General features: G+C 44.7%; 9 protein-coding genes, 15 long non-coding RNA genes, 1 other non-coding gene and 2 pseudogenes across 67 annotated transcripts; 12 read left to right on the forward strand and 15 right to left on the reverse strand.

The window, feature by feature from the left end:
- Positions 1 to 22,743: 22,743 nt before the first annotated feature.
- Positions 22,744 to 27,379, reverse strand: LOC140642946 (uncharacterized). Its single transcript, XR_012039321.1, has 2 exons — positions 26,921 to 27,379; positions 22,744 to 23,142 (listed from the first exon to the last, which is right to left on the reverse strand). It is a non-coding gene; the product is annotated as an uncharacterized lncRNA (long non-coding RNA).
- A 23-nt stretch (positions 27,380 to 27,402) lies between these two features.
- On the reverse strand, positions 27,403 to 108,598 carry LOC140642947 (uncharacterized). Its single transcript, XR_012039322.1, has 4 exons — positions 108,354 to 108,598; positions 97,106 to 97,246; positions 67,087 to 67,133; positions 27,403 to 27,624 (listed from the first exon to the last, which is right to left on the reverse strand). It is a non-coding gene; the product is annotated as an uncharacterized lncRNA (long non-coding RNA).
- Positions 53,294 to 65,273, forward strand: LOC140642948 (uncharacterized). The gene is made up of 3 exons (XR_012039323.1): positions 53,294 to 53,398; positions 62,271 to 62,428; positions 65,155 to 65,273. It is a non-coding gene; the product is annotated as an uncharacterized lncRNA (long non-coding RNA).
- A 131-nt stretch (positions 108,599 to 108,729) lies between the features above and the next one.
- SYN3 (synapsin III) lies at positions 108,730 to 560,925 on the forward strand. Of its 4 annotated transcripts, XM_072844190.1 has the most exons (15): positions 108,751 to 108,868; positions 127,531 to 127,692; positions 144,501 to 144,961; positions 163,377 to 163,434; positions 192,959 to 193,050; positions 251,524 to 251,680; positions 255,132 to 255,221; positions 484,474 to 484,536; positions 531,187 to 531,329; positions 536,422 to 536,496; positions 540,800 to 540,902; positions 545,275 to 545,409; positions 546,270 to 546,357; positions 551,553 to 551,841; positions 555,059 to 560,925. In XM_072844190.1, exons 3-15 carry the CDS (start codon positions 144,651 to 144,653, stop codon positions 555,189 to 555,191), a joined length of 1,737 nt encoding a protein of 578 aa, XP_072700291.1. In that variant the 5' UTR covers positions 108,751 to 108,868; positions 127,531 to 127,692; positions 144,501 to 144,650; the 3' UTR covers positions 555,192 to 560,925. The 4 variants fall into 4 exon arrangements, with proteins under 4 accessions (XP_072700290.1, XP_072700291.1, XP_072700293.1 ...); XM_072844189.1 differs by lacking the exon at positions 127,531 to 127,692 and having other exon boundaries at positions 108,730 to 108,868; XM_072844192.1 differs by lacking the exons at positions 108,751 to 108,868; positions 127,531 to 127,692 and adding an exon at positions 109,657 to 109,893.
- Positions 116,141 to 118,023, forward strand: LOC140642237 (non-histone chromosomal protein HMG-17 pseudogene; annotated as a pseudogene).
- On the reverse strand, positions 131,726 to 196,333 carry LOC140642945 (uncharacterized). Of its 6 annotated transcripts, none has more exons than XR_012039319.1 (6): positions 196,159 to 196,333; positions 145,110 to 145,180; positions 144,860 to 144,989; positions 143,829 to 143,926; positions 143,624 to 143,729; positions 131,726 to 131,887 (listed from the first exon to the last, which is right to left on the reverse strand). It is a non-coding gene; the product is annotated as an uncharacterized lncRNA (long non-coding RNA). The 6 variants fall into 6 exon arrangements; XR_012039317.1 differs by lacking the exon at positions 196,159 to 196,333 and adding an exon at positions 149,766 to 149,905; XR_012039320.1 differs by lacking the exon at positions 145,110 to 145,180.
- LOC140642939 (uncharacterized) lies at positions 200,616 to 232,885 on the reverse strand. 3 transcript variants are annotated; one of them, XR_012039307.1, is made up of 6 exons: positions 232,685 to 232,885; positions 232,309 to 232,595; positions 221,466 to 221,552; positions 218,240 to 218,355; positions 202,084 to 202,156; positions 200,616 to 201,889 (listed from the first exon to the last, which is right to left on the reverse strand). It is a non-coding gene; the product is annotated as an uncharacterized lncRNA (long non-coding RNA). The 3 variants fall into 3 exon arrangements; XR_012039305.1 differs by having other exon boundaries at positions 200,617 to 201,889; positions 221,466 to 221,752; XR_012039306.1 differs by lacking the exons at positions 200,616 to 201,889; positions 202,084 to 202,156 and having other exon boundaries at positions 218,102 to 218,355; positions 221,466 to 221,752.
- Positions 257,112 to 315,058, reverse strand: TIMP3 (TIMP metallopeptidase inhibitor 3). Its single transcript, XM_072844208.1, has 5 exons — positions 314,600 to 315,058; positions 270,488 to 270,570; positions 262,883 to 262,994; positions 262,107 to 262,228; positions 257,112 to 261,030 (listed from the first exon to the last, which is right to left on the reverse strand). The coding sequence occupies exons 1-5, from the start codon at positions 314,718 to 314,720 to the stop codon at positions 260,833 to 260,835; spliced, it is 636 nt and encodes a 211-aa protein (XP_072700309.1). The 5' UTR covers positions 314,721 to 315,058; the 3' UTR covers positions 257,112 to 260,832.
- LOC140642940 (uncharacterized) lies at positions 412,146 to 445,089 on the reverse strand. 3 transcript variants are annotated; one of them, XR_012039310.1, is made up of 5 exons: positions 443,583 to 443,774; positions 441,267 to 441,383; positions 440,586 to 440,726; positions 415,154 to 415,498; positions 412,146 to 412,490 (listed from the first exon to the last, which is right to left on the reverse strand). It is a non-coding gene; the product is annotated as an uncharacterized lncRNA (long non-coding RNA). The 3 variants fall into 3 exon arrangements; XR_012039309.1 differs by lacking the exons at positions 412,146 to 412,490; positions 415,154 to 415,498; positions 443,583 to 443,774 and adding exons at positions 440,165 to 440,433; positions 443,802 to 445,089; XR_012039308.1 differs by lacking the exons at positions 412,146 to 412,490; positions 415,154 to 415,498 and adding an exon at positions 440,165 to 440,433 and having other exon boundaries at positions 443,583 to 443,772.
- Positions 529,114 to 531,034, reverse strand: LOC140642238 (uncharacterized). Its single transcript, XR_012038735.1, has 3 exons — positions 530,981 to 531,034; positions 529,903 to 530,014; positions 529,114 to 529,536 (listed from the first exon to the last, which is right to left on the reverse strand). It is a non-coding gene; the product is annotated as an uncharacterized lncRNA (long non-coding RNA).
- Position 560,926: 1 nt separating the features above from the next.
- FBXO7 (F-box protein 7) lies at positions 560,927 to 581,752 on the reverse strand. Of its 2 annotated transcripts, none has more exons than XM_072844193.1 (9): positions 581,412 to 581,752; positions 577,426 to 577,720; positions 572,850 to 573,077; positions 571,592 to 571,733; positions 569,137 to 569,220; positions 566,214 to 566,309; positions 564,476 to 564,652; positions 562,541 to 562,578; positions 560,927 to 561,621 (listed from the first exon to the last, which is right to left on the reverse strand). In XM_072844193.1, the coding sequence occupies exons 1-9, from the start codon at positions 581,531 to 581,533 to the stop codon at positions 561,232 to 561,234; spliced, it is 1,572 nt and encodes a 523-aa protein (XP_072700294.1). In that variant the 5' UTR covers positions 581,534 to 581,752; the 3' UTR covers positions 560,927 to 561,231. The 2 variants fall into 2 exon arrangements, with proteins under 2 accessions (XP_072700294.1, XP_072700295.1); XM_072844194.1 differs by lacking the exon at positions 581,412 to 581,752 and adding an exon at positions 581,184 to 581,320 and having other exon boundaries at positions 577,426 to 577,568.
- On the forward strand, positions 581,559 to 642,388 carry BPIFC (BPI fold containing family C). 15 transcript variants are annotated; one of them, XR_012039312.1, is made up of 19 exons: positions 582,014 to 582,224; positions 584,879 to 584,977; positions 601,069 to 601,162; positions 607,687 to 607,810; positions 610,664 to 610,784; positions 615,636 to 615,764; positions 616,961 to 617,116; positions 617,240 to 617,303; positions 619,826 to 619,886; positions 622,636 to 622,727; positions 624,155 to 624,331; positions 625,493 to 625,546; positions 626,555 to 626,725; positions 627,357 to 627,424; positions 636,985 to 637,027; positions 639,706 to 639,769; positions 640,529 to 640,605; positions 641,400 to 641,568; positions 641,787 to 641,924. XR_012039312.1 is itself a non-coding variant. In XM_072844198.1 (19 exons), exons 4-19 carry the CDS (start codon positions 601,145 to 601,147, stop codon positions 641,907 to 641,909), a joined length of 1,542 nt encoding a protein of 513 aa, XP_072700299.1. In that variant the 5' UTR covers positions 582,016 to 582,224; positions 582,738 to 582,798; positions 584,879 to 584,977; positions 601,069 to 601,144; the 3' UTR covers positions 641,910 to 642,388. The 15 variants fall into 15 exon arrangements, 11 of the variants coding, with proteins under 11 accessions (XP_072700298.1, XP_072700302.1, XP_072700300.1 ...); XR_012039311.1 differs by lacking the exon at positions 641,400 to 641,568 and adding an exon at positions 642,180 to 642,388 and having other exon boundaries at positions 582,016 to 582,224; positions 641,787 to 642,092; XM_072844198.1 differs by lacking the exon at positions 641,400 to 641,568 and adding an exon at positions 582,738 to 582,798 and having other exon boundaries at positions 582,016 to 582,224; positions 641,787 to 642,388.
- A 1,524-nt stretch (positions 642,389 to 643,912) lies between these two features.
- RTCB (RNA 2',3'-cyclic phosphate and 5'-OH ligase) lies at positions 643,913 to 667,142 on the forward strand. Of its 2 annotated transcripts, XM_072844210.1 has the most exons (12): positions 643,913 to 644,098; positions 646,527 to 646,605; positions 647,970 to 648,037; positions 649,949 to 650,048; positions 652,993 to 653,149; positions 655,282 to 655,438; positions 656,886 to 657,045; positions 658,442 to 658,617; positions 659,340 to 659,528; positions 660,205 to 660,315; positions 661,704 to 661,823; positions 666,034 to 667,142. In XM_072844210.1, exons 1-12 carry the CDS (start codon positions 644,006 to 644,008, stop codon positions 666,139 to 666,141), a joined length of 1,518 nt encoding a protein of 505 aa, XP_072700311.1. In that variant the 5' UTR covers positions 643,913 to 644,005; the 3' UTR covers positions 666,142 to 667,142. The 2 variants fall into 2 exon arrangements, with proteins under 2 accessions (XP_072700311.1, XP_072700310.1); XM_072844209.1 differs by lacking the exons at positions 643,913 to 644,098; positions 646,527 to 646,605 and adding an exon at positions 647,870 to 647,892.
- A 19,467-nt stretch (positions 667,143 to 686,609) lies between these two features.
- On the reverse strand, positions 686,610 to 687,786 carry ASCL4 (achaete-scute family bHLH transcription factor 4). The gene has a single exon (XM_072842687.1). It carries the CDS (start codon positions 687,141 to 687,143, stop codon positions 686,610 to 686,612), a length of 534 nt encoding a protein of 177 aa, XP_072698788.1. The 5' UTR covers positions 687,144 to 687,786.
- Positions 687,787 to 691,351: 3,565 nt separating this feature from the next.
- Positions 691,352 to 691,491, forward strand: LOC140600560 (U4 spliceosomal RNA). The gene has a single exon (XR_012003760.1). It is a non-coding gene; the product is annotated as a U4 spliceosomal RNA (small nuclear RNA).
- Positions 691,492 to 706,715: 15,224 nt separating this feature from the next.
- On the forward strand, positions 706,716 to 734,921 carry PRDM4 (PR/SET domain 4). 4 transcript variants are annotated; one of them, XR_012039326.1, is made up of 12 exons: positions 706,716 to 706,851; positions 707,046 to 707,311; positions 712,898 to 713,031; positions 714,859 to 715,044; positions 717,069 to 717,863; positions 722,451 to 722,600; positions 723,968 to 724,107; positions 725,509 to 725,594; positions 726,200 to 726,327; positions 726,960 to 727,274; positions 727,497 to 727,669; positions 728,431 to 728,571. XR_012039326.1 is itself a non-coding variant. In XM_072844211.1 (12 exons), exons 2-12 carry the CDS (start codon positions 707,301 to 707,303, stop codon positions 733,526 to 733,528), a joined length of 2,427 nt encoding a protein of 808 aa, XP_072700312.1. In that variant the 5' UTR covers positions 706,720 to 706,851; positions 707,046 to 707,300; the 3' UTR covers positions 733,529 to 734,921. The 4 variants fall into 4 exon arrangements, 3 of the variants coding, with proteins under 3 accessions (XP_072700314.1, XP_072700312.1, XP_072700313.1); XM_072844211.1 differs by lacking the exon at positions 727,497 to 727,669 and adding an exon at positions 733,216 to 734,921 and having other exon boundaries at positions 706,720 to 706,851; positions 728,431 to 728,599; XM_072844212.1 differs by lacking the exon at positions 727,497 to 727,669 and adding an exon at positions 733,216 to 734,921 and having other exon boundaries at positions 706,721 to 706,851; positions 723,989 to 724,107; positions 728,431 to 728,599.
- Positions 711,543 to 712,759, reverse strand: LOC140642952 (non-selective voltage-gated ion channel VDAC2-like; annotated as a pseudogene).
- A 22,295-nt stretch (positions 734,922 to 757,216) lies between the features above and the next one.
- Positions 757,217 to 782,050, reverse strand: PWP1 (PWP1 homolog, endonuclein). Its single transcript, XM_072844214.1, has 15 exons — positions 781,799 to 782,050; positions 778,761 to 778,819; positions 778,447 to 778,631; positions 775,781 to 775,866; positions 775,586 to 775,682; positions 771,918 to 772,028; positions 770,736 to 770,866; positions 770,063 to 770,124; positions 764,039 to 764,135; positions 763,334 to 763,395; positions 762,062 to 762,173; positions 759,488 to 759,578; positions 759,283 to 759,404; positions 758,306 to 758,411; positions 757,217 to 757,576 (listed from the first exon to the last, which is right to left on the reverse strand). Exons 1-15 carry the CDS (start codon positions 781,868 to 781,870, stop codon positions 757,467 to 757,469), a joined length of 1,503 nt encoding a protein of 500 aa, XP_072700315.1. The 5' UTR covers positions 781,871 to 782,050; the 3' UTR covers positions 757,217 to 757,466.
- A 21,572-nt stretch (positions 782,051 to 803,622) lies between these two features.
- ABTB3 (ankyrin repeat and BTB domain containing 3) lies at positions 803,623 to 1,116,066 on the reverse strand. Of its 6 annotated transcripts, XM_072844215.1 has the most exons (17): positions 1,114,361 to 1,116,061; positions 932,445 to 932,594; positions 918,569 to 918,773; positions 881,315 to 881,467; positions 853,805 to 853,970; positions 851,385 to 851,474; positions 849,344 to 849,445; positions 847,304 to 847,397; positions 847,051 to 847,186; positions 846,105 to 846,325; positions 844,436 to 844,614; positions 829,019 to 829,124; positions 823,841 to 823,943; positions 821,121 to 821,202; positions 815,463 to 815,531; positions 813,608 to 813,721; positions 803,623 to 805,751 (listed from the first exon to the last, which is right to left on the reverse strand). In XM_072844215.1, the coding sequence occupies exons 1-17, from the start codon at positions 1,115,499 to 1,115,501 to the stop codon at positions 805,542 to 805,544; spliced, it is 3,321 nt and encodes a 1,106-aa protein (XP_072700316.1). In that variant the 5' UTR covers positions 1,115,502 to 1,116,061; the 3' UTR covers positions 803,623 to 805,541. The 6 variants fall into 6 exon arrangements, with proteins under 6 accessions (XP_072700316.1, XP_072700317.1, XP_072700318.1 ...); XM_072844216.1 differs by lacking the exon at positions 849,344 to 849,445 and having other exon boundaries at positions 1,114,361 to 1,116,062; XM_072844217.1 differs by lacking the exons at positions 846,105 to 846,325; positions 847,051 to 847,186 and having other exon boundaries at positions 1,114,361 to 1,116,064.
- On the forward strand, positions 857,573 to 863,221 carry LOC140642961 (uncharacterized). The gene is made up of 3 exons (XR_012039337.1): positions 857,573 to 858,372; positions 861,144 to 861,503; positions 862,076 to 863,221. It is a non-coding gene; the product is annotated as an uncharacterized lncRNA (long non-coding RNA).
- Positions 875,119 to 920,322, forward strand: LOC140642957 (uncharacterized). 4 transcript variants are annotated; one of them, XR_012039330.1, is made up of 5 exons: positions 875,119 to 875,727; positions 895,907 to 896,056; positions 907,269 to 907,404; positions 911,984 to 912,094; positions 914,388 to 915,028. It is a non-coding gene; the product is annotated as an uncharacterized lncRNA (long non-coding RNA). The 4 variants fall into 4 exon arrangements; XR_012039331.1 differs by lacking the exon at positions 911,984 to 912,094 and adding an exon at positions 918,883 to 920,322 and having other exon boundaries at positions 875,122 to 875,727; positions 914,388 to 914,514; XR_012039329.1 differs by lacking the exon at positions 911,984 to 912,094 and having other exon boundaries at positions 875,131 to 875,727.
- Positions 961,920 to 970,717, forward strand: LOC140642956 (uncharacterized). The gene is made up of 2 exons (XR_012039328.1): positions 961,920 to 961,997; positions 970,381 to 970,717. It is a non-coding gene; the product is annotated as an uncharacterized lncRNA (long non-coding RNA).
- LOC140642955 (uncharacterized) lies at positions 991,088 to 995,874 on the forward strand. Its single transcript, XR_012039327.1, has 3 exons — positions 991,088 to 991,325; positions 992,115 to 994,263; positions 994,470 to 995,874. It is a non-coding gene; the product is annotated as an uncharacterized lncRNA (long non-coding RNA).
- LOC140642959 (uncharacterized) lies at positions 1,070,108 to 1,114,013 on the reverse strand. Its single transcript, XR_012039335.1, has 4 exons — positions 1,113,703 to 1,114,013; positions 1,112,515 to 1,112,646; positions 1,109,627 to 1,109,675; positions 1,070,108 to 1,070,683 (listed from the first exon to the last, which is right to left on the reverse strand). It is a non-coding gene; the product is annotated as an uncharacterized lncRNA (long non-coding RNA).
- On the reverse strand, positions 1,082,569 to 1,088,081 carry LOC140642960 (uncharacterized). The gene is made up of 3 exons (XR_012039336.1): positions 1,087,632 to 1,088,081; positions 1,085,845 to 1,085,983; positions 1,082,569 to 1,082,733 (listed from the first exon to the last, which is right to left on the reverse strand). It is a non-coding gene; the product is annotated as an uncharacterized lncRNA (long non-coding RNA).
- On the forward strand, positions 1,093,288 to 1,097,906 carry LOC140642958 (uncharacterized). Of its 2 annotated transcripts, none has more exons than XR_012039333.1 (3): positions 1,093,288 to 1,096,397; positions 1,096,563 to 1,096,822; positions 1,097,750 to 1,097,906. It is a non-coding gene; the product is annotated as an uncharacterized lncRNA (long non-coding RNA). The 2 variants fall into 2 exon arrangements; XR_012039334.1 differs by having other exon boundaries at positions 1,093,980 to 1,094,073; positions 1,094,191 to 1,096,822.
- A 15,577-nt stretch (positions 1,116,067 to 1,131,643) lies between the features above and the next one.
- LOC140642240 (uncharacterized) lies at positions 1,131,644 to 1,147,263 on the reverse strand. 3 transcript variants are annotated; one of them, XR_012038738.1, is made up of 4 exons: positions 1,146,991 to 1,147,243; positions 1,139,323 to 1,139,447; positions 1,133,600 to 1,133,760; positions 1,131,644 to 1,132,003 (listed from the first exon to the last, which is right to left on the reverse strand). It is a non-coding gene; the product is annotated as an uncharacterized lncRNA (long non-coding RNA). The 3 variants fall into 3 exon arrangements; XR_012038736.1 differs by lacking the exon at positions 1,131,644 to 1,132,003 and adding an exon at positions 1,132,042 to 1,132,555 and having other exon boundaries at positions 1,133,331 to 1,133,760; positions 1,146,991 to 1,147,263; XR_012038737.1 differs by lacking the exon at positions 1,131,644 to 1,132,003 and adding an exon at positions 1,132,051 to 1,132,555 and having other exon boundaries at positions 1,146,991 to 1,147,192.
- Between the last annotated feature and the right edge of the window lie 6,170 nt (positions 1,147,264 to 1,153,433).

Below are 1,153,433 nucleotides of genomic sequence, written 5' to 3' on the forward strand. Positions count from 1 at the left end.
GAAGTAGGAAGAACTGAAACTGGTTTCACTCACTGGGGTAGCTCAAGACCCTAACACATAGGGGATCCTAAATAGATATTTGCTGTATGAATGAATAAATGAGTGAACTTGGATTCTCTTCCCAGACCCATCTCTACACAGATTCTCATTCCTGAGCTAGTCACGTTCCCTCTCTGAGCTTTCCTCTCTTCACCTGTGAACTGGAAACACTGATCGTAAGGGTTTCTAGAGCCTCTCCTGTTTTCTGTGCTGTTAAGGGCTGTTCAAAGGCTTTCTGTGCCCTGTGTATGTGTGTGGGGGAGGGTGGGGGTGGAGGGAGTGTTATTGCCTAGCCAGCGAGGTTTGTTTCCTCCTTGTGGCAAGGAGAAAGGGGCTTCTTAAAGATATGGGAAGGCTATGGAGGAAGAGGGGACTTGTAATGTTAATGGGTGGCTAGGGAAAGCCTCACTGATAAGATCAGAGACTTAAAGGCAGTAAGAGTGAGTCATGTGGATATCTGGGAAAGAGTAGTCAGGTAGAACAACACGTGCAAAGGTCCTGAGGCAGAAGAATCCTCAGCTGGCTAGATGATTAACAAGAATGCAAGGATGGCTAGAGCAGATTGAGTTGGGGAAGAATGAGAAGCAATGAGGACCCAGAAGTCAGGAAAGGAGGTGAAAGAGCACACAGGGCCTACTGGGCCATTGTAAGACTCTGGCTTTCACTCAGAGTGAGATGACAAAACATTGGAGGGCTTGGAACAGAGCAGTGACATGAGTTTGGGACCTAACTGGGTTCCTGGATGACAGTGAACAGATCAGCTGTTGTAAATGGAGCTTGTATTCCCTACAGAAGTGAATTCCCTCGAGACCTATTTCCATGAATCTATGTCATGCCATAAAGACACAGTCTGTACTGGAGAACACAAATAGACACAAATACGTGCCTCGTAAAAGACAGCCTTGGAATTCCAGTCTCTTCTTCCCTACTGCTTTCCAGTGGCCTCCATGTGTACAGTATATACAAATATACCCCGGCTTTGGAGTAAACCTAGAACTTGAATTTTGTCTCTAAAAGTAATCACTATGAGACTCTGAGCAAGTAATCACTTCAATTCCCAGAAATTTGTCTGCAAAGTGAACACACAGAAACGTGTTAATATGCACCACATGGGGCGGTGTGAAGGTTAAAAGAAAACACACATATAACATATAACATCCTTAGCGTAGCACTCGGTGCGTTCTTGTTGCCTAGCACATGCAGGTCTCCTTTCCTCTCTTTGCTTTTAAATGGCTGGAACAATAACTAATATGGGGATGGGAGGCTGGGATTTAGGGCGCATTAAGATTATAACACTACTGTGCCATTGTTTTTTTTTAAGATTTTATTTAGTTTATGGAGCATGTGAGAGAGCACAAGCAGGGGGAGCAGCAGAGGAAGAACAAGAAGCAGACTCTCCCCTGAGCAGGGAGCCTGATGCAGGGCTTGATCCCAGGACCCTGAGATCATGACCTGAGCCAAAGGCAGATGCTTAACCAATTGAGCCACCCAGGCGCCCCTATTTTTTTTTAAAGATTTATTTATTTGAGAGAGAAAGAGAATGTGTGCGTGAGGACGGAGGAGGGGGACTGGGGGGCTAAGGGGCAGGGGGAGAGCATCTTTAAGCAGACTCTCCTCTGAGCATGGAGCTGATGTGGGGCTTTATCCCAGACCCTGAGATCACGACCTGAGCCCAAACCAACAGCCAGACACTCAACAGACTGTGTCACCCAGGAGCCCCAACCATACTGTACATTTAAAGAGACCTTAACTAAGTTTCCAAACACTACCAGACAATTCTGTGAGCTCTCCAGAAGAGAGATTATTATCCCCATTTTATAGATGGGAAGAGTAAACCCCAGTAAGTTCGAGTAGCTCGTACAGGATCACAGAGTGAATCAGTGGCAAAGCAGGGGGTTTGCAATTCACCCAAGAGTTTTGCTTTTGCCCGTTTCCCTCTGTGCTCTTTCCAGCTCCTTTTCCCCAGTGTTTGGCTTCAGTATGTTTCCAAGGTCAACCAATTTCAAAGAATTCAGGGCATCTATGAATGGCTTTAATAGCAAAGGCTTTCCCCATAGGTGTTGTCCACACTATGCCTAAGAATCTCTTTTGAAGAATCTCCACATGTGGAAAATCACATTTGAGGGAGTCAAGGAGCTGTGTGTCTTTAGGTAGATTAATTCGGCTGGAAGAATTACTGCTGATAAATTCTTGGCTTGCCTTGCTGGCAGTTCCCTGCCCAGCTGGTGGAGGAAGCAGCAAGAACTGCCATTCCGGACTTGTTTTAGATCAGTAAGAAACAACTGACTGCTTGTCTGGAAATGACAATGAAGGAAGAGAAACGATTCAGCATGGGGTGAAGGGAGGGAGCTCCCCCTCTCCCCAGGCCTGGAACTTTGATAATGCAGATGTCAAACATGAGGCAAAAAATGAACATGGTCCCAGGAACTGATTCTTCACAAAAGCAAAATACTTTGGAAGAAACCTAAAAATGAAATCTGACAATATAATTCAAAGTATTCCTAGCCAGAGATGGGTGAGACACCTTGAGAAATTAATGCATTCGCACAGGTAGGGTCTGTGTCTTAAATAGGATCCTTTTGAGTACGAATTTAAAAATCACTCTGAATTAAGTTTTAAAAATCAAGTAAAGAGGTATCTATTTAAAGCATTCTAGGATAAATCATAAAATCCAAGGATGGCTAAGCCTTTTTAATCTGAAACAATAAACTCAGATAACATGAGAAATATTACAGCAACTTACATCGGGCTTCACTTCTCCTATCTTGTCAGGTTGGAGGGATATAAAATCTTGGTTCTCTGAGGGGACATCCTTGCCTGCCTTTGTCCAAGGGGGCACCAAAGAACAGAAGAGGCCTCCTCAGTTTTTGATCAGCAGTCCTGAGTTTCCACCCATTGCTCCATTTTTGCCATTGTCCTAATCTGTCACTTGGATGATGAATCAGACAGGATTCAAGCTGGCTGTGCACAAAAGTTAAAAACAAAATAGCAAAGGCTTGATTAAGATAAGTCTTTTTCCCTCCCATACAAAAAAGATCCAGCTACTTTGACATGGGAGGCCAGCTAAAATTTAGCAGGAGGAAGGAAAGAATAGAAATTGGGGGGCAAAAGTAAAGAAATTGAGGGGCAGCTAGCAGTGTGGTTTTCATGCGAGCCTCTGGACGTGGGGACCTCTGGGGAGACGTAGGAGCAGGGTCCTATTTTCTCAGACTCATGAGGCAGCCCTCCTGTCTGAAGTCCTCAGACACCCTGTCAGAGTGTTGCCGGAACCACTGCTCTTCCAGGCCATTCTAGCCTCTACTTTAACTGGTTGGGTTCCTCCCAATATGCTCCAGGTCCTCAGAGGTGCTCCTCGCTCTCTTTCACCTTCTGGGACATGTAGCACTGCTCTTGAGTTAGTTTCGGGCTTTGGAAAAACACACAAACAAAGGTCATAAAAACACCTTGCACCTATTAGTTCTTTTGTGACATGATGGTAATTGTTCTAGGGATTTTACATGTTTAGTTCATTGTCACAATAATCCTATGAGGTAGAGGTAGGCAGCATTATCCTTATTTTACAGATGGGACAGCCGGGTGATTAAGTCACTTGCCTAGGTTCTCATAGCCAGGAGGTGACGTGGATTCTTCTAAACCAGATGGCCTGTCTCAAGATTCTTGCTCTTACCTGCAGCCCTGCACTGCTTCTCCGTTGCCATCAAGCCGTCTTTGCTTTCTGCCCCGTCATGTGGACAGTCAAGGAAGTAGCAATAGTCTAGCTCCTGCCTCGTAATGGGAGTGGGGGGAGCAAAGAATACAAATTGAAATTTCCAGAAATTATCCTGCCATGCTTTACTAGGACCTGGAAAGCCATCAGGAGCTCATCTCCTTGGCTCGGTATCTCCGTCCACTTCATTCTACACATCTGTCCATTCTCCATTCAACATGGCAGAGGAAGTAGGGCATCATGGGTCCAGGTAGTGAGCAACAGTAGGCAATCGAATTGAATCATGGGTCAAAAATCAATGATGACATTTCCAATCTTGGGAAAGAAGAAATGGCAAAATTGAGGACTGATGTTCACTTAGTCAACAGTCTGTGATTCAAGCTAATTCCCTGATCTGGGGGTGGGGGCTTTCTGAACCTGGTCAGAATTTCTAGCATGAGTCTCTCAATTTCTCAGCATTTGCAGAGCACTTTATTGGTTGCAAGCAGAACACCGATTTTATCTTATATCCAGCTTGATAATGAGTAGCTTGAGACATGTCCAGGTCCCACAATCAGCATATTTCCTACTCTTTATTCTTTCTAAATTGGAAGATTCCAATTCACAATTGTAAGGATATTTAAATAATTCTGGGTATTCAAATAAAACATTTGACTCAGAAAGAATAGATTTATCACTGAAGATTGCTTTCCATGTTCCATTAGAAATAAATACATCATAAGCAAAGTTTTAACTTTCAACTTGAAAGATGAATACCAATTCATTCTTTGGTTGAATGTGTCTCTGGAATATATCTCTAAATGGTTTGTGGCAGCATTGGGATATGATTTTTCAAACATTATCAATAATATATCATCAGTTTCTTTCTCTGACAGTGGAAGAAAATTATTAGCCATAATGATCGAAGGATTTCTTCACAATGTATTCTTAAGAAATTCTAATATTGTGTTCTGAACATTAGAAATTATAATCCTTTAGCTCTGAAATGACAGATTCACTTTATTCAAGATACTTATATTTTGAAATATATTAGTTCATTCTAAGTAATTGAAGTGATCAAGTCACAAAGAATTGATTTTTTTATTTCTAACTTTTAAAAATCCATTTATGTTTTTTACCAACCACTATGTGTCAGTATGAAAAAAAAATAGTTTTGTATTCACCAACCATTTCTCAACACGTTGCAGTGGAGAGAGATGTACATATACCGGCTATGATTCAGTCACATAAAATTTCCCCAGTATTTTCAATCTTGGATCAAAATTGAGAGGCATATTGTTGGCTACTGATTAGTCTCTGTCAATAAAATATTCAAGAAAATATGTGTGCACTGTTGGTATGGGTCCCAGTGTATTTGTACTGTCCTCTTCTTGGCTCACAAAATCATTTTCTTTTAAATTAAGAAGTCTGCTTATGGCACAGGCTTTCAGTGATAATGAGCTGTTGAACATGCCTCTGTCATATATGCAGAGCACATATTCAAGGAGTTGACTTATACTCTGCATACCAGTAGTTTGATCTACATGTAAAGCAAACTTTGTGCTAGAAATGCACACCTAGTGATTTCTCTTCACATTTTTTACCATTGATAGTATGCAGTCTCCAAAAGTGTTATTGGATTAAGGAATTTTTGCAGTTTTCATGACCTTTTTGACTAGTTTAACAGGTTTTTCAGCAAAGGTGGTGATCTGTACATTTTTTAATAATGCCTCTGGACTCTCTTCTACATTTGGATATACAATTCACTTAAATCATACTAGCAAATACTATTTGGTGCAAGGACTGGGGGGGGAAAGTGACTGGATTACCAAAGAGGTTCTCTTTTATTTAAAAATGTCACATATCTTTGGCTGTCAGTATTTGCAAAGACTTAAAACTGACAGTTCCTGGGGCATCAGAAGCAAATGGATTGCAAGCGTAATAAAATATATTTTCAGGTATGTGTTATTACATTTTACATTTACTTTTTGGAGGGCTGTAGATTTACTCATCACTCTATGTTACATGAAGACCTTTCCATAATTTGTAATATTATTTTAAATTTCTATTCACTCTGCATGTATGGAGATCTTTCCATAGCTTACATTTATAATATCATTATGATTTTCATTACTTTTGTGTTTCAAAGAACTGCTTAGAGGCAATGATACATTTTTTAAGGAACATTTTGGAACATAAGGTAACACAGTAGAGTAATATTGAAAAATGAAGCTTTATGAATGAAAACAAGCACACTGATGATATAAATGATGTAAAGTATTACACTATGGCCATGTGTGGCATGCATACAATTTTTAATGAATGCAATGATTTTAAGAAACAATGAGATTTCTATAAAAAGTATAAGTAATTATAATTCGTGTCAAATATATGAGCAAAATTATTTCCTTGTTTTTATGCCTCCTTCTCTGCCAAACCACTTGCAAATGCATTAACTATTTGGGGTGGGGGTGGGGGTATACTCTTAGCATAGAGATAGGGAAGTGAGAAGGTGAGGGAAGAGGGAGGTCAGGATATGGAATGTGATCTGCTAAGAAAAGGGGCATGTTCCCATGTCGTCTTAGGGATGCCCACATCATCAGGAGCAGAAGGAAGTACCCAAAAGGCATGACTGGGCCATCAAATACCAGAGCGTGGGAATCATATTTAATAATCAAATCCCAGAGAAGGGATGGGAGAAGCTTATTGAATCTTGCTTCAGCTTGTACCTTCTTAGGAGCTGAGAGCTCTCTGAGACAGGTGAGAGCTGGCAGTAGCTCTGGTTTGTGTAACCTGGAGTCACCAGAAGCAAAGGGAATAAAGCAGAGCTATTACTTCAGTTGCTGAATCTTAGATCTCAGAAGGGAAGCTTCTCAAATTTAATGAAAAAGAGATATGAATGACAAAAGCAGAACTCCAGATTATCCTGGCAGGCTAGAATGAAGTGTCTAAGGCAACTAAGTAAAAATTTGTAGGTTAACACGAAACGTGTCCATTTAATTTCCAAAACTCAGTTGCATGAGTGGAAAGGAGACCTAAATGGACAGAATTCTTGTGAGAATGAAAGAGAAGATATTTGCAGGACCACAAATTCAAGAGTACCAATTCAGCATCTAGAATATTAGTGAAACTTCAGTTACATTAATCATTGTGTCCAGACATAAATATGTAAGAAAGTAATGGTAATAATAATGGCTTACCTTTTGGCAATATACTATTAGCAAAAGTATTTCATTCTCTTTGTGTTTTCCCATTGCACTCTGCATAATTTCATCCAAAATGGGATAGTTCTTGTCACTTTATTTATAAGATGATAGCCCTTTGAGTCACCTTCATGAGGTTGTCATAAATAAATTAGATTAGGATATGGGAAGCCAGCACAGAGCACAGAGCAGCTCCATAAATGATAGTAGAGTCTAAAAGAGCTGAATCCATAGTGGTACATGAAAGCATGAGGATAATATTTTTCTTCTAGATTATTTTATCTAGTTTAATCTTCCTAATAACCCCATAAGCTTGGTTCTAGATGCTCCTCACCTGGAAAACTGCTGTATATTCTTAAGGGCTTACATTAAATATTTTTTCCTCAGGGGATGTCTACTCTAGTCCCAAAACAAGGTTCAGTGGTTCCATTCCATGCTCTCATTTAATTCTGTAATTTCCACCTCCTGGTGCTTGTCTCAATTTGTTGTTAACAGTTGTTAATTATCGTTACTCCTCACTGGATTACCTACTTTGTGAAGTTCATGACTGCATCTGTTTTGTTCGATATTATATTCCTAGTACTTGGACAATGCTTGGTTTAAAAAAATAGAGCTTAACAAAGATTGGTTGAATGAATGAATAAATAAAATTGAGGTTCAGAGTATCGGAGATGCTAAAACTCTCATAGTTTACAAGTAGTAGATGCCTATAACTACACCCATATTATCTTCCTCCAAATGGTTTGGAAGCTATGTCCTGAGTATTTACTTTAGGAAAGATCTAAATTTTTTCAAATCCTCAAAAGTGTGTCATATACAAGGAGTCAACTTGTTCTGTTACTTCAGTGAACTAATCTGTATCTAATAACCTATAGGGCAAGTAATTTCATCTCCAAATAGGAAAACTTTTTAAAAAATCAAGTAGAACTGTCCCATCACGGCATTTAGTACCTCTGGGGTTTCTTGTCACTGAATGTTTCAGAGCAGAAGAGAATAATCACTGATCAGAGATGCAGATGCTGAAATTAGTAGGGATCCAATCACTTTAAAAATTTTTTTAAATTGTGGTAAAATATACATAACATAAAATTTACCATCTTAACCATTTTAGGTGTACAGTTCAGTAATGTTAAGTGTGCTCACAATGCTGTGCAACAGATCTCTAGAACTTTGTCATCTTGCAGAAATGAAACTCTAAATTCATTAAACAACTCTCCAAATCCCCTCACCCAGCCCCTAGCAACCACCATTCCACTTCTTGTTTTTATGAGTTTTTCTACTCTAGCATCTCATATAAGTGGAATTACATAGTATTTTTTTTTTGTGACTGGTTTATTGCATGTTGCATACTGTCCTCAAGGTTGATCCATGTTATAGCATATGTCAGCATTCTCTTGCTTTTTTAAAAAAATTTTTATTTTTTCTTGAAAGATACAGAGAGAGAGAGAGAGAGAGGCAGAGACATAGACAGAGGGAGAAGCAGGCTCCCTATGGGGAGCCCCATGCGGGACTCAATCCCTGGACCGAGATCATGCCCTGAGCCAAAGGCCTCTGAGTAACCCAGGTGTCCCGCATTCCCTTCCTTTTTAAAACTGAATTATATTCCATTCTATGTATATGCCACATTCTATACATCCACTCCTCCATCGATGGATATTTGGGTTGCTTCTACTTTTTGGCTATTGTGAATACTGTTGCTATGAACATGGGTAGATAGGGGAGCCTGGGTGGCTCAGTCAATTGAGCATCTAGCTCTTGACTTCAGCTCAGGTTGTGATCTTAGGGTCATGAGATCATGCCCTACATTGGGCTCCATGCCCAGCATGGAGTTTGCTTGAGATTCTCTCCCTCTGCTGCTCCCCTATTTGAGCTCTTTCTCTAAAGTAAATAAATAAATGAAACCTTTAAAATGTAGATTTAGATATGAATATAGATATAGATATATCTATCTTTGAGGTCCTGCTTTCAATTCTTTTGGTATATACCCAGAAGTGGAATTGCTGGATCATATGGTAATTCTACTTTTAACTTTTTCCATGGCAGTTTTACCATTTTTACCTTCCCATCAACAGTGCACAAGAATTCCAATTTTTCCACAGCCACATCAACACTTTACTTTCTGTTTCTTTGATAATAGTCATTGTTATGGGTATGGGGTGATATTTCATCATAGTTTGATTTGCATTTCCCTAATGGTTACTAAAGTTGAGGGGGGATCCAGTTACTTTCCATTGTCCTTTCCAATTCTGAGTCTATGATAGTGGATTCTTTGATGGCCATGTGTTACATCAGGCTATTCAAGCTTTTTCTAATTGAAGTTCTAGTGCATCAATATAATAGGAAGTAAGTATTGAATTTGTAAGTCACTGTCAGGAATAGGGAATTTTCATTTACTCATTCATTCATTTCTTTACTTATGCACCAAGACAATGTATTGATCTTATTATGGCAGATCATAAGAAAGCCATAGGAACACAAAGATGTAGTTATTGATTAGTTCATGTTGATCAAGAATTTCCCTGAGATAAACCAACAGATCAGAGAGTTTACTTACCATAGGCTAGGTACTGTGCCAAACTCCCTAATATGTTAACTCAATCCATAGAACTTACTTGACAGGTAAGATATTTGTGATAGGCAGAATCATGGCCCCCTAAAGACATCCACATCCCAATCCCTGGGACTTGGAATTATGTTATGTTACATGGTAAAGTAGGTTGAGGCTGCAGAAGGAATGAAGATTGCTAATCAGTGACTTCGAGATAGAGGGATTGCCCTGGATTATCTGAGTAGGCCCAATATAATCACAAGGGTCCTTATAAGTGAAAGAGGGAGGCAGAAGAGAGAATATCAGAGTGATATGATGTGAGAAAGGCTAGATTGGCCATTACTGACTTTGAAGATGGAGGGGTTGCAAGTCAAGAAATGCAGGCAGCCTCTAAAAGCTGAGCAAAATAAGAAAATGATTTATCTCCTAGAGCTTCCAGAATAGGAGGCCACTTTGCTTATGAGTCCAGTGAGACCCACTTTGGACTTCTGACCTCCAAAACTGAAAGGTACCTGTTGGTTTGAAAATTGGCCCCCATACACAGAGGGAAGGAAATTATTGAATAAAGAGACAGACCACTCCAGGTTGATAGGTTGGCAGTTCTAAGAAGCAAGAAAACTTAGGTACAAGGCTTTTCCTGGGCAGCTGCAAGAGGAGTAATCTCTGTAACCACCTGCCAGAATCTTAAAAGTTTATATAGAGGCCTTAGTTGGGTTCCATACTGTATTCAGTCCAGATGATCTCAAAAACACCTTCCTCTCTCCAGACTATGTCCTTGAAAACAGTGCCTATTATGGGAATGATGGGCAGAACATAAATTCCAAGGACAGAGGAAGGAGTGAGAAGGCGCTGATCTTTAGGATTGAGTTTGTGCGTCAACTGAGGATCATATCCTCTTGATTACCTCCTTCAACAGTAATACATCTATGTTGTCTTAAGTCACAAAATTGGTGGCAATAGGAAATGAAGACAGCATTATTATCTATTTTAGATACAGGTAAACTAAAGCTTTGGGAGGTTAAAGGAAATTCACAAGCTACCACAGCTCTGAGAGATGGGGTTCCAGTCAATGTCAAAGCCTGGGCGCCCTACCCCCTCCCTTATGATCAGCTGCTTGGAAAGGATTACATCTTCTGTACACAACAAAGCCTCCCAGGTCTACTGGCAGACCTGGTCAAATGATGCCATTTTGCAGATTTCATCAACTTGCAAAATTGGAAATTGAGGGTTTGGTGGAATTTTTTTGAGGGAAGTTGTTTTTGCCACTGTTGTTGTGGTAGTTGTTATCCACTTCCTCTTTTCTCCATACACTCCATGATGGAAAGCATCCAGGTGGCCACAATAGCTCTACCACTTATATATTCCTTCTCTGATTATTTAACTAATGCATCATCATGTAAGACTTGGTGGTCCAGGCCATCAGTGAGAGATCCTTAACTATGGTAGGTCAAGAATGGGGACTCTTTAATTATTTGACTTCCATCTGCCTAAAGAGACTACTATGTGTTTATTCCCTGAGATCCTCAAAACAGACCCACTGCTCACATTCTGAGGTGCTTAGGTTGTCCTGAAAAGTGCCTCCATCAGTAACTCCCTTCTACTTTGACTCAAAGTGGAATTTTAGATAAAAAGGCACTGGAGGATGGAGCTAAGGAGAAAAACAGCATGATGAGTCAGGCTTGGGTTGATGCTCCAGTTCGGTTCTGGAGAGTGAATTTGCCTCTTTGAGACTCAATTTCCTCATCTGTAAAATAGGGATGTCACCTCTGCCTTATATTCTAAGAGTTTGTGGCAAGAATGGAATTAGCTCATAAGTTTGGAGGGTTTGTAAACTAAAGACCACCATGTAAATTCTAACTGTTATAAGTATATAATATTGCAATGATAATACCTATATTTTCACCTGGGATGATTGTTAGGACTCTTATCTAGAGTGGGTAAATCCACAGGTATCTGCTAACCCCAGGGAAGTACTTGGCTGACTTTGCTACTTACAGAATCAAGAAAGGTGACCTCAAAACTGGTTTTGAATGACCCAACACTTCCAATCTTAAGTATTTACCTAAGAGAAATGAAAATGTATGTCTAACAAAAAAGACTAGTGTATGAAGGCTGATAGCAGTTTTACTCAGGAAAGCCTAAAACTGGAAACAACCAAATTGTCCATCAAGGAATGAATGGATAAAGAAATTTTTGGTATGTTCACAGAATTGGATGCTACTCACAATAAAATGTTAGGAAAGGTCACTGAAAAGACATCACCACCAGTTGACCTGTGACCAGTGGACCCTGGCATTTGGAGGCTTTTGACCCCTTCCCCTGTCCTTGGAATGTGGGATCCACTTGCCTTTCCTGCTCCCAAAGGCTTCTTTTAGGACATGGCCTTGAGTATGTGATGCATTGGGGTGCCTGAGTGGCTCAGTCAGTTAAGCATCTGCCTTCAGCTTAGGCCATGATCTTGGGGTCCTGGAATCAAGTCCTACATCAGGCTTCCTATTCAGCGGGAAGTTTGCTTCTCCCTCTCCATATGCCCCCTTCCCACTTATACACTCTCTTTTCTCTCAAATAAATAAACAAAAAAAGAAGGAGGAAATCTGGAATACAAGGAGAAGGCCACATGAAGACAAAGGCAGAGAGATCAGCATGATGCTTGTATAAGCCAATGAATGCCAAAGATTGCCAGCAAACCACCACAGGCTAAAAGAAAGACATGGAACAGATTCTTCCTCATAGCCCTCAGAACAAACCAATTCTGTCAATATCAGACTTCTAGCCTCCAGATATGTGATACAATATATTTTTGTTGATATGATCCCAGTTTCTGGTACTTTGTTAGGACACCCATAGAAAACTAATATGTGTCTCTAGAGTTGAGTTTTCAGCCTTGTTAATTGTTAAATCCAATTTATGTTTATTGAATGACATCAAGGTATCCTATACTATCTTAGGCCCTGTGGGAAAACACAAGAAATAAGAACTTTCCTCCACGGGGAATGTATATATGAAAAAAATGGAAAGAGAAACAGTTCTTTCAGTTCCAGCAGGGGTTCTAAGATTGTATCCATGTCAACCAAAATAATATGATTGCTTTAAAAAACAGAGAGCCAAAATACTCATTTACGATGTGCAATCTATCTGCCAATAGGCTAAGAATGCATCCACCAGCCAACACATTTCCGTCCCTTTTTAAGAAATCTACTTGGGAAGTGCATTAAGATTAGAAGACTGATTGGTGCATATAAATTGAATATGGATAAGGGATATTTTTAACGAGTGCTGGGAGAAGAATGAGTCATCTGTCTCCACCACAGGTACATAACTGCCATGATGTCTTTAGTGAGTCAGGGTTCCCATCCCTAGGAGTATATAATATACTGACCTACTGACAGTGTCTACTTATTATTAATTCTTTCATTTATTCATACATTTAACAAATACTGATGAAGAGCTTTGTATGTGCCAGGCAATGTGCTAAATATTGGAAATTGAACAGAGAAAGACCCAGTCCCTACCTTCAAGAGGCATAGTGTAATAAGGGTGCTATGAGGATTTCCCACTGTTGTTGAGAACTCAGAGAAGGGCAGCTAAACCAGCCTGGAAGAATCAGGGAAGGTTTCTAAGCTAATGGGATGGGAGTGGGTATGTCTAGAGAGGGGAACATATTGTTTCAGGAGATAGTAATAGGATATGCAAAGGTCCAGAGGTGAGAAAGCATGTGTGTTCAAGGAGCAACTAATGGCTTATTATGGCTGAAGGAAGAGTACAAGAGAGTGAATGTAAGTGATGTGGCTAGGGAATTATGAAGGACTTTGACCATGTGAGGGCTTGTATGCCACATTAAGCTGTACTCGTGGAAGTATGAGGCATCCCATGGAAGCTGGTAATGAGAATGCTTTGTTGCCAGGACAGAGAGGTCATTATACGGAGTACATAATCTGGGCAGCACCCACCCAGGAAACTGAGTTTAACTGCATGGCAAAGTGAAGAGTATAGGGGGCTCAAATACAGAAGAAAATAAGTAGTGCTGAGATCCAGAGTTAGCAATGGACAAGAAAGAGTTCCCCGAAGTCAATGGCTTTATGATCAATATATAAGAATACCCCTTTCCCCAGATTGATCCATAAATTCAATGCAATACCAACCAAAGCCCCACTGACACGCTTATTCTAAAATGTGTGTGGAAATACAAGGAATTTTGAATGGCTAAAGCAACACTGAAAACCAAGGAAAAAGTTGGAGGACTTAACCTGATTTCAAGACTTACAAGATCGAGACAGAGTGTTATTGACATGAGGAGAGACAGACAGATCAATGGAAGAAAATGGTCCGGAGATATATCTACTCATATAAGGTCCATTGACTTTTTGGACAAGACACAAAGTCAATCAAACAAGAGTGGGAGGTCTTTTTAACAAATGGTGTAGGAACAACTCAATATTCTTTTGGAAAAAATTGGCAAAGGATCCATACCCAAAATATAAGAATATAAAGAAGTCCTTTAAATCAATGATAAAAAGGCAAATACCTAATAAAAATGGGCAAAGACTTGAAGTAACACTTTAGAAAATAATTTATGAATGGCAGTATGCAAATATTAATCTTCAGGAAATTTTAAATTAAAACCACATATTTCACACCCTCTATAATCTAAGGTAAAAAGGACAGACAAAATCAAACGTTGATGAGGATGTGGAACAGTAGGAACTCTCATCCATTGCTGGTGGGAGTATAATATGATACTACTATTTTGGAGAATAGTTTGGCAGTTTCTCATAATGTTGAATACATTTCTATATTATGATCCAGCCTTTCCACTCCCAGGCATCTATTTTCTAAAAATGAAAACATATGTTCCCAAAATGGCTTGCAAATATGTTTTCTCCCATATCAGGAGAAATTTGCTATGCATTTAACTGCCATAAGATTGGTGTCTGGAGTTTATAATGAGCTTCTACAAATCTAAAAGAAAAATGTAAACAATAGTAAAATGTGCAAAAGATATGAGGGGACAATTCTCAGAAGAGAATATATGGAAATAATGTCAACTTATTAATAACCGGGAATATTCAAATTGAAACCACTCTGATATACCAATTCATACTTATGCAGCTGCAAAAAAAAAAAGAAAAAAAAACCCAAAACAATGAATAATAAATGGTGTTGGAAGTGTAAATTAGTTATTTTGTAAAGCTGGTTGGCTATATGTATTTAATAGAAAGTACTCTTCAACCTAGTAATTTTACCCGTTCCCCCAAATTCTGGCATGAATAAACTACCAACAATGTTCAGTATAGCATGGTGTTTTATTGTTTAAAAAATCTGCAGATCTGTCCATTGCTTCTCTTTTCATTCCTAATAAGGTTCATTGTCTTCTCTTTTTTAAATTGATCTTTTGTTTGATTTATTAGTCTTTTGAAGATAACTTTGATTCGGTTGGTCTTATTGTTTCTTTGTTTTCCATTTCATTAATTTTGACTCTCACTCTTAGTATTTCTACCATTCTATTTTCTTTTGGGATTATTCTGTAATTTCTCTTATCTTCTTTATTGTAGCAGCTTCCTAAATTATTTTCAGAATTCCTTGTTTTTCAATATACAAATTTGAGGGGAGGAGCAAGATGGCGGAAGAGTAGGGTCCCCAAATCACCTGTCTCCACCAAACTACCTAGAAAACCTTCAAATTATCCTGAAAATCTATGAATTCGGCCTGAGATTTAAAGAGAGACCAGCTGTAATGCTACAGTGAGAAGAATTCGCGCTTCTATCAAGGTAGGAAGACGGGGAAAAAGAAATAAAGGAACAAAGGCCTCCGAGGGGGAGGGGCCCCGCGAGGAGCCGGGCTGAGGCCGGGGCGAGTGTCCCCAGGACAGGAGAGCCCCGTCCCGGAGGAGCAGGAGCTGCACCGACCTTCCCGGGCGGAGAGGGGCTCGCGGGGAGTTGGAGCAGGACCCAGGAGGGCGGGGATGCCCTCGGGCTCCCTGGGACAGTAACAGAGCAACTGCGCGCCCAGGAGAGTGCGCCGAGCTCCCTAAGGGCTGCAGCGCGCACGGCGGGACCCGGCGGGACCCGGAGCAGCTCGGGGGGCTCGGGCGGCGGCTCCGCGGAGGGGGCTGCGCGGCCCCGGGAGCAGCTCGGAGGGGCTCGGGCAGAGGAAGAGGCTCCGTGCAGAGGGGGCTGCGCGGTTCCAGGAGCAGCTCGGAGGGGCTCGGGCGGCGGCTCCGCGGAGGGGGCTGCGCGGCCCGGGAGCGCGAATCCACCAGCGCAGGCTCCGGAGCACAGGGCGCCGGGACACAGCCCAGGATCCGGCCTCCCCCGGGACAGGCAGAGGCCGGGAGGGCCCAGGACAGCGAGGACGCTCCTGACCCAGGTGAGCAGATCAGCGGCCCCGCCCCGGAGCCTCCAGGCCCTGCAGACGGAGTTCCTGCCGGAGCTGAATCCAGGTTTCCAGAGCTGCCCCGCCACTGGGGCTGTTCCTCCTGCGGCCTCACGGGGTAAACAACCCCCACTGAGCCCTGCACCAGGAGGGGGCACAGCAGCTCCCCCAACTGCTAACACCTGAAAATCAGCACAACAGGCCCCTCCCCCAGAACACCAGCTAGACGGACAACTTCCAGGAGAAGCCAAGGGACTTAAAGTACACAGAATCAGAAGATACTCCCCGGTGGTTCTTTTTTTGTTTGTTTGTTTTTGTTTTTGTTTTTGTTTTATTTTGCTTTTTGATTTGTATCCTTCCCCCACCCCCTTTTTTTCTCCTTTCTTTTTCTTTCTCTTTTTCTTCCCTTTTTTTTTTTTTTTCGTTTTTTTTTCTTTTTCTTCCCTTTTTTTTTTCTCTTTCTCTTTTCTTTCCTTCTTTCTCTCCTCTCTTTTTCTCTTTTTCCCAATACAACTTGCTTTTGGCCACTCTGCACTGAGCAAAATGACTAGAAGGAAAACCTCACCTCAAAAGAAAGAATCAGAAACAGTCCTCTCTCCCACAGAGTTACAAAATCTGGATTACAATTCAATGTCAGAAAGCCAATTCAGAAGCACTATTATACAGCTACTGGTGGCTCTAGAAAAAAGTATAAAGGACTCAAGAGACTTCATGACTGCAGAATTTAGAGCTAATCAGGCAGAAATTAAAAATCAATTGAATGAGATGCAATCCAAACTAGAAGTCCTAACGACGAGGGTCAACGAGGTGGAAGAACGAGTGAGTGACCTAGAAGACAAGTTGATAGCAAAGAGGGAAACTGAGGAAAAAAGAGACAAACAATTAAAAGACCATGAAGATAGATTAAGGGAAATAAACGACAGCCTGAGAAAGAAAAACCTACGTTTAATTGGGGTTCCCGAGGGCGCCGAAAGGGCCAGAGGGCCAGAATATGTATTTGAACAAATTCTAGCTGAAAACTTTCCTAATCTGGGAAGGGAAACAGGCATTCAGATCCAGGAAATAGAGAGATCCCCCCCTAAAATCAATAAAAACCGTTCAACACCTCGACATTTAATTGTGAAGCTTGCAAATTCCAAAGATAAAGAGAAGATCCTTAAAGCAGCAAGAGACAAGAAATCCCTGACTTTTATGGGGAGGAGTATTAGGGTAACAGCAGACCTCTCCACAGAGACCTGGCAGGCCAGAAAGGGCTGGCAGGATATATTCAGGGTCCTAAATGAGAAGAACATGCAACCAAGAATACTTTATCCAGCAAGGCTCTCATTCAAAATGGAAGGAGAGATAAAGAGCTTCCAAGACAGGCAGCAACTAAAAGAATATGTGACCTCCAAACCAGCTCTGCAAGAAATTTTAAGGGGGCCTCTTAAAATTCCCCTTTAAGAAGAAGTTCAGTGGAACAGTCCACAAATACAAAGACTGAATAGATATCATGATGACACTAAACTCATATCTCTCAATAGTAACTCTGAATGTGAACGGGCTTAATGACCCCATCAAAAGGCGCAGGGTTTCAGACTGGATAAAAAAGCAGGACCCATCTATTTGCTGTCTACAAGAGACTCATTTTAGACATAAGGACACCTACAGCCTGAAAATAAAAGGTTGGAGAACCATTTACCATTCGAATGGTCCTCAAAAGAAAGCAGGGGTAGCCATCCTTATATCAGATAAACTAAAATTTACCCCAAAGACTGTAGTGAGAGATGAAGAGGGACACTATATCATACTTAAAGGATCTATTCAACAAGAGGACTTAACAATCCTCAATATATATGCTCCGAATGTGGGAGCTGCCAAATATATAAATCAATTATTAACCAAAGTGAAGAAATACTTAGATAATAATACACTTATACTTGGTGACTTCAATCTAGCTCTTTCTATACTCGATAGGTCTTCTAAGCAAAACATCTCCAAAGAAACGAAAGCTTTAAATGATACACTGGACCAGATGGATTTCACAGATATCTACAGAACTTTACATCCAAATTCAACTGAATACACATTCTTCTCAAGCTCACATGGAACTTTCTCCAGAATAGACCACATATTGGGTCACAAATCGGGTCTGAACCGATACCAAAAGATTGGGATTGTCCCCTGCATATTCTCGGACCATAATGCCTTGAAATTAGAACTAAATCACAACAAGAAGTTTGGAAGGACCTCAAACACATGGAGGTTAAGGACCATCCTGCTAAAAGATAAAAGGGTCAACCAGGAAATTAAGGAAGAATTAAAAAGATTCATGGAAACTAATGAGAATGAAGATACAACCGTTCAAAATCTTTGGGATGCAGCAAAAGCAGTCCTAAGGGGGAAATACATCGCAATACAAGCATCCATTCAAAAACTGGAAAGAACTCAAATACAAAAGCTAACCTTACACATAAAGGAGCTAGAGAAAAAACAGCAAATAGATCCTACACCCAAGAGAAGAAGGGAGTTAATAAAGATTCGAGCAGAACTCAACGAAATCGAGACCAGAAGAACTGTGGAACAGATCAACAGAACCAGGAGTTGGTTCTTTGAAAGAATTAATAAGATAGATAAACCATTAGCCAGCCTTATTAAAAAGAAGAGAGAGAAGACTCAAATTAATAAAATCATGAATGAGAAAGGAGAGATCACTACCAACACCAAGGAAATACAAACGATTTTAAAAACATATTATGAACAGCTATACGCCAATAAATTAGGCAATCTAGAAGAAATGGACGCATTCCTGGAAAGCCACAAACTACCAAAACTGGAACAGGAAGAAATAGAAAACCTGAACAGGCCAATAACCAGGGAGGAAATTGAAGCAGTCATCAAAAACCTCCCAAGACACAAGAGTCCAGGGCCAGATGGCTTCCCAGGAGAATTTTATCAAACGTTTAAAGAAGAAATCATACCTATTCTCCTAAAGCTGTTTGGAAAGATAGAAAGAGATGGAGTACTTCCAAATTCGTTCTATGAAGCCAGCATCACCTTAATTCCAAAGCCAGACAAAGACCCCGCCAAAAAGGAGAATTACAGACCAATATCCCTGATGAACATGGATGCAAAAATTCTCAACAAGATACTGGCCAATAGGATCCAACAGTACATTAAGAAAATTATTCACCATGACCAAGTAGGATTTATCCCTGGGACACAAGGCTGGTTCAACACCCGTAAAACAATCAATGTGATTCATCATATCAGCAAGAGAAAAACCAAGAACCATATGATCCTCTCATTAGATGCAGAGAAAGCATTTGACAAAATACAGCATCCATTCCTGATCAAAACTCTTCAGAGTGTAGGGATAGAGGGAACATTCCTCGACATCTTAAAAGCCATCTATGAAAAGCCCACAGCAAATATCATTCTCAATGGGGAAGCACTGGGAGCCTTTCCCCTAAGATCAGGAACAAGACAGGGATGTCCACTCTCACCACTGCTATTCAGCATAGTACTGGAAGTCCTAGCCTCAGCAATCAGACAACAAAAAGACATTAAAGGCATTCAAATTGGCAAAGAAGAAGTCAAACTCTCCCTCTTCGCCGATGACATGATACTCTACATAGAAAACCCAAAAGTCTCCACCCCAAGATTGCTAGAACTCATACAGCAATTTGGTAGCGTGGCAGGATACAAAATCAATGCCCAGAAGTCAGTGGCATTTCTATACACTAACAATGAGACTGAAGAAAGAGAAATTAAGGAGTCAATCCCATTTACAATTGCACCCAAAAGCATAAGATACCTAGGAATAAACCTCACCAAAGATGTAAAGGATCTATACCCTCAAAACTATAGAACACTTCTGAAAGAAATTGAGGAAGACACAAAGAGATGGAAAAACATTCCATGCTCATGGATTGGCAGAATTAATATTGTGAAAATGTCAATGTTACCCAGGGCAATATACACGTTTAATGCAATCCCTATCAAAATACTATGGACTTTCTTCAGAGAGTTAGAACAAATTATTTTAAGATCTGTGTGGAATCAGAAAAGACCCCGAATAGCCAGGGGAATTTTAAAAAAGAAAACCATATCTGGGGGCATCACAATGCCAGATTTCAGGTTGTACTACAAAGCTGTGGTCATCAAGACAGTGTGGTACTGGCACAAAAACAGACACATAGATCAATGGAACAGAATAGAGAATCCAGAAGTGGACCCTGAACTTTATGGGCAACTAATATTCGATAAAGGAGGAAAGACTATCCATTGGAAGAAAGACAGTCTCTTCAATAAATGGTGCTGGGAAAATTGGACATCCACATGCAGAAGAATGAAACTAGACCACTCTCTTTCACCATACACAAAGATAAACTCAAAATGGATGAAAGATCTAAATGTGAGACAAGATTCCATCAAAATCCTAGAGAAGAACACAGGCAACACCCTTTTTGAACTCGGCCATAGTAACTTCTTGCAAGATACATCCACGAAGGCAAAAGAAACAAAAGCAAAAATGAACTATTGGGACTTCATCAAGATAAGAAGCTTTTGCACAGCAAAGGATACAGTCAACAAAACTCAAAGACAACCTACAGAATGGGAGAAGATATTTGCAAATGACATATCAGATAAAGGGCTAGTTTCCAAGATCTATAAAGAACTTATTAAACTCAACACCAAAGAAACAAACAATCCAATCATGAAATGGGCAAAAGACATGAACAGAAATCTCACAGAGGAAGACATAGACATGGCCAACATGCATATGAGAAAATGCTCTGCATCACTTGCCATCAGGGAAATACAAATCAAAACTACAATGAGATACCACCTCACACCAGTGAGAATGGGGAAAATTAACAAGGCAGGAAACAACAAATGTTGGAGAGGATGCGGAGAAAAGGGAACCCTCTTACACTGTTGGTGGGAATGTGAACTGGTGCAGCCACTCTGGAAAACTGTGTGGAGGTTCCTCAAACAGTTAAAAATATACCTGCCCTACGACCCAGCAATTGCACTGTTGGGGATTTACCCCAAAGATACAAATGCAATGAAACGCCGGGACACCTGCACCCCGATGTTTCTAGCAGCAATGGCCACGATAGCCAAACTGTGGAAGGAGCCTCGGTGTCCAACGAAAGATGAATGGATAAAGAAGATGTGGTTTATGTATACAATGGAATATTACTCAGCTATTAGAAATGACAAATACCCACCATTTGCTTCAACGTGGATGGAACTGGAGGGTATTATGCTGAGTGAAGTAAGTCAGTCGGAGAAGGACAAACATTATATGTTCTCATTCATTTGGGGAATATAAATAATAGTGAAAGGGAAAAGAAGGGAAGGGGGAAGAAATGTGTGGGAAATATCAGAAAGGGAGACAGAACGTAAAGACTGCTAACTCTGGGAAACGAACTAGGGGTGGTAGAAGGGGAGGAGGGCGGGGGGTGGGAGTGAATGGGTGACGGGCACTGGGTGTTATTCTGTATGTTAGTAAATTGAACACCAATAAAAAAAAAAAACAAATTTAAAGTTATAAATTTCCCATAAAGTACTATGTTAGTAATATCACAAGGTCTCCTGTATATACTGATTTAATTGTTAAACAATTGTAAATATTTTCTAATTCCCACTGTAATTTCTTCTTCAAACCATTAGTTATAAAGATGTGTATTTTCAATTTCCAAATGTGGCTTTAGCAGATTGTATTTTTGTTATTGATTTCTAATTTTATGGCACTGCAAAATATTTATTCTTCATTATCTGCCAAAATCTTACCTAATAGCTACTTTGTGGTCAGTTTTTGCATTGGTTTCTCACGAGCCAGAAAACAAATATATTCTCTGCGGTGGTGAATTCCTCTATTTGTCCGTTAGCTCAAGTTTGCTTATTAGATATTTTTAAATGTTCTAAATACTATTAAATTTGGTCTCCTCAATCAGTTTCTAAGAGAGATATCTTAGAATATCTTTTTGTAATTGTAGGTTTGTCACTTTTTCTTTTAAATTATGTCAATTTTTGCAATATGTCAATATTTTGAAGTTCTTTCGTTTAGCCACTAACAGGCTGAAGATCTATTTTGGAATCCTCATTCTACCCTCAATGTCTAACTTCTATTTCACGTTTTCTTTCTCCATATCCTTTTGCTGCATTCTGGCTAATTTTCCCAGTTTACTTGTTCTTTCTTTAGCTATATCTAATTTAATTTTAACCTAACCACTGGGTTTTTCATTTCAGTGGTTCTATTTTCACTTCCTGCAGTTCCTTTTTTTGCTATTTTTAAAAACTAGTTTTTTTCTCACATCTATCAGTATTTTTATTCCATATTACTTTGTTCATTTTAAGTATACATACAGATCTTTTAGATTTACTATATTATTTCCAATTTAACAGAGGAGGGCAGATAAATTTCCTAGCATGAAGGTTCATTTGCTTATGTACTTTGTAATTTTTTCCCTAGTAAACTCCATTTTGGCAGAATTTTTTTTTTCACATTTCCTTTCTGTTTGAGAATGGGAAGAGGGAACCATAACCCCTTTGTTATGAAAATGTTCCCTCAAAGTAGTTTTACTTTTGATCCTATTTGAACCCTGTCCTGTTGTTTCAATCTTCTTGGGCTAATTTTATTTTTGGATTTTCAACAAGGGCTTCTTGTCATGCAGGTTTTTTTTACATCCATGCATCGCAAAGGCATGGGTTTTTGTCATCTCATGGATGACTTTCTCTCCACCTCCTCTGCCTGCTACTAAATTATCTGGACAGACAGCAAACTTCCTCACCTCTGATGGCTGTATCCATAATGCATTTATATGGTAGTGAGTTCCCTGTTAGTGGAGAGATATGGTAGAAGGATTTGTTAGGAGCTGGAGTCAATCATGATCCAATGCTAAGCATCCATGATAATCTCTGCTTTTATTTGTTACATCTTTCAAAGCTTATCCACATCCACTGTCTCAGTTAACAACGAGATGCCAGTAATTCCATGGTCTTTAAGCTTCAAGCCTTAAATTTCAGATTCCTAGTAAACAACAGGAGAACAGCCTCCTGAGGCATGCTCAGAAGACACAAAGACTTGTAGATACCTCTTCAGTGCTTGGGACACACTCCGTCTTTTCAAACCCATGGGTAGCTGTCGCATATGCCCATTTCCTGTGGTCTTCTAGCTTTGGGCTGGACTGGCCCTGCTGTTTTGTGTGAAGTGGCAGCAACATCCACCAATACTTTGGTGGTTAATTATGGTTCCTTGATCTCAGCCACAGAAATTGTCAAAACTTTAGCTCCATCTTCACATTCTGCTGAGAAAAAGTTTGAAATTCAGTCTGGCAGAAAGGGCAGTGAAACTTGCAGGTTGACGTGTAAACTGTAGCCCTAACCCAGGGGAAAAAATGTTATTGGTTTGTTCACACTCCAACACTTTCCAAAGTTCCTTAAGCAAGGAACACACACATACACACACGCACACACACTGGCTCATAAATAAAAATAGAACATATGAATTATTAAAAGAAGGGGAACCCAAACTATAGCTCCTGAGGCTATTACTGTGTGGGGTATGAAAACTAGTAGCAGGTTGGGTCTTTCCAAAGGTGGCCTTGATGGTATCTGTCATCGCTGTTTTTCTCTTCTGCAATGTGACCTTCACGCTCATCGGGAAGTGGAGTTTCTCCACCTGTTTATTAGTTTTCTAAGGCTGCTGTAACAAATTACCACAAATTGAAAGGCTTAAAGCAATAGAAATTTATTTTCTCATAATTCTGGAGACCACAAGTCCTAAATCAAGGTGCCTGCAGGGTTGGTTCTTTCTGGGGATTCAGAGAAGATGTTCCCTGCCTCTCCTAGCTTCTGGTGGCTGCTGGCAATCCTTAGTGTTTCTTGGCTTGGCAGTACATCACCCCCATCCCTGCCTCTATCACCACACGAGTTTCTTCCCTGCATCTCTGTCTCTGTGTCTCTCCTCTTACACAGGATGCCAGTCATTGGATTAGGGCCCACCCCAATCCAATATGACCTCATCTTCACTATGTACATTAGTAAAGACCCTAGAAGATAAGTTTACATTCCTGAGATTCTGCATGGATATGAATTTGGGGGAACACTGTTGAACCCAGTTCAACCCTCTTGAGTCCAGCCAGACCTTGTCTTTGCTTCAACTATTAGAATATTGTAGATGTGACTCTGTGCTAATTTCAAGCTAGATTCTGCTTTCTGCGTCATGGAATGTTTGGTCTTGGACATCTTCTATTGGAACCCTACCTTCATGCTGTGAGAAGTACATACCACTCAGAGAGGCCATGTGTGGAGGGGCTCAGGTGGAGCTCCAGTTGAGCTACCAGCCATATATATTCGGTGAACTATCTTGTACATCCAGTCTGGTGATGCTTTCATATGACTGTGGCCACAGCTGACATCTGACGGCAACTACATGAGAGGTTATTTCATTTCTTAAGTATGCCAAGCTTATCTCAACCTTGAGGCCATGGAGCTAACTAACTTTTTTGGCCAAATGACTTTTCCCTCAAGCATTCACTTGGGTGGCTCCTTCTCTTCAGGTCTGACCCCCTCAAAGTAGCTCCTTTATCATATAACTTCATTTTCTTTTCACATAGTATTATTGGTATTTTCTTGCTTACCTAGTTGTTTCCTTGTTTTTTATTCTAAGTCTCCTCTGATTACCCTAAAATTTAAGCTCCATACAGGAGAGACCTGCCTGTCTTGTTCACTGCTGTATTCCCAGCTTCAAAATACTGCCTGATACATAGCTGGCTCTCATTCGGTAACTGTAAAATGAATGAATAAAAAATGACAGCATGCATTTTAAAATTGGAAGGGTTTTGGAGTCAAGCAGATGAGTTCAAATCTTTTTTTTTTTTAAGATTATTTATTTATTTATTTATTTATGAGAGAGAGAGAGAGCATGAGCAACGGGGAGGAACAAGCAGACTCCCCTCTGAGCAGGAAGCCAGGGTATGGGGCCTGATCCTGGGACCCCAAGATGATGAGCTGAGTCAAAGGCAGATATTAACCAACTGAGCCACCCCAGCACCCAGGGTTCAAATCTTAGCTATAGTATTTAGTAGTGTCTTTACACAAGTTACTTAACTTATAGGGGCTCAGTGTCCTTTTCTATAAAATAGGAATAAAATATCATCTCAAAGTGGTGTTTGTAATTATTTGATAAAATAATTTATGTGTATTGTGTACAAATATTAGCTGAAAACTCAGCTATTTATTTATATTTTAAAATATACAATTACTTAATCTTATTAGAACTTGATTTTTTAAATTATAAGTTCCCTGTGTCAGAACTATCATCTCAGAACATATGAAATGACAGGGCAGCAAGGGTGTAGTAAGGGGTCTTCAGCTACCACTTGTATGCCAACAGACAGAGAAGCATTTCCTTTTATCATCAGCGTGGACGTCTTGTTGGGTAGTGATTGATATTAGCTCCAGTCAAGAGCTTGGCCTATGCTTTGGAATCTGGTTCTGCCACTTCTTTGCCTGTAACCAGGGCAAGTTCTCTCCATGGCACAGTTTTCTCATCTGTAAAATGAGGGCAATCATAATAGCTATTTTGTAGAGTTGATGATAGAATCAAACGATCTGATTCAGATGAAGCTATAACCTAGAACAGCACCTGGCACACAGGAAGGGTCACACAAATAGCAAGATTGGTTATAACCTCTATGCATGCTGACATTCTCTGAGATGCCCTTGTTCATAGCTTAGTAGAAAGTAGGTTCCTTTTCTCTTTTTCCTGATGACACAGTTTTTAGAGCCTCTGCCTATCTACGCTAGGTCTGACCTGCTCTTAGGTACAAAGGGCTTGGCCCCGCCACTCTGAATTTGACAAATTTTGCGAGGCGAGCTCATGCTTTCCTGCATGGATATGACATGCAGCCATTTCTACTATGGAATCTTGTTGCCTTGCTATTCTACTTGGGAAAGAGAATCTAGCAAATCCTCTGTACTTTCCCCTCTTTCCTTAAACTACCTAAGGTTTTATGGTGTTCCTTGTGCCTTAGGCCATTGTTATGGGCTAAATAATGGGCCCAGCAAAGTTCATATGTAAAAACACTAACTCCCAGTACATTAGAAGGTGACTGTATTTGGAGATAGAGTTTTTAAAGGACATCTAAGTTCAAATGAGATCATTACGGTAGAATCTAGTCCAAAATGACTGGTATCCTTATTAGAAGAGTAAATTAGGACACCACAGAGGGAAAAACCAGCCACATACAAGCCAAGAAGAGAGGCCTCAGAGGAAATGAACCCTACCAACACCTTGATCTTGGACTTCTGGCTTCTAGAATCATGAGAAAATAATTTTCTGTTGCTTAAGCACTCTGTGGTATTTGTTATGACAGCCAAAAAACCTAGTCAAAAAGTCAATGCAGCCAGCTCTCAGGGTGTCCAGCTAGGAGGCTCTTTTCTTAGAGGTCCTCATCAATACCAAAGCTTTGTGTCCTCTCTGATGTTCTCCCTTTACCCTCATCTGGGAACACTCATCTGCAACCTGCAACCATACCTCTATGGCATAACTCACCACACCTTTCTCTATCTCAGAAAATCTGATCATGGTCTGTGCCTCCCACAACACAGACTTTGCAATTTGAAGCAAAAAAAAAAAAAAAGAAAGAAAGAAGGAAAGAAAAAAGAAAAGAAAAGAGAAGAGGTAAGGGACTAAAAACAAAGTATGTGGGATGCCAGAGAGAGGAGAAAACTTATGACACCTGTTGTATATGAAGATCCTAGTGTAAATCTGACACAGACTAAATGCTTTGCAGGTCCGAAAGGCTAGTACGGTATCATCATTGTCAGAAGCAGCAGCACCACCACATAGGCTGCTAACAACCTGATGTAGGCAACTCCCTCTACGGGAAGTTTACCACTCCTACATCCTCATCATACTCTCTTTCCCTAGAGCCTCTCAGAATTCCTCCTTGCTTCCTTATATGCTCAGATGCTGGACCTGCCTCAGAAAACCAGCTCCTGATAAGATTTAGCAAATGTTTGGAAAATGAGAATTTGAATGAGCTGTAATAACTCCAAATTCAAAGCACATCCTACCTTTGAAACTCCGCAGAAGTTTCTAAGGCATGTGAGTTTCCCAGCCCAGAAGACAAATGGTGTGCAGAAATGCCACATGAGGCATGAGCATGGGCTCCTGCTTCCTGCTCTCAGAAAGGTGGATTATATTTGGTGTGCAGTCACTTGTTCATTTTTCTCCATCATCTTGAAGCACAATCACCAAGTTCTAAAAGACATATGAGTCCATAAGTCCCACATCTTGCAAAATGGCTACCATCACTCTCCTGTTTTTCACACTGCCTTACAAATAGCCCCCATTTATCTGTGGCTCCCATGCCACACAGCTTTCTCCTCCCCATTACTGCTTTGCGTTCTTGTCAAATAGACTTCAGTGAGGCCATCGTTTTGGGATACACTTTATCAAAATAATTATGCGAAGAGCTGGAATAGAGGAGCCAAAGTGAGAAAGCTGAAGTTTCAAGGCTTTAGAAATACAGGGAGGAAGACAGGACTTATCTAAAACTAATCTTCAGGCCATCTTCTGCCAGATTCCCAGCCCCATGGTGGTTTTATCTTGGTTAGTTTTTTTGTTTTCCTTTTCCCAGCAGATAAGCATGACAGAGCTCATCCTTGCCCTTGGTCCCCAGATGACGTCCACAGATTTGTCATTTGCAGGAAACATTGCAAGTCAGTGGGTGCACTCCACTTTGATGCTGTTACAGTTCTTGGAACAGAGGCATCTGCTGGGTGTAGAAAAAAACTGTCAGCCTGTGCTTTTTCTAAATCATTAAAACACCATTGGCATTTTGACAAATTGGCACTGATCATCAGGCTCAGCAACTGGGAGCAATCTGTTTTGCAGACTGAGAGAAACAGCTGTAAAACTCTGGCACAAATCTGTTCTATTGTGCTCAAATACATTTAGGTAGAGAGGCAGATTGGTGAAGTAGAAAAGGTATGGTCTTGAGAGCTTTGGGTCTAGGTTTGAATCCTGACTCCTCTGCCCACTGGCTGTGAGTGGTGAGCAAGCTACTTAAGAATTTTCTCATCTGTAAAATGGGGAAATAAGTAAAATTCTTGCAGAGTTGTTGTAATGATTAGAGATAATACATTTTTTGAGAAAATAACTTTTTAAGTGTCTAGTGCAAGGCTGGTGCATCATAAATGGTTTCTAGGGGGAAGGTAGTGAGGCTAACACAACAGTGGCATTAGTTATGGTTGTGGTGATAGAGGCAATAATAGCAGTGGTTGTTGGGTAAGTATTATCAGTGGCTGTTGTTGTAATAATAATAATAATAATAATAATAATAATAATAATAAAAGTGTAAAAGTGCTGATTTGGTTATGAGCCAGGAGACTTGGATTATACTCATGATAAAGCTGATAGAATGAAAGGGAGATTGAGAATCAAAGACCTAGTATCTAGTCCCAGTAGTTTCTCTACATTTTGTGAGTAGGTATAGGATTATAGAAAATTGGAAGATCGTATGGTCCTCTTTAAATCTTCATTTAGATGCCCTTCTCTTACCTGCAACAATATGTAAATGAAATAGCAAATGTTTCTTCCTCATTCTGTGTTGATTAAGTGTTAATAAAAATAATGGCAATGCATGCTAACTTATATTGAGTATGTGCCATGTATCAGGCACATTTTAATTTTACATATATTGCTTCATTAAATTCTTGCAAGTACTATATGAGTAATGCCTTAATTTTATTCCTATGGTTTGGTATTGAGACACAAAGAAATTGTATCTTACCCAGGGTCACAGAGCTAATGGTAGAATCAGAATTAGATCTCAGACCTGCCTCCAAACCTTGCATCTTAAACTTCTGTAATATACTATGAGCTTTAATGAAATCTGTCACAACCTGGAGGTTAGGTCACATACTTTGTGTAATAGAGATTTCTCTTTCTGTACAACCTGGTTTATAATCTATCCACAGCAAGTTAGCATAACTGAGATACTAAGACATAAGGAGATAGGAATTGTTTTTGTTTACTCAGCCACGCAACTAATCAACCAACAGGCAACCCATATCTATTTAATATGTGGTTCTTAAAATGAGACTTGTTTTCAAGGGTTAGTGAACAGTCCAACCATTTGGAGGAGAGTGTTAGTTTGAGAAGTAGTGAAAGATTATCTTGGAGAAGTTATGATGGGACATGATAGTGAAAGACAGAATGTCAGACTGAGTCTGAACTATAGACAATGAGGAGTTGGACATCTGAGTGGCCATGGCACCTCACTTTTCTCCTTTAGAGCACACTCACTCTTTATGGGGATTATAAACTTACCTATTTCATTATCTCATAAGCTCTTCAAGACTGTAACAATATCAGAGTTTTCCTGACCAATCCAGGCAACTATGTGTGTCTTCCAACAGGGATTCTCAGGCCAGTTCAATCACCTGCCTGTAATATGAACCCAGCCTATCTCTGAGAACAGATTTAATCTGAGAGGCTGGAGTAGGTTAAGAATCTGAAATCAATCCTCATATATCTGCCATGGGATTCCCATCTTTTTCTAGAAAGAAAAAGATGGTTCTATTTTCTTTGGGGGAGGGGGGATTCTAAGTCCATAAGTACTGGTTTACAGTGATTTCCAGTGTCCTTTTAATCTGATGCTCCATGGGGACAAGGCTTGGACCTAATTACTCTAGGATGCTCACCAATGTACTGTCTCACCACTGCTCTTGAGTATGAGAGCTGGCATTAAATTCTAGGATGGCAGTTATTTTAATAAGAACTTTGAGATCATTTTACTGTTCTTTGGTCTTTATTGCTGTTTATAGGAACTCTGCAGTCAATCTAATTATAATTCTTTCTTGGATAATCTTTCTTTTTCTCTTAGTGTTTTTAAGGTTCAGAAGTTTTACTGTGATGTGCCAGACTATGAGGTGGCTATATTTTCTCTTCTCAGAACTTAGTGTGTGTTTCAAACTACCTTTGTTTATTTTAGAAAAATTCTCAGCCATTATCCCTTTATATATTGCTTCTCTCTCATATTTTCTATTCTTTATATTCACTCTTTATATTTATATTCTTTATATTCACTCTTTCTGAAATTTCTATTACAAGTACTCTTAAACGTTCTTATGTCCTCATTTAAAAATGAGTCATAATTTTATCTCTCTGTGACATAATCTACTTTATTTCCTGAGGTTTATCTTCCAGCTTATTGATTCTTTTTGCAGCTGTATCTAATCTTTTACTTAAATCCAGCATGCTGTTTTCAATTTTAATGACTATACTTTTTGTTCTTCAAAGTTTATTTTTTGCTTATTGTTCAAATATGCATATTATTTTCTGCATACTCCTTCTTTTTAAAAGATTTTTGAAATTTATTCATGAAAGACACAAAGAGAGGCAGAGAACATGCGAGGGAGAAGCAGCCTCCCTGCAGGGAGCCTGATGCAGGACTTGATCCCAAGAACTCAGAATCACAACCTGAACCAAAGGCACTTAACCACTGAGCCACCCAGGCATACCATACTCTATTTTTTTGTTTGTTTATTTATTTATTTTTTATTTTTAAAATTTTTAATAATAAATTTACTTTTTATTGGTGTTCAATTTGCCAACATATAGAATAACACCCAGTGCTCATCCCGTCAAGTGCCCCCCTCAGTGCCCGTCACCCATTCACCCCCACCCCCCGCCCTCTTCCCCTTCCACCACCCCTAGTTCGTTTCCCAGAGTTAGGAGTCTTTATGTTCTGTCTCCCTTTCTGATATTTCCTACCCATTTCTTCTCCCTTCCCTTCTATTCCCTTTCACTATTATTTATATTCCCCAGATGAATGAGAACATATAATGTTTGTCCTTCTCCGATTGACTCATTTCACTCAGCATAATACCCTCCAGTTCCACCCACGTTGAAGCAAATGGTGGGTATTTGTCATTTCTAATGGCTGAGTAATATTTATTTTTAAAGATTTTATCTATTTATTCATGAGAGACACACACAGAGAGAGACAGAGACACAGGCAGAGGGAGAAGCAGGCTCCATGCAAGGAGCCCAACATGGGACTCGATCCCCGGTCTCCAAGATCAAGCCCTGGGTTGAAGGCGGCACTAAACCACTGAGCCACGGGGGCTGCCCCCATACTCTTTATTTTTAATATGATTTCTGTTTTATCATTTTTGTCTCTACATATTATCTTTTTATTTTCTTGCCAGCTTGTTTTCTTTTTTCCATGTTGTGTTAATTCTTTTTATTACCTGCTGAATTCCCTATTTCCCTTTGATTTTTAATTTGCAATTGAATAGGGAACTCATGTTCAGAATTTTTCCCCCCTGTGGTAGGTCCATGTGTCCTGGAAGTATTCTTGCAGAGTGGTTTTAAATTTTTAGCTGTTAAGATCCTTGTAGTCACACTAATTCCAAAACAAATTTTGCCTCTATTTCCTATTTGGGTGTTTTCTGAATTATGATAATAATAAGAATTCAGGTCATCTACCATGTGTGCTTCAGGCTCAACATTTCTTTTTTTAAAAAATATTTATTTTTATTTTAGGAAGAAATAGAGTGTGCAGCCAGAAAGAGGGGGAGAAGGAGAGGAAGAGAATCTCAAGCAGACTCCTCCCCACTGAACATGGAGCCTGACGTGGGGCTTAATCCCACAACCCTGGGATCATGACCTGAGCCAAAACCAAGAGTCGGACACTTAACCAACTGAGCCACCCAGGAGCCACAGGCTCAATATTTCTATTTCTTATGGTGATTTTGTTTTCTCACCTACAGTTATATAGAAACTTCTGTGAGCTGGAGACTGATGTTTTATCTCCTTTTCATGGATGCTTTTCATCTTCCTTTTTATAGAATAGTATTCAAAGCCCCTAGCCTTATGCATGGGGCTCAATCTAACTGGGGGTCTCAATTGCAGCTCAATCTCTCTCTCTCTCTCTCTCTCTCTCTCTCTCTGTCTCTCTCTCTTTCTCCAAAGTCAAGTATCTTGCCCTTGTGTATTGTAAAAATCTCAATCAGTAGTTCATATGACCTATATATTAGACCAGTAATCCTGTGACCTGTACAGCATTCTCTCTTACTTAACACTTTTGCTTAATTTCCTTTGTTTCTAGCACCTAGGTATTTCCTTTGATTCCTTTAGAGTACAAAATAAGGTCAAGCACATGGCTGGTATGAGAGAGAAAGTATATATGTTTAAAAGACTATGTATTCATTTTTTTTCTAGTTTTAATGTAGCTAGTATTCGTAGCACTAGAAAAGTCCTGCAACATGAGTTCAGTCTGACCTATTGTCAGAAGTTGCCGTCTCCCAACATCATGGATTCTTCATTTTCACATAGAGCCAAGATTGAAAAAAAATATGTAGATAACTTCAGAATTGCTTCCATAGCATCCCTCTGATTTTGAGGCACTGGTCAAGAAACAGAACCACTGCGTTGGATAAATTTTTACTCCCATGTTACATTTGTTTAACCAAGTAGAGTCATGGTAAGGATGCACTCCATCTCAGTTATAATGATTAAATTTGAGTTGCAGCCACACTACACTTACCTTTTATCTGTAGAGCCAGTACCTACCATTATGGTTGACAAATGATAATAATAATTAACATTTACCAAGCTCTGATCTATGTGCCAGGCACTGCTATTAGCACCTCATATACCACTTTGCCTTTTCAACAAAGAACTGAGGTGCAAAGAGGTTAAATAACTTGCTGATGGTCTAAGTAATGAACTACGATTCAAATCCAGACATCGCAATGGATGCACACCTCCAGTGAACGCCTAAATAGCCATTAGATGAACAGAACTATATTGAAGGCATTATTATTACTATTGTCATTGCCATATTTGAAGAAGATGAATGCATTTCAGAGAGAGAGCCTCACTGACTGTGAGTAATGGGAAATTGATGGGCAAGGAACATAGGGGCGGAAAGCATGTTAAGGAAGCTGCGCAGCAACATGCCTGGGCCCCAAAACTTATATTCTAATTGTAGCAAATTGCTTTTTCCTTTCACACATGGCTCAAACACAGTACTCATGCAATTAATCACTGCATAATCTTGTCTTTGAAATTTAGTTTTTCTCCTTCTGAACTCTTCAAGCCTTACTTAGCATTGCAGATAAAAGATTAAAAATAAAGCTAATTAAAAAAAAACACAAAAACTATCTTTGGTAACACCATATAGACACAGTGCTCTGTATAGTGGAGAGAACATATTCTTTATTTTTTAAAGACTTTTAATTAAATTCAATTTGCCAACATGTAGTATAACACCCAGTGCTCACCTCATCCTGTGCCCTTCTTAATGGAGAACATATTTTTTAAAAAGTCAGACAGGTATGGAGTCAAATCCAAGCTCCACTGCTTACTGTGCCTCAGTTCTCCCAAATGTAAAACTGAGAGAACATACAACTAACAGGGTTGTTATGAACTGGGGAAGGGGTTATAAGACAATATTTCTGAACCTTGATGGTGGAAAGATGACACACTGGACAGCATTTCTTCTCTTTTGCCCCACTGTGTAAGCCTGGGCTTGTCTTTGGGACTAGGTGTCCCTCTGTGTGGATGGGGACCACTACAGAGAAGTGCGGTCAAGTAGTTAAGAGCACTGACTACAGAGCCAATAGACCTGGTTAAATCCTGCTCTGCTACTTTCTGGCTGTTGATGTCAGATGAGTTATCCAGTCTCTCTGTGCCTCAATGCCCTCATCTATCAAATGGAAGCAAAAGTAGACAATAACCTCTTATGATTGTTATAAGGATTTTTAGAAAATATTTTATTATTTACTCATTAGAGACACAGAGAGAAAGGCAGAGACATAGGCAGAGGGAGAAGCAGGCTCCAGGCAGGGAGCCTGACATGGGACTCGATCCCAGGACCCCAGGATCATGCCCTAAGCCAAAGGCAGACGCTTAACCGCTGAGCCACCCAGGCGTCCCTGGTTGTTATAAGGATTAAATGGGCTAATATTTGCACAGCACAGTGCCTAGCACTCAGTAGGTGTTATGCAGGTCTGCTAAATACATACATACATACATACATACATGAATACACAAATAATTTAGTCATTCATAGGTAAAAGCAAATGATGAGTTTCAAATGCATATACTTTAGACTGGATGGTCAAAATTTGTTTAATAATTATAGGGCTGTCTTCATCATGGGTAATATACCTCCAGCAAGTTCCTTTTACCTTTTAAAAAAATCTTCTGTTTCCTCCTGTGAGGCTCTGAGGATGAGGAGAAAGAGAAGGGGGCTGAAATTGTAAACATAGGACTTTTAAAAGAGAATTTTTGTCTGAGTGGATAAATAAGCCCCCATGGCATGGTGACCTCATGCTTGCTGTGCTTTGGGGCTTTAAAGAGGATCCTGCATCTACTCTGGTAGTGAGGTGTGTGTGGCAATGTGCAAAGTGGTTGAGAGGCTAGACCATGAGACGTGATTGAGGCAGCCAACATGAACAAACTTAAGTTCAGAAAGCAGCCTGGAGTGAGGCGAGGGGGAAGTAAATGGGTTTTTTTTTTTTTTAACATAAAGCAGTCTTTGGAAACCTCAGAAATGCCTGGGAAATGCCCTGGCTTTCCAGCAAGTTCAGGATGAGTGCTTACATTATTTGGTTATCTACAAATGAAGGCTTACTCTGAAGTTTCATAATGAAGGATATACAATGTCTATTCTTAAAGCAGCCAGCAGTGCCTAACACACCTTCTTCCCCTTATTTTCCTGAATTTTTTGTGGACTAAAGTATGCCCAAGGCACCCCACAATTAGAACCAAGAGGGAGACAGACAGCTTCTACAGCTCTGCTCCCAGGCACAGAGTGGTTTCTGTAGCTTTGCTCAGCAAGTCAGGATCAGCTGCCTCTCCTGGCTAGTCTTTATCACACCCAGAGCTATATGACCCAAGGACACCTGTTCCCTGATAACCAAGCAGATGCAGGAAAGCAGTGTCTTTTGTCGGGATGCTGAGCAGAAGCTCTCTCACTGAGTATTGGACAGCCCTGACAACCGATGCCAAGGGGACTTCATCAGCAAGTGAGAGTATGGAATTATCTGGGTTTCCAGACAGTGACTTGGCAGGTGCTAGTTCCCCAGTAGGGGTCATGCTTATCTAAGCATTTCTTGCAAAAGAAGAAAAAAGTCTCTTCCCTCTTCCAGACAAATGACTCTGAATAATTGTTCTGATTCATTTCCTCTGGCTGGCAGGTGTAGCTCTGTCTTCTTTTGATGGAGTTGACAGCTTGTGAGCCTGTGAGCCTGTGGCCTACCTCTCCGAGTTGTTCCAGACACCAGCTCTTCCTGTCCTTTTGCTAACAAGTGTCACAATCTGTACTGCCTTTGACAAGGCCTGTGGGTTGCATTATTCGGCTGGCACCAGGGAGTTTGTTGGATCTTGATTCAGCTCATGGTGGACCCCAGGACCTAGGGCAATGCTTCCTGAAGCGTGATATTTGCACAATAGTTAATACATGACATGGTTTTCCATGGTGTGAGGTTCGAACATTTTAGTAGTAAAAAGATACCAAGATGCTGTTTTTCATTCAGTTAGGAGTTTTACTCAAAACATTTAAGGATAAAAGTGAGTCAATTTAAAGAATACTAACAATATAATAGTTCTGGAACAACATGGGTGTGGGGAAAGGCACAAAGGTGATATATGAATGAATAAATTTTAGACAAATGTGACTCAGCAAGGATGCTGCACTATGTATACATGTGGGGAATTTACCCATTTATCTATTCATTCAACAGCTTTTTTGAATACCTCCTGTGCTAGGCTGTTGCAGAGATGGGGATTGAACAGGGATCCTGACCCATGGCTGGGCTGCATAAGCATTAGTAAATTGTTTGGGGATTGGGTGAGTGGTATTTACCATGACAAACTGGTAGGGTCAGGTGTTTGGTAGTTCTGAGAAAGATATGGTATCTGAGAATACCTAAAAATATCCTAAAATAGGACGACATAAGAGGCTGGTCTGTACAGAATGTGGATATCTTCAGATAGATATCACCATGGATGGCTCCTGGAGCTCAAACTGAGTCACAGGGCAAAGCCAATCCAGTAAGAGCCTCTGAGGGACTGGACAGATTTGCATGAGGGCTGCTTCCAATGAGCAAGGGAAGAAGGAACTTGGTGTATGGGTGTGCCCCTTTCCCCTAAGATGGTGTAGGACACCAGTCCTTTTAACTGGCTCTGCCTGAAGGATAGATTGTACAACTCTAAAGGGCGCCAGTCTCATCTCAGGCATTGTCTATTTGCACCCAAATTGTGCCAATTTCCAGAAGATGATAGTAAACTGTCTCATTCTATGTAAATCCTCATATTATGACCATTTTCCAGTAGCTGGATGTAGAGTATCTTAAGGAAGAGGTGCCTCTGGCAAACCCCAAGCTATTTCACACTGGGTATCTGGTTCCTTTTGATCTGGATTTTGCCTACCATCAAAATTCTTGGCCCATTTTTTTCTCATGGCTCTACCTTGCCCTTCTGGCATTGATTTTTTTGAGGTTTTAGGAAGTGATTTAGTAACAGGCTACTTTCTCCACCTGAGAGATGGGCAAAAAAGTCAGATAGACAGAGATTAAAATATCACCCTTATTACTAATGAAGATGAGTAAAATGGACCAAGCCTGGGGCAAAATGGTCTTGCTAATTAACCCTGAGTAAGACATGCTTATTCATCCTGACACTGGCACAAATTCTTCACACTCACATGCCTCTCCTGATAGGGGCAGCAGAGAGCAGATGAAAATATGCACATGGGCAGATCCTGAATAGCAGAAATAGGGAGGGTCTGGAAACTCCATAATAAGTCATTTTGCTTTCTGTGGGAAAAAAGGCCAGGAATGTTACTCGGATGTCCCTACTCTACAGAGTGATGTGCAGATTCAATGCAATCCCTATCAAAATTCCAATTGCATGTTTAATAGAAATAGAAAAGATAGTCCTAAAATGTGCATGGAATCACAAAAGACTCTGAATACGCAAAACATCTTGAGAAAAAAGAACGCTGGAGTCATTACATTTCCTGATTTCAAGCCATAGTAATCCAAACAGTATGGTACTGGCATCAAAACAGACACATAGATCAGTGGAACAGAATCGAGAGCCCGGACATAAACCCATGCATACACATATGGTGAATTAATTTATGACAAAGGCACTCAGAATGCACAATGGGGAAAGGACAGTCTCTTCAATAAATGGCATTGGGTAAACTGGATGTCCACATGCCAAAGAATGAAACAGGATCCCTAAGTTACACCATATACAAAAATCAGCTCAAAATGGATTTAGGTCTTGAATGTAAGACCTTGAAGCCATAAAACTCCTAAAAGAAAACATTAGGGGTCAGCTCCTTGATATTGGTCTTGGGAATATTTGGATTTGATACCAAAAATAAAGGCAACAGAAGCAAGAAGCAACAGGTAGGCCTATATCAAATTATATTTACCTTTTATAATTAACATTTTCTTAATACAAAGAAGAAGCAAAAGTTTTTGCTTCAAAATTATGTCCTGGCTTTCATTCATCAAGTAGCCCCTCGCAGAAGAATATCCAGACTGTCAGGGGAGAGAGAGTGAGAATATAAGAGAAGAAGAGACGGCACAGCCATGTCCCCCAGGTGTTTACAGTTGACCCTGCTAGCCAAGTGAACAACATAATATTTCTAACTAGAATTGTATGTTGAAATAGCCTTTTCAATGATTCCTTTTTGCCCTTCACTGTCTCTTTTCAACAAGGGCAACGTATTGAGCAGAAGAGAGATGCCCCTTACACTTCTGTTTCCTAACGGTGGGAGATGTCCCCTCCTTCTACATCTAGGTGTGTGTGATGAGGCGCAAACTCCTAGATGCCCCATGGGACGTCCTGCCTGACCTTCCAATGTTTCAGTGTTTCCCTCCTATGGGAGTGGGAGAGGAGAATGGGGCAGATCAGAGTCCAGAATCCTTGCTCTCCCCACGCAAAGCCGGTACCTCTGTCCCCTAAACAGCAAGGGACTGCATGCAGCTGTATTTCTAAGAGAGCAAGCATGAGGGATTCAGTTGAAAGCTTTTCTGGGAGATGGTGAGACACAGAGGAGGGCAGCCGGCACGGGCCAGGAGAAGGCACCAATCCAGAGACTATTCTTTTTTTCTGTGTCTGCACCCTTCGCTAAACAGCATTAGACTTACCGTGTCTCTGGACAGCCTCAGTGCTGTGCTCAGGCAACTAGAAACTCTCCAAAATTATCCCTCAATATCTGCTTCAGATTCAGTGGAAAGAAAAACCAGGGTCACTGACAATTTTGGGGAGGCATCAGGACACTGAGAAGCCATGCGCATGCTCTCCTCAAATGAAAGAGGATGAAGGCAGGACCTAAATTTTCTTCCTCTTTCACTCTACCACGTTTTTCAGCTGTCGATGTACTCTGCTTCCTTTCTCTTTGCTGACTCTCCACTCCCCTCCCTTTCCTTCTCTAGTCTTTTTATCTGGTGTGATTTTTCTTCTCCCTTGACTTTTCCACATTTTAAACCACCATTAAAACAAAACAAAAAATAAAGCTGACAAAAGAGCAGATAAATATTGTTTTATAACCTAACCTCTGAGCCTCTAACAGTATTAGCATAATATCTTTCCCTAGAGAGACCGTCATTTTGAGAAAACAGCTTGAGCTGGCAGCAAACTCAATAAATTCCGTGCTTCCCGAGCGGTACGTGACCTCACAAATCCAAAAATGGCCTTTCTTTGTCTCTTTCCATTAAGAGAGGTGAGCAGTTCTCTCCCCAGAGTCCATGGTAGTGGAATTCAGGGTTGAATCAAATCCACCAACAGTTGGATGATCCTAGGGGTTATCGGTTCTCAGAGAAGGCTCCACAGAAATCAAGCTCACCACAGACTTTTATTAGAAAGTAATCATAGGGGATCCCTGGGTGGCTCAGCGGTTTAGCATCTCCTTCACCCCAGGGCGTGATCCTGGAGTCTTGGGATCAAGTCCCGCATCGGGGTCCCTGCATGGAGCCTGCTTCTCCCTCTGCCTGTGTCTCTGCTTCTCTCTCTCTGTATCTCTCATGAATAAATAAATAAAATCTTTTAAAAAGAAAGAAAGAAAGAAAGAAAGAAAGAAAGAAAGAAAGAAAGAAAGAAAGAAAGAAAGAAAGTAATCATAAACTTTTTTTCTCTTCTCAGGACAAAGGCTATTTGAGGGGGAGGATTCAGGTTGTTTATGAGAGATGTTACTGGGAACAACTGTCCCTGGTTAACAGTGGGGAGTTTGACCTTTACTGCCTCTCAAAGCTTCAGGCCAACTACCTCTCTGTGGACAGGCTGAGCAATAAGTCCAGCAGGCATGGGGTTCTGGCAGCCTTAAGAAAAGCCTCCAGAAAAAAAAAAAAAAGAAAGAAAAGAAAAGCCTCCAGAATGAAGAACAGCAGAGGGCCATTCTAACAATGGCTTAATGCCTTCCCAACTTAAGGAATCCTAAATGGCGCCATGCAATCGGGTTTAGGGTACCCGCACTGGATCTGGAATCCAGAAGGTGTGGAGTCCTTTTCTGCATCACTGCCCTGTTGGCTCGTACTTTTGTTCACTGACTTAGGCAATGCTTTTGGATCCCCACTCTATGCAAAGACTATCCGAATTTTTTGGACAGCATTGCTTTAAATTTAAAGAAATTTCTCAACATTTAGCACACACCACGTTTTTCTGGGGAGATTTTTAATGATGCAGATTTCTTTTCACAAATACTAGGGATTTTAATTCAGAAAAACCTGAGGGAGGTCCTAAGCTCACATCTGTTACAGGCACCTCTGACTTTACCCCTTTCTCAATTCTAACGATTTTGAGTTTTTAAGAATCTAATTTCCCATTGTGTTAAAATCCTTTTTACCTATGCCTCTTCCTCTTCTAAAAGCCTTGTATTATCACGAGTACCGTGTCTCATTTATTTTTATATTTCTGTATTATCTTGTATATAGTAGGTACTTAAAGTTGGCTGCATGGAATTGTGCCTAACACAACAGAAAGAAGACAAATTGCAGCATCAATGCCCAGAAACTTCTCATGGTGCCTAAGCTTGGTGAACCCAGAGAAATTCATACGAAAGATGGGGCCCACTAGAATACTGAACATGAAGGAAAATCTTACACGCAAACACTTCACTAGGGAGCATTGTCTCAAGGGAGTAAGGGAAATGGGGCTGTGTGGCAAGGAAGGAGAACAGAGCTGGCCACAGCTTTTTAAGGGGCCAAGAGGTTACTTGGTTTCCAAGGTCGTGCTCAGAGACTGCCTAAAATTACTGTGTCTCCAAATAGCCAGGGAGAAGAATTTTCTACTGGATTCCATCTCACAATTAGCCAAACATGCCTATCATTGGCTGAATTGTGACCCCTCCCCTGCCACTTAAATTCATCGGTTGCAGTCCTAACCCCAAGTACCTCAAAATGACTGTATTTGGAGATAAGGCCTCTAAAGGGTGATTAAGTTAAAATGGGATTATTAGGGTGGCCCTAATCCAGTATGACTGGTATACTTACAAGAGGAGATTAGGACACAGACACACACACAGAGCAGAGACCATATAAAGACACAGGAAGAAGGCAGCCATCTACAAGCCAAGGAGAGAAGAATCAGAAGAAACAGCCAGCTAATACCTTGATCAAAACTTCTAGCCTCCAAAAGTGTGAGAAAATAAATTTATGGTGCTTAAGCCACCGTATCAGTGGTCCTTTGTTACAACAGCCCTAGCAATCTAACATAATGCCCACAGGTATCAACTCCCCTACAAAGGAGGGAGCAGCAGAGGTATCAATGGAAGGAGGTACAGAGCATGGGAAAGGCCTGTGAGCACTTGAAAATCAGAGAACACACCTCCCGTCTGCCCGCCTGAGGGGCCTACCCAGGTGAGCCTGTGTGCACACAAGCACTTGGGAGTTGCTCAGTGGGAATGAGGGTGAAACAGGGAAAGCATGCATGGTGTCCTTGCCAGGCTTGAGGCAAGGAGTTATCAGGCCATGCCTGTGAGTGATGTAAGGGCTGGGAACAGCTGGTCTGTCGGCAGGGCAGGCAAAGCACAGTGAAGGCGAAGACTGAGTTCAGCAAAGATCAAACCTTTTCCTCTGTGGTTTCCAAAAATGCAGTTCATCCTGGTGACCTTCCTGTAACGTCATTAGGCACATGCGATAGAAAACCATGCCTTAGCCAGTGCAAAGATGCACACAGGCAGGGTTCCACTTGCGACTTGCTCTTATAATTTTCCAGGAAATGGGACAATTGACAAATTTATTTTCACCACTAGATGTCACCCTAGTGCCACCCAGGCTTCCACTTTCGCTAGGGCTGTGTTAGGCACTGGGGCAAAGAGGGTCTGGCAGGGCAGGTCCTGTGGAGGCCTGCAGAAGTTTGGGGCAGGGTAAACGACCAAGGATGAGGAGTTAAGGGGAAGGGGAAACGGATAGACTTCTGGATTTGGAGCACACAGTTCTGGAGTACTTTACCGTAGTGTTTCTCAACTTCAGCTGCACATCAGAAACTTCTGAAAAGCCTTAAAAAAAAAAAAAAAAAAAACCAACCTGAAGCCTGGGTCTCACTCTCAAGACCCTCTGTGTAATGAGATGGGTGTAAAAGCCCTCTAGGTATTTTTAAGAGCCAGGATTAAGATTGAGAACCACTGCTGCAGGCTATTATAGTGAATCCTGATATCGCATGTAAAGCAAATATTCATCAATTGAATCATTACTGAAATGTACTCTGGGAACCTGCTTTTATGAGCAAAACAGAATAGAGGGAAGTCTGTGGAATTGACCCCCATACCATTACATTTTCCTATGTTTGAATTCAACTTGAAAGATACCTATTAAGTAGTCATTTTATGTCACATCCTGTATGGATTGCATAACGTAGTACGTTATAGCTCTGAAGAGTGCCAGTGGGGGAGGCAAATTACTATAGATTCCATCTGCTGCCTGTGTAGGTGTCAGCTCTGGAAAGCTAGGGTTATGGAAGAGAACCATAGAAGGCAGTTACAAAATGGAAACTGTAAAGAAAAGAGGTGACCAGGTACACGTGATCTTTTTTGACATGTGTTCTCTGAAGGATGCTCAAACTTCCAATGGCCATCACACTAGGAAAGCCTGGGATGCAATACAAAGAGTAACGATGCTTCTGACGCTACAAAGAACTATTACAAGGACTAACTAGAAGAATAATGATGATGTAGTCACTGTGGACTCCTCCTGTTACCTGCTACTAAGGAGCCCAGGCACCTTCAAAGTGCTAGCTTGCTTGAAGTCTAAAACACCCAGGCAAGAGGAAGGGATGGACATATCCTTATTTTTGGGGAATGAAGTATTGAGGGAGATCTGCCAGCCTGTTCTACATGCTTTGCAACATTTCCTTGGATCTCATTTTCTTGGCCTTCCACTTCTAAGTCCTCACCCTTAATTTCTTTTTCTAGATCATCTGCATCTAAACAGGTTTAGCAGAAACTGCAAGCTAATGCCCTAAAACTGAGCACAATGAGCAATGAGCATCCTGCATTATGAGTACTGCACTCCTCTCCAGGTTTATTATGACGAGCCCCCCCCACACACACACACACTACTGTGACCAGCACCCATTCATTCCCTCTCCCATCTATAGAAAGAAAAGACTAGAAATTTGACAATGATTGCCTCAACTAACTGAAATTTGTTAGAATATGGAGTCATTCTTTTCAGGGGAGAAAAGCTGAATTTTTTTTTCCTCTTCCCTCTCCTCTTTATGGCATTTACTCCCCACCAAAGTCAACCTGGGGGGTGTTCTGGAAGGACCATTTATAAAGCCTGCATATGGAGATGCCTGGTGGCTCAGTGGTTGAGCATCTGCCTTTGGCTCAGGGCGTGATCGCTGGGTTCTGGGATCGAGCCCCACATCGGGCTCCCTGCAGGGAGCCTGCTTCTCCCTCTGCCTGTGTCTCTACCTCTCTCTCTGTGTTTCTCATGAATAAATAAATAAAATATTTTTTAAAAAGCCTGCATGTGCCTGTAAGATGGAAGCCCAGCATCCCCTTGTCCTGTGGACAGCTGCTGGAGCAGTGGCTTTCCCGTCTTCCCCGTTGTGTCTGTTTTATTCGCCAGCTTTGTTGAGGTGTAATTGACAAATTGGAATTGTACATATTTAAGGTCTATAACTTGACATTTTGATATATGTATATATGTATACATTGTGAAATGATGCCCGCAATCAAGCTAATTAGCACATCCATCACCATACATAGCTATCATTTTCTTCTCTTCTCTTCCCTCTCTCCCTCCTCTCTTCCTTCCTTCCATTTGTGTGTTGTGTGGTGAGAACCCTTAAGATCTACCCTTTTAACAAATTTCAGGTATGTGATACAGTATTGTTAACTATCGTCACCATGCTGTACATTAGATCTCCAGAAGTTATCCATCCTACAGAAGCGAAACTTTGTGCCCTTGACCAACATCTCCCTGTTTCCCTCCTCTGTGTAAATTTGAGTAAGGGGAAAAGAAAGAAATGGATTGGTAGCAGGGGGACGAGAACAGCCGGTAGAAGAGCAGCCTGAGTCCTCACTTCCTGGTGTGGGTCACGTGGAAATCAAGACTTGGCCAGAGCTGAGCCTGTCTTGCCAGCAACCCCTCCTTCCCACCTGCACAGATCCTGACCAACAGGTGAAACTTGTAGTAATAAGTACTCTGGAGTGCATCCCCTGGGGCAGGTGTTTGGTCAAGTCAAAAGGTTCTCCCACATCCAGGAATCATGCGCTGGGGAGTCCTAGGGACTTGCAGAAGCTCTGAAATATGCAACTCAGTGGAAGTCCACCATAGCCAGGGAAGAACCGTCAACCGTAGCTACCAAGAAAAAAATGATTTTGCCACTTTCCTCTAATTCCTCCTTTGAGATCCTGATCTTGGGGAGGTTCAAAGCATCCAAAGAAAGGGGGAAGATGTATGAAGGAGAAGCAAAAGCAAAAAGGTCCAGTCCCCAGTGTGCAAGGCAGGTCTGGGCTGGTGGAAAGGGGAGATACTTTGAATTGGATTTAAGAATAAGATTTTAAATCTGGGGGACCTGGGATGGACATTTTAACATCAGCAAGGGTCTGGAAAGCTGTGAGATCTTCAGGAAAGGAGCAGGAAAGGAAGAACCAATAGCACTTGTTTGAAAACTGAAGGGCAAAAGATAATCTCTTGTAACCCACCAAGTACAGGCATATCTCATTTATTGTGCTTCACATAAATTGCATTTTTTAAAGATTAAAGGTGTGTGACAACCTCACCTCAAGCAAATCTATTGGTGCCATTTTTCGGACTGTATTTGCTCACTTTGTGTCTCTGTGTCACATTTTTGGTAATTCTCACAGTATTTCAAACTTTTATTTCAAACATTTTTTGTTATTATTATTGTATTTGTTATGGCGATCTGTGATCAAAATCTTTGATGTTACTATTGTAACTGTTTAGGGGTGCCATGAATAGTGTTCATATACAATAGTGAACTTAATTGATAAATGTTGTGTGTGTTCTAACTGTTCCACTAACCAGTTGTTTGCCCTTCTCTCTCCCTCTCCTTGGGTCCTTATTCCCTGAGACACAACAATATTGAAATCAAAAGCTAGAAATGATTAAGCTTAGTGAGGAAGGCATGTCAAAAGCTGAGACAGGATGAAAGCGAGGCCTCTTGAGCCAGTTAGCCAGGTTGTGAATGCAAAGGAAGAGTTTTTGAAGGAAAGTAAAAGTGATCCTCTAGTGAACACACAAATGATAAGAAAGCGGAACAACCTTATTGCTGCTATAGAGAAAGTTTGAGTGTCTGGATTGAAGATCAAACCAGCCACAATATTCCCTTAAGCCAAAGCCTAGCCCAGAGCAAGGCCCCAATTCTCTTCAAATCTGTGAAGGCTGAGAGAGGGGAGGAACCCGCAGAAAAGTCTGAAGCTAGCACTAGTTAGTTCATGAGGTTTAAGGAAAGAAGCTGTCTCCATGACATACAAGTGGAAAGTAAAGCAGCAAGTGCTGGTATAGAAGCGGCAGCAAGTGACCCAGGAGATCAAGCTAAGATCATTAAGGTGGCTACATTAAACAACAGATTTCAATGTAGTAGAACAGCTTTATTTTGGAAGAAGACGTCATCTAAGACTTTCAGAGCTAAAGAGGAGAAGTCGATGCCTGGCTTTGAAACTTCAAAGGGCACACTGATTCTCTTGTTAGGGGTTAAAGCATCTAGTGACTTTAAGTTGAAGTAGCCAATGCTTATCTATCATTCTGAAAATCCTAGAGCCTTCAGGATTAGGCTAAATCTGCTCTGCCTGTGCTCTAGAAATGGAGCAACAAAGTCTAGATAACAGCACATCTGTTTACAACGTGGTTTATTGACTATTTTAAGCCCACTGTTGAAATGTACTGCTCAGAAAATAAGATTCCTTTCCAATTATTACCACTCATTGACATTGGACCTGGTCACTCAAGAGCCCTAATGCTAATGGAGATATACAACGAGATTAATGTTGTTCTCAGGCCTGCTAACACAACATCCATTCTGTAGTTCATGGTTCAAGGAATACATTTTGCAAGGTTATAGCTGCCATAGATAGTGATTCTTCTGATGGATCTAAGCAAAGTAAACTGAAAACCTGGAAAGTTTTCACCAGTCTTGATGTCATTAAGAACACTTATGATACATGGGAAGAGATCAAAACATCAACATAAACAGGAGCTTGGAAGAAGTTGATTCCAACCCTCATGGATGACTTTGTGGAGTAAGTACCTGGAGATGTGGTGGAAACAGCAAGAGAACTAGAATTAGAAGTAGAACCTGGAGGTGGGCTGCATTGCTGCAATCTCATAATACAACTTGAACAAGTGGGGAGTTGCTTCTTATGGATGAGCAAACAAAATGGCTTCCTGAGATGGAATCTATTCCTGGTGAAGATGCTGTGAAGATTGTTGAATGACAACAAAGGATTTAAAATATTACATAAACTGAGTTGATAAAGCAGCAGCAGGGTTTGAGAAGATTGACTCCAATTTTGGAAGAAGATCTACAATCCTATCAAATAGCAACACATGCTACAGAGAAATTGTTCATGAAAGGAAGAGCCAATCGATGCAGCAAATTTCATTGTTGCCTTATTTTAAGAAACCGTCACGCCCACCCCAATGTTTGGCCACCACCCAGTCACCAGCCAACAACATCAAGGCAAGATCTCCCACCAGCCAAAAGATTATGACTCGCTGAAAACTCAGATGATGGTTAGCATTTTTTTTTTTAGCAATAAAGCATGTTTCAATGAAGATATGTGCATTGTATGTTAAACATAATGCTGTTGTACACTTTAAAGACTATAGTGTAAACATAAATTGTATATGTTTATATAAAACATATAAACACTGGGATATGTAAAATTCATCAACTTGCTTTATTGCCACATTCACTTTATTGTAATACTTGCTTCATTGTGGTTGTCTGGAACTGAACCTGCAATATGTCCGAGGTGTACCTGTGTAAGTGTTCTGATTTTTCAGTCAGTCAGTCAATAACTTTTGCTCATTATCCAAGAAAGGACAATCCTGAAGTGAGTCTTACCATACCCTCCCCATTATGACCACCTTAGTCCCGTCTCTCCCTTCATCTCTCTTCCTCTCTATACTTGTAACAGGAAAGTTGTTCTTGAAGTTGATTGAGGGATAGGAGTGATGTGGAAATTTAAGAGCTGGGTGAAAAAGAACTGGAGATTAAATACTTGGAGATACATTTTATAATTAAAATTGCTTTCTGAGGTTCCCTCCCTTCTTTTGGTGATTAAGAAGGACATGTCGCCTGGGCAGCCAGAGGAGATAATTCAGGCACATATTTAACCTCCAAATCTGAGTTGCTGGCATGTTCAGAATTCACTAGAAATTCAGTTATGGCCCCATTGGAACACATTTAACTGACCACTTGTGCTCGAGGATAGGAGAATTAAATTTTTAAATTTATTTATTTATTCATGAGAGGCATAGAGAGAGAAGCAGAAACACAGGCAGAGGGAGAAGCAGGCTCCATGTAGGGAGCCTGATGTGGGACTTGATTCCAGATCCCGGGATCATGACCTGAGTGGAAGGCAGATGCCCAACCGCTGAGCCACCCAGGAGCACCTCAAGAACAGAAAAAAAACCTTTTTCTGAATCCTGTGTGGCTCACTGTCTTCAGATCCACCTGGGGACTGGACATACAAGAGAAGGCAATCAGAAAAGCTCATTGATAGGGAAGGGTGAGTTAAGAAAAGCTGGATCCTAACTCTGGGAAAAGAACAGGGGTAGTGGAAAGGGAGGTGGGCAGGGGTTTGGGGTGACTGGGTGACGGGCACTGAGGGGGGCACTTGGCGGGATGAGCACTGGGTGTTATGCTATATGTTGGCAAATTGAACTCCAATAAAAGAAAAGAAGAGAAAAAAAGAAGAAAGGAAAGGAAAGGAAAGGAAAGGAAAGGAAAGGAAAGAAAAGAAAAAGAAAAAGAAAAAGAAAAAGAAAAAGAAAAAGAAAAAGAAAAAGAAAAAGAAAAAGAAAAAGAAAAAGAAAAAGAAAAAGAAAAGCTGGATCCTGGGACGCCTGGGTGGCTCAGCGGTTGAGCATCTGCCTTTGGCTCAGGGAGTGATCCCCGGATCAGGCATTGAGTCCCACATCAGTCTCCCTTCAGGGAGCCTGCTTATTCCTCTGCCTGTGTCTCTGCTTCTCTCTCTGTGTCTCTCATGAATAAATAAATAAAATCTTTAAAAAAAAATAAAGAAAGAAAAGCTTGATCCTCCCTTGCTTGTTCCCTCAAACTTGCTCCTGGCACAGTCATTTATTTGCACCAGCAGCTGCATAATAAGGCTATCTTCTCTCAAGTGAGACAAATCCCTCTTCTGTCTCTAGAGGGTGCTCCGAATCCACTGATCTAGACAGAGGCAGCTTCAGAAGAGCCAGAGCAGGAATAACACAAAGGAGCTGAGAGAGCTTCCCTTCCCCTACAAAAGGAAGGAAAAAAAAAAAAAAAAGAAAGAAAAGAAAAGAAAAAGAATATAGAGCAAAATCCTCCTCCTTTAGGGCAAAAGAATCAGTGACCATTGGTTCTCTGGTCTGTTGGCCCACAATATTTCAATGATCACTGGGCCTTCATTCAACAAGCATTTTTGGAGACAGAACTGATCTGTACATTCTTCAGTGCCAGATGCCAAAAGGACAGCAGTATTTAAGAATGGAATAAATACAACTATCATTAAATGTACATCCATTTTGTGTGTCACTCTTTTCAAGATGCTTTACCCACACACTGTATCTTATTTTCACAGCTACAGGATATGTTGAGTTTTATTGCATTCATTTTATAGATGGGAAAATTCAGTTGCAGAGAAGGTGAATAGCCTGCCCAAAAGAAAAACTGCTTTTTGGTACCGGAATAAATTTCAAATCTACGGCTTCTCCAATACACCGTCCAGCCCTTTTCTCAAGATCTCAAGAAGTCCATAATTGAGTAAAGTAATCAATGATTGACACCCTAATGCAAAATAGCGATGCATGATACAGAATTTTAAATGTAGCATATGGAAGATCTAAAAGCAGAAGAATCTCAGGGCTACCTGACCTCTGAGGCCATGCAGTCCAAAACACAAATCAATGAGTCAATCTTCATCACATATTCACAGGGGCCTCTTCAGCTTCTGTTTGAATGACTCTACTGAGAAGGAATCCACTACTTCACAAATATATCCTTCCACTGATGAACTACTCTGTCAGAAAAATTTTCCTCGTGTGACCCCAAGTCTGTTGCTCTGAAACACTGAACTAGCTCCTAAAGCCATCCTTTGCAGCTATGCAGGTACAGGACCGGTCTTCATTTAATACAGCAACATTTCATACGTTGCATGCCCATTGAGCTGGCCCTACCCCTAAGGATTTCTCATCTCCAGGTTAATAAACAAAGTCCCAGTTCTTTCTCTATTGCCTCATATGGCACAGGTTTGAGACTTACCCCCATTCTAGTTGCCTTATTCATAGCCATTCATAAAGGTGGAACCAGGAATGAACAGGTATCTATTCATCACACACACATAAAACAACTCACCTCTGTCCCATCCACTGCAATTGGTTCCTAGACTGTTTCCCTCTGGGATCATTGTGCCCTTCTCAGTGCCACTCCTCTTTCTAGAGCATAGTGGCATGTAGCATTTCTGGGTTGTAATTATATCTCCACATCTGTTCCTTGAACAAGAATTTGAAGGCAGGAACTATATCCATCTTGACGGTCTTAACACAGTGTCTGCAACATATTGGATGCTCAATAAATGTTTCAGTTCTCTCATGACAGAGATTTTGTCTATTTTGTTCACTGATGTGTTCTCAGCACCTAACCAGAGCCTGGCGCTAGTTCTCAAGAAATATTTACTGGATGAATGAGTGAATAACTCAATATAGTGTTCCAGAAAAAACACTAAATCATGAATTCTTTTAAATGGTATCTGCCAAGCCTATACTACATGTGAGGCATTATTCAATTTAAAATAATTCTATAAATGCAGCTCAGTGTATCACTTCATTATTTTGACTGATTAATATGATACAACAGTCTAGGTTGTTTACAGTAAAGACAAGACATTAGTCTTTTTTTTTTCCCAAGAGTCCTCAGTGAAGCCATCCCTCTCACTTACACTCATGCCAGTGTTTGGAGGTCTAGAGGCAATGTTTTAGATTTATTTCCAGCGCAATTCAACTTGTTATTTTCATTCCTTCATGCCAGGCTATTGATAGTTTTGTGAATCCCAGTTTTCTATTATATAATCCATTTGTTCTTCTCCTCAGCCTTGGTGTATCCTGAGATTTGATTAGAGGGCTATCAATGCTGTCATATGAAACACTGATAAAAATGTTCAAGTAGAAAAGACCAAACCTGGAGCTCCTTCACAGAGACCATTTTTCTAGGTTGACATTGATCTATTAGCATTCTTAGGACACAGCCATTCAGCTCATTCCACTCAGTGGTAATGTCATCAGTATTTTGCCATTTGTTCACAGAGGCATAATGGAATTTTTGGTAAATGCTACACTAAAACTTGCATGCCCTGTGACTCTGGTAATCCTGTCAGTGATTTATTTATGAGCAAACAAACAAATAAGGTGAGTTTGGTATGATTTGCTGTAAGTAAACCTCTGATGTTTCTTTGTAATCACTTTTATTTTCCCAGTCTTCATGTACTATCTTCTTGGTATTCTTAGCTAGAAACTCTCCTAGAATTTCCATTAGGCCACCAACTATGGTTTATGACTTCCATTTTCTGCCTATATTTGAAAATGGGCACCATTTCCCTATATCCCCAGGAATCCAGTCTCAATACCTCTATGATCACTAAAGCTGTTCAAACAAATTAAGCTGCCTTTGAACACTTAATGCTAATTTTAAAAAGGGCAGGGATATAACCTGAGAAAAGTATTCACAATACTATGACTGAGGGCACTGTTTATGTTCCCTACTCTGAGAATCTGCACCAGACCATCTGCTGGCAACTCACTGCCATTCCCCACCGTGTCCCCTCTGTGATCGTCCCTGTGTCACAGGGGCCAGAAAATTATGAAGACAGGCCACGTATTCCAGAGTCCCTAACAACTAGTTTGCCCATGAGGAATTTTCACAAATTATGGAAGACTGGGATGGATGGATGAATGGATGGATGGATGGATAGATTGATTGATCATAGGTAGTCACTGCTTCTTTGGAAACAGAAGATGTGTGGGCTGCAGCAGATGTGAAATTTTGAGTAGCCTCCAGGCATTTTCTTGCGGCTCACCCACCACAGCACTGAAGATGTTTGTAGTTACTGCCAGCAGCTTCCTGTTGAGGCCCTTAGCCTTCCTGATTGCTTGAAAACTAGCAACATAACTGAAAACTGCCACCTTCCTTGGCTTTTTTCCCCCTCTGGCTCTTACTGCAGTTGTATAAGCATCTAATCTTCTATATAAAATCCCTTACTGCTTACAAAATAGGGAGTGTTTTCTGTTCTTTTAATCAAATTCTGATAAAGGATGCAATCCACCTTCACCCTATGTGAACCTTATGGAACTGACAATCAAGATATCATTTTCTTTCTAGCCCAAGAACAGGTTTCTACCTCAGACTGGCCAATGTACCCCATCCTCTAGTACAGTGATTGATCCAGAGGTAAGTATCTAAACCAAGTAGAGAAAATAAAAAGAGTATTTTAACTTTTGCTATTAGGTCATTGGAAAACAGATTTCCCCTCCTCTGCATAACGGACTGTAAGGATGTAGGGCTGGGAGTGCCAGTGACTCTCTGACCTGCTTCAAAGAAGATGCAGCCAACACAAGAGGAAGGCGGGTCTAAAATATGGAAAGAAAATGTCTTGACATTGCAGAAGCCCCAAAATCCAGATGATTCTGAAGCCAGATGTGTCCTGGGACTTCCGGTTTATATTGTCAATGCCCTCTGGCCAAATATCCCCAGTGATGCACCTGCAGTTGAACAAGTTGGGGTTCATGATTACTGCGGTGGGAAAGGTGGGACAGGGAGAACAATGGACTGTTTCAGTAAAAGGGCTTTAGAAAGGATATAAAGGATTTGACATTGGTTGTGTGATTTGGGGAAGGGTATAAGGAAGTGGGCTTTGCTCTAGATTGGAGATTGTCAAGAAGCAGGGGTTGTTTTCTCCTTGGATATCTTAATAACTCTTATCTACAAGGAAGTAAGACAGGAGCAAGGTTGAAGGAGGAATTGGAAAAGAAGCAGAAGTCACTCCTATTACTCAGGATGTTTGATTATTTTCATGGTCATGCTTTTATCTTGTTCCATGTTAGTTATAGAGTGACTTTGCCTACTATTGGCATTTCTGTGAAATTGTTTGAGTTCAACAGACCTAGCTGAGTTCCAGGCTGGCTTCTAGAACACCAAGCCTTCTCTGCCAGCACCAGGCCAGCTTCTCGATGTCAGAGATTGCTTTTCTTTTTCTCAGCATGCACCCAACTAATGTTTATTAAATATCAACTATATTCCAGGTACTCCTGGATATTGACATTCCTGAGAGAGACATATAATATGTACACAAATAAGATGTAATAGGTAATTACAGATTTGGTTAAGTTCTATACAGTAAAGAAATAGTATGACCTTCAATTACTGAGTAACTTCCAGTGGCCATTTTAAGTAAGATGGTTAGGGAAAGACTCATTGGAAAGGTGACATACGGCATGAGACATGAAGCATGGGAATAAGAGAGATGTTTCAGGCAGAGGGAATAGCAAGTGCAAAGACCCCAGAGCAGACAAAGGGTTTGAGAGAACTCAGAAAAGGAAAGGAGATTCGTGTGCCTGGAATATGGACAGCAAGAAGGTAAGACCAAATAAGAGAAAGAGTCAGGAGGCCAATCATGCCAGGTCTTGTAGGTTCTTAGTAAGGACATTCCAACCTCCACTCCTTCTGTCTCCATAGGATGCAACTGGACTAAAAGTTCTAGTGTCCTCCTCTTTCACCTACCCTTTCTTTGGAGGAACAACTTATCCAACATATGACTTTTAGAAAATGAGCCCTAGCCTTTCCTTCTCTTCTTTAGCATCCAAGGTGCCTAAAGGAGGCAGATATTCTCTGTTCCCCCTTGCCATAAATTTTACATGGTCAAGCCCTTCAGGAGGAAGCCTGAGGTTGTCCACATCTGTGTATGAACCTATAAATCAGACTGTCTCTTGGGTGCTGTCTTAGCAACCTCCTGTATTAGTTTGCTGGGGCCACCGTAACAAAATATCACAGACTGGGTGCCTTAAACAACAGAAACTTATTTTCTCACTGTTCTGGAAGCTGGAAATTCCAGATCAATATGATTGGGTTCTACTGCATGCTCACGTCCCCCTCTCTTCTTCTCCTCCTCTTCCTCTTCTTTAAAGATTTATTTATTTATTTTTAAAGATTTTATTTATTCATGAGAGACACACACACACAGAGGCAGAGACATAGGCAGAGGGAGAAGCAGGCTCCGTGCAGGGAACCCGATGTGGGACTCGATCCTAGGTCTCCAGGATCATGCCCTGAGCCGAAGGCAAACGCCCGACCACTGAGCCATCCAGGCATCCCTAAAGATTTTATCTATTTATTTATTTGAGGAGGGGTGGAGAGAATCTGAAGCGGATTCCACACTGAGCACAGCCCAACTCAGGGATCAATCCCACAACCATGAGACCATGACCTAAGCCAAAACCAAGAGTCAGACGCTTAACTGAGCCACCCAAGTGCCCCTCTTCTTTGTAAAGACATCAGTCCTATTGGATTAGGGCTCCACCCTTATGAACTCACTTAACCTTATTTACCTCTTTAACAACCCTATCTCTAAATACAGTCACACTGAGAGGGCTTCAACATATGAATTTGGAAGAACACAACTCAGTCTATAATTCCCTCAGATTTCAACCTATTTCTCCACAGACTTATGCCATATACTCCAAACAAATGTATGGAAAATATTTATCTATGGCTTCCTCAGTTCTGAACTCAGGTGGGGAATGAAAATAACATGTTCCAGGCTACCAAAAACCCTCACATAGACCAAGGTAAGGCATAATAATGGGACTGTTTCATGCAATGGGAATATTTCAGAGTTTAAGCGGGAAAACAACACAATGTGATTTATAAGGATTAATCTGGCTACTGTGTGGAATATTCATTTTAAAGCACTAAGTCTTTTTTAAGCCCAGGTGACCAGGTTCAGTTATAAGTGTCTTAAATTACTGAATTTGTCCTTACTACCACTCCAGAGATCGATGTTGTTATCCTCATTTTGCAGGTGAAGAAACTAAGATTGAGGCAAGTAGCCTCCCTAAGGTTGTGCAGTTCTGTGGATCAAGCCAGAACTAACATTCACTACATTTAACCCATAGTTAAAAATGAAAATCACATGGAAACAAGTTTAGATGGTTGTTTCAAAAGTATGAAGAATGAGAGAGAAGCTATTAACAATATCTGCGTCTGGATATGATGATGTTAGCCACCATAATGTAGTGCAAAGAAGCTGCAAATAGCAGTTAAGAGCACATGCTCTGGAATATATGTATAGATAATAAATAATGGACATCAGCACTTACTATTTTCCACACACTGTGCTGAGTGTTTCACAGATGTTAGCTCCTTTATTCTTCAAAATAGATCTGCCTGCCCTTAAAATCCCATTCTTTTCCCTCTATTGAATCTTGTCTGGACAACTGACATTCTTCTAACAAAATAGCATAAGGATGAGACTACTACCAATAATATTACTATCAGTTAACAGTCACTACATACCAGGTACTGTTCTAAGTCTTTAACATATATTAGCTAAGTGGATCCTCACAACAACAGTGGGTACTATTCATATCCCCATTTTACAGAGGAGACACCGAGGTACATGGTTATGTTACTGTTGTTTAAAAAAACAACAACAACATGGATTTATTAAGTTGGAGAATCAGGTTTCAAACCAGAGCACAGCTCCAGTATTTGAGTGCACATTCTGGTTATCATCCTCCCTAAACAAGTGAAAACAACCAAGGCTTAGTGGGGAGGTTAAGTACCTTTCCTGAACTAACAAGTCATGGACATAACTGGGTGACTGTGCACAGCTGCTTACATTCTCTTGGCCTCAGTTTCATTAGCTGTAAAATGGGTAAACCCTACATGCACAATAAGTTTGGGGTGATAATTATTTTTTTTATTTTTAAAATTAAATTAAATTAACTTAGTTTTTTTAATTTTTTTTTTAGAGAGAGAGTGCATGTGTGCACACTTGTGAGGTGAAGGAGGGGCTGAGGGAGAGAGAGAATCCTAGGCAGGCTGCATGTGGGGCTTGATCTCATGACCCCAGGATCATGACTGGAGCCGAAATCAAGAGTCAGATGCTCAATTGACTGAGCCACCCAGTGCCCCTGGGGTAATAATTAAATGACATAAATATGTAAAAGGCTTTATGCCCACTTCTTGCCACAAAGTTAGTGCTCAAAATAGTCCCTATTGATAGCTTGAGAGTTTTACAATGAACATACATTCCTTCAAAATCAGCAAAAACAATAAAGACATTCCCATTTTGAATTGAATGCCTAAACAATAAGACTTGAATGCATTTAACAGAACAAGACACACTCTCAACATTTTTTATTTCCTCCAACCAATGTTAGCTCCCACTCTCCTGACTCAATGATTAATTTTCCTGGCAGGAAGGACAGAGGCAAAAGAGGACTCTGGTCATAGGTTATACTTCTTCTGTGGACTTCTTGAACCGAACTAAAATAGCCTTCCTATCAACCTGGCTGTTTCTGTTTCCAGACCTCTTCAAAGGGGCTCTAGTCTGCCCACCCCACCTGCCTCATTTTGGACACCTCTTTTCCATGTCCTACGTCTCAGGAGAGCTCGCCACCCAGACACATTGACCTCCTTAGACAATAGCTCTCCTCACCGCTCCACTTCCTTCTCACCAGGCCATTTGTACCTTTTAACTAGGATTTCATTTTCCAAAGGGTTTTTCCTTGTAGTCATTCATTGGTTGCATGTGTTACATTCTCTGAGTGCATCCTGTGACGATGGCTGTCACTGCCAATGATGACAAGTGCTTCTACTCACTACATGGCAGACACTGTGCTGTGTGCTCTATGTGCATGATCTCATTGAATCCCTTAACAACTCTAGGACTAGGGCACTATTATTATCCTCCATAAATAGTTGAGAATAAAAACAAAAACAAAATGAAGTCTTAGAGAGGTTCAGTAGCCTGTCCGACACCACAGAATGAACAAGTGACACACAGTCGTCCATCTTCCTCTATACCTGCCACCACTCCCAGATCAAGCCTGCCACTCCATCACCTGACTGGTTCATCAGTTTCCTAACTGGGCTGCCTGTCTCCAGCCTTGACCTTCTGCAATCTATTCACTACTCGGGCAAGTTGAAGTTTTTAAAAACATAAATAGGCCATATTGCTCCCTTGTTTAAAACCCTTCAGTGGCTCCTCATTTTTCTTATGATAATATGCTAAGTCCTTATATGGCTTTGAACTATGTGGATTAGCTTGAGCTCTACAGCCTTAATTATTCCCCTGTCTCTTCCCCATAGCCTACGACCCACCTCCATTAGACTTCGTTTGTCCCTAGGCTTTGCATGGTCTATGCCCTCAGCTCAGAAAGTGTCCCTTGCTTTCCCCCCGGATCCCTGAGAGAAAATAAAGGCATCTCTCCTGCTGCTCTGCTTCATACTTCCTCCAAAAGCACAGGAATTTCCAGGTAATTTAATGCATTTGCCAGGTTTCTACTGCATCGTTTAATTCATCCTCACTCCTCTACAGATGAGGAAGCTGACCTCAAGTGACCCGTTCAAAATCCTAGTTCTAGCAAGCGGCAGGGTAGGGGTGCCAGCTCATGTCTGTCTGCCTCCAGACACTGATCTTTCCTCTGAGCTTTGTTGCCATGACGTTTGTCGAGGTTAGAAACAACAGCAGGTAAACATGGGTACAGCTGGAGGGAGGGATTGTCTATGAGGCTGAAACTGATCTAATAAATGGAAAGAAAAGACATTTTAACCTATGCCACTGACAGTGGGAAGGTCAGGAATTGAGCTCCAGCTGGAGAGTGGTTTCTGCTTTTTGACCCAGAGTAATTTCCTTGTCTACCTTTGTGTGACTACAATGACAGAAGCTGTTTTATTAATGCCCTTGGCAAAGCGCAGTGAGATGATCTGTCCTTAGCAACGAAGGGGTATCTGAGGTCAGTTCTAAAGAGCCAGAGACTCAACAGGGCACTTGCAGGAGAACAGAAAGGAAATTTGTGAGGCAGGCAGGGATCCTGAGAAACCAGGGTTCTAGAAACTAGCTCCAGAGGCTCTTACCACCTCTCCCACAAAACTGAGTTCTTGCTCTGCTTTAGGACTTTCTCATGTACCATCCAGCTTTAGTTCCTTCCTTTAAAAATGTAATAAAAGTGCTACTACTGCACAGGGTTGTTGTGATTTTCTTGACATCATTATAGTAAAAGGGACTAGCACAGTAGCTGGTACATAGGCAAGTTTTTGGTTTTTCTATAACTTATCTATATGCTGTCACTGTCCTACTCCCAGAGAAGTGAATTGAGAAAATGCAAAGATTCCTGTGTAAGACGGAATGCCTGAAGCTTTGGGCCTATGCCTGCACCTAACTTGCCTAAACAACCCTCATCTGAGTCCCCTCCTCTCCTATCTGAGCATCAATCTGCTTGCAACCACTGAGTGCCCCACTATTTGCCATGCACTGAGAAAAACAGAGATGCATGTAACCGCTCATTGCCTACTGGCCCAGCAGATGGACAACTATCCTTCTCGTCTGCTAGGGCTGTTTCATCTATTAGGTTCCATGGTAACAGGAGCTGGGGCCTACATGCTTTCCAAGGGCCTAGGGAAATCCTTGAGATCGCAAATACAAAATTATTGGCTCTGAAATACAAGAGTGGTATAATTTAAACTAATTAATGTTTTGGTTAGTGTGTCTACAAAATGCATCATATCAATTTTTATAATTTTTTTTTAAATGTAAATTTCCTTTTATTTATTTATTATTTTTTTTAAATTTTTATTTATTTATGATAGTCACACAGAGAGAGAGAGAGGCAGAGACACAGGCAGAGGGAGAAGCAGGCTCCATGCACTGGGAGCCCGATGTGGGATTCGATCCCGGGTCTCCAGGATCGCGCCCTGGGCCAAAGGCAGGCGCTAAACCGCAGCGCCACCCAGGGATCCCCAATTTTTATAATTTTTAAACAACTTTTATAGTGTCATTTTATAACTTATCATATATAAATTCTATTTAATGTTGGACGTGGGGGCAATTTAGTATGACTGAGCTGAGGAACCAAAGTTAGAAGCCCTAAAGTTAAAGAACAATTGTACTAGGACCCCAGAATGGACAAACTCCATCTGCTTCCTGATAAACCCTCACTCATTTGGTTTTCTTTCCAGAAATGACTCCTCCCCACTTTGCAGCTAGTACTGATTGGCACTGGGCAGGGCCCTCTACCTCCTCAGAAAGCTGTCCTCTCTTGGCTTCAGCACTCCTCTATCACTCTCTGTTAATATGGTTCAACTTCACAAACCCTGAGCCTACCCCTGGGTGTTGGGGGCTTCCTTCCTCATGGAGAGAGAGCTTCTTTGTCTCTGAAGATCTCACCTTTGCATGAGGGATGTGGATAAATCCACACAAAAGCACAGCATTAAGCCAAACTTCTAATGGATGGCAGGTATCCTCTCTGGCTTTCTCTGTCTGAGAATTACAGGGATTTGTAGGACCTCTCGTTAAAGTTCTGGAATCTCTCTTGGCTGGACCCATTGTTTTCGGAAGGTGCCTTGATTAGGGCATGTCTCTGTAAGGTCCTCTATGGATAGGGGGAAATCAGGTAAGTTTGATAATAGCTACCACCAGCTCCTCCTAATTGATAATCAGGTCTCCAAGGGAACTGGTGCTTAGTGTGTGATAAAAGGCTCAGTGCCTTGCTCTGTCTTTGGCCCAATTCAGTTTAGCATTTTTTAAAACATGCCAGACGCACATCATACAGTTTTATCTTTATATAAGCCTTCCTTTTTAGCAGAGCTTTTACATCTCTGCCTCACATGGAATTTTCCCCTTTGTTGTTTTTATTATCTAAGCAATGCATATTTATTATGGAAGAATTAGACCAACAGATAAACAATGACTCAAGCCACCATTACGTTGGCATTGTGACTGATGATCAAATCTGCCACGATAGCAGAATGCCAAAAGCCTTCTGCCAGATGGTAAACAACTTGGGTAGAAAAGCCAAGTCTGCAGCCAAGCACTGTAGGAAGGCATGGACTGGGGAGTTGCCCTGGTTCAGACCTGGGCTTAGAACCCAGCTCTCTGTTTTGCTGGCTGTGCAGAAATCCTTAGTGGGACCATTTGGAACAATAAGGACATCCATTGGCCCATATCGATGGAAGCTTGAGGGTTAGCTTAATCCAGTAGTGTCTGTGATTCCCCTGGCCATGCCCACCCCTTGCACCATGGGCACCCACCTTCAGGCTGACGGCAAGAGGGCTACAGCACCTCCCTCTCCCCCTGCACATGTTGGAGGACAAGATTATCTCCTACTGAGGATTTCTCTAATGAGTGAAGACAATATTTGCAGAAGGTGCAGAAAACTTTCCAGTGTACCTTTTTGATCCAAATTTACACTCAGCTAATCCTGTGGCCAACAGAATGCTCTGCACTAGTTGGCTTAGGCCTGGGTTCTCCCGCTGGAGACTGGGATATGATTTCCATGATTAGCTGAGATTAATCAAGCCCTGCCCCTGCAGATGGTGTGGACTAGACGTTGGGAAGTCGACAGCAATTCTGTGGTCTTGGACAAATTACTCAACTCCAATGAGCATGGATACTGTTGCTTATAAAACCGGAATAGTGATACACATTGTGTGGTGGAGAACACCTGAGGTAATTCATATGAAATGGCAAAACACCATGCTTGACCTTTAGTAGGGGCTTAATACGTGAATAAGTGTTTGATGAATCCATTAATTAATTAGCCAGGGTCTTGAAGGTGACAATGCCCAAGTAGATTAACATTCTCATTTGAACCCAGAATCTGCAACTTCCTGACCTTGGAAACATGACTCTCTCTCCCCAAACCTCAGTTTCCTCCTAGGTAAAATGGGTCAACAGTGGGTCAACACTCATTAGACATTCTGCTTGACAGGCACCATTCTAAACAATGTACAGGTAGAGTCTCATTCAATCTTTTCCACCACCCACCATCTTGGCATTTTCACGACCTCACTATAAAAGAAGACGACTGAGGTACGGAAAGTTACTTGCCTAAAAGTACCAATTTATTAAGTATGGAGTCAGGATTTTAATATAAATAGTTTAGCCTCAAAGCATAGCTTCCTGATAATTAAATTCTACTGCCTTTCAGTAATAATAGATCTATCTCAGGGATTTTTGTGGGGATTAAATAATAAACGCGGGGGATCCCTGGGTGGCTGTACAATGCTCAGAAGGCTCTGTACACATTATGAATTATTATTATTTGAAACATGTGGTAATGAAAGAGACTTCTATGTAAGCCCAAAACTTCCACTCCACTGTAACAATCATCCCCCTAAAACTTTTTGATTCATTACTTCAGAAAATACCTATTGATCGTTCAGTCAATCATTCCCTTGAATTTGATGAGGTTACATGACCCTGATGGTTCTCCTGTTCCCCAAGGAAAAAGTCCAGTTTCTCCCTGGATTCGGCCCTCACCATGGTGCACCACGGAGCCTGCTCACCAGGCCTGCATGCTCCACTCCCTTTGTTCCCTGTGGCGGAGTATCACCTGTCCACCCACCATGCTGACTGACAAACTCCATCTCCTTCAGATGAATCGCTCCTTCCTCTGTGTCCTGGAACTAGTGGACAGAGCCGTCTGTTTGTATAGACTGTAACTGATTTGTTTCCTCTGTTTACCTGTCTCCCTCCTGGTCCTGGGATGGGACACTGTGTGCCAGTCATCTTGATACAGAGCTGGCACATGATACAATATTTGTTGGATATGGATATTTGTTGGATATTTGTTGAATAAATCCCCAAATCACAATTAGGATAAATACCCATTAAACACTGACTGTGTACGACGAGGTAACATCCTAGGTGCTTCACATGCTGATTACAGCTGTGGTTATGAATGAAAAATGTGTAATTTACACAAGCTGATGAAAAGGAGGGGAATCTATGTGACAGTATAATCTGTTTTTTTTTAATAATAAATTTATTTTTTATTGGTGTTCAATTTACCAACATACAGAATAACACCCAGTGCTCATCCCGTCAAGTGCCCCCCTCAGTGCCCGTCACCCATTCACCCCCACCCCCAGCCCTCCTTCCCTTCCACCATCCCTAGTTCGTTTCCCAGAGTTAAGAGTCTTTATGTTCTGTCTCCCTTTCTGACATTTCCCACACATTTCTTCTCCCTTCCCCTATATTCCCCTTCACCATTATTTATATTCTCCAAATGAGTGAGAACATACAATGCTTGTCCTTCTCCGATTGACTTACTTCACTCAGCATAATACCCTCCAGTTCCATCCACGTTGAAGCAAATGATGGGTATTTCTGACTGGTGGTTTTATACATATATTTATTATATATGGATGGATACATGTCTTATTCGTCTTCTGGATGCTTATTTTTATTCATGTTCCATGTGTATATCTCGAACTTTACTTATTTAATTTTTCAAGTATCAAAACAAAAACTTGAAGGTGAAATATCTCATTAATTAGAAAATCACAAAATTAAATGATGCCTCATGGTAGTATTTGGAATATTAAAATATGTAATTAAATTTTAATATTTGTTTTAAATGTGGTTTAAGATGCAATGTCTTAAATAAATGTTTTAAAATGATTAAAAGGCATATTGGAAGTGCTAGCTGCAGTAAATATATTGGATGGTAGTAAATATATTGGATGGTAGTAAATATATTGGATGGTGATCCTAATAGGACTAGAATCTTCACTCACAGGCATTATTAAATCTTTTACTCTTGGGATTAAAAGTTTTCTCAGTCAAGGGGTGCCTCGATGGCTCAGTCAATTAAGCGTTGGACTCTTAATTTTTGCTCATGTCATGATCTCAGGTTCTGAGGTCGAGCCCTGTGTCTGGCTACCTGCACCGGGCATGGAAGCCTGCTTGGATTCTCTTTCCTCCTCCCCTCTGCTCCACCTCTTCCACCACCAAGCATACGGGGATGCAAGTGCGGGTGCATGCTCTCTTGCAAAAAAAAAAAAAAAAAAAAAATCTTAGTCAAGTGGCCCCTGTCACTGCATGTGGATGATTTTTCTTTCAATTATGGGGATACTCAGGGGTAAAAGCCATCCTGAACTATTTTTGCTGTCTGGAGAAAACTATATGGATATTAAAATGTTGAATCATCTGAGGAAAATGAATTTTGACCTCTCTGTTCCTTTCATACTGATCTCTCTCTCATTAAAACTTTTGGTTGAGATGGAGAAAATCTAGTATCAGATCGAAGCCCTCTTCCACTTGGACTACTGTGGACTGTTTCCATTCTGAGTTCCTTTTGTGTATCTTTTAATCAGGGCTTAGTGAGGCCATTTGTGCTACTGGTTAGCTTCTTTTTAAAGAAATTTTATTTATTTATTTGAGAGAGCAGAGTGAGAGAGAGCACACATGAGCAGGGGTAAGGGGCAGAAGGAGAGGGAGAAGCAGACTCCTCACTGAGCAGGGAGCCCAATGCAGGGCTCCAACCCAGGACCCTGGGATCATGACCTGAGCCAAAGGCAGATGCTTAACCCACTGAGCCACCCAGGTGCCCCTACTGGTCACCTTCTTGTTGTTCATATGTCTGTGGACACTCTTGTTTGCTGGACAGGGAGTTTTTGAGGGAGACTTTCTTTTTCACTTCTCATCCCCAGCTGTCTCCCAGATGCCTGGCCCAATAAATCAGTGGATGCCAACTGAGCCTGGTTCATGTAAGCAGCATCTGCCATGGGCCATGTCAGCATTCCTTTCTCCACATTTAACATCCATGCCAGTCTAGGACCTGACAGTGAACCAGGAGACCTGGCAATTGGTAAGTAACTCAGATAAACTGAAAGAACTCCAGAGCCAGAGGGAAACTTGAAAATATCTGGACTTAAGTTTTTATCTTGCAACTGAGCAAAAGGAAACCCAGAGGGGTAAAGAGCATTACCTGATTCAACACAGCTGGTCAGCAGGGAACCTGGGGTCAAACCTCATGTCACTTGGCTTCCAGCCCAGGCTCCTCCTCCCTTGTCACCATGCTTCCCCAGCTCAGAGGGATGTGTGCCTTCCCTTTATACTAGCACAGAAAGTTTCCACACTATGAAGTACCACCATGCCATCTCCAGGAAGGGGAGCTTGCTGCCACCTTGTCTTAGGAGAGCTCATTTTTCAGACTTACAGCTCTTGGCATAAACAACCTGGGGCCTACGGAGGATGTTTCTTACAAGGAGCTGCAATGCAGTGATTGTTCACTCTGAGAGCTCTGACTCACCCCTTTCTCAGCCCCTGGGCTTATTTTAGCCCCACTTTCTGGAGGAGGAAATGAGAACATGATCCTGTGGGAAGAGCCCAGGGGCCTCCAGTTCTCACTGGAGGCTTCTGGCAGCAACTTGCAGCTCCAGCTTCATTAGAAATCCACAGCCAGAGGCTCCTATAGAATTAGGGCTGCTAGCCTGGCCAGGTTACAGTGCACCTGCTTTAAGAAAATCTGCCATCCAGAAATGAGAATTAGGCAAAAGGGATGAATTTGAAGCTGATTATTGACCTAGCAAGGAGCTTCTTTCCTTTCTTCATTAAATGTGGAACAGTAGAATGAGCAAGGCTGTTGGGAGTCCCTGCTTCCATTAATGAGCTATAAAACCTTGAGTTTGGGATTAACCTTTCTGAGATTGGGAAGTTGGGGGTGTGCAGGGGAGGAACCTTGAGCTGGGTCTTGAAAGACAAGTAGGGAGGAGGAGAGGGAGTTAGAGCTGGGGGAGGGGTACACACAAATTCCCAGAGGTGTGAAAGTACAGGGAGTCGTCTGGACCATCTGCAGCAAAGGAAGAGAAACTGGATAGGCAGAGTCTGGAGCAGTCTCCTCCCTCTTCCCCAACATAGCATGCATATTCCTGCCCATACACTTTTCCTTAAATCAACCCCCTTACCTAAATGCTTTCCCTGTTCTCTCCAGTTACCAAATCCTACCATCCAAAGCTTAGTTGGGTCACTTCTCAGGGCCTCACATGACCAAAATCAAGGTGTCGACCAGGCTGTGTTCCTTCTTGGATGCTCTGGAGAAATCATTCACTTCCAAACTCATTGAAGTTGGTCAAAATCAGCTCCTTGTGGTTGTAAGCCTGGGGTTTTCTTTGTCAAGGGCTTCTCTGGGCAACTAGAGGTCCCCCATGTTCCTTGCCATTTGGCCTCCATGGGCTGTTTACAGCATGGCTGTTGCTTCTTCTTCCAGGCCAGAAGGAACATATCTCTTTCACTTCATCCTCAATGACCAAGTGAAGAAAACTTTCTGCTTTTGTTTGTTTTGTTTGCTTCGCCATGTGGTTTATTTATTTTTTATTTTATTTTATTATTATTTTTTGCCATGTGGTTTATTATTATTTTTTTAGTAATGCACATTATAAGTAAATACATATTATATATTTATATAGATTTCAATTTGAAAATTACAGATTACATATATATATATATACACTAATCGTCATAGTTATTCAGTGATTTGTTTCTAAAAAGGTTATAGTAATTCCTATTACCATTAGCAATGTTTGAGAGTATGCAACTCCCCATATCCATACTCACAATTGAAGATAAGAATTTTAAATGTTTTGTTTGGAGAAAAGTGACTGTATTATTTTAATATGCATTTGTTTTACTGAGAAATTTATCATTTTCACATGTTTCTCAGTTATTTGCACTTATTTAAATTTCCTGTTTATCTTTTTTATTCATTTTTCTTTTGGGTTATTTATCTTTTCTTGTCCATTTGTTACAGCTCATTTTTCTACTGTAGATATTAATCACTGAGGTATCATTATGTGACCATTTTTTTCAACTTATCTTTGGTTTTATGACATCAAATATATCTACATGTCGTTAATAACTTCTGGGTTTCCAATCTTGGTTAAGATCTCCCCTGCCTGAGATTATACACAGTGTCTTAGATTATACTGTAGAACAATTTTATTATTACTACACTTATGTGTGTAATATATCTAGAAGGTCTCTTTCGATGTTTTAAGGGCAGGATCCAATTATACTTTCTTCCACTTGGATAGCCAGTTGTCAGCACCATCTATTAAGTTACCCATACTTTTTCATTTGGTAAAATCACTTTAGTCAAATACTAAATTATCATATATGTTAGGACCTACTTTAGGATTCTACATTCTGTTCTACTGACTGATAAGTTAGTCCATAGCTATGTCAATGTCATATTTGTGAGAACCCTCTGTTTTCAAAGTGCCCACTTGAATAGGTCAAGCTCCCCTTGAGCTATCCCCCTTTCTTAAAATCAACAACCATGTAACACAACCTAACTACAGGAGTAAAATCTAGCATGTTCATAGTCCTGGACATAATGTAGGGTGTGCACTCCAGGAAGCAGGAATCTTAGGGAACATTTTAGAATTCTGTCCATCATACCCTCCATGCTCTTTTCTATGGAGGAAGGAGTTTTGCTTTCAGGTCAGTTTCTGAGCTCTCTGTTGTAACCCAAGAACTGGACAGATTTCCACCTAGAAGCAGTGAGAGCTACAGCCACACTTTCTTTCCCAACAGGTGGCAAGATATGGAGAAGGCTAGGAGTATATGCTTTCTGAAAGGAAGTGGGCCTATGAACATCAAGACTGGAGGAGGAGGATGTCAGAGGAAACAGCTGACGAGTGAGGGATGGGCAGGTGGGAGAGGCAAGTTCTGGGCCTTACTACATGAGTAGGAAACAGGAAGAAGCAGGTAGGGAAGAATCATGGGCTTGGTTTCAGGTAAGGATTTGATGGGAATATGAAAATGAGGAAAGGAATCAGGAGTAACAGGGAAAAAAGATCCTAAGAAGCACTGCTCTGAGTCACAAATTATATCCTCTAAGACACTTATTAAGAAAAGCCAGTACAGGGGAGCCTGGGTGTCTCATTTGGTTAAGTGTCTGCCTTCTGCTTGAGTCATGGTCCCAGGATCCTGAGATATAGGCCTGCATCGGGGTCCCTGCTCAGCCAGGATTTTGCTTCTCTCCCTGCCTCTGTGCACCCCCTCCCACTCATGCTCTCTCTCTCTTTCAAATAAAATCTTCCTTTTTTAAAAGAGAAGCCAGTAAAACATAGATTTGCTTTTAATAATGTTAATACTGGACTGTCTTTCCTTGACTAGGTCTGTGCAGAGACTGGGTCTGGTGACATATCTTTCAATTGAGTATGTAGGAACTTTATTTTACTGTTTAAGCTACAAGCCGGGTTGCCCTATAATGTCAACAAAAATACTAAGCTGCAGAGTACAAGAGAGGCATAGATTTTCATAGAATGTGCCATCTTTTTCTTATTAAACAAAGTACATAATATCTCATTCTCAAAGACCTATACTGATGCCAGACATCTGCAATTCTACCTAGGAGCCCTTTTAGGTAATGATCATCACTGTGCTTCCTAGTCCCTAGTATAGGGTAGATACATGAGAAAATATGCCTTGCAATAAAATTTATTTGATTAATAAATATAATCATTAACACTTACAAGACACTTCCAAAGTATCAGACATTATAAAATACTATTCTATCTGGATGATAGAAACTGTGGCACAGAGAGGTTAAGTAACTTGCTCAAGTTCACACAGCTAGTAGATTCTAAATTTAACATAGGCATTCTGATTCTTTAATCCATGCACTTGTATAAGCCATGAACTTCTAGTAAGGGACAAAGGGATTAATATATTATGTGTCCTTTTTTACCTTGAAGAAAGAAAGAAGACCCAGGATGGGTGTGGAAGGAGTTAATGCAGAAGCCTCCTGGGCACCATCTCTTTCCTACGAGTACTGGAGAACATGCCCTGACTTCTTAGTCTCTGCTACTAAAGGGTGGCTGGTGAACCATCAGTGTCAGCATCACCAGGGAGCTTAGTGGAAATGCATATTCTTAGGTGCCACCTCCAGACCTAATGAATAAAAATCTGCTTCTTAAAAAGACCCCCTCGGTGATCTCTATGCACATTCAAGTCTGAGCAGCATACGGCTTGAGCCACATTACCTAGGCCCATGCAGCTTAAACTTCCTGCTGTGATGGGAAAGTCCTATATCTGCACTGTCCAATACAGTAAGCGCTAGCCACATGCAGCTAGCATGACCAAACCAGTGAATTTTTCATTTTATGTAATTTTAATAAATTTAGATTTAAATAGCCACACATGGCTAGTGGCTACCTTTGTGAGCAGCAAAGATTCTAGATTTGTTGTTTCCCCTAGGTTTATTTCCCTATGATCCAATAACCCTTTGTGAAGTCTTATTTAAAGAGCTTTGTCTTGAAACAGCCATGTTAGGGAATATAGTGGAGGATTTTGTGTCTCTTCTTGGCTTGGGTCAGAGCATTAAAGGAGGCCAGAAATCATAGCACAGAAGGAATTCCATGGTCTGACTGACCTTGTTGCCTGCCTGACACACCTATGTGCTTCTTCAGCTGTCTGTGCATTCCACGCTCACATAGGTAATATCATCTTCTGGTTACTCACCTGTATTAGCTGCCAAACACAAGCTCTCTGAAGACAACAGCCAAAGCCTGATTAATAAGAGAAAAATACACAAATTTTATTCATATGTGCAGCATGCATACACACAGGAGAAATCCAATGATGAGTAACTCAAAGGGGTGATTAGAACTTGGACTTACATAGCATCTTTTTTTATGATTGTATTTATTTATTCATGAGACACACAGAGAGACAGAGACATAGGCAGAGGGAGAAGCAGGATCCCTGGAGGGAACCTGATTTGGGACTCAATTGCAGGACCCTGGGATCATGACCTGAGCCAAAGGCAGACGCTCAACCACTGAGCCATCCAAGTGCCCTATCTTTTTTTTTTTAAACTTAAATTTAATTAGCCAACATAAAGTATGTACTTAGTTTCAGATGTAGTACTCAATGATTTATCAGTTGGGCATAACACCCAGTGCTCATCACATCACATGCCCTCCTTAATGCCCATCACCATTTTCTCTTATTAATCTGTCTTTGGTCAGTTTAATATACAAGTCTTCAGCAGGGCCTCCTAGAAAACATAGAGAGTAGAGGAGAAAAGTTTTCTTCCTCCCCTGCGTGTATCAGATGGAAATAAGTGGTACAGAGAAAAATAAGCATGAAAGGTAGATAGGAGTGTAAAAGAGGAGGGTGGTGATTTAAAACAACAACAACAAAAAATACATTTAAAGGGTTTCATGTACCTAGTTATTTATTAATAGCTACCATATGATTGAGTTTGCCACTATATACCATGAGCATTTGAAGCACTTGACAAACATTATGTCATGTAATTTTTACAGTAACTGACAGAGTGGTGGTATTCTTTCAGGTGAAGAAACAGACAATCAGAACAAGTGCATCCACCTTCCTCTCACCTGACCTAAACGCTTGATTTTTGAGTTTGCTATTCAAAAGATATGAAAAGATCTTCTAGGAGCCACTGGAGCTCCTAATGCTAAAATTCAAAGAAAATGAGTTAATTCTCTTGGATAGAAGTGTCTTTAGAGGCCATTAAGACACAGTACTCTGTGCTGACTTATGCTATTCTTGGGGAAAAAATCGAATTAAATTTGATTATCTCTTTTGCTGCCCCCTTCCTCCATATTAATAGTTTAATATGCATGATAAGTGTTGTATGTGCACCGTGGGGCTGTTTACAGCAATTGGTGAAGTGTTTAACATTCTAAAGAAATTAACTGTTGGTAAAGAGGACTCCAGAGACAGAAGAGTAAGAGATAGATAGATGGGATGTCTGATAATCCTGGTGTTCTGGAACGAGGATAAATGAAAGTTTTTTTCTGGTTCTCCTCAAAACTCACTGATCGCTCTCATTTTCTTTCACTATTATTTCTTTCTTTGCTGTGGATGTTCCCGAGGTTTATCTCTGGCTATCCATTCCTCCAATGCTGCACTGTCTCCATTGGGCCTTCTCATCTACCCAGTGTCTCTCAGGAGGCAAGGAGAGGAGCCTCAGATGAGAAGCATCAAGAACCCAAGACCACCCAAGGTGGTATTTAAACATATACCCTTCCATTCCCTTCCCTTTACTTCCTTCCCATTTCCTTTCTTTTCCTGTAGGAAATCCAGAGATTCCAAAATCATTAACCTTTAAGAGAATTCTTTGGGGGTGCCCCAGCCTTGCCCAGAACAGAACTAGAATAATTTGGCTCCAGAAAAAGAACTGTGATCTGAATATGGCCAGTCACCCCACTGCATGGACTCATACACATTCAAAACCCTGCAGAACAGCCAGGAGGCTGCAAACCAAATGAATCCAAAAGCCTCTGGAGAGTTCCTTGGGGATGCTCTGGCCTTGCCTGGCACAGGTTCTAAAACTGTGTCCTCTGAATCTGGATGGACTGGTAAAATTTCATAAATAAGTGACTGATTGACAGCATGCTGCTACCATCTAGAAAAAGAAACATGCCTGGAATAAAGCAACATATAGAAGGAAGCAGAGCAAAGAGAAAGAGAGGCCAGATAATGTAGCATCACTGGGACTCTTGATCCAGCCATGCTTGAAGCAAGACTATCCCAGGACTTTCCAGTGATATTCTTAATAGAATTCAAACCTCCATCTTTTTTACTGTTTTGTTTTAATGTGGCTTGAATTGAACTTTCTATTCATTACCATCAAACGAATTCTAACAAAATTTCCATCTATGTATAGATGACCTCCAACTGGACACCTACCTATGTCTCTTTCTGGAGCTTCAGACCTGGTATTCAGTGACAAACTTATCTGGATACTTCCCTGGAAATCCTTACAACTGAATATGGCACCATCTGAACCTGCCATCCCTTCTCCCCTACTTTTGTCCCCGACCCATGATCTGCTTCTATGTCAGTCTTTATTATCCCAGCTCCCAATCACCTAGTTTCCCCTTTTCATTCCCTGCACACAACCATTCATTCATTGAGCTGTCCTCCAAAATAGTTTTTAGAGTTCCTTCTCTCTTCAATTCTCCTTGTAGTTCCTTGAGTCAGCCCACCATCACCTCTTAGCAAAACTTCTGAGTTGGTCCCCATTCTCTGTTTTTTCCTGAGTGTAGCCTACAATCATCCTACTCTGTAGATATAAAACTGTCTCTCTGCCCTCACCCTACCACTTTAAAAGTCTTCCATGTTACCCCATAACTTTCAGGATGAATTTCAAATCCTTTAGCATGGCATTCAAAGTCACTTATAGCCTTCCCAGTCTCCATCCCTAGTCACTGTGCCCACTTCCCCCTCCATGTTCTATGGTTTTGTTGTTCCCAGAATATTCCATGCAAACTGACACCTTTGTGCTTTTGCACAGGTAAAACTGCACCTGCTATCAGTACCTTTCTCTCTGCAGCCATCTCTGACCACATCTCTGAATCTCTGAGTCAAAATTAATTGCTCCTTGTGTACTCCCTAAAGCACTATATATGAAACTTCGTTAATGAAACTTTTCCCACTGTGTTATAATTAATTTCTGTCCTATGTTTATCTCTTTCACTAGACTTCTGAGAGTTCTGTGAGCAATTGAACAAGAAGGACTTATCCACTTTTGTATTCATGAACTTAACATAGTGTCAGACTTAACAGATGCTGAATAAAAAATACTGACTTAAATTGAAATTGAAGGTGTCATTGACACCATCTCTCAGCTTACATATTTCATGTTCCCTATTCACAAACAGTCCTCATTTATTTGCTGGTCTTTGTAGTAGGACATACACTTTTTTTTTTAAAGACTTTATTTATTTATTTGAGAGACAGAGGGTGAGTGAGAGCAAGAGAGAGCACAAGTGGGGGTAGGGACAAAGGGAGAGGGAGAGCAGACCCCCTGCTGAGCAGGGAGCCAGACCTGGGGCTTGATCCCAAGACTCTGGGATCATGACGTGAGCTGAAGGCAGACGCTTAATCAACTGAGCCACCCAGGCATCCCAACATCTACACCTATTTGAAAAGTTGTAATGTGCTATACATATAGGGCAGAAACATAACTTACTAAGCAAAACAAATAAAAAAAGACATTGATCAGCTGAGTATTATTTGGTCATTTTATTTGGCCTCTGCCAGAGCAGGAGGAGGAATACTAAACAATATTTTGTTCCTATCCTACATCTATCACTTACTAGCTGTAGCGAATTGTAAAGATAAACACAAATCTTCCTATCACTATATTCTTGCCCTTTTGTAAAGTGACCTTAAAGCTCCTCCCATCAAAAGGTGGGTGCTAGGGCAGCCCCGGTGGCGCAGCGGTTTAGCGCCGCCTGCAGCCCAGGGCGTGAACCTGGAGACCCAGAATCGAGTCCCATGTCAGGCTCTCTGAATGGTGCCTGCTTCTCCCTCTGCCTGTGTCTCTGCCTCTCTCTCTCTCTCTCTGTGACTATCATAAATAAATAAAAAATTAAAAAAAATAAGTGAGTGTGGCATTATGATGAGATTCAGGATATCTGAAGTTACTGGACCCCAAGGGCATTTTTGAACCCTGGGGACTGTCCAGAAGGAAAGCAGGGTCTGCCATCTTTCAGAGTCCCAAGGAAGTATTGTAAAGACTACCAAGAGCCACAAGAACAAGTATCAATATTCAAATGCTTTTCAACCAAGTGCTTGCATCGTATTTGCTACTGTCTCATATGGTCAAGGCTATGTTCCACATAAATCATGTGGTCAAGGCTATGTTCAAGGAGCATATGGTCTCTACCTCTTGATGGGAGGAACTGAAAGGTCACCTTGCATAAGAGTGAGAATACTAGGATAGGAAGATTGTGCATCAAAATACATTTTGAATACCAAATAACTAATAAATTATTTCTGTGTCCAATATCTCAGCAACCTAAAGACTGGGTGTCATCCCCATCTCACAAGTGAAGAAATAAAACACAGAGAATAAGGGTGGGAAGTGGGGACTTGCTTCAAAAGATCCTACAGGTCTATACTCTGTGTAGATGCAGAGAGTAAAACCCTCACTACTGCTGAATGGGAACAGGACCCTGTGATCCTCAGGTAATGGGGGTCCCAGCTGGATGTTAACACCCCTGAACTTACTGCCAGGGAGGTCCTAAATTAGTCATGAGCACTCTGGCATCAGAAACTCTGGTAGGTCTATTTAAAGCTATTTAAAGTTCTTACTCGGGGTTAGCTCAGGATTGTAAAAGATACAGGTACTTTATGGGGAGGAAATGAGGGCTGAAGCCACATCTTATTCTCCTCTGAAACCTCAGCACCTAGCATAGGACTAGCATAGATGAGGGCACACAGTGAATGAGTGTATACTGAGATAACTTATTCTTCCTTTTACTTGTCATTTATGCCTTCACCATTTATTTATTTATTTATTTATTTATTTTTTATGCCTTCACCATTTAATGAGCATTTTTATGTACCTCTTATATGCCAGGCAATGTCAATACATAAATATATAAAAACTGGTGTTTTCAGTAGAATTGTGTCTCCCAAATAAGATATTTTTAAGTCCCAACCCTCCCCAACCTGCAAATGTGACCTTATTTGGAAACAGGGTCTTTGCAGATATAATGAAATTAAAATGAGGCCTTATTGTCAGATTATATGGACCCTAATCCTGTGACTGCTATCTTAGAAGAGAAAGGAGAGGGAGACTTGCGTAGAGTCACAGGGAAGACGGTCATGTGACAACAGAGGCAGAGATTGGAGGGATGCATCTGCAAACCAAGGAATGCCAAGGATTGCCAGCAATCACCAGGAGCTAGGAAGAGGCAAGGAAAGATCTTTCTCTAGAGCCTTCAGTGGGAGCATAGCTCTGCAGACACCCCGATTTTAGACTTCAAGCCTCCAGTTCTGTGACAGAACACACTTCTGTTGTTTTAAGTCAGTATGTGGTACTTTTATGGTAGCCCTAGAAAAGTACTATACTCTGTCCATTCATACTCTAGTGGAGGAGACATGAAGAGATCACTGTAATAGAATACATCAATTATAATGCAATGGAGCTATGTGCAAAGTGTTTTAAGAGCATGGGGGAGGGAGTAATAAACTTTTCCTGAAGGAACCAGTAAGTCCTCATAAGTAAAATGATATTTGAAAAGGATCTTAAAAAATGGATGAGAATTCATTAAGCAAAAAAACAAAACAAAACAAAAAACAAAACTAAAGAAGGTTATTTCAGGCAGGGTTGGCAGCATATACAGAGGATATTGGAGGCTGGGACTTGAACAGTATTTTTAAGGGATTGAAAATAATTTTAAAACCACAACTAATGGGGCACTGGGTGGCTCAGTCATTTAAGTGTCCAACTCTTGATTTCAGCTCAGGTCATGATCTCAGGGTTGTGAGATCAAGCCCTGCATCTGGCTCTGCACTGAGCATGGAGCCTGCTTGAGATTCTCTCTCTCTCTTCTCTCCCTCTGTTTCTCCTCCCTCTTTGTGCATATGTACATTCTCTCTCACTCTTTCTCTAAAAAAATATGAAGAATAAAAAAAAAAAAGAAAAGAAAAAAAAAGACCACAGCTAAGAGGAGGCTGGTTATAAGGTAGGGAAGTTCCACTGAAACAAGAAAGTGAAGTAGGCAGGAGCCTCTTGATTGCCAGGAGAGCCATTGAGAGTAATGTCATAATCAGAGCACAGGGAGAACTGGGGTTGAGACTGGAGACAGGGACCTAGATAGGAGATTGCAAAGTACAACAGTCCAAGCAAGAGATGAGGAGCTCTCAACCAGGATGGCAGAGAGAAGGGCTCAATTTGGCTAAATAACCAGTCCTCATATTGGTCCTGATATGCTGCAGCCTTTTTCCCAACTCCCCATCTCCCACAGCAGAATGGCTACAGCCCTTCAGGGACAGTGTCTGCCCTTATCCCTCGGCATCAGATGGGCAGTGAAAGTCATATTCATTGCAGAGCTGTGTCCAGGATGGGAAAGACAGTTCTAGTGACATCCTTTCTGCCATATTACAAGGAAAGAGCCCGCTCTCCTGGATTTAGAGTAAAGGCACATTATGTTACAAGGTTAGGCAGCCAGAATGTAGGGGAATCACTTCATCCACTCCTTCCCATAGTATTTGCCCATGACCTCCTGAATGACTCCCTAAATCACCTCTACAGCCTCTAAGGAGCTGGACATTGGGCCAATGAAACTTATTCACTGTATTTTTAAATTTGTTGAAGGAAATAAAACCCCAATAGACTCTACATATCTCCTATTAAGGGATTAGAAGAAGAGCATAAAGAGTATTTCTGCTAGGGACTTAGGAGGTTGTATTTTATGAGATCAGGCTCTGGGAATAAAATGTTACAGAGGATGTGGGGAGGGAAGTGTTGTCAGAAGTACAGAAGAGATTTTCAATAACCAACTTCAAACCCTTACAAGATTCCAGGCAACTATAAACTCATCAAACTACTAAATTTTTGCAACACATCTCTATCTTCACTTCACAGATAGAGAAACAAAGGTTCAGAGAGACTAAACTATTCTCCAGAGCCACACAACTATCAAGGGGCAGTGCTGGGATCTGAACCCATGCCAATTGGTTTCAAAGTCTTCCTCCTTCATTATATGACCATCAGGATGCAGGCCAACACCCAGTCCAAAGATGGGATGTCTCTGTTCTGATCTTCTCCAGCCAGGCACATCTGGGCTGCCTTCTGGCCATAAAGTACATAGAGCTGGAGCAGAGTCAGAGGAGAAAGAGCAGAAATTGCATATATTTGTCATACAAGAAATGACAGCAGGAACTGGATATTGGCTTACGGAAGAGAAAACTCTAGGGATGTGGCAGCTGTCTTCAAATATTTGAAGGGCTGTCATGAGGAAGAAAAATTAGACTTATAGTCTGAACGGCCTTCAGGGGGTAGAAATAAAGGTGATGGATGGCAGTGACAGGCAGTCAGATATCAGTTTGATGAAAGAGAGACTCTTCCACCAGGCAAAACTAGAAAGATGGGTTACCTTGGGAAAATGAGAGCACTCTGTCACCAGGGTATCCAAGAAAAGGCAAGATAAGATGACTCTATGCTGGCAATGCTGTGGAAGGAATTCACAGATTGGTGAGCAAGAAAACTCCATTCTTTTAAAGGTCTCTGATAAAAAAAAAAGTCTCTGATAGCTCAGAGAATCCAATTTTGCAGTCTATTTATACTCTCAATGCCTGAACTGATTTGGAATCACTATGCAATTAGTAATACTAGGCCACAGTCTTCACAGTGTCCTACAAGGCCCTATGTGCTATGGCCCCACCTCTGTCACTCCACTCCAGACACATTAGCCTCTTTACTGTGCTTTGAATAGACCAAGTACACTCCCTCCTCAGGGCCTTTCCAGTGGCTGTTCCATTTCCTATCATACTCTTCTTCTAAATAACTCTGTGCTTATTTCCCTGGCCTCCTTCAATTCATTTGCCCAAAAATCCTATTCTCAATGAGACCCAATCTGAGAATTTTGTTTAAAATTATTCCCCACCTCTGTATCTGACAGTTCTAATTTCCTCTAGTCTGTTCAATTTTTTTTTCATAGTGCCATAATTTTCTAACATCCTGAGGATTTTGCTTATTATGCTACTATTTATTGCCCATCTCCCTTTACTAGAATGCAAGCTCCAGGGAGGTAGGATTTTTTTTTTTTACTATTTTGTTTACAGTTGACCCCCCAAGCACAAAAACAATGTCTGACACAAAGTAAGTGATTAATAAATATTTTTGGAATGATTGAATGAATGAGATTTTCCTTTCATTCTCACTTTCTGCTTCTTGGGAGGAGATTCTTTGGTAAGCCTAACTAAAGAGGCAGAAATTACTTAACAAGATAACGCAGCTAAATTAAGCTATGAAATATGGTCAAAGTCACAGGAAGATTAAATAGATATTCTATCCTGCAGAAAATGAAAGACTTATTGCCGCTTCCAATGATGAGCTGGAGCTTAAGGACTTGTGATTTCTTAAGTTAGAACCAGGACACTGTGTGTCGGACAGAAGGATTAGGGGGGAGGTAGATGGAGAGAAATCATAAAAAGAAGGAAATTCCTGAAAAAGACAGTCTCTTCAATAAATGGTATTGGGAAAACTGGATAGTTACTTGCAAAAGAATGAAACTGGAAACTGGACCACTTTCTTATACTATATACAAAAATAATTTCAACGGATTAAAGACTTAAATGTGGGACCCAAAACCATAAAACTTCTAGAAGAAAACATAGGCAGTAATCTCTTTGACATTGGCCTTAGCAGCATTTTTCGAGACAGGTCTCCGTGGGCAAGGGAAACAAAAGCAAAATTAAACTATTGAGACTACACCAAAATAAAAAGCTTTTGCACAGCAAAGAAAAAGGAAACTTTTGTTTTGTCAACAAAACAAAAACACAATATACTAACTGGAAGAGGATATTTGCAAATAACATATCCAATAAGGGTTAATATCCAAAATATATAAAGAGCTTATACAACTCAACACTCAAAAAATGGATAATCTGATTAAAATGGGCAGAGAATCTGAAAAGACATTTTTCTGAAGCAGATACTCAGATGTCCAAAAGACACATGAAAAGGTGCTCATCAGGGAAATGAAAATCAAAACCACAATATAAGAAATAGTGAAAAGGATTATAAGGGAAAGGAGGGAAAATGAGTGGGAAAAATTAGAGAGGGTGACAAAACATGAGAGACTCCTAACTCTGGGAAACGAACAAAGAGTAGTGGAAGGGGAGGTGGGTGGGAGATAGGGTAGCTGGGTGACAAGCACTGAGGAAGGCACTTGATGGGATGAGCACCGGGATTTATGTATGTATGTATGTATGTATGTATGTATGTATGTATGTATGTATTTATTTATGATAGACATAGAGAGAGAGAGAGAGGCAGAGGAGGAGGGAGAAGCAGGCTCCATGCCGGGAGCCCGACACGGGACTCGATCCCGGGACTCCAGGATTGTGCCCTGGGCCAAAGGCAGGCGCCAAACCGCTGAGCCACCCAGGGATCCCCGAGCACCGGGTTTTATTCCATACATTGGCAAATAGAACTCCAATAAAAAAAAATATACAAAAAAAAAGCACAATGAGACATCACCTCTCACCTGTCAAAATGGCTAGAATCAAAAGGACAAGAAAAATCAAGGGTTGGCAAGGATGTGGAGAAAAAAGAACCCTTGTGGACTGTTGGTGGGAATATAAATTGGTAAAAACACTGTGGAAAACAATACGGAGGTTCCTCAAAAAATTAAAAATAGAAATATCTTATGATGCAGTAATCCCACTACTGGGTATTTACACAAAGAAAACAAAAAATACTAATTCGAAAAGATAGATGCACCCCTATGTTTATTGCAGCATTATAGGTAAGTTATGGGAGCAGCCCGAGTGTCCATCAATAGATAAGTAGATAAAAATCTGGTATATTTACACAATGGAATATTAACCATATAAAGAATGAAATCTTGTCATTTGTAACAACATGGATGAAAAAAAAAAAAAACAACATGGATGGACCTAGAGGGTATTATGCTAAGTGAAATAAGTCAGAGGAAAACAAATACCATATGATTTCACTTATACATGGAACCTAAAAAACAAAACAAATGAATAAACAAACCAATCAAAAAAACGGACCCTTAAACATAGAGAATAAACTGGTGGTTGCCAGAGGTAAGGTAAGTAGAGGGATGGGTGAAACAGATAAAGGGGAATAAAAGGCACAAAGTTCCAGTTATAGAACAAACAATTCATGGACATGAAGAGTACAGCATAGGGTATATAGTCATTAATATTGTAATAATGTTGTAGGGTGACAGATGGTGACTACACTTACTGTGGTGAGCACTGAGTAATGCATGGAATTGTTTAATCAATATGTTGTACACCTGAAACTAATATGACATTGTATGTTCATTATACTTCAATAAAAAAAGAAAAGGGGGGTACCTGGGTGGCTCAGTTGGCTAAGCATTCAACTCTTGATTCTGCTTAGGTCATTATCTCAGGGTCATGAGATTGAGCCCCGTGTCAGGCTCCACACTCAGCTTAGAGTCTGAGTCTGCTTGAGATGTTCTCCTCTCCCTCATCCTTTACCCTTCTCCCCACTTGCACTCTAAATAAATAAATAAATAAAATCTTATAGAAAAAAAAGAAGGAAATTTCTAGGTGTTCATCCACAGTACATTCAGCACGGATGATAATCATCATTAACCATTTACTGAGAGCTTACCAAGTATTCTTTAAAACAATTTATAAGGGTTATCTCACTCTTTTATCAACTCTAGGAGTTAGGCCCTGTTATATCTCATCCCCAAGCTATAGATGACAAAAATGAGCCATGGCAAGTTAGTTAATGTGCCCAAAATCATACAGCTGCTAAATCCTAAATCCTAAATCCAGAATCTTAAATCCCTTGGCAGCTGAGCTGGGTAGTCCTGCTTACCACGACATGGATACTTTCTGATTGGTGTGGCAATCAGCCTGAGACAGATTTCCCACTGGCAATGACAAGACAAAAACACTAACATTTGGACAGCGTTTTAAAACTTATAAATAGAAATATTTTTATTTGATCCTCACAGCAAATATGTGAAGTATTGTAAGCAGTCTATTTTTCTTTTTTAAGTAGGCTCCATGCCCAGTGTGGAGCCCAGCATGGGGCTCAAACTCATATCCTTGAGATGGAGACCTGAGCTGAGATCAAGAGTCAGATACTTAAATGAGAGCCACCCAGGTACCCCAATAAGCAGTCTTTTTAAAGGAGGAGAAACCTAGCACACCCAGCTAATGACCTATAGAGTAAAGATTACAACCCTAGTCATTTGGCCTAAGCTAAGGTCTGTTGATTTTCTCCATCATACCATGCTGCCCTCATGGTTCAACTACTCCAACCTCTAGAATCCCCAGTAGTCTACTAAAATTTGGACATTGTCTCTATATCATTGATCTTAGATTAGAGAGGAGTTGAAAATGATGCAACTATGTTTAGGTCTCAGTTTCCAGGGTTCAAATGTAAAGTTGGAGAAAGATATATACCTGAGTCAGCTAATTCTAAAGATGGTTGTTGACTGCATACAGTGTGTTCAGTCTGTGCTGTCCAGTTCAGTAGCCTCTGGTCACATGTGATTTTTGAGGAGTTGATACTAATGTACTAATGTCATTGAGGAATTAAAATTTTAATATTATTTAATTTTTACTACTTTAAATTTTAATTTAAAAATGGAAACAATATAAAATACTTTCTATTAAACATAGGTTTGTTTCAGTAAAAGAATACTTCACTTTAGCTTTTGCATTGCCTAAGACAGTACTGTTGTATAGTAATGTAGTTATCGGGTAAATGGATTGTTTCCACTAACACACATAAACACATCACTGGTCTAGTTAAGGCTGATGGATTGATTCAGTTTGAATGATTTTTTTTCTATACATGCAATATTATAATGTTTCTTAGAATATTCTATGCTGACAGCTCCAGCTACTGTGATAATTATGTGAATTTTAATCAATAATTAAATTGAAGTATTTGCTACTATTTTAATGATAATACCATTAGAATTATTTATTTATTTATTTATTTATTTATTTATTTATTTATTTATTTTTTATTGGAGTTCAATTTGCCAACATATAGCATAACACCCAGTGCTCATCCCATCAAGTGCCCCCCTCAGTGCCCATCACCCAGTCACCCCACCCCCTGCCCACCTCCTTTCTACCACCCCTTGTTCGTTTCTCAGAGTTAGGAGTCTCTCATGTTCTGTCTCCCTTTCTGATATTTCCCACTCTTTTTTTTCTCCTTTTCCCTTTATTCCCTTCACTATTTTTTATATTCCCCAAATGAATGAATGGTTTTTTAATATGAAGAATAAGTATGGAGAAATTTTAAAATTTCAAAACAAAAAGCAGACTAGTGATAAAGAATTAAGTGGAAATGCAAAAGCTAATACTATGATCAGAATAGAAAAGAAAATAGGAGATTGGAAAAAACTTTTACAGGGAATGGCAATTGCAGTTTATTGTAACAGAATAAAACAAGGAAGCTCTCTGTTTTGTTAATAAAAGATAGTAGACAATATTAGGAACACTTGCAGCAATATGGTTAATTTGATAAGATGTTTCTTTTCAATAGTAAAAAAATAATTGACTAAATCACCTAATATCAGAATTAAGCATTAACCAAAAATTTTAAAGATTTTTAACAGAATCTGAGCTTGTAATTCTGGCAAGCCATGCAAGACAAATTTTTTTTTTAAGATTTATTTATTTATTTATTTATTTATTTATTTATTTATTTATTTAGAGAGTGAGAGTGCTAGTGCATGCAGAGGGAGGGGCAGAGGGAGAGGAAGATAATTTCAAGCAGACTCCCATGGAGAACAGGGTTCAATCTCACGACCCTGAGATCATGACCCGAGCCTGAAACCAAGAGTTGGACCCTTAACTGACTCAGCCACACAGGTGCCTCATATACAATACATATACAATACAAATTCTTACATACACAGAACCATTTTTGATAGTAAAATGAATTGTTATTGCATTTATGAAATTTTTTTTAGAAAATTATGAGGAAAATACTAAAAATGAAACTTTTACAAAAGTGGAAGATCTTCAATTAACACACCAAACAATTGCTGACAGACTGTAAGACCTTTCTAACAATAGCAAAGATCAATTAATCCAGATTTGAAAATTTCAAGTATTTTTTTAGCTTTTAATGGTTGGTAAATATATACTGCCTAATTAATACCCTGCGTACATGTTGTCTCAAATTTATAATAAATGTTGTAATTTGTATATGTAAATGTAAATGTTCAAATTTATAATAAATACATAACTTAAAACATCAAACTTGTGGCATATTTTTAAGCCTTTTATATCTGTCAAAGAAGAATTTTACTGAGATGTAAAATGAAGTTCCTATCATGGATGATGCTCTAGCTAAAGATTTAAAAAATAATTTTGATTTTTTTTTTGGAATTTTGAACAAGAGACTGATACTTTAATTTTTTTCACTGTATGATTTATGTTGAAAATATTTGGACTGGGGATCTCTGGGTGGCTCAGTAGTTTAGCACCTGCCTTCGGCCCAGGGTGTGATCCTGGAGTCCCAGGATTGAATCCCACATCAGGCTACCTGCATGGAGCCTGCTTCTCCCTCTGCCTGTGCTTCTGCCTCTCTCTCTCTCTCTCATGAATAAATAAATAAAATCTTAAAAAAAAAAGAAAGAAAATATTTGGACTAAGGTTATAAAGCATACTCTATAATAAAGTGTTATGTTTGTAGTTGTTAAATTCTTTAGTGTATATATATATATATATATATATATATGTAAATGCTGTGAATCATTGCCAGTTTACAGATCTGTTGAACAAAACAGAAGAGCAATGAAGTCAATGATCTGTTGGGGGTTTTTGCCAGTACTTATCAGTTGAGCTTTTTTATATAAAAATTTACTGTATTATTAACTCTAATTCAAGATTTTCGTGAAACAAAATTCAGTAAGTCAAAGACAAAAAAATGTCAGTGTGATACAATATCATACTACAAAAGAACAGGGGAAATTTGAAGTTTCATGGAAAAGAAAAGCTTACTTGTGACCCAGCAAAACCAGTGTGAGAACTTGCTGAAATTAAAAATTCCATTACAGAGAACAACAATAATTTTGTGCCTTTTTCTAATGGGAATCAATATGCAGAAAATTGTCAGTGCAATTAACAAAATTATGTACTTTGGCTGCAAAAATGACAAGAGAAATTTGAAGGTTTTTTGTTGTTGTTGTTACTGGTAAATTTAGACCTGCTTTTCAATTTACACGATATCTTTTGAACCCACTAACACTGAGTTGACAGAGGAGTTGGTGGATCTATTGTGCACATAGTTTTGAAATGGATATGTTTTAGCTTGAAAGTCAGATTAATTGTACTAAAGATGATGAGCCACTTTTTGTTGATGTGGATTTGAATATTAAAGGAAATGACATATTTTTAAAAAATATTTATTTGTTTGAGAGAGAGAGAAAGAAGAGAGAGAACATGAGTGGGGCAGGGGCAGAGGGAGAGGGAGAGAGAATCCTCAAGCAGACTCCCCACTGAGCGTGGAGCCTTATGTGGGGCCTGATCCCAGGACCGTGAAATCCGGAACTGAAATCAAGAGTCAGACATTTAACCAACTGAGACCCCCAGGTACCCTGGAAAATTATATATATATATTTAGTTTTCTTTTATCTTTTTAAAATATATATATATATATTTTTTATTGAAGTTCAATTTGCCAACATACAGTATGACACCCAGTGCTCATCCCGTCAAGTGCCCCCCTCAGTGCCCATCACCCAGTTACCCCATCCTCCACCCGCCTCCCCTTCCACTATCCCTTGTCCATTTCCCAGAGTTAGGAGTCTCTCATGTTTTGTCACCTCCTCTAATTTTACTCACTCATTTTCCTTCCTTTCCCCTATAATCCCTGGTTTCACTCATACGGGGAATATAAGAAATAGTGAAAGGAAAATGATATTTTTGAATTTATATCAGTTTTTTAGAAAACTTTTAAGAATGTTTGGAACAGTTTGAGCATGTGGTTATACTTTTTTGAGAATAAATTTTGTAAAATCTAAACATAGATCAAGTATTTCTGATGAAAATGTAGTTTCTGTGTTGACATGGCTGTAAGCACAAAATACTCACCAGATTCTGAAGATTTAATGTGATAAACAGAATGTGAAATAGCTCGTTTATTATTTTCTACACCAATTATGTGTTGAAATGGTAATGTTTTGAATATATTGGGTAAAGAAAAACAATTATGAAAATGAATTTCATCTGTTTCTTTTTACTTTTTAATGTGGCTCCTAGTAAATTTTAAATTACATATGTGGCTTGCATTATATTTCTGTTGGAAAATGCTGAATTAGGCAAAGAGGATATAGAGGTAAGACCTAGTTCCTTCCCTTAAAAAGAAAATGAAGCACAGAGACTACTCATGGTAAAACAATATGGAAGCTAAGTGATAGAATCCAAAAGATGTGGAAGAAGTAACAGGGAAAGTACCTAATTAGATTGAGGAAAATCAGGAAGACTTCTTGGATGAGGTGATAACTGGATATGACCTTTAAAAGAGGACTAAGGGGGGATCCCTGGGTGGCGCAGCGGTTTGGCGCCTGCCTTTGGCCCAGGGCGCGATCCTGGAGACCCGGGATCGAATCCCACGTCGGGCTCCCGGTGCATGGAGCCTGCTTCTCCCTCTGCCTGTGTCTCTGCCTCTCTCTCTCTCTCTCTTTCTCTCTCTCTCTCTCTGTGACTATCATAAATAAATTAAAAAAAAAATTTAAAAGAGGACTAAGGGGACGCCTGGGTGGCTCAGCACTTCAGTGTCTGCTTTCAGCTCAGGGCATGATCTGGACCCTGCTTCTCCCTCCGTTTATGTCTCTGCCTCTCTCTCTCTCTGTGTCTCTCATGAATAAATTAAAAAAAATAAAAGAGGACTAAGGATTATATAAATGAAAAAAAAATAAAAATGGCTTTCCAATGGAGTATTTATTATAGGCCAAGGCCTGAAGGGGTAAAATAGTATACTCATGTGGGGAATGAAAAGCAATATGGCTTCTGAGGGTATAAAATGTGAGAAGAATATGGCCAGAGATCAGGCTAGAAAGGTCTGTTGGATCATCATGGGCCTAGTAGAGCATGCTTGGATTGGAACTTATTTTGCAGATGAATGGTACACTTTGCCAGTAAATTATGTAAACTCTAGTTCCAATAGGTTTTTTTCTTTCCTAATCGGTTTCATTGGGGAGGAGTGGGCACGCTGTTCATTTTCACTGAGGGGTTGAATAGCGTCAGCCGCAGGAAGCTTCCCTGCACCTCCCTCTTTTTTTTTTTTTTTAAGACTTTATTTATTTATTCATGGAGGGGTGTGGCACAGACACAGGCAGAGGGAAAAGCAGGCTCCATGCTCCTTCGTGGGACTTGATCCAGGGTCTCCAGGATCCCGCCCTGGGCTGAAGGTGGCGCTAAACCGCTGAGCCACCCGGGCTGCCCGAGAGATGAACTCTTATTGGGCAGCTGGTTTCATGTTAGTAGATTCAGACTATCCTCATATAACATATTTCTAACTCACATGGCTGATATTTTGGAGCCTGAAGCCTTATATTTCAGCGTTTACTTATTCCACTGATCACTCTCTGCTATAATACATATTTGTTTGTGGTTCAGGTTTCCCCCTTGGAATGTAAGTTTCATGAGGCAGAGAGATTCTGTCTTGTTCATGACTGTTTCCCTAGCACCTATAACAGAGCCTTTCAAACAGTAGGTATTCCTTAAACAGTTTTGAATATATAGCACATTAGATAAGATGGTGGTACCTACTGGCAGCATGTCATATTGCAACCTAGCTCTACTGCTTCTGTAGATACTTGTATAAGACACTAAAGAAGCCAAATTCCACCAACAGGGCGTTATTATTTCTGAATGATGCTGACCTAACTGGCTCAAAAAATTAACTACAGCAAAAAAAAAAAAAAAATAACTACAGCAAGTGGAAAAGTCAAGGGAGGAAAATGCATATCTAGAGAAATGAGGCAGCCTCGTGTAGTGAAAGAAAAAAGACTTTAGACATGGATTGTCAGGTTTCAACTCTCAGCTCAGGCTTTTACTTGCTGTGTGACACTGTGCAAAGAAACTCACATAGCTGAGCTCAATTTCTTCACCCTGTAAAATGGGTAATAAAAGCAACAGTGTTTTGACATTGGAAATAACATATTGAGAGTGTGTTCTATAAAGGATAGCTAGTAATAGCTTCAATAGAAGACTGTAAGAGGGAAGAAAATGGAGTGAATGATTTGCTTTTCTGTTACCAACTATTCCACCTTCATTTTGGTCTGGGAGGACCCTTCCAATCATTCTCATGCCCTTGCCTTTTCAGAGAAGTTAGTTTCTTTGCTCATCACATTAGAGACTATTTCCTGGCCCTGTGTGGTGAGTGAATAAGAAGATGCATAGATTGTTCAGGCTGATGAGACCAGAAACCTCTCTCAGGAGGTTTTTCAGGCACTAGAAATCAATATCTATTGTCAAGCAGCTTCAAAGTGATTATCTTGAAATGAATGGTCATGATTCCTTTTTAGGTCACCATCCTCCTCTTATTCAAAGGGTTGGCTGTAATACATTAGGTTCCTAATTAAGAAAGATGATGCTCAGCAAATGACTTTTTTTTTTTAGCAGAATACTAAACCACTGGACAGTCTTGGAGCAGGTCTTCTGGCTTCCACACAGAGACAACATATGTGGATAGAGTTGGTGCTGCCTTAATTGGTAGTGGTGTAGGGATTATATTTCACTGCTCTGCTGGGAGTAATAAAGACTGACGTTATAATCAGTGTGACAGTAAAGAAATGGAAACAGAATCTGAGCTGCTCTGCTATTCAACTAGAGCCGGTTGAAAAGGAAATGGATACTGCCCCAGCTGGTTGAAAATACAGATCCTCCACCTAATAGTAAAAATACCCTCGGTAGAATGAAACTGGAGCCTACATCTAATGATAATAATAATATCTCTGTAGTGAAGCCAACCTTGATTCAAATTCTTGGTCTTTCCTTTACTACCTGTTTAGCCTACGGTATATTGCTTAGCCTCCCCAATACTTGGTTTCATCATTTATAAAATAAGACTTTGAAAAATGTGTTAAATAAATAAGTTATCACAACTGGCAAAGTTTGTGGCACAGAGAAAGCTTGCCAACAATGTCAGTTTCTTTCTCCCTTCGCTTTCCCTATGTACTGTTCAAAATGTCTTTTTAAGAATTCAAATTCAAGGGATGCCTGGGTGGCTCAGTGGTTGAGCATCTGCCTTTGGCTTAGGACGTGATCCTGAAGTCCCATCAAGTCCCACGTCAGGCTCCCCGGGGGGAGTCTGCTTCTCCCTCTGCCTTTCTGTGTCTCTCATGAATAAATAATCTTTAAAAAAAAGAAGATAAAAATTTAAATTCAATTAGCCAACACACAGTACATCATTAGTTTCAGATGTAGAATTCAGTTCCTTGCATATAACACCCAGTGCTCATCAAAACATCTTTATATTTTCTACAACTTCCCAACCTGTGGCCTGGATGGACATGACAGCTGGGGGCTGTAGAACTCCTGATATTATATGTAAAATGTTCTATGAGTTTTGTCTTTTCTGGTGAGCACGTCTGTGGTTTTCAGCAGATTCCCAAGGGGGTTTTTACCCCAAAACATAGTGTAAAGTCACTGGTCCATATCTTTCTTCTATGGTCTGGTTTCTGCCTCTCTCTGCACCTTCATTACCTACAATTTTCCTCCTCATTCATTATACTCAAGCTATTCTAACCCTTTCTCTGTTCTTCAAGCATGCCACACTCATTCCTACCTCAGAGTCTTTTGCTTGCAATTCTCTCTGCTCCCTAGATGTTCACATGATAACTCAGCTCAAATATTACTGCTTGAGATGGTCCTTCCCTGATCTCCCAATCTAAAGAACTCCCCACCCTGTCCCATTCTATCATATGTATCATTAGTCTATGCAGGAAGGATATAGACTGCTGCATAGACTGGGGGGTTTAAATGAAAGACACTTATTTCTCACAGTTCCAGAAGCTGAGAAGTACAAGATCAGGGTGCTGGATGATTCAGTTTCTGGTAAGAACTCATGGGTTGCTGATGGCTACCTTCTCACTGTGTCCTCACATGGTGAAGAGTAATCACTCTTTTTCTCTTTTTGTAAAGCCACTAATCCCACCATGAGGAACCCAGCCTCATGACCTCATCTAACCCTAATTATTTCCCAAAGGCCCCAACACCAAATACTATCACATTGAGGGTTAGGGCTTCAATACATGAATTTTAGGGGGACATAATCCAGACCATATCAGTATCATTGTGTTTTATTGGCTTCAAAGCCTTTATCCTTACCTTGTTTATTGATTCACTCCCTTTTTTATTTTATTCTTTACCCAATGCCTCAGAGGGTGTAGAGGAATGTACCCTTCACAAGCACAGGAACTTAGTCTTATTCACTGAATCACAGCAATTAGAACAATAATTGGCACATAGTAGGCATGCCAATTACTGCAAGAATGGATGGATGGATACCTGGACGGATGGATGGATGGATGGATGACTTTTGAGTGTATCCTTGTGATATAGAAGAAATCTTTTTTCCCCATTTTTCCAGATGAAGAAACAAATTTAGACAGATTCAGTGCCTTGGAAAAGGTCTATGCATAGTTAATAGGAGCAGTCTCTAGAGCTGACCACTAGAGTTGAAATCCCAGCTTTGCCATTTAAAAACCCTACGACCCAGCAATTGCACTGTTGGGGATTTACCCCAAAGATTCAGATGCAATGAAACGCCGGGACACCTGCACCCCGATGTTTATAGCAGCAATGTCCACAATAGCCAAACTGGGGAAGGAGCCTCGGTGTCCATCGAAAGATGAATGGATAAAGAAGATGTGGTTTATGTATACAATGGAATATTCCTCAGCCATTAGAAACGACAAATACCCACCATTTGCTTCAACGTGGATGGAACTGGAGGGTATTATGCTGAGTGAAGTAAGTCAATCGGAGAAGGACAAACAGTGTATGTTCTCATTCATTTGGGGAATATAAATAATAGTGAAAGGGAATATAAGGGAAGGGAGAAGAAATGTGTGGGAAATATCAGAAAGGGAGACAGAACATAAAGACTCCTAACTCTGGGAAACGAACTAGGGGAGGTGGAAGGGGAGGAGGGCGGGGGGTGGGGGTGAGTGGGTGATGGGCACTGAGGGGGACACTTGACGGGATGAGCACTGGGTGTTATTCTGTATGTTGGTAAATTGAACACCAATAAAAAATTATTTTATTAAAAAAATAAAAAATAAAAAAAATTAAAACTAGGTAATTTTGGGCAACTCACTTAACCTCTCTGTTCTTCAGTTTTCTCATCTGTAAAATGCTGATAATAATAGTGTATTATGGTAGCCTTAGAGCTGTTCATCAACATTCTGGTTCTCTTCTTTCAGGCACATAGTAAGAAATTTCTTCCATGGCCACTTGAAGTTAGGACTTGAGCAACTGTGTCATTTCTATATGGAAGTTTTTAAGAGCTCATGTGTGATCTGTCCTTTTCTTTTCCCTGCCATGAAATGTGAAACATTCCAGATAGATATTTTTTTATTAGCCCTGGTCCTGGGGTAAACATAATGTGGAACCTACCAAGAACATAAAGCATGAGTTAGAAACAAACCACTGGGATTTATTTGTTATTGTAGCTTAACCTAGCTTAGCTATATATATATCCCCCAAATCACTGAGCTCTTATGAGGATTAAATGAGTTGATGAAAGTATCATGTCTAGAACAGTGTTTGGCACGTGGTAAGTACTACATAAGTAGTTATTATTATTATTACTCAGTTAAGGTTGAACCTAGGACTGGAACTCAGGTTTTCTGACTAGGATTATGATGTGATTATCACTACATTTTGTTATTCCACAATCTACAAAAGAACACTTGAGAGGGAGAAGGGAAAGGATAGGCAGAAGTCTTACCCACACCTGCCAGGTGCCTCTGGTTCTAAGAATCCCAACCCTGGAAGGATGATTGCTCCTGAAGACAAGTTCTGAGCACATGCAAGAGCAGGGTCACCCTAGCCAATGATTTCAGTTTGGGGAGAAGAGCAGTGACCCATTGCCGTGGTTTTCTCCCTCAGCAGAGCATCCTTCTCATCATTTCCTTTCCTTTTTTCCTTGGGGTCCAGAGTGAAACTGTGCCTTGAGGGGAAATTTCTAAGCAGCACTAGTTGGCTGGGATATTCTCAGCAGAAGAGACAGTTGAATTTTTGAAAGGAGAAGGTCACTTCTTGTCAATCTATTTTGTGAAGAAACTGAGTTTGGTAACTGTGTTGATGCTTCTGGAAAGCTGGGACAAGCCTGAAAGAAAATGATAGTGTGTGGTCCAGTCTAGTCCATATGATCTTTAATATAACAATAAGGAATTAATAAAGTAATAAGGGTTGTGGGTTATAAGAGTGATAACTAGCTACTGTGGGGTGCTTTTAAGAAAAATGCCAGGCCCTGCTTCAAGTTATTTGTAGACCTTAACCCATTTAATCCTCACTGCACTATCAGGGAGTTATTAGTTTTACCATCCTCATTGTATGGATGAGAAACTGAGGGACAAATAAGCTAAGGAGGTTGCCACTGGTTACGAGGTAGAGCCAGGATTCAAATCCAAGCAGTTGGGTTCCTGGATCTGTGCTTCCAATCACCATGAGGTACTCTCATCTGTCTCACACTTCCCTGCCTTTGCCTGTGCTGTGTGCTCTGAATTTTTAAAACTTACATCCAGAATCATCTCACTGTGGAGCTTACCCTGACTTCTCCCATCCTCCCCTTTGAAGCTGTCACTTTTTCTTCTGTGACCCTCTCTGCCTTTATTACAACAAATTTCACACTAAGCCATGAGTACAGAAACTACATCTTAATAATTTTAGCATCCTTGTATCTGGCACAGTCCCTGGCATAAAATAAAGGTTAATTTATTGTCAATGAATCGCTGTGTAAAAAATTGAAAACCATGAGTACATAGAAGATGGTAGACATAGCAACACAGAGTATATAGACTCTGGAATCTGACTGTTGAGCTTCAACTACCAGCCATTAATTTTCATAACTCACAAGAATGACCATGGGAATTTTTATTTTATTTTTTTGTGGCTCAGTTTGTATGTCTATACAGTGGTAATAATAACACTACAAACCTCCATGGGTCACTGGATGGATTAAATGAAATAAGGTAGCAAAGAACTTAGCCTGTGTCCTGGAACATAATAAGTTAATGAATGTAGTGCTCAATGTTAGCTCCTCCCGCCTGAGCATCCTGGAACATTTCACACTGAAGGTGCATTATAGCTATGCCTATCACTGACTAATGAGAAAATAGCTCAGACGAATAAGGCTAAATGATGACAACTTGGCAGACTGAGAGATGTAAGCCAATCTATCTGTAAAGCTGCTGTACTCTCGTAATTTAGTGCTTGCCCAACAGCAATCAGCGCATGCTTAACATTTTTCCATTCAGATGGATGGAGGTTGAGCAGTGAAAAATGGGGAGAAAGAAATAACCCTGAGAAAATTGATTATATCATTACCAGTTATCTTCTGGGACCATAATAATGTAGCTTTCATTATTTCTTTTATATGCCAGTCTCTTACTGCAAATTGAAAATAGTACATGCAATTCAGATATCTCTGAAAAGAAGCCTAGTTTTGAAAAGAAATGGATGCAAAACAATGGTGTATAAGCACATCCAGCCTGATTAGACATGAACTACAATCTGTTATATTCAGTGTGCAAGTGGAATTTGAGGTGAAGAATGTTCAGTACTCAGGGTTAGACTATTAACCCAATAAACTCAGAACAGATCATAAAAATTATTTTAATATCTGGATTAGATGTGAGACAGTAAACTAAAAAGCATAACATGTTCTAATCTCTGTGTCAAGATTAGTAGATAAAATATAGTGTATGTTGGGATGCCTGGGTCGCTCAGTGGTTGAGCGTCTTCCTTCGGCTCAGGTTGTGATCCTAGGATTCTGGGATCAAGTCCCGCATCACGATCCCTGGGAGGAACCTGCTTCTCCCTCTGCCTATGTCTCTGCCTCTCTCTGTGTCTCTCCAGAATAAATAAATAAAATCTTTTAAAAAATATAGCATATGTTTAGGACCTACATGCTAATTGTGCTTACTGGAAAAGGAATAGAAAAAATACTGCTTCTTTTCCTATTCCCTCAAGTAAAAAGGCAGAAATATTGGAAATTCATCATGTTTTCTGTGAGGCTATTATACCTCAATATTGAAGGAAGATTTTCAATGTAAAAATCCCCCTTGAGCTACCACTTGATCATCTATAGACAATGCTCCTTCCAGACCCAGACTGCTTTCCATGTTACCAACTTGGGGAATCAAAAATATTGAGAAATAGTAAAGTGTTGTGTTTAAGGGTCCAGATTTTGGATCTAGATAGCCTAGGTTCAAGTCTTAGTTTTATTTTTTAAAGAATTATTTATTTATTTATTTTAGAGAGAGAGAGAGTGAGCAGGGGGAGGGACAGAGGAAGAGAAACTCAAGCAGACTCCATGTAAGTATAGAGACCAATGTGGGGCTTAATCTCATGACCTGAACCAAAACCAAGAGTCAGACACTTAAATGACTGAACTATCCAGGCACCCCCAAATCTCAGTTTTAAAACCGCTATGTGGCCCTGGGAAAGTTACCAAGGCCTATGAGGTAACTTTGTCTATGAGGTTCCTCACTTTATGATGGAGATAATAGGGATGCCTGGGTGGCTCAGTGGTTGAGCATCTGCCTTTGGCTCAGGGCATGATCCTGGGGTCCCAGGATTGAGTCCTGCATTGGGCTCCCTGCAGGGAGCCTGCTTCTCCCTCTGCCTATGTCTCTGCCTCTCTCTGTGTCTCCCATGTATAAGTAAATAAAATCTTAAAAAAATAATGGAGATAATAGTAGCGCCTAGATCGTGATACTGTTGCAAGGAATTAGTAAATTAATATGTCACTTACATAATAATCTCCCAATAAATTTTAATCATTATTATGTGTCTTGACTATCTTTTTCATAAATATCCTTAACAAAAGGCATGGAAAGAAAAAGTATAATAACAATAATGCATAGCACTTTCAATGTTACAGGTTCAGTTCTGAGTAGTTTTTGTATATTAACTCTTTTGATCTTCATAGTAACCTTTGAGGTAGTCTTACCAGGTAGAGGTGAAATGACTTATCCAGGGTCACACAGATAGTGAGTAGCACACCAGGGTGTGAACCCTGACAGTCTGATTTTAGAGGTCTCATTTTTAAGTGTTAAATGTATATTCACTTCTTTTGAGCACTATGCCTGAATGTATTCACCATCCACTCAAAAAATATTTATTGAGAATCTACCCGGCACTAAGTACCAATCTACTCTGAGATATGTTACTAAACAAAGAGAGACACAGGGTCTCTCTCCCACATATTTAATATGTTTAATACATACTTCTATATGTATTAATATATATTAATATATATAATACATACTTTTATACATGTACTGTTTCTTTTAAGCTTGTCTATGTTCATTTTGTTCATAGGGATAAATACTATTTTCCAGGTCTATAGCTCTTTATGAAGTCTAAACATTTGGTTTTGTTTCTTTTACCTTTCCCCTACCAGCTTAAAGTATCCACCTTTGAAAGTATTCATTAATGTCTTGTACAATTCAGCACCAGGGACAGCAGACAAAACCTATTAGCATTAGGAAGATATATGAATTTTTTCTCTCAGAATTCATGAAGATTTGATACTTCAGAACACACATGCAGACACACACACACATTAAATATTCAGAAAGATCTTAGGAAGAATCCTACAAATTACCAAACACATAAGTCCCTGGAACAGAGAGGGAAATGCGCATCCACAAGGCCATACATCTGAAGCCAAGAACTAAGTTCCTAGGACTAGTCTAGTTACAATTAATCTCAGTGCACTGTCATCACCAAGCAGAACTGTATATATTCAGTGACATGGATGTGGAATACGGTGACAATTCCTTAAATAGGAATTGAGGAAGAAGTCAAATACTCTGGTTTAAGCTCCAGAAGAATCCTTATTCACTCAGAAAGATTCATTTCCTAATAATGTTATCTATTATTTCATATTCCCTATATACTTCCTAATATATTTGAAAGCATGGGTGGAAAGAAGTTTCAAGGTTCATTAGAGGAGAAACAGATCCAAGTTACTACTGACTCTGCCTTACACACTACATTTTTTTTGACATCATTCAGTACATTAGAATTCTTTCCGGCCTATCAATGTTTATTAGATTTGATGCTGCCTAATTCTGACGTCCCAAAGGAAGGTGACTCACTCCCAGTAAGTGTGTTATCAGTTTCTAAGGACATGTCTAATCTGGATGACATCATCTTGTCTGGAAGACACATTTTAGGTGGACAGTTCCACAGCTCATGAAAGAAAAACTTTCCATTTGCTGTGTTTCACTAATCCCATTCCATTAAAGCAGCTATGAGAGCCTGAAAGGAAAAAGAATGTGATCCTGTGAAGGAATATAGAATTATAGATTTAATCACTCAAGACTATATTTATTATAATAATCAGTGCAAAGCTCTTCAAGGAGTCTCTTTTGATATAAATAAGGATCACCCTAAATCTTTCTCCTCTGAGATACTTTCAACAATTATCCAAGTACTAGCATGTAATCATGGAAAGTTACTGAAGTCCTCTGGGTCTCAGTCACCTCTTCTGTGTAATGAGGGCTATTTGACTTGTGATTCCTCACTGGGGCACTGTGAGGAATAATGAGATAATTTGCTACCACATGGTATAAAACAGTGGCAAGCAGAAGCAGAGGAAATGGGGCACAGGTGGCTGATTCATCTAAGGGTGCTGACATACAGATTTTTAAGAAAAAGAATGAAGGAAATCCCCCTAAAGACTGGAAGAAGGACTTTCCTTGTCACTGCCAAGAAATTTCTTCAACTACTCAAATGTTAAAAAGCCATGAAATGGGACACCTGGGTGGCTCAGTGGTGGGATGTCTGCCTTTGGCTCAGGGCATGATCCTGGAGTTCTGGGATTGAGTGCTGCATTGGGATCTTGCATGGAGCCTGCTTCTCCCTCTGCCTCTTATGAATAAATAAATAAAGCCTTAAAAAAAAAAGCCATGAGATTTGAAGTAAGAACCTTCCTTAAATCTCATCTCTAGCACAGATTAGCTACCATATCTCCCTTCTTCTCCAACTTTTACTTCTTCAGGCTACAAAAAATATAATTATTTCACTGGAATATAGTTACCACCATATATTGGTAAAAGATCTAGCTAGGAGGTGCCTGGCTGGCTCAGGGTTGTGAGTTTGAGCCCTGCATTGGGTACAGACATTACTTAAAAATAAAATCTTTAAGATAATAATAATGATAAAAAGAATCCAGCTAGTTACTTGGATTAAAAAGGTAGTTAATAGTGCAGGCTCTAACAGTGATTGGCTTAAATTCTGGTGCTACCACTTACAAACTGAGTAACTTTGGGCAAGTTCCTTAATTTCTCTGAGCCTGCATTTACTCATCAGTAAAAAGGGATAATATCAATAACCCTCTCATGAGGATGTTATGAGATTAAGAATGTTAATAGGTATAAAGCACTTAAAATGGTATCTGATACATAATAAGGACTCAGTAAATGTCACAATATAGAGAACATGCCAACCAAACATAAAGTAGTTCAGGACCTTCGGACAGGTACCCTCTTTACTTATTTCCCAGACAGGAGACTAAAGCCAGAGAATCTTTTATCCTTTGTAGATCTGCTTATTATGAAACCATATCTTATTTTTCATTTTTTAATTTTTCTTAAGGCCATTCTTTGCTCAGTTGATGATAATTGTGATCATGATTATGAGGGCTATTGCTTCAAAGATATTTTATTCTAAATCACAATGATGTATGAAGAAGTGAATTCAATGGAAGTAAAGGAGAAGTGGAGGGGGTCTGAGTGAAGGAGCAGGAGACCAAGCTATAAAGAAAAGTGAAGAAGAAGGCATGAAACCAAGCTTTGTGCTCTTTTCCTAACATTTACAAATACTAACCTAGACCTCTGTTGATTCAGCCAACTTGTCATGCCTTCCTGTTGACATGAATCCAGGACATAGAAATATAATAGTAATCACTAGAATGAGCAGAGGATCTGGAAGAGCTTAAGATGAGAAGGGGAGAGAGATGCAGGAAGGACGCCTCTAGTTAGGCATGATGAGGGGTCTGAACACCCTCATGCTACTGTGGGAGGATTATAGGAATACCATAGGAATACTATTATAGTGGTTGTCTACAGAACTGTGATCTGTAGTATAGATGATACCCCCAAACACATACATGAAGGATACAAGATTTATTAGTGTGTCCATGTTTCCAGCCTCCATATGCTCTATGTCACCCCCATTAAACAATTTTTCTTATTTGTTCAGCAATCGGTAGCGTTTGGTTTGCTATTCCAGTTACTACGGTTTTGTGACACAAGTTCAGAAGAACAGAAAGAATGTGAAAAGAGAGACAGGTCTAGAGATCCAAAAGAAAGGAAAAGAAAAGAAAACAGTAAAAGCTGTAGGGGTTAGGTGTTGAGGTCTGAGGGATTTCATTAGGATGGGTTCTGTAACACCCATGGGGTGGGATAGAATGGAGAGGATTTTAGAGAGTTGTTCTAGGTTGTAAAATGGACTCCTATTACTGGTTTTCTTTTCTTTTCTTTTCTTTTTTTCCTTTTCTTTCTATTATTGGTTTTCAAGAGGGCTAAGTATAATTTAAAATTCCTTTTGACTGCTAGATTAGACTTTTTTAAAAAAGATTTTATTTATTTATTTGAGAGAGAGAATGAGTGGTGGGGTGGGGCAGAAGGAGAGAGAGAGAGAGAGAGAGAGAGAGACAGAGAGACAGAGGGAGAGAGAAGCAGACTCCCTGTTGAGCAGGAAGTTGATGTGGGGCTCAATCCCAGGACCTAGAGATCATGACCTAAGCTGAAGGCAGATGCCTAAGCCACCCAGGGCCCCAGGATTAGACTTTTATAAATATTACTTTATTTAGAGACTGATGCGGGGTCCAGTAATCAGGGTTATGGATGTGCACACTAAAGTCTAGAACTTCACTCCCATTCACTAAAGACATGGATTGGGACACACAAGCCCCTATATTCCATTAAAGGCAAAAGGAATGGTTGGTGAAGGCAAATGAGAAAATATCAAGTTTTATTTAAACTTTGAGAATAAAGTTTAAAGAGAATAAAACAAAATCAGTCTTTTCTTGAGCAGAAGCAGGAGGAATTTCACTATCACTTCTAACCCCTATGGGGAAGAAAAGTCAGTCAAAAGATGACCTGTTTAAATTGGATGGGACTGACATTATGTGCACATCATCAGGGAAATTAACAACTCTAAGAATAGGAAATGTATATCCCTTGAGACAGCTGCAAGAAAAATTGCTCAGAAATGACTGTGCTGGGGACTCACAGGGAGTGCAGCTGGAATAGGAACAAGCCCTGGGGTTTCTGAGACCAGTGTTTGACAGCCAGGACTGTAAACAGCCTTCACTGGCATAAGCAGAGGATCTGGGGCTATGAATGTAGTCTGCGGCGGGTGGCACTGGGCTGGGACTTAGACCCGGGACAGAGAGAATCAGAGTTGGCTTACAGAGAAGATGAGGTTGTGCCAGGCTGGGAATTGGCTCATCACCCACTAAATGTTAGCCCACACCTGCCAGTTGGGCTACACATCAGAATCTCCATGGACTATCTTTAGAAACACACATTCCTGCACCTTATCTGTGGAGACTCTGATTCAGAAGATCTCAGATGAGGCCTGGGCATGACTCTTTCATAAGCTTCTCACATAATTCTGGTGAAGCTTATTCGCACACCAGAATTTCAGAACTGCCAGTTGAGGAAGTCACAACTATTCTTTTTCTAACCAGACCATTAATGCAATGATTCCATTTGTCACAAGCTAGTTAATTAGGGGCTTTTTTTCATTTCCATAGTAAACTCTCTTCAGGACAAGATGAAGAAGAGTCTCATAACCTCTCTTAAATGACCATGCAATCTTCTTCTCTTCCTCCTTCTCTCTCTTTCCCTCCTCCTCCTTTTTCTCCTCCCTCAACCCCCTTTTCCTTCTTTTTAGTTTCACACCAAACACAAAACAGAGATTTAATGTGTACAAAATCTACATCAAAACATAAATGGGCTTTACCACATAGCTGTCTTCAAGCAGTTCTTGAGAGACAATCTTGTAAACTCAGAAATGCATGAGGGAGTCATGAGTGTTTTGGGAGGAGGTGCTGAGAGGTGGGAACAAGAAGCAAACATCTCACCAGTGTCAAGTAGATATGGTTCCCATTAGGATTTGTGCTATATAGTACCCACAGTGCTCCAAGCTCAGTTCAGAGGATTCTAACAGGATCAGGAAAGTGGGCTGGTGGCTCAGGTGCAGTGAGACCAGGGGCTTCAAGGTCCCAAGTGGCAAGAGTCAAGAAGAGCCAGTATATGAAAGTTGGGGCTGTGATGTCAGGTGGCCAATTGAAGACACATCATCTGTGATTGACAGCACAGTGATTCCCAAATACCAGCTTCTGGACATCAGAAGTAGTCAAGGAACTAGTTCAAAATACAGACTTCCAGACCCCACCCCAATTGTGTTCTTTGACACTCTCTCTCTTATTTATAATATTCATTTAGTCAGTGCATAAACATGTATAAAGTGGCTACTCATGATCACTAGTCTGCTAACTGCATGAGAACAGGAACTGCATCTGACTTGCTCAGCCTCAGTGTCTATCTAGCATAGTGCCAAAAACTATAGCCATTCATTTAAAAAAATGCAGTAAGTGCTTACTTTCTACCAAACTGAGCTAGGCACTAGGACACAGTGATTAATAAGTATGCTCCCTATATTGAGTCTAGTGCGGGAGATAGCCTAGGGATTAATAAGTTACATTAACATGACAAGCGTTTAAACAATATACATAGATATTTCCTACCTTCTGAATCCACCCCACACAGGAGCCAGGGAGATTATCCTAAAACACGAATCCAGCCATGATATTGCTTAAAAAGAGTCAATAGTTCTCCTATGATCCCTCATCCCAAAGAGGGTCTGTAGACTCCATGAAGATAGATGTCTAGAAAAGAAAGAAGTTTCCATGGTCAGATAACTGTGGAAGACTGGGATAAATGAAACAAAATGAATCAAGTTTGTTTAATGCAGGATTTTTCAGAAACTGTAGAATACTAATGAGCCTTTTAAATCTCCAAAAGGTAAGGGGGGGAGGTAAGTATAAAATGGGGGAAAGGAGTAGTATTCAGCACATTCTCATTCTTATTTGATTGTGACCCTTTTGGGGCACATCTTAAATAACCGGTGCTTAGAGAACAGACTTTAGAAAATTCTTGCTGGCCACAACATGCCCAACATTCACATTAAGCATCATAGGGTCCCCCATAATCTCCTGCCCAAGCCTCTGCTCCCCACTCTGCTTCTTGTATTTTTTTAAAAGATTTTATTTATTTATTCATGAGAGACACACACAGAGAGAGAGGCAGAGACACAGGCAGAGGGAGAAGCAGGCTCCATGCAGGGAGCCCAACGTGGGACTTGATCCCGGGACTCCAGGATCACGCCCTGGGCTGAAGGCAGTGCTAAACCGCTGAGCCACCCAGGCTGCCCGTGCTTCTTGTATTTTAACAAAACCAAACTCCTTGTTTCCAAGCCTTTGCTCACATTGTCTGCCCCCCAACACACACACACACACACACACACACACACACACACACACACATTCTTCAAGCCCTGAAACATCCTCCAACACACATGGAATTTGCCTGAAGATGATACATGTCCTTGAAAAATCAGTTCAGACATCAGCTCCACCAGAAGCTTTTGCTGTTCAGGTGCTTCTTCTGTATGTGCTCAGAATGCTCTGTCACAATTCCCACAGAGCAGTGTGCTGTATTATTGTGGTCCCGCTAGACCATGAGGTTTTGGAGGGAAGGAGTCTTTATGAAGCTTTATCTCTGCTCTGCTATACTGGAGTTTCTCAACCTTGGCACACTTGACATTGGGGCTAGATGAGTCTTTGTTGTGAGAGGCTGGCCTGTGCATGGTAGGATGTTTAGCAGCATCCCTGGCTTTTACCCACCAGATGCCAGTAGTGCTACCAGTACCTGATCCCCCTTCCCCCAAGATGCAAGAACCACAGAATCTCCAGACACTGTCTGATATTTCCTGGGAGAACAAAACCATCCCTCATTGAGAATCACCGTCCTATATCTAGTATAGTGCCTGGTATTCATTAAACAAATATTTACTGAATATATACTACTTGTCAGGCCTTGTGCCAGGCACAGATAATACAACTGTGACCCAAACGCTTGCTCCTGCCTATAATCTTCAGGAATCAGGAAGTAAACATACATGATTATGATTGTAATGATAACCATAGTTCTATGAAGGTTGAGAGAGACTTGTGTATTTTGTTCATTTTTATATCTCTCAGCTCCTAGGACAGTACCTGGTACATCGTAAGAACTCAATAAATATTTGTTGATGAAACATATTATCTAAAATTTACAGAGCACTTATAATGCGCCAGAAACTATTCTAAATCCTTTGTTTATATTAAATTAATTTAGCTCCATAATGAAACTATGATATTCTATTATCATACTCATTTACAGATAAGTAAACTAAAACATACAAATTTTAAGTAACTTAGCAATGATCATGTAATGAGTGCAAGGTAGAGCCATGACTTGAACTCAGGCAGCCTGGTTTCAGAATCCAAGCTCAAGTGCCCCACATGTTACTGCCAAGGATGACAAACATTGATGGAACCTTCCTTTGGACTGGCATAACAACAACACAATAAGTTGTTTCTTTTATCTCATCCTTAGCACCATTTTATTTGAGAAAATGTAAAGCACAGAAAGGTTAAGTAACCTGAATTCTTCCATAAATGGTAAGTGCCTAAACTGTTTTTTTTTTTGTGCTCCATCTGACCATAGGGACCTGTGCCCTTGACCACCATGCTATACTGCCCCAAATATGGAAGCATAATAAATAATGATTAGATGACTGAATAAGGAATGGTTTACATGCTTTCTGCATCCCCCACACCACCAAGCAGAGAAACTAACATAGATGATGCCCTCCCCCCCCACACACATGATTTTTTTAAATGATAGCAGTGAAGTACAAGGAATGGGACACTCAGTTAGGGATCAGATCTGACTTGTCCTCCTGATTCTGCCTTTGAGTTGCTGTGTGACCTTGAAGACTTCATTTCCTCACAACCAGGTCCCCATTTAGTTATCTAAAATGAGAGGTTTTGAATTTCTTGAGTTCCCTTCAGCTCTTTTTTTTTTTTTCCTTCAGCTCTTTTGCTGATTCTAGCAGCCATAGTCCTGAGTGAACCTGGAGAGCTCTCTTTCCAATCACAGACCAACCAGGTAAAGCTCCTCCCCTGACTGTCTTGATTGGTTTGCTCACCTCCTGTGCAGGTGCTGTTTTGGTTGCCTGGTAACACAGTGATAGAGACTGCCAGTTCCCAGAGGAGAAATGAATGAATGAGCAGAGATAGTCACACTAGGAGCAGTGGCTACAGCCAGAGCAGCACATTGCAGATTTCATAACTCCACCTGTCTGGAATGGGCTTTTCACATAATGCTGATACAGCAGCCTAATGGGGATTCTGGAGGTGGCAAAAATCCTAATGCACAATCCTATTTCCCCATAAGGAGGTGACTCTATCACAAAAATTACAAGCACAGAAGTGTGTTTTAGTATCACTAATAAAAGATCTCCCTCTGCTCTCTTCCATGTAAAAGACTACTGTTTCTTGTGTTCCATCCTGCCTTTAAATCCAGGTTCTGTGCTACTGGACAGGTCATGTAAATTGGAATTGATCCCCATGATCACTCTGAAAAACAGGCAGAACAGAAATTCAACAGATAGGGAAGTCTTTTAAAAAGTTCAGAGCAATGAACAGAAATAATGTAGACCTGGGTTCAATTCCTGGCTTTGCCACTTATGAACTGTGCAACTTTGAGTTAGTTTCTTCATCTGTAAATTGGGGGTAATATATCTATCTCAAAGTGTCACTGAGAGAACTAGGTAAGGTAGTAGAAGCTGAAGCACTAGTCCAGATGCTGGAGTATACATGCACAATTTTTATCATTATTATTGTTAGTGTTTAGGGTCACACACCACTTAAATGACAAAATTGGGATTTGAATACAGGTCTCTAGTAGTGCCAAGGCCAACTTTTGTCATTATTTCATTCCTTCTTTGAAAGGAAAAGCCATAACCATGCGTTTTTTCGACAAATACTTACAAGCCACTATGTGATGGTGTTGAAAATGATACTAACTCTTACACAGCAGTTTTTAGACCAAGCAGTGCTTTTGCATGCATCCTCTCACTTAATATGATGGCCACTTCTCTGATGTCTGGATGGAGATCATTCTGGACAAAGCAATTATCTGCCTCTGGAAGTTAAACTCTCCTCTTTCCCCAGGAGCTTGAAAGCCAGGAGAAGCCTCATCCCCCAGTGCAATGGAGCCAGCCCAAGGGCATGCTGGCAAAGGCCACTGAATTGTGTGCTTAGGTTCCTGATCCTTTATGTATGAGTGTGTGATCTTAACAAGTTCATTTACCACTGTAGGCCTCAGTTTTCAAATCTGTAAAATGGGAATCATGTATATGCTTATCTCTCAGAGTTGTTGGGATAATTCAATAAGCATATGACTGCAGAATGCTTAGTACAGTATCTCCTCGGCAGCTGCCACCATGAGGATGACAATCGGCATGATTCTTATGATTCTTCCAGAGGCCTGCCTGCAATATGGGTACCTACCAAGGAAGGTGGGCCTAGGTGAAATACTACAGTCAGCCTATAATCTCTAGGGGTCATAGGAAAAAGAAGAAAGTGAAAGAGGAAGGGGCAAAAGGAACACCTTTTACTGTCTTCGTAGCTGGCTCCAAGAGAGTAGGGTCAGAGGCAGGTGCCAGACATGATCGATACTGTTGCAAAATCCATGGTCCATTAAAACACTTGTAGCCTGGGGGCACCTGGGTGGCTTAGTCCGTTGAGCATATGCCTTCAGCTCGGGTAATGATCTCAGGGTCCTGGGATCCAGCCCTGCACTGGGTTCCCTGCTGTGCAGGGAGCCTGCTTCTCCCTTCTCTCTGTTCCTCCCCCTTCTCGTGCATGTTTTCTCTCTCAAATAAATAAATAAAATCTTAAAGGAAAAAATAAAAATAAAATACTTTTCTGGGGGATCCCTGGGTGGCGCAGCGGTTTGGCGCCTGCCTTTGGCCCAGGGCGCGATCCTGGAGACCCGAGATCGAATCCCACATCGGGCTCCCGGTGCATGGAGCCTGCTTCTCCCTCTGCCTGTGTCTCTGCCTCTCTTTCTCTCTGTAACTATCATAAATAAATAAAAATTAAAAAAAATACTTTTCTGGGACAAATAATAAGCTAGTGGTGCTTAATGTTAGGCTCCACTCCTCTGGGTTGCAGTCTCTTATAACTCAGGGATCAAGGGATCTGCTCATTGTTTGAACTCTAGATGATGAGATCTATGTTGTTCTTTTTGGAGAAATCTTGGATTTGATCATTTCAATGCAAGTAAAATGGGAGCACTTGAAGACCACTTATTATGTGCCAGGGACTGCCCTAATTTTCTATGTTTTAATAGATTTCACCCCCCTGCGACTCCTGAATGTAAATTTATCACCCTCTCTGTGTAGATAAGGATCCCAGGCAAACAGCTTGCCCAGAGTCAAAATCTAAGAAGTAGCAGAGCAAGAATTCAAACAGTCTAGTGCCAACTTTCATGTTCTCAACAGCTACAGTTACTGGCTCTCCATGTTGTCAAAGGAAAAAGAATCCATTCTCTGTCTTGCCTGGTTATTCCTCTAGTGATTGAGCTTGTCTGAAATGGCGGGGGTCTATATAGAGGCCAATCTATGTAGAGTTATTATTCTGTGGGGTTTAGGAAGGAAGAAAAATGATGTGGAAGGGGTAGATTTTGTTATGTCTCTGTCCTCCAGACACTCAAAGTGGTGGAAACGGACAGCAAGCAAGGAGATTTAAAATTTTTTTTTTTAAGATTTTTATTTATTTATTCATAGACACACAGAAAGAGAGGCAGAGGGAGAAGCAGGCTCCATGCAGGGAGCCCGACGTGGGACAGATCCCGGGTCTCCAGGATCACACCCCAGGCTGCAGGCGGCGCTAAACCGCTGTGCCACAGGGGCTGCCCGCAAGGAGATTTTAATACAAAGAAAAAAAAAATGTGGGTTTCCCAATCCCATGCTGGTCCTAAGTCAAATGCAACTCTATTGAAGTTTTGGTAATGGCCAGGCTCCTTGGTTAAGCTTCACAATAGTCCTGCAAAAATGATTATATTACCTTATTTTATAGCTGAACCACCCAAAGCTTGGAGAAGTGAAGACGCTAGCCTGAGACTTTAAGCCCAACAAGAAGCATGGGCCTGGGACTCAAAATCAGCTCAGCAGTGCTCAACCTTGATTATACAAAGGTATCACTTGGGATGCTGACAAAATACATACCTACTGGTGAGAATATATACCAAAATATATACCAGTGATGTGAATTGCTGTCTAGGTGTCTTCATGGCCCATCATGCAGGAGCTGGTCTTCTTTCTGCCTCAATACAGCTGCTTCCCAGTGAGTCGTGAAGGCAGATGTATTAGAACATTACCTTGAAAGTGACTTGATCAGCTAAAACGTTCAAGCACCCTTAATTACAAAGGAACACCCACTGACATCTGCCTCCCCTTAAGGGGGACTCCAAGGATTTGGAAACTTATTTTTCTGGTTGCCATGACAATCTTTTGCAACGTCAGCAAAAATGCTCTGTGTTACAAACAGGCAACCATAAAACCACTCAAAATCTTTAGCTCAGAATTTGTCTCAGTTCCAGACCATGCCATGCCCCCTCTGAGCCTTTACCTAGACTCTAGAAAAGAACTGTAGATATTAGGACCTTCTAAACACTCCTCACATTTTACTAGGGGTAAGAGATGAAGGGAACTGCCTCACGTCAGGGAGTAAATTAATGTTTTCATATTTTCTTTTATTCTATACCTCACTTCCTCATCTTTCTAAGACATTTTTTAATCTAAAGATAAAATAGGTGAAATTGAAAAGTTCTCTCACGTTTATCTTTCTTTTTTTATAAATCAAATTTATTTTTTATGCTTTTTAATTAATTTACTTTAAAATAAAAATTGTATCTATTTAAGGCATACAACATGATTATCTGCATATACATAGTGAGACGATTACTATGTCAACCCTCTTTGGATAGACTCCAGAGGCTTTATACTCCTGTAGGTGATAAGATTTTACATTTTAACTTTCAGAGGCTTATTTGCATTTGTACCCTCAATCAATCTTTAATTATAGCAATTCATCTTTGTGCAGATTTAGGCAACATGAAAGGTAGAGAGGATGATATACTGGAAAATCTTTCTTGTCATCTTAAAAATCTTGCCATTGGCCGCCTTGGTAGTAAAGTGTCCAACTCTTGGTTTTGGTTCAGATCATGATCTCAGAGTCATGAGATCTAGACCCACCTCAGGCTTGAGCTCTGTGCAGGGTCGGGATTTTCTCTCTCTCTCTCTCTCCCTCTCCTCCCCTCCCCCTAGTCTTGCTCATGCACGCACATGTCTGTACTCTCTTATAAATAAATAGAATCTTTAAAAAAAACTTCCTATGGTTGGATAACAAAATTAACTCTGCCCTTTTTGGCAAGTATGAACAAGCCATAGCTGAATAGGTGTTCCAATAGAGTGGAACTTTCCTGACTTGGGACCTGGGTTCCACCTGCACTCTGTCACTCACTAGCTCTGTTACACGATATCAAGCTGTGTGCATTAAAGGCACACATGGCCTTCATTGTCAGACAGCATTTTGAGTTCTCACCTCAATTTTGTGCTAAGTGACTTTGGGCAAGCCTCCATTTCCCCTACGAAATGGAAATATTCTCTCCTTAACAGGGTTGTTGCTTTCTGGGTATGTAAAGCACTTATCACAGTGCCTGGTACACAATAATCAATAATCAATAAATGATAGCTATTATTACTTTAATCCATTAATACTATCTAATCTGCCTACCTCACAGGAGAGCATATGAAATGAGGGACTTTGAAAACTACAAAATTTACATGTAAAGGGGCTTATTTCTACAGTTGTTTTGTTATTATAAGGACTTGCTCACTTTTTTTAGATCAGATAAGAATAGCAGATCTGGATTCTTCTTATCAAAAATAAATATCTTTTTAAACCACCACCACCACTACCACCACCCTGTAGGGTTGGATTTCTCAACTGAGTGGTGAGACAATGTGTACACCTGTCACTGTGGGTGCATCCATATGTATGCAAATTCCTGAGCTGAATTGTTCCCCAGAGAAAGGATCCTATGATACAATATGTTTCTTTCCTTCCTGGGCCTGTCAGGATTCTTGGTTAAAAGTAAGAGAAATAATGTAGGCTGTTAACCCAAGAAGGGGATTTAGCAGAGATGGAACATTCACAAAATAAAATTGGATGGGGGATGGGATGGCATGAAGAATCAAGCTTGGGAAACAGGCAGAAATCAAAGGAATTTGGAGGTTGGCCAACAAGATTCATGACCAAGCAGTAACCACTGGCCCAGCCTCTTTCGGATGCTGAGATGCTGCTGCCATCATCAGTCTGATCAATCTCACAGCCCATCTCTTTCTTTCCATCCTTGTCAATTTCTGAAGAGACAAAGTTCCAGGAGTGTGCATCTAATTGGCCCAACTTAGGTGACATCCCTCAAGTATTTTTGGGGACTGAGAGAAAGCAAGTCATGGGAGGATCTGGCCCCGGGAATTGCCAGGTCCTCACACAATGAAACACTTCCCCTAAAGAAATGTGGAGGTATAAATATCTTCTAGGAAGCCACCTTTGGTCAAATTCTTATTTCATTGATAAAGAAGGTGCAGAGAGGTTGTTCAATGACTGTGTGTCAAGTCTTCCAGCTTCCAACCCCATATTCAGTCACTCTCTTACACAAAACCCAGCAATTTATAAAGTCATAAGCTCTTTCTCCAGCTTTAAGCAACACTCAGGTGGGGACAAAGGGACTGACTATGGAGAGTCATTATCTGTTTTCAGATTCTTTTTATTACATAAGCTCAGCACATAAGAATAAATAATGCTGGCATGCAGCTGACCTCCAATACATGATGGGAGAATCTCATTACTGCAAAACCCTTGGCGATAAATATAGAGAACTGGCTTTGATACATTGAATTTTCAACAGAAACCATTAAACACTTCTGCATCTAACTGCCTTTTCTTTTCTTATTCATAGTGCAATAAAAATAATTTTCCATGCCATAATTTGCCTGATTTTTTCCTCTACACTTCCATCCTACTTCCTGTTTCTTTTCTTTGTTTAAAACTGATACTAGTGAAGCTTTTTGAATTTATAGACCCAGACAAGAACACCCTTTCCATTTTTTTCCCCAAGCAACTCTCCTGTGCATATTTGAAAGCCAATAGTTTTTTTTTTTTTTTTGAAAACTACATATAAGTCCAAATCTTAGAGTTGGGAGGTATCTTAGGGGAGCTCTTCTCTGACATCATTTCACAGGTGGGGAAATGGAAACTTAGAAAGGATATGGCAGGTGGGTAGAGGCAGAGATGGGCCAAATACCATCAAAGACTATGCTGGGTTTTTGAGTGGAGATTTCCTTGATCCTCTTATGTCCACGATTGTCATTATCTGGGTGTGAACAGAAACTTAGGAAGAATCTGAGGTACTGCCTAATACAGAGGTGGAAAGTAGTAGCCAAAGGGGCAAATCCTGCCTGTACATGGGTTTGATTTTGCTCAACATTCTTGGCTCACACAGTCCTTTAAATTTTTTTAAAGTTAATTGCCAACATGTAAAAACCTGGAGATTTAACATCATTTGATTTTCTGACCCTTTAATAAAACTCAGACCATCTGGCAACTCAGGGTCCCACTATATGGCAAAAATGAGTTGTTACTCAGTAACAATCTGCCCCCCTTAAGCAGGTACACACATCTCAGTATGCCACAGTCTCTACCCTGCCCTGCTCTATCACAACTTGCCAACTTCACTTGTTACATTACTGCCTGTCACCAAAGTTTGTGATTCCTGAGCTAGTCTTACTCCCTTAGTTACTACAGTTGGGTCACTCCCTCCTGTTGACTGAGGTCACTTACTAAGGGTAATGCAGTAAATGGAGATGTTGGAAGACAAACTTCCAAGGGCTCAGTCCTTGGCTCTCCTCTCCTCTCGTGATGCCTCAGGTCAGAACACTACCCCGGGGAACATCTCCAGTCCCAGACTCACATCTGTGCTTTACACTTGGGTATCCAGCCCTCACTTTGGGCAAGTTGCTTAAGCCTTTCAAGTGCCTTCATTTCCTCATCTGTGATATGGCGACAATGAGAGTACTTTTCTACTATATGATTATTTTGAGAATTATATGTACAATTGGCTAATATATGCAAAACAATTTGAAGAGAACCTGACACTGTTGTTGTTGTAAGTTGCCTCATGGGTCTTTAGAATGTGCATGGTAGAGCTTTTAATTTCCTTCTGCCTCCAACCTGTTCCTTCCTAGTCTCCATGTCAGTAACAGCACCATTATCCCATGGATGGCTTGAGCTAAACACCTGGGAGTCATTCTTTGTAAATCTGTTTTCCTCATTCCCTAAATCCAATCATCATCAAGCCTATCCAGGATACTCTAAAAATGTATTTCAATTGGTCTCCTCTCTCCATCTCCACTGTCACCACCTTGGTCTAAGGTGATGTCATCCGTTGCCTGGGTTTCTGCAGTATCCTCCTGTTATGCACTGAACTATGCTCCCCCCATTCACATGTTGAAGCCCTAACCCACAATGGGATGGTATTTGGAGATGGGACCTTTGGAGGGTAACTAGGTTTGGATGATGCCTTAGTAACTAAGGGAGTAAGACTAGCTCAGGAATCATGAACTTTGGTGACAGGCAGTAATGTAACAAGTGAAGTTGGCAAGATGTGATAGAGCAGGGCAAGGTAGAGACTGTGGCATACTGAGATGTGTGTACCTGCCTAAGGGGGCAGATTGTTACAGAGTAACAACTCATTTTTGCCATACAGTGGGACCCTGAGTTGCCAGTGGGGACCTCATGATGGGGTCAGTGTCCTCATACGTAGAGACACGACAGAACTTGCTCTCTTTATTTCTCCCTGCCCTGGAGGATACAGGGAGAAGGCAGTCATCTACAAGCCAGGAAGAGAGCTCTCAACAGAAAAAGACCACGCTGGCACCTTGCTCTTCACCACCAGAACTGTGAGAAAATACATTTCTGGTGTTTAAGCCAACCAGCCTACCGTATTTTGTTACAGTAGCGTGAGCAGACTAAAACACCTCCTAAACTGACCCCCCTGCTTTGTCATGCTTTCTCTTGCAAAATCTATTCTCCACACAACAGCATATCTTTTAAACATGTCATGGCCCTCCCTCCCCTAAAACCCTTCTGTGGCTTATTTTTTTTTTTTAATTTTTTTTTTAATTTTTTTTTTATTTATTTATGATAGTCACAGAGAGAGAGAGAGAGGCAGAGACACAGGCAGAGGGAGAAGCAGGCTCCATGCACCGGGAGCCTGATGTGGGATTCGATCCTGGGTCTCCAGGATCGCGCCCTGGGCCAAAGGCAGGCGCTAAACCGCTGCGCCACCCAGGGATCCCTCTGTGGCTTATTTTTGTCCTTCCAACAAGCCGAAGCTCTCCGGGGTGGCCCTCGGGGCTCTGGGGACTTCCGCCCCGGCCACCTCTGCAGCCTAGCGCACCTTGCCCTCGCCCGGCGCTCCGGGCCCTCCTCGTCTGCGTTCCGGCCGCAGAACCACGCTGCATCTGCTGCCCCCTGCCGGCCACGCTCTTCCTCCAGCCGGGGAATCCCTTTCACATTTCAACTCTCAGAACAACTCCCACCTCCCCAAGTGGCCGCAGGGAACCATCTTACTCACAGCGTCCCCGACCCCCTTTCTTATTTAAAACCACCTTTCTCTGCCATAACAATCTGACGTGATCTTCTTCGTTTCCCCGCATTTAGCTTGCCCCCACCCAGGCCCCATGCGAGCTACTGAGGGCGACAGACTTGGTCCTGTTCCTGTGGCACCCCGGGCGCTGAGTGCCCCCCACACTACCTGAGACGCGCGCAGACGGTGCGGCCGGGTTTCTCGGGGGCGCCTCCTGAGGTCCCGGGAGGTCAGGTGCCTTCCCCAAAGCTGGCTTCCAAGGGCGCTGCACTCTTCGCGCTCCCCAAGGGGCGTCGGGACGCTAGAGATGCAGCACGATCACGGCACTCGGCTGCCTGAGCCAGGGCAGGGAGCTCAGGGTCTGGGAGCAACTTTCCCCGCGTGGAGGGGTGAGGATCGCTGCGGGGGGAGGCGCGGGGAGGGCCGGTGGGGGCGGGGCCTGCGGGGCGGGGCCTGCGGGGGCGGGGCCTGCGGGGGCGGGGCCTGGCCGCCCGAGCCAATGGGGCGGCGCGGCGCGGCGCGGCGCGGCGGGGCGGCCAGGCGGCCGAGGGGAGACGCTGGAGCGCGGTGGGGCGCGGAGGCTGAGCTCGCGGACCCGGAGCGCATCCTCAGGCGGGCGCCGCGGCCGAGGCACCCCCCTCGCCACCCCCGCCCCGGGCGCCGGCTTCCTGGCGGCTCGCACGGTAAGAGGAGCGCCGCCGCGAAGTAGACTTTGTGGGGCTACGGAAACTGGGAGCCCCTCCTGCCCTCGGCGCCTCAGACCGGGCTGCCGGCGGCGTCCTCGCGCCCGGCCGCGTCCCCCGCGCGCCGGCCCTGTGCCCGCGGGAGGCGGGCGCGCGGAGGGCGCGGGAGGGAGGCGACGAGCCGCCGCGCCCCGCGCCCTCCCGCAGCTGCCGCAGCCCGGCCGGGGCCCGACCCTGCGACCCACAGGTCGGCGCGCGGGAACTGCCTGGGGCCCGGGAGCCTGAGGGGCGCGGGACGGCGGCGTCGGGCCGGGTCTCCGGAGACTTGAGGACCTGTTGGCCCGGGGCTCGGGGTCAGGTTTGCCGCGCTGTCGCCTCTTTGCAGCCGCCCTGAGGCGCAGGAGGTCTCCGAGCGGCTCCCGGCGGAGCTCGCCGCGGAGACTGGCCCTTCATACCGCGCCGCACGTAGTTCTTTATTCAGCGTTTACCCGGCTGCCGCCGTGTGTGCCAGGCGCTGTGCTGAGGGAGCCCTGAGGCGCGAAGACGGGCCTTGGAGGGGCTCCTGCGGCGGAGGGGCGCGGTAGGAGGGATAGTTACCCAACAACACTAGTACCGGGCGCGAGGGGGAGAGCGAGCCAGGAGGGCTTCGGCGCGGGGGTGACCGCCCAGGGTGGACTGGAGGAGTCGGAGGGTCAGCCCCGCTGGGAGCGGGGGGGAGGGGGTGCCGGGGGAGGGCAGGGGGATAGCGGGCGTTCCAGAGAGATTTTCTCGTGCGAAGGTTAGGGAGCCGAAGAAGTCCAGTCTCCCATCGGGTGATCGCGTAGGACCAGGGCTTACCGTGGGTAGGAAACGAGCTGTCGGCGTGCAGGGAGGGGGCTGATCCACGCCCAGGCCTTCGAATGCAGCCTTGGACTGCCTCGGATTTTGTCCTGGGATGGGCTGCAGTGGAGGAATTCCGACCAGTAACCAGGTCCCTCTGGCAGCTCTGTGGAAAAATAGGTGGAGCCTGGAGCAGCGGAGAGCTGGTAAGTGTAGCTGCTGTTCAGACTTGGGAGTGAGTACTCTGGGTGGGGAAGACAGTCGCAACTGCCCAGGAGCCCTGCTCCCCGGCCTCTGGGCATGGATTTGGGCCAGGGACTGTCGTCCGTGTGACACTTGCTTCTGCAACCCGGGGGCCATTTTAATATCGTTTCTGGAGGCTTGGACCTCAACCTTGCTATCAGGGATGGACCCTGGAGGATTGGGAAGGGTACCGCTCCCCTTCTCTTTCTGTCTTACAAAGGCTCAGTCTCAACCGTGAGAGGTTGTAAAAAGCAAGGTGTCACTGGAGAGTCAGACCAGAAAGTCACTTTAGCTATGTGCCTGGAGGATGTAATCAATCTTTCTGATTTTCAGTTTTCTGATTTAAAAGGAAATATATAACTACCTTTATTAGGTCAGGTTCCCTGGAAAAAGGACTCAGAGATTCTGAGGTTTGTCTGTAGGGGAACTTTGGGGGAGTAGTTTCACTGATCCAAGGTGGGTGAGGGGTGAGAAAAACAGGATTGGGCAGAGGGAGAAGTGAATCTGTGGTGCAGTGCAAAAGAGGCCTCAATTGAGGCATGGGGGCGCCAAGCCTTTGAAGCCCCATGTTGACCAGCCAGTAGATGCAGGGGCATAACTTTGGTTGTCCCTTCAGCAAGACAGTTCCTGAAGAAGGACTCAGCCAGCACTCCTGGACGTGGAGCATATAAGAGTAAGGAGCCTTGGTCTTGGAGGGGGATTGAGAACTGTACCGCAGCAGCCACCTCTGCAGGGTGGCCTTGGGAAGTAAATGTAACAACTTGACAGAAATTGGTTAGCACTACATCTGGTGCAGAACAGGCATTTAAAAAGTGTTCCTTTCTCTCACCGTTAAACTTCTTGACTGTGTCTGAAAGTAGGTTGGGAAGTTAGAGCTGGATAAATAGACATTTTAGAGGAAAGGACTTTTAACAATAATAATAGCCACAATGACTGCCACTTCCCGTTATTGAGTGCCTGGTATCTATATGCATTCTCTCCTAGTTGTCTAGTAGTATTCTGTGTCAAGTATTTTTACTCTTATTTTATAGCTAACCCAGTCGTTTCCAAAACCCAACAGAGTATGTGTCCTTTTGCCATAAAATAATAGCAGTAACAACAGCAGCAATCAAAATAATGATTTGTTACACTTTATGAAGTGATTTTATTGGTGGCTTGTTAATTAATTCATTTATTTATCAATTATTAATTCAACAATGTGCATTGAGTGCTTCCTAAATGGCAGGGTGCTGTCCTAGGTACTGGGAATACAGTGCAGTCTATCAGGGAAGAGACAGACATTAAATGCTTTGATTTTTCAGGAGCAAACATTTAAGGATAGAACATCCCATTGCACAACCAGGAAGGAAGTGATAGAGAGTAATTGGCCCTTTTCCCGATTGACTTTCTCATTCTTCAGTTTTAGTATAACCTCCTCAAAAAGGCCTCCTGGACCATCCTGTGTGAGGCAGGTCCCTCCCTTTTACTCTCCTCTCATAGTACTTGTTCATTCATTTCATTTATTTCCTCGTTAGTGGTCCTCCCCATTAGACCGAAGGCTTCAGAAGGTCACATATTGCTTTATCCTAAGATCCCAGCACAGTGATTAACACATATTTCTTGAATGAGTGAAATGAATGAGACGTCTATCTGTTTAACAGAGTGGCTAGGGGAGGTCATATTGAGGAGTGATGTTTATATTGAGATCTGAGAGATGAGAAGGACCCAACAATGCCAAGCAATGCCAAGATTAAGAGGCAGAGAGAGCAGCTTGTTCAAGGATCATGAGGTGGAGGAATGGAGCCCAGTGCGATTGGGGAACAGCTTGAGATGAATTTGGAGCAGTAGACAGGTCCTTGGAAGGCCATTCTGAGCTTGGATTTTATTCACAGTGAAAGATCATTGAGGGGTTTTAAGCCTAATAATGACTTTGTCCATCATGCCTCTTGGAGGCAAATTCCATGATGGAAAGTGTTCAGTAAATATTGTTAGAGTTAATGGATGATCTGGTTCATGTAACTACCAAGTGAAAAATGGAGGAGGGAGAGGAATGGGTTTTTATCACAAATTAGGAGTTAGATGAGAGAGAAATGTTGGTGTCTTTGCTACAGAACAGCAATGGTGTTGGAGAAAAGTAGAAGGACTAGAGTTGTATTTGGTTATAAAATGGAAAAGGACTTGCTGATACATTAGGTGTTGGGAATAGAGGAAAGGGAAGAAGAATCAAGGGTAACCTGTGGGTTTATCACTTAAGATTGGGTAGATGCCAAATGTCTATCAACAGGTGAATGGATAAACAAAATGTAGTACATACTTAGAGTAGCATATTATTCAACCATAAAAAGGAATGAAATGCTCCTTTTACTACAATATGAATGAACCTCAAAGACATGCTAAGTGAAAAAAGACAGATACAAAAGGTCATATGCTGTATGATTTCATTTATATAAAATGTCCAGAGTAGCTAAATCCATAGAGACAGAAAGCAGATTGGTGTTTGCCAAGGACTTGGGGAAAAGGGTAAATGAGGCATAACTGCTTAAAGGGTAAACAGTTTCCTTTGGGTTGATGAAAGTATTTTGAAACTAGTTAGATGTGGTGGTTGTACAACATTATGAATATACTACATGCCACTGAATTGTGCATTTTAAAATGGTTAATTTTGTGTTATATGAATTTCATCTCAATTACAAAAAAAAAAAAAAAGATTGGGTGGTTGAGAGCACCAATAACAGAGTAGAGGAGACTGGGTAGGGAGCAGGTTGTGGAATTCACGTGCTGTCTTAGAGATACCCATGAGACATCCACATGGAGCCTAGGGGGAGGTCTGGGCTGGAGATATAAATATGAGAGTTGTCAGCACTTAGATGTCAGCCAACAAAATGGATGAGATCTAGGGAGAGACAGTGTAAAGGAGTACATCACAGCCTGGATGGTTCTTTAATTTGGCCTTCATACCTACTTACAAGGGAAGTGCTCTTGTCTTCATTATCAGATGAAGAAACCAGCCGCCTTCCCTTGGCTCCCAAATAAACTTGCCCGGGGTCAGACACTTTGTTTATGTGCACCTTATGGCTTTCAGGGCTTTGCTGTTCCCATCTTGGCATGATGCCATTTAGAACTCTAGCAAGGGCCTTACCTCCCTTCTCCCTCTCCCTCCAATCCAGACTGAGTACTCACAAATGGCAGGCACTGTGCTGGGCATATGTTGGTGGAGAAGGTAGAAATGGCTCTAATTTTGTGGAGTTTACCCAGTAAACAAGCAGCTGCAGTCCACTGATATAGGGGACCTTAGGAGCCTGGAGCAGGGGCATCTACCCCAGGTTTGGGAGTAGGAGGAGGCTTCCTAGAGAAAATGGCAGCTAAGCTGAGATTTGCAGTAGAAGGAGAAAGATGGAGCCCTAGAAAGAGATGGTTCTCTGGAGGGCTCATGATCCCTAAACACCTGCTATGGGAATTCAGTGTTCTCTTCATTCCCCAGTTCTTCACAGGTTACTTGCATTTTCTAACTTATTGTGAGGGTTTTCTGTATTTTCTATAGCTCTGGAGGCAATAAGCAGACAAATGGCTTAGTTTGACTTCTAGTGGGAGCTTCAGAGGGGTAGCCAGGTAGAGTGCAAACAGCCAGGTTTTCAAAGCCAGCCTCCATCTCTTGAGCAAGTGACTTATTCTCTCTGAACCTTACTTTTTATACCTATGAAATGGAGCCAATAATGTCCATTGCTTAGTGTAGGAAATAAATGAAATGATACAGTAAAGTATTGGGTACATAATAAATGCTCAGAAAAACAGTATCTCTTTTATCTTTTGGAGAGGGAGATTTTCTAAATAGACCAGTAGTAGTCCTCCACTCTATACGCTATTTAAAATACAGATACCCGTCTTCCCTCTGAGGGCTCTATGGTTCCAGATGCAGCACAGTGATCTGTATGTTTAGAAAGCAGCCCACATGATCCTGGTAAAAACAAGTCCAGGAACCATTGGCTTTACCAAATACTTGAGTCATTGCTATGATGAACATGAAAGGGTTAAGCACCTAAAAGCAGAATTTTTCCTTCTAGGAATTATTAGCCAATGACAGTGCTGACCGATGATGTAATGGCTTTGGCTGGCGCTCCATTGGTTAAGTGTATTGTTTCTCTCCCTGCTTCAGCTGTGTGAGGAGCAAAGCTGGAGCCCAAGGGTTAATTATTCTGTGGCAGCAGATAGAGCTATTTTTTTCCCATTCCTCTTCTGCTAGGGGTGAGTGTACAGCCCAGCTTAGCAGATTGTTGCCCTTCTCCTTCCAATAAACAGCTGCATCTTCCTCCTTACCTCCTCCCAAGCAGAGCACATGTCTCCGTAGTACTACAGAGGAGGAGGAGGGAGAGGGAAGAAGGAGGAGGAGGAGGAGGAGGAGGAGGAGCAGCAGCAGCAGCAGCAGCAGGATCCTTTAGGGAGGAACCTTTCAAAGTTCCACGCGGCAGTCTCTCCTTGCCACTGGGTACGGGCACAGCCCCCGGCTGCCCTGGCCTGCAAATGTCCCACTGGATGAATTGCTAAACTGCCACCTGCTTCTGGGCATTGTTCAACCTGTCAGGATCCTCAGAACCAGGAGGTGAGCCTAGGGTTTCGGAAGAGGGAGTGGGCCTAGCAGAGGGGAGCTCTAGACTAGAGGTCTAGAGAGAGGGAACAGCTCTAGGCTGAAGGTCAAGCTTAGGCTCCATCTTATAGCCCTGGCATGTGGTGTGAGCTTGGGCAGGACTGTTTCCCTCTTTGGGTCTGTTTGCTCAAGTGCACAGTGTGAGGCTTGGATTAGGGATATCTAAATTCTGGGAGACACTGGCCACAGTGTCTGACCAGAAGCTATAAACAAGCATGTTCTTGTAGCTTTCTATCAAATGATCTCTGTAGTTGAATGCTTTGCTCCGGCAATCTTGGGCAGCAGTGGAATGTCAGGTGAGGGCTTTCTCCCTGGAGCCAGCTATCACCCAGGCCCCTCCTCATATTGTCTGGACTCTCTCTTCAATGCCCCCACTCAGCTGAGCAGCCCTTGGTAGACTCTGGGCTGAGGTTTCTCTAGAAACATCTGAATGGTCTCAGGGATTTTGATCATGTCCTTTGAGGGGAACTTTGGGGTCACACTGACCCTTGAGTTATCAGTGTGCCTTAATTTGGCTTTCCTAGTTGTCCTGTGCTGGAGCTCCTAAGGTAGGAGAATTATTTTTGCATTATTGGATGGCTTAGCTGTGACAGTTTTCTTGTGTGTTTTTAGTGGGGCATGGATTATTGCCCCAGCCTGAAATTTCTCACCTTGTCCAAAGAGGTCCTAGTGTAAGCGTGTCAGCCTCAAGGTGTAAATTTAAAAAAGTAGAAATGGGGTGGAGTGGGGTGAGAAGATGGTGGCTAAATAACTGGAAAAGGCTGATGATAAAAAACTCTGACCTTCATTTCATTGTAATTCAAGAAAGCCTGCATTTTACAGATAGGCTCTGATGCTACTTCCCTCTTGCAACACTCCAAACAATACAGAAATAAAAGCTCTGTTATTTTTATTTTTCGGAATTTAGTTATGTGTGGGGAGTTATCACTTTCCTTGGGGAGAGTAGAGACTTCAAAGTGTTCTGTGTCTTGTATAACCCTTGGTACCAGCTGCCCTGTGTTCTGGGTCAGGCTTTGCTGCTGAAGAACATATGGGCCCTTGGGCAAGTCGCTGTGTCTCTTGGAGCCTTGTTTTCTGCATTTGTCAATCACAGGGTCAGGAGGGAGTTGGACTGACTTTTAGAACCCTTATAGCTCTGGCTGTCTGTGCTTTGGATCACAAAAAGCCTTTGTGATTTGAGGCTGTTGATGAAGTGGGTTGGATAAGTAAAGAATCTTTGAATAAAGGAACATGCAGCATGGGTCCTGTAAGTGTAGGGCTGTACACATGTTTTAACTCATTTCACTCCCTCAGTAGCACTGGGAGTAGATGGAATTAACCTCACTCTACAGATAAGAAATTACTCAAGATCATCATACAGTAAATGCTGAGACTGGTATTTGTGCAGGTGACCATACTGAGATGGTGGCACGTCTTAGGATAATGAAAGGGCTGGAGCTGGAATCCTTACCTACCTTTGCTTCCATGCATGCTCTTCTTTCTACTATAAAGCAAGTACTGATTTTAAGATTGACTAGTCTGGCCAGATTAATGTGGACTATCCAGTTTAATATCTGGGACAGCAGAAAATTAGGGGACCCTGGGTCTGGAGGTGAATCCTTTGGACAAGGCTCTCAATTTACAGCTGAGAAAAATGGAGGTCCAGAGAAGTTAGGTGACTTATTCTCTGTCACTCAGTGAGTCAATAGATGGCAGGGATGGAAACCAAGACTCATTCACTTAGGTCTTTGAAGGTGTATTGTTATTAATGAGTTTTTTTTTTAAATCTTCATCTGAGAAATTTGGCATCATTTGAATTTAGCTATTCTCACCTTTGTGTATTCTCACCAGAATTTGTGAGATTTGTGTATTTGGCTCCTTTGAAGTGCCAAAGGGTTGAGGTAAGAATCATTGAATACTTAACCTGCACTTGGCATTGTGGCAGGTGTCTGAAACATGAAAGAAGAGTGGTAAGCAAGCTGAGTATGAGATGTGGCCAGTTTCCTTCAGGAGCCTCACAAATGCAAGCTGTATTTCATGAGAGTCTAACTCACAGGTCAGCAATCTTTCTTCTTCTTCTTTTTTTTTTTAAGATGTATTTATTCATGAGAGACACACAGAGAGAAAGGGAGAGACACAGGAAGAGGGAGAAACAGGCTCCATGCAGGGAGCTCGATGCGGGACTCGATACTGGATCCTGGGATCACGTCCTGAGCCAAGGCAGACTTGAGCTCAACCGGTGAGCCACCCAGACATCCCAGCAATCCTTCTTAGTGGATGAACTGGGTGGGACTCTGACCCTTTTTCTCGGTATATGGCTGGCACCTAATTTATACCACTACAGGAATACTTGCCACATGACATGTGGTCTCTGTTCTTTGTCTTTCCAACTAAGCTTCATGTTTCCCAAAGTGTGGAATTTAATCAGTGGGGCTGCCTAATGGGGAGGTAGATGTCAATGTCTTGGATATGCAGAGATGTACACTCAGAAATAAAAAGCTATCAAATGATTATTAAGGGCAGCCCTGGTGGTGCAGCGGTTTAGCGCCACCTGCAGCCCAGGGCGTGATCCTGGAGACCCTGGATCCAGTCCCATGTCAGGCTCTCTGCGTGGAGCCTGCTTCTCCCTCTGCCTGTATCTCTGCCTCTCTCTCTCTCTGTGTCTCTGTGAATAAATAAATAAAATATTAAAAAATGATTATTAAAAAGAGCAATGCAGATACTTGACTCCTTCCTTGATCAATGTAATGAAAGAATCATCTTGGAGCAATGTGAAGAAGAAGAGGCGAGAGCAACCCCTGGATCAGCCAAAGTGCGTGCACCGCTGCATCCCCACGTACAGTGCTTATGCCCTGCTGCTGTCACCACCATGCCCAAAAGAAAGGCTGAAGGAGATGCTAAAGGAAATAAAGCCAAGGTGAAGGATGAGCCACAGAGAAGATCTGCAAGGTTATCTGCTAAACCTGCTCCTCCAAAGCCAGAGTGCAAGCTTAAAAAGGCCCCTGCAAAAAGGGAGAGAAGGTACCCAAAGGGAAAAAAGGGGAAAGGTAATGCTGGCAAGGATGGAAATAACCCTGCAGGAAATGGAGATGCCAAAACAGACCAGGCACAGAAAGCTGAAGGTGCTGGAGATGCCAAGTGAAGTGTGTGCATTTTTGATAACTATGTACTTCTGGTGACTGTACAGTTTGAAATACTAATTTTTTATCAAGCTTCATAAAAATACAGAGAAAGAGAAAGAATCATCTTAATACCATGCTTCAAATATCCTAATGATTATTACAGGAGAGAGGAGTTATAAGTTTTTTGCAGGGCTGAAGGGCAAAGCTAGCAGCAATGGGTGGAAGTTGGAGGGGAGCAGGTAGCAGATAAATAGAGGGAGAGTATACTGATGGTAGAGGCTGTCCAGTGGGTAAGTCCACCTTCTACACTTTTGTCATCAAGATGTCATGTGCAAACTAGTGTGTAAAACACTGATTTAGACTAAGAGAAGTAGCACCACAAAGTCTATATGCAGTTGTTTGGGTCTTTCTACTGCTTTGTCTTTAAAGTAATTATAAAATTCCTCACCTGCATGGGGTAGGGGATGGAGAATTTTTAAGTGTCCTTGCTTGCTTGTAGTTATAATGCTATTCTGTTCAGATAAACAGTCTTTAATACCATTAAATGTGTTTAACAGTTTTTTTTTTAATGATAATGAAAATTAAGTGAAATAATATGTGTAGAAACCTTGAGCCCGGGAACTGTTACAGAGTAGATGCTCAGTATAATTTTACTGAAAAGAAATCAGCAACTTGCTTTGCATACTTGTCTATGCTGGTCTTTGAAAAGTTTTAGAGAAGAGCCTGGCCACCTGTGTCCAGGCTGGCATTTCCTATTTGAGTTTGGCATGTCCTGTTTGGCTCCTCTGCACAGTGTTCACCCTCTTACCTCTGAATACTGCTTCTAAAATCCAAAGTAAAAAAAAAGAATGAGTTTGAAAGCTTCACAGACCTGAGTTCAAAGCACTAGTTCAAAACATTACCTCGCATATCATTTTCTGGCATTGGCCATGTTACTTAACCTCTCCGTGTTTTTTTTTTCACTTATGAAAATGGGATCAGTATACCTCACCTTGAGGGTAGATGGGGGCTTAAATGAGAACCTTAAAAGAGTGCCTGAACATATATAGAGTAGGTGTTCTGTAAGTGGCTAATTTATTTGTTCTCCACCGAAAAATGTTACAGAGACGTGGTTTTTTTTCCCCTTCAATCTTACCTCAAACTTCTTTGCCCACATTAGTAGTATTTCTACATAGTTTTGTATAAACTTTCAGGAAACCTCACGTGACATTATTTTTAGAATGCATTTGCTTGCAGCCTTATTCCCTCCTCACTCACCTTCATGGCTGTCACCTAACTAAGCACTCAGAAGGGAAATGTGTTTAATCCAGTTGTAAAACTCTAGTAACTGATTTAAATATTCTGGGCTGGAATGCTCTTTACTCAGGGGCCAACTGAGCAGGTAATTTGAGGGTTTCTCCCCTCATAGCTCCAAGTTCAAAGCATTGGGGAATTTCATCATTGAATTTTCATTCCTTGGGTTTATGTATTTATCCATTTAACAAATATTTATTGAGTTCTTATACTGTGATAGGCAGTGTGCTAGGTACTGGGATCAATGACCATACAGACAAGATGTTATATTCTGATGGGGGAATGGAAAATAACTACGAAACAATTAAATTATAGGATGTCAGTGGCAAGGGCCATGAAGAAAAATAAAACAGTGTAAGGGCATAGGAAGAAGGCCATATAGAAAAATCCATTAAAAGTCTCTGAGGAAAGGAGAGAAAATGAGTGAAAATATCAGTGAGGATGACAGAACATGAGAGACTCCTAACTCTGGGAAACGAACAAGGGGTAGTGGAAGGGGAGGTGGGCAGGGGATGGGGGTGACTGGGTGACGGGCACTGAGAGGGGCACTTGACGGGATGAGCACTGGGTGATATGCTATATGTTGGCAAATTGAGCTCCAATAAAAAAAATAAATTTAAACAAACAAAAACGGTCTCTGAGGAGTTGCTATTTCAGCAGAGGGAAAGTTTGAGAAGGTATAACTAGAAAAGTACCCAAAACCAGGTCTGGTAGGGACTCATGGGCTGTAGAGAGAGGTTTGCATTCTACTTTTCCCCAGAGGCTTTGAGCAGGGAGGTTAAATGGTTTGACTTATTCTTTTGGGTTTTTTTAATTGCCATATAGAAATTTGACGTTGTTTTGGTGTAGATTCATGGAAGTGCCAACATCACAGTGAGGACACAGAACAGTTTCATCACCCAGAAACTTCCTCCTAATGTCCCTTTGTAGTCACAAACTCCCCGTCTCTGACATTTGGCAACTACAGCTCTACTTTCCATCATGACCATTTTGTCTTTCTGAGGATTGTGTGGTCAGGGGAATCATACCATATATAACCTTCTGAGGCTGCTTCATTCCCTGAGCACAATGCCTTAGAGATTCATCCATGTTGTTGCGGGTGTCAATAGTTTGTTTTTGCTGGCTAAATATTGTGTGGTTGTACCACAGTTTGTCTATTCATTTACCCTTGAAGGACAATTGGGTTGTTTCCAGGTTTGGGCAGTTACGAATAGAGCTGCTATAAACATTTGTGCTCAGGTTTTTGTATGAACACACATTTTTGGATCTCTAGGATAAACACCCAACTGTTGGATCACTGGGACATAACAAAAAATTTGCACTTAATTTGTTAAGAAACTGCCAAACCGTTTCCAGTGTGGCTTTACCATTTTGCATTCCCATCAGCGATGTGTAAAAGCTCCACTTACTCTGCATTCTTTTTTTTTAAAATATTTTATTTACTTATTCCTGAGAGATGCAAAGAGAGAGGCAGAGGGAGAAGCAGGGTCCATGCAAGGAGCCTGATATGGGACTCAATCCTGGGACTCTAAGGATCATGCCCTGAGCCAAAGGCAGATGCTCAACCGTTGAGCCACCCAGGTGTCCCGTACTCCGCATTCTTGTCAGCACTTGTCATTGTCAGCATTTTTCATTTTAGCCATTCTAATAGTTTATTATTTCTTTCCATGGTTTTAATTTGTATTTACCTAGTAGCCAATGATATTGAATATCTTTTCACATGTTTATTTGCCATCCTTATATCCTTTTTAGTGAGGTTCTGTTCAAGTCTGTTATCCATTTTTTAAATTGCTGTTGTGTTTCTTACTATTTAGTTTGGAGTATTCTTTATATCTTGTGGATATCAGTGCTTTCTTGAATATGTGTTCTGTAAATTGTTAACTTGTTTTTAAGGAATCATTCTGGATTCTGTGTGGGAGGGCTGCTGTAGTGAGGAGGGGTGGAAGCAGAAGGATCAGTAGCAGATTATTGTAGTAGTCCATGGGGAAAGATGATGGCAATTTGGATTAAAGTCATTTGGGTGTAAGAGGTGAGAAGAGGTAAAAATCAAAGAAACTTTTGAAAGTAAAGCCATCTGAACTTGATGATGGGTAGAATGTGAAATGTGAGGGAAAAGAGATGTCAAGAATGGCTATAGTGATGGAGGGGCTGAGAATTTAAATATAACTCAGGTATGGTATCTGCCCTTAAGAAGCTCTCAGACTAGTAAAAGGAGACTTACTGTAAGCAGTTTACAGAATACAACCGAGTGTGCTCAGAGAGATCATGTGAAAAGAACTAGGATATTGCAGGTGATGGAAAATTTACTAAGGGTAATATTTGTGAGGCCAGCTCTCTGGACAGCCACTCTCAGACTTCAGTGTCTGTAAGAATCAGGTGAGAAATTTATTAAAAATGAGCTGGTTAGGCTCCTGCCCCAAAAGTAAGAAGCCTGTGGTTAGCAACACCACAGATCATTCTGTGTAGGGGATTGGTTGACCATTATGAGAAACCTTTGGGGGAACTGGGAGGACTTCAGACAAGTGATGCCAGAGTTTCAATGTTCAGTGGGAATTCTGACTTGAAGGAAGCTGTGGAGAGGGCAGCCAGGCATGGCTTTGTGGGAAGAGAAAGAGTAAAGGCTTGGAAGAATGATAGAGACTGGCTGGATCCTAGAGTAGTATAGTATAGGTGGGGTGATGATGATGACTATTGACCAGAGAGCATGTGTCTGGGAGTTAGTGATGAATCATGGAAATTCCTGTGCTCAATGAGTCTAAAGTGGTTGCCACCACCCAGCAGCTGCCCAGATACTAACAAGAGGCCTGCCATAGTGAAAGGTATCTGGCAGTCCAGTGCTGGGTGTGCAGAGTGACTGTCTCGTGACCAAGTGCCTTTGAGGAGAGAATGAGCCAGCTGGGGGTACTGTGTGTAGAGATTTGCAGAAGGATGCCCTGTCTCTAGGACCACACTGGGTCTTCTTTGAAGCTTACAGACTCTGTATTTCCTGTTCACACATGATCTTGCCAACTTACCAAGGTTGCTGAGCCCCATCTTCCTGTAGCATGACTACTACTCACTGTGCGTCAAGCATAGTTCAAAACGCCTTACACGGATTAACCCATTTAATTCTCCCAACAAGCCTGTGGATGAGATAGAATGGCTATTTCTGTTTTATGATGAACAACTAAGGCACTGAAATATCAATGACTGGCTCTAGGGTGCAGTGCTACAAAGTAGAAGAGCTGGCATTATTAAGCAAGTAGTTTGGACTTCAGAGCCCATGGTTTTAACTGTTATGCCGCATACGCCCTCTGGGGGCATCTGTAGAGGGTGAGAGGCTGGAGAAGCCGGAGTGGCAGCAGTAACACATATGCTGTGCTTACAGTATCCCAGTCCTTGGGCGACATTTGTGGGGTTTTCCCTGCAGGTACTATTTCAGTAATACACTTTTATGTCAGAAGTTTTCTTCTTTGATTTTAGCTTTTGGGTTAAAACTTACTATTTTTATTCTTTCTTGTCTAGTTAATAGCAATATGGTATATCTATTGTGAAATTTGAAAGAGTAACATAAGGTGTTGTAGTATCATGATGCTCCTTAAAATTGTTGTTATATGTGGAACTGTTTGCCCATACACTAAATGGCCCCAGGTTATTATGTTTTAGAGTTCTTTTAAATCTGTCTTTCTCCATAACTTCCTGTGCTTCAAGCAGCTAGTGTGTTTTCCTACAGCAAAATTCTTTCTGATTTATCCCGTCTGTTTGGCTGAAGTCAGGGAAGACAAGCGACCAAATATATGTGCATTGTTTCCTAAGGAAAAATCAATAGGCTCTGACTAACAGGCTTTTCTCCTTTTTTCTGTAGATTTCAGAGAGAGGTACAATAAACTGATGGGTCTGAGGCCACTCCCACTTTCTTTTCTTCTTTCTTTTCTTTCTTTTTAAGATTTTACTTATTTATTTATTGGGGGGGGGGCGGAGAGATTGGTGCTAGGATCATATGAGCCAAAGGCAGACACTTAACTGACTGAGCCACCCAGGTGCCCCTTTCCCATCTTATTTCAAGGTTCTAAACTGCTGCTGTACCAAATTTCTGTAGACTGGGAGTTTAAACAACAGACATGTATTTCTCACAGTTCCAGAGGCTGGGAAGCCCACAAGTCAGGGTATTCAGTGTATTGGGTTCTAGTAAGAGCCTTCTTCCTGGTTCATAGAGGGCCATCTTTTTGCTGTCCTAATATTGTGGAGAGCAGGAAAAGAGGAAGTAAGCTTTCTGAGTGTCTCTTCTTAGAAAGGCACTAATCCAATCCCATCATGAAGGCTCTACCCTCATGACCTGATTATCTCCCAAAGGCCTCATCTCCAAATACCATCATGTTGGGGATTAGAGGGGTTCAACACAGGAATTTGTGGGGGACACAAACATTTACTGCATAGCAGTTGAGTAGTTGAGTTTGCTACACAAGAGAACTCCAGACAGTGCAGAAGGAGTGTAGTGTGATCTAGGAGAGTTTTAAAGTTCTCTTAGCAGAGAGAGAGCTGGAGTTCTAGGGAGGCTTCTGAACCTAGAGCTGAGTTTTGAAAGATGAATGGAGTACACTGATCCCATGGGGTGGGGTGGGGCTTAGAGAAGAATAAAATCGGATGCCATTCCAAGAGGCAGGAACAGCATGTACAAGAACACATGGCAAGTGAGCAGATATGTGTTAGTGAATGTAATGGTGCCACATGAGGCTGGAGACAAAGCTGGCACAGATCAGAAAGGGCCTCAGTGCTGCATGGAAGGGCTTGGGCTGACATCAAGGAGCAGCTGCTGTGTTTAAGTAGGATAGTGACCTGGGCAGGTTTTTGTTTTTAAAAAATGTCTCTGACAGTCTATCCTGTGGAAATGCATTTGGAGGAGACCTAAATATATGCAGGGAAACCACACTTCTGCAGTGGTCTATGCAAGAGATTACATGTCCGAGCTAGAAGTTGAGAGAAATGAAGTGACTGTCAAAGCTTCCCTTTTATTGAGCCCCACACCCAGAATAATCTCCTCTGTTATGGGGCTGTCTGAAAGTAAATTTGATATGGTCTCTGTCCTCAAAAAGCTTATAATACAGAAACATCTAAGAAACCATTGGCAGTGCCGAAGATGGATTCACCAAGTTTCTTTGATTCACGAATGTCTTTTGAATGTTTTCTATGTACCAACCCTTTCTGGTTGGTGCTCGAGATGTGGCAGTTAAAAAAAATCAACAAAATTCCTGTCCTTATGGGGATCACATTCAAGTTGTAGGGAGCACAGAAAGGAGACATGACAAAGGTAAGATACATGTTATGTGACAGTGGGTATTACAGACAAAAGAGGGAAGGGGGAGAGGGGTGTTGGAGAAGGGGCTGCAATTTTTTAAAAGGTAACATTTGAATAAAGAGCTAAAGGGGGAAAGGGAATGGTATCTTAAATATACAAATATAGAGACTAAAATACCTTTCTGGAGTGTAACAACTTTGAACATGAGCTTTGGGGAAAGGCAGACTTTAATTTGAATCCTGGCTCCATGCCATGCTGGCTGGGTGACCTAAGACGTGTTATTTTCACCTCCTTGAATGTGGATTTCCTTATCCCTAAAGTAGAGATTGATGACATTCATCTCCCAGGATTGCTGTCAGGATGGAAAGAGATACTTCTTGCTTAGTGCTGAGCCTGGTGCATCGAAAGTGCTCATTGTGCGGTACATACTCAATGTTAGAGATGATTCTGGTAGAGCATCACCAAGGAAAAGGGCCCTGGGAGGTACACCAGGGGGTCTGAAACAGGATTTCCTGACTAGGGCTCTCAGCTCTGCTGTTGCAGAACTGAGCCATGGGCCCTGGGGGCAGAGAGGCAAAAGTTCCAGAACAGCCTTTTCAGTAAAGAGTACAGGAGAGCCTGGAGACCCAGTGTCCTGCTATGTTGTGTGGTCCTTCAAAGTCTCTGCATCTTGGGAAGGATTCTGTCCTGAGGCAGGTCCCAATTCCCTGGGAAAGGATGTGAGAAAAGCTTTATGTGCTTTAAAGAAATAATGGAGGTGAAAATTGGTGGGTGTGAAGGCGAGTCTGGCTTTTGTTCAGCAGTTTTACTGGTGAGCACAACAGAAATGGTTGTTTTCTGCGGGGGCTAGAGGAGGCAGCTGCCAAAAAAGCCCTTCCTTGCCTGCGAGTGACAGAGGAGAGGGCTGCTCTCTGGAAGGAGTCGGCAGCAGCTGCTGGGGAATCTGGGTGGAAATCTAGGATATGAAAGCTCTGCTTCCCGTGGGCGCTTCCCTCTGCCTGTCGCATGTCATCAACCATTGGTATCATGGTGCCTGCCTGAGGGGGCATTACTGCCTCTTGGCTAAGGCTAGCCATTTCCCAAGACTGCTTTAGGGGGAGGGTCTGGCAGCAGCAAGCCACTGCAGAGCAGGGGAGTGAGTAAGAGTACAGCATTGGTTGGGATTCCTCTAATCTAGTCCTTTTTCCTTTTTCTCATTGTCCAAGTCTTCTGTTTTCTTTTCATCTATTCTGTTTCATTATTTTATTTATCTACCCCTCATTCTTTTTCTTCTTTTTCCTTCCATCCTCATGTTCTTCTTAGATTTTTCTTTTTACCCCCCTTTGTTCCTCCTTTTCATCTATTCATTTGTTAATTCATTATTAATCCATCAAGCATGTTCTCTGCACAGTGCTAGCCCGGGGCACTTATAACACCTTTCCTGCACTCAGGAACTCAGCTGCTGCAGTAAGGGGGAGGAGGGGAAATAAACAGGCAAAGCCTGCAGTGAAGGACCTAGACCCTAGAGTCAGACAGACCTGGTTGGAATTTGCCACTTATGTGTTATGTTGGGCAAGTTACTGAACCTTTCTGAGCCTCACATGCTACAGCTCTCAATCAGAGTACTAGACCCTTCTTCCTAGGATTGCTGGGAGTGCAGGAGGGAGTGCAGGTAATGTGCTTAGCAGAGTATGAGGCATGGAGCAAGAATTCAGGCAATGTTATTATTAATATATTCTGGCAAATATTATTAGGCATCAAGATAAAGGAAGGGAGAGAGAGGAAACCACTTTTCTGTGTCTGGTTCTTGCCCCTGAAAGTAAGCATCAAAGATATGCAACAGAGTTCCTCAGTCCTCATTTTATAGATAAGCAAAGAAGCCTATGAGTAGAGAGGTGACCTGCCTTGGGGATGCCTAGGGATACAGTAGAGTCCGCCATCTGGGTCGAATCTTCATACCACACAGAATCCTGGTGGCAGCTGTGCAAGTTACTCTACCTTTTGGGCCTCAGTTTCCTCTGTATGTAAAGTGGATGATAACAAAGGATTACTATTAGGACTAATTGGTTTAATATATGACCAGGGCTTAAAAAAGGACCTAGCACCTAGGAAATAGTATAAAAATATTAGCTGCTATTACTATTGTTATTAGTATTACTGTCATCATTTTCACTATAGTCAGGGTCACACAGAAGGCCAGTGGTAGTGGTCACCACTCACCTCCTTTAGTGGACATATGTATGCTAGCCTTGCCCACACCAGCCCCTTTGTGCGAGCAGTGAGGCTGCCAGCTTTCCTAGCCTGCAAGAGGGAGTTATGTCCCCATAATTGCAGCTGAGCCCGCATAATTGAGCTGTTCCCAGAACCTTCTGAACCAGTGCCTGGATTCAGGCTCTCTGAGGTGAAGGGCACTGCAGAGTCTGTCACAATGCTGCCCAGTAGGTGTCAGGTTACAGGGAGTACCCCACTGAGGTTTAGCACCAGGAGAGTTAGGGGAGAGTAGGCCAGCAAGCCAGGGCTGTGCAGTCGTTGAAGGGCTGCATCTGGAGACAGACTAGACTGATGTAGAGGCAAGATTGAATTTTGCCACTAACCTGGTACATGGTGGTCTGCAGTTCACTTCACCCCCTTCAACCTTAGTTTCTCATCTGTAAAGTGGGTTAATGGTACTATTTGCTTCACAGGGTTCTGTGAGGATTAGTGAGATGATGCTTGTAATGAGCTCAGTGCTAGGAAGCAAGTGGGTCACATGGTGGCTATTACTTTCCGCTATTTAATAGAAGAGTGCTCCCTGTCTGGAGAGGGTGAAGTGAATGACTGGGAACTAAGCATTGATATGCAGAGAATCTTATATTTTAATTGTGGTAATTTGGAGTCAGGAAAAAAACACGAGCTAAAGACTTAGGAGACCTATGTTCTGGGCCTGGGCTGGCCTCTACTTCATTGAGTGATCCTAGATAACTCTCTTCCTTGTGTGTGTAGTCTCCCCATCAGGTAACAAGGTCATGGGAGCGGGGCTGCCACACTGCGCAGTTCTGTGTCTTTCACAGGGGCCCCCTCCAGGTCCAGACCCTCCAGGTAACTGTCTCTGCCAGAGCACAGCCCATGCCCCCCGGAATCCCAGAGTTCTTTACCAGATGCTTCCTCAGTGTGCAGTGTGTCAGTCCTGCATCCAAGTGCTGTGCACGGTGCCAGGATGAGAATGAAGTGGGCAGGGTCATGGGGGAGTCTGGCAGGAAGTGAACCCACTCTCAATATAAGGAAAATGCTGCAGGATAAGGGAAGAAGATACACAGTGGGCCCCCCTTATCCGCGGTTTCACTTCCCGCAGGTTCAGCTACCTGTGGTCAACCTCTGTCTGGAAGCAGATGGTCTCCTGTGGTAGCGTCAGAAGGTCATAGCAGCCTCTATGCTGTGTCACCATACCTACATCATCCGCTTCACTTCTTCTCATCACGTAGGCATTTTATCATCTCACATCGTCATAAGAAGGGTGAGTACAGGACAACAAGCTATTTTGAGGAAGAGACCGTGTTCATATAGCTATTATTACAGTGTATGGTAATAATTGTTCTATTTTATTATTAGCTATTGTTGTCAATCCCTTACAGTACCTAATACATAAATTAAACTTTATCATAGGAAGAAAACATAGCATAGAGAGTATTTGATACCATTGGTGGTTTCAGGCACCCACAGGGTGTGTAGGAACATACCTTCTGTGAATAAAGGGGGCCTACTGTAGTTGGTGAAGGGCACTAGGGTCAGTATTAAATGGAATGGTCAGGAAAGGACGCTGAGGAAGTGACATCCTGAATGACAAGGAGGCGGCAAGGGGAAGACAGAAGAAAATTCTGGGCAGAGGGAAGAGCAAGTGCCGAGACCTGAGGGTATTGGGGCAGGGATGCTAGAGAGTGAAGTCAGCTTGTTTGAGAAATAGAAGGGCCAGTTTGGATATAGAAAATGAGCTAAGGGAAGGGAGTCCAGATGATGTGTCTTTTCCTCCCCCCGAGGCCGTGAAAGAAGCTTGAGTGCTATCCAGACCACAGTGGGGACCGCTGAGGGGTGGGAGTCACGGCAGGGAAGCAGGTGCCAGGGCAGGAAGGGCAGAGGGGAGCTTCCTTGTTGGTCCAGGTGAGGATGACGATGGCTTGGACCCTAGTGGTAGCTGTGGAGTTGGAAGAAGTAGATGCACTCAGAGGCTGTATTGGGGAGGAGAGTTGATGGCCTGTGGAGGGTGGCTGGAGAGGGGAGAATTATGGGATCTTCCCACATTTCTGTCTTAAACAACCAAGTGTGGTATTTACTGAGATGGGAAGATGAAGAGAGGGCAGTTTGGGGTGGGGAGATGGCAGAAAATGGAGTTCTGTTTGGGATCTGATAAATTTAAGATGTTTCATAGCATGCTTTTGCTGCTCTCCAGAGTAAACTTGCTAAATTACTCATTAGGATGGCACCTGCCTGCCAGAAGCACCGCCAGGCTGGCCATCTGCCCTGCCAAGCTTAGACAGGAGGCTGCGGACACCTGAAGGTGATAGGATTGGATGTACAGTAATCAGCCTGGTCTCCACGGGCTGTGCTCTTCCCCTGTCTCTCTTTTTCTACTTCTGTCTCTCTCTGTCTCCCTGTCTCTCTCTTGCTCTCTTTCTGTCCCTCTCTATGCCCTTCTCTGTCTCTGTGTCTCCCTGTCTCTGTGTGTGTGTGTCTTTCTGTGTGTCTCTCTGTCTCTCTTTTACCTGTTAATAGCTTCGTTCAGATGTTCCAGATAAAGTTGGCGTTTCCTTTCATTTCAGTCCTTCTTCCTTTCTCCAAGTGAGCCTCTCACTCTCAGAGTGAGCCTCTCCTGTATCTCTAGGAAGAAGGTTATTTATTTGGCTCTGTGTGTTTTCTGATCTGGCACAAGGAAACACCGTGTCTGGTTCCTGGATTGTAGTAATGCTGGCATCCTTCTTGACTCTGGGCTCCCAGCTGTGCCTACTACTATCTCTAACTCAGTGATTCTGTAGCCAGACATGGTCCCTCCCCTCAAACCACAGGGACAAGTGTGCACAGGGCTTTGCAGGGACACAAAGCAGCTCTCTTAGTCTTAGTTGGTTGGTGAGAGTAGTCATGGAAGCCTCCCTAAGGGAGAAGGGAATGAGCTGCATCAGAAGTAACGAGCTGAAGAACATAGAGCGAAGGGAAGGTCATGCCAGGCAGAGGGAACAGAGATGTAAAATCATTGCATGGGGGCCAGGGCGTAGGTGACCAGAACTCTGAGCAGCTCTATACACTAAGCTATGTTTATGGAATCCTAGAAGCCAGATTGCAGATTCAAGGAGGCCCAAGGTACCGTGACATGAGAGAAAATCAATAGGCCCATGCCCTGGGTTTGAATCCTATTACCATCGAGGGGCAGTGCTGCCTAGTGATTAGGATCATGCTCACAGGAGCCTGGTTGCCTGGGTTTGAATAGAAACTCTGCCTCTTAGCAGTGTAACTTTGGGTCTCATTGTCCACTTTTGTAAAGTGTAGGTGATAATAGCACACCTGCCTCATAAGACTAGAGGAAGCATGAGTTAATATGTGTCTGGTGCTTAGAACAATGCCTGACAGAACTGTGATGATTATTTACAAATTGAGTGACCACATAAATTACTTATCATTTTTGGTCCTCAGTTTCTTCCTCTGTAAAGTGAGGGTAATGGCACTTCCTGAGCAGGATTCATATATATTTATATCCTGGAAACAATAGCACTGTGTTTGGCACTTCATAGCTGCTCAGTAAATGATAGCAGTAAGTTTTACGTTACAAGCCCTATAGAAGGGAGTTCTGCATGGACTAAGAAATAGTATCAACTTCCAAGTCCCTTTCAAATTCAAAATTAGGAGCAGCCAGGTGGCTCAGCGATTTAGTGCCGCCTTCCTCCCAGGGCGTGATCCTGGAGAGCCAGGACTGAGTCCCACATCAGGCTCCCTGCATAGAGCCCGCTTCTCCCTCAGCCTGTGTCTCTGCCTCTCTTGGTCTCTGTCTCATGAATAAATAAATAAAATCTTTAAAAAAAATTCAAAATTAGTTCCTGAAAAAGCAGCTCTGATTTAATGGAGAAACGGAAGATAAAGAATTAGGAAGAAAGAAAAGAAGGAAAGGAAGGAAGAAGAGAGGGACGCCTGGGTGGCTCAGTGGTTAAGCACCTGCCTTTGGCTCAGGGCATGATCCTGGAGTCCCAAGATCGAGTCCCACATCAGACTCCCTGCATGGAGCCTGCTTCTCCTGCCGCCTATGTCTGTGCCTCTCTCTCTGTGTGTCTCTCATGGATAAATAAATAAAAATCTAAGGAAAAAAAAAAAAAGGAAGGGAGAAGAGATGGAGGGGGGAAGGGGGAAGGAAAGAAAGCCTCCTTGGAAACACTCTTTGTAAATGGGACAAAGACAAAAAAGACGGAGTTGATGCCACCCAACTTATATTTTCTGAGCAATCCCATATGCAAGATGAAGTACTGGCAGCTCTGCTGAGGGTATCATCAAGGGTCCCCCACTGTATTCTGCTGTTCCCAGCCATACTATGCACCCCACTGGCATACCCAAAACCTCAAAACCTCCTGACTTCATACAGAGATAATCCAAATGTGTTTCCTGGCCTGTTGCTGCAGAGGGAGGTGTGGGCAAGAGGCCCTTCAGGCAGGTGCTGCTCCAAGGGCACAGGCATTGGAGAACAGAGACCCACAGTGATTGTGCAGAGACTTGGATATTCCCTTGAATACTATTTTCCCCATTGTATACAATAGCCAGGTTTTCTCAACAAGATCAGGACAATAGGGGCTTTCTGAGTTTTCACTGGCAGGGATTGAGGGAGCAGAACATTCTCCCTGCAGAGAATGCAGAGCCTGGAAGTGGCTAGCCCTTGAGTTTCCAACCAGGTAGATGGGCATGGCAGCCATAGCACTAGGAGTTACAAATGCTCTCCCAGGAGTTAGGAAGTAGATCCTCCTGGGGGAATGCTTGGGGACCAATCCTTGAAAGAGGGCTCTGGGACCCCAGTCATAGATTCAAGGCAGAGATTGGATACCACAGTCTTGTTGGATCACTGGGGGCTGTTGAAGTAGAAACCCCAAATGACCACAGAAAAGAAAACCTAAGCAAGGTCAGCCCTTGGGCCACTCAGATATCTAATGTTAGGGGTAATAGGCAGTGGTATTTTGACCTCAGGATTATACAGGAGCCTGGGGTGCACATGGACAAGCTCTCTGTGTGACTGCAGGAAAGGTGATCTGGGGACCCGAGAAGTCCCAGCCTTTGTAGTTGGTTTTAGAAAAGTGAGTTAAACCTAACCCCTTTCAAACAGGGCCACAGGGAGCATTGATTAGAATTTTCTCAGGAAATAGAGAAAGAATCAATCAATTAATTCTATTATCTACTGAGGTTGTACAAGGTGCTATGGATACAGAGCTGGAGTACAGACCCTGCCTTCAGTGATCCCGAAATCTAAGCCAGTCATTGCTGTATTAGGAGCCAATACATGACACACAATCACAAACTTGATGGTATAGATTGATAAGCATTTGTTTTATTCATGCTTCTTCAAGTTGACTGGGAGCTGACGCATCTTGGTGGGGCTCATCTGGATGACTCTAAGGTACTGCTTGGGTCTAAGTCTTCTTCAGGTGTCTCTGTTCCTCATCAGATCCACGGGACATGTTCTCATGGCACTGGCAGAGGTACAAGAGGGCAAGTGGAAACATGTGATGTCTCTTAGGTCTGTGGCTCAGAACTGGTGTACTATCACATCAGCCAAAATTAGTCACATGGCTGAGCCCAAAGTCAGTGGGCAAAGGAGTCACTCAGCTTCAAGTGGAAACAACTGCAAAATCACTTGACAAACTGTAGATTCTGGGAGAAGTATAGAATTGTAACGAATAATTCAAACTATCAAATTGCCCACCCCAACGTAGGTGTGTTCATCTATGTACAAATCATGAATATTTTACACATATACTGTAACCACAAAATGTACACACAAAAAAGAATTTAGATTGAAAATTTGGAAATAAAAGTTCAAACAATTTTTTACGTACACTGCAGTGCATCATTTTGAAAAGCCTTAGGGGATGCACTTCCCATTTTGGATGTTCTGATCCAGAGAAGTATTTCTCAAAATGTGGTATATACAACAACTGCAGCAAATCATTTGACGAGCTTGTTAAATGCTTATTCTGGGCTACTTTTCCAACCTACAAAATCAGAGCCTCTGAGGGTGAAGCCTAGAATTTGTATTGCTAGGAGCTCCAGGTGATATGGGTATATCACTGAGACTTGTGAACCAACAAAGCAATCAGCCTCTGGTGGAAAGAAATTGAAAAGTGGTTTCCAAGAACATTGGAATACCCCCCTTACCCATTCTGGAGTGTGCTAGGGGTGGTCAGGAAGGCCGTCCTGATTGAGTGGTGCAGGAGGTGAGTACTGAAGGAAGGGGGGATTTAACCATGATGTGTGGAGAAGGCTGAGCCGGGCAGAGGTCTCTGCATGTGGAAGAGCTGTCCTTGAGAAAGGACCTGCCATGTTCAGGGAGCCCTATGGTTAGAACATGTGGAGCAGAGGATAAGGAAGGCATCCTGAAGAGTGAGTTAACAGATAAATAAGGCTGAGCCAGAGAAATAAAAGGACAATGGATTGGGGGCAGAAGTGGTCTGATCCAAGCTGGAGGTGAGAGGGCTGGAGTTTCCATGCCTGAATGTGAATAAGATAAGGATCTTGGAGGCCATGGGCAACCACAGAAGAATTTTCTGCGGGAAGTGACATGATTATATGTAGGCAAGGGATTGGAAGTGGAAGCAGGTATGCAAGCTGTCACACTTGTACCCCAGAGAGATGAGGGTGCCCTGGCACTGCAGGGAGGACAGAGATGAGATTGGATGCCAGAGTTGTTTAGAGAGAATCTGTTGAGCACTAGAGAAGCACCAAAGGAGAACTGGGGAGGTATCTTTGAGTGTTGAGCTTGACGGCGTGAATATGAAGTGGTGATGGAAGCAGAGCTGTTCACCCTGAGAAGCGGGGTTTGCCCAAAAGGGTCCACATTCTAGATGATCACCAAAGTGGGTACCTCTCTGGCCCCAGTTTAGAGTGAAAATCCCTGGAAATAATATTATGAAACACACCCCCAAACTACATATTGTTTATTTTGTAATAAGGTAACATTGCTAAAAATCACCTTTATTTATTTTAAGGGCCTATGACGGGCAGCAATCACAGAGGCAGCCCAAGATGGCCATTTAGTTCCAGACCTCAGGTGATCAGGAGCCTTTGTTTAGATTTTTAGCATGACCTTCAGATAAAGGTCTAGATCAATCAGAGGCAAGCCAGTGTGATTGTCAGGTAACATTAAGCTTGTGTCTCAATCCTGCCTTGTGCTGCCTGGAAAGCTTTATAAATTCTGCCTGTAAATAAATCCTGTGGTTATTTTGTGGGTAACAGTTATATATAGTTGCTTTATAATTGTAGGTTAAAAACTTGAAGCTATTTGATGTAAATGCTCATGTACATGAGTATTTTTTTGTGACCCTGTTTTGACATTTCTCCATTTGAATATAGTTTGAATTGAGGTGGGTGATCTCAAATAAATGGAAGACTCTCACTTCTCTCGATCCCTGGGAGACTCTCTTCCATATAATTTCCTGACATCTGGAGGTGCTCTCCAACAAGGGGAGGGAATTATTGATACAGAAGCCTCTCTCACCCACAAATCCTAGCTTTAAAGCCTGAATCCTTGGCTGGGGACCCACAGTGTCCCACCTGTGGGAACAAGAGTGTTGCCACTCACAGGAGGTAAAGGCCTGTGTGAGTGGATTTGAACTCATCAAAGACAGTGGATACTTTCATGTAGATGTGGCTCAAACAGAGCTCTGCAGATGAAAGACCCCACAGGTCTGTCTGTAGGTGGAGATGGAGCTGCTCCCTTGGCAAAGATGCAGGTTTGACCTTTTTTCAGGAAGTTAAGTATCTCTTAGCTTTGCAACTTGAGTGGTACAGCCTCTGGATTCTCCGGCTCACCCTAGGCTCCCACACCGCCAGTGCTCATCAGTATATTGATGAAGCTGAGCCCATGTTGTCTCCATGAATTTTTAAACTTTCTGCTCCTGCAGAAAGGGTTTTAGCAGCTGTTAATTACGCAAATGCTAGTTCCTAATGGGGAAGGAGGAAGAAAAATCTGTCAGCATTCACTGAACAGAAGCTGGAGAGAGAATTTATCATCTTGGTGTGTTTACATGAGGGAAGAGCTCACCAAAAATTAAATCAGATATTCCTTTGCATTATTCCAGCTTAGGCTTATGTGTCAGATGTTCTGATAGTTACTTTCCTTGTATATAATTGTATTTTTAGTCCTCACAAACAAAAGGTGAGTGTGGTTTAATTTCATTCATGTTATTTTAAACAAATTCACTCAACAAATATTTATTGATCCCCTACTACATTTTTCTAAATGCTTGGGATATAGCAGTGAACAAATCAGACAATAATCTCTGTTCTTAGGGCACTTTCTATCAGAGGGAGCAGAGAATCAACAATAAGCAAAATAAGTATATAGCTTTTTTTTTTTTAAGATTTATTTATTTGAGAGAGAGAGCAAGCACGCAGAGGTGGAGAGGGACAGAGGGAGAGAGAATCTCAAGCAGACTCCCCGCTAGGTAAGGAGCCTGCACTGGGCTCAGTCTCACAACCACGAGATCATGACCTGAGCCCCAATCAAGAGCAGGACACTTAACTGACTGAGCTGGTGCCCCCCAAAGTATATAGTTTTATGGAAGGCAATGCATGCTATGGAAAAAAGAACAAGTGGAATGGGGAAGGAGAGAACCAAAGTACCAGACGGTTTAACATTGGGTGGTTAGGAGGAGGCCTCACTGAGAAGGTGACATTTGAGCAAAGATCTGAATGACATGAGGGGGTAAGCCATGCAGGTTTCTGTAGCAAGAGTGTTCCAGGTGAAGGAACAGCCAGGGCAAAGGCAGCTGGTGAGCAGGAAGTTCAATTGTTGGAATTCATCTTCCTTTATTTTCTAAGTTATATGCCAGGCCTCAAATGTTCTTTAGCTAATGTCCCATTGTAAGAGATCCAGGTAATAGCCCCTGAAATATTATGCAATTGACATTTGCAGAGCACTTTAAAGATTAAAAAGCAATTCCATGTGGGTCGATGGAAATATTCTGTACCCTGGTTGTGGTGGTGGTTACATAAATGAGTTAAAATTCATAGAACTCTACACCCAAAAAGTCTATTTTACTCTATGTTAGCTTATAAAATAAATATTTTGAAAAGCAACTTAATACACTTTATTTTGTCTGCTCAGAGACCTGTGAAGTAGGAAGGATAAGGATTAGTATCCCTGCTTTGCAGATCAAGAACCTGTGGCCTGGATATTACTTAGTTGCAAGAGGCAGAGTTGGGTCTCAAAGTCAGATCCTTTCCAAAGCCAGTTCTTATGTAAATACTGCAGTCTCTGCCACTTTGTCTCCCACACTAGTGCTGACCATACTGTTTAGACCTTCAGGCAATGGGACATGCACAATGTTAAAAAACAATCAGAATAATAACAGCAGCTAACACAGATTGCTCATCATATGCCAGCATTATTCTAGATGTATGTAAAGTCACTTAATGCTCACAAGCATCCTGTAAGGTAGATACTATTAGACTATCCCCACCTTACAGGTGAGAAAACTGAGGCACAGAGAGGTTAAGAAGTTTACCTGAGGCCATGTAGGTACTAGATTGCAGAACTGAGATTAGAACACAGGTCCTGTGGCTCCAGGGTCTGTGAGCATAACCTTCAGGCTTGCTCCCTCTGTCCTGCAATGTCCAGCCCCAGAATGGTGAGGCAACGATAGTCTTTAGCCTGATCTTGGTAGAGGTCTTGCACTTAAGAACACCCCCTTTTTTTATCAGAAAGGCATTATATTCTTTTTAGTTTAAGGTTCACGACAAATTAAGGGGAAAGTAGAGATTTCCCATGTATCACCTAACTCACACACAAGTGTAGACTTTCCCACTATCAACTTCCCCACCTGAGGGTACATTTGTTACAATTGTTGAATGTACACTGACACATCATAATCACCCAAAGTCTGTAGTTCACTTTGTGGTTCACTCTTGGTGTTGTATATTCTATAGGTTTGGACAAATGTATAGTAATGTGTATCCATCAGTATGGTGTATGCTACAGAATATTTCTGCTCTCCTAAAACTCTAGGTGCTCTGCCTATTCAGTACCCACCCTTGCCCCAGCAACTCCAGGCAACCACTGATCATTTTACTGTCTTTGTAATTTTGCCTGTTCTAGAATGTGATATAATTGGGATTACAATTATACCATATGTAGCATTTCAGACTTGCTTCTTTCACTTAGTAATGCACATGTAAGGATCTCTGTGTCTTCGCATGGCTTGACAGCTCATTTCTTTTTTCCTACTGAATAATATTCCATTTTCTGGATTACCACATTTTATTTATTCATTCACTACTGAAGGACATCTTGGTTGCTTTTAAGTTTTGGCAACTATGAGTAAACCTGCTAATATAAACATCACTGGTGGGTTTTTGCATGGTCGCAAGTTTTCAGCTCCATTGGGTAAATACCAAGGAGCATAACTGCTGGATAATAAGAGTATGTTTAGTTTTTACAAGAAACCACCAAACTGTCTTCCAAAGTGGCTTTACCATTTTGCATTCCCATTAGCCACATCTTACCCACATTTAGTGTTGTCATTGTTCCATTCTAATAGGTAGTATCTTGTTTTAATTTGTATTTTCCTGATGACATTCAAGGTGGAACATCTTTTCATAGATCTTATCTTCTGCCTTTTACTGTCTTTGGCCCATTTTTAAATTTATCAGCATGTGAACCAAGACTATGGTAGGAGTGATGGAGAGGAGTAGATGATATTAAAGATGTTGGGAGAGACAGCAGTGACAGGGCCTGGTGACTGAGTGGCTGAAATGGTGAGGGTCAAGGAGTGACTATGAGAGTCCAGTTTCTGGCCTGAGTGGACAAATAGTGGTACTTCTGGGAAGAAGTGAGGGATGGGGGCCCAAGTGCAGAAACTCATTTGAGGTTGAGCAAGGAAGTAAATCTGCAGTGTCTGTGAGCCATCTGAGCACAGGTGTTCACTCTCCTATCCAGGCTTATCAGTTGCTCATCTTTTCCCAAAGTAGCCAGTGTTACTTGTGAGGCAGCTCTTATTCTAATGGAGTCTTTTTCACTTTTAAAAAAGATTTTATGTATGTATGTATGTATGTACGAGCATTGAGGGGTGGGGGCAGAGGGAGATGGAGAGAATCTCAAGCAGACTGCCTGCTGAGTGGGGGGGGGGCTGATGCAGGGCTCAGTCTCACAACCTAGATAGAGATCATGACTCAAGCAGAAATCAAGAGTCCAGTCTTTCCTACTTCCATGCAAAACTTGTGTCCCTATGATTTACATTTTTCTTCTTTGTTGTGGCTCAACCGACAGTTCTGAGAAGTACCTTATTTTTACTCTTCCCAGTAAAGTCTTCCTTCCTGCCACAGCCCCCAAGAAGGAAGCTTGCGAAAGTTATTTTCTGCAAGTGTTTTTTTTTTTTTTTCATTTTTCCTTTCTGGTGTGGCCACTCCTGCCCTCTAGTGGCCACTTGTGGGGCAGCATGGGGCTGTGTACTCCCCCTGGCTTACACCATTCTGTCCCAGAGAGATTTCCTACCCTTCTTTTCCTCCTAGAATCCTTCTCATCCCCACCTTGTCTCACTATCAGATTACATTTGACACTGAAGAGATATTCAGTGTCCAATGGCACAAGAAATGAGTGACCCACAGAATAGGAAAACACATTGCAAACCGCATAATCCAACTCGCTTCTTTCACACCCAAGGACCCCAATAATGGCAACAGCCTCCTAACTGGTCTGGCTGCTTCTATTCACACCCTCTACAGTCTGTTTTCCACTCCGTAGCTAGGTTGACTAGTCCATGTCTCTCTCTTGCTTACTTTTGCACTTGAATTAAAATAGAAATTATCATAAGTATGGCCCTTCATGATGTTGTCCCACTACTTCTCTAAACATTTTCTTAGAAAAATCTCCTTCTTGTTTCCTGATTGGGCTGCCCTTCCTTCTATTCTTCAAATGTACCTAGCTCTTTCCTACTTTTGGTCCTTTGCATATGTACTTCTCTTTCACCTTATCTTTCACAACTTAGCTGAAAGGTCATCTCCTCAGAGAAGCCTCCCCTGGCCCAACACCACTTAATCTTTATAAAAGCACTCTATATTCCTTACTAGCACTTGCTGCAATCGAGGAATATTTGTTCACTTTTTTTTTTAAGATTTTATATATTTATTCATGAGAGACAGAGAGAGAGAGAGAGAGAGAGAGGCAGAGACATCGGCAGAGGGAGAAGCAGGCACCATGCAGGAATCCTGATGTGGGACTTGATCCCAGCATCGGGGATCACGCCCTGAGCCAAAGGCAGACACGCTCAACCGCTGGCCACCCAGGTACAGGATGAGCCTTTGACTAACACTGGAGTTGGTCAAAGGATAATGAGGTGATTTGTCTGCAGGTGTGGAATTCCCAACAGTGTAAGATTGACCAGAGTTCCCAAAGAAGGGGTTGTTAAATAATCTCTAAGTCCAGTCAATTCTAGTATTTTATTAACTTTTCTATCCAGTAGATTAAAAATGGAAGAGGTCCAGATTGAATAATGACTCAGTAGCTCATGTTGGACTAATCCTTGCATAGTTGATAATTATAAACTTTGGGTACAGTATTTGGGATCCCTGGGTGGCGCAGCGGTTTGGTGCCTGCCTTTGGCCCAAGGCGCGATCCTGGAGACCCGGGATCGAATCCCACGTCGGGCTCCCTGTGCTTGGAGCCTGCTTCTCCCTCTGCCTGTGTCTCTGCCTCTCTCTCTCTCTGTGTGACTATCATAAAAAACAAAAACAAAAAACAAAACAAACAAACAAAAAACTTTGGGTACAGTATTTAAAAGACACCATCTGAGGTTCCTGGAGAGAAACAAAAGTAGGTAGAATCTGGAGAAGATATGACCCTTGAAAGAAGAGAATCACACCCGCTAAGTGAGATCTACATTTATGTGCCTCTTTTCTTAAAGCATTCCCCAGTCCACATGGCACGGAGCAGCTAAACCAAAGCAGAAAGCTGCAGTTGTATTGGTTTGACAGGTTAGCAGAGTATAGGCTAAGGAAGTAGCTGGAAAATGAGGAAAGCTAAAAAGATGCCCAGCTCCATCAATAAGTCTGACTGATGCCTCCTTTAAAACTGTATTGCAGTTCAACTCATTTCTGTTTTTCATACTTTCCCACATTTGCTAATCTTGGGAGCACTCTCCAATAAACTTCTCGCTTGCAAATCACCATAGCAGAGTTGGCTTCCTGGCTGAGGAAACTGACTTGCAGCAATCCAATTGATATTTATGGAACATTACACTGAACAACTGTAGACTACCCATTCTATTCAAATGCAAATGGAACATTCATTAAGATAGAGCCTACTGAGCCTACATGAGTTTCAATGAATGTCAGAGACGTCAAAAGTTTAGAACCTTATAGATTATGTTCCTTGCTCACAGGTGAATCATATTAAAAATAATAAATTATCTGAAAGAGTGGTGGAATTTGAAAATGAAACATGTTTAAATAATACATGAGTCAAAAAAGAATCACAAACAAATTAAGAATAATTTGAATTCAACAGTAATGAAAGTTATGAAATGCCAAGTTTCTGAGATGTAGCTAAAGCAATGTGTAGAGGGAAATGCATTGCTTTAAATGCTTATATTAAAAAAGATAAAAGGTTTAAAATTAATGGTTTATATTTCTATTTTAAGAATCTGGGATCCCTGGGTGGCGCAGCGGTTTGGCGCCTGCCTTTGGCCCAGGGCGCGATCCTGGAGACCCGGGATCGAATCCCACATCGGGCTCCCGGTGCATGGAGCCTGCTTCTCCCTCTGCCTGTGTCTCTGCCTCTCTCTCTCTCTCTCTGTGACTATCATAAATAAATAAAAATTAAAAAAAAAAAAAAGAATCTAGGAAAAAAATCAAACTCTTAAATCCAAAGGAAGGAGAAGAAAGGAAGTAATAAAGAGCAGAAATGAAATACAAAACAAACAATGGAGAATATTGGAAAAGCTGCAAATTGATTCTTTAAAAGATTAACAAAATTTGTAAATTCCTAGCAACACAAATTAATCCAAAAGAGAGAAACAACAAATTTCTCCTATCAAGAATATCAGGGAAAATATCCTACAGGGAAAAGGATCCTCCAGAAAATGAAAACATAATAAAAAAATTTATGAATAAGCTTATGCCAGTAGATTTCAACAACTAAGAATGGACAAATTGCTTGAAATCACATATTGCAAATACTGAAATAAGAAACAGAGAATATGAATAGATTTATAAAACAGATTGAGTTCATTATTAAAAACTTTTCCATGAAGAGAACAGCCCCAGATGGCCTCACTGTTGAATTCTTCCAATAATTTAAGAAAAAAGATAATACCAATATTACATAAACTTGTTCAGAAAATAGAAAAGGCAGGAACACTTCCCAGCATATTTTGTGAGCTCAACATTACCCTGGTACCAAAATCTAGCAAAGATATTACCAGAAAAAGAAATTATAAACCAGTACTTTTCATGAACACGGATGTAAAAATCCTCAACAAAATATTATCAGATTGAATCCAGCAATATATAAAGCTGGTAATTAACTATAACCAAGTGGATTTATCTCAGGAATGCAAGTTTGGTTAAACATTGGAAAATCGATCAGTTGATTCACCACATTAAGCAAATAAGTGATTTTAAAAACTATAGTCTTCTCAGTTGAAAATCGCTTCGCAAATTCAACATCTGTTTCATGATAAAAACTCTCAGGCAACTAAGACTATTAAGGAACTATCTTTGATAAAGTGCATTTACAAAAATCTACAGCTAACATCTTAGTAATGTGAATTAGTGAACATTTTCCCCCTAAGATTAGGAAAAGGTAGGTGCCTACTTTCATCATTTCCATTCAGTAGTGGGATACTAGACACTGTAATGAAAGAGGTGAGGAAAGGAAAGGCTTTAAGGTTGGAAAAGGAGATGTAGAGACGCCTGGGTGGCTCAACAGTTGAGTGTCTGCCTTTGGCTCAGGGCGTGATCCTGGAGTCCTGGGATCAAGTCCCACATCGGGCTCCCTGCTTGGAGCCTGCTTCTCCGTCTGCCTATGTCTGTGCCTCTCTCTCTCTGTCTCTCATGAATAAATAAATAAAATATTTAAAAAAAAAAAAGGAAAAGAAGAAGTAAAGATGTCTCTATTTGTAGATGACATGATTGCTTAAGTAGAAAATTTTAGGAAATGTATAAACAACCACTAGAAACAATAATTGAATTTATCACATCAACATATTGACAACAATTGGCAAATATATGATACTAGCAGAAAACAAATGGAAATTGAAGCTTAAGGAACAGAGTCTTAAAATGCCACCCCCCCAAAAAAACCCAGAAGAAATATTAGGAATCAGTTTAACAAAATACGTGCAACACTTCTATATTGAAAATTACAAAACATTTCGGAGAGAAACTAAAGAAGATTTAGTAAGTAGAGTGCTCTATCATGTTCATAAAATAAAACATCCAGTAGCGTTGAGATCTTATTTCTACCCAAACTGAGCCGTGGATTCTGTATAATCCCAAACCATATCCCAACAGACTTACATACAAGTTGATTTTAAAATGCATATGAATATAGGACCTAGAATACTCTAAACAATCTTGAGAAAGAAAATCTAAGTTGGAGGACTCATTTTGTCTGATTTTAGGCCTTTAAAGCCGCAAAGCCATAGTAATCAAGGCTGTGTAAGGACAAACAGATCAATGGAGTATAATAGAGTGCAGAAATAGACCCATACATACACAATTCATTAGTGCCAAGAAAGCCACCAAAGCAATTCATTGGAGAAAAAATAGTTTCATAAATGGTGCTAGAAAACTGGATAAATGAACCCTACCTCACACCACTCGAAAAATCAAGTTTGGCTGGATTATAGACCTAAACAAAAAAGCTAAAACTATTAAGTTTCTGTAAGAGATTAGAAGACAGTATCATCATGATCTTGGGGTTGGCAAAGATTTTAAAAGCAGATACAGAAAGGTTTAATGATAAGAAAATCTGGACTTCATAGAATTTTAAATTTGTTTAAAACATCTGCAGATAAATGTAACAGATTTCATATATGTACATATAAATATGTATCCCTGACATGTATATGTATATATATTTGTATGTACATATAAAATACTCCTAATCAAATAATCCAAATCAATAATAAAAATATAAACAACCCACATTTTAAAAATGGACCAAAGACTTAAACCGACACTTCACAAAAGAAGATATGTTAATGTTAAGATATGTTAATGTTAATGTTAAACCCATGGAAATTGCTCAACCTTTTTCAGTATCAGAAAAAAGAAATTAAAATACAATTAGATACTATTTTATACCCAAAGGAATGGCTAAGATTAAAGATTGACAGCAACCAAATGTGTTAAGGATGTAAAGCACTGGAACCCTCAAATGAAATATACAAAAGAACACAACCACTATGGGAAAATTTTGGTGGTTTCTTACAAAGGTAAACATATTTCTACCCTATAATCCAATAAATTCATTTCTAGATATTTTCCTGAAGAAAAGTCTCCTTTCACTCTCTCTCACTTTCTCCCTTCTCCCACAAAAATGCTTAAATAACAAATCCCCGTAACAATCATATTCATAATACCCTCAAACTGGAAACATTTCAAATATCCATCAAAAGGAGAGAGTGTAAAAAGTTGGGTTTATTCATCCAGTGAAATGCTACTTGGCGACTGAAAAACAGAATGACTATTGGTATGTGTAGCCTAGATGAGTCTCAAAACCACTCTGTTGAGGGCAGAAAGCCCTTCACAAAAGATTAGTGCATATAATTACCTTTATATGAAGTTTAAGAAGAGGTAAAATTAATATATGGTGACAGACATCAGAAGAGGGTTTGTCTATGAGAACGTGTGGACTGACCAGAAAGGGGCACAAGAGAACTTCCTGAGGCAACATAAGTATAATAAATCTTATACCAGTTACTTGTTCAATACCAGAACTCAAAGAGTTGTACACTTGAGAACTGTGTATCTCAGCAGAAGTAAATTTCACTTCAATAAAACTATAATCTCAAAAAACTAGAAGGGATCTAATTGTATCGTTTAAATAATCATTTTTCTCAGTGGGATATCTGGATCTCAAGTGAATAATCTGTTTTTTCTGAACTTATTTTTTTCCGTCCAGAAAAGTAATATATATTAGTCTGCCCGGGTTGCCATCACAAAATATCACAGACTGTGTGGCTTAAAGAACAAAAATTTATTCTTACACAGTTCTGGAGGCTGGATGTCTGCGATCAGGGTCCCACTATGTTTGGTTTCTGGTGAGGGCCTCTTACTGGCCTGCAGACAGCTTCTTTCTCCCTGTGTCCTCACCTGGTGGAGGGAGAACAAGCTCGTTAGTGTCTCATTTTATAAAGGCCCCAATCCCATCATGAGGGCCTCACCCTCATTACCTTAACTAACTTTTGTTACCTTCCAAAGGCACTATCTCCAGTTACCAGCACACTGGGGATTAGGGCTTCAACATGTTTTGGGGGATGCAGTTCAGTCCACACAGTATACTAGAAAATCTGGAAAATATAGGTAAGTGGAAAGAAAGTAAAAGAAAAAAAGCCATGTCATTGCATTACCAAAATATAATTAGTTATTATTCCAATGTATTTGGTTTTCAGTTATTTTATCCCTTATGTGGTAGTTGTTCTGTCCCAATAAACTTGGAGCGCGAGTTTTTTAATTACAAATGAAAAGTTTTCTGTGGTACTAAAATCTCTTTATATGTACCCCTGTCTAATAGCCACAAAAGTTTTCTACTGCATGACTGTGCTGTAGTTTATTTATTCATTATTTTGTGACTAAAGGTTGGAATTCTTTCCAGTATTTTGCTAGTATCAGTAATGCTATGAAAAACATATTTTGTGCAGGAGGCTTTTTCTATAACTGAGATTCCTTTCTTGGGTAGAATTCCAGAAAATGGAAATTGTAGGTTAAAAGGTTATGCTCTAATTACATGTCGCCAGATTCCTTTCCAAAAGGATGTCCCACTTTATACTGCCCCCAGTAGTGGAGCAGGAAGATGCCATATCTGTTTGCTCTTAAGGGGAGGAGGTCATTTCTACTAATGTGTGTGTTGGGTTGTTTCCACAGGTTAGCAAAGACAGCTGAAGCCAACTTGTGCAGGATTCCCCTGGCTCTTCTGGCTTAAGACCCTACCACCTCCTCTCCTCGGCATCCTGTGTTCTGGGCCTCACCCAGACAAGTCTGAGTAGGAACAAGCCATCTCTTCCATCCATAGCCATGAATTTCCTCCGGCGGCGCCTCTCTGACAGCAGTTTTGTGGCCAACCTGCCTAATGGCTACATGACAGACCTGCAGCGCCCAGACAGCTCCACCAGCTCCCCTGCCTCCCCAGCCATGGAAAGGAGGCACCCCCAGCCCCTGGCAGCCTCCTTCTCCTCTCCAGGATCCAGTCTCTTTAGCTCCTTCTCCAGTGCCATGAAGCAGACCTCACAAGCCCCCGCAGGGCTGATGGAGCCTCCAGGTCCCTCTGCTCCCATTATTCAAAGGCCCAGGATCTTGTTGGTGATCGATGATGCCCACACAGATTGGTAAGCCAAAATCTACAGGTGCTTCCACCTAGGCGCAAGAGAGGAGATGGGGCTTATTTCAATCTTGGAGGGTAGTGGGGGTGGGGAGCTGAGAGGCTTGGTGATATTACAGATAGGCCGGAGGGAAGGAAACTGAAACGATGTTTACCATGTGGCTGCTGTATGCCAGGCACCATGGCACCTTCTTTGTGCTTTACATTTACGGTCCCAATCCTTTACCTGCAAATCCAAAACCCAAAAAGCTCTGACAACTAGAAAATATATTAAAGATTTTATTTATTTATTCATGAGAGACACAGAGAGAGAGGCAGAGACACAGGCGGAGACACAGGCAGAGGGAGAAGCAGACTCCCCTCAGGGAGCCTGATGCAAGACTTGATCCCAGGACCCCAGGATCACACCTTAAGTCGAAGGCAGATGCTCAACCATTGAGCCACCCAGGCATCCCTAGAAAATATTTTATAATCCATTTGGCAGCAAAGCCTGGTCTGAGGGAAAGTGAGACTATAATAGTCTTCATTATACTACTCACTGTGCTTGACCATATGAGCTACTGCAGTCTTGTTTTACATTAGCTATGGGGGTGCTGCCCAGAGCTCATCACAAGTATTACATAATATATGGTATGTGTGCCATATTACCTTCCTAAAAATGGAAAACTTTAAAAATTTGAAATAACTCTGGCAAGTTGCTTACTATCTTTCTGCCTCAGCCATCTTCCATCCATTCAATTAGGTTGCTGTGAGGGTATAAGAAACCAACATAGGCCCATGGTCCTTATCTAACACCCTTAGGACCAGAGTGCCTAATTTTGTATCCCATCTCTTCCATGGACTGGCAGTCTGGCTCCAGAATATATTCTTCTAACACCAAGTATGGGCAAAAATGATGTGCCTTCCAGCCTCTCGTTAGGCATGCTGAGAGATGGTTAGCTCTCCAGAGGCAGAGACTGGGCACGTGTGTCCAAGTCATTGCGGCAGCTATCCCCCAAGTAGTTATTGAGCACAGCAGAGTACAAGTCACAGTCTTAGGTACTCAGGTAAGTGATGAACAGACCCTGCTTGCGTGGATATCTGGCAGTTGGAGAATAAGGTCCTATACCAAATTTTTGGTAGAGATAGGTGATAAATATTATTATCAGTCCTAGTTGGAGACATAGAACTTGCAGTCCAGGAAATAAGTCCAAATGTGAGACATGGAAGCACTCTCTCCAGGGCATTTCTGATAGTAGACCCCTAAATGGTCATGGGGCCAGAGAGTGAGGTTGTATGCTTGTCTCCAAAGGCTGCCACATCACAGGTTCTCAGTAATTATGTCTTAGGTAAAAAAAATTAATGCATTCGGTTCACTGAGCATGCCAGAGGCTCTGCTATTCCTACATGCATGTGTGTACTCACATTCATTCCTTGAGAAGTTAACTCAGGTTGGGAATGATTGAGCTTGTGCTTTGGAGTGGGAGATATTTATAGTATATAATACATGTTCAGGACAGTCAACATGGAAGCATGTTCAGCAGGTGTAGACAGCAGTCTTTACTTTCCTGCTAAGAAATCAGTTCTCCTTAAGCAAGATGGTCATATGCATGGCCTCTTTTCTGATCCAGTCTACATTGTCTTCAGTGTTGCTTGAAGCCTGTCATTGTGAAGCCTCATTTATCTGTGTCTGTGCTTATGTAAAGCACCATCTTTAGGTTCTGAGTGTAGCGGTTGATTTCTGCAGAGATGTTGCTTCCAGGCATTCTTGCCTATATAATCCTGCTGCCTGTCTGCCCAGTAATGAAGATGCCTGCATGGCCTTTGCAGTCCTCTGTTTCTTTTTAACCCAGTGCTTGACCTTGATTTTGAGCATTCTCTGCTGTGTTATCTTTGGCTTAGTCAGGGTTTGCCATGATATGGTGGTAGTGGTTGGGGGGGGGGTGTTATTTAAAAACCTGTTTGTCAGGAAAGTTACTTTCCTGTGTGGAGGCTGAGCTGATAAATGACAGCACAGTACAATGGTGAGGAACACAGACTTCAGAGCTAAGCTGTCTGGGTTCAGATCCCATCTCTACCCCATTGTATCTAATTGACCTTTGCAAGTTACTGTACCTAAATGTGAATAAAATAGTACCTACCTTGTAGAGTTAATGTATGTAATTGGGTTAAAATCTGGGTTAATATAAAAGTGCTTAGGATGTGTCAAGTAGACAGTAGGTGATACTTAGGTGTGAGTTACTATTGGAGACTATTTGTGACCTTCTTTGCAACATTAATCATCTTGATGACAGCCCCTCATGGGCATGTTTATTTAATCTCTTCATCCCCAATAATGGGCAGAGTGGATTAGGATTTATCCTGTTGTACAGAGTTTTCTATTAATCATTCGGACCTGTTAGCTCCTGAGTGATAAAGTTGGGTCTTATTAATCTGTCCTCCTGATGTCCATGTGGTAAGTAGTATGGTGTAGGGGCACAGTAAATGAGGTTGAAATGCAATGAATGGCCTCACTCAAGTAATATTTATTTATTATTTTAAACAGTTTTTATTTAAATTCCAGTTAGTTAACATACAGTGTTATATTAGTTTTAGGTGTACAATATAGTGATTTAGTACTTCCATACATCATTCACTGCTCATCACAACAAGTGCACTCCTTAATACCCATCAGCTATTTCACCCATCCAGGTAACATTTAAATTTTGACTTGGATCTTCCATCTCTAATCCACAAGCATGACTAATGGATGAATTACAGGCTGTGCATACTGATGAGTGACATGATTTTGGCCAGAGGAATGTCTCCTGGTGTTTTTCAATCATGCCTTTTATACTTACACTTCAATCAGGTCTCAAAAACAGCAGTCTTTTTCTTGCCCCTCAGTGGGTAAGAACAGGGAGAAGGGAGAAACTAACACTCATTAACTTACCTGGGAGCTGCCTCTGCATCCATTGGACATTTGTGATAGAGACTTCCTGCCTGCAGGCACATCAGCTTTTCCTGCAGGACTCCATCCTAGATTCTTCTCCAACTTCCTATATTCTCTGAATCTCAATACATTCCCAGCTTTCTCCAGATCTATGCAGGCAGCCTGAGAATCCCAGTCTTCCTTTGCAGAGTTCCTGAAGGATGCTGGTCCCTGCCACCAGGAGCCGCCAGCAGGTGGCGAGCCAACCCCACTGTCCCAGGCGGCTTTGGCAGAGCCTGGGCTGCCTTGGTCAGCCCCCGCCCAGCCCCTCCTCCATTGTGCAAACTGTCTCCTGAGAGGAAGAAGTTGCTAAAGGGGAGAAGCCAGCTCACAGGGCTCCCTTTTTACCCCCCTTTGAGATGATAATGAAGGGGGAGATAGCCACTGTCTGGACTGAGAGTGAACCCACCAGGAACAATGCTGCTCCCTTTTTTCCTTCTCAGCCCCAGATCCTCTGTCTTCCCATTCTGGGTCCTAGACCTGCCTGCAGAGTCAAGTTTCCTTGTGGTGAGGGAGTTTGTGGGGAAACCCCCATCCTCTCCCTCCTAATGGGGCCAGCTTGCAGATCCTCTGAACCAGTGTGGGCCCCCCAAGGACTATCTGATACCTGCCCAGTGACCTGACTTTTCATCCTTGGAGGAGAAACAGAGGGCCCCAAAGTAACCTTTGCTGAGGTAAACAACTCATGGCTGAACTTTGTAAGATCACCTTTTGGAGTTGGCCCTGGAGGTGAGCCTGGCTAGAGCAGTGGCGTTTGGGGAACTTTGGACCAGCTCAGTAGTAGGTCTGAACTTAGGTTGGTGTCCTCTGGGATTAGGGGAGATCAGTCAGTCTTGAGAACCACAAGGGAAAGGAGAAATAAATAAATGGATTTCAAGCTCAGTATTTTTCAGCCCTACTATTTGTCTACTCATTCTCCTGCCTAGAAACTTCTAGCAGCCTCACTGGTCTCAGACCTCCAGTCTTGACCTCTTGGTTACCTCCCATGTTACCACAAAAGAGTCATCTTTTTGAAACACAGACTTGATCAGTTTGCTCCCATCGTGCACCCCTAGTTATAACCCTCTGTTGCTGCATCATTGCCCTCAAGTTCAGATTCAGTCATCAGCTTGCCTGCCTCCCTCTAATTCTGTCTCTGGCTCCACTTCCTGCGTATATTTATTCTGCAGGAATAACAAACAACCTGTACTTCTCAAACACACTTGCCTTAGCACATTCTGCTCCCTGCTACCTGGAATACCCTTCCCTATCTTGTTCACTTGTCCAATGTCCATTCATCCTTTAAAAGCCTGCTCAGGTGTCACTTCTTCTGTGAAGTCTTCCCTGGCATGCTCTACCCTGCCAGCAGTGCTAACAACCACCTCCTTTATACGATTTAAACATATGTCATTGTGCTACCGTAATTTCACACTGCATTATCATTGGCTGCTAGGTGGCTGTCTTTTCTGCCAAAACAAGGCCCATGTCTTGTTCTTCCTTATATCTCTGGTGCTCAAAACACGGTCAGTGTTCAGTTAGCATATGTCATTGCCTCCACTCCAGTCCAATGAGGATAACTTTTAATGGGTATAATGGGGCCTGAAAACTGCCTTATCTTAGGAGTCAGCAATGTAATACATATAGTTGAGGGGTTTCTGTTTTTACTCACCTAGGTATAAAATCTTGGCTCTTTATTTTCCAGTATGTGAGGGTAACTATGAGCTGCTATTCAAGATCATTAAAAGAAAGTTGGCACAAAGTTTTATTATTACCCACAGAATGTACCAGAACCCCAGATTTAATTTTGAAATCAAACACTGAATGTGACCAAAAAACAAACAAACAAAAAGATTGCTTATAATTGAGTTTGGGTTGGATTTACCTGTCTGCTCATGATTTTACCTACAAGATCTTCAGAGCCTGGATGGAGTTGAGGAGCGGGGTTGGGGTGAGGTGATAGAAGCAGCTAAGCCTTTGCCCCCAACCCCTCCCTCCAGTGGCCTGTGGAACTCTGGCTCTCCTCTCCTCTTACCTCACCCATGGCCTTGTTCCCAGAATGTCTGCTATTCCATTTCAACAATGATCTATTGTTACCTTCCCTTCAATTCTCCACGCTTCTCTATGTTTCTTTTTTCTTTTATTTGTTGGGGAGGAAATGAAAAAAGTATTCTTGGTTTGAAACACTCCTCTCCTACTGCCCTTCCAGGCTGGAGTGTATCAGGACACTGTCCTACCAAATAATGATCGGTGATACCCATTAAACCATCTGGTGCATTTCTAGATTCACCAAGAGATGCTGTATGATAATTTATGTTCCCACCACCACTCACCCCACCCACTCCCAGATGGTGTCTTTGTATCTCAGCACCTACAACAGGGCAGGCAGTTAATTAGGAAATGTCTGTTGATTGAATGAGTGACTTCGGAAGTGATGAGTTATTGGTAAGGACAGGTAGGTGTGGTGACAATGAAACTAAGGAGTGAATTTGGACATTCTGAAATCCTTTTTTCCCCTCTCATCTCATTCTTAATCCAACAGAAAGTCACAGTATTCACATGAGAGTATTTACACCACAGAAATTGGCAAATGCTACAAAACACAGGGCTTTCAGTTCTCCCCCAGACTACTGGTTATTAATCATCTGCCAACACAGCACTGGTCGTAGGTACTTCCTGAGATGCCCAGGGGGCATAGTACAGGCAAGGAAGCAGAACACAGAGACCATACCCCTGCTCAAAGAACTGTTGGGTGGCTAGGCTGGGACTTGAACAGGACCAGCTTCTTAAAAGGAATTTCTGGCACCACAGCTCCTGGTAACCCTCACAGAGGACTTCAGTGTTTGGCAAGATGTAGATATTAAGAAGTCTTGGTTAAAAAAATGAATAAACACCCAAATGAATAAACTATGAGCAATTTGGGGTTGGGGTCATGTTTTCATCATTGTCATGTGGCAAACATTTGTGTACTTTCCACCACCAGACATTGTGCTAAGTAGTTTTCATAGTTTTCTAATTCAATCCCCCCAACAACTATATGGAGTACTTTTACTATTCCCATTTTAGAAATAAGGAAAACTGAGGCTCTGAGCCCAAAATTGAAACAGATGTCAGTGGCATCGGGGACCCAGCTCAGACCATTCTGGACACCCCTGTTCTCTCTGCATTTTTCCCCCTCCTACCTGAGCATAGGCCCTTCTGTGCTGTGTGAAGCCTCTGGCCTGCAGAGCCTGCCTGCTCAGGAGGCTCGCACATGTACACACACCCACACACACCCAGTGTCTGAGAGTAATGGGAGGAGACCGGGTGGCAGGACTCCATGTAACAGCACTGTGGCCAAGCACAGGATCCCAGTGACCTCACCCTCAGAGGAAAGTGCCCCACCTCAAGCCAGGCAGCCCCACCCTACTGGAGTCCCGTGGGCAGCTGGAACGATCTGGTGCCAGGAGGAAAAGGAGTTCCTATATCCATCCAGACACTCGTGATCTCAGGTTTGGGAATTGGATCCTTCATAGAAACTGCCTTTGGGTTATTATCTTCTTTTTAAGGTTCCAACAGGATCTTTTCTGCTTTCTCCTGCTGTGTTCCCATGTTAAATGTGTAATTTCCTAGCACATTTCAGACATGATGCCTACGGGAGTTAAAATGGGAAGGAAGATGAAATGCAGAGAGCTTGGGGCTGGCAGGCTGCAGGTCAGGGTTGAAGCCCCAGCTTTGCCATCCACCAACTCTGTGGTCTTGGCCAAGCTGCTTTACCTTTCTTTTCTTTCTTTCTTTCTTTTTTTTTTTAAGATTTTATTTATTTATTTATGAGAGATACACACACACACAGAGAGAGAGAGAGAGAGAGAGAGAGAGAGAGGCAGAGACACAGGCAGAGGGAGAAGTAGGCTCCATGCAGGGAGCTTGATGTGGGACTCCATCCCAGGACTCCAGGACCACACCCTGGGCGGGAGGCGGCACTAAACCACTGAGCCACCCGGGCTGCCCTACTTTACCTTTCTGAGCCTCAGTTTCCTTATCTGTAAAGTGGGGACCATAATGCCACTACTCTTGCCATTCCACGAAGCTCGCAGAACTGTTAAAGCCTCCAGTGAGAGCACATTGTACCTTCCCCTCACAAGTATTGTTCCATATGTGCAGTTTGTTTGCCTGTGCTGTGGTCCTGTGTCAGAGCATAAGCTCCAGGAGGGTAGAGCTTAGGGTTCCTTTGTTTGAACACCATATTCTCAGAGGCTAGCATAGTACCTGGCACAAGGTAAGGCAGGATACATGAATGCTTCAATTAGCAAATAGATGCTCTTGCCAAAGGCTGATATTACTGTTAAGGAAGAGTTCAGGATTGAGGATGCCCTGGGGAGAGTCTCTCTCAGAGAACACAACTGCCATGGAACTCGAGAAGACTACCTAAGGTCCACATGCTATGCCCAAGGCTCCCCTTCCTTTTTGTACAGCTGGGAACTCAAAGGCTCCAGCTTCCACTTGAGGGGCTGAACTGCCAAAGGTTGCTTTGACTGAAGGCATGAGGGCTTCAGGGCATCTTGACAGGCCCCTCGAAGCCTTGCAGTGGGCCTAATTGGCCCCATGGTGACCAGGATATTTTGCTTTCCATTGTGCCACCTACAGGGGGTGTTTGGACTCAGAGCTGGTGTCACCTGCAGTACCTTTGGGGTAGGGTTGCTGGATTCAGAAAAAAAAAAAAAAAAAGAAAAGTACAAGATCCTCAGTTAATACTTAGATAAATAATGAATCAGTTTATCTCATGCAATATTTGGTATAGACTTATAATATATACTTAACACGTTGTCGGTTAAGAGTTGTCGGTTTATCCAAAATTCAAATTTAATTGGGTGACCTGTATTTTATCTAGATAATCTATTTATGGGGGATGGCAACAGAGAGAGTTGCCACATCTCGGCCCTGGTAACACAGTCCCAGTGAGAGGCTCCCTTTGCACTTCCTTGCCTTTTGGTTGGAGAACCAAAGCAGGCCCCCACATTGATCCCATTCTTGAAGGGCAGCTTTCCCCTCCCATGACAAGGACTGAGGACTGTCAATTACCAGCAGGGAGGAAGCAAAACTAGTAGAGAGTCCCACGGCCTACTGCCTGGGTCTCTTCTCCTTCTCACTGTGTGACCTTGGGAAGTCTGACCCCTGAACCTCACATTCTTCACCTGTGAGATGGGATGATGGTATATCTTTTGTGAAGGGTCATTGCAAAGATTAGAGATGATGGCTTGGCTAGGGCTGGTACAGGGGCTTAACTTGTCATAACAGGCACTGAAATGGTAACTGTACTAACAATTAATTGCAATTACTAATTGCTGATGAATATAATGGTGCTGGAAGCCAGGGGGAAGGAAGCCACTTGGCATGCTTCTCAGTTCAGTTGGATAGGCTCAAGGGCTGTCTTCCAGAAGCCCTGGAGGAGGGATAGCTGGATGCTGGTAAGCTGGCAGGCACTCTACTGTGAGGATGAGAAGACGAAGGCCTGGGTTGGTCCCCCCTAGACTCACTTGGGGGTGCTCACAGCAGAGACATGCACCAACCTGTTGAAGAGACGTGGCTTTGGGAAACAAAATCCTTACATATACCCCCACCACTTCCTCTACCCCTAAACCTTTCCTTGAACAAGGCAGGCCCTGGCTGTTGCCAGTGGGGGAATGTAGGGGTGGAAGGGAGAGGGAGAAAGGAAAGGCCTAATGTCACCTTCCTCCTCACTTCATTCACCAACTCACATAGGCCACCCAACACCACCTAGAGTGGCTCTGGACTTCTGGACTTATCCCTCCCAATCTGGGCACCTGGCCTGCTCTCCTGCCCCTCCCCCTTGCCTCCCTGGCCCTGGCCCTGGTGCTGGGGAAGGGGAGGGGCCTTGGGCATTCCCCAGCAGCCTGCCTAGTCGCCTGGAGACAGGCTCCGTTTTCCCAGGCCCGGCCCCTTTTATCAGGGAGACAATGTGCGCACACAGTGAGGGCCTTGTGTGGCACCCAAGCCCCAAGCCCTTTGACTTGAGGAATTTTTCAAGTGCTGACCTCTCTCCGTGAGGTCTTCCTGCTGTCCAATCCTGAGGCCTGGTGCCCCTGCTGCTTCCTACCCAGCTCTTTCAGGGAGAGAAGCAGGAGGTGGGGGGGTAGGGGAACAGTGAAGAGCTGTCTCTCCCCTGGTAGAGTCTTCACCCTCTGAAACTGGCTAGAAAATCTGGGGGAAATGTCTTTGAGCAGAAGGGAATGTGGGGAGAAATTTGATAGATGCTTTTTCTTCTGGATTACTCCCTTCTCTGCTGATGCTGGATCTTAGTGGAGTCACTGTTCTCTTTGGTCCTCAGTTTCCTCATTGGTCTAATGATGACAGACTAAGATCACATTCCCCAAAAGACTGTTTCTATCAGAACAACATTCAGATTCCCAGGCACCTTCTATATTAGGAAGAGTTCTTTGTTTGCAAGAAAAAGAAATAGACTTTGGCTGACTTAGTCAAAATGGGGATATATTGAATGTGGTAGGCTCACAGAAGCAAAAGAAAATATGAAGACCAAAGTCTCGGAGAGACCAGGACCCAGGGCTCCACTGGGATCTAGGAGGCTGGGACTTGTGGGCAGCCTTCTCTAGAGAAGTCACCTCCTGCTTCCCTCCAGCCATGTGCCTTCTGCTCACAAATCAAATTCCTGGGGAAGAACAAACCTGGCTGGTTCCACAGTGTGTCCTGGGACAGTCCGACCAAGACCATGTGCTGGAGAACTGTTTGGTTTCTTCAATGCAAATGCAAATGGAGGTGCTGTTGCTGGATTGGTACAGGACAGGCCACACTGCCATGTGCCCTTAGAACCACTGAATCAAAATATCTAGAGTGGAGCTTGGGAAACTGTATTGTTTTTAAATGATGACGAGCCAAGTTTAGAAACCATTAAGTTAGAAGACTTCTTTTCATGTGGCTCCCAACTGGTAGAGCCAGGAACAGTGGGGCCACCTAAGCAGAAGATCTGTTTCAGTTCAATATATAGAATGGGAAAGTCATCCAAAGATCAAGTGGGCTGCCCATTGGGAGTGAGCCTCTCATCATTTGCACGTTCAGGTACTGGGCTGGCCATTTGGGGAAAATGTTGCAGAAGAGCCCTGAGTATAAAGGGATTGACCTATAGCCTTTTCAGGAGGTTTGAGCCTAAAGCTTTGTGTTTTTTCCTCTCTGCCTTTATGTCTCAGTAACTTCTCTGGTCTTGCCTTGCTTTTCTCTGAAGAGTTCAGCTGTTTACCTTGTGAATCTCTCCTCTCCCTCCAAAATGTGGTTGTCTTGCCCAGGTCCTCTGAATGACCTTTTCAGTGTAGTCCCTCAGATGCCATGCATGGCTTTCTTAGCAATAGGTGTTCCAGTGCTGGAGTCTACAGACTTCACCTCACCTCATGACAGCCTTGCCCTGGGGGAGGCAGGTCACTGGGCAGATGCCAGCCTCATTACAGAATGTCTCTTCTCCTGGGGCCTGTGGAAGCCTGCCTGGGATGTGTTTCCTTGGCAGGAGGGATGCTGTCTGTGATGGCAAGAGAGAGGATGGTGCTTTGTGTCCATTCTCCTGACCTCCCACCTTGGATCTTCAGGAAGGGTAAGGATGCGGGTTTCCTGAAGATTTGCACTGAGCTAATTGCCAGCTTTACAGGACTTCGTTAACTTAGGAATTGCCTGTGCCACTACTTCCAGGCAGGATGGCCAGTGACTGAAGGGGCAGGTGGTAGGAAAAGGCACAGGCATAGAGAAATATTTTCCTGCTATAAGGAAAACAACAATACATGCTTTATGACAAATGGTATCTGCCCACTTGGTTTCAGCTTCAGCAAAATGATGGCGCGTTGGAGACTGTGTTAGGTGTGAGAACTGGTGTCCCTTCTGAAGGTAGCAGCTGCAATTCACTCACTCAGTTGTTACCATGCAGGAGTAAAAGGCTGGTGTTGCCAAATCATTGATTTTTCAAGGGCAGCCAGAAATCTTAATTTTTTATATGAATTTACTATTTTGAAATTATAAGTATAAAATTTAAGTCCAAATTAAGACTGTGGACTTCATGAAGTTTACCAGTTGGTAACTTCTGATAAAGAAGACAGGAGTCAGGATGAATAATGCAGTCTAGCCCTTCTTCTGGGTCTGTCTCCCAGCTAGATGATATGTACTCTTTTGTTTAGTGCAATACCTAAGGTCTAGCACAATGCTGGGCACAGAGTGAACCTTGGATAGATGGTTCTATGAGTGGATGAATGAATGGATAAGTAGTTGTATAGATGGATGGATGGGTGGGTGGGTGGGTGGATGGATGGATGGATGGATGGATGGATGAATGGATGGACAGATGGATGGATAAATGGGTGGATGGATAGAGGGAGGGAGGAAGGAAGGACAGGAGGGAGGGAAGGAAGGATAGAAAATAACTTTTCTCAGCCTTTTTCTTCTGTTCCCTGTCCTTTACACCTTGACAGGGCCCACACCCCCTTTCTAAATCAAACATTCGATATTCTCATGGTCCCCTTCTCATCCTCCTTATACCATCTAAATCCCTTTTCTGGAATGACCAGATATTAGTCACTTGCACCTTGTATGAATTACCTTTCAGTATATTACCTTTCCCATGGGCATTTCCCCAGGTTGGACTCTTAGTAGATGCTCATTAAATGTTTGCTAAGTGAATGGCTTAGCTTTCTAAATGTTAACAAACTCCTTTGTGTCATAAAGATTGTGGACTTTCAGATATTTATAGGAATGAGGGTGACACAGTGTAGTGTCTCTGGTAAGGAAAGGGGTAAAGACTGAGATGACATTCTAGCCTGATATCTGTAGTCATGGAGAGTGGGTGGCAGATGACTTTGTTTGCCCTAAAGGCCTGTACTGGGGAGAAAGAGGAGATCCCAGGGAGTAGTCAAGGCAGGTTTCCATTATGCTAGACATGAAGCAGGAGTTCCATTTAGAGCAAGGAAGATACTGCTACTTCCTCCTCTTAGAGAAGAAATAACATGTCACTTCCCCGGGGACACACCCAACTGGCCTCAGCCCTCTACCCATCCTGGTGAAGGTCAGAGGGGAAAGGGATGAACATTAAATGCCTGCCATGTGTCAGGATGTGTCAGGGATATTATTCATGGGCACTTATAAATGAAACAGGGTTGGAAAGGTTGATGCCTGTCTGAAGCAACATAAGGAAAGAACAGCAGAGCTAGATGAGACCTAAGTCTGTCTCCAATGCTAGCAGTGCCCATCCTACCTCTTTACTTGGAAAAGAGAAGTTCCATCTTTCAGCCCACTGGTGAGCAGCATACTTGCTAGCACATTTTTGGCAGCTTCCCAGAGTCCTCCAAATCTGCATCCTCATTTAAGCCTTATGCTAACCCTGTGGGTAGTCTTCCTGTCCTTATTCTACAGTTGAAGAGGTAAGGGCTTGTCCAAAATCATGTAGCATTTGCCCCAGCTGCCAACTCAAATCTAGGTCTTCTGCTCCATGCCTGTCGCTCATTTTTTCTACACCTTTAGGATATGCCCCAGGAGAATTCATCACTTCCCTAAGCACCCCCAGCAGCTACCCATTTTGTTTACCCTTGTCTGTGCCTTTCACACATACACACACAGCCAGACCCTCTCATATTCATCTTGGTGGCCCTTGGCCTTGACAAAGAAGAGGCCCCAAATATTGGATGCAAGGATGGATGAACTGGGCCACTTCACAAGGGAAGTAGCCCCTGACATTTAGACTAGACTGGGTGTACCTTTTTTGGGCTGATGTCCTGTGTGGTCATTGTCCATTTATGAGTCTCTCCCTCCTGTTAGGTGATAAGCTTCCTTAGAGCCTGCAGGCCCTGGCCCATAATGATGATCAATAAATATGTGTTAAGCATCTTCCAAAGCCTTCCCTGACCAACCTAAGTCAGATCTCCCCTGCTCTCCACATCTTATCCTCTATCACTTTGTGCATTTTATTCTTAGTACTCACCATTTCTTTTTTACCTGGTTGGTTTTCTGACTTTTCTGGGAGCATGAGCTCCACAAGAGCAGGCACCATGTCAGCCTTTTCGCCTTATACCTAATAGGGTGCCTGGTCTGTACGAGGTTCAGTACATAGTGGTTACATAAGGGAGTGAATGGTGACCATATCTACCCATAAAAATCTCCTTTCCTGTTACTGTCAGAAGCCAATGAGGGGACATTTGTCATACTCTGTGGTGTGGAGCTCTAGTTTCTTACCTCCATAGATCTTTATATGGGTACAAGGGGCCTGGCCATGTCCTTCCTCTGCCTGATTCACTGGAGTTCCCTAATTGCAAGGTGGTATGGAGAGGCTGCCCCATAACTGGAGGATCCCCTCTGGGAGTGGGAAGGGGCCAGGCACATTAGCTATTTTTCAAGTAAATAATGGAGCTAGAATGGATCTCTGAATTGGACCTCTGTGTTCAAAAGTCCTGCTTTTGCCACACCTCCATCCAGCCTAGGTGCCATGTGATTCTCCTCATCTTACTGACCGGGAAAGCCTTGAGCATGTCTGCCTCCAGTGGTTTCCTGCATGGTCCGTACTCCATCTCCCCCTGCTTAAGTCCAGGCCATGAATAAGCAACCAATATGTTACATCAGAAACGTGAGACTCCCCTCCTAGGGCCAGTTCCCTGCATCCCTGCCCGCCCTCTCCCTACAGGGGTGACCTGTGGAAAGAGGGCTGTGTCTGAGACAGAACATTCCTGATCCCTCCTCCCTGGGAAGGGCATAGCCAAGGCCCAGCCACATTGACTCTACATCCCAGACACATTTATTAGGAGGGTGCCGCTTGGACACAGGTGGATCCTGTTTGTGCTAATTCTCCTCTTCCTTCTGCCCCTGCTGTCGCCATGAAAGAACTCAGTACCCACTCCTCATAAATCTCTCTCACACACCACATCCCGCCTCCCCAAACTTGGGATTTCCCACCCCAGGCAGCACTGGTTTTATAATATTCTCCTTCCTGGTGCCTCTGATGTGGCAGTAAAATATGAGACCACCCACAGAGAAGGAAGCTTACTGGAATCAAGAGTTTCCCCCACCCCCTTCCCAAGGCCAAGGCCTGAGTGATTGGCTGGGATATTCAGGGAGCTCATTATGAGAATAAACATATTAGGGCAGTAGGAAGAGGTCTGTATTAGGGAGACAGCCTTCGGGCACAGTGAGGCCATCAGTTTTGCCTGAGGTCAAACAGCCAGGCAGTTACAAAGGCAGCAACCCCAACCCCCAAGGCATCTAGAATTCCAAACCATCCCTACCCTTCCCTCTGCCAGACAGAACTGTTCAGAGGCGGCTCAAGCCTGAATGAGCCCCCGGCAAGGAGGCAGCAGTCTGTGTGGCCTGTCAGGAGACAGACTTCTGACTCCCAGCCAGGCAGGGGGATGGACTGCCTGACCCCCAGCTTTAGCCCGAGTCCATCTGCCAGGCTCTGCAGTAAACATTCCAGAGATGGGCAAAACAAGTGTTTCTCCTGGGAAGGTGAGGCCTTGTGAAGGCCAGAGCTGCTTGGGTGGTATTGTTATAGGGTAAAGTGCTCTGGGTTCTGGTTAGAATCGAGTTGAGGGCTACCAGTCAGTCATTCAGGTTGGACGCTGTACAAGGACCCCACATCATAATCAGTGCAGAATTGTAAGTGTATTACAGCGGTGTACCAGTAGATGACAGTAAAGTGTCTTAAGGACAGAGTATGCTGTGACTTATCCCTGGAAGACATTGTTCATTTACTCAGTGCGCAAACGTTTGTTAAACATGTGCGTTGTGCCCTGGCACTTTGTACCAGATACCAGATGCAGTGAACATTGAGACAGTTTCAGGTTTCTAGAAGCTCACAGACTAGGTATGTGGGTGCAAGGTAAAAACAAACACCATGCAATCACAACATGGAATGATATGTGTTTTAATGGTTGTTAGTATAGGATGCTGTATGGAACCCCAAGGAGGAACCCCTAACTCAGCCTCATTGTGGAGGAGCACTTTCAGGGAAAACTTGATGGAGGAGGTAAGTGAAGATCTTGGAGACAGCCAGGCAGAGAAGAACAAGAAGCCATCCTAAGCAGAGAGAACAGCCTGTGCAAAGTTTCTGAGGCGTCAAATGTAGGATGAGGCTGGGGAATCACAGGAAGTTGTGTATGTCCATGAGGTGGGCAGAAAACCAGAGGAGAAATGGGCCAAGTCAGCAGGGTCCAGATCATGAAGGACACAGAGGGTCTGAACAGAATCCCCAAAATCTTGAAGCTTAAGATCTAACTCACCATAACGCTTAGAGATTTTATATGTCATTGACAGAGACTTCACCTGGAACGTGTGGGGACTGATCCCTACCATTTCTTCTCTCAGGGTTGATATTAGAGTCAAATAGGAGGAAGGATGTAAAGGTACTTGCAGGCCTTATATACCAACAGCATCTATTTATTATTATCGTTGCACTGATGGAACAGATCAATGTGATGTGAATCACATTTCTGTTTTGCAACCTCTGTGAGGGCAAGATTATGTTTTATTTGTGGATCCCCACCACATAATACCCACAGGCATAGAGAAAACATTTAATAGTTCTTTGTTGTTGATTCTGTGGTAGGCCCTGGGCTGTGTACTTTGGAGCTAAGAATGTGCAGGAACTGTTCTGAGTGCTTTTATGTATCTTATCTTGGTTAGTTTTTACAGCAACCCTGTGAGTTAGTTACTAGTAGTAACCCCACTTTCCAGGTGGGGAAAGTGAAGCACACGGAGGTTGGAGGTTGAGTGAGTTACCCAAGGTTGCACAGTAAGTGGTAGAGCTGGGATTGCATCCATGTGGTTGCCCTGAGTTAGCTACTCTATTGCCTTGTTGCATAGAGAATCAGGTGAATTTATCCCTACAGGCTTGGCTATAGATGTTATCACCCTTGACAAATGAGAAAACCATGACCCAGAGGGGTTAAGTACCTTGGCTTAGAACATGTGGTGAGTGAGTTGTAGAGCTCAAATTTTGCCCAAGTCTTGCTTTTTCAAGTGTACCAGTGATTGTTCTCATTAGTTACCCTCTGAGGTCTCACCTAGTACTTCTTTTAAACCCAAGCTAGAAGGAACCTTGCTTAAGTCTGATTCCAGCCCTTACCAGCTGTACCCCTTCTGACCATGGAGGAGGTCTCTGCACAGGACCCTGTAAATGATACCTTAGACCATGCACTGGATACACAGAACCCTAGAGTTCCTTGCCCAAAGGGACCCTGGCCCAATTCCATGCCCTCTGGAGACCAGTTCCCTGATTAATCCTCCCAAGGCACAGTTGAGGGGGCATGAGTGAGGAAATGAAGCATGACACATAGGCTGGGCCATCCATGAGCCTGCACAAAAAGCCTAGGTGGTGCAGGACAGAAAGGAGGGTGGGAGGAGGATTAGGGAGGAGGGTAGAGACCAAGATATGGCGATCCCCATGTTGCCTTGTTCTGAGTAGAACCCTAAGAATTCCACGAAGTCTAAATTCTGATCCTTCTAGATCATTATGAAGTTGTATTTGTCAAGGAAGGAAGACAGAAATGTTTTATTTAAATGTTTGCTGGCTTTATATATCAATTATAAATATTAGACATATGATACATAGGCCTTCATTTGTTCTTTTGCCCCAGGCCCCACAAATATTAGAGGTGGACTTATCCCAGTGTCTGCAGTTTGCTGATGCTACCTTTAAAGGTTTGTGATAAAATTCACAAGCTAGGTGGAAAGGTTCCCTTTGCATGAAGCCTCACTGCCCACATGTTTTGTCAAACACCATGCCTGAAAGAAAAAAGACCACATCTTCCTTTCAAGTCATAATAACAGCTCCTATCCCACTAAAGTTTTGCCTAGTTGACAGCTAAGTCTGTCAACATTGTGAGAAAAAGTAATGTTAATATTAGAGCTATCAGTCAGTGATTTGGGCAGTCTTGGAAAGAAATGAACTCCATTGTCATCAGCTGAGTGTAGATAGAAACTCTTTGGAAGCAGGCAGACAGAAGTTTGGTCAGAGAATTTGTAGAAAGGATTCTTTCTTTCCAAATGAAAGGTTGAAAAAATAGCAACATGGATGTTCCAGGAAAAAAGAATAGGGGAAGAAACTAAGAAGATTGTTAGATGACTACTTACAAATTATTGATTTGAACTCATTTTGTGAAGGGGAGAATGGGTATTGGAATAAAGAGCTGTCTCTTCCCTAGAAAGGTTTATGGAAATGCTTAACACAGTGCTCAGTTTACAGCAAATGACTAAGAACTGTTAGTTTCTTCATACCAAAATCCAAAAGAGCAAACGGAAACTTTTATTACTTTTGCCTTGTGTGTGGGAGGACGTCTAAACCCAGAGTACCCCAACATTTGCTGCTATTTTTCAAGGTTGAACAAAAACATAGATGTGGAATTAGAAGAACAGGATAAAGTTCTTTAGGCAAAACATTTTGTCTCTCTGGGTTTTGGTTTTCTTTTTTATAGGTTGGAAATAATAATGCTTTCTTCATGGTGGTGGTTGGAAGCATTAAAGGAGAAAGGCAATATAGGTTAAAGCCTACAGCACAGTTTCTGGCACAGAGTAAATACTCAACGAGTGGGTTTTTTTCCCCATCTATCTCTTCATTCATTTATTCATTCAAATATTACTTGAGCTCCTACTGTGTGTTAAGCACTCTGGTAGGTGTTGAGAGTATTTGTTCTTTACCTCAAGAGGCTGTGTTATATAGTATATTGAGACAGAAGAATTAAACACAGTTACTGATTATAACTAATTATAATTGTAATAAGTACTATGAAAGAAGAGTATGAAAAGAGAATTGATATGAGAAGAGAGATGAGGGGGCCAAGATTGGGGTGCTTATAGAGAAAAAATGGGCAAGTGGATGGATTTGGGAAATAATTAGAATATAGAGTTAGTGGGTATGGGGAGAGAGAAAGAGAACAAAAATGATGTCTATGTTTCTTCCTTGAGCAGTAGGTAGATGGGATGCCATTTACTGAGAAGATAGAAGTAGGGGTGTAGAGGAAAGATGATGGAAGGATGGCTGGCTGGCTGGCTGTCTGGATAAAGGGACAGATGAGGGCTGCTTCATTGGACAGATTGACAAATGGACGAATGGGTGGACAGATAATTCATGAAGTATATAGAGTGTAACTCACTAAAATAATAAAATAATTCTCATTACTTATGTAGGATTCTTTATTTCATTTGATCTTTAAAATAACCCTTAGAAATATGTCATGCAGGTATTAATATCTTCCTTTTACATATGATAAAATTGAGGCAAAGGGAGGTCCAGCCATCTGGCAGAACCAGAACCTGAGGCTCCAATCTTCCCATTCAGTATTCTTTCCCTTCTTGCACACAGTACATACAAATAATAAGAAAATCAGTCAAGGTAGGAGGAGAGAGCATGAAGGTACAGATGTGTCTGACATGCACTTCTTGGGGTAAGTAAGGCCTTTGGAAGAAGGAAGAAAACAGTAAAGCAGTCTGCACTCTTACTCAGTAGCTTTCTTCCTCTCTTTCACAGGACCAAGTATTTTCATGGAAAGAAGGTGAATGGAGAGATTGAGATCCGAGTGGAGCAGGTAGGTTGGAGCTAGGTCTTTTATGCTATCGCCTTGATGTTTTCCACAGGGGAGTCATTCCCAGGAGCAGCCTTGATCCTCATGTTATGTGGCTACCATGAGTCAAGATTACCAGAAAATCCTGGCTTATACAAGAGAGTTTTATTAAATTCCAGAGTCATTTAGCTTAATGGTTTTTGTTTTAGCAGCAGAACCTTTCTTCAAAGGAAATCTCAAGTAGGAGGCCATTGTGCAAAATAGAGACAAGTAGAGACAAGAGAACTGATGAAATGGGCGCGGGGAACCCAAAAGTCTGTCTGCTCCATCCTGTTCCACTTTCCTCCAATTCCCCCAAAGCCCCCAAGGCATCTCCTTGGAACCACTGGAGCCAGAGAGCACAGTGGGTTTGAATCCTGGCTCTCTCATTTAATCGGTATGGGGCAGGTAACCTAATTATTCTATGCCTCAATTTCCTTGTATCATTGTTGGGATTAAATAATTTAAAACCTCAAAGAGTTATGAATATTGGCTCTAATGTCAACATCCAGGCACCTCATTTATTGGGAAAGAAACACAGACTTGTTCAAGGCTACATAGGAAATCTGTGGCAGAATTGGGACTAGAACTTATGACCTCTAGATCTAGGGCTCCTCCCATTCATTCAGTATATGCCAAGCATCCTGCTCAGCCTTAGGAGAGCTAAGGCTCAAAGCCTGGGCTCTGGAGCCAGACTTTAGGTCTGAATCCCAGTGCCACTCCTTACTAACTGCAACTTTGATTGGGCTGTACTAAGGTCTTTGCAGCTCAGTTTCTTCATCTATACAATTGGGTAATAATAGCATCAATTTCATAGGGTGGCTATGAGGATCAAATGAGTTAGTCTCTAGGTATTTGGAATAGCACCTGGCACTTAGTAAATGTTATTCATTTATCATCATCATCGATGTCATCATCATCATCATAAAAGACAAAGAGTTAACAAGATAGACAAAGTCCCTACTATAAGATGAAGTCAGAAAAGTGCAATAAGAAAATAGAGGGTGTGACTTTTTTTAGCATTCTTTTAGTGTGTTAGAAGAACAGAAAGCCTTTCTGAGTATCCAATTTGAGTTGGCTTAGTATTAAAACACCTTAAACTTGAATTTCAATTTGATCCTGTGGCTTTCAAGTCAGTCCAATGTCTACTGGTTTTCCTTCCATGGCAAAGAGTAGGTTATTTTTGTTCACTTAACAAATATTTGTCAAATGTCTACTTTGCTAGTTCACTAATATGTGGGAAAGGAGGATATAGAAACAGAGGCTCTGTCCCAAAAAGTTTGTGGTTTAGGAAGGGAGGCAAGATAAGTCTTCACAGAACCTCAGTGCAGGTGGAGTCCAGGAAAGGGAAGTCCAGACTTAGTGCCAAGGGCAGCAGAGGCCATGGGGAGTAAGAATGGCTCTAAGGAGGAGGTGGTATTTAGAGGGCATCTTGGAGGATGGGTAGGATTTCAATAAGTGGATATAGCCACATGAAGTGTACATGAGATGGAGCAGTGTGAGCAAAAGTAAGGGGGCTGAAGAATAGAGAGTGTGGAATGGTGAGATTCCAGTTTGGTTGACTCCAAAATGGGGCACATCATCTTCTCCTAGCCCCAACTTACTTGTCCTCCCAAGTTACCTCTCTCAATAAGAGTGTCACCCTCTACCTTCCCATTAGTCAGAAACCTGCACAGGCTCCTGGATGCTTCGCCTCCCTCCACCACTACACCCATTCAGCTACCAGAACCTGTTGACTTCACATTCCATGTCTCCAGTCCACGCACTTCTCTCCATCCTCATTACCTAGATCCTCAGCTGAACCATCATCAGCTCTCATCCAATCTTTCTCATCAATAGCCTTCTAACTCTTTTTACCCACTTCCAATTTATTTTTATTATTAAAGCTGCAGTGATCTTTCTAAAAAACCAAATAGATTCTTTAAAGTGTTAGCTTCTTTTAAAAAAAGGTTTTATTTATTTGAGAGAGAGAGAGAAAGACAGCATGAGCAGAGGGGAAGGGTAGAGAGAGGAGAGAAACAGACTCCCCACTGAGCCGGGAGCCCAATGTGGGGCTCGGTGTGGGCTTGATCCCAGGACCTTGAAATCATGACCTGAGCAGAAGGCAGACACTCAACTGACTGAGCCACTTAAGGCCACTAAAGTGTTAGCTTTTAAATCCGTTCCTCAAGGACTCTTCCTTTCATACCTTGATCTAAATCCGCTAACTTGGTTATTCCCTATCATAGCACCCAATTTGGCCTTCTTAGCCCTTATCCATATATTTAGCTGTGGGATTATTTGCATGAGCATAAGGACCATGACTGTTTGGATCTCACTTTGTTAAGTAGCACACGGCCTGGCACATACTAGAACTAAAGAAATATTTGCAGAATGAATGACTGATAGATTCCACAGATTCCAGGCTACTTGTCAGTTTCCAAGGGAGATAAATCATTGCTTCTTAATCCCCCTCAAAAATCTGTTTTTTTCATAAACCATCTGGTAAATGCTCAGTTGCCAGTTCAGCCAGCCCTGTCTCATCCCATTCATGAAAACCCCAGAGACATGTTTTAATTTTACCCATTTATCTCAATGATGCCCCTAGCCCAGCTTATGGGTATAAAATCTATAAGTAGGAGCATCATTGGGAATTGCCCTAAGAATAACTCACTCGGCTCTGGGGACACTCAGCCAATCAATGAAGGCTACAGTCATACTGGAAAACATTGGCTTATTTAGCATCATCCTGATTTCTAGCCACGCCCCTCCATAGAAGCCAGAAGGCAAATTAGCCAAATAGCAGGTTATTTGGGCATTTTTCCCTGAAAGACATGCCTTCCTAAACTCATCTTAGAGTCTGAAATGATTGTTTTTTTCCCATCTGGATGAATGGTTGGGTCACATAAGCAACCCCCCAGGAATCTCACACGTATCCTCTCACACTGAGGAAAAGTCTTAGGATGGAAGCCACTGTTTAGTCTGAGCTGGACTCACATTTTGGAAGTCTGTCTCCCAACTAAGGGCCAAATTAACCAGATAATTGCACTGTCTGGGTTTTGCTGGACAGAGCAAATGAGTTAGTTGTGGTTGGCCTAGAGGAAGCCTCCGCCTCTTCTCTCCACCCTCTTCCCCCCAAGTTCAAAAACTGCTTGCCTCAGCACTTACAGAGCCAGGAATCAAGAAACCCTGGGGAGGCTGGGGAGGTGTGTGTGTGTGTGGGGGCTGCATCATGTTTCATTCCATTACCCAGAATGCCCTATTGACTCTGTGGGACCTCACAGCAGTGTCCTTGGAGGGTCTAAGACGTTTGGGCCAGGGTGGTTGACCTGTCAAGTTCTTTTCTGTTTATATTTGAGCAGAGGGTCTTTTTCTCCATAGGTACAAGTCACCCCTCAATGGGACTAAACAATGAGGTTGATGAATGGATTAATATTGAATAGACTCAGTTCTGAGAGATGAGCAGACTAGGACTTGTTCGGACAGAGCCTTGGACTTCTTTCCTCTCTAATAAAAGACTACGATTACAATGGTCAGTCTTTCCTCAGTGATAATAGAGGTACCAAGGCATAAGCAATGACAGTGTCCTGCTCTAACAGATGGAGGGAAAGACAAGAAGGTGAAGCATCTGACCTTGGCTCCAATGGAGGAAGCTGGACAAGCCACAGATTTACATATGAATGCCCTTGGAGTCCTGCTCCCCCTGTGATATTGGAGTTGCAATAGGGTTAGGTCGATGTGTGCAGATCCCAGGAAAGGTTCTTGATGCAACTGCTATTCACCTTCTGCTCTTTATATATTTCCTCAACTCAGATGTCTTAGGGAAGCAAAGGTAGGATTTTTTTTCCTCAACATATGTAAACACTCTTATCATAGTTTGGCTATTGTGGACATTGCCGCTATAAACATTGGGGTGCAGGTGCCCCATCATATCATTAGTAGATTTGTATCTTTGGGTAAATGCCTAATAGTGCGATTGAATGGGAAGAAATCAGAGAGGGAGACAAACCATAAGAAACTCTTAACTGTAGGAAACAAACTGAGGGTTGCTGGAGGGGTGGTGGGTGTGGGGGTTGGGGTACCAGATGATAGGAGGGCATGTGATGTGATGAGCGCTGGGTGTTATATGCAGCTGATGAATTACTGAAGTCTACATCTGAAACTAATAGATGTACTATATGTTGGTTAATTGAATTTAAATTTAAATAAAATAGTTTAAACACTCAAAACCATCATGTATATAATTTTGCATGCCCACTTCAGCTTTCTATCCACAGTTCTCAATGGGTCAACCTTTCTTAGAATGAATCTTTGCTGTAGATGTTATATTGACCATAAAGATCATGTGATATTTCAAGAAGTAGTTGTCAACAAGATAGAGAAATAGAAGTTGGATGTTAATTCAGATCAGTGAATTGGTAACAAGTTGAACATTACCCCCATTAGGAAATGATTACTTGATAGAGATACACCTTGAGAGAAATACATGTAATAGCAGAGCCCTTGGCTTTATTCTTCTACTTAATTGAGACTTGTCAAATTATATTTGCTGATGACTTGAAGCTGAATAAGAGAGAGAATATGCCATGCTAAGCCTGATACAAGCGAATTGAAGGAGGTTGTGATATAAGGCCCTATGGAAAAACTCAGCTGAAGAGGAGCAAGATTAGGGAGACTTTGCTTATTAAAATCACAAGGAGGGGGAAGGGGATTCCTGGGTGGCTCAGCGGTTTAGCGTCTGCCTTGGGCCCAGGGCGTGATCCTGGAGTCCCGGGATTGAGTTCCGCATCGGGCTCCCTGCTTGGAGCCAGCTTCTCTCTCTGCTTCTCTCTCTACCTCTCTCTCTCTCTCTCTCTCTCTCTCTCATGAATGAATAAATAAATAAATAATCTTTAAAAAAATCACAAGAGGAAAGAAAAGACCTAAGATTTGAACAAATTCTTAATATCTGTAGAGGAAGTCTAATGTGGAGGTTAAGATTGTGACTTCAGAGTAGGAGGGACCAGAGGTGGATCTCAGCTCTACCATATTTTTTTGTGTTGGCCTTCTATTTATAACATTTATATGCACGTTTTGTCATCTGAAAAATGAGAGTAATAATTTCTATCCCCTAGAGTTACTGTGTCGATTATATGAGTCAGTGTAAGTTATATGCTTAGCGTAATTTCTGGCACATATGTTAGATGCTCAATAAACTATAGTTATGGTTGCTATTCTCCCAAAACCTGATACCTCTTTAGGCTGTGTTATCAAAGTACAGCATTTAGAATCCGGGAAGGTGCTGGTACATAAACACACATGCACACACACACACACACGCACACCCTTACACCCCTACACACCTATACTGTCCTGGTCAGACGCTAGGGACAGGTCCAGTTTTGATGTCACATCATAAGGGGGTATTCCACAGAATGCCTTGTGAAAAGAGTGATTGGAGTCAGGGGAATCTGACATCTGTGAGCAAAGGGTATCAGTATAAGGAACTGAAGATGTTTAGTCCAGAGACAAAGGTCTTTCAGAGGATCCCATCTACTCTGTGTAGTGTCTACTACCTGAATAAAGTAGGTGAAAATGGTAACAGTTACCATATGTTAAGCACTTACAAGATCAGGCTAGATGTTTTTCATTGTTGAATGAGCATTGTCATTGCCTCCATCTTAAAGAATCTGAGACTCAGAGGGAGTAAGTGGCTTTCCCAAGGTTGCCCAACTTAAAATTGGCAGGAGCTTGTCTTTGAACCCAGGCAGTCTGACTTCAAGGCCCTCCTATATTATCCACTGCATTTTTCTGCCAGTGGTGCAGGTATTTAGAGCCATAATCGAATGTGTTGGTTAAGTCACATCCATAATCTTATTCCGGCCTCACCACAACCCTTGGAGATGGTTGCTATGATGCTCCCTGTTTGGCAGATGAAGAAAATGAGGCTCAGAAAGGTTCCATAGCTAATCTGAAATGAGTGATAAAAGTGTCATGTGTGAGTGTGCTGGAAAAACCACCCCAGATTGTCTCACTGGGGTTACAGTTCAGGCTAATAGTACTATCCTGCAAGAACATGGATTTCAACTTGGTATGAACAGAAACTATGAAGCAGTACTAAGTAATGATAAATGGGCCACGCCCCTTGGTAGATGCAGAGTTCCAGTAGAAACTGGGTTGATGAATGTAGTGAATATTTCATAGGAAATTTGGGTACCTAATTGGAGATAACCTTTGTTTTTTTTTCTCTTTTATTTATTTTTGGGGTAAAGATAATATATACAAATAGCAAAAGTTGAAAAGATTAAAAATGGTATCTAATGAAAAGTTCACTTCAACTTTGCCCCTACTAATCTGTTTTCCTTAACCATCCATGAACTTCATTTAACCATTATCACTAATTCCTTGGGCAACTTTCTAGAGAGGTTTTAAATGCAATACCAAATATATGTGTATGTGTATTTTCCTTTGTTTTTCATAAATAGTAGTTGGTTTGAAAAACAGAAATCATTGTAGGTATTTCGGAAGAAGACTTAATGGGAAGATTAGTTACAAATGGTTCAAAAGGGAAAATCATATTACCCAGAACCACAGCAGCCCTACATTCACTGCTGCTGTTGTCACTACCACCATGGCCAGTGGAGAGCCATGAGTCTGCCCTCCCACTGCGCTGCAGGAATCGCCACCAATCTGCTCTATCTGCAGAGGCTGTCAGTGAAGCTTCTGTAGCTACCACCAGAAGCAGAACAATTGCTATCTCCTTCTTAACCTGAACTCTTGCATAAATGGCTCCCATTGTTAGAAATTAACTGAAACCATGTGGCAAAAGCATCTGGGATGTGTAGCTTTAGGCTTTCAGCCCCCATAGTGCAGGAAAGAGGGATGGGTGTGGGACTGAGTGGCAATCAACAGTGAGCAGCACAGTCCATTCTTTTAGCTGTTCAAGGTCCACACATACCCTTCTACATACCTGTACTGTTCTGAACCCTGACTTCTCACTTAATATACTGGTTGTTTCTTCCATGAGAGTATGTGCAGAGCTGCCTCATTCTTGTTAATGATTGCCCGGAGCACCGTCATATGGATATCCAGTAATTTATATTCCATAATTTTACTATAACAAATAATGCCAAACCTGTGTCATTGCAGACGTCTGTTAGCATACCCATAGGATTCCTTCCTAGAATTAGAACAACTGGTTCTAAGAGCAACGCATGCCATGAGTGCTGTCACGCACCTGGAATACAGGGCTTTCTGCAGCTGCTGGCATTGCTACCACCCTCAGCAATTAGCTCTCTTCCACCCTCAGCAGTTAGCTCTCTTCTGGAAGTGGCCCAGATGAGGACAGCTGCCTTGCCCAAGCTCACCTCTCTTTCCTGATGGCAGCTTCATTCAATGACCGGGCAATGCAAAGACCTTGCCCATTTACCCCAATTTGGGACAACTCTGAAGGCCCATCCCAGCTTCAGAGCTCTTTGTGGAATTGACAGAGGCCTTTGCTGAGGTAGCAGTGCAGTCTAACTTCTCCTTCTGCCCAGTGCTGCTGCTTTCCATTTTCTTCTCATCTGATAGTGGTGATACCCAGAGCACTCCCTAGTAAGCCCCCCACAGGCTGGTGTCTATCTCAGAGTATACCTCCCACTATGAGTGTACACTTAGGATCCTGATAGCTATTGCCAGATCGCCCTCCATAGAGGTTGTATAGATGATCTATAAGACCCTTCTGATGTGGATTTCTAGGACTGTAATTGACCCATGGGTTCTGGTGTCCAGCGTGCACAGAATGTCCTCCTGGTTTCAGCTTAAGCATTGATGCTGAACACTGAAGTACTTCATAATTTGCTCTTCCTATTTGACCTTCTTGTGTTTGAAATTCACCAGAGCTTGGCGTTTCTCTGCAGGGCTGAGTCCGGCAGAACTCTACCCGCTCTGATCCACTAAGCCTTGTTTTGTTAACACAATCCTGCAAGATTTATTTGTTTGGCTTGGCTTACCCTGACCTCAGACATTCTGTTTTGTATTATTTTTAAAAGCGTGCAGGTCTCCATGGAGGCCTTTTTCTTTTCAAATCTAAGAACCAGCTGGGGGAATGAAAAAAGCAGGTGGGACACTAGGGCATATTAGCTGAAACATAACTCATTAGAGGAGCAAGTGTGTCTTTTCTTAACCATGGCATTATGAATGTGGGTGAGTTAATCACCATCCTGGCTCTATCTTTAGGCCCACTAATTTAAGAAGACAACAGAGAAATGGAGAAACAATAGCAATGGTGATGGTGGTTAACTTTGATTGAACATTTTCTGTATGCTGGGTGCCATGTTAAGTGCGTCCAGTGCCTTAACTCATCCCACATGATGTGCCTATTGCTGAGGAAGCTGAGGCTCCAAGAGCTTAGATAAATTGCCCAGCCTGGGTCACACAGCTGGTAAGAATGTGCTGCCGCTGGGATCTGAACCTAAGTCCAGCTGACATCAGGGGCCTGCTTAACCAAAGTAGATCTAGTAGAGTATATGTTGAGTTTTGAATTTGTCTTCATTAAGCTCTTTTTCAGTTCCCCTCTTGGATCAGGTTCCTCAAGCACATAATCCCACCGTCAATTCCTATCTTACCTTACTCTTTTGATCTGCTGGATAAATTACAATTTCTTAGGAGGTGTCCTTCTAGCAAAAGACTCCTCCTTTTCTTGCTAACCCCGGTGGCTCTTACCCATCATTTGATGTTTCTGGCTTATTGCTGGATAGTCCTCCTGTTAACAGTTCTGTTTGTTCTTTGTTTTCCTCAAAAATAAATATTTACTATTTGTCTCTAAGTGTAGTGGTACACTTCAGACTATATTAAGACTATAATAGCCCTGACTCTGGAGTCAGACCAGGGTTTGAATCCCAGCCCTGCCACTCCCTAAGTGACCTTGAGCAAGTAACCTGACTTCTCTGTGCTTCAGTGTCCTCAAATGTAAGATGAAAATAATAATAGTAATAATAATAACCACAAGATATACCTACAGAATTGCTAAACCCATGTTTCAGGCTCTGGGATTATTCAGAAATGGAAAGGATATAATTCATGCTTAAAGAAGTTTGTTGTATAGTTAGGGGTGGATAAGAAATATAAAACATTCATGTTTATGTGTGTGTTTTTATTATTTACATATATTTCTAATCATATTTCCCCAAACATATGGTGTTCAACTGGCATCTGGTGCAAACTTCTAACTTTTCCTTGATAGCAGATAGTATAGGTCCTGGTCAAGGTATTCAATAAATGTTTGTTGAGTGAATGTGTGAATGAATGGATAGTGTGGTACAGTCATAGTAGGGTAGGGCCAGAAAGGGACCTTGGAAATCATCTAATCCAACCTGCATGTTTAATAGCTGAGGTTCAGAGCAGGGAAGTGAGTAGACCTAGCACACACATCAAATTATTGTAGTTCCATGTAGAGACCCCTGGCTCCCAACTCCCATATCACCCTTTTTCCTACTACATGTCTCCACTTGTCAATGTTATCATTTATCTTCCCCATTTAAGAAACTATTAGTGTCTTCTGATGGTTTTGGTAGCAAACAAGTTAATCTAATTCTGTAGTCAGGAAGTCCATGTTTTCCACATTTACCCACAAGATGCCTTCTCCTTGTGAAGGCAGGGGTGCTAGGATGGATTCTGAGCCACAGCTAATGGCCGAGGCAAGCTCCAAATAATGAGGGCTGGAGGAAGATTGAGACTATGGTTGGATGAGCCCTGCTGATCCTAAATGCAACAGGGACTGCTTTGCCACTTGGATAGTTCTTCATGGCCTACCTCCCTGGTTTGGCTATACTACTCATTAGCCACTTAATCAAAGATGAGAAGAAAGGTTCCATGAGAACGAGAGCAAGTCCATCTTCTTGTGCTGGGAAAGCTGGCTCATGGTATCATAGCCTCTACCTACTCTGATAATTTTCCTGTCCTTGATGCCATCTCCCTCCATCAATATCTGCTCTGCTCTATCACATTTATCATAGATAAATGTGTCTCCAGTGGAAATTAAGCAGCAGTTCTGAAGGAGAACTTAATAACCCTTTAACTTCTTGAGTGGTGTGTATTAAAAAAATAAACAGAACTTGACTTCTCTCAGCCTGCTTCTTAATTCAAGAAAACACTTACTGAGCACCTGCTCTGTATTTGGCCTTAATGACAGCCTTCCGCTCTCACGGTATGCTCCTTCTGGTGGAAAGATAGATATTTGGGGGGAGTGACTGTAATACATTAGAGACCTGTGCAAACCTTAGTGAGCACAGAAGAGGGATTGCCACCGTTGCCTTGGGACATTCTTAGGAAATGCTTCATGGAGAGGTTAATACTTGGTTGGGATTTGGGGAAAAGAATTAGCTTTGCATCAGGCTGCAAAGGAGGCAGATGTGAATACCAGGTCTCCCAGCTCAAGAACATACTTTAAATTTCAGCTTGTCACATGTGGGGAAAATGACTGGAGTATAGGGTGCATGAGGAGTGGGAGTGGGAGATAAAGCTGGAAAAGAAACAGAACAATCTCTTCGGGGTGGGCTTTGTGCAGCAAGGCAAGCAGCTGGAAATCATGTCATAGAGGCAGTGGGGACATACCTGTCAGATTTTTAAGCTGTGGAGTGACGTGATCATGTTTTCATTTTAGGATGCACATGCTAATAGTGGTTTAGAAGATTGGCTGGGTAGGAGCGGTGGCCTGAGACTGCTTGTAAATCCCTGCCACATGGTCTTTAGCTTCATTCTCTACCTGCAACTTGCATTTGAAAAGGGAGAAGATGACCTACTTTTTCTTTAAAGCAGAGAGGATGGAACCAGAGCCACACAATGTGTTTGAGCTAGCATCCCATAAAAGCAAGTGCTATCAACTGCTTCTTATTCACCACCTTTGTCCCAGCCACTTGCCCAGACCCAGTTCACTCCCTACATTCCACTTTACTCTCAATCTACCTAAGCTCTCGCCTTGTGGTGCCTTCCACTGCTTATGATTACCACTCCTCTGCCCATTCCTCTGCCCACTCCTCCCCACTTTTGCCCCTCCTTACACCCTTTCTGGCTTTGTCCTTCAGCTTTTGCTTGGCTAACTTTACATTTACTGCCAGCTCTGCTGTCAATCTCTACCATTTAGAGTCTGGCTCACTCCCTGATGAAGGGAGCTCCCACTGGCTTCACCCCAGCCCTGCCAGCAGCCCCTGCCCGGATGTGCTTACACACAGGATTTCAGTAGGAATCAAGGGTTATTAATTAACCCAGGGTGGAGCCCATTATGAAACATCCCAGAAAGCTGGAACAAACCAAAGGGACTTCTGAACTCGCAGCAGGGAAAAATGCCTTTTAATTGACTGGGATGACTTCACCACAAAAATCTGTCTAGCTGTTATGCTAAACTGGAAACTAATCTATTAGATTGTCTAAGGAATCTCCCACCCCACCCTGACCAGAATCTCCCGAGGAGGGAAGTCAGGCCCGCACATAAACAGGACTTATGCTTTGAAATGGATTCTTTTGGATCCTACCCAGACTGGCTGCATTTTCCAGTCGCTGGGAAAGAGAAGGGAGACTGGTATCTGAGAATAAGTTTGTATGTCCTATGGTGTCTACCTTTAAGATCACAGGGGAGATTTTTAAGGTACTGCAAACTTTAGAATTCAGCCTAGGCTGAACCTGTCTGGGACCTCTTCTCTCAGGAAGTTTAGAGAGTGGCATGAGAGAATTTCCATGGATGGTGTTGTCTTGGGCTTGGAAGGGACTGATAATAGCCACTGCCTAATCCCATGCTTACATGCCATGCACACACTGAGCACTTCGTGTGGATTAGTTCATTTCATCCTCACAGCTTTCCTGTGAAGAGTAAGTATTCTATAGTTTCTCAATTTCCAGATGAGGAAATGAAAAGGGTCAGAGAGGCTATAAGGCTGCACAGCTTACAGGTGGCAGAGCCAGAATTCACAGTCTAATTCCAGATGCTATTTTAGCAGGCAAGGTTTATTACAGGAAAGTGAAATCCAGGCATAACTTGGTGAATTTCTTCTCATGTGTAGAGAGAGCTGGCTTGTGCCTGAGACTTGTTCCAAGGGACACAAGCATGGCATCCAAGCTAGCCCTTGCCTGCCTTTTCTTCTTCATCCCCTCCATTATGTAGCTTAGATTGTAGTACTAGCAAACCCTTTGTGGCTCCTTTCCTGTCCAAACACCATCTTGTATTTACCCCATCCATGCCTTTTCTTATGGAAATCTCTTCTCCTGGGACATGCTTTTCCAAATTTTGCTTGTCTTCAAGATTTAGCCCTGGTATTATTTTCTTTTCTTCCCCTGACCACCCAGAGGAGGCAGGGCGAGTTGCTCCTTATCTGTGTTCTCACACACCTCATGCATATGTCTATTATTACACTTACCATATTGCTTTGGAATTACTGGTCCACCTGCCTATCACTCCCTTTAGACTCTGGGCTAATAGAGAACATGGATAGTACCTTTAGTCATCCTAAAAATGTTTATTGAGTGCCTACTATGTGCTAGAGCTACAATGGTGATTAAAAACAGATGTAGCCTCTACTGGATAGAGCTTAAAATCCAGTGGAAGAGTCGGACATCAACTGCATCTTCAGTCTTTCTCTCTCTCTCTCTCTCCCACACACACACACACACACCCCACACATCTCATAATTACAAGCTGATTAGGAGCTGTGAAAGAAAGATTCACAATGTTATAATAGCATCTGTGGGTAGACTACCACTGGGCACTTGTTCGCATACATAGTAGGTGCTCTGTGTACTCAGATACATGATCTGTGCTCACTTAATATCTCTAACTTATCTGTGATAGGGAGAAATGAAAAAGGAACAGAAAATATTGGATCCACCAAAGAACGTCCCAGGAGATAGACTCACCCAAATATCCTTTTGCCTGGTAAACAACACAGGTCAAGCACTAGTCTGACACCAATGATATAGAAAAGCAGTGATACAGTATCATACAGGGAAGGCAGTGCTTGACATTAAGTGAGCCACCATCTAGGAGTTTACCTCTATAAATTCATTTAATCTCACCACAATTACACCAAAGAGACACTGATGGAAGTAAGACTCAGCAGGGTTAAGTGTCCTGCCCATGGCTGCACAGCTAGTAGGTAGGAGAGGTGGAGGCTCCAAAGATGCTCTGGAGCCCACACCGCTGACCCTACATCTTACTGCCTTACACCCTCCTGTAGAACTGGGACTCATCATGGCATACTTCCTTGCTCTAAGTCATGATGCTGGTAATAGTAGAGCCAAACTACCCCCACTTTGTCTCCTCTATTTTGAAGTCTGGCATTCAAAGCACCAGACAGGTGGCAGAACTGAGCCTCATCTTGGGGGATCTGGGGTTACACGTTGGGGGTTCAGAATGCGTGTTAAAGGAAGGAAGGAAGATTGGCTACTGCAGGTCTACTGTGTGCTCTTCATCACATCACATATATCATGTTTCTATATTCAGTCCTTCAGCAACACCTGGGGTGTGAGTCTTGTTATTGTCCAGATGAGGAAGCAGGCTAGGGGATGCAAAGTAGGTGTTTGCAGAGTTAGTGGCAGAATTATGACTGAAACCTATATCTGTCTGTTTTGAAAGCCCATAATTTTCCCCTTAACTCACCTGTTGCCTAGCCAGACCTGGAAAAAAGGCTTGCTTTGTCTGGCCTAATGCAGTTTTTCTGACTGATTTTCTCGGAGACCATAGACAGACAGCCCATCTGGGTTTTCTGACTTCCCTCTATCTGTGTTGCTGGAACCTTTTTCTGATCTCTGAGCAATAGCCCTGAAGTTCCCTTCATGAGCTTATGGGTGGGTTCTCAGCCTGTTTAAGATAAAGTGAACCAAGTGACTTCCCACCCACCCCAATGGACCTACATTCTGTCCAGACAGGGAGGAGACCAGCAGCCCACCCCTCTGGCTGCCAGGAAAAGCAAGGGAAACGGGTGAATCTCCACTGACTGGGCCAGGACATACCAGGGCCCCAACTTTGCGTTCATTAGACAGAACCAGGTTTTGATCATTTGTCTTAATTTGCTTATTTTTGTACAGCCACTTTGGTCTCCCTCTGGCTGCCTTTGCTCTCTAGGCTCCTTCATGTCTATGGGGATAAAGGGGCCAAAGTCCTCAGGCAGCACCAAGGCTCTTCCCAACCAGGGACCAGCCTGCCTTTCTCACAACCTCTTTGCCTCTTTCTGCTCAGTGCTGCCCCCAAGAGTCTTTGGAGGAGCCAATATTTAATTTAGATAGTCTCTTGTTTATAGCAGCTTTCCCTTTGGTGCTGCATCTTGGTTTCCAAAAATGTTATTTCTATGAATATCTATCCATCCGCCTCTTCTTCCATCCACATACCTATTTGTTTATGTGTTCACCTTCTCTCTGGAACCTAGGTCTCTCACCACTCCTTTTTTTTGTAGTCTCAAAGCAGTTTACAACTAGCCTTCTTTCCCCTGAATACCTTCATGAAATTTAGTATTTCATAGTACCTACCAATAATAGCGATAATAGGACTTTTGTATATTAATCACTTGCTGCACACACACACACACAGCTCTGATACTCTGGCAGGAGCTTGCTATACATACCCTCACTTCATCCTCACAGTGACCTTGTAAGTTGTGTATTACTGTCACAGGTCCCACCAAGCACATTTAAGTTGGCAGAGCTGTTTTGAACCCCTGGCTCCCAAGCAGCCCATACTCTATAAAACACTATATTTTCCTAAATCTCACTGCTAACTCACCCCTCATTCCTGGATATGCATCTACTGCCCATTCTGGTTTCTTCTAACCTTTGCTTTAAATGCCCTTTGCATATCTTTATTGGGAAATGACACTGAGATTCTGGAAGCTAATAGGCTCATTTTTATTAATGCTTATTACTACTGTATATTTTACTTATATAGAGGAAAATTTATTGTTGCCTCAGAAGAAAGAAAATAGTTTGAGACAGTTCGGTGTGATGGACGAAGCTGTGCCTTGGATCAGAAGAGCAAGGGATCGAATCCTGACACTGCCTCTTATTACCTGTGGGACTTTCGGCATGTGACTCTGTGTTCCAAACTTCAGTTTCTTGATCCAAAAAATGAAGATGATGATGATAATAGCAGTACTATCAGCACATTGTAAGAATTTGATCAATTTTCATTAAGTCAGAGGGGATCCTGGATCTAGGTTGATCATTTGTAAAAGGAGGAATTGGCAAATGCATAGAGCACTTTCTACCTGCCAGCCCTCCCCCAGCCACAACAGATACCACTGCTCAATGAAGGCATGCTTCCCAGCCGAGCTTAGGGCAGCTTCATTATTCTTCACACAGCAGCCAGAGCTGGCAGTAAAATGAAACCCATTGGTGACCCCAGAGGAACTTTCAGTTCTCACATTCTGTGGGTTTAAGCCAAGCCTGCTTAGAAAGGATGGCAAATTATGGATAAGGTGGTTGAATCATGAGAGATGAGCTCAGCTAGTAAATATATGAAGGGAATGAAACCAAGAACTCTGAACAGCAGACCTCTGAATCCTATTCTGGTGATCCGTAGCCTGGAGCTGTCTGCTAGAGCAACTGTTTTCCAGTTGTATACCTTAGAACCATGGTCTTCCACTGGGGTACCTAGGGTTGTAGACTCCTGAGCATCTTTGGAAAAGCAGGGGCAAGAAAAGAAGGAGGGAGAGGGAAAGAGGAAGAAAGAAAGGGAAGTGAGAATGAAAAGGAAGGGAGAAGTAGGAAGAGGAAGAATGAGAAAAGGGAGAAAGCTTAACCATTCCTTCTTCTATATCAATAATTCACAACCAGGAGAGATTTTGCCCTCCAGGGGACATTTAGCAATGGCTGGAAACATTTTTGGTTGTCACAACAGGGAAATGCCACTGACATCTATGGGTAAAGGCCAGGAATGTTTCTAAATATCTTAAAATACACAAGCTAGCCTCCCACAGCAAAGAATTATCCAGCTCAAAATGTCAATGCTCCAAGGTTGAGAAACCCTGTTCTAGAGAGAAACAACTCAGAGATGACACCTTTTGTGTGGTGAGTCTTGTTGTTCCCTAAAGATAGGTGATGGTAGTATAATTTATAGTGGTGAGGGCTTCCCAAATCAGACCTCTCCAAGGAAACTTCACCTTCACAGTTCCTTTTAGTCAGCATCGTAGCCTTGGAACAAGGACAGGGCAAGGGCCTTCTCTCCCATTCTTACCTGACAAAGACAGTGAGGCAGAAATTCCTGTGTGACTTCCCCCAAGATCACACAGCTAGGAAATTCCAAGAATGCAGTTGAAACCTAGGTCTATCTTATCCCATGTTGAGTGATTTTGCAACACAATCCCACATAATAAATGTGTCCCCTGGCTTGTACCCAGTAGCTCAGCAAAGGCCTAAAGTCTGTTGAAATCTTTAAGGGCTGGACCAAGCCTGTTGTAAAAGTACCAGGATTTGTTTTAGTTGAATATGGTAAGATGCAGAAGTGACTTACATGAATGATCAAGTTCATTGTATTAGTAGTCCTCTAAAAGTAGGGATGTCACACACTTTGGGGGACCACATGAACACCATGGCCAGTCAGGAGGCAGAAGGAGCTAGGGGGAAACGTGGGCAAGAGCCTTTGTTATGGTCTTGCAGGAAGGAATGGGCAAGCAGGGTAAGCAGCCTTATGACTGGCTAGTTGGAATAGCTTCAGCAGGCTCTGGGGTGTAGGGGGTTGTCCTTGGTTTTCTGGTACCTGGCCCTTGAATCTTAGGGGGATGGTCGCCTAGAGTGTGAGAGCCCCATAGAGCAGGTGGTTGGCACATGGGCTCTGGATTGGTTTTGGCTTGCATTTGAAAGGCGTTCTCTGTGGTGAGTTATTTACCATCTCTGGGAATTGACTAAAATTCCTGTGAGAGGCAGTCTTTCCAGGGTCAGCAAGGCCTCAAGATGTCAAAACATCAGAATACAGAAAATAAGACATGGTTACTACACCTGTGTAAAATCCAAAGCCTCACCATACTACAGCTTTTTTTTTTTTTTTTTTTTTTTTTTTTAGATTTTATTTATTTATTCATGAGAGATGGGGAGAGAGAGAGAGGCAGAGACACAGGCAGAGGGAGAAGCAGGCTCCATGCAGGGAACCTGACAAGGGACCCGATCCCGGGACTCCAGGATCACACCGTGAGCTGAAGGCAGGCGCTCAACCGCTGAGCCACCCAGGCATCTCTATACTACAGCTTTTTAACAGTCTTTTGAAACAGGACTCTTTTATTTCCAATTAAATCTTTTTTTTTTTTTTTATAAATTTTTATTTATTTATGATAGTCACAGAGAGAGAGAGAGGCAGAGACACAGGCAGAGGGAGAAGCAGGCTCCATGCACCGGGAGCCTGACGTGGGATTCGATCCCGGGTCTCCAGGATCGCGCCCTGGGCCAAAGGCAGCCGCTAAACCGCTGCGCCACCCAGGGATCCCCCAATTAAATCTTATATATAAACCTCACATTTAAATAAATTAAAAAATAAAAATTACTGCTTTTCTTGATTCTTAGCTGGAAAACCCTGAATCCTTTGAACCTTCAGGAAGTGACTAAAGCCCCCTCCTTAGATGGCCTCTTCAGAGGTAATTCTCCCGCAGTAATCCTACCATGACCTCCAGGCCCACTGCTCCCCTTGCCTCAGGTTGCAAGAAGTCTAGTAGAGTAGCTAAGAGCAGGGAGCCTGGAGCCAGACTGCTTGTGTTCACTTGGTCTGTAACCTCCCAGCTGTGTGACCTTGGGAAATAAATGCAGTGTCATTGTACTATAGTGCTCCCAGCTATAAAGTGGGCATAATACTAAGAGGACCTACCTTAGGTAGTTACTGTCCTTAGAACAGTGGCTGGCACATAGGAAGGGCTTAAAAACTATTATTCATTTTAATCATAATGTAAATATAATTTACTATATGCAATTATAAATATATTGCCACTGGAAATACCAGTGGTATTCATAGAGCTACCTCCTCTCGTCCTATTATAGCTAGTCAGTAGTATCACTACTTTCATTTCTGCTTTTCCAAAGACTACAACTGCTGCTTCTACTTTTGCCTCTGTTGCTCCTGTTTCTCCTACTATTGTTTCTACTGGAATAACCACTGCCACCACCACCACTGAACATTACTACCACCGAGTAAAAGTAATGTCAGCCAGGTCCTTAGAGTCAAAGCAGGTGTGAAGGTGCAAAAAAAGGCATGATCCATCACTGCTGGGCCACCAGTGACACACTCATCCTGTTTCTCTTATACCCTTTTTGCATTCCCCTTCTTCTGGGTTTAGGGGAAGTTATTTATGAAGTCTCCAGACATGTGGGGCCATCATTGATGAGGCTCTGTATGTGATTCTAAATTGATGAGGTGTTTTTTTGGCACTGGATATGGGAGTGCCATTGTGAGTTAGCAGTGCAGAGGTCCACCCTGCTCCTGGAAATGGACAGAAGACCCTCCTTCCCTTGGCTTCTTGACATGGGAATGCATTGATTTCAGGTGATTCTTCTTGACACTGTCCCTTGCAGTCCCCATTGGGAGATTCGGTTCAGGTTGGCCCTGAGCCCTATCTGGATCATGCTGTTTTGGAACTACTGGTGCCCCTGGGGAAGAAAATGAGCATCTGAGAAGAACTTGGCCTTTAGAAACCAGAGTCCCTGCTGAGGAAAAGGAATCGAGGAACAGCTCCTTTGCAAAGAGGAAAGTGGCCCTTGGTCTCCCCCTTTCCTGAGCCCAGCCTTAATTTGGAGATATTTCACAGTGGACTTTTGAAGGGGTGACTGGTTCATACCAAGCTGCCTTAAAGGCTTGGAGCAGAAACCTATGGGGACTTGCAAATCAACCTCGGGAAGAGAAATTAGCTATGTCTTGTCTCAGAACTCCCAAAGCCTGCTCCAAAATAAACACATAAGCTGTGCCGGCAGGGAAAGCTTGGGCCTTTTTTCTTCTTCATTTTAGAAACTCCATGTGTGCATTATTTTAAATAGGCGCCAGCACACGAGGCCCTTTTAACAAGATTGAAAACAGATGGGGCCTCAGGCTGTTCAGTAGCTCTCAGAAATGAACATGGGAAGTGCTAAGCCATCTTGTGTCCAGGCAACGTTCATTTTCTCCTCGAAGCATCAGTCGGCCAGGCCTCTCATTTCCAGGGAGCACAAGTCTGTTTCCTGCATCAGGTGTGTCAGCCAGGGGAAGGAAGTATCTCCTTTCACTGAATTTATCCGTGTTTGCATTTACTTAACCCTTTGGCAGCTTGGGAGAAAGGAGGATTGTGCTATCCTTGGAGGCCCCAGGCTTCTGGAGCTGGTAGCATTAGATTTACCATCCTTATTATCAATGGGATTATGATCCTTCATGGTTCACATCTCTCCAAAGGCTCCCAGTCTTGCTCCATCTATTAGCCAGAGTCCTTCCCATAGCTCTAGACCCTTCGTGGTGTGACTTCTCTGGCATTCTTCCTGCCCTTTCCTGCCTTGTCCTTCTTGCTTACTCTGATCCAGGTACACTAGACTTCTCATGGTTCTTTAAAATCAAGGGACAGAAAACAAGTGTTGGTGAGGATGTAGAGACATTGGAAACCTTGTACACTGATGGAAGGAATGTAAAATAGTGCAGCCACTGTGGAAGACAGTATGGCAATTCCTCAAAAAGTTGAACATAGACTTACCATATGATGAGCAATTCTACTTCTGAGTGTATAACCCAAAGAACTGGAAGCAGGGACTCAAGTAGATGTTTTTAAATTCATGGTCATAGCAGCATTACTCACAATAGCCAAACGTAGAAGTAACCTAAGTGTTCGTTGACAAATGATATGTAAACAAAATGAAATCTATCCATACAATGGAATATTATTCAGCCTTCAAAACTTCAAAAGGAAGGAAATCCTGACAAATGCTTCAGTGTGGACAAACCTTGAAAACATGCTAAGTGAAATAAGCCAGACGTAAAAGAACAAATACTATATGATTCCACATATATTCACATTGTGAATATACTTAATGCCACTGAACTATATGCTTAAAAAACAGTTAAAGTTGTGAACTTTATATTTGGTGTATTTTACCACAATGAAAACAAACTTTAAAAAACAAGTGAGCACACTCTGCTTTAGGACCTTTGCTCTTGCTGTTGTTTTTGCCTGGAACCATCTTCCCCAAGGTATCCTTACCGTGGTTCTTTTTTCTTTCTTCTTCTTTTTTTTTTTTTTTAAGATTTTATGTGGGATCCCTGGGTAGTGCAGTGGTTTAGCGCCCGCCTTTGGCCCAGGGCGCGATCCTGGGGACCCAGGATCGAATCCCACATCGGGCTCCTGGTGCATGGAGCCTGCTTCTCCCTCTGCCTGTGTCTCTGCCTCTCTCTCTCTCTGTGACTATCATAAATAAATAAAAATTAAAAAAAATAAAGATTTTATGTATTTATTCATGAGAGACACAGAGAGAATGCAGAGACATAGGCAGAGGGTGTAGCAGCTGCCTGGCAGTGGCCTTCACGTCTACATCTCAGTCTCCAAGCCCCCAAATTGTCCATCGTTCCTCTGGGGAAATGTGGGGAAACTTTCACACCTGGTTTGCTTAATCCTATAAATACACTTTTCTGAACATTCAGCAGAAAAGTGTTTGAACATGTGGAGCAAGCTCTGCAATGAGGAGAAGTAGAGAGAAGCAGATGTCAGGGGGACATTAACCATCATTCTCTTCTGCATAGTTAAACTGTGGTCTTAAAATTCCTGAACATTTGCCTGATCTGTTGCAGGAGCAAAAGTTTGTGGCAGGTGGCAAAGTTCTTTCCTAGGTCTCTCAACCTTAAAAGCTCTGGGGGCTGAGGTGGTGCCACCATTCTGTTCCCCTAAAGGCTTCCCCTCCTTCTCTTTTCCCCTGTCTCTCATTCCTCTTCCCCACTTTTCTCTACCCCCGCTTCTTCCCCTTCTTCTTCATTTCCTTCTTTCCCTGAAGACATTATCAAAAGCTTTCACTTTTTTTCTTTTAAAGATTTTATTTATTTATTCATGAGACACACACACACACAGAGAGAGAGAGAGAGAGAGGCAGAGACACAGGCAGAGGGAGAAGCAGGCTCCGTGCAGGGAGCCTGACTTGGGACTCGATCCCGGGTTTCCAGGATCAGGCCCTGAGCTGAAGGCGGCGCTAAACCGCTGAGCCACCCAGGCTGCCTGCTTTCTTCACTCTTGTAGCTGACCTGGCACAGGGAAAAGGACGATGGGTACAATGGTTGTTTTTCTTTGATTCTCACTTGCTCTTGTTTCTTGTGGGTCTTTGATTCTCACTTGCTGTTGTTTCTTGCGGGTCCAGTTTTTTTGGGAACCGGAGCAGGAAGGGGTAACTAGCAGGGCAGAACTAGGGCATGCCTGGGTGCTCTGGCTGACATCCATCAGAACCCCACCTTAATCTCTACTCAGTGTACATCTAAGCCCTGGAGAACAAGCAATACTGGGCCATGAAAAAAATTCCTTAGAAATCAGAGTGCCACACTTACTGGTGATTTTTTTCAAACTGGACTTCTTGAATTCTTGCATTGCCAAATATGATGATGATGGCGGTGGTGATGTTGAATCTTCATCATTATCTTTTTTTTTTTTCATCATTATCTTCATTGACAGTGTGAAGATGATAATGTTGCTCATGAGGATGGTGATGGTGCTAACATCTTAACCCTGTGATCCAGACGAAAATCCTTACTGGGATCAATCCACTGTCGTTTCTCCAACCTCTTCTTCCACTCACTCCCTCACTATCTCTGTTCCAGCCACACTGCCTGCCTTGCTGCTCTTGAGCTACATACATAATGCTCCAGCCTCTAGGCCTTCCTCCTTGCTATTCTCCCTGCCTGCAGACCCTTTCCCCCTCTTATTGTAGGATTTGCTCCCTCCCTTTGCTTGTAGCACTGATAAAGTGCCACCTTCCCATGACCCTCCTTATTTGACATAACGCTCACCTCCCAGCACTCTGTCCTCTTTCCAGAATCTGTTTCTTTCCCTGACATATTGTTTATTGTTAATGGCCTATTTTCCCCACTAGATACAAGTTCCATGAGAATGGGGAGTTTTGCTCATTTGCGGTCGTGTCATTAGATCCTGTCCTTGGCATAGTAGCTGTCAAGTGCATGAATGAATGGATGAATGGAGTCAGAGTTGTAGCTCTCTTGCTCCATAACCTTGTGATCTTGGCTGAGTCATTTGTTCTCTCTGCTCCTCAGTTTTCTCGTCAGCTAGTGGAGATACTAATACTTCGCCTCATATCAAGAGGTTGTTGTAATGATCCAATTAAATAACATAACCATGATAGCTAACATTTATTGTGCACTTATTTTTGCTTATGCACCTTGCTAAGGGCTTTTATCAATTCATTTGATGCTCACAATTACCATGGGAAGGCTTATTTTATAGACAAGGGACTGAGGTATAGAAAGGCTAGCCTGCCTCAAGTTTTACAGCAGGTAAGGCATAAGAGCTCACAGACTCGCAGTCTGATTCTGAAAACCAGCCTATACCAATCACTTTGTAACCTGCAAATCACTGTTGCTGATTTTTTTTGTTTAGTTTTTAAAATGTGGTTAACTCCATCTGATTTTGGATTTTCTATTACTTGAACATTTAAGAATTTAGGGTTTGTCATTTTAACTTTTTCTGTATTTTTATATTTATTTTGACATGTTTTTATGGATTATTGCTCCCTGCCCTGCCTTCTACACACACACACACACAAAGTGTTATGTTTTGATGAGCTGAAGATACCTTTGCGTCTACACATTGTAGCTGGGTGCTTTCACTGAGCTGCCAGGCACTGCTCCTGAGTGAGATTTCCTCATCTGGAATGGGCCACTAAGAGAGTCTGCAGACTCTCAAAGCCTCTTTTGTCTACAAGGTGAATCTGAACTGGTGGAAAAGACTTCAGATGCCAGGCAAGGAAGTCACTGAGCCCACTGGGCCCTCAGAACTAAAAACACAGCCTGTGCTGGGAAATCTACAGGAAGCAGTTCTTGCTGACAGCAGGCCTTGGGCCACCTGCCAAGTGTTTGCAGGAGCGGGGCAGTTGGAAGAGGTAGAGTGGTGAAGGAGGGGCAGGGGCCCATGGGCTTTGCTGACATGGGAAGGTTTGAAAATTAGGGCAGCCACATGCACAAGCAAAGCCCAAAGCCAGCCAAGCAGCCCTTTAGCTGACCCAGCTCTGTGCAGTAGAACAGAGTCACCTCTAGTAACCCACTTGGTGCAGTGTGAAGGATGTTGGCCTGGGTTTGAGTCCCAGCTCATGTAACTATTGGGTTGTAACTTTTAGAAAAATCACTTTGCCTCCCTGGGCCTCACCTCTGACATCTACAAAATAGACATTCATTTATTCAATGATATTTATTAGAGCATTGTGCTGAATGTCAGGTACTGGTTTGGGTGCTGGGATAGAGCCATAAATGAAACAGACCTCTGCTCCCTACTCTGGTGAGAGAGATGGACAATTAAATACTAAAGTGGAATGGATGTAAATCATGTCAGATGGGGAAAAGGGTACAATTATGTCATTGGGGATGAATGTCGTAGGGAGAGTTCAAGCAAGGAAAGGGGGCATGGAGTACCGCAGGTGCTTTGCAGGGAGGTGCCTCCTGGGGGTGCCACTGAGTAGAGATGTAGGTAGAGTGGGAAGGTGCCCTTGTTGCCATCTCCAGGAAGCTCTAGGGGTTGGGGGACTGGAGCCTGGAGTTTGCTCAGCATGCTTGACAATGGGAAGGTGACCAGTGTGGCAATGGCAGAGTCAGACAGAAGTGGAGAATAGGGGATGGTGGAAGGCCATCAAGGAGGTCATCAGTTCTTTAGTGTCTAAACCATGTTGGACATTAGAGACCAGGTAGCGCTTAGGTTTTTTGTGTTTAGTGCTACTTGATTGTTGTTGTTGTTGTGCGTCCTTCTAATGAGTCTCTTGGACGTTAGGAAACTCTGTGAAAGAACTTAAGACATGGAGAGGATCAGAGTACATGCAGAATGCTGATTGTTTTTAAAGGAATTTGTTAATGACACAGTTTGGTTCCCAAGAGTAAACATAACAATCTGTTAGGGATTAGAGTGGAATTTTGATGATAACTTGCTAAAGGATGCAGGAATGCCCTAATCCTACCTTGAAAATCACCACCCCTGTTCTAGGTTCCTAAGGTAGCCAAATACACAGGGAAGAATAGCAAATAAGTCCTGGAATACCTTTAATCGTTAGCTGGCCTGGGCCCCCCACCCCAGTGCAGGGCTCTTTGCTAGAGCTGGTGTGAATCCTGCAGTTAGGCTCCAGATCATTTGTGGATGTTATTTATTAAGCATGTGGCTGTTATTACTAAATAGACCCAAGGTATGACAAACACAGTTATGAAGAGAGAAAGCAGGACATCTGGGACTTTTGGCAATCAGAGTTTACTGCTGCCAACTCATGGAAGAGAGAGCAGTAGAGGGAAAGGTGGATGCTGAGATGAGCATCTATGAGGAGCTACAGGCAGAGGAGAGGAATCGACATGATGACCACACACATCATCAAGCACTCAGCTGCAGAGAAGCCAGTGTCACATGTGGTTGCCTGGCTTTTCAACCTAGCAATGACCTTGCCATCTGTCACCTGTAGCATTATGATACCCTGACCTGCAGATTAACAGTTCCTCTGCATAGGGTGTAATGGGAAAGGTTGGAGAATGGGGCTGAGGGTCAGAGGTTGACCACCCAGCATTAGAAAAGGTACTGGAGGCTGCCCACCTTCTCCTGTCGACTCTGTGTCTGTCTCTTTCTCTCTCTTCCTTCTGAAAAATCTGTGATATGCTTAAGGCTTTGAAAAGGGGCACATTCTAAGGTTTAAGGGTACAGTCTCGACCAGATGGGTCTTTATAAACTGGCAGGAATTTCTAGTATCTTATCAGCCACCCTTGGATTCCAGAACAGTCTGTCTGCAAGCTCCTTGCCTTTCTCAGGAACTCTGGACAACATCTTTTTGTGTCAAAATCCTCCTTCAGTCAGGCTTCATGGTCAAGGCTGAAAGCTGCCACCTTTGCATTCCCACACATTCTTGGTTTCTTGAGCACATTCCCATCAGTCATCCAATTGCAAGTCCCACTTTCAGTTTTTCTCTCATCGATCTGTTGGCCTAATAGCATCATTCAGCTTATTGTAATGATGACTGCACACACCATTTCCATTCTATCATCAACATCATAATCACCATAGATGCAGTTATTAATAACCAACCATGAATACCCCATACTTTCAGTAATATTATCTACTTGGCATCACGTGCTTGCCAGGTACCAGTTCCAGGGAGAACACCCTACGGGTAGCCAAATACCCTACGGGAAATTGAATGCATTCTGTCTTTTTCCCTGTGTGCATGCGTGTGTATGCTTGTGTGTGCACATGTCCATGTGCGTGTGTGTTTCAGAACGGGACATGAGTTTAATTATAAAGAGGTGCTTATGTTGCCTTCTGATCTAGGGGGTTGTGGAAGAGATTTTGTTAGTGGATAGGATTCCAACCATATCTAATACCTGTAACAGAGCTTGGAGACTAGAAAATTCTTTGTCAATATTTGTTGTTAAATATGTAACCACTCCCCTCCACTGCAGCCTCTAGTGTTTTCCAGCGGCTTCCTTCCCCCCCCCCCCCCCCCCCGCGCCACAAAATGTTATACCCTACTCCCTGGAACCTGTGAAAATGATATTCAAAAGGGACTCTGCAGATGTGATTATAGTTATGGACCTTAAGATAGGGAGAGTGACCCTGATTATTCAGGGCCCACACAAGCCCTTAAAAACAGAATTTACTCTGGCTAGAGAGAGAAATGTGGCAGAGGGGGAAGTTAATAGATTTCTAAGAATATGTGACATACAGTGCAAGGGGCCTTAACTGTCTTGGAGAGGCTCCCAGCTGACACCAGCAAGGAGGCAGAACCTCAGTCCTTCAACCACGAAGAGCTAAATTCTGCCAACCACCTGAATGAGCTTGGGAGCAGTTTCTTCCTAGAGTCTTCCAATAAAAGCCCAGATGATTGACACCTTGATTTGGGCCTTGTGAAGCCCACAACAGAGAAACTAGCCAAACTAATATGGGCTTCTGACTACAGAGCAGTGAGATAATAAACTTGTGTTGTTTGAAGTACTTTGTGGTATTTGTTATGAAGCATGCATATATGCATATACTTTGTGGTATTTGTCATGAAGTATGCATGTATATTTGTTATGAAGTATGCATACATTTGTTATGTATACATATGTATGTATACATCATATACATAGATGAATGCACTATACAATGCACAGCAGAGTTCAAGATCCTTCTGGACTGGTCTCTGACCCACTTTTCTACTTCTGCTTCCTATTATTTTCCTCCATAAACTCCATGCCCCAGCTACAAAAGACATGTCACCATTCCATTGATCCAATAGCCCTGTATTCTTACCTGTGCTTTCATTACTAAAAGCTTACATTGGGCCTTTCCCCTCCTTTCTGCCTGGAAACACCCTCCTCAATGTTATAGGCTAATGGATCTGGCAACGGACAGTTTCAGAAGGCAAGCTACATACATAGCATTAGTAGATATCTGCTTATCAAAAATAAAAATAACATTTTATTTAGCAAGCATTTTTGAATACCTACTGTGCTCCTGAAGCTGGATATGAGGCAGTGAAGAGCTTTCTAACAAAAATATTGCTTGGCATTCCTTTTTCATAAGATGTGATGTGATAATAGATTTTTCCTTCAGTGATAATTGAGGGACGCTAGTTGAGAAATAAATATCTGTAAAAATGAAAGGCACTGTAGATGTGATTGACTCAGTTGATTATAACTCTTTCATTTTAAAGATGAAGAGAGGGCAGCCGCGGTGGCTCAGTGGTTTAGTGCCGCCTTCAGCCCAGGGTGTGATCCTGGAGACCCAGGATCGAGTCCCACGTTGGGCTCCCTGCATGGAGCCTGCTTCTCCCTCTGCCTGTGTCTCTGCCCCTCTCTTTCTCTGTGTTTCTCATGAATAAATAAATAAACAAATCTTAAAAAAAATAAAGATCACGATGGAGAAGTATTTGGATACCTCTGTGTTCATATACAAGTTTTGTTTGTTGAAATTTTTAAAGAGTAAAATATAGAAGAGTGCCCTCTCTTTACTACTGTGGCTCTCTATGCTTGATCCAATAGAGGCTTGCTACCCCTAACAACCGAGGCATTTACCTCCTGTAATTATTCATAAACAGTAACTGGGAAATAACTCTAGAAATCCTGACCTGAACATGATGAACTTCTAACTTGTATATCTAAACCTGAGTGTGTCTTTTTTCCAGATATCTCTTTCCATTTGGGCAGCAAGACAGCCCATGAGGCTTTGCCACCTTGGAGTTGGAGATTCTATCATTCAAGATTGATTTATTCCTTTTCTTCAAATTTTTGGTGCCCAAATGTTCTGTGTTGCAACTTTCTTCTAACTTCTTTTCTCTACACAGTCAAGCAACAACTTTTATTGCTAATTCTTTTTTGTATTCTCACCAGTGAAGTATCTTAAACATGATGGGACTGAATTTTTAGGGCCTTAGACTTAATAAACAGGTCATTACCACTATTTACTAATCTGGACTCATTAACAGAGCTCATTGCTTTTCACCTTGCCACGACATAATGAGGCTATTAATTAATGCAAGAGATGTAAGTGTCCTGGGTTTTCTTTAATGCCATCTGGGGAGATGACTAGGTCTTTGGTCATAATTCTGTTAAATGTTTCCAAGGGGATACATTTCAGTCACTGTGAAATGATATTTTCCTTCAATATAAACTTGCTTTTCTCTTAAAATGGGCTATTTTAAGGTCCCTAAAATTCGCAGTTGTAATCCACCCGGTGCCTTATTCAGCTAAACAGTGGGGTAGTGGGGTATAGCAGTTAAAAGCATAGGCTGGAGTCAGACTGCCTGGGTTTAAATCCTGGGTTTTGCAAGTTATTTAATCTCTCTTTACCTTTTTTTTTTTTTCCCCAATCTGGACAAGTATGAGGATTAAATTCATACATGTAAAATGCTTAAGACAGAATCTGACACATAGTGAGTTTTTCATATGTAAGAGAAGTTATTTATATTCATTTAATCCTGAGAAATAGCTTTTGGCATCTATTGTGTAAGAGGCACAGTTTGGTAGTATGCATTTTCTAGGATGGGGTTACAAGTTGAAGTGTCTGCACCCTACAAAATTTACATGTTGAAATCCTAAGCCCCAATACCTCAGAATGTGACCTTATTTGGAGATAGGATCTTTATAGAGTTAAGCGAGGTCATTAGAGTGGACCCTAATGCAGTATGACTAGTGTCCTTATAAAAAGGGGGTCTTTGGATACAGAGACATGTGTAGGAAGAAGACAATGTAATGAAAAGGGAGAAAGTGGCCATCTACAAGCCAAAGAGAGAAACTTGAAACAGATTTTTCCCTCACAGCCCTCAAAAGGAAGCAACCCTACCAACACATTGTTTTTGGACTTCTAGCCTCCAGAGGTGTGGGAAAAGAAATTTTTGCTGTTTAAGCCACCTAGTGGTGGTACTTTGTTATGGCTACCTTAGGAAACATGGTTATGATAACCTGGAATCACTGTCCCCAGGGAGTATATAACCTGGTAGAAGGGATGTATTCCATAGGGCTTTGGTCACAAGCAACAGAAATTCAGCAGATCTTGCTTAAACGAATAGGAAAACAAAAAGATGAACTTATAAAGATACAGATGTATTGCAGTAAAGCCTAAGGGCAAGATTATAGCTGGCACATAAACATCAAGACTACTCATCTCTTGTCTCTGCCCCTCTCTTAGAGACTGTGACATTTTCCCCTCTGCCTCCTTTTTTTCTGTACTTTCCCAATCCAGATAGCAGAAAACATGGTCTTTGGTTATACTCAGGTTTTGTATATTAAATACAGCCTGTAGAAAGAAACTGTGTGAATCACTCAGCAGTTTTAAATTCTAATACAAGGGCACCTTATTCCTCCACCCTGGGTCAAGTGCCAGCCCCATCAGCTGTGACTGAGGGGCTGAGAACTATTTCAATGCACAGCTCTGGTGCTTCTACTGTAACCATGTAGGTGGATGAGGGAGGGGCTATGACCAAAAGAGGTAGCAGTGGGCAGATGATGAGGAGGACTCCATTAACAGTGATAAGCAATCACTAGCTGTGATGTCATACTACTGCATAACCTGAAGCTGGAGAAATCTAGGGAAAATGTTATATTGAACAGCCTTTGGCCTCATGTAGTCCTGAAGCTGGAGTTGCTTCTTCCACTTTCAAGGAAGTAGAAATTAGTAGTGGCTAATAGCATGGGTCTGTGAATCGGAGACATAAGAGTTTCAATCCAACTTTGCCTTTTATTATGTGACCTTGTACATAGCACCATGCTTGTGCACCTTGGATTCCTCATGTTTCAGAAAGGGAAGTAAAACATTATCAACTTCCTAAGATTCAGGTGAGATATAAGTGTATACTTGGCACATACAAGTACCCAATAAATGTTAATAGTTTTTAGCATCGTTATTTTTTTACGAATCCTTTTGTGTTTTGCTTTCTCCTTCAGGCTGAATTCTCAGAGTTGAACCTAGCTGCCTATGTTACTGGGGGCTGTATGGTGGACATGCAAGTCATGAGAAATGGGACCAAGGTTGTGAGGTAAGGAGGACTGAGATATAGAAAACCTTCATTTGAGAGGCATGTGTGTGGGTACCTCACAGAGCTAACCCCTCTGTCTGCTGCCTCTGACCTGACTCCCACACCACATGTACTTTCACATACTGAGTGTTACTTTCAAAGAGTTTTAGGTGTCGTTGTGATTGGAATTACTAGCCACACAAATAATATGGAGAAGCAATGGTGGTGTGCTGGAACGAGCCCTGAGCTTGCAGAGAAAAGACTGGAGCATTTATGGCTTTGTGACGCTATTTCAGGTATATTATTTAGTCTCTATTACCCTCAGATTCCCATCTGCAGCATGACGATTGCAACACTCAAGTAAGAGACATGTATGTGAGGGTGCCCTGTTCATTCTAAAGTGCTATACAAATGTAAGGGTTTATTAGAATGAGCTACAGCCTGCTTCCAGCATATGGCAGACTAAATGTTCGAAGAATCCCCTCCTAGGACATCAAACCTAAAAGTACTGTATATACCATTTTCCAAAGAATCTGTTTATAATGTATGCTGAGCTTGAAGAGGAGTAAGGGAATTCTGCAGAAGCCCAGAAAAGTCAAGAAAGTACAAATCCACAGAAGAGATAGAGTTGTGTTATATACTTCTACCTATTAACATATTTCTACCTATATTTCTAATATTAATATATTAACCAGAATAATACGGACCAGGTCTCCTGAGGATTTAGCTGGGGGAGAAATAGGATTCAGATTTGGGGAAGTAAGGAAAACAGGAAGAACTTTTGAGGAAGAGGGGGCATTGGTTTTGAGCCTTGTCAGTGGTAGAATATGGGCATTCTCTGCATCATAAGGGTAGGAAACAGTCTTTGTAAATGCAGACAGGCAAAAAAAGAGAGCATGTTTGGAAAATTATGATAATTCAACTAATTCAGCCATCATTTACTGAGAGACTACCATGTGCCAAGAAAGACGTTATTTGGCTATTTCTAATAATGATGGGCTAGATTATTTGGACCAACCTTGCCACTGAAAACAACTTAAAAAACTGGTTTTAAATAATGATCATCTTGAAAGTCTTCAAAGAGTTGGCAAGACATTAAGGAATTACCAAGAAGAGAATAATGAGGAAAAGGAAACCCAGAAAGATGAATAAGTACAAAAATTACCTTTTTCTTGAGAGCATTTGCGAAGTCTAGCAAATTTGAAAATTGATTTTGATAGCCTAGCAGGAACAAGGGAGACAGAGGTCAATGTCCAAGGCCACACAAGGTGGGGAAAGTAATGATAGCCCCCCCACAATAAGCTGAAACCCCAAAGGACCACATCTTCAAGATAAATGAGAATTCTAAGTACATGAGTCCTCACAAGTAATTGCAGTTTAAATTGCAGTTTGATTGAACTTCTAGGCAGCCTTAAACTTGGTTTATGGTGATCCCAAACATGCCAGACATAAAAGCAAATTGTATGTAGAGGAAGGTACTTTCATCCTAGGCTTGATAAATTTTTTTTAGAATAGCTAGCATAAAGCCAAAGACAACCAGGCACAGACACCACGAATGAGAAGAAACAGAAACAATAGACAACAGAAAGAGACCCTGAAAGATGTAAGGTACTGGACTTATCAGATAGCAATTCTTTAAAAAAATAATAATTAAGTTGAAAAAAATCAGATTTGAAGATATCTTCTAGAAATAGAAAACAGTAATAAAAAGTGACACAACCATTTTTTTAAAAAAACAAATACAACTTCTAGACTTGAAAACTATAATAATCAAAATTGTTGGATGTGTTGTGTTTAGCAGCATATTACACACCATTGAAAAGGTGATAATGAAGTAAAAGTTGAGCTGAAGAAATCTAATGAAGCACAGAGAGAAAAAGATGAGAAATGCAGGAGAGTTGATCAGATCTTTTGAGAAAATCTTACATTTAAACAATCTCAAAACGAGATGGAGCAGAGGCAATATCTTAAAAATTGATGTTTGAGAATCTTTCAGAAAGTTACCAAACCACCAAAACCAGAAGCTCAGCAAATTTCAAGCAGGATCAATAAAAAGAATTATACACCAACACGCAATAGTGTAAGTACAGAAAGATGAAGAAAAAGCATCTTAAAAACAGCCAGAGAGAAAAAGGCAGATTCTTTATTGGAGTAACAGACTGAAAGCTCCCAGGCAGCAGTGGTAGAATGACATCTTCAAGATGCCAAAAGAAAATAATTGCCAAGCTCTAATTTCATCTTCAGGGAAACATTTTTTATGAATAAAGGCAAAATGAAAACATTTAGACAGAGAATACCCTCACTAAGGGAAGAGTTTAAAGAACATGCTTTAGGCAAAAAGAAAATGATTCTGGAATAATATAGAGCTGCAAAAAGATATGTACAACAAAGAAGGTGGTAAATATTAATAAATATTGTCTTCAAATAATATCTATAATAATAATCTATAATGTCTTATAGATTTAAAAAATATGTGAAGAATTAAAATACATGACAGTAAGATAGTAGGGACTGGGAGAAAATAGAATTAAGGTGCTCTGAGGCCATTGTATTGTCAAGGAGGTAAGTAAACATATTGATTAATAATAGGCTTTGAAAAGTCAGAGATGAATGAGGTAGTTATACTGGGGTAATTATGTAAAAAAAAAAAAAAAGAATGCAGTAAAACTTAAAAGCTATAAGGGAGGGAGGGGCACCTGGGTGGCTCAGTCAGTTAATTCTCCAACTCTTGATTTTAGCTCAGGTCATGATTTCAGGACCTTGGTATTGGGCTCTGCATTGAGCTCTGTGCTCAGCGTGGAGTCTGCTTGTTCCTCTCTTCTGCTCCTTTCCGCCACCCTGCTCTTGCTCTCTCTCAAATAAATACATAAAGCATTTTTTTTTTAAAAAAAAAAAGCTATAAGAGAGGGAAAAGAAGAAATAGTAAAAGAAGACATGAAAGGCAAGAAAAACCAACATAGAATGTGTATTACAAATAAAATAAGGCGGTAGATTTAAATCCAGATATATAAGCAGACTGATATAAATGGCCTGTACAGCAGTGCTGGTTATAAAGTACTGAAAATTTTCTATACAAGTTGGTCAATAGCTTCTGCTCATAACCCAATGAATACCTTCAGCTACACTTACCCCATGGATGGGCATGACCACTGGGCTGCTCTTTTGTTCCCCAGTTCACCACACTTCTGTCCTCAAGCACACATCCTTATTCTTCCCATGGTCAGAGGATGCCCAAACATTGTAGGGAAGGCACACCCTTGGAAGCAGTGGTGGAGAGAGAAAATGCCTGGTTTCTTCTGTCCCTTCAAGGCTATAAATGTCTGAGTCCACTGGAGTCGCCCTCTCATGGTCACTTGTGAGAACTACAACCTTCAGAAAGTATCCTGTAAGTTAAACTATTTGCTATCAGGAGTATATATCATTAATTGCATTAAGTATAAAAGGACTGAATGCTGTAATTTATAGGGCATCTGCATCAGAATTTTCACAGTAGGTTTTTAAAAATCCAGCTATATTCTATTCAAGATATTTATCTAAAACATAGGAATATAAAATTTTGAAAGTTAAAGGATGGAAAAAAATATATATATATACCATTTAACTGAAAAGAAAGCTAGGTGATGTAGCTGTACTAATATCAGGGGGGAAAAAGAGATTGAAAAACATTACTAGGGCAAAGGAAGTAATGCATTATCATAAAGATAAGAAAGAGACTAATTTTAAATTTATGAGCACCAAACAAATGCCTCAAATTATACTTCAGAAATTATCAAATTTATCTGTGCTTATGCCCCACTCTATCTGGGAAAGGAACTGAATTGTCTTATTTTGTAATATATAGAAACAAGAATGTCCATCCTATTAGACCTCAAATTTGGCTACAGATTAGAATTATCTAGGAAGTGTTTTAAAATTCTGATGGCCAGGCAATATGCTAAACCAGTTTCGCCAGAATCTCTGAAGGTGGATTTGGGAATCTGTAGTTTTTACACTCCCTAGGTGTTTCCAGTGTGTAGGCCGATGGAGAACCTCCCCAGAAAGCTCTCACATCGGCCCTGCACTGGGTCTGGGTCAGCTGGGGCTACGTGTGCTGCCTGACACAGAGACAGGGAAAAGTGCCATGTGATGATGAAAACAGAGTGAAGTGATGTATCTACAAGCCAAGGAAAGCCAATGATTGCTATCAGTCACCCTGAGGGAGGGACAGACATGGAACAAATTCCCTCTCAGCCCTCAGAAGAAACCAATTCTGCTGACACCTATATTTCAGAATTTTAGCCTCCAAAATTGTGAGAGAACACTTTCCTATTGTTTTAAGCCATCCAGTCTGTGGTACATTGCTTAGGTGGCCCTAGAAAACTAATACAGTAGTGCTTTCCAAATTTTAAGTGCCTGTCAACTCCCTAAAGACCTTGTTAAAATGCATATTTCCATTCATTAGGTCTTCGAATAATAGCACCTGAGATCCTGAATTACCTACAGGCTCCCAAGTGAAGCTAATGCTGTCAGACCTGAAGCCTCAGCTTGAGCAGCAAGGGTATGGGCAAGCTCCCAGAGGCTGCTAGTGTTGGTAGAAGACCATACCTTGAGTAACCAGAGCTGTGAGGGCAGTGCCAATATAGCCAAAGCACTGGGTTCAGGGTCCATGCAGCTGTTGAGATTTATTCTGTCCAAGTCCAGGATGGTGCTTACAGTCAGCTGGACAGCTTGTTTTGGCAAGCCACAAGTTCACAGACCTGAGAGAATGTGCATACAAACCAGGTAGCTCCAGCCCAACTCACGATGTATCCTGCAGGAAGGGACGGAGTCAGTAGGAATCTTCCTCTGCCACATAGTACTGTTTCAAGCCCAGCTGTGGTCTACCAAAGTAGGAACGTTGAGCAGAGTTCTTGACTTGCAATATACGCTTTCAAAGAGACTTAGGTGTTGCACTGAAAATGACTTTAATCACTTTCAAATGTGCAGTATGAGCAAGGCCTACATTTTCTGAAGTCATGCTTATAAGAAGTGCCTTCAGAAAAGTTGACCAGAATGGATGGTAGAGCAGACCACAGCTGGTTTTCTCCAGCATCCATCCTTTCTACTCTGAGGCACAACATCTAGATTTTTCATATGGGTGACCCCTTCCCAGTATACAGTCTGTGTGGTGTCTAGAGCTGATGTCATTTGGTGTCAGACTGAATCAGAATATTGTAATGGGATCTAAGACAAGCCAATGAGGATCCATTGTGAGGCTTTTACTGGAACCCTTGAGTGGGAGACACAAGTGCATTCTGCTGGGGCTGCTGAGCTGGTGGGACGGATACCTCGAGCTGCTGGTGGCCATCTCTTTTTTCCCTTGAGGTTTTGCTAGGGTTGAAGCCAAGGCAAAGGAAAGTATAGCCAAGGGAGGGACAGAGAGTGAATGACCCGATGATGTTATTGAAGGCCCTGGATCCAGATTCATCTCCAAACCTTAGCCAAAAAATATCCCTTTTTGATTAAGCCAGCTTGAATTACACATACAAAATTCATGAATTTTTATTTAACAAACACTTTATAGCATTTCCTACGTGCAAGGCACTGTTCCAAGCACTTAACATGTATTGACTCATTTCATCCTTTCAGCAACTCTATAAGGTATGTACTATTATAATCCACATTTTCTAGATAAGAAGGCTGAAGCACCAGTGAGTTGGGTAATGGAATCAAGGTCTCCAGCCGGTAAGTGGCAAAGCTAGTATTTAGACCTAGGCAGTTTGACCTCAGAGCCCCTGTGGGGCACCACTTCACTGGACCCACCTCTTCAGCACGGGGGAGACTGCTTCATAGAGCTGCTTAAAGAGGCAGTATGTTCCTCCTTATGAGTGTTGTGCAAAAGTACCACAGCCATCTGGTAGGAAAATATTGAGAAGATTCATGCACCTGACTTTTAGTCGGTAGGAATTTACTGAAATGAAAGGACACTAATTAGTGTCCTTAGATAAACATGAAACATATGAAAGAATAAAATTCATCGATAAAGTTTAAGTATTTGGTCAGATGCAGAATATTCTAATAATGTAATACTAGTGTGTAAGTCACTTTTAATGCTCATATAATATTTCGTCTTTTTTTTTTTAAAAAAGTTTCGTGTCTTTTAAATGACTATTTAAAAAACTATAGCTATACTAATTTGTTAATGAATATACAATATAAAAAGATGTGAATTGCAACCTCAAAAACATAAAATGTAGGAAGAGAGAAGTACAAAAGAATCTGTATATGATCAAAGTTAAGTAGTTATGGCTTAAAATAGACTGTTATTAACTATAAGATGTTTTATGTAAGCTCCATGGTAACCATAAAGCAAAAACTTATAGGAGATACACAAAACAGAAAAAAGAAAAATTCAAAACATACCACTATAGAAAATGTTCAGCCATAAAGGAACACAGCAAGAGAAGAAGAAAAGAACAAAAGAACTACAAACCAGCCAGAAAACAATTAACAAAATGGCAATAGTAAGTCCTTACCTATTAATAACGACTTTAAAAGTAAATGGATTAAATTCTGCAAAAGACACAGAGTGACTGAATGAATTAAAAAACAAAAACAAAAACAAAAAACCCCCAAGATCCTGCAATACGCTGCCTATAGGAAAGTTTAAAAACACTTATTTTAAAGATATACATAGGCTGAAAGTAAGGGGATGGAAAAGGATATTCCATGCTAATGAAAACCAACAGAAGTGTCACTATACCTATATTAAACAAAATAGGCTTTATGTCAAAAACTGTAACAAGAGACAACAATGGACATTATATAATGATAAAGGAGTCAGATCATCAAGAGGATATAGCAAATGTATTATTATCTATGCACCCAACATCAGAACATCTAAATATAAAAAGCAAATATTAACAAGTCTGAAGGAAGAAATAAACAGCAGTACAAAAAAAAATAAACAGCAGTACAATAATAGTAGAGAACTTCAGTACCCTTAAGTTACATCACTGAGACAGAAAATCAGTAAGATAACATTGGACTTGAATTACACTTTAGATCAGATAGACCTAACAGAAGGACACAGCACTGCATGCAATTGCAACAAAATATATATTCTTCTCAAATGCACAAGAAACATTCTCCAGGATAGATTATGTAAGTTAGAAAATAAATTTTAGCAAATTTAAGAAAATTGAAATAATATCAAGTATCTTTTTAGACCACAATTGCATGAAACTAGAAAAAAAAATAACAGAAGTAAAACTAAAAAAAAAAAAAAATCTGCACAGTAAAGGAAGCAATCAACAACATGAAAAGACAACATTCAGAATGGGGAAAATATTTGCAAATCACCTGTCTGGTAAAGGGGTTAATATCCCAAATATATAAGGAACCGATACAACTGCAGAGCAAAAGACCAAATATCCAAATTTTTTAAATGGACAAAGGACCGGAGTTGACATTTTTCTTTTTTTTTTTAATTTAATTTTTTTTATTGGAGTTCAATTTGCCAACATATAGCATAACACCCAGCGCTCATCCCACTAAGTGCCCCCCTCAGTGCCCATCACCCAGTCACCCCAACCCCCCGCCCACCTCCCCTTCCACAACCCCTTGTTCATTAGTAGACGTTTTTCTAAAGAAAACATACAAATGGTCAACTGGCACATGAAAAGATGCTCAACATCACTCATCAGGGAAATGCAAATCAAAACTACAGTGAGATACCATAGCACACCTGTTAACATGACTATTAACAAAAATGGCAAAGGGTAGCAAGTGTGGGTGAGGATGTAGGAAAAAGGGAACCCTCATGCACTATTGGTGGGAATGCAAATTGGTGCAGCCACCATGGAAAACAGTATGGAGGTTAAATTTTTAATAAAAAAATTAAAAATAGAGTTATCATATGGATCAGCAATCCCACTTCTGGGTATATATTCAAAGAAAAGAAAATATTTTGAAGCGATATTTACACTCCCACGTTTATTGCAGCATTATTCACAGTAGCCAAGATGTGAAAACAACCTACATATTTATCAGTGGATAAATGAGTAAAGACAACGTGGTATATATACAATAGAATATTATTCAGCCTTAAAAAAAAATAGGAAACCTGCCATTTGCAACAACATAGATAAACCTGGAAGACATTATGCTAAGTGAATTCAGACACACCAGGGAAATACACATGATTTCACTTGTATGTGGATTCTGAGAAAGCTAAACCCAATAGCAACAAATAATAGAATAGTAGTTATTAGGGGCTGGCAGATTTTGGGGAATGGGAAGACATTGGTTAAAGGGTACACACAGTTATAAGATGAATAAGTTCTGGGGACAATGTAGAGCATAGTGACTAGTTGATAATAACGTATACTTGAAATTTGCTGAGTGAGCAGATTTCAAGTGCTCTTAGGAGGGAAAGTGGTAAACTATGTCAGGTGAGGAGAATATTAGCTTGGTTGTGGTAATCATTTCGTAACATATACATATATCAAAACATGTTTTACACCTTAAATATATGCAGTTTTTATTGGTCAGTCACACCACGATAAAGCTGGGGCAGAGGAAGAGGCAGCACTTGGATTTGAACCGTGATTTCTGATTCAATGCCAAGTGAATTTCCAAGTGTCTTTATGTCCTGAGACTCTGTTATTCTCTTCCTCACTGTACCCACGTCCATTCCATGGCCTCTGGCCCTGTCAAGCCTACCCCAGACTGGCATGTGTGGACTCTTGAGTCTATACAGGAAGCAGCAGGACTCAGAGATTTCTCCAGACATTGAGTGTGGTGTAAGCTCATCCTGGGTATAGGATGTGTGTGTTGCTCTCCGTCAGAAATGTGTTGCTCAGATCTGAGAATCCACTTCTCTGAGCCTTCATTTCTTTATCTGTAAAAGGTAATCATATTTTACATAGTTTTGGTGAAAAGTTTACTCATTTGTTCCATAAATATTTATCAAGGGCTTGCTAGGTTGCAAGCTTTATTCCAGATATTGAGCATTGTATCAGATGGGAGCTAAGCAGAAAACAGAATTCACCCACAAATGGTTTATATAAATATTGTAACGAAGGAACCACTTACAGAGAGTAGTGTGTGGGGCTAAGGAAACGTGATGCATCCAGAATGTAACAACAGCAGGAAGCAATTATCATCCCTAGGGATGAAAGGGCAGGAGAGGAAATAGAATTAATAGATTTAATCTAGTAGGTTTCACCTAGACTTAAGCAGGAGAGTCCCGCACTTGAACCAGCAGTGGCGGAGGAACATGGCCACCTCCAGAGTCATGGTACTGAAGCAGGGTGGGCATGAGAAAGAAACACCACCACCCTTCCCTCCCCTGCCCTCCAGGCTCCTGCTGGGGCCTCAGTTCGGCCAAAGAGAAGCAGAGACTGGTGAGCGGGATTGATGCCTTCCACAGATGCCCCACAGCATGAGGGTAGGAGGCTCAAAAAGAGACTCTCTTAGGAAGTCACCACTGAACAAAGCAGACCAAGTCTCTGTTCAAGGTCAGATTCTAGTAATGTTTTATAAATAGCAAAGTATTGCATACAAGTTGGTTAAATCATCAGTAATTATAGCAATTAAAATGATAGAGTCCCTTACTCTGGTTTCTGTCAAATTCCCAAACTAGGGTGCGCTGCCAGGCAGCCCGAGGTGCTTAAGAGCAACCCAGACATCCAGGTTCTCAGTAAAGTTGCAAAATTCTATTTAGAAGGCAGAGCAGGGGCCATCCCAGGGCATGTTAAGATTCATGCTTTGTGATGGCCGTGGCTGTTCTGGGCCCAAATTCAAGACTGGCTCCACAGTGGAGTGATAACAAAGGGCAGCCGTGCCTATACAGACAGATGGGATTCAAAATGCAGGACAGGAGAAATCAGGAATGAAAAATACCCAAGGAGGCAGACGTTAATGAGGCCCCAGCCTAATTACACAAGCCCTGCTCTCAGTTTCCAGCATTAGGCAACACTAAATTACAGGCACCCGTTCAAACCACAGTGGCTGATAATGTGCATCCGCTCATTAGAAGGTCAGACCTCAGAGAGGGTTGAAGAGAGGAGCCAGAAAGCATAAGTAACACAAGACCTTGAGGAAAGGCATCAAAGACTCCGATATTCCCCCTGGTACCCACCCTAGTCTTAACCGTTTCCAGGGAAGATGCTTGGGGCAAGACAGATGTGTCAACCTGTCCCACAGGAGAGGATATTTTATTCAGTCTTAGAAGTCCAGAGTTAGAAGAGTCTCTCTTCCCTTTTCTTTGTGTCCTCATTTTACAGATGGGCAAACAGTAGCTAGGAAGGTTGGGAAGAGGGTGATTTGTTCAAACCACCTATCACATTAGCTCCTGATGAGCTCTCAACTTCCCTGTCTCTGTCCTGGGAACTCTCAAACACCCTATCAGAGCACATTGTGAAACAATGTTCCTTTACTCTTTATTTCACACATAATTGCCTAGAGTCTTCTGACCCTCATGAACCTAGAATTTAAAATTCCATTGGGCACCTGGGTGGCTCAGTCAGTTAAGCATTTGCCTTCACCTCAGGTCATGATTTCTGGGTTCTGAGATCTGAAGTCCCTCATCAGGCTTTCTGCTCATCAGGGAATCTGCTTCTCTCTCTCCCCTTCCCCACTGCTCATTCTCTCTCTCTCTCTCTCTCTCTCAAGTACACACCAGCAAGTATTATGAAGAGTGAAGGATCTGCTCCCACCTCAGTCCCTGTGCCTGTTTGGAAAAGTTCTCCCTTTAGCTCTCCTAAATGGTTACAGACCCACTGAGCATTCCCTGCTTTCCTTTCATTTATTCATTAAAGATGTGCCGGGCACAGAGGATACCACAGTGAACAAAATAGGCAATAGCCTTTGTGGAGCTGAGATCTAAATTGCAGAAAGTGGAAAACAAACAAATAAACAAATATGCATTCTAATGGCAGGTCATGAGAAGTAGTTGAAGCAAAAGAAGACCTAGAGAGGGACTGCTATTTGAGGAAGTGTGAGCTGGGAAAGTGACTTAAATAGAAATTGAAATGAAGTGAGCAGAGTGAGCCCTATGGAGTGGGAGGAGTTTCCCTCTCTCTTGGTGGCAGACATGCACATGGGTGAAGGTGAGGGATAGCTGCCTGGGGTGGGTCCAAAGCCCACCTTCCACAAGCCTCAGGGCCCTGGACCTCTGCACCTTTCTAGCTCTTGGTTTCCCAGTCTGTAAAGAGGGAAGAAGTGGTCCTTACTCCACTTGAGTGATTTGTATGAAGTAGTGATTTGTATGAAGTAGATAGAGCAGGGCCTAGTGCAGTCTTTACACTTGCTTTCTTCATCCTGAAACACTTCTGCAAATATTACCATGCCCCACCTTCTCACTTTCTTTCAAATTCCTGATCAAATCCTGCCTCCTCAGAGAGACTTGCCAGACTATATATTATCTCTGCTCTCGAGGCCTAACTGAACACTTTTTTCTTTAAGCATTTATTCCTGCTTGAAATTATAGATGATTGGTAGGTGGCCAGCTAGCTAGACAATAGATAGCTAACATAATATAAATAAGATGTAATAGATTTTATTGTATTATTTTCTAGGACAGAAGACTGTAGGCAGGGACTTTGTTTTGTTATTACTGTATTCTCAGGCCCTAGAACACTGCCTATCACATATAATAAGGTTCTCAATAACTATTTGTTCAGTAAGTAAAGGAATGAACCAGCCTTCAACTGATCATTATTGTTTAATTCCCCTGTCTCCCACTGGACTGGACCTTCCTTGAGGATCAGGTTAAGGACTCTTTTTCTGAATTGTACCCCCAGTGCCTGGCAAAGTGCCTAAATCTTTGCTGAAAGCATTCAGGACCAGCCGACTCTTCGAATGAATAAGAATCCCACAACTTTGCAAAGTAAAGCAGTAGCTTGCACTGGGCGCGGACTTGCTGACCAGCACACCGCCCACCTCCTCCTCTCCCTGGGAGGGGTTGGGGTCTGGGAGGCCAGAGACAATGAATCATTGAGGTCCCCAGCAGCCTTGGAGGGGGAAGGCTCCGATCTATCTCTTCACCCAGGGCCTTTGCCCTCACCACTGCAGGAGAAAGCAGGATCCCTGGGGACTTGCAGAGGTGGGGCGTGGGAACGGGAAGAAAGCTGCATAAGAAAGAGACAGTGAGAGTCTGTAAAGAAATGCCAGGCTCTGCTGCCCATGCGTCTCCAGCCAACGGGCCAGCGGCAGATCTGCCAACTCCCCCAGGAGAAGGAGCAGCACTCTGACAGAGAAAAACAGTGTGGCTCCTGATTCCCAGAATCACAGAAATTGGGGGTGGGAGAGGCCTGCAAGACCACGCAATCTTCTGCACCTTCCCACATGCTATAGCCCCTCCTGGGAATGGCTCTGGTGCTGGGTCCCATTTCATGTTCCCTTGGGGGACCCACTCCCAGCCTAACAGTTTACTGTGGAAGAAGCTGCACATGGGGTGCTTGGGTGGCTCCGACTCTTGATTGTGGCTGAGATCATGCTGTCTGGGTCGTGAGACTGAGCTGCGAGACTGAGCTGCGCATTAACTCCGCACTGAAGGCAGAGCCTGCTTGGGATTCTCTCTCCCCGCTCTCTCTGCCCCTCCCCCACACTTGCTCTCATTCTCTCTGTCTCAAAAAAAAAAAAAAAAAAGAAAGAAAGAAAGAAAAAAGAAAAAGAAAAGAAATTGCCCTGATGGTCACTTCACCCTTTTGGTTTCGGTGTCCTGGCCTTTTCTCATTCCTAAGCAATTACTTTTTACTGAAAGGCTACTGGGTACCCGGTACTTCTCAGTGGCAGGTAATTTCATCTGCTTTTGAAAGAAATGGACACTTTGCAAGAAGGGGAATGCCTAGTTGGAGGCCACACAGCTAATGAGTAGAGGAGCAGGGTCCACAGTACTGTGATTTTGTTATCATACAATTCTGCTACCTTAGGGGAAAACCTTAGGGTCAGAGTCAGGTGGTGGTCTTGGGTTCCAATCTTGACTCCCCACTTGCTCTTTGTATGGCTGCATGAGGAACCCCACCTCCTGATTTCCAGGTTTTTCAATTGTGAAATGGAAATAATGCCTACTTGGAGGGACTAAAACAGGGTAGGTCTGCCACCAGTGTCCACTCTCCAAATGCGCACTCTGCCCCTTCCTCGCCCTGCCACCCCATCACTTGCACACTCTCTCCTTCCTGGCTTCTCAGGATAAGCCTGGTAGAAGGAGGGAGGGAGAGGAGGAGACGATCTAGGTCCCCCTCCCCACCCCAGGCAACATGGTAGAGTGAGAAGAACCCCACAACATGCATGCAGTGATCATTTATTCTGCTGAACTGTTTTCAGACTCTCTCTCTGCATTTAAGCAAGTCCACCTGCTTCCTCAGGGTGTGTAGATCCACCAATTCAATGACTTTCCAATTTCCTGTGAAGGTGATGAATTTGGGAAACTTCTGCCCTGCTTATTAAAATGCAGATGCTCAGGCCCCATTAGCAGAAAGCCTGATTCCTGGGCAGGGCCCAGGAATGTGCATTTTGTCGAGCTTTCTCTACTAGATTCCAATACCAGTTCCTTGGACCCCACTTTAAGAACCATTGTACAACCAGCCAAATGGAAAGGAGCAGGAGGCAGACAGCTGCAACACAGGATGCTACATGATTTTATTTTATGTAGTTTTAAAATAAGTGAAAATTTTAGTGACATATACTAAACAAATTTGAACTTGCTGAGATGTTGTATGTTCAAAGTCTGTCTCTAGCACTTACTGCCTGTAGGGCTTTAGAGCAATAATTATTTCCTCTCTGAGCTTGTTTCCTCATTTGTAAATGAAGGACAATTGATAGAATCAAAGGAGGTCATATATATGGTCATATTTGATAGACTATAAAGTCATATATAAACATCAGATGTTATATTAAGATGGGCAGTTTTTTTCTGGGACATTCCTACCATAGGCCAACTCACCTTTCTCTGTCTCATGGATTTCTGCAGTACCCTCCTCACCGGTCTCCTTGCTTCTGCCATCACCCACGTCTCAATTGCTATATAACAAACTTCCCCATAACGTAGTGGCAGCTTAAAGCCACAACCATTTTTATTTGCTTGCAATCTATGGGTCAGGAATCTGGACTTGGTCAGGCAGTACTTCTGCTGCAAGCAGTGTTGGTTGGGCTTGCATGCAGCTTGTGGCTTGGCTGGGCTGGAAGGCCCAAGTAGGCTTCATACTCAGGCTTGGTACCTCAGTGTCCCTCCACCTGACTGACCCCTCTTTCTCCACATGGCTAATCCACTTCCTCATAGGAGTGCAGTCTCAGGAGAGTCAGACTTCTCATATGGCAGCTGGTTTTCAAGAGGTCAGGTTACAAGAGGGGTGGAAGGTGTCAGTGTCTTCAAGGCAGAGTTAGAAGGTACACAACATTACTGCTGCCATGTTCTAGTGGCCAGAGACAGGCACAGGGGAAAACTAGATTTAAGGAGACCCCATCTCTTGATGAAAACAGCAGTGGAGAGTCTGAGGACACATTAATTCCCCTTCAATCCATACTCCAAACAGCAACCAAAGTGATTCTTCCAAAATTTAATCAGATACCAAGCCCATGTTTAAAATCTGCCAAAGATTTCCCATCCTTCTTAGAGTGAAATTCACAGTCCTAACCATGGTCTGCAAGGCCCCTACAAAAGTGTTCCTTATCTGTCTCCAGCATGAAAATATAAGCTCTTTGAGTATACGAATCTCACCTGTTTTACAAGTCACTATATCCCTAGTGCTTATAATAGTGGCTGGCACTATTTTGGTTGAATGAGTGACTGATTCTTATATTCCTCCTTTTGTTTTATTTTCTTTGTTTAAGCCCACTTCCCTGTCACCAGGCTGAGAGGTCCTCAAGGGTAGACATGTTGCTTTCATCATTGCAGCTAGCTGGCACCTAGCATTGTACGTGATAACCATTGGGCTTGAGTCCTACCCTTTGTTTGAAGCCTCAGGCTTATGCTTTCAGAAATTCTTATTGTCCTTCTTTGTTCTGAAACATATATTGATCTCTTACTATTCTCCATATAATAAGCTAGTGAGTTACATCCATCTTATCATTTATTTTTTTTAAAGATTTTATTTATTTATTTGAGAGAGCAAGAACAGAGAGAGCGAGAGAGAGAGCACGAACGGCGAAGGGCAGAGGCAAACTGAGAAGCAGACTCCCCACTGAGCAGGGAGCCTGACTCGGGGCTCGATCCTAGGACCTTGAGATCATGACCTGAGCCGAAGGCAGACGCTTAACCAACTGAGCCACCCAGGTGCCCCGTAACTTATCATTTCATTTAATCCTCAACACAACTCATGATATGATATGTCCTGTTGTGATCCCCCTATTACAGATGTGAAAACTGAGTCAAAGAATAGCTGAAAAGCTTGCCCAAGGTCACACAGAAAGTGGAAGAGCCAGGATTTAAACCCAGGCAGGCTAATTCTAATGCCTGCTCTTAACAGCTAAACCATACTGCTTCCCACATGATGTAATCATTGATTGTGGCTGGTCTGTTTGGTGCCATCTTATAACCATTCTGTGCTGGCACAGCCTATTTCCCCAGTTAACTCAAGTTTGTATCTTTCAATCTTTTAAGCCCACTATGTCACTTACACTGTGCAGGCTGATGAATTGTTCTGTGACTCAGTTTCCCTGGATACAAAACAAAGATAATTACAGTGCTTAGTGCAAGGCCTGGTTGAGGAAATGAAATGGGCTTATTCACATAAAACACTTAAAACAGTACCTGCCACAGAGTTAGCTCTCAACAAATCTTACAGTTATTGCCACTGATTTTCCCCAAAGCATGAAACAGCTTTAGCACTGGGGCAGCACTCTGATAAATACTTTTGCCTCTGCTAATAAATGGTGAGATGTGTTTACCTGCTGTGAAGCTACCTGTGTTTTACCATCGCAGGATGTCCACTACCACCACATAAAGAGCTTTTGTGTCCTGACACACTTTCCGATTCTTTACATTGTCATACTCATTCTTTCACATTAGGCTAGTGTGAACTGAATGCCTGTCTTGTGCCAGGCTTTCTGCAAGGTTTTTCCAGTACACTGTGTCACTTTATATGCTTGTCCCCATATCACAGATGAAGAAATTGAAGCCCTCAGAGCTTATGTGACTTGTCTAAGGAGCTCAGCAAAAAAACAAAAAACCTAACTGGTCCTCCCCATTCTCCCTGCCCACTCCAGTCTATTCTGTACATAGCAGCCAGGGTAAGTTTTCCTTTTTTTTTTTTTTCTTTCTTTCCTTCTTTCCATCCTTCCTTCCTTCCTTTCTAACTAATAGACTTTAATTTTTAATTTTTTTATTAAGATTTTTATTTATTTATTCATGAGAGACACATAGAGAGAGGCAGAGACACAGGCAGAGGGAGAAGCAAACTCCTTGAGGGGAGCCCAATGTGGAACTTGATCCTGGGACTCCAGGATCATGTCCCGAGACAAAGGCAAACGCTCAACCACTGAGCCACCCAGGTGCCCCTAGGCTTTACTTTTATAGAGAGGTTTTAGGCTTACAGCAGAATTCAGCAGAAGGTACAGAAGATTTCCCAAATACCACAGGTGCGCAGCCCCTGCCACTATCAACATCCACCACCAGAGTGTTACATTTGAACTTACACTGACATGTCATAATCATCCAAAGTCCTAGTTTACAGTAGAGTTTACTCTCCTTGTTGCACATTGTGTGGATTTTGATAAATGTATCATGGCGTATATCTACCATGTATCCTATAAAACAGTTTCACTGCCCTAAAAATCCCATGTGCTCTTCCTATTCATTCCTCCCCCCACCCAACCCCTGCCAGCCACTGATCTTTTTATTGTCTCTATAATTTTGCCTTTTTTAAAAAAAATTTTTTTATTGGAGTTCAATTTGCCAACATATAGCATAACCCAGTGCTCATCTCGCCAAGTGCCCCCGTAGTTTTGCCTTTTGCAGGATATTGTATAGTTAAGATCATGCAATGTGTATCCTTTTTATTTTTTTATTTTTACTTTTTAAAATATTTAATTTATTTATTCATGAGAGACACAGAGAGAGGCAGAGACACAGGCACAGGGAGAAGCAGGCTCCCTGTGGGGAATCTGATACAGGACTTGATCCCAGGACCCTGGGATCACGCCCTGAGCCGAAGGCAGACGCTCAACCACTGAGCCACCCGGTCGTCCCTGTGTACCCTCTTTAGAATCAACCTTTTAATACTCTGGTTTGATGATGTCACTACGTCAGTCAAAATCCTTTCATGAGGCTATGTGCTCTAGTCCCTGCCCACCCCACCCCTGGCTGCCTCCTCAGTGTCACCAGCTTTTCCTCAGGTCTTCAATCCATTTTTTTCCAATCACTGGTCTTCACAAATTCTGTTCCCTCTGCCTGGAAAGTTGTTTCCTCCCTATTTCACCTAGAAAATTTCTGCTCTGCTTTCAGGTCTCCGGTCAAGTGTCACTCCTCTAGAGAAATCACTTAAACCCTCCTATATGATATTCACTACACCTGGTCCTCAGTGGGCTTGCAGCCAGTCTTCATTACGTGAAAGGACCTATCTGTGGAGCTATTTTAAGCTCTTACTATGTCTCGGGCACTATGCTGGGCACTTTGCATTTGTTATATCTAATTCTTACATCCTCCCTGTATGATCAGTATGATAAGCTTGGGAAATTGAGGCTCAGAAGGGTTCAGTATCTTACCGAATGTCCAACAACTCACAAGGGGTGGGGTTGGCTTTTGAATCCAGCTCTGGCTGAATGTAAAGATTATGTTCTTAAAACGATACCACCCCCCCTGCCTTTTCTTAATGCTGGAGCCAGTGCTTGAGCCTCTGTTGGTGGCAGGGCACAGGGGCTCTCTGGGTGGGTGGGCTGGTGACTACCCATTTCCTTGGGTCAGAGGTCAGGGGAGAGGTTGTTGCCATTTTAATAACATGCAACAGCAGCTCTGCAGTTGGGCAATTGGAGCATTTGTTCACCATATGACGGTTTGGCTTCCATTCAGCTCCCCAGAGAGAGCTATACAGCCATCTTTTATTACCACCCTCCATGCTGAGAGAAAAAAACATAAAGAGATAAAGTGACTGTGTGGCTTGCCTTTGCTTTGGGCGCTTGGGATTACCCAGAGCTTCCTGACTGCACAGCCTGGCTGCATGGTCCCTCCTCTCATCCAGGGCTACTACATGCATCAGGGCAAGTCTGAGACCATCCTTTGTCTCTCATCCAGCCAAATTTATGCTCTCCCTGTGCTTCTCTGTACCAAATACTAAGGCGAGAAAAGTAAGGGTCATTGTGTAAGATTGTGCGGCTTGTGCACTGCTCAAAGGCACGTGGTACCCTTGGAGGGTCTGCCTCTTCTCTCTGTTCACCTGTACTTCTGGCCTTTTTCTGATTTACACAAAGATGTCTATGTCAGTAGGAAAGGCTGGTGAATGTGGCGTGGAGAAAAAAAACCCTGTCAGATAGACTTGGGCTCTGGCAACCACACATCTCCCAGTCTCTGCTTGCGACCTTCATTCACTAATATGCCCAGACTCTGGACCTGTGATACCAAAATTCATATGGGCATAAATTACTGTAGTAATCATTAACTTCCCTTCCACCTAGGCTTAGAATTCCTTATGCAGATTATTATGACTAAGACTCTGACCTTCAGGGTCAATAGCAAAGCAGTTTGTGTTAAGACCACAGTCTGTGCAGTTGAGCAAACTTGGATTCAGGTCCTCCTTCTGTCATTTATGAGCTGTGTGACTTAGGGTCACTCACTTCCCCTCTCCATGCCTCAGTTCCCTCACCTGTGAAACAGACTTATGCTTACAACGATTAAATATATAATTTATGCAGTCATGATAAAAATGGCTAACTACATCCTGCTGCTGTTATAGGCACTATAGAGATTAATTTCTTTAGTCCTCTGAACAACCTATTTTCCAGATGAAGAATCTGAAGCATAGAGAGATTAACCAACTTGCCCAAGGTCACACAGCTGCTAAATTGGTGAAGCTGGGATCTAAATCATGGCTCTCTCTTAACTCTCAAAGTAATGCACGTGGAAGTGAATTCCAGCCCCTGGCACAAAGAAAGTTTTCAGTAAATAAAAGTTATTGCTTTTATCAGCAATGGCAGTGACAGCTACCAGGGTCAGAGGCTGCCAGGGCATGAGATTCTGTAGATCAGCTGTCATGTCATGTGGTTCTTGAACCCCATTCCACAGAGGTACCTCCTGGTCTCTTTCAAATTGTTGGGTCTGAGAGCTGAGTGGGCAGGATTCCCTCTCCCCCCTTCACACTCAACCATCTTTATCCAGAGAATCAGTTCCAATTTCATTTATATATTAAAATTCCAAGTGAAAATTTGTTTTAAAAAGAGCTCTGCTGCCGAGCAAGAGTTTAAAAACACATGGCCCACCTTAACCCATTCATTTTTAAGTAAATATGCCATAGAGAGGGGAGGTACCTTGCTCAAAGATATGCAGCGAGTGAGTTGAAGACCATGCCAGGACAGAGCTACTTCTTGATTCCCAGAGCAGTGGCTTTTTGCTAAGCGTCTTTCAGGGTCTTGTTTTTTGCTAAGCTTCTTTCAGGGTCTTGTTTTTTTCCTCAAGTGCAACCTGGAGAATGTATTTTGCTCACATTTCCCAGAGCCCCTCATTCCAACACACTTCCTCTCAGTTTCTGAGCACACTGCCTATGTCTGTGTCTGACCTGGGTGCACCCTCTCATGTGAATGCTGACAGGTGCTCCCAGTCCCAGGCAGTCTGACCCTGGCACCACCCTGTTTCTCAAAGGCAAGTCCATGAGGCTGACTTCACACTGCTGGCTCCATCTCTCGCTGTGCAGGTCAGACCTGAGCGCAGAGAGGAGGGAGGGCTGACAGGTTCATAGTGTTAATGGGATACATTTGAGAAATGCTAAACCAACAGTGTTTGGAAATTCAGGCCAGCAGCCAGGCATAGAGCCGGCCAAATTTCAGCTGGGGTGGGAGGGGGTGGTTATTCTGAGGCGGAATTAGTGTCTTTTAAAAAACTGGATGAAGACATTGTTTATTCAAGACCCTGGGAGCACAAAGATAAAACATGCATAATGGATTTGGGGTCTTTCAGCAGACAGCTCTCCTAAACTGTCTCCATCATAACAAAGAGTTGCAGCCATCCGCTGAGGCCTGTTCAGTGGCCTGTGCTTGCTAGCTGTGCATAGATCCTCTCCCCCTGTGGTAAACTGTATGGCATAGGTTAGGAGGCTGAGGTTCAGAGAGGTGAAGGAACTCATTCAAGGTCACATAGCTGATGGGTGAGAAGGAGCTAGGATTTAACCAGGTTTCTCCCAACTCTCAAATCTCCATTCTTGATTGAGACTAGGTCCTAAGGCTAGGATCCTGCCCTCTAGTGTCAAGGGCAAAACAACTTAGGTAGAGTGTTTAACCATTGGATTTAGATGAAGACCATTGAGTTTATCTAATCTGGGATGGACAGCATACTGGGTACAGATAATTAAGGCGTCCTTAGAACACTTTAAGCCTTCCCATCAACTTAGGCTATCAGGGCAGATTACCATAGCAACAAGACCCTGTGAGTCTTGGGTTGTAATGGATATGACAGAAAGGTTAGACATTCCCAGTTAGGGTCCATCTAATCGTTCCTCTAGACTTCATCACAATATGATATGCTAAGGCTTGAGCATTCATTCATTCAGTGAACATTTATGGAGGACCTTCCCTGGGCCAGGCATTGTGCCAAACTCTGGGAAACAAGAAAGTATTGGCATTCATCGAGGAGTCTGTAGCCAGGGAGAGTTGAAAAGTAATAGTCTTCAGAGACACACCTGAGTGCCTAATCCATCTCTGTTCCCTTAACTTCACTCTCTGAGCTTCTGTGCTGATCACAGGGTATTCTACAGTGGTTGAGGGTTGGGCTTATCAAACTTCATCTATTAAGGGCCAGATAGCAATTATTTTCAGCTTTGCAGCTTATATGGTCTCTGTCACTACCACTACACTTTATCATTGTGGCATGAAAGTAGACCTACATAATGCGTAAATGGATGAGTATGGTTGTGTGCCAATTAAACTTTATTTATAAAAACAGGTGGTGGACTGGATTTGGCCAGATTTGGCCTATGGGTTGTAGTTTACATACTTACATACTTCTCTGGTTAAAAGAGTATGGCCTTTGGAGTGTGGCTGCCTGGGTTCAGATTTTAGCTCTGCCTTTTACTGGTTGTGTTGACCTTGGACAAATTATAAAACTTGTGCTTTATAATTTGTGCTTTAGTTTTACCATATGTAAAATGGGGATGATTTCTGACAACAATGAGGTTGTGAGAAATAAAATAATATTTGTAAGGTACTTATAAAAACAGTGTCTGGCATATTGTCAGCCTTCATAATCGTTAGCCACCCAGAGGGAGATTAGTGTATGTGAAACAGTAATGGTATTAATACCTCCCTTTTGGGGCCATTGTGCTAAGGGTGATATCATTTGTTATTGTGAGCTCCATTAGGGCATGCGTTTTTTGAGTGTTTTGCTTTTATATTATTGCCCTCTAATAAAAATTTATTTACAAAAACAGGTGGCCAACCCATAGACCATAGATTGATGATTTGGTTTCTTTAAATATTCCATTTAAATATTATTTATCTTGATTACTGAATTTTAGGGCACCTCTCCCACAAGTTTTATGCCCAAGTTGAATGCTTCACTTACCTCATCCTAGTCCTGGGCTGGCCAGAGCTTACTTAGAACAGTTACTGGCACATAGAGGACATTCAGTGAAAGTCTGTTTAATGCCTGAAGTGCCTGGGCAGAGAATCCAGCACCCAGTGGGTTTTCCATAAATGGAACCTCCCTGCAGTGTGTGTGTGTCACTGGGATTAAGAGCTCCAGTTTGGGAGCCAGATGGCCTGGGTCAGTATTTGGATCAGCCACTTACTGTGTGACTTTTAAAAGTTTCTTAGCCTCTCTATGCCTCAATTTCTTTATATGTAATATGAAGCTAATGGTAGTGCCTATACTATAGGGATGCAGTGCGGATTTTAAATGAGTTGATCCATCTAGTGTTTAGAAGAATATGGGCAGGTGGTGAGCACAAGAGATATTAACCTTTTGATTATTTTTTCCCTACGTTTAAGGATCACTGATGGGCAAAATGGCAGAAATGAGTAGTGCTACTAAGGAAGAACTGGGTGTAATTATTTCAGAGAAGTGGGGTTTTCACTTGTTAAACCTTGGTGAGCGTCACAACTGTCTAATGAGCTATTCTAACATGCAGATTCCTGTTCTCCCCTCCCGAGGATTTAGATTCATTATGTTGTGGCCTGAGAATCTCCTTTTCCAACATGCCAGGTGCATGTGATGCAGGGGGTCCCAGGAGCACACGTTGAGAAACTCCAGATCTTCAGTTTCCAGGGAATGGCTTCTCTCAGGCCTTGCAGCTTCCTGAGAACAGGCAGATCAGCCACTTCCTGTCTCCTTTCCTCCCTCCTTGTCCCTGGAGGAGGCTCTGCTTCCAGATGGGGTCAGTTCATTTCAGCTGCTCCCAAGCCTGTCCCCAAGGCCTCCAGCTGTGCAAACCTCTGGCTGAATTGTCTCAGAGACTTGTCAGCTAGTGTGTTGAGGACTCTGTTGATGCCTGCCCTGCTGCACACCTCTGCTGAATATGGGACCTCTCAGCCAGGGGCACCCTGCAAGCTGAGCTTTCCCCAGCAATCTGACTGTTATTCTTGACTGTCAAAGGGCAGGATGCCAGTATCTCTCCTTCAAGAGCTGGGAAAGTGAGAACAGCTAGAAGAGTTGGGCAGAAAAAAAAAAAAAAAAAAGAGTTGGGCAGAGCTGTGCCTAGAGTGGAGCAGGGGCAAAGGGGAAGGCATGCGGGTTCTGCAGCCATACAGACCTGCTTCACATTACCTGAGTGGGGGCTTTGGATTAGTGAATTAATATCCATGTGCCTCTTGTATCACTCTTCTTTGCACAAGGACATTCTTGTCCCCTTAGCAGAGCTCCTATGAGTGTGAAATGAAGTATGAAGACAAAGCACCTCACTAGTGTCTGGGATGCAGCAAGTGCCTGGAATTTAATTGCGCGCATAGAGAATCAGTAATTGGAGGCAGGTCAGGGGAGATAAAGTGGAGGTTTTCCCTCTGCTAACTGACCATCTAGACTCCATGCCTCACTCTCTAGGATGTTTCTTAGTTTTGTACATGTAGTAGTTGTCTTCCCAACTAGGTTGTAGGCTCAATGAAGTCACAAGCTAACAGAATATTCTACATCGGCTTGCCACCCACCTAAAGCATATTGAATACTAACTTTTTGTGAAAAGCAACTAACAGTGAAGAATTCCAATTGCTCTTTTATTTTTCCCCAAAAAAATCTTATTCCTTTTCATTTTGTGACTAAATGAAATAATGTGGAAAAATGACCCATCCTGGAACCAAAATAATTGCTTTTTTGAATGAGATTATAGCAAGTTATAGCTGACAAGAAACTCTCAAGTTCATCTGATTCCACCCTGTGGGGTTACAGATGAGAAAACCAAAACTCAGAGAAGGGAAGTGGCTTGCAATTGGGGGATCCTCCTCTGAATCACAGAACATAGAAAACTATGAGAGTGTCTGTTTTCACAGTTCTCCCAGGCATGGTACATAACTCGTACCCTTGCAGATGGATAGGAGAGAAGTTAACTCATCACATACAAGGATGCCTTTGGATTAAGGGCTTAATTTTCTCCCACAACTGGTTGAGAAGGGTACCTGTTACTATATAATGGGTACCAGAGCTGTGGCTAGCCCAGACACCCTCCCATAGTAGATGAGAGTCACAGCCCAGTGGTTAGTGGTGTGGAAGAAGGGACTGACCCATCACTTGCCCAAATGCTTTGTAAAATCCAAAGACCCTACAAACATAAAGGGTTCTTTGTTTATTTGGAAGAGGGTGGAAAACTATTAGATGTAAAGGCGAAAGGCCTCTAAAACACATGTCCTGGTCTTATTGTGTATCAGAGTAGGCTAATTGTTGTGGGAAAACAAACTAGGTGGCCTGATGCAAAAGAAGCCCATTTCTCACTCAAGAGTTCCATGTGGCAGAACTTTGTCAGTTTACTCAGGTGCCCAGGTGGGCCCCTCTCATCTTGTGGCTCCATCCTCCCTAGGTCCTCAGAATCCTCTGCAGGCTGTCTGCATCTGCTAGCTGATGAGAAAGAGAAGGAAGCAGACTCTATGGAAAGATCTAGGTCCATGCATCATTCTCACTAGCATTTCATTCCTTCCAGAGGCCTGAACTCAGCCACATGGCTGCCCCCAACCACAAGGGCTGTTGGGAAAAGTAGTCCAGCTTGGTGCCCAGGTGGAAAAGGAAATAAGTTTGGCCAGCAGGTATCTAGTTCCTGTAATGCTTTGTAATTGCAAACAAACTTTCTGCTATTACCCATCTTTAAACCCAGGGAATAAGTCCTGCTTGCAATACAGGATTGTTCCAAGGATAAAGAGACATAAAGGCTGTCATGGTGCTCAGAAGCACTACATACAGGTAAACTTCATTGCCTCCTGAATGCCTGGCCCAGAGCCAAGTCTATAGTAGGTGCAAAACAAATGTTGTGGACTTGCTCGTCTTCCCACCAGCCTCCTGAATGCATGCTTTGCCTCCGCTAGCTAGCATTTGATTCACACACACATCTTTTCGACAACTTACCCATTGCAATCAGTCATTGCCGATTTCCCCTGCCAGCTATGAGCTGGAACACAGGAAGGGTTTTATCTGAAGCCTGAGACATCCTGAAAGGATGAGGCCTCCCTTCTTGGGTCCCTGGAAGGCTGCCCATGGCACCTCACATTCTTTTCAGCCTAGCGGCCGATGGTAACCATGAGCTCACTGAGGGGCTTCCGCAGCCAGCTTCTGTTGCTGATGCATGAAGCTCAGGGCTTGTGGTCTGGAGACCTTGGTTATTTTCCTCGATCCCTCCATGAACCTTGATGTTACTCAGAAGGAGGAGGAAAAGGCCCCAGAGATGCTGTCAGAACCTGATCATCAGGGTGTACCTAGCTCACCTTACCATATTTAAGTGAGTGTTATGAATGTTTAAGACAAAAGTCAACTCTCAAATAGCAACAGTAGTAATAGCTTACACTTCTGTAATGTTTACTGTGTGCTAGGCATGTTAGCTTAGTCTCCAAGATAAGCCAATGAAATGGGCATAATTATTTTGCCCATCTTACAAAAAAGAAAATTGAGGCACAAAATGTTCACTGGCCTTACCCAGAATCAATCACAGAAGCATTCCTTTGGTTGAGGCATGGACTCTGTAGTTCACTGTAGTTCTCACTACTCCCTGATGTCTCCCAGACAGAGGCTGAATGTCCATTGCCATTTCTCTGTACAAAAAAAGGCAGTCAGAGTGTGATGCTTTAAGACCATGGACACTGAATCCAGATCACCATAGTTTAAATCCTGGCTCTGCCACGTTTCAGCTATGCAAACTAAGGCAAGTAATAAACCACTCTAAACTTCATCTGTAAAGTCTGTCTAAAATCACTGGCTCTCTGTGCCTCCAAGGGCTGTATTTAATCTAGGCTACTAATGTGCAACTTCTGACTTGAGACATATTCAAATCTACTCCATTCGCCAATAGAAGTGCAAAGGAACCTCTGGCAGATGAAAACAGATGTGGAAATTAGAGCTCAGAAAGTTCAAGTAACTTTTCCCATGGTCAGTGACAGTACCAGACCATCCGTGAGAAGTTGGGTCTATAAATCTGCCCACCAGCTGCATCATCCTTTGATGTGCATGTTTTATAAAAGGCTCTGTTCCCAGAATCTGTGGTGGATGTGTTGGAACAACCTGCACTTACTTGCAGGGTAACTTCAAGCAAGGTACTTCCTGAGCCTTCATTTTCTCATCTAAAAAATGGGCTAATAAAAACTTTTCCATAAAGTTGTGGTCTGGAGGGTTGGCCCATCATGTCTGAAAAACCCATTTTGCCCTCTCACCTTCAGAGAATATCCTTGGGCACAGCCAACTCCCACCCATCTTGCTCATTCCCTTTTAATACTTACTTGCATTTAGAAGCCCTCACTGGCTAGGTTTTCCCTCAGTCAGCCCAGCCTGGGATTTGGGAGCTGTGTGGGCTTCCCTCACAACATTGTTTAGAAATGGCCTATGCCCGTGCTTGTCTCCCAACACCATCCCAGACTCAAGGGCTGCAAATGTCTTGCTCAAGAATTTATCTCTAGCTCCATGCCCTGGGCTCCTACAAAAGAAATGTGTGTTGGGAACAGCAACAACCCAGGGGGTGGCATGGGTGTGCCTCTATTCCCTTCCTATGGTGGGGAGTTTGAAGCAGAGCTGGAATATCTTCCCTGACTATGCTGTGCAACCTCTCAGTTCTTATAGGGCTATCTGGGCCTCAGCAGGCTGCACTATTACATGGCTCTGCTCTCCTCAGAAAAACAAAGATGCTGGGAGGCAGGAACCTGGTTGTCCCTCCCTCAAGCAGTTTCAGCTCTAGCTGGCAAAGCTGTGCCTGGCTCAGAGAATGATTGGGGACTTTGTGAGGCAGAAAGTCAGTGTGGCTATTGGGTTCCAGAATGCAGCATTCAGAACTAGGCATACCTGTGTTTGAATCCTCGCAGGATCACTTCCCAGCTGAGTGCTCTCAGCAAGTTACTGAAGTCTCCTGGCCTCAGTTTTCTCATCTGAAAAATGGTAACTGACTTCCGAGGGTTGCCCTGGGGACTAGGAATTAAAATCTGCGATCTTCCAGTGATAAGATAAATAAGGACTAGGGATGTAATGTACAGCCTGATGACTATAGTTACACTGCTGTGTGCTATATATGAAAGTTAAGAGAGTAGATACTGAGAACTCTCATCACAAGGAAAATAACATTTTGTATTTACAGGAGATAACGGATATTTACTAAGCTTATTGTAGTTATTTCATGACCTATGTAAGTCAAGTCATTTTGCTGTACATCTTAAACTTATGCAGTCCTGGATGTCAGTTACATCTAAATAAAACTTGAAAAAATCTCTTGAGCATTTAGTTTAGAATAGGATATGGTACATAATGAGTGTAATAAAAATACTTGTTCAATAAAAATCTAAGCAGGAAAAGTAGGGTACATGATCAGTCCCTGTGAGAGAAGCAAATGGTAGGAACAAATGAATGGGAGCTGTGTGATGATAAAAAGAAAAAAAAAAAAGATTTGCTGAGACTAAAGAACCTGGCTTAGGGCTGGAGGATGGAGAGGGTCTGCTTTAATGGCAGGAAACAGTAGCAGCTAACACTCATGCAGCTTCGACTCAAAGCCAGACACTAGTACGTTTTTACCATGCATTTGCTTACTCAGGACTCACATTCCCAGTGAGGAAACAGGTGTTCAGGTATCACCTGAAGACTCAGCTGGTAAGTAGCAGAACTGACATTTGGACCCAGATAGTATAGGCTCTGAAGCCCATTTTCTAATAATTAACCTATAGCAGGAATGCAGCCTTTTGCCTTTCACAGCACTGTTTTAGTTGACTGTCAGGTACTTGTTACTGTACTGGAAGACCAACTCCCATTCATAAGTGCCTTCTATGAAGCACATAGCATCTGCTGTGCTCCCATACCCACCTAGACTGATTAGCACTGCAAACTTCAACTTGCATCATTTTGTATCTCCTGCATTTGCCTCTTCATTCCCTAGTACTCATTCATTCAACATTTTTGAGTGCTGTGTGCTAAGTACATGTATCAGATGCTGTTGCTATATCAATAAACTAGACAGACATTTCTAGCCTCATATAGCTTAGAGTGAGGTGGGCAAGGGAAAGATACTACTCAAATAATCAAATGTCCCATCTTAGAATCTAAGTAGGAAAGTGTTAGGCACTGAGTCTTGTCCAGCAAAGATTCTCAATACTTAATAAATGTCAGTGCATTGTTTGGTATGGGGTAACAATAATGGAAGTATTTACTCCCAGGTCTTTATATCATCAGGAAAAAAAAATGTATTAGGGACACCTGGGTGGCTCAGTTGGTTAAGTGTCTGACTCTTGATTTCAGCTCAGATCATGATCTCAGGGTCTTAGGACTGAGCCCCACATTGGGTTCCACACTCAGCACAGAGTCTGCTTGGGATTTCTCTCTCTCCCTCTCCCTCTGCCTCTCCCCACCACCCCCCAATAAAATCTTAAAAAAATATGTACTGAGTATATGCTATCTGCCAGGCATTCCAATGGAGAACTAGGGATGAGACAAGGAGTATATATATAGCCATTGTCCTCATAGAGTATACAGTCTAATAGGAAGGCTGACGTGTAATTTAAAGCCTAATCACACAATTACAGAGGTTTGTGCAAAGGGCTGGATAGAAAATGCTTTCCACGTTAAAATAATATGGCATAGATTTTATTTTTTTCACTGTATATCTAGAAGAATCCTGGCACATAGTAGGTATTCAGTAACTAGTCACTGAATGAATAAATGACATGATATTTACCCTAGGTTTTGAAGGGTAGATAGAAGTTTGTCAGGAAATTTGCCTGGAACTGATGTAATGACCAAGATGTAAGGGATTCCATCAGAGCTGAAAGATGGAAGAATCTGTGAACAAGGATCTATGAAGATGGTCCTGGGCTGAGTGGCATTGTAAGACCTATTCCATTTTGAACCCTCTCTTGACTCAAGTCTATCATGAAGTCAGTCTTCATGCATTGGTCTCAGTTTTGATTGTAAAGTTCCATCAGAGACGGAGCCAGGAGATCACATTCTTTCAGGCTGTTTTAGCTGAAAAAGAAGTTGTTATATTTCACTTCCTCATTTTACCCATAAAGGGGCTGAGGCTCAAGACTTGTTCAAGGTCTTGGGCTGGTTAGTGACAGGGCCAGGACAGGAAGCAGGGTTTTAACTCCAGGCCTGTGTTCTTTCCATTCTGTGAGGGCTTTCCAAGCCTTTTAAATTTATTATTTTTATTTTAAGCAACAGAACCTTTTTTTTTTTTTTTAACTAAGTAAAAGCTTACATGGATAAATGCAGAACTGCCCTGGATAAAGCCACATGGAGGGCCAGTGGTGGACCCGTAATCTCCATCACGGACCAGTTCTCCCCTTTCTACCAGCACACTCCTTCTTTGATAGAGAGAGACAGTTAACATTCTCCCTGTCTTCTGAGGATGAATGCTGTCTTGATGCCCTAACTCCGTTCCCTCTTACAAAAAGATCTTTTCTCCTAAGTCTCACTTCAGAACCAGTGTACTGTAGGTAATACAAGTTAAGCTCTCAATATAGCACCTGGCACACAGTAAGTGTTCAAAACATGTTCATTGTTATAATTTTTATTGTGGATTTGGCTCGGTTCATGCAAATGAGAGAGTGGAGAAGGGATCTGCTGCTCATGGGCCACCAGCTATGAAGTGGGTGCAGGACGAGACACTTACCATACCTATCTTGGTTGATCTTCTGAAAGAGGTCAGTACTACTGTCTGTGTTTCACAGTGGAGGATACTGCAATTCAGACAGGTCCACTACTTGCCTGTGGTCACCCATGTAGTAAGGAGTAGGCTAGGAGACAAGTCCAGGTTTCTTTTTTTTTTTTTTTAATTTTTATTTATTTATGATAGTCACAGAGAGAGAGAGAGAGAGAGGCAGAGACACAGGCAGAGGGAGAAGCAGGCTCCATGCACCGGGAGCCCGATGTGGGATTCGATCCCGGGTCTCCAGGATCGCGCCCTGGGCCAAAGGCAGGCGCTAAACTGCTGCGCCACCCAGGGATCCCCAAGTCCAGGTTTCTTAACAGCCTAAAACCCTCTGCAAAACACACACAGAGACTTACACACACACACACACATACACACACACACACACACAGTGAATTCAGCATTCTTTGTCAGGCAAACTGCTATTTATTGTTTCATTCAGCCCTGATAGCAGTACCATTCCTCCATCAAATGAATATTGAGCACCTATTATGTGCTAGGCACTCTAGTAAGCCCTGCGCCAAGCATAGGCAGGATAGATGGGAACAGACAGCACATGAGTAATCACAGGTGTTACTTATTATTACCAAAGGAAGAAAAAGAATGATTTCAGTCTGTGTTATTACTCTCCATTATACAGATGATGAAACTGAGACTCAGTTAAAGACCTGCTCAAAATCACAGGGCAAATGATAATAATTGAAATTCATCATGTGTGTTAACTACATGCCTTCATGCATTTTTCATGAACTCACTTAAATTCTCTTAACAACTCTATGAAGTACTGTTTCTCTCTTCATTTTCCAAAGGAACCTGAGTCATAGAGCATGAAAGTAACTTGCCTAAGACTGCAGGGCTTGGAAATGGTTGAGTGGGGATTTGAACCCCAGCAGTCTGGCTGCAGAGCCTACATTCTCAACCCTTTAAATCCAGATCTGATGGCCCCCACTGCTGCTGTTTCTGCAGGAGGAGGGAGCTAGAAGCAGGTTCAGAGTCCCTGCTCTTTTGGGCATCCTGGACCTCTCTCTGAGTGTCACTGTGTAATTGTCATATCTGAGAGAACCCTGCTCCTGGAAAGCAAGGATGCCCTTCCTGGGCAGTGACAGCTCCAAAACAGCATCCTGCAGCACAGCTTGATCCATGAAGCACCTCCTTGAATAAGTGGTGCTCCCCAAGGGTGGACTTCAGATCGCAGGTGTTCAGAGGGAGATTCATGCTTCAGGAATCTGAGACCTCAGCGGAAAAGAAATCAATGTCTGTGCCACCAGTGTACCTTTAGCTCACATGGGCAGGTGCCACGCCTACGCACTCACATTCCTCAGGGGCACAGGTGCTCAGCAGTTGAGTAGTCAGCTTGGCTGAAGTGGGGTCAGAGCAGCTCCTTCACAGCCTGCCTGGCCCAAGGGGCGTAGAGTTTGGAGGCCCAAAGAGAGCCAGAGAGCGTTCTCTGAGATAGAAGTGTGTTAAACAGGACCCTCAGTAAGGGGATAGGCCCCTTCCAGGGGACTGGGATGGGGGTCGCAGTACAGGCTCCCAAACATCACCAGAGATTATATGATTTCTGAGTTACCACACGGTGATAACCTCACACACTTAAAAAAAAAAAAAACTGTTTTAGAAAAGTTAGAGAGTATATTTCCTCTTGCCACATCCCATGTGAGCCTCGCAATATATCCACGGTCTTTCATCTGTGAAATGAGAATTATGCTCATTATGTAATACAGTGAGGATTAAAAGGAGACCAGGTTTGGAAAGAATTTCACATAGTATTTGCCCTTTCCTCACAAAATTGTTCAAATTCATGACAATGCTTTAAAATTCATGACAGATACTGTTAAAGGATGTTAGAAAGTAATATCTTTTGCTGTTTTACATTGTCACAATTAATATCAAATCCTGAAGCTATCCCCAAATGCCTTGATTCTTTTGTTAACACATAATAATGGTTTTGTCATCCACCAGTTTATCTAGGTCTTCCTTGAAGGCTGAGTTACGTTTTTAGCCTCCTCTCTCTCAGAATAATGAGGTGCTAAGTTTACCTTAGAATGGAAGAAGTAAAGGGGTCTCCCTTTTTTCAGTTGTGGATGTTCAATCTTTAAAGTTTCAGTGTCATATTTGTATATGCATGTGTTTCTCAATTTCCCAACCAGATGCTCAAACCCCAAGGATCTGACCCACGTTTAATTCTTAGCTATGATTAGCATTTATTGAGCCTTCTATGTGCCAGGCACCATTCTGGTTGCCTTACATGAATTCATTGAATCCTCCTGCCAACGCTATTAAAGAATCCTGTTAGGATCTCTACTCTACTAGCAAGGAAACTGATACACATAGAGACTAAGTAAGTGGGTGGTGGAACTAGGCTCCCAAGCCAGAAGATCTGGGCCCAGAATCGCTACTCTTTGATGATAATTCTACTGTCTTCTTGAAGCTGCTCACTCAGAACCCCACATTAAGAGGCACTGGGAAATTTTGTGGGTTTCATTTAAGACTATTCCCTTCCCCTGTCTTACTCTGATTGTATAGCTGAGGAAATGAGGCTCAGAGATGTGAGCTAATTGGGTGGGTCAGGAATGCTTTTATTGCATGTAAGTGAAAACCTGGCGTGTACCAGTGTAGGCAATAAAGACATTGCTTTTTCTCACATAATAAGGGTCTAAATGGAGGTTCATGCTCCTTCGCCACATGTGTATGTATAATTGTGAATCTATGAAGTGTCCACATTGGGTGCAGTGAGAGATTTTGCTGTCAAGGATCTAGATTTTGCTTCTTGTTTTTATATACTGCCATCTTTAGCATGTTGGCTTTTTATTCTCATGTTGAACACCTCAGTGTCTCTGTTAGTCTGAGTTCTCCAGAGAAACAGAACCAATAGAAGCAATATATAAATATGTGTAATATACGTCACATATACATTATGTACTAATATGTATAGATTACAAGGAATTAATTCAAGTGATTATGGAGTTCAAGGCGTCCAAGATCTGTAGTCATAAAGCTAAAGAGCCAGGAGAGCTAATGATGTAGTTCCAATCAGTATCCAAAGGCTTGAGAAGCAGGAGAGCTGATGGTAAAAATTCCAGTTCAAGTCCAAAGGCAAAAAGAGGTTGTTGTCCCAGCTCAAAGTCAGGCAGAGAGAAAGCATTGTGTCTTACTCAACTTTTCTTCTATTCAGGCCTTCAACAGATTGGATGAAGCCCATTCACATTGGGAAGGGCAATCTGCTTTACTTAGTTTATAGATTGAAAAATTAATCTCATCCAGAAACACCTTCACAGACATAACCCCCAAAATACTGTTTAACCAGATGTCTGGGCATCCCCCGTGGCCCAGTCAAATTGACACATTAAAGTAACTGTCACAACTTGTCCCAACTCAGCTGCCATAGTTGGAGGAATCGTGTCAATGTTTGGGTCAGGAAGAAGAGGTCCCAGGTGGCTCTTTTTCTCTCATGCCAATTCTGTTTAAGGGAAATAGAAACTTCCCTAGAAGTCCTTCCCAGATTTCCTCTTTTGCCTCATTGGTTAGAATTGGGTCACACAACTAGAGCTATATATAAGGGAGGTTGGGAAAATTGAGTATCTGACTTTTCAGCCTCAACAATAGAAGGCCAAAAGAGAAGGATGAGTTTCTGAGTTTGCCATCCACTAGCATTTATCATGGTGACCTGTGTAAGGGCACAGGTCCATAATAGAAATTTGAAGTAGGATCCTGGACCATTTACTCTTTTTATAATATGTAAAGGAGAATAACATTTTATTCTCTAGACTATAATTTTACGTCTAAAACCCTCATTCCACAATTCTTTCAATTTCTGTTTTTCACCAGACCCTCGCTCCCAGCCTATAAATGTTTGTTACAAGGTGAAACTTTCAGAGGATAAAATACACACAAACAGGCCAGTGGCAGGGGCCCAGGATCTAATCCTCCTCTAGAAGAAGACTGTCCAGTTGAACAAACACTGAGTGCCTACTATCTGACTGTCACAGTAATAGGCTGTGATAATGCTGTAAAAAGGAAGATACTGCCTATGCTCTGGATGTGTTCCCAACTGGTAGAAAACCAAGTTGCAAAACAAATGTGGGCCGTTGGGGGGCTGAGGGCCATGAGAGAGAAGTGTATGAGATACAGTAGAGCACAGCAGAGAGAGGCCTGTTCCCCTGCAGGGCTCAAGGAAGGCTTTCATTACCAAGAAGGTGATATTTGAGCCGAGTCTGAAAGGATGAGTAGATATTTGTCAAGCAGACTGGACAGAAAAGGCCATTCCAGGCCAAGGGAGCATCATATGCAGTGTGGTGTGAACCTGTCAGGTTTCCCTGACTCTGGAGTGAACATGCTCCTTCCCCACACGTGTATGTATAATTGTGAAGCTATAAAGTGTTGACACCAGCATTCTCTCCCCACAGTGTCTTAATTTCCAGTCTCCTGCACTTAAGCACCCAACCAACCAAAATTTTAAGTCTCTACTTAAAGGTGGACTCCTCCAGGAAACTGTTTCTGACTGTTGTAGGCCTCCCTTCTCTATGCTCCTGTATTATCTCTGCCATTTCTTTATCATTTTAGCAGTCTCTGTATAAATGTGAGCACCTTCCAGTGCTCCATGACCTCCCTGACAGCAGAGTCTGTGCCTTGTTCATCTCTACATCCCAGTGCCTGGTGTTATGCCTATAAGCCAATAAGTAGCTGAGGAATGAAGAGAATGGGCAAGCCCTGGAGGTGGGCATAGCAGACGTGCTATTCCTACATACAAATGAGAGAGCTGAGGTTCAGAGCATTAGGCCTGTGGTCTCACCGGTGGTAAGTGACCCAGTGGGACTGGAACCCAGGTCAGCTGATCCAGTTTTGTTCTGTTTTCACCATGCTGCCTCCAGAAGGAAGTGGGGCCCATTTTTCATTTTGTAAAGACCAGGAATAGATTCCAGTTTATCAGAATTCCTAGCCATTTCCCAGTATCCCAAACAGTGACACCTTCTCCCATATTTCTCTCTAAATTCCCACTTCTCCTATTCTCTAAACTTCTCTCCTTTCCCCCCCCCCCTTTTTTTAAGATTTTATTTATTTATTCATGAGAGACAGAAAAGAGAGAGGAAGAGACACAGGTAGAGGGAGAAGCAGGCTCCATGCAGGGAGCCTGACGTGGGACTCAATCCTGGGTCTCCAGGATCATGCCGTGGGCCGAAGGCGGTGCTAAACCACTGACCCACCAGGCTGCCCTCCTCTCCTTTTCCCTTAACCTCACCTCTCTGAATTCTGGTTACGCAGCCACCCCTCCATCCCCAACTCCACTTCATAAGTGGGCAGCTCTTCCCAAACGGTCTCCAGTCTGTAACAGGCTGGCATTCCTGAAGCATCTGGATAATCTGAGGGCAAAGAACTGTTCATCATCTTCCTGACCAAGATCTGCATTTCCACTTTCTGAAACTTTCTGATCAGAAGGATGGATAATGGGAGATGGGGCAGGAGATGATTCTGAGGGCCCTAAGTGGCTGTGATGAACAAGCCACATTTAGGATTCTCAGGAATTGCTAGACCACTTATTTTTTTTTTCATTCCTTCCAGATTTATTGAGATATAGTTGACAGATGGTATCGTGCAAGTGTAAGGTATACAGTGATTATTTGATATATGTGTATGAAATGATCAAGACAGTAAGGTCAGTTAACACCTCTATCACCTTACATAGTTACTGTGTGTGTGTGTGTGTGTGTGTGTGTGTGCGCGCGTGTGTGTGTGTTGAGAACACTTAAGATCTACTCTCTCCACAACTTTCAAGTATACAGTACAATATTGTCCATGGCATCCCCAGAACTAAATTGTTTCATCCTTCTACCCACTATTGCATAAGAGCAGGGACCACATCTACCCTGTTCAACTCCTCAGCTCCCAGCACAGTACCTGGCACATAATAGGTGTACAGCAAAGCTTTGTTGAATAAGAAAATAGTTTTTATTCTTAGCTAAAAATTAGTCTTCAAGCAATGCCCGATCTTCATGTAATACCTTTTATATAGACTTAGACTTTACTTCCAATTGTATTATCTCCTCTGATCTTCACAGTATTTCTGAGGTAGTTATTAGAGTCCCTACTTTGCATGGAAGAAAAGTGATGAGTCTCAGAGAGCTTAGTTAACTTGCCCAGAATCATGCTAATGCAAGGAAATGCAGCTTGATGCTTGATAAGGAGGTAAGTATTGAGCATCTGCTGCTTGTCTGAGTCTGCATGGCCCTGAGAACGGTCCCCTATATCAGGCATTATCATCCTAATGGTATGATTTTTAGAGATAAGCCAACTAAGGCACAGAGACTAAGCAACTTGCTTAAAGCAGGAATGGCTGAGCCAGGATAGGAACCCAAGCAGGATAGCAAAACCATCCATTTCTATTATATTCTTTGCAAGGAAATCTGCATATAAAGGATGACATGTTTTAGTGGATGCTAGAGACTTTGCAGGGAACACCTGCAGAGAAGAGGGGTGAGAAAAAAACCTGAGCAAGTAAAGAAGTGGCAGGATTCTGAAGCCAAGGGAGATACTAGAAAAATCCACTGGAATTCAGTGCTGGCAACAGAATATACTGTAGGAATTTTTAAGCAGAAAGGAACTTACTATAAGGATTTAGGTATCTAGACCACCATTGAAAGGACTAGAGAAGTGGGCTCCAAGCTGGGCCTCCGGGAAGCTTCTGGAGTACCACAGAAATGACCCACCAGATGTTTCAATTCAAGAGCATTTTGACGTCACTGGGATTCAGAAAGCCAGAATCTGGAAACTTCTGCCTTCTCAATGGCCTCTCAGCACCCAAGAAGCTGGAGCAGGGCCCCAGAGAAACCACATTTATGCCCCCAGAAACTCATCTGCCAGCAGGGAACAGAGGGGGCAGGGAGATGATTACCACCTCACTTCTGCTCTCCGAAGTTCAGCAATTGTTCCAGTCAGCCAAATCTGATTTATATTCAGAATCTTGGCCACAATAGAGTCGAAAATTATGTTCCCAACATTTCATCCTCTGCAGAACAAGAAGACACACTAGCAGGAGGGTAGATTACAAGTTGTGTGAGCATCCATCCCAGGAGGCACAGAGAATCTTTGATACATCTCATACCAATGGGACAGTAAGAGCCAGGAAAGCTAGAATGCCTCCTGGCTTGCTACCAGGTAGCAAGTAACCTCAACTCCATAGCTCCCTGGGGAAAAAAAAAGCCTAGTCAAAGAAATGACAGATTTGGAGAAACTACTGCAAACTATGACAAAGGATTATTACCCTCATATTTAAATAGTCCTTATAACTTAATAAAGATGAATATCCCAATTTAAAAATAAATAGGTATAAACCTAATTAATTAAAAAGATTGGCCTGTGAACAAATAGGTAAAAAGATGCTAAATCTCAATAATTATCAAAGAAAACATAAAGGAAATGAGGAGACATTTTTTCAGATTCAAAAAGATTAAAAGAATTGATTTCATGCTGCTGAGAGAGTAGAGGAAACTGGCTTTCCAATTAACTATTCATATATAAATGAGATTCTCCAATGGACAGGATAAATTTAAATGTTCTTTGATCCTGTAAGTTCCCTACTAAAGACTTTGGTAAGGACAAAGTTAGAAAGCCCAAACAGAGTAGTAGAGGCATTCTTTCCAGGACTGTTTTTGTAATAGCTTTTAAAAATTTAAATGGGTACCACATATACTATATTGCCAACAAAAAGGTTTAGATGTTTACATTTTGTTGTGCAAAGATCTCTATGAAATAGTGCAAAAAAGAGATTGGGAGATGGCATGTTTGTATAATTCCATCTTATTTAGAAATATGTGCACTTATATGTATGTTTACATATTAAAAATATGGTGGGGGCAGCCCCGGTGGCGCAGCGGTTTAGCGCCGCCTGCAGCCTGGGGTGTGATCCTGGAGACCCGGGATCGAGTCCCACATCGGGTTCCCTGCATGGAGCCTGCTTCTCTCCCCGCCTGTGTCTCTGCCTCTCTCTTCGCTCTCTCTGAATGAATGAATAAATAAATCTTTAAAAAAAAATATGGTGGGAAATACTTTGGAATATCAATATTGTCTCTGAATCTTGAGAGTATTCTTTTACTCTGTTTCTTATATGTTGCTGTGCTGTTTTTTTCTTTAATCACATCTTATTTATTAATAGATAAATCCCTTTAAAACTTTTTTTCCCCCTTTGAGAGAAAATTTGGGCCTTGTAAAGCTTATTGGGCACAGTCACTGCCTTTACCCTTCTCCAGATACTTTAGAAAACCAACCTTCTAAGGCCCCTTGAAGTAAGGGTGTTTAGATTTGTGACATGGAGCTTGGGGCCATGGGATTAATTAGAGTTGGTGCAGGAGGAGCACTGAGGGAGGGAGATGTGCTAATTTTAGCATCTCTGATAGTTGTTCAGGATTCCTGTAATGTCCCCTCACACATGCTTAGCTCTGTCCTGCAGCCCCCTCCCCAGTGATTGCAGGGCTAACACAGGCAGCAATAGACTTTAGATTGTAACAAAATGATCAAAATATCTGCTGCTTTATTTTTTTTAATTTTTTTTTATTTATGATAGTTACAGAGAGAGAGAGAGAGAGAGGCAGAGACATAGGCAGAGGGAGAAGCAGGCTCCATGCACCGGGAGCCCGATGTGGGATTCGATCCCGGGTCTCCAGGATCGCGCCCTGGGCCAAAGGCAGGCGCCAAACCGCTGCGCCACCCAGGGATCCCTCTGCTGCTTTAAATAGAGGTGTGTGACACCTTTGGGTGGCAGGTCTGGCAGAGCTGGGGCCCTTAGCACTCACCCTACTTTGAGGCTCTGCAGTGAAGCCCCTGGAATGCCAGCCTTCCCTTCATTTCCAATATCTCTAAGACAGAACTCCCCACCATCCCTGTGCTGGGCAGTACCTCCTTTGCATGAAGTCATCCAGCTCAAATCCTCTGGCATTCCTGCTCCACCCCCACTGTTACTTAACTTCTTTCACTCTTTTTCCTCTTCCCCTTCCTCAGGATAAGGATTTAGAATATATTATTAAAAGTACTCTTTGTTGGGGTGCCTGGGTGGCTCAGTTGGTTAAGTGTGTCACTCTTGATTTCGGTTCAGGTCTTGATCTCAGGGTCATGAGTTCAAGCCCTGCATTGGGCTCCATGCTAGGTATGGAGGCTACTTAAAAAAAAAAGAAGCATACTTTGTGGGCCCTTTATAGAATCATAGAACTTTATCTCTTAAGTGACCTTAAAAATAGTATAAGGCATAATAGATTTCTTTTATTTGGTGTCTATTAAATGCCAATCACATTATATATGTATTGCTTTAAGATATCGGGATGGCAATATCTTAAGATTTAAACAGCTACTGACAAAAGAAGATATATAAAAAATGGCCAATAAGCCCATGCGATGACTCCAAACATCCTTAATTACCAGGAAAATGCAGGTAAAAACTATAATGAGATATCGAATTAAAAAGACTAACAATGCAAACTATTGGCAAGGATGTGGAGCAACTAGAACTCTCATATACAACTATTAGTGTGACATGGTACTGCCTCTACAAAACAGTTTGACAGTTTCTTATAAAGTTAACTATATGTTTCACTATAATCCATCCATTCTTCTACTGGATTTTTCTCCTAAGAGAAATGAAACATGTCTACTGAATGACTCATACAAGAATTTTCCTAGCAACTGTATTTATAATCACCCCAAACTGGAAACAACCCAAATGTCTATCAACTGGTGGATAAACAAAATATGATACATTCACATGATGGAATGCTTCTCAGTGACAAAAAGGAACAAACCATTGAGAGATATGTATTAGTTTTCTGTGCTGAGTAACAAATCCCTGCACGTATATTGACTTAAGATAACACATATTTATCACCTCACTGTTTCTGAGGGTCAGAAGTCTGGGCACAGTTTAGCCATATCTTCTGTATGACTGCAATCAAGATGTCATCCAGGGTTTGGATCTTATCTGGAGGCTTGACTGGCAATGGAACCACTTCCAAGTTAATGCAAGTTTTTGGAAGAGTTCTTTTCCTTGTGGCTTTAAAACCAAGGCTTTTTGCTGGTAATCAGCTGAGGCCACCCTCAGATTCTGGAGGCTGCCCACAGTTTCTTGTCACATGGCCCTTTTCATAAACTCTTGTATGATATGGCAGCTTGCTCCTTCAAAGCAAAGGGAAAAGAGAGTGAGTCTACTGGCAAGACAGAGACTTATATAATATAATGTGATCATGAGAGTAATATCTCATCACCTTTGCGATATTCTAGGAAAAAGTCACAGGTCCTGCCTATATTTAGAGGAGGGGATCATATAAATGTATGAACACAGGAAGCAGTAGTCATGTTGGCTACCTTCCAGCCCATCCTCCATAATACACAACACAGAATCTCAAAAATATTACATTGAGCATAAGAAGCTAGACACAAAGGAGTGTGTAATTTATAATTCTACATTTATGAATTCTAGAACAGGCCAAAGTAATCTATAGTCACTGAGAGATCAGTGTTTGCCTAGGGAACAAGGGAATGGAGGGGATTGACTATAGAGGTCACAAGGCAAGTTTTCAGATAATACAAAGTACTTATCTTGACTAGTGTGATGGTTAGATGAGCATATACATTTGTCAAAACTCATCAAACTATATGTTTTAAATAGGTACATTTTAGTTTATGCAAATCATACCATATGAATGGCCATATGAATTCCATATTTTTTATCAGCATTAATCTGTGAGGAAACTGAGGTGCAAAACTTTTGCATAGTCACACAGCTGGTGAAACTGGAATTCTAAGCCAGATCTAACTGCAAAATCCATTCCCTTTTCCTCTATCCATAACATCTTATTTTCCTGCAAGCCACCACTTTCACAAAGGAAAAAAGTAGAGGCCCAGAAGGATAAAGAAACATATCCTAGGCCTCGCATAGAGAGTCAAGAGAGTCTCAAGTTTGTGTTTTCTGATTCAGAGTCAAGAGTTCTTTGTACTGCTAGGTCTCCATTTGTCCTGCCAGACTCCATTAAAGTCTTGTAGCAGATTTTAAGAGTTATTAATACATTTTTAAGTTTATTCATATGTGTCATTATAAATACACTTAACAATATTTTTCTCTTAAAACATATAATGCTCTGAGCCAATTCTTTGAAAGAACAGCATATGGTCATCCATGAAAATAAAGGTTTCAGAAGGTATGCTGTATGCTGTTGGTTGCTTACCTTCTTTCTTTCCTACCAAATCCTGAGTCTATTCAGATGTTTGGTGGCCATATGCTTCAAGGAAACATAGGTCCCTCTCTGATGCCAGGGCATGAATCTTGGTTCCTTTCAGCCAGTTGTGGTCATTTTGTTCCCACTGAGAGATGTGTTTAGGTAAGAGCCTGAGATGCAGTTCTGACCAATGAGGCCTGAGAGGCATGTGCTGGGGGATTCTGGGAAGTCTACCAGGCTTCTTAAAAGTGACAGAAGAAGGGGGCCCTTTCTTGCAGGCATGAGGGTATGACCCAGGGATCTTGAGGCTCATTGATAACATGAACGGACAGTAGGAGGACAAAAGCTCATCCTTGAGAGTAAGAGTCAGAAGGATATAAAGGATGATGTTGAGCCCCTCATGTACTCACCCCTGTGACTCCCTCATCTCAGTGATGTAAATAATATGCTTTTTTAAAAAGGTTTTTTTAAGTTTATTCATGAGAGACACACACACACATGCAGAGAGAGAGAGAGGGAGGCAGAGACACAGCCAGAGGGAGAAGCAGGCTCCATGAAGGGAGCCTGATGTGGGACTCGATCCCGGGACTCCAGGATCACACCCTGGGCCTGAGTGCTCAGGTGCTCAACTGCTGAGCCACACAGGTGTCCCATAATACGCTTTCTTTATTGACTTAGTTATCACTGTTAATTTGTAGCCCAAATCATCTTGCATACAGAAGATATAAGCAAATACTGTCAAATATCTTTTTTTGCACCCAACTCTATGGCACATAAGATTATTATAAATACTTGTTGGCACTACATTACTTTCCAAATTGTACGGCAAGCAATTGATGTTGTATATGCCAGGATTCGTTTCATTCTCAGAAGTGTTTGTAGATAGCTACTGATTAGAAACAACCTAACTGTCCAACTGAGATTGGGTAAATAAATTAGTAAAAAGCCATATAATGAGATACAATTGGAATAAAGATAAAGGAGTATCTCCATTTGTACTGATATGAAAAGATTTCCAAGATGTGCTGCTATGTAAAAAAATAAGAGAACACTATACAGAAGTCTTTGAAGTCCATGGTCATGGAAAAGCATCTGAAACTCATTGCCAGGACTGTGGTGGTACAGGCAAGGAACTTGGAAGGTGGACACAAAATCCTAAACAGAATTTTCACAAGGGGTGGGGCCACTGAGGATATTAAGTGATAATGGTATTGGAAGAAGCCTGTTGCTGTCAACAGCAGGAAATCTGTGGAACCCACTGATGGAGCTACAACATGGAAACAGCTAGTGAGATCTGGCTCTTGAGGGAAAGCATTAAGGATCAGGTGGGCATATAACAGGGCTGATGTATGTGATCTAATATACATGAATTCCCTACGTTTAAGATATTAAAGAACTTTTTAAAAAAGTCATATTCATAGAAACTCTGGAGTCACAAATAAATGCTACCTACCTGTCAGCATCAATATTTAGCTAACGTAACATTAATCAAGAGCTCTCTATGTGCCAGGTGCCAGCCTCAATTCTATCTGGATTGGCTTATTTGATCTTGTAGTAACACATGAGATGCATGTTATTGTTGCCATTCTATTTTTTACAGCTGGGTAAACTGAGGCATCAAAGTGTTAACTACTGTTCTAGGATCATATAGTTGTTAAGTGGTAGAAGCAGGAATTGAGCCCCAAGTCCACACTCAGAACACTCCACTAGTCAACCTCTACGGTTATTAGAAAGATTAAATGAGCTCATGTGTGCTTAACCAGTGTTTGCCTTAGCCAGTGATTCTCAAAGAGTAGTCTATGCACCAGCAGTGTTAAAAATTTGTTAGAAATATCTTTAAATTCTTAGATACATTGGCCAGGTTCAGCCAGACTTGGTTTTATGTGATCACTGCACACTGACATGTCTCTTGGATGGCATTGAGCATGTGAAGTCCCACCCAGCAGGGGAAGGGATAAACCCATGCCCTTGCCAAACCTTGGGAAACTACCTAAGTATTGTATATATAGTTACTACCTTGCATTCTTGTTTAACAGCCATTTATTGACAAGCACTCTGGACTAGGCAGGAAATTACCCTCTGGTCAATCAGTTGTATCTGATGTGGTCTTAGGAAGTACTAAGACCCGACAATTCCCAGTCTGGGTGTGTGATCTGTGCACGCCAAAACCAGCTGAATAATTCATCTGCTCAATTTAGCTGCTCTATGGGACAAAGATCTCAAACTCCTTCCTTCCTCAGTGTCTGTTATATCATAGATGCAAGTGCATTGAATGAAGATGCCATCAGAGTTCACCTGGGTGGTAGTTGTCTTTTTTGCAAAGAACACCTAACAGAAGTTCTCAGCCTTGGCTGTCCATTATAATCACTTGGAGGGCTTCTAAAAATCCCCAGCCTCAAGCCAATCACAAGAGAATATCTGAAGGTGGGGGAGGAGAGGGAAGGAAAAGGTGTGAATAGTTTTGAGAACTCCCCAGGTGATTCCAATATGCTGCCAAGATTGAGGACCCCTAAGCTAGAAGGAAGAAGGCAAATTGCAGAGGATTGGCTTTGGCAACAGCCAAACCAGCAAAGTCACAGTTTGAGATGCAATGGGTAAAGCCCAGATGGCTTCCTCGAAAGCTGCTTCATCCCTCTACATCTTTGATGGGCATGTGAGCTGAGCTGGAAGCAGCCAAGATCCTGTCTTTAGAAGTTCCTGTGCATAGTGAAAGGTGCAGCTGGAAGCATTTATGCTGGAAACCCTGACTGGGTGATAGTCCTAAAAATTATTGCCATATGTCTCCAGCAGGGAGGGCAGGGCCCATGTTTGTTCCCTCCACCCTCCACAGCCTTGCCTCCATCAGCTGCTCAGTCTTCACCCATGGCGGCCCCTGGAGTGGCTCCATTTAGTTTAACAATTTTATGGAGCATCTATATTTCTTGCAATAGGCCAGGCCCTGGAAATACAGATATAAATCCAACATCACCCCGTCCCTGGTGGAGTTCACAGCCCAGAAGGAGAAATGGGAAATAAATCTACAACTAAGATGTGGTATGATAAGGGCCATGAGAATAGTACAGAGAAGAGAGATCTTAGAGGAGGGGGTGAGGAAGGGGCTTTGAGGAGGCTCCAGAAGCTTTTGAGAAGTGGTAACAATGCTGAGGGTTTTTTCTTTTTCTTCTGAAATGTTCATATATATTTTTTAAAGTTTGGAAGAATTTTAAACACGTATAGTTGAACACATCAATTTTAAAAATAAAAAAAAAAAAAAATTTAAAAATATTAACATTACGCCATGCTTACTTCAGAGCCTTTAAAAAAAATTCTAAACTATTTCAAGCATAGAAAAAGTACAGAGAACTATAACAAACACCCATATACTGAGGTAGTTGAGCTCCCATTCTGGAGCCAGGCTACCTGCCTGCCGTGTGACATTAGTGAAGTTACTTAACTTCTCTATGCCTCTGTCTTATTTAAAAAAAAAAAAAAAAAAAAAAAAAAAAAAACCACCACCCACCTCAAAAGGTAATTGTCAGGATTAATTAAAGTAAATCTTTTAAAAGACGGAAGGTCCTCACACACACTATGTGCTTAATAAACACGCTTATCTGTGTATTAATGACTCTGCTTGTTGAATCTTAACATTCTGCTCCATTTGTTTTTGATATTTTTTATAAATAGAAGTTTCCTATTACACATTTTTAAAGAAGCCTCTGCATACCTCTCCTGTTCTGACTGCTAAGATAGAATAAAGTTAGCCAGAGGTCCCTGTGGGAAAGTCTACCACAAGGCCCAGGGCAGGGCAGGGCAGAGCAGACCTGGACTTCTGAGGAAACCCTCTGGTCTGGCCAGAGAGGAGGATGACCTCTGGGCAGGGGAGGAGACTAGAGAGATGGCCAGGGCACATCAGGGAAGCCCCCCAAGAGCTCAGACACTGTCCACGAAGCCCATGTCGGGGCCATTTCCCTTTGCAGACCTCATATCCAACTGTCCCTTGCCAGGAAATCCTCAGGGTGTCTTTTAATGGACTCCCTGCAAAACATCAACAAAACAATGAAAAATAAACCTCACCCACACTTGCTCCTCAATCTGGAAAGTTCCACCATGTATGAGCTAGCTTTGAGGAAAGTGGGAAGACCCACTGGGGCAGCAGGATGGGAGCTTAGCCTCCCTGAAGTTATTGCCACCTGAGTGCCCCAGAGGCAGGAAATGAGTGATTTAAGGCTGTAGCCCAGCCCAGAATGTTTAGCTTCCCTGGGCCCCATGACGCTTGCACTGAGCAATTACCTTGGGGAAGGAGTCTTCCTTGGAACTGTGTACCCGCCAGGTGGATACTCATGCTGAGTGAGCTGATAAGAGGGCCCCCTGACTTGTTCGATAGTTAACCTGACAGAAGCACATCTGTGGCTTGTCAGGCATGGATATTTTGGGGAAGCCTTGGGTACAAGCACACACTACCACCCAGCCTGGGTTGAAAATGTGTTCTGTCACCTCCCAGCAGTACCATCATCTTTTATCTCAAAATGGGCTGTCCCCCCATCTTCCCCTCCCCTCCACTGCTTCAGCATCCGTTCCAGCCGCTGCGGAACAGCTGCTCTGAGGTCCGTCTCTCATCAGCTGCCTTATCTCCCTGATGAATAATGTTCCCCTTCCCTGAGCAGCAGCCTGGCAGGAGGCCCGCCCTGAGTGGAACAGGCTGCTGACAGCCCTTGGAGCCCAGGCAGCTGTTGGAGAGCGGGATGGCCCCCTGGCCCCTGCCTGGGGTGAGGGCTGACCCCCACCCCCACTTCACAGAGACCTGCCACCCTGAGGGCACCCCCCACCAGCCCTAGCAAGCGTCAGCTCACAGACTGTCCCCAGTTGCTAGGGCACATGGGGCCTTCAGGGGTGGGGACTGAGGGAGATGCGATTTGTACCTGATAGCACAAACCTCTCTGTACTGCATGTTTAATCACTCCAGGGCTCAGTTTTCCACATCTGCAGAATGGGCTAATTGTCGTGGTGTATAGCTGGCTGTGGTTCTCTGCTCCGATCCCCTTTGCCAGCCAGTGCACCCATCCCCCAGCACTGTGAGTGCCATAGTAACAGTTGTTCCTCTAGCTTCTTCAGAGCCTTTGGCTGATGGGCTGATGGCAACCGCATCCCTGAGATAACCCAAAGGCTAACTCCCTCTGCTACCCTTCCCCTTTCTGTCAGGGGAGTTGGTAACTGAATGATCCTGGAGAGGTGGAAACCCAGGCCTCTGCCCTCAAGGTGGGACAACTTCTGAGCCAGCCCCACAGATGGGGCCGAGACTGGGCTTTACTCACAACTACACCCCTTCCTGTCCTGTTTCCCTCACCCCCTTACAGCTCTGCCTCAAGGGCACACCCTCCCTCCATGAATCATAGCTTTTTAGAAGCTTGTTTTGGGCTTGGGTTCTAGGGGACCCAGCCCTGGATAAGTACCTACTTCACAGGGGCTTTATGTGAGGATTCAAGACGATAAGACTTGAAAAGCCCCTTGTAGGAGCCTGGCACTTGGCAAGTAGCTGATCTCGATTCTTGTCAACTACTGCGGCATGACAGAAGGTCATAAGGGAACTCGGACAGACAACAGAGGTAGGTGTTGAAAGCCTTGATTCCAAGTCTGGATTGGAGGCTGTCATCCCAGGAAAGGACCCTCGGAGGTCATTCAGCCCACCTTTTTTTGTTCTGATGAGGAAACTGAGGCCCAGAGAGAAGCAGCAGTCTCTGAGACTCATGGCAAGTCAGGGGCAGAGCTGGACTGGATGATGTCTTGCTTTTTTCCCCTCACTCTGCCATTTGGCATCTTCAGGCCCTCTTTTTCCTGCCAGTTTTTGAAATGTTTGTTGACTTTAGATAGTCTAGGACCCTGAGAAGTAAAGCCAGAGCACACTTCTTTTCCGTGTAGATCTCTTTAGCACCTACTGTGGACTAGATACCTTCTAGACACTCAGGGAAGGATTCACAAACATATATACCAACCCCTGGTTGTTGCAGAGAGCTTCACCATTTTCATTGTGTGTGTGTGTGTGTGTGTTGATTAGTGAACTCTAGCTTTCCCAAGAAGTGAACAATACCAGCCCATTCTACAGGGGAGATATTAAGAGCAAGCTTTTAAAGACCATTCAGAACAGATGGGTGGGCAAGGAGATTCTTGACTCACTGTGTTTCCATATTAAGCACTTAGAAATATTCTTAATTTCCATAGTGCTCTCTCTGAATGGTCCTTTGATACCTCTTTCATCTCCCCCAAGTCTGTATGGAGTTGCAAACATGAGACAGATCATGGCTGATCTGGGATCTCCCAGATCTGGGAGACAGCTGTGGCCCCACGTGGTTGGAGTATAGAGTGTATCCTGGGGGATGGCCACAGTGGGACTTGAGAAGTAGACCAAATCCATGCCAGATGCAAAACTTTGTGTATCATTCTACTTCAGTCTGCAAACAATGAGCAACATCTAAAACCCACTGTCCAGAACAGTGACACGCTCAGATGTGGGTCCTACAAAGATCTCTCTGGGCACTGTGAAGAGGAGAGTTCTGTCCTCAGTAGAGGACACCTTTGAACAGGTGAAAGGTGAAGTAGGAGGCCACAACTTGTGAGCTGTCAGGAGATATCATGTGGATAATTTCCACATGACCAAGACATGAAGGTGATGGGAATGGAGGATAAGGAGAAATCACTAAGGAAGTGGGATCTGAGTTGAGGGAGTCTTCAAGGGGCAGCTTCCCAAGCATGAGGAATGGTACAGACAGCGCAATGTGAGTAGATAGAAGATGAATATGGAGGGAAGCAGAGCCAGGGGGCCAGGCAGAGGACGTGCAGCTAAGAGGAGACCCAGGCCACTTTCTGGGGAACACTGGATGCCTGGTGAAGAAGTAGGCACTCCCACCTGTAGGCAATAGAGGCTGTTGGAGGGTTTTGAGCAGCAGAGTAACATGAAGAAAGTAGGGTTTGAAGACCAGTCCAGGAGTGGGATACCAAAGAGGTTGGTAGTGGGAGAGTTACTTTCCTAAGTAAGAAGATCACGTGACCTGTCCAGACCAGTTGGGATTGCCTACCCAATGTAGTCCAGCATTTTTAAAATGGAGAGATTTCATGTGAAAGATCTCACATAAAAGGCAGGTTTCCGGCTTCAGGTGAAAAACAGAGGATTTGGTGAGACCAGAGCAAGTATTTCCACGTGGCTGCTGCTGTCTGCTGGAGTCAGGTGGCCATGGTCCCCTTTAGGTGTAGCTTTGGGTTTCATGAGCATTTTCCCATAGAAATCCTGCTTTATTTTTGGTGCCAGTCTGCATGGTGATTTTTAAAACTTCTTTTGAATGAGTCATCAATATTTAAGTTTTTTAGAATTTCATATAAATATCCAGATTTGGGCCTTAACACAGTCATTAGGGCCACCTGGGACCTCATTCATACATGGCCATAAACACTAGAGCTTATGCAATTCTCCCATTCACCAGCCCCCTCCTTCCCCTTGCTCTCTACAGAGGCCTATGTTAGCTGCCATTTATCAAAGAAGTTTTTATGCTTGCCTACAGAAAAATGAAATGTTTCTTGTACTCAAGTCATTATCAAAAGTGGGAAAATGAAAGATGGAGTAAGGTGTATGCCAAAAAGGCCAGAGAGTGTGTTGTGGAAATTAAGAATATTTCTCTGTGTTTACTATGGAAGAGGATATGTGTAGAAGGATACCACCGAAGACGCTACTAGAAAAGGCTAGCCAGCCCTGAGGTCACCTGCTTGGGCCCTGGTATTTAGTTTGGGAGTCCCTGGGGTAGAGGCAGGGAAATTGAGTAACACTCAGCAGTCAGGATTCTGAGCCAGGCCCTGTGCTACACAGAGGAATAAGGTAAAGGATTGTGACCCCAGGGAATGGGATCTGGGGATCTATTGAGGTATCCTGGGAATGAGACAATGGGAGGGACATGAGAGTAACGGGGTACCCTTCTGGAGGGGACAATCAGCAACATTGGTGGGTCCTTACACAGTTGGTGTCAGAAAGAATTGCAGATGACTTCAGGGTGACAGATCCTGGGCTCTTGGGAGCATGGTGGGTAAGAGAAGTCAAGAGATCCACTTTGAGGGAGGCTGATAACTTGGGACCTGGGTGCAGGGAGTTTGAAGTGCTGAGTATTCAGGTGGGTGGACAGTGCTGGTTGCATGGTGGTTATGCATGTTGGCTTTGAATCACTCGAGTCTCTTGTGGACGTTGTTCTTGCTTTGCTTAATCTCTCCATGCCTTAGTTTCTTGAAAATACTTTCCTCCATGCAGGATCATGATGAGGATCAAATACAGCATAATTAAAAGCTTAAAGATGATTCCTGGCACAGGGGAAGTGCTCTGTAAATCTGAGTCATTTTCACCCTTGCCTGTGAGTACAGGGTGGCCAATGTGCTGAACAGAGATGATTCCATAAGCAGAGAACCAACGTGGAAGCTTGGACAAGAGCCACAGGAAGGGAGAAAATGATGAAGTAAGGAGCCAGGAAGAAGCAGCTGGGAAACAATGGGAGAGGGTGTCTTTGAGGCAGGGACGAAAGATTTGGGAGGGGAGGACAAAGATCATGCTACAGAGGCCATGGAGGAGCTTTACAGCAAGAATTCACCACTGGGGGAAATTTACCCCCCAGAAGACTCTTGACAATGTCTCCAGACATTTTTAGTTGTCACAACTGACCTTGGGAGTGCTATTTGCATCTAGTGGTTGGAGGCCAGTTATATTCCTGACACCCTACAATGCACAGGACATCACCCCCCCACCCCCCCAAAAAAAAAGGATTATCCAGTTCTCAATATCAATAATGCAGAGACTGGGAAACCCTTCTCTAGAGAGCCAGGAGGTTCTCAGATTTGACTCATGGTTACATCACACGATGTGTGATTGTGGCGAGTTTCTTAACTATTCTCTGCCTCAGGTTTCCTTGTCTGGAAAATGAGGATAACACCTGCCTCCTGGGACTGCTGTCAGACTTCAGTGAATTAAGATATAGAGAGGGCTTGGAATGGAGGCTTATGGTACATTAGTCGTCATTAGAAATCAGAGGAAGTACTGAGGGGGGGCACTTGGCGGGATGAACACTGGGTACTATGCTATATGTTGGCAAATTGAACTCCAATAAATAAAATTTTAAAAGAAGAAGTCAGGGAAAGTGAGGGCATAGCAGAGGCCATGGCATCTCAGTTTGACATTTTAGAGTGACCTCAATGTGGTTTCATAGAGGTAGAGAGGAGGCTGATCCAGATGCAGAGGGTTGTGGAGATGGGTTCATGGGAATTGGGGCTGGCAGGCTTAGACTGCCCTGTCCAGCAGTTGTAGGAATGGAAGAGAAGAGGCTAATTAGATGACTGCCAGGCCAAGTGAAAGGGCTTGCTTCACATTGATTTCTGTATTGATGCCAACCTAAAGTTTTGGCTGATGTCCAAACCGTATTGTAATTGACCCTTGAACATGTGGATGTTAGAGGTGCTGATCTCTTGCACAGTCAGAAATCTGTGTATAACTTCCAACTCCTTAAAAACTTAAGTACTAATATCTTACTGTTGACCAGATGCCTTACCAATAATGTATACAGTTAACACTTGTTTTGTATGTTATGTGTATCCTATACTATATCCTTATCATAGAGTAAGCTAGAGGAAAGAAAATATTATTAAGGAAATCATAAGGAAATACATTTGCCTTATTGTACTATATTCATTTAAAAGATCTGCATATAAGTGGACCTGAGCAGTTCAAACTTATAGTGTTCAAGGGTTAACTTGGTCAATGGAAATTTTCAAAACGAAAGACATCACCTGTAACCTTACCACCTTAACACATTAGGAAGTTTCCATCTCCTCTTCCAGAACCAGCATTTTTACTGTGTGCCCTTTTCTATTGTTTTATGTCACATGAAATTGTCCCATAAGCATTTTCCATGATGTTCCATCATTGTTATATTTATCATTTTTTTTCCAAAATGAAGATAACCTCATTGTTTTTTCCTGGCTGTTAAAATGCTCTGTTCCCCCCTCCTTTTAATGCAGATAGTACCAAAACGTCTGAAGAAGAATATAACTCCCATTTTCTACCCCACCCTTCAGAGATAACCAGGCTAGCATTTTGGTAAATATCCTTCCAAACTAATCTCCATGCATTTATTGATGTGTTGACTTGTTAATTCTTTCATGTAAATATGAACATTCCTTAACCGTCATTTCATTTTCAGCCTTAAGGCAGAAGTTTCTAATTGTTGGGGTTGGGGTTGTTGTCTTGGCAAGTGGGGAGGTGGCTGTGGATGGGCACACCCAAGAGCAGAGAAAGTCAGGAAGCTCAGAAAGTGGCTAGGAGGAGGAAATGCTGACTAGGTGTGTGGTATACCTGTGTCCTGAGGCTGCTGTGTCCATGCACCACAGTCTGGATGTCTCAAGCAAGACAGATGTCATCTGGCACAGTCCTGGGGGCTGCAAGTCTGTAACTAAAGTGTCGGGAGGGCCACACTCCCTTCTCAGGGATGCAGGTGAGGGTCCCTCCTTGCTTCTTCCGAGCTTCTCATGGTTGCCAGCAGTTCCTGGCACTCCTTAGGGGTGTAGATGTATCATGCCAGTCTTTGATTCCTTTGTCACATGGCATTCTGCTCTTCCTGTGTGTGTCTGTGCCCCAGTTTCCCTTCTTCTAAAGACACCAGTCCTGGGATGAGGGCCCAGCCTACTCCAGTGTGACTTCATCTTGACTGGATTAAATCTGCAAAGACCTAATTTCCAAATCAGGTCACATTCATCAGTAACAGGGAATAGGACTTTTGTACCCCAGTGTACCTTTTTGGGGGACACAGTGTAACTCATAACATGTAGGATCCCTGGAGTGATGGAGGAGGAGAACGGAGCAGGGACAGAGCAGTGAGGACTCCTCTGAAATGAAAGGGAAGGAAGAGACGGAGAGACAGAGATTCTTGAGGCTGAGAAGGGAGATGAGGAAGCCTCCTTCCTCCAGCAACTCATGTCTGTATTTTATTAACCTCCTAGTGGTTCACAAAGGGGGCCCTGGGATTCATCAGAGAGCAGTGGCCATCCATACGTCCCACAGGGCTCCTTCCCCACCATCATCATACTGTGCAGCTGGCAGCTGCTGTGCGGGCCCCACAGGCCTCGCTGCAGCATCCTGTTGTCTGCTCCTTGCCAGACTCTTGGTTGGCTGCCACCTAATTTCTTTTCAGCCTGGACTAATTTCTTGCAGTCCTCAGGCTGGCGGGAAGCATCCCTAATTCTCAAAGCCCTTCCATATGGCCCTCCATCTGCAAAGTATGCACAGTCTCCTCTGTTGTATCCTTGTTGCAGGACAGTGGTCCACAAGCCTTCAGGAGCATGGAGACCATTGCTGTGTTTTGATCTCCTCCCTTCTTCTCAGGACACCTGTTTTTGCTGGTGTCCTCAGTTCTTTTGGTCTCCTTTTTCCAGATGCCATACCCAAAGTTGAATTTTCAGAGGTGGAGGGGGACAGAGGATTGAGGAGTGTGGTGACACTTCTGAGGAAACTTGAAGCCTCTCTGCTGGTGGATGCTGATATCAGAAAGTCCACAGCATTCCCAGGTGTGCCTGGGGTCAGATCTGAATGTGATGGGTAGCATGTGACCAAAATGAGCATCATTGATCATCACACTTTGTCATCTAGAATCTTGGGGAACAAGGGACCATTACAAAATTACAGTCAAGTGCCTGAGAATAATGAGGCTTCTGATTATTAACTTAGGTCCCAGGCAAAGCCTAGCCAAGATCTGTTCTTGCCACCACAGGTTTCTGCATATTTGAGGGAAACATTATACTTCTCTGATGGTTAAAAGTCACTCAGCCTTTGGCGTCCTGCCTCTATATACTGCCTGAAGCATCCCATAATCTCCCGGCACTGCATCACCTGTCCCATCTCTGCCATTTAATTATATGTTGTCTTTGGTTTCCTCTCCAATACTGACAGCCACTTCTGAGAAAGATCTGGAATCAGGAACCCAAATAATATAGCTCATATTAAGTCCAAAGCTGAAAGAACAAGAAAAGCCAGATACTGGCTCCAGCCAGGATGTGGGGTATTGAAAGACTTTCTTGCCCAAGTGTGAAAGATGCAGGGCTTGGACTCAATGGGACTATCGAGACAAGGAGGCAAGAAGAGGCTCATGAGAGCCATTAGAGCATCTTACCCAGCCTCATCTCTTGCTACCACCTCATCAGACCTTGTACTCCAGCCATGTAACAATTGCAAACTTTGCCACTTCCTCCCAATATCAGAGCAAGAGTAATGACAAGCACTGAGCCAGTTCAGCAGTGTAGACAACAAAGGGAACTTAATAGGTCAGATAGCTAAGAAGAAAAAGATGGGTACAGGGGCTGTTCCCTTTACCTGGAACACCTGCAAAATGCTACCCATGTGACAAACCCATACTCTTCCTTTAAGACCCAAGCCTTCTGGCACATGCTGATCCACCCCCACCCCCAGACAGAGTTGAATGCATCTTTGGTCCACCTTTGTACACTGTACATGCTTCTGTTATTTCACTTACTTCCTGGTACACTTCATGAATCCTAGTCCTTTAGAACTTCACTCAACTCCTCTTGGATTGTGGGTGTCCTTGCTTTCAAGGATCATGTCCTTGTCATCTCAAGGTCACCAACCTCTACCGGGGTGTTTGGCCCACTATGAGGGTCTGAGAATTGGTGGCTAAATCCTTGGATGTTGGGGTGGTATTAGGATGTGGCCATTCCCTGGCTGGAGAGGGTGGAGTACTGGGTATGAAGAGAGGCACTTCATGCCATAGGTCGCCTGGCTCAAGTCACTAATTTTTCTGTGTTCCTTTCAAATCCCTCATACCACTGTCAGGAGGGACCCTGTGCATTCTATGTAGCAGTAAATTGCAGCATTTGAACTATAACACGTTCCTGGTTTGCCCAGATATATCACTCATAGAAAGTGTTTATTTTTTCACACATTATACCTGAGAATGTTAAGAGGTTCATCTTGAATTCCTTGGGGTTAAAACTTTCTTGATGATGCTAACCTATCTCTGGGAATCAGAGCATGTTCCCTGGTAAAGCAGTCCCTAGTTGTTAGGGCCACATGATATATCCTGGCAGCTCTGGCTATCAGCACCAGCTCTCTTTTCTAGAGCTACAAGTAAAGAGGTCCCTACCTTTTGCAGTGGTCATTTCACTTCATGCCCATTCATTTTCCCCCTCATTTACACATGCATTCATTAACTTAGTCATTCATTTAAAAACATTAGTATGGTCTATTTTGTTCAAGAGAAGCACTTCTGTTCTCATTGAGCTGTCATCTGTAGAGGGAAGAGCAGATAATAAAAAACTAAACAGATCAACAGGAAAAATAAAATTGCCACAAGAGCCGTGAAGAAAGGAAAATAGGGCAATATGGGGTTTGGCACAAATTTCAATAGAATGAGCAGGACAAGTATCTTTGTGGAAATGAACCTGAGCTGATGAGTAAGTGATGGGAATGAGACCTCTGGGGCTACATTTGGGGAAAAGCATACAGGAAGAGAGAGTTAGAGGAAGAGGAGGTGTAATTGTGGCTCAGTGAAGGTGAAGGAGAGACAAAGGTAGAAAGTGAGGATGGAGAGGTGGGCAGGGGCTCTGTTGCCATGGTAAGAAGCCTAGGATCTGCTCTCATAAAGAGGAAGACTTCAGAAAGCTTTTAAGCAGGGAAGGGCTATATAATTTTGAAAGAGCACTTTGAATATAGCATCTTGAGATAGATCTCCAAATCCTTAAAGACAAAAAGGAGGTGACCACTACTTTTATTTCAAAGAATCAGAAAGATTCCAATTGAGAGATTAGTTTTAGAAGTCCTGGAGAGAAAGCACATTATAATATCTGGGGCTGGTATTGGGCCGTCCCAGGACACACCCTCGGATACTCCTCTTGGAAGATGATCTTTGGAAGGGCACCCTCTTTCTCTAGATAGCCAGATTTCTCCCCCAGGCTATGTCTGTCTTATGAGTTCTCCACAAACAGTGAGAAAACTGGCAAACTAACCAGCATGAGACCTTTAATTGTTTCCTCCTGGGGCAGAGTGGAATTATCCCCAGTGAGACACCAGGTTTGCTGCCGCTTGTTGTCTGTGGGAGAGGCCAGACTGCTGGGAGTAAGGGGTATCTCATTGTGAGAACCAGGGCCCTGGAGGACCCTCTGATTATCAAAACAGAGAGAGAAATCAAAAGGGAAAGACTGTAGATTTGACTAGGTGGGAATGGAAAATGGGTTTATATGGTTTTTGGAAGATGCACAGACAATAGAAAAAAAGACAAGCAGACAGCTAGTAAAAATATTGCCATACCAGATGATGTGATAAAGTTAAAGGGAATCATCCTATACACAGAGCTCTGTGAGCAGACTTTTACAGAAAAGAAAATGCACACGGTTAATGAAAGTACTTAAACTCACTAAAGTCATAGAAATGCAAACTAAAACAGCAGTGGGGATACAGGGTATTTTGGGGGAAGTTGCTTATCAAATTAAAAAATGTATTTTTCAAAAACTGCTGTGTTGGTGAAGCCATAATGATATGGACACTGTCATCTGCAATTGGTGGCTTAGACCTTTAGAAAGGGGGCACATTTGGATACTTAAAAATTTTTCGTACCCCTTAAGCCAGTAATCCCACTTCTTAAATTTTATTTTAAGATAGCTTAAAAAGGAAGGCATTGGTTTGTATGCAAAGATGTACATGTGTGAAGTGTGGGAAACAGCCTACTTGATAATAGTGGATGATAAGTTGACTTCATTATGGTATATACATTCAGTAGACTGTTAGGTGGCTGTCAAAAGTGATATTTTGGGGGACGCCTGGGTGGCTCAGTGGTTGAGCATCTGCCTTTGGCTTAGTGTGTGATGCTGGAGTCTGGGGATTGAGTCCCACATTGGGCTCCCTGCATGGAGCCTGGTTCTCCCTCTGCCTCTCTCTCTCTGTGTCTCTCATGAATAAATAAAATCTTTTTTTAAAAAAAGAAATAATATAAGGGATTTTCTCTGAGTCAAGAATTACAGATAATTTTATTTACTTTGTGTTTTTGAAGTTTTTTTTACACGATGAACATATATTCCTTTTCAAATCATAAAGAAACAGAAAATGGTTTTTTGTTTTTGTTTTTAGAAAATGGTTATATTTTGTTAGTGCTGTCTGTTGTCATCAGATCCCTATTAGAGACACAACACTCCTTCCTTCCTTCCTTCCTTCCTTCCTTCCTTCCTTCCTTCCTTCCTTCCTTCCTTCCTTCCTTCCTTCCTTCTCTATTGCTGCAAGAGCCAGTGAAGTAGAGCACAAACAGCAAGAAAGTCAGAGGAGAGACCTGGGTGTTACCTACTGCTCTGGCATGGTTTTGCCTGGGACACATCAAGGCCCTGCTGTGGTCCTTTTTTTTTTTTCCTTTGGTATATTTTTTATTGGAGTTCGATTTGCCAACATATAAGCATAACACCCAGTGCTCATCCCATCAGGTGCCCCCCTCAGTGCCTGTCACCCAGTCACCCCATTCCCCCTTCCACCTCCCCTTCCACCACCCCTTGTTCATTTCAGCTATGGGCCTTAGTTTCCCCATCTGTAAAATATATTAGTTGGACTGGTTCAGCTCCAAGAATGCAATAAGGATATAAACATAATAATTCCAAGCTTCTAACCCAACTCTGACCCTAACTACAGAGTGACATGATTGACCATTTCCATGAACACAACAGTGTCAGCCATACCCAAGATACCACCATCCACCTGGCTCCCCTGGGATGAGTCACAACTTAATGGGGGGGATCTCTGCCATTTTCTTTAGGGATTAGGGGGTGATTTTTGTGTATATCATTCCTTCACCACGCACTTATTACACCTCTGCTCCCATGGCACCAGGCCCTGGGGTTATACAAGAAGACCCAAGCTCAGAAAGATTGAGAAATGTCTGCACCTGCAACACATTCTTTCCTTCTTTCTCCACTGGGGCAAGTCCTCTCCATTTGACCATTATTTTAAGTTACATTCAATTTATTTGAAAAAGAAACAGTTTATTTGAAGCTAAATGTCTAACTCTTATGATCCATAAGCCAAATGGATCATACCATTTTGAGTATAAACCACCTATATACTGTGAAGCTGATTTTCTTGTGTGACCTAGAAGTGAGGAATCTTGATATAGATGGATCCTTGGGCAGTGTGAGTAAAACAATGTTTGAATTTACCTGGAGCCATGTGACGGAGGGAAGAGTATATGCACTTAGAGTGAGATCACCTGAGTTCACACATGGCTCTCTTATTTCCCAGCTTTGTGACTTGGAGAAGTTCACAACTTCTCTGAGCTGCATGTTCCCATCTATAAAGTGAGGAAATAGTCTCGATCTTACCCAGGTCTGCTTGTGGGTACTTATCAGGATTATGTCTCCAAAGGGGCCTAGCAAAGAGCCTGGCATATTCTTGGCCATCACATTAATGCCCTTGCTGCTTTCCAGAGGTTGCTACTTTAAAGGGACAAGACATGTTTGAAGTATATAGGATATATAAAGCATACATATTGTGTCTATATATCTGAGTGCATATACATACCATGCTGCATGGTGGTTGAGAACTAGGGCCGTGAGGCTGCAGGCACCTGGCCCTGCCGTGTACCTGCAGCATGTCTTTTTGAACAAGTGACTTAATCTTTGTGAGTCTCAGGGTGCTGTTGACACAAAATGAACAAACCTTTTAGAATTTCTTTAAAAAAAAGAGAGAGAATTTTATTCAAGCCCAAGTTAGGACAGCTGCCCGGGATATACAGTCTTCACAAAGAAGAGAGTGCTCTGATAAGGGAACATTTGATGTAGGTTTCTATACATATTTTGCACAAAATGTTGCAAATTATTAGACAAAGAACATTTCAGAAAGTTGCTGGCCTATCTTAAGTTTCTAATATTGGCAGGGCTGTATGACTTGAGTCTTAGGGGAACCAGGAAGTGTTTTACTTTTTCTTATCATTTATGTTCAGAATACTCCTTTTTGATTATTTTCTTTAACAAAGCAGATGTCCACTATGTGCTCTTGGGGCAGAAATAGAGTCTGTACTTTGAGGTTTTGCCAAGTCATTTTGACCTTGGTAAATGTTGGAGTATAGCTTCCCTGGGAGCCCAGGAGCAGGACCCACAAACAGTAAAAGTTGAAAATTTCCTTTATCAGTGCTCCTCTGTAAAATGGAATTGCTGGCAGCATTGCCCACGTTCTTGGGCAGTTATGAGGATTCAGTAAAGTAATATGTATTGCCTAATAAAAATGGAAGTATATTCACTGAGTAATTTCATACATTTTCCTCTGATTGTAAATGAATATTTATTCAATGTAGAAAATCTATTATGCTGAGTGAAGTAAGTCAGTCGGAGAAGGACAAACATTATATGTTCTCATTCATTTGGGGAATATAAATAATAGTGAAAGGGAATATAAGGGAAGGGAGAAGAAATGTGTGGGAAATATCAGAAAGGGAGACAGAACGTAAAGACTGCTAACTCTGGGAAACGAACTAGGGGTGGTAGAAGGGGAGGAGGGCGGGGGGTGGGAGTGAATGGGTGATGGGCACTGGGGGTTATTCTGTATGTTAGTAAATTGAACACCAATAAAAAATTTAAAAAAAAAAAGAAAATCTAAAAAAAAAAAACACCTAAAAAAGAAACATGAATAAAATATGAGTTGTTTTCAGCCCTTTTATTTTGTAGCTGCTGTGTGTTTGCATCTGACTGTCCCCATTCACACTCCCCCATCCCATCCTCATTCTGAACTGAGAGCTCCTGGCTGGCCCCCACCATGCTGGGTCAGTGCTATCCTCAGCAGGCTGTGGCCCGATGCCCTGGTGTTTCAGCAATGCCCCATGTAGTAATACTGCTACCGGCCCCTCTCTTTGCAGATCCTTCAAGCCAGACTTCATCCTAGTCCGTCAGCATGCCTACAGCATGGCTCTGGGTGAAGACTACCGAAGCCTGGTCATTGGCCTTCAGTATGGAGGGTTGCCTGCCGTCAACTCCCTCTACTCTGTCTACAACTTCTGCAGCAAGCCCTGGGTGGTAGGTGATGGGTCAGGCTGACCTAGAGTGAAGTGGGTGGCAGTGGGTGGTCTCCCAACCCTGAAATGGGCCCATCCTCCAGCATGGAGGCCTCAGTAATGGGTCTTTTTTAAGCAACTTAATAAGCAGATTGGACCCCAGGCCTCTTCTGTTAATTATTGCCTAGCGAATATTCTATAACAACATAGTATGAACATAGTATGACATAGTGTTATCTTATAATAACATTAGTGGTATACTGTTCTTACTAATATTAAATTAGACCATTTGTTAGCAGTAGGCACTATTTATTGAGCTCTTACTATGTACCAGAAAACTGTAGCTGCCCGATGCTCAAACTATTGCTGTCTGGCGAAGTGGACATCATTACTCCATTTTGCAGAAAAAGAAGCTCAGCTTCAGAGCAGCTAAGGAACTCACCCTGGTCATGTAGACCAGGAGGGGTGAAACCAGAACTCGAAGCCATATCTCTCCAACCCCCAAGACTTGATTTTCCCTGCTTTGTAGTCATTAAATTAGTTCATCCCTTGATTTATTTGAATCTCCATTCAAATGTTACCTGTAAGAGAGACTTACTAGGATACTACCCCTCCATTCCCCCAAATACTCTCGATACCCTTATCCTGATTTATTTTTTCCCCAATAGTTATCTCCATATAGAATGATAGATTTATCCATTCTTTTGTGTATTGTCTGTCTTCCCCCCTAGAAGTAATTCATTCATGCAACAAATATTTATTCAGCACCTACTATGTTCCAGGCACTGTTCTAGTCCTAGGAACATGGCAGTGAGCATACCAGACCATAATCCCTACCCCATAGATCTGGTATTCTAGTGAGCAGGGGCACATGCAGTATATTAATAAATATCCCAAATATATAATAAGTCATATAAACACCAACAGGGAAAATAAGGCAGGGAAGGGAGATAGGAAATATGGAGCTGTGGATATGTACAGCATGCTCTGTGGAGCTCTAGCCATCTTGTCTCTTGTTTCCCTCTGCTTGGTCTCTTGGTGGTAGGACAGTGATTAAGAACAGGGGTTATGGAGCCTGATTGCCCAGTTCCAGGAGCCTCAATTTATGAGCTGTCATCCTGAGCAATTTGCTTAACCTCTCTGAGTTTATTTTCCATATTTGTAAAATGATGATAATACTAGGGTCATCCTGGTAGGGTTATGAGTGAATACATTTGGCTGGCACAAAGTGCACACTCAATACATGGTGACAATTATATTCATTCAGTAAATATCGAGTGCCATCAAGGTCTCTGCAACATTGGCATTCAATATTTATTGAATGAATATATACATTAATTTAGTATATATGAATAGTTTTTAACCACTGTTACCATGGCTCTGGTCTCCTCATTCTACCCTGAGATCTTTGGCCTATGGCATCCCATATTTGATGTCACTGTCTGGAAAGGGTCTCGATGGTATTGGCCCACACCCCTTGTTTTTCGATGCAGACATCATGATGATAGCAGCTACTGTCCATCAGCACTGTGTGCTGTGCTGAGCCCTTAACATACATATTGTATTTGATCTTCAGAACACCCTGACAAGTACATATTGCTAATATCTCCATTGTATGGATGAGGAAATTGGAGGTGGGCATCTCCAAAACTTGTGTGCTTGATCATAGACTTATTTTCTCTCTCTCTCTCTCTTTCTCTCTCTGGACTTCAGCATCCTTATCTGTAAACTGAAGGATCTCCTGTGATTTCTCATATTTCTGAGGTCCCTCAAGCCCTCTAAGTGGACTCCCTGTGGGACCACATCTGCAGATTGTACCCCAAGAGTTTGCAGACCAATTCTAGCCTGATGCAAAAAGTTACCCATTCTGTCTGAGACATTAGTGTTGAGTTACTCCTGAGTCAATCTGGTGTAAGACTTAGCACCCCTGCTAGCTATTGGGCATCCACCTTAGGCCACAAACTGTAGCTTACTCCTTCTTCCATACCATACCCTTTACACTTATGGCCACCAGGAGTTCCCTTGTTTCTGGGTAAATTCAAAGCTCCTTGTGCCAGCCTTTAAAGGCTCCCAGTGGTCTCTCATGAATCACCCTCCATCGTCATCTCTCATTGTTCCCTGTACCCAAGGCCACGGCTATGACAGCCACTGTCTCCAGGACACTAGTCTCACTACACACCTGGAGTACCTTTCCATCTTCTCTTGTGTCATCTGCTCCAGGGAGTCATCCTGACCCCTACTCTGTCCCTCTTCCAGGCCCCTCAGTCCCCTTGCTTTCCTCCAGCAAGACATCATTATCTCAGCCATCTGCCCACACTATCTCCCCTCAAGGCCTGGTCTCCCATGCTCAGCTTGTTCCAATATTAAAGCACAGTGCCGAGCACAAAATGAACTCCCAAGGGCGCTGAGTGGTGTGGGGTAATGGAAGAAAATGTAAGTCCAAGGCCTGCCTTCCAGGTGCTTACCCTCCAGCTCTTGGGATGGCAGCTACCTCTATGGCAAAATAAGGCAGTGCTGAAACAAGAGGAGCCAGGTATGGAGGGAATACAGCTCAAGCAGTTGGAAATGAGTGCAATTGTAAAAGCAGAAAAAAAAAAAAAGAGTTGACTCTTGAACAGTGCAGGAGTTGGGATGCCAACACCCAGTGCAGTTGAAAATCTGTGTATAACTTTGACTCCCCCAGAACTTAACTACTAATAGCCTACTGTTGATTGGAAGCTTTACCAATAACATAAACAGTCAGTTAACACAATTTAATGTTATATGTATTATACGTTGTTTTCTTACAATAAAGTAAGCTAGGGAAAAGAGAATGTTATTAAGAAAATCATAAAGAAGAGAAAATACATTTATAGCACTGGCATATAGCATTTATAGCATTTCAGTATTTACTGAAAAAAAGCTGTGTATTTAGTGGACCTGTGCAGTTCAAACCCATGTTGTTCAGAGGCCAACTTTATTTATGATTAATAATAATATCTAGCATTTGAGTATTCCTAGGGACCAAGTACAGCTTTTCATACATTGTGTAATACTGGATCTCTTTTTTTTCTCCATTTACAAATGGAGTGACTTTTCAGGCTACACAGTTAGTAAGTGGTAGAGAATTTGAATCCAGAGTCTACACCATAAACTGTCATGCAGTACAACTTCTCTAGAAAGGCTTTGCAGGCTGGGGACATGGCATGAATATCAGCAGGTTATGCTTGTGTGAGATGCTGACAATGTAGTAAATGTTCACTAAATGTAATTTAGCTGAATTTGGTGGCCTGACAGGAATGAAGGGTTGATGCACCTAGACGATTGAAAAGATGAATTTCCAGCCAAAGAATCTGGTTTTCATCCTGTAAACAGGGACTGACTAGTGCAGCTCAGCTCAGAATTATTAGATACCTGAGGCCTGAGATCGAGTGGGAAATCCCACCATACTATATAAAGATGATTGACCAGTACTCTTCCCCCTTCTTTTCAAGTTCTCTCAACTCATCAAGATCTTCCATTCCCTGGGTCCTGAGAAGTTCCCACTTGTGGAGCAAACATTCTTCCCCAACCATAAGCCAATGGTGAGTGCCCTTTCTTACTCTGATTACCTTCATGATACAGAATGAACACAGATGTCCATGTTTTCCATCCCTTTGGATGGATGAGTAGGCTGAGGGGCCACTCCCTCACCACCTGGGCTCTAGGGAAGAGCTGTGATGTCCTGTAGGAATACCTGGCTTTCCTAGGGAAAGGATTAACTCTTTGGGTAAAATTTCAGGTAGCACGGCAGATGGCAAAGGTAGATGGCATTCCCTGGGACATCGGGTATCGTCAGCAAATCTGGGGACAATCTGAGCTGTCATTTTGGAGCCAAAGGTTGGTAATAAGGATAAAAGATGTTTCAAAGTTTGGAAGTTGTTTCCCCTGAGCACTGGGCAGACCTGATTTCAACTCTTATTTTAATAAAAACAGTAATATTTTATTTGTGTTGATTGTTGAAGAGCGGTTTCTCTGTATGTTCTCTTTGCATGTTGACTTTTGGATGTACCTGAGGTTGTCTCTGGGAAGTGGTTGGAGCTTCACTTGGAGCACATGGTAGAGCCTCTCATTTGGAGGACAGCTGGGTGGGAAGGTTAACATCTTTCTGAATAGGGTGGTGAACTCTCCATCCTACAACCAGAAGAAATTGGGTGGAAGAGTTCTGTGCAGCTGGAAATAACCTGTGATGCATCTGCTTGTGTGTTTTGGTGGTCTTCCTAAACTGATCAAAGAAATGCAGGGCCCTGGCCCCATGCTTGCCATGTAAGGAATGTGAATCTTGGGAAACAGGGTAGTTAATAGGGTATCCAAATGTCTCAGCTGGGGACTGTGGCCTGTTTGTAGAATCCCAAGCTCAGGCTGCTGACCTAGAAAATTCTGTTTTGAGACAATGATGGGTAGGACTGTAGGCTCCAAGAAGGAGCAGTCTAAACAGGCAGAGAGGTTTTTCCATTGATTATCTTTCCCTTCTATCTGATCTGCTAAGAGTCATCAAATCCAGGATATGCTGCTTGGATAAGAAGGGTTTGTGGAACCTGGCATATTCCAAAAAAGCATGAACACAGTAGAGAAACTTCAAGGTTTATTACCAAACCAGAATGAGTTTGAATCCTAGTCTGCCAGCGTACTAGGTCTTGAGCAATGAATGGTCTTGGCTTCCTCTGAGTCTTGGCTTCCTCTGAATCTTGGCTCCCTCAGCTGGAAACTATGGAGGACAGTGGGGCAACCTCATTGGGTTGTTGAAGTTTAATGTAATCATATAGAGAGAGTGCTGTGCCTCATATACAATTGGTGATCAAAGTAGACTAGCTTAAAATAGGGGCAAAAGTTATACCCTGGAAAATTGTCAACAATGGGATGAAAGTTGGGTGAGGGGTCTGCAGCCAACCCAGCCCATTGAGGATGACAGATCCAGTTGTAAGCTCTGAGAGGGGCTCACCTGCTAGTGGGACCTCTTGAGTTCCTGGCATTCCCAACTAGGCCAAGCCATAGTTGGAATTCAGGTAGGTATTTGGCATCAGGTACTGATATTTGCAACCTTTTGTTCTCATTTCCGTGGTGTAAGATTCTTAGGAAGAAAACAGGGAAAGCCATACCAGGGCTTCCAACTGGAAATACCTGTACTACTTACCAACAGTTAATTAGATTGAGATCCAGATTCTATAGAGTTATGGAGAACCCTGACCATGGAATCAGGGAGCAAGCTCAAGGCTGGATTAGCAGTCAGAAGGAAATCTAGAAAGCCTCTCCTGAAATCGCTCCTTTCTTGAGAAAGGACTGGAGCTGGGTAGGCTGAAGCTGTAGAAGTGGATGAAGGGAGGAGAACGTGCATGGGCCTGCAGCCAGGACAGGAGGGACCAGCTTCCAAAGCCCTCTGCTGTCCATATTACCCTTAAGGACAGTCAGGATAAACAGGCAAGAGACTACAGGTGTGTGATAGAAATAAAACCATTTTACTGTTTAGAATAAAGGACACACTATAAAAAGTGAACATTATGCAACATTACAGACAATATACATTCACGGAATATAAAATTCATAAATAACATGGAGGAAAACTGTAAACAGTGCTACAAAATTTAGCAACAAATACATTCCTTCCAGATAGGGTTTTCTCTGGTTGGTTTCTCTCCATCACTTCTGGGTCTCAGGACAGCAGACTGGCTAAGGGGAAAGGTGAGAGCCTGGGAGAATCTATGAAGCCCCTCCCCTCAAAGCATGACCTGGTCTTTAAGTTCTTACCCTCCTTCACAACTCCCAAGAGCCAACTTGGGGATTGTTGACATCCACCTCCCCTACACTCCCACATTTTTTTTTGCTTATAGTCATCAGATTTTTAAAGTTTTTTCTTTGTGTAAAACTATTGTAGTGATCTTTTTCCTTTTGGTAGCCAGGAGACAAACACTAGGGTGCCAGCCTGGGGTAATCCATATCAGCGACCATCAAACCCAAGATGAAAGGCTGGAGCAGAGGAGGGTACTATCTCCCAGGAGACCACAGTGTCTCTGAGACAGGATTGTTCCAATAAGTCATTTGTTTCTTTAATTGCTCAAGAATCATTATATGAAAAATGGTGCTCATGGGCTGTATCTCAACTGCCATGATATAGGCCTGGAGCTGAGTGACAGTAAAGGACAAGAGTCTCCAGCATTATCTACTAACCAGATGGAGCATAGGCCTGAGAGGAGAGAGGCTGGGTATAGTGCTTTCTGGATAGGGAGGCAGAAGAGATGGCCAGATGAGGTCAAGAGATCTTGGAATCATAGCTCCCATGGCCCTGGATTTTTAGGAGAAATCATGGCTTCCTAATTGGGTGGTCAAGTTGGGGACAAAGAATGGGAATGGCCAGCAGACTGCCCAGTGCCAGTTGATATAGAGCGAGGACATGAATGTAACTTGCTGTTTTCTCTTCCTACTTCCTACTCCAGAAAGCACTGGGTTGCCAACAAAGGGAGGAGGTTGGATGAGTCTCAAGTGCTAGTTGCTCCTCATTTCTCCAGTTTGCCAGTCAAGCTGCCTGCACAGTAGAAGTATTTTACCCTCCATTCCACGTTAGAATTTGATTCAGGAAAATGGCGGCATGTGGGTTTCATTTTTTTTTCTCTTAAACACAATGTACACATATTAAAGCCTACACATGACACAAGATTTAGCAAAATAAAACGTTCACGATATGATTGAAATACGGAAGTGTCTCAGCTACATAAATGATTTTAAATTATACAGTAAGTGAACAGGTGAAATAAACAAAGCTATAGCTTATAGAAAGCTCAAAAACCGCCCTCTGCCAACATTGCTTTGCAAAGGACCCTTCTTTGCCCAGGACCTGCTGTTCTCTTTGCCAGGGCCTGACAGATGGGACTGTGGTTCCACCAGCATTTCTGCAAGGAAACTTCAGATATGACTCACTCTCAGGCCTCACCCCAGGTCCCGCCTTGTGTGAGTGGAGGTGGCCCCACCAGGGACCAAGAATCACCAATGCTTCATGGAGGGGATACTGATGTCCATTTGTGGGAGGGCACTTGTGTGGGTTGGGTCAGGGGGTCCACCTTATAAGACTTCAAGGTTGAAATCAATAAAATCTCAGGACACCAACGCTGGGGCTTACTCCTTAAAAACCACTGGCCTGCTGACCTCAGATCCTTTTGCTTACACTGCTGCATTGAGAGGGACAAAGCCTCCCATTTCTCACCTGCCAGATGGCATGATTATAAGGTAACAGATATAAGATAATAAAATAGATCCCACAGAAGCCAGATGCCTGTACTGCCTTCCCACTGAGGAGTTCTGCCGAACACCTTGCCTGGGCATTTGTGCGTGCGTGTGTGTGTGCGTGTGTGTGTGTGTACGCAAGACATCACAATGTGTTGTCTGCTTTTTTTTTCTCCTATTTCAATTGGCAGCTCTGTTTCCTAAAGTGGAATGAACTGAAGATACAAATACTAAGAGGATAAATACCCATAATCTGAAAAAAGAGAGCAATCATGTTAAATGTCACCATCCTACCATCCCCAAATCAGTAAAATATACATTATCACCTACTCTTGGCATCTCACTTTCAACACTTAAACTTAAAATACTTTTATTTAATCGGATAACTTATATTATAGTTTTATTTCAAAAAACACAACAAAAACTCTACAGCGGATTGCAGAGTCAGGCTTCCCCAATGACCACCGATTTTAATCCCATGAGGTAAGGACCTCAGGAATGGTGTTCGCCCACCAGTGAGCTGGGGCAAAAAGAGCAGGCTGTCCTGAAACCCAGGAAAATGGCCATCTAGCTGAGGCAGGACACTTTGCAGCTTTCCCTCCTGTGCCCAGACCCCTGACCCACACTAACTCTCATCTCCCACCTGAGCTAAGCCAATAAGGCAATTAAATGAAGGCCCCAAACATGAAGCAGGAGAAAAGGAGAGGGACAGAGGTCAGATGACCCCAGTTAGAAGGATGTTGAGGGTGTTCAGAATTTCAAATTTTAATTAAAATGAAAAAAAAAGTCAACTTGGAATGTCATGATTTTCTTCAAACAAGCAATGACAACAAAATAGAAGAGATTATACTACTGGCATATTTAACAGCATTGAACAGAATTCTGTGTCCTGTAAAAAATTAGCTTATGTCCCCGTGTGGGTATATGCAAATGTGTATACAAACACATCCCCCTAGGTGAGCTAAACCCTACTTTGGAAATAGTACTCTCTACCCAAATCTACTTAGCTATATCTGTGGATAGTGTATGGTGCATGTATTCCTCCAATTTACATAAAGGTAAGCTCCTGGCCAAATCTACCAAAGAGTTTTCCAGGAGGAAGTCTTGTGGGAGATAGAGAGAGGAAAGACATTCATCTCAGTCTTTCACCTGAGCTTTTGTACAAGGCAGGCAAATTGCCTCCTAACCTCAGGCAGATGTTTAAGTCTTCATCAACTAAGAAAGTTCTGTTATTCTGGTCTGGCTGCTTACCCCAGACTCAGAAACATCTGGTCAACCCAAGCGGCACTGGGCTGGGGGAACTGTGTGTGCTGTATCTTCTCAGACCCTCTCCTGCAGTCTCTTTCTTCCCTCCCTCACTCTTATGTGCAGACACAGACAGACACAGTCTGGTTGGGACATGCAGTAGCATCTCCTCAGTGTATAAGATCTTCTGTGTACCTTGAGTCTATCTGCTTGCTGCCCTGGACTGCTCCTAAAATGGTTCACCTCTTAGCAACTTCCTTGTCTGTGTCTTTTATGTCCTGGGTGGAGAAGGGCCAAGAGAAAAGGATCTTGGAGATGGTGAGGTGGGGAAGAAGAGAGAGGGGTATGTGTTACAATGCCCAAATGGGATAGTTTTTCGATTTTTGTTTTCCTAAAAAAATAGATTATATTATCACGAAGAAGAGGAGTGTACATTCCTCATTCTTCCTGGCATGGCACCAAAAATTCCCACGTGGAAATGGGTGATGTCAAGGCCAAAAAGAACGGGTAGGGTGGGGCCAGGAGGATGGTTCCAAATAAACTCCATATGACAGCATAGACTTTTCCTTAAGTGTTCGAAGTGCTAAATTTGCAAGAAAACAGGCACTAATGTCATTGTCATCATCTGGGAAGAGTTAGTGTCCGAGGGAAGCTCAGCGAGAAGGGAGGGAGGTGAGGTGGGGCAGGGTCTGGTGCTCAGGGGTCTGTGGCATTGATGATGCTTTTGTCTGGGGGCGCCCATCCTCGGTACCAGCTGCAGTAGCCACCCTTCTGCCGGATGCAGGCATAATGTTTGGACTGGTAGCCAGGGTAGCCAAAATTGGAGAGCATGTCGGTCCAGAGGCACTCGTTCTTGGAGGTCACAAAGCAAGGCAGGTAGTAGCAGGATTTGATCTGCAATTAAATAACAGCCAATGGTTGGTGGGCTCTGCCATGGTGGACCCAAGTCTAGATTCACACCAGTGTAGGTGGAGCCTAGGCACATCACTCCCTTAGTAAAATAGAGTAACATTCACTAACACTTACTAAGCACCATTGTATACCAGATATTCTGCTCAGTGCTTCTATGTTATTCTCTTTAGTTCTCATAACAGATTTATTTCCTTTATAGATGAGAAAATAGAGGCTCAGAGGGGTTAAGTAACCTGCTCCAGGTTTCACAGCCAGAGAGTGGTGGAATTAAACATTTGAGAGAACTTTTCCTTCTCAAATGGCAACAGGCAAGGATGTGTGATCTCAGCTGTTGTGGGAATTGAGGAAGTAAGATTAAAGTATAAAGTATGGGCATCCAGCTGCCCTAGGAGAGAAATCGGACTCAGTGAGCTGTGTGACCTAGGGCTAATTAACTTAAGCTTTCTGAGCCTCTGTTTTCTCATCTGCAAAATGAGCAGAGTGGTAATTAAAACCGTACAGAGTTGTTATGAGAATTAGTGAGAGAATTGTGTCGCTCACTCCCACAGCAGGAAAGCTGTGTGCCATGGCGCTGTGCTTGAGTCAAGGAGTTGGGCCTGATTAAAGAGTGACCTTCTGCAGCATGTGGTATCAGCAGTCCTGAGCCAGCTCGCTCACCTGCGGCAGGGGCCACCAATGAAGCAGCTGCCCTGGTAAGCCCACTTGGGACTGCTTGACAAGACCTGAGCGTAAGGATCTTATACCTGCCACAACCTTGAACTACAGGAGGGGCCAGGGGTGCTGAAGAGTCCTTGTGCCCCAGCAGCTGCCAAGTGGGCAGCATGGAGACACCAGATTCCAGCAGAGAGGCATTCTTCCCCTGCCTTCCTCATTGCTCAGCCTGGGAGCAACATTCCTTACCACCCTTGTGCAGACCTGCCCTTCTGCCCTGGCCTGACATGTATGTCCTCGAGGACATATGGCCATGTATACAAGGGCTCGGTGCCCAGTACTGCAGGAACTGGCGTTTCTGGGGCTGTGAGCCAGCACTACCCCTGCCTGCCGTCTCCAGGGCTTACCTTGCAGTTACAGCCCAGGTGATACCTGTAGTTGAGCCCCTTGCGCTGGGAGAGGGTGAGCTGGTCCCACCTCTCCACAAAGTTGCATAGTCCTGTGTACATCTTACCATCATAGACGCGGCCTAGAGGAGAAAAGAGGACAAGGGGAGAGTTGTTTTGTCCAGAGTCCAGCCACAGGTGAAAGAATTCTCACGTCCTTAGACCAGGTACTGTGCTAAGTACTTGCCAGTCCTATGATTTTATTTCATCCTTCCCAATACCTTTGAAGCCAAAAATCTGCCCCCATTTGCAGAAGATCTTAAACCCATGAAATTCCAGAGCTGGGATTAAGGCTAACTCATCCCTTCTCTCATCAGTGGTTTCTTGGTTTTGGTCTCATTTTTTCCTTTTCTACATTGACTGCTTGAAGGTGGGCAGCTTTCAAAGATAGACCCAATAAATATGTTGACTATGAGGTATAGAGGAACAGGTACTAGCAATCCCTTTATATATATGAAGTAATGAGAAACTGCAAAACTAGGCAAAACAAAACTACATTTCCTCCTTGGAGCCAGTGGTGGAGATGAGACTAAACCCAGCCTCAATGTAGAGCTTTGAGTTCCCACCACAGGTCAAGCAAGGTGCACTCTACACAAGATATTCCTTACAATTCACTGGGCATGTGGCCAGGGTCCTAAGGATACTTCTGGGCCTGCTCCTCCTTCTCTATCCTTCTGAAGCAAATGACTGGTGGACCTTAGCCAAACCCTGGCCTAGATGCTAGAGTTGGCTGTTACCTGTCAGCAGGTACTGGTACTTGTTGACCTCTAGCTTAAGGCCACAGAGACTTTCAGAAGCTTCTGTGTGGATGTACTGCACGTGGGGCATCTTGGTGAAGCCTCGGTACATCTGTGGGCAGAAGGAATGTCATGAGAGAAGGACCAGGGCTCAGAAAAGAAAGCATGCTGTCATGTATTCTGTGGAGATGTGACTCCCCTAATCTACCATAGTGTGGTCAGTCACTGATTTACCCACCCCAGGGCTTTCACTTCAGATAAAGCCATCTAGTCTCCTCTTGTCTGGTGCCTTCCCAGAGAAACCTTCCCATCCAGCCAGTCACAATGCCCATTCCAGCATTTCCACAACACTGTACCAGATATATACTCTTCTCATATCCCAACACCTTTTCAGAAATCCAAAGAATTTGTTGTGAAAGGAGTCCTGCCTGCCTCACCAACCTTGGCCCCCAAGTTCTAAGAAGGTAGCTGGCTAGCCTTCTAATGACATCTCTGTGACATTTCTCAGTGTATAAAAGCATTCCACTTACATTCCCCTCATTGTTTCCTCCCAAGAACTGATGGAAGTAGGTATTATTGTACCCATTTTACAGACAAAGACTCAGAAATTGTTTGGTTGATAAAAGTTGAACTCAGGCCAGTATTCTCCATGCTTTTCTTTTTCTGAGCATCTGTTGAAAGCACTGGGTTCCTTTACCCCAGACAAAGCATATAAACACATATACAAAATTTCTTGATTTTTAACTGAACACTTTATAAAGTTGAACTGAATGAATATGCTGATATTTGGCCATTTTTATCTACAACATAATCTAAGACGGTGGTTCTCAATGGGAGGCAGTTTTACCCCCACCCCAGGAGACATTTGGCAATGTCTGGAGACATTTTTGATTGTCACAGCTGACAATCAGCCACACAGCCCCCACAGCAAAGAACTATCTGGCCCCAAATGTCAGTAGTACCAAAGTTGAGAATTACTCCTCTAATATTAACCCACTTAATCCCCATGACAGCCCCACGAGGCAAGAACTGTTTAGGCTTATTTTATAGATGAGGAGCCTGAGCGCCAGACAGGTCAAGTGGCTTCTCTAAGGCCATACGGTTGGCAAATGGCAGAGATAGGATTCCAGGCCAGAGAATCTGCTCCAGAATCCATGCTCTTAACCATTATCCTATGCTCTCTCTCACTGTGGTCTCACAAGTTCATGCCCAAAGGCCTCTGATACAGGCAAATGCTATTTATAGCTGTTGTGCCTCCTTTATCTGCATGTGCTCAGAGCCACTGGTGTGAACATAATGAAGCTGAACCCGCATGGTGATTCCATGTCAAGACCACGAGTCTTACACGGGTTCAGATCTGTTGAGAAAACTCTATTAACTGTGTGTGAGCTGGCGAGGGTAGGAGAGGACACCAAGGTATGGCCCAATCCCATTATCCCCCTGGTTCTCAGAGCACACAAGCCCTGGATGGCTGGTGCTCTCCAAGAGTTTACAACAGGACAATGTCTCTCCCTTAGTTCCTGGCATGCGTTATTAATTTACTTATGGTAATTAATAAGAAGCCAGACATCCTCTCATTGATGTCTCATCTAAGTGCCTCCCATTTGTAATAACTTCCTGGGTTTTCTCCTTATTTTCTTTTAAGTGGGGACTGGCTGGTGGGGGTAGGTGGTCCACAAGGACCTCCACCATCATAGAGGGTCTCCTGGACTCACAGAGTTTGGGAGCCTCTGCCTTTTTAAGGGGAACATTGTTCTAATTGTGTGCAACCATCAGTGCAGATGGTTTTAATTTACCTGGCCTCTCTTTTAACCCTCTTCTCTTGAGAGGCTCACCAGCTGAATGAGGAAATGCAGCCAAGCACTGTGAGAACTGCTGTCCACATTCAGTTTTCAATTATGCTGCAGGGGATCAGGGGCGGGTCAGATCGTACATACTCCCCACTTCCTCAGTGATGGATGGTGCCTCTCTGGCTTTAACAGGAACCATGCTTAAGAGCACTGCTGTGTGCATGCCATTAAGTGGGCCTTCAAAGAACATTCCTTACACTCTCTCCTGTGCCCAGCAGCTTCTCCTCTGGAGTGGCTCTTCCTTGAGTTCCTGGCAATGCTTCAACTCGGTCCTCACGCTAGGTCCTTTGGACCTAGGCCGTTAGAGCCTCAGTACATCCTTGTCAGTCTTTCCCCTTCATGTCCTCCCTGCTTCATGAGTGAGGATTAAGGCCCTGTGTAAGGTCCAGTGACTTCAGCTGCTCAGTTGAGTTCTCACTCCTTTTGAATTAGGAGGAATTTTGATTTCAACATGGCTTATAGCACTTGGATGCAGAATCAAAACTTTAATGCACTGTGAACAATTAGGTCTGACAAGCACAGTGCTGTCTTTTAGGGTCAATTCTGAGCTTAACAATATGGTAAAGCAGATTGTACTCATTTTGTTATCTTTTCTTTATAATAATCCCATCTTGACCTAAATATCGACCCTGAACGTATCATTAAGTCTGTATTCATAGAGACTGAGAATTGGTTTGACAAATTTAGGAGGGTTGCGATTGGTTTGTAATGTGCTGACATCAGAGAATCATAGAATCTGAGAATTGGAAAAAACGTTAAAGGTAATCTAATCCAGTCAAAGCACTGGAGGATTAATGGTAAACTCAGGTTCTGGAGACAGACAGCCAATCTGAACGTTGTCTCTGCCACGTATTAGCCACTTGGAAAGCTACTTAACCTCCTTGAGTCTCAGTTTCTTTACCCATAAAATGGGGCAAAGTATTTACTTCATAAGGTGTTTCTGAGAAATAAATGACTTAGAATAGTACTTGGTGCACAACATTCGCCAAAAATTGTCTTAAAACTAGCTCTACCGAAATTCATATTGGCAAAGGAAAAGTTTGGTCCTCTGCTTTCTATGTCTCTTTGCCCAACCTTATCTCTTAATGCAGGAGTTTAAAGCTGATTTGGAACTTAAAACTAAGCAGGTTGTGTTCTCTCTTTCTCTCTTTTTCCAGCTTTATTGAGGTATGATTGACAAATAGAAATGCATATATTTAGGATGTAATGTGATGTTTTAATGTCTGTATATGTTGTGAAATGGTCACCACAACCAAGATAATTCACACACTCACAGAGTTACCTTTTGTGTGTGTGTGATTCTCTTAGCAAATTTCTAGGATTCAATATGGGATTATTAACTATTATAATGCACACCATGCTGTGTATTAGGTGTCCAGACCTTACTCATCTTAGTTCTGTAGAAATGGAACTTTTTACCTTTTGACCAACATATCCCCATTTCCATCACCTCCCAGCCCCTAGTGACCACCATTCTGCTTCCATAAGAAGTTCAACTGTGAGTTCCACTTTTTTAGATTCCACATAAAAGTGAGCTTATGCTGTATCTGTCTTTCTGTGTCTGGCTTATTTTTAGCATAAGGTCCTCCAGGTTCATCCATGTTGTCACAAATGATAAGCTGTCCTTTTTTTAAGGCTGAGTAATGTTCTATCATTTCTAGACACATACCTCATTGGATTCTGTAAGCCTCTGGGCCTTCCCTCTTGGTAGTATGTACACAAAAGTTTGAAGAAGTTAGCTTCCCTTGAGGTGAAGGGACAAATAATGTAAGAAAGAAGTTTCTGAATCTGGGGGCTTTGAATATTTCTTATAGAATGGCTGGTCTTTACCTTGACAGCATGAAATAATCACCATTATGTCAAGTATTTCTGGCATGCCTGCCAGAGATGAGCACTGTCCTGAATGCTCCTTTACATCATGAACTCCTTTAAACCCACAACTTATTCTCATATGCAGACCAAGCAACTGAGTTTCAGAGACATTAGATACTTGACTGAGATACCAAGTGTGCTACCAAAGTCTTTCTTTCTCTATAAGAGAGAAGTCTTTTTCTTAAAGAATACGCTAACAGAGCGGCCAAGCACGTGAGAATGCAGGCAGTCTCTGTTGAGGGCTAGCTGAGAGACCCAGGCCAGAAAGAGTTACAGGCATCAAGAAGGAGGAGAATGGCTCCCTGTGGGCTGGAGAAGCTTCCAGCTGGAGCTTCAAAGGCAAGACCTTGCAATAGTGCTCATTTGATTAGATAAACCACTAAAGGAAGGAAGTCCCCAGGGACCAAACATTCCAATTGCCCAGCAAATCTGTCCTGCCCAGAGTCAGGACATGCAAAGCACATGACCAGTGGGCCTCCCCTTGGGACCCCCGCCCCTCCAGGACCATCTAGGACATAATGTTCCCCACGTGTTGTCCCCTACTGCGCCAGCCTGGGAGCATATCTCCACTGCACAAACTGCAGCTCCTGGCAAAGCAGACTGCTTTCTCATGGTCCTGATAGGATATAAGGTCCTGATAGATTAATCAATTCTGGCAACTTCTACCTTTGCACTATAGCCCAGTGCCTCTGCTCCAGCTAATCTCCAAGTCTGGGTTTGTAATAAGTTCCCCTAACATTCAAACACTACCCCCCACACACACCTATGGGTCTCTGCCCACTCAAGATAGGGCTATGACATTGACCAAAGGTTCTGGAATTAGCATATGGGATTGGGGCTGCCCACCTTTACTCCAGGTGAGAAGTTCAAGGGGGGAGGAGGTGGGAACTCTGAGACAGGGTGGCTCAAATTCTCACGTTCTCCGAGCTCCTTTAGTCCTGTTCTAAGGGAGCCCTTGCTCACCCCGTCTGACTCTCTTGGGTAGACTCTCTAATCCACCAGAACAAAGCCACCTAGGGACCAGTGCCAAAATTCATGCAGGCTCGCCTCTGGCCTCTCCTCCTTCCCTCCTACAAAGAGTTTTCAATACACCCTTTGCAGGATGTTGCAAGTCAAGAGCTACACTGCTGGATGACAAACGGACAGACCCAAGCTAACCTCTTTTTGTTCCTCGGGGGAACTATATACAAATGGGGTGGGGTAGGCCCCCAAGTGTGCAGGAATGATGAATCAGCCTGCTGCTCCACTGCTCTGTAATCTCCCTGTTGGCAAAGGCTCTACAGCTTCCCTAGTGTCTGCCACTTTCTAGTCCTATAAACTTGACTGTTACATAACCTTTCTAAGTCTCAGCTGCTTCACCTATAAAATAGAGGATAATGTGCGTCTACTTCATAGGATTGTTATCAGGACTGATCTGTGCAAAGGTTTAGCAGAACACCTGATACACAGTAAATGCCCAGTACATGTCACTTGAATGGAGTCTTATATTCATTATGACAAATATTATCTTGGTATCCCCAGCTTGAAGCACAGTGCTGATCACAGAGAGAGTGAGAAGGAAGGAGGGAGGAAAAGAGGGAGGGAGGTTGGATGGACTACTCCCATTCCTACACCCCATGCCTGATTAGTAGACTGCTCCCTGGACACCAGCAGAATTCAGTGGTCTCTCAGGACAGAAGGGCAATGACCCTTCTACAAGTTATCTAATACTGGGATGGTAGGAAGGGCAGAGTTAATAAAAAGGCATTACATAGTGATTGATGATCAAAGTGAGATGGCAGGGAGATTTGGGGAGCCATGTAAAGAACACACAGGATTGGGAAGGAATCCCAACACCTTAGCTTGGGAACCAGATCTGTCTTTAATTAAATGCATGACTGATCAAGTCATTTCCCCTGTGAGCCTGTGTCAGAAGTAAAACAAGGAATTTTACTTTCCAGCTCCCAGCACCCTGGTTCTATGAGCCTGGGTGAAGAATAGTGAATGGACAGTGTGATGCCACCAGCCTCAGAGTGGGTGTGTGCTCTGAAGCTGATGGGTGAACAAATGCAATTTGGCCTCTAAACACCCCCCAGCAGCTGGCCTGACACCAGTGAGGGGGGGAACAGGACATTCTGCCCACAGGAAGGGCATCTGATCATCCTGGTGTCCAGGCCCTGAAGGAAGTAGGGAAACTAAGCAAGCTTAGGAACTACTGCCTCCTAGCTCTCGTCTCAGATCTGTTGGCCACATAGTGTCCATAATGTGATGGATTGTTCCAGAGCAGGAGGGGAGTGTTGCCTGAACCTTTGTTTTATCTAACATGCTTTGGCATTTGTTCACTAGCTACTGGGGGCTGTACGGTGGGGGTTTCTTTGGTTGTTGTTGATCTTGTTGACTCCCTGCTCCACACTCTTCTCTCCCCATGGCCATCTGAAGACATAAGCTGGTCCCATGACCAGGCTTGGGCAGCCAAGGGCACCTAGCCAGGGCTGACTCTGGACATTACATAACCAGAAGGCTGTGGATATTTCCAAAGTTTAATCCAAAGCAACAGGTTCCACAGACATAGTACATCAAACCTCAGGCCTCAGGATGCAGGAATAATGAGGCCTGGAGGTCTGCCTCCAGGATGGTCAGGTACCACCTATGGGCTCTCCCCACCTGCATTGAGTTCCACCTGGGTGTCAAGGCTTGTCTCCTTTGGGGAGTTTTCTGGCCAGTAGGGTCTCACTCTCATTTCTCCCTTAGGTGGAGAAACATCCACCAAGTCTCTTTTGTGTGCCAGGTCCTGTTCTAGTTTCTGGGGATGCAAATGTGGGCGGTGAGTAAAGGGCTGGCAGTCCACTTAGACCTGAGCATACCCCATTTTAAACTTATGGTTAGTCACACATATGTGTCTTACGTCTTCTCTCCTGGCCTAATTGTACTTCCTTAACATAGGAACCCCATCTTTCTCTTGGCCTCTATGGCTCCTGGCATTAAGTGCTGTTTCTTGCCAAGGTGGAATGATGGACCAGCTGCTGAGCTATTCAGAGTGAGTGAGTGCAAATACCCCTTTCCAGCACCCAGAGTAGCTCTTGCTTAGAAGAAACACCACACATGTCCCAGGGCACTTAGAATCCTGAAATGCCTGAGCTAGAAGGGCTTTTAGGGGCACCAAGCTCAACCCCATACTGTTACAGGTGATAGAACTGAGGTCCAGCAAGGGGGGATCCCAAGGTAAGCAGGCTATTTGGGAGTGGAGCTGAGGCAAGGAAACAGGTTATGCAGGTTTTACATCTGAGGTTCTTTTTGTTAAGATGGACTTCCCTAGTGGGCTTCATAATGTTAATATGCTCAGGAATATGTTCAGTTATACAAATGTGCTTAGTAAATGGTGCTAACCAGATGGGATGCAAGATCTGGGAAAGACAGGGAAAGAGGGTGCAGTTCCTACTCCGGGATAAGGTTCCTGTGATCAGCCAAAGTTCAGTGTAAGGATTCAAGGAATTAAATGTAAATTGTAACCTCAGCAACTGCATAAGACCAGTAGGCACTATTGAGCTCAGAAGAGCCTGTAAGACAAACTCGTCCCATCCTCTCATTTTACAGATGGATAGACTGACACCCAGAGAGAGGTGGTGACTTGGCCAAGGTCTCACAGTTACCAGGGAACAAGGCTGTCTGCCCTCTGGTTCCAGAGTCAAGCCTCTTTTCAATGGCTTCTGAGGGACTCCACCTGCACTGGCTTTAGGGTGAAGCAGCCACCTTCCCCTCACTACCTGGCATCCCTTTCTTCTGCCTCAGCAATGTTCTCTCCAGCAGTGGGGAAGGGCTATGCACACCCACCTTGCCTCCTCTGGCTAGGACTTTACTGGCAAAAAACCCAAGAGCTCTCCTGGAGCGGGCTTATGTCACTTACCTTCATCTGCTTGATGGTATAGACCAGCGTGCCAAAGGGCCCCTCCTTCACCAGCTTCTTCCCTACCACCTTGGCCCGGATCACTGCAGAAAAAGGCAAGATACAGACAAGAAGGAGATTAGGGAGGCTTGAACCACATCAGAGACCACATCTCAGGTTGGGTGCCTGGAATTGCTTTCTTACCTCTGGGCCAACTTGAATAGACGATTGTATTTATTAAAGCAAGAATTCAGATGAGAGACCCAGGGGTTGGGAGAGGAATGGAGGAAAGAAGGAAGGCAGTCATCATTCAACTTAATTATCCCAAATATTCACAATTGCCGACGCTGGAAATTCCTAGGCTGTACTCACCCCTGGAAGAGTTTCTTGAATCTCTGGTTTCACCGTAATCCAAAATCTACTTCTCTTGTTAGAGCCTCTTGCCATCCCCCCATTGTCCATCTGACAGTTGCATGGTTTCCCAGACCTATTCTCTTTCTACCAGGACCTCTTCCTAAATGCTGCCACATTTAGGGGCTCTTCCTTTGCATGCCCAGGTCTTGACATGCCTGCAGGGTTGCAGTGCATTCCAGCCATTCCCCATGGCTGCTCAGCATTCTGATGGGGCCCTTGGTACCCAGCACTTAGATGGCAGGGAATGCAGTAAAGCATAGCTCAATTAGGATGTGATAGAGGAGGGAACAGTTGGGAATAGGGGCTCAGGAGTCAACTGAACCGTTCTAACCCCAACTCTACTCTATGGCTATTTTGGAACTTTGTTTCTGGCCTCCAATTTCCTCTTCTGTAAAGCCAGGATAATGGTGGTACCAATCTCCTGAATTGGAAGGATTAGGTAAGATAATGCAGGTGAAACACCACCATGTCTCTAATGTGGTATATGTTACATAAACATTATTACTATCATTATCATCATCATCAAAAGTGGAATGGGCTTATCCTGGAAGAACTGCTGCCATTAAAGTAGCTCCCATTTATCACATGCTGTGTGCAGTAATACATTTCATTTATTCACTCCTCAAGACCACTTACAAGGGCAGTATTAACATCCATATTATACAGACAAGGAAACTGATAAAGAAGTGATGCCACTTCCTCTTCTGAGCCTCAATTTTCTCCTCTGTAAAGAGGGTGTAAGTCTGTCTACATCAAAGAATTGGAAGAGGATTAAACAAAAGATCTTATGAAATTTCTTAGTACCAACGTCTGGCAGAAAGGAGTTGCTCGGTAAATATTAATTGACTATGAACAGGAAAATAATTAGATCCAATGTGAGGAAGGCTGGAAGACAGGCATTTATTACATGCGGTGAAAACACAGAGAAGGGAAAGATTTACTTTAGTTTATAAGAAGCTATGCATTCTTTTTATATTTTATAGGAAGGAGAAGCACCCAGTAGCTGTCTTCAGATATTTATAGAACTTGCACATGGAGAAGTAATGGACAGATCTTAAGACAATTCAGAAATTGAAGAGAAGTTGTGTTCATTGGCTCAACCAAAAAAAAAAAAAGTCATTTAATAACTAAAACTGGCAACACAAGGGAAGGGGCTGCCATAGAGTGAGAGTGTCTCCATCAAGGGGTTCTGGAAGCTCTCATGCTAGGACTTGGCCCAGAATGGAATGGATTTTGCATGTATAGCAACCATACTTTGAGTCACAAATTGAACTCTTCCAGCTTTAAGATCCTGTCACCCTTTTCTTACCTCCAGTTGCACTAAGCCCTCAAAAAGAGTAGGTACCCAGTAAATGCCTGTTAAACAGAATACCCTTCACTTATACACACACACACACACACACACACACACACACACACACACCTGCCCACCCATTCTGGTAGTTCTGTTATCCTTCCCCATTTCTATGTTTCTCAATTAAGTGACTTTAATATCTTAATTTAAACAAAACAAAACAAAACAAAAAAACCTTTTTTAGGAACCAATCCTGCCATCCCAACTGGATTCTGTCCTGTTCCTCCCCAAACAAGTTTGGATCCTACTCTTCCAGTCAGACATGAAGTCAAAACCCAGATGAATCAACAGCCCCTCCAGACCTTCTTGCCAGGGAGGCTAAAACACAGAGCCCATTGGAGAAGTTAGTAATTTAGCCGAGGCAACTCAGATTGGGAGGAGGTGAGTGGCTGTTTCCAAGTCTGCTGTAAAAACGAGAGGTTGGCAAAATTCCAGGCCAAGCTCCCTCAAGATTCTGCCTCCACTTCTGTGTCTAACTTTGTAGCAGCATCCTCGGCAGGGAGCCAGGCTCCCAGAGGCCCAGGGACTATTTCCTCTACAGTAACTCCCACAGTCAGGTTGTAACAGCTTAACTGTTGGGCAGAGAGCATATCTGCCAGGACTTTACTATTGATTCTTCCTGAATTGATTTGGCTCCATCCTCTGCTGCTTCATTAACACAGAAGGTAAACTAGCAAGTTGAGTCTCTGCCTTAGAGGGGAAGAAATAGCAAAAGCAATTTTTAAAATAGCAACTTCTACCCTTTCCTGGCTCAAAAATGGCTGGACTTCTTTTAAATATAACATGTCATAAGCAGACCTGTCCCATAACAACAGTAGGTACTAGGTACTTCTGGAAGCTTCTGCATACACAGTGAGCCAATTCCTTCCTTACCCTGAAATGGCCTGAGCTTGGAACCTTTTCATCTGAGAATAGTTCAATGAAAAAGGAGCAAGTTTCTGTAGTCAGGAAGCCACATTTGAGTTTCAGTTCCACCATTACTATGGCCTCAGGCAAACCCCTGTGTCCCCGACCTCCTTTCTCCTAAATCTTTCTGATTGTCTTGGTCCAATGCCCATCACGTGGCTTACAAGAGATGTCCCTAATTCTAGTGGAGGAGCAACAGAGCAGAGCATTGAAGAGCCAGGGCTCTGGAGCCTGACTGCCTGGGTTCGAATCCTAGCAGCAGTGCCACATGACCTTAGGGAGGTTATTATGCCCTTCCTAACCTATAGCAATTCCTCATTATCCTCATGCTGTGAGGGTTACATTCAGGCACTGAAAATGCTGTGTTTGCTGTCACCCCTGTTAGAGGACCACCACCACTGTGACTTCTGTTGTTACTCGTCTATCTGAGCATCTTTAGTTTCTAACATACACCATAAGCTAAGGCCTAGGAGTTCTCTCTAGGATGGGAAGAGAGGCAAGCTCCTCAAAAATATCTGGCCATGTAAAATTTTAGGGAGGGAGCACACATAAACTGGTCAGAACAAACGTAGAGGTGTTTTTAAGTCTGGAGCACTCACCAGACTTAAAATAGGGACCTGTCCTATCTCATCACCCAGATGTAACCCAAGAGCAGCCTACCAGGACCAAACTCGATCACATGGCTATAGTCCAGAAAGGCTGGTGGAGAAGGCCTAGCATAGAGGCCACACTAGTGTTTTCTTTATAAAAACTAAACTGAACTAAACCGAACTAAAATTAAGTAACATTCTGCTCTCTCAAAGAGATTCACAACGTCCTTCCAGAGTCAAAACACCAGCCAACCTCAAATCTGCCCATTAGGTCTGTGAATTAATATGTCTTTATTTGCTTCGGTTTCTCCTCTGCAATGCAACTGTGTGCTATTTTGTACTTTCTTATTTGGCAATAAGGGTGCTCCTGAGGCATTTGCTGGCCTGGGGGGCCACAGTGGGCAGGGGAGGTAAGGAAGGTCACAGTTCTCCAACAACAACAGAAGACAGTTTCCAAACTTAGACTGGCAGCATGTGGTCTGTTCCTGCCACCTTGGTGGAGTGGCTAGAAGCCAACTTTACAGATGGGCTGGGCTAACAAAGGTTTTCTTTATTCTCCTTCACGATGGAACATGGCCCCATACTGTCTACTCAGTGTCCCCCAGCAGCTAAACCAACATGGGTGTGAGCTGGGTTGGTGTGCTGGTGGGGGTGATGACGAGAAATAGAAGTCCCATTTCCTGCCTCCACAGAGCAGTCTAATGGGAAGACAAAGTTTAAAAGTTCATGGCTAGAGAGCTAATCTCCAAGGTATGAAAGCACAAGTCAGAGAAAGGGGCAATGGTGGACAGCCTGAATCTCAGTCTTGGAGACTCTTATGCTCCTGGGAAAGGAACCTGGGCTTCCGGGGGTATGGAGATCGGAGGAAAACAGAGTAGAGTATTTTAACTTAAAAGTCTGTAAGAAGAAACTGACCAGGCTATGTGTGCTTATGTAATTGGCACATAGATCTGTAAATATGTGTAGGGTCCTCTTAAAAATATCATATACCTGAGGATCCAAGTAATAATTTTCTTTCTTTAAATAATTTCTGTGGGGAGAGCTACTAAGAGTTTACAAAATCACGAGAAACAAGGCACATCCCTTCCAGAAATATAATTGTATGCTGCTGGCCCCCACCTCCATCCATAGCAATGTAGAACACAAGCAGCACAAGTTTTGAACAAAAAATAATTCCAGTGGCAAACAAGACTCAGTTTCCAGTGCAGCTTACTGCTGTGTCCAGAAATTGCACATCCGCGACTCATCAGCATATTCAAACGGGGACAAGAGCCCATGAGAAAGCCCCTGACTCTCACCCTCTCCTCCTACCTCCCATGCAACGACCTTCAATCACACCCAGACCTTTCTGCCCAGATCTGATGGTCAGACTTTCCAGCTAGCAGGTTGGAAGGCAAAGTTTGGCTGGGTTTTGGATCAAAACCTTAACTGAATTAATGTATATCAACTTAGACATGGATTCTGCCCGTCTTACATCTTAGGGTCCTGTTGAAAGCACTGCAGATCCTCCCCAGGGTAGAGGAGCTGATGCAGCCATCTAGTGAGTGACATACTTTCAGTACCACACACATGCCCCCACCATACACACACTCTGTCCCATTCCTGTCTCTCTGAAGGCCCTGTGGAATGATTTTGCTGACTTGAGGTATGGTTTTTAGGAGGACAGTGAGGCTAGGTAAGGCACATGTAGCTAGCAGGTAGAATGAATTTCTGCAAAAGCAGAAGTTACTGTTAGTGTCAACCTGAGGAAGGGGAATGTTCTTCTGATGGGATCCTAGCAAGCAGGATCTAGGTAAGCAGAAAGGCCCAGACTGTGGGCTCACCTGTCTTCCTGGATTTGGACTAGGAAATAAAGAGCAGTTGGGAAGTGCCTGATACTCACTTATGTTTATGTCCTGGTTGCCATCCACATGGGCTGCTCTGGGGCTGAGAGCTCATGACAAAGACAATAAGCAAGGGACCCACAGCAAGGCAGGCCCACAGCCCATCTGGCTCACCCCGTTAGGCAATTCCCTGGTCCTGTGCCCCATGGAGAATCCTGCATTTTAGTCAATCCAAAGAGGGCAGAGCCAGGCTCCCTTGCTCCTCCAGCTGCCCACCCATTCATTAACCATCAGCTCCCTGCATTTCATTACATCACATCAGTAAGTCTAGAGGAGAGGGAAGGACTAGAACACACCGATAAGCCCCTCCCCTGTGCTGACAGGTGCTTGCATGCCATCCTGCTCTGTTCTCATGATAACTCTGTGAGATGGCTATTACTGTCCCAGTTTTCCAACAATGAAAAAGAAGATCAGGTACCCTGAGGGTGGTTTTGCATCCCAGCAAAACAAAAAATTGGTGGGTCCCCCAGGAAAGTAGACTGCCTGAGGCCTTTTCATGGGATTCATACTGATTGCAAAACATTTCATAATTTTCTGTACCTCCCCAAGCCCACTGTCAGCTCTGCTAAGGATCTGAGAAGTGGATTGGTCCCTAGGAGGAAGGCCCCCCTGATAAGCCTCCAGTGACCCCCATCCCTTTGACCACCCCACAACTCTGTCCCAGTCACTCACACACGTTCCCTCTGATTAGTACTAAGAATCTACAAGTAATCACCATTAGCAATAGAATGGAATATCATCTGTTTAGCATACTGTGCTCCCCACCAAGGCTTTTAAGGAAGAAAATAAAATAACTTAGAAACCACAAAAACCTGACAATCCCTGAGGTTTCTCACAACACTATGAGTCTGAGGTTAATTAGGCTGATTAATTAGATGAGACAATGTATATGTAAAAAGGCACTTTGTAACCCTGAAGCTAAACAGATGATATACTATTATGTTGCTGATGGTGATTCTTTGTAGGTTCTTAAATGTGCTAATCAGAGGAAGACAGCAAGAGACCCAATTCAGCATTTCCTCATCCCCTGAGGATCTTTGGTATCTTATCCACCTCCAGTGACCCTTTCCAGAGTTCTTCACAATTTTCTGCTGCCTCTTTGGGGACACTTTGATGATGTCCATCTTTGAGGAAAAGGCCTTAGGAATTAAGGGTGGGTGGCAGAGACCTGAAGGCCTGCCCTAACTGGATCTTTCTGGTTTCCAGCCCATTTATCACCACAACCCCAAACCCCAAAAAGCCTCTCTACAAAGACCCGGAGGTTAAACGGTCAGATCAAGGAAGCCCCTGGAGAAGTGGCTGTGAAACACTGGAATAAACAGGCATGGAGTGCATAGGCCTGGATGCAGTCACTGCCCTGTCACTGTGTAACACTGGGCAAGTCACTTCCCATCCCAGCTTATAAATTGGGGTGATGATTACCAACCTCAAAAGCTTCTTTCCATGACCTAAGCTCCTTCTTTCACTCCTCCAAGCAGCTCTCGTCAAGATCACTTTTGACCTCCACGGTGCTCAATCCAGGCAGTGGTGGGTTCTTCGTCCAACTCTTACTTACACCCAACTTGTGGCTTCATACCATCCATACAACTGGTAGCTCTCATCTTTGTAACCTCCAACCCAGAACCCCCACAATGTGAGTCGACATTTAGTGTATGTTTATACTTGGAGGCCTAATAAGACATCTCCAACTCAACCCATCCAAAACCGAGCTCCTGAAATGCCCCTCCCTCAGCCCTGGTCCAGTTACCTTCCTCATTTTGGAAATAGCCCCATTCCCCTACTCCTTGTTCACCACCCCAAATACCATGTCAGGGCCTTTGCCCTTGTAGATCCCCTGCTAGAACACTCTTCACTTCAGTAGCCACATGGTTCCCTCCTTCATCGACTTTGAATATCACCTGGCCAGGGGGCCTCCACCATCCCCCATCCCTTCCTTCATGCCTTCCCTGTAGCCCTTGGCCAGTGTTCCTGTGCTTCACAGCCCTGACCACCATGACATAGTCTCTATCCATGTGCTGTTCTTTATTTTACTAACTACTGTAGCCTGAGCACCCAGAAGAAAGCCTGGCACCTAGCAAGTCCCTACTATGTATATGCTGAATTCATGAAGTTAAAAGGGCCACATGGAGGGTGATTAAAAAAAAATAATAAAGATAAATAACTCCCCTGGATAAGCTCTGGCCTATGACCAGAGTTTCTGAGCCATATTCCATCAGAAGGGGATAATAGCAGGTCTCAGTTCATAGGGCCAGATAAACATCTGTTCAAGAATCATTTACAAAGTACTGTGCTAGGCTCACGGGGACAAGGAGATAAATGAGGCCCCGAGGAATTCAGGGGCTGGGTTTTAAAAGACCGGCCAGGAAATAGGTAAATGATATTCAAATATAGCAAACACGGCAGTCTGAGTAAGAACAAAGAGAGGGCAGGGCACAAAGAGGGGTGAGGCCTGACCAAGGGAAGGGGCATCTGGAGCTCCCCAGAGGCGACAGCGGATCTAGGCCTAAGTGCATCCCAGAGAAAAGATTCAGTACGCTTTATCTGAATCCAGAGGAAGCAGAAGCCTGGACCAGATCGGGTGGGGAGGGTCTAAGGAAGGAGCTGGGAGGGAGGCCGAATCTCAGCCAGACTCTGAGCAGAGCCAGGACTGACTTCCCGCCTTTCCAGGAAGATGGCCCTGGAGAACAGGAGAGGTGCAGGGAGGGGCAGCCAGTGAGGAAGAATGCCCCTTGGAGAAGTCTCACCATAGGCTCTCCCAGAGTCCTACCCTGATCCCCTGAGGGCACTTCTCCTTGTCAGTTTCAAAGGCCTTTTTTGTTGCTGTCAAAGCCACAACCAGACATGGAGATGCACTCCCAATCAAGATAGGGAGTCTCCAGTTCAAAGCCTGTCCTGACTAACTCTTTCCGTTAAGTAAAAATATTAATCTTGGTTTTATTTAAGCAGGTTTTTTTGGCACGGAATGAACCCCTGTGGCTAAAAATAAACCCAAATACACACACACACTCAGAAAAATCTGGAGAGCTGCAAATCATTTCAACCCAAGTTTCCATCTCAGAGAAAGCTATTAAAAGCGGGAGGATATTAAAACCTCTCTGCACAGAGCCTCTTTTCTCAGGGCCTGCCTTGTGTTCTAGGGTCCTCAGGGCAAGGCTGTCCCGGGGATGCCCTGTCCCGGGCCTCCTGGCAAAGGAGGAGGAGGGGCCTTTGTGAGCTTCTAGCTCTCACCTTGCGAGCATTGTGGGTTTCTGCTTGAGCAGTCCAGGAAACATGCTGGGGCCTCAGCCGACGTCAGCTGTGTATGAAATGAAGGGGCCCAGAGCGGCAAGCAAAGGGAACACAGGCTCAGAAAGGTCAAATTGTCTGGAACTTTGAGATTATCCAAAAGGAACACAAGCAAAGTCTATAGCTTACCCCAGCTTTCATGTTTTAAGTGGCAATCTCAATTGTAAAGTATTAAGAGACAAAATGTAAGAGTCACCACCTAGGCATATGTCCTGACTTGGTATTAATACATTTCATTTGCAGTATAATCATTTTCAAAGTCTGCTACCCTCAATTTCTTCCTGTAGCCACAGCCAGTTTGGGAGAAAGGTATGGATCACTTGACCCAGGACAGGGTAAAAGTCCTAGTACTGGTAGGTTCCTGGATTCAGGGCTGACTTACTTGGGGAGTGAGGACCATCAAAGAAGGGAGGTGGTGTTCTTGTGATCTGGATTTCTAAAAGGTTGGTAAGGTGACTACCCTGAAGTATCCACTAAGCTTTCGAATTGTTGAGGCTTTCGTTGTGCCAAGGGCAGCCAGAAGGGGAATATCAGTACCCCAAAGCACAAGAAATAGGAAGGGAGATGCTTCCCTATAGCTTCACCCCCATTCTCTCAGGAACAGATGGGATCAACAACCCTACCCACAGTCCCCCAAGCCTCCCTTGGTTTTGCAATGTAACAGGATTATTTTGAATAGCATAGTGATATATACAGGGCTCTCTGGGGTTCGGGCCTCATCTCAAGTCCCACCACTGCAAAGCCTCTAGCATCCCCTATTGCTTTCCCCCACCCCACTACACTGACCTGTCCTGTGATGCCCCTTGTCTCAGTGACAATGACTTTCTCCCCAGTCGTCTGCCTACGCATCTGTTTCCCTGCAAGACTCATGTAACTGAAATGCCACCTCCTCCAGAAAGCCTCCTGCCCAACCCAGGCCACACTAAATCCCTCCTGTCTTCTCAGCTTCCTTTCTTCCCAAAAATGTTCTACTTTAATGGTCAGTTGCTTGGCACTCCTTAGCCTGAGTTACTAGACAGTAGGCCTGTATCTATGACCCCAGCACCTGACAAGGTGCCTAGAATATGGCAAGGCTTCCCAAAATGTTTGTTGAATGAAGAATGAGGCTACTGGAGGGAATTAAAGGTAATATAATAAAGGGAGACAGAGATGGCTTCAGGTTCAGGCTCTTGGAGTATGGGTCAGGCGTCTGAGTCCCTAAAGATCATCCAGAAAAGAAGAGAGAGAGGCATGTAAAAGTGTGATCTGAGGGACGCCTGGGTGGCTCAGTGGTTTAGCTCCTGCCTTTGATCCAAGGGCATGATCCTGGGGTTCCAGGATCGAGTCCTACATCAGGCTCCCTACGTGGGGCCTGCTTCTCCCTCTGCCTGTGTCTCTGCCTCTCTCTCTCTCTCTCTCATGAATAAATAATAAAATCTTTTTTTAAAAAAAAAAAGTGTGATCTGAGAAGCTAAAATGGGCCCCTAATCTCCAAATGCTGAAGATTCATATCTAAAAAGAGGTGAGTCATGGGGTCCTGTTAGAAGAGGCCCCAGTTAACAAATGCCTGTGGAGGTAGAGCAACCAAACTCCACCAACAGATGAGAACCCAAGGCTCAGGCTCAGAAAGGAGGTCAGTGAGACCACCTTCTTATTCAGTCCCCCTCCCTCCTCTTCTTCTTCCTCTTGTCTCCTTGCTCTCCTCCTCCTTCTCCTTTCTCCTCTTCCCTCCTCCACCTCCCTTTCCTTCCATCCTCCTTCCTCCCCATCTCTTCCTCCTTCTTTTATTCCTTCCTCCTTCCTTCCCTTCTGCTCCTCCTTCATCTTTTTTTTCCTCCTCCCTCCTCTACCTTACTTCCCTTCTATCTTCCTCCTTCCCCATCTTCTCCTCCTTCTAACATGAGTATTTGGAATAAATTCATTCATCCACTATTATTTCAGAAGTGTTTGACTACATGCCTTGGATCCTCTGCTTTGCCTTGGGGATTCAGCAGTCAGCAGGTAGATGAGGTCCTACCTTCAAGAAGCTTATTTCTGTCCTGAGACAAAAAGATAAGTGGTTATATACTAGGGAGCCACAGCAGCATGTATTGGACACCCCAGCTAAGCTAGGTAATTTCTGTGCTTTGGGGTATTGACATTCCCCTCCTGATCACCCTTTACAGAGCAAAAGCCTCAGCCATTCCAGTCATGGTTAGTGAATACTTTGGGGTAGTTGTCTTACTAGCCATTTAGAAACCCAGATCACAGAAACACCATCTCCCTTCTACAATGGTCCTTATTCCTTAGGTAAGACCCTGGTGGTACTATGGATGCGTGTTATGGGGAGACATCCTGCCTGAGCTAGGATTTGAGAAGTCAGCAAGAGTCAACCAAGAGAAAGAGAATGAAAAGGCCTTCAGCTCAAGAAGGGAGCAGAGGCAGAGGCAAAGGCCTCGGACCTGGAAAGCCTAGCCCATCAGAGTGACAGAAAGTAGGGTGTGTGACAAGGGGCAGGGGACAGTGGAGGCCAAGAGGCAGGCAGGAATGCCCAGCTTTGTATAGACTGGGTCTTGCTCCAACACATGTCATTTCTCAGGTGGGCAACATGTGCCCAAATGGGTGCCTAATGGTCGGCTGATAGGAGAGCCTCAAAGCCTCAAGAAACCCCTAAAAACAAGTTCAGTCCTTGTTTGCCCCACTTTGCATCAGACCCACCAATGGTCCCATTCCATTTCACATTTTGTTTCTGATCTTCAAAGTTAAGATTTAAGGAATCCCTGTCTTCCCCAACACCCTCCTCCCAAACCCCTTAACCTCTCCCAGTGGTCTTATCTTGGGTGTTTTGGCTGGCTCAACTCAGCATGTGCCAGAGCCTGGAGGCATCCCGACCTCTAGAAAGCTCTACCCCACTTGGTTCAAAGGCACTGACCTGTTCACTGTCATGCAGGCACATAGGTCAGGAGTGCTCAGAACACAACCCCCTGCTAAGTGCTCCAGCCCTCCCCAGGGGCCCATGGGAAATTTTATCCCACACAAGAGGCCACCAGAATAGCAGCCTGGTCTTCAACCATGGACCCTTTGAAGCAGTGCCCAGAAAAATACCGTGCTGACGAATGGTTCTCAGAACTTCGAGCTTTCAGGTCAGGTCATTTTTGTGAGACCAGAACGGCTGGCAACATCTCAGGAGCTGTCTATAGTATTTTATTTTTCTGCTAATTGGGATTTTGTTTGCTAGGAGAGTCGAGGGACTCCAGGATAGGTCCAGGAATGGAAAAGCCAAGGAACTGTGAAGCAAAGGGACCTCCCTCACTTGTACAGCAGACCTGCAGATGTGTCTTTGCAGACAGACAGTGAATCTGTTCTCAAAATGCAGTGAGGATGGATGGGAGACTTTGTTGTGGTTTGCGTAAGAAGCAATGTCTGCTCTCCTCTCTGTCTCTGAGGATTATTTAGCACAGACCCCAAAAAGAATGTGGTACATTTATAACTTACCCTTGGGTAGCTTTTAAAATAGCCAAGGCTTCCCCCTTCTCTCTTTAATTTCCCTAACTTCAGCCAGGAAGACTGTGGACACCAGGTGGACACAGCGCGGGGAGGGGGGGGGGTCCCATAGAAAGCAGGTGCTTCCCTGCCCAGCTGACTCAGAACCTTCCAACCAACTCAGTACCCAGGTAGTGGACACTCAGGCAGAAACCGGTATGAAGAAAAACAAGGCCAGACTATAGATCTTCAAGCCCCAAGACAGTTATCAAAGGTAGCTAATGTTGAAAGTGTGGAGGGATGGCTGGAGATACGATACAAGTCCCTTTAAGGAAGCCAACCTTTGTTTTAAGGAAAAGAAAAAAGTAGAGTGCTAACAGCTGCCCTCTTTGGTCAAAGGGGGTAACAGCAAAATGATAAAGCCTGTCCCTGGTAGTTGCATACAGCCTGCCTTAGCCTGCCAATGTGACAAGAAATGGTGTCAATGGTTAAAAAAAAAAAAAGAGAAAAGACTGACCACCCACCGAACACCTTCTGAATGCAGTCCATAGTGCCTTAGCCTCTTGTGCATTTAGTAAGTATTTCTTGAGTGGCTGCTATGTGCCAGTCTGTGTCAGGTGGACACAGGTGGTGGAAACAGTGAACAAAACAGATGCACCTTACAAATATTATAGCTAAGCCTTAAAACTAACTTGCAAGAACATTATTTCCATTGGGTAGATCAAGAAAACAAGACTCAGAATAGACAAGAAACGTGTCAGAGGTCACATAGCAAGAAATTAAATCCACAAATGCCTGCCAGCAAAGCTCATCTTTCTACTGCTTGATATTTCACAAATCTGAAACAATCAGCCAGTCAAATGCATCAGACATGCAGAATAAAGGAAAATTCTCAAGGCTTAGTTATCAGGGAATGCATAAGCCATAGATGGTGAGAACCTTATGGTGGGGTTAACTCCCCAAAACAGAGAAGTCCAGTAACCAGCCTAAAGCCCCATAGTTTGGGGGTGGGGAGCACAGGCCTTAGCTCCAAGGAGAGTGGCAAGGAGGAGACAAGTCAATTTTACTGGACATCTGATTGGCAACCCTGGTCTAACAGCTCAGGTGCAAGGCCCAGGGCCTTTGTACATGTCATTACCTCTGCCTAAGACCTTCTTCTGCTGCCCTTTATTTGGCAACTCCTATTCATCCTTCATATTTCAGCTCCAAGGACACTCCCTCAGAGGAAGCTTTCTGTGACCCCTCCCTCAACATCAGACTAAAACAAGACCCCTGCTAAATATTGTCATATTCTTTAGTTTGAGGGTTTGTTTGGAAATTCATTTGAATATTTCATTTCCCAGCATTACACACTAAATTGGGATCATGACTTGTTTTGCTCATCATTATATCCCCAATACCTCACCCAGTGCCTGGAACATAGTAGGTGCTCAGTAAATGGGTTTTGGGTGAAGGAGGATGTCTTTTCCATCCTGGCACCTATTCATTGCATCCCGAAAACCTCCTGCTCCATCTTCCTCTACTATACAGCTGCTTTACCCACTGGCTACAACTGTCCAAGGCCAGTTCCACATCTATGAGTTGGCCAAGAAGAAATGTGTTGAGTTTTAAATGTGGAAAGAAAAGAAGGGGAATAGAATATGCAAGGGCATGGTAGTCAAACTGAGTCTAGAGTGTGAGAGGTAACATAGCTAAGGGACCCTGATGACCCCAGCTGGCAAGAAGCAGAGGATACTCATTAGTTCGTTCTACCCCAAGGAAATGTGAAGTTCCCTGGGTGATAGGAACTTGAATGGGGGACTTTTCAGGACTGTCTCACAATCTGGGTCTGTAGACAATGATGCTGCTTCTCTGTCCCCAGGATCCTCAGCCCCTCAGATCCTCACTTGGTACAGTTCTGATAACCTTTCACTGGCCATGCTCAGGTTTATGAGTATCTTGGATAATGGACTTCTGAACCCAGTCCACTGACTCATTCCAGTTGGGCAAGATGCATAAACTCTTCAAGCCTCACTTTCTTCATTCTGAAGAAAAGAAACTATTACATTTATGAGGATGAAAAATAATTAAGATGGAAACCACCTGGCAAAGTTTTCTAAAGTAAACCCAAGCCCCTTCTTCTCCCTATCCCCCCAGTTACTCCCTAGTGTGCAGGTTTATTCCTTCCCAACAGAGTTGCCCATGAGCGCAATGAGATCACTGAATGTTAACATAGATAACCTCAAAAGTGGTTTTCATATCTCATGGGGATCTCTGTCCAGCTGCTGGGATGGCACCCTGCACCAGACCATACCTGAGTCATGTTTTCTGGTTCTGTGAACTACCTAAAGTGCCCGTCTCCCAACAAAGTAGGGGTCTGGCTGCCTTCCGCATCTCTCCTCCTCTGAAGAGGGCTGATAACACTGCATGTGCCTGACCATAGGTAGCCCTGTTGCTGGATTCTGGGCAGCCCTCCGGGCAAGTTCCCATGCCACAGAGCATCCCCAGCACAAATGACCTCCCCTGACCACCCCTGCCATACATCTGAAGGCTGTCAGGGCTTCCTACTCTGTCCATGGAAAGCTCACACTCAAAGGTGGGCTAAGATAGTCTCTGAAGCACACCCCCAACCAGTGCTCTTAGATGTTCCTGACTGGAGTAACACAGAGCCAATAGGAACACGTTATCCTTGATATGCCAGGGCTCTCAGAGAATAAGAAATGAGAATATCGGAGATGAACACGTTTGGCCAGACACTTCCACAAAAAAAGCAGAATAGTCACTGGGGGCAGTGCCACCTTTTCCTACTGATAAAAATACTGTTGTCATTAATTGTAATGCTAATTATAAGACTGTGGTTAATTACAGTAGGTTCATCAATTAAGCACTTACTATGCACATTCAGTGCGAAATGCATTACACAGATTTGAACCTCGTTAAGACCTTATACAGTAAGTCTGTCATTAGCCCCATCTTGGAGAAACTGAGGCTTGTAGAGAGTAAGTGACTTTCCAAGATCATGTAACTAGAAGTGGTGGGACCAGCATGCCAATCCAGGGAGCCTGACTCTGAAGTTGCTGCTTTTCACCACTGGGTCCTACCTCCATTGCAGAGCACACGTTTGACTACAGTGCAGTGGGACAGGCACACTTTGCAGGCTTGAGGCTCTAGGTTGAGTGAAACCTTCAAAACCATGCAGTGTAACCTCCTCTGAAATTCTGTACAGTCTCATCGCAGGATTAATCTAGCAACTATGCAAATATCTATAAGCTAGGTCACCTAGCTGGTGCCATGTTGAGCCATATTTTGACCATACCAAAATTATTTAAGCTGCCTCTCTGTGGCCTTCCCCCAACTGGTTGACATTGTAGGCTTACACAAAACAAGATATTTGAACAGCATGGTCATATTCCCTAAATTTTCTTCAGAATAAATATTTTCATCAGTTTTTATGGCTCTTCCCCACCTATGATGTGATTCCAAGTCTCCTTCCATCTCTGTCTCACTCAGGGCCTGTATCCCTCTAATCTGTTGGTGTGTGTGTGGGGGGGGGGGTGAATTAAAATTTCCTAGGGGTTGCTGCCCAGTGTGCAAAGTTGAAAGAGATTCACCTTCCTCACTCTGGATCCTTTTACAGCTGGCAATGCAGTCTAAGACTCTACCACCATCCATGAAAAACTCCTTAGCATTTTCAAAACAGAATCTGCCTCCCAGCTTTGACATGATTTAATAAATAACCTACTCCACTAAGTAACTGCACTTATTTGGGTTTGGAATTAAAAGGATTTTTTTTTTTTTTTTTTGCAGGGGGAGGGTCTTATTATATAGAAACGATTGAGTAATAGGAAGAATTCTGGGCTAGCAGTTGGAAGCTGGGTTATCTTTCTGGTTCTTCTATCCATTTGCTGTAATTCTGATAAATCACATCTCTCTTAGAGCCCTAGTTTTTTTATTCTGCATAAGGGAGAAGTTGGACTGGATGTATCCTATGGTTCCTTACGACCTAGAGGTCTCAGGTTATTTTAGCACCTCCTTTTAATTCCCACATGTCCCTTGAGTTCTACTTTCTCTTCATCAGTAATGATCCTAGATGCCATGTCCTCCCTGTGTTCTGGGTCTAGAATCACATCTCTGAAAAGTTCATCAAACCTAAATAAGTAATCAAGATGCTTCAGGTGCCTCCTCTGGCCTTGCCTTAAAGATCTTCTTTCACCTGTTCTGTCTGGACGATTTGCCCTAACCAGAACTGGCGACAGTGGCAAGTAGGAAACTGACCCCTAAGTTAGCCAACCTGGTCCATCCGCTACCAGCCTGTTTTCTTTATCAGCCACTGCCTGTTCTTGCTGCTATTGTTTATGCAGCAGTCATCCTATTATTTAGGCTGACAGTCCATCAGGGAGTTTATTTTCCCCAAATTCAAACAAACCTGGGATAATCTCAGTGGTTAAAATACATTATGGGAACACTAAACATTAATGCCATCTAGGGTCAGATGGATCCTGACATTAATGCCAGGTAGTGTCTCCTGCTCTGCATGGCCCCATCCCTACTGACAGAAGGATTCTAAAGACTGCTGAGCAGAGGTCTTCTGTCTTTAATCCCCCCAACTGTATATTAATCCAAGGTAATAAAAATGCTTCCAGGATGGCATCTCCATGGGGACTGTGCTCTAATAATCTCACACATACCACCTGGAGATCTGCTATATAGATAAAGATATAGATATGCTATATAGATAAAATTCAGCTACCCTTGCCCTGATGATTTAGTTTAAGTAGCTAAGACAGTGATGGAAGAGATAGGTTGATTCTCCAGCCCATCCAATGCTCTGAACAGTTCACCTCCAGTTTCCTGTAGAGTGGGACAGGGTGCCATCTGCCCCCATCATCCCTGGATGGCTTATTTCAAATGCTCCTTGAGCTCCTCAAAAAAGGAGGAGTTTTTAAAAGAAGAGAGAGCTCTCTTTTCTACCCAGGTTTGACCCCCATTGCCCCTTAAGGATATACTTCAAGGCCAAGTTGCCACCTTGATTCCAAACTTCAACTGCAGTCCAACCTGAACTCACCAAGCTGCGTCCCAGCCCCAGAGGTTTCTATCTTTGAAACAAAAGTAATATTCAATATTTTTCACTCTGTCAATATTTTTACCTTCATCTCCCTCTTGCCACCATGCCCCTGTTTGGGGGGGAAAATAGTTTTTTTTTTAAGGCCAAACAAAAACAAAACTCGGTCCAGGCTAAGGCCAGCAGATCGTGATGTTCTGGACGGATTTTGCTACGTGCCAGTAAAGACTGTCAGCAAGATCTACAGGAAACACCTTGCAGAATCCATTGGGAGAAGCAGAGGCCACCGAGAAATGCAAGGCAGATACACTTTTGGTCTGTGTGACTGGCCTTCTAGGTCAGGGTACAGGAAATGGCTGTGGGATTCCAGGCCTAGGAAGGGCAAACACACAGCTATGGCAGCGGGGGCGGTGCGGGGGGAGGGGGTTGCAGATCCCTCTGGTGTTTTCCATTGGGAATTCCTTCGACTTGCATATCTGTTCCCATATGCCTGTGCATGATCTGTGCTGAGGGGACCCAATAAGAAGGGTCTAGGCAGCTTCCCAAGAGTCTTCTGTTCCAGGGTACAGGCAAGCTGTGTTTTCTGTGAAAGAGGGATGTGCATCACAGTGGTCACAAATGTGAGGACTTGGGCACCAAAGAAACTAGAGTTGAATCCCAGCTTCAACTTGTACAAGCTATGGACACTCAGGCAAATCATTTAACTCCTCATAGGCTTGAGAGTAGAGATGTCATCAGGTCTGCCTCAGAAGGTTGTTGTGAGGCATCCAACCTGAGGAACTAAGCCAAGTGCCGGGCACACAGTAACTTCTCAATAGACAGTGGTGATAATTATGATTTAATGATAGCCCCCCTTTCCCAAGGCAGTGAAGAAGCTAGAGGGTGGTAAGAGAAAGAACAAAGCAGTCCCAAGAAGAGAGAAAAGAAAATGCAAAGTACTAGCTGGGACCCATATGGGGCATTGCAAGCTCACAGCCTGGCTGCCAGCTTCCCTCTTGTGAAATGTCGGCTGCCCCACTTACTCTTGTTCAGGACATTGCAATTTCAGGTCAGGTTGAAGTGAAGGACATTAGCTGGTATCAGTCCAAGTGGAATGAACACCCCAGAGTAGTGCAAGAGACAGGGAGAGGAGGCATTGCTAGAAATGCTTATACATAATTAAGCCTTTCAAGGTCACATCTTGGTCCCTTTCTACCCAGGGACAAGGGGAGTTGGTTGTGCCCAAAGTGGTCTGTCAGAATGTGTGGGTAACCCTCCCTAACCTTCCTCGCAGAGAAGCCATGGGTGTGGGAAGCCAGCCCTGATGTGCAAAGTAAGGATTGAGAGCCATGGAGTTGGCAGGCCTACTCGAGCCCGGGTCAGCGGCCAGAGCTCGACATTGTTCTGGCCGGAGGAGGGAACAGCCAGAAGCCAGCATTCTGTGGGGAGGCCATGGTAGAGTGAAGGCCAGATGCAGAGCAATTAGGATATGATGGAAACAAGGGCTGTTTTCCATGAAATAGGACGTGGGCAGCCCTGCTATGGTGGGCATGCTGGCTAGATGAAGCATCTATCACCCATCAATCCTCAGGTCAAACAGCAAACCACCATGTGGGTACAAATGAAGTGCCAAGGGCTCCTGTCTACCCCTCTATCTCTGCTGTAATGAAAGTGCCTGTTGGGATCCAGCTGGGCAAAGGGGGCATGTTTCCTTACTCTATCTATTGTTTGGTAGTCATTATGGTAAAAGGACAATTATTCTTTCAGCACCACCAGGAATAGCAAGCTGGGGGCATTCTTTGAACCACCAGAAGTGATCAAGAAAGGAAGGTGCAGATTAGAGAGGGTACCAGTTTTAATGTGCAACACAACTCATGCCTCTCTGGCTTGGGACTGGAGTCAGCATTGGTGGTTGGGGCTGCTAAGGAGTGCCCAGCTGAATTTAGCAGTTCCTTTTTTTATCACTGTTTCTTCTTCTTCAGTGATACACTTGGCAGGTAGAAACATGCCAGTTTCAGCTAGTCCCTTGTGCCAAGTTCGAGTTCACTATAGGCAGTAAGCCAGTCGTCTCTTCCCACCCCTAAGGCTACTTCTGGGGCAGTGGGCAAGTAAAGACTGATTTGCCCCAAAATACTTGTTTTTTTTCTCCACTTCCCCATCATAGGGACCCCTAATAAGATAGGGAGAGTCTGAATTTCCTTATGTGACTATCTCCCCGCAGCTTGGCCAATGGACTCTTTTGCCTCAATACCATTTCCCTCTGCTGGCCCCAGTATGGAATCTGGGAAGGCTCAAACCAGTGTACTGATGAGCCAAACACATGGTAGAACTGTGTATGGTAGGGTGATAGACTATTTCCCAGGGCCAGCCCCAGGAAGCCTGCAGTGGGTAGGCAAGAACTCTGGCTGAGTTGGGAACTGTTGGCTCTAGCCACATGGACAACTAAGTCATGAAGTAGCCTTTTGGGCAAGTTACTTCCCATCACTGGGAAGCAAAGAGATTGAATAAAAGTCCTTAAAAGTCTGAGTCCATATGGCCCTGCATCTGGTCAAGAAGGCTCATCTAGACAGGCAGGAAAAGCTTCTTTAAATTCTGGTCCTTCCTTCCTGGGTGGGCACCATTTGGTGAGTGGCTGGCTTGCTGACCTCCTTCTGAGGCTCTCTAACACATCAGCTGACAGATGGTAGAATGTCCCAGAGGCTTGTATCCCTGAAAGATCTCCTGCTTCACATCAACATAAAATAATGTTGCCCTGATAGGCTGTTTGTTCCTAAGTGGACTGTAAGAGCTTTCATTCTTGAGTTTCACCCACTCTAGGCTGGGGCATAGGAGCTAAGTTGGAATCCAGCATTGCTGGTCACTAGCTGGGTAAGCTGGGACAAGACACTTCAGTGGTCTAAGCCTCAGTTTCTTTGTCTATTAAAGAGCATTTGTTTGAGGCACCTGAGTGGCTCAGTCAGTTAAGCATCCACCCTCAGCTTGAGTTATGATCCCAGGGTCCTGGGATGGAGCCCTACATGAAGCCCACTGCTCAGTGGGGAATCTGCTTCTCCCTCTCTCTCTCCCCCTGGCTTGTGCTTTCCCGAGCACTCACTCTCTCTCTTTCTCTCTCTTTCTCAAATGAGTAAATAAAATCTTTAAAAAACAACAATGGCAAAAAACAAAGGGCATTCCTTCATGCATTTAACAAATTAATATGTTTCAAATATGTTCTAGGCAGTGAATAAGCAAATGAGGCCTCTACTCTCTTGAGTGCTTAAATAATAATGTAGAAGACAGATAAAACAATAATCTGATGTCAGGTGCTAGGAGAAGAGGATAGAGAATGGTAGTGGTGGGCAGTGATATTTAAGATAGGGTAGCCAGAGAAACCCTGTCTGGGAAGGTGATAATCAAGCTGACACCTTCATGATGATGAAGAGCCAGCCAATGAAAATCTGAGGACAATATTTTCCAGCGAGAAGGGCAGCAGGTTCAAAGACTGAGATGAGGACAAATTTGGAACCTTGAGCATTCAAGGAACAGCTAGAAGGCCAGTGTGACCATAGCAGGGCAAGGGGAGACAGAGGCCACATCCCACAGAGCCTTCTAGAACTTGTTTAAGGAGTTGGGAAGCCACTGAAAGGCTTTGAGGACATTGCTGAAATCTGAATGACATTTTTAAATGGTCATTTTCGCTATTTTTGAGGGAATGGATTGGAGATGGATGGCTGAAGTGAAAGCAAGGGAATTCATAATAGTCAAACCACCCCTTCCCTGCCTACCACCCAAGGTAACTGTAAGGTTCCCATGAGATTCATACTGACACCTAGGAAGGTCCAGAAGCACAGGCAGAGATACGTATCCTCACATGTTTTTAAATCAATTTTTACAAGTAGGAGCTTGTAGAGCCTGGCACCAGCTATTTGGAACTGTGTTCCTGTATGGATTTCAAGGAAACAGGGTAGGGCGGCAGATTCTGCCTGCCTGAGCTACGCAGCTGTCCAGGCCCAGATGAATTCACATATTTAAACTGGGAGCCACGCCTGGCTCTGCTCTCGCTGCTGGTGCCGGACAGCAGTAAGCTAATACCCAGCAATGTGGAGAAGCTGACACTCCATGCAGACTTACTCGCTGAATTCCTGGCAAAAGATAGCTCATCTCTCCTGGCCTCACTTTTCAAGGCTGGGAAGGAAAGAGCAAAAGAAATGGAGATTTGTTCACTTAGGGATTTTTTTTTATTTCAGAGTGGCCCCTTGGAAGGATCATGATCAGTCAAGTCCGGGCTCCCCGAGAGAACTCGTCCCAGTGCTCAGAGAAGCAGGGCTTGAAAGCATCAAGGGTTCCAGCGCTTTTCCTTCTGCTGGGCTTTGGGGCACTAGATTGGAAGCCAGAGGTGTGGATTCAAATCCCATCTCTGCCTCTAGGTTTCCTCAAATGTAGTTAAGAGATGGACAGCAACACCAATCAAGGCTGTTGGTAGGGATCGGGTAGGAAAGCCAATGTGAAAACGCCTAGCTGAGTGCCTGGCTTCATTCACTAACTCACTCACTGACTTCTTCCAGGTGATAGGCTTTGGGCTGAAGAGTGGACATCCTGGTGCTTAGTCAATGTTGGGAAAATCTGAAGATGCATAGTATTTAGCTGTATTCTAGCTAAAATGGAATACTATCTAAAATACCAGGAAGTTCACAGAGGAGAATAATTAGCAGGATGACATGTACTGAGTATCAAGTTTAAAAAAAAATGTTAACTTCTCAGAACCTCAATTCCCCGTCCTCCCTACAGTAGGGACACTGACATCTCCTAAGGCCTCACAGCTGGAACTTGACAAAACAAAGTGTCTTTTTTTTACTGCGGTTCCTGGTCCACACTCTACTTGTTTGTTTCCTGGGACTTTCTCCATGCTTTTTACTTTCTTGTGTTACTTTTGTGTGTGTGTGTGTGTGTGTGTGCGTGTGTGTGTGTGTTACTTCTTTTTTACACGAGTAATACAACTTAAGAAAAGTAAGTTGGGAGGGAAAAAAATGGTAAAAAAAAAAAAAACCACTATATTTTTTAAAAGATGATTCAAATTATCCAAATTCCCACTATCCAGTTATAACTATGCTTCAAAATCATCTGTTACGTTCCAGACCTTTTCCTATGCTCATATAAACCTGTTATGTTTCTCTCCATAATCTATGATGGAATCATCTAGAACATACTTGTTGGTAATCCTGGGTTTTTTCAATCCCAGTATGGCAGTCCATATAGTCCTGCTCCATTCCTTTGAAATAGCGGTGTTGATTTCAATTGCATAGATACACAACAGTTAGACATTTTTATAAACAACTCTGTGATAAACATCCTTGTGTGTTTATGTATATGTACAGATAAATAAAAGTTCACATACATATATACACAAAACATCCATACATATATCTTAGCATACTTGTCTAATTATTTCCTATAGATCTAAAATTATCAACACTTTTAAACCTGTCATTTTTACATTAATTGAATCCAGGTCAGTAGACCCTTCCCACTCATGAGCCAGCTACTTTGGAAATACCTAAGTTTTGCACTGAGCCTCACTAAAGAAGCATTGGGCACAGTTTCCTACAACTCACTCCTACATCCTCCCCATCCTCCCAGCCACAGCTCCTGTCCCTACCCCACCATGGCCAGCTGGTGATCAAGCCTGAAAGAAATTCTATCTGCCTGAGTCCCATCCCTTTTCTGCCCCATTGGACCCAGGCTGCTATTTCACATTTTTTACAGGGTCTGAGTACACATCCCAGGACAGGCAGGGCCAAGAGGAGCCCAGTCTTCTTCTTCTTTTTTTTTATTTTTAAGATTTATTTATTTATTTATGATAGAGAAAGAGAGGCAGAGATACAGGAGGAGGGAGAAGCAGGCTCCATGCCGGGAGCCTGACGCAGGACTCGATCCCAGGACTCCAGGATCATGCCCCGGGCCAAAGGCAGGCGCCAAACCGCTGAGCCACCCAGGGATCCCCGGAGCCCAGTCTTCTGTGTCATAAAGTCACTAGTCAAAGCTACCTCCCCAAAACAAGGTCTCTTCCTGCCTCCCTGTGCCCCTTTCTACTCATAAAAGCTCTCACTTTTAATGGGCAGTTTTAGTATGCTGCATGGGTAGGGAGCATCCCTTTTCATCAAAGAGTGAATGCAAACTGCCTTCCCCTCTCTTCACTTAGTATCAAAGGCATTTGCCTCCAACACTGGTCCTGAAGCAAAGAATGACATCGGAAGGAGAGGAAACAGATCAGAATGTTTCTCATGAAAAGAGCTATAAAAATAACACATTCACCTAATTAAAAGTAACTTTTAATTCTGTATGTGTGCAGGGAACCTACACCATACACGCATACCTCTAAGTAATCTGAACTCAGTGATTCTGTTTTCTTTGATTTGAGTGAGCTTTGCCAGGCATCTGCTATCTCCATGCTTTCAGTCCCTGTATGGCTCAGGAGCTCAAAGATACAACGTGTGATTGTCTTAGATTGTGCCCAACACCCCCCCCCCGCCCCGCCCCTAGAAACAACCCAGCTCCTCCGAGGCTGAACAGTGATTTATGCCAATGCTGAAGGAAGACCCAGCGCAGATGGAATTTTTGAGATATGGCACTGTGGTTTGGAGGTATTTCAGGGCTCCCTGACTTTCTAAATGTAGCTCTTCACCTTTCTATGTGGTGACTTCCTAAGGGGTCCCTCCATTGCCTTTATATCCAGAGGTGCCACAAGACCTACCCCTGCAATCACCTTGCTCAAAGGACTATAGGGACAGCAGTTTCCTGGGTATGGAGATGGGGGCTCTGAGGTAGAGTGACTTGCCCAAGATTCCATGGACGATGGAGGGTTTTGTGGTAACTGCAACCCAGGTCTTTTCGCTCTGAGTGTACCATTCCCTCCCTGCCCCTGAAAGCTGTGAAGTCTCTCCTGGCCTCAGCTGGTCACCAGCTGCATATCCAGAGCCCAGCCCTCAGGCCCAAGTTCCTCTCTTGGTGACACTTCTCCTTCCCTCCAACTCTTCTTCCTGCTGCTGGTCCCTCAGCTAGTCCCATACTACACTCCTCCACCCCTGGCCAGCTCTGTGCCCATCCTTGGCATCCTGGCTTTTTCTGTGCTGAGATACAGAGGGCCAACTGCATTCTGGTTTCTCAGACGTTGACTCTCTGGCAAACCCCCAGGTGCAAATCTGGTGCATCTATTTAGAAGAGAAGCAGAGGAAACCCACACCGCCCATAGCCCACAATGGGAACACCCCCTCCCTGTATCTCCTATGGCAAGTGCCAGGGGCTCCCCTCCCCCACTGCAGGTCCCGCAGAGACCAGGGGAAATCTAGCACAGGTCCTCAAGAGTGGGACAGATGGGCAGTAGGGGCAGAGGACATGGTAGCCCCTCACCCCCTGGAGCCAAAAGTGAGAGCCCAGGAAAGGCCAGGCTACTATTGGCTTCCCACAGTAGTACTCTAGATCCAATCCAGGGGATCAGCTGAGTCCTTACTTTCCCACCATTGTTCTTTTATCTGATTCTAAAAATAATGTGTCATCGTTGTGAAATTTCATTTTCCTGAAAATAGTGCTCAAAATTAAAATCCCCCCAAATCCTGCAACCCAGAGGTAACTAGTACTGATATTTGGTATCTAGACATTCAGACTTTCCTTTAAGCATCTATATATATATATATATATATATATTCATACTTTTTTTTTTTTTTTTTTTTTTTACAAACGGTCTTCTCTTACCCAAAAGTGCAACATGGGAATATTCCCACATCAATATTTATAGACTATTTCAAGCTATTTTATGGCTACCCAGTTGTCCACTGGATGAATGCACCATGATTTAAGCAATCCATTTATGACAGGCATTGAGATTAATCCATTGTGTGTGTGTGTATGTAATTATGAACAATGCAGCCATGGATTCCATTGGTTTATTATTCATTTGAACTAAATCTCTAGAAATGAGATTGCCCGTTAAAGAGTATGCACAATTTTGAGACTTTTGATTCTCGGGGCACACTGTCCCCCAGAGATGCTACACCAATTGCTTTTCCCATCAGCAATCTGTGTAGGTGAGAGACCAAACTCTGTGAGGATGGAAAATACAGACCAAACTCTGTGAGGATGGAAAATACATTCCCCACACCACTCCACCCAGTCCAGGGACACTATCTGGAAATCCCCAAAGACATTAGCATTCAACAAACTCAATACTGGCAGTTAGAGAAAGGACAGAGTGGAGGGGCTCCAATAAGTTCCGGGGCCCATATGAGGCTCCCTCTGTCTCCCTAAAGTGTGCCTCTACTGAGTGGGGCATAGGGTGACAAGAGGGACTCCATGGGGCAGTGATGAGATCTGGCCCAGAAATGTAGTCACTGGAAGCTGCCTTCCCTACTAGCTATGTGACCCTGGGGAAGGGCCTCACCTCTCTGGGCCTCTCTTTTTCCATCTGAGCTGACATTCTTAATTCTTTGATCTCAGAACCAGCTTTTTAAGACCACAGTGGAGGTCTACACTCCATCTTCTCTCCATTCACTGAGTCATTTGCCTTTGATCTCTCCATTATATCCATTTATATAAACTACCTCCCTGAAGAACCACACCAACTTTTTTGGCTTCTGTTTTTATTAGCATAGCCCTGATGACATCGTAGTGGCTTGCAAGAGAGAGAGCAGCTCTTCACTGGAAAGTAAAGGACGTGCTTTTCAAATTCAGCTTCAGCTCAGCATTTGCGAGAGCCCAGGCACTGCTGACATGGCTCCCCCATCTTCCCATCGGCCCTACATTATAAATGGGGCTCTTCTCATTTGCAGTTGGGAAAACCAAGATTCAGAATTTGCATTTCAGTCAAACTTACCCCATGAGTAAAAAGCAGAGTTGAGATTCAACCTCAAGTCTGTTTGACTTCAAGCTCCATCTCTTTCTAAGCTTTCCACTGTCTGTCCAGTCAGCCCTATGGGAGGAGCCTTCATGTTCAGAAACATGGAATTCTTTAATGCAGGGCTGAGAGTTGGAAAAGCATGAAGTCACCTGGATTTCTCAGTTTGGTCATGCTTGGCTCAGGACCGTGAAGCCAATTAACATGTCTCTCCCTATCTTTTATCATCTATAAAATGTGCAGTAAGAGAATTAATTAGCAGTATCTGGCAAAACCTGCTCAGCCTCTTAAAAATCCATACAGTACTTCCCATCCAGTAAGTAAGCAGTAAGTGTCCTTTCCTCCTTCCAAGAACCAGCATCTGCAGCCCCCGATTACAAATAGGTGTGAGCAAGCTTCTGTGATTTCTACCCCGGAACATAACCCAAATCTCCCAGTCCACTCCCACCCTGGTCACAGATGCTTCCTGGCACCTAGTGGTAGCCAGGTCCTGGTGTTGCAAGGGGCCTGTACCCATCCCTAAGCAAGCATGTTGCAGAATCAAGATGTTCCAATGAAATAGGAGTTAGGAAAAATCTCTGGCTGACTCTGAAGGCTGTCTCTCATCCTAAAAGTTAATAGAGTTTAAAAAAAAAAAAAGCCAATGACCTGGGTGCCCATTGGTCCCTGATGTCACATCTTGTCCCCAGGCTCAGCTTTTTCAGGTCCCCAGGTAGTGCCAGGGGCTGCAATAGAACAGGTTGGCAGGCAGAGTGGACACACACACATGCACACACACACACAACAGAGAAAGAAGGGAGGACTGGGGAGTAGGCTGTGGTTGTGCTCAGAGGGAATGAGGGTGGCCTTGGGCATAGAGCCTCAAAGAGTGCCTGGCCAGAAGGGAGGTCTGATTCCCTGCCCTTGCTAAGCCAGGAGCAACTGCTACCCTGCACCTCATATGAATCAGAAAACAGCACCCCCGCTAGGTGTCAGCAGCCTGTATCACACACCACACCAAAAAATACCTCTAAGGTCCAGTGCTCTTGGGCTTCAGGAAAAAAAAAAAAAAAAAAACAGTTGATGGGTTTCCAAAGAGGCCATGAAGTAAGATGGGTACCACAGAAAACCCATCAAAGAACTTCTCGTGGGCCCATGGGCAGAAGAGAAAGTCAGGCAAGGCATGGGCTACAAGAGGACTGATACATTGGCTTCTCCAGAATCCTCTTTTTTTGGTTTTCTGAATCTTTGAAAACCAAAGATGTGGTAGGAAATGAGGGCCCTGGAGCATGCTTCCTGCACATCCTCAATAGTCCAACCTGGAACTGTGGAGAAGGGAGAGCAGAGCCATAGCAAAGAAGAGACAGGCTGAGCAGCAGCTTCAAGGGTGGGGGCCATGGGTCATTCACCTTTGTGACTTCGGTATCTCTCCCAGTGCTTGGAACATAGTAGATGTTCAATAAATCTTTATTTAAGGAACAGATGTGCCCAGAGCAAATGTATTCTTGGGACCTTTACATGGTCAGGAAAGCTATGTGCCCAGCAGGAGGCAGCCAGGTTGGGAGATGATGGTGATCAAGGCCCATGCTTGGTGGTCACAGGCAACCATGTGGCTGGTGGTTGAAGAAGATAGCAATTGGGATGCAGACTTCTGTGTGTTTAGCCTCCCACATGGGGCCAGGCTGAGCTTGGGAAGGAGGCCACAGGTCCTGCCAACATGGCACCCAGCCCTCTCAGTATCCTGAGATGCCTTCTCTTTAAGCCTCTCCAGCCCTGTGGCCCCAGGATCTACAGCCGGCAGAGAGGCAGCTCCTTGCAGGCGTAACCCAGCACCGGGCCAAGGGGGAGGTCAAGCCTCTTCAAGCCAACACAGATTACTTCCTCTTTCACTGCCTCATTCTCTAGTGGAAAAAATAAGAAAACAAAATTCCCCTGAGCAACCTGAAACCTTGTGACCCCTCTGGCTAAGTGGCAGGCCCCAGCTCCACCTTAGTCCCCTCCACTTTTCTCTGGCTCACCTATGCTTAAGCCCAGAGGCCAGCCTCGGAGGTTATTTATAACTGTCAGAGGAGAAGGAGGCAGGAAATAGGAAATCATGAAGGAGGGGGCCAGGAGGAGTAGCAGGGGCCAAGTGACCCCGCTGGCTTGGATCCTCTGCCTGCCTGGCCCGTGGCGTCAGTGCCCCATGACAGGGCTTCTTCCCCAGCTCACACTCCTCCTGGCCCCAGAGCCCTGCCTCCTTCTCTCTGGCCAGCCACTTCTTCCTCAGGCCCAGGTGGAAGCAGTTTCATCCTGAGGCTTCTCTTCAGTCTGGCCACACTCACATGGACTTTTCCAGCTGGAGTTAAGGGCACAGGAGCTGGGGGTGGGGTAGGGACCACCCAACCTTTTACCTCCACCAGCCCCACCCTGCTCTCTTTCCTTCCCTTTTTTGTTTAAATACCTTGAAAGCTAGAGTATGAATAGTCAAGACTTGGGACCAAGGGGCCTTAGAGTCCTCCAGAATTACATAGCTAGAAGGAGCAGAGCCCAGCCTGGGGCCCTATCTCTTGGGGGCTCCAACCCCTTTCTCTGTGTCACCATGCTGTCCTCCAGAACCTCAGCTAGCCAAGACTCTTCTGGTACAAATATGAACATAGTTTATGGGCTGCATAGGCTAGGAGTGTCCATACTTGCATACCCAGAGCCATGAACTAGGAGACGGAATTCCAGCTGGCTACCTCAGATCCTGTGTAGACTGAGGCATAATATTCAGCATTGAGTTCATGCACCAAAACATTCCAAGTGACTGCTGAATTTGCAGTGCCACTAAACTTTCAGACAATTTTGGATTAAGTTAGGTTATTCTTGTTTTGTTTTGTCTCGTTTATTTCTTACTTTGTTTTAATACATCATCCTCAACTCAGTGATTCTCTAAGACAAGTGTTCTGAATTGGGTGGATAGGAAGTGATTATAGATGGCCTTCAGGAAGGTGTCAGAAACTCTAGAATTTGTACGTATTCTCAGAGATGCTCCATCCATGAACTGATTAAGATGCTCATCTAAAAAAAGCATAGACCAGAGAGGTGAGAGTTCAAGCTAAGACCAGTGGGGGATCAGGGGTGGGTATATCCCCTTGCTGCCTTCTTTCCACAATACTTGTCCCCTAGACTCTCACGTCTTAAATATGTCACATTCACACCAGCCACAGTTCCCTTCCATCAAGTTTCTAATGGTATCAATAGGATACTAGGATTTTTAAAATCTGGCGTGTGCTCAGAACTGAGCCAAGTAAGATTGTAACACAAGTCATGAACAGAGGCTGGATCCTTAAATCTAGCCAGTGTTTGGCCTTAAAGGTCACTCCTCCCTTCTTCCTTTTTCCTCCAGCCCCTATAAAGTGCCCACTCACTGATGCAGCCATTCTGTTCAGCAGCCCAAGATGAGCATCTTCCCTATGCAATGCAGATAGTATCTCTTACTTTCTTCTTCCCTCCTCAGCATAGTACAGGCAAATGGAAAAAAGTAATTTTGAAGAATCCTCATGTGAGCAGTGTCTTACCAGTGGGACTTAAAGACATTTCTGGGAAAAAACTTGATCAGGGAAACCCTGGATTAAACAGAACTAAACAGGTTACTGTGCAGCAGGACTTCTCAGAGTCTTTACTATGCTAATGGTCATTGTGCATCTCCAAGAAGGAAATACAATAAACAGCTTTCCTAAGTGTGTTGGCTGAATGAACATTTCTTAGGACTGGTGTTTGAAAGATCACACCCTGGGAAACACTGCTTTAGGCTTTCCCACAGTACATGGAAATCTTCCTTGCCCCTATCCTCACAACTCACCTGATAAATTACAAGAGGTGGTGGTGCTAAATTTCTGCCAGGAAAGCAACCTCAATTCTTCCGAGCCAGACAACGAGGTAGCCTTCAGGGAGGACCCAGGAACTCGGTATTGGAGAATGGATAAAAGTCTCAAGACAGATTTGGAGGTTCCTGTCTTAAGGCTCCAAGGAACTATAATCTGCAAAGTGTTGTAGAGAACACCAAAGTCATGATAACAGAACAAAAGGAAGTAATTCCTATCTTTCTAGCCTGGTGGGATAGCAGGCAACAAGCAAACTGAATTTGTCTTTCCTGACATTCTAATTGCCTGTTGTTCACCTGGCCCAAAATAAAAGACATTGGCCTCAAGACAGCAAAAGCAGACAAATAAAAGTAACACAGATCTCCAGCCTGTAGGGAGACCCAAATAACCTTAATCTGAAGTTCTTTTAATATGACCCATTTTCAGTATTTGTTTATTTCTGTACTTTACCTGCATTTATTGAGCACCTACTAGCTGGGATGGCCTGTGGTCAGGAATACCCATCAATTTCCAGGCAACAAGGCTATTCTTAGTTTTCTGGTGTCTATTTAAAGAGCACTAATCCTCTCAGCATCTTCCTCCTGCAATTAGACTCATACCATTTTCTAACCTGGTACTCTGACCTCGCCCAACTGAGAAGGCAAAATGGACAAGTGTTCTTCCCACACTGTTGCATAGGGCCAGGAATCTGGCCTTTGAGGGCTCGGGCAGCCTGAGAATCAACCAAGCCAGAGGAGATGTGCCTGCTTTGCCCGGACCTTCCAATCAGTGCTGGAGTCCAGAGCCTCCTTTGCTGGTTCTTACTGATAGCACAGTGAGGCAGAAAGTACTAAGAAGTCAGGAGGGGTATGATACAGGCAGCAAAGTGGGACAGTAAGGGAAGACCCTGGACCAGGGAACAGATGTACCAGCCCAAATACCAACTTTGCCATTGCATGGCTGGCTGACTTTGGGCATAATTTGTAATTAAGAGCTTGGACTCAAGTCTAGCATCCTGGACTCAAATCCTGGCTTCATCATGTACTAGCTGCATTTTAGGCAACTTACATAGCCTCTCTCAGCCTTTTTTCCCATGGTGACAATAATGATAATAATTCCTAATGTGTAGGTTTATAGAAAATAGTAAATATATATGTATGTGAAGTTCTTAGAATAGCTGTCAATAGATATTAACTGCTTTAATATTTAATTCCTCTGAGGCCAGGTTTCTTCATTAGCAAAATAGAAATCAGAGTGCTTTCTCATTGGGTGATTATGAGAGTCTTAGGAGATAATGCATGGAAATGTCATGCAACATGACTCCATAAATGTTAAATATTACCAAATGTTATTATTTTTATTCTCTTTCCAGCTCCATCTCGTAGGCCAAACTACTCTACCTCTTTGGATCTTAGTTTCCCCATCTGTCAAGTGAGAGCACTAGATCACATGGATCCTACAATATCAGAGCACAGGGGTTCCCTGCACTGGGACCTACATGGCCTGAAAGTCACTTGCCACAAAGCTGAGTCAGGAGCCTCAGAGTCTTGATTGGCCAGTACACCTACATTTTCCCCACATTTTTGTGCACAGCTCATTAAACAACTGGAAGGAGAAAAAAGATGCCTTGCATTTGCATGCATTCTCTTGACCTGCACCGTCCTATTCATGTGGTGGCCATTAACCAGAGGGGGCTGTTAAGCATTTGAAATGTGACTAGTCCAAACGTAGATGTGCCTAGAGTGTAAAATACATACTGAATTTCAAAAACTTATTAAAACCTTACTAATAATTTTGTAATTGACTACATGTTGAAATGATATCTTGGATAATATTGGGTTAAGATAGTATTAAAATTAAATTAACCTATTTTCCCCCCTTTTTTTAATGTAGCCATGAGAAAATTTAAGATTACATACATTGCCTGTGTTTGCAGCTCTCAATATTATTTGTCTTGGTCAGTGCTAGTCTAGCCTTGGCCTTTCTGTCCCCCTACTTAGGAATCTCCCAATAAGAAACTCTTCTCCAAGGGATATAGAAGGAATTTGAACTATTTGGGGTTAACTTTTTTAAACAAAATAAAACACAGATGTTTACTATCCAGGTGGGGCATTAAATTTTAAGAGCCTCCAGGAATCTACTCTGGCTTAAAGGGGCCCTGAATAAATAAAATCCATCAAGCCGCCAAAGCATCCCATGGTGTTAGCACACTCATGAACACCTGAGGTTTGACATCTGCACTCTGGTTGCCCCAGCCATCTCTTGTCTTCTCTATCTGAAAAGTATGACTAATGGTTTGGGTTTCATTTTCCAAGACAATTACCACTGTTTAGCATGCTATCCTAGCAGCTTAAGACAGCTTTTTCTTATGGAGCCGTTCTGTGCTTAACATGCGAAAACTGATTTCTTTTGTCTTTGTCTGTCTGTCTGTCTGTCTGTCTCTCTCTCTCTCTCTCTGATACACACAAGAGCTAAGTACACAATTGCTTGGGAAGGCTGGAATGATATCTTTCTCAAATGTCATTCAAGATACTTTTATTTCATGCCTACTGTGCATCAGGCAATGATCTGGTAAGATGTTACTCTCTGGATTACAGCTGGCTCACCATCTAGGGGGAGGCACCAAGTAGTAATAATATGATGACTGACATTAATCAAAACCCTCACTACATGCCAGGCAGAGGGCCAAGCCTACAACTCCCATTATCTCCATGAATTCTTCTACAACGCTAGGAGATTAAGAGTACTGTTATGGTGTAGTCCATTTTATAGATAAGAAAAATGAGGCTTAGAAAGATTGACTTGCCTGGGATATACAGCTAGCTACTGATGGAGCCAGAGTTTGAACCAGGCAGTCTTAACTCCAGAACCTGTGCTCTGAACCTTCTCAGGAACTGTGGAAAGTGCGATAACAAACAGAAGCAGTATTCTCTGGTAAAACAGAGAACAAGGTACATCATTTTGCCTGAAAAACCAGTTGGTCTTATTTGCCAGAGACCCTAGAGCCTGAAAGAAATTCAGACCATCTAGACTCGGGGTCACAAACTGGTAAGTCACAGGGCTGCATCTGGCCCAACGACATGTTTTGTCTGGCCCACACACATATGCGTGTTTCTCATTAACTGTGCCAAGATTTAAAAATCAAAAGATTTCACATTAAAATTTTGGATATCGAGCTTTTCCTAAAAAAACCGGAAATCTGGTAATATTACTAGGCTCACGTTCTGAGAGACTGGAGCTGAGTACTAGCTGTCCCCTTAAGAAGGTACATGGATGCTTCAGCTCACCACAGTTGCTACCATGCTCTGGTGCCTCCCCCACTGCAAGGCCAAAGGTGAGCTGCTACTTAACATCACATTTGCCCATTGTTTTGTTATTTATCTCAGAATAAAGAAATACTTTTAGTACCCATTGATCCTTCCACAGTGGGAAAACAAGAGACGAGGTAACCACATATGTGTATATTTGGTAGAACCGAGTAATGTTTCCATATGTTTCATAGGCAAACATCCAGCTTCTATGACTGGCCTCTTTAGGCATTAGGGTTTGTGATCTAACCTAAGTGAAAGGTAAGAAAACCCAGGCCAAGAGAGAATCAGGCAAAGAACAAACTGGAACTCACATCTACACTTGACTATTTCAGGTGCAGGTTTTTTGCACTGTACTCATTTGCTCAGAAACGTACCCTGAGAATAATATGAATAATATGGATTCTCTTGCATCTCTCAGCCCTTCTGGTAAACATTTGTATCAAGAAGCTACAGTCGGGGATCCCTGGGTGGCGCAGCGGTTTGGCGCCTGCCTTTGGCCCAGGGCGCGATCCTGGAGACCTGGGATCGAATCCCACATCGGGCTTCTGGTGCATGGAGCCTGCTTCTCCCTCTGCCTATGTCTCTGCCTCTCTCTCTTTCTCTCTCTGTGACTATCATAAATAAATAAAAAAAATTAAAAAAAAAATAAAAAAATAAAAAAAAAAAAAAAGCTACAGTCATGGGAACTTGAGGGTTTCTGTCCTATTGTCAGAGAGGGGAGTGGATTGCAATTGCCCACGAGGGCACATGTTGATCTGTGGGTTCCAAATCTCCCTTTTCATTCATGTGAACTAAGTTCCAGCAGATCACACACATTTTTAATCACAGGTCTTCATGTTAGCCAGGCTTTCACAAGAGAAGTCTTCTCAGCTACATAGGTTTGAGCCAAGCCTTTAGCCAAATTTCCTGGAGCAAGGGACTGCTCAGATAGACTCTGGATCTGGAAGACCTTGTTTTGATGAATATTGAGTCTAAATCCTGCTTCTTATCCATCAGCTTCAGTGGTGATGTTAATGGGGATCAGAAGAATTTTTACCACGCTCTCCAGACATCAATGACAGATACCAAAGTGACCTTAATTTTAAATTCTAGCCATCAACTAGGTCTGCGAGGTTGCTATCTGTTTGGCAAATCAGCTCTTCTCCAACAGGAAGTTTGGTGGTCAAATATGTCATCCGATAAAGTATGTCTGCTCATTAGTGGTTTTGTCCAATTGAAGCCCTCATCCACTTTTACAACCACAGAGATCCTGGCTCTTATCTTAATAGACATATTTCTAAAGAAGTTACCTTCTAAAAGGTGTTGTTGATAGATGTAGGTACTCAATTATTCAGCTAGACTAGAGAGCCCCTTTGAAGAGAACTTGACATATAGTAAGTATTCAGGAAAATACTGTTACTAGAAGTATATGTGAAAAAGATGCATATATACCACACAGAGCCAGTATTGCTCTTTTACAGATAAAAGCCTGAAATCCAGAGAAGTTGACATCACTAGGGTGTTTCCAAAACCAGATGGTGACCCAATTCTAGAACTCAAGTGTCCTGATTCCAAGCCATTGCTCACTCCTGTACACTGTGCATCTCCTAACCCCAGCATAGACAAGGGTAGATGGGGACAGGGAATATGGACTCGACATCCAAGTTCAGTGTCACTAATCCATTTCCCAGGCCCTCCCCAGCATCTTCCACCTGTGCCTGTCAGAGTTTAGGAATATAGAACTTGGCCTCCTAGTTCCACGTGTGGGCTGTGTGACTGAGCTCTGGAATCATACTAGTTGTCACTCTCCACATCTGTTTAACAAGAACAATGACTCTCCCCATCCTGCTTTTCCCTGGGGGATGTTGTAATTCTCAAATAAGATCAAGTGGACTTAAGACTCTAGAGAACTTGGTTATTGGTTTCAGTGTTTTATGGGAGGCAATGTGGTTAAGTGGGAAAACATTAGACTGAGGGACAGGGGTCAAACAGCCATGATTTTGAAACTTAGCCCCTCTTTATGTGGCCCAAACATCACATCTCTCCAAGCCCCATTTTCCTAACCAAAAATAAAGTGAGAATACTCATTCTGCCATATAATGTAACACCATAACTAAAAACTAATATTTCTTGAACTTTCAGTATGTGGTAGACTCCATGCTAGACATTTTCCTTGAGTTTTTTTCACTTATTCACTAACCCCATGTGGTACTATTATTTCCCCTCATTTTGCAGATGAGCAAACTGAGGCCAGAGAATTTACCCAAGCTCATGAATGGCAGAGCTCACAAGAGCTACTATGTTTCCAAATTTCAAAGGCTATGAGTCTATTCATGATGATCAAGTCCAGGTCAAATGGAAATCCCTCCTAACTCATGAACCATAAGCACTTCAGCCAAACACTGGTGATCCATTAGGTCATCAAACCATGTCCTCATGAGGTCTGACCCAGGTCGTAAGGCTTGCCTTCCCATGCCTTGATCTGGGGGATTGAAGGAGCCCTGAATTTCTGAATTAAACAGCCCTTCTCTATGGGCAACTGGGCTGTCAGATGCCTGGTGCCCCCATTTGAGAGGGACGGGGGTAATTGCCATGTAATATTTAAGGTCTCTGGTTCTAGAATAGCTGTGCTCTGCTCAGGACTTCCCCCCTTCCTTCCCCGCCACCCCTCCCCCCCCCATCCATCCCCTGTCATTCAAGGGGACTCTGTTTTTCTACTGGCTGAACTTTACCTTGGGCTCTCTGAGGCCAAATCTCACAGCTTTCCTTCCCTTCCCCACCCCCACAAACAGCCAGGTGGCCAAAGGCCTGGGAATACTTAGCATCTCTCCTCTCTGCCCTGAATGCCACTGTTAGGTGATAAGATTTACGTGAACATAAATCAGAACTGGGTGTTGGGCAGCACGGACCATTCCTTCTGTGGCAGCCAAACCGTCCCAGGTTCGCAGATGGCTATAAATGAATCAGGAAATGTTCTCTAGGCCCCCCTCCCTTCTCTAGACACTAATTTTTTAGCAATCAGGCAAAAACTCTTCTGAGTTCCAATACAGCTGGGACGGACACCTTGTGACCTCCCGTCAAATGCTATTTAGTGAATCCCTTTAGCTAGGATCAGTACATACTTGTCTACTCCAGCCCATCAGAGATTAACACAGGAAATCAAACCCCTGAACCCACATCACCTGCTCTGGAAGGGTATGAAGCTTAACCAGGACATATTAGCTACCTGCTAGCTCTACAAGCCTGTTCTTAGTGCTGTGGGTAAACAGGGAGATGGCAAGAGTAGTGAATGCGTGGACCTGCTCACATGGAGAAGGGATGATAAACTGGTATAAAACTAAATGACTCTCAGAGGAGTGAAGAACAGTTATCTACCAAGGGTCTATCAGCTATTTTTAGCACTTCAGTAGGCCAACCCAAATCATACAATAAACCATCCAGTCACCCATGAGAAAGCTTCTCAGGCTTAATAAGACACCAAGTTTCATTGCTTTTGACTGCAGTTAGTTTGTGTATTAGCTGATTATGTCAGGAAAAAAATGGCTATTATCAGCCATTATAATTATATTTTAACCGGTTTTCATGGAAAAATCATTGACACACAAAATGTGGCAGGTAATTTTTCCCAGCATTGAGAGAATTAGTAAAAATCATCCTTAGCATTGAAAAGGCTGGTTCAGTGGAAAGAGCACCGGGATAGAGATTAGAAATAGGGTTTGAGGCTTGGTTTCATTAGAACCACACAGCAATAAAATTGGGGGCAGCAGGGGAGGCCAGAGCTGGAGAGGCTGGCTATGGAAGAACATCAAAGAGAAGCATAATAAAATAAAATAAATTTAAAAAAATTAAAAAGAAAAAAAAATTAAAAAGTATTTTTAACAGCAGATAATCTTTTAAAAAAAGAGAGAGAGAAGCATATTGAGTGGAACCCTGGCAGTAGAGAGTCAAAAAACTAATGTAGAGGAGGTTCCAAAAGGAACCCTGGCAGTAGAGAGTCAAAAAACTAATATAGAGGAGGTTCCAAAAGATGTTCCTGGGCTAAAGAGTCATAGCCCTTGGTCTATGCTGATTTAGATTACAAATTTTGGATGGATTAAGCAAGTTTAGATTCTATTTCTTAGAGGTGTGATCTTGGACAAACAATTTTACCCTCTAGCCTCAGCTCACTCACCAGGAAGCTGGGATGGGCCATGTCTACTTCACAAGGTGCAAGGATTTTCTTACAGTGCCTGGAGTACAGTAAATACACCTCAGGGAAAGGTAGTTATCATTTTGAGTGATCCCCTGGTGGAGTGGTATTTAGAAATCTCCAGCTTTTTTCTCTGGGAGTATGAATGGAGTATTATGGCCAGAATATGCAACTGGACTTATCAAGTAATGCAGACAGTAGAGCAGGTTCCTTCCCTCTCAGAGGGTTTAGATGGTCCCTCTGGGTGGTATACAGCCCTTAGATCTTTTCCAGCCCAAGAATGACTCACTCTGGGAATTTTCCATACAGCTTTGGATAATTTGGTTTTTACTAAAGATAGTGTTTTTAAATGTGTTCAAAATTTGAGCAAGGTGTGACTATTCTTCTATGCCAGTGCCAGGGAGTGCATGGGGAAATGGGACCAAATGAGACCTGGAGAATAGGAAGTTGATGAGGGTGTTCAAAACCCAGGGGACAGCATGGGCCAAGACCCAGACAGAGAATCTGAACAGCAGGAGCTGGAAGAGCCAGTGATGAGAGGATGATGAAGACGGAGGCAGGGGTCAGACTGGTCCTCATTAGAGCCATTTTATGACACTTCATCCCAAGAGTTCAATGAAGGGTTTTAATCAGGACAGTGGAATTGTCTGTCAAACCAGACCTTTTAGTTCCTTTAGTTCCTCTAGTTCCTTTTAGTTCCCATAATGACTCTGGCATCTTTCTTGGCTAGAAACCACTGTGCTTTCCCCTCCACAGTCCATCTCCAGTCCCCATGGCCTCCCACCATTCCCTCCAAGCATGATCCAAATGCAATAGCAAGAGTAGTAGGGAAACAAAGGGATAAGTCCCCTCACTGTCACTATGAGTCTGGCTAGGACCAGTCAAGAAGGGGACATCTTTAAGTCAGCACATAAAACCCTGCACACGTCTTCAACCCTGCAGCTCAGCCTAAACCTGAGCTTACAACAAAACCCCAAAGTCAAGCAACTTAATCCAATGAATGGCCCCCTGCTTATTATGAAAGCAAAAATATAAAACCATATACAACTGAATGACTCCCAAACTGCATCAAGTCAAGAGCCATGGCTTTCCTGGCATGTAAGCCTCTCCCTCCCTATAAAAATACTCCTGTCAGCTTGGTCTAAGTGGTCTTAATTTTGCTCCCTTCCAGAGGGACAAAAGGATAAGCAAAAGAAAAAAAACTTAGAAAATCAGTAAAAATTATAAGCTGTTTTCCATTTGAGAAAGGCATATAAAGTCTCTCCAGGACAGGACTATAATACTCCCTCCATTCCTTCATGTTGCACATCCAAAAACAACTATGTGAACAAAGCCACTCTGGAGGGCAAACTAGCAGGTGCTGTTAAAATTTAAAATACACCTACCTGTGTCCAGGAATTCCAGTTGTATATTTGCTATAAAGAAATATTAGCACACATGAACCAGAGAAGTAGACAACTATTTTTTGCAGTGCTCTTTGTAAACATGAAAAGCTGTTAGAATCCTAGACATCTATCAGTAGGGAAATACATTCTACATACATTCTATACTTACAGGGATATATAGTATAGTAATGTAATAGGATAAAGTAGTATATAATATACCATATTATATAATATACGGTAATTAACATCTAATATAGTAGTTGAGTATATTTTAGAGCCAGCTCACTGGGGTTTAAATATAGGCTCTGCTGTAATCCTGACAAAATTATCTGATTTTTCTAAGCCTCAATTTCCTCATCTGTAAAGTGGGAATGACAGGAGCATGCTTGCCTCAGAGGACTGTTTAGAGAATTAAATGAGTTAATGCATGTTAACTATTTAGAATAGTGCCTGGAACATAATAACCACTCTCTACCTGTTAGCTTTTTATTTTTTTAAAAGATTTTATTTATTTATTCATGAAAGACACAGAGATAGAGGCAGAGACATAGGTAGAGGGAGGAGAAGCAGACTCCATGCAAGGAGCCCAATGTGGGGCTCGATCCCAGGACCCTGGGATCATGCCCTGAGCCGAAGGCAGGCGCTCAACTGCTGAGCCACCCAGGCCTCCCTACCTGTTTGCTTTTTAAAATATAATCCCATGGAACACTATACATAGGATGAAGTAGATATATATGTGTATTAACTGGGAACAAGCCCTAATACATGTTGTTCAATTACAAAAAGCAAAATGCTATATGTGGTATTCCACTATTTATGGTATTCTATCATTCATGTATTAAGGGAAAAACTACTATAAATTTCTCTTGGGTACCTATATATATAAATGCATAGGGAGGAAAGGATCTGGAGAAGAATCTAGAATTAGAGGAAGTGCTCAAAACAAAGGTTACTCTTATCTAATTTTAGATAGATGATAGATAGATAGGTAGATAGATGGATAGATACACATGTACACATAGTTACATACACACATGGATGTCGAATGTATTCATAAGATAACTTTTGATTTTTGAAATGTGGAGAAAACTTAAGGGCCACGGTGTTGCAAGTTATTATTCCCCTTTTATAAATGAGGAAACCAAAGCTTAAAGACATCCAATAACATGCCTAAGTGCGCACCGCCAACAAGCCCCAGAGGAAGGATTTAAACCTAGCTCTGCCCACCCCATGACCTTTCCACCACCCCACACTGCCTCTCAAGGCTGGCCACCCAGGAGTTGACGATAACAAAAGCTAGAAGAAGAGTTCTCCTTGTCCATACTGGCTGGAATGGTAAAAGCCAAATGCAATGGAGAATTGTGTTGTTGTTTTTGTTTTTAATTAATGAACCTGTTGGAATGTGCCATTCAGCAGTGGAGCTGAATGGTTCCTGCTGTTCCTGCAAAACAAACAAAAGTCCCTCCACCCAAGCCACTTCTGTGGCCACTTTTCTAGCCTTATCTATCCAGGGATTGTGAAAGGGACACAGAACTGTGGGAGAGGCACCTTCTCCAGCTAGCTGGGACCCAGTCTCTGATCTTCCTGCCACCACACCAGCCATCTACATAGAGTGGGCATCTTGCCCTGGGCAGCCCCAACTCATCCCCATCAAGAAGGGGAAGAGTCTTGAAGCCCATGATGTCTTGTCTCCATTAGCTTTACTTCTCCCTGGATCTCAGTGTGATAATCTAAGTCATTGTTTATTTTGACCTGGTGGTTTTGAGAATTCTTTCAGTTCTAATAGCCAAAGAACATTAGAAATTTTCCTTTTTCTCTATTTATGTCCTAAACTAATAATAATTTTTCCCTTCCATAATATGATATTTACTTAAAACCTCAGGTCATTTTGGCTCTTTTCATATTTTTAACAAAAACTTTCCCAAATCAATAAGTAAAGCCTTCTTCGAATGTTAACCCTCCATTCCCTTTCAGTCCAAGGAAGGGTTGTTTACCTTAGAATATTAAGGGTAAATGAAAGTCAAAAAGGTTTTGAAGAATTGCCTAGCTAAAAATGAATTCACCTTACCATTTAGTAGCTGGGTGACCTTGGGCAAGCACAACCTTTCCTAGACTTGATGTTTTCCATCTGAAAAAAAATGGTCGTGATACCTACTCTTAAGGTTGCTGGGTGGATGAAGGACATGGAATTTATGAAGTGCTTGCACCCAGTAGGAGTCTGAGAGGTGTCCCTTCCCTCCTTTGTAGAGCAGCTCTCCTCTTTCTGTGGTTCCCAAGATCCGAACAGCCTGGGTCCTCTCTGAAGTCTGATCCTTTTTATTTTCCTTCAGTCACAAAGCCCAGTGTGGATGTGTGTGTGTGTGTGTGTGTGTGTGTGTGTGTGTGTGTGTGTGAGAGAGAGAGAGAGAGAGAGAGAGTCAGACAGAGAGAGACAGAGAGACAGAGAATGGGTCTGGCTTCTTTGAAAATGGCTTCTTTGCTAAAACCACAACCTCAGATCTGATACCAAAAGAATCTGCTGGCACTGGTCCCTGTCAAAACAATTCAGAGATATCCAAGGACTGTCCTCCAGGGCTGGCAGTGGGCCCCCAAGCTGAGCCTCACTCGTGAATTCCCAAGAGGCTCTGGAGTCAGGCCCCCAACACTCCATGGCACAGCCCCATTCCTCTATGCAAAGGAGGCTGGAGAGAAGGGTTTGGCATTCTAAAGCAAAATTCTCTCTCTCTGCTGCCTGCCTCCTGAAGAAACCACACACACACACACACACACACACACACACACACCAATTTTCAGAAAGCTCTTGGCACTGCCTACCCCTTCCTGAGCTGGACAGAGCTGCTGGAGCAGGATCTGCCCAGCCAAGGCTGCCTTCTTCATTCCCAACCCCCTCTCTTCCCTCCAGAGTCAAGGTTTTGTCAGGAGTTACAGGGGTGCTGACTGGTGGGGAGGGGGTCAGAGATATCCTGGCTGCTGCCAAGTCCTTTTCTTTCCCCCACAGTATGTTTTATAAGCCGGCATGTAGTTTATTCTTCTCCTAAACACTTCACTAGGGTGCAGGGCCTGGAGTTGCCATAGAAACACCTTTTAACTCCTCCCCACCCAGAAAGCAGTGCCAATCCCCAGGGCTTGGGAAGGGGGCGGGGGAGAAAGGCAAAAAGAGACACCTGTGGATGAGGAGAAAGGAGAGGGAAGGTGATGGGGGTTCTTTAGACAAGGCCAAGTCGGGCATACAGTGCTTTGCCCAGCAACATGGCACTCAGCCATGAAGAGAAAACAGCCAGGAAGGTCTGGGAAGAGGAAGCGGGTGGTCTGGCTTGAGCACCTTTAATGGGCTACAGCATTGATTGCTGGGGTCATAAGGGTCAAGGAGAATGGGGAGCTCCTACACATTTCCTTCAGCGTGAGGGCAGGCAGAGCTTCAACCCAGACTGGAAAGGAGAAGTGCTATATGAGCAAGGAAAACTGGGAGCCACCTACTGGACACTAGCAGGGTACTGTAAGGCAGCGGAGGTCAACAAGCAAGCAGCCCACATCCACACCTCCCATTTTTAAAAGCATTATCTCATCCCTACCACTAGTGCAGTGCACCAAACCCAGGCAGAACAGTTCTGGATCGGTGCCAGTGTATCGAAGATTTTTGTTTGTTTCTTTTTTATTTTTGCTACCACAATGTTCTGGTCTATGGGTACTTCCCGGTAACTTAGCTTTCCTCTGGGCAGTTTATTGAGGGCAGGGATTTGTTAAATAAATCCAGAGAAATTACAAGAAACTTTCTGCATCAGCCCAGACCCGCAGCAGGAAACCTGAGTCGACCAGTGCAACCCATTAAAAGCAGGGTCTCCTTGCTGCTGTTTCCACTGTTCTCTGGTGAACTTGCAGGGTGAAAACCCAAAAGCCAAGGGCAAGGGGGAGTCATGAGGTCTCACTCTCCCCACACACCAAAAACTCTGAGCAAACACCCCCAAGCCATTGTCAAGCAGAAGAGGGTACCCTGAGTCCACCTGTCAGCCTCCTGACCTCCTCACTGAGCAAAACCAGAGCCCAGCGGCAGCAGCAGCTCCCAACACTATTCAGGTGGGAATGTCACCAATGGGGTAAGGAGGGACAAGCCAAGTAGAATTTGGGTGGGAGCAGTCAAAGGAGAAGGAAGAAAACCTTCCAGGCCTCAGGCAGCCCAAAAGAATCCTTCAGGCAATCCACAAACCGAAGGGCCAGCTGGATTCCCCTGGGGAGAGGGAAGGGTATACAACATGGGCCCCAGGAAACCTCTAACAAGGGTGACCCCAGGTCACATAAACACCCATGCTTGCCAACTGGACTGACCTTCTGGTCACCACAGCCACCTCCCTGACTTCTCCTAGGCTCAGCAGGGCCCACCAGCAGCGCCCCTCCCAACTTCAGCTGCCTTCCCTGCCAGGCTCCTGTCTCCTCCCCCTCCCCTGCAGCACACTTGTGGAGGCCCTCACCCAGGACCCAGTGGAAAATTTTCCTTCTTCTTTATGACTTAAAACACACACGCTCCATTCTTCACCTCTGAATCGACACAGGCAGAAGAGGGCAGCTAGACTGTGCCCCACCCCACCCCAGCCCGAGTACACACACACACACACACACACACCACACATACACATACACACACACACACACACACACACACACCCCGCAGCAGGGGCCACTGGACTTGCATGCTTTATGAGCTGGAAAGGAGAGAAGAGATGTTTTCCAGCTGCTACTCCACCTCTGGCCATCCAAACACAAGTGTCCCAAACACTCCCCAACAAGTTCTCCCAGGACACTTGTGAGGCCCTGGATTAAAACTGGTTCTACTTCTTACTGAGTCTCTAATCAAGACACAAAGTCCAGTTTGGAATTGTCACCATGATGTGATCGTTGGCATCTTTGTTCTTCTGGTGACAAATCTGTTTTCCACTGCTCATTCTCCCCCTCCCCACATGCATTCAAGCAAAAAAAAAAGAAAAAAAAATAACCTTCCTGTGAATTCTCACAGCTATGTGATAAGTGATCCCTCACACACGCCACCTCCTGCTTGCTATCAACACTCTCAAATACAGTTCCTCCGGGAAAGGGTCAACCCACAGCTTTCTTCTCATTTTTCCCTTAAATCCACTCAAACTTGGCAGTCTAAGAAGCTCATTTAGCCTTTGCCTGGGAAGTAGGAGGCTGGGTTGGGTGTCAATGAAAAGAATAAACTAAACGGGTGCAGGAGAAAATGCAAACTCAGAAAACTTCAAGATTCTCCTGCAACTTTGTGCACATGGCTGGCAACTTTTTTTAAACTATTGAACAACTCAGTACTTCAGTTAGTTGGCATTCCAAGTTTTAGGAAAGCCCTCCCACCCTTCTCCCCCAGCCCTTCTCTCTTGAGAGTGAAAAGGGAAATTTTCCAGATGTCAAAAGGACCAATAGGGGCCTCACGCCCTAAAATGAGAGCAAAGGTTGCAAGGGGTTCACTTACCACTGTAGGTTTTCTCTGCAGGGCATCTGCCCCTTCATCTATGCCAGACCCTCTGACTGAAGAAACTGAGTTTCGACCCCCTGCCCCCATCCCAAGCTCAGTCAGAAAAAAGAAACGGGACTCGCTACGCCCTCCGGAGCTGCACCCCAGTCCGGGCTGCAGCGCAAGACCGGGCACCGCAAAAGCGGGCACCGCAGGGGCTCTGGTGGGGACACCCGGAGCGCTTACCGATGTCAGAGTTGCAGAAGGCGTCCTGGGGGTGGCTGGGCGAGCATGTGCACGCCTCGGCGCCCCAGTGCCCCAGGCTCCAGCTGCCCAGAAGCACCACTAGCCCGAGCCAGGGAGTCATTGCCGCTGTGGCTGCTGAGGCTGCTGCTCGCCTCTCCAAAGTTGTGCGCGCCGCTGGAGGGGCCGCTGCAGCCCGAGCTCGCCTGCCCGGCCTTGCGGGGCAACTTTGGCTTCGGCGCGCTGCCCTCGGGGTGCCCAGTGGGGAGGGAGGGGTGCAGCGAGGCTGTCTCGGCGCTGGCGCACGACTCTGCGGGCCGGCGGTCTCTCCCGGGGAAGGAGCGGGAGCCGGGGCGGAGCAGGAGCAGCAGGAGGAAGAGAAGCCGTCTGAGCGCCCGCCCGCTGCCCGCTCTGCGCCGCTGCCCGGCGGCCGAGTGATATAGTGCGGGTCCCCCCCGGGCAACTCCTCTCGGGCACTCGGGGCCCGCCCCCTGCGACCAATGGCAGAGCCGCATTACCTCATCGGCCCTCCAAAGGGGCGGGGCCGGGGGCGCGGGCCGACGGGGCGGGGCGGCCCCGGACCGTTCAGATCCTTATAGGGAATAATACGGCTGTGGGCACGGGAGTGGGTGAACCGGAACGCGCCTCGGACCTAAGCTTGCCAGGTGGCCCCCGGAGCGGGTCCCCGGGCCCGACCTTGCCAGTGCTCTGACCACACACCCACCCACCCTGCTTGCTCTCTGAGCGCTTCTGACCCAAACCACCCACCACAGCACCAACTCATCCTCGGGTCACAGGCGGCCCTGGCGACCCTGACCGCGCCTGGTGGAAGGGCGAAGGACAAAGGCTAACTCTCCGGCTTCTCTGGAGAGAGCAGGGTCAGAGGGGAGAGGACCAGCTGACGACCCACACACCTACCCTCCGACTTTCCTGGATGTGAGGGAGCCATCTGCCCTTTGGAGCTGGCTTTAGGGACTGTTGCGCAGCACCCCCACCCCCACCCCACTTGCCCAGAGTAAACTGTGAAGTCACTCAACAAACACTGTTCTGAATGTTGGAATGAGCAAAACAAAGTCCTTGCTTCCATGAAAGTCGCAAGCAGTGCATCAGTGAATTCACCAATATGCCAGGTGATTTTCTATGATGATAGTACCATGAAGAAACAAAACTTAGTAATGGGTTAGAAATTACTGGATGATGGTGGGGGGACTGCTTTCTATGGAATAGTGAGAGAAGGTATATCTGAGGAGGTGACAGTCTGGCTGAGAGGTGAGCAAGGAGAAGGAGCAGGAGGAAGCCCTATGGAAATCTGGGAGGAGAAAATGCCAGTTAGGGAGAACAGCAAGTGCAAAGGCTCTGAGCTTATTTGAAAAACAATGAGTAGAAAGGGCAGGAGAAAATAGTAACCCCACCAAGGCCAGACAAATCTCCATCCTTCAGCAAGGAATTGGGGGTGAATTGATCCAAAACTGGGGTAACTTACACTGGATTCTGGAGAACTATCCAGGATCTTAGCCTACTAGCCATAATGGATGATTGCTAATAACTAATACTATGACTATCCTTATTATTAAGGAACATCTTGATTCTGCCTTATAGTTTCCATGCCACATTTCATTATATCTCACAATTTTTTTTTTTTTTTTTAGATAGGAAAAACACAAAGTACTATTCACACTTTCTAGATGAGGAAACTGGCACAGAATAGTGACATGACTTGGCAAGCAGCCAGGAGCTCCATTCACTCATTTGCACCTGAAGAACGATTTTATTTATCTGGACTAAAGCAGTAATTAGCTATCACCGTGCAGATGCCCTTTTGCAGCTGGAGACTTCTGTCTTTCTATTCTTGTGTCTCTCTCCCTTTCTCTCCTAACTCATTCTGTTTAGGAAGGTCCTTGCATGTTTTGGATATAGAAATGCCAAATGTTTGGAACAAAGTGAGGACTGGGAATACTTCTCAGAAATGCAAGTTCAACTTCTTTCTCAGAAACTCTCTTTACACCTCGGATAAGTGGCACTGGGATGGCAGAAGCAGAGCATTTCATTAAAAATGGTATTTCCAGGAACATTTTTTAAACTCCTTTGCCCCTGCTCCTGAAGAATTGTAGCTATAAGGAAGGAATCAAGTTTCCATATTCTCCTGCCCTGTCCCCTTCCTAACTTCTAAGCCCCTTTCCACCTTAACTCTATAGCCTGGCCCAGATAGTTCTTTCCTTCTCTCAATGTTTACTTCAGCACTTAGCTCACTGTTTCATAGAATATAATTGTATCATTTCCCCAACCACACTAGAAATACTTTAAGATCTGAGATACTTAGCCACATTGCTTTTTTGGCCCTCTGAGTATAAAATGGGGTCCCAAGAGACTTAGGTGTGGCTATGGCCAACTGCCCAGAGAGTCTGAAGCAACAGACACACTCTAGGGACCCAGGTTGAATGAGGGCATACTTGGTGGGATTTGAGAGTTTTGCTTATCCTTGCATGGTGCCAGTCATGTGGAAGGTTTTATAAGCCTTTCCAGACCAAGTCCGCTTTGAATAAGCAACTTATGTGATAAAGGCCCTCTCTTCTCTTTTTTCCTTTCACTTGACGGTTTTGTCCAACATGCCAGTATTTTCTCCAAGGGAAGGCTTGCCTAGAACATGAGTATCAGGCAGGTAACTTTTGCTCAACTTCAAGTAGCAGGTTCCTTATAGAAAGCATCTGAAACATTTGATTATGGCAACGACTTAATTATGTAAGCATCCAGAGTAATCTGATTGTTTTTCCAGCTGAAAGGTAATGAAATTGCCTTTTGGTTTATTTCCTCTTGCACCTAAACTGGTCCATGCAGTGTCTTTGCAGTTTAGCTTCCCTTTCAGTTGCAAAGCCCTCCCTAATGTCTAACCCAAGGGGACTCCCCTCTGCCCACCCATCAGAATTCAGTTCAGCCCTCACCCTGAGGAAAAGAAAGAACAAGAATCCTTGTGAAGGAGAGCACAACTGCCAGGGTCAGCACCCCCAGCAAGCAGAGCTCACAGGCATCAATCTGGATGTCATGTTGTCCTTAGACCTAATAATATGTAAGAATTACTTTTTCAAGACTATTTTATAAGCTGGATGGAGCAGACCTGCAGCTAGTGGTAAGAATGACGATACTGGCTCTCCCACTTAGAATAAGAATAAGGATAGGTTTATAAACTTCAGAGGAACTACAGTTTCAAAATCTCTCTGAGCTGTCCTCAAATCTACAACGCTGAGCTGATGTTCTCTTCCCTGGAACTTTTCTAGGGAAGGTGAGTCCACCCCTTTCATTTCAAGTTACGGAATACTGAAATCTATGAGAAGTCTCTCATAGACATTCAGAGGTCCTTAAAAAGGACCTCAGAGACTACCCATCCAACTTTATAGGTGGGGAAGATAAGGTTCAGACAGGTGAGAAAATTGCCTCTCACGGTCATCTTGTGGCAGAGCCAGGATTACTTTACAGTTGCCTGATTCTTTAGCTGGCTCTCTCCCACATTCCTGGGCCTCAGTCCCCCCAGCCACAGCACATGACCTAGTGCTTGCATCCTAGTCATGGAAACTCCAGCCACTCAAGGTCCTGAATCTGCATGTCAGATCTGTATTTCAGGAATTTGTTTCAGTCTCTTTGTATGGTGGATAACACATGGACAATCCCGCCTGCCACCTGCCCTGGCTAAACAGTTCTCCGTCATGATAATAATCACCTCTGAGCCAATCAGAACAAATACCACTCTGTTCTCGGAGGTTTATCTCTTGTGTGTTTATTTTTTCCCTTTCTAAATTATTACTTAATACTTTTTTAAAACATTCCAAACAGATTACTGCAAAGAAATGCATGAAGCTTTATTTCTGGGAGACAAAAAGAGGCTGGAATGAGGGGGAAAAAAAAAAGACCTCAGATTGGTTCGATTGTTGCTGCAGAAGAATAGTTGCTTGCATGTGTGGACAACTCACCTGGCCATACCTCGATTTCTGTGTTTATTGAATGAAAGCTATAACTTAATGGTCTCCAAGATCTCCTTTGGCTCAAAAAGTCAAAGATTCCATAGGAAACTCTCAAGGACAAGAAAGATAGACCTTACCCTTTAAACAGGTTTGAGACAAATTGAATATGCCCAAGACTGAAGCACATCCATCAATCTCTCAATCAACACTTATTGAGTTCCTATTCTGTTCTCTCCTCCAAGGCTCAGGCTGAAAACAAAGATTGTGATGGTGAAGCCATAGGAGAGACTGAAGCCCTTGCCTCTGATAGGGCCCTGTTTAAATTACTTGTTTATCTGTTTACCTCTTGAATCATAAGCACTAAAAGGTCAGAAAATACGTCTTTTATTGCCTTTATATCTTATTTTCAAAATTCACTAAACTACTATTGCAGGTTTTTTTTAAAGATTCTATTTATTTATTCATGAGAGACACAGAGACACAGGCAGAGGGAGAAGCAGGCTCCATGCAGGACGCCTGATGTGGGACTTGATCCTGGGACTCCAGGATCACGGCCTGGGCCAAAGGCAGGCGCTAAACCACTGAGCCACCCAGGCATCCCCTACTATTGCAGTTTAAATGCCTTCTCCTCCAGAGAGCCTTCTTTCTGTCTTTCTCCCCCAATCTTCATCAGTCACCCACAGTGGATTTCCACAGGACCCTGTACTCCTTTCTTTCATACCACTTAGCTGGCAATAATGTGATTGTTTATCCATCTCTTTCCCTTCCAGGATAGAGGAAGCCCCTCGAAGACAGTGTTGGTAACAAAGAAGTCAACAAGTACTGGTTGAGTGAGTCAAATTGATTGGTCCCACCAACCCCTTCCCACTTACTCTTATAGGCAGGTGGTAGCTCCTTGGAGAGCTCACAGAGCCTTATCCCTCTGGCTGGTGCTAGGGGGCGCTATAAGCCAGAGAACACCCATTTCCTCAGCCTGCAGTCTCCGCCAGTCTCACTGAGAAGGTGGGAGAGGCAGTTCCACACTAGTTACCCACTCTGAGTGGGTGAAACTAACCCCTCCCATCTGCAATGGCCACAAAGCTGTCGGTCAGCATCTCGTCTGGGTCCGCAGCTGCCCAGCTCCTCCACCCCTGAGCTGGCCACATGTCAACCAAAGGGGAGACATGCTCTCAGGAAGCTGTATACTCATGAATCATGGGTTTGGGGGGATTGGGGAGATCTGGGAACACAACAGACAATGTCATGATCCCACTCTTTCAGGGCATAGCTGGCCTCTGGAAATTAAACCAGGAGAAGGTGCTGACAAGACATGTTGTTTCTGTTGTCTCATAAGGAAACACCTCTTTTCTTCCCTTCCTTTTCCCTTCTAGACCCTGGCCACAATGCCTTCCCCCAAACCCACAGTCCTCATCTGAAAGTCATTACATTCAAAATAGCCCTTTTCAAGCAACAGACAGTCCTGGTCCACCCATCACCATGAGCCCTGGCCAGACCCTCAGTGGGGTTGCTGCCCAGCACTGGGAATTATGAACCTGAGATGGTAAGCACTTCTGGTTCTCTGTGTGTCTGGCACCAACTGGGAGTAAACACCTTTTCTCACTTCCATCTGGAGCTAATTTCATGGCAATAAAATTACAGAGTGTCTCTTGCCCTAGCTCCCCTTAGTCCTGCCATGGAGTGAAGACCCCTTAGTAAGAGTCTCTGGCTGCATACACCTAAATCCTGGGCTTTTCACATTTCCTTCTACCCTTTCTGGCTTAAAAATATCTTCTGGGATTTTTAAGCCAGAAAACACATGTGTACTGTAGAGACATTTTGCTCCCTATGTTTTCTGGTGGTGAGAGATGAGAAACAAAGTTAATATTCCAGCTCTGTTTTAAAATTTTTAATTAATTATTTATTTATTTACTTATTTGTTTTCAAACTGACTATGTGCTCAGTTGGTCAGTTATTTCTGTGAAAGGTAATACTAAGTGGAGGGAGACCTTCTCTTCCTTGACCCTGTCTTAATGTTTTCCTTATGCTGGTGGAGTTCATGTGTTTTTCCTTTAAAACTGAGTAGCTCCTTTGTGGTTTCTTTGAAGGTTGTATGTGCAGCTTTGCAGAGAAATGCATGTGAGTCTCCGCTGGGTGCTCTCATGGCTTGGGAGGGAATAGGATGGACAGTATGGCTGGTCTCCTGTCCGATAGGGCTGGAGATTCTGTCTCTGGCAAGGCACTTGAGCTCTCTTCAAGAGAACTTGCTGGAAATGAAATTGACCTGTCCTGTGTGATGGGGATGTTCCAAAGAGTGTTTGACACCGCTGACCACATCCTTCTTCAAACTTGGCTGCTGAGACTCCAGTCTCTCTGGGTTTTCGATTTCCACCTCTCCAACTGTACCTTCTCAGTCTTCTTGGCAGACTCTTTGAACTCTTCTTGTCACTAGAATGTAGGTGTTTCCCAATTTTCTGTCCCTGGCTGCCTTCCCTTCCCTTTTAGCCTCTGCATTCTCCCCAGCTAATTCTCTACCCTGGTTCTAGCTACTTCTCTGACATGTGCACAGGAATGGGCACTGCAAGCAGCATTATCCCCCTGAGGCCCAGTCTATAGCCAGCTTCCCTCTGGATAATTCCACTTGGAGGTCCCATTGCCTCCTCAGACTCCACTCTTTCCCCTGATGTGGTGTTACCCATACCTGCTGAGGACACTACCTTTTACCAAGTCCTGTGATTCTCACTCCACACATATCTTCCTATCCTCCCTTTCTCCACATTGCCACCATTTCTGCCTTGGATTAGGCCCATGTAGATTCTCTCCTGACAATTTCAGTAGTCACATAACTGGTCACCCTGTCCAGAGTCTTTCTCTGTCAAATGCAACTTTTGCCCTACTGCTCATGTAAAATTTTTCAGATATAAATTTGAAATCATCCTGTCCTTTGCTTAAAATGATTCATTTGTCCTCCATGGCTTTCTGAACAAAGTCTTAAACCCCCAAAGAAAAGCATACAAGGCTCTGTACTGTGATCTGGCTCTTCCCAGGGCCCCACCTTGGGGGACCATTGCCATGGAATACAATGTGATTGTTCCCCCTATAGTTATGCAACAGTAGGCCCTGTCTTAGCTTATCTCTCCAAACCTATGCCCTCATTCCCATCTTCTAACCCAACATGAGCTTCCAGCTGTCAGTTTCCTGCCTCTGAGGCTTATTCACACTATGCTCTTTGCCTGGAATCCACCCTCCACCAATGTTTTCCCCACCCTCCTCCATCTCATCTGCAAAGATTCTCTTATCTTTCAGGATTCAGCTAGAGTCACCACCTTGTGGATGTTTTCCTGAGCCTCTGTCTTCCTCAACAGAATTGACCTCCTCTCCTTGGCCTCTCTTCCCTCATTCCTCTCCACACACATCGTAGACTCCAGATTTCCACCCAGTACTTCCCACACTCTGTTGCCCCTAGTGGTTGACATGTCTTTCTCTCCTCTTGACAGCTTCTTGGAAGCTTAGCACAGAATCTGCACATTGTAGGCACTTACCAAATATTGAAAGAATAAATAATCAATGAATGGCTAGGGAAGAAAAGATGGGAATGATCAGAGTTATTATCTTCACAAATTCACCATTACAGAGGTTCTGGAATCTGGCTTCTTAAGTCAAGAAACTCATTAAGGTTCGGTCCCCAGACTTGATCAGTCCCGGGGATACTATGATTCATAAGAGACCAGCAAGCCAACCACAACTCCATTGTCTTTGCTTCCAATGAAATACTTGTCACATAGGTTAAAGCACTCATATCAATGTGACCTCCATATTTTCCCCCTTAGAATCATAGAGGGCTTTGTGTGAGGCTAGTTTCTCATCAGAAAGTTGCTTTGCACATGAGAGACACCTAACTCTGGGAAATGAACAAGGGGTAGTGGAGGGGAAGTGGGCGGGGGGTTGGGGTGACTGGGTGATGGGCACTGAGGGGGGCACTTGGCGGGATGAGCACTGGATGTTATATGTTGGCAAATTGAACTCCAATAAAAAAAAAGGTTGCTGTGGTGTATATGGAGTCAGAACACAGGGATTGAGGTCATTGTAAGTAGGTTTTTTTCAGCTGAGATACTATAGAATTTTCCTCACCAAACTGAATGGAAGGCTTTGCCATGGGTATGACAATGTTCACACCCACGGGCAAGAGCCCCTCTTGCTGGAAGGTGACAATGCTGACACATACTGCCAACTTTGGACTCTGGTCTTCCCATTTCTCTGCTCAAAACTTGCCACTCTTCACTTCTTTCACCCAGACTTTTCTGCACTGGGAATATTATAGTCCATTTGGTTTCTGTGTTTTAGATTACAGCCACCATTCTATGATTCCTTCAGGTCAACTAGTTTGGGTTCTAGACTTTGAATGCTTCTCTTACTGTGTCTTGATGTGCTACCACAGACGGCTAATCACATATGTGGTGTGTGAATTTATGGCTTTGGGACTCAAAAGACAAGTAACCTTCTTTCCAAGTTGTGGGTGGACTCTTCATTAACATTGCTCCACTGATCATCTCTATTTGCCTCACATCAGCTCTTTGGAGGAAAGGGGCAGGATTCTCTCCTTTCACCCTGCTTCCTTCAAATATTCCCCAGACACTAATTAAGTGTTCACTGCTACATGCTAGACACTGAAAATCTAACAGTGAACAAGGCACAGACCTACCCTCAAGGAGTTCCCAGTCTCATTATCTCTTTCTCTTGTGGGAGAGTAAGACATGAAAATAAGAGTGGGTGGTACAAACTACAACTAGAGGATCAAGTGTGCCATGAGATCATAGCACTGGGTCACCCAACAAAGAAGTGGGAAGGTGTTTGGGAGACCATATTTTGGTAAGAGCTAGAAAAGAACTGTAGGGCACCAAATCCAACCCTCTCATTTTACAGATATAGAAAAAGGCCCGGAGAGGTAGGGTTTTATATAGTACTTCATCATCTTTCCATCATTCCATGCCTCTCTAATTTAGTGTAAATAATTCTTTCCCTGCCCTGTAATATGCATCAGCTATAGTATGTAAGCTGAAAAAGATTTCTAAGACAAGAAAAAGGGAGGAAGGGGACTCACATTAGTTCAGTACCAACTATGGACAAGTCATTTCCAATACAGTATTGTCTTCAATCCTCACAACTCTTGATAACAGTTATTACTTTATGTCTGCATTATGGTTAAGAAAACAGGCAAAACCAAAAAATAAAAAAAAGTGCATATCTGTGTTCACTGCCGCATTATGTACAACAACCAAGATGTGGAAATAACCTAAGTGTTATTGATGGATGAATGGATAAATTAATAGTGATACACACACACACACACACACAAACAAAAACATGGGAATATTATTCAGCCATAAAAGGAAAGAAATCTTGCCATTTGCCAAACAACGTGGATGGACCACATTCAATTTCTCACAAGCAAGGAAGAGGCAGAGCTGTGATTCAGACCCAGGGGCTCTGTCCAAACCAGTACTATTTCTGGAGCCTAAAAATCACTATACCCTCAGGGTCATCAGGACATTGGAAGTGCTAATGATTTCCTCTTTGTCTTTTGGGTTCTCTATAAGGGCTCAGAGTCCTTGATCGTTGTTGGAACCAAGCAGAGGGAGTCACAGTACCTCCCACTGAGGGTTGGAGAAGAACCTTTATCAATAGGGAGGTGAAATACATCTCTTATTTTGCCTGGTTAGCAGTGGAGAGAAGGCAGAAGCAATCACAGAGCAGGCAATTTCTGGGGGTATAGATGTGCCCTTTCTTACTCAAGAATTTGGATGGATGCCACAAGAACATTACATTTGTATTACAAAGAAAGGGCCCTGAATCCAGAAGCAAGCTGATAGAATACTAATCAGTACATTTTTAACAGCCATTGAATATGGCTTCGTATGCACTGAAATTTCAAGCATGAGATTGAGGCAATGTACCAGGTTTTTCTTCTAGTTCTGCTATACACAATATCTGAGTGACCATAAGTGAATCAATGAATCCCCCATTCTTCAAATGTAAAACCAAGGGATTTGACTTTATGATCTCTCTGAACTTCTCAGTGGAATATTTTGGAAGGAGACTGACAAAGGGGTCAAAGATCAACACCTGTGACATCAGTAAAACTGGCTTTTAATCCTTCACTTTTTCCCTCTGACCTTTAACAAGTTCCTTAACCTCTCTGAGCCTCGGATGTTTAGTGGTAAAGTGGCGGAGAGATTCTTACCTCATACCTCATTCATACCTCAATGGAGGAGGATTTTCATGAGGATCAAATGAGGTATGGTAAGTAAGGCATATGGCACAGTGCCTGGCACATGATAAATTCTCACCGAGAACCTCTATGTGCCAGGGTGTGACCCTACAGGTGTAGGGGTGAATGAGGCCTCTGCCTTCAAGCAGCCTGTTGTCTAATGATCTGTGTTGATTAAGGATAAGCCAACTCCCATATCCCCTTTGACCAGGTAAGTAATACCCAGAGAACGGATGGGGTATAAGGAAGAGGAAAAGAAAACAAAAAAATTATAATAATAGTTTCTTCTTACAGAGTACCTACTGGGTGCCAGGTGTTCTTCTAGGCAGCCTACGTATATTAATTCATAGCAAAAACTGTGAGGTAGATGGAATTATCCTCACCATCCCTGTTTTCCTCACATACAGAAACAAAGGTACGGAGAGGTTCTGTAACTTGCTCAAGGTAGCATGGTCAGGATACTGCAGTGCTGGGATTCAACACCAGAGTAGCCTGGCCCAAGAGCCCATGCTTTTAACCATGGGCTCTTAACCCACTAGCCTGCCTTTTCCCAAGGAAGGTGAGCACGCAGAAAGTAACAAGGATACAAAATGGCAGACGTCCAGTGCCTGTTGCCAATGGGTCTTCTTTCCCAGAACGCCTCATAAGAACATGAATCAGATGTGGCCCCGATCAGAAAAGACACTTAGTAGGGCAGAGAGCACCTCTGCAGGCCTTCCTGGAGAATAATACTCAATGGATTCATGGATTCGGTGGGATTTGCAGCCCTCAGAACACTTGTCCAAGTCCCATCTTGTCCATCTACAACATTTCTCCCTAGTTTATATTTATACTCTGTAAAGGGAAAGCAAACATTTCATTGAAATTGGTATTTTCTAGGGTTAACTAATAAATAAATAACACTGACTGAGCACTTATTATGTACTAGGCCCTGTTCTATGTACTTGACAGATATAAATCTATATAACTTCTACAATTCTATGATATAGGGGCTGTTATTATCATGCCCATTTTATAGAAAGAAAAGCTGAGGCACAAAGAGGTTCAGCAACTTAGCTGAGACCCCACAATTAATAAGTGGTAGAACCAGAATTTGAAGTATAGAGTCCAGTTCTATGCTTCTCATTACCTCTCTGTACTCTGATGAATGGTTGAAAACATTTTGTAAACACTAGCTGGTATTGTCACTCTGCTCTCATACCCATGTTCATGCTGTTTCCTTGCCCTGGAGTGCATTTCTTCCTCTCACCTGGCTACCTCTTACTTGTCCAAAGGGCTGAAGAGCAGGCTTTGAAGCACCCACAGGCATCATGGAGCCAGTTTACACTGGTTTATGAGAGCTTGATTGTTAAATTTTCTGGATTTTTTCAAGTCAGTTGTTAAACACAGCCATTATTAAAAATTTAATTACATCAACTTATAATCAAACAAAACATATTAAAAATGTGGTAATGAATACTTAAAATTCATCACTTCCTAATTATTTCGTTGCATTATACTCTCATCTCTAATTTTGAGGCTATGTCCAGCTATTGTGTCTGTGTGGTGGAAGTATTGTATCCTGGCGGGCTGTGCCAGGTTCCTCCCAACTCTGCATTCAGTGACATCACACGGGTAACTTCAAATTGGCCACGATGGGTGTATTTATACCACAGTGATTGGCAGATGCCACAAGTCAGGCTTTTTGTCCTGGAGAGCTAGTTGGTAAATATTCACCCACACACCACTGCCATTTCTTAACTGTGTGATCTTGGACAAGAATTTTCCAGTGCCTCAATTTTCCCACCTAATAAAATAACGACAGCATTAGTGCCTACCTCACAGAGTTGTAAGGAATAGACAAGATGATGCATGGAAAGGATTTAGCAGAATGTGTGGCACAGAGTCAGCCATCGATGAATGGCTGCTGTCAGTGTTAACAGGAAGACAATATTATTATTAGGCATTGTCTCCTACAAGTGGCCTTTCCTTCCACCCAAGCTGGGAGCCACCCATCAGAGATGAGCTCTGACTTGAAACTCACTGCACTTCTTTGGGATTATCAGTTTCTGTGGCCCACTTTAGAAAGTGAGCTAATGACAGAGGTGAATTGAGTTTTCTCTTCTGAGCACTTAGCACAATACCTGACACTCAGTAGGTCCTTAGTAAAACTCTTAGATTAAATTATTAGTGAAGGAAGAGTTCAGAAGTACTGAAAAAGATCACTGAATATCAGAATTAGGACACTTGGAAGCTTCTCTAATCACATTACAAACTTTTAAGAAACGCTTCCTTCACTTCCAAGCATTACTGGAATATTCTGTTTAGGGTTCATGCCTTGGGAGTACCTTATAATGAGGTCATTTTGGAATTTTAAAAACTAAAATCCCCCTGATTTGGTGCCCAGACAGACCCACCACACACTGAACTCTGCTTTATAAAGAAGTTCTCAGTATATAAGGTATGGAGCCCCTATGATAGTCTTAGCATGTCAAGTAGGGATATGACCTGTAATTTTCCAAACTGCTTGAAGGTAGCTAGAACTGCCTCTGCCTCAAGTATTTAGAAAAAAAAAAAAAAAAAAAAAAAGATCTTGATGTCACATCAACAAACTCTGAAAAAGATTGCACATACCTGGAGTGCTTTTCAAGGTCTGGGAGCCAGTGATTGGTGGCAGTTTCAGGGGGAAAGGAGGGGAGAGGCTGAAGGCATGTTGAAAAATCATTTTTTGTCTGTTGTTCCTTTGTATGAACTGGTCGCTGGCTTATGCAACGCCCAGTAATTAAAATGGCTGGAATGCTTTGCATTTTTACAGCAACGTGAAGGCGGCTTGGAAGCCTGGAGCTAGAGCCAGATGGAGGGGGGCCCAGTGATTCTACCCTGGCTGCCCCTTGGCAGAGGTGGCTGGCATCTGTCTTGGGGTGGAGGGGCTGGCAGGGAGGAGGGAGGAAGTCAAAGCAGCTAGGAGTAACTCCCACTACTCCCTCCTCTGGGCAGGTGCATCCAGGTGCACCGCCTCTAGAATGAAGATAGGCACAGACCACCCACCTTCTAGGAGTCTTAAATGATTAGTGGTGCTGCCTAGGAATGATAAATAATGATAAAGCTATCCTTTATTAAATATCCACACTATGCCAGGTCCCATACTAATAGCATCGCATGTATTATCTGCCTTCACACACAAGAATCAGATGTCATTCTTCTGCTTAAAGCTCTTTATAGATCCCTAGTGCATTTAAAATGAATTATAAATTCCTCACCCTTTCACAGCCAGTGTGCTGTAGTCCTTGCTCCTACTGCCCTTCTATTCCCCACTCTCCTTCAAGTTTACTGTGTTCTCACTGTGCTGGGAGCATGCTTTCACCCAGCTGAGCTCAGTCCCTCTCCAGTACTGCCCTGCCTCCTCCCTAGGCCTTCCCTCTGTCTTGCTAACACCAGCTCCTTCTTATTTAGCTTCCAGCTCAGATGTTTATCATCTTCTCAGAGATGTCTGCTATGGCTAAAATAGCACAACTACCTTCGCTCCCACATGGCTCCCATCATCCCATGTTTCAGATTTTTTTTTTTTTTCAGTATTCATCACTATCTGGAAAAGCCTTGTTTGTCTATTTATTTATCCACTGTCTTTTCCAACTAGAATGGAAGTTCCTTGAGGTCAGGGCCCTCATCTGTCTTGCTCACTGCTGTATTTGTAACACCTAGATCCATGTTTAATAAATATCTGTCAAGATAATGGACCTTTACAACAACCCAGCAAGCTGAACATCATTGTCCTCATCTTCCAGATGCAAAAATGGAAGCTCAAGGAGATTAAGTCATTTGCCTGTGGTCATCCCATAGGAACTGATGTCACCAAGGTCTAACTCCAAAATCCATGTTTTGGAATAAGTATGAGCAACCTTCCCCCATGGACATCTACTTTAGAAAATAGTGGGAAGATGGTATCTGTATTTCAAGAGCAGGAACCAGCACTCAATACTGTTAGCCCTTTAGTAGTATAATGATGGTGGCACCAAGAAATGAGGATGTAAACTCCTGATGGAAACCCACAATCCTGGTGTTCTAATCTAAATTCTGCTACCTGTGTGACCTTGGACGAGTTCATTATCCTCTCTGGGTACCGTTTAGAATGTGCAGAGACTTTCTGCTTCTTCTCCCCAGCAGTCAATTACACGATAGTTATGTGAAGCCCCAGCATTCCCATGTCTCTCTCCTGCCCTGGGGTGGAGAGGCTGGTGTGTGCATGGATCACTAGAGTGGAAGCCATACCTTGGGAGAAGAACGCTGTCCCTGACCAAGGGCATCTGCCTGCCTGGGAGTAACTTCAGGAATAAGCAGCTTGTGTTGAGAAGCTGGCTTTGAAGCCTTCATGGGTGTTGGAGGATGGGCAAACATGGCTGAGGATGTCGTCACTGCTCCTATCATTGTTCAAGCACTGCCTTCCTGAAAAAGCCTGACTGCCCAGCCTGGCCTTTTAAACCTCAGCATCTGCCCCAGCCTCACTCCCATTCCGACTTCATTCTCACGAAAAAAGACCTGTGCCTTCCTCATCATGACACAAGTTGCATCTTCTTTCTATCATTGGCTTTTTAAAAGGCATTTTGTTTTGATGTAATTCCAGTTTACAGAAAGGTTGCAAGAATAGTTCAAAGAATTACCAGATAGATACCTTTACCCAGATTCCCCAAATATTAACATATACTGCATTTCCTCTTTCCCACCCTCTCTTCTCCCTCCCCTCTCTCTCTCACACACACTTTAGACACACACACACACTTAGACACACACATACACACTTAGACACACACACAATTTAAGAGTAAGCTGCAGACATGAGACCTCTTTACCTCTAAATATTTCAGTGTTCATTCTGTAAACACAAGGCTGCTCTTAGCTTTTGAAGTCCAGAGCAAGTCAGCCCCTGGAAGTCAGCCCCCAGGGCTTGCATTCCAAACCTCAACTCTACCTGTTACTAACGGAATGCATTTATGCAGAAGCTTTCACTTTTCTGGACTTCAGCTTCCTGGTCTATAGATAGGGGACCCTAAGAGCACCTAACTCATAATACCAATGTGAGAATGTGAGAATTCTTAAGATACCCTGTTTTGCAGGCTCAGCACTGCAACATAGAAAGTAAAAGTGCACAGTAAGTAAATGGGCCGGTGTTTTGCTAGAATGCTTTGGGTTTTTTTCCTCTTTGAAGTTGTTTGGATTCCTTGGATTTCTCCCTCTCTTTCAGGCCAATTTTCTTAAAAAAAAAAAAAGCAAGACAGGTTCTGTTGTTGATGCACCCCTTATTTACTGAGCACCCATGCTGGGTTTGACCATGCTCTGGGTACTGAGATACAGCAGCGAATAAGACAGATGCAGTCCCTGGCCTTCGAGCCTGTATTTGCGTGGTGGAGACAGACAGTGGACATGGAAACAGATAGATGAACCATTTTAGTCACAAGTGTCATGAAGAAGGTAAAGCCAAGTGACTGGGAGCCAGAGAGTGTGCAGGGAACTCCGTTAGGGTAACCAGAGATGACTTCTCGGATGAGGCAAAACTACTAGCTACTTTTAATCTAAGAAAGTGCCTTCTGGGAAAATGTCAGACACAATTAATTGCTTGATAAATGTTCCCTCATGACTGAATGCAAGGTAGGATGCATGAGAGTTTTAAATCCTCCCATAAGAACATAATAATTGGAGCATGCCCTTCTCTACCATTTGTTTGGAGCCATGCACCTTCCATATATTATCCTATCAGCCTTCCTGCACTTGTGAAGCAGGTGTCATTAGCCTCATTTAATAGATGAGGAGGCTGAGGTTCAGAGAAGCAAGTTCATTTGCCCAAAAGCAAAGAGAAAGTAAAGAGGGGGGCCCTTTGACAGCACAGAGCTACAAAACTCCACAATGTCAGCCTCTTACTACTCACAAGTAAGAAAATGGCAGGTTTTCCTTTGAGGGAAGAGTGCCACCCTGGTGTTGGGAGGCATGGTTCCGGCCCTGGCTCTGCCACCTATGAGCCATGGAGTCTTGGTAGAATTGTCCGTAACACAGTGTAGTACTGGTTGGTCCCTCATCAGTCCAACTGTAACTGGTAAACTCACCTGTTGGGTTTTTTTTTTTTCCTTCCTCTGACTCCTCTTTAATGGAGAAAAATAACACAAAGAGGGAAGAGAATTAGGAGGAAAACAGATGGACTACAGTATCATCCACCCCAGGTAATCACTCTTGGAGTCAGAGAGTGGGTCTGCAGTCAGAGGGCAACACAGAAGGGAGATATGAGTCCTCTGCCTCGTGACACCCAGCCCGGTACTATGTACATGGCAGTAGGGGCTCAAGCCCTACTCTCGTATGAATGGGTGCCTTTGTTCTCTTATGTCAATTAGAAGAGCCCTGACATTATTTCATGGCCACATCTTATACAGCAAGCAAATAATGCCTTCTGTGATATGCTGTTCAATTTCAGGAACTCCTGTTTCAAGTAGACCACTAACATATTAGAGAGTCCAAAGTAGGGTGAATGTGGGAGAGTTACTATTGTGGTTAGTTGACTGTTTTAGTTATCTACTACTGCATGATGATATAACCCACACTTAATGGCTCGCTTAAAACACCACACATTTCTTATCTCCTGGATTCTGTGGGTCAGGAGTCCAGGCCTGGCTTTGCTGGGTCTTCTGCAAGGGCCATAGTAGAAATGTTAGTGGGGCTGCAGTTTCATCTGGGACTCCACTGAGAAATAATCTACTCCTTTGCTCACATGCCTATTGGCAACATTCAATTCCCAGTTTCTCTCTGGCTGTAGGCTGGAATTCACCCTCAGGTCCTTGCCATGTGACTCCACAAGGCAGCTTACTATAGGGCAGCTTGCTTCTTCAAAACCATCAGGAAAGCATCTCCTCTCAAGACAGGCATTGCAGTCTTCTACAGTGTGGTCACATAGATATAATCACATGCATCATCCTGTCACCTTTGTCATATTCTGTTGGTGAAAAGCTTTTCATAGGCCCTGCCCACACTCAAGGGTGGGGAGGGATTATGCAAGAATGGGAATGCCAGGAGGAGGGGATCATGGGAGCCACATTGGCTCACCCTCCAAACAGAGTGATCAGAGTGTTGAAAGCCCTGGAAATCACAGACTTAAAATCAGCACTTAAAATGTTTAACCTGGGAAAGAAGAAAATACTGACAAACACTAAGGACTTTTCATATATCAGTTCACTTGACCCTCATACAATCCTATAAAGTAGATATTGTTATCATCCCCATTTTACAGGTAAGAAAACTGAAGCACAGATAGTTCAAGCAATATGCCAAGGTGACACAGTTTTTGAATAGTATTGCTGGCAGTTGAACCAAAGGAGTCTGCCTCCAGGGTTCATGCCCAGTAAGGATGAGGTTGAGTTCCCCCAAAAGACTCTAGGACCAAAGACTAAAAGCCACTAGGTGGTAGATTTAGGGCTTATTATTATAAAGAGCAAATAAAGCTATGAGTTCTGGTGAAGTTTGAGCTCCATGTCATGGGGGAGTGAGAGGTGTTTCAACGGAAGGCTGCCCAACCATATTGCAAAAATGATGTGGAAGGGATTCCTGCATGGCAAAGAATGCTGGGTAAGATATCCTTTAAGCTCTCTTTAAATCAGAGGATTAAAAAAGATTTTTAAACTGCAACCTCAAGGCCAGAGTTGGTCCACAGATGGCTTTTCTTTTGTTTATGCAGCACTTTTGTTTTATTTTTTAATGTAATCCACAATTTTTCAGAAAAATTCCAATTTCCAGCTTCTCCTGAAAACCAGAAGCTCTGAATCCACATTGCCAGGGTATAAAAAGCAGGTGCTGAGGAGCACCTGTCCAGGTTAAACTAGGAAAATATGCTCCTGCACATCACAATCCCCACCACTCCCTCTTGTCTCTTCAACTGAGGCTACAGGTCTGTTATTTCTCCTACTGGCCTGTTTCAAGGCCCCAGGCTGCACCATAAAATCCTGGGCCAGGCATTCAGGCTATATAAACCGTGGTCACAGGAGGAAGCTAAGGTGGAGCTAGGCTTTAGTGACTATGTGAGAAGTTCAGCAAACATAGGAAGGGAGCCGGAGTATGAAAGTATTAGGGGCTCAGCTTCTGCTGTGAATGGAGACCATGCTCCTCACTTCACTGGGAAAGACAGTTCTGATCCCGCTGGTGCTTTGGAGGATCTGGTGATAACCTGGAGAATAGGACTAACTCCTAAACATCTTCCAGTGCCCAGATCCATAGACTTAAGGGAAGCAAGATTTTTTGTGTTACAACTACAAGACCTGAAAACCCATTTGCTTTCTTTCTTATTGGGGAATTTGCCTTTTGAAATCATTTTAAAGGGGGGAAAACAATTTTGAGAAAAATAGGAAGGAGAGGACTCATGGAGGGAAAGCTTCGCTGTGAGGTAGATTTCTTTGCTGGTGCTTTTTTGTTCTGTTCAAAAAAAGAAAGCTATTTTCAAGAGAATAAAAAGGAAAGGGAGGGAAGCATATTCCGCTGCAGATCTATTCAGAAGTTTAAATCTCTGCCCAAAATTCCAAGGCAGCCCCTGGAGAAAGGAAAATGCATCAGAAAAGGAGCTGGGAAACCCTCAAATAGCAGGTGGGTGCCCTGGCCCCACCTCAACGCATCAACAACAATGATGGCTAACACTTACTATGTACCAGATACTAATAGAAGTACTTTATTATAGATTCATTAAGATTCGGTCCAACCCTGTGGGGCAAGCACATTATCATAATCCCATTTGACAGGTAGGGAAGCTGAAACCCAGAGAGGTTAGGTAACTTGCCCAAAACCACACAGCCCATCAGTGGCAGAGCCAGGATTCCAACCCTTGTAGTTTTGCTGTAAGACTTGTGCTGTTAACCATGACCTAGTTGAACCCTCAAGGACTGATTGAGTAGGCACATAGGAAAGGCATTATGCTAGGTATGGTGGCGGGGGCAGGGTGAGAGGGAGCAGGAGGGAGGCATGAGGAAAGAGCAAGACCCTGTTGAGTCTTTGAGGCTAATCCACTTTCTGGCAAAGGGACCTTGAGCAAGACTGTGAGCAACTGGGCCTTGCAGGACATGGAAATTCCAGTGCCTTATACAATTAAAAGTTTATGGAAGGAGGGAGAGAGGGAGACCAACAGGGAGGGAGGGAGGAAGAAAAGAAATAGAAGCAATAATTAACAGTTAGAATAGCAATAACTAATAATTAGCTAAGCAATATGCAATAACTAATAGAATAGTTAGAATAGCTCTTATCAAGTGTTTATTAGGCCAGATACTGTCAAGTGCTTTACACACATTATATCATTTGATACTCATAATAACACCCCTATGATGTGGTTAATTCTATTACTTCCATTTGAAGGCTACAGAAACTGAGGCACAGGAAGTTCAGGAGCTTGTCCAAGGTCATGATGCTGGTAGATTGGAGAGCCAGGATTCTGACCAGGTGGTGTAATTGTAGTGCCCAGACTCTTAGCTGGTAATGAAAACAGTAAATATTTGAGGTCAAGGTGTCATTCCTCCCATTCGCAGGGTACTTGGTGGATTACAAAACTCTTTGCGGTGAGGTTTCCAAGGGTGGAGATGGGGACAGAAATTTCCGGCGATTTCTGGCGAGACTCAGCCAGTGAATCTTAGCTAACATTTAGGTGCAAAATGCCAAGGCATGCAGAAATGTGGAACAGAAACCAGAGCAGCCAATGCTGCACAGCTCAGAGGCCTTTTAGCGGCCTTGTCCTCTCAGGCATGGGTCTGACTTGTACAGCAATACACTGGTCTTCTGTGTTTTTACTCCCCAGGACACACTCTTGAGACTCCCATCTCTTTCGCTCCCTCACCCCCCAGGGCCAGCTGCAGCCCAGGCAGTTTCAGCCCAGCTCAGCAAAGCACAAACCAATTGCAGTGTCCCATAACGAGCGAGCTGGTGGCTGCTTAATTTGTACCCAGGCAGGTAGGCAAAGGGAAACAGAATTCAAAGCAGAAAGCTTCAGGAGTTCAGTCAGGGCACCCCGCCCCGTGTTGGGCTGGGCAATGCCGCAAGCAGAACACAGAGGTTTGCATAGCCTTACCTTCCGGGGGCCTCTTGATTCCAGCTCCCCCTGCCATGTTTGCTCCTCTGCCCTGGTTCTCCCATTGCAAAATGGAGCCCCCGGTACTTGCCTAACCTGTATCATCACTGGTACTGAGGATTGAAGGGGTCAATATAAATGACATCACAGCTCTAATCTGCAAAATTATAGCTGGCAATACAGCTGGTAATATTTTTCCTATTTAATGCATTTCCTGGAGAGGAAGTATGTCTGGGGTGGGGTTGGGGGACATAGTGTGAGAGTCTCATAGACTTGAGTTTCATTTCCAGCTCTGCCACCAGCCAGCTGTGTGTCCTTGGGTAAGTCATTGTGCTTCTCTGTGCCAGGGTTCCCTCCCTTGCCAAGTGAGAATAATGCCCACTTCAGAGTCACTGTGAAGAGTAACTAGATAGCACCCAACTCATGGAAAAAAACGTAATGAGGAGTAACTAGTAATTCTTTGCCTCACATTCCTAGTTCTCTGCCATTATTATTCTCTTAGGGCAGCCTTCTCTGACCTCAGGACCACATCAGAATCACGGTTACCAGCCAGCACCGTGTATCAACCCTCTCTAGTACACATCACATTGTACATTTATCTGGATGACTGCTTGATTAACATCAGCTTCGTTCACTAGCCATATGGAGGCAGAGACTGTGTCTGCCTTGGGCCATCACTCTAACCCCACTAACACAGGCTTGGCATATAATAGGTGCTCAGTAAATATTTGTGGAGTAAATTAACAAAATAAATTAGTGCTCCAATATACTGGTGTATTCCATGTGTTTGCAAGGGAATGTTACAGATAGATCTTTGTTATTAATAGTGAAAGTCCTAGAATTTATTCCTTTTTAAGAAATAATGAAAGCACGCTCAAGATTATCTTTATAATGGTGTCCTCCTCTTTTGCATTTTTTTCAACATGCTTTCTTGGGTGGGGCTACAGTTAAATGCAAGCCCTGGGGATTACATTCCACCCAGTGTAAACCCATGAGAATGTCTCCCTCAGGAATGTCATTTGTCATTGGGTCTGATGGAAGCAGAAGGTTGAAAAATGTGGGTCTTACAATACAGATCCCCATCCCCTTTGCTTGTAGTCTCTAGAAAATTGGTCTAGAAAATTGGAGACAAGAGTGTCCTGTTTCTCCCTCAGATGGCGTGAACGTTGAGAAGTTAATACTTCTAAGATCCTGGGCTGAAAGCAGAGAATTATCTGCTTCCTGCCATAAAACTTCCTGCCTTGAGATGCTGCTTATCAAACTGTTAACCCTAATGTGTCTTGAGCAGACAGGACCTGATAGGAGAAAAGCATTTTCCTCTTGATCTGGCAGCCTGCAGACCTCTACTAGAGCACATACTACCCTTTGCAATAATTCACAGGCTTTAGATAGCGTCCCTATGAACTTTTCATCTAACGGTTAACTTTTCAGTACATTATGTAGTATAAAAAAGTTAGCAAATTAAATCCACAAATTCATGGATATTATTGCTTAGGTAAACCCAATGCTGGCACTTACAAGAAAAAAAAGAGTCAATGCAAAGAAAATCCTAAGGAAATATTAATAGTTAACTGTTACAAGAAAATGGCAGAAATTAATGTTAATAGCTAATGCATGAGTTTCAGGAATGCTGCAGTTATTTTCTTGTTTCTCTTCCCATTAATTTGTGAGTTTCTTTGGGAAAGAGACTGTCTTTTATTCTTTTTATCTCAAGCACTAGTACAGACCCTGGCACATAGGAGCTCAACAAATCTGGTGGATGTGGGATGTGTGGGTGACTGAATGGTGGGACAGGCTTGGCATCTTGGGGTCCAACAAATTCACAGAGGTTGGGGTCTTCCCAGGGCATTGGGGACAACAGTATTTCTGTGTGATAATAATCAGCAAAGGGAGGGTTGGGCTGGCTCCAGCCCATGAAATAAAACTAATGTGCCCAAATGCCAGCTTCCCCACTTTCAGACTGCCCCCTAAATGACTCAAAAGGAGTCATTACGGTCGGGCGTACAGCAATTCTGTGATTCTGGGAGGGGTTAGTTGGAATTTGAAAAGTACAGGGAAGGCAGGTAGAAGGAGGTGCTACTGAGCTGGGGCAAAGCCAGACTCCGGCTTGAAGGAGTGACACTTTGAGGTCTAGTGATCACCTATGCGGTCAGCACCATGAGTGGCTCTGGGTGGTGACATCTGCGAGGTCACCCATGGACATTTCAGGGTTTAGAAGCTTCCCTCTGTGTGTGCTGGGGGATAATTTATGGAGTAGCTTCTACTGCTGGGGTCCCCACCTACCCCAGAGCAGTGGTCAAGCAAGGCAGCCTTGTCTTGCCCAGCCAGGTAAGCAGATTTGCTTCCACTTTGAGTTCTTATGCCTCCCCCTAGGATGGCACTTTACAGTTTACCAACGCGTTTCATGTCCTCTGTCCCATCTGATTCCCCAACAGGATCCTAGAGGAAGCCACTTAGGGTGGTGCAGAGGGAAGGTGGGAACCAAATGCTCAAAGCCATGAGGCTCTGTAGAAAGAGCACCACTTCTACAGGAGGGCAGGGTGCTCACCTCAAGGTGGCCCAGGACATGGGACTTGCAGCCACAGCCTTGTGTTCAAAGGCCAGCTCAACTAGGCACCGTCTGGGTGGCCTTAGGAGAGTTAGCCCTCTTCTCCAGGCTGCAGTTTTCTCTTCTATAAAATGGAAATATAACAATATCTGCCTCCCAGGGCTGTCGTGAATATGAATGACAATTATCTGGCACATAGTAAGTGATCAGATTTCATTACCTCATGATTACTTTGAGGATTTATTAAGGTACTGAGTATGTTCACTTCCTAGAGTTCTCATGACAAAAATACCACAAACTGGTGTCTTCAAACAACAGAAATTTGTTCTCCGACGTTTCCAAAGTCCAGAAGTCCAAAATCAGTATCAATGGCCTGGAACCAAGGTATATGCAGGGCTGAGCCCCCTCTGGAGACTCTAGGGGAGAATTCCTTCCTTGCCTCTTCCAGTTCCTGCCTGTTGCCAGCATTTCCTAGCTTGTGGCTACATCTCCCCAACTTCTGTTTCCATCTTCGCATGACCTGTGAGCACTCATACATGCTTGCGTGTGTTAATTCTTCCTCTGCCTTCCTCTAATAAGGATACATATGATGGCATTTAGGACCCACCCAGAAAATTTAGGATAATCTCCCTGTCTCAGGATCCTTAACTTAATCATAGCTGCAAAAAACTCTTTTTCCAAATAAGAAAACAAGTTTTAGGGTTTAGGATGTGGGTATCTTTGGGAGACCATTTTTCAGTCTATCACGTGGCCCTTTACAAAATATGCTGACCCTATTCTAGAAGGATAGGGAAGCCACTCCCAGGCTGGTCAGCTCCTACCTTCTGACCTGCCTTCTGGAGGCTCCACATTTCGTTCTCCATCTGCATCTCGCCCACACCAGGGTTCTCCATTTTGTTAAACACTTCCTAGGACAACCTATGTCTTCCTCATCCCTGCCCCCTGCCCCTTGCAGAAAAAAAATAATGATAATAATAAAACAACACCAACATCTGCAACATTTTTTGACCTTCTGGTCCTACTTTTCTCTCTCCTGTGGCCCTGCACTGTCTTCAGGAACAGAAGGAATGAGAGAGATTTTAGCAGACAAGTTTTGTTTTCTAGGCTAGGACCCTTTCTTTACCTTATTTTGTAGGCTCAATGGCATTTCCGGATGTCCTAGGAGGATTTTACTTCATCCTCTCTAGCTGAAACTGCTCTCCTGGCATTCTATTTCATCTTTGCCAGCAAACAGCCACCCCTCCCAAGGTGAACTGCCCCAAGCAGCAGTTTGCTAAGAAATGTACTCTGCTTCCTGTTTCAAAGTCTGATCATGGAAATAGATATTTGTTCATTTCCAGGTGTCCTCCTGGGCTGGTAAAACTAGCACAAACAGGGGATCCTTAGGTGGTTCAGTGGTTTAGCGCCTGCCTTCGGCCCAGGACGTGATCCTGGAGACCCGGGATCGAGTCCCACATCAGGCTCCCTGCATGGAGCCTGCTTCTCTCTTTGGCTGTGTCTCTGCCTCTCTCTCTCTCTCTCTCTCTCTCTCTCTCTCTCTCTCTCTCTCTGTGTGTGTTTCTCAGGAATAAATAAATTTTTTAAAAATACATAAAAAAAACTAGCGCAAACATGGTGATCAATGAATGTTTACTGTGGGGATGAATAAATACCACACAAACCCACAGATTCTGCCCCATGTAGACTGTGAATCCATTTGCACACTCCACAGGCTTGACAATGAACAAAGGACATTGTCCATCTTTTGATGGGGTATTTGAAATGGCTAATCAAGTACACTGGGTAGGGGCATCAAAGTTCTGGGGATCAGTATATCACATGACACTCCCCTGCAAGGGGGCAAACAGATACAATTGTCTTTAGTTTACAGAAAGGAAACTGAAGCTCAGAAAGCTATGTCATCCATAGGTGACAGACTTGTCCCATTGGCCCTGGCAGATTGGTCCCATTCCCCACTAGCATTGTTTCTGCTGACCTGGACAGGGTCCATTGTTGTAACAGGCAGTATGAGGGGTGTCCCAGGAGGTGGCTTGACTTGGGAGTTAGAAGGCTGCTTCTGATGTCTTCTCCATCACTAATTCTGTGGGTCAACTTTTTCTCTCTGGTACTTAGTTTTCAGAATTTTACATCTTTGTGGGGAACAACTTCAGGAGACCAGGCTAGTTGCATCATCATCATCATCATCATCATCATAGCTATCATTTAATGGAGCACTCACTGTGCTAGGTGCTATTCTATATGCCTTACAAGGTTTAACTCATTTAATCCTCATAACATTCTTATGGGTGTTCTTATTATAGCCACCTTACAGAGGAGAAAACTGAGACACAGAACACTTAAGAACCTTGATTCAGGCCACACACATATTAATTGGAGAAATGGAGTGTCAGGAATAAAGAAGTTGCTATATTATATAGGTGGGTAAGGAAAGGTCTCTCTGCTGAGGCTGACACATGAAGAAAGGCAAAAAGAGAGAGCCATGTGAATATCTAGAAGAAGGGTTTTTAGACTAAGGTAATATCAGATGGAAAGGTCCTGAGATGGGGGTGTACTTGGGTGTTCAAGTAGCAGCAAATGAGCAGAGGGAACGAGAGGGAGGAGCAGGAGGTGAGATCAGAGATAGGACGGGGGTGAGGAAGGGCAGATTGTGCAGGACCTGTAGCTTATGGGAAAGAATTTTTCTTGTATTCAGAGTGAGATGGAAAGTCATTGCAGGGATCTGAGCACAAGAATGGCATTCAGCTTAACATATGAAAGCATCCCTGTCTGCAATGGGGAGAAATGGTGGTAGGGACAAGGGCAGAAACAGAGAGAGCAGATGGAGGTGATTGCAATGATCCAGGAGAGAAATAGTAGTGACCTGGTCCAGGGAGGTTGTAATTGACATGGTAGAATGTGGTCAATTCTGATTTTATTTTTAAGAGTGGCTTATAGAATTTGCCAGTGGATTAGATGAGGGATATAAGAGAAAGAGAAAAGCTAAGGGTAACACCAAGGCTTTGGGGCTGATCAAATAAAAGGAGTTACCATTCACTGAGATGGGGAAGTCTGCATGTCAAGCAGGCAGAGGGGTGGCTGCTGGCATATTCCACTAGCAATGCCTATTAGGCATCCAAGTGAAGATGATGAAGAAGAAGTTGAATCTAGAGTAGAGGAAGAGGATTATCTGAGGATATAAATTTGGGAGTCATCAATATATAGATGATATTTAAAGTCATGAAACTGACTCGGATCACTATGGGAGGCAGTGTGAATATAAGAGTATAGACCAGTGCTGCAAAATTTAGAGGTCGGTGGCACCTGGGTGGCTTAGTTGGTTGAGTGTTGTCTCTTGGTTTTGGCTCAGGTCATGATATTGAACCCCATGTCCCAGCGGGGGAGTCTGCTTGAAGATTCTCTTCCTCTTCCCTTCCTTCCATGTGTGTCCATGTGCACATGTGTGCTCTCTCTGTCTCTCTCTCTCTGTCTCTCTCGCACGTGCAAATAAATGAATAAATCTTTTTTAAAAATTTGGAGGTCAGGAAGATGAGGAGGAATCAGCAAAGGTGACTGAGATCAATCAGTGGGTGAGAATCAAGACAGGTGTCCCAGAAGCCTAGTGAGGAAAGTGGTTCAGGGAGGTGGAGTGATCAACTATGTCAAATGCAGCTGCTTGGTATAGTAAAATGAGAGTTGAAATTTGGTCATCATATTCAGCATTATGGAGATCATTATAGACTTTGACCTGTGGATGGATGGGAGTGAGTTCAGGAGAAAATGGAAGAAGGGAAGCAGAAGTATAGTATAGACTTTTTGCTATAAAGATGAATAGAAAAATTGGGTGGTAATTGGAGGAGAATGTAGGATCAAGAAAAGGGCTCTATTTTTTTTTAAAGATTTTATTTATTCATGAGAAACAGAGAGAGAGACAGAGAGAGAGGCAGAGACACAGGCAGAGGGAGAAGCAGGCTCCATGCAGGGAGCCTGATGTGGGACCTGATCCCAGGTCTCTAGGATCAGGCCCTGGGCTAAAGGTGGTGCTAAACCGCTGAGCCACCTGGGCTGCCCCAGGGCTCTATTTTTAAGGGAGATATTATAATAGCATGTTTGAAGGATGATCAGAATGTTACAACCGTATAAAAAAAGTTGATACAAGAGAGAGAAAAGAAACTTGTGGAGTAATGTCCTAATATTGGTGAAAGAGAATGATATCTGGAACACAAGTGAAGGGTTCTCATGGGTAGGAGCAGAGTCCTCCAGAGGAACATGAAGGAAGGCACAGTATATCATGACAGATAATTGGAGGATGAGTAGATGTGGCAGTAAGAGCTTCAGCAGGTCTCTTCTGGTTGCTTCTCAAGTGAAGCAAGGTCTTCCTCACTGAGAATCTTGAGTGGAAGGGTGTATTAAAAGTATGAGAAGAAAGGATACAATGTTAAATAGTTGCTTAGAAGAATGGGAAAATGAATGTGCTAGGGACTATCCTAGGATGACAGAGCTGTCCCAAGTCCTCAAGCTAATGGTCATGTTCCTCTCCAGACATGTTCAGATGTGGTATATTCCGATCACCTTAGCAGCTGAGGGCAAGATAAGATGAAACAGAATGACATGTGTAAGTAGGAAGGAAAGATCAATTTTGAACACATGTTTGAGTGCCTACAGGATTAAGTGGCCTGGAGGCGGTGGATAATATGTATGATCTGGAGCTCAGGAGAAGGTCTGGGATAAAGGTAACATCATCAGCAAAGACAGAGTCATTGAAACTGAGAAAGTAGGTGGGATGTCCAAGAAAGAAGTATAAAGAGAAGAGTATAAACTTGGGAAACACCTCCATTTTAGGGGGTGAAAAGAAGAAAGCATTCATCAAAAAACAAAAACAGAGAAAGAAGCTGAAAAATTAGAGGAGCATGTTTTTTTCCTGAAGCCTAGAAATGAGACAGTTCAATGAAAACGAAAGAAAATCATTCAGGGAGGCTGGAGAGGCAGCAGGGAGGTGGGAAGAGGAGAAAGGCTCCTGGGTTTGCCCAGAAGGAAGCCAGTACTGGATTATCTCAGAGCACTTAATAGAAATGCAAAGAAAAGGAACTTGTGAGCAAAATATAAGGGGCATGAAAGAAAAGACCCAAGAGAGCTACATACAGATAATAGGAGCTTTAGGAAGAGAAAAAAGAGTTACTGGAAGAGATACTTAAAAGATAAAATAGAAGAAAACATTCCTGAACTAAAGACCTGAGTCATCTGATCAAAGGGGTTTTCTAAGGTCCTAGAAAGAATAATGATGAAATAAATACAAAGACAGAAATCTGATGATAATTCTGAGCTCCAGAATAAAGACAAAAACCTGAAAAGTTTTCAGAGGAAGAAAGATTACATGGCTACTTACAAAGGAAAAAGAAGGAGACTGGCAACAGACCACTCATCTGCAGTACTGGAGTCTCAAAGACAGTGGAACAATTTTCTCAGATTGAGAGAAATATATATTATATAGGATTCCCTTACCCACTCACAACGTCATCCATGTTAGAGGGGCTCTAAGTATACCATCCATATATATACTCTTTCAGAGGGAATGACTTAGGGATATACTCTAGTGAAATGAAAAAATTGAACCAGAACAAAGATCTCAAAATGAAGGAAGACAAAGCATACAAGTAAATATGTGTGTGCATGTGTGTGCGTGTGTGTGTGTATGTATGTATGTATTTTTTTTTAAGTCACCAGCAATTCTTTGAGAGAACAATCCTTGGAAAGTAGTGAGAGCAAAAACTGGGTTTCTCAGAGTTGTAAAAGCAATAGCTAGAGAATACTAGAATTCTCTAGCAATAGCTAGAGAAGAGGAATGGATATAAAACAAGAAGGGAAGATTACTTAAGAAATAAAAAAATACTTGACTTTATGTATAAAAGCAAAGATCAAGCATGTGTGTAGGTAGAGGAGGAGTTGTGAGCAGGCCAAGGTGGAATGTGTACAAACATATGACAGTCCTGAGACACTGTCAGGACTAAGCCATTGCTGGTGATTTGAGAACAGGATCCCTTCATATTATGGAAGGCACTGGCCTTTGAGTAGCTTGGATTTAGGAAGGAGGGAGAAATACTGGAATGGTCAGAAGGAGAGAAGGAAGAAAGGATGAGGGAAGGGAGAGAGTTTCAGGAAACTGTTGTCTACAGATACCCAAAGACCTGTCAGAATTGCATGCATAGGGGTGCCTGGCTGGCTCAGTCAGACAAGCATGCAACTCTTGATCTTCGTGTCATGAGATCAAGTCCCATTTTGGGTATAGAGGTCACTTTAAAAATCTTTAAAAAAAAAAAAAAAAAGAATCGCATGCATAAAGCATTTATCTTAGTATGAGTGTTTTTAATTCTGTAATCTAGAACTGTAGCCCAGTTGATGAATCTTTCAACTGGGATCTATTACCAATAAACACATAGTTAAAGTGACCTCTGATTGAAGGGTACAAAGGACCAATCATTGTTTGAGGAAGGATTCATTAAAGCATATCTGAAAGTCATGGACTGGGCACCTAGGGAAGAGCATCAAGACATTTGGTTCGCAGTTGGCATGGCAAAAGTGGGAGAGCCCTATGATGGCTGAGATGGGAGCCTAGGACAAAATCAGATAACTTTATAAAACACCATTGCATAAGGATGAGGCTGGCTACATGTACTCTTAATGGTATTATGAGCTGCAGAGATTCAAATCTTGGCTCTCATTCACTGTGGGAGCTTGAGAGAGTGATTTCACTTCTTTGAGCATCAGCTTCCTTATCCATAAAAGAAGAGAATAAAAAAAAAAAGAAGAGAATAATACAGACCTTGCAGAGCTTTTGGAATATCACATCCACTCAACAGGTTGTTACAGAGGGTCTACTGTGTGCCAGGCATTGTTCCCAAGGCTAGGATTCCTTGGTTAAAAAAAACAACATTCCATATTTCTCCTTCCTGGAGTTTCTATTCTAGGTGATTATGAGAAGGAGAAGAAGAGAAGCTGCCATTACAGAGCCTTTGGCATGAAAAGAACAAAAGGTGCTCAGTAGATACCACTTCCATCCTATTCCTTCCCAAAGTGACTTTCACAAAGGCTCCATCACCCAGAAATGGTGGGCACCCACCCACCCATGGTGGGCAGAACTGCATGGCTCTGAAGACCTTCCCCCAATTTCCATTCCACAAAGATGCAACCTTTGTTGATTATTAGCAAAAATCCTTGAAAGTCAAGCTCTCCCATTTGGACAAGGAGCTGGAGGAGGAAGCCTAGTGCTCGGACCCACCCTCTCACCTTCCCACCACCCCCCACACCCTGCTTTCCAGGATCCGAATCTCAAGCCCCGCTTGTAAAGGATTGTGAAGGATCATTCTCTACAGGTTCTCTGTCTCAGGTTTGGCTTCTTGCCTCTCCCAGACATTCTTCCCCATGGCCTGTATTTTGATGTGTGAGCTCTAGTCACTTAAAAACACAGGATTACACACTCAGTAGTGTGTGTTCTTTAAAAAAAAAAAAAATGCAATCTTTGTATGTGTACAAAGGGGTGCACAGACCCCAGCTTCCCCCTAGCTCCCTTTCCGCAAGCCCAGTGCTTCCCCTGGTCAGTGTGCCTGGTCAGTGTGCCTGGCCACCTGGGCCCAACTCTCCCAGGGGGCCTTCCTGCATGTGGCGTGCCCCCCTTGCCATGTGACTCTCCTGCGCTGTCACCCTCTCACTTCAGTGGGCCTGTCATTTTCTCATTATGGTCACCACCCCAGACCCAAACTTGTCCTCCTCTTTCCTGTTTCCAATTAAACCTTGTCCTATCAGGAATCAGATCACGATGTTCTGCGGTTGCCAGAGAGAATGACAGCATGCACGCAGAGGGGGGGATTCCCACTGACTAGCCTGGTAAGCTTGGCCAGAGATATTCTGGGGGTGGGTTAAAAGCTCTGGAGACCCCAGGGCAGATGGAGTGGGCGAGTCATTTGTGGTGGGTGTGGGCGGGGTGCATTTTCCTTCCTTGTCTCGTGCTTTCTTTTCACAGCTGTGGTTCCCTGGAGCCCTAACATTCCAGTTCCCAGAGCTAATTTTAGGTTCTTGGGACTGGCTTGTTCTAAGTGACCCTGGCCCCCGCCTTTCCCCTTTGCTCGGCATATTCATTCCGACCCTCTGGCTCACACAAGCCACACTCTCTTGCTGGCTCTCAAATCAGTGAAGAGTAATTGTAATCCAGGTCCCCCACCAGCTAGAAGACCCTCAGGAAGCAGGAAACTGAATGGAGGGGGCGTGGAGTGGGAGTCCTGGAAGGACAAAAGAGAATGGGGGTGGGGAGCAACTTCCTGCCTCCCAAATAAGGAGATGATGTTTATTGCACTGGTCCTGAGCACAGGACCTTCTTAAAGCCTTTGAGAGGACCAAGGGGCAGAAACGCCAATGAGGACAGACAGCTGGATGCCTGCCACCTGCTTCACCACTGCTGGTCTCCCTTCAGTATTTATGCAGCAGGTGAACCTGGGCCTCCTGGGGTGACTGAGTTTCTTTCTCCCTGGGTTCTGCAATCATGACAAAAACATTTTATTGAGTTTTAAAGTAGAAGAAACACATGTCATCTTCTTGTGCCTCTGATTCCACAGTGGGGTGAGCCAAGGCCTGGAGATAAGACATGACTTCCCTAAGGTCAGGATTGAGTACAAGGTTATGTGAAGCAAGAACTGGGACCAAGACTTGAACCACGGCCTCAGGCACCTGAGGTTCTTTCAGGCACCAAGCTGCCTTCAGCTGTGGGTTCTGTTCATTTCCTATCATTTGGGAGCAGGCCACCAGTTCCTCTGTCACTAGCAGCAGGGAGATTAGGTACCTCCCTCCCAAACTTACTTTCTCAGCACCGCCTTGACCTGGCTGGCTCTTTACTGAGGGCCTAATGGAAGCTCTGGGAGGAAGTACTCTCCTGGGGAAATGAGCACCACTGGCTGTGGGCCCCACCTGGGGAGCTGTGACCCCTTGGGACAAATTCCATTCCTGAGCTCAATCTTTGTCTCTGCTGATTAGCCAGGAAAGTTGATCAAGAATTAGATCTTCTACATCAAATTTTGGAGACATCAATAATTAAAAACCCTCCCTGGCTATTAGCAGCGACTGTCCCCTTCCTTCAAATTCTCCTGTTGCTCGAACTTGCTTTTCTTTTTTTTAATATAGTTTTTTTAAAGATTTTATTTATTAATGAGAGACACAGAGAGAGAGGGAGGCAGAAACACAGGCAGAGGGAGAAGCAGGCTCCACACAGGGAGCCCAAGGCAGGACTCGATCCGAGGTCTCCAGGATCAGGCCCTGGACTGAAGGCAGCGCTAAACCGCTGAGCTGCCTGGGCTGCCCTCAAACTTGCTTTTCTATGCCTTGTTCTCTCTCTCACTTTCAGCTGCACTCACTTCCATGCCCTCTGTTTCAGATCCTGGGGTTTCCTCACCTGGACAAGTAATAAGTTCCCCCTGGGATAGAATCATCCAGTGACCTCTTGGGGACCTCTCAGTTTCCCAGCCATTGGTGACTCCAGCCATTCTCTTGATGTACTGGATCACTGAGGCAGTACCACATGGCTAACAGCATGCAGACAGGCTGGGTTTCAACCCGGCTGTGCCTCACTTTCCACATCTGTAAAATGAGAATAAGCAGTATAGGGCTCTTGACAAAGATTCAGTGAGTTCACATGATGTATACAAATATAAGAATTCATCAAGCAGTACTCTTAAGATTAGATCATTCTATCAACTTACTGTATATGTTATGTTTCTTAAAAAAGATTAAATGAGTTTATACACTTAGTTTATACATTTGACTCAGTGTGGCAGATAGTAAACACTCAATAATGATAGTTGTTATAGTAGCTGCTGTTATTTAACCTTGGCTCTCTGAGGACTAAAATTCATTCCTCCTAAGCATTTAGAGTAATAGTATGTCATATTTGTCCCATGCTTTCCCATTTACCAAGCACTTCCTTGTGCATCCTCTCACTTTGGTTTATCACAGCAGATGGCTTACTATTTTCCCCCATTTTAAAGATAGAAAAAAGGCTCAAAGACAGAGACTTGATCTAGATCATGCAGCCCATAATGGAGAACTAGGATGTACATCTGTGCGTGACTCTCAGGCAAGGACTTCCACCCCACCTTGCTCTGGCCATCAGCAACTCTATTCACAGATCCGTCCCAACTTACTGCTTACACATACCAGGTTCCCTGACCCTGGGCATCTCTGTGTCCTTCTGGAAGTGACCTATGCAAGGTCCTGTGGCTTAATAAACCAAAGCTGAAATAGAACCCACGTCTTCCTACCCACTGGAAAAAAGACAGTCTCTTCAATAAATGGTGCTGGGAAAATTGGACATCCACATGCAGAAGAATGAAACTAGACCACTCTCTTACACCATACACCAAGATAAACTCAAAATGGACGAAAGATCTAAATGTGAGACAAGATTCCATCAAAATCCTAGAGGGGAACACAGGCAACACCCTTTTTGAACTTGGCCACAGCAACTTCTTGCAAGATACATTCATGAAGGCAAGAGAAACAAAAGCAAAAATGAATTATTGGGACTTCATCAAGATAAAAAAGCTTCTGTACAGCAAAAGAAACATTCAACAAAACTAAAAGACAACCTACAGAATGGGAGAAGATATTTGCAAATGACATATCAGATAAAGAGCTAGTATCCAAGATCTATAAAGAACTTATTAAACTCAACAGCAAAGAAACAATCCAATCATGAAATGGGCAAAAGACATGGACAGAAATCTCACAGAGGAAGACATAGACAGGAAGAATCTCAACAAGCACATGAGAAAATGTTCCGCATCACTGTCCATCAGGGAAATACAAATCAAAACCACAATGAGATACCACCTCACACCAGTGAGAATGGGGAAAATTAACAAGACGCGAAACAACAAATGTTGGAGAGGATGTGGAGAAAGGGGAACCCTCTTGCACTGTTGGTGGGAATGTGAACTGGTGCAGCCACTCTGGAAAACTGTGTGGAGGTTCCTCAAGGAGTTAAAAATAGATCTGCCCTATGACCCAGCAATTGCACTGCTGGGGATTTACCCCAAAGATACAGATGCAGTGAACTGCCGGGACACCTGCACCCCGATGTTTATAGCAGCAATGTCCACAACAGCCAAACTGTGGAAGGAGCCTCGATGTCCGTCAAAAGATGAACGGATAAAAAGAAAAATGAATGGATAAAGAAGATGTGGTGTATGTATACAATGGAATATTACTCAGCCATTAGAAATGACAAATACCCACCATTTGCTTCGATGTGGATGGACCTGGAGGGTATTATACTGAATGAAATAAGTCAATCGGAAAAGGACAAACATTATATGGTCTCATTCATTTGGGGAATATAAAATTTAGTGAAAGGGAATAAAGGGAGAGGAGAGAAAATGAGTGAAAATATCAGTGAGGGTGACAAAACATGAGAGACACCTAACTCTGGGAAATGAACAAGGGGTAGTAGAAGGGGAGGTGGGTGGGGGGTTGGGGTGACTGGGTGATGGGCACTGAGGGGGGCACTTGGCGGGACGAGCACTGGGTGTTATGCTATATGTTGGCAAATTGAACTCCAATAAAAAAAATTAAAAAAAAAGAAAAAGAACCCACGTCTTCTGAATTTCCAGTCTGGCACTATTTCCTCCACAACCTTTTGTCTTGTTGGCCTGATTACAAATTTAGAGGCATTAAAGACTTTTTTTGTTTTTCCCACTGAATTAAAGGAACCAAAGTATTGCATCAGGAATTGGGATATATTATAGCATGGGTGAAGAACATATGGACACAGGACAAGAAGGTTACAATTCATATTACACTGCTATCACTACAGTGCCTATCATTCAAGTCACTTGTTTGCACTATAGAGTTCTGGGGTGGACTGGGGCAGCTGTTGAGAGTCCTCGCTCCAGTTACCTGAGTCCTTCAGGAGTCCCCAGGACTCTGCTTTCAGGTTTTTCCCTCGTCTTCCACCCCCACCTGGACAATCTCCTAATGCAGTTATTTTAAGGAAAGTTCCACAAGGCAGAAACCTCACAGGATCACTGATGTTTAAGGGTTTGGTTCTTCCTGCCTCCCATTGGAGACTGGTTTTGAGGTTGTTTCGCTGAATCACTGGGCAAAAAGTAAATAAATAAATGAAGGAAGGAAATCTTGCTCAAAAAGAATTCTGTTGCTTCTCCAAAAAAAAACAAAGCATCTCTCATCATCAAAGGAATATGCAGGACCTGGCCTCTCTGGGACTGTACTTCATCCTAGCGGTTCAGAGGCACCCCCATCAGAGAAGAACTGACCCAACACCCCTTGGCCATGCTCAGAACTGGGATGCCAAGCCTCCAAGGCAAGCTGGCTATGTGCCGGGGCCTCTGTGTGGCTCAACCTTGCTGTTGTCCTCTCTCCCCTGCGAGGTAGGAGAAGAACCAGGAGTGACCTGCCTCTGGGGCCTGATATCTTGTGAATGTGTTCTTCTTCCTTTGGGGGTCACCACCTCTTCTGGAGACTTGTGTGCATGGCTTCCACCATCCACCCCTTGTCTCTTTCTCATGTCCTATTACTTCTCTGGGCTCCTCCCACCTCCATAAAGATAAAAGGAAAGCTCTTGATAACCAACTAGTCCAATCCCAACATCTTGCTGACATGGAGACTGGGGCCAAGAGAGCAGCTGCAGCTGACGCTGGGATGTGTAGCACCTTTGCGCAGAAAAATGTAGGAATAGAAAACAGTCAGTGGACCCCAATACCCAGAAGCTGGCAGAGCCACCATACTCTGGATGGGAGAGCTGGCTGGGCCTCCCTGTGCCCTGGGAGCTCCCATGCTAGAACAAAAGGGCAAGGAAATGAAAGATTGAGAGAAACTTTCAAGGAGAACCCTTGTAGCCACCTGACCAGTTTTGAAGTCCATCACTATGGGTAGAATCTTCCTAAAGCATCTCACTGAGCATTTCTTGTCTTGCTCAGAATCATTCTGTTGGCCCCAGAACCAGTCCATCCTCAATATGCCTGGCATTCAAGGCCTCCCAACATGTTCCCCATCTTCCCTCCCAGTCCATCTTAACCCTACCTCTCTGAACCAGTGGTAGGAGCAGAGGAGCCCCACTCTGTGCTTAATGAATCCCAGGAGCTAGGTATTGGGGATCAGGCTGTGGAGGACATATCCATGGTGTTCTGTGTATTCCTCTGTCAAGCTGCCCCATTGTGGTGGAAGGAAGGCCAGCCCCAGCAGGCACTGCCCCAAGCTCACTCTGAGATCCTAGTAAGCAAGTCACTGGCTGTCTCTGAGCCCTTCCCTCATGTGTGAGATGCTTCCCACCTCCTCCCAATTTTTGGAGATTTAACAGCATAGCTTAGGGAAAAATAAAGCTCCTGGTATGTAGGATGTGCTCAGTAAATGTTTGCTTCTCTCCTTCACCTGAATGACAGGGTGGAGGAGCAGATGGAGGGAGCTCAGTCTCCTGGAATGTTTGGAGGGCCTCGGGGATGTGCGAGGCACTGGCCTGTGGTGGGCAAGTGTGGGTGGAGAACATGGCTCCTCACCACCACCTCTGTCTAGACAAGGGCCTCAGAATTGCTGAGTCTCAAGGTTGAAAGGAACCACCTATCCAAAAGGTCAAGTAGTCTAGTCAGAGGCTGATTTGAAAACACTCTTCTGTTAGCTTTTCCATGATCTAGAATTTCATCCCAGCTAAATCAGGACCCTGATTTTCATTGTCAACTCATTGTTGCTGAATTCATTCTACATGCCTCCAAGCTTTCCTGTATTTGGTCACTTAATCCTCTCAAATCAAAGCCCCATAGTATGACCATCATTTCACTGTGAGAGAATTGAAGCTTTGGAAAGTTAAATAATTTTCCCAAAGCCACACAGCTAATAGTTTCATTGTAGAGATATTTATTGAGCACCTAGTTTGTGCTAGGTAGACCTGGAAATACAGCAGTAAACAGTGTAACCTGTATCTTTCTGGATTCTGGATCTTTCCACCTCCTCTTGCTTGCTGCCTTTTCCATCTGGACACTACAACTAAACCGAGGGCTTGAATAACTTAGAAAGATATTAAGAGGTTGGGAAATAATCTTTGATCAAAGCTTAAAAATGTTATCCGTGGTTCTCCACAGGGACAGTACTGTCCAGTACAGTTTGGAAACTGGCAGGAAGACTTTTGGTTGTCGTCACAAGCAATGGGCACTTTGTGGGAGGGGGCAGGGATGTGCATGGAACAGTCCTGCATCCAACAGGGCAATTGACCATCCCACCAGACACAGATGAAAACTCACTTATAATACCCGAACTTAGGACCTAACACCATATTATTCTGTACACAGAACATTGGAACAGGGAGCAATTTTAGTATATACACCCTACCCCCTACCCAAATGTAACCACCATGTAAATTCAGGGCAGATTCCACTTTGTGCTGTTGGAGCCTTAACAAGAGTTGTTTTAGCAAATCATATCACCAATGACAACCCCACTTCTGGCCTTTGAGTTGCCAATTAAAAATCCAAATCAGTCCACATTTGTAGATGTTAAGTTCATGACTGTTTTATTCGTAAATGCAAGCATCAGACTATTTCATTATGTCTTCCAGTGTAGTCATGGGCAAATGTTTATAAGTAGAAACATGTTACTTTATTATAAATTATTTCTTTTTAGTTTTTATTAGAAATTATTTCTACTTGATTTCTCTTATATATTACATTTAGGGCATCCTGTTAATTTTTAAAAATTGTGTGTGTAGATTAACCAGGAATTTCATTTCAACATAGGGCATTACATAATATCTGTGAAAGAAAGGAGCATGGGTATGAGAAGCTGGGTGGAGCTTTGTAGTAAGAGAAGGGTCACGTGTGGCCATGAGCTCTTCCTTTTTCATCTATCACTCTTTTGAGGATGGAGTGGGAGCTGTGCTTCCAGGACTTGGAGTAGACATGGGCATGATTACCTGGCCATGAAAGCAGTTAGTCATTAAAGGAAATAACTGAATGGAAAGGGCAGAGATTAGTGACAAAAGATATGAATTTGAATATTGGTTCCGCTACTTACTGAAGATAAAACCGGGCAAAATCTCCCTTTGTTCCTACATGTTAGAGGGAGCGCCTTGAACCAGAACAGGTGATCATTGTAACGTTCTGTGGCTCCAGGATCAGTCTTGAAGGGTTCTCAAAATTCGTTATGCTTCTGGAACAGTGCAGTGGGTCTGGAGGCTGGGTGGTGGGGAAGTGGTAAGAGCATCCACCCAGTCTGAACCTGGATATGCCACCTTTGGGAATTGCTGAAATGACAAATGGCATTTTATTTCTCTTTTAGTTTTAGCCTCAGTAAAATGGGAATGAGAATGGTCATAACTTTTTGGAGTTAAGATGGCATTTTGGGGTGTAACAAAATCTGAAAGGGTGCCGAGCTTAGTAGTTCTCTGTAAATGTGACATGTCAATTCCGTTTCTTCAACCTCCACACCTTCTTAAATTCCCCTGACCAGTTCCCAACCTCTGCCCTCTGCTCTGTTCTCCTGGCCCTTCTGTCCCAGGACAGGACTGGAGAGGGAAGGAAGTGGAGTCGTGCTGAGTCTCCATCTTGTCCTCACATGAAGGGCAAAGGTTAGAAGTCCCCCCACGCTGGGGAGTTTCCACTTCCCTCTCTGGCCAGCTGTGGGATCTATGGGGAGAAAAATGACTAAGATAGGGAGAATTTCTGGAGTTCCTCTGGCCCTGGCCCAAAACCCACCCACGGGAAAAGAAGAGGAAAGTAGTTTGTCAGCCTGAAGATTCTGGACAAAGTCTTGGCTGTTGGGAAATGGAGACTCTCACCTCCCTTTCAGCCAGTGCTCAGAGTGCAAAGGTGTCAAGGTGTAAGACTATATGCTATACTCAGAGAATCTTTGAGAACTTGCTGGAATTCATAACATAGATCCAAGTTAAGGAAGCAGGATCCAGGTGGAGGAACTAAGACCGGCCAGATATAGAAGATCCTTGTTTGCTCAGAGTTGGAGAATTTACATGGCAGGGGATCTGTGGCAGCAGAGGATGGCACAGTAGCTTTGGGAAAGTTCACTAGTCCAGGACTGGGAAGACAAGCAAGTTGTAGGGAAGCAGGAAGAAATAGACATCTGCCATGGACAGCCCCTCTCCCGCAGTGCCCCCTGTAGGGCACCCCTGGCAGCAAGACCTTCAGATGAGGGCTCCTCCTTTCCCAAGCCAGCTCTGGAAGACTTGTTCCAAAGAGGTGTGAATGATTCAAGCCAGCTCTTCCAGAGGCCACTTTATCTCAACCGGCATCAAAACTCTTCCAGGGGAGTAGTTTGCCAACTATGCCATGCCCCGGGGGAAGCATCTTTGGAGGAAGGGGAGGTTGAATCAACAGGCCCTAGGCCTCTGACCCTAGATCACATTGGACATTGGTGACTCAGACTTAAGGGGACACACTGCTGCCCACAGAGACCCACCTTCCAGAGGAGACCAACAGTAAAGGAAGGGCATGAGTGACTCCAGGCATGGATGTGGACCTGGGGTATCTGGCAGTGGGAGGGGCATCTCTGTCAGCCCAGGGAGGAGGAGGTGGGAAAAGTTTCCTAGAGGAGGTGAGGTCGAGAAGAACCTGGAGGAACAACAGGTGATCCGCTGGTTGGAGAACAGGAGGCCATTCCAGGCAGAGGGAGCAGCTCCTGCAAACACCTGGAGGCACGGCCCACCACTGCTGTCTAGGGGCTTCAAGTGGTTGCAGGAAAATATAGGGATGGAAAGAACCATGTTGGAGTTAGACATGCCTGTGTTCAAGTCACTGCTCTGCAGCTCATCACTTCTCTGAACCTCAGTTTCTCATCTGTAAAATGGGGGTGATTCCTCACTAGTGTAAGCTCTGTGAGGATAGGCATCCTGTCTCTCTTATTTGCCCAAGGCCTGGAACAACACCTGGCGAGGTGATCCGTCAGTCTCTGTTTGCTGAATGGATAAAGGACACAATGCCTGTGAAGTGTCCAGCATAAAGTAGATGCTTAAGAATAAAGAAAGTCTTTGAAGTTGGGATCATAGAGCATAACAATGTAAATAAGAATGGTAAAGTGATTTGGACCTTGGATGCTGGTGATTCGGACTTTTTTGGTAAGTAATGGGAACAGTGGAGAATCTGGCGGGCTCCAAAGCCACCAGGTATAAGCTCCTGCTAGGGAGTCTGACTGTGCCTGAGTCCCTTCCTGAGGTGGAGCCAGCCCTCTCAAGACCCTTCCCCCAGGAAGCTTCCCATGAGTCATTGTCACAGGGTGGTCAGGGTCTTCCTGAAGCTCCTCTGGAGACAGCCTGAGTCAGGAATTGGGAATTTCTGGATGTGATCTAATACCAACCCTTGGAGTTGGTCCTTGGACTCAGAAGAAGCACCCGCCTGCCTGATTTGAATGTCACAGACCCACAGGACCCATAATCATTCATCTTTCTGTGCACTCTGATCTACTGACCCTGTTCAGCTCTAATGTTTGGTTTGCTATTGAGAAGGGAGGGCTTAGGCTGAGATGGGGCAGGGCAGTACTGCCCTCTGTGGCATGTCCTACTCAGGGCTCCAGAGGCTCCTTTGGCCCACAGCTGGAAGTTCTGGGGCTAGGTTCACCACCATAAGGAAATCCATGTTGTTCAGGGCCAACCCCTAACCTTTCTCATGGCTTAAATAGCCCTGATTCTGGGGGAGGCCATGACTTTCCCCAGAGTTCTCAAATTCTCCTTTGATAAGTCCTGGGCTTTGACTCACCTCCCTTCATTTGTCTGTTCCTCCCTCTACTCCTGTCAGCAAAGCCAGCTCATACACTCCCCTGGCAAAAGGTGGCATCCACCACTGCTGGCACTTCAGCCATGCCCATGTCATCTGTGTCTCAGAGCCTGTCCTGGATCTGGAAGAGACTGACAAAGGAAGCAGGACTCCAGAAGGAATATAAGTTATTAAGCAGAGGTATAGACTGCTTGGTTGTCTGCAAGATAGGAATAATAGGGCCCTTTGAATGTTGCTGTGAAGATTGAGAGGAGGCCTGGAAAGGGATAGCGGAGGAGCACATGGCAAGCACTTAGTAAAAAGATAGGTAGTAATAATAGTAGTAGGAGTAATAGCAGAAATAGTATTAGCAGCAGCAGCAGTAATAGTGGTAGTAATAGTAGTAGTAGTAGCAGCAGCAGTGATGGTGGTAGTAGTAGCAGCAGCAGCGTTAGTGGTGGTGGTGGTAGTCATAGTGGTAGTCACAGGGCAGCAAAACAGCAGCATCAGTAGCAGTAGTTTTTATGATATACTGATATAGAATTAGAGGCACTAAAGAAAGAAAAAGGTTTCACAAAGAAACCTAAGGAACTGAGATCAGGAAGTTCAGGCCCTCACCTTTGTCCTGAAGAAAAGAAACGAGAGGGAGGCTAGATCCAAAGATACAGGAGATCAATCAGTGGTGACGCCATGGAGGGAAGCTCATAACTAAGCAACATTCTGGAAATGAAGAGGACAACTTCTTGGTGAGGAAGGAGGAAGGGATATTCTGAACTGAGTCACTGATCTAGAAACAGCAACCCCTGGGTGGCTGAGGGACAGACCCTGGCACCTAGTATACAGCCAGTGCATAATAAAGGCTTACTACTGCTCCTGGAGTTCTGTTTAGCAAGCATTCACATTAATGATTCATCAAATCATCATGTAGGGGACCTGCAGTTGTGAGCTCATTCAACAAATATTTATGGAGTACCCAAAAAGGTCTTTTATTACAGAATTTCTTTAGAGCAGTTTCAGGTTTACAACAAAATTGAGAGGAAGGTACACAGAGTTTCCACATACTCCAGCCCTCCCACATGCGTGACCTCCCCTGTTAACAGCATCACACACCAGAGCATTACCTGTGTTATGAAGGATGAACCTACAGGGACACATCATAATCACCCACCGTACATCATTTCCAGTAGGGCTCACTCTTGGTGGTATATATGCTATGGGTTTGGACAAATATATAATGACATGTATCCATCATTATAGTATCACAGCATAATTTCACTGCCCCCCAAATTCCCTGTGTTCTGACTGTTCATCCCTCCTCTCCTTCTGTCACCCCAGCAGCTACTGACCTTCCTTACTGGCTCCATAGTTTTGCTTTTTCCAGAAGATCATATAGTTGGAATCATATGGTATGTAGCCTTTTCAGACTGGCTTTCTCCACTTAGTAGTATGCATTTAAGTTTCCTCCACATCTTTTCATGGCTTGATATATATAGTTTCTTTTTAGTACTAATTACTTTTCCGTTGTCTAGATGCACCACAATTTATTTATCCATTCACCTACTGAGAGACATCTTGATTGCTTCTAAGTTTTGGAAGTTACGAATAAAGCTGCTATATGTGCAGGTTTGGGGGTAGACATAAGTTTCAGCTCCTTTGGGTAAATACCGAGGAGCATGATTACTGGATCATATGGTGAGGCTATGTTTACTTTTGTAAGAAACCACCAAACTGTCTTCCAAAGTGGCCGTACCAAAGGAAAAAGGAAAAAAAAAAAAAAGTGGCCGTACCATGCTGCATTCCCTCCCACCAGCCACAAATGAGAGTTCTTGTTGCTCCACATTCTTGTCAGCAATTGGCAGTGTCAGTGTCCCAGATTTTCACCATTCTAATAAGTGTGTAGTGGGATTTAATTGTTGTTTTAAGTGCATTTCCTTGATGACATGTAATGTGGAGCATCTTTTCATATGCTTATTTGCCATCTGTCTATCTTTTTTGATAAAGTATCTGTTAAGGTCTTTGGCCCATTTTTTATTCAGGTTGTTTATTTGCTTACTGTTGAGTTTTCAGAGTTCTTTGTGTTCAGGGATATTAGACCTTCCTCAGATGTATCTTTTGGACACTCACCATGTTTACCCCTTGCCTCACTGTCCTAACTTATTAGTCTCCTCTGCTCATTCCTTCACATTACGTGGGGCCCGGCGTCAGGCCTCAACGCTATCCTCCTCTCTTCTCTACCTGCACCCACCCCTTTACTCCTTTGTCAACCTTGCTGAGTATCATGGTTCTAAAAGCCAAAACACCAGACTCATATATCCAAGATTGCTATGCATTAGATGTCTCCTCAGGACATCCAACAAACAGGCATTCAAGCTCACATGTCCAAAACTGAACTTCTGATCTTTTCCCCCAAATCTGTTTCTCCTCAGCATTCCCCCCACTTAACTTAGGCAACTCTCTTCAACCTCAAAACTGTGTCTTCTTCAAGTGCTCCTTCTCTCACTACCTCTTCTTCCTAATAATTGAATCCATCAGGAAATCTATAATCCTTCTATCTAAGGATTATATCAAAATCTATCCAGAATCCAGGATCCTTCCATCTCTCATCTGGCTATTGCAGTCCGTTTCTTTTTTTTTTTTTTTTTTTTAATTTTTATTTATTTATGATAGTCACAGAGAGAGAGAGAGAGAGGCGCAGAGACACAGGCAGAGGGAGAAGCAGGCTCCATGCACCGGGAGCCCGACGTGGGATTCGATCCCGGGTCTCCAGGATCGAGCCCTGGGCCAAAGGCAGGCGCCAAACCGCTGCGCCACCCAGGGATCCCTGCAGTCCGTTTCTAACTGGTTTTTCTGCTTTTGCCCTGCTGACTTTCAGTATTTTCAGTATATTCAATATATTTATATAAAATATTCAGTATATTTCAATATATTCAAAATATTCAATATATTTATATATATATTCAGTATATTCTCAGCAGAGCAGAATAGCACTGAAAAATGCGGGTTCACCCTTCCACTGCTACAAACCCCCAGGGGTTCCCATCTCACAGAGCCAGTAAGGCTTTACTGCCTATACCTCCTGTTATTTCTACACCACTCTAGTATTTCTCTGACCTCATCCACACTATGTGAAAGGGATTTAGAGTAATAGGAGTCCAGAGACCAGTTATAGTTTTTACACAAGAGATGTGCTTTAATTTCAGGGCCATGGCTCTGTTCTCCCCTATCTAGAATGGTCTTCCAGGTATCCTTGTGGCTCTGTCCCTCACCTAGTTCAGATTTTGACTCAAATGTCACGTAAAAAAAAAAATTATTTGAGGAAGAGAGAGAGAAAGCATGAGTAGGGGAGAGGGCCTCACTGAGCAAGGAGCCCAACATGGCCCTTGATCCCAGGACCCTGAGATCATGACCCAAGCCAAAGTCAGATGCTTAATCGACTGAGGCACCAGGTGCCTAAATGTCACTTTCTCAAGACCTTCCCTGGCCACACTATTTTAACTTGGTATCATCCCAATCCATGGCATTTTCTTTCTTTTCTTTTTTTTTTTTTTAAGATTTTATTTATTTATTTGATACTGAGAAAGAGAGCGAGCTCTCGCACAAGCAGATAAGGGGAGAAGCAGGCTTGATGCAGAGCTCTGTCCCAGGACCCTGGGATCATGACCTGAGCTGAAGGCAGATGCTCAACCAACTGAGCCACCCAGGTGCCCCCATGGCATTTTCTGTTGCCTTTCTCTGCTTTAGTTTTCTCTGTAGTTCATATCCCCACTAATACACGATACAGTGACATTTTTATGTCTATTATTTCTCTCCCACCTAGCCTACCTTCTTTGTCATTGTATCCCTAGCACCTAGAACAAAGCCAGCACATAGTAAGTGTTTAAAGAAATGAGTTTATTGGGCAACCTTGGTGGCTCAGCAGTTTAGCGCCGCCTTCAGGCCCAGGGTGTCATCCTGGGGACCCAGGATCTAGTCCCACATCAGGCTCCCTGCATGGAGCCTGCTTCTCCCTCCACCTGTGTCTCTGCCTCTCTCTCTCTCTCTCTCTCTCTCTCATGAATGAATAAATAAAATCTTTTTTTAATAAATAAAATCTTTAAAAAAAGAATGGGTTTATTAAAGATACCACTCAGTGTATTGACACCACTCCCAGCTCCTCTGATCGTGGTTCATTGCCTTGAACTCACTTGTATGTATTGATTTTCATTGTGCTTAAGTGAAGTCCTCAAACTCTCATTCAAATACATGTCTATTTGGCCCTGTCTAGTTGCCCTCCAGAAAAGCTTGACATCCCAAGTTTGACTTGGGACTAGTCACTTTGTTACTGTATCCAACCATATTTCAAACCCTACCAAATTAACATATTTCAGAAAGAGGCTAGGTTGGGGGTTAGACCTACAAGTGTTGCCCAGCAGGGATCTTTAGATAAAGCTAAAGTGACATAGTCCAAGAGAGATAAGGGACAGCTATTTGGAGAGGGAATTAGGGGGAGAGAGATGTCCCCAATGCAAAATGTCCCAGAGATTTCAATAAACCACAATGCAGGGAAGCATAGGAAAGTGAACCCAAAGGTGTGCCATAATAGAATTCTAGTCTGGGACTCCTGGGTGGCTCAGTGGTTGAGCATCTGCCTTCGGCCCAGAGCACGATCCCGGGGTCCTGGGATCGAGTCCCACATCTGGCTCCCTGCAGGAGGTCTGCTTCTCCCTTTACCTGTGTCTCTGCCTCTCTCTTCCTGTCCCTTATGAATAAATAAATAAAAATCTTTAAAAAAAAGAATTCTGGTCATCCACTATCCACTAAGACAGAACAATGCCATGGGATGGCTCAGGAAGACAAAGGGAGACAGGGGCTATAAGTGTTCTGAGCCAAAGATCAGAATCGCTAATGTTCCATCTGAGGTGGCCCCATGCCATCTAGAAGCCACCTCTATGCCAGTGAAAGATACAGCATGGGTCTGTTTGCCCACAGCTGCCCTGTTCCTTGTTTGGCAAGGGTGCTTTGCACACAACTCAGACAATCTCAGCACCTTCCAAGTTGTGTCATGATCATACCTACATGGCAGCTGGTCTCCTCCCCAGAGTTAGTGAGCCATGGGGGTTCATTTTGATGCTCACAGGAATAAGCCCAGGGGCTGTAATATAGACAGAATTCCTAAATATTGGATGCATGAATCAATGAGTGAATGAATGGATATACATATTCCCCACTCTAAGGAAGGGAAAAAGAGAATCAACGTTATTATTATTGGTGTTAGATGCTCTTCATTGAACCCTCATTGTACCCATGTTCCTGTTTTCTCAACAAACTTCAGAAGGTAGTTGCTGTCAGCTTTGTTTTATTAATGAGAAAACTGAAGCTCAGAGAAGATATCTGCTCAAGGTTACACAGCTTATCGCTGGCAGTACCAGCATTTAAAACCAGAGCTGTACTACCCCAAGCCCGTGCTCTTTCTCTTGGGCCACCTTCTCTTGAATAAAGAATTACTGAGTACCCACTGTGTAAGCTACTGCAGTAAGACACCTCAGGTAGTTTGCTCTATTTAATCTCCATATTTTGAGATCCATGTTATCCCTTTTTACAAATGGGAAACCAGGGGTCAGTAAGTTTACCCACCTTGCCCAAATTCATCCAACTGCTAAGATCTGGATTAGAACCTGGTTTTGACTCCAAAATTAAGCTTTTTCCACTGCACTACAAGGCCCAGGATGCAAGGCATGGCTGGTTGACTCCTGGTGATGGGCACAGGCTGTTGCTTCTTCCTTGCAAGTATTAGCTTCATACTGTCCCAGCTCTGCAAACTGTAGCCACTGTACCCTCACCCTGAATCACAGGAATCAGTAACCAGGGCAAGTCCAGAACAGGTCAGTCTCCATGTCTAGGGAAACAAAGCTAGCAACATGCCCCTCCTTGGACAATGACTCCTAGGTTCTAGAAGCTACTTACTGCATGATTCCTGCATAGCTGCTGAGGAATAAATCTTAGCAGTATACTGGGTGATTGAGAGCTCAGGCTCTAGAATTTAAGTTCTTGGGTTCAAATCTAGTAGGCTACTCACTGACTGTATGGTCTTCATTTGATTCCTCATTCCTTCTGAGTTTCATTTTTCTCATCGGTAGAATGAGGTTAGTAGTAGAACCTATCTCATAGGGTCACAGATCAGATTGAGACAGTGTTGATAACATGCTTGAAACAGTGTCAGCCACTTTTAATACACATGGGTTAAGAAAAACTGAACAATGGGACGCCTGGGTGGCTCAGTGGTTGAGCATCTGCCTTTGGCTCAGGGTGTGATCCTGGATTCCTAGGATCAAGTCCACATCCGGCTCCTTGCATGGAGCCTGCCTCTCCTCCCTTTGCCTCTGTCTCTGCCTCTCTTTCTGTGTCTCTCATTAATAAATAAAAATTTTTAAAAAACTAAAAAAACAATTCATTAAGCCATGTGAACAGGAAAATAATCTAGAGCTCTCTCAGAGATCATCTTGCACCTTTATGTTGGTCTTAGAAGAACACTGGATCCAGAGTCCAAAGATCCAACTTTAGATCTGGCTGTGTGGCCACTTCACCTCTCAGCCTTTTCTGCTCATCCAGTAAAGAGTTGTGGTGATACTAGAACCTGCCCTACTTAGACTTAAGATTCCCATGAGGTTTAAAGAATATAGTAGATGTGGAAATATTATGTAAAGCATAAAATGCTGGAGAAATTTTATCTATTGTGTGAAGATGGTTTTTCTTTCTTGTCCCCCACCCCACCCAGGCTCTCGTCAGCCAGCAAGTCTACCTCCCACCCTTTTTGGCTCTCAGCTGCCCTGGAATCTCAGTTGGCTCCCAGAAAGGATTCAGAGCACAGCACAAATTGTCCAAAGGTTGCTTCCAAAGCCTCCGGCAGCTAAGCCTGGCCCCAGCCCTTCCTCCTTGAAAATATCTGGCCTAATGGGAAGGAATGTGGGCTGGCAGTTAAATCTCATTCATATCCACAAGCATCCATTGAGTGTCTTCTCCGTGCCAGGCTCTGGGCACTGAGAATCCAGGGTTTGAGCAGGATGGTCTCTGCCTTCAGAAGCTCATAGTCTAGTGAGGAAATAGTCACATCACAGACAAAGACAATAGGGTAGGGTAGCACTGTGACCGGGAGCACAGAGGAAGCACTGTCCACCATGTGGGAGAGAGAAACAGAGAAGGCTTCCTGGAGGAAGGGGGACATCTGACAAGAGCCATACCCCCACCCAAGCATGAGTGAAGCCTTCACCACACTAAAGCCTCCTCACCTTGGTGGTCACAGATTTGTCAACATTCTTAAGATGGAGAAGGCTTTAAAATATTATTTCATTCAGCTGTCATTTTAAGGAGGCCCAGAGAGCTGAGGTGGCTTTCTCAGGTCATCCAGCTAGATCTGCAGGACACGTTGGGCAACTTTTATTTGCTCTTCTTGAGCATCCATTTGCAATCAGACCAACTCTCTGGAAAAGGATACCAACTGGTCTTGAAAATAAATCCAGAGGGGGATTCTTAGAGCTCCCTTTTCTTCTGCCCATTGTCCTTGCACAGCTCTTTACAGTTTATACAGCCTATCATATGCCTCTGAGTCCTCCAGGTGAAGCCATTATCATTGAACATATTTTATAGGTAAGGAAACAGGCTGGACAAAAATCCCTAAGATGCAATTGTGAAACTGGGAAATTAACTTCAAAAGTTAGAGAACCCTGAGTCAACATCCTGATTTGACTCCAAACTGTTAAGTCCATTTTATTACTGAGAAGTGTGTGACTGTTTCCTTGCACACTCCTCTTTCCTCCTTTCTTGTTCTTTTATAACATTGCCTTCAAAGAGGCAGAAATCACTGGTTGGCATGTGGCTGAATGTGGTATCTGGGCTGTTTCTATTTCTTTTGCTTTTTGGTCCTGCCTGTCATCCTTGTCCCTCTATCCATAGCTCTCTCTCTCTCTCTCTCTCTCTCTCTCCCTCTCTCTCTCTCCCCATTCTCTCTATCTTTCCCTTTTTCTGCTCTGTCTCTGCCTCCCTATCTCTCTCCCTTACTCTATCCATCTCTTCTCTCTTTTCTCTCTGTGTCTCTGTTTCTGTCTCTCTCTGCTTCATCTCTGTCTCTCTTTCTTTCTCTGATGTGTATGTCTGTCTCTCTGTCTCTGTTTCTCCTTTCCCTCCTCCTGGTCCCTTCCCCTCCACAGAAAGGCTGTGCAGGTACTTGGAGGTACCACTAAGCTTTGCTCTGACTAGCCCAGGGTTACACAGTTGCTGCCTTTTGCAGACCTTTCTGGCTTCCCAACCTCCAGTTCCTGGGCCAGTGAGAGAGGAAGCTGCCAAGAAATCTGACAAAGCCCTTGCCCAAAGCTGTGCATTCTCTTGGCAAGAAAGGAAAGAGGAGTTCCAGAGAAGAGACAAACAGGAGACATCAGTCAGCGACAGTCCCCCTTCCAAACCCTCCCCTGAACTTCTGGTTTGAGGAAGGGTGGAGTCCACCCCTGCAGATGTGCAGCAGTTTGCAGGAAAAGGCAGTGACTTCACAGATGGCCTAAACAAGGGGAATGGAAGTCAATATTGGTAAAAAGCAAAGCGCATGCTGTTTATCTGTACTGGATGGGGAGCTGGGCCCTGGGTGCTCAAGGTTTAGAGAAAGAAGAATAGAATCCAAGGTGACCCTCATCCATGCCAACTGGTTCCAATCCTGGATCCTCCCCCATGTCCTTCCCAGGCTCCTAATTCCTTACCTAATAAGAACCATCCTTCTTTCCCCCCTAGAGCCACAGTAGCAGTCACTTCTCTAAAGTACCCAGAGCAGAGTGTAGCAGGTACTGGGCACACAGTGCACACTGGTCCCTTCCTCCATCTTCCAGAAAGTCTTCCTGGAAAGCTTGAGTCCCACTACACTCCCGCTTTCTGCTCCCTCCAGCTCGTTGTTGATCTATACGTCCAGCAGTCCTCCTCCAGACCACCTCACTATGGCTCAAGAAGTAGCCACCCCATCATCATCCTATCATCATCGTTACTGCTGTTCCCATTGTTGGTGTTAGTCCTCAGACTGTTTGCTGCTGACATCTTGTTTCCTTGACAACATAAGGAGCCATCACTTCTTGTAGACAGTGCTGACAGGGAGGCACTCACCACAGAGTAGTGGGTGAAAGCGTGGACTTTAGGGTCAGCTAGGTCCAGGCTGGATCTTCTCTACTTATTAGTTTGATCTTCTCTACTTATTAGTCATGTGCCCGGGCAATGATGTAACCTACAAAATGGACATCATGAAAGCTGGATTGGATTCTGAAGATTGAATAGATGAAGAGCTTAACACAGCAGGCACACAGTAAGCCCTCCATGAATCAGGGATCTGACTTTTAGCTGTTATTACATGGCATTTTAGGTCCCTTGGTACCTAACACAGTCCTGTGTATAAAGTGCTAGGCATTCAGTAAGTAAAGATAAAAAGAATGGTGCAGCTGTCACAGATCAATGGCTTGCCATGGAGACTTTTCTATTACAGTTTAGCTTGGACAGGGGCTACTGGGAGTCCTAATACTCAAACTCAGAATGATTTCAGGAGGCAGTGAAGTCTGACACCCATTTCCACATTTAGAAGGGAATGATGAGACCCTGAAGAAGGAAAAATATTTACTCAAACTTCTTATAAACATGTTCATAGAGTTACTTGTTTCCTATTAAAATGAGAGAAGGTAGTATCTGGGCTTTGTGGGTCCTTAACTTCTGAGAGCAGGGTAGTGATTTACAGATGTACTCTCTGACAGCAGGTTTGCACAGAGGAGAGAGAGTGAGAGCAAGGAGTGGCCTGGGAGGACGAGAAATCGGTCACCTCATTAATAATCCCTTCACCAAACTGGCAAAGTATATCCTATTCTCTCTGAGAAGTTCACTTGCTCAAGATCATGCAACTGGTGGTGCTTAAGACCATACAATTCAAGATCCCAGATAGTGAGTCAGGATTCCAATCTGGGTATGTGTGACCTCAGAGCTGGGTTTTTCATAATACCCACTGCCTCTGGATGTGACCTAGTAGAAAAAGAGCCCCAAAGGGGAGGTTTGGACCCCAGGAAGACCAACTCACCACCTTCCCCTGCAGGGTGCATCAGATTGCTCATTCTCCAACCCGGAAGGAACAGGGCAGAAGAGGAAAAAGTTGACAGCCCAGGTGGGCCTTCAAGCTCATCTGTGCTAATTGGAACCCATGATGAGGGGTAGCTGAAGAATCTTGTCACCTGAGACCCAGAGATGCTGACAGCCCTCTTTTTGCCTAGGGTGGGAAAGTGGCTTATTTCTGCAGCTCTTATTTTCAAACATACAAGCACCTTGGTGAAATTCATGGAACTCATGAGATTGATATCTTCCCAAGCAGGTTGGCATCAGCCAGCAACAATAGCTGGCTCAGCCATCAGCCTCTCTCCTCTGTCCTTTTCTTCCCCTAATGCTCCTTCCCTCTTTACTGCCTTTGGTCTTGCTTCCCTGTGTGTGCTGCCACTGGTTAAAAGGGAATCCAGATTACTAGTTGGCTTGGGGCACCAGGATGGCTCAGGGTTATCTGCAGGGGCCAGCCAAAGGTAATTGGTTAAGTCTTGTCCTGCTGATGAGATTGTTCAGAATCAGAGTGGAATATTAAGCATTAGACCATTATGACTTCTACCATGGGCCCCAGCCCCACCACTCCCTCCAGCAAGCCATAGGATTCCATCAGCAATTTCCTGTATTTCCCAAAGCTACATGTGAGTCATACCATTATACTCATGCAGGGGATTACTGAAATAGCTAGCATTAAAAAAAAAAAAAAAAAAAAAGAAATAGCTAGCATTAAAAATACCGATTATCTCATATTGATCAACTGATGGATAATTGTAGAGGTCTTTGATTAATCCGAAGGGTTTTATTGACTTGCAATTATTCATTATTATCTAATAGGCAATTAGCCATGTTCCTTTGGGTAAGTTACTTAATGTCTCTGATTCCTCCTCTAAAAATAGAATTATCATACTTCACAGAATCCTTGTGAGGATTAAATGAACTAATACCTATAAAATACTTAGAACACTTTCAAGGACCTGGTGACTTTTCATTGTTAGCTGTTTTTGTGGTTAGCATTGCTATTAATGTCATAAGTAGATGGAATATCTTAAAGCACACTTTGCATTCTAGGAGAGTTGTCAATAATGTACACTGCTCATTTTGTGGGTGAGAAAATCAGCCCGAGGAAGTGAAATGGGCTTTGGACTCAGGTAGAGCTGTATTCTAATCCCAGCTCACCTGCCTCCTCACTGAGTGACCTTGGATGGCTTACTTTTCTACTCTGACCTCTATATCCTCATCAGTAAAGTGACATAAGACATATGTCTCTGCTTGGTCCAAGAGTAGCATTCAAACAAGTTTCCATGGTGATGATTTTCACGTTCCTTCCCACCAACCACTCCTGACCTTTCTCCCCTTGTCTTAACTGCTGAGCTAGCCAGACAGGTTGACTTGAGCCAGATCTTTTGCCCTTCTGTGGTATGCTCTTCTGAAAGTTTCTGCAAGACCCCATGAGAGCCCAAGCTGAGGCCTGGGGTCCACTGTGGGCTGTAAGGTCAAGTGCCAGGAGCTTTAACTTCCTGTTTGGTAAACATGGGAAGTTTTGAATTAGCAAGATAATTATGTGGGCTAAAAAACTAATTTCATATTTGCTTTATCTTATTTATCAAGTAAGAGTTTGAAGCCCTTTGGCTTGGGATACTACTATAATGGTCAATAACAGACTTTGGGGAAGATGTTCCATAAAGAGACCCATATAGTGAATACTGTCTCCTGCTAATTTATCTGTTGGCAAATAAAAGGTCTGTACTGATGCTGAGAGTTCTGTTTAATGATAAAAAATAGAAGCTGGGACGCCTGGGTGGCTCAGCAGTTGAGCCTCTGCCTTCAGCCCAGGGCGTGTTCCTGGAGTCCCAGGATTGAGTCCCACGTTGGGCTCCCTGCATGAAGCCTGCTTTTCCCTCTGCCTGTGTCTCTGCTTCTCTCTCTCTCTGTGTCTCTCATGAATAAATAAATAAAAATTCTTTTTTTTTTAAAAAAAGGAAGCCTGTCCCACAAGGGAAGAGCATACACTACTCTGGTACAATGGTTAAGAACTGAGCTCTAGAGTTAGAATCCTTGGGTTTGAATCCAAGCTCTGGTACTTTCTACAAGTGGCATAACTTCCCCCATTTCAGTTTTCTCACCTATAAAAGAGATACAATTGCAGTGTGGGGGCTGAATGAGTTGACCAATATAAAATGCCAACAGTTCCCATGTGTGTTACCAGCCCATCATTGTCACCTCTTCTCCACACCCCTTCTCCCTCGTGTTTTGGTGAAAGACATTTGGAATCTCTTCTTGATGCTAGAATAGAGAGCCAGAGCCTCCTTTGTTCTCAGCCACCTAGAAATAAAGTTAGCTGAAGCCAGAATGGGAACATTCATCTATAGCACCCGCCTTAGTGGGACTGTTATCTTTAGCTCTCAGCAAAGCCCAAGGTTGCAGTGGATTATCAAGGTCATCTCATCTGACCACTTTGGCTACTGGGTTCTATTTGCTAACCTCTCTTCAAAGCCCCCCACCCATCAGTCTTCGAGTGCTTTCAGTGACAAGAATTTGTCACATCCTGCTCTTCCCTCATTGCCCTTGAGACTGTGTCCAAATTCCTAAGACCTCTTCACTTTGTCTCCAGTTGTGGCCTTTCCCATAAGCCTTTGATTCCAGCCAAAATCCAGGTCTCATTTGTAAATGCTGCACTGTTTTCCAGCAACATTACTTTGCATGTCCTATTCCTTCTCTCTTCCCTTCCCTAACAACCTCCTACATATTCTCTGACTCTGATCAAAATCTGTCTCCCCCAAGAGCCTTACCAGCTCCCCAAAGGGCTTCAGGGTTCCATTCTCTGAATTGAATTTCTCCTTCTGTTTACATGTCTGTATACCCTACTAGTGGCAACCTCTTAATTATTTTCAACATTGTACCCTACCCCAACCTAATTTGACACTAGCAAAGAAGAGGTACCTAGAAACTATTTACCCAGTGAACACATGATGACTGAATTGGCTGGTAATTCCACCCATTGGTGCAAATTTTATCCCTCTTCACACAGCTGCCCTTAAATATATGAAGACAGTCCTCCAGGTCCCTGGAAATCTCTTCTCTAAGCTGACATCCCCAGTTCTGACACCTTTCTTTATATGATATGGTTTCAAGTTACCCTTCAGCCTTCTCACTCTCTCCTAGACAAATTCTAGGTCTTTCATGCTTTTCCCAATGTATATCTTCTGAAGCTGAACCCTGGGCCCTATGGTGGCCTGGCATATGTAACAGGTGACAAGATTGTCCCCATATGAGCTGGGTTTGAAGTGACTCATATCATGGTGAAAGAGTACAGGCAATTAGAACCAGCTGGACATGGATTCAAACTCTACCTTGGGCATCCATCAGCCATTAAACCAGAGATGATACTCTAAATTTTAAACAACTGCCATGGCCCAGGAATTGACCAGTCAGCTATAGCTTTTTAGAAAAGTCTGAAAGAAAAAAAAAGAAAAAAGAAGAAAAAAAAAAAAGAAAAGAAAGAAAAGTCTGAAAGCCCCTGAGGTGCCTGGTGTTAGTGTTTGGACCATAGGAGGGGGGAATGGCAAGGAGGTAGTCAGAGTGGTAGCTAATTAATAACTACTACTGAAATACCTGAATAATTTAACAGCTGGTATGCCAGGTGGCTTTGAGTACTGGATATAACCAGATTCAAGTGACTTCAATACTCTGAGCCTTGGTTTCTCCATCTGATATGGAGTTGGAGGTAGTACCTATTGTTGAGGTCTTTGAAGGGACACAAAAAGTAACACCTTTCTTTCCTGACAAAATTCAGAAGTGATGAAGGAATAAAGAGAAAGAGTGATCAGATGGGAATGAAAATATCACCTTTACTACTGGAGAAAGATTGGAAGGTTTGGCTTGTATCTGCAGGTGAACGGGCTCCTCCTAACTGAACCCAGAATTAGACCCACTCACTTTCAAGGTTACAGGCTGCACTGGACCAGGTTCAGCCTCCTCCACAGTGCAGTCCCCACCTACCACTCCAGGCTTGCCTCTGCCATATCTCGTGTTCCAGCCACACTGAACTTTCTGACAGTCTCTAAACATGCCAGGCCCTCCCATAAGCCCATGCCTTGCCTGCTGTTCTTCATGGAACGTTCTGTCTTCACTTCTCTGACTGAAAAGCTTCTATTCATTTTTGAATACTAGCTTATGTATCCCTTCCTCCAAAGCTTAACTGTACCTATAAACTTAAATTGGGGGCTCTGGACATCATGCTTTATTCTGAGGGCAATTGCAAGCAAGCTATTCAGAATAACCTGATGGGATTCGTTTTTACAGGAAATCAGATTTCATAAAGAACTTTCCTCATAGTCATCGTCATACAGCAAGAGCTTCATTTTGGCACTCTACATTTACCAATGCGTAGGGGAGAGGAAGTCTACTATGGGGCCCTTTTCTTCCCCATCCAGTACATTTAAAGGCCTTTCAATTTCTATTTCCCATTTGAGCCCTGTATTTCTTGCTCCTTGATGAAGGAGATGTGGATTCTACTTCATGACATAGTGTCCACACTTATGGGAGCAGGCATTTTTTTTCAGGCTTGTTCAGATGTTTGCATTATCTCTGCTAAAGGAATTTAGCTTAGGCCTGAGAATTCTGCCTCCAAGGGAAAGTGTTTTTTCTCCTAGGTCATTAACAAATTCAGAGCTCAGGATAGCCCGCATATCTCTTAAGTCTGTAAGTAAACCAGAAAGGTAAGAAATTTAAGGAATTGTCAGATGTAGAGTGCACAGTGCCTAGGATAAAGTTAAACATTAAATAAATGTCAGTAGTTGTGGTTATCATTACTGTATTCATCAGGATAATTAATGTTCAAAGGCTACAACAGGCAAACTCTTAAAATCTCAGTGGCTTACCACAATAAAGACTAATTTCTTGCTCGTGTGATATCTGATTTGAATCAGGCAGTTCTCCCCAACCAGGAGCTACACTATCTAGAACATGGGCCTCCACAGTCACCACAACAGGAAAGAAGGGAAAGATGGAGGAGGCACATCAGCTCTTAACTACCTCCATCTAGAAGTGATACCGCAATCCCTTTGCACATAGTCCATTGGTCAGAACTGGTCAAAGGCCCCAAGCCTGACTTCAGGGAAGGATGGGAAATGTGGGGAGCACTGGGGTATATGATAATTAATATGATTTCTGCCATAATTATTTAGGTAGGCAGGAATAGGTTTGCTTTCTCACCCCATTTCAAAAAGGATTTGGGAATAATGAAACCATATATAAAGAAGATTCAAAAGGCTTTGCTCAGTCATATTACTTAGCACCACTAACCCTTAGTTTTCTCTTTGGCAAAATGGAAAATCCTAAGAGTACCTACTTTGTGGAGTTGTTTTGGGTCATGAATATGACAATATATAGGACCAGGCTGACCTATTATGACTGCTCTGTAAAAATATTAGTTGGGTCTGGAGCTCTAGCCTTTTAGTTCTATAACGTCATTGAATCTCCTTCAAATTTAGTCTACACACAAACCCTGAACTGTTGTTTGTAGTTCTCTTTCTTTGCTTCTATAGCTGGTTTTGGGGATCCATTGGTTCATTTTCAGAGAGCTGTGCCTGATTGCTTCATAGTGTAAGCAGGACCTAGCACGTTGCCTGGCCCTAATCTGGTAATCACTACATGTTTTGAGTTTGGCATTGAAGAATGCACAGGCTTCAAGCCAGTAAGAACGGGGCCCGCTGGGTTTTTGGGCCTCCTTCAAAGGAGGCTCCATGATATGGGGGAGATCTGGGCCCTTGGATTCCCTAAATATTAAATATTCTGCCTCTGACTTGCAGTGTAATGCTGATCAAATTTCTTCTATTTCTGCCCCTGTTTTTCCATCTGTAAAATGGGAGGTAGTACAGCATGATTCTCAGGACATAGATTCTAGAGTCACATTGCCCTGGTCCGAACATTTGTTCTAACTTTTCCCCACTGTGTGTCTAGGGAGAATTATATTATCTCTCTTGAGCCTCAGATTTCCTGCCCATTAAAAAAGCATGCTAATAATTCTTACCTTGTAAGATTGGTATGAGGACTTGGGGAGAAAATTTGTACAAATCATTAGCACTGTGTTTTACATGTATCCAGTAATGTTGGGAAGTATCATTAAAATGAAAGGGTAGGTATTCTATACTACAAAGTACTACTCATCAACAAAAGAGAGTGAACTATTGATACCAACAACAATATAAATGAATTTCAAAACCTATGCTGAGCAAAAGAAGCCAGATGCAAAAGTACAAACTATTTACTTCTATTTTTATGAAAACTGTAGAAAAGACGAAACTAATCTATAGTGGAAAAAAAAACCAGGTAAGTGCTTAAGGCCTGGAATATGAGTCTGTGATGATTAATGTTACATGTCTACTTGACTGGGCCAAGGGATGCCCAAATGGCTGGTAAAATACTCTTTCTGGGTGTGTCCCTGAGGATCTTTCCAGAAGAGATTAGCATTTGAATTGGTAGACTGAGTAAAGGAGATAGCACCAAAAAAAAGGGGCAAATTTGTTCTCTTTACTTGAGCTGAGACATCCATCTTTTCCTGCCCTCCTTGTTTGGCAACTCCTGCTTCTGGGACTTCCAGACTGGGATCAGAACTCACACCATTAATTCCCCAGGCTTTCAAGCCTTTAGACTTGGGCTAAATTACAGGATCCAGCGTACAGATGGAAGGTAATGAGAGTTCTTGCCTCCATAACTGCATGAGCCAGTTCCTATAATGAATCTCCTTTTATGTCTATCTGTATATATCCTATTGGTCCTGTTTTTCTAGAAAACTCTGAGTAATTTGGGGCCTCACTGTAAAGGGGGCACAATGGAATTTGAGGGTGATGGAAATGTTTTATTTATTTATTTATTTATTTAATTATTTATTTATTTATTTAAAGAGGGAGCAAATAAATAAATTATTTATTTATTTAAAGAGAGATAATCTTAAGCAGCCTCCATGCCCAGCACAAAGCCTGATGCAGGGCTCAATCTCATGACTGAGATCATGACCTGAGCTGAAATCAAGAGTCAGGAGCCTAACTGACTGAGCTACCCAGGTGCCGCAAGTGTAGTTGGAAATGTTTTTTATCTGGATTGTGAGAAATTACATAGGTGTATCCATTTGTCGACACTCATAGACCTGAATATTTAAAACCAATGCTTTTATTGCACATAAATTATACTTTGGCAAAGTAGATTTAAAAACTAAAATAACCAAAAAAAAAAAAAATTAAAGGGTTGGACTAGATGACTTCTAAGTCCAATTCTAGGAGATCCTGCCAAGTATGGGCCCTGCTCTGCCCAGCAAATAAGACTTTCAGACCAGGGGCACTTTTTGCCTGTCCTCCCTTCCTCTGGGCCTCTGCCACGTCTCTGCACATCCTGATCCTATTTTCTACCCTCAAGCCAGCCCACTGCAGCTCTCTGCTGTGTCAGTAAACCAAGATAAGGTTGTAGGCTGGAGTGGTGTGAGGCCCTAGACATGAGTGGGAGCCCCAGTTATTAGCTCATAATGGGGATGAAAATGTTGGCAGCATCCCACTGCCATGAGGCTGGAGGACCCAGTGACCCTTCAGACTGCTAGGGCCTGCTGACCATGATTCACAAGCCAGCATGGGAGGCAGCAGGGGAGTCAGCTGATGGTGATGCTCCAGGATAGGGCCTTCTTTTTCTGAACATTAGCAGCTATGTCAAGAATAAGTCAGAGCCCCCTTTAGCTAATCAGAACTCCCAGAGCCACCAAATCCCAGAGCTAGATGTGGAGGGAAGCTGGAAAGGAGATAGGAATGTTCCAGCCTGTGCTAGGTGATTTGTACAAAATCTTTTGCTTCCCACTGTGATATTATGGGTTTGAACTGCTGATCACAATAATAGTAATAGCAGCTAGCATTAATTGAGGATTTACTATGTGCCAGGCACTTCCTAAAGGACTTCATATTCATCATCTCAGCTAACAATTATGTGACATAGATACCATCATTATCCTCATTTTTCTGGTTAAGAAATTGGGTCAGAGCACAGAGAGGTTAAGTTAACTTGCCCAAGGTCTCACAGCTCTAAGAGGCAGATTTGGGACTTGAACCCAGGTCATCTGATACCAGATCCTACAGAAAGCAGATGCTTTTGGTGTCCTGCCCTTCAACATACACAAAATGAGTTACTAGACCAGAGTCCTCTGTGAATCCTTCCACAGAAGAATCTAGTGGCAGAGCAGAGGCTGCAGGAATGTGGCCTTCCCCCACTTCTGCCTCCCAAATCTTGCACAGGTGCATGTAATCAGGGAAACCCAAACTACACTTAAACCCTAGCTCTAAAGAAGTCTAGGGATGTAGTTTTAACTTTTCCTGATTCTTTCAGAACAGGCAGACACAGTAGAAGGAAAGTGAATGGATGCTAAAGACCATATTACCCTGAGAGTCAACTCTGAGAACTGGGAATCAAAGGCCATGGAGTGGATACATAGAGTATTAGATGGGTTTCTGGGTAAGAAATAGCAAAAACCAGTGTTAGGAAGTATGCTTAAACAGAGATTTAAACTAAGACATACAGAGAATATCTCATGGCATCCAAAAACAACAATAAGTCCAGAAATGGTCTGGAACCGGGAAACATTATCACCTCTGGTCTCAGCCCTGGTCTGTGCATCTGCTTTATCCTTCTCCTGCCTTGAAGATGGGATTCCTCTACTTCTCAGATCCACACAGCAGGAAGCATGGCTGTCCTTACAAGGCCAACCTCCCAGAGTAATTGTTTGTCAATCTCTTTCTCTCTCCTTCCACTAATTCCAAGTGCCCAGGGTATAGATTTGGTTGGGCTGGGCTAGTGCCTGCCCCTGGTCACATGTATGAAAGCTAGGATAGGTGGGAATATATTGTACAAAACAGTAGGTGCGTATCTTCTCTCCCCACCCATTCCCTACCACTGGAGGTAAAGGTGGGGAGTTAAGATGCTGGGGAGGGGAGAGTTGTTGGTCCATAGGCTAAGAACACTCATATATATATACTATACACCATTCACTGGCCTAATCAAGGCTCAGAGATTTTTCAGATTGCTCCCATGTGAAAATATGCCTCCAAGCTGTTGACATTCAGACACCAGGCAAAGGATTACATCTGTTTACCCAGCTCAGGCCCTTTAAGGCAGCAGATTCAGCCACTCTCTATACACCCACAGATCACAGCAGCAATAGCCCTAGACAATCTACATTTATTTTTGGACCTTTTCTCACTCAGATGACATCTCTATAGTCTTGGCTCTTTGTTCAGCTCAATCCTGGCTTCTGGCCCTTTAGACTAATTGTCAGTTTTTGGTTTCCACACTCTACATCTCTGTTCTCTCAACCAGGCTTTGACTAGGCTTGGGCATGTGATCATATAATGTCCCTTCATGTCAAGTATCCTCAGGAAACCCATCACCCACTACCTTAAAACTGACCTCCAGCTCTTGTTCTCCAGCAACCTGTCTGGGCCAATCTGAGATGCCCAGGTTGAAGACTTCAGGAACATCCGTGGGCTTTGGCCATTTGTATTTGGCCAAACTCTTGGGCTTTGGTTCAACATTCTGTCAGTTTGAAATCTGTGCCAAACCTTGTGCCAGACAACAGGACACAGAGATGAAGAATATAAGGATGTTGCCTTCAAGGATACCACAGATATGGCAAAGGTGGAGCTCCAGCAGGCACTGACCATGTTAAACGTTGGATAGCAATCAAGAACCATCTACAAGGAACTGCTCTCCTAGGCCCAGACAGCCAAAGGAGAACTCACGATAGCCCAGAATGTCAGAGATAATTCTGATCCTGGCATAAGAATCTGGAAGATAAGAAGTCTTTGTTAGTTCCTCCTCCATGGGTACAATGAGGTATTCATGCTATTCCCCTCGGGACTTGGGAAGTCTTTTAGGCCCAAGAAAGGTCCGTGCGTCATCATAATTGTGTAATATGGCTGCCTTCTTTCCGCCCCACCCCTTGACATATCCTGGTCAGGCAAGATAAAGTTCTCTTGATGCGCTTGCTTCTGCGGCCACCATCAATCAAGCTTCCTTCAGTGGCCTTTGATTTGGCCTTCCAAAGAGCTGGAAATCTGGGGGCCACTTCCTTCCATCGGTCTCACCCCCTGCTTTTCAGCCACCATGTAAAGGGACTGATTCCATTTAAAAAGCACAGCCTCAAGTTTAACCACCCTGAGTTTGAATCACTTACCAGCCATGAAGACTTGGACAATTTTCTTAACCTCAGGGCCTCAGGATTATGTTTCATTTTGTTTTGTCTTTATCCAATGTGTAAAATAAGACTTAAGGAACAGCTTCATAGAGTTGATGGCCAGATTAAATAAAACAGTACATGTAAAGTCCCTCAAGCTTTACCAGACACCTAGCAGATGCTCAATAAATATAGTTCCTATTTATAGGTTCTAGGTTTGGTGAAATAAATGGACATGGTCTCCACATTCAAGAAATTTAGGATATTTATCATAAAAATAGATGGTTCTTTATCATAAACATGGATGAGTAGGCCTACCTGTATAATTGTAATCTATAAATTGGACAATAAGATCTACTCCACAGGATGTGTAGGCACTGTTAGCCCCCACTTTACTGATAAGATGATGAGGCACAGAGAAATTGAGTGACTCATCTGTGGTCACAGAGCTGGGAAGTAGTAGAACTGGGATTCGAACTACCCTCTGGCTTCAGAGCCCATGTTCTTGCCACTTCACTCTGCTATCTGCATCATCTTGCTAAGCTAAGTGAATATGAGGAGTCACCAGGAAGCAGAAGGTAGTAGAAAGAAGGTCAAAAAAAAAAAAGAAAAAAGAAAGAAAGAAAGAAAGAAAGAAAGAAAGAAAGAAAGAAAGAAAGAAAGAAAGAAAGAAAGAAAGAAAGAAAGAAAGAAAAAAGAAAGAAAGAAAGAAAGTCAAATTTGGAGTCAGGAAGGTTGGAATCTGACTTCACAATGATGGTGGCTGTGGGCAGATTACTCTGTTTCCTTATTGGCAAAATTATACCAGGAATAAACCCTGTCCAAGAGTTCCTATATAGATCTCACTAGGCCCATTGGTTCAATAAGTGGTTGTTGGAAGCCTACAGTGTGCCAGGCACTGTCCTAGGTGCTGGGGATGAAGCTTTGAACAAGAGACATAGCTGGTCTCAGATCAGGTCCCTGCCCTGCTATCTAATGAGAGAATAAGATTGTGTGCTTGGCAGTATTTCCCAAACAGATGTTTGTCATTAGTAATAAGCAAATGAAAATGTTTGCATCTCTACAGGGACTGGATTAAAGCAAAACAACAACAATAATAACAACAACAGGTACCATGTATTAAGCATTTTCTCTGTGCTAGGCACTATGTTAAGCTCTTCGTGTGGATTTTCTACAGCAGTCCCTTCAAAACATTGCATAGAGGCATGATAATAGGTTCTCATTTTACCAAGGGAAAAAACTGAGGCCTAGAGAGGTTGTTAATTAGCAGCCAGTTGAGCAGTGGAGCTGGTTTTCAAACATAGGTGATCTGCCTTCAGAGCCTCCAGTCCTAAACATCACACCATATGGCTTCCACTTCATCTTACTGCTGCTTCTGGCTACTTGTATCAGGAATATATTTAGAGACATCTGGAAGTCTTGTGAAGGGCTTTATCTTTAAGTGTGGGGAATTTAGCTCACAAGCCTCCATTGTCTAGTCAAGCCTGGCCTTGATCCTGCACTTACTTTAGACATAAAGACAGATGCTCAGCTGAAGGTCTGGGGAGCAGAGCGCCATGGCATTCACTGGCGAGGCCTCCAAGAAGTTACCTCACCACTGGTCTTTACATCACTGCTGGCCAAGCCAAGAGCCTGGGTTGTGTCCTGAATCTAAAAGCCTGACCATAGGCTTTTATGAAGCTGTATCTTGCTGAGAACTTCCTGGGCATTACCTCACTTGTCCTCTATCAGCTTCCCCAGAAACTGTGGCTGGAAGCCTCATCCTAGATTTATAGATTGTGGAGCTACAGGCTCCAGAAAAAGGAAGTGACCTTTTCAAGGTGTCCCAGTACAAATGGGTACAGAGATGTGATTCCCAATCCCAAAATGTCATCTGCAGCGTTAATGGCCAGAGACCTCAAATCGCACCACTAGGGGCAGCAGAGATCAAACAGGAAGTCTGTATTCCTGACTTAATCCAAGACCTTTTCCCTGCATGGAGCTACATTCATTCTTTCACTGAACAGATATTTGTTGATCACCTACTATGTGCCTCAATAGGCACTAGGAATAGCAAGGTGGATAAGGCAGATGCAGTTCCTGCCATTACAGAGCTCAAAGGCCAGCAAGGAAGAGACCTGAATGTTCTGAAGAGAACAACACAGAAGGCTCTGGGACCCATATCTGGTGACCTACCTTGTACAGGGGATCAGAAGAGACCATCATTGAAAATGATGTTTATGGGGCAGCCCCAGTGGCGCAGCAGTTTAGCGCCGCCTGCCGCCTGGGGCGTGATCCTGGAGACCGGGGATCGACTCCTACGTCGGGCTCCCGGCATGGAACCTGCTTCTCCCTCTGCCTGTGTCTCTGCCTCTCTCTCTCTCTCTCTCTCTCTATGAATAAATAAATAAATCTTTTTAAAAAATCCAAGATCTTTAAAAGAAAGAAAGAAGAAAGAAAGAAAGAAAGAAAGAAAGAAAGAAAGAAAGAAAGAAAGAAAGAAAGAAAGAAAGAAAGAAAAAGAAATGATGTTTATGGTGACACATAGGATGAGGGAGATTGTTTCCAGTGAAGAGGAGAGAGTGGTACTCTAGGCAGAGGTATTACATACAGAACCAGAAAGAGGTTCATTTGAAGAAACTGAAATATGGTGAAAAGGACAGTGGCAAGAGATATGACTAGTGGGTAGGTACAGGCAAGATGAGGAGGACTTTGAGGTCTGTATTATTTTCTGTACTGCATAACAAATTACCACACATTTATCAGCTTAAGACAATACCCACTTATTACATCAGTTTCTGTGGGTCAAGAGGCATCAGAACCCAAAACTGCCAGCAAATCCTGAGCGAATATGCTATTCAGGGGTGGGTACATGTTAACCAAACTCACATTATAGCTTAAAAGTGAAATGCGATCCATATGGTTAACACTTAAATCAGAACATCCTTGAGGACATCATCAATTCATCATCTTCCACCAAGATATATGGGAAATCTAATTGCAATCAGAATGCCAACCTCTTAATTCATAATAATAGTGTCTGCTGAAAAAAGAAAATCCTGGAATCTTCATGTCCAAGACATTCTCTGAAAGTGGAAACACATGGGAAACCACAGCATACTCAGGTGGCTGTTTAGCAATTGTCTTAGAAGTATCAGTGATGGGAATTAGTTCAACAGAACCAGACTAAGATATCCTGTTGCAGCTACTTTATAGTAGGTTCATTAGGGCCGATGGGATGAGACATTTTTGAAGTATACCCTCAGTAAATGGCAGCTACTATGACTATGACTATTCTTTGTTTTAATATCACATCTGAAGTCATTAAACTAAGTAACTTCCAAGTTCTCTTATAGTACTGATGTACTGTGGTTCCAAAAGCAGCTATTGCTTATCCTAGGGTATAGTCCAGAGCCAGAGCACATTGCCTCCTGAATAGTAGAAGCCTTTGCCATCACCATCAACATCAACATCATCATCATCAGTAGTAGTAGTAGTAGTAGTAGTAGTAGTAGTATAGAAAGCAGTCATTATCTAGGGAGTTCTGCCTACCTTTAGGACATGCTATTAAGTGCTACTGATGTTATCCCATTAAATATTCACAATAACTCTGCTGGGTAGTTATTCTTGCTCTCAATATGCAGATGAAGAAGTAAGAAACTGAGGCTCAAATAGATAGTATAGTTTGACCACCAAGGAAATGAAAGAGACAGAATTCCAATTGCATCCAACCCACTGCCACTCTGCCACACAGATAAAATGGATCATGCTTTGCATATGTTCTGAGCAAGCGCATGCTGTAAATTCAGCCTCTTCTCTCCCACTCAAGAAAGTAAATTGGATTGCAAGTGAGTGAGAATGATGTCATTATAGAGATAATCTTGAACCTACTTTAATTTATTGAAAGAGGAAGTATTTATACAAACATTGGTAGTTATTAATATGATGACTGCTGGCTTCCCAGCAGGTCCCAAATACCTGATAGTCCCCATCAGTGTAGTCCTCAGTTATTCTAGAGGGTCCCCCAAAGATGCATTACCCATAAAACAACCTATCAGCTGTCATCATATGTGGGTATCAGTCACTTTTTTCTCTCGTTTCTGCCTTCCATGTTTATGTCCATCATCCACATGGCCCCCTGGAGTCAACTTCCCACTGAGCTGGGGCCATGCTTTCATACCCAGGTCATGAAGTGGCACATTCATTTACTCATTCATTCATTAATTCACTCAACTAATATTTATTGATAGTCTACTTTGTGCCAGGCATCATTCTCAAGCCTGGGGAGAGAATGGTGACTAAGACTGACAGATCCCTGGGGAGAGAATGGTGAATAAGACTGACAGATCCCTGTGTAGCTAATATTCTAGTTGGGGCTGAGAAGAATAAACAATTAACAAATGGGTAGCTGAACAAATAAGAACATTTTAGATAGAGATAAGAAATACAATGAAAATAAGACTGCCAGGGTGGAGAAGAACTAGATAGGATGGTATAGAAGACACTGTTGATGCCTCACCCCACATTTCCTTGGCCCATCTTTGACTTCACTGGCAACTGCAATGGTCAATTCCCAGGCACAAAGACATCCCACTTGCCTCTCCCCATTTTTCCTTCTGAGGGCGTTTTCTGGTGCCACAGGATTATGCTCCAGCCACACACAGAGATTAACTACTCCAGGGCCAGCCTTTAACCAAGGAGGCAATAGCCAGTGGATAAATACTCTAGCATCTCCATCTCTTGGTGGGACAGTTCTGAGACATGTTCTACATGATATCCCAGAGGTCCCCAGTGGGACTGATCCTTGATTTCCTATAGAAGTAGCCGACTCAGTAACACCCTGTTAACACACCCATCTCTCTTAAACTGTTCCAATTCCCTCACTTGTGCTTTCTGAGATCACTTCAAAATAAGCCACCTGCACCAAGTCTCTTTTAATGTCTGGTTGTAGGGAACCCAGGATGGCATCACTGAAAAAGTGATGTTTGAGCTGAGACCCAAATAATGTGAAGTACTCAAGATGTCAAGATCTGAAGAAGAGAATTTTCCAGGAAAACGGAGGAGCAGGAGCCAAAACCCTAAGGCTTGAAGGAGCTGGTGAACTCAGGTTACAGAGAAGGCTTGTGTGGCCTGAGCACAAGGACAGATAAGAGCCGGTAGGAAGTAAAATTGGAGAGGCAGGGAAAGGCAGGCCATGGCAGAAAGCTTGGATTTCATCCCAAGTTTAATAGAAGCATTGGAGGATGGTAAGCAGGGGAGGAACCCCACCTGATCTGCATTTGGTGCATTGTTGAGAAGAGATTGTGGGATGGTGTAAGTAGAAGCAATGGCTACTTAAAAGGCTAGTTCTGCTGTGACCAGTCTCAGAATTGCCCTTAAATGGTTCCACTGAGTTTTGCCTCTAACACCTCCTCTCCTTTGACGATGCAAGACAGAGTCCAAACCCAGATGTTCTTCTGATCTTCTATTTTCCTAAGCAAGGTATCCTCCCAGCACCTTCCACCTTGCAAAACATAAGCTCCCATATATGAAAACGCAGACTGACATAGGCGTATATGGTGAGGGAGGGAAATGTGAGCTGTATCAACAACAGCCAAACCACAATCTCTCGTGTATTGCTAACAAGGGTGTCGCCTACCTTTCCTCCAAGTCCTGTGTCACACACTCTGCTATCATGGTTGCCATAAATGGCCATGTGACAAGTGCCACATGACACTAAGGTCAACATGGATCAGAATTCAGAGCCCCTCTAAATATTCCAAAAGAGTCCACATGGGGTAATTAGTGAAAAATCTAGACTTTATTGAATATCTCATAGGTAAGGTGGAGAAGAAAGCTTACATTGCACACCTATGTATTCCTGTTTTCCCAAAGACTCTCTCCTGAGATGAGAGAGGTGAAAAGGAGGCAAGTGTCAGGGAGGAGCCAGATCAAGCAGGGCCTTTTTTTAATTTCTTTTTTTTTTCTCCCTCTCTGATTTCTTCCCATTCAGTTTTCCCTCCCTTCTCCTATGATCCTCTGTGCTATTTCTTATATTCCACATATGAGTGAAACCACATAGTTGTCTTTTTTTAATTTAAATTCAATTAGCCAATATATAGTACACCATTAGTTTCAGATGTAGAGTTCAGTAATTCATCAGTTGCATATAATTCAGATTCAGATCACTACATTTATATTTTGGGGGTAAATACCCAATAGTGCAATTGCTGGGTCATAGGGTAGCTCTATTTTTAACTTTTTGAGGAACCTCCACACTGTTTTTCAGAGTGTCTATATCAGCTTGCATTCCTACCAACAGTGTAAGAGGGTTCCCCTTTCTCCACATTTTTGCTAACATTTGTTATTTCCTGACTTGTTAATTTTAGCCATTCTCAGTGATGTAAGGTGGTATCTCATTGTGGTTTGGATTTGTATTTCAAGCATGGCATTTTATGTCATACTCAGGAGCACTTGTTTTGTTTTTGTTTTGTTTTGTTTTGTTTTGTTTTGTTTGGGGGGGTTATGCTAAAATAAGACCCAAACTACACATAACAAAGCACAGGGCTGAGATGGCCAAGGTCAGATTAAAGCAGAGTCACGACAAATGCTGACTATGTGTCTAAGTTTCTTGTACCTGCTGTAACGAATTACTATCAACTTAGTGGCTCAAGCCAACATAAGTGTGTTGTCTTGCAGTTTGGGAGGTCAGAATTCTAAAATAGGTCTGCAGGGCTAGTTTCTCCTGAAGGCTTTAAGGGAAAATCCCTTTCTTTATCTTTTCTAGCTACTGGAGACTTCCTGGGTTCTTTGGCTTATGGCTTCTTCCCCACAGTACTCTAACCCCTCTACTGTCATCTGCCAGTCTCTGCTTCTGACTCTGATCCCCCTGCTCCCTCTTTTGAGGGCCCTTATACATTGGGCCCGTAATCCATAGTAATCTCTCTGTCTCAAAATATTTAAACTTAATCACACCTGCAAAGTCTACTTGGGCATGTAAGAATATATTCATAGGTTCTGGGATTTAGTTTGTGAACATCTTGGCGGGGAGTGAGGGGCATTGTTCTGTCTACCACACTAAGTAAGCGTGTTTTTAGATGAAGAATTGGAACGTAAATTTTGTGCTGAGTTTTATTAAGAAATAAATTGATTCTAGTTTCGGCCTCAGTTGGCATCCTAGCACTAGCCAGTCAAGGTGGCGGCAAAAGAGTAGGGACAGGTCTGTGCAATGTCTCTCCAGTCCTGGGAAACCAAGGTATATGCTACTGTCATCATACTCAAAAGCAACAAAAAAAAAGTTGTTGCCGTAAAAAGAAACCTCCGGACCTGGGTTCTGATCTATTTACATAATAGGTGTTTGACAAATGTTGGCCCACTCACTATTCTCAGAAGGTGTGAATGAGTATTGCTTAGGAGCAGTGAATTAGGTACTAGAAGACGTAGGCTCTTTCCTTGCTCCACCACTCCTTGCTGGGTGACTTAGGAAAGTTGCTTCCCCTCTCTGGGCCTCTGTTTCAACAGATACAACATGAGGGGCTTCCAAAGAAAAGAGCAAGTTTGCTCTAACACTAGCCTCCCAGGTTTCTAATGCCAGTAGCCCATCTGACCACCTCACCTTGAATTGACCGGAAAATATCATGCCCACAAGACGTGGCATTTGCTGTCACATGGCCACATAGGGCCTGCAGCACTAGGGCCAAACTCCTGAGGCCCCTTCACGTGGCATGACCAACAGCTCCCCCATCCCTGGGACCTTGGGCAAGGATGCAGGCAGCAGCCGGCAGCCACAAGCATGTGCTATTTCTGTGGTTTCTACTTAGAACAGTTTCCTACTTCAACCTGCCAGTTCCTTAAAAGCATTAGGCTGAGGTTTTCCCGAATGACTCCACTCTATTTTCATAAAGGGGTGGAGGGGCTCCTCCTGGGAGCCAAGCCCAGAGCAGGAATTCCACATGAATTAAGGGTATAGAAAGCTTGGAAGTCTGTCTCCTGGAGAAAGAGAAAAATAGCCTGGTGGGTGGTGACTTTTAGAGAGTAAAGAGAGTTTTTCCACTAGCCAGGTTCATGGGCTCAGTTTGCTTAGGTGGCTGCTCTATTTCTTTCTCTGGTCCTCATTTCCCGTGTTACATGAGGGGCTTGGGTCCTCCCTCTACGTTCTAGGCACTCCTAGGCCTCTCAATTAGACTGTTCGGTATAGATTAAGGTAATTTTAAGAGTAGTAGCCAATACTTCTATAAAATTTTCTGTGCTGTTCTAAGCACTTTATAAATATAGTTTCTCTTCTCACTCATAGTAACGCTCCTAAGAGGGCACTCTTACTATCCTCATTTTACATATGAGAAACAGAAATAGGGTTGACAAGTCAGGATTTGAACCCTGGTAGTTTAGCCCAAAGTCCACCCTGCTAGCTCTCTTAAAATAAGACCTTTCTGGAGGCAGACAGCTTAATATTGGGAAGAATGCAGTCGAATTAGTCTCAGAGGGCCTAGGTTTGAGTCCTGGACCCATTTTGTGGGTGGTCTTGGAGGTGTCACTGAATTCTTTGGAGCTTCAATTTTCTCATCTATAAAATAGGGCCATTGTCCCCAGGCTGATAATCTCCCAGATCTGTGAGGAATCTGAGGTGATGATTATTCATAAAGAAGCTCAAGAACAAGATAAGCAGTCTCCCAGCAGAGACTTTTACTATTGTTATTATTCCCATAGAAGCCTCTACCCACAGTTCCCTCCACACTACCCCCCACTCCTCCCCCTCCGCACACACACACATAGGGCTGCTTCCACTTTGAAGGGACTCTGGGAGGAAGGCCCAGTTGACATCCTAGCAGTTCCAAAGCCCACTCCCTGGCCTGGAGGTAGGAGGGAGGCAATACCATTTTAGCAGCCTTGAGTCAGAGCCTACAGTCCTGTGAGGGCTGGGCGTCTCCCCCTACCCTGTGAGTTTATGTGCAGGCATCTGTGTATGTGCATCTGTATGACCAGCCTTGGCCACTGACCCCAGACATCTATCCATCTGCCTTCTAAGAGGCCTCTCCAATTTAATCCACCCAAACAGAACTCTTGATTTCCCTCTTGAAACCTGCTTCTCCTGATCTACATCTTGGTAAGTGCTACAACCATCTACACAGGCTGCTCGGGCTAACACCTTCCAGACCTCTTCCTCTTTTATGACCCATATCCAGTCCATGAGCAAATTATGTTGACTTTCCAATTCTATCCCCCTGTTTTTTCTGACTCTGCCCTCTCTTGTCCATCATGCTACCACCACCATGAGCCAGGGGAGAGATAATGGTTTCTCTCCATCTTGTGGTTGGTCTATCCCAATAGCCTCCAACAAGACTCCCTGTGTGCACCTTGCCCCCTGCCTCTTTCACATCTCTTCCTGACATAACCGGAGGGATCTTTTGAGAACACAAAACACTCCCTGTCAACCCTCTGCTTATAACTCCCCCGTGGCTTACATAGTCAAAAATTAAACTTTTTACATGATTTAAAGCCCCCTTGAGAGGTACTTAACTGTCTGGCTTTATCTTGTACCACTCTCCCTCTTCTTGTTCATTTGCTCCTGACACACAGTCCTTCTTTTGTTTCTCAAACAAGCCAAACTCATTCCCACCTCAGGACTGTTTGCATCAGCAGTTCCTCTGCCTATAATGCTCTGCCCTCACATATTTCTATAACTGGCCCTTTGTCATCACCTAGATTTCAATTCAAATGCTACCTTCTCAGAGGGACTTCCCCAACTACCTTGTTTAAATATGTTTCCTGCTCCCAACCACTCCTCTCAGAGAGATACCTCTCTTGGTTTCATTAGAGTATTTACCATCATCTGACTTTATTGTGTTTATTTCTTTGATCAGTCATTTACCATCTGTCCCCATTGCTAGAATGATCATGAAGGCTCAGATATGTGCATTGTTTTTTGCAGTTGTATCCAGAGTGTATCTCCAGTTGGAGTGGGGATCTTGCACATGAAAAAGACTCAGTAAATATTTGTTGAATGGCTACAAGTTAACTCTCTTGGTTTCAGTTTCCCCATTAGTAAAATGAAGAAGGAGAAGGAGACAAGTCATTTGAAAAGACCCTCCTGGTTCTAACTCTGGACTTTCAAGTTCCCATTGGGATGATGGGTGGTAGATGGATGGATAGATGGATGGATGGATGAATGGATGGATGGTTGGATGGATGGATGGATGAACAGACAGATGAATGATTCCAGGGGTTTTATTGAAACCACCTAGGACAAAGGGAGTATCAGGAAGAAGATGGGGAGAGAGAAAGAGGGTAGGTCACTCCACTGGGAGTTTGCTTCACCTATACCAGTTGAGAAAGGGGCATGATTCCTTCCATCCTTTCTTACCCTACAGACCACCTTTCCCCATGGCTGTACTGGGAAGATGGCAGCAGCAGCTGCCTGCCCAGAGCTCCACCCAGAAGATAAAAGGAACCAAAGGAATGTGCTGGCAAGGCTGGTGTCCCTGTCTCCTCAGGGGTGTAAATGGCTTTCCTGCTCCCACAGGTTCAAAGAGCACTTCATTTCACAGCAAAAGTACAGCTAATGAGAAACAGATTTTCTGGCTCTGGCCACAGCACTGAGAACCCAGGAGGCAAAGGAAAGCCCCCAAGAACCTGGATATGAACATCTGTACCACAGGGCCTTTTCCTCTCCTTCTCTCTCGGGCCATCCAGCTGTCTCAGCCACAGAGGAAAGGGGTTGTTGAGAGGTGGGGATCAGGACAGGAGCAGAGTCTACATATAGATGGTTGAGAGGGGCCCTCAGGAGGAAGGCTTCTGAACTATGGACCTTCTAATCATTCTGAGTTGGGTTGGGTTTTTTTTGTTGTTGTTGTTGTTGTTTTGTTTTTTTGGTCTGGAAGCCAAGTTGGGCAATACCTAACAAGAACAATAGTTTCCTTGTTCTTGGGGCTGCCAAGGTGCCAGCTACAGGGTAGCCCAGCGGGAAGGCCATTGGCTTCAAGGCCACAAGACCTGATTAATAGACTCTGGGCCTTAGTCTTCTCTGCTGTCTATTGAGCACACTAGTAGTGATCACTGAGAATCCCAGAATTGCTATCCATCATGCAGTGCAAATAACAGATTGAGGCCCAGAAGACCTGGGTTCTAGCCTTGGGTCTGCCATGTGTATGACTTTGGGCAATGCAGACTGGGACAGTAACTCTTGGATGATTCTTTTAAAAGAGCCTAAGTTCAAATTCTGGTTCTTTCTCTCATTTTTCTGGTAGTGTTTGGGCAAGTTAACTTGGCATCTCTGAGCCTGTCTTCTCATCTATAACCCACACCAATAATATCAACTTCATGGGCATGGAGTGAGGATTAAATGAGAAGAGACACATAAGCTACTATACTAAGTAGGTGCTTAAGGACAAGGATAGAAACTTGTTTGCTCAAAGATCTTAGAAGGAACAGAAAAATCTGTGCCCAAGTCAGAAGACAAATCCAGGTTGGACCCATGGCCAAAAAATCCAATAAAGGCAACAATAGTAGAGTGATTGCAATGTCACATACTATAAGCTCAGAATCTTAGTCTCTCCAGAACAACATGTAGGGCAGGTACTACTGTTTTCCCCCAATAGTTAGAACCAGGACTTACAGAGAGAAAGTTGGATTCCAGAATATATGCTAAATCACCTCTTCTTCAAAGCTTTTCCCTTGTAGCCTTCTCCCCCATCCTCTGGGTGCCTGAATACCTCTGGGGGCCTAATCTGTGTCCAGTCTTCAGTGGGCACAAAGTTCCCAATCTAGATCATTAGCTCATCCCTTTTACCCACCTCACTTTTCAGGGTATTAGAAGGAGTATTTCATTCATTCAGCAAGCATTTCCTGAACACTTACTATATGTTGGGCATTTGAGACACAATAGTAAACAGAACAGAAAAAGAAAAATCCTCTGTCCTCATGGAGCTTATATTCTGAAGGGGTGGGAGGAGGATAAAATGAACAAATGGACAAATAAAAAGTCACAGTTTCACTGGCATTAGTTTGTTAAAGATTAGTAAGATACTTATTTGTGGGGTCCTGAAATAATTTGGTTCTTGCATTATTCACTGTAACGTTTAACACTAGCTATGTACCAGGCATTATGCTACGAACTGAGATTTAAAATATGAATAACGTATGTTATTTGGTGAAATTCTATGCTAGAAGGAGAGATCAAAATATTACATAATTGTAATACATGGTGCTAAGAACTGTTCTGGAAGAATTTCCCTCAGTGTCTCAAAGAGGGGATGAGGGAAGAACCAGGAAAAGTCTGAGAAAGGCTTCACAGAGAAGATAACATCTGAGCTTGTCCTTAAAAGATAAGGATGAATTCACCAGACAGAAATGTAGGGAAATACTTCCTGGAGTAAGAATAGTCATAGAAGGAAAAATACGCAAAAAAAAAAAAAAAAGGGCAAAAATATGCACAGCATGTTTGAGAACTCAGAATATACATTTCTATGTAGGTAAAGAACAGGATGAATGCAGGGGAGAAATGAGACTGGGGAGTACTATAGGAACTCTAGGTGCCAGCAGGTAAGTAGTGAAGAGTCATGGGTGATTCTTTAAGAATGTGACCCAGTCACACATGTATTTTACTTACCTGTCTTCATCATCACTAATCCCTTCTTCAGCTGTGTCTAAACTGATGCTAAATCTATGTTTTGGGTATACTTAAAATGGGTTATTTCATCTTTTAGTTCTAGAATTTCCAGTTGATTTTTTGTCAGTTTCTTTTTTTTTTTTTGTCAGTTTCATTTCTCAGTAGAAATTTTTCGTCTTAAAAAAAATTTTTCATCTTTTCCTCTATTTCTTTTTTAAGTAGGCTGCATACCCAGTGTGGAGCCAACATGGGGCTTGAACTCATAACCCTGAGATCAAGACCTGAACTGAGATCAAGAGTCAGGTGCCCAACCAACTGAGCCACGGCACATCCCCCCACCTTTCCTCTATTTTCTTAACATATGAATCAGTTATTTCCCAGTCTGTGGCTGGTAACACCAATATATGGATTTCCTAGAGTCTTTTCCTCAGCAGACCATTGAGGGGAGAGCAGTATTCCTTCAAAGGGTATGGTGGACATGATTGATATATTTGTTGGGGCAGGATCTGGAGAGATTCTGATGGAAGAGGGTAGGACAGCAAGGAGGATTTCAGAAAGGGGATGTGGAAGAATGTGGGTGACAAGGGTGTGGACTCTCCAGCCTGGGCCCCCTCCATAGTCATTGCCTACCAGCCAGACTGGGAGTAGTACAGCATCAATCACTTTCCCCTCCACCCTGCTCCAGCTGGGAAAGACATCCTGGCTGTGTAAACTAACCTTATGAGTCTAATTCCAAGAAGGCCAAGGAATTTGACAGGAAACAACACAAGCTAGTCGTCTTAGATCTCTGTCTGGGCTTGACGTGATTGGGTCTGAAATAGCTACAGAGAGCTTCATTATTAGACATTTTGAACCCACAAAGATACACACATGTTTGCATGCACAAACAGGAAGGTTTAAAACAAGGCCACCAAAGGGGTAAGGCCATACAGGCCTCTACACAGGAACTGAGACCAAGGCTTCAATTTCAAGTCAGATCCCCAGTGGAGGGTGTTTGACAGGCCTTGTCACTCAGATTCCAAAAATCTGTCTCCACAGCCAAGAATCCTTCATCTCTGTCCCCACTCTCCATCTTGACTATTCTTGTGCATTGCAGGCGGCTCAGAGGTGGCTGTTTTCAAGTGCAGAGTGAGCCATCTCTGCCAAGAGCTTGTCTTGCCAATCACTTCCTTGGCCCTGGCCCTCAGCTCATCCAAGTCTGACATCACCCTTAACCCCCCACCACCACCCCCAGAATAAAGAGCCACCTCAGAGGCTGTGACTGCCAGACCTAGTCCCACTCTGTCCCAGACATTTCTAGCTGACAACTCAGAGACACAGAATCCCTCCCAGCCATATGCACAGCCCTCACTGCTCAGGGTGGTCTGAATACTCCAGATTTACTCTGCTGGGAGCTTGATCATCTGACATGGGAGGGATGGACGGTGTCAGGTGCTGGTCCCCCAGAGGCTAAAGGGTCCTAGCCCTCATGCACCCAGGAGCCTCAAGGGGCCTTAGAGTGGTCTTTTCTCTTATTGAGTCTGGAATGAGTGCTGCCTTAGGTCTGAGGTAAATAAGAGTAATCACATCATGGACTCAGGAGCTGGATCTTGCTGACTTCACTTACTGGCTTTGTTGTTCCTAGCTCTGTGGCCTTGGGCAAATTGCTTAACCATTTCTTCATCTTTTCATTCTTTATGTAAAGTGGAGCTAGTTACCTTATAAGGTTATATTAGGATTAAATGAGTTGATACATGTAAATTTCTTAGAACAAGTGCCTACCAGCTAAGAAGTTGCTAATAAGTAATATCAGGAGAGGCAAAAGGAGAGTAAGTAGTTTATAGGGACAGAGTTTCAGTTTGGGGAGATAAAAAAGCCCTAAAGATGGATGGTGGTGAGGGTTACACAACAAGGTGAATGTATGTAAAGCCACTAACCTATACACTGAAAAATGTTTAAAATGGTAACTTTTATGTATGTATATGTTACCATAATTTTTTTAATTAACAGCTGTTATTACTTGAGGGGCTACACTTTCAGGTCCTCATGGGGCTCTGAGATAAACATGGTATTTTTGCTGCCAGGAAGGGGGAACAGCCTTCTCCTTTAGTATGGAATTTAGGTTTCTCATTGGGCTCCAGCACCTTTTCCCACAAAAGACAATTCAGCTCTCAAGTCTCCAGGGTTCCACCAAGAAATTTGGTTACCTAGGGAGCTCTCTGAATTGCAGACACTTGGACACACATACACACAGACATATCAAAGAGATGGACACATAGAAACATGCCCAAGGAGGCAGACAAGGAAGAGTTGCAAAAGGATGAGGTAATCTAAGAAAGAACTCTGGTGTCTGGAGATGGATGTTCCAGGTAAGACCCTGAAGGAAATTGGATGAAATGGGGGTGGAGTGACCAACCACATGCTCATTACATTGTCCAGGTCTTGATTCAGGCTCTACCTACTTGGAGTAGCCTCTCTGATCCTCTCCAAACCCTTCTAAACCCTCCCATGGTCTCAGCCTTGGCTAAAGGCTCCCTCCAGCAGAGGGCCCTCCCTGCTTCTCTACCCTCTTGAGGGCCCATTGCATCAAAGCCTCAATATATTCCTCAGCTCTTGTTCATCAATTGCTTTGTGTATTCCCCCTCCTTAAAGATGGGAGCTGTGGCTTTTCTTCCCTGCACTCCTCTCCTTGCACACTACCCCTAATGGAGCAGACCTCACCTATGTCTTTTTAAATGATGACATATTGATGAATTTTTTGAAATACACACACACACACACAGTGTATTTGCAGGAACACCAGTTCCATGGGATATCAAGAGGTATTGCAAGAAAAGAAGGTTCCATAGTCTAATATATTTGGGAAATACTGAGCTAAGTAAAGTTAAACAGGTTTATTATAGAGGACATATCAGAGACTATAACATGCTAACAATTATTTCAGTAGTGTGTTGGAGCCAGCTCTTACCAGCCCATTCGGCACATCTCTTCCCAGTTTCACATTCAATGATGCAACATTGGTAACTTGACTTGGCTTTGGTGGAAGTATTTACACCACAGAAATCAGCAAGCACTACAAATCTGAGATTTTGGGGTTTTTTTTTCTTTGTTTGTTTGTTTTGTTTTTCCAGAGAGCTGGTTTACCAGCACATTACTAAATATCACTTCAGGAAGAGATTACAGGATGCAGGTTTTCCTAGTGTATTTGACCATAACATTCCTTTGTCCTCTGGTGGGAAGCATCATGAGAGAAGTAGTGTTCCACAGAACATTTTATGGGGAAAGTTGTCCTATACAAAGATGCTTTAACCTAATGCCAAGGGAGATGATTCAGAGGAACTTATATTAATTGAGCCTCTGCTGTGTGCTCAGCAAGATATTGGTACTTTATGTACATTATCTCACTTAATTCTTACAACAACATTGGAAAAGCTATAAATATTGTCCACATTTTACAGATGAGGAAACAAAAAATCAAGGAATTTCCCCAACTTCACACCACCAGGAAGTGGCAACACAAAGCCGGTCTCAATCAGAGATTACAATGTCTAATGGGGGAGTATTTGCAACAAGATTTAAGTCATTTTAGAAGGGTTTGTTAAATGATTAGTAGACAAGTCATGAGCTGTACTTAGAATCTAGTCATCTAGAATTGCCAGCGACACTTCTAGAAAATAACAAAAAAGTTACTGAAAATCTCAGCTGGCCCACATCTTGTCTTCTTCCTACTTGTCATCTGCCATGGGCTGACACTGCAGAATATCACAGATTTCAGAATCTCCAGGGCACTTAAGAAAAAATGCCCAGGACCTGAGCTCAGCCCTCCCCCAGGGCAGTTCTCACCTGCAGCCAGGATTGAGAACCACTGAAAATTATATGGAAAGGCCCTTAGAGACCAGCCAGATTAATTCATTTTAAATATGGGGAAACTGAGGCCCACAAAGGGGAAGTGGCCTGTCCAGAACCATACACCAGTCAGCTGCAGAACGTTAGACCAGTGCCTAAGCTTCTTGGTCCCTGGGTGATTCCCTTTCCACCTAGCATAAAGGGTCTTCAGAACTCATTGCCTGGGATGCCTGGGTGGCTCAGCGATTGAGCTCCTGCCCCTGGCTCAGGGTGTGATCCGTGGTCTCAGGGTCAGGTCCCACATCGGGCTCCCTGCCTGGAGCCTGCTTCTCCCTCTGCCTTCATCTCTGCCTTTCTCTCTCTGTGTCTTTCATGAATAAATAAATAAATAAAATCTTAAAAAAAAAAAAAAAAAAGAACTCACTGCCTAAAAGAGATTATGTCAACTGAAACCCAAACTGATTTTGGATAACTGAGAATTGGTTACTTTTCCACCAAGGAAGAACTAACCTTATCAGCTAACAGTATTCCAAGTGCAATGGGAAGCGCCTGGAGAGTTTGAAGCTCACAAACCACACCAGATGTCCTAGGAAATACATCAGAACACCAAATCACAGTCTTATAAGCTAAGGAACTCACCCCTGTCAGGCTGACCATGGTAAGACCAACCCACCTTTGCTGCAGTGACTTTTCTTCCCATCATTAATTAATTAATTTGGTCAGTCAGTACTGGCTTACCTGGAGGGCATTGTCCTTGACAGTCCTACAGTGAGCAAAATATACTAGACAAGTTCCAAGGAGCTTACATCTAGTGGGGGAGAAAAACAATGAAAATTAATCATATAATAAGAAATTGTGGAACGTGTTATGTGGAAAATAAACAGTAATGTTATGAAGAGTTTTGGGGGAGGAGGAAGTCACATCAAGTGAGCTAGTCAGGGCAGAGGGAAGAGCAAGTGCTACGCTGGTTGGGATTATCAGGCTGGGGTTAAAAAGCCACAAGGACCAGGAGATAGGTGGGAATCCACATGACTACAGTCAGGTTACCAGGCCAGAGTCCGTGCTGGAAAGGGGAGGCAGGTTGCCAAACTGAAGAGCCAGCATCGGATACCTCATTAGAGGATCCAGCAATTCTTGTCCTGTACCTTATTCTTCACTTGCCCTGACCCACAGACTAAATCCCAGAAGCATGAATTTCCAAGATGTTCCAACTTGGTTTTATTCAAGATATGCAAGTTTTAATGAAATTGAGTGAGAGGTCCATTTTGGCCAGTCAGGTGGATGAAAGATGAAAATGATGGGTTATATCCAGGAGTAATGATCAAGCCTCTTGAGTTGCAAAGAACTAAGATTCCTTCAAGTGAGTTTCTAAGAGGGGGTTTCTGAGAGGGCATAGGTGATTACTTTGGAGGACACTTACACAGGAACCTAGAGAAGAACAAGAAAGCCCTTGGGAAATGCAAAAATCCTATTTCTCTATTAACACACACAGTTACTCTGCTCCTGACTCTTCTTCTTGCAACCAGTTCCTTACTCCTACTTTCCCCTCCTTCATTACTTTGACCCCTTTGTCCACTGTTTAGTTCATGAACTTTCAGACTTACTTCCCACTGCTCATTGATACATTCCTTCCCTCTCCTCAAAGCAAATTCCCAAAAGAGGTCTGATTGATTGGCCCCAGACCATTCCTGTTTGACGAGTGATTAGACACCCTTGGCTCAGGTGTACACTCCCGGTCCAATCAGCTATAGCTAACTCAGCACTGGAGTATGTGAGGCTCTCATAAAAGTCCTGGCTGCACAGCTAGCTAGTATATGGTGACCAACTCATCCCAGTTTGCTTGGGACTTTCCAGGTTTTAAAACTGAGTTATGTCTCAGAACCCTCCTGAGTTCTGAGCAAACTGGGACAGTTAGTCACCCTATGGTTGTGGGTGGGACAGTTCCCTCTGGAGTCCTTGAAGGACAGATAGAGCAACAGACATCTCAGCATGTCAGTGGTAGAGTATGAGGAAGTCAGCATTTTTTTTTTATCCACTGATGGTGGGAGTGAAAATTGTTATGACCTTTCTGGGGGAAAACCTGGAAATATGTGTGAAAAGTAAAAAATATGTATACTCATAGAAACACGTCAATGATTTCTCCAAAATAATCAGTCCAGAGTGCAAAGATTCCTGAACAAAACCATTCATTGAAGCATTATTTATAAAGGTAAAATAATGGAAGTGCCTAAGTTAATTACCAACAGAGAATCAGGGAAATAAAACAGGATATGTCCAATGAATACTTTGCGATCATTAAAAATAATAATGTGCCTTTCTAAATGTTGTTGTAGTATTTTTCTAGGAGGTATTCTTAACAAAAAGGAGATGAGCAAATATTTATCATTCCATAAATAATTACATTTATGTAAAAGGGGGGGGAGGTACATTGAAAAAAATCATAGAAACATCCCAGTGGTGAGATTGCAGATGATACTCATCTTTAAACTGTTTTACTTTTTCTGAATGTTTTTCAATGCATAATTATTATTTCCATATTTGGATTTTTTCCCATTTTTTTAAAAACATAAAACATCCTGGTCCAACAAATCTGATGAAATGGTGTTTTCACTCAAAGATGTTTTTATTTTCCAATTTTGTTCTGGTCCATTAATTTTAGAACACATAGAGGTTTGATTCAGGTTCCAACTGATCCAGTTGGGTTTGGTTTTTTTAAAAAACAAAAACAAAGTTGATTCCATCTGAATTGCATTTATAGAAAATTAATATTGGGATTTGGTTAAGGATTCAACCAATCAAGTGGTTGGTTCCTATTCTTGGTTCACAGTTTATGCAGTTCAAGTTGTTCCTCAGAATTCCCACAAGAACCCTGAATAATTGGAATGAAAGCAGAGAGAGGTTTGAAAGCCTGAATTATCCAGAAAATTGTCGTGTCTCTCAGCCTGGAAGGGCCTGCAAGCAGCCATTTCCCAAAGGCACAGAGCAAAGCCACAGCTGGGACATTTCCAGGAGACCTATTGGCCCTAACCACATTGTGGCTAGAGCCATGCTGCCCCGGGACCTTGGTGTCACTGCTCTCTTACCCTCTGCTTGCTCCCACATGGCAGGAGCTGGCCCTTACTGCCCAACAGTGCCTGGGAGCTTCCTTCTTCTAGGCCAGGCCCTTGCATGGTCAACCAAAGCAGTTTGATTTGGGCCGTACAGCCCAAGGTGAAATTCCTGCAGCATGAGGTCATTCTTCAGCCATGCTGTTCATGCAAGGTCATGGCTTACTTGAGGACAGTGAGAGTGGTGACCAGAGGCCTCACCAACAAAACCTGCACTCTGCTCTTTTTAATGCTTTTTGTTGACGGTGGGCACCCTGGCTCTATGGAGAACTCTTAGAAGCAAGAGACAAGTGTGGTGAAGGTCAGTTCCCGCCTCAGGCAAACTGCTTCCATGAAGTAGGCTAGGGCAGCACACTCACCCAGTTGCCAGACAAGGTCCCCAAAGCATCCCACTCCTTCATGCTTTCCTTGAGATCATCAAAGCCTTAGCTGGAATGGTTTTAGAGCTGTGTTACCTGGAGCCACTAGGTGGGTGACCTTGGGAAAGCATCTTCAGCTGCACCTCAGTTTCTTCAGCTGAAAGCATCTTCAGCTGCACCTCAGTTGTGAATAAGCAGAGAAGCATACCTCTTTCCTAGGGTTGGCATGAATATTATATGAAATCATCTTTCTGGAATCACCTGCCACATAGCCTGCCACCAGCGGAGCCCCAGGGACAATGGGAATGGTCCACCTAGGGTGCATCATCCATGTTGACAGCTTCAATCATTCCTCATACTCTACCACTGACATGCTGAAGATGTCTGTTGCTCTATCTGTCCTTCAAGGACTCCAGAGGGAACTGTCCTACCCACAACCATAGGGTGACTGTCCCAGTTTGCTCAGAACTCAGAAGGGTCCTGAGACATAACTCAGTTTTAAAACCTGGAAAGTCCCAAGCAAACTGGGATGAGTAGGTCACCATATACTAGCTAGCTATGCAGCCAGGATTTTAATGAGAGCCCCACATACTCCAGTGCTGGGCACACCACTGCTTGCCACAGATGGCACACTCCACAAATGGCAGATACTTCTCTTGTATTATTGGATGTTAGGAACAATATATAATTGGCTCTCATTCACATACAATGATAATCTTTTATTTCAGATGTAAGTACTAAGCTATAATAGATGGGGAGATCCTGAGAAGATCAACTAATGGTTCTAAAGGTTTGTTTCTCACCTGATTTGCAGAACACTGGCAATGTACAGAGTGTTTTCACAGGCACAACCCCTCCTAATGCTCGCATGGCCCTCTGAGGTAAGTGCGGTTGTGCCCATGTTATAGATAAGGAGACCAGCCCAGGGGCATTTATGGAAATTAGACACAGTGCCTCCAAGCCCCTTCCCCACCAGCCCTCTGTGGAGCCCAGGGCTTGAAGGATTGTCCCCAGAGATTATCAGTAGGGACAGAGCAAAACAACCATAGCACTTGGGGCTAATTGGTAAAGAGAAGAGAAAGGGGAAATCCTCCTATTTCCTATTGGGGCCCTCCCACTTACCTCGTTTGGGCATCCTGGAAGCCTCCCAGTTAGGTTCTTCCCATTCACAAGAAAGAATACCAAGTCTCTGGAAGATAAGATTTACTTACCTGGAGGCAGATGGACAAGTAAGAGGCAGAGCCCAATAATGAACCCTGGTCAATGTGAGACTAACACTCTACATCTCCCTCTTACCTCAGTGACCCAACTGGGTCAAGGGAAGGGCCTGATAGCATGGTTGACCAGAAAGAATGAAGATTCTGAGCTTCTAAGTAAGGGAGTATTTAGAAAAAGGAAATGCTGAATCCTATGCTTCTCAGAATCATAGTGGTTCTGAGTTGAGGTCTAGGGACAAAAGGTTTTCTCCATATGCCCTGGGTTTTTCCTGCCTTACACTCCCACGAGTCCCTGATCAATTGTGTGGCAAGTGCCCACGGCTTCTGGGGAGGCAGAAAGATATGTCTGTATCTGCTCACAGATCCTGAGCTTGCATAATTTGAGGGGGGATTGATCATCCTCATTCATTTGTCCCATTAGTTCAATGCCCATTGTGGGTTACTATTATTATTATCATCATCATCATCATCATCATCATCGTAATATATGCTCATGTAAGATTCAAAAGATACTGAACGGAAGTCAGCAAAAAGCAAGTCATAGAAGGAGATCATCTTAAAGGGAGAGTGAACATCCCAATATGTGTACAAGGCATAGGAAACAGCAGGAGGAAGATGGTCTGTTGGAGAAGAGAGGCAGGGAGGCCAGGAGAAGTGTGCAGACTTCCAGGGAATGACAGGGACCAGGGAAGAAGTCAAGGGTCAGTAAAGCTATGAAGTGGGTGATTTTTGGAGGGGAGAGGAGAAGAGGGAGCAGGTTTGGGACAAGATGCAGGACCCTCCTGAAGATGCAGGACTCTTTTGGAGAAGGAACAAAAGCAAACAGAAGTGGTGTGATAAGAATGGCTGGTCAAAGGCCAAAGAGAACCTCAGTACCAAAGGGCTCAAAGTCAGTGAAAGAAATAAACATCAATTTGCTGCAAATTAACTCCTCAGTCTCCCTCCTCAGATCCTGTATCTTTTCTCCCAGTAGCCCCATCTCTTCCCTTCAATCTCTTCTTTACGTCTTAAACTCCCTCTTCTGCCAGGAGAACTTCCTTTACCGTTTCTTTTCATACAGATTTGCTATCAGTGAATTATCTCACCTTTTGTTGATGTGTAAAAGTCTTCAGTTTGCCTTAATTTGTCAAAGATAAGTTTTTGGGTACTGAAACCCAATTTGACCATTTTTCTGTTGCAGCATTCTGAGGACATTGTCCTGCTCTCTTCCAACCCATATGGCTCCTGCTGTCATTCTGCTCTTTGTCCCTCTGTACTGAAGATGTCTTTTTCTCTGCTTCTTAAATTTCCTCCTTTTCACTGGTTTTCTGAAACTTAATTTTAAGTTCCTCAGTATACTTGTCTTTATGGGTTCTTTTTTCTATTTGTGGTTCACTGAGCTTCTTGTGCTTAAAATGTCCATCAAATTTGGAATGTTTGCCTGCTGATTTTCAAAAATTTTCCTGTACTCATCTCTTCAGGGATTCCAATTACACATATATTAGACTGTGTGATATTGCCTCATGGCTTATTGGGGCATTGCTGTCTTCTTTTTCTCTCTGTGCTTTAAATCAGATAGATTCTGTTGCTACATCTTCGAGTCCACTAATCTTTTCTTCTGCAGTTACAATCTGCTAATCCTATTTAATGTATTTTTTTCATCTCAGATATTGTGTTCTTCACTCTAGACATTCCAACTACCTCTTATTTATATCTTCCATTTATTTCTTCATCACATTCATGTTTTTCTTTGTATCCTTGGACATATAGATAAGACTTATAATAGCTTTTTAGCAGTCCTTGTCTCCTAATTCAAACATCTTTGTCATTTCTAGATCTGATCATATTTATTGGTTTTTCTCCTGGGTATAGTTCATATTTTCCTGCTTCTTTGCTTATCTGGTAATTTTTTATTGGATAACAAATACTGTGAATTTTATGTTCTTGGGTGCTGGGTTTTATTGTATGTATTCCAAGGGCATTGGATATTGTGCTGGTGAGCAGTTAATTAACTTAGGGTCGATTTTATCTTTCAGGGAATTTCTTTTAAGCTTTGTTATGACATATCAGCCTTTATTTGGGGACTAATTTAGTCTACATTATTGAGGTGTTATACCTTTAAGGACTCTATTCATTGCCTTTGAATTACAAGTTTTTTCTGCCTTGGGCTGTTCAGAACACAAACTATTCCCATCCTTGTGTGAACTCTAACAATTGATTGGCTTACTGCTTTCCAGTGTTTCAGCCCCCATATCTGGTAGCTTTCTTTCATGTGTGCTTAGGTCAGTATTCAGTCAAAGATTCAAGGGGATTCCTCTGAAGATCTGGGGATTTTTTCTTTCTGTCTCTGTCTTTGTGTGTGTGTATGTGTGTGTAGAGTGCCCTCTTCTTCGAGTGTCCTGCCCATAAATTCTAGCCCAGCATCCCTTAACTTCATTCTCTGTCTCCTTAACTCAGTGACACTGTCATGTTCTGTTTCAGTTCCTCCTCCCTGTGCAGCCTGGGAATTGGCTCCAAGCAATAAGCTGGGACAATCATAGGGCTCACTCTGTTTGCTTCTTTTTTCACAGGGACCACAGTTCTTTGCTGCCTATTGTCCAATGTCTGAAAACCGTTGTTTTATATGTTTTGCCCAGTTTTCTACTTGTTTGCAGGGCTAGGACAATTCCTATAACAGTTAAATCGTTCATGGGTGGAATTACAAGTCTCCATTGAGACTTTTTAAAGCAAGAGGGTGAACAAATAAAATGCATATTTAAAAAAAAAATCAGTCTCACTGCTTTGTGGAAAATGGAAGTGATAGCGTGTTATAGATGGCCAATTCTGAGTCTGTTGAAGGCAAGAGATTCTGTTAACTAACATTCAGAGAAGCATTGGTTAAGATGGGACAAATAGAAGTGTATTTAAAATGTTTTGAATTTATAGGACTCCATGATTGATTAAATGTGAGAGGTTGATGGAGGAGGAAGTAATTATCAAGGATGACTCCCATTTCTGGAATAAACAACTGAGTGAATTATAGCATCACATACTCGAGTAGAACAATGAAAATTTGGGATGAAAGACCATGAGTTCTGTTTGAAAAAGTTATGTTGCCTGTGAGACATTCAAGCAGTGATGCTGTGTAGGATTCTTCTCTGGAGCTCAAAAGAGGGATCTAGGCTGGCGCTGCTTAATATTATATAGTATTTAAAGCTACAGAGGATGGATAAGATGTTTTTCACGTAATGCCTAGAAACATTAGCCATGTAAGTGTTTCTCTAATCCCCTTAAATTGTAAGATTTTAGGGGTCAGGCTTGGTTTGTTTTCTCTTTTGAATCCCGTCAAAGTGCCTGGCACATTGGCTGCACATGGTAGGTAGGTAGGTTTTAATTCATGTTTGCGAAAGAGACAGTGACAGTCAAGGAAGGGACTCCTTCTTTCATGCTGTGAGCTTTCCATTGCCTCCTGGTTGTCTAAAAGGTTGCCTTAAGTTTCATTGTTCTTATTTGTTTTTCTAGTTGCAGGCAGACTTTTCAAATTAGCATGTTAGTCATCAGCAGAGGGTCATGACTCTCTTGTTCATAATAGGGCTTGTGTCATGTCAACTTGGGTCTCATGTCCTATCCTGGAGCTGGAGTTGGGACCGCTATGCAGGAGGCCACATTCCTTCCAGGGTGGCTGCTGTCCAAGGTTTTGGCTGCTTGGGGAAAATCTTTAGAAGCCCCAAGGGATATTTATGCCTTTGGATTTCACAAATTTCACATAAGCCTAAGACTCTCAGATTCTCCTTGGTCGATCTGAGTTAACCCTGAAAATTGCTCAAAGGAAGAAAGAGATAAACCTGTTTTAAAAAATATGAAAGCCTTAGATTTCAAGCCTTAGAATTGCAGAAAATTTTAAGCATTAAAAACAGTTTAATTTGATAAGAGATTCTGAATTCTGAGTCTGAGATTCATTATACAATGTTGAGAAAATAACCTCCTGTCTCTAGTCTCCAGTTTCCTCATCTAAAACTGGTAAGATTGGACTAGATGATCTCTAAGTGCTCCTCCATTTCTGACATTAGAAGAATTTTATGTGCTGGATAGTATGAGTCATAGACCTTGCTTCAAGGTGTTTAAAATCCTAGAATTGAATTGAGGGGCAGACTGTCTCTCTGATACATAAAGAAGATATCTTATTTTTGCAAATGTGCTTATATAAAAATCTGGAAAGGCCTTGTACATTGAAAACAAAAATCTCACCTTAGACTTCACAATGAAAACAGTTTTTAGAATCTTAGAACTTTATCCTGAAATGAATCATATATATATATGTATGGATCATATATGGATATTATATATATATATGGATCATATATGGATATTATATATATATCTTGAAGATGAAGAAATGGGATCCCAAGAGGGGATATGACTTGTCCAAGGTCACACAGTCAGTCCATGATTGAACCTAACTCGTCTACCCCTCCCCTCCCCTCAACCCCACAAAGCTATTTCTCTACCACCACCACCCTCCTTTTGGCACCACATCCTGTCTCTGCAGCTCTGCTGTCTCTGCAGTGGAACATTCCTTCACATAGGGGATTAAAAGAGCAGGGGTGGAATGCTAAATCTCCCTGCCCATTGGCAATAGCTTCTTTCCTGAACTGAACCCAGCGGGCCTTGGCTCAGGGGAAGCCACCAGCCCATGTGCAGCCCTGGATTGTCAGAACCAACTTCAGTCCACATGCCAGGGGCTGTCCATGCACTGTTCTCTGTCAGGTAAAGCCCCCCAAACAAATGTTCTGTGGCGGGAGCACTGCTGAGTTTGGGTGCTGTCCTGGAGCCTTTCTGGGCCAACTCTGTCAGTGTGCCCCGCCAAGCTCAGTGGAGCCATTGGAGACCCTGGGCCAAGCTTTGTGTGAAGGCAGGCCAAGTTTCAGAGTGTCCAGCGCCAAGGCTCAATGTCTGGTTCAGTGGAGAAAGTAAGAGGTCCAGACGCTTCTCTCCAGTTGACCTCTTCTTGGCTTTCTGACCTTGGACCTCAGTGACCTATTGGGGCCTCATGACCATGTGTGGATAAATGGATACAATGTCATCTTGCCATCTTTGAGCACATTATCCCATCTTACTGAGTATTTACACAGTCTAATGTCTCATATCTTATTCATGTAGACAGAGGATAAATAATGTTTATTCTTTATAGTTAGCTCTCATCTACCCATTAGAGAGTAGTATTAAGGATATGGATGCTCTAAAATCCTTCCAATAACATTGAGTATTTCCAAAACCATTTACAACTGCCTAAAATGACCAGGGACTCTGCTAAACAAGCTTAGCTTAGCTCTACTAAGGATAACAGAGCTAATAATACACCATCACTGCCTTCAGCAGGCTTCCTAATGATGAAGAAAAACGAAGATTATTATTATCTATAGACCACTGGCTTTTTTTTTAAGATTTTATTTATTTATTCATGAGAGACACAGAGAGGGGGGCAGAGACACAGGCAGAGGGAGAAGCAGGCTCCATGCAGGGAGCCCAACGTGGGACTTGATCCCACATCTCTAGGACCACGCCTTGGGCTGAAGGCGGCGCTAAACCACCCGGGCTGCCCTAGACCACTGGCTTCTAAGGAGGGTAGTTGCCACAAACAGAAGGACTTGGGTCTGGAATATCTGGGACAAGTCCTAACTGTTCTATGGAAGAAAGAGTGAGATTTTACAGAGGGGAAGAACAGATGGGGAAAAGAATAGATAAAAGCTGGCAGAATAGTGTCCTGTGTGAAGTAAGAGTAAAGGAGAAACTTTGGTTAGCATTTCAGCCAAAGAAATGGGAGAGAAACTGTATTAAGTGGAAGCTCATGATGCTATGTGATGTTAAAATCCCTTTAGACTTTCCCTTGAGGTCCTTAGTAAAATCTACCATATGCTTCTTTTTCTGAGGAATATGAAGAGAATTTTTCAGAGTCTTATGTACTGGAGAGCTTGAGGCCAAGGCAGTGTGTATCAGTTATCCATTGCTATAGTAATGGTGTCTAACAAACAACCCCCAAACCTCAATATACAGGAACATTTGTTTATTGTTTATCAAAATGGCATCAACTGAGGCTGGCTAAGAGGCCCTTTTGATCCTTTTTGGTCTTGCTCATATGTATGGGGTCAGCTAGGTGTGGGCTGATTCAGGGTAGCCTTGACTGAGTAACCAGGAAATCTTGGCTTTACTCCATATATCTCACTTCAGCAGCTAATTCAGGCATGTTCTCATGTTGATGGCAGAGTTATGGGAGCTCAAGCAGAAATATACAAGTGCTTGTTCAAGTTTCTGCTTGCTTTGAGGAACCTAACATCCCATCAGCCAGACTCAGTGAGATGACTCAGATTAAAGAAGTGGAAAATATTCTTTGCCTGTTCATGGATAGTGAGTGACAGAACTCCACATAGTGGCTGTTCCACTGAGGGTTACTTGGAGCAGAGCCCCATCTGACCCTCTGTGGACATGTAGCATGAGCAAGAAACCATGTTTTTCTAAAGATAGGAGATGCTAAGATTTTGTTACTGCAGTAAGCCAAGCAAACCTAGCCTGTCATTACTGATATAATCATCTTACATTGATGGCTTATAACGTACTAGGTACTATGTTAAGAACTTTATGTACATTTGTTATTTATTCATTCAACACATATTGAATGTCTCTTTCATGTTTAAGATTGAACTCCATTCATCTTTATAACAACCCAGCAAGATAGATATTATTTTATCAATGTTATACATGAAGAAACTGAAACTCACATTGCTTAAAAATTTGTACAAGATCATACAGCAAATGGCAGAGCAAAACTTAAACACAGGTATGTTGGATTCTAATGATCAAGCTCTTAGCTAGTCTGTTCTACTATTTTTCTGGGGACTGTCCATTAAAAAAATAAAAAGAACTTGTCACAAGAAGTGGATTTGAATATAGTAGTCCACTTAGATCAGAGCATTGAAAGCGGGGAAGAGTCATTTCCCTGGTCAGTCTTTTTCTCTCTCACCTGTGTTTGATCCACACCTTAATCCCACTTAATGTCCATGACTTTTAGCACCAGCTGGAGTGGTAGCACACCTGGCATCCTCTCCAGTGAGTTCTGTTTCCCCAGACAGAGATATTTTCTTTCCCCACTGTCAAATCTTACAGCCAAGCTGCAATGAGACATATTGGTAAATGTTGCCCTGGCAGCTCTAAGAAGCCTGCTGAGCCACAGGCCAGGCTCTAACCAGACCTCACCCAGGGGAGGGTTGAATCATTGCAGGGAGACAGGAGACACAAGCCTTGAGCCAAACCATGAGGGGAAGAGAAAGTGGAGAAGAGAGCATGGAGCAGCCCTCAGAACAGAGAGGAGATAGACAGATTCAGTTGAGAATAAAGAAAGTGGGAAGAGTAGTTTTTACCCAAACAAGAATTCATTCATTCTTTCATCCACAAAGCATTTATTGACCATCTACTTTGTTAACCATCATGCTGGGTGCTGGAAAATATCAAAAGCTTAAGTCATGGCCCTCATCTAGAGACCACAGATTACTATAGGAGAGATAGATATGTAAACAAGTTACAAGATGTTTACTGTACTCCCTGCTCTGAAGCCCATTGAATACAACACAAAAAAATGAAGAACGGAAATAGTAAAGAAAATGTCATCTTCAATTAGGAAATCACTATGGGGCTGAGATGATTAACTACTTGCCAGAGTTCATTCTTATCTTTCCATAATAGAGAGGAGTGGACAGGGAACAGCTGCTCAGGCAGAGACCACAATTCCCAGTCTTTCTATTGCATTTTGTTGAGCCATGTGACTAGTTCTCATAGTTGGAATGTGAATAGAAGTGGCCAAGATGGATAAGAGATAGTTAAGATTTCTTCTCTTCTCTTCTCTTCTCTTCTCTTCTCTTCTCTTCTCTTCTCTTCTCTTCTCTTCTCTTCTTTCTCTTCTCTTCTCTTCTCTTCTCTTCTCTTCTCTTCTCTCTCTTCTCTTCCTCATCAAGCTCTCTCTCCACCTCCTTGTCTCTCCTCTTCCTCTTGATCCATAGAGGGACCTCTAAGACCAGCAAAGTAGGAGTGCAGGCTCCTGAATCACCATGTGGCAGGCTGCCCATTGACCAGGAACATCTATATCGGACTGCTATGCAAATGAGAAATGAACTTATACCATGCTAAACCATTAAAAATTGGGGGTAGCGTTGTTATGTTATGTTAAAATAATGTTATTCTTAATAAAATAGGCTAGGATGCCTGGGTGGTTCAGTGGGTTAAGCATCTGCCTTTGGCTCAGTTCGTAATCCCAAGGTCCTGGGATCAAGCCCTGCTTTGGGCTCCTTGCTCAGTGGAGAGCCTGCTTCTCCCTTTCCCTGCCTCCCAGCTCGTGCTCTCTTTCACTATTTCTCTCTCTCTTTCTCTCAAATAAATAAAATATTTAACAAAATCTAAAAATTAAAAAAATAAAATAGGCTAAAACCCATACATGCCACATTCAGCGAAGCTTGGACTTCATCAAAGGAAGACAATTAAAGGAGTCACATACATTGCCAGATATCCTTGAAAGTAATAAAGAAGATCCCTAAAAGCCAAATAAATGATCATTTGCTGGAGAGCAAAGGAGCAGAGGTGGGGGTAGGCCATGGAAGAATGAGGTCCCCTATAATGACTCAGGTCCACAAGGTGGGAGGGCAAGGGAGACAGGGCCAAAGGAGGTAGCTAGTATTACTCCTTCATCCCTGACTCCCATTCCTTAAATGTCTTAGAAGTGGAGCAAAAGAGAGAGAGGGAAACAACAATTAGCCTTGCATCTAATCACCGGAAGAGATACATGGGACCCAGCAGCTTTGGATCTTCCTTGTAATCCATACAGACCTCATCCATGGAGAGATGCTTGAAAACTCAGGATAGATGCACTTCCAGGGCAGAACATATTTGGTAACAGATCCTGAGACAAGAAAATCAAAGGTAATCTGTTAGCAGCCCAGCTAACTCCCCCATCCTATCATTATATCCCTGAGAAAATAACAAACCAGAGTAAAACATTTCCAAAGTCAAACTACAAATAAGCAGACAGGATACAAAAAAAAATAGAAAGAAAGAAAGATGAGGGACACTTGGGTGGCTCAGTGGTTTAGCGCCTGCCTTCGGCCCAGGGTGTGATCCCAGAGTCCTGGGATCGAGTTCCACATCAAGACTCCCTGCATGGAGCCTGCTTCTCCCTCTGCCTTTGTCTCTGCCTCTCTCTCTCTCTCTCTCTGTGTGTGTCTCTCATGAATAAATAAATAAAATCTTTTTAAAAAGATGATTTCTATACACACACACACAGCATACAGGATCCAATGTGAAAAATATTTTTTAAATAATATAACTCTTATAGAGAGAAAAAATTAGCATCAGCAAGATATGGAATTCATTTAGTTGAGAGAAGAGCCAATAATATAGGGAATAGGGATTTAAAAATGGAAGAAAGGGGAAAATTATAAAGACAATGAAATAAAATAGAAGACAATACTTGCAATAAAAGGATATTCAAGTATACATACCAGGCATTCCTAAAGAAAAGAAAAGAAAAGAAAAGAAAAGAAAAGAAAAGAAAAGAAAAGAAAAGAAAAGAACAATGGGCCACAAACATATTCAAAGGTATTACAGAAGAAAACTTATGAACTAAAGAAATGCCTTAATCTACAGAATAATAAAAATATCCTTAATATGTTAATGGAATTTTGATGGATAATATTCAGATAGTAAAATTAGGAAATACTCTAAAGGAGAAGTCAAACTGGCCTGTGACTTTACACTAGAGTGACAAAAGACATGGTAGTGATGGACACAAAATTCTAAAGGTAATCAGTATGTTCTCAAATTTGGTAGCCAGTCAGGTTGTCTTTCATGTATAAAAGTAGATGAACGGATAAAGAAGATGTGATATATATTTTTATATATATACAATGGAATATTACTCAGGCATCAGAAAGAATGAAATCTTGCCATTGCAACAATGTGGATAAAACTAGAAAGTATTATGCTAAACGAAATAAGTCCATCAGAGAAAGGCAAGTATCATATGACTTCACTCATATGTGGAATTTAAGAAACAAAACAGATGAACATAGGGGAAGGGAAAGAAAAATAAGATGAAAACAGAAAGGGAGGGAAACCATAAAAGGCTCTTAAACACAGGGAACAAACTGAGAGTTGCTGGAGGGAGAGGTGCGAGGATGGGGTAACTGGGTCATGGGCATTAAGGAGGACACGTGATGGAATAAGCATGGGTGAATAAACAGGTATTATATCCAACTGATGAATCACTGAACTCTACCTCTAAAACTAATAATACACTATATGTTAATTAAATTGAATTTAAATTTTTAGAAAAGAAAAAAAGTAGCTGAAGGACATTTACCAACAGACTCAGAGAAAAGAGCACATAGCACTCAAGTTTACAGGGAAGGTCAGGGGGTGGAGGACTTGATAATAAAACCTAGTTCCCCCCAAAATATATCAAAAATACCAACTTAGGAATGAGTAGTGAACATTATATTTGTTTAAATATAGAATGAAGGCTGAACAGCTGTGGAGATTATGATCACAGCACAGAATGTAAATGTTCCAAACCACAGCAGTACACAAAGAAAAGCTTAGCCAACAACAATGGTAGAGGAAGGATGTGAAGATGTATACATACCCTGAATTCTATATCTTTGGTGGCAGAATGTTTGTGGATTGGATACAGAGTAAAATTGATAAATCCAGATGTTTATGGATAGTGTTTAAAGTTATAAGGGTGATGACTTCAAGGATTAAAAACAGACTATAAACCTTCCAAGGCACTAGAAGAAAAGAGGGGGTAAAAAAAAGAAACCTCACAAATAAGACAAAACGGGGGGTGGAGGGAGGAGGAGAAGAGAGGGAGGAAGAAGGAAGGGAGAAAAAAAGGAAAAGGAAAAGATTACATGTCAAAAAAAATAAAAAATTAAGTAAACCTTTTATTAAAAAATAAAATAAGATGATGGAATTTAGGTCAAGTACATCAGATAGAACATTAATGTAAAGTGTTTTTCTGCAAAAATGAAGATGTCCAGTAAGGGAAAAGGGCAAGTTGCAGAGCAATAACTTTATATGACCGATTTTGGATCAAATAACTGACTGTACATACCCACATCCTCATATATACTTGATTATAAAAATTTCTGGAAGCCCTCCAAAGAAATTGCTAATAAGGATTAGCTTTGGGCAATTGTCCTTGAAGAATGGGCAGGGGGTAGGGGAGAATTTTGTTCTTCCCTTTATACAGAAAACACGTGTTAGGTCTGTGTTTTAAAAAGTAACTTAAAATCAAGTAAGTAGAAGGCAATATGAGAAATGCCATCACGGCAGAAATGCCATCATGGCAAAGGGCTTTGGGAGGTGACAGGAGGGAGGAACTAATTATGCCCAAGGTGCTGAAAAAGGCTTCAGAAAGCAGATGACCTGTGAGCTGGGCCTTAAAGAATGACCATCAGTTTTTGAGTACAGATCAAGCAGACAAATCAGAGGCTGCAGAGACAGAAGTATGCATGTTTTCCACAAATGAGGAATTTCCCAGGGTGGTGGGAGCACACTGCATGTGGGTCAGAGCAAGGGTCTGCTCCTCCCGGTGCCTGAATGCATGCTAATTGACAAACCCTGCAGAAGTCTCAAAAGAAAGCAACAGAAAGAAGGGGCCACTTCTGTGTTGAAGTGGAGGCTGGCCATTCTCTGAGCTCTGGCGGGAAGGCAGGCATGCAGAAGTGGTTTCCCAAGGCTCCCCTGCACCCCTGGCTGCACCCCCCTGACACCCTCAGGCGCAGAGAGGGTTGCACAGCTGATTCTGAAAGGAAAGCAAGAGTTTTTTTCCTGATCTTGAATCAAGCCATGTGCATGTTCCAGAGTCTAGAATATGGGTTTGGGGACTGGAGCCCCCAGCAAGGACCCCCTGGTCAGATTCGGTGAGACTTCAGGAAGGGAAGCAGAAGTTCTGGAGGAGACAGGAGAGGGCACAGCCATGGCTGAGAAACCAAATGTGAACTAGGAGCTCATCCACTAATGCATCAACCTCACGCTCCCACTTCATCCCCATCTTGGCTTTCCCTGCAGTGTGAGCACACTTCTTCCCCATTCTATAGGGCTCAAATTCAATGCCACCTCCTCTTTCCTGGTAGTCCAGCCTTTTGTCCTATAATGTTGAACACATTACAACATTTAGAGTGAGCCCCCACATGAATCCTCCCACATGGGCAGCAGAAATGAAGGTAAAGTGGGGCCTCTGTTCTGAAATCAGAACCTACCTTGGTGCCCTTCTCTAATAATCTTTAACTTCTCACACCCTGCTTTCCTGGGAGTACCTGATCCTCCTCTGCTTGCCAGAGCTCCCACCTAACGGAGGGATGCAGGACAGGTAGAGAATCCTCCCCTCCAAATCCCTGCTTGACATGCTGAGGACAGTGCAGAGAGTGAATCTAGGACACTGGGAAGCGGAAGGGGCTCTTGAGTGCAGGAACATGGTGAAACTGCTGCTCCCTTTGTGAGTGGCTGGAATCCAAAAAAGGTCATAACAGCTGGCCTGAACCCATCTGAGCCCCAGGAATCCAGGAAGCCCAGAGCAGTGAAAAGGGGGTCAGACAGGAGGTTTGTATGGCGGAAAGCTAGACAGCTCCCTCATAAACCTGCTTAGTGACCTTGAGCAAGTGGCAATCTCAAGTTTGCATTGTCTCCCCTGTAAGAAAAAGAACTAAGAACAGTTGAAACTTAATAAAAGGTAGCTGCCATAATGTTTGTTATTTAGGAAACAGAGAATGCAGGTATGGATCCCAATTCCTTTTGTGCCTTGCCAGGGAGATGCCCTGAAACAAACTCAGATCCAGGTGGCCCCCAGGCCTTTGGGTGGGAGAAGCCACCAGAGCAAGAGTCACTGGGCAGGGTGAATGGCTTCCTCTATTTTAGTTGCAGTCCTCGTGATGCCCCTTGACATGGAAATCATTGTTCCTATTTTACAGATGTGTCAACTGAGACTCAGGCTAGTTGTCACCCAGTCACCCAGCTAGGATTTGAACCAGGTCTGTGTAGCTTTAATGCCCAGAGGCCACTTTCTACGTCTGACTGGCATTCATCCCAACACCCAAAAAGGGTGCTTTTGCCACTTCTCTAGACTAGATCTTTCAGCTGCCCAATCTTAGCAGAGACCCTCCCTTCCCTAAACCATGTTTCTGATCTTCTATCTCCACCAGCCCCAGCCCTACCAAAAGCTAGAGAAGGGGCAAAAAAGAAATCATGTTTTTAGTGCCTATAATATGCTAGGTTTTTCTACCACTAACCCTAAATGAGATATTACCATTCCCACTTTACAGTTAAGGAAATTGAGGCTTGGGGCCTTAGGTCAGTTGCCCAAGGACCCAGCACTAACATCATAAGAGCAAAGACTCAAAGCTGGCTTTGCTCACTCCCAGGCCCTTATCTGAGGCCACTTTTCATGGGACACCAGCCCATACTCTGCTCTTAAGGACTGCCTCAGGATACACACAGGACTGAAAATTGAGAGCCAGAGCCCAGCATGGGAGGGTTCCATCCAGTGAGTAAATTGGGAAGCAAGCATGGTTAGACAGTCCCCAGGTGGTGAACTGGGAGGAATGGGGGCAATAAGGGATAGGCCTCTGCCTGAGGGCCAGGTATAAAAAGTCTTTCTGAAAAACTGGGTACAGAGACTTGGAGATAAAACATGGGCTACCATCCAAGCCTCAGGATTTAGGAGTTGTTTTCCAAATTCCTATCAGAAATCCCATAATTAAACAGGATTGAAAGCAGGTCATTACATTCAAAGCAGCAGACAGTGGGGATCAAGAGTTTTCAGACTGCCCAGAGCTAGCTAACAAAGGGAAAAATACTTCTCTTTCCCCAAATGCTAACCAAATAGCATCTCCCCAGGGCAAGACTTCCTGCCACTGGAAAAAAAAAAAAATACACACACACACACACACACACACACACACACACACACCAATTCTGATTTGGGACACAGCAGAAGTCAAATATCAATTGAGCCATCAAGCCAGAGGCAGAGCAGAGCAGAGTCCTGCTAGGCTCAGGACTTAGGGAATGGGGGTTTTATGTTCCCATGTGCCACAGACCATGGAGCCACTTACTGACCCCACTGATCCTCAGTTTCCTCATCTGTAAAATGGCCAACATGGAAATGGTATTGAAAGCTCCATTGGATGTTCTGATGTCTAGAGGTGTACAAATATAAACAAGTATTTACTCAGTATCAGCGAGTAAATATTTATTGAGTGCTGTATCATGCTCTCTGACAGTCACTGGGATATAAAGATGTTAACGAGACACATTCTTTGAGCTGAGGGTACCCTGAAGTCTCATGGAGCCAATAGATAGAAAACAAGCAAAAGCAGTTTGTTACGGAACTGTGATTATGCTGAGTGCTATAGAGGTGAATCACAGGATGGGCTGACCTGGGAAGGAGTCCTCAAAAAGGGGCCATTTGGCTGAGATGATAATGAAAATCACAATAGCTGTTACTTACATAGTACTTAGGATGGGCTGGCACTGCTCAGAGACCTGGAAGGTTAGTTGGGATTAATACCAAGAAGAGATGCATAGAGAGAATTCCAGACACATGGAATGGCATGGACAGAAGCCCTTAGAGGGGAGGAAAATGGCAGGCTAAAGGGGCTGAAAGGCTGGAGGAGAGAGATACAGGATGGGAAGTGGGGTCTTGCAGGATCTTATAAAACTTGGAAGGCAGAGGAACAGTGAGACTGGAGAGTAGTTATGAAGCTATTGCAGTTAGGTGGTAGTGATGGAAAAGAAGAGAAACAGGATATATGCAAGATGTATTCTCGAGGTAGACTTAATAGGTCTTCATCCCTGACCTGTACCAAGGGTAACACCCAGGATTCTGGCCTGGGTACCTGATGGGGTGCTAGCACCGGTTCCCAAGTTGGGGAAAGGTAGAGGAGGCCAGGGATGGTGAGGAAAATCCCAGTTTGGTAACAGCATGGTCTGAGAATCAGAATCCCTTTGCTCTAGTTCTGGTTCTGCCAGTACTTATTTAGGTGACTCTGGGTGAGTCACTTCACAATATCAAAGTCTTATGTAGCATTTAGACTATATTACCTGCAACTATCTTTCCAAGCTCTAACATTTCATGGTTTTACAGCAGACATTTCCAGTGGGTAGCTTGGGGGCTAGTTTCAGGCCACAGGAGAGTTTTATCGACCCACAGAGAGTTTATTCATTGGTAAATTCCCATCACAATTCAGATTTCTGGCTTTTTTTTTAAAAAAAAAGAAGATCCACAACACTGGGTCTGAATCAGATCCCCATGTGGTGACAGTGAGCCAGAGTTGAATGGTAGCTGCCAGTTTGGAGAGCCTGGGCTCTGCCTCTCACTCCGTGCCCAAGGATCCCACCACGCTCACTCAGATGCATAGTCTACTTGAGGACTCAGAGTTCAGGGGTCATAATTCAGTGCGTTAAAGCGCAGGAAAGTTCTTTGTAAGGTGCCTTGTGCTATGAAGTGTGAGTCCTACTGGCAATATTTAAAGATGATGTGCTTCTTCTTTTTGAAAAAAAGCTTGATGATGATGGAAGACAGCAGAATTAATAAACTCTTTCAATAGAAAGTAGCAGAATATTCAACTCCAAGTATTTTTTTAAAGATTTATTATTTATTCATGAGAAGCACAGAGAGAGAGAGAGGCAGAGACACAGGCAGAGGGAGAAGCAGGCTCCATGCAGGGAGCCTGACGTGGGACTCGATCCAGGGTCTCCAGGATCACGCCCTGGGCTGAAGGCAACACTAAACCGCTGAGCCACCCGGGCTGCCCATCAACTCCAAGTATTTAAGAGAAGAAGAAAATTCAATGGTCCTTGCATCTCAGAGTCCCAGAGGTAATGGCTTCAGGCACAGCTGGATCCAGGGCTGGAAATGATGTCACAAGGGTACCGTCACTTTCTCTTCTCTCTGCTCTGCTTGTTCCTGCATCAGTGTTTATGGAGAAAACAAGAAGTCTTCTGCCAGGCCCACCTGTGTTAAAAAAAAAAAAGGGGGGGGGGGAGATACCCTCTTGACACCATATTTCAAAATTTCATAAAAGGACTTTGATTGTTCTTTCATGGGTCATGTGCCCACCACTGGATCAATTATTGTGCCCAAGAGGATGCAGCAGTCTGACTGACCACAGTTGTCAGGAAATCCACCATCATATTTGATCCTCCATTAGGACGCTATGCGGTGGGAAAGGGGTTGTTCTCCTTGGGAATGTATAATAGCTGCTCAAAGGCTACTATGGAAGAAAGACATTGTTATGAATTGAAATGTGTCCTCTCAAAAAGATATGTTGAAGTCCTACCCCCCCCCCAGTACTTCAGAATATGACTTTATTTGGAAATAGGGTCATTGTTGAAATTAGTTAAGATGAGGTCATATTGAGTTGGGTGGGTCCCTACTCCAAATGACTGGTGTTATTATAAGATGACCATGTGAACACAGAGACATGGGAAGAACACCATCTGGTGATAGAGGAAGAGAGGTTGGAGTGATGTAGCTGCAACCCAAGAACACCCAAGATTGCTGAAAAGGACCAGAAGCTAGGAAGAGGAAGAAAGGATTCCCCTACAGATTTCAGAGGGAACATGCCCCTGACAACCCCTTGATTTCAGAATTCTAGCCTCCAGAACTGTGAGACCATAAATTTCTGCTCTTTTAAGCCACCTAATCTGTTACAGCAGCACTAGAAAACTAATATAGTAATGCTAAGCAGAAGAAATTATTTCAGTACTGGCTGAAGGGATAAAAAGTATGGCCATAGAAGCCTTGAGAGGAGAGCATTCCAATAAGTGGCGTGGCCAGCCTGATCACCTGTCTTAGGATGTGGAGGGTGATAAAGATGGAGAAAAGGTGCACCAGCGATATCCACTGCACTAGTCCTCTCCCCAACAGAAGTAGAGCAGGACCATAGTATTGATGTGACCATGAATTATTCCACTGGCATGACTGAGACAAGTTCACTTTCATCACTGCTTAGTATGAGTCACCATTCAGGAATTTTATTGGCTCAGCTTCCTGCTCTCCTTCAATGGCCTGCCTCCCTTATATATGCTTGTCTGGTCTTGTATGGATGACTTTCCAATCTTTGGAGAAAAGACCCTAATATAGACATTTTCAAGGGGTTGGCTTGAATGGTATCAACTCCTTCAGGTGCCTGGTGCAAGTGTCTATTCTTAGCAGAATGTGTAATAGCCTCTTCAAGGTACATCCCAAGGGCATGTTTGCAGAATGATAACATAAGGGGACCACAAGAGAGTTCCACCTGGGTGTCTCCAACAGATTTCTTCATGTGCCTCTGGAAGGGCATGTGCCTAACCTGCAACCAGGCTTCTACTCTATCTGTTGGTAGAGAAATAGCATCATCCAGAACAAATTTTCTGAATGGCCAACAAGTGTAAAATAAAAACATTTTCTTTCTACTGAAATTCTTGTTTGCATTCAGGGATGTCAAGCTACTTAACTCCAATCTAAGTGCTGGGGCTAATAAAGATCAGATACAGGGGCGACTGGGAGGCTCACTTGGTTAAGTAAGCATCTGCCTTTGACTCAGGTCATGATCTCGGGGTCCTGGGATTGAGCCCTGCATCAAGCTCCCTGCTCAGCTGGGATTCTGCTTCTCCCTTTCCCTCTGCTCTCACCCCCACTCGTTCTCTTTCTCTCTCTCTCTCTCTCTCTCAAATAAATAAATACATACATACATACATACATACATAAATATTTTTTAAAAAACAAAGATCAGATACAGTCTAAAGAGGTAATGAACATGAAAGCTTGGCACTCTCTGGGTGCTCAGTAATGTTACTTCCCTTCTTACCTGGCTTCCAAGACCTTCCAAGAAGGGGATGAGTCACCCCATATCTCATGCCTGGGGTATGGTGGTCACCTCCAGGTTTTGTCTTCCTGCTTCCTCCCTTTCCTCTTCCCCACAGTCTATTCATTCTCAACACAGCACCTCCTTTCAAAGTATAAAGCAGAGGACACTCCTCTGTTCTAAATTCTCAAAAGATGCTACATCTGACACACAGCAAAAGCCAAAGTCCTATAGGGCTCTACACCAGAGTTCCTCAGTCTCAACATTATTGATATATGGATCAGGATAATTCTTTTTTAGAAGGGAAGAGGAGTTTCCCATGTAATGTAGGATGCTTAGCAGCATCACTGGCCTTTGTTCACTATATGCCAATAGCATCTACCCCTCCAATATTGTGACAATCAAAAATGGTTCCAGACAAATACCCCCACCCCCAGGGTCAGTATCATCCTTGATTGAGAACCACCATTCCACACATCTGCAGCCCCTCTGATCTTGTTTCCTATACCTTCTCCCCTCTCACAACACCAAGCTACATCGACCTTCTTGCCATTCCTTGAACCATCAGGTAGGTTCCCACTCCAGAGTCTTTGTATCAGCTGTCCGTTTGGCATGCTCTTCCCCAGACTGAGTTCCCCAGACTCTTTCCCCAATCCTACATGACTGTCTTATTTCTTTCAAATATTGGCTTAAATATCACTGTCTCAACATGACTTCTCAACAACTTTATTTTGAAACTGTGTTTACTACCACATGATCTCAGGACTCTCTAGCCCCCTCACACTGTTTTTTTTTTCCATACCACTTATTACTTTCTATTACTTCATACCTTTTTAATTCTGTTTATCATTTTTGTGTATCTCCTTCCAGTAGACTATGATTTCTATAAAGGCAAGGGCTTTTGCTATATTCACTTGTATCTTGATTCCTTAGAGCAGTTCCTGGCACACAGGAGGTGTTTGATTAATATTTGTTGAATAAGGTGACATGCCACTGAGGATGGTGAACTGAGTCAGCAGCTGTGACAGGAAAAGCATAATCTTCCCAGTCAGGCAGAGATGAACTTCAGTCTTGCCTGGTCACCTACTAGTTAGGTAACCATGGTTGAGCACCTCTGCTTCTGTGAGTCTTGGTTTTCTCATATGGCAAATGGGATGATATGTAAATTCCATAGCTGTTGGGAAGAACAGAGGTTATATAGGTGAAAGCATTTAGGACAAGGCACATAGTAGGTGCTCAATTATTCCTAAGATTATTATGACAAAAGTGGGTAAGTGAAACATGGAAAAGACTGCATTGTTCTGAGCCCTACAGGGTGAGTAAAATGTAATAAATGAAGATATGTGGAGAAGAGGAAGAACCATATTTGCTGAGCTTCACAACTTTCTTCTAGAAATGGAAGGAGTTATTTTGCCCAGCCTACATGCCTGGAACTGGGATTTTTAAACTTATTTAAATTCAATTAGTTAACATATAGTGTATCATTAGTTTCAGATGTAGACTTCAGTAATTCATCAACTGCATATAACACCCAGTGCTCATTATATACAGAAGGAACCTGAAGAGAGGAAAATTAATTTTGGAAACTCTTCAATTCTTGACTTCAAATGTTGATTTTGAAATACACCATGAGCCAAGAGAGGGCAATGAATGGAGTTGGAATTGTAGTTTGGACGTTGACATTTACAACTCTGAATAAATAGGAAAATCTGAATCCAAAAGGATGAAAACCATCTAGCAAGCTGAGTAGAAAAGGACAGCCTCTGAAACAGGGAGTCAACCTTGGCCTAAAAAGAGGCTTTATTGGGTAAAGCAAGTAAACGATTGGCCAGTCTACACAAGCAATGCTGTGAGAGTGCCATCAGCCAGATTCCATCCCATTCAACAAGGTGTATTGAATTGAAATATACAATGATCTGGGAGGATACAGAGAAACATAAAACATGTACTCTGTCCTCATGAAGCTTACAATCTGTTAGGGGAGACAAGCAAGAAAACAACACATTTTACTATCACAGAATTTATTTTTTTAATATATTTTTATTGGAGTTCAATTTGCCAACATATAGCATAACACCCAGTGCTCATCCTGCCAAGTGCCCCCCTCAGTGCCCGTCACCCAGTCACCCCAACCCCCCGCCCACCTCCCTTTCCACTACCCCTTGTTCATTTCCCAGAGTTAGGTGTCTCTCATGTTTTGTCACCCTCAATGATATTTTCCCTCATTTTCTCTCCTCTCCTCTCCATTCCCTTTCACTATTTTTTATATTCCCCAAATGAATGAGACCATATAATGTTTGTTCTTTCCGATTGACTTATTTCACTCAGCATAATACCCTCCAGTTCCATCCACATCAAAGCAAATGTTGGGTATCTGTCGTTTCTAATAGCTGAGTAATATTCCATTGTATACATATACCACATCTTCTTTATCCATTCATCTTTCTTTTTTTTATTATTGAAGACTTGGACTCATTTATTCATTTAACAAATACTCTTAAAGGATCTACGAAGTGTCAAATTTTTCAGCTACATCCTAAGGATACAGTGTTGAATAAAACATAACCTTTACCTTCTGGGAGGTCATAGCCTCCTACCATTGCCTCATGAGATTACACAAATTAAAATGCCCTTGTGTTTTGGAACTACTGAAACAAAAGATGTGAAGAGAAGAAATGATAATCTTTTGAAATGTTATTGCCTGCCTGCCAGGCACAGTAAGAGGGGTATCCCTAGCTATGCTTTCTTTTTTTATATATATAAATTTATTTTTAATTGGTGTTCAATTTGCCAATAGAATAACATTCAGTGCTCACCCCGTCAAGTGCCCACCTCAGTGCCCATCCCCCAGTCACCCCCACCCCCGCCCACCTCCCCTTCCATCACGCCTAGTTCGTTTCCCAGAGTTAGGAGTCTTTCATGTTCTGTCTCCCTTTCTGATATTTCCCACTCATTTTTTCTCCTTTTCCCTTTATTCCTTTTCACTATTTTTTATATTCCCCAAATGAATGATACCATATAATGTTTGTCCTTCTCCAATTGACTTATTTCACTCAGCATAATAACCTCCAGTTCCATCCACGTCGAAGCAAATGGTGGGTATTTGTTGTTTCTGATGGCTGAGTAATATTCCATTGTATACATAAACTACATTTTCTTTATCCATTCATCTTTCGATGGACACTGAGGCTCCTTCCACAGTTTGGCTATTGTGGACATTGCTGCTATAAATATCGGAGTGCAGGTGTCCCAGCATTTCATTGAATCTGTATCTTTGGGGTAAATCCCCAGCAGTGCAATTGCTGGGTCGTAGGGCTCATCTATTTTGAACTCTTTGAGGACCCTCCACACAGTTTTCCAGAGTGGCTGTACCAGTTCACATTCCCACCAACAGTGCAGGAGGGTTCCCCTTTCTCCACATCCTCTACAACATTTGTGGTTTCCTGCTTAATTTTCCCCCATTCTCACTGGTGTGAGGTGGTATCTCATTGTGGTTTTGATTTGTATTTCCCTGATGGCAAGTGATGCGGAGCATTTCCTCATGTGCTTGTTGGCCATGTCTATGTCTTCCTCTGTGATATTTCTGTCCATGTCTTTTGCCCATTTCATGATTGGGTTGTTTGTTTCTTTGCTGTTGAGTTTAATAAGTTCTTTATAGATCTTGGATACTATAATCTTTCTTTGAACAAGATATGAACAAGATAATTTCAGAGAGCGATAAGCATCAAGAAAATTACTGTGGAAGCTTGGTTCCTCTCCCAAACTCTCCAAGTAGCATTTCAGTAGGACAGAGTAAGGAGTCGGGCAGGAAGCTCAGAATATTACAGAAATTTTCCTCCTCAAGGAAACACAAAGAAGAAACATTCTTTGGCCCTTCTCACAAAATACTAGATAGGAAGATAGGATTGCCTGGGGAGAGTGTAGAGGGCTCATGAACGCATGTAGAGCTGCCAGCATTAAGATTTTAGATAAAGCAAGAGAAACCAGCAAAGAAGATCAAGGCCAGTATGGGAGAAGAAAATGCAGAAGAGTATCCTATCGTACAAGTCAAGAGTTCAAAGCATTTTCATGAAGGAAGGCATGGCTCCTGAGTCAAAACACTTTTGTGGAAAGAAGAAAGAGAAAGCCTTTGGGAGACATTGATGATCTTAGCAAGAGCTCTTTCAGTGGAGCAGTAGAGATAGAGATGTGTTAGAGCTCATTGTCTTGCTGGGGCTAATTGTTAAAGGATCTTTCCTGGGTATGGTATCATGTGGGATCTGACATCCCACACTTTGAGAGATTTGGGAGTAGACAGGAAAAGTCTAGAGAGGGGAAGGGACTCTGGAAATCCCAATAAGTCTCTGCTAGACTGGACTGAACCACAAATGCCTGGATACCCTGGACATTTCCCCTACTTCACCAACCACCTCATCTCCCATTCTAGGTCCAAATTCAGTTTTGATCTGCTCTCTACAACTGACCCTTGCAACAGCAAATCCCTGTTGGAATGCAGCCTTGAGTCTTCTCAGCTCAAGCCAACACCAGAAAATGCCTGTCCAATTGCCAAAGTAAACCAACCCTCACTCTAACCACACCTGCTTTTCAATTCCTGGGAACCTCCTGATTCCCTCTGAGGACTCACCTTCCTTATGACACTAGAGCAGAACTGTGCTCTTGTTAGTTCCCCTAATAGTGGTTTACATCTCCTTGACTTTGACCTGACTATGTCTTTGCAAGGAATGTGTATGGATTTGTGCGTGTCCATACATGCAAGCACATGCAAAACACTTCTGCAACTTTCTATTCACTCAACAGATCTTATGTCATTTGGATACAACTCTAATCCACTCCTTCTAATGGTTTCAAAATATTCCTTGGTGTGATTGAACTGCAGTTAATTCAGCCATTCTGCTACCAATGAGCCTCCCAAATCTTCTGTGAACAAGGGTATGGTAAACATCCTAGAATGTATGTCTTATATACATTTGGAAGGTTCTTATCCTCTAAGAACACTTCTGCTCATTGTTAAAAAGTCTCTCAGGAGTCTCTCCTTCTGAAAAAAAGCATCATATGTTGGCAAATTGAATTTATTTTTTTATTATTTTTTATTTTTTGCAAATTTAATTTAATTTTTTTTTTTAAAAAAAAGCATCACTGATTACCCAGAAAGAGTGAATCCCTGCCCTGCTCATCTATCTTCCTAGTCCTCTATGCTTACATCTCTGCTATAGCGTTTTAGGAGTATGTTGAAATTTCTCTTAAGTGTATTTGACAGGAAGCTCCTTGAGTGCTGGGACAGTCCTATGTATCTCGGAATCCCCTGAGTCTAGAACAGTGCCTGCCTGCTTCCCTTATGTGTCTGATAAGTATCATATTGAATTATATTGCAAAGAGTTTGAGCTTTTGAAACCAGACTGGCTGGAGTTTGAATCACCATGGTTCTGTCACTTATTGTGTCACTTAGCTTCTGAGCTTAGTTTTCTCCTCTGTGTAAAGGAGGAAAATAATCTGTGTAAGTTGAATAAACTGGGTAGAGTTGAGATCATGTAGCACTTGGCCTGGCATATGGATGGTGTTAAAAAATGGATGGTATGACTCCTTGAAGAAGGAGGCCAGATTGAGACTGAGTTGGCACTGGGCCCTTTTGACACACCTTCAGGCTTTGCAGATAGGGAAACTCCCTAAAACAAGCTGACATTTCCCTGACAAATGCGGAGAGAAATCTTGTAGGTGCCAAGCTGTCTGGGACCTGTTGCCATTCTTCTAAATACCAAATCACTAAGTACCCAGGTGGAGATGACTGGTTTCCAATCCTTGTGACACACCTTGATGGACAAGCATTGTGGACATTACTCAAAATTTCTCTCCAAGCCAACACATTGTGCTTTGAAGGTGAGGGGCAATGAATATTGCTTTTGATACACATGCAACTGGGGCAGGAGCTGGATCCTTAGAGGAGATCTTAGGCTGGTGTCATCTAAGATACCTGTCAGGTGTTGATCCAGATGGGGCATTTGCTTTTTCTTTCCCTGTTTCACTCCACCTTTTCCTCAGTGTCTATTCTGGGGGCTTAAGAGTGTCCTGGATCATTGAATAGGGATTGATCACACAATGGCAGTTTGGTAAGAGGTGAACAATGACTTGAGGGCAGATGTTTCCTCTGCTGGGCAATCCATCTGGGTCCTTTATAGGACAGCAAAATCAGGTTACCTGAGCACTGATTTAGCTTCTGGCCTCTCAGGGGTCTTCCAGGCAGAGGAAGCTTCTGCCCCCCTCACTTGGTCCCTGCCTGTGGTCTCACTTCAGCCCTCATCACCATTACAGGGCAGTTTTCATCCAATGTGCAGTAAAAAGAACACAAGCAGGCAAGTGAATATGTCACCCTTCACTTAGCCATCATTTAGCTTAATACTCATCAATGTGGCACCACCTTTGATCTTGGGTTCCATAGCAACCTTCCCCCAAAGCTATTACTCATCTCTGCAGAGGGTGTCCCTGGATGCAAGAGAAGAAATTTGATGTTCTAGGGCCAGGGTGAAGGTACAGAGTTGTATAAAGCACATGTTTCTAACATGTCCACTGTCTACCTATCATACCAGACAGCCACCATCATTTGACCCTGGAATCACCCCAGGCTCAGCTGCTGGACAATTCCAAGTGGCCACCCTGTGATCCCTGTAGGGAATATCACAGGCACCTGCTCCTGGCTCTCCCCCCTGGGGGACTCAGAATTAGGGTAGTTTCAGATAGAAACTAAGTGTTGTGCAAGGTGAGGGTTTCTTGGTGTTTTGTCAGTTCTGGAAAACTATATGACAAGGCCTGCATATAATTTCTTGATAAAGAAACCAACCAACAAGATACAACTTTCCACTGACTGCCCAGCCTGGCCAGGGCCCAAGCAGATCTCTCCAGCCCATTCAGACTCTAGCAAACCTGAAGGTCTCTTGGGACATTGCAGGGATTTTTCTTTTTTCTCTTCCAGCAGTCTCTATTGCAACCATAACTTTTTATTTCTTATCTGAGAAAGGAGCTTGGAATAGAGGGAAGGTGACCTTAGGAGTCAGAGAGACCTGTGTTCATAGCAAGATCTACTCCCTAGAGCTATTGTAACAATTGAAATAGTGTATACAGAACATCTATGAGTTTGGTTCCTGGTGCACAGGGAGGTCTTAGTCAAAGCTGAGGATGGTGGTGATGTTGATGATGACAATGAAACTGTTACTCAACTATCACTATGTGTGTATTTACTTATTGATTACCTAGGCTATGTACTACATATATTCATATGTGCATATAAATGCCACCATTCTTCTCCTCATCCAGTTCATTTCCACCATCCTAGTCACCCTTTGATAAAGGAGAATGATGAAACCAGAATCATTTTATGACGTTTCTGTGACATCTCAAAGGGTCCCAATAATTTCATTCCACTAATTGGAGTGGCAAATCCCTTGACCCTTTATCTGTAGCCTCCATCATTTTTCCACTGAACAAATATTTTTTTTGTGAGTTTCCTGTGTGCTAGGCATTATTCTGTGCTAGGCAACTGGGATACAATAGAGAACAATACAAAGTTTACAGTCATAGTGAGAACATTTTGATGGGGAAGACAGATGATAAATATGCAAACCATAGTCTGTTTCTTTCTGTCAGGACCACTGTCTTTGTGGGAACATCCCTTCCCCTGCCCCCTAGCCCAACCCCAGCTGCAGAACCATTCCTCAGGGACAGATGGGCTGCAAAGCTGGCTTCATCAGAACTAGAAGTGTACAATTCACAGCTTGGAAATCTCAATCTCTATTGAGCCAGAAACTTGGAATCACCTTTGCCTCCCCTTTCTCCCTCCCCATCACCCCCCAGAGCCAGCCTTTCCCCTCACCTGGCACCCAAATCCCACTGCCACTGACAGTTTAGTAACACTGGGATGAATCTGAAGCTCAAGTGGCATGGTCAGACATGAGCTTTGGGAGGCTCACTGTGGCTATCTATGGACATTGCATTCTAAAGGGATAATACTAAAGGCTGGAAGGCCTTCGCTGAACCCAGGCAAGAAATGCTGAAGATGTGATGATATGGCTCCTGACAGCTTCCATAAGTTCTGGTGAGCTGTCACATTGCCCAACATCAACCAGGAGTGAGGGCGATGATAAAATGATCATGAGCCGATGCCAGACTGAGATTGGCCCTCATATCCTCACCATCTCTTGCCTGGGTTTCGCGATAGCCTTCCAAGCCTTTAGTCTTACCCTTTTCAAATCTAGCATCCAAAGGTAGCCACAGCAAGCCCTCCAAAGCTCACATCTTGATCATGCCACCTGGGCTCAGTATTCGTAAGGCTCCTCTATGGCCCCAGGATGATGTCCAAACTCCTTGACACCATCCTGCCTGATTAGGCCCAGGCTCATTTCTCTAGCATCATATAACCTCTCTTTGACTTACATAGAGTAAATCTTTGGCCATATTGAAGTCCTGGAGCATAACTTCTTCCTTTCACCACCAAGCTTTTGTAGGTGCAATTCCTTCTTTCTAGAACACCCCAACCCCTTGTTCATCTGACTAATCCCACTTTATCCTTGAATTCTCAGCTTAAACACTGCTTCCTCCAGAAAACTTCCCTGGCTCCTGAAGTCCTAAAGAGGTTTACCTGCCAGGATCTGCACAGCACCCTGTGCTACTCTATCATGGTGCTATATCAAATTTGCCTGTTGGCTCATCTGCTTTCCCTACTAGATGGGGAACTCCTTAATTTAGGGGGAATCTCTCATGTATTGTGTCTGGGACATGGAATACATATTCAGTCATTTCATCCACGTGCACTGACAAAACAGTCAGTGATTTGCATCAAGGCCCATGGTGGTGAGGGTCCTGACTGGTTCTGTTGGGTGAACAAACCTTAATTCATGCTACTAGATCCCTTTCAGGAAGAGAGGACAGTGAATGAAGGAAAAACCACCTGGCTCATCCCTCTCCATTTCTGACACAGTGTCCTATGCATAGAGACCTCCTCTCTTCTCTCTCCTTCACCAGGTCTCCATAGAGCACCCCTTTTTCCAAAACATGACACTTACTTTGCCAAAGAATTTCTCACCTATTCTCAATCCCAAGAGATTTTGTTTGTTTTTCTAAACCTCCTCTATTGCCTGGAGGAAAAAGGAGTGTTTTCATTTTGTTTTGTAACATCACCCAATCCACATCACACTCTCCATACAGTTCCATGTCATGCCCAATTTACACACCATCCGGGGCCCACAGAAGGACAGGACTGGGCCCCAGCCTAGCCAAGTGATAAAACAGCCAGCCACTTTTCTCTGCCCACATCAGTGTCAGGGGCCAGCCAGTCTTGGCCTGATGGGAGGGGACCTTCTCCACAAAGCTCTCTTTCTCTGGCCATTTCTGAATTATATAGAATTCCCAGGGAGGAGCCTTGGTCTGGCTCCTCCACCAAGGCCAAAGGGTTCCCCAGGCCCCACCCAGTTTCTCAATGTGGGAACCACCCAGCTGGCTGCCTCCCTGGCTCACAGGCTGCAGAGAGAAAGAAAAGGGCTCTTGAGAGTGGCTTTGAGTTCCCACGCAGGAAGGTGCCAGCTCGAGACAGCATGGCTTTGTGCTTGACAGAATCTGTCCTCTTACCAGGCAGAGGGAAATCATGTCCTTAGGAGGGATCAGAAAGACCAGTGAGGATGATGGACTCATCCCTGCCCCAAGCAACAAACTGCAAACATACCTGCCTTTAAGGGGAGAAGGCTCCTGACCCAAACTTAACTCTGAGAAAAGCTGTTCCCAGCCTTCTCCAAGACTACCAAAGTTCTCTCAAACCCCACACACCAGAGTTTCTCTACCTTAGTAACTGTTGATTCAGAAAATATCCCCAAACTAAAAAATACAATACATCCTAATTTTGTTCTTAATCTACATATATTTAAAGATAGAGAGATCCCCGTAGATGGGCAAGATACTATGTATAATAAGACTTATGCATAATAAGACTTATGCAGATCTTTTTTTCATAAGTGCAACACCTCGGAGGTATACAGATTACACTTTGTCTTCTGCCACTAGTAGAAGACACAGGCTATAGCAAATGGGAGAGCAAAAGCAAAGGAGACTAGAAAGTCCTAGACATTTGTTTGGACCTTCATAATCATTATTACTTCTCTCTGTATCAACTGCTGTTCTCTAGAATTTTAGGCTCAAAGCCTCAGACAGTTCCCAATGTGTATAGACTCATGGACATTCAGAACTTGTAAGGGACACATGAGATCATGCAATCCAGCAAACTGATGATTCACAGTCCACCATATGTGTGTGTATGAGTGTATGTGTGGGGGCGAGGGTGTAAGGTGTGTGAGAGTAAGTACATCTGAGTAAACGTGTCAATGTGTGTATGGGTATGAGGATGTTTGTTTTTGTAGGGAATGGAAAGAAGGCCTAGTGAGGATCCCCAACACCCTAACCGATACCCCCAAGAACTTCTGTAAATTAAATTTAAAACTTTGAAAACAATGGAGCAAATTCAAGCTAATTTAATCTCACCACTTTACAAATGTGGAAACTGTGACCTGCTGAAGAAAGGGATGTGCCAAATAGTTTTATGTTGTCAGAGCTAGAAACCAGGTCTCCTGGGTTCCAACTGGTCCATGATGCTTTGCTGCATTACCAGTAGAATCACTCTCACCATTCTTGAACATCTGTAGTATTCACCTAAGGGGTATGCTGTCCAGGTTCATCTCTTTAGAAAATGTGCCCACTCACTTATGCCCTCCTACTCCCCAGTCCCTACACTTATCTCATTGCTCCAAATATTTATCTCACCATTCATTATGAAAGTAACACATACTCAATTGTATACAATTCAGTCTCCACATTGTATTAAATCCACATAAACACATTCTGCAGGAGTTCTCTTGCACAGCATACTTTCTGGCAACAACTGATTGGTCTCCAGGGAGAGCAGCTGAACTAAGATGGGCCAGTCAGAGTTCTTCCCTGAGAGTACTGACAACAGAATAAAGAAAGAGAGTCATCCCTTTCTATTCTAAGCTGTAAAATTCGTCCATGAAGACCTGAGGACTCAAGTCCTTCTAGCTTATTGCCTTCACTCCCTTCTTAGTTTCCTTATATGCAAAATGTAGATATTGATGTATTATGACCCAAGATGGCTGCTTCTGTCTCTCCCATCACATCTGCATTTCAGCCAGCAGGAATAAAAAGGCTAAAGAGGAAAAAATATTTGTGTCATTTCCCCCTTAAGGAATTTTCTCAGGGGCTGTCATATGACACTTCCACTCAAATCTCACTTGCCAGAAAATAGTTATATGACCACATCTAATTTGAAAGGAGCCTGGGAAATATATCCTTGAGTCTAGGAAACCAAATATATGACTATAAATTAGTAGCTTTTTAACCATGGAAGAAGAGGCTGGATATTAGAAAATAATGTGCCCACCATTATTATCATTTTTACTTTTAACAGTTCTGCCATTTTTTCTAGTGGTTACTTCAGCTGTTCCAAGTGGAAAAGGTGGTTTTCTCAGAACCTGTTCTCCTTTCCCCACTGTCTTCTTTGCACTTAGTGTTTACGACTCCAAACTAGTGGTTTGCAGAGATGAGGAGAATAGAATGAACCTCACTTGGAAGTTAGGGCCAAACAGATCTGTTAGAGAATTCTGGAACAGAACCTATGGTTCAGTTTGTCTCTTTCCTAAAGAATTTTGGCCCTAACCCTAGCCAGGCTGCTGGCTCACAAGAGATGACAAGCTAGAAAGTGTGAATGACTCAGTTCCTACACATGCTACTCCCACCCCCATTTTATTAGGGAAATATCTTCTGACAGGACCTTCATAAGGGCAGGTCTGATCCACTCATCATGCGTTTATTTATTCAACACATAGTTTCTTTGGAGGCAGGATGGTGGTTAAAAGGACTAGCCCGAGTCAAATCCTCTGGGATTTGAAACTACCTAGTTTCAAATCCCAGATCTACAAGCCTGGGGAAATTACTTAACCTTCCTATGACTTGGTATCCTTATCTGAAAAATACAGATTTCTGTACCTGCCTCATAGGACTTTGGGAAATTATAACAGGTAACCCAGATCAGACATATAATAGTAAGAGCTCAATAAATGCCAGCTATTTTATCAAGTGCCTACTAGATGCCAGGATTGTGCTAAGAGTGTGGGAAACATAAGATTGAGTCCTTGCAGTTATGGAAGCATAGGCACCATAGGCTTGGAGCTACTCTGGATCCAGTGGGAGCAATTGGCAGCAGCATCTGAGCACTGAGGCCTTTTATGAAGGAAAGAGCAAGATCCTGGAAGCCAGAGGGGTCATGGGAAGCAAAACACCCTACTACCTTTTTCTTTTCCCTGCCCTCCTCCCTAAATAGATGACTTAAAGTGTTTGTGTGCACCATGCATTGAGATGGTCCTAATTCCATGCCCAGGGAGTCCCTTTATATCAGCTCTGCAAGGGTCTGGCTGCCTCCTTGAAATACCAGCAGCTTTCAGCAACACCAAAAGCCACCGAAAGGAAAGAAGGGGGGGAGAAAGGAAGAAAAGACAAAGCCAATTGTCATTTTCACTGAAAAGACAATAACAATGAACAATTCTACTTCCACAGTGTCCCTTTTTTCCCATAGTACACAACTGATTACTTTAAAAGGAAAAAAAAAGCTAATTTAGAATCTTGACATAAGCTTTATTTTCTGCATCTACAAGGTGATCTTTCAAACATTTATCTCATTCCTCATTATAATAAAAGTAATATGTACTCATATAGAATTCACACACTGAGAATAAAAGTAAAAAGCAAATGGCACATACATACACACAGTAGAGTCACACCAAACACATTTAATATGCTCAGAGGAAAGAGAAGTGAAGAGAGCCAGAGATAAGCAATTTAACTAGTGCAGGAAGTTCCTCCCTCCTTTCTCCTCAATGAGAAAATACTCAAGAGGAGGCCCAAGAAGAGAGATGCATCCCCTTCTGTTCCAACAGGAACTGATAACAATTGAGGGACAATTAGCATTTTACAACACAGTGAGTAGTTCTCATGCAGCGTAGCCCCATAATACAGTCTAATAGTTATTTTATCTGGTGGTCAATGGAAAGACAAAAAAAATCTGTTCTTCTTGGAGGAAAACATTGAGAGATGTTGGAACTTTTATACTGTCTCTTACAGGTGATATTAGGGGATTTCCAGGGTAGTTTTCACCACGTGCATCATTCTGATCTTACTGCTCATAATTTAGAACCAAATTCATAGAACATACAACCCCTTCCCCTCCTTCCTTCTGTCCTCCCTTCCTTTCTTTTCTTCCATTATTCTTTCTTTAAAACCAATGAAATAATACCTTGCATACTATTTGGCAATTCTCACCTAACAAATATCTTGATATATGTTTCCATCATCATGGAGTAGTCTATAGAACTAAAGTTTATTAAACCAGGCCCCGCTGACAGTACAAAAGTGCTACAAAGTCTTGGCACACATATCTTTGTATACTTGCTCAGGATTTTTGTAGGATAAGTTCCTTGAAGTGCATTGCTGGGTCAAAGGGTATGCACATTTTAATTTACTAAATGGCCAGTTGCCAGATATATACCAGTGTGTGCTCTGGTGTATATTCACTTTCTTCCCCATAAGCAGTCATTTAAAGGCTCTAACTTGTTTTTTAGTTTTTTATTTTATTTTTTTAGTTTTCTGGAAGAAGAGTAGATCAATCAAAGTGAGGGAAAGTAAAGGTCAAGGAAGGCTTCTAAGAGAATATGACTGTTAAACCAAGGCTTGAAAGATGGCCTGATTTTCAACACAGATAAATGGGCAAAGCACATTCCAGGTAGAGGCTAGAATATGAGGTCAAAGAGGCTCATGGGGCATGGCTGAGTGGTCCATTATATCTGGGCAAATCATTGGCCATAGGTCATCTTTGCCTTAGCTCTCATGAAAGGCTCAGACACTTGAGTAAAGTGCACAAAAACATAAGGAGTTACATTGTTTTGAGAGAGAGAGAGCATGAGTGGGAGAGAACAGATAGAAAGAACAAGCAGACACCCCACTAAGCAGGGAGCCCAACGTGGTGCTCTGTCCTAGTACCCTCGGATCATGACCTGAGCAGAAGAAGGCAGAGGCTTAACTGACTGAGCCACGCAGGCACCCCAAGTAGTTACATTCTAATGGGATAAATGAACATGGACAATGGATAGAACACAAAGCCAACTAACTACATTACATAATAAATGGTAGTAAGCACTATAGGGAATAAGGATCAGAGAAAAGGGACAGAGAATGTTTCTTGGGAGAGGAGCAGGTTACAGTCTTCAATAGGTGATCAAGAAAGCACTCACAAGAAGGTAGGGGGTGAGGGGATTTTTTTCCTTAGAAATCAAGCCCTGCAGATTTCTGGGGAAAGAGCATTCCACAGAGAAGGTACAAAAGGAGAAAGACCCAAAGGTTTGAGAGACTCTGGTAAATTTGAGGAAGAACAGGGAGATCACATGACTCGAGCAGAGCCAGGAAATGAGGGCTAAGGTCTGAGAGGACTGGATGCTGGCAGGCTTTGCAGCCATTATAAGGGTTGGGCTGCTTTTCGGAGTTAGCTAAGAAATCATTGGGAGGTTTGAGCAGAGGAATGACACAGTCTGACATATAGTTTAAGGAGATCATTTTGGCTAACAGATGAGGGCCCAAATGGGGAGATCAGTCCAAAAGTTATGGGAATAATTCAGGTGAGTGATGGTAGTGACTTGGGCCAAAGCAAAGCAGTGAGGGTAGGAAATGGCCAGATTCTGGATATATTTTGAAGGCAATATATCCATAGGTTTTGCCCATGGATTGGACACAAGATGTAAAAAATAAGGAGTCAGGACAACTGTTAAGGTTTTGACCTGAGCAGTTGGCATGATTAAGCTGCCATTAAGTGAGGTGGGGAACACTTTCAGGGCAAAATTTGAGGTCTTTAATGTGTGATTCTTATTAGACATTGGAGCGGAGATGTCCAGTAGGCCATCAGATATGTTAGAAGGAATTCAGGGAGAGGTTAGGGCTAGAAATATAAATAGATGAGTCATTAGCATGTAGATTGTTTTAAGACTCATTAGACTAGATGAGATCACTTAAAGGAATGAGTGTGGACAGAAAAAAGAGAAAAGGTCAGAGAACTGACCCCTGAGACACTTTAATGTTATAAAGGTGGAGACCTCCCTTAGGAGGTGGAATGTGGGAGGCCAAGCAAAGCAAGTATTTGATTGACTATTGTTGCTAAGTCAAGAAAGATGAGGACTAAAGCACTGCCCACTCGATCTTCCCTGGAACACAATGTATTACTTTTAACCAAGTGCTGGTCAAGCCTCCCTGGCCTGGGATGGAAAGCATATTACTTTGCATATTAGCCCCCATGTACTGAGTAGATGATTTAACTTCCATAGAAATATCTTATTTCCAAGTCCTAAAGTAGGATTCCCAACAGAAGGAAGAGTACATATCATGTGCAGAACACTAGACTTAAGAATGGAGTCAAATGACCTGAGTTCTAGCCCTGGCTTACCCATTTGCATCTTGGGTGACCTTGAGACCACCTCTAGCTCTCAGCTTCTTCAAATGCAATATGGTCGATGATAAGCAGAGGAGGCCTGACCAGAGTACCACTGAGATGCTTTTCGTATCCGCTACTCAAAGCTATAATTCAAAGCCACTTCCCTCTCTCTCAATCCAGTCTAGCTACGTAATTTGGAGGCTTCCTTGTTCAAAATGCAAGAAAAATGTACCATTGAAGGTACTATAACATAAACTTTTCCTTTCTTCCACGGTCTCTCTAACTTGTCATGGTTTTTTTATTTGCTATTTAACATGCTAATTACAAATGTTAATAAACAAATTTTTAAGTATAAATTTATTTATTTATTTATTTATTTATTTATTTATTTATTTATTTATTCATGAGAGACACACACAGAGAGAGAGGCAGAGACATAGGCAGAGGGAGAAGCAGGCTCCATGCAGGGAGCCTGACGCAGGACTCAAACCTGGGACTCCAGGATCAAGCCCTGGGCTGAAGGCAGGGGCTAAACCACTGAGCCACCCAAGCTACCCAAATTTTTAAGTTATTAACATCAATTTTACCACTTGCTTTTAGATTATGCAATGCCAACTTTATATGGATATATAAGAGCGTTTAGCTCATCCGCAGAATCAATGAAATTACACAGTTCATTATTCATAGCTCACATAGGCATATGTATATGTGGCTGAATAGTGAAAATGTGGCACAAAACTAACTCACCTGTTTTATTCCACTTCTCAATATGCATGCATTCTACCAACTTTCCCTACTTTGGCTGACTGATGAGTAAGGAAGGACTGAAAAAAAGAACTATTGGTTGGTTGCCTTATCTTTTCCTTTCCTTCTCTGTTATCATTTTCAGCAGAAGTTGTTGGCCAGCAGGAAAGACTATGAGAGAATTTCTTGGTTGTTTTTCTTAGAACCCCATTGTCTTCTTTCTGCATTTGAAGCAAGTGTTGGTTCATACAGCAAGCATGGCCTCTCAGGGTTGTCAGCACTCCCTACTTATTCAGCCGTAGATGTCACACACTTAGCTTGTACTCACTTTGAGTCTCACTGAACTCCCATGCATCCACCTGAATCCCAGGTCCACTGGGATTCCATTCTCATGGGGCATCAAGGAGGCTGTCTGCGAACAGGAAGACAAGGAACGGCAGTGGACATGCACATTGCACATAGCCCCTTTGCTCATGTACATGCTCCATTGTCACCACTTACTCAACACAGACTCAAACGTGAAATTATTAAGGACTTCAGAGTGGCAATAGCAGAGACTTAAACCAAGCACGGGGCCCTTCTGAGTGTGGAGCTCTGTGCACCCACTTAGGACACACACCCAGGAAGCCCACCCTACTGTAAGTCTCCCTTTGCAAATACCACCATGGCACTGATCACACTGCCCATGAGGCTTGCTCTTCCTTGTCTGTCTTCCCCATTAGACTGCAAGGCATTGGCTCAGTTATAGTACCAGTACTTCGCACAGCACATGATGCATAGCAGTTACACATCAAATGTTTGTGGGAGAAGTATCACTATAAGAACAACTCAAAAAAAAAAAAAAAAAAGAACAACTCATTCTCTAATGCCTAGCCCATAACCAATAGTGGATCTTTTCCTTGATGGTTCCCATCTCCTCTCATTTTATCCATTCAGCATCTTCAGAAGCTAAGTCTGAAGGGAGAATAGACACTGAAACAGAAAATTCATTCATCCATTCATGCAATCAGTAGCCAGCACAGTGCCTGGCACATAGCAGATGTTCAATGAATATTTGTTATGAGTAAGACACAGTAGTCTGATGGAGAAGGCAAATAATTCAGCATTGAAAATGCAGTCCAGTGAGTTGTATTACAGGAACTCATTGAAGGCCCTATGGAGACAGAAAAAGGACAGCTAACCCAGCCTCAGGGTTGCTCAGAAGAGGTATCTTCTTAGAGGATAATGTGCTCTGATTAGAAAGGCCTTCCAAGCAGACCAAGCAGCACATGGGAAGGCCTCACGATATGCAAGAATATGTCTACCTTGGGCACTCTATACCTTTGGAGCCAAATGTGATGGAAGAGGCAGAGAGAGATGAGGCTGGAAAGAGAGGTAATTAGGACACTGTGTAATAAATGCTATGACAGGGGAACAAAGTTCTCTATAAGAACAAAAGAATGAGCTGGTAATTTCTTATAAGGGCAATTACAGTTGGACTCAGTCTGATGGATGAGTAGGAGTTTGCCTCAGAGAAGAGTATGCATAGCATCCTAAATGAGGAGAATGGCCTAGAGTAATATAAGAGCCTTTTGTCTTTAAGAAATGGTAAGAATTCAGTGTGGCTCAAGTGGGGAGGGTGCTGAGATGCAAAATAAAAATAACAGCTCACATGTATTGAGTATTTACTATGTACCAGGCATTGTGCTAATGCTGTTGAATTAACTCATTCCCTCTTAATGATAATCTTATGAAGGTGGTATTTCTATTATCCCCATTTTACAGATGGGGAAATTGGAGGTTAAGTAACTCGGTCAAGGCCCCGTGCTAGTTAAGTGGCATATCTGAGAGTTGAGCCCAGGTCTATGAGATTCCAAAGCACATGTTTTGAAATATTAGCTATCCTCTTCCCAATGTTGTGTGGCACTAAAGTCAAAGCAGTCAGTCAGCTTTGGAGGAAAATGGTGAGTTTAGTTTGGGGCATCCAAAGAAGGTTCTGAGAAGGCAGCTGTACATATATATTTGGAGCCCAGGAAAGATGAACAGCTGTAGCAAAGATCTGGGAGTCATCAATAGTTTTTAGGCACTGAAAGAAAGCATGAATATGGATATGGGCCTAGGACAGAACCCTCTAGTGCTTGGACATTTCAGAGCCAGATCGGAAGCAAAGAATGCCAACAAGGAGAAGCTAGAGAGGTAGGGAGGCAAAACAGAGGGGTGCAGCCTGCAAGCCAGTGGGCACCAATGCCACACATGCTACAGAGGCAGCCAGTCAGAACTGCAGGACTGCAAAGCGGCCTGTAGGTTTTGCAAATGACCTCACAAATGACCTTGTGCAGACCAGTTTCCTGAGACTGGTAGATAAGGAGAAAGAGACAATTGATAGATTTATAATGAAATTTAGTACAACTTCACACTTTTCACTATTCCTGAAAAAGAAATTCATCCTTTGTCAACTACATTTCCTGATTTGGGGTACAGGAAAATGCAGTCACTGCAGCAAGACGTCAGCTGTAATTTGGCTGTGCAGTATTTGGCAAGCCACTTACTTCCCTTCTTGAGGCATCAGTTTCCTTGCCTGTAGACAAAGGTATTGGAAGAGACATACTCCTAGGTTTTCTCCTGGATCCAAAATTCTATTCTCCTCCATTCCAGATGCTCTTTGGGGATGCCAGTGTTGATGGGGAAGGTGAAATAGGACTCAGGTGCAGGGAAAGAGAAGGGCCCCCTTTAACTGCTGCAGCTGCCCCATGGGGCTTGTTTCTTCTCGGTCTTGTTTGCTCCCCGGTCCTCCAAGGCAGCTATTGGAGCCAATGATGAGAAACACATGTTTCTGGGCAGCCCTGGTGTTGCGCAGTGCCGCCAAGGGGAGGGCAAAAAAGAAAAGGAAAAAAAAGAAAAGAGAGAAAGGAAGGAAAGAAAAGAGCTTTGGTATTCTCAGCCTCCACAGACAATTCCCCCATTGATGTGCTGTGAGTCACGGCGGGCCGCCAGGCCATCGCGGTTTCTGAATCACTTCCTCCAAGAGGGGCTCTCCACTTGTTCCCCTGGCTTTGGCCAGGGCTGGAATGCAAGGAGGTTGGGCCCTTCAGAGTGCCTCTGACTGCTTTCTTCTTTGCTATAACTCTAGCAACAGAGGTAGAGGTGCCAGGTGGCAGGACAGGGGGCCTCAATGGAAGATGGCAGAGGAACAGGTTGAACTTGCTATTCCGACTGATAGACCCTCTTACAGCACTAAAACTCATGCCTCCCTCTCGAGTGAGATGGAAATGAAGTAAAAACCCAGATTAAAGGCCACAGTTTCCTGCAGTGGGCACCAGACTCAGCCAGATCTGGATTTTCCATCTTCTCCACCTTGATTCTCTGGGTATGTGAACAAGGCTGATCTCTTTTGGGTAGAGGCAGACATAAAGTTGATTTTGACCATTCCTTCACAACCCAATTAGGGTATTTTAGACTGCATCTCTTGATCTCCCATCTTTTTCATTTCCATTGTGAAGGACAAGGATATTAACAGTCCAAGATGGCCTCACCTGAGTAATGATATTCAAGTGAGAGTCTGTATTAAATTCTTGCTTAGGATAAACATCGTTCATTCAACAAAAAAATTGTGCTCACTCTGAGCCAGATTCTGTGTGGGCATCAGGGATTCTGAGAGGAAACTGACATGGTTTTAACTGGATAAAAGAGAAAGACTGATGAATCAACAATGCAAATTCAATATGGCAGGTGCTCTGGTGGAAGGGTACAGAGGAGATCATCAAACACAAACTTGGAAATGGGGGAGCTCAGGGAAGGCATCCAGAAATATTTGTTGAATTGAATAAGGCAACATTTTTGTGCCATTTCCCTTTGTCTAGCCAGTAGTGCTTTTCATCCCCCCAGGACTTTCCAGAAGGTCAGTACCTTCACTGAACACTGGAGATAAGACCTACTCTCAGCCCTTATGAGATGAAGTGGTCTCTCCTCCATGCCAACAGAGGACACTGTTTCCAATGACCTTAGCCGTTCGGGAATATACTAGAATGCCGCCATCTTGTGGGCAGGCTGAGCCATGTTCATTTTACAACTCTATGCTCCTGGGGCACTTATCAGAGATGGGTCGACCTGAAAGCAATGCCTCTGATTGTAGTTACAGATGAAGGGTAAAAGCAACACCTTTTAAGAAGTCCCTTTGTCCACGTTTAGCTAGCTGGTCTCTCCTTAAAGAGGCGGTTTTAGATAAAAAGCTTCTTTAGAGCAGGCACCATATCTTAATCTTCTCTATGCCTCTCATAGCCTCTACCAGAAGATAGGAAAGTAATAGGTGCTCAGCGCATGGATGTTAGATGGAATCACTCACTATAAACAATCAGCCAGAATAATAGTGCCTTGTACCACTGTGTCCCTAGCACCTAGCACAGTGCCTGGACCTACAAAAATATGTTGAATAAATCCGTGAAATCAGACTCTTGAAAGTAAAGCTCTAGAAACAGCAAACATTGTTTGCTGGAGGAGAATAGAGACCTTGTCTCTATTGTCTACTAGAACCTCCTCTTTCTTGGGTGCAGCACAGAAAGGTACAATGATTTGCCCAAGGTCACACAGCTAGTCTTAGAGCTGGGACTGGTAGGCGTGTCAGCTGACTTACCATTATGATTGCGTGGCAGAGTCAGCCCACACTTACATGAGAAACAAAGTAAAGCAGTGTATCTGTCTAGAGCAGGCGCTTGTCTAGAGTTATACCTGATAGAAGAGCTTTCCAGTGGGAATTTCTGAAAAATCTTCACAAGGACTCTAATACTGGCCTGTGCTTCTGCATAAATAAGGAAGCTAGCTAGTGTGCTGAATATAGAAGTGAAGGATATCTGGTAATCCAAGGAATATAGAAATAGCTGAAATGCAGTCACTAGACACAGAGAATGTTATGCAGAAGGTGCCACAGCCATATTTTAGGGGCCACGTGGGGCCTTTGCCTCCCAGGAAAGCTTGTAACCCATGTCCTGATGGTGTATGAACTTGAGCTTCAGAGTGGGTAATGGTTATCCAGGTGGAAAGAGCAGCTTAGCCCACATGTCAGAACAAAAGATCTGGCTATCTCCCCCAACACACCCCCAATGACCTCATTCTCTCCAGGTCACCCTCTGCCCAGTGTCACACGGATTTTTCTAACAATCCCCTGCTTAGACCATCAGTGGCCCCCCATTGCCAACAGGACACACTCCAAATACTTTGCCTTCCTTTTTCATCTGGCCCACTCCACCTCTCTAGCCATATGTTTCATCCCTTACCGCCTAGCCCTTAACACCTTGATCACACTGTTTGCCTTCCAGTCCTAGACTCACCACCACTCATTACCACTGTGACCTTAAGGAAATCACTTAACTCTCTGCACCTCCATTTCCTCATCTGTAAAATGGAGCTCTCAGTAACATCTACCAGACTGGACCATTTGAGAATTGATTGAGTTCTGTGTATGAAGCCTCCAAAATAGTTCCTAGCACATGTACATTGTCAGTATATGTTAGGGATAGTTACTATTACTATCACTAAATCCACCATGCTTCCTCCCTATGCTTGAAAAGTCTTTCCCTACCTTCTCCGTGAGATGGACAACAGCTCACCCTTCAAGAACCAGCTCAGTGTCCCCTTTTCAGCCACAGATGAAATTAATTGCACCCTCATCTTTGTATACAGCCTACTGCAGGTTCATAGAAAAGTCATTGACACCCTGAAACTCCCCATCAGTCACACAGGGGTAATGGCATCTATGGATCATGATGCCTCATGGATCAGATGGGTAACTCCATAGTCGTCCCACAGGCTGTACAAATCACAAAGCCCTTGAAAACATGAGAGATGTGTATTTTTGTAATTTGAGAAGGAATGTCAGCTGCCCTGCATCTGACCTGACAGAGCAGGGCCAGCCTGTCCCTCGCTGTGGTGACCCAAGACCCAGCCTCCAGCGGCAGTGCCCCTCCCTCTCATACACACTAGGTCCCTCTGCAGCCCTGCTCACCCATGCTTGCTTCCTGGGTACTGGCAGCTCCTGGCCCTCCCATTCCGGGAAAGGCAGGCACTAATTGTTGTTAGCACAAAGAGCCTGGGGAGCCCCAACCACCTCTTCACTGCCCCCTTCTTCCTGTTTCCCCCAAATTCAGCCACCCTGGCTGCCCTCATCTCCCCAGTAAGTTTCTGCCTTACCTTTAAAAAGCACTTTGTTTTTGTTTTTGTTTTTTTTACTGTATTTGCCATAAAATGGAAAGATCCCCTCCTGGATCTCCACTCATTCTCCCTTGCTCCTCCCTCCTCTCCCACAGCTTGTTTTAATGTCCTTTAATAAGCCTTCCTCCATGTACTCATTAAGCATTATGTGAAGCACGTCCTCTCTGCAAGGCATTGTGGGAGATTTCAGCAATGAAGAAGATGCAAACCCTGCGCTAGGTGGAGTGGAGGGGCAGCAAACATTTGTTGAGGGTTCTGCTCAATGCCAGCACCATGTCAGATACTTAGGTTACTCCCCTGAATTTGCACACCTTGGAGTAGATTCTATTACATAATCCCCACTTGATTGCAGACACGACTGAGATTAGGGAATTTACCTGAAGTTACACCACTACTCATTGGCAGAGATAAAATTTAAAACTTGCATCATTTCCCTAAACCGTACCTTCATGTAGCACATGGCACAGTAAGAGAGGTGCGTACAATAACTGATAAGTGGGATCCAGAGCCCAGGGATAAGCATTCTGAAGGCTGTGTCAGGTCAACTATCATCTGTGTCAACTATCTTTGTCAACTATCATATATGCCCAAAATTGCCGAGTTTCTCCCATATTCTTTTGCCTCAAACTTGCTGGAGAGAACCACAGATCGAGCATTTGAGTTATATGATGTCTCCCTGTTCCCTAAACCAGACACCAGAGGACTGGGTGGCACCAAGAATGCTAGCAAAAACTTACAAAGAATGCATCGCACATGAGAGTGTCGAGTAAATGCTTTATGTGCGCTAACTCAATACAACAACCTGATGAAGTTAGTACAATTATTATCAGTGATAAAGAAACAGGTAGAGAGTGAAGAAACTTGCCTAAGGTTACACAGCTAGGGGGCAGCCCAGGTGGTTCAGTGGTTTAGTGCCGCCTTCAACCCGGGAAGTGATCCTGGAGACCTGGGGATCGAGTCCCACGTCGGGCTGCCTGCATGAGCCTGCTTCTCCCTCTGCCTGTGTGTCTGCCTCTCCCTCTCTCTGTGTGTCTCTCATAAATAAATAAATAAAATCCTTAAAATAAAAAAAAAAAAAAAAGATTACACAGCTAGAAGTGGCTGAGCTGGGATTTGAGCCCAGAGAGGTTGGCTTTGGAATTTGGGCTCTTAGGGACTTTACTGTACTGCCTCTTAATGGTTTAAAATGTAAATACTCTATGGATGGGGCACTTGCTGTGTGCTGGACACCGTGCTAGATGCTGGGAATACAGTGACAAATAATTCCACATGGCCCCTACCCTAACATAGTCCTATCTCAGGGGAATCAGCTAGCTATAAACTGGCAACTTCAATATAGTTTGACCAGTACCCTGGAGGCCAGTGGGGACGAGGTTAGGCGTGGGCTCTAGAGTCTGCCTGAGTTAGAATCTCTGTTCCTCCACATCCCCATGGTGTGATCTTGGGCATGTTAATAAATGTCTCTATACCTCTGTAAGGTCAGTATCTACACCTCAGAGCATCATTCTGGGAAGGATTAATGAGATAATATGGAGAGTTGGTTACCCTAGTACAACATATTACTTAGGTTTGATTCCTGATTCCATCACTTGCTAGCTAGGTGACCTTGAGCATATTACTTCTCTGTGCCCCAGCTCCCTCATCTATAGAGTGGGAACAATAGTATCTACCTCATAAAGTCATCATCAAAATAGAATGGGTTAAGGTAAAACATGGAACCTGTGGGCACTTATTATAGGATAACTCATTTTTTAAAAATATTTATTTAATTGATGGAGAGAGAGAGCATGCATGCACAAGCAGGGGGAGCGGCAGGCAGAGGGAGAGAGATAAGTAGGCTTGATCCTGGGACCCTGGGATCATGACCTGAGCCAAAGGCAGATGCTTAACTCACTGAGCCACCCAGGCATCCTGATAACTGTCATTAATAGTTGAATCTATCCTCCCAGATATCACCAAGTGTTACCACTAAATCCACCATGCTTCCTCATGCTTCCATCTCTTTGTGCATGCTGTTCCCTATACCTGGAATGCCCACCCCTGCCTTCTCTCTCAGATGGACACAAACCTCATTTTTCAAGGTTCAGCTCAACATCCCCCTTTGCTGCTTCTTGTAGCCCCTGCAGGGGAGGTTATTTATCTCACCTTTGCACATACCCCCTGGTTTCCACCATCCTCCCTTGTGCCTGGCAAAGACAGCTAAATGCTGAGGAGTCTGTGACACTTTTTTTCTACTTCTACATTGAATTGTGTTGCTTAGGATCACAGAGGATTGTTAGTGGATTCTAAAGTTTAGTAACAAACTTGAAAATTAGATGCCATATAAGGGAGTTCTCAGAAACTGTCCCCAAATATAGTGTCTATCTATTATTGAAGATGCAGTTTAACCCATTTTTAATATTACTATTAGGCCATTGTGTAATGTTATATATTGGGCTATACTCTAGGGCATGTTGTTTTCTAATACAAATCATTTATATTCTGGTTGGGTGTATTTTGTTTGTTTCTGAGATCCTGAAGAAAGAATTAAAACAGGTATTTAGCAGGAACTGAGAAACAGTCTTACAACCAATCCTACATTCTGTCCTGTATTCATGCTTGCATCTCTCACTGGCACCACCTACCCACTGAGGTCTGCCTAGACAAGACTGTCTCTAACTAGGCAGACTGAATGTGAGTGGCCCCTGACTGAAGGGTCACTTGGCCCTGGTGGCAGCAACCTTCCTTGAGCTCCAGCCAGCTCTCTACTTCTAACTAGCTTCTACCCCTCCCCCCTCAGGTACTTATGGAGCCTCTGATTCCTTTCTATGTCGCAGGAGAATTAAAGGTGTCTCCAGAGGGCAGACTCAGGCTCTCTCAGGCTCAGGCTGACAGGGTGGGAGATATTGGAGGTGGAGAGGATGTCTGTGAGGTGGTCTCTTCCCAGAAGTCCAAATGAGAATTGGGCAGAAGCCTCCCACCTTCCTCATCAGCTCTCTCCTCAACCCAAAAAGGTCCTCAGAGATGGTACTTCAATTCAAAGGTGATGCCCAGCTGCTCACCAGCCCCTCCCTCTGCTTTTCTCTCTCTCTCTCTCTGTCCTCCTCCCACAATCCCTTGAAGTGGAGAAGGCCAACTTTATTCTTCCTCTTCTCTGGACTTCCCTACACCATGTCTTTCTCCGATGGGCATTTGCCATTATGGTTCAGCCTAAAAAGCAACTTATGCACCACTAACTATAATATGAGCTAGAAAGTGGTAAATGCCAAAGACATTTGATAAGGGACAGGAACTGGAAAATTCCAAGGAGTGGACCCCACCCCTAGCATAGAGAAGCATACAGGTCAACAAGGAGGAGAGGGCTAGGCCCAGCATCTTGGGGCAGCCTGTTTTAAGCTGGATATTGACCTACGACCAGGAGAGAGAGAGGGGGGCCCTTCCAAGAGTAACACAGCAGGGCAAAGGCTCAAAGACAGGAAGGCATGAGACAAGTGGTCCTGTTGGGATGGTTTATGGGGGACATGATGGGGACCAAAGGAAGATAAGGTAGGAGCCAGGCCATAGGAGGCTTTGAATATGGAGTCAAGGAACTTGATTTGGGGGTTGCTTGAAGAAGTTGCCAATGATAGATTCACTTTTTAAATCAGGTAAGACTGGAGCCAGGCTTTGAGAAGGTGAGAAGATACCTGAATGAGCAGATAGAGTTGAGAGTAGGAGTTAGAGTCCAGACAAAAAAAAAAAGATGAAGGGGAGTAGAATGGTAAGGTGCGTGAAGATATAAAATAGACAATAAGTTTGAGGCAACCTGGCCAGTCCAGGCTGCTCCTAACAGACTTACCTGGTTGCTGTGACAGCCTAGTGTCTCAGACATGAGCCCAGCAGGAAACATCCGGGCATTGTAGCTCCTGGTATGGGTCCCAGGAGCTGGCGTTAAAGCCAGGACAGGCAGGTCCTCTGCACCTGTCCAGGTAAGCAGATTCTGGAAGAAGTCATGGGCAAGGCCAAACAGGTACTGAAGGTTTGGTGTTACTTGCTCACAGAAAATACCTATCTCTTTCTTACATTCCACGGGCCAGAGAGCAAAGGGTGGGAAAGGAAGCCAGGATATGGAGACAGATATGTTTCCTAAGCACTCACTCTAATCAGCAGGTGCTATTTGCATATTAGAAAACATGGGGCTCAGAGATGTTGAGCAATTTTCTCAATGTCACATAGCTAGCAAATGGCAAAGTAAGAATTTGCACCCCAGTCTTTCTGGCTACATCCACTCAGGACACTGTCTTCTCCAAAGCATGCTTCTCACCTCCTGACCCCCAACCTATCTCCTCCTGCATCTCCTGACTGAAAGCTCTCTGCCATGGAGGAGCAAACTAAAATTGTCTCCTATTGGAAGCCCTTCCACAAAAACATAGTATCAGCCTGGTCCTTGCAGACCCTGTGCCAGGATTTGGTTGGAAGTAGGGTCCCAATATCTTTGTCTTAATTTGTTTTCTTACCTTCTTCTTATTTTTTTTCTTACCTTGTATTTTTAAAGGAAAGAAGGAAAAAATGTACAGGGCTGGGAAAAAGCAGTGACGGGAAGGCAACTTGATAACTGATGATTTTCTGAGTGCTTCAGCCTGAAGGAAGCCAACAGCTGCAACATATTGGTTACATGGAAATCATTAAGTCATTCTGGGAAGGAATGAAAATGTGTGTGCCTGTGTATATATGGTAGACATGTGTTTACGTATGGAGTGAGGCACCCACAGAGGGAACTACTTCAATGCTGCATCCAGGCCAAGAGAAGAAAAGAGAAATTCAAATAAAGCCCCATTGCAGGAGATGATTCTGAAAATCAAATTCTTGTTTAACATGAAGCTTGAGCTTAAAATTTAGGGGAAAATCATCTATTCCTTGACATCTAATCTGATAGGGCCTCCCTTTATCAAGAGGTGGCATGGTGGGGTGAACCAGCCTGGACAGGGTGTGAGATCTCACAACTAGGATGTGATTCTGAGGAAATTTCTCTCCCCTTTTGGGTCTCAGTTTCTCAAGTGTAAAATGAGGGAGTTTGACAAGGTAATCTCTGACATCACTTCCTGCTCTGACATTCTGTCAATGGGCAATAAATTCTTAGAGCATAAATTCTGAGACTGAGCTACTGCTCTTAGAACAGAGGTGCCCGTTCCCCTCACCTCCACCCAAAAAAAGGGTTTCCTTTAATAAAACCAGATTTCTATATAAATTTCATTTGCTTAGTTGCATATATCTGTTTGCATTCACAATTATGTTATGCCCCAAAACTAACTCCCCAGGGTATAAGACAACTAAAGAAAAACAATTAGTTACTTCCAACAAAGGTGCTTACTTCCCAGACCTGGGTGCACAGAAGGACTGAGCATATCATGGTTCATGAGACAAGGAATTACATTCTTCAGTCTTGGCCTCTGAACTAGTAATATATGGACCTGGAGGTGCCTGAACCCTCATGAGGTCTGTCCCTGGACCATAGAGAAACCTGCCAGTCCGTGCTACTTTAAATGTGTGTGTTGGGGTGAGGATTACAGGAAGCAGAAAGCAGGACCTACCTAGTTGTTGGTCAGACCTAATTTAATCTTCTTGACCCTAAAGGTAGATACAATTTTCATCTCTGTCTTGAAGTGAGTGGCAGAGGGTGGACCCAAACTGGTTCTTCTACATTCTGGTAAGTGTGCTCTTAACCATAACACTCTAATGCAGGGTCTCTTAACCTCAGCATCATTAATATTTTAAGTTAAATAACTCCTTGTTGTGGGAGTGTTATGGACTCAACGTTTTCATCTCCCCAAAATTCATATGTTGAAGCCCTAACCTCCAGTGTGATGGTATTTGAACATGGCATTTGGGCTTTATGAAATAATTAGATTTAGTTAGGTGAGGAGGCTGGTACCTTCGTGATGGGATTTGTGCCCTTATAAAAGTAGGAAAAGAGAGATTTCTCTCTCTGTTCACATTCACACACCTGGGAAAGGCCACATAAGCACACAGCAAGAAGGCAGCTGTCTACAAACCAGAGAAGGCTCTCACTAGGAACTGAATCTGTCAGCGCCTTGATCTTGGACCTCCCAGATTGCAGAACTGTGAGAAATAATTGTCTGTCACTTAAACCACCCAGTCTCTGGTATTTTATTATAGCAGCCCCCAGCTGACCACAACAGGAGACTGTCCTTTGCTTTGTAGAATATTTAGAAGCATCCCTGGCCTCTACCCATTAAATGTCAGTATCAATCTCTTTAGTTGTGACAACTAAAAATATATCTGGATATTGCTAAATGTCTGCTGAGGGAGAAAACTGTCTCCGGGTGCGAACCACTATTGTAATATCAAGCCCACAATAGGAGGAGAAAAGGGCCATACAACACCATACTCAAATTCAAGTCTAAGGAATGAGTCCAGAGATATAGTTGGGTGTGGCATCAGTAGCAGTCAGGAAAGCAGAGAGTAGGTCAGGAACATGTCAAGCAAGTCCATAATTTCAGATATGAACAAACTAAGATAGTCAGAGTACCCCCTTTGTGGTGAGATGTTAAGAATGGCTAAATTGGGGCAGCTGGGGTGGCTCAGGGGTTTAGCGCTGCCTTCGGGTGATCCTGGAGACCCGGGATTGAGTCCCATGTCAGGCTCCCTGCCTCTCTCTCTCTCTCTCTCTCTCATGAATAAATAAATAAAATTAAAAAAAAAAAAAAAAGAATGGCTAAGTTGATGGAGTGCCTGCCTGGCCCAGTCAGTAGAGTATGTGGCTCTTGATCTTGGGGTTGTAAGTTCAAGTCCTACATTAGACATAGAGTCTGCTTAAACACCCACACACACTCACAAAAATGGCTGAATTGGCATACATCTGAGCAGGCACTGTTGACCCTTAGTTCAAAGCCTTTTCATTCATTCACTCAGGAACTGTGTGTCAAAGTCTTGCTCAGTTCCAAACAGTAAGTTGGCCCTGGGAAGCCAAGATGAATGAGCAGTGCCTTCTAGGAGTGTGCATTCTGTAGAGAGAAAAGAATGTTAATAATGACATTGGTAATAACAACCTTACCCAGATGTCAGATGGAGATCTCCTGATCCTTTAGGATCTAAGAAAAATTCCTTGGCCTCCCTTGGATTTTTGCTAATCCCTGGTGGACTCATCTTCTCTAGTACACAGTCTTTGGGGCACTGGCATCCTGCAGGCCATCATCTCACAGCACATCAAACAAAACATCAAGTTCAGCTGCTTCTCCCACTCCCACCACAAACAGCAATCTCTCCCATAGGAATGGTGTATTTAGTAAGTGCATGGACAACCATAATCGGGTCCTAGGAGGGGGTCTCATATCATGACACAGAGTCTTCCTTGCCCTCCCATCTTCATCCCCAACTCCCTTCCAGTTCACCAAATCTCATTTTCCTGTGCAGGCCATTCCCTGCCACCCAGGAAGCCTTGGCTCTAGCTGACTCCAGGCCCTTAGGAGGTTTACCTTCCATCTCAACCACTCACCAAAGTATTTTCCCCACAAAAACTTCCCTCCCTAAAGAGAACTGTGGAAGCAGCTATTAGAAGTTAATAAATAAATTCATACCAATGTATTAGGACTTGGTATTCATAATATTTTGGGAGCTCTCCCTAATGTTAGGCAAAGTGCTTGATGTGCATTATTTCATTTAATAATAGAATAGGACCATTACAATCCCGTGCAGTAAACACACAGCTGAGTAATTCAGACCATACTCTAGCATTCAAATTTCAGTCTAATAGCTATATGACCTTGGGTTTTTCACTTCACTGCCCTGTGCCTTTTTCTCCTTCATTTGTAAAATGGGGGTAATAGGAGTATTTCCTATTCCTGTTAGAGTTGTGGTGGAAATTGAAAGAATAAACAAAGGTGTAAACTGCAGAGAACAGTGTCTAGCACTTAGTACATGCTCAGCAAATGTTGACTGTTACTTCATCACTGAATAATTAATAGAGGGATTTGGGATTGAGTATGCATATGACAGGGACAGATCTCAGAGCAGGGAAAGGGGGTAGGGTTCTAAAGGATGAGCAAGAGTTTGCCCCTAGGAACATCTGATGCCCTGAATTTTATGAAATCAAGCCCTGCTGGTTATGCCTTAACCTTGTCAGCTTTCCCTCTTGGCTTTCCCCATCACTTTCTCATTCCCACAAGGTTCAGTGAGACACTTGGGAAAATATTTTCCAAAATAAATTTCAGTCATTATTTGACCCAAACCACCCGATTCTGTGACCCAGCCCTGTCTACTAATGTTACCACCCTGTCCCTATTTAGACTGAGGTTTTATAACTGCCCAGCCCTCTACCAGGGCTTCCCTGTCCTACCACCTCCTGCCTGAGTCATCCTGTGATGTCACAGTCCTAGCTTTATGATGTTGGCCAGTGTGGTTTCAGGAATGACTATGGACGGGAACAGCCTTAGGCCCAGCTGTGAAACCAGTCACATTGTGTTCCACTTCCCACCACCCCATTCTTCCATGATGTAGTGGAAAGATCAAGTTCTGAAAGTCTTAGTTACCTCCAAGCTCTGTCTTTTCCCTGCATGACCGTGGACCACAAGGGCTTTCTCCAAGTCTTAGTAAGATGGGAATGTTTGAGGATCATTTTAAACACCTAAGAAAAAGCGTCTGTGCAGGTACATAGTAGAGGCCATCAACATCTATCAACACAATTCTTGTTCATTAAAAGCCACTCCAAAACTCAGTGGCTTAAAAAACAGCCACTGGGTGGGAATTAGCTGATGCAGATGGGCCCAGCAGGTCTTAGCTCCACATCGACTAGCAAGCCAGCAGGGCAAGGGCAGAGGGACAGGAGGACCCACCTGAACACACAAGTATGTTACTCCACTGTTGGCCTCATGCCTACTAGCATTCCATTGGCTAACACAAGTCACATGGCCACATCCAAAATTAAGGGCGGGGGATGATACTCCTCCTTAGTGAAGGAAACTGCAAAGGCACCTGGCAAAAGGGTGGGATACAGAGAGGGGTGAGGAGTTAGTAACAACGATGCAACCACCAACAACATATGGTCAGGACATATATGTTTCCTTATTTCCAACTTCATTCTGCCACACACACATACCCAGGGCCTCTTAGTTTCATGTTCATCCAAACTCACTGCAAGGGGGAGAAATAGGTGAAGGGGACAAATAGTAGTTATAAAATAAATTAGTCACTGGGCAGCCCGGGTGGCTCAGCAGTTTAGTGCTGCCTTCAGCCCAGGGTGTGATCCTGGGGACCCGGGATCGAGTCCCACGTCAGGCTCCCTGCATGGAGCCTGCTTCTCCCTCTGCCTATGTGTCTGCCTCTCTCTCTCTGTCTCTCTCTCTCTCTCTCTTTCTCTCTTCTCTCTCTCTCTCTCTGTCATGAAAAAATAAAATCTTTTAAAAAAATAAAATAAAATAAATAAGTCACAGGTATGAAAAGTACAGCATGGGCAATATAGTCCATGATATTGTAATAATGTTGTGTGGCAACTACACTTATTGCATAGCTGTTGTGTAACATATACAGGATTGAATCACTATGTTGCACATCCAAAGCTAATATAACATTTTATGTCAACTATACTTCAATTTTTTTAAAAGGGTTTTTTTCTTTAAATTCGATTAGCCAACATATTAGTTTCAGATATAGAAATCAGTAATTCATCAGCTGTGTGTAACACCCAGTACTCAGTCACATCACATACCGTCCTTAATGCCCATCACCCAGTTACTCCATCCCCCCACCATCTTCCCTCCAGCAACCCTCAGTTTGTTTCCCAGGGTTGCATCTCTCATGGTTTGTCTCCATCTCTGATTTCTTCCCATTTGGTTTTTCAAAAAAAAACTCACTGTGAGGAAAGAATATAAAATTCACAAGCTCATCATATAAGTAACCGGTATGGGTTGGATAGCACTTCAGTGTTCAAAGGGTACTACTTTTCTAACATCACTACCACCAACAACAAAAATCATACTTGTTAGTATTTACTGTGCAGCAAGCTTTGTGTTCAGCCTCTATTCTATATGTTTTGTATATTTAATCCTTACAGCAAAACCCCATAAGATGGTACATTCTCATTTTTCTTCTTTTTCTTTTTTTTTATTTCTTTAAAATCAATTAACACATAGTGTATTATCAGTTTCAGAGGGTGAATTCAGTGATTCATCAGTTGCATGTAACATCCAGTGTTCATTGCATCAGATGGGCCCTCCTAAATGCCCATCTCATTTAATGGCTAAAGAAACCAGAGCTTTGAGATGTTAATCAACCTCCCCAAGGTCATACTCCAAAGGGGCCTTACAAAGTCAAGTCTCAAGTGCATCTATATTGCACCAAAGCTGTGTTCTTCCCATTAATACCTTTGAGGACAGAGTTCTAACTAGGGACAAAACTTCAAGTCAAGTGTCCCCAGACTTCAGTCATCAGTCATAGCCGGTAGCTTTTACCATATTCATGTACTACCTATAACTGTAATGCATACAATTATTGATTATTCTTTAAATTTGATCCATTTTAACTTAAATATATTTTATAAGAAACTCTATGTGACCACCATAAATGGAAAACCAGCGTCTCCTGCCTTAAACAAAAGAAGGTTTACAAAAACAAAGCAACATTATGAAATTCATGCTGGAGACCCTTGTCTGCTGTGAGCTCCAAGAGCAAGTTAGAAGTTGGCAGGAGTGGGGAGGTAATAAAGAACACGAAGCTGAGATTCTTCTTGATGGAATCTGAAGGCTGGAAAGGTCACTTCGACAGTAACCTTCTTATAATGGACTCCAGTCTACAAAGTGCTACATCTAAGCATCACCAATATCCTTGCAGGGACCACCAGGAACTCCAGCCCAGCCTCATATGCCTGCAACCTTAGAGGAAGAGCCCTCAGTAGGTTCAGAAAAGACCACCAAGAGATTTTCTTGGAGGTCCTTTGAGTCCTCTCCTGCTGACCCTTGGGTTTGGTCTTCATAGACTGGGAGAAGGGGCATTCTTGATAGCCTCTTCCAAAGGCAAAGGCCAGTTTTCCTCATGACATAGAGAATAAGTGGAAGAGGCAAAACAAGTGACCAGACCAACTGCAAGCCTGTAGTGGTCATGGGGACATACATACCTGAGCTGATTCAAGTCCAGAGAGGTCCCCTTGGTGGCCCAGCCACACAGGGCAGGGGCTTTGGGGGAATTAGCCCTTGTCTTTCACCCTGATGCTTCTTACTGTCTGTGCAAAACCGCTTGCCAAAAATCCCTCCCAGAAGCCCAGCAGGTCTCCACTCATATCAACCCACCATCTTGTCTCCTCTGAAATAGAACCACAAAGGGAAAGGGACATTCATTATGTGCTGTCCCTGTACCTCTGCAATATCCACCTCTGTTCTTCCCACCATGTCTTTGTTTCTCAGACTCTGCCCACAAAGGCAGTCCCATCAGAAGTACCTCAGCCCTTCACTCAAACCTAGGAAAACCTCACCCAGAGTTTGCAGAGCCTGAGATCTTCTTGAGGTCTCCCTGTCTATAACACTGCATTTGCAATCCTTCTGGAGCACCTCTTATAATACATTCGGCTGTCTTTATTCATCTATTATCCCAAAAATGTTTGTGCAGATAAGTTCTCAGGAAATGTTTAAAACTCAGATATAAGCCTTTATTACAACTGCCAACACCAAGCAAGCGTGTTAGTAGAATCTCAGTCCACGGCAATCCCTGGTTTAGTCAGATGTAAGAAATGGAACTGGATTTTTCTAGGGTTCAACAGATTTTCTACTTCAAGTACTGGCATGGACAAAACCCAATCAGTTTGAGGTTCCCTCCCCTTCTCCTAGAGCCACACCAGAGTTTTGGAGCTTTGGTTAGTTCCAAGGTATTGGGGAGGGAACAGTTAACATCAATGTCATTGGTCCAACTGGCATCCACTGAGATGTCCATCACCTGTGGAGTGGACGGTCCACACAGGTTGAATCCAATCAATTCCATTCCTGTGGTCCCTTTCTGGACCTTCTACTGCTTCTGTGTCCCTGTGGAAGTCACAGGAATCTTTCTGTTCTTCTTAGACCTCTCATTAGGCACAGGAAGTTCTGCTGAAGGCTCCATCCACCTAGACATTTTATACAACCATTTTTTCTCTAGAGCCTTGCTGCCTCCCCAGTGATGTAGTTCTGCCAGAAAAGAGTGTACAGGTCCCCTCTGCCACCTGGATCCCACAAAACCTCTTTGGGATTTGCCACCTGTCCCCCAGGGCCCATGTTCTGGAAGCAGGGTAGAGCTAGCTCCCTATTCCCTCCCCCACAAAAATATCCACATTTATGGTTTTACCTCCTCATCTCCCCTTTCTCCCAGACAGGGGAATTCTTTTTCTCATCTCAGAGGTGAGAGGCTTTGCTCTCATTCACCCTATTTCTCCCAAATCTATGGCCTGCTATGCCAAGAGTGGTTTGGGTTTTCCAAAGGACTTAGGCTTTGAAACTCAAAAGCCAGAAGACACTTCCTTTTCTGTGTTTTTTGCTGTCACATCCCTTTCCTTAGGCAGTGACCACAGAACAGCCAAATGTCTCAAATCAGAGAGGATCTCAAGAGCAAAAGGACAAACCAGAGCAAAAAAGAAAAAAAAAAAAACAGTTAATTTTTCAGAAATATTGCCCAGTCTCACAAACATTAAACAAACATGAAAGCACATGTGACTTTTAGAGCAAATGGTTAAAGCAGCCAAATTTAAGATACAAGGAGATATTTTTCTGCTGTTCCTACACCCTTTGCTCTCTCTCTTTTTTAAAGATTTTATTTATTTATTAGAGAGAGAGCACGAGCAGGGGGAGAGCAGAGGGAGAAACAGATTACCTGCTGAGCAGGGAGCCCAACACGGGGGGCTCCATCCCAAGACCCCAAGATCATGACCTGAGCTGAAGGCAGATGCTTTTTTTTATTATTTATTTATTTATGATAGTCACACAGAGAGAGAGGCAGAGACACAGGCAGAGGGAGAAGCAGGCTCCATGCACCGGAACCCGACGTGGGATTCAATCCCGGGTCTCCAGGATCGCGCCCTGGGCCAAAGGCAGGGGCTAAACCGCTGCGCCACCCAGGGATCCCTGAAGGCAGATGCTTAATCGACTGAGCCATGCAGGTGCCCCTCTTTACTCTCTTTTAACCTTCCTATAGCCTATTCTTTGCCTTTAGGAAAGATACTGGGTCCCTTGTATGTGACTTTTTAATTTCTAAGAAAATGTTCCAGTGTGTTCACTGTCAGAACACACACACCCCTTACTTATTTTTTATTTTATTTTTTACCTCTGAGCCCTTTCCCAGTCCTCCATCTGTATTAGAACTGGAAACATCTTCTCCACCCCACCTTGCCATCCTCCTATCCCCCGGTGGTTTTACACCCTGACATTAGAAATCATTCTCAAGAATTGAGCTTGGGGGACTCCTTGGTGGCTTAGTTGGTTAGTATCTGACTTTAGCTCAGGTCACAATCTCAGGGTCCTGGGATCAAGCCCCACATCAGGCTCTTTGTTCAGCAGGCAGTCTACTTCTCCCTCTACCTCCCCTCCCTTTGCCCGCGCTCTCTCTGTCTCTCTCTCACATAAATAAATAAAATATTTTTAAAAAAGAAAAAAAGAATTGAATTGGGGTTTGAGATGTGAGGCTCAGAGGTATAGAGACTCCATGATTCCTTAGACTCGAACCAAGCTCTCCCCTACTGCCTCCACTTTTGGAGGACAGTAAGAAAGAGAATTCCTCAAGGCTTCGACACTGGGAAGCCCCCAGGCTGCCTCCCCAAGAATGGAAGGAGGGAGGAGGCCAGAGGTAGAGAGAGGCTCTTCCTAAGGGGATTTCTTTACTTCCTGGCAGGCTCCAGGACACAAAAAAGTTTGTTTAGACGAGAAAGGAATGTCATTGATTGCTTGTGGTGGTGAGGGGAAAACAAAAATAATCTGCCCAGCAGTTCACTCTACTTCCTGAGCATGCAGGCCTAGCAAGCTCCATGCTTGTTTGGACTGGAAGGGATTCATTTGGGAGTGTTAAATGGAGCCAGAGTCTGCTGAAAAGGCACCCCCAGGACACCTGACACTCACCTGGCAGGACAGCTGCCACCTGGCACCCAGAAGAAGGATCTTTATTCTTTGTTATAACTTTTGGGAGTGGAGGAGGTGCCTCCTCCTCTCTCCTCCATCAGAGTCTGGCCCAGTATGTATGGCCTTACATGATTCTCTCTTTATGTCTCTTATCTCCCCAGTAAACTGTTGGCTCCCTGAAGGGTAAATGCTCAGTATATGTTTGAGGAACTGAACTCTGCCTTTTCTTTCCTGCCACCATTTGTCTTATCTCTTTTCTTCATCACAGTCTCTCAGTTAATGCTCTGAACAATCCTATATGGTCAGTACTGTTATCCCTATTTTATAAATGAGAAAGCTAAGCTCAAGGTCACCTTCACCAGCTAGTAAATTATATTGGAGCTTTAAAACACTGGGATTTGAACATGGGTCCTTCTGATATCTTCAGCTAGAGCACTCCCCGTTAGTCCCTCCCCTGTTCTCCTATTGTCCTCCTTTATGAGCCTGCTCTGCCTACCCACGCATACATCTCTAATTCCCCTCCTAAATATTCTTACACACCTTGATTGTTGATTTCAAGGACACTCTGGGCCTCCAATCTCCGGGATGAGATTATTGGGTGGCACAAAGAAAGTGTGAGCATAAATTTCATGCAGCTTTCTGCTCAAATATCACCCCCTCAAAGAAGATTTCCCTGTTCCTTCTTTTTAAGTTCATCTTGTAAAATGTAAATCACATGCATATTTGAGCATGCTCCTAGTGGATCTGCATAGTAATACAAGTATAATTGTTAAATAGATAAACACAAATAACCTCATACGTTGAGATGCATCTGCAAATTGTTTTTATTGCGCATCTAATCAAAAAAACTCAGAATGGGACACTGACCAAGGTCCAGGCACCTCACAGCACCCTTCTGGAAGATGGAGGGAATGCTTAGCCAGAAGCACAGTGAGAAGCTTTCCAGGGGAAATGCACTGGATATGGGGACTCCCATCTTTGGAAACCAAGGAGGAGCAGTCTGCACCCCTGTGAACCCAGCACTGCTTAATTTGAGAAAAGGGTTTCTCAAAAGTGGGACCCTCCCCCTCCTTCAGAGGGCACCTGTTTGGCTCTTCTTCTAACAACTTTATTGAGATATAATTAGCATACCATACACTTCACCTGTTTAAAGTGTGCAATTCAGTGGCTCTTAAGATATTCACAGATATCTTGCTACCATCACCACCTTCACCTTAGGAAGATTCCCTCACCCTGAAAAGAAACCTCGTAGCCATTATACAGTCACTCCACACTCCTTCCTCTCCTCTACTCCCCAGCCCTAAGCAACCGCTAGTTTGCTTTTTGTCTCTATAGGTTTGCTTTATTCTGGACAGTTCCTATAGATGGAATCAGACAGTATGTGGCCTCATGTGCTTGGCTTTTTATTTTTTTCCACTTATAATCTTTTCAAGGTTCATCCATGTTCTAGCATATGTCAGCATTTCATTCCTTTTCAGGGTGGAATAATATTCCTTTATGTGGACATATAACATTTTGTTTATCCATTTGTCAGTGAATGGACATTTAGGCTCTGTCCACCTTTGGGCTAATATGAATTATGATGCTGTAACCACTTGCATACAGATGTTTGTGTGGACATATATTTTTATATCTTTTGGGCATGGAAGGGAAAGGAAGGGAATTATTGGGTTAAGTGCACTTGTTTAAAATGCACATTCTTGGGCCTCCAGAACCTCTGTAGCAGACCCTGGGAAGAGGCCTAGAATGCACAGTTTCACACGCTTCCTAGGAATCTAGAAGTGCATTAGAGCTTCAGAACCACTAAGCACATGAGCCCCACCACTCAGATCACAAGTCAGAAGGAAGCTCACCCTGCCTGACAGCTTGTATTTTAATCACCACTCGCCGACATTTGTGAGCGATTTATTTACACTTTTCTCTTACATGATCATGCCGTGAAACCACATTTAATCCTCACAACCGGTCTGAGAGACCAGTATGATGGCCTCCATACTGCTGTAGAAAAACAGATGAGCTGACGCCCAGGCACACCCAGCTGTAAGCTGCAGGGCAAACCAGGGCTTCCTGACTCGAAGCCCTGTGCTTATCCAGAGTACCTCCTCTCTGTTTTCTAAATCAAGGATGAACCCATGTGCTATGACAAGTGTGAGTATGTTTATGGAGACTGTGAGGGGCTAGGGTCTGGAGTCCTGCCTGCTAAACCCCTTCCCTATCCCAACAGTGGCCCCTCCAGCCCCTTAGTGGGACCCCTAGTGCTCCGAGGAACCTCTCTAAAGGTTTTAAGCTAAATGAAATAACCATTTCATTAATTCACCAAACATTTCTAAACAACTGCCTTGGCAGGCACTGTAGTAGATTCTGGGCACATTAAAAAAAATTGTTCCCAAGGGGCTTATAGTGTAGCAGGGGGTCAAGTAACAATATAAGTGATAAATTTTGATACCAGCAGTTCATACCTGGGAGTATGGGCAGGAGAGGCAGCTAACATGGCCTGGGGATAAGAGGGAAGTCTTCCTGGAGGAGGTGAGACCTTAAACTGGAACCTGAAAACAAGATAGTCTTTTAGCATGTAAAAAGCACCATGTAGATGAGTGCTCCAATTTCCCAAATGTCCCTGTTTCAAATATTTAGCCTCATTGCTACAGATATGCCCTGATTTTGGTTGAGAAAATTAAGTCAGTGGGATGATACAGTATCAGCTATGAATAAATATCTCCCTCTATCAGACTCACTGGGTATTCTGATCTATTTGTTGCAGCCAACATCTATGGAGCCCCCAAATGTATGCCAAATACAGTACCAGACTCTGAGGATAAAAATAAAGAAGATGGAAGATAGAAAATAGATAGGCAGACAGATGATGGATGGATAGATGTTGGATGGATGGATGAGTAGATGATGGATGACTGATAAATTAGGAACAGGGAGTTGAGAACATGTGAGTGGTTCTGATCAACATCATTTCTGCCCAAAGTGTGGGATGGAGGTGGGCAGAGGATTCAACATGGCAGCATAGAGGGCCCATGGAACCCAATCTAGGGAAACCATGGAGGGCTTCCTGGGGAGGAGGCAAGACCTAGGGGCAGTCCTGGAAGATGAGTAGAAGTTGGGTGAGGAAAACAGTAAAGGGAGAACAGGCAAGCAACAGCATGAGCAGCCCCAAAACCCCTTGGGGTAAAGAAATCACCAACACATGTACTGTGAAAGGCTGCCTGAATTTAACAGGGGAATAAATTTAACAAGGGAGTACATTTAATGAGGGAGTGAAGTGGTCAGATCTATATTCCAGAGCCTAGTTAAAAATCCTTGTCAGGGATGCCTCTGCACCCTAGTCCATGATGCACTGTCTGTGTCTCCTCTGTGAACAGAGGAGCCAGTATTTTTACTCAGTTCCATAGTATGTAGCAGGAGATGCTGAGAATCATGAATTGATTTGGATAACCATGCTCCTGTTGAGTTGGGCTGTGTAGCATAGTGATTAAGAACATAGATTCTGGTGCTAGACTGCCCACTCAGATTTGAATCTTGGCTCTGCTATTTGTCAGCTTTGTGACCTCAGGCAAGTTACTTAACCTCTCTGTGCCTCGACTTCCTTATCTGTGAAACAGGGATAATACTAGTCCCTACTTGATAAGGTGACTGTGAGAAATTAATAAGTAATTACTTCTGGAGTTCTCAGAACAGCACCTTATAAGCATTCAGTAACTGTTAGCAAGTATTATTTCCATTCTTATCTCCTACAGCTTTCCTCCCAGAATGTTCTGCCCCAGGGGACAGGGTCTTGACTGTCCTCTAAATAGGCTGTCATTCTTGAACTGTCAGTTACTGCTCACGCTGCCTTTTCCTCTCCTTCGTCCACAGGTGTCCAAACCTGCTGTCCTCAGAATCCCACCAAAGGCCATCCCCAGCCACCAGGATCCACCCCCCTTTACTTAATGCTTAAGCACTTGGGACTAACCTTGCTTTGGGGAATACTTAATCCAATACAACCTTATTATTCCCCAAAGAGGTCAGGGGCTTGGGGGACCATGAAAATGGCCTGCCTTGATTTCAGAAACTGTGGGATGGAAACCATGGGCTCTGCCACTTATTGTCTGAGCCAAAAACAAGAGTAATAAAATCATACCAGCTTGATGGAGTCAATGGGTGTGTCAAACCAGAAAATGAATATGAAGGGGTGCCTGGCTGGCTCAGTCAGGAGAGTGTATAACTCTTGATCTCAGGGTTGTAAGTTCAAGCCCCACATTGGGTGTAGAGATTACTTAAAAATGAAATCTTTTCTTTAAAAAAAGAGAGAAAGGTCTCCTGGGTGGCTCAGTGGTTTTGCATCTGCCTTTGATTCAGATCCTGATCCCAGGATCCTGGGATCGAGTCCCACATCGGGCTCCCCGCAGGGAGCCTGCTTCTCCCTCTGCCTATGTCTCTGCCTCTCTGTGTGTGTCTCTCATGAACAAATAAACAAAAATCTTTTTTTAAAAAAAAGAAAATGAATATGAAGTGCTTTGTATAAATAATAAACAATACGTTAGATATTACCACAGGCCTGATGCTAAAAGCTTCACAATGTTATATCAATTAAGCCTCAGCAGGCCTATGTGCTATTTTTGCTCCCATTTCACAGACAAAGAAACAGAGGTACAGAGCGGAAGAAGTAAATTTGTCTGGAGTAATACACCTCTATGTGGAGGAGCTGAGATAGAACCAGAGGGTCATAGCTTCACAGCCAACACTCTTGACCACTATTTAAACTGTCAAGTGCTGGCTAGACGATGGGCTTTGTATTATTATCTATAACGACCCAATGAACTCATGGAAATGAGTGCCAAAGACATCCACAGCAGTGCCTTACTCTTATGCATTATATAAATAGGAAATGAAATTAAGAAAACACAGTGAAGCAGTGATTGCCCTGGCCTTTTGTTTATTTCTCCATCAGTAATATAATCAACCGTTGAGCCAAACTGAGAAATAAATAGGAGGAAGGTTAAGGAGGGTTTTTGCCAGACAGCTGTTGCAGGGCTTGAGAAGGCTTCTACCCCAGCAATGAGCTTCCTGCCCCAAGCCCCTGAGCACAAGACTATAGATTCACAGTCATAAAATCTTAGGGCAGGAAGGAACTTTGGAGATCATGTGGCCCTTCCCTGATCACAGATAAAAATGTGAAGGCCTCCAAGGGAAGATATCTTGCCCAAGGTCACAGTGTTTGTTTCCTACTAATTTAGGACTTACCAAATACTGCACGCTCACAAATATAGTCACATTTACAGATGAGACCCCGAGACTCTAAAAGAGGGAGTGGCAGATCTGAGATGCCGGATGCCCAGGCAAGTGCTCCAGCCACCCTAGCACACTATTTGGGGGGGGGGGGAGGGGACTCAGAACCCCATGTCCAAGGTGCCATTTCCAGTCTCTTCTTAACACCCAGCTCCAGTGGCCCCAGCAATCCACTACTCCCTATTACTCCCACGTCCCAGAAGCCAGTGCCAGAACACCCAGGCTCCACGATGTGCCTTATGATATGGGAGCACCCCCACTCACATACCCCGAAGCCCCTGCATTGTGCAATGAACCTACCCATCCAAGTGGTGCTGTAATACCTTTATCTGTCTAGGGCAACCCCCATCTGCCAACTATAATGTCTCTCTGGCGCCTGGTGAACCAACAGAAGGGGCGACATGATCCTGGCCCTTTGTTTGATCTGGCTTGTTTTTGTAAGAAGGAAAAATAAGAGCCAAAAGCAAATTCCTCACTTCCTAGACCATTCATTCCCTGCCTTTGGTGGCATAAATAGGGCTCTGGCTTGGGCAAAGCAGACCTTAGAATAGAGGTGCTAGAGTCTGATTACTCTGGATTCAAATATTACATCACCTTCTGTTGCTGTATGACTTGGGCAAGTCACTTACCCTTTCTGGGCCTCAGCGTCTTCATCTATAAAACAAAAATCTTAACAGTGCCCACCTCATAGGGTGGTAGGAAGATTAAATGAGATCATGAATATAAAGCACTGTGATGCCTGGCACACAGTGGCTGTTCAGTAAAAAGCATAATTACTCTTGAACCTTAGGAAAGACACAGCACCTAGAAGACTGCTCATCTTTGAAAGCCTGGGGTTGTGTCAGGTGGTTTCCAATGGTCCCTCCTGCTATAAGGATCTGTGACTTATTGGACTCCATGTAGATTTTAATTCTCTTCTGCTTGCCCCTGGAGGAACTTCAGTGTCCCCCTTCTTAAGCCTAGAGCAGAGCTGTGCAGGAGATGTGCTCAGGTGACTTCAGGGCCCAAAAGCTGAGGATTTCAAAACAGGTGCCAGAAATGACACCGCAAACATCATCTGGCCTTTGAAGGATCTTAAAAATGCCCCTCCAGCTAGGGTTAGAGTTAAGGTTGGGATCAGTGTTACTCTTGAATTCAGGGTCAAGTTTGGCCTTGAGAGTCTCAGAAGTGTGGTGAAACACACCTGTATCTGGTTCAGACAGAAAAGTAAGGGGACACACTGCAGTCCAGGAAGGAGCCACGGCAGATAGGTCTTATCTTCACCCTAGCAGCAGTAAGAGCCTACTGAAGCATTTTAAGCAAGAAAGGGTGTTCTAGAGGGAACTTTCTGGAGTTTTGGGAATGCCCTGTATCGTGATGGTGGTAGTCACACAGCTGTGCACATAGGTAAATAGTTTTGGAACCGCACTCTCTAGATATATTCATTTTACTGTATGTAAACTATACATCAACTTTTAAAGTATTATTTTATTTAAATTCAGTTATTTAACATATACCATATTATTAGTTTCAAAGGTAGAGTCCAGGGATTCACCAGTTGCAGCACCCATGCTCATCATATCACGTGCCCTCCTTAATGCCCATGACTCAGCCACCCCAGCCCCCCACTCACCTCCCCTCCAGCGACCCTCAGTTTGTTTCCTAGACTTAAGAGTCCTTTATGGTCTGTCATCAACTTTTTGAAGGTGTGCCCAGAAAAGTGTGCCCACCTAGTAAGAGGCAGAGCCAAGACTCAAATCCACAAAAGGCCAGGATTAGGGGGAGGCAAGTGAGGTAGGATCATACAAACACAGGCTTGGATTCTGCTTTATTTAAAATGTCAGTATTTTGTTCATTGGGGATTTACTTGCATTGAATTATATTTTTAAAAATATTACTCAATGTATTTATTTTGATTACTGAGTTTGGGACACCCCCTTCTATTTTGTATCTGTGGCAAGAGCCTCACTCTCCTTACCCTGGTCCAGGCCCTGATGATCCAGCCGTGGCCCACTCCAGGGTGCATGCTCTTAACCACCCCACAGGTGGCCTCCTTTGCCCAGCTGGCCTCACCATCATGGTGGCTCAAGGAGCTTTGAAGAATATATTAAGAGGTACTTAGACTGAGGAGCTGGCCAAGAAGGAAGATTGCCACAGAGACTCCCAGGGAGTGGCTCTAGCAAAATTTACAGAAAAGCATTTAGAAAGTGTTTAAATAAATCTTTGGATGACAAAAAGATAGTGAGAGAAGGGGAAGCAATTTGGGACCAGGCTGGTAGCAGGGGCTAGCAGCTCAGGGAACAAGTGAACTCCCACTGGCCAATATCCACCACCCCTGCCCCAGAACACCATGCTGCCTGCTCCAGCAATTCCAAGCTGGCTGTCCCAGGGACCTGGCCCAGGGAGTCTGCCTTTCAGTTCCTTTCTTAGCAATGTTCATAATCATCAACCACTCAACACAAACATTTTGAGTATAGTTCTTGTGTGTGTTAAACAGGATAGCAAATGCTTCTTTGCATTGGATGGCGCTTTAGAGTTTGTAGATGCTTCTACACATGCTGCCCAGATGTCTGTGGGCCTTCTCTTCTGGCCTCTCTGAGATCTAGATCTCATTTTCTTGAACCTTCATCCACACCATCTCCCAGGAGATTGACGCCGATCCTGGAGGACCAGGGGTGCCACTCTGCTGTCCCTGAGCCCAGGCCCTCACTGGAACCTGAAGCAATTCCTGAGGATACTGGATTTCACCAACAGTTTGGGGGGCACAGTGGAAAGGCACATGCCTGGCAACTTCAGCTTCCATATCCCAGGCTCCAAGTTCCTTTACCTTCCTGGATTTCCTGGCAAGCCCCAGATTCCCTTTGTCACAGGCAGAGCGGTGCCTCAGTCCCCAGGTGTGGGGAGCCATCTGCATCTAATTCCCTCCAGTGGGCCCCACAGCTCCCCTGGGACTCCCCTCAGAGAGAGAGGAGTCTCTGCTCCCCTAGAAAGGCAGAGGCATTTCAATTTCCATTTCAATTAGGAAAACTGAACACGCACCAAAGCAAACATTCCAGTGACAACACAGGTTGTAGAGGGAGAATCAGGCATCTCCTAGGTGGTAGATAAAGATTCGAGTGATTTTTCATTTTCTTTTCTTGTTTTGTTATCAGAGGAACTATGGAGCCCACCCCTTAGGTCTCCTCTTCAACCTTCTTTTCTCCAGCCCCTTCTGGGCTACAGTTGATGAGCACTGTGAAAAATATATGTAAGTCCTCCAGGGCAGGGTAGATGACTTGCTGCTCCAGCCAGACCCAGATGCCTCCTCCTGAGGCCTCTACCGGCCTATCTCCCCTCACTTCTCCTTAATCATAAAGAGTTTACTTTGTGAAAGAAGAATTCAAACATGTAAATTATATGAGGACACTATGTGGAATATTCTAGGAACACAAACACCACAGGGAAGGGGGAAAGGCAAAAGGACTTGCTGTCTATACCATGGGGCCTTTTAAAACTTTGTCTTGCCTGCCCACTCTCTCCAGAGGGCAGAGGCCCAGGGCTAGCCAAGTGGGCAGCAAGTATGCTGAGCAGAAGCTGTCGGTCTTCTTTAAAGATACTGGTTCCTGGGGAATCAGGGGGTCCCTCTGACCCCTTGGAAAAATATTCCTCCGTGTTTGTCCAGGAAGACTCTGGAGGTAAGAAGACATGAGGACATGTGTGTGCTCAGTCTGTGAACCTTTCTGTGAGAATGGCTATCGGAGTTTCCAAGCGTGTCTCTGTGTGTCATGTGTCTGGATATCTTGGTGTGATGATGTGTATGTGCTGTGTGTCTTGGGGCATAGGGATCTCCACATTTCTAGATAGATGTGTGTATGTTTTCCTTAGCCATATGCATGTGTGGCTGTCCCTCTGTTGTTAGGTTTGGGTGGTGTCTACACATACAGAGGTCTCAGCATCTGGGACATGTGTCTCTGTGTGCCTGAGGAAGGTGCAAGTCAAGGGGTGTGTATGTATCTGGATGTGCAGGTATGCACATGTGTACAGGGACTGGGTGCATGAGGACTTACAGAAGCCACAGCAAGTGTACATGCTGTCTTTGCGAAGCAAGCCATCTGTTTTCCTGGTTTTGTTTTTTCTCCTCCCCGTGGGCTCCAGACCCCACTTGAAAACAAAGGGAGCTTAAAAAACGCAGCCCTTCCTGTGTTCCCAAATGTTCAGAATGCTGCGGTGAGCTCACATGGTGCCAGCTCGGATGCCCAGCCCTGCCGCTGCTGCAGGAAGCCACCAGCCTGCTGGGCTACCACCACCCACTTACATAACCCTCCAGGGAAAGAGGTGGGCAGGATGGAGGGGGGCAAACCTCACTGTACCCCAATTCTTGAGCCAGCATTGGGCCCCACAGGGGACCTGACAGCTCACATGGGGGCATAAGTATCACTGAGGTCTTCCTCCAAAGAGGAGGGCTCACTGGGAGTGGTGGGAGGGGAGATGCATGGAAATTATTACTAAGCATGTGTCCAGGGACTTTCCAGTTTACCATGTCCATTCCAGGCAGAAATCAGCATTTTAATCTGCAACACACATTTCCTGAACACCTACTATGTGTCAGACACTGTGAAAGATAAGAGTACTCAGCTCTGCACTCCCGGGATTTGTGTCCCCTGTTTTCCCCTCCCTGCGGCTTCTCTGTGTCCTCCAATGTAACATGAGGAGGTTGAGCTGGATGTCTCCAAAGCCTTTTCCAGATGGACAACTCCATGATTCTTAGTACAACAACTTGATGACTCTGTGCTCCCACGCTGCTTCTCCCTTCACCATTCCCTTGTTGGAGCAGGTCAGCAGTATCCCCTCCCCTCCCACCTTTGCCCAGATGCTCATTGCCTTTCCTCCCTTCCTTCCTTCCCTCTGCAGAACAAGCTGTCAGTCCTTCACTTGGAGGTATAAATAACTCCTCTCCCTTGTCTACACTTTCATGGGGTTCCCAGCCTTCATCTAATCCCAGCTCCTTCCAGGCCAGTCAAAGCCTCACAGCCCTGCCTCCACCCATCTCTCCAGTCTTAGGTCCCACATGATCTCCCACCTGCCTCTGCACCCAGCCACACTCTGCTACATGCACATCTTTCTCCCCACCCCAGCCTTTCCTCAAGCCATTCCCTCTGACTACCTGGAACACTCTTTCCTCCCCACCCCAACCAATTTCCATCTTTTGAGATCCTAGTCATCCTTTGAGGCCCATCTCAAACACCTTATCTTCCTTCCACCAGGCCTTTTCCTGATTCCTCCTGTCCCTTCCCCAGGAGGTAGAAGCTGTCCTTTTTCAAACCTTCCAAATGATCCAGAAAATTTGGCCTTTACTTCTGGTCATCTGTGTCTTTGTCTGTTGCCCACAACATGCCTGAGATCCTTGAAACTATAAGTCAGAAAATGTATCTTTCTCATGCTTGAATCCCCAAGCAGTACCTCTCTCACAGGTGGTCAGCAAACATCTGCACGGTACAGTGGTCTGGATGCAGCACTCAGCCACAGAATGTTAGGAGCTGAGTATTCCAGGTGGAAAGAATGGCATTCCTGGGGAAGGAGGTGGGCAGAGAGGAAAAGAGAAGCCTCAGAAATCACAGCCCAATAGTCAAGCAATTAACTGTCCCCATGAGGGGCCTGAGACCTACAATGCTTCCCATACCGAAAAAGGGCCTGAAACTGGGGAGAAAGATCGTGAATGCTGCAGTGTCCTGTGCACCCCATCTAGATCACAACTCTTCCAAGGAACAAAAAAGCTAGGGAGTGTCATGTGACAAGAAGACTCTGGTCCTAGGGTGGTGGGCCAAGGGTGGCAACCGTGAGCCCCTCTAGGCCAGCAAGTGCCTGGAGCCAGCTGGAGATCTCACAGGAGTGAGTGTTGGCAAACAGAATTACATGCCCCAACCAAAAGGTGCTGGCCCTGCCTCCAGAAACATGGGTGCCTAGGTGGCCAGATCCCTAAGATTATTCAGAAAAAGCCTCATATCCAAGTTTTTATATAAAATCTCCCACTTTATGAGTGTTGGCAACTTATTTAATTTTAAAAAATCAACAACACGGGTTAGGCCAATGAATTAGATCTGCAGGACACATTCAGCCCATGCACTGACAAATCCAGACCACTGCTAAGGTCCATGCCAAGTGTACTGAGTAACACTGATTGTGAATGACTCCCTGCCGAGGCAAAATCTGACACCCACTCAAACTAGAGAAAATGCCTCCTGTTCTACTAAACCAACCATGGGTGCCCAATGGGAGCCACCGAGGGGTAGAAGAATGTCTGGAATGTCTTCATGCTCCTTGAAGCCAAATCCTTGCTCACCCTGATTATCATGATGATGCTACCACCTCCTTCACACTAGCTTGTCACTGACCTGCCCCTGTGAACATTCAGGATTCCTGTCCCCTGGCCCAGAATTTTCTCACTACCTGGTGCCACCTTTCTTTTTGTTTAAGGGTAAGTTGTGGAGTACAGGAGATGTTACTTTGGGTATCATAACCAAAAGGATGGAAGGAAGGCTTGGATCAGCCCCCAACCTGCTGTGACCTGGACAAATAATTTCCTCTTTCTGAGCTTCAGGTTTTCCTCGGCAGATTGAGTGGACTGGACTAGAGCACCTCTGAGCTGCCTTCCAGCCCCTGGCAAAGGAAGCATTAACCCTTGACTACATGAGGACTGGGCCCCACACTGTGGCAAAAGGGAATTCCTGTTAGCAGTGGCCAGGCCTTGCCCCAAACTCACACAGCCATGTCTTCCTGCAGGTGTCTGGCCACCGACGGGCCAACCACAGTCCCTGCTTCCCTTTGCAAGGAGTAGTCACACTTAATATGCAGTATGGCACAGGCATCACCATTGGAAGGCTGCTGGATAGGGCCTAGAGGTGTTTAGTGGTAGGAATTGTGAGGAGTTGGCCCAGGGAAGAACCCAAGGCAGCTGGAATGGCAGAAAGGCACCCCAGCAAATGATTACCAATGGAAATGAAAGTCTTCCAACATTTTACAATGGGTATAGCCAGGCAGGTGCATGTCCACTGACCCATACTCAGCCCTTGTCAGAATGCTGCCCTTCCTGTGTACAGCAAGGCAGACCCAGATGCTGGCAACATATTGGAAAGTGAACCCTCCTCCCAGCCTCTGGGGACCTCGCGGACCCCACTCCTCCCTCACAAGCTTGCTTCACTCCAGGGCCCCCACCCCAGGCCTCCCTGGGCATTGGCAAAGAGCAGGCACCACTCCAAATCCTGACTTCATGCTGACCATCAAATCCCCAAGCCAGGGAGGGAGCAATGATGTCATTGTCCCTGTGTTTCAGAAAAGCAATAATCAGACTCGGAAGAGGATCAACTTTCAAGGCAGAAGGCCAAACAGTTTATCTTGGCAAAGGCCTCCAAGGATTGCCTCATAGAAAGAAAGGGCTGGCATGCTCATGAGCATCATTTATTATGAGCTGGGAATCTGCAGTGTCCTTGGAGTCAGGAAAACCTCCGGGGCCCTTTTGAGTTGGAGGATGTCGAATCTTAAACAAATGACCATTAGTGTCATTTCTTTCCATCAGAACCCTCTCTTAGGGAAGGAGGGAAGCACCTCAAAACTCAAGGTGGAGTCTCTTTCCGACAGAGTTGTGCCACCCAACCCTGGGCTGGAGTCCCCTCTCGTTATTATAAAGATGTCACCAGTTTTCTCAATTTGAACAAGTTCCATGAAGACAGAGACCTTGCTCACTACTGTATCCTGGCATCTGGTACGGAGTTGAGAAATCTATCGGTATTGGCTGAATGAATGGCAAGGAGGAAAGAGCAATGAATTGGGAAGTAGTGTTCCTGGATCCCAGGCATCAGGGGTGTATCCAAGTTCGCCAGCTAGGCTTGGACAGGCAGGTGGGGGGAGAAGGGGTGTTGCCATTGATTGGCGCAGGTGTGTATTAGGTATTTTCAAGGATCTATCCTTTGATAACCTTTGACTCCCTTCTTTCCCTGGATCATAAATCTTGTCTTTGCACTTCTGCTAAAGTCATTATGCTTACTTTTAGAGCCATCTGGTCAAGACTTTTGGGTGAAACACTGTGGATAAGGCCCCACTTTGGGCAAATATGTTCAGAAAAAACAAGTCTCTCCACCACCCATCCTAAATTATACTTCTGCTGCACTGTAATCTGAGCTCAATCACTGCAATGACCTTGAACATGACACTTCACCTTTCTGGGCCTCAGTTTCCCCTTCTACAAACAATACATATTAAGTAGAAGTGTCCTATGTTCTTAACTTTTAGAGGGCAGTGTCTCAGACCCCTTTTAGAAACAGAAGAAGCGGGATCCCTGGGTGGCGCAGCGGTTTGGCACCTGCCTTTGGCCCAGGGCACGATCCTGGAGACCCGGGATCGAATCCCACGTCAGGCTCCCGGTGCATGGAGCCTGCTTCTCCCTCTGCTTATGTCTCTGCCTCTCTCTCTCTCTCTCTCTCTCTCTCTATGTGACTATCATAAATAAATAAAAATTTAAAAAAAAAAAAATAGAAACAGAAGAAGCCCATGGAGCCTCTCCCTGAAAAATACAGTTTCTCACACGTAGAGAGGAACATTTTTGCACCTAGTTTCTGGAGGTCCACAGCCCCCTCGCAGCTGGTGACAGAGCCCAGGGTCAGAGCCTTTTGGACATGCTGAGCTGCGAGTCCCTCCTGGCTCTGAGTTTCTGGAATGTTAACCCAAATGTGGCTGTAAGAAAACACATTCCAGCTGCCCTTTCCCCAGGTCACCTCAAGCCCCCTCGGAGCTGCCCCTCGGAGAAGAACTTGGGCTTCACTGATGGCCCCAAGCACAGCTGGCAGCTTCCTCAAGACCCACGCCTCAAAGCCATAAAGGTAGGCCTCACGGAAATGAGGCAGGAAGCAAAAGGAACTGCAGGCAGCTCAGCCTAAAAGGAATTTCCTCCTCTGCTTCTCCTTCTAATTTGGTCTTTCAAGAGTTTGACAAAAGTGGGGATGGAGGAGGGCAAAAAATGTTGAGAGTTTTTTTTTTTTTTTTTTTTTTTCTTATTGAGGCCCAGAGAAAGAGGTGGAGATGGGCCACAAAACAGAGAGGTCAGGCATGGGGACACAGGGCAGAGGACACTGACGAGCATGGGTGGGGCCTCAGTGCATTCTCCAGGACAAATTGGACTTTTCCAGCCTGCTGGTTTTTGAAAGCTATTTCCGAAGCTGGACTAATCCAGCCCAGCTGTGAGATGATAAGTAAACAGGACCTTTTGTAGAGGTTCCGAAAACCCCTTCTTAGCTTGTACTCACAGAGCTCACTCCATCCTTTCAGCAGGGAAGGCAATGAGGTGTCAAGGGCAGGTAAAGTTGAATCTGAGTCCAGGACTCATGCCTACCTGTCACCACTCTCAAACCTGGCAAGTGTCACCTGGACATCAGGATAGTCACACAGATCTGAGTCCAGATGCCTGTTCCTCTTCCTGTTAGCTGGGTAAACTTAGGTGTGCTTCTTAATCTGTCTGAGCCTCAGTGTTCCCATCTGCAAAACAGCCATAATAATACCTACCTGGTGGAGTTACAGGGCAGAATCAGTAAGAAATAAAGGTGAAAGTCCTGCAGGCAGTGCTCAATCCAGAGTTGGTCCTCAGAAGATGCTACAGGTCTCTCTTGGCCACCGCCATAGCTCCTTTATCCTTCTCTCTGGAATAGAGATTAAGATATATGGAAACCAAAAAAAAAAAAAAAAAAAAGATATATGGAAACCTTGAGTGAATTAGAAAAAAAAAAGGCACCCCCTTTAAGGGGGAGTGACTTGGAAAAGGCTGCATTCCTTCAAGCTGAAAAGCAGTCTTCACCCCCCAGATGCATGCATGGCTCAGCAACCAGGTTCCCATTCTCACTCCCCTCAGCCAGGCAACCTGGTGCCAACCACCACCCACACAGCTGTGTGCAAACAGCAACCACAAAACCCAGGTGTCCTGCCTGCCCTTGGGCTGAGATTTTTTCTATTAGAGCTCCAGTCTTTTAGCAAAGTCATTGATCCCCTTTTAAAATGCCTGGCAAGGGTTAAAATTGAAGCAAGACATTTTCACCTGGGTGTAATGAGTTCTTTGTTCATTCCTGCCCTAAGAAGGAGGCAGAAAAAGACAAAGGTAGCTAGGACCCAGCCTTACCTGGCACTCAAGACCGTGCTGTCCTGCCTCACTATCCTAAATGGGCTGCCTCTGTCCTTCAACACAGGTGCCTTAGCAAAGGAAACTCTCTTGCTGCTCTCATGCTATGCCCAAGCACACAAGGCTCAGAACCTAGCATCACTTTTTGCTGCACTCACAAGGCCATCCTGGATTCAAGGGGTTGGAGAGATAGACTCCATCTCTTATTGGTGGGACCTGTCAAGTCACACTATAAAGGGCATGGGCACAGCGAAGCCAGTAATTGAGAACATCTAGATCATACCATGAGTTGGGACCGTGTCTCATGCTGCTGGAGCCTGTTTTCTAAACCAATATTTGAGATTTAAGAGTTGATAATGTGACACAATATTTTCAAATGGGGCTGTCTAGGAGGCATGGTCATACTTCCATCTCTACACCACGCTAACAGCCTGGCCCAGTAACCTCCCCTAAACACATGTTTACTGGTTATCTGGCCACTTCAAAACCTGACATTTTAAACAGGAACAGAATGCCTATGTACATTTTGGAATCAAAGGCTGGTATTTATTAGCAGGTCTTGAACTTTATAGGATTTCAGATCTAGAAGCTGTTTAAAACAATACCTTTTATTCTTTTATACAAGAATAAAGTTAAGAGGTAAAGTTACTTAGCCAAGATCACATGGTCAGAGAAACCAGTGTTTCTCAACCTTAACGTGTACACAGATCACCTGAGCATCTTGTTAAAATGCAGAATCTGAGTAGTAGGTCTGGGGTGTGGCTGGGGTTTAGCATTTTTTTAAAGATTTTATTTATTTATTCGTGAGAGACACAGAGAGAGGGGCAGAGACACAGGCAGAGGGAGAAGCAGGCTCCCCATGGGGAGCCTTATGTGGAACTCTATCCCAGGACTCTGGGATCAGGACCTGAGCCAAAGGCAGATGCTCAACCACTGAGGCACCCAAGCATTTAGCATTTAGCATTTCTAACAGGAGCCCAGGTGATAGCAATGCCACTGGTCCCAGACCCACACTTTGGGTGCAAACCTCAACACAACAGATTCCAGAGAGAAGGTGGTAGGTAAACACCTGCATTTAGAGCCTTTTTATTCTTTTTCATTCCTTCAGTTACACCCATTTTACCAATGAGTAAACTGCAGTTCAGAAAGGAGGTGTTGGTATTGGACCAACTCCCTGAAATTTTTCAGAAGAGGACCCACTTTCCTCCATTCAGTAAGCAGTTGTCAGAGAGGTGAGCCCAAGGAGCTATGGACCTCTTTGAGTTTCCAGTTCCTCAACATAAGGGTGTTCTTCCTGGCTGAGGCCTTGGGCTGTGGGCCATATTTTCACTTGTTGGGGACTAGGTGCTGGCCCAGGGGTCTCTAAGTCCCAAGAGCTGGGATTGTCCTGTCTGGTTAGTGATTTAGGAGCTTGGCAGCCTCTGTTGTTCTATTATGTGGCCTCTGAACATTCCGTCCAACGGCCTTTTGGCATGCCACACATTTTCAAAATGAAAGGAGGAAAAAATGAACATTCTCCTTGCTCATTTGCCTAATTTAAAAGCATCAAGAAGCTTTTTTTAGAGGGGGGAGAAACATCATCCATCTGAAATGGAGGAAGTATCTCATCAAGGAGCCAAGAGAGAGATGGAGACATAAGTTTCAAGGGCTGACATATTAATGGACAAACCCTGTGCCTGATTTGTTTTTTCCCATCCCCTTTAAGCTCAGAAATCACTGCTTTTTTGGAAGCTCTTGCACTGAAAGGAAATTTCTTTTTTCCTAAGAGGAGATCTGAGCTCTCCTCACCTACCTCTGGCCCCAATGTCCTGCAGTTTCACATCAGTTCAGACCAACCCACAGACATTTACTGAGGGGCCACCATGTGTCAGGTGCTGTGCTGGATTTATTCTTTCATTTCTCAAAGATTTAGTGATCAGAGACTACCCCATGCTGTACATTCACCCATTCATTCAACAGTTGGCCATTGCCAGGCATCGTGCCAGCTCTGAGGATAAAGAGCGGCACAGACTGGCCACACCTAGTTTAGCCAGAGAGACAGTAAGAATTCTTACTGACATATCATAATAAGGAATTACTTGTGACAAGGAGCCATAATAGAGCCTGATGCTGGGAAAGCGAAGATAAAGGAGATCTTGCTCACGTCCATCCCTCCTTTCTGTCCCATGGCTACTGACTTTGCTTGGGTCCTCCCTGGTGGCATGGCCTAGGGACAGTGTGGATGAGAAGCTAACCTGCTGTCTCTAGGCCTGGGGCTTCTCTGTGTCCCTGGAACTGATGTGAGAGGCAGAGTGGTCCTCTGCTAACCTGGGCAAGATGTTTAATTCGGTCTTGGATTTTCCTTTGCAAATTAGGGATAACAGTAGCACTAGGACAGGGCTCTCATGAGGATTAAATGAGATGTGTCCATTCAGCTGCTGTGCAGCCTGCCTTGTGTAGACATTGAGTAATTGTCAGCCTCTATCATCAGTGGCCAGCATGGCTCCTTCCTTAAAGGGGGCCCCACATCCAGAGACACGTCTTACTCTTTGGCACAAGGTCCCAGTGTCTGCTCAGATCCTAAGAGTTTTACCTTTTGGGAGAGGTGGTGGAACTTTCCCTGCTCATCCTGAGCCACAGGCTTTGAAGGGCTTCATAATGGCTCTCAGCAGCGCTGCCCTGGACTCCTGCTCGCCCCACATTCTGACTCTCCATCCAGGAATGCAAGACCAGGGAACCCTGCCCCCTTCCTTCAGGGTCCCCTCCATAGACTGGGTAGTGTTGCTCCCCTTCACTTCCCAGCTGGTTGCAGAGTGCTCCCGTCTTCTCCTGCTCGTCTTCTCCTGCTTGCACAGAACCCTCGTCAGCCAGCACTCCCTGGAAACGTCTTGCAGTCCAGTTGAGACCCTGGGTGGGACTCACAGCTTTTCCTTCAGCTGAATCCACCTGCACACCTTCAACAGAGGGCCTTTTGGAGACGTTAGGCCCCACTGCATGCCCCCGACTATTGTTAGATGCCATCCCAGTGCTGCCCGGGCACCCACCCCTTCTCCCAGGGGTGTCAGGGGGCCTCTTCTGTCCCACCCGAGAGGCATGGAAGGGAAGATAAGAACAAGTCCCAGGCTGGCCCTCCTCAGCCCACATCTCCGCGTCTGCAGGCAAGTCAAGGTGGAGAGTCTGCCTAATATCTTCTCTGATTATCTGGGCTTCAAATTGGCTAATGGCCAGTGTTTGAGACCAAGATCCCTCCTTTATCCGAGTGAGCATTCCCCCACAGCACAACTCCCCAAATCGAGTGCAGTGTTTCCACCTGGTGGCTGTTCTTACTTTCTCTCAAACAGGCAGGGCTGGCATGGAACCACGGCCAGATCCGGATGGCTGTGGCTGTGCCTGTTGTCCGCCATCTCCTCCCTCACACTCTTCCCTGTCCGTCTTCACATTTCAAAGGTTGTTGTTTGGTTCCAGTGGAAAATGCACATCAGCACTGAACACAGCGTCTGTCTCAGGCAACCCCCCCCGGCCCCCCCGCCCCCAGTAAAACGCAGGCACAGTTTTAAAGCTTCCCACAGTTCTTCTTTATGGAACAGTATTTTTTTTTTCAACATTTGTCTGACACTTGCAGGATAAAAGCCTCCTTGGAGGCAAGGGCTGCCTCCATGTGGCAGGCACAGCGTGTGTTCCATTGAAGACATATTTTAAAAAGTGGAGAAGACAGAGGCTGGGGCAGAAAAACTTCTGAATTGGCAAGGGGGCCTCACCCCAGAGTTTAAGGGTTGGTTGGTTTCACAGATTCATTTTGTAGCCTCGAGCAAGTTACTTCTCTCTGCATCTCTGCTTCCTTATTGATAAAGCAAGGCAACGCCCTCCCTCTTTTACATCTCATTAATAACCACTGAGGCCCAACAATGCAGAGACTGAAGGGTGTTAGTTGGTGACGTGACCCTGCACAGGATCTCTGCCTCTCTGGCCTGTTTCCTCATACAGTGAAGGAGCTCTGTTGTGCTGACTGATCCCTTCCCACGCCTGAACCCCTTTGGTGGGACAAAGTTCATCTCACTGTCAGATCAGACAAGAGACACTGGTATAAGGTGATAAAGTGGAGTGGTCTCTTGGTGGCTGGGGTGACCCTCAAGGGCTATCAGATCCCTCCACTATGTCCAAACAGAGCTCCCGACTCTAGGTCAGGAAAGAGATAGAATGACCGTCGTCCATCACTCTCTTTGGGTTCAGATTCATCACCTCAGGGCCTTCCCTGTTGCCAGCAGACATCCATCGGCTGCAGATTTTTGACCACGTGGGTAACCCTAAATAAACCTTTGCCATCCTTTAACATGGAAGCCTAGATTCCTCTTGGCAGGTGTCACCTTGGAAAGCCTGGAGCAGGGAAAGAGGGAGATGCAGCAGCAGTTGGACAACAGCAGGGGGTTAACAATAATACCGACAGCCAGCATGGTTCTAGCCAGCCCCACATGCACAGCTAAGTGCTTTATGTATATTAACTCACTTTAAACCCCAAGGCAACCTATGTGGTACATAATATTTTTAGCCCTATACATCAATGCAGAAATTGGGGCACAGAAAAGTGAAGTAACTTGCCCAAGGACTCACAGCTTAGCCATAGTAGAGCCCAGTCAGTGCTCAGCCCAGGCAGCTGTACTTAAGCGCTCACTATGCTTTGCAGCCTCCTCCATAGATGGAAGGAAGCAGGACGAAAGGGCTAAAGAAAGAGTGGGTGCCCTGCTGGGGCCTGAATATAGATAGAGATATACTGGGCACTGGAATGACAGGAGGTTCAATGCAGTGGAGAGGGCATCTCTAAAAGTAGTGCAGTCAGTACATACTGATAATGATGATGGTGGTGATAATGACAGCACCTAATATTTTTACAGCTCTCAGCACTGTTTCTACATTCATTCGGTGAATTCTATCAACAAATACTGGACACCTGCTGCGTGTTGGGCAAACAATGAACAAAATGAACATTGGCCTTGCCCTCATGGAGCTCAACAAATAAACATGAAAATAAACATTTAAGGGCAATCATGATTTTATTAGCTTTGTTGGCAGGATTATAAATTTTATACCTCAAAGCTTCCTCTCTGGATGGCTTCAAAGTTAACCATGAGCATTTGGGAAAATACGCTCATTTTTAGAAGGGAAAAGGTAATGGTCTTATAAAGGGAAGGGAGAACCAGAGATTATTTTCTATTATTCTGCTCATGGATACCCAAGACTAACATTTCTTGAAACTTTCTTCTTTGGCTCCTAAACATTCTTCTTTCTTAGCCTTCTCTTTATCTACTTGTTTATGGGATGACAAAGTCAGTAAGAATGTGCTAGAAGCTGAAGTCTTGGTCGCCCCAATAACTGGACTAGTGATCTGGCTCAGGCCTTCTGCTTGGAAGGGCTGAAGAAACAGTGGGGAGTAGAGCAGACAAGGTTTCATACAGGATGTAGATACCTGCAAGCCAGTGTTGGTTTACCAGTAAAAAATCATTTTCCCTCCCAAATATTATATTGATATTTGAGATACCCAGCTGGATATTATCATTCTTTCTGATCCAAAGTATTATTGTTGTTCATTGAAACATGCTAAGACATTCATTTGCCTTCATGGTTTGCAGTCACTGGAAACACATCCAGGCCATTCTAAGATATATTTAAAAATCAGACACCATCCAGACAATGAAATATTATTTTGCAGTAGAAAGAAATGAAGCCCTGACACATGCTACAGTATGGATAAACCTGGAAAACAGGGTGCTCAGTGAAAGAAACCAGTCACAAAAGGTCACATGTTGAATGATTCCATTTATATGACATTTCCAGGATATACAAATCTATAGAGACAGAAAGGAGAGCATTGGTAGCCAGGGGCTAGAGGGAAGAGCACTGAGGAGTGACTGCTGATGGGCATGGGGTTTCTTTTTGAGTGAGGAGAATGTTCTGGAACTAGATAATAGTGATAAAATATGCACAGCTCTGTGCGTATCCTACACTGAATTGTATACTATAAAAGGGTGAATTTTATGTTATAGAAATTCTAACTCAATAAAGCTGTTATTAAAAAAAAAAAAAAAAAAAGTCATGGGCAGCCCGGGTGGCTCAGCAGTTTAGCGCCACCTTTGGCCCAGGGCCTGATCCTGGAGACCCGGGATTGAGTCCTGCGTCGGGCTCTCTGCGTGGAGCCTGCTTCTCTCTCTGCCTGTGTCTCTGCCTCTTTCTCTCCCTCATGAATAAATAAAGAAAATCTTTAAAAAAAAAAAAAAGTCAGCACAGCTGGGTGGCTCAGTCTGTTAAGCAGCTGCCTTTGGTTCAGGTCATGATCTCAGGATCCTGAAATTGAGCCTCGAGTCAAGGCTCCCTGTCCAGCCAGGAGTCTGCTTCTCCCTCTCCCTCTGTCCCCCCACTGCTCGCTTGTGTGCTCATGCTCTCTCAAATAAAAAGTAAAATCTAAAAAAAAAAAAAAGTCAGGCAGCATTACTGTAGCTGTGATGGGTCAGATCTCACTGTATTAAGTGAAAAGTTATGGAAGATTTACAAGATAAAAACCAAGTGATATGCAATCATCAGAGGTTGAGTGTATTTCTGTACAAGAAAATAAGTACAGGGACACCTAGGTGGCTCAGCGGTTGAGCATCTACCTTTGGCTCAGGTCGTGATCCAGGGGTCCTGGGATCAAGTACCGCATTGGGCTCCCTGGGGGGAGCCTGCTTCTCCCTCTGCCTGTGTTTCTGTCTCTCTGTGTCTCTCATGAATAAATAAATAGCTTAAAAAAAAAAAAGAAAAGAAGTACATAGAGTCATTCTATGTAAGGAATATCAGATCAATCCATTAATCAACTTAATGATAATTTTTACTTAATTTCAAAGCAAATTTTCGCATTAAATAGTACAGAAATGAAAACTTTAAAAGAAATGTTCATAACTGCATCAGGTGGTAATTAGGGGGGTTTTTAGTAAGTGACTGTGCCAGTTCAAATTATCCCTGGGGAATCTCTGGCTGGGATTCAGCTACAGATAGCATGTTTTTAACATACAAACTCAAATCTTCACAATAACTGTAGTTGCTGATGTGCCTCTTCCCATTTATAGGAAAGGCAACAAAGACCTGAGAGGCTAGGAGACTTGCCCCAGGGTGTGCCCGTAGGAAGTGACACCAACACTATTTAAACGCTAGTCTGTCTGGCTTCAAAGCTTGCATTTGTTCTTCTTCCTCATGCTGTGGCATTCCACGAACACAGCTTCCCCAAACCAGAGAAAGTGGTATTATCCCTTTGCTCACCGCCCCAAGTAAGCAGTGCTCATTCTGTACAACACCAAGTATACCTTTAACCAAAACTTTAGATTTATCTTTAATCTTAAGACATTACATTGTGAACATAAACTGAGACACAGAAATGCAGACACCGAAATAGTGCAGTTTTTATTTAACTATCTTCTGAAGTCACTGAGAAGAGGAGCCATATTAGGCTCATCAGACTTGTAAGGAGGGGCTTTCCCCACCTGGAAATGAAACTGAACAGCCTGTAAATAGAAGAAAGTTACATGGAAAAGCCAAGGGCTTGGAAATGCCACGGCAGCATGTCCCCACAGGATTCAGAGTGGTCGTAGACACTTTGAGTCGTTCAGATGATCCCAGAGCCACAGTTTCACTGGGGATGTTGTCTGAACTGTGAACAGCACCCAGGAGAATCCTCATGGGAGACAGGCTGACAGCCTGAGCCTGTTTGGTGCCATAAACATCATAGTAAGAACAAGAAAAGCATATCTGCAGACAAATATTGCCATCCTATCGCTTTGTTTATTTTTGACAATTCCGTTTCTCAGGGAAACAGGAAATGTAAGAGAAAGGAATGTTTGTATTTTGGTAGGGTAGGTTTAGTTTAATTTTTCTAAATATGCCACCAGTATTTTTCCAAGACACACTAACTGTAGGAGGAGGTGAGGCAGAGGGTTCAGAGGTGGGGATTCCAAGGGCAGAGAGTGTTAAGCTGGCCAGTGAAACCATGGACCTCACTCAGCAAACATTTCCTGGGGCCCCTCCCGCATGCCAAACCTGGTCTAGGGCAGTTTTGAGAATGAAGAAGGCAGGCTGGGTCTCTATCTTGGGTACCTGGGTGGGTGGAGGGACGGATGACTGAGGTTAGGATACTGGAGGAGGAGAGAGCATTTTGGAGGGGAAGTTCACGAGGTTGCTTGGAAATGTTGAGTTGGAGGTGCCTGTGAGACTACCTGGGGGCTGGTTCAGGAGGCAGGTTTGCGAGGAGAGGCCCCAAGCAACAACAGACACAGATCCACAGCTCCTTATGGAGCCTACAGTCCAGTGAGGGAGTTACACATTTGTCCAGCCATCACACAGATGAATTAAGAATGGCAGAAGTGCTAGGAAGGAGAAAGTGGTGAGCAGGCTGTGACCTCAGCAGGGAGGTGAGAGCCAGCTTTTTGAGGAAGCAACATCAGAGCTGAGATCTGAAGAATGACTAGGAGGAGCAGGGACAGTGTTCCTGTCAATGATAACAGCATATGCAAAGGCCCTGTGGCTGAAGAGAATAAAGCTAGTATCAGGGCCAGAAAGAAATCCAGTAAGGCTGGGACAGAGAGGCTGAGGGGGGAATGTGGGTGAGATGGGGGTGGGGAAGAAGGCAAGGACCAGTTCACACAGCCCTGTAAGCTGTAGTCTCAACTTGTCTCATTCATCTAGGTGGTAATTTATGAGTTTGTCAGAACAGGATAGAATTGGAAAGGACTATCAAAGGTCATCTTATCCATTCTTCCCCCTCCAGACAGGAGTGTCTTTGTGTGCAGTGCTTACATTCCAAGGAGATTCGGTCAGATACTACATACGGAGGTTAAGGTTTATCAGGCAGCTGTTGGGATATTTCTGTTCTCTCTTCTGAATGAATCTTTTTTGAATGCCCCAAACAAGCCCTGTTTCTGGGCTGCCCCGTTTCTGTCAAAGGCTTCATCATGTTCCCTGCTCACAACCTGGGCATTAGGCTTCCTTCCCCTCTTTTCTTCCCTTCCTGCATCTGAGGACTGAATGAGTCCTATCTATCAGCCTTTAACATCCTCCCAACCCAAGTCCCCAGGATCCCAGATGTGAAGGGAATAGGAACCAGTGTGGACCATCACCCTACTCCATGCCAGCTCAGACATTTCCTGACTTAGTGTAAGCCTCTTCACTGGCAGTGAGCATTTAATGACTGACATCTGTTATAATGTTAATTCTTCAATGATCTTCCTGTTTGGCAATTGAGGAAATTGAGTCACAGAGTGGTCAGTGGCTAGCCCAAGGGCTCATCTCATAACCAGAGGTGTTGGAGCTAGATGTGAACTCTGGGGGTCCTTCTGGCTCCAAAGCTCATGCTATTCCTGCCACACACTGACCGGCCTTGTCTTAATGAGTCTGCTGACCTCCACCTACCTATCCAGTCAAATCAAATGAGTGGACACCATTTCTGGGCACATGGGAAGCATTTGATGGTGCATAGAATGACTCTCCAAAAGTAGCACCATGTGGAAGCAGGGCAGTGGGCTCTGGCCAAATCCTAGCTTCCCCACTTTCTTACTGAATGATCCTAGGCAAGAAATTTCACTTCTATTGGCCTTCATTTCCTTGTTTGTAAAATGGGGGTAAAAATAGAGTTATCTCATAGAAGTGTCAAGAGATTTAAATGAGGTGATATACATAAAGTGCTTAGCACCATGCCAGCTACATTGTAAGTGCTCCAAAAATGGAGCTGTTTTTACTATGACCTCCATAAGAGTCTTCCTAAACCTAATTTGTATATGTCTACCTTCTGCACACAAACCCTCAATAGCTGCCTAGTGCCCACAAAATGCATCCCCCAAGCTTACTGCTCCCCAGATTTCCATCCTAATTCACTCCACTTCCCCAACAAGTGCCTGCTGAAACTAACTTTATCAACAGTTTCTCCCCAAATTCTTTCTGACTCTGCCTCTTTGTGCATACCATGTCTCCCCACATGGGAGGCTTTGTCTAATACCCACCCAACAATATACTACATACACAGCATCTACTAGATCCAGTCCTTGTGTGGACCCTGGAGATACAGTGGTAAACAAACCGTAAGAGATGCTGACCTCTAGGGAACAAACTGAGGGCTGCTGGAGGGGAAGGGGGGAGGGGTTCACGGGGTCACGGGCATGAAGGAGGGCACATGATGGGATGAGCACTGGGTGTTCTATGCAACTGATGAATCACAAAATTCTACCTCTGAAACTAATAATGAGTAAATAAATAAACAAGCTAATCACGGTGTTTTATCAGAGCACCTATAGGGGAGTGGAGAGCTGGACACAAAGGAAATGGACATATAATTACAGTTGGTGCCTCCCAGTATGAAGGGAAAGTTCAGAGTGCCATAGAGAAGACAACAGGAAGCACCTACTTTATTATTTTCACATCTTTTTTTTTATTTATTTAAATTCAGTTAGCCAGCATATAGTACTACATCATTAGTTTTAGATGTAGTGTTCAATAATATAAGCACCTGCTTTAGACCAGTGACCAGGGGAACACTCTCTGGGGACAGAGCATCTCAATTGCTACCCCAAGTGTGGGAAGGGATTGGCCTTTCTCAATCTTATGTGTGTCCTGCACAAAACAAAACACAGTGCCAGCCACATGGTTCTAACTCATCTAGTGGCCACTGAATTGGTTTGAATTAATATTATTTTATTGAACATTAGGCAGAGTCTTTCAGAGAAAGAGATCAGCATATACAAGGCCCTGTGGCTGGAAATAATGTGGCCCATTTAGTAAAGAGCTGAAAGTCCTGTGGGTTGGTGCATAACTGGGAGGCAGAGGTTGGAGTGTAGGAGGGAGACACACAAGACAAAACTGAAGAAGTAAGCATGAGCTACATCAGGCGGAGGCTCACAGGCTTGGAATGAAGGCCCTGCTCCTCATTGGAATCTTTCCAGACTTCTTTAGTCCTTGCTTTCCTCCTCCAGACTCTTCCTGGCCTTGTTTTCTCCATACTTAGCCAGGACCAGACACTGAAGGCGTTTAAATCTCTAGAGACTCATGAATGCAGAAGGAATTGCCTCCTTCTGGGGAAAGTTGCACCAGACCACTCAGACCCCAGCCTTCCGACTCCATGGCTTGAAGAGGAGGTCGCTACAGTGCTGATCTGGGCTCCTACTGTTCTGACTCCAACCCCTCCAGAGAACAGCCAGCATGAGCACTGGGCCACCCCCACTTATTTTGGCTTCTTGGGAGACTCTTTTGAATAGGGCTCTTATCAGGGTGGGGATCTCTGGTTTCAAAAATTGATCTGCCCCTTCTAACAGGATGTCAGGCCTCTCACGCCATTGGGCAGTGCTGAACTCTGGAGCAGCCAGGGCATGTGAGCAGGGACAAGGAGCCTGCCAGAGGCTGGTGGGGCCTCCTATCCCCAAGGGGACTAAATAAAGCTATTGTTGGGAAGAGAAGAGAGAAAATAGCCGACAAGATGTTTTTTGTCCTCTGTGACCTGTGTTAGAGGAGGGTCTGGCATGTTGCAAATGATTGGAAAGGGAATGGCCTCTGGAACCTATTTGAACAGCTCAGGAAGAGAAGGAGCTGGAAAGGGGAGAAAAACTCCACCATTCCTCACCTGTCTGACCTTGGACAAATGGCTTGCCTCTGATCTCCTATCTGTCTCATGGGGCAGGGAAGATGCTACCCTATGTGAAATACCTAGTAGCATTCCTGGCTGTGACAAAACACTCCATAAGTGCAGTTGTCATTAGCCTGGAAGATCACATGGTGGGAGGTCTCACCCACAGTTACAATACCATGGCACCCACTCTCATTCCCTGAGCTCTTAGAAACCACTTAAAAAACCTGCCAGAATGCCTCCAAATTCTACCATTTCTCCCCTTAAAAAGTTCTTGGCCTGGCCTCTAGGAATTAAGACACTTGTTTGTAAGGACATCTGTACAAAGATATTTTGTGGTCTTGCTTAGTAGTAAGTAGTAAGTAGGTCTCAGTAGTAGATGAGAGAGAGGGAGAATGTTACACAAATGTCAGTTAATAGGGAAACATATGAAGAATTGTGGCACCTGTGTCCTGTGGAACACTGCGAAGCTTTAAAACCATTGGGTTAGAGATGTACCTTCTGACATGGGAGAGGAAGTGTGCATGGCATGATATTCAGTGAGAGGAGACATTTTAGAAAAAAGCAAATGTCAACCTTGACCATATATGTGTATATGTGTTTGCAAAGATTGAGCATGAAAAGCGATAGGCAGGAGTACCCATTAGACATACCAGGCAGGTGAGATCAGTTACCTCAGCTGGGAAGTGGGGGTGGGATATAAAAAAAATAAAAAAGATTGTGGCAAGATAAAAGGAAAAAGCTTAGGGTATAATATTAAATTGAAGACAGGTGTAAAATTCTATCTCTAAGATTATTGCAAAATGTCCCATTTTTAAATTGGACATTTTTAAATTTAAAGCGTCACTTTAAAAATAGAAAAGAAAAACTCTTGGGAGTGCCCCCACTTTCTCCACCATCCCCAGCCCAGCCCAGCCTCAACCAGGGGCACTTGGTGTTGGATGTAATCAATTCCAAGATGGTCTGTGACCTGTTGGTAACTACAGATACAATTCATCCTGTGCACAGTGAGCAGGTCACTCTCCTGTTCTAGAACTGAATTATTTTTCCCGACCCCCCGCCAGTCCAAGTGACCTAGATAGACTCTTGTCTTCAGCCTTGAAAGCCCCCCAACAACCTGGCCCCACATTGCCTCTTTCTTCTCTGCAACACTAGCCTAGAGCTTTGCCAACCAGTTCTAAGAAGAATGCTGTTCTCGAGGTGCCTGGGTAACTCAGTTGCTTAGGCATCCAACTTTTGGTGTTGGCTCAGGTCTTGATCTCAGGATTGTGAGTTCAGGTCCAATGTTGGGCTCCACGCTGGGTGTGAAGTCTACTTCAGAAGAAAAAAAAAAGAATGCTGTTCCCAACTAAAGTAAAAAATGGCAATGAAAATTTTCCCCTACCAAGAAAATGCATTTGCTTTAAATAATGTTTCAAAATACTTTCTTTGAAATTATCTTCCTACAAATTTTCAAATTTTTCTACATTGACTTTCTGCGTCTTGTAAATCTAGACATAATTTCTCATCCCATTATTTCTGACAATGAGTATATTCCTTCAAGTTTAGTTAAAATGGTGGAAAAGGGCACTTAGTTCAAATATATAATTCTATTCAATCATGTCCAAAGTAACTTTATTACAGATAAACTCATTTTAAGTATCATAAAATAATTCCTCCCTTCTGGTGGGTCTTTGGAGCTCATGAAAATTAAGACACCTGCCATGGGAAGACCAAAGTATTCTGCACCATTCACCCCTTCAGGTATGCTGAGCCTTCCATTGACCCATACTTGTCCTTAAGAATCCTTGTCAAAGCCTTCCTTTCTTATGGAGACTTGCTCAGGATTCCATGCCCCACCCAGATTTGGCCACCATGCCACCTTATTCTGCTCTTTGACTGTACAACCCACCTCTCTAAAACAAGAAATCTTGTCTCAGTCTCCTGTGTCCTACACAGCATAAAACACGGTGTCAGCCACATACTTCTCACTCAGTTAATTGATTTGATTTGATATTATTTTATGGATCGTTATGATTAGAAAGAATTTATTGTACCCTAGGTATGCATGTGGTCCCCAGGGAAGTGTGCCTTGATAGAGAAAGTGCTTAATTGAGAGTCAAAACTCATGATCTTGACTTCTTTTTTTTTTTTTTTAAGATTTTATTTACTTATTTATTTGAGTGAAAGAGGGAGAGAGCATGAGTAGTGGAGGGGAGGGCAGAGGAAGAGGGAAAGAGAATCTCAAGCAGACTCCCTGCTGAGTTCAAATCCCAATGTGGGCTGGATCCCATGACCAAGATCATGACCTGAGCTGAAATAGAGATTCAGATGCTTAACTGACTGAGCCACCTAGACACCCCAAAACTCATGACCTTGACTTCTCATTCTGCTGTTGTGTGGCATGAAAACAATCACTTCTTACTCTTTGGGCTTCAGTTTCTAGGAGGACACACATACGTATTAGTTTCCTATTGCTGCTCTACCAAACTAAGCTGTCAAAAAGAACGTCTTTTTACTATCTCACGGATCTGTAGATTGGAAGTCCAAGCTGGCATGTCAAGGTGCTTTACTTAGAGTCTCATAAAGCCAAGATCGGAGTGCCAACACACTGCATTTTCCTCAAGAGCTCAGGGTTCCCTTCCAAGCTCATTCCTGTTAGGACAGAATTCAGTTCTTTGCAGTATGATACACCTCAGGTCCCCACTTCCTTGCCAGCTATCAGCCAGGGGCCACCTTCGGCTCTGGGAGGCTACCCACATTCCTTTTCAAGTAACCACCCCATCTCAAAGCAGGAACAGTGTGCTAAGTCTCTCTCCTGCTTTGACTCTCTCTGCCTCCTTCTTCTGCCACCAGCCTGAGATGGTTCTCTACTCTTAAAGGCTCATGTGATTTGATTAGGTTCTCCCAGATATCTCCATATTTTAGAGTCACATGTGACATATAACATAAAACAATCCTTGTGTGACTTTATTTGACAATCTCATCACATTTGTAGCCTCCAGAGATTAAAATGGGATACCTCGGGGAGCATTCCTAGAAATTCTACCTACCACCACATGGCAACATGGGGGTGAGGCAAGATAATTGCTAAGTTCTTTCAGATTTCCCTTCGTGGCCTTCATGTCACCCTCTGCCATACTATCACAGACTGCCAAGCAACAGCCTCTGTTCCTTCCTCTATCATCCAGGTTTCCTTCACCTCTGTCCTCATTCCCACAAAACCAGTGTTAACTTCTTCCTTCCCTCAGTCCTGCTCTACACTTTTAGTTTGAATCTCCCCTTGGTGCTAAGCAGTTTGACAGTCCTTATTTCATTTCTTCTTCCCCCAACTATCAAATGAGTTAGGCATGACCATTCCCACTTTGCAGATCAGAAAACTAAGTTTTGGAGAGGCTAAAGATCTAGCCCCAGACTAGAGAATAAGTTTAACTCCAACATCCACGTTCTTTCCAATATCCATCAGTGTGTGGAGAGATAATGAGGCCGGGAGAGGTGGAGGGGAAGACAGAGCACACTGATTTCCCCTCACCTCACACTCCACCTTAAAATGAAATGGAGACCTCATCTCAAGCCCCAGTAGTGACCCAAGCAGTTCTCAAACTGCTCGAGATGTCCAGGATCTGTGAGTGGATGGCCAGGTGTGATGACCCTGTTTGGGAACAAAGGCCACTTGGTGAAAATATACCCATTCATTCCACTTTACATCACTTGGGTTGGTGAAATATGTCTTTCAACCTCAGGTGTTGGGAGCTCTTTCAGTGCCTATGAGAGTGTAAGTCAGTGCAACCACTTTGGAGAGTTAATTTGGCAATATCTGGCAAAACTGAGAAAAGCATTGCCCAGCCCCAGCAATTCCACACCTGTGCATGTGCCCTGGGGAAACTCCCCTTCAAGTGCAGGGAGGATGGAGTTTGAGAATGTCTGAACTAATACTGTCTATCATTGGAGAAATAGAAATTGCCTAAATGTTCATCAAGAAAGTGGGCAAATGGTAATGTGTTCATATAATAGAATACTATGCAGCAGTAAAAATGAATCCAAGCTAAATAGATGAGCACACATGAATCTTACAGACATATGTGCTAAAAAAAAAAGATTGTCAAGAATCTTTTGATTCTTTTGATATCACTTACATAAAATTTAAAAATGTGGAGTGCATATTGTTTGAGAACCATATGTAATAGTTAAAATATGAATAGATGCAAGGCAATAATAAACACAGAATTCATATAATGATGATTGCCTCTGGGTGGAAGGGAAAGGAGGGTGATAAGAAAGTATATCAGGGGGATCCCTGGGTGGCGCAGCGGTTTGGCGCCTGCCTTTGGCCTGGGGCGCGATCCTGGAGACCCGGGATCGAATCCCACGTCGGGCTCCCAGTGCATGGAGCCTGCTTCTCCCTCTGCCTATGTCTCTGCCTCTCTCTCTCTCTCTCTCTCTCTGTGTGACTACCATAAATAAATAAAAATTAAAAAAAAAAAAGAAAGTATATCAGGGACTTCATCTATGTGGGCAGTGGTTTATTTCTTAAGTGAGGTAATATCTACAATATCGCTCTTTATGTCTTTTTTCGTATGTGAAATATTTTGTAATAACTATTAAACTGACAAGTAATCACCACCAGATGCTTACCCCAGAACAGTAAATGGAAAGAGCAGGAAGCAAAAATGGATATTCATTATACTTCCAATATAGAACAAATGAAAAAAATGTGGATTACCAGCAGATAATACACCAAAACTGTTAAAAGTCTGGGGGCGATCATTATTGTCTTCTGTATAATAACAACATAGTGCTTTATTATATTTTCCAAACTTTTTATATAATGAGTACATATTTGCTTTTGAAATCAAAATAAAATATTGCCCTTTTTAAAAAAAAAAAAAAAACATGTGTTTGTTCTCTCTAAGCATTGAGATATGATCAATTTTAGCCTGGGGGAGCCTAGGTGGCTCAGTCAGTTGAGCATCTGACTCTTGGTTTCGGCTCAGGTCTTGATCTCATGGTTCATGGGATCGAGCCCCACATTGGGTTCTGCACTCAGCGGGGCATCTACTTGAGGATTCTCTCCCCCTACCCCTTCACCTGTCCCTCCCCCACACTTGTGTGCTCGTGCTCTCCCCCTGCATCTCTCTCAAATAAATGAATAAATCTTAAAAAAACAAAAAAACAAAACAAAACAAAAAACAACTTAGCCTGAATAAGGGATTTTTTTTTTTAATTCAATATCTACTGTAGGAAGCCCTGATAGGCTAGATCTTAGGAGAAACCGTTCATGTCAGGCTTCAAGTCTGACAGGCCCAAGTTTGAGTCCCAATCCACCCCTTCTCAGCACCTGCCTTGTGTCTCAGTGTTCTGTTTATGAAATGATGACTAAAAATCTTCCCTGGTTGCCTCCTGGAGCCACTGTGTGGGTAACATGAGATGAGATCCAATGGATCCATGACCCACAGCAGCCCCTTTCCGAAGCACCTACAGCAGCGCCTCCATGTCAGACTATACTCTGGGCACCAAGAGAGAAGATCCGGGTTCCTCCTCTCAAGGCAGACAGAGGGTCAGGACAGACAGCACTGCCAGAACCAAGTGACAAGCCCCAGGATAGACAGCACAGAGAGTAGGACATGATTACCCCTGGATGGGCTGATCCAAGAAGTTATTACTAAATAACTAGAAGGGATAACCTTTGCCCTCGAGCACCTCCAGACAGACTTGCAGACACCAAGTAAACACATCTCAAACAACATATGAACAGAATGAAGGAGGAAATGTATAGCTAGGTTTGAACCTGGTGCTCTCACTTCCTAGCTGAGTGACCATGGGCATGCATAAGCACCTAATCTTTTGAGCCCCCTCTCCTCCTCTATCATAAGAAGAAGCATGCATGTCTCATGGGTCTCGCTGAAAAGACTGGTTGAATGAAACACAGATTCCACTATCAAGCACCTTCCCTGGGTCAGGCAGTGTTCTTGGAGATGAGGATGCTACAGGAAACCAACCAGACAAGTAGCATGACTCTCCAAGGGAGATGATACAGGGCATTTGCTCAGAACAGTGCCCAACACAGTGTGGCCAATAAATGCACGTGCCCATGGTGGGCATGACAACTATTATTAAGAAACTTCATAGGGCAGCCTGGAGAAGGCTTGGCAGGGGCGGGGGAGGGGCATGCATTTCCAGATACGTGAAGGTTTTTTGAGGGATAATATAAAGCAGAAATGTGATGGGAGTAACAAAGGTGCTGTTCATTGGGTACTTAAAACATAAAGGTTTCATGTGTGATAATGTGTTTGATTGTCATAGCAACCATATGGATGGATACTCATCATCCCTATGTTACAGATGAGGAAACTGAGCCACAGATCCATGTAGAGCTTGTCTGAGGTTGCCCAAGTGATAAAGCCAGGATCTGATACCAGTCGGTTTGCTCCCCACTGCCATCTCTCCAGATTGGTGGGTTCCCCAGCCAGGCTGGGTTTTAAGAGCTCAAAACTCCTTTTGGAAGCCAATTTCACTGGCATTTCGGGTGTTCAAGCTGCAGCAGGATGACCATCTGTCAAAGCGTTCTTGTGGGGATTCCGAGTAATATCAGATGACTGGATCTTTCTACAGAACAGATGGTGCCCAAAGTCTTGGTGGCAATGCTCTAGGATGCTAATGAGTGATTTCCTCTTATCTCTTACAGCTCACAGTGCCACACTTCCCTGTGGTGGTCAAGCTGGGACACGCCCATGCCGGAATGGGAAAGGTATGAGAAGCTGCTCTTACACTTGCGTTCACACTCATGCGACCTCCCCAGTCTACTTGTTCCCCTCTCCCTCTGTCCTCTGCCAGCCTCTCCTTGACTCAGCCACCCAGAACAGTGTGAGAGGAGCCCAGGATGCAGGACGCACCCTGTCTTCCCCACCCCACCTTCTTCTGAGCTCCTGTGGCATGGAGCTTCTATCCAGCCCCGTCTGTACCGTCTGAACCCTACCTGGAATTGCTAGCTAATTGTTTCCTGTAATTGTGTATTTGGAGAAACGAATGTAAAGCATTTTATAGATGGTGATTCTTTTGTTCCCATCATCATTTCCACAGCTGCTCTCTAAGCTTATGTCTTACTCATCTCCCCACCACCCACAGGGCCAGAACCTAGAAGGAGGTGAATATACATGGCTCCATGGAGGAAGCTCATGGAGTCAGTTAGCTTCTGCAAGAGTAAATCACATATTTCACCCAGTCACAGGTGATATATTTGTCAGAATTGGTCAGATCCTTTCAGTTGCACTTGTAGAAACTCAAATCAGGAGACAAAAGATAATCCATTGGTTCAAGGCATCAGGAAGTCTGGGAGAGTTCTTGACAGGTCTGGGCAGAGCTGGATCTAGGAGCCCAAGCAAGGCCAGGAGAGCTTGGTCTCCTGTATTTCTTGACTCTGTTCCTCTCTGCCTGGTGTTTTCTTCAGGTAGTTAAGATGGCTGTGGGTGGCCTTTATTCTGGTCCCCAAACTCACTTCCTGGAGGAAAAAAGATGGTGCCTTTCCAGGCTCTCTATAAATCCCATAGAGGAACACTGATTAACCTTTCTTGGGTTCCTGTGCTACTAAGATGCACGTGTGGAGATGTGGAGATGTATGCAGCCCCAGTCCAACCCACTGGATCAGGATGCCCACAGGAAAGGGAGACTTACTCCTAAATAAAAGGAGTGGGAATATGGGGAAGTGTGAGGGCCCCCACAGGCCCACCTCTGAAGCCTCTGACTCAAAGAGATAAAAACCTTGATCTGAGCAGGCACAGCCCAAACATAAATAATCCTGCATCTGGCACCTTTGTTCTTCCCCACCCTGTGATGCCTTCTGTGTCATCTGTTCCCACATAAACTGCATGCCCTTCAGGCAGCAAAGAGTGGAAAGAGCTGAACAGGTCAGGGCATGACCCATAGCTCCGATATTTGTGTGAATTTGTACAAGTTGCCATCTGACCTTGGCCTTCTCTGTCGAATGGTGATGATTCTAACAACCGTCTTTAAAATAAATCCTCCCTCTAAAATAGTACATCTTCCTGAAAGTACACACCATGAGGGCAGGGGTCTTGCCTATTGGTCCACTGCCATATGCCTGGTGCCGAGTAGCCTATTGGTTTGTTGGGCAAGTGGATGAATGAGTGATTCCCTCTTTAGATGTGCCCTTGTGTCTGTGCCCTGCTCTGTGCCTTCCTCCTAATGCCTCCTGCACCTCTGCCACTGAGCTGAGGCCCTTCCACTCTTCTGGGACTGCCCTTGCATTAGTCCTCAGCGACCCTATGCTGCTGAATCAGCAGACACCTTTCGGACCCTACAGGAGCTGACCTCCCTGTATCTCTTAAAGCTGCTTGCTGTCCTTTCTGTCCCAAAACTCCTTTTCCAGTGGCCCTTGACTCATGCTTCTCTCCTGGCTCTCCTCTGTCTCCACCACTGCTTCACAGTCTCCTCCATGTTGGTTTCTTGCTGCAGCATCTTCAATGTGTCTGTGCCAACAGCACATGCAATCTGAGCACTCATCTGCTCTCTTGGCTTCTACAGCCACCTGCATGCCAACAGTCCCCCGGGTTGCATTTCCCATCCAGACCCTCAGCTCTTATACCCAGCTCCCTCCTCTACATGCTCCCCTTGTCTCCCATGAAAACTTATCCCAGACAACCTGCACTCCCTCTTGTCTTTCTCCTCCCCCACCCCCTTCTGTGGTGTTCTCTACAGCAGGAACCGCCAATCCCTCCATCATCTCAAAACAGAAATCTGGGAGTCATCTTCCTCCTCCATGTCCAATAGGTCATCAAGTCTTGTCACTTGCCTTTGTTAATGTTTCTCAAACCCATCCCTTTCTTTCCACCCATTGCCACCATGTTGGACAACTCTGGGAAAGTTAAAAGAGTTCCCAAGAATTAAATTCGGTGTCTAAAGCTTCAAAGTATCCCAGACAGGAAATATTTAAAGAGACTGATGCAATGCTTGGGGGAAGGGGTGCTCTGAGAAACTCAGGCCCAAAAGGGACTCCCAGAGCATGGAAAGAAGGCCATGTATCCAAGGATAAAAGCCACTGGCTAGAACAAACTACAGTTCGCCGAAATGCTGACACCAAGGGAAAAGGGCTTTTCTCCTTCAGTTTGGAATGAGAAAACTATCAGGGATGGCCTGGGCATGCCAAATGAGCCAATGATGTCATATTCGTGTCTGAGAGGGAGAAAAACAAAATTGGTAACTTCCATGGTACTTCTGCTTCTCTCAAGAAAAAAGATTGTCTTCCTGGAGACCAGCAAAGAGAACATTCTTAGGAAGAAACTAGTGAAGAAGTTGCCAATGGACTCAGTGTTGTTGGAAATCCACCTGCATCCCTGCTGATCCACCCTCAATTATATTTTGCTGCTTTTGTTCATATATATTGATTAGTGCCTACTTGGTGCTGAGAATCAGGAGATAAATAGGACCCACTTTCTGCTGTCAAGGAACTGGAGAGACAGGCAGATAAATAGGTATAATATGTGTTGGGGTTCTGATAGGAGAGTGTGTGGTGAGTACGAAGATTGAAGAAAAGAGCTTAATTCCACCTAGAAGATAGAAGAGTAGAAAGAAGTTCCATGCCTGAAAATAGAAGGAGTTCTAACAAACAAGAAGGACCCAAAGACAAGAGATGGAATGATGCTGTCTTAACAATGAATAGAGGCTGTCACAAGGCACAGAAATCAAAATATAGGGAAATGCTATGCAGTTTGGGGAGCATTTAGGTAGGAGGTAATCATGGGGAGCACCAACAGGTTCTTTAGAAATCAGTCAGACTAGACCAATAGTTCTTATGGTGGGGGCGAGGGAATTCTGCCTCCAATGGGGCAATTTTGGTTGTCACAACTGGGGGTTGGGTAAGTACTACTGGCATCTGGCATCTACTGAGTGGAGACCAAGGATGCTACTTAACAGCCCACGATGCCTAAGACAATCCCACAATAAAGAATTCTACAGCTTAAAATATCAATAGTGTCTGAGTTGAGAAACCCAGGAGAAAACTAATTTTATTTCCTTTGTTGAAGGTTTTACCAGTCCAGAAACCAGAGGAAGCAGTGGTTATTATAGAGTTTAACATGCTTCAAAGTCTGTTCCAAAGAATTATAATTATTCAAATGCTAAAGCCTATGTTGGTCAAAGAGGCTTGGAAAATGCTGCGTTAAAGTAAGTTTTTAGTGTGGAACTTAGGAGTCCTAAATTTGCTTAGATACACTGTTGGGGTAAGAGAACATGAAAGATGCGCTGAATTTCCCAAACTTACCTGACCACAGAAACCTTTGGCTGTTTTTTTATTGTGTCCTTTAATGAATTTGTAAGAACTCTTTCCATATTAAGCACATAAAACCCTTGTCATGCTGTGCAACTCTTTTTCTCCTTTTGACAGTTATGTGTCCATTTTATTATTCAGTTTTTAAGCATTTTTAAAGGTTTTTTTTAAATATAGTCAAATGTTTCCATCTTTGGGAGGCAGTGTGTTATAGTGGCTAAAGGTACTGATTTGAATATAGGTTACACACCTCGTCATGAGATGGCAAGTAAGAGATATATATATATATATATATATATATATATAACTTCCCCCAAGGTTTCTTCATACGTACAATGCAGATAATCCTAGTAGCAACCTCGTAAGCTGGTTGTGAGGTTTAGGAGACGTGATGCATATCAAGCATATAGCTCAGTGCCTGGAACACAGTGGACACTTGATAAATATTAGCTATTAAGAATGTTCAGAGGTGCCTGGCTGGCTAAGATAGTGAAGCATGTAGTTCTTGGTCTCAGGGTCTTGAGTTTGAGCTCCGTAATGAGTGTAGAGATTACTTTTTTAATTAATTAATTAATTAATTAATTAATTAATTTTTAAAAAAGAATGTCCAGACATGCTTTGGGGACCCAAAATCCAAAATTGAAGTCAGTAAAGAAGATATGACTAAACAGCATCATCTGTCAGAAACTGTATTTCATTTGGCTGTAGTTTCAGTATGAGTCAGATGAGGAGTTGCCAAAGCTACTAAACCATAAATATGCAATAAATAGATGAAAATGGGCTCACCCTGATTAGTCATTAGGGAAATGCAAATTAAAACCACAATGAGATGCCACTATATAACTACCAGAAGAGCTAAAATTAAAAAGATTAATAACGCTCAGTGTTGGCAAGGACATGGAAGAATTGGAACCTACACACACAACTACTGTAAGTGTGAATTGGTACAACTGCTTTGGAATGTAGGTTGATAATATCCACTGAAAAGTTATACAGTTCTGTTAAGTATAGCCAGCTTAAATGCATGCATGTGCACACCAATATTTATGGCAGCTTGTTTATAATTGTCAAAACCCAGACTCAGCCATTAGTAATAGATGAGATAAATTATAGTGTATTCAGACAAGTGGAAAACTTTCAGCAATGAGAATGAATGAACTACAACTATATATAACAACAGGCAGGTATCTCACACACTTATTTGATTGAGTGAAATAAGTCATATACCAGAGAATCCCTATTTTAATGGTTCCATTTATATAAAACTCAAAAAACAGGGAAACTACACCATAGCATTAAATGGGATACGTATTTAGATGATAAAATTTTAAAGGAAAACAAAAAAATTATTACCATAAAAGAGTAAAGGTTGCCTTTGTGGAGGATGGGGGGTGGGGGGTTGAACAGAGGAGGAGGCAGGAATGAGTAAAGTTCTAGTTCTTCACTTAGATGACAGTTTGTGGATGTTTATTTTGTGATAGCTCATTGGACTGTTGTTTTTGTACTATGCAATTCTCTGTATATGTGTTATATGTCAAAGTAAGAGAAAGTTTAAAAAATGTAATCCACTCTTAGGACATATTAATGGAGCTCTAATAACGAGAACATAGTGAGAGTCCTGCACTGCAATGGTCAGTCCATGGCCAGAAGATTGTTTTGGGTTCTGGGCCATACATTCATTCTGGATGTTTGAGAGAGCCATTGACAAATGAGACAGTGTCACCAGCATCTGCAGAAACATGGAGAATTATCATGAGCACCTGGATGGGACCAATTCGAAATAATATCTAGCAGGCAGGACTGGGACCAAAGTTAGGAGGAAATGAACAAATGTTAATTGTGTCGATGATGCAAATTTCTAACGATCAGAGGTGAACATTATTGGAATGGACAGTCTTTTAGGTAAGAGGCTCTCATCAATGCAGAGTTGCAGCAAAGATGAATGCTTACTGGAGAGTTTCAAGAGATTTAAGCATTGCATGAGCTCTCAGCCTGAGATGTTTAAAACCCCTAAAACCGAGACAAATCTGTATGTATATTTTTAGTGTGTGAGTGTGTGTTTATGTGCAGATACAGTACAAACTTTCTGGGTGGGAAGGGGTCCATAGCTTCTTTCAGCTCTTCATAGGAGGGTCTGTCACCCTTCCAAAGGTTAAGACAGGGATCCCTGGGTGGCTCATCGGTTTGGCGCCTGCCTTTGGCCCAGGGCGTGATCCTGGAGTCCCGGGATCGAGTCCTACGTCGGGCTCCTGGCATGGGGCCTGCTTCTCCTTCCTCCTGTGTCTCTGCCTCTCTCTCTCTCTCTCTCTCTCTTTCTCTATCATAAATAAATAAATAAATAAATAAATAAATAAATAAATAAATAAATCTTTACAAAGGTTAAGACACCCCAGAGACGATTCCTGCATCTCTTCCAATGATGAAAGTTTGTGGTTATAATCAATACTGTGAGTAGTCCATTGAAGGGAATGGCACAATATCATGTTACTATCAGAGGATTGGAAGTCAAGTTCAAGGCCAACTGCCAGTATAATGTGCTAGTATAAAGTTATAGCATCTGGAGTCAAGGTTTTGGGTTTGGGTCTAGATTGGTCATTTCCTGGCTGTTTCCTTGGGGATGTTACTTAATATCTTCATACCTCAATTTCCTTGTCTCTAATAGGAGAACAATATTATCCTCTTGGAGGTGTAATAAAGATAGAATAAATCACAAGAGCCTTGGGAGGGTGCCTGGTAAACACTCAGTGAATGGGAACTTTAAAAACCTACTACAAATGTAAACTGTTATTGTGATTACTTAACTGCTTCTCTCGGCAACATCCCCAGGAGAGGCCAAAATAACAAGCTAACTCCACCCTTGGGAGTTGCCTTATCCTTATTTCTTAGATTCACAGACTCTCTGGGCTTGAGTCCTGGCACCTCATCTAGAAGATAAGGACGTGAGGCCTCAGAATGGAGAAGCCGTTGCCCAAGGCCACACAGCGAGAGAGCATCCCCAATAACAGAGCAGGAAGGGAAAGAAAGACCTTTCAGATTCGGCCATATTCCATACTTTAGAGATAAGAACAGTAATAATAGGGGCACAGTTGGTTAAGCATCTGCTTTTGGCTCAGGTCATGATCTCAGGGTCCTGGGATCGAGCCCCACGTTGGGCTCCCTGCTCAGCGGGGAGCCGACTTTTCCCTCTCCCTCTGTCTGTTGCTTCCCCTGCTTGTACTCTTTCTCTCTCAAATAAAGAAATAAGATCTTAAAAAAAAAAAAAGAACAGTAACAATAATACCAACCTAATAACCCCAATAATAGTAAAAGCTAATGCTTTATAGAGTTTACTCAGTGCAGGCACTGTCCTAGGGGCTTGAAATATATTCACTCATTGAGTGTAATCTTTATAACTACCCTGTGAGGTAGGTATGGTTGGTGCCCCCACTTACAGATAAGGAAACTGAGACACAGGGAGTAGGTAGTGGAGTTGGGGTCCAGTTCTGGACAGTCTGGTTCTAGTGCCTGAGCTCATAGAGGTGAAGGACATTGACATGGTCATAGTCTCATAAGTCCAGACCCAAATATCCTAACACTTTCCCCTGTGGCACAGGGTTTGCTGTCCTTCTAAGGCTGGAGTAATGAGTGACAGCATTTGGGCATCCCTGCATCTGGTCTGGAGGGTCAAGGTGGCAGTTCCTAAACTCCATGTTTCCAGCAGCCCAGGTGTCTCACACACCCACTGAGCCAGGGCTGCTGCTGTCATCAGTTCTGAGCAACCCGGACTCTGGTATCATCTCTTGGGCTGACTCATACAGCAAGCTTTTCCCACCCTGGTCTGCTTTTTAAGTAGGAATAGTGGCCCAAGAACACAATAGTGGAGGAGGGAGGAATGAATAAATGGACAGATGGAACCCAGGGGAGCAGTTAAGAAAACAGAAGGTTAGATACCTAGGAATAAACCTAACCAAAGAGGTAAAGGATCTATACCCTAAAAACTACAGAACACTTCTGAAAGAAATTGAGGAAGACACAAAGAGATGGAAAAATATTTCATGCTCATGGATTGGAAGAATTAACATTGTGAAAATGTCAATGCTACCCAGGGCAATTTACACATTTAATGCAATCCCTATAAAAATACCATAGAGTTTCTTCAGAGAGTTGGAACAAATAATCTTAAGATTTGTGTGGAATCAGAAAAGATCCCGAATAGCCAGGGGAATATTAAAAAAGAAAACCAGAGCTGGGGGCATCACAATGGGAGATTTCAGGTTGTACTACAAAGCTGTGGTCATCAAGACAGTGTGGTACTGGCACAAAAACAGACACATAGATCAATGGAACAGAATAGAGAATCCAGAAGTGGACCCTCAACTTTACGGTCAATTAATATTCGACAAAGCAGGAAAGACTATCCACTGGAAAAAGGACAGACTCTTCAATAAATGGTGCTGGGAAAATTGGACAGCCACATGCAGAAGAATGAAACTAGACCATTCTCTTACACCATACACAAAGATAAACTCAAAATGTATGAAAGATCTAAATGTGAGACAAGAATCCATCAAAATCCTAGAGGAGAACACAGGCAACACCCTTTTTGAACTTGGCCACAGCAACTTCTTGCAAGATACATCCATGAAGGCAAAAGAAACAAAAGCAAAAATGAATTATTGGGACTTCATCAAGATTAAAAGCTTCTGCACAGTAAAAGAAACAGTCAACAAAACTAAAAGACAACCTACAATGGGAGAAGATATTAGCAAATGACCTATCAGATAAAGGACTAGTATCCATGATCTATAAAGAACTTATTAAACTCAACAGCAAAGAAACAAACAATCCAATCATGAAATGGGCAAAAGACATGAACAGAACTTTCACAGAGGAAGACATAGACATGGCCAACAAGCACATGAGAAAATGCTCCGCATCACTGGCCATCAGGGAAATACAAATCAAAACCACAATGAGATACCACCTCACAGCAGTGAGAATGGGGAAAATAACAAGACGGGAAACAGCAAATGTTGGAGAGGATGTGGAGAAAGGGGAACCTTCCTGCACTGTTGGTGGGAATGTGAACTGGTACAGCCACTCTGGAAAACTGTGTGGAGGTTCCTCAAGGAGTTAAAAATAGATCTGCCCTATGACCCAGCAATTGCACTGCTGGGGATTTACAGATGCAGTGAACTGCCGGGACACCTGCACCCCGATGTTTATAGCAGCAATGTCCACAACAGCCAAACTGTGGAAAGAGCCTCGGTGTCCATAGAAAGATGAATGGATAAAGAAGATGTGGTCTATATATACAATGAAATATTACTCAGCCATTAGAAACGACGAATACCCACCATTTGCTTCAACGTGGATGGAACTGTAGGGTATTATGCTGAGTGAAGCAAGTACATCGGAGAAGGACAAACATTATATGGTCTCATTCATTTGGGGAATATTAAAAATAGTGAAAGGGAATAAAGGGGAAAGGAGAGAAAATGAGTGGGAAATATCAGTGAGGGTGACAGAACATGAGAGACTCCTAACTCTGGGAAATGAACAAGTGGTGGTGGAAAGGGAGGTGGGCAGGGGATGGAGTGACTGGGTGATGGGCACTGAGGGGGGCACTTGATGGGATGAGCACTGAGTGTGTTATGCTATATGTTGGCAAATTGAACTCCAATTAAAAAAAGAAGAAGAAGAAAACAGAAGGTTCCCCGGCACCTGGGAGACTGCCAGAGTGCGTGACAGAAACCAAGCTGGGTGAGAACAGGAGAGGGGAGCCAGCCTGCCAGATGTTCCCAGGGAGGAGTGTTCGAGGTCCCTGCCAGGCTGTGAAGAAGGACAGGGAGGGAGCCCCATCCACTCCATTGCCCTCCCTCTCAACTCCTACCTCCCCCATGTCCTCTCTCATCTCCCCTGCCACTCCCTTGAGATGACCACTGGCCTCATGTATTCTCTGCTTCTCTTGAGCAAGATGGACCCTTAGCAGAGATCAATCGGTCCTTTACACCTTAATGAAAATTTTAAGTGCTGTGCTCCCCTTCTCAGAGCCTCTGGCCTGAGGTTGTCCTCTCTACAAGCACAGTATATACCATCCATCCTCATTATGCATGGATTCCGTATGTACAAATTCAGCTACTCACTAAGATGTACTTGTAATGCCAAAATCAATTCTTATGGCACTTTCACGTTCATTCACAGACATGTGCAGAGCAGCAAACAGTGTGCACGTTCCCAGCTGAGGTCAAACAAGGCAACGTTCTGCCTTCTTGTTTCAGCTCTTATGCTATAAACAATGTCCTCTTCTCCATCTATTTAGAGCCACATTTACACATTCTTGCACTTTTTCGTGGTGATTTCATTGTTTAAAATGCCCCCCTGCCCCGCCCCACCACAAGTGTAGTGCTGAAGTGCTGTCTTGTGCAAGAAGTCCTAAGTTCAAGAAGGCTGTGATGTTTCTTACAGGAAAAAAATGTGTTAGATAAGCTTTGTTCCGGCATGAGTTATAGTGCTGTTGGCTACTGGTTCGATGTTAATGAATCAACAATATATATTAAATAAGATGGCTTTAAACGGAAGCACACAAAACAAGGTTATGTATCGATCAGTTGAGGAAAATGTTTGTGACCAGAAGCTTCCAGAAACCCTGCATTTCCCCTAGGAGCAATGGTTCAGTATTCACTAAATCAGTATTTGCTGCAATCTTATAGAACATAACTACCAGAAATAATGAGGTTTGACTCTGTGCACCCATGTGCATGTGTGTGTGTGTGTGTGTGTGTGTGTGTGTGGTATTTGTATATATGTGTGTATATCACATACACACACATATATTCTGGAGTCCTAAAGGTTTCTTTCTTCCTTTCGATCCCAAAATGCCAAGATCTAAGAACAAACAGAAGCAAACTAAAATGGTCATTTTATGATTCTATCTACCCTGATGTTTGTCATATTGAAGGCAAAGTCACCTTGATCATCGACTCATTTTTCTTATGAGAGTGTCAGGCTTAGATCTCTCATGGTGGCACTTCCTCTACAATTTCCACATCCTTGTATTGCTCTTGGTTGGCCTGGGTTCAAGAGACCTGAGTCCTCCTTGTCAGCACCATACTTCAGAGGCCAGCAGTATCCATCTGGGCAAGTCATTTAAAAACATCAGTGCTGTCATATATGTCAAATATTCATGGTTTTCCTCACCTGATTGCTCAGAAAAATAGTGAGTAAAAATGTTAAAATTAAGTGTGAAATGGGAAGTAAGTAAAGGAGAGTATGGTCTTTGAACTTAGACTTCCTTGGGTGCTCATCTCAACTCTGCCATTTACCAGCATTGTGACCTTGAACAAATTATTCGACTTCTCTGGGATCACTCAAAGCAGACTAGGTGTGAGGATGCACAAGGAAAAGTGAGAGGGTGTTAACAATTCTGAGTACCTATGAGCCAAGACACATGCCTTCAACACCTCCTCTGACCCTCAGAGGTACTCTGAGAGGTCTCCCAGCTTTGCAGAAGTTCCAAGGGTTGTTTCTCCCAAGGTCATGGGTAAGTGCTGGAAGCAGGATTTGAATCAAGGTCAGCAGGTCCTTCCGCCCTTTCCTTCAGGCTGCCTAGGACACTTGGAAACTCACTGGTGGAATCATCTCTTTTCTTGATAAGGCGACCCGCCAACTTCATTGGAGAGTTGACTTATAAAGAATTTCACAGGGCTCCACCCAAAAAACATGTCAACACCTTGGAGACCAGCACTGACCTTTTCATATGAACTGCTCTTGTCTGGTGGGCTGATCTCACCCCAGGCCTGAAGCCAAGACCCGGAACACTGATGCAAGACAATGAGAAGGAGAAAAAGAAAACTATTACTCCTGGCACTGTGTTTTAAAGACAGTGTTTTACTCCCATCACATACAAGACTGATTTTGTCAAGAGGGACGGAAGCCCAGGAACAGATTGATCTGGAAAGAATCAATTACCTGCTTTTGTGGGTACTCACCATGCAAGTCTTCCATGAAAAAGAGAATATTCTTGAACTGACAGACATTGAAAAGCAGTAAGATTTCCTTTCTCTCTCTCTCTCTTTCTCTCTCTCTCTCTCTTCTCTGTTTTCTTGACCCATCTTGGTTTTGTGTGAAACAAAGACCAGAGAAGTCATCCCCTTAGGAGCCCCTCAGATAGAGGAGGGCACATGTGTTGCCTGCTTAGGTGGGAAATGCTCTGTATCATTGACCACAGTGTGATTACTGGCTCCTTGCTTTTCTCCTGGCATTAGATAGTCATGTACAGTTTACAAAACACTTGCACAATGGAGGCCTATTCAAGCTCCAGCGGTAGTTTAGGGTGGGTAGTGCTATCCTGATACCCATTTCTCAGATGAGACAAGCAGAGATCAAGGAGGCAACATGCATGATTCACACAAGGTTGCACACAGCCTGCTGTGAAGGCTGCACATTCTCTCCGCTGGTCCTGGCACCCATGCTGAGAGGAGGGCTGCCTCCAGGCAGTTCCACTGGGCGCACAGCCTGCTGTGCCATCCTCAGGCCAAATATGCAGGTGTAACCCATTTCTACTGTTGGCAGGCAGGAGAAGCAATGTCTTGAAACAAGCAGAGGCTGCCTGCCTCACGGAGCCTCCAGCCTAGGGTAGCCTCCTACCAAGTTTCTCACAGCCAGCCACAACTCTGCCTTTTTGGAAATCGGTCCACTTAGGGGCAGCTGGTATTGCTGCTGACAGGTGGCAGCAGCAGGGTTGTTTGAGAAAGAAAGCCAGAGAAGGAAGGAAACAGGGAGTTTATAACATTTTGAAGTGCACATGTGTGTATGCACATGTGTGTGCACGTGCTTGTATGTGCATGCATGTGGGTATATGCATATTTGCGGCAGGGTAAGCAGATGCCTTAAACACAATTATCAGCAGTCTCTACTAAGCCTCCTCTGGGCAAGCAAGATGCTATTGGCAGACCCTGTCCTCTTGCCTCAGCTCCAGACCTCTAGTTCCAAGAAGCCTCTGAACCAACACCCTATCCTCCAGGATCAAGGCCAGAAGATGCTAAGGAAGCAGTGTGGTGGGACAGTGGATGCTGCTCAGGCCCTTTCATGTCATGACACTCGTAGGAAACGGCTGTGTTTAGAGGATTCAGGGGGCTCATCAATGGAGGAGGCCATTGGCAGCTAACGAAAAGGGCCAGGGGCCTTCAGCCACTCTAAGGGATGAGGAAACAGAAGCAAGGGCACCCAGAGATGCTCTGGGTGATGGACCAACTGAGTGTAGCCCTGAAGTCAGACAGGCCTGAGCTCCTCAATAGCCTTGCTGCTCAAAGTGAGCTCTGTATAAGGACTGGTAGCCTCGGCATCACTTGGGAACCCCTCCAAAACAGAACACAGGGCTGTCCCCACACCTGCTGAATCAGATTCAGCATTTTAACAAGATGCTCAGGGATCCAGAACAGCTGTTCTGCACACCTAGAGGATGCCAACTCAGATGCCCACTGGATCCAGGCAGTCCCAGGAATGAGTCAGGAGGCCCAGTAGGGGCTGTAATGACCCACAAAGGCCTGGCCAGCCTGGATGGGCCACCACAGCTTAACCCCAGCTGGACAAAGCCCTGAGACACCACACCTGATCATCTGAGCCTTTCATAAGAAGCCAGTTCTCTGGGGCCCTGATATGCATTCCTCTGATTTTAAACGTTGGCAACTAATTTTAAAATATTCAAAACACCATGTAGGCTGAAGAAAAACATACATGTTGGCCACTGGACACCCTTGGGGCACCAGTTGGGGCTCTCCAACTTCAGACCATGAGTGTGGTCTTGATCTCTTTCCAGGGGGCCATGCAGCCTCAGGGTTAAGGCCACAGGTCATGCAGTAGACCCACAAGTTCAAATCCCAGTTCAGCTACTTCTTAGGTATGTTACTTTGGTCAAACACTTGGTGTCTTATTTTCTTATCTGTGAAATAGCCCTAATAGACCTCCCTAGTAGGTGTGGGGTTGCCCTGCTGACCAAGATAAAGCACTTGTAAAAATTTATAGATACTTAAGAGATATTGATTCACTCCCTCTAGAACCTAAGTGCTTCCTGCATTTTCAGCCGCTTCCAGATCACTTGTGAACCTTGTTAAAATGCAGATCCTGATTCCCAAGGCGGGGGGCGGTCAGGGAGGGCCTGCCTGGGAGTCTGACAAGCTCCCAGGTGATATCTGCACTGCTAGTCCATGTCAACTAGTCATGCTAGTCAGGGCTCAGCAAACTTTTTCCATACAAAGACAGATGGTAAATATTTTAGGCTTTCAGGCCATATGGTCTGTTGCAATTACTCCACTCTGCTCTCGTAGAATGAAAGCAGCCCTAGACAATACGGAAATGAATGAGTGTTCCAATACAACTTTATTTATGGACACTGAAATTTCAATTTCATATAACTTTCACATGTCATAGAATATCACCCTGCTCTCAATTTTTTTCTCCAACCATTTAAAAACTCTTCTTAACTCACAGGCTGCACAAAAATTAGCAGAAACCCTCCGGCTCTAGTTGGAGACCCCTGCTCTGGGTCATCTTAAAATCTGAACCAGCCTCCCTTGCTGGATTATAAACTTGCTGGGTGCACAAGCTGCACCCACGGACTCCATCTCTCTTCCTGGCCAAGGCCAGGCCCTTTCTTCATTGTGCACAATGCACAATGAAGAAAGGGCAGCTGAAGTGTTGCCTTACAGAGCTGACACTTGTCAGGTGCCTCCCTTCCCTTCCATTCAATCTTGCAGTCACGTTGTAACTCTATAAACTTGCAGGCAAAAGAATCAGTGACCTGGGAACTCAGGAATAACAGAAGGAGTTTTGATTTATGACGGGGAAGAGCAAAGGAAAGGAACCAGCGAACTGATAAGCAGGATAATTAGGCAGTTCCCTAAGCAGTCCATCAAAGACTCCCTGTTCCCATCACTTCCCACCACTCCTTTTGACACATGACCCAATCCAGCTGGAGCGAGGACATCCTTTGGGCTCCAGGTCTCAGCCTTTGGAAGGATTGGAGGAAGAGAAGACGCTTTTGAAAAACTTAAGGCCAAGGGCTCTTGTAGTCATTCAACGATTGCTAATGGATTTGGTGCCCAGCCGTTCTGAGTTGGGGACTCAGTAAATGTTTATGAATATTTTGGCAAATATTTATGAACATCTGTTATGTGCAAAGAGTGGGCTAGACTCTGGGATGGAGAACTTTTGGTTAAAATCCAGAGGTGAAATTAAAATAAGCCTGTATGTTAACTACACTGAAATTAAGATCTTTTAAAAATCAAGTAAATAAAATTTAAAAAAAAAATAAATTTTTTAAAAAGATCCTGAGGTGAAAAAAAGACATGGCTTCTGAATGGAAGGAATTTATGCACAAAACACATAGGCTCACACTAGACTATAGTCTAGTGTAGAGCTTGGCAAACTACCACCCACAAGCCAAATTCAACCCCTGACCTGGTCTTGTTACTAAAATTTTATTATAATATAGCCCAGTCCAGTTGTGTGCATATCATCTATGGCTGTTTTCGAATGACAACGTCAGAGTTGAATAGTTTTTATGGTCCACAGAGCCTAAAATATTTATCATTGCACTTTTCACAGAAATTGTTTGCTGATTCCTGGTCTAGTGCAAAGCTTTACCAAAAATTTGTTTAGCAAACCACAGTAAGTACTAGATTTTGTCTTACCAACTGTTTCTCAGATATTAAACATATGCTATGTTAAGTTTAACATAACAAGAATAAAACTTGCCTTTTCTATGTATGTCCAAGGCATTCTGATATGTATTGTTCCAGTCTTTTATTTTTTTTAATGTTGGTTGTGACCCATTTTAAACCCACAGTTTGAAGAATCCTAGTTCACTAGAAAGCACAACATGTTTACTCATTCATTTATTCAAGAAATATTTATGGAGTGCTTTCTACATGCCAAGGACTATTCTGGACACTGGAGATGCAGTAATGAACACCGTAAAGTCCCTGGCCTCATGGACTTTACATCCAGTGGTGGGAGGGAGACAAAAAAAAGAATAAACAATTAAAAACTATGATATGTCAATGATGAGAAGGACTCTGAAGGCAAAAGAAACAGGATGAGGGACACAGAATGATGGGGATATTAAGGGAGCCTTTCTGTGAGTTGACATGTGGAGCCAATGGGCATATGGTGGTCAAGAGCATGACAGCGAGGGAAGAGCACACACAAAGCCCTGAGCCAGGGCCTCTGTGGTGGTCCAAGAACAGGCAGAAGGCCCGTAGGGCTAGAGTGAGTGCTTGAGGTGAGAAGTGGCATGAAATAAGGCCAGAGAGTTGGGGAGAGGTGGGAGATCATGTAGACAGTTGACTACATTCCAAGCCAATGAAGTAAACCTTCCAGCAGAAATACCAGCCAAGTGCTAAGAAGGGAATCCAGATAAAATTGAATGAAAATGGAGGGGGAAATGTCATTCATCTACTCATTTGTCCAAAAACCAGATATTGTAGGGGTGTGTAGGTACTATACTGAGCAACAAGCTTCCCCTTCAGGAAGCTCCCTTTCTAATAGAGGTGGCAGCCAACTAAGCCAATAATTAAGTCATGATAGAGGGAAATGCCAGGGGGAGTGAGAGCATCTTCACGGGGTACCAGGGCGACTGAGAGGAGGCCGAAGCTTTAGCTGCATCTCAAACAATAGGGAACAATAGGGACACACACTTCAGGTCAACAAGACTGAGAAAAGCATTCCAGGCAGCAGGACACACACACACACACACACACACACACACACACACACACACACCATGGCATAAGGGCCCAGGAGAACATCACAAGCTGTCAGATGTGGCAGGTTGTCAGGCTTAGTAGTGCTTAGAAGCACCCAGAAAGCTCCGAAATTATACCTCTGCCTGGGGCCCACCCCCAAAGACTCTGTTGTGATTGGCTGGCATAGGACCCAGGCACTAGCATTTTTTGATCCTGGATGATGCTAACACAAAACTCTGGGCTGGAGTGAGACCTGGACAAGTAAGTGAGGCCAGAGAGGGGACAGGGCCAGATCCTAGATGCATTTTATGCTGCACTCTAAAATTTGCACTTTATCTTCTAGCTAGGAGGGAGAGCCACTGATGGGCTGTAAGCAAAGAATGGGCATGTTTGGATTTGTACACAGTAGTGTGAGAACAGAGAGGAGTGGGGGGCCGAGAGGAAGATTAACACCCTTCAAACCCATGAAGAAGAAACTGTAGCAGTGCAGAAAAGAAATTAGGGTTGGAACCAGGCAGAAACCAAGGCAGTTTGCAATGAGATAAGGACATCATCCAGAGATACAGGAAAATCAAAGCAACTGGATACTGGACAGGAGAAGAAAATTGAGAACATGATGATTCCATTTACTGAAATGTAAAATCAGAAAGGACGGGCTTGAGGGGGAAGATAGTGAGCTGTTTTCAACATTTTGCATTTGAGGTACCTGTGGAAAAGGACAACCATAAGAATAATCACAAGCCATCCATGGAGGCCTCATGAGATGCTAGGCCCTGTGTTTCATGTGTGTGTCTCGCATAATTATTACAACAGCTCTCTGAGGTGGGCATTCTGATTATCTTCCTTTTGCAGAAGGAAACACCAAAGCTCAGAGAAGCTAAGTCAGTGGCAAGAACGATGCTATCTGTGATTGTGTACATAGGCCGCTTCGCACTGAGCTGGGCACATGGTGAGCACTCAGAAAATGTCACTCTAGCCAATTATTCTTATCTTCTCTCAACCATAGGAAGGAGATATGGGTCAAGTCTGCAGAGGAGGGGAGCCAGTTGTATTTCGGGGCCCTGTGTATATATAGATGTATATATAAATGCCTCAGTGTGTGTATCTATATTGCTAGACCCAGTCTGTTGCTGCTTTTTATTTTTGGCTCTTTAATTAGGCAACTCAGATGCTTCTTGATCTTACTCATTCTCAAGCTCGATCCCACGCCCACCCCATAATTATTTTATTTTGTACATTTCTTCTCCCAAAGTTAAACTGAGGCTACTCACATTTGTTCTGTTCTGCGAGGAAAATTGTGTGGCTGGCCATGCAGCCAGAGTAGGTTTTTTTCTTGTGGAGAGAAGGGAAACTTTATTTACTTTTTTAATATAGCTCCTCTCGCCTATTCCAATGCCAAATAAACAAAGCTGCTATTCATTTCAGCATCTCCCCATCTCTGTCGTACCCAGAGTCATTTTATCAGCAGAGCCTCTTGAGCTGTCTCTCTGAGAGCCTGGAACAGCAAATAAGAATGTTCTTAAAATGTGCTGTGAAAATAGAATCCCGTTTAATGAGGCCACCGAGAGCAAGCCTGTTGCTTTCTTGGTCAGGGCAGGAGCAAACATTATGTTTAAAGTCGTGGTTGGAAAGTGCTGTGGCCTCAGCAAAAAGCCTATCTCTGGTTCATGACTCAGGGGCAAAGATCTGAGACAGCTGGAAAGATAACTTAGAATCAGGTCACCACTCTCCCAAAGACCCCATCCTCATGCCTGGGACCCCCAGATGATATATCTGCCATGTCCTGCTCTTCCAGCTAGCACCCCTCAATATTGCCCCTGTGTCTCATTGATAAGCCCCCAAGTATCAGGTTGAAGGTCTAGAGCCCAAGCTTCCATCCAGTGCTTCCTCCCCAATGACCTGGCCCTGCTCTTTGGTCCCTGAGCCTTCTGTCCAATGAACGATAAAAGCATTCAATATATAAACTATATCCATGTGGAGCCACTAGGATGAAGGGAGGAGATCTAGATCTCATCCAACTGGTCTCCTTGCATGGACCCATCCCCCAAAGAAGGAGCCCCCAAAAATCTCCATGGTGTCCAACTTGAAAACCACTCCCTGAGGTCAACAGAGTGCCCAGTGACCATCCATCCGTTCATTTATTCTTTAGGAAAATAGTTCCCAAACACCTACAATGTGCAAAGAGCAAGGGATATAGTAGTGAATCTAAGAGACAAGTCTCTGCTCTTTCAGAGCTTTATATTTTTGTAGGGTGTATAGGCAAATACAAGAGAATTTGAGAGCATAATAAGTACAAGAACACAAGCCAGCGTGATGCAATAGAGTATGAACAGGGAGTGGAAGAGCTACTTTAGATCAGATGATCAAAAAGAGGCCTCTCTGAGGAGGTGACAACAGAACAGACACAATGAGAAGGAGCCAGCTATGTGACAGATCTGCAGAAAGGGCTTTGCTGGCAGAGGGAATGACAAATACAAAGACCCTGAAGCAGCATTGAGTTCTGCAAGTTCTAGGAACTGAAAGAGTCAATAGGCAGGTGGCAGGAGATGAAGTCAGAGAGGTCAGCAGGGCCAACGCACGTTGTGCCTTATAGGCGCAGGGATGGGTTTCCTTCAGATGTTTCTGGCACCCACCATGAGGGTGATGTGGTTCCCTGCTGAAATAATGAGAACACATTCCTTTGCCATAATGCAAAGATGCTGGATGGGGGACCCAAGAGCCCTAACTTAGAAAATCCTTTCCTCCCTCCAGGGTTTTCCTCTCTTCCTTTGCCTTTCCAGAAGCTACACCACCAGAAATGACCTTGTCCCTCTGGGGTGGCTTCAGTTTTCTCTCCTGTAACATGAACTGACTAGGCAACATCAGGACCCTCCTTTCCCAATGAAATCCTACATGGAGCTTAAAATTATGAGACACAAAAGTAGTATTGTATTAGCTATAATTTTATTCTGCAACTTTTAATTTAAAACATTTACCACTACGTCCATCAGGAGAACACTGAAGGTCTTCCAATGAAATTGGGCCATATCACCCTCAGCATCCAAATTACCTTAATGTTTTGTGTTCTTGCAGACCACAGTTTTGAGAAAATCACCAGCATTTTACCAGCTTACTCTACAATCTCAGGTTACTTTCTGAATAGAAAAGACTTCCACCAAGATGGAAGAAGTCTTAACTCTGAGGGCTCCACAAAAAACAATTGCCTAGGCAGCTCAAGTAAATGTATATTAAACATCTGAGTGTGTTTTTTTGCATGCTTTAAAACGAAGCTTTTAAATATTTTATTTTAACAAAACAGTAATCCAACGTTTATTGCAACACTCCAGATCCTTCCACGGAACACTGAAAAATAGCCAGTATGAGTCAGCTCCAGGACACCACTGCTCCCAGCCCTCATACATAGTTGGTGTTTCTGTGTAGAGCCCCCTTGAATGCCATTACCCCAAAATAGACACCTACAATGACACACAAGATCCTGAGGCCTTGGGCTGGAGCCAGGGGTGGGCAACTAGACTGGGGTGGAGAGCAAAGGACCAGAAGCACAAGAGCTGGAGTACTTAAGTCCAGAGGCTAGTTTATTGTGAGAAATTTTCCAAGTGTGACCCCAGGGACAGGCAGGGTGACACCTTAAGTCAAGTCTTCCCAAACTTACCTGCACTTAATACATTTAAAATCATACACTGAGATATCTCCCCCCATGGGACTCATCCTTCTAGACTTGGCTAAAGCAGCTTCTCCTCTTTAAAGCCTTCTCTGTCTTGCTCAAGCATGATGATCTGTCCTTCTGCCCTCCTTTGAGCCAGCTCTGAACCTGACACAGCTCTCACTCATTGCACCATCTTATTGTCCTACAGTAAATGTTCTAGGCTAGACCTTGTCAGCATTCTAGGCTAGACCTTGAGAGCAGAAACCATGATTGGAGCCCCAATCATGGGGCCTGATATTTTTGTTAATTTACTCAGTAAATATTAATTGAGCCCCCTTCTATGTGCCAAGCAGTGTTCTGGCCACTCTTGGTCTTCTCTCAGTGGAGAACAAATCAAAGTCTCTGCCTTTATGAGGGTTTTGATTCTGGGAGACACTCAATATACACTGAATTATTTTCTGATAGACCTTCTGATTACTACTCTTAGAAACACTAGGGAAGGAAGGATTTCATTTTATTTTAACCCCAGCATAGAACTGGCACATAAATAGAATCACCCTTCATAGTCTTTTTTTTTTAATAGACTTTATTTTTTAGAACAGTTTTAAATTCACAGCAAAAGAGAGCAGAAGGTACATATTTCCCATATACCCTCTTCCCCCACACACGCATAGTTTCCCCCACTATCAATATCTGCCACCAGAGTGGTACATTTGTTACAATTGGTGAATTTTATTCAGCGCTAAAAAGAAATGAGCTATCAAGCCATGAAAAAAACATGGAAGTAACATAAATGCATATTAGTAAGTGAAAGAAGCCAATCTGAGAAGGCTACATATTCTATGATTCCAACTAGATGACATTCTATAAAAGGCAGAACTGTAAAGACAGTAGAAAAGATCCTGGTGCCAGGGGCTTGGGGGAGGAAGGGATCAATAGGCAGAGCACAGAGGATTTTTAAGGTAGTGAAGTTTTCTGTGTGATTCTATAAAGATGGGTACATGTCATTATTCATTTGTCAAAACCCATAGAGTGAACCGACCAATTAGTGAGCTCTAATATAAACTGTGGATTCTGGGTGATAAGGATATATCATTGTGGCCTTATAGTCTTTTGATTTTATTTTTTATTAGGACTTTGGGATATCTGAAGGCCTATTAATGTACCATTGTCATGATACATTACATATGCTGGTTACATATTTATCTACTAGAACCCCTTCGTATCTTAGGCCGAGTTGTTTCACAGGTTAGGCAGCCCTGGCAAGAAAACGAATAGATGAATGAGCTTGAAATTCCTGGAGACAGGAGGCGAAAAAGGCCCAAGGCTCTCCCCACCAGTAGCCAGCGCCCTGTATGAATCCCAGATCCTGGAATGGGGAAGGCTCACTGATTAGCCCAGGAGCAGCCATTCTCACTGCTCACTAGTTATTCTGGGCGTTGGGTTTCATAATAAAGAAGATAAAGTAAGAGAGGGGAAAATATAGTGATAGGATGAGGTGGTGGAGAAGGGAATACAGGGGGTGGGAGTGGGAGCAGAGATTTGCTCCTACACAGACTAAAAATACCAAATTCTAGAAAAACTAAAAGGACCCTCAGTCTTCTCCCTGAAGCACCAATCCCTAAAGATAGGGGACTGTGGTCATGATTTATAACAACTCTACAGGTTATGTGTTCTGTTCTTTATCCAGCATTTTAAAAACAATACCTCCACACATATTCATTCTCTATCTCTCTCTCTCTCTCTCTCTCTCTCTCATGCTGTTTCTTTTTTTTTTTTTTTAAGGTTTTATTTTATTTATTCATGAGAGACAGAGGGAGAGAGGCAGAGACACAACACAGGCAGAGGGAGAAGCAGGCCCCAGGCAGGGAGCCCAACGTGGGACTTGATCCCAGGTCTCCAGGATCAGGCCCCGGGCTGAAGGCGGCGCTAAACCGCTGAACCACCCGGGCTGCCCTCATGCTCTGTTTCTTAAATGAGTAAATAATTCTTTTAAAATGCCATTTAAAAATATACTTATTAAAAAATAATAATTAAAAAAAATAAAATAAAATGAAAATATACTTATTTAAGCAGAGAGAGAGCACACGCAGAGGGGAGGAGAAGAGGGAAAGGGACAAGCAGACTCCCTGCTGACCAGGGAGCTCAATGCAGGGCTCAATCCCAGGACCCTGAGATCATGACCTGAACCCAAGGCAGACACTTAACCTTCTGAGCCACCCAGGCGCCCCTTAAATGACATTTTATGTGACAGTCATAAATTATGCGTTTTATGGGCCAGATCATTTTTCCTAATACACATTGAAAATAAATAGCTGTTAAAATTTAAATGTTCATCTGGTGTACCCTTTAAGTCATCCTGTAAACAAGTCACCAGCATCACACACAGGGCCCCATGACACAACTAGCAGAGAGAGGTCAGGGGCCCTGGCACTGAACAGACTTGGAGCCAGTCTTTGTCTTTGATTTTTGAGCAGCCAGGGCAAGTCACCTGTTCTTCCTTGGGTGTCCCCTGTTCATCTCTAAAGATGACAGATGTTGACCAGATGCCGTCTCAGGTCCCTTCACACCCTGAGGCTCTGAGTTGTTCATTCTGTAAGGGTGACACACCCAGGACAGAGTTCTCACAACCCTGCCCCTCCCCTCCTTCCTGAGATTCTCCCTACCACCCTGTCACACCCCCTTTCAAGCCTGCACAGATCCAACCCCCAAATTAAAATTAAGTTGTTAAATTAGAAGAAAAACACTCTAGTTTTCCCAAACCTCAGCACAGCCCTCTTACACCCTTGAAATTTGGTGAAGTGAGTGATACCCTTTGCCAGGGAGGCACATCCCAACCCACGCAGAAGAAATCTCTTTGTTTTTGAAAGATGTTTATGATGACCTTTCATATCTCAGGCTTTCACAAGGGAGCCAGGCAGGCAAGGAGTCTAACCATTCCCAGGCAGCACCCCCACTCAGTGTCCTCCTCCACTGTCTGGCTGTAGATGACACCCCCCAAGACCTTCAGGAAAGTCAGCAGGTTTCACACCCTCCCTAAAAAGGCAGTGTGTGGAGGGAGGGGGGTTAAGTACGGTGTGTAATTGACCACAGAATCTGCACATGAGCGAGATTCGGTCCGGCATTGCTGTACCAACCCACCTTCAGCACAGCCCCTAGTAAAACCTCTTTATAGACAGCTGGCAGAGAGGCCTCCACAGCCAGAGAATGGGAGCCACCAGGTCCAGAAAAGTAAAGGAAATACCTTGAATTCTATCCGTGTGTCTCAGATTTTATGAAATCTCCAGATACATTATTATCCAGAAAAGTACTTCTAGTTAATGACAGGCAGGCTATATCCTCTGCTTTGTGCCAAGCGCTGCTGAAATTGTTTACATTGTTTATTTCACTAAATTTTTGTAGTAACTCTGTGAGGCATGCATTGTTATAAACCCAATTTTACAGACTAGAAAATGGGAGTTTAGGGAATGTAAGAAATTTTCCAAGCCCACACAACTGGTAAATAGTAAAGCCTGATTCCCAGACCCAGCTGTGAAGCAATACCTTCCATTTGTAGGTCATTTTGCATCTTTTAGTACTCTATGCACATCATAATAACCGTCACTTAGAGAAATAGATAGATTATTAATTAGACAAAAAGATATAGAGTTATAATTTCTGATTCTCCCAATACTGTGAGAATAGATATAGATATTATCACCTCCATTTTACACATGAGGACATTGAACCACAGAAATATTTAAGAACCGGTTCCAAGTCATGGCATTTATAAGTGCTTAAGCCAAAATTTGAACCTAGATCAGCCTGACTCCATAGTTTGTGCTTTCACTGTGCTGCCTGCCGAATTTCATCTGATTTTTCTAACAACTTTGTGACTTCTGTAAGAAAAAAAAAAAAGTGTGGTATAGTAGAGTCCAGATCCTATGAAATGGAATTCTACAAACCTGGCTGATTGCTTAGCTTCAGGAGGTCCCTAAAAATTCAATCAATGCACAGTCATACATCTTCTATCACTTTCTGGCTTGTGTGCTTCAAAGCACTTGCACACAGCTCCTTCTTACCTGTTTACTACCTGTCTATCCATCAAATCACCTCTTTATCTTCTGCCTATTTATTCTTTGCCACTCTAACTAAAATATTCCCTTGTATCTGTCTTACTTATGACTGTATTCCAGTACCTAGCACAGTGCCCTTAATAAGTATTTGTGGACTAAGTGAATGAGCACATGCTCAGAATTAAATGACTAGTAAACACCCCAAGTGGCAGAGAGCCCTGTGGAAGTTCAAAGGAGGAAGGAGAAACCTTGAAGTGGACCAGAAAGGCTTCCTAGGGGAGAGGAGATGGGTTTTAGGGCTTTGTTGGGGGGAGTAGATATTAGGCAGAGGAGCAAGGAGAGCACCCCAGGAAGGAAAGAAACCAGAGGGAAAAGCACAGAGAGAGCAGGCTGGCATCCTCTCGTATCCTGAGACAGAAGTGCCTCTGAGCAGCTAGAAGCAAAGTCTGACTATGCTTCTGCCCTGGGAGCCCCAGGAAGACCCGAACAGCCTTGCCCTTACCATAAGGAGCTTGAATCATCCAGAGGACTTTATTTACCTATGACTGACTAGTCCCCTCTGAAACTGGGGATCATCCTCATTAGTGAGCTTCCCCCCCACCCCACCTCCATTTGTGTATAAAATGGTCATGGCTCTGACCCAAACCAGGTTGGCAAGAGCAGGAGGGAACAGGGAACCCATGTCAGCAAGGGGCTCAGCAAACCTGTTCTTCCTGGGGCTTCATCAGTTTGGGAACATGGAGAAGTAAAAGCAGCAGGGTCTGGGTCCAGACGTCTTCCCACTTTTCGGCTGCGTGACCTCAAGCTGGTTACCTGCCCTCTCTGTATCTCATCAGTCCCATCTGGGGATCTGGAGATAGTAATCCCTGCCCCCATGACTTTAGGATCAGAACCCACTGTCCAGAGTGGCCACCTGCTCCCCTGGTCACACAGTGGGCCACGTCAACTCCACATGTTCAACTTCAGTACATCCCAATTTTATGTAAATCACACCAAGGCCCAACACAGAACATTTCTCTTTCCCTTCTGTGTTAAGAACAAAAAGAGTATGGCGAGAACCATTCTCATCACACACATCTAATTCCAAAGACCAGAAAAGGAGAGCATAATGTATCTCATTCCTAATTTTTTATGAAGATTACACATAGAAATGATAAACATTTTTATATATTAGATTAAATAAAATATGTTCTTAAAATTAATTTCATCTGCTTTTGTTTTCCTTTTTAATGTGGCTCCTAGAAAATTTAGAATTACTCATGTGGCTCTGGGAACAGTGATGCCTTAGACAGTCACGTCCACTCCCTGGTCCCACCTGGATCCCAGCAGTTCAGCATGGTGATAAGGAGTGCAAATCCTGCAGCTCCACGGTTGGGTTTGAGTCATAGCTTGGCCACTTGTTCACTGAATAACCTTGGGTAAGTTACTTAGAACAATGCCTACATATGGAAGGCACTTGATAGAAGTTGTTTCTTCCCACAGAGAGGCAGCCCTGGGAAGTATTTACAGCTGAGAGCTCTGAAATCAGACTGCTGGACAGGCATCCTTCTTTGCCCACTAGCTGTACGGCCTTGAAGTTACTCAACCCTCCCCATACCTCAGTCCCCCCATCTGCAGCCTAGTAGGAGTGCCATTGGGAAGGACTCCCAGCCTTGGCTGCCATGTGGTAGCATTCAACAATCAAGTTCTATGATTCTGTGCCCTCGCAGCCCCTCCCACCCACCACATGCTTCTCCTGCATCTCCCCCCTCCTCTCTCCTCCGCCCCTCCTCTCTCCTCTCCTTGTCCTGCCCCAGGACAGCTCAGCCTCTCTCCCAGTCTCATTGGCGGCAGTCACTGTCCAAATGATCTCCAGCCTCCTGGCTGGCCCCTCCAGTGCATTTTCCACTGTGGCTGCTGAAGCGCAGGTCCTAAATCCTAGAACTGGCTGCATCACTCCTTGCTTGAAACCCAACAGTGGCTCCATCTTGTCCACAGGTAAAGCCTACAAGATCCACCAGGGTCCACCAGATCCTCCAGGTCCTCTCAACACAGACCCCCTCACCCCCTCCCAGAACTCCAGCCCCACCCAGCTCCTCTCCAGTCCCCAAACATTCCAGGCTGTTCAGGCCTCTCTGCCTTTCCCTCCTCCTTTTATCTTCCATGAGTGCCCCACACCTGTGTCGGACCCATCAACACCAGACCCAGCTCAAGAGTTTCCTGAACTTCTCCCCAACCCCTCAGTGGATGTGACACCCTCCGCTGACTTTGTGCCCATTCTATGCTCATACAGTTCTGCTGCCCCCTGGGGCACCTGGGTGGGTGGCACAGCTGGGTGAGCATCCAACTCTTGATCTCCACTCAGGTTGTGATCTCAGGATCATGAGATCGAGCCCGGTATCAGGCTCCTTGCTCAGCGCAGTGTCTGGATGAGATTCTCTCTCTCCCTCTGCTTCTCCCCCGTTCCCCACTCCCTACTCACACACATGTGCTCTCTCTCATGCTCTCTCAAATAAGTAAATTATTTTATTTTATTTTATTTTATTTTATTTTATTTTATTTTATATCAGAGAGAGAGCACAAACTTGTACAGGGGTAGGGGCAGAGGGAGAGGGAGAAGCAGGCTCCCAACTGAGCAGAGCCTGATGCAGGTTCAATCCTAGGACCGGGGAATCACGACCTGAGTCAAAGGCAGATGCCTAACTGACTGATCCACCCAGGTGCCCCTCAAATAAATAAATAAATCTTAAAAAAAAAATCTGCTGCCCTATCTCTCAGTACAACAGTACAGCCTGAGGACTAGACACAGTTAACTTACTCGACTTACCTGTAACACCTCTGAGTTGGGTATTAATGACCATATTACAGTTCAGGAAACTAGAAGACAAAGAAATGGAGTCAACCCCCCAAGTCCTTGATGAGCCAGAATTCAAAGCCAGGCAATCTCGCTTCAGAGACCACTCTTCACCTCAGTGTATTTTTTAAATTGAGATATAATTGATATATAACATTGTGTAAGATTAAGGTGTATAACATGTTGATTTGATGCATTTATGTATTGCAAAATAATTGGCACCACAGGGTACTTAAAACCTCCATCACATCACATAATTATCATTTCTCTTTTGTGGTAAGAACGTTTCAGATCTACTCTTAGCAACTTTGAAGTAACCTAATACAGTATTGTTGACTCTAATCACTATGCTGTACACTAAATCTCCAGAAATTATTCATCTTCTAGTTGCATATGTGCACCCTTGAGCAACGTCTCTCCAGTTCCCCACACCACCCCCAGACCCTGGTAACCACAATTCTGCACTCTATTTCCTCACATAAGTTCAGCTTTTTAAGATCCTATGTACAAGTGAGATCATCCTGTGTTTGTCTTTCTCTGACTTATCTCACTTAGAGTAATGCCCTCAAAGTCCATCCATGTTGTCACAAAGGGCAGGATGTCTTTCTTTATTATTAGCTGAATAGTGCTCCAGTGTGTGTGTGTGTGTGTGTGTGTGTGTGTGCGCGTATGCACATAAAACGTCTATCCATTCATCCAAGGATGGACACTTAAGTTGCTTCCATATCTGGACTATTGTGAGTAATGCTGCCCTGGATTTGCTTTTTTTTTTTTCCATGAGATACAGTGGTGATGGCTGGGCTGACTTGCTTTTATAACCTAAGCTAGCATGGTTAATTTTTGAAGTCAGGAGTTCAGAGAGGGAAAGTTACTTGCCCAAGGTCACCAGGGAGGTCTCTTTCCAGCCAGAAGTGGAGTCTGAGTCTCATAGCTCTCAGTGTTCTTTTTCTCATTTTTTTGCTTGGTCCTGTGTCTTTGCCACAAAAGCCCAGGTTGACGCACCCCAACAATGGGCAGGAAAGATCCTGGGCACTTGCCTACAGACATGGCCCGAAGCAATGAAATCTCCACAGTGAGACAGAGAAAGAGCACAGCCATGGGAGCATCTGCTTTGTTTGCTTGGCTTGGTATGTTTTCATTACAAACAATCTGGAATCTGATCCTGCCTGGGAGGCATGAGGCTTCTTTTATTCTCCTGTAGGGCAGAAAAGAGAGTAGGGTGGAGCAGCTTAGCTAACAAGTGCTGACAGGAAGGCAGAACCGGTCAAGTCCAGGGTCGGGACACTCCCTGTGGAAGCCCAGACAGAGGGGATGCTAGCCAGGGACTCCCGGGGGGTGGGCGGGGGGCGGGGGGCGCGGACAGGCTGTCTGTCAGGGCCTGTCACTCAGGGGGCCATCATTTCTCAGTGAGTAATGCCCCTCCAGGCCAACTGAGTAATGCCTCTCCAAGCCTTGCCTGAAGGTTGAGAGTCCTCAGACCCCAAAAAGGAGGTTTACTGCAGATCACATTGGGCAAGAAAAAAATCAGACCTTGAGGAGCTTGTGAGAGAGAGCCCACAAAGTGGGGCTAGCAAGAAAGGTAGAAAAGGGCAGGAGATTCCAGTAGGGCCAGGGGAATTTCTGGCAACTTCTTTAAAACCGCTGGTAGTGGCGCTATTTGTTATTCATTGTGCCAGTTCTCTTATGAGAAACCACTGAATAAATGCATTTCAGAATTAAGTGTTAGGGGACCAAAAATTTGTCTCTTCTGCAGAACTGGCCCCCTTCCCTTTGTCAGATATCAGAATCTTCAGGTCTCAGACTGGAAAAAGCATTAAAGGTCATCTGCCCACCTTGCGCTTGACTTTGCTTCTACAGCCAGTCAGCTATGTTGCAGGCTCTGTGTGAGGTGTTAGCATATCATAAGGACTTTGAAAAATAAAATGTAACACCTCAGTACGAATAGAGCTACCAAACAATGTGGCTTAGGTGTGCAGGCAAATGGGTTTCTCATTAGTGAACCCCAGAATTAGAATTACCCATCAAACACAGACAGTGTTGGGCTGCCTCAGGCTTCCCCACATTTGGGGCCTGACCTGAAAAAAACTTATAATCTGGGAAGCAGAGCAGATTACATGCTGTTTGTAGGAAAGACAGCTCCCAAAGAGAAAGGAGAGGAGAATTGGCTGGGCTACTTACTACACTTGCACCATTTCTCCTCCAAACCCACTGATGGAGTAGGTGACTCCCTCTGAGGAGGACTGGGTGGCCAGGGGCAGATGGGCCAGGGGTGTTGCTCCCCTCACATGGAAGGACTTTGGAAATAAGAGATTTCCCCCCGTAGCTTGTCCCCATCCTACAGTTACTCTCTTCTGAAGAAGGACTCAGGGGCCCCAGGTCCCTTCAGAATAAATTTCCACCTCAGATAAGCCTTGGTATGAATATCTTCCCACAGACACACCCACAGGCCAGCAAAGCAGGTTTAGGCAGCCAGTAGCCACTAAATGCATGCACCTTATATCAGGATCATTTTGGCTAGAAGTGACAAAAATTCTACCTTTATCTGGCTGAAACACTCTGAAGACCTGGGGATTAGCATCTCAGTGAAGTCACCAAGGTCCTAGGCTCCTTCTGTCTCTGCTGGCCAGCCTCGGGCTCAGCTTCATTCTTGGACATGTCCCTTGTCCTGTGCAGGCTGGCTGTGGCATTCTGGGTTATATGCCCCATGCTTCCCTGCTCATATCCATCATGGAGTAGGATGTTCTCTTACATCTGATTGGGATTCACAGGTCCGTCCCCAGACCCCAGAGAGAGGAGTGCTGTGTTCTAAGTAACTTAAGATAATCAGTATCTACCTTTTGTGTTGGGAGTAGGGTCAGTTCCACTGAACCCCGTGGCTGGGTGGAGGGAGTAGAAACCTAAACAGAATGGATGGAGAAAGTGGGGGAATGGATGGTGGGCAGAATCTGAGGTGAGGATTTACTACAGGGTGTTTACTGGGGTCTGCTCTGCCAACAGACTGCACTTGGGAATACCAACTTGAGCAGTGATGGAAGTAGGATTGAGGGGAGTGTGAACTACAAGGTGATTACAAGAGGGACCTCAGTTGATCCCACTGGGGTCCTAGAGCTGAGAAGGCCCTTCAGAATGGTCACAAATGGTGGCAAGAAAGCCAGGCCTTTGAACTCCTGCACCAACCAGTCTTGCACATGGCCTGCCCTAGGAACATGGCATGAACTTGGGCAAGGCCCTGCCCCTTAGCTGAGGGCAATTCCTGGAGTCACTCAGCCATGAGCCATCAGCAGCCACCATACCAGACATCAGGGGAATGAGCACTTCTGTCCTGGAGGGGGCATTCAGGTGGCACCTGCAGCATCCACTGCAGAAGGCAGCAACCATCTCAGAGGACCTCCACTTCCATACCTTTTTTCCCTGCTGGGAAGTCAAGATGGAGTCCTGGGATGACATGGCGGTCCCTCCTTGATGCCCTGCTCTGAACACCCCAGGCTTCCCTTCAGCAACCACAAGAGAGAATCAAAAATGAAGGTGCTTTGTAAACCACACAAGCAAAAGAAATTCTGAGTTTCTGGGACATTTGCATTATGATTCCCATCCTGCCTGGTTTCAGTTAGTTGTTTCTGGTCTGCTCCTTTCCTCAACTACATTCCACCCCATGGCTCCTGGCAAAGAGGAGACACAAGTGGGCATGAGAGAAGGTACAGGTCTGTGTTGGGGGAAGTCAGGCAAGAAGTAAGGCAGAGAGGAGACACGGGGAGACAATGGGAGGGAGGGGCTTAGACTCACTTTAATGATGAGAGAGCTGATGAGCAATCGTGTGGCCCCTGAGTGACCACCCTGCTCATTCTCCTGGAAAGAAGTTAAGAGTTCTGGGGACGCTAAGCCCTGCTTGGCTTTCCAAACAGGATGGCGCTGTGGAGAGCACTCAGGCTCCCCTGGTTCTCCTGCTACACCCTGTCTATGCCTCACCCAGTCACCTCTGCTGGTTCCCTCTCATGTTCCTGACCCCTAACCTCTGGATCCCCCTCCAGTTCTCATCTTCCTTCATTGGCTATTTCACTCAGTTCCATGGCTTTCCATACCACCTGCATTCCACAACTTCTCAAATTAAATCCCCAGGGGAGTCTTCCCTTCTGAACTCCAGACTTCTTTGTAGAAATGTCCACCAGGACGTCTGACCGTGGATACAACTGGGCAGTTGGGTTTTCCACAGCCTTTGCCATTTGAGAAGGGAGCAGGGGAAGAGAGGGGGATCCATGCTTCCAGCTACTCCAACCAAAACCCTTAAAGCCATTCTGCAGTCCTGCATTTCTCTAGCATCCTACCCATCAGCAAATCCTTTCCACTCTGCCTTCAAAACTGTTCTAGGATCTACTGCCCTGGCTCAAGCCACTGTCATCACTAATCTCTATTATTAAACTAGACTTTCAACAGATCTCTTGCCTTTTTAGCCCTTGCTTTGGTCTCCTTATAGCAAAGTGAATCTTTTATTTTATTTTTTTTAAAGATTTATTTATTTATTTATTTATTTATTTATTTATTTATTTATGATAGTCACACACAGAGAGAGAGAGAGAGGCAGAGACACAGAAAGAGGGAGAAGCAGGCTCCATGCGGGGAGCCCTACGTGGGACTCGATCCGGGAACTCCAGGATCGCGCCCTGGGCCAAAGGCAGGCGCTAAACCACTGAGCCACCCAGGGATCCCCCAAAGTGAATCTTTTAAACCATAAGTCAGATCATGTCATTTCCCTACCCCAAACCCTCTCTGGATCCCCATGTCATTCAAAGTAAAAACAGAAGTCCTTGTGTTGGCTCTGACATCCTTGACTTGCATCCTTCCCCACTGCCCTGACTTCCCTCCACCTTTCTGGCCTCAGCCGCTTGGCTGCAAGCACACCTGCCTCCTTGTGACTCGTTAATTAAACACAGTCTCGGCGCTTGCTCTTCTGTGCCCAGGGTAGGCCTGTGACTCGTTCCTTTGCTTCCTTCAGGTCTCTACTACATACCACTTTATTAGGGAGGACTCGAAAGAAAACTCTGTATGAAATAACATCCCCACCCTAACTTCCAGAAAGCCCTACCTACCTTAGCTTGGTTTATTTTCCCCCATAACACTTGTCTCCACCTAATATGTCATATATCTGCCTGTTAATTTCTCACCCAACCCTGCATTGTATCCCTGGTGCCTGCAACAGTGCCTGGCTTATAGGAAGGGCTCAGTAAACACTTGTCAAATGAATGGCTGGGCTTTGGAATCAGACATACCTTGGTTAGATCTCAACTCTTCTGTGTGCCAGCCCTCTTCTGTGTGTAATTGCCTGCAGCCAGTTACATAACCTTGCTGGGCCACAGTTTTATCATGTGTGAAATGGGAAAACAATTGTACTTACTGCATAAGATGGTAATGAAGACTGTGTGAATTAATATTTAGTTGTTAGAATAGCACCTGGCACATAAAAAGCACTCATTAAAGGTGACTGTCATTGCCCATCATTGTTGTTACTACAGTCATCATCATTATGTATTCACAGGATGAGACACATGGTCCCAGCCCAGTGCCCCACCCCAGCCCCCAGCCTCTTCTTTTAGCCAGAGGTGGAGGCAAGTGATTCAGGTGGTGGCAGCCTGCCCTGTGACTTAGCCCTGAGTCAGCCACATCGGGGTACCCTGGCATGGGCTGCCTTGGCCAGGGGGCCCTTGGGTTGAATCATCAGGGCCATGATTCCAGCTGGGGGATACCTTGGCTAAGGAGTTCAGCTCATAGAGCTTGCCCTCCCTGGATCCTTCCAGGAGGAGACTGGGCATTTGCCCCATTGTGTGCTCAGGAACTGCACTTTGCCAGCCCAAGTCCATCTGTCAGTAGGGCTTGAAAAAGAGCCAAGTGGGGAAAGGAAAAAGTAGGAAGAGAAAAGTCACTTCAATCTTTTGCCATTAAACAGGGCAGGATGGTGTTGTGAACAGATCATGGGGCTCTAAAGTCACCACGGCTGTATGTGAGTCTCCATCCCTCTTCTTACTAGCGCTCAAGGTTAGTGGGAGAATACACAGTGGACAGAGGCTGTCTTCAAGTCCCAAATCCCTCATGAACACTTTTCAGTGACTGTTGTAAAAGGAAAGAGGTATTCCCTGTCTCCCCGTCCTTCCCACCTCCTTCCCAGGAAGGGAAGGAAACAATCTCATATGTCCTTCTTTCTCCTTTTTAAGATTTTACCTTATTTATTGATCTGAGAGAGAGAGAGAGAAAGAGAGAGAGAGAGAGTGTGTGTGTGTGTGTGTGTGCATGTGAATGGGAGGAGGAGCAGAGGGAGAGGGACAAGCAGAATCCACATGAGTGTGGAACCCCATGCAGGGCTCAATCCCAGGACCCTGAGTCAAAATCAAGAATCAGATGCTTAATCAACTGAGCCACCCAGGCACCCCCTTCCTTCTTTCATTCAAGAGCCCTTTATTGAGCACCTGCTGCATGCCACGGGCTGTGCTAGGCACTCGATACAGAAGTCATGAGCAGGTAGGAGAGGCAGACAGTGTATATAAATGAGCAGTTAATACCTGATTATTAAAAAAAATTACCTGATTATAAACTGTATTCAGTATGAGGCAGGAGAACAGGCTGTTAAAAGAGAAAACAACACAGTGGAGACAGAAAAACCGGAGTGGTACCATTTAGACAAGGACAAGAATGGCAGCAAGCCAACCATATGAGCCACACAGGGAAGAACCTTCCAGAGGGAGAAAATAGCGCATGCAACAGCCCAGAGGCAGGAAGCATTTAGGGAGTGCAGGAGACCCTGTGTCAAAGCGTCACAGGCCAGCACAGAGTGACAGATGTGGCTAGGAGAGGGCCAGGTGAACATGGGGCACCCTCTTGAATTTCCCTTTCCTGATGGATCCCGGGCTTGCAGTGCCTACTCCCACCACCTCCAACAGTTGCCTTGTAAACTCTTTTTAGTCTTCTAGTTGTTTACAGAGACCGGGCTTGTGTGAAGACATCATAGCCATAGGCATATAACCTATGTAGTACCATTCCTGACACAGTTAGTGCTCATTAAAAAACAGATTAGAACCCTTGAAAGACTGTGTGAAAATACTGAGAGAAGGAAAGCCCCATAACAATCTGTGAGTTGTTGTATTGCCATTTCAGAAAGAAGAGAGAACTTTGAATTTAAATGCATCCTTCTCCCCCTGACCATTACAAAGGGAATTGGGTGGCCTCTGTCCCCTCATGTGGGAACCCTTCCCCACCCCACCCACCCTCAGGCCTCAGGGTCCCTCCACTGCATACCCAGGGCAGTCTTCTGTTGAATTGTCTGTCCCTGTAACTGTCTCTTCCATGGGCTCCTCAATGATGGGGACTGGGCCTTCATTATCTGTTTAATACAGCCCTTGGATGACATGTTATTTCATTTCAGGTATGTTTCAGGACCCTTCTAAATACCGAGCTGACTCTAAACCACCTTTGCACTAAAAACATGGTCCTTTCAAGCCACTATACCATCTTAATAAAGTGTAACATCCTTTTAATTTTCCTAAAGTGTGGACTGGTTTGAAGTATAGATTGATTCATTGGCTATTTCCGCCTCTGTGGCTTTCTCAAGACCTCCGGTTTCCATGAGGAGCAGGCAGGCTTTTTGCCAGGGATATTGCACCAGAGGTTTGTGTTATTTACTGCTGGGGAGAATGCCAAAAGTAATAACATTAGACCCACGATTCCCAAACCCTACATTCAGATACCCTGGGGACAGCATGGTATATTTTGAATTTTCAAGGAACAGCAGTTCTAGACATCTGTCAGACACCGTGCAGATTGCTAGCCGAGGTAGTTCACAGTTTCAACAGCAGATTACAACATGTTCCTCTCAGTGACATCACATCTTTACAAAGCTGGGGTTTTGGTGGTGGTTACGCTAAAAAAGTAAGTACTCTATGAAAATCAGTGTGGAACAGGAAATGAGGGTGATGGTGTCCGGTTCGGGACCAAGGTCAGGAATTTGTGCAGTGCCCAACAAGCGCACACATCGCATTAATAAGTAATTGTAGTTACTTTAAAGGAAGTAAAAACATTATGCGTATGTTTTCCAATTACCAAGTTGTTAGGGCATAAGTACTTAGTAAGCTATTTGGCTCTAAGTACTTAATAAGTGAAACTGTTTGATATTTCTTTTGGCCTAAAAATGCCGTGAAATAATTCCTAAGATGGAAGCCATGAGCCCAAGAAAGTCTGAGAACTTCTCCATTACATTATAGTGACTCCCACTTACTTCTTTTAGGCTTTCAATGCTGACCTCAGGAATTAATTCTGAGCTAAACCCTAAGCATGGCTTAACATTAATGACCTACACACACAACCTGTACTTAATCCTGCCTCAAGAGTCTAGGAGCTGCGAGACTGGTAAAAATTTACTGGGAGGAAAAACAGAGATGCAGCCCATCCCTGTTCACCCCATCTAACTAGTTTCTTAATGAGCGAATACCACTCTGGAATGAGCTGGATGCACGCCTTCCTGTTATAAAAACAGAAAAACAAGCATCCATTTGTGTGCCAGGGTTACGGTTTATTATCTCAGGCTAGGAGTGGCCTGAATCTCCAGCTGGCCCTGTGAGCTGATTACTGCCAGAAACACCACAGAGCAAGTGTTCTGAAGCTACAGTTATTATTGTTGGTAGCTGTCCTCCCAGCTTTTAGCTTATTCGTAAATAACCTCGTTCAGTAAATTGCCTCATGTAGTTAGTTATCTTTGTTTCAAGAAAACAAGGTTGTCTGGGCCATCACACCAGGAAGGAACATGTTCCACACTGAGCCTTCTATGGGAACTTGATGGAGATGGATTTGGCTAGGGTGAGCTGCTGGTCACATTTGCATGAAATGTGTCCTAGGCTATTGAAATAGGGCAGTGGACTTCAGTCACTCATGTCTCTTGGACGGGTTGATTCCAGACCATTTTCTGGGAAGGATCTTGGCCCCAATCCCTGTGTTCATCTGTATAGGGAGATAGGGTTGCCTGTGTTCAAGCATGAAACCCTATGTTCCCTCAGCTTCCACGAGAAGGTGTTACAGCTCAATTATCTGTTGTTTGTGAGTCTCTTTTCCATGGGTACCATCAGCCTCAGGGCCACTGCACCTGCTTTTCCCTCCTGCCTAGGCTCCCTGCACTCAGCTATTACCATGACTGGGCTCTTCATCCATTCTTTCAGCAAATATTTATTGAGTTCCTCCTGTGTGCCAAGCACTAGACTGGGGTGTTCAGGGTATAGGAGGGGATGATAATAATCATAACAGTTAACATTTACTAAATTCTTGTGAACTAAGAACTAAGCCTTCTTCCAGACCATTTACATGTAGTGTATTATTTAATGCTTGACAACAATCCAATGATGTTCAACAGTAATCCAGCAAATTATCCACATTTTGTTGTGGATCAGCTCCTTTATATCACCAAGGTACCCAACATTTTTCTGATAAGGAAAGTGAGACACAGAGAGGCTAAGTAACTTCCTCCAAGGTCACGCAGCTAATAGGTGATGGACCTGGTGTTTGAGCTTACATTCTTAAACACTGTTACATTGTCTCTCTAGCAACACACAGAAGGCCACTGGTCTTGTTGGCTTTCATTACTGTGGAGGAGAGAGACAATAAGCACGTTAGGTGATAAGTAATTTCAGATCGTCAAAGGTGGTAAGAAAAGAAGTAGTAACAATAAACCAGGGTAATTGGGTAGAGACTTAAGAGCGGGCAAGGAAGAGTAGCTGCTTTACATTAGGTAGTTGGAAACCCCTCCACTAAGGACTCATCTGGGCCGAGACCTGAAGAAGCAGGCCTTGGGAAAGTATTCAGGAAAATTGTTCCAAGCAGAGGGAATAGCAAGTCCAGAGGCAGTGAAGCAGAAACAAGTTTGGCTGAATGCAAAAGAGAGATAAGCAGAACCCAGATCACATAGGGTCATGCTTTGTGACCTGGGCTGCACACAACTGCCTGAGGGGCTTCTAAAAATACTGATGCCTTGGCCAACACCCAGAGATGCTAAGGAAATCAGTCTGAGGTTTGGCCTAGGCAAGAGGAATTTTAAAAGAAGATGGTCACAGTGGTCCAATGACATATGATGGTGGCTTGGACCAGGGTGGTGGCAGTGGAAGTAGCCATGTCTCCCCTTCAGCCACTGCTCCCTTCATGGGGGATTTTAAATGGCTCATGGCTGGGGTCTCTCCTACACAGACCACCTGTGGTTTACAGGAAGTGCTCACATTCTTAGCCTGGATAGACCAAAGTCTGGGGTGCCTAGCTGCAGGTAGCCTGGGAGCACATCAGCTCCAGCATACCAGCTCTGCCTTGCTGCTCATACACACATCCGCCTTGTCCTGCTGATGCTCTTACCAGATATATCAAGAGGAGCAGTAGACTGGCACAGCTTTTTCCAAAGAAATCATCACCTCAAAATCTCACATCTCCAGCCACCCAGCCTTTTAAGGCTCACACAATTATGGGGGGAGGTTGCAGAGGAGGCTGGTAGGCTGAAGATGCTGAATATTGATCTATTCAGGCCTTTAACTGATTGGATGAGGCCCACACCGATTATGGAGGGCAATCTGCTTTACTCAAAAGTCCAGAGATTTATTTTATTTTTTTATAATAAATTTATTTTTTAGTGGTGTTCAATTTGCCAACATACAGAATAACACCCAAGTCCAGAGATTTAAATGCAAATCTCAACCAAAACCCCCTCACAGAAACATCCAGAATATTTGACCAAATACCTGAGCAGATGCATCTTATATCATCTTACACTATTATATTCATAGAATATTTCCAAAAGAGTACAAAGAAATCTTTTCACCAAGGGGCTTGGAGTTTAGAGTAAAAGACATACTTATTTTTTCCCATATATTATTTTTATATCTTTGACTTTATTTTTTGCTCTGTGAGTATATGTATTCATTTCTCAAATAAGAAATAAACTATAAAATTTGGATCAAAATGATCACTGGGTTGCATTTATTGGCTATCTGTAAAACTGCCTTCCTCAAATCATACTTTAAGGAGATGACACAAGTACATGAGCCTACCCTAAGGAGTATCATAAGAAACATCAAACATCATGGAGCATTGTTGACATTTGTTCCACATCACAGTGTCCTCTATAGGAGGAGCCCGGGAGATGCCACATGAATTTTAATTCCAAAAATGGTTGTGGGGTACCAGGGTGGCTCAGTCGGTTAAGTATCTGATTCTTAATTTCAGCTCAGATCGTGATCTCAGGGTGGTGAGATCGAGCCCCGCATCAAGCCCTGCATCGGGCTCCACACTCAGATTCTCTCTTCCTCTCCCAAGCTTTCTCTCTCTTTCTCTCTCCCTCTCTCAAATAAATAAATAAATCTTAAAAAAAATAAAAAAGAATGGTTGCAATTCTCTTAGGTATCTGCTTGCATTTCCTCTTCAGGAGACTGAATTTGTGTGACTGACCAAAGTTTCCTACAATGAACCCTACAAAATGGGGTCACATCTCTAGTCAGATATTACCAGATAGGTTTTTAGCCTCCTTTGAAAGACAATTTTACATTCTCACTCTTACTTGTCTTTCTCTTTTAGTCCTGCCTTTGCTTAACCTTTTACTACAGAAATTTTCAAATATACACAACAGCAGAGAAAATAGTAAAGTATATTCCCAGGTACCTGTCACCCAACTTCAACCATTATTCACTGAGTCAGTTTTGTTCTACATACTCCTCCACACCTCCTCTCAAACACCACTGAATACTTTTTCATTTTTTTAAGATGAAATATCATTTTAGTTCTATAAAACTCATCCTTCTAAAGTGTATAGTTTAGTGGTTTTTATGTATATTCACAAGGTGGAGCTATCACCATTATATAATTCCAAGATATGTTTATCACCTCATACCCAGCAGAAGTCATTCTCCATTCTCCTTTCACCTCGGCTCCTGGCAACGCCTCATCTACTTTTTGTCTCTATGGATCACCAGATTATTTTAAAACAAATCTCAGATATCACATAATTTCACCTATAATTATTTCAGTATGTATTTCGAATACATAAGGACTCCTTTCTTTTTCCTTTAATATAGACAAATACCATAGGATACCAAAAAATAGTAATAATTCTTCAATATAATCTAATATGTAGTCAGTGTTCAATAGTTCCCTATTAATTGGTTTGTCCTCATTGTATCCAAACAAGGGCTTCATACCTGCCATGGTTGGGATGACATGAGTCTCTTTTGATCTATAACAGTTCCTCTTCCTGTGGTTGATTGGTCACTTATTTGTTAGAAGGGGTGGGGGGAGATCATTTTCCTATAGGATTTTCTACATTCTGAATTTGGCTAATTACAGATCCACTGTGGGTTCACTTATTGCCTGTACATCCTATAAACTGGGGGTTGAATATAGAGATTTGATATGACTCTGGTTCTGGGTTTGGCAAGAATACTTCCCGGTTGGTAGTAGGTGTTTCTCTTGCACATCTGTAGACATAGTCGTGTCTGACTGTCTTTTGCGATTTAAGACTGATCTGTAAATTCAGGTGCTGTCTGCCTGACCAACACATTAGGAAGTTGGCCATCAGCCTTTCCTGAAGGTTTTGCATTGATCACTGTTGCCTAGATTCATTCTTGCCTTAGGGAGATTTGCAGAAGGATGATGCCCTAGTTCTCTTACTCCTTCCTCATTATTTAGCTGTGATTAATCTAAAAAATTTTTTCCTCATCAAGTTAGGTGATTATACAGGAGGTAGATTTTGTAGCTGGATGAATAGTTATGTAAAAAAATATGTAAATAATTATGAAAAAAATCCAACAATGAGTTAAAGAGAACCAACTTTTACTGAGTATCTTCTAAGTGCCAGACACTATGCTAGATAGTCCTTTGATATTCATTATAATGTAATTTAAAAATCATAATAATCTAGGGTGCCTGGGTGGCTCAGTCAGTAAGAATCCAAGTCGTGATTCTGGCTCAAGTCATGAGCTCAGGGTTGTGAGATAGAACGCCACATCAGGCTCTGCATTCAGCAGGGAGTTTGCTTGAGATTCTCTCTCTCTTCTCCTCCTGCCCCTATCTCTGTTCTCTCTCCCTCTTTCTCTCTCTCCCTCCATACCTCCAACATAAATAAATATAAATAAATTCTTTTTAAAAAATAATAATCCTACAGGACAGTTATCTCATTTAACAGATAGGAAACTAAAACTCAGGGATCCCTGGGTGGTGCAGCGGTTTGGCGCCTGCCTTTGGCCCAGGGCGCGATCCTGGAGACCCGGGATCGAATCCCACGTCAGGCTCCCGGTGCATGGAGCCTGCTTCTCCCTCTGCCTGTGTCTCTGCCTCTCTCTCTCTCTCTGTGTGACTATCATAAATAAATAAAATTTAAAAAAATAAATAAATAAAAAATAAAACTCAGAAAAGTGATTTAAATCAGGTCAAACAGCTGGAATTAGGTATAGGAAAGGTGCACCAAAATTATGAATGACCTGTTAACCATCTAAGTTAACAGGTTAGATGGCAGAGTCAATACCGGGGAACGAAGGGACAGATGGAAATATAAGAGCTTTATATTTACATAGGAAAATGTAAAGTCCTGCTCTGGGACTGAATCCACTCAGGTTCACACTCGGAGAGATGTGACTTATCAGGATCTTGTGTTTCAAAATGAGTGGGAAATACCAGAGAGGGAGACAGAACATGAGAGACTCCTAACTCTGGGAAACGAACAAGAGGTGGTGGAAAGGGAGGTGGGCAGGGGGGTGGGGGTGACTGGGTGACGGGCACTGAGGGGGCACTTAATGGGATGAGCACTGAGTGTTATGTTGGCAAATTGAACTCCAATAAAAAAAACGACCTGGAGACATTAGCTTACAACAAGCTCCATATGGATCTTAGAAAAACTAACATTGTATTAAGCTGCATTAATAGGAGCAAGTAATGAATAGGCTCAAAGCTCCATTTGGATAAAAATCATAAATCTCTTTTTTTCTTATTGTATCCTCAGCCTCCGGCATAGTATCTGGAAAAACAGTCAGTAATTATCTGGATATAATGGGCACTCAATACAACACCTGGAAACACTTAGATATATTTATTCAATCATTAACCAAGTCTATTGGGTGCTTGTTCCCTGAGTGCTGCTATTGGTGCTTGAAATCCAGCAGTGCTCTTGCAGAGCCAACATTCTAGTAGAATGGTAGGGAAGAGGGACGACAAACAAATAGAGAATAGTGTGAAGTAGGGGTGGAAGTGCCATGGAGAAAAATTAAGCAGGGCACAGTGGATGAGGAATGCTGGGTGGGAGGAGTTGGGGCACATCTGAGGGTCAGGGAAGACTGCTCTGAGCAAGTATGTGCAGCAGAGACCTGGATGAAGCGAGGGTGTGGGCCATGCAGGCAGGGAACAGCAGGGCTGGCAAGGAACAGCAAGTGCAAGTGCTCTGAGACAGGCGTATGCCAGATGCATTCCAAGCAGAGGGAAGTGACAGTCTTCTACAGTCTTGGCTAGTGAAACCACATCCGGAGCTGGGTGTGATTCCAGGCACCACATAGTTTAGAAGATTGTCCAATGAGAGCATTTCAAGGTAGTAAAGGGTCTAGAACCTGCTCATGTCAGGGTAAGTTGAAGAAGACAGTATCTTAGGCATACCTGGCTGGCTCCTCAAGTGCGTGAAGAGCAGACACAAGGCTGAGGGCTGAGACTTACTCTTCATGACCAGTAACTGGGACTACTCATTTACTCCAGGTGTAATATACAGTAGAACAAGTTCCCCAAGGGGAAATTCACTTCCTTGCCCAGTAGTGAGCTCCCTGCTCTCAGAGGTGTTCAATCAAATGCAGACAGTCTACCAAAGATGGAAAATGACTCTCCTGTTTCAGGCTGGAATAGGAGACTTCCGAGGTGAATCCCATCAAGGAGATTCAGAACTGTAACCCGACTCCTCCCACTTTCCTCCCTTTCCATCCTCTCTGTTTCCATGCTCCCACCGTGCTTACCCTCAGGATGAAAAACACGTGTGCACACAAACACATAAGAGCAGGTACAGGGGATCCCTAGGTGGCTCATTGGTTAAGCACCTGCCTTCGGCCCAGGGTATGATTCTGGAGTCCTGGGATCAAGTCCCACATCGGGCTCCCTGCATGGAGCCTGCTTCTCCCTCTGCCTGTGTCTCTGCCTCTCTCTCTCTGTGTCTCTCATGAATAAATAAATCTTAAAAAAAAAAAAAAAAGAGCAGGTACAGTAGGATAGAGGAGAGGGAGAGTAGTCAAGGAAGGCAGAGAAAGAGGGAAAGAAGAGACAGGGAAGGGGAGATGGGGACGTGGGAATGAGGCTTCAGAGTTAGGGAGGCCTCAGTGACCCCATTGCAGGTCCCCAGAGCAGCAAATGGTAATTTTGAATCACAGCTCATTTAAAGCTTCCGGTGTTCAGCTTGTCTCTGTGAACATTTGGAGAAGTTTCCAGCTAGTAAATACAGCCGAGTGCCAAGACTCCCTCCCCAGCTCAGCAGCCACTTCACCATCCCTGTGGCTGCCTGGCCTCGTACCCTCTGATCCCGCTGTCCTTTCGCCTGAGGACCATGCCAGAGTCCCCTCCAGCACCCACCACACCCAACTCCAGACCCCCTGCCCGCCTCTCTGCAGTTCCTGACTTGCTCAAATTCTCACAATCGAAAGATAAACCTTGGAGCACCTGGGTGGTTGAGTGTCTGCCTTTGGCTCAGGTCATGATCCCTCAAGCCTGCTTCTTGCTCTGCCTCTCCGTCTCTCTCTTTGTCTCTCATAAATAAATAAATAAAATCTTAAAAAAAAAAAAAAAAAAAAAGATGAACCTCTGAGAGCCCAGGATCCAGGCTAAGCAGCTACAGAAAAATTCACCTTGTAAAAGACAGGTTTTCCTGGGACACTGTTTCTTTGCCTTTTCCCAAACTCCTGTATTCTGTCCACCTCTCTACTCCCTCTCAAGTCACAAGTGAATCTTTAACCAGCCTTAAATTCAGTCCAGCAAACATGCTGGGTGCATCCGTGCCAGGCACCTGTGTTATGACTGGTTGTCTGTCCCCAAGAAGCTGGCAGTCTAATGGGAGGAAGACATGGGTGGAGCTGGGGTGGTGCTGGGGTGGAGCTGGGCTTCACAGGACCGAGACATAGCACAGTTTGAAGACTCTCTCTAAGGAAAAGAACTTAATATTGCCAGGACCATAGGCCAGGGTTTGTCCTAGGGCTTTAGAAGGGTCGGTATACACGAAACCTGGATTATATCCTCACTCCTAGAGAGGGCAAGATGAGCACCCCACCCCAAACCACCCAGAAAGGTACACAAGGAGAGGTTGGGCTGACCACAAATTAATTAGCTAATGAATTCACTAAATGCCTCTGTCTACACTGTCTCTCTTTGATCTCTTTTGTCTATCCTGTGAAGAGATGAATGCAGGCATGATGCATTGAATAAATACTTACTTAGGGCTCCTACAATAATTGGAACAAAGTTCAGCTGTGTAACAAAGACCTAAGGTGGCTTCAGTAAGCCAGGACTTTCTCTTTCACACATGGTCTGGGTGAAAGCAACCCAGGGCTCTCATAGAACTTCCTCAGTTTTAAAGACCCAGGCTCCTTCCATCTTGTTGATCATGCATTCCTGGGGTGTTGCTCTTCAGCCACAATGTCAAAGATGGTCTACACTGCAGCCAGCAGGAAAAGCAAAAGCCCTCCCCTTCCTGTTCGTAGTAGGCCTAGAAGTTCAGACTCTGCTTCTGCTTGCAGAAGCAGAAAACAGGGTCACATGGACACACAGGTGCCAGGGAGATGGGGGAGCGTAATGTTTATTCCATGAGAGGTCATGTGGCCCCAGATCAGGGTGCTTCATTACTGTAGAAGGGAATGGGCATTGTAGACAGATAGAAGTGTCCAAACATCCTGCCATGTATGCTGTGCTGTCTAGGAAACTAGGATGCAGAAGGTCTGGTACTTTCCAGAGCCACCCAGTGACAAAACTGAATTAGACAAGCTGCCCCTGCAAAGCTTCCCCTACAACCACCACCCATTCTTTCATTCTGGTACCTCAAACTCTTCCGGACCCCAAATTTTGACTGAAGATGAAACACTCTGGTCATTAAAGATGAAGTTGGAAGAAGAGGAGGCAATAAGGTGAAGAAATTGCAGAAAGAAAGAATCAGAAGAGAGTAGTGATGTAGAAACCAAGTGTCAAAAAGTTCAGCAATTTCAGATGTTGTGGAATGCCAAACAGGATGCTAATCAGGGATGCCTGGGTGGCTCAGCAGTTTAGTGCCTGCCTTTGGTCCAGAATGTGATCCTGGAGTCCTGGGATTGAGTCCTACATCAGGCTCCCTGCATGGAGCCTGCTTCTCCCTCTGCCTATGTCTCTGCCTCTCTCTCTCTCTCTCTCTCTCTCTCTCTCTCATAAATAAATAAATAAATAAATAAATAAATAAATAAATAAATAAAATCTTTAAAAAAAAGAATGCTAATCGAAAGAAGGGTATTGTATTTGCCAGTGAGGAGGTGACAGGTGACCTTGGCCAGCTCAGTTTCAGCAGAGTGATGGGGAGTGAAATTTGAAGATGGCAGTTTAGGGGTGAGTGAGAAGTGAGAAGGTAGAGACAGAGAGCAGTGAGTACTTGGATTATTGAAAAGCAGGAACAATTTGAGGAGAATGGAGGACCCATGATTGGACTGACCCAAAGAATAATGAATCTTCAAGGCAGAAATATAATTTGACAGCTTTAATGAAGACCAAAATAACAGTGAGTTAAACAAGATTAAAGTTTACTTCTTTCTCACATAAGAGTCTGAGCATGCACAGTCACGGGCAGACTGGGGACTCCATTGTGTTGGGAATCTAGGATCCTTCCACCTCCTAACTCAGCCATCCTCAACATGTGCCTTCCATCCTGTGGTCCGAGGACCTAGCCAGGTGGAAGAGGGAAAGGAGAAAAGGAAGATTCCCTTTGTGGTAAAGGCACCACCCAGAGGTTGCTCATAGCACATCTACTCACATGTTCATTGACCAGACTCTGAGACTTGGCCACATCTATCTATGAGGGAGACTGGAACAAACACTCTTTAGCTGAGAGACTAGATCCCCAGATAAAACTAACAGGTCCTATTATTGAAGGAGGAGAGGGCAGTGAGCAGTCAGTCTTAGAAGACCTGGAACAAAGGGCAGCTTCAGCCATGAGTGGGAGGAGCACGCTGCAGCCTGGAAGAAAAGGCAGGAAAGCTGGTGAACTTGGGAAAGGATGGCAAATAGGACTCTTGCTTGGTCACTTTTATTTTCTCCTCAAAGTGGGACTTAGTGTCATCGCTGAGAGGCTGGGACTCTCAGAGAGCCAAGAAGAGAGAAGGTATGCCAAGCCTTGCTCCCCATCATTGTTTCCCATCTGTTAGGTCGGGACAGCAGGCATGCACTTGTAGCTGCCCTCAAGATGGTTTGGAGAACAGCTGTGCTCTTGGACTCCTGAATTTCATTCCCAGCTCTGTGCTTAGCTGCCACATGGCCTTGGACAAAGCAAGAAATAAGTTTCTGCATCTGTTAAATGACCATAATAATGCCCACATCGCCCACCTCACAATCCCGTTTTGTGTCCCATGAGAGAGCTGTGAAACTTCTTTGTAAGTTGTGAGGTTGTGGGTGGGCATCATTCTGCAGGGATGGAGTGGTCAGGGCACTGGTGAGTCTCCAAGGGAGATAAGAGAGGGGCTAAGAGAGATTATAAGGACAGGACAGCCTCCTGCACGAGCTGCCCCACACCCACCCCAACACCCCCCCGCCCCCCCACCAGGGGATCTGAGTTCTGCCCACCTCTGGCCCAACATTAGACCCCCTTGTGCTGTCCCGGTGAGGGTAACAGGGGAGGGGGCAGCACTCTTAACTGTCCACAGCTGGTGGCAATCAGCTTGTGTCCTGTCTTGAGATCACAGCCATAGAGCATTGGCCTCGTCCCCTGCATTGGCCTTGGAAGTTCTCCTGGGACCTCCCCCTGACCCCAAGGCACCACTTCATGTTCCTGGCCTCAGCCCAATAAACAGTGAGTGTCTCCCCCAGGCCTTTGGTTGGGCACAATTAGCCTTTTCCAGTGTATATGCACGTGCACACACACACACACATGCACACGCACGCACACACACTGCTTACAAGCACCACATACAACACGTCACACATACATGTACCCCCCCACAAACTGCACATACATGCAACCCACATGCACATACCCAACACATACATAGCACATGGACATATGCATGCACTGTCTTTTTCGCAACCGGGCTCTACCCCATGTCACATTCAACCCACCATACAACTCGCCATGAAATCCTCCATGTAAGTACTTGAGGGATTTTTCTAAAACACAAATTAGGCTACTTTCTTGTTTACACTCCTCTACTTCTTCCAGTGGTTTTCCAGAGCCTTCAAGCTAAAATTCTAGACCCTTACCAAAGCAATTGAAGTCCCCCAAGGTGTGTTTCCTGACAACCCTCTTCAGCCATCCGTCATCCTGCAGGCCAATCACCCAGTCTGAACCACTTGCACAGCCCTCGTCTCCATGTGGCTCCTCCTGCCTCGGCTTTGCCCATCCCCTCTATCCTCCAGAGAAATGCTCCTGCTGAAAACTGTACTATTCCAAACCCTGTTCAGAGCTTACCTGTTCTGTAAAGATTCTCTTGACAGTCCAAATGGAATGTTCTCTTCCTCAGCTACAGGTATGTATGTAGTAGAATGACCTGTTCTCCCTGCTAAGCAGGTGACTTTCTCAAGGTCAATCTATAGATAGAACACTGGGTCCTGGCATTGGGTCTGTGCTCCGTGAATACTGGTGGCTGGCACTCACCCCCTGATCCTCCCACACAGATCAAAGTAGAAAACCAGCATGACTACCAGGACATCACCAGCATGGTGGCTATGGCCAAAACCTATGCTACCACTGAGGCCTTCATTGACTCCAAGTACGACATCCGCATCCAGAAAATCGGATCCAACTACAAGGCTTACATGTGAGTCCCTGAGCAGGGGCTGGGTTGCTGGGAGGAGAGGTGGGAGGAAAGTGTAGGAGGAACAGCGATTAGAGATGCAGGTCCAGCCCTGTCTCCTCCACCGCAGGGCAGAGACCCTTCAGCCCATCTTTACTCTCCCTTTATGTCCTCTTTCTGCCCTTCTTCTCCAGTCAGTACGGCTAAGTGCTGATGCTTTCTCAGAGCTTATCCCAGGGTCGAAATCTGTCTACCCAAAGAGAGCTGTTTCTCTCAGAGGAAGAAAGATACTTGGCATGTTTGGGGGAACTTCAAGTATCCATGGGATGTATATCATAGGAGACCAGACTAAAAGAGAAACTTTGAGGATAAATCAAGGAGGGCTTTGCATGCCTTGCTGAGGGTTTTGGGTTTTGTCTTGTTTTCTTCTGAGCAGAGAAGTGGCATGATCTGACCTGTATTTATAAAAAGCTGGCTCTGGGGCCACAGGCTGCCAAGGGGCTTCTCTAGAATTTTTAAGACCAATTAGGAGATTACATCAGATTTCTCCAGCTGCAAGCAACAGAAACCACATCTGACCACACTGATGGAGTTTTCAAAAGGAAATTTATTAGAAAGCCATGAATGATCAGAAACTCTGAAAACAGTTGAAACCACTCAACTGTCAATTTCAGAAATATTAGGATTTAGGGCAGCCGCAGGAATCTGGGTGGCGAGAGTAACAATCTTCATGGTACCCCCACTGGAAAATGAATCTGCTGGAATCATTTTCAGTGCTGAACTCAAGGTTGTGATGCCACGGAAACAGCACTGATAAACCCAACTTGGATCACATGCTTGTTGGTTAGAGAATGGCAGAAAAACAGTATGGAGAGTCCCACCAAGATAACATACAATATGGGCAGGGTCATCCCCCAATGGGAACAGAGGTGCTGTGACAAAGGGAAGAGGAACGAATGCCAGAAAATTCAACACATTCACCCCAGAGGTGGTTCTGGCACAGGATGCCTCACACTCGAGCTGCTGGGTCGTCAGAATGGAAGTTCTTGAAAAGGTGGGAGGTCTTATCTGCTCCAAGGTCTCTCTATGTCTCACTTTGGAATGTTGTAGATTCCCCTTGAAGTAATCTACCCCCAGAGAGCTAACCTGTGCCAGGTTGCCAAGTGTTAATGGAGCACTGGCTGTGCACAGGCTCCTATCTGAGGGCTGCAGTGGCTGGCTCTGGACAGTTGGAAATCTCTCTGTGCGCTTTTGTGCAGTGGAACTCATGCTGTAGGTCAGGGTTAGCAAACCACAGCCCACAGGCTAAATCCAGCTGCTACCTGTTTCTGTAAATAAAGTTTTATTAACCACAGCCAGACACATTCATTTATGCATTATCTAGGGTTGCTTTTGCACTACCTAGATTGCCTCCACTATGGGTCAGCAGAATTTTTCTATAAAGGGCCCAATGGTCATTTTAGGCTTTGTGGGCACACAATGCACAGCAACTACTCCACTCTGCCATCACCTGGGGAACTGGAGAAGATGCAGGCAGTTGACCTATCAAGGAAAGCTTCCCAGGAAAGGGGTGGAGCCAGTCCTCAAGGAATACTTCTGTCTTGCCCATTCCTCTCTTCCACCCCTGAGCCAGGCCAGACCTGTTCCTGCTCTCAGATACCCTCAGAGTCATAAGGTTGGCTCTCCTCTGCCCCCTCTGCGTTGGGGAACATTCCAGTGCAGCCATCCGATGCATTCCTGAGGCCTCCGCCATCCATCATGATATCATTTCCCTCCTCTCCTCATTGTTCGTGTTTCCACTTGACATTGACGACACCTTGTCCCAGTTTCACTTCTTGAAGATTAGCTCACTGCTGCATTCTTTATGCTGAGACTTTCTGCCCTGGCAGCTCCGGTTTGTCATTAGTTATGGATTTTCCTGGACCCTGGGTTGGCCCCTGTCCAAGGGAGGGGGTCTGTGTCAGACCTCAATGTAGAGCATCCTCTCTGCCTGCCACCACCACCACCACCACCATTACCAACCCCGCCGACCATTCAGCCTCCTTTCTGGCCCACTTCCTGCCCTGTATTCAAGGCCTTTGTACTTGCTACTGGGGTGTCCCTGTTACTAGGGCCTCTCAGCAGACAGAGCCAGGAAATACATATGTGTGCCTTAACCCATGTGTGCACATATATCTGTAATTATTTCTGTATGTATCCAGCTCTATCTAAAGCTAAAAAGAGTTCATATTGATATCTCCGACTTTCCTCGGGTACCACATGATTTATTTCAGCCTTCCCAGATTGCTTATCTATAACTTCCTGCTCCAACAGGGAAAACCTGGCTCCTACCATCTGCCATCTATTTACTTATTTGTTCAGTCCCAGTACAATTGCAGAACCATTAACTTGGAGCTCTGTGGGAAAGAGCTTTACCCACGGCAGTACAGTGCTCGTGCACAGCTCCTTCTATGGTTAGTCAGACAGCCTCCCATCCAAGGTTACTTGGGTCCACACCTTATCACCCGCCTCCACCCTCTTCAGCAAGGAGGTCAACGTCATACATTTGCAATATAGGTAGACTTTTCTGTCACGGTCTACATTCTGTCCCACATTCCAGTGGCTGAATCACCTTTGGGCCAAGTGACTCTCTTCCCCCAAGCCTGGGATGGGCTCTGCCATGGAAAGTCATAGTTAGGAGCTTGGAGTTTCTCAGATGGGGATTGGTGGCTTCTGCCGCTCAGTGAGAATGGTAATCACAGTAATATCTGTCTCATTAGTTCTGTGAGCCTGAATGAACCAGGACTTCTAGAGCCCTTAGACCCAGGTCTCAGACAGAGAAAGCCCCCATCAAATAGCAACTCTCACTATTATTATTTTCTTGGCAGGAGAGCAATCTGGCTTGTGCTCCTGCTGCCTCTGGCATTGCAATGCCTTCTTTTCTTGTCTCCAGTGACTGAAAAATAATGGTAGTGCCCCGAGGGCTAAGCCATTTATGGGAATATTTCCTTTAGTCCACATAATGTGGGAGGATGGAGATCATTCCCATTTCACCAATGAAAAAAATAAAAACTCAGAGATACAGCAAGAAAATTATGGAAACAAGATTCAACCTTGCATCTGTCTGACTCAAGTCAGTTTTTCCCTTCTCTTACCACCATGCAGATCCTGCTATGCCAACCCTACCACCCTCTGAGGCACATTCATTGGTCCCCTTCTGGGGTCATGTTGAATGACTCTGGTTTCTCCTTTGCTTTCCCAGAGCTCTTCACTCCTTTGAAACTGGTCCACCCTTCCAGGTAATGAGCAGCCTTAGGATGGGGTCATCTCTGCATACCAAGACAAATCTAAAACCCAGGACATAGAGCAGCCCAGTGAGAGTTTGCTGAATTGAATTGAATCAAGCTAGGCTGAACTGAACTGACATAAAGCTTATCAACATCACTGCGCCCCTTAGCAATTCTAGCTCCTGTTGGCCACCATCTATTTTCAGCATCTGCTGTTTTCAGATACAATTTATTTTCTGTTTTAAGAAGATATATTTGTGTAGCAATTTCTCCCACTTCACCCTTTAATCTCAACCATATACCTTCCCTTACATGCCTTCCCTTGGCCATAAAATGAAAAACTTTACCTCTGCCACTTTGCTTACACTCATTCAGTCTTTGCTGAATCCAGATATCTGGATTTGGATAATCCAGATTATCCAAATAATCTCACTGGAGATTATTTGTCTTGATTTTTTCCCCTAATATAGTCCCTTACCCACGTAGGGGTATCTAGGCACGTAGCTAGTTACTAGGTATCTACTACTTGCCAGGTCCCACTGGACAGCGTGGGGACAGGGGATGAGTCTAACATTTCCCCTGCCCTAGGGAGACTGGACACTAAAGGAGTCTTTCCAAGTGAGATAAGCATTACTAAACATTGGTTTAGGGGCATCTACTCTTGTTGGGGGAGGTGGGCTGTTGGAAGTCACATGTCATATGAAACGTAAAGGATGAGTAGTCCTTAGGGAGGCAAAGATGGAGACATAGACTGAATCAGGCAAAGGGAAGAATGTGTGCAGAAGCCTTGACATAGGAAAAAACAATAGCATTGGAGCACTGCAAGGGAGGTTGGTGTTGCTGGAACAGAAAAGGAAAGACGAACCGAGAGGGTATTGAGGCCAGAAGGCCTTCCTGCCCTTCACCATGAAAAAATGATCACTTCTCTCCATGGGTCATTTTTCCTACATTTTGGAGCCCTCCAGGAATTCCAGAATCATGAGTGGCTCTATTGCTTTGGTTCTCCTTTTCAAAAACAAGAGGCCAAAGCTTGGGGCATTTCATCTGATGGTGTAGACATTTTTTAAATTTAAATTTTAGAGGCACCTGCACCCCAGTGTTTATAGAAGCAATGTCCACAATAGCCAAACTATGGAAAGAGCCCATTGACAGATGAATGGTTAAGAAGATGTGGTCTATATATACAATGGAATATTAGCCATCAGAAAGGATGAATACCTACCATTTACATTGACGTAGATGAAACTGGAGAGTATTATGCTGAGCAAAATAAGCCAATCAGAGAAAGACAATTATCTTATGGTTTCACTCATGTGGAATATAAGAAACGGTGCAAGGGATCATAGGGGAAGGGAGGGAAAACTGAATGGGAAGTCATCAGAGAGGGAGACAAACCATGAGAGACACTTAATCATAGGAAACAAACTGAGGGTTGCTGCAGGGGAGTGGAGTGAGGGGAGGGGGTAAGTGGGTGATGGGAATTAAGGAGGGCAGGTGATGTAGCACTGGGTGTTATATGAAACTGATAAATCACTGACCTCTACCTCTGAAACTAATGATGTACTATATACGGTCTAATTGAATTCAAATTTAAAAAAATGAAAAAAAAATCTTTAGATCTCAAAGAAATCTAGAAAAAGATACATAAGATCCAACAAATAAATAAGATAATCAACATAAAGGAAAATAAAAGCAGGCAAATAAAGCTGGGGACCAGACATGTACCTAATGATATACACCAGCACGTGAGGCAGGTATTTGAATTGGAGCGTCCTAACAGCCAAAGCAAATAAGGAAAGCAGAGCAGTGACAGGGGTCCTAATGCCCTCAGTGTTATTTTTCTGATACAGGCGAACATCCATCTCTGGAAACTGGAAGGCCAACACAGGCTCTGCCATGCTGGAGCAGGTGGCCATGACTGAGAGGTAAGAGACAAGGTGTGAGAGGGTGTGGCACCAGCCCCAGCAGGAGGTGGGGGAGGAGTACCACAAGAGGCCTGTAAGGAGTGCCGCCTCACCCTCCTGCCAGTGCTTCACCACCCACAGAGCACGTTCCTAGGCACGTCAGCTGTTGATTGCTCGGCAACCTGCTGGGTAGATGTTACGTTAATCCCACTTCACAGATGAGAGAAGAAAGTTCAGAGAGGGAAAGTGACTTGTCCAGGGTCACAGAGCTGAGAGTAGATCCCTGATGTCTTAACTCCAAGTCCAGGGGTCTTTCCAGCCCTGCCCAGCTATTGCAGAGAGAGCAGGGAGTCCTTACCAGTCCCCTCTGTGCTCTGACAGGTACATAAAAGATCCTTATTAGGGCACCAGGGCTACTGGAATGTCCATCCCTCTCTCAGACTTATATTTTCAACTCAGTGTCAGGAGGGAGAGGTTATTTCTACTGAGTCATGAATGTGGTATGTGCACCCTGGCTGAAGGCCCCTCAGGTCCCTCTGCCTTTCAGCACTGCTGGGCACTCTCTTCACCTGAAGAAGGGCCAGTCACCTGCTCGCAAGGCCAGCAGCACACACACATGCTTCCCTGCGTGCCTGGTGACCTCTGTGTGCTGGCATGCAACAAGAGTGCATGGAGTGTGGTGCTTTGGGGTCAGGTCTGCTGGGTGAACATTTATTGAGTGCCTACTGCCTGCCATGTTGTGCCAAGCACTAAAGGAGCCAAGATGAAAAAAGGTCCAGCCTTTCCCTTCAAGGACTCTGGGTCCACTCCAACCATCACAACACAAATCTCATTGATCAGAGACAGAAGGTAGATTGGTTGGCTTGTGGCAATGAAAACTGCAGAGGTGCAGCTCTAGGTAAGGCTTTAGGGCTCATTCTACACACCTCAGCTCAGCTTTCTTCTGCATTAGCTTCATTCCACACGGCGGGCTCATCTGGTGGCCCATCGAGGCCCCAGACTTCCATCCTGACCATGTCAAGGAGGGCAGGGACAAAACTTCTCTTTCCCAATCATCTCAACCAAAGACTGGAAGGGAGCCTTGATCATGGATTGGCCTGCTGTGGGTCACATGACCATTGCTGAGCCAATCACTAGACCCAGAAGCGGCACCTGTGAGATTGCTCCGGGCCTACATCTTGTCTCCACCCATTGGAGATTGCCCTGGGGCCAGCTATCGCAGCAATGGGGTGGGGAGGCTTGACTCCACCGAACATCAAAAAGGATAAGAAGGGAAATCAATGTTGTGCAGACTAAACCTACAGAGGTCCACCCCTGGCTCCCCAGTCAACATAGGAGACATAGTGTGGTATTTTGGGGTGGAAGTGAGCTGTGGTGCTTGCAGGGGGAGCACAGAGAAGGGGCACCCAATGCAGATAAGGGAGGAGTGAGGTCAGAGAAGGCTTCCTGAAGGACGTGGTTCCACAATCACCTTGTAAAGAGTGAGTAGGAGTTGGGAGGCATCCCTTCATTTCCTTGTTGGTTATCTGCTGAGCGGGAGCTGGGAGCCAGGTGTTGAGTGAGGCCCTGGGGGAACTGTGGCAGACAAGACAGACATGGTCCCTGCCCTCATGATCTGCTGGCTCAGGGCCTCTAAGAAGCAGGATGTGAATGAAAATGAGTGGTCCTGTCCCTTCCAGGCTGTGTTACCTGAGGCGAGTTAACTAATCTTTGTGAACCGCTTCAGCCGTTAATCGGAGGTGATCAACTAGAGTGCTGCCGGGGAGAGGGATGGTCAGTACCTGACCCCACAGCCACCGTGGCAGGGTGGGGCTGCCCTCCCTTCCTGTCAGCCCTGGTGGCAGCTGCCGCCTTCCTCTGGGAGCCCGCCTATATCAACTAGTCTCAGGGAGGGCGTGCTTGTTACCTGGCCCACCCGAATCATCTGGTCTGAGGCAGTCGTTTCCTTCCCCCAGTGAACAGCCATGGGGCACCGTGGTCCTTTTCTCTGTGGCCTCTCCAGAATGTGAGCCCAGCCTTCTGCGATGCCCCATGAACTGCTCTCAAGTGTCCCCAGCAGGCCACCACATCCTAGCTCCAGGTTTCTTGGGCCATTCCTGCCAGAGCCTGCCTTAGGCCAGGGTCCACTTAGGTCTGGAATTCACTTTCCCTTCTGTAAAGTCATAGACAGTATTCCCAAAGCCTGAAGCAAAGCTCACCTATCCCACCTCCACAGTGGGAGGAATTCTCTGGGGGCCCATAAACAGGCCCTGGCTCCTTTTTCCACCTGGCTTACCTGTTTGCCAGGTAACCTGACCCCTCAGCAAAACCAACAACGTGGCTTGGTCAGTGCTAGTCCCACCTGGCTAGGGCAGGGGGTAGCGTGACCCATGTTTTCCAGTCTTTCCTGTCCTGCTCCATCCATGGAGCCCCTTCCTGGGCCCTGGGAAAGGGGACCTGTGCCCCATGGATACAGCCAGTAGGTATTCTGGAAGTTCATCATTGGCAAACAGCCTCTAGAAACCAGCTTTCTCTGGGTCTTAGTCCAGGCTTCTGTCTTCCATTGAGAAGAAACCTGACTCAGGGGTGTGTCTCAGGGCACAGGCCTCCCTAAACTGAAGGAGCCTCAGCTGTGAGCCACTACTGCCAAATACAGGGACCCTGTCAGAGAGCCCAGGGGGATCTTAGAACTCTGAGGACCAAAGAGATTCTCATGTGTGGCTGCACATGAGAATCACGTGAGAAGCTTTAAAAGTGTATAGAGAGTATTCTAGCATAGGGCAGGGCCCCCAAATCTGTATGTTTATGTTTGTTTGCTCTACCCTCTGGTGATTCTGGGACACAACTAGAATCATACGTAGGCCTGCCCATTTTTCAGATAAGGAAACAGGCTTCAAGAAGGAGAGGATTACCCAAAATTATTGAGGACTTTAGTAGCAAGACTCCAGGTCACTGGTTTCCCAGGCAGAGGGACAACAGGCTGCCATGTGTCCCAACTGAGAGGAAGGGTCGCTTGCTTGGCCTGTGGAATCACACAGATTCTAGGTTTGGAGGCCAGCACAGTGGCTGGTGAAGCTCTCTCAACCTCAGTCTCCTCATCAGTAAGATGGGTTAGACCTTCCTGACAGAGTTGGGTGGGGGTTAGAGAATGAAGGGTCACCCCCCACAGATGGCCTGGGACCTGTTGGTTGCTGAATATGCATGAGTTTTCATCCTTCCTTTTCCTTCTGTGATCTCACACACTCTCTGTTAGAATTGAATGAAAAAAGCCAGAGCCAGGAGCCAGGAGATCTATGTAATCCTGGGGGTATTACAGTCTCGCTGTGTGACCTGGCCAAACTGCTCTCCATCTCTGGGCCTCAGTGGGCCTTGGCGGTTAAGATGAGAGGGTTGGTTCTAAGAGCACTTCGGCCATGACCTCTCCTCATTCTAGGCCTGTCGCTCAGAGACACAAATAGATCTCAGAGCAGGCGTGCCCTGTGTGACCCTGGAGAGTGAGGGCAGAAGCAAGAATATTGACACCAAGTCCCCGGTGACTCCCAAGTCCGGCCCCCACAAGAGATGCCAAGTGCGAGCCCGGGAAGACTTCTCCAGATACAACCATCCCCTTGTTGTGGGGTCAAAATCCAGTGTCGAGATCTTTCCCCTGCAAAGCAAACTGACCTTATAGCCATCAAGTGGCTGGAAAGGGAACAAAAGCATTGGGTCCAGAGGGCCAGGCCCAGAGGGGAGAGCGGCCTGCCAGGCTCCCCGGCCTGCCCGCCCCAGGCTCAGGGCAGAATGCGCCCTTTGTCCCCTGCAGGCTGTTGTCTAGCGTGCTCACTGGGGCTTGGAGGGTGGCCTGGGAGGGATTCTGAGCCCTTCCAGCAGCTTTCCCAAGGGAAAGGGCCGCAGGAGTGGCTGGGTGTTCAGGATGGCTCCGGATGGAGGCAGGGCAAGCTCTGTGGAGCCAACATGGCCCTGCCATGGCCGGGTCCCTGACATCTCTCCCTCCTCTCCTTCCTTCTGCTCCTCTCCCTTCCTCTCTCCGGCTTCCTGCCTCCCTTGCTAGTCTCTCTGTCTCTCTCTCTGCCCATCCGTGTTTCTGCCTTTGCTTGTACCCCATTCTGTCCCTCCCATTGCCTCTCTGTCTCCCTCTGTGTCTCTGTCTCTCTCGCTGCATCTCTGTCTCTTGTTATTTCTGACCACCTCTCTCTGTTTCTGGATGTGTGCACGTGTCACTGTCCTATGGCCTGTTTGTCTGTGTGTCTCCCTGTGTCTCTTTGTCTCCACCTCTCTCTCTCCCTCTGCTCCCCCTTCCTGCGCTCTCCCCCCACACTCACAGTCTATCTCTCCGTCCCTGCAGGTACAGGCTGTGGGTGGACAGCTGCTCAGAAATGTTTGGCGGCCTGGACATCTGCGCTGTCAAGGCGGTCCACAGCAAGGACGGCAGAGATTACATCATTGAGGTGAGGGCTGAAGCAGGAGGTCCTCCTGGCCTGGTCCAGCCTCTGGGTGGGCATGCCAGAGGGACAGAATCCACCCATGGGCTCCAGCGTGGTCGGCCGTGCCCTGGCCCATGGCCTGGGCACACGCGGCTCCCAGAGGCTTCTCACCCACCGCCCTCACAAACCTCCCCATCCCCATCCTCGGCAGCATCTAGAGCATCTGTGTTCCGACAGGCAGTTTGACAACCCGTGGGCCTAAGGATGGTGGGGGTGGGGAGCATCAGTCCATGAGTCAGCAAGATCTGTGCCATTGGGCCTCTTAAATTTTCTGTGTCCAAGTGTGTCAGGAGGGCACACTTCCCTAGTCACCGTGCAGAGATTCCTCTTCATTCAACAGACCTGTCCTTGGGGTTCCCCGGGGCTAGGCAGGGGTGTGGTTCTGGGGACAGAGCTGTGAACCAGACAGACATGGGGTGTACAGGCTGGTGAGGAAGAAGGATGATAAACGGGTCATGGAGGACACTGAAAGTTAGGACAGGGAGCACGGCGCTGCAGGGGTAGGAATGGAACAAAAGACGGAGGGAATTAGAATTGTGAGAGATGCTGCAGAGGAGCTGAGGGTCCCAGAATCTCCCCAACGACCCACCTACAGCCCATGCCTCTCCCAGGCCCACAGCCCGCTGCCCCTGCCAGCAGGACTGTCCCTACCCATCTACCTCTAATCCCCACTCTCCTTCCCCTGCCAGCTTCCTGTCCATGCTCCCTGCCCCCCGACCCCACAGTCCCCCTGTCTCCTCCAGGACTGCCCCCCACACCAGGCCTCCTGGTCCCACAGTCCTCCTCTGCACCCCAAACCCTCTCCCTGCCCCATCTCTCTACCCCACCCCCCGCAGCTCTGGCTCTCCACTGCCCTCCCCTGAAAATGCCCCTATGGCCTCAGAGTCCCCATTCTCCCCCCAACTGCACATCTCCGTGTTCACACTGCCCCCGCAACCCCTTCCCGGGCTCCCCTTCTGTGGCCTTCAAACCCCAGCGGATGGGTGGTGCTGACACAAGGCCAAGACACGTGAGGGAGAGCCCTGTGGCCGCCCCCTCCCAGGCTGTGGGCGGCTAATGGGAAGCACATGGCTGGGCGACCACAGGAGCCAGCTAGTCCCCGGGCCTGCGTGCCTACGCCACTCCCCAGGACCCCCAGCGCAGCACTACCGGTGACTCTGTGGGTGGGGGCCCTGCTATTTTTTGTGGCTGACCCAGGAGAGCAGCAGCCTCCTGCCCAGGGAGTGGCCACCACGGAGGTGTCGGGAAGGATCCAGGGCGGACACCGTCCCTCCCCAGAGAGGCCAGAAAGCTCCCAGGAGGACTTGCATCTGTATTTGCAGGTTCCATCTTGCTCTGGAATATAGCTCTCATCTCAAGTCCAGGAACCACTTCCCTCTGGCTGCTACCATAGCCGAAACCACCCCCACCCCTGCCCCCTCCCCCAGGACACCTTCTCAAAGGAGCAGTACTGGCCTGCACACTTGCTTCTGAGCCAGAGACAGGCAGGCTGCATCCCGGAGGAGTGGGTGCCCAGCCTTCCTGAGGATGCCCTGGGTGCTTTGGACCAGGGACGGACCAAGGGCCTTCCTGCCTGAGGTCTTGCATCTCTTGAGACCCCTCCTGGCCCTGCTACACCTACATGTCCTCACAGGGACCAGCAGACACGGACACAGCTGTGGCGCACATGCAGTCATCCAGCCTTCACTAACCAGCCCTGGTGCTGGGCGCCAGGCTCCAGGCCAGGAGATGGGGACTCAGCAGCAACCATGGCGGCCGGGACCCTCCTCCTAGAGCTTCCATCCAGAGAGGTGACAGCCATCATGGAGGAAGGGCTCCTTGGCTCCCCCCTCACACACACACACCCCCGAGTTTAGCCTCCTCTCCCTTCCATTCTCTCTGCCCCCAAGAGCTCCTGCCTATTTGAGTTTTCTCAACCTTCATATTTGTAGGCCTAGGCTCCCTGCCTCCAAACATTCAGAGGGTCAGGGATGAAGGACCTCTTACATTAAAAAAAAAAAAAAAAAAAAAGCAAAATTAGTGGTTTTGTGCTTTAAAAAACAAGAAAACATCTTCTCAAAATGTTCCAGAAAAAAAAAAAAAAAAAAAGATGACTTTTCAGACTGTTTTTTCTCTCAGAAACATTGCAGAGCTGTTTCCCTTGCTCTTGGGTTTACAGTGGGGTCAAGGGAGATGAGGAACTTGCTACCAGGAAGATAAAAGGTATTTTTTCCCCAGTGAGGAAAAAAACGGCAGAAGAGATCCAAAAATACTGTTTTCTTCAGCCACCTCTGTGGTGAGAACATAAAATTTGTATGACATGTTTTGTGATGATCCTCACAGTAAAATACTCAGGGGAAAGACCCTTGAACTTGCCCTCCATGGCCTGTCCAGGGAATGACATTGCTCACTGGAAAAATATCTCCCTGGGGAGACCAGAGTGTCCACTTCCTTTGGCTTTGTCCACCACGGGGATTCGAAACTGCTCTGACCTCAGGTTCCTCGCAGTGGCTGTTTTCCACTGCAGGGAGTGTAGGAAACAGAGACCAGAGCAGACAACGGTGGGCAGGGGCAGGGAGAGGAGGACAGGCGTGTGTCCACGTAGACAGACTCCACGGTTATGACCCAGTTCAGCCCACGTAGGCCAGCAGGCTGTTGGTGTGCCGGGCACAGAGAGCTGGGATGCCAGGGACTCAGGCCCAGCCCACGAGGAGTTAGGGTTGAGGACAGCGCTCAGGACCAGGCTGGAATCAACATTCACATCCTTGAGTTTGCTTTCCAGCCTCCCAACCACAGTGGGTGCTTTGGACACATGGACCCCTAGGTGCCCCAGCTGGGTTTCCCAGCCACCTAAGGCCCTCAGTTTACAATTGAGGAAGAGTGACCTGCCCAACATCACACAGCAAGTCTGTAGCAGAACACAGGCTTGGATTCCAGGTTTCTGTTCCCAGTTTTCACCACAGAGAGCTGTTTCAGTGCTCGGTGAGAAATGGAAGGACTGTGGCTTGCTAGTCACGTGTTCTCGAATTTACTACTTGTTTGATGTCTTCACCTTCCTCATCATTTTGATAAAGATAATAGTGGTGCCTGCCTCCAAGAGCTCTTCTGAGACTTGTATAAGATCATCCACACCCAGTGCTTGGAACAGTGCCTGGCCTGTAATCAGTGCTTAATAAAACATAGCGCACACAGTGTCCTGATCATCACAAGCAGGACTCAGTGCAAGGACCTTCGTTTTTCCATCGTAGGGGTTATTGAGGGCATATCTGTTGATCAGGACCCAGGGTGCATCCCTGACCCAAGGACTTAGAGTCTGGTTGAGAGACACAGGGAAACAGGAGAGGTCAGCACTCCCCTGGGTAAGCTCCCCAAGGCGGGAGTGCAGCTGAGCAGCTTGGTTAGAAGTTGCTCAGAGGGAGACGAAGGGCTTAGCTGGGTGTTTCCAGAGGACAAGAAGGAGTTAAGTGAAGAGTGAGCAGAGGGAATGGGTGTAGGTAGGGACCTGGTCAGAAGACAGAGCCTGGTAAGTCCAGAGCCTGGAGGAGGGGAAACAAGGCCATGTGTTTGGTGGCCGGGGCAGGTGAGCAGGCTGGAATCTGGCGGAGGAGAGAGTGTCTGTCTGGGCCATGCTCCACTCCACACCTTCTACAGCTGCCCATGCACGTGCACGGTTGGCCTGTGTGACTTTGGCTGAGTCCCCTCCCATCCCTAGGCCTCAGTTTCTCCACCTGCCAAAAGAGCAGGTTGAGCAAATATGATCTCTCAGGAGCCACCCCCCAGCATGAGTACTTTGCCTCCTTTGAGAAACAGGCTGTTACCTGTGGACGGAGTTTCTCTGCAGGCATAGGCTCTGCCAGAGGCCCCAAGGACAGGCTGCTTCTCTCTGAACCCAGGGCCAACTGCAGCCCATATCAATTTTTGGTCCAAGTTGAGCACCCCCCACCCTTCACTGCTTCTGGCTTTGTGGAAAACCTTGACCTTGGACCAGTGGCCCAGAGGTCAGCCCCAAGCCTGGGTAGGAGCCAAGGTGGGAAAGGAGTGGGCAGAGACCGGCTTCCCCAAGAAAAGAGCAGAAAAGGTCAGCAAAGGCTCGCTGGCCCTTGGTCACATTTCTGTAGCCCAAAAAATGGAGGTTGAATTGAAGCGAAGCCAGAGAGTTGATTGAGACAGAACTGCGGGGACTTGGGTGACTCCAGGGGAGCAGACCCAGCCCAAGGCCGAGACCAGGTTGGCTGGAGAACACCGCCACCCAGCGGCCACTTCTGTGCTGAGCCCTGAGCCAGCCCTCCTGGGCCTCGCTAGCGATTTGCGATTTGGATTTGCTGGGGCTCCCTCGGGCCTCCTTTCTCTCCCACAGGTGATGGACAGCTCAATGCCCTTGATTGGCGAGCACGTGGAAGAGGACAGACAGCTGATGGCCGACCTGGTTGTCTCCAAAATGAGCCAACTCCTCCTACCCGGGGGCACTGTGCCCTCACCACTGAGGCCTTGGGTAAGGTTCTCGGGAACACAGGAGACTTTGTGGCCGGGAGAAATGCTAGGCTGTCCAGAAATGAGGAGTCCCTCGGAATCAAAGGAGATGCCCCTAGAATGGCACCTCCCCGGGGAGACAGGAATGGGGTGCAGGTGGAGGTTGGCGTGAGGGCCTGCACCCCTGCTCCAACCAGACAGGGGCTTTGGGAGGCTCTCAGACCTCCCTCCTTCCATGTCATGGGGGAAAACACTTGGGAGATCATTAGCATGAGAAGCCAGTTGTCCCTTCTGTGCCCTCCATGCTGGGCCTGAGCAGGGAGCAGCGGGTGTGTGTGGCCATGTGTGTATGGTTGTGTGTGTGCATGCACAGATGTGTGTACACACATGCCCTTTGTGTGTTCCCAGAGCACCAGTCAATAGACACTATTGTGTCTTCTGTTTCTCCATCCCCCAACCTCCACAAGCTCCCACACAGCTCCTCCATTCCATGGTCCTCAGCACAAATTACCAGATCATTCTCCACAGAATTTGCTAGCTCCTAGTTTTATGGAAAAGCAAGTCTCAAACCTGCTCCCCTCCCCCTTTCCCCCAAAAAACAAATCTATCATAATAGCTGTGGGAATGATGGTTATACTTGAGGGGGTTGTGGGCTGGGAAGGGGCATGGGGCAGCCTTCTCTGCTGGAATGTTCTGTCCTGATCTGGGTGGTGGCTACCCAGACATATACACATGAAAAAAAGTCACGATGGTGTGTACTCTTAAGAATTATGCACCATACATAAGTTCACCTCTGTGATAACAAGATCTTAATGAATCCTGCCTTCTGAGGAAGCAGGTGGCTGTGGCATCACAACAGGTTTCTTTCCTCTCCTGCTCTAGGCTCCACAGACTAAACCAGCAAAGTCCCCAGGGCCAGCCCAGCTGGGGCCTCCGCTTGGACAGCCCCAGCCACGCCCGCCCACACAAGGTAAGAGCCAGGACAACTCACCCAGAGAGATTATACAGGGAGGATGTTTAAATGCCCCAAGGAGTCCGTGTGTGGTCTCCAGAGGGCACTCGGGAAAAATCCACCTTAATAGTGTAGCCACAGAATGCGTGCACTCTGTGTGCAGAGCGAACGGGACTGGGATGTGTGTCACCCCCTTCCACTCGGGAGGGAAGGACGGGAAGACAGAACTCACGGAGCACCTCAGCATGCCAGGCACCGGGCGAGGGACTTCCCCATCTATTTCCCTCCTTTTTTTTTTTTTTTTTTTTTTGTCTCCCAGTCACTCCACAGTGAAAACATCAGTATTTCCTTTCTACTAAGGTGCACATTGAGGCTTTGCCCAAGGAAACACAGCAAGAAAATGCAGGTTCATAAGTCTGGCCTTTTAGATCTTTGAGAAAGTGTTTCTTAGCCCCTAGTGGCGCCTGTTTATGGACTGATGAGCCAACCAGCCAGAGTGAGAAAGAGAGAAACGCAGAACATGATATAAGACCTTGTCGATGGAAATTCTCCCTCAAAAAATATTCCGGCATTACTGTGTAAATGCCACCGTTTAATAGAGAACGGATAGACTAGCGATGACAGGATGAAGCCGTGGCAATAACTAACTTTCTTACGGAATGTCGCCGCTTGAGGGTTCTCCCACGAGGGCCTGGGGAGGAAACTCGCCACAGCGCTCACTCGCAGCCAGAACCTTCCAGGTGCGCGCTCACTGCTCTAGCACCACCTTGGAGCTTCCAGGCAGCTCTGCATCAAGAAGCCCCGCCAGGGGGTTTCACAGCGATCTTTTTAAGAATCTGCTTAGAACCTATCAGGGGAAAAAAAAAAAAGCATTTATCATAAATAAATAAAAATTAAAAAAAAAATTTTAAAAAAAAATTATCATAAATAAATAAAAATTAAAAAAAAAAATTTTTTAAAAAAAGGGATCCCTGGGTGGCGCAGCGGTTTGGCGCCTGCCTTTGGCCCAGGGCGTGATCCTGGGGACCCGGGATCGAATCCCACATCGGGCTCCCGGTGCATGGAGCCTGCTTCTCCCTCTGCCTGTGTCTCTGTCTCTCTCTCTCTCTCTGTGACTATCATAAATAAATAAAAATTAAAAAAAAAAAATTAAAAAAAAAAAAGCATTAATCTCATGCTCTGGCCTTTCTAATCGCTTTTATTAAAATGATATATTCATTGTTTCTTGGGGAAAAATTTGACCCTGGGCATTTAATGGCTTCCCATTCCACAGGTGTCAGATAAAGTACCCCATCCATCTTTCTCATGTGTGCCAGAAAGTAGGGGCTCCTGGAGGCTCAGTGGTTGAGCATCTGCCTTCGGCTGAGGTCATGATCCTGGGGTCCTGGGATGGAGTCCTACATTGGGCTCCCTGCTCCTCCCTCTCCCTCTGCCTCTTACCCAGCTTGTGTACTCTCTCTCTCTCTCTCTCTCTCTCTCTCAAACAAGTAAATAAGATCTTTTTTAAAAAAGGCAGAAAGTATTTAAGAAAAGGGAACTGCCTAACTTCTATAACCATGTACATGGACGGCAGGATTCTTCTTGAGGGAGATAAGCGTGTTTATGAACCCTCCTCCGCATGTGAGTACCCTAAGGTCTTGGGCAAGTTACAGGGCTTCTCGGAGCCTGTGTCCCGCAGGTGATAGAACCACTGCCCTGTGTGGTTATGGGGAGGCCACCGTGAGGCCATGCAGGTGAAGCAGCTAGCAAGGTGACAGCACGGAGGTGACGCCCAGGAGGTGCTAGCTCTTCCTACTAATAGTTTACTAGGAATAACTATCTATATAACTTTTACTGTTAGAAACTTATTATCAATAACGTGTGTCTTACTAACAATTAAAACACACATGTTGTTCTTAATGATTGTTACCATTAACAATCCTTATAAAGCAGCCCCAGTGCCCTGCTCCCGCCTGGCGGTAATTCTATCATTATAAATGTTCAAAAATGATTTATTCATCCCCCTGCCAGGCTCCTGGCTGTGCCTCTGCCCTGCCGTCTCCTTTCCCGCTCTGCCCCAGGACTTATTTTTTAAAACACATTTGAACAGAGCACTTTTAAAACAGAGAGCTACTGTATTCTGGTTTCCTCTCCGGACCAGAGTACAGACATGCTTGATAAAGAGATATTATTTTACAGGACGTAAGGCTAAACACACTTTTAGTGAGTTGAAAAACAATCGAATTAAAATCAATTAAGATAATTAAAGCAAACGCTCATTGAATTAACATTCAGATTAAAAATAACAAAGCTAATTAAAGAACAACGCTTTCATTGAGTTCCCGAAATAACAGGATCACATTGTTAACTTGTTTGTTTGAACTCACCGTGAAAAGTGAAGTTTTCTTTTAACAAACCTCATAATTTTTTAGCACCGATCCTGTGCTTAGGCAAATACTTTCTATATATAAGCTAATGGGTTTTTGTATGTGCTGAAATTAAAAATACTGAATTGTTTGCTTTGCCAAGATGCTGAAAGAAATGAGTGTCCCTTGAGGAAGCCCGGGTGTCTAAGAGGGACTCGACAAATAGTTACTAACTGAATGAATGAGGATCCAGATTTTCCAAGATGTAATTGGCCCCAGGATAGGGGTGGGGGGACGGGAAGACTTGAGATAAAAGTAGAAAACAGAGGTTTGCTTTGACTGGAAGTGGGTTAAAAACACAGAAGAGTAGGCCAGCATTTAGAAGTCAGGAGCTCTTGCACAAATATCTTGGTTGCAGGTTCTCGCGACAGAGCAGAAGCTCTGGAAGCCAGACTCCTGCGTTCCTTTCCAGAAACTGTCCCCAGCAGACATTTTCTTTACTTGCACCTCTTTAGAGAAAGAGTTGTCTCAACTATGTTTTTATCTCAAGGAAAAAAATTTAAAGCCAAATGATTTTTCGGACACTTGCCAGCTTCATTTACATATGTCCCTGCTGGTCCTATCGGTGTTTGGGTTTGAGAACCCCGGGCCCTCCAAGCCACCGGGACAGACAGCGAGGAAAGCCACACACAGCAGATCAAGGCCACGTACAACCAGTTGCTGAATCGGTGCCGCCACCCAGTCCAGCGTAGAAAGTGCTGCACCGGCTCTCAGGAACGTTCGCTTTGGAAGGAATGTTGAGTGGCTGGTCTGAGGACTTCATTTTACAAACAAGGGCCCAGAAACACAGAGAAAAGTGACTTACTCATGGTCACATAGCAAGGTAATGCAAGACTGGAGTCAAGACCTGGGGCTCCTGGTGCCAGTATGGTGTCAGGGCCACCAGACATGCAGGTTGTGCCCTCGGCACATGTGCTGGCTGGGATGACGTCTGAGAGCAAAGGTCAGCTGAAGTCTAGGCCCAGCTCCTCCTGCACCGGGCTCAGAGCTGCCACCCCTACAGGAGAGCAGCTTTCCTTCATTTGCACAAAGATGTGAGGCTTCGGGGCAGCCCTGCATGGCATAGTTATTTGGGTTTGGGATTTTTTTTTTTTTTTTTTTTTTAAGGAAGAACGAGAAAATGAAACAGAGCTTTTGAGTCAAAGAGATCTAGGTTTGAATTTTGGCTCTTCCCCTTATTAGAAGTGACAGCTTGAGCAAGTCACAGTATGTCTGGGACTCAGCTTCTTTGCAAAATTGGGGACATTTATGGGGATGATGCCTAACCACAGTGCTACTGCCAGGCTGCCCAGCCCTAGGCTAGGGATGACGTAGTGTGTGCTCAGTTAGACCTGTGGAGGGCAGGTGAGCGGAAGTCACACTCAAGGTCATTCCCGGGGCAGCTAAACTGTCCCCAAGCTCATGATGCTACACACTCCGGGCAGGGGGAGGGAGAAGCCACGGCCCTTGTGAGCTTCCTGTGGCTGCCGCTTGTAGTTGAGAGACCTTGAGGAGGCTGAGTGTCCACCTCTCCGTGACGAGAAGGATGGCATCTTCCCTGCCAGCCTCTCTCTAGATCGAATGACATACTGCCTTTGAAAGTTCTTAGAAAAGTTCAAAGAGCTATCAAAAAGTAAGGAATAATCCATTGTTTCAAGTCCTACATCTTTTTAAAAAATATTTTATTTATTTATTCATGAGAGACAACAGACTGAGAGAGAGAGAGGCAGAGACACACAGGCAGAGGAAGAAGCAGGCTCCATGCAGGGAGTCCGATGTGGGACTCGATCCCGGGTCTCCAGGATCACGCCCTGGACCGAAGGCAAGCACTAAACTGCTGAGCCACCCAGGGATCCCCAAAAGTCATACATCTTCAATGTGGAAAACATCAATGAGCAAAAGGAAGAGAATTAACCCCACCACTTTGGTCACCATCAAGCTGTGGCTCACTTCTCAAAGTGCAGAGAGTGGAGACATCCCCGGGGAGCTTGTTGGAGATGCAGAACCCAGAGCCTGCCAGTAGCCATGTGCTCGGGCTCCATAGCAAATACCATAGATGAGGTGGCTTCTACAAAAGACGTTTATCCTCTCTCAGTCATGGCAGTCCAAGGTCAAGGTGCCAATAGGGCTGGAAGTTCTCTCCATGGCTTGCAGACAGAACCTTCTCACTGGGTCCTCACGTGGTCCTTCCTCTGTGCGGCCCCTGGGGTCTCTCTCTTCTTCTAAGGGCGCCCGTCCTATTAGATGAGAGCCCTACCTATGACATCATTTAACAATAATTAGTTCCTTTAGGGCCCAGTCTCCAAATGCAGTCACCTTGTGGGTGAGGACTTCAAAATAAGAATGGAGGGGTGAGAGGTGGAGGGGACACAGTTTGATCCACAACACTGTCCCGGACCTACTGGATCAGAACCTGTATTTTGACAAGATCCCCAGTGATTCGTGCGCACATTAAAGTTAGAGACTCACTGGTTTGGGTAGACAACTTCCCAGTCTTTATTTTTTATATGACTATATACGTAGGTGCTAAAATGGAATAAAGCTGTACGTGCTCCTTTGTAAGCTGCCTTTTCTGTTCCCGGTGCACATTCAGCACGTGCTGTCAGTGGTCCTATACGTCACTTACTGTGCCGTCATCGATGGTGGCCACAGCGTATTCCATCCTATGACAGATCTTAGTGTTGCTGACCACTTCCTCGATGGGGCGTTTATACTGTTTTCAGCTTTTCACTGCTACAAACACCACTGTAATGAACATCCGTGATATGTTTGTGCACCGCCGTGTTAATCTTAAGAAAAACTTGAACATAATAATTTTTCGCCCTGTAGGGGGCCCTCGCCAAACTCCATCCCCGCAGCCTGCGCGATCTGGAAGCCCATCCCAGCAGAGGCTCTCCCCGCAAGGCCAGCAGCCCCTGAGCCCCCCATCTGGGTCTCCGCAGCAGCGATCACCCGGCTCTCCACAGCTGTCCCGGGCATCCAGTGGCAGTTCTGCAAACCAGGCCTCCAAACCAGGCGCTCTCCTCACCTCCCAGCCCCGGCCCCCCGTTCAAGGCCGCAGTGCCTCCCAACAGGGGGAAGAGTCCAAGAAGCCAGCACCTCCACAACCTCATCTCAAGTAAGTGCTCTGGGGTTGGGCAGGGTAGACGGTGGAGATGGGGTGTGGGCAGAGCCTGGTAGACTCAAGGCAAGGACTCAGAGGACGAAGGAGGACCCACTGAGGCCTCACCCACATTTTAAGTGGATAGGAGGCCTCAAGGATGGACTTGGGTGTGGCCGCCAGGGCCCAGGAGGTCCGAGGAGAGCATAGCTCCCCCCACGATCCTCCAGATACACATGCACCAGCTATCTCTTTCTGCGTAACAAACCTCCCTGTAGCTTAGTAGCTTACGAAAACAGCCATTTTCTTTGTTCGTAAGTTTTTGGTTCACCCATTTATTCTGAGTTTGACTCAACTGGGAGATTCTTGTGCCAGTCCCTCCTGTAGAGTTGCCAGATAAAATACAGGATGTCCAGTTAGATTTGCATTTCAGAGAAGTGATGAATAATTTTGAGTATAAGTATATTCTCAAACATTGCATGGGATATACTTATACTAAAAAAAGTATTCTTATGCTAAACCAAAAGTATTTTGTTTTTCTATCGGAAATTCAGATTTAAGTGGGTATCCTCTATTCTTAGTTATGAAATCTAGCAACCCTACTCTCCTGGGATCATTCATATGGCAGCAGTCATCTGGCATCTTCACTGGGGCTGGATGGTCCAAGAGGGCCTTACACACACATCTGCTGTCTGCTGGGCCCCTCTCTCCATGGGCCACAGGCTCCAGCAGGGTGGGCCCCGCTACCTCAGAGGGTAGAATTCTGTTCCCAAAGAACAAAAGTGGAAGCTTTAAGGCCTCTTGAGGCCCAGCTTTGAAGCCACACAATGTCACTTCATCCCACCTCATGCTTTTAGTCAAAGCAACTTCCATGGTTGAAGACTTGTGGCAGGAGGACCTGCAAAGCCATGTTCAAAAGGCTAGACCCCAGGGACGGGAGGGACTGTTCCTGTCATGCCACGTTTGTGGACGACCCATCACGACACACATGCTCATCCCCTTTCCACTCAAGCCTATCACTCGGTTCGAGCTCCCAGAGGTCCCAGATGTGTTTTCCTGGGAAAGCCCCTCCCTTCCTTCCCTGCCAAGCACTAATGTTGATAAGCAGAGTCTTACTCCCAGCATCCCTTGTCCACTTACCACGTGCCAAGCACTTCACGTAGTCGGGTTTTTTTTTTTTTTTAATTCTCACAAGCTTAGGAGTTAGTAACTCTTATTATCCACATTTTACAAATGAGGAGGAAATGTCCAAAGTTCCCACTGTTGGTGAGCGGAAGAGCTAGGATTGAACACAGGGCATCCAGTCCACGGATCGGGCTAACCATGTGTTCGGACGGGTGATACATTCACATGGCCCAAAGATCTAGACGATATTAACCATATCAAAGCTATCCAGTGAAAACCCTTCCTCCCACTTTGTTCCTGACTGGTGCTCTCGTGGCCCCTGCTCCCCAGAGGTGACCACTGCGGTTAGGTCCCTGGGTGTTCCCCAACATCTCCTCGCACAAATACAAAAATATGTATTGGTTCCTTCCCCCCCCACACACACTTTTTACAAATGGTTTTACTTACTATCCACCCTCTTCTCCTGCTTTTTACATTTAACAATAAATCCTAAAGCTCTTCCATCAATTCACTGAAATTTTTTTCCTTTCCACAGCTGTATCATACGCCGCCGTGTAGTTAGTTGTACTGTAATCTAACTCCTCCACCACAAATGGAAATTTGGTTTGCTCTTTCAGAGAAGGCTGCAGTGAATAACCTTGCACACGCACTGTTTCTCAGATGTACAGGCTCAGCTGCAGAGATGCCAGCAAGTGTGTTGTTGGATCAAAGGAGAAATGCATTTTGAATAGATATAGATATTAGCACGTGGGCCTCCAGGCAATGTGGCGGCATAGTTGACCGCAGACTCCAGAGTCAGATGAGCTGATTTCAAATCTCAGCTCTCCCGCTTAAAGCTGCGTGGCCTCAGAAACATGACTCAACCTGCCTGTGCTTCTCCTTCCTCACATGCAAAATGGGGACAGTAGTACTTACCCCATAGGGTTACTGTGAGGATGAGAGTGAGGTCCTGCCCAGTTAGTGCTTAGATCTGAGTATCTGAGGCAGCCTCTCACATGTGAAGAGGTGCAGCCCAGCCAATCACAGGACAGGCGAGGGCTTTGGAATCGTGGACAGTAAGTACTGACCCTGTAGTAACCCAATGACGCTGAAACCCCCAGGTTTGTTGCTTTAAAGTCGTACGTGGTTCAGTTCAAGTCAGCAGGTACTTATCACATACCAGAGTGCCGTGGACGGTAAGTACTGACCCTGTAGTAACCCAATGACGCTGAAACCTCCAGGTTTGTTGCTTTAAAGTCGTACGTGGTTCAGTTCAAGTCAGCAGGTACTTATCACATACCAGAGTGCCGTGGACGGTAAGTACTGACCCTGTAGTAACCCAGTGATGCTGAAACCTCCAGGTTTGTTGCTTTAAAGTTGTACGTGGTTCAGTTCAAGTCAGCAGGTATTTATCACATACCAGTGTGCACCGAGGCCTGGGTGAGGCCTGTGCAGAATTAGCAAGGGGAACGAGACAGTCCCCACCTGGGAGCGGAGCTTGGTTCCTTTATGGTGACGGCAGGACTGTGTGTGGCTTTTACAGCATCTCTTCCTGGGTCTGTCACCTCCACTGGAGTGTGAGTCTCCTGAGAGCAAGGCCCCAGTTCTATTCATCTCCACAGCCCTGTCCCCTGGCACCAGGCGGGCACCCTGAGGATCCTGAAATGGCCGGCCGGTGGGCTAGACCTGCCCTCGCTTGTCCCGATGAGGGGAAGGAGGCCCTTGCCGAGGCCAGAGGGGCAGGTGGCACCTCCTGATTCTCAGGCCTGAGCCAGGAGGTGGAGGAGGGGTGGCCACCCCCGGATGGGGTCCAGCCCTTCACAACTGGCCATACAAGTCAGTGCGGGGAGGCGGGCAAGCGGTGGAGTGGCCTCCAGTAACGCCTGCGCCTGAGCAGCCTGGGTGGCTGGGAAGCACGTCAGCCCTGGGCACCCCCGTTACTTGGCATGAGCCCATTTCTGCACCTGAACCTGGAGGGTACCAATAACCCCCTTGCACATGTTAAAGACTGTGTGTGAGCGTCGGGACGCCTGGCTTCTCCCTGGGCTCACCCTGCCGTTCCCAGGAAGGCCCCTCAGCCCTTTCCCAGGCCTTGTCGCCCCCCCCAACCCCCCTTGCCTTTCTGTTTCAGCAAATCCCAGTCCCTGACTAACAGCCTCAGCACATCCGACGCCTCCCAGCGTGGGACCGCAAGTGAAGATGAGGCCAAGGCCGAGACCATCCGCAACCTGAGGAAGTCCTTTGCCAGCCTGTTCTCTGACTAACCTGCCCGGGCTGGGGTGGCAGAGAGTTCGGGCGCGCTCTCCTTCTGCCTCATGGTCCTTCTCAGCCTTGGTTCCTGAGGGGAACAGAATGGAGGGCCTGCGAAAATACTCTCTAATGCCTCTGACCCGGGGACTGAGGATCTCTGCGTGTTCCCACCTCCCTTTACCATGACGTTGCAGCGTCATCCAACCATGGTGGGCCTTTGAGGGCCCCTGGGTTCCTCACATCCGGCCCTAATGGCAACACATCGCCCTCCCACCCAGATGCTTGCTCCCCTGCCTCAGATAACCAAGTGAAATGTGCGTGTGTGGCTACTTTTCACATTTCTTGTTAGTGTTTTGCTTGCCTTTGGGGGACAGCCTGTCCAGGCCTGGCCTCACCCCTCCAGATGCAGGCGCTGTAGTGGGACCTCAGCAACATGGGAGGCAATAATCTTTTGACAGTGTTTTGCAAACAGAAGGACAAAAGCCCAGCCAGGGGAACCTACCACCTACCTGTGCTAGTTCCATCCAGGCTCCAGTTCGCCCCTCAGACCACAGGCCAACGCCCATCACCTGTGGCCACCAGTGGGCTCTTGAGAACCGTGGGAAGAGATCAGATGCCATGTGACCAGCGGGGGCTTTCAGAACATGGCAAAAAAGAGGGGAAGTCTTGAAGGGCCGCCCACGGCCAGACTTGACCACCAAGAGCCAACCTCGGGCTCTTTTATGAAGCATCACTTGTTCCCAGCGCAGGACGATGCCCTCAACTTCCCGAGGAAGGAGTCCGTCAGGGCTCCTCCGCCCGTCCCGTGTTACACACCCCAAGAACTCTCCGCATTCCCGTCAGGAAGGCTGTCTCCTCCTCAGGGACAAAGGAGGAACCAGAGTCAGCAGATCAGTGGCACAGGCTGAGAACTCCTAGGCCGCCATTTCCGACCGTTGACAGCAAGGCACGGGTAGGTCACTAAGAAGAGGGTCCCCTAGTCCCACATGTTTAGGAAACACTGTTTCTATTTCCTGTTTTGAGACTGGTAGGTACACATTACATGTCTCTCGGGCTTCCTGCAGTAAAGGAATGAGCTTTCACCTGGTTAACCCAAACTTATTTGGCTAAACAAGTTCAGTGACTCCCTTTCCAAGACCCTTTCCCTACATCAGATGAGGGGCAGGGTTGCCCCGAATCACCATGCACCCGGTGCTAGAAACATGGTAGGTGCCAGAACCAGCCTCCTGGTCTCACCAAGAGTCCAGGACGTTAGAACATAGCCGCTTGCTCTCCCTGTACAGCCGACTTTCCTACTTAAGACATGTCCTCCCCTCCCTGTTGACAGAGGAGAGGATGCTCACGAGAAACATGTCCTTGGCCTGGAGCTACATTCTAATAGAGGAGTGAGAGGAAGCTGGTAGGACAGGGCAACACCAGGCAGCCTGCATGTCCTGGGGAATCAAGAACACAGAGACCACCCGAGGCAATCATCCCTCTTCCACGCTGGAGGGTAGGGTCAGAAAAAGTCAGTCTCACTTGATTCTCGCTTAGTGATAAGATGCAGCTCAAGACACAGCGCAGGGTGGTCATGGGCTGCACAGTTTCTCAAAGTGTGGGCACAGCTAGCTTCATTTCAGACCCAGGGAGTCAGGATTTCTCATCATAAGGCCCAGACCTTACGATTGTCTGTCTCCCCAAGTATTTGGCATTTATGCTGAGGTTAGAGCAGCAGCCCTGAGCCAAGCTGGTGGAGAGGCCAGGGACCCAGTCCTCTGGTGAGCAAACCCTGCAGCTCCGTAAACAGTGACTGCATGGCTTGAATTTTCCCCTTCCTGTAATCTGTCCCTTGTCCCTAAAAACATCTCAATATTCATGCGCTCTCTCCCAGATACTCCAGCTACAATAGCACACACTTCTATCAGGCCGGGCATCCGGATTTTATGACCACGTACCCGTGATCCATGATGTGACACTGTAACTGGCCCATGGGAGCACATTTTCCCACTGGTGTGTGTATGGGGGTAGAGACCAACGATGGATGGCCTCGGGAGGGCACAGATCCCCTCTGGCGTCGGCTAGCTCCCATTCCTTCCACACATTCCACCTTCAATCGCTGTGACAGTTTTGAGTGGGAAAGGGCAAAACGAAGTGAGGATGGGAGTCACTCTGGGGAGATTCTGAAAGGATGTTTGTTGTGTTTCGCTTTATGTCACAACTTCAACCCAAAGCCAGACTAGCACTTTCCCTCCAGGCTGACCTGCGGAGGCTGAAACAGCAGCAGGATCCATTTGGTTTGTGTGAACGTGGAGCACAGTGAATGGGGGTTTAAGGACATAGTCGCAGGGACACTGCCACCAGCACAGGGGAGACTCTTGGTCTGGTCTCCCTCCTGTCACCGTGGTAGGATGGCACCGTGTTATCTAGGTTGTGAAGTCAGCTTTCCAGGGACACTCAGTCGGCATGTCCTCCCTCTTCCATCACCTCTGTGTTCTCTTCATCATTACTGTTCTCCCTCCGAATGTTCAGTGCCTCTGAGGAGGCAGGGAGGACGGGCCTCACCCACAAGGTCGCACATACCGTGGCAAGACCCAGGAGCCCCCTCCGGAGGTTCTCCGGCATTTGCAGCTGAAGGAGCCTCATGAGCCAGGCACCGGGCACACTGCTTGGCACCCCGGCATTTAGGACATGCTTTAGGAAACTAGGAGACTAGTCAAATGTACATAAAGTGTTCAGATTGGAGAAAAGGGCGGTCTTTAAAGGAATCTCAGTGTGAGGAAGAGTCGCACTGACGTATTAGGAAGCTGAAGAAAATCTGTGGCAGTTTTCTAGCCTCAGAGAGAGGGCTCAGATTCCCCAGGGAGCCTGGGAAGGAATAGGAGCGAGCCGGATCAGGGATCACACAGCCCGGGGCCACCAGGGCGGGAGCCAAAGGGACCAGGTGCCAACTTCAGCGTCGGTCAGATGAGGCTCGCAGAGCAGAGAGCAGGGCCGTGGAGCCCCACGCAGACCACGCACCACAGCGCAGAGCCGCATGGTCACTGTGGCCCCCGGAGCCTCCTGTCCCGGCGCCGGGAGCGGATGGCTCGGGCTCTATTCCACTTCACCTAATGGGTCAGGGCTTGTTCTGCTTCATGCGCTTAGCGCTGCTGAAAGGACAGGGCCGAGTCCCAGGTTAGGCCGGTCAGGTGAGCTGGCAGGTGCGGCAGGGACCGAGCCAGGTGGAGGAGCAGGTCAGGACCCATGTGCACTTTGCTTGTCCCACACGTTTCTGGATGTGCCTGGAGAGCGTGCTGGGCGGGGACTCACTGGACTGACCGGCGTCAAAAGCTGTCCCGACTCCCACACGGCCCCTGATAAAATTCAGAGATTCGGTCTAATATTTGGACTCTAAGAGAAGGCAGCATTTGGGGTTTGGTTGGAGACGATTAGAAGTCTGGGCAACAAGCAAGTCGCATCAGTCCGTCAACCAGGCACAACGCAGCACGGGCACAGAGGCTCCCTCGTGTTGCAGAGACAAATAGGCGGCCCCAGTAGGTGGGACCGCGGCTCTCCGGGCGGCCGGCCGAGAGGAGAGCACGGCCAGGAAGTGATTTCTGAAGGCAGGGGCACTGCTTTTAAGGCGACACCAATCAGAAACGAAACGTTCCTTCCACGAGGCACGCGTGTGAATCCTTTCCATTCCCCTTTGCCCTCCATCGTGTGTTCCGGTGGGTCCTCCCACCTGCGAGTCCCATTTCCAGAGCCTCCCGGGGGAAGAACCCGCTCTCTGCGGCTCCTCCGCGGAGTCAGGGGCAGGAGCGGGCGAGGCCCGGGCAGCCACTGCCCCCGAAAGGAGACACGCCAGTCTTGGCGCCGCCGGAGCCGAGGGAGCCCAGGGAGCGGAGTCCAGCTCCGTCCGAAGAATTAGGGAGACGTGAGGCCCAACAGCGGTCTCAGAACTGGAGGGCCACGCGAGCGCGAGCACAGAAGTCCACCGTTCTTACGGAGGCAGTCACCGAACCTTACGGGAAGGAAAGGGCCCCTCCCGTGGTTTGAGCGCAGCCACGGCCAAGCGCATCTCCACTCAGAGGGAAGGGGGGAGAAAGGGCAAGCGCCCGTCCGGGAGATCGGCGGGGGAAACACGGGGCGGTAAAGTCGTGAAGGCTCCGCGTCTTCCCGGCCCACCTCCCGAGCGCTCTAAACCGTCTCGCCTCCATTCCAGTGTTACCAGTGATGTCAGAAGTCACACAGCGACCGTGCTGCTGCCAAGCCGTGAGCTCACTCTCATTACACACCAGCAATACATAAAGCTCCAGTTTCAGCCTGATGAAAAGAATGTAGGATTTGACAAGCTTCTAACTACAAATTTAGCCGCTCAAGAGGAAAAGCTAGGAGGCTGGTTTAAGAATTTAGAATTAGAATAAGCCACTGTTCGAGGCCTGCAACCTCAGGCCTCGGCCCAGCGCCAGCATCCTCAGCTAGATCGGTCCTATTGCCGGGAGGCCTGAGGGGAGTGTCAGAGAGGAGCAGCACCTGCATCCGTGGGACACAAGCACCATCCGCGGACCTCTCAAGGACCATCCAAAATGACTGCATTTTACAAACTTGTCTTCTAGTATTCGGTGCTTCTGGTCATCACTCCGTCCTTGCACTCCACACCACCCCCCAACCCCCAGTGCAGCCTGACACCCCGGACAGCCAGAGACAGAGCAGGGTAGACCCACCAAAGCTTCTGGTAGTTCTTCAGCCCAGACCCAGTTAAAGCCACACAGCATCTAGTGGACGCTTTTTTAAAAAGCTCAGATAAATAGCTCAGATACTATAAAATACCACAGAAAGAAATGTTAAAGCCCCAATCCTTCGCCTATATACATTAAGCTACTTAAAAGTGGCATGGCCTCTAGAAAACCCTATTATTGACTGAATTTTCTTCACTGTGATGGGAATAAAGACTATATGTGTAGCAAAAAAATATTTTCACATGTAGGACTCAAAATATTCTTGCAGCATAGAACATTCCAAGCCATTTCCTTATATGCAAAACAGGTTTTTTAAAAAGCAGGAAAACATTGACAATATTCCTAAATATTGTCTGCAAATACTAATAGTGTTCTATTCCTGTGTTGTGATTTGGATTTTAATTTGTCACAATAGCATGTTTCTATAGTTGTATGAGAAGACGTGTGTTTGGCCTTTCTCTTCTAAAATGAATAAAACCTGAATTTTGTGTATTTTAAATCTTAAAAGTAAAATGTTCTTCAAATAATAGGAGACTATCTTTGAAAAACAAGTGCCTGACCAGCACTTAAAGCAGTAAAACTGATGTTAAAAGATGTCACCTACTTAGATTACAAGTTAGGCACCAAGTGTTCCAAACACAAGGAAAAAAAATTCCACTCCAGGAGGAGCCAGAAAGAGTCCCTAGAACCCAATGTTTGTCAAAAAAAAAAAAAAAAAATGCTGCTACAGAGCCCAGAGGTTTCACTACTGAACCCGAGAAAGACCTGCAGAGAGAGGAGGTGACGGAGCAGGTGGGTGTCCACAGCACCCACCCCAAGTCCAGTTCAACCGAACTAGCTTGGTTTTTACTCATTTTGTAAGTCAGTCTTCTGCAAATGATTTTGTTTAAAGAAAGGGTGCAACTAAAACAATTTTTTAAAAATCCCCTGCAACAATCTGATGACATTGAATAGGTTTTCTGATCATTCTGAAATCTCCAAGTAATGTTGTGAAGCTGTTCTGAGTATTTATTCTCTTTCTGTAATAAAAATCAAGACTGCCACGTGACTTATATGTTTTGTTTTTTTTTTTAATCTGGTGCAGAACATTATCGATGAACCACCTTCATTCACTCAAGAGGGGAATTCGGGGCGGGGGGTGGGGGTGGTGTAGGTCAGTAGCTAGCTATTCCCAAGGTCAACCTGGTCATACAGTGACCTCTGGGCCCTACCACCCCTGGAGCTTTAAACAGATCTACTGAAAGGCCACTGTGAGTGCATTCCTCACCATCACAATCAGAAAACACTAGAGATCAGCACCCCAACAAGATGACATCAAAACCAAACAAGCTCCAGAAGTGAGATTACAAATCAATCACATGAACGGTGGCCTGCTGTCAGTTGGCCAGCCCCTGCTGGGCCTTAGGGGAAATCTGTCACTCGGGCCACCCCGCCCTGGCAAGGTGGGGCGAGGTCCCGGAAGCGGGCCAACAGGATCAAAACGTGGTCTGAGTGGAGGGAACTGGCTGGGGGTCTCCCCAGGCCCGGGAATGAGTGAATTGATGGGGTCCCCAACAAAGGGAAGTGTTAATCTTTCATCATATTCTCCACCAATAATTCCTGGAGGAAGGAGAGAGCTAGGAGGAAAAGGCCTGGGGTGCCAGGGGCTGGGGCCAAAGGGGATGGGGTGGGGCGATGAAGGCGGGAACATCATGTGGCGCGCTCTCTGAGCTTCTTTTCTTTGTTTGTACCTCTTCCTGTACAGCTGTAGAAACACAAGAACGAGATACCGTAAGTGATCTGGATGTTTCCCCAAAGTTCCAATTTGCTTCCACTGCGCTATCTACACTTTCCTCTTCCCACACTACGAAGCAGACAAAGGAACCAGTGCACACGAGAGAACGGTTAGCAGTTTCCCTCCCCACGAGTAGGTAGGAGCTGGGCATACAAGGCCGAACCAACTGTTCTCTTCAACCACAGGGCAACCAAGCAACTGTGCCCATTTGGAGAAACACTGAGTGACCTGTACTGTAAAGGTTCTAATCCAGAGCTAACCAATACACGATTTTAGGTCAGCCTTTCCTGAACATGGAAAACATAAATATATGTTGAGAAATATCATGCCACAGAATATAAAGTTAAGTTACTGGGGGCAGGAGGAACAGCATTTAAGCTCACTTTTTCACCTAAATCATGTTCCATCTCAACTTAAACCACAACAAAAGAAAAATGCCAATTTCAGAGGCTGGCACATCTTCCTAAGGAGCAGTGCTGTGCACTGAGGATAGTCTGAGGACCCTCCAGCCCACGAGCCTCCCCGTTTCTCTCAGTCCCGTCAACGTCTTGTACGGCAGGCATCTGCACGTCAAACAACATTCATTCTTTTCACAATGTACTATTCTAATGACTTGAACAGCCAGACGAGTCCAGCACAGAAACTCAACTTAAAATTTTTTTGCAACAGAGAAAGATAGAATGTTTTTTATAAAATCAAGGTGAAAAACAATGCTGTGATAAGACTCCTTTTTCTTGAGTCTAAAAGTTAAAAACACCTTTACTGAAAATGAGCAACAAATAAAAACAGATTTCATTACATAACAAAAGTAATCAATATGCCCTTAATGTATTAACTCACTAGTTATTGCTGTGCTTATGTTAACATTAGCCTCGATATTAATACCTACTTCTTTCCAATCTGTGTCTCGAGCTCTAACAGTACCATCTATAAAGAAAAAAAAAAACAAAAAGATTTAAAATGCTTCATGCATCCAGCATTAAAGAGCAATTTTGCTTTTGTCCTAAGGAAACTGAAGCTTAGGATTCAGCACAGAAAGGAACATGAATCACTTGTTTACCACATCCTGCAGGACCTGCACCTCTTGCGCCTCACTCAAACCGCTCTTGCTGAAGGCACCAGTCACCGTTCTGTGCTCGTGGGAAGTCTGTGCAGGGGCACCCAGGGGACGTGGAGGAACATGAGCTGTCCCTGCCCCTCCCTGCCCAGCAATCCCCTGCTGCGCCTCCTCCCCTGTCCCATCTGAGTGCAGCTGCTGCCTCTAATCCCGACTCTCTGTGACACCTACTGGGTGACAATCTCTGCCCATCGCAGCCCATCAGAACTACAGGGAAAGCGGACCTGAAGTTTCCTTCCATATCTGGGTATTTTCCCCCAATCAGAGAAGCATGATCCAGACAACTCAATATTTTTTAATATACTTATTTACTTGAAATATGTGAAATGAGGAAAAAGGAAACTCTTCAATTTAAGTCTAATGAAGAGTCTCCATAAAAGAGAGGCTTCCTGAGAAGCTATTACATGGGCATGGAAGGAAGATTTTATAAAAGTTCCAGTCCCATAACATGGTGGCCATAGGGAAATTCATTAGAAAATCTGAACCCTCGGCTTACAGACAAGCTTGTGGACCACAATCTGGAAATGAAATAGAGACTAACTGTATTTTTAACCTGAATTTGAATATGACATAAAAGGGCTTTTTTGCCTATTTTTTATCATAGCCTGGTTTTTTGGTTGGTTCCTCTATATACTCTGGTCATTCTTTTCATTCTTGACTATAATTATTTTTTTAAAATTTGAGATGACACTTGCTGCCTCCTAGAACAAAATGATACTCTGAACCCCGGACTCGGCATAAATAATGTCAAACAAGGACCTTAGGAATCAAGGGGGAGGACACGGAAAAACCAGGTCATTCACTTCTTACTTTTGAAGGGAAAAAAAAGGTTTTTTAACAATCCAAATGATTCTACATAATATTCCTAGTACAAATAAGGAAGGGAATCTACCCGCCAGACTTTTACAGCTGCCAAGATGGTATGTTATACATAGCACCATCATTTGCATTTTCTTGATGTGAACCACAAATATTTTTTACATTGCAACACAATATATACCTATATATACGTATACTGAAATAGAAATTTTTAACTATTTCATAAAATACATACTGATTTTTTTTTTTAATGACCCATTACATCAATTTCATGACCCACCTCAGAGTCAAACCAGTTTTAAAAAACACTGATATGCAGAAAAGAAATACCAGTCAGGCTTCTAGGCTTCTATCTGGGAATCTTGATACACCAGGTAAAGGGCTTTTACATTTGGGGTAACATCTCCCCATCCCCAAGTTCCACTGTCATCACTGCTGCAAAGATCACCAGGTCCCCATAAATGAGATTACATGAAAATAAAGCTTCCCCAGCAACATGCCACAGGGAAGCAAGCAGGGCTCTCTTAACTTGTGCACAAGGTCACAACCATGGAAGTCATTTGGAAATGCGCCAGACCGCTAAGTCAGATACGGAGGATAGTCTAAAAAGAAAGACCAAACTTGAAATTTTTACTATCCTGAAATATTCTAGTTCATCTACTGGGCTATTTGTGTTATGGGGAACACACACACACACCAAAAAAAAAAAAAAAAGCGAAGAATTTTCAGGATACAGGCAAAGTATACAAGGCTTAGAATCTTCCAATAAAGCTGTTAGGATTATTTGCAACTCTTTTTTTTTAAAAAAAAAAAAAAGAACCTACAACTAAAAACTTTTAGCAAGCTAAATAACTATGGTAAGAGAGATTAGCATGTCATAACAATCACCTCGAAAATCCCTCAGATATAAACACCTCCAGAGCAGCTGGTCATTTGAAGCAATAAGGAGGTCACGACAAACCGCAGACAAAGAGAGAACAGAACGAACATCCAAAAGTCGGAAGATCCGCAGCTTCAGCTCCAATGGGAGGACCACCAACCCAAATACGTCTGGCAGGTTCAGGGCTACAAGGAAAAAAGGAACAGGTATCACTGAGTAAAGAACATCTGGCTCTCCCCACATAGTTATTAACAAAGTTACCAACTTGTTCCTCAATTGGAGGGTAGTCTTCCTCACCCAAGTATGCAACACCTACAACAAACTTCAACCCCACAGCGACCAGATTGCTACTTCTAAGTCCCTTATTCCCTATTTTGGTGGAAAGACAATTTCCATATCTGTAAGATGGGTTAATAGTACTGTCTACTTCACTCAGTTGAAAATTAAATGTGTGAATACATGCAGAATTAGCAAGTACTATTATTTGAGGTCTAGCAGACTAGAAAAAAGGAAAGGAGATAAATTTCAGAAGCAAGCTAAGAAGGGAAAACAATAACAATAACATACTCCAGTCAAATGAAAATTATTATTAGCTCCTTTAATAGATGTGATACTGTTCTCCACTAGCAAAGATAATCAAAATCAATAAAGGATTTTAAAATTCACATTTTTCTCTTCATCACCACCACCTAAAGACAATGACTGTGGTAACAACAATCTTGGCCCAGGCAACTGGAAACCTAAAATATTGCAATACACAGCAGATAAAAGCCACATATCTGTATAAATCTGAAGTTATTTTCCAGCTGAAGGATTGTGGTAGACTAGGATTCTCATTTTTCTAGCCTATAATTACACTTCCTCACCACACTGCCATCAGGCTCAGCCATTTTGACTGGTTTTGTCCAATGAAATAGGAGTGGAAGTGGCATACCACTTCCGAGCAAAAGCTTTAAGAACCAACACATGGCTGGGCCACTGGCCCTCTTTTCCCTCTGCTACAAGAAGGGCATATCCTGGAGGACTACTCCTGTGGCCACAGCTAACCCACACACAACAGGTACATGAGTGAGAAGAATAGGTATTTGCTTTAAGACACTGAGATTTTAAAATATTTTTGTATTACAACACAAATAAGAGCTAGCTAATATAAAAATTTTGAATGAATTCTAAATCTCACTAAAATAGCTTCATTATCTATAAAATGAAACTAAAATCTCCTTCAAAGTTGTTAGCATTAAATAAGAATGCATGTAAAATATCCAAAGTACCCATAGAGCCCAATAAATCATATTTAAAAACCTAATACCCAACTTACAGGCTGTATATTATTTATGTGTTTACTGAACGAACACCTACGTAAGGACCAGACCCTGTGTTGGGCCATGAGAACACAAAAGTGGACAAGACCTGTTCCCTGCTCTCCAGGTATTTAAAAGCTCAAGTGGAAAAACCTCATATCGACAATATTGATACAGCAGAGGACAGGCTGCAATAAAGATGCACAAGATACTGAGGAGACACCAAGAGGGAGTAAAAACCACGTTAAGGAATTAACATTGAAGCTTATCGCTTCTCGGCCTTTTGGCTAAGATCAAGTGAAGCTTAGTTGTAAAAAAGCAGAATTTCACTAGAAGGAGAAAAGAGGCAGAGGAGAATTTCACTATGTCAGAGTAACAAGCAGAACATATAAGCTTTTCCTACTCTTTCTAGCTGTCTGACCTGTGATCTTTTATCATCTCTCACCTTGTCGGGTAAAAGCCAGAAGAGGATACACCAGCTGGTCTTTGAAGAGTCGAGAGAGCTTCTGAAGATCTTTGTATATCTTGGCTACATTTTCCCCTAGAAGATATATTTTTAATGAAAAAATCAAAACACAAAATTAAGTGGCAAAACTTGAAATGGTATCCTCTACTTCTGCCAAGCCAAAGTGGTAAATTTTCACAAATCATTCCTACATGAACAGATATGAACCAAAGTCTCTAGAAGAAGAAGAAATATATAGTGTGTGGCTCTGAAAACTAAATCTTAGATGTAAAGCTAAAAGTCTCAGTTTCAAATAGCGCTGCAGGCAACTTATATAGCTCACAGGCTATAGTTATGGTAGGAAATATTGTGGGGTGTGAATTGTACACACAACACAATTTCCTGAGCACCTGGCTCAACTGCCCAGGTGCTAGGAGTGTACGGTGGGGGACCACTCTCCAGATTTCAGAAGGAGAACGGTATTTGTCACCTTGATGACCAGGTTGGCAACTGTGTCAAGCATTCTTCAAGCTCTCTCTCAACATAAGTAATTCTCCCTAAGTAAGAGACAAATACTCTGACCCCCATTTTAAAAACAGGACAAGATAATGAAAGCCTGTCCAAGGCCTTACAGTAAGTGGCAGAGCAGGGTACAAAATCTAAGTCCGGCTTCCACGCACCCATTTTAGCCACCTCACTGCTACTCCAGAGTGTGTGTCACAGGTCACCAGACCTGGCATCACCTGGAAACTGTTCAGCACTACTGAATCTCAAACCTATGTTTTCATAATCAGAATCTGCATTTTCATAAGATGCCCAGATGATTCACCTGTACACTGCATGGGAAACACTGCCAAATACCACTGAAGTCCCCATTGCGGTTCCACTTATTTGTACCAGGTATATAACCTTGAACTCTCTGGCCCACATTGGCTTGCTCACCTGTCTAAAGGAGACACCACCACTGCACCAAAGACTCGTTAAGATGTAAAGTGAAAAACAGATAATATGCTTGCTCCCTCCCCATTCTGTGACTAGCTCCTTCACTATCTCTAAGAAATAAACACTCCTTTTAATTTGATAATGAAACGAGAAAAGATACATAGCAAATCTCTAAATCTTCACTGCATGAACTACAATCTTGACTTGAAATAAAATGTCAAGATGTTTTAAAAAATCAATTTGGTTTATCGCCTTTATTCATGTGTGAAAACTGACCTTTTTAAACAAGTTTTTCCTTCAGTTATTTATTATAAAAGTAATTGGGAACTTACAAATAAGTATATATGAAGTACCCTATTATAAACCACAATAAAAAGTAATTAAAATGACTTGTCAGATGAGCAGCGCTATATAACCTTACCCAACATTAAAGTACTATATTAAAAATATTTAATTAATACAGTCCATAACCTACTGTAATAGAACAGTATTAATTTTCTTCTTCCCCTTCACTTCCTGTCTCTTTAACAGAAACCAGATAAGAAATATGGATCTGAACTACATTCCTATAAAAGTTTTCTTTAAAAATAGGCTCAGGAGTCAAATCTATTCCAATCTTGAATTCCACCATTTATTAGCTCTATGACCTTGAAGTAATTTAACCTCCTCTAGACATGTCTGCTAATCTGTAAAATGCACATAATAACCTCTGCTATTGTGGAGTGTAGAGTATTTCTACTCTCAAAGCAGGTCCTCCCTAGTGTGAAAGGAATATAGGGTTGTGGCCAAGGAATTTCAAGTTTTTCTGGTCCCAAAGGTAAGACCATCTTCAGAGCTTTATCAGTCTAGTTTATACATCTCCAACAGGGGCAGCATCATGCACAATGGGACAAGAACTGGTTCTTAAAGGGCAAACAAAACAAAACAAAAGCCCTAGCTCTACCATTGGTTTGACCTTCCAAAGGACCACAGTACACAAATGAAAATACACTCTATCTATGGTATTAAAATTTGGGAGAGAATAGATGGAGGATGAATTTTCTACAAAAGCTCCTCAGGGAATTGATCATGAAAAGAGGGCTGAGAAAACACTGGTCTAGTGTGATGTTACATGTTCAGAGACCATTATAAACATGTATCTGCCCATCCCCTTTTCCCATCAGTTGGGGTTCATGGAGATTCATGGAACTCATGGCCCGAAGTCCCCAAGGAACCAACAAAAGTAAGTCTCTAGGCCTTCAAAGCAAAGACCTAGATCTAGGCAGCCTTCTCTCAAGGACACCGCTGTTACTGCCACCACCACAGGGCCACCCTATGCCACATCTGGATTTTAAAACCCTCTTAAATTTACTAGGAGAATGAAATGGAATTGCATCTGTCAAGGCACAGGTCCAGCACAAAACGAGCACTTAAAGATGTGAGTTTCCCTCTCATGTCCTCTCCTTCAACTGCCTACCTGCATCTCATACTTGGATTTAACTGAAAAAACAAAACTTGTCTCTGCATTTATTAATAATCTTATAGGATACAAGCAAAACCATGCCTAGAATGGCAACTTCTCGTAAAGTTCCAATCTGATCAAACAGCAACCAAATCTATGCTGGTTTAAGCCAACATTCTGAGTAGTTTTTCCTCCAATAATCTTCACTAATGATGGTGCATTGTACAGCTTCCACAAAACACAGATCCTCTCCATATTGGTTAAATATGATGCTGGAAAAATCCAAAGATTAATTCAGAAATTAGAATATCAGCATAGTGTGGGATGAATTACATACTTCTGTCATTCCATAATGGCAATATAAATATAACCCAGCACTCCAAGACTCTAAGAAAAGCAGGAAAGAGATACTCTGCAACATGTCTTAAATTTGCTTTAATCTCATTCAGAAAGTTTCAATCTCTCAGACATTTCCTTTCAGGTGTTCTAAAGTGAGCATCTCAAAGCTTCATCCCCAAAGTTCAATCATGCTTTTCTTACCTGGTTCTGCTCTGCAAATAAATGATTCTGGCAGCAGCTGCAATCTTTTCACACTTCTGAGCTCAGTGTTGATCTTTAGAGTAGCTGTAAATAAGGAAAAGAGAGACACACAATTCTTTTCAGTTCATTAATGGCCTTCATGTTTTAGCATGGGTTTGCATTTCCCTGTCCCAACATACAAAGGACACGTTACAGAAAACAAAGTGCTCTATGTTTATTTCCTTTCCTCACAGCAAAGTGTAAAGCTGCCATCACATCAAGTAAAATCACTCTAAAACACCTTTAAAAACTAAAGTATGGGGAAGCCTGGGTGGCTCAGCAGTTGAGTGCCTGTGTTCAGCCAAGGGCGTGATCCTGGAGTCCCAGGATCAAGTCTCACATCGGGCTCCCTGCGTGGAGCCTGCTTCTCCCTCTGCCTGTGTCTCTGCCTCTCTCTCTCTCTCTCTGTCTCTCATGAATAAAATCTTAAAAAAAAAAAAAAAACTAAAGTATGCACCCTTTATATAAAACCCAATAGGTATTACCAATAGCACCTTATTAGTAACTTAAAGATATACAGCAAGGTTAGTAAGAGGCAGTGAAACCATAATAAATCCATTACTTCTAACAAAGTCACTAAAAACTCCACTTATTTTTTTATTTAACCCCTGGCAATGAATCTTTCCTTGTTTATTAAAAGAATCCTGCTAGGTTTTCACATCATCTTTCTAGACCCAAAGGACCAATCTTCTTGACATCACCAGAGGGTTCAAACATTAATCATATATACAAAGGCGCACTTCATCTCATTCCATGAAAGGCCAGTGATGTGCTTATGCACATGTGCCCTGAGCAGGAGGTCTTGGGTGAAGGAAAGACTTATGGACACACTGCTCCTTTTCAAAGAATCAAGCCTGGAGTGGCTGGCTGCCACACAAGTCTACAAGTAGCTGATGTGCCAAGAACAGTAAAAGAACAAGATAACAGAAACTAAGAAGCCATGGAGAGATCTAGCAGCCATTCTCTTTATGTTACAGATTCTGACACCAGTGAAGAGAGGCTATTATCCACGATGTTAAAGTGCTTTTCTAAGAAACAGAAGCAAAAATGAGCATGAGCACCTCCTATGTACTGCTGGGTAGCTTCAGCCTTGCAGTTATGATGGGATGGAGCAGAACGACGGGGAAGCAGAAACTACTGATGTTCCGTGTTAAGAACTCCCAGTGGGAAGTTTCACTTGCTCACTGTGATGAACACTGAGGAGACAGAACTAGTCCTCCTGCCACTGGAAAGTCACATCCTGACAAATGGGGATACCACCAAAGCTGTTAAAGCTGTTCAAATCTGAGACTTGAAAGGAACATTTCAAAGAATCTAGTTAGTGATTAAAGGGAAGTAGCAGAAATCACATCACGAGGAACCTGGAACTATCTTTCATTTCAAAGATCAAGACAGTGTAGGATGATGGTTTTCAAAATAAATTTTTGCAGAACAAACATTTTTCAAACAAAATTTTACAAGAGACCTCAATAAATGTAACAGACAAATATGGTGCTGCTCCAGGTTCAAGTGGCAATACGGGGTCTCCTAAGCCGCCTCCTCCACCTCAGCAGAACCAGTAGCTGCTGAGACTAGGGGCTAAGGTGTATGGAAGCAACTGCCTTTGCTCCATGAAAGGTGAGCTCTCCTGGAAAATTGAAAATGCAGTCATTCCAATCTCACCATACTATCTTATCCAGCTAAGGGGATAAACCTTAAAAATCAAAGCAGAGCAGAAAAAAAAAAAAAAAAAGGCAGAGCAGAAAGGAAAGATTCCAGTCACTCCGCTAGCTCTCCAGAATGTGTGATTATGGGCTCGTTCCACAGATCATGGGTAGATAGAGACTTCTGATGGCTTCGAGCTAAAATGAAATACAAAAATGGAATGCAAAGCAATCCCTGTGAAACTGCCAATATAAAAGAAAACTACACAAAGCAACTACTCAGAGTGACCTTCCTGATGGCGTGGGTGTGGGGGACAAGCGCACACACACTAAGGCAGTGCTTAGCTGTGTTTGTAAGCATCACTGTTCAGAGACAGGATCAAAAGTGATCCCCACTCAATCACCTCTTACCACCTCTCAGCTCCAGACCTCGGTCAAAAAAATAAACATAAAGTCATCCACAGGCAGACAGAGCCCATATGTAATAGATCATCTCACTCCAATGATTACAACACCCCCTGAAGCAAAAGCATCACAAGGGTAAGATAGCTGAAGGGCATGGCTGCCCTGGGAGAGAAGTCTGCCGGACTGAACATCAACCCATGTATCCTATGACCTTTCAGACTCGTGTTATCAGCGGCCTAGGGATTAAGAGACAAGAAAAACTCAACTAGATCACGACAGCCAGTCACTGAAGCAGCCGGAAGATGTCTGGAGAGGAACAGGTAGGTCAGCTCTGTAAACTGACAACTGTGGCCGTGCCATCCAATTACCATTTATGACAATCAGCGTTCCCAAAGGCACACAGGTGAGAGCAGCAGAGCCGCCCTCGCAGAGAGGATGCGTGTACTGCAGCTTATACACACCACCTGACTTCCAGTTCTCAGGCATGGACAGAGCTTTAGCCTCAGTCCCCTGGGGAATGAAATGAAAGAAACAAATAATGAGGAAAAGTATTACTCTCATAAAGACTAAAAATCCAAGAGGCCCCTAACTTGTCTGGAAATAAGCATTCCATAAAGTCCCCTTAAATAAAGTTTGTCAAATCATTACTATCGTTAGTAAAATTTTGATAGAAAAATGAGACAGGGATTGATTTCTCTCTTTAAAGACTCACATCTCTGCCCAGCAAAGCCCTATCATTATTCAAGACCTACAGCTCAAAGATCATTTTGTGAGTCCTTAAAAAAAAAAAAATCCTGTTTGTCATTCTCTTCTACACCCTAACATTCTGTTCATACTCCTATTGCTACACACTTCTATTATGTTAGAATACATCATATTTTTCTTTTTATTTGTTTCTCTCCCCCGCTTACAGACTCCTTATATCCTGATTTCCCAGCTCAGAGCACTGCATGCTGCGGGTGTTCAATGATCACTGAATTGCTCTACAGCTCTGTTACTCATAACATGGCCCACAGACCAGCAGCATCACTACTGTGTGGGCATATGCAGAGGCTCAGGCTTTATCCTAGACTTACTACATCAGAATATGCATTAGTAAGATCCCCAGGTATCCTCAGGCACACCGAGACGCTCTGTTCTCCTCCATGACTCTCTGGCATCTCAAATACACAGATATCTGTCCTAGAATTTAACCAATATAGTATGACAGATTGTAGACTGCCTCTCTCCCCCACTCCTGGACTACAAGCAACCTGAGAGCAGGGACAAAAGCACTGCATCTGTCACTGGAGATACTTACCAAATGGAAAATGAATGAATGAATGAATGAATGAATGAAAGAAAGAAAGAAAGAAAGAAAGAAAGAAAGTCCCTCTCCCTCAATGAATCTTACTAGATTACTGGCAATTCAAAGCCATTAACATCAGAAATAACTCAGTGAGCCATCCATGTACACATGCCCATCCCACAGTCTTGACCCACAGTTTTACTACGTTATCCTACATCATCTTTTGTCTTTAATACAGAACTCTAGAATACCACAGTACCCCAGTGATGTTTATTAATACACCACCATTCCCAACGGGAAACCCTAATAAGACATTTGATTTCTGCTCATAGTCTCACCTGAGGTATGTAACTTGACTCCAACATGAGAAGATGTATCGATATTATCAAGGCATCATTGGGATTAGAGCAGTCAGCTGACTGATACAGGATCTCTAATGAATGTGGCACTTGCCCTTCCACCGATTCACTGCAGAGCATCGGTTCCAAGGGAAAGACACCTGTGCCCTCTTCCATATCCACAACATCTTGAACTGACCCAGCTTCAAAATTCTGACTAGGTCCCGACTGAAAAAGATAACAAAAAGTATGAATTCATTAAATAGACTTTTATTTTTACACAGTTTACATTGTATCCTAAAGTGAACTCAAATGAGTACTCAAAGTCAAAGCACATTATTAGTTTCAGAAATGGGACACATTTTAAGTGAGCCCTCCTAATTATGAGCCAGCAATCTACTCCTCCATCTTGAATTCCCTATCTCCATTAATTCTGGCCAGTATGCCAAAACCTGGAAATCAACCTAGCCTTCTCCCTCCACCATACTAAACTCCACCTCTCACGTGACTGGTCTTCAAAGTTCCACTGAATCAACCTCCTAAACATCCCTAGAATCTGCCCAACTATTCCCCAATGGTACTTAAGACTCTACCTCCTGGCTTCCAGCAGCAGCCTCCCCAAGTATCCCCGACTCCACTTGGTTTTCCAACATATTCCACCCACTGCTGCCAGAGTTTTTGACAATTAAGAATCCAACTATGTCGCATGTCCCAGCTTAAAATTTCCCAGTATTTCCCCAATGCAGACAGCAGCATTTCCCGAAATTGTGCCTTGGAATGTAGCCCTAGATGTCCTCAGGAAAAGAGTTCTATAATCAACTAGGTTTGGAAACTGCTACATGCTACAGCACTGAACCTCACCCTCCATATTCACAAAATACACAGTGGCATTACAGAGCTCTGACAAGTCCAATCCCAATAATGCGTGCATCATACTTAGCCAAGAACCACCACACTCCTTCCTCAATGCTCAGCATCCCCATAACACCTTCACAGACAACATGTTGACCAAACACAGGCCTAGAAAACGAAGTCCAAACTGCTAAACCTCCTTAGCATACAAGGCCTTTTATCACTTCATCAGGTCCCTGCTCTGTCAAGCCCACTTCCTGCCAGTCCCTTCCTCTGCAAAAGAGGTAGTACAGACTACCAACCTGCCTTGCAAACGCCTTAACTACTGCACACGGCATTGCACTTTCCTGATCACACATCTACATCCCACCAGGACTGCAAGCTTAGAAAGGAACAGACTACATGTCACCCACTTTTGCAGTCCCAGTACAGTATCTGGCACATAGTAGGTGCTTAACAAATGCTTGCTGCACCAATGTTAAGGACAATATCTTACAATTTCCTAAAGGTTTTGTTTTCAGTGTCTTCTCATTTGCACCATACAAAAATTCTATAAAACAGGCAAGTCAGCTGATGCCTTTTTAAACATGTTTCAATGGTGACTCAGATTTAAAAACAGAATCAAGGTTACCAGCTAATAAAAACCTGAAATCAACCAAGATCTCCAGATTGGCAGTTCAGGCTTTCAGACACAATATGCTGCTTCAGTAAGACTGTTACCTATATTAATTTTGCTCAGATTTGTTTCTTACTCATGTGCTCCAACTTGATATAAAACACATGTATCTTCTCTTTAAGTTCATATTTCCATTAAAGAAGGGGCAGAGGAAATTAAAATTATGTAGGATTAACGAAAGGGTGGCTAAATTTATAGGAGCAAGAGGCTGGTCTTCTGAAATCCTTGAGGACCTAACCCTTACTGGCTTATGGAAAAGCTTAAAATTCATTTGTTAAAACCTAGAGGCCAATGAGAATTTGCACTACCCAGAAAGGAAGCTCTATCATATTTCTGATAGAAACTACCTATTAAAACCATTTAACACTTAAATTATGAAGTATGTAAGCTCTTTGCTTCTTACTTACCTACTCTACCTAACTTTTGGCTATTTGCTACTTACTGACAGTTGTGTAGGAGACAATATATGTGGAAAAAATACTAAAAAAGAGTTACTCTAAACTAATAATGCCATGGGAGGAAGATATCAGAATCCCCTGGTGGACTTATCAAACCTTACTCCCTCTCCATGAGAACCACTGACATTCTGAGCCATTCTGATATGAATATTTATCATATTCTTCATGCATGTGGAATGGGAGAAAAATGTTCAACACCACCTCTCTAAACAGATCATTTGTCATGTTATTTACAAATGATAGAACAAGTGATTAAAATTAAGTTTAGGGTTAACATTAGGGTCTGATACCAGGCTATCCCTTTCTCCATTAAAGACTCAACAAGTACTAAGAGAATCCCCAAATGTATGAAATAAGAAAATTAATTTACACTTAATTAAAAGAGTAAAACTTTCCTATTGCTTCTAGTTTTACCTATTTTCCTTTACTAATACTTCATTCTACAATTAGCAGATCTCTGTTTCAAGCACTTAATGTATACTTATGAGATTTCAAACTCACCTTCCACACTAAGATTTTACAGTCAACCTATACAAGTCTTAGAATACAAAACATGCTTTTAGAATTGAAATGACTAACCTGAAGCAACATTAATTTCTCAAAATTTTCCAAAAGGAAACTAGTAAAATAAATGTCACAGTGAAAAGTTCTTACAGGACATTTTACAAGTACACAAAGGTAAAAGGAATGGACCCTTCTACTAGAATATCTGAATGAGTTTATCAGCAAAGAAGATTTAGAAATTTAATTTAAATATGTGCCTAAATATTCTATTACTTATTCCCTAGATTCCCTCCATGAACAGAAAAATGGATACATAATAAATTTTTTTAAAAAATCAGGGGATTCCTGGGTGGCTCAGCGGTTTTGCGTCTGCCTTTGGCCCAGGGCGCGATCCTGGAGTCCCAGGATCGAGTCCCACGTCAGGCTCCCGGCATGGGCCTGCTTACCCCTCCTCCTGTGTCTCTGCCTCTCTCTCTCTCTCTATGTCTATCATGAATAAATAAAAAATAAAAAATAAAAAAATCATAAAAACATTTTGAGCCTTATAAAGACTTCTTAAATCATTTAATCTCTCTGGATACATTATTAAAAATCTCTGAGACACCTGAATCAGTTAAATGTCTCTTGATTTTGACTCAGGTCATGATCTCAGGGTCACAAGATCGAGCTCTACACTGGGCTCCACACTAGCTAGGCATGGAGCCTGCTTATTAAGATTCTCTTTCCCTCTTCCTCTGCCCCTCCCTGCCCCTGCTTCAGCGTGCGCAGTCTCTTAAAAAAAGAAAAAAATCTTGACATAGATGATTTTCATACTTTACCAATCTTTTAAAAAGTGTTTCTTAATATCTGTCCTGTACTTAATGCCACGACAGCACAATGCATACTTATACTCACAAATGTTTAAGGTCTGAAAGAAAGAAACTAAGCTGAAGTGATAAGTATACACAAAAAAACAATGAACACAACAGCACAGTCTTAAAAACTAAATAATACATGTGATCCAGAAATAAAAAGCTTTGAAATCAATTGCCTCGTAAGCACCAAGGCAATAAGGATCATCAATACAAAGAAATGAGACAGTCCCTGGGCTGTGGCTGGCAGGACCTTGGAAGATGGGCAGAGACAGGAGAGGGAGGAAAGGCCATGCATTCCCAGCTGGGGGTATAGCAAGAGCAAAGGCATGAAACAGTGGGTAGGCTCTGTGTGTGTGTGTGTGTGTGTGCGCGCCAGTGAGAACATATGAATGTGCTGGCTGGTACAGGGAAACTGATAAAGGAGTCTGACTGGAGATGATAGTTCACTGGCGGGAAGAACACAAACTAGCCCCAAAAAACCTTAAAAGCTGGGTACAGGAAGAGAGGCAACATTTTCCTCCTAAGATGATAGGGTTAAACACAGACAGGTCTTTTTCAGCTCAAAAATTATAAGCACAGGTAGAATCAGTGACATAGTTACGGGACAAGCAAGGGAACCACATAATCAAAACTGTGCAGGGAAAACTTGAACACAAAAAGCAGACTGAAGGACAGACATTGGAAGCCTGGAATGGAAAGGAAAAACTGACATGGCTTGTTAAGAGGTTGGATATAAAGCATCAAAAATCACTCCAGGGTTTTAAACTCAAGGAAAACAGTGGTGCCACTGACAGAATGGCTGGTTTGAGAAGAGAACATTAGTTCATATTTCCAAATTGATGTTGGCACAAATGGTGAGACAGCAGCGCTTAAAATCCAGGTAATAAATGTCCTGCAAATAATTTGGAAATAACTGGACTCTAGATAGCCTGAACGAGTAGAGCAGACAAGAGTGGTGAGGCTGGGAATCACAAGCTCATAGGCAGCAACAGGAGCCAAGGGACAACTTATCTGAAGGAGAAAAGGTCTGAACGAAATAAACAGGTAAAAACTGGGTTCTCTCGAATGGCAGTCAAGTAATGGTCCAGGCATTTAGCAGTTTAAAAAATTTCTACAAGACTATAATCTACAATCTACTACTAATAATTATCCTGACTGATACAGAATCCAACTGAGGTATTCAAGTATGCTTTGTCAACCACCTCATTTCTCATTTTGCTATTAATACCTACCATATTGTCCTCATTCCAGACATCAGTTTGGGCTGCCTGTCCTTGGAATGAATTACTGGGCTGTTCATTCTGTATGCTGGACCCATTGGAGCTGGCGGCCAAAGAGGGTGGGTCATTATTCTGGAGTGAGGAATGCTCTGAATCTGTGGATGAAGGTAAGTTAGGTGCTGGAATGGCATCTTCAAGAATCAAACATATCAAGTCCCCAGAAACAATCCCATATGAAGCCAAGGTCTCTTCATCTCCAGTGAGGGCATCCTTGTTGTTCAATGTGATTGCAAACCGGGTATCAGAACTGCCAAGAAAGATGGATAAGGATAGTAAGAGCTACCTACCATTACCTGGGAACATACGTAAGGTACATGTTATGATCCTAGGAGAATAAAATAATGAAAACAAAAATAAAAAGGAAGCCAAAGCTTTACAAAAAACTATCAAAATTATTTGTTCTTAGCACCACATTCCCTGGGTTATAGATCTCTAATGGCTACAATTCTAGCCTGGGGGACACAATATGGTAATTCTCTATCAGTAATCCATCCATGTTCTCATCAATTCTAACATACATATTTTACATCTTTTGTAATTATGCTATCTTCAAAACAGGGATGCTTCTTAAAATTGATGACAAAAAAAAATTGATGACACATCACAACTTAATTGCCAGCATTTTCCCCTTTAGCATTACATAAAACAACATAAATCTTAAGATTGACAGCAGCTTAAGATTCAGTCAATGAAATATAGCCCTTTTAAAATACAAATCACGTCATTCCTCTGCTGAAAATCCTCCAAGGGCTTCTATTTTGAAACCGGAACAGAATCTTTAACATGGCCTTCGACACTTAACATTTGACCCTTCCCCAGTGCTCCTACCACATCCACTCCATCCCCTCACTTACTGTTCTCTGCCAATATAAGCTTTCTATCCCTTCTTCAAAACAAATCAACCTCACTGCAGCCTCTGGTCCTCAGCATTTGCTCTTCCAGATCTTCAAAGGACTGACTCTCATCATTCCAGTAATTCAAATACCACCTCTTCTGATATTCCTTCCACCTAGCCTCCATCACTCTATTCCACTCTGTTTCAGTTTTATTTTAACATCACTGTTTAAAAATTCCCTATTTATCATCTCTTCTCCACCCCCACCACTAGAATTTAAGTTTTTCATAAGGTCGTTATCTGTCCAGTTCAAAACTGTATCTCCCGCTCTTGGCAAGTAAAAGTATTTGTGGAATAAATGCGACCAACAGGGCACCTGGGTGGCGCAGTGGTTGAGCATCTGCCTTTGGCTAGGATCGTGATCCTGGGGTCTTGGGATCAAGTCTCTCATCAGGCTCCCCATAGGGAACCTGCTTCTCCCTCTGTATGTGTCTCTGTCTCTCTCTCTCATGAACAAACAGATAAAATCCTCAAAAAAAAAAAAAAAAAAAAAAAAAACCAACAACAACAACAAAAACCTGCAACCAACAAACATCAGTTGGTAAGATGGAAATGAAACTGAAATAAGGGCTCCCTAGTCAATGTATTTACAGGACAGTCAGCTATGTCTCTTCCAAAACACTAGACCCATGTCCAAGATAAATACTAACAATCACAAAAACATGAGAATATAGAGGACCGAGTATAAATGCATCCCTCCCACTGTTAAGTACAAGGTCGCCTTTGTTACTGATAACGTTATGTATGATGTCTTTTATAATGACAACAGCACAAATCCCAAAGTCCACTGCTAAGCAGGAGCTCAAATTAGCCTGAAACAAACTCTCCTCCCTTCCACATCATAGGCTCTCTGATTTGAGAGAATATCCATCATTTCATCACATAGTGGTGCGGAGTAATTAACAAATCGCTGCACATTTTATAAGACACTTAGACTCAGCAATGCTAACTTCATTAACTTTTTGAGAGGTTAACCAAGGATTTGAAAATCATGTTCTGTTTATTCTTGCAATGCTGCATTTTCAAAAGTACGCAAAATAATTCATTTTCTTTCACATGTAAAAACACTTTTTCTTACCAATTAAAGTGTCTTTGGTAGAGAAATTACTAAAATTTTAGAAACTACTCCTGCTTATTAGGAAATAAATAGCTATGCTTCTGTTTTCAAACCCATGAATAAATACTGAAGATGCCCCCCAAAAAAACACTATCCCAAGAGAAAAATGTCTCATATGAACTATGTGTTTATGGATCATCTGTCACAGCAAAAGGTTTTTTTTTTTTTTTCAAACAATGTCAATACAATGTTCATCCAAACAACCACCTGTAGAAAAGCTAAAGAACCATATAATTAATAAAAATGCTGGACTTCCCTCCCCATTTAGGAAAAGGGAAGAGCTACTTCTAAAGTAACATATAACTTTCCAGTGGAGGGGTTAAAAACTGAAAAAATTCAAATTCATCAGAAAATGCTATCTTAGAAACACCAGGCCTTTAAAAAATATTCATGTCAGACCCAGATCCACTTGCTCAGTGAAGACACTTAAAAAATAATAGTGTCCTACCGTTGTATTTTAGAACTACCCATTTATTATAAAGTGAACATATTTTCAGAAGAATGAATTTACTTTCAGAAGCTGAAGCTTACATTCCTTCCAGTTAACCAGCCTCAACTATAAAAACAAACCCAAAGGAGAAACTAACTTGGGCTCTTAAACAGTCCTTTCAGGAGTGCCCTTAATTAAAAAAAAAAATATTAATGAAATACACATACATACATATGAAAAAATATTTTAAAAAGAAGGTCCTTTTGAGATTTCTGGTGGGGTGATGACATTAACATACAAAATGCTTAGGCTTACCACCAGGAAATAACAATAGGCGTGTCACTTAATACAACACTCAACAGTTAAAATCTCATTTTTGATTTGGAGAAAAAACAGGCTTACTTTTAATATAGTAAATGAAAATGAAAAATGAAAGGTGACAAGTTCATAACATGGCCTCATTTTATTCTATTCCCTAAAAATAAAGTCAAAATCTATAAAAGTCTCAGAAAAAGGACCCACTTAGGGGCACCTGGGGGGGGGGGGCCCAGCTGGTGATCTCGGGGTGCCCGGATCAGTACCGCACCCGGCTCCCCGCAGGGACCCTGCTTCTCCCTCTGCCTGCGTCTCATGAATAAATAAAATCTTAAAAAAAAAAAATCCGCTTAATTAACAGAAAGGTTTCCTTTTGAAGAATTCACCTAGAAAGCCCCAGCGACTACCCTTGTTTCCTCAGCACGCTCAAACGCCCAATTCGCTCGCTCAGTTCGCGAAGAGGCCCACCCCTAGCTTTGTCCCTCGGCCCCCAGACCGTCATCCCCGGAAAACACTCGGTGGAAACGAAGTCTCATTTGCAGCCCCATTAAATTAATAGCGGATTCCGGTCCTTGATTTCTCAACGTCACTGCCCCCAAACCGCAAGCCCTCCAGGGTCACCCCAAGACCCACGTTTACCTTAGTTTTAGCAAAAAAGCAACAGCTCGGCCGGGGAACCAGAAGCACCGCAGCACCCACACCCTGAACCGGGTCCCGCCGCGGGCCGCGCACCGCCCGGCGCAGCCTCCAGCCCGCTCACGGCGGCCTCGGAGCGCGGGCCGGTCCCTAACTTCTGGAACTTTCCCGACGTGTTCCCCGGAACCCTGCGACCGCCGGGGACGGTGACCTGCGACCCCACCGAGCCCGGGAAAGTCCCCCCGGAGCCGAACCCCCGCGCCCGCCCCGGCCGGTCCCCGGCTTCCCCTGCGGCAGAAACGAAGGCGACGGCTCACCCTGCAGGGGGACCGGGTCCCCGGGACGCCGGGCCATGTCGGCCGCAAGCCGGGGGCCGCCGAGCCGCAGCGCTAGCGCCCGCGCCGCCCGGGCCTCCGCGCGTCACAGTCCCGGGGCCCTACCCCCGCCGCCCCGCCGCCCCGCCGCCCCGCCTCACGTGACCGCCCGCAGCAGGCGGGGAGCCCCCCGCGCCCCCCCGCGCCCCCGCGCCCCGCCCGGCCGCCTACCCGAAGCCCCAGGAGGGCAGCAGGGCCTGGCTCAGGTGCGCGCGCAGCTGGCCCAGCGTCGGCTCGGCGTCGGGCAGATCCAGCGGCCAGGTCCGCTTCTGGAGCCGCACCCGCAGCTTCATGGCGGCGGCCGGAGGCCCGGGGGCCCGGGGGGGGCGGGGGCGACTACCGGAGCCGCGAGGGTGCCGAGGAGGAGCGGAGAGAAGGCCCCGCCACGGCCCCTGCCGGCCGGTCTCTGGAACAGGAGCGCCTGCCCCTCGCGTGAGGGCGCCCCCTGGAGCCACCCCGCGGGCGGGCGGGTGGCGGGCGGCCCCCGCCCAGCCCCGCGGCTCGGCGTTCTGCGATCGATGACTCGGCGCGCAACGGCGCCGCCTGGGCGTGAGAGGCTCGCAGTGCGCAGGTGCCGCGGCCGCCACGCGGGGCGGGGGCGGGGCCGGGGGCGGGGACTGGGCGGGGCGGGGGCGGGGGCGGCGCGGCCCCTTCGTGGCCAGGGCTGTGCGGGCTCCTCCCAGGCGGCCGCGGAGGACGTTCCGCCGAGGGCGCGGCTGCGGGGTGCGTGACTCGCCGCTCTGCGGGCCCGGGCGTGCCGGGCTCGTGCCGCCTGCGCTCCGCGGCGCTCAGCTCCAGCCGCAGGCCTCGGCTCTGAGAAGCCTGCGGTGCAGCCCAGGCTCTGCCCGTCTCCTCGTGGAACAGCAAAATATGAAACAGCTTGTGGTCCCCTGATCTGTGTCGGAGACGAGAGGAGTAGTGTGTCGCTCAGCAATCACCCCAAAGCCTCGCAGCCTAAAACTACGAATATTAATTGTCCCAGAGGTTCTGTATGGGCACGGCTGGGTGGGTGGGTCTGTCTTGGTCTCTAGAGATTCCAGGCAAGATGTAGGCCGGGGCTGCAGTTACCTGAAGCCTTGACTCAGGCTGGAGAACCTGCTTGCAGGAGAGCTCCCCCGACTGTGGGCGGGAGGCCTGGTTTCCACGGCGTGGACCCCTCCGTAGGGCCAATGGAGTGTCCCCGCGACACGGCATCTGGCCTCCCTCCTAACACGTGGTCCCGGAACGACCAAAGCAGGAGCTGCGATGTCTTTTGTGCTCTAGCCTCGGAAGGCAGGCACCACCACTTCTGTCATTAGAGCCGACCCTTCAGTGTGGGAGGATCAACCCAAGGGCATGAATAGCACTGGACAGGGATCACTGGGAGCCGCCTGGGAGAACCCTATCCTGGGGAGTCGGACAACAATGATGATAACTTAGGGAATGGTCAGATTTCATCCTTGTATGCTAGCCATTGTCCAAATCATTATTAGAGTTGAATGAAGTTTCTCCCAGTAGGTGGCAGTACTTGTCCACGTCCTGATCTTCAAACAGGCATCGAACACCTACTTTGGGCCAGGTATTATTCCAGGTGCCTGGGGACTCAAAGAATGAGTGCAGAGTTTACAGTTGAATGAATCAACTCTTGTAGTAGAGTGTAATGATTTTTTTTATTATAAAGAACAATCCCGAGGGGTGGGGTACATACAGAAGAGTGATTGTGCCCCTAAATTCTTTTTTTTTTTAATTTTTTTTTAATTTTTATTTATTCATGATAGTCGCACAGAGAGAGAGAGAGGCAGAGACATAGGCAGAGGGAGAAGCAGGCTCCACACCGGGAGCCCGATGTGGGATTCGATCCCGGGTCTCCAGGATCGCGCCCTGGGCCAAAGGCAGGCGCCAAACCGCTGCGCCACCCAGGGATCCCCCCTAAATTCTTTAGTGGCAAGCAATATGAGATTAAGGAAGGCTGGTAGGAGCAGGGTGGCTCAGTGTGACCAGAGGGAAGGACAGAGTGGGTACTTTTCCAGATAAAGCTTTGAGCTAAGCAAAGGATTTGAGACACATTCTAGAATGTATGGGAAGCCAATGCAGAGTTTTAAGCAGGGGATTCTTTATCAGGTTTCTTGGTTCTGAGCAATAGAGATTGAGTCTGGCTGACTAACAGGGAACATGTTAAAAAGGATACCGGATAGCTCCGGGAATTCTGTGAAGGACTAAAGAAGTGGTTCCGGGCTAATTCCAGAAGTGAAACTCAGAACCACGCTGAAGAACTGGCCTGGTGAGGAAACTACTATGACTGATTGGGATTGCAGCTGCTGCTGCTGCCGCACCCCGCCCCGGGATGACACTGCTGTCACCCTGACAACCACTGCAGAATGGCTGCCACCTTCAAATGCCACAAGTTGTTACAGCCTCCTGCACCAACAAAATGCCAAGCTTCCAAAAGAGCCTATTTTCTCACCTTACTTCTAAATCAAAGGCTCATAGGGGGCATCTAATTGAGGGAGACTGAGGCCCACGTCTGAGTCCTGGCTGCAAAGGAGACTGAAATTGGGGGTCTAAACTCTTCCTTAGAAAGGCAGGACCTAAAATAATTGGAATTTCCTCAGTGCAGAAAGGCCATTCAAAAGACGGTAGGAAGCCATGAGTCTGACAGATATACACCACAAGGGGCATAGCTGAGATCTGAAATGTGAACCTATCACCTATTGAGTGTAGGGGATATATTAGATCAGGGTTCCTCAACCTTGGCACTGTTGACATTTCGGGCTTCCTGAGTCTTAGTTGTGGAGGACTCATGTATGCCTTGTAGGATGTTTAGCAGCATCCCTGATCTATCCACAAAATGCTACTAGAAACCTCTCCCCCAATTGTAAAAACCAGAGCTGTCCTCAAACTCTGCCACATACTCCCTATAGGGCGAAATTGCCTTGAAAACCACTGGATTGGAGACCAGCTGAGTTTGAAGGCTCTTTTGGTAACTGAGAGAAAAAAAAAAAGGAATTAGTAGGATGACAGTAAGAATAGAGATGATGGGTGGACAGGTATGATATTCCAGAGGCAGAAATAATAGAAGCTGGAAAATGGCTATATTTGGAGGCCTTATTAGTTAAGGATATAGCTTCAGCTGCCCTAAGAGATCCGAAATAATAGTGACCAACAAGATGTTTATTTCTCTCTCAGATACCATTCTTGGAGAAAGCAGTGCAAGGCTAATATGATGGCCATCTTTAAAGACCATCTACCGCAGTCTACCTCTTAGTACGATGTAAACCTGGATAAGTTATTATCAATAAAAATGAAAATAGTAATAAGAATGTATCAAATATATCTGTGTTTTATTTTTTATTTTTTTAAAGATTTTATTTATTTATTCATTAGAGACACAGAGAGAGGCAGAGACACAGGCAGAGGGAGAAGCAGGCACCATGTAGGGAGCCTGACGTGGGACTCGATCCCAGGACTCCAGGATCATGCCCTGAGCCAAAGGCAGATGCTCAACCGCTGAGTCACCCAGGCGTCCCACATCTTTGTTTTAAAGATTGAGATAATACCTTTTCTGGTTTTTTTTTTAAACCACTAAATTTGTGATAATTTATTAAAACAATAGAAAACTAAACTAACTGGGATCTTTGTCTCAATCATTTGCCCAACAGGGTATAACCACCAACATGGCAGAAATAATCCAACCACAGAGGTTTAGAAGGGTCCTGGAAGAGAACCAGAACATCACCAAGGCACCAGCAAGATTTAAGGTACTCTAGAGGATAATCCTCCAAAACTTCAAAGATCTATGACAATGTTATATACCCCTTCTCTCAACTATTTCCCTCCTTGAGAACTTTTTAAAATTTCTTGCAGGATGTCACTTTAATGTCTGCAAGTGACAATTGCTGCAACTTTCAAAGAGTTCAGAAACAAAAAATGTTAATGGACCATTTTATAGAATAATAAAAGGGACAATGTCGCTGTTCTATGGGAATACATACCCTTCCTGTAGACTTTTTTAATAAACATTTTATTTTAGAATGATTTTAGATTTATAGAATGATTATAAAGACTTATATACCACATCCCCAATTTTCCCTGTCAATAACATATTAGACGAGTGTGGAACATTATCACAATTAATGAATTGATGTGGATTCGTTTGTATTAACCAAAGGCCCTACTTTATTCAGATTCCCTCAGTTTTTTCTTTTTTTTTTTTTTTAATTTTTATTTATTTATGATAGTCACAGAGAGAGAGAGAGAGGCAGAGACACAGGCAGAGGGAGAAGCAGGCTCCATGCGCCGGGAGCCCGACGTGGGATTCGATCCCGGGTCTCCAGGATCGCGCCCTGGGCCAAAGGCAGGCGCCAAACCGCTGCGCCACCCAGGGATCCCCCCTCAGTTTTTTCTTAATGTCCTTTTTCTGTTCCCAGATCCTGTCTAGGACACCACCTTACACTTAGTCATCATGTCTCCTTAGGCTCTTCTCAGCTATGAAGTTTAATGACCTTGACAGTTTTAATGATTACCAGCCAGGTAGCTTGTAGAACATCCCTCAATTGGGATTTGTCTGATGTATTCTCATGATTAGACTAAGGTAATGTACTCCTGGGAGGAAAACCATTGAAGTCAAGATGCCATTCTCAACACATCAACAGTGCATACTGTCAATATGACTTCTCCCAGTTGCTGTTAATTCTGATCACTTGGCTTCTCCACTGTAAAGTACTCCTTTTTTCTATTTTTCATATTATAGCCTTTGGAAGAAAGCCACTATGCACAGGCCACACTTAGAGTGGTAGTTATGCTCCACCTTATTAGGGATGAAGTATCTAAATAAATTATTCGAATTTCTTCTGTACAGGAGATTTGTCTATTCTCTATTCAAACCTTTACATCAGTGTGGACTTTTTTTTTTTTTAAGGTATTTATTTATTTATTTACGATAGTCACAGAGAGAGAGAGAGTCAGAGACACAGGCAGAGGGAGAAGCAGGCTCCATGCACCGGGAGCCCGATGTGGGATTCGATCCCGGGTCTCCAGGATCGCGCCCTGGGCCAAAGGCAGGCGCCAAACCGCTGCGCCATCCAGGGATCCCATGGACTTATATTTATTTTATACTTTGGCTTATAATCCAATACTACTTTGTTTTGTTGCTCAGATTTTTCCAGCTTTGGCAACTGGGAAATCTTTCACTTGGCTACTGTATCCATTTGACATCATTGTGGATTTTTGTTCTTCTGTTCTGTTTTTTAGCACTTTCTTATTTTCAGGCATTGTAAGATACTTTAGGACCATTTTGGATCTAAGCTCCTCCCCCAACCCTATAATCAGCCATTTTTCCAAGGTGCCCTAGTTCTTTTCACTGGAGAGTGGTATTAGAAACCAAGATCTGAGTGCTACGTGTGGTCATTGCTATTGAGGTATTATTGCTTCTAAGCCTTTCACCTGACACAGCAAGGAGATACGTGTATGTATACACCGTTTCCATACATAGCCATTTGGTTTTTTTAAAAAATTTTTTATTGGAGTTCAATTTGCCAACACATAGCATAACACCCAGTGCTCATCCCGTTAAGTGCCCCCCTCAGTGCCCATCACCCAGTCAGCCCAAGCCCCTGCCCACTTCCCCTTCCTCTACCCCTGTTCATTTCCCAGAGTTAGGTGTCTATCATGTTTTGTCACCCTTACTGATATTTTCACTCATTTTCTCTCCTTTCCCTTTATTCCCTCTCACTAATTTTATATTCCCCAAATGAATGAGACCATATAATGTTTGTCCTTTTCTGATTGACTTATTTACTCAGCACAATACCCTCCAGGTCCCTCCACGTCGAAGCAAATAGTGGGTATTTGTCGTTTCTAATGGCTGAGTAATATTCCATTGTATACATAAACCACATCTTTATCCATTCATCTTTCGATGGACACTGAGGCTCCTTCCACAGTTTGGCTATTGTGGACATTGCTGCTATAAACATTGTGGTGCAGGTGTCCCAGCAGTTCACTGCACCTGTATCTTTGGGGTAAATCCCCAGCAGTGCAATTACTGGGTCGTAGGGCAGGTCTATTTTTAACTCTTTGAGGAACCTCCACACAGTTTTCCAGAGTGGCTGCACCAGTTCACATTCCCACCAATCATGCAAGAGGGTTCCCCTTTCTCCACATCCTCTCCAACATTTGTTGTTTCCTGTCTTGTTAATTTTCCCCATTCTCACTGGAGTGAAGTGGTATCTTATTGTGGTTTTGATTTGTATTTCCCTGATGGCCAGTGATGCGGAGCATTTTCTCATGTGCATGTTGGCCATGTCTATGTCTTCCTCTGAGATTTCTGTTCATGTCTTTTGCCCATTTTATGATTGCATTGTTTGTTTCTTTGCTGTGGATTTTAATAAGTTCTTTATAGATCTTGGATACTAGCCCTTTATCTGATAGGTCATTTGCAAATATCTTCTCCAATTCTGTAGGTTGTCTATTATTTTTTTAAAATTTTTATTTATTTATGATAGTCACAGAGAGAGAGAGAGAGAGGCAGAGACACAGGCAGAGGGAGAGGCAGGCTCCATGCACCGGGAGCCCGACGTGGGACTCGATCCCGGGTCTCCAGGATCCTGCCCTGGGCCAAAGGCAGGTGCCAAACCGCTGCACCACCCAGGGATCCCCATGTAGGTTGTCTTTTAGTTTCATTGACTGTTTCTTCTGCTCTGCAGAAGCTTTTAATCTTGATGAAGTCCCAATAATTCATTTTTGCTTTTGTTTCTTTTGCCTTCATGGATGTATCTTGCAAGAAGTTGCTGTGGCCAAGTTCAAAAAGGGTGTTGCCTGTGTTCTCCTCTAGGATTTTGATGGATTCTTGTCTCACATTTAGATCTTTCATCCATTTTGAGTTTATTTTTGTGTATGGTGCAAGAGAGCGGTCTAGTTTCATTCTTCTGCATGTGGATGTCCAATGTTCCCAGCACCATTTATTGAAGAGACTGTCTTTCTTCCAGTGGATAGTCTTTCCTCCTTTATCAAATATTAGTTGACCATAAAGTTGAGGGTCCACTTCTGGATTCTCTATTCTGTTCCATTGATCTATGTGTCTGTTTTTGTGCCAGTACCACACTGTCTTGATGACCACAGCTTTGTAGTACAACCTGAAATCTGGCATTGTGATGCCCCCAGATATGGTTTTCTTTTTTAATATTCCCCTGGCTATTTGGGGTCTTTTCTGATTCCACACAAATCTTAGATGATTTGTTCCAACTCTCTGAAGAAAATCCATGGTATTTTGATAGGGATTGCATTAAATGTGTAAATTGCCCTGGGTAACATTGACATTTTCACAATATTAATTCTTCTAATCCGTGAGCATGGAATATTTTTCCATTTCTTTGTGTCTTCCTCAATTTCTTTCAGAAATGTTCTGTAGTTTTTAGGGTATAGATCCTTTACCTCTTTGGTTAGGTTTATTCCTAGGTATCTTATGCTTTTGGGTGCAATTGTAAATGGGATTGACTCCTTAATTTCTCTTTCTTCAGTCTCATTGTTAGTGTATAGAAATGCCACTGATTTCTGGGCGTTGATTTTGTATCCTGCCACACTGCCGAATTGCTGTATGACTTCTAGCAATCTGAGGGTGGAGTCTTTTGGGTTTTCTATGTAGACTATCATGTCATCTGCGAAGAGGGAGAGTTTGACTTCTTCTTTGCCAATTTGAATGTTTTTTATTTCTTTTTGTTGTCTGATTGCTGAGGCTAGGACTTCTAGTACTATGTTGAATAGCAGTGGTGAGGGTGGACATCCCTGTCTTGTTCCTGATCTTAAGGGAAAGGCTCCCAGTGTTTCACCATTGAGAATGATATTTGCTGTGGGGTTTTTGTAGATGGCTTTTAAGATGCTGAGGAATGTTCCCTCTATCCCTACACTCTGAAGAGTTTTGATCAGGAATGAATGCTGTATTTTGTCAAATGCTTTCTCTGCATCTATTGAGATCATATGGTTCTTGTTTTTTCTCTTGTTGATATGATCAATCACATTGATTGCTTTACGAGTGTTGAACCAGCCTTGCATCCCGGGGATAAATCCCACTTGGTCATGGTGAATAATCTTCTTAATGTATTGTTGGATCCTACTGGCTAGTGTCTTGTTGAGAATTTTTGCATCCATGTTCATCAGGGATATTGGTCTATAATTCTCCTTTTTGGTGAGGTCTTTGTCTGGTTTTGGAATTAAGGTGATGCTGGCCTCATAGAATGAGTTTGGAAGTATTCCATCTCTTTCTATCTTTCCAAACAGCTTTAGTAGAATAGGTATGGCTTCTTCTTTAAACGTTTGATAGAATCCCCTTGGGAAGCCATCTGGCCCTGGACTTTTGTGTCTTGGGAGGTTTTTGATGACTGCTTCAATTTCCTTTCTGGTTATCGGCCTGTTCAGGCTTTCTATTTCTTCCTGTTTCAGTTTTGGTAGTTTGTGGTTTTCCAGAAATGCGTCCATTTCTTCTAGATTGCCTAATTTATTGGCACATAGCTGCTCATAATAAATTTTTAAAATCATTTGTATTTCTTTGGTATTGGTGGTGATCTCTCCTTTCTAATTCATGATTTTATTAATTTGAGTCTTTTCTCTCTTCTTTTTAATAAGGCTGGCTAATGGTTTCTCTATCTTATTAATTCTTTCAAAGAACCAACTCCTGGTTTTGTTAATCTGTTCCACAGTTCTTCTGGTCTCTATTTCATTGTGTTCTGCTCGAATCTTTATTAATTCTCTTCTTCTGCTGGGTGTAGGATCTATTTGCTGTTTTTCTCCAGCTCCTTTAGGTGCAAGGTTAGCTTTTGTATTTGAGTTCTTTCCAGTTTTTGGATGGGTGCTTGTATTGCAATGTATTTCCCTCTCAGGACTGCTTTTGCTGTATCCCAAAGATTTTGAATGGTTGTATCTTCATTCTCATTAGTTTCCATGAATCTTTTTAATTCTTCCCTAACTTCCTGGTTGACCCTTTCATTTTTTAGCAGGATGGTCCTTAACCTCCACATGTTTGAAATCCTTCCAAAATTCTTGTGATTTAGTTGTAGTTTCAAAGCATTATGGTCTGAAAATATGCAGGGGATGATCCCAATCTTTTGGTATTGGTTAAGAACTGATTTGTGACCCAGTTTGTGGTCTATTCTGGAGAAAGTTCCATGTGCACTTGAGAAGAATGTGTATTCAGTTGCGTTTGGATGTAAAGTTCTGTAAATATCTGTGAAATCCATCTGGTCCAGTGTATCATTTAAAGCTCTTGTTTCTTTGGAGATGTTGTACTTAGAAGATCTGTCAATTGTAGAAAGCACTACATTCAAGTCACCAAGTATAAGTATGTTATTATCTAAGTATTCTTAACTTTGGTTATTAATTGATACACTTGGCAGCTCCCACATTCAGGGCATAAATATTCATGATTGTTAGGTTCTCCTGTTGGATAGATCCTTTAAGTAGGATATGGTATCCCTCTTCATCTCTTACTACAATCTTTGGGATATACTTTAATTTATCTGATATAAGGATGGCTATCCCTGCTTTCTTTTGAGGACCATTTAAATGATAAATGGTTCTCCAACCTTTTATTTTCAGGCTATAGGTGTCCTTATATCTAAAATGAGTCTCTCGTAGACAGCAAATAGATGGGTCTTGCTTTTTTATTCAGTCTGAAACCCTGCGCCTTTTGATGGGGTCATTAAGCCCATTCACGTTCAGAGTTACTATTGAAGGATATGAATTTAGTGGCATCATGATACCTATTCAGTCCGTTTTTGTGGATTGTTTCCTTGGACTTCCTCTTTCTTTTACAGAGTCCCCCTTAATATTTCTTGCAGAGCTGGTTTGGTGGTCACATATTCTTTCAGTTTCTACCTATATTGGAAGCTCTTTATCTCTCCTTCTATTCTGAATGAGAGCCTTGCTGGATAAAGTATTCTTGGCTGCATGTTCTTCTCATTTAGGACCCTGAATATATCTTGCCAGCCCTTTCTGGCCTGCCAGGTCTCTGTGGAGATGTCTGCTGTTATCCTAATACTTCTCCCCGTAAAGCTTAGGGATTTCTTGTCTCTTGCTGCTTTAAGGATCTTCTCTTTATCTTTTGAATTTGCAAGTTTCACTATTAAATGTCAAGGTGTTGAGCGTTTTTTTTATTGATTTTAGTGGGGGATCTCTCTATCTCCTGGATCTGAATGCCTGTTTCCCTTCCCAAGTTAGGGAAGTTCTCAGCTATGATTTGTTCAAATACACTTTCTGGACCTCTGTCCCTTTTGGCGCCCTCTGGAACCCCAATTAAATGTAGATTTTGCCTTCTGAGGCTGTCATTTATTTCCCTTAACCTATTCTCATGATCTCTTGTTTTTCTCTTTTTTCCTCAGTTTCCTTCCTTTCCATCAACTTGTCTTCTGTGTCACTCACTCATTCTTCTACCTCATTAACCCTTGTCGTTAGGACCTCCAGTTTGGATTGCATCTCATTTAATTGATTTTTAATTTCGGCCTGATTAGATCTAAATTCTGCAGTCATGAAGTCTCTTGAATCCTCTATGCTTTTTTCTAGAGCCACCAGTAGGTTTTTAATTGTGCTTCTGAATTGGCTTTCTGACATTGAATTATAATCCAAATTTTGTAACTCTGTGGGAGAGAGGACTGTTTCTGATTCTTTTGTGGTGAGTTTTTCCTTCTAGTCATTTTGCTCAGTGCAGAGTGGCCAAAAACAAGTTGTACTGGAAAGAGGAGACAAGGGGAGAAAAAAAAAAAGGGGGGGGGACAAACAGAAAACAAAAAAAAAGTGGGGGAGTATCCTCTGATTCTATATACTGTAAATCCCTTAACTTCCCCTGGAACTTTCCAGGGCTGCTTGGTCAATAACTTGCTTTTCCCCTGTCCTTCCAGCTGGTCTTCTGGGGGAGGGGCCTGCTGTGCTGATTCTCAGGTGTGTGCACCTGGAGAGCTGCCCAGCCCCCTGCCAGGTGCACGGCTCAGTGGGAGCTGTTTATCCTGTGAGGCCCCTGCTCAGTCCCAGGTACAAGGTGACACCAGGAGGAACAACACCGGTGGTGGTGGCCAGGTCTCCAGCTCTGGAGTCAGCAGTAACTACTTCAGCTCCCAGTCCGCAGAGGCCTGGATGCTCTGGGGGCGGGGCGCCGATCTGCACAGCTCGGGGCTGCCCGGCGGCAGGAGCGTCCTTGCTGTCTTGTGTCCCCCGGCGCCCTGGGCTTCGGGGCCTGCACCACTGGAATCGTGCTCCTGGGGCTGCGCAGCCCCCTCCCCGGGGAGCCTCTGCCCGAGCCCCTCCGAGCTACTCCTGGGTCCAGCCGGGCGCGTACTGCAGCCCTTTAGGGAGCTCGGCCGCGGGGTGTGGTACGCTCTCCCCCGGGGTGCAGGTGTGTGTTAGTGTCCCTGGGAGCCTGAGGGTATCCGCGCCCCTCCTGGGATCCTGCCCGAGCTCCCTGAGAGCACCTTTCCGCCCGGGAAGATTGGTGAAGCTCCTGCTTCTCCGGGACGGGGCTTTCCTGTCCTGGAGGCTCTCGCCGGGCGGCCTGAGCCCAGCTCCTCGCGGGGCCCCTCCCCCTTGGATTCTTTTTTATTTCTCTATTTTTTTTCCATCTTCCTACCTTGATAGAAGCCCAAACGCTTCTCACTGTAGCATTCCAGCTGTTCTCTCTTTATTTTATTTTTTTTAAGATTTTATTTATTAAAAAAATTTTTTTAATTTAAAAAAATTTTTTTAATTTAAAAAAAAGATTTTATTTATTTATTCATGAGACACAGAGAGAGGCAGAGACACAGGCAGACAGAGAAGCAGGCTCCACACAGGGAGCCTGTTCTCTCCTTAAATCTCAGACTGAATTAGTAGGTTTTCAGGATGATTTGAAAGTTATCTAGGTAAGTTGGTGGGGACAGGTGACTTGGGGACCCTACTCCTCTGCCATCATGCCCCCACAAATATCCATACATAGCCATTTGTATCTATATTAAGCTGAGCATAAGTTCTTTCTGATATTTCCACCTATAATCCATTACCACCTGACCATTCTGGTCTCCTTGCTTATCTGTAACTTACTAACCCAACTGTGACAAATCTAGCTCCCCCCATCCACCATCCATTTACGTAATCATTCATTTCCAGCATCTGTGTATAATAGCTTCAGGATTTAACCCATTGTCCACTGGAGTACAGTGTTCCAACAACTGTTCCTTCATCTTACAGACTTCATTCATTCCCAAAGTGACACAGGTCAGCACCTTGTTTCCCAGTCCCCTTCAGCAAGGTTGTTTCATACATTTATAAGACATTTAGATTCTTTTCTCACATTCTGCACCCTTTCTTGGACCCCTCAGTCTCCTATGTGATTTTTTAAAATTTACATACGTTAAGATTCACTCTTTGACCTGTAGGTTCTATCAGTTTCGGCAAATGCGTAATGTCTTGTTTCACTAATATAAAAAATCCCCTGTGTTCAGCCTTCTCCACCATCACCTGCTCCCCAACCTCTGCCAATTACTGATCTCTTTACCATCTCTTTAATTTTGCCTTTTCCAGAATGTCATATGATTGGAATCATAATGTATGTAGCATTTTCTGGCTTTGTAACTGATGTCTTTTACTTAGTAATACGCAGTGGAGATTAATCTGTCTTTTTGTGGCTTCATAGCTCATTTCTTTTTAAGGCTGAATAACATTCTACTGTATGGATGTACTACAGTTTATCCATTCATCTATTGAAGGACATCTCGGTTGCTTCTGGTTTGGGGCAATTATGAATAAAACTGCTATAAACACTTGTAGTTTGTGCAGGGTTTTTACATGAACCTCAGTTTTCAAATCAGTTATATAAACACCCAGAAACACCATTGCTGGGTCCTATGGCAAGACTAGGTTTAATTTTGTAGGAAATGGCCAAACTGTTTCCCAATATGGCTGTACCATTTTGCATTCCCATTAGCAATGAAAGAGAGTTCCTGTTTCTCTACATCCTCACCATTGATTTGTATTGTCGGGTTGTTTTTAACTTTAACCATTCTAATAGATAGTTGTGTCTCATTGCTTTAATTTGCAATTCTTAGTAATGATGTTGAGCATCTTTCTGTATGTTTATTTGACATCTATAGATCTTCAGTGAGATGGTCCTCAAATTTCTTGCCCACTTTTTAATTGTTTTTTTCCTTATTGTTGTGTTTCCTTTAGTTTTCTGAATATAAATGAAATTTCTGTGCATGATGAAAACTCTTCGTAGTCCAGCTAGAAGCCACTTTCTTCAATCTACCCAATGACCCCTATAGAATACTCACACTGCATTACTCCAAAATGCTTCTTCCCCTGCTTTACGTCCTCTCCTACCAAATATGTTTGTGTGCTCCTGTGCTTCTGCACATGCTAATCCTTCTTCCTGGGATATTCTTCTTAGTGCGTTGCTCCTTTTTGTTCCAAGAACACTTGGAACATGCTTTTCAATGTTACCCATCATATCACAGTGCAATTATTTGCACATCAGGCTTTCTCCAGTCTTAGGTTATGTGTTTCTCAAGGGGAAATATAATCCATCTTCACAAAGTTCAATCCCGACCCCCAAGTTAGGACTGGTTAAGCAAAATTTTTAAATGGCATTAAGATATCCATGTTTATATCTGAATTCTTGATATATGTGTTTGGAAAGTAAGGTTTTCATTCTGTCTCTACCAGAGAGAGCCATATTGGCCTTAGTCTGAGTGTTTACTTAAGTCAAATCCATTTTCCTGAATCGTGAGCTTTAATTTACACAGAGTTTCTGATTTAGCAGGTCTGGAGAAGGGCTTGAGGATTTGCATTTCTAGTGATTTCCAGGTGATGCTACTGTGAAGCCACACTTTGGGAACCACTGGTCTATACCATGTGGTCTTGCTATGTTGTTTTGGGTTTTCTCAACACTTATAAAACACTATGAGGTAGCTGCTGTGCTTGATGAGAAATTGAAATGGACCTTAAAAAGTATTGTGGAATGAAATTAGAATCATGCAAGTTAGGAAAAGGATGTTTAGAAGTTGTTGAAATGATTAAAACTCTATCCAAGGACCAAATGAAGATGTCTGGAATCTATTGAAAGAAAGAAATAAAAATATTCTTGGAGGGACGCCTGGGTGGCACAGTGATTGAGCATCTACCTTCAGCTTAAGGCATGATCCCAGGGTCCTGGGATCGAGTCCCACATCTGGCTTCCTGCAGGAAGCCTGCTTCTCCCTCTGCCTATGTCTCTGCCTCTTTATCTGTGTCTCTCATGAATAAATAAATAATATTTTAAAAATATTCTTGGAAAGCAAACTAGAGGGAGGTATACAGAAGACAGGGATAAGGGGTGGGAGGAACATCAAGGATTTTCACATCTTGATACATAAGCCTCAGTATTTGAATCGATGACCAGGAGAATGTATTCAAATATGTATTTGAAAATTAAGAATATTATTAGGAATATTAGAATCTGACATACACCCCACCCCCCAGAGGTGTGCCATTTTCTATAGCAAGGGCTAGATAGAATACTTTAATATATTTCATTTTCTTGATTCTAATCAAGGCCTGTCCAAGGACATTAGCCATAGTCTGGAGACATTTTTATCACAACTAGGGCAGGAGAAAGTGGTGCTAATAACATCAGGGTAGAGGCCAGGGGCCTACAATGCATAATAAGACAGCCTCCACATCAAAGATTTATGGCCCAAAATGTCAATAAGCATTGAGGTAGAGAAATCCTTGTCTGTCTGAACTGGGCTCACAGTGGTGGTTCTCAGACATTTCAGAGTTATATCACACTGTCTTGTCTGGTTGGTTCCACAATATGTCTCATAAAGACATATGTATGTTCATATCAAATTTAACATGAATTTAAATTCACTTTGAACTGCAAATAATAAAATGTAACTCCCTTTTAGACAACTGATAAGTGAGGTGAATAAGTGGGTTTGTTTATTTTTCAAAACCAGAAAGAAGTGGACTTCCTATACTATACTTTCTTACTATACTTCCTTACTATAAACCATTCCAGAATGTGACTAGCGGGAGAGCCATGGTCTGGGTTAGTCATCACAGGCATCAAGAGAGGGTGGCCTGGGACAGAGCTGGGAAGAGAGGGGGAGATGCTGCCGGGTGATAGGATGACTCTGCCAGATGTCTCCTGAGCCTGTCCAGAGTGAACGGTAGGGTTACTGATCTCTCTCGAGAGCCACACAAATTCCAGACCGCTTCCTCCATTCAGGACTAAGCTAGCAACTTCAAACAAACACATATATCTGTGTCACTCTCACAGATTCAGTTAGCAGCTTGGAAAAAGCAGATGTTATTGCCTAGCAACAGCATCCTTCTCTCTCCTCACCTTCCGCGTCCCCTGGGCTGTGGGTTGCTCTATAGCGACCTTCTTGAAGAGGCAGTTTGGCATTAGGGTTAAGAACACAGACTCTGGAAAGCAAGACACCTGGGTCCTGAGTCTTGGCTCTTCCACCTAAGCTTAGGCATATACTTAACCTCTTGGTTTCCTCACCTATAAGATTGAGATAATATTAGTACCTCATACAGTCTTGATGGGTATTTAGCAAGGTAATATATGGCTGGTGCCCGAAGCATAACAAAAAATGTTAGCTCTTATGTTTTCCTACTTCTTATTCCCTCTTCAGGGTGTCCCTTTAACCAGATCTCACCAACACAAAATGTTGGTTCACACCCCCCCCCCATATACAGATGATCCCTCTCCCCTGTCACTTTATTCTCCTGCAAAGAATAGTAAAATTTGTCTTCAGCTAAAAAAAAAAAAAAAAAAAAAAGCCTGGTATTCAGATTGCTTTTTTTCTATATGAGAATAGCCCAGACAAGTCTAGAAACCAAGCAGTAGGACACTCAGTTCCTCAACACTGCACTTTGAAATCTTTCTTTAATGAACAATCATTCTACCTAGTTAATTATGATGTTTCTTTGGAGTTTTAATTAAAGGTGTCCCTTGATCTGCAGAGACTAACATGCTGTCAGCCATTAGTAAGTGAAATAATTAATCTTGCCTGTAGATTGCCATCGTGGGTAGGCTGGATAAGCAAGAGTTCCCAGCAAATTTTCAGTTAAATCTGAAAAGTTAAAATAAATAGTGAAACTAGACATAGTGCTACTTGATTTTGTTGTGATGATGAATTCAGCAAATTCGCCTGAAAGCCACTCCCTGAGTAGAAAGGAGGCTAAGGAGCCTACTTCTCAGGCCCCTTCTAAACAAAAACAAACTAGCTGCCCTCTCTTCTGCTATCTTTGTTTCCTAAACTCAAATTATTTGAGCCTCTTTTTCTAGAATTATTCCATGTCTTGCCTGAGCTGCACCATTATTTATTTTCCTTCTCTATATAAGTCAGCCTACTTCTTAAACTCTATGTACAATTATTTAGGGGCACCTGGGTGGCTCAGTCAGTTAAGTGCCTGACTCTTGATTTCAGCTCAGGTCATAATCTCAGGGTCGTGAGATTGAACCCCAAGTCAGGTTCCACACTCGGCACAGAGTCTTCTTGATTCTCTCTCTCTCTCCCTCCCTCTCTAAAAAAAATACTATTTTTAAAAAACTGTATGTACATTTTTTAAAGGGAAGCTATGTAAAGGAAAAACTTACAAATTTCCAAATAGAAGGTAAATGAAAAAATATATACCATGGAAACTAAACTTTGTATGTTTAAAATAAAAATAGAGAAACATAATAATGCATCTCATTAATATTGTATGAAAAACCATGTGCTAGTTCATTCAGTTTAACTCTCATTGACTCTGAAAAGTAAGTGTGATCTCCACTTTTACAGAGGATGACTGAGACCGAGGAGTGGAGTAAATTGCTCAGGGTCCCCAGTGGAGTGGGCAGGGCAAGTCCCTGTGAGGCGAGAGCCCCAATTTACTATCTTCAGGCCACACTTCCTGAGAACTCCCCTCAAATCCTGTGCCAGATGCCCCAGAATGAACAACAATGATTCAGGTTTCCACCAAGGCTTTCAGATTTTCCAGGACAAAAGGAAAAGTTAATATTTGCATCAGAAAAATACTACTGTGTTATAATGTTTAGCTTCCCTATAACTCTAGCAGATCCTATGCAGCTGCTTAATAGATAGGAGAGGCAAATAGGGGGCTGAGCAGGACAGGGATCTTACTGACAGGGAAAAGGAATGAGGCAGTTGGGTAGTAGGGGAGCAGGGGAAGAAGATGGGGCCAAGCAGCCACTCTGGGCAGGACAGATAGAGGGAAAACCTAGGACCAGGGGGGAGGGTGGGGAGAAACTGGTACTGCCACCCAGGGAAGATTCTGAGGAAGGGACAGAAATATATAAGGTATTTTATAAATTTTTTCCTTGTGATCTATGATGTCATGCCTCTTCTTCCATGTCTGGTTGTGTATTTTTGTTCCTCACACACTAAAAACAATAATAATACAATTTCAAGTATTTATCTGTCAAGCACCTGAGATTATCCCACAACCCTCCGTAGTACCTGCACTGTGGGAAACTGCCTCACATGTACCTGTCCACTGCTGGCCTTTCATTTCACCTCCAGAATTATGACTTAGAAATTCATATTTCTGGCCAAACTTTCCCCAGAACTTCAACTACCCACCTGACACCTTTTAGGTGCCTAATACCAGTATTTCTATCCTTCATGCAGCACAGGCATACTGTCCACCTTTGTTGTTCTCTCCTCCCATTCCCTTCAGAGCTCAGATTTCAGCTCAAATTGACCTCCTCAGAGAAGACTTCCTGGACCATCCCACAAAGCGAGCATGCCTCCTACAGTGACAGCACTCTGCCAATTACAAGACCACCACACCAATACATTCCCTTATTTCCTTAATAGCATGTGTCACAATCTATACATTTTTATTTATTTTGCTGTTTGCTTGTTTGTTTGTTTGTTTTATATCTTTGTTTAATAAACTTCACCTGCCTGGGGATCCTATTGTTTTTACTGAAGAGGTCCTTGCACATAGTAGGTGCCCAATATTTATGGATTGAATGCGTAGGATCTGTGATGATTGACAGTGATTCTATGAGGAGAGAATGTTCACCCTGTATCACCATTGATAAGGCCACATACTAATGAATAAAATTTGATAGCATTTCTCAGTTTTAAGAGCAAATTCTTACAGATTATTATTATAATCTGGATGTTTGTGTCCCTCCAAAATTCATATGTTGAAATCCTAATCCCCAAAGGTGATAGTATCTGTAGGTGGGGCCTTTATGAGGTGCTCAAGTTATGAAGGTGGAGCCCTCATAAATGGGACTAATGCCATATAAAAGAGGCTCCAGAGAGATCCCTGGCTCCCTCCACTGTGTGAGGACACAGCCAGAAGGTGCTGACTATGAACCAGGGAAACGTGATCATGCTGGCTCCTTAATCTTGGACTTCCCAGCCTCCAGAACTGTGAGCAGTAAATTTCTGTTGTTTATATGCTATAGCAGCCCAAACAGACTGACGGTTACCAACATTTTTTTTCACCAGAACGTATCAAGGTAGATACTATTTTTTTTTTATTTATGATAGTCACACACACAGAGAGAGAGAGAGAGAGAGAGAGAGAGGAGAGAGGCAGAGAGACCTAGGCAGAGGGAGAAGCAGGCTCCATGCACCGGGAGCCCGACGTGGGATTCGATCCCGGGTCCCCAGGATCATGCCCTGGGCCAAAGGCAGGCACTAAACCGCTGCGCCACCCAGGGATCCCCGGTAGATACTATTTTTATCCACGTTTTGTCCCTAAGGAAATACAAGTTAAATGGATAAGCATAACTGGAGGTGCCCTAGGTGAAAAACCTGAAAAGCTGTCAGGAGTTAGACAATGCCAAGTAACATGCCTACTATTCATTTTAAGGTTACCAATATCCTGGGTTTCCCCAGGACTGTTCTGGTTTTATTTTTTTTAAGATTATTTATTTATTTATTTATTTATTTATTTATTTATTTATTCATGAGAGACACAGAGAGAGAGAGGCAGAGACAGGCAGAGAGAGAATCAGGCTTCATGCAGGGAGCCCAATGTGGGATCCCAGGACCCCCAGATCACGACCTGAGCCAAAGGCAGACACTCAACAGCTGAGCCACCCAGGCATCCCTGTTCTGGTTCCAGTACTGAAAATCCTGCATCCTGAGAAAACCAGGGCAGTTGGTTGCCCTATCTTACCCAGAAGATTATAAATAAGATCTTAGATACTTCATGCAATCAGATCCCTGGCCATGTAAAATGCAATGACTGAAGCATGGGGGATGGGAGGGCAGATAGGGTTTAGAACCTACCGATGTGAAGTCACATAGGAGTCCAGGCACCCACCCAACTTAACCTCAAAGAAATGCTGGGAGCGGAAAGCACTAACAACCCCGAAAGGGAGCAGACACTTAGAGATCCCATCTGTGCTCCTACCCTGAAAGATAAAGGCGGTAACTAGGTCAGCCCGGTTATCAACCCTCACACTTTCAGACTGAATCTGATCCACCAAAAGTCCAAAAGGTATTCTGGATAGTGGTGGAGCCATCCACTTTAGGTACCCTGAGCAGGAGAAACTGGCTTATTATCCCAGAAAGGAAAATTCTTCCTCTTCCAATTCAATGCAATTTGACACCTTTTTCAGTACATTGAAAGTCATGACTTAATCATTCTGGTAATGTAGTCATAATAGTTGTGTGTGTGTGCGTGTGTGTGTGTGTATTACAGGGAGTAATCATTGCATGGGTGGCATTGTCTGCTCATCTAGGTAGAGACTGTAGTGTTCATTCATGCTATTGGGCAATTGAAGTGTAGCAATTATGTATCACATTTTGAAAGAGGCATTTAAAAAAATCCACCTGTAGATGATTCAGACTTAATTATCTTGTCTTTTCAGCAGCTGGGTTCAAGGCTCAAGTGGGGAACACATAGTTTCAAAGGCAGAAGGAATCGAAGGTACTCCCCAGCTTTGGATGCTTCCTCGGCTTGAGGTAAGAATCGTGAGCAAACTTCAGATCTCTGCCAGCGCACAATCTCCCAGCAGGGATTACCCTCTCCACTGGCGATGTCCTGGTCAGTCCGCTGTCATGTGGCTTGAGTCATTGTCTGCCTAGGTTTTTCTGTTTTGTCTTTTATGTCACTTAGGCCGACCCAGAAGGCTATGAGCAGGTCTAAGAAAAGAGAGTTGGTGTGAATGACAGATTGACATTTGCCTCATTCAGCAATGTTAAGACAGTCACTCAATCTTCTGGACTTATTTTTGCCTTCATTTCAGGGGGGAACCCAACTCAATGGAAGAAAATTCTAACTTGTCTCTAACTTGAACCAGTGTGGATTTAGGAAGAAGGGGCTGCTGTGATGTCTGTGTTCTGAGACCCAGGTCTCAAACCACATCAGTGACCTACATCCTGCCAGAGCTAAGGCCCTCCCACTTGTTTAACCTGTTTGTGTTAAGTAAGGAGTTTGGGGAAGGCTAGGTGTAAATTTTCAATGCCCTTGTCACTTGAGATCTTGGTAAAAATCAGATGTGAGAGCTGAATTCCTTGAAATAGCCTCCAGTTCTCCTCGTATCCTATACCTATTGATTTAGATGTCTTATACACATTTTGTTTTAACCATTAGGTTGGAATATTCTGACAGTTTAGGCTTCCTTAAACCAATTGGACTTAATTTTTCCAACCTTTGATCCTGTTTTAAAGGCTGCATTTCATCCATCATCTCCTTTAACTGATTTTTCCAAAGCCTATAAAACTCCCCTCAGTAAATACCAATGGTAAGTCGACCTGTCTCAGGAATTTTCTAAGCTGTTCTAGAGTTTTCTTGTTTCTGGTCATCAGAACGGCAAGGGTCACCTAATATATTTATGTCTTTGTTTCATTTTTATTTTAATTCAGGTTAGTTAACATACAATGTAATATTAGTTTCAGTGTACAACATAGTGATTCAACACTTTCATACAACACCTGGTGCTCATCCCAACAAGTGCACTCCTGAATCCCCATCACCGGTTTCACTCATCCCCTCCACCTCCTCTGCTAACCATCAATTTGTTCTCTATAGTTAAGAGTCTGTTTCTTGATTTGTCTCTCTTTTTTTCCTTTGCTTATTTGCTTTGTTTAATTCCATATATGAGTGAAATCATATGGTATTTTTCCTCCTCTGACTTATTTCATTTAGTATTATACTGTCCAACTCCATCCATGTTGTTGCAGATGGCAAGATTTTGTTCTTTTCTATGGCCAAATCAAATTCCACTGAGTGCATGTGTGTGTGTGTGTGTGTGTGTGTGTGTGTCTGTGTATGTATCACACCTTTATCCATTCATCTCTCAATGGATACTCGGCTGCTTCTATAATTTGGCCATTTTAAATAATGCTGCTATAAACATAGGGGTGAAACATAGGGGTGAAACAAAGGGATTCATATCGCTTTGAATTAACATTTTGTATTTTGGGGGGTAAATACTCAGTAGTGCAATTACTGAATCATATGGCAATTCTATTTTTAACTATTTGTGGAACTCCATACTGTTTTCCACAGTGGCTGCCCCAGTTTGTATTCCCACTAATAGTATAGGAGGGTTCCTTTTTCTCCACATCCCTTGCCAACACTCATTGTTTCTTGTACTGTTGATTTTAGCCATTATGACAGGTGTGAGGTGGTATCTCACTGTACTTTTGATTTGTATTTCCCTCATGATAAGTGATGTTGAGCATCTTTTCATGTGTCTGTTGGGCATCTGGAGATTGTCTTCTTTGGAGAAATGTCTGTTCATGTCTTCTACCTATTTTTGAATCAGATTACTGTAAAATTTTGGGGTCCTGAGTATATAAGCTCCTTAATTATTTTGGATACTAACCCTTTATTGCATATGTAATTTGCAAATATCTTCTCCTATTCCATAGGCTGTTTTTTAGTTTTGTTGATTGTTTCCTTCACGTTGCAGAAGCTTTTTATTTTGATGAAGTCCCAATAATTTATTTTTGCTTTTGTTTCCCTTGCCTCGGGAGACATATCTAGAAAAACGTTGCTATGGTAGGGCCATCTAGTTTAGAAGTGTTATTCTGTCCATTTATTGGTATGGAAATGTAATGACTTTTGAGGTTTTGAATCTTGGAAAGAAATAATTCCTTAAACAACAAAATAGGTGATTTGTCGGCAGGGTTTTTAAGTCATCTTGGATCCCTTCCTTTAGCGGGCAACTCATCCTGCCCTTACTTGTCAGCCAAATTACTTAACCTTTTAGGACTCATCTCCTTGCTTGACAAGGTTCCTTCCCTCCTCTGCCCATAAATTATCATCCTAACAAACACTTCACCTGAAAGTTACGTACAATCCTCTTATAGCTCAGTAATTTCATTCACTCATAAAATTTCTAAAAAATATATGTTTTTCTATGTGCAATTTTGAGTTCCTGGATCTTTGTCAAAGTAGACCATTTCAGAGACTTCCTTTACCCAGTGAAGAGAAAATAGAATTTTTGCAGCTGGAAAGGCATTTAAAACTCTATTTATGCCCAAGAAAATATGAAAGGATTTGCACTTTAATGCTTTAAAATCTCCAGATGCTTAATGATTTTTTCCACATAGAAGATGGCATCAAGCATCTCCTAAAGTTCCGAGATGAAAATGAAAAATCCAACACTTACCAAGTAATAAAATTCATAAACACTAGAATAGGGAGTCAGAAGAAAAAGGTGTGGTTCCCAAGTGCCTCACTTACTATATGGTCTTGGGTCATTCAGACTCTCCAAGTCTCTGTGTCCACATGCTTAAGATGGAGGTAGGATAATAGTAACATGAACCTCCAAAAATTGTTGTGAGTTTTGTAAATGGTGAAAAAAAAAACCAAATTCATTATTTTAGTTTTTATTCCATTAACAAATAATAGCTCTGCTTTAGTTTATTATGCTTTTTCACTGTAGAAATGGAGAGTTATTTATATGATGGTTTGGTTTTCTCATTTTTCCCCACACTTTTCTAGAACCTTTCTTTGTTAACCAGAATCTTGTAAGCCAGTCAGTTGGTCAGTTAGCAAATATTTATTGAAGCCCTACTACATGCCGGGCAGAGAGATTATTTCAACCTTAATTTGGATACAGTCTAATACATACAGAATTTTTGGTCTACCTTTTTTTCCCTTCACTTTCTACTGCTATGAAAATGTTTTCCACTTTAAAAAAAATCCCTCTCGTGCCTGCCTTGGCATGACACATCCATTTACAGTTCTTTGCCCACGGCAGTGTCAGAGTGACTACACATCAGTATGGCCTCACCATTTGTTAAAATGTGGACATACTTTTATATCAGTTGGTGAACAGCCCCAGGAGTGTTGCTCTCACTCCCATAGTTTCATCCATCTCTGCCTATCCTCCTCTCCAAGACCCCTTGACCACCACCACCACCCCTGCCACCCCAGGATCAAGGAGGGCCTAGCACAGATGGCAACTATACCTAGCTCTTGCATCCATTCTAATGAAGTATAAGGTGTTAACATCACCCTGCGTCTCGCTTGCTTATCCCACTCCTCACATTTCCACCAACCCTCAGATCACTTGCTGCCTGACCAGAGACAGGTCTCCTACACAAGTCCTCCCCTGTGGCTCTTATTGTCATGACTCTAGGCTTCCCTTGGTGTCCTCTGCACCTGACCATCTCCAAGTCACCCCTCCATAGCCCTGCCCCCAGCATGGCTGCTCAGGTTCTTTCTGTGCATTGTCCAGCATAACCCAAACCAATTCTGTAGGGCAGAAACATCACACTGAATGCTAAGGCCATAGCACTGTTAAGGTATTGAAATGCCTCTTTCTAAATAGTCACTACTCAGAGTCCCCCATCCCATTCCCAGTACCCCAGCCACACTAGCCAGTCCTCTCGAGACCTCTCCCTTCCCCATGATCTGGTACCTAACCTCCCTAACCCTGCTCCTGACCTGTGGCCAATATCTGTTCTAATGGGAAAGTGAAAAAAAAATAATGGGAAAGTGTATTCCACTAGAATACAAATGCTTTGTTAGTCACCTCTGCAAAGAACTGTAATATAGTGCAGAGCAAGGTATGGTTCTTCCTTCATTTGTGATTCCCTGATTCATTCTTTTGTTGTTGTTGATTCATTCTACCATTACTTATCAATTGCTCTATACCTGAGACACTAAGCCAGGCTCTAGGACCTCCAAACCAAATGAGGTCTCTACCCTCATGGCACTTATATTCTCATAGAGGAGACAGACAGCACATGAGAAAATAAATATACACACATGAATAAATATATATTTTGATCAAGGATTCAGAAGGAAATTAGATAAGCTTAGGGAAGTCAGAAATGGCTTCAGAAAGAAGGCTGTATTTAAAATGGACCTTAAGGATGTACAGAGTTTCCACAGGCCTAGGTGAAGATGAACAGCATAAGCATAGGCATTATGCAGGAAACATGGTGAGTGTTTAGGGACCAGAAGTCCAATTTGTCTGGACAGAGGTGTCCTGGGAGGTCAGATGACAAATGTAAGCAAGTTGACTGAGCCTCACACCTGAAGGTGGATGTATGCATCACAGGACAGGTCAAGACCCCAATTCTCAACCTCATGGGTCTCCAGCAAAACACCCACATGAACGTTCACTAATCTGAACATAGATCCCCTATGTAAATTGGGCAATGTGTTCATTAGACAAAATACCAGCCCATGGGGCGCCTAGGTGGTTCGGTTGGTTAAATGTCTGACTCTTGGATTCAGTTCAGGTCATGATCTCAGGGTCATGGAATCAAGCCCCATGTCAGGCTCTTCTCTCTCTCTCTCTCTCTCTCTCTCTCTCTCTCTCTCTCTCACACACACACACACACACACACACACACAATAAATAAATCAAATCTAAAAATTTAAAAATGCTAGCTCAAGGGGTGTGTAGGGAAGCCCTTGCTCTCCCTACAAGTTGGGCACACTGAACACTCTAGAACATTTTCTGCTTGCCCTATTTTGTACCAGAAAGCTGGTATATCTCCAAAGGGCACCTTTTCCCATTCCATACTAAAGGCCAAGTTAGGCTAGCAACAGCCCTGCATAGATACTCCTCTCTCTGGTCAGACTGTTCTATTCCTCTCAAATAAATTCTCTGGAACACCCCTTTTGTCTACATCATTCCATTCCCACCTCTATGGCCTTATCCATAAAGCCCACACACTTCCTTTATCAAACCTTTTTCTTTTCTTGGCCAAACAACCCTCTCCCCCCCACACACACACACCTCTTGCAATGATTTTTTCCTTCATCCAGACTGCTCCTGAATCCCAGCCCTTCTGTGAATCCTTCCCTGCCACACCTGGCCTGACCCCTCCCTTTGCATGGCTCCCAGAACTTCCTCTTCCTTGACCACCCCCACAAATACTTCCCTGATTTGTCTCAATTTTGTATATTAACTCAGTGGGTATCTGTCACCTGTCAATCTTTAGCACATATGAACGCAGCAAGGGTAGCTCACCAAGATTGTAAACTGCCAGAACTAGAAACAAGGCCAGTGAACGTATCACTCAACTCAGCTGTCATTAAAAGAAACCCATGTCAGTGTTGCTATTTGTAACTGTGCTTCATTCATCAAGAAAATGGGCTGGGGGCTACCTGGGGAGCTCAGTCAGTTAAGTATCTGACTCATAATCTCAGCTCAGGTCTCAATCTCAGAGACATGAATTCAGGCCCCACATTGGGCTGCATGCTGAGTATGGAGCCTACCTTAAAAAAGAAAAATAAAAGAAAATGGCCTGGCATTAATTCATTGGGTCCATTAATTAAATAAATATACATTGAATATTTAATATATTCCAAGCACTAGCAATATAACAGCAAAAAAGATATAATCCCTCCCTTTGGAGTTGAGATTTTTTCTGTGTATATCTACTGTGTGCCAGACATTGTACTAGATTCTGAGGTGAGCCAGGTATGTGTGTTAAGGAAGGAAGTCCATGAGGAGGTAGAAGTGTAGAGCAGGGCAGGGCCTTCCACCTGGGCTTTAAGCTTAAACCCTGTCCTGTGGGCAAACAGAAGTCATTAAGGATCTTTTTTTTTTTTTTTTCATTAAGGATCTTTAAGCAGATTGTCCCACATTCTCTGAGGCCACCTGCTTAAACTACTGACTTGTGTTCTAAAACTGTCAAAATTCCTGCATCCCCACCCCCTTATCCTTCCCAAGGCATATCACAATTGTTACATTTACAGTAAGGCTCTTGTGTTGCATTACATTGTATTGTGTTGTACGAGTCATAATCATCTGTGTGTGTCTGACTCACCCACTAGTCTGTGAGAAGCAGAAGTCAAGGGCACACATAGGTCATCTCGCATCCTCAGCACCTAGCACATATTCTGGTGTGTTCAATAAATGATTACTGGATGGATGGATATATGGATGGAAGGGTGGATAGAATGAGTTCTGGAAGTAAGCAGTGAAACAAGAAATCATAGAAAAGCTAGATGGAATTGACCAATGAAAGTCAAAAATAATAAAGGAACCATAAATGTTGGTTAATTGCAGATGCGTACAAAGGCAGTTCAAGTCCTCTGGGGATGTTTCTTCCTGTGGAATCTCTGCAGCTCATCCACGCAGACCATTTACCCTGGAATCAAGGCCAGGGTTACTCAGCGGGCTCTGGACTATGGTGAGTCGAGTGCTTCCAAAAGCCAAACTACAGCCCCCCAGGTGGAGTTTGTGATCCAAGCTCATATTGGACGATCTCATGACTAGGGGAAGCTCTACTATGGGATGATCCAGCCCCTTTTGCAGAGTCTGCTAAGATAGCTGGGAAAGAAGTGGTGTCTGAAAAATAATCACCTTGATGATAGGCCTGTCCAAACCCAGCCACAGATGTGCCTTCTCTCCCCACCCCCCTGCCACCTGTACCCTCTCATGCACATACAATGAACATCCCTGCTCTAAAGGAGGATACATCACAGGGTAGAGGGGAGGAGATATGAGAGTAAAAGTAACACCTTAGACCTTCAGAAAAGGCTTGGTTCCAAAAGGAACTTAGGGTCACCTAAAATTGTGTGCCAGATTTAATGTAGATTATGATCGTGCATTTTTCTTGAGAGAGGTTCAATACATTCATTAGACGCTAAAAGGAGCCTGAGACACTGAAAGATTAAGAAAAACCCCTTTGGAGGTATTTATAAACACAGGAAGAGAAGCATGTTGAGCAGAGCTAGGATGAGGGCAGATTGTATATGGGAAAGGAACTGAGAAATCAAAGTGTGTAGGCCCAGTTTTCTCCTGTAAATCTTGGCCCTAGGTTAGCTGAATGCTGGCAGATAGAGTCACTCTGATGCTTTCTTAACTAAAGCAATCAACCTGAGTACTGCGAATATACCCAAGTGTGACCAGGAAATGCCTCACCCACTACACCAAAAAAGAAATACAGGAAGGATAGAGGGAAGAAGGAAAGGGTGGAAGAAGGAAAGACTGAGTTTTGGGCAACTCCCCCAGCACCTCATCTAGCACAGGAACTCTAAAATCGATCCATCTTGCACAATTGTAATATGAGCTGGCTATAATGAGAAATACATACCAGGAATGCATGTGCATGTGTGTATGTGTGTGTATCTTGTTACTATATTAATAACACTTATATACACAGAAATACATATCAGAACTATCTCATAAAGGTATTAAAGTTGTGAGAATAGCTTATTTTACCCTCAAGATCAGAGCAATTAAAAGAACAGATCTAATCAGTTCATATGGGTATGAATTTCAGTCCTGTCCCTTTCCTCAATATGTAGGGTTGGGCCAGTAGATTTTCTCATCTGGAAAATGAGGTGAGGGGAATGACAGTAATGTTGCCCCCCTGTAGTGATGTGAGGACCAAATGGGATCATCTGTCGAGATATGACATGGGTTGATGGGGAAGAACAGGCTTTAAAGTCAGAACCAGGGAGAGGAAATGTGTGGGAAATGTCAGAAAGGGAGACAGAACATAAAGACTCCTAACTCTGAGAAATGAACTAGGGGTGGTGGAAGGGGAGGAGGGCGGGGGGTGGGGGTGAATGGGTGACCGGCACTGAGGGGGGCACCTGACGGGATGAGCACTGGGTGTTATTCTGTATGTTGGCAAATTGAACACCAATAAAAAATAAATTTATTATAAAAAAAATAAAGTCAGAACCATGCCTTGATTGAGCATCTACCATGGCCAAGCTCTTTGATATGTGCCTTACAGGCTCTGGGTTGATTTAATTCCCACAACCACCCTACAAAGAAAGGATAGTCATTTTACAGAGGAGAAATCTGAGTCTCAGAAGCGCTGAACTGAATTTGCCATGTCACACAGCAGTAAGGGGGTGATGCAAGATCAGAGCCCAGGTCCGCCCTGCCTGATTTCCAGACCTGTGCTCTGTTCTCTGCACCCCATTCCTCCTCAAAGCCTCAATAATGATGTGCAGTAGTTGTGAGCTCTTGGGCAAGCCAGTGAACCTGTCTAATCCTCAACTGCCTCCTATGTTAAATAGGGATAATAATACCTATGTCATTGGGCTGCTCTAAGGATCAAAGGATAGAATATGTGTAGAGTGTAGACAGTCTGGCATACATGAGCACACAATTATTATTAAATCATAACAGTGTTAGGATTTGAAACTAACCTGTCTGATAGTGCCTTTGGTTCCATCTTTATATCCTTTACATTCTATCCCTGCAGCCCTATATTACAACATTATTCATGGTATTATAGAGGATAAGATCTGCTCTCCATCTCCACAAAGATAGCCTAAGTAAAAATGAGCTTAAGCTACAAAATAAGAGGCAAAGGCAAAGCTTCCCTCTCAAAAAGATTAAAATGAAAAGATCATTCTTCATCACTATGTCAGTTACTTTTCTTTTTATGTGGAAGAGGGCTCTTTTTCTCCATGAACTCAGAAAAATATGTTCTGTGGTGCTACTCTGTAAAGATGAGTTTATTCCTGAATTACACAAAAGCAGGGCTTACTAACCTTTTTGGAGTCCTGGGATCCTTTGAGAATCTGATGCAAATGTGGACCCTCTCCTCTGAAAAATGAGAGACAAATGTACATGTACACACACATCCTGCTCACAGTCTTTTACTAGAATTTCAGGAGAGTTAAGAGTGGCCTACAGTCCATGGGCCTCAGGCCAAAACTTGCTGAGCTTAAAGAATCTAGGGGAAAGGAGACAATGTACAATAATTTTCTAATAAGACAGGATTCTGAAGCCAAATTGCCCAGATTTGACTATCATAATGCCCTGTAGTAGTACCCTTTAGCCTTGGCCATGTAATGAGAATCTCTTGTGCTATTAGCCCTGGGGTCCTGGGGTCTTTGTTAGCCTCTCTGAGGACCTGTTTTTCCTTCTGTAAAACAGGGACAATAGCACCCACTTTGTAGGGTTGCTGCTTTCTAAATTTCTCTCAAGAGCATGCCTTACTCAGTAAACCTCACATATACGTTTAATAATGTTATGCCATTGTTGTAAATAAATGTTCTCTTTGGTTCCTTCGTAGGCATTCAAGCTGGAATGGAGATGATTGAGCAAATGATTAAGGAAAAAAACATCCCAGACCTAAAAGGTTCTGAATCTCTAGAATTTCTGAAGGTTGATTATGTGAACTATAATTTTTCAAAGTAAGTAGAAGAGTATTTTTAGCTGTGAAATTAATCTTTAAAATCTTAGGGTTGTGGATGTGCCACCATGTGTTCTGGTGTAACACCAGCACCTACAGAGTAGAAGTTAACCCACCTTTGGTAAGGGGCTTCTCAGACGAATGACCCAAGAAAGAGGGGTCATAAAGCTGACAGAGAGTGTAGGATTTCGGTCAGAGCACCTGGGTCCGAGTCATATCCCTGCTGCACACTGGGTGTGTACACCTGGTGTATCTGCCCAGAGTCTCGATGTCCTTGCCTCTTTTCTAACATGAGAATTCCTTGCCCCTTGAATTCTTTTTTTTTAAGATTTTATTTATTTATTCATGAGAGACAGAGAGAGAAAGAAAGAGAGGCAGAGACACAGGCAGAGGGAGAAGCAGGTTCCATGCAGGAAGCCCAACGCAGAACTCTATCCCTGGTCTCCAGGATCACACCCCAGGCCGAAGGCGGCACTAAACTGCTGAGGCAGGCTGCCCTGCCCTTGATTTCTTTTTTTTTTTTTTTTCTTGTATATTTTTTTAATTGAAGTTTGATTTGCCAACATATAGTATGACCCCAGTGCTCATCCCATCAAGTGCCCCCTCAGTGCCCGTCACCCAGTCACCCCCACCCCCTGCCCACCTCCCTTTCCACCATCCCTTGTTCATTTCCCAGAGTTAGGAGTCTCCCATGTTCTATCTCACTCTCTGATATTTCCCACTTATTTTCTCTCCTTTCCCCTTTATTCCCTCTCACTATTTTTTATATTCCCCCAAATGAATAAGACCATATGTTTGTCCTTCTCTGATTGACTTATTTCACTCAGCATATACCCTCCAGTTCCATCTATGTCGAAGCAAATGGTGGGTATTTGTCGTTTCTAATGGCTGAGTAATATTCCATTGTATACATATACCACATCTTCTTTATCCATTCATCTTTCAATGGACACCGAGGCTCCTTCCACAGTTTGGCTATTGTGGACACTGCTGCCCTTGATTTCTAAGAGAAAATTGTATCCATCCCATTGTTACCCCTACCCCAGAAGGCTAGATTTAGGATTCAATCACAGTCTCAAACACGAATCTACTCCATCAAGCCTTTCCTTATTTTAGTGAAGTTTAGTTGAGATTTCAGAGGTCATAGAAATGGACCACAAATAAGACTCATAAGGAAGAGCAGAGGGGAGCCCGGGTGGCTGAGTCAGTTAAGCGTCCAACTCTTGATCTTTACTCAGGTCTTGATCTCAGGGTTGTGAGTTCAAGCTCTGCATTGGGCTTCACACTGGGCATGGAGACTACTTAAAAAAAGGGAAAAAAAGAAAGAGGGATCCAGAGGGATCCTATGGAAGCCCCACAATTTTATTAGAACCCAGCCTTTTTGTATTTCTCTGCCCCACCATCCTCAGTTCTGGCTTCTGTCCTCAAGATTGACCACTGCAGCTCAGCCACAGGCATTGCAGCTTAGCCATCAAATCCATATTTCAGGTGCAAGAAGGCATAAGAGGGCTCTTGTAAGTTGGCTTAGTCTCTTCACTGAGTTGTTTCCTTTAGCCCCGCTCTAGTAATACTCTACCTATACAATAATGAACAGAACTTAGCCTTATGATCATACTTATTATTATTAGCAAGGGAGACTGGAAAATTCACTTTCTAACCAGACATCTTTGCCATCCTAATCAAATTCAGAGATGTTTGGGAATGATAAAGGGAAAGTAGATATTCAGACAGCAGCTGGCAACCTTTGTGGGGTTGCTCCAAAGGCAGTGTAGGGAGAGGATGTCTTTGTCCATCTTGACTTCAATCTTAAAGGTAAAGCAGAGAGTCAAGATTTTATAAGGAATTATCTGTGATTCACAATTTGTCCCAAAGCTTTATCAATCCAGTGATAATTCCCTGCTGCTCTAACCCTTTGGAGTAATAATTTCTCTGTTATCAAGGATAACATTCTATAAAACCATGAGTTTTCGGGGGGATTGGGAGTGGGTGGGGAGAAGAATGGTGATCAAGGGAAAGCTCTTATGAATGTTCTAGCTGTTAATAAAGGCAGCCATTCAACAAGTATTTATTGAGAACCTACTAGGTACCAAGGCTTGTTCTAGGCATAGGGGATATTGTAGTGAATGGCCCAGATATCCCCTGTCCTTAATGTCCAGTAAAAGTGATGGATATTATATATTTACAAAATGAATTATTCAATTAAAGTGATGATAAGGCCTCAGCAGAAAAATCGAAGGTTAATCATATATTATGAAATGTAGGTGAAGATGAGGAAACATAGGGATTGTCATGCATTGCTAGTGGGAATAAATAAACTGGTACAGTACTTTTAAACCTGTGCTGCCCACACAGGAGCCACCAGTCATATGTGTCTACTGAGCACTGGAAATGGGACTAGAGCAAATAAGGCACTGAATTTTTACTTATTTAATTTTAATTAATTTTAATTTTAAAATGGGTACTCAATTCAGTTATTGAAAAGCTTTTAACTATGTGTGGAACAATTTAAGTATGGAAGTGTACTTTTTCAGTTGAAAATTTTATCCCATCTAAATATAGGACAAGTATTTCTGATGAAATTCAGTGTCCAGATTGAGTCATATTATGAGTATTAAAAAAGACCATATTGTGAACACAAGACTTATTTTGAAAAAAGGGAAATAAAATATTTTTATTTTCATCAATAATTTTTATATTATGTGTTGAAATGATGCTATTATAGATATATTGGGTTAAGTAAAAAATATTAAGAAAATCACTCTCACCTGTTTCTTTTCCTCTTTTTTTTAAAAAAGATTTATTTATTTATTTATGATAGAGAGAGAGAGAGAGAGGCAGAGACACAGGCAGAGGGAGAGGGAGAAGCAGGCTCCATGCAGGGAGCCTGACACGGGACTCGATCCCGGGACTTCAGGATCGCGCCCTGGGCCAAAGGCAGGCGCCAAACCGCTGAGCCACCCAGGGATCCCCTCTTTTCCTCTTTTTTTTTTAATTTTTATTTTTTATTTTATTTTTATGATAGTCACACAGAGAAAGAGAGAGAGAGCAGAGACACAGGCAGAGGGAGAAGCAGGCTCCATGCATCAGGAGCCCGATGTGGGATTCGATCCCAGGTCTCCAGGATCGCGCCCTGGGTCAAAGGCAGGTGCCAAACCGCTGCGCCACCCAGGGATCCCTCTTTTCCTCTTTTAAATGTGGTTACTAGAAATGTTTTGACTATGTATGTGGATCATATTCTGTTTCTATTGGACACTGCTCTTTTAGAAGGTAAAAGGACTTTTTTTTAAATGCCTGCGCTTTTACCTACCAATCCCACTTCTCAGTATCCTTACTAGAAAGACATACACATAAACAGCATGTATGAGGATATTCAGTGTGGCATTGTTCATAATACAGAAATAACTGGAAACAACCTAGATGCCCAGCAACAAAGAAATGATTTTCGTTAATGATACATCCATAGCTTAAATACAAAGAATGCATTAGACCTATATGAATCAACCTTATATATGAAATATTTTCATATTTCTAAGATTTCTAAGATCTGTCAAGTGAACCTCCACCATCTTCTTCCCACAGTGGGACTCAGGGTGTGTGACAAAGAACAGGTAGGAAAGAAGGAAAATAGAAGAAACACTAAATAAGCATTTGTTATCAGCTATAACATTTATGTTTTATATTTTTCCTAATCTTAGTTCATAACAATGCCTTTCTCCTGTGCCACAGTTATACATCAGTGATCTCATTTTGTCTTCTCAACCTACCCATGAATAACCCTTCCTTTTAGTGATTGACTGGAAGAAATTAAGTGTCTTACCCAAAGTTGCACAGCTACCACAAAACTCAGTTCTAAGCCAAGTGCCCCTTGCATAATACATGAAGTGGCGTAGCCTACTGGTTAAGAACACAGTCTGAAGACAGATTGAGGAGGGCTCCAGGTCTGGTTCTACCGCTTATATAAGACTTCAACCATGTTCTTTATCTTCTCATCTCTGAATTGCAGATTGCAAAACCAGCAACAACCTCATGAGATTATTGTGAGGATTAAAATGAGCTAATGGATATAAAGTGCTTACCACAGTGCCTGGTAGGGAGTAATCACTCAATACATGAGCCGCCTACCTGTATAGATTGCATACAGCCCATTGCCTCCTACCTGTTGACAGTTCAGAGAATCCTACGTAAAGTTAATACTCTAAGTTTCTAACCTAGGGAAGATACTGTCCACATAGAGGGCATCTGGGAACAGGAGGAAGGCACCCTTGTGATTATCCCAATGATGGGGGGAGGGGCACTGCTGGCATTTTGTTGGCACATATGCCAGGTACCCTGCAATGTATATTAACAGTCCTCTACACAAAATAGTTGTCCCAAAATACTAATGTCCTCCCTATACACCTTGAAAAATACTGGAATAGCTGAAGGGAAAAATTATGATGGCAGTGTTGTATTTCATACTGTCTTTAATGAAACTAAAGAAATTGATTATTTTCTAATTGGTTTTTATATTTCTCATTTCCCCCTCAATTAGACACCAGGGAGGTGCTTCTTGGCAAGGGTTAAAGGGGAATTAGAAGGCAGTGCCCAGAGCTGCTTAGGTGGGTCAGTCAGTTAAGAGTTTGACTCTTGATCTCAGCTCAGGTCTTGATCTCTGGGTCATGAGGTGGTTGTTTGTTTGTTTGTTTGTTTGTTTGTTTTTAAAGGCAGTGACCAGAGGTAGCACCTCAGACCTGAGGTTCACAATTGCTTCCAGGAGTTCCATAAACGTCCTTTCTGATGTTGCCATATTTAGAGATGTGCTAGAAGACCTCTCTAGAAGACATGTGCTAACCTCCTTGTTTGTTTTTTACAGCATAAAAATCAATGTCTTTTCATTTCCAAATACTTCATTAGCCTTTGTGCCTGGAGTGGGAATCAAGGCACTGACCAACCATGGCACAGCCAACATCAGTACCAACTGGGATGTCAAATCTCCACTCTTGTGAGTATTCCCTTCAAGGCTGTCTGTGGCTCTTCTGGGGAGAAATGGAACCAAAATTGAAAGTACATAAATTCACAGACGCTTTTGATATTAGGCTTCTTTCCCTCAACCATTAACAGTCTTTCTTAAGAACACTTTCTTCCAGGAGAGATTTAAGTCAGGATATCTATGCTGGGGGCTGGGTAGAGGAGGAGGAGGGAGGGCTGAAAAGCATCCTTCCCTTAAAGGCAGAGCAAAATGTCACTTAAGATTTCCCAAGGGCTAAAAGGCCCTGACAGTTGGAGGATCAGACATGTGCTCAACATTTTAGACCTTCAGTGAGTCACTGTATGATCTTGAGCCATTCCACTCACTTCCCCATCTACAGGGGCAACTGATGGAGAAAGGGGGCCTTCTTACCTCACAAGAAGATTCGAGGATAATAGCTTGTGCCCAATTCTCTCCCTAGCAAAAGACCTTTGCACCCTCTTAGAAAAAAAGAGGGATCAAATTCAAGTTACACTTACAGACCATCTGCTGTGTGCAACTCACTGTCCTAGGTATAATATTTAGGTCTGCCTTGGTTGGTGCCCCAGAACAGCGCATCCAGTCATCCACTTAGTCATTCAACAACCACTTATTGAGTGCCAAACAAGTACCATTTATCTCCATCTCAAGAACTCCAGTCTTGTGCATCATAGAGAAATTATATTTTCCCATAAGTAACATAGATTCAGGTATTCATTCATTTTCTTTGCTGACTCATCAGCATATATTAATGCCTCTTCTGTGTGCTCATCCTGGGGAGGGGAGGTAGAGATGAATAACCCACACTCCACTTCCTCAAAGAGTTCACAGACTGTATCTAAGTGTCCCACTCCATCTGTGCCCATCATAAATAAGGCTACCCCATGTCCTCTCTCCACACAAGCATTGTATATGAATGGTGCTTAATATATATTTGGCCTCTATGGGGGACAGAGCACTCAGGATTAGAAAGCTAAGCTAAAGCTGTTACCATTCACATACTCATTGCCTCATTTGTCTAGTAAACATTCAGTACCTACTCTGCTCCTACCTGTTGTTGATGCCAGGAATCCAGAGATGAGAACGTTCCTGCCCTCCAGGAGCTTAGAGGCTGTGGGAGGTCAGAGAAACAAACAGTACATCTCCCCCCTACCCAGGACTGGGTAACCTTATACTTTTTCTCTCAATAGTCAAGACACAGGAGAAGCTGATTTGTTTCTGTCTGGGGTCTACTTCACTGGTATCATTGTCCTCTCCCAAAATGACTTTGGTCACCCAATCCTGAAGCTCCAAGACTGTTATGCCCAAGTGAGCCATGCCCACGTGTCATTTTCTGGAGAACTCAGGTGAGTGATAGCTCCACAATGGGCAATTACTAGTGGGGCTGGATTCTCCGGCAGGGTCAGAGCAGATTCACAACCAGCAGATACAATCCCTGAATAAGCCCATGTTTTGTCTCTTTTCCCCAGTGTCCTGTACAACTCCTTTGCTGAGCCCATGGAAAAACCCATTTTAAAGAACTTAAATGAAATGGTAAGTCTTTAAAGGTTATGCAACCACAGTAAAATGCTAAGCAGCAGTACTGCCATGCTTTACCTTAGTCAGGAAACTTTTATGGAGCCCCTGCTGTATGCTAGTCATCATCCAAGGCACTTTCATGTACATTATTCTTTGCAACCTACCAAGTTTTGCAAGTTGCCTACCATGTCCCAAACATTGTGCTAAGTGCTGAGGATACAGAGATGAATGAAACAGCATTCTCTCCCTCAAGTGCTCAGCACAGGCTGGGAAAACAACCAACAGGAGTTTATTTATTGCATACCTACTGCATGCCCAGCACCAGGCTACAGGCTGTTAGGGATATAAAAAAAAGGAATAAAATTACCTTCTTTTTAGAAAAACCCAATTCAGTCTTGTGGAACAATAACTTAATGAGTATTTGAATTTAATACATAATTACATGATCATTGGACTGAACCAAAGGGGTTCAGAGAGATGGAAAGATTAAATCAAAGGGCCTGAAAGAATCCTAGAGGATATTATTTAGAGGATGCAGGACTTGAACTGGGCCTTGAAGTATAAATTTGATTTTGATAGGTAAGGAATGGGGGAGAAGAAAGGATATTTCCAGAAACAGTCTGAGTTAAGATAGCTTCCAAAGTTACAAGTGTCTTGGGATCCCTGGATGGCTCAGCAGTTTAGCTCCTGCCTTTGGCCCAGGGCATGATCCTGTAGTCCTGGGATTGAGTCCCACATCAGGCTCCCTGCATGGAGCCTGCTTCTCCCTCTGCCTGTGTCTCTGCCTCTCTCTCTTTCTGTGTCTCTCATGAGAGAATAAATAAATAAAATATTTAAAAAACAAACAAAGTTACAACAAGTGTCTCGATTTCAGAAATCAGTGTTTGACGAAGGGCAAGATGGAATTGGCTGTGTGTGCCTCTTTCCAGTCTAGGCCAGACCATTGCTGCACCCTTTACTCACAGCTGAGGGGAGACAAGGAGAAGGATGAGGACAGGAAATGAAAGGGCAAGAACAGTATCTAGAACCCTCCATTCCCCTCATGCTTGATAGGCAGTCAGTGCTTGATAAACATCACCAAGGGAATCAACACTCAAACACATTCAGCAGCTTGTCCAAGGAGGTTACCTGCTGCTCAGGGGACTCCAAAGTTGCACGGGCCTTCTCCCTTCTCACCTGGCGGGTAATGAGCACCAGTGCACATGCCTGTTGGAGAATGACAGGGAAAGCCTGTCGGCTCAAGGACCCCATACTCACCATCCCTCCTCTGTTGGAGACCAAGTGTGGTTCTTTGGCCTCTAACAGGAAGCCAGTAGCTAAGTTTACCTGAAGTTTGCCTAAGACTTAGAGATCATGGATGCTTTGTTTCTAGTATTCCCTTTGTGCCACAGGAAAACAGAAAAGAATGCTTAGACCACGACTATCTAGGTTCCAAGTCCCAGTTCTGCAACTCACTAAAGATCTCTAAGCTTCAGGTTTCCCATTTATGACAGGGGACAAGGGTGCTCACCTGTCAGCATTATCATGAGGCCAAAATGGGGTTAAAACACAACAGTTGACATTTATGGAATGCTTGCTATGTGCTAAGCAATAGTACATGGATTACTTCTTTTTTAAAAATATTTTATTTATTTATTCATGAAAGACACACATAGAGAGGGGCAGAGACCTAGGCAGAGGGAGAAGCAGGCTCCATGGAGGGAACCTGATGCGGGACTCAATCCTGGGACTCCAGGATCACGCTTTGGGCTGAAGGCAGGCACTAAACCACTGAGCCACCCAGGCAGCCCCAATTACTTCTATTTCTCCTCACAACAACATGATGAAATAGGTACAGTTATCATCCTCATGTTGCAGATGAGGAAACTGAGGACAGAGTACAAATAACTTACCAAGGGAGTCGACCCCAGGCTTCCAAGCGTCTGCTAGTAACTGTCATACTGAGTACTTCGCACACGCCTGGCACACAGAAGCCCACCCATGTCCCATGTCAGTACTCTTCCTCCTTCCTAAAGACAAGCTTGAGCCCAATTCAAGATTGATTTTCTAACTCCAAAAGGGGTTCTGATCCAAATATATGTCTGACTACTGGGCTCTCAAGCCAGCCAAGTGGGAAAGTGAAGCCCCCAGCTTTTACCTCTCTGAGCAGAGAATGGAACCACTGACAGAGGAGGCAGGAGGCTGTGGCATCCCCGCAGCCAGGAAAGGCATAGCCAAAGGTCCTCAGATGTGACCGCACCAAATGCACTGGGCACATGTCCTGTCATGCCACAGGAAGAAAAGCCGAGGGCCCATTCTTTTATTGGACTAACTGGGTATAGTCCTGGTTGCTCTGAAGTTTAGCCAGCATTCAATGACATGCCATCCATACATACATAACGTGTGGCCCAGAGGCATCAATTTCAGGGAAAGTCCTTATGACCAAAGGGAGAATGGCTCCTAACCAGAAGGCCTTTGTTTGCAAGGTCTAGGCCCATAAATAGAGGTTTCAAGTGCAATGTGATAACCTACAGTTCTTTTATTCCTTTTATGGCCAGCTCTGTCCCATTATCACGAGTGAGGTGGAAGCCCTGAATGCCAATCTCAGCATGCTAGAGGGTGAGTCCCAGAACTGCCTCTTCAGGATGGTTCTCTTACTACCTTCTACCTGCTTTAGTCTCTGCAAACTAGAGCCATGGGAAATGCCAGCTCTGACACTAAATTCATCCTCTTTAGAATGAGTCATGCTAGTCTCAACCAAGTTATCCCCTTCCCACCCCGTTCTAACTCCTTTAGTGATTCCTTTTTGCCTCAGGATCAAGTCCAAATGCTTTAACATAAAGGACTACAAGACCTGCCCATCATGCTCTGGCTCAACTTACCTCTCTCGGCCTCATCTTATACCTTTTTCTGCTCTCACAAACTGCTTCTACTGCCCCCATGCCCCTTACTTGGCTCATGCTGCCCTCCCTGCCTAGAAGAGCTTCCCCTCCCCTTTACCAATTCATTTGTTCATTTATGAGATATTTATTGAACACCTACTTCTTTGCCAGTACTGCACTAAGCCCTGAGGGGTCCAGTCCCTTCCACTTCCTACCCCTGAGCCATCCTTAGTCTTACCCACTCCTCATTATCTTTTAAGGCTCAGCTCAGACATAGCTCAGACATAGTGTTATCTGAGAAGTCAAACCCGATAGCCTGCACCCTAAAGTTTTGCCTCCTGTGTGCTCACATGACACTTTGGGCATATATCTCTCTTTGCTCTCCATCCATTCATTCATTTACCAATAGTGTACTGAGAACCGGTAAGAGCCTGGGTGGGGTGCTGTTCTTGGTACTGGGAATGCAACAGTAAGCCCAGAAGATAGAAATCCCTGCCCTCATGGGACTAGTCAGAGGAGACAGACAGCAAGCAAGATAATAAGTTAAATCTATGATACTGATGAGCTAAGTGATAAGAAGAAGGATAAAGTAGAAAAGGAGCTGGGGAAGTGTTTCTGTTAAAATCGGATGGCCAGGAAAGACATCACTGAGCAGGTGACATTACAGTAAGAATTTGAATGGAGTAGAGAGTGAACCACTCCTAATCTGGACAAAGAACACTTCAGATACAGGAATGGGCAAGCTCAAGGGCCCATGTAGGAACATGCCAAGTGTGTTGGAGAAACTGTGAGGAGGCCATACTGGGAATAATATGAGGGGGAAGGGCAGCCAGAGATGAGGTCAGAGTGGGGGAAAGCACTGCTCAGGTCTTCAGGACTCTGCAGCTCCATACAAAGACTGGCTCTTAGTCTGAGATGAGAAGTCTTCAGAGAGTTCTGAACAGGGCTTGCATGATCTGACTTATATTGTAAGGAGATCACCCTGGCTTCCATCTATTCACAACAAACAGGAATGGGGCAAGGGTGGAAGCAGGGAGACCACCTAAGAGGCTACTGCATTGACCTGCGTGAGCCGTGATGGCAGTTGACCTGGATGGAGTGATGAAGATGGCAGAATATGCTCAGGTTCTGGTTGTACCTTGAAGGTAGAGACAGTAGTATTTGCCAACTCTGCACGTGGGTCATGAGGGAAGTCAAGGATGACTCCATATTTTCATTTATGTGACTAAAAAAATGGGGAGAAGGGAAATCACCAGTTACCAAGATGGAGAAGATTATAAGCATAAGTCTGTAGAAGGACCATCAGGAGCTCAGTTTTAGACCTACTCTTACTATCCTGTATTATAATAATGTCTGACTCTTCCCCCAGGCTAGTAGTCCCACAGGCACAGGGACTTTGACCATGTCCCCAGCACCAGGCAAAGTGCCTAACCCACACTAGGTGAATGAATATTGGGTCAATGAAGGGTTGCACAGTGGCTGGACAAGTAGATTGGACTGGGTGCAGATGGATGAAAAAAGGATGGATTGGGGAGGTAGGGAAAGAGGAATATGTAGTAAGGAAAGAACTTGTTAAAGACTCCCATGCTCTAGCTTGCCATGGGCAAGTTTCTCTACCTCATTCTCTCATCTGCAATCGTGCTTCCTACAAACTCCACTTACTGTCCTTTGGTCCCCTGGCCTCTTCTGCTGTGCTCTGAAAATGATAATACAAAAAAATGAACTGAATTAATAAACTGTGCATGAGAATTTTCTTGGCCTCTTTAACTTAGGGAATTTTATCCCTGTCTATCTTTCACAACATTTCTTTTTAAAAATTATTGCTAATGATAACAGTAATACAGACTCATTGTAAAACATTAAAGTTCTAACTATATAGAAGGCTATAACATAGAACTTGAAAGTCTCTCATTACACCAACCTAATATGTGGCTTAATATTAACAAGTGACTTTTGTTTGTCTAATTTTCTTTTTTAAAAATATGGGTATATGTGCATTGTGTTTGTATGTACCTGAACATAAAAGGCTATACAACAAAATTTTACTGATGTTTCCCTCAGTCTAATGTGATGAAAAAGGGTTTGACTTGGCATGCCTGGGTGGCTCAGTGGTTGAGTGTCTGCCTTCGGCTCAGGCCCTGATCCCAGGGTCCTAGGATCGAGTCCCGTGTTGGGCTCCTAGCAGGGCACTTGCTTCTCCCTCTGCCTATGTCTCTGCCTCTGTTTGTGTGTCTCTCATGAATAAATAGATAAAATCTAAAAAAAAAAATGCAGATTATAATCTTATAATCTTCCCTTTGACTTTCTTTTTTCGATTTACTTACCCATCCTGGGTTTTGAAAAGCAAGCATGTATTACTTGTGAAATAAAGGTAATTGTTATTTTAAATAACAGAGAATTAAAATTATATTGCTCTGATAGATAATAATCAGATGCTATACTATATCTTTAATAAATATAAATTTTCATTTTTATTTGTTTTTTAGTTTTAACCAAGATTGACAACTATACTCTGCTGGATTATTCCCTCATCAGTTCTCCAGAAATTACTGAGAATTATATCGAGCTGAATTTGAAGGTAACTATATCATCACCAGAATCCGCATCCTGTAAAGAAGATGTGGTTTATGTATACAATGGAATATTACTCAGCCATTAAAAACGACAAATACCCACCATTTGCTTCAACGTGGATGAACTGGAGGGTATTATGCTGAGTGAAATAAGTCAATCAGAGAAGGACAAACATTATATGGTCTCATTCATTTGGGGAATGTAAAAAATAGTGAAAGGGAATAAAGGGGAAAGGAGAAAAAATGAGTGGGAAATATCAGAAAGGGAGACAGAACATGAAAGACTCCTAACTCTGGGAAACGAACTAGGGGTGGTGGAGGGGGAGGTGGGCAGGGGGTGGGGGTGACTGGGTGATGGGCACTGAGGTGGGCACTTGACGGAATGAGCACTGGGTGTTATTCTATATGTTGGCAAATTGAACACCAATAAAAAATAAATTTATAAAAAAAATTCACATCCTGGCTATCAACAGCCAGTATTCGAAAAACAAATATTATATGCAGAAGGAACTATCACTACATACCCTTCAAATAATTTAATGTCCTTTCAAGCAATTTCCTCATGCATATGCTCTTTCAAAGACCCTTCAACATTTTATTGATTGGTAAATGATGGTTTAGATTTGCCCAACATATGACTGCTTTCTCCAAGCAAAGTATCATGGTGACTCTGTCTCTGGGGATAGGTCTGTGGCTAAGAGGCAGCAGGTAGAGTGGCTCTGCGTGTATCAGAACTTAACACATCAGTAGATTATACGTATCAATACCCCTGTTCCTGTCAGGTTAGCCAATTTAACAGAGGGCTCTTGACCTCGTTCAGAGCCATTCACATGCGAAGATGGTGTTTGCTGATTCTGGAAGAGAGATTAATTTTCTTTATGCTTAGTTTTGCCCCAAAGTTAATATCAGTGTTTTTTTTTTAAGTGCATATTGACTTATACTTCAATCACTTAGAGTCACTAAACTCAGCTAAACGTTACTCAAGACACCATTTTAGAATAACACCCTATAGCCACTGAAGGCAGCATCAGGAATGCCACAGAAATGCTTTAGCCCATTGAGAGTCCTGGGTCCTTCTGAGTCTCTGATACCCCAGATGCTCAGCAGTCATAGAGTTTGAAGGTCAAGGGTTTAGCATCTTTACATAGCACCTCAAGAACTAGGTAGATCTGTGCATCCAGTTAAAATGCACCTGCTTTCTGAGAGAAGGTTACACCCCAGCATGGACAGACATGTCCATATATACTCAAGAAGTCATCAGAGCTGTGAAACCACAGTCATTGATCAAGGAGTCAAAAGGCCCTGTGGTCTTTTAATCCCTACTGAGTTTCTGGTATTTTCCTGATTCTGACATAAGCAGATCCACCTTCGTTAGTGCGCTATACCCAAGTCTTGAACTGATACACTGATCTTTCTCTCTGTTTTCCCACAGGGTGTATTCTACCCACTGGACAACCTCACTGACCCCCCCTTCTTGCCAGTTCCTTTTGCACTGCCAGAACGCAGTGACTCTATGCTCTATGTTGGAATCTCCGAGTTTTTCTTTAAATCTGCATCCTTTGCTTACTTTATAGCTGGGGCCTTCAACGTCACTCTCTCCATGAAAGAGGTGAGGAGAGTTAATGGATGGAACAATCAACACTAGCATTTAGTCTTATTATAAGTAGCCCATTATGGGAATTTTATGTCATAGTTTCTATTTCCTGGCCTTTTTAAGTCTAAAAACTTAGACTATCAACCCTAGCAGGCCATGAATGAAGTAATTGTGAACTGAATACTGTTATTAGCTGGGGAGTTGTTGGGTCTCCAGATCTGCTAATTTCAGTTGTGTATGATACCAGGTCACTGTTCTAGACTGATGTTAAATAATGCCAAGACTCCCCTCCGCCACTCATGGCCTGTAACTTTGGGCATCTTCAATTTATTTAATTTCTCTGGGCCAGAGCATCATCATTTTAAAAATGGGAATAATAATTCCATACTCACAAGGTTGATATGGACTTTAGAGAGGTTTAAATATATGTAAAGCATTCAGAGCAATGCCTAGCACAGCATAAGTATTCTTTAAGTGTTGCTTATTATTGTTGTTAGTATTATTATTATGCCTTGTGTTATGCCAATACAAACTTTTCCTATTGGTAATTTCAACTGACTTATCTACAATGACTGGTAATAGGACACATACTCATGAATTCTCTTTGCCATGCCCCTCCCTTGTATGATGAGAACACTCTCTCCGGGCAGTCAACCAATGACTTTTATTAAGCATCTCCTACTAATCTTCTCATTCCATGGGTCTTAATTATACAAATGGTTATAAAATTTGAATTCAAAATTCTAGGTGTGGTAGCACTGGCTGCCATAGACTACTGAGAATTAGAAAGCTCTAGCTTCAGATTTGGAAACCATCCATCCATGAAGATAAATTACTTAAGCATCCTTTGTCAGTAATCTCTGAAAAGATGGGCAATAATACAAGACTTATTGTTAACCACTGTCGGATATTTACACCTGGATCATACATATATAACATAAACAGTGTTGCCAAGTTTAAAAGGCACTTCCTGTGTGACCTTGGGCAAGTTACTGTACTTCTCTGGACCTCAGATTTCCTATGGCTAGGCTATAAAATGATAGGCCACCTTTAAACACTAATTGATTGTTGGTGTAACAACTTCATGACTCATAAAAATATAAGGAAAGTTAAGTTTTCCCTAAAAAGAGAACAAGGTAAAAATCTTAGAGTAACATGATGGTCTTGATTTTCCAGATTTCCAACCATTTGGTTCAAAACTCTCAAGGTCTTGGCAACATGCTCTCCCGGGTAAGTACTGAGAGTTTGGCTCCTTGGTGTAGTGTATTTGGATTCATTGCAGTTACTTCTGGAGGATTTATGGGTTCTTTCTCTTGCTTTTTGGTCCAATCTGAGTCCATCTTTCCATTCTGAAGAGATTTTTTTTCTTTTTTTAAAGATTTATTTATTTATTTATTTATTTATTTATTTATTTATTTATTTATTTGAAAGAGAGCATGTGAGTAGAGGGTAGGGGCAGAGGGAGAGGCAGAGAGAGTCTTAGCACACTCTACGCGGAGCATGAGCCTGAAAAAGGGCTTGATGTCACAACCTGAGCTAAAACCAAGAGTCAGACACCCAACTGACTGTGCCACCCAGGCACCCCAAGACTTTTCTTTTCTTTTAATAAAATAGCCACAAATATTTACTAAACAAGGTACTATTAAAGGCATTATAAGTTTACAAAATAAATCAACTGTCCCTTCCATAAGGTTTACATTTGAAATAATCAGTTTGAATGGGAAATGGGGGAATAGTGCCCATGTTTGGGCACTAATTAATATTTTCAATGTTAGAAAATATTAATATCATGCCTTCACAGCACCTGGATACTGAACACAGTGTACTGAAAGCTCAGGTTTGGTCTTGAGAACAGAGTGATGCTCTGAGCATCCTGGTTTTAGAGCAAGGATCTTGAGTCAGACAGACCTGGTTGTGAATCCCAGTTCTTCAATTTATTCATTCAGAAGTTAAGGAAATTATTTAACAAAAGACTCCCTGTCTTCAGCTGTGAAACAGGGATTCTGACAGCATCCACCCAGAGGGATTTTGTGAAGATTAAACCAAATAATTTGTATATATTCAGTGAATGTCAGCTGTTGTTATTATTTGTTTTGTGTGCTGGTGTCATGATTATTAAAGAGTTTTGTTTGTATTCTAACTGTATGATGTCAGATTTAATCATCCAGGCACCCCAAATTTGTGATTTCCCCTTATCAACTCAACTCCCTGGTCACTTCTTTCCCTGAACATTGGCAGATTGCAGAAATCTACATCTTGTCCCAGCCCTTCATGGTACGGGTCATGGCAACGGAGCCTCCCGTGATCAGTTTGCTACCTGGTAACTTCACCCTGGACATCCCTGCCTCCATCGTGATCCTCACCCAGCCTGAGAACTCAACTGCTGAAGCCATTGTGTCCATGGATTTTGTAAGCCTGCAAGAGGGGCAGGAGGGCAGACTGTGGACACCAGTCCTGTTCCTACAGTGGGGCCACTGACCAACAGTGCTCTGCTCAGTATCTGGGGGCGCAAGGTCTGATTCATCAATTAGGGGTGAGGACAGAGGTGAGACTGGGCTGGGAGCAGTATGGGAGGCCAGTGCTCACACCCCCTCCAGGGTAAAATAGCTCTTCCCTTCCTCTGCTTCCTGTGTGCCCTTCCTGCCACTGCAGTTACATTGATAACTGACTCTTTTTTTCCCAAAATAAGTCAATCAGGATGGAATTCAAGGTTATTTGAGCAGATGAAGGCCAAATGCAATACAACAGAAAAGGACTACTATGAATCTAAGCAAAATGTCACACACACATGTGCACACACAAACACATACACAGTACATGAGAAAAGACCTTAGGAAAAAAATAGAAAAATAATTTAAGGGAGATCCTTAAAAAGTCATTATAGTTAGGTTTCCTATCTGCAAGAGTACATTTTCAAGCTATTTCTTTCCAGTACCTCTTAGCAATGAGAGGGAAAGTGGAGCTACTACAAGAAATGATATTTGTGGCCAAAATAGACAGAGTCAATCCTCTTAGTAACGAACGCTTTTGTTGTCTGCAGGTTGCTAGTACTAGTGTTGGCCTGGTTATCTTGGGACAAAGACTGGTCTGCTCGTTGTCTCTGAACAGGTAAGTTTAGTTGATTCGACTGTTGAAAACCTTAGTTATAAGTGATTCAGCAGCCCATAGACACAAAGTGAACATAAACAGAACAGGGGAAGTTACCACTAGATAGAACATGAATCACTTAGACGCTCCTCTTGTCGTGATCCAGATGATTTTAAAGTATGGGCTTCACTAAAAACTGTGGTGTGGAGCCTTTCTTTTTTTCTTCCCATTAGATAATGTTCAGATAAAATGAGTGGCCAAATAAGTGTAAATATAGTTCCATAATATAAACTCACATTCTAATGGTACCATAATATACATAAAAGATCCTCATCAGGGCAGCCCCTGTGGCCCAGTGGTTTAGCGCCGCCTTCAGCCCAGTGCGTGATCCTGGTGACCTGGGATTAAGTCCCACGTCAGGCTCCCTGCATGGAGCCTGCTTCTCCCTCTGCCTGTGTCTCTGCCTCTCTCTCTCTCTCTCTCTCTCTCTCTCTCTCTCTCTCTCTCCCTCTCCATCTCTCATGAATAAATAAATAAAATCTTAAAAAAAAAAAAAGATCCTCATCAACAACTTCAGGTAGCATGCTATTGAGGAAAGAGCATGAAACTTTGAGGTTGAGGAACAAAATGTCAAATCCCTAGCCACTGGTTCTAGAACCATGATCAAATTTATGAACCTCTTTGTGGCTCAGTCTCCTTGTCTGTAAAATACTGAAGTTGGACTGAGGTCATCTATGAGGTACCTTCAGGCTCTGACCCTCTGACCCCATTACTAGAACATGGAGTTTAACAAAACCATGCGCAGTGGCCTAGCTGGCTCTCAAATGAACTCCATGCGCTATGAAAGGGATCAGAGAGGTCACGTCCACAGACAATTGGAAAGTAATTGCCATTGAGAAGAACTGTCTGCAAAGCCCATTTTCCTTGGCCCTGTGAAGGCAACAGTTGAAGCTATGAATCAAACTATCTGGGGGGAGGAGGAATGATAATCAGAGTGACCAAATGGCCCAGATGAAACCCACAGAAGGGAAAAGAAATTCTATAAAAATTCTCTGCCAGAGAAAGCAGAGTCTGGAAAAAAACAGGAAATCAACAGAAAGGAAAAGTAAGTCAATAACCGTAAGTCAGCTGGATGGTTATGAAGCTGTTATTACAGAAACTTGGAAGGTACTTTCAATAAAATGATATTAAATAGGACAAAGAGAATACAAAATTGTGTGAACACAGCAGTCAGATATGTAAAATAGCTTTCCATCTGGATGAGAAACTGAATCACAAATGAAGAGCTGCGTTAGGATATGGATTGAGCAAGGGTTTTCTCCTTAAGATTTTCTTTGTAACTATATTATTTTCCCAATAAAAGGAACAACAACAAAAAAGGCAGTATGGTTTCCCAGAGATAAAAGATTTCAAGAAGGCTTTATTACATTTTACCCAACTCTGCAACACAGGGCTGATTTCTCCGTTAGTCTCAGCAGGCGCAGAGCCTAGAGCCCATGGATACTTTAGGGACCCCATGAAAGTGTTTTAATATATTTTAAAATAAGAATTTAAAAATGAACAGAATCCTGCTGGATTATACTTATCTTTATAACAACATAGCCTTCCAATATAATTTTAATATCTCTTTATGGAGGAAGGAGTCCCAGAGGCAAAAGTACCTAAGGCCCCTGAAGTCATAACATGTCCCTATCTCCACAAGGTCAAGGCTGATGAAATTCTGAATCTTGATAGGTCATCTTAGGGATGGCAGTTTTAATAGTTGAGAGGATGGAAGCCAGAGCACAGGAGAGGAGGAGGAAAGGGGTGGTGGATGAGGGAGAGGCAGCATCTGAGAGGCCAGAGTCCTCCATCTGCAGCCTGTGGACAGGGCTGATAGGAAAGGGGGACTAGAAATCTGGAGGGATGGGGGATGAAGGGGACAGGGCCACTGATTGAGGCAGCAAGCTCTTGAGAAGGGAGAAACCATGTGTGCCCTTGAGCAAGGGTCTGCTTTACTGGCAGGATGGAAGTAAGGATTTCATAAGTATGGGGCTTCAGGCTTGTGGCCAGTAAGAGAAACCTTAAGGAACAAAGAAAGAAACCAGATTCACTTCTCTGCTTAAATCAGTCAGACTCTCCTCTCCAGCGTTCGTCTTGGTTAGAGACTGCATGTTCAGAGGCCTTTAGGTTTACTTATAGGAGTAACTGCAAAAAAGGATTGCAACCTGCTCAATGCATGTCCCCCAAAGAAATATGTGGATCCATTCTCTGGCTTCCTACGGCCTATAAACATGCTTTGACCTGGCCAACACAGGCTGAGATTAAGACTCCTGCCTTCCTGGAGTGTCCTCCGCATTCCCCTGTGGTCTCCCTTAGATTCTCCAGCCGGGGAAGCTTCCTGAGACCTTAGAGGGGTCTGAGCAGGACTGGCTACCTAACTTGCAAGGCCCACTGCAAAATGAAAATGTGGAGCCCCTTGTTCAAAACCTTATGGAGGATTTCAAGATGGAGACAGCAGGGCATTAAACCAAGCATGGGCCCTTCTGAGTGAGGCCGTGTCCCACTGCACAGGTCACCTGCATTGTATTGGGGGGTGGCTTTGGCAGGCGGTTCTACAGCAGACCTCGGGCACTAAGAGGACAAGGAGGATAGACCAGGCATCACTCAGTCCCAAAGCAGCCCATGAAAGACTGCTGAAGAGCAGAGGCTGTGCTGAAGGAGTGTCTTCACCTGTGGCCCCAGGAGGGGCAGCCCCACCTCCTGCAACTGCCCTGGCCAGTGCCTCCATTCCTGGTCCCAGAGGTGCTGCTTTTCCAGACAGATGGCCTGATTCGGTCTTGGGTGAGGTCAGAGAGACACAGCACCAAGAGGTGTAAAGGGGGGTGGGGATCAGTGAGGCATCCCTGAGAAGACCAAATTAGGCTCCCAGAATACTAACCCCCAAAACACCTTTCTAAACATCCCCTGCCTGAATGTGTCTCTGGAGCTGCTCCAGGCTGGCTACACAGGCAGAAGATACACAAATCAAGGCCAATCCAGTGTGGTAAGTTTAAAGAGGCAGTGAGATCATAGGCTTTAGAGTCAGACTAGCTGGTTCAGATCCCCACCCTGCTGTTAATTAGCTGTGGGGTCTCAGGTAGGTTACTTAACCTCTCTGGGCCTCCATTTCCTTCTCTCTAAAATGAGGATATAATACAATCCACTTCAGGGGGTTATTGTCAGGAATACATGAGTTAATACATGTAAAGTGCTTGTTAGGTGTTCAAGGTTGGCTATGGCTATTATTTAAAATTAGGAGCTGGCCTCAGCCAGGGAAAGATCATTTCAAGAGTTCTCCTATTCAGAAAAACCCTGTTCAGGAAACCCCTCATTCCCCTGTTTTACACCCAGTGATGGCTATTATAGAAATTGCCTTTTGTTCTACTACTTATGACTACTTTATTATTGAGCCTTTACTGTCTACTGGTCCTGTGCCAAGAACTTCACATTTATTACTTTATTTAAACCTCACAACCCAGTATGTCTAGGACCTGGCATGGTCTTCAATCAGTGTCTGTAGATTTAATGAACAGACCTGGAGATAGCTTATTATCCCTGTTTTACAGTTTATAGAGGTCAAATCACTTGCTCATGTCACAGAGCTATTGAATGGCAGAACCAGAACTTGAACCTGGATGAGTGGTTTTCACAGCCATGAATGTTCACTTACGACATTACACTGTCTTTGATGTGGTGCCTAGCAAAAACTTAGAAGATTTAGACAGTAAATATCCTTCCTTGCCCAGAAGAGGAAACCCATGAGTGTGAACTCACAAAATTGAAGCAGAAAGCCTGTCCTTTCTCAATGTGAAGATTTGATAGAAGATGAGAATCCACAGGCAGTGGGTGACCTGCAGTGGAAGAAAAAGCACATAGCTTTCCACACAGCTGCGTTGAGAAATAGAGTGAAGGGAGAAATAAAGAAAGTAGAAGCAGAGAGTTCAAGTAATCATCGTGACCTCTATGAGTATGTCTAATTAAGAGCACAGCCCTGTAGTCAGGCATGTCTAATTTTGAATTCCATCTCTGTCGTTTGCTAGCTGTGTGACCCTGGGCAAGTCAATCAATTTCCCTAAATATCAGTTTCCTCATCAGCAAAACAGAGCACCTATCCACAGAGCGGTTGTATGGGTAGACAAGGTAATATCTGAAAAGTGCAGTGTTCCCCACATAACCAGTGCTCAAGAAATATTTGTTACTACTAACAGTCGAGTTTTATTCTCTTTTCCCCTTCTGGGATCAAATTTTGACCAAATAAGAGGGAGAAATTGGTCCCAAAAGACAGGATAAGTCAGGACAGCCTTAAAAAGGCCTTAGAGTTGGCCCTCAGTGTCATAAACCAATTCGTACTGGTCTATCTACAACTGAGACTTTTGTTCCAAACACAGTTCTATTGGGAGATAACCCCAATGCAGGTTGATTCACATAGAAGACATTTCTGAGACCAAATTAAACAACACTTACCCTTTTTTTGGTCACCATATAGATGACTAAATTCTAACCCTTTTTCTTAATTGCATGCAAAGATCAAGTCAATCAAATATACAGTATTGTTAGGCCATTTAGAACTTTGGAACAATTTTGACATTGCTACGAGTGAAGCATTGGACACTCCTAAACTAGGCCCCCACCAGTAACATCAGCACACACACAAACACACACAAACACACTACAACCCCTTCCAGGTCAGAGAATGCAAAGATAGCTGGCTACAAGCAGATAGAATCACCACCCGATTCTCACAGCTTGGGCAGATAAACATTTCCCAATGTAAGCCATCCGAAAAGATACCCAGAAAGGAAAACAGTCTGGGAAGAATGGATTCAATTTTTGTCAGAACCATGTTTTAGACAAGTCATCAGAACACAGGCTTAGCACCTGGGCTAACCGCCATCTCCACCTTCCCTCTGAGCTACTATGAAAGCCAGGGCAGGGGAATGCCACCGTGGGAGGCCGCCGTCAGAGGAGGAAACTCCAAATGACTTCTTTGCCTTCTCCCAAATTTATTGGGGGAATTTCCAGAATGTAGAAGGCAATGAAGATAAAACACTGAGGATCTCTTCCTCATCAAGAGGGTTCCTTTAATACCAGTGTGGGTTGAACACATTCCTCACATTAAAACCTTTCATTGTTGGGAGCACCTGGGTGGCACAGTCGATTAGGCATCTGACTCTCCTGGTTTTGGCTCTGGTCATGATCTCATGGTTGTGAGATTGAGCCCCACATCAAGCTCCATGCTCAGTGCGGAATCTACTTGGGATTCTCTCTCCCTCTGCCCCTCCCGCTCATTCTCTCTCTCCCTCCCTCTCTAAGATAGATAAATAAATCTTAAAAAAAAAAAAGCTTCATCGTGGATTAAATCCACAGCCTGGGCTTGTCAGGCTCTCCTACTGCCTTCCAAGCAAGCCAGTCTTACCTCTCATAACTCCCTAAAGTGAACATTCTGCTTTAGGCTGGCTCACTCTCAGAGTGACCCCAATTCTACTAAACACTTCCCCACACATCCTTTATTTGCTCACTTATCTATAATTCATTAATGACAATTTATTGAGCACCTATTATGTACTCTATACTGTTCTTAATACAGATAGTAAAGAGAAAGGCAATTGTTTCTACCTTCCAGGTCCATGGCCTGGTGAGAGCAGCACTCAGATTAAAAGGCAAAAACTGAGTCCTAAGGGAAATGGTGGAGTGCTTGTACATGGTACTGTACAGAGTGCTTCTATCAAAGGGCAGTTTATTCTCCCCCACCCCAAATCTTATACACACACACACACACACACACTCACACTCCTACCTCCAACCCACACTGGTTTCTTCACCTTTTCGGACCTTCTTAGAAGGTCCTGCAGTAAGTCAGTGTGCTGTGTAAACCCACAAAGGAGCACCAAATACATGCTGCTTTGCATTGTTCCCTAATTGATTCCTATACATACAGCTTCTGTCTGTCCATCATAATTATAATTAAAATTCTTCACATAGCCTAGAGCATTACTGAGCATAGAAGGGTCACCTAGAAAACCTCTTGGTCTGCCTATCTTTTCTCCATACTGCAGCCAGACTGATCTTTACAAAACACAGACATCATCTCCTTTTTTTAGAAACCCTCCATAGATTCCTTGCTCTTAAGATAAATAGAGAGGGAGAGCACCACAGGCAGAGGGAGGAGCAGGCTCCATGCAGGGAGCCTGATATGGGACTCAATCCCAGGTCTCCAGGATCACATCCTGGGCTGAAGGCAGGCGCTAAACCGCTGAGCCACCCAAGGATCCCCATCCCAATTTGCCTTTTTACTCTTGCTCACCCTTCATATGTCAGCTCAAGGAAACATTCCAGCTTGGAAACCTTCCTGCATCTGCCAATTTAGATCAGGTTCCTCTCTTATTTGCCTTACTGAACTTTTTCTTTCCTTCGAAGCATTTATCTCAATCTGTGATTAAACCGTCATCAGTGGGCTTACTTGATTAATGTATGCCTCTCCCCATTAGGCTTTGAGCTACCTGAGAGCAGTGGCTGTTGTTTGGTCTCACTCAGAATCGTTATCTCCAGAACCCGTCACAGGGCTGAAATATATTAGGTGTTTGATAAGTATCTTCTGGGCAGATGAATGATTGATTGAATGAATAAATACTAAGTGCCTAAATGTGACATGCTCTGGACTCAATAGAGTTCCGAGTCAGAGGGCAAATAGACAATTATTGTATAATATTGAGTGCGAGAATTGGTTTTCAGTGTCTGCTATGGCCACAGGGTTGGAGGAATGGCATTGTGAGTGCCTGTGCCTTGGTCCACTTGAACTTCATTATGCCATATTTGCAATATGGACCCGGATCATGACCCCACCATCATTTGACATGCTAAACTGTTTGATTTTTGCTCTGGGTTTCAATCAGGGCAGTAAATCTTCTCCAAAACTTTTTAAATAAGCTATACTCACATATGTCTGCAAGGTAGGACTACTTGAGCTCCCTTTCTCCCCAACAACTTTGTGGTTCTGTAATAAAGTTTGTAGCAGTAGTGCATTAAGAAACAGATTGAGGGGCTCGGTTTGAGAATGAAAGACTGAATTCAGTCGCCACCTAGTGGGCAGAGTTGCACTTGAGTGTTTTTCAGAAGGAGGACAGAGTGCTCTTTGCTCCGCCAGAATTTCTAACCTGGCTTGGGTTGCCCATCATAAAAGGAAGTGTGGCCAAGGGGAAGCATCCCCCTCACATTTCTCCAGCAGTGACTTCAAGTGTTTGTTCAGCTGCTCAGCTTACTTCCTTTATTTTTTTTAAAGATTTTATTTATTTATTCATGAGAGACACAGAGAGGCAGAGACACAGGCAGAGGGAGAAGCAGGCTCTCCACAGGAAGGTAGATGCTCAATCACTGAGCCACCTAGGTGCCCAGTTTACTTCCTTTAAAGATGCCCTAAAGATTCTGGTCCTCGATTCTGACTCAGTTTGAGCCACAATGCCATTGATGCCATCTCTGATCTTTGTCAGATTTAACTCTTTTTAAAGAGTTATGCTTGCCTATCGCTTTAAAGCAGTCGCAAAACTCAATTCATATTAACGTGATATTGGCTGATAGTAAGCAAACTTGCCTATCGCTTTAAAGCAGTCGCAAAACTCAATTCATATTAACGTGATATTGGCTGATAGTAAGCAAACTTACCTCTCCCATTAATATCTGTCTCCTCCTTAAATGTAATAACAGAAAGAGGTAACACCTGAGTTAAATCTTAAACAATTTTAAAAAGTTAACCAGTCAACAAGAAAAGGGAGGAACAATTTCAGAAAGAGGGAGCAGCATAAGCAAAAAACACAGAGGCCAGAAGTATCATGGAATATTCAAGGAAATATTTTACAGTTGTTTTAAGATCTTTATGACCTTATCCACTCTAATTTTGGAGAATCCAGCCCCAAATATATTGCATATATTCAAATGCATTCCACATTAAATATAATGTAAATTTAACCACCAGTGGAGTTGAGTTAAAGTGACTAGTCACCATGATGTTACTTGTTATGGGCATGTGTTAATTTTAATTTTTCAGGATTTTAGTTTTGAAGCCAACACATTTTTTAACCTCTGATATATAGTGCCTGACCTTTTTTTTTTTTTTTTTAAAGATTTTTACTTATTCATGAGAGACACAGAGAGAAAAGCAAGTTCCTCACAGGGAGCCCGATGCAGGGCTTGATCCCAGGACCATGGGATCATGACCTGAACTGAAGGCAGACAGTCAACCGCTGAGCCACCCAGGCGTCCCTATAGTGCCTGAGTAATAAAACAGCATAGGAGTGCCTGAATGGCCCAATCAGTTAAGTGCCGACTCTTGATCTCAGTTCAGGTCTCTATCTCAGGGTTGTGGGTTCAAGCCCTGTTTTGGGCTTCATGCTGGATGTGGAGCCTATTCAAGAAAATAAGATAGGGGCACTTGGGTAGCTCAGTAGTTGAGTGTCTGCCTTTGGCTCAGGGCATGATTCTGGACCTTGGGTCCGGGGATTAAGCCCTACATCAGGCTCCCTGCAAGGAGCCTGCTTCTCCCTCTGCCTGAGTCTCAGCCTCTCTGTGTGTCTCTTATGAATAGATAAATAAAAATCTTTTTAAAAAAATAAAATAATAAATAAAACAGCATAGCACTAAGCAGTTCTTGAGTATAAAATTCAAGGTAGAGAATGAAAAGAAGCAAGAGCAGACAGGCAGCTGGGCACCAGAATACAGAAAGGTTTGTGTGCCATATAAGTGACTTGGACTCAAGCCATTGAATAACTTTGAACAGGAGTGAGTCCTCATCAGACATGCTTGTCATTTAGCTCACTCTGGGAATGATATGGAGGACAGACTGGGGAAGACCAAGATTGGAGATGAGGAGCCATTAGAAGGCAAATAAAGAAGTAAGACTCTTCCCCTGGCAAAAGTGAGCCATGGAAAGCTAAGGGGGAAAGCAAGGTGAGGCAAGATCCTATAGTAGAAGGAAGGTTTGGGATGGGCATCAAGAGATCTGAGTTCTGGTCCTAAATTAATTGGACCTGTTTCCCCATCTGTGAAGTGAAGGGATCCTCCCTGTTGATTACAAGTGCTTCATTTTATTATTACAATGCATGAAAAATCAGGTGTGTATTCTGGGAGTTCAGACCAAGAAGACCTGTAGACTATTTCTCCCATCCAAGTGCTAACCAAGCCCCACCCTGCTTAGCTTTGGAGATCAGATGGGACTGGGCACGCTCAGGGTGATATGGCTGGAGGCTGAAAACTGTTTCTGAAGATTCCTCTGCAATCGGGTTGCCAACAGTAAGTCCCATATAGCAAATGCACTTGGGGAACCCATCCTGGTTACGAATCCAAGCCTTCTGCTAGGAAGCTCCACTTCTTAAGCAGCAAATGTCAGGGTAAAGTCATAGTGGAAATCTATATCCTTACCAGTCTGTGTGGTTTTTTTAAGATAGTGGCTTATGGACCTTTAAAAAAATCCCCTTTCCTTTTTGTTCCTTTCTATTGAGATGGTTGTTTTTAAATCTTCCACCCTTTAAACTTTTCCTGTTGATGTTTGTTATTTTGTTTTGTTTCAGATTCCGCCTCTCTTTGCCAGAGTCCAGTCGCAGCAATATTGAGGTAGGAATCAGAGCTCAGAGTTCCCTGTCAAAGGAAAAATGATAATTTTCCTCTATAGTAGCTGGATGACTATTTCCTAAGCCTCTAAGTACTTGGTTTCTCCATGAGTGTAGGTTTTAACTTTAAAACTCCTTGTGTAACTTCTTGTCCACCAACTCCATTAACTTTTAAGCAGGACAGCAACTCTCCAATTCACTCTTCTCTATTCAGAAAGACTTTTACAAGAATTTTTTAAAAACTAGGACCTATGTAATATTGGAGGGAAAACAGGCATTTTCAGGGAGATTTCATTTTTTGGAAAAGTAATCTTCAAGAGTTAAATATAAGATCTGGACTCCCAAAGGATAAGGCTATCTGTAAATTATTAAGGCCATCATTAAGTTTGTTTGTTGAAGCCTTAATAAGCCATCTCCTAAAATCGCATCAAGCCTGGTTGTGCAGATACCTTTCTGGGGGCCCCAGCCTAGTGACCTCCTGATTGGAATAGCATATCCCAACAGTGACTTGGAAACAAACCCCTCCCTACAAACTACAGGAAGATCAGCCAAATCACTTATTGGTGTCCCTACCCTTCTGGCACTTATATTCCAGAGCAGTGGCTCTCACCTAGGGCCAGTTTTGCCCCCAGGAACATTTGGCAGTGTCTGAAAACATTTTTGGTTGTCACAGTCTGAGAGGTGTTATAGGCACTTAGTGGATAGAAACCAAGGATGCTGCTTACCATCCCACAGTGCACAAGACAACCCCACAGCAAAGAAGGATCCATCCCAAAATGTCAATAGTGCTGCTGTTGGGCACTCCTATTCTGGTGTGTGTGTGTGTGTGTGTGTGTGTGTGCATGTGCGTGCACATGTATGTGTGGATATGTGTGAGATAGGTGAAGGGTGGAAGACAACAAGCAAATATATATTATATGCTGAAAAATATTACAGAGAAAGATAAATCCAACCAAGAGAATGGCCAGTGTAAGTAGCTGGGGATTACAGCCTTGGGGTTGTTGAGATGATTAGCTGGAATTATGTGTGAAATTCATTTAGCACATTGAATACATGGTAGGTATTAAATAAATGATGGCCATTATTTTTATAAAAGTTAATTTCAGTTATTGCCACCTCTATGTCAAGGGACAGCATAGCATAATGGTAACATACACAAACTCTGAGGTCAAACCGCAAGAGTGAACTTCCACCTACTGGCTGTATGGCCTTGGTCAGGTCACTTGATCTCTCCCAGGCAGTACTGGGACATGATAAGTACCGAATTTATTATCGTGTTTAACAGATGCAGCTATTAAGAGAGGAATAGATTTGAGGAAAAGAGCAAGGAAACCCAAGAATTTATCCAGGAGACCAAACAAGATGTTTATTTCTTTAATTTTAAAGAAGATGGGAAGATTAGGAACAGGGCATTAGTGTCAACAAGCTGGAAAATAAGTTACATCTTTCATGCCAGATATTGACATTTAGTTAGCACCTCCAGGCATAGCCATTTGATGGATGACAGACTATAATCAGTGAGAACACCTAGCTGACTTTCTCATAAATAATATTTATGAGAAATAATATTTCCTGAGCCTAGAGGGGCGAAGTAAGTCCAAGTCTTCCAGGAAGACCCAAAGAAACTGCTTAGTATCAACAACAGGGAGTGCTAATAATGACATTTCTGGAAGAAAAAAAAATGACAGTGGTATATACTGGGCATTTAACATAATATTAACTTGTTTAATCCTGAGACCAACTCTATGACATTAGTGCTGTTATTTTCATTTTACAGTAGAGGAAACTGAGGCACACAGAGGTTAAAGAACTTTCCCAAAATCACAGAAGTGGTAAAAACAAGAGCTAAACCTAGGAAGTCAGCTTCAGAGTCCTCCTTGCTAAGCTGCAAAGCTTTGCTAAGCATGTAGGATGTTCAAAATATATTCACTGAGTGAATTGATATTCATCATAGTCCATTTATTTTTTTTAATATTTTATTTATGAGAGAGACAGCTCACTCACACACGTGCATATAGAGGGGAGGAGCAGAGAGGGGGTGGAGAGGGAGAGAGTCTCCAGCAGACTCTGCACTGAGCAAGGCACCTGACCCTGCCAATCCTATGACCCTGAGACCATGACCCCGGGATTGTGACTGAACCAAAACCAAAAGTCAGGTGCTCAACTGACTGAGCCACGCAGGTGCCCTATAGTCCATTTATTTTTAATACCTGAATCTCTCCAGGAACTAACACTTTGCTAAATTTTAACAACTTTATTCAAGATAAATTGGACATTCTGGTGATACTGTTAACTATAGAGCATCACATAATACAAAGGACCTCAAGTAAGGAAAGACCACTAACTGGAATACTTAATAATTGTTTATATTGTCTTAGTAGATATCTAAGCTGCCATGTTTGCTGGCACCATGTGGTCCCTCTGCATCTGTTGTCACCATGATCCACCATACAGGAGAGTAGAAATGTCCGTCCTCAAAGAGGAAAAAAGATTGGGAAACTGTGTAATATGGTTTCCCAGAAAATAGCATTCAGTGTCTGGAAATCTAGACTATCTCTATGAGGAGATTCTAATTATTGCCCTGTGTCATGATTAGGTCTGGGAAAGTGCACGTCCAGACCAGGCACGGTACTTTCAAAGGCCCTGACTTGGCAACTGATTTAGTATCCCCTTTCATTTTAGGTCTTGAGGTTTGAGAATATTCTGTCCTCCATTCTCCACTTTGGAATCCTCCCACTGGCCAACGGTAAGGGGATTCTTGGGAAACATTTGACTCTGACATTAGCTAAATGTTGGGGATTGTTTTTCCACCCCAAAGCCTGTACTTCTATCATATGATTGTGTGAATCTAGGCCAATGCCAGAATTTACAGTTTGTACCATCAGGGAGGTGGTTGAAAAATTAGTTACTCCAGGTCCAAGACTTGTTAGTAACACTACCCACAGAACTCAGAAAGAATGGCTAAACTCTGGTTGAGTTAAGGAGATTGAAACCGCTCTCCTGAGGCAGTAAAAGAATCTCCTTCAGGTCTGCCAGAAATGAGATTAATCTCCCCAGAAGACATCTCTGCAGTTCTTACGCACAGACCACCATCTGGATAGACAGATTTAATGAAGGACAATTCTAGGTCCTCTCTCTTCATACAGTTGTTCACAAACTACAGCATCCTGAGTTTGGCTTCGTTAAAATACATTTTGTATCAGAGAATAAAATGTTCTCAGACCCACTAATAAGGATGTTTTCAAAATATAAATTGGACAAGTTGCCAGCATTTTTCTACTATCCAAATGCACCTAATTGCTTGCGCATTTTTATTAAGCACTTTATTAACAAAATAAGCATTTATACCAGGAAAATGTAAGGAACATAGAATGAAAATACAGAATCGGGAAGAAGGAAAAGATAGATTATTTAAAAGCTGCTTATTCACCTTTAACTAAACAAAAAGTTTGCCAAAACTTCTGTGTCTGTGCCTAGTTATCTTACATTCTGTTCTGTATTTTAGCAAAATTGCAGCAAGGAATTCCTCTGCCCAACCCACACAAAATCTCATTTGTCAATTCAGATGTTGAAGTTTTTGAGGTAAGAATGTGAATATTCTCTTCACTGCCCCCATTTCTTTTCATAGTACAGTAAGCCTCATCCTATTTTGCTTACTCTGTTTTATGCCACTTTGTTCTCCTTTGTGTTTTTCCAGCCCAAGGAATTTTATAGGCAAAAGATTTAGCTCTTAAAGCTTATAGTCAGGGCACCTGGGTGGCTCAGTGGGTTATGCATCTGCCTTCAGCTCAGGTCATGATCTCAGGGTCCTGGGATTGAGTCCCATATCATCGTTGGACTCCCTGTTCAGTGGGGAGTCTTCTGCTCCTTCTCCCTCTGCCCCTCTCCCCCTACGCTTGTTCTCACTCCCTTGGTCTGCTCGCTCTCTCTCTCTCTATCTCTCTCCCTAAAATAAATAAATCTTAAAAAAAAAAAAAAAGCTTGCCATCAACAATGAAAAGCATTTAAACTTGAGTTTAAAAATCAGACCAAGTCCCTTTGCAGCCAGGCTTATTCACACCACACACTATGAGAAGGTGCACTGTGGTGTTCTATTTCATGCATTCCACAAAACAACCTGCAAGGCTGGGATTAGCAGTCCCATTTTACAAATGAGAATACCGAGGCCTGGCAGAGACCTGACTGGCTCTTCTGATTCTCTCAGTGAACCTTTGCTTGAACCAAAGGACTCTCCTTGAGGTTCAGGGATCTGTTGTGAGCTGTTTCCTTATTAATCATTATCAGCAAACTCCAGAACACCTTCCCCCCCCCCCATTTTGGTGATTTTTTAGGGGGAAAGGGTAGAGGAAGTAAGATTCTTTTTTTTTTTTTTTTAGATTTTATTTATTTATTCATGAGAGGCACACAGAGGCAAAGACATAGGCAGAGGGAGAAGCAGGATCCCTGCAGGAGAGCCTGATACAGGACTGGATCTCAGGACCCTGGGATCACAACCTGAGCCAAAGGCAGATGCTCAACCACTGAGCCACCAAGGTGCCCCAGGAAGTAAGATTCTGATGAAATTCTCAGATCTCATACACTAGCCTGCCCTCCTGCTTCCCTCCCCACCTCCTCTTCCATAGCTGCTTAAGTCACATAAGGAGACCATAATCCCAAGTGGCTTGTCCCTATGTCTAAGGCACTCAGAAGAGGACAGCGGGGGGTAGGGTATGACACAGGAGGACCTGGTCATGACATTGTCTTCACCATTGCCTCCTTTTCAGGGTTTCCTTTTGATTTCCACTGACCTGAAGTATGAAACATCCTTAAAGCAGCAGCCAAGTTTCCATGGTTGGGAAGGTCTGAGTCTCATGAGTGGACAGTGGAGGGGGAAGCCAGCCGCCTGACTGCCTATTTGACATCCACTCCAGGAAGTAAATGGCCCTTAATCCCACAGCTGCCGAAGCCCAGGAGGGGAAGACAGTACACACTGGATTGTAAAGCTCTTGTGAAGTGCTTCGGTTGACAGTTTTCTTTCTCAAACCCTTGGGGACAGAGGGAGGCAAACTGAATTAAAGAGCTAAATCAGGGTGTGTGTCTGTGGGTGTGTGGAGGGGTGGGTGTTTCAATGTGTGTTTATGTTCGGATGCACATTGTGTGTTTCCTGTGTTTATAAGGTGCCGGGGCCAAGAGTGAGGCATATGCCTCTGAACAGGTGCAGGAGAAACTCTGAATACAGGTTTGCATGAATGTTTCTGGAGGAACTCCCTTTAGATCTCCTAGCAACCCAGGGTTTCCCCCACTTCCCTGCTTTTTGGATTTTATGTTTTATATTTACAGCTACTGCCCCTTGTATTTAATTAAACTTGTTTTCTATCAATGCCAACCTTGTCTTTTTATTTGAAAACTTATCTGCCCTGGATTTTTTTTTTAATAAAATAAAGATGAGAGAATTTAGCATCTTTATTTTTTTTAAGATTTTTCATTTATTTATTCATGACAGACTCCCAGAGAGAGAGAGAAAAAGGCAGAGACACAGGCAGAGGGAGAAGCAGGCTCCATGCAGGGAGCCTGACGTGGGACTCGATCCCGAGAGACTCCAGGACCAGGCCCTGGGCCGAAGGTGGCACTAAACCGCTGAGCCACCTGGGCTGCCCAATTTAACATCTTTAACCAAGTTGACAAAAAGTGAGGGTGTGCAGACTTCAAGGCTCGATTTAAAAAGGAACACCCTGTCTCTTGGATGTTTCTGGTAAGAAATAGTGGTCACAGGAAGCTCTGGAAGTTATACCACTTCTTTAAGTTTTAGGATTTTCCCTCCCAGATGAAATGAAATGAAAGTGCAGAGTCCTAAGCCTAGATCATTTGTAGTTGGCAATATACCTAATCATTGGGGTGAAATGGGGTCAGAAGAGGAGGCAAGGGGCACCCCCATGGATAATGTAAGAATGACTAGAACCCACCGCTTCATCTCCCCGGAGCTGACAATCTAGGAGCGAGTGGAAGACGGCGGGTTCCTGCAGGGCCAAGCCCCGCACTGGTTACTCCACACTGCCACCCACTCAATGCCCACAGACACTCGGAAGAACTGTGGTCCCATTTCACAGACGAGGGAACAGAGGTGACGAGGGATGAATCCTACAGGGCTGGTAAAGCAGCCTCTGCGTGCAAGGCAGAGGTAGAATCTGAATCCAGGTCTTCCCAAGTCCAAAGTCGCCGCTATTTGCATGAGGAAGGACTAGAGGCCGCAACAAGCACGTCAAAATCCCCTTCTAGTGTGAGCAAGAGACGTGCGCATAAAGAGCGCGAGCACAGGGCCCTTGGGACCCCGGGAGGCGGCGCGGGGGGCGCGGGGGGCGCGGGGGCGCGGGGGCGCGGGGGCGCGGGGGGCGCGGGGGGCGCGGGGTCGCGGGGGCCGGGCCGGCTGCGCTCCGTTCGCCTTCCCCGCGCACGCGCGGCCGTACTAACCACCGCAGCGGCGCTCGCCGGACTCAATGATAAACTGTCACTTTCGTTCTTTGGAATGACAGAGACTTATTGAAGGTGCACCCACAGATTCATTCTCAGGCATTACGGATTTCCAGGAACATGCTTCTCGGCTGCAGACAGCTCCCCCCTCGCTGCTGCGGACGTAAACACCCAGCAGATATTCACTACAGCGCTCGGGCCTGATCCGCATTCTTCCAGCGCTGAAAAGCACTCCCAAAACGAAGGATGACTACATCTCACTAAAAATGACTGCCTTCGGCTTAGCTTTCAGCCGGGAAGGAAAGGACCCGTCAATATCCGGAAAGGTGCACACTAGAGGGCAGTCTAAGTTAACGAGAGAAAAGCGATTTGGCGCTACGAGTTTCGAGCCTCGGCGCTCGCCGTCGCCCAGCCTGCGGCGGAGCTGGCCGCGCCTGCGCGTCGGGCTCCGGAGGGCGGTGCTTCCGGCCGCGGGACAGCGCGGCAGCGGCTCTTCGAAGCGGAGCCGGGAGTTCTCGTCAGCCTTGTCGCCGCCATGAGTCGCAGCTATAATGATGAGCTACAGTTCTTGGAGAAGATCAATAAAAACTGCTGGAGAATCAAGAAGGGCTTCGTGCCCAACATGCAGGTGAGGCGGGGAACGGGAGCCGTTGGCGAGGCTTTCCCGCCTGGGGGCCCGCGGCGCCTCCCCCTCGCCCCGACCCCCGCCCCGCCTCCTAGGCCCCCCCCACCCCGCGTTCGCGCGGGACCGCCGTCGCCCGCACCCCGGCCGGCCCCACCTCCCGGCAGAGCGGGACGTCCCCGGGGAAGCCCTAGGGGTCGCCACATCGGCGCTTGTAAGGCGCTTTGTCATGGAAGTCTCGAAAACGCACCGTAGGACCCGACGCTCCCGAGCTTTAGGGACGCCAGTGTCCCTTTTTTTTTTTTTTTCCCCCCCCTTTCCTCGGTGGCACAGCCAGCCCAGGGCGGAGTTGCCGGCCTGGAGCTCCGCTCCCGAGTCTCGCGAGCCTTCTGCGCGGCGCGCCGCCGCCTGCTAAGGCGTGTTTGGGTCTCGCAGCGTCGAGAAAGTTCACAGGGCAGGGTGGCTCGTGTCTCGGGTGATAGTCCCCCGGCTAGGGCTGGGTCGGGAGCGCAGCTTCCGCCCGGTTAGTAGCGGCTCAGCCCCTACCCGACACCTGCGTTACGGTTACTGGTCCTCCTCGGACAGAATGATGCGTTCCCGACGGAGACCTGGGAACTCCGTCCGTACCAGGGGGTGCGAAAGCCTGGGCTCACCGCCGCTCGGGCTCCCTGCCACTTGTGCCTGTTCCGCGAAAGTGAAGGAAAAAGTCAGGTTTGGGTGCATATGTTGTTAAATAGGTCTTTGAAGTCTCTTAAGGTGCCCTGTGCGGGTATGGGAGGTTTGTGGCTCTGTGTCCTTGGTAAAAGTTCCTGACAACGACTCTACTCTTTTACTCAGTATCGAAACTTAACTGAGTGTCGCCCATGAGCAGAGCTAGACACCGAGAAGAAAGGGCCACAGACATAAGGCTCCTTTTTGCTGTTTCCCATTTAGCCGGTTTCTGTATGTGGACTCTGGCTCCCTGAATGGAGGAGCAGGAGAAACCAGGCCGTGGTGGTCCTGATGACACACCGTCAAGGTCTGGCAGCGGTTCTGGCCTAACGTTTGATAGACGCACTGTTGCTGATCCTGCCTCGGAGCAAGTCTTGTTTTGCTAGGCAGTTCTGGTTTAACCATTTGTAAGACACATTACTACCACTTCCCTAAGAGTGGAGAGTTGAAGTCTTGATATGCTGCTCTTAAAAAGTCACCTTTATGCCTTATTACCTCTGTTGTATTCCCATTCTCATGAGATGAGTGAATTTCACAGTGACATGGTATCTTTCTGTCTTCATCTCCATTCCTCGCGTAAGACGCACAGTCTGCACTGAAACTTCTTCCCCAAAACACTCACTTCCCAACTTGATGTCGTCTTTGTGTTTCCTTTATATCTTCTAAATGTCTTGCAGCTCCAGTGACATCTCTTGACTCCGAAGAGCTGGTTCAAATAGTGAACATCCCAGAAACCTCCAGCTCCCTAGGATGCTGAGCCATTTCATCAGTTTCTTCCATAACACTCACCTGTCATAGCACTTGCTTGCTTCATTGCACTCAGTTTTCCAGTCTGGGCTGCATCATGGACCGGAAATTCCTCAAAAACAGGATCTTACATGTTCTTCATATCTTCCCTAATGCCCAGTACAGTGCCTAAAGCATACTAAGTCCTCAGTAAATGTTTGGTAAAGTAATAAATGTAGCCCTTAGAAAATTGTACTGGAAACATTTTCCTTCAGCTGGTGGTGTTATTCACACAGAAGTCTTCTTTCTGATAAAGAAATTTGTCCAGATAATTTAATGTTAAGTCTTTGTTTCTCTATTAGCGTGAGTGGGCCTGTGGTGTTACAGAATTGTGTCCTCCATCATCTTTTGTATTCTTTTATCAAGCTTCTTTATCCTCTCAAAATTATGTAGATTATAGAACTAAGCACACAGTTGAATAGCTATATGTTAAAACTTTTTTTTTTTACTCCATATTTACCTACGCGTAGATTTGTAAATCAGCACAGGACACAAGTGTAATGTGCTATTATCTTAGGCACAGGAAAAATACACTAAGATCACATGACTGCATATTTATATTTAGAATCCTATTTTTATTATTCATCTATTTATCAAGACCCACTGATTTTTAGAAGCACAAGAGTATTGGGACTTTTGGCCTCAATGAGAGCATAGTTCACACATGCAAAAAATATTTTACCTCTTGAATTCCTAAATGCCACTTTAGAAGTAGGAGAAAATACAGAACAATTTGTGAGCATTACAAATCAATTTTTAAGACATATTTAAAGATAAGAACATGTACTCATTGTTAGGAAGTTTTCTGCTTCCTTAAGGTAATGAGAAGTGTTTCAGAAAGAGCAAAGCAAAATAAATATATAGAGAATGTGTACTCTACCCATTGCCTATATATCATGGATGTGTGTTCATAGTTTTTCCTTTTCGTTGGTACCAGGTGGAAGGCGTTTTCTATGTGAATGATGCTCTGGAAAAATTAATGTTTGAGGAATTAAGAAATGCCTGTCGAGGTGGTGGTAAGTGCATTAGTCTTTTACATGTGGTTATATCAATAGTAAGTATCTTCCCTGTGGTCTGAAAATGGTAGTTCAATTATAATTTTAAAATACAAAAATATTGTCGGGTAATGACCAAGATTTAAGTGAGATCAAGGACACCTGGGTGGCTCCGTGGTTGAGCATCTGCCTTGGGCTCAGGGTATGATCCTGGAGTCCCACATTGGGCTCCTTTCAGGGAGCCTGCTTCTCCCTCTGCCTGTGTCTCTGCCTCTTTCTCTGTGGCTCTCAAGAACAAATAAATAAAATCTTAAGAAAAAAAGACTTAATGAGATCAGAAACCTGTTACTTATTTGTGACCACATTGTTAGCCACCTGGCTTTGTAGAAACTATTTAGAACTAGGTTAACATCGTTGGTTTCAAAGTTAACCTTGGACAGTAATAACAAGCTACCATTTATTGTGCACTTATTATGTGCCGGGCACCTTGCTAGGTACTTAACAGAGATTACTTCAATTCTTAGAGTAATTTTAAGAGGAAGATGTTTTCTCCATTTTACAGATGTGTAAGTCAAGGCTTAGTAACCTTAAGTACTTTTAATTTGTCCAATTGCATAGCTTCTCGGTGACAAAGGTGGAACTCAAGTCCAGAATACAGACTGATTCCAAAGTCCATATTCTTAACCAGTACACTGAGTAGCCTCACAGCTAGTCTCATCTGTAAAAAGGAGTTGATTACACTTATCTCGCCAAAGTACAGCAATGTTTAGAGCTAAGTGTATAAAGCTCTAATATAATGCTCCAACAGTGTTGATGGTATTCAAATGGAACCTGTTTTTAACCCTTTTATTTTGAGCTCAACAATCTAAATCCCACTTCTCTCTCCACTAGGACATCGTGACTTGCCTAAAATGACACTGTGACCGAGTTATAGAGCTGGGATTGGAACCCCATATGCCCTGCCCCTCAGTCCAGTGTTTTCCCAGTTCATCTACCTTGCGCTTTTTTGTCACAGTAAAACCGTTGTTGATTTTTTTTTTTTTTGGTAAATAATATGAATTATTCAAAGAATAAAGTGTTTTTTTTTTTTACATCAGCATCATAACATTTATTAGTTGTTTTACATTTGTCAGTAGTGTTTTCAAGTAACCTTCACATAGAATGCACAGGATGCTGACAGCACATTTGTAATTATTCTGGTTGCCATCACTACCTTTCTCTGCCATCTTGATGGCACTTCACCTCAAGTGTCCTGTCATGCTTTGTTGTTCTGGTAGTCCTAACCACTGCCCCTTCATTTAATGGAAGGTAGAAACATATGAATACACTTAATGCTAGAAATCAATTATGTCCCCTTTACTAATATTGAATTTTTTTGTCTTCAGGTGTTGGTGGCTTCCTACCAGCCATGAAACAAATTGGCAACGTGGCAGCCCTGCCTGGGATTGTTCATGTGAGTCCATGTTCAGAGTTTTAATCATTTATATTTTCTCTTAGTCTAAAAGTTTGCTGAGTGGATGAATGGCCATGCCTCACCGATAGTGGTATCGTTTAGGTAGTGACCTTCAAACATCTAGAAATAATCATGGAACTTAAAGAAATAATTGAGTCTGGATAGCATCTCAGTTTCTGGTTGCCTTTTGATAGAATCTGTAAGCATTTGTAGTTTTGTTTCTTGTTTCTTCGTCACAGTACATCATTATTCCTGGATCAGGGTACCACCATTCAAAGTTTGGCTCTGGCTTCATTCAGGAAGATGATTGGAGAAAGAAAGGACAAAAGTTTAAGGGTTAGACCTGTGAGGAGGGAGAAAGGACAGTATAGATGTTACAGGCATGATTGGTAAAGGAGGGAACTGGCAGTAATGGGTAGGCCTGGGTGGTGCAACTGGGGCCCCCTCCATGGTCTAACATTCAGGCTCCACAATCAAAGGAAGGTGTGAAATCCAAACAGACATTTTTTGAGGCCTTTATACTATTTACTATGCTGGCACTTGGGCAAAAAATGAAATGTCTTGTGCATTTAAGAAACTCGTAGTGTGTAGGTGTCTGCATACGTCCTTACCAAGCTTGACCTGCATTCTTCCCAGGTCAAGGCCCTTTTCTAGGCCCCGGATATAGAAAATGTACAGTATTCATGCCATCAAATGCGTTACATTTGCCTCTGATTGCTTAAACACTAAGGGCCTGTATAAATCAGATTTCACTTAGCCTGACATGACCACAATTTGTCAGTGTGTAAAGATTGTCTTTAAATGTAATACCACTGGGGATCCCTGGGTGGCACAGCGGTTTAGCGCCTGCCTTTGGCCCAGGGCGCGATCCTGGAGACCGGGGATCAAATCCCACGTCGGGTTCCCAGTGCATGGAGCCTGCTTCTCCCTCTGCCTATGTCTCTGCCTTTCTCTCTGTGTGACTATCATAAATAAATTTTAAAAATTTAAAAGTAAATAAATAAATAAATGTAATACTACTGGGAATCCCTGGGTGGCTCAGTGGTTCAGTGCCTGCCTTTGGCCCAGGGCGTGATCCTGGAGTCCCAGGATCGAGTCCCACGTCGGGCTCCCAGCATGGAGCCTGCTCCTCCCTCTGCCTATATCTCTGCCCACCCCCCTCATGAATAAATAAATAACATCTTTTAAAAAAATAAATAAAAAGTAAATGTAATACTACTTTGAGGTACCTGGGTGACTCAGTTGAGTATCCAACTCTTGATTTCAGCTCAGGTTATTATCTCAGGGTCATAAATTGAGCCCTGTGTTGGGCTCCACACTCAGTGGGAACTCTGCTTAAGATTCCCTCCCACAGGGATCCCTGGGTGGCGTAGCGGTTTGGCGCCTGCCTTCGGCCCAGGGCGCAATCCTGGAGACCCAGGATCGAATCCCACATCGGGCTCCCGGTGCATGGAGCCTGCTTCTCCCTCTGCCTGTGTCTCTGCCTCTCTCTCTCTCTGTGACTATCATAAATAAATAAAAGAAAAAAAATATTAAAAAAAAAAAGATTCCCTCCCACTTCACCCCACACTTGCAAGCTCTCTCGCTCTAAAATAATAAATCTTTTTTAAAAATAATATTTAAAACGTAATACTTCCTTAAAGTTAGTATGTATTCCTCCTGTGACATGTTCTACTGAGGGTTTTCTGTTTCAGTTTCCTTAGTTAATGGTCAGACTTTATTAAAAAAATTTTTTCCTGTTATTTTTAGCTTTATGATTAGGAGTTTTTATACTTAGTTTCCACCAATAGAGAAGGTTTCACAAAAACAGGACCTTGATTTGGGGAAGGCTTCAACCCACAGCCCCTTTGAGAATTACTGTGATCTCATCAGGCAACCAGAGCTGTATTTCATTTTCTAATTCTCTTTCAGAGATCTATTGGGCTTCCTGATGTCCATTCAGGTTATGGGTTTGCTATTGGGAATATGGCAGCCTTCGATATGAATGACCCCGAAGCAGTGGTATCCCCAGGTAAGGTCACTGTGCACGTCAGCTGTCAGGTGTGAAACATAGCTCTTCTGAGATAAGAGTATGGATATTTCTCAGTCTCATCATGTTCTGTCATTTTCTTGTGCCCTTATTCACTGAAAGAATTAGTTGTGGATGCTCCAAGAGGTAATTAAAACATCAAGTAAAGCATACATTTATGGAAGATTAATTGGGCTCCTACTATATGCCAGGCACTTTCTAGACATTGGCTACAGAACAAACTAAAACACTTCGCTGGCGAATTGTGTGTCTTCTTTGTGTCCCGGTTAACTCTCGGGCAGATTGGACCTAGTGATGTTAACTCCACATAGCATTACCGTGAGGAGTAAATGAGTTAGCCTGTGTAGAATACTTAGCACAGTACTAGGCACTTAGGAAGTACTGGGTAAGTGAGTGCTCTTATTATCATCATTACGACTGACTTCTAGTTGTATGCATCTTTTCTCCTGTGGGGTGCTCTCACTGAAAATATTTCACACCAAAAGTAGTATCTTTGCTTTTAGGGTCTGAAAAAGAAATGAAATTTTAATTGTATCTTGACAGTTCTGCCTTTAACAGTGATGGATAAGCTTGTTTCAGGGCAGTCCTCTGCCAAGAATAACAGGAAAGGAAGGCTAAGATAATGTTTTCAAAAGACAAAAACACATCTGTTTGAAAGCATAGGAAAGCTACTGAAACTAAGAATTTGTGAGGCAGAGACCAGAGAAAAAGTACAGATACATGAGCCCAGCATTCTTATTTGTTTTTCTCCTGAGATTCTGGTAAATTTCAGTTAGTAAGGATGTAGATGATTTGAGCAATCCAGTTGACCGATATGACAATTTGACTACTGATATATATGTGTAGTGTGTGTACACACATCACAGTGTATCCAAGAACTCTAGAATATAGTTTAAGTGCACACAGAATGTTTATCAAAATTGACCAAATTGGGATCCCTGGGTGGCGCAGCGGTTTAGCGCCTGCCTTTGGCCCAGGGCACGATCCTGGAGACCCGGGATCGAATCCCACGTCGGGCTCCCAGTGCATGGAGCCTGCTTCTCCCTCTGCCTGTGTCTCTGCCTCTCTCTCTCTCTCTCTCTCTCTCTCTTTGTGACTATCATAAATTTTAAAAAAAAAAAATTTTTTTTAAATACTTAAAAAAAAATTTTTTTTGACCAAATTGACCATATTGCAGACCCATAAATCAGGTCTCAAATTTTAAAGCATTGAAATTATAGAACGACAGTTCTCAAACTTTTCAAATTGAGGTTGATCTCAAAGGCTTTTAACAATGTTTACCTTGCCAGAAATTAAGACTGAGAAGTATTTAAAAGAGTAACACACAGGTACATATTTCATTATCTATCGGGTCAAGGAGCCTTTGGAAAACTTTGTTGTGCACTCGAGAGAGTAAGTTTGAAAGGCTTATAATGCATTAGCATTATTATTTTCTTCTCTGGAAGCTTCTAGGTATATAAACACCACTGGTATAGAAGGTATTACCTACTATAGTGTAATTAAGTGGGAAGTCATTAACAACAACTAAGGGGAAACTCATATATTTACAGATAAAGCAATTTGTGTTTAACAAGTCAAAAAAAAATAGTGGAAACTAGAGAATAACTGTGACTGATGTTAATAGAATACTGTGTCTAAAAATTATGGGCTATTGTTAGTGCCATACTTGACATATAGGAATATATAGCCTGAAATGCACAAATTAGAAAAGAAAGGCTAAAATACTAGTGATCTAAGCATCCATCTCAAAGTTAGAGAAAGAACAACAAATTAAACCCAAAAAAGACAAAATTAAGGGGCACCTCAGTGGCTCAGTCAGTTAAGCATCTGCCTTCAGCTCAGGTCATGATCCCAAGGTCCTGGGATCAAGCCCCGCATTGGGCTCCCTGCTCAACGGGGAGTTTGCTCTCCCCCTCCCTACTCCCATTCATGCTCTCTCAAATAAAAAAATTAAATCTCAGAGGGAAAAAAAAAAAAGTAATGAAACAATACACAGTAGAAAGGATGAACAAGGCCAAAAATTGGCTCTTTGAAAAGGCTGATAGAATTCATAAACCCCAACAAGAATGATCCACAAAAAAACGAAGCATGTAATCTGTAGTTTAGATGATACTCATTGTTCATCGCTGCCTTCCTGACCACAAACTACCCATAGTATGTACATTAATTTAAATGTTTTGATGTCATCAGACTTCACCTACTTTGTGGACTACTTTTAAAAAGTTCTCTTTAAAAGGGTAGCTGTCAGGGCCCCTGGATGGCTCAGTTAGTTAAGTGGCTGCCTTTAGTTCAGGTCATGATCGCAAGGTCCTGGAATTGAGCCCCCACATCTGGCTTCCTGCTCGATGGGGAGTTGTCTCCCTCTGCCCTTCCCCCTACTCCTGCACATTTCTCTCTCTCTGTCTCTCTCTGTCTCTCAAATAAATAAAAATGGTTTAAAAAAAAAAAACTTGCTTTCAAAGCTTGCATTAATGATGAGAAACCCATAATGCCTGGGTGGCTCAGCAGTTGAGCATCTGCCTTTGGCTCAGGGTGTGATCCCGTGGTCCCAAGATCGAGTTCTGCATCAGGCTCCCCTTGAGGAGCCTGCTTCTCCCTCTGCCTATGCCTCTGCCTCTCTCTATCTCTCATGAATGAATAAATCTTTTTTTTTTTTTTTTTTTTTTCAATTTATTCAGAGGCAGAGAGAGAGGCAGGCAGAGAGGCAGAGACACAGGCAGAGGGAGAAGCAGGCTCTATGCAGGGAGCCCGATGTGGGACTTGATCCCGGGTCTCCAGGATCACACCCCAGGCTACAGGCGGCACTAAACCGCTGCGCCACCGGGGCTGCCCCTGAATAAATCTTTTAAAAAAAATGAGAAACTGTAGGTAACATTGCCCAACTACTTGGTTTTGCTAATCTATGACTAACTTCTGTATTTTGTAGGTGGTGTCGGATTTGACATCAACTGTGGTGTCCGCTTGCTAAGAACCAATTTAGATGAAAGCGATGTCCAGCCTGTGAAGGAGCAGCTTGCCCAAGCTATGTTTGACCATATTCCTGTTGGAGTGGGATCAAAAGGTGTCATCCCCATGAGTGCCAAGTAAGAGCACAAGATTCCGATAAACAGAATGGAAAAGAAAGTAACCACATGACCCTCATACTCATATCCAATGTAGGATGCTTAGGGGATGGGGATGTTCAGTCACTTTTCAGGAAGTAATAATGAATTGTTCTTTTACACAAGAGGTTCCTCTCCCCTCATTTATTAGAGACATTAGTCAACTGATGTCCATTAGAACAGTCTTAGACACACAGAAATTATAATAGAATAATACGCACTGACGATTATCAAGCGCTTGCTACATGGAAGGCACTGTGCTATTGTATATGTATATCATGTCATTTTGTCGAGATGATAATCTAATATTCTCCACTGACAAGAAAGGAAAGGGAAGTTTAAAGAGGTAATAGGGTGCCTGGGTGGCTCTGTCGGTTAGGTGTCTGCCTTCGGCTCAGGTAATAATATCTAGGTCCTGAGATAAAGCCTACATCGGGCTCCTTGCTCAGCAGGGAGCCTGCTTCTCCCTCTCATGCTGCTCTCCCTGCTTGTAGTCTGTCTGTCTGTCTGTCTCTCTCTCTCTGAAAAATAAAATCTTTAAGATAGATAGGTAATAGTAAAGTCAGGATTCAAATCAAAGATCCTTTGGCTTCAGAAGACTATATTTTAGAAACTTAAGGATGCCTGGGTGGCTCAGTGGTTGAGCATCTGCCTTTGACCCAGGTCAGGATCCTGGGATCAAGTCCCACACAGGCTCCTCACAGGGAGCCTGCTTCTCCTTCTGCCTATGTCTCTGCCTCTCTCTGTCTCTCACAAATAAATAATTTACACAGAAGGCTGTATTCTGAACTGCCTTTTGTCAGCGAACCTATATTTAGCCACAGCCTTCCTTTTTGAATGATAGCATAGAATGTTGTATGTTTAACTAGGATGTTAAATATTTCAATTGGTAGAGAATGAAATTAAAGGCCACAGCATAACTGCCTTTTCAATGGCCATTGATGGTACTGTCGTGGCTCATGTAAAACTGTGCGTCCTTTTTTTTTTAAGATTTTATGTATTTATTCATGAGAGACACTGGCAGAGGGAGAAGCAGACTCCCTGCGGGGAGCCTGATGTAGGACTCGATCCCAGGACCCCAGGATCACAACCTGAGCCAAAGGCCAACAATCAAGCACTGAGCCACCCAGGTGCCTCAAAGCTATGTGTCTTAAGCTTTGCAGAATATGTGCTTAACAAGGATGTTTCTTTGGCATCTTCTTTAAAATTTATCTTTAAAATATCTTTAAAATTTATGTGAGTTTGTATTCTAGTTACCTCCATGTACATACATTAATACCAGCATGTTTCTAATTATTACGTATTCTACCGCTCCCCTCCAGCAAAAAACAAAACAAAACATTGGAGTAAAATTGATACACTTGGAGGATTTGTGATTTTTTGTGGTCCCTGACATGCAGCCCTACTTTGAAAGTCATACCTAGAACGTATAAATTCCAAGATACTCATAAATGTTTTAGATAGGAATTTTGTCTTGTATAATAATGTTTGAAATGGGCTATCATGGGGAGATGACATGGACAATTGTAACCTTCTGGATAGCATGTTGGGAGGGATGGCTAGATCTTAGGTGAAAACCAAGGCTTCTTCATTCTAGGGGTTTAATGTATGTGCATCTACCTTCAAAATGCATGTGTGCTGAAGCCATGTAGTACTTGTGCGAAGGTACCATAAAATGTATCCTGCGCCCTCTGAAGGTTTTTACATAGGTTTATTTATTATTTGGCCATGATTTTTCATAAATTATTAATGAAGGTGAGTAGCTGTGGTAGTTAGTGGTAGGTGGTAGTATCTGATTAGTTACATATTTTCTTTGCCTTTCAGAGAGGCAGTCTAATGCAAATGACATTGGAAGAGTACAAGGGACTAAATAAATGTCTAAAGAACTATCATCGTCTGTAATATGGCACTCACAATTTTATGTCACAATTATTTATGTAGCTGCTTTCCTCAAAAAACTGAAGTTCCTGAGAGCATAAACTTTGGATCTAGCACAGTGCCTGGTACACAGGCAGTAGTAAATGGACTGCTTCCCTCTGCCCTTTTAAGACATGGTCATCTTAGCTTTTGCTCTACCATGGCTGTGAAATGACTGGGCCTTATTACTCACACAGAGACTTGGAGGAGGCCTTAGAGATGGGTGTGGATTGGTCCCTGAGGGAAGGCTATGCCTGGGCTGAGGACAAGGAGCACTGTGAGGAGTACGGCAGGATGTTGCAGGCCGACCCCAATAAAGTCTCTGCAAGGGCTAAGAAAAGAGGCCTTCCTCAGGTAATACTTGGGAGGGGCAATGTGCTCAGGGGGAGGGGAGGGGCACGTTGGTTATGTTTTTGTTGAGGGGGAAAAGGTTATCTTCTATGTAGCAAATATATCCCCAGGTTTTTCACTGTATATCAAAAACACAGATCTGTTGGCTTTACCCTTCATTCTTACTCTTTTAAAAAGCTGTTAGGAACTTGCCAGATGTTCATAAAATAAGACATGCTGAATTAGAAATGGATGAGAAAAAAATGAAATACGATTATAAGGCTTAAAATGTATGCCCAGATTACATATATATGTACTTTGATGGTTCACAGATTTGGCTGAGTTTTCTGGAGTCTTAAGATGAGAAGACATACCTTGTTAGTTCATGGTGTCCATGAGATAAGAATATACCGGAGATCCCTGGGTGGTTCAGCAGTTTAGCCCCTGCCTTCTGCCCAGGGCGTGATCCTAGAGTCCCGGGATCGAGTCTTGCATCTGGCTCCCTGCATGGAGCCTGCTTCTCCCTCTGCCTTTGTCTCTGCCTCTCTCTCTCTCTCTTTCTCTTTCTGTGTCTCATGAATAAATAAAACCTTTAAAAACAAAAAAGAGGTAAGAATATACCACATGTTTGAAATATGCAGCTAATTGCAGTGGCTTTGCCATTAATTCACTGTGACTGTGAGCAAGTTTCTTGCTTCTCTGAGTCTGGCTTTCTTAACTGAAAATCAGAGTAGTTAAAACTTGGCAGCTTCTAAAGACTTCTGGCACTTCTGTGCCATGATCCCCATGGCACAGGGATTATTAAACATCTATTAACTCCAGTTACAGGATATATTCTTCAGTGGTAGGTAAATGGTAGGTGTCAACAAGCTCATAGATGTTTCAAAATCATTTGAGCTTGGACCTTGTGTAAGAGTCAGCATTCACCAGAGTTCATCTCAAAAGTTGACCCTTCTATCTGCAATGTTTAAAATGTCCTGTAGGCCAGATAGTGGTCTGAGTTTGGGTTTATGAAGCTTTTAATATCTATATATCTCAAGCAGATAATGATACGATAAACTTTTGGAATTGCCATATTTTCATTGTGTATTGCTTTAAATGCATGAAGCATCTCTGAGGTTCAGAAATTTCTTTGTTATATAAACCAATATAAACCACTGTGATTATTTTTTGTTATTGGTTGATTTTACCAATTTGCTTTTTAAATGCAGAATAGAAGCAGGGTGCCTGGGTGGCTCAGTCGGTTGAGAGTCTGACTCTTGGTTTCTGCTCAGCTCATGATCTCATGGGTGCTGAGATCAAGATCAGTGAGTGTTAGGCTCCATCCTCAGTGGGGAGTTTACTTGACTCTCTCCCTCTGCACATCCCCCCACTTGTGCATGCACACTGGTGCTCTTTCTCTTGCTCTTAAAACAATAAATCTTTAAAAGCAGAATAGAAGCTGTTTTATCAGACATTCTTATTTTTGCAGTTGGGAACCCTGGGAGCAGGCAACCACTATGCAGAAATCCAGGTTGTGGATGAGATTTTCAATGAGTATGCTGCTAAGAAAATGGGCATCGACCATAAGGGACAAGTGTGTGTGATGATCCACAGTGGAAGCAGAGGCTTGGGCCACCAAGTAGCCACAGGTATAGTCTGGATCTAATTTTAGACTCAGTGCTCAAACGCACATTTATGGGGAACCAAATAGAGATTTCAGGGAGAGAGCTCTGAAACTATATAATGCATAGATTTTTACTATTTCACATGGTATTGTTATAAGAAATTAAATACTTCACATAAACTATTTCATTTATACACTTATGACATATGCACATGGTTCTCACATATCTATATGCAAGGTTAAGTGTTATAGTGGACTCAGTGATGAACTTGGCAAGGACCTGCCCTCAAAAAATCCTGTCTCAAGAAGGATGTCACGTTCATTAAAATGAAAAGGTAGTATCTGATAAAATACAACAGAATAGTCTATATAGTAAAGTGTTTAGGAAAAAAATTTTGGAGGTGGCATCATGAATACATACTGTTTGCAGTTTGGACAGTCATGCACAAAGGAAGTTTATGACCAAAAGACACCATGAAGAAAGGAGAAGGCAGGGGAATAGCGACAAGATCACTTTGGACATGTGAAAGGCTTTTATGAATTTATGAGAAGACACATGGAAATTATTATAAACCTTAAGATGTGTATTATGTAATTTTTTTATGTAATTCATCCTTGTGTGTACATTTCATTCTATGGGAATTTACTAATTTGGGACATCCTGACCCATTAGAATATTAATTCTAGCAAATATATGGAGCACTGACTAGTAATTCTGAGCTTTACTGAATAACTTTTCTACACTTTGCCAAGAATTTGATTTTCCTGGGGCAGCCCGGGTGGCTCAGCAATTTAGTGCTGCCTTCAGCCTAGGACCTGATCCTAGAGACCCGGGATCGAGTCTCACATCAGGCTCCCCACATGCAGCCTGCTTCTCTGTCTGCCTATGTCTCTGCCTCTCTCTCTCTCTGTCTCTCATGAATAAAATAAAAATCTTTGGGGGGGAAGAAAAAAGAATTTGATTTTTCTGCTGTTCTAGCAACTTGCCTCCAGCTCTTTTCTGTTAAGTCACTAAAAGATTACTTTTTAAAACCATGATGGTAATAAGATGTATTTACTACCTCTGTTCATCTTCATGCCAGGAAAGGAGTAATTAAGACCATGTTGTTGCTGTTTGTGTACACATCTTATTCCCTTTGTAAGTTATCCAGGGAAGGTGTTATCTTTGTAACCCCCAAACTCCAGGGAAGTGTGTTATCTTTGTAACCCCCAAACTTGAGTCACACAACACTAACAAAAGGTTCTCAATAACTACGTCTTGACCAAGCAAATAGATGAACTTAGAAAAGCTTCCAAGGGAAAGTTGTATTTTATTTGCATTTTAAAAAGTGGATTTAAATGTGTAGCCTCTCTTTTTTGCAATTAATCTGAATTATAAAGGGAAAACCAGCTGTTTTAGACTCGCTCTTTCTCTTGTCCAGATGCACTGGTAGCTATGGAAAAAGCCATGAAAAGAGACAAGATTATAGTCAACGACCGGCAGTTGGCTTGTGCTCGGATTGCTTCCCCAGAGGGTCAGGACTACCTGAAGGGGATGGCAGCTGCTGGGAACTATGCCTGGGTCAACCGCTCTTCCATGACCTTCTTAACCCGTCAGGTATAGTTGAAGTTGCTCATCTGTTTCTCATGGTGAAGTTTTAAACAACCTATAAAATCCGGTTTTGGAAATCTATGTAGTTAATATTGGAAATATTACCAAAGTGTCCAGGCTCTTCATGTCTCCTTAAACTAAGCCAGCAGAGTATCAGGTATGGGGAATGAGAGAAGAGGAGAAGCCAAAATTATTCCTAGAATTTGCCTTGAGCAGCAAATGGATAGAAGTGCATTCACGATTAGAAGGCTGAGGAAGAAGCCGTTCTGAAGGGTGGGATCAAGAATAGCTCAGCAGGTTTTCATCCAGAGTTGGAATTTATGGAGTGGTAATTGTAATGTGAGGGGCTCCTGGGTGGCTCAGTCAGTTAAGCGTCTCCCTTTGGCTCAGGTCAGGTACTGGGATCCTGGGATTGAGCCACACATCGGGCTCCCTGCTCTGGGAGGAATTTGCTTCTCCCTCTGCCCCTCTCCTCTGCTTGTGATCTCTCTCTCTCTCTCTCTCTCTCTCTCTTTCTCTCTCTCTCTTTCTCTCAAATAAATTAATAATTTTTTTTAAAAAGGAATTTGCAATGTGATGTAAAAGATGTTGTCTTTCCTGTGAAGGTTAATAATACTACTATATTTGAGCTCTTTAATCTCTCATTCCCTATAGGAATAGATCCGCTGAAATCGATGAGTTTTGAAGAGCTGGTTCTGGTTGCTTTTAACTTGGGCTTTTCCCTTTAGGCTTTTGCCAAGGTCTTCAACACAACCCCTGATGACTTGGATCTACATGTGATCTATGATGTTTCTCACAATATTGCCAAAGTAGAACAGCACGTGGTGGATGGAAAGGAACGGACACTGTTGGTACACAGGAAGGGATCCACTCGGGCTTTCCCTCCTCACCATCCCCTCATTGCTGTGGATTACCAAGTATGTACTAAGCCATTTGTGGTTTTAAGCCATGGAGGCATGATTTAGGTATTTCTAACATGGGTGAATTTAAACAGGCAGCAGTTGTGAAAAGAAAAATCTGTCCTCCATGAGAACAGTCATTTCCAGTCTTCTCTGAGGCAGTGACTCCCCCCTTATTTATGCTTGCAGTAAACTAAAACATCCCGCATGGAGAATCTTTTACCCCATAAATGTGATCTTTTCAAGGCCTTTAAATTGATTGGAAGGTGAGATTAAGATTAAACTCCGTCTGTTCACTTTGCCTCTCCTCTTGGTGTCTGGCTGTGATAGAGGTAGAAGGGCCTATAGGCTGCTCTCATTTTCCCTGTGATAAGGAAATCAGAACCTGGAGAGGTCAAGTGCCTTTCCTGGAGAGGTTCCTCCTAATGATGCTATCCCAGACATTTGAATTTGGCTTTGCTCTTGTATTGTCTGTCTGCTTCTGCTTTCCTGGTCCCTGCATTTTCACTCCCTTCCACTTCCCTCTCAATTATCCAAGAATTGAAATATGTCGTCATAACAATTGTAAAAGCAACATATTTAGAGCCCCAGGTTTCTCCCACAGTCCTGCAATGCAAGAGGATGTGTAAATATCAGGCATAAAAACCTCATGCTTTTCTACATTGTGATGTGTCTGATTTGTGTGTGCCTTCAGCTCACTGGACAGCCGGTGCTCATTGGTGGCACCATGGGCACCTGCAGTTACGTTCTTACGGGCACCGAGCAGGGCATGACGGAGACCTTTGGGACCACTTGCCATGGAGCGGTAAGGAAAAGACTTACTTAGAAATCCTCTCTTCAGTTTTGTCATTTTTCATTTTGACGGGTGAATGTATTAGACTGAGCACTAACCAAGTTGAAGTTTAGTCTGCCTTGGCTTCTACCTGAATTTATTCCCATAATATATACCATCCAGTGAACAGACTAAGGTCACCAGTATCCACCTTAGTGGAGTCATTTTAGGGCCAGGGACTGTTCCCCATCTCTACAAGTCCATAACATCCAGACTGGGAAATTGCCATATTAGCATAACGGACAGAGCCTTAACTGATGCAAGTTCACATCACAGCTTATCTCAGTGATTCACTGGACCTAGTCATTTGCATCATTTGCTCCTTACTTAATAGGTCCACTCAAGATGTGGAGGCAGAGCCCGCACGTAGACTACACACCTATCTCACCATATCACCTCCTCTAAGCCAGGGGTTGATAAACTTTTTTTGTAAATCACCAGATGGTAAATATTCTAAGCTTTGGGGCCATATGGTCTCAGTAGTAGCTACTCTATTGTGCCATCGTAGCAAAAAAAAAAAAAAAAAAAACAGGCAGCCATAGACAATATATAAACCAGTGGTAATTACTGTGTTCCAATAAAACTTCATTTACAAACACAGGTGGTAGGCCAGATTTGGACCCCTACTAGCTTGCCAACCCCCTGTTGTGAGCCATGAGAGACTTATTAGCTAGTGAGGGAGTGAAGAATAGAAACTCTATAGAGTACCTTCTCAGAGAGCAGACCCTCACAAATATATTTGAACCTTTTTCTCTGATCCTCTCTCATATTACCAGTTACCTCCCAACTCTTCATTTTAACACAGTGATCAAAATCGGCACATCTCACACAATACGTTAACAACACCTGGAAGCTTTTTTCTTGGGTTTCTTTTATTTTTCTTTTATTTTTTTTGTTGGTCACAATGAGGGAGGGGAGCGTTGCTGCTGGCTTCTAGTAGAGGCCAAGGATGCTGGTAAACATTCTACATGGCAAAGAATTATCTGGTCCAAAATGTGAGTAGTGGAATGTTGAGAAACTATTTTAAATCACAAACCACAAAGGTATTGTGATTACAGATATGCTATTTACAATTAAAATAAATTTATTTATATTGAATTGGTAATAGTATTTAGAAATACAAAATTAAAATTTTCAATACTTAATGTTTTATGTAGATGGCAATTTGTTGTCTAGAAGGATATGATGAGATTTTTAGTGGAAGACCCCTTATAAGGTTGATAAAATAGAAAAAGATGGTTTTCTAAATAAAGAAGTCAAGGAAAGGGCATATAATCCCAAGGGTTTAAATAATTGCTGGAGTTGAACATAAGTTGTAGCTCAGAATTTATATAGTGAAATTTATTCCTTTCCCAATCTAGGGCCGTGCATTGTCCCGAGCAAAATCTCGTCGTAATTTAGATTTCCAGGATGTCTTGGACAAACTGGCAGATATGGGAATCGCAATCCGAGTTGCCTCACCCAAACTGGTTATGGAAGAGGTAAGTGAAGCTTTGATAAATGTTCAGCATAAAACTGTGATTTATGCCACTATATAGAGAGCATAATTTTTGGTTTTACTATTAGGTATTATGTTTTGTTTTTGTTTTTGTTTTAATAATCTCAGTTATAGTTTATCATTGTTTTTTGTTTGGAGATTAATTACAAGCCAAGTCCATAGAAATAATTCTTACCTTTCTACATATTAAACTTTAAAAATTGTTTGAGCACTCATTTTAAGCTTTCTTTTGCACAGCTATTATATACTTATATTTAAATTTGAAAGCAGATTTGGAAAGGAAGATAACCATTTTGTTTGATTCAAGGGAGCCAAGATTTTGTTTAAATTATATGTATGTGTATGTACATATTCAAGTTAGAAGCAGCACAACTTGTTTTAAAAGTTTAAGAGACAAAAAGTCATGCAGAAGAAAACTCAGTATCCAACGCAACTGTTACTTCCTTTTCTAGGACACTTAACTATCTTCCGTTTTTTCCCTGAATGCTTTCTCTTTAAAACTAATTATAATCATAGTTTACAAATATTTTGTAGTCTTTTTATTTATTTATATCCTTTTGTTCCTTTTTGTTGTTGTTTTTCTCCCCTCTCCTTTTTTTAATTTAGCACATTACTATACTATTGTTTGTGAGGTCTGTTTTTTTTTGTTAAGATTTTTATTCATTTATTCATGAGAATACACAGAAAGAGAGGCAGAGATACGGGCAGAGGGAGAAGCAGGCTCCATGCAGGGAGCCCGACATGGGACTCAATCCTGGGTCTCCAGGATCACACCCTGGGCTGAAAGTGGTGCTAAACCACTGAGCCACCCGGGCTGCCCGAGTGTCACTTTTTAATGATTGCCAAGTCATTCTTGCCAGCTAAGGATCATAAGTTTCTGCCCATATTGGACACTTCATTGGCTTCCAAATTTTCCTACTATAAATTAAGTGATACCTTCACACGTGAAGCTTTTTTTCCAGTTGTTTTTTTTTTTAAGATTTTATTTATTTATTCATGAGAGACACAGAGAGAAGGCAGAGACATAGGCAGAGGGAGAAGCAGACTCCTCTCAGGGAACCCGATGTGGGACTCTATCCCAGAACTCTGGGATCACGCCCTGAGCCAAAGGCAGACGTTCAACCACTGAGCTACGCAGGCGTTCCGAGCTGTTTTAATAATCAGAATGAAATCCTAAAAGTAGACTGAGTCACAGAGTATGACAAAGCCTTATTTCTTAATAATTAATTTTTCTGGGCAGTCTGGGTGGCTCAGCGATTTAGCATTGCTTTCAGCCCAGGGCCTGATCCTAGAGACCTGGGATTGAGTCCCACGTTGGGCACCCTGCATGGAGCCTGCTTCTCCCTCTGCCTATGTCTCTGCGCGCCTCTCTCTCTCTCTCATGAATAAATAAAATATTTTTTAAAAATAAATAAAAAATAATTTTTCTCTCTGATTTTAAGAATAACACCTGTTTATGGGGTACCTGGATGGTTTAGTTGGTTAAGCATCCGATTAAGGTCATGATCTCAGAGTTGTGAGATCAAACCGGGATCCATGCTGGGCATAGAGCCTGCTTTAGAGTCTCTTTCTCCCTCTCCTTCTGCCCTTCCTTCTTTCCCTCTCTTAAAAAAAAAAAAAAAAGAAAAAGAAAAGAAAAGAAAAACACCTGATTCATTAAGAGATTTTGGAAAATGCAAAGAAGAAAACAAAAACCATCGAAAATTCCACCAAGCGCAGATAATCTCTATTGACGTTTGGCATTTTTTTTATGTGCATGTTTTACATACGGTTTTTTCATTCACTCAGACATGCTTATTTAAACATCTATAGTTAGGTCCTATTGTAGGTTCTAGGGTTACTGCAGAGAACAAAACTAGCAAATCTCTTTCTTATGAAACTTAGCACATAGTAAAAGATCTAGTGTGTTAGATGACATTAAGTGCTACAAAGTACAGATGGGACAGGGAAAGATAGGAACTGGGTGCAGTTTTAAATAGGGTGTAAGGTGTAGTTTTAAGTAGGGAGTAGTGATACTTGAATGAAGACCTGGAGTGAAGGAGTGGGCTATGTAGGTAACTAGGGACAAGCTTTCCAGGGAGAACAGCCCTGTGCAGAAACACTAAGGCGAGATTATACTGGGATGTTTGAGAAATAGCAAGGAGGCCACTTGTGACAAGAGCAAGCAAGCGGGAGATGAGGTCAGAGGCAAGAGTGCCAGATTGTATGAGTACTTGCCTTTTCCTTGACAGAAGGACTTTTGCTCTTCTTATTCTGAGTGGAGTATTGGGAAGACATTGGAGAATTTTGAGCAGAAGAGTAACATGATCTGGCACACTGATGAGGAGAATCTGGAAGAAAATTGGTGATGCAGGAAAGAGGGGGCAATTACTGGAGTGATGTCCTTGGATAGATAAGAGGAGATGGAATTGGGTGTCCAGGTGGATGAGGTTGGTCTTTCTTAGGAGCTGAAATAATGAGTCCTTAATAAAAGGAGAGAAGGTAGGATGCAGGTAGTCAGGGAAGAGATGGTAAGATTTTAGGGAGATTCTGTTCTAGTTATTTCTCTTTTCAGGTGTAATAGACAGTAGTGCCAGAAGCTAAGAATGAGGCTGCAGGAGAAGGGATCAGATAACATTTAAGAAAAAGTAATCAGCCTGGCGAGATTTTTGGTGGTTGCCAGCATAGCAGCAAGGGCCTCCTTGAGCTAAATTCAGTGATTGGGTGTTTTTTTCAAGAACATTCAGCTGTACAGGTATAGACAGGAAATAGATGTTGAGTTAACTTGAACTAGGTTTACAAATATGGTACAGTGGAAGGAAACAAGGCCGTTGAGGGTGTTGCAAAGAGATTATACGTCTCATGGGGTTAAAGGATTGTTGGAGATGGAGCACAGGAGGGAGGGAGCTGGAAACCCAGCTTGATCACCAGCCTGACATGCTTGAAACTGAAATTACAGAGGAGTTGTGGTCACTGGTAAGGACAGGTTCTAGGGTATGGCCCTAGCTGGGAATGAATGATCAGGGTAAGCATTGAAGGAGCAAAAATCAAGGAACTATAAAGCCAAGATACTGAGAGGCCCTCTTCCTAGATATTTAAAACATTGGAATTATATATAGCAAGACAGAGTGACAGTGAGCCAGGAGTGAGAAATCTTCAAGTAATGCTAAGGTAAGGAGTGATTCCGAGTCTAACAGATAACTGCAGGAAGAAGAGGTAATGAAACGTGAGGACTGCAAGACTCAAAACTGGGAGTGCTTAGGGAGAAGTGAGTGCGAATGGTCTGGAAAGAACCAAGATAAGCAAGGACGCCTGTCACACTCCTAGGCCTGATGACAGGACCCCATTTAGGATGAAAAATAGCTACTACTACAGAAAGTTGGAGGTGGAAGTAATATCCCTAGGGGAGATCTGTGTTTCAGAATGAACACGAGGGTGAAGAGGATGCTCAGAGAAGAAGAGAACAGGGAGAGGATTCTGCACATACTCCCTGGAAAGAGTCCAGAGGCTGCTGTTGGAAAGTTAGAAATTGAAAGAGAATGGGAGAGGAGCTAGAAGGGGATATGTACAGGGCCTTTGGGAATCTGCTCGGAGGCCCGAGCTTCTGCGCGGCCATGAACAGGGAGAGAGGTATTGTGATGCTCTGTTCCAAATGGCAAGACAGTGACTGGATGGGAAGGGAGGGTGGAGGTCTTAAGGGAAACTCAGAAATAAGAATGTGCGTATACATGTGTATACACATGAACATATACACACATGTGGCATTAGTAATATAAATGCGTTGAATAATTTTCCCTTATTGTGAAGGTGATAGCTATTCATTCCAGAAATTTGACAACTATAGAAATAAAGGAAATCAAAGTGGCCAGTAACTACCAACCAAATATAATTACCCCTAACAGGATGATTTGGTGCATTTCCTTTCTGTTGGGTATTTGTGTATGTGTTTTATTCAGTTACATTTACTGCTTTTCCTAGTTATACAAGTAATATATATTCTATGGGGAAATTATGAGAAATACAGAAAAAGATAAAAGTGTTTTTCATACTATCCTCTTACCAACATGGAGTTCAATCATCGTCTTTATTTGATATACAGCAAAGAGAAAATTCAATATTACTTTAATGTGCATTTTAATCCCACATGAAGTTTAATGCTTTCAAGGATTACATTTTAAGTAGACTTTTACAACGTTGTAACTCCTTTCCTGTAGGCTCCTGAGTCCTATAAGAATGTGACGGATGTGGTGAACACCTGCCATGATGCTGGAATCAGCAAGAAGGCCATTAAACTGAGACCGATTGCTGTGATCAAAGGATAGAATGCTGACTGCAGCCACCAAACTCCACTGCCCCTCATGGGATGGAGGTGGACTGAAACTCCTCAGACATCAGACTCGAGACCTGACAGGTTCCAAAGTGCACAGCTGTAACTGTCCATTCCAACGTGGCTGGCGGGCGGCTGCTGCCTTCAGGAGCCAGTGTTGTAACATTACCTTCCGGGAAGAGTAACATTGCCCTCATTTGGAAAGGAATGTATGTGCTTCCTCCCTGATTATCCCACATGTTTTAGGAAAATCTGTTAGGGGGTGGGGATAGATCAAGATACTGCCTAACTCCTCATAGAAGTCTTAGTCATGACAGTGAGCTTCTTTACACCAAGCTCTGTGTTTATATTCTGAGAGGTATCATGTAGAGCGTTCTATTAAATAAGAAGGTTTTGAAATGTTTTCTTTCCCTCCTCCTTTTGTCAGTTTGTCAGTTCATCCACCCATCCACCCTCTTCCCCTGAACCCAGCAAAACCCTAAACACCACTCTCATTTGGAAAGTAGGCACAAAGTCCTATCCAGATACAAGAGGAAAGGATAATGGGACACGTTGAGGAGGGAATATGTATAGAGGTGTAGAAATAGGGGCCTAAAAGAGCAGTTTTTCATAGACTTGCTAATTTCTCATCCTGAAATATGAGGCAGAGTTTTGACTTACCTGCATAGCAGTGCCTTTTGGTACCTGTCATAATTAGGCCTGGTCTGATAAACTGATTTGTTTTTGGATGATTTCTTGCACAGCAGGAACAGAGAACCTGCACGATACTGAATATTTTTGTTTGTGATTGAATTATAAAAACATGCAATTACCACAGTTGTGATGTTAACAGTTGCTCTTTTGGGCAAGTTGACTGCTCTTGTGCCATCTAATCGCATTTTGTGTTCTGTACTATGACACCTGAAGATGTTATAAGTTACAGGTTGCTAAGGCCTTTGTTGAATCCAAACAGCCAGTAAAATAGAAAAATCTAATAAAGTTGCAATATGTTGTTTATATCTTGTGCCTAATAGTTTATAGCTTAGGAAATTCATATTTGTGTTTCATTCACTTTGGTTAGTGTTGCTGTTTCCCCATTTTATCACAGGTTTCTTTAAGTGACTCATCCTAAAATCCCCTCTCCTAAAACTTCTCCTTCAACTTAAAAACCCTCCTTAGAGTATCTTCTGAATGCTGCTGTTTGGAAGGCAGAGAAGATAGACTTCCTCTGAAAAATGTCTGATATGAAATAGCATGTCTTTACTCTGAGCACCCAGTAACCTAAATATTTTGATGGTAGAGTTTGAAAATAACCAACAAACCAGTTAAGACTCTTAATGTGATAATTATGGATTATTTACAACTTCATACTGGACCGGCCACTGTTGTGCACACATGATGTAGGATGCAGGTTACCAGGGAACGCTGGAGGGCACTTTAGGATGAGGAACAGGCTTCTGGGAGGCACTAGGTTCTCTAGAGGTGAATAGCATTGGAGTATAGACTCCCCCTAACCGGGCTTGCTTAATGACATGTTGTTTGAAACTAATTCAAAGCAAAGTCCCCTCCCAAAACTAACTGATGTCGGTGCAAGAAATGCTGTGCATCATCTTAAATACATAAATTGAGTTTTATTAGATGCTTTGAAAATATTCCAGGGAGGTATGAGGAGGAGCAGATGAGAAGGAAATAAAAAGAGAATAGTTTCTGTGTTGGCGTTTCTGCCATATGAGCTTTTCTTGTATGTAGCATTTGTAATGAGCTCGGTCCCATTGATGACCACAGAAAGTAATGGTTAACATTCGAGTTCAAAAAGAAAAGTATAGGGATCCCTGGGTGGCGCAGCGGTTTGGCGCCTGCCTTTGGCCCAGGGCGCGATCCTGGAGACCCGGGATCGAATCCCACATCAGGCTCCCAGTGCATGGAGCCTGCTTCTCCCTCTGCCTATGTCTCTGCCTCTCTCTCTCTCTCTCTCTGTGACTATCATAAATAAATAAAAATTTAAAAAAAATATTAAAAAAAAACAAAAAGAAAAGTATATTGTTTTCTTTATCTAGAGATGTTATTTTCCCATTTAAGGCAGAAGTTCACTTAAAAATAAATATTCAAAGCAGATGTTACCAGCTGTTTTTATTACCCTAGGTAACAATCCCCTCGGCCATGCACACACAGCTAAAATACCCTTCAGTAAGGCACTGTCTGGCTCTTTCAGGCATGGAAAGGAGTCCTTATTAACGCTGTACATCTCGGTCTCTTTTTAGGGCCTCTACAATCAGTCCTTTTTATAATTAATAATCTCAAAACCTCACACTGATGATGGGGCTTTATCATCCCTGTCATCAGCATATGGATGGAAAACCAGTTCATGAGACGTAAGCAAAATATGAAGAATCATTAATTTTCTAATTGGTAACTTTAGTGGAGCAGCAAGAAAATGAAAATTTAAATACTGAATTTTAAATCTTGAAAATCTCATTGTGATCTCCAAATTATACTTCATATAGCCTCCAAAAACTTAAGCACAGAATAAAGATTTTTTTTTTAAGCTTTTCTTATTTTTCCTGCTCGAGACTGCCAGTCTCCCCATGTTCATTATAAAGGTTTTCTGTCTCCTTGAAGACTTTACCTGTGTTGCTGAGGAACTCCCTGTGCTTGGAATTCCAAACACACAGTTTACTTAAGCTCATTCTATACTTTTTACTTACATCATTCTTCTTGCATCTGCTCTAGTGCTTGATTATTGAGATTTTTATATCCAGAGAGCATGATTTGTAGCCATCTGGATTTGCTGATTATGAAGGTGGTGTTATCCGTCAGGCACGTTGGAGTATGCCAAGTCATTTTAATGACTACGGATCTTTAGAAGCTCTTGCCCTAGAACTGGTATCTGATCTCTGAAACGCCAGTGATCCATCGAGAGGAGAATGTTACGGGGAAGGGGCACGTCAGAGAAGTAAGTGGTGACTTAAGTTGTAGTTTGCAGTAGTTTGCAGATGTAGTGAATAAAGTGCCAAGAATATAGTAGGTACTTAACACATTAACAGTCACCATTCCTGCTCTGTAGTTTACGCAGTGTTTATACATAGTTTTAGTTCTTACCGAATAAGGAAGGGTGGATTATCTGAGCCATTCCCTGGTGCTTAGTTAGAATACAGCCTCAGAAAGGTCTAGCAGCTAGCCCAAGGGCACCCAACTAATGACATAGAGGCACAGAGAACTAGGTCTTTTGGCTATGAGGTTTAATGCTGTTTTCCTGATGTCACACTACCTCATGTAACCATTTTGTGCTGCTTTTCCTATTCAATACAAGAACCAGCAAGTCCAGTCTGGGACTTCCAATTCTCAGAGGACTCACCAAAATTTATTTTATTTTATTTTTTAAAGATTTTATTTATTTATTCATGACAGACAGAGAGAGGCAGAGACACAGGCAGAGAGAGAAGCAGGCTCCATGCAGGAAACCTGATGTGGGACTCGATCCCGGGACTCCAGGATCACACCCTAGGCCAAAGGCAGGCGCTCAACCACTGAGCCACACAGCATCCCCCCAATTTTTTTTTTAAAGATTTTATTTATTTATTCATAGACACAGAGAGTGAGGCAGAGACACAGGCAGAGGGAGAAGCAGGCCTCACGCAGGGAGCCCGATGTGGGACTCAATCCTGGGTCTTCAGGATCACACCCCAGGCCACAGGCGGCGCCAAACCACTGCGCCACCGGGGCTGCCCCCCAAAATTTATTTTAAATTAGATGGCTTGGCCTTGCTGAGGCAGGTCAGATGCTGGCCACCTGATTGATTAGCACAAAGCATATGTGCTTTAGGGGAAAGACACTATATTCTGGCCTATCTCCCAGCACAGCCAAGCTCCTTCAGAGGGATGTCTTTACCCTATGGCCTATCCTTCCCCAGTTCCCATACCATCCCTGATTCTCCTTAATCCTGACTTGTGCCATTACCATTCCAATGAAACTACTCACCAAAGTCACCATTTACTTTGTAGTTGCTAATTAGATGGACCAGTTTAGCTTTTACTTACCCTCTGCAGTATTTGAAGCTATTAACCACTCTTGGCACACTCCTTAAAATGTTTTCACTAGGGGAAAAAAAAATGGTTTCACTGGGCTGAGCTTGGCCCTCTTCTCACTATGTACGTTCATCATGTCTCTTTTTCACTCATTTCCAAGACTCCAATCATCACCTATGGCTGGGGACCCCATGATCATCTCCAACCCACACCCATTGGACATCTCTACCTGAGGATCCATTAACATCTCAAATTTACCATGTAAACTCAGTCATCACCTTCAAAATGCCTTCTCGGTCTCAGGAAAGACACTACCAACCCACCAATCATCTAAGCCAGAATTGGATTCCTGCATATCTCCCTCTCTCTCTCTCTCTCTCTCTCCTCACCTTCGTATAAGTCTTGTCAATTCTAACTCCTGGGTATTTATCTCTAAGATACTTCATTTCTGTGCCTACATCACTTACCTGTTCAGATCCTTATCTGCCATCTCAAGACTGGCAGGTGTCTTCTTAGATGAAATCCTGCCCCACATAAGTCCTCTTTTCTCCTGGTGATAGAACCCATATATTTATTGGACAACCATTCCAGCCCCATTCTCTATTCATGTGGTTGGGGTGAATCGACTCCACCCCTAGACCCAGACTCTGCATCACGTCCTCCACCTCAAGCCCCCAGCCCCAGAAACCATTTGATGAATCGGCACTTGATCCAGTTAGAATAAAAGCTGATCCAGGAAGTGTTTCTAGATTACCTGAGAACAGGGTGCTCTCTTCCCCTGCTGTTGTAAGGATATGATGTAAGGCGGGACTTGTTGACAGCCATCTTGCCACATGAGCAAACTTGCCTGAGAACGGAGCCCACATAAGGGAAAACAGCTGAGAGAGAAAAGCAGGAGAGTCCCTGTGACTAAAGATTTGAAATCTGTGCATGGAAGCAAGATATCCCTGGATTTCCCAGAGATGTAGGAGAGAAAATTTTTTATTTGTGCCTAACTCAGTTTGAGTTGGGTTTTCTTGTAGCCAAAAGATTCCTAGCTTGTATAGCAGTAAGACTGACAACTACTGCCATAGAGGCCCAGAGAACTAGATCTTTTGGCTAGAGTCTAGAAAGAGGAGTTGATGTTGAATCCAAGACTTTGTGCCTGAGGTACTGAATGCAGGCAGTTCTCTCAAAAACCCAGAAGTGCTGGGGAAAACTGATTTCCAAAGGGCTGTAAGAAGTTAGACCCGCTGGGGTGCCTGAGTGGCTCAGTGGTTGAGCATCTGCCTTCGGCTCAGAGCATGATCCTGGGATCCAGGATCAGGTCCCACATCAGGCTCCTTGCAAGGAGGCTGCTTCTCCCTCTGCCTGTGTCTCTGCCTCTCTCTCCGTGTGTCTTTCATGAATAAATAAATAAAATCTTAAAAAAAAAGAAGTTAGACCCGCTGAATTCAAGGTGCCAAGGACATGGAGGTGGCAACTGAAGTTGTATTACAGGAGCTCAGAAGAGAGACTCTAAACAGATGATTAGATTTTAGAGAAAATGAGATTTGTGAGAGAACCAGGTCAGGGATGAGAGGACTGAGGGTGCAGCTCTGCTTACTGATGAGAGGGGAAGAGGAGCCAAGGCCAGGACACAGGGCAGGCAAAGCCATCTCTCCTTGGTGGCACACTGTCCGTCTTTCAGCAGCTCCTGAGAACCAGTGAGCCAGGCTCTGTCCTGAGTGTGGGGCTGGCGGCCTGGTCCCTGTCCTCCAGGCCCCCAGGAACGGATGTATAGACTATTATCAAACTATGGGCACCGAAATGGGAGCAAGTGTCTCCATTAACCTCGTTCTGTGCTGCAAAGATCCCCTGGACTTAGTGACCAGCAAATCACCAGAGCAGTTTCAATAGGATATTTGGGCAAGCGGCTATTTTAATAGCAAAACAAGAGCTACCATTACATGACATTCACTGTGTACCAGGCACAGGTCTCAGCCTTTTACATATTGTGACTCATTTTGATCTCAGAACAATTCCATGAAATAGATACTATCCTTTCCATTTTTCATACTATTCTCATTTAATTATCCTTTTGCCCTAATAGGGTAAATGCTCTCCTACCAAACTTTTGGAAGAGCACATATTTTAAAGATCCTCAAAGTAATGTTTATGTGATTCTCAAATGATTTATGCCCTTAACAGATTTCATGTTAGTACAAACCCACTAAAAAAAACCCAGAGAGGGCAGCCCCGGTAGCTCAGCGGTTTAGTGCCACCTTCAGCCCAGGGCGTGATCCTGGAGACCTGGGATCGAGTCTCACATCGGGCTCTCTACATGGAGCCTGCTTCTCCCTCTGCCTGTGTCTCTGCCTCTCTCTCTCTCCCTGTTTCTCTCATGAATAAATAAATAAAATCTTAAAAAAATATATCTCCAGAGAGCTTACCTTGCTAAATGCAGCTTCAACTAAAGAATACTCTGAATATTTGTGCTCTCCTATTTCTTTTATTTGAAGTATAACTGACATATAAATCCTACTAGTGTCAGGTGTACATCCATGATTCAATATTTTTAGACATTACAAAATGATCCCAGTAAGTCTACTTACCATCCATCACCTTACAAATCTATTACAATATATTTTTAATTGAAGCATAGTTGATATACAGTATTACATTAGTTTCATGTGTTCAGCGTGGTGATTGGTTCAACAATCACATACATTTATACATCATGCAGGGCTCAGCATGTAAATGTAGTCACCACCTCTCACCATACAAAGTTAATACAGTATTACGAAATTCCCTATGCTGTCCTTATCCCTGTTACTTATTTTATACCTGGAATTTTGTACTTCTCTTTCTTTTGTCTTTCCCAGAATAATATGGGTACCGTGAGAGCCGGACGGTGCCCACCTCTCCACTGTGTTCTGTGAATACTCTTCCAGGTCCTGGGGACCCAGCAGAGAACAAAGGGAGACAAAGTCCCTTCTCTCAGAGAGGAAACAGGCTTCAATGGTGCTCTTCATTTATACGTGGAAACAGGATAAACATCTGAAAAGTCAAATACTGCAGGAACTACATAAAATGGAGTCACATAATACTACGTGTGACAGCCCATAATCCTGCTGCCCCTGCCAGATAAGGAAACAAAGCCCAGGAACCCCAAGCAACTGAAAGTTTGCTTTCACCCAGCAAGCTGCGGCTCTCACTTTTGGTTGAGAGTTTTTCCCATGTCTCACATTGTTTTGCGATTAAAAAAACAAAACAACAACAAAATCCCTAGTCCTGCCTACAGGAAGCTTCCAGAAAATGATCTGTGAAGTGAAATAAAGGGAAATGAATGCCATAAAGCAGTTCACAATGCATTGAAGATAACACTGCACAAGCTCTGGCCTTTCGGGAAAGAGAGAGCAATACCATCTCAGGTGTGACATGGCCAGAACAGCAATGTATTTTCCATCTTACCTGCAAGAAACTAACCACTGCTAAACTGGGGGTGGGGAGGGAGGACCCTGAAGCAGGCAGGACCACCCCGTGATTCCACTGTGCAACATCCAGTCCCAGGGCTGTCATGGTGCTGTGCTGCTCAGTTCCTAAGACCCTGGCACAGCAGGAAGTAACATCTGCCTCCTCGCTGTCCAAACAGCAACACCTTTTTTGTTATTTATTTCAGTAAGTTCTACAACCAGTCGAACTGGAAATTCCACTTGGATAGTCAGGACTCAGACTCTGAAGGGTCTAGCCCCTGAACATGAGGATCCTCCCTTACAGTCCTAATGCCTAACATTCACCGAGCACATCCCATAAGCTGGAGATTGTTTTAGGGTGGAAGTAATTAAGATAGCAAGAGGGCTAACCCCAATGAGAAGGAACCTGAAAAAATCGTAGGAATTCCTTGAGATGTTAGTCGGGGTCTTTAAACTTTCAGAGGTCAGGGACCTTCTCTGAGAATCTGATGAAAGCCAGGCTAGACTCTCCTCCCAGAAATGTACAGTCACACAAAAGTTTGCATGTCATTTGTGGGGTTTAACCCTTGTTAAATCCGCGCGCGCGCGCGTGTGTGTGTGTGTGTGTGTACATTTACATGTGAGAGAAAGAGGATAAAGAAAGCTCAGACCAAAAAATAATGAAATGCTCAATGAATGATGGGACAGATCAAAAAGAACTGGCTTGAAGGGCTCCTCCCCTCCCCCTGTCAAATTAGAAACAATTTCAACAATTAACAATAATATTTTAAAATATTTAAAATAATATTTAAAAATAATAAAAATATTTAAAAATAATAAGATTAGGGGCATCTGGGTGGCTCAGTGAGTTAAGCATCTGCCTTTGGCTCAGGTCATGATCCCAGGGGCCTGGGATCTAGCCCCACATCAGGCTTGTGCTCTCTCTTGCTCACTCTGTCTCTCAAATTAAATCTTAAAAAAAATTAATAAGTTATAATCAACTAGAATTAATTCCAAACTGAGCCCAACATGGGGCTTGAACTCACGACTCTGAGATCAAGACCTGAGCTGAAATCAAGAGTCAGATGCTTAACTGACTGAGCCATCCAGGGACCCCAAGGAAGCCCTTCTTTATAGAGAATAAATAAGTATGGAAGAACTAATAGAAATAAAGAATCAGCATTTGGCAACCACTGTGGAGGTGACTGGGGCAGATGGGAGTTATGAGTGAATGTCAAGGTTAGTTGGTGGGAGTCTGGTGAAGAACAAGATATTGACAAAATATTAGACTACCTCTCCCTCCCCCAAATACTAATCAGCTACAAAGGGGAAGGTGGTGGATCTAAGGTGGAGAAACCAGGCAAGCAGCAACAAAAGTAGGTGGTCATGGCTAACACAGTCACTAATGGGACAAGTCACCACTGCTGGTGTGAGGCCCTGAGAAGGGCACAGCACCATCTCTGAGAAGTTCTGTTGCAGTGCGTGACCGGAGTCTGGTCATGAGCAACAGGCTGAGGGGCTTCCTACAGAATGAAGGTATGAACCCTCAGAACTGTCAGGGAAAAGCTAGGGAAAGGCTGACACACTGTTCCAGACCGAAGGAGTCTGAACGACACAACTAAAGGCAATGTATACTCCTGGGTAGGATCCTGGCTGGACCAAAAAAGAAAAACTGACATTGTTGAAACAGTGGTGAAATTTGAACAGAATCTGCAAATTGGTCAGTAGTGATGTATAAATGTTGATTTCCTGAGCTGGTGTTCGTACGTGTTCGTATTTTTGTGTGATATTGTGACCTACAGTTAAGAAATATATACTCTTGGTCTACATCCTGGTTTCTGGCATAAAGCTCCTAAACTCTTTGGAATTTCCTGAGATAAGAGCTATAAAGGTGTCTGCTATTCATAACAAGCCCCTTTCAACCACACCTGAGTGTAGATTAAGGCAGGAACTTTGGAAAGCCCCTCAAGATGGGAGCTGGTTGCCTGGGAAACCAACCAAGTGATTAGAGGGTTGTAACTTTCAGCTCCACCTCTGATCTCAGGTTGGGGAGAACAGCTGGAGATTAGCTTCAATCACCAATGACTGATGATTTTATCAATCGTGTCTATGTTATGAGGCCTCCATAAAAACTCAGAAGAACAGGGTTCAGAGAGCTTCCAGGTTAGTGAACCAGTTTGCAACCACATGCCAGGAGGGTGGTGTACCCCAAACTCCACAGGGTCAGACGCCTCTGTGTTCAGACCCTTCCAGACCATTCTCTACCTCTCTCTGAATTTTTTCACCTGGCTATTTATTTGTGTCCTTTAATGTCCTTTGTAGTAAATCAGTAATCTAGTCAGTGAACTCATTTCCTGAGTTCTGTGAGCCGCTCTAGCAAGCTGGTTGAAGCAGAGGACAAGGGGGCGGAGTCATGGGAACTTGTGATTTATAGCCAGAGAATCGCATGAATATGGGAGACAAAGGCAGAAGGAAATGTAGATAAAATTAACTGTCCTTATAACTTGCAACCCATTGACAAATACTTGAGCAGATTATAACACTCCTCCAGGTGTATAATCACTTGCTCCTCACAATCCTGGGGCAGCAGACAGCAGCTCTTTCTGCCCATGGGGCCTGTCCCCAAGCTTTAATAAAACCACCTTTTTGCACCAAAGATGTCCCAATAATTCTTTCTTGGTCATTGGCTCCGGACCCCACCAACTTCACCAACATTCAAAAAAAAAAAAAAACTACATCAGAGGAGCACCTGGGTAGCTCAGTGGTTGAGCTCAGCATGATCCTGGGGTCCTGGGATCAAGTCCCACATCGGGCTCCCCATGGGGAGACTGCTTCTCCCTCTGCCCGTGTCTCTCATGAATAAATAAATCTTAAAAAAAAAAAAAAAAACTACATCAAGAATCACAGGTAACAACCTGGACATCTGTATTGGGAGCAGTGTTGGACTGAGGCTATCACCAGGTAGATCGGGTCAGAATCTACATTGTAGGACACCCATTAGTGTCCATTGAGAATTGGAGAATTGCTTGGTGGTGTTGGAAAAATACACATCAGATCTGGTTTGGGAAAAATACAGACTGGAGTGCTGAAGGGTGATGGGACATCATTTTTGAAGATTCCAAAAATGACTAATGATTATTAGTACTTAATTAGAGTGGGCAAGGGAACAAATGTAAAATATGAACAACTGGGGAATGTGAGTGAATGAGGATGTGAGAGTTCTCTGCACTGTTCCGGTAATGTTAATGTAAGTTTGAAATCATATAAAAATAGATTGTTTCAGGGGTGCCTGGGTGGCTCAGTCGGTTAGGTGTCCAACTCTTGATTTTCAGCTCAGGTCATGATCTCAGCATAATGAGATTGAGCTCTGCATCAGGCTTTACGCTGGGCATGGAGTCTGCTTAAGATTCTCTCTCTTGGGCAGCCCCGGTGGCCCAGCGGTTTAGTACCGCCTTCAGCCTGGGGTGTGATCCTGGAGTCCCGGGATCGAGTCCCATGTTGGGCTCCCTGCAGGGAGCCTGCTTCTCCCTCTGCCTGTATCTCTGCCTCTCTCTCTCTCTGTCATGAATAAATAAAATCTTTAGGGAAGAAAAAAAAATAAAAGATTCTCTCTCTCATTCTCCCTCTGCCTCCCATCCCTCTCTAAAATAAGAAACAAATGAATAATTTAAAAGATTGTTTCAAAACAAAAAATAACATATAAAGATATTTGTGTAGCTCTATTATCAACATGGCCACAGAAATTTCTCCTACCCTGGACACCACTTTGCAGTCACCTCACATCAAGAGGTGGAGTTTCTTTTCCTTCTCTGTTCTGCACTGGCTCACTGACCTGCTTTGGCCAAAAGAATGCAGACGTTGTGTGCCTCCTGAGCCTTGGCCTCCACAGACTGGCAGCCTCGAGCCTCGTCCTCTTGCTGCTCTGAAATCATCATAGAAAGAAGCCCAGATCTCCTTGAGGATGAAGGACCACCCGGAGAGAGGCCCTGTTGGGCCATCCATCCAGGAGTTCTAGCTGCATTGTGACAGCAACTGTGAGCCTCTCGGAGGCCAACAGATGAGCCTCCCTGGATGAACCTCCCCGTCAATCTCACAGTCTCCATTGTGAGAAATAACACATTGCTGTGGTTGTTACATTTTGGAATGGCTCGTTACACAACATGAGAAAAACTACTACAGGACTATTTCTGTCATTCTACTTAAGAATTTAACCAATTGACTTTACGTTGAGTAGAATTTCCCTCAGACTGCAGAGAGTAGTCCCACTTCTCTGCAAAGCTCTCCCTACCTTCCAGAGAACCATGCAAATCAATAGTGATGACAGCACTTCCCGGTTTATAGGGATCTTTGACTTACGTAGCCTCCTTTCCTCATTAGCACAACCCTAGGACATGGAACAGGTGTTACTAACTAATCTACAGTCTACAGATGAGGAAATAGGGTCAGAGAGGTATATTTCTTGCCCAAGGAAACTCAGCCAACAGTCACTGACGTTAGGATTGGATTCCACCTTCTTTCTCCCTTGTCAAGGTTCAGCTGAAGTCATGGGCCTTCTGTAGAGAACACTTTACTCTCCCTTCGGGTCTCAAACTAATACATACCAGGAAGTGTTTTGATGTCTGCACGAAGCTTGGTTGTTGTGAATGTGAACAGGGGTTGATTGGGATCCCCTCATCAGCCAGGACCCCAAACACACTTTGTTGTACTTGTCCCTCATTTTTTTCTAACGTGGATATTCAGCGGTCTGGTAACCGTGGGTCTCCAACAAGAAAAGCTTACTTAGTGGGCAGCCCTGATGGCTCAGCGGTTTAGCGCTGCCTTCAGTTTAGGGTGTGATCCTGGAGATCCAGGATCAAGTCCCATGTCAGGCTCCCCGCATGGAGCCTGCTTCTTCCTCTGCCTGTGTCTCTGTCTGCCTGCCTCTCTCTCTCTCTCTCTCTCTCTCTCTCTCTCTCTGTCTCTCATGGATAAATAAATAAAATCTTAAAAAAAAAAAAGCTTACTTAGTGTCAATCTTCAAATATGCTGTTATGATTCAAAGTTGTCCAGTCATTTGAATCCGCAGGGCGCTGCTTCAGAACTGTGGAAGATGTTTACTGACAGCAAGGATGAGTTATAAAAGTCTTTGCTTTATTTTTCTTCTTAGCCGTTGTCACCACCTGAAACATATTTATGCTTGTTTGTTGACGCTCTTCCACTTCCTAAAATTAAGCTCCATCAGGCAATCAGTTTCTTCTGATTGACGAATGGATGGAGGAAGACCTACCAGACACAGTTTGCTACCACTTTTGTTACTTGGCCTCTCTGAGCATCAGCTCCTCATCTTTAAAATGGAAGTGACATAAAATAAATCCCTTGCAGGACGGCTGTGACCAGATGAGAATTCTATATATAGGGGCTAGCCTGCCGGCCAGTAGGCTCTCCAAAAATGTTAACTGATGGGGAGTTTCTGTCATTAGAGGTCTTTCAGGAGAGAAGAGATATGTTTCTACCTTGCACAATTTAATCCTTCATTTCACTAATTGGCATCAGGCCAATTTCCAAGGCTCTTTCTAGTCCCATGACTATGAGATAGGATTCCTCCTTCAGTGATTTTTTTTCCCCACTGTCAGGGAAATGAGAAACGTCTTCAGGAGTGGCCCCCTCGAGGCTTGCTCTGTAGGAAAAACCAGTTTGGAGAGTTTTATTGTCTGGACGCACTTCCCTCTGCAACATCTGTGGTTTCATTCTGGCCATGGTTAATGGCAGTGAGTAACCCTACATGAAAAGGCTGCTGACAGGTTTGCACCAAAGGACCCAGCTAAGTAACTACGGAAGGATTAAAAACCCATCTCACCACCCAGGGATCCTGCGAGTAAAACACACGCAACACGACAATAATAATCAAAGAGCTGGAAATGGGGGATCCCTGGGTGGCTCAGTGGTTTGGCGCCTGCCTTTGGCCCAGGGCGCGATCCTGGAGTCCCGGGATTGAGTCCCGCGTCGGGCTCCTGGCATGGAGCCTGCTTCTCCCTCTGCCTGTGTCTCTGCCTCTCTCTCTCTCTATGTCTATCATGAATAATAAATAAATAAATAAATAAATAAATAAATAAATAAATAAATAAATCAAACAAACAAACAAAGAGCTGGAAATGGTTCTATGGTTTTGCGGGCCAATAAGGAGGCGCTAAAGCTCTTCCAGGCCCTCTGCTCTCTCCCAGCAGTCTGTCTGCCTGACCAGGAGATGACAGGGTTAGCAGTGTTGATAGAGAAGGGTGCGGAGAGCTCCCCCAGAGATAGAGAGTCTGCCTTAGTGATCACGTCAGAGGTCCCACCAGACCGCATTGTCATCAAAAGTCTTGTTCCCTGGGCAACAAGTAGGATTGCTACCCATTTTGGGGAGATGACAATGATAACTTTGGGGGCTTTGAAAACAACCTTTGTCTAGACCAAAACAGCTCAGAAGCTTTTTGAAAGGCACCATCTGACATCTTGGTTGGTTTGGTTATAGCTGGCTAATGCTGACTCATCCTATGAAACACTTTCCTTGGCCTCCTGGGACTTTGCTCTCAAATTCAACTAAGAATTATAGCCCCTGGAGTCCAGAGGATGAGAGTTAAGTTCACGTGTCCAGGGTTGATGTTATGTGACCCTCAGATCAAAAACTGTTGGCCAAAGGAGCAGACACCATCTCTCCACATCAGAAGACTGAAGGGCATCCCATTTCTACTCCCCAAACCCTGTTCCTTTTACCTTGGCTACTTTATTCTCCTTCTCCTGTCCCCAGAAATTCCACAAAGGGAAGAAAATAAGGTACTATATTCTTTTTTTCTCCAGCCCTTGATTTATTCTGTACTCGTTCTGAAGTTTTTCTACATAAGAAGAGTATACTTTTTCAACCTGCAGAAAACACAAAGGAAAATAAGTTATTGAGCATCTTTCTTAGCTGCTGGACTCTTGGGCAAGGTATGCTGTATATATTACTATTATTTCATGTACTAAATGCTAGTGAACTTTCCAGAGTTACTTTTTTTTTTAAAGATTTTATTAATACATTCATGAGAGACACACAGAGAGAGGCAGAGACATAGGCAGAGGGAGAAGCAGGCTCCCTGCAGGGAGCCCGATGCGGGACTTTATCCCGTGACCCAGGGATCACAACTTGAGCCGAAGGTAGATGCTCAACCACTGAGCCACCCAGGCATCGCAACTTTCCAGAGTTACTTAATGGTCACAAAGAGATAAAATATAAAATAAATACAAATATCATTTAAAGTGTGGTGTCATCAGAGAGGGTTTTGTGGCAACTTTTTAACCAAGCCACGAAACTCAATGCCTTTGAAGCCAGGCAAAGCCAGGTTGTTCACCTAAGGAACAACATGAAACCCATTGTCCTACTCCCATACAACGCGCTTCTCATGCTCATCACCATTGTCTACACCCGCTCCAACTTCTTCAGTGACTTAAACACCTTACTTAGTCTCAACTGGTTACCTTCCAACCCCCTGCCCTTCCGATTCCTTTATCTCCCCAATTCCTAGGACCCTCCTCTATGGAGGAGTGACTTCAGACTCCTCCATGCCTTGCCACCCATGAGCCTCTGAATCGGCTAGAACTGTTTCACCTATAAGACCTCAGGCTCAGACCTGCCTCGATACGCCATCTTTGCCATCTTCTCCTCCATCGGGCTTCCCATTACATCATGCCAGCTCTCTCGCTCATTTGCTGTAAAGCGTCTTGAAAGAGCTGGCTTCAACCTCACCTCTGCTTTCTCCTCCCACCCCTTTTATGCCCTTACTAAGGTTTCTAGTGGCCTTTCAGTGGCTAAATCCAATGGGTCCCCCTCACCCCTCAACTCCCTGACACCTCTGATTTATATGATGTCGTCAACCAACTCCCTCCTCCTTATAAAAGGATGCCTGCTTGTAATTGCCTTGATCTCACACCAGCTTGGTTCTCCCTCCTTCTCAGTCCTCTTCAAAGGCATTTCTTCCTGCTGCCAACCCTTCAGCGAGGCCTGCCCCAGCCTTCTCTTCTGGTTCTCTGCCACGCCTACTACTGCCCAAAGGTGATGACTCCCCAGGCTACCGCCATCTTTGCCTTCCCTCCTGACTTGACATTGGCATCTCCAACTGCTGGTGGACCCAACTAGCCTATTTGTAAATCCAGCGTCTCCAATACACAACTTTTACCTTTTAAATCTGCTCCTCTTTCTGTGTTCTAGGTTTCAGTCGATGGAAACTCACTAGAGTTGTCTTTTTATTTTTAAGATTTTATTTATTTATTAGAGAGAGAGAGAGAGAGAGAGAGACCGATCAGAGGAGCAGGCAGAGGGAGAAGCAGATCCCTGCTGGGCGATGCAGGACTTGATCCCAGGCCCCTGGGATCACGACCTGAGCCAGGCTTTCTGGGAACTCACTCACTCCAGTTGTCTTAAACATCTCCCTCAACCTGTCCCCCACCCCCAGCCTCCTGGTGGCCACACCTGTCCCTGTTACTCCCACATCCCCTCTCAGCCCATCCCTCCTCCCCATTTCCAGGACCACTGCCTGGGCTGAGGCCCTCCCTCCCTCTCTCTTCATTACCACGATGCTTCCTGCCACCAGACTGATCCTCAACCACAGCACTGAACATCTCAGTCTTTCTCCAAACAAACAAACAAACAAAACAAAACAAAACAAAAAAACAAAAGAAAAAAATTTTTTTCAATAGCTCTCAATTGTCTAAAAATAAAGTTCAAGTTTTTTAGCCTGGCTTTCAATGCCTACTAGAATCTTGTCTCAGCCAGTGTCTAGTCTCCTGTTATTCAGCTTCTATTTCCATAGTTCCTGCCTTCCAGGCACCTGTTCCCCCACCCTTGGATCTTCTGCATGTCGTCCCCATTCCATCCCACTTACCACATACTGCACCTCCTAGTTTTCTACTCACTTGAAGGTGCGATAACTGCCTCTTGTCTCTAAATCCTGAGCACCTTTTTATCATTTTCGACATGAGTTATACCATGCATTCCCTTTTTCATCATACTGAGGCGAAATAGGTTAATTTTCCCTTCGGACTGGGAGGTTCTTCAAATTCCATTCAAGAGAAAATTACATAGCTTGCATTTTTAAAAAATAAGGCATTGTAACAGCAATTAGGACTCAAAAAAGAGCAAGTTGCTGCCCGGAACTGGATCTTTCTAGTGGGAAAAAGATACAGAAACAACTGCTATACTATGTGGCAGGAAGCAGGCATGTCTTAACTTTTGTCATCTTGAGTCTAGACTGGGCACACATTAGGTGAATGACATTCTAGAGCCTAAAAGATCATGCAATCTAACCTCTCATGTCCTTGCATAGAGAACTGAGACCACAGCAGGAAAGGGCCTGCCCATTCAGACCAGTGAATGGCAGTGCTGCACCAAGTCCTAGGCCAGGGCACACTCTGCCACAACCCCTCCTCCTTTGCACCCTCAAGTGTTGCAGTCATTAGAGTTATAAACCACAACAAATTTTCCCAAAAAGCAATACAGGATAATCAATGGCTATGTCTGGGCTGAGTAGCCAAAAGAAACAGAAGATCATAAAGACTGTAAGCATTGGGCAGCCTGGGTGGCTCAGCAGTTTAGCACTGCCTTCAGCCCAGGGCTTGATCTTGGAGTCCGGGGATCGAGTCCCATGTCGGTCTTCTTGCATGGAGCCTGCTTCTCCCTCTGCCTGTGTCTCTGCCGCCCTCTCTCTCTCTTTCTCTCTCTGTGTCTCTCATTAATAAAATCTTTTTAAAAAAGTTATTAAAAAGGCTGTATTTCTCCTGTCATGAATGCACAGTTTCCATAAAGCTCCGCTCACCACATTGCTTCTACATAACTTTTTGGTCATTTATTTTCAAGAGTCAAATTATCTATTGGTTAATTAAGCATTCATCCACAGGAAAAGAGAAGATTAAACATTTTTAAAAGATCTCATTCCTGGATTAGTACTCTTCCTGTAAGCCATCCGGAAAGTTCCAGAAAAACTGCCTGATTTTTTTTTCTTCTAAAAAATGTTATATGACTGAGATGAAATTTTATTGCTTTTTTTCAAAAGGTTTCTCAAAATCATTGCCTTATTCTCAGTTGAGCTTCAAGGAAAACCTGATGAAAAATCTCTCAAGGCATTTTTATCCAGAATAAATTTGTCTTTTAAAGATTTTATGTATATATTTGAGAGAGAGAGAGAGAAAGAGAGAGAGAGAGAGCAGGGGGGGAGGGGCAGATGGAGAGGATAAGAGAGAATCCCAAGCAGACTCTGGTGCTCAGCAAGGAGCCTGACTCTGTGCTCCCATCTCACAAGTCTGAGATCATGACCTGAGCTGAGATCAAGAGCTGGACACTCAACAGAATGAGCTGCCCAGGTGCCCCTGGGATAAAATTCTTTTTAAATCAGCTTTATCCTTTTCTTTATAAACCGCCCATCTCAACAAGGTATATTTATTTACACATTTTATGCATCGATTTTAGAGAAATAAATGAAGAAAAAAGTTTTTATTTCATTTTCCTGCAGTCAAAAGCAACCATAGTATATAGATTAAACAAAATCTTCTTTCTTCTTCTTCTTCTTCTTCTTCTTCTTCTTCTTCTTCTTCTTCTTCTTCTTCTTCTTCTTCTTCTCCTCCTCCTCCTCCTTCTCCTCCTCCTTCCCCTCCTCCTCCTCCTTCTTTTTCTTCTTCTTTATTATTATTATTTCTACTGTAGAAAAAGAGAATGTCAAGGTGCCAACCATGGCTGGAGCAGAATAAAGGAATGGAGAGTGCCATTTGTGTGTACTGAACACCTGAAAAAAGTTTCTGAACCTTCTCAACAACTTGGTGAATCACCCTCTCCTCCAGCTCAGCCAGGAAGGTAACATGGGTGTTTTCCTCTTTCCCCCCTCCTAACATTAAAAATATATCTCACTTAGGCTTGTTTCACTGAAACCTCTATATGGACAAACAACCTGCCTGAAGACAAAAATGATACATTACAGACGTCTGTGAGTATGTAACCAGGTAATGGGTAAGAGCAGGGTTACGTCTTGCTCCTTTAATCCAAAAGGCTCTCGCCAGTTCTTAAGAAAAAGTAAAGATTTGCTGTGAATCACTGCAAAGCATTTATCTGTGCAGCCAGAAACACAAAATCCATTATAACTCGTTGTTATAAATATTAGTAGTTACACGTTTTAACGTGGACTCAGTTTCCACAGGTCAAATCATGTCTTATGATAGAAGGTAAAATCCTAATACAATGTGGTTACTCTGTCCTCCTAATACACTGAAGAAATCACACTAATTCCACCTAGAGATCATTTTCAACCAGGCTTTAGTCCCCACAGAACTGAGTAATAATATTTTCTCCAAAGAATGATAACACTACTAACTCATCATTGGATGGCATCTTGCAGATCACCGTGGTCTTTCATCTACTTCTCCTGTGTAACAGTATAGATGAGGAAACTGAGTCTCTGGGCAGTTAAATGTTTGCTCTGTCATGCAGCTAGCAAATAAGGACATGGTACAGAGCAAGGGAGGACATGGTAAGCGACACAGCAAGCCTGGGCTTTAGGGTCAGACAAACTCAGGATTGAATCACAGCTCAACTAACCATAGCAACACAAACCTGGGCAAGACCTCCTTTTTTTCTTTAACCACAACATATGTGTGATACTCACCTCACGGATGTATGAGAATTAAATAGGACATGTAAAAAGCACACAACAGAATTCACGGCACATAAAAGATATTCATTGCACGTTAGCTTTCCTCAGTAAACACATCTTTAAAAGGGAGGTACTGAACCTACCCCATGAGACCAGTGTGGGGATTAAATCCTGTCCTGAGAGGGCTTACCATGGCCCTACTCCCCACCCCACACCCATACCAGCACTGCCTCCGTGGAAAGGTCAATTCAGGATATTAGAAAACAGCTTCAGAGAGAGGAAGTTTATCTTCCTATGTCGACAAGCATTTGACTTATCTACTGAATTTCATAATTATCTCTAAGACAAAAATGACCGGAATTAAATGTTTTTCAAAGACCGAGAACAAAGCCAAAGTCAAAGTCAGGAGTTAATTTCAAGATACCTAGAAGCCCTCCTGGTGTTGAAAGTTTAAGATCATACTAACTTCAGTCCACTCTATTCAACCATCTATGCATTTCCTTTTTTTTTTTTTTTTTTAATCAGGGACGTCATTAAATTTAACCAAAGGTTAGATGGAGTGAGAAGAACAGAGCGGGGTGGAAAGAAGAGGAAAATGAAAAGCCAGCGGACAGAAACAAGTGAGAGGAAGGTACGTTTTCATACAAATCTCATACAGTCCTCTCTTGAAGCCATCACCCACACTAACATATGTGATTTCCTCAATGCTTTGAATTTCCTTCCCCAGCAGCCCGGCTCGCCCTCAGCCCGCAGCGCGCTGTCTGTCCCGCAGGAGCCGGGGCCGCGGTGTGTGCTCCAGCGTCAGCTCGGTCACCTTCGCCCAAAGTGACCGTGTCAATTAAACTTCAAATGCAATCCTCACAGGGCAGCACGCAGGAAAACTTTCCTCTCGTCTGAAGGGCTGTCCCCTGTTTTGGAAAGTTCTTCTTTGGGCGAGGTTGGATTTAATTGGATATCCATGTACATAAGGTACCCACACCGCGGGCTGTGGGAAACGGCTGCTGTGGTCGTCCTCTGGGTTTCTAGAATACTCGGTTTTTAGAACGAGGTGCTCAGAATCCGGTAAGCGTGCATCTGGGCAGCACCGCAGAGGACCTGCCCGAGTGCGCACCCTTAGGTCTGCAGGCGCAAACCCAGCGAGGGGCGCGTGCGGGGAGGAGGCGACCGGAAGGCCAAAACGCACTTTCCCCCGGAAAACATGCCTTTCTTTTTTTCCAAAGAGTGAGTCCTGGAGAAGAACGCCAGGTCAAAATGCGCAGCCCCCTGGGAGAGACCCTCCGGCCAGACTCCTAGGGTGCGCGGGGCGGCAGGCGCGGGATGGGCCGGGGCGGGGGGCCGGGGAGCGCGGGCCGGGGGGCTGGGGGGCCGGGGGCCGGGGGGGCCGGGGGGCCGGGGGCCCGGGGGACCGGGCGCCAGCTAGCTGCCCGCCTCCTCGGGCTCGCTGCAGGGCGAAGGCGCCGACGAGGCCTTGGACTCGCCGTCGCTGTTGCAGTCGGCCGGGCGCGGGGTGCGGGCGGCGGCGGGGCCGTCCTGCGCCCGGGCCTGGCGCTCCAGCAGCTCCTGGAGGTGCCTGATGTAGCGGATGGCGGCGCGCAGCGTCTCCACCTTGCTGAGCCGCCGCTCGGCCAGCTCGCGGGGCAGGTGGTCCCGCAGGCGCGCGTAGCCCTCGTTCACGCCGCGCACCCGCTGCCGCTCGCGCTCGTTGCGCCTGCGGAGGAAGGCGGGCTCCAGGGCGCAGGCCAGCGGCAGCGGCAGCGGCAGCGGCAGCGCCAGGCCCGGCCCGCGGCCCCCCGGCGCCCGCGCCCGCGCCCAGCACGCGGCGTGCAGCCGCAGGGGCACCCCGAGGGGGTCCGCGGGAGGGAGGCGGGGCAGGGTCCCCGGCAGGTCCAGGGGCACCGGGCCGAGGCGGCGCGGCCAGGGCAGCAGGCCGGACGCTCTGCGCGTCTCCATCCCTCGCGGAGAAGCAAACCGATCGCCCAGAGACTGACGTCTTGCAAGAGGAGACTTAAAACCTTCGAGGCGTGGATGCGGGTCCGTTCAGGCAGCCTGGCACAGCTGGTCTGTCTTTAAAGAAGTTTCTGGTTCCGAGACAGGCTTCAGGGACACTTCGCATGATTCCCTAAATTCATGTCACTCCTCCATCGTTTATAAAGATCCAGACGGAGGTGATAGGCAAACACTTAGGATCCCGCTAATCCACACTTCAAACCCCGTCTTCCCCTCTGATCTTCTTACTTCAGCAGATAACAAAGGGGGATTCCTCTGCTCGGTCCCCTAGCCTGGAAATGTGAACATACACCAAACAGAGTAATCTTGCAAAATCACCCAAGCGCTTCAATTACTGTAATCCACCGCTCCGAGTCTTCAAGAGCCTAGGAACCTTCAAGGTTTCAAAAGAGCCCCTCCCAGGAACCAACAGATCTGGCCGGCTGAGCGAAAGTTTTACCAGAGGCTTTCTCCTTGAAAATCAAAACTTGCCTGCCCTTTGTGGTTTCCGGCGTCCAGGGCTAATGGAAAAAGCTTTCAGACTGTTTGCAAACTTACACTTGCTCTTCCATTTCTGCGGAGGTGGAGTGTAAGACCTCATCAAAGGGAAGACTGCTCCCTTGTGGTTATAAGATGTGTCAAGGAAAGGGGGGCCTTGGGGGAGGCTTGAGGGTTTCCTTCTCCCAAACCAAACCTTTTAAAAACTCAATTAGACATTTTTTGAAGAGAAGAGGGAAGGAATATACCTTAGCAACGAATAGAAGGGTCTGAGTATTATGCTCCTGCTTATGTTGAACGCACGTCGTTTTATGCATGTGTGGTTGTTTTTAAGAGCACATCAAAAGGTTGCACAGTAACAAACACTTTTAGCCAGTTATTTCTCACAGTGCTTACTGTAAACACAGGTTAAACACGGCTTCCCGACCTCTTCTAATCCCACCCAGGATATAAGAACATTTCCCCATAGTGCAAAAAGTGTATTTCTATTGTATTCTTCTTTTTGTCTTAAAAAACAAAGATACATTTACTTTCTCCCTTGGGGGCAGGAAAGCAACATTTGAAAGGTGAAGAGCCCCAGTTCCAAGGATAAAGGATGATGGCTTTGAAGACTTGTCTTTTTAACACACAACAAAGAAAGAAAGAAAGAAAGAAAGAAAGAAAGAAAGAAAGAAAGAAAGAAAGAAAGAAAGAAAGAAAGAAAGAAAGAAAAATTAATCCATCCTGTTGGTGAAAGGCTTTGAAGATGAAAGTGTCATTAAAAATCCAACAGTGGAAAAAAAAATCCAACAGTGCTGGTTAATGTCAAAAAATGTGTTATCACTTTGAAAATCAGATTTCTTGTTCTGCAAACCCAGCACATTAAAGGCAGCTTCTACTTTTAAAAGTCCAACTTAAAAACGAGAAGCAAAAACCCCCTACATTTATGATCAGACTTTCTGCCTATTCGTCAGGAGCCAGGGTGTCGCCCTGACATGTTTTTTTGACAAGTGCTACGCTTACCTGTTTACTCCAAATGATCTGCCCGAAGCAACCGGAAAAGCACCTGCATCAAGGCAAATAAAATAGAAATAATTATTCCTTTTAGGCATAAGTTAGTCACATTTTAAAAACTCCCTATGAGGCTTGTACCAGCAAACAACCTAATGTGTCACCTTGATTTCTCAGTAGAGTTGAGAACAATCCAGAGAAAGCCCTTCCTGTTGGGAAACAAGCCCACCAGAGAGGTAGAAAGACTATTACACCATAAGGTGCTTTGGGCCATGTTAAGGATTTTGGCCTTTGTTCTAAGAGTGATGGGAAATAAATGATGTGTTTTAAGCACAAAAGGTGACAGAGTAAGATTTTGCTTTTCAGAAACATCTCTCTATCTGCAAACAGGAGAGTAGATTGGAGAGGGGAAAAAAGGAAAACAGATAAGAGATACCATTTTTCATTCTCAGATTGGAAAATGTAAAAATTGCTAACATCCAAGGCAAGCAAGAATTTGGGGAAGGAGCAGAAGCATGAATTGCTACAAGCTTTTGGGAAAGTAACTATTAAAATTAATAGTGTACATCACATGTCCTTTGACCCAGAGACCCTACATAAATAAATGCACTGGTGTGAATTTATATATACAACAATATTTAATGCAACGTTGTTTGCAGTGATTTTTTAAAAGATTTTTTGAAGATTTTTAAAATTTATTCATCACACACACACACACACACAGAGGCAGAGACACAGGCAGAGGGGGAAGCAGGCTCCCCCCAGGAGCCCGGTGTGGGACTCAATCCAGGGACTCTGGAATCATGCCCTGAGCCGAAGGCAGACGCTCAACCACTGAGCCACCCAGGTGCCCGTTTGTAGTAAATTTTAATTAGTTTTATTTTTTAAAAGATTTTATTTATTCATTCATGAGAGACAGAGAGGCAGAGACACAGGCAGAGGGAGAAGTAGGCTCCCTGCAGGGAGCCCGATGTTGGACTCGATCCCAGGATCTCCTTAGCCTGAGCCAAAGGCAGACGCTTAACCAGTGAGCAACCCAGGTGCCCTGTAGTGATTTTTAAAAGGAACAAAAGGAAACAGCTTGAATGTCCATCAATAGAGAGAAGGCTGATACTTTAAGAATATTATGCTATTATTAAAAAGAATGAGTTAGAGCTCAATGTAAGAAGTTGCAGAGCTGTACATAATGTGTCAAGTGGAAAAAAAAGCCAACTAAAGAGTAATATATGCAGTGCGAATTTAAAACGAACTATTATACATGATACATATGTCTTTGTATGTGCTAATGCAAGCATAGAGAAGGAAGTGAAAAGATACACCGTGCATTTCTGTCATTGGTGGCCTTAAAAAGGTGGCTAGGTATGTTATAGATAAGTCTAGATCAAGTGACAGATATGCCAAACCTCCACGACACTCGGGACTAGGTTTGGTTGTCCTTTTTGGATCTGCTTGTAAAAGGGGAAATGGGAATTCACTAAAGATCTGGCTCAGTAGATTCACAGGTATCTCTGAGGCCAAGGAAGACTGCCACCTCTGAAACTCAAGTCCCTCATCAGCTGCCTGAAACATGTGAGATGAGGACTTTGGATTGGCTCTTCTTCCAAAATGTTTGATATCACATTATAGATTTTGGTTTCCTAGGCTGGTGGCACAGAGGTGATCTGTCCTCACATCTGGAATTTGCATCAGCTGCCTCATGAGGGAACAGGAAACCGGATGTGCCAACCTCATTGGTAGAAATAAGATTTCTCACAGGTGTAGATAACTTAATCTCTCTTTCTCTTTAAGATTTTTTTATTTATTCATGAGAGACACAGGAAGAGAGGCAGAGACACAGGCAGAGGGAGGAGAAGCAGACTCCATGCAAGGAACCTGATGTGAGACTCGATCCTGGGAATCTGGAATCATGCCCTGAGCCAAAGGCAGACACCCAACTACTGAGCCACCCAGGCATCCCTAGATAACTCAATCTCAAACCGAGTAGATCATATGACTCTATTCAGTTAGTCCTCTCCTACTAGCCCAGGTATAAGCTATCTCTATTATCATGCACAATATCTCCCAGGGGTCTTCTTAGGTTCAGCTAAATATTGGGACTACCGGGGGCCACATTTGGTGTCAGAATCACTTGGAAGGGTTTAGATCAAGAGCAATGCTTGGAGCAGGGCTGAACTACGCATCTCACCTCCCTGGGGTCCCTCCAATAATCTGCGCAGCAATGCACATGGGTGCTTCTCCCAAACTCCCTGTGTAACAGCTCAGATATGAGCAAAGAAGACTCACATCAGCCCCACATGGTAGCTGTCCTGACTTAGAAGTCTCGTACCCCTCATGAGCCAGGTTGTTCTCTAACGACCCCACAGGCATAGCTTCCGGGACCCCACTGAAACCCAAGGAAAGCGTCTTCATCCTCAGAGAAGCCCAAAGCTATGCTCCCTCATCAGGCATTTATAGTTGTGCTGGGCCAGATGCAATCAACCAATCAAGTAATTGCTTTAATAGAAGTAAGTAAGGTTGCCTAATGGCATAGTTGACATTCTATCTTTATCAGGTTTCAGAGGACCAGAAAACAGAAAGTTAACTGAAGGTCAAATTGTCACTGTAAAACTTCCATGAATCCTTTACCTGCACCATTCCATTCTATTTTAAAGATAATTTACAGCAAGATTTAAAGAACCCCAAAACGCTTTGCGCAGCGGCAGTATCCTAGCCAATGAGGTTCATCTTAGGCACAATTATTGCTAATTGAAAACTTAAAGAACCACATATATTTAGGTACAACGTATTCCTAGCTTTTCGTTCTTCTCAAACACTCTTTCCATGTTAACCTTGTCTATGCAGCCTTTTGTCAGACAATAATGTGAACTTTTGCTGTAGTCCAATACATTCATCTTTCCTTGAGGCTTTTGTCTTTTCTCTCTTCTTTAAGGCTCCCTTCTCCTGCCACAAGTTATGCAAAGCATTTTCCTTGTCCGTGTCTGGCACGTTGGTGTGAATTAGAGAAAGGCACCAAACTCAAGGCTTGGAGAATAGATGGCTGACTGAACCATTCCTCTGGAGGAACAATTCTTGAACGAAGGTGTCCACATCTGGAGAAGAGCAGAGAAGGCAACATGCACTTTTCATTTCTGTAAAGAAACAAAACAAAAATTGGGATTCTAATTGGGACTGTGTTAAATATATGGACAGATTTGGAGAGAGAGTTGACTTTTTGAAACACTGAATCTCTCCTATCTGAACATAATAGAATTCATTCATTCAGTTCCTTTTTTTTTTTTTTTTGCCCTTTAATGAATTTTCCAGATTTCTTAGTGTAGATTTGATGTGTTTCTTATTACGTTAAGCTCAAGACATTTCATAGGTCTGGATGCTATTGTGAATAGAATTTTTTCTAGTTTTTGAAGCTACTGATTTAGTGCATGTTATTCTTTAGTCATTTAACTGGCCTCTTGTTAGTTCTACTGGTTTATTTTTTTTTACAAGATTTTATTTATTTGACAGAGAGAGAGAGTGCACACAAGCAAGGGGAGCAGGAGAGGGAAAAGCAGGCTCCCCACCAAACAGGGAGCCTGATGCAATGCAGGGCTCTATCCCAGGACCCCAGGACCATGACCCAAGCCAAAGGCAGACACTTAACTGACTGAGCCACCCAGGCACCCTAGTTCTACTGGCTTTTAATTGAGAGAAAATCTACATACAGTGAAATGTACATATATTAAATATACAATTCAGTGAGTGTTGATAAATGTATGCACTTGTGAAATAATGCCCTACTCAAGACAGTTCTAATAGCTTTTTTATAAAAATGATTTTCCAGGATTTCTTAAATATAATCATATTATCCGCTAACAATGATAGTTTTGTTTCTTCCTTTCAATGTAACTAACTTATTTTTCTTATTAAATTTCACTGCTTAAGATGCCCAGCCCAATGCTAATTGTAGTAGTGGTAGTAGCTAGCATCCTTGCATTTTTAATGGAAAACCTTCCAATATTCCACCATGCAGGAGATATTTTTTATCAAATTAAGGACATTTTCTTCTACTCTTAGTTTGCTATGAATATTATTAGTATTTATTGGCTATTAAATTTTATTAAATGCATCTGTGAAAATAATCATGTATATTTTATTAATTTAGCAGTACAGTGAATTATGATAGTATATTTGCTGCAGTTGAGCTGTCTTGTATTCCTGGGATTTAACCTGATGGAGTCATGATCCTTTTAGGATACTGCTGGATTCAATTTATTAACATTTCATTTAGAAATTTTGTTTCTACAGTCCCAAGTTGTATTGGCTCATAGTTTTGTTTTCTTGTGGTCTCCTTTTCTGATATTAGGGTTATTTCGAACTCTTAAAAATAAGCTGAGTAGCTGTCCATCTATTTCTAGGCTCTGGAACCATTTGTGAAAGGTAGAAATTATCTATTCCTGGAAGATTTAGTAAAGCCCATCTTAAAAACCACATGGAACTTCTTTAGAGCTAAATTTTCAGTTATTCTTAAAATTTATTTTATCATTACTCTTGGAATTTTTGGAGGCCATTAGTAATGTTCTTACCAACCCCCCCCCCCATTTTCACCCTCCTTCAAAGGCGACTACTACTCCTTTGTGTATCATCCTAGAATCGCAGTCTAGCTTTTGCCCCTTAGAAATCTCTAAAATAGATCAGAACTGTACATTAGTTGAATGAACTCCAGAACAACCTGGTGCACTAGAGTTAAAAACTCATTCCTGATTCTTTTCTTTTCTCTAACAAAGACCATTTCCAATATAGCTGCCTGGAGGTTATATAATCAAATAAATCATCAAGAGTGAATACTGCAAATTTAAAAATGTATCTCCCATTATCAAATTGCTAGGGATGAGTTAAAACCTAAAGTTTAAATAATCTTACCTTATGGGTTCAGATTTGAAGGTAACAACATGAAAATGTCTTTAGTTAAACTCCACAGATCATTCCTCCTAATTTCTTATTCCACTCAGGCTCAACCAGAAGGGTCTTCCTCCAAAGCCTGAGCAGAGTCAGGGTTCCTTCAATTAGCTACAGCCTGGGTGCTCCTCCACTGAAATTAGTATAGTCCTTCAAGTCTAAGAAATTGAATTCATTTGGTGTCACATGTGTTCTGCTTCTGAGGTCTCAAGAGTTAACAGAACACACATGATTATGTCAGCTCTAGTGCTACATTTGCTATGTTTAGAAAATAAGCTATTCTGCACCTCGTAGAGAAGTGAAACCAAGTACAGGCACACCTCTGAGATATTGCAGGTTCAGTTCCAGACCACGACAATAAAGTGAACATCACAATAAAGCCAGTCAAATGAATTTTCCCCAAGTGCATATAAATGTTATCTTTACCCCATATTACGATCTCTCAAGTGTGCAATACACAGCATTGTGTCTTAAAAAAAAACAATGTACATATTTTATTAAAAAATACATCATTGGGGTGCCTGGGTGGCTCAGTCGGTTAAGCATCTGCTTTCAGGTCAGGGCATGATCCCAGGGACCTGGGATGGAGCCCAGAGTCAGGTTCCCTGCCCAGTGAGGAGTTTGTTTGTCTCTGTCCCACTCCTCCTCTCCCTGCTCATGCTCTCTCTCTCAAATAAATAAATAAAACCTTTTTAAAAATAAAAATAAATAAAAAATATAGTATTGTTGGGGCACCTAGGTGGCTCAGTCAGTTGAGTGTCCGACTCTTGATTTCAGCTCGGGTTCATGGTCTCAGGGTTGTGAGACTGAGACCACATCAGGCCCCACACTTAGAGTGTGAATTCTGCTTGAGATTCTTTCTCTCTCCCTCTGCCCCTCCCCCTGCTTGCATTCTCTCTCTCAAATAAATAAATAAATAAAATCTTTAAAAAATATTTTATTGCTAAAAAATGCTAACCATCACTGAGCTTTCAGTGAGTTATAATTTTTTGCCGGTAGAGGGTCTTGCTTCCATGTTGATGGCTGCTGACTGATCAGGTGATGATTGCTGAAGGTTGGGGTAGCTGTGGCAATTTCTTAAAATAAGACAACAATGAAATTTGCCACATTGACTGACTCTTCCCGAATGATTTATCTATAGCATGTGATGCTGTTTGATAGGATTGTAGAGTTTCTTTCAAAATTGAAGTCCTCTCAAACCGCTGCTGCTTTATCAACTCAGTTTATGGAATATTCTAAATCCTTTGTGTTCATTTCAACAATCTTCACAGCATCTTCAGGAGTAGATTCATCTCAATAAACCCCTTTCTTTGCTCATCCCTAAGAAATAACTCTTCATCTATTCAAGTCTTATCATCAGATTGCAGCAATTCAGTCCATCTTCAGGCTGCACTTCTAATTCTAGTTCTCTTGCTCTTTCCGCCACATCTGCAGTGACTTCCCCCATTCAAGCCTTGAACCTGGCAAAGTCACCCATGAGGGTTGGGATCGACTTCTTCCCAGCTCCTGTTCATATTGATATTTGGACTTCTCCCAAACAATTATGAACGTTCTTAATGGCATCTAGAATGGTGAATCCTTTTCAGAAGGTTTCAATTTACTTTGTCCAGAACCATCAGAGGAATGAGTGATGTGTTTGTTTGTTTAAATTTTAAGTAGGCTTCACACTGGGAGGGGCTTGAACTCTCGATCTTGAGACCAAGACCTGGGCTGAGATCAAGAGTCAGATGTTTAACTGACTGAGCCCCCCAGGCTCCCTGAAATGTATTTCTTAAATAATAAGAATTGAAAGTTGAAATTACTCCTCGATTCGTGGGCTGTAGAATGGATATTGTGTTAGCAGTCACGAAAACATCATTAATCTGGTTGTCCATCTCCATCAGAGCTCTTGGGTGACCAGGTGCATTGTCCATGAGCAGTAATATTTTGAAAGGAGTCTTTTTTCCTGAGCAGTAGTTCTCAACAGTGGGCTTAATATATTCAGTAAATCATGTTGTAAACAAATGTGCTGTCATCGGGCTTTGTTGTAAACAGATGTGCTGTCATCGGCTTTTGTTGCTCCCTTTCTAGAGCACAGGCAGAGAGATTTAGCATAATTCTTCAGGGCCCCAGGATTTCTGGAATGGCAGAGGAGCATTGGCTTCAACCTAAAGTCACCAGCTGCATTAGCTCCTGACAAGAGGGTCAACCTGTCCTTTGAAGCTTTGAAGCCATGCATTGACTTCTCCTCTCTAGCTGTGAAAGTCCTAGGTGGCATCTTCTTGCTAAATAAGGCTGTTTATTTTATTTTATTTATTCATGAGAGATACACAGAAAGAGAGAGAGAGAGACAGAGACACAGAGACACAGGCAGAGGGAGAAGCAGGCTCCATGCAGGGAGCCTGACGTGGGACTTGATCCGAGGTCTCCAGGATCAGGCCCTGGACTGAAGGCGGCGATAAACCGCTGAGCCACCCGGGCTGCCCATGTTTTATATGCATTGAAATCTGTTGTTAATGACCTTCAGTAATGATCTTAGCTCAATATTCTGATCACTTGCTGCAGCTTCTACATCTGCACTTGCTGCTTCACCTTGCACATTTATGTTATGGAGACAGCTTCTTTACTTAAACCTCATGAACTAACTACTGCTAGCTTTAGACTTTTGTGCAGCTTCCTCCCCTCTCCCAGCCTTCACAGAATTGAAGAGAGTTAGGACCTTGCTCTGGGTTAGGCTTTGGGTTAAGGGAAAACTGTGGCTGGTTTGATCTTCAATCCAGACACTCAAACTTTACCTATATCAGCAATAAGGTTGTTCTGTTTTCTTATCATTTGTGTGTTCACTAGAGGAGCACTTTTACTTTCCTTCAAAAAGTCTTCCTTTGCATTTACAACCTGGCTAACTGTTTGGCTCAAGGGGCCTCACTTTCAGCCAGTCTCAGCTTTTGACACGCCTTCCTCACTAAGCTTAATCACTTCTAGCTTTTGATTTAAAGTGAGGGATGTGTAACTCATCCTTTCACTTGAACACTTAGAGGTTATTAATTGGCCTAATTTCAATACTGTTGTGTCTCAGAAAATAGGGAGGCCCAAGGAGAGGGAGAGAGAAGGAGGGACAACCAGTTGGTGGGGCAATCAGAATACACACATTTATTAAATTTACCATCTTATATGGGTGAGGTTTGTGGCACCCTCAAAAATTACAATAGTAACATCAAAGATTACTGATCAGGGTGCTCCAGTGGCTCAGTCGGTTAAGCATCTGACTGTTGATCTCAGTCCAGGTCTTGATCTCAGAGTTATGAGTTCAAGTCCCATGTTGGGTTCCATGCTGGGCATATATCCTAGTTAAAAAAGAGAAGAAAATAGATTACAGATCACTATAACAAATATAATAATAATGAAAACTTAGATAAATTTTAAAGATTTTATTTATTTATTTGAGAGAGAGAGAGCATAAGTAGGGAGAGGGGCAGAGGGGTAGAGAGAAGCAGATTGCCCACTGAGCAGGGAGCCTAATATGGGGCTCGATCCCAGGACACTAGGATCATGACCTGAGCTTAAAGCAAACACTTAACCAACTGAGCCACCCAGGTGTCCCTCAGCTTTTTTTAATTATTTTTTTGAGAGAAAATGAGCTGGGCACGGGGTGGGGGATAGGGCGAGGGGGAGAATCTTAAGCAGGCTCCACGCCCAGCACAGAGCATGACACAGGAGTCGATCTTACGACCCTGAGATCAGGACCAGAGTGGAAATCAAGAGTCAGATGCTCAACCTGACTGAACCACCCAGGTGTCCCAATAATGAAAACTTTTGAAATATTGGAATTATTACCAAATGTGACACAGAGACATAAAGTGAACAAATGCTGTCAGAAAAATGGCACCATTTGCAGCCACTCTGGAAAACTGTGTGGAGGTTCCTCAAAGAGTTAAAAATAGATCTGCCCTACGACCCAGCAATTGCACTGCTGGGGATTTACCCCAAAGATACAGATGCGGTGAAACGCCAGGATACCTGCACCCCGATGTTTCTAGCAACAATGTCCACAATAGCCAAACTGTGGAAGGAGCCTCGGTGTCCATCGAAAGATGACTGGATAAAGAAGCTGTGGTCTATGTATACAATGGAATATTACTCAGCCATTAGAAACGATGAACACCCACCATTTGCTTCAATGTGGATGGAACTGGAGGGTATTATGCTGAGTGAAGTAAGTCAATCAGAGAAAGACAAACATTATATAGTCTCATTCATTTGGGGAATATAAAAAATAATGAAAGGGAATAAAGGGGAAAGGAGAGAAAATGAGTGGGAAATATCAGAGAGGGAGACAGAACAGGAGAGACTCCTAACTCTGGGAAACGAACAAGGGGTAATGGAAAGGGAGATGGGTGGGGGTGGGGGTGACTGGGTGATGGGCACTGAGGGGGGCACTTGATGGGATGAATACTGGGTGTTATGCTATATGTTGGCAAATTGAAGTCCAATAAAAAAATGAAAAAAAAAAACTTCATTCAGAGATACTGTTAGAAGTTGAATTGTGCCTCTAACCCCCAATTCATATGCTGAAATCTTAACCCCCAGTACATCAGAATGTGAACTTATTTGGAAATTAGGCCATTACAGTTGTAATTAGCTAAGATGAGGTCTTTAGGGTGGACTCTTTTCATTTTTTTTGAAGATTTTGTATATTTATTCATGAAAAAGAGAGAGAGAGAAAGAGAGAGAGAGGCGGAGACACAGGCAGAGGGAGAGGTAGGCTCCATGCAGAGAGCCTGACATGGGACTTGATCCCAGGTTTCCAAGGATCACGCCCTGGGCCAAAGGTGATGCTAAACTGCTGAGCCACCTGGGCTGCCCACGGTGGACTCTTTTCAATATGACTGATGTCCTTCTAAAAAGGGTAAATTTGAAGAAAAAAAAAAAAAGACAGACAGGCATGGAGGAAAGATCATATGAAGAACACAGAAAGAAGACAAGCCAAGGAGAGAGGTCTAGAACAAATTATTCTCTTAGGCACTCAGAAGAAACCAACCCAGCCAACACCTTCTTTCAGACTTCCAGCTTCCAGAACTATGAGACAATATATTTCTATACTTTAAGCTACTGAGTCTGTGGTATTTATTTACAGCATTCCAAGCAAACTAATATAGATTTTGATACCAAGAAGTAGGGTGCTGCTGTAACAAATACCTAAAAATGTGGAAGTGGCTTTGGAACTAAATAATACTAAAGTAGAGTGGACCCCTAATCCAATATAACTGGTGTCCTTATTTTTAAAAAGGGGGGGAATCTTTGTATAAGGGCAGGTGTGCACACAGAGGGAATGTCATGTGAAGATTGATGTTGTGCTTCTACAAGCCAAGGCAATACTAGAAAGTGGAAGAGAAGCAAGGAAAAGATTCTCCCTCACAGCCCTCAGAAGGAGTCAACTTTGCTGATACCTTGATCTTGGACTTCTAGTCTCCAGAACTGTGAGACAATAAATCCCTATTCTTTAAACAACAGTTTGTAGTGCTTTGTCACTTCAGCCATAGGAAACTCATACAAAAAACTAATGATGTGGAGAAAGGGGAACCCTCTTGCACTGTTGGTGGGAATGTGAACTGGTACAGCCACTCTGGAAAACTGTGTGGAGGTTCCTCAGAGAGTTAAAAATAGATCTGCCCTACGACCCAGCAATTGCACTGCTGGGGATTTACCCCAAAGATACAGATGCAGTGAAATGCCAGGACACCTGCACCCCGATGTTTCTAGCAACAATGTCCACAATAGCCAAACTGTGGAAGGAGCCTCGGTGTCCACCGAAAGATGACTGGATAAAGAAGCCGTGGTCTATGTATACAATGGAATATTACTCAGCCATTAGAAATGACAAATGCTCACCTTTTGCTTCAACGTGGATGGACCTGGAGGGTATTATGCTGAGTGAAGTAAGTCAATCAGAGAAGGACAGACATAGTATGGTCTCATTCATTTGGGGAACATAAAAAATAGTGAAATGGAATAAAGGGGAAAGGAGAGAAAATGAGTGGGAAATATCCATGAGGGTGACAGAACATGAGAGACTCCTAACTGGGAAATGAACAAGGGGTAGTAGGAAGGGAGGTGGGCGAGGGGTTGGGTTGACTGGGTGACGGGCACTGTGGGGGGCACTTGATGGGATGAGCACTGGGTGTTATGCTATATGTTGGCAAATTGAATTCCAATAAAAAAAATTTTTTTAATGAAAAAAAAAAACTAATGATAACTTCAATAAATAAATAAACTATGCTTCCTGGGAAACATAATGTTGTAAAAATGTCAGTTATCTCTGAATTATTTTAAAGATGAAATGTAATCACAAATAAAATTCAAACATTTTATGTGATATTTGACGAATGATTCTAAATATTATGCAGTAGTACAGAATGTTGAGGATGCCAAAAGAGAAGAAAAGGTAGAAGGATTTTTACTAGTACTGGCAGTCCTTACTTTGCATGGTGGTTGAGGGCCACGCAAGCTGGAATAATACAAAGCAATTTTAATAATAAATAGGAAAAATCATCATTGTTCTGTGAGCATTCAACATTTTTGTCAAAAGTTAAGAACTCTCTTACTTTTGGTTATCAACATAAGGGAAAATTTAAAAAATAGTAAAGCAGTCATTTAAAACATTAGAAATATTGAGAATTAAAGTTTCAAGTATCTTTGAGTTCCTCTAATATGATGGGGTTTTTTTGTTTTGTTTTTGCTGTTCATAACATCATTATTCAAAATACTCCCAAACTGGAAATAACACAAATGCTCCTCATTATTAGTACTGGGGAATATATGCTGGAATGTTCAATAGAATGGAATTTGTACAGCAATGAAAAATTGAAGAAATTTACAGCTACTAGCATCAAGATAAGTGTATTTCATTATTGTGAACAAAATTAGCAAGTCAAAAGAAGTGAATATACAGTATAATTGCATATTAAAAAGTTTAAGAACAGGCAAAACTAGTGTGTAGGGGTGCAAAAGGAGATGGTAAAGATATCAATCAGAGCAAGGTAAAGATTATTCTAAAAGTCAGGAAAGGAGTTACTTTAGGTTGAATGGAGTGGGAGATGTATTTGAGAAGGGGCATCCTAAACATTTATAAATTACATGAAGTGTTCTATTCTTTGTTAGGTATTGTTTACACAGGTGTATGCTTTATAATGACTATTTTAAGTGCCATGTATGTTTTATATCATATATTGCAATTTACTGATACATATTTAATATTATCTTTAAATTAGAAATGAAGACAGACTTAGTGAGTGTGAAAGGAGCGCAGAAAGCATCTGGGAGGCTGTAATATTCTATTTCTTGACATATACACATGTGCATATATATATGTATTTATATGTGTGTGTGTGTGTGTATATATATATATATATATATATATATATATATAGTGTATTTTTCAGAATAAAAATAATCTTTTATCCGAAAAAAAAAAAAGAAAAATGGCACCATTGACTGACACAGTTTGGGTTGCTACAAATCTTCAATGTGTAAAAAACGTGATATTAGCAAAGTGCGATAAAACAAGGTATGCCTGTTCTTGGACATTAACCCACGGGAATGTTGCAAATGCTAGTGCTTAATCTTTCATACCCATGTAACAGTTACCAAAGCTCTGAGCAGAAAATCCCCGGTATCCAAGGAAAGGAAGGCAGCCAAGGAAGGCAGCCTCCTTCAGAGTGGCCACCAGGTACACTACCCCAAGACTCAGTGGCTCAAGGCAAGAAGTATTTATCTAGTTCTCAAGCCTGAAGGGCAATGATTTAGGCTGAGTTCTAGTGAATGTCTGGTATGGCCAATTCAGAATCAAGGGGCAGAAAAAAAGGGCTCTAGGTGATACTGGGATGAGCTATTAAGTCACCTTGCGAAGGGCATGGTGACAGGGAGGAGCGCCAAACTGGAGCCATTAACACAGTCACTCTATTTAATTCTCTTGCCCTAAAATTTGAAGTAGGTACAATAACCACATGTGGCTAATGGCTGCCATGGCGGAGTGTATAATTCTACTGTCATTGGTCTCCTTGCAATTCCTCAAAACTGCCAGACATTCTCTTGCCTCAGGACTTTTGCACTTTCACTTACCTCTGACTGAAACTCTCTTCTTCAGATGTGAATATGAATCACTCTCTCACCTCCTTGGTTTAAATTTCACCTTTTCAGGGATGATTTCTTTGTCTATCCAATTTTAGATTGTATCTCCTATCTCTAAGCGCTTTCTTCCCTGCCATACTTTTACATGCTATTTATTGCCATCTGGAATATTATATATTTTAATTGGTTACTTGTTTATTATCTGTATTCCTCCACTATTATGTAAACTCCATAGGAAGCTCCATAGGGACTGGCATTGTTTTGCCCATTTAATAAACTGCTGTATCTCCAGGTATATAAACTACTATCTCTCCTAGAGGAATACCTGGCATAGCAGGTACGCAATAAATATTTCTTGAATAAATTCTAGCTTTCCTATGCCTGTCTTCAAATATCATATAAATAAATGAGTCAGTTAGAATCTGATACAATAGGGGCCCCTGGGTGGCTCAGTGGTTGAGCGCCTGCCTTCAGCTCAGGGCGTGATCCCAGGTCCTGGGATGGAGTCCTGCATCAGGCTCCCCACAGGGAGCCTGCTTCTCCCTCTGTGTCTCTGCCTCTCTCTCTCTCTGTGTCTCTCATGAATGAATGAGTAAAATCTTAAAAAAAAAAAAAGAATCTGATACAATAAATTGTAACTGTTTCCAGCTTATGGGGAGAATCTCAAGAATGCCAAAGAACAGGTTTACCCACATGAAGTTCTATTTCCAGACTCTTCCTAACACGAGAGATCAAAAACAGGATTTTATACCCTAATTAGAGTCAAATGAAAAAAAAAAAAAAAGCTATCTGAGCAGCCGAAAAGAGGCCCAAATTTACCCATTCTGCCATATCTTTAGTGCTAGGAGATAATTTTCCATCCAGTAAAAATATAAATGGCTGTTACTTGATTGTCTTATATATGCTTATCTCTAAGGTTTACTTTTTGGTCGCAAACCAACATCTGTGTTTCACAGTCATTTGAACATTTGAGTCGTAAAAGAACAGCTACACCTTCATTTCCGTATGAGTGGTCAGCAACTCTCCCACTGTTTTTATTGTTTTACTGACCCCTCAGTGTCTCCTTAAAGTGGCAAGTCACCCTAAATCAGCTCCTTAGGCAACCTTTGGGCCTTCATTTTGCTGTATGTCTCCAAGTGAAGTGATATGTAATAAGCAAAATTTAGTATTATACCAGTTTGATTTTCATTTATTAAATATTTATTGAGCACCTAGTATATGTCAGGTATTGTGCTATCTCATATAGCATTAAATCTTGTTACCAAAACTTCAGATGTGCATATGAATCTTAAAACTTAAAATGTACTTTGAGGGCAGCAGGGGTGGCTCAGCGGTTTAGCACCGCCTTAAGCCCAGGGCGTGATCCTGGAGTCCCGGGATCAAGTCCCACGTCAGGCTCCCTGCATGGATCCTGCTTCTCCTTTGTCTGTGTCTCTGTGTCTCTCATGAATAAATAAATAAAATTTTTTATTTTTTTATTTTTATTTTTTTAAAGATTTATTTATCCATGAGAGACACAGAGAAAGAGAGAGAGGCAGAGACACAGGCAGAGGGAGAGAAGCAGGCTCCATGCAGGGAGCCTGACATGGGACCTGATTCCGGGACTCCACAATCATGCCCTGGGCCAAAGGCAGGCACTTAACCACTGAGCCACCCAGGGATCCCCAATAAAATCTTTTAAAAAAATAAAAAAATAAAATCTACTTGGAAAGACAGAAAATTAAACAATTAATTATAATAAAGGTTAAAAATGATGAGAGTATACCGTGGACCTACGTTAAATTGACTTTTTAAAACCTTTTTTTTTTTTAATTTTTTTAATTTATTTATGATAGTCACAGAGAGAGAGAGAGAGAGAGAGAGAGAGGCAGAGACACAGGCAGAGGGAGAAGCAGGCTTCATGCACCAGGAGCCTGATGTGGGATTCGATCCCGGGTCTCCAGGATCGCGCCCTGGGCCAAAGGCAGGCGCTAAACCGCTGCGCCACCCAGGAATCCCTAAATTGACTTTTTGAGGTATTTTTACATACAATAAAACTAACCAATTTCAAGTGTACTGTTTGATAAATTTTGACAAAAGTGTACAGTTGTATAACCACTGCCACAATGAAGATAATTTTCATCACCCCCTAAAAGTTTCCTCATGCCCCTTTGTAGGCAATCTCATCCCTCCCACTCATCCCCAACCCCTGACCATCACTTATCTGCTTTATATTAGTATAGTTTTTCCTTTTCTAGAATTTTATGTAAGTGGACACACATAATATGTAGTCTTTTGTCTATGAAACATGAGATTCATCCATATATGTGTAGCTTGTTCCTTTTTATTGCCGAGTAGAATTCCACTATGTAGATATACTCCAATTTGTTTATTCATTCACCAGTTGACAGACATTTGAGCTATGTACAGTTTGGGATTATTACAAATAAGGTTTCCATGAGCATTTGTGTACAAGTCTTTATATATATATTTTTTCTTTTCTCTTGAATAAATACCTATGAATGTAATTACTGAATTGTATGGTATAAGAAATTGCTAAGTTGTTTTCTAAAATGGCTGTAGTATTTTGCATTCCCACCAGCAAAGTGTGAGGGTTCCAGTTGTTTGGCATCTGCCCCAACACTTGTTAGAGTCCTTTAAATTTTGCGCACTCTAGTAGGTGTGAAATGTCGTCACTTTATTGTGTTTTGATTTGCATGTCCCTCATAACTAGTTATGCTGCTCATCTTTTTGTGTGCTTAACTACCATCTCTATATCTTCTTTGGTAAAATTCAAACATTTTGCCCATTTAAAAAATTTGGCTTGTTTGCCTTATTATTGAATTTAAAGGGTACTTTATATATTTCAGATAAAAGTCCTTTGTTGGGGATGCCTGGGTAACTCAGCGGTTTAGTGCCTGCCTTCGGCCGGGGTTCTGACCCTGGAGACCCAGGATCGAGTCCCACACATTGGGCTGCCTGCATGGAGCCTGCTTCTCCCTCTGCCCGTGTCTCTGCCTCTCTCTATATCTGTGTCTCTCATGAATAAATAAGTAAAATCTAAAAAAAAAAAAAAAAAAAAGTCCTTTGTCAGATATTTGTTTTGCAAATATTTTATACTCATTTCTGGCTTGATTTTTATTTTGTCAACAATGGTTTTTCAAGACAAAAAGTTTTAATTCTGATTAAGTTCAATTTGCTAGTTTTTTTTAGTGGTTCTGGATTTTTGCATCCTAGCAAAGTTACAAAGATTTTCTACTATATTTTCTTCTGGAACTATTAGTTTTAGGTCTAAACCAATGTGACCTGTCAATGTTCAGTGATTAGTTCTCACAAATGAAATGTGCTTTCCTTTCATGAGAAGGGAAGGGAAACATGATGTGAGTTGACACTCCTGCCTCTTGTTTAAAACAGTGTGTGGGCTGCCCCAGTGGCCCAGTGGTTTAGCACTGCCTTCCGCCTGGGGTGTGATCCTGGAGTCCTGGGATCTAGTCCCATGTCGGGCTCCCTGCATGGAGCCTGCTTGTGTCTCTGCCTCTGTCTCTCTCCGTCATGAATAAATAAGTAAAATCTTTAAAATAAATAAATAAAACACTGTGTGTGCCTTTGCCCCTTCACCTGGGATTGAATTTTCAAAACCCAATCCAGTCTTCACTAGACTACAAGCTGTCCAAGGTCAAGACCTATGTCTTATTCTTATTTTGTATTTATATGTTTGAGCTGCGATTCAGTAGATGTTTTGCGAATGTAAGGAGGAATTCCTGGGTCTCTACTGTTCTGCTGGTGTATGGAGGGTACCAGGCCGTTTGTTGCAGATTTTTTTTTTTTAAGTATTTTATTTATTTATTCTTGAGAGACAGAGAGAGAGAGAGAGGCAGAGACACAGGCAGAGGGAGAAGCAGGCTCCCCGAGGGGAGCCCGATGCGGGACTGGATCCCAGGACTCCCGGGTCACCACCTGAACAGAAGGCAGACAGAGGCTCAACCGCTGAGCCACCCAGGCGTCCCACCCAGTGGCTTTCGTGCATCATGATGCCAGAGTGGCTGAGGCCAAGGACAAAGAGAGGGACAGATGAGGTCCAAGGACCTGATCACCCAGCCCACAGCATGGTGTGAACTCTGGGTGGTACTTGAAGTGGGATGTGAAGTCCCGGGAAAGGAAAGGTTTTCAAGCAGGGAGGGAGTGAGCTGATCAGAAGTTTTAAAAACGAAACAGAGATGGGGCCGGTTGGGCTGCGGATCTCCAGGGACACTGGAGACGTCCAATGGGCCGTGTTCCTGCAGAGGCAGTTCAGTAGGTGGACCGAGAGCCTGGAGATACAGAACTAGGTGCCACCCAGGTGCCCCCGTTCATTGTAGTTTTAATGTCTAGTCCTCACAAACATGACTTTCGAGAAAAATTGTCCCATCTCAGTTGCACAGAAGAGAAGAAGGACAAAGAGATGAGGGGAACCAAATCCCACACCACCGTTTATGACTTGAAGCAGGGAAACTGCACAACCTGCGGGTGTAAGATAAGGTGAAAACTACTCAAGATAGACTCTCAATTCCTCCTGGGCAATAGCGCCCACATCTTTTGGGCTAAGTCCCTTACTTGGCCCAAATCTGTGGGGCTTGCGTGGATCCGCTTCCCTAGTCGGAGAATGCTAAGGAGACTGAAACCCCGAGTGTGGGGACGGAGGGGACGCAGAACTCCCTCGCTACCGGCACTGCAGCCTGGTTGCCTAGCAACTGCGGGTCGATAGCTCGGCGTTCGACGCAACCCCGCCGGCCTGGGCCGCGGAGCTCCTGGCGGCGCCTTCCGCGGCCCCGCACCCTGGGGCCCGGGGCCCGCCGTGCGCAGGCGCGGACGGGGCTCGGCGGGGGGAGGGGCGCCGGAACGCAGGCGCGGCTCGCGGGCCCGGGCGGGAGGGGCGCACGCGCGGGGGGCGGAGCGGCAGGCGCCCCGAGTGGCTGCGGAGCCGGAAACGTGCCTCGGAGGGTGCGGCCCTGAGGAGACGGCGGGCTGGGCCGGGCCGGGCCGGGCCGGGCCGGGCCGGGCGGGGAACCTTAGGCCAGCGGCCCCCGGGGCGCGGGGGTGAGCGGGCGGGGAGGGCCCGAGGCGAGCTCTGCCCGGATGAGGAACAAAGCGGTGGGGCAGGCGCGCGCGCCCCCCGCGCGGCCGGCAGGTGGGCTGCGCTCGGGCCCGGCCGGGGCGGGGCGGGGCGAGGGCGGCGGGGCCTGCGGACCCCACGCCGGCGGGCGGGTCAGCCGGCCGGCCCGGGAGGCGGCGTTCGCTGCGCCCGGGCTCTCGGGGGCCCGGCCCGGGGACGGGGACTGCATCCTCCCCTGTTTAGGTGACCGCCCTTGGCCTTCCCCCCAGGTTGGGCAGGTCCCTCCCGAAGCTTCTGGAGGAAGAGCCCCGGGTGCCCCCCGGCATGCCCCATCTCGCGGCGGGGTGCGCGGCCGCTGGCCCTAGGGACAAGTTGGGCGGCCCCGGGCGGCCGCGGGGCCGAGCGGCCGCGCCTGTGCAGCGGTTGTGAGCAAGATGCGGTAGCACGTGACCCTGGAACGCAGACCCTGATGCCGGTTCCCCGCCACCCGTGTGTTCCTTTCTCTGACGCTTGGCCCCAAGCAGATGCATCACAGGTGAGTACTTGGGCTCCGCGCCCGTGACATCTTTGGAAAACGTTTAGCAAGCGAGAGTTCAGAGTGCCTTTCCTTGGTGCCAAGGGGGAAGTTGCAGCTCAGGTGCGATTTGCAAATGGGTTTAAGCCCCAAAGGGACCAAGAAATCCAGACACCAGAGTTGGATTGAATATACTCTCATTCAGCCAAATTTACTCCAAATGTGAATAGCCAAATCCATATAGCCACACGTTGATTGTTGGCTCATTGACATGTTTTTCCCTATGCCTTTGAGTTATTTGAACGTTTAGGATTTTGATCTGGATTCCAGGGTGTATTTTTAGCTTAGCACCATGCTTCCACCTTGAATTTTGCTGGTTGCCCTATGGCTCGGATGGTAATGTGCAGAAATTAAGTTGTTAGTTTTGCAGGTAGAAATTATTAGTTTTGCAGATTTCATGATGTTTCAAGTACTTAATGATAACCATGCCAGTGCAGAAATATGCCAGATAGTTACACTTGGCTGTTCTTTTGGGGCCCTTTCATAGGCTCTATGTTTAGGATGAGGAAGGTAAATTCATTGAAGTTGCTGAAACTGTCCATTGCATTTTGCAAAGTGGCTGCGTTTCAGTTAGCTTCTAATATGCCTTTTTTTTTTTCATGAGAGACCCAGAGGCAGAGACATAAGCAGAGGGAGAAGCAGGCCTCCTGTGGGGAGCCTGATGCAGGACTCACTCCCAGGACCCCGGGATTATGACCTGAGCCAAAGGCAGATGCTCAACCACTGAGCCACCCAAGCGCCCCCTAATATGCCATTCTGGAAAGAAGTTAGAAGACTCAAGAAAGTCATTAAGATCAGCAACTGGCAAATGATTTATTCGTAGGTTAGTTAGAAACACACACAGAAAGTGTAGAAGTGTGAAGGAAGTGGTTTTACCAGGAATGAGGAGGGAAGAAGAGAGAGGTAGGTTGGTGTCTTGATTTTGGCCCTCCTTCCAAGATTGCTTCCCAGAAACCCATATGAGAAAGGTAGGTAGAACAGAATCACGCTTTAGAATGAGAGTGTCTCATGAGGATCATATTGTAAATTCCCTTCATCTGCTTTCTCTCTCTGAGATTCTAGTTACCTTTGGTTTATGGCTGCTGAGGTCATCACATTTTAGTGACTCACTACAAAGCAGAAATCTGCTGAGCCTCTCACATTAAACTCTGGTTTGAACTGGTTTGAGAAGGCCTAGGAGTCAACCTAGAAACACCATTTTGATTTTTATGTGGAGATTAGGTACACAGATTAATATTCAGGAATTTTTAGAATGAGATTTGAAGCTAGATTTTTAGGTGTACTTTAAGAAAATTATTGTAACCCATTTGTTGTGGGTCATTACTGCTCTAGTGGTTGTAGAGTTCTAGTTACATTTGGAGCCATAAAAAGTTACAGGAAAAGTCTGTTTTTAACCAGCCCATGTGTAGAAACTTGCAAGATTAAGTTAGCTGTTGTCTCTTTAGGCTATAAGGATTTTTTCATTCTTTTATAGCGTAAATACTGCTGTTAATGTGCTGTCCTTCGTAGGTATACCTCGTTTGTCTTTTGCCTCTTTAGTAAGATTGAAAATGCATTGTTCCATCCAAAGCAGATGTTTCAGAGTGCCTATTCTCTACTGTTGGCTTTGTTCATTTTATTAATGTCTGAGAGTTTAGTTTTATGAGATACCTGGCCTGGGGTAAGATTAAAGCCTGTGAATGTAGAATAATGCAGGAACAGGTCTATGTGGGACTTTAAACACAACCCACAATATAAATATACAGCTCCTAATTACTGGAACTATGTAAAAGGCAAAATGGTTCTATTAGTGTAACTGTCTTTCTAATTATAGTTAAAAGCTTGAGTTTTTTTTTTCTTTTTTTTTTAAGATTTTATTTATTTATTCATGAGAGACAGAGAGAGAGAGAGAGGGAGAAGCAGGCTCCATGCAGGGAGCCCGATGTAGGACTCGATCCCGGGTCTGCAGGATCAGGCCCCGGGCTGAAGGCGGCGCTAAACCGCTGAGCCACCGGGGCTGCCCAAGTTTTTTTTATTGTAGTTGTCCTACAGCGTTATATTGATTTCAGGTCTTGATATTTAATGTTATGTTAGTTTCAGGTGCACAACATAGTGATTCAGCTTAGGTTTCTTAAATTGGCAGACCTGGATTTAAGTCCCAACTTTGCCACTTGTTATGTAATCTTGGGTTAAGTTTCTTAGCCTCTCTGTTTTCTCATCTCTAAAATGGGATCAAGAATAGTACCTACCTCACTTACAAGGATTAGGTGAAATAATTACATGTAAATCACTTAGGTCAGTGCCTAACACATGTAGTAAGGGAGTAGTAAGTATGAGCTATTACTATTTTCAGGTTTATTGGTGGCTGATACTGCCATTTTTCAAATGAAAAACCTATTTAGGTTTGCTCTCAATGCTAGGGAATGTGTAAATCCATTTGATTCCTCTTCTCCTTTACTCTTCCCATGTACACAGACACAGAAGAACTTGCATTACTGTTCCCTATACTTATTCTCAGTATAAGGAGTAGAGGTTTTGTTTTTTTTTTTTTAAGATTTTTAAAGATTTTATTTATTTGAGAGAAAGCACACATGAGCATGAGCAGGCGGAGGGACGAAGGGAGAGGGAGATGCAGATGGCTACTGAGCAAGGAGTTGGACCCTGAGCTTGATCCCAGGACCCCAACATCATGACCTGAGCCCAAGGCAGATGCTTAACCAGGTCTTTAGTGACCTTTGGATAACCTATTGACTAGCCTCTTGAAATTATAATGTTTATAGTATGGTAGTCTCTAATTTTTTTTTTTTTTTTAAGATTTTGTTTATTATGAGAGACAGAGAGAGAGAGGCAGAGACATAGGCAGAGGGAGAAGCAGGCTCCATGCAGGGAGCCCAAAGTGGGACTCGCTCCCAGGACTTCAGGATCACACCCTAAGCCGAAGGCAGACACTTAACCCCTGAGCCACCCAGGTGTCCCATCTCTAAATTTTGATATAGGAACTAATAGTTATTTGATAGCCTCCAATAACGTCTTGTTCAAACCACTGTTATTCTGATAACATTATTAATGACAATGTAACGTAGATTGCATAGAAAGGGCGATTCTCAGATTTTTTGGCTTGACAAAAATGGTCTAGATTTAAAAAAAAAGATTTGATGTATAGAAAAACGTTTTGGCAGTGTTTTGCAGTATGATCTGTGCTATGATTTGGGGCATAGAACATGTCTCTGAGCCTGGTTTCCTCATTTATTTTGAAGACTTGGTGAGAGAATATGAAGTAAATTTTTATAAAGTATGTGTAGCAAAGCTTACATAATAACCTATTTGGTGGCTATTAAGATTTCTGTACAGAAATTTATTTATTTTTAAGATATTTTATTTATTTATTGAAGACAGACACAGATAGAGAGGCAGAGACACAGGCAGAGGGAGAAGCAGGCTCCACGCAGGGAGCCTGACGTGGGACTGGATCCTGGGTCTCCAGGATCACACGCTGGGCTGAAGGCGGCGCCAAACTGCTAGGCCATCAGGGCTGCCCTCTATACAGAATTTTAATAAAATCTAATCCATGAAGGAAATATGGTGCTTCTTCACACCATTAATAATTGAATTCAGACCCACTATTGCTGTAACTCTTAGTAAAAAGAATTAGTAAAAATTATTTTGAGTGGGTTAAAACAAACTGTATACAGAGGTCTGGTTTGAAGTAATAGACCATTTGCATAAAATACTGTGAAAGAAAACTTGGATGATTTGAAACAAACTCTGCCATATGCTCTAAGAATTGCACTTTTCTTCAGGCAGTGTACATAGGGTTTGGAACAAAACCCCTGAGTTAAGTCCTTTTCTGTTTTGTGACCTTGACTGAATTAATGTCTTTGAATCCTAGTTTCCTGATCAGTAGAAAGAATAACTCTATCTTAGAGAACTGTGAGCATAATAAAAATTAAGTAGTAGTTAGTCAGCTCCCATTTCCCTCCCCCGATCTTTTCAGGCTCTTCAATAACTTCTTTTTTTTTTTTTTTACTTGGAGTCATTAATTATGTATACTTGTTTTTATTCATAATCTGTAATGTCTGGGGATACCAAAAGTAATTCTAATGATGGCCAAATTTAACAGAAATTTTTTAACCTCATCTTAAAACTTCCACTGATCCTTCTGGTTCAATGGCAATTTTCAATGTTAATAGGAACATAACAAACATGCACACAATTACACAGTTTTCATAAAGGTCTATTTCATTATTGGTGGGTAGCGCATTTAACAGTTAAATATATTTAAATAATGTATAGGTGACTGGAGGACTGCAGTATTGGTAACTAGATAACCAATTTAACTAGAAACCAGCTAACAAGTAACTGTCTAAATATTTAAAATACAGCTCTTGTTCAGATCATCCTTTGTTTTGATCACCTTCTTGGGGGAGGGAGGGGGGGAAGCCTGCTGGTCACACTGGAAATATATTAAGGCCAAATCCTCTGATAACCATTCCCAGAGGTTTCTTTCAGCTGGATTAAGCCTCCAACTCCAGGGCAAGCCCAAGTTTGTGGCCTCCAGCATTAATGCTCTTCCCATCTACCAGGGTAGACAGTGTAAGCTTGACACCAGGCCTCAGAGTCTGAGTGTAGCCCACTCCAGTTAAACTAGAGTTGTTGACTTTTGCCTGATGTCCAAGCAAGGTTTACTGAAGTATCAAGATCTTCACATACTTTCTTTTTTTTTTTCTTTTTTTTTTTTTTTCCTTCACATACTTTCTGATTAAATTGATCCTCCAAATTCTATCCTGTCATTGACATTAGCGTGTAGTTGGAAGTCCCCAGTCCTGTAGCCTACTGCAAAGTTATGTCTTGTCAGCTTTGATTTGGCACTGTCAAAAGTCATCTGGTAGCCAGCAAGCCATAACCAAAGACGGCTGAACCATGGATTGCAGGTCCAGCAAAATCAAAGTCAACGTCACAACCAAGGTTTATACACTCCCGCTTGTAAGAAGGCTTGATTTTACTATTTTTCTTTCCTGTGTTTGGTGAAAAGATGGTATCAAATGTCAGTTTCAAACCTTGACAGATCTGGTCTTCAATTGCGATTTCTGTTCCCAGAGTGTTATCGGTGTTCCACTTTTCTGTGAAAGTCAGGCCATACTCACACCATTTATATCTGGTCTCCAAGGTTCCAGTAACTTTACCAGTGTCTGTATTAGATGAACCAGACGTTGAGAGTTCCACACCACTGCATGACTTTGTTTTCACATCCAGTTTCACCAACCCAAAACCAAATCCTTTGTTGAAAATATCTCTGGCAGCCTTGCCAAGGTCAACATAGGATGGAGGAACACACATTGGCTGCGCACAGCTCTGCCCGTAGGTCGCCATGGTGAGGCCACAGGAAGGGGTGATCTGGTGGTCTCCTGAGAGGAGCCGCTACCACCGCTCCACTTGCAGCTCCAGCTGCTGGGATTGCTCAGGGTCAGGCTGCAGCTACCCTGGCTGGAGGGCAGTTACTCTTCAGTAACTTAAATGGAATTACTGAGGTAAGATTTTGCCTAATGGGTCATGTGTGCTCTTTCTTAGGATGAATGAAATGAACCTGAGCCCAGTGGGGATGGAGCAGCTGACTTCATCCTCTGTGAGCAATGCCTTGCCAGTCTCAGGGAGTCATCTAGGGTTGGCTGCCTCACCCACTCACAATGCCATCCCTGCCCCAGGTGAGTAGTAAGGGAGAGCCACTGAATTTCAATACTTAATTGCATTATCAGTTCTTGGTGGAGCCTAAAGGGAGACAAAGCCCCTTTAAGAGTGTAAAGGAGAAGCCCAGCAGGTCTGAGCAACAGTTCCACATGTGGCAGCATCATGGAAGAAATGTTTTTGTGGACTACTGGAGTTGTAGTGGATAGGAGTAGCAGTTTTTTTTATTAGTCCTGTTGTGGGGTTGGTGGCCTTTATCTAGAGATGTAATTGACTTGGCATTTTATCTAGGTTTATCTGTTCATCTGGTTCACATCTTTAGCACTCTGTCCCTGGGTTAATAGAAGAGAATGAAAGTTATTCTACCAACTGTTCCCAGAAAGTAAGAGCGCTTGAGCTTCATTTTTTATTACCTCTGGAATTGGCAACAACTGCAAATACACCAGGCTTAAAATTAAAAGAGGAGGTACCAGAGATCTCCTCTGTGGAAATGCTGTTAGCCTCCGTACTCAGAAATAGTATAGAAAAAGCTCTCATTTTCCTCCATCACTGTACTTTAAAAAACTTTTATTTATTTTCTTTTTCTTTTGGAAGAGCAAAGAGATAAGCTATTGACTCTTAATGATCTATGGCATTGTAATGTATTGGACTTTATTTTTTAAGGTTTTATTTATTTATTTGTGAGAAAGGGAGATATCACAGGGAGAGGGAGAAGCAGGCTCCCTGCTGAGCACAGAGCCTGACATAAGGCTGGATCCCAGGATCCTGAGATCATGACCTGAGCCAAAAGCAGATGCTTAACCAACTGAGCCACTCAGGTGCTCCTGTATTGGACTTTCTTTATCACAATTTGAGTTAATGGAGATGCCTGTCTGTGGAGCATGTGATTCTTGATTTCAAGATTGTACATTTGAGTCCCGTGTTGAATGTAGAGATTACTTAATAAAATTTTTTTAAAAATGTTTAAGGGTGTTTTAAATCTTTAATTTGTTTAAATAGTTCTCTGTAGGGATTACCTGCTTAGTTACTAAAATGCAGCAGCTGAATAAATTCATCTACACTAGGGTCTCTACCTTCTTTTCAGGTGTCCAAAAGAAATTTAAAAAAACTTATTAGTAAACTCATTTGATTATCTCTTAGGCATTCCTTTTAGTGAACACTCTTGTTAAGGAGTAAAGGCCTATTAAAAAATATTGCCACTGGCAAAAATAATGCAAATTAGCACTGTCCAAGTTTGTGAGTATTCATTGTTATACTTAGGCATAGTAAGAGTCACTTTGACACTTTGCAAGTATAATCAAAGATAAATATCTAAAATTTAACTTTTTTAAATTATGAAATATAGGAAATACACAAAAGAGTACATGAAAGTATATTTGTGCAGTTTTGCATTTACCTTCCAAGTATAAGCATATCTTTGAATTTTTAAAAAGCAAAACATTCTCACCATGTAAAATGGGAAATACAAATAATACAGGAAAAGAATTCGTAATATCATTACTCAGAGACCACTCCTGTGAACTTTGGTATTTTTTCCCATTATTTTTATCTCTATATGATTTGTTCTCTTAAACTGTATTTAAACTAGTTTTTTAATTGTAATGTTTTAATACTTAAAAGCAATACAGACAACTGGAAGATCAGCTTGACCATTTTAAAACTAACTTAACTCCCTTTAGACCTATTTCTGGATATTTGCACAATACTGTCTATGGAGATAAGGGGCTACTAGGTGAGATTTTTCCCCCCATATGTAGAAACCTCCCAAAGAGTTTAGCTAGTGATTATAGAAAGAGTTTTTAAGTACTTACTTTCTTTTAATTGAGGAAAAAAACATTTTTTTGTAGGCCTGCCAGTGGCAATTCCAAACCTGGGTCCCTCCCTGAGCTCTTTGCCTTCTGCTTTGTCTCTAATGCTCCCAATGGGTATTGGGGATCGAGGGGTGATGTGCGGGTTACCCGAAAGAAACTACACCCTACCTCCACCACCGTACCCCCACCTGGAGAGCAGTTACTTCAGAACCATTCTACCTGGTAAGTAGTACAGTTATTTGGAACATTAGAAGAAAGCCTCCTCTTAACCTCCTTTCTTGAAGACTTGAATAACACTTTTTTCTGTTTTTCAGTATTGGATATTAATATCTAGGTGGGAAAAAATATTTTTGTACCTTTCCTCTTACAATGTACAGATAACACATTATTAATATAACAGTTAGACTAAGTTTTATTTATTAAGGGTGCTTAAGCAATTTTTCTCCTTCTTTCCTCCAGTATTTCCTTGATTCAGTTTTTATAATTCTGCAGTTGTAATTCCTATCAACCATATATCCTGTTAGTGTCATTATTATAAATTCAAGTTTATAGGTTAAGTTTATTGATATTTTTGTTCTAAATATTTATTTTAGAAAATTTAGCAAATAGGGAGGAGAACCACTCATACATAGTTCCATCGTCCATCTTTTTGATGTACTTCCCTCCTTTTATCTCAGTGTATAGTTTTTTAATATTTTTTATAATTAAGACTATACTTTCTATATGATTGTGTATCCTTTTCCACTTTATATTTTTCTTTCCTTTTTTTTTTTTTTTTTTTAAGATTTTGTTTATTTATTCATGAGAGACAGGCAGAGACATAGGCAGAGGGAGAAGCAGGCTCCCTGTGGGGAGCCTGATGGGAATCCCCATCCTAGGACCTCAGGATCACGCTCTGAGCTGAAAGCAGACGCTCAACCACTGAGCCACCCAGGTGTCCCTACTTCATTTTTTTCTGTAGTTATTTTCCATAACTGCTGTATGGTTTTCATAATTATTATTTTTAATGCTGCATTATAGTCTTCTGAATGGATATTCCATGGTTTATTTATAATCAATCTTTATTGTTGGACAGTTTGGTTTTTCTAGGTTCTTATTACAGGAATGTCTTTGTATATAATATCTATAAAATGCATTTAGGGAAGATTATCCTCAGTGGAATTTCTTGTGCAAGAGCACATGAATGTCTTTTGGGTTCTTAATATATATACTTTCCAAGGAAGTTTTAGTAATTTTCATTCCCACTGGCAATGCAGCAGGTACCATTTCACCATATCCTTACAAGCATGTATATTCAAGTATTTCTTTTGGTTTTAATAAAGCAGATTCAATTGTGACTTTGTTTTGAATGGAATGTAATATGCTATGATAGTTTAATAACTTAAAACTTAGTTATATTTCTTTTTTATTTTTACTTTTTTTCAAAGATTTTATTTATTCATGAGAGACATACAGAGAGGCAGAGACATAGGTAGAGGGAGAAGCAGGTTCCCAGTGGGGAGCCCGATGTGGAACTCGATCCCAGAACCCCAGGATGCCCGAGCCAAAGGCAGATAGGTGCTCAACCACTGAGCCACGTAGGCATCCCTGGAAGATCTGCTTTTAAATCATTTTACCGGGATCCCTGTGTGGCGCAGCGGTTTAGCGCCTGCCTTTGGCCCAGGGCGCGATCCTGGAGACCCAGGATCAAATCCCACGTCGGGCTCCCGGTGTATGGAGCCTGCTTCTCCCTCTGCCTGTGTCTCTGCCTCTCTCTCTCTCACTGTTTGCCTATCATAAATAAATAAAAAAAAAAATTAAAAAAAAAATCATTTTACCTTTTAATTTTTATAAAACAAATTTCAGCATCTTGGGTCTCAGGAATTCCAACTATGTATATATTAAAGGCATCATTTAAATGCTTAATTTCCATGGACTTCAAAGGAACATAGTTAATCTTTTATAGTGTCTGAGTTTCACAGGGATAATCTTTTATAGTGTCTGAGTTTCACAGGGAAAACTGAATTATGGTATATGTATGTTGCTATTTATAAGGTATATATATCAATTTAACCAAATAAGTAAGTAAAGATTCTTTTATCGTCTATTTATGTTGCTGTTTTTATAAAGTATATCAGTTAAGCCAGAGAAGTAGGTAAGAGATTAATCTAGTTATTTGTAAGGAAAATAGTTTCTAGCATTTGGAATTTCTTATATTTAATGCTGTACTAAAAAATCTCTGATATCTCATCTTTTCCCTTTCCCAGGCATTTTATCTTATTTAGCTGACAGACCACCTCCTCAGTATATACACCCTAACTCTATAAATGTTGATGGTAATACAGCACTGTCTATCGCCAATAACGCTTCAGCTCTAGATCCCTATCAGTCCAGTGGAAATGTTGGATTGGAGCCAGGCATTGTTTCAATAGACTCTCGCTCTGTGAATACACATGGTGCCCAAAGTCTTCATCCCAGTGATGGCCACGAGGTGGCCTTGGACACAACAATCACTATGGAGAACGTCTCTAGGGTTACCAGCCCAATCTCTACAGATGGAATGGCAGAAGAACTTACGATGGATGGTGTTGCAGGCGAGCATTCCCAGATCCCAAATGGCTCCAGAAGTCATGAACCTTTGTCTGTTGATTCTGTGAGCAGCAATCTTGCAGCAGACACTGTAGGACATGGTGGTGTGATACCCATTCATGGGAATGGCCTGGAGCTCCCTGTGGTCATGGAGACGGACCACATTGCAAGTCGGGTCAACGGGATGTCTGACAGTGCCCTCAGTGACTCCATTCACACCGTGGCCATGAGCACCAACTCTGTAAGCGTGGCACTCTCTACCTCACACAACCTCGCCTCCCTAGAATCTGTTTCCCTCCATGAAGTTGGCCTAAGCCTAGAACCTGTGGCTGTCTCCTCCATCACCCAGGAGGTTGCTATGGGGACAGGTCATGTAGATGTATCTTCAGACAGTCTTTCTTTTGTACCACCTTCACTGCAAATGGAAGACTCCAATTCAAACAAGGAAAATATGGCAACCTTGTTTACAATTTGTGAGTGTATTTAGCCTTTTTCTTTTGGAAATATTGGTAGAAAGGGTCATCATCTCTAATAGATTTAGTCCAAAGTCACGTGTTAGGGAAGCATAGAAAGTAAATTTTGGAATTTTTCTTTGTGTATTGTGCTTTATTAATGTGCCTTTTCCTCCAGCTGAATGACATACAGACATTTTGTTGGTTCTTAAGTATTCTAAAATAAGGAAACCAGGGTCATTTCCTTCTGTATTTTACAGATAAGGTCAGACCAATATATTCATGATATTTCCCTGGGTTTCAGAAATAGAGTTATTATAGAAGTAAACTTCAGTGAGGTAGTCTGTGTTTCATGCTCAGTGAGGTAGTCTGTGTGTCATGCTGTGTGCTTTGTCAATATAAGACAAATTTATTAGATGATATGTACTATCTTATCCCCATGGAAAAAATGTCGGTTGATACGAACACAGTTTTTATTTTTGCTCAGAATGCATGTAAATTACTATAGTTGGACATGTAAGAATTCTTTTTATGGGGCAGTGGTAACAAAAAGCAGTGTAAAGACTGTTCATTTGTTGGTGTTACTACATGCTTCATTCATGCAGGAAACGTGTCGAGTGCTTTACTCTGTGCTAGAGGCAGGGTAGAAAACAGTCTGTGAGAGATGACACATGCCTTTAAAGAGCTTATGTCTGATGGGAGGCATAGGCAAGTAAACAAGCTATCGTAATACAACATAAGTGGGAAGATGGGATTAAATATTAGGTTTAAGAGAGCCTAAAGCGGAGCATCTAACCAAGCCATGGAAGGAATAGAGAAGAGTTACCAGGGGAGGCAGTGCATATGTTAGTTAGCACAGACTTGAAGGACAAGAAAGATGTTGGTAGCTGAGTATCAGGAAGAACAGTGTCCCAGACAGGAGTTGGCACCTGTAAGTACCTAGGACTAAAAAAATTTTGCATGCTTCAGAATTGTTGAAGCATAGTATGTAGGTGATGAGAAAGAAGTAGGAGCCAGAACCCAAAGGGTCTTCTAAGAAGTCAGTGGTCTTAACGAGTGCAATTTGGGATGGGGGCTCTGTTGCAAAAGTGAGACGAGTAGGCAGGTAAGGAAGATGATGCCAAAATTTAAGTGGAAGGTGATTTTCTAACCTGGAGTTGAGGTGATGTTGAGGAAAGTGGGGAGTATTTACAAAAAACTTAGTAGAGCTTGCCAATTAAAGTTGGGGGAGAGAAGGGTGAAGGAGATATCCCCTGGTTTCTGGCATGGGAAACTAGGTGGAGAGTGGTACTACTTCTTAGGATAATGAATGGTGGAGGAGGCCTCTTTTTTTTTTTTTTTTGAGGAGCTGGTTTCAGACATGTTGATTTCAGTGTCTATAAAATACCCAATAGAGTTTTTTTTTTAAGATTTTATTTATTTGACAGAACACAAGGGGGGGAGGGGCATAAGAAGGAGGAGGAGACTCCCCATAGAGCAGGGAGCCAGTGACCATGACCTGAGCCCAAGGCAGATGCTTAACCAACTGAGCCACCCAGCCATGCCTCAATAGAGATGTCTAATGAGAATTTTAATCTGGAGCACAGAGATCTGTCTGCAAATACTCAGGGATCCTCAGCATTAGAATGTCAATCATAGCCATGGAAGGGGGGTAAAATTATCTCCTAGTGAGAGTGTGGAGTATAAGAGAGGGTAGAGGAAGAGCTTCCAAAGTAGACTGAACAGGAGGGTCAGAAAAGTAGGACAAAGCTTCTGGTGCCTCAGAAGCCAAGCAGTGAGGAGAACTTTTATGTTAAACTTTTAAAGTCTGAAATCAATAATTTAAAAATATTTTAATTTAGGGATGATTAATGGAGGCTCATTAACTCAGCAGAGGATAAGAGAGGCCTAAATAAGCCTGTTGATTCTTTTTTAAGTGGTCATGTGGAATCTTGCTCCTGTGTGTGTGTGTTTTAAAGATTTTATTTATTTATTTATTCATGAGAGACAGAGAGAGAGAGAGGCAGAGACACAGGCAGAGGGAGAAGCAGGCTCCTTGCAGGGAACCCAACGTGGGACTCCATCCTGGGTCTCCAGGATCACACCCCGGGCTGCAGGTGGAGCTAAACTGCTGCGCCACCAGGGCTGTCCTCCTGTGTGTGTTTTTTAAAAAATGAGATAGAATTCACATACACATTTTAAAGTGTACAATTTCGTAGTTTTTTTGTATACTGACAAAGTTGTGTAACAATCACCACTATCTAATTTCAAAGCATTAACACCCTGTAAAGATACCCCACTAGCAGTTGCTCATCATTCCTGCCCTTCCAACTCCCTTCCCTCCCTGCCACGGTCCTCAGGCAACCACTAATCTACTTTCTATCTATAGATTCACCTGTCCTGGACACTTCATATAATGGAAACATATGATATGTGGCCTTTGTGATTTGCTTCTTTCCCTTAGGACAATGTTGTCATATTTCATTCGTGTTGTAGCAGGTGTCAGTGCTTCATTCCTCTTTATGGCTGTATAATAATATTCCATTGTTTGAATATACCACATTTTGTTTATCCACCTTTCACTTATGAACATTTAGTTTCTCCTTTGGCTATTATGAATACTGCTGTGTGAACATTCATGTACAAGTTTTTGTATGTACATATGTTTAAGTCTCTTAGATATATATTTAGGAATGGAATTACTCTGTATTTAACTTTTTGAGGAAATGTTAGAGTTTTCTGAAGTGATTGCACCATTTTCAATTCTCAACATCAATGTGTGAGCGTTCCAGTTTCTCCACATCTTTTAAACACTTTTTCTGTTATCCATCTTACCAACTGTGAAGTGGCATCTCATTGTGGTTTAGATTTTTTTGTTTGTTTTTTTTTTAGATTTGGATTATCAGATTGATAATGATGGCAAACCTCTTCCTTTACATGTTCTAATTGGCCATTTGTGTATTTTCGAGAAACCTTTAAAGCATTTTTTGCAGTATGAAATCTGAATCTCCTTTGGAGATTTAGCATAGTTTCTTATTAAGAGCAGTGAACAATCAGTTCTCACTAGGTATAGGGGATCTCTAATCTGATATTCAAAGTATTTTTAGTCAAGTAATGGTTGAAGTAAGATACTATTTCTGCTTTGCCTAAATATGAAAATGTACTGATATTTTATGTCATTTAATGAGAAATGTTCAATAATTAGGAAAAAAAGATACTTAGATGTCTTTGGTTCTGAGGTTGATGTATTCCATCTGTTTTGTGGATGAATTTGGAAAGTTTGAACATAATCATTGACTGATAGGGTCATGTGTGCTATTCCTTAACAGAAATGAAGCAGATTTATGGACAGGGATACTCATGAGCTTCTAAAAGTGAAGTTACAGTAACCAGGGGATCCCTGGGTGGCTCAGCAGTTTAGCACCTGCCTTCAGCCCAGGGCGTGATCCTGGAGTCCCAGGATTGAGTCCCACTACAGGCTCCCTGCGTGGAGCCTGCTTCTCCCTCTGCCTGTGTCTCTGCCTCTGTCTCTGTGTCTCTCATGAAGATATAAATAAAATCTTAAAAAAAAAAAAAAGTTACAGTAACCATAGACAGCAGTATATATAAAGACAGCACCCTTTCTGACAATGCAAAAAGAAAGACTATATGAACAGTAAGAAATTAAAAGTCTTAAATACTGCAAGAATATGACTACCTACTGTCCCTAAGAGCATTTGTTTTTTTGTTTTTTTTTGTGTTTTTGTTTTTTTTTTGTCTTAAGAATCTGTCATCAAACCTGGGCAGCCAGTTTGTTCATAATGAAGCAAAAGTTGGCAGTCATGCACCTAGCTCTGACTCTTTAGATTTTATTTATGCAGGAGAGACACAGAGGTAGAGACACAGGCAGAGGGAGAAGCAGGCTCCATGCGGGGAGCCCGATGTGGGACTCGATCCCAGGACTTGAGGATCACACCCTGGGCCGAAGGCAGGTGCTAAGCCGCTGAGCCACCCAGGGATTCCCCCTAGCTCTGACTCTTGACCTATATTGTCATCTCTGTTTTGGCTTTGTATGATGGCATTTCAACTCCTATTTGCTCATATAGTTTGGTAGAATTGGAATCTTAGGACTTTAGGTACCATATCTAAAAGTATTAGGTATTTACTTAATGTAAAGAACACTACTCTTTTTTTAAGATTTTATTTATTTATTCATGAGAGACAGAGGCAGAAACATAGAGGGAGAAGCAGGCTCCCCATGGGAGCCCGATGCAGGACTCAGTCCCAGGACCCCAGGATTGTGACCTGAGCTGAAGGCAGACATTCAACCACACTTGAGCCACCCAGGTGCCCCAAGAACACTGTACTTTTTTTTTTTTGAATTAATATACTGTTACTTTTTGATCAGTCTCTTCTGGACTGAAACAGTAAAATTGTTCTGTGAGATTTGATCTGCTCTTACTGGAAAGAGATGTAAGAGTGGGATATGTATCTTAGTGTAAGAAAGTGATTCTTTGACAGAGTATTTTTACTAGAACTTTGCTTCTTACTAGTTACACTTTAGTAATTAGCATTTAAATAAGAAAGCAGGTGGTACTTTAGGCTGCTTGAACTAATGCCATTTCTGTGTCTCAAATTTCCTACCCACAGGGTGCACTCTCTGTGACCGAGCCTATCCCTCAGACTGCCCCGATCATGGACCAGTGACTTTTGTTCCTGACACTCCAATAGAGAGCAGAGCAAGGCTTTCTCTCCCAAAGCAGCTTGTCCTCCGCCAGTCAGTGGTTGGAGCAGAAGTTGGTAAGAATCTTGGAAGCATAAAACCCCATCTCTTCTCTTCTTCCTTTGTAGGGGAGAGTTCTAAAAGTGGATTCATATGTGCTTGATTCAAAAGTCAATTGACAGCTCAAGATTTATCTTTCTAGGAACATTTGACCAGTGATAGCAATAAATCAAGTTGAAAATTTATTGAGAAATAAATAAATTAAATAAATTTATTTATTCATAAATAAATTTAATGAATAAATAAATAAAATCTTAAAAAAAAAATGAATAAAGGAGAAAATCTTGGCCTGAGTCTGAAGACTTCTATTCTTGGCTGTATTATTCTCTAATGATTATGACAAAACAGTCCTTGAAACTTGTTTCTTTTATCAGAGAATTCATCACTGATAACGCTTTGTCACAAAAGGGTTGTCTAATACTCCTTAGGAAAAAGGAATAAGAAACATAGACTGCCAGAGTTTGGTTATCCAGATTTAAATTTACAATCGTTTCTGAATTACTGTGCCATTTCTTTGTCGATATTAAGCTGGGTTTATTATTTTTTCAGCTGTAGTTTGGGTATGAGTCAGTTGAAAACATTAAAATAGCTTAGATAATATTGAGCAATGCTTTAAGCACAGATGCTTGAAGTTTGATTTACTCTGTAGTAATTATATTTTTATAATTGAGTTACATCCTATAAGCCTTTTTTATGTATTAACTCTGAAATAACACTTGGAGGGACTTGATTTGGTTCCTTCTGTGTAACACTGGGTTTAGGTATTTCTTTCTTTCTTTCTTTTTTTTTTTTTTTTAAGATTTTATTTATTCATGAGGGACCAGAGAGAGAGGCAGAGACATAGGCAGAGGGAGAAGCAGGCTCCATGCAGGGAGCCCAACACGGGACTTGATCCCTGGACTCCAGGATCAAGCCCTGAGCCGAAGGCAGACACTCAACCACTGAGCCATTCATGCGTCCCAAGGGTTTAGGGATTTCTGATACTGCTTCTTACTCTGCACTTTTCTTTTTTCTTTTTTTTTTTTTCCCCATGAGAGACACAGAGAGAGGCAGAGATACAGGCAGAGGCAGAAGCAGGCTCCTTTTGGGGAGCCCAATGCAGGACTCGATTCCCAGACTGGGATCATGCCCTGAGCTGAAGGCAGACACTCAACCACTGAGCCATCCATGTGTTCCTTAACTCTGTGCATTTCTTCTGAGCCCCATTTAATCTGATCATTACATTTTCTGTATTTATGGGATAGAACCCATAAGACTGTAGCTACATCACAGGAGTGCTGGAATAGCCATAGTTCTTAGGTTCACTGAATATTAAGATTCTTTAAATGAGCTAAGCCACTCTGTCTTGTGTATCCTGTTAGATGCTTAATCATTGATTGGGTAGTTGATGTCTTTTCACTGATAGGAGTGTGGACTGGAGAAACCATTCCCGTGCGGACTTGCTTTGGGCCTTTAATTGGCCAACAGAGCCACTCCATGGAAGTAGCAGAATGGACAGACAAGGCAGTCAACCATATCTGGAAGGTCAGTGTTCATGAAGCTTTTCTCTGGCTTTTGGATGTTTTTATTATAGTGAGGTAGTTAAAAGTGATGTAAAAGCAAAACTGGCTAAATTTCTATGGTGTCATTCACCTGGCATTTATTTAACATTATATCCTTTCTGTTCTTTGTAGCCAAATTCTAATATTTAGCAAAACACCAGCTACTAAACTTAGAAAAGAAACTGCTTTTAGTCTTCCTTTTGTTAGATAATCCAGCGATTCCTCATTTTGATTTTTTGAGGCAGCTGAGGACATGGACTTTGTTTATATGATGAAAGTCTTATTTTGTAATCAAAACATTCCTCAAATAGGTTGGCAAACAGTTCTGGGATTGGAAGCTAAGATCATTTCTTTAGTTTTCTTTTTTAAAGATTTTACTTGATTTTGAGAGAGAGCGAGAGAGCCAGTGAGCACAAGCTGTGGGGAGAGGGAGAAGCAGACTCCCTGTTGAGCAGGGAGCCTGATGCGGGGCTTGATCCCAAGACCCTGGGATCATGACCTGAGCTGAAGGCAGATACTTAATTGACTGAGCCACCCAGGTGCCCTGGATCATTTTTCTAGTTTTCTAATGGTAAAATTTCAGGAAAATGCAAGGTTTTATATTTTATTTTTTATTTTTTAAAAATTTTTATTTATTTATGATAGTCACACAGAGAGAGAGAGAGAGAGAGGAGAGAGGCAGAGACCTAGGCCGAGGGAGAAGCAGGCTCCATGCACCGGGAGCCCGACGTGGGATTCAATCCTGGGTCTCCAGGATCGCGCCCTAGGCCAAAGGCAGGCGCTAAACCGCTGCGCCATCCAGGGATCCCAAATGCAAGGTTTTAATGTAAATAGCTATTCGTATAACACATTTATGTAGAGTCACTTGTAGTTAGTAGATTGGAAATGATGTCTGCAAAATTGAAGTGAGAAGAAAGTTGATCTTGTGATCATTGGAAAGGTAAGGTGCTGCCAGCATTGGGGACATGAGTTTTGGTATCCAAAAAACACAGAAGAATGCTAGGTCCATTAGAAGAAGAATGAGAAGAGATGGTTCTATGACCTTAATGTCTCTTTAGTCACTCATTATCACCAAGTGGTAGGTGATGAAAACAAGTAGACTGTTTTTGTTTTTTCCAGTCAAGCCAAAATGTGAATAATTAAGATCAGGGTCATTTTGTACCTCGAGCACTAACTGTTGGTCTCTAGTGGTCTTTATTACATTGCTGGAAATGGGGGCTGGGTGAAATGACAAATGTGTAAGAAGGCAACCATGGAGTTCTGCACTGACTAGGAAAGCTGTAGCCTACTGTGGAGTCAATGAAACTGTTGCCAGCCTAACTTCAGTAGCACTTTGTATTGCCTGTCAGTTCATTTGACATGTACGTTTGCCTTTTGTTGGCAGATATACCACAATGGTGTCCTAGAATTCTGCATCATCACAACTGATGAAAATGAATGTAATTGGATGATGTTTGTGCGTAAAGCCAGGTAAGAGTAGTCTTGGATGAAGAGATAGTTACGATTTGGATATTTTTAATAGGAAGCTTTGCATAAAATAGAGCAGAGCCAAAGATTCCAGATTATACTGATGTCTGAACAAGACTTCTTACCTTCTTTACTCCAGTAGTTGTTGACTAATGGTGATTATAAATCAAAACAGAAAAAGCTATCCTTTTTAAAAATAGTTTAATCTACCAGTGCAATAGGGAGTAATAGGGTCTTCATTGAATTTGTAAGTGGGTACCTTTTCTCTATATCTGCTGTTGGTCAACCATTAGGCCGTAAGTTAATTATTATTCAGCTACCTATCTCTGTGTTTTTGTCATATTGCTTTTTTAAAACTTAATTTTATTTAGTTTTCTTCTGTTGATAAGTTCTCTAGTGTTTCTGACTGTAAAGGGGAATCAGCTGATGTACAGAAAAAAGAATTCTGCTTCTATACAAGTCCCTCCTAATACGATAGAGAATTAGAAAAAATGACCCAAAGTAAATAGTTCTCTAAGTTTTCATATAGAATTTTGCTCTAGGGATAGGATGTGTTTAGTATATACCTCAAAATTAATATACTTCATCTATTAAATGTGATAACTTAGGAACCGGGAAGAGCAGAATTTGGTGGCTTATCCCCATGATGGAAAAATCTATTTCTGCACCTCACAGGATATCCCTCCTGAAAATGAACTGCTTTTTTATTACAGCCGGGATTATGCTCAGCAGATTGGTAAGTTACTATAAGACTTGTTTCTCCTGAATCTAGCATAGTAAAAACACCCTGAGGACCAGTAGTAGTTTTGGTAATGACTTACATGTTCACTGAAGTAAATCATATACCTTTGTATAAATAAAAGCAGGATATTATCCCTGTGTTAGAAGGTTACAATCTGTGAGGTTCTTCACAAACTGAATGTTATTGATCATGCAGTATTCATGTGAAAGTTACTTTTGTGGTAAAATTTTGATTTGGGGTATTTGAAGTTCCTGAGGCTACTTTTTTTGAGCCAGTACCATTGTAATTTACGTTCATAAAGAACAGTAATTACGTTCCTTTAATTGACTTAACCTGCATAGTCTTTTTCTTTGCATTGTGTCATGATGACAAGCTATGTTTAAGAGTTTGTATTACAAAAAAAAAAAGGTTTTTGCTTAGGAAAGATGTATCATCATCTTCCTTTGTGCCCAACATGCTGTGTGCGATGCGGGGAATAGAGGATTAAACTATACATTTTAGTTTTACAGGTAGTGGGCAAGATGGAAATTTTGGTAGAACGGAGAAGTGTAAGCAGCGTTATTAATATCAAGAACGAGTTTTACAGTTTAAGTACGAGGAGACATTGAGTCATTTTTGTTTTGAAGGTGCTCCCGAACATCCAGATGTGCACCTCTGTAACTGTGGCAAGGAATGCAGTTCCTATACAGAGTTCAAAGCTCACCTTACCAGCCACATCCATACCCATCTTCATAGCCAGGGCCACAGCAGCAGCCATGGGCCGAGCCACAGCAAAGAAAGGAAGTGGAAGTGCTCAATGTGCCCCCAGGCTTTTATCTCTCCTTCCAAACTTCATGTCCACTTTATGGGTCACATGGGTATGAAGCCCCACAAGTGTGATTTCTGTAGCAAGGCTTTTAGTGATCCCAGCAACCTGCGGACCCACCTCAAGATACATACAGGTAAGTTGAATTAGACCATCAAAATGGAATTGTGCAACAATTAGAAATTGCGGTAGTAAAGAAATTGCAGCTAGCTAGTCTTGCAGGTGGAGTTAATACGTGAGAAAATGAATCCATCTGGCTGTCAGCAGGACTTCATTGGGTGATAGATAAGTCTTGGTGCGGTAATTGCACTTCCTCAGAGAGTGTTAGCTCCTGTTATTACGATGTTTCACATTCCAGGTGCTGCCCCCACCATGGTTTGAAGGTGACCGGGAAAATGGACTTAATCGGGAAGTTGATGCATGTGTTTGGCCTGAAAGCAAAAGGAATGCTATAGAAACATTCTGAGCCTTGCAGAGAGCTCATTCTGAGTCACCAGCCAGAGCCTATTTCTCTCCTGTGAATATTGTCCAGTAAATACTGCCAAATTTTGTTTTTTGAGTTTCCATTTACCAGATTCCATGCAAGCTAACCCCTTTCTTTTAGCACTTATTTTTAAAATACATTTACTACAAAATAACTGATGACATTTTAGTCTTCTTGGCTGGGTCATTGGTTCTCCAAATCTTTGAAAGTAAAATTCTTTCTTGTCCTTTTGCATTTAAGACTGGTTACAATGAAGACTATGTAGCCCACAAAACTTAAGATACAGATTACACTTTACAAAAGGTTTGCTAACCTCTGACTTAGAGTAATCTTATTTTTGCATTCTTAGGAAGATTTTATTTCATCTCTGGTTTATGAGGTTGTATGTTTAAAAAAAGAGATAACGATAAATGTAGGTTGTAATAGTATGTTTTGCTCTATACACAAATGATATAATTCATGAGGTTTTTAAAAACATAATTGAATTAGGTTGGTTGCTAGGATTAGAAGTAATTTTTTTTTTAATTTTATATCATGAGCTATAAACACTAAAAGAATATGTATAGATATTTAGTTAAGTGGTCCTAGAAGGAGGTCAGATTTATTAGCTTCACTGGCTTTTGTTGAAGAACATAAATTTGTTTTCTCTGACTGGTTCTAGATAGATAGATAGCCCTAGAAAGTGATGTGCCAATTATCAGTTCTGTTTCAATCCTGCCTCTGCCACATACCCATACATGTGTCTGTTCACCTTGAGAATGCTAGTGATTGATTTATTCACAGTATGGCAATTTGGATTAATGTGCAGGTCAGAAGAACTACAGATGTACTTTGTGTGACAAGTCTTTCACCCAGAAGGCTCACCTAGAGTCCCACATGGTTATCCATACGGGTGAGAAGAATCTCAAGTGTGATTACTGTGACAAGTTGTTTATGCGGAGGCAGGACCTCAAGCAGCATGTGCTCATCCACACACAGTAAGTTACCCACAACCACTGTGCTTTCTAGGTTGGTAAACTTGAGTGCTTGCAAGTGCTGACTCATCATCTTCTCCGCCTTTGCACCCTGGTAGCCACTTCCTGTGTTCATTCTGAGCAAAGCAGAGGTTGGAAATCTTTAAGTTTTTGGTTTTATCCTGGAATATTTCATTTGTTTGCTTTATTCTTCTTCTTTTCACTTCTCTCTGTATTTTTTTTCCAACATATAATCTCATTTAGTTTAACAAATAGTTTTTAAGTACCTCCTTGATGCCCAGCATTATGCCAAGTGGCAAAAATATAGAAATGAAAAGATATGAATCTTGTCTTTAAAGAGGTCAAAGTCTGATAAGAGAGGCAGAACAGTAAAGCGCTACCATACCATGTTACAATTAGAGTGAGCATTGGATCCTGAGAGGTTGTGCCAAGAGCGTCACAGACCTGGCCAGGGTGTCCTGGAAAAGCTTCCTGGTAGTCTGAGCTAAGTTTTTTTTTTTTTTTTTTTTTTTTTTTGAGCTAAGTATTAAGGAAGATAAATTAGAATTATTCAGGGAGGCAAAAAAGGGTAAGGAGTGGGAATAGTATTCTAGACCTATTTAGAAACACACATAAGAAAAAAAAAGAAAGAAACATAAGGACTGTGGAGCACAAGTGGTTCTTTACAGTTTAGAGCATAGTGTGCATGTGCAAACGATGGAGAGAGAGGTGACAGTGAAGTCCTGAATCTTTTCTTTTTTTAATTAATTAATTTATTTATTTATGATAGTCACACACAGAGAGAGAGAAAGAGACAGAGACATAGGCAGAGGAAGAAGCAAGCTCCATGCACTGGGAGCCCGACGTGGGACTCGATCCCAGGTCTCCAGGATCGCGCCCTGGGCCAAAGGCAGGCGCCAAACCGCTGCGCCACCCAGGGATCCCGAAGTCCTGAATCTTTTATCCAACTAGGAAACTTAAGTTTCATTCTAGAAATAATGGGGAGCCCCTGAAAGATTTTCCCTCCCCATGTAGCAGGTACTCTGGTGGCTGTGTATGTTAATTATGGTAAAAAAAAAAAAAAAAAAAACACATAACATAAAATTTACCATCTTAATCATTTCTAAATTTTATTTATTTATTTTTAGAGATGGGGAGGTGGGTGGAGGGAAGGGCAAAGAGAGAATCTCAAGCAGGCTCCACACCTAGCACAGAGCTCAACGTGGGGCTCCATCTCCCAACCCTGAGATCATGACCTGAGCTGAAATCAAGAGCCACCCAGATACCTCATTGTCTTAGCAATTTTTAAATATACTGTTCAATAATGTTAAGTGTATTCACACTCTTGTACAAATATTGAAGGAGTTTAAGGAAGGGGATGTCATGGTGAGATGTCCATTTTATAAAGATTACTCTGGCAGCAGGACAGGATGATTGAAGGAGAAGGTCACATTGGGAGATCCATGAAGAATTTATTGCATGAATCCAAGTGTAATTAAATGTCTGGGCTGTGTTAGTTATATAGTGGTAAAGAGAAAAGAACATTTTGTGGTCCTGAGCTTTTATTTAGCAAATGTTAGAAGAGGGAGAAGACATTAGCTTGTATTATGGGGGTAGCGTTTAGAAAGTCATGTTCAATGGAAACTTGATATTATTGTAAGGTTTAGTTAAGTACTTCGCTTTGATTTTAGCTCTTTTGTCTGATTCTTAATCAAATGCAACCTAAGGAATGCATTAGTTGGCTCAGTTGGTTGAGCATCCAACTCTTGGTTTCGACTCAGATGATGATCTCATGGGTCATGGCGAGCACTACTTGGGGCTGCCCACTCAGCGGGGTGTCTGCTTCTCTCCTTCCTCCTCTCCCTCTGTCCCTCTCCCTGCTCTTGTGTGCTACTCTCTTTCTCTCAAGTAAATAAATCAGTCTTTTAAAAATGCAATCTGAAACACTAAAACATCCAAGAAGTTTGGATCTACATTTGTAATTCCTAAAGTGACTTTTTAAAGTCTTCATGAAGTAGCTTCATTATTAGTGTAAAAATTTAAAAGTTAGATGTATGAATTTTAAAATACTATATAGAATTGTATATCATTAGAGGTGAAAGAGCTCTCTGGGATCATTTAGTCCAGCTGATTATGTTAGTCAGCTTGAGCTGCCATAACAAAATACGTTTTGGAGATTGGAAATCCAAGGTCAGGGTGTTAGTATGATTGGATTCTGATGAGGGCCGCCTTCCTAGCTTGCAGATAGCTACTTTCTTTCTGTGTCCCTACATGGGGAGAGAGCAGGTGAGTTCTGGTCTGTCTGCCTTTTTTTGTGACACTTATCCCATATTGGGGGGGTGGGGGGTCAGTCTTAATGACTTTATCTAAATCTAAGTACTTCCCATAGGCCCCACTTCTAAATCTCATGATGTTGTGGTTTAGGTCTGCAACATGTGAATTTGTTGGGGAGTGTGGCACACATTCAACCTATGGCACTGCTTATAATAATCCCTTGAAAAATGTGGAAAACAATTGGTGCCAGAGCCCTACCTCCAGAGATTCTAATTTAGCTGGTTAGGGGTATAGCCCTGGCCTTGGTATTTTTTAAAGGCTCCCCAAATGACTCTTGTCCAGCTAGGGTTAGGAGTTACTGAGTACCTCAAATGAAAGACTTGTTTCTATAGTATCTCTGTCAAGTGGTTGTATAGTTTCTTCTAGAATACCACACAACTGATTTAGTTTTGAAGAAAAAATTTGCTTGAATCAGCTTATGTCAAGCTCTATCCATTCATTCTACACATGCCTCTAGAATGATGCATGTAAGTTTAATGTATCTTAAACTCATAGCGTTTCATACTTATGAATTGCTATCATGTTCCCTTTAAGCCTTCTTTTCATCAGGCTTCATGTCCCTAATTTCTGCAGCTTTCCCTCTTATCACCTGATTTCAGATTTGGTACCCAGAAGTGAGCGTAGTATTCCAGATATGATCTATCCTGTGCTTAATGAATGGAGTTATTTTCTTCTTCTTTTTTTTTTTTTTTAATTTTATTTATTTATTCGAGAGAGAGACAGAGACACAGGCAGAGGGAGAAGCAGGCTCCATGCAGGGAGCCTGACATGGGACTCGATCCCTGGTCTTCAGGATCACGCTGTGGGCTGGAAGTGGCACTAAACTGCTGAGCCACCAGAGCTGCCCATTATTTTCTTCTTTGACCTTGACTTTCTCTTCTTTCAAGTGATGCCTAAATTTGCACTTGAATTTTCTATAGCCATTTCACAGCATAATGCAAAATAAATTATTTTGAGGTTAGCGGTATAATTGTTTCTCTCCATTGGGGTTGAGAATTGGCTTTATCAGGTATTCACCAATGAAAACAATTCTCTTAAATGTGGATCTGGACTTTTTGTCACAACGATGAAACATCGTAACCCTCTTTGCCAAACTCCCATGGGGTAAAGAGATTTTAGACTATCAAGGCTTTAACCTAATGTGTAAGTCATTCATAATTAAAAAGCACTCTTCAGGGACGCCTGGGTGGCTCAGCGGTTAAGCGTCTGCCTTCAGCCCAGGGTGTGATCCTGGAGACCCAGGTTCGAGTGCCACGTCGGGGTTCCTGCATGGAGCCTGCTTCTCCCTCTGCCTCTGCCTATGTCTCTGCCTCTCTTTCTGTGTGTGTCTCATGAATGAATGAATGAATGAATAAATAAAATCTTTTAAAAAAAGCACTATTCACTCAAAATATTTTTTTAAGATTTATTTATTTTATTTATTTATTTTTTTAATTTTTTTTTAATTTAATTTAATTTTTTTTTTTAATTTATGATAGTCACAGAGAGAGAGAGAGAGAGGCAGAGACATAGGCAGAGGGAGAAGCAGGCTCCATGCACCGGGAGCCTGATGTGGGATTCGATCCTGGGTCTCCAGGATCGCGCCCTGGGCCAAAGGCAGGCACCAAACCGCTGCGCCACCCAGGGATCCCGATTTATTTATTTTAGAGAGACAAAGAGCAGTGTGGGGAAGGGCAGAGAAAATCTCAAACAGACTCCCCACTGAGCATAGAGTCAGACATGGGGTTCAGTCCTATGACCCTGAGATCATGACCTTAGCCAAAATCAAGAGTCGGATGCTTAACTGACTGCCATGCAGGTGCCCTCACTCAAAATATTTTTGAATGAGACTGTGTGTCCTATGGAGATCATAGGTAAGATTTTGAGATGTTTGTTTTTTTACCTTTTGACATTTCAAAATGGTATAGTAGTATTGAAATTCATTTTGTTTATCCGCTTGGGAAAAAGCCCAGCTATAGCCCTAAAGCCAAATGCAGGAGAAATTCCTCTCGCATGTTTAAGGAGATAAATGCTTTTATGACCTATAAAAAAAAGTCTGAATTGAGGGGAGCCTAGGTTGCTCAGTCAGTTAAGCATCTGACTTGATCTCAGTTCAGGTCTTGATCCTCAGGGTCATGTATTCAAGCTCCCATTCGGCTCCATACTGGGCATGAAGCCTACTTTAAAAAAAAAAAAAAAAAAAAAGGTCTGATTCTAGAGAGATAGAGCTCCTCTGACAAAGACCTGAGGTTGTCAAAAATAAGTGTGTGCCTTACTTATCATTTGTAACCCCAAATCTAATGTTTTTTTTCTTGTGTTCCTCTTAGAGAACGCCAGATCAAGTGTCCCAAGTGTGATAAGCTGTTCTTGAGAACAAATCACTTGAAGAAACATCTTAATTCTCACGAAGGAAAACGGGATTATGTCTGTGAAAAATGTACAAAGGCTTATCTTACCAAATATCATCTCACCCGCCACCTGAAAACCTGCAAAGGTCCCACTTCCAGTTCATCAGCACAAGAAGAGGAAGAAGAGGATGACTCAGAAGAGGAAGAACTAGCAGACTCTGTGGGGACAGAAGACTGTCGGATTAACAATGCTGTGTATTCAGCAGATGAATCTCTCTCAGCACATAAATAAAAGCCAACTATTTTGGATGGAAAATGCAAAAGGGAAAAACATATACAACCAGTTACCCACTTTGGTGATTTTTATATATAATGGTTTCTGATTTTCTTCCTGTCAACAGTCAAAGCAAACTGAATGGAGGCGGATAAAGCACTTATAGAAGAATATCCTAATGAAAACACTTTAGAACAGATGGGGAAAAGAGAGCAGGGAACCTAATTTTAAGCGCTGTATGAGGAGGAAAGTGTTAGCTTTTGAAGTCTGTTCCTTATTTATACAATGAACTAGGTGATGCATTTATACCTGAGTCAGAGCTATCCTCTGCCCAAACAAATGAGATTTATTTTAAATTCTTTCATTGTTGCATTTTCCTCCCAGCCCTATGACGTGGTAGCATTCTAAACTTGGTCCCTGCCTCATAGTCATCCCGATTGCTAATAGTGGTTCTGGAGCTGTGTTTTATGTAGACTGTTGTGACTCAAGTCATCTCAGATGGATTGGAACACAGCAATGTAAGCTTGTTACTTTGACTTCAGCTGACAAGTTTAAAGCACCACCTGCCTTAATCTCTCTTGGCTACTTGGGAGTTTAGGGTAGATCTTGCTTCCCAAGATTTCAGCAGATGCCTAGAGGGTAGATGAAAAAAGGACCAGCCAGGCAACAGGCAATGGTGGATGAAAGAAAAGGAGAGACACCAGGGCCACTGTTCAAAAAAAGCTTTGATGGAAGCCAGGTTGAGACACATGGTTATTGTTCTTTAAAATCTTTGTAGGTTTAGACATGTCTCTCTCTGACTCCAGTAAAGCCTCTAGAAAAAGGGGACCTGGAAGTGTAGTGAGTCAAATAATGCCTGCTTAGTTGTCTCCTGTCAACAAGCACATGTGGACTCAGGTGGCAAAGTGGTACCTTGGATCATGGAAAGGAGGGAATGATCCTTTGTATCTGGCCTATCCTACAAAGAATACACCATTAAATGTTGGCAACTCAGAATGACAAATGATTTCAATCACATTGGTGCATTTGCAGGGTCAGACCTTCTCAGTTGTCTGATGAAGGATCTCCTCAGTTACGCATGGTGGGTGCCAACAGATTTCAAAGGTATAGAAGGCTTAATGTTCACCACATGGGTGTGTTTTCAGGGTCCCAACTTAGTTAATTCATCCATCCGTCTGGTCTTTCACCTGGTCTCACATGTATATCCTGCTTTTAGCAAGAAGCAGACACATCCTTGAAATGATGGTTGATGGAACATGCTCCTGCTCTTTGGTGCAACCTCTGGGCTGGAGAAGAGAGGACTCTGGTGGGAGGGTTTTGCTGCTAATGTATTTATGGAATGAATGTATTTCATTCAAATCTGTATTCCTCTAGGAAGGATTAAAATAAAGACCTTTTTTTAAATACAGGATTCTTCTTGTAATCTCATTTTGTGGAAGAAAAATGAGTCATTTAGGGAAAAATTAGGAATAGCTTGGTTTTGTTTTCTAAGGTTAGAAGTGGAGAAAGTATTTTCTAAGTAGCATAACTCTGGGATAATATTGTAATGTATTTCTGCATAACTGTGCTTAAATGAACTATGCTTCCTGTGTTTTCCACTCTCCTGCCCTCATCCTCCCTAAGGGAGGCCCTTTACTCTGCTGTCTTCTTGGAGAAACTGCAGCAGGTGTACAGTTGAGGGATGGGGTGAGGTGGTGGTTAGGGCTGGCTGCTGATGCTTGTCATGAAGCCTCTGTCAGTGCACAGGGGCAGCTCCAAACTCAGCCTTTTGCCAAAGGCATCCTGGTGGCAGGCCACCTGTATTCCCAGGAAACCGCTGGCGCTGGAGCTACAAGCTTTTGTCTCCTTCCATCTCACTAGCTCATGCTGGGTTAAATGCCTTCATTTCGCAGCCTTGGATGAGATGCCATCCAAGATCGTTAGCCTGATAGGAAAACAGAGGAAGCCTGAGAAATAGTTTGAGAATGTAGATGTTGATTATTTACAACTGTTTCCTCCATGCTTTACCTCTTAGACTTAAATGGCACATTTTAAGTCATTCCCACAAAATGAATCGGTAACTGCCCTTTGCCAAGAGTTTACTCAGCCATCTGTACCTCTGCAGGTACCCTCATCTGCTGCTGCTGTCGGGGTCAATCTGTTGGAGATAGTCATACTGAGAGACAGGACATGAGGTGAGCCCCTGCTGAATGTCTGCAATTTGGGCTTTGCTGCATGATGGTTTGTATCCTTAGTCAAGTTTTGTGACTTCTTTATGCCTCTGTTACCTGTAAAAAGAATAAGAGTTCCCATTTATAGTACTGTTTGATGTTAATTAATGTATGTGAAGAGCTACCACAGTGTCCCACATACAGTATACAGTATTAGCTAATCTTCAGTTTTAAATTAGCCCAGCATAGATAGCTAGCCTTAAAAAGTGTTGGTGACCCCAGAAGCCCCAGGTTTTAGTAATACAAGTAAAAGACTCATGATTTAAGTTTTCAAGGCCAAGCCTTAGAAGCTAGTTTGCAGTTTTCTTGTAGATGAGTGTATGATGCTTGGTGTTTCTTTCCTTAAAAGGGAAGTTGTTCATAAGCTTGTGTGTGCTGAGCTGAGGTCCTCAGCACATCAAAGCACAAAGAGGTGACAGGAATCAGCCTTTTCACCCTGTTGGCCTATCTAGTAAACACTCCCTTAACTGTGTCCTTGAGCAGAAGCATGCTAGAAGCTGCCAACCTGTCATCAGGTATGTAAACTTGCAGTCTGCTCACCAAAGCTGCATCGTAGAGTCAAACACTCAAAAATGGCCTATCTTCAAGAATATAAGTGATTACTATCTGTTATGGGTTGAATTGGGTCTTCCCCCCCCAATTCATATATGGAAGTTCTAACCCCTAGTACCTCCGAATGTGAGCATATTTGGAAATTAAGTCTTCAAAGAAGTGATTAAGTTTAAAATGAGTTCTTTTCATCTGTATGGCTGGTCTAATAGGAAATTTGGACACAGGGTGAAAATGGATCATCTGTAAGACTAGGAAGGAGGCCTCAGAGGAAACAACTCTGCTGATACCTTGATTTCAGACCTCATAGTGGTATATATTGCCACTGGCAGATTCTTGTACTTTTGAAAAGGATAGAATCATTTTTCAACTCTCTTTCTATTCATTTTTCTTGGTTATACACACTTGAGAGTCATGAAGTCCTCTCAGGGCTGTGTAGTCCTCAGGCAAGAACAAAAGTTCTTTTTAAAAAAATTTTTTTTAAAGATAATTATTTGAGAACACATGTGCACAAGCAGAGGGCAGGGGCAGAGGGAGAAGGAGAAGTAGGCTCCCTGCTGAGCAGAGAGCTTGGTGCAGAGCTCCATCCCAGGAACCTAAGTTCATGACCTGAGCCACCCAGGTGCCCAAAACTTTTTCAAAAATTGTTTAAGTGCTGGCTCAGTTTAAGGCATTGTAGAGGAGCAAAAAAAGCAGCCAGGACTTTGCCCCTGCCCTCTAGAAACAAAATCTTGAAGAGACCTGGCTGTACAGCTGGATCACCTAAGGAGCTAAAAAAATGTCAGGTGTCCAAGTCAGCCCCAGACCTACTGACAAGTCTCCTGGGCTTCCCCATGTGATCCTGAACCAGTCCACTGAAGTCTTCTGTTAGAGACCACGGAAGATAAGTGCAGATGTCTATAACCTAATGCAAGCTAGACTGGTGAGTGTCACAGATACAAGTATTATTAAAATCCAGGAACAAGAGTGAGAATGTCCTAAGAGAAAACTAGTAAAGAAATGTGGGGAAGACTAGCCTGGATCCAAGTTGTAATAAATTAAAGATGGGGCGATGCATTTGAGATCCAGGACTAAAAATTTTCCAATACCTGGTTTTCAATCAACCTGCTTTTGGTTATTTTTAATTACAATGATGCTGTTTACTTGTGGCAGGCTTTGTTCTTCTAAATGCTTTATAAATAACATTTAATCCGCACAGCTGACCTGTGATTATCCCTACTTCACATAAGAGGCTGAGGTACAGATAGTTAAATGAGTGGTACACAGTTCTATAGCTAGCTAAGTAGCAGTCTGCCTCGCCAACCAAGCCTTACAGATTATTCATTAGTGGCCCAATTAAAGTTGGGATCTCACCATGGTGTATATCCATTACATGTCTTTAAAGGAAGTGACAAAATCTATTCCATTAGGCAAAGCATATTTATATACATGAATTAGGGAGCTCATGAGAAGTATGCTTTGGTTTTTGTGTTTTCTGCTCTACTGCAGCACATCCCCTGACCTTTTGTACTGCTGCATACTGAGCCACAGGCTGGAGACAGGCTTTGGGGTAGGACAAACATCAAGTTCAGTTTATAGTTACAATAAGAAAATCACTTGAGGGAAAAGGTACTGATGTTGGGAAAGGTTGGTCAATAGACAACTTCCAGCCCTTAGCTAACATGGTCTAGGGCATTTTTGACACATTTACTTGCACCTATAGCCTGGAATTATAGTAGTATATTTTAGTTTAATGTTTGTTTAGTCTTTCTAGAGCATTATGAGCATTATCTCATAGATGGTAAAAATGAAGTTCAGAAAAATTAAGATTTTCTACATTTTGTATTCAGAGATTTTGCTGCCTTGGAGCACTTGTTAAAATATATATGTTTCAAGGTGCCTGAGTGGCACAGTCAGTTAAGTGTCCGATTCTTGATCTTGGCTCAGGTCATGATCTTAAGGTGGTGAGTTCAAGCCCTGTGTTGGGCTCCATGTCCAGCGTGGAGCCTACTTAAAACAAAACAAACAAACAAACAAACAAACAAAACAAAACAAAAAAAAAGGTGGGCAGCCCTGGTGGCGCAGCGGTTTAGTGCCGCCTGCAGCCCGGGGTGTGATCCTGGAGACCCAGGGTCAAGTCCTGCGTCGGGCTCCCAGCATGGAGCCCACTTCTCCCTCTGCCTGTGTCTCTGCCTCTCTGTCTCTCTGTGTCTCTATGAATAAATAAATAAATAAATATATATATTTTAAAAGTACATATTCCTCCTCCAGGGTTCTCGTTCATGTTAATCTGATGATGTGACACCTCATTTCAGGGTGCATCACATTGCTACCTATAGTAGTTGCATGTTTGCCCTGGGGTTGTGAAATGCATTTTTATAAACAATGTCTTTGTGGGCCATTGTGCTTAATTGGTTTAGAGAACTGACACTCAGCTATGAAAGATGAATTATTCAAAAGTGTGGGAGATGACATAATACTCTTAGGAAAATTTTCAAGATGCCTGACCCAGATATGTTGCAGCAAAAAGAAAATCAGTCTATTTTGCATCTGAAATTCCCAAAATGCAAATAGTGTTTTAACATATACTCTCTTGGATCCCTGGGTGGCTCAGCAGTTTAGCGCCTGCCTTTGGCCCAGGGCACGATCCTGGAGTCCTGGGATCGAGTCCCACGTCAGGCTCCCGGCATGGAGCCTGCTTCTCCCTCTGCCTATGTCTCTGCCTCTCTCTCTCTCTCTCTGTGACTATCATAAATAAATAAATAAATCTTTAAAAAAAAAATAACATATACTCTCTTTAGGAATGAAACATGTTAGACTTTAAGGATGGTAGGGGATAAGGGTGCATATGTAAAGAAAAGCAATGGCTTGTGACCAAGATAGCCAATTTTAAGCTTCTAAAAAGGAAAAAAAGAAAAAGGTATGTACAGCATCCTCATCCATTTTCATAGAGCTGTATGGTTTGGATGAAGGACTGCATTAGTGTTTTTAACAGTATAGATCTAAGTGTCCTCCAGAAAGGCAATGTGGACCATATCATGGCACATCCGTACGAAGCAATATAATGCTATCAGAAAGGGTGAGAGACTCCATATGTTAACACAGAATTATCCCTTAAACATATTAAGTAAAAAAGCATGTTGTCTGACCTATTATCTATATATAATATAGTAACCTCAATTGTACAAAGAAGATACTACAGATTGTCAATCTGTTGTACAACAGATTAAATCAACTTTTATACTTTCCTGTGCTATAGAGTCTGGAAAGCTAAAACCTGCTTCCCAGACTCCCTTAGAGCTAAGATTCCAAACAAAACCATAGTTGTCTAGTCAGATGCACTTGTATGAAAATTTGATTCAGAACAGAGTTCTGTGGGAACAGCAGCAAGGCCTGAGGCATCTACTTATTCTGCAGGCTTGGATCTTACCAAGGGTGATGTGATTTTGGACCTAATGGCAGTGATGTATGGAGGCTTTCTGATGTGGCAGGTAGCTTCTTGATCATAGAAACAGCAGCTGTGCCTTGCAATTTCACTTCTGTGGTTATGGGATTGGGAGTCCCTCTAGAATTCAGCCTAAATTCCATTTCAGACCTTTTCAATGATACTATGAGTTAATGATACTGCTTAATAAATTCCTTTTGCTTACACTAGATTGAGGAGATTCTGTTGTCTGAATATATAAATGCTGATCAAGTAATTGGTATCAGAAATATTGCAGGAAACATATCCTCAAGGAAATGTGATCGTAGTTGAGTTATATGATCTGGCTGGATTTCAAGGCAGTTGAGAGAATCCAGCTACTGTTAGAGAATGGGACACAGAATTGTAGTGGAACGTAGTTTAGAGCTTCACCTTTGATCACTTGGAATGAAATGTACCCTTATCAATAAATTTAGCTTGATCTAAACTATGTTTGCCTTCCCCTGGCTTAGCATCCTCAGAGTTGGGTTGGTTTGCTCTTTTGGACATATATTCCTCAAGAGTTATGAAAGTCTTGCAACTCTGTTAATATGTAAGCCTTCCAGGGGTTGGCATTGGAATTATAGAAAATTTGAAGATTTGTCTTAGTGGTCAGAGGCAGTAAGAGGTGTAGGGGTGGTAAATGAGAATTAGAATCTTACTTTGGTATGGTCATTGGAGAGTGTTGAAAAAAGTCAACCATCCTTATTAGATAGGGGAAGAGGAGCTGCTTCTGTTGGAAGGGAAATCTTGGGGGTTGGTGCTTGGTGCTCCTCACCATGCCGTCTTTCAGGTTTTACTTTGCCTCCAAATAGAATAATTCTCATTGAAGAAATCTGTTGAAACTGAGTCCAACCTGTGTTGTAAATCAGTAACCTGCAGGATCAGACTCTGCCTCTGGTTTATCACTGTATCAGCCTTAAGGCTACAAGAGGGAAGATACTATTCAGGATAGTCACGGATGATTCCTGGTTCTCTGACCTAGCCTCGATGTCCATCAGGCAGTTGGATGGGAATATGAAGTGTGCCTTACTGTTAAGTTTTTCCATTTTTTCCTGTATCACTTCTTCTGGTAAGTTACACTTTTTTAGGAATTTGTCCATTTTGTAAACCTGTTCAAATTTAGTCACATAAAGTCATCCTATATTAATGTCTATAGCATCTGTAATGTCCCTCTTTTTTTTTTTTTGCTCCTGATGATAATCTGTGTGTTTTTTTTATGATCAGTACTGCTCAGTTTATTAAGTTTCTTAGTATTCTAAAGAATCACTTTTTTTGCTTTGATGATTTTCTGTATTATATATTTGTTTCATATGACATTAGTTTCTACCTTAATTCCTTCTGTGTACATTTTTGGGTTTAAATTGATGTTCTTTTTCTTTTTACAATGACTACTTAAATAACTGAATTTTTTTCTTTTCTCATGCACATTTAAGACTCTAAATCATCTTTTCAATACAGTTGTAGTTACATCCTACAAGATTTTTTAAGCCTTACATTCATTATCATTCAGTTAAAATTTTTTTCTAATTTTTGCTTTGCTTTCTCCTTTGACCTTTGGATTATTTATAAATGAATTCCTCAATTTCCAAGTTTTCAGGAGTTTTCTAGTTTCTTTTTGAATTGATTTCTAGGTTAATTCAATGATGATCAGGGAACATACTCTGAAAATTTTCAGTTCTTTAAAATTTATTGGTATTTGCTTCATGGCCTTGTATCAGGTCAGTTTTGGAAAATGTTCCATGTATATTCAAAAAGAATGTATATTCTTTTATTTTGGGGTATATTCTATGAATAACAGTTAAATCAACTTGATAGTTTAGTCAAACTTGATTAATAAACTTGATAAAGTCAACTTGATAGCTTACAGAATTTGTGCCCGAGAAAGGAATATTAAATTATCCCACTCTGTACATTTGTCTATTTCTCCTTTTAGTTCTGTCATTTTTGCTTTAGATATTTTAAAGCTATATTTCTTAATGTTTAAAAATTTAGAAATGTATCTTGTGGGATCAATCTTTTTATCATTATAAGAAGGATGCTATCTTTGGGGCACCTGGGTGGCTCACTGGGTTAAGTATCTGCCTTCGGCTCAAGTCATGATTTCACAGTGTCCTGGGATTGAGCCCTGCGTTGGGCTTCCTGCTTAGCAGGGAGTCTACTTCTCCCTCTCCCTCTGATCCTCCCCTTTGCTGGTACTCTCTCCCAAATAAATGACTAAATAAAATCTTTAAAAAAAAAAAAAAAAAGGATCTTTATGATGTGACCTTCTTTTAAATAAAGTCTATTTTAATAATAAAATAGCTCTACCACATTAATACTTGCATAACACATATTCTACTTTAAGTTTTTAATTTTTTAAAGATTTTTTTTATTCATGAGAGAGACAAGGAGGCAGAGACACAGGAAGAGGGATAAGCAGACTCTATGCAGGGAGCCTGATATGGGATTAGATCCCTGGACCCCAGGATCACACCAAGTCAAAGGCAAGTGCTCAACCACTGAGCCACCCAGGCATCCCTCAGTTTTTAATTTTTTTAAAACGTGGTCATTGAGTACCCTAAAACTGTTCTCAATTTGCACATATATATTTTCTCTCTTTCATTTGCTCAGTTTGGTTACTTTCTATTATTCTGTGTTCCAGGTCATTAATTAAATCCTCCGCTTCCTCTAGCCTACTATTTATTCCGTCAAGTATATTTTAAATTTCATTTGTTGTGTTCTTCATCTCTGGTTCTTTTTTTTTCCCATCTCTTTGTTAAGATGTCCTCTACTCTTTTCTCAAGTTCAGTGAGTATCTTTATGATCATTACTTTAAATTATCTGCCAGGCATATTACTTATACCTGTTTTGCTTTAGGTTTCTTGCTGTGGTTTGGTCTTTTTCATTTGGGACATATTCCTCTGTCTCATTTTATCTAATTCTCTGTTTCTGTGTGTTTTTAAGTCAGTATGTCTTTTGCTTTGGAAGGTAATGGGCTTATGAAGATGAGGTCCTGTAGTGCCCTGCCATGTAGTGTCTTTGGTTCCCCAGGATCTGGCACTTTGTGGAGTGTCCCCTTTGCGTGTTGTGTGTGCCCTACTGTTGAATCCTGGCTTCTTTTTTTTCTCAATCTAGTTGTCTGCAGTAACTCTCTTTGCCTGTGTGGGCCGTGTTGATCCTTCAGTAGATGGGGCATGGTGTTTTAACAAGGTGTGTGTTGGTCTGCTCATGAAATGTGACCTGCTGCCACCACTGCTGCCAGAACCAAGGCCCCACAAAAGGCATGGGTCAGGAGACAAGATGGTGGGGTTTGCACCTATGTTCTGGGGGAGGTGGCCCACAGCACTGGGACTGAGGGAGGCATAAGTAGGAGGGGCAGGTAGCACAGAGGAGTGGGGCTTGGTGTAAGCAAGTTAGGTAGTGACAGAGATCATTCCTGCAGGTGGCCATACATTTATTTATGCTGGGGGCGGGGGGTGGGAGAGGAAAGTGGCATATGCCAACTCCTTTGTTCCCTGCAATCCTTGTCTCTCCAGGATATACTCTGAGATGAGTAAATAACTCTCTCTCCCATCTGCGCCTGGCATTTTTCAAATTGCTGCTTCTACATTACAGCTCTGCTGGCTGTTTGAGGGTGGGGACTCTGATTCCTAACATCCTCCAGCCTCTCCCAGACCTGACCCTCCCCCCCCAATTTTATAATTGCAGTCTTTAAGTCCCACTGGTTGTAAGAACTCACAGTTCAGCTGCTCTTGCTTTCAGAACCAAATTTTATGGAGATTTGTCTTCCCTGTGTGGACTTCCCAGTGAGATAGTCTGTTTCTTGCCTTCTCCACAACCCTGGCCTCCTCTCCAGTATGGATGGCCATGTCCATTTTACTCCCAAACCATATCTTCACCCTTTGTACCTTCTTCAGTGTGACCTCTTCTCTGCCTTTAGTTCTGGAGTTTGTTCTGCCAATCTTTGGCTTATTTTTTGGATTATGTATGCTGATGAGAATATTATCTTGTTGTATCATGAGCTGAGGCAATTTAGAGTCCTCCTACTCTGCCATCTTCCTAGCGTCCTTTTGTTTTCAACCTTTTAGTATTCTTAGTTTACGTGTGCTAATTGCAAGCAGCATATAGTTGTTTATTTGGTTTTTATAGATTTGAATAAACTGCCTTTTAATTACTTAGATCATTTATACATAATATACTTATGAATATATTTGGATTTAAAGCTTCCATCTCACTGTTCATTTTCTATTTATTTCCCTCATTCTGTATTCCTTTTTCTCTCCTTATGTCATTCTGATTAATCAAATATTTGTTATTTATACGCCTCCTCCTTTTTGGCTTATGTGTTTTTTCACTATTCTTTTAATAGCCTACAAATCACCACATGCTTTCTTATATTATTAGAGTTTAATATCCATTGCTTTTTTTTTTAGAGAGGGAGGAAGGAAGGGCCAAAGAGAGAGAGAATCCTAAGCAGGCTCCATGCCCAGTGCAGAGCTAAACATAGGGCTTGATTTCACAACCCTGAGATCATGACTTGAGCCACCCAGGTGCCCTACCTCTATTGCTTTTACCCATTCCAAAATAATGTTGGTATCACAGAATAACTTACTCTATTTGTCCCTTTCCAGCCTTTTACGTCATTGTCGGCGATTTTAATTTTTTTTAATATATTTTTTATTGGAGTTCAGTTTGCCAACATATAGTGTAACACCCAGTGCTCATCCCATCAAATGCCCCCATCAGTGCCCGTCACCCAGTCACCCCATCCCCATGCCCACTTCCTGTTCCACTACCCCTTGTTCGTTTCCCAGAGTTAGATGTCTCTCATGTTTTGTCACCTTCTCTGATTTTTCCCACTCATTTTCTCTCCTTTCCCCTATAATCAATCCCTTTCACTATCTCTTATATTCCCTGTATGAGTTAAACCCTATAATGATTGTCTTGCTCCAATTGACTTACTTCACTCAGCGTAATACCCTCCAGTTCCATCCACGTTGAAGCAAATGGTGGGTGTTCATTGTTTCTAATGGCTGAGTAATATTCCATTGTATATATAGACCACATCTTCTTTATCCATTCCTCTTTCCATGGACACCGAGGCTCCTTCCACGGTTTGGCTATTGTGGACATTGCTGCTATAAACATTGGGGTGCAGGTGTCTTGGGTTTTCACTGCATCTGTTATCTTTCAGGTAAATCCTTGTAGTGCAATTGCTGGGTCATAGGGTAGCTCTGTTTTTAACTCTTTGAGGAACCTCCACACAGTTTTCCAGAGTGGCTGCACCAGTTCACATTCCCACCAACCATGCAAGAGGGTTCCCCTTTTTCCACATCCTCTCCAATATTTGTTGTTTCCTGCCTTGTTAATTTTCCCCATTCTCACTGGTGTGAGGTGGTATCTCATTGTGGTTTTGATTTGTATTTCCCTGATGGCCAGTGATGCGGAGCATTTTCTCATGTGCTTGTTGGCCACATGTATGTCTTTCTCTATGAGATTTCTGTTCATGTGTTTTGCCCATTTCATGATTGGATTGTTTGTTTCTTTGCTGTTGAATTTAATAAGTTCTTTTTAGATCTTGGATACTAGCCCTTTATCTGATAGGTCATTTGCAAATATCTTCTCCCATTGTAGGTTGTCTTTTAGTTTTGTTGACTGTTTCTTTTGCTGTGCAGAAGCTTTTAATCTTGATGAAGTCCCAATAATTCATTTTTGCTTTTGTTTCTCTTGCCTTCATAGATGTATCTTGCAAGAAGATACAAGTTCAAAAAGTGGCCAAGTTCAAAAAGGGTGTTGCCTGTGTTCTCCTCTAGGATTTTGATGGAATCTTGTCTCACATTTAGATCTTTCATCCATTTTGAGTTTATCTTTGTGTATGGTGTAAGAGAATGGTCTAGTTTCATTCTTCTGCACGTGGCTGTCCAGTTTTCCCAGCACCATTTATTGAAGAGACCGTCTTGTTTCCAGTGGATAGTCTTTCCTGCTTTGTCGAATATTAGTTGACTATAGAGTTGAGGGCCCATTTCTGGATTCTCTATTCTGTTCCATTGATCTATGTGTCTGTTTTTGAGCCAGTACCACACTGTCTTGATGGTCACAGCTTTGTAGTACAACTTGAAATCCAGCATTGTGATGCCCCCGGCTCTGGTTTTCTTTTTCAATATTCCCCTGGCTATATATGGGGTCTTTTCTGATTCCACAAAATCTTAAGATTATTTATTCCAACTCTGAAGAATGTGCATGGTATTATGAGAGGGATTGCATTGGAAGTGTAAATTGTCCTGGGTAGCATAGACATTTTCACAATATGAATCCTTCCAATCCATGAGCATGAAATATTTTTCCATCTCTTTGTGTCTTCCTCAATTTCTTTCAGAAGTGTTTTCTAGTTTTTAGGGTATAGATCCTTTATCTTTTTGGTTAGGTTTATTCCTAGGTATCTTATGCTTTGGGGTACAATTGTAAATGGGATTGACTCCTTCATTTCTCTTTCTTCAGTTTCATTGTTAGTGTATAGAAATGCCACTGATTTCTGGGCATGGATTTTGCATCCTGCCACACTGCTGAATTGCTGTATGAGTTCTAGCAATCTTGGGGTGGAGTCTTTTGGGTTTTCTATGTACAGTATCATGTCATCTGCAAAGAGGAAGAGTTTGACTTTTTTTTTTAAGTACTTATTTATTCATGAGAGAGAACAGAGAGAGAGAGAGAGCGAGAGAGGCAGAGACACAAGCAGAGGGAGAAGCAGGCTCCATGAAGGGAGCCCAATGTGGGACTTGATCCTGGGTCTCCAGGATCACACCCTGGGCCAAAGGCGGCGCTAAACCGCTGAGCCACCCAGGCTGCCCGAGAGTTTGACTTCTTTGCCAATTTGAATGCCTTTTACTTCTTTTTTTTGCCTGATTGCTGAGGCTAGGACTTCTAGTACGATGTTGAATAATAGTGGCGAGAGTGGACATCCTGTCGTGTTCCTGATCTTAGGGGAAAGGCTCTCAGTGTTTCCCCATTGAGAATGATATTTGCTGTGGGCTTTTCGTAGATGGCTTTTAAGATGCTGAGGAATGTTCCCTCTATCCCTATACTCTGAAGAATTTTGATCAGGAATGGATGCTGTATTTTGTCAAATGCTTTCTCTGCATCTATTGAGAGGATCATATGGTTCTTGTTTTTTCTCTTGTTGATGTGATCTATTACGTTGATTGTTTTACGAGTGTTGAACCAGCCTTGCATCCTGGGGATAAATCGCACTTGGTCATGGTGAATAATCTTCTTAACGTACTGTTGGATCCTATTGGCTAGTATCTTGTTGAGAATTTTTGCATCTGTGTTCATCAGGGATATTGGTCTATAATTCTCCTTTTTGGTGGGGTCTTTGGTTTTGGAATTAAGGTGATGCTGGCCTCAAAAATGCGTTTGGAAGTCTACCATCCCTTTCTATCTTTTGGAAAGCTTTAGTAGAATAGGTATTATTTCTTCTTTAAACATTTGATAGAATTCCCCTGAGAAGCTATCTGGCACTGGACTTTGTGTCTTGGGAGGTTTTTGATGACTGCTTCAATTTCCTCCCTGGTTATTGGCCTGTTCAGGTTTTCTATTTCTTCCTGTTCCAGTTTTGGTAGTTTGTGGTTTTCCAGAAATACGTCCATTTCTTCTAGATTGCCTAATTTATTGGCGTATAGCTCCTCATAATATGTTTTTAAAATCGTTTGTATTTCCTTGGTATTGGTTGTGATCTCTCCTTTTTGCATTTGTGATTTTATTGTGTCTTTTTTCTTTTTAATAAGGCTGGCTAGGGGGTTAGCTATCTTATTAACTCTTTGAAAGAACCAACTCCTGGTTTTGTTGATCTGTTCTACAGTTCTTCTGGTCTCTATTTCACTGAGTTCTGCTTGAATCTCTGTTATCTCTCTTCTGCTTGGTGTAGGCTTTACTTGCTATTCTTCTCCAGTTCCTTTAGGTGAAAGGTTACCTTGTGTACTTGAGTTTTTTCCAATTTTTTGAAGGACGTTTGTATTGCAATGTATTTCCCTTAGGACTGCTTTTCCTGTATCCAAAAGATTTTGAATAGTTGTATCTTCATTTTTATTAGTTTCCATCAATCTTTTTAATTCTTCTCTAATTTTCTGGTTGACCAATTCATCTTTTAGTAGGATGCTCTTTAACCTTCACGTGTTCTAGTTTCTTCCACATTTCTTCTTGTATTGAGTTCTAGTTTCAAAGCATTGTGGTCTGAAAATATGCAGGGGGCAATCCCAATCCTTTGGTATCTGTTGAGACCTGATTTGTGACCCACTATGCAGTCTATTCTGGAGAAAGTTCCATGTGCACTTGAGAAGAATGTGTATTCAGTTGCGTTCGGATGCAAAGTTCTGTATGTATCTGTGAAATCCATCTGGTCCAGTGTACTATTTAGAGCTCTTATTTCTTTGGTGATGTTCTGCTTAGAAGATCTGTCATTTACTGAAACTGCCATGTTGAAGTCTCCCAGTATTAGTGTATTATTATCTAAGTATGTCTTTACTCGCCTGGGTGGCTCAGCAGTTTAGCGCCGCCTTCAGCCCAGGGCGTGATCCTGGGGACCCGGGATTGAGTCCCACATCGGACTCCCTGCATGGAGCCTGCTTCTCTCTCTACCTCTGCCTCTGTTTATGTCTCTGCCTCTCTCTGTGTCTCTCATTAATAAATTCTTTTAAAAAATAAGTATGTCTTTACTTTGGTTATTACTTGATTGATATACTTGGCAGGTCCCACATTAGGGGCATAAATATTCATGATTGTTAGGTCCTCTTGTTGGATAGATCCTTTAAGTAGGATATAGTGTCCCTCTTCATCTCTTACTACAGTCTTTGGGATAAAGTTTAATTTATCTGATATGAGGATTGCTACCCCTGATTTCTTTCAAGGCCAATTTGAATGGTAAATGGTTTTACAACCTTTCATTTTCAGGCTGTAGGTGTCCTTATGTCTAAAATGAGTCTCTTGTAGACAGCAAGTAGATGGGACTTGCTTTTTTATCCAGTCTGAAACCCTGCGTCTTTTGATGGGGTCATTAAGCCCATTCACATTCAGAGTTACTATTGAAAGATATGAATTTAGTGTCATCATAATACCTATTCAGTCCCTGTTTTTGTGGATTGTTTCCTTGGACTTCCCCTTTTTTTTACATTCTTTTACAGAGTCCCCCTTAATATTTCTTGCAGAGCTGGTTTGGTGGTCACATAGTCTTTCAGTTTCTGCCTATCTTGGAAGCTCTTTATCTCTCCTTCTATTCTGAATGAGAGCCTTGCTGGATAAAGTATTCTTGGCTGCAGGTTCTTCTCATTTAGGACCCTGAATATATCCTACCAGCCCTTTCTGGCCTGCCAGGTCTCTGTGGAGAGGTCTGCTGTTAATCTGATACTTCTCCCCATTTAAGAATCTCTTATCTTGCACTGCTTTAAAGATTTTCTCTTTATCCTTGAAATTTGCAAGTTTCACTATTAAATGTCGAGGTGTTGAATGTTTTTATTTTTTTATTTTTGTGTGTGTGGGGTCCTCTCTATCTCTTGGATCTGGATTCCTCTTTCCTTCCCCAGATTAGGGAAGTTCTCAGCTATGATTTGTTCAAATATACTTTGTGGTCCTGTCTCTCTCTCAGCCTCTTCTAGAATCCCAATTAGATGTATATATTCTTCCTTCTCAAGCTGTCATTTATTTCCATAAGTCTTTCCTCATGGGCTCTTATTTTTCTTTTTTCCTCAGCTTCCTTCCTTACTATCAGCTTGTCTTTTATGTCACTCCTCTCTTCCACCTCATTAACCCTAGCGGTTAGAACATCCAGTTTGGATTGTATCTCATTTAATCTATTTTTTTCAGCCTGATTAGATTTAAATTCTGCAGTAACAAATTCTCTAGAGTCCTTTACGCATTTTTTCCAGACCCACCTGTAGTTTTATAATTGTATTTCTGAATTGAATTTCTGACATTGTATTGAAATTCAAATTCTGTGACTCCATGACAGAGTATTGTTTCTCGTCATTTCTTTTGTGGTGAATTCTTTCTAGTCATTTGTCCAGTGCAGAGCAGCTGTATGAGCGGGCTGAGTCAAAAATATCAATGAAGACCTAAGTAAAAAAAACACCCTAGATGATTCTGAAGAGGTCAGAGACCAGAAAATAAAAGGAAAAGAACAGAAGAAAATAAAACAGAAGGACGACTAAAGTGAAAAACAAATTTTCAAACAAAGTAGTAAAAATAAAAAGCAAAAAAACCCAAACCAAAGAAGAAAAAAGAAAAAGGAAAGGAAAGAGTAAAACGGGGGAAGGGGAGGTGAGGATGGTGGTGGTGAGAGAATGTAGTCTCTCTGATGGGTCCTAGAGGGTGATCCTCACTTGGTTCTGAGTGTATTTTGTTCTGTATGTTAGAAGATGCTCAATCCTAAATTTACATAAACCAGCAATACTTATAAAAAGCCCCAACATTGAACACAAAAACAAAAGGAGGGGGGCAGAATGGAGAGAAGGAAAGAATATAATCTCACAGAATGAACCAGTATACCACTTGGTTCTGGGTATACGTTGGTCGTGTTTTAGAAGGTACTAACTTCCACCATTGTAAAACAAAACAAGGCAGAAAAAATAAAACACCCCAAATCATTAATCTATCAAAATTGAATACATTGAAGGGAATCCAGAAATGAAATGAAAAATATATCTAGGACATGTAATTGTAGAAATATGAATGTCAAAAAGGAAAAAAACTTAAAAATGAAGAGTTGGTAAAATATTGTAGTTAAGGTGGGAAAAGAAAAAATATTGGAAACTATTAGTCTGATATAAAAACGAGTTGTGATGGAAAAAGAAAAGAGAAAAAGGACCCTCTAGTTCTATATACTATTTTCCCTCAGTCCTGGAGCTTTCTAGCACTGCTTGGTCAAGAGCCTGCCTTTCTCCTGTCCTTCTAGCTGGTCTCTGGGGGCGGGGCCTGCTGTGCTGATTCTCAGGTGTGTACACCTGGGGGAGATGCCCGCCCCCTGCCAGGTGCTGGGCTCAGTGGGAGCTGTTGACCGCATGAGGCCTCTGTTCCCTGGCGGCCCCGCCCCTCCCAGGCACACGGTGACGCCAGGAGGAACAACAGTGGTGGCAGCCAGGTCTCCAGCTCTGGAGTCGAGCTCCCCATGAGTGACTACCCGTAGCTCCCAGTCCACACTGGCCTGGATGCTCCCCGCGGGCTCGGGGGTGCTGAACCGCACAGCTTGCAGGTGCCCAGGGCCAGGAGGGTTCTCCATGTTCTGTGCCCTCCCTGCTTTTGCCTGTGTCGGGGGAATGCAGGGTCGCTGGCTTTGTCCACTTGGTCGCCCTGGGACCTGGGGCCCTGTGCTGCTGTACCCGCACTCCCAGGGCCGCCTCTCCCGCAGGGAACAGGCCTCAGCCACCTCTGCCTGGAGTCGGCCGCCTGACTGGCTTCTCCCAGGTGCCCCGAGGGCTGCGCACTCCAGCCCTTCACCGAGACCGGCCAGTGGTTGGCGTGAGCCCTGTCCCCACCCCGCACCCCTCCTTTTACAGCGACTCCAGGAGTCTGGGGGCTTCCCTGGCCCTCCTGCAGTTCTGCCTGAGAAAACAGCCACAGATTTTTAAAGTTCTCTTTGGTCCAGGGCTGGGCTTTCCTGCTCTGAGGCTCTCGCTGCTCTGCTTTAGCCCGGCTCCTCGGGGTACCCCTCCCCTATTTTATTATTTTTTTCTGCCTTCTTACCTTGTTAGAAGTGAAAAACTTTCTGTAGCGTTCCAGCTGCACTTTACATCTCAGGTCGAATTCATAAGTGTTCAGGATTTGGGGGCCAGGTGAGCTGAGGACCCCTACTTTTCGGCCACCTTGCCCCTCCCTCCAGATTTTCCATTTTAAGTTCAATTTCTAGTTTTTGGCCAAAATTATCAATTTTTAAATTTCCCCAACCCTGTTAAACCGAGTTTTTACAAAATCTGTTTCTGATAGTTCCTTTATTTGGATCTCTTATTTGTTCCTATTGTCTGTATTTTTCAGCTTTCAATTATGTTTTGTTTCCTTATGTATCTGTTTTTATGCCCTGATTTTTACACGTCAAAAATTATAATAGAAATGTGTGGCCCAATATATTTTCTTCTTCCAGAGAGGATGTGTTTTTGGTAGGCGGCTAAGGGTAGCAGCAATCCTGGATTACATTAGTGAATTATAATTCAGATTTAAAACTGGTCTTCAGTCTGGAAGAGTCTCTGGTTAGACATTATTGCTAGGCCAACTCAAAGCCTTGGGTGGGGGGATATTCAAGCACCGTCTACTTGATCCTTCTCCATTCTGGTTTTGTTTCTCATTAGCACTGCATGGTATACAAAAAAAAAAAAAACAAAAAACAAAAAAAACTGTTATCAGTTTCTCAGGCCCTTAGGTACTTTTCTAGAATCTACACATATTCTTAGGGAATATATTGTCACAATGCCAGGTTCCTTCTTGGGTTATGTTTCCTCCTGGCTATTGGTGCAATATTTCCTCCATGACCTCATTCCTCAGTGCTTCTGGGCTATGACCTGTATTTCTTAGTCCAACATTTGTGGAGTTACATGTTGAACTTTGCAGTGGATGCTGGGATGTACCACCTACAATCAATCCCTTTCGTGAATAAGCAGCTCTTTCCAAAGGTGCTCGCTGACTGCTCACAGCTAAAATTTTCTCTGGAAATGGCTCTCAGCTTATGGCAGCTGCCTTGCCGGGGCAGACTGTTTATCTCCGGCAGACGGCCGGAAACAAATGACTGGTTGAGGCGGGGGCACGTCTCAACCACAGTGCATCGATTCCAGATTTGTGTGGAAGTCAGGTCAGCATTAGAGCTAGAGCTTTGAAAGGGACACCTGTTGCAGCCGTCCGAACGGTCCAGCGTTTCCCTCTGCCCGGTTCTGCATCCCTGATTTCCTTACAGGCTTTGTTTCAGAGAGTATTTCCCAATTAATCTATTGCAGAGTTCCATGAAATCAAATTTACGGGTGTTTAATTTGCTTTTATAATCATCATGTATTATTTCTTTTTTGTTATATTTACGTCAATTTGAGGGAGAGAAGTTAGCGTTAGGAGCAGTAAAACATTTGGGAATGTGTATTACTTTACACTTTGGCCAAGACAGAAGCAATTAAGATATGACATTGTCTTTTGCCTCAGGGGCAATCTTTGTGTTTCATATTCTTTTTTTTTATTGAGATATAATTGACATATAACATTATATTGGTTTCAGTTATATGACATTAAGATCAGATTTCTGTATATATTGTGAAATGCTCACAACTCTAGTTAATATCCATCCACATATATACTTACAAATTATTTTGTGATAAGAACTTTTACAATTTACTCTTAGCAACTTTCAAATACACAATATTATTATAGTTTCCATGCTGCACATTACGACCTCATGACTTATAAGTGGAAGTTTGTACCTTGTGACCAACTTCACTCATTTTACCCAGCTGCTAGCCATCTGTTCTCTGTATCTATGAGCTCAGGTTAACAAAAAAGACTGCACATATAAGTGAGATCATATGGTAATATCTTTCGGACTTATTTCACTCAGCATAATTTATGCCCTCCAGGTTCATCCACGTTGTTACATACAGCAAGATTTTCTTTTTTTATGGCTGAATATTCCACTGCACATAATTGTGTGTATACACACACACACTTTCTTTTCCATACATTGATGAACATTTAGGTTGTTTCCCTGTCTTGGTTGTTATAAAGCTGCAATGAATATGGCAGTGGAGATACCTTTTTGAGTTTTTGTTTCCTTGGATAAATACCCAGAGGAAAAATTTCTAGGTCATATGGTAGTTGTATTTTTAATTTTTTGAAGATCCTCTATCCTGTTTTCCACAGTGGCTGCACCAGTCTAGTTTCTCACCAGTAGTTCACAATGGTTCCCTTTCTCAACTCGTTATTTCTTGTCTTTTGATAATAGCCATTCTAAGGAGTATGAGATCTTGAGTCACTGTGGTTTTGAGACATAGTTCCCTGATATTAGTGACATTAGGTGCATAACCATGCATCTTTTCATACTTCTGGCCATCTGTAGGTCTTTTAAGTATGTCTATTCAAGTATTCGCTCATTTTTTAATGTTTTTTTTTTTTTTTTGCTATTGAGTTGTAATCCTTTATTTTGAATATTAACCCTATTATCACATGATTTGCAAATATTGTCTCCCATTCTGTAAAGTTGCATTTTCATTTTGTTGGCTGCCTTCATTGTGCAGCCAACAAAATTATTTTGATGTTATCAAACTTATTTTTTGTATGTCCTTGCTTTTGTTGTCAGATCTAGAAAATCATTGCCAGAACCGTCAAGATGGTCACTTATGTTCTAGGAGTTTTATGGCTTTAGGTCTTATGGTCAGGCCTTAATCCATTTTGAGCTGGTTTTTATATATGGTGGAAGACAGTGGTCCAGTTTCATTCTTTTCCATGTAGCTATCCAGTTTAACCAACACCATTTATTGGAGACTGTCCTTTATCCATTGTATATTCTTGGTTCTGTTGTTGTAGGTTGCCCATGTATGCATGGGTTTCTCAGCTATTCTTTTTCATTTATCTGTGTCTTTTAATATGCCAGTACCATATTATTTTGATTACTATAGCTTTGCAACATAGTTTGAAATCAGAAAGCATGATGCCTCCATCTCTGTTGTTCTTTCTCAAGACTGCTTTGGCTAGCAGAGCCTGGCTGGCTTGGTGGAGCATGCAACTCTTGAACTTTGGGTTATGGGTTTGAGTCCCATGTGGCATGCAGAGATCATTTGAAAATCAAATCTTAAAAAAAAAAAAATTTGATTTGCCTATTTGGGGCCTTTGTGGTTTTAGGGTTATTTCTGTGAAAATGCCATTGGAATTTAGATAGGGATTGCACTAAATCTGTAGATTGCTTTGGGCAGTGTGGGCATCCTAGCAATATTCTTCCATTCCAAGAGCATGTAAGGTCTTTTAACCTATTTATGTCTTCAATTTCTTTTTTTTTAAATATTTTATTTATTTATTCATGAGAGACTGAGAGAGGCAGAGGGAGAAGCAGTCTCCATGCAGGAAGCCCAATGTGGGACTCAATCCTGGAACTCCAGGATCATGCCCCAAGCCAAAGGCAGATGCTCAACTGCTGAGCCACCCAGGTGCCCCTATGTCTTCGATTTCTTTCATCAGTGTCTTAAGTTTTTCAGTGTACAGGTCTTTCCCCTTCGGTTAAATTCTTTTGTTCTTTTCTGTGCAGATGTAAGTGGGATTAAGAAATTTCTCTGATAGTTCATTGTTAATGTACAGAAATACAACATATTTCTGCATATTGATTTTTGTACACTGGAGCCTTATTGAATTTTATTAGTTTTAAGTATTTTGGTGGAGTCTGACTTAGATGCTTTTTCTTTTCCCAAATCCGAATCACTCTGGTTAGGGCTTTCAATACTATGTTGGTTAAAAGTGGGGAGAATGGGCATTCTTGTTTCTGATGTTGAGGGAAAGCTTTCAGTTTTTCATTATGTTGGCTGTACACTTGTGATATATAGCCTTTATTATGTTGAGGTACATTCCTGCTAATCCTTGTTTTTATAATGGATGTTCAATTTTGTCAGATGTTTTTTCTGCATGTTAAGGTGACCTTATGATTTTTAGCCTTATTTTGTTAATGACATGTATCATATATCAGGTAATGAGCCATCCTTGTATCCCTGGCATAAATCTCTCAGTTGGTTACAATGTATGATCCTTTTAATGCTGAATATGGTTAATATTTTGTAGAGGCTTTTTACACCTATGGCCATCAGGATACTGGCCTAGAATTTTCTTGTGGCGTCCATTTCTAGTTTAATACCAGGGTAATGCTGGCTTTATAAAACAAGTTTGAAGTATTTTCTCCTCTTCCATTTTTTGAAGAACTTGAGGACTAGTTAGGTATTATTCAAATGTTTGGTAGAATTCACCAATGAAGCTATCTGGTCCTTGACTTTTGGCAGGTTTATTTTTTTTCAATTTATTTTTATTTTTTGTTGTTGTTGGGAGGTTTTTGATGACTTGATTCAATCTCCTAATAATTGGTCCCTTCAGATTTTTTATTTCGTGATTGAGACTTGGTAATAGTATATTTTTAGGAATTTTCCATTTCCTCTAGTTGTCAGGTTTGTTGTACTCTGTTCATAGCAGTCTCTTATGATCCTCTATATTTTGGTGGTGTATCAATCATGACAATTTTTGTTTGATTTTGCATCTTTTTTCCTTAGTCTAAAGGTTTGTCAGTTTTCTTTTCAAAAAACCAGCTCTTGGATTCATTGATCTTTGATTCTTTTTAGTTTCTATTTCACATATTCCTACTCTGATCTTTATTTCCTTCCAACAACTTGGGTTTTGTTCCTTTCTTTGTAGTTCCTTGAGGTGTAAAATTAGGTTGAGAGCTCTCACTTCTTGATACAGACATTTAATGCAGTGAACTTCTCTTAGGACTGCTCTTGCTATATCCTTTCAGTTTTGGTATGTTGTATTTCCACTTGTCTCAATGTATATTTTCTCTTTTGATTTCTTCTTTGACCCACTGGCTGTTCAGTAGCATGTTATTTAATCTCCCATGTATTTGCAAATTTTCCAGTTTGCATCATGTAATTTTCTAGTATCATATCACTATGATCAAAAAAGACACCTGGTATTTCAATTTTCTGAAATTAAATTTTTTTTTTTTTGTGGTACATGTGATCTATCCTGGAGAATTTTCCATGTGTGCTTGAGAAGATGCATATTCTGTTGCTTTCAGAGGGAATTTCTGTATAGTTTCCATTAAGGCCAATGTTTCCATATTGATTTTCTGTCTGGTCTATTCACTGGTGAAAGTGGGATAGTAAAGTCCCCTACTGTTATTATATTGCTGTTTCTTCCTTTAGGTCTATTAACATTTGCTTTATATATTTAGGTACATATTTTTTTTTTTTTTTTTTAAAGATTTTATTTATTTATTTATTCATGAAAGACTGAGAGACAGAGCCAGAGGGAGAAGCAGGCTCCATGCACCGGAAGCCCGACGTGGGACTCGATCCCGGGTCTCCAGGATCGCGCCCTGGGCCGAAGGCAGGCGCCAAACCGCTGCGCCACCCAGGGATCCCTATTTAGGTACATATTTAGGTTTTCCTATAATATTTACGAAACTGACACCTTTATCATAATAATGTAATGCCTCTTTTTGTCTTTGATTACAATGAATATACCATGCTGGGGGGAAAGAGGCATTTAGTTACTGAACTTTACAAGTAGCACTGAGAACAATTCTAAAATCATGAACACTGATTGGAAAACAGTTAAGTCAGGAAAGAGCAATTCCTGGGGCACCTGCCCGTTTATGGTTACTGTGCCAATCATGGCAATATTGGCCAAATCACAGCCATTCTAGGCTTGAGTTTACCCATCTTTAAGATCAGAGATTTTCTTCTCCTAAAATTCCATAAATTATTACCTGTTTTGCAAACCTCTAGATTACCTATGACACATGGCATATTTAAGGAATTATTTTTTTAAAAAACTTCTTTATTATCCTCTTCAAGAAATGCAGTAGGATCCCTAAACACCAAACATTTAAAAGGCAAGCACAAAGACCAGCCCTATTTGTGTTGCCACTATAGCTGCAGAGGAATGTCTGGCAGTAGGAAATGAATTTAGTTTCTGTCATTACATGGCTCCAACTACACATGGATGTTTTTAGATCAGTTTTTTAAAACTGAGTTAAGGTAATAAACAGGAAATTTTATACTCCTCGTTAAGACTCCATTGGTGTGTCTGAGCTCCTGCTCCCAAAAGGGCCACTAATAGATGAACTTCTTGTATTGCCAAGAACAAGCCTCTCTCGTCTTCCAAATGCTTCATTTACTAAAACACAAATAAATAAGAAATTAACACCAGGAAATGAAGAACCTGTAATATAAAACACAGAGGTGTAGGAATGAACAGTACTGTTTTCTGTCCTACTGTGGACATTTTATGAAAATATACTTAACACTTTATAAAAGGGAAATGAAATAACCAACTAAGAAGTCCAAGTTAACATTCTGAATGAGGTTAATCACATTTTAAGTTGCTCTACCATTTAATTTTCTTTGCCTTGTCCTTGGTTTTATTTATCATGATAAAGTGACTATTTTTTCTTTCATTTTTCTCTGTCTCCTAACCAGCAGAGACCTTTTTTTGGATTTAGAACCTTTTTTCTACATGGAAGATTCAGGAATCAGTGAAGCTATGTCCTCTACCCCAAGGTAATAAACAGCCAGATTCCTCTGAAGGGAGGGGAGTGGTCCCTCAGAAAGTTGGATTTTGTAAGAATATTGAGAAAAGGCAGATTATTTACACTGGGAAGGGGAGGGCTGTTCTTTGAGACCACATAATATTTCCCTCCAGCTTTCCCATAAATTCAAATTTTGTCATAAATATTTTTTAAATGGTGTACATTTAAACTGTGAAGACAAATTTGTGAACATGAGCAACTCCATATTACATGTGATCCTATTTCCCAAGCGGAGGACATTACAGTATGAACAATAGATCTAACTTATTCAAGCCACACATTTTTCTTGTTTAGAAAAAGGAAAGTAAGATTCTTACCTGATGAGACCGTGCTTATATCCCAGACCCGAAGCCCTTCTTTCTGACCTCCAAAGGCGTAAATAAATGGCAAATCGGGGCAACAGGAAGAACAGAACAGAACTCCCTAGAAGAAAAAACGGAAGGTCAGTGCTTTCAGTCCTTCCAGAAATTCTTGCTCCTATACACGAACTTATCTGAATCCGCTCACTCAGAACCAGCTCATCAGTATCTCTTTTTAACAAGCTTGTAAAGTAGTTCAGAGTCCAAGTGGCAAGACGAAGCCACAAGTTCAGCATGATGGCCGTTCTGCAAGGATGTGTGTACTCTGACTACTCAGGTCTCTAATCTGCTCAGTATTCCCAGAAACTTTTATTTTCCCTTTTAAGCAATGATGTTACTACAGGTCACCATTAAGTAATTTTTAAAATTATTTTTTAAATTTCTAAATTTTTTAATGCTTATTACTAGGTACACGAAAAAGTATCAAAATCACTAAGATAATCACCATTTATGTTTCAGGATAAGATATTCTAGATTTAAATATAAACATTTAAGCATTTAAATATAAGCATGGGATAGTACTATATAACTGTGTCTGTAACTTACTTTCCCCACAAATATTTGTACATACAAACAGATGTGCAGTGTTCTACATCTGCAATTATATTATCTCAGTGCCTGGCATATAGTAGGTGCTCAATAACTATTTGCTAAATGAATTCACGTTTAAAAAAGAAAACCATCGTTATTCTGCTTGAGTCCTAGAAAATCCTCTTGCCCACCCTTCTTACCAAACAACTGTTAATGTTAATCATGTCAGTTGGGAAAGGAATCAGACAGTCACTGATTTTCCTCTAAAACTGTCCTAAGTCATAAACCTCCCATCAAATTTGACTAAGCTCAAGAAGAACTTCAACAAATATTCCTAGGGAAAGACGTCAATATAGGTCAGAAACAGAAAAAAGCAGAAAAGAAAGGTGCCCAGAGATTCTTACCATTTTCATGTCCCTAGAGTGAACCAGACTTGGCCTGTCTCCTAATATGTCCCAGATCTTCACATATTTGTCAGCTGATGCTGTCACAAGACAACCCTTGATTTGACTACTTAGATCAAGACCTAAAAGAAGATAAGATTAGTTGTGACTCTGAAATATAGACTTAATTCATAAGTTAATAAAATGAAAGACTATTTGTGCTCACCAGAGATTTCATCATTGTGTGCATTAAGTGTAAAAATTGGCTTATCTGAACGTGCATCCAAGTTATATACAAAGCCATCATCTGTACTAGCCTGGAAAGAGTAAAAAGGGGCAAGATCATGCTACATGGCAATATCATTTAGCAATGGGTAAGCAGTATAAATTATAGTGAAAACCAGCTATTTACCTGAGGAGCTTATTAAAAAATACTGTGAAAGGGCAGCCCTGGTGGTGCAGCGGTTTAGCACCACCTGCAGCCCAGGGTGTGATCCTGGAGACCCGGGATCGAGTCCCGAGTCAGGGTCCCTGCATGGAGCCTGCTTCTCCCTCTGCCTATGTCTCTGCCCCCCCCCCCCTCTGTTTCTTATGAATAAATAAATAAAACATCTTAAAAAAAAATACTGTGAAAAATTTACTTATGTATAAGCAGCATCTGTTCCTGCATGGACTAATTCAGCTAGTAGGTCTACTGTGCAGTAGGTGTGAGGATGAAGCTCTGGTTATGGTGTGGACAAGTGTTAGCGATGTGTAAGCATAAGTCAGATTCAAAGGAACAGAGGCCTGGAAGCACAGCCACTTAAGGTATAGGCTGAGCAGGAGCTCACAGAAGAATCAAAGAGAGGGCCTAACAAAGGAGGTCAGGGAAGCCAAGGAAACAGTGCTTCTGACGAAAGTGATGGATAGTGTCAACATTTTGGCAGAAAGGTTTAATCAGATAAGAGGCAGATCACAGTGGGTTGTTACACTTCTAAGAAAGGGGAGGAAAGAAGGAACCATGAGACAGACCTAGTCAAGGATGAGACACTTGAGCCTGTATGTAGATTGGGGGCAATAGCCATTACTGGAAACAGGGAAGGAGAAAAGGACAAGTGATACAATCTTGGCAGGTGGGCTGTGTGAGGGAACACAAACAAAAGAAGACAAGATCTCATCCTGGGGAGCCTGGAGGGAAGGGGTAAGCCATTTTATTGTAACTTTTCATTTTCCTAAATATTTTTGATTTAGTACCAATGAAAACTTGTTAGCAAAGAGCCGCAGGAAATGGGTGTGTTTGAGTGTTGAGAGACAACATATGACACAACATTCAAATACAGCTGGGACTTCACTCCTAATCATCATAAAATGGAACTTGGCTTCAGGCCAACAGCGCAGCACCCCTGAACACAGAGATGAGATTAAGTGTGTTCAGAATCATTGCTTCAGGAACCTTATTAAAACTGTCCACAGGGCAGCCCCGGTGGCTCAGAGGTTTAGCCCACTTTCAGCCCAAGGGGTGATCCTGGGGTCCCAGGATCGAGTCCCACGTCGGGCTCCCTGCATGGAGCCTGCTTCTCCCTCTGCCTGTTGTCTCTGCCTCTCTCTCTGTCTCTCATGAATAAATAAATATTAAAAAAAAAAAACCTGTCCACATATCTTAAGAAAGCTGTTTTGCCTTCATTCATAAAGCACTATATATTTTACTTTAGGAAAATTAGGAAGTTCATGGATGTATCATAATTTCTTTAATCTTCTTTTTTTTAAATATTTTTCTTAATTTTTATTTATTTATGATAGTCGGGGGGGGGGGGGGGAGAGAGAGAGAGAGAGTCAGAGTCACAGGCAGAGGGAGAAGCAGGCTCCATGCACCGGGAGCCCGATGTGGGATTCGATCCTGGGTCTCCAGGATCGTGCCCTGGGCCAAAGGCAGGCGCCAAACTGCTGCGCCACCCAGGGATCCCAATTTCTTTAATCTTCTGAATGAAAGTTGGGATTTTATTTCTCCATGGATTGAAATGTCTGTGGAATCTTTGAATGCTATATAGAAAACTGTTATCCTACATATATTAAGGCTAGTTATAGAAAGAACTTACACTTTTTTCCTATTTGGGAGACTGCTTTTTTTTTTTTTAAAGATTTTATTTATTTATTCATGAGAGACACTGAGAGAGAAAGAGGCAGACACACAGGCAGAGGGAGAAACAGGCTCCATGCAGGGAGCCCGATGTGGGACTCGATCCCCGGTCTCCAGGATCGCACTCTAGACTGAAGGTGGCACTAAACCGCTGAGCCACCGGGGCTGCCCCGAGACTGCTATATTAATCAAATAGGCTAGCATTCTCATTACTGGAGCTCCATTTAATTTAAATAAAAGAATATCTTCTTGGATGAACTTAACCATTAAAAAACACAGATTAACCATGCTTAAGATTTCAAAGAAACACATTAGTAATACAATCAAAATCAGTAATTAAAATGTGGCTGAAAATGGCTGGAAATTAGCAAAATCATGGTGACTATTTGTGGCCGATCCACTGTTGTTAAAACAATTTTTTTTAAGCCCTAAAATCTAACTATTTTACAACGTTAGTACAGAAAAAGCAGGGCACCTGGCTGGCTCAGTTGGCAGAGCACGTGACTCTTGACCTCAGTGTTGGAGTTCAAGGCCCATGTTGTGTGTGGAGCCTACTCAAAAAAAACCCCAAAACCCAAAAAAATAAACACAACAGAAAAAAGCTCTTCAGAGACTCTCTCTACAATGGAATTAATGTCAGTCATTAGCAACCTAGATAAGCAAAACAGTAGTATGCAGTCTTACCAAAAAATGACAAGGTGAAAAGTGATTCCAAGTCACTCTCTCAATCTGCCCACTGAATCGCCACATTCGATGGCTTTCATCTGGACTTCGGCAGTCATACAAAGCCACTGACCTGGACACAGGCAAAGTTACAGTTTTAAGAGTTCAACTTTATACATTTTATGTTTGTTTATAATGAAATGGTAATAAAACAACACTGTGAACTCAAGATCCAATTATTTAAAGCTTGTTTTAAGGTTCTAAAATAAAGTAGAAAAGAGGAGTTGATTTTCACTAACCGGTGGACTCCGGTTCTGTCACCTGAAGGCACTGGTGGCCTCTTGATTTAGTAGCAGGCTTGACTGTATCCAGGCTGAGCCCTCCACTTACACAATGAATCTTATTTCCAAAAGACCAGGACAACTTCAAATTTCCCTGTTCCTAGCAGTGCTCAGAGCCAGATAATCCATGTCTTAGCCAAATTTACTCTCTACAAGCAGCTTACTGTGTTGGGGGAGCCAATGGATAGACGTTTATAATCTGAATGAATCCCAACTAAAAATATAAACCTATCACTCTTCAAAAGAATAAGGAATCAAAATAAAGTCTGCAAGTTGGTTTCTGCTTCTACTCTCTCCCACCTTCAGACCTAATCTGTAAAAACATGCACACATGTGACTGGAAAACCCCTGTGATGGACTGTCAGGGGTCTAATTCTTCACCTCTCCCTATATCCACACCACATCAGTAATGTAGGAATTCTTCCATAAAGGCAGTTTGTTTTCTACTCCGTATTACCTGTTTCAGCTAAGAAAGTAAGAAAGAGTGTACTAGTTCTGAGCCTAGGTCTCAAGAGGCCTTGGTATCTCCGCTTCTGACCTCATCATGAGAACATGGGTGGGCTAGCCCACTGCTCCTATGAGGATGTGAAACACAAGAGAGCCAAATCTCCAAAGGCCCACCAAAACAAGCCAAGATAAGCAGACCTACCAGTTGAATCTAGCTTAAATTAGCTCAGTCTTGCAGTGGCATAAGAAATGTCCCTGAATTTTGAGATACCTATTTCAAAGCAATGGCTAACTCATATGCCCTCTAGGAATCAAAGTAGTTGCTAGTTAGGAACTACATTATTATGACAGAACCACATTCTCTTGCAGACTGAAAGGACCAAAGTTGAAAGGGAAAAGTTTTACTAGAAATTTAAACAGTAATATATTGTATCTGAGCATCGTGATACTTTTTCTGAATTACAGGATAAAAACAGCAGCAATAATTCTTGCAGTGTTTTCTTACTTATCATAGGATCCAGAAATCAGAGTCTGTGCTTCAAATGGATGAAACTGCAGAGTCTGGACCTAACCAGAAAAGACATAAATGAACAGAACTATGTTTGTTTGGTTTTGATAAAACTGCTTAGTAAGAGAACCAATTTCGTGGTATTTGTATACAATTTTCCCTTTGAAACTTAGCACTATTTAAAGAAACAAATGTACTACATAATCAAAAGGACAACACACTTTCAAAGGGGACCCTTATAATGCAGGATTTCTCAAGTCGTGTTTGGCAGAATATTTACATCCCTCAAATGTTAAATATATTGAGAACAAAAAAGGAAGCAGTCAAACTTATCTGGGCAACTCAACACTCTCTGGAAGTCCCACCGTGTACACCAGCTCACTGGGTCCCTGAGTTTGGCAGTAACAGGTCTGTTACATTCTTTAACTTCATCTGGTGACTGGTACCTGTCTCTTTATAGAGTCTCTGTAAACATGCTACAAAGTACTCATGTTTTTAGTCACTTCATTTTTCTGTCTCCACATTTGCTTTCTAAGATGGGTAGTTCTAACTATCATACAGGGCTCTGTGAGGATGCAATAAGAGAGCATGTCAAAGCACTTTGTAATTCATAAAAAACCATATATAAATGTTTGGAATTATTGATAGCCAACATTTGTCCCATATTTTTTAGAATCCCTTTTATCCACTCAATCACCATACCTTGTCTGTGTGTACGGCAAGGCTAGCTGCGGGTTTCCCCAAGGACATATCCCACAGAATTACAGTGTTGTCAGCTGATGCACTTGCCAGCACATTTCTAAGAAAGGGAGAAGACAAATCAGGTAATCGTTTTTAAAGTCAATAGCACTAAATATAAATCCCATTTTCAATAACATCAAATGGAATAAAATATTAAAGAATAAATTTAACAAAAGCATTCAAGATTTACATATTGAAAACTATAAAAGCCTGAGAAAGAGTATCTGAATGACAGAAAGACGTCCCCTGTTCATGGACTAGAAGACCTAATTAAAAAAAAAAAAAAAGGATTATTTTAAGTAATCTCTACACCCAAAGTAGGGCTCAAACTCAAGATCAAGAGTTACATGCTCCACCAACTGAGCCAACCAGGTGCTCTGACTTGATGTTAAGACAGAAATACTACAATTTATAGACTAATCTATAGATTCAATCAATACCTTTCAAAAATCCCTGCAGACTTTTTATTTTTTTTTTGGAGAGAATGGACAAGCTGGTTTTAAAATCCATATGGAGGGGCACCTGAATGGCTGATGGTTGAGTATCTGACTCTTGGTTTCGGCTCAGGTCATGATCTCATGGGTCATGGGATTAAGCCCCGTATCAGGTTCTGTGCTTGGTGTGAGTCTGCTTGAGATTCATTCTTCCTCTCTCTCTCTGCCCCACCCACCTATGCACACACTCTCTAAAATAAATAAGTAAGTAAGTCTTTTAAAAAATTCACATAGAAATACAATGGACTCAGAATAGCCAAAATAATCTTGGAAAAGAGAGCAAAGTTGAAAAGTTCACAGTCTGGATTTCAAAACTGACTGAAAAGCAACAATAATCCTAACAATGTGGTACTGGCTTAAGGATAGCCATACAGGTTAACAGAATAGAATACAGAATAAACCTGAAAATTTATGGTCATTCGTTTCTGACAAGAATGTTAAGATTATCCACTGTTCAATGGGGAAAAGAAGGATTTTTTCAACAAATGGTTCAGGGATAACTGGGCATCCTCTTGCAAAAGAGTGAAGTTAGACCTCTATCTCATACTACCTCAAAATAAAACATGTTATTACTAACAGAAGAGCTAAAACTATTAAACTCTCAGAAGAAAACAGGTATAAATCTTCATGACCCTGGGTTAGGCAATGGTGTCTTAGGTATGACACGAAAAGCCTAAGAACCAAAAGATGTAAATGAATTAGATATCATCAACATGAAAAACTTTTGTGTTGCAAATGAGATCATCAAGAAAGCGAAAAGACAATTCACAGTATGGGAGAAAATTATTTGTAAATCATGTATCTGATAAAGGACTTGATTCTAGAATATATAAAGAACTTTCAACTAAAGAATAAAAAAACAACCCAGTTAGAATATGGGGAAGGAATATGAATGGATATTTCTCTAAAGAAGATCTATAAATAGCCAATGAGCATGGGAGAAGTTGTTCATTAGGAAAGTGAAAACATGGGATACCACTTAATACTCATGGGACGCCTATAATGAAAAAGATGAACAAAAACAAGTGCTAGCAAAACAGAAAAATTAGCTACCTTGCTGGTGTGAACGGAAATGGTACAGACACTACCATATGACCCTAGCAATGACACCCTTATATATCCTAGAAAATGAAAACACAGACCTGTGTAAAAATCTGTTCACGAATGTTAACAGTAGCATTATTCATAATAGGCAAAAACAAACACAAACCAAATGTCTATTAACTGGTGAATGGATACACAATATGTGGTGTATCTGTTCAAGGGAATATTATTCAGCACTAAAAAGGAACGATGTACTAATAAATGGACCTTGAAAACATTATTCAAAGTGACAGAATCCAGACACAGAAGGCCACATGTCCAGATAGATCCACAGCCAGAAAGATGATTACTGGTTGCCAAGGGCTGGAAGGACAGAAGAATGAGTGACTGTTTATGGGTTGCGTTTTGAATTGATGAAAATGTTATGGAATTAGAAAGTAGGGAGTTGTGCAATTTTGGGAATATACCCCAAGTCACTGAATTATATACTTTAAGGAGTGAATTTTATGATATGTGGTATGTGAACTTATAGCTCAACCTTTTTCAATTAAAAAAGGGCATTAATTACCATTAATAGGAAAAATCAATATGCCTACCTCTTAGGGATCAAGTGCTAATAATGTCATTCTATAAGAGAATACAGGCTTTAAAGCCTAGGAAACCTGAAATGGGCTCCTGGTACTGTCGTTTATTAGCTGTCGGTCTTAAAAGTAAGTCACACTCCCTTGCCTGCCAGTGAGAATGTTACAGCCAGCTTTAAAAAGTACGTGGCTGAGTGACTAGACTATAGCAGGCCCTTGATAAATGTTAGTTGCCTGCCTTTCCTCCTTGTAAAAATACAAATATTCATGAAATTGAAAGCTCATTCTTCAAGATGTAGTTTGAAAGGCCTGGAACAGAAGTCATTAGTGATAGTAATATCTGTCCAGAAAACTAATATGCTGTTAAAATGTTGATGGGTTCATTTTTAAATACTATTTCCTCAAGAAATACTTCCATTACACAAACTGCTTTCAGTTTTATAACTCACGATTTCAGTGACACAGGTAGGGTCTCTTAAGAGGATCATGTATATTCAGATCATGTTACCTTTTTTCTACTCCATGAATTTCAAACTTCTACCATTCAGTCCCATGAACAAGTCATTAATATTTAAAGTCCTTGGCATGTCACAGATTCAATGTTATGTAAATTCCCAATATTTTATTTGTATTCAATGCTTGCCAACAGCAAAAAGTTAAAATTTCACGGTACATTTTTAATCTTAGTCTTTGCCCAAACATCTGAGATTCCTTTCACATTAAAATTCTTGTTTCAAGAGGCTTACAAATAAATTACCACTCTCCCCTCTAAACTCCCGAACACTACACCCCAAGAAGAGCGCTACAATGACAGGATGAATGAACAGAGTACATGCATTTGGTTACTGGCAGCATTTTACTAGAAACCAAGGTCCTCAACTAGCAACAACAACTTGTTACTCTTCACATGATCCCAAACTCTATGCACCAGGATATGTATGGAGAATATTTAAAAGCATTCTGTACGAAGAGAGGGGAAAGGAGAACCAAGGTCTAAAATAAGACAAAGTGGAAGAGTTAAGGAACAAAGATACATGTGGCACTGCAGTCAAGATGTGAGTGCAGCTGGGGTGGGACAGGGGTATAGGTGCTGGCAGTGTCTAAATGGAGCCAGGGGATTGTGGCTGGGGAAAGGCACTGCTGAGAGGCTGTTCCCTCAGAACACACTTTCAGTTATTCAAATCAATAGCTGCTATATAAGAATTTAATACATATATAATTACTGTGACAGTTCAGATTTGTCAACGAGTGGATTCCCAAAAGCATGACACACTCACAGTCGGCCTCTTATTTATCTGCCCATTACAATAGTCAGGAACAGACCCAATTCAGACAAAATCTGGGGAAGCTTTAAAAACAAACCACCACAACAGATTCTTGGGCCCTTGCTCCAGATATGACTCAATCTTGAGGGGATTAGAGCCCAGGAACTTGTACTTTATTTTTTAAGTTTTATTTACTCATGAAAGAGAGAGAGAGACAGACAGAGACTGGTGCAGAGACACAGGCAGAGGGAGAAGCAGGCTCCCTGTGGGGAGCCCAATGCAGGACTTGATCCTGGATCCTGGGATCAGGACCTGAGGTGAAGGCTGACGCTCAACCGCCAAGCCATCCAGGCATCCTTGTACTTTACTTTTTAAAAAAGATTTTGTTTTTTTTAAGTAATCTCTACACCCCACATGGGACTTGAACTCACAACCTCGAGATCAAGAGTTGCATGCTATACTGATTCAGCCAGCCAGGTGCCCCAGGACTTGTACTTTAAAGAGTTACCCAGAAGATTCTGACTTGCAGGTAAGTTTGGGAAATACCAACATAATCTATTATCTTAGGTCCATTTCATCAAATGGTTTTTTTTTTTTTAAGATTTATTTTTGTAAGTAATCTCTACACCCAACCTGGGGCTTGAACTGAGATCAAGAATCACATACTCTACCAAATGAGCCAGCCAGGTGCCCCTCACCAAATGATTAACTCCGAAGACTATGAACACAAACAAAAAGACAGGATATCCCTAGGTAAGCCAGCACTCTGGGATCCGTTTAAGAATGCTCATAATTACAAAGTATCCTGTAAAACAGAACTGCTAAGAAAATGTGCCTTGGGCAATCCAGTTCGTTCTCATTCTTCAAGTAAACTAAGTTAATGCTCACCTCCCTTGCCTCAGTAGCCCCTCAAACCAGTTATGCTGTTAGGAAAATGGCCTTTTGGGGGTCCCTGGGTGGCACAGCGGTTTGGTGCCTGCCTTTGGCCCAGGGCGCGATCCTGGAGACCCGGGATCGAATCCCACGTCGGGCTTCTGGTGCATGGAGCCTGCTTCTCCCTCTGCCTATGTCTCTGCCTCTCTCTCTCTCTCTATCATAAATAAATAAAAATTAAAAAAAATTAAAAAAAAAAGGAAAATGGCCTTTTGGACTAATTGTTGTTTAAGGATCAGGATAAAGAATATATGGATGACACATGCAAAACAATGAAGTGGAACTCTTATGCTGCATATAAAAATTAACTCAAAATGGATCAAATACCTAAACCTAAGAGTTAAGACTGTAAAACTATTAAGGGAAAAACTTTATGACAAGGATTTGGCAATCATTTCTTGGATTTAACACTAAATGCACAGGCAACAAAAGTAAAAATAAACTGACTACATCAAAATTAAAAACTTCTGTGCATCAAAGGACACTATCAAAAGAGCTAAAGGTGATCCACTAAATGGGGGAAAATATTTGCAAACTGTGTATCTGATGAGAAGTTATATCTGGAATATACAAAGAACTACAACTCAATGAAAAACCAAAGAATTCAATTCAAAACAGGGCAAAGGATTTTTTATTTTATTTTATTTTTTTTTTTAGGGCAAAGGATTTAAATAGACAGTTCTCCAAAGATATACACAAACGGGCCACAGGCACCTGAAAAGTGCTCCTCAAAATGGTAAACACAGACCTGCCATGGGAGCCAGCAATTTAACTTTTGGGGATAAACGCAAAAGAACTGAAAACTGGACTTAAAAACCGGTATTTGAACATCCATGTGCATAATGGCAGCACTGCTCACACAGCCAAGAGGTGGAAGCAACCCAAGTATTCATCGACAGATGGATAAACAAAATGTGGGCTAACTGAACAGTGGAATGTCATTCAGCCTTAAAAAGGAAGGAAATCTTGTCGCATGCTGCAGCATGGATGAGCTTGTGCTAATTGAAATAAGCCAGTGACAAAGGGCAGATATTCTATATGATTCTACCTATATGAGGTAACTGGAAGAGTGGATTCACAGAGACACAAAATAGAGTGGTGGTTACTAGGGCCGGGCCTGAGGGTGGCAAGAATGAAGAGTTATTGTTTACTGGGCACATAGCTTCAGTTTTGGAAGATGACAAAAGTTCTGGAATTGGATGGTGATGATGGTTGCACAGTAATGTCCACTGAACTCTATAGCTAAAACACAGTTAAAATGGTAACTATTATGTATATTTTACCACAGTTAAGTCAATTAAAAAAATGTGGATGAGATTTTGTGCAAACTAAATAAACCGAGAGAAAAATCTTCCATGAAAAGAAGTACAATTCAGCACCACTGGCACTGCAGTACAGTTTTATCCTAGTGGTGCTGGGAGGGCACTTGGTCACCAAATATGTAACGAGCCCAAGCTCCTACCAAGCCTCAAGCTGGCAGGTGATGTAGGGGCTGCACAGATACAGAGAGCAGAGCTCCTGCCTTAAGTGCCATATACCGTGGGAAAGGGAAATAAGACATGGACACAGAGACCCCCAAAGCACAACACAGAGAGACAGGTGTAGGCATGAGGAAAGATGACAGTGGTTATAGTCTCTAACAATCCTCCAAATGTTGTTTCTTTTTACCTGATCAGCTTATTCCAAGAAAGGTCCAGGACAGCATCGGTATGCCCCTCTGCTGAGGAACTCTGTAATAATTGTTTAATTATTTTTTGTATTAAAGTGCTCCCTATAATTGATATGTTAATTTGAAAGATTCTTTAAATCTTAAAGGCTACTGTTTGATCTTAAGCAAACGTGCTTGAAGACCTAAAGAAAGAAATACTTTGTCTTCCTGTTACTTTAGAGATCCATGATAAATACTTTTTACAGAAAAGAAACTATAATAGTTCTTAATCTAGGTGGTACAGTTCTATAAATACCAATCCCCACCCCCAAAGTTAAGTTTTAAAAGCTACAGGAATTAATACATAGATATTTAGAATTCAACATACTAAAGGCTACAGAGAAATTTTTCAAAAATTCAAACCAGCATATTAGTGTGAATAGTTACTATATATCAAAAAAGATCATAACCTGAGAGTAAATTATTTTGTGTCAAGGATGAATAATTGACGAATGGAAGTTCTGTGCAATCAGAGATCAATTTTTCCTTGGAAGGACCTTTTGAAACTAGAAACTACAGTAATTTTATAACTATCTGTCCTGTTCCACTCAAGTATCTAAATGAAAAAGTCTATGTTCTCCATCCCATCAGTAAACTTGTCATTAGAGTTTAAGTAATTATTAACTTGATTACCTTCTTTCCTTTCTTTTTCTTCTTTTTTGATAGCTTACTTCCAAGTGTGAAGACTGGCTCTAAAGAGTCTACTATATCAAGGTCCCACACTTCAATAACAGGGGTCATATTTCCCACAGCAATATAATTTCCTACAGGAGGAAATGAATATTTGATTTAAAAAACTTCTAATGAAAAATACTGCACTGTAGACCGAGTAATGGCTTAGCGTACTTTCTCTCAAACTTTCATATGCATGTGTTATCACTTGAATATTGTTAAAATGCACAGTTTCAGGAGGTCTTGAGTAGGCCCCTACATATGCATTTCCAACCAGTTCCCAGGTGATGCCAATATGGTGCAGCTGACTCTTGAACCATAATGTGAATAACAAGGGCACAGTCTCTTGGCCCTAGGTCCCTACTTAGGTCCTGAGAACAAAATCTGTCTCTACCGGGCAGCCCCCGTAGCGCAGCGGTTTAGCGCTGCTAAGCTTGGGGTGTGATCCTGGAGACCTGGGATCGAGTCCCACTTCAGGCTCCCTGCATGGAGCCTGCTTCTCCCTCTGCCTGTGTCTCTGCCCCCCTCTCTCTCTCTCTCTCTCTGTGTCTCTATGAATAAATTAAAAATCTTAAAAAAAAAAAAAACCTAAAAAAAAAAAAATCTGTCTCTTTCAAGACCTTCACCAGTGTCTTGAAAATGCGGATTTACTCAGACCAAGAATGTGAATAAGCATGGCAAACGAGGCATTAAGGTAGGAGTATTATCAGATTTTACTTTTATTAACAAGTAGGATGGAGCAACTAGTAGTGTGCAGCTGTAGCCAAAAATATTAACATGAGAACCTACTTTCCACTTCATTTTGGTTTTACCTGATGCTGAGCAAGGTTATGCCACTGAACTCTCCAGACACATGATGCTAGTTTATTCTGGGTTTTATGATAACTTCACATAGTTTTGCAACCCCTAATGCTGTCAGCCTCCTGTCTACAGCAGAGTAGCTAACCTCTTTATCTGAAGTCTGGAGATATACAGACTCAAAACAATTAAGTGATTGTGTTTTAAGAACTATGTAACTTTATAAAATAATTTCATAAAAAAATCAACAATTCTGAAAACATTCATATAGAATATATAACTTATGTGGCTAGGAGTAACAGAAAGGACTAGGAACCACTGAGTAATCTTAGCTTTTCTAATTACCTGTAGAATCATCTGGGCTAGGATCAAAATTCAGCCATTCCACACTCAGAGGATACGCAGACAGTAGTATATCATGATGCACATAAAAAGAATCTTCTTCCTGATTATAAACTGAAAAAATAAGAACGAGACTTTATTGAGTCAGAATAAGATATCACATCCCACTGAAAAGGACATACTCTCCCTGTTAAGCCTACTGGAGCCCATGTGCTTCAAGTGAGACACATTTGATGGGATGGAAAGGAGCCTCTAAAGTCGTTACTGCTAGGCAAAAATTCTGCAGATCTCATCCATTCCTGGTGTGTCCAAGGGAACAAGAACAGTGACAAGAGAACTAACGGTTGCCTGAACACTCTACCTGCATGTGCACTGGCTATCTCTTGGTCCACCCACTACAGAAAACAAATGTTTACAGAAGCTCTACAGAGAGTACTTTATTATTATCTTTTAAAGGTCTATCTGGCTACAAGAATAAACAAATAAAAAACAACACTGGAGAGAAATAACTTATATTTAGAAATCTAAATGCTTGTCAGAAATTACTTCTTTAATATTTAAAGATCAACAATGTAAATAAAGCTCTTGAGAACATTCTTTTGGAATATGACAACTAAAAGTATCGGCTCTGGGCAGCCTGGGTGGCTCAGTGGTTTAGCGCCGCTTTCAGCCCAGGGCATGATGCTGGAGACCCGGGATCGAGTCCCACGTCAGGCTCCCTGCATGTTGCCGGCTTCTCCCTCTGCCTGTGTCTGTGCCTCTCTCTCTCTCTGTGTCTCTCATGAATAAATAAATAAAATCTTAAAAAACAAACAAAAAAAAGAATTGGCTCTTTATCCTTCAGAGTTATAATATCAAGGAGCAAAAATACTGTTAAAATCAATGACTAAGAAATCTTTAAAAAATCATATAATGGAATACTGATAAAACAGAGCCTAAATAATCAGAAGCTCCCCCCAAATATGCTTTTTATTAGAAGGAAGCAATCTTAAGAGAGGCTACAGATATTTAAAGAAATTCCTCAGACCACTTTCTAGATATGTCTTCTGAGACAAAGGAAATAAATACTGATTTATTTATATATATTATATATTACATATATTATATATGTTATATATATTATTTATTTATTATATATTATATATTATTTATATTATTTATTATTTTTATTAAATAAAAATAAACTACTGGGACTACATCAAAATAAAAAACATCTGAACAGAGAAGGAAACAATCAACAAAAACCTACAGAATGGGAGAAAGAATTTGCAAATGTCATATCTGATGAAGGGTTAGTATTCAAAATATATAAAGAACATATAAAACTCAACACCAAAAACCAAATAATCCAATTTAAAAATGGGTGGAAGACATGAATAGACATTTTTCCAAAGAAGACATACAGATGGCCAATAGATGGAATGATGCTCATCCTCACTGTTCAATCAGGGAAATATAAAACAAAACTACAATGAGATACCACCTCACATCTCTTAGAATGGCTAAAATCAACACAAGAAACAACAGATGGTGGCAAGGATGTGGAGAAAGAGGAACACTCTTGCACAGCTGGTGGGAATGCAAACCCATGCAGCCACTCTGGAAAACAGTATGGAGGTTCCTCAGATAAGTTAAAAATAGAACTACCCTAACTATCCAGCATTGTACTACTAGGTCTTTACCTAAAGAATACAAAAATACCAATACAAAGGGGTACATGCACCCCAATGTTTACAGCAGCAGTATCTACAATAACCAAATTATGGAAGAGCCCAAATGTCCACCAATTGATGGATAAAGAGGTGAAATATATACATATACACAATGGAATATTTCTCAGCCATAAAAAATAAAATCTTGCCGCTTGCAACGATGTGGATGGAGCTAGAGAATATGCTAAACGAAATAAGCCAGAGAAAGACAAATGCCATAGTTTCATTCATATGTGGAATTTAAGAAACAAGCAACAGGAAAAAAAAAAAGAGAGAGGCAAACCAAAAAACAGACTCTTAACTATAGAGAACTGATGGTTACCAGAATATAAGTGGGTGGAGGGATGGGTAAAATAGGGGATGGGAATTAAGGAGTACACTTGCTGTGATAAGCACCAGACAATGTATGGAGGTGTTAGATCACTATATTGTACACCCGAAACTAGTATTACATTGTATTATTAACCAACTGGTATTTAAATAAAAACTTTAAAAAAAGTTTCCTCAGACCTCTACATCTGGGTTAGATCCTAGATCAGCAAATTCCATGTCATGTTCTATCATATCACTTTACATATGCATATTCAAAATGATTAAGCCTAGGGTCCTGCAAGAACCTCAACTATGGTTAATGTACTCATCTTACATTTTAGATAAAAAATGATGATGATGCTTTAGAAGAATCTTCTTTTAACTTCTTAAACCCCTAATACTCAGTAAATTCAAAGGAATGGCTGCAGTAAGCTCTCACAGGAACATGTGTGTAAAAATCAATGGCAAACTGGAACAGAGTTGTCAATTTTCTGAAATTAGAACTGGTTTCTAAAAAATTTCCCATGGTTTTCATTTGAAATGTGTAAAAATGCTCAAAGATCATTAGAAGACTAACTTCACACTGAAGTATCTGTTATTTAAAGCCTTTTCATTTTAAAAATAGATCCACAACGGCCCTGGATTAAAATGGCCTAATCTACAGGCTTCCTGAAGGAAGCCTTAAAAAATGTAGAGTTCCAGAAATCCAAGCTACAAAATGGAGTGACAAAGTAACCTAAAAAATGTCAAAGAACATTAACCATAATTTTAATTTTTGAGCTATGCAACTGTATTTCCTATAATAAAGGGCCTTAGCCTAATATCTGTAAAGCTTCAAATTTTAAAGACAAATGACTAGTAGATTGTTGCGGAAGGACAGACATGTCTGAGGATGCACGCAGGAGAAGGGGCAAGAAAAACAAAAGGGGAAATCTAGAGGCAGAATACTGTAGACATCTTGACGGTCTAGATTTTTTTTAGAAAAGTTCATTCAATTAATGTTTGTTGACTCAGTAAACAGCAACATTAAACATATCTGATTTAAAAATCCAAATGAAAAAGAAATACTCCAGTGTCTACTTTAGAGTCAAAGCATTCACCTCTGGTGGTGGTGCGAATATTCCTTGAACTGGGAAAGACAACCAGAGGAATGGAAGCCTCTGCATTGAATTTTGTGAAGAAACAAATGGGAAATACCTGAAATGACTCTGTGGAAAAAAGCAGAATAAAAACCTGTCTATTGTGTATAATCTTTGCCACATAAAGAAAAAGTACCCAGAAAAGACACTGGAGTAAAAAGCACGTGCAACAAGTTATGTTGGAGTAAAAGGACTGTAATTGTTTCCTGTATTTTTATATGGCTTTACTTCTAGGTTTTTCTCCAATGGGGGGAGAGGGAGAGTGAAAAATTGGCAAAAATCTTCAAATAAAAGACTAAAAACCCCCATTAGCACCTTTTGGGAGACCTATATCCATAAATAAAGTCAGGTACCAAAGCAACAACCAGGATACCTATAGACTGTATATAATTAACCACTTAACTTAATGAGATCCAGCAGGATCTGGTACCTGAAAATTCACAACAGTAACTATTTATGATTATTTTCATCTTAGAGAACCTTTCCATAAGGGCTGGTCCCCACTTACCGTGCACCTCTAAATTGCACTGGTCTTGTTCAGCTCTGCCACACACTATGAGATTGTCGCTGGGCTTGATCAAGAAATCTTCACGTTCATATTGTTCCTAAGTGGAGAGAACAAGTCATTAACCAGAAGCAGATACTTGGTAAGGTTTTCCAAACACTTAAGAAGCATAATTAGAAAAGCCACACAAACATTTACCGTATCTTTTAGAGTAACATAAGGATCTTGATCATTACTTCCATAGACTGTAAGACCCAAGAGAGATTCACCAAGAGTTTCAGTATCTGTAAGAATTCATAAATTGAAATGACATGTTATTTCAACAAAAGCATTTTCCTAAGGTATCCCATCTTTAGACTTAGCTCCAACTGTCTATTTCATAACTAACTGGATCATCCATAGTCAGAAAATACTGAATAAACAACAGGAATTTAAAAGCCATTTATAGGGGCACCTGGGTGGCACAGTCAGTTACATGTCTTTACTCTTGGTTTCAGTGTAGGCCATGATCTTAGGGTCTGAGATCAAGCTCCACACTCCTCTCTCTCTCAAATAAATAAGTAAACCTTACAAAAAATTAAATAGAAGCCATTTACATTCGACCTCAGAATGCATACTTGATAGTTTTGGTATTCACAATGTTCTAATAAAGGAATTAAACTGTAAAGCTCTTAGAAAAATATTAGCTCTCTGCTCAGATTCTCTAACTTGCTCCTTGTAGTCATTATCAAAAGTATAGTCATGGGGCGCCTGAGTGGCTCAGTTGGCTAAACACCTAACTCTTGATTTTGGCTCAGGTCATGATCTCAGAGTTGTGAGATCAAGCCCCGTTTTGGGCTCTGTGCTGGGCTTGGAGCCTGCAAAGATTCTCTCTTTCTCCCTCTCCCTCCATGGCCCCCACCCCAAGTATAGTTATTATTGAAGTCATTATTAAAAGGAGGTAAAATTACCCAGAAACACTGGAATTGACACAGAATAAGGGTTGTCTGGTCAAATAAAAAATGATGGGTTTCACAAAGTTAAATGGGTTTATTACAAGATTTCTCAGAACTGCTGATATGTTAATTTGCTGTATGACTCTGAAAAAGGTACTATTATGCCTTTTTCACTAAACTTTTCTCAAATTGGATTTCTCTTACAGCATATCTGCAAGGGTGACCTAGAGGAGACCCCAAATAACAAACTCAGGGAAAGAAATATATTCTAATTGTTAGGGAAGCTACTTTAAGGAGGCAGGACTAATTGGTCAGAGATGGGAATTTCAACTGGATAAGAGTGAGCCAATAATCCACACAGTGTAGGATATTAATGAGCAGTTTTCTTTTTAAAGATTTTATTTATTTGTGAGAGTGAGAGAATATGAGCAAGAGAGCAGGAGGAGAGGGAAAGGGACAAGCAGACTTCCCACTGAACGGGGAGTCTGACGTGGGGGTCAATCCCAGGACCCTGAGATCATGACCTGAGCTGAAGTCAGATGCTTAACTGACTGAGCCACCCAGGTGCCCCAAGCAGCAGTTTCTGAATGCCATTTCTCCAGGCAGGGTTAACTTTTCCTTTCTTTGTGTTCCCATGACACTCTGTCATAGCAGGACTAGGACTCAACCTAGTCCTAAGTTTAGGGGTACACAACCCAGAGTCCAATGGAAAAAACTATTCTCTGCATCTAATGAAATGTACTGCAACAGTAAAGGCTTTAGAGCAAGAGAATGTTCAATCCTCAGCTCCCCTGTTCACCAGCTGTGTGGCAGTCATTTCATCTTTGTAAGCCTCTCTTTTCTCTATAAAATGGGGGTAATAACTTCTCTCTCATTATTGCAAAGAGACAGGACCTACAGATTAAAAAACATTTTTTTTTCATTAGGGTATAGTTGAAACATATTAGATTCATGCGTACAACATAACAATTTACCATCTCTTATAGATCATTCCATGCTCACAAGTGTAGCAACCATCTGTCACCATACAATGCTGTGTATATATTTTTTGACTATATTCCCTCTGCTGTACCTTTCATCCCCATGACTTACTCATTCCATAACTGGAAGCCTGTATCTCCCACTCGCCCCCCCTTCACCCATTTTGTTCATCCCTCAACCTGAGTTACAGGTCATACCCACTACATGCAATAAAATATACTGCTTTTTCAAATCTTAGTTTAGTGGGTTAGCTGATTTTCTAAACCAGTTTAGGAAACATGCTATCTGCCCTAGTCTTGAGCCAGATTACTTAACTGGCATAAAGGACAACAAAAGCTCAGAGTAAAGCTCTGGGACACTAGAGGCATGATCTAATACAAATACACTGAGCTTGAGATTAGAAACCAGAAGTGGGGGGATCCCTGGGTGGCTCAGCGGTTTAGCGCCTGCCTTTGGCCCAGGGCGCGATCCTGGAGTCCCGGGATCGAGTCCCACATCGGGCTCCCGGCATGGAGCTTGCTTCTCCCTCTGCCTGTGACACACTCTGCCTCTCTCTCTCTCACTCTATGTCTGAAAGAAAGAAAGAAAGAAAGAAAGAAAGAAAGAAAGAAAGAAAAGAAAGAAAGAAAGAAAGAAAGAAAGAAAGAAAGAAAGAAAGAAAGAAAAAAGAAAAGAAAAGAAAAGAAAAGAAAAGAAAAGAAAAGAAAAGAAACGAAACGAAACGAAACCAGAAGTGGGGGATCCCTGGGTGGCTCAGCGGTTTGGCGCCTGCCTTTGGCTTGGGGTGCGATCCTGGAGTCCTGGGATCAAGTCCCGCGTCGGGCTCAAGGCATGTAGCCTGCTTGTCCCTCTGCTTCTGTCTCTGCCTCTCTCTCTCTATCATAAATAAGTACATAAATCTTTAAAAAAGAAAAAAAAAAAAAAAAACAGAAGTGAGTGAATTCTAACCTGGGTCGCCTTCCTCATCATATTTATCTAAGTCGTACTCAGCCAGCTCATCATCATCCAGCGTCCTGTCGTCCTCTGGGTCACCATCTTCCAGGGGCTCCCTTGGTCGTGCCTGGGTACGTGCACTCTGCATGCCATCTTCTGAAGGATCACCTGTCTCCTCTTCATCACTGCCACCTTCTTCTCTATGCCAAGAAACAAAAAAGATAAATCACCCAAATGGTACTGATCAATAATAGGACCACCCTGTCATCACTGTTTAAAATTTAATTTCATCTGGACTTGACTTTAGACATCAGCAATCTTAAACTTACTGTAATTTTTCCTTTGCTTCAGCAATGAGACGTTTTACTTCTTCTTTACTAAGCTCTACCTATAAGAGAGCAAACATTTCATTACAATACAGTTAAGGAAATCATTATAAATCTCAAAACGTTTGCAAACTAATATAAAATATAACTTCAAAAGACATAAAAAAAAAATCAAACTTCAATCTAGACTCTCTAAATTTACTGTAAACGGAGTTTTTACCATCCCTTTTAAAAAAATCCCCTTAAAGGGCCGCCCCGATGGCACAGCCGTTTAGTGCTGCCTGCAGCCCAGAGTGTGATCCTGGAGACCCAGGATCGAGTCCCACATCGGGCTCCCTGCATGGAGCCTGCTTCTCCCTCTGCCTGTGTCTATGCATCTCTCTCTCTGTGTGTGTGTCTCTCATGAATAAACAAGTGAAATCTTTTTTTAAAAAAATCCTCTTTAAAAAAAAAAAAAAAAATCCTCAGTCTACTTCCCAGACTTTTTGAAAAAGACTAACTTTTTAAACTGGCTTCTAGGATAGTCCATCTCATTTTCATTCAATTATTCTGATTTCTTCTTGGCTACTTCTCATTTTCCTTATGGGTACTCCTAAACAAACCATCCTTCCTTGGTCCCCTGCTTCTTCCCAGTTTTCACTGCCAATTATTCACTCATTACACTGTCACTTCCTCACAAAGCACATTCATTCTGAAGACTAAAACTATCACCTCTGAACTGATTATCCCAAACTCACCCTTCTCTAGTCTCATACCCCTGTTCCACCTAATTTTCCTTCTCTCTCTCTTTTTTTTTTGAAGATTTATTTGAAAGAGAGTAAGCAGGGGGTAAGGGCAGAGGGAAAGGGAGAGAGACTCTCAAGCACACTCTGTGCTAGGCTGGGAGCCTGATGCAGGACTCAATCTCACGACCCTGCAATCATGATGTGAGCCAAACTCAAGAGTCCGATGCTTAACCAACTGAGCCATCCAGTTCCATCTTCCCAGCTACCTTTATGAATCTACTTGAAGATCCTGTTCAAAAGGATCATTGGAATCATTCTCTTTACTTCAAAGCTGACATTCCTTTGCCTAATCAATGCTTCAATACCTTTTAAAACAATCCCTGCTAACCTCTAAGATCCTTGAAGACAAAAATCAACCTGTCATTGTGTTTACACACATAGTTCAGTGTTCAGCCCATGGTAGGGATGCTTGATGATGATAGGTGATGAATCAGTCACTCAGTTTGCACTAAACCACCTCTAGTGATACAGAAATTCTCTTGAGGGATGACATTCATTGTTCCAACAGTTAAGGGCTTTTAAGTTTAATTAAAAGATATTTCTTTTTATTTTTAAAGATACTTTCCTAATTACTCTCATTGATCCCAGTTTTGCTGGGATTTTGTAGAATAAACTCAGTATCTTCTTCCTATTTTGACTTTGTAGAATAAACTCAGACTCTTTAAGCAGCGGTTGCCAAATTTTTCTGCAATCAGAATCATGGGGGAACGGGGGGGGGGGGGAATCTTCTAAAACTCCAGACCAATTAAACTACAATATATGGGAGTAGGGCACAGGTACTGTGTGGCACTGGAACTCATCCTCTGGAGATCAACCAGGCTCCACCAACAGAGCCAGCCAGGTGCCTCAGGCATCAGTATTTTTCAAAGCTCCCTAAGGGGTTCCAGTGTGTAGACATGTTGGGAACTTATATAGTTTTTAAAAGCTAACAAGTCTCTCTCTTTTTTTTTAAAGATTTTATTTATCCATTCATAGAGACAGAGAGAGAGAGAGAGGCAGGTAGAGACACAGGCAGAGGGAGAAGCAGGCTACATGCAGGGAGCTTGACGTGGGACTCCATCCCAGGTCTCCAGGATCATGCCCAGGGCTGCAGGTGGCGCTAAACCGCTCTGCCACCAGGGCTCCCCTTGTCTCTTTTTAATCAATAATTAATTTCTAATGAGATAATTTCCTGGCACTATTCTCTCTATATATATATGCACTGAGTATCTACTGGAGCCGAACACCAGAGAAAATGGTGAATAAAATAAGCCCAGGGGCACCTGGATGACTCAGTGGCTGAGCATCTGCCTTTGGCTCAGGGCGTGATCCCGGGGTCCTGGGATTGAGTCCTGCATGGGGATCCCCCAGGGAGCCTGCTTCTCCCTCTCCCTGCATCTCTGCCCCTCTCTCTTCTCTCTCGTGAATACATAAAAACCTTAAAAAAATACCCCACCAAAACCCAAAAAACAAGCACAGTCTGCGTGCCCTGGTGGAAGTTAAATCTTCAAGGGCTCTGCCAATCCCTCATTCCTGTTAACTTCACCTCCCGATACTTACATTCCTATCACGTTTCAAGGCCCCCCTTTCATTCATAGCATTTACTCCCACTGACATCTACATACATGTCGACTCCATACAGGCAGGGAAGTTTTGTTTTTATGCCTAGCCCTAGACCCTGAACAATGCTGCAAACATAGAAAGCCCCGAGTAAAGATCAGGTGAACAACTTAAGTAATCTTCATCTCTCCTCTGGACTCGTTGTCGAACTTCTGCAGGTTTTTCCTTCACGATGTGCCATGTTTACCTCTCATCCCCCAATGCCACATCAACATCTCACTTGGATCCCCGCGAGACATTACTATTCAACTCCCAGCCTCAGGACATCATGGTCTCCACAGCAGTTTTCTACACCGCAGCTCCCATCCTGCTCCTCCGGACTCCGAGCCCATGAGTGGACGCTGGTTTCACACACGAGCTCCCTCTTCTCGCTGTGCCTGGACACGCCCTGGGCTGCGTGTGAAGCTTCGGGGCCGTCAAGAAGGGGCTGCGGATTTCCCACTCTGGGCAGCACCCCGCCCCCTCCCGCCGCCAAGGCCACGTGCGCGCCAATTCGGGGGGTAGGGACCGAGAGGGCGCGCGGCCCCCCTCACCACACCCGGGCCGTCACGCCCGCCAGGCCCGGCCGCGTGGAGGGGGCCCAGGTTCTCCAGGCGGGCCTGGACGAGGATGCCGCGAAGAGGCCGCTCCCCTTCCCTCCCGGCGACCGGGCCTCACCTTGTCCGGCGTCTCTTTGGCCACGCCGCAGCGGACCCAGGCCACGCACGTCACCTGGCGACTGCGGTTCATGGTCCTCACCTCAGGGACGCCTCGCGCTACAGACTCGGCCCCAGCAGCACTGGGACCCCCGCCGCCCCGCGGCCGTCGCCGTCGCTGACAGCCCTGCGCCGCGGCCCGCACACAGCACACGCGCACGCCGGCGTTTCTGCGCGTCCGCGCCCGCTTCTGACGTCATTCCGCGGCGCCGCGGAAAGGGCTGGAAGCGGAAGCGGAAGCGGCTGCGGCAGCGGCTGGGCGCGGCGTCCAGGACGTGAGTGACGCGGGTGGGCTCTTGACGACGTCACTCCTGTGACGGTCTCTGCGGGCTACGCGGAGGCCGCAGGTAAAACTGGAGCCGTCGGGGTCAGAGACTTTCACTTTGCCTGCAGTTCCTTTTTCTTTTTTTTTTTTTTTTAAGATTTTATTTATTCATGAAAGACAGAGAAGCAGAGACACAGGCCGAGGGAGAAGCAGGCTCCATGCAGGGAGCCCGACGTGGGGCTCGATCCCGGGACCCTGGGAGCACGCCCTGAGCCAAAGGCAGGCGCTCGACCACTGAGCCACGCGGGCGTCCCTGCGCCTGCAGTTCCATAGGCTTTTCACTGACAAATGGTGGCTTGTGGTTTTCTCCTTTTAAAGCTTTCTCCCGAGTGGACTTGTCCTCCCAGGGCGACACCTCCGCCGTTACATTTCACTACATTCTTGGGTGTGACTTCCTCACCGTGAAGCACGTAGCACGGATTATGAACCTAAGTGCGCACGAGGGGCTGTAGCAGCTGCAAAGGGCTTAGTATGCGCCAGCTACGATCTAAATGCCTTATGTTAGCTTGGTTACTTCTTAAGCCTGTGTGGGAAGTCTTTTTTTTTTTTTTAATTTTTAAACATTTTTATTTATTCATGAGACACACAGGCAGCGACACAGGCGGAGGGAGGAGCAGGGTCCCTGCGGAGCCCGATGCGGGACTCGGTCCCGGGACCCCGGGGTCACGCCCTGGGCCGAGGGCAGACGCCCAACCGCTGAGCCGCCCCGTACCCTGGGGGTCCTACTCCCCTCTTACACACAGGGGTCCCACAGCCGGTGATGGTGCCGCTAGGACGCGACCCCTGGCGGTGTGACCCTAGAGACCCCTTGTTACCTGTGCCGCGCTCCTCAGCTAAGGTCAGAGTCACCTATTCCAGGAAGTGTCCGTGGCTAGAGGGGACTGCAGAGTGGCAAGTCTTCGCATCTGGGTTTGACTTCCTTCTTGGCTGTGTGGCTCTGTCTAGCTCATCTGCCCCCTCTGAGCTTCCATCGGGCTCTCCTACCTCAGATAGGGAAGCAAAACCAGGAGAGTGGCTACAATGGGAAGTATATGGTCTGCCCCTGTTGCATCGCCAAAGTGGGCTGTCCACCCGTGGGGTCAACTCATGGACATTTTTGCAACAGATCTGTCTTCACGTAAAATATTTTACATGGTTCTCAAAACAACACTGATGAGACATCAAGAATTACCTCCATTTTTAAGGTGAAGTTCGCGGTCACTAGCCTTACTACCCTGAGATCGCCCGTGGGTGGAAACTGCAGAACTCCAACCAGGCACCATGGTCTCTCCCCACTTGGCCGAATCCCCTTGGGCTCTACCAGCCTGAGGAGGGATCCTCTCAGGAGTGAATCTCACTCTGAGGGCAGGCAGATGATGAGTTCATGAAGACCGCTTCCAGTGCTATTTCTGTAAACCGATTCTTCTGTGGTTTCTTTGCTTTTGGCTCATTTAGAAAGGTAATGTGGCAGATTGTATTTTTCCAGAAGTGGATGCAACAATTATCTTCCTTCACACAAGTTTTTCTTCCATGTGAGATTTTGATACTCTATCATCAAAGCACGGAGTCTAATTCTGCCCACCCCTCACCTTGATTCTGGAGGCGTTTATGACGACTTTGACTCATAGAGTACAACAGAAGTGACACTTCCAAGGTTAGGCCACAAACAGGATGCAGGTTTTGTACTTAAAAAAAAGAATAAAAATGAAAAGTTTGACTATTCTGAGGCCACTGCATTGTGAGGAATCCACACATGGAGAGGTCACGTTTGGGGGCTCCAATAGCCAGTCCTAGATTTTGAGTCAGCCCAGGCATGTAGCTGTAAGAGCCTTTGGATGACGCCCGCACCGAGTCACCCTCGGCCTTCAGGTCTCCCTAGCTGAGGCCTGGTACCATGGAGCAGGACTGAACTGTCCCCACCGTGCCCTGCCCAAAGTCCTGACCCCTGGAATTTGTGAGCTTAGTTAAATGGGTATTTCAAACCATTAAGGTTTTTTTTTTATCTTCTCACATTTTTTTTTATTATGGCAAAATACATATAAAATTTACCATTTTGACCATTTATATTTTTTAAAGATTTTATTTATTTGAGAGAGAGAGAGAGAGTGCACAATGAGGGGCGGGGGAGGGGCAGAAGCAGAGGGAGAGGCAGGTTTCCCACTGAGCAGGGAGCCCAATGTGGGCATTTATCCCAGAACCCTGGGGTCATAATGTGAGCTGAAGGCAGATGTTTAATTGACTGAGCTACCCAGGAGCCTCCCCCCACATTTAAACCATTTTTAAATGTACAGTTCAGTGGCATTGAGTACCAAACCCCTGAATACTGAGGTCATTTTTTAAATTCAGCAATAATAACTGGAACAGGCAAGAACCTGTGCTATATTTAAACTAGGGCACATGAAATGACTTATCAGTGGAGGCTGATCTTTTAACACTTGGCTGGGCTCAGCCAGGTGTGCACACGGGAATACACGGAATGGCTCATGTTTGAATATTTGCCTCTGGATCTGTTCCCTCTGTGTGAGCCAGGTGCTGCTCTATGATGGTGCCTGGTGCAGAGTGGGCACCTGATAACTATTTGTTGTTGTTATTGTTTTAACGATTTTATTTATCTGACAGAGATACAGAGGGGGTGAGAGAGCATAAGCAGGGGCAGAAGGAGAGGGAGATGCAGACTCCTCGCTGGGCAGGGAGCCTGACGCGGGGCTGGATCCCGGGACCCTGGGATCATGGCCTGAGCAGATGCTCAACTGACTGGGGCACCCAGGTGCCCCAATAACTATTTGTTAAATGAATGAGGAAATTAAATCATAGCAGGTAGAGTAGAACTCCGGTTATTTGGGGCCTGCTAAGCTTGCACTTGCACCCAGACTTCTACCACTTCAACCCAAGTTGTGAATTCCCTTTAAAAATAAAGATCCAGCTTCAGTTGGCATTATTAATTCTTTATAACAAGAATTGAAAGCGATTGAGCTTAACTAGCTCCATTGCTAAGCCTGATTTTTGGGAACACTGATGAGCATATTTGACTAAGAAAAGTCTCTTTGCCAGAGGCCAGGAAAAATGTACTTGGTTGCATGTTGACTATTCTTAGAGCTGAAGTCCCAAAGGATAGGACCCAGGCCCAAGCAAGGGTCTTGTTACCCCCTCTAGCTCAGGGCTGTGTATAATTAGGCTCATGAACGTTAGTTTGGATTGGCTGTGAGCTTTGGAAGGGAAGGGAAGTCTGGGTACCCTCCTCCCTGATCATCCGAGGCTGTTTCCCGCCCCTCCTCCAGTTAACCCCAATAGTAGCTGATGAGTGGAAGAAATAATGATTGCTACCAGTTACCAAGTGCTGGAGACTTGTACCACAAACAGATTTCCCAGCGACAAAATCCGGTATGCAGAAATGCGACTTCGTTTTTCTGGGAGTGAACTTCATTTCCGCTTTCTTGAGAACAGGAACGATGAGAGTTTTGCTACCATAGACGAGCCAACACCCAGCATGTGTCTGGCATGATTAATGCCCATAAATGTTGAATAAATGAATGATATCAGAGTTCTCAACTGAAGTTCAGAGACATCAAACAACTCACCCAGTGTCACACAGTAAATGGCAAGACCCTGTTGGCTCCTAGCATAGAATCCTTTCCTCTCTGCCAATGTTTTCTCATTCATTCATTCATTCATTCATTCATTCGTCTGACAGGACTCTTTTGGTTGCAAGTGACAGGTAACTCAACTCTAATTGCCTAAGACAAGAAATGGAAATTATCTGCTCAGATGATCCATGAATCCGGTGATACAACTGGCTTCTGACTCAGCTGGATTCAGGGGCTTAAAGCACATCACCAGGATCTGACCTCTCCCATCTTGTCTCCATCTTCGACTGTGTTGGCCAATTCTACGCCTTCAGCAGCTTCACTCCTGCAGCATCCTTACTTCTTGCATCCTTAGCCGAAGAGCATTTGCCTTTATGTCCACTTCTGTTTCCTTTGTCTCCTAGGTTTTAGAATGGTCACTTGCCCATCCCTGAATAAGCAAGTGTGGTCAGGATAAAGTGATGCTTTGCTTGGTTGAGTCTGAGCCATGTGTCCAGCTCTGGAGCCTAGGAGGGAGTTGGCCCTTTCGTGGAGCACATGGGTGACAGCAGGCAAGGGTGCGTGCTCTAGAAGAATATTGGGGTGCTGCCACCACGTATGGCTGGGGAGAAAGACAGTTGCTCACAACACTCAGCAAACATTCTCCCTGCCACCTTGGTGCAGAGTTCTGTGTGGGAGACAAGGAGCTACGAAGGTGAGTATGTAACAGGAGTTTCTACCCTAATGGAGGGTCAGAGCCGTAAGTCAAGGGAAAACCAAACAAGATGTGCAAGCAAATCCAGTTGCTGCAACCTGATGGGCTCACTCACTGTTCACTCTCTAGCTGCGGGATGACGGCTGAGGTTTCTGATCACTTAGCTTCCACCAAACGCTGTGTTTCTGCAAGCCTATCCTCCTTCATGCTGTCACCATCTCCTCCTCTTAGAAAAACTCCTCCCAGGGGCACCGGGGAGGCTCAGGGATTGAGGATCTGCCTTCAGCTCAGGTCGTGATCCCAGAGTCCTGGGATCGAGTCCCACATTGGGCTCCCCACAGGGAGCCTGCTCCTCCCTCTGCCTGTGTCTCTGCCTCTGTGTCTCTCATGAATCAATAAATAAAATCTTTAAAAAACCCTTGTTTTCATGTCATTTGCTCTCCTGTGTGACATGAATGTCGGGGGCAGAGTGACTGTGGGGAGAACCATGGGCAGAATCCTCACAGCTAATCTAGGGGAAATGATGTGATGTGGACGAAAGGGTGGGTGGCTCGGGGATCCAGGGAAGTGGGACAGACACCAGCTCCTGCTGGGAAGATGTGTAAAGAATTTGTGCCCATATTTAGTCTACCACAGACGGGAGGCCAGAAAGAGAATGTGACGGATCCACGACCCCATATCATGTTAGGTTCAGAGCCCGGGCCTCTGACATTAGTTTATGAGGCTCCATCTACACCCACAGAGCCTCTCTTGGAGGGGGAAGCAGAAATGTGTACCCAGTAAAGAGTAAAATGCTTTCGCTTAATCCAACTATAATGAAATCAGTCTTGGGGCGCCTGGGTGGCTCAGTTGGTTGAGCATCTGAATCTTGGTTTTGTCTCAGGTCATGATCTCAGGGTTGTGGGATTGAGCCCCACATAGGGCTTGTCGCTTAGTGTGGAGTCTGCTTGAGATTCTCTCTCTCCCTCTCCCTATGCCCTTCTGCCTGCTCTCTCTCTTTCTCTCTCAAATACATTTTAAAAACCTTTAAAGGGATCCCTGGGTGGCGCAGCGGTTTAGCGCCTGCCTTCAGCCCAGGGCGCGATCCTGGAGACCCGGGATCGAATCCCACGTTGGGCTCCCGGGGCATGGAGCCTGCTTCTCCCTCTCCCTGTGTCTCTGCCTCTCTCTTTCTCTCTGACTATCATAAATAAATAAAAAATTTTTAAAAAAACCTTTAAAAAATTCAGTGTCATTCTTGCCATTTCAAGCCCCATCATGGTGGCACTAAGAGATTTCTAGGGGGGCAGCAAATCGGAGCCAATTGTTGATAAGAAGCAGAGAAAGTATGGGTGGGGCCAAGGTTCTGAGCTTCCGTTTCAGGATGCTGAAGGACAAGGACTTGACTTTGTCTTAAAGGATCCTGAAGATGAGTTCTGGGCTTTTCCAGCCTGCCTTTGCAAGTAGCAGTCACCGCCCAGGGCAGGCTGACCGCAAACCGGTCATGTGTGTCTCCTCCACTAGCCTGTGTCTGATCCCTCTTAGTGTTCCCAGAGCTTGGTGGAAAATACATGCCAAATAAATATTTTGGAAAGAAACCTGGGCCCCTGCTGAGGATGGAGTGGTTTGAAGGATAAAGTTACTGCCTGGCTGTGAGGTTCATTACAGCAGCAGAGAAGTTGTCAGATTCTAATCACGTGTTCATAACTACAGTGTGCTTTTTTAAAAATTATTTATTTATTTATTTATTTAATTCATTTATATGAGAGAAAGAGCGCATGAGCAGGGGAAGGGGGAAGGGAGGGGGGCAAGAAGGGTGGGGGGAGGGAGAATTAGGCTCCTGCTGAGCAGGGAGCCCAAAGAGGAGCCCGATCCTGGGATCATGATCCAAGTTGAAGGCAGATGCTTAGCCGGCTGAGCCACCCAGGTGCCCTTGCAAGCGTTCTCTTGAAATTAATATTACTCTATATGTTAATGAACTTGAATTTAAATTAAAAAAATAAAAAATAACTACAGTGTTTACTGTTGTATCATCATGCCTGTGCACAGAGTAGGTGCTTAGTAACGATTGAATGAATGAGTGAGTGAATGAGTGAACCTTCTCAGTCCCTTACTTAGGAGCCAAATTCACGCTCTAACCTATGGGTGAAAAAGAAAATGTGGGGACTCTGTGAGGGGGGAATGTGGGGACTTGGTGAATTCTCAAGTGTGGCTCCACCTAGTGGACACTCCAGGATTATACTTGGAATTTAAACCTTTCCCCCACCTTCTTTGAACTGTGTTTTAGCTTCTTATTTGCTTATTCCCACTTCACCCAGTTTGGCACAGTCCACCAAGTATGGCAGCATAGCCCTGCAAGCGAGAGAAGCCTCTCTGGAGGTCTGAAATGGGCAATTTGAAAAAGACACTGTTAGCGGATGGAGGGGGGCCAGATGGATGAAATGGCTTAGAGCAGCTGATGTGTAAGGAACACTGGACCAGGTATTGCAGAGGCTCTGCTGTGTGGCCTTGGGCAACACACTTGCTCTCTCTGACCTTCAGTTTTATCATCACAATGGTGTGTGATGCATTGTGCCCCTCGTGTTCTGGGGCTAATGCTCAGACCCTAACAGAGCCTCATTGGACATGTAGGGGCCACCGTGCCCACATTACAGCGGAGGAAACTGGCTTTATGATTTTTTATTTAAAAAATCTTTAAATTTAAATTCAATTTGCCAACATATAGTCTAACACCCAGTGCTCATCCCATCACGTGCCCTCCTCAGTGCCCATCACCCAGTCACCCTCCACCACCTCCCTTTCTGTAGCCCTGTGTTTGTTTCCCAGAGTTAGGAGTCTCTCATGGTTTGTCTTCCCCTCTAATTTTTCCCCATTCAGTTCCCTTCCTTCCCTTATGATCCTTCTTACTATTTCTTATATTCCACGTATGAGTGAAGCCATATGATGACTATCTTTCTCAGGAAAGTGGCTTTAGATTAAGTAAGGAGCCCAAGACCTCAACAGCAAAGAGTGTGAACCAGTATTTGAATTCAGATCCATGTGCCTCCAACACCTGTCCTGTTGGCATTGCCCTGTACCTCCTCTGGATGCTTTCTAAAGCCCTTTTATGGTGCTACACATCTTCTTGAACCCGCATCTCTCCATTTGAGAGGCTGTCAATTGGCAGAGTTAAAGGTGTCTCTGGAGTCAAACTCCCTCAGTTTACTTCCATACTGATTCTACTCTCACGTACCTACTGGCAAGGTATGTAACCTTGGGCGCCACTTCATTTCTATTTTGGTTGTCCTGCCTGTCACATGGGATTAACAACAATAAAAGGTTGAGATTATGTATGTGTGTGTGTTGTGTGTGTGTGTGTGTGTGTGTACACATACTCAGAATACCACCCAGGACATCCAGTAAGTATTTATGTTTTAAGTACTATTTTTTGCCTTTGGGCTTTTGTTGCCCCTATAACATTGCCTCAAATAGCTATACATTTATATCTTTTTTTAAAAAGATTTATCTATTTATTTATTCATAGAGACACGGAGAGAGGCAGAGACACAGACAGAGGGAAAAGCAGGCTCCCCGTGGGGAGCCCGATGCAGGACTCGATCCCAGGATCCCAGGATCAGGACCTGAGCCAAAGGCAGATGCTCAACCACTGCTACCCAGGCACCCCCTATATCTTTAATATTTTTCCAAGTGAGGCCTATTCATGGTCACAGAGACACTCTGGCAGGAATAAAGAAGGAAAACTTTCACTGGGCACTTTCAGAATTGGATCCCATTAATGACAACCCTGCTTGTAGGGCACTGTGAATTAATATATGAAATGTACAGAATTACAATTATGTTCTGAGTGGTATGAGTATATTGATTCCGTTATTTAAGGGTAGAAGTACTAATTTCTCATTTGCAAATATTTAAAATAAATTGAAATTCTTATAATCTTATTTTTGCCTTTCTTCATTTTTGCACCTGGAGCTTGCAAAACAGACGTGACCTGGGTTTCTCTTGGCCTTCCAGAGGCCCCAATCTACGCCAAAGGAGCAGGACTGGAAACTGTTAAACCTCAGAAATCCCCTGGAAGAGGAAAATATAAGTGAGTGAGCTCTGCTGTCTGAGGAGGCATATGATGACCAGGGGAACGTGATCGGTCTGGGTTCTGGGGGTGCAGAGAATCTGAACTTGTGGCTAGAGACTGTTTGAGTTGACTTTCCTGTGATCCAGCAACCTACGGGGAAGAATTCCTTCCATACCAGCACGCTGAGCAGTGACTGGAACCCAAACCCATCTCCCTAGAACAGAACTTCTCCACTCTAGCACTACTGACATCGGGGGCTGGATAACTCTGTGCCGTGGAGCCTGTCCTGTGCATTGAGGGATGGTGAGCAGCATCTTGGCCTCTGCCCACTAGGTGCCAGTAGCTTCTCTTTCTCTCGATTGTGACAACTACAAGTGTGTCCAGACATTGCTAAATGCCGCTGGGGGAAAATCTGTACCCCTCCCCCTACACCATGGTGTCACAAGGCAGAGGTTTGCTAAACCAAGTCCCAATCATGGGGTTAGTGCCCTGGTCAGAGATTCCTGGAGACCTGGGAAGCTGTCCTTGAATTATCTAGGTAATTGATCCCTTCTCCTTCTCCATGCGGCATCGTGGGCAAAGCTGTGGTCTCCCTGGGATGAAAAAGTCACATTTCGTTAATAGGGATATAGGGCTGAAATCCTAGCCGTTTGGGGCACTCTGTAAAAATCACAGCTTCTTGTTATAACTTTCATGCTCTCAAAGACATTTCTAGGGAAGCCGTTTCAGACTGTCACTGGTCCCCTAGGTGCACCACTCAAACATCCTCTTTCAAGCCTTCACATTTCTCTCCTTCAATCCTCTTCTCCATTCCTGCCTGTGGTGGCCTGTCTGCCCTACTTGGGACACAAGCTGCTTTTGGCAAACCTCATGCATGTATCGGTGGTTTTATTTATTTTTTTAAATTTTTATTTACTTATGATAGGCACACAGTGAGAGAGAGAGAGGCAGAGACATAGGCAGAGGGAGAAGCAGGCTCCATGCACCAGGAGCCCGACGTGGGATTCGATCCCGGGTCTCCAGGATCGCGCCCTGGGCCAAAGGCAGGCGCCAAACCGCTGCGCCACCCAGGGATCCCTGTATCGGTGGTTTTATAAATAGCCCTTAACTTTCTGTGTCATTTTCCCCCAGAGCGGAATGATTTTTTAAAAAGATTTATTTATTTATTCATGATTGACATATATATATATATATATATATATATATATATATATATATATATATAGAGAGAGAGAGAGAGAGAGAGAGAGAGAGAGGCAGAGACACAGGATGGGGGAGAGGCAGGCTCCATGCCGGGAACCTGACGTGGGACTTGATCCTGGGTCTCCAGGACCCTGCCCTGGGCCAAAGGCAGGCGCCAAACCACTGAGCCACCCAGGGATCCCCCGGAATGATTTTGATCTACTGCTTGATAAAGAGGCGAACTCCCAACGTTGTCAGCAGAAACAAGTGGCTGGAAGGGTGAGCGCATACACAGCGTTCCAAGGTTCTTTTTTTTTTTTTTTTAATTTTTATTTATTTACGATAGTCACAGAGAGAGAGAGGCAGAGACATAAGCAGGCTCCATGCACCGAGAGCCTGACGTGGGATTCAATCCCGGGTCTCCAGGATCGTGCCCTGGGCCAAAGGCAGGCGCTAAACCGCTGCGCCACCCAGGGATCCCGCGTTCCAAGGTTCTGCCCCAACATCCCCCTTGGTGAGAGGCAGCAGGAAAGAAGCGCGGAGGGTCAGGCAATTGGCCGCACATTCGCAGCCGAGGGAACATCTGAGGCCTCCAGTGTGTGTGTGTGGATTACTGGCAGAAGGATGCGCTCTCCGAAACTCCCAGAGGGTGTGGTGGGCTCCAAATGGCTCATTACTGCTGATTGACTCAAGCACCCTAAGAATCTTCTCCCACACCCCACCGGGTCTGCTGCCCAAGTCCTGGCCATATCCACATCATCTCTTCAGGCTGGTTGCAGGGTCCTGAGAGAGGCAGAAGGGCCTGATGCGGTCACAGCAGCCTGCCCTTCCCAGACCACAGTGTGCTGGGCATTCACCCAGGCCTCCGGGTAAAATGCAGATTCCAGGGCAGGAGATGTGGGGTCAGGGGTCAGATTCTGCGCTCCAACAAACTCCCAGTGAGGTCGGTTCTACTGTCTGTGGACCCTGCTGTGAGAAGCAAGGATCAGAGCACTTCTTTTAGGACAAGCTGTAAGCCCTTACACAGATGGAGAGGGGTGGTGGACTCGTCTTGAGGTGCCCCCACCCTGCAGGGGTGGATGGGGTGTGGGGCTGGCACGCTGCCTCAGGAGCCGGGGTTCCAGGCTCTGGTGCATGGTTTTTCTCCATGGAAATAGAGAAGGCCCCAGAAGGAGCAGCAGCTGGACCATACCTTGGACAATTAAAGGGATTCACCCCATCAGAAAACTCCCCAGTGCACATCCCGGGCTACCTGTCCTCTCTCGCCTGGCACGTGATGATGGAGCAGGGAAGTGACCCCCGAACCAGGCCAGCCCAGCTGCCCCAGGCTGGTGTTCCTGGCTGACCCTCCTTCCAGCTCAGCTCCAGCCAAGCCCACAGCCCACAGTGCCAGGGGTTCGATGTCCTGACATCCTGCTGCCTCGACAACATCAGAACTAGTAGTTACCTATCTCCTGTTTTCTTTTGTTTTTTAAAGATTTTATTTATTTATTCATGAGAGACACAGAGAGAGGCAGAGACACAGGCAGAGGAAGAGGCAGGCCCCCTCCGGGGAGCCCCATGTGGGACTCGATCCTGGGACCCTGGGGTCACGCCCTGAGCCCAAGGCAGACGCTTAACCACTGAGCCCCCTAGGAGCTCCCTGTCTCCTGGTTTTGCTAGTAGAAAATAAAACACCAAACCCCCTGCATGTCCTGGGCTTTCTCCGTCTGCCCCTGTGCTCTGCCCCCCAGAGTTTGGATGCTGTGAAGGTGATGGCTGCACCTTCTGAACTGGGAGAAAACAGACTGGGTTGCAGGTCTAACTGGCCCATTGGAAGAAACAGCTCTTGGGGCACCTGGGCGGCACAGTGGGTTGAGCATCCAACTCTCTTGGTTTTCGGCTCAGGTTGTGATCTCAGGGAGGTAAGATCGAGCCCTGCGTCGGGCTCTGTGCTCAATGGGGAGTCTGCTTGAGATTCTCCCCCTCTCCTTCTGTCCACCTTCCTGCTTGCTCTCTCTCCTCTCTCTCAGATAAATAAATAAATCTTAAAAAACAAAACAAAACTCGACAACCATGAAAAAAACAGAACGCCCAGGTAAGTTTGAGGAGTTTCTAGTGGCTTATTTTTGGTTCCTCTGAGAGGTTGCAGCTAAAAGCCAAATTTGTTTTTCCAGTGCCCGTGGTGGCTGAAGGCCAAGGAGCCTCCTGTCCTCTGCGCAGAGGCCACACGGAGCAGCCCTAGATGCGCCACAGTCACCACCGCAGGGTTCACCTTCTTCCCCCTGGGACGGGAATGAAGGAGGCCTTGCGTCACATGCTCTGGGGCCTTCCCTCGTCTACAAGACTCTTCAAACCTCACACACAAAAAACTGCCTCCAGGGGAACCTGGGTGGCTCAGTGGTTGAGCGTCTGCCTTTGGCTCAGGGAGTGATCCCAGGGTTCTGGGATCGAGTTCTACATTGGGCTCCCTACAGGGAGCCTGCTTCTCTCTCTGCCTGTGTCTTTGCCTATGTATCCCTCATGAATAAATAAATAAAATCCTAAAAAAGAAAGAAAGAAAGAAAGAAAGAAAGAAAGAAAGAAAGAAAGAAAGAAAGAAAGAAAGAAAGAAAGAAAGAAAGAAAGAAAAACTGCATCCAGAGGAAGCTGACCTTGGCATCACAGCGCACCACAGATACACAACCATTAACCTTCCCCTGACCCCCCAGAAGGCTTTTTCTTCCTCTTCTGAATAGGTTTCTGAATGGTGAAAAATAAATGAATTTATTTTTTTAAAGCAGCAGAAAGATCTCATTTTTCCACCTCCCTCGAAAGGAGGCATTTTATTTTTTTAATTTTTAATTAAAACTTTTTTAAAGATTTTATTTTTAAGTAATCTCTACACCTAATGTGGGGTTTGAGCCCTCAATCCTGAAATCAAGAGTTGCACACTCCACGGACTGGGACAGCCAGGCACCCCGAAAGGAGGCATTTTAAACAAAGAGCTTGGCAAAGAGCGAAACCTCTCATAGAAGTCACCAACGTCGTCTGCATCGACGTCCCAGCCCTGCACTTACTTTCAGCCTTGCTGTCGGCACCTCAGTTTCCCTGTCTGTACAATGGGAATACAAATCCCCATCACGTAAGAGTCACCGTGAGGATTGAGGCAACACACAGAATGCATTTGGCACAGTATCTGCCACGTGATAAATGCTCAATAAACGTTAGATCCCACTGTGATGTCCAAGTCAGAGCAATGCTGGATTTTACTTTTTTTCAGATTTATAGACATTGCACGGTGTCTTTCCGTGGCACATATGTACAGGACTGAGCTGTGCTGGTCCTTCCTCTGTCAGCATCTCATTCTCTCAAACCGAGCGGGTCCTTCCAGGCCAGTTTCTGCGCTCCACGCCGTCCAAGGGGACACAGGATAGAGAGGAGGGGGAAAGACCGCCCGCGTGTGCACTGGACATGACACTTCAGCCACACAGAAGCATCTCCGAAGCAGCACACAGGGGCACGCATTGCTTCCACCGCCTCTGGGATGAAATGTGGCAATTGACTGACAGTCATCTAGTAAAATTCTGTACCTAAGAGCTCAGAGCACAGGAGAGGAACAAAAGGCTGGGGTGCCCCTGGGGAGGGGCGGGTTCTCGGGAGTGAGGCTGTCAAGGGAGTGTTGTGAATTAAACTGGACCCTGGTGACTTGATGGGATGGGCACTGGGTGTTATACTATATGTTGGCAAATTGAATTTAAATTTAAAAAATGAAAAAAAAAGGAAACAAAAAAATTAAAATAAACTGGACCCTGGGGGATGAGTCTTGGAACTCCTAGTGTGGTAGGAGGGGAGCTGTGAGGCTGCCCGGGGCAGGATGCCCAGAGAGCCACTGCTGCCCGCCCCTACCCCCACCTGAGGCTGCAGGCAGGTGGAGTCAGCCAATCGGCGACGAGACGATGAGTCCCATGGCAGTAGCTCCAGGGGGGGAGCAAAGCCAGCTGCTTCTCCCTCTTGCTTCTCCCTGCTTGGGGAACAAGGTTTGGTGCATTATGACAGAGCCTCACCTCCCACCATTGCTTCAACCTCTCTCTCCCTTACCTGCTGGGTCAGTGCAGCGACACCCCCCATTCTGTGGGAGGGAAGACCGAGGCTAGCTGGTACCTGTGGCCAAACTGACGCACGACTCATGGTTTTTCTCTATTGAATCTGGTTTTAAAAAATGTACAACTGATGTGGTGTTGACACATGCAATGTCACATACCCGGATTTCATTCTATTCTCAGAAATGGCCTTTCCCTAACTTGATTGCTTGACTGAAATCCATTCTTTTCCCTTTATAAGAAGAAGTCCCATTTTTCAGTAACTGAATTAATTTCTAGCTACTTTTTCTATTCCTAGCTGGTGAGGTTTTGGAGACTGTTTCTCTTCCTCCTGTAGTGGATAAGTAAGAGTAATGAATTGATCTGCTGCCTCACTAACATGATGAGGATAAATGGGGTGGCAGGCTTTAATAAAATGCCGCACTGGCAAAAAATGAAGGCAAGGAGGTCATTACAAATTTTACATAAGATATATCAAGATGGATGGGTTTTCTGAGCCAAATAGATGATTAATATCAGAAGGAGAGAACTGATAATGACAATACATCTGAGTCGTAAGGGCCGTTTAAATTTTTCCCCCCATTTATTGGTTGAATCTCTATCAAGTGGTTGACCAGCACTTTCTGAAATGCTTCTTGTGATGGGGAACTCGTTACCCCCATGTCAGCTCATTCCATCTTTGGAAGGCTTTGCTCAGACTTTTAAAAGTTTTTACTGATACTTTGTGAAGTCTGAATTCTTGAAGAATTAGGATATCATTAGGATAGCTGTAATCCCTGCGGCCGTATTGAATGAAGCTATTTCTTCTTACCTATAAACCATCTCCCACTATTGAAGACAACATGATGGTCACCCAAATCTTCCCTTGTATGGGCCAAACACCCCAGTTCCTTCAGCTGCCCTTTCAATTTTTGGTTACCTCCTCCTCTTCCTGCTCCTCCTCCTCCTTCTCCTCCTTCTTCTTCAAGTTTTATTTATTTATTTGAGAGAGCTAGAGATAGTGACAGAGAGCATGAGCAGGGAGGAGAGGGAGAAGCAGGCTCCTCACTGAGCAGGGAGCCTAATGCGGGGCTCGATCCCAGGACCCCAGGATCAAGGCTGACAGTTAACCGATTGAGCCACCCAGGCATCCCTGGTTAGTTTCTTCTGATAAGTCTGTGAACTTTATTGAGTATAGGGGACACCTGCCATGTTCATGGCCACCTATCATCTTTCTCCATAGAAACCCCCTGGTGTATGCCCCATCTCCCAAACACAGCAGTAAGAGCTGAAACTTCCCCCCTGCACACCCCCCCACCCCCTTGCAAGGCTAAGCACAGTCACATGACCCAGGCTCTGCCAGTCAGCTGTGCTGGGATGAAAGTCTGATTCTGAAAGGGGCACCACGAAGGAATGGGGGCTCCCATTTCATGGGGCAAGTGGAGGCAGAGGCGTTAAGCTTTTTGTGACAGGTTGAGGTCACCTGAGGCAGGGGTGGTTCTCTTGCTCGTGGCAGTAGTGGTCATGGAAACCAATGTCGCCATCACTGCGGAGCTGCCATTACTGATTTCTGCCCTCACAGCATGTGGTGGCAGCAGTGGCAGCATGAGTTCATCAGGCCTTTCCTGTGTCATGGTTTGTCAGTCATCCCTAAGAGCTCTGCCTTTTTTTTTTTTTTTTTATATTTTATTTATGCATGACACACACACACACACACACACACACACACACACACACAGAGAGGCAGAGACACAGGCAGAGGGAGAAGCAGGCTCCATGAAGGGAGCCCGATGTAGGACTCGATCCCGAGACTCCAGGATCATGCCCTGGGCTGAAGGCAGTGCTAAACTGCTGAGCCTCCGGGGCTGCCCGAGCTCTGCCTTTCAAATGGTTTCTCTAGCCCATCAACAAGTGTCTGAATTGCCTCATATCTTTGAATAAATCCCTTTCCTTCTTAAATTAGCCAGAGGTGCTTGTTGCTAGGAACCCCAACTCATGCAGGCCCTGAACTGAATGCAGGACTCTAGGGCACAGAGGAGCACCCTCACCTCATTCTAGTGATTATGGTTCTATTAATGTACTCTACAGCTAAATGAGCTCTTCTAAGCAACCATATCATATAGCTGATTTTTTCCTTTTTTTTTCTTTTTTAAATATTTTATTTATTTATTCATGAAAGACACACACACACATACACACACACACAGAGAGAAGCAGAGACATAGGCAGAGGGAGAAGCGGGATCCTTGTGGGGAGCCTGATGTGGGACTGGATCCCAGGACCTGGGGATCATGACCTGAGCCAAAGGCAGACAGATGCTCAGCCACTGAGCCACCCAGGTGCCCCCATATCACTGATTTTCATTAAACTCACTGATCAACAGAAACCCTCACATATCAGGGGTAGAGATTCATCCCCTGGTCTAAGGAACTTCTAGAAAAGAAAAAAAAAGACTCTGTACACTTTCTTATTACTTGTTTAACAGAAAACAAAGTCTGAGGGGCCCCCAACCACAATATTTAATGTATGAGAGCAATTCCTTTGAAGTGCTAAAAATTCAGTCATTCACTTGACAGAGAAAGAAAGTAATGAGTAATTATGGATAAAATCTGCCACTCTTTTCTTCTTCCCACCCACCCATTCCCCATAGCAAATGGCTGCCAGGCCTCAAGGTCACCCAGCAGCCATTTGGAACCAGATGCTTCACTCATCCTGCTCCACTATCAAAGTCGTTTTAGGGAAGATGGGAGGGACAGCTATCTTTTGATCATTCCCTTCTTGGTCCTCCTGGGTGTCCCTGCCACTCTTGGGAGGGCCTCTGTGAGTGCAGAAAGAAGTCTCATGAAACAGTCTTAGAATAAACAAGAATTTTCTTCTTTCCTTCTACTACCAATACTGAATGAAAACCAAAGCGAGAGAGGGTGGGTGCTTTGGCTATAGCAGAGAGGTGGGTCACATATGTGTGCCAGGCCATCAGTAAACACCCGTGGAATTAATACATTTGATTCGGACTAAAAGAAGACCAGGAACAGTGAAGGTAGAATGGGGTTGTGGGTGAATAATTCCTTAGGTTTAATTTAGACTCTTTGAACTCTCCACCTAGGAAAATAGAATTTCAAATGATTTCCCCAGATGTATTGCTAAAATGTCTTCATGGTCTGGGACAGAAGGAAAGGCTCGTAATAACCCACAAGGTTTAGATTCCAGAGATGCAGGTGACAGGACAGAAGCCAGGGGTTAGTCTGGCAGCAGAAAGAGACGGAGATGAATCCTTGATCTCCATACCTGATGCCTTTGCGATTCAAGGGGTGGTCCCTGGATTGGCAGCATGAGCATCATCTAGGTGCTTATTAGAAATGCTGGATCTCAAGCCTGACCCAGCTCTACTTAACCAGAACCTGCATTTCAATGAGATCCTCAATGATGTGTACAGGGAGTGAGTCTGAGAAGCACTTCCCTACACCATGAGTGAGATGTTTGGAGAGGTCAGTCAATGGTAGAAGGATCTTACTGCACAGTTGAAGACTATTTAGACCACTTGAGAACAGTGGTCTGTCCTCTGCCATCCACCACCAACACCAAAATGTTGGACTAACAACACAGAACACACTCCCCTCGATGCTGCAGGATGAGAAAGTCATGTCTGGTGCCCAAGAGACATCACTGTTTTCTGGGAGCTTCGACCAGAGAGAATCAGCTGTCAGAGCCAAGCTGTCTTACTGCCACACTTCCCAACATGCACATACATTTGGTTAAAAGGAGATGGGACACTGGGGAATACGACTCAGCAATAAAAAGGAATAGACTCTTGATACGTGCAACATCCTTGGATGGATCTCAAGGGCATTGTGCTGAGTGAAGCAAGCCACTTACTGTGCAGTTCCATTTATAGGATATTCTCAAAATGACAAACCTGCAGAGGTGGAGTACAGATCTGTGGTTGCCAGGGCTGGGATTGTATGAGAGGAGGAAGGGTGTGGGAGTGACTGTGAAGGGGGAGCACAGGGACACCTTTGTGATGTGGAACAGTGACTGTGGTGGTCAAATGGATCTACACACGTGACAAAATGGCAACGAACTAGACACAAGCATTGTGCCAATGTCAATTTCCTAATTTCAGTATCATACTAGAGACACTTATGATCCCATCACTGGGGGTGGGGGAAGTGGTAAAGGGTACAAGGACCTCTCTGTACTATCTTCTCAACTTCCTGTAATCTGGAATTATTTAAAAACAGAAAGCGAAAAGAACAAAACAAAAAGGAGATGGGGATCATAAGGCTACGGTTTGGTGAGGTGCATCCTCAGAATAAAACATCCTTGGAGCCTTGTTGTAAACCTTTTATTTGACTTCTTGCCTCTTTTACCGAAGACATCATTGTATTACTGAGGTTCCTTTTCCTACGTCCTCCTGGATGCAATCCAGAATGTTCTATCCCACCAAATGGTATTCCTGCAAGGTTCTAATACATGAGTGTAGCAAGAGGAGCATGGCACGTTCAGTGGAGGTGCACAGAACATCAGCTGAGAAAGGCTTTCATTTAGAGTTGGTCTGGAATGGAAAAGAGGCTTGGCCAAGGTCACTGAGTAGCCGATGGCAGCAACAGGACCAGAGGCGGGATCTGGTGCCCAGCCCAGAGTCCCTTCCTTCTACCACCCGCCAATTCTCTCCTGGCAGCTCTTCATCCCAGAGTTTTGGGGTGGCATTAAAATTCAGAACTCATCTGAGGTTAACTCTGAAAAGCAACATCCAAAGAATGCATCAGTGCCATCAGGGCATCTCTTTTAATTGCCTATTCACGCAGACAGATTGTCTTTTCATATTCGGAGCTAAACTTGGAGGCGTGTCCTTTCATAGGGCACTCATCATCCCACTGCCTCATCAGTAATGGAAACTAATGTGCAACATGATTGCTGAGTACGAGTTCTATTTTTTGCTACCGAGCAGGAAGTTTAAAATCTGCTGGGTTATTTTTAAAGAGGGTGAAAAATATAGGCACCATACCAGCTTCCCAATGGTTCTGTCCCAAGACATATGCTGCTTTACTCAAGGCACTGGCCAGGTTGGGAGGGACACAGGGGACATGAAGTTTCACCAGGGGGATTTCTCGGTGGAAGATGAGTGTCCACACACTCAAGTGGCAGGAAAGGACGTGGGCTTACAGCTGGCTTGTGAAAGACAGCAATCCCGGCATGTTCTGGAGGTGACATTTGGTGTTTGTTTCCTCTGGAGATTTGTGGCTACCTGTGGCTACCACAGTCCCCAGCCTTGGACTGAGAGTCAGCCCCATGGGTCTGTCCCTCCTGGGTCATTTGTGGGGCCCTGGACTCATGTCATATGAGTTACAAATGTGAGTCTCATGTTCCTGAGTAGATGAGGAGTTTGGGAGAGCCAATCCCTGCAACTCCAATATTTAGTAAATATAGTAATAATGTGAGAGTATTTTTAGTACTTACATTTAGTATTTATAGGAAAATATTTTCTATGAAATATTTACAGTACTTATATGAAAGATAGAAATCTAGTTGAACTTGGCTTCCATTGACTTAAACATTTCTTGATCACTGACTTTGTGTGAGACACCACACTAGGAACTAGGACTGCAATAGAGCTGTTTTGGGGGGAATTTCTTCACATCCCCTGGACCAAGTAGCACAACCCTAGAGATCACAAACCACCATGGGAATGGCTGCCATAGAAAGTTCTAGAAATGAAGCACAAGTGATAGGCATTGAGGAAGGCACTTGTAATGAGTATTGGGTGTTAATGCAACTGATGAATCACTGAATTGTACCTCTGAAACTAATAATACATTATGTGTTAACTAAATTGAGTTTAAATAAAAATAATAAAGAAATGAAGGGCAAAATTGTTAACCTTCCCTTCCTTGTGCAAATCATCAGTTTCTCCTGCCCTCTGCTTACTTAGTCTTACAAGTTTGAAAGGGCCTTTCCCTGCTACTAACTGTACAGTGAGTCATATAAAACACCTTGCTTAATCTTCTCAGTGATGCTATTAACTAGTTGTATTTAAACCAACTTTCAAAAAAAAAAATAAACCAACTTTTCAGGTTGAACATCTGCCTTCGGCCTAGGGCATGATCCCAGGATCCTGGGATCCCCCTGCTTGTGTCTCTGCCTCTCTCTGTGTCTCTCATGAATAAATAAAAATCTTAAAAAAAAAAAAAAGCCAACTTTTCAAAAGAGAAAAACAAACACTAGATTTTGTGAATGACCTGCACAATGTCTCAGGGCAAGTCAGGGGCTGTACTGGTGTTGATATATGCAACTTTCCAGACCTACTTGGAGCCTGGAGTCTGGAGCCAGGCAATGGCTGAGCATCTCCAGCCATTGCTTGACTTGAACCATCAAGCCAAGAAGCCCAGGATCGAGTCTTGGAGGCTGTCTGCTAGGGCCGGCTGGAAGGGGAGTCACAAGCGGCAGGATGGGGATCCTTGTGCACCCATCCATCTGTGACCCCAGCTAGCGCCCGCAAAGCGAGGGCTGGAGGCGTTGAGCATGGAATTTGAAGACAGGGAACGCAAGACTAGTGAAATAAAAGATTTTCTCCACCCACTGTGTGGGATCCAAACCCCTTTCTCCACCCACCCGTGTGGGCTGCCTGAGCTTAGTGAAACTTGGAGGTAACACACGAGGTGGGATGAAACAATGCCTAGCGGACTCACTGTCCTGGGGGCTCCACAGGAAAAAGCAATGCAAGCTCCAGAAACGGAATTACAGAACTAAAGCATGTCTGAACTAAAGTATGTCAGGGGCGGAGATCTCTGGAGCCCCTCCATCCAACGGGACCCTGAGGGGTGGCTAACACTGTCTTACAGCTTCTGCCTCCCGTGATGGGAGCTCACACCTTGATCCTCATTTTGGGTGGGAGTCTCCTTTTGGGAAGTGTGGCTGACGCTGAAATACGGTACCTACGAGACCAATCGCACGCGTGCGTCCTGGGGGCAGCTGCCGCCTCAGCTGGTTCCTCCTCCCTCTGGTTCCTCCTGGCAGTGGAAGGGGTGCGTGGAGGGAGCTTTGGGGCAGGCAGGTGGGCTCACCCTCTGCCCCCGAGATGCTAAGGGCCTCAGAAGCTGCAGGCTTCATGAAGGATGGAATGACAAAGCTGTCCACCAGACAAGTAAAAGGCAAATGTGGTAGCCTAACACTTTATCTTGGCAAAAGGAATAAATCAAATGGTGTACTTGCCCTGAGGCCACACAGAGGGTGATGCACAGTCAAAAATAAATCGACCTTCTGTTCTCCAGGACTGACTCAGAGTTCTGGCCCCCAGCACTCAGATGCTTCAGTTGTTTCTTAAAGAAACAGAGCTTGCCTGCTAAGCAGGGCAGAGGGGCTGGTGATGTCAGCTGTTTACCTTCTGGGGCATGCTGGCTTCCTGTAGGCCTTGTGGATGAGTCAGGGGTATCAGTCTCCACCCAGACCCGGGCTGGGCCGGAGCGGACAAGGTGGGGCCTCGGTTTTGACCTCAGTGATGATGATACCCAAGAAGAGAGCCGCTTGTACCCTTGTGGTCCCACCCCAGAATGGTGGTGGGGGACATGCCATGTGGGTAGAACTTATTTTCCTCCATCTTCCCACCCCCCAAAAAGCTTCATCAAGGTGCACCAATGACAGCCAGAACTACACCCTCTGGAGGTGGGTTAGCTGCATTAGGTCAGTGGCCAGGGTGGCAGCACGCAGAGGCCAGACCTGGGGCCCTGGAGCCTGCTTGCGCAGCCAACCTCTAGTAGACAGAGCCGACAGGTGGCGGTTCACTGCCAACGACATGAGCACCTATCTTTTACCTGGTGTCTTCATTTCCCTCGACTTTTTCTGCGGGGCCACCTCGTCCAATCTTTCAACTGGATGAAGCTCTCAGGCTTCACCTGTCAGGTAAAAAGCTCACCCGTACCATACAAAGGATGCGCGGCTTGGGAAAATCATTTAATGACAGAGGAAGCACACAAACCATAACAGAAGCCTGTTGGGAGTTGCCACTGTACAAATCAAAGGGCAGAGGCCCCAAACTAGCATAAGAGACATTCACAGGGAAGTCCGTTGTTGTTAAGGGAGCGTCACACAGCGTTTCTGAGGACACAGAGGAGGTGGGAGGCAGCGGTGATGCCCACATGGGCTGTGTATCTGGAACTCGGCCACCTCTGCAGAGTTTTTCCCCTCTGCTTCTTCATCTGATGAGAGGGCCTGGGAGGTTTGCAAATGACCATGGAGAAGAGAGGCCTTGTGTATCCAAATCACCTAAGGGCCAATGTTGTAGGCAGACGTGGGTCACACGCGTGTAACTTGGCCTTAGTCTTCTGGACAGTGGCTCAGGGAGCAAGTACAATGGATGACAGGAGCTCCTCTAGAGTCTAGGGTCTGTGCACAACTTCCCACAGGCATGCTAGGAAGGAGGTTTACCGATGAAACTTGGCCAACCCCAAAGGGTAAAAGTCATTCTCGTTTCTAGCTAGGTTTCAAATTAAAGGACGAGGAAAAAAAAAAGGCAGCAACTCAAAAATTACTTGGAATATTGTGGCACTTCACCGATCTCTTTTGCTTATAATATATGGCAGAGCAAACGGAACCCTGTCGATATAAACTTTCATTATAGATAACCCTATACTGTACACTCTCAGAATACAGAAAGAATCTTGCCTATCATACATGTTTCATCTTTAAAAATAATCTAACATCGTCATATTCTCTGGCTAGTAGCAAACTATTAACATCTTCTGAGAATACAGAGAAAACTTTGGGATTAATAGTAAATTCTCTGACGTGCGCCCTCCCCACCCCCCATCAGCATCACCTATGAACACATTTCTGCAAAAGCATCCCAGAATCATTGCTAGAGGAAAGGAATATGTTTATAGTTTTCACCAAATGGATTTTTAGCAAGAAGTGATGGAACATTTTTACCTTGGCAAAAATGAAGCACAAACATAACATTTCACTGGTTTGGGCCCATGCAAATGCATGTTTTGATATGTGGGGGTGTTTTATTCTCACCCCGAAATCACGATTAGCATGCACGTTGTTTTCAACTATTGAGTTAGAGATAATTATTGGCAGTGCACCTCTTTTGTGTAACCATGATCACTAAGGCAAGATTATTATTTTACCTTGTATAGAATGTCAGCAATATTTTGTCAGATGCATGTTTATACAGTATAGACCTGCAACTTACTGTTTTTTTTTTTTTAGAAAAAACAACAAAACTGAAAACACAGATCCCTAAACACAATTCAATTGAAAATGAACTGTTAAGCTTTTAGAAATAGATTTTAAACTACAAGGCTGCCCTGTTTTTGTTTTGTTATGAACACTTTAAAAAGTTCCCACCCCTAAAAATTTGCCAAATTATTTCTTCGTTATTGGTAACGGTCTCATGAATTTGCTACCATGGTTGACTCTCCCTGAACTGCAGTGACAAAGGTCCTTAGTGAGAACACAACGCTCTTCAGGGTCAGATGAGTTAAGTTCTCCAACTGTCAACCTGCAACCAGAAAGACCTTTAGTCCTCAACTCATCCATTTGACTGTGGTCCCGGCGACGGGTGTTCAACTGCTCCAGGGGTGCTTTCGGATGAGCTTGGCTTGGCTGCCCCATGTTGACCTTCAAGCTCTGGACCCCACCACAATCTGATCTGCAGACCAGTGGAATGTCCTTTGTTTTTCAACAGGAACACATGGGAGCTGAAATTGCTTATTCAAGAGAAGCTGAGGCAGTAGAGACAGCTCCTTGGCCTAGCCAAAAACAGACGCCAGGTGAACTCTGTATGTGTTTGTGTGAAGCCAATGCAGCAGCAGAACTGGGAAGTCCTCGGGGACCATTCCCTGTCCTCGACGTTTCATACAACAGAACCTTTGGAAGATGACAAGTGGATGGACTGAATCCTGATGGCCAACGTCCTCTGTAAGTCCTGGAGCACATCCTGGCCCGTCCCTTCACCATTTTTGTCATAGAGGAGTTGCTTGAATGCTTCGTTTTCGATGAGGACCATCATGTTTTTGAGGAAGTAGCCTTCACAATATGCTGAGAGCTCTGTGACTCCAAGAAACTGTGGAGAACGACAGGAAGCAGGAGAAGATTATGTTTGTGAAATGCACCCGACTGCCTGCATGCCTAGGAATGGCGAATACCCCCTACTGTAGGTCGAGTACAAAGATGGCCCTGATTCTCTACCCTCTGCTGCATTCCCCCACAGCGCTGGAGTCCATTTCTCCACTGCTTGGCCTTGTGAGTAGCTCAGGCCAACGGCATGTGGCAGAAGTTAAAGTTGCCGATCTTGAGCTAGCTTCAGGTGGCCACGTGGTACTTGGCACTCTGGCCCAGGGCCCCATCTCTGCCATGGGAACAAGTCAGGGGGAGCCTGCTTGGAGGGTTAGTGGCTCCAGGAAACTGAGAGGAGACAGTGACAGAGCCCAGCCAGGGTCAACAAACCCAAGCACAGCTGACCAGCCAGCTGACTTCAGAAGCAAGGCCCGTGGAGACCAGAGGGAACTTCCAGCTGTCTTGTCGACTCATGTGCTGAAGAAGGGCTTACTGTTTTAACCTCTGGGCTTTGCGTTTCTTTGTTGTACTGAAGCTGTCACATGAATGGAGTTACAGACACAGCTCTAAGCTCTTTGAGAATTAACCCATTTGACTCTCACAGCAATCCAGGGTGGGCACTGACTACCCACTCCCTGTGTTTAGGGCAGTGGTGTCTCAACCGGGGGCAATTTTTGCCTCCCAGGTGACATTTGGAAAAGCCTGAAGGCAGTTTGGTTGTCACAACCGGGTGGCGGCAGTGATGTGCACCACTGGCATCTAATGGGTGGAAGCCAGCGATGCTGCTGCTGAACCTCCCACGATGCACAGGACAGCCTCTCCCCACAGCAGAGAATCCTGTGGCACAAGCTGTCAATGCTGTGGTTGAGAAACCTATCTAGAGACGGGGTTCCTCACAGACTAAACCAGTGGGGAAGGGATTGCTGCCCTAGCTCAAGGGCCAAGCAGAGGGCTTGGCAGATGGCAGACACTTAGAATTTGTTGAATGTATGAGCGAACAGTTAACCAACAGACTAATGGGCTAACAGTGAACATTTACTGAGAGCTTCCAATGTGCCAGGCACCTTCTAGGCACTTGACATGCATCATCTCATTGAATCTTTAAGTTTCCTGGAGGCAGGCATATTAGCAGCTCCAATTTATAGATGAGAAAACAGACAAGACAGTAACATACAAAACAATCACACAGTGTGTCAAGGGCAGAACCAGGAATGGAACCCTGGTAATTCAAGTCCTTGGGGCTTTGTGCTTAACCACCAAGGCTCTGCCTCCAGCCTGACACCATTAGCCAGAGGATAGGTATTTAGCCTCATGAGTGAGCCTGGTGGAGGAACTCATGCTTGAGGCACAGAAGTCAATGTGGATGTATGGGTCGGCTGTCTTCAGAGTGGATGCTCAGAAGTTAAGTACTCCCTGAGATGACACCTGCTGCTTTATTTAGATGCTGAATTATCTAAATTATCGAAATGCTGAATCATCCCTAATATCCTGTCCTTTAAACTAGAGATGCACTTTAACTTGTAAGGTGTGTGTGTGTGGGGGGGGTCCAGTAGAATGATAATGAGGCAGAGCCAATAAGGTTGCAGTGGAATGAGCTGGAAGGCTTGGATTCAAGTGGCAGCTTCACCACCTTCTGAATACATGACCAGGACTGGGGTCATTTCACCTCCAGCTTTAGGTTCATCATCTCAACATGAGAATGAGGACATCTGCATCTCAGACTTGTTGGGGTGATTTATGGCATGATTCTGTCATTTGTCATATTTAAGGAAGGCAGGTTAGGAATGTAGCTAAGGGACAGTCTCTGGGATCCCCCCCCAGATTTATGACTTTAGCCACTAGCTGTTGGACAAGTATATAAACCCTCTTTGCCTCGAAATTCCTATTCATAAAATGGGGATGATGAAAATACCTAAGGGGCACTTGAGTGGCTGTTGGTTGAGCATTCGACTTTTGATTTCAGCTCAGGGCATGATCTTGGGGTTGTGAGATCGAGCCCTGCATCTGGCTCCATGTTCAATGCAGAGCCTCCTTTGAGATTTTCGCTCTCCCTCTGCCCCTCCTCCTCTTCTCTCTCAAATAAATGGATAAATCTTAAAAAAAAAAATACCACTGGACAGTCTGTTGTTGAGATTAAATGAGATAATGCATGGCGTGTCAGAGCAATGGTCCATTGTAGTCAGTACTCACTCAATGCTAGTTGTCATTGTAAATGTAAACTATTTATAATTATCACTCTCCTTCTCACCAACTGGTAAACAGTGACCCACATGGACAAAGCAGGTGGACAGGCTGGGATAAAGGGAAATAACTGTATCTATAGAACCTAGCCCAGGGGCACCTGGATGACTCAGTTGGTTGAGTGTCCAACTCTTGGTTTGAGCTCAGGTCATGATCTCAGAGCCGTGGGATCAAGCCCTGCATCAGGCTCTGCACTCAGTGGGGAGTCTGCTTGAAGATTCTCTCCCTCTGCCTTTACCTCCACTCTGTCTCTCAAATAAATAAAAATAAATCTTAAAAAAAAAAAAGAACCTAGACCAGCTAACTGGCCCTTAGAAGGATCAGGCCTGTAACCATGAACTCATTGATGCCATGTGCTAGTTCACTGAGCCAACAGCAACTATATGCATAAAAACCGTGTGCAACCTTGCGCAAGTCAAATCACTTTTCTGTGCCTCAGTTTCCCCAGCTACAAAATGAAAGGAGTGAACCAGAGGGTACCCTGCTCTTTGGCACATATAGGACGCAGATGCACTAGGTAATTATGTGGTCTCTGAGAGACCCAGAAGACGTGGTGAGATTTATCAGGGGAGAGGGCTCGTTACCACCCAACGTTCACATCCTGGAGCTGGGAGAGATCTTAGGAATGCTTTCATTCTTTCAACATGAACCCTGCTCTTAGAGTCACAGAGTACAGGCCCTCACTGTACAGGTGGGAAAACTGAGGTTCAGAGTTGCCTATCTTTGATTCTGTGGGCCCAGAGAGCACCCCCCTTTCCCACCCCTGGCCACTTGCTTTGTACATGAATGTCACTCATCACTAGGTAGTATATGTGGAGGACAAAGAACACAATAAATACCTATATTTCTATTTGGTGATATTTATTCAATAATAACTATGTTACTATTAGATATGATATCTTACATATATTATATATAAAATATAATTAATGACAGAACTAGGGCGGAAACTCTCATCTCCTAGACCAATGGTTGACAAACTGCAGGCCTGTAGGCAAAATATGGCCCACTACCCGCTTTTGTAAATAAAGTTTTATTAGAATACAACCACATCCATCATTTATATATCGTTTACAACTGCTTTTGCATTACTGCAGCAAAGTTGAGGGGGTACAACATCAACGGTATAAACATTTACCTGGCCCTCCACAGTAAAAGTTTGCTGACCTCTGTCCTTAGAGTATACTTTTTCAAGGGCAGAGATTGTATCTTACTAATTTCTTATGATATTCTAATTCTAATATAGTTTCTCTAATGAATACAGTGTATGCTCAATAAACACTAATGAACGAATCCCCTGGTTTCCAAACCTCTGTTCTTTCTAGCACAGTGCATTGTTGAGCTTGCTGCATTAGCTTTGATTCAATTCCAAGAACCAGCCTTCTTTTTCACCCAGGTTGAAAGATACCCTGAAAGAGCCATCAGAAGCTCCAGGGCCCCCTGGGCCCCTCTTTTTTAAAGATTTTATTCATTTATTTGAGAGAGAGAGTGAGTGACAGTGATAGTGAGAGTATGAGTGGGGAGGAGAGGGAGAAGCAGACTTCCCAACGAGCAGGGAGCCCGATGCAGGGCCCAATCCCAGGACCCCATGATCATGACCTGAGCCAAGGGCAGACGCTTAACCAGCTGAGCCACTCAGGAGCCCCATCAGGGTCCCTTTTTCATGACTGAATAAATTGGGATGGTTTTGCCAGGAAAAAAAAAAAAAGATGGCTAAGCCATGCACTTATGGGATGGGCTTCTCATCTCTATAAAATTCCACAGCTGTCTCAAACAATTAGATGCAGTATAGAGGTAATGATGCCAAAAGCTTGTTAACATTTGGAGCATTTTTTTTTTTTTTTTAATTTTTATTTATTTATGATAGTCACAGAGAGAGAGAGAGAGAGAGGCAGAGACACAGGCAGAGGGAGAAGCAGGCTCCATGCACTGGGAGCCTGATGTGGGATTCGATCCTGGGTCTCCAGGATCGCGCCCTGGGCCAAAGGCAGGCGCCAAACCGCTGCGCCACCCAGGGATCCCCATTTGGAGCATTTTTATTAGCATGTAAACATCTGTGTTTCCTGAGGTTCCAAACCAAGACTAGGTTTCTTTCTTTTCCATCTTTTACTAAACTAGCCTCAATTTGTACAATCTGCCAGGAATAGAACCCGCATGGCATGTGACCATTAGTGGTGTTGCAGCATCCAGAGCACAGGGGATGCAGTGTATAGCTAGGGCAGGGGCTGGCCAGCTTTGCCCTGACCTTGATGCAAATATCATGAAGGGCAGACTTGTGCATTGGAAACACACCAGGATGAGGCCTGGGAGGCTGTGGCAGAAGCTGGTGTCTGTAAAAGGCAAAGCTCTGGCTGCAAAGATGCACACACAAAAGAGATAGTTCCCTGCCGTAGGTGTTCCAAGCCCGTAGCACAAATGTATTCCCAGCCTGGGCTCACACTACGTCAGGCTGCATTATTAAATATGAGAGCTATGGAAGCCGCCTGTCAGGGAGCCTGGAGGGATTAAAATGGAATGTAGTCCAGATGACAGGCCAAGGCAAGTCCACTTGTGGATACCAGGTTCACAGGGCACTTTGAGGGTCCATGGTCAGAGGAGGGGAAGAACCACAAGACTAATAATCAGGCTCTCTTCTTGGGTAGAGATACTTTGCTTTCCTGCAAAGTCATCAGTTTAAGATTTTTAAAAAAAATGTGCTGTGTCCTGAGAAAACAGATTTTTATTTATAAATTTATTTTTTATTGGTGTTCATTTTGCCAACATATAGAATAACACCCAGTGCTCATCCCATCAAGTGCCCTCCTCAGTGCCCGTCACCCAGTCACCCCCACCCCCCACCCACCTCCCCTTCCACCTCCCCTAGTTTGTTTCCCAGAGTTAGGAGTTTCTGAGAAAACAGATTTTGGTAAAAACCCCAGGTAACCAAAATACCTAGTGTGTCTGTGTACATATAGGAAGTAGCCTGTAGTTGTTGATTTACTGATGACCAAGCAGATCTTTTCTGTGGATTAGCAATTATTGCACCTATTTCAAAACATTTATTAGGCCAGACAGTAAACACAGGGTTAAGAATTTGTGCTTCAGGGAATGCCTGGGTGGCTCAGTGGTTGAGCGTCTGCCTTTGGCTCAGGTTGTGAACCCGGGGTCCTGGGATCCAGTCCTGTGTCTGGCTCCCTGCAGGAAACCTGCTTCTCCCTCTGCCTGTGACTCTGCCTCTCTCTCTGTCTCTCATAAATAAAACAAAATATTAAAAGAAAAAAAAGAATCTGTGCTTCGGAGTAAGCCAAATCTAGGTTTACATTTCTGGGTATAAACCCCAAAGAACTAAAAGCAGAGACTTCGTCTCCAAAGGGTGGATGCCACCTAAGTGTCCACTGATGGGTGAAGGGATAAACCTAGTGTGGTCTCCCTGTACAATAAAATATTATTCAGCCTTAAAGAGAAATGAAATTCTGACATGGGCTACAGCGTGGATGAACCCTGAGGACGCTGTGCTGATGGCAATAAGCCAGTCACAAAGGGCAAATACTCTATGATTCCACTTACATAAGGTTCCTAGAGACAGAAGGTTAAGTGGTGGTTTCAGGGACCAAGAGGAGAGGGAGATGAGGAGTTAGTGTTTTGTAGGCACAGAGTTTCAGTTTGGGAAGATGAATAGTTCTGGAGATTGGATGCTGGTGATAGTTGCACAGCAATGTGAATGTGCTTCATGTACCTGAAATGTACACTTAAAAATGGTTAGGGACACCTGAGGAGCTCAGCGGTTGAGCATCTGCCTTCGGCTCAGGTCATGATTCTGGGTCCTGGGATCAAGTCCCACATCGGGCTCCCCGCAGGGAGCCTGCTTCTCCCTCTATGTCTCTGCCTCTTTCTCTGTGTCTCTCATGAATAAATAAATAAAATCTTAAAAAAAAAGAAATTGTAAAAGTGGTAAATTTCATGTTATGGGCATTTACTACAATAAAAAAAAACTCCATGATAGCTGTGTGATCTTAAGCAAGTCACTTCACTTCTCTGTGCCTCAGTTTCCTTTTATGACATGGGATGAATGATAGTGTTTACCTAAGAGGGTTGCAGTGAGGGTTAAAAAATGTGTGACAAGTCTGTTAGCACAAGTGTCTGCACACTAAGAGTGGCTGTTGAGTGTTGGTGGGAGACAGAAAACATCTCAAAGGCAGCCTGAATTTTCACAATGAGCAACGAGTGGGTAGTCCCCCTCTATTGTCACTCTACAGCACTGTGGACATGGGAGATGTGTCCTGCCTGGGCTCCAGTTGCACACAAGATGACTTTTTTGTTTTAATTCCTGATCTCAATTCATTTCATGCTTTCTTCTTAGCAAATGCTAATCTGCCTGTCCTGGGCGTGTGGAACAAAATCAAGTGGTTCCTGGACAGAGTATTTGAATTCTCTCAGTCTCAGTATCCCCACAGGTGAAATGAATCGGATGAGATCAGTAGGTTCCCCAAAACTGGAGTTAAGACTGGCATTAGGGCTGACATCACAACAGTGACCCTAGGAGCCTGTGAAAAATACAGGTTCCTGGGGCGTCTGAGTGGCTCAGTCGATTTAAGTACCTGACTCTTGATTTCAACTCGGGCCATGATCTCTTGGTGGTGAGATGGAGCCCCATGTCAGGTTCCACACTCATCTCTGAATCTGCTTCAGATTCTCACTCCTTGTCCCTCCACCGCCCTGAGCTCTCTCACTCTAAAATAAATAAAATCTTAAAAAAAAAAAAAAAAACAGATTCCTGAGCCCCATCGCAGAGACCACTGGGAGTAGGAAGCTAAAGAGCCAGAACTCTACCCCAGGTGATTCTGATTAGGTGCTGGGTCCACCTGACCAGAAGGTCCCTATGGGCATCTCCAAGGCTGCTAACCTGTTCTCAATCTTGGCCATCTCTGCAATCACCTGGGAAGATCTGGAAAATACATCTTCCCAGGCTCCACCCCCAGAGGCAGATTTAATTAATCTTTGCTAGGTCCCGGGCATAGGGAGGTTAAGTGAGTGCCCACTGTACAGCCAGTGCTGGGAACCCAGTTCTAGAACATCAGTGCTCACCACATGTACTCAGAGTTGCCTGGAGGGCTTGCAAAGCCATAGATGGTAGGCCTCATCCCTGGAGTTTCTGATTCAGTAGGTCTGGGATGGGGCTCTAGAATATACATTTCTAACAAGTTCCCTAGAGATGCTGACATTTCTGGATTGGGGAACACACTTTGAGAACCACTATTTCAGCACCTTGCTCTCAAGGTGCGGCTTAGATCAGCAGCAGAGGCTTCACCTGAGAGCTTGTTAGGGATGCAGAACCCAGGGCCCACCCAGGGCCTGCTGAGTCAGGGTCTGCAATGTGATTCGCGTGCATGTTACCATTTGAGAAACAACTCAGTTTTTGAAACTTCCGAGTTCCTGCTTCTGTTGTATTCCGGAGGGGCGAGATGAAGGAAAGGGCACCTTTTCTAGAGCAGGAGGCTAAGCGGGGAGGAATGCAGGCAGCTCGGCCCTCAGTGGGCAGGCCAGCATCAGCTCTCTGCCCCGACTCTGGGACTGTGCAGGGGGAAGCCTGAGCTGCTTCGGTGCATGGCGCATGCTCCGCGCAGCCAGGGTGGGACTGATTACCTTGGCGTGATTGTAAATATCCACACAGTTGTCAGTATTAATGCTCTTTGCGCAGATAATCTCACAGTGTCGCTGCAAGGCCTCCAGCTGGAAAAATTTAGCGGCAGACAGAAGCTAAAAGTCATAAGAAGAGCCTGTTAGAGGTTGGGCGGGGGGTGTGGAAATAAAGGGATGACAGTAGTGGGGAAAATCCTCATCTTCCAGAGAGATGTCCCAAGGAGAAGGGCTGGGTGTACAGGTGTGGGTTTGACACTTCAAAGCACAAAGGCAGATGGCAGAGGGAAGGGGGCTAAAGTGAATCAATTCACATCTATTCTAGCAGGAGGTCAAGCAAAAAAAATGCCTACAGTTGCTATGTCCGGAAATAAGGGGGAACACCGTTAGCAAGACGGATATGGATACAGCTCACTCCTTCTGTTCATCCAGGCGTCCACACAAGTGTCACCTCAGAGAAGCCTCCAGGACCCCCCGCCTCAGGTCACTTCCCTCTATCACTGTCTGGCTTCCTCACTCGGCCTTAGTTGTCCTCTCAGCCCTCCTCTCACCAGACATGATGTCATGCCTGTCGCCCTCACAGAGCCTGGGAGGGCAGGGGTCTCTGTGCCTTTGCATCACTGCTGTGGCCTGGCCTTGAGAATTCAAAGGGACTGCCTTTGTGGGGACAGGGTGGGGAGCAGGGTGAGCTGCTTTGTGACAAGCTCTTCTGCATTATTTACATGATTCATATGTTCATTATTTTGATTTTAAAATAAAAGCAAGTGTGACAAAAGAGTCTGCATCCTCAGATGGTAGCTTGGTCTGCAGGTAGAGAAGTGTCAGAGGAGTGGTCCAGAGAGACAAGAGAGTAACTGTGGCTGGGTGGCAGCGACTGTGTGTGTGTGGGGGCGGGGGGCGATGACCCTGAAAGGGTTCACAGAGCACAGAGGGAAGGATAAACAGGTTCCACAATGAATACACAGCCCTCACGGCACTCACCAAGCGCCATGCATGGTTCTAGGCACCTTATTCTACATAGGAACTCTTACCATCTTAAAAACCCAGTGAGGTAGATCTTGTTATTCTCATTTTCAGGTAAGGGAATGGAGGCTCAGAGAGGTTAAATAATGTCCAAGATCACACGGCTCAGAAGGGGCAGAGCTTGGATTTAAACCCAGTTTGGCCCAGAGTGTGGGTTTTAACCAGCCTGTGGAGTCACCTTTTGAACGACTGATGGTGCTCTGATATCTCTAATCCACTGGGTGCCCCAACCTTCGGACACCTGAACAGGATCCTGGCTCCTTTGCTCAGGATTATCAGAGTGATTTTGGCTTTTGGCTTCTGGTTCAAAGCTCCCAGCTTTGAGTAGGAAAGCTGACAAGGGATCCAATTTTAGGAAGGAGCAGGGCCTCTTGTCTCGGGTGGAAGGGGAAGAGCCAAGGAGCCTCGGGAAGGAGGGATGGTCATCCTGAGCCCTTATAATCAGCTCCTGGCATCTGCATCAATGGACACGCTGTGATTTGAGGAATGTTTTCTGATGACAGAAGTCACCAAGGATAGCTCCTGAGGATAATATCTGAGCCCCAGCTGTGCCTAGAGCTAGCCTCAGCCTCCTCTGTAAACCTCCTTTACCCCACCCCCAAAGCTAAGTAAAACTGGATTTTGCAGAGCTGCTACTGCAAGTGCCCCAAGCACCCTGGCCTTCCAGGAAGGGGCTCTGATGAGGAGCCTGTGGGAAGTCCAAGGAGGCAGGCAGGAAGGACCCCAAAGCCTGCACCCAAACAAAACCCAACACCGGTGCCCCCAGATACTGCCAACACATTCGAGAGCCTGAGCTGACAGAGGTGCTACCTACGTGATGACACGACAGATTCCTTACCTCCATTATCTCGTTGTTTTTAATGAGAAGAGATTCTGGGCCACCATAGTAGAGATACTGCATGACCAACTGGAAGAAAGGACACAGTGTGCAAAGTGTCAGGCCAGTGTCAGCACACACACATAATCCTCTTACAGCCGGGCAATCTACGCGTCCCTCTAGAACACCCGTTCCCAATGTTGCTATTCCCGCTAGCTCGCGGCCTACAGGAGACGTTCCACTCAGGACATTTTTCCTAGCTGCGTATTTTTCCTTAGAGCATGCTGTAACTGGTCTCCCTGTGGTCCTGCTGGGCTCCAGGTGCACCCCCAGGGCCACACTAAACAATTCGGAGCTCTGCTCTCCATCTACAGCTGGCAAGCATGGCTTCCCTTCCCCCTCCCACCCCATCCGGCTGCCCCCAAACACTTGGCTTTAAGAACCTGCACCAGCGGCCATTCCCCCTGGGAGCATATCCCAGTTTGGCTAGAAGATTCTTATTTAAATCCCAGGGGGTGACTCTGGGCTACCAGGGGACCACCTGTTCCTTTTTATAACACAACAGGATCCAGTATGAAGCCGTTAGGGGTCCAGGCTTTCAACGTTTCACTGATGGTGTGAACAGTCCAAACCCTGGAGGCCTGAATGGTGTGGCAAGTCCCAGAGCTTTGCAAACTGGTGTCCCTTTAGAATGAGGCTCCGGGACATGCAGAACTGGCTGTCACCACCTCCCATGAAGCTGTTAATTTTTAGGTGGTGCATATGCTTTCCAAGGGAGCACGGTCCTCTCCACCATTGCCTTCTGCCTGCCTCCTGACACACGGATTACCTGCCTGGCCCCACCGGAGCTGTGTTGAAAACATCTATAGACTGGTTACAGCCCGTCTTTGAGCACTTGTAAAATGAGGCATTGGGATGGGCTGTCCTCTGTGCTCCCTTCAGGCCCCAAAGGTCTGTGACCCACACAGGGCAGTGGTCAAGAGCGAGGACCCTGCTCTGGGGCTGCCTCTATTTTGGACCAGGCCCTGCCACTTAACCACTGGGTGACCTGAATTAGGTTAGGTGCTCTGTGCCTCTGTTTCATCATCTGTAAAATAGGGATGACATTACCTACTTCATGGGGTTGTGATAAGGATTATATGACACGTAACAGGCCTAGCAAGGGCCTGCGCACATGGCAAGAACTCAATAAATGTTAGTTCTTTGATTTTCTGAGGTGGAAAAATCTTTCCCCAGTAGCGCTTCGGCTGCGTACCGCCACATTTTGACTCAGGCCTTTTGAGGCCCTTTGTGACTTATCTCAAGCTACCTTCTGCATGTGTGTTTAAAAATAATACTTTTCTTTAAAAATATGTTGTTTACAGCTTTATTGAAATATATTTCACAAAATGCAAACTGCTTCTGTTTAAAGTGTTTTAATGTCTTCACCATATTGTGCCACCGTCACCAGTGTCTAATTCTGGAACATTTCCAACACCCCCGGGAGAAACCCTGTACCCATTACCAATCATTCCCATTTCCTCCTGGAGCTGATCCTGCCAACCATGGTGGATTTGCCCATTTTGGACATTTCATATGAATGGGATCCTCCAACACGTGCTCTTTTGTCTGACCGCTGTCACTTTGCGTCGTATTTTCAAGGCTCACCCGTGCTGTCATGTATCTCTCCTTCATTCTTTTTGATTGCTGAACGATGTACCACATTTCGTGTATGCATTCATCAGCCCAGGGACATCTGGATTGTTTCCGCTGTTTTGCTGTTATGAATCCTGCTGCTATGGATCAATTTACTCTTTCAGATCTCATCTGTCACTCTGCCCTTCTCTCTCTTTCTAATCTTGACAACATCTGCCTTTTATACTCTGACCACTCCCAACCACTTGCCTTTAACAGAACCTACCACCTCTTTCAGTCCCATGCTTTTGCCCAAACTGTTCCCTCTGGATGCCCTTCCCTTGTCTACTTGTTGAACTTGGCCCCCTCTTTTGGCATCTAGCTCAGGGGTCACATCTGTGAAGCCTTCTCAGATCTCCTAGCTGCAACCCCAGGGTGGGCAGCACATCATCCACAACTTCCCACTAGAGCCTGAGGGCACAGGCAGGGTCTTGTCCATCACTGCATTCCAGTGCCTAGCACACCGCCTGCACTCGGCCGGCGCACTTTAACCAGAAACACGAGTGCTCTCCTCTTTTGTATTTGAGTCTCCCATGGGCTGACTCTGGGCTTCTGTGACTAGCCCCCTGCCGCAGGGATGGCGGTGTGTTGATGGTGGTGGCTGAGACTTTGTGAAATGGTAACACAGCATTACAGGCCATCGCCTCATCCTCATGGGTCACGGGTGTCTAGAATACCATGTCAGGGAATGGTGGGCTCCTGTTCTTATGAACGTCAATGGATTTCCCTAACACCTCTCTTTCACACTGGCCAAACGGACAGTAACAGCAGTAAGAGCCATAGCAAGAACTGCCCCGAACACTGGCCTCTGTATTCACAAAGCCCTGGGCCACCACATTATCTCATTTATTCGAGGTCAGCTGCTGATTTGAAATGCAGCCCCCTGAGTGGATGGAGATCCTGGGGCTAATGGGATGGAAATTGGGCTGTCCCTAGTCGCCTTCAGACTCTGCCAACACAAGCCTTTTCTGCAAGGGGGCAAAATGAACCTTATTAGGCCAAGGGGCATGTTTATGGAGTTGTTTCTCTTGGCAGCTGTCGACCTGCATGAAGCCCAGAGTTAAATGGCATCCTCGGTGGGCCTCGCTTCCAGGCGCAGCCTCAGCCCCGTCTGTCTCGTGCCTGTGTGTGATGTTCAACAGTCTTGCAGGAAGGAAACTCGAAACAGCCTCATTTACTAAAATTTTTCTGTCAGCACAGAAGTGGAGTGAACAGGCCCCTGGGAGCCTCCTTCTGGGTTGGATTCAGCCCTACTTGGCCTATTTCAAGCCACAAATGAGGCTTTTCTTCTTTTATGGGGAAGGGACAGGCACACAGAGAAGTCCCCGGGGCCTGCTAAATCTTCCCCACTCGTTACAGTGACTCGAGGCTAATGTGGCCAGGAAACCTTCCCCAGTCAAGAGCAATTATAGGCCTTGGATTCCGCTGGGCCCGTGCTTTCCCACATCGGTCCCTCAGTCACTGAATGCACAGAGCAAACATTTGCGGAAGGCCTACCACAAGGTTCTCATTACAGGAACTTCCCAATTAGTTCCAGGCTCTATGGAGCAAGTGCCCGCCTCACGAGCACCTGGGAGAGCTGGGGACATGTGCATTCTCCAGCACTTAGTTCATGCTCAGACTCAAGGGGCCTACGTTTCCTTCCTCATGGCTGGGCGAGTCTTTGGGAGGGCCCAAAGCCCCCGTGCCCCCCACTCCCCTTTGGGAGGCAGTCTGGAGATCAGGTGTGGAGTCAGCCAGGCCTGACTCTGGGCCTCAGTGTGGCTGTGATGGGCAGCGGGGGCTTGGGCCACTTCCTTCTCTCCCGGAGTCTGGGTCTGGGTCTGGGTCTGGGTCTGGGCTGTAAGGTGGGAGGAGAGCTCCCTGGAGGCGCAGCTGAGTGAGGTGGTGTACAGCAGCGGTGCTCAGACTGGGCGTCCCTGGACCAGCGGCGGCACCCGGGTGCTTGTAAGGAGTGTAAATTCTTGGGTCCCAGTCCAGGCCTACAGAATCTGGGACTCTGGAAACGGGGTCCAGGGCTCTGCATTTCAAGTGTGGTGTCTTACAAGCACCCACTCTTCCTTCCCCTGCCTGGAGATCCTGCTAACGGTGGCAAATCACTGTGGTGTGGAGCACGCGGGGACAATGGGAGGGAGGCAGAGACTTCAAAACGCTGATTAACCTGATAACCTAGTGCCAGCTGAGGTCAGTGCCTCGTTGGTGGTTGAAGCCCCAGAGACATTTCCTCACTGTTCTCCCACCCCTAATCCTAAAGCAGAGCAGCAATTCTTCACAGAAAACTTCCCACGCCACAACCACCACCGTTCCAGAAAGGGCTGTGGCCACTTTGCTCTCCGTCGGACGTGTGGTGAGGGGCTGGGGTGAGAGGCTGCGTGCAGGGCGTGCCCACGCCCTGGTCCCACGTGGGGGCTCCAGCCTCCTCTTGCTGCCACCTCACCTCAGGGGGTAACTCACCTAGATTGGCTGGCTTTGTCCTAAGAAAGCTCTTTCACCCTTCCCCCAATGCTCAGTCCAAAGTAACCTATTCTACAGGGTCTCATGCTGAGTAGGTGCGTTACCGGCTCAGAAAACAACAACCCACTTAAAATGCTTCCTCGTGTTGTCCTACTTGCTAATCTCTGCAAGAACCCCCGACACAGAGGTGGTAATGAATAACTTGTTAAAAATGGAGAAAATGAGGCTCAGAGAAGAGTGCTTTGCCCATAGTTACTTGGGAAGGATTCCTTCCTTTGAAGTTTCATCATAACCAAGGAAATGCATCTCTAATGGTGGAGATGCAGACACCTCAACAGGCTTTGGGGGCTAGTGTGAGGGCATGGTGGCTCCCTGGAAGCTCTCTAAATAGCAGGATCTGGGGGACCAGGATCAATGGTGGAAGGAAGAGCCACCACCTGGCCTGCCTTCTCCCCTACTTGGCTCAGACTATGTGGTCCCAGGGAGTCTTCAGTCTCCAATATACCTTAGAACCCAGCCAAATAGACTGATAACCACTTTCCCTCAAATGCACCCCATTGCTTTCTACTGCTGTGCCTTTGTTAAATGCTGTTCCACCCCCGGCGGCACCCCGTCTCCACCATCCACTAGATGAGGAAAGGGGCCTTGGAAAGGCTGGTGAATTGCCCAAGGCCCTGTGACAGACACTGATTTTAAACAGGAGGGTGTGGCACTTCAGTCCCAGACTATTCTCTGTCCCCCCAAGGCCAGGTCAGGAGCCTGTCCCACTGCCCCAACCACGATCACAGCCAGCCTTATGTTCCGCACCCCCTCCCCACTCCCCATTATCTCTGAGTTGTCTCAATTCTCTTAGAACACGATTCCCCCATGGGGCCTGAGCCTCAAGCCACCTGTGTGCTCTTCCCAGGGCTGTGCTGCCCCAGCTGAACCACAGTTAACAAGGTCCTGCTCAGAACCCCACAGATTCCAGCCCCAGCCACCCCTCCTAGCCCCCGCCCCGGGCTGATGGGAGGACAGCTCCAAGGGAGCACAATCTCCTGATCACACCAGGCTCAACCACAGCTCCAGAACTTCATCCCTGCTGTTCTCTGCCTAGGATCTTCTAATCCCCCTTTTAAGCCCAAAGCTTCCTACGGCTCCCCAACTTCTCCTTAGCCTGCATTCTTGCAGCTGATGCCTCATCAAGAGGCCTCTCCCATTTCCCTGGTCTGAGTTCCCAGAGCATGTGGACTCCCCCTTCTCACATGCATCCCCACATTATACCCTAAGTGATTAATTACTCAGTCACCCCCTCTGGACTGTGACACCCCAGGGGAGAAAGGTCCTTTATCCTTGTGTCCCCAGGTCCCAGCAGAGTATGAGGCATACAGTAGGTGCTCAATTAATGCTGTAGGGATAAAAGGATAGTGAACTGGAGAGGGTATAAGGAGGGGCCAAGAGTGTAGGGGACAGATGGCTCTGCAATGGCCCATCCACAGGTGGATGACTGCAGGGAAGGCCCAGGGCCCTGTGCCTGCCAGTGTGCTATTCCAGGCCTCGGCGGGGGCTTACCTGAAAGATGGGGTACTTCACATAACCAATCTCTATGCAGGTGCTGTCATTTGTTGGTTTGCTGGATAGGAGTGCTTTGAACCTGAGCAAGGAAACAAGGGAGAGAAAGACCACAAACACATTCATGGTTTGCAAGAAACTCCACTCTGATGAGAAACATAATATCTTGCATCCCCCTCCCCACCAATATATCAACAATATAGTTCCAGATGTCTTCATGCAACTGCCAGCCCAGTACGATACCCTAATCGAGTTTGAAGTTACAACTTTATTTATTATGCTTTCAAAGTTTAAGTAATGTCTCCACGGGACACTGGGGTGGCTCAGTTGTTGAGCATCTGCCTTCAGCTCAGGTCATGATCCGGGGGTTCTGGGATCCAGTCCCACATCGGGGTCCCTGTAGGGAACCTGCTTCTTCCTCTGCCTGTGTCTCTGCCTCTCTGTGTGTGTCTCTCATGAATAAATAAATAAAATCTTAAAAAAAAGTAATATCTCTGCCCAGTGAGGGTCTTGAATTCAGGAGCCCGAGATCAAGAGTTGCATCCTCTTCTGACTGAGCCAGCCAGATGCCCCTGAAGTTAAAACTTTAAAGTTAAAAACAGAGGTTGGGGGATGCCTGGGTGGCTCGGCAGTTGAGCATCTGCTTTGCCTCAGGTCGTGGGTCCTGGGATCGAGTTCTGCATCGGGCTTCCTGCAGGGAGTCTGCTTCTCCCTCTGCCTGTGTCTCTGCCTTTCTCTGTGTGTCTCTCATGAATAAATAAATAAAATCTTTTAAAAAAAATAGTGGTTGGGTTGTCTGGCTGGATCGGTCAGAAGAGGATGCAAGTCTTGATCTCGGGGTCGTGAATTCAAGCCCCATGTTGAGTGGAGAGATTTCATACACATACACATAAAGCGGTTTGAACTGTTGCTCTCGAGCAGGTGCCTGGTACAGGATGAACACCATGTAAATGTCTGTCTGTCCATCCGTAGGACTGCCTCCTTCATGGGGTCCTTCCTGAGTGCAGGCTTCAGGGCCCCTCTGGTGTTCACGGAGCACCCCCCACCCCACACATCCTGTCCCTTCACACCACCTTCACCCCAGGAGGGCAGGGACTCTGCCTCCCTGGCTCCGCCGCATCCCCAGAGCCCACGCCAGCCTGGATCCGCCGCATCGAAGGTGAGTAATCAACACCTGTGGACTGCCTGCCTACCTCCCTACTGACGACCACTCACTGGGTTTTCCATGCGCTCTCCTATGATCGACAAACCTGTAAGCTCCTAGCAGGTGGAGACCCAGTCCGGGGAACACACGGATAGTCAACACGTTTAGGAATAAGCTGTGTCTCTTTTCTTAAGCTTTTAATTTTGAAATAATGATAGATTTGCAGAAGAAGTGTGAAGACAGTACAGGTCTCCCATACGCCCTTCGCCCAGCTTCCCCTGGTGTCCGCAACCCACACAGCCATGGTTGTCAAAACTAAGAAATTCACATTGGTATGACATCTGTCCTACATTGTAATGGAGAACCAAGGAAAGTACAGTTTTGTTTTGTGTGTGTGGTGGCAAAGCAGACATCTAGGGCTTGTATTTAGTCTTGGGGGGAGGCAGCGGTGAGGCCAGGGTGCTTTTAGGAACCCAGGGAGTGTTGGTCACACATATTCATCAGCAAATATCCTAGAAGTGGGATCGGTCCTGGGTACCCACTGTCCTCATCCCTCTGCTTGCTCTGGCGGCCTCCTCATTCAGCATCCTCCTTCCCCGGTTCCAGTTCAGGTCTCTGGATAATGTGGTTCTAAATGGCCAACTTATTTCAACTCAAATCGAAAGGACAAAGGGCAGTAGCAAAGCTGGAAGGGAGTGGGGTATGCCACTGTCAACTCCATAGTTAGGGAAAAATCAGGTTCAAGATGTGTGTCTTCGGGGTGGCTTATGCCCGAGTTCTGGGAAATCTGGAGAGCAGGTTTGTGACGTGTCAGGCTGGACACTGTGTGAGGACACTGGGCCGGGGAGCTCAAGTCCAGCCCACACTCTGCTCTGAAGCTCTGCACCTGGAATACACTCCATCTGCCTAGGGGAATGAGTGCTCTTGCCTGGGTCATACAAAGGCACTGCTGCTGATGCCAGTGGCTGCTCTTGAAAAAATTGTAAAAACATAACAGAAAATTTACCATCGTAACCATTTTAAGTGAACAGAAATGTTAAGTATAGTCACACTGTTGTGCAACCAATCTCCAGAACTTACTTGGTACCCACTACACAACAACTCCCCCACTCTGCCCTGGCCCCAGCCCCAGCCCCAGCCCCAGCTCTAGCCCCAGGCAAACACCATCCTACCTTCTGTCTCTACAAAGCAGACCACTCTAGGAACTGCCTATAAATGGAACCATACAGTATTTGCCTTCTTGTGACTGGCTTATTTCTTTGCATGATGTTCCCAAAGTTCTGTTGTAGCATTTGTCAAGACTGCCCTCCTTTTTAGAGTGAAATAAAATATGTATATACCATATTTTGTTTATCCATTCATCTATCGATGGACTCTTGGGTGGCTCCTACCTTGGCTCTTGTGAACAATGCTGCTGAGAGCCTGGGAGCACAGATGCCCTCTGCCCTTGAATTCTTGATTTTGAAAAGATAATCTTCCAGTCCAGGGAAGGTACCACCAAAATTGAATTTCAGAGAACAGTAAGAACAACAGCTACACGCATAATTCGGCTGCTTTCGATATGGACGGTACATACCTGGGAGAGGCTGTGAATAGCAGGACTTTGTGAGCATAGAATGGTCTTCCTTCTACCAGAAAGGTGACATCAGACATTTCTTTGTTGTTGAGGAAATGAGGATCTAGAATAGGAAGGTGGAAAAGGATAGCTTTAGTAGAAAGAAAGGTGAAGTTTCCATTCCTCTTCTGGGAAGTGCATAGAAGAGCTGACAGGGAAACCATGGTGACAAAATATTCACTGGTGGGACAGTCACCAAACCAGGGCCAGAGCCAATCGAAGGAACACTCAAATCACTGAGGTTCAGTTTGGCGTAGGAAATCTTCCTAGCTCACTTGGGATTGAAAGTAGCATTTCCTCAGGGGAGACTCATCCGCTGCAGCCTGATGCAGAGGACTTTGGAGTGTGAAAGGTAAAGGCGCGCACTTTACCTTAGAGGCAAGGTAAGAGTGCCTCTAAGAGTGCCACCCCATCCCCCCACCTTTGCTCCTCCCTGGGCTCAGTGCTTTCCCTGCCTGATGGAAAGGCGGTGAAGCACTGGCCCCCTTGGCACGGCCCAGGTGATTCAAAACCCACACCCTTTGCTTCCAGAATCAGAGGCACATGAGCCAGTTCCCTGCTCTCATCTCCACCGATAACAAAGAAGGTAGAGCCAGCGCTACGTACTGAGCACCTAGGACGTGCCAGGCACCGTGCAAGCTGGCACATACACGTGCAAACGTGTTCAGTTCCAAGAGATAGGGACCCCTGCCAGTGGTGCACTTAGGGAAGCAGGCATGCAGAGGCACAAGCTAGTGACAGGTGGAGGAGTCAGGATTTGAACTCGGGCTTTGGGATTGGAGGGCCTCCATTGTTAAGCAGTAGGATCCCACCCAGATCCCAATGTGCCTATCATTTTAGCCACGGAGACCTGGGGCTCCTGAAGGGGCCAGTCTGTCCTCAGCTCAGCACTTCCGCTGGTTAGGAACATCCACTAAGATCCCTGCACCTACTGGGCTTGGGCCTGCTGGGGTCCTAAGTCAGTCTGGACCCAGGTAGAGGGCAAGGTGGCTCTAACCTCCAATGGGGCTTCCTCCCGGGGCAGCCGCCTTGAGCCCACCTGAGCTGCAGTGCCCGGGAGGAATGCAGGAGACTCTGAATGGAAGACTGCTGCCCTAGGGCGTCTGCACCCAAGCAACCGCGTCTGAGATGTGCTGTGTTCTCAGCTCATGTGAAGACTCTTTCTGCACAATGTGTCTTGCCTGTGCCTCCGGCCCGTGAACGGCACCAGCATCGGCCTGCTGCCCAGGCTGGGGGTTTGAAGGCAAAGGGCTCCTTCCTCTCCTGGGCTACCCAGACCTAGTCTATCCCAAATACGGTCCTTTCTTCCTCCTGTTTCTCGGTTCTCCCACGTTTCTCCATTCTCATGCCACTGCCCTCGCCAGGGCCACGTGGTCTCGTCAGGTCTCCAGGCAAGAGCTTCTGTTGGCTCTGCCTCCACTTGGCCTCTCAACCCGATGGTCTACCTCACCACAGTCTTTCTTCCTAAAGGCAGATCTGATCATGCCCCTCTTCTGCTATAAACCTTTCCATAGCTCCCCGGTGCTCCTGGGATAGAGTCTAGACTCCTCAACAAGGCTCCTGGTGACTGGGCTCCTGCCGCCTACTCCGGCCTCTCCCCACTCACATCCCCTGCCAGCCTGCCTGTGCTCTTGAGTCGCACCAGTGCTGCAGGCTCTCACCTCTGGCCTTCACACGCTGTTCCTTCTACTCAGGACACTCTTCCAATTCCTTCCAAACCTGGCTTACCCCACGTGGTCTTCAAGCTTCAGTGCAGACACCCTCCAGCCATAACCCTTGCCTGATTCCCCCTCCTCAGACTGACCGAGCATCCCCCACCTGTGCTCTCACAGCATCTGTACTGCACCCTCCTCCCCTATATGTCCTCTTTTGCTACCGTGTATCCACTATGTTATCTTGCCTCCTGGAGTCTGCACGCTTGGGAGGTCAGGACCTTGTCTGTTCTTTCCACATCCTTGCTCTGTGTCTAGAACAGGAAGGTGATAACACACAAGTAAGAGCATGGGCTCTGAAGCCAGAAATCTCAGCACTGTGACCGTGGGCAAGTTAATTAACCTCTCTGAGCCTCTGTTTCCCCTTCTGTTTAATGGGAATGGTAATATCCACTGTATACCTACATCAGAGTTTCAGTGAGCATGGAATGAATTTTTGCAAAGCACTTAGCAACCTGGCTGACACACAGTACTCCTCAAAGAACATGGCTGTCATAGTAGATGCTCAATATTATTTTGAGTGAGTAGAGAATGCCTTGACCCTTGTTCCACAGTCTTGTTCCTAGAGCCTGTGGAGGGCATAAGGCCCCTTCTTAGCCTGGGGACCTGCTTGTTGCTGGGGGCCCTTCCCCAGGGCTTAAAGGGTTATCCTGAAATGAAACTCCAGCTGCTTCCTTTGGCTGGGTTTAGGCTGTCCTAACCACTGGGGGTGGGGACCAACCCCTGGACTCCTGGGGGCCATGACCCCAGCTGCTGGCCCCATGCTGACAGCTGTATCTTGGACCCCTGGCCTGGCCCCATTGTGCCCAGACCTTGCAGTAGCCTGGACACAGAATTTGCCTTCCTGGCCAACTCTCCTCTTCCAGCCTTCGCAGGTGGGGTGACCCCTCAGCCCCTGTGCAGCCCCAGACGGTGGTCCTCCATTCATATTTGTCAGTACATATAGCTACCTCACTTCTTCCTGTTAACGAGAAGTTTTAACTTCCAACACATCAAAAAAAGCATTAAACAGTCAAAATCCATTGTAATCCTATCACTAAAATTTTATTTAAAAAACTCACACACTTCTAAACAACCCTGATGAAGAGAAGAGAAGCCACAGGAGAAGTCCTTGGAGTTAAAATTCACTTCTCCACTTGCTTTAAAAAGTTTGGAGTGATGTTGTCCCTCTTCTCAGCAACTTCTCCCTCTCATTCTTACTGTCCACCTCCAACCAGCCCCACTCCTGTCTCCCAAATTGCTAATATCTCCTACCTGCGAATCTTTGAGCCATTCTCTCCCAGAACTCATTGGAAAGGCAAGAGGACAACATGTCACAGAAAGTCAGGCAAGCGCTCTCCAGTGAGCCACAGTCCCACCACCCCCTCCTGTCTTATATGGAACCAATTTCACTCACTTATATGGCCTTCCTGGCCCTTTAGAGATTCTAGTTTGGGATCCTTGTCACTCATCACTAATATCTTTCCTTTAAAGCAGGTCCCTAAAGAACCACTGCTTGGCAACCTTTAGTTATCCTCACTTGAAATGCTCTAATGAAGACGCAAACCCTACACGTTCCATATTCCACTTATTCATAATTATATTCTGCCCATTTTCTCCCATATTGTGAGCTTTCAGCCTCTCAGGCCTGCCTTTCTTCTCTTAGTGCTAACTCCTGGAATTCCAGTGCTTGGCCTGAAAACCAGGCCCTTTTAATTGCTGGTGAACGAAAGCTCAGCAAATTCAGGAGGAAAAAAAGGTCCCCTCCTCGCCTATAACTAGAGGAAAGCAAATTTTATGCTGTGTCATTGAAACAGCCCTTGCAAATGTTTGCTCTAACAAGGCACCCAGACGCCAGACATTATTGCTATGGCCTGGGAATGTAATCTTCTGTCTCTGAAGTCTGTTAGTGTGGTCCTGATAACATTTTAATTAACACCTGCTTTCTACAAAGTAGAAATATATGTGGTTTTGGTACATCATAGTTTGCCCCACACAAATAGACATAAAGCAAAACAGAAGAGATTTGACTTGGCTACTAAGTGTTTCGTTTTAACAAAAAGTTGTATCCTTTACGTTAACAAATTATTCACGACAGGAACAAAAATACTTTAAAACAGTCCACAAATTCAGACTTTTCACTAATTTAAACTAGCTCGGGCAGCCCAGGTGGCTCCGTGGTTTAGCGCCACCTTTAGCCCAGGGTGTGATCCTGGAGACTGGGGTGGGGGGTGGGAGTCGAGTCCTAGTCGGGCTCCCTGCATGGATCCTGCTTCTCCCTCTGCCTGTCTCTCTGCCTCTCTCTCTCTCTGTCTTTCATGAATAAATAAGTAAAATCTTAAAAAAAAATATTTAAACTAGCTCACCTGTTCTAAACATAACCGTTTCGCTAAAGAACAGCACTTTCAGATGCTTCCATTTCTCAGTCTTTACAGGAAAAGTTAATAGGAAGTAGGAGATTCCCCAACCTTGATTGGAAAAGGAATTCTTTATCTTTAATATTTTATCATTCCCCAGGCAGCAAGGAGAAAGGCCCTTGCGACAGAAGTCTCGTGTTTCAGGCTTCAAGACAGCCAAGCATTTCTTTGTTTTTTCTCCCCCAGACTGACCAGCCAGCTTACAGCAGCCCTGGGATCCTCTGAATAAAATCAATGCCTGATGGAAAGGTTTCTCCTGGAAAGTTCGAGAAGCTAGGACTCAAATTCCAGAAGAGGGAAGGAATTATGGCTTTGGGAGGAGCTGGGAGGCTCCAGCCCCATCCGAAGTGATCGTGCAGGCAGCGCCGACCTTCCCTTTCAGCTGAACTGAGCAGTGTCTGCCTCCTGGGGTGGCCTGAGGGTTACCTGCGATGGCACAGGTTGAGTGCTAGGCTGGGGCCAGCCCCACACAGTGTTCGAGGAGAAGACAAAGAGGTTACCGTTACTCAGATGGGATTTCAGAGTTCCTGGTCTCCTCAGCTCAGGTATGTTCCCCACGTGTGTGTGTCTGTGTGGCGGGCACTTGTCTGCTCTCCTCATGGGCCCCTGCAGGATTCCATCAGAGGAACACTGCGGGCCTGTCACTGTCACCTGTCTGTTCCTCCTCAGGGAGAAAGAGAGACTTCTTAGAAGGGAAGTGGGGGGAGGACCTGCTGCACAGATCAGCCTTCCTTCGGAATGGGGCAAATCCACCTGTCTGCAGGAAGTGCATGGGCCCTGGGCGGTCTGTCTCTGTGGGAGAAAGTCCCTCAGTTGGAGGGACGAGGTACCAGCCAGTCTCCCTGTCCACATTTCCAAGGTAGAGTCTCCGGCTATCACGTGATAAAGGTTACCACGGTCTCCACTTGCCTGACTCCTGTACCCACCTTATGTACCCTCCCATACCGCCTACTTTCTTTGGGGTGTCTGCTACCTCTGTGTCTTCAAACCACAACACAACATCGCAGGGCTGGGCGCGGTGAGGCACTCACCCAGGCGCGAGGTCTGTTTGCGCTTGATCTCTGTGAGCTTGGGGATGGGGTAGGGCCCGTAGCAGTGAGTGAAGATGACGCACAGCTGCTGGCTGATGACCTCATTCTGCAGAAAAGAACAAACAGTTCACACTGGTGGCCCCTGCACGGCCTCACCCAAGCTGTCAGCACAAATGCCTGACCCCAGGCTAGCGGGACCCACAAACTTCTGGCAGGTTCCAAGAGAAGCACCCCCCGCCACTCCACCCCCAGACTTCATATATTCAATTTGCTCAGCAGGATCTGGATTTGCTTGCCATGTTGTCTGTTGTCTCTTTCTGGTTTGTTCACAGGTGAAAGCTTAATTTGTAATTAAATCCTTTCTTCTTGCTTCAATCATTTACCACCCATTGGAAAGCAGTTTGACAGCTCACAGAGTGGAAAATAAGGTTTGTTTTTTTTTTTAAACCCCAAACACACCTTTATCAATACTCCACATTTCTGGAAGCAAGGAATTATCCTGAAAATAGCAGCAGGAAGCCCTTGTGATCCCGTGACTGTGCTCGCCATTACCCAGACACAAATGCTCCTGATTCAGCTTTCTTAGGAATATGATTTTTGGTGCTGAAGCATATCCGGATCCAGGAATGCTCAGCTGAATCATGATCTCCAAAAAAAAAAGGGGGGGTTGTGGGGGACAAATTCTGTGATGCAGGACTACAGCTGCCTCCGATCACTCAGGCACAAAGGAGCCTGTTTCAGTTGTCCTGTGTCCTTCATGTTTTCGCCTCTCTCCCTTGGGACCCACTGCTGGTCATTAATCTCACTTCAACTGCAGGTGTGTGGGAGGGAAGCCACGATCACAGCATTTGATGCTTTTTATTGGGTGAAGGGGGTTGAGGCTAGGGGCTGAAAATGGGAATGAGGTAGAAAGACATTTACAATATATTAAGAAAAGTAGGTTACAACACAGTTTGTACCATGTATTTTTGGAAATAAACCCCTCTCTATATATATACTTAGAGTGATGGATATGCATAGGGAATGTCTGGAAGAGTAGAGTCACCACCTTTGGGTGGGCTTATGATGTTTCCCCTTTTCTTTTTATCTGTATTTTCTACAACAAATAGGAGTTTTTGTAATACAAACAAATATTATTTTTGATTTTAAAAGATGGGTTGGGGACGACTGATGACGTCAGCGGTTTGAGATATTCTTGAATTTGTTTCATCATGCTCCCGAAGCAGAAGGATACAGCTCAACACATGAAAAGAAAATCAATCATTTGATTAAAGGAGATGAGATCCCACAAGGCACCATGTTGCCTCAGACATGATCCACAGAGGCGCCTAAGGGGATGCAATCAATATTGGACAAAAGGAATTCTGCTTTCAAAGATGATGCCTTTTGACCAAAAGATGCTAAATGTTCCTCTCAACACTCAAAAAGTGACTGCCTGTCTCATGGCTTTATGCAGGTGTACTCAAAGTGGCAGCATCAGCATCAAAGGGCTGGAAATTCAGATTCCCAGGTCCCATTCCAGACTTTCTGACTCAGAAACACTGGGGGTGGGGTCCAGCCAAATTGGATTTTAACAAATATTCTGGTAATCTCTCAGGCTTGAAAGCCACAGGTTTATGTATGAATATTCTCTCCTGAGTTTGACTTGAGCTGGAGGCTGATATTTGTTTCTCCTGGTCTAAAGCCTGCCACTTACGATGTGTTTCATAGACCACCAGCAGCAGGGTGGCCTGGGAGCCTGCCAGAAATGCAGATGCTCACTCCAGGCCCACTGACTCAGAATCCATAGCATTGGGCTCTGCAGATGATTCCCATGCACACTAATGTTTGAGAAGCACTGTGGGGGATCCCTGGGTGGTGCAGCGGTTTAGCGCCTGCCTTTGGCCCAGGGCGTGATCGTGATCCTGGAGACCCGGGATCGAGTCCCACGTCCGGCTCCCGGTGCATGGAGCCTGCTTCTCCCTCTGCCTATGTCTCTGCCTCTCTCTCTCTCTCTCTCTCTCTCTCTCTGTGACTATCATAAATAAATAAAAAATTAAAAAAAAAAGAGATGCACTGTGTTGTCAGCACTTCAGCCCCCTAGAATACTGTACCCCCCAAATCCTGAGACTGAGAGTATTGTGGGATACCATGCCTGTAAATATATTACATTACAGGGCAAAAGGTGCTCTACTGGAATGATTAAGGTTACTTGCTAAGCTTTATTTATTTTTAAAAATATTTTATTTATTTATTCATGAGAGACAAAGAGAGAGGCAGAGACACAGGCAGAGGGAGAAGCAGGCTCCCTGCTAGGAGCCTAATTCAGGACTTGATCTCAGGACCCTGGGATCACCATCTGAGCCAAAGGCAGATAGATGCTCAATCACTGAGCCACCCAGGTGCCCCCGCTCCTTTTTTAAAGATTTTATTTCTTGCTAAGCTTTAAATTGATCTTAAAATAAGTATATTATTCTCGATGAGCTGAGCAGGCCCAATGTAATCACATGAGCCCTTAAAACTAAAGGCAGAAGAAGAACTCAGAAGGATGGGGGAGAATAGGAAGCCACAGGGATTTGAAGCCCAAGAAGGACTGGATGTACAGAGATGGAGGGGACCACACGGCCAGCTTGAGTGGGGGAGTGTGGGTAACAAAACTGGGAGTAAAAGGGGACCCCGAGCTGGCAGCCAGCAAGGAAATGGGGCCTTAGTCCTATAACCACCAGGAACTCAATTCTACCCAAACCAGAATGAGTTTGATTCAGGGATTCTTCCGTGGAGCTTCCAGGAAGGAACACAGCCCTGTTGACACTGATGTTGGGTCTCTGTGAGACCCTAAGCAGAGAGCCCAGAAAGATACTGGCCTTGGTTTCCGACCCAAGGAAACCACAAAATAATAAGCAAGTGTTGTTTTCGGCCTCTGCGCTGTGGTAACTTGCTCTGTGGCGATAGAACACTACTACACCTCATCTAGAGTTGGCCCAGGTGGCCTCATATTTCATGATCCTTGTGACCCCAGCCCACTAGGGTGAGCTTTCACTGTGAAAGCTCAGTGAGTGCTTGGGGATTGCAGAAAAGAGGCGGCCTGTGTCTGCAAAATGTGCTGCCCAAAATGTGCTCTGTGATGATTGGCATAGGTCTTGCTAATCCCCAGCAGGGTATGTCTAACCACCTCGGGTGAAGGAATGAAGATCTACTTCCTGGACTCCGTGGCCTGTGACAGAGGCCTAAGCCTCTGTGGGGACTGTGATGGATTGATTGGTGGTGGTGGTCTAACCTCAGTTTGTGTTGTGTCACCCGAGAAAGTAAAGACAAGGATTGACCATGTCTGGTCCAACGGGACAATCCTTAAATACTTGTAAGTTATTTGGGAGGAGAATCACTGGCCACTCCTAGGGGAGGGCTGCACATCATGACTCAATTCCAAGGAGAAGATTGGGAAAAGGGGAAAGGAATAAGATTTTCTCACTGCAGGTGAAAATCTTGACAAGTGCCAACCTCAGCAAGGTGAACAAGGTCAGCACCAGCAGTGAACACTCACATGGAGAATATGTGCCCTGGATGTGGTGGGAATGGCATTTGACCTCTGTAGTCTTCCTCTCCAAACCCAGTCTAATCATGAGAAAAACATCCCCTATTCCACTAGGGGGCATCCTTGATGGTATATCTGACTATTACTCCTCATAATTTATCAAGGTCACCAAAAATGAATCTGAGAAGTGGTCTCTGTCAAGAGGAATAATGTGGGGCAGCCCAGGTGGCTCAGCAGTTTGGCATCTGCCATTGGCTCAGGTTGTGATCCTGGAGACCTCAGATCGAGTCCCACATCGGGCTCCCTGCATGGAGCCTGCTTCTCCCTCTGCCTGGGTCTCTGCCTCTCTCTGTCTCTCATGAATAAATAAATAAAATAATAATAAAAAAAGAGGAATAATGTGGGTCTAGGATGGGATCCTGAAACAGAAGACATTAGACAAAAGCTAAGGAAATAGGGGGACGCCTGGGTGGTTCAGTGGTTGAGTGTCTGCCTTTGGCTCAGGTCGTGATCCTGGGGTCCTGGGATGGAATCCTGCATCGGGTTCCCCACAGGGAGCCTGCTTCTCCCTCTGCCTATGTCTCTGCCTCTCTCTTGTGTCTCTCATGAATAAATAAATAAAATCTTAAAAATAACCTAAGGAGATAAGAATCAAGAATGGAATTTAGCTAATAATAATGTATCAATGTTGGCTCATTAATTATAACACATGTATCATACCAGTGTGAGGTGTTAATAATAGGGGAATGTGGATGAGGGGCTGTATGGGGAACTCTGTGCTATTGTCTCAATTTTTCTGTAAATCTCAAACCATTTTAAAAAATGAAGTCTATTATTGGAAAAAAAAATCTGCCCAATGAGGAAACAGGATCATTATGATGAAAATATTAGAAGTTCAAGAGAAAGGGAAAGAGGAAGATTCAAGGGTCAAAGTGGACACTGACAGTTCCCTGGGCCTTATTCATTCATCCCCTCAAGTCTTCACGAATGTGAACATGACCCCGTGTGATAAGGGATGCAGCCATTCAAGCATTAACTCTTTTTTTAAGGATCTATTTGGCATCTGCTAAGTGCTGAACACTATGTGATGGTTGATGGTGATGGTTCCCATGTCAGGACCCAAAATGCTGCCTTTCTCAAGGCTTTCTGGCCACCTCTCTTTCAGATGCCAGAATCCCAAGAGAAGACTCCCCACTCTGTCCTTGAATTCATCTGTGTTTGTTGAGGCATCTGTTCTGTGCCCCTCTCTGTGTGTTTCCTCAGGGAGAGGGATTGTTGGTATCATTCGATCCAGGTCTCTGGCACCCAGAATGAATTAGGACTCCAGGAGGGCCCCTCTGAGCAAGACGGGGTGCTGTAATTAGTATCAGTTAATAGCTCCAGTGGGGTGAGAGCCGCTGGGTTAGATGGTCAGTTTGGGGCAGTGAACTGGGTTATCTTTTGAGTTTGGTTAACTCTGGACCCAAACCTGAAGACAGCAGAATGGAATTAACCAAACTCGAGGCTCACTCTATTTTAGAGGCATGGGTAGGTGGGGTAGTTGTGCTGGGAAGATGCCTATATCCTCCTCTGAGCTGCACATGGAAGAGACGTGCTTTTAGGGAAAGGCGCCACAAGGCTTGACTCTCAGGGGCAGTGTGCCAGTCTGTGCATGCAAGCTCTGACCTGGGAGGCCAGGGCAAGCCCCCCGGAGCAGGAGGAGGAGGAGGCAGGGGCTGGGGCTGAGTGGGCGTCTGCCTGAGCCCAAGGACACAGCACCTGGTTAGTGGTTGTAACTGGTATGCTGCTAGGTACCAGCCATTCAGGTCTCTCATAGAAAATGCTGGGTGGACGTATAGAGTGAACTTGGGTCCTCAGGATTCAGAACTATGGCTACATAGAACAAAAGGGGAATGAAGTGAAGTTCTTAATGTCATGGTTGGCAGGTGATTCCTGAGACGGGCTCCTGTGAATGTGGGATGACATCTTTCCTCTTTTCCTCTGACCCTCACTTCTCTCCTAAGAAGGCACCAAAACATTTTCTTTTCTTCAGAAAGGAATGCTGGGATTGATCCCAAAAGTCCTTTTTAGGTGTGTTAGGCAGGGGTTCTATGAAGTGGTAAAACCATGGACAGCAGGACCAGATGAGGCTGGGTCCCGGTCCTGGCTCCTCATTCACTAGCTCTGTGACCTTAGGAAAGTTACTCAGCGTCTCCGGGCTTTGCTGCCCTCTTCCAAAGTGGATTAAAAATATCTGCTCGGTGAGGTTGCTAGGAGAGCTAAAAAGGATTACGCATCATAACATACCATTAGGCTGAACCAAAGGAAAGTGCTGAGATTTGACCATTCTTAACCCCCCAAACAGCAATTTCCTATAATTCAAACCAATTTCTCTTTTCTTCTAGATTCTAAAATGTCATACAATTAATGGCAGCTTTTAGGAAGAGAAAAAAAACCCACCTCACTGCATTAAATACACACATTCATGTTCAAAGACCCACTTCAAGTTGTGAAATGCTAAAAGGTGAAAAAAGCCACATCTCAAAATCTGGAAATGGTGGAAATACTGTTACTTTCAGGGGACAATGGCAGTGAGTTCTCTGCCTCAAGCCATCCTCAACAGTGGTTCATCCCTAGACGGGTTCTCCCTTGTGGAATACACTAGGTTGACCTGTGAACAATGAGCCTCTGTCTGCTGGTGTACACCTGGGAAAGGTATTAGGAAGGGGTACCAAAGAGATGGGAGGGGCACCAGACAGAGTTCCATGAGGACAGTGCCCAGTCCCATGTCTGTCACTGAAACTGGGTCTGAGATGAAATCGAACACACAATAAATTGCTTTTAAATAGTCACCTGTGTGTTTTGGTATGTACCCTCTATTCATGGCAAGTAATGCAGGCTCTCTTTATGGTAGTACTACAGCATTTCCTAAGTGCATTTAACAGCTGGTAAGTTGATTTAAAGGAAAATATCAAGCAAATAATAACCAGTGAAAGTATCTTTTAGTAATGAAAGGGAAATCAGACATTCTCCGATGAAGGAAAACTAGAGAATTTGTCACAAAGAGGCCTACGCTAAAAGAATGGCTGAAGAAAGTTCTCTATGTTGAAAGGAAAGGATATAAAAGTAAACTTGAAACTTCAGGAAGAAAGAAAGAACATGGTAAACAAGAATATGGGTAGGCATAATAGGCCCACTTTCTCCTCTTGAGTTTCCTAATTATGTTTGATGGTTGATGCAAAAATTGTAACAATGTCTGATGCAGTTCTAAATGTATGTACAGGAAATATTTAAAGATGATTATGTCATAAGTGGAGGGGGGTAAATGCACATAAAGGGAGGTAAGATTTCTTTATTTCACTTGAACTGGTGAAATGATGGTACCAGTAGACTATGCTGTTAGGTATTTGTAATACTGCAAACAACCACTAGAAAAGCTATATGAAGCTATATAAAAGCTATCAAAAACATTGCAGACAAATAAAAATGGAATTAAAAAAATATTCGAGTAACCCACAGGAAGGCAGGGAAAGGAGAACCAAAGGTAGAGAAACCAAACAGAAAACAAAAATAAGATGGCAGACATAAGCTCTAAAGTAACAATAAAATATAAATGGTCTAAATATACCAATTAAAAGACAGAGATTGGCAAAGTGGATGAAAAAGCCCAACTGTTTACAAGAAAATCACTTCAAATATAATGAAAAAGGCAGGTTGAAAGTAAAAGGGTGAAAAAAATGCAAATATTAATCAAAGGAGTATGAGTGGCTATGTTAAAAATATTAGATAAAGTGGACTTCAGAGCAAAGAAAATTGACAGAAGCAGAAAGAGGCATTATTTAATGATAAAGGGGTTAATCACAAAGAAGACATTTTAGTTCTAAATATGTATGCACCAAACAACAGAGCTGCCTTATATGTGATTCAAAAATTGACAGAATTGACAGAACAGACAAATTCACAATTATAGTTGGAGACTTCAACACCCCTATTTGAATTGATAAGATAGAAAAATCCGAAGGATATGAAGAACTCAACACCACCATCAACCAATAGAGTCTAATCGACATTTATAGACCACTCCTCTTGATGACAGCAGAAAACAGTATTTTCAAGTGTTCATGATGATATCAAGAGAGACCATACTTAGGGCCATAAAGCCAAACTCAGAAACTTAAAATAAGTAATACAGAAGGTATTCTCTGACCACAATGGAGTCAAACTAGAAATCAATAACAGATAATAAGAAAGTCTCTAAACATTTGGAAACGACACAGACTGTGAAATAATCCATAAGTCAAAAAAAGGATTCCAAAGGAAATAATAACACTGAACTGAATGAAAAGTGAAAACAACACATCAAAATTTGTGGTACAGAGCTAGAGCAGTGCGAAGGATATGTACAGTATCCAATGTATATATAAGAGGAAGAGTCTCAAATCAATAATATAAACTCCTACTCAAGAACCTGGAAAAAGAAAAGCAAACCAGGCTCAAAGCAAGCAAATAATAAAGATAAGAGTAGCAATCAATGAAAGTTAACACAAAAATAGTAGAGAAAATAATGAAACAAAGAGGGATCCCTGGGTGGCGCAGCGGTTTAGTGCCTGCCTTTGGCCCAGGGCGCGATCCTGGAGACCTGGGATGGAGTCCCACGTCGGGCTCCCAGTGCATGGAGCCTGCTTCTCCCTCTGCCTGTGTCTCTGCCTCTCTCTCTCTCTCTCTGTGTGACTATCATAAATAAATAAAAATTAAAAAAAAATAATGAAACAAAGAGCTGGATCTTTGAAAAGATGAATAAAACTGACAAACCTCCAGGAAGAATGACAAAGGAAAAAGAGGACACATTAAAAAATCAGGAATGAAACAGAGTCTATCACTACAGACTGCAGACATCAGAAAGATAATAAGGGGGATTATGATGAACAACTCTATCCACATAAATCTGTCAATGCAGATAAAATGAATCAATTCCCTGAAAAAAAGTACCCCATCTCAATATTAAATAGATAATTTGAATAGCTGTATAGATATTAAAGAAATTGAATTCATAATTTTAAAAAATCTATCCCCTAAAGAAATCTTCAGGGTCAGACTGAAAAGGAAGGTCTTTATTTGCAGGTGACAAGATTATCCCAGTAAATCGACAAAGAATTCCTGGAATAAACAAGTTCAACAGGGCTGTAGAATACAAGATAAACATACAAAAATCAAGTGTATTTCTCTGTGTTAACAATGAACACATGGACAAAAGAAAAATAAAAATACTGTATTTACAATTGTTAAAAATATATTTATATATATATACTGTATTTACAATTGGTAAAAAAAAGTATATATAAATCTAACAAAACAGGACTTTTATGCAGCAAACTCCACAGTGTTCATGAAAGAAATCAAAGATGATTGGGATGCTTGGGTGGCCCAGTCGGTTAAGCAGCCAAATCTCGATTTTGGCTCAGGACACGATCTCAGGGTTTTGAGGTCGAGCAAGCATTGGGCTCCCCTCACTCAGCAGGGAGTCTGCTTTAGGATTCTCTCTCATCCTCTGCCCCTCCCCCTGCTCTCTCTAAAATAAATAAATCTTAAGAAATATATCAAAGACAATCTAAGTACATGAAGAGACATACAATTCATAAACTGAAAGATTTAATACAGTAAAGATGTCAATTCTAACTGAATCAATATAGAGGTTTAACACAATTCCTATTAAAATATCAGCAAGATTTTTGTTGTTGTTGTTAATATAGCAAGTTTATTCTAAAATTTATATGGAGGGGTACCTGGCTGGCTCAGTCAATAGAACTGAGACTCTTGATCTCAGGGTGGTGAGTTCCAGCCCCACATTGAGGGTAGAATTTACTTGAAAAACCCCCCACAAAATTTATATGGAAAGACAAAGAACATAGCTAAAATAATTTTCAAAAAAAGAGAATAAAATGGAAAAATAAGTCTACCTAACTTCAAGATTTATGTTTTAGCTATGCTAATCAAGACTGTATAGTAATGGTGGAAGGATGACACATAAATCAGTGAGCAGAGTGGAGAACCCAGAAATAGACCCACACAAATATGCCCAACTCACTTTTGACAAATGTGCAAAAGTAATTCAATGAAGGAGAGACAGCTTTTCCAACAAATGGAGATGAGATACTAAACATCCCCTGGCAAAACGAGCAAACCAAAGCCAACAAAAACACACAAACGAAACCCAGAAAACCTTGATGTAAGTCTCACACCTCATACAAAAATTAATACAAAATCAATCACATCAGTATAAAACATAAAACTAAAATTTCTAGGGAAAAAAATATGAGGACATATTCACGATTTAGGGCAAGGCAAGGAGTTCTAATACTTGATACCCAAAGCAGACTCTCCATTATAATAAAAATTGATCAATAAGATTTCCTCAAAATTAAAAGCTTTTGCTCTGTGAAAGACCCTGCCAAGATGATAAAAAGAAAAGCTATAGAATGCGAGAAAATCCTGGCAGACCACATTATCTGACAAAAGATAAGTATCACTCAAAAATCAGCAGTTAAAAAGCAAACAACTTAATTAGAACACAGGCAAAGACACAAAGAGGCATTTCACTGAAGAGGATGTACAGATGGCAGATAAGCACATGAAAATATGTTCAACACCATTAGCCATTTAGGGAAATGGAAATTAAAACCACAAGATGTCACTTCCATATCTATCAGAATGGCTAAAATAAAAAAGAGCAACAATACCAAACAGCGAGGATGTAGAGAAACTGGATCATTCCTACTTTGCTGGTGGGAATGTAGAATGGTACAGCCGCTCTCGAAAGCAGTTTAGCACTTTATTTAAAAAACGAATCACACAACTACCATACCACCCAGTGATGGCACTCCTGGGCATTAATCCCAAAGAAATGAAGACATACATCTGCATAAAAACCTGAGTGTGAATGTTTACAACAGCTGTATTTGTAATAGCTTGAAACTGGAAACAATTCTACTGTCCTTCAGTGGGTGAGCAGTTATACAAACCATGGTATGTCCATGCTATGGAGCACTGCTCGGCAATGAAAAGAAACAGACTATGAATACATCCAATGACCTGATGATTCTTCAGGGAATTATGCTGAATGAGAAAATCCAAATCTGAAAAGTCACATACTGTATGATTCTACTGAAATTACGTTTTCTTAAAAAAAGACTTATTTCCTAGAGACAGAGACAGAGAGAGAGAGAGAGCAGGAAAGGAGGGGCAGAGGGAGAGAGAATCTCAAGCAGGCTACACACTGAGCGTGGAGCCTGATGCAGGTCTTGATCTCACCACCCTGAGATCACGACCTGAGCCAAAACCAAGAGTTAGATGCTTAACCAACTGTGCCACCCAGGCACAGTTGAAATTACATTCTTAAAATAAAATTAGAGAAATGGAGAACGTATTAGCAGTTCCCAGTGGGTAAAGATGGGGTGGTGGCACAAGAGAAATGGGTTTGGCTACAGGAGTGCAACATGAGGGAATCCTGCAGGTGATAAAAATTTTCTGCATGTTGACTATATCCCATCAGTATCGTGGTTGTGATATTTTACCATAGTTCTAGTAAGATATTGCCAATGGGGGAGACTGAGTAAAGGGTACTGAGGGCTACTGCTGTATTTTTTCTTACAACTGCATGGAATCTACAATGACCTCAAAATCAAAAGTTTAAAAAACTAAGCTATTTCAATTAAAAATTGAGAAAAAGTAAAAAGGTGTATAAACTACAAGAAAAAAACCCCAAAGATCGGGTCTTGTCTCTGTCCAAAACCTCCAGTGGTGTTCTATTCACTGCACATGGAGGGACACCCACACTTTTCACCATGGAGAAAGAGTTTGTGCAATCTGATTTTTATCTACAGTACTTCTTCCTGTATCCCACTGCCTTGGTCACCTTGCTGATTTTCCTGTTGCCTCCACACACCCAAGCATGTCTCCACTAAGAGCCTCAGCAACTACACTCACCCACTTGGGATGCTTTTGCTCTAGACCTCTGCATGGCTGCACTTTCCCCCACTTTGGTGATTGTTCAAATGCTACCTTCTTAGGGAGACCTTCTTTACATCTCTTCTTTACATCTTTACACCTTGCCTGCCCCACCCCCAGAGATTCGGTCATTGTCTTAATTTTGCCTTTTTTTTTTTCATAGCATTTATCAAGCTCCCACTCTCTTCTGATCCATTTCCTTGTTCCCTGTCTGCACCTCCTCTGGACACAGCAAATTTCAGGAGGATAAAGAAGGTGTCTGTCCTATTATTGCATAGTGAGCCCTCATGACTGCTGAATGAATCAATGCCCTGGGGCATTATGCGTGGGAGAAATGGGCCAGGAACTTTCTTTAAACAGATGTATACTAAGAAATGACTATATTGTTCTGCTCCTGGGAAATCTAGAGATGCTGAATTCTTTGGAAATTAAAATTAAGAAGAAGGAACAAGAAGCCCATCTGCAGCCAGATTTCAAGGAATGTCTAAAGGAGCACAAGTCAAGGATGGGAGGGTATATGCTTCACTTTTTAGGACAGCTGGATATTTGTAGCTAACCATAAAGAGAATTTATTTATGGGATTTCTAGGTCCTTATCCACTATTACTGATCATCTGATAAAACCAGGTACCTGTCCACACAGAATGGCAGATGCGATCTGAACAGGAATCCTTTAATGGAAGGAGAAGGAATACTGCTGGGCAGTTGTGTGATGTGTGGCTACTACTATTCTCCAATAGGACACGCTGGAAGGCACAGCTTTACAGCGCTTTCTCAACTCTCTGAATTTTTCTGCCACCATCTCTCTCCAGTCTTCTTTTGACCAGAGGAATACTACTCATGCTCCGGGACTGCTCGGCTTCACAATGCAGCCCTGGGAAATGGGTCACGCCTTCTTCTCTCTTCCCTTCGGGGTACATGGTGCGGGAATATCGCAGTTCACCAGTAGGGGTCGCCAACGAGCCCCTAGGAAAGCAAACCCAACTTGAAAGCACAATGTTCCCAGACTGCTTGCTCCTCCCTGGGACCTGGCTCCCTCCATCCCTGAAGATCAGGATCGCTGGCCCAGGGCGGGTTCTAGTCCACATTCCCCGGCAAAGGCCCCTCCCAGCTACTGGCTGCCCTTTAGTGGGTAGCTGAATAAGACTGAAAAGGCTTGCTAGGGCGCTAGTAATGTTCTCTTTCTTGGCCTTGGTGCTGATCACACAGTAGGTTTACCTGTGGAAATTCATTAGGCTCTATAGTTATGATCTCGGCAATTTTCTGTATGTCACACTCCAAAACACCAAAATAAAGTTTAATAAAAAAATTTCATGGGCAGCCCGGGTGGCTCAGCGGTTTAGCACCGCCTTCAGCCCAGGGCGTGATCCTGGAGACCCGGGATCGAGTTCCACATCAGCCTCCCTGCATGGAGCCTGCTTCTCCCTCTGCCTGTGTCTCTGCCTCTCTCTCTGTGTGTCTCTCATGAATAAATAAATAAAATCTTTTTAAAAAATTTCATAGACTAGGTTTACTTAATACACAGGATGCCTCAGTAATCTGTGGAATTCCCATTATAGCCTGAAAAAAGGAACAAACAAAAACCAAGGAACCAAAAACAAACAAGTGAGAACAAGTTAGAACACCTACCCCTGGGAATTCCAGACTTAGAAACGTTTTTCACTAAAGTGGTTTCCTAGGTAATTGCAGGTGAAAGCGCCATTCATTCCTTCATTCATTCATTCAAAGTTGGAGGGGTAAAGGGCATGGGGAAGTTTGGTCTTGAAATGCTTCCATCAGGTTTTGCTGCCTGTGGAATCACTGCGGCTCATTACCCAAGGACTGGCACTCCCACTCCCATTTTGGGTCCTGGTGGGGCTTCCGTCAAATCCAGCTGCAGTGAGCCCTGAGACTGTGGATTAAGGCTAGGCTGCGGATAAGAATACTTCATGAGCGCAGCTCTGGACCCCAGGCCAGGTGCTTGAGGCTCAGACAGCTGAGGGGCCATGCTGCTGCTGCTTTGCTGTTGGGCCACCCCTGCCATCCAGAGAAGGCAGCTCTCTGCTCCCCTCTTCACTCTTTGGGCAGCCTGGCAAGGGGAACCCACACTGCCCTGCAAGTTTACAGGCCCATTGCCCCAGAGATATCAGAGGTTCCATGGTCTGAGAGGGACCCTATGCTTCTATAAAGGCTGTTCTGGAGCAAAGTGATGAGAAGCTGGTGCTAGAGCCAGGCTGCCTGGGTTCAAGCCCAGCTGTGCCACACAACTGTGTGGCCTTGGGCAAGTGATCACCTTCTCTGTGTCTCGGTCTACCCATCTGTTAAATGCAGATAAGAACATTATCTCCTTCAAAGGTTGTTTGTGAGGATTAAATGAGTTAATCCTTAGAATGTGCTTCAAAGAGTGCCTGGCATATAGCATATATATGGCATATAAAATACGTATTTTAGCTTAAAAAAAATCCTTACTTGTGTCTTGAGACAGTTCGTGATAAAAGAGTTCCAAGGTCAAATGAGTTTGGGAAACACCTGATTGCCTTTGTGAATTAGGGTATTCAAGACTCCGCAGGAGAGAAATTGTGAGTAATCCAATGTTAGCCTGCAGAAAGAGCTGATGTTTGGCCCGTTCTCAGGTCAGTACTCATGGCTGGTTGATATGTGCGCTGCAATGGGGTGCTAAATATTTTGAGGGGATGGTTTTTACAGAACACCTTTGGGGACATCCTGGAGGTGCCACATCCTCTGGTGAGGCCATCTTTATGACGTATAAAGCACTCACGGAGTTGCAGGGACAGTTTGAAGGGCACTGACTCATTTTATCTTCACAACCACCCTAAGAGGTTAGTATAATTATTGTCCCCATTTTCAGGTAGGGAAACTGAGGCAGAGGGAAGTCAAGTAACTTGACTGGGGTCATAAGGCTGGTAAGCGGTATAGTGAGGTTTAAATTCCCACAGTTTGGCTCCAGAGTCCACGCCCTGAACCACTGTGCTACGTGGGCTCTTGGGACCCACTGAGGAGCCCTCGGTATGTGGTACTTGATGCACAAACTCCTCAGAGCCTCTCAGGCAGACTGGTCACCTTTGGCACTTCCGTGGCCACAGTGATGGGGCATCTGTCACCTCCTCCCTCTGCCCCTGGCTCCGCACTCCAATGGATGGCTGGGGGGTGGGCATGCCACGGCTATCCCTCCTCAAAGCGCTCCAGTTGCTTACACAGTAAAGCCACAGGGCCCGCTGGCTGGGACCGGACATCCATATGGTATCGCCAAGCAAAGGACCCCAAAGAAAGTTTTCAGAATTGATCTCATGATGGCCCATGGGCCGGACTGATGTTCTAATGGGGTGACAGCATCTCCCTGTTGCAGGAACAGGGAGACCTGTGAGGAAGGGGTGACACTCATCTGATCCTCTGTACCCAGAAAGCTTTCTCCAGGGCCTGGCTCTCCAGGATCCTTGGCAGGGTCTGTATCCCGTTGATCAAGGGTGCTGTACCGTTTCCCTCTTTCCACCAGATTCCTATCTGTCCATTCGGGCCTCTCAAGTCTCAGCACCTCTGTGACACCTCCATGACACCGACTCACACCTCTCAGAGCCCACGCCACCCAATTTAACACTGTTTCATAAACCTCAGATGCCCTTGGGGCACATGTGTTGGCATGATCACCCCAGCTTTCCTGTAAATTCCCTGGGTTAGAAGGTGTCTCTCCACTTTGTCTCATGTGCCCAAGGGCCTTGGGACATAGCAGGTGCTCCGCAGAACAGCGCCCCACAAATGACTGCACAAGTGGCTTTAGCCAGCCGGGCACACGTGCCGCTGGTGGCCGTGACTGCAGGATTCCTGCCCGAAGGGCGGGACCAGGCTAAGGACTGCTGAGCTCGTGAGCCTCCCGCCTTGCTTGCTTGCTGCCGCCAGCTGACCGCAACAGCATTAAACTTCTCCTACCTTGCTCGCTTTCAAGATCTCAAACATCAGGGGCAGGCCTTGGGTAATGAGCTCCTCTGTGTACTCCTCCTCCTGAATGGTCTTAAACTCCTTCAACAGGCACTGGATGAGGGGCCTGCGGTGCTGCTGGAAGGCGATCCGCAAAGACTCCAGCCACGTGTGCAGTGTCCACGGGACGCCTGGGAGGGGGCGGGGAGGGTGTGCAGGGGAGGAGAGGACAAGACAGAAAACAACCACAACAGAAGGCGTGTTTTTTTATCTGCAAGCTGGCCTTTCCCCAGGACATCACCAAATTACGAGTCCAAGAGCCTGATGTGGGATGAACTGCGCCAAAGTTGCTTTTTATTCCCCCTGAAGATTTGCAGATGTTGAAACTAAAGATCAGAATTCAATCCCCTTAGCTACGGCTGTCCATCTGTGCACGCTGTTCACTTACTAGGAGCTGCATTTTACAAGATCTCACCATCGTGCAGAACACAGAATGTGACACACTGCTTATGCCTACCCCATACTTCTGGGTCCTGACGTTGCTCCCCTCTATCCCTTCTGCCTTCTGGGGAGACAGAAGCTCAGGGGGGTTAGAGTCCTGCTCAGGATGAGCAGCACATCATGCCCAAGTGAGAGCTCAGAGCTGGTGAAACCCATCGGTGGGCCTCACCATCTACTGCCCTGGCCAGGATGGGCGCAGACGTCAGAGAAAGGCCTGGAAGGTACTGCTGCCGCTCCCCTGGGCAGAACAACTCTTCCCGCTGTGGGCGCTTCATCAGGCCTTCCTCCTTTCACAGAAACCTCTCCAGTAGCTGACTGCTGCGATGTGCTTCTCCTTCCCCATGGAGAGGCACGGATGAAGAGCATGCTCCACTACTGGGCATAAGGAGTAGGCCATTCAGAGTCTGGAGCTTCAGCATCATGCTAAATAGGCCCTCGGCACAGTGGCACAAATGTCCCACATTCTGAACAGTCACTCGGAGAGAGAGGCCCACGTCCAGAATGGCGGCAGGGGGGCCTCTCCTCAGGCCCTCTGCCCACCTTGACCTGCCATACCAGAGGTTGAAGGCCCATGCTAGGACCTGCTGTTCCTGCCCCCATACTGGGAAGGCTGAGCTGGCCTGCTCCCTGGACACACAGAGATGGATCTGAGCTAGCTCCCTCAAGGAAGAGCCAACCCTAGCTTTTCTCAGGAGTGGCTTTGTACCCTGAAGCTCAGTGGGTGAGCCTCATCCTACCTGTTGCCTGGCCACTGCTTCTTGGATATGGGTGCTCTAAGGCAGTGATTCACCAACCACTGGGAACCACCTGGGATGATTGTTAAACATAAAGATTTCCGGCCTTTATCCATCCAGACCCTCAACAGCAGAGCCTCTGGGTGTAGGGCCTGGCAATCTGTATTCAGACAAGCTCCCAGGTGATTCTAATTCCTTAAATTCTCAGGGTCCAGAGTTTGGGAATCATGAGAAAATGACCTGAGGATCAGCCTTTGGGGGTAGGGAGGGATGCTGCTGTCTTTGAGGAGGTGTGGGTGTTTTAGCTTGGAAGTGATCCAACCAGCAAATGAGAAGTTCCCTGGGCCCATGTGTATGTGTGTGTGTGTGTGTGTGTGTGTGTGTGTGTGTGTAACCTAGAGCTGGGCAGGAGTGCTGTGCCCAGCGGTGGAGGGTGCCAGACTGACCTATGCTCCTGATATCAATTGTGACATCCACGTAGCCATGCTCAGCGCTGTGATACATGGCCTCCCTCAGAGCTCTCAGTTTGGCTTTGCTGTTGCGGCTGGCACACAGGGGAGGCGGGGCTGTCTCCGCCAGGTCAGTCCCCTCGGCCAGAATCTCTTCCAGGGACAGGATATCACTCTTCTCCTTCTCTGGCTGAGCGAGCAGTTTGCGGAACACATTCCTGTCAATCATAAACCCAGAGAGGAAGACACTCAGAGATGGAAGGGCTTTTCCAGGGCAGGGATGGGGTGTGGGAAGTGGGGACCCCACTCATGTGAGAACAGGGGGATGATGGGAACAACTCTGGGGTGGTGGTTTCAGAGCCCTGACCACCGGCGTGATGTTTTGAGGACGGAGATGGGAGAGGCGTGACTGGCTATGTTTCCTTGAGGGCAGCCTGGAGCTAAGTGCTTTCCTCAAGTATCTAGAAGTATCTAGAAGGTTCTAGGACTGTGCCCTTCTAACCATCAGCCTGCACACGGGGTCCCACAGTGAATCTGCTTTACTAGGGTTGTGTGTCAAAAAACTGGAAGGGGGTAAACCCTGAAGGAAATGTAGATAAGTGGTAACTTAGGCTGGAAGGGATTTTATTATTTTTAAAATGGTTCTTCTCACTTCACGGCAGCTGAGGTGACAGGCTCTGACCAAACTGGCAAAAAGTGGTGTCTCTGTGAGGTGAAAGCTGACAGGGCAAGGACAAAACAAGGTAGCCTGAGTGGATGTGCGCTGCATGGAGTTGGCTCTGAGCAGAAAGCTGGTGGCTAAGGCCACTCTGGCCAGGCCTGGGGTCTGGCCTGCTTCTGGGCCCCACATCCAGAGATGTAATGGGTCTGGGGTAGGCCTGGGAATCTGCATTTTTAACAAGCACCACTTGGGACCTTGTGGCTTTGGCCCATCCTAGCCTACCTGTGTCCGTGGGCTGCGGCCTGGCTGAAAGAGTTCATATCACCCTGGGGGGTTGTAGAAATTCCATTCCTGTACATGGTTCCTATCAGGGGATCCGCACCACGCTCCAACAGCAAACTAACCAGCTCAAAATTTCCTGCAAGCCCAGAGAAGGGGGTTTTATAAGCGGATAAAGCAAAGATACAGTCACAGACACACTGAGGGCGCAAGGTGGTGGAGACCCTCGGCCGGGACGAGGCTCAGCGGCTCTTACCTACGGCAGCTGCCAGCTGAAGGGGTGTTTCCGAGTAGTTCTCCTCGCCGTGCTCCACGGAGCCTTCCACCTTGGCCCCAGCGTCCAGGAGCAGCTGTGGAGGAAGAGTGGCCACTGAGACATTTAAAGGACATGCACTGTGAGGACACATCAGGAAAAGCTGGCAGAAGTCAGTGCGATGCCAATGTTCCTGCCCTCCCTCTGGGTCAGTGGCCGTGTGCACAGGGTGAGGGCAGCTGTACATAGAGGGTGAGCTGATGGCCTCTTGAATGTCCTAGAACCTCGGACTATCAAAGCCTGGTCTTCGGAAAGCAGCATCCGCATCACCTGGGAGCTTGTTGCAAATGTGAGCACTCAGGCCCCATCCCAGACCAATTGAATGAGAGTTTGCATTGCAGCAAGATCTCCAGGTCATTTATATGCACGTTCAAGTCTCTAGAAGCGCTGCCTTGGACTCTTGAGGCACCAGAGTGTTGGAAGACTCTTTTTGGGTTGGAGACACAAAGCCTCGGAGAGCATTAGAGTTGCCTCTTAGAACCACGGAATCTTGAGTTCCAGAGGACTTTGGGGACCATCTGGGCCACCCGGGGCATGAATCCCTTCTAGAACATTCTGGGTGGCTCTGAGGATAGTTTAGCAAATGCTAAGTTTCCTGGCCAGCGAGATCAATTAATCAAGTGGCAGAGGGAACTCTGAGGAGTCTACTCCATTCTGTGTATTCCCGAAGATGTCTGGACTTCATAAAGATGGAGACTGTCCATGCCGGGTCTCACCCACAGTGAATGTGCTCTTAGCACTGCTAATGGAAAACGAGGAGGAACATTCTGCCTTCTTGACTACCTACCCAGGGCTCCCTGAGGGCACCGCCAGGAGAGGGCTGGCATTCCATGCCATGTGTACCTGCAGTGGAGAGGTGGCCTGACTTCCATGGGGCTTTGCTTGGCTGCCTGCTGCTCCTATTCCTGATTTGAAGGCTTAGGATGCCACTGCACTTTAAGGGATGGCATTTGTGTCCACTAGGCCGCCCCTCTGATCCTTTCTTTCCTAAACTCCTCTACCAGGAGTGAACTGGGCATGACATTCTACAGCAGAAGTCAGCTCTCAGTGTACCATGTCATACACTCCACCTCCTGGAACATGACTTTGGATCTTTCTGAAGGAGTTCCATGACCGAGAAAACAAGATTCCTATGGATCTCCAACATCGCCCAGTGGTCCCCGTAACTCTTTCCTGCTCTGCATACTTCTAAGAGGCTTGGACCACATAAAAACAAGTGTTCCTGATTATACCCGAAGTTCGGCATTATGAGGCCATGTGTGGTAATGGACCTGGATGCTTATTTCTTTTTTTTTGGATGAACTAAAGACCAAATTTAAGATCTAGAATGTACTAGATGGCTAGTCATTGAATATCAACTGTACAAAAACCAGAAAAGAAAGTGCAAGCAATACATACTTCAATGCCCAAAGGACCTTGGATGAGGACATCTCTCCATACTCAGGGAGCTGTTTCAGAAGACACATGCAAAGGCCCTACTCTAGACCTCTGGGATCAGATTCTCAATAGGTAGGATCCAAGCAAGTGTCTTTTAGAACCATTCCCTTGGCGACTTGGGGATGCTTCTTTCCACCAGTCAGAGACCCTAGACTCTACACAAACACCAGGGTCACACCTAAGGGGAGGTTCTGAGGTCTCACACCAGCCAAGTCTTATGTTTATGTTAACGACAAGCAAAATGAACAAATCCACAAAATCACAGCTCAGGCCCCACCCCCGAGCAACCAGGAACAGCTTCGGAGATTTGCCACTCGTGTGTGTGAGGCTGCGTGTGGGTATGTGATAATTTCATATTGGTTAAAGCCAGGCCATATAGATCATTACATATGATATTTTCATTTATATGATATGAATGTGCTATACTTAATTGCAATTAACCAATATGAATCCCTTAGGGAATGTGCATGCTGGGAGAGGTACAGATTTGCATAATGAAGGAGGTAAAATTAAAGGTCAGACGTGGATAGGGAAATCCATTAATACCTGAACTACAGGAATATGTCCATGCAACACAGCAAAAGTCAGAGCCGTCCAATGGCGGGTCTCGGGGTGGACGGATGGATATTTATGAGGAGTACTGACAACCTATAAACAAATTGAAGTTATTTTCAAAATGTGACCTTCACAATATTTAGACTAGCAAGTCTGACCTATCTGTGGCTGGGCACGTGGGCTGGAGATGTATGGAAGGACATTCTGAAAGTGCTTTGGGAAATGTTGGTGATAGTAAGGTGGTGACTTTTTGTCCTCGATGTCTTGTAGGGAGTCTTTTTTGCTTCTCATCTGAAGGGAGTTAAATGGATGATTTAACCTTCTCTAAGGTGCCTTGGAGAAGCTGTAGTGGCAGCTACCATGAGCCAGCTCCCCAGCCTGTCCCCTCTTCCTGCTTAAGTGCGGTGCTTCTGGGGGCCACAGGAGGACATCAGCGTGAGATGCCATACCACTACATACACACCTTTAGGGGAATTTCTCAGCAGCAGGAAACCTCAGGCTAGGTGTGTGTGGGGTGTGTGTTGTGCTTCAAGCTTTCAAGCCAGGGAAGACTACCGCCCATCCAATGGAGTGACATTCCCAACTGGTCACAGCTCACCTCACCCTGTCCTCATTTCACCCTTATGTTGGCTTCCTAATTGACAAGGAACATCATGCTTCTAGAAACATGGGCACAAACCTTCCCTGGACACACCATGAATGTGCAATCTGATATTGGTCTTTCAATACATAGGCCTCAACATACCCTAGGCCAAAAGAGAGGCAGCAAGGCAGCTGAAGGCTGGGGTCCTGCAAGACTGGCATCCGCACATGGCTTTCCTCCCAAACACTCCTGGGCCCATACAGCTATGATGCCTGTTTCCTCCAGAGCAGCTGAGTTCACTAATTGCCTGCTGGGAGAAGGCCTTGAGCTGGGAGCCATGGGATGGGCTAGAGATGACCAGAGAAGCCCACTGGGACCCAACGATGAGGAGCCCCTGCAAGGTCTGCACAGTGCTGGGGGAGATGGTGGTTCTTAACAGGCAAGAAAATCCCCAATACTTGAAACTTGTAATATCCAAAAGGGTTTGGATGCAAAACTCTGCCTACTGCCTGTTTTCCTCAGATGAATATCAAATTCACTAATTTAAAAAAAAAAAAAGCAAAGCACTAAGATTATGAAAACATTTAATTTTGAACTAACAAAGTTTTATAGGGTTGCTGAACTAGGATTGCAGCATGCCAACCTTCCCAGCCTCTGGGGCTGCCAATAGCTGGCTGCCAGGAAGACAGGATAGAACATGGTCGAAAAGCATGATTTCACTTATGACAAGTCTCATGGTGTGTGTCTGTGGGGGACCAGTATTAACTGAGTCTAACTTCTGCTAGGTAGTCTTTGCGATTATTCTCCCCCTGTTGCTGATGGGGACGCTGAGGCTCCAAAAGGCTAAGCCACCTGTCCAAGCACAAAGCAAGTGGCTAAGACTCAGCAGTTTCAGAACTTGAGCCCAAGTGTCAAATTCTAAAGCCCGTGGGGGGGGGGGTACGTTTTCTGCTATACACCACACTGCCCTAAGGAGGCTTTGCAATGGGCTTTAAGACCTGTGGCTTCAATTCAACCAACAGGTGAACCGATCAGGATTTGGCTGGCAGGGCGGAACATCTGGGGGAGTGACATCTCAAATCGGGGGACATGGCCCTGCGCTGTATTAGGCAGAAAGGGTTGATGGCTCAGAAGAGGGCTTTCTGCCCTGATCCCAAAAGGAACGGATCAGCAGTAAGAATCAGACTCAGTACAGCTGAGGCAAGGGGAAGCTGATGCTCCTTGCAGCTTCGTTGGTGGGTTTTTAAATGAAACGTAGTTATGGGCAGCTCCTTGGAGTGTGGTTGGGCTGGGGCCTTGGGATGCAGGAAATCCACCACCTGGTCTGACTATTTGCTGGACTGAGTGCCTTCAGTGATGGCTCTCGGGAGAAAAAGCCCCCCTCTCTTTGCTTATTTCCCCCAGGGGGACTGCCAGGCCAAGGGGCCCTGCAGCCCTCTGCACCCTCACCTCGACATTCAGGTCAGCTCCGGCATCCAGCAGCATCTGAACCATCGCCTCGTCCCCACGGACGCAGGCATACATCAGTGGGGTCATGCCCTGCGGTGGGTTAGAAACCAGAGAATGGAGAGAGTTTACAAGGCGGCTGTGTCACTCGACAATAACACATGGAAATTTTTACTTGTGTGTAGGTGGCTATGCTTGTACTCAAAATCCAGCATTAAAAAAATAAATATGCTGCCCTATGACTCATAAGGGCACAGTCCTTCATATTTTGAAAACCAAAAAAAAAAAAAAAAACCCAAACCCAAAAAAACCCACCAACAACTGGAGGGGAGAGGGAGAGGAAGGGAGGATTGCCTTTTTTTTTTTTTTCCAATTATCTTTGTTTAAGTTGGTGTTTTTTCATTGATCTCTCCTAGGCTGCAGCAGACCTAAGAGTACGTGCTAAAACAAGTGGCTGATTTCAAGTCTTAGGAACTTTCTGGATTCTGTGACATTTGTCCAAGTTACCTAATTCATAAACACGGTTTCCTTGACATTTTCTCCTTCACAATATAACAAGTGTCATTTTTACTTTATATAAGCTGCTGGTCAGTGTCAAGGGAAATTGGATGCCTCTGAGCATGTCCCCATCACTGACGTCTGGTTTGACATTATCATTAACAAGCAAAAGGCAAGTGAATGAAGAATGGCTTTTAGGGATTCCATATTTGCCTGTGACTCCTGCTTAGTTTGAGGGTCCACAACCAGCAGAAGGAAGGGATGGATTTTTCAATAAATAGTGTTGTGAAGGTGACTATTTGGGAAAACATGCAAATTAGAGCCTGATCTCATACCATATGCCAAAATAATTCATAGTTTGATTAGAGATACAGAGAAAAAATTAAAACCATAAAAGATATGTACCTGGATCTGCTTCTAGGTGTAGAAATTAAAGGAAGAAATCATGAACAAAAATCATTACAGCATAGAGGACAATAAAATTGAAGATATTATAAACAAAATTTAAAGGTAAACAAATTTACACTGGATGGGATGAGCACTGGGGGTTACACTGTATGTTGGCAAATTGAATTTAAATAAAATATTAAAAAATAAATTGAGACATATTTGTTAGATTATAACAAAGGGTTTATATCTAAAATGTAGAGAGCTCTTCTAAATAAGAAGATAGTAAAGCTCCAATGAAATACTGGCAAAAGGGAAACGCATATACTGTTGAAGATTGTGTATATGGAAACAAAGTCTCTGAGAAAGTAATTTGAGATTGAGAACCTGCAGAAAGGTTAATGTGCTTGAGCCACTATTTCCATTTTTAAGAATTTCCCTAAGGATGAGCATAGCATAACATACAGGATTGTAGAATCACTATTTTCTACACTTGAGACTATTGTGTCAACTATACTTCAATGAAAATAAGTTCCATAATGAAATCATCAGGGATTTGAACAAAGACTCGTATGTTTAACTTCTCAGCTTTACTAATCAGCATTGTTGACATACTACGTAATTGGAAACAACCTAAATATCCAACAACTGAGGATGGTAAACTGAATAAATAATATGTCCATTTTATGTAGCCATTAAAAGTGACCGAAAAAAGAATATTTAATGACATTGCAAAGTGCCTTTAATATAAGTTATTGGAAAAGGCAAGAGATTATAAATCCCAATTTAAAAAATAATAAAAGTGTGTGTGTGTGTGTGTGTGTGTGTGTGTGTATGTTAGGGTTCCTTGTTGCTCAAGAAAATTCCTAGCTGCTGTTCCTTCCCTGGAACTTGCTACACGAGCTGCCCTATGCGAAACGGCTCCATCTGTCCCTTGTGACTTTCCACCTGGAGCTCATCTGTTTGTTTTCTCTGTCTGTGACATCTTCACCCACATGGTGTCTCTTGGTTGGTGGGCACAGGAGCCTTTCACTGCACCTCAGTTTGAGGATGTTGGGGGGCAGCTGCCTATCTCTGAGGTGCCTCAGAGGGTTCCCCAGAATGACTTCTGTGTATCTCAAACATACCCTGAAAGTTTGGTAAAAATACCCCTGGAGTTGTTCCGTGATGCAGTAATAGACAGGCAGGCAGGCAGGCAGAGAACTAATTTTAACCCCGCTGAAAAAAATGACTTGAAGGACACATACTAAATATAAATGGTGGCTATCTGGGTGATGGCATTATTTCCTTTCTGGAATAGGCCTATTTTTCTGTATTTTCCATTTCAGCTGCACTGATCATGTGCAACTTCTATAAAGATGAACAAGGATATTTTTATAGTTTAAAAACTCAAACTAAATGAATAAAATAAACATCATCCTAAGTCACCAGCAGGGGGAGTGTGTGTCCAGCGCCTGCTGTTTCCATCTTGGGTGGGGGCAGTACACCTGGTGGAGGGGTGGGGGTGAGGTGTCTGTTCAGACTCTCAGACCCTGTACCTGTTCGCTCATGGTATTGATCCCATCGGGCCCCAGGAGAGACACTGCCTGCTTCACCAGGTCCGTGCGCCCACAGTTCAGCATCCGGAAACCCAGGTCCTGCTTAAACTTGGCTTCGATGGCCACTGCATCCAGCTTCCGAGAAGCACAAAAGCAGTCGTCGGCCCTAAGGAAGGGAGAGGTGGTCAGGTGGGTGTAGTGGTTTCCCCGGGAAATGGTCCTTGAAGTCCATGAGAGCTAGAAAGCACCAAGGATCCCTTGCATTCGGTTTTCATTGTCAACTGCCTATTCCTCGGCTCCAATTAAAATATGGATGTCTCGATCCTTTGTCCTTTACAACTGCTGCTGATCTGTCTTCCTCAGGCTTCTGTAGCATCCTGAGCTAAACATGGTGAGAGCTACTAACGATGGGATGTTTACTCTAGGCTAAGCACTCAGCTAGACTCTTCACGTGAATTAGTTTGTTTGATCCCCCACACAACCCCAAAGGCAAGTACAATCATTACCCCTCTTAACAATGGGGAGACAGACAGACAAAGGACTCACCCTGGGCCACCCAGCCAGCAGCCTGGAGTAGACCCTATCCTAGACCCCTTTCTGTCCCTTCTCTGTGCAAATTCAGAGAGTGGAAACCAAAGAAAGGAGTCAGGTGCTCAGAATTCCTGGTGCCGTTCCTGCTTCTAACTAAGCCACTTTGTGGCATAAGGAAAGGTTGTGAGGGAACTACCTTCTTTTTGGGGGGGCGGTTCTTCTTGATGGTTGGAGGAAATGAGATGGGCTATAGTTCCAGAAGGTTTATGGCACCAAGGCTCCTGTTCATCAGCAAGGCTAGGACCTGGGGGAGGAGCACTTGAGGGGTGAACCACTAAGGGAGCCTCAGGGAGTGGGTGGGATGGGTTTGTGCTTGACTCTCCTTTGCATTTCTGATGTATCATTCACCTCCGCTTGGGCAGAAGGCATCCCTGAAATAGAAACCCAGGGTAGGAGCTCTTAGGGCTCCAGGCAGGAGATAGAAAGTTTGCTTCTGGCCACCAGGGGGAGCTGATGCAGTGGAGATAGAAAACTTGGTGCTGATGTGGGGTCTCATCTGCCGGAAGGCCTCAGGAGCTGGGTGTGGGTCAAGGCCTCCAAGAGTCTATTTGTATGAGCATTGGGAGAGACCAAGAAAGGCCCACGGTTGACCAGGACGCTGGACTCCAGGATTAAGACCTTTCCATGGCAGGCAGGGGAGCCAAGACACCCAACATGGTTGGAGGACTCTCTAGGGAAACCCCATAGGTGGTGGGGGAGGACTGACGGACCCTGGGCTTGGCATTCAAGATGTGAACTTCTAGGGCACCGAACAGGGCTGTGCCATAAGGCATGGTGTGTGGGGCTTTGCATTTGGGACTCTCACAGCGAGGGGTGCTAGATTTAGCAAATAAAAGTACTTTAATAAACACTGCATGAAACAAATGTACATTAAAACACTATTCACAGCTTACCTGAAACTGAAATTGAAATTAAAAAAAATTTTTTTTTTAATTTGGGAAAGGGCAGAGTCACCTGCCATGATTTGAAAAGAACACAGGGAGAGACCACGGATCCCAGCATCTCCAGGGGACAAGAGGAAACCCCTGGTGTGGTGGTGGGCTGCATCTAAGTTTCCAGAAAAGAAATGGTTAAGGAAGAAGCTTCAGGCCAAATGGACAGGACAGAGCAAGAGAGTGAGAGCAACAGGGCCAGGTTCTGGGGCATATAATAGAGGCTTCTGGAGAGGAAAAGGTGGGGATCTGCGTGTGTCGTGCTGACATGTCTGGAGCCTTGATTGGGTGGGGTGTGTGTGCAGATGTTGGGGAGGTATTAGATTTTTTAAAAAATATTTTATTTATCTGATACAGAAAGAGAGAGGGCAGGAGGAAAGTAGGTGGAGTGGCAGGCAGAGGGAGAGGGAAAAGTAGACTCCCTGCTGAGCAGGGAGCCAATGGGATGTGGGGCTGGATTCCAGGACCCCCATTGTCATGACCTAAGCAGAAGGCAGCTGCTTAACCGACTGAGCCACCCAGGTGCCCCCAGATTTGATTAACTCTAGGGAAAGCTTTTCTTCTAACAGACCACTATCTAGTTGGGAAAGAGGCTGATTTGTGAAATCAAGAGCCTCCTTCCTGAGAGCAAAGATGCTATGAATTGTCATTGTCAGTGAATTTGCAGTTTCCTCTCTGTGTCTCAGTCCCTTCTGCTCTCCTCCATGCTTGACTGAGTCTCTCAAATAAGCATTTTGTTTTCTGGAGTCAAGCTGCATTTCACCTGACTAGATAAATGTTACTGAGCACCTACTGTGTGTGGGCATCACACCAGGGGCTAGGAGGAGGGAGACACAGACCCCCGCCCCGTGTTCCCTGAGCACCCAGACTCATAAATCAGTAACTCCAAGAACATCAGCACAAGTGTTTACCAGCTACAGAGAATCTTGATTTTAATTACAAAGAGACAAATGGCAAGGAAATTACCATAGCTAAGATGGTGATGATAATAATTGTTATTATAGGAGGCTAATGTTTACTGAGTTCTTACTACTGAAATCTAAGCTCTTTCCGTGTATCACAATAAGCCCACAATGGAGGTGCTATGGGGAGCCCCATTCTAGAGTTGAGGAACCTGCCCGAGTCACAGAGCTGGTAAGCGGTGAGCAGGGATTGGACCCCCCAGCCTGACCCTGCTCAATGGGACCCGGCACTTCTCCATTGTGCTGGCATACCCACATATGCAACTGCCTTCTTGAGCGCATCTCTTGGATGTCTCCCAGACCCTCAAATCTAACATGTATATTCTTAACATGTTCACCCCCCACCCTCCAAACCTGTCTCTAAGTCATCCCATCTCTATGAATGGCACCACTGTCCACTCAGGTGCTCAGGCCAGAACCTTCTCCCATGCTCATGGCCATTCCATCAGCTATTGACTTTGCCACCCAAATCCCAAACCCATCCACTGCTCTCCAGCCCCACTGCCCATACACTGGCTCCAGACATGGGTCTCTTGTCTAGATGAGTATAGTGGCCTCCTCACTGGTCTGTCAGCTTCCATTCTGTTCTCTGTCCAAACCAGTCTCTCTCTTTCTCTTTTTTTTAAAAGATTTATTTATTTTAAAGAGAGATGGAGAGAGAGCACATGCCAGCAGGGGTAGAAGCAGAGGGAGAGGGAGAAGCAGACTCGCCACTGAGCAGGGAGCCCAATGTGGGGGCTCCATCCCAGGAACTGGAGATCACAACCTGAGCCAAAATCAAGAGCCAGAGACTCAACCAACTGAGCTGCCCAGGGGCCTCCAAGAGTGAGCTTAAAATGTAAATAAGACTGTGCTGTGTTGTGTCTCTGCTTAATACCTTCCCGTGTACTGAGACTAGAATCCAGCTCCCAGGCATAGACCACAGGCTCTGCAGGGGTGAGACCCACCCTCCTCTTCCACACTTCCTTCTGCATGTGCCACTCTCCGGTGGCCAAGGTCTCTCCTACCTCAAGGACTTCATTCTTGCTCTTCCCTTTCTTGGCTCTCTGTGGGGCTGGCTCCTTCTCACCCCTCAAATTTGAGCTTGAATATCATGTTGAAAGGAGGCCTTCTCTAAAGGAGGGTACACCTCATTTCCTGCCATTATATGCCCCATCTCTGGCCAATTTCATCCTTCCCTCTTACCACTTTTCCCAATCTGTGACTATTCTATTCTATTCTATTCTATTCTATTCTATTCTATTCTATTCCATTCCATTCCATTCCATTCCATTCCATTCCATTCATCCTACAGTTTGTTTGCTGTCAGCCTCCTGGGGGCAGGACCACATCTATCTTGTCATTCCTCTCTTTGTGCCTGACGCATATGGTTATTAACTGTAGGTAAGCCATGCACGACCTGCCATTTATTCTTGAGAGCAGGCCCCAGGAAGCACCTGTCTTCCAGAATCCTTCAGTCACACAAAGTGAGTAATGGTTCTGGTTATTTTACCAGCTAAAGCAGGTAAGAACATTTTCCATAAAAGTTTGTGAAAACACGGCTTTCTGTTCAACCTGGTTTGTTAGAAAATTTAACTTGGTAGCATTTAAATTCCTGCAGCATTCCTGTAAACATGGCTCAGAGCTCTGTTTACTCCTTCTGGAAGGCCTCCCCAAGAATCTGCCACTGAAGACCAGTAGGTTCCCCTGGGGCCTGGGCAAGTATGTGTGCCCTCCTAAGGGTGGGACTTACTTATGCAGAAATCTATTAAGCCAGTCACCCAGGGCTTCACCAGAAGGTGATCAACTTTGTGCTTTTCCCTGCCAGTGGCTTTCAACGATGCCATAAAAAATCTGATCAATTTAAGTAAGAGGCCAGCTACGGAAGTAGTCAATTTCTCCAATTTCTCAAGGGCCCCGGCCCCAAGACTTGGGCTCCATATCTTCCACTGCTTGAAGAATGTGACTTCAGAAAGATGTTTTCCAGGAAGCCTGCAGGCCTGAGCACAGCAAGCAATCACATTGCCTTTTCTCCCCCGAGGAGGAAGTATTGAGGAGGGATGCTAATGTATTCTGCTGATCTCCCAGTGACAGACATGAGCAGGTGAGGCCTCAGACACATTTTACTCATAGGTTAATTCTTAAAGCTAGCGTACATAGGAGTGGTGAGCATGAACTCTAGTTCCCCATTCTGCTACTCAGCAGCTGTGTGATCTTGGGGCAAGTTATTTAACCTCTCTGTTGTTCAGTTTTCTCATCTGTAAGATGAGTTTAGTAGTAATACCATCCTCCTGGGACTCTAGGTGTGGATAGTCCATGTACAGTGTGCTCAGAGGAGTACAGGGCTGAGCACGAAGCTCTCATATCACAATCATTACTGTAAGTCACAAAGCAAGGTGTACACTGGAGAGAACACACTGTACTTGGAAGAACCAAATTCGGGGACATGGAGCCTGAAGCACACTGTAGTACAAAGCGCTTCCTGGGGTCTCAGGTTAGATACTGCATCTAACAAATTCCACCAGAATGAAGGCAGTCCTCTTCCAAGTGGGGAAACCCTGGCTCTCAGAAAGACTGCGTGCCTTAGCGTGGTTTTGCAAGCAAACTGTAAGTGATGACAGAGGCTGGGGGGGGGGGGGGGCGGATGGGGGTCCCACTTGATGAAAGCGCAGTTTCTGGAACAGTTCAACAAGCAGGAAATGGTAGAGCAGAGTTACTCGGGGTGCTGGGGTCTGCCCCAGCCAGTCTCCGAGCCCCTCTTTCCTCCCCTACCCCCAGGACCAGTCCTGACCCCACTGGTGCTAGAAGGTGCCAGGCAGTTCCCAGCTCCTGAGCGCGAACCTAGGCTCACTCTGGGAAGCCCGTCCCCAGTGGTGTGGGCTTGGAAGCCTGACAGCCTGGGTTTGTCACCTGGCTCTGCCCTCACTAACTGCTGATGCTGTGCACTGAACCCTGCACAGGGAACTTAATCTCATTCTATTTTCAAACATGAAAAATGGGGACATTAACATTTTTACACGTTTTACCGATTTAACAAATACTAGCTCTTACCATGTCTAGGCATATTATACCTTTCTGCAAATATTAACGTGTTTAAGTTCTCACAATAACCCCACAAGTAAGGCACAGTTATTAACTGTACAGACAAGGAAAAATGGGGCACAGAGAGGCTAATTAACTTGTTCGTTGTCGCACAGCTAATAAGTAGGAGTCAGGATTTGAGCCCAGTCTGTCCCACTAACCACTCTGTACAGCCCAGTTCTTAGCAATGTGCTGGCAGTCACTGGGCTTCTGTGCATGACTCTGGGATCTGAACCTCAAAGGCCCAAACAGTCCTCACAACCGTGACCTTCCCTCACCAGAAATAGAAGCCACCCCTTATTGCATGCTCACTGTGTGCCAGGCACCCTACTAAGTGCCCAACTCCTACCATGTCAGCCGACCTCTCCTTGCAGGCTTTGTTATCATTATTCCCATTCTCTGGACAAGGAAACTGAGGCGCAGGTCTGAGTGTTCGACATGGAAGCTTGTCTCCCACGGAGCAGGCAGGGCCTAGTGCTCAAGACCAGCGCTCACATCCCTTTGTGCTTCATACCGGCTAGCGTGGGTTGGTAACTGACCTCTCCAAGCCCCTCTTTTCCCATCTGCAAAGAGCAGGGATGATGATAGTAGCATGTATGCCTCTATCTGCCATGAGGATTAAGAAATACTTTTGAACCACTCAGCACAGGGTGTGATGCTAACCACTCAGTACACAGAATGCATACTTACTTGTACTGGGGCATGCAGACTGTTCTGCAATGATAGGGCCTCTTCCCAGGATCTAACCAGGCCGTCTGGAAGCTCCCACCCCCATCCTCCCATCGCACACTTCCCCAGTCACAGGGCAGGGGGGCCTTCCCTTCCGCTTGCCGTGGAGCCCAGCCCTCACCGGGGCCTTGTTTGCAGAGCCTGTGACAGCTCTGCTGTTGCTCCCGTGGCTTCTCACTTCCCCCTCTGCAAAGATTTATAGTTTTCCTAACACGCTATCGTTAATACTAATAATGGCATTTGTTGGTAGCTTTCCCTGTGCTAAACATTTCACGGGAAATAGCTCACCGCATCCTCAAAATAATCCCGTGGGCTGGGCACGATTCTCTTTATTTTACAGATGAAGAACCTGAAGCATGGAGCTTATGTCACCTGCCCAAGGTCACACAGCTCGTAGGTGGTAGGGCTGGCATTCAGTGGCGTTCGTCTGGCTCCTGAGCCCACGCTCACATTCTGCTTACACCCTCTGTGTCCCCATCTTTCAGATGAGGAAGCAGAGACTGAGAGGCAGTAGGTATCCTGCCCTAAAATCACTTGGCTCCTTCTACCTTCACTGCAGCCCACGTGTGTCTCATCTCAATGTCAGACGTGGGTTTGTGTGTGTTTCCACCCTGTCACAGCCGAATCCCACAGAGCCCCATGGTAAGCATGCCTACTGTGTGCCACACACATTGCGGGTGCAGAGAGCCCACCAGGGTGCGATTTCTGCCCCATGAGGCTCGGGGCCGAGGGGAAATGCCATGGTTCATGCATTCGCACATCTGCTTCCTGAGTGCCAGCGACAGGCAGGTACAGGGTCAGGTGCCTGGTCCAGGGGCGAGCGAGCCAGCCCAGCCCCGTGCTCCCAGGCTGCACGGAGAAGGATATGCACGAGAAGGATATTAGGCAGGCTATGCCGGAGACCACATAATTGAAAACGGAGGTGTCCGGGAGAAAAATGAGAAGCATAACCCTAACTCAAAGTCCTAACCGAGGATCAAGTCACTGGCCTTTCATGTTCCTCGGAGGGATTTATGATGTTGAGAAGGAGACAACGATGCTGATTTCATTTCTCTGGACCCTCAGGAACTCACTGAACGGTGGCAGAGAGAACTATCGATGATGTATATGCCAGCACAGCCTCTAGTTCCTGGCTTTGTAACCCTGAGCAACGTCCCCCATCTCTCTCTGGCCTTCCACCTCCTCATCTGTAAGGGGACATATGCATTCAGGTTTCATTAGGAATAAGGGAGACAGTGCACACAAACCTGTTCTTGCTACGCTGGAGGCCCTGTCTGAACATGGACACATGCCTAGAGAATGTGGGATGTATGATGCTGCCAGAGACTTTGAATCTCTAGAAGATGTGGATATAAGTCAGCCATCTGAAATGCAACAGAAACATTATGGACAGCGAACACCCCAGTTATCTCCTCAGGAACGAGGGTAATGTGTAGCTACGAGATAACACCTAAGTCAGGCATGGAAACGGGGTTAATCTCAGGCACCAACTCTGACTCATTCGTATGGCTGGTTGGAGTATGATGTTAAGGAGGATTCTGAGGCCAGGTCTAGGCTAAGCCAGGCATGGGAAACACTGAGGGCCCTATAAACACTTCTGAAAGCAACTGGTAAGGCAGGAATAGGGCCAGGGTGAGGCTCAGATGAATGTGGATTAAGTCATGGCTGTACCACTCACCAGCAGTGGGACCTTGGATAAATCACAGTTCCTCCAACAGCCTCAGTTTTTCTCATCCATAAAATGGGGGTAGTCAGGCTCTTGGGGGCCCCCAATGAGGGACAATCTCTGAGTTGATCCCATGTTTTCTGGTGGTCATGTACCATTCCTTACCATGCAACAGCTTTCCTCCCTTACTCCATCCCAACATTTGGGCTTCTCTGTTTCTGCTCTTACCTCACACAAACACTTGCTCATGGCCAAGAGGATTGTCTGGGAAAGAGATGTGTGGCAATGAATGCTGTCCCCCAGGATCCGTTCTCTACCCCTCTCCTTACAGCAATACAGAATCTTCTGCCCTGAGTTTTGGCCTGGCACGTGGCTCCCCTTGTGGCCAGTGACAGCCATCTGACTAAGTTCTCACCAACAAACATGAGCAGAAGTGATGCAGGGAACTTCTGTGTCCTGTGTGTGGTGAGTTGAGCCAGCTGGTACTGGCTGGGACAGCCAGTTGTGGGCCTCTTCCCCACTCTGCATTGGAGTCATCTCATTGCTCACCTGAGATCAGCCACAGTGGAAATATCTATACCATGGAAACCGATAAATACTGCGAACCATGCTCCTTCTGTTAAACATTTACCAGCATACCTCTGTCTGTGTCACTTGATTAAAAGGAATTTCCTGGCCCTGGGATAACAGCCCTATTTCCCTATTTCCCCATCCCCAGCTGATAAGCAGACTTGCCAATGACTGAGCGCTGACCACGCAGGTGACCACACCCAACACACTAAGGCAGGGTTGGCAAACTTTTTCCTGGTAAGTGAGGTAGTCACTAGTCTAGGCTTTAGGCTAGAGGGTCTCTGTTGGGACTACTCAAGTCTGCTCTTGGGGCTTGAGGACAGCCATAGATAACACGTAAACAAATGGGTGTGACTGGTTCCCATAAAGTTTTACTTAAAAAACAAAAACAAAACAAAACAAAACCCAGGCTGACTCATGGGCCATAGTTTGCTGACGCCTACTCCACAGGAACTGCAGAACAACAAGATGGAAGGAATGAGGTCTTCAAGGGATCGTGTGGCGCAGCATTGCCCCATCAGCCTGCACCGGCTGATCTGTTACATGACAGAGAAGTAAACATCTATTTTAGTTAAGTCACTGTACTCTGAGTTACTCTTGTCATCTAACTAATACAGAAGCTAAGACAGTAACCGCCCCTTAGGGCTACTCTCCCAATACAGCAGAATGGAAACATGTTTCCTAGAATGGAAAGGGTCAGATTTGGCTGCTTTCTCCCATTTCCTAATTTCTGTGTCTCTAGATAAGAATATAAGAGTCTGTAGGTCCAAGGCAGGGGCACACTCCTATCGAGTATATAGCGGAGGAGGTTCCTGGGCTTTGTTTATAAGGGTCTGGTGACCCACAGGACAAAAGCAAGACTGTGCTCTGAGCGTGCCTGTGGCTGCACTGGCCAGGCTGCTGGGGATGCAGGGAGGTCCTGAGGGGTGCATCAGACCTGCAGGTACTCCCTGCAATGCCCGGCTCTAGTTTCCCAGTTTATTGGGCACCTGGATGAGGTCAGCTTAGGGAAGGCGGTAGGGGTGGAGGTGGGGAGGAGCAAGGCCAAGAATTTGCTGGTTTACACTTTTAATGCAAAGCAGCTCTGTGGTTCTCAAAGAGCCGGGAAGAAAGGCCCATTCTGTTCTCACTGTGAGGTGCAGGAGGTCTGAATGGAAGAGAACTTCAGGGAGGGGGAGAGGAACAGGGTGTGGGTGCAGAGGGGCAAACTCTAGGCCAGGGCAGGCCTAAGACCTATGCTGCTGGCCAGCTTGCAGTTTGAAAACAGGCTGCAGGATGCCGGGGTGGCTTGATGGTTGAGTGTCTCCCTTTGGCTCAGGGTGTGATCCTGGGTCCTGGGATCGAGTTCCGCATTGGACTTCCCTCAGGGAGCCTGCTTCTCCCTCTGCCTGTGTCTCTGCCTCTTTCTCTGTGTCTCTCATGAATAAATAAATAAAATCTTTAAAAAAAGTTTTGGAAACAAGCTGCAAATAACTTCCATGGCACACACATGCCCAGTCCTCTCTGTACTCCTGTATCACGCTGGGTCCACTTGTGTGTTCCCTGCCTGGCCCTGGGCCTCTGAGTTTGAACCTTGGACTAGCAAAGGATGGATGTGGTCATTTCTAGAATCATAGATAGATATTAAGTAGCTAATATTTTAGGAATTCTTCATTAATTCACTCTGATCACCTATTATATGTCAGGCAGTGTGCCAGGTACACTAAGTGCTTCCATACTCAAAATACTATTTTTGGTTCCCAAATAATAGCAATGATGTTGATAATAATAACAACAGCAAACACATATAGCATTGATTGTGTGCCGGGAACCATTTTAATTGTGTATATCTATATCTATATCTATACACACACACACAGATACAAATACATCCTATGCATACCTGTGAATGAATGTGTATACATATGCATACACACACACACACACACACATTCACATATACGATCTTATTGAATCCTTACTTTAACCCTACAAAACTTACCTGCATCTATCAGAAGAGGAAAGGCCAGCAGAGAGAGGCTAAGAAACTCACCCAGGTCCTAGAGCCAGCCGATGGTAGGAGTGAGATTTGAACCAGGCAGGCTGTTGCTGGAGCCCTGTTCTTCCCAGCACCCCCACTGCCTGTCTGCTACCAAAGGTCTTCCAGGTTCACTTAGATGCTATCCAGATGCCACTCAGGTCACTATTAGATGCCACGTCCAGAGCCAGTGCCAAAGAAACATAAATTCCTACTCTCAGGCCACAAACTGGAGGCCCTCTTGCAACCGCCCCTCCTGAGAGCTTCCCATCATCTAACCATTTCTTCTCACCATCCCAGCCAACAAGGCCTGCTATCCATGCCGCACACAAGCTCCCTATTGCCTTCCTGCCTGCATGCATGGTGTGCCCTCACTTCAAATCCTCTCTCTGAATCCTGCCCTCTCCTAAGTCCTCCTTGAGACACAAGTCCCACTAAGCAGCTTCTCTCTTGCACAAGCCCAGAAGGTCAGTGCAGAAAGAGCATTCAGGCCAACTCCTAACATTCCTAAGATCAGGACACTGGAAGCCTGAGAAGCATTAACCAGTCTGAAGGGGTCACAGAAGTATTTAGGTCACTTAGCAAGTCCCTCTATGGATATCTTTTTTTTTTTTTTTTAATTTTTTTATTTATTTATGATAGTCACACAGAGAGAGAGAGAGGGGGGCAGAGACACAGGCAGAGGGAGAAACAGGCTCCATGCACCGGGAGCCCGACGTGGGATTCGATCCAGGGTCTCCCAGATCGCGCCCTGGGCCAAAGGCAGGCGCCAAACCACTGCGCCACCCAGGGATCCCTATGGATATCTTTAGACTTGTGTAGAGCAGTGAAACTCAACCAGGGGTGCTTTTGTCCCCCAGGGGCATGTAGCAATGTCTGGAGACAGTCTGGGTTGTCACAGCTAAGGAGGTGCTGCTGGTGTCTGGTAGTTAGACAGACGCTGCTGAATAGCCTACAATGCACAGCACCCTCCTCCCTACCCCCCTGATTCCAACAGAGAATAACCCAGCCCCAAATGTCCACAGTTCAGAAAGGTTGAGGTTGAGAAATCCTGGTGGAGGGTAATCACATTTTTTTGCATCGTCTCTTATGTATCAAGCAGTTCCCATTATGGGATTCTGTAAGCGTGACAATAAAATTGGGCCTTCAGAAATGAATCGTGAAATGACAATCCAGAGACCGACGGGCCTGACTTGGATACCAGCCCCCAGTGCCCCCCCACCTCCTCAACACACTTTCCCAAAAAGCTGAATTTAATTTCATGGGCTTCCAGGGCCCTAGCTGATGAGTCTTTCCTTCTTTTGGGTAGTGAAAAGATGAACAAATTGAGACTGTTTTGTGCTAAAGTCAGTCACACCAAGATTCTGTGCACATATATATATATATATATATATATATATATATATATATATATATGGCAAATGGAACATGTAGTGATGCAAAGATCCTAGAAGAAATCTGTGTCCAAAAACTGTGTCTACTTGCTTTTTAACGCCACTGCCAAAGTACAGAGAAGGGCCAGCTCATTAACCTGCCTCGTATAAGGTAAAGAAAGTGTGATTCCATGGCCCCCTCCCAGCTAATCTTTTCTGCTTTGTCAGAGATCCCAAGGGGCCTGGAACCTTTCTCTTTGTTAGAAGTAGATGGCCAGTTAGTGGCGAAACCATCATGTCTGCCTTCCCCGCAAAATAGAAATTCTGGGTCTGTCCAGGTATGTGAAAAAAAGATCTTTCTCAAATGCAAGGGCTACAAACACCCAGGAAGATGAAACTAGTGTGCTCATTCCTGAATGTGCTGTCATGTGACTTTGAGTAGAAAATAATGAAGCATCATCACACATCTCTTGCTTTGTCATCATGGCCTATTGTAAAAGAAGTCGAAAATGAGGCCTATCCTTTAGGGAAGGGTCACCCCTGATTTTGGCGAGCCCTGAATGTATCCATTTATGGCAGAAACTGATTGGTGTCCTCCAGAGAGCCCTTGATCTCGTTCATGTATTGATGTAGGACCTGAATTCTTCACGGCTGCTCAGAGAAGGATGATATTCCCCAGTTTCCCTGGCAATTAGATGTGGCCACATGATGGACAGGAAGTAAGGGAAGTGATGTGTGCAATCTCTGGGGCCCGGTCTATCCTCCTACTTTCCCTCTTCCCTCTAAAGAGAGGAAGTCCTAGTGGGTGGGGTCAGCCATATCACGCTGTGCAAAGGAAGGTACTACCCAAGGGGTGTGAGAGCAACAAGAGGGAAGGTGCCTGGGTCCTAGAAGTGGAGTTGCTATTAGAGCCCCAGACTGCGTATGCCTGGACTATTGGACAAGGATGAATTTCAAGCTCCTGACTCACCCGAGCTACAGGTATTCTGAAGGTCTATTACAGCTAATGAAGCTGGATCCTAATGAATCCATCCCACAAATGGTTTTTTAAATGAAAATCAGTTCAGGGAAGCACACAGGAAGTGCTAAGTACACACCGGCTACTGTGTTAGGTGCTGGAGATTCAAAGAGAAAAGTACATCATCCTCTAAGGAATCCAGAAAGGACTAAGGGTCTTCTATATAATAATTTTCACAAATACACACATGCACCTGTTGCTGCAGTAAAAGGGCGGCATTCGAGTGTTACAATTCCAACATTCCCAGGGACACCAGTCCCCAAAGATGTTCTATGATGGGCACACGAATGTTTTCTGTAAAAGGCTGACGAGTAAATATTTTAGGCTTTGTGGGCCATATGGTCTGTGTCATAACTACTCAACTCTGCCACTATGTGAAAGCGAAGTGTGAAAGCAGCCACAGACTATGATAAGCAGATGGGTGTGGCTGTTAGTCCAGGCAATTTCATTCATAAAAATAGGAGGCACACAGCTCCCGTTTGCCAACTCTTGCTGTACAGTAAAATATTTAAATAGGATAACCTTCTCTTTGGGACTTACAAGAAACCCAGGATGTTCAAAACACCAAGAAAGTTTTTTTTAATACCTATTTGATTTTATTTAGGCCAGTATTCCCCAAATTTGCTGAACCACTTGACACCTAAAAATAAAATAAGGCGGGCAGCCCCAGTGATGCAGCGGTTTAGCACTGCCTGCGGCCTGGGGCGTGATCCTGGAGACTTGAGATCGAGTCCCACGTCAGGCTCCCTGCATGGAGCCCGCTTCTTCCTCTGCCTGTGTCTCTGCCTCTCTCTGTGTCTCTGTGAATAAATAAATTAAATCTTTTTAAAAAATAAGGCTTATTAATATCCCAGAACTGGCCTTCTTTTTATTTTATTTTTTCAGAATTGGCCTTCTAAATATGCTGTTGCAAACCCTGGCTAAGGAACTTTTATGGTTAACAAATTAATTTAGGCACTCATAAATAAAAAGTAACACAATGTCCACCTATATGCTTACCACCCAACCTTGTGGAAAAAATAAAGCATTATAAGTACAAAGAAAGCACTGTAAGTACTACACACCCGTCCTGATTCCATCGTCTCGCCCACCTTCCTGAGATTGTTTTCTCTCTTCAATTTGACATTTATCATCCTTAGGAATGCTTCGTATATTTTACTACTTTTACTGAATTTCTGATAATATACAGACTGTTTTGCATATTGGTAAACTTTATGTAAAATGTCAGCACACTACACAAAATCCTGCCTTGCTCTGCCTTTTTTAAAATTTATTTATTATTATTTTTTTTACACAATATTATGTTTCTGGGATTTGGCAATGTAATAACATGTAGATCTGGTTCATTTACTTTCCTTGCCACTTGGCATTCCATTGAATGAATATTTATTCATTCCTTTTCTTGTAGACAGTTTGTTTCTTTTCCTTCTTCTTTATTTTGATATTATAAACACAAAATGAACATCTTTGTATATGCCTCCTCATTTCCATATGGAGGAGTTTCTCTAGGGTATAGACCTAAGACCAGGATTATGTGCTTTCAAGTTTACTTGAAAGTGGATTCAGAGTGCCCGCCAGTGGTATAAGGGAGGTCTCACTCTTCTACATCTTTGCTCAAATCTGGTATCATCACACTGTAACGTTTTGGCTGATCCGATGCATATGAAAGGCATACCTGGGTGTGGTTTTGAAATGCGTTTCAGGATTACTAGTGAGGTCATTTTTATATACATCTCAGCCATTTGGTAGAATATTTCCACATTAAGTCTTCATGAGGATCTTTGGCCTGGTCCACGCTGACTCTGTCAGTTTGGCACAAGAGGCTGCCATGCACCCAAATTTCTAAGAGGAACTAAAGCTGAAGGCTGAGCCTTTTAAGATGAATCTGTGGGCCTTGTTCAAAGTTATAGTCACATGTCCCGATGTTGATTTTTGATTGGAGTGACCCCTTTGACAGAGAGAACTGGGGTTTGGAGTCAGACAGGCGTGGTTCAAATCCAAGATGGGACATATTCTGCATGTGATGGTGGCAGGTTTCCTAACCTCCTGAAGCCCCAGTATTCTCAGGGGTGCCAAGGAAATAAAGCCCTCTCTTCCAGCTGAATGAAGCAGAGCATGAAAAGCACCCAGGACAGTGTCTGGCCCAGACAGGTTCTTGATTGTTGGTTCCTTCTGCCATCTGCTAATACAGGAGCAGGCATGAGCTGAAGCTCCACTTGTTTCTTCCCATTTTTTGTATGACTCAGTTTCCCCCACAGGTAAAAGTGTCATTCCCATTTGCACTTTTATTTTTAAAAGATTTTATTTATTTATTCATGAGAGACACATAGAGAGAGGCAGAGACACAGGCAGAGGGAGAAGCAGGCTCCCTGCAGGGAGCCCCATGCGGGACTCAATCCCAGGACCCGGGATGATGACCTGAGCCAAAGGCAGACACTCAACCACTGAGCCACCCAGGCACCTCCCATTTGCGCATCTAATGGCAGGCCACAAGATGGAATAATCTTCAGGGTAGAAAGGCCTTTGGAGACATCAGCTCTTGTGGTTCTTAACGTTTCATAGAGCAATTTAATGAACTGATGTAAGGGAAGTTCATTCTGGAAAAACAGCACACACACGGGATGTTGTGAAGACGACAAATATGCTGAAGGATGGAACTCTCTCCTTCACTGTTACCCGAAGCGCCTGTGTTATCCTGGCTTTGTACTAAGTACTCTGTACTCAGTACATACCTTTGTAATAAGTACTGATTGCTTGACTAATCCCTAAGGGAAGATACTGTTCCTATGTAAATAATATTTTAAATGAGAGTTCAAGAGATTTGCTGGCAGTTAAGTAAAGAAGCACCCTGGGCAGAAATTTAACAGACCCAAGAGGATGCCAGAAAAAAAAAAAGTCCGTTCCCTGGAAGCCAAATCCCATATGGTAAACTACATACCCTCAAACTGCCAGCTTGGATCGGAAGCTCCGATTTGGAAGTGAGCCTCAAATGCCATTTAAGTTGTAGTTTTCTGTGTTGCTGTGAGCATCAAATGTGTTTCTGTTTTGCTTTTAACACTTTGAAAGCTTGGAACAAATTCCAAGTGTTGGCAAACCGTCTGGTGCCTGCAATATGGTCTGTGCCCAGGCCGGGCTGTGGAAAGCCCTGACGCAGAGGGTACTGTGATCCTCATGGCCACGCCTGGGGGCTTCCTGCCATCTGCACCTTCTGTGCTGGCTGCTGCCTGCGGTCCTGGTCCCCCTTCCCACCTGGGTTCCCTCTTCTCTGACCCAGGGCCTCTCTCCCTTTGTGTCATGGTGACTCCTCTTGTTAGGCCCTTCCCTGGGTCACTCTCACCCACAACTGTGACATCAGTGGCCATCCATTTGCCAGTGTCTCCCCCAAAGACCTCTAGGTAGGCCCCAGAATTCAGCTGTATCTGATTTCTGCCCCAGCTCTAACATGATAAGTAAGCCAGCTGTCTAAGAGTAAATCAATGCTGCATGACCCTTTCTTCTGGAATATTCTATGCCCCAACCTCTTCCCTAACTTCTACTCACCTGGGGCAAGGCTCTGCCAATCAGGAGCTCTATGTGCCTTTGTCTGCACTCATCCTCCTTTCCTTCTTCTACCTCTTCCCACCAGTGACCCCACTCAAGGTGGCAAATGCAACTGGTGATGGGTGCTCAATTGCTTTGAAGAGGTGCGGTACTCCAGTCAATTTTGACCTTCAAAATCTCCTGCTTGTTCCTGGGGTGGGAAGAGGGGCCGCTCTGGCTAGTTGGTCAGATTGATTCTCTTCTTGCATCCTGGGGTGCAGCCTCAGCAGTAGTGAGAAGAGGGTGGAGAGGTGCCCGGCCTCAGTCTGGGCTACAAGCCATACCTCGGTGGTATACCAGCACCTCATCAAGATACTTCTTTCCTCTCTCTCTCAGAGGAAGTTGAGGCTATCATTTTTGGCAACAAGGAGGAGCAGACCTTCTTGGTCCAGAGTGGCGGAATAAGGATAATCACTAATATTTAATGTGCATTTACTATGACAGAAGTGTACTACATGGTTTATATGCCACATGGTGCTAATAAGTATATATTATTTTATTTGATCCTTCCCACAACTTTATGAGGTGGGCATATCATTGCTCCCATTTTGCAGATTCAGAAATTGAGTCAAAGAGAGGCGAGCAACTTGCCTAAGGTCACATAGAGAGTAAGTGGTCAAGCCAGGACTGGAACTCAGGTAGTCAGGCTGCAAAGCCTACACTCCTAACCCCTGTGGTTTGCTTCCTCTCTATTAGAGGAGTACCTGACTCCCTGGCAAGCTTGCTCTGGTGGAAAAGCCCTACATGGACTCGCCCGTTTCTGTGGACAACCAGCTGGAATGGCAACTTGCCTTTGGCATTTTCAAAACTGAATCTGTTATTACTTATCTTGTCCTTGCCCTGTGTTTGTCAAAAGCATCCCCACCTACACACTCTACCGAGGCAGAAACCCCAAAGTGACTTTTTAATGTAAAAATTTGGTGAAGGGAATAGGTACCACTTACTACAAAATCCAACAGTGAAGTGAGTTTCCCTCCCATCTCTGTCCCCAAGGTGATGGGTTGAATTAATCCAGGTGATGGGTTGAATTAATCCAATATGACTGGTGTCTAAGAGGATGAAAATTTGGATGGAGACACAGAGGGAAGAAGGCCATGTGAAGAGGAGGCAGGGATTGGGGTCATGCAGCCAAGGAATAGCTGGGGCTTCTAGAAGCTGGAAGAGGCGAGGAAGGATCCTTCCCCAGAGGATCTGGAAGGAGCACGGACCCATCGGCACCTTGATTTTGGACTTCTAGCCTCCAGAACTGTAGGACCATACATGTCTCATTTTTAAAATTTTATTTATTTATCTTACAGAGAGAGAATGAGCAAGGAGAGCTGTAGAGGGAGAGGGAACCTGATGAGGGGCTTGAGCCCAGGACCCAGGATCACGACCTGAGCTGAAGGCAGACACTTAATTGACTGAGTCCCCAGGCAGGCCTGCCTGATGTTTTAAGCCATCTTGTCCACAGTACTTCACTACAGCAGCCCCAGGAAACCCACGCACCCAGGCTGCCAACCCCTTCCTCGGGTACCGATCCCACCCTGGGTAGTAGTGGTTGCACAGCTACCCTTCCAGAGACAGCTGAACACGGATAGCAAACACACATGCATTTGTCACACAAAGGCGACACCTTACATGCTATTCTGTGTGGTCTTTTGCGTTTGGTAATAATAAGCCATGGCCATTCAAAAACATTGTGGTAGGGTACAAATAGTACAGATTCACCATTTGAAGCATTTTAAAATTTGCAGTTCCATGGCATTGAGTACATCACATCCGCCTATTGTGCCATCATCACCATCACTCATCTTGGGAGCTTTTTACATCTTCCCAAACTGGAACTCTGTCCCCAGGAAACATGAACACCCCACTCCCCTCACCTCTCCACCCGGCTGCTTCCAGGGCCACGCCTAACGTCCCTCGCTCCCTCACCCCCAAACAGGTCACCAAGTCTTGCCCCTTCCATCTGCCCCGTGTCTCCCCGCACCCATCCTGCTGCCAGCTGCTCTCATCTAAGTTCTTGAAACAGCTTCTGGAAATCTGCCCCAGCCCCTGGCCACCTTGGCCGGTTATCCATACAGCCACCAAGCCCCTCTTTCTAAAATACAAATCTGGGGGCACCTGAGGGGCTCAGCTGGTTAGGCATCTGACTCCTGATTTCAGTTCAGGCCATGATCTCAGGGTCCTGAGATTAGAGCCCCACGTCGGGCTCTGGCCTCAGCGTGGAGTTGACCTCAAGACTCTCTCTCTCTCTCCCTCTGCACCTCCCTTCCCTGCTTGTTCTCTCTCCTCTCTAAAATAAATCTTAAAAAAAAATGAAATACAAATCTGATGTTGTCTCCCTGCTTAAAAGTCTGTGATGGTTGCACCTCCTGCATACATCGTCAGAATTCTTTGGCACAGCCTGAGGGACCCCACGCATGGAGCTCAGCCCTGTGCCCTGGGCTGTATCCCCACCCGGTCCGGGGCCTAACCCATAGGAGGTGCTCAGAGCCCTGGAGCTCCAGTGGTCTGAAGGCTTTACGTTTCCTCCGACACATGCTCCCAACTTGAGGCACGTGTGGTTCCCTCTGTGTGGACTCCCCTCCCTTCCTCTCCTCCTTCGCCTGCCCTACCTGCTCAGTCGGTTCCTTCTTCAGCATTCACATCAAAGGATACCTCCTGCGTTTCTAGCTCTCCTGAAGTAGGTCTCTACTGCTCTCTATTAGAATAGTTACCCCATTTTTCTGTAATTACTTGGAGACCTCTTTGTCCTGCCCCCCCCAACCCCCAGATGGGGGACACACCTGGTATGCCAGCCACACAGCAGGTGCCGGGTACAACCCCGCTGAGTGCAGGACTGCCCTGCTAGCTCAGCTCCTGGACCAGGCTTCGTGGCCTGTCCCTGACATTGTTAGAGAGGACAGCTGAGCCCCAAAGTGACTCTCCTGGGATCAGGGAAGCCTGGTTTTCTGTCTTCCAGGAGGCGTTAATGCTCTAACATCAGTGTGGGGGTGGCAGTGGCTTCCCCGGGTTACCAGGGGGCCTGCAGCATGGATTTCATGTCCACTGGAGGCAAGGAAGGGGCTGGCATTCCATGGCTGCACTTTCAGGCCAGCCCCATCGGAGAGGCCATGGGGAGCTGCAGGAATTTTCTGGAGCCAGGCAAGGACAAGGGCACTCCAAGGAAGAAGAGACGGTGGGTCCTGATTCTGAGAGTCTGGTGAGAGCTGTCCGGGGCCCACAGAGCCATGCCGGGGCCTAGGTCCTCTGCTTCCACAGGTGACCTTCCAAGAGAGAGAACGGGGAGCCCCCAGGTCTGGATCCACGGGTCCATGTACAAGTGACCCAGGGAAATGGCTGGTGTGGACGTGGCTCCAGATCCTTATCCCCTTCCTTCCAGTGTCTCCCGCCCATGATACTAAGTATACCTTTAAGGCAGAAGCATCACACTGTTTTTCCTCTTTGGAGGCCAAGGTTCTCTCTGGACACCGACTGTCTGTCCCTCCCTCCTCAGTTCCTATCTACCCCACACCGGTCGGCTTTCTCTGTCCCACTCAGACTCTGTGACATCATCTTGCTCATCTGTTACTATGGTTTATTGTCTGCATCTCCCCAGTGGTACCTAAATGCTGGTACCTAAATTTCTGTCTCTTCTGAGCCCAGAACAAGGCCCGGCTCCAAGCAGAGGGGGAAGACAATGGAGAGCATCTCTTCTGACACCAAGGGCCAGAATTCCTCCACCTAGCCGATTCTCTTCTAGAAGGGCCCAGATGCTGGGGGGAACACAGGCCAACAAGCTCCAGCAGCACTAGGTCTGTCTCCTAGGTGACTTGGTGACCACCAGATGTGGTGGCCCTGGCGTGGTATCCCCATGTCCCCCACAGGGCCTGGCAGACCATCAGCATCCTATACATGTTTGCTAAACAAACCCAAACTTCCAGCTGTCATTATAGGGCGGGGTGGGGGGTGCCAAAATCTTAGGACAGGTACTGTTGAGGTGCAACCTTCACCTTAGAACCCACTTTGACCCAAACTGGACAAATGACAAAGCCTGCTAACCTCAAAAGGTGTCCAGGAGACCTGGAAAGGGGATCAAACAGTGTGCAATTCTTTAAATTTATCCTTGACTCCCATCTGGGGTTCCCCACCCCTGGAAGCAGTCGTCATCCCCATCTTTACAGGGAATGAATCTCAACCCATGAGATGGGTGAAGTGACTTGTCCAAGGTCACCTGTTATAAAGCAGCAGACCCAGATGAGATCATTGAGAGTGGTGTTTGGCACTTAGTAGATGCTCAATAAACACATAATGACCCTGGTATCCCTTCCTGACACCCTTTGTGTCATACTACTCCCAAACTTATCCATTCCAGAACAGCTCAAAATCTGGTTTGAATTTAAGAAACACACTTTGCAAAAAGAGTAACCATCTCCTGGAGTGAGCTCACGGTTCTAACAACCCCCAAATCCTGTTGGTAGGTGCCATTTATCAGTTAAGTTAGGATTTGAGAACATGCCTTATTGCTATTATTTTAATACAGCCCCCCTCAGGAGCAGAAAAATTGTCTCTTACAAATAAATACAGGGAAATAAACCGTATTTATCCTTTGTATTTCTAAAATGTTTTGAGACCAATTATTAATAAGAAAATGTGCAAACCCTACCCAGATGTATCATTTGCTCTTTATTTCCTTCTACTGCCCTCCTCCTCCCTCACCTCCCAAAGGAGAGGAAAAAGAAAAGAAAGAAAAGGCTGAATGTCCCAGGTTTAGATGAGCTGATACTTTAATTAAGGAAAAATATACGGGTCACCCCTGTCAGCTTACAAGCTGCAGCCGCATCAAATGGTGTTCCTTTTGAATAAACCTGATCACCATGGTGAGGCTTTACTGTAGCTGAATAAAGACAAAAGAAGTGCTCTGGCTGCATTTGGCCAAGGTCATTGTGAAGATAAATCAATGGCTGCACTAGCGTCAGACCTGAGAATCCTTGACTCGGTTGCTCTGTCCCAGCTGGTATCCAGGCTGCCTCCCACCAGGACACCTCGGCCAGCTGGTAGGTAATTATGTGTGCTAATAGTCACGGGCACCCTAGCTGCCAACACCAAGATCCCACGTTCCTGCGTTTGTTAGAACATCCAAGGACCTGCACCGTTCCGGGCTGTTTCTTGAGAGATGTGAGCTCAGATTTGCTCAGATTGAGGAGCCTACCTGGCCACTGGGAAGATCACTGTCTGGGAGGTGGGAGGGGAGAGGGACAAGGAGACTGTTGTTACCTCCATTCGCTTAGTCCTCCATTCTAGAACTCACCTGCCTCACAGTAGCTGTGTGACCTCAGACAAGTTCCACAGCCTCAACCTGGGAGCCTCAGCCTTCCTATCTGTAAAATGGAATAATAAAGCCTGCCTTGCACAATTGTTGGGGACGGCACTCTATGAAGACTGCGAGTGCCGGGCATGGGGTAGGTGTCCAATACCTATTTGTTGGATATCTGAATGGACAAAACCTTCCAGCAAATTGACGACAGCAATACCTGCTTCACATTACATGCAATGAGGTTGGAAAATACGTGTAGGGATGTGTCTGTATGTTGCCTAGACTGAAAGATATTCTTTTATTGGGGTAAAAATTGGTGCATCCTTCATGTACTGAATTTAGCCTAGTTAATGGAATTTCTGAGTCTTACACTTACTATTTAGGAAAGCTAATGAAATACTGTATTTTATTTTTCTCTTTGAAAATGATTTCCAAACTTGATCAAAATTTAGCTTAGGACAATCAATGGGTCTATCTTCTACACACAAATCATCATTCTGGAGACAAATGAGTCACGAATTGAGAGATAAAGGGCAAAAAACAGCGTGGAGAATGAATGGAGCTGATTTCCTTTGTCTCTGCTCTTGACGTGTGGTTCTGGCCTGCCAGGGCATCAGGCTCATGTTCTGGATGCCAGTGTGAGCTACATGCTGGATGAGGGGTACAGAGATGGACAGTGAGCCCTGGAAGCTCATGGCCAGTCTCCAGAATTGTGATAAGGAAAAGAAGCATTTAGAAGAGGGTCGTTAGCATCCTCGAAGAGGGCTGAGTCTAGGTCTAGGGCTGGAGACCAGAAAAATTGGTTGTATCCCAGAAAAATTGGTTGTATTGGTTGTGTCTAGGTTTGATATCTGGCTCCTCACCCTGTCTCTTAGTATCTGTGTGATGCTGGAAAAGTTACCTAATCTTGCTGAGCCTGGATTTCTTCCTCTATAAAATGGGACAGCACTTCTTCCTGGATAACAACAGTGTCTGTTTTGAGGTTCACATGAGAAAATGTTAAAAAGCCTTTAAGAATTATAAAGCAATACATAGGTGTGAGTCTCCATTGTTATTTCAGGGATACTAGAGGTGTGGGGCAATGCTAGCGAATAACAACCATGTCATGAGTACTTTCTTCCCTTCAGGCACTGACTGTACAGGAGTCTCATGTTCTTGGCTCCACTCTGTGCCTGCACCAAATTCTAAGGGGGGCTGCTTTTATTATGTCCATGTGACAGGCCAGGAAGTCAAGGTCCAGAGAGCTTAACTAGCTTGCTCAGAGCTAATTAACTGTGGTGGTGGGATTTGATCTAGGTAATGGGACTCTGGAGCCCAATCTCTTAACATTTAAGCTATGGAGTCTCCTGAGAACATGACAAACAAGGAATATTTGGGCAGCCACAATTGAGGAAACATCTTCCTTTCCCTGCCACCCAGGAGACTTGGGACAATGAGCGAGGTGGTGGGAGAAAGCCTACAGGAGGTACCACTTGCAGGTAACGGGACAGGGGAGTCTTATGGGCAGAGGCTGGGCCTCAGGGTATGAGCCCTGAGGACCTCATCCCCAGTACTTCCATCTGTAAACCATCCCAACAACAGCTTTCTAATCTGTAAAGTGTGGAGATGATACTCCCCTCAGGAGGCTGCTTCAGGGATTAAAGGAGACATGTAATGAATGTGAATCTCCTGTTGGAATTGATAACTAGCACACAGTAGGTGCTCAATAAATGGCTGCTCCTTCGCCTCTCCCCAAGACCTGCTGTTATTCCAGGTGACAAGGTCCGAGGGATGGCAGGGCAGGTAGAAACTGCCTAGACAGAAACCCGAGGATAGTACAATTCAGTGGTCAGAACCCTTGGGCCTGGGGGTCTGGGTCACCTGAATCCATATCCTGGCTTCACCACGCACTAGTCCTATGACCGAGGGCATGTTACTTAACCTATCTGTGCCTCAGTTTCCTTATCTACAAAGTGGGCATAATTACGGTACCCACTTTGTAAGGTTTGGGAAATATTAGAGATTAATCAATCTGCGTAAAGCACGCCCAGCATATGGTAAGCATTCAGTAAATGCCAGCAATGATGACTTAGATCAGCCCTCTGTGTGTTGCTGGGCTGCGGGGCACCTCTGGGTGTTCAGGGGGGCTCTGTCGTATGCTATAAGCCCTCCATTTCCTTGTAGACCCCATAAGATCCTGGAAGAGTGGAAATCTCTGCAGCCTGGCCACATGATTGGGCTAGATGAATTTCAGGGGAAGGGCAGTTTCTCATCAGGCGTGCAGTGGGGATTTGAAGATGGTGACTCTACATGTTTCTACTCTACTGTGTTCAGTGTGGGAAGTCTCTAAATTCTTTGAGGGTCTGTGTTTGAAGTTTGAATCTACAGCATGTGGGGTTCTGTATTCAAGGTGTGAGGTCTCTGAACGTATTAAGTGTGTGGGTTTTAAGGTCTGAGTCTGAAGTAACTCAAGTATGTCTAGCGTGTGAGGCCTCCACTTGTACACATTGTGAATTGGTCGCCACCATAAGTCTAGTTGCCATCTGTCACCTTACAAGTTAATAAGTATTATTGAATATAGTCCCCATCCTCATGACTTATTTATTTTATAACTAGCAGTCTGTACTTCTTAATCCCCTTCACTCATTTTGCCCCCCTGCCCCATTCCTCTGTCCTCTGGCCACCACCAATCTGCTCTTTGTATCTATGAGTCTGAGGGGATTTTTGTTGTTGTTGTTTTGGTTTTCTTAGATTCCACATATAAATGAAGTCATGTGGTATTTGTCTTTGTCTGACTTATTTCACTAACCCTCAAGGTCCATCCATGTTGTTGTAAATGGCAAGATTTCATTGTTTTTTATGGCTAAGTAGTATTCTATTGTATATACAATATTATATATATAATCTTTATTTATTTATTCATCAATAGACATAGGGTATTTCCACATCTTAGTTATTGTAAACAATGTGCACTAAACATAGGGGTACTTGTATCTTTTTCAACTAGTGTTTTTGTTTTCTTTAGATGGAATTTCTGGATTCTATGGTAACTTTATTTTTAATTTTTTGAGGAACCTCCATACTGTTTTCCATAGTGGCTGAACCAGTTTGCATTCCCATCAACAGTACATGAGCATTCTTTCTCCACATCCTTGCCAACACTTGTTGTTTCTTGTCTTTGTGGTAACAGTCATTCTGACAGGTGTGAGGTGATACACATTGTGGTTCTGACTCACATTTTCTTGATGATGGGTAATGTTGAGCATCTCTTCATGTGCTTGTTGGCCATCCGCATGTTTTCTCTGGGGAAATGTCTATTCAGATCCTCTGCCTATTTTATAATCAGATTGTTTTTTGTTTTGTTTTGTTTTGTTTTTGAGTTGTAGGAGTTCTTTATGTATTTTAGACTCATACCTTAAAACACAGGTCACCAAAAAGTTTGGAAACCCCACTTGTCAGCGCAAATCCCCAACAGCAGATGGACATTAAACACTTAACAAACAACTTGGAGACCTCAAACTGCGATGAGGACCCTCCAACTGCTCAGACAATTCATGCCTTGGACACAGACATCAAACTTCTCAGAGCTCTCATTAGACAGAGATGCCCACACAGCTTGTAAATGGAGATCTACGAATGGCTCAAGGGATTCACTCCACTGAACACAGATACCCAAGTGTTCAGAATGTGATACTCTGGATACAGACTACACAAATACTTCCAGAACCTCACAATCTGAAGATAGATACAGAAACGGCACAGAGATCTGTGAATAGATGTATTTTGGACACAAACCCAAAACTATCTTGCACACCATATACCAAGAATACAAACTCCCAAACAGCCAGAGACCTCACACCCTAGGAAAAAACCTGCCAGCTCAGGGCCCTCAGGAACGAAGGCTCCAATCAGCCAATGGGACTCACACATTGATACCCTTTAAACAGCGCTCAGGGAACCTGTACTCTGAGTTCTGAGACCACGAATCTAGCATGAAGAACCCACGAAGAACCTAGGGACTTCCAATCCTGCACAGACCACATCAAAAATATCTGGGAGATTCAAACCTGGAATACAGACCCTCAAGTAGCCAGACAGCTCAAAATGTGAACACAAACCTGCCAAGAGCCCAGAGACACTGTGACACTGACTTCTCAGCAATTCGAAGATCGCACACCCAGGGATACAGACACCCAAACAGCTCAGAAACATTACATCCAGGGACACGGACACTGGAGGAACTCAGAGCACACTAAGCGAAAGAAAAATCCCCCAAACTTAGAAACTCCACATGCTGAGAAATGCAAATCAAAACCATAGTGAGCTATCACCTCATGTCTGTTAGAATGGTTCTCCTCAAAAAGCTAAGAAATAATAAGCGTTGTCAAGGACGTGGAGAAAAGGGAACACTCGTGCATTGACAGTGGAGAAAAGTATATTGGTACAGCCACCATTCCACCAGTATGAACGTTCCTCAAAAAATTAAAAATAGACCTGCCCTATGATCCGGGAACCCCACTTCTGGTTTATATCCCAAGGAAATGAAAACAGGATTTCAAAGACACATTTCACACCCACATTCAACTGCAGCCTTTGTCACAATAGCCAAGAGCCGGAAACAACCTGAGTGTCTGTCAACGGATGAATAGATAAAGAAGATGTGAAAAAATATATCCATACATAATGGAATATTATTCAGCCCCAAGAAAGGAGGAAACCCTACCATTTGCAACAGCTTGGATGGACCGCGAGGGCATTATGCTAAGTGAAATAAATCAGACACAGAGCTAAATACTGTGTGCTCTCACTTACACGTGGAATCTAAACGGAGCTCAGAGAAAAGGGGAGTAGAATGGTGGTTGCCAGGGGCGGGGCGGTGGGGGAAAAGGGGAGACATTGGTCACAGGATACAAGCTTCCCCTAATAATGTGAATAAGGTCTGGGGATCTCATGTACAGCATGGTGATTATAGCTACTAATACTGTATCCCATACACTTGAAAGTTCCTAAGAGCGTGAGCAGGTCTTAAATGTTCTCCCTGCAAAAAAGAAACAGTCGCCGCGTGGTAGGACAGAGGTGTTAGCCAACGCTGTGGTGGCCGTCAGTTTGCAATATATACGTGTATCAAATCAACACCCGGTACACCCAAAATGTCCACAATGCTATATGTCAATTGCATCTCAACAAAGCTGGGAAAAAAAAAAAAGGAAAATGGTGACCAGGAGCAGCTGGACGCCAGCAGGAGCCTGGAAAGCGCACACGGGCACCCACAGCCCCTGCTTCCCGCCTCTGCATTTAGACCCAGGTTTGGATTCAGCCAAGGGAGTGATGGCACTTTTTTGGCTTTGGGTAAAAATGAGCTCCTCGGGGTGCATGGGGCCCCAGAGTGGCCCAAGGGTAATTCCCGGCCCCAAGGAAGGGAGACGGGGTTACAGACCTAGGAAAGAGGGAGCCACGCCATCCGCACGTATGTGGGAGAGCAGAGATGTGCTCTGACCCAGCCTGCAAGTGAACCCTGCACGGCGGCCCTGGAAGCTACGGGAAGACCGAGACCGAGACCGTCCTTTCTCTCTCGGGAGAGGGAAGGAGGAGGGAGGAGGGAGGGAGGGGACGCGAACGCGAACCAAAGGAGCCGCGGCTCTCGGTAACCGCAGAACCCGAGCACGGGTTCCCTGCACCCCGCCGCCCGCCGCCCCGACGCCCTGCCGCGGGGGGGGGGGGGGGGCGCCCCTCGCCGGCCCGCCCGGCCCTACCTGAGCTGGCGCGGCTCGCAGTCCACGCCGGGCAGCAGCAGCCGGGCCGCCTGGCGGACGTCGTCGCTGTCCATGGAGAAGCTGCGGCGGTGGCCGGCGTGCGCCACGGCCACCCGGATCCACTCCATCAGCGGCGGCAGCACGAGGAAGGGCCTGCGCGGGGACGAGAGCGTTAGGGCGGGTGGGGGGGGGGTGGCCCAGCCCCACCCCCTCCTCGCAGGTCCCCCGCCCCAGCCCGGCGCCCCCACCCCCGCTTTTCCCGGGGGACCCTGCCTCTGAGCGCCCGAGGGGTGGGAGAGCCGCTGGAGGCATCCTGATCGCACTGGTGACCCCACCGGCGACCCCACCGGTGACCCCGGGGCGGGCTCTCCAGAGTCTTTGGGCCTCAGTTTCCTCATCTGCAAAGCAGGGATGCCATGTGACTCTCCTGCGAGTGTTATCTCCCTCAGAGATCATGTGAGCACACAGGAGATGGCTCACTTAAAGCACCAAGCACAGGGGCTGGCCTTAGTAGAAAACCCCCAAAATGCCTGGGGTTAGAAGTCCTTGGAGCTCCGATTCTGGGCCCAACCCTAAGGAGTCCCCCGACTCTCCCTTCCTGTCTTCCCACCTCCCTTTGCAGAGCAATGCCAGCCCCAGCTCTGCCTGAACACTGCTGCCAACGGGCTTTTTAGCACCTGGGACAGGTGCAAAGAGCCAAGTGGACAGGCTGTCTTCCCACGAGCCAGGCCAGGCAGCTGCCCGGTCACAGCCAGCAAACCTGCCTTTGTGGGGGAGACAGGGGACATGCCACACCCCTGAAACTCTGGGAGCCTCAGGTTCCTCCTGCGCTGAGACCCCAGCAGGGGACAGACAGCTTGTTGCAAGAATTGAGATGATGCCCATGGCTGAACTATATACTTTGTAATGTAATGCATTTGTGCCAATTTCCTGTTTCTTTGGGTGATAATTATAAACTCTGTCCTCCCATTAGGATTACTGAGTTGGTGGGGGAGCCTTTGAAGGGATTCTGATTTAATTCATCTAGGATGGGGCTGTTTACTGGTAGTTTTTAAAACCTCCCCCATGTGAATTTCACGTGAATCAGAATTATCTGGAGGGCTTGTTAAATGCAGATTCCTGGGCCCCATCCCCAGTGTGTCTTGATTCAGTAGATTGGGGCTGGTAGACAAGAATCTATGGGTAGAGGGCCTGGGAATTGTGTGTGTGTGTGTGTGTGTGTGTGTGTGTGTGTGTGTTAAAATGCAAATCCCCTGACCTTATCTCCAGAGATGCTCATTGTGTCAGGTCCATGAATATAATTTTAAGAAGCGGCTCTTATGATACTGATCTAAGTAGACCAAGGAACTCACTTTGAGAAATGCAATGTGTAGACCAAAATGATTTCCTATATTCAGCAGTACCCCAGCTCGGGTGAGGCAAGCAGGGTGCTCAGAGTCCCAAACTGAAGGAGGCCAGGCCATGCAAATGTGTGTCTCTCCTGCCTCACCTTGACCCTGGCTGCCATCTGCTCATGGACCTTTGATAGCATGCCATTTTCATTCCTGCGCTGAAAGGCCTCCAGCCCTTTAAAAATTCACACCCCACTTAACCTTCAAATCACAGTGCAAATCCTATCTTACCCTAACCCTTTCTCCTGATAATCCATCCTATATGGACCCCTCCTATGGGAGTCCCCAGCCCATTGGCCTTACCCACTGGCCTTGCCAGTGTCCCAGGAGAATGTAAACTCCATCGGGACAGGGCCCTGGGACTGCTAGGTTCACTGCCCCAGGACAGCCCCAGCAGGCTGGAAGCACTAAATAAATATTTGTTCACAAGACAGACTAAGGGATCCCTGGGTGGCGCAGCGGTTTGGCGCCTGCCTTTGGCCCAGGGCGCGATCCTGGAGACCCGGGATCAAATCCCACGTCGGGCTCCCGGTGCATGGAGCCTGCTTCTCCCTCTGCCTCTCTCTCTCTATCTGTGTGTGACTATCATAAATAAAAATTAAAAAAAAAAAAAAAAAAAAAAACAAGACAGACTAAGATTTACCCATTTCCTGCAGGGTGAAATGGAATGCAATCGAATTTCTGGCCCTGTGGACCTGTGGGGCAGTCTCCCAGGGAATTTCTGCCCAAGTCAGCCTGCTGCTTAGGCTGTCGCCCTCATTCTCTCATTCTCTCCATCACCTAAACTGAATCAGGCACTCAATAAACACACATTGACTTGAAATTGAATTGGATTCTACTGTCTCAGGTGAGCAGGACTTATTTTTGTCACCATGTCTCCATCACCGTAGAAACCAGCCCCAAGCACTCAGAGAATTCTCCTCTGGGAGAACTCTCCTCCTCGGAGGCAGCACCCCCAACCTCGTCCTGCCTTCCCTTTGCTCAGTGCCCCCTGAAACACAGCCCACAACTCCCAGTCCCTGGGGGCGGGGGCTGTGTCTCTTCCGCACACTGCCCTTTGGCTGCTGCCTTTTTTTTTTTTTTTTTTTAAGATTTTATTTATTTAAGAGAGACACAGAGAGAGGCAGAGACATAGGAAGAGGGAGAAGCAGGCTCCCCATAGGGAGCCTGATGTGGGACTCGATCCCAGGACCTCAAGGATCACGACCTGAGCAGAAGGCAAATGCTCAACCACTGAGCCCCCCTAGGTGTCCCCAGCTGCTGCCTTTTCTGTGAGGGGCTGAGGCACAGGGCACACCGCCAGTTCCTGAGGAATGCTAAGGAGAGAACGAGGCTGTGCTGCCTTCAGAATAACACCTGTATCGAGACAGCTGGCGAGCACCAGAATAAGAAACCTTGAACCCCAGGATTCCAGCCTCCTCTGGAATTTTCTGTGTACCTGTTCTCCTTTCAACATCGCCTTCTCTTCGTCACCCTGACCTCAGTGGTTTATAAGCTCATGAATTCTTTGCCAGCAACTCATTTAAAAACCTTCTTATCTTGTCTACTCAGAGGGGGGGAGAAAGTGTTATTTGTGATGTTTCTTTTGGAGGCACTGGAGATGGGAAAGAATTCTAGGGCCTTGAATTAAGGATTGGGTAGAGAAAGCTGCAGGAGAAAGACTGCATTCTCCTTATGTATTTTTATTCCTTTAAATTTATTTTTATTTTTTAAAAAGATTTTATTTGAGAGAGAGGGTGAGAGAGTGTCAGCAAGCAGGGGTAGGGCAGAAGGAGAGGGAGAAGTGGACTCCCCACTGAGCAGGGAGCCAGATCCCAGGACCCTGAGATCATGACCTGAGCTGAAGGCAGACACTTAACTGATTGAGCCAAACAGGTGCCCCTCCTTATGGATTTTTAAAGAGAACAATGTTCTACTGGCTCTTGACTTTGTTCTGAAGCTGTCTACACTGACTAACACCTAGAGGATACTTGGAAAGCCCATGGCTTTGTAAAGTACCTCTCAGACCGTGCTCAACACCAGAACCACTGTGTGTGTGTGTGTGTGTGTATGTGTGTGTGTGAATTCCCAAGGCTCCAAGTCAACCCCAGAGTTTGGATTCAACAAGTCTGGGGTGGGGCCTGGGCATGTGCATTCTAAACAAGCTCCTCTGGGAGTTTTGGAGCAACCTGGGTTTGACAACCCCAAATGGGTGGCCTGAGGTGAACAGAGCAGGGAACATGGTCCACTCAATCAGCACAGTGGCCGTCGAAATCTTTGCCTCGGTGCTTGAACAGAAGGTCTGTGGGGCTGGGACCAGAGATTCCAGAAGGGAAGGGCAAGCCTAAGTGGGCTTTTTGTAGAGTCAAGAGAACAAATCAGCTCAGGAAGGTGGCTGGGCCCAGATTCAAGTGGGAGAGGGAGAAGATACGTGGGCGGGGCCCTTCTGAATCGGTAGAGAGAAAGCTAGTGAGGGGGTGACCACCCAGAATTGGAAGGGAGTTTGGTTGGGGAGGGGCTGGGTGCTAAGGAAGATGGTACAGTCCGTGGGAGAAGCCTGGATTGTTTGGGATTCTGCAGAACTGGATTTCAGTCCTGAATCTGCCAAGTGCTCAAGTAGGCCTCTGGCTCTGGTCTGAAAATGTTTAGGCTCTCACTGTCTTCATCTGTAAAGTGGGTGGGCTTGGATCAGAGGTCTGTTTGGTTTGCAAGCCTCTTCTGTAAAGGGCCGGATAGTCAGTATGTCAGATTTTGCGGGCTGTACAGTCTCCGTCTCAACTACTCAACTCTGCATGATAGTGGGCAAGTCGCCCCAGATGACATGTAAATGAAAGAACCTTGCTGTGTTCCAAGAAGACTTTATTCACAAAATCAGATGGTGGATCATAGTTGGCTGACCCTGGTCTCTTGGGTTCCTTCCTCCTCTAAAGTTCTTTGAGTATATTGACATAGCCAGCTTCCTGGGGGCTTAGGAAGAAGCCCTGGGGACAGGAAGATGCACAGGAAGGTCCTAGTGTTGGGAACAGAAAGCTTTGGAGAGATTAGAAAACAAGACCCTCCCACAAAGAGGTCCTGATTGCATCTGAGGAATACCGAGTTACAGGCATACCCTGAGGTCGTACCTCGAGAAGAAAATGCAAATCTGGCCCTGGGTGTAATGAAATGTTATCTGTTAACATCACTCATTCATCCAACAGTCCTTTATGGAGCACCCATCTTGTAGGCACCCTTCTGGGAGCTGCAGACAGAGTAGAGAACAGGACTTGTCAGGTCCTTGTTCTCACAGAACTAACAATCTCACAGGGACACAGATAAGAAATACATAAGCCAACAAGTAATAAAGCAATTACAAACTGTGATCAGTTTCAGGGTGCTGGGATAGAGAAGAGACAGGGTTGAGGGAGAGTGGTGGGAAGGCCTCTCTGAGGAGGTAAGAAAATCACAAAAATGTGAAGGAATTGGCCATATGTGAATGTGGGTGTAGAGAGATGGATGTTCGAGGCAGCAGTGACAGACTGTGCAAAGGCCCTGAGGCAGAAAAAACCCCTTCACAGCTCACCAAGGCCTTTCCTGTGCATCATCTCCTACTTGGGCCCTCCGGGGCATATGGGGTGGCTAGGACATGAGTCCTGGTAGGCAGTGGATATGAGTCTGCTGTGGTAGGGCTCAATAGCATTGAGTCCTGTTCCCTGGAACCTGTCAATGTTGATGGCAAAAGAGACTCCGCTGATGTAATTCAGTTAAGATCTTGAGAAGGGAGGGTGACCCTGGATTATCCAGGTGGATAATCCTAAATGCAATCACAGGAGTCCTTATAAAAGGGAACCAGTGCAATGTGACACAGGTGGTCCTGAAGCAAGATGCTCTGTTGCTGACTCTGGAGCTAGAGGAAGGAAGCACGAGTCAAGGAGTGCAGCTCTAGAAGGTGGATGAGGCAAGGAAATGGATTCTTTTCTCAGAAGCCTCCAGAAACAAACAGCCCTGCTGACACCTTGATCTTGGCCAAGTGAAACTGATTAGGGACCACGGACCTCTGGAACTGTAGGCAAACAAATGTGTGTTGTTTTAACCCACCAGGTTTGTGGAAACTCACCACAGCAGCCCCCAGGAAACTGATAGGATCACAAAGCCAAGGGACTGGTAGGGTCACCGCAGGTTAGGACGGACATATGCTGAAGAGGGAAGAGCCAACATTTAAGCTGAGAATGAAGGCACTCACGGGCTCTGGGATCCCCCTCAGACACCTATCAACTGCCTCGTTCCTGAGGTCAGAGAACACCTCTTGATACAGCTGAACTGCACCCCCTCAAAATGCTTAGTTGAAGCCCTAATCCCCAGGACCTCAGCATGTAGCTATTAAAATGAGGCCATTAGGCTGGGCCCTAATTCAGAGTGACGGAGATCCTCCTAAGAAGAGGAGGTCATTCATACAGGGAATATAAAAAACAGTGAAAGGGATTAAAGGGGAAAGGAGAGAAAATGAGTGGGAAATATCAGAGAGGGAGACAGAACATGAGAGACTCCTAACTCTGGGAAACGAACAAGGGGAGGTGGGTGAGGGGAGGGGGTGACTGGTGACTGAGGGGGGCACTTGACAGGATGAGCACTGGGTGTTACACTATATGTTGGTAAATCGAACTCCAATAAAAAAATATACACCCCCCCCCCCAAAAGGACACTGAGGGTGTGGGGCCGCTGTGGGAAAGGGGGTGGTAGCAAGAGGACAGCCATCTGCAAGCCAAAGAGGGATGCCGCAGAGAAAAACCCCTAGACCTGCTGACACCTTAATCTTGGACTTCCAGACTTCAGCGCCTCGAGAAAACACGTTTTTTTTTTTGTTTTTTTTTTTTTTTGTTCAAGGCACCTAGCCTGTGTTGGTTTGTTAGGAAAGCCCTGGCTGAGCGGTACACCTGTGGTGTAAGTCCTGCCTGGCCCTGGAGGCATTAGTCTGTGGTAGACCAGCTTCGGTTGGAAGCTCAAGCTTTTTAGAGAGCAGATGATCATCAGTTCATTTCCTACTAACAACAGTGTATGAGTTCAAAGCCATCCGGAGGCCGAGCACTGCAGAGGTCAGAATGAGGAACTCGGGCTTTGGAGAGAGGCTGACAAAGAGCTGGATTCCAGCTCCACTTTCTCACTATGTGACTGTGAACAAGGTATGTCCACTGCCATGCCTGAGGTTTCTCACCAAGAAAATGGGAATAATACCAGCACTTACTTAACAGGGCATGGTGGGCTGCATGATGGCCCCCAAAAGAGGTCTGCATCCTAATCCCCAGAACCTGTGAATGTTGCTTACCTGGCAAAATGGACTTTGCACATGTGGTTCTAAGTTACGGATTTTTTTAAAGATTTTATTTATTTATTCATGAGAGATGCAGAGAGAGATGCAGAGAGAGAGAGAGAGAGAGAGAGAGAGAGATACAGGCAGAGGAAGAAGCAGGCTTCCTGCAGGGAGCCCAATGTGGGACTTGATCCCAGGACCCTGGGATCATGCCCTGAGCCGAAGGCAGATCTGAGCCCCCCAGGTGTCCCCTAAGTTAAGGATTTTGAGAAGTAAGGACTAGCTGGAATTAGCCAGGTGCGTCCTAAATGTAATCATGGGGGTGCTCAGCAGAGGGAGGTGGGAAGGTCCAGGGAGAGGGTAGGAGATGTGAGGATAGAAGAAGTAGCTGGACAAATGGAAAGGGGCCATGAGCCAAGGAATGCAGGCACCTCCAGAAGCCACAAAAGATGAGGAGAGTCTCCCCTGGAGCCTCCAAAAGGAACCAGCCCTGCGGACACCTTCACTTCAGCCCAGTGAAACTGATTCTGTATTTCTGACCTCCTGAACTGTAAGATAATGAATTTGTATTGTTGTAAGTTTTCACATCTGTGACAGTTTTTTTTTTCATAGAAGTCACAGGAAACCAATACAGAGGGTTATTTCCAGAACTGAATGGGATGGCATCTCTTCAAGAGGTGGTAGCTATGCTCATCGCATCACCGGCGTGGTTTTTAGCATCACTCAAGTGTTTCTCTGCTGGTGGAGGAAAAGCCTAGCTACACAGAACACTACTCCTGCCTTCTCTTTTTAAATCAAAGCAAACCTCTGCAGTTGCTCTGCCTCTCCTCTATAAATTGTGTGGCCTTGACTTGGCATCTTCGTTGTTTGTTAAGTCTTAGGCTGGAGAGGAATTCAGATGTTTCACTATGCTCTAGGAAGCTCATAATTCTAGAGATACAGGGAGTGAAGGAAAAGCAGCAAAATTGACAGCAGACAGTATCCAAGGCTGGTTTCCATAGCAATAGTCACTGTAATCTCACTGTGTTTGTGGGCACCAAAGCTAAGACAATGCAGAGGTCAGAGGTGGCTTGTGTACTCTAGCGACTGTGCAAGGTGCAGTCAGACTGCTGAGGGTGGTTCCTACAGAAGGATCTGGAGCCAAGGCATGTGCTCCAGGTCAGTGCAGCGCCAACGTTAACGTGCACGTGAATCACCTGGGATCTTGTTAAAATGTGGATTTGGGTTCAGTGGATCTGGGGTAGGGCCTGAGATGCTGCATTTGTAACCAGCTTCCAGGCAGTATATGGACCACATTTCTAGGAACCAGGCCCCGGGGCAGTATTATGACTCAAGCCAGAAACAAGAGAAGGTGAATGCTCTTATTATGTTTAAGGAGGAGAAAGTGAGTCCAGAAGTGAGACAGTTGCAAGAGGGCATAGAGGCCCAGGAGACAAGGGAGGGGAAGAAGGTCCAGAGCTCCCGAGGCTCTCATGGGCCTAGTTCTGAGCCCGCGCCAAGTTCCAGGGGAGGTGGGCCAGTAGGGGTCTGGTGATTTCAGCTTTCACCCTGGGAGGTGGGTTCTGCTTCCCACCAGGATCCTCCCAACAATCTTATGAAACCGAAGCTTTCCGTCTCGGGGAGGTGGTTCTGACCCCAGCACCCACTCCATTCATTGTCTAGTAAGTATTTGGTATTCGTGACGGTGTTTATCATCATCCCGGAATGTAAATACTTAAAAAACAACAACAAAAACCCTTTTGATGGTTGATTTTATGTGTCAACTCAGCCAGGCCTGGTACCTGGATAGGTGGTCAAATGCTAGTCTGGACATTGCTGGGAAGGTATGTTTTAAGACAAGATTAACATTTAGATCAGCAGACTCTGAGTAAAGCAGATTATCTCCCAGAGGGTGGGTGGCCCTCATCCAATCAGCTGGAGGCCGCAGGAGAAAAAAACTGAGCTGCGAAGACCTAGCGATTCGGCCTTCGACTCTGCACTGTTGACAGCAGCTCCGCAGCCTTGTCTTCCTGCTCTGATTGGGCCCCTGTCACCATCACACACCTAGGGGAGGAGGCTTGGGGGCTGGGTCCCATGGAAGACGGCTTCCCAACACCTCGAGTGTGCACATACCCTGCGCAGGGATGGTGAAACAAAGGCCTCATGGGGAGAATCAGTGCAGAACAGGCCATTTGGTACCGACAGGACAAGTCCTTTGAGTGTGAAAGTCAGCCCCACTAATGGGTGATTATAGAATTCCCCGAAATGGGCAAGGGCCAAGGGCCAAAGGGTGCTGGGTGAGAAGAAGACTTCCTTCCTTCCTTCCTTCCTTCCTTCCTTCCTTCCTTCCTTCCTTCCTTCCTTCCTTCCTTCCTTCCTTCCTTCCTTCTTTCCTTCCTTCCTTCCTTCCTTCCTTCCTTCCTTCCTTCCTTCCTTCCTTTCTTTCAAGATGTTATTTATTTATTTGACAGAGAGAGAGAGAGAACGTGCATGAGGAGGGGCTGAGAGAGGGAGAGGGAGAAGCAGACTCTGTGCTGAGCAGGGAGCCTGATGTGGGGCTACATCCCAGGACCCCAGGATCATGATCCAAGGCGAAGGCAGACACTTAACTGACTGAACATCCCAGGTGCCCCTAAGAAGGGGACTTCTACTCACAGTGTCAACAGGTCCTTGTGACTGACCTCGGAACTTTCTTTGGCTTTCCTGTTACACGTTCTGAAGCAGGTGATGTAGGGGGCTAGAGAGCTTGGAGGGTTGAGGCACAAGCAAGTAAAGGCAGAGCAAATATGGTATGTGAGTAGCAATAGTGTCCTCCCTGTGCCCTCACCCTGCCTTCACCTCCCCTGCCCTCCTGGGGAGGAAGGTTCCCCCTCCACTTGCCCTCCTTTCCTCCCCTGGGGAGGAGGCCCCACCACTTGCCTCTGCCTCTAACTCTGCCCCCCTGCACCTTCCTACCCGCATCTAAGCATCCGACGCACTTCCGTCCCCGCAGCTTGAACAGGACAGGAGCAGAAACAATGGAGAGCAAGAATTCCCAGCTCTCCCGGAGTTTCTGTCTACATACTTGGCCTAGCTCTCCATTTTGGTGGTGGTGGTGGTGGTGGTGGTGGTGGTGCGCCAGAATTATCCAGGGAACTGGTTAAAACCCACATTCCTGCGTTCCTGCCCACTTGCTGGGTATATGGGTTTCCTTGGGGCTGCTGTTGCAAAATACCCCAAACTCGGTGGCTTAAGTGACAGAAATATATTCTCCCCGAGGGCTGGAGGCCAGGAGTCCCAAGATCGAGGGGGCAGCAGGATGGTGCACCCTCCAGAGGATCTAGGGGCCTCATCGCTTGCCTCTTCCAGCTTTCTGGGGTTGTGGGTGTTCCGTGGCAGGGGCTCCATCTCTCTGTCTCTGCCTCTGTTTTTACATCACCTTGTCCTCTGAGGCGTGTGTCAAATCTTTCTCTCTCCTCGAAGGACATGTATGATTGGACTTTGGGCCCACCCAGATAATCCAGGATTATCTCACCACTTTAGGACCCTTACCTAAAAATCACATCTGCCAAGACCCTTTTCCTTTGCAAAACAGAGACTGCAGAGATGGGATCTTTGGGCACCATTGCAAGACAACCACACTGGGCATCGGCTCCTCATTCATTCTCTGCAGCGTTTCTGATGCCCACTGAAGCTGAGCCCCTCGACATCAGGAGAATGCCAGCTCCCAGCTGCAGGATGCTTGGCAGCCCTGAGGTCCTTCCTTGCTTGCCACGCGGGGATTGACGGACGAGCCCATACCTCTCCTCTCTGGGCTGTGAGCTGCACAACAGCCAGGCCGGGCTTAGGGGCACAGAGCCTCTGCGGTGGGAACCTGATCCCAAGTGGGTAGAAGATGATGGGGCTCAGGATATAAATGGCCCTGGGAGGGAAGCCGGGGCTTCAGAAGTGGGTAAGCCACAGGCTCTGTTTGAGGCTGGTGCAGAACCTTCCTAGCAGCCTTGGCACAAAAGATAAACATTTGGGAGGTGGCGGGGGCTGCACAGACTTGTATCCTGAGAGCAATGGCTCCAGAAGCCTAAAAGGGCAGGGTGCGCAGGCTGGTGCAGGCTGAGAGGCAAAGGCCAGGGATGGGCCTGCAGGGGTCATCTGGGCCTGCCCCTGCTTCCAAAAGAATTATCATAAAAGTCTGCAAAAGGCAGCACACAGCCTTACAAAGGAAACCCACGGCTGGTGTGGTGCTGGTGGGGTGGAAAGCACATGTACTCTAATGATCCTACATTTGAGCCCATGACTTGCTAGCTGTGGGGCTTGGGCAAGTTACTTAACTTCTCTGTGCCTCAGGTTCCTCATATGTAAAATGGGAGCAATAGCGAGGCCACCCTATGGGATTGTTGTGAAGATTAAGAGAATCTCTGTAAGGTGCTTAGCACATAGTAAATGCTCAACAAAGCCAGCTGCTATTGAGCATTTGTCTTTCATTGTCTCGCTTGACGATGACAAGAACCATAAAGTAAGTACTATTACTATCTTCATTCTACAGGGAGTGAAACAGAGGCACAGAGAGGTTATACAAATTGTCTAAGGGCACACAGTTATAAGGAACAGCACTGGGATATACATGTAGGCAGTTAGATCCACGGCCAGGGCTAGTGGCCATGTGTTCTAGCATTTCCAGGCAGAAGATAGAGCACATGCAAAGATCCAGAGGCAGGACTGCAGTCGAAAAACACAAAATCAGAAAAGTATTAGAAAAGAAATGTCAAGAATGAATGGATTGATGAGGTGCCTGGGTGATATTGTGAGTTAAGCATCTGACTCTCCATCCAGTTGTGATCTCAGGGTTGCAGGATTGGACTCCATGCTCAGCAGGAGTCTGTTTGAGATTCTAGCTGCTCCCCTTTTCCCTCTGCCCCCCCCCCTTCAGGAGAGAAAGCATGCACTTTCTCTCTTTCTAAATAAATAAATTTTTTTTTAAAAAAGAACGGATTGACAAAAATACCTCTGAAAATGCAAAACAAAGGGTTCACTGTTTACTGTTTAGAAAGTTAATGAAGGATATTTTTATCCTCTAGTAAGACTGCTGGGTGTCCCTCATTTTGTGTTTTCCTCTTCTTCCTTAATCATAAAACCCCCAATCGTTAGCTGGGCTCACGACCACCTAGCACACATTTTCCAGCCTCCCTTGCAGCTAGGAGACCGGTTCTTTTTTTTTTTTTTTAATTTTTATTTATTTATTTATGATAGTCACAGAGAGAGAGAGAGAGAGAGAGAGAGGCAGAGACATAGGCAGAGGGAGAAGCAGGCTCCATGCACCTCGGGATCCCGACGTGGGATTCGATCCCGGGTCTCCAGGATCGCGCCCTGGGCCAAAGGCAGGCGCCAAACCGCTGCACCACCCAGGGATCCCTAGGAGACCGGTTCTTAACAGTGATATGAGGAGAAGTTTCTTGTGAGACTTCTAGGAAGGCCCCTAAAAGAAGGAAGGCCAATTTTGTCTGGTCTTCTTCCATTCTGCTGGCAAAACCGTGGACATGCTGGCTGGTGTTAGAGCAGTCAAACTGGACAAGGAGGTGGAAGCCATGTGTTGATGATGACAAAGCAGAAACTGTAGAAGAAGGACTTGGATTTCTGACAACTGCTTCAGTGGCCTTACCTCTCTTGGATCCTCATTTCCAGACTTGTTTATGTGAGAAATAAACTTCTATCTTGTTTAAACACCTGCTATTTGGGTTTTCTTTTTTTTAATCCCTCACAGCCAAATCTAATTCTAACTGACACTAATATCACTTCCCTATAACATTTAAGTTAAATCTGTATTTTTCCATTATTGTGTCACCATGGATTTGAGTTTCTACCTACCAAAAAGAGGCAAAAACCCTTCCTTTTAATAGTTACCCTCTAAAGACTGTGGACTTGGAAACTTGAGACTGTATTTTTGTTCCTTGAAGCTACATGTATTTAAATATTTGTTACAATGAATTGTTCATTTTGAGGTGTAAACCATGCCAGAGGAGGTTGAGTTGGCTTATCAACTCTGAGAAAATATGTTGACAATGGCTTTGAGCTCCTCATAATTAACCTAACCAATAAAAATAACAACGCCGATGCTCTTGAGGTCAGAAACATACCTGAAAGTCTTCATCCTTGCAGTTCTCTTGCAAGGAAACGTTGTATCTTTAAAATTAACGCATCATTTTTATTTTATTTTAGCTATTTTCTCCCAGCTTTATCGAGATGTTACCGACATATGACACTGTGAAATGTGAGGTGTACAGCATGACGATCTGATGCACTTATATACTGCAGAATGATTACCAGGGTAGGGTTAGTTCACACATCCATCACCTCACAGAAAATTACTATTTCTTTTTTGTGGTGAGAACATTTAGGATCCACTCTCATCAACTTTCAAGTATATAAGACGGTACAGTTAACTATAGTCACTGTGTCATAGATTATTGGAACCTCAGAACTTACTCACCTAGCTGACATTTGCACCCTTTGACTAACTAGCCTCTCCTCATTTCCCCCAGCCCCTCACGACCCCCTCGTTCGACTGTTTCCATCAGTTCAGCTTTTTTAGATTCTACATATATGTGAGAGTGCACAGTATCTTTCTCTCTCTGATGTATTTCATTTAGTCCTAATGCCCTCAAGGTCCAACCATGTGGTAAATGTCAGGATTTTCTTTATTTTTCTCAGGCCTGAATAATATCCCATTAACAGATCTATTTTATTTTACTTTATTTTTAAATTTATTTTCTAAAATTTTATTGATTTATTCATGAGAGACACACAGAGGCAGAGACACAGGCAGAGGGAGATGTGGGAGCAAAGCCAGATGTGGGACTTGATCCCAGGACCCTGGGATCACGCCCTGAGCCGAAGGCCACGGAGCCACCTAGGTGCCCCAACAGATCAATTTTAAAACACCATCTCTTTCTTCCCTAAAAAACAAGAGGATAAAAAGGTGAGACTGTGCATGGTCTAAGAGTTTCCTCCATGACGTCCTCAATGTCTATGCCACTGGACTGTGGCTTTGAGAAAATGATATTCTTGTTCTCTGGTAATAAACCCTTTGAACTCACATTACCCTGTATTTGGCAGATGACAAGCCAGATTAAATTCATACTCCAGCCCTAATCAATCTGAACCCTATGGAAACACAGACCTAAGACAGCCAATTCCCCAGGTCTCCTGGGCCACCAGAGACTGAGTCAGAAGCATGCTTTGGAAGAGGCTGCTACTGACCAGCTATGTGACTTGTCTATCTTTGAGGCTCCGTCGGCCTCAAGTGTGCTCACCAGTAGCCTTAAGAGACCAAAGAACCTTTTCTTCTAGCTTAGAATAATTGCATGATATATATATTTTTAAAGTAGGCTCTGTGGGGATCCCTGGGTGGCGCAGCGGTTTGGCGCCTGCCTTTGGCCCAGGGCACGATCCTGGAGATCCGGGATCGAATCCCACATCGGGCTCCCAGTGCATGGAGCCTGCTTCTCCCTCTGCCTGTGTCTCTGCCTCTCTCTCTCTCTCTCTCTCTGTGACTATCATAAATAAATAAAAATTAAAAAAAAAAAAAAGTAGGCTCTGTGTCCAGCACGGAGCCCAATGTGGGGCCTGAAGTCACGACCCTGAGATCAAGACCTGAGCTGAGATCAAGAGTCAGATGCTTAACTGACTGAACCACCCAGGTGCCCCAGTAGCATAATATTTTGAAATAAATACATAAATAACAAAAACATTCACATCAGGAAGTTGTGAGGGGGCGAGGGGTGGGGGGTGGGCGGAAGCCATGAAGGCAGCTTCCAGCAGACCTTTCTACTATGACACAAATGTCCTAGATCTGTGCTGTCCAATACAATAGCACGAATCATACATGGCTACTGAACACTTAGAATGGAGTTGGTGTTACTAAGCAGCTAAAATACTAATTATATTCAATTTTAATTAACTTCACCTTATTATTTATTTTTAAAGATTGATTTATTCATGAGAGACACAGAGAGGCAGAGACACAGGAAGAGGAAGAAGCAGGCTCCCTGTGGGGAGCCCGATGGAGGACTCGATCCCAGGACCCCAGGATCACGACCCGAGCCAAAGGCAGATGCTCAACCATGGAGCCACCAGGTATCCATAACTTTATTTTTTTTTAAAGATTTTATTTTACAGACAGATTGTGAGAGAAAGCATGAGTAGAGGGAGGGCAGAGGAAGAAGCAGACTCCCTGCTGAGCGAGGAGTAGGATCCCAGGACCCTGAGCTGCAGGCGGATGCTTGACCGACTAAGTCACCCAGGCAGCCCTAATTCAACTTTAAATAGGCATTCGTGGTTAGCAGCTGCCCTACTTGGGTACTGCCGTTCTAAGGGATGTCCTTCAGGTCAGTGTAATTTCAGAAGGAATCCTGGTCGAATGGGGTAGTGGAAAGAGGGCTACAAAGTAGGTATTAGGCAACCTAAGTTTTGATCCAGTTTTTCTATATGATCTACATCATCATCATCATCAGGATTTTATAGCGTCTGCCATTTCTTGAGTGCTTACAACATTCCAGGCTCTGCACAAAAAGCTTAAATGTGTATTATTTTATTTAATTATAAAAACAAGGTAATTTGGAAGGAAATTATTACTATCATCCCTATTTACAAATGAGCAAACAGAGGTTTAGCAACTTCAGAAGCTAAGTAATTCATATAGCATATAGAATCTTGAAGCTATTGGACCAGAGTTGGGATTTGATTTTAAGTGGTCTTGAACCCGAAGTCTACGGGCTTAGTCATTATACGAGTTCTCTGAAAAACAGTGCGGCATTGACTAAGTCATTGAACATTGAGAAGCTACAGTTCTTCATCTGGAAAGTGAGGAAGCTAGGCCAAATGAACGCTAAGATCTGCTCAAGTAGGCAAAGGTCATGTTTTTCATACTTGCCCTCCAGGGCGGGCTGGAGGGCACTTTATATAACGGATGCCATTGTTTACAGATGTGGCCATGTGACTTCAAAAGACCCTGACCTGAGCGTAGTCAATAATTTCCCTAGAGGTTAGTAACTCTAGACCATGTTATAGATTGTTTTATTTTTTTAAAGATTTTACTTATTTATTTATTTGGGAGCGAGAGCTCGTAAGCAAGTGCACACGCACTTACCAGCATGCAAGCACCACAGAAAAGGGAGGGGTGGAGGAGGAGGGATTCCCCTTGACTTGAGGCTCATCTGACAACCCTGAGACCACGACCTGAGCCGAAACCAAGCTTTGGACGCTTAACCAACTGAGCCACCCAGATGCCCCTAGATTGTTTTTAAAAACTCCCCAGGGGGGGATCCCTGGGTGGCGCAGTGGTTTAGTGTCTGCCTTTGGCCCAGGGCGTGATCCTGGAGACCCGGGATCGAATCCCATGTCGGGTTCCCGGTGCATGGAGCCTGCTTCTCCCTTTGCCTGTGTCTCTGCCTCTCTCTCTCTCTGTGTAACTATCATAAATAAATAAAGAAAAAAATATTAAAAAAAAAAAAAAAAAAAAAAACTCCCCAGGGGACTCAGATCACCAGAAAGATCTAAGAGGATTAGCCCTGGTTAGAACTTGCTAAAAGTCAAAAATGATTCTTCTGTGAATAGTTTCTTTCTTTCTTTCTTTCTTTCTTTCTTTCTTTCTTTCTTTCTTTCTTTCTTTCTTTTTTTTGGTAAAGATTATGTTCTGTGTGTGTTTAAATTAGATGATGAGAGCTATATAACGTATGTTTCCTTTTTTTTGCCTTAGAGGGCAGGAAACTCAAAGCTAAATTTTGCATTCAATTGCAATGATAAACCTTAGGAGAGTTTTTTTCTGGTACTTTTTCTGGTCTTCTTTACTGTTAATGATATATTGTGTGTATTGCTATCCTTGTTTTGTGGTTCTGTTATGTTGAACTCATACTGTGAATCTAGCTGAAATCCTTTTCAGAGTTAGATCCGTTATAAGTGATTACCAGATAAGCATCATCGTCTCAGAGTATACCAAAGCCCCAAGAATAACTGGAAAAATAAAGTAAAAGAGTGTTACCATGTAGAATGGGGGGGGGGTCCTTTGAGAAGGTAGGAGATGGAAATGGGATAGAATTTCCCAGTAAGGGGATCCCTGGGTGGCGCAGCGGTTTGGCGCCTGCCTTTGGCCCAGGGCGCGATCCTGGGGGCCCGGGATCGAATCCCACGTCGGGCTCCCGGTGCATGGAGCCTGCTTCTCCCTCTGCCTATGTCTCTGCCTCTCTCTCTCTCTCTGTGTGACTATCATAAATAAATAAAGAAAAAAATATTAAAAAAAAAAAAAAAGAATTTCCCAGTAAGAAGAGAATAGAAAAAGAACATGGGGAAAGGAAGGAAAGAAAAAAGAACTTCCCAGAGAGCCTTAAAAATCAAGGAAGAGACTAAAAAAAAAAAGGTAAAAAAAAAAAGGAGGCAGTTTTGATGCCCACTCAAAACAACGTTGTGGCCAGTTAGCAGATTTATGGGATCTCACATGCGTGAGAAGAAAACATGTGTGCAACTTAACTTCCCTAACTAAACATTACCAATTTTACATTTTGCTAGATCTGGAAATGAGAGATGTCAGAAACCAGAGAGGGAGCTTTTGATTTTAATAAAAGGAAATGCCAAAGGGCTATTTTGTAGGCTGGACTCTGGTACTTCCCAGGAAAGGACTTCTCGAACAGGGCAGTGCTGCAGCGTGAGACTCCATCTGCACATGCAGAATGTTCAGGGCTGCTCATCTGGCAGGTGGCAAGAGGATTGGGTGTGTCTGCACCCCTCCTACCACAACCTGTCCAATGCGCTAAGGAGAGGTCCTGAATGAAGCTCCTCTCTTCACATCAGCAGGTGACGGAGTTGAGTTCTAGGACCACCTCCAGGGCAAGCAGAGAAATCCCAACCAGAGGGACTAAAGCAAACCTCATCTGGGGATGAACCTGGGTGGGGGAAGGGAGACCCAGCCCGATCAGGAGCAGCACTTCTCGGACATGGAGGGGATGCGGGCTGGCAAGCAGGTAAGGATGTCTGGATTTGGCTGGGGTGTGGGCGTGGCTCTGAATGGAAGCTGGTTGCACGGTGAATGATGAGGCAAAGATGCCACGTAACCCTTAGATCCCTCTCCTGCCTAAACGGCGAGGATAATGCCCACTGGTCCTTCCTCGCAGGGCCACAGGTGTACTACAGGTGACACAGGTGTGAGAGTGCAATTGTGGGGAAGATATACGTTCATTTTTATGTGCATCAAATTACCTAATGCATATAGTCTAAGTTGTTACTGATTTAAACAGCAGGGTAAGAAAAACACAACTGGGAAGGGAAGTCCACTAACTCCTCACTTTGTCAGTGTCCTATTCCCTTTTAAGGCCCCCCCGCCCAGACTGCAGCAATACCACAGACTGCCTGAAGGGGGAGCCCCTGCACCCACGCTCTGTGCCCAGGCTCCGTTCCTGTGGTTTTTCTTACACCTGTTCTCATTCTGCTTCCAGCTTTTCAGTCTTGCTGTATTCCTCTCTGCTCACCACTGGGTTGTGTCCAAGCTGAAGTTTTGCTTTCCTTTTCCTCAAATCTGATTATACACACTGGTTTCACGCCTTCCACCTAAGTGTATCCCCCTCCTGTATCTTCCCGGGATACAGCCTTCTTTCTCAGACATGGACTCTGTGGGGGTGGCTCCTGCATTGGGCTTGCCTGAGTGCTACCAGCAGGAACCAGGCCCATGCAATGAACGAAATGTAAGTCACTTTCTTCTTCTGAAAAAGCCACCCTGCAAGCCAAAGCCAAGGACACGTTATCACACTGCTTGGATGTTGACTCCACTGTCTAAATCACTAGAATGGGGAGCCCTGGAAATTATTAACCGTGCTTCTTTACTTTAGGCTTCCCTCTATGATACCAAGGACAGGGATTTTCATAGTAGTAGGTGCTAAGTATTTGCCAAGTTAAATTGATAGTTACTTCTAAGAGTACAGGCTCTGGAGTCAGACAGCCTTGGGTTTTTATCCTGGTGCTGCCAGTTAACTAGGTCAGGGCCCAAATCCCAGCAAGTCATATGAACCCCAGGTTTCCATCTGGAAATGGGGTACTTTGTGCCCTGCAGACTTGCCTGGCACACAGAAAGTGCTCAGTAAATTACAGCTGTTTTTAAACAGTGAAATGTTGCATCTGAATTCGGAGTTGGATTGATTCTAGAAGCCCCAAGAAGCAAAAGGAGTAGTGGTGGCAGCTCCTGGGAGCAGATTTCAGCTGCACAGAAGTAAGACCTCAGAGGAGTCTCAGTAATCTGAAGATGGAATGGGAAGGAAGCCTCTAGGACTGGGGCCTTAGTTGGACCATCCCATGGGGAGAGCTTCAGGAAGGAGATCCAAACATCCAATGGGTGGTTGGACTAGAGACTCTCAGTCCCTCCACACCCTATGAGTCCCACACTCCAAATTTAGCTGATTGACCACTTACATACAGACTCCTAGAACTGGACTACTGCATTCTTTTCTTTTTCTTTTTTTTTGCATTATTTTCATAATAATTTCTTCATTCTAGTTGTTCTCTCCAATATTTTCACATTGCTGCCAAGATGCATGTGCTAACATGCAAATCTGATCATCTGATAAAAGTATAAATTCTTTGGCCTGGCTTCAATCCACATGTTTTCATTGTCTTGTTCTCAGGCATTGTCCATGCCTGTCCAGTGCCAGTGTGTTCTGGCCACACCAAATGACCAGTCTTTTCTGGAACCCCCATGCTTGCTCTCATCTCTCTGCCTTTGCTCTACTCTTGTTTCCTCCCTCTTTCAATCCTCTCCATCCAGCTAAGTCCTAAGAGAGTGATCAAATGTCACCTCCTCTGGGAATTAATCCCTAAGAGCCACCCCCCATACGATATAGCTAGCTGCTTGTTCCCCTCTACCTTTATATAGCACTTTGTACATGATTGCATAATACCACTTGTAACATATTATTGTTATAATTTATGCCTTTATAACCATCCCAACCTCATTGTAGAGGCATGAACTATTCACCTTTGCATCCCCCAAACTTGCACATAGTAGTGCTTGCCACTACTCAAGATGACATTTTATATTAGTGACCTTGCTTGTTTACTCTCCTTCATGAGACCATCAGCTTCATGAGAACATGGACCTATCCTGTGCTTTGCTGTATCCCCAGCACTTAGTATAGTGCCTGGTTCACAGGCTCTTAATATTCTTTGAATGAATGAACAAATGTTTTTTTGCTTAGCTTAAATTCCGGTGGGTTTCCCAGTTCATTGTGGGTGATGGTTCACTGGAATGTTTGCATAAGAACAAAGTAAAATTATAAAACTAGCTAACTGTGGTTTATTTTCAGTTGTGTTAAGGGTAGGAATCCACATAATTAAGATTCAGTGAGAACCAGGCTTGGGTAAAAACTATGTTAAAAGTCTGGTCCAGAACCCTGGCCAAGGGCCCAGAATAAATCCTAGTGACCTCGAACACTTCAGATCTAAGAAAGTCAGAAATGCAACATAAACGATGGGCAGGCATTAGGACTACAGTCCTCTTGGGTTTAGGTGTTCCCTGTACCCCATCTGCCACCACAGTGAAACTAGAGCATGTCGGGGTGGGGTGCTGGCAAGGGTGTCACTGTCCACAAGGCTTTTGCAACAATCTACAAGGCTGTGCCAGTTCCAGAACAGGTGAACTCATGCACTAACAGGTTTTAAAGTTGTTTAGTGGGATTATTCATCGAGCTTTTCCAATCGTAGGTAACAAGGATGGACTTGGGATATTCCATGGTCCAGAAACTGTATGCTGTCCACAGTAACAGGAGACCAATTCTGTTCAGTTCAGCGAAACCCAATTCAGTTCAGTTCCATTCAACTAAACTCAAATAATTCGATGTAACAATCATTTACTGGGTATCTCATCACACATAGAATAGAAACCAAACTACTTTGCATGCCCAGAAGGCTCTGTAAGATTTGGCTGCCGACTCTGGACTTCATCTCCTACACTCTCCCGGCCCACTCATTCCATTTCAGTCTTACTGGACTCTAGTGCCTGTATCTTGCTTGTGCCAAGAATGTTCCTGTCCCAGGGCCTTTGCACTTACTGTTCTCTCTGCCTGGCAAGATCTGTGCTCAGATATTGACATGGCTACTGCTTCCCTTCCTTTAGGTCTCTGCTCAAATTCAGCCTCTTTAGAGAAACCTTCCTGGACCTAAAACGGCAACTTACATCACTCATACATAACTTGAATACCCAGTTTTATTTCTCTTTATACCATTTATCTATGACTGATACTCTATTATTTATGCATTTGTTCCTCGCCAGGCATATATGGTGTATGTTCTATATTTGTTGAATGGATGAGTGAGTAAACAAGTGCCTGCTATGTACCAAACTCATACACTTGGTGATACTGGAAATGGTCCCAGTCCTCAATAGACCCTTGGTCTAATGTGCAAAACAGGAGAAAAGAAGCTATTTAAAAAACCTTATGCATAAAATCTTATGGGAGAGTAAGTCAGAACCCCTGCAGTGAGAGGGGGTGGGTGTGTGATGGGAAATGCCACCCCGAGCCTGGGAGTGGGGAGAGAAGGGCTTGGAAGAAGAAATCCTGGCAGAGGAAGTTAGTTGAGCTGATGCAGAGACTTTTCTAGAGCAAATCTCTTTTAAGCAAGTTCAGGAGATTCTGTGGACCGAAGCAGCTGAAGGGATAGGGGACAGGAGGAGGGAGACCTTGTGGCGGGTGAATGTGACAGATACTAAATGCGCCAACAGGGAGGCATTTAAGGAGCAGGTGATTGCTTAGTCTGTGCCCTGTTCGTTGACCATCATCTTGGAACAGGGGTTTGTGCTGGGTTTGTGGAAGACATGAGGATTGAAAACCTGGATGCTGGAGGTCAAGGTAGCAGAAGAGTTCAGTGTGGCCACGCATCTCCCATTTTCCAGGGCAGTCCCGAGTGCTCAAGTCTGCTTAACTGCCCTCTATTATCCTGGTATACTTGTCCCATCAAGTCTTTGGATGGGTGGACTGGAGCATAAAGTGGCCAGCCATCAGGGAAGGAGGGACAGATCCCACAATGCCAGGCTGACGTGGGAAGTGAGATGGTCTGACAAGGTGCTCTGGGGTCTGAAGAGGGATGGTGTCTCCAGGGAAGGCTCTGAGACCGTGGAGCATGCCGTTAGTGTTTTCAACAGGGTGGTCCTTGGTGTTGCATGTTTACTGGTGTCTTTCTTTCTTCATAGAATGCTCCTTCCAGGGACACCTGGGTGGCTCAGCGGTTGAGCATCTGCCTTTGGCCCAGGGCGTGATCCTGGAGTTCCAGGATCGAGTCCCACATTGGGCTTCCTGCATAGAGCCTGCTCTCCCTCTGCCCCCCTCTCCCGTGTATTTCGTGAATAAATAAATAAAATCTTAAAAAAAAAAAAGTTTATAAAAAAAAAAGAATGCTCCTTCCACATCCTCTTGCCATAGGGTCTCTAAGTAAAGGGTGAGATTCCGTATAAGGATCTAGTAAGGGGCAGCGTAACAGAAGACTGCCGCACAGGCTCACTCCGGCCCAGGAGTTGGAACTTCTCAGTGAAATGGCAGCCTGGGGAAATATCCACCTTCTTTTGTCAGCACATTAGGCCTAGAGTCCTGGACCCGCCTGAACCTAACTGGCTGAATCTTTTTTTTTTTTTTTTTAAGATTTTTTATTTATTTATGATAAACATAGAGAGAGAGAGATAGAGGCAGAGACACAGGCAGAGGGAGAAGCAGGCTCCATGCCAGGAGCCCGATGTGGGACTCGATCCCGGGCCTCCAGGATCATGCCCTGGGCCAAACACAGGCATCAAACCACTGAGCCACCCAGGGATCCCCCTGACTAGCTGAATCTTAACAGAATTCCTCATGCCAATTTGAAAGAACCGAGGAAGCCCTCACGGGCAATGTTTCTTATATATGGGGAAAACGAAAACAGAGCAATTTAAAATCCAGAATAATAAACAGGGATCCCTGGGTGGCGCAGCAGTTTGGCGCCTGCCTTTGGCCCAGGGCGCGATCCTGGAGACCCAGGATCGAATCCCACATCAGGCTCCCGGTGCATGGAGCCTGCTTCTCCCTCTGCCTGTGTCTCTGCCTCTCTCTCTCTCTCTGTGACTATCATAAATAAATAAAAATTAAAAAAAAAAATAAACAAACACAACCACTAAACAAATGATTCCTGGAATTGTGGAGACTTCCTCATCTTTGGACACTGCCAACTGCGTACACCATGAACTTTGTCAACGGTACCAGCTCAAAACTTGCCTTCTGATGATGCTGTATGAAGGCTCTTCTCCATTCTAGAAGCAGTACAGGAAGCAGGGTGGGGATTTCCAGAGATCCCTGGAGCAGCTCTTTGGTTTCCCTTTGGCCACTCATTGCATGGCTTGGGTAAATACCTTGACTTTTCTAGAGCAAGTCTCTTTTAAAGTTGTGAAAGGCAACCCTGGCTAGTCTTTCCACTCCTAGAATACAGGGAGACTATATGCATGGAAGACTCTTGGAGACCATGAAGGGCTCACTTAGGAGATTTTTATATCGACTATGGCCAGACCTTGCAGGCCAGGTGGGGGCCACTCCTCCCTACATTTTCCACAAGTTTCTTCCTGCAAAACAGGACATGGGATCTGGGATTGGGCTAGGTAGGGTTGCCTCCCAGAGCTCTCCTTTTCTGCAATTTCTCACTCAAAGGGGCCATCAGGAGCCTCATGAGTGAAGTCCTCAGTTGCTCTACTCCAAAGAGATTATTCTTTTTATGTCCGTTCCCTCTGCATTGACGTTTTAGCCATGCTACTGTGTGTAGTTTTAAAAGAACAGCAATTCACAAACTGGCAACAACCCAAATGACCAGCAACCTGGGAACCATTAGGTAGATAATGGTGCATCCACAAGAAGGAATATTTTGCAGTCATTAAAAATGATGTTTATGAATGTTCTGTAATAGTAGCAGGAAAAATGCTTACGGCACACTAAGTGAAATAAAAACAGATATAAAACTATACACACATACACAGTACAGCTATTTTAAAGAGCCTCACTATCTGTATTAAAAACAAAGACGAGAAAGGGTACCAAATAAATCATTTGGGTTACCTCTGCACAGCAGAGTTGTAGATGATTTTAATTTTCTTTCTTATGGTTTTCTGTATTTTCCAAAATTAAAAAAATGAGTATATATAACTTTTTGGTAAAAAAAATATAATCTAAAAATTTGAATGTATAGCATCTGGTATTACAGTTGTGAAAAGGTACCGTCCATGAGGAGAGCAAAATGGAAGGAGGTCATTTTGTGGTCAAATCAATGAAAATCCAGGACAATGGTCAGCTAGGAGACATGTGGACATGTGAGGGTTCATGGGGGAAGCCAGACTTTGAAAAATGCAAGATCAACTCAGATACTATGTCTACTGGGCAAATGACCAGATTTTACTGCCTGGGCTGTTTTCCATAACATGTGAAACTCAGGTATGTGCTGGCAGCTGTCAATATCACTGTTTCTGGAAGGATAAAACAGAGCAGAAACTTGGCACTGGACAGATGGTCTGCAAGCAGGCTGAACTCGGGGAGTGATCCCTCTCCACAGGCCTTTCTGGCCTTCCCGGGCACCTGGGGTTCCTGCTGGCTCTGGTCGTGCTGGGCCCTCAGTTTGCAGGTTTGAGGGCTAATTTTTGGGAATGTTCTTTTAAAAAAATTTTTTCCTACATGTACAGCACATTCGTGCACAGTGCCCGAGGCCCCAGACATGGGGCACACGGAGGGCTGCCAATTCCCAGCAAAGGAGAAGGAATCAAAAATCCAAGGAGGCTAATGTAGCTTCCCTTGGGCCCATTCAGGCCAAGGGAGGAGGCCAGTTGGCAACTTCTCTCGCTGGGGGCCACAGGAGATGGCACTTGGTCAAGCCACATGCTTGTCATCTGCCTTTGGGGCTCTTGCAGGAAACTTCCAACCAGTTCCCGCATCATGCCAGGCTCGCTCCTCCTGCTGCCATGCACTCAGACTGGTCTCTGTGTCGCTGTCCACCTTGTGCCAGGCCCTGGCTGGCTGCCAGAGAGAGCACACGCTGATCAAAGCCCGGTCCTTGCCTGTGACGAGCTCAGACACGGAAGCAACTGGTAGCAAGCAATGGCCAGGGCGCCTTGGGAGAGAGGCGGTCAGGAGGACTCCGGCTCTGGGCTCACGGCGCTTGGATGCAACCTCCAGCCTGGCCACTCACAAGCGTAGCTGTGTGACCTGGGCAAGTCCTTGAACTCCGCTCAGCCTCACTCCTCACTGAAACTAGGCAGAGTTACAGCATCTGCACTGGGGCGTTGGGTCCGAAGCCTGCTCATCCCAGGGCCTGGCACACGATGGCACCAAGTGTTGTTACAATTTGCCACAGACGGCCTCACAAAGAACAGAGGAGGCCTTGTCCTGCAGGGGCAGCAAAGGTTTCACAGCAACCGTGAGGATGCAGCTGCCTTGAAGGATGAGCAGGTTATTTGCATTGGGCTTAGGCTTCCCCCTCGGTTGGAACCTCCACCACACCCTGCCGTTGAGGGAACAAAGACCCAACAAAACCTGTAAGGACATAATTTTCTCCCAGGCACTTTCAACTCCGCAGTGATAAATACTTATCTCTAAATAAGACTCAGGTGCTACCTACGTCCTGTGCTCTTGAGTCGGCGGGACCCTGTGCCACGGCCCCGGGTGCCTAGCTGCAGGTGCTGGAGGGCAGGGACTTGTGGCCCAGCAGTTCTTTGCCAACTCAGAGAAGTATCTCAGCATTTGGACAGCTGGCCAAACAGCTGCACCTCTGTGACCCAGCTGAAGGTCAGCCCGGCCTCTGCTGCAGTTGGTCTCACTGGTCTGTGGTACATAGGAGACTCCCCGCCTTGGAGTCCTTGCTGGTGGCTCTTCCACCTGGAGTGCCTGATCTTACCCGTGCTTCCGTCTGCCTCAAAAGCCAACTTCCTGGATCCCCTGAGGCAGTTTATCTGCATCCCCCTCCTGACTCTTTGCCCTTTCTTTCTTTGATGATAAATGATAAATGAGCTGCACAGGGCAGGAGCCATGCAAGGTTGCCTGGGTCCTCGCTCCTCCCACGAGCACCGGGCCTGGCCCACGGCAACCAAGCATACTGGATGTGAGCTCTGGAGCCAGGCTGCTGGGTGTGAATCCCCGTGCAGCCCCTCAGAACCCTGTGACCTCTCTGCCCCCCTTTCCCCACCTAGAAAGTGGAGATGAGAACAAGAATGCCTACCATCATGAGGTTATCCTCTCCTATCCCCACAAGTACTTGCAGCAAGTGGTGCCTGGCACACAGAAGATTTGATCAAAACTCTTACCATTTCTGCACTCAGGCACGCGATTCATGTTTGCTGAATAAATGAATGAAGAACGAACAACTGAAGAAGTTCGATCATAAATCATAAACACGTCTTAAAAATTAAATAAAAAATGGAAAGTTCAAGTAGCACTGCGGTGAAGACTGAAGAGGTAGGTTCTGTGTTTATAGCAATGTTTGCCAGGGCTGGAGCATGTTTCTCAAAGAGGTTTAAAGGCTGTCTAATCAGATGAAGTGATTTGATTATCATTATTCCATTTATATGAGCAATATTTATTGAGGCCTAAGCCAGGGAAAAACTCAGAAGGAAAAAAGAGGAGGGGGAAGCATATTAAAATAAGAACATTCCTGGTTCAAGATTTCCAGGTTTTTGACCTTCAGAGGGACCCCATCCCTTCCCTCTTAAGCCTGATGACCCTTCCCATCCGTCCTCGTGGCACAGCGCTCCGTGGAGAGAGCCAACTCTGGACTCAGGCGGCCTATGTTTGCATCCCACTCTGCCCCCGACTAGCTGTGTAACGTGGGCAAGCTACACAGCCTCTCTGAGCCTGACATTCTGCATGAGAAGGGAGAGACATGAGTAGTGAAAGGAGGTGCTAAAACACTAACATTCCTGTGAGGATTCAGTGAGCCAATGCGCTTAAAAGGGAGACTCGTACATTACAACTATCTTGTCAAATTTGGGGGTGATGATGGTTGTTTTGAAATACTGGGCTCTAAGATCATCAAAACATGGGGACAAGGCATATGCTTCAGCAGGTGAGCTGGTCCCTGGTCTCTACAATCACTCCTCACTTATTGCTTTGGGAGCGCTGATTTTCATAGGCCGCTTTTCTAAGGCGGGGCGGGGGTGGGTGCAGGAGACCTGCTTTGAGTCTCCGGATCAGCACTGTCCAATAGACAGTGGAAGATGGAAACTTCTTCTACGTGTGCTGTCCAATACGGGAACCACTGGCCCCATGTAGCTATTGGGCATTTGAAATGAGGACAGCAGTTCTGAGGAACTGAAGCTTTGGTTCTGTTTAATTTTTATTCACTCATTCGTTTATTTATTTTTTTCATTTATTATTTTTTTAAGTAGACTCCACGCTCAGGCTGGGCTCGAACTCATGACCCTGAGATCAAGACCTGAGCTGAGATCAAGAGTCAGACACTTAACCAACTGAGTCACCCAGGCATCTCTGATTTGTATGCATTTAAATTCAAACAGCCACAGGTGGCTGGTGGTTAGCATACTGGGCAGCGCAGTGCTAATTCCTCAGTCTCTGTTCATGAAGGTGAGGTCTTCCTTCCTTTTCCCGTATGATGAAGAACTGCTGTGTCAGACGAGACCAGATTACTGTGGCAGCCGGTTAACTGGGATTCAGAGAGGACCTGGATATTCAAACGAACAAGCGCAGTGCATGCATCTGATCAGCCTTAACCCTGCATGTTGGAGAAGGTTGTTTTTGAACTTGAGCCTCTCAGCTTGTCACCTGTGGTTAGGAGCAAATTCTGCCCCTTGGTCTGGGGGAAAAGAACCTCCTGAGTCGAAGCCATGTGACTAGCCCTGGAGCCTAGAAGTGTTCAACAGTATTGAGCTGGGGAGCCTTTTTTGGGTTTGCCCTGCCGCCTTTCCAGACAGGACCCCTGTGAAACCTGGCCTCACCTCTGCCTCGCATGCTTCTCGCTAATTTGCTATCCCCGAGCTGCTTTAGACGAGCCACCTTGTTAGGCTGAAGATGATTATTAGATTCAGACACTCAGTGTCTTCCCCTGGCTGCTGCAGCTCCAAAGTTCTGCAGGCTGGCCAGGCCTGACCTTGGGGATCCGTTCATCTCGTCAAATTACAGAAAGATCCAGCATCTCACAAGGCTCAATCCAGCCCCCAGAGCCCATTATGTGCCCAACTCTACCAGAGAGACAAAAATCATCATAATAGCTTATTTCTTGCTCTCACGTAACTTAAAAATGGGAGTTGGAGTGAGTTGGGGAAATGAATGACAAACACACAGGAACTACGATGTCTTGTTATTCACAGTGTGGCCCCTGGACCAGCAGCATCACCTCACCTGGGAGCTTGTTAGGAATGGGACATCTTGGGCCCATCCCCCGTCCTATGAATATAATCTGCATCTTAATGAGATCCCAGGGGATTCAAAGGCACATCACTGATTCCGTTTTGAGAAGCCCTGCTAGAGCATACAGCAGGTTCCAAGCCAACTATGACAACGAGAAGAATAACGGCCATTATCTATAACGCGCCCAATGTGTGCTGGCAGTGCTTTCTATACATGAACATGTCTAAGAAGGTGTCAACCTGAATTAAGAGAGTAATAATTCCTATTGTTTACAGATCATCTCCTAGGTGTCAGTTGATTGTGTATGGTACGGACATAAGTTAGTTCATTAGTCACTGAAATAGCCCATAAAGCAGGAATTATTATTTCTTGTTTACAGCTGAGGAAAAGAGGCCTGAAGCACATGAACGGTATAGCAGGTGTCAAGCTGAGGGCTGCCTGAGTTGGAACACACAGGTTTCAGACCCAGTTCTGTTAGTTCTGTAAGCATTTATTGAGCACTTACTATACACTATGCACCAAGCTAGGTCCTCAACACTTAGTCTAGCCTGAGGTGGTGGGGAAGAGTTCCTGAAGGAGGTGATGCCTACAATCAGTCCTGTAGGATGAACTGACTAAATCAGATAATACAGAGGTAGAGAAGAGGCAGTATTTCAGGAGGAAGACAAAGCCTGTGCAAAGGCACTGAGGCACTGCCCTGCAAATCAGCTGCAAGCGCATTTATGACCCCTTGCATTTATAACAAGTCCACTCATCCCACCAGGGCTCAGTTTCACCTTCATGGAACATGTTCAACATGCCTGTTTTCTGATCTCTCTTGACTTTAAATGTCCGATGATGAAACAGTCCCTTGAAAAATTGTGCTTTTAAAGTCTACTCAGTGACACGAGTCAACAAAATTGCATGTGCTCTATGATCCTTATTTTGTGAAACAACCAAAGTACCTTGATATAGGCAGAATATATGCCCTCTATGGTCATAGTGCTTATGGGTGATTCAAAGTGTCTTCTGTCTCTATTTTTTTTGGAGTTACCACATTTTGTTTAATACATGTACATGCTAGTTTTATATCCTATAAACAATCATGAAGATTATAAAACAAATTCTAGGGATTAGAATTAGAATCTCAAACATTATTTCTTTTGAAATCATAGCCTACTGATAGCAGAATAGCCTAATGAATCTGAGCATAGACCAGGACCTGACTCCGAGGGTTCAGACACTAATTCTGCAACTTTGGCCACATGATCTTGGGCAAAGTAAGCAACTCCAGTAAGTTAACAGAACAGAAAAAAGGAAGTTTCACAAAACATACTTACCTTACTTCATGAAAGCTACTTGGATTTTTTTTGTTCAAGTTCATTTTTTAAAACTTTAGGTTGTAACCATAACATCAGGGGTCAGAAAACTTTTACTAGAAAGAGCCAAAGAGTATTTTCAGCTTTGTGTGCCATTTGGTCTCTGACAAAGTGCAATCAAAAGTGTAAAAGCAGCCATAAATGATATGTAAATAAATCGGTATGGCTGTGTTCCAATAAAACTTTATGAAAATAGGCAGTGGGCCAGATTTGGCCTGTGGGGTATAGTTTGCCCATCTCTGCACCGCACTGATTTAATGGCACATTAATGAGCTGTAACCCATAGTTTGATAAATATTGGGATTAGAGTTGCTTTTACCTTGGCCAGATGAAATGAATTACAGCAATGCTTATGTTATGAATGGATCATGTTTTAAAAGCTTGTTTCTCAAGTTAATTATTCAGAGTTCAACATGCACTTCCTTCCTCTCTATATGATTGTTGGGATTCCAGGCCATTCCACCAAGGCCCACCTATAGCCCTGCGGGACACAGGTTTACTCTGTGGCCCCTCACTCTAGCATGTTCCCATGCATCTGTTGACTCTGAATTTCTCCAGGGCCCTGGAGCTGGGCACTGGGTTGGGCATATGATGGGTCTTTTGTGACAGACGTGATCATTGGCCTTGGGAAGATGAGGAAGCAGCCTTCTTCCTCTGTGAAAAGGCATTCAACATCCCTGCTTAAACAGTCCTCCTCCCTTCTTCTCCTTCCTATCAAGGTTCCCAGAGTGTTAGTCTAGAGAGTCCTTATGAGGCAGTATTTTGGTTCTCAGCTGTGGTGTCCATCAGTTGTGAGATGTGTGGCTAACAATGGTCGAAAGTACTGAACTGTACAAGTGATTGACTTGTGTGTTATTTATATTAAAAACAAGTAAATTAGAAGAGTGTATCACAACTTTGTCAACTTTTTTGGCTGCTGATGACTTCATGTGCACCTTTGTCAACTTTTTTGGCTGCTGATGACTTCAAGAATTTCCCATATTATTAGTCCCTGGTTCAACAAGGTAGAAAGTCACCTTCCCAGGCTCCCTTGTGGCTAGGGTGCAGGCATATGACCGGGGCTCCATTGATTTGGAAGCAAGTAGTGTGACATAGGTGGAACATGAGGCTGACTAGGGTGTTGGTAGAAAGCTGTTTCATGGGTAATGGTGCAGAGATCCTGCTAGGAATGTCCATTGTGCAGCCTTGGTGGTGTCTGTGCTGGGGTGCAGCTTGGACATTTGGACACTGTTCTAGATTGTGCAGCCCTGAAGCCTGGTTCTCTGGCTTTAGCACTCACCAGAAGTCTTTTTTAAACTCTACTAAACATTTAGACTCATGGGATTAACAGACCACACATGGCCCAGCAGGACGACATCAGATGTTCCTTTCAGCAATGCCTTACAGCAATTCACCCAGCCATCCTTGAGCTATCTTCTGCCCAGGTAACACACAGGTGCAAGAATGTGAGATCCACTTGGGTGACCGTGGGAACTATCCTAGTTTATGAACCCCAATATCTCTTGTAGCAACTCCACAGATATAGTTTTCAAGGTACCTGCAAGGACACTGCCAGTGACAAGAGCCAATGAACTCAGGGAAACCCAAAGCTCTGGATACTTATCAAGTATTCACAGTGCCAGCAGGCCAAATCAGATTTATTAATCTAGAGTTACTCTGACTATAAGCATGCTGCTTGGTAACATAGTTGATACACCAATTTTTAAAAAATATATTATTTATTTTTTTGAGAGAGAGAGAGAGAAAAAGAAAGAGAAAGAGAGAAAAAGAAAAGCAGAGGGAGTGGCACAGGGAGCGGAAGAAGCAGGCTTCTTGCTGAGAAGGAAGCCTGATGTAGGGCTGGATCCAAGGACTCTGAGATCATGACCTGAGCCAAAGGCAGACACTTAACTGACTGAGCCACCCAGGTGCCTTGATACTGCAATTTTTATCATGTTTCCAGGAGAAGAGAGCTAGAGAATTAACCTAAGGTCCAATTCTCATACAGAAGGGAAAGGATCTGGTAACCTTCTACCTCCACAGGGCCTCCCAGAGGTCTTCTTTCTGCTTTAAGCAGTCATAGTAGATTTCACCTTTGCAACTAAACATTTTGACTGGTGGTGCTGTTTGTGTCAAGGATACCTCTGCCTATTGCATTCTAATATGCACTCCTTAGGGTGAAGGAACAAGAGTTATAATAGCATGCCAGAAATTTTGTTTAATCCTGAATATGTCCATTGGAGTATGTTAGCATTTGACTATCACCTGTCCATATGTCACGGATGAGAAAACATCAAGAACTGATGTGTTGGAGTGATCTTTTGACAGGGTGAGTGTATGTACTTGGGTACCATTAACTTCTAATGTCTATTATGTTTGCTTTATTAGCTCTGTTTCTTCAAGTGTAAATTTTTCTATTTGTTAAGCTTTGTTTCATTTCTCCCAAACAACTGGTGATTGGTGACTGTAATTCATGTTTTCGGTTCAGCTGCCCCTGGGAGGCAGTACACCACATCTGTTTATACAGCTCTGCTTGCAAAAGGGGCACGAGCTGCCACTGCCTAGGTATGTGTTTGCTTTCAGTGAGACTGGTAGAGGATAAAACTACCTAATTGTGTAGTCTTCTGCATAAAGCCCATCTTTGATCTTCTCAGGCAACAAAATAGTCCAATTTATCCTACTATTTTTTCATTTTGTGGTCATTACTGAAGCCATCCATGGCCACGCACATCTAGGAATCACTGATATTTTCAATAGTGATATAGGGGAGGAAAATCTTGTCATAAACTGAAGATGATTCTATTTAAAACCCACAGCCTCATATAGCTCCTACTATCAATATTAAAGTGTTTACACTTACCATTAGTAAAATAAATATTGCCTAAATAAACCTTATAAAATATCTCTTAATCATAAATACATATTTACACATAAACATATATAATAAAAATTGCCTAATTATAAATCTTTGAAAATCTGAGTTTTTTTTAAGAATATCTGAAGTACCTAAAGATGTTATTGATTGATGATATTATGATATGTGTTTATTTAGATATGTAATGTAAACTACTGAAGGTTCTGTCCCAGGAAAAAATTAAGTAGAATTACCTATTTCTTAGACATTTCTTAGAAATACTGGATAAATGAAAATCAGAAATAAGGATGACATCTGAGCTAAGATTTCTCTGTAAAACATCTGATGATCCAATACAAAACAGGCTTTGTTGATGACATTGATTGTGTTTATTTTTAACTAACTTGGTAAATACTTGTTGAGCATGTGTAATGTGGGGCACCTGGGTGGCTCAGCAGTTGAGCATCTTTGGCTCAGGTGATGATCCCAGGGTCCTGGGATTGAGTCCCCCATCAGGCTCCCTACAAAGAAGCCTGCTTCTCCCTCTGTCTATGTCTCTACCTCTGTGTGTCTCTTCATAAAAAAATAAAAAAATAAAATCTTAAAAAAAAAGCACATATTATGTGTAATATGTCAAAATAATATGTTGGGCTCCAGAAAAACATATAAGAGGCAGACTGCCCTCAGGGAGCCTTTTTTTAGGGAGCTTTATTATACATTGAATTAAGGAATTAAAAAAAAATTAAGTCACAAACCAGTGAGGTGGGCTGGTGTCAAGGCTGAGTACCATAATTAATAGCAATTTATTTCTTTTGATGGAATCTGAAGCCACTCTCTTTCCTGGAGGCACTTGCAAGGTCAGCATTGTTTTTTTTTTTTTACAGAGCATCATAAATCTACCAGCCTTTGGCACACAGAAGATTCAGTGATATCAAAGATCAGATTCTCCTTGATAAAGAATGTTTTCCTCCATGTTGACTTTGCAAACACCTGACTTGAATGGTATTCCAGGTATGGCCTTATAGTCTCAGTCTCTAGTTCATGTGGTCTGGGTCATGCCTGTCTCTCTCATTCTGGAACATCAGCTCTTTCCAGGACTTGTTCCCAGTGCATGCTTCTAACGCCCCCAAGAACTGCTCTGAAAGATTTTAGAAGCTCCAAAGCTAGTAGCCAATGCTCTGGAAAAACTTGAACTATAGAAATTTCACACTGGCACTGAGCTGCTTCAAAATCCGCAATGAAAAATGAAACTATCCAAAACAAATGTAGCAACTCTAAAGCTAAGCCCACATGAAAGAGGAGAACAGTGTCTGTAGGCCTACTTCCAAATATTTGGGCCAGCAAAGGCTCTTCTGACAAGCAGAGATGATTTGAGGCACAAAACAAGCCATATTTTAAGTCCACAAATGTTTCCAGACTTTCTGCCCAGCATGGACACAGGCAAATAACATTCAGCCTTTTTCCTGAAGAATATAGTCTAGTGAAAAACCAGACAAGCACTATGGCCCTACTTGACATTGCCAGAGTGAAAATAAAGAGTTAAGGAAATGTTGGTTGATTGTGTGTGTGTGTGTGTGTGTGTAGACAGAAAGAGAGGGAGAGAGACAGAGATAAACAATTCAAAATCAGAGTCCACCTCCCACTGGAAACTTCTTGTTCAGAGGTTTCTGTTTGGAGCTGGTGTGCATACTTGACCGGAAACAGGAGTCCATTCTCCTCTGAAGCCTTTCCGTGTGTGATTTCAGATGGTAAATGCCAATGCCTATTCTATCAGGAAACAGGAGAAAGAGTGTTTTGTCCAGAAGGAATACACACACAGGATTTTGTAGGGACAATGATAACAGCATCTCGGAGCTGCTTCACCAGATAAAAAGATGTATAATATCAGCTACTCTCTTGGGGGATGAGGAGGAGGAGAGCTGCTCTCATGCCAGGCATGGTACTGGGGGCTTAGCTACAATATTGAGTTCGTGGCTTACACCAGTTTTGGGAGGCTGGTCTCAAACTCATTTTACAGTTGAGAAAAAGAGGTTCAATGAGGAGGAGTGGCTTGTTCAAGGCCTCAGAGCTAGAAGAAGCAGGGCTGAGATACAAAGCCAAATGTCAGTCTTGTTCCCATATCCATACTCTTTCTAGAGGCCCAAAGTGGCTCAAAAAAAGGGCAAGTTCCACTTTGCACTTTGCGCTGACCCCTGAAAAATCAACCAAAGAAGATGGGAAAGATCGAGACAGAACTGATTCCCACATATTTTGGGCCATGTTTTCTTTCCTCTGCTCTCCCTCAAAGCTTGTGTGTCTTGACATCTTGTCCCAGAGAGTCTAGAAACCTCAGATGGTCTCCCCAGACTTACAGCCACTCCGGCTACATGCTGAATCCTGAAAGAGATTCCAGAAGGGAAGATGGAAGCCATGAAATGGAAGATGTAATGGGGCCATGCACATGTGTTGAGTGGGGGGCAAGGAGTCCAACATGCAATGAGATTCAGATTCTAGAAGTTTCAGCCTAGTGCCCACGAGGAGGATGGAACTGACCAGAGGATATTAAGCCTCACATCCTGAGAGACCATATAGAAGTCAGATGCAGTAACAGAAGTAAGAGGGAACATGGTGCCAAGCACACAGTGGCAGGAATCTGGGGGTGGCAGGGGGATAAGAGATGTCGTAGATGCAGCATCAGCAAGACCTGCTGACCAGCAGCTGTAGGAGGAAGTGAGGGAGAGGAAGAAGCGTGGGGCAAGGTCTAGTTTTCTGACAGCGGTGACTAGGTTGGTGGAGATGACATTCTTAGAGACGAGGGAGAGAGGAAGAAGAGCTGGTTTTAGGGGAAGGAGGATAACTTCGGATTTGACACAGTTGTGAGCACACCCAAATGGAAATGTTCCAAGGCCGCTAGATCGACAAGTTTGCTTGTGCTTTGTACAAATGTTTACTGAACCCTGACCGTGCACCAGATGTTGAGCTTGGCATTAGGTGTGGAGTGGCAACCAACCAGATGTGTTCTCTGCCCTCACGAGGTATACGGGCAATAAACAAACACCTAACAGAATTACGATTAGCGACTGCAGTAAGCGTTATGCAGAATAGCATAAGGTGCTATGAGAAGAAGAGCCATCTGCGTGCGTGAGACTCGATGGGGAAACTGAGGCAGAGTAGGGCGAGAAGGTTCTGGAGCTCAGAGGAGGCACTGCCTGGCTGGAGATAGAGGGAGGAGGGTCCCCTGGGGGTCATGTGCACAGTGGTGGGAGTGAGTCACAGCCACTATCGCACAGGCTGGTGGGCTTGGGGGAGGCAGGAGCTAGATGCCCCACGAGTCGAGGCTTCTGGCTTCATTTTGCTTAGAGCCCAGGCTGTACACTCGCAGCAGGCTCAGTGTCTCTGACTGAGGTTACAATCCGCCCAGGGACAGTGAGCATTTTGCCACCTCTCCAATTTGGTCATGTCTGGCACCTGAATGTGCGTACAGGGTACCCGCTGATTTGACCTAGATCGCCATCAGGAGGCCTGTCGAAGCTGACTCCAGGAGGGATTGAAATATTCATGCTAACTCAGGATGCTTCAAAATCAACAAGAACAAAAACTCAGCGACTTTTGTCTAACTCATGCTCCATTCTCTTCCCTGAGATGAAAGCCAAGAGACGTGGTTTCAGAAGGGAGCCCAGTTCAGCCCCAGTCCATCCCTGTAGTGGCCAAGCAGCCAGTGAGCAGCTCAAAACCGCCTGGAACCATTTAACAGAGAAAAGAAAACCGCATTGAGCCCAAACTGGGAGTTGTTTGCCTAAGTACAGATGGTGTCTTCGATAATAGGAACAAGAGCCAGCATTTACTGAGCACTTACTATCTGCTGGGTGCTGTTTGGTTCACTCAGTCCTCTGACAGCCCTATGCAGGATTTATTTTCAGTAGCCCTATTTTGCAGATGAGGAAGCTGAGGCACGGGAGGGAGATGGGTTAAGGCGATTTCCCAAGGCCCTCGCCCTCCTCTGACCTTTAATTGGAAGAGCCAGGATCTAAAGCCAGCAGTCTGGACCACAGAGTCCACTCTCTTAACCAGTGTTTTTCTTTTCTTTTTTTAAAATATTTTATTTATTTACACATGACAGACACAGAGAGAGGCAGAGACACAGGCAGAGGGAGAAGCAGGCTCCATGCAGGGAGCCGGATGTGGGACTTGATCCCAGGACCCCAGGATTACGCCCTGAGCAGAAAGCAGAGGCTCAACCGCTGAGCCTCCTGGGTGTCCCAACCAGTCTTTCGCAGTCTTTGGAGCAGACAGGCCTGTGCAGTGGCGGGGCCTGACTGGTGAGGTGCTGTGGGGAGACGGACTCTGTGGGTTGTTCCCCGGGGAAGAGGGGTGCCCCCAGGAGTCTGGTTGCTGACAACCTGCCTCTGGGAGGGTGAGACCATCCTCAGAGAGTCCTGGAGTCTTCCAGGTAGAAGGGCACCTGGGAACCGTACAGTTGAGCTGCTGGTTTCCAGATGGGGAAGCTGAGGCAGGGGAAGTGGAGGAGCCATGCTAGGGAGGGCCAGGAGCTGGGTCAGAGGGAGAGTCCTCTGCCTCTGCCTGGAAGCCTTCTCTCCCTCCCTCCCCCTGAGGAGTCTGCTGGAGCAAGCTGGTCTCCGGCGCACCTTCAGGACTCACTTTGGCTACGAAGAGGTTTAGGGTCGCCCCCAGGGCAGCCATGAGGAAGTGAAGACCCCCCACCCAAGGAGCTGGCATCTCCCATGGCTGCCTTCACAATGAAGCCACCCTGAGCAGCAGGGCCCCTCACCCCTTTGGCATCTGCAAACCCACCTTCCTGACTCAGGCCATTTTTATCCTTGACTGACTCAACCCTATGCAAACCCATTTCAGAGACCCCACCCAGGTCTCAGACACCCCCTCGGGCCACAAAGTTCCCACCTGGACCCCTCCAGGGACTTTCTGGGAACTGTGTAGCTCTGATGGCCAGCCTGGCTCCCCTCCTGTACCCCTGCCCATCCTAGAGGAAGTGCCCACCCACCACAGGGTGGTGGTGGCCAGAGGGGAGCTCCTCTCTTTGGCCATCCAGGGCCAAGGCGAGTCTTACCTTTCCACCTGGAGGTTGACTTTGGAAGGCTCCACGTTGGGATTTTCCCATTCCATTTGCGGGCAGTGCATGAAATAGCAAAGGGTATACAGGGCCTCAGGCTCCCAGTAGAGCGCCCCCTGCTTATGGTGCAGGGGGGTGCCGTTGCCGTGGTGCTTGGCATTGAGGGGCTGCAGGTGATGCATTGCTCGGGACACCAGGTCACCTGTGGACAGAAGTAAGATTTCAGATCCTTCAGGCAGCCACGCCTTGCAGAGATGTGCTGAAGATCTCTGCAGTGATTCTGATCCCGAGACTCCCTCATTCCACTGCAGTGACCGTCTGGGACCATCAGGTCACACATCGAGCAGAAAGGAGAGCGTCTGTCCAGTCACCGTATGACCTCTATGATGCTTACCAGGTTGGAGCTGCGACTTCAAGACAACCACGGTCCTGCCCTTCTGGAGGCCACGGCTTCTAACAAGGCACCTCTGTGTGCATCATGTTGGGACACACCCTCTATCACATCTTTTGCTGTAGCCAGTACAGCCTTACCTGCAATCACAAGTATAGTCACAGACTATACTGCCTCTTGCCTCTGAGCGTGTGCATATTCTATTCCCTTAATCTGGAACATTCTCTCCCTCCTCTTTTCCAGGCTAACTCCTACCGATCATCTAGGTATCTGCTGATAAATTAATTTCTCCAGGAAATCCTCCTGGAATCCCCCCCACTCCTTTGTGTGTGTATCACATTGCACTTCCTTATCCCAGCATGTGGGGCACTGTGTTAGAGCTGCCATTTCCTTGTGGGTCTTCCCCAGTGGCAGCAACTCATTATAACTCATTCCCCAGCGGTAGCAACTCATTATAAACAGACACTTATTATTACTGGCACAGTTCTAAGCACCCCAATTCATCACCCTAAAATGAGTATCTTTGTAAACCCATTTTATGGATGAGGAACGAGGTCAAATAACTTCTAAAAATCATGAAGCAGCCACACACGGCAGAGCCAGGATTTGAACCCAGGCAGTCTGGCTCCAGAATCCATGCAAACCAAGCTCCTTGAGAACATGGGCTCTTACTCTTCCCAGCACTAGCAAACTGGGAAGACACTCTAGTCTTTCTCCTACTTTCTCCGAAGGAAACCAGGCTTCTGCTTCATCAAACCAAGCCTGCATGTTCTCAGGTTGGCCGCACAGGGAGATCTTCCCGTGGGGAGGCTGGCTGGGCCTGGAAGCACTGACTTTTCTGGGTTAAGGTGGTATTTCCCAAACCTGGGTTGTTTGTGTGCTACCTTCATTCATGAGTGCAGCTGTAGCCAAGCACCATCTGTGCCATGATTCACCTAACTTTAAATGGATTCTGATTCAGGTATTTTAAAGTATTGATATCTAAAAAGGAATGTTCTGTCACTTATCTTAAATGGAAGACCAGATCACTTACCATAAACAGAAGTTTGCTGTAAAAGTTAATCAGATGAAAACAAAACAGTATAATTAATTTATAGCTGAATTCTGGTCCTGTTTGTTGTTGTTGTTACAAATAACAAGGGTTAGATAAGTGTTAGGGGCTCACACCTAATGGACCCTTTCTCCTTGAAGCAATTAGAATTAAAATAGAGTTTAAAAGGGTCACTCCATGAGCAACGTCATTGCGTGCACCGCCCTGTCCCACTCGCCCAGTGGGATGTATTGCATGCTCTGGGAAACACCTGAGCCACTTGTGATGTGTCAACTGGGTGAGGCAATGGGGCCCAGTTTTTGGGTTAAACACTGGTCTATAGTTGCCAAGAAGGTATTTTTTCACATTCACTTTTAACATTTAAATCAGTAGATTTGGGGAAAAGCAGACTACCTTCCAAAATGTGGGTGGGCCTCAACCAACCAACCAGCTGGAGGCCTTAGGAGACAAGATCTTGAAGAAGAAGGAATTCTGCCCTCAGGCTCAAGACTGAAACATCAACTCCTGCTGGGCTTACTGCCCCTGCCCCGCTTCCCCCCCCACCCCCACCCAGGAAGGCCCTGGTCAGGGAGGGAGACCGTCTCCCCCATTCCCAATCCTTCACTGCCCAGTTGAAACCAGGCCTGCAGAGCCCACCTTTTCTCTGCCCTCCACCTGTACCTTTTAACATGGCACGTTCTTTCTTTCTTTCTTTTTTTTTAGATTTTATTTATTTATTCATGAGAGGCACACACACACAGAGAGAGAGAGAGAGAGAGAGAGAGAGAGAGGCAGAGACACAGGCAGAGGAAGAAGCAGGCTCCCCACTGAGCAGGGAGCTCAGTGGAGGACTTGATCCCTGGACCCTGGGATCATGCCCTGAGCCAAAGGCAGATGCTCAACCACTGAGCCACCCAGGCGCCCCTGAACATGACACTTTCACCTCAAATCTAAACCCAAGAAAGTGAGGCTCAGTGAGACGCAGGAGTTTCTCCTCTGAAGGCCCAGAGCCCACTTGCTAGTCTGAGGGTGGGGCCACCTCCTTGAAAGAAGATTGACAAGAAGGTAATTCAAAGCCCCCCTCCCTTTAGGGGAATCAGCTATGGAGCTGTACTCTCAGCCAAGGGCAGAAATAGCAAATATTCCCCTTTCTAGTCCATGTCCCTGGCAGACATGGTTAACCAATCACAGAGCTCTTATACACTGAGTGTCCATGTCGCTTTTAAATCCTTCTTGAGACAAGATCCCAAGGGGCCACTATTTCTGAGAGAGGAGTTTTCAGAGGAAAGGAAACTTCCATGTTGTCAGAGTCCTAAGGCTTTAAAGGGACAACCAAAGCAGAGTGCAATCCACCAAGCTGAATATCTGGACAGCAAGCAGATGCACGGATTGAACAGAGTAGTGGGGAGTGCCCTTCCCGCACCTCCCTGCATGTACCATGCCTAGCTCAGAGCCTCAACCTCCTTTGTCCATTTCCCACAACAAGAAAATATGCCCAAGAAGCTATAAAAAAATAAAAAACCAATCAATAGGAGAAGGAAATTCTCTGTTAGAGGCAGGTAGACTGGGAAGACCCCAAGGGGAGCCTGCAGATGGAAAGTATGGAGAACCAGTGCTCTAAGTTAGGGAGGAGTCAGAAGAAGGAATTCAGATATCAGCTCTGCTGCTCATCTGCACACATGCCAGCAAGTCACTCAACCTCCCCATCAGGTGGTTGTGAGGGTTCAGTGCAGAACCCGGAAGGGCCCGGCACACTGTTGGCCCTAAATAACCAGCTCTCTTAGGCTCAGGGCCCGCCTGCTCTTTCTTCTCTCTGGATGGTGAGACCTGGAGGCTGGGTGCCTGGGCCACGCGGGGACAGTCCTGCCAGTGCTCCGACCCAGTGTGCTACTTGCTGCTTCATGCTGGGGTTGACATTTTTAGGAACCTGTGCTACAAAGCTGCTCACTCCAGGTGTCTGTTTGGGGTGCATTTAGGTCCTTATTTTCTCTACGCTTTCATCTTTTAGAAACCTTGCTCCTTGGGAGAGAGTTAAAAAAGGAAGCCAGATGCCTGTCTCTGGCTGGTCATATCATTCAGTCTCATAAAGGGCAGCTCCAACCTCTGGTAAAGTAAGAGAGCCTGATCAGTGAATGTTGAGAAAGAGCGTGGAAGAAAACAACAGCATGGCACGTCTGGGGTGGGACTGGGCACAGGGATCATGTTTTTAATTTTCTGATGAGGATGACATGAAGTGGAGGCAGGTGGCAGCAGAAGTAGGAATTGCAATATACTGAGAACCTGCCATATCTCAGGCCATTTATGCACTTTCTGGTTTAATTACATAAGAGCCAAATGGGACATGAACCCACTTCAGAGATGGGAAAATCAAGGCAAGGGGCAACTGGCCCCAGTGTCATGTAGGAAGCAGGCTGCAAGCCCTGCTTCCAGGGCTCATGTTTTCCATCATGACACCCCAGTTCCTCCAAAAAGGCACTTCTCTAGACTCTACCTCAGGGTGCGGCCTTAGAAAAACTCTGGTGAATAGTTTGAGGCCTAAATCCCGAGTCTCCCCATATATATGCTATTGCAGATTCCATGGTAGGGGCTCAGGAGACTGGTCAGCCTCTGCTTGCTGGAGCAGGGCTTCTGGTGGAAGGGTCTCAGAGTCCGACCTGTCTGCAGGAGGGGTGGTGGCTGGTGGGTCAATCTGCCTTTGTGACCACACACACTCTCAGAGTACTGCCCTCAGGGAAGAGAGCCCAGAGGGACATATGAGTAACCAGCAATGACGTACGCAGGAAGCTAGTTCTGGAACCAACAGAAGCCTGGCCTCTCAGATCAGAACTTTGGCCCAGGCCCCAGCAGAGCTGAAAGAGCTTTCCTTGGAGAGCTGTGAACATGGGGAGGAGCCCAGCAGCTGGGCTCTGAGGCCACGGGGTGAGGCTGTCTATGGTGGGCACCAGTACACACATATGTAGCACTCCTGCGTGCAGGATGCTTCTGAGAGCTTTACCTATATTATATTCCTTTGGGGGCACGCAGCCCAACAAGGTAGGTCTGGATAGCATATCCACTTTACAAATGAGGAGACTGAGATCCAGGGAAATAATTTGGCCAAATCACACTGGCAGGGAGTGCAAGCACTGAGCTTTAAACCATTGCCATCTGGGTCTCTTAGCCACTGCACCAGGCTGCCTCCAGGAGGGCAGGAGAGAAAGGGTCTTCATTTGTTGGTAGCAGCGAGTACACTGGGAGCTCCAGAGATCATCATGGGCTTGGACACACCCAGCGTTTTGGCAGAAAAGCTCAGTCCATCTCTACCTGGCACCTGTCAGTAACCACATCCTTGGTGGCACACAGAGGTCAGAGCAGATAGGGCCGACGGCCAGCAGCTTTGGAACGGGCTGCAGACTTTCCAGTTCTGCCCTGGGCTATGAGGTCTGGGTCCTCAAAGGTGGCCCCAGCCATGGGCAGAGGCAAGGTGTGAGGTTTCATGAGATTCGTGGGAGGCCAAGACCTCGGGCTGAGCCACGGCAGGGCAGGAGGAAGGGATGCCTACATGCAAGATGCCACCTGAGGACTCTCAAAAACTGTTGGGCAAACTCTTCAGAGGTGCTGGGTTTCCAGTGCGTTGGCATGTGCGGGCACGGTTTGAAGGGGCCTCCCTCATCCCCAGGGACACGCAGGTGGAAGGCCTTGGACTCACCAGTAACGGACTCAGCACAGCACTCACAGTCCTGCAGGATGAAAGCTGAGCCACAAACAACAGGGATGTGTGTGTGGAGGGCAGTGAGGGGAGAAAGACTCCTGTCAGGAAAACATGACAAGCAATTCTGGGGCACGTGGGAGGCTCAGCAGTTGAGTGTCTGCCTTCAGCTCAGAGCATGATCCCAGGTCCTGGAGCCCATAACAGGCTCCTCACAGGGAGCCTGCTTCTCCCTCTGCCTGTGTCTCTGTTTCTCTCTGTGTCTCTCATGAATAAATAAATAGCCTTTAAAAAAAAATAGTAGGATGCATGGTGACCACCGGAAGTAGCAGACAGGGAAACTGCTGGATACTTGGCCAAAGAACCAAAGACCCAGAGATTCCTAGAGCCGGGTGTGGCCTCCGAGCTGATCCTGTGTGGCCTCCTAGGTGTCACCTGGGCAGCATCCAGCCATGGGAAATGTCACTGTCACTATTATTATGAGCAGCAGTAACAGGTGCCATGCACTGAGCCCCAGCACTGTGCCAGGGACGGCGAGTAAGCACCTCACGTGCACTGCGTCTAAGTCTCATGTGCTCTGCAAAGCATGCACATTAGATCAGTTTTGCAGCAGTGATCTGCAGCCGAGTGGATTCTGCCTCCCAGGGGACACTTGGCAAAGTTTGGAGCCATGTGTGGTTGTCACATCCAAGGGCCTGCTACTGGCATCCAATGGGTAGAGGTTACAGCTGCTGCTAAATGTCCTACAATACACAGGACAGTCCCCCCAACAAAGAATTTAGCCCCACATGTCAATAAGGACACGGTCGAGAAACCTTATTTTACAGATAAGGAAACTGAGGCACAGACAAGAGTCCAGCCTGGGTCTGATTCGAATGCCTGTGTTCTTCACGTACACCCTACCCTTCTTTCAGAGACAGCCCAGCACAGCCACGGTCAGCTCCAAGTCCGAATCTGGCATGATGTAGCCAAGGTGCTAATGAATACCCCTTACCCTTGATTCAGTAACTCCATTTCTGGGAATCTTTCCCAGCCTTAGAATGCAAAATGCAGCAAGTCTTTACACACAAGGATTTTCACCCAAACCTTATTTATGCAATCCAAAATTCGACGAGGAAATATATGTTTAAAAATAACAGTGTGGTTAAATAAACTCTGATACACCCATTGGTAAAATAATAAACGTATGTATTTATTAAAGATGTTTACCCAGAACTGTGATTTCACACACACACAAAATCCTCTTGTTAAAATGGTAAGTAGAAGAAAAGTGAAATTCACAATCGCATAGCATGAGGACCAGGATTATGTTATTTAAAAACTTTGCACTTAAATACAAAACTGCCCCCCTCAACCAACCCCCATGATGCTAAGGATTTCTCTGCTAGTGGGATTGTGGGTGGTGTTCCCTTCCAACTTGTCTGTAGTTTCTGAAGTTTGAATTACGGCATGTGCTACTTGGTATTATGAGAATAATAAGTGTATTAAGGTGATTATGTTTTCTTTCTTGTACCTTCCATCTACGTCAAGCTGGAGTATCATCTTTCTGTCTGTCTTTCTCAAAAGCTCTAGTGAATAAGCTCAGCACTGGGGCACCTGGGTGGCTCGATCGGCTGGGCATCTGATTCTCAATTTTGGCTCAGGTCATGATCTCAGGGTCGTGGGATTGGGCCCCACATTGGGCTCCATGCTCAGTGCAGAATTGGCTTGAGATTCTCTCTCTCCCTCTCCCTCTGCTTCCCTCCCCGCCCCTGATGCTCATGTGCCTGTATGCTCTTTTTCTAAAATAAACAAATAAATCTTAAAAAAAAAAAGCTCAGAACAAGAAAACTCAAGGGAGTGAAGAAGAGAAGGTCCACGTCTTGGGGCCCTACACCACTCTTCTAGTTCCCCAGAGTGCTGGGACACCTTTGACCTTGGCTGGGCTAAACTACCTCCACTGAGCATCATTCAGCTAAACTTGCACTTCCAGGTTCCCTGCTTTTTGCTCCTATTTTCTCACCTTGGAGTTGCCCTTTCCCTCCTCCCATCTACCGAAGACCTTTAAAGCTGTGATCAAGTATTACTTCTTCCATGCAGCTCTCCCGGATGCTCTCAGTCGGCATCTCCTCTTTCCCTGTGTACCCACAATACCTGATAATAAACATGTTATTCGTTTAATTCTGTCGTGTTTCATATCTGCTTCCCCTACTGAGCCTCAAGGGCAGAGGCTGTGCCTCATTCACTGTCCTGTTCCTGGAGGGGCAGTGTGTGTGGTGGTTAGAAACACGCTGTTTGGACTTAGACTTCCTGAGTCTGAGCCTCCAGTCTGCCACTAACTTATTGTGAGACCTTGGGTGAGTTATTTAACCTCTCTGTAAATGGGGATTTTTGTGATCTAATGGATTTGTTGGGTGGATAACAATAGTACCTACCTCACAATATTAAATGAAGTAATGTACAGAAGTCCCTTAAAACACTTGGGAGTTTAGCATATCCTAAGTGCTTAATAAATATTCAGCACTACTTCTTTTTTTTTCTCATCACCATCATCATCATCATCACCACCATAATCACCACCACCACCACCACCACCACCACCACCATCACCACCATCACTACCATTACCACCACCACCACCACCACCACCACCACCATCACCACCATCACTACCATTACCACCACCACCATCACCACCACCACCACCACCATCATAACCACCACCATTATAGTCTTCACCACCATCATCATCAGCCTAGTTCCTGATCAGAGGCCCTAAGGACATCTCTGAGGAGGGCTGGCCATGGGAGATGGAACTGGCACAAGGATTCTGTAATCACTAGCTCTACTTCAGACCCCATTCTATGTACATGCTATCCACTTCTTCACCTGTTTTCACCCCAAACAGCGAATCCACTTGTCACTAGCTGCTCTGTGTTTCAGCAGCTGGCACTGGTTCTAGAAACCTGATAGAATCCATTCACAACCGGGTTTCCCAAATGTCGACACTTGGGACTCACCATCAGGACTTCTCTCATTATCTGTGGGCTGCAGGTACAATTTATCTACTTAATATTTTTCTTTAAATTGGCTCATTCTTTCACTCATTTAAAAAGGAAGTTTCCTATCAGTGCCATAAATGGGAAACCAATATTTTTCTAGTGCTCATTAAAAATTCATAGCAATTAAAAATAAAAAGTGTTTTGTGTATCACCTACAATCATCTTCTGTCCCGCCATTGGGAAATGCTGCTCTAACCTGCCAGACCCAAGTTATCACAGTAGCTCCCACCAAGCCATTCCCCTGCATGGAAGATATGCTCTCCCGGGACCAAGGGCCCACATTCCAACGGTGGTTCCTTCTGCCCCAAAGAAAGCAACTGAGACAGCAACTTCATCTTCTTCCCTCACCCACAGTCAGCTGCCACTTACTACAGTCTGTTTTCAAAAACTTCCTACAACCCTGGGGGAGGCAGTATCATCACCTCTTGTCATACATGGTAAAACCAGAGATCAGAGTGGCCAAGTCACTTGCCTTATGTCACACAGCACAGATGAGGAAACAGAGATGTTTCTCCAGCAACATAAACTGCTGTTTAACTTTCCTCACCCAAACCCCTTCCCTTAGAAAAGAGAATGAAAAGATCACGGGTAATCCAAGTCTTTAGGTACAGTGGAAGACTTAACTCTGGATTGAGCAGGAAATTTACCATTCACTCATTCATTCATCAAATATTTATTGAGTCCTACATTGGCCAGGAATTATTTCAGACCCTGAGGATAGAATGATATTAAAAATAATATAAAATAAAATAATAAAATAAAACCTGCTCTGCTGTCATGGGTTTATCGTTTTGGAGGGGTGGACAGGAAATACATAAATAAACATACAGTACACCAGGTGGTGGTAAGTGCTATGATGAAAATTAAAGCAGGAAGAGCATACAGAGAGCAGTGGGGGAGGGCTGGATGGGGTGGTCACAGGAGGGCCTCTCTGAAGAGGTGACATTTGAGCAGGGGCCTGAATACAGTGACAGAGGAGCCTTGTGAAAACCAGGGGAAGAGCTTTCTAGGCAGAAGGGGCAGCAAGTGCAAAGGCTCTGTGGTGGAGTGGAGTATCTGAAAAATACCAAGAGGCCATTGACCACTTTGTCATCAGAGGGTCATGGGTGCTGCCCAGGCGCTGGAGGCAGTAGGACTCTTTGAGAAGAGCCCACCGTCATTCCAAACGAGGGGAGAGATACTCTTGTCCAAGCAACAAAGACTAAGGTGGTTTTTTTCCTTTCTGGTGACACCGAAGAGAGAGGACCCAGAAACCTTTTTTCCTCACTGTTGTAAATCAACGGCTCCATTCTGATCGCCTCATTGCATGGGAGCAACAAGTTCACAGTTTAGCGTGAAAGCCTTAGTGCGACTACAAGGGGCATTTTATGACACGGCTCACTTTTCCCCCTTTAACTCACAGAACAAGCACTATAATTAATGACTGTCCAGCGGGGTTTCCCTGGAAGCTGGTGGATGAGGCTGGGACGTCAGGCAGAGAACGAGACAAGACCTCAGAGGATACAAATGTAGAATCGGAAGGAAACAAATGTGGAGTCAAGTTGGTTCAAAAGTGAGAAAAGCCAGGGGGCCTCTGCTTTTCCTATGGCCTCAGTGGGAGAGCCTGGGTAGACCTGATCCCCCAGAGCTGCTTACTGGTTCAGGGAAGGAGAGCCGGAAGGGTCTGCCCGTGGGTCTCTAGGTGAACTGGGAAGTTCAGCATATTACCGTGTAAATTTTCTAGGGCTCACATTTTAAAAAAATCGCCAGCCTTTGTCAGTCTGGGGGACTCTGTGGCATCCTAATTTAGCTTAGCACTCAAATATTTTAGGCATGCGTAGGTTCAGTGCCAGGTCTCTGAGATAAAAATCCAGTTCCATAGATACTTAGTATTTGACTGGACTTTCATCAAGAATTCCCCTCGTTGGGAGTATTTTCTTCTGATCTTGTCTCAGAGACTAGTTGGCCGTGCGTCATCCCTTTATTCCCTGTCGGATGACAGATATCTCCCAAGTGAGGGGTGATGTGTTAGGGGCTCACAGTGCAATGCTGAACCGAACACAGCCCAGCAAGGGAGAAAAAAAAAAAAAAAAAGCTGGGTTTGAATTATGACTCTGCCATTTACTAGCTGTGCGGCCTTGGGCAAGACCTCTATCCTTCCAAGTTTCAGTTTTCTTACGTGTGAAGTGGGGATACCTTTAATGGACTTACAGCACTTGGTACACGGCAGGTGCTTCAGAGTAAGTGGATATATTTTCACCCTAAGCCACAATAGGCTAGACAAAGGTAAGCACTCTGAACATCCTGCTTGACCAAGTCCTGGATTTTAACATGAAGCTTAAGGATACAGGCAGGGGTTATAGGGAGAAGTCTCAGCCTCCAGGGTGGTCCCCTTCTAGGTGATGTCCTTGGTGACTCTGCACATCTCCAATTATGTTTAGAGGAGAGCTTCCACGATGCATCCTACAGAACAAACTGCAGATCCTCAGAGCTGGCAGAACACAGCCCTTACTGCACCTGTAACGTGTAGAAACATCTGCTGGGCTTCTCCCAGAGGGAGGGCAGTCTAGTGGCAAGGCCTGAAAACTCTGCCTCGAGAACAGCACTCCGTCTCAAGCCCTGAAGCTCGTGGGTGCAGTTCATCTTAGACAAGTTTTTCATCCTCCTCTTGCATCCACTACAGTGTGGATAATAGTGGTTACACCGGAAATAACTCATGTGGATTCATCATAGTTCCCTGGTTCAGTAACATCTCCTGGTGTGGATTATTACTGACTACTAAGTAGGCCATGGGTTGGGGCTCTGCCCTGACCCTGCAACATCCTGATTCCAGAAGAGCAGGGATGTCTGGGAACAGACTCACTCCATCTCACCTTTGCAGGAAAACAGCAGTTTCTACAATCCACACTGGTGGAATAATCTTTGAATATGAAGAGCAGCTCTCTATGTACACAGAGAGAGCAAGTCTCATATTGATTCAGACCACAGAGCAAGACAGGCTAAATTACAGTCAGATCAGAAAAGAAGGCAATTTTATTACCTCCAGTCACCAAGGTGGCTTATCAATGTGCTTCCTCATACACGTTCTATGGGACTGACTTAATGAATGTACAAAACCCCTTTGTAATTAGCAGCACCATTTGTGTGCCAACAATTCATATGTGAAAGTCAACATTCAGTGAGAACGACAGCGTCTAATTTACAGAGCAAATTGTCCTTAAAAACAATTTATGCGGTGAGCTGCTCCTGCAGCCTGCCTGCTTGGGCCGAGTACAGATTTATTTAGCAAATCCTTTCTCCGAAGAGTGCTGGAATTGAGCAGGGCCCCAGCCCAGGTGCTAGACTCTAAATCTAAAAGGCTTCAGATTTTCCCAGGACAAACCTTTGAGACCCCAGCGGAGAGTTGGTGAGGAAGCTCTTCCCAGGTTATGCCCACGCAGACATGACCGGACTCTGTAGCCAGATTCTGCATTTCCAGGGTCGTGGGCATGTCTTAGAAATTTGGAGAGTCCCAAACACTGTGGGGTTTCTTCTTAGAGCGATGCTTCCCCAACCTGGACCCTCTACATCCAAATCCCTGGGGAGCTGTTAAAATGCAGACATTTTCTTATCCTTTTCCAACTATTGAAGATATTTCAAAATGTCATTCACACATATCGCTACCGCCCAATAATGGTGTCATCGAAGCCGCTGCCAGATTCTGTTATACAAGGTGCTACTAAAAAGTCTAGCATGACTACCTCACGATTTTGAAAAAAAAAAAAAATTCAGTAACTCAATTTCAATATATTTTGATTCCTTTGTAAACATATGCATTTATTTCATGCATTTAAAAATATCATTCTGAGGCAGGGGCCCTAGGCTTTACCAGACTGTCAAAGGGTCCAGGGCCCCTAAGAGTTTAAGAACAATTGTACAGCTGATGTACCGGTAGCTGGAAGACCCTGTGATGGGCAGCATCTTGTGACTTCTGGGTTTGATGAGAATTGATGTGCAATTTCCAAACTCAGGTGCCAGGAAAGTAGCTCCCTAATGACCATAGGGCCCAACAGCTTGATTCAGCTACAGCTTCCCTTTCCGGAGGGGCATGCTACGTGCTAAACAGAGGATTTCTGACCTGCGTGTATAGGGTCTTCCTTTGGGAAGGGGCACAAGTTGCCTTCTGGACCCTAACTCCTTTTTATGGTTCAGAATTTTCTAGAATGTTGCACCAACTCATACTGCAACATAATCCATTATTTCTGAGATCAATGCTCAGGTCTGATCAGGAACACAAAGCCAGGTAATGTGACAATCAACAGAATCCTAAGTAAATACAGTTTTATTTTCTTTTGGTTGGCCACACTCAGAGGGCACAGCCCTGACTTAGGGGGTGCACAAGCATGGCAACTCACCGCCCAAACTTGAGACACCCAACCTTCTTGACAATCCCTCCTTTCTCTCCTCCTCTTTCCCTGCCCTTCCCCCTTCTCTTCCTATTTCCTGAAGGCACACTGTGTGCCAGGCAGTATTCTTGGTGTTGGGGTTCCATCAATGAACAAAAGCAAGTATCTATTTTCTGTGAGAATATATTCTAGTAGGGAGGGACAAATTAAAAAAAAAAAAAAAAAAGAAATGAATAAAATATAGAGTATGGCCAGGCAGAAGGGGAAGGATAATGACTGCTAACGGCTACCAAGTTTCTTGTTGGGGTGATGACAACTGGTGTTCCAAAACTGATGCTGGTGGTTGGCTGCCTGATGGTTTTCAGTCATTTACCTTAGTAAAGTGACTGAATAAAAATTATATCTCCGTGAAGTTTTATTAAAAAACAAAAAATATATGGGGGGAAAAAGGTCATCAGGGTATCCTAATTTTGTCTTTGTTTTTTAAAATATTTATTAATTTATTTTGGCGGGGAGGGGCAGAGGACTAGGACCTCAAGCAGACTCCTTGCTAAGCACAGACCCCAACATGGGGCTCGATCTTATGATCATGAGACCATGACCTGAGCTGAAGCCAAGAGTTTGACGCTTAACTGACTGAAACTCCCAGGTGCCCCTACAGTGTAGTATAATTTTGGGTGAGACTTGAAGGTAATGAGGTAGCCAGCCATGTGGCTGTCTGGAGGAAGAGTGGTTGAGGAAAAGGGAAAAGTAAGTGCAAAAGTCCTGAGGCATGTCTGCTATAGTCAAGGAAAAACAGAGGACCAGGGTGGCTGGAGCTCAGCGGGTCTTGGAGGAGACTGGAAGAATAAGAGGGATATGTGGGGTGGCCTGGAAGCAAATCTGAGGACTTTAGCTTTTCCTATGGGTCAGAAGGAAAGCCAGTGGAGGATGCTGAACAGAGGAAAGATGTGATCTGACATATGCTTTAAATGGATCTTGCTGGAAATCAACAATGAACAGCCACCATTTACAGAGTGTTTATTGTGTGCCAGTCACCATGGCAAACCCTCTTTATGGCCTCGTTGAATCGCCACAACTAACTTTGAGTTAGGTAGTATTACTTTCTCTATTTTATAGAAAAGGAAACTAAGGCTCAGAAAATATTAAGAACTTGACCTACCACAGTGACAGTGGTAGAAAATTTTAAAAGGCCTGTCTGACTCCAGAGTGCTTGCCTTTCCTAGGGCTACCCTGGCCCTGTTTTGTACACACAGCAGGTGCTCAATAAAAGTTGACCCCCAGCTGGTTACTAAGCACTGTCCTGAGGGGAGTGGCATGTTGGGCACGGAGAAGGCCAAAGAACCAGTGTCCACTTACTCAGTTCTGCGATGCTGCCAACACGGGTGGCCAGCAGGGACTGCTCGATGGTCCTCAACTCCGACTGGCTGAACATGGGCAGGTCCCCAGGCTTGCTTGACCGCTGCGGGTCCCTGTGAAGGTTTAGGCTGTCTGGCAGGCACAGCACTCCTACAGGTGGTGGGAGAGACAACGAAAGAAAGCAGATGGTTATTTTTCAGTTAACCAAGGGTGGGGCATCAAATCTTACATGACCTCAGACTGCACGAGGGTTGGTGCCGCGAAGCCAACATGGGGCCCTGGGTTCTGAACTCCTGTTAGAAGTGATGTGTAGCTATTTCAAAAGGTTTCCTCACAATCCTGACCTACTCGTTTTTAGCATGTGGGCATTCACCTGCATGCACATGTTGCCAAAGGACACAAAAGAGGATCCTTTCCTCCAGCCTGGCTTCTATCCACTCAGAGATGCCTCTTAAAGAGCCAGTGATCACTGTCCATTGTCCCTCCCAGAGGTAGCAGCCACCCCTGCACATCCCTGAGCAGAGGAAGAGTCTCTGCTGGCGGTTGCTTCTGTTGGCTTGCTTTATATTCGCCCAACAAACTTAACTCTGGCTGTTATTTGTTAGACAAAACTCTGGCTTTCTCTGTGGAGGTGTATGTCAAGCAGTAGAAGAGACCCCATGGACTTTTGTAATTTCATGGTGAAAACCTATGGGAAACCTCTGGCATCTAATTATTTCTTCCCTTCCTTTCCATCCCATGAACATTTAGCAAGAGTCTAAGAACTTATTTTGGTAGGTTATTTACAGATATTATTCACTTTCCCTTCACCATCCAAACCTCTCTAGGCAGAGCAAACTTTTGTGCTCCTTGACTTTGGGCTTGACTAATTGACTTATTTTGGCCAAAAGTATACGAATGCACTCAATCGAACCAAAGGCCTGAAAAGTGCTTGTATGGCTGAATTTGCTCTCTTATACCTCTGCCACCAACATAAGAGGAACATCCCCTGTCTGGCCTGCTAAAAGAAGGAGGGTGAGGAGACGCAGAGAGCAGCTCCAGTACCAAGCTGTAGGTTAGAGCTGCTCCACAGAAACAAACATCGATTTGGCATGCCTTTGAGAGAGTGGAGGTTATCTGTTACTCAGTGTTGTTATGGTGATAACTAACAGATACAACCACCAAGTGCAGATCACTGAGGACACGAGGAAGATGGCAGGTGGGCAGTGTGCTGTGCTAGGGGCTCAGGATACAGCGATGGATACAATACACACTCTCCTGGGGCCCCTGGGTGGTGGCTCAGTCGGTTGAGCATCCGACTCTTGGTTTTGGCTCAGGTCATGATCTCAGGGTTGTGGGATTGAGCCCCGCATCAGGCTCCATGCTAGATGCAGAGTCTGCTTGGGATTCTCTCTCTTTTCCTCTGCCCCTCTCACTGCTCACTGGCACATACTCTCTCTCTCTAGAATAAATAAATAAATAAATAAATAAATAAATAAATAAATAAATAAAATTTTAAAAAGATCTTATTTATTTATTCATGAGAGACACGGAGAGAGAGGCAGAAACACAGGCAGAGAGAGAAGCAGGCTCCCTCTGGGGAGCCCGATGTGGGACTTGATCCCAGGACCCCGGGATCACGATCTGAGCCGAAGGTAGACGCTCAACCTCTGAGCCACCCAGGCATCCCAATAAGTAAATCTTAAAAAAAGAAAAAAGGATATACACACTCCCTGTCCTCAGTGGGCTCATAGTCTAAGCAAAGGAAAAGACTGTTAATGCACATAACCACAAAGCCATATGGGACGTGCTCTACAGGAGGAAAACATGAGGAATGGAGGGATATCTTAGCAGGGAGCCGAACAATGAGTAGTTGTCAACGCAGAGGAGCATTTACTGAGTGCCTACTCTGTTCACAACCCTGCAAGGCAAAAATTTTGGATGCAAAAGCAGCAGCAGATATATTCAAGTAGTACATAAACTAACCAAAGAGACAGCCTGTCAATAACAAAATAGCACGGGAACAATACAACACTACCCACATAGAGGTGTTGAGTGACTTCAGCCAGCTGGCAGGGTGAGAGGAGACAACAGAGAGGTTAGCAGTGCGAGCCCACTGCTCACCCTGCTTAAACCACAAAAGCTCATCAAACAAAGGTTCTTGCTTTGAAGATGGGCAGGCATGAGTGGCACCCGTCACACACACACCTCTTCTGGCTCCTGCTGCCCAATTCACAACACCTGCCACATTGAGCTAGTCACTTGTTCGTGGGTGTTTCCCATTCACACCTAATAGGATGACACAGTGGACAAGGCAACTGTAGTAGATGACTTTTGGATGAATATCGAATAAATAGATAAATAATGCAAATAAATAGCCATTAGATTTTAATGTTTCTATAATCAGGAAACTGGCCAAATACGTGTCTTTCTAAAATTATTCTCTATTATTTTTCAAACACTTTGTGCATCAGAGCAAAATTGTATTTTTTAAAAGATTTTATTAATTTGTTGATGAGAGACACAGAGAGAGAGATGCAGAGACACAGGCAGAGGGGAAGCAGGCACCCTGTGGGGAGCCCGATGCAGGACTTGATCCCAGGACCCCAGGATCATGCCCTGAGCCAAAGGCAGATGCTCAACCACTGAGCCACCCAGGTGCCCTAAAAATGTATTTTATATCACAGACCAGTGTACACACACACCACCACCACCACCACCACCACCACCACCACCACACACTTTTCACCAAAAAATTTCACATAAAATAATCCTGATCCTTACTATGTATGATGCACTCTTATTCTTTTTCCTTTTCATTTATCTTCTCTTCAATCTCATTAATAAAAATGCTGGTCTGCAGCACCAAAAGTGATTTCATGACATACTCATGGGTCATGACTAACAATCTGAAGAACACAGTGGACTGTACTAGTACACAACCTGGCATTAATTGGACAGTACAGATTCACCATTCACTGGACACTACCTAGCACTGTGCGAGGCTCTGTATGGGATGGAGAGATGACTGAGAGGTGATTCCTGCATTTCAGAAACCCTCAGCTTTGCAGGGAAGACAAAACCTTCACAGAAATACCCAACATCCAAGGCGGGTCTCCTGCCTGCCTCCTTTCTCCTCAACAGAGGAGTCATCCTCCAGTTCACCCCAGGCAGAGACGCCCTGAGTCATCCCTGCTTCCTCCTGCCTGCTCACCTGCTGAGATAGTTGGTCAGAGGCCAAGTCAAGAAGCCATTGCCATGGCAATGAATGTTGGTCCAGTCCCTCACCAGATGCCCTCGATGTCCCTCTTATTCAGGAATTTACTGCCCATGGAGGGCTCACTGCAGATGGCAGCAGATGAACATGACCCAGTGTGATAAGTAGCCCAAGGTTCCAGGGTGTGAGGTCTTTTGCTGGGAGAAGGGAGGGTTGGTCAGTGGGCTTCATGGCAAAGGAGCCCCACAAGTAAGCTCCAAATGTTGGGGAGGGCAAAAGTTTTCTACTTCATTGTGGGAATGGCCCTCACATGTACTCACAAGATTGCCTTCTTGGTATCTGCATTACATGCAGCAAGTTCTAATCTTAAACATGTATCTGAAACATTGCTTCACACACTATTTAAGGTACAAGCACATGGCCTGGTCTGGAACCCAGAGCTTCAATCCTGACTCTGCCACGACCTACCCATGTTTAACATTGAGCAGGTCACAGGGCCTCTCTGGACCTCGGTTTCCTCTTCTGTGAAATGGAGGTCATAATAATGGCCTTGTCTCCTTCAAGGAGTTGCTGGGGGTGAGCAATGAAATGAGGTAATATGTACTAAAGTATTTTGCATGTGTTGGGCAAGTAATAGGGGCTCATCATATGTTAACTGAGATGAAAATCAGTAAATGTGTATAAACCCAGTTTTGGACTACTTTATGCTTCATCATAAGAATAAATAATTTCCCTTGGAACTTTTCCTCCTTCTTTTAGAGGGTTATGAAATTTAAATGTGAAAATGTAATTATTCAAAGAAACTTTGAAAGCTCGATTACCAAGATTTGGAAAATCTATAATTGGTCTATTATGCAAAGATTATACACCAGTGTTTTCTTTCTTTCTTTCTGAGGACTCTGTATGAGATAAAAACATAAGCTGGAGTTATTTATTTTTTTGTATAAAAATCAGCTAGGTCAATAAGAAGGTCCCAGCATCATATTTTAGTGTCAGATGTAGGCCTGAGATTTGGACTACTCATCAATTTCTATTACTAGAGCCAAGGACAGCCACAGCCTGGTGATTAAGACTCAAGTTCAAAGACAGGGAGAAACCAAGGTTCAGATATGACTGCTTTGGACCTAGAGGAAATATTCTCCCTGGGGAGCAGGTGACCATAAGCTACTGTCAACAATGAGTGTGAAGGGGTCACGGTCTCCCTGAAATTCTCTTACTTTGGGATGGGTTGTGCATTTGTCTAAGGGGGAAGTTAATTCACATTCTCAAAGGGGTCTGTGGATCCTAAAAGATGATGAATCAATGCCTTCAAATGTCCATGCTCCCAGGTCTCTTTGCTGTGGGACTGGCCGTAGGTGGGGTGGTGTGGACTTCGCAGAACCATGGACTCCAATTCCCCAGCAGCCCCCGTGCAACCTGGACAAAGAACTTTCCAGATCCCTAGATTCCATGTCTGCAAAGAGGGGTAAAATTTCTCCTTCATCGGTTTCTTGCAGTGATTACACAAGATAATACTGATACTTAAAGCCTCTGGCCTATAGTGCCTGCGAACTAGCCTGTTCCCACAAATGTGCAGTTTTGTTTATTTAATGTCTGGATTCAAACAGTCTTGAGGATCATCTTTCCAAAATCTTGTGGGACTGGAGACAGACAACCTTTTGGTTAGGTTGCTTAGAATATAAAATATGAGAACTGCTGCTCTGGGCCAACCACATGGGAGTTCTGTCTCTGATGGGGACAACCAGAGCTGCACTCTTGCCTTCCTACGTGACTACTTTCCTGTACACATTGGACAGCCCTTGGATGCCCATCCATCCTTTCTCTTCTCTAAGCTTTTCTTGAGTCTCCATTCTATCATTGGACCTGGATGCTATTTACCCACCAAGAGAAAACCAATAAGACAGCCACTAGCCTTCAGCCATTCTCCCCTCCCAGGTGGTGGTGATGACCGTGATGGACGAGAACAAGGAGATGACATGTGTCTTCATGTCTTGGCACCCAGGACACAGGCTTCAGTTCTGCCCAGCCTGTCTGGCTGCAAGAGGAGAGATCAGATTCTCCAAGGCTCGCCTGCCAAGCTAGACCTTGTTTGCTGCTCAGTTATCCCCAGAATTTAAGGTAGAGGGTCCTGGCATCAGCACCAGCTTTAAGAGACAGGAGGGAAGCAGCTGGTGTTCAGCAGACCAACCCTTGATACACACCAGTGAGACCTAGTCGGGTTCAGATTTCGGTGCTGTTCTACCCAGCTGTGTGGCGCAGGGCTTGTGACTTCTGAGCCTCAGTTTCTCCCTCTGGAAGATGTCTGACACAATCTACCCCCCAGTGTGGTGGGGAAGCCATAATGGGATGATATATGTGGGCAACCTGGCACAGAAATGGGGGTCGATAAATGTTTGCTAATAATCTGAGTGAAGTTCTTTGAAGCTAAAGATTTAGGAATTCAAGAACATGATGCCAGAAAGCTTTCCTTTACTGTTAAATTTACTAAGCAGCAAGACAGAAGTTATCAGATATTTGAAAATATTTACACAACTGGCTTGGAAACCCCTTTTTCCTTAAGATCCTTGGAAGTGGGAAACAAATTTAGGGCTGGCTTGGCGAACCCATTCGTCTGTGAGAGGCATCCTACTTGCCAATTAGGAGAAACCCAGACCATGGTTCATTCTTGTTCATAACGAATGATATTCAAAGAGAAAGTTCTTAGGACTTCTGAAGCCAAACCATCAAAAGAAATAAGGTAAAAAACACAAAGATGGGAGAATTTTCATATATGGTACCTGAAGTACATATGAGGAAGAAGCATGTTGACCTTGAAAGAACATGAAGATATTTATGGATCAACTGCAAAAACTGAACCCACAAAGACAGCAGGACACATTTCTGCCCTCAAAGGCTCCTGGTTGGCAGGGGAGACACCCCACACCACTAACTGAAACACTATGGGAGACACATGAGGGCAGAGGTGTGCCTGGGGTCCCACCAGGGAGCATAGTGGGGTGAGCCCAAGTTGTTCTGGGAGCTTCAGGGGTTGGGACCCGGGGAAGCAGACACCTTCCAGCAGAGTTCACAGTGTGGAATCTGGAGCCCATGTGAACGCTCAGGATGAACTGTAGCTGTGATACTTCACAGCCATGTCACCCAGGCATGCTGTTAGTGTCCCTGTGCCTCAGTTTCCTTGTGAATAGCAATGGTAATAGTGGAATCCTCGTAGGGCCAGTGGATGATCAAATAAGTAAACACATGTGAATCTTGGCCCCTATAAATAGGCTCACTGTTATTATTATTATTACTAGACAGACATTCCAAGGAAGAACAAAGGCCTAGAGGCACATGGTCTGTATCTAAGAGTGGCTGGAGCAGAGGGAGCAAGATGGGAATAGATGGTGTAGAAGGAAGGAGGAGCAGCAGGGCTGGGAGGCAGGGATCATAGAGGGCACTGGGTCAAAAGAGTCTGGACATAAAAACTAAACCTTTACCTTCTAGCCACTGTGCTTCTCTCTCTTTGCTTTCACCGCCAAAATTCTAGAAAGAGTGGTCTGCACCAACTATCTGCACTTTTCCTGACCCTCACTGTCTCTAAACCTTGTTATCTCCATTTGTTTTTGCTGAGTGCCCAGCAAGTTCATGTTCATCCTTCAAGGCCCAGGGCAAAGGTCACTTTTGAGATTTCCCAAGACTCAAAAAAAAAAAAAAAAAAAAAAAAAAAGCCCGTGTGCTGAGGCAGAAAGAGGCAGGGGCAGGGTAGGCTCACAGAGGCACAGAGGAGGAAGTGGCCCAAGGGGATGCCAGAGGCTGCCCTCCCCACATGAACCAGGTGCAGCTAGCTCTCCCCAGCAGTCAGCTCAGAAGAAACAAGGGAGCTAATCAGATCTGAGTTTGGTCGTGTGAGCCTTGAGAGAGACAGTGGGGCGATGGTGCAGCTCTAACACTCACAGCATAAATAAGAAAACCAACTGTTACAGGACCGCGAAGAAACAAAACAAAAGCAAAATACTCTGTTCGGTCACTCATTCAGTATTTGTTGAGCACCCACTAGGTGCTAGGTGCATTTCTAGGTGCTGGAAATCCTGTAGTAAAATACTGGAAGTCCTTGCCATCTCAGTACATTTGTTGCAAACACACAAGTAGAATAGGCAGCTGGTTGGGTGGTAAGCGCCACAGAGAAGAGCAGAGCAGGAAAGGAGGATGGAGATGCTGGGTCCCGGAGCAGGTCACATGGAGAAGGGGGCAACAAGAGACGTGAAAGAAGTGAGCATGTGAGCCCAGCCGATATCTCGGGGGAAGAGCAGGCCAGCAGAAGGGATCATAAGGGGAAAGGTCCCAAGAGGGTGGGCCTGTCTTGGTAGAGGAAGCAACAGAGAAGGTGGGAAGGAGCAGGCAACCAGGCAGGAGAAGTGATAAGAGCAGTTTGAGTAGAGCCTCGTGGGCAACTCTAGACTTTGGCTTTTACCCTAAGTGAGATAGGAGCCACTGGAGGATTCTGGGTAGAGAAGGGATGTGTCCTGGCCGTTTTGGAGGGTCATTTGACCCTCTAGGGTCAAGAACAGGCTGTTGGGAATGGCCAGGGCAGAACCGCAGTAGAAACGGCGGAGGTGTGCCAAAGTGAATCTCGATACAGTGTGAAGGTAAAGTCAATGCAGTCACTAATTGGGTACAGGGTGTAAGAAAAGGAGAGGAGCTGAGAGAAGCTCCAAGGTTTCTGACCTATACAACCATAATGGAGGGGCGGGTTTATGGACAAGAGTTCATTGTTGGTCCTGTTCAACATGAGACACCTGCTGGACACTCCAGTGGAGAAGCTGGGCAGGCTTTCTTGTGTCTCTCCTCACCTCCTATGACACATGTCATGTCAGGTCCATGGTGGCTCATGCTTTTCCTCCCTCTTTCTTCTTCCCTGTCACTAGGGAGCACTATTAAATATCCTTACAAGGTTGTTGGATGCTTCCTTTGCCCTCCTTCCTCTCTCAGGGTTTTCCTTTTATTGCATTATCCTTGCAATGTCGCCCCAGAGAGTCCTGAGGTACATCCATCTCATAGGGGCTTAGGAGGAGAAAGAGAGACTCCTCTTCCCAGTGTCCTTGTCTCTGCGGTGACAAATGTCAGCTCCCTGCAGGGCTTGTGAGCATCCCTGACTCCTCCTAGGGGCATTTTATTTTTTTTTAAGATTTTATTTATTTATTCATCATAGTCACAGAGAGAGAGAGAGAGAGAGAGAGAGAGGCAGAGACACAGGCAGAGGGAGAAGCAGGCTCCATGCAGGGAGCCCGACGCGGGATTCGATCCCGGGTCTCCAGGATCGCGCCCTGGGCCAAAGGCAGGCGCCAAACCGCTGCGCCACCCAGGGATCCCCTCCTAGGGGCATTTTAGACCTCCAGCTAGGTCTTGGATACCTGTGGAAATGTCAGAGGTTGGTCAGATTTCAGAGACCATCGTACTCTTAGCATGAACTGTGGCTTTTTGAGAGTTCTCTGAAATACATCCTCCTTGCTTACTATACAGCAACTATTCTCATGGGCATAGTGTCACATGGGAGGGGGATAAAACTCGGGTCTGGGTGTGACTGACAGCGAAGTTGTATGTTCAAGTGATTTGAGTGAAAAACTGGCCTCTGGCATTTCAGTCAACACACAGCAACAGGCCAGAGTAAACTAATGAGGCAGCATTTCAGACCATCTCCTGTCTGACTTCTAGGTGGCCATGCATCTTCCTCTTGAATACTCATAATGTAAACTCACCCATCAGCCTATCCATACAACCATCCATTTAGCCCTCCATCCAAACTTCTGTTTATATAATGGACTGTCATACTTATAATGCAAATTCACCCATCAATCTACCCATTCAACAATCCATTGTTTATATAATGGTAGCTATTTAATTAATTTAAGGGTAATTATTTTTAAATACCTACTATGTGTTACACATTGTACTAAGCAACAGAGGTAGAGCAAGAAACAAAAAATAGCAGCTCTCCTGAAGTTTAATTTCTATTTATCTAACTACTCATCCACCCATCTACCCTTCCTTCCAACCAACCATCCATCCATCCATCCATCCATCCCATTATCATTTGCCAGACTGGGATTATAATGAAGAATAAGACACAGATCCTGTCCTTAGGAAATTCGTAATCTAATGGGCTAAGTACACAAGCTTGTGATTGTCACAGGTGCTATAATAGAAGCCCATACATGGTAAGTGGAGGACACCAATTAGATATTCCACCTGGGTGGAGTGTCAGGAAAGGTTTCACAGATGAGCTGACCAAGGATAAGTATTGAAAGATGAGCTGATGTTCACTAGGTGACCTGGACTAGGGGTGAAGGAGAGAAGGGAAAACCAGAGAAAGCAGCAATAGCCAAGGCATAGGGGCAGGAAAACTCCTGGTGCACTGTAGGGACTCTAATAAGCTGGGGCGCTGGACTGACAAGAATCACAGTGAGGTTGGGACCAGGAAGGTGGTTGGAGACTGGATCATGGGTGGGCTTGAGTGCCTTGCCAAGGAGCTTGTACATCACGAGGGGAGGGGCAGTTGAGTCCCCCAGGACATAACTCTGATGCCTCATTTCTTGCCTCCATGAGGTTAGGACTCACTGATGGTGTTCCGGCCAGGATAACCATCAAACACCCAGAGACACCCGTAGTCAATGGGAGATATGACAGAGACAGAACATAGCACTCCGCTCAGGCTGCCAGCAGACCCAGATCAACACGTTGCCCGCCTCATTCTTTCTAGATATCCTGGACTCAGAATGCTGCCTGATGATCTTTTCTGACTCAATGGACATCTCAGATCTGACCTCTGGCTTTCCTGGACTCTCAACGCCCACTTGATCCTTCTCCATCTCTGTTCGAGTCTCAAGATCTCAAACAGTGCCTTGGTGTGGCTGAGCAGGGCACCTGGCTGGATCTCCTGCCCCCTCAGCACTATCCTGACAACATCCAGCCCAGACTGACTGTTTGCTTACTTATCACCATGCTGAGATCATGTAGTGAGTTGAAACTTCACCCCCATGTATTCTCTGTCCCTCTCCATCACCCACTCCCATCTTAGGACATTCATTTAAAAATGTAAGCTACTTTCAAATCATTAATTATAAAACCACACATGCCCATTTCACAAGCGTCAATAGTAAGAAGGGGATAAAATGGTAAACTGAAAGCAACCTCCTTTCCTCTCCTCCAATTAGTCCTACTTTGCCATAGTAATGACTGTTCTGTTTGTTGTGTGAGGTTCCAGAATTTTCTGTTTTCATTTATTGACTTATTCATTCACTCAACAAATATTTACTGAGTCCAAACAATGTGCAATTTGTAGACAATACAGAGATGGTGTGAGCAAAGCAACACACAAGTCCTACCCTTATGTAATTCAAAGTCTGGCTGGGACAACAAACAGCCATCAAGTAATCACACAAATAAATGTACAAGTGCAAATGTGTGAAGTGCCATGAAGAAAAAGTACCTGTGTGTACACCATAACCTGATATGCCAGCTAAAAAATTGTATCTAATTTAATTTGATTTCAAGTAATTATAAGCAAGACAGTTTTATCACAGTCACTAGCATCTGTTTTCCTTTGTTTGGGAAGTGCTTTGGCATACCTTTGCCTCTTTTTCTATAGAAATGCCAAATTCTTACTGATTTGTACAAGTTCTTATATTAAAGGAATTAGCCCTTCGCCTGATGTGTGTCATGCACATGTTTTCCTAGTCTGTCATCTGCCTTTGAGTATTTTTAGAGTATTTTTCTAAGTAGAATTGTTTTCCTTTAACACAGGCAAACTCTCTGAGTTCTGGGTTTGGGGCAGTACGTTTTAAATTTAGGTATACAGGTGGTCCTAATTCGTTTCTATTTCATTCTTCTTTCTTCTCCATTCTCACCCCTTCCTTCTAAGAGACTTCATTTTTCAGAGCAGCTTTAAGTTCACAGCAAGATTGAGTGTAGGACACATAGATTTCCCACATATCCCCTATGTCCACTCACGCACAGCCTTTCCCATTATCCACATCTCTCACCAGAATGGTACATTTCTACAATGAATGAACTTACACCGACACGTCACTATCATTCAAAGCCCACAGTTTACATTAGGCTTCACTCTCAGTGTTGCACATTCTATGGGTTTGGGCAAATGCATAATGACATGTATCCACCATTACAATGTCATACAAAGTAGTTTCACTGCCATAAAATTTATCTCTGCTCCACCTATTCATCCCTCCCTCCTCCAAATCCTTGCCCATCACTGGTCTTTTAACTGACTCCACAGTTTTGCCCTTTCCAGAATAATATAGTATTTAGCTTCTTCAGATTAACTTCTTTCACTTAGTTCCTTCATGTCTTTTCATGGTTTGATACTCATTTCTTTTTAGTGCTGAATAATATTCCACTATCTAGATGTACTACAGCTTATTTAAACACTCATCTTGGTTGTTTCCAGGTTTTGGCAATTATGAATAAAGTTGTATAAATAAATAAAGCTGCAGGCTTTATGTGGACATACATTTTCAATTCCTTCGGGTAAATACTAAGGAAATCAACGTCATATTAATCATATATCTAAGGACCTTGCCATTATTGCTTAATACCTCCAAGAGTTTTTGGTCAGTCATCTATGAACGAAGAGTTTTATTTCTTCCCAATCTGTATACCTTTTATTTCCTTCTCTTGTCTTATTGCATTAGCTAGGACTTCCAGTCCAATGCTGAAAATCCATAAGAGGGAACATCCTTCCCTTCTTCCTAATCTTAGTAGGGCAGATTTGAGCCTTCACCATTAAGTATGATGTAGCTCTTGAGGTTTTATATTCTTTATCAAGTTGAGCAAATACCCCCATTTCCTAGTTTACTGAGAGTTTTTATTAGGAATAAGTGCTGGATTTTGTCAAATGATTTTCTGTTCTTTTTTTTTTTTAAAGATTTTATTTATTTATTTATTCATGATAATCACAGAGAGAGAGAGAGAGAGAGAGGCAGCGACACAGGCAGAGGGAGAAGCAGGCCCCATGCAGGGAGCCCGACGTGGGATTCGATCCTGGGTCTCCAGGATCGCGCCCTGGGCCAAAGGCAGGAGCCAAACCGCTGCGCCACCCAGGGATCCCGATTTTCTGTTCTATTGATAGGTTATGTGATTTTTCTTCTCTAGCATGCTGATGTGATGGATTACATTAATTGATTTTTGAATGCTGTACCAGCCTTGCATACCTAGGATAAATCCCACTTGGTCATGGTATATAATTTTTTTAATACATTATTGGATTTGATTTGCTAGTATTTTGTTGAGGATTTTTTAAATCTATGTTCATGAGAGATACTTGTCTGTAGTTTTCTTGTGATATCTTTGTCTGGTTTTGCTATTAGAGCAATGCTTGGCTCACAGAATGATTTAGGAAGTGTTACCTCTGCTTCTATTTTCTGAGAAAGATTTTAAAGAACTGGTATAATTTCTTCCTTAAATGTTTGGTATAAGGCACCTGGGTGGCTCAGTGGTTGAGCGTCTGCCTCTGGCTCAGGTCATGATCCCAGTCCTGGGATTGAGTCCCACATTGGGCTTCCTGCAGGGAGCCTACTCTCTCTGCTTATGTCTCTGCCTCTCTCTGTGTGTCTCTCATGAAAAATAAATAAAATCTTTAAAAAGAAAAAATATTTGGTATAAATCATTGAATGCATCTGGCCTGGTGCTTTCTGTTTTGGAAGGCTATTGTTGATTCAATTTCTTTAATAGATATAGGCCTATTCAGGTTGTCTATTTCTTCTTGTGTGAATTTTGGTAAACTGAATCTTTCAAGGTATTGATCCATTTCACCTAGGTTATCAAATTTGTGGGCATAGGTTTATTCATAGCATTCCTTTATTATTCTTTTAACAACCATGGAATCTGTAGTGATGTCCCCTTTTTCATTTCTAATATTAGTAATTCTTTTCTTAGTTATCCATTAGCCTGGCCAGAGGCTAAGTTATCAATTTTATCCATCTTTTCAAGGAACCAGCGTTGGTCTCATTGATTTTCTCTATTGATCTCCTGTTTTTAATTTACGTCACCTCTAATTCTTATTATGTCTTTTCTTTTGCTTACTTTGGATTAATTTGCTCTTCTTTTTCTAGTTTCCTAGTGCAAAAGCTTAGATTATTGATCTTACATGCTTCTTCTTTTTTAACACATGCATTCACTATAATAAATTTCTTTCTAAACACTGCTTTCTTTGCATCCGACAGATTTTGATAAGTCATGTTTTAATTTTCATGTTTAAAAACATTTTTAAAATTTCTTTTGAGATTTCCTCTTTGGCCCACATGTTATTTAGAAGTGTGTTACTTAACCCTCAAGTATTTGGGACTTTTCAGTTTTCTATTACTGATTTATAGTTAATTCCATTGTAGTCTAAGAACAGACATTGTATGATTTTTATTCTCTTAAATTTGTTAAGGTGTGTTCCACAGCCCAGAATGTGGTCTCACTTGGTGAATGTTCCATGTGAGCTTGAGAAGAATGTGCGTTCTGTTGTTGTTGGATGAAGTAGTTCATAGATGTTCAGTTTTGTTCAGTTAATGAATGAAGCTGTTGAGTTCAACTGTGTCCTTACTGCTGGATCAGTTCATTGCTGATAGAGAGGTGTGAAAGTTTCCATTTATAATAGTGGATTCATCTATTTCTCTTTGCAGTTCTGTTTTTGTCTTTTGTTTTTGAAAGGTAAGTTGAGGCTATTTTTACTGTTTCTTTCCCATTTTAATTTTAACTCAGTATCTTAAGTATCTGAGTATGGATCAATTAGTGAAATGGTCCCACTAGAAAGGGAAGGAGATGATGAGCAGTAGGGGTGGTATGGAGGTATATACCCATTTATGAAAACTTCTGGATTCATATTTGAATATACATATGTGCCGTGAAGAAAATTCAGCTTTACCAACCTATTGTCAACTCCCTGATTCTACTGTGTCTCACTGAGACTAAATAGATAAACACATGTTGAATTAATGAATGAGTTCTTGATGGGAGAGAGAAATAAGTTAAAAAAAAAGAGGTAAGTTTTAAAGAAAGGTGTTAATGATACATTAGCACCCTACTGAGGATTTCTCCCTATTAGAGAAATTAAAGGGGGCTGAAAAAAGGAATTTCACACCAGCTGTCAGAGCATTTTATGCCAAGGACAAATATTCACAGATTTCTTATCCCCGGGATACCTAGAAAGCACTTCCAGGTAATTGTGAGGGTACCTTCTATGGTGGAGGCCCACGTACTTGGCAGGCTTTCAATGAGAAATCTCTTTCCAAGGGAGTTTCTGCAGAGTAAGAGTGTGAGGATCATTTATATTCATAACGAAGGCCCCCAAGGCCTGTAAGATCCTGAATCACCCAAGAAAGATTAAATCATGTTCAACCAAGCTTTAGTGTTAAGTATATGTAATTGTATTCTAAGTCTTCCACGACTGATTATCTTTTATTAAACAGCCTGGTAACTACAGACTTATCATTTACTTGATATGTTATAGTGAGGAACTATTCGGTAGGATGTTTTAATAAGTTGAAATACCCTATGGCTGACCACACGGAATGACAGGTGTATGTATGAGCGTGTGCGCACGCATGTGCATGTGTGCATGCGTGCGTGCGCGTGTGCGTGTGCGTGTGTGTGTGTGTGTGTTTACAGGCCTAGAGAGATGAGGCCAACATTTTGAGATCTGGCTAAATGCTGCTGTTAACATAGTGTAGATGTTAATGGCACATAAAAGCATAAATCTGCCATTTGCAGCCATGCATGTGTACGCTGATATAAATAACTAATAGGGCTTTCACAATCCATCCAAAATACAAAGATTACTAAATTGGCTTTTAAAAACATTAGAATCCCATTAGGCCAAATTCAGCAGCTGATTACTGAGCAAAATAAACCACAAGAGGACTCTAAATTCTCCTTTGTTGCTGCTGTTAAAAGGTACTGTGCTTCCAGGGAGGCCATGGGCCCCTGGGGGAGTGAGCACACAGCTCTTGCTGGCACAGAGGGGCTCCATCCAGCTAAATATCTGGGTAGGGATGCTTCTGGAGAGATACCTCTTCCTAGCACCTGGTCTGGGAGTTCTGTCAAGGAATATATGAAGGAGACCAGATTTAACTCAAGTCACCCAGATAGAACTTCTCACCTCTCTTTATTATGGTCCCATCCCCTCCATAATTTTTTCTGCATATTTTCTTCCCTCCCTACCCCCAACTTCCACTATATTCCCCACCTGTTTTGCTTTTTGTATTCTGATGCTCTGACATCTAGGGTCCACAGGCCCTGGAGGGTCTACCTCTCCCTGGGTTAGCCAGTTCCTGACAGCAAATGGCTTGCCAGTGAGAGTGCTTTTCAAATGGGAACCAACCAATCCAGAGCCCACAGATTAAGATTTATTTATTCATGAGAGACACACAGAGAGAGGCAGAGACACAGGCAGAGGGAGAAGCAAGCTCCCTGTGGTGAGCCCAATTTGGGACTCAATCCCAGGACCCCAGGATCACGATCTGAGCCAAAGGCAGACACTAATCCACACTCCTTAATCAGGGTCTCAAGCTCCAGGTCACTATCCCCCCTGCCCTAATCACCCCAGGGCCAGCCCCGGTGCCCCCGAACCCACTGAAACTACTCAAACCACATAGATCAATGGAACAGAATAGAGAATCCAGAAGTGGACCCTCAACTTTATGGTCAACTAATATTCGATAAAGGAGGAAAGACTATCCACTGGAAGAAAGACAGTCTCTTCAATAGATGGTGCTGGGAAAATTGGACATCCATATGCAGAAGAATGAAATGAGATCACTCTCTTGCACCATACACAAAGATAAACTCAAAATGGATGAAAGATCTAAATGTGAGACAAGATTCTATCAAAATCCTAGAGAAGAACACAGGCAACACCCTTTTTGAACTCGGCCACAGTAACTTCTTGCAAGATACATCCACGAAGGCAAAAGAAACAAAAGCAAAAATGAACTATTGGGACTTCATCAAGATAAGAAGCTTCTGCACAGCAAAGGATACAGTCAACAAAACTAAAAGACAACCTACAGAATGGGAGAAGATATTTGCAAATGACGTATCAGATAAAGGGCTAGTTTCCAAGATCTATAAAGAACTTATTCAACTCAACAGCAAAGAAACATACAATCCAATCATGAAATGGGCAAAAGACATGAACAGAAATCTCACAGAGGAAGACACAGACATGGCCAACACGCACATGAGAAAATGCTCTGCATCACTTGCCATCAGGGAAATACAAATCAAAACCACAATGAGCTACCACTTCACACCAGTGAGAATGGGGAAAATTAACAAGGCAGGAAACCACAAATGTTGGAGAGGATGCGGAGAAAAGGGAACCCGCTTACGCTGTTGGTGGGAATGTGACTGGTGCAGCCACTCTGGAAAACTGTGTGGAGGTTCCTCAAAGAGTTAAAAATAGACCTGCCCTACGACCCAGCAATTGCACTGCTGGGAATTTACCCCAAAGATACAGATGCAATGAAACGCCAGGACACCTGCACCCCAATGTTTATAGCAGCAATGTCCACAATAGCCAAACTGTGGAAGGAGCCTCGGTGTCCATCGAAAGATGAATGGATAAAGAAGATGTGGTCTATATATACAATGGAATATTACTCAGCTATTAGAAATGACAAATACCCACCATTTGCTTCAACGTGGATGGAACTGGAGGGTATTATGCTGAGCGAAATGAGTCAATTGGAGAAGGACAAACATTATATGGTCTCATTCATTTGGGGAATATAAATAATAGTGAAAGGGAATAGAAGGGAAGGGAGAAGAAATGGGTAGGAAATACCAGAAAGGGAGACAGAACATGAAAGACTCCTAAGTGGGAAACGAACTAGGGGTGGTGGAAGGGGAGGAGGGCGGGGGGTGGAGGTGAATGGGTGACGGGCACTGAGGGGGGCACTTGATGGGATGAGCACTGGGTGTTATTCTGTATGTTGGCAAATTGAACACCAATAAAAAATAAATTTATTATTAAAAAAAAAAAACTACTCAAACCAGTCAATTCTGAATCTGCTTACCTTCCTCACCAGCTCCTTTCAATGGAAACTGCAATAAAGACTCATTTGCCCACATTCCCACTTTCCCTCTGCCTCCTGACCTGTCCTGGTGCTTCCCTGTGTGCCCCCTCCCTTGAGGGTGTGACAGCCCCCTCCGCCCCCCACCCCACCTCGGGAACTGAGAGTCATAAACTATCTTTTCAAACTATCTCTCTTGATCTGTTGGCCTCACTGTACCTCAGATTTCCTATCAGTGTACTACATTTTTAAACACCCTACCCCATGGAATTTTAATACCAGAGACACGCTGTGTGTTTATATAGTGGTTCTTTGGAGCATCACAAACCATGGTAATGCCTAAGGGTCATTTTGCTCCACCATGAACCAATTTTCATTCCTTGTCACTATATTGCCCTCACTCTAAACCTGGGAGTTTAACCATTGCTGTACATGAGAACAATTTGGGGAGTTTTAGAAGGTACCTACACCTGGTCCCCCACCCCAGACCAATTAAACCAGAATCTCTGGGGACAGAGATTTTTTTTTCTTTTTAAAAGTATTCTCCTGGGTGATTCTAATCTGCATCCAGGCTGAGAACCTTAGTTAGCCCAAATCAGCACTGCTGCTCCCCTCATCCCCCATCTACCTTTACAGAAGAGAAGAGCCACAGGGAAAAAAACAAATGACTCGGGGCTCTACGGCACTTCCACACTTCTGGAAGCTCTATCCCATCTGATGGCAGGAGCATGGTATTTAGGTGTGTAGATAAGTGCTGGACAATTGTTACAGCCAGTTGTAGTAGGCTGAGTGGTTGCCTCCAATATCTGTGTCCTAACCCCAGAACACCTGGCACATGATCTTCTTTGTTAAAAGGGTCTTGAGGATTTAAGTAAGGATTGCCAGATGAGCTCATCTTGAATTTAGGATGGGCCCTAAATCCAATGACATGTGTTTCTTATAGAGAAAGGCAGGGGGGATCTGAGACACAAAGACAGAGATTGAAGGAGGCAGAACCTGGAGTGATGGGCCTCCAAGCCGGAGAAGAGCAAGGAAGCTGGCAGAGGCCCCGCTCAGATTTACCCTCAGAGCCTCCAGGACGTACTAATCCTGCAAAGACTTTGACTTCGGACCTCTGGCCTCCAGAACTGTGATAGAAGACATTTCTGGGATTTTAAACCTCTCAGTTTATGTTTATGATGGTTTGTTTAATGCAGCTGGAGGACTGATTTCTCTGTGATTTTAAATCTCCTTCTAGAGCCAAGCCCTGGAGCTCATGACCACCTTCTCTATTTCAACAACTTTCCATGGCTTCCTGCTGCCTGGCGGATAAGATGGAAAGTTCTCAGCCAAGCACTGAAACACTTCTAGGACCTTTACCCTACCTAGCTGTCCAACCAAATGTTGTAGGACTTCTAAAGTAACAGAGGGACTCACTTCCCTTGCTATGGCTCCCACCTCCATGCCTCTGCTCGCAAGGTTCCTCCTATTTCGAAATGCCTTTCCTTGGCTTTTTACAGGGAGCAATTCCATCTTCAAGGCACAGCTCAAATGCTACTTTCTTCAGCAAGCTGCCCTGATTTCCCCAAATGGCTAGGATCCTTCTTCCCACAGCAGGGTGACTTATGGAACTTCTACATCCATCCAGTGTTGTGTCAAGACAATATCACTGATGAACAACAAGAGTTAAGATTTTGTGGCACTTGCCGCGAGCCAGGCATCATTCTGAGCATTATACACATATTAACTATTTTAATCCTTATAACACCCCTTTGCAGTTGGCATTATTAAAGATTAGACTAAGGCATGTGTGCAAATGTGCAAACACATACACACTCTTTCACTCTCTGTATGTACATCTACACATATACATATATATATATATACACACACACACACATTTATAGCCTACCCATTGTGTGTGTGTGCATGCATGTGTGTATATGCATGTGCAAGCATGGATAATCACAATGCCTTCTAGGGGTGCCTGGGTGGCTCAGTGGCTTAAGCATCCAACTTTTGACTTTGGCTCCGGTCACGATCTCAGGGTCGTGAGATTGGGCCCCATATCAGGCTCTGCACTCAGTGGGGAGAGTCTGCTCAAGATTCTCTCCCTCTCTCTCTGCTCCTCTCCCTATTAGCACACAAGTATGCTCCCTCTAAGTAAAACTTTTTTAAAAAATGTCTCCTAGTACAAAGATTTGTGCCACATAGAAAAATGACACACTTTCTGCCTAGAAGGAGTCTCTCCACAGATAGGAATACCCATTTTGAAAATCTGTGTTTTGTTGTTTAGGACGATGTCATGAAATCATGGGCCTAAAAAGCTGGGAGTGCTTAGACAGCACTAGGTCCAGCCCCATCCCTGAGTCAGCACAAATATTTTCTGAGTGCCTGTTACGTGCCAGACCCTTGGCATGAGAGATGGTGAGGCAGGGTCACTCATTCTGAGAACTTACAGCTAAACTCTTTGTTTTGGAGATGAGAAAACAAAGGTTTAACCAGGGAGGTTAAGTAACTTCCCTGAGGTCACACTAACTTGGTTTAATCCCATTTCTGGGTAATGGAAAGCCACTTCCAGTTCCAGGCATGAATTGCCACTTTTGAAAGAATCAGAATGCAATTCTATATTCCTAATGTCACATGATAGGCAAGATAATGATTCCCCCAAGATGTTCACATCCTAATCCCTTGAACCTGTGAAGATATTGAGAGAGAGAGAGAGAGAGAGAGAGAGAGAGAAATTGAAGTAGCTGATGGAGCTGAGGTTGATAATCAGCTGACTTAAAGGTAAGGAGATTGTCCTGGACTATCCGAGGGGGCCCAGCACACTCATGAGAGTCCTTCAAGGGGAGAGAGGCAGGGAGAAGAGCCACTGTCGGAGTGATGCAGTGTGAGACAGACTCAATGGGCCACCAGCCAAGGAATGTGGGCAGCCTCTAGATGCTGGAAAAAGCAAGAAAAGGGATTCTCCCCTGGAACCTCCAGAAGATAACGCAGCCCTGACGACACCTGTGAGACTCGGCTTGGACTCTGATTGCCAGAACTGCGGGAGAATAAGCTCTCTTGTTTTGGCCACTCAACTTGTGGTGATTTGTTACAGCATCCACAGGAGACTAATGCTCCCTGCAATTAGGCTGAGCCTGACAAAGCTCCTCAGGGGGCCTGCTGGGGTCATTCTGAAGTAAGCAGCACTTATCTTTCTAGAAGCCCGGACATTCAATCTCACGTTAAATCTTATTAGGATTTGTTTTCAGCCAGGAGACTCCCATCAGCCTTTAACTTTTTCCCTTGATAGGTCTATTTCAGAGTTTAATGCAGAAATAGAGATGACCAAAGAATGCCATTTTTCATAACTTTCTTTCTCAATTCTTCCAGACACTTCTTCCTTGGCCTCTAGATCTCTGTCATTTTATTTTTAGAAACACTCTCTGTGTTCATTCCTTGTAGCCCATGGAAGAAGTGACTTTCAGGGGCCCGTGTTGCTCTCTCATGCCCCCTAGCCTCCTTTCTTTTCTCAGTTTCTGTGTCTTTTGAGACGGTCTTCAGCTTTGGGGATGTGCTTCAGATCCCAGGCCCTCCTGACAGGGATGGAAACAAGAGAGGCTTACAGAGAGGAGCCAGGCTTCAGTTTTTGGCATGAGGAGGGGGAACCACTCCTACCCACTGATGCCCATCTGGGCCCTCCGATGTCCTCTCTAGTGCCCATCTGGCCTCTGTCAGGGATGGGGCCAGACAGCTGAGATGGGAATGGGCCACTTCCAGGAGAAAGAAGGGTGTGTCTGCCGTTTCAGTGAGGGAGGTGGGCAACAAAGGGCTTCTCTAGGGACTTAGAGAATCAGAGCACCGGCTGACACCAAAAAGCTGTTCCTCCTGGGAATGTGAGGGATTGTGAGAAGTGCCTCATCAGTCATCATTCAACAAAATGTTCACTGAAAGCCTTCTTAATGCCAGGTTCTGTGCTGGGGATATAGATGATGACAGTGATCAGGGTGATGGTGGTGGTGCTGCTGCTGCTGCTGCTGATGGTGGCGCTGATGGTGATTGATGATGATGATGATGATGATGATGATGATGATGATGATGGTGCTGGTGGTGCTGGTGGTACCTGATGGTCCTGATGACGGTGCTGATGGCGGTGATGATGATGGTGATGATGGTGCTGGTGCTAGTGGTACCTGATGGTCATGATTATGGTGCTGATAATGACGATGATGATCATGGTGATGCTGATGGTGCCACTGGTGCTGATGGTGGTAGTAATGGTGCTGATGGTGCATGACAGTCATGAAGATGACAATGGTGGTGCCTGATGGTCATGATGACATTGCTAATGGTGATGATGATGATGAATGGTGAAGATGCTTATGATGACAGGGCTGCTGCTGCCGCTGATGGTGATGATGGGAGAGGACACCCACCAGGTATCAAGCACTGTTCTAAGTACCTGCCAGATACTCATACATTTTGTGTTTTCAGGTGGCAGGCATGAAATATTTGCTGAATTAATAAATCAAGGATGACTTGGTCCCTACCACCCTAAGCTCACAATGAGGGGCAAGAGCATGCAGAGCAGAATGAAGGGAAGATGGGAGAGGGGAAACAGAGATAGAAATGGTAATGAGACACAGAAAGACAGAGCAGTGGTCAGGTGTATAGGCTCTTGAGCCAGACTGCCCAGGTCTAAATCCTATTAACTCTGTTAACTCTCTGGCCTAATTCATAACTCTTTCTGTGCCTGCCTCCTCATTTGTAAGGTGGGGGTGATAGGAAAGTCATGGGGTGATGGATATGTATCCACACTGAACAGATCTGGTGCACAGTAGAGGTTCATAACCCGTGTTTCTTGTCACCTGCTCAGTAGAATTCACCTAAGCCACTCAGGGGCAGACTTGGTTGCTTCAGGTTTCTATTTGGTTTCTCCCCCAGACCAGTTCTCAGCATCTAATTGGGAGTCTTTCTCACTTCTATTCTTGCTGCCATCCTGGACACCCAAATCCCCACTTCTGATTAAACTTGGTTTCCCATTTTGCATCTTGGTCTCTCTCCCACCAAGTAAGGACTTCATGTGACATTTGAGCTGAGACTTTAGGAATGTGTAATTTCAACAAGGGAAGGCACTATTTAGAAAGGAGCAAGGAACTGTCCAGCCAGAAGGAGAAAGTGGGGTAGGAGAGGTACACTCCTGATGGAAATTCTGGGCAGCGGGCTGTGCCTGAGGATGATGCAGGAGCCTGGGGGCAGGAGGCAGAACTACATATGAAGAGCCTTCATCAGGACACCTGGGTGGCTCAGCGGTTGAGCAGCTGCCTTCAGCTCAGAACGTGGTCCCAGGGTCCTGGGATCAAGTCCCACATGGGGCTCCCCACAGGGAGCCTGCTTCTCCCTCTGCCCGTGTCTCTGTTTCTCTCCCTGTCTTAAATTAAATAAATAAATAAATAAATAAAATCTTTCAAAAAAAAAAAAAAGAAAGAAAGAAAAGTCTTCATACCATGCCACTGTAACATTTTAGAAGGTCAATGGGAAACCATTAAAGTTTCCAAAGCTTTATAAACTTACAGTTGTTATGGACATCCTAGAGGGTGGTGTTGATCCTAGCGGTAGCATTCATCCCAGCCCCAGTGGAGGTTGCAGTCATAATAGATTAAGAGCAGCAATAATAATTATAGGAGCATCAGCACGATAGAGATTGAGCACCATCGTTTTCATAATTAACTGTCATTGCACTTGTCATGTGCCATTCTAAATACTTGGAGTTTCAGCTCATGGGATCCACACAATAACCACAGGAGGTCACTACTATCATTATCCCCATTGTTCAGATGAGAAAACAGAGTCAGGGAAGAGTGATGTGACCTGGCAAAGCTGCACTGGAACCCAGACACGCAGGACTCAGGCACAGTGAGAGGCTGCCTTGGCTTGCCTGGTGAGAAGTGGGTGTCAGGAACCCGATACCTCGTGAGGCAGGGAGGACTCCTGGAGGAGAGGCCCTGAGAGGTGACTGTGGGGTCCTGGCTGAGCCATGGAGGTGGTGGTTGAGGGGCTGCCAGTCCCTGCCTCTCTGATGCCAGGGAGGGGCCCCAGGACGGCTGCACTCTGTCCTAGTCAGACAGGCCTGTGATTAGCCCCCTCTGTAGGCCTCCTGCCAGCTGGGGCTGGCCTGCCTGGCCTCACCCCCAGGGTGTGGGGGTCGGGCTGGGTCCCCGGGCCTCACTGCTGTCTGCCTGGGGTCTGGGGTACCCGCAGAGCACGGGAGCAGAGCAACATCACAGCAGGGCTGGACGGGTCAACTGAGCCTGACTCCCCCCACCCCATCCCCAGGCTGGACGAGGGCCAAGTGGTCCAGCAGGAGGCAATGACTAAGGCAAAATGTAATTACCTCAATTGCAATTTAGCTCTGCTCCCTGCAAAACATGTCACGTCCCCCTACCACTCCCCCTTCCCTGTCGCGGAGGAAAGAATGTTCCTGAGGACAGCTGGAAGTACACGGAGCCTCAGGTGCCAAATGCTTCTGAGAGAGGACCCTTGGGCAGGTGGAGGTCCTGGCCCCACGCTGCCTTCCCCTGGGCCCTGAGAAGTGACTACCCGCCTGCTCCCTATCTATCCATTCCCCGGCTCTGGTAGTGACAGCTCCCCTGTGTCCCCCATGATCCCGGCAGGAGGCAGAGCTTAAAAGGCCTGTTCTGCAGGCTCCAGGGGGACTGCGATGCCATCTTCCGTGCCTTGATTAAGAATGATCCTGGGGCCCTGCTGCAGGAGAGGCTGGCTCCCCTGACAGTGCCAGGAACAGGAGAGGGGAGCAGCGGTGCAGGGAGAGGGCCCCTCTCCCCCAGGGCCAACTGCTCAGCCTGAGGGAGGGGGCACAGGAGGGGAGCCCAAGGCCTGTGGGGGATAATTAGGTATTCTAGAGCCATGGGGGAGGGCCCAGGCTTGGATAGCCTGCAGAGAACATTGGAGAGAGGGAGGGGCAGGTGTCCAATGACCTCTTGGCTCCTGGCCCCTGTGAGGTAGAGCCTTGGAGCAGGGGCCACTGGCTCTCTGGCTACACCCAGCCCAGGCTGAAGAGTCTTGTGGCCCCCAGCCTTTGATCAACTGTTGGCAGGGCTCCCTCCGGTATCTGGTCAGCTCTCCTTACCCCTGACTTTCCCAGACGCTTCACCAGCATTTCAGCAACATGGGTTAGTCCTGCCTTTTCTGCCCGGCCCTGAGATCGTGGAAGAGAGGGACGTGACAGGACTCATCCCACGACGCCTAGTGCTTTCCTGGGAATCCCACCATGCTTCCTAGATCTCTTTTGCTTCCACCCAAGACCCAGGATTCAATTCTTGAGAGGCTCCCACACAGTCTGTGTGCCTGAAGCCGAACAGAGCTCGGCTCATGTCTGCCTGCTGCCTGCCTCTCTCTCTCTTCCCTTTCTTTTTTAAGATTACTTATTTGAGAGACAGTGCACGTGAGCAAATGGGGGGAGTGGCAGAGGGAGAGGGAGAGAAGCCCCACCATGCGGGCCTCAATCTCAGGACCCTGAGATTATGACCTGAGCCGAAACTAAGAGTCAGATGCTTCACTGAATGAGCACCCCCACCCTGGCACCCCTGCCCTCCTTTCTTAATGACTGTGTGGCTTTGGACAAGCCACTTGACCCCTCTGAGCCTCAATTCCTACATCTGTAAAATGTGGATAATAATACCTCCCTTTGCAGGCTTGTTGCAAAGTCTAAGAAGGTAACATACCGTTTCACTTTCCTAGGGCTGTCAGAACAAAGTACCACAAACTCACTGGCTTCAGCAACATGCTTATGGTCTCCTAGTTCTAAGGCTGGACATCCAGGATCAAAGCGTTGGCATTGTTGGTTCCCCCAAGAGCAGTGTCAGAGAATGTGTCCCACGCTTCTCCCCGAGCTTCTGGTGATTTGCTGGTGCTCCTCCGCACTCTTGGAGAGCAGAAATCATCACCCAATCCCCAGTTTCATCTTCACATCTGCAAACCCTGTGTGCATGTGCACGTGCACCTGTGCTGAGTCCCCCTCTGTTAACAGGATGCTGTTATCGTGGACTAGCAGTGCACCCTGCTCTGGGATAACCACATCTGCAAGGGACCTGTCTCCAAATAAGGCGACAGTCTGAAGGACCCTGAAGGGTCACAGTTCAAACCATAACCCCCATATGTGAAGACACCAAAGAAAAAGTTCTCAAGATATGCCAGACCCTCTTCCTTCCCCATGAAAGAGAAGCTAGCCTCAGGGGCGACAAGTCTCCAGCAATCTGGGGCTCCTTAGCTGAGGATGCAGGTTCCGCCAGGTGGGAAAGTGCTGCCCGCGAGTGCTGTCAAGGGCTCTGCCTTCGTGCCCTGGCCTCACCCTCCCACCAGGGATGCCTTGCCCCAGAGAACACGTCCTAGTTCCACTCGGAGGCCGGTCTCTGCTTGACGGCTTCACCCGCGCCGGAGAGCCAAGGGACAGGGGGAGAGGCCAACCCTGCCCGGGCTTTCTGCCCAGGTGGCCCTGCAGGGACCCCGAGCTGGGAGGCCCAAAGAGCTGCCCCAGGCCCCCAAAAGCTACTCCTTTGCTCTGGAGCTTGGCCTTTTCCCTCTGTTTTCTTTTTTTTAAATTTTTTTATTTATTTATGATAGTCATACAGAGAGAGAGAGGCAGAGACACAGGCAGAGGGAGAAGCAGGCTCCATGCACCGGGAGCCCGACGTGGGATTTGATCCCGGGTCTCCAGGATCGCGCCCTGGGCCAAAGGCAGGCGCCAAACCGCTGCGCCACCCAGGGATCCCTCCCTCTGTTTTCTATCACGAAAGAGCCTTCTTTTCTCTCCTCCTTGGCCCTGGGGAAGCATAGCTCCTCTCTCCAGCCCGGGAGGGTTCACATGCTTCCTGTTTGTCGAATATCATTTTGATCTTAACAGCAGCACCGTGAAAACAATACCTACTAAACACTGATGCTCGTGGCAGTACGACCAGCACCAGCACGAGTTCCTTCCAGATTCTCAGCTTACTCCGCACCAGCCGCCCTCCCTCCAGGGGGTTATCTCCTGGAGGGCGACTGGCAGCCCGAGGGCACGGAGCTAATAAAGAAGCAGAGAAGTCAGCAGGAGGTTTCCCCCCAGGACTGTCCCTACTGTCCCCAAACCTCAAAAGGTGCCGGCTTGAACTTCGACACTGTTTTCTTTGGCTGTGTTGAGTGTGGTTGGTTGCCCTCCTCCAGGAAGGGCTGGGCAGACCTCGCAGTGGGGAGAGGGAAGTGTCTAGAAGGGAGGAAGGAGCGAGGATAGGGAGGGAGGCAGGGGACCGTCTGAGGGCCTGGGGCCCAAGACGTAGACGTGGGGGGGGGGTGTGGTCCACGTGGCTAAATTGTGGGCAGTGGCACCTGTGTCTCACGAGAGGCGTGGGGCTCTGGTGGGAAAGACACCACCCATGGCGCCCTTTTCTCTGGACAGGCGCTTTGTCCCTGCTGCCCAGCCTCCCCACCGGTGAGGCGGAGAGGGCCAGCGCATGCCACGCGCGGCTGCGCCAACACCCACTTCTCAGACGGGAAAGCGGTGCGGGCTCGGGGAGTCGCAGTAGGAGGTGCCAGGGGGTGGAGGTGGAGGGAAGCTTCCAGGAAAGGGGCAGGGGACAGGGATCGTTTCTACTCTCAAAATCTCCATTCTCCTCCAAGGGCTTTAGAGACCTAATTTTAGAGAGTCTTCTGGGAGAATTGCTCCTTCTTACGACCCTGCCCCTGCAGCCCCTGGACCCCAACAGGCTGGCACCACGACTCGGTCGTGTTATTGGCTGAAATGGTCTATCACCGTCAACGCCTCCATCCCACCCGTCGGCAAGGACTGGGTTCCAGTCCGCCTGCAGCTCTGGTTCTCAGCTCAAGGTCTGGGACAAAGGGAACGTCTCGCTGACGTCTGTTGGATGAACAGATGAATGACTGGGGGAAAGAGGGAACAAATGCCTTTAGAAGGAAACGGCTTGCTTCTGCGGCCACATTCCCTCCTGTTTATTAATGTTGTGAGCAGACTGAGGACAGAGCTGAAGACCCCGCGTGTGCACCTGCTCTCATCCACAGGACGCCAAGGGGCGAGGCACGTAGCTAAGGGCTATTATTCACGTTATATTACGAACCAATGATGGATCCGTGGAGAGCTGGTCTTCTCCTTATCCTTGGTCTCAGAGCATCTGATCCCTTGGCCACGGGAGCCTGCCTACTCAGAGGTCCAGGTACCTTAGGAGGTGTGGCCCCAGCAGGCTTTGGAGCCAGGTGGATGGGAATTCTAATGTGGTTTTGGCCAGTGACTCAGGCTCTCTGAGCCTCTTTCCTCACTTACAAAAGGAGCCATCCAGAGTCAAGGGTGGTTATAAAGACTGAATTTAAGTGAGGCAATTATTTAAAAGCTCCTGGCATGGTCCTGGAAACACTGTCTGTGGCTAACACAGGACAGCACCCTTTCTCCCCTGATCCTCACTGTAGGTCAAGAAAGCAAATTGCTTTGCCCAACCACGCCTCAGTTTCTCCCTCTGTGAAGTGGGGCCAATAATAGCTGCCCAGCCTCTTCATAGGACTGTTGTAAAGAGATGAAGAAAATGAAAGTGCTCTGTAACATCAATGTACTAAGGGGAAAGGTGTTTATGTTATAGTTGACACCTACGGGCATTTGTTCCAACTCAATTCCTGTGGGCGTGAGAGTGTCCGGGGTTGGCTTCCCTGCTGAGTACCACATGCCTCTCCCTCAGCACCACCATCTCTGATCCTGTCGTCTAAGAAATCTGGGGGCAGTCCTATGCCACTATTTGTGTCCATTCCCCCGGTCTGGATGGAATAATATTCTTACCAAAGTGGATGGTGTTCTTACCAACCCACTGCAGGGGCAATTTTTCCAGTCTCAGTGGTGACAGTTGGGCTTGTCACCCAGGACAGGGTTGTCACCATCCACCACGGGCCTGTGATAGCCTCCCTCTCAGGAGTACTGACTGGCCGTGGGGACTGGGAATACGTGCAAGTGCCACCCCACTATCTCCCCAAGCAGCCCTGCATTCAAGCAGTAAACCCAGGAAGGTGGAGGAGGGCTGAGGAAAGCTGCCCCTGCGTGTACTAGACCCTGGGGACGGTCACTCCCTTCGGCATGTTAGGGCAGCCCGAGCAAGACAGGGGTAGATACTCAGTGTCTATGGACACAGATAATTAACAAGTGGGTTTTACTTTTGCAATGGGTCAATTATTCCCTAACTGTTGCATTTAATATAATTTTTGTCAAAGCATATCTTACATGCTTCAGGGTAGCTCCCTATGCAACGGAGCCCTGCAACACATTCCAAAAAAAATTTTTTAAGAGCTCGAGGCCGTGGTTTATTGAACTGTTTCATTAACTGGAGACAGTCAGGTGGTTTCCACTTGGGAACGATTACCCAAAATGTCAACAACCGAGATTCGTGGGTAACAGCACACACACATGCACACACATGCACACACACACACAGAGCTTCTCTGAAGTCTGGATTATTCTGAGGACGGCTTCTGGGAATTCACAGCACTGGATCAGGATAAGAACCATTTTTTTTTAAATGGCTTCTGACCTGTGTTGCCAAATTTATTTTCTATAGGTTGTGCCCCAAGGGAGAGACAAGAGTGACAATCTCACCATATTTTGTCAGCACTCTGTCTTGTTCCGGGATCGCCAGAATCTGAAGCCAGATACTATGCTGTGAATAGAGGTATTACAAAGAGAGCTTGAGATATCCTTTTATTTCCTCTTGGAAATCACAGTCATCTTTGATGCTTCTTTCTTTCTTAGACCTCAATGATAGTCACTCACCAAATCGAATGGTTTCTTCTGTGCTAAGTCCTCTTACACATCTTTCCCATCTCTGTACATTCATCTTCAGGCCAGGCCCTTAACCTCCCTGCATGCACTGTTCCAATGACCTCTCTGGGGACCTCCCGTGGGGGGGGTGTCTCTCTCATCTGGGTCATCTCACCCAATTCCTCTCTTAAAACAACATTTTGGATGGTGGTGGTGGTTGCACAATACTGTGAATGTACTTAATGCCACTCATCTGTATGCTCTGAAAATGCTTAGAGTGGTAAACTCCATGTTATGTTTATTTCACCGCAGTTAAACAAAAAATCTTATGATTGCTTCTCCGCTCAGAGAGCTTCAGGGGCCCTGTGTCTACCAGACACAAGTTCAAAGTGTTCAGCCTTGCTTTCAAAGTTCTCCACAAATTGTGACGTAACAGTAATCCTGACGGACGCTGAGCCAGTACTGGGGTAAGCGGTTTACAGGCCCTGTCCTGGTCAATCCTCACGCGGCTCCCAAGAAAGATGGATGATCAGGTGAGGAAATCAGGGCACAAAGAGATTTCTTCCTTTTAGAATCAACGGTATTGTGGGATAAGCATTTACCGACAAGACAACATCCATTTTAAGTGTACAGACGGATGAGTTTTGACAAAGGTACAACTTGTATAGCTAAGCCCCTAACCATCCCCCAAGCCCAAAGAGGTTTAGCCAGCCAAGGGTATACAGCTAACAAAAGTGGCTGAGAATTGGAGGCAGGTCTGATTCTGGAACCAAATACCTGGCCCCTCGTCCCCCTTGTATCTTCCAGTACCTTCTAGTTAGGACTTCTCTGACATGTCTCATTGATGGCAGCCCCTTGTACCTGAACCATACCCTCCATCTCCCACCCTGCACTGGAATGCCACCCCTTCTCCCCCCGCTTGACCCAATCCTACTCCTTCTTAGGACCTTGGTTCTAATCTTTTCTCCTCCAGGAAGTCTTTTTGCCTTGACCCAGCTGGCCCAAAGGCAGGTCCCCTCCCCTCTGAATGCCTGTTGCCTTGTGATCTGTGTCACTTTTTTTTTTTTTTTTTAAGATTTTATGTATTTATTCATGAGAGACAGAGAGAGAGAGGCAGAGACACAGGCAGAGGGAGAAGCAGGCTCCCTGCGGGGACCCCGATGTGGGACTCGATCCAGGACCCCGGGATCACTCCCTGAGCCCAAGGCTCAACCACTGAGCCACCCAGGTACCCCTGTGTCACCTCTTGGACTCTGCTCAAATACTCAATCGATGGTGATCAAATACCATTGTTATTTGGTGGATTAAAAAAAATTGTCCGTTGGTGGGAATGTGAACTGGTGCAGCCACTCTGGAAAACTGTGTGGAGGTTCCTCAAAGAGTTAAAAATAGACCTGCCCTACGACCCAGCAATTGCACTGCTGGGGATTTACCCCAAAGATACAGATGCAGCAAGATGCCGGGACACCTGCACCCCGATGTTTACAGCAGCAATGTCCACAGTAGCCAAACTGTGGAAGGAGCCTCGGTGTCCAACGAAAGATGAATGGATAAAGAAGATGTGGTCTATGTATACAATGGAATATTCCTCAGCCATTAGAAATGACAAACACCCACCATTTGCTTCGACGTGGATGGAACTGGAGGGTATTATGCTGAGTGAAATAAGTCAATCGGAGAAGGACAAACATTACATGTTCTCATTCATTTGGGGAATATAAAAAATAGTGAAAGGGGAAAGGAGAAAAAATGAGTGGGAAATGTCAGAGAGGGAGACATGAGAGACTCCTAACTCTGGGAAACGAACTAGGGGTGGGGGAGGGGAGGTCGGTGATGGGCACTGAGGGGGGCACTTGATGGGATGAGCACTGGGTGTTATTCTATATGCTGGCAAATTGAACACCAATAAAAAATAAATTTATAAAAAATAAAATTAAATTAAATTAAATAAAATTAAATAAAATTAAATAAAATTAAATAAAATTAAATAAATAAATAAATAAATAAATAAATAAATAAATAAATTTGTCCTTTACCTCTCCTGGACCAGTTGATCCCCTGAGTCTTTCTGGCAACGACTGTGATTTTGTGACTGCAAAAATGTAGCTGGGATCTTGGTCAATCAGTCAAAGACCAACCCCACTGGAATGAAAGGGGAAAAATTATATTTGCTGCCATAGTTCCTGGTGCCAGAATTCATGGGGTCTTACTCCTTATGAGCAATAGGTGAGGCCTCTGAAAAGGCAGCAAGTCACACTGAATACCAGTGAACGTGGCAGGTACCATCCTTTCCTTCTCCTGGGAAAGCCTCCCAGCCAAGTCAAACAGGCCCTGGCAGAGAGCTTTGGCCTTTTCCTAATGGTATTTGGAAAGTAGAGGCCTCATGTCTCAGGCACCAATATGAGGCAGAAATAATAAGCCGAGAGGAATGAAGGAAAGAAAGAACACAGCAGCCAAAAAAGGAGGGCTTCCTATTCCAGAGGAATTCTCTCCTTCCTCACCCACTTCTTTGAGGCAGTCACCATGTAGGGCACTGGAGCTCCAGTGATAAATAAGCTGATCTGTGCCAGGCACTAGGGTGTGGAGGGAGGAAGTGCGTTTCTGCCCTCGAGCAAAAACCGAGAAGAGATGGATGTGGATGTACTTCATTGCAACACAACAGAGTGTGTGCTATTTAAGAGCCTCTGTTTCCCATCTGTAAAATGGGGATAGTAACTACCTGGGGCAAAATGGTGAACAAACTGGCCTCGGATGATAGATTTCCTGGGTCCAAACTCCAACTGGCCTGTTTCGCAGCTGTAGGACTATGGGAAAGTCACTTAACCTCTCTGTGCCTTGGTTTCCTTATCCGTAAAATGGTGATGATTAGGTGCCTACCACTTAGAACTGTTATGAAGGTTAAATTAGTTCATCCATGTGACATGCTTACAACGACGCCTGGAACAATGTTCTAGAACAATGTTCCATGAACAACAGTGATTATATGCTCTTCAGAGCCCCTTGCAGGGCCTGAGGAGGATATGGTTAGCTTTGTCTTGGGCTTGGGTGGCTAAAGAGGTTTCTCAGTAGGGAGGCTACTGAAGTGGACCTTGCAGGATGCATAGAAGTTTGCTACATGGAATGTGTGTGTGTGCGTGCATGACTGTGTGTGTGTTAGAGGTTGGCCATCCTTTCCTATAAAGGGCCAGACAGTAAATACTGTCAACTTGGTGGGACCACATGATCGCTGTGGTAACTATTCAATTCTGCTGTTGAATGAGCACGGCTATGTCCCAATAAAACTTTATTTACAAAAATAGGTCCTCAGGCCATACTTTTCCAACCTCTGAGTTGGAGGATTCAAGGGACACAGCCCTTATTTATGGCGGTAGTAGGCCTGGCTGTGCTCCATTAGATAAATGGATTTTTTTGTTGTTTATTTATGCAGAACTGATCCTCGGGCTCTTTTCCATAGCAGAATTATAAATATTTCTTTAAAACATATTAAAACTGGGGATCCCTGGGTGGCTCAGTGGTTTAGCACCTGCCTTCGGCTCAGGGCATGATTCTGAGTCCTGGGATCGAGTTCCGCATCGGGCTTCCTGCAAGGAGCCTGTTTCTCCCTCTGCCTGTGTCTCTGCTTCTCTCTCTCCCTCTGTGTGTGTGTGTGTGTGTGTGTCTCTCATGAATAAATAAATAATATCTTTTTAAAAAAACATATTAAAACTAACTGGCAGGGAAATTAATGCCCAGATAATCATCCCTTTATGCTGTGTGTAGGGGTGGGGGGAGAGGGAGAAAGAGAGAGACAGACAGACAGAGATACAGTACACCTGCATCTCTGCCCATGCCAGAGAAAGCATCCCAACATCTTCCCTCCCTGGCTGATGTTCCTGGGAGCCATGAAGTCTCAAGAGGAGGTAGCTCTGGATGGCACGAAGTCTGCCCTTTTCAGAAGTCCTCAATGCCGGCCACCTTGAGGAGAGAGGCTGGACAGATGCTGGTGCTCTGAACCTCCTCCATCATATCCCAGTCGGGTCATGCCCTCACCCCCCACGGGTTCTACCTAGAGAGGCTGGGCTGGTATGTGACTGTCCTGTCTGCCTGCATCGGAGCCCCGGCTGCATCCCCTGACCCCACATCTGGGTAGAATTTTCAAATGTTGTCTGTGGAGCCAGGATGGGATTTACAGATGAGGCATCCTAGAAAGAACATGAGCTTTGGTACCAGGTTCAAATTCCACCTCTGCCATTTACTAGCTCAGTGATCTGGGACTTCTCTCCAAACCTCAGTTTCTGATCTATAAAATGGGTTGCTGTGAGAATTTAATGAGGCAGTGGATGCTAAGTAACCATGGCAAGCACATTATTGAGAATCCAATGATCTTGGTTATCTTCATGTCATCCATACGAACTCCCAACCAATTTGTTTCCGTGCCCCAGACTCAGACAGCTCTGCCCTCTCCGGCTCGTGTGTCTGTCTATCAGGAACTTAGATCAGAGAAGCCCTGTCCCCTCAGCCCACATCAGAGAAACATTTAGAGAGTACAATAGATACCTGAAGTCATTGATTTGTTCACATCAACCACAGAGACAATATTTTCTTTCATGAAAATAATTTCAACCATAGTTTTGTGCAGTCCTGGAAACACTGCTTTCCAGAGAAAGTTATGTTGTATGTCAAGAGAATATGGAAAATAATAATAATAAAAAGAAGGTAGAAAGAAAACACTGATCTCACTTATTGCCCTGCAGGTATAATCCCCCGTGGGCTGGTTGAGCAGCTGATTTATTTGCAAGGTTGTTATTCATTCCACAAGTTCAAGCATTCTGCTATGTTCATTGTTCTGGCTTACAGTAGGTAAAAACATGCAGACACACACACACACACACACACACACACACACACACACACACACAGACATACCCTGAGTCTCCCTTTCAGGAAGCAAAGGGCAGAGAGCTAGCAGAAAGGGGCATTAAAGAAAAGTCAGGGAAGCCTGGGTTGAGCGTCTGACTCTTGGTTGCGGCTCAGGTCATGATCTTGGGGTCATGAGATCGAGCCCCACGTCGGGCTCCACACTAAGTGCAGTCTCCTTGAGATTCTCTGCCTCTCCCTCTCCCTCTGTTTGCATACATGCACGCAGGCTCTCTCTCTCTCAAGTAAGTTGATCTTAAAAAAAAAAAAAAGCATCTGCATGAACCAAATGGCCCTGCTGCTCTGATTTTGGGAGTGGTTCTGTGCCAGTATCACCCACAAGCTTGCCTGCCCGGGACACAGCGGTGGCAAGAGAAAGACTAGGGTCTGGGTCTGGGTCTGGGTGTCTCCTCCCTTAGTGGGGACAATGAAGATAGCATTTCCTGGTTATCTGTTTCTCCACCAGGTTTTTAACCTCTTGAAAACTGCAAGTGGAGAGCAGCAAGTGGAGAGTAAAGAGGAAATGGATTTGAAATCAGAGGGGCTGAGCCTGCTTTACTATATGCTCATCCTGTGACTTTGGGCCAGTTACTTACTCACTCTTGTGACTCTCAGTCTCCTCACCTCTGAAATGGGCATAATTGTATCTATTGGCCTATGGTTCTCCTACACATTAAAGGAGCGGATGTGTATGAAGGTCCTTCTGGAACCCCCAGAGCACACCTCCTTCAGGCTTCTTCATCTTGGTGGATGCGCCCAGGACATCACCCCTCAATGTCAAAAGGCATCTTACACCAAACATGTCCCACACTGACCTGCGACCTCTGACTGTCCCCAAACCTGCTCCTCCAGCCCCTTCCCCATGCTTCCAGTGCTCTGGCCCAAACCCAGGCCTCAGCCTTGACTCCTTGGTCCTATTACATCCCCATCCAATCTGTCTGTTGCCTTCTTTGTTCAGCATAAGCTCAGAATCCAATCACTTCTCAATGACCCCATGGCTACTACCCAGGCCACCATGCTGTCTCTGACTGGGACTCCTGCCATGGCCCCAGGAATGGTTTCCCTGCTTGTGTCCCAGCCTCTACCCCCACCTGGGGTCTACTCTCCACACAGCAGCCAAGTGATTCTGTCTTAAAAAACATGTTGGAGGCAGCCCGGGTGGCTCAGCAGTTTAGCGCCACCTTCAGCCCAGGGCGTGATCCTGGAGACCAGGGATCGAGTCCCACATCGGGCTCCCTGCATGGAGCCTGCTTCTCCCTCTGCCTGTGTCTCTGCCTCTTTCTGTGTGTGTGTGTGTGTGTGTGTGTGTCTCATGAATAAATAAATAAAATCTTAAAAAAAAAAAAAAACAAGTTGGGTCAGGTCCTTCCTCTGCTCAAAAGCCTCCAGTGAGTGGACTCCACCCCACTGGGATAAAGGCTGAAGTCTTTGCAATGCCTGTGTGTGGGTGGATCCATTACCCTTGGGGCTCACCTGCCATCTCCTTTCCGGCTGGATAGGTCCCATGTACCATGACCTGGCCCTTCTGCTTTTCCTTGAAAGTTCAGGTGGACTCCTCCCTCAGCTCACCCTTGGGTGAGATACAGACTCAGGCTCTGCCTGCGGCCTCTCCCGGCACATCACATGCTCTCTCCTTCCCCTCCTTCAGATGTGTCTGCAAATTCCACCTTCTCAGAGGCTCTGGAACTCCCTGGCAGATGCCACAGCCTCCACCCCTGGCATCCTCAATCCCCCCACCCATGCTGTTCCTCCCCACTGAGCTTTTCCGATCTGCCATCCTATCTGCTTGACCTCTTGTATATTCACGGTCAGCTCCGCGAAGGCAGGGATGGTAGTGTCTTGTGTTTCCTTCTCCATCCCCAGTGCCAGAATACTGTATGGCACAGAATAAGGACTCAACGGACACCCATGGAAAGACTTCCAGATGTTTCTTTAGAAGAGGCACACTTGATATTCATCGTTTGTACTGGACTAAAAAGAAACAGCCTGGACCCATCTAACTAGTGCCATCTTGTCTATATCTGGAAAGAGCTCTGGGCAAGCATTTTGGAATCAGACCAACCAAGTTTGTTTGGCTTCTAGCTGATGCCAGTAAAGGAGCTGCCAGTAAAGGGGTCTGCTGGGGAAGAGGAGGAGGCTGCAGGGAGCGAGGGTGGGGTGCCCGGGAATGCGCAGGGAATGTCTGCCATGCCACGGGGTCTGAGAACCCACTGGCACCTAGCAAAAGCAGAGGCCAAGGGACCCACATGGTGACAGCCATCCTCCCTCGGGTGCCTTACCGATGAAATAGGATTAAAGTAACCATCTAAGGGAGCTGGGGGTGGGGGGTGCGGGGAGGAGCTATCCTACACCTGACCCTCGGCCTGGAGCAGAAGATAGAGAAGGCAGTGTGCGCTCTATTCATATGCACCGGAGGGAAGGTCAGGAGTGACGGTTAAGTCATTTCCCAAGTCCTGGATCCACGCCCTTCTTTTCCTCCATCTCCGAGTCCCTGCCCAATCAATCCCACCTGCTCCTACTTCCCTACCCGAAGTCTCCGATGCCCCTGGGCTTAGCTCTCAGCCCTGGGCCATCCTCCCCCAGCTCCCCCCTACCTCTTGCTGCCTTGGGCCAGGTGTCAAAACCAGGGTGGGACCTGGGGAGGCAGCGGCTCTGCCTTAGGAGGCTGTGGCACAACTGAAAGGGCAGGATGCTTACTGGCTGGGGGTGATACCATGTGTCATCCTGGCCCACCCAGTGTCTACTCCCCCTGCTTCTTGAGGCAGCATCCCCCAACTCCCCATGGAGGACCTCTCCTGTCCCACTCCCTGTGCAGCAATGTGGACTCTGTCTGGTTTGGGCTGGGCATCCAAAGCACCACTTCCCTCCAGCAATAGGGGGTTGCATCAGAGGCGGGCATGTTCCCTAATTCAGAGTCAAAAGCGCACTCTCAGGGACCGCAGAGAGAGAGGCACTTTACGTCCTCCTTGCTTGAAGCTCTGAAGGGATAGCCTGGAAACCCCGTGATCATCTTGCCTCCAAAAAGGGAGGCAATGCCCCAGGTGGCCAGCAGAGCTGAGGATGGTAGAGCAGAGTCAAGAGGTGGCCAGAGGCAGGACCTAATGACATTGTCAGTGTCCCTGGATCCCTCTGTGTCTGAGCTGGAACTCTGGATGTTTGGTTATTGAACAAAGACACTTGGCTTAATCTAGTCCAAGCAGGATTTCTAATTGCCAGTAGAGCCCACGTGGATACACATCCAGGGGGTGGGCAGGTCAGTTCACCTCCCTGGGTTTTAGTACCTTTGCTCAATGTGGGGGTGGTTGAGGCGGGGGGACTCAGTGATCTCCCAGGCCTCCTCCAGCTCTGTGCTGTGTCTGTGCAGAGAGCCACTGCCATCAACCCAAGTCCTGAATCCCTGCTAACGAGGAAGAGAGGCACCCCGGTGTCCAGAGGGAACCAGGCCACGTGGGTGCTGGGCAGGGCCACCTGGGTCAGGCCTGGGTCCTGCACGATCCCTTTTGTACAGAGAGCTAGGGGATATCACAAAGCCTTCCGGGTCCCTGCTCACCCCACACTATTCTGTCACTCTACGGAAAGCTAACTAGCCCTAAGCCTCTTCTGGAAGCTTAGCAGTAGAAGGTATGAAGCCAGTGGTCCTGCTCAGCCTCTGCATATGTGTAAGGCAAGACTTTCTTTTCCTCTAAAGCAGGGTTCTGCATCCTCAGCACTATTGACATTATAGGTCAAACCATTCTTTGCTGTTGGGGGTCTGTTCTGTGCATTTTAGAATGTTGAGCAGCATTCCTGGTCTCTAAGCACGAGATGCCATCACCTCCCCTAGTTATGACAGCTCAGTATGTGTCCGGACATTGCCACATGTTCCCTGGGGGGCAAAAGCACTCCTGGTGGAGACCAGTGCTCTAAGGAATGAGGATTAGCCAAGAGGACAACACTCGGTTCCTAAACCTTCCTTCTTCCCACCAAAATCAATCAATCAATCTCTCCTTGTGTTTCTCTATCCTTGCTTTCATGTTCCAGGCATCGCTCCTACAGAATGCTGGGCTGCATGTTTGGGTGTGACCCTTGGGGCATCACCGTGGTGCACTACTGTGGCTCGTCACTGTTTCTGCAGTCAGGGATTCACCTAAGAAGCTGCTGAGCGGACCATCGCCCAAGTCAAATGCCACCACTGCACAAGCTCGAAGGACACACACGTATCCTGCTCTGACTACGATGCCAGAGTCCGCAGGCCCCTCGTAGTTGGAGGCACAGCCCTTCAGAGTTCATGGGGCTTAACCCTTTCAGACCTTCTAATGGGCTCAGTCATGTCTTTGCCTGATAGAGCAGAATGAACATAGAATTTGGGAGTCAGAAAGCCTGGCTGGAGTGTGGGCAGTATTACTTCATTTCGGATAAGTCATCTGACCTCACCAAGCCTCGGTTCTAGAAAATTGGGAAGACCTCACTGGCTTAGGGATGCAAGGAAAATAAGGCAGCATCAAATCCAACCATCTCCCGGTGTCCGTTCTCTCCACTTTTCATTCCACCTGATGTTCCTCTACGAGGCTAATTTTCCTAGAGCACCAGTATGGGCATGCTCTCCTCTCCTCAGAAGCATTCCATGGCACCCTATTTCCTAGAGGATAGTGTCCTTTTTTGTTATCCAGTGGGGTCCTGTTCTAACTTTCTACCCTAGCTAACTACTGTGCTTAAACCTTTTCTGAGGTTTTCACCTTTATATCTTTGTTCATGCTGTTCCTGGACCTGGAAAACCTTTCTCCACCCTTACTTCTGTTTATCCTCTAGAAGGCCTGGCTCAGAGGCCAGAGCCTCTGGAGGGAGACACAGCCTCTTCCCATCCTCAGTTGCTGTAGCACTTGGCATCAGAGATTCTGCTGTATCCCACAGCAGCAAATTCAGACCGAAGGTCATCTCTCCGTAGCGGTTGAGAGCACGGGCTCTGAGGCCGACTGTCCTGGATCAAGTCCTAGACACTACTTGCCTTCTCAGTTCCTCTCTGGGCCTTCTCTTCCTGAGCTGAAAAATGGAGCTAATAATAGTGCCTCCTTCCAAGAATTATTGTGTGCATTAAATACCATGTCAGGCATTAAGCCAAGCTATAGGATCTCATGCAGGCTATATATGTCAAATATATATCAAATGCTTATATCACAGTGCCTGGCACTGAGGAGGTACTCAATAAATTTCAGTACTATCACTGCCATCATGAGCAGACCCTGGGGAGAGATTAGGAAAAAAGACTTCCACGGGGCTAAGGTAAATTGATAACGACCAATTAAAGGATGTGGACCAACTTCTAATTCCTTAGTGGCCTCCAGAGGAGAAGAAAATTAGAAATAATAACAGCAAATAGCTACTTTGTGCTGAGTATGTGCCAGGCACCATCCTAAGCACTGTGTATGAATTTACTCCTTAATTCCCACTGCAGCCTCAAAGGTGGAGACAATTAGCTCTCTTTTAGAGACGTGGACACTGAATCCAGAGAGGGCAAGCAACTCACCTGAGATCACATAGCCGAGCTGGGACTCGAGCCCAGGCCACTGGCTCTTGAGCCCCTCTACTCTCCTGCCCTAACAAGGTGTGTCTGTGATATTTCTCGGGATGGAGACCCTGGGCAGCTCTTCGTGGGGCATCCTGGGTCTGGGGAAGACAGCAGCAAAGCCCATTCAGGAATCAAAAAGCTGCCTTTATGTGGGGCTGTCTGTTGTTTAGTCTGAGCTCTGTCCACAAGCACCTGGGATGGGCTACCACACAGCAGGCCCAGAAAACATCTGGAGCCCAGATGTGCCCACCATTCCCAGGGCCAAGAGAATGTATGCACAGTTTTCCAAACTTGTTGGTTCTCAAAATATTTAAAAATACTCTTTAGGAAGAAGGGAAGAAGCTGGGGGGGGGGGGGCGGGTGGTGGGAGGCATGGTTAGAAAGAACATCTCCAGGAAGAATCTCAAACAAATCCCATTTCCCCTATTAGCTTCAAGCTTCTGCAGTCTCAGGCAGTTCAAAGGCTACTATTCCTGGTTCGGTGTGTGTTAGGGCACACCTAGAGCCAGCTGGGCCTGAGGCCATTCTGGGGGGCGGTCAGAGGCTGAGAATCTGGGGAATCTGGGGCAGCCAAGGCAAGAACTCCTCTCAGATTCCAGATGATGTTAAGTCAAGAGGCCTTCTCTCTGAGATGTGAGATGGGAGTGGCTCCAAGCCCCTGGCACCCCAAACATATTAGTTACATAATATGTAAGGATGGAAGAATGGGGCACCTGGGTGGCTCAGTCGGTTAAACATCTGCCTTTGGCTCAGGTCATGATCCTGGGGCCCTGGGATCAAGTCCTGAATGGGGGGAAAGTCCTTGCTTAACGGAGGGGTGTGCTTCTCCCTCTGCCCCTCCTCCCTGCTCATGTGCATGCTCTCTCTCTCACACTCTCTCTCTCTCAAATAAATAAATAAAATCTTTTTTTAAAAAAAGATGGAGGAATGGAACTAGATTATTATCTGAGATCCCATCCTTCCTGAATTTAAGTCATTGTCTCTTTATTCAGACTCTTCAAATGGTTAGGAAAGGAAAAATGGTTCAGCAGTTTCCACTCTCACTGTCTTAACCTGGATCCATTAATTCTTTTCCATTTTCTTCACACACTTATTCATTTGCTTGTTCAAGCCCCGTCCCACCCCATTCATGCATCGAGCACCTACTTACTGTGTGCCAGATGCCCGACAAGGCTTGGAGGACAGGATAAACCAGAGTGAGTGGTCCTCTCCTCAGGCCTGACCAAGGGGCCCGGTCAGCGGGCTCCCAGCCCTGCACCCCCTCAGCTCCACCACAGCCAACGGTCACAACTTTCAAAACTCCAACAAGATCATGACTTCTTAAAAAACAAACATGCATGAGGTATCTCTAAACACCAATTTAAAAATCACTGCATTTACTTTCAGCTATGCGACGAGAATCCCTATGCTAAACCAACCCAAGTAATAAGCAGGAGCAGCGGAGTTGGATGTTTGTGCTTTGAGGGAGGCCTCCCTAGGCTGAGTTAGTACTACAGTACTACAGCGGATGAGCTATTCAACACAAGGCCGGGCTCTTTCTATGGATTTTTCTAGGGAGGCTTTTCTTCTCCACAAAGGGCTCAGAGGAACTCCCCTCGGGTTCCAACTTGAGCCATGGTTCTGCTTGTTCTGATCAACAGTCTTGTTTGATGGCCGCTGGGACAGTATAACTGACCAGGTTCCCCTTTTCCCAATGCCTCCCAGGAAGCTCAGAGCCCTGCTTATAGCTCACCAGTGCCAGCATAGGGAGAGGGTGGTAGAGTGTTCATTTTTAAATCATCTCATTTCTGGCTCCTTTTTGTGTCTTCACCTCTGGTTTTCTTTGATTTTTGTCACTGAGTTCACATTGAGTTTATCTTTATATAACATTGAAAGCAAACTTTAATCCTTTTTGGAACATGTTGGTAGGTAAAATAGAATTAAATGAAATGGAATGAAATAAAATGACAGTTTTGAGCTTGAATTTTTTAAAAATTTCAGGTCTACCCATATACCCAGATGACATATCTATAGCATTCACACTGAAATATAAAGAGTACTGGGGTCCCTGGGTGGTTCAGTCAGTTAAACGTCCAACACTCAGTTTCAGCTCAGGTCATGATCTCAGAATCATGAGATCAAGCCCCGGGTCAGGCTCTGTGCTCAGTAAGGAAACTGAAATTCTTTCTTGCTCTGCCCCTCCTCGCACTCATGCTTGCTCTCTCTTTCTCAAATAAATAAATCTTTTTAAAAAAGAAAGTACAAAGAGTACATTCTAGCATCTTCTTTGCAAAGGCCCACCAATATGGAAATAGATGGGTATTCACCCCAATGGATGCATCAAACAGAAGCAAGTTGAAGGGCTGGTATGTCTGCTAATGACCTTCTCATCCCAAGAAAAGAATAGCTTTCATTGCCATTCTCCCACTAACTATCATTAAAAGGTGGTCAGTTGTCCATTCTTTTGTTTGTCACAGTGATGTCTCTTGACCTGCTCGCTGAACTCTGCATGGACATGTGTAAAAGGCAAGAGCTGGAGAGAGGGCCTGGCCCCCCTGACCTTACTTTTGTCAGAGGTAAGAGACAGAAGTGGACTTGTGCCATCTTTCAAAGCACGAACACCAGGGCCTCAATTTTTTTTTTTTTTTTTAAGTAGGCTGCATGCCCAGAGTGGGGCCTGAAATCTCAACCCTGAGATCAAGACCCGAGCCGAGATCAAGAGTCAGGTGCTCAACTGACTGAGCCACCCAGGCGCCACACCAATGCCTCGATTTTAAGCTTGAAGGCCCAGCACGCTCAGACACAGAGCACAGATTGATTTAATTGCCCCTCATGAGCCAGCGTAGAGCACTGGGAGTTCTGGGCACACAGCTCATGCAGATTTCTTCTGAAAGCTGGACCCCCAGCTGGAAAACAAAACTGCTTTCCCTTTAGTTCAATCCAGCAAATATGTATTGAGAGCCTGCCATGAGAACCTCCTATTAGGCACAAGTATGTGGATACAGTGAATAAGGAGTAGATGTGTGCGTTTGTCCATGCACGAATCAGCTACCTAGCAAGCAGATCCATGCACACATACCTCACACATACAAGTCCCCTGCCTTCAAGGAGCTCTCAGTCCAGCTGGGGGCAGAGGGACAGACGCTGGCCTACAATCCTAGCTCTCTACATTCCGCCAATTTTTATGGAAACTCTCTAATGGAGCTTAAATATCGCCTCCTCTGAGAAGCCTGTCCTGATCTCCTCTCCAGCTTATCTCTGCCCAAAGCAGGTCAGGTATTGCACAGGTCTAGTGACAGTTATTGATGCTCTGGGATATACCCGATGCTCAAGCTGTGCTAGAGAAGAATCTGCAGAATGGAAGAGTGAACAAGTATTTGGGTGAGTGAATGACGTTGCTGTTTTCTCCAGTGACCTGAACCAGGACTATCGTCCTTGAGCAGCTGCTGTGAGTCAGGATGGTGCTGAACGCTTTTCATGTGTTAGTTGCTTCTTACAAGAGCCTTATGAAGTAGGAGCTATAATTATCTCCATTTTGCAGATGGCAAAACTGAGACCTTATGAGACTGCCTGATGTGTCTCGGTTTCCCCTCCAGGCAAAGGAGGAGCCAGGATGAACCCAGGCCTCTTGACACCCAAAGGTGAAGATGAGGAATAGGGTGATTTCCAAGGTGCTCATTTTCCTGTTGGCAACTGAAGTCTCTGGACTACTGTTGTTTAGAAGGAGGGTGTAGGGTGGGGGAGAGCCAGTTTGGTGGCTCCTGGCTTGTACGTGGCTCACCAGGAAGTCTCACCAGGGAGGGGCAGTTAATGGGCTGGGCAGTCTGAGTCAGCCCTGAGCACAGTCTGTTCAGCCTGGATGGCCAGGGGCCTCCCCAGCCAGCCCACCCCCTCTGCCCTACCCCTCATCCAGCGGGGCCCCTTCCTTCGCTGTCTCTCTCCCTACCCAGTCTACTGAAGGAAGTGGTGATTGGATTTTGCAAAACAAATCAGGGATCCGGCTACAGGAGAAATGTTTGCATCTCGCCCCATCCTGCAAGAAATGCAATTGCTTTAATCCCCAGGCACCAAGAACCAATATCTCAGATGCCAACACAGTGGCTCCGGGGGCCCGGGCAACTGTAAAGATGTTCTCTGGCCAGGCCAGGCCTTCCTATTCCTGAGGCGTTTTGCAGCCATCACCTGGCATGGCACGCTCTGCTGTCAGATACTTACCCACAGCGGCCGGGGAAAGGCCAAAGAACAAATCAGTACAAAGGAAGGTACACAGGCTTCGGTGTCAGATCTGGGTTCTACTAGGATCCCTCCTTGTGGAGGGACCAGAGGCGACAAGGCCGGAGCAGGGCTACCAAGCAGGAGGCTGGCACAATAGGCCCCGGTTTGCGCCGACCCTCGGGTTCTGTTACTGGTGCCCCAAGCACCCAGCTTGTCAGCTGAGTCATGCTTGGCATCTCATGTCCATCACATCCTTTGGTAATCACAACGGATGAATCTAGGTTTTATCATTATTTCCAATCTACAGTTAGGGAAAAATAGGCTGGGAGAGGTCATGGTCAAGTCAGACTTCCATTGAACACATTAGCACACAGAGACTGCTTCCTGATCCTGGGCTTGGGGTGAAACTGTCCCCCAAAAGATACCAGGGGGAGGTCAGTGTGAGAGGGTGCTACTTAAAAGCAGCCCGAGGGAGTCAAGCTGGGATGGAAGTTCATTGCTGAGTGGGGTTCAAGCTGCAGCCAGGTAAGGTGCGTGGGAAAAACATCATCCTGAGAAACCTGGTGTTGGGAGAGCCGGAAAGTCAGGGCGTGGGCGGAGGCTGTGAATGTGACTCAAGAAAGCTGAGTCCCTTTTTGATGGGGCCCAGTGTGGGCCAGAGACTGGTCCCTCAAAAAAGGTGGTTTCCAGACGTGGCCCGGCATCAGAGGCACAACGGGAGCTGGTACAAAAATATTATTCCCATGGTCCCAGCCCAGGAGAATGTGATTCCGTGGACGGCCGTGGATCAGATCTCTGTCCCAGTCATGTCCAGGGGCACTTCTGCAGCCCTGGGGGGCCGGGAACCAAGCACTCTGCTAACGGTTGGTAAAATATGGTACCAAGTGCAGGTTCATCATATTATCTGCCTTGATTCAACATATGTTTGGCCGCTCCCTCCTTATCTATCCTTCCCCGCCAAGGGCATCCTAATCTCAAAACTTTCTGATTTGTCTCTAATGCCCTGCCTCCTCCATGTGGCTGACCACCCCCTTCCCAACATTGTCGGTCCAGCAACAAGTCCACAGTCCCAGCCCAACTGCCCCAGGGTTGAAGCCATTTCAGAAAACGGGCTCTGATTTCTTAATCTTCGCTCAAGCATCCCTGCCTCCCACAGCTTTTAATCACTCGGAAAGGGCCTGCTGTTCAGAGCAGCACTCCCTTCAATGTGTCGATATCTTGTTATAAATCTTTGGTGCTGCTCCATCCCCGGGGCCTGATTCAGGTTCACACCCGCATTAGAGAGACAGGGAGCTGAGCTGGTGCTCAGCAGCCGTGGCTGGCTGGGCAGCCCTGCAGAAGATTTAGCTCAGAGTCCATGCTCAATAAATGTGGGTGGAGGGGCTCCCCACAAGCCTGAGGAATCAGCCGTCCCACTTGCAGGAATATACCCAGCGGGACCATGGGACTATCACCAAAAACATGTTCTAGAATGTTCACAGCAGTACCGTACATGGTAGCCCCAACCTGGAAACGACTTAATGCCCACTAGTAGTTGAATAGATAGATCAACGTGAGGTTTCCTTCTCCAATGCAGCAAAATACAGCGACACACAACAACATGGATGCATCCAATGAACATAATATTGAACAAAAGAAGCCAGGCACAAAAGAGTACACACTGTAGGATTCCATTCATGGGACATTTACCAAGAGGTGACGTAATCTACACTGTAGAGGTCAGGATAACATTGCCCTGGGGAGCGACAGTGACTGGGCGAGGGGACAGGGAAGGGGATGCCATGCTCTGAGTCGTGGTCTGGGGGCAGGGGACACAGGTGTGCTCCAGTGGTGAGAATTCACTGAGTTATACGCTTTTGATGTTTGCACTTTCTATATGTATATTGCACTTAATATATATAATATATATAATAGAATATATATATAAGTTAAAAACAATCTCACCCCAGAGATGTCCATGAATGGAAAAAAAAAAAAGGGCACCAGGGATCTAAAAAATTGCCACATGGGACTCTGTCCTCACTCAGCTGCTAGCCTGTGGTGGCCTCACTTTGATCCCTGGGCCTCCAGGGGCCTCAGTGTCATCCTTCACCCATATAGTAGAGGCACTAGAATGTGATGACCTCTGGCACCTGGTGGGGACCATCTCGATGATGGTTGCTAAGGGACATCCAAAGGCAAAGGTCATACCCCAGATACCTCTGGCTTCCTCAAATAACTCGGGGGAATATCCCCGGAGTCAGCCAAACCTCCTCAGGGCTCAATTTTGTCATTATGTCCTGTCTCACCAGCCTGTGAGTTCCTCCAGCTACCATTCACCTTTGCACCATGAGGGCCCAGCCCCAAGTACAGGATCTGATACACTTCTGTGGAACCGAGCAGCCAATGTTGTCACCAGGTGCAGTAATGACAAGAGGAAGAGCCAATGTCTGTACAACCTTTACTACGCTTGTGCTGGGCACCGTTCTAAGCCCTTTCCAGGTACTATCTTATTTAATCACCGGAGCAGCCCCGTAAGGCAGGTTCTACCTACTGGCCCATTTTATAGTTGTAATCCGAAGAACAGAGGGGCCAAGTGAGCTGCCTAAGGTCACACAGCTAGTAGGGGGCAGGGCAGGGGCGTGAATTGAACAGTCTGGTTCCGGGGTACCTTCTCCCTAAAGCTGTGCATTGATTTGTCCTGGCTCTGGCATTTACCATCTTGGTCACCTGCCCTTTCCTTCGACACCTTATAGGTCGCCATCTTGGCTGCTTTTGGCCTTAGTCCCCTTAGACCGGACTGGTCTTTAAGTTTTATCTGTACACAGTTGTGGCAGCCACTCAAGAGCTCTTCACCACGTAACTGCCTTGCTCTGGACTTGGCCAGCCTGGATCTGTCTTTGCCGTAGAAACAACAGGGATGGATGGAGAGGCTGTGTCATGGGCCCTGTCACACCAGACATGCGCCAGAGCCCCTTGGTGTTTTCTCTTTGGTTCCCAGCATCCTTCCTGGTAATGGCCAGCTACTCTATCTCTAGCTTCAAGACGTGTTGAGGAGCCACAGAAACTACATGGAGCTGAGAGCCCTGGGTTCTAGTCACCCCAAATCCCTGTTCTAAAAAGCAGCTCTCTCTACTCCAAAGGGCAGGGTTATAACCACGTCCAAGGGGAAGGTCTGGGAACCTCCATGACCGGAGCCCATTTGCAGCGGTCTAGAAAGCTTTAGGGGAAGGGAACCAACATTTCAGAATTGCAAGCACTAGGGGGAAGTCGGCCTCCCAGCTTTGTGAGGGAGGCACTCTGAGTGCCATTTTGTAGATGAGGATAGTGAGGCATGGAGAGCTCACCCTGTCATGGTCGTCAGGACAGATCAGCCCAGGGAGCCGCAGGGGCCCATCTTAAAGTCTCACCTGCTGGATCACAGAGGGAGAAGCTGCTGCTGTATCTCTCTCCTGGAGACTCCAGGGCCATTTGCCATGAGTCCCATTGGTAAAGGCTACACCCTGGGGACAAACCTCGAACAAACCTCACAGTATTATTACTCTGAGGATTAAATAAATTGAAACAGCTCAAGGCTCGGTACAGAACTTGGCACACAGTAAAAGTTCAATATCTACTAGCATTACTAGCAGTGGGAGCTCCTACTTCCGTCCCTGATCCCAAGAATCCAGGAACATGATGAGCAGACCCTGGAAGAAGACTCACCCATATAATTCCTCTAATCATGTGATCCTTCTCTTATCCCTAACACTCCTTAGTCATATGACTTCACATTGGTTAAAGTCTCTGTGCCTTGCTCTCCTCATGCATAAAACAGGGTGATAATATCTTTCATAGAGTTCTTATGAGAATCCATTGAGTTAAAAAATGATAAATGCTTGGGGTAATGCTGGACTTAATGCACTCAATGTAAGGATTTGTATTCTAATGTATATGAAAAAGCCTCTGAGCACCAGCTGTATACATACAGTCCCACCCACCATGCATCAAGCCATTCAACAATCTATTATTTATCGAATGACTCCTTCATGCCTGGCACACTTGGTATTTCACATCTGTTCTCTGACAGCAGCAGTTCCCAACAACTGTTCTAAGGCACCGTAATACCAAGGGGAGTAAGACCTCCACAGCTCACTCTCCCTCCCCTGCCACTCCCCCATTAGACCAGGCTCTCATTTCACCCAGATGGCCAGTGAGGCGTCTGGCTAACTCCAGCCTTCCAGATGGCTCAGCGCCTTCTCCCCCGAGTCTCCATTCTGGGTGGGTTTCCTCCTCTCTGGCCACCATCCCAAGAAGCAAAGGCAGCCCCTCCCGGCTGAGGTCCAGCCAGCCAGAGACAGAGCCAGAGCCAGGCACTGGGCGAGGTGCCACCAGACCGGGGCGGTCAATCTTGCCTTTCATTAGCATATGCGCTAAGAGACAAGGCCAAGGGGTGACCCTACAGATGGTAGCCTGCTTGGCCACGAGTGATAAATTGGGTGCATCCAGTTCTGTGAAGGGCCGTGTCCATGCTGGTTTCTGTGACTGCATTTCTCACACCTGCTGCTTGGGCACCACGGCACTGGGGGGTAGTGGGGCCAGCCCAGGTCCTCCTCAGTGCCCAGAGCCCAGGCTCATGACCAGCAGCCCAAGGGACATGGAGCCAAAGTGGAGGCAGGGAAGGTGGGAATCTTATACCAACCAGATTCTTCAGGAGGAAGGAACCAAACATTTAACTAGCCCCTGCCACAAGCACCTTGCTAAGAAGTAATAACTACTGGGCCAGACCATAGGAAGTTGCCATGTCTGTAGGTAAAAAAAGAACTGAATATGGACAACCTCATATGGTCAAAATTATTATTATCTATCAAGTGCTTTCTATGTGTCAGGCAGTGTTCTCATATAACCAGCTGAATCTTCACAACCACACTCTGAGGTGGGCGCTCCTTGCAGGTGGGGGGACCTCCTCTCTCTGCCTTTGTGCTTCTGAGTAGAGGGCTTCTGTGGGAAGAGCCATCCTGCTCCCTCACTCTCTCCACCCCGGTGTGTTCCAGGCCCTGTCCTAGGTGACTGACGTGTCACCTCATTTACTCCTCATAGGAATCCTATGAGATGGGTGCCCGTGTTGTTCTCATTTCAAGGGTGAGAAAAGCGAGTCCCAGAAATGTTGAGCACGCTTGTTCCAGGTCATGTGCCTGGTAAGGGGTAAAGCCAGTGCTGTAAGCCAGGATACATCCTGTCAGTGGGAAAGAAGCCGAGCCCCTTCCTCCCTCCTTTCTGGTCTATTTCTGGGAGCTGCCAACAGGAGACACACGTTCTGCCAGTGGGATCCCTTTATACAAAACATCACAGGGATAGGCTCCATGCCTGTGGGGGAGGCCCATGTCCATCCAGAGCTGCTGAGGGCTGGGGTGTAGCAAGAGGAAGCCCACTGTGGCCCCGTAGGAAGGCTACCTCCTCCCACCCTGCCTTCCCCCATCAGAAGGGAGATATCATTATCCTTGTCTGCCTGCCTAGTTGGGTGTCTGTCTATCTATCTATCATCTATCTATCTATCTATCTATCTATCTATCTATTCCAAATTTAGGGGGTAAAGGAAGAGAAGTGTTATTTATTGAACCCCTAAGACACTAACTGTCCCTGGTTCATAGATGAGGAGGCTGAGGTATGGAATGTTTGTGTGACCTGGATGAAATTCTCTGAGGTCAGATGGCCCTGCTCATGTCTGCTGGGCCACATTTCAGGGAGGTGACCTGGGTCTAATGGCTCCAAGCCATTATGTATTTGTGTACTTAGTCGTCATCCTTCCCCAAACACACAAATGTAAGCTTCATGACGCAGGGTCCTCAATATCTTATTCATCTCTGCATCTCCCTTGCCTAAAACAGTGCCTAACACATAGATGCTCAATAAACCCTTGCCGAACAACCTTATGTATTTATAACTGATGCTCCTTTCCCTTTCCCGAGTGTGAAGAACACCCAGCTTACAACCCACAACCCAGGAGCTGCTCCTCCTTACACCTCGTCCTTTCCCACCCAGCCTCACCCACAGTGGACTTTACAGAGGACTGTGGCTTCTCATGGTCATCCTCAAGGTCTCCCTCTGCAGCCTGCAGCCCCCAGCAACGTGCTGCTCACACTTGCGACCCCCGCGCTCTGCAGCTTCCACGGCCCTAGTGGTCCCCTGCCAGCCCTCCCTGCTCCCGAGGCCCCTGTCTGGCCAGCTTCTCTCTCTCCCAGCACAATGGAGGAAGCAGCCCTTTCTCCCACCAGGCCCACAGAAGGGAAAAATGAACACCCCACGCTGCTGCCTGGCTCCAGCTTCACCTTCACTGCTGTGAGGGAGCACTTGGTCTGTAGATTTTCCCCTTTTTGGCTTGATTAATACAACGCCAGTTCCCTGCTGCCCAGCCTTCTGAGAGGCATGTTTCGCTTTTAATTCAGCTGCCCTCAGCTCCTGCTGGAAGGGCTCCTATGTGAAAATCTGGGGGCAAAGGATGGATTTGGTGTGTCCCGGCTATAAAAAGCATGGACAAGTTTTAGCAAAGCCCAAGAATCTTTCAAGTCAAGGCAAAGACCAGGGGGTCTCTGCTGGCATTTCCTTTTGCTTTTTCCCTGCAGATGCGATGGGGGGTGGGGGTATTTCTGGTTCCTTCAAGCAGATCACATCTGGAGGGATGGGCTGGTGGTCCCATCTGGAGCCCCCGAAGCCAGCCATGCCTCTGCTCTTTGTTTACTCATGGGCGGCAGGCAGCAGAGAGGCTCCAGAAAGGGGGGAAAAGTGCATAAGGAAACAGTTCTTTGTAAACAAAAGGTGGTGATGTGAAACAAAGCTTGTTCTCCTGGGCCTTTCCCTAAAGTCTCTTTCTCTGATAGAGAAAAGCAGAAGACACAAGAGCATCACTTCAAGAAACTGGTGTCTCCCCATCCCTGAGTGGGTCAAGGTATGGAGCAGGTCCTGGCCTGTGCTTGTGTGCAGGTGCACGTGAGCGCGTGTGCATGTCTGCAGGCTGCGCAATAATGCAGCACCCCAAGCAGCTCTAGAGTTAGCGTCTGCTCAGAGTCAATAGATAGGATTCAACCCAGTGAACAATTATCGAATGCCCCAGCTGGCGCGGAGGACAAGAGGGTGACAAGACAGCGCAGGCTGCCAGGAGCTTGCAGGCTATCTGTAGCACGCCAGGCCAGGCCGGTGTTGCTGCAGGCACGGGATGCCCACTACGAGCACAGGATGCCCACTGGGAGCACAGATGCCCACTGGGAGCACAGGATGCCCACTGGGAGCCCGGGCCAGAAGTGGGCACGACTGCTGGTCTCCACCACCTGCACAGCACAAAAGCCTGCTTTTATATGGTCTCAGCTAAGCCAAGGCCGGCCGTCACACAGATGCTGTACTATCCCACCTGGCTATTCTGTTCACAGCACCCAACTCTGCAGACAGTGAGCTTTGGCTAAGGCTCTGGCTCACCCCACTAACAACGTGGACGGTTGCCATGTATTGAACGTCCACCATGTGCTGTCTGGCACCGCTCTAAGGGCTTGGTTTGAATAAACTGCTTTTTATCCCCCTCAACAACCCTATGAGATTGACGTGACAGACGCACAATCCCTTTTCCACAGCCCATGGGGCCAGATGTGGTTCAGAATTAAGAAATTTTTGAATTTCAGAAGGATGATATAGCAAATATGGTGCATATCACTAACATGCACAGAGGATCCAGAAAGTCGCTGGTAAACAATCACCTTAGAGCTTTTGGGGCAGCTCGTAGGAATACCCTCACTTGGAATAAGACAACTATAGAGAACCCTGTGTCTTTTGGGCCAGGTTGAGCTGTCAAATGAATTTCTGCCAGTGTATGGAAAAAACCTTTCTGGTTTCCAGAGCTTTCTGGGTTTTGGAGTTGCAGATAATGGAGTACGAGGCTCTGCTCTGCAGAGAAGAGTGGAAGGCAGAGAGGCAAGCTGGGGAGGAGAAGCAGGCTTCATTCGCAGGCCAACCAGCCTCAGAACTGAGCTCTCAGTCTCTGCACACTGCAGAGCCTCGGTTACATGTATGTGGAACTTCTGAGAGTTACCTTTATGGATGCAAAGGCCTGTAGCTACTGCTCCCAGCATAGCTCCCCAGACCTAGTGCTATTCACCCCCTCTTCTTCCTACCCTGGTAGCCAACCACACAGGCTTCTGAACACACCAGGATCTTTCATTCCTGTGGCTTTTGCAAATACTGATCCTATTGCCTTGAATGCTCCCAATCCCTCCCACACTGTTTAGCCAACTCTTATGCATCCTACAGGAGCCACTCAAATGGCCCTTCCTTGGCGAGCCACATATGGATCCCAATGGGCCCAGAATGATTGGTTGTATCCTTCTTGGCCCTGATCAGAGCTTCAAGGCTCCTTATTAACCCTCCAGGAACACTTTCCACTGAGCATCTAACCAGATGCCAGGAGACTCTGACTGCTTTTGGGATCTGGACAAGCCAGGCACTAGCTCCCAATTCCATACCCTTCTGAAATCCCAAGGCTCCTAAAGGTGGCCACAGAGGCCAGGGTCTGCTACCCACTGCAGCCCCCAGTCTCCTTCCTCTGGGCTGTCTCATTCCAGCCATGTTTAAAACTCATGAGTTTTAAATGAGTTAAAATGTGCCAAGTTTTCATGGTAGCCAGCGCCTTCCCAAGGCCCACCCATCCACTCCACAGAGCATCTGTGAGCGCAACGGCCTTTGCTGGACATCTGCAGTGGGGGGTGGGGGTGGTGGAATAGAGGCGATGTTTCCACTGTAGGAATACCACGCATCTCAAACTGAATGTAGGGTCCTATTCTTAAATGTCCCTATGAGAAGTGTCACTTTAAGAAATTGATTTCTCCCCATCCTTGAGTGGGTCAAAGTATAGATGGGGTCCTTGAGTGGGTCAAAGTATAGATGGGGTCTTGGCATGGGTTTGTGTGCACATGCATGTGAGTGCATGTATGTGTCTGGGGGTTGCACAATAATGCAGCATCCCAAGCAGATCTAGAGTTAGTGTCCCAAGCCTTCCACCATCTCGCTGGGGTCCCCCACACCCCATACCCTCTTCTCTGCTCCCTTCTTACCTCTGCTCCACCTCTCAGGAGCATATCTGACTCTGACTCCTGATCTTACTCTCCCCTACTTTTCCCTCTCGCAGGCCCTTCTCACCACCCTCCCACCCCAACCCCTGGGTCTCAGGCTCCCACCTTCTAGCACAAGCTGCTCATCCAGACTTTTCCACCAAAGTAGGCAGCATCCTTCTGGGGGATTGGTTATTTAATAGCCTATTATAAAACAGCTCTGCTTCTTACAGTTGTCTACTGTCTTCCCCCCTGCACTGGCCTGCTTTTGCTCAGCTGGGCATTCTAACCTGTCTCTAGCACAATGCTGGATGCATAGTAGGGCTTTGATAAGTGATCTTGTGGAATCAATGAAAGATGACTGAATAGCCCTGTGAGGCAGTACAAAATGCAGAGTTATTTCCAAAACAGCATGGAAAACAAACAGAGGAGTGTGTGTGTGTGTGTGTGTGTGTGCGCGCACACATGCATTGTGTTTTCTGGGAATGGGGGTCATGGATGTCCGGCCTAGGAATATGTAAGTTGGGAAGAGACGAGACAAGGTGAACCCATGAGATCAGGGAGACAGGCCCAGAGCCTGAGGCACGAGCCACCAAGAGCAGCCTAGTGATCAAGAGACAAGGGTGAGTAGAGGTCCTGGTTGTGACTTTTCCTGCCCAGTGTGTAAATGAGGAGAGATCTCACCCACCTGTCCTTCAGCACTCCCTTCCCCTAGGTCGATGCCTATACTTTCAGAATGAAGGGACTGAATTTGTTTTTAAATCTAAGAACTGCACGCCCATTTATGTGTAATAAGCCATGAAGGAGTCCCTACCATTTGCCAACCCCTGTGCTAGGTGCTGGGGATACAGAGGTATTAAGGGTCCCCAGGTGTGGTGGAAGAACAGAGACACACACAGATGACCCTAAGACAGATAGGGGAGCCCAGTGGCCATGAGCTTATACTCTGGAACCAGACTGGTTCTACCACCTATACATGTGACCTTGTCAGAGTCACTGCACCTCCTTGCCTTGGGTCCTTCATTCATAACATGGAGAATAATGGTGCCTACCTCACTGGGGAATTATGAGTTTTAAATGAGTTAATATGTACCAAATTTTCAGAACAATCCATGATTTGAGCATACTCTGCATGAGTTTGATCTACTCCTGCTGATGACAGGCATTATTATTACATCGTGACAAACACTATTGCAATCTTTGGGCCCCATCTAGCCCCTTCCTGACCTCAACTCTCAACAATCCCCCCGCCCCATCACTCTAGACCAGAGTTTCTCAATCTAAGCATTATTGATACTTAGGATTAGAGATCATCTTTGGGGGGCGCCTGGGTGGCTCAGTGGTTGAGCGTCTGCCTTTGGCTCAGGTTGTGATCCCAGGGTCCCAGGATCAGGTCCTGCATGGAACTCCCCACAGGGAGCCTGCTTCTCCCTCTGCTTGTGTATCTACCTCTTTCTGCGTGTCTCTCATAAATAAATAAAAAAAGAGAGAGGGAGAGAGATGATCTTTGGTATGTGTGGTGGGGGAGGGGACTGTCCTGTGCATGTAGGATATTTAGTAGCATCACCCTCCCCCACCCAGTTGTCATCTAAAAACATTTCCAGGGATCCCTGGGTGGCGCAGTGGTTTGGCGCCTGCCTTTGGCCCAGGGCGCGATCCTGGAGACGAGGGATCGAATCCCACGTCGGGCTCCCGGTGCGTGGGGCCTGCTTCTCCCTCTGGCTGTGTCTCTGGCTCTCTCTCTCTCTCTGTGAGACTATCATAAATAAATAAAAATTTATAAAAAATAAAAAATAAAAAATAAAATAAAAAATAAAAACATTTCCAGATATTGCCAAATGTTCCCTGGGCAGATAAAATGGCCCCGGGATGAGGATCACCACTCTAAATACACATATCTCCTTGCTACTCCTCAAATAGATAAACCTACTCAGACCCCAGGATCTTGGCACCTGCTGTTCCCTCTACGTGGTGTCCTCTTCCTCAGATAACCGGATGGCTCAGGTCTCTACCCAAATGTCTCCACCTCCTTAGGGGGGGCCTTCTCTGGCCACTGCAATATGCAGTGCATGTGTGCGCATGTGCGCACATGCACATGCACACATGCGCACACGCACACACACATACACACACTTCATAGGTTTCAAACTCCTTTGCAGCCTTCACCCTGTAGCTAACCTACACCTGGCCAGAGTTCTCACAAGCCTGACTTAGAAGGCTGTGGGTCCCACACCAGGTAAGATGCAAGGTGAGGCTGCAGCTGCCCCCAAACATGGCTCCACCAGCCCCTCAAGCCTGTGCTTCCCTGCCCGGGCTGACTCCGATAAGGAGCTGGTCTCCCCCTTATTTTTAGCCAGAACAGCGGAGGGCCAGAAATGGGGCAGAGTCCCCCAGAGTGACAATAGGGACCAGAATCCCTGTCTCTTCTGATCCCAGGCAAGAATGGCATCCTCTAGAAGCAAAAACTGAAAGAGAGGCTGGTTGAGGCCCTTTAACACAGCATTAGGGCAAGCTCTTTATCTGCAAAATGAGGGTAAGCCCCTTGTGGGGTTGTTGAAGAGATTAAATGGGAATGTTTATGAAGCACCCAGCACATGCCTGGTGCAAAGTGGCAGCTTAACAGATCACATCTGTTATTGCTGTTCTTATCATTGTTATTGCAGGTCCTTATCTCATACCGAGTTTATGTAGCTTAGGTATAGGCTTTGGAGTCAGCCTGCATTAGTGCGAATCCCAAATCTGTTACTTCCTGGCAGTGTGATTCTGGGCAAGGTTTTTTTTTTTTTTTTTTTTTTTTTTTTTTAACTCTTCTGTGCCTCAGTCATCATGTGCATAAAATGGGGCTAATTATAGAGCCTACTTCATGGGAAGCTTACAAGGATAAAATGAAATTATGTATGCAAAGTACTCAGCACCATAGCCAGTGCTCACGAAAGGTTACCATCGCCACCATCATCAGTGACCACAGCCATGACCATGACTACCACCACCATCACCACGACGTTCTCATTATTCCCAAGTGCTCATGCAGTCTGGCACCATGCCAGGCCCCCAGAAGGGCCATAAAACTCTGGGTTGCCTGCCTTTCAAGTTCCCACCCCTTGGTTCCCGGGAAGCTTTTGCTTCTCCCAAAACACCTGCTCAGAGGGTTTCTCCACTCTCAAAAACTGCTCTAAGAGAAATCACAGGAGGGCCTCAGAATCCACTCAAGATAGTTTTATTCATTGAATATTAAACTAATACTAAAATCTCACTTCTTTCAAAGGCATGAATGAAAATATGGCTTTGATTTTTCTGCAAAAAAAAAGTGCAACATTTACAAAGATTCCCAGGGTTTTCAAAGCCCCACCCAGTCCTCTACTGAAGGGATTTCTAAACTGCAGCTGATTGAAGGCTTGCAATTCTCCCCCCAGGGACCTCCAAAAGGAAACAACCAACAGAAAGGGCTTGGACTCCTCTTAGTCTCAGACCATCTTCTCTTGGGACACCCTCTTCTTTGCCCCAACCCATGATGCAAAATCAGATGGAACTCACCAGAGAAACCTCTGGCTCCGGTCGGCTCTTCTTATTTATTCATTAGCAACATTAAGTCTAGCTGACTGTGGAATCATGCCAGGAGGGGAACACTTGATTATGCTCAGAGCTTCTCCGCTCAAGGTTCTCGGCCCCAGGCCCGGTTTCTTTTCTATCTCTGGAGGCTTCAGGTCTGCTGTGAAATCTCCGAGGTTTGAGTTTTGGTGTCCTTCCCCTCCCCGACTTCCCTACCCTCAAAGCTGTCTTTCTTTTTCTGGGCAAATAGAAAGTAGAAAGTTGATTATTAGGAAGCCCTAAGAGTCAAGGATTTGAAACCAAGGGTAGAGGTGGGGATTCATCTTTCAGGGCCGCTGTGACAAACTCCCACAAACTCAGTGGCTTAAGATAACAGCATCTATTCTCTCCTAGCCTGGAGGCTACAAAGCTGAAATCAAGGTATCAGCCAGGTTATTCCTCCTGGAGGCTCAGAGAGAGAATGGGTCCCAGGCCTCACCCAGCTTCTGGTGGCTCTCAGCAGCCTTAGAGCTCCATGACTTACACTGTATCCCTCATGTGTGCCTGTCTTCACGTGGCCTGTGTCTGTTTTCTGAGTGTCCTCTTTTCTTTTTATAAGGCCACAGGTCATACCGGATGAGGGGTCCACCCTGGTCCAGTACAGCTGCATCTTAACGAATTATATCTGCAAACCCCCTAAGGTCACTTTCTGAGGTTCCAAGTGGACATGAATTTTGGGTGGGGATAGTACCTAACCCAGTACAGGGGGCAAGGGCTTAAATCATCTAGTACCTCCCCACACTGGGACCCTCTCTGGATGCCTCACATAGCCCTCAATCCCCCAAGGTAGCACGGTTCCCCCGTGTGGCCCCTCCGTGGGAGAACGTGGAGTGTTCAAACCATTTGAACAAACCAGTGTGATCTCATGATGACCGCGGAGGGAGCTTGGGCTTCCTCAGCTTCCAATGAGGCAAAAGCTCAGAGAGGTTAGGCCACTTGCCTAAGGTTACACAGCTGCTAAGTGGAGAGTGGGGCCTAGATCCCAGGCCTTCTCCCCCAAATCCAAGGCTCCTTCTATCTCTCCATTTTCTTACCGGGGAAGACACAAGGCTGGTGAGTTTGCAATAGAAAACAGGTGGCTTGGAAACCCATTTGGGGCCTGGGGAGAAACTACTGCAGAAAGTAAAAGGGAGTAAGGGAGTGTCCCAGAACATAGTAGCAGGGTCCTGGCCGGGGGGAGGGAGCCGGCTTGTTTTCCCCACAAACGAAAAAAATCAAGAGGAGCGGGAGTCTGGTGGTCCCCCTTCCTGCAGTTCCCCGCAGAGGCTCTCCTCAGGATCCTGCTGCAGGCTCCCCTGTGCTAATTCTGTCTTTACCGCAGTGCAGCTCTGCCATCTGCGGAGGGTGTCTGGGGCTCGGGAGGCATGAGCTCAGCGCGCCTGCAGGGGGCGCTCGGAGGGCCGGCCGCCTCCCTGGACCCCCAGCAAACAGGGCTGGGCCCCAGGGAGGCGCCCCAGAGCCCAGCCTGTTTCATAAACGTCTCTAAGCTAGAGTCTAATAACCGGCCTCTGTGCTCCCACCCGCCTTGGGTCTGCCGCACCTGCTGTTCCCTCTGCCCAGAACATTCTTCCCCTAGACGGGCACATGGGTGCTTCCTCACTTGCTTCAAGGCTCCAAACCACCCATCCTGGAGGTTGTCTCCGACCAGCCTTCTTGAAATCCAACCCCCAGCACTCCCTAGCTCCCTCTTTGCATTCTTCTCCAACGTCTTATGTATTTTAGTTTTTATTTTTGTCTATAGCCTATCGCTCTACATCAGAAGGTCCAGGAGGGCAGAGATTTTCATCTGTTTTGCTCACTGTTGTAGCCCTACTGTCTGTCATATTACCCACACCTCAATAAGTATTTGTTAAATAAGTCGATATGTGAATGAGTGAATATCCTACAAGATTCAGCATGGTAATGTGAGACTCTGGATTCAGATTCTCTAGAATCAAATCTAACTCCTCACTGCCTGCTGTGGGACCTTGGACATATTACCTAAATGTCTCTGGGCTTCAGTCTCCTCATCTGTCAAATGGGGATCACAAGAGGACCTATGCCGCAGGGTCGTGAGGAGGTCAACTGAGTGAATGTGAAATGTCGATATACTGCCCACCTTTTGTGCACATACCGGCTATCATTATTATTGCATTTTTATTATAATTTGGGAAAGAACACTGCAAAGTTCTACAGGAGACAATGAAGTGAAGGAGACATGCCCCCTGTCCTCAGGGGCCTTAGGAATTTCAAGGCACCCACCAAGCTACCCACATCTCTCCCAGTGCCTGGCACACAGTAGGCCTGGGGGGCGGGGGGGAGGGCGCAGATAAAGAGAATGTGCCTTATGTCCTGACAAAGGATGGTTCCATGTTCCATGGCCCTATTCAAGGGAGGCAGCAGATAAGCTCGTGGGGAGGGTGGGACGTGTCTAGATGAAGTGGGTCACCTGTTGGCTTTCCCTTACCTTTGCCTGGCCATGGAGGCTCCCTCAGACATCTGGGGTTCAGGTTCTGGCTCTGTCCCCAGCTGGCCTGATCTTGCCAAGTTTCTACCTTAAGGACTTTCAGAAGCAGACCCATCCCACCAGCTCCATCCTGACCCATTCGGCAAGTATCCTTAGGGCTGGTGCTCTAGGTCCAATCCCACTCCCAACTGCCTGAATGGTGTGGATCTTGGTCTTAGCACCAACTGGGCTCCAATCCCAGCTCTGCCCCTGCTTGCTGAGAGGGATCCTAGGCAAGTCACTCAATTTCTCTGACCTTATTGCTTCTCTTCATCTGTCAAAAATTAAAAAAAAAAAAGAAAAACGCTCTAAAAAACCAAAAAAAACGCTTCACCCCAAAGAGGGGTGAGACAATAAAACAACAGAGCCTGCATAAAACACCCCTGATGGTGTCAGGCACATGGCAGGGGCTCGGAACACAGGGCTTCCCTTTTCATACAGCCTGGCAGGAAGTGGGAGTCTGGAGGTAGCAAGAGAACAAAGAGAGCAGGAGTGAGCAGTCCTCGCCTCCCCGCCTTCTCGAACCCAGCCTTGCACGAAGTTAAATGCATTGCCCATTTAAAGACCTTTGCAACCTTAATATTCCCATTTTACAGTAGAAGACACAGAGGCCTGGCAAGGTCAAGCAAGCTGCCCACGGTCAAATGGACAGGGCAGGGACTCAAATCTATTTCTTCCTGTTGCCAAAGCCAGGGTTGCAACGCACTGCCTGCCTCTCAGGGATCGGGCCCCGAGCCAGCGGTTCCCCCGGCCCATTGGGCCAAGTGGGAAGGAGCTGGGGATGGGGTGGGGGTGGAAATAGGGCAGGAGGCCTGGCACCCAACGGGTGGCTGAGGTCATGCCTCCAGGGCTGAGGGCGACATTGCAGCTTTTTTTTTTTTTTACGCTTCAGGCCATGTTCTCGCTGTCTGCCCAGAAAGACTCTGCTCCTCGGCTGGGAGCTGGGACAGCTCCGAGCTCCCAGAATCCTTTCTGCTCTAACCAGATTGAACACTGTGAATCTGTGCCCAGAGATCCCATCCATTAGTTGATTAAAAGCCATAGATCAGCATGCCTGGGACCCGCCAGCACCATCATGAATAAGAAGTGTCAGGAAATCTTTGGGCATAACCAATGTCTCCGAAATTGCCATGGTGACAGTTCATAAACTTGGGAGTCTATCTTTGGGCAAGCTGGCTCTGCCGCCAGGCAGCAACATTTGGGATAGCCTTTGAAACTATTTGTATTTAAATGAGCCGTGAGTGCCATATCTCAAAGTTCCACGCCCTCCAATTTAAAACAACCACTGTCATCAAAAATGAGCTTGTCAAGCAATTATTCCCAGCCAACAGACGCAGCTGTGAACAACATTAAGGGTGCCCAGGATTAATGAGAGGCAGTAGGCCTACCTCAGTGGCCATATACATGGTTACCAAGAGCCAAACTGCTCAAGTTCAAATCCAGTCTCCACCCCCTCCCCACCTGTGTGAACTTGAGTAAGTTACATAACCACCCTGTGCTTTAGTCTCTTCACGTATAAAATGGGGTTAAAACTCAGTAACTATTTCAGGGGGCTGTTGTCAGAATTCAATATGTTAATACTGATATCTTAGTCTACTTGGGCCGCTATAACAAACTACTATATACTGGGGGGCTTATGAACAAGAGAAATTGAGATCTTACAGTTCTGGAGGCTGGGAGATTCAAGATCAAGGCATTGGCACATTCAGTGTCTGGTGAGAGCCTGCTTCCAGGTTCACAGGATGTTGACCTTTTACTATAACCTCACATGGCAGAAGGAGCAAGGGAACTCTCTGGGGTTTCTTTTATAAGGGCACAAATCCCATTCATGAGGACTCCACCCTCATGACACAATGACCTCTTAAAGGTCCTGCCTCCAAACACCACTGCTTAAGGGATGAGGCTAAACAAATTTTGCAGGGGGTATAAACATTCAGTCTATAGCAATGAAAAAGGCTTAGAATGGTCCCTGGCATATGTTTAGGGCATATTCATTTACTTACAAAACATTTATTGTGCACTGTGTCTCCCATTTCTCATGCCTCTCTGATCCATACTCTCTGGTATCTACCACGCTGACTCTGTGCTGGACCTGGTGACTCCATTTGGCTAAAGAATGCAATGGATGCGATGGTGCTCTGGTTCTGAGCCTAGACCTAGAGATCTCTGGTTAAATTCTCCTCCCTCTATGGGGGCCTAGCACAGCCCTGTGAATGAACTTGACTAGCCTGCTTCAGGGTGATGGGCTGTGGAGGAGAGCCCAGCTGACTCCTACACCTGTAACAGCCCAGCCCAGAAAATGGGACAGACTTCCCCCCGACCTATAGCTGATTCTGAGGATGCATCAGAAACCATAGTGGAGACCAGAAGAACCATCTAGCTGTCAAGAGCAGAATAATTAGCATCCACTTATTATTATTATTTGTTATAAATCAAAGTAATGTAATTTAACAGAGAAATAGTTTAATATTAACAAATATTAGAGGAGGGGTGCCTGGGTGGCTCAGTCAGGTAAGTGCCTGCCTTCAGTTCAGATTGTGATCCCTGGGTCCTGGGATCGAGTCCTGCATTGGGCTCCCTACTCAGCGGGGAGCCTGCTTCTCCCTCTCCCTCTACCCCTACCCTCTGTTCATGCTTGCTCGTGCTCTCTCAAAATAAACATGAAATCTTTTTTAAAAAACAAATATTAGAGAAAAGGGGGGAGAAAGGGAAAGGATGAAAACGCATCCCCTCCCCCAGCATGGGGGCTTTGAAGGTCAAGGGCTGCTGCTTCGTCCTGCCCCAGGAAGGACAACTGCCACATGAGGGCCTGCCTTCCCACCTCCGATGTGGCTCCTGCCCGCTGGACCAGGCCTGCCCCAAGAGACGGAAGGACACATGCCCAGGAGAGACTCACAGCTGGACTGCTCCCCGAGATGTGCAGCTGCACACAGTCCGTCCATACTGGGCTCCCTGCACATCTGGGCTCCTGATGCCTCTAAAGAAAGTTCTTCAGACTTTATCTCAGAAACCCTGGGTAGACTCATGTTTGCCTTCAAGAGGTAGGTGTCCTACCTAGAAGCAGAGCTGGCTCCTGTCCCACAGCCTCGCATGCTGGGTTGATGCTCTGCTGCCACTGACTTGAATGTCTTAATACTTTCTAGCCATAGGCCCTGCATTTTCTTTTTCTTTTTCTCTTTTTTTTTCGGGCCCCACATTTTCATTTTGCACCATGGCCTGAAAATCACTTAGACTTTCCTGCTTGCAGGCTGTTCAAGTGCGGGTCCTCTGGGCATCCCCAATCAGATCTGCAACAGCAGGTGTCAAGCTGCAGCCCAGTAGACTTTGGTCAGGTAGACCTGGGTATGTACTGATTCAACAAGCATTTAGGAGCACCTACTATGTGCCAAGCCCAAGCTACGTGCTGGGGATACATACAGCAAAGGAGACAAACACAACCTCTAGGAACTCGGCACACCCCGGCCGCGCTCTTGCCTTCCTTTCATCCAGCTCCCTTTCGCCTGCCCCTGCATGTCTGCCCCTCAGTCAACAGTGTCATCATCCTCTCAATCTCTTCAGCTGGAAATCCAGAATTCATTGTGATTCCTCCAGGCACCTCACCCCTGCATGCAGAATAACAGCAAGTCCTCTGGGTTTCACCTTCAAAGCTTAGCTCCCATCTGTGCATGTCTTTCTATCCTCACTGGTATTCCTTGCTCCAGACCACCAAGCTCACTCACCTGGGGGCTCCAACAGCCCTCATCTGGTCTTATCACATTCATTCCTGCCCCTTTCCATTCACTTTCTTCTTCTAGAAAAATTAACATGTAAATAAATTGTATCACTCCCTTGTTCAAAGCCCTCCAATCATTTCCTATTGCCCTTAGTATAACATTCCTGCTCCTAACCTTGGCTCAAGCCCCAGTCTCCCAATGTCACCATATGCTGCTTCCCCTTGCTCATGATTACCAAGCCAAGAGGGCCTCCTTTCAGTTCCCTGAGTGCAGCAATCCCTTTCCTGCCTTGGGGCCTTTGCACATGCTGTTCCCCAGATCTGGACCACTTTCTGTGGTCCTGGACCCTGCTGTCCCTTTCTCTCCTTTAGTTAATAGAAACATCACAGTCCAAGAAGTCTTCCCTGCCACTCTGTCTAAAGGTATTTCAGCCCCGCCTCATTACCCCGTATCCCATCTTGGTTTTTTCCAATAATCTCTTATCATGACCGGTGATTATTTTGTTGATACAACTTTATAAATTTTTAAGAATCTCTCTTCCATGACCCATTCCTGGAGACTATATGCTCCATGAAGGCAGAGATCTTTTCATCTCTGTGAGTCACTCTTAATCCTAGTACCAAACACAGTGCCTGACACAGAATCGGTGCTCACTACTTTCTTGCAAAATGAATGAATGAGTGAATGGATGAATGAGCCCATAGCTCCATGCAGGAGGTAGAGAAGTAAAGCAACAGTTACGATCCAGTCTATACCAGGGATGCTGGAGCACAAAAGAGGCACATCTTTATCAAAATGGGGAAAACGAGAGTTAATAACGGTTTGACTATTCCCATTTGACTTCCAGTTTGGCCGTGGACACTCCACAAGTGTAAGTATATATGAAGTGCTTAGCTCTGTGCCTGACATGCAGTAAACACTCAATACCTGTTGGCTATTGTCATCGTGTCATTATTATTATTATCCAATATGTTGATTGTCAAGCAGTCTCGAGGAGCAAATGGGATTTAAACAGAGAGGGTGGACAGCAGAGAGGCCATGGAGAGTAGGGAAGCAGGATAGGACAGCTAGGGAAGCAGCAGACCTGAAAGCCTCATCAGCCATACTAAGGGGCCCAGACTTTGGGGCCAGTGGGAAACCCCTGGAGAACTTGAAATAAGACACGATCTGTTTTTGACAGTGCGTTGTGGTGGTTGTGCAGAGGTGGAATTAGAAGGGGCAAGGCGAAGATAGTTATTTCTGAACTCCAGGGAGTTCATGCATCCATTTCATGCAGCCCTCCAAAGGGCTGAGAATCACGTACAGCAGCAGGAGGGCGATGGGGTGTCACGGACAACCTTGCCTTCAACGTGCTGTAAACGGGCTCACCTTTGGAGTCTCAGCCTCTAGCTGAAATAGAAATGAGGTTTCCACCTCACATTTTGCAAGGAAGAGGGTGAAGAGAGGTATCAAAGTGCACCAACCTTATCCCAAATTAAGCTGTGAACAGGGAAGAAAACCCATCCTCTATGGTGCCATATTCTTCTCTCTTTAATGCCACTTCTTTCAAACCTATCAAAGCAAAACGTGCTGTACACAGTGGTTGTGTGATACCTTGGGAGCTGCTACATGGAGTCCATCTGCCTTGCAAAAGGGCACCATTCATTTCTAATGTCCAATTCCTTGATCTGAGACTCTTCAGAATCATTTTACACTCTCTCTCTCTCTCTCTCTCTCTCTCTCTTTTTAAAGTTATATGTATCTTTAACCCAGTGGGGGAATTCAAATTTTCTTCTGCTTTCTTATGGGAAGAGATGGAAGTGTGAAGGAAAGAAAGAAGAAAGAAGAAAGAAAGAGAGAAAGAGAGAGAGAAAGAAAGAAAGAAAGAAAAGAAAGAAAGAAAGAAAAGAAAGAAAGAAAGAAAGAAAGAAAGAAAGAAAGAAAGAAAGAAAGAAAGAAAGAAAGAGAAAGGAAAGGAAAGGAAAGGAAAGGAAAGGAAAGGAAAGGAAAGGAAAGGAAAGGAAAAAGAAAAGAAAGAAGAAAGAGGAAGAAGGAAGGAAGGAAGTGAGGGAAAGAGGAAGAGAGGGAGGGAAGGGGGAGGGAGGAAAGTGGGAAGGAGGATGGGAAGGAGGGGAAGAGAGAGAATCAAGAAATCAGTGAATAAGATAGACCAGAGAAAAGTGACCTCCAAGAAATGCTTCCAATCACTTCCTACCCATCTCCGTGGGCTGTTCATGACTCAGAATTTCAGCAACCATACACAAATCATTTGGACAGCAAAGGGATTTACTATTAAGGGAAGCAGAGCGCTGACATTTATTAAGCACCTGCTGTATACCAGACACGATGCTAACCTCGCCATCTCAATTAAACTTCCCATCTTATCACCCTTATTTTCAGATGCACAAACATCCTGCTGAAAGATTAAGTGATGTGGCAAAGGCTTGTGCAGATGGCATATGACTGTTGATGCTATTAAGCTCCCTGGCCAACATGGGGTGGTGCTTGGAAGGCTTCCAAAGACGAGGAAGGCGGGGCCCCTCCCTCGAGAAGCTCAGTGCCCCGTGGGCCAGTAAGGAAGGTGCAGGCAGTGCCGTGAGAAGCAGAGGAGCGGTTCCCCAGGGCCTACACTTTGGGAAGTCCATTTGTGACTTGTGCCACAGGCCACCTGGAGAGAGGATGCTGATGAGGGCTGTTTAGGTATCATGTGAGCTACTTTATCGAAGCACACCAGGCCTGGGGGTGCTCTGAAACAGGCCCCGCGCAGGAGGAAGAGAGCCGACCGCAGAGCCTCCCCCTCCCCAGCGGCCTGGGCCTCCTGGAGCCTCACACGCTGGCTCTAAGGGCTCTGGCACTTGCAGTTTTACAAGTGGGAAACCTAATGGCCCAGACACGTGAATGTCTCATCCAAGGTCACACGCTTGGCAAGCGGCAGCCCAAGAGTGGCTCCAGGTTGTCTGGCTCCAGCCAAGGCTTCCTTGTATTCCTCTTCATGCCTCTTCCCTCTCAGTACCAGGCTTCTTCATGATTCTCCATGATTCTTCATGACTCATTCATTCATTCATGCATGCATTCATTCAAGAAACCAACGTGTGGTCCTGAGGTACCACAACGAACAGCTAGATGCAGGCTCTGCCCCAGTTCACAGGCGTGGCTGATGGGGGCTCTGCAGGCCTCGCCTCTGGCTCAGTTTGGAGCTCTGCTCTAAGTTGAAATTACCTTGTTTCCGCGCCCTCTAATTTCTCCCGAATCCGTCCTCCCTTCCTTCTGGGTGCCACCTAAGGTGACCCCGGTGGCATCAGAGCTCAGACTCTGAACGGCGCCCCCTGGGGGCAGAGCACGGAACGAGCGGCAAAGGCCCAGGCGGAACCCTAGGGTGGGACTCCGGCAAAGGGACCGACCACACAGCTGGCAATCCCCGGAATTCCCACCCCAATGCCGCGCTTTCACTCGTTTGTCCTCACAGCAACCCCTGAGGTCAGACAACGGTCCTCATTTTTGCAGGCGAAGAACCCGAAGCCGAGAGGACGGGTGCTCAGTGCGAGTCACACAGCTCGCCTGGGGCGGCGGGAGGCAGAGCCTGGTTTGGGAGATGGTTTCCAACTCAGGTCAGTCTTGCTTCCACCCCGGCCTCGTTCTTCTAACCTCTAAAACGGGGGCTGCAGGACCTACTTCTACGGAGCTGCTCTGAAGTGCATTTAAGACAGTTACGGACGGACACCCGGTGGCTCAGTCAGTGTCCGCCTAAGGCTCAGCCGTGACCTCAGGGCCCCGGGATCGAGCCTCGGGTGGGGCTCCTCGCTCGCTCGGCGGGGAGTCTACTTCTCCCCCTCCCTCTGCCCCTCCCCCTGCTCATGCTCTTTCTCAAATACATAAATAATAATAAAATAAAATAAAATAATCCCAAACAGTTATGGAGAAGTCTTCCACCCATGCTTGGTTATCAGCTCTTTCATGAGTACTTGGGAGAGGACAACATCCCCAGTCTTGGGGGAGTGTGGGGCCCCTGGGGCATGCCCTGGCCACCATCACTGGGCCTACATGAATGTGGCTCCAGTTCTCTCTCGACCTTAATAAGCAAGTTCAAATTCGCATTTTAGCTTGCAGGAGGACTTAACGAAGAGGCTGTGCCTGTTGCCTCTCCCTCTCTCAGCAGAGACCAGGGCAGGCTCCATAATTCATTGGGACAAAACCCATACATGGGCTGACCTTTCTTGATGGTAATTGTGAAAGTTAATACAGTCTGGGGAAGTGCTACAGCTATTTAAATTTCAAATGTGGCCAGCTGCCCAAAACATCCTGGAGTGCAGACCGGGGTCCATTTCACTCTCTCACTACCCCTACCCCCAGTCACTGGCTTGGGGTGGAGGTTTGGCGGGACCTGGGTTCTCAGGTAACCACCAACATGAAGAACCAGGCAGGGCTTAGGGAGGCAGAGAGAAGATTTAAAAAGTCAACCTGGGCTCCTGGGTGGCTCAGTGATTGAGCATCCACCTTTGGCTCAGAGCATGATCCTGGGGTCCTGGGATCGAGTCCCACATCAGGCTCCCCAGAGGGAGTCTGCTTCTCCCTCTGCCTGTGTCTCTGCCTCTCTCTCTCTGTGTCTCTCATGAATAAATATATAAAATCTTTAAAAAATAAAATAAGATATAAAATAAAATAAAATAATAAAATAAAATAAAATAAAATAAAATAAAATAAAATGTCAACCCAAGGGCCTCTGCCTTGTCTCAGCCAGGGAGCAGAGGACTGGGGCCACACATTCTGTTACCATGAATGTTCTGGAACATGCTGCTCTAGAAAACACGAGCAAAGTGAGAAGAGCTATAAGATCCTGAGTGGATGACCACCTTTCAAAGAATTAGAATATGCTTTTAAAAACTCTACTCTTAAAAATTATGAAGCTGTTATTTGGAGGTACTTCTCAAAGCATTAGATCATCAAATTTCCCTGGAGTCCCCCTTGGAGTAGTATTTATTAATTCCATTTTTTAGATGAGGAAATTGAGGCTCAAGGAGGTTAAGTAAACTTCCCCAGGGCCACACGGTATGGCAGTGAGACCGTTGGGATCTGGGCACAAATCTTCAGAATTTGAATCCAGCCTCTTCCTGCCCACCCCCCCCCCCCCCATGTCTACTGGACACTGCATTTGGAAGGCAATTCTTTTCTCTGGGATTAAGGACTTTACTGACATCACTGGTCACTCTGGGGACAGACACAGAGGCTGATGGAGCTGGGCTGAAGCTCTTTCAACCCCAGGAAGGACTGAGGAGCTTCTCTGACCTCCATGTGGTCACCTGGGCCTGCCTCCCTGCCCACATGGTGAGGGACACAGCGGAACAAATGATCCCGGTCTTTTGAAATGTCCTATTTTTTTTTTTAAGATTTATTTATTTATTTGAGAGAGAGAGTGAGTCTGTGTCCATGAGTAGGGGGAGGGGCAGAGGGAGAGAAAGAACCTCAAGCAGACTCTCCTCTGAGTGTGGAGCCCAATGTAGGGCTCTATCTCATGACCCATGAGATGATGATCTGAGCTGAAATCATGAGTCCATCACTTAATCAACTGAGCCACCCAGGTACCCCTTGAGGTGTATCCTTTCTTGAATTTGGCATCCATGCTCTAGTGCACATTGGATTTCCAGTCTCTATAATTTATAAAACCTGACCAAAGATGTGCCCATCCCCCCTCCCAGTCTATACAGGACAAGGCCTTCCCCTGTCTCCAAACTGTCCTCCCTTCATAAACCACCACAAATAAACACACCATGCAAATAGAGACAGCAGACTGGATGGACTATGATAGCTTTAGAACCAGTCCCTGGCCCACCTTTCTACCCAGACCAGCTCCCAGGCCTTCCTATCTAGGAACTCCAGAAAGCCAAAAACCACTTCTCACCTAGGAGGGAACCCAGAAAGGCTCTAAGTCTTCTTCCTGAGCAGTCACATAGTACTGACACCACATCCGTCCTGCCTCTGTTAAAGCAGTTTCTCCAGTCTGGATGCCTTCCCATCTATGGCAAGTGGAATAATGACCCCCAAAGATGGGGCTGGAACCTACGGAGATGCTATCTAACGGGGCAAAAGTGACTCTGCAGATGCGACTTTAAATTAAGGACCTTAGTTCAGGATGGAATGATTATTCTGGATTGCCTGGGTGGCTCGGTGTAATCACATGGGTCCTTATAAGAGGGAGGCAGGAGGGCCAAATGCAGAGAAGAAGATGGGACAACAGAAGACATCTGAAGATGCTTCCCTACCAGCCTGAAAGAGGGAGGAAGGGGCTGCAAGCCAAGGAACACAGGTGGTCTCTAGAAACTGGCCAAGAAGTAGATTCTCCCCAAAGGTCTCCAGAAGGGACACAGCTCCACCTTGATTTTAGGGCTTCTGACCTCCGGAACTCTAAAATCCTAAGTTAGTGTTCTTTTTAGAGCCACTAAATTTGTGATCATTCTTCACGAGAATCTCTGTCTCAGAATTGGCTTCTCCAGAACCCAATTCCCACCAACGATTTTGCTCAAATGTGAGCTTCTCAAGGAGACCTTCCTGGGTGCCACTTTCCCTGTCCCAGCCACTCTCTGCCTCACCCGTTCTGACTTTTTCTCCATACAACTTATCAACATCCAACAAGTTTTGCATTTTACTTAACTTATTTACCCAATTACTTATCTATGCATTTACGTATACATCTATTTTCTGTCTTGTCCCCTAGAATATAAGCTCCAAGAGTACAGAGACTTTGTGGTGTTCGTAGCTATAATCTTTTCTAGGCACTGAGGCCAAGGCAATCAATAAAACGATGTGGGAGTTGATCAATAGCTGTTGAATTAGCAAATGAATAATGAGTGAATGAGTCAGTGGCTTGTCCTTCCAGCCACATGCTTCCTTGGTTGACTCTTCTAGTTTCTGGCTTCCTTCTCTGCCTGTTTCTTCCTGATGGGCAGTATGGGGCACCCCAGTCCCTCCGTCCCACCTGCTGCTTTTTCTCCCCAAGTCTCTCCCTTGCTCTTGAGAAACCCAAGAGAACAAGTCATGCCATCTTATTTTTCCAACTCCTTCTGACCAAATGCATCTCACTCTTTTATGGATTTGTCACAGAAACATGGCTGCACTGGGAACTGTGTATACCAAATGAACAAAGAGAAGACTCGAGGATGGCAAGCAGGCCAAGGGCCCCCACCTCTTCCATGCTCTTTACTTAAAAGTCCTCCTGGGCCTCCAGGAAGCACAATTATCTCACAGGAATTTCCATGCTTTATGCTTTTCAGGAGTCCCTTACTGCCTCTACTGGAACCATCACCAGCTGGGAGGAAAGGAAAGGGAGGAAAAATGGGAGAAAGAACAAAAAAACCTCGTAGACCTCTTTACTGGTTACTCCACTTCCTAAAACTTTGGAGCCTGGTTACAAAAAGCTAGTAGATATGAGGATATTTGGCAAAATAACAAATAAGGCTTCAAAGTCAATCCTCTGTTGTTCACAATATGCCATCCAATAATACCAAAAAAACCTTTGGCTTTCAAAGGGCAAAAATGAACCTCAATCTATAGTCTTCTCTACTTTTCAAACACAAATTAGGTTATAGCCCAGAAAGGAGGAAAGTGACTGGAGCGAACATTCTATTAAATTCTAACAGGACCCAAATTACTTTAGAAATTTCTAGCTTAAAAAAAAAGAAAAAAAAAAAAAAAAGAAAGAAATTTCTAGCTTAATTGGAAAACAAGGATCCAAATGGAAAACCTTCACTCCTTCACTCATCCATGCATTTAGCTGATGTTTACTGAACACCAGCTATGTAACCATGCCAGACCATGGGAATGCAATGACAGGATGACCCCTCACTGTCCTCAAGAATAAGAGAAGAGTATAAACCAAGGATGTTTAAAAAAATTAATTCTAGGGCTCCCATTCCAGACCTACTGAAATCAGAAATTCTAGGGTGAAGTTGGAATTCTGCATTTTAAGTAAACACCACAGGTGATTCTTAAGCACCTAAAAATCTTAACATGAAGTTTGAGAACCACTGGCTCATCATCCCCACAGGAGCAGGGGCTGGTTCTGTCTCCTCCTCCAGTGCCCAGCTTCCAATTTAAAGCCTCAGTCTCCTCTTCCATAAAAGGGGAGAAATGCTAATGTACAGGTCATTGTGGCAATTTAAAGGAGGCTATGTATGGCATGCCCTTGGTTCAGGGTCCAGCATGGTATAAGCATCCACTCAACGTAGCTGTCATCTTTATTGGTTTTGTACTGGTGGGGGCCACCCCTTCCACTCACACTGTCTCTTTTTCCCCTTTCCCTGGCCCCCTTTCTTTCCCTCTTCCATCTGAGAAATAATTATCATGTGACAGCGTAGGTTCCCAGCACCGTGTTAAGCAGTTGGGAAGTTCGAATGTGATTATCACAACATGGATCCAGGCCTTATCCACATAAATGTGGAGCAGACATTCTCATGGGGAAGTTGATAATACCATGCGGACAAACAGACGAAGTCCTCAAGACTGTGCTAATCTGCACTAAGGAAAAACCGAAGGCACAGAGATAGAGAAGGAGGGTGGGAGTCTAACTAGGAAGCATGGTAAGGAAGGCCTCTCTGAAGAGGCAACAGCCACACGCAGGCTGGAAGGATGAGAAGGGTTCGGAGATGGGAACCTCCCAGGCAGGGGGGACAACGTGGGGAGTACTCTGGAAAGCATGAGTGAGCTCAAGGTGTTTGGGAGCCTAAAGAGGTCAGTGTGGCTGAATGGAGGAGGCCAAGCTAGAAGGGGAAGCTGAGGCCAGATGACCAAGAACCTTAATGAGTGGGCAGCGGGCAAAATGTTGAACAGGCCTCCAGGGCCTGAAAGGATGCTGACCGCGTGCTGAGGCAGAGGCCTCAAGGGCCCAAATGCTCCAGGTGCTAACCCTTTCTGGTGGATTAGGAGGAGCTGAGCGGGCGGAGGGATTCCCAGATCATGACCCAGACAAGACTTCAGGTGGCCGGTTTGCAGCCTCAGTGAATACCAGCTAGACATCATGCTGGCAAACAAGTCATAGGAAGGTGTTTAGATTTCATTCTAGGCCCAACGGGAAGCCACTGATGGGTAAAACGATAGGCAAATAAGACCAGCAGGATGACATTTTAAAAACCCATTCCATTTGCTGTGTGTGGATGAATGGTGGGGGCCAGAGGTGGGGGAGGCAGGGAGGAAGGCCTCTGTGCTGGTCCAGGAGAGGTGGGGGGCCCACACAGCAGATCAGGAGAGGCAGGGTCCACCTGCATGGTCCCCAAGGTGCACTGGAGCCCAGCCCACTGATGGGCTCCCAGGCATCCACGAGGGATCACCAGAGAGGAACGTGTAGCCCGAGCATCCCGTCTGGCGACCGGACAGACAGGTAGAGGTGAGATTTCAGACCCACTGATGCCTCTCTGGGAGTCAGAGGCCCAAGCTGAGAAATGAGAGGCTAATTGGTCTGAATGCTTCCTTACACATTCCAAACATTCCCAGAGCTAAAGTTCAAACCCAGCTCATGTCAAACAGAGACAGCCAACCTTATTATTAAACCAAGCATGTCTGGCTAAGGTTAAATCCTAGAAGAAGGAAAAAAAATGCAGACATCTGAAGTGCTATCATCTACGAATTACAGCACCATTAAAGACGTGCAATTATTAGCACTTTGTGTGTGTGGGTGACTGTCTTTATGTTCCAGCAACAAACAGTTTGTTCTTCAAGAGACAAATGTTAGCCACACTTCTATGGCTGTTAACAACCACAAGAATAAAATAAAATGGGTGATGCCTTATGTTTGCAAAACACGTTAGCATTGCTAATTGCCTGATAAAGGTACAAGCAGGAATGCTTTTTGTAGCTAAACAGATATTAAATAAGAATATTTTGAAAGGCGGTGTGATTGTTTGGAATTCAAAGTTATTTCACCTGGAGCAAGTGCCCTCTGGGAGGCAAGCAGCTGTAGCCTCCTGATGCCAGCATTTATTTTTCCATCAAGATCATCACTACAAAGGACCTGGTGCTAATGTGTCGTTTTGTCTCATCTTTGGTGAGAACTCTGGGGTTGTTAAATGAAATAGCTCTGAGAACTCAAGAGGGAGTTGGGGCAATGATAGTGGTTTATTGATTAAAAAAAAAAAAAAAAGAGAAAGAGAGAGAGAAAGGGAGAATTCTCAGAGGGCTGATGCCTTTTATCTGTTGGAAGATGTGTTTCCAGAAAGCATGGGTATTTTGCATTTCCTGAGGACAAAGCACTAAGCCTGTAAAGAATATCCTAGTGTCTCTCAAGGATGCAACACACAAATTTCTGACAGGCTAAGCAGGAAAGCAAGAAAAGGGCAGGTTCCGTGTGTGTCTTCAGAGCTCCATTTGAGTTCAACACCACACTCCCACCTAAAAGAATCTGTCAGAGATTCCACAAAGTTGGAATAAGACATTTTTAAGGCAAACTCATTTCTGTAGCCTGGAAAGGCATGATTTGATGGCTCTCCGTCCTCAGGAGGATGGCTTTCAGACAGTCCCCTCCACACCTGCCAATGCATGAAAAGGGGGTGCCATGTGGAACCACCAGGCCCCCTTCACATTTCCAGAAAATACATTGCACGGTGTTCACGGTGACTGTAATCCAGAGAGAATTGGTGCCTTAAAGCCAAGCTCAGAGTAGCTCAGAGTTTCTGGGTCACCTTTCCATGGCCTTCCCGATAAAGTATATCCGCGGGAGAGACGAGCTTCAGTTCCAACTGAGCAGCTTCCAACCAAGGTCAAGGCTGTTTAGGGGTAGTGCTGGGAGGATGGTAAGAAAAGGCAAAAAAGCCCCTGTTCCCACTGTAGTAAGCTGAATGGTGTCCCCTCCCCTGAAAAAAAAAGATACATCCACATCCTAATTCCCAGAACCTGTGAATATGACCGTATTTGGGATGCAATTAAATTTAGGATCTTGAGATGGGAAATCATCCTGGATTATCCAGGTGGGCTTGAAATGCAATGATAAGTGTCCTGATAAGAGGAAAGCAGGGGGGAGACTGGAGATAGACAGAAGAGGAGGAGGTACTGGGACCACAGGGGCACAAACTGGACCATGTGGCCTCAAGGGGAAAAAAAATGCCCCAGCCACCAGAAGCCGGAAGAAGCAAAGACCTGATTTTCCCCCAGAACTTCCATAACTTCCTGCCAACACCTTGATTTTGAACTCTTGGCCTCCAGAAGTGTCAAGGAACAAATTTCTATTGTTTTAAGACACTCAGTTGGCGGGAATGTGTTACGGCTGCCAAAGGAAACCAATACATGTCATCAGAATATGCTACCGAAGATTGCTGGGCTGCTTGGAGCCCAAATTTTCTCAGGAAGGATCCACGGACCCCTAGATGCTCAAGGATGGCTTTCTATCCCTGAAATCATACACAAAATTCTGTGTGACTGGGCATGCAGACATTTGGCATTGGGGGCAGGAGGGCAGGAGTATCAGTTTTTATCAGACTCTCAAAAGGGACCAGGACCCCCAAAGTACCAAATACCACAGATCTCCATGAAGGCCCAGGGCTGTCCAGGGTCACACAGCTTATCATTCATTCACTGACTTATACTTGCAATCATTCTGCAAAGATTTCTAAAACAACTATTATGTGCCAGGAGCCCAGCTGTGTGCTAAATAAGCAGAGCTAGATTTCCCACTACGTGCTGGCAGAAAAATGGACAGAGACAAGCTCAACATCTGCAGTCTCCGCCCACTAGGCCCAAATTCCCTTAAGCTTTGACTGCTTGTTGCCTCTAGAAGACTATGGCAGGTAGGACAAGGCTGCCGCATGCTCTGAGTCCGTCACAGGCTTGCACATGTGGCCATGGAAAGCCCTCACACCCTTACAGGTTCCAGAAGTTCCAATATGGCGACCATACTCCTGAACACCTGTCTCGGCCAGAAGTGGCCCCAGATCCTTGTTCAGACCATGTGATCACATTAGTGGTGTAGAAAACACAGCTCCAGAGCTAACTGCAGGCCATGCTCAGAGCCCCAAGGCCAGCCCATCCCTTCCTCCTTAGCACTCCCATCACCTTTGATTAGGCTTCTTAACATCTGTCACATCATTCCTGAAAGGAATATGGCTACTCATCGATAAGCTGCCTGATGGAAGAGGTTGAGCACCTCTTCTGAACTGTCTTCTCTGAGCACCACATCTGACACCTCGGAGAGCATTCAGGGGCATTTTCTGAATGAAGAAATGAGTCAGTGAACTGTCCCCCTGTTCCCATTCCTTCCACCATGGCTGAGGGAAAATCCTGGAGACCCCATGTGGGCAGATGTGGGGACCTGGGTACATGGGCACTGTGCTGTTGGCACAGTAGGTTGGTTGCATTCTGAGGAGGATGCCCTGGAAATAGAGAGAGAGAACTTAAAACAGTCTATACCTGCATAGTCCAACATGACACCCACTAGCCACATGTGGCTACTTAAATTTAAATTAACTATTAATTTAAAAAGTTAAAATTCAACTTCTCAGTCACACTAGCCACACTTTAAGTACCTGATAGTCTCACGTGATTATGGCTGTCATGCTGGACAGTGCAGACACAGGACATTTCCCTCAGAGCAGGAAGTTGTCTTGGATGGCACAGGGCTCTGCCCTCTGGCCCCATGTTTCCACTTCAGGAATTATATCCTGAGGAAATCATGAAGGGAAAACTAAGTACCTTGTACAGAGGGCACCATATAAAACAAGGGAAGGTTGGAAACAGCCCAAATGCTTCCACCCAGGAAGCAAGCTCTACAAACACGCAGGAAAAAATAATGACCCCCTCACATTTGTTATTTGCTCACTCAACAAATATTTTTTTTCGCTTGACAAATATTTATTGAGCACCTACTATGCACTAGGCCCATGTGCTCGCTTTGGCAGCACATATACTAAAATTGCACCAGGCCCTGCGCCGAGGACACAGATGCCAAACGAGGCAGAAGAGAGCTCTGTCCTTGTGGTTCTTTTGTTTCCGAGTGTGGGAGGCAGATGATAAAGGTCCATGATTGAATAAGGAAGATTATTTCAAAATGTGTTAAGTATCACCAAAGATATAAAAACCCTGAATCCACAGACAGTGATCATGGGGGGAAGGTAATGTTAACAAAGTTTCCTCCTGAATATGGCGTCCCTAACCCTGTGGAAACACACTGGCTTCTCTCAGAACATGTGGATGAAAGTCAGAGTCCTGGAATATGCACACACAAGTGTGGAGTGGAAGCAGCAGAGAAATGGGCAGGGCACACTGATTTCTGTTCCATTAGATCATGTGTATGTCAAACAACAACTGAAAGAGAGCTCAGAATTAACATTCAGCAAGTATGGCTTTGGTTCGTTTGTATTTGAAATGCTTGAAGTTCCCTGCTTCAAAAAAGACACTTCAGCTAAGGAGAAAGTGCTCCCAAATTAGAGCTACACGGATGTGTTCATGGCGCACAAGGTGACCACCTGGGGATGGTGCTGGGCTCACTCAGGAGCCTCTTTGCATCTCCTGGGCTACCCATCCTGAGCAGAATTAACGGTCCTCTCTTCCACATTTCCATAGCCTTTACTCCTAATGCAGAAATAATGAGGAAACGGTCCTTGGACATTGAATTACAGTTGTCTGCATCCCGGGTCTGCTTTAAGTATTTTTGGATGGAGCCTCTGAGGCTGATGGAGGCTGGTGTATGAATACCCCAGCTGCCTTGCCCCACAAGTAGGGTAATCCTGAGACATGTGTTCTATGCTGGCTGGAAAAGAGCTGCAGTCCACCCACTGGTAGCTGGCTTGCTAACACACCCCTCATCTGGTTCTCTTCCCTTCATGACTCGCACCTCCACTCCTCTACCTTCATCTCCCGTGTACGTTTCAGGCACTCAAACTCTTGCTCAGAGTTGGCTCCTGGGGGACTCCACTGAAGACAAGGTTAGGTTAGAAACCTACCCTCCGTGAGGCTGTTGGGAGCACTCAGAGGTGAGAACAGATACCATGTACCCAGAGCGGCACCCAGTAGGCACTTGGCAAACTGGACATGTGGCTGCATCACATGGGGGCTGCTCCTTTCAATGTCTCCGGCACTGCCTTCCCAGCAGGCCTGTAGGGCCTCCCCGGGCAGCCTGTGTCCTGTTCTACTATTTCCCCAACAGCTGTTTGGGTAATTACAGATTCTAATTATAACTCATCTTTGTGATTTGGATAAATCCATTAGCGCCACCTTCAACAAACCTCCATTGCTCTTCTTGTCTTGCATTGTTAACCCTGCTCTGCTGCGAAGAAGAGGCGGGCAAATCGGTGTGCTTGTCCACACAAGGGCTGCAAACAGGAAGCTTTTCATAACATAATCTCATTAAGAATCATCACCTAGAGGGAGGGCTTCAAATTAAAGAAGGCATCAGAACCTCCAGGGCTGGGGGGAGACTTGTTATCAATGCAAATTCCCAGGCTCCTCCTGCAGAGACTCCAAGCCAGAAACCTGGACAGACATCATAAACATGCATTTCAACAACTGCCCCACCTCCAGGGATTCGGCCACGGGAGGACCCCCAGCAGCACACACTCGGAAACACAGTCCTCTTGGGCCCTACTTGCACTGGTGTCCACGGCCCCGTGCCTGGATAGAGGAGCCTCCCATCCATTCATCTCTCAGCATCCCGCAGTGCACACCTCTGTCCCGGCCACAGGGCTGGGCACTGGGACCCCCAAATGAGAAGAGGGTACGCCGCTACTTCCAGCACACCAGAAACCTGCTTTAAACACACAGTAGGTTATCTGTGAAGACTTATGGGGTGCTGGGGCCCTCCTAGCATAAGGGGGGTGGTTACTGTCTCTATAGGAGTTGAGGGGCCTGCTCACTGAGGGCTCTGCAGGTTTATGATGACTCCAAGAGGTAAAAATGTACCTAAGGGTCTTAGACACGAAGTCAGCACACAGCCCACTTCCCTCACACACTTTACCCTTTGCTCACAAGCAAAAAAGGCTCTTTCCCTCTCTCCTAATCCCCAGTAGCTTCCTCAGCCTCAGAGTGACCTTTGACCTGTAGGGCTTTCTCCCACCCTCTCAGTACCATGGAGCTATACAAGGAGGAAGAAGCGGGTGGAGGGATTTATTTTATTTTATTTTTTTTTAATTTTTTTTTTTATTTATTTATGATAGGCACACAGTGAGAGAGAGAGAGGCAGAGACACAGGCAGAGGGAGAAGCAGGCTCCATGCACCGGGAGCCCGATGTGGGATTCGATCCCGGGTCTCCAGTATCGCGCCCTGGGCCAAAGGCAGGCGCCAAACCGCTGCGCCACCCAGGGATCCCGGGTGGAGGGATTTAATCCAATCTCACCTGTCTCTGGCTACATGGACCTGACTTACATACCTGTTCAGAAAAAGAAAAGCATCACAGGGACACCTGGGTGGCTTGGTTCAATGTCTGACTCTTGCTTGGCTTTGGCTCAGGTCATGATCTCAGAGTCGTGAAATCGAGCCCTGCATTGAGCTCGATGCTCAGCGGAGACTCTGCTTGAGATTATCTCTCTCCCTCTGCCCCTCCCCCTGCTTACACATGCTCTCTCCCTCTGTCTCTCTAATAAATAAATAAAATCTTTTTTTTTAAAAAGGTGTCACAATGTAGTTCTTGGGTTGACTTTTTTTTAAGTGCCTACTATGTGCCAGAATGCTCAGGAGTGCAGAGGTAACCAAGCCAAGCCTGCTTATGAGTCGGAATGAGCATTCTCCTCCCACTTGTCGTTGTTTAACAAGAATAGAAATCACATCGAGTGAGTCATTTTTTCAGCACATGAACCATAGCCCCCACCTTCCACTCACCCAGGTCATACAGGTCCTGACTCACTTACTAGAAATATCTAGCAGAAGCACAAGCAGGTACATGTTCACATGTTTATGGTGAGTGTTTCTGAGAATGGAGGGCCAGGAAGCTTCTCCATTTATTTTATAAAGTTAACAAACTTAAAACCATATGCAGTGGTATGTCCTAAAAATTTTAACAATAAGTCTTGACCAAGAAGAGTTTATTCTAATAATAAAATATGGTCCCATATTAGGGAAAGAATATAGTTCAGTTGCACTGCTTGATCCTAGGAGAACAACAAATAATTTTCTCTATAGATGACAAAAGATATATCATAATTTGCTCTAAGATTTTAAAAAACCAAGAGCATAGGAGATTTTCTTACATTGTGGGCAATGTATCTCCAACTAATAATCAATTTTGTACTTTATAATATGATATGACAAATTCTAGCACAAGAAAAAGTGACTGACCACCATTACTTGTCAACATTATTCTGGAAGTTGTAGCCAATACATTGAGGAAAGGATGGAGGGATGGATGGATAGATGGGAGGAAGACAAATATTGGAGAGAAGGAGCCCAAGTCATGAACATACACAGGTGAGGACTGTCAATCTAGAAAGCTGAGCAAGGAAATGGGTGCTCTTAAACACTGGTTATTAGAGGGTAAATCATACAGAATTTTGAAGTATAGTATTTAAACAACAAACATCAAAAGCAAAAGCCTTTTCCACATCTTTTAATCCAGTAACTGCCCATCTAGAAACATGCTTTCAGGAAATATTCTGAGATACATGGGCAAATGTCATGTTCAAGCATGTTGACCATTATGCTACTTATAAAAGTACAAAAGAAGAAACAATTTCAATGTCCAGCAAAAAGGGCCTGGTAAGTAAATAATGATTTCCCTAAAAGATGGATATAATATAAAACAGTATTTTAAAATTGTATTTTAGATGAGCAAGACTTACTGCAAGAAAGAAGGCATGGTAGTATAAAATCCGTGTAACTGGATTTTCTAAGTTGTAGCTATAAGCAAAACCAACAAGAAAGATTCCCAGAAATGTGGAAATTCACTATCTCGGTGTTTTTGTTTGTTTGTTTGTTTGTTTTTACCTTTTCTTTGTGCTTATTAAGTAGTTAGAGGGGCACCTGGGTGGCTCAGTAGGTTAAGCATCTGACTCTTGGTTTCAGCTCAGATCATGATGTCAGGGTCCTGAGATCAAGCCCCACATTGGGCTCAGCGTTCAGTGTGGAGTCAGCTTGTTCCTCTCCCTCTGCTCCTCCCCCACTCATGCTCACTCTCTGTCTCTTTCAAATAAATGAATAAATAAAATCTTTAAAAAAATAAGTAGTTAGAAAACGCAGTGCTATTTAAAAATGAATATGACACATTTATGAGCGGTAAGTATGGTGTGCCATGCTCATTAAGGACACGCTTGTATCTCAGAAGGCCACATCTGCCATGGGTGCCCAATGCCACAAATGACAAAGCCTGTCTATGGGCCAGTGACAGGCTAATAGATTTTTATAGTATTATGGCTGGTTTGGACCATACGTATCTGTGAAGTAAAACCAGATCTAAACAATCATGAAACAGATGATTTTGTGCACCAAGCCCTGAACAAAACTGATACCAATGGCCAAATCTCTCATAAACCCCCAACTCACTCCACAGCAGCTTGAGGAGTTTTGAGAAATCAGCAGTTTCTGTGCAGCTGACCTTGCAATTCAAACCTGGTAGGTGAGGACAAATGCCAGAGCTTCAGAGAGCCCAGCCCACAGGTAAGGAAACTTTGGGCCCAGGTGAGCGGATGAGACAGCCGTGATTCACCGCACACTCCACTTCCCTACCCCCCAGAGGGCAGACCAAGCATGAGGATGATAACTTAACAACTGGCATGGGCTGACAAGTGTAGTCGACCAGCTGTCAAGGTTGACGGCTGAGCGGGTCTCATCTCAAGCCCAGAGGAAGGAGGAGACACAGGGCTACCGACCTGGGCCTCCAGGTGGAGGGGATGGGAGGGGAGCATGAGCCCTGGTGGGGGTGGGAGGAGGTTGTGCAGCCCAGGGTCATCTCAGCAGCTGGTCCCGCTCCTGCCACAGGCACCACCCAGGCCAGGGCAGCTGACTCAACTCTGATGCAGAGGAGAGAAGGGAGCGAAGCCTGCCAGCTGGTGCTGAGAAAATACCAGCACATTTTCCTGTGCTTTAAACCAGAGAAACACCCCAGGTCTCCTTCCACCCCCACCTCTGGCAACAAATTTTTCTTTAGGGACGGGCCTGCCCTCCCTCTCCTTCCCCTGGACCTCCCTTTTCTCGGCACTTGGTGCTGGAACTAGAGGAGCAGTGTGGCAGCTACGTGACTGGGAACACATCTCCTCCCCTCCAGGTTCTCTCATCTGTGGAAGAGGACTGATGGGCAGCACCATCTCACAGGGCTGCTGGGAGGACCAAACGATAGGATGTTGTTGGTTTATCACAGTGCCTGGCACCTAGCATGCGCTCGGTGACGTTAGACTTGATTATTTTAGCCTGATGCAGCCTCTTCATGGTATGTACTGTTTGGGTCTTGATTCTCCAAATGCAGATCCTCAGGCCGGGACTTAGGTGTGAGTTGCTGATTTGGGAGGTGACCGTAAGGAAGCAGGGAGGAAAACCCAAGGAAGCCTTCACGAGAGGGTTGCACTTTGGGTAACTGGAGTTCCACCTTGCTGGGAACCCTCTCAGGGGCTGCGAACAACACCCCAGAGCTGTCCCACCCAGGAGGCCAGGACACCAGGTATTTATCCACCAATTCCCATCCTTCCTTGGCGGAGGGTCGCTCCTGGGTGTTAGCTCCCAACACTTGCAGCCTGCCGGGGTGTAGGCTGCTCCTGGGGCCAGAGGACATGTAGGGCAGATATGCAGGAGCAGATTGTTGGGGGAGGGGGCGTTGAGGACATGGGTGGGCACTGACAGCACCTATTACGGGGGGTGAGTGATGCTGGATAGTGTGATCCCTGGATGCTGCTTACACTGAAGTTGGCCAGGCATCTCAGAGCTTATTGGGTGAGCTGGCTTTCCTTGTCCATTTCTTCCATCCCTCATCCAGCCATTTGCTAAGCATCTACTGAGCCCCTCTTGATGGCTGTGTGCCAGATGCTGCAAGAGCCGGAGGAAGGAGTTGGGTCTGAAAGGCAGAGATGAGCAGGAGGGGGCGTTCCAGGCAGAAGGACCAGCACAAGGGAAGACCGGGAGAGAGAAAACCTTCATGGTGCCAGGGAGGTGCAGGTGGTGTGGGCTGGCTGGACCTGGCACCTGTGAGAAGGTGAGGTGGAGACAAGGAGGGCCAAGTGGGTTAAGGGTGTCCCAGGGGCATCCTACTCTCCCGGGAAAGTGCTAACATGCTGGGGACATGCAGGCACAGGGTTGACACTGACTCCATGGTGACTGTCAGAATAAGACTTGGAGCTGTAACCAAGCGGGAGCCATCCTTAATTTCTACAGAGGGACGTGGTTAGTACAGAGCAAGCTGGCTGTGGTGGGCTGTGGTGGGCTGTGGTGGGTGCCGCACCAAGGATGCCTTACATTCTCGTTGCTGGAATATGTTACCTTGCAGGGCAAAAGGGACTTTGTAGAGGTGATTAAATTCAGGATCTTGGGATGGGGAGATTATCCTGGATTACCCGGTGGGCCCAATGTAATCATGAAGGTCCTCCTAGGAGAGATGCAGGAGGATCAGAAGTCAGAGAGGAGAAGGCCATGTGATGGCCTCCATGATGGAGGCAAACTGGAGGGGGTTCGGCCACAAGCCAAGGAAGGCCGGCAGCCTCTGGAAGCCAGCAGAGGCAAGGAATGGATCCTCCCATGGAGCCTCCAGAAGGAACCAGCCCTGCTGGCACCTTGTCTTCAGCTCTGTAAATCTCATCTTGGACTTGTGTCATCTGTGAATGTAAGAGAATGTATGTGTGTAGCTTTGAGCCATGGAGTCACAACAGTGACAAAGCTCTGGGACTATTGCAATGCCCTGGAGACAGTGGGAGAAAATGGAGGACATGGGGGTAAGAGCAGGAGAGTAAGGGGCCAGTGCCAGGTCACAGAGGATGGTGATCGAAGGTGGGGGCCGCAGCAGCAGGCATGAAGGATGATGGATTAGAGGAATCCTCAGGACTTGGCAGAGGCGGGAGAGGAGTAGGAGGGGGCAAGGCCATGCCCAGCTTTCTGGTTTGGGGGATGGAGCGGAATGTGGTAGAAGGTGAGAAGGCAAGCCTGCATTCCAGGCTCTTCTACCCCCCAGGGTAGAGGCCATACTGACCCTGCTTCTCCGTATCAGCTGCCTTTCTCTGTGGTCTGTCTACAAGGTTAGTGTGTGCCAATGAGCTAATCCAGAAAACCAACCTTGTTAAGAGGTGCAAGAGGGCCACATGGGGGTCTGTAGAGGACATCTGGATGTTGCCCAGTGCCCGGTTGACCAGGAAAGGCAGGGAGGAGAAGTTAGGTTGGGTACACAGCAGGCTAGAAGCCCCCTCCACGGCTCTAGCTGGAACCAGTCCACATGTGGATTCGAGGACTACGTCCTGCCAGGAACAGGGAAGGCCACCCAATGGGATCCACACTGACTCACAGCAGGCTGGCAGGCACCACAGCAGGTCTGGAGTCACTCCTCCTCTGTCCTTGCCTCCATCCATCCACCTGCAGTCTGCCCAGACACAATGGGGCCAGGGGGCTACTACTTGGCCCTGGTTCTGTCCTTAATCAGTCGAAACTGCTCCAAAAAGAGGGACATGGCACCGCTGGGAAGTGCTGATGGCACAAAAATGGAGAGGATAGTAAATAAAAAGGAAGCACCCAGGAGAGAAGCCGAAAAAGGAGATGCCAGCATTTATACAACTAGGCCCAGAGCTATGGGGTGGGAGGGAGGTGGGCCAGGAAGCCACTTGGGGTGGGGGAGGCATATCTCCTAAGACAATGATGGGTGATCAAACCTAAGTGGGCACAGGACTCCTCCCTTCTCCAGAACATGAGGCCTTGGAAGGTTACAACCTCCCCCAGGAAGACACGGTGGGGGATGCAAGGTTAACACTATGTGAGATGCCCCCGCGGGCGGGGCCCAGTGCTAGCCACAGGGAGGGTGCAGGTGGGATGGAGCCGGATGGATGCTCTCAAGCTCACAGGCCGCTGGGGGCACAGATGTGGAAACAAATGAGTGCAGTGAAGTCCCAGGGGACGTCTGATCAAAATCTAGATGGCAGATGGTGGGCAGGGAGCCACTAGGGGAGAAGGGTCTGTTCCACCTGGGTGATTCAAAGTCTTCTTGAACAGGTGATTCTTTTTGTTTGTTTAATTGAGGTGAAATTCACATAACATAAAATTAACCATTTTAAAGCGAACAATTCAATGGCATTTAGTATATTCCTAATGTACAACCACCAGCTCTATGTAGTTCTAAAACATGTCATCACCCCAAAAGGAAGTTTTAGACCCATTGGGTAGCCCCCATTGCCCCCTCCCTGAGCCCCTGGCAGCCACCAATCTGCTTTTTTATCTCTATGGATTTACCTTTCCTGGATATCCCATATAAATGGAATCCATACAATATGTAGCCTTTTGTGTCTGCTTTTACTCACTTAGTGTGGGATTTTTGAGGTTCATCTGTGTCATAGCACGTACCAGTACTTCATTCCCTTTTATGGCTGAGTCATACAGCAAGTGACTCTTGAGCTGATCTTGAAAAATGAGTAGATGTGTGCAAGCCAGGGAGACAAAAGGGGAAGGAGGGGGTACTGGCAAAGACATGGAATCATGAAACAGCAGGGTCTCCTCTGGGGACCCCATGGAGGTCAAGATGGCAAGAAGGCTGTGAAGCAGCAAAAGATGAGACCTGGAATATAGAAGGGGCCCAGCAGGTTAACGGGCTCTGTGCTTGGGTAATGGGAGCCATGGAAGGCAAACCAGGGTGCCCTGTGACTAGATCTACATTTTAGGGAAGATTTTCTGGCTATAGTGTGGACCAGCAGGGAGCCCAGCTGGATGCTACTGGGAGGTGATGGGGCCAGGACTAAGGTAGGAGCCACAGGGACACAGAGAAGTGACCCAATGGGCTTGGCCCACCCACCTTGGATGTGAGGGCAACAGATATATAGGAGCCTCAGATGAGTTCAGAGAGGAGATGCCTTGAGGGTGGAAATGAGGGAGATGAGGTGATTGGCTGTGGGTGAGTTAAATTTTAGAATTCTGTGGCTCATTCAGATGACCCTCCAGCAGCAGCTGGGTGGTTCCTTGGACTAGGTCAGGACAACTGTCTGGACTAAAGAAGAAGGCCTATGAATCTTGCTTCGAGTATTTCTCATAGCAGTGTGCATAGAGAAGGGGTGTGCTCCCATTCTAAAGACAGAGAAATAGAGACTCACAGAGATGAAGCCACACAGCCATGGCCACATAGCCAATTAAATGCCAGAGCCAGGGTTCGAACCTGGGTTTGGCTGGTTTCCAAAGCCTCCCCAGCTTTCTATGAAGCCGAACAGCCTTTCAAATCCTCTTATCACAACTCCCACCCCTCTCCCCAAATTCTGAATTCACCCAGCACTTCCCTGCAAGAAGGAATATGGGCCTGAGCAGCTGCTATCTCAATGTTCCGCTGCAAGGGCGAGGAGGGCAGAGGTAGGGAGGAAGGCACTGTTTTCCAAGTAAACACTTAAAATTCCCCAGGACACCCTGGAGACACCGCTGAACCTGAATCAGACCCCAGCGTGAAGAGGACACAGCGGCCTCAGATAAGGTAGCCAGGGAGCTGTCCCCGGGGTGGAGAGTCGGAACTGTGTGTGTTTTATGACACTCAAGTGCCCACTCCAGCCTCTCAAGGTAATGGCATTAGCCCATCCCTTCCACGTCACGTGGCCCAGCTTATGGTGCCATGGTGGGGAGCAAGATGCAAGGTAACAATTTCATGGACAAATGTGGGGCTTTGGGGAGCTTCTTAACTGGCGAGAATAAACCGGCCCTAGAGGCAGACAAAATCCAGGCAAGAGCACAACTACCCAAAGCAAATAACTGGAGGATGTGATTAGGTGTCATTCTAAGCAAGAGAAGTGACGGAGGAACCGTTATTTTAATGAAACAGAAACAGCATCTTCTCAGAATGTTGCCATAAATGAGTCCGGCTTGCATTCTCAAGGCCAAACCTCCCGGGCTGCTGAGCCCCAGGAGCCGTACCCCATGGTCACTAAACTTGCATCTGAATCATTCAATGTGACTCAGCCAGCCACTCTTTTGAACAGAAAAGCCTGATGTCCGTGGGTCAGTAAGGCATCACTGGCTCAACACTGGGGGCTCTAGGCCGGGCCCCCACCGTTTTCAGAACCAGCTCCCCACCCGCCGCGCCCCCAGTGCACCCCACTGCTGTTATGGCTCTCCCTCCTCCCGACACAATAGCCCAGTACAGTGTTCTGTCCCTTCTGAATACAGGAAAATATTGTGCTTCTTTCTGCTTTCACTGGGCTCATCAGGTGGCCAGAGGACACGTGACTGTCAGCTTTTCAGGTTCAAGTTCCTTTTCTTGGAGTGGAGATATCATGTTCTGCAGCTGCATCATGTGCAGGAAGTATGGTCAAAGCTGGTATCCAGAACACTGAAGTTTTCATCACTACAATTACCTTCTGTGGTTCTAGGAAAGCACAGTTTGTGACACAAGAAAAATGAGAAGGAAAAATTCTCATTTATTAAACAAAACATTTCTTATTCCTAGGTATTAAAAGTCGGTTATTTTTGCTTACAGAGCATCCACTTTCCATCGTCCTAGCAATGCACAATTACTGGGGGTCAGGGGGGTATGGTTCTTCCCTACTGCCATCCCTGATTCCAGGTTGGTTACATGGCAAGGGTTGCCAATCAATGTGTCCTATTTCCTTGGACAGAATAACTGGGTTAGGCATACACAGATGACTTGAGGTTGGTGAACAGTCATTTTTATTGAATCCATTAAGGAAGAAATACCTTTTTCCTCCTCACCATGCTATTTGTGTGGTTCATGTAAGCCAGGGGCTGCTGGGGGCCATCATGTGAGAAATGAATCAAACTAAGATATAAAATGAGAAAGTAACTAAATCCTGAATTTAGGATTTATGCTCCTGGAACCCCATGTATAGCTATACTGTTCAGTTATGGGAGCCACTCTGAGTTGGGTTATGTACTTACAAGCAAAAGGGTCTCAACTCCTCTAAACCTACCACCGTACTTTGTACAGAGGAGGTGTAAAAAGTTTTCTTTTCATTTAATCTACTAGCAAATTTTGCTGGATCTGACTTCAGAACATATCGTAAATCATACCACTTCTCCTCCCCTAAAAGGTCCAAGCCAACAGTATCTCTCACTACTGGTTTCACTGTTCCCCTTTTCATCCCCTTATAGCTGATTCTTCACCTAGGCAGGCAGAGAGATCTTTTTGCAATCTCATGCAGACCACGTCATTCTTCTGCTAGAATCATCCAATGGCTCCTACTCCACTTTGGATAAAATCCAAAGGCTTTCCATTGGGCCAGCTCCCTCTCTGATCCTCTCCCATTGCCCCCTCCTCGCTCTCGGAGCCCTGGCTAGGCTGGCCTTCTGGCTGGTCTTTGCTTGTGTCAAGCACCTTCTCATCTCAGAGTGTTTGCACCTGCTGCTCCCTCTGTCTGCAACCCTCTCCTCCCAGTATTCCTGCCTTTCTCTTGGCTCAAATTTCACTTCTTCAAGGCCTTCCTTGATCATCCCATCAAGCCCCTCACTCCTTCCCCCGGCCTCAGTTTACTGCATTCTCTCGCACTCTCTACGACCTGACACTGTAAGTATTTCCATGTGTGCGCCACCTGTCCGCCCCCGCCCCCTCCCGGACTGTAAGCTCCACGACAGGGTCCAGCACAGTGCCTTGCAAATTAGACACCTGATAAACATCTGTTGAGAGCTCGAGTGGGTGCTGAACAGTAAGGAATGACCTCGGACAATAAGCAGCCTCTTTGGCTTATCCATTTTGCTGTGTGTGAAGGAAATGATGGGACAAGATTTGCAGTCTTCAAAGTACATTTTGTCTCCAGGCTGAATGGGGGCAGAGGGCACCTTGGAGCTGCCTCCCCGCTTTAACAGAGCAGCTCGGCTTTGATTTTTATATACTGGGGTTCCACAGAAGAAGCCATCGTGTGCTGCTGTTAAGAGGTGGCTCCGATGGTCTTCTGGGTGACTTGAAGGCTAGCCGGGCAAGTTTCCTCTCCCTCACATCATTCCAGAACTTGGGACATTCACTCTTAGCAGAACAGCTTTGTGGGCTCTCTCTCTGTGCCTTAAATTCTGAAAAGTCTAAGCGGATTCTCTCTCTTCATTAAAGAAGCACAGAGGGGTTACTGTCTTCTAGCTCCAATATATTATCTGGTCGGTGCTGCCCAGGAAGGTCCCAGCAGAGAGGTCCCTGTGCTTTGGATGTTTAAAGGAAATCCTCTCACTCCCCCTCACTTGGCAACAAATCTCTCCTTTTTCTCTTACCGCATGCAATTTAGAGAAATTGGCAAATTTCTCTAAAGCCACAGAGATGTTAAGTTTAAACAGGAAGGGAAAATCGATCTGGGTATGAGGCTAATTAAAAAAGCTCTCAGTAGGACTGTGATTTTGCCTATTCTTGCACCTTCTCTTGGAGGCAAAATTTTCCTCCATAGACTCAGCATATTGAGAGATGTTCCTGGGGGGTAGGGGGGATGCTGAGAGTAAACCTCAGAATATAAGCCTCCAGTGGATTTCCCCCGGGAAAGGGGCTCTGAGACCCCTCTTCCCTTTGACAACTGCTTAGAAAGTTGATAGAAGACACAAGAAAAATTGGGAGCCAGGACTCATGTAATCTGAGCAATAGTGATTCAGGCAGCTCTGCTGGAGAATTCCTAAACGTAGGGCAAGAGGAGAGACTGAAGGGAGGAGAGAGAAGAGGGTGGGGTAGGGGAGTGGCTTCCATGCCCTTCACTTCAATTCCCCACCAGGTCTTTTTTTTTTTTTTTTTTTGTATTTTTTTTTTTTATTGGAGTTCCATTTGCCAACATATAGTATAACACCCAGTGCTCACCCCATCAAGTGCCCCCTCAGTGCCTGTCACCCAGTCACCCCATTCCCCTGCTCACCTCCCCTTGTTCATTTCCCAGTGTTAGGAGTCTCTCCTGTTTTGTCTCCCTCTCTGATATTTCCCACTCCTTTTCTCTCCTTACCCTTTAATCCCTTTCATTATTTTTTATATTCCCCAGATGAATGAAACCATATAATGTTTGTCCTTCTCCGACTGACTTACTTCACTCAGCATAATACCCTCCAGTTCCATCCACACTGAAGCAAAATGGTGGGTATTCATCATTTCTAATGGCTGAGTAATATCCCATTGTATACATAGACCACATCTTCTTTATCCATTCCTCTTTTGATGGACACGGAGGCTCCTTCCACAGTTTGGCTATTGTGGACATTGCTGCTAGAAACATTGGGGTGCAGGTGTCCCGGCGTTTCACTGCATCTGTATCTTTGGGGTAAATCCAACCCAATTGCTAGGTTTTAGGGTAGCTCTATTTTTAACTCTTTGAGAAACCTCGACACAGTTTTCCAGAGTGGCTGCACCAGTTCACATTCCCAGCAACAGTGCAAGAGGGTTCCCCTTACTCCACATCCTCTCCAACATTTGTTGTTTCCTGTCTTGTTAATTTTCACCATTTGCACCGGTGGGAGGTGGTATCTCATTGTGTTTTGATTTGTATTTCCCTCCAGCCAGGTCTTTTAATCTCCAGAGTATGAAGGGGCTTCTGAAAGTGAGAAGTTGGGGGACTTGCCTACAATGGAGACCCCAGTGGAGCCACAGTTCCAACTCAGGACCAAGGTGGGTTCATTCTAGTACCACGCACTGCCTCCCAGGACTACTAGTAACACATCAGGCAAGCCAAGGACACAGAGGCTCAGGAGGGATGGCGGGGACCACTATCAGGTGCAGCAGAAAGATCAAGAAGGACAACACCTTAAGACTCACCACTGGGTTGGCAAACCAGGGCCCCTGCAAGAGCAGTTTCAGTGAAGTAATGGGGACCCTGAGGTCACAGAGTTTGATCTTCCTATAGGGAATACGGTGCAGGGCGATCTCTCCAACATGCAAATCTGACCACAATTTCTCTGCCGAAAACCCTTCAGGGGTCTCCTTTAGCCAGCCTCCCAGCCTGGTCCACAGGCCCACCCTCACCTCCACCTCCTTCCTCAAACCTTCTACTTTATTGCTGTCTCTCTCCACTTGCCACGCTGGGCCTTGCCTTTGCTCCTACTGCTCCCTCTGCAGTTCCCTCTGCTGCCCCAACTCTCCCCTCCCCAACAACTCTGTTCCTTCCTCAGTACCCTTTTCCTTGCAACATGTGTGCAAACGAGTGTTCTCTGAGGCCTCAAGTGGTAGCAGGTCTCAGCCAGAAATAATGAGAGTGATAACGAAATTAATTAACATGTACCCAGCAAAACCTTCTCTGTGCCAGACTCTGGGCTGAGTCTTCCTCGTGTAGTAACTCACTCACTCCTCATAACCATCCCCGTGGTCAGGCACCATCCATTCATAGTAGAGGCCAAGGCACAGAAGGGGTAAGGAGCCGAGGGTGACTGGACAGACAGTGGTCGGGCAGCCACAGGGAATGTTAGGGACTAAATATCCAAAATTCAGATGCTGAAGCCCTAACCCCAATGTATTTGGGGACAGGGCATTTAAAGAGGTAATTAAGGTGAAGTGAGATCATAAAGATGGGGCCCTGATTTGACAGGATTAGCACCCTTATAAAAAGAGACACCAGAGAGCTCTTTACCATGAGCTCTCTCTTCCTCTGTCCCTGTCATGCCCTTAGGGTTCACCCCCTACCATCTGCTGACCAGGAAGAGAGCTCCCACCAAACACCAAACTGGCTAAAGCCTTGATCTTGGACTTCTAGTCTCCAGACCTGTGAGAAAATTAATTTCCGTTGTTTAAACCATCTATGGTTTTTTGTTATGGTGGCGCAAGCTGACTAAGTTGGGGGGAGAGGGTAACAAAAATAGGGTTCTGGGGAGTTCTTCCCAAGGAGCTAGGTAACCTTTCAGCTGAGCTCTGCGGGGGGTGGTCATGGGAGTACCTGGGAGAAGAACAATCCAGGTAGAGGACCCAGCAAGTGCAAAGATCCTGTGACCATCTCTGCATATTGGAGAAATAGAAACATGGGGGGCTGGTACTGAGAGAGGCTGGAGAGGCAGGCAGGGGCCCAAGGCTAGAGGGCCTCTCAGGCCACAGAAAAGAATCTGGATTTTATTCTAAGTGCCCCACTGGCCTGCACCAATCTTACAGGTAGACCAAGCAGCTTAGCACCTGCAGGAGTGGAGTGAGAGAGGGGAAGGTCACAGAACAAACATCTCTCTCTTCTGCAGAGGCCACTACACACTACCCCTGAGGCCATGCTCCACACATCTCCGTGGGGACCGTTCACCTGGGACCCTGCTCACCCAGCCCTCGAATCTGAGAATAAGCCTTCTCAAAGTGGTGCTATTTTATAATTAAATTCCAGTGACCTGCTCCCCTTAACTGCATTAAATTACCAGGCCATCTGCTACCTGGGAACAGAGGCACAAGGAAGCAGCCTGAGCTGGGGGGAGCGGAGTACCCAGGAGAGGTCTTAGCACTTCCTCCTGCAGGCATTCTCCTCATGCGCATCCAACCACTTCTGTCCAGAAACACAGGGAGGGAGAGAAAAAAGCAATCTGGAGAGTGTGGGCAGATTTATCTACAATTCTGGTTAATGTGCAGACACCTGGGAATGAGTAAGAGATGGGCAACAGGAGCCTGTGGTTCCCAGGGGGTTCAGTTGTCTCTTGGAGGTGAGCATCTCAAGCCCTGGGTGTGATGCTACTCAGGGTAATTTTGACGATGAAACTACTTTCCAACCTGACACCTGGGTGAGGTGTGGTTTCACCAGGTAGATGGGAGGCTAGAAGTCTGTCAGCTCTTCCGTAACCACTGAGCCCCTGCACTGTACCGGACATGAAAATGTCATGTCAGGGGGCACAGAAGAGCAGTGGCGGGGGGGCGGAGGCTGGTACTTAAGATGCCTCTTGAAGGAAAGACAAATGCAACAAACTCCTCAAATATTTGACTATGGAAGACGCGGAGTCCCAAAGATAAAAAAGTCTCAGCATCTTGCTTCCAAGGGGCTCACTTTCTGCCAGGGGGCAAGGCCATATTCAAAGGACCATAGTAGCAGGTAGTATATACTGCAAACAGAATGATGCTCAAATGCTATGGACCGAAAGAAATATGGAAGACTAATTCTATCTGGGAGGCACATGGGATGCTACAGGCAGGAGGGAGTATCTGAAATGCCCCTGAAGGACTAATTCAATATCTAAAACAAGGCAAGTGATGTAGGTGGAATAATAATGGCCCTTCTAAAGACATCCATGCCCGAAGCCCTGAACCTGAGGATATGCTACCTTACAAGGCAGGAGGGACTTTGCAGGTGTGATTAAATCAAAGATCTTGAGATGGGGAAAGTATCCAGGTGAGTTCAATGTAATCCTAAGGGTCCTAATCAGAGGAGGCCAGGAGGATACGAGTCAGAAAGAGACGATGTTGGAAGTAGTAGTTGGAGTGATGCCACATGAGGAAGGCCGGTGGATCATTGTTGGCTTTGAAGATGGATGAAGGCACTACCAGCCAAGGAACGTAGGAGCCTCTAAAAGCTAGAAAAGGCATGAAACAGGTTCTCCCCTTCAGTCTGCAGAGGGAACACAGCCTGGCTGACGTCTCGACTATAGCCCAGAAAAGACCTGCCTCAAACTTCCAGCCTCCAGGACAGTTAAGATAATAGATTCCTGTGATTTTAAGCCATGGAGTTTGTGGTGATCTGTTACAGCAGCCAAAGGAAACTAATACAGTGGGGAAGGGTATTCCAGGCAGGAGGAACCACATACACAGAAGCACAGAAGCCTCACAGGCACAGCTGGGTTTGGAAAATGAAGTGAGAGGCTTGGCCACAGCGTACATGTTGGAGGGGACACTGAAAAAAGTAGTCGGGGCCAGGGGGTTCCAGGCCTTCGAAGCCAAGCCTGAAATGTGGGCATGTGCTCTGTAGTCACTAGGCACAGAGATTTTTTTAAGCCTGGGGTGATAGGGGAGAGTGGGATGATCAGATCTATAGTTAGAAAAGATAACTCCAAGAGTAGTAGGGAAAAGAATCTGAAGGAAAAATGAGATGAAAGGAACTAAGTTAGCACCAGTAACGCCAACACCCATAACTTGTGGGTCATGGCCCATGACCTGTGGAACTCCTGCTTCTGACAGGCTGTGGAAGCCAGGCCACAGCCCTGCAGTGGCATCCACTGCCCCAGTCTCTCTCCTCCCGGTGGTGAATGGGAACGGCCAGTTTCAGGGCCACTGGGGTTGTGGTCTCACTCAGGCTCTGTGGGGAAAGTGCTGTGATGGATTAGTCATGTCTGCTCTGGGCCCCAGGTGCGGATGGTGGCACCTGCCCTGGGAGCCAAATGGGGGAGAGGAATGTGGCAGTGCTGATGGGGGCTGAGAGTGGGCACGGTAGGGGGTGTTGGGACACGCATGATGGAAGCATGTTAAGAGAGGGTAGAGAGAGACGGGAAGGGCGGGGCTGAGGCAGCTGGAGGGTGTTTGGTCCAGCTTGGGCCAGGCTGTGACCCCCCCACTTGTAGCCCCTTTCCATCTTCAGGAGGTCTATAAAAATTCTTGGAGTGAGGGGGAGCTCTTGGAAGAGGGAACAGGGGGTGAGGTCTGCATCCTGATACTGGGGAGGTACTTGCCAATGAGGAAGCAAGCAGGGATACTTGGATAAAATCAGGGGGATGCCACTGGCCCCGAAGAGGGGTAGGACCAGGGACAGGAGCCTTCTGTGGACATTGGGCCACACAAAATGGGATTCTGGGAAAGGTTTTAAAACATATGTACTATTTTTGTTTTGTTTTGTTTTGTTTTGTTTTAAGTTCAAATCAACCCCACAGATCTCTAGCTGAATATCTGGGCCTTAAGGCAGCTCAAAGTCTTGTCCAAGGTCATACAAAGGAAATGAAGGGCAGAGATGAACACTCCTGCCAGCTCTCTATCATCAGGCCAATTCCCTCCCTGGCTGCCCAGTTTCTAGGCCACAACATACCGTTCGCTACCCTCAGAATGTCCACACCCCTGTTGTCTGTGAAATACCTACCGTGTGGGGAAAGTAGTGTCCTCATCAATTCCACACCCTGAGAAACAACCATGGTGGCTAGGGTAGCTGGGCTGGGTGGGGGACAGGGTACAGGGCCAAATGCTTTCCAACAGCCAGGCAATGATTTCCTCTGTTCCCCTGAAAGGTATCCTAGGATGAGCTGAGGAACTTTCTAGAAGTGTCTTTTCCCTACTAGTGGGTCATTCCACACACTATTTTCCCTACTGGTGGGTCATTCCACACACATACAGGAGAAGTGGGTTTGGCAGAGCTGCTGGGCACTTACTGGCCTCAGGTGTACATAGGAATTAACAGGTTCTGCAGGCTCTATCATAAGGGGTGTGGTCTCACTTCTCAGGAGGTACGGTGTGAGCTCAGCACAATATCAGCACCTGACAGATGACGCTCAGTGAGTAAGAGTAACTGCCACTGATGGAGCATGAGCTCTGTGTGGGCACAGAAAAGGTGATCCACATCTTATCCCTGTGAGGTATAGAACAGAGGCATCTCCATCTCATGGCCAAAGACACTGAGACTCAGAGATTTAATAACACGGCTAAGGTCATACAGTGGGTTAAATGGTGGGATCTGTCAATGCGGAGAAGCTTCTGCTAATGTAATTAGGTTAAAGATCTTAAGATGAGGTCATTATGGATTATCTGGGTGGGGGTACCAAGCCCAATGACAAGTATCCTTGTAAGGGAGGGAAGAGGAAGTGGCCATGTGAAGACGGAGGTAGAGACTAGAGGTCTGCCTTCTGGAGCCTGGAGCCGTCAGAAGCTGGGAGAGGTGAGCAGCTCAGCAGACTCCACTCTGATTTTAAACATCTAGCCTCCAGAACTATGAGACAATACATCTCTGTGGTCTCAAGGCACCAGGTGGGGACTAATCTGTTCCAGCACCCCAAGGACACTAACACAGGCCCCAAGGCCAGCGCAGGGGCTGAGGTGGGTCTATCTGATCCCAAAGGTGGTACTTTTAACCACGAATGAATGGGTCCACAGGTGGACAGATGAATGAGGGAAATCTCCTGGTAGTGGAATTATTAATACTGCTTTGGTGACAGGACAGGGAAGAGGAAGATCCAGCAGGAAAGATCAATTGCCAATTTCTTTGCCTTCCGGTGTCACATGTTGACACCCTGGCTGTCCATTCATCATTAGGGTTCCTGTGCTCCACACAAGGAGGAAGGGGCTGGCAGGCCGTGTGCCAAGAGGCTGTCGGGTGAACTGAGGATGGAACACCTGTCTGGGCCAGGCAAGCACATGCTTATCAGTTCCAACATGAAGGGGTCACTCCTGGAAAGAGACAAGGGGGTAATGCAGGGAGGTGGCAGGCTTCTTTTCTTTTCCTTTTTTAGATTTATTTATTTATTTATTTATTCATGAGAAATGCAGAGATACCAGCAGAGGGAGAAGCAGGCTCCCTACAGGGAGCCCAATGCAGGACTCGATCCCAGAACCCCAGGCATTAAAATGAATGACTCCTTCAGAAGGCCACGGGAAATATCAGAGAGGGAGACAGAACATGAGAGACTCCTAACTCTGGGAAATGAACAAGGGATGGTGGAAAGGGAGGTGGGTGTGTGTGGGGGTGACTGGGTGACAGGCACTGAGGGGGGCACTTGATGGGATGAGCACTGGGTGTTATACTATATGCTGGAAAACTGAACTCCAATAAAAAAACAAACAAACAAACAAAGGCCACAGGGCCTCAGCAGTTCCTCCCCTTTTCTGCAAACTCTCCACCCTCCTGCCTCCTTCCCCGGGTGTAAGGAATGGGTGTGGTGCCCTCAGGGTAGAGGAAGGACCAGCAGGTGGGATTTCCCCGATTTGCTATGCTAAGAGGTTCTCACCCTGCAGGTGCTCAGCAGAAGGAAGGAAAGTTATTCCAGATCTCTCTATCTGGGTGTCCGTGCTTGACATCCTGCTTCAAAATGGCACAAGCAATGGAAGAGAAGATGAAGGGCTTTCTTTCCTATGACAACAGACACATCTACCCTGGAGCCTTTCCTCAGATTCTGGGCTTTCTTTACCACATGTGAGCCAAGCGTTTCTCCAGGCTGCTTTCACCTATTGCGGTTCCTGACCACAGACTTCCAATTTGCAGCTGGGCCTGCCTGAATTATTTCAGACTCCAGAATTATTCCAAACTCCTATTACTGGCTGGCTGTGAAACAGAGCGTAAAATGCCAGTCATTTTTTTTCCTTTCAAATTCCATAGTCATCTGACATCATAACAGATTTCAAACTCAAACAATCCGTCTGGACTCCAATGGGCAGCCACTGAAGGGCAAGAGGCAGCTGGGCATGAGGCAAAGCATCTTGACCTTGGGGTCATGAGGGCCAGAGAGCAAATCTTAGCTCCACCATTTACAGAGGGCACGGCCCAGACAGGTGCTTTAACCTCTGACTCTCAGGGTGTGTGTTCACCCCATAACAAGTCACGGAGCTCTCTCCCACCATGACCAGCACAATTTCTCTGCCAAAGGGGGCAGGCAGCAAACAAACAAGAGAAACATCTGATGGTGATAAGTGGTACGCAGACAACCAAAATGATCAGTGTCAGAGAGAGTGGTCAGTTGCAGCTTTAGATGGAGGGCCCCTCGGAGGAGGTGATGTTGACAAGAGGACCTGTCAGGAACCAGCCATGCTAAAGCAAGAGGAAAGGCATTCCAAGAAGAGGGAAGAGCTGGTGGTGCCAAGGCCAACAGGCTGAGCCACGCCTAGAGATCTGAGGGGGGGGGGCGGGGGCGGCTGGAGCATAGTGTGTAGCTTAAAACATCCTGAGCGTAGGATGCTGAGGAAAGGCGGGGACTAGGTCTTGTTGGGCTTGAAACCAGGCTGCACCGGCTGATGGACCAAAGTGCAGGAAAAAATGTGACAACTTTTAGCGACATCTATTTTTGAATCTAAAAATAGAAGAAGGAACTCAAACTCAATCTCACCATGTTATTACTAATAGCACAGATATTTCCAGATGAACATGCATAGAATTAGGGTACACGTTCAATTTGGGTGGGGAGGAGCATGATAAAAAAGTTTAGACATTGCTACTGCAGGGCTTTGGAGAGTGAGCAGTGGGACGGTGAGCCTTCAAAGAGCTTTAACTGGGAGGACGACAGGAACTAGTTGATATTTTGGAAGCATCACTCCCTGCACAACGGAGTTCACTTCTCTGGTCTGTATGACCTGTGCAGGGTGTTTAGAGCCCCCGCTATGATAACATATGTAGAGCTATTTTTACTGCTTCCAGAAATCCTATCTGCATAGCCTCCAAGGTGTTGTAACTATTATCAATTACCATATTATCCCCATTACTCAAATCGGTCTAAAAAAAATTCATGCTTATTTGAGTTCAAAAATTCTACTAGCCTCTGAATTTCACTTTGCCTACCACCATCTCCTCTTGTACACTCTCTCTCCATATTACCGTACCCTCCCTTCTCTAGCCACACCTTCCCTCCTCTCGTCCACCCCTGGTCACAAAGCTAAGAAAACCATCTATGTGTTTCTCTTTTTGGAGATTCGTAATGTACATTGTGTTTTAAAGGCCCTGAAAAGTTCTGCAGTTGAAAAAAAAAAGTCTGTCTAACTCGGTCTAGCCTAATGGCTTTCAAACTGGCCATAAATTAGAATTGCCTGAAGAACTTCTCAAACCTATTATGCCTGTGTCCTATCCCTAAAGAGAGACTCAGGAATGTAGCCTGCATATTGGGAGTTATCAAAACTTCCCATGTGACTCTAATAGGGAATAACTCTGCTAACTCAATAGTTTCCAAACTTACTAGCCTGGAAGACTTTTTTTTTTTTTTTTTAAATACATAACACCTATTAATGTCTCCAGGAAATTAAGATGGTGTTCTATGGAACATGTGGGGATACTGGACTAAGACAGCTGTTTCCAAATTTGACTACACATTAGAATCAGTGGGGATTTTAAAGAAGTCTCATTTCCCAATGGCAACCCCAGACATACCACATCTGGAGCTCTAGGGCCATGGCCTGGGAATCTGCAGTTCTAACAGGTCCCCAGAGTACTCATGATCTTATGAGTCTGGGGACCCTCAGTCTCTTAGGTAGGATGGAGGATGGGGGCAACCCAATGAGGGTGAGGTCCCTCCATTCACAGCTTCTTTAATGTGGGGGTTTCTGATCCTCATACCTCCTTGATCCCTTGCTGCAGCCCCCAGCAAGAGCAGGGGGACCAGGCTTTGATTTGCCAGGCTGGTCAGGGAAGGGCATGTCTTCATTAATCTGTGTGTCATCTGGCATACCTTTCATTATTCTGGGCCTTGGTTTTCTCATTTGCAAGAATAAGAGGGATTTCCGAGGCCCTGTCAAACCTTCTACATCTCTGTGTTCCTCTGCTGATGCAATTTCATGAATGGCATCGTCACTGGAAGACCCTAAGCCACATGGCTCCCTTTCCCTACCTCTTTCAACCTTGTGAGACCCACGTGTCCTGCTTAGATAGATAACCTCCAACAGGAAGCATGTGGACTCGGCCTCTGAGCCAAGCTCAGACTGTAAGACATGTGGCCTGGAGCATATTCTTTGAACTTGCCAAGCCTCCATTTCCTCATCTGCAAACCAGAGACAAATGTTAGTAGCTAGGCACAGCACTTGGGCTGTTGCAGGAATAAAATGAGGCACTGCGTACATGATGTTAGCACAGTGCCCGGCAGCATCCACCAAGAGGTTCAATAAATGTCTGCTGGTGGTGATAGCAGTAAAGGAGAGTACTAGAGGGCCCCCTATAAAGATTGTGAACTGCTGTCTTAAGGCCAATAGCTCCCAGAGGACACTGAAGTTGCTTATCTCTCTCCAGGAGTCAAGGATTGCATCTTGGAAGTAAGCATAGATGGAGTCACTGCCTCTATAGCTCCTAGCATGACGGGCCACAAAGGGACTTGCTTTCAGCCCCCAGAACCACTGGCCAGCACAGCTAGATGGAGCTCAGAAGTTCATAAACCATGCCATCCACTCATTGAGTTAGATCTCGCCCCACAAAGCATACCAGATCAGGCCTGCAGGGCAGAGAGAAGCTTGAGTCTACACAGCCTCTTAGGGTCCCCTACCTCAGAGTTGATGGCTCCAAGGCTTGAAGTCCTACCAATGAGAAAACCGAGGGCCAGAGAGGTAATGAGAGTCACCAAGGCATCCTACCATTTAGTTTCAAATAATAGCTTAGATGTAGGCATTAAATCTACACAAAACCAAATAACCGAAACGCAGGGAGGAGAAATGGCTAGAACACCCGGTACCAAAGCCAGCTTTGCCACTCAGGAGCTGCGTGACCTTGGCCAAGTTATTTAACCTCCTAGTGCCTCTCTGTACTCATCTGCAAAATGGGAATGGCAGGTTTAAATAAGATAAAATATACATGTAAAACACCTAGGACAGAGTCCAACACTCAGTGTTCAGGGAATGCTCGTTATTCCAGGTCTCTCTAAATCAGCCCAGCTCTCCTCCTCTGCTCCCTGTGGTCTTCCCAGACATGAGCCCTTGCCACTAACCGTCGAGCTCCCCAACCACGTCGGTGTTGAAGCCATTTCCCGACAATCTCTAAATTTGCAAATTAGAAATGTCAACACACGACTTGAATGAGATAGATACGGAAGGAACAGCAGCCCGCTGGACTCCGGATTTTAATAAAAGAAAAATAACCAACAATATCAATTAAAAAAAAACCTGATGTACAATTTCCAAATTACTGCTCTTTGGATTTCTCTCCTTTATGCACGGTGCAGTGAAATTACCTTTCTCAGAAAATCTTGGCCACACAGAGCATGCTTGTCTCCTCACAAAGCTGCACACATTTTTAGCATCCACTTGGGGTTTTATTGTGGAAAGTACAATACCCAGCAAGAGACAGTTTATCATATTTGGTCGGCTCGCCCCTCATTTTTCCAGCTGACAGTTTTACTTATTTCACTGAAAGGACAGGTTTCATGGAGGGGTGGGGGTGGTGAGAGGCATTCCTGGGCTTTGCAGGCCAGCCTTCCTGTGCCCATCTTCCATCTTCCCACAACACTCCCGGTAAGAAAATCCCATACATCCCTGGGGCAATGTGGGGGCAAAAAAGGAAGTCATCTTCTGGAACAGTGATCCAATGAGTGTTTTGGGGCTACTGTCCCCATGATACAGTTAAACATACCCTACCGAAATCACGGCTCCTCATTGGCAGCCCTTACACTGGCCGTCTCCTGGGGACTTCTGGGGCAGCCCAGCAGGTCCCATTAATGTCCTGAGTCTTAACTCCTGCCTTTACTCACACCCCCTCATATCTGACTTTGCAGTTCCCTCCACTAAAGGACTAGAGTCTATTTCTCTGCCTCTTGACTTTGGGTTTGACCATGTGATGGCTTTGGCTACAGGATGATGTGAAAGGGCCGGGACTGTAGCAGCCAAACCTCAGGAGGCCTTGTATATTTACTCTCCTGCACCTCTGCCTCTCAAGGAGAGATGTGTCCCCTGGGAGTTTGGGAAGCTCAACTGGCTGAGTGTCTGACTCTTGGTTTCAGCTCAGGTCATGATCGCAGGGTGGTGCAATCAAGCCTTGCACTGGGCTCTGTGCTCAGCAGGGAGTCTGCTTGAGATTCCCTCTCCCTCTGCCTCTCCTTCCATTCTCTCTCTCCATCTAAAATACATAAATCCTTTTAAACAGAAATGTGTCCTCTGTATGGATACTGCTCTCAGACAGGCCCCAGGATGAAGCCCATATGGAGCAGATCCAAGCTCAACCCTCCTCATCAAGGAGACACATCCCCCCCCCCCAAAAAAAAGGAGACACATCCCACTGGATACTCTAGCTTAAAGCACAGTGGCCCAGTAAGCCTAGAAGCCACCTGTCTCACAGACTCGGAAGCAACTGAAAATTGTTGTTTTAAGTCCCTGGGTTTAGGGTAATTTGTTACACAACAATAATAATTAATCCAGGGGAGGAGAAAGAGCATCTACTCTTCGCCAAGTATTTTACATATATTATCACATTTTGGCTTTCCATGTGCCCCCTGTAAATTAGGTACTATTTTCTGCCCAGTTTACAGATGAGCAAAGTGAGGCTCAAGGGGTAACTTGCCCAGTCATACAGGGGCAAGCACTGTTCTAAATGCTTTGTGTAGCATTACAGTAGTCCTCTAATCCTGTGAGAGTTCTTTTTAGGATGAAGGCAATGTTATTTTAAAGATGAGGAAAAAGAAATGGAAAGGTTAAGTGACTTACCCAAGGTCAAGCAGCTAGGGAGTTGCAGAATTAGGATTCAGAGCTTGAGCCACTGATTCCAGAGCCCAGGGTCATGGCAGAATAATGGAATGAGGACCTAATGTGGAGCATGACTCTGAACTCCTGTAGGAACAGAGTAGGACTTCATAGGCCAAGGAGTCTCAATTGGGAACGAGGTGATAGGAATCAAAAAGTCACCTCCGGTTATCCCAGAACAGTACACAGAGATTCCCGCTGCTGCTCTGCTCGCTCCGCGTTGGTGCCTGTACCCCCCACTAGGCTGTACGCTCCCTCAGGTCAGGGATCTCCACCTCAGGGTCACTCACCCACGTCCAGAGCCTAGCATGGTGCCCAACTCATCATGGGGGCTCCATGAGCAGCACAGAAGGACTGAAGGAAAGACTTCCCAGCGATAAGTGGCCGTGCATTGGCTGAGACGACCCCGGCACTCTGAGCTGACTTAAGGCTGCACAACAACTGGCCCCTGAGTCCTGATGATGGGCAACTTCAGGGAGTAGGTGTGGGGAAGCAACAACTGGTGGAGCCCTGCTGGCGCCAGGCACCATTCTAAGCACCCCATTCATAAGATCTCATAATCCTCGAGACAGGTGCTATCACAACCCTACAGCCAACCCATTTCACAGATGAGGAGACCAACACCCAGAGAGGTGAAGTAACCTGTCCTGCAGCTAAGAAGTGGCAAAGTCAGAATCAGGAGCCAGGAGTGCGAGTGACTCCACCCACCCACGCACCCACCCACTACCTTATGCTGCCCCTCCCCGCCTCACAACTCAGAGGAGGGAGAGGAGATTTCCAGGGTCATCTAGAACACGCCCTCATTTACAGATGGGAAACTGAGGTTACGGAGTGGAAGCATTGTGCCCAAGGCAGGGATCTCTCACTACCTGGTTCAATCCCTACTTCGTAGGACACGCGGACAGAGGCCCCAGGGAGGCGGGCAGGCAACCGAGAAGGCGACTCCCCAGCGGCAAGCGGTGAAGCCTCCCGGGGCTGGGTCGGTGCCCGCCCGGCCGTGTGTCTGAGCATGAGCACAGCGCGGCCGGGGCACGGGCCTGGGACGCTTCCCTCCCAGCGGGTGCAGCCTCGGGTGCGGCCTAGGCTCTGGCCTGGACTGGAAGACTTCCTGTGTCTGCACTTGACACGGCTCTCCTGCACCCAGAGGGCGGGACACCCAGGCGGCTGTGCCAGCTCCGACCCCTGGCCTGTGCAACACCCCCCCACCTCAGGCCGTGGCTGCCTTCAAGCAAGAATGAGGCTCAATAAAGGAGATGTGTGCAGATTTAAAGAAAAATGCAAGTAAATGCAAAAGTGACCACTGGGACTACTTACTATTAAGGACTACTTCCTATCCACCCTCACGATGACCCTACAGGCTGCTGTTACCATTATCCCACCAAACAGATGTGGAGACAGAAGTAAAGAGCCAAAGTCCCACAGCTGACGGAGGAATCAGCACTTGCAGCGAGCCAGGGATTGTGCCAGATGCTCTCTGTGTGTTAAATCATGACAACACCGTGGGCAGGCCCTGCTATCACCCCCACTGCCCAGAGGAGGACAGCGAGGCTGAGAGAGATTAAGTACCCGGCCCAAGGCAGCAGGTGGAAAGGAGAAGACCCAGCAGCCTGATTCCGAACACCAGGCCCTCCTGCTCCTTTGCCACAGATGCACCCAAAAATCATGGCTTAGAGCTCAAATTACTGGAACTTGGGAAACTGCCCTGGTTCACTGTGGCCACTCTGGGATGCCAGCTCCTCAGGGGTATCCTGAGATCTGGCCTTTTTGGCCTTTTTGGGGACCCTTCACCCCAACACGAATACGACCCCTTAGAATAGGACATCCCAGCACACAGACCCAGACTCTCCTGGGGCTTGTCCAGGAGACCCACCCAGGCTGCCCCCACCAGAAGCCTTTAATCAAAGTCTCCCACAGAAATCTGATAAACAGAACAAGTTACAGAGGTCATTGCTCTGGCACCAGCGCCTCTGAGCCCTGCCCCCATAGGATCCCAGGACTCTGTGGAACCCACTCTGAAAACCACTGCTCTGTACCAAACCCTCACCTTATGGACAAGAAAACCAAGCTTCAGAGAGGAAAAGTGACTTTCCCAAAATCACACAGCAATTGGGAACACAGCCAGGATAAGATCGGGCAGCCTCTTGGGCAGGTGGGCCAAGGGCAGGGTGGCAAAGCCCTGGATGTAGCCAAGGGGAGGCAAAAGGGGCTAATGACCAAGGAGCTGGGATCTGGCACCCTGAGTCTGGGTCCAGATCACAGCACCATTGCTTCTGGTGGCACGGCCTTAGAAGAGGTATTTCCAGGGCTTCATTTTTCTTGGTTGTAAAATAAAATGAACACCACATAGGGTTGTTTGCAGGGAACAAAGGAGATGGAGAAGCTTCTAAGACACTGTTACATGGTAGGTGTTCAACAAGCATCAGCCCTTATGACGGCTTCTGGGCCATAGCCTGAGACCTCTCAAGATGGAGCCCACGTATATTCATCAGTTTAGGGTCAGTCTGTCTGTCTCTGTGTCTGTCTGTCTGTCTGTCTGTCTCTCTCTCTCTCACACACACACATACACACACACACACACACACCTGCAGACCAGTCCACCTACCCTCTGGGGAAGAGATGGCCTTCCCTTCACAACTTCAAATGGATCCTTTGGAAGCTGTGAACCTAAGCTTTTTCTGGGCCAAGACCTTAGCTCTGTCTGGAAGGGGCCTGCCCATCTGCTGGAAGATCCGGCTGCCCTCTGTTTCTTTTTCATGGGCTGCTCATAGCCTCGTTGTATGCAGCTTCCCCTCCTGCCAGGCCCCACTGTGCCCTCCTCGTCTGGACCCTGATGGTCCTTAGTGCCATGTGTTACTATCGCAGCTCTGGTCCTATTCTCTCCCTTAAGACAAGAAGAGAAAAGTGAGCTCCCTTCAGATGCTCAACTATTGTCACCACTTGCAAAGAAAGAGAAGGAAGGACCCTTGGCAATGCCCCACACCAGCACAAGTGTCTGCAGCAGCCGTGCCTCTTCCAGCAGGTGGGCCATTTCACCCTGTCACAGTGTGTGCTGAGCGTGGTGGGCCCTCCCTGCCCGAGCTCCCGGACAGCAGAGCCCGCATCTTCCCTGCCTGCCTGGGCTCAGTCGGCACTCCTGGCAGGCCTGTCCAGGGCCACTCTGAGGCAGACACTTGGCTTCTCCCACTGCATGCCAATCCTCATAGATCCCGGCAGGTAGCAGCCTCCCTGCAGCATCTGCAGCCCGAATGTTAGACCTTAGGTGGGCCAGATCTGAGAGGCCCACGATGTTGGCTAGGGTGGCCCAGGGACCAACAGGGTAGGAGAGCACCCCCATTCCATGACTATCTGGGGCCAGGCTGGGAAGGCACGAGTTCCTCAGGAAGAAGAAAGGGGTTATCTCTGAATAAGTGGATTCACTCACTTCCAGGAGGCAGCCACCACTGGACAGTGGTATGAACACACAGCCCCTGACACACGGTCACAGGAAGGTGGGTTCAAATCGTACCCACCAGTTTCACGTCCTTAAGCATGGTACTTGCCCTCTGAGCATCTCCCGGAGCTCTGTGAAGATTAACAGGGATGGCCAGTAGTAGATACCCAGCCCCTGGGACAGAGCCTGGCTCCTGGCCAACTTTCTCCACTCATAAACTGTATTCTTCTTATCAACCCAGCAACAATCCCCTTCATGCTCTTTGCCTGAATGCAGAGATATCAGGAGCAGCATGAAAAAGGGAAGAAGACATGCAGGAACTTATACATGATTATACCCACTGCATGATTCATAGCAGGCAGAAAGTGGAAACAACCCAATGTCCATCAGCTAGTGAATGGAAAGTGAAACTGTGGTCTGACCACACAACGGTATATTATCCAGCCATCAAAAGGGATGAAGCTTGGGCAGCCCGGGTGGCTCAGTGGTTTAGTGCCACCTTCAGCCCAGGGCCTGATCCTGGAGACCCAGGATCGAGTCCCACATCGGGCTCCCTGCATGGGGCCTGCTTCTCCCTCTGCCTGTACCCCTGCCTTTCTCTCTCTCTCTCTCTCTCTCTCTGTCTGTCTCTCATGAATAAATAAATAAAATCTTTAAAAAAAATAAAATAAAAGGGATGAAGCTCTCACAGGGCACACCTGGAGGGCTCAGTGATTGAGCATCTTCCTTGGCTCAGGTTGTGATCCCCAGGTCCTGGGATCGAGTCCCACATCGGGCTCCCTGCATGGAGCCTGCTCCTCCCGCTGCCTGTGTCTCTGCCTCTGTATCTCTCTGTGTCTCTCATGAATAAATAAATAAAATCCAAAAAAAAGGAGGAAGTTCTCATATGTGCTACCACCTGGATGAGCCTCAGAAACAGAATACCAGGTAAAAGAAACCAGACACCAGGAGTGACATATGGTATGATTCCACCCCCCACAAAATGTCCAGAAGAGGAAAATCTAGGGACAGAGAGTAGGCTAGTGGCTGCCAGGGGCTGAGGGAGAGCTGAGGTGAAGGCTGATGATGAGCACAGGGTTTCTTTCAGGGGTTTTGGAAATGTTCTAGAAGGAGACACTGCTGGCTGGGCAACTCTGTACATACGCTCAAAACAACTGAATCATGCACTTAAGCAATTAAAAAGAAACTAAAAAAAAGAAGAAAAGAAAAAAATGAGGTCAAATAAATAAATGATGACTATTTGTATTTTAAAACAACAACAAAAGAAGAAAAAGATACCTGGTTATGTGCATCATATGGAAATTTCCTGGGGTTAGATGACCATTAAGAGGACATTAATACGTCCATTCAACTAAAGCCACAAACCATTTATCAAAGATCTACCATGTGCCAAGCCCAGGGCAAAGCAGACTAAGAGGCTTGGCCAAATCCAGTGGTGGTGCCCTCAACCCGCTTGGAGACTAGCAGGGGGACACTTCACCCAGTGGCACGGCTGTCCTGTGAGTGCCCTCAGGGAGATGCCGCGATGTGCTAGGAGAGATCAGAGCAGGGCAGGGGGACCCCCTCCCCGGGAAATCAGGGAAAACCCCATGGAAGAGGCTGCACCCGATTACACCTTGTAAGTAGAACTGGAACACAGTAAGAATTTGGGATGGCATTCTAGGTGTGGCAAATAACACAAGCACAGACACCAAGATGGGAAGGCGGGAGGAATGTATGAGGAAAGAGAAATCATCTGACTGGGCGGGAGGGTGTTGAGTGGTGAAAGGGACAGTAGGAGGTGAGGTTGGGCAGGTCATAAAAAAAAAAAAAAAAAAAAAAAAAAAAAAACCGCAAACACGAGCAGCCACCATTCACGGTGCTTACTGTGGGCCGGAATTGCCCCAGTCACTGTGGATGGGTGAACTCATGTCATCGTTGCACCGACCCTCAGAGAAAGGCAGTGCTATTATTCCCCACTTTATAGACTAGAAAACTGAGGCCCAGAAGAATTAAGGAATTTTCCCTAGGCCACACAAATAAAAAGTGGCAGAGCCTGCTATCCAACCCAGAGCTGATGAAGCAGCGCACACTCTCCTGAGTGAAAACAGCTAGAATCCCAGAGTGGACATTTTGGTCGTGCAGCTTGTACACTGCACAATTCTAGAGGGCACTATGCACATAGACTACACTGTGACTGGTAACTTCTAGAATCATGCGGTGTGCAACCTGGCCAACTGTATGCCACGGTCCAGACAGAGGTGCCTCCTGAGGCTGATGAATCAAATCAACACGTTATTGACTCCCATCACTAACTCCCACAACTAATATCAGTCCCAAGATCTGCTCACCAAAGCACAGTGTTATGTCAAAACAATAGGGCCCTAGTTTCAGACCAACCTGGGTTTGCACCCTGGACCTGCCATCTCATATTGCTGTGAAGCCTAGAGAAGTTCCTGATCCTTACCAGACCTTAACTATCCTTCGCTAAATGGTCCCCCTTCCCTGAGGGACACGAGAACAGTGCGCCAAACATAGCAGGCACTTGGAACACCCGTAGCCACTGTGATGAATAGGGCTTGCAGTGGGGACAGGGAGCCCCAATCCGGGCTGCCCTGGCCAGGGAAGAGGCAGTACCATTCATCAGGGCTGGCGGTGGCAGTGAAAAAGCACCTGCCTCGAATGAGCGTCACAGCACCATTAATCAGTGTTCCCCAAACCGGTAGAAAAACTGGATATGCATTATTCCTAGAAGCCAGGGGAAAGTCCCAGGAGAACCAAATCCAGAAAGTTATTCACAAAATACTCCATCTTTCAGGATACTATGTAAGATGGTAGGAGTTGCTTTCAAAGGCAATCTTGAGTGGATCTGTCTCTATTATGCATTTTAAAGAGATGGGTACAGTGATGAGGAGGAGCTGGGGAGAGGCAGTGGGAGCCGGCGCAGCTGCTCTGCTGTCTGTCCAGAGCAGAAACTGTCTTCATGGGGCCTATTCCCCAAACTGCAACATTGCCGGCTGCTCTCCCTCTGCTCAAGAGAATACAGAAAGATTTCACTGTAGAAACAAGTTCTTTCCAGCAGATGGGACACAGATCATTAAAATAAAATCTGGTTGCCACTGATTGTGTTTTCTCCATGAATTCCAAAGATTCTGGGCATGTTTTTGGGCCCTGTCTGCCCCTTCCAATTTGGGGAGAGAGGTGGGGAAAGAGTGGTCTCTCACTGACATCCTTAGAGTTCCTACTAAACATGCAGTCCTTTGGAGAGGGGCACTCCTTGCCAGGCATTTCCTCTGCACTGGGATCTGTGATCACAAAAGACTCTCTGACCATCCAGTCTGTGTCCCTAGAGAGCTGTATTTTTTTTTTTTAAACAAGAATGTAGCTCTATTGATGGAGGGTTTTGTCAACAGTAAGGGGAATAACATTTATTAAGTGTTGACTGTTGGTGAGCCTTTTGCAGACATGACCTCATTTTATTCTCCCTACAGCTCTAGGAGGTATTATTAGGGATCTGAAGGCCCACTTGGAAGAATAAGAAAACCAAGGCCCACTGGAGGGGTGTAGGCACACCTGGGGAGAGGTAGCTGGGAGGGAGGTGATGCTCATCCCCCAAACTTTCCAGATGGATTCTGGAAGCAGTGTCTGCTTCCACAAGCCACCACACTCTGGCCTGTGTCATGCCAGGCATAGAAATATTTAGAATCGGGAAGGCTTTGGCAAGTCCAGATCTGTCAGTAACAGACTATGGGTGATACGCACATCTCTTCACCCTCACCAGGCCTTGCTCTGCTCATCTACCAAGTGAAGGTTCATGGGACCCACCTCTCATGCAGTTAGCAGGATCTGCTTACATGTGTGATCTACAGGCCACGCCTGGGACACTCCTGGGGCATTACAGGTGCCACATTAAAGGGCCTCCATGTAAGCGGAACTTGTAACTTGTGTCTAAGGCTGGTGGGAGCTCTCTTAGCAACTTGGAACAAATTGGGGGTAAGAAGGAGTAAGGATCTGTGCCTAAGGCATGTTGTGGCTGGGTCCACCCTCTCCCCTCCCCCCACCACAACAGCACAGCCTGGGAAGGGGGCAAACATACCATAGGAGAGATTCAAGAGCCATAGCTCCTCTCCTAGAACCTGTGGGCTTCCCTTTCCAATCCACTGTTGGCTTTAGAGATGCAAATCCAGGAAGAGGAGATATCTAGGGGTTAGCAGAGGGAGCTCGAGGTCATTAGCTAGGAATTCTATCCTTAAAGCCTTGGGTACTGTAAAGCAGGGTTGGGGGGTGCCAGGCACCCCCACCTCCCACCAGTCAGAATCTTGGGGGTGGAGGTAGCAGCTTGGGTGCTGCTCAGGACTTGAGAGAGGTGATAAAGCAATGTGTGGGAAGGAGGGAAGCGGCACCTTGGTTGAATCACTGTGGGAAACAAGCTGCAGGACTGAATGGCAATAAAGAGGTCCCAGGGAGCCACTCGGAGCCCAGGGTGTGTGGCCGGGTGAGGAGAAGGAAAAGGAGATACCCATCCCAGGAGCCTTCTATTACCTCACTGTGTCCTCAGCACATCCATGGGTGGCAGCTGTTATGAGGCCACTTCACAGATGAGAAGACAAAGGCTCAGAGAGGTTAGGATCCAGTCCTAAAGCAGCAGGGCCAGGGCTTTGAGTCCAGGTCTACCCTTAACCCCTACGATGCTTTCTCACAAGGAAGCAGTGTAGTGAGTAGTTAAGTGCATGGGCTCTGTATCAGGCTGCCTAGGTTTATAAATCCTAGCCCTGCTGTTTAGGGCTGCGTGGCTTCAGGTAAATGCTTTAACCTCTCTGAGCCTCAGTTTCCCCAAATGTCAGACAGGGATGGCACTATTGTTCATAGCACCCATCTCCCAAGTATTGTGAAGACTGGATGAAGTATGTCAAGAGGTTAGCTCACGGTAGAGATGCAGCTGGTGGTGGCTGCGTTATAGTGACTTTTTTACTCCCAGATCCCCTGAGACTGGCTTAAGGCTCAAGATAGGGCTGGGCCAACAGGCATGGAGCTTCCCAAGGACCTGCTCTGGATGAGGAGAAGATGGGGAAGCTAGACAGGAGGAGCCAGTGAAGAATCCCTGAGCCACTGGTACCTGCTGTGTAAAGAGCAGAGGCCAAGACTAAAGGTCTGTGCACAGGAGATTAAGAGAGGAAAGAGTCCTTTTATATCATATTATTCTGTTTATGACGTTATTCCTCTAGATACAGAGCAGTGGTTCTCAGACTCAGGAGTTTTTCCCCAAAGTAGAGAGCTCATAAATGAGAGACCAAGTTTGTGTTATAGCAAAATGACAGAAGCAACCATTAATTATTATCACCATCATTTCAGATTTTTAAAAGGATGTTATTCACATCAGTTCAAGATCAAGCACCAGCCTCTCAACTGTACAGATTTTGCGGGGGTTTTTTGGGGGGTGAGTGGGGAGGGAAGAGAAATCTCACTTCTGTCTCATTTTGCCACAGACGGTTGGGACCTTGGGAGGGACCGGGGTGCAGGCCAGCGATGGGGCGTTCCTGGTATTGAATATCCCTCGTCCTGCCACTGGGAATGCTGGTGACTGGAGAGGTGTCTATTTCCTATAATTACTGAGTGTTAATGTAATCACCGAAGCGGAGAGCCAGCTGGAAAGGATGGAGTCCGACATCCCGCAAAGATAGACAGCTAAATAAGTCATAGGGCTTGCAGACAGCCTGGCTGCTGGGGTTATGTAATCACTTCCCTTGGCTCCCTTTCCGTTGGTCTATTTCTCCGTTCGGCCTTTTTGTGCTTTTGCTTTTGCCTTCTGAGGCTGAGCCTCTACAATAGGCCGGGAAAATATTGGACATGAAAGAGAACCCATTTGGGAACATGGTACAGACAGCCACCTCATTTGTCTCCAGGCTCAGAACCAAACCCCAGGTTTCCATGGGAGCCAGGATGCGGCCACCAAAGAAGGCCTGGTACTGTGGGGTTCAGCATGTGAATGTGGCATGGGCAGTGGCCTAGCACACATGGGCAGGAGGCAGGGGACGGGCCTTCCCAGATGGCTGGTGGCTCCTTGACAAACTCAGTTAATGCATTTTAATTTGACCAGGGCCTTTTGAAACCAGGCTACTGAGGGAGGCAGGAAGTAATCAATTCTCTGCCAATCCATTTTTCTCTGGGCACCGGATCTCCATGTAAGAACCGGTGAAAGGCGATTAGCTTGAGTGTATTCCCAGCAGTCAACTGAGTAAAGGCCACTCCACCGGTAACACGACGAGTGTGGGGGTGTGAGTCCCTCCGTGTGCTCTGTGCACCTCCAAGTAACAGTAATAACAGTAACGATGGTAACACTGGCCACTTCGGTGCCAGACACCAGTTTTGGACACTCTGTCTCACCGAATTCTCACACACCCTGGGAAGTAGATCGTATGACCTTTCCCCTTTCACAGAAGAGGAGACTCCGACTCAAGGAGGTTTGGGTCGGGGGTGTAGCCGCATGCATGCTGACTGAAACAAACTTCACCCCACCGGCTCTGCAGAGAAATAAGGACAGAGAAATAACGATTCTGCATTTCCAAAACCAACTGGTATATACACCTGGAAGGCTGTTACAAACACAGATTCCATGGGCCCTGCCCCAGATCTACTCAATCAGAAACTCCGGTGGAAAGGCCTGGCAACCCATCTGATTAGTTAAGTGTCCCAGGCGACCTTATCAGGGGCACACTGGGGTGTTTGTCACACATACATTGTCAAGTCAGTTAATATATATAAAGCACTTAGAAGGGTGCTGGACACATAGTGTTAGCTGCTGTAATACTATGGTATGGGGAACCCTGGGTGGCGCAGCGGTTTAGCGCCTGCCTTTGCCCAGGGCGCGATCCTGGAGACCCAGGATCGAGTCCCACATCGGGCTCCCGGTGCATGGAGCCTGCTTCTCCCTCTGCCTATGTCTCTGCCTCTCTCTCTCTCTCTCTCTCTCTCTCTCTCTGTGACTATCATAAAAAAAAAATACTATGGTATGATGATCATTGTCATTTTGGGGGCAGGGAAGTCCATCCACTCTTCAACTGATGAGTACATGCCCAGAGTACAGGGGGGATGGGCATTATGAGTCTGCTGCTTCCCCCGCCCCGCTCCCGCCCCAAGCTCCCAGGGACCCAAATGGTCTCCCCTCCCAGCCCCAAGTATGAGTCTGCTGTTCAAAGACAGAGGCAGAGCCAGGTTCTAATACTGGAGGGAATGGATTTGGGGGCGCGGAGCTGTGCCCCTTCTGGGGAATCTTCTCGGGGTCCTGTCTCCACACTGCTTCCCTCTTCACGATCTTAACAGGCCACCGAGTGACTTAAATATTGTCACAGGGCAGCCCAGGTGGCTTAGCAGTTTAGCGCCGCCTTTAGCCCAGGGCCTGATCCTCGAAACCCAGGATCCAGTCCCACATCAGGCTCCCTGCATGGAACCTACTTCTCCCTCTGCCTGTGTCTCTGCCTCTCTCTCTCTCTCTCTCTGTGTGTGTGTGTGTGTGTGTCTCATGAATAAATAAATAAAATATTAAATAAATAAATAAATAATAAATAAATAAATAAATAAATAAATAAAATATTGTCGCAATAAATAAATAAAATATTCTCTGAGTCACTCTCAGAGAATGTGCTCAGTGGGCACCTCTGCACCCCTCCTCCCCAGCGAGCTGTGCTTTTGTTTAAAGATCACTGGTTTCCAAATGCATCCCCTGTACACACACGCCAACTATTTCATCTGGTGCTCAAGCAAAGAAACGGCACTCTGCTCCCGTGACGGAGGAAAGACTAACTGTGGTGGACATGTTTTGAGAATGCTATGTCTGTAGCTAAACTTTAGAGACTATGCAAGGGATTCTGCAGAGTAAGATGGACTCTTACTGAATATGCTGATGTTAGACCTAACCCCCTGCATCCCCACCCTAGGGGACAGGGGTGTCCACTAGAGCTTGTCTGGGATCACAGAACTCAATGCCAAGTCTGATCCCCAGAGTCCAGCATATTAATGTTTTAGGGACTGTCCTGATTCTTAGAAAGTGCTGGGAAGCCAAGCCATGCTTTGTAAATTGTTCTGTGAACTGCCTCCTACCTGAGTCCTGTGCTGCGTGAGTTCAGACCCTCCATGTAAAATGTAAATGACCACCTAACTCCCCCAACCCACTCCCAGCCCTGATTGAACTGGTCTCTTAAGTCGCACGCCCTGGATTCTAAGGACAGACTGAGCAGCACAGGAACTGTGTGCCCATGCCACCTCCTGGAAGGCACAAACCAGAAGCGGGAAGTGATGAGGCAGGTCTGAGCGCCCTGCAGTGCAGGCAAATGCTGCTGCACAGGGATGTGGCGACATGAAATGCAGTCTCTCTTGGGGCGGCCCAGGCAACCAGTGTGTTTGCTTTTCAGCAGATGGGCTCTGCTCCTGGCCCAAGGAGAACCCATCCTGGGAATTTACTTCCAGCTTCCTCTTTCAGTTGGAATATGCTAATCTGTCCTGCCAATGAGTTTGGAGATGCTAAATTTTTTCCTTGGAGCCAACTGAGGCTGTTGTGTGGACAGGCCTGCAGCCGTGGTGGAGTTGCTCTGAGAAATGGCTCTACCCCAGGGAATGCAGGCATGCATAAATACCAGCTTCATAAACAAACTTGGGACTTGCTTGCACACAGTCACCCTGGGTGCCACTGCTCAATGAGTCAGGCTTTCTTCTCCCAAGTGGGTGCCCACCTCAGCCCCAATGCAATGCAAGGGTAGACAGTTCACACAAGGTGTCTAGGCTATGTAATAAAAAGTCCATAATTCTTATAGCTTAGCCTATAAGCTAAGAAAGCAGAATAGAGAGAGAGCAAAGAAATGAAAGGCCTAGCCAATCCCCCTGCTCTAAGTTTCCATAGATAAAATTTCATAAAATACTGTGGGCTTTTCTAGCATAGCATTTGCCATAATTATGATTAAGTAATAATTTATATCCATAGAACAAAACAATGAGCCTAGGAAAAGATCCACATACACGTCACATCAGTATAAGACAGAAATGGCATTTACAAAATAATGTGGGAAAGATGGCCTGTTCATACCAAAGTATTGGGACAAATGTCTTTTCTTAGGTGAAAAAATTAAATGAGATTCCTATGTCATACCACACACAAAAATAAGTTCCAAATCAATTAACCACCCACACATGACACTGAAACACACACTTCAAAATTATAGAAAGGAAATCTGGAGAGTTTCTTTACAGTCTTGGGTCTTAATCAAGATGAGAATTATGATCATAAAAGATGGATCAATTTGACCATAACAATTTAAAACTTCTACATGACAAAAAAAAAAATCCTAATGAATAAAGCTCAATGATAAGCAACGCACTGGAGAAAGGCATTTGTAAGCTACATAACAGATAATCAGTCCCCTGGATGTATCAAGAAATTACACACACAAACACACACACACAGATAATAAAAGGCAAGCGTCGCAGTAGAAGGAAAAAAATGGGTAAGGAATTTGAACGGGTATTTTATTGAACAGGGGACCTCAATATTCAGAAAACTTGGAATAATGTTCAACTCAGTAGTGATCAGAGATTTGCAGATATGAGATGCCATCCCACACCCAGTCAGATTGGCAAAAATTAAAAAGTCTAATAATACCAAGCATTGGTGAGAACGTGGAGAAGTAAGAACTCTCATCACGTTGCTACAGTAAATCAGAACAAACACTTTGGAAAACAAGTTGGCACTGGCCAGCCAAGCTGCAAACGTGCACACCCTATGAGTCAGCAATTCTACTTCTAGGAACACCTCCCGTGGGAGCCGCAGGAGAGGCTGCCCTCGGGTCCCTGCAGCCCTGGGAGATGGCAAGGGTGGAGAATTTACGGAACAGCATGTGGCAATCAAAGGCAATGAGCAAACTCAGGTTTCAACGTGGCTATATCTGAAAAACAATACTGAGTTTAAAAAAATTGAGTTGCGGAATATCACCCACAGTTTGATGCTGCATATATATATAAATGTAACACAAAACAAGACCATCTGTGATTTATGAGCACACAGAGAAAGCAAAATATAAAGACAGACTGCAAGGCTCGCCCCAAATTCAAGCCTCTAGGGAAGGAGGAAGCACCAAGGGTGGCTAACAAGAGGAATTTCAGCTTTAACTAAAATGTTTTCCTTCTTTCATTTGAGAAAAATCATGCAAATATGTGAAATTCTTAACCGCTATTAATTCTAGTGGAGAGGTTTATATTCTCTGCATTTTTAATTATTGAAAAGAGCATTAATCCTCAAGCAAATACAATTAAAATTCATCACGTGGGTAAAATCATTGATGTCACTCCTGATTTTGGGTCTACTTCCTCCAAGGGCAGAGTTTGGGACCTTGCCTTTTGCTGCAAATCCAGTGCTGAGAGTCCTGGCTGCAGTCTATCCCTGCTGAATGAATGAATCTTTCCAAGGCACCACACCTCATTCGGTCCTCACATTTTAAGTTCCCCATTGTACAGACGAGAAAATTGTGGTTTGGGAAGGTTCGAGGACTTGCCCACGCTCACAAGGCTGGCAGATTTTGAACTTGGGTCTACGGACACGGGTGGGGCAAGTCCGGAGCATACAAGAGAAGCAGGAATTTGGGGAGAAGGTGGGGCAGAGTGCATGAATTGCAGGCATTGTTCTAAATTCTCCATATGGATTAACTCATGAAAACAGCACGGTGACCCTACGAGGAAAACAGTATCATTAATGTGCAGAAGACGATGAGGAGAGGCCGAGGGAGACTAGGTTGGGTTGTATGGGTTCTGCAATGCAAGGGCTGTGCACACTTGGCCCTGGACCTCCCAGGTTTAGGCAGGGTGGTGCCAGGAAGACCTGCTGGGGTCAGGAGCTATCAGGAAACATGTGCTTGCTGCTTACTCCCCACTATAGGGTGGGGCCCAGGCCCTGGTCCTATTATCTCCAGGATCTTTCCAGGCCCAGCCTCCTGGTGCACGTCACACCATGCTCTGAGTGTCTCTCTCTGGTCATCATCCTTCTGTGAGTTACTTACCCTACACAGAAACAGGAACTTAGGAGATGGGTGGGAGGGGGAGGCATCTGGGAGTGGATGGGCCTAGAGTGAGGGATGTGACCAGGGCTGCCCCTGCTCGGGGTGGGGGGGCACTCCCACAGCACCAGGGGAGTGTGGCCGACTTGGGAGGCCATGGACATACACAGGAAGATCCTCTGATGGGCTGGGTGGCAGCACCCACCTGACCAGGGTTGAGTGGAGGGTGCCTTCAATTAAGAAAAGACTTGTACACACTTGGCAGTTGGTCTGGAACAGTGCACAGTGCAGGTGCCCGATACACATGTTTAACAAAACTAATTTGGAGCTACTGGCTAGAGGATGCAAGCAGCACAGGTGTGTGGACTGGAGGAAGGAGGAATGTCAGAGTCAGAGGCAAATAGCCTCAGCTTCTAGACAGTGTTAGTAGGGGACCTAAATACCAAATCAGGAAAGCAAGGCAAAGCCCAAAAGCCCCAGCCTAAGAAAGAGTAAGCCTAGTGGCAGTGGGGCAGAGAATAAAGCTCTGGGTGTGTGTAGGTGGGTGTTTGGGTCTTGACAGGTAAGGACAAGAGCACTTCCAGATGCTACCTGCTGATGAGGGTGCTGATGAGGGTGATGAGTGGGCTGCTAATACACTGGCCACCCTGGCCAGATAGCAGGGAAGGGCAGGCGTACAGGTGGAAATGCTCAGAGTTCCACAGAGAGGCCAGAGAAGAGAGTAAAATGTAAAATGAGACTGAGGACCCTGGTAGAAACCCCAGGACCTCTGCATAGAGCTGCTGTCCAGGGCTGCTCACAGGGCTGCACTGGTTCTGCTGGGAGCCACCAGGCCACTGAGGGAAGCCCCCAGGCTGCCTCTGTTTGGGGGAATGATGTTGTTGACAATCATCATAACGATGGTGACAGTGACAATGGCTCCGACTCTGAACTCACTCTGTGCCAGACACTGTTCTAAGTGCTTCACATACATTCACTTCCTTGGACAGAGCAACCACCCCATGAGGAAAGTATTCTCTTTCAGGAGAAGAAACTGAGGCACAATGAGGTGACATAACACTGCTGGCCTCAACTGGGGAGTGAACCCATCACTTGGCTCTGAAGCCGATCCCCCAACAGGCTATGAAAACCAGCTCCTGTGTGAATAGCACCGCTGCGTTCACAAAAGCACATCTCCGTACCTGTCCTCATTGGAGCCTAAAGGGTCTTCATGCAGGGATGCTCGGCCCCTCACTGCTGGGGGATTGGGGCTGTTGGTGCCAGAGCAAACGCTAAGCTAACAGGATGCAAGACTTCCCAATAAAATGTCTTCATAATTCTTAGTTTGAGTCCAGAGCTCTGTCATCTATCACTCTGTGATCCCAGGTACATTAAGCCTTAGTTTCCTCCTCCGAAAAATGGGCCAGCACAGGATGTGTTCAACATCCACTGGAAGAATGATGTGAGATGACAGGTACTCACTGCCTGCAGAAACCCCAGCTTGGAGGTGGGGCAGTATTTGTGGGGCTTCAAGAAGTATCGCTGTGTAAGTTCTATGCAAAAGGGCTCAATGGACCAATGGTTAAGGACCCTGGCTTTGGAGTCAGGCAGCTTTGGGTGGGAATCTGGACCCTGCCAGCTGTGCAACTTTGGGGACGTGAAGTCACCTCTTTGTGCTTTTGGTTTTATCATTCATTCAACAAACATTTACTGAGCACCTAGCATGACCCAGACACCACAACAGGCATGACTCTGTAAAGGGCAATGGAGCAAGGGGGTAGATCTGTGGTGTGGGTTCCATGACGTCACCTCTGGGGAGGGCATCCCACGGTGCTTGGCCACAGTCACTGCCATTGGGCAGCCCCTGTAGACGCTAGAGCTCAGAGCCATGTTGTTTTTTTGTCTCCTGTCCACATTGCTATGGAGCACAGGAACTGAGGAAGGGAGGCCCTGGATGCTAGCAGGTCTCCACTTCCCTGGCTCTCCTGGTAGCCCTGCACCACGGCGTCCCTGCCCAGGTGTGAAATGAGACCCAGAGATCGTCTCCTCCACCCCGCTCATCCTCCTTACTAGAAAGCATGGTGTTCTTTCTGTGACCTCATTAGCAAACCACAAAAGATTTATTTTTAAGACAAGAGGTGATGATTGCACTCTGCAGAGCAGGAGCTGCAGTCGCTGCCCGACCCCGCCCACCCCCGGGCACCGCAGGGAAGCATCTCCTGCATCCCCTGCATGCAGATCATGGCATCCTCAACGGCTACGGGTGAGGCCATGCGGAGGCCCCGGATGGGCACGTCCTACACACCTGCTTCCCTCTCCACGTCCATCCCCGGTAGGTCTTGGCCTCAACACCGAATTCCCAAGGAGCCCAGAGGCCTCCTGGTTTCTCAGCCGCCGTGGCCTCTGGCCTTTCAGCGGTCTGTCCACTGTGAGTCTGTAAGGGCAGAACTTTCCTGAGTCAGAGAAAGTCTTGCTGATTCGCCTTTCTCCATCAACGTGACCTAGGCTCTCCACTTTGGTGCCTGCTATGTACCTGATGCCGGGCCTGGTTCACGGCAGGACAGGATTCCTGCCCGCCAGGGGTATACAGCCTTGGAGAGGAGACAGACACCAACGGGGAGCTTGGTCCGGCATCCTCACATGTTGGTCACTGTGATGCTCATCTCTCCCCCACAGGCACCCAAACTTTTGGCCAAACCATTTAACCTGCCATGTCCCCTCAGAGCCCCCCTCAGAGCCTGCCTGTCCTTAGAAGTGGTAAAGCCTGATGATCAGGATTCCTATTTGGGTGCCAGACGGCCAGGGTTTGAATCCAGCTCCATGACTTTAGGAGCCACGGAAACGTGACCAAGTTAATTCCTTTCCCTGGGCCCCCGTCTCCTCACTTATAAAGTGGCAATAATGATGGCACCCACATCTCCGGGTTGTTGGAGGGCTAAGTGAGTGAATTTAAAGCTCTAAGTGCCCTGTGCAGCACACAGTATAGATTATGGAAGTTCAATTATTACCACCCCAGAACTCAGACTTTTTTCCAAATCCCAATCGCTTCCTATGGTCCGTGTAAGTCCCTCTTCCTGAAGAAGCACCACCTGAGGCTGCCAGCCACGGACTCTCTCCATCCTCAGATGTACAAACCATGTCAGCACTAACCAGCCTCGCTGTGGTGACTGGTCTCCAGAGGAGGCCCTGCATGGGGCCATCATTTCAGTGCTGAGCCTTTGGGTAGCCTCCTCCCTGAAATTGGACAGGACTCTGGCCAAAGAATAAGGCTTGGCAGCTTCTGCTTTTGAGCTTCCAGGGTCTCTGAACGTCCATGGAAGAAGGCCAGCTATCAGGTGAGAAAGAGCACACAGAGAGAAAACGGGTGTCTCACTGTCCCACCTGATCTCACACCTGCAACCACCTCCCACGATGACATCAGGCAGGGCAGTGAGCCATCCTCGATGTGCCAGCCCAGCAGGGCCCGAGCTGTGTGCCGTCCCAGTTGACAACACTGGAGAGAAGAACCACTCAGCTGAACTCAGTCAACACCCAAAATTCCAAGAGGTAAGACAGTTGTTGTTTGAAGTCACTATGCTCCTGGTGCTCGGTTACATAGCATTTAATAACCAAAATGTTCACTCTGAACAGGAGGAGGGGGGAGACTCGCCCCAGGAGCCTGAGTTGCCATGTCAATTTCTGCATCTGCAAAGTAAACAAGTTCTTACTGGGGACAGGATGTCCCTGTGGGAAAGTGTGTGGCCTCAGGTGTCAAACAGCCTGGCTGTGAATCTGGGTTCTGTCAATTACAAGCTGTGCAATCCCTGGGCGTATTCCTGCTTATACCTGTTTTCTTATCTGTAAAATGGGATTATAGAGGTTGCTGTGAACCTAAATGAAAGATACAGAATGCCTAACATGTAAGAATTAAACATTTTGAGCTATTATGGGGGAGAGACAGGCAGCTACAGTCTGAGTGACACAGCTTCTTTACAGAGTCTTGTTTAATTAAATTTTTTCTCCACATATTGTTGCAAATGTGCCAAGGTGAATCCCATTAGCTTCTGGCTCCGTTGCCAAGCCCAAGCATTCATACAGAGCTGGCTTGGGGTCCCCCAGGTGCAGAGGTGCAGGCCCACTTACCACAGGCTAATTCACTGGCAGCTCACATGGTTTCTTTGAAAAAGAAAATAAACAAAAAACTGAACTCTGGTGTTCCTTGTTGATTCACTCCAACACAGGAAAATGTAAACTCTTAATGCTTCTCCAAGGAACAAAACATCTGAGCATCTGACCCTTGTTAAACTAATGTATCCACAGGAGAGCTGAAGAAGAAAGCTTAGTTCCTAATGACCCTCATCACTGTCACCAACATGGTCATGACGATTATCTGTTTTTGAGCACTGACTATATGCTAAGCACTGTGCAAAGCACTTTACTCCCATTACCCCAGCCTCAGGTGGACCCAGGTTGGGAGGCGGGGAGATAAGGAACACCCAGCACAGGGGACGTTGTGGTGCTACACAGATGACACTCGCACAGTCTCCAGCACAGGTCTTCAAGGGCTCGAGGAAAGCCTGCTATATGGAGCGGTCCTAATACGCATTTTTATCAGTGCTACATTGAAACTGACTGGAATAAGTCAAAAGCCCCCAGGTCCCCGATGAGAGGGGCACGTGTTGTGGGCTGTTCAGAGGAAAGTCACTACCTTCTGGCCTGGTGGTCTAGGAAGGTTCCAGTGAGGAAATATGCGTATTCATCTAGCACCCTGCCTAACACAGAGCAGGTGCTTCAAGATACTGTTGAACAAAAAAAAAAAAAAAAAAAAAAAAAAAGATACTGTTGAACAAATAAATAAATGGACTGAAAAGTGAGACGTCCATTCTCTCCCCCTTCTTTGCAGCACCTGGAACACTTATTGCTCTATTATTACTACACCTGCTGATTCATTTAACATCTGTGTCCCCATTGAACAATCATGTGCAAGCAGGACCCGGCCTCCTTGTCACTTAGCCTGACACATGGCACACAGAGGTTGTTCAACAAATACTCAGGGACTTATGGATAGACTGACAAAGGGACAGAACGTACCTACTGTCAAGAGAGGCAGGAAGAACCTGTCTGCAGGAGCAGGTTTGTGAATGTTTAAAATGGGTCTGGAATACAGCTGCCTGTCTTAGCCACACCATGCCCTTGTGCATTCACACCAACACACAAACACTCCCCCCCCAGACTTTCCAGTTCTCAGCCTCCCACCTGGGGAGGCTCAGACCACTGTGACACACCAAGGAGATCACCGTGACATGACACAATTAGAAAGCTGTGTGTGGCAGCTGCAGGGAGACACTGAGTAAGCCAATCTGCCACAGGCCTGTTCTACAGCGAAGGCCAAGTAATGATCAGTCAGTATGGTTGGCTCACTGGGCACAGGCTGACTCAAGACAGAGCCAGGCAAATGCTCTTTCAAGTTCTAGAAAAGCTAACCCCAATCTCTGGAAGAAACTGAGAGGCTTCCCCCAGGTCAGTGCTATTATCCCCCTGATAACAAAACACCTCCCTTTGGTGTTTACATTTACATTTAGAAAAGGTCTTTACCTACCTAATCTCATCTGGAGAGCCACTCAGTGACAAAAATTTACTAAGCCTCTACTATATGCCAAGCACTCTGCTATATGTTGGGGATATAGCCACAGACAAGATGGCAAGAAGCCTGCCCTCTTTAGGGCATATAAAGATGTCACTGGGCAAAGAATCCCACAAATGTCAACTGACAACTGACCGGTGATAAACGGAAGGAATGTAGCTCTAAGTAGGCTTAGGAGAGTGGATAATAGGGAACTGGCCTGTCTAGCAAGTGTGATGATTCAGCAACACCTGAAAGAAAAGCGGAGTCCATTTAGGTATGAGGGAAAGAGGTGCAGAAGAGCATTCTAGCAGAGGGAAGAGCCCTAAGGCAGAAGAGAGGAGGGAGTGGTAAACAAGAATATATTTACCTCATCCCCACTTTACAGAGAAAGGACTGAGACCCAGAGAGCCAGGACCAGACTGCAGACCTCTGACTCAAACCCTGGCTTTGTGAAACTCCACGGACTCTTCAAAGTCCCCAGGGTCCCTGTCCTGGGCCCTGCCATGGTCCTGGCTCAGGCCGGACTGGGCCTGTGGGTGGAGATGGCAGGAGGTGGGGGCAGGGGGTTCCTCCGAGGCCCCGCGGGCCTGCGAGGGGCATGAAACGGCACCAAGTGATGGTCCGACTTGAGTCCGGACTCAGGGCTGGCAGATCGGGAGCTGCCCTCACCTCTAGGTACCCGGGCAGGCACCCAGGAACAGGGGAGCCTGCCAGGCCGAGGGCACCACGCCTCCGGAGAAGTGATCACCCACCCTCGCCAGCAGGAAGGAAAGGCAGGCTCCTCGGCCCTGACAGTGACGCTTAAGCCAGATTGTCAGCTAGTTATGTTCAAGTAGCTAGTATTCGTCGCCCTCTAAGAGGCAGAGGTCATCAGCCTGTTTGTCCCCGGGAAGCCCCCAGCCGCTCTCTCAGTACCTTGCTGGGTCTCTATCGCAGCGCTCGTCACTACCGATGTCATCCACATGGCAGCCTGTGCACTGGCTATTGCCCAGGAGAAGGCACTCTCAGAGAGGACAGAAGCCATCCTTGTCCACCTTCCCACTGCTGTATCCCAGAACCTGGCATGTATTCAGTAAATAGCGGGAGGGGATGAGTAACAGGGAGAAGAATGGGGACACCTGGGTGGCTCAGTCGGTTGAGCCACCTCGGGATTTTGGTTCAGATTTTGATCTCCAGGTCATGAGATAGAGCCCTGACTCAGCAGGGAGACGGCTTGTCCCTCTCCCTTCCCCTGCTCTCTCTCTCTCTCATAAATAAAATCTTGAAAGAAGAAAAGAAAAAAAGAAAGGAAGAAGGAAGGAAGGGAGGGAGGGAGGGAAGGAAGGAAGGAAGGAAGGAAGGAAGGAAGGAAGGAAGGAAGGAAGGAAGGAAGGAAGGAAGGGAAAAAAAGAAAGAAAGAAAGAAAGAAAGAAAGAAAGAAAGAAAGAAAGAAAGAAAGAAAGAAAGAAAGAAAAGAAAGCAAGAAAGAAAGAGAGAGAGAGAGAGAGAAAGAAAGAAAGAAAGAAAAGAAAAGAAAAGAAAAGAAAAGAAAAGAAAAGAAAAGAAAAGAAAAGAAAAGAAAAGAAAAAAGAAAAGAAAAGAACGAACGACTGCCTTCAAGAAAAGGAAAAAGAACTAGTGTGGAGTTTCTAAACGTGCCAGAGCCAGGGCTGGAGCTTTGTACCTCATCCCACCCACTCCAGCACCTCTCTGAAAGGCCAGGCTCATTCCCATCACCCAGTGACTGAGCCTGAATGCGATCCAGGGAGAAGTGCTGAACCCAGGAGGGCAACCCAGAGAAGCAGGGACAACCACAGACATGCAGAAGGAAACGCAGCATGACAGGTGACGCCACGTGGGGCTGGGAAAGAAACAAGGTCCTGGTTATGACTCCCAATTCCACAGTGATACCATAATGACTTCACAGCGATTAAAACACCACAAAATTGATCACAGTCAGCAATGCCTTCGTAGTGGAGATTGTGGGGCTTCCTCCCTCAGGCCTCTGGTTCAAGGCTCTCTGTCCCCCGCTGCTGAGCCCCTTCTCAGGAACTTGACCCAGTCACAGCCCACCAGGGACAGCTGTATGGAACAAATGGCCAGTCCCTGTGAAGGTACAAAGGCCTGGCCCCCTTGCCTGAGCTGAAGAGAGGTTTAAAGGGACATTCCAGCCTCAGAGCTCCCCATGCTGTTGGCTGAGGTCCCCATGGCATTGAGACCAGTCCCTCCCTCTGTCTACTTCTGCTTCTCAGAGTTGATCCCAGCAGCTCCCTCCAAAAATCCTGCAGGCAAATCTTAGACTTGTTTTCTCTGGAAACCCAACCCAGGACACCTCCCAAGATGCACTCTAAAAAACAAAGAAACCCAACCAGGATGTCAGTGTTGGGTCAGTGCCATTGGCTCCCAGGCAACCTGTTTCTCTACCCATTGAGACTTGAGGAGCTTCTCCTTCTGGCTAGAAATGGTCACATGCTGGTTAAGGACCTTGTTGGCTCTGGAGCCAGGCTCCCTGCGTTTGAATCCCAACGCCACCCTCCCTAAGCTACGTGACCCTAAGCAAGTCTTCTTTTCTGTTTCCTCCTTGATAAAAGGGAATTCTGTCTCCCAGGACGTGAGGACACACAGGTCAATACAGAGAGGCCTTCAGAACACGACCCTGTGCTCTGTTAAGAGCCCCAGGCACATCAGCTCTCAGCCACCACTGATCTTACATGGTGCACACTTGTCTTCTCTCCCGCAGGGACCACAGTGGGCAGGTCTGCAGCCCAGTGAGCCCAGCCCGGCCCAGGCCTGATGCTCATCCTGGGTGGAGGGGTATATGGGCACGTGCCCACCTGCACTTGGACAGGCGCCCCCTGGTTTCCACCTTACCTAGCCTTCCAGAAGCTTACAGAAGGAAAGACCTGGAGCAGATGGAAGATACTGTTATTATCTAAACTGTCTGAAACTTGCTTATCACTAATTCAGATCAACTGGGGACGCGCCATTTCCATAAATCAACCAACCACACAATAGGCCCACCCGGCAAAGCATAAGATGACAATAATAATCATGTGTATTTATGCAGTGCCTTTGTTCTGCGAGGCTCCCAACAGTCGACAATCATTATTCCTGTTAATACACAGCCATCTTGGAGAGGCAGGCAGTGAGCACGCGCCTCTCCCCCTGAACAGGCAGGAAAAGAATACTAATAGTAATAGTGAATACTTATTGATCCTTTATTCTGTGCTGGGCCCTATTTCAAGTGCTTTATAAATATTAACTCACTTGTAACTCTGTGAGGTAATTACTATTATTATCCTCATTTTACAGAGGAGGAAACTAGAGAGCAGAGAGGAGTGGGAGCAGAGAAGCAGGACTCCCCACCCTACACAGCCTGCCTCTGGGGCCTGCTCGCTTACTCCCTACACCAAGCTGCCTCCCCAAACCCAGAGGTCAACAAGGCATGAGGGACAAATGCAAAAGTCAGAGCTGTAGGTAGAAGGGGCCTCAGTGGGGAGACCGTCCCAGGCTAGCTACACCTGCAGGGAGAATGGAGAAGGCCTACAGGCCCAGGCTTCAGGAGTGGGCCTGCACCCCAACTGTGGCATTCACTTGCTAGCTGGTCTTGCCCCCATGTCAAGAGCCACCAAATGGCTGACTGAGCAGTCATTTGAACCTTTGCCTGACTGAGCATCAGAGCAACACAGGGCAGAGAGACAACAAGAGGGCACTGGTAGCAATGGCAGGCTAAGGTGCCATCCAGGGGGTGAAGGGACTTGAGAATGAGGAGACAGACGAGCCCTGCTTTCTCTGGCTCATCTTTTCCTCCCATTCTGCCATAAATTCAGGCAGTGGCCACATGGGATCTTTTGCAAAGGAGCCTAATCCCATCAACACCTAAACCCTCAAGTGCCTTTCCACCCAAACCCCTTACCTTGCTAAGGCTGGGTCCTGGGCTACCTCTCCAAAATCCTCCCATCGCCTCCCCTTCTCCCACTACACCCAGATGCACTGGTTCTTTGGGGCCCCCGAACACACCCAATCTCACAGCAGGCAAGTCACCTCCTCCAGGAGGCCCTTCCGCGATGCACCACCTGAGGGACTCCCAGGCACTTCTGTGTAACCCTGTCCTAACCCTCTTCCTAGCCTTCTCATTGGCTGATCTGCTCATGTTAACTTCTTTATTCATTTATTATTCTTCTCCCCTAATTAGAATGCATGCTCCATGCCAGGGTGGTTTCTGTCTGATTTGGTCACGACTGTATCCCCAGCCTGGAGAACAGCATGATGCTCAATTAATATTTGTTGAATGAATTATAATAAGTAACATTTGCTGAGCAGTTATCCCATGCCAGGAACAATCTCTGTGATTTACATAAATTAGCTCATTTAATCTTCACAACCCCCTATGGAGGCTGGTTCTATTATCATCCCCATTTTACAGATGAGGGAGCTGAAGCAGAAAGGGTGAAACCGCCTTCTGAAATGACAGAGCCAGGATGCAAATCCAGACAGCCTGCCTGCTAGGTCCCGGCTCCATACCACCCCGAGGATGAACCTGTTCTCCTTGCCCTCAGGATCCAGCCTCAATTCCTGAAAATAATGAGCGAGACTTCGGTGACCTATGTGATCTCCATTCTAGCACCATTCCCTGATGCACACACTAAGTTCTGGCCCTGAGAACCTTCTGGAAGACCCTGCCCTCTCTTGTCTCCACCATTTGGCCTTGCTGTTCTCCACCTGGAGCTCTCTTCGTTCTTGACCAATGCCTTCCTCACACGTCAGGGTCCAGCTCAAGCAGTCCCTGCCTCTGAAACCTGTCCTAAGGTTTGGGCCAGACACTCACTTCCTCGATGCGTCTTAGGCATCCTGCACTTCCCCTAACCCTGTACCTAGTCCACTCTGATGGCCATGTGTATTCACCTGTCTGCAGAGACACCTGTCCAGAGCCATTCATTTGTTTCAGCAATTATTTACTGCACGCCCACTACATGCCCAGCCCTATACGTGCCAGAGAGCCTTTGGCAGGCAAATCAAAGTGTCCAACCATGTAGACTTTTCTAGTGGCAGTGGCAGAGACAGACATGAAGCAAACAAGAATGCAATGTAACACCAGGGAGAATAAAGGAGATAGAAGCAGAGGAATGGGAAAGGATTATGAGGTAGGGCTATAACCTAGACAGCATGGCCAGAGACAGCTGAGCATCCACTAAACCCACAGTGTCCAAATTTTGGGGGGATCGCCACCCCTACAATTCCTAGGGATACCTCCCCAGTATATGGATATATGGTTACATTTAATTACAGACAAAACCTAATCACTGCTGTATTATACAGGTCACTATAAAATATACATAAAATATAGAAATACCAAACAGATGAGCCAACAATTAGTAGGAAGAGATGTTCTAGAATGTTCTTCTTGCCCGCCCCGTGCATCACTCTACACACTTGTGCGTGCACTCTGGTTTAGAGACTATTGTGCCAGAACATCAGCTCAGCTTAGTGTTGAAGAGGAAAAATGCAAATAAGGATACAAGGCTACTCTGTGATCCCAGTTAATTACACACAGCAGGTGCCCCAAAATAATCTGTCAAATGACTCAGGAGGTAGTGTTCAGCGGGTGCTAGGTAAGTCAGCCTCAGACGGGTCATTTCCTAATTCTTGGTCTCAGTTTCCCCATCTATAAATAGAGGGTGTGGTCTGAATCCCCAAGGGTGTCCGTGGGTCTACCCTGGCACAGAGCAGGCCATAGTTCAGTGAGCCCAACCCACACGGCTGCTCCCTGCATAAGAAGGGGGCCCAGGCAGTGGTGGTGTGACAGGCAGCTGAGATCTGATGTGGCAGGGCTTTCCTTGGCTGGCCTTTTATTGATTTTTACTGGTTTACACAGAATGGAAAAAAAAAATGCCAACAAGGAAACAAAGGCACTCCATCTCCAACCCGAGCCAATTATGCAGAGATTCAAGAGAGTAATGAAAACCATAAAGCATTCACCGGAATAAGAGCTCCCAATCTTCTGTAATCTTTGGTGATAAAACGCAAAATAGCAGGCCAGTGACACCCATTCATAAATCCCAGGTCCGTTTACTAGTGCTCAGTTCGGAACACATCTGTGGGTGCTGAGACCCCATTCTGTGCTTCTGCACGCCGGAAGTTGGAGCAGGTCCTTTAAGGGTCATGCACGAATCTCAGCACCGTGCGACAGCTGGCAGCAAAGAGCCTGAGGACTCTGTGGCCACAGACACAGAGAAAGCAGGAGGGCACTTCCCCTCTGGACCGCAGCCAGACACAGCACTGTCAGGTGTTCATGTGGATGTGACTGAGCCTGCTGCTGGGTTAAGGAATCTGGGGCTCAGAGAAATCCACTTGTCCCTGAATCACAGGCTAGTGGTGGAGCCCAGCCTTCAGCCAAGGTTTCCTGGCAGCCTGACCCGTGATCTTCACTCTTCTGGAAGGCTCTACAAACTCTTCAAGGAGACCTGGTAGCAGGTGGTGGCTGACAGTGAGGAAGGAAGAAAGAGAGCGAGAGAGGGAGGGAGGGAGACGGGAGTGTGGAATTCAATTTATGGCTTGTTTGCCAATACTGAGAACAATGCTGAAACACAGACAGTCACAAAGCCCTTACTCTGCACCAGCTAGAGCAGCCACTGCTTTAAAGGCAATGTCTCATCTACTCCCCAACACCTAACAACGGATGGGGAAGCCGCTGGTGCTATCCCCATTGTACAGAAAGGGAAATGGAGGCTCTGAGAGGTTCAGTAACTTGCCCAAGGTCACTCAGCAGGTAGGTGGTAAATCCAGAATGTCAACTTTGACAGCACTGGTGCTGGACCACCACCCCCATGCTGCCTGCCACTGAAGAGCAGAAATCTACTTCTTAGATGCTTCTGAGCACCTTTTGTTACTCTGTGCCATAAAGAGGGGTGAGCCTCACATCAGCGGAGGCAGCCTCCTGGTGACTCCCATTTTACAGCCTCCTGGGGAACAGGATGCCTGTCCACAGGGCAGGGTGTGCAGCCAGAGCCCCGTCATGGGGCATTTTCACAAGGAGAGAAGATCCATTCTCATTCCCAAAGGCAGAAGGAACAGATACAAGTGTAGATTTGGGCATCACCAGTCGGGACGAGGATGAGAAAGAGGAAGCAGAGGGAAGAAGGGCCAGTGTGCAGAGGCAGAACCAGGAAACTCAGGGGGTAATGAGGATCTGCTTCTGGGGCATGTCAAGGTGCCAAGGTAGAAGCCAAAGTGACAGGAAGGTGGGCATCCCCAGGTGGAGAAGTAGCAGGACAATGGGCTGCCTACCCAGATAGGCCTGGCTCCATGGCTTACTTCTATGAGACCCTGGGCAAATTCTCCTCCCAGTGCCTCAGGTCCTCATCTCTCAGATAAGGATAGCAGCAGTACCCACCTTACAGAGCTGTTACGAGGATTAAATAAAAAGGGGCATATAACTTGCTTCCAGCACAGGGAAATGCTGCATTACGCCACAGAGACTGGTGGTGGTGGTGGCACAGCCATGCCAGCTGTTGTGTGAAGTAAGGGGGCAGGGGCAAAGGCACAAGCAGGTGAGTGGGGGGCCGTCATGTTGGCCCCCATCGCCAAGTGATACAACGCTCACAGACCCTGTCTGAAGACAGCCAAGCTGAAGAGAGTGACCCAGTGACAAGCCTGAGGCAGAGTCCCAGCCTCCCCTGGGCAGGGGCCCAGCTGAATGATCTTTAAGGCCAGCCCCTGGCATTGGCTTTGCACTCCACTAATGGCTGAGAAATGTCCAAGCGGCTGAGGCTCCTGAAGTCTCTGGTGAGCTTGGCCTCCCTTCATCCTCTCTTCTCCTGGCTTCCTTTTCCTTCCCTTCCCACTGATTTGTTCACCTTCTTCCACACTTCCTGAGCACCTACTGTGTGCCTGGTCCTCAAGGACACCACCACGAGAGTACTGAAGGAAGTCCAGGACAGGGCTGCACTTGACACGACCAGATATAAACGCTGAACAAGCAGAACATACATTATGTCTTCGGCCTGGTGTGTCCTGCCACCTGCCAAGACAAGGTCTTTCCCCTGCCCATGTGGGCTCCGTGTGAAATCGTGAAAGGGCCATCCCGTCTGCCTTTCCCGTTCCCAAACCATCCGGTCCCCAACAGGTGATTGCCTAAGGCCACGGTGTGGGCTTATGGTGGCCCAGCAAAGACCCATTCATCTCAGCAGTGGAGTATGACAGCTCCGAACCCAGCGAGAGCCGCACTGAGGCTGTGGGCCAGGCCCTGCCCTCCGGCCATCACCAGCACGGCCAGCCCTCCAAGACCCAGGCCATTGCCAAGGGTGCAGGGGGTGTCTCTGTAGCAGGCTGGGTCCCCTGAGAAGCAGAAGACATGGAGGGGCCCCTGGGTGACTCAGGGGTTGAGCATCTGCCTTCAGCTCAGGGCGTGATCCCGGGGTCCTGGGATCTGAGTCCCATATCGGGCTCCCCACAGGGAGCCTGCTTCTCCCTCTGCCTGTGTCTCTGACTCTCTTGTGTCTCATGAATACATAAATAATATCTTTAAAAAAAAAACAAGAGGAGGAGATGGATGTGAGGATGCAGCTATACACAGAGATACAGATATATATACAGGAATATATATTTCCTCTATATCATGTTCACATCAGATACATATACAGATCTATCTTCTACATATACATTCAAAGGAGTAGCTCTTGGGCTTGCCCCCTGTGTAAGGAAAGGCGAGAAGCAGGGCTGGTCCCAGGTTGAACCTGGGATGACCCTTCAGAACTGTCCTAAACTGGTGAGTGGGGGGTGGGTTTTTATACCTCTATGTCTATTGGTCACTGGGTGTGGGCTGCCCAGGAAGGATGCCTGGCCTCACCACCGGTGCCCTCGTGAACTGGGGCAATTTTCAAAAAGGATAGGAGCCGAGGGCTGTGCCCTGAACATGGAAGGTCCCTGAGTCCCGTGCAGCCCTAGGGTCCCTGGCAGTGCATCTCGGGGTCGAACAGTCCAGGGAACAGTCACGGACCCCTTCACCCACTGAACAGCAGGCAAACACAGGGCTGGGGTTGAGGTGTTGGCCTGCACTCCAGGGGAGAACCTGTCCTTACCCCTCTAAGCCCCTCACCTGTAAAACGGGGCTGTTAGAAGCGCGTTGCCCGTCGGCTCCCGCAGGCCTGCATAAACAAGGCCTGTGCCTGGCATACCATAAGCACTCAAGGAGAGGCAGCTGTGGTCTTTATCACACACCCAGAATCGAGGAGGAACTGCTTGCCTCTGGCCACCGCTGTCGGGTTTCTGTTTCTTAGCCTCAGCCCACCGTAGGTTGTATCAAGAACCATCTCGGGGAGGTTCGGTGGGCATGGCAGCTGAGGTGTCAGTTGCTAAACAGTTTCTCTGCGTCCTGACTGGCCTGTCTCTGTTCCAAACTCCAGGGAAGGCCAATGAGACTTAGCCTTTCCCCACAGGAATCTGTCCTCCTTCCCAAAGCACTTACTCAGAGCCCAAGAGAGAAAATAATCCTGTTCTCCAAGGCTTCTGGATACCAGGGAGCACGGGAGTGTCAGATCACATACCACGAAGGGTAACTGCTCCTAAATGTTTCAGCTGGGTGGCACCTGCAGAAAAATGTGAGAAGATTCAGGGCCAGAAGCCACAAGGCCACTAGCTTGAGTCCTTCTTAACTGTGCCAGGGTCCCGGACAGCAGATGCTCTCCTGGGGCTCGCTTTCTGGACCCGAAGCATCACTGGCAGGCAGGGTGGCCAAGAATCTCTGGCCCAGCAGCAGCCACTGTTGGGGACAAAGAATGCGGCTCCTTTGAAAAAGGCCAAGGAGGATGACAGCTAGGGAATGTGTGTCCCTCCAGCCGGCCAAAGTGCAAAGATCTGGAAGCCAGATGTTGGGCTTAGTGTGGGGAGGGTCTCAGCCTGGGAGGTGAGGAGGCGGGCCGACAGCAGCAAGGCCGGAGCCCACCTGCCAGTGGGGCAGGGGAGAAATCTCCGCAGCTCCAGGAGGGGCCTGGCCAGCGTGAGCAGCGGGGGCACGAAATGTAGGTTAGACATCTAGGACAGTTCTGAAGCCTGGGCTGTGTCTGCCAGGAAGTCAGGCAGGGGAGGGGAGAGGTGGGAAGTAGAAAATGCAGAGGACCGAGCGGCCTCAAAGCCTCTGACTTGGAAAAAGAGCCCAGGGGGGAGAAAAAAGAATCCCTGTGATGAGCCAGGAGGAGGCTCAGAGCTGCCAGTAGCCCCCTCCTCTGCCCACTCTTGCGGCGGACGCCAGGGCTAAGTGATACAGGGCTGGGCATCCCCTGCCACCATGGGGACTCATGGAGACCAGAGGCCTCTGCTCAGGAGACACCCCGATAGTTCCTCTCTGCGAGAAATGAACATCTCTCTGTGGAGCATCCTGAGTCCTCTGCACAGACTCCACTCCAGCATTTATTCTGACTTCTATTTGCTGGGCTGTGCACTCAAATCTTCCACAAATATTTACTGAGCAAAAATAAGGCTCTGGGCTGGTGGCTGTGAAGGATGCTGTTAGCAGATCATCCCTCTCTCAAGGACCATCGGGATCTCAAGGCCGGTGGGGTTGCTTCCTGGCTGTGGGACCTTGGGCAAAGTCTTCTAGCCATCTCAATTTCAGTTCTTTATCTGTAAAAGAAAGGGGCTTGGGGATGGGAGTGCAAAGCTCACATCCCAGAAAGATGGACAGAGAGTAATGAACAAATAACAAGTAAATGTATAGATGTCTGTTGGTGCTACATGCTCTGGAGAAAAGAGAGCAATGGAGTCACTGGGGACATAATGGGATGTGTGAGAAGAGACCAGAGGAAAGTGAGGGTGAACCAATGACCTCCTGATGTGATGGGCATGGGCCATGGGCAGGGCACAGGGGCACCCTCAGGTGTGCCGGGAGGTCATGTGGCCGGAGGTCAGGGAGCACGGATCAAGTGGTCAGAGCCAAGGTCAAAAAGTTACTCAGACAATTTAGCTACCTGTGTGGACACTCCTAGAGAGGGTACTCTCCCTGAGGACACAGGTCATGCCCTTGTATGCAACCCCTCAGTGCCACACGTTTGCTGGAACTGAGCTGAGGAAGACACCAAGCTGAACTGCATTTTGGCTCAGGGGAGGCGGTTTCCTGTATTGCAAAATTTACATGAGACAAACTGTCCCCACTTTGTTCTGGTTTTGGGCAGGAAATGAGTTTAAATGTGCTGTCAGCTTTTATTTTATAATTATTGGTCGGTTTTCATTCATTTCAGGAGAGAGAGTCTATAATGATAACCGAATCTCTGATGCTTGGTACTGTTAGGGCTGTTAGTACGGGTGCCAACCCAGATGTGTGCAGACAACAGAGACACACCACCCTCTGATGACGTGAAGAGGGAAATGCCTAAGCCAGGTACATATTGGGTCATGGGGGCCAAACTGCGACCGTGCCATTACTAAATGGTGATTTGCCATATCGACCGCCTGCAAAATATTTGTCTTATGCACCACCACCACCCGTCCCCGACCTCACAATGCTGAAGTCCCTTCCCATTGTATCAATAAACATCTTATCACGGGCCACCACTGACACTGAAGTTCACAATCATCCCACTGCTGGGTCTGCAGAAAGGAACTCTTTTCTGGGTCACTGGGAAACCACAGTTCTATGTGTTTTCTTTGGTCTTGCATTAGTATTGCTGCAGTGGTGTTGGGATAAGCACTGCCGAGGAGAGGGCAGCAAGATGTAGAGCTGAGTCTGAGAATTTCAACACTGTCTTCTTAGTTTCAACGAGAAGGCAATCGTTCATTGGTTCAATGAGTAGTTGTTGGAGATGACCAGAGAGCAGAGCTGGGATGATGCAAACATGAGTCAAGCAAATTATGGGGTAGCAGAAAAATTAAAACATATATCTAATTAACAATATAAGGTACAAAGTCCCAACTGAGGAGAATTAACAAAGAACTATGAAGAGGATGATTACATAGAAGGCAGGAAAGCGTGAAGATTTCATCTCACATGCCAACTCTGATCAACAGTGGTTGCCGAGAACAGTGTTGAGAAGGAACCTGAAGTCCCGTCTGAGCTCAGTGAGAATAGGTGCTATGCCCAATTGATTGTGTCTGCCCTAAACAAAGAAACCACGTGGCAGATGTACCAAGTGTCTGTCCTACAAGCGTTAGTAGAGACCAATTAGGTGGATGTGTAGCTTTAAGAATGAATTCTGTCCTTCTTTTTAATGTTTAACACAGAAACATAATAACTACATTACACTGTTAAAGTAGAAATGAAGGAGGAGTAACAGACTCAATTTCATCATGTTAAGTATGTATTTACCTTCTAAAAATCAAGAGAAAGAAACTCAGCCAAGGTGCCACCACTTGAAATCAGGGGGTGGCTGGCTGAATCAGGGTGGTGCTCTGGGCTCAGGGCCCCTCCCCTGCCCACTGTCACACTTTCTCTCCCCTAAGCTCCACCAAGGCCATCTCGGGAAGCTGACAGGGAGGCAGTGAAAAAGTCTCATCCTAGAACCAGATTTGCCAGTCAAATCCTTCCTTCACAAGGACTGGCCAGAGAGGGTAAAATGTCCTTCTGCTCCCAACCAGTCCTTCAAGAGAATGTTCAGCACAGCTCTTGGGCAGGCTTCCTGTCTCCTTTGACCAGGACCCTGCACAAACATGTTTTGTGGGCTGTTTGAAGAACCCTGTGGGCATGGCCAAAGCAACCCAGAGACGGGATTTAGTCACATTAAGACACACCAATGATCTTCCAGAATGATCTTCCCACTTGCTAGTCAAGCTGCAGTGAAACCAAAGGCAAGCATACAGGTCTCAGAATCCAGAGAGAGATGGAACTGCTTTATTAATATCACAAAGTGGAGGAGAAAAAAAAAGAGTGTTCTGGATTTGCTGTGCCAGCACTGCTTCAAAGCACAATCATTAGGGAGGAGAAGAGGAGGTGGGTCAGGTGGATTCACGCCCTCTGAGGGCCACCATCTTGGGAGGAGGTGGTGGCCCTTCCCTGCCACTGTGCTGTCAAGAGGAACTGCTGTATCTTCTCACCCAGGGTGACGGCCCTCCAAGACTCAGGAAAGAAGGTGACAGAACAGATACATGACCAAAGGATCAAAAGCTTAAATTATACATTTTTTTCAAGCCTTTTTTTTGAAAGGCAGCCAAAAAGGTACCTTCACAAAGCCAGCTTTGTGTGAACTTTAAACAAAACCACTTCCAGCAACTGAGGTTGAGCAGCCCTAGCAGACTGCCCACCCCAGAGCCTCATTGTAAAACCTTTGGTACTTCCTTCACGTATGTGGCCCAGACACCTGGCTTTATTTTGTTTTTGTTATTTTCATTTCAGGGGAAAAGGCTGAGGTGAAGGGAAGGAGAGCAAAGCAGAAATACTACATGTCCCTAAAGATCATATGCACAAATGGCCAGGCCACAGGAGCATTCTGATGACTCATTCAACATACTTAGCTAAGCATCTACCATGGGCTGGGCCCTTGTCTCCAAGCCTTGTACAGCTGGACAAAGCAGGTGCTCCATGGAAAGCCTGCCATGCCCACAGGTGTGCTGGTGGGAAGCCCAATGGGAAGCTTTCATGAGGCCACATGGGCCACCATGGAGACTCCCAGAAACAACTGAGTGCGAGTCATGGATTAACAGGTGGGGGTGGGGGCAAGACATTTGGGGAGTTGGAGTAACATATACCCATAGCTTGATGAAGCCTGGGGAAATGGTTTACAGCATCATTAAAGTCATCATTGGATAATGATGATCAAAGAGGAAATAACATTTATTAAGTGGTATGCATTCGCATATATCATAACATTTAATTGTTAGGACACGACTAGGAGGTGCATGTTATTATTCTTGTTTAACAGATGAAAAAAAAAAAGAGGCTCAGAGGAGTTGAAGAAGACGCTCAAGTTCACATGGCTGGTAAGTGATCATCAAGGCTCCCCTCCTCAGAACACACCATACAAATTCTGCAAAACAGAGCCTTCTTCTGCCTCAGTTTTTGAATGGTAAAGCTCAGTGCACTCAGAAGAGAATAAGAATCTCAGAAAGAAACTCATGCATAGAAGAACCTGATTTATGATAGAGGTTGCACTTCATATCAATGGAGAAAGGAATGATCCTCTAGCAATGTTGAGAAAACTGGAATCCCTAAATGAATTTGGATCCTTCCTGTACATCATACATAAAAGGAGACTCCAAATGGATGACAAATGTAAATGTGAAAGGACAACTCCGAACCTAATGGAATAAAGCGTGAGACTCTTTTTCTGAACTTAAGGTATGGAAGAGCCCCTTAAATAAGATCCCCCAAAGCACAAACCACAAAGCAAAATAAGTTGGTAGGTTTGATTACCTCAAAATTAAGGGATCCTGTTCAACAAAAGACACCATGGACAAAGTTAACAGAGAGAAATGGCAGAGAGGAAAAAGGTATTTGCAGTGTAGTTACAATATTATTGCCACATTAGAATGGCAACATGAGAATGCTGAGGCCTCCAGAATGGTTGGGGGGATATGGATAAATGGGAACCCTCATGCACTACTGATGATGGCTGAGCTTTGTGCAACCATTCTAGAGACTCATCTGCTGGTGATTCCTGAGACCAAGTACGTATAAATCCTTTGACCCAATAAACCCACACTTGGAGATAAAGCCCAGAGAAAGAGAGAGATTGCCCAGGTTCCTAAGGGGACAAGTAGGAGGATATTCATGTGATAGTGGGGACTTGAAGCAACTAGGTGCCTATCACTAAAAAATGAATAAATGCAATATAGAGTGGGGTACCTACTATGTGGTAGTTGTTAGCACCATTCACTAATTGTTTTCAGCCTTCCTCCTTCTAGATTCATGGTTGGATTATAGTTTCTACCGCTTATGACGTTGAGAATGACTACATGACCTTTTTAGGACACTTCTGGGCCATTGTGCTGTTTGCTGCCTTCTGAACAGAGTCTTTACGAGCCAGGGAGTGGCCACTTTCCCCTCTTTCTGCCATGGTGAATGGTGGAGGTTCCATCAGCCTAAGCCCCCGAGTGAGATGTGAAGCAAAGCTCCTACTGACCTGATGGGCACAGAATATGGCCAAACGGTAAACCTTTATTATTTTAAGGCACTAAGATTTTGGAGTTGCCACTGCAGAATAACTTAGCCTACCTTTAATGATACAACTCTGCAGCTGTTAAAGCAATAAACCAGATATACAGCCAACAACAGGGATAGATCTTAAAATCACGGTGAGAATGTGGTGAAATGGCCAGAACAAAAGAAACTCCTAGGGGCAATATCATTTCCATAAACCAACAACACACACACACAGCAACAATACATGTTTTATAGACACATACCTGTTTGAGGGTGTCAAACACCTGAAATGTGCCCCTTTAGGGGAGGGAAGATCACAGAGGAAGAGAAAAAAATTAAGAACTAAAATGGGAGAGAGCCTCACACTGAGGATGATGAAACTTCCATGAATCCGCAAGCATGAATAACTCAACTCTCTATTCTATCTAAGATCAAAAAGAAAAGGAAAGTGGAAAGAGTGTAAATAACTATTCTAGGTTGACTTCGGTCGGCATTTTGAATCCTGCAGGCCAATCAATCTTCTATTAGCACAGTGCTTCTATTTCCCCCACCAAGTTTTTGGTTTCTCTCTCTCTCTCTTTTTAAAGATTTTATTTATTTATTCATGAGAGACAGAGAGGGAGAGAGAGAGAGAGAAAGAGAGAGAGAGGCAGAGACATAGGCAGAGGAAGAAGCAGGCTCCATGCTGGGAACCTGATGTGGGATTCGATCCTGGGACTCCAGGACCACGCCCTGGGCCGAAGGCAGGCACTAAACTGCTGAACCATCCAGGGATCCCCTCTCTCTCTTTTTTTAATATTGAAGTATAGTTAAGAAACCCTCATGTGCTGGTGCCAAGAATGTAAACTGGTGCAACCACTATGGAAAACAGCGTGGAGACACCTCAAAAATCTAAAAAGAGAACTACCATAGGATCCGGGAATTCCCGTACTGGGCATTTACCCAAAGAAAATGGAAGTGTTACTTCAAAAAGATACATAACCACCCCCCTTGGTTATTGCAGCATTATTCACAACAGCCAAGATACGGAAGCAGCCCAAGTATCCATCGATACGTGAATGGATAAAGAAGACTGGTACACCTGCATGTGCGCGCGCACACACACACTGGAATATTACTCTTCCATAAAAAGAATAAGCTCTTCCCCAAGTGCTAATTGACCCAGACAGGTTTTCGCTTTACAGTCCCTGTAGCATCTACACCTCCTGGGTACAAAGGCATAAATTACAGCCACAGCAGCTACCACCAATCTCTCCCATTTCTCTGTAATTGAGAGAAGATCCCTCCTGACTGGAGAAACAAGAATGGAAACGCGCCAACTGTGACCAACTCCAAGCCAATGGCATTGATCGCTGTATGCTCCCCAGTGGGGAGTAGTCCTGGCTCCTGACAAGACCTGAGTTGAGAACAAATGACCAGCCCAGGTCCACACCTGCAAGAGATGATGCAAGGCTCTCGGGCAAGTGCTCCCCACAGCCTGAGCTTCCCGGGTTCTGGCAGGTGGAGGGATGGGGAGCAGGCTGGCTTGGAGCTCCACTGCCCAGCCATGTCATAGCGATGACTATGCACAACACCCTGAGAGACAAACACAGCTCAGCTCCAACAGCTCACCAGGCAGGCTCCCTGCCATCATTTTCTTTCCCCGGTGTAGTGCAAAGGGGCTGGGCTTGGAGTTAGGCAGACCTGAGTCTGAGTTCTCTCCCACTAGGCACTGAATTAATCCAGGGCACTGAGCTATTTATCTCCACGCCTGGTCCTGTGTCAGGCACAGCAGCAGCTTATAAATATTTGTTGAACGGAACTGTTTATGTGCTTCTTGCTCATTTTCCTGAAGAAACCACCAACTTAAATAAATACATTCATTTTATTCGAGGCACCCCCTCACAGAACGTAAACAATAGTAATTCTTTTCAATTATCAAATGGGTGATACAAGGTTCTTTCACATTCATTTTCAAGATTAATCTTTATAGGAAATCTCTTATTATGCTCTTTATATATAGATAAGTAGGATAAAGCTCAAAGAGGGTAAGTAATCAACCCAGCGTTTTCTGGAATGCAAGCGAATCAATGTGGAAGGAACAATAGAATTACAAAAGCAACAATTTGCAATCCTCAGCATAAGATTCAGCTCAGGTAAGGATTCGCAACAGATGCCTGGGCTTCTGGGAGAAAGATGGCTGGAGAGCAGGATTCTCACATGCTCTCCAAGTATCACTATGGATTACTGAATAGCTACAAAAGGTAGCTATTGTGTCTTTACAGTGGGGCGATCTTGTAGTCACCTCCTTTAATCAAGAGATCTAAGTATGTCTCCAACTGCAGGACAGCCAGGTGCTGTGGACTCCCAGTGGGACGCAGCAACAAGTACACAGTAATGCCTTTGGGTATTCCGGCCAAACATCTTTCATTTACTATAACCAGGAGGAAGCCATCGAACAAATCCAGCATGTGGGACATTCTGCAAGACAAGTAGTCTGGTTATTTTTCAAGAACAGTCAGTTACGAAAACACAGGAAGACAGGGGAGCTGTTCTAGATTAAAAGGGGCACCTGGGTGGCTCAGTTTGTGAAGCATCTGACTCTTGATTTTAGCTCAGGTCATGGTCTTAGAGTTGTGAGGCTGAGCCCCACATTGTGGAGTGTGGAGCATGGGGCTTAAGAACCCACATTGTGGAGTGTGGAGCATGGGGCCTGCTTAAGATTCTCTCTCTCACTCTTCCTCTGCCCCTCCCCTCTCCCTACCTTAAAAAAAAGGCAGGAGGACTAAAGAGATAAAGTAGTCAAATGTAATGCATTGCTTTTTAGGCTTTTTTTTTTTTTTTTTAGATTTAATTTATTTACTTGAGAAAGAGAAAGTGAGTGAGAGAAAGAATATGAGTGGGGTGGGAGTTTTGGAGGGGCAGAGGGAGAAGCAGACTCCCCACTGAGCAGGGAGCCCAATGTGGAGCTTGATTCCAGAATCCTGGGATAAGGACCTAAGCCAAAGGCAGTCGCTTAACCAACTGAGCCGCCCAGGCACCCCAGCTTTCTAGACTTTTAAAAAGTTACAGAAGTCTGGGCAGCCCTGGTGGCGCAGCGGTTTAGTGCCGCCTGCAGCCCAGGGCATGATCCTGGAGACCCCGGATCGAGTCCTGCATCGGGCTCTCTGCATGGCGCCTGCTTCTCCCTCTGCCTGTGTCTCTGCCTCTCTCTCTCTTTCTCTCTGCATCTCTATGAATAAATAAATGGATTAAAATCTTTTTAAAAAAAAAGTTACAGAAGTCATTCTTGGGGCATTGGGGGAAAGTTACATAAGGACTGAATAGTAGATTTATTTATTATTGAATTAATATTAATTTGGGGGGATGTGATACTATTATTAATGTTAGGTCTCTTGATTGTGATAACGGTCTTGAGATTTTATAGGGGAATGTCCACATTCTAAGGAAATGCAACTGCAACATTGGGAGTAAAGATTAGGAGTAAACTGTCATGATGGGTGAGACTTCCTTATAAATGGTTCAGCAAAACAGAAGAGTGTGTGGGTGTAAAGGGAGAGAGCAAGGGAGGCCAGGCATGCAAATGTGCCAAATGCTAGAAGCTGGCGAATCAAGGTAAAGATAAAGGGCATATAGGTATCCATTCTCCTATTGCTTCAAATTTTCTGCAGGTTTGAACATTTTCAATTAAAATACAGTTAGGAGGAAAATATAAACGCTCTGATTTTAAAGCCAAGGATTATCTAGGACACTGACCCACCTCTCTAGGAGGTTTTTGGTAAGCAAGCAATGTCCCTCCTCCCTGTCCCCAGGACTACCACCAAATCCCTTTCTAGCTAGAAAGAATAATCAGTCATTCAGATATAGGGGGTTGCTTTCCTTCTCGTTCATTAAAAAAATACTTTCTGTTACAGGGTACCAATATATACTCAATATGGATTATAAAATGAAGTCTATTTTCCACCCCATTTTAATTTTAATAGTAAAACACATTTGCTAAATATCCCAATTAAAGGTTGGAGAAAAGGCCATACTTCACTGCTGAAGCTGCATTTTCACTAATTTGGTTGCTAGTTAACGGTTGAAGAGAGATGGCAGTGTCAGGCAAAAGCGCTACCCTCCTCCACACCCTCTCCCCAGCAGACATGACTAATCAATCACCAAAAGCATTTCTCCCCAAGCCTGAACCTTTACTACAGCCTCACGAGGTACCCTGCAGTGGTGCTTCCTGGTGGTAGGGTTTTCCTTTTTTACTTCCTTTTATTATTTTTTAAAGATTATATATATATATATATATATATATATATATATATATATATATATATATATTTTTTTTTTTTTTTTTTTTTTTTAATGAGAGACACACAGAGAGAGGCAGAGGGAAAAGCAGGCTCCCTGCAGGGAGCCCAATGTGGGACTCGATCCCGGGACTCCAGGATCATGCCCTGGGCCGAAGGCAGATGCTCAGCCACTGAGCCACCCAGGCACCCCATCCTTTGCCTTTCTTTATTTCTTTAAAGACATCAGAAGAGAAAAATATTCACTCTTCCCTTCCCAGGAGACTCCTGCAAGAAATTTTCTCTGGAAAATAGTTATTTTCAAGGTCCCAGATTTCCTCCCTCAGTTATTCATCCAATAATCACCTGTGTGCTCTTTGAGTTGATTGCAACACCTACTGTGTGCTGGTGTCCAGAGTGCCAAGATGAATGTGATCCAGTTCTGCCCCCATAGGCTCACCAAAAGATATTGATAGAGGTTCCAATAGGGCTCAGAGCAAGGACTGGCCAACTGCCTGGGTAGGTGAAGAAAAGGCTTCAAAGAGAAGGTGGCACATTCTCAAACACCTTTTAGAAGAGAGAGTATGGCCTAAAAGGTGCTGGTGGCAGCAATGCTTTCAGGGATTGTGGTGTGTTCTCATGATGCAGTATCCCTACATTGGTTCATTGGCTCCCATAGGCACCTACCCCAACTGTTGGCCGATCCCAGTTTGAGGTGGTTGTTGACTGCCAGCCCTCCTTTGGAAGTGGTTGAGTTCTGTGAATGCTATTCTTTCCTAGATGAAATACAACCTTTCCCTCAGTTCACCACAGCAGGTAGAATGGGCAGTCAGCTGTTGTGATTTGTGCAGTGCCTAGCCTGGGCCCACCTAAGATCATGAAACATCTCCCTCCCCGATGTCTAGAATTCCATCCCATCATGGGAATAGCACTTTATCAAGGAGTTGGACATGGTGGGACAGGGGAAGGGTGATGGAAACCAACATTTACTGAGTAGCTACTATGTTTACCTCTGCTCATGTACCTCAATAACCTTGGAAGTCAAGGAAGGAGTGAAACCCCCCAGATGGCTCCCCTACAGTTAGACCAGGATCAAAACCTGACATAATTATGAAGCACGTGGAGAGAAAAGGAAAAAAAAAAAACTTTGTCATCTTGATTCTGTGTATTAAGTTTCCGCGTATGTGATCCAAAAAGCTCTAAGAGGTAAATATTACTACTCCCACTTTGCAAATGAGCAAGCTGCGGGTTCAGGAAAATTTGTTACTCACCATCGTCATCGCCATCACTGCACAAGCGGCAGGCACACTTGTTCTATCAGGCTCTGCAAACACTTTATATCTATCACCTTACTAACTTAACACAGCAACCCTGTGCCAACAGCATTATTCAGACCACTTGAACTGTGATTACACTGAGTTTAGGAAAGGTTAAATCACCCGGTCAAGGTCTCACTCATTCAGTAGGTGTTGGTCTGGGATGCATCTAACTCTGAGCCCATGTTCTCAAATGCTGCTCATGCTACCTCCTAAATGTGTGCCATCTACTAAGTGCCAGAGCACCAGAGCAACCACTGTGACAGTGTACTCTCTACCCACTGCTTCCTGAGGGAGTCTATTTGGACCTGTTTGAGCACATGGAAGTTATTCTTTAGACCAAAACTACCAAGAAATGAGAAACAGCCTTAATAACAATTAAAATTATATTTTGGCAGCGGGAGCCCTCAACAATAGCTTACACTTGCTTCATGCTTGCTACGTGCCGTGCACTGTCCTCGTGAGCAAGTATACATGTGGTGGTACACACAGAACAGCTCACCCATATTCCTGGCCTTCTGGGCCATTTCTGCCACCTTGAATTTATGCACGGCCATGCAGTTTGCTCTGGCCAATGAAATGCAAGCAGAGTGATTTGTGTCACTGTCTGTTGAAGCGTTTGAGAGCCAGTACATAATTCCCCATAATCTGTCTTCTTCACAGGAGCAAGCATGGAAGCATGCTGATATGGAGGGGCTGTAAAACGGAAGCAGTCTGGACGTACAGACAACACACAGAGGGCAGCTGCACTGGGAGTCATCCAGGTCTTCAGAGGACTTTGCATGAGTAAGAAAGAAACTTCGGTTGCAATCAACTGCTGAGATTTAGGATTTGTCTGTTACTGCAGCAATAAGTAGCATGAGCTAGCCTATTCTAAGAGTCAACGAATCTTCCTATCAGTTCTATGATGGGGGTGCTACTATCCCCATTTTACAGACAAACCAGCACAGAGAGGCTAGGTAACTTGACAAAGATCACACGGCTATGAAAAGGTAGAGCCAACTGTGAACCCCAGGAACTGAGACTCCAGAATCCATGCTCTTTCTCAATACCCTGTTATTTCCCCACTAATACTTTTAATCAAATATATTAATGCATAAACATCAAGGTCTATAAGTGTCTTGATATATCTTAGCCAATGTTTAAAGAATAAAAGAATTATAAGAACATGTAATTAAAGAAACACCAAGATTGCTTGCTTTAAAAAAGAAGAAAAAAAGAAAACCAGCCTAGCTTCTGCTTGTAAGAAAGCAGTTAAAACTGAAAATGGGTTACAGCAGAGGTGACTGTTCTTTGGAGAAATGCCTGGAACTAGGGAAAATCACTTAAAGAAAAACCCTGTTTCTTTCTTTACCCAAATCCTTAGAGTTTGCTCTAAAGGGCCCCAGGCACAATTAGAAGTATAATTAGTGTTCTCACCCACCCCCCAAATACATGTTTTTTCCTAATTAAAAAACACATATATTTCTTTAACAGATTCATTATATTCTTCCTAAATCAAAGCAAATCCTTAATGAGTGGCTGGGAGATCCCCCAGATAAAATGGAATCATCAGAAACTCGCACTGGGAACTTGAGTGTGTCTCTCCCAGTCCTCTCTGGGGCAAGGACACTTGTCAAGGTCCCCTCTGTTTTGTGCAGTCGTCATAATCGCTGCTGGTCGTAATTTAGGACACTTGGTTAAGTGGTTCTTTCCAAAGCAATTAATGAGTTTCATGGGAACAGGGCTGGTCAGAAGGTCTGCCGCGTGTCATGAGGGGTGTGCCCTTTCAATCTGGGGACCCTGACAAGCCTGCCAGTCGGGCTCTTGGCTGACGCTTCCCCCAAGTTGAGGGCTTGTCATCCTTTCAAAAGTCAGATGATGCCAATGACAAGAGACAGATTCCTAATGGTTGCCGGAGTGGTCTCTGGAGTCAGGCTGCCTGGGTGAGAATCCCAGCTCTTCCCACACCAGCCCAGACAAGCCCAAACCAAAATTTGGGACATACCGCTTAATCCTCCAAAACCTCATTTACAAGATAGGAATGGCCAGAATATCTATTTCATTGTTAGCAGGATCAAAGGAGTAGATGCACACAAAACGCCTAGCAGAGTGTGCAATACAAATTAGCTGTCATTTTAAGAATAATTATTAGAGAACACTTACTGCCGTCTGTGGTTGTTCCCTGCCTTGTGGGGGGACATCCATTTGTATAACTCTCCTGGCTTTTTTTCTCCCTCTTACTCATTCCTTCCCTAGGGAGGTGGAATGATTCATCTGGCTGGTGAGTTTGCCTGGAGAGCTGGACAGGCAAAGCTCAGCCTGCCGCTCACCTTCTCCCTGGAAGCCAGCCGCCCAAAGGAAGCAAGCATCCTGCAGAACTCCCACATCATCACAGCTTTCCCGGAAGAGAACTGCAGCGTTCTAGAAAGGCTCACAAGTAGGCACTTACACCTGATTAGTTGCAGGGTCTAGCATCGGGAAGGACATTGTTACTGCATGTCCAAGCTGTGTTCTCCAGACTAGAGGCTTTATTAGTAATAAAAGGAGTATTTTCATCTCCACCTGCCTGGCGTCTCCGGTCTCCACCAGCTGTATTAGAACTGGTGTAGAGAAAGGAGGTGCTGTTTATTGGATTATCACCAACCTCAGCGAGTGTCACAGCAATCTTACTGGCAGGCATTCAAGGCCTTTTATGAGCTGGCTGGTCCAACTCCACAATCCCACAGGTAGCAATTTATCCTTAGGATATAACCAATCACATATGAAGAGTTATATTACAGGGTAATTCACTACAGAGCAGTTTATAGAATCAAAGATGGGACAACCTGAAGGTCTGCCACCAGGGAACCGACCATAAGACAGAACACAGTATGACAATTTTAAAGGACACTGCCAAACAGTATTAATGATATATACGGGGATCCCTGGGTGGCGCAGCGGTTTGGCGCCTGCCTTTGGCCCAGGGCGCGATCCTGGAGACCCGGGATCGAATCCCACATCGGACTCCCGGTGCATGGAGCCTGCTTCTCGCTCTGCTTCTCTCTCTGTCTCTCTCTCTCTCTGTGACTATCATGAATAAAAAAAAAAAAAAAAAAAAAATGATATATACGGATGTTCGTAATCTGTTAAGTGAAAAAAACAAGCGTAGGACAACATGTACTATTTTGTAAGAAAAATATTAAATGTTTAAAAATATTTGGAGGGGCGCCTCGGTGGCTCGGTGGTTGAGGGTCTGCCTTCAGCTCAGGGTGTGATCCCGGGGTCCTGGGATCAAGTCCTGCATCGGGCTCCCTGCAGGGAGCCTGCTTCTCCCTCTGCCTGTGTCTCTGCCTCTCTCTGTGTGTCTCTCATGAATAAATAAGTAAACTCTTTTTTAAAAATTTGGAAAAAATATATCAGTTGTTAACACTTTAGATGGTGGTATAGTGGGTCACTTTAATTTTTTCCTTTATTGCTTATGTAAAAATGCTCTAATCTCTCCCTGTTGTATTTCTTCTAAAATAAGCAAAGAAGATATTTTTCATTTTTCTAAAAGCCAGGTACACAGTGGCTGATGGAGAAAACTCCTTTGAGGGGCTCAACTTTTGCCTCTTGCTTCTTTGGAAACAGAGCCATTAGGTCAATAGGACTGTGCTCATATAGTCAAGAGTCTCCCCTGACGGGCCAATGGAGGGTCTGGTTGTTCTGGCTGTTTTGAAAGAAGTCAGGGAAGGCTCTGTAGGGCCCAGGAGCCCTTGCAGGACTGGCAGTGCTGGCTGGGAAGGAGAAGTGATGACCCAGAAGCCTGGCACGGCCTGGCAACAACTAACAGGAGACAGGTGCCTGGGACTTGGGGGTGCCTGCTAAAGGTTAAAGTCCCAACTGCTTGGTGTGGCATTTGAGGCCTTTCCGATCTGGTCCTTATACTCATCCCACTGGCTCAGCTTCAGACCAATAAGACACATCCCTCTCCTCAAATGGTCCATACCCTCGTCCCTCAAAGCCCCTGATAAGGTGTGTCTTCTTCCCATCCTCCTCCAACCAGCTCCCATCTCTTTCTGAAGCTCTCCTACACCACCGCCATCCCCTATGCCCATCTATACTACCAATGCTCCCTACATCTACTTAGGCCACCAACACCCTCCTCATCTATCCAGCATCAGTGTTCTCTGGGTACCACAAAGCTCTGAGCCCAGAGGCACAATCTGGAAAGGAGCAGGTGCCGAAAAGTCCAGATAACCTGCAAGAACTCCACACATACCTCATTAGGAGTCATTTCCTGCCTTGTAGGCTTTGATTCTCCAACCAATTTGAGGCCAGGATTGGGTGTCCTCAGGCCTCTCTCCTCTAACCATCAATGACCCCATCTCTGGGGCATCAGCCCATGCCTCCCTGCTTCCCACCTCCTGTCCCCTACAGCCCACCCAATTTTGGTTTAAGCACAGGCTCAGCATCTAACCTTTTCTATTAGTGTGAATGTCAACTTCCAGAGACTAAGATTATGGCATTTCTTGAAGTCAGGAGATAACTCAAAGATGACTGCCCCTCTGTCTTATTCCATAAACCAGAGGGAACAGCAGACTCTGTAGGGATGGTCAGGAGTAGCTTAAATGTTTGATAGCAGTGGCTCTCACAACAGAAGCCCACAGGAGGGCTTGTTTAAATAAAGGTTATGGATCCCGCCCCCAGAGTTTCTGATTTAGCAGATCTGGAGTGGCTCTGAGACTACATTTTGAGAACCATTATTTGGGACCTTCCAAGGCCTGGTTCCCACCCCGTTACTTGTCTGAACTCATCTATACTTTCCCCTTGCTTGACCAACTCCAGCCAGATTCCTCACTATTCTTCAAACATGCCACACACATTCCTGCCCCAGGGCCTTTGCACATACTATCCACACTGCCTAGAAGGCTCTTCCTCTGTTATCTGTGTAGCTCTTCCCTAACTTCTTTGAAAGTCTTTACTAAAATGTCACTCCCTCAGTGAGGCTTTCTCTGCTTTATTTTTCTCTGTAGAACTTACCCTCACAGCATACTATTTATTTTATATCACTGGTTTTATTTCTCTCTATCTCCCTGACTAGACTATGGGCTTTGTGAGGGCAGAGATTTTTCTTGGTGTGTTTACTGCTATATCTCAGAATAGCATCTGGTGTATTGTAGGTAACCTGGTATTTGTGGAAGGAAGAGGGAGGATGATGAAAGCAGAGAGGGAAGGGAGAGGGAGGTGGAGGAAAAGAAGCAGAAGGAGAGAGTACGAAGGGCAGAAGGAAGCAAAGAAGGAAGGAAGGAATTTTACAGACAAGTAATATTCTTTTAATAGTTGTGATTAGCAACATGGCTGCCAACTTTGTTATTTTGCCAAGTAAGAGCTTTAAAATCTCAGAAACTCCAATTAACGTCTCCTGTCTAATCAGGGACCCATATGGTGGACCAGAAGCCTCTGAGCACAGGGTTGCCTGCCTGGGTGAACGGTGGCCCTGGACATGAACGATCACAGCTAGTGTGATACCGTACAGTGCTCTAAACACCACCATTTCATGAAAGAAAGGATATTGTATTTATTTTTAAAAAGACTATTTATTTATTTATTTGAGAGAAAACAGGGCAGGGGGGAGAAGCAGGGGCGGGGGAAGAAGCAGACTCCCTCCCAAGCAGGGAGCCCCACACGGGGCTCCAACCCAAGATGCTGAGATCATGACCTGAGCTAAAGGCAGATGCTTAACCAACTGAGCCAATATGGTGCCCCAAAAAGGACATTTTATTTTTTATTTTTAAAGATTTTTACTTATTTATTTGAGAGACAGAGTACAGGTGGTAGGAGTGGTAGAAGAAGAGTGAGAATCTCCAGCAGACTCCCCGTGAGCATGGAGCCCAACGCAGGGCTCGATCCCAGGATCCCGAGATCATGACCTGAGCCGAAGTCAGACACTTAAGTGGCTGAGCCCCCCAGGCGCCCAAGAAAGGACATTTTAACAACACTGCCTTTCAAGTAACAGCGCAGAGGCTGAAGATTTCACTTCAGATACCAACTGTGAAGGCCTCGCACTGCAGGATGCTGAGGCCACCTCTGAGACACCTGCCGTGGAGTAACTGTCGGAATGGGAGCTCATGTGTGCCATACATTTGCCATCCTTGCAGAAGATGCCCCATAAATACTGGCTGGATTCATGAATGACACTCGCCTGCCTGTAATATGCTGTCTCTCTAACGGTACAAATTACAGTGACGTTTCGAGACACGGCCAAATGCATATGCAACCTCCCAAGCTGTAATTCAGTAAGATTCCTCTAGATCCTCTGAACTCCTGGGAGGCAGGAACTCATTATCTTTGTATTCTCAGGGCTGAATTCAGATTCTCCCCATCCCCCCATTCAGCTGGGCTTTGATAAACATTTGTTTTTTCTTTTAAAATCAGAAATGAAGCTCTGGCTTCAGTGCCTGTGCCTAGTAAGAGGGTCTGATTCTGAAGTATGAGGGAATTGAGGGGGTACTGAGCCCAGTGCTTGGCACAAGCAGGTCCTAACAAATGCTGACTGATTGGTTCATGAAGAGATCTTCAGACTTATCCAAATATGAAACATGGCTCTGCGGTCTTGGCTGCTCCTGAGACTGCTGCTCCCTGCACTTTCCTCTAGAGGAGATGGTGCAGAATCTGTCTGGGGTGTTGCCAGACTTTGCAAACAAAGGTAGATGAAGAAGGAAAACAGCAAGTGGCACACAGGGTGGGAAGTGGCACACAGGGTGGGTACTCTTCTGGCTTCAGACACAACCAGAGGCTGGCTGATTTTCCCATGTTCAGGGATCAAAGTAAAGTGGCTGGAAGGACAGTGATAAGATGAGAGTGTGCACAGTCCTACAAAGCAAGAGCACAGGAGGGCTGGATGGACTTCACATGAAGAATGCCAGCCTCCCAACATCTCCACGATGGCTGCAGACATCATCCCTTCTACACACCCGTATCCACCTGGCACCAGGCCCCAGCACCCTGCCAGCCTTCCTGTCTCAATGGTCAGGGAAAGAGGCTGCTTTCCAGCCTCTTCCATAAGGAAGGCGGAAATGCCACTCATTCTTCACTGTCCTTTCACCACCCACTCCTTCTGTCACTGAGTCATTAATGATGTAGCAACTTAGAGTGCCTGGTGGTGGGGATGCCCAGATAAATGCAGCACAGGCCCATCCTCCTTGAATCTCCCCACTGAAGGGAGAAATGCAGACCTGTAAACAATTCCCGGCACATCACATCCTGTGCTTCCCCCAGGTGTGGTCCGCCTATCGCTGGTGGACACCATCTGGTTTTAGGTGATACAGAGATAAACACTTCTACTTTGGGTTATGTGTTTATTTTCATATATATTTAAAACATACAGCTAGTGCATCCAATCCTCTATGTGTCACATGCTTTTGTGCACTGGACATGTTTTTGATAAAACTTGCAAGTGTGAAGTTGATTATAATAAAGACAGATAAATAAAGCACAGGTGGTAGAAGGGACTCATGAAGTGGCAGGCAAAGGACACATCCATCATGGATGAGAGCACAGATGGGGGTTCAAATTCTAGTCCCGCCGCTAACCAGCAGGGTGACTCTGGATGAGCTGCTTACTCACCTGGGACCTTGATTTCTTCCTGTATAAAGTGATCATGTCTACCTCCTGGATTCTGATGTAGATAATTAACCTTGTAGGTGCAAATTCACTGTTATTTTATTATCTTGCCATCATATTCTCCCAGTGCCTGTTAATAGACGGTTGGAAAGCTGCCGCACCCGGATTTGGGGAGAAGGAGGCGGCCAGTGCTCAAAGCCCTACGCCCAGAGCCAGCCATGAAAACAGATAAGGGAACGAGAAGATGGCCTCATTAATGAGCCCCAGGAGCTGAGGGGCTCCCTAATGAGAAGGGAGGAGGCCAGACAGCAGGCCCAGGCTCCCCAGCAGCGGCTGTTGCAGGGGCCCAGGCCCCACACACCACACAGGAAGACCCCTTGCCATGGCATGTCGGAGCCACAACACAGAGATTCTAATCCCAGTGGGTCTCCACTCCCGAGGGACCCTAGATTGCTGACTTTGGACACCAGCTCAGAGGGACCCACAAGAGGAACAGGCTGGGTATCCTGTTACACTGGCAGCCAGGGGCAGGGGGCAGGGGATGCTTAGAAAAGGCCTCCCAAACTATAAACACCTCTGGTGAGGGGAGAGACTTAGTCTTTGATTCATCGACCCATTTGGACGAGGGGTCCCTCCAACTTTGTTGTCCGTAAGAGCAGGGGCTCACTCCCAGGGTGAACCACCCATGCGATGGGATGCAGCTCAGCGATGAAAGGGAGCACAGTGACATGGGTCAATCTCAAGTGCATTATGCCAGGTGCAAGGAGGCAGAAGCAAAAGGCTGGGTATCGTACGGTCACAGCTCACACATTCCAGAAAAGGCAAAACACTAGGGCCAGGGAGTAAGCCAGTGATTGCCAGGGGTTAAGGGTGTGTATGTGGAGATACACGGAGATATCACTCCATACCGACTAGGATGGCTATGATCAAAAATACGGATAATAACAAGTGTTGGCGAGGATGTGGAGAGGAAGGAACCCTCATACACTGATTGTGGGATCATAAAATGGTGCTGCAACTGAGGAAAACAGTCTGGCGGTTCCCCAAAAAGTCATCCAGTTACCCTGTGACCCAGGAACTCCACACAAAACCACGCATCTACACAAAAACGTGTATGCCAACGTTCATAGCTGCATTATTGCCAATAGCCAAAAAGCAGAGGCAACCCAAGTGCCCATCAACTGACAGTTAAACAAAATACAGCATATCCATATGCAATGGAACATTATTCAGCAGTTAAAAGTAATAAAGTATAGCTACATGCTATAGCACAGATAAACCTTGAAATATGCTGTGCAGTGAGAGAAGCCAGTCAACAGAAGCCCAGATCGTCTGAGTCCATTTACACGAAATGTCCAGAACAGGCAAATCCCTAGAGGCAAAAAGTAGATGAGCAGTTGTCAAGGGCAAGGAGGGCATAGGTAGGGGGAACAGTCTGTGATTTCTAAAGGTACAGGGCTTCCTTTGGGAGTTGAGGAAGGTCCTAAACCTGATGGTGGCGATGGCTGTACAACTCTTGTGAGTCCGCTGAAAACCACTGAATTGAATACTTTGAACAGGTGAATTGTATACTATGTGAATCATATCTCAAAAAAAGCTGTGACAAAAAAAAAAAAAAAAAAAAAAAAAAAGCTGTGACAAAAAACTAAGACATAATCAATTACCACAAGTTAAAAAAAAAAAAAAAGTACAGGGAAGGTTTAACCACAAAGGGATAAAGGAATCTGGGGGGAGGAGGTACGAGAACTGTCTAGATCTTGTTTGTAGCCCTGGTCTGATTCTGTGCATTTGTCAAAACTCACAAAACTGTACACCCAAGATACAAAAATAAATTGGCCTGTCCCAATCCATATTAAAAATGGTTACCCTCAGGGCACCTGGGTGGCTCAGTCGGTTAAGCACGGACTCTGGATTTCAGCTCAGGTCAGGATCTCAGGATCGTGGGATGGAGCCTGGTATGGGGCTCCATACTCAGCAGGAGTCAGCTTTACATTTTGTCCCTCTGACCCCTCTCCCCTCCCCTCCACCAGCTCAGGCACGCATGCAAGAGCACTCGGTCTGTCATTCTAGAATAAATAAATAAATCTTTTAAAAATGGTTACTCTCTTGTAGACACTATGCTAAGCCCCTTACAGGCCTTGAATTGTTTAATCCTTAAAGCAAACCACTTAAGTATTACTCGCCCCATGTGGGCAAACAGGCTCAGAGAGGTTACGTGACCTGCCTGGAATCAGTCAGGAAACGTTTTCAGATTTTGAACCCAGTTCTATCTGACTCCAGATCCCACATCAGCGTCCACTGCGTTATGCCCTCTACATACTGATCATCTGGAACATTCCCTGAGCACCTCTCAGGTAGTTGTCAATGGTCACCTGCCTGATTACTGCCCCACTGGTGAGTTCCTTGAGGGCTGAGACTGTGCCTGAGAAATGTGTGTCGCCCACCATGCTGGGCACAGACACAGGCACCCTAATAGGCAGTCCACAGATGTTTGGGGATCAGGGTATAACAAAAGAGAGGCAGGGTGAATGCCATTTGGAAACGCAGATGAGCAGCCTAAGATGAGTTGACTCTGGGCCTCCAGTCTGGCCAGGGGGCCACACACCCTCACTCAATGGGCCTCCTGCCGTTGGATCAGATATCTGAGCCTAAGCTGAAGAACTGAGAGACCACACCTACACTCCAGCTCTCTCAGCAGCCTGGGGGCAAGACACTTCTCCTGGCTGCATTCCTCAAAGATTTAGTACTGCTCCTCCTAGAATGTCCTCACCTCACTAACTCACAGGAGGCAATGAGAACCAGGTCGATCCTACAGGCCACAGACTTCCTCGGTCTCTCAAACCCATTCCCTTCTCTCCATTCCAGCTGGCTCCCCAGGCTGCCATCACCCCTCTTCTGCCTACAAGCTCTCTCACTACCCCCATCAGTCTCCTCCCCAGCCCTGATGCTTCACCCAACAAATCCCACAGCCAGGGAAAAAGCTTGAAACATGAATCTGCTCACATCATTCTCCTGATATCAAGGATAGCATTGACCCTTGAGGGAATGAGAATGAGATAAGAATGAGAAAAAGATGCCCTCCTCCAGGCAGGCACGGGTCCCATACTGGGGCCCATATCCTGGTGAGTCAAGAGGCAACCCCTTAGTCGGCATCCTTGTGCAGGACACATCCTGGGTAACTGACCAGGTCACTGCTCTGAATGCAAACACCAAACTCTTGCCAGGGGCCTCCAAGGTCCTGCACAATGTGGCTCTGGTTTATTTCTGCAGGCTCTTCCCCCTTCACTCTAGGCTCACCCCCGCCCCCAGCCACTGCACTCCACTCTCTGTCCAGACAGTTGGTACAGCTCTGGACTCCCCAAGCATTCCACGTATGCCCTCCCTTTGCACAAACTGTTCCCTCTAAACCCAGCCAACTCCTGCACACCTTTCAGTTCTTACCTTAGATGTCCCTTCTTCCTTCACCAAGCCTCACCTGACCCCACTACCCCAAATACTTGCCTCCCTCCCAATATCCTCCTTTACCCTGTACCATAAGAGCCTGTCTACTCGGCTGTCTGTCCTCTGGACCCCAAGCTCTGCAAAGGCAGGGACCTGCTGTTTATTCACCAGTGTATCTGGGGCATATGGGGCATATACTTGGCATGAGATACTTATTGAAAGAATTAATCAACTAACAAAGAGGTGACGGAGTTAAACAAGATGATTTATCATCAGTAGGACAACAGGATTTCAGTTTGGGAAAGGGCTCCTGGGGATCCCTGGGTGGCTCAGCGGTTTGGCACCTGCCTTTGGCCCAGGGCGCGATCCTGGGGCCCCAGGATCAAGTCACGCGTCGGGCTCCCGGCATGGAGCCTGTTTCTCCCTCCCACTGCACCTCTCTCTCTCTCTCTCTATCATAAATAAATAAATCTTTAAAAAAAAAAAAAAAAAAAGGAAAGGGCTCCTGACTAACTCCGTTGGACTGATCATTGTACTGAGGCGGCGGCTGATGCCTTGGGGAGGGCCCATGACTTTCCTCAGCTCCCATGCTCGCAATCCCCAGAAGCCACACCAACCCTCCATCCACTACAGTAGGCAGAGAACAGAAATCCCTGCAGCCCCAATAGGAGACAGTCTGATGGCCAAATGCAGTGGAACACAGTAGTTAAGCTCCAGGGATTTGCGTTGTGATAAGAAGGCCCAGGGCTACTTATGAGCTGTGCGGCCTTGGGTGAGTAATTCATATATTTTGGGTCTCCAGTCTGTAAAAAGGGAACCAGGGACCCATGATGGATGGGCAGGGATGCATGAGATATGGCCCGGAATGGAAGAGATTCGGCGTGAAAAACACTCAGCAAAGGCCCTGGCACATGCTCATCAATTAAAATGAGCTGTGCATCCTGTAGCTGATCAGTGCTTCCTATCTCACACTCCCTCCTCCCCCACTGGGCCCCAGGTCTAGGGTTTCCCCCTTTGCCAATCCCTCCAGCACAAACCTTACCCCCAACTCCCTTCCACCATCACTGCCATGCAATGGACCACTCCAACTTCACCAAAAGCAGAGAGAGGACTCCAGAACAGTCTTCAGGATTTCGGGGTTTTCAAACAATCCCCTCAACTTCAAATATCCCCTTCTATGTCTGGGAAAGAAAAGGGAGCCTTCAGGAATGCAGATGAGGCCACGTTCAATACCAGGCCATTCATCTGCAGGGAAGACAAGAATATGTCTGGCAGATAGCACCTTTTAAAAAATATTCCCAACCTGTTTCCCCCAGTATCTTGATGCTTGCAGCTTTGGGTAAATTTTAGTTTGGAATCAAAGACTCCAAATGTGTGTCTCCTATTAAATCCTTGGGTGGCACCTGGCAAATTTACCTCTAGGTCTCCAGGGAAGCAGAAAAATGAATTATTAGCATTTTATCTGTGAGAGGCACATCTCATAAAGTCGGGGAACAATGTAGTTTCCCCTCAAATTAATTTCATTTTATTTTAAAATGGTCCATAGAAAGTGAGCAGAAGAAATAGATTGTTTGCTGATCAGCAAAGATCCTCCTGTGCTTTGAGAGGGAAGAAAACAGTTCATTTTCCCAGATTACTGGATGGAAAGCAAATGTGAACTCTCCACCTCACCTAATGCGCTTGCATTTTGTGCTCTCGTGGCTTTAATCCCACCATCATTCGGTATGTTCAATAAGCATACCAGACTCGGCAAGGGGGAGTTTGGGTTTTTTTTTTCTTAAGAGCCCAAAGGGGGCTGTCTGTGTTTCCACAGCACAGTCTATACATCTGACATGAGTCACATCGCCCTGCACTGCGATTCTGTTCTCCACTCCTGTCCCACTGTGCCCCTAAAGTCAGATATTTCTCCCCCCGCATCTTTATCCCCAGGTAGGGTTGCCAATTAAAATACCAAATGCACAGTTAAGACTGAATGTCAGATAAGCCTGCAGTATTCTGGACCTAACTTACACTAAAAAATATTCCTTGTCTATCTGACATGCAAAATTTCATTGGCACCCTTTTTGTTTGCTAAATATGGCAATCCTAACCCCAAAATCCCCTCTCATCTCATCCACCTGACTCTGAGAAGTCATACCCATTTTCCCATAGCTGAAGAAACAAAGGCTCAGATGGGCTAAAGATCCTGCTGAGGTTACCCAGCTAGTGGGTGGGAGAGCTGAGAGTGAGCCTCTATCTTTCCACCCACGTGCCCCGTACATGTTGTGGAGTCAATGAATGCAGCACGCATGCATGCAGATGCCAGGCACCCAGGGAACCCGCTATGCACCTTTCTCTGAGTCATCATTCCCTCCCTGGAATCCCAGCCACACTTCCTTATTAGTGAGATTGCTGCCCCACATTCCTCTTCTTGGGAAAGGGCCAGCTTCCCGGGAACAGCACTGATGCTGTGGATGGGGCCAGGTTCTCCCTAAGTGAAAACAAATCTCCTGGTGCCAGGAGCAGCAGGGGGGGGCAGGGTGGCTGGAGAGAGCGGGTGCTCACCATCCTGAGAAAACAGGTGCTGGGTCAAGGCCTGGATGCTGACCATCCCCCATGGCAGCCTGGCCTCCTGCGCTCCATCCAGACAGGCAGAGAACTCGGGGCAGGTGTCCCACCCCTACTGCAGCTGAGTGACCTCAGACAGGGCTGACCATGCAGGAAGGCAGGCTGGCCCAGAGCAGCACAGTGGAAGGCAGAGGACACCCACAGCTGTTCCCTCTGCCTGGAACTCTGCCCAAACCCCCCACCTCACTTAAGTGTCCCCTCCCCATAGTAAACATCACAAACCGTAAGTTCATGAGCAATTTCTCTTGTTCAGCACTTTTGTTCTCTTTGCCACCACGGCCGTAGCACCTATAACACTGTCTGGGGGCCTCTGGGTGGCTCAGCAGCTGACCGTCTGCCTTTGGCTCAGGGTGTGATCCCGGAGTCCTGGGATCGAGTCCCCCGTCGGGCTCCCCACAGTGAGCCTGCTTCTCCCTCTGCCAATGTCTCTGCCTCTCTCTCTGGGTTTCATAAATTAAAAAATCTTCAAAAAGAAAAAAAAAAAAACACTGTCTGGCAGACATTGGGTGTTCAGGACATACCCGGTAAGTGAAAGACTGAATGGAGGTCTCTGTTTAAAAAAATAATAATAAGTAATAAATATATATACACAGATATGGATATTTTATATGCATATTTATATATACATACATAAACACACATGCACACATATGTGCCCATACACACACACGCACACACATAAACCCAACTAAAATTAAATACAAGTAATGCAGCATGGGGATGCCTGTGGTAAACCCTCCAGAGGACCCTACCACACCCCTTCACACATACCGTGCCCTCTCCCTGAATTTCACAAAACTATTCAACTTTCAAACCCCAGCTCAGGGGGCGCCTGGGCGGCTCAGCCACCTGAGAGTCCACGTCTTGATGTCCCCTCGGCTGTGGTCTCAGGATCGTGGGGCTCTGCACTCCACTCCACGATCGATGGGTCCGCCTGGGAGTCTCTCTCCCTCTGCCCCTCCCCCTGCTCACTCACACTCTCCCAATAAATAAAATCTTAAAAAAAAAAAACCTCAACTCAGTTGCCTTTTTCTCCCAGAAGAGCTCTCTGACCCTCTCGGCCCCCCCACCCTGTGGGGGAGCCCATTGCCCCATCCCCTCTTTGACTTACTGGTGCCGTCACTGTTGTGGTCATTACCCTGCATCGTAATTTACTAAACTGCACATTTTGAGGTCCTTGTGGTGGGCTGCGTTTCGCCAAAGACGGCTGGGGCAACCTGTCCCCCACACGTGCTTTTCTGGAATGTGACCTTGACACACACACACACACACACACACACACACACACACACACACACCGGCCGGTGGAACTCCTCCTTGCTCCCTGGGAAGTAGGCTGTGTCTTGTGGGAGACTGTGGCCAACCGAGAGAGTGATGCCCTGCTGGTCTGGGATGCAGCTGTTAACTGACCCAGAAGCTTCTACTTTCTGCCTCTGGGAAGCCGGGCACCACGGAAGAAGGGCAACTACCCTAAGACTTCCCTGCTGCACAAAGTTCAAGCTACACGGAGAGAGGCCCCGGAAGACGCTATGTGGAGAGAGACAAGCATGAGGGCACCAAACATGGGACTAAGGAAGCCATCTGGGGAGTAAATTCTTGAGCCTCGGCAACCGCAGAGATGTGCATCAGAGATGAACTGCCCAACTGAGCCCTTTCCAGATCCTAATGCACAAAACCAAGAGCAAAATCAACGGGTGGCTTTGAGCTGCTAAGTGTTGGGGTAGCTTGTTTTGAGTGATAGTTAATTGAAACATCCTTGAAGACAGGAACTCTATTTCATTTAACTTTACATCCCCTAATCTTAAAACAGTGCAAGGCTCATAGCTCAATAAAATTCAGCTGAGTTGAACTGGCTCAGACTGAATTTAATTTTCCCCAATTTAGAAGGACTACTTTGGTAAATAAAGCCAAATGTCCTCAGTCACCAGCTGAAACTGCTACCTGGCCCATGTGAAAAATGGAAGGGAAGAGCATACATGGAAATGTATAGACTATTATATGGGACTCTAAACAAAAGACTTTTTATGGGAATGAAATAAAACTATGATTATCCCTAGCAAGTTTTAGGAATATTGCCGGCATGACAGCCACTGTAAAAAACATCACAAAAAAATACTCCCATTTTTGGGTCTGGTGCCAGGAAGCCATGACATATTTCTCCATTCCCTGCAGGACCAGAATGGAGATGTGATCCTATGGGCTTGGCTCTTTCCTCCCAGGCATTCGGAGACTGAGTCTGGCAAGTCAGGGACTCTGTTGCCAGTAAAAATCACATTTACTTTTTTTTTTTTTTAAGATTTTATTTATTTATCCACGAGAGTCACAGAGAGAGAAAGAGGCAGAGACACGGGCAGAGGGAGAAGCCGGCTCCATGCGGGGAGCCCGACATGGGACTTGATCCCGGGTCTCCAGGATCACACCCTGGGCCAAAGGCAGCGCTAAATCACTGAGCCACCCAGGCTGCCCGCATTTACTTTTTATTGGCTGACACTTTGGAGCAGCCTCAATGTGGAGGGCTTCCTGTTCAGTGATCCGGCTTCAAGACATCTCACTGGACCAACAACAGCTGTTCCCTGGTCTGAGATGTCCCTTCATGTCCTCTACCCTCCGACTTGCCTCAGGGGGGTGGGGACGTGCTTCTGCAAAATCCTCTTAGGTTAGCACCCACCTTAGACCTTCCATCTTTCTGAGATCACAAACTCAGAACCAAAAGGGACCTCGGAGTCACCTATGTCATGCTCTGGCCTAATCCCTGCTTCAGAACACAAACAGGCCTTTTCTTCCAGTGCACTCTCAGGACAGCTGGGAGGGAGTAGGTGTGAGTCGTGATTCCACTATTTGTAGACAGAGGCACCTTAGCAAGTCCCATGACCTCGCTGGGTCTAACCAGGCCAAGGATGCTCACAGGATACCCATGGAGACTGCATGACATATGGGTGTGGGGTGAATGAATGAACGTTGCTGATGAGTCCAGAGCTCACGGTAACAATCCATCAGCTTCAGCCTGAAATAATGTCTTTCTTGCTGTAGCCCCAGCAGCTCCAGAAAGCAACCCCCCCACCTTTGACAATCTAGATCCTGGCTTCATTCTCTGGAATTTCTGGGTGTTGGAAGTGCATGGTCTCCAGTTCCCTGGGAGCACCCTGCTTTGGGAAGAAGCCTCATATTGACATGAGCAAACCCCCACCATGGTGATGGGTCAGAGCTGGGCCCTACCCACATCCAGTCAGAACCAATTTGCCCAGGACATATTTACGAGGATGGAGAGAAAGGAAAGCTCTTTCTCACTTGCTGATATAATCTGAGGAAGTCAGGGCTAGGGTAGTGACAGCCAACTGACTGGCACATGAGAAGCTGAGCTAAAGATAAACCCACCAGGAAGGAAGGTACAGCTGGAAAGGGCAAAGGGCAGCTGAGGTCATGATGGGGCCCTCAAGCAGCTTTAGCCCTGTTCCTGGACTTCTCGTTTACATGAGTCAGTGTTTTCTTCCCCTTTATGTTCACATGAGTTTGGGTTGGATATTTTATCACTTGGAACTGAAACTGTGCCCTTTCTATCTATGCACAAAATCAAAGCTCCCTCTAACTCTCTTTGTGGGGCAAATTCCACAAAACTCTACCTTCATAGAGTTCTAAAATCAGAGAATGAGCATCTTTCTGGTCTCACACATGGCCTCAAAGATATGTTTTTCAGGCCCACCCAAGGACCTACTTATTTATAAAGGGTCCCCTGCCTCCATCACACTTGATTTTACCTATCTTTTCAACCCTGAGGCAGTCCATGGTGATTCACAGACAAGATACTTCACACTCACCTCCAAACACTAAATAGTCCATAAACATGGGCAGTCCGGGTGGCTCAGCAGTTTAGCGCCGCCTTCAGCCCAGGGCATGATCCTGGAGACCCAGGATCGAGTCCCACATCAGGCTCCCTGCATGGAGCCTGCATCTCCCTCTGCCTGTGTCTCTGCCTCTCTCTCTCTCTCTGTGTTCTCATGAATAAATAAATAAATAAAATCTTTAAAAAAAATAGTCCATAAACAGAAAACAGGGAGGTAAAGAGACTCCCCTTCCAGACAGAGAGAACCTCCCAAGCACCAGTAAAAGCAAGAGAGGTATCCAGCTGAAGTCTTACCTGGGAAGTTGGGATGAATGACCAGACCAGCCTGGAAGACCACTGTCTTTCATTGGCAATAAACTGGGTCTGATGGAGAAAGTCATGAGCACTTTCCAACTACAATTTCTTCTAGAGTCCCTTTATGCACCAGAGTGATTATAAAAGCCAATCAGTCATTTTGGAAAATCAGCACTTATTAATATAATCAGGTTGTTCAATTAAACCTTACTGAAGTATTTTTTAAAGATTTTATTTATTTATTTGATACACAGAGAGAGGGAGAGAGAGGGAGAGGGAGTATGCATACAAGGTGGGGTGGAGAGGGGCAGAGGGAGAGGGAGAAGCAGGCTCCCCAATGAGCAGGGCTCAATCCCAGGACCCTGGAATTATGAGCTGAGCCAAAGGCAGATGTTTAACTGACTGAGCCACCCCGGTGCCCCTAAACCCTACAGAAATACTAAATTAAATCTGTATTGAAGTTTAAAGTTGTATGGAATCAAGATCAGGTTCACTATCAAGTATGGGGACAATGACTTTAACACAGAGGGCATAGCCTGACCCCATGTTTGCTTTAGCAACTCCTTAAAGTGATCCAGAAGACCAGGACCACTCCTCAGTGCTCATCAAAGGATAAGCTGACCATGACAAGGGTGTCAGCCATCACCCCTTTATGAGGCCAATTATATTGGGTGACTTTGGGGGCTCAGGGTGTATCATTCAAGAAATACTTGTCTGAGGATGAGCTTTTGGAGAAACATGACCTCTGAAGTCCTGGGATTCGCTGGCAGAAAATTGCAAAGCATTAACAGGAAATATCTGTTGCCTTCTCTGACAGGTACTTACTTAGCGTGAAAAACAACAGGTGCCATTAACCAGCTACAACAGGCACTGCTGGCTGCGAACCCAATCAATATCCCTTTCCTGTGCTCTTCCTTAGGAAAAGCACTCAGATCAGGTAGTCATGGTGGGAAAGACATGTCCAGCTAAAGAACTAAATTTCTTAGCTTCCGTTGGAGAAATGGTGGCTGGAGAGGGGCTAAGTGTTGGTCAAAGAGATATAAGCAAGATTATTGGGTGGGGCATCAGTGAGGCTCCTTGAAAGAAGAGCTGAATTCACTGGCAGGCACCCCTTCCTCCACCCTTCCTCATTCTTCATTGTGCTTAAAATGTAGAAGCAATGACTGGAGCTGTAGCAGCCATCTTGGGACCTTAAAGTACTTTGAGAATGTAAATCATGTGCCAAAGATGCCAGGGAAGAAAGACAAAGAAGCCTGAGATGTTGTAGAACCACCTGCCTGACCTTGGACTGTCTACCTGCCTTGGGCTGTTACAAGAGAGAAAACTAACTCCTTGTTTGTGTAAGTCAGTTAGTTTGGTCTCTGATACTAGCTGCCAAACACAATCTGACATCAGATTGCCCAATTAAAATCAAGTGTTCTTATTGGTCAAGAATGACAACTTTGATTCACCTCTGGCCACCTCTAACAATCAGAATGCTCTAATTGAATGATACATAGGTTTGTGCTCTAATTCTGGAAGAGCTGATCAAGTAATATCTTCACTGAGCACAGGGCAGGAAAAGGGGCAAAAGAACTGAAAGATCCAGACTCTGCCCTCAAAGAGCTTACAGGTAATGGGAGAAGCAGGTCATGGCCACACAAAAGGCTTCCAACAAAAGGAGCCATGTGATCCACAGCTGAAGCACCACAGACACCAAGCAAAGGCTGTAGAATTTCAAAGAAGGGAAAATCTGCTTATTCTGGGACAACCCCAGGAAGGATGTAGGGCTTGATTTGGAGCCATGAGGCTGAGAGGAAGGGGAGAAAGGAGCCATTCCAGGTGGACAAGCTGCTTGAGCAGAGGTTCAAGATTAGGCATGAAAGTGTTTGGGGGAGGGTGGGAATAGCCTGGGAAGCCACCGAGGTTCCACTGAGGCAAGAACAGGGGGTGACAGGACGAGGAGCTTGGGCTTGACTCTATGGCCACTAACAGAGGCTAATCTGGGGTGCCAGGAGGAATGGACTGGATGAGAACAAGCCTAGGGTGAGACTCCCATAAGGAGGCTGACTGTGGTCTGTAGGCCCTGAGACATTCTGAGTAGGGATGGCATTTGCCAGCTCTGGCCCATGTGGCAGACAGAATGACAGTGGCAATGGCACAACCCCAACCTTTCCAGCTGAGAGTAGCTCTGAACAGCTGGAGGGACAGGGCAAGCCCAGTGCACATCATCCCTCCTCCCCTCCCCTGCAGGCAGGCTTCCCTTTTGGAAGATTTGGCATTTAGCCTCCTCCCATTCCCCAAAGAAAGGACACGAATCTGGCATCCAGAGGCAGAGAAGGATGATGCCCTCCATCCAACAGAGGGTTCAGGACTCCAGACACAGGCTCACAATGGCTCAGAATGGAAGGGACCTCACCTGTCATCAGGAAACCACAGAATTCTAGAATAGTATGGGCTCCTGGGAGGTCCCTCAGGGATAAGCTCACCCACTGGTTTTCAAATTGGGTTCCATACGGCTGTAGGGTCCGATGTTCAACAAAGGGGATAGTGAGTGTGCCAAAACAACTCTACTTTTTTGTGTTTCAGATATTGAGGTTCCCAGAAAGGCTGCATTTCAAACCAAGTCTGAAACCCACCACCAACCCAACCCCCTTCTTCTTACAGATAAGGGAACCGAAGCACACAGAACCCTGAACCCTTTTTCTTGGAACTCCCATGGATCCTGTGATCACTGGTCAGTGTTACATTTCCAGGACAGCCTCACAAGATTGGGGCAATGCTGTTCCCACTCACTGTGGGAGCCTCAGTTCCCAGCACAAGACCGGCCAGCCACAAGGTGCTTCCTAGACACCTAAACAGAGCTCGGATTGAAGGTTAGAGGTGGCTTTCAGTGGCAGAGCCACAGTGACTCAATCCCTGCCACGCCTGTGGCTCAGCGTGGCCCAGTTATGCAGGCGCCAAGCTCAGGCATGTGCTAACAGAGCATCCTCAGCTGCTCTGCACAGAGTTCCCAGCCACCTGAGTCGGTGTCCCCGCCCTGCCCATGGCTGGCTGTCTCCAGCTTCCACATCATCCTGTCCCTGAGCAATGGCATGAGCAAGTGTGTCCCTCTTCATGGTTGTTTCTCCAACACTCAGCACTGCCCTTCTACTTCTCTTCACTGAATTCCTAATTTAAAAAAAAAATTTGCAGGACACCTAGGTGGCTCAGCGGTTTAGTGCCTGCCTTCAGCCCAGGGCCTGATCCTGGGGACCTAGGATGGAGTCCCATGTCAGGCTCCCTGCATGGAGCCTGCTTCTCCCTCTGCCTGTCTCTCTCTCTCTCTCTCTCTCTCTCTTTCCTGTCTCTCATGAATAAGTGAAATCTTTAAAAAAAAATTTTTTTTTAATTTTTGCCAAATCTTTAAAAACACACTTGGACCATGCAGATCGTTATAGAGAGAGCTAGGGAAGGGCTCAATCGTGGGAAGTCTCTGGTGAGCCTCCCAGGAATGGTTTTTCTGTCTGGTGCTCATTTTTCTCCTTCTCTCTAAAATGGGAAGGCTGGCCACTCAATCAACCTCCTGAGAGCCATATCAGGGCCCTATGTAGCTGTAGGAAAAGTGACCCATGAATTGTATACATGAGGGAGCACACGGCAGGCCACCAACTGTGGTTTCATCCCACATCTCTGAGCCCAAACACCACTGGCCCAAAGTTCCTATCCAGATTTGCAGACAACACACGGCCCCATCAGCAAGGAGAGGCTGGAGAGGGATCACCATTTGATTTTGCACTAGATTGTAACTATCTCAACAACCACATTACAATATGAATGTGAACATGTGTGTGAGACCGTGTGTGTGTGTGTGTGTGAGAGAGAGAGAGAGAGAGAGAGACAGAGAGAGAGAGAGAGAGACAGACAGACAGACAGACAGAAAGAGACACAGAGAAAAGAGAGAGAGAGAGGCCTCAGTTGGGCAGTGAAACTCGCAGAGTGGCCTTCTGAGGCCAATCTCAACTAGGTTTCTTGATGTCAAAAGCACGGGATAATTTTTTCCCAGTAGGCAGCTCAATTCCTGGGCCTCTTAGGGCTACAAACATACCCAATGCCTTAAAAGTGAAAATTATCAGCTCCAAAATGTGAAAAGAAAACTGCAAAGCCATAATTAATAGCTGTGTAATTAAGTGGCTAAAACCTATAACATGAAGTCAATATCATGAACTGTTGACATCAACACTCATCACAATTTCATGACATTTGGGGGAGGGTAAGCCTGGTTAGGTCTTTCTCACTCTGCAGGAATTCCCGAGGACACATGATGACAGCAGAGAAACCAGAGCCCACTGAAAAATGAGACGTACACAGAGCAAAATAATTCCCAAAGCAAAATCATTACAGTTTTTTTCTAGCCATAACATAAATCCGATGGGGTCTGTCTGAGTGTGATGTGGGATGGTGGTGCCCCAAAGATGGGGAGGCTAGAATTGAAGATGCTAAAACTACCTACATGACCATCTGCAACTTTCAGCTATCACAACTCAACCCAAACTTAGAAGCCTTGGCAAATGTCTGGATTCTGACAATCCCACTGAACCTGTGTGCAAACACAAACGCACATACACACACTAACTGCCTATTTCCTGGTACTGCTGCAGTTAAGAAATACTTGCCCTCACTTCTTCCAAATGGAAACAAACTGAATCTTTCCTTGATATACAATGTACAATCAATAACCTCCTACTTCTCCTTTCATAGAAAACTCATTTTACTTTAAGGAAAACATGATGAATGATTAAGATCCATAACAAAGACCCTGTGCACGGAATACGTAAGGATTTCTAGTTGTGACAAGTCTGCAATGGAAAACTTTTGGCAAATGGAAAACCAAGGTAAGAAACGTGCCTCGGAGCGTGTCTCCCCTGGGCACACCCCCCTCTTTTCCAGTGCCCGGTGCAACATGGAGCAACCTAGTCTATGCAAGCACAGGATGGATTTTACAGCTGAGCTGAGGCACACGAGGCTTTGTGAGCCTCTGTGCTTGTGTTTTCTTCCAGAGGAAGTTTGCTTAGGCTGGGCCAGATTTCTCTAGAAAGTCTGCTAGTGGAGATGCTCAAGTAGCCCATTCTTTCTGGGCCAGCGGGAAGCTGGGGGAGGGGCCATCTGTGCTCTGCAGAGCCCAGCAGGAACACTCCTCCTGTCTACGTGGACATTCCATGCACTTCCTGACATGCAAGTAGCAGCATCTGAAGCCTGAATCATAATGCTCCAGGGAGCCCAGGAGGAGCCCCCCACCACCACAGCTGAAGGTGCAAAGGTAGAGGCTGGTCAGATGCAAGGTCTGACCAATTTCAGGGGAGGGCCCTATATCCAAATAACTCCATATATCCAAAGGCTGGGAGGGCAAAAGCTGGGGTAACCTTCATATCCCATCCTTCCGATGGGATCCCTGTGCACTCTTCCTTCCCACCCTGGAATATTCAATCCAGGATGTCAAAAACACTTGAGTACCAACAATGCACAGAGTGGCCTTAGGAAGCACAGAAAGAGCACTGGACTAGGAGTCAAACAGTCGCCCGGTGCTGCCACTTAACTTGGTGACTTTGGGCAAAATATGCCACCTCACCCTTAATACGCAGGGCTGTTAGGAATATTGATAGGAGGGATCCCTGGGTGGCGCAGCGGTTTGGCGCCTGCCTTTGGCCCAGGGCGCGATCCTGGAGATCCGGGATCGAATCCCACGTCGGGCTCCCGGTGCATGGAGCCTGCTTCTCCCTCTGCCTGTGTCTCTGCCTCTCTCTCTCTCTCTCTGTGACTATCATAAGTAAATAAAAATTAAAAAAAAAAAAAAAAAAAAAAAAAAAAAAAAAGGAATATTGATAGGAATAATTAATGGAACTTTGTCAACTGTGCAAGCCTAAAGAATTAATCACAAGGATTGTGGGATTCACAATTATAGTTAGTGCAGCCTGATAAGTAGCAGACATCTCCTCCCATCTTCCAGCAGCCCTGCTTCAATTCCACTCAACTGGCAGATGACTGTGTTCTCCAAGGAAGGGGGGAGAAGGGCAGACCTGAGTTAGTCAATAGGAGGATTAGGTTAAAAAGGCTCAGATTAAGAACTCAATCAATAAATGTCACACTGTTTCTGAAAAAAAAAAAAAAACAAACATGGTCCTGGTCTTTCTAATCACAATACTGGCCTGGATATTGGCAGTGGTGTGTACTTTTCTTCCTACACCAGCACCTGGCATTTGGTAGATGCTGAACTACTTCCCAAATGAAGGACCAGGAGAGATGGAGAGAGACCCACGAAACCACAAACACTGAGTCACAAGGGGGAGAGCCAGACATGCGGTTGCTTTAACCTCACAATCCCACATTGCCGATCTGATTAAATTGATTGCTCATCTAATAGCCGATGTTTTTAATCCCTGTGGAATTGACCAGCTACCTCATCATGGTCTAGACACAGCCTCAGCGTTACTAAAACATTTAAGAAATTTTCAACGGTCACATTGCACCCTCGAAGCAGATGGCCGGCAGCATTCACAGGATAGCCTGCGGATGGTGCACTCAGCGGCCAGGGTGGGACCCCCAGCTCCTGCCCCTGGACAGAGTGGCCGTCCAGAAGCCTCTTTAGCTTCTCTTAGTAAGGTCCCCAGGCTGTGCAAGAGAACTGGAGACACTGACCTCATGGATGGGGTCAGAGAACGTCTGGAAAGTAGGCTACACATATTCCGACACATGGCAGGCCTCAAAAAATAGGACCCAGGGTGAATTGCAATTGAGGAAAGGGGGAGAAAAAAAGCCTTGTTTCTTTTTCCCAGGGCAGCAGGGCATCATGGACACACACCTGGGTGATTCAGGATGCTAAGGTCCAGGCCCAGGCGAGAAGTGAGGACCTTTCACTTGGAAAGCTCAGGATTTTCCATTGCCTACTCATGTAGCAGCAGCTGTGCGGCCCCACACACACCTGGAAAGGCCCCCAGCCCTCGGTGTCTTGTTTGCAAAACCCACATAATACCCAGACTGAAGGCAGCAGGCCTGCACCAGGGGCACTGTGCAGGCTTCTCCCAACGCTAAGATCCAAGAGTCTATGCAGACATAGCTTTCAACTCTGAATTAGAGCAAGGTGCCATCTCACAGAAAGAAAGTGGGTATAAGGGCATAATGAGCAATCATCCTGTTTTCTGTTCTTCAAAGAGAAGCAAGCTGTGGAAAGGAGAGCTTCTCAGGGCTGGGAACGTGGGAATAGAGGGGAAGACTCCCGGCCAGTTAGTTCTAGGCTCTTGGCTTCCCTGTTAGTGAAGTTTCACTGATTCATGGTGCACTTCACAGACTGCAAATATTTAGAGTGATCACTATATACGGACGCTGTTCTAAGTCTCGGGGCAAGAGTGGGAAATGAAACACGAATACCCTGCTGCACGGAGCTTACCTTCCATGGCCTCATTTGCTCATTGGACACATCTGTGTAAGTGCCAACTAGGAACCCAAAGATGAATAAGAAACAGTGGGGCCTGTAAAGACGAACAGGTAAGCTGGTGAGTCGACCGTGGAGGTGGCGGGGGCGGGATGAGAGTCCCAGCTATAACAGCAGAGGTGATCAGGCACTTGCTGCTCCCACACTCAGTCACATCATGGCATTTCGTCTTAGCCCCAAAATATTTCTATGCATTTGGGGGGAAACTGAAGCCGAGACATAAGAATCCACCCGAGGTGGCACAGCCAGTAAGGGATGATGCCAGAATGTGAACTCAGGCTGTCTGACCTCAGACGCTTGGTCATACGGCACAGTATACCCTGTTAGCTCCTCTCCAGAACATCAGCAGGTTAGACATCCTAGTGAGTACGTCACTTAGGCCACCACACCCCCAAAGTCCCCATCTTCTATACTGGGGTTCCGGCATTTAGGACCGATCCTTTCTGCAGATACAAAATTGATTTGGTCACAAAACCTCTTAGGAAAAAATATACATATTTCTTTCAGACAGAAGCAAGCCAGTTTTAAACCTCAGACCTCTGAGAGCCATAGGTGACTGTGCCAACTCTGACAAATGAAAGCAAGCACTTTGGCCTAGAAGGCTGGGACGTGTCTGGCTGGACAGGCTTATTTTTGGTTCAGAGATAGCTTTGATGAGTTCCACCTCTGCTTCCTTGGATCAGAAATGGCACCTGGGTGGTGAGGAGACAGCGGTGAACAGGGAGAAAAAGAGCTTAGCATCAGGGAAAGAGCAGAATTGCAAATCATCAGGAGATGCTTGGAAGCATCTAATTGGACCCTGCCTCCCACCAGCCCTGTGTATTTCCAACACTGGCTCTCCTCCTTCCCTTCCCCCCAACCCTTTGGGGTCCTAGAACTACGAGGTTCCAGGCACATCACCTGCCCCCCGGCTCCCCTCCCCCATCCCACCCAGCCCAGCCCTCCTCCAAGCCTCAGGGGGCACACTCTCCTGGCGGGTCCCCATAACCAAAGACAAAAAAGCACAGGCATCTTGTGGGATCCCTGCTCCCGGAGTTGCGGAGCCTCCTGGGATGTGAGAGCAGAAAGGACTTGCTAAATCATCTGGGCCAGTGCTTTTCAGACTCTATGTGGCAACAGAACCCCGCTCTCAAATGTATCTTTATGCAGAAGTCCAACGTATGGAGGGCAAAGGGAAGGACAGCCGCTCTGGTGAAGTGTGTGCAGTGCAGGCGTGGAAGCAAGCCTCCCCACTGCAAGGCCCTTTACGGAACCTTAAGGTCATGATGGTCCAGTTGGAAGTTACTGATTTGGCCTAATCCCCACTGTAGAGATGACATACGGAGACCATTTTACAGCCCCAAACATCCTCCCGGTTCACAATGGCCAGTGCGGTTCCTTCCCATCAGGTGCCTTGATGTTGCTTGTCCATCAGTCCTATAATGGTCCTAAAATGGTCCCAGGGGTTACAGGCAGCGACCCCCCCATAGCTCGGGCATGATGGTGCTCAGTACTTGGCAGGCCACACGACACAATGGGGTGCTTGCTCCTCCTGGACGCCTCCTCCCGCTGACTGGGAGGATATTTCCTCTCACTGGCTGCTCCTCCTTGGCCTCGCCCAAGTAAGGGCCTGGGCCTTGGTCCTCCTGTCTCCTCTACGCTCACTCCCTGGGTGACTTTGTCCTGTCCTCTGGCTTCAGAAACCATCTGTATGCTTCTGACTCCCAAATTTATACCTCCAAACTGAGGTCCCTCCTGAACTCAACCACGTAGCTGACATCTTCACCTGTGGTCCCCAAAGGCTCCTCAAACGCACACATGTCCCCAACTGGACACCCAGCCTCTCTGCACCTGTAAACCTGCTCCTTCCCCAGACTTCCCCAGCTCAATTTATGCAACCCCAGCCTTCCAGCTGTTCAGACCAAAACCTGGAGTCATCCTTGACTCCTCTCATGTCCTGACAGCCCACACCCAATGGGTCAGCAACACCCTGTTGATCTTCTTTTTCATTACGGCCCAAATCCAACCACTTCTAGCTCACCTCTGCTGCTACCACCCTGGTCTACTGTCCCATCACCTTCTGCTTGCATTATTTTAAGGACCTCCACACATTGGTCTTCATTTCACTCTTGCTCCTCTAGAGCCTATTTTCTTCAACCAGCAGCCAAAGTGATTAAAATCATAAATCGTAAAATCAAACCTGAAAATCCTTACTCAAAACTCCTTCAAAGTCTTCCCAGTTCACTAAAAATAAAAGCCAAAGTCTACAAAATAGCCTATAAGGACCTACCCAACCTGACTTTCTGTGATACTCTGCTCTCACCTCTTGTTCCTCTTGGCTCACTCACACCTCTCTACCACACTGGCTTCTTTGCTATTCCTGTCTCAGGGCCTTTGTACTGCTGTTCCCTCTGCCAGGAACACTTCTTCCTCAGTTAAATCCCTCACTTCCTTCACCTCTCTGCACCAATGTCACCTTCTCAGTGAGACCACCCTAACCATACTATTTATAATTACAACCCACCATCCCAGCCCTGCCAGGCCCCCTCACTCTGCTTTATTTTTTAATATGGCAAGTATCACTTTCTAATCCTATACTTGCTTACTTAGGTTTATTGCTCAGGGTCTCCCTCCACTAGAATTCATGGTCTATGCAGGCAAGGATTTTTGTCTGTGCACTGATATATGCCAAGTGCCCAGAACCATGCCTTCTACATAGCAGGCCCTCAATAAATATCTGTTAAGTGAATGAATGGCTGAAGGATTATTCTGCAGTTTACAGATCCCTTTTACATCTGATGATTCCTTTGAGCCTCGAAACTCTGTGGGGATGGACTTTTCAGAAAAGAAAACAAGTCCAGAGAGGTAAATCACTAGCTCCAGATCACACAGCTTGTTCTAGAATGAACCTCATGTCCTCTCTGTCCTTAAACCCTCAAGATCAGGGTTTCTGACCATGCTGGTGCCCATCTCTCCAAAGCCCAGACCCTTTCCAACTCTCTTCCCTCCCCAAACTCACACCCATGTTTGCTGAACACTGTATTTGTAGGAACAGTGCACAGAATGCTTATTTTTCTCCCAGAGGAGCACTGATAACTTTTACTCCAATGAACTCCTATCTTGTCTCCAGGTGACACAGACATAAGCTTCCGGGCCAACTTGTGGCCCTAAGACCCTCGGCCAGAACACAGGAGGACACTGACAAGCTGTCCCGTCCCTGACCTTTGGTTTCCCCGCATATCACAATACTTGGACGTTCTGTAAGGAATGAAGGAGGGGGGACAGCGGGCAGAGAGAGACACTTTGTGATTGAGAGGAGGCTCCCTTTGTTCTTTCTTGACAACCACAGGCTGAAATGTGAGGTTGCTAAGTACAGCTTCATAACTGCTTCTAGTGCCCTGCTGACGAGTGTCTTCCAGGTTCAGGCCCCCACCACAAGAATGGCTACGGCAGCTGCTGTATTTCCGCCTCCCCCATCATACAACAAATTGTGTAGCTGCTCACAATTGCTCTTTTTGCACAGGCCACTGGGAAGCTCGGAGGAGCAGATCCTGGTTCTCGGGCCTTTGGACTCTAGGACTTACACCAGTGGCCCCTGGTTTCCAGGCTTTGGGACTTAGACCAAATTACACCACCTGCTTTCCCGGTTCTCCATCTCACAGGTGGCGAACTGTGGGACTTCCTGCACTGTGTGAGCTGATTCCTGTAACAAATCTTCTCATATGCAGTATTTTTTAAAAATAATTTTTATTTATTTATGATAGTCACAGAGAGAGAGAGAGGCAGAGACACAGGCAGAGGGAGAAGCAGGCTCCATGCACCGGGAGCCCGACATGGGATTCGATCCCAGGTCTCCAGGATCACGCCCTGGACCAAAGGCAGGCGCCAAACCACTGCGCCACCCAGGGATCCCTCATATGCAGTATTGATATATCCTATTGGTTCTGTTTCTCTGGAAAACCCTAACACAGTGGTAAACCCTCAATACATTTCACCTTTGCCATTAGTAAGTGCCGGGCTTTACAGTTTCCCACAGCATTGTCTTGTTTGACACTCGTGACTCTGCACATACCAGAACCTGGTATCGTCATTATTTCCCATTTCTATAAGAAGATCCGGATTCATAGAGGTCGGGGGCCTGTCTGAGGTTGCACAGCATGTGTCCACCCTGCTGGGCCTGAGCTGAAGCCCTCCTACTCATTAGAGGGTGAGGGCACCTTCCTGCACACCCTCTTCGTCTCCTGTGGCTTCAGCTGCCCCCAGCCAGCAGCTCCACATTCTGACACCACCAGAGGCCATGAAATCGCCAGCTTACTCTTCGTCTGTTCTTGGCTCTGGCGCCGAGAGCAAGGGAACCGTGGAGCAGCAGGGTCAGCAGCAGGTTGGGAGAGGGGTGGGAGGCTGAGAGAAGAGAGGCAGGGGACACCCACACCTGGCTGCTCACCTGGCCACCCACCTGGCTGCCAACCTGGCCGCCCACCTGGCTGCCAACCTGGCCACCCACCTGCACCAGCCTACCTCAGTGATTGGAAGCAGCACATGAGGAGACTCAGCAACTGGGAGCTGCAGATGGGGCGGGGGGACGGGCAGGGCAGCTGCAGATGGGGGTGGGTGGGCAGCAGGGCAGCTGCAGAATAGGGTGGAGGGGGTGGGGGGCAGGTTTCCAACGAAAGAGGGGCACACACAGAATTCAGAATTGAGAGACGAGAGTCTCGGCTCTGTTCCCTCCCCACCCCCATGACACCCCAATGACACGGGTCCAGTGCAGGAAGGACAACCAGGAATCTAACCCCCCTGAATGTCTGGTAACCTGGTGCTGGTCACAGCCACCCCTGGAGGCACACGGGAGGGGCAGCTAGGCCTCCCCAGACTCCCCTCCCAGTCCCCATCTGAGGAGGCTTTGCCCTACAGCCCCTGAACCCGTCCTAAGGGGTTCCTGCCACAGGCACAGTTTTACCTCTGGGGGGTTATTTGGGAGCCAGCCTAACCCACCTCAGGCCTGCGGCTTCATGAGGGCCAGAGCCATGTCCAATTCAGCCCACAAGGGTGAACCAGGCCCAGGCCCTCGGAGTCAGCAAAGATGAGGCTGCAGGGGGGCAGAGGCAGGAGGCCAAGGGAAGGAATGGCTGTGTCTGTTCTCCAGTACTTGAAATGCTCTGAGGCCATCAAGAGAGAAAGAAAGAGAGAGAGAGAGAGAGAGAGAGAGAGAGAGAGGGAAGAGGTGATTCGTGTCTGCTCTCATGCACATCCTGACGTCTGGACAGTGCTCTGCGTTGGCATCAGGAAGAAACAACGACACGTGCCACCCCCCCAAAAAAAAAACCCAGTTAAATCCAAGCAGCCTCCCTATCAGCTTCTGAATACTGATGCACTGGGGAATGGCTACCATGATTCTGCCCTGAGCACACCTGGTCTTTGCAGTGATTGCTTTCGTGGGTGCTGCCATCAGCTAATGGGGACCCCCATGCTCCCGAACTGGCATTTCTTCTACTGTGATACGTACAGTGAGAACCAGAGATACTACAGCCTGGTCGTAAGTTAACCTCCAAACAATGCAGCCTCCTAGTCCTCGCTGCCCCCAAGGACTGATCTGGTTTGGAGGAAACAGTGCTTCACAGAGGACAGCGGGTGGGCTAAGAATCCAGAAATCCAGGTACCGGTTCCTGCTCTGCCCTGTGACCTTGTGATGCTGGGCTAGGAGGGCCTCACTCTGAGCCTCATTTTCCCCACCTGTAAAGTTGCAAATTGAACCAAGGGCTCCCCAGGGAGGGGGGTGTTGCACAGGTGGGAGGCAGGGAGAATGGGAAGTCCCTTAAGAGCTGAGCTCAAATCCCCACTCTGCCATTTACTGCCTCAGGGACTCTGGGCAAGTTATGAAATGTGCCATAGCCTCAGATTCTTCTTGTGTGGGGTGGAGTGACAATACCTAACTGGCCTTCCCACATTCACCTTCCTGTGTGTTCTCAGTACAGCAGCCTACATGAGCTTCTTAGAACACAGATCTGGTCTTGCATTTCCCTCCTTAAAACCTTTCAAAGGCTTTCCAATGACCTCAGGAAAAGAGAGACTTCTCAATCTGGCAGACGGCTGGGTCCAACCTCTACCCAGTTCCCCTCACTTTGTTCTCCCAATCCAGCCACACTGGCCATTCTCCTCACCAGGCTCCCTTCTGCCGCAGGCCCTTTGCACATTCTGTTTCCGTCTACCTTTTCAACCAAATGGGCCATTCTCCCACTTCTCTCAAGCCTCACTGCCAGATCGAAGTCTTCTCTTACTCTTGATGGCATCAAGAGCCTCAGAAAAAGCTCTTCCAGCCCTGGGTATCTTTCCTTTGTAGCAACCATCACAGTTTTAAATTTACCTCTACCTGATTATTTGATGAAAGAAATAAGTTCACTACAGGCCCACAAGCTCCATGAGGGCAGGGATCGTGTTGCTTAACATCTAATTCAGTTCCTGCAGTAAAAGTCGTAATGAATATAGTAAAATTCAACAACACCAACATTTATCAAGGAATTTCTACAGAGCAGACACTTCTCTACAGCTCTAAGAACTAGGTTTTATTATTAATCTCACTTAACAGGGGAAGACTGAGTCACTGTGAGGTTAGATAACCTGCCCAGTATCACACAGCTAGTAAGTGGTCAAACCCTGGAGGTCTGGTTACTGACAGATGATTTGAGGACTTTCACTCCATAGGAAGCAGGGTTCAGGAACCAGGTCTTTCAGCAAGGAAGCCAGCGCCTCTTCAACATTTGATAATACTAATAATAATTGCCAGCAGACATTAAGCATTTATGGTATGTCCAATACTACATATTCTAGGGATGTTTATATGAATCAACGCATCTTCCTAATGATACCATGAGGAAGTTCTACCATTATCCTCACTCAACAGATGAGAAAACCAAGGCTCAGAAGCTTCATTGGCTTTCCCAAGGTCATCAGAGTTTCCACCTTGGTCCGCTAAGTCTAAAGTCTGGGAAAACTCTCGCTCTGGGATTCTCAGGGAGGACTAGGACAGATTCTCCACCATGCCACAGATTTCTGCATTCAGTTCTAGTGAGAAGGACCATGCTCCCTCGGCACTGAGCCAGCTGGGCAGGGAATGGACAGAGCTGTCCTCTGGAGACAACAAAGACACCCACTGCCCCAGGGGCCTCGGCCAAGGAGGCTCCCAGCAAGCAACCGCACAGGGCAGCCAGGATGGGGAAAGCCCGCAGAGGCAGACAAAAGACCTGTGACCATGGGTCCTTCTACAAAGGACAATCCTCAAGCAGGAGCGCCAGCACCCAGGCAAGCCGCGCCCTCCACTGCACACAACCTTCAGGCCGCACTGGAGTCCTTCTGGGGTCCCCTCAGAGGCTCATCTGAGCCAGAGTTCACCACCGTGTGTGGGCCTTCAGAGCCGAAGTTCTGAAACCCAAACCCCAATTCTACCCCTTAGTATGTATGGCAACTAAAATCAGCTACTGTCTGAGCCTCGGTTTCCTCACCAGGAAAATGGGATTGAGAAACACCCACTTCACAAGAATGGTGTGAGGGCTTAACGAAGTATTACATATGAAGGCCTGCTGGTCCAGGACCTGAGCCAGCAAGTGTTAACAACCTCTACCGTTGCAGGTAAAATGCAAAGGATGGCAGAGGGGAAAGGACGAGCACATAATACAACTTGCCTGGGGCTCCCCCTCTTTTGGATTCACGTTTTACCCATGCCTGAGAGCATCATGCTGATTCACTATGAATCCATATAGCACCCATTTCCACAATAGAATGACAATAACAATAATAAACATAAAAGATGTTAGGTATCAAGTCTTTACTTACCATGAGACAGTGGGGGAAAACACTTTGTATACACTACATATTATTTTAATCTTCACAAATATCCTACAAGGTGGCCCAGAGCCAGACTGCCTGGGTTCAAATCTGAACCAACCACTTGTTAGCTGTGTCACCTGAGCCAAATTCTTTAAGCTTTCTGTTCCTCAACTTTGGAATCCAGAATTGCAGTTGGGAGTGGAGGACCTGCCAGAGACCATCTTCCCCTGCCCCCTTGTTTCTACTTGAGGCCATGTGATGGAGTTCTGGTCACTGGAATATGGCAGGAGCGGATACAGTCACATCCAGACTATCCTCTAAAAGCTTCCTACACAGCCTTCTGCACTCCTGTTGTCCCTGAGCAGGACGTCCCCAGAGTAGAGTGTTCCCGATGGCATAACTTCCATCAACATCCACAGGACAAAGCACCTCCCTGCTTTGCCACCAATTAAGTTCAACATGAATGAGAAGGCTACTTTTACTGGGTTTAGCCACTAAGATGTTAGGGTTTATCTGATGCAATAGCTGGCATCACCCTAATTACTGAAGACATCGGTACCATAAGTGAGTGGAGTGCTTAAACACGTGGCCTTGGTTTAGAGACAAGAGTAGGGTTTGGGACACTAGAGGTGCATGATGTACAGTGAAAATGTTTGGTTAAGCTGTCACCTCAGATAACTCAGAGGCCCAAATTGGGCCTGCCGAGCCTGTAAGCTCCGGAGAAAGAGGTTTGGAAAAAAAAAAAAATAACAGGAATAACAGGAGCTTGTTGGCCCCCGGCTGAGTTTAGCAAGGTATTTGAAAGAAAGCGGAACTATGGCACAAATTAGCCAGTTTGCAAGTGGAATTGGAAAAGAATAGTGGAGAACTGAAAAGGACAACTATTTCTAGATCCCAAACAGTAAGAGTCAAGACTGAGAAGACTTTTAAGTGAAGTAAATGATCAGATAAAGGACATAAGCTTCCCACTTGAGCCCCGTGGCCCCAAGGTAGCCATCATTAGATAGAGAGAGAAAGGAAGGTATCCAGCTAAGAAAGTGAAGAAATCATCCAGGCTTGATAATGAGCTCTAGGAGATGACTATGGGTGTGGCTACTGGCTCACTAGATGGCACAGATGAAAATCCTACCAAGTTGTTAAGAGAGCTACACTGGCAAAATCAGTAAGTATCTTTATGGTGACAGCCTTAACACAATCCTTAGGCCCCTAAGAGATCAAGGGCAGGAACTAGGTCACAAAAGATTTAGAGCTTCAGGTTGGTCATACTCCCCAAGAGCCACTTTTGGCTGTGGATATATGGACACAAGTGATGAAGATCCCTTCCAGGGATCCAGGCTTAGCCCCTAACACCTTTCATAAGATCCTCTACTCTCTCCTTCTTCCTCTACCTGTTGGCTAGATGAGTGTCCTGAAGGCCACGTACTGATAATAAAGAAAACCAAATCCATCAGTCTTGGTACCTAAATGACTCTCTTGCCACCTCCCACCTCACTCCTCTCCCAATAAGACTTTATGATAGGAAACAACTTCCTATCATATTCAATTTCTAAGATTTGAGGGTTGGCTTTTAGAATAGTTAATGTCATTGTAATGATCATAATACAGAGAAGCAGCGCCTGGCATATAATAAAAAGCATGATACAAGTGTAGCTATGATTACAATACCCATTTTACAGATAGGAAAACTGCAGGTTGTGAGTGTGTTCAACTTCGAAGTTAATTCTTTTTTTTTAATTTTTAAAAAATATTTTATTTATTTATTCATGAGAGACACAGAGAGAGGCAGAGACACAGGCAGAGGAAGAAACAGGCTCCCTGTGGGGAAGCCTGGTACAGGACTCCATCCCAGGATCCCAGGATCACAACCTGAGCCAAAGACAGACTCTCAACCACTGAGCCACCCAAGGGGCCCAAAATCAATTGTTTTTTATCTTTACCTCTCAGTAGATGATAATCAGACCTACCTTATAGGTGAGTTTGGCTCCAGGTCACAAATGATAATGGATCCAGAATTAGAGGTCTTCCCCCTATTCGAAAGCCATTAGCATGCCACAGCTGACCCCGGGTCTCTAGACTGATCCCTCCTCATCTTATTTTGCTGTTATTTTTATTTTCTGTTCCATGAAACACCCTACTTGCAAGTGCCCCAGCACTGAACTGGCAAGTCTGCATCGAAAACCAAATAACCCTCCACTGACCCAAATTCTGAGTTTTAATTTACATTCAGCCAGTTAATTAAAAACGTGCTCTGTGAGCACAGACACTGCCATGGCTGACTCTTGAGATAGTTTTGCTATTCTTCCTAAGAAGCTAGGTTTCTTCTGTGACATTTTTGTCCAGCACAGTAACACCGCACCACGGAGCAGTACCACCAGCTAGAGGACAGGAAAACTGCCAGGGAAGCATTTAGTGCAGATCATAGTCTAAGTGGGGGCAACACTGAATCACAAACCTGAAAACCGTCCTGCCCACCAAGCCAGTGCTGCCTGGGCGAGGGCCCCTGTTAATTAATGTTTATAAGGTGATTTGGGAATCCTTGAATGAAAGGAACTATTCAAAATCCCCAACCTGAATAATCAGTGTTTTAAGAGAGCCATTATAATTGAGTGCCTACTATGTGACAGGTGTTTTCACACACTTGATCTGATTTAATCCTTTAATCACTGTATGTGGTAGATTTGGATTTTCTTCCTTTTTTATGCCTTTTGTTTTGTTTTGTTCTGGTAATCCTCACTGTGCAGATGAGAAAACCAAATTCAGCAAAATTAAGTCATTTGCTGGGAAGCAGCAGAGCTGAAATACGAGGCCAAATCTTTCCCAGTGTAAAGTCCTTACCCTTTCATCACACCACACCGCCTCTTCCAGTCTTTCCTTCAAACTCCTTCTGCATTTAAAACAAAATTTCATTCAAGGACACATATGGTCTTTTTTTATGGCTTTTTTTTTTTTTTTTACTGCAGTGCATTTTAAAATACAGTGAAACGCACAAATCTTAGGTTTACAGTGCAATGAATGCATTTTGACAAACGCCTGCACCTCTGAACTCTGGCACCCTATTAAGTTCCCTAGTGCCTCTTTGCTAAGGATGCCTTAAAAAAAAAAAAAAAAAAAAAAAAAAACACAACACTGTAAATAAAATAAACTACTTTCCTTTGACCAAAACATTCTTTTGCCACCTTGGCCATGGAGCCAATCCCTGAAATGAGCACGCTGGATTATTTGACTTTGGGAATATCGGGAAGGGGGATCCAAGTTAAAATTCTGTGCTCTGCTGGCTCTATCCACACTGGAGATGAATTAATCTGGATGAGCTAGAGATGGGATATACCATTGTGCCTGAATTATCACAACTACCATCACCATTTTGGCCCCTACCATGTGTCAGGCAGCAGATTGTAATACCTTTATACACATAATCTCATTTATTCCTGCTTATTACCTCTATTATATAGCTGAAGAAACTGGGCTCAGAGAGGTTAGGTAACATGCCTAAGAACACACAGCTGTAACACAACAGCCTTGAAATCCAGGAGGTCTGACTTGAGAGGTCTTTAGAAAGGTTGATTACATATGTTGGTGGGTGAATTTTAAATCCTAAAGATTTAGTGGGCCACTTATATTCATTCAACAAATAGTACTTAGCATCTGCTATGTGCCAGGTGCTGTGCTGAGTGATATAAGAGGAGAGACAAAGATGAATACGACACAAGCTTGCACTGAAGGTGCCACAGTGAGATGGGGAGTCACTTAAAGCAAGGTCAAGGTCAGGATTCCCAAAGGAGGGGGAGTGGGGAACGGGTTGCATCAGGGAAATCCTCACAGAGGTGTCAGAAAGAGCCTTCTCCATCAACTCTTCAGGGATGAGTGAGAACTAGCTAGCTCTGAAGTGTTTAAGGTAAAACCACAAACAAGGGCTTGCTAAAGCACTTCTGCTGGCCCCTTGTATTTAGCTTTAGGAAAATCAATCAAGCCAAATTTTAAGACCCCACAGAAAGCCAACATTCACTGGGGTCTATTAGCTCTTATCCCAGCTCTTCAAACCAGCTGAAAAATCAAAGTAAGAAAAAAGCCAACTCTTAAAACAGTCCCCACAAAGTACATGCCCTAAACCCAGTCATATTATTTTTGAGAGCCACCAAGCCCTTGCTTATAGCTCGTTATCTTCTGTTTTCTGAACGTAGCCCCATGCAATTAGTTTCATAATTCCTTGGGCGTGGCAGTTTAGCAGCAGCAAATTACAAGGGTGGACAGGTGTAGAGATGGCAGTGAGAAGGGGCAACCAAGGTAGAAAGATTTGAAAAGATGATTCAAGAAACTCAAAAATCCGTAGCTTCTTTCAGGACATCACTGTATAATATTATACAACAGCTCATTCAACTGAACGGGCATCTAGGAAGCTCCAGCTGTGTACCAGGCTCTCTCTTAGACTCAGCAGAGGTTATAAAAATGTAAAATCTACATTTTATAGATTAAAACTATATGGCCACTACAGCCCAGTGCAGCTTAAAAGGAACAAAAAGTGGGCAGCCCAGGTGACTCAGCGGTTTAGGGCCACCTTCAGTCCAGGGCATGATCCTGGAGACCTAGGATCCAGTCCCGCGTCGGACTCCCTGCATGGAGCCTGCTTCTCCTTCTGTGTCTCTGCCTCTCTCTCTCTCTCTCTCTCTCTCTCTCTCTCTCTCTGTGTCTCTTATGAGTAAATGAATAAAATCTTAAAAAAATAAAATAAAAGGAACAAAAAGTGTATGAATTGGGAGAGAAAGGATGTCAGGCTATAAAGGGTCTCTGTTCAACTGGGTAGGTAATGACGGACAGGTGGATAGCTTAAAGGCAGAGAATTCATCTGCCGGTAAAGAGCAAAACACTAAGTCTCCTGGGCCTCCGTTCCTCCTCTGTGTAATGGGGATAATGGTAGTAGCTTTCCAAGGGAATGCCGAAGATCAAATGGATCAACGTACAGAGCAGTATTGGAGACACATTGGCAGTTATTTCCTCTGGAACTGCAGTGCTTGCTTGCTCCGTCCTTAAATTTACTAACTGCTCAATAAATATTGATGAATAAACAAATTCACAAATGAATAAGTGAGACCGCTGAGTTAAAGGGGTAAAAAAATTGATCACGTAAGGTATGGGCTCCTTAACAAGGCCTGCAGATCAGAGAGACTGCCCTGCACAACAGTTTAATAGGTTTGATGTTTAATGTATTTTTCAGAAACCTAAGAAACTAATTGCTCATTCCTTACTTTTCCGCATAAATGACCTGCCATTTTAAACATGCTCAAAGAAAGGAGATGGAGAGATCACAACGAAATTGCAGTAGATCTCATGCTAAGAGATGGCTGAAGGGCCCTGGAACCCAGGAGTTAAAGCTCTGTGGTGTGGGAACCCTTTGCATGGCAGCAAACTCCAACCGCCACACACTCACCCTGCCCAAAACCGACTCTGTGGCCTTCTCCTTCCTTAAATTATACTTACTCCGAAAAAGATAAACACAAGAACGGTCTTTAAAATATGTTAAGGATCATAAAAGTAAAACCAATTTGAAAAAACCTAAAGGCTACTAGTACAGCCAGAGCTACAGGAGGCCCTTGTTTTACAGACCAGGACACTGAGAACCAAGGGGAGTCCACCAAAGTCCTAAATTCAAGAGAATGGCAAAGACACAGGTGGAGGAGGATGCCCTGATTCCCAAACTGGTGCCTTCTCTGGGGAATGCTCCTTACCTGGAAGAAAACACTGTGACAGATTAGCAAAAGCAGGTTCCAGTCCCAGCAGGGCGATAAGGGCTTGGGGGCCAGTAAGAAGTAAAGGACGACCTTAATGGGAGAGGTAAGAACAGTGGAGGTGGGGCGCACCTGGTGGGAAGAAAATTAAGCCCTCTGTGCTTTTTGTGGGCGTAGGGCTCCCGAACAGAGAGCAATCCAGCCTAGAGCTCCTGGGTTTTTCAGATGAATCCTCCCCCTTCTGAAGAAGCTCATACAAAGGCCAAGGCCTTTCCCTAGATGTTTCCACCTGGGTCAGGATTTCACGTGCGCTTGGGGTGGGGGAATGGGGAGCCCCGCAGACGCTCTGCGCCCTCGACCGGCAGCAGAGGGGGGAGGTCCCCGGCCGCGAGAACCCCAAGAGCCTCCAGATCAACGCGGAAGTCGCGATCGCGCCCCTCCCCCTCCCCCACGCCCACTTTGCTCCTTCCTTCGCCTCCCCCAACGATGATCAAAACCAGGTGAAAGGACCGAGAGCTGGGGGGCTGGGTTCCCTGGAGCCCCGCGTGGCTGCGCTCTCCCGCGCACACTCACAAGCACACTTCACAGACACACGCACACGCTCGCCAGCACACGCTTGGCACCCCCAGAGGCCGCGCCCGCCGCATCTCTCTTTCAGCCCCCGGGAAACCGACAGGCAGCAACATGAATGAAATCTACCCAGAAAGACTGCATTTCGGCTCCAACCACGCAATCTCCGGCCAAACCGCCGATTATGTAGCAAAGTTTTATTTCGCTTTTAGAGTCTCCAGTTACGCTTCTACCATTTCCTGTGGAAAACTGAAGCTTTGAAGTGTCTAGCTCGGGCTTTCGCAGACAGGCAGGACCGCCAGCTCGAGCTCTCGAAAACAAGAGCCCCCGGCCCCACCCCCTCCGCCGCCACAACTGCAGGTTCAAACCCACCCAGCTCCCGCCTCCCAAACCCGGGGGTGTGGGGGGGGGATGGGGGGGGGACAGAACCTGCTGGAAACGCCGCCCTAAACTGACAGCCCTCTCCAGAACTCCGCCCCACTCCCATCCTGCCCAGGTCCCTAGTGGCGCTCCTTAAGCAAAGTGGTGAGGGCTGCAGCTCCCTGCCACTGGGAGCCCAGAGGGGCGAGGGCTGGGGGTCGGGAAGGGGGCAGGGGGTGTCCACCGCGCAGCACCCACCAGCTGGGCGCTCTGGCCTTCAAAAACGGCCCCGGGAAAACTTGGGACCTGGAAGTCTTCCGCTCCACCCTCCCCGCACACACGCCTCTCCCGACTGTTTCTAGGCCAAACGTTCAGCCTTGGCGGCCGCGGGGCCCCCCCACGCCCGCGCCAGGACCGTGTCCCGGGGGCGCCGGGAAGTGCGCGAGCCGGGCGGTGGCGGGAGGAATGCACCTCCTCTGGAATCCCAGGGAGCCAGACTCGTGCGCCCCACAATGTGGCATCTTCAAGGTCAAAAAGAAATAAAAAAATAAAAAACACAGGGCTCTGGCGGAAATCTGTACCAGGGGCGAATGACGGAAAGGACCGCGTCCCCGAACGGTGATGGGTTCCCCGCACCGTCTGCGGGCGGCAGCCGCCGCGCCCCGCCCCGCCCCACGCGAGCGGCCGGACTGCGTGCGCGCCCGGACTCCGGGGCCCGAGGAGCCGAGTCGACTGCGCGGATTCCGAGCGCGGGAGCGAACCGGCTGGTTTCGGGCAGCCTGCAGCTCCGCGGCCCCCTCGGAGGCTCGGGACGAGTGCGGTGGCCGGGACGCCGCGGCAGGGAGGACGCGAGGCAAACTTGCCGCGAGAGTTGGCGGGCTGCGGGGGAGGAGGCGGCGCCCGCGCGGCCACTTACCGCTGGCGTTCTTCCCGCAGATGAGGTGCTGGTAGGGCTGCAGGAGCCCCCAGATTTCGGAGTCGTTGTTGACCGTGTGCTCCAGCGTCTCCACGGTGAACCTGGGCGCCTCGTGGAGCGCGTGGTGGTGGTGGTGGTGGTGGTTGGCGGCGGCGGCGGCGGCCGGGGGGGCTGCGGCGGCGGCGGCGGCCGGCGGGGCGCAACAGCTGCTGCCTCCGCTGGCGCTGCTGGCTGCGCTGCAGGCGCCGCCGCTCGCCGCTCCCCCTCCGGGCGCCTCCCGCTCCTTGTCCGCCGCGGGGGCCGAGCCGGGGCCGGAGCCCGGGCCCGGGCCCGAGCCGGAGCCCGGGCCCGGGCCGCTGCAGCTCCGGGGCAGCCCGGAGGCCACGACCCGCGAGTAGATGTCCCGGAAGAGGCTCTCCATGCAGGCTGTCAGGTAGATGGCGGCGTGTTCGTGGATGCGCAGCGCCACGCGGCTGTCCACCATCCAGCGGTACACGCGGCCCACGGAGAAGGTGAGGCCGCAGCGCGCAGACTTGCCGCGGCCCAGGCGGTCGCCGCCGGCACTGCTCATGTTGTAGAGGGACAGCGCGGCCAGCGCGGCCGCCGTGCAGTGCGCCGCCAGGCCCCAGGACAGCACTATCTCCATGGCGCTCTGGATCTCGTACTTGGTGCACTTGGCGAAGCGCAGGCTCAGGCGCTGCGCCTCCTTGGCGATGCGTACCAGCGCCCGGCTCACCAGCGTCGACAGCTTGGCCAGCGCGTCTTTGGGCAGGCCTCCGGGGGCCGCCGGGCCTGCCCGGGGATCCCGCGAGCGCAGCAGCAGCGCCTCCAGCTCCTGGAGGGTCCAGGGGACCTCGTCGAGGTCCGGCAGCAGCCGCGAACAGTGCTGGCCGGCGCAGTCCAGCCCCTCGGAGTCTTCCACCAGGGCAGTGTTGACGGTGTCAAAGCTGTTGTGCCGGCTGTGCATGGAGTCAGCTAGAGGCGGCCAGCAGCTCCCGCCATACGGGGACGCCGGGTGCGAGTCGGAACAGCACAGGGACAAGTTGGAGGAGCGCACCGAGTCCGCCGCGCCACCATAACCCGAGTCCAGCGTCAGATCCTCCAGCGTCCGCACCACAGGCTTCTTACCTCTCCTGGCCATCGCTGCGCCACTTCATGCTGCGGCCGCCGGGGAGCCGAGGGGAAGGAGCGGCGAGAGCAGCGGGCGCCGGCGCGCGGGGAGAGCCGAGTCCGCGCCGCCTCGGCTCACTTTTCCACCAGCCGCCACTGCCAAGTGTTACTACTTTCGGCTGCCTCCCCGAGCCGCCACCGCCGGTAGACACCGGGCAGACCCCGAAGTCATCTTCCGGAGCCCGGGCCGGAGCTGGGGCGCACGGGGGAGCGAGCCAGGCCGGGAGGGAAGCTCTCCCCGGGACTCGCCCCTTTCTTCCAAAATAGAATAAAAAGTGTCTGACCCGCTCCTCCCTGGGCCCTGCTGGGCGCAGAAGCCGCCGGCCGCCGGCCTCAGTGTTCGTAGGACGGAAATGGACTCAGACGCCGCCGCCGCAGCAGCCCGGCTGGCAGATGGCTCCCCACTCCCCGCTCCGGGCTCCGGGCTCCCGGCTCCCCGCTCCCGGCCCGGGGTTCGCTGGGCGCCCGCCCGGCACTGAAGCGCAGCAGCTACCGCGGCGGCTGCAAACCCGGCCGAACCCCGCAAACCCCTGGCAGCCAACGGGGCGGGCATATGCAAAGCAGGGCCGGGGGAGAGCCAATGGGATCAGAGGATGCTAATTACCCAGCTTTTTTTTTTTTTTTAATTCCTCAGCTCCACGTAGCCCCGCCCCTCACACATGCCCCCAGCGGTGACCAGTGCTGCAGGAAGTGGGGGGCAGCGACCCGGGGACTGGGGGAGTTGTGCCAACGTAGAGACACGGATGTTGTCTCCCTGCTGCTGCCCCTGCCCCTCAGGCTCCTGACTTTGGTACCAGAATGGGAGGGTGGTAGGTTGAGCAGGTGAGCCCCCACCCATCGAGGTGTGCTACCCGCCAGTGGTTCACAAAGTGTCTGCCTGGGGTCGCTTCCTGCCCCTGAGTTTCAGATTTCACTTTCCTTTTTTTTTTTTTTTTTTCCTTTAATAAGCATAGCATGTTTTTTCTCCCTTCCCCCTTCCCCCACCTTCGGGTCCCCAAACCAATTAAGGCAGTCCTCCTTCAGCCCTACATTTCCTCAGCGTGGAGGGAAGGTTAGAAACCAGGCCAGTGAGCTCAGAGGCCGGGGGGGGGCCTGAACACCGCTGGAAGGCTGACCTGCCACCAGGGCACATTAACCAGGTTCCTTTCAATAGCCAGGAGGCCGACCCTGCACCCATCCTTCAAAGGCCTGGCTGACGCGCTGGAGGAAAGGCTCCTGTCCCACCTTGCCCTCTAGGTGCACTTAATTCCAGACAGCTCAGCCAAAAGGGTAGATTTGCACGGGGGAGCGTTTTCTTTTTTAACTAAAGAAACGTACTTAGCTGCATATGTGTCAAATTGCATTGTCTTGTTTATTTGTCACCATCCACCAGGGCAAAAACCATACCTTTTTCACTGGGGGATTCCCGGCTCCCACACAAGGTCTCTGCGGGAGGTTGGGTCCCCTCTTCCTCCAGCTGGCCAGAATTTTCAGCTTAGAAGTCCCCTCCTACAGAAAGGTAGCCCAGATCCCCCAATCCCTGCCTGGATACTTTACCTGCCCACCCCTCTCCTGAAGCTGTTGATCTCTGGACCCTTGTAACACTAGGTTGTTAAAATATGAATGTGTCTAGATTGCATAGTGGACTGGAGGATTCACTGAGCATGGGCCTGTCACAGGGTAGGCACGAGGTAAATATTTGCTGCAAATAGGTGGATGAAGGAAAGAAGGACATGCTTTTGCACAATTGGTTTGGATGTCAACAGTGGATTTTCTTGGATAACCCCATAGATTGTCTGATGTTTCCCATATCTGTCATACCAAATACACGCATCTTTTCACCCCAAATAATCCACCACCCTTTGTAGGTACCATCCTAGGACACATGATACATGTGCTCATCACCTCTCAGGTTGACTGTTCTGCCAAATATTCTCCTCCTCTGCCTCTTCCTTCTCCAAACCATCCAGTCCAGGATCTTGAAAAGCCTAATTCTAATCTTGTCATTCCTTTCTTGAAAAAAATTCAAAGGCTCCCCATTGCCTTCCAGATAAATAAAATTATACTGATTAGCTGGCCTTCAGGGATCTCTCCACTCTATTCCCAGACTCTCTTTCCATAAAATTCCAGACCTTTTAATAAGGGATTGTGATGATTAATTTTACGTGTCAACTTGACTGGGCCACAGGTGCACAGTTTAAACATTGTTTCTGGGTAGGTCTCTGAGGGTCTTTCCAGAGTGAGATTAGAATTTGGGCTCAAGGAAGTAGGTTGCCCTCCCAATGTGGTTGGGCATCAGCCAATCCAAATAGAAGAAAAGGTAGAGGAAGAAGGAATTCATTGGGGTTTTTTTCCCACCTCACTGATTGAGCCGGGACATATGTCATCATCTTCAGCCCTCGGACAGGGATTTACCGCATTAGCTCCCCTGCTTCTCAAGTCTCTGGACTTGGATTAAATACCACTAGCTTTCCTGGGTCTCTAGCTTACAAATGTCAGACTGTGGGACTTCTCGGCCTCTATAATTCACATGAGCCAATTCCTCATAATAAATCTCCATGTATTTGTTTTCTCTGTTTTTTTGCCAAAGAATCAGAACCAATAGAGTGTATATATATCTGACTCTCTGGAAAACCAACTAACACATGGTCTTTATGACCTGAAGCATGCCTTCCTCTCTAGATTATGTATCATCACACTAGCCTCCTGAACATACATTCACACTCATGTTGACACACACCCACACACGCACACACTATGCTTTAGCCATACTAAAGTCACTTGCTGGTTTTCCAAATTAGCATATTATCTCTTGCATCGCATTATGCTTTTGCAGATGCTAATTCCCTTTCCTTGAGACATTTGTCTCTGTCTTCTCCACCTGGCAAACTTCTCATCCTCTAACGTTCAGCTCCAAGATTGTTACCACTGTGAAATTTTCCCCACCTACTGTCCACTCAGCCCAGACCTAGGAAGGCATCTCCATCTCTGTCGCTCAGGCTTTGTTCCCAGGGCCCTTTGTCTTCTCCTATGAATATTTCCCTGGTTATCTCACCCATTTTTATGCCTTCAGTTACCACCTATGTGCTGGTAATGCTTGAGTAAGAACCACCCAGTGGTGCAGGTAGCAAGAGGACCAAGGAAAGCCTCATGCCTAAGGATGAAAGAAAGACTGAAAGAATGAGCTTAAGCACTGATTTATTTTCTTCGGTAGCACCAGGTCAACTTGTGTTCCAGCACTGCTTCTGCCAATTCTCCAATCATGTACCCGGCGTTCACTCATTTAATCTTTTAATCTCTTTTTCCTTGCTTTTGAAATGCACAAAATAATCACACCCACCTTTATAAGGTTGCCAGGGGTTAAGTGAGATTTTTCCACATGAGGATTGAATGCAGTGTTCCACATGTGATAATAACCCTGTAGATGTCTGTTGTCATCTTATACATTTTCCTATCCTCTACAATAAACACCCATTTCTTATAGAATCAGTGGGGAGAATGACAATTGTTACCTATAAAATCCAGCTTCTCCTTCCAGGATAGGCTGAAATCCTACCTCCCCTAGAAGGTTTTCTTATATCAGCAGACGTGCTCTCTCTTTTGCTACAGATGTTACGCACCTGCTGTCTCCCACCTTCCGGGGAGCACACTCCTTGAAAGCCAGGATCTCGCCCCAGTGCCAGTACTAATGGACATATTCCTTAGTATTATGGATAAACCAAAGCATATGTCCATTTAGTTCACTAAAATAAGTCCTTAATGATAATGTATCTGTATAATGATAATGTATCCTAAACACTAGGAATAGTGAACACATCAACCAAATGTTAAAAATTAGCCCCTATATTAGAAAATTGAGTGATGAAGAAAATTTCAATAATCCAAAATCCCACTTTACAGAGATCATCCACATTAACAATTTCATATATTTCCTTCTTATCTAATTTTTTCCCATCTTTTTTCTTCTAAACTTATATTTTAACAGATAGAATTATTTTGTAAATTATTTTTCATTTTGCTTTCTTTCCTCAAAAAATTTCCTCAAACATTATAGTATATTCATGTCCACATGCTATTACATATTTACCCAAAATATTTTTGTGTGTGTGGCTACAAAATCTTCCAAGACATATTTATATCTTAATTAGTGTATTGGTTCCTCATTTGGCTGTTTCTGTTTTCTAACTAGTACAGATGTACAGATAATGTTCGGATAGACCTCTTTGCATATAAGTAAGTCTCTTCTTTGAAACCAGAAGTCTTATATGTGTTATCCTCTAAGAAATGAGGATAGAGAGTAAACATATATGAAAGATTAAAAAATAAGCCAAAAAGAAAAAAACAGAAATTAAATTCCTGGAATTATTTTGCCTATCAGATTAGCAAAGATTTATAAATTCAGTCATGATGAATGTGTGTCATGGTGGGGCATAAATTAGGGCAATCTTTTGGGAGGGCAGTTTGCCAATAATATCAAAATGTCCATGTGCATTCCTTGTGATTTCCCAGAAATCATATCTTCTGATTACCCAAGGTGATTCTTATGAATTTTTCAGAAGTATACAGAATGCTCTTGGTAATGTTTTCACATAGGACTTTGGGAAATGATCTAAATGCCTTTCAATTAGGTCTGATGAAATGTATTATAGTAATTCATACAAAGGAAATATTAAGCAGTTACAAAGAATAATGGTGGTGATCTTTATTTCCACATCATTTTGATGAGTGAAGAAATTTTTGAAAATAGGTTTTGAAATTGCATATCTAATATCATCCCATTTGTGTAAAATGCTTTATGTAGAGCTAAATATGTATATAAGTATGTAAATTTGCCTGAAAGGATGGAAATAATAGCTATAACTAGTTTGTTGGATTTCTGGTGGGTTTTTCTTTTTTAAAGAGTTTTATTTATTCTAGTTCTATCCTTTTTTTTTCTTCTTTTTGTCATTTTTAACTTTATTCTTTGCACTTTTGAACTTGATATGATACACACTATATCAAAATACATATCATTTTTTACCAGAGCCCAGAAAGCTATCGTCAAAGGAAAATTAAATTATTTTCTGCCTGCTATTCTGAAGCCTATTAGTTAATCAAAGTAGTAACATAATCCTTTGTCCTTCAGCATTCTAGGAGCCAAATAGCAAGCATAGCAACTAACCTAACAGCCACAACATGAACCAGCCTCTTTCGGCTGGGTTCACACATGTTGGATCTTCATCACGTGCTTCCCTCACGTCTACTGTGCAGCAGGGCTACTTAGATTTGAATCTAGCTCCACAACCTCCTCGCCATGTAACCCTAAGCAAATCCCTCAGCCTCTCCATGCCTCAGTTTTTCATTTTAATTGAAGACAATAATACCACATGCCTCAATATTTGCCTGTGAGGATTAAGAGATCTTTAGAACAGTGTCTGGCCCCCAAATGATACATAGTTATTATTTTCCACTGGAAACACTCCATCTCCTAACTACATTATCTGATGGGGAACTCCAGGTAGTGACTAGGGAAAGTGGGCAGGCTCCTTCTCTCTCCAGTGGCGTGTTGCTGCACCTCTACTAAAATATAAGCTCCACAAGGAAAGGATCACTGCTATATCCTCAGCACCTAAAAAAGTGCCCAGCATTTACTAGGTATATATGGTTGTGGAATGAATGAATGAATGAATGAATGAATGGATCAGTAGGTGGAAACTGCACCATACCTCAAGCAAAGTACCAGGAAGACAGAACTAGAGCTCCTTTCCCTTCCTTGTGTCTCTTTGTCTCTTCTCCTTTCAGATTCCTCACAAGGGAGTTCATGAAGATTATCACTGGGACCCTTTCTTGAGTGATTGCTATATCCCTCTTCTCGGAACTCTAAAAATGGAGAGGGGCACCTCGGTGGCTCAGTCAGTTGGTGTCTGCCTTCAGCTCAGGTCATAATCCTAGGGTCCTGGGATCGAGCCCCACGTTGGCCTCCAGGTCAGCAGAGTCAGCTTCTCCCCTTCCCTCTGCCTCTGCCCCTTCCCCCCCCCCACTCATGCTTGCTCTCTCTCACTCACTCTCTCTCTCTCTCAAATTAAAAAAAAAAAAAATCTAAAAATGGAGAAGTACAGTCCCTATCCATTAGGAACTTCTCCCAGTTGGGGATCCGTCCAGGAAACAGACCCCACTCTAGGTGTGGAATCTAATTCAAAGAATCAGTTACAGGAAAAAATGGGAAAGCTGAGGAGCTACATGGCACAGGAAGGAGACAACCAGAGAAGCAGCACGAGCCAGAAGGTGCTACGAGCCCTGGGACTGGAGAGACAGGAAGAAGATGGTGTTACCGGAACTCAGAAGCCAGGCCAAGCCAGACAGCCTCTGGAACCACAAAGGAGGCTGAGTAGGAGTGGGTGCTCCATGTTGGGAGGGGCTGCCTGGCAGGGTCTGGGCTCAAGGAGAAGGCACAGCGGCTGCCAGGAACACAACCCGAGGCAGGCAGAGAGGGACTGAAAACCTCCAGGCTCTTTGTGATCTCCCACCCCCATGTTCTGTCCATACCTCCTGTTAGTCAAACTGAGCAAGACCCTGGAGGGCGAGGGAGTCTGGGAAAGGGAGTTTCTGTGACACAGAGTAGACAAAGCAGGTCAGGAGAAGGGCATAAACAAGCAAAGGACCCGGAAGATAAGATATTTCAAGACCTGTGTCTATTATGGAGTGACTCAACATGATGCTACAAACATCTAGAAGTAGAAGCTTTGTTTTTGTCCCCTCTTCGTTCCCACCATCCTTATCTGGTAAAATAATTCATCACCTCCTCTTGGGACTGTCCAGGAGCCCCCACTTGGTCTCCCCAGTGCCACTTTCATTTTCCCCTCACTCACCTCTGTTCCGCTGCCAGAGTCCTTTTTCTGAAACAGCTCCATTGCCACTAGAAAGGAGGAGTGCCGGGCTCTATCCAGTCTCATTCACTGCCCTCCACCCTGGTTTCCCGCTTCCACATGCTCTACAAACTAACTGTAGTTTTTTAAATACACTGTGTATCTCCATTCAAGCTATTCTCTCTGTTTTTGAATACTTTTTTTTTTTTGGCCTATTGGACTCCTATGCATCCTTCAAAGCCCACCTCAAATGTTACCACTTGGTAAGAACTACCACACTCATCCTGTCCTGCCCTGTAGAACTAGGTTTTCCCTTTGCTCTGCTTCTTTGAAATATTAAATCTGTACTTCCACTACAGCCTTTATCAAAAATAATTAGCAACTGATATCATTGCCAGCAGCTACAACAGCCTTCTGCTCTTTTTTTCTGTGCAAAAGAGCAGTAGTTAAGAGTGTAGACTTGAGGTCATAAAGATCTATGTTTACCAGTGGCTGGCTGTATGGTTTTTAGATAAGTTTTTAACCTCTGAGTTTCTATTAATATTTTATGTGGGGAAAATCATAATGCCTTATAACCTCATAGAGTTTTAGCTACATGAAACAATGCATGTAAATACTTGGCACAGTGCCTGACACAGAGAAAGGTTTCATCCAATAAATACCAGCTACTGGTATGTAATCCTAATCTTTTAGCTAATAATAATGATGATGAGATTATATTGTATATATTGATTTATAAGTTACTTTTTTTTATTAAAATGTTTCACTTTTCCCCATCCCTGAGGTTTTTTTTTTCACATTTTCTCAGCTTTTTATTTTGAAATTTTTAATTTGTTATTATTTTTTTAAGATTTTACTTATTTTTTCATGAGAGACACAGAGAGAGAGGCAGAGACATAGGCAGAGGGAGAGGCAGGCTCCATGCAGGGAGCCCGACATGGGACTCGATCCCAGGACTCCAGGATCACGCCCAGAGCTGAAGGCAGGCACTAAACTACTGAGCCACCCAAGCATCCCAATTTCGAAATTTTTTAACAGAAAAGTTGATAGATATACACCCCATCCACCCTTCACCCAGATTCACTATTGCTAACATTTGCTTTCTGTCTCTCTTTCTCCCTCTGTGAAAGGGGTGTGTGTGTGTGTGTGTGTGTGTGTGTGTGTGTGTGTGACAGAGAGAGAGAGAGAGAGAGAATGTGCATGTGTGTTTATGATATAATGTTCCTTTCTTCCTGAACCATTTGAAAGTTAGCTGCAAAGATCATGACATTTCAGCATGTGGACCACAGCATATATACATTCTCCTACAAGCAAATCATTATCATACCCAAGAAATAGCACTGATGTATTAACGTTATCTAACATATAAATCATATTTCAATTGCCCCCCAAATATCCTTTATGGTGTTTTTTCCTTACATAATTTAATGACTACATAGAATTTTACTGAACGGATATTCAATAATTTGTTCAATGAATCTATTATTTTTGGACATTTAGGTTTTTTCCAGTATTGCATAATTGTACACAGCTCTGAAAAAAATCTTTACAGCTATTTTTTAAGTATATTTGACTCATTTCCTTGGGAAAAATTCCTACAGTGAAATTTGGTCCAACGCAATGCTTTATCCTAAGAGCCTGATGCAGGAAGCTAACTTGCCCTGGGAAAAGCGTGTACTACTTCATACCCACTAGCAGTATACAAGCATGCATCTCCACACCTTCGACACCACTGCTATTATCTGTCTGCATCTATCAATTGAATAAGAGGAATAATAACTAATATTTATATTAATTCCTAATGCACAAGGTGCTATTCCAAGATATGACATACAAGTTGTCTTGCACTTGTAGTTACCCTATAACCTTCATTTTACACATGAGAAAACCAAGCAAAGAGAATTTCAGCTGTTTGCCCAAGTTCATGCAGTTAGGAGCAACGACCTGGGGAGGCCGAATCCAGAGACTATCTACCTAAGCTATTACCTTTTAATAGAGGTCTAGCATTTATTTCATCACCCCTGAAGTTGCATTTTTTTCACATATTTGTCTTTTATATCTTTGCTTATAAGAATATCCTGTTTACATAATTTCCTTTTTTTTTTTTTGGTGGGGGGGTAGTGAGTGTGAGGTAGGTCCTAAGATGTTTGTCTTTTTCTCAATAATTTTTAAGAACAATTTATAAAATAAAATATAATGGTTTCTCTGTATTGCAGGTAATTCTCCATGGCTTGATATTTTCCCCCTTTAAATTTATTTATTTATTTACTTGTCTTTTTGTTTATCCATCTAGCATAAGATTTTTATTCTCTTATAGTTAAATGAGTCAATTTTTCTGTTTAAGTTTGCTAAGTGAAGAAAAGTCTGCCCTATTTTCTAGACAATAAATATTATCCTATATTTTACCTCGTATCTTCACTTTGGACTTTGAAATCCTCAATCCATCTCATGTCTCTGTGCCTTGGCCGACAACCAGCACTACCTTATTTCTAAACCAGACCCCAAATACCTTCCAGGGGTAGAAAGGGGACATCGTTTGCTGAGAGGTCGGTCCAGGGGACACTTACTACTTTATTAAATCTAGAAATGTCACGTACATTCCTAAGGGACAGTGCACCAAAGACAAAATAGGATTGCCATCTCACTGTTTCCTGAGCTACCCTTTTTCCCTCCTGCTCTCCATCCCAAATATGAAACACTTGGTACACGTTCATTAGACAATTAAGACAAAAGCCCTGTTTCTCTGGCCTTCTCTGAAGCAGGCTGTATGGGGAGAGGATTGCTAGTTGAGGAAAAAGCATGCCAAGAATTCATTTCAATTTGAAAGACCTTTTCAGGGCTCTATTTATTCCAAGAGTTCTTTAAACATTTTAAATACAGTCCGATGAAGTGTTTCAGGCACTGTTTCAATAACGATTATGTCTCCTCTCCTTGAGGACAATGCCTTGCTTCAATGCACATTAGTGTTTTCAGCAGACCTTTGATTTTAACATTAGCCAATCCCATTCTTCCTCTCCTTTGCTCTTTGCCCAAATATTGTGGCTGAAACCATTACTCACAAAATGAAACAATTCGTGTATTTCCAAAAATACTTCATTAGAAATACAGCAACCCCATCACCCAAGAGATTTGGTGCTTGCAGGGCCTTACAACATAGTAGATAATCAGTCAATGTTTGCTAAGCAAATTAGCAAAGTGTGCATAGAGTCCAGGGAAAGAAGAATGGCTATTAAGTCTATAATGAACAAAGGGGGCATACTCTGAAATTTTTGCAGAGGAGCTTAAGCCTTTGAAATTACAACGTTAATTCATTTACTCAGTTAGCTAATAGAGAATTTTCCAGTGTGGGTTCCATAAAACATTTGCCCTATAAAATGCAGAGGAAAAAAAAAAGTTGAAAAGTTACAGACCCATTCTGCCTCTCTTAGAGACCCGGGATGAACATTTGCATATTAATAGCTCTGTCTCTTCCCACAGCTTAGAAACAAGTCTAAATTAACTTAAACCCCATAAGAGCGGAAGTCAGGTCTGTTGTGCTCACAATGTGTCCCAGAGCATCATATAATGCTAGTAGGTATTGATTGAATGAAAGAATGTTCAAAATATCTATTGCTGATAAAGAATTACCCCAAAGCTCAGTGGTTTAAAACAACAAACACTGGTTACCCTACAGTTTCTGTAGGTCAGGAATCCAGTACAACTAAGACCCTAATCCTTGGCTTAGGGTCCCACAGAGCTGCAGTCATCTTTAGGAAGGAGATGACTTCATTTAGGAAGGACCCACTTTCAAGATTACTCACTGGGCTGTTGGTGGCCTCAGGTGCTCACTAACTGTTGGCTGGAGACAGCAGCTCCTTGTCACATGGGTAGCTCACAAAATGATAGCTGGTTTTCCTCTGAGCAAAAGGGCAAGACATGATAGCCACAAGAGAAGACAAGACGGAAGCCACAGTTTTTTTATAACCTAATATCAGAATTGACATGCCATCACTTCTATTATGTTCTGTTAGATGTGAGTCAATAAACCCAACTCGCAGTGGTCTGATTACTGGGAGATGGGATCACTGACAGCTTAGGCTGCCTACCACAAAGAATGACTGAATGAACCCAGCATTTTCCATTCTTATTCGGCCTCCTACCTTTTTTTTTTTTTTTTTTTTTTTTTTTTTTCATGTAATAGCTTTTCATTTAGAAAAACACTTCAGGAAACTTGTAGAACTAATATACACTAAGTATTATGTATGAGGGTATAAGAGTAAATAAGGCACTTTTTTATTTATTCTAAAAAAAGATAAATATATTTTGAGGACCTAGCACTGTCTCCTTGAAGAGCTTAGAGTTTAGCCCAAATCTGAGAATCCCTTTTACAATATATCACCTTGGGAGAAGCGTCCTTAATTGATCAGCAGTACAGATACCACTGAAAAAGTTGGAGAAGAATTCTATCATGGTTGTGGCCTTCTGATTGACTAGCATGTGCCCTCCCTCATATGTCTCCTTGATGGAGCACTGGACATAACTTAACCTTGGCTGGAGGGTTACTTCCAACCAGGATTTTGAGTTTTTTAAAGTGACTTCTACACCCAATATGGGGCTCAAACTTACAGCCCTGAGATCAAGAGTCATGTGCTATATTCATGGAGCCACCCAGGTGCCCCAGGATTTTGAATTTTAAGAGAAACAAGATACAGAGCTAGTGAGCAAGAATTCATGGTGGAAATGGCATTGGAGCTTGTGAAGTCACCAAAGTTGACCATAAATATAAAAATTCTTATTTATGAGCACTTCATAGAATTGCATTTCCCAACAACCCCAGCCCCCAAATTGGGCATGGCCACATGCCTTGCTTGGGTCATGGAAATGTGAGGGGAAGTAGCATACACCACATCAAAAAGAAGCTTTAAGAACTGGTTAAACTGGGCAGCCCCAGTGGCCCAGCAGTTTAGCACTGCCTTCAGTCCGGGGTGTGATCCTGGAGACCCAAGATCGAGTCCCACATCAGGCTCCCTGTATAGAGCCTGCTTCTCCCTCTACCTCTCTCTCTCTCTCTCTCTCTCTCTCTGTCATGAATAAATAAAATCTTTTTTAAAAAAACTGGTTAAACTGGTGGGCTGCAATCATCCTTCTCTTTTCCAGATTCTGGGATCATGAAGCACAAGGCCTTCATTGGCATGGAAACTTGAGTGACTCTGATGAGCAGAGTCACCCTGCCCACCACTGTAGAAATATAATGGGAATGAGAAATGAAACTTTGTCATTTAAGTCATTGAGGTGTTCGGGTTGTTTGTCACTCCAGCATAGCCTTGCTGGTACAGGGGTCCAGCAGTCAGTGTCCAGAAATGACAGAAATGAATGTCCAGTAGTGGTGGCACCAGTGGTATCAGCATAAAAAGTTGTATTTTTTCTAAACTTTCTTTGTTCCCACCTGGCTATGAAGCTGGTTCTGTGAGTTATCCCCTCCGCATGTCCCACCAATGAGTCTCTCTCCTCTATAAATCCCTCAGGGGAGGTTTCTGTTGCTTGCACCCCAAACCTTGCCCGATACTAATTCTATTTCATCCAACAGGAGTCTGCTGAACCTAGTGAGGCCATCATTGTCCTAACTACAGGCAAGCTTATGATTGAAATTCAATAATGAATATGATATATTCCTTAATCTCAAGTAATTTATAATCTCATTAAGCAAAAAGTATGCACATGAATGAAACTTGTTGAGAAATTTAAAAATAAATGAGCCATGTGACACTGAAGGCACAGAGGTGAGTTCTTTACCTAGAAACTTTCAGAGGACACATACAAATAAAAAAATAGGGTGTATATATTTTAATCTCTTTGTACTACCCTTCACTGGCCAAAATTTACATCTTTTGATTTGAAAGATATTTTTCCAACACAGGAAGTACGATTATTGCAACAGTACTTGACACACTGGAAGCTGTAAGTACATATTTGTTGAATGACCAAGTGAACGAATGTGATTAGGAACACAGCCTTCAGAATCACCAAGCTGGGGTTCATGTCTTGCCTCTACCACTTCTCAGCTATGTGCTACTGCACACCTTCCTTATGGTCACTGAGCCTGGAAACAGAGACTCCTGTAATCCTCGCCACAGAATGGAGATGCTAGTACTGGTTCCCCAGGATTGTTGCCAGAATTGAATATTTATAGGAAGCTAGCAATAAATGGAATAAAGGTATTTAGACACCCACATAAATGTACCTAAGTGTGTGGGCATACATACTCCACAATTCATTTCCCTTCATTTGTTAATTCATAAAGAAATAGTTCCTGAGTGGAGAGCCTGGGTGGCTCAGTTGGTTGAGTGTCTGCCTTTGGTTCAGGTCATGATCCTAGGGTCCTGGGACCCAGCCCCATATCAGGCTTCCTGCTCAGTGGGAGCCTGCTTCTCTCTCTCCGCCTACTCCTCTCCCTCCTCCTTCTCTCTCTCTCTCTCTCTCTCTCTTAAATAAATAAATAAATAAATAAATAAATAAATAAATAAATAAAATCTTAAAAAAAAAAAAAAAAGAAATAGTTCCTGAGCATCTGCCATATGCTGCATGCAGTGCTAAGGACAGGGGATCAGTGGTGAGCAATGAGATAAACCTTATGAAAAGTGGCATGAATGTCAAGGAATGTTCAGGGGGCTATGAGGCCTCACAACAGAGAGTGTTGGGACTGACCTCTTGTGAAAATCCATCCTTTGTATTTTGCCAAAGTCCTGGAAGTTCTCCCAAGCTCCACCCTCTACACTTCTCCCAGGGGAGAAAAAATAAAAATCCAGAAAAAAAAAGTCAGATGTGGCAGATGCTGTAAGTCACGCCTCCCATACCCACTTCTCCTTTCTCTTACCATGAACTTTGATTTTCTTCAAGATAGTCACGTGTCCTGCTAGAAGACCACATTTCCTAAACTTTCCGGCAGCTGGAGGTGGCCATGGGGCTCGGCTCTGGCCTAAGAGATTTAAGAAGAAGTCTGCAAGGCATTTCTGGGAAAGATTTGCTTTCTTGATGTGCATGTCACCTCCTCTTGGCCATCACTTCTTTCTTTTACCAGCTCAGAACATGAAAGGGAGGCCAGAGGCAGAGTGAACACCCTGCACCCACATTGACACCATGGGGAAAAGACAGCCATCCACCACAGGTGGCAGAGAGGAAAGCTGGAGGAGCCAAGGGACGATGATGGCATTGTGAGCCACCCTCCTGGCTTGAGTCAGCCGAGGTGGTTTGGGGGTCTTCTGGGAGGCAGACTTTAATGTTATGTTATGTGTCCCCATTTGACAAACATATATTGAGCACATACAATGTACAAGATATGATTTTAGGCTCTAGGGATATAGCAAAGCAAAAAGATATGGAGGGGAAGAATATTCCCACAGAGGGAGCAGCTAGTCCACGGTCAGGGTGGAGGCACACGTGCCTCAGAGGAATAGCGATGGGCTGGGTGCGGAGGGAACAAAGTGAGCAAGACGGAGAGCGGGAGGAGATGGGGTCTGACAGGTGACAGTGGCAGTAGGGATGAGAGGGATTATCTAGGGCAGGGGTCAGCAAGCATTTCCTGTAAAGAGCCAACAGATTTGAGCTAGATTTGAGCCTTAGCAGGCCACGTGGTCTCCACTGCAACTGCTCAAGAAAGCAGCCCAAAACATCATGTCAACAAAGAGTGTAGTGATCCTGAAACTTTATTTACATCAGGCAGCAGGAAGCTAGGTTTGGCTGGAAGGCCACAGTTTGCAGAACACGAATGCAGGCCATGTAGATCAGGATAAGGACTCGGACTTTTACTAGAAGTAATTGATTGGCTCTTGGAAGGCTTTGAATATGGGAGTGAGAGGGTCTGAAATGCATCTTAACAGGATCACTCCGGGTGTTGGGTAGAGAATAAAAGTTAAAGGTAGGGGGCATGAGGGGAATCTGGGAGACCTGTTCAGAGAGGACTGCAGTAGTTCAGGCTCATGTCACATAAAATATTTCCTTGGTTTCCCAATCATCGGCAAGAGTATGACAGTGTTTCTCAGATGACTTATTCAACCTGCCATGTGTCCTGCAGAATCAACAATACCCACCTCCCCTCCAGAGAAGAGGACCCCAAGTGCTTTGCAACTTGATTTGCCAAGCAGAACATGAAGAATTTTGTATCTAATTGAAACAGTGAGGGGAGCTCTTAAATAGGCAACATGCAATTAGCCAAATTGGAATAGACACAGGACACCAAGGCTCATACACCCACAAAAATAGAAACCAAGAGCAGCCCAGCCCCGATCTCAGGTGAGCTACAGGTGAATAAGACCTGGAACCAGGGCGTTTTGTTGACTTGATGGTAGAACAGGTTCATTACAAACACTGGGATTTGAGCAACAATAATGGAGAAGCTATTTTTGTCCCATCTACTACATGCATTGTGGTGGCCTTGGGGACAGGGAAGGCTCATGATGCAAAGCAGCTATGTCGGATTCAGGTCTAGCTGAGAGACACATGCTCAACAGCCACCTGTTGGTACAAGAGCCATGTTGGGTGGAGAGAGGGAGGAGGTGGACAGACACAGGTGTGGCCTCTCCATTCTCCTTCCTTCCTTCCTTCCTTCCTTCCTTCCTTCCTTCCTTCCTTCCTTCCTTCCTTCCTTCCTTCCTTCCTTCTTTCCATATACTGAGAGGAATACTCACCCTCATTCTCCCTGCCCTGAGTGGCCAAGTGCCCAGGCAGGCCCCTTCCCTGCCCCAGGGAGGAACCCTTATTGGTCTGTGCCAGCTGTGGGGTGCTCATTCTCTTTCTAAACTCGGTGGCCTTGAGAATGTGCCTATGAGAGTCCCTTACTGGAGGGAGTGTAATTGAACATCAGCCCATCGGCTATGCTTGAAAATCCATCCCTGCCTTGGCCATGACTCATGTCTCCCTTGGGCTGCTCCCAGCCAGTGACAGAGTGTGGCAGGGATACTAAGGCAGGGAGACCCGGGACTCCTCCCACAGGTAACTGCCCTAAGTCTTACCAAGGGCCCAACTGAACATTCCTTAGGCTGCACTGCAGTGCATTCTTCACGCCACCTTCCTCCTGCCCTCTCTCCCTCACTAGGGGTCAGACCCATGTTACTATCTGCTGGCCCCAACCCCATCCCTTCCAGCTCCTCCCCACGTTCTGTCACAGACATTCCCCCTCCTACATTTCTAGCATGTTTAATCCTATCCCAGCATCTGCTTCTTAGAGAACCTAGACCAACACATCAAGTAGCAATTAAAGCATGAGCATGTGTTACAATTTGGCCAATGAGACGCAAAGGGGAGTGTTGGGAGGGCAGCTTCTAGGAAGCTTTTCTTTATTCTTAGAAAAGGGACCCAGGTTAAGACAGTTTTTGTTGTCACTGCTATTGTTTTGTTTGTCTCTTCACTGCCTCAGGACCAGGGGTGGGTCAGGATTTTGTGGTGTATAATGCTTGTATAATTTGAAGTGTCTTCTTTAAGTAAGAAAATGTACATACAGTTTCTTTCCCAAAACTTCACAAAGGTGTGTGGCCACCTGAGCACACTGCTAGGCCTTGAAGGGGCCTGTGAAAGTGAGAGACCTTGAAGTTCAAGTTTCATTAGTTTCATGGAAATATTCCTCCACTTCTGATGTTGCCATCAGCATGTGCTGACTGGAGCTGGGGCAGCCGTCCTGGGATCACAAGCCAACATAACAGAAGGAATCATTGGTGGTTCCACTGATTTACTGAGCTCCCTGAGTCCCCAACTCTGCAAACACCCTACTTCTAGATTTAGGGTTAAGCTAAATGAATGAATAAATGTCCTACTCTTTAAGTTAAATTCAGTTGGATTTATTCTTATTTGCAGCCAAAAGTATTTTAACTGATTTCAGATTTATTTCTGAAAAGGTTTCTTCCGCCAACCCTATCCCATGTTTTGTACTAGATGATGAAGAGTGATGTGGGATGAGAAAAGACAGGAGAGAAGAGGTGGGAACTGCCTTAGCCATGGGGTCCCCACAGCTGATGTTTCCTTAGAAAAATCCAGAAATCCTTCTAAGCAGACACAAGGGAATGAATAATTGAGTTAGAGAATACACTTGATGGTGGGAAAACGGTGAGTGTCCTGACAAAGAGGAAAATGTTCGAGACTTTGGTTTTGATATGGAGCTGTGAGTCACTGGAGAGGCAACAGGGGAGGTCCTCAATCACATCAAAACTGCTGGGCCATCCCAGCTGTATCACTGTGGAATACAATGAGAACATCTCAGGGGACAAAGAGCTAGCATCAAACCATAGGGTTTCACAGCACACATAAAATTTTTCTACCTGAGCCAATAATATTTTAACCAAAAAAACTGGTATCTTTGTGGCTGTCAGCTAATGGTGGCTTATGGCATGTACCAAGCCCTGGCTTTATGCAGCGCTATGCCAGCACTTTACATAGAGCATTTCATTTCATTCTCATAGCAAATTTATGATGGAAACATTCATATTCCCAGGAACAGGTGAGGAAATTGAGGATCAGAAAAGTTGAATAACTCGCTTGAATGCACACAGTCAGGAAATGATGGAACCAGAATCAAATCCCAATAGTGCAGATCTAGCACTAGCTTTTTCTTGCCTCATTTTTCTCTTCTCAAGACCTTCACAATTTCCCACAAACTTTTTATATTAAAGGCTATATCCTATATATTTTCAGCTTCGTGTGCCAGACAGTCACTATTGCAACTACTACTCCACTCTGCTGTTGCTGTGCAAAATCCACCATAGGCACTACGTAAATAAATGAGTGAGGGTAGCTGTGTTCCAATAAAACTCTACCTGCAAAAGCAGGCAGTGGGCCTGATGTGGCCTTTGGGCTATAATTTGCTGACCCCTGCACCAGGTCGTCACTCACTTCTATTCGCCTTTCCCTGCCTTCTAACCACCCCTGCGCTGTGATGCCCATTGCTAGTGACACACAGATGTTAGGTTAGTCAGATGACTCCAGATTATGTGACAGAATAGGTGGCTTACCATGAAGTCACTGAGGCTTCAGCTCATAGGCTCACCTGTAGGGGTTTCTTCCAAGACTCTGGGTGTGTCCCTAGCAATGGGACTGCATATAAATGAAAGAATGAGTAAACAAATATTTCAATTGCCTGATGATGATCTTTCAATAATACTTCCTCTCCCACTTGTTTTTCTTCATTTCTGGTGGCATTGAGACAGTCGTGGGCATTTTAGAGATCCAGGTTAAGAAGAGCCATTTAGTTTGGATCTAGTGGGGTATTTATGCTATTCACCGTCATTGATGTGTCTGGTTCGGCTATTGCTTGCTGCCGCAGGATGGAAACAGCTTCCAGGGCACTCCCACAATACACTGTGACACCCATCCATGGTTGTAACCTGAAGTGCAGGGCCAGAGAAGATGTGGTACCATCAGAGCGTCCCACAGAGTCTGTTACTGGAAGGGAGTGGGTGGAGGGAGAGAAACAAGGTTTAAAATGTAGGGAAACAGAACCCTGTCAGTGGAAGATTCCTCTAAGCATCAGACATGTAAATTCCTAAGTGGAGGATTGGGTTCTCATCCATGCCTAATCAAAACAGAATTTCTCTCTTTTCAGGAAAACACTTGATTATGCAGCATCCATGATTGTGAACGCACTACACATTTTTTATGAGTACTGAACAAAACAGTAAGGGACTTAGTGAATGTTAGCTATTTTATTTCATTTTCCCTTCATTGTTCTATAAGAATGAATGGAAAACAGAAAAAATGGATAACATTGATATTAGTGCTAAGAAATATAGTTCTCAGAAATGTAACACTATTAAGAACCAAGAGGGAAAACAGGGAGCAGACATTCAGTCAATTTTTAGGTTGAATTGGACACTTACTGATATAAGCTGGCCAATCATATTCATTTGTGAAGGAAACGAACTAAATGGAAGAACATGCACCTAGTATAAGAACCACATCATCAAAGATGATGCATAAGTAGGAATTCTACTGTAAATTCTTTGTAACAAAGAAGCCTCTCGTCCTTCTTTCCATATAACATTTGACTTATGCACACATTTTCAGTAGCTTTTTTGTATAAAAGTCAGACACTAACTACGGATGCTTCATGTCCCAGAGCCTCAGTTTCTTGATCTGTAAAATGGGGGATAATACCATGATTACCATGAGACCTCCATTGGGAAGATTTGTGAAAATGCTTAGCGGAGGGTCAGGCCCCAATGAGTGCTCAATACACTGAATTCTCTTTTCCCCACCAGCGCGTTGAACATGGGGTGATGAGTTAAACAGTGTTGAAGGTCTTCTTTGCCAGTTTGCCAACATCCACGCCATTTCCCAGTCTGGCCAATGGCTTCGGGACAATGCTGAGTAGCATCTTACCCTTGCTCAGAAATGATTTCAACAGAAATGATGCAGACCCCTGGTCTGAAATGAAGATGTCTGGTAATCTGTGGTGCCAGAAATGGGCCTGGAGCGATAAGCACACCAGAGGAGTGTGGGAAAGAAGACAAATACGTGCAACCTGTGTGGAAAGAGGAAACAATGGGGAGCCCAATTTTTATTGAACTGGGCCTGCAGTGGGGTCCTCTGAGAGATGTGCTCACATCATGTACATTTTACCCTCACATCAGTCCTACAAGCTGGAGGTCATTATCCCCTTTCACAGATGAGGAAACTGAAGCAAAGTGATTCCAGGGAACTCGCCCGAGGATACACAGCAGGACAGCAGCAGAGGGGGACTAGAGCCCCAATTCCCTAAATCCAGCTCTAGTGGTCTGTGATACTTACTCCTCCCCCATCACGGATTCCATGGCTCTCCCAAGGCTTTGGGATGGCTTCCCTGGTCCTGTTCTGCTCCTACTACCCACCACCCACCAAGCAAGAGGGAGAACATTCTGTAATGTTGCTTGTACTGATAAGCCAAGCATCTAGAAATTTTAAGGTCACAGGGATGTCTCTGAGGATGCCAGACCAAGAATTCCAAGTCCAGAGAGTTCTATTTTTAGTTTATCTGCAAGAAAACACTCTACCCAGATCTTCATTTGTTCATTTGCTCATTCATTCATTCATTCACATGTGAATTGACTAGTGCCGTGCTGGATGCAGGGATGCAATGGTGAACATGACAGACATGGATCCTCTCTTCCTGGACCTTACACTCCAGTGGAGAAGACAGACAAACAAATAAATAATATTAATTACTGCAAAAGGTGATGAGGGTTAGGTAGGAATCCAAACAGGAAATTGAGATGGAGACGAAAAATTTGGGTCTGGAGGTACGGGGAGGCCCCTCTGAAGAGGTGACATTGAATCCTACTTCTAAGGGATGAGGAAGAGGCAGACAAACAACAGGTGAAGAGTAGGGGTGAAGCTTCTCAGGTGAAGCTTCTCAGGTGAAGGAAAAAGCATGTGCCAAGTCCTGAGACAGGGAAGTTGGGCCTGTTGGGGTTACTAAGATGGCCAGTGTGGTAGAGCATGGGGAGAGCTCGAGAGAGAAGTCAGAGCTGAGTTTGAAGAAGTTGTCAGGGTCCAGCTAATGGAGGGTCTTGTAGTCATGGGGAAGAGCTTGGGTTTTTATTTCACATGCCATGGAAAGTCACTGAAGTTGAAAACCATTGCCTTCTAGCTGTATTTTAATGGAATAGTCAATCTGTAGAAATAAGAAAATCTCAATCTGGATGTTCATCTCCAAATGGTAGGCTGACTGCATGAGTGGTCCCTATTCTTCACCCCTCTCTATATCCATGCCCTTTGCATGTCCTTTTCCAATTCTTCTCAATAAAGATTCACCTAGAATCTGGACTAGATGTCACTTACGCTGGCCAAAGGACTGTAAGCAAATGTGATGCAAGCAGAGAGTTGAAAAAGTACTTGTGCCTTCTATTTCCTCTGCCATCACCAGAAAACATAGCTGGCCTATCTGGAAGGAGAAAGATATGTACCAGAGCTGAGACCCAGTCATGTCATTGAAGGCCATCCTAGATTAGCCAACAATAAGCCAAGTCCTATACCTGTGAGTAATTGGGGGTAAATCAGCTGAGCTGATCACAGGCACAGGAGTGAGCCCAGCCAAAATAAGCCCAGTTGGGAACACACGAACCATACAGACTTCGGAGCTAATAAATGTTTATTGTTATATGTCACTGAGGTTTTGTGGTTGTTTGTTACATCGCATTACAGTGGCAGTAGGTAACTGATGCATCAAACTCAAACTGCCTAAATCTAAATTCCTGAAATCTCAAAATTGATTGTTCAGATGTAATGTTTGAATGCCTTAGATCCTTCCAGCATGAACTCTGAACTTCCCATAAGGAACTTTGGATTCCCAGCTCAGCTCTGCTATTTATTGCCTGTCAAAGGTTGCACAAGATATTTCACATCCCTGAGTTTCAGTTTCCATATCTGCAGGATGGGTTTAGTGATCCTACCCATCCTATGATACTGAGACCATTAGAAGAAACAAGTGAGAAAACGCTTTCCAGATATTAAAAACTCTCTCTGCAACCCTTAGTCATAACCATTGTCTTTATGGATGGAGAGGAGAGAATAAAATGAAACAGAAAAGAGAAAGCATGGCATGGAGAGAGGGATAAGAGCTTTCACATAGCCTTGAGTTGAGAGTGTGCTGTGGTTAGTATCAAATCTGTTGTAGGGAAGAACCAGAGGGCATAACATGTTTTGGTTGTAAGTCACTTTTCAGGTGATGAGTTAAAAAGGATAATCAGAAGCTCAGAAACCAGAAGTCCAGGGGGGCCCTCCTGGGCTGGCACTGCCCAGGGATGTTCCAGTGGGCAGATATACATGGTCAAGGTGTCCTACCTATTAACATGGTCCCGAGGCCATGAGGGCTAGTAAGAGTAAAGACCCTCTCCCTGGTCAGGCAACAATTGAGGGTGGCTCTCCGTCCTGTGCCCTGATCCCACGTACTCTTTCCTAGGAGGCCCTGCTTCATTGATTCCTCTCTCTCTCTCTCTCTCTCTTGCCCCTTAAAGCCCTACCTGGCCCTGAATCCTCTTTAGAATAAAAAAAAGCTCAAGCCCCTCAATTCTGAAGTCATCTCTCCTCCTGCCACGCTCTCTCCACTCCTCCGCTTGCTGCCGCCCTTCTTCACTTCCTACTCCCCAACTCTCTCCATACACGCTTACTTCTCAGAAGCATTCCGTTCAAGTTGTTTCTTGGTCTCTAGCAACCAACTGCTGATAAAATATCAGAGACATTACATCCTTAATATCACCCACTTCCATTGTTGTTCTGAGGGCTATGACTTTGGTTTTGATACCTATTACTTTTGATTTAGAAAATTATGGTAATCTCTGGTCTCTCTCTTTGCATTCCATGTCATTTCTGGACTCTACACTCTGAATCATAGCTCTGAGCCTGGCTCTCCCTTGCTCCAAATCTCTCAATGGCTCCTCATTGTCCATAGAAATAGTTTAAACTCTCTCAAGTGCTTCAACAGGCCATTATGCTTTGGTCTCATCCAGCTTTCCAATTTTATTTCCTACCACTCTCATTCATGAATCCTGTGCTCACATCAAACTTAATTATTGGTCATTCCTTGTATATACTGAATACTTTAATGCCTCCACACCTTTGCTCAGGCTCGTCCTCCTTCCTAGACCATCCCTGCAATTTCTATACACCTGAATTATACCAAATCCTCACAGTCCAGCATAAATACTTCCTCCTCCATGAAGCTTTATTTTATCTTCTGAGAATCAATAAATCTTTCCCTGGAAATTGATATTTTGGACCATTTTTGTATAGTTTTGTACATATTATATCTCCCTCATTGGACTGAAGACTTCTTGAGAGCACAGGTCATCTATGTACCACCATAAATACTCGGCATGGTGCACTGAACACAGCAAGTACCCAATTAGCATTTTTGAACAAATAAATGAGTATATTTCAAAGTATCATTGGCATAAAGATGGTAGCCATAAATCATAATCACTAATTATACCATATACTAAAGTCACTTTTACCATACTAAGTAACAGAGGGGTTGCAAACTCAAAAGACTATCAGGGTCAGGAGAATAGCATAGACAGTAAAACAGGCTTGGGTAAGTCTAGAGGCGAGCATTATAGTATCTGCTGCATCTGACGGGGACAGCTACTATTCAGCAGCGGGCAATCATTGGTGGTTAGAAACATGGGCCCAGCATTATAGGTCATTTGATTACCACAGAGACAGTAGAAATACAAATATTTACATGAAATCTTCCAGTTTTTAAAAGTTTGCAACTAGCTCAGTTTTTTAACAGCTGGGCTGCCAATTTGCAAGTTCTGTGTTGGAGAACACTGTATTCTGTTTAAGTGAAAACACTCATTAATTGACTTACCAGATATAATATACCCTGTCAAAGACGGCTGGCTCTCTGAGAATCAGAGCCTCCTGCAATGCATTTAAGGCCGGCTCCATGGTTGATTCAGAAGGCACTTTGTGGCTTTGCCATGTCTAGGCATCTCATTTCCAACATCAGTCATCATCAGGAAAAACAGAGAAGAGCTTTCTGGGAGCTGAAACCCTCTGCTTGTCTGTATTCTAGAGACAACTACATTGCTTTTTTTATGACTGCATCTATTTGCACGCCTGTGCTCATTTCCTCTCAGCCTCCTGCACTGAGCGATTGCTCTGCTGGCCTCTGGGCAAGAATCAGAGAACTCCGAGGCCAGGTTTCCCAGCCCTTTAGACTTTGTACAACCTTAGTGGCTTGGCAGAGCCCAGACCCAGGGAGCTGAGGGCCAGACAAGGAACCACCACACTCCTCCAAAGCCCCATATCATGTTTCTACCATTCTTATGGGCATTATTAATACTTGATGGTAACAAGGATTATGTATTGAGCCTCCAAGCTAGGCATTTGATGAGCTTGCTGAACTGTCACAACAATCCTGCAAAGTAGATAGTTGCACAGATTATCAGGAGAGTTAATGGCTATAACAAGACAACAGCAAAAAACCCTGTGGTTGAGCACAAGGAAAGTTTATTTCTTGCTCACCTCACAATCCAATGTGGTTTGGATTAGTGGGGGTCGGAGAGCTCTACTCCATTAAGTTATTTGGGGACCAATGATCCTTCTTCCACCTTGTGGCTGGGCCCTCCTCTGGGATCTCAGGATTCTTTCTATTCAGTGGAGGATGGGGGAAAGAGAACAAGAGTTGCACATGGGAGATGTTTATCAACTGGTCCTAGAAGATCACTTCTCCTCCTGTCCAATGGACCAGAACTCGGTCATGCAGCCATACCAAACTGCAAATATATTCAGGCTATGTGCTCAGGAAGAAGAGGGGAGCCAGAGACTGGTGAGCTCTAGCAGCCTCCTCCACAGCAGTTATTCCCATTTCCCTGCCAAGGAAAATAAGAGTCTGAGAAGTTACATCACTTGCCTAAGGTTTATATGGCAGAGCTGGGCCTCAACCTGGGCTGGCCTGGCCCTAATGTCCTGTTTTTCATTGCCCTACTTGGTCCTTTTTGCATGTCCCATTCCATCTTATACTGCCAGTATTAATCAATGTGACATACCCACTCCCCTAAGAGCACTTGCATCTGGAGATGCTCCCCCTTTCTCTCTCAATAAATATTTTTTAAAAACCATGTGTTTTTTATTTACCATTTGTATTGGTCAGCTAATGCTGTATAATAAACAATACCCAAACTTAATAAATTTTACAAGTTATTTATTATAACTTACATATTCACAGATCAGTTGGGGTTTGACTTATTGAAGCTGGTCTTCACTGAAATTAACTCTGAGATGACAGTGTTTCTTTTTTTTAAAGATTTTATTTATTCATTCACGAGAGACACACAGAGAGAGGCAGAGACACAGGTAGAGGGAGAAGATGAGAGACTCGATTCCAGGATCCCAGGATCACAACCTGAACCAATGGCAGACACTCAACCACTGAGCCACCCAGGAGTCCTGTTGACAGTGTGTCTTATTCTTTAGAACCACTGGTATGTTTTTCTCATGGCAATGACAGAAGTGTGAGAGGGAGTGAAAGCAAATTATTTAAGGCCTAGTCTTAGAACTGGCCACTTTTGTACACACTTTATTGATTAAAGTGAGCCACATGGCCAACCCTGACCTCAGTAGAGTGGAAAAATATACTTTGCTTCTAGCAGGGCAACTGCAAAGTCACACAGCATAGGGTGCAAATACAGAGTTGGGTGAATAATGCAGTGTTTCACATGGCTGTACCTGTAGTACCTGGCGCACTGCATTGTATATCGGAGGTGTGAAATAAATGTTGTTTGAATAAATCTAGAGGGTATTCCTAGAAATTAATCTCTCTGGGTGAATAAAAACCCCACCAGTTGATAAGGATTGACTAATATGGAAGGATCATATATAAAAGACTGATTTGTATTTGTTCTTTCTAAATCTTTCCCTTCCTGCAGTTCAAGCAGGGAGCTGGGTGGACTTTGTGTGCCTACTTACAGGGTGGAAGAGTTGAAGCAAACTGGAGCTAGTTTTTTCCATCTTCTGTTCATATCTCAGCCATTTGAAGAGAAAAATGACAGTCTCCCCAAAAAAGAAGAGAGGAAAGATAGACTTTTGAGAGGGGAAGACTTAACTAGCCAGGAAGAGGACCACTGAGCATGGAATGCAGCAGACACCCACACACTGCTCTGTGGCTGATTCTGAGAAGACGTAGGAGCTTCAGGGAGGGCAACTGTTCAAAGTTCCTAAGATAGACAGATCCTGGGCCCATCCACCAAGATCTCCACACCCTGTGACACCAGACACAAGTAGTTCTGAATACTAGAGTCCCCACAGACTAGGACAGTGAGAACACCTGATCAGTTGAACCTCCCAAATCCTGTTAAGGAGTCCTCGGTATGGTTGGTGACTAAATTTCCCACATTGGGTAAGGGTCTAGTATCATAATTAAGATGATTTAAAGAAAATCATCTTAATGATTTTAAGGAACGCCACACATGTGAGTTAGGTAAGTTATTCACACTTGTTAAACTATGAAAATTGTAGCTGGGAATTGGCAAACCAAGGCTCTTTGAAAGCTTAATGTAATAATAGTATTTCAACATTTTGAGGACATTTGTTACCATTTTCACTTGAAACCTTGCAGATCCATACAAAGCCCTGCAGGAAGTACTAGGGGAGAGATGCTAATAATAAAATCAAGAACCTTTCTCCCTCCCTTGCAGGGTTTGGGGGCTCTTTTGTAAAACCCACACAATCCCAGACTGTGAAGTTAAATTGGCAACAATGTTTAAATTATGCAGGCTTCCAGCTGTGCTGTGATGTTTGCACACTTTCTAGGAAGTGACTAATTATAATTATTGCTTTAATACAAAAGATACCATCATTAAAAGAAAAAGAGAAAATAAATCTTACGTGTTTAGATCTTATTCTCCCAGCATCGGCTATTTTCATTCACTTATGCTGGGATTGCTAGCTAAAGGACAGAAGGGACATGCTGATCTTCACACTACATGTGAGGAAATGGATTTAAATGTTTGTGGGTCAAGTGAGGACACCAGACACAAAACAATTCCGAAGACTAAGAATCTGATGTCAGCCGGTCACTTCACCAGGAGGAAAGGAGGGAGGAGCAGAAACAAGGAGCGAGCCATCAGCAGAGCTGGGTTCTCACCCCGGCTCTCCCCCTCATCATTTGTGGAAATTCATTTAGCTTCTCTGTGTCTCAATTTTCTGACCTGCAAAGTGGAACCAACAAAGCCTGCCCTAGTTGTTTGTTAAGGGCTGTGTGTGTGCGCGCACATGTGTGCATGTGTGTGTATGAGAGAGAGAGAGAAGAGAGAATATTTTTTCCCTAAGACACAACCACTATTTTTTGAGGGCTCACAGGGTGCCAGGCCTTAGGCTGGAATCTGTGGGTTTGAGTATAAAGAGGAAACACACAGCACTTCCCTTCCTTTGCCCCTTCAGCCTTCCTACTTATCTTTATTGTGGTGGTTTTCCCTCTCACTACTAGGGACAGGATCCAGGCCTAGTCCCATCCCCAGCACCTGCCATTGTGTCTACACAAGGTAAACACTCAATAAATATTATTTGGAAGAAGGAAGAAAGACACATTGTCTCATACTGATAGAGAATGATTTCAGCGTGTTGCTCTTGCCTCATCTCAACCATCAACTCTTTGAAAACAAGGGGCGTGTCTGACATTTCTGACTTACTACAGTGCCCCGTGATTCTGCACATGCAATTGTTCATACATTTCCATGAATACTAATTGAGTCCTATCCTGAAGAAGGCTCTGTAGTAGGTGCTGAGGGCACAGCACTGAACAACACAGTCGCCCATCCAGGCTCGAGGGACTTAAATCAGAAAGGTGGAGACACCAATTGTCAGTGAATCACCTAACCAAGAAAAATCCACCTGTAAATTGTGAACAGTAAATAATGCAGCAAACAAGCACTAGTCACTGCCTATTGAAGACCACACTCCTTCTTTCTTTTGCTAACACAACTCTGAATTTGTTTAGGAGCCATATCCCCAGTTCTAAGTAACTCAAGAAAATGTAGAGGGGTTGAACTAAACTGTCTGGATACTTCCATTTCCCTGCCACTCATGGGTCTGGAGTGGACATGGGACCCAGTCTTGGCCCAATAGGCTGCGAGGAAGAGTCTTCTGGTGGCTTCTGGAAAATATTCTCCTCCCTGATAAAGGAACAGCCCTTTTGCACTTTTTTCTATCCTTCCTGCTTGGGTGCAGTAGTGTGACAATATTTGCAGCTATGGCAGCCACCTTGTCATGCTAAGGGACATACTGTTGACACACGGATGATGACTGAACAGCCATACTTGGGTTCCTGATGGCATCTGTTGGTGTCTCTAAAGAAGCCCCGTGAGTAGCTTCCTTTTTTCCCATTCTGAGTTCTGAACAGATTGAGAAATCAGATAATGGAGAAAGATGAAAGGAAAAATATCTTGGCTGCTAATAAGTGCTTGGGTATGAGATGTAACTTAATGGGACACCCAGTTGGGTTTGAGCCCCCAAGTTAGGCAGACTTGGCACTAGAATCACAGATCACAGCCCTAGAAGTAGAGACTGAGTCCTGCAGGGGGCACACTCAGCCCCAAGGGGTGCTTGGCCAAATTTACCAAACCCTTAAGCCACTCTTCCTCCCCAAGGATGAAGAGAGCAAAGGCGAAGAAAGAGATCAGGAGTTACAATGATTGAGCTTCTTCCACACAGAAGGAAACTTCAGGCAGGGTTACCAAACTCTGCTCCCTCACCCCAACCACAGAGTTGAGCCATGGCACCAACTCTAGAATTGCCTTCAATTCTCCTATTAAATGAGACTTATAGTCAATTGGAGAAGGACAAACATTATATGGTCTCATTCAATAGGGGAATATAAAAAATAGTGAAAGGGAATAAAGGGGGAAAGTAGAAAAAATGAGTGGGAAATATCAGAAAGGGAGACAGAACATGAGAGACTCGTAACTCTGGGAAACGAACTAAGGGGAGTGGAAGGGGAGGTGGGCGGGGGGTGGGGGTGACTGGGTGACGGGCACTGAGGGGGGCGCTTGATGGGATGCGCACTGGGTGTTATTCTATATGTTGGCAAATTGAACACCAATAAAAAATAAATTTCTATAAAAATAAATAAATAAATAAATAAATAAATAAATAAATAAATAAGACTTATAAACCCTGATTCTTTTAGTTACTTTCAAGCAGGTGTTCTGTTCATTATAGCCAAAGTATCTGAAGGGTCTAAGCACCATAAAGGAAATGCAGAGGACAGTGAAAGGGCTGATACAAAGGGGAATTTCATTTTCATTTGCACAAGGGTGTAGGTAGTCATGGAAATCATCTCCAGACTTATGCTGTCCAAGCTGCTCTTGAAGGATGGGGCGGGGAAGGCTTCACGGACAAAGAAAACAGAAGAGAGAAGACCTCGAGGCATCAAAAGAAGGTCCATATAGCCTAAGTCGACTCAGTGAGAGTGAAATTTATGAGATATGACACCAGAGTAGGAGGCAGGTCCTGAATTATAGCTTCATAGACAGGATGTGGCAGGCTGGGCTTCGAGGAAGCCGGAACCCAGAAGTTTAGCATGCAATAATTTTTTTTAAAGATTTTATTTATTTATTCATGAGAGACACAGACAGAGGCAGAGACATAGGCAGAGGGAGAGGCAGGCTCCCTGTGGGGAGCCTGACACAGGACTCAATCCCAGGACCCCAGGATCACGACCTGAGCCAAAGGCAGATGTTCAACCACTGAGCCACCCAGGCACCCCAGCATGCAAGCCCGTGTATTAAGGAGTACCTTGGGACCTCTCAAGTGTGTGTGAGAGAGAGAAAAAAACAGGCAGGTTGGGCAGAGATAAGTTGAGCTATGATTCAGGTCCAACAGCAGCCGCAGTTGAACCATGGGAGAGTTCTGGATACAGATTAGCCTTCATCACTGTACCAAGATAGGTCAAGACAACCAGAACTTTGTACCCCCACATGGATCTGTCATCACATGTGGGTTACCTGGGAAAGGTGGCATGAAGCTGGGATTCTGCCTGAGGGGGCTAACAGCTGAGAGGGAAAGTTGCCCACATAAAGAACCACTGTTGGAGCCTCAGATATTTGAATAATTTGCCGAAAAGCTAAAGCACACCCTATGTGGCCTTGGCCTAATTGATCTTGGCCTCAAGATCTTTGGGTTTCTGCTGCAAGATAGGGTGGGAGTTGGGCTTAAGGAACGCTTAATGACTTCTTAGAGAGAGGATTAATGATTGCAGCAAAACTTGCACACCTTGAAAATCTGTACAGGTACAAACCCCTCCACTGCCCTTTAGCCTGCTCACAAGCCGATGATTTACTGGTCTTGATGAGTTTTGTGAATAAAAGCAAGATCATAGCTACCAGGTCTTTCTGCTTTCTCACTAAACAGATTCACTAAACAGATTCACTAAACAGATTCATTGTTTTCCCTTCTGGCATTTTCCTTAGGCTTCTTATCAAGGCTGACTCAGCCATTGCCTTCCTTCAGAATTCCCCACCTAGCTTTGGACTCTTTGAATCAGGCTCCAGCACATATTCTCGGTGCCTTTATTAATATGCATTATGTCAACTTCTCCTGCAAAGAATTAGCCACCCAATTTCTGAACCATTGCCTCCATGATTGGAAGGAATGCCTTACAGCAAAAACACTTAGACATTGGAGACTGAGTTCTGTAGTTGGCATCTGATGGGATTTTGGGTCTCCACAGCTCTCCCTTATTCAACTGGTAACTGTTCCTCCCATCTTTTGGGGACCCACCCCTTGGTGTATGTTATCAGTCACATTCCATACTCTGGCCTCTGGGGTTGCCAAGGTCACATAAGATGCACCAATAAGAGGATTAATTTCTTCTGGACATGGCGATTGGTTCAATAATGAGCATGTGGCCTCAGGTGAACTAATCACTGCTCAGCTTCTTCTATTCTAGTCACAGTTTTGGATGAACCTGGAGCTGCTGGTGGCTGGCCACCCAGCCAGAGGAAGAATAAAGCCCCCACAAGAAGGGATAGCAGAAAAAGGAGTAGAGAGACAGGACAGCATTTGAGATCCCTTGTGACAGATGTCCTGGAGGCCAACCCATTCCTCTCCTTGATTATGCAGGGCCCCAAATTCCATGTCTCTCCCCAACCCCATGCTTTAAATTTTTTTCTTAAATGAGTTTTAATTGAGTTTCTGTTACTTGCAGGGAAAGATTTCTGACCAATACAGACCCCAAGCCATGACCCCATATGTGTAGCCATATCAAATATGAGCACCAAAAGATTCATGTGATTCATTTATTCATGTGATCATTCAACAAATTTCTATCAAGTGCCTAGTAGTTCAAGAAGATATAAAAATAGAAAATTAATACAAAGAAGATGAGCAAAATCTCATAAACAATTCTATATCATCTAAGTCAGTGCCAGGCATTTTCTCTGCTATGTCTGTGCCACAGGAGACAGTAAATTTTTCAGTGACAAATCCCAGCAGACAGTGAATGGCCATTTGGCAGGGGAAGATGCTATAGATATTTTCAAGCATTAATGGAGAGTAAGAGTCAATGAGTTTTAGGATTCTTTCAATTATGACATTCTAGGGTGGAGGTTTCCATGTCTTGACCAACCAATTATGAATTCTGTCCATTCCAGCTCATGGAACAAGGGCATTCTGCATTGCAGCACGCAGTAGGTGCTCAGTAAATGTGGGCAAGCGTTAGGTGGGAATCTCCTCTCCCCCCTGCTTCAAGCTTACAAGTGGAGGGACTGTCACTAGAGTTAACATTTTGCCCTCCTTCCCCAGAGGAGGATTGCCCTCCTTACCTGATTGGTAAATTTAAGCTGAGGTAAGCATCCTCAGTTTCATCTTTCTCTCTCTCTCTTTGGGGTCCAGGTGCTCACAAAACATTCTCATCAGCTCTAAGCAGATCTATCCCTGCAGGAGAGGCCTACGTTTTGGGAATTAAGTTTAGTACTCGGAGTGTTCGCAAGCAATTTGACCAGATCTAAGCCATGCTTATTGTTTTATCAGCAGTAAAGCTGACATTTTTATCTCCATCTGCCTGACTCCTTGGGGTTTTTCTCAATTAATTAGGAACTTGGGCAGGGAACAGGGGTGTCATCTATTAGCTGCCTAAGTCCCAACAGTAGAATTATCTTACTATCAGACAAGGCCCTCCCAATTCAGTTTACCCACCTTGTCAGCCTCTTCCCACTACCTCCTGTCCTCCTTTCTATCCTCCAAGAACATCAGGGTGCTGGTCATTTCTTTCATACTTCTTGCTATTTTGTGCTTTTATGTCTTTAATTATGTTATCCCTTCTGCTGGCATAATGGGGTGCTCAGTGGGGTGAGATAGTGGGGTGGATGATATAGTGGGGTGCTCAGCCCCACCCCACTATCTCATCAGCTGATGCTTATCCATTATGTGTCCATAATGCCTCATCTCAAGGAACACTTCATCCAGGAAGTCTTCCCTGGCTGTCACCTTCCCACCAACCTGGGCTCAGTTTGAATACATTTGCCATATTGTTCTAAAATGTCAATCTCTCACCACTAGATTGTGAGCTTATTAAGGTGATTGTGACCTTATTATTCATCTCTGAATCCTTCAGAATTCAGAACCTTTCACAGAGGACATGCATGGTAAATGTGTGTTAAATTGATGCATAAATTAGCCAATAGTGGGCAATACCCATTGCTGAGGCCACGCAGAACTGGAAAGGGTATTTCCACCAACCAGAGGTCAGGAGCAGAATCAAAGTTATAGACAAGATGACAAGGTCAAGAATTTAGTCCTTAGGACAAGACAAGGCAAAAAATGACAAAGTGAACAGAGGTAAAAACAGACAGATGGAAGAAGAGGCTGAAAATGAACACAGTATAAGGAATAGGCCAGGGCAAGTAATACAGAACGAAGGCTGTGAAGGGCAGGGGAGCCTGGTACTCACTTGTTACATAGTGCCAAGTGTGTGGTCAAGGGAAGGGACAGAAACCCCTAATATCACAAGCAAAGATATGATGACAGTGGAGTGCAGGGGAAAAAAATCACAAGAGCAGAGGAATGTGGAGCCTGGTCCCAGCTCTGCCACTAACCACTCACATGAGCTCGAACAAATCACCTCCTATTCCTCCAACAGAGTTTTCTCATCAATGGGCCTGAATAGCATGTCCTAGATCACTTCTCACTTACTTCCAAGTCAAATGACTGCAGAGGATTCTTCTGTTACATAAATAATATTTAGTCACCATGTTAGTCTTTATATTCAATCAACCAAAAGTACTACCTCTGTTTTGATCTCAGTTCTGAAGTCAAGGGGATTAAAAAAAAAAAAAAAAATGAAGTCAAGGGGATTATACTCCATTATTTTTGTGATCCCTTCCAGCTATAAAATATTTAGTGTGCTATAATTTTATCCATTCCTTGAGCACATAGTTTTTGTTCCTCTCTGAACTTGGCACTGTGGCACTCTCTGTTCTGAGTGAATTTATAATCTAGTTGAAACAACAAGAGTAACATCTTCAAAGTGATTGAGAGGTAAATGCAAGTCATTGTATAATTTGGTACTAAATTATGTGTTCAAGACAATAAGAAATTGATAGAAATGAAGAGGATCAAGAGGGGTTGAAGGTAAGGTCAGGGAAGGTTTCCTGGAGGGAGAGGGCCTGCAAGGGTGAATAAGACATAGTAAGGAAAAGGGGAGATAGAGACGGCAGATGGATGAATGGATGGATGATGGATGGATGGATGGATGGATGGATGGATGAAGTAGGACGTTCTTAAGAGGTATAGCCTAAGCAAAAGCAAAAACTTAAAGATGATCATGAATTTGTGTGGGACTCACTATGGAAACCTGCCCTGGTAGAGTAAGAATAAGGAAAAGGATGGAGGTTAATATTGGCTGTGTTCCTACTGTGTGCTGGGTGATTGTAACTGAGATGTTTGATGTCTGCACTCCTACAGGCCCTCAATCTAGGAATCACCCCTGTAGAGAGCTGAGGAGGCGTGCCTACCAAGGGTCAGGTTTGTACCATTGACCAGTTTCACACCTTGGTCACAGATAACTGGATCAGGGATGGACATTGGACCTAAACTCAGTCAATCCAGTTCTTCTTCCAGAAACACAGTATTGGACACAGGAAAACAGAACAGGACTTTTCAGTGACAAGGCCAGGGTATGGAAAGTTAGAGAGAAAGGGAAAATACTGAGAGATGGAAGGGAGCTGAGGAAAGCTAAGGAGACCAGGCTGCAGAGAGCAAGGACGGGGAGAATATGCACAGAGGAAATGTTGGGGCACCCTTGACAGATTTGCTGGCTCCTGGAGATGAAGCATGTACCTGGAATCTGACAATCCCATTCCTCTGTATTTTATTTCCTATTCCTTGATTTTGGCCAAACCGATGTAAGTGGTTTCTTGTTCCTTACAATAAAAAGAGCCTTTACTAGGACAGTCTGTTCACATTTTTCCCAGTTAATCCTGATGACAATTTAATGAGATAGGTATTATTTCCACATTATTAAAATGGCTACCAAGACTTAGAGAGGCAACGTGACCTGCATAAGCATTCAGCTTAGTAAGTGATTAAACTGGGATTGGAATCCAGGCCTGTTGGCCTCCAAAGACCTTCCACTTCACCACACACCATCCTGAGGGACCTTTGAGAATGTCAGAATCAACAGCAGATCCCAAGAACACTTTCTCTGTAACTTGCACTAAACATCTCCACTCTGAGGAGTATGCTGTGTTTATTCACAGGCCCGTTCACTAACTTTCACTAATTCTGAGATTCTCCTGTGGTGACCTAGAAAGCTTACTTAAAAACACACTAACTCAGAACTTATGAAAAGTCAGATACTGTTATTAGTGACTTTTAACGAGTCAAATTTAAAGCAATCTTGTCTTCCAAGAATATCCAGAGTCTAGTGAATAGAGAGAAGCTGGTTAAAATTAGTGGAATTTTTCCAAACCAAGGATATTAAGAATTTCCTTAATGTGGGGTTCATTCATTCTAAGCAATATTTATTCCATGGTAGCTATGCCTAATTCTTATATTTTAATGACCCATGACAAATACACCTTCTTCGTGCCGTATTCATTCTCGTCAGACTCAACCCTTAGAATCCTCTCAAATACCATATTACTCCAACCTCTAAGCCATAATATGTGTGAAAATTCATTTCCCTCTGCCTGTCCATTTGGAAAACATCCATTCTTCCCTCAGGATTCAGTTTAAAGAGTCACCTCCTCCACCGAGCTCTGGCCACTAAATATCTGCCTCTTGCAGGTCAGGTGTTTCCTCTAATGACCCAGGAAGCTCTGACCTCAACTCTCATCCTTCTATGTTGTGATTGTCTCTTTGCTGACATGATGAGATGTTCTCCCTCCCAAGCTGAAACCATGCCCCATAGGGTTAGTGAGGTTGAAACTAGCAGAAAAATTAATGCTTGTTTTTCAGAGAACTTTTCCCCTAATCAGCTGTCATGTCTTTTCAAACCCTACTAGCAAATCCACAAGCTGTCTCTGCAGAAGCCTGGACTCAAGGTCAACAGATACGGTCCCAACCTAGGAACAAGCAGGGCCCTGCATTCCCTACCAGAGATACCAAGCCCAAGACCCCCTCCAGTTCCTAGTGGCTCTTGGAGCATGCTCACAGCCCCTTCTCCTTGTGCTAAAATAACTTCCTGAGGTCAGAAGCTGAATTTTGCCTCATTCTGATGTTAAGTCTCCACCCTAAAGTGAACATGGGATGTATGTCACATATATATTTGTTCTATGTGCATGCTCCATCCTTCCTCATGAGCAGTTATGTTTTCCCACACTTTTCATCAATATGTACATAATCTCAACATCTATGATTACAAAAAACCTCTATGATTATACTTGTTCTTTTCCTCTTTGAGGAGGTGGATTTGAGGCTTGCCCTCTAGTCTCCTCATTTGGCTGTCTCTTGCATAATCCCCTTCCTTGCTGCATACGTGACGTCTCAGTGATTGGCTTTGTTGGGCATGGGGTAGACAGACAGGGTTCAATAACATTGCCAGAGCATCTCTCTTTCTTTCCCAAGTCCCACCTTTCCCACCCCAACACCCCCTCCCCTGCATCCTCCACCTAATGGGAAAGTAATTGCTGATCTGCTGCACTTGAGAAGTTGATTAGGCCACATTTCATTAGTGAGTGAGGTTGCCATGGTCAAGACCATTTTAGAGGTGGTTAGGAGGGTCAGGATTTTCCTAGGCTTCTGCTACCAACAGAGGGTCTGGGAAGTGACTCAGGCAATCTTCTTTTCTTCTACTTCTTCTTTTCTGTACAGTTGGTAAAGTAAGAGAATACACAGCCATGCGTGACAGAGACCGGGCAGCCCTGCCCTTGGCCCAACCATCTGCTCTCTTTACCTGTGCCCACACAGGTAAGCTGGGTGGGGTGTGCTCTGTGGGCTACGCTGTTCTTTAGGGGGGAAAAGCAGAAAGTTCTTCTCAGATTTCCCTAGCTGAAGTCCATTGTTCCAGCTCTGCTTGCAGAGAAACCCTAATTTGCATGAATGGTGGTGGGGTAACTGGACACCTGTTCATCTATTAATGAAATAGAACTTTGTTTTCTATTTAGGTCTTTTTACTTGTATAAATAGATTCTTAGAGTTAGAATTCTTGGACTAGAAGACTCACAGAGCAGGATGTGGCACTAACTTCTCACCCACCACCTCTACAACACCCTTCTTTGTGAAATGGTCTAGTCCAATGATTCTCAGTCCTGGTTGCATGTGAGACCCACCTTGCTCACCAGAAATCCCTGATTCTAATGTGAGGCTAAATTTGAGAACACTTGGAAAGGAGAGCTGAAGGATTCCTCTCACCCCATCCCACCTGAGAGCATGAATTCTGCTATGAAGCAGTAAAAGAGAAGCTTCAGGAATCACTAGATTTAAGTAGAGCTCTGAGCGACTTTGACTTACTGCATCTCCTGTGCCACAGACCCACCATCTGTAAAGTAAAAGGTTTCCCTGAGAGCTCACCTGTTGACATACTGGAAGTCATGGATACCCTTGAAATTTTCATTGAAAACTATGGACATTTCCCCAGGAAGAAGACGTTCGTCCACACTCATATATTTGCATAGGCTTCTAGGGTGCTTGGACTCCCTGAAATGCTGGACTAAAGGACATTTATCCAGCTTTCAAGTCCATAATCTCAAACTTTTCAGCCCCTACCAGGTAGGAGCACTGGGCCAGCCCAACCTCATTCCCTTTCCACAGTGATTCAAAACATATATGCTGTATCTTTGAACACCAGCATCAGCAGAGCGCTCACACGGGAGCAGTGCGAAGCTTCTGGTGACAGCAGTGGGAACCGCAGAGCCAATTTTTAATCAAATATTGAGACCTATTAGGCACCAGGCTCTGGGGGTATAGTGGTGAAGAAAACAAAACTGGGTATGATACTATATGTTGGCAAATCGAACTTCAATTAAAAATATATAAAAAATGTATTTAAAAAAAGAAAACAAAACTGAATCCCCACATTTATCCCTGATGGGGGATTTGTATGAGGATGTAGGCTCATTCAGTGGAATTCCTCACTCTACTTAAAAATATGTTTCAAATGGCTGAAAAAAATATAGCTGGCTTTTTATAAATAAATGCAGTATTTTCCTTAAAACTAGACAGGTGACTTTACACTTGGCCCACACTTTTGAAGGTCCCATTCTGACCCTCCTCTGCCCCTGTCCGTCTACACAGAGTGAGGAGGAGTCCATGAGGCTAAGGCCCCATCTTCATTCAGAGGTTTCATGCCGCCCTCCTATACCATGCTCTTGTTATCGATGATCCACGTCCCCCACAATGTCCCTGAGTCGGTTTCCAGAGCCTTGCAGTCTTCTCCTCCAGACCCATCCTCCCAAAGCTGCGCTACAGGATGGGTGGCCCTAGGGGAGCTGTTTGTTAGGGGTGTGGAAGCAGCTAGCATGTGCAGGCTGGCATGTCCATGGGAATGCGTGAGGCTCCCTGCACAGATCCAGAGCTGGTAAGGGAGTAGGAAATAGAACATATCTAGTTAATAGTCTCTTAGCTGGATTTATAACTTTAAAATATTTATATAAATGGTGTTTGGGCCTCTCTGTATATCTTTGTTTCCAGGCCCCTCAAATGTTAGGGGAGGGTCTGAGGAAATACACATGCGGTATGAATCCACCCAGGCTGCTTTGGCTTCTCACAGCTTTCCCTCACCAGTCCCTTATAATTATGATGGTGATGGCTAACCTTTTAAAAGTAAAATTGCCAAACTAAAGTAACATACACTGCCTGTCAACTATACTTCAATAAAAAAATAAAATTCTTATCAAAACATAAGATAATACAACTCTTATTGAAGTGTAACAAACATACGCAAAAGTGTGCAATCATAGGGTAAAAACATCCTCATAACAACCAACTGGATCAAGACACAGAATATTACCAGCCTCTGTGTCCCCTTCCATGACTACTCCCTCCATCCTTTCCCAAGGTAACTAACATTCTGTCTTACTTTCGGCCTATTATTGAACTTTATATAAATGGAATCCTATGTTTTCTTTTACGTCTGGTTTCCTTCCCTTGATATTATCTTTATGATATTCATCCATGTTACTGCAGGTAGAACTAGATCA

Source organism: Canis lupus, chromosome 11 (assembly GCF_048164855.1).
Source record: "Canis lupus baileyi chromosome 11, mCanLup2.hap1, whole genome shotgun sequence".
In the NCBI taxonomy this organism is placed as follows: domain Eukaryota; kingdom Metazoa; phylum Chordata; class Mammalia; order Carnivora; family Canidae; genus Canis; species Canis lupus.

What these genes read in the sequence shown, in the direction of transcription:
- SYN3 (XM_072844189.1), top strand. Translation starts at nt 144,651, where the DNA reads ATGAATTTCCTCCGGCGGCGCCTCTCTGACAGCAGTTTTGTGGCCAAC. An exon ending in TCCCCAACCATAAGCCAATG is followed by an intron (nt 255,222 to 484,473) that starts GTGAGTGCCCTT and finishes TATCTCTTACAG; the next exon opens with CTCACAGTGCCACACTTCCC. An exon ending in GCCACGCCCGCCCACACAAG is followed by an intron (nt 546,358 to 551,552) that starts GTAAGAGCCAGG and finishes TTCGCCCTGTAG; the next exon opens with GGGGCCCTCGCCAAACTCCA.
- TIMP3 (XM_072844208.1), bottom strand. Translation starts at nt 314,720, where the DNA reads ATGACTCCCTGGCTCGGGCTAGTGGTGCTTCTGGGCAGCTGGAGCCTG. An exon ending in CTTCTGCAACTCTGACATCG is followed by an intron (nt 270,571 to 314,599) that starts GTAAGCGCTCCG and finishes CTTTTTCTGCAG; the next exon opens with TGATCCGGGCCAAGGTGGTA. An exon ending in GTACCAGTACCTGCTGACAG is followed by an intron (nt 262,229 to 262,882) that starts GTAACAGCCAAC and finishes TTTCTCCTCTAG; the next exon opens with GCCGCGTCTATGATGGTAAG.
- FBXO7 (XM_072844193.1), bottom strand. Translation starts at nt 581,533, where the DNA reads ATGAAGCTGCGGGTGCGGCTCCAGAAGCGGACCTGGCCGCTGGATCTG. An exon ending in TCTGGAATGAGGACAATATG is followed by an intron (nt 573,078 to 577,425) that starts GTAGGTATTAAT and finishes TATCTTTTTCAG; the next exon opens with TCGGGACCTAGTCAGAATTT. An exon ending in AACGCTGATTGTCATAAATG is followed by an intron (nt 569,221 to 571,591) that starts GTAATTGGATGG and finishes CCTTATTTACAG; the next exon opens with CTACTCTAAAGATCAACACT.
- BPIFC (XM_072844197.1), top strand. An exon ending in GTGAACTATAATTTTTCAAA is followed by an intron (nt 610,785 to 615,635) that starts GTAAGTAGAAGA and finishes TGTTTTTTACAG; the next exon opens with CATAAAAATCAATGTCTTTT. An exon ending in TCACTCTCTCCATGAAAGAG is followed by an intron (nt 624,332 to 625,492) that starts GTGAGGAGAGTT and finishes TTGATTTTCCAG; the next exon opens with ATTTCCAACCATTTGGTTCA.
- RTCB (XM_072844210.1), top strand. Translation starts at nt 644,006, where the DNA reads ATGAGTCGCAGCTATAATGATGAGCTACAGTTCTTGGAGAAGATCAAT. An exon ending in AAATGCCTGTCGAGGTGGTG is followed by an intron (nt 646,606 to 647,969) that starts GTAAGTGCATTA and finishes TTTTGTCTTCAG; the next exon opens with GTGTTGGTGGCTTCCTACCA. An exon ending in TCATTGCTGTGGATTACCAA is followed by an intron (nt 659,529 to 660,204) that starts GTATGTACTAAG and finishes GTGTGCCTTCAG; the next exon opens with CTCACTGGACAGCCGGTGCT.
- ASCL4 (XM_072842687.1), bottom strand. Translation starts at nt 687,143, where the DNA reads ATGGAGACGCGCAGAGCGTCCGGCCTGCTGCCCTGGCCGCGCCGCCTC.
- PRDM4 (XM_072844211.1), top strand. An exon ending in CAGTCAACCATATCTGGAAG is followed by an intron (nt 724,108 to 725,508) that starts GTCAGTGTTCAT and finishes TTTTGTTGGCAG; the next exon opens with ATATACCACAATGGTGTCCT. An exon ending in CATGTGCTCATCCACACACA is followed by an intron (nt 728,600 to 733,215) that starts GTAAGTTACCCA and finishes TGTTCCTCTTAG; the next exon opens with AGAACGCCAGATCAAGTGTC.
- PWP1 (XM_072844214.1), bottom strand. Translation starts at nt 781,870, where the DNA reads ATGAACCGCAGTCGCCAGGTGACGTGCGTGGCCTGGGTCCGCTGCGGC. An exon ending in GTGCAATTTAGAGGTGCACG is followed by an intron (nt 772,029 to 775,585) that starts GTAAGTGGGGAC and finishes TTATTTTTTCAG; the next exon opens with TTTATAATCAGGAAGAAGAT. An exon ending in TTTCACCTTGTCATTTTTTG is followed by an intron (nt 759,579 to 762,061) that starts GTAAGACTGCAT and finishes TACTCTTTCCAG; the next exon opens with GCTAGTACAGATGATGGCTT.
- ABTB3 (XM_072844215.1), bottom strand. Translation starts at nt 1,115,501, where the DNA reads ATGGCCAGGAGAGGTAAGAAGCCTGTGGTGCGGACGCTGGAGGATCTG. An exon ending in GAGCTGACCTGAATGTCGAG is followed by an intron (nt 849,446 to 851,384) that starts GTGAGGGTGCAG and finishes ATTTGTTTATAG; the next exon opens with GTTGTCAGTACTCCTCATAA. An exon ending in GCCGCAGCCCACGGACACAG is followed by an intron (nt 846,326 to 847,050) that starts GTAGGCTAGGAT and finishes TATGATTGACAG; the next exon opens with GAATGTGTTCCGCAAACTGC.